The sequence below is a fragment of the Bos javanicus genome, chromosome 5, assembly GCF_032452875.1.
Source record: "Bos javanicus breed banteng chromosome 5, ARS-OSU_banteng_1.0, whole genome shotgun sequence".
In the NCBI taxonomy this organism is placed as follows: Eukaryota; Metazoa; Chordata; class Mammalia; order Artiodactyla; family Bovidae; genus Bos; species Bos javanicus.
The window spans coordinates 51591109-52744541 of NC_083872.1; the positions used below are offsets into that span (position 1 = coordinate 51591109).

At 38.0% G+C, this 1153433-nt stretch overlaps 2 protein-coding genes and 1 pseudogene across 18 annotated transcripts; 1 reads left to right on the forward strand and 2 right to left on the reverse strand.

The window, feature by feature from the left end:
* Positions 1–459: 459 nt before the first annotated feature.
* Positions 460–135405, reverse strand: USP15 (ubiquitin specific peptidase 15). 17 transcript variants are annotated; one of them, XM_061416618.1, is made up of 22 exons: positions 134756–135228; positions 108927–109054; positions 93677–93807; positions 80519–80645; positions 69668–69813; positions 64317–64378; positions 48988–49074; positions 43061–43205; positions 21549–21722; positions 19946–20104; positions 19643–19867; positions 15580–15663; positions 15395–15489; positions 15106–15297; positions 14100–14215; positions 13645–13917; positions 13180–13250; positions 12721–12836; positions 11961–12110; positions 9944–10047; positions 4573–4661; positions 460–925 (listed from the first exon to the last, which is right to left on the reverse strand). In XM_061416618.1, the coding sequence occupies exons 1-22, from the start codon at positions 134842–134844 to the stop codon at positions 743–745; spliced, it is 2946 nt and encodes a 981-aa protein (XP_061272602.1). In that variant the 5' UTR covers positions 134845–135228; the 3' UTR covers positions 460–742. The 17 variants fall into 17 exon arrangements, 12 of the variants coding, with proteins under 12 accessions (XP_061272602.1, XP_061272603.1, XP_061272604.1 ...); XM_061416619.1 differs by lacking the exon at positions 48988–49074 and having other exon boundaries at positions 134756–135229; XM_061416620.1 differs by lacking the exons at positions 93677–93807; positions 108927–109054; positions 134756–135228 and adding an exon at positions 81320–81731.
* An 83467-nt stretch (positions 135406–218872) lies between these two features.
* Positions 218873–778102, forward strand: TAFA2 (TAFA chemokine like family member 2). The gene is made up of 5 exons (XM_061416631.1): positions 218873–220349; positions 612911–613017; positions 733365–733517; positions 734585–734709; positions 775974–778102. The coding sequence occupies exons 2-5, from the start codon at positions 612912–612914 to the stop codon at positions 775983–775985; spliced, it is 396 nt and encodes a 131-aa protein (XP_061272615.1). The 5' UTR covers positions 218873–220349; position 612911; the 3' UTR covers positions 775986–778102.
* LOC133248612 (sentrin-specific protease 8-like) lies at positions 756938–757644 on the reverse strand (annotated as a pseudogene).
* Positions 778103–1153433: the final 375331 nt, after the last annotated feature.

Below are 1153433 nucleotides of genomic sequence, written 5' to 3' on the forward strand. Positions count from 1 at the left end.
ATATCTAAGGAATAGATCCCAACAGCAGTGAAAAATACTTACATTTAACTGAAAAGTGACTTTCGATGAAGTGTGAAATCTAGAACCTGTTTCCACAGTAGTAGTAAGATGAACATAACATTCTGTTTTTTTATGGTACTACAAAAGGAAATAACTTTTTCAAGACTGCTTCTTGTATCATGATTTAGTTTTATAACAGGCCCACACTGATTCCAGGTAAAGACTTGGAAATTTGGTTTTCCAAGAATACTACTGCAGTATTTATGCCACATTGATACTGCAGCTCATTATCATAGTAGTATATGTGGCAGCCTAATGCACATGAACTAGATTATCCAAGAACTAAGTTCAGCCATAGGTTTCTTGCAGTTATTATCTGAGCAAAATAAATGACCAACATCCACAAATTTAACATTTGTCATCAATTAACTCACATCCAAAAAATTAAAGAAAACGTAATTCATCAAAACAGCAGCAAACTTAAAAGGGATTTATTTGTGATTTCCTATATATATTTAGCTTGTAAATACAAGACTGTAAATGTATTAAGAGACAATTTATGTTAAAGTTTTCATTGTGTTTCACTTCAAGTACTGCACAAGTTAAAATCTGATAAAGGATTTACATTCAGTGATCTGAAACTCCCCATCTCAGACTTTTGTTTAATGTGGTGGGTAACTTCATCATTTCAATAGATACCACCAGCAGGAAAGTCTCTCTTTTATGGCTTCTAGGACTTTCATTAGTTAGTGTGCATACAGTTCTCGTTTTCTATATCATTGTCATTATCATTGCTATCTTCATCACTTTCTAATGGGATGCCTGTGGCAGCTGAAGCACCTTTAGTTTCTCGGTCAAGGGGGAAAAAGCCAGTTCCACTGAAAGTGTCTTGTCTCTGGTAGAAGAGTACATATGCTGCTTTGGACTGTTAAAACAAACAAAGAATATTATAATGGTTATGATTCTCAAAGATCACATTAAATACAGAATGAATTTTTAGCTGATAACCAATTTTGGTGATAGGACATAAATCAAGAACACCACACATGGTCAATGGAGGTTACTAAAATTTATTAACTATATCAATAGTATGACTTCTATCTATAAAGGAAGAATGGTCACTGGATTTAACATTTATTCTCTTCTAAGTTAGCTGGACAGATAAATCAATGCAACCATATCACAGATTCACCTTCTTACTCTAACATGAAATAGAATTCTATGCCTTCTTTCCTCTTGTCTCTAAGGACAAAGCAAGTGTCTTTCTAATAGTAATAGCTTCATTCTGTATTTGTTCTAGATTCCAACTTTTCTTACCATCTTAAGGATACTGCTCCATCAATCATCACTGTGTAACTTTAATGAGTTCTTATCTACTGGACTTTTTTGGCATAAAAAATACTTAAGTCTTCTCCCTCATAAATTCCTCTCCATTCCTTTTCTAGCTGCCATATACCTCTTACTCTTCCTCCCAGCCAGGCTGGGGTCTATAGAAAATCTAATATTCATCATTTACTCTCATGCACACTCCTCAATCAATGTGATTGCTGCAACCACTGTAATGAAATGCCTTTCACCAGGCTCAAAACCCTCTTATAAACAAATTAAATGGGTGCCTTTTTTAGCCAATCTTTCGGTGGCATTTAATGCTTTACTCCTCCTCCTGCATTAAAGCATTTTTGGCTTCTGTTATACTACTTTTCCTTAGATGCTTCATCTCTACAGTTTCTTCTGATTTTCCTGTGGGCTCATTAAATCCTGACTTAAAGTAAAAAAAAAAAAAAAAAATCATGTTTTCAGTCCTCAGCTCACTGCTCTTCTGAATATGTATCTTCCCATAGGTGACTCATTCAAACCTATGGTTTTAACTGCTACCTAGAACAGACAATTCAAATTCATAACTTAAGCCAGTTCTCACCCCTGAACTCTAGTCCAATTAGTCCAACTACCTAATGGAAATTTCCACAGAGCTATTATACAGGTATCAATTTCACAGCAAATTTTCTTATTCACTATCTTTGTAAATGTCAAAGTACGAGTCATCATCTCCCTCCCCCCTCTATATTTACATGTCATCTTAATCAAGTTCTAGTATTTCTATCCATTAAAGAGCTCACAAATCCATTCTCCCCTGTCTATATACTTACTACCACTGATTTAACTTTAGAAGATCTTGTGGCTTAAATTTCAGGACAGCCTACTGGGTGCCCTCCAATCTGTCTTCTAAAGTGTTCTCAAGACATGTTAAGATGGAAATTTAATAATGTTCTTCTGTTAGTTAACAACCACCCAATACTTCTTACAGACTTTAAGAAAAGATCAAAACAACGAAGAACTCATCTTTCATGATCTAAGTGCCAAGTTTAGCCCCAGTCTAATTTTTGCTCCACATTCCTAACAAGTCTTTTGTTTCAGTAACACCAAATTATTTGCTGTTCCCTTAGCTAAATGGTATATTCTGCCACATCTCCTTGCTTTCATAACTACTGTTCTTTTTGCTAAGAATATCTTTGGTTTTGGTTATTTTGTCTAATTTACCACTATTCATATTTGCAGACTCAGATCAAACACTCCCTGCACTGGTTCTGTTTCCTTACACTCCAATTAGTTGAGACAGCTGCCTCAATCTATACAGTCAAGATATTTAACAGTAATTATCATATACAATTGTCAATTCATGTCTCTGTCACCTATAGATTGTAAGCTTCTTGACATTAGAGATAGCTGTCTTTTTTGGCTTCCCTGGTGGCTCAGATGGTAAAGAATCTGCCCATAATGCAGGAGACTCAGGTTCGAACCCTGGGTCAGGAAGATACCCTGGAGACTGGAATGGCTACCGCTACCCACTCCAATATTGTTGCCTGGGAAATCCCACGTACAGAGGAGCCTGGTGAGCTACAGGACTAAACGATTAACACTTTCACTTTCAACCTTGTGTAGAATAGAGTGTTATATATAGAATGTATTCAAACACTTGTTGACTAAATGAAGAATTATTACTGTTAAAATGTAAGGTAACATCAAATTCACATACTGTATATAAACAAGATATTTATCTGAAAGCAATATTAAGGCAGTGTTGTCAAATAGACTTTGAAGGAGGAAGTAGGCAACTTAAGGGTTTTGGTTGGGAGACTAAAGAAGAGAATAGAACTGAAAAATGAGGGATATGATATAAAATTAGAAGTCTAAATATACGACAAAAATGTAGTTAACTTAAGCATAAACACATTTTAAAAAATACTAAGACTTCAAAAGTCTCTTTTTGTTCTTTGCTGTAGCTATACGGAGATAAGCAATGATATGTATGTATATAAATCATGTGTACAAACAGGTGATAAAGATATAAAACATCTATAAACAACTCAAAATAACTTCATATCTATGTATACAATAACTGATTAAAACTATGCCAGTAACTGGGCTCAGAAGTTTATTAATTTATTAAACTGACTTTTAAAGCATTATAAACTAAAACAAAACAAAAAGCTAGTCTCTGCCCTCAAGGAATACATAATTTAAACTGGGAAATAAAGTAAAGCAATCAGTGCTCCCCACATCAACAGAAAACCTCTGTATAGGAAATATCATTGCATGAGGAAGTACTACATTTCTCATTCATTGTAAATACTGTGATCAATAAGCAAAATTTATAAAGGCAAAATTTATAGAATAATAAATTCTTATCAAGCAAGCCTTAGTTTTCTTCTTAGAACATTATTAGTCACCTGTCATCTATTCATCAATTAATAGAGGCTACCCTGGTGGCTCAGCAATAAAGCATCCACCTGCAGAGCAGGAGACCATCTATAATTTAGGAGGCACGAGTTTGATCCCTGGGTCAGGAAGACCCCTGGAGAAGGAAATGGCAACCCACTCCAGTATTCTTGCCTCGAAAATGAGGAGCCTGGCAGGCTACAGTCCATAAGAGTTGGACATGATTTAGTAACTAAACCAACACTGTCAATCAATATTTGATAATAAAAATGTGCTCTGATAGAAAACAAAGCAAATGCCAATATTTTTGCTTCAGCTATGGCTGACAAGCTGATGCAAGTGTGAGCAGATGTAACTTCCTAATTTTTCTACTATTCAGAAAACATCAGACAAATACACAGGGTTAATTCTGAAAATTTTGTAATTTGTTTTACCTAATTATATCATTTCGAGACTTTGAATATGTAATTGTCATAAAGGATAAGACTTTTCTTTAAATATCTCAGGTATGGTAAGGCCCTTAAAAGTTTTTTATTTTTCTATTTTAGCATTCTGACTTTAGCCAATGTCTAGAATGTCTGAGCCTATTGTTCAGGGGAGAATTTAATATTTTCATTAGAAAAGTCCAGTTTTCATGTTGAAAACTACCAGAAAAGTTTTCATGTTCAACTTATGCTTCTGCTAGTGGACAAATTTAGAAGACAGATCTCCACTTAAAAGGACAATTTTATGTTATCTTTAAATAAGAATGAGTCCCTCAACTATTAGAACTGCTAGAATATAGACTATAGTGCTCCATGGGCCCCTTTTAAAACAATGGATTCCTCGATCTTCAAGATTAAAAGACATACTTACCACAATCTGGTCTTCAGACGCAGTTGAGACACTACTATCATCAAAGTAGTACCATTTTCCATCATCTTTATTTTTTGCGAAAGCAGTATCTAATGAAAAAAATACAATCACTTCTATCACTTAAATGATCTGTGGTTTTCTGGGAGGGAACCCTCATGACTTTAAAATTGTCTATATAAGGAATACCTATTAAAATTACATGATAATCATCTACATTAGGCCAATCTATCGTATATTCAACTGATTCCAATGTTTAAAGGTTTTCAGAATAATTTTCTATAATCTGGAAGTCTATGATACTTTCTATCTATACTTTTTTTTTTTAATCCCAGGAACATACAGGGCATATTTATTATTTTTTTAATACAAAGAATAACAATACTAATGACAATAAATGGTGATTAGCATTTGTATCAGGCCCAGTGCTGTATTATTTCATAAAGAAGGTATTATCATTACTATTCTTCTAATTTTACAGATGAGGAAAGTGAGGCATCAGGAGAAGTTTAATTTGTCCAAGAGTATAGCTGTTAGGCAGCAGAGTTAGGATTTAAACTCAGCTCTGTTTATGATTCCAAAGTTTGAATTTTCAAGTGTAAGTTTAAATTTTCTATGACCAATATTTTTTCAACAATACTATAACTCATTGATCTGTATTGTTTTGTTTTTTTTACATCAGAATCATTTCCAGTCTTCAACAAAAGTACAGGGCAAGAGAAATGTAAAAAGCGATCAATTAATCTGCACAAATTTTAAAGATTCGCTTTATCATTAAGTTAAAAAAATGCCCACTTTTCCTATCTCATACTTTGTATAAACTACCCAATAACTGAAGAAACAAAGCTGCAAAATGTACTCATAACAATTATCTGCTGTCATAACTTTTAAAAAGTGACACTACAGATTTTGTCTTCTAAATAGTTCTACTCCTCTTAAAATTATTCTTCTGAGTGAAGCCCATTATGGGTTGTAAATTTGTCAATCTGAAATCAAGTCCACCACATTCACAAATTTAAAGAAACATATTTTCAGACCAATAAGTCTGACACTAAAAGGACAAGATTGAACAATAATATTGGGCTTCCCTGGTGTCTTATCTGGTAAAGAATCCACCTGCAATGCCGCAGACCTGGGTTCAAACCCTGGGTTGGGAAGATCCCCTTGAGAAGGGAAAGGCAACTCACTCCAGTATTCTGGCCTGGAGAAGTCCATGGACTGTATAGTCCATGGGGTCACAGAGAGTCGGACACAACTGAGCAATTTCAAAAAAAAAGAAAAAAAAAAAGAGACACATCTAACAAAAAGGCACACAGAGTTTGCAAACTAAATGATGGTATCAAAAGAAAGCTAAACTAATATTTGTAATTCTGAGAAAAAGACAAAATGAAAAATGAGTATCAAACTCAGGTAAAAAAGAATAGATAAAAGAAGAACTATCCATTTTAAACATAAATGCAACTAATAATGCAAAACAACTAATAAAACTGTTAGATGAAACAGATAAATCATTTTAGTAGTAGTCCTGACAAATTCATCCCAGAAAAAGAATGAACATCAAAAATAACCAGAAATAGTTGTGATTTAAATAAAACTAATAAGATTAACTGTAATAGAAACAGAGAACTCTATGTTTGAATGGGGAATACATATGCTTTTAAAGTACATAAACATTTAAGAAGCAGTCCATATAAGCTACATGAAAGCCTTAATAAACTCCTAAGGTTAATATGGATAATGGCCCTAATTACTATAAAATAAAATTAAGAAAAAAAGGAGAGCTTTACAAAAAATATATACTTGAAAAAGCACATGAGATAATCTTGTGATATTCAGAAAATTATACAGGAAACTAAAAACATACACAGAATTCAAAGAAAAAGAAGACTACATGTAAAAATTTATGTAACAGTGATAGAGTATTTAAAGGAAAACTTATAGCTTTAATTATAGCCTTCAACAGAGGGAAAAGAATGAAAACAAAGTTAAGGATGCAACCTAAGAAACCAAAGGAATAACAGAGCAAACTCAAAGTAACAAGAGGAAAAACATACCAAGGAGAAGAGAAGAAATCAACAAGATAGAAGACATACCATGTATAATAAAAAAAAAAACATAATACAATAGAAAGTCTAATTCTTTCAAAAGACAGAAAAGAACAAGGGACCAAAAAATATAGCATAAGAGTATTATAAACAACTATTCTCAAATAAATTGGGAAATACACATTTTAAGAAAAATGGAGAATGTCAATATGTACACATTCTGGAAAAAGAAAATCAATAAACATGACATAAATAGAATAATTTATGGCTGAGAAGTCCAAATAGTTTTATTGGATGAATTCTACGAAACTTTCTTACTAGTTAATTCTTATATTATACTAGCTGCTTCAGGAAACATAAAACAGTAAAATGTCCTAGCCTGTTTCATTAGACTAGGTCATAATCTTGATTCCAAATTCAGACTTAAATTGAAGAAAGTGGGGAAAACCACTAGACCATTCAGGTATGACCTAAATCAAATCCCTTATGATTATACAGTGGATTGAGAAACAGATTTAAGGGCCTAGATCTGATAGAGTGCCTGATGAACTATGGACAGAGGTTCATGACACTGTGCAGGAGAGAGGGATCAAGAACATCCCCAAGAAAAAGAAATGAAAAAAAGCAAAATGGCTGTCTGAGGAGGCCTTACAAATAGCTGTGAAAGGAAGAGAAGCGAAAAGGAGAGGAGAAAAGAAAGATACAGCCATTTGAATGCAGAGTTCCAAAGAATAGCAAGGAGAGATAAGAAAGCCTTCCTCAATGATTAGTGCAAAGAAATAGAGGAAAACAATAGAATGGGAAAGACTAGAGATCTCTTCAAGAAAATTAGAGATACCAAGGGAACATTTCATGCAAAGATGGGCTCGATAAAGGACAGAAATGGTATGGACCTAACAGAAGCAGAAGATATTAAGAGGAGGCAAGAATACACAGAAGAACTGTACAAAAGAGATCTTCACAACCCAGATAATCATGATGGTATGATCACTCATCTAGAGATAGACATCCTGGAATGTGAAGTCAAATGGGCCTTAGAAAGCATCATTACGAACAAAGCTAGTGGAGATGATGGAATTCCAGTGGAGCTATTTCAAAGCTTGAATGATGATGCTGTGAAAGTGCTGCACTCAATATGTCAGCAATTTGGAAAACTCAGCAGTGGCCACAGGACTGGAAAAGGCCAGTTTTCATCCCAATCCCAAAGAAAGGCAATGCCAAAGAATGCTCAAACTACTGCACAATTGCACTCATCTCACACGCTAGTAAAGGAATGCTCAAAATTCTCCAAGCCAGGCTTCAGCAATATGTGAATCGTGAACTTCCAGATGTTCAAGCTGGTTTTAGAAAAGACAGAGGAACCAAAGATCAAATTGCCAACATCCGCTGGATCATCGAAAAAACAAGAGAGTTCCAGAAAAACATCTATTTCTGCTTTAGTGACTATGCCAAAGCCTTTGACTGTGTGGATCACAATAAACTGTGGACAATTCTGAAAGAGATGGGAATACCAGACCACCTGACCTGCCTCTTGAGAAACCTGTATGCAGGTCAGGAAGCAACAGTTAGAACTGGACATGGAACAACAGACTGGTACCAAATAGGAAAAGGAGTACATCAAGGCTGTATATTGTCACCCTGCTTATTTAACTTATATGCAGAGTACATCATGAGAAACACTGGACTGGAAGAAACACAAGCTGGAATCAAGATTGCAGGGAGAAATATCAATAACCTCAGATATGCAGATGACACCACCCTTATGGCAGAAAGTGAAGAGGAACTCAAAAGCCTCTTGATGAAAGTGAAAGAGGAGAGTGAAAAAGTTGGCTTAAAGCTCAACATTTGGAAAACTAAGATCATGGCATCTGGTCCCATCACTTCATAGCAAATAGATGGGGAAACAGTGGCTGACTTTATTTTGGGGGGCTCCAAAATCACTGCAGATGGTGATTGCAGCCATGAAATTAAAAGACGCTTACTCCTTGGAAGGAAAGTTACGACCAACCTAGACAGCATCTTAAAAAGCAGAGACATTACTTTGTCAACAAAGGCCTGCTAGTCAAGGCTACGGTTTTTCCAGTAGTCATGTATGGATGTGACAGTTGGACTATAAAGATAGTTGAGTGCAGAAGAACTGATGCTTTTGAACTGTGGTGTTGGAAAAGACTCTTGAGAGTCCCTTGGACTGCAAGGAAATCCAACTAGTCCATCCTAAAGGAGATCAGTCCTGGGTGTTCACTGGAAGGACTGATGTTGAAGCTGAAACGCCAATATTTTGGCCATCCAATGCAAAGAGCTGACTCATTTGAAAAGACCCTGATGCTGGGAAAGATTGAAGGCAGGAGGAGAAGGGGATGACAGAGGATGAGATGGCTGGATGGCATCACTGACTCAATGGACATGAGTTTGGGTAAACTCCGGGAGTTGGTGATGGACAGGGAGGCCTGGAGTGCTGCAGTTCATGGGGTCGCAAAGAGTCGGACATGACTGAGTGACTGAATTGCTAATGAAAGAACTAAAAAAAAACTACAATATCATTTCAGACATGAATTAAATTTTATTTAATCCTAAACAAAACTAGCTAACCAAATCCAACTGAGTATATTAAAAAAAATATTTAATGAATAGGATTTACCCCAGAATACAATGATGGTTCTTCAGAAAAACCTATCAACTGGAGAGCACAGATTGGTATAATCATCCTGGAGTGCCGTTCACAGTACTTTACTCCAACCCAGCAATCTTATATCTGGGTATGTAGCTCAAAGAAATTCTCACATAGGAGACTAAAAACAATGATGTTTACTGTTCTCGAAATGGTAGAAAGTTAAAGTTAATGTGGATGTCCACCGTGAAGTGAAAAGAGAGAATATGGTAGATGTAAGTCATGAGTGGTTAGAAGCAATGAATTAAATTGACACAAGTAATATGGAGAAGTCTTAAGTGTCAAGAGAGAAGAGTAAACTCTACAGCAGAGCAACAATCATACAAATTAACAATGATGTGTGATTTGTGAGAGCGCATACAACAAACATGTTAGAAAGGGGAGGAGGAGGAGAAGGCGAAGGACAGGAGCCCTGAACGGACCGGTGATTTCCTGTGCTCTGAGGAGTATGATTAACTCAATCCTCTTCTCTTAATGTTAAAAAAAGAAAAAGAGTTTCAAAAGCTGATTCATTCATTAATCAATATCTACTGATGTAGACACAGTATCTACTGTGTAAGACACATCTCACATTTTTCTTTTAAGAAGTAATATTTTAAGGAAAAAAGTCTGGCGTTATTAAACATCATGACTTTAGTAAAAAAGTAAATTATCTACTTACAGTGTCCTCCTCCCATTCCTCCATAGTGGTTGGAAACGGCAATCAAATTATAGCGGCAAGGACCTGCATTTGGATTAATTAGGAATTCTGACATATCCAAATCACTGTTTAAAAAAGAGATCAAGTTAATTTTATGTTTCCCCTAAATGTAACGAAATTTTACTCTTCAGTCAGTGTTGTTTGACTCTCATTTAAATATACTCCTATACACACACACACACATATCTCATTAAAGAAATTACTAAGGGCCAAATAACTATAAAATTATACAAATACCCTTGAGATTTGAGTGTTTCAGCAAAAATTTTCTTAGGGATTGAGAGAATTTTAAAATTCTCCACTGATCGTTTGTATTCAGATTAGTATTTTCATGCTAATACATTTCTTAGTATAAGAGGAATTATAGACATCACCATTTATCATGTGGGTTCTTTTTTAAAGTCATTTTCAGAAATTATTTATTTAAGGAAGAATAAAGGGATAGTGAAAAAAAACTTTCTTAGAAATTGTATCCTAATTTGAATATAAAATATATTTAAATATAACCCCAATATCTATTCTATGTTTTCCAGGTTTTGATGACCTATGCATCCTAAATAGGCAACATTCTCTGAAATACAACCAGCTGTTTATAATTTATCACACACAAAACTGGAATATGACCATTTTATAGTTTATCTTTTTTTCTGGTTATTCTTTTTATATTTGTATAATTAAAAAGCAATAACAATTCTAAATTTCAAATAGATCTCTAATAGATTTAGCTTATCATTACTCTTGTTTCTTTTTTTACTCATATTTTCAAAATGCTGTATTCTTGAAAAGTTTGATGGCTCATAATTTTGTTTTGTTAAAGAGAAAATAAGCATTTTTATTCTATAATTGCAAAACATTTTCAATTTTAAATTTATAAACACGGATTAGAATAAGCAATCCAGAGAATGTTTTCAGTATTACATTATTTATTTCCTTCCAGTCACCTCTGCATGCATATACAACACCTGTCTTCAGTATCTGTTTACTTACAAACTGTAGTAAGTAAATTTGGTATGCCAATATTATGAAATATGAAAGAATACTGCCAATTTTTTTTCAGGAAAATGGGAGAGCAGCATGGTGTTTTTACAAAATAGGGTGTAATGAAGTCCTTCCTGGACTCCATGAATGAAGATACATTATTCCCTTTTTGTCCATCTGAATTCTCAATGATTTTAATTTAAGAATAAAAAAAGACTACTGATATGCTGTATATAGACTTCTTTATATATTTTTACAAATAGGATGACTTACTCTGGACACTGAAATAAGAAAACCAAAAGATGACAATAGGAATGACTTATTACTCTACTGATCATCTGCCTTCTAAACAATTCCACTATTCAGTTTTCACCTTAGTTTTTTTAAAAATGCATTTAGGAATAATGGAGGATTAATGATGAAAACAAAACCACTAAGATCCCATGAAGTATCTTAGATTTACAAACAGGGCCAGTGAACTCAAAAGATAATGTAACATAAAATAAGTTTTACTTTTTTTTTTTTAATGTATTTTCTCTTTGTCCTTTGAAAGATCTCTTAAGGAATAAAAATTGTTACTAATCCACACAAATTGCTAGAACAACCCCAAAAATACACTCGAAAACCGAGACTGGATCTAAAACAAAACAAATGAACAAATATAACAGAATAGAAACAGACTCACAGATACAGAGAACAATCTTGTGGTTGCCAAAGGGGAAGACGGGTGGGAGGATGGGTAAAATAGGTGAAAAGGATTTAGATATACAATAAGTCAAAAGGACTTAATGTATAGCACAGAAAGTACGGCTAATATTATAGTAACTTTGTATGCTGTGTAATGTATAAAATTATCAAATCACTATACCTTACACCTGAAACCACATAATATTTAAAGTCAACTACGTGTAAAAATAAATAAAAAAACACCTATAATTTGGGAGTGATGTTAAAAAAAGTTAGAGGTGCCCAAGGTTTATTAAGTTCAATCAGAACTTACTTGATAGGAAAATCAACTAAGGTATCCAACTTGTCTCTCATGTATCGACTATAAGAAAATCGCTTGAGATGTACCACAAGTACTGGAGGCAGAGACCATAAATCCAATTTCTTTGTGGCTTGCTGATGTTCTTTACAATTGGGACAATACCTAAATATATACAGAAAGATTTAAAGCTTAGTAGAGATAATGTCAGAGGTAATACCAGGTAATGCCTAATATGTAAAAGACTGACAGGAACTTGTTATTTTTCATCAATACATGTTTCAAATAGATTTAAGTAGTGAAAATGAGTATGTAAATAAGTATTCAAAGAAATAACGAGGGCTAGATTATTTACATTTTAGTAAGCTAAAAAAACATGGATGTAGCAAAACTGTGCTGAAATAAAGGTATTAGAAAAATCTTGAGACTTTCTGGACTCAAATTAGTAACAACACAAAAGATATTGTGATTTTCCTAAAAAAGCTTCTGTTGGAATACCTCCACAGCTAAAAGTTCCTGGAAAAATGTAACTAAAATGAATTATTCATAGTAAAAGAGCTATTATGGAAAATATACTAAAACAAGATTAAAACTTAACATTATAAAACTTTAAAGACATTTTCATTCTTAATATATTATTAGCATATAAACAAATGCTTATTGTTTAAAATATCAAAGGGAATTTAACTATTACTTTTTCAATTTGAGGTAGCACATACATCAGTATATATCCTTACAAAATAATTAGAAACAATTATTTAATTTTGTCTCTTACCAGGGATCTTCAGCACCTAGCTTTTCTTTTGTTGTAAAAAGCTCAATGCAATCTTTTAATTTCACAAAGGGCTTTTTAGGAGGTTTGTATTCCACACTTTCATGTTTTTCAAAATCCTAAAGAGAAGTATGTCTTGAGTTAAGAAAACAAATGAAACAAAACTAATTTTAGTGATATCATATTACTATGAATAGTCATGAAAAACTCCTAAATGTTCTAAAATAAATCAAAAGCTTATTTCAGCTGACATTTACAGTATTTCTAACACTTCTTGTATACATACCTATACAGACAATCAGGAAGTTTAAATAGTAGGTTCAAAGAAGATGAACCTTTTGTCTTTTAACACATAACCACTTTTAAAATTGCAAAATAAACATATTTGGTAGAAGAAAAAGACTGTAACAAAACAGTGTGGTCAATATGGAAAAGAGAAAGAAGGAATGAGCGATGACTTACCTCAGCAGCATTTTCATCAAAATATCTTTTTTTCAAATCAGGATCCCAATCCAAAGCAAGGAAAGACCTTTCTAAGGTGGAAAACATATTTTTTTCTTTAAGATTTAATATGCTGTATTGAGTTAATATATTTTAAGATATAAAATAATACATTTTAAGATATATAGCAGAATAGAGAGATTGCTGTACTAGGTGATCAGGGTAATTTGCTATTTCTAAGCCATTAAAATATTTTTAAAAAGATACAAAACTTAAGCGTAAGTCCAATCTTCATTTAATAAACGCTGACATGTTTTAGTATACTTAGAAATGAAGGCTTTTTATTTAAACATGTAGATAGATAAGTAAATGTTACTTCCTAGGACAGTGTTGAATTTCAAGGTTTCACCTCAAAAAAACCCAAAAAAAACCCCCCAACACACTTTGGTCAGTTTAGTGTTTAAGTCATTTTCCACAAATACTTACCATCTAACCTAAGCTGCCTATCATCAAATCTTATATGCCTGGTATCATCTTTGATGTAGTTGATATCAGTATTGCCTAAGTTGTTGAACTGGAATGTAAACAATCGCTTTTTGTGTCCCGTGAGTTGACCTCTGCAAGTTTCTTCAGTACATAATCCATTTTCAGAATCATTATCTCCTCCAACTGAATCTTCCGACTGACTGTTCTCATTCTCAGAGGGCAGTTCTTGATCCTGGCTGGATTCATCATCTGGCTCATCTGTTTCCATTTCACCTAATATTAGATATTAGAAATCTTTATACAAACCCAATGCTACATTATTAATACTTATTGATATGAACATTCCCCCCCCCAGGCTTGCAGATATTGTTAAGTTCCTTAATCCTCATCCTCTTAATTTCCCTCTGCAGCAATAACCCAAGAGAAAATTTTACAATTTAATACATAAATCTTACTTGGTGAGCCTTCTTCATGGATGCCATTTGGGCCATTCCCATTAATATTTTGGTCCTTACAGCAGTGTAGGGATCCTTCAGTGTCTTCAGTGTCAGTAGATATTTTGACGTATCGGCTGAAATAAAATCAGAAATCAAACAAGTTCAGTTCTACTAAGGTAAAAACTTAGAAAAGTTTTCCATTCTTTCAATAAAACAAAACTTCAAAATGCAATTAACAGTGGTCATTTAGTGGATTCAATGATAAATTCAGGCTCAAGGTATGGTACCATAATCATCTGTGTTTGGCTGTCTTAAAAAAAAAAAGTTAATTTGTTACTTCTAGGGTTTTAACATCTTCCTCTTTTATGTTAAAAGTTTGTGGGAAATAATTTCATAAAATTATTTTATAAAGATTCTCATTTAGATGATGTATATATATAGTACACTAAGACCACTTACAGATTGTAATGTGATCTTTACATATGGGTTATGGGAATATAATGATTAAAACAGGTATGCAAGAGAGAATACTAAATATGTCAGTTATAACAGATAAAAGAAAGGGAGTAAATGGCATTCTTGATTACTCTAATTCAAACCAAGGTTCAATTCAAAAAGATGTTGCCTTACAAAAGAAAGAACCATAAAAGCTTATCCTTTTAAATAAAACTATTTATTATTATGAGTTCTTGTTATCAGTATGAGCGCTGTGTATAAAGAAATGAAGCATAAGACATTTGTTATGATTTCAAAGTGCATACATGATAAACTATTTTCTTCCAACTATAAACTTTTGGTGTAAAACAACTAAGAGAATTTATGCTTCCTGTATTTGAAATTATCTCAGTGAAGCGTTTCACATGATCAAGAAACTGATTAGCCTATAATTTGATTTCTTACACTGCTACCTGTCTAAACAAAGATAATATAGATGACTAATTATGTTCTGATAGTACCTTGCATGTTTGCTTTTATTAGCTATTTAATATTTTATTTTGTTAATGCAGAACTGTTTGGCACTTACCACATTCTCACAAGCAAAAGATTATAGAGTTTATCTTCAGTATTGTTTCGTGGAACAGCCATAAGAAAAGGCTGACCAAAAAGTGAAGAACCAGTATGGTGGGTGTAACTTGAGTGTCTAAATTTTTCTCTCAGGCAAACAGGAATAATCACATGCTCTGTATCTTCTGTCCTATTTATGTTAATCTCAAACCTGCAAGGATAAAACTGACTGTAAACTTTGAAAATTTTATGATATTTCCTTTCATTTTTTTCTCAAGAAATATTTGTGCAATGAATTTCATACTTACACATAAATATCATCACGTTCCATAATACTACTAAGATTTTCATCCATTGCAAATATTCTGTGAAATCTATGATTGTATATATCAGTAACTATCATCTAAAAGGAAATAAATTTCTATTAAGCAGGGTTTACAACAGTGAAAAACTAAACTCCAATTTACCTACTTTAAACCCAGAAACATCCTACCTTATCTGCAGGTACGCCTGACAAAAGAGACAATGCTGTACAAAGATCAAGTATGTTTCCAATTTTGGGGACAACCACTTTGTACTAAAAAACAAAAAAGAAAATTGCAATGACTTTATTACTTTGGAAAAAATACTCACTAGTGAGACTAACCTTCTGGTTGCTTCCTCACATTCACTTGGCATTTGGCTCACAGTGTCTGTCTCCGATCTTGCCATTGTCCTGGGTGACAAAGTCCATGTGGACAGTTTATCTTAGCCTTATTATTCCTTCACTGCTCAATTCAAAGGCCTACACTTGCATTTAACCATGGTTCATGTCTCAAACCTTGCCATCTCCTTTTCCACCTGATACCTTAAACTCTTAACTGTCTAAACACTATTTATTTTTCCTGGAGACCCATTCTTTCCTATTCTTGGCTTGCACTGAGATATCTAGTCCTTTTAACTCTCAGTTTTTTCCACTGGCTCCTTAATATCTCCATGCCCTTCCATCCCCATGATTTATCCCTTCATTCCACTGCAAAAACTTTTAACTACTTTATTATTCAGCTATTCAATTTTATTCTTGCTATACTTTCTTAGAGTTGTTTAGATATGCCGGAGTAAATTGCCCAACTTTACAGACTGGTGTTTGTACTACAAACTCACAGTGCCCAATCTCAATGGATCCTTCAATCCTAGCCAGAAATTCTTCTGTCTCCTTTATTTGCTTATTCTCATATTTCTCTCAATAACTATTTAAAATCGTCACTATTTCTTAGGCTTCCTATTTCACCATTACTCCTCTCACTATCAGCAGAATACCTATTTGAGTGAGAAAACAGCCTAGGCGATAGGAAAATCTCCAACTTATTGTTTCCCCTGTAAACCTGAGTCTAAAAAGTCCTTTTCTCTGTCTCTTTTGATACAAGGAAAGGGAATCAGGTGGTACTCTTCCCAATTAAACAATTAAAAAAAAATTAAAAACAATTTAAAAAAATGCTTTGCAGCTTAAAACAAACAAAAAAAAGACTAACCCTGGCATCTATATATTCTCTTCTGACTCCTCTAGAACATAAACTCAGCAATTATCCTTTATTTCATTTTATCTTGGTGGCTCAGACAGTAAAGAATCCACCTGAAATGCAGGAGACCCAAGTTTATCCCTGGGATGGGAAGATCTCCCAGAGAAGGGAATGGCTACCCACTCCAGTATTCTTGCCTGGAGAATTCCATGGACAGAGGAGCCTGGTGGGCTACAGTCCATGGGGCTGCAAAGAGTTGGACACAACTGAGCGACTAACACTTTCACTTTACTTTTTAACTCTTATAAAATCAGAAATGTCTCAAAAAACAAAACCATCTCTCGTTGCTTTTTAATAATTCTCCACTAATTGTCTCCCTTTCTCTTCTGATTCATAAATAGCCTTGTTAAAAGTAATGTCCACACTCTTGGAACTTATCTCCCATTCACTTATTAATCCACTCCTGGCTTCTGTCCTCACCTCTTTAACCTGTGATCAAGGCTACCATTTAACCAAGTCTTTATCAGTCTTTATTATCTCTCTGTAGCAAGACTGCTGACCACTGCCTCCTTCAAAATCTTCCTTTCCCTACAACACTACTACATCTTATTCTTTTCTAATGCCTTGGTCAAATCTTCTTGAGGAAAGAACTAACCCTCTAGTGTAATCCTTCAGGCTTTTATCTTTAGCCTTCTTGATTCTATATGCTCTCCTTAGATTAGGTGACAATATATCCCAGTTTGCTTTGGCCAGTCCTGGGTTAATCTCATGTCTTGGTATAATTATTAATATGGCCCTTTTCATTTTTCAAATTTCTCTGGTTTAGATGATCAATTAAGTTATCTCATCCTTCTAATACATTCCCTACCATCTTCATAGAGCTCACCACTCAATTTATCTCTCAAGCATAGATCTCTCTCCTCTAGTCTACACATATAAAGTCAGTGCTTATTGATACTTCTCCCAAATTTTCCTCATGATTCTCAATTTGTCCAATACTTAACACAGATTTAAGTCATGTTAAATCAACATATCCAATACTAAATTAGGCTGCTTCTTAAAACTTTCTTCCTATATCTTCCAGTAAAACAAGCAGTACCATTCTCCTCAGTTTTCCAATCCCATAAACTTGAATATCTTAATATATTTTCAACTTCTATATTCAACTGGCTTCTACCTGCCTGCCATCCTGATACTTAGCTTGAGAGTCCAAACCCTTGTCATCTGTCATCTCATCACTACAAAAAAACCTTTTATTTAACCTTTTACTTAGTACATCTGATCTAAGCCTCTCCAATCCAATCTCTGCACTAGCCAGTGTTCTTTCTGAAACACAAATCTACCATACCATCTCTTTACTTAATAAGCTTTAATGGTTCCTTTAGTCTTTAGGATGAAGTCCAAGCTTCTTGTGATAGCACATTAAGCTTCTTTGTGATCTAGCTTCTGTTTACCATATTATCTACCTGCAGTTTCCAGAAGTGGGCCATGTTCTCTTTTGCCTCAGCCCTTTCTTTGTATGTGTCACTCTCTTGGTATTTATTCCCAATTTTCATGTGCTTAAATCCTAATCATTCTTCAGGATTCAGCACAGGCGTCACTGCCAGTTTGGGTAGGTTATTCCTTCTGTATACTCCTCGAGCACCCTGTCGGAGAACTCTTCACACTGTATGACGAACTTCTTGAGAACAAGGACAAGGAATACCTTTGTACATCCAACACCTTGCATAGTATGTGAGTTCAATACATAATACATATTCAATGTAATTACTAACAAACTTCTTAATTTAAATCAACTTCAGTGATGGGAAACTCATCTGATGGGCTAACCATGCTAATTCCTTTTTCTCTAGAGCCTGTGTTCCCGCTCTCTATCTCCCTGCCCTGTGAGGATGCATTTGAGGAGGCATCCATCTGTAAGTGAGGAAGAGAGTCAGCATTAGAAACCACCAAGCTGGTTCTCTATATTCTTCCATTTCTGGCCTCCAACTGTGGGAAAATAAATTTCTGTTATGTCACTCAGTCTGTGGTATTTCATTATGGTGGCCTGAGCAGACTAATATAACTAATACGCTCTAAAAAACTGCACTTCTGGCTGGAACCTATACTAGGATTTTAGTAAACAATTTTTTAAAGGATGAACTATGTTTACTTTATTTACCAGAGTTTTATACTCTGAAAGTACCCAACACATATTTGAATGAATAAAATTTTTGAACACTTCTAAGTCATGAGGATTGGGAATAAAAAGATTTCCAAAGTTCCTTTCTTCAAAGAATTCACAGTCTAGGGGACAAAATTTAAAATAAACCAAAGGTCATAAAAAAATTTGGTAGGTGTTAAAATAGAATTTAGGGGAACAGAAGGTAGAAAAGGAAGGAAACACTTTTATTAGGGTAGGTCAAATGTCAGAAAAGGATTAACTGATTAAAAAAGGGAAAATACGTAGTACTTTGCTTCATAAAATGTAAAATAACCCAATTATAACACTAGGCAATGGAATCAGGCAGACAATTGATATTAAGGTCTACCACAGGGCTCTTGTATAGAATAAAGTTCTTCTCTTCTTGTGTAGACTAACCAAACTGTTAAAATATTAGAACATTACTGAAGCAAGTATTCTTACCCTAACTAATTTCCACTTCTCTTCCAGGTTCTTAAAATGCTTAAATATTACAAGTATTTTAAATATACCATTGTCTTATCATATCATGAATCAAAATGTACAGCAAATATTAGTTTCACTTCCAATGGCCAGTAGGAAAAAAATTACAATGAAGATTAAAGAAAGTTCCAGTTGGAAAACTGGGTAAATAATACTATATTATTAATCTTTGTAAGCTAATATTCCTAACCATATTATAAAATCAAACCTCTCATTTTTCTTCGATAAGAAAATGCCTTTGAGAATTTTTTTTTTTTTACATGATGAGTTGTACTAATTTTCAAAGTATTTAGCATATAAAAATCTCTTATGCAAAAAAGTTTATTACTGAATTGTACTTCAGGCATAAGGACTCAGCACTAACAAATTCCAAGAAAAGAATCATTACTTACCTGCATAGGTTTGGTAAGTGGATCCATTCTAACTAAATAAACTTCCAAGGTACGTTCCTTCTTCATGGGCAATGGAAGTGTCAAGTAACAAAAAGGATCAAATGTTACTGAAATCTTAGCACATTCCGGACAAACTAAAGTTGATTTAAAAAGGCCATGAAATATATCTACTATGATAGAGTCATTTCTTTTTAAATGGTTTTCCCAGGCTTCTTCAGCAACTACCTATAAGGAAAACAGACACACATTACACAGAGATATCACATTATTGTAACAATGTGACAATAATATGATTAAATTTACCTTATCTGGTCTTCCATCAGCATCTTTTAATTGTATATATGGTTTTTTCCTAATTCTATTCAAATCCTCATGTAGTCCATCTAATAGGAAAGCTAATAGTTCTTGACAGTCCTGCTGCTGGTATCCAGAGAACTGAGGTGCAAAACGTCCTACTTGTGTCTGTAAGAAAAGCAAAACTATAAAATCAGTTCTAGGGATTTAAAAAATTTATAACTGATAATCCATATCTGTGAATTCATCTACTTCCTAAAATTTATTTGTAATCCTGAAATCAACCTGTGGCACTTTTGCGCTAATTTTCAGATATGATAATTACATATGGATAAATACACATAAATAATTACATATCTAAAAATATTTTAATAATGGTAACTAATGTGTAAAATAGAAAAGAAACGTTGACCTGAGGAAAGAACAATGAGAAAACATTGCAGTTTTGTACAAAGAATTGGGAAACACTAAAGACTTGCTCTTAGTGGAAGCGATTCCATGAACAGAGGAAGCCTGGTGTCTATGGGATCGCAAAGTGTCGAATATGACTGAGCTCACACAACACACAGACTTAAAATTCAGTAACATTTTTGGGTCACTTGAAAACTACAGTGCTCTCATTTAGCTTCTGTGTTTAAAGAGGATAAATCTCATAGAGACAAAAGGAATATTCATGCTCATACATACTTTTTCTAGTCATTGCAGTGCTAAGTATTTTTTTGATGAGACTGAAAAGAAATGTCAAAGAAAAAAGTCAGGTATCAAGGACCTATTTACAATGTAATTTTAAATGAGGACATCTTGTAAAATGAAAAGTAACTGGAATTACGGATAAAGGCTGAGGAATGATTTGTCTAAACCAGTTGGTCCAAAGTCTGGAAAGTTAAGGAACAAATGTAGGAGCTTTTCTGCTTTGTTGCTATTTATTTTTAAAAGAACCAGCATACAGTTAATAAAATGTTGTCCAGTCGATTTCCTATAAGAATATCATTTAAGTTGTATAAAAAGTGATTGAAAACTGCTAGGAAGAGCTCCTGGAGGAGGAAATGGCAACTCACTCCAGTATTCTTGCCTGGAGAATCCAATGGACAGAGGAGCCTGGAGGGCTACAGTCCACGGGGTCCCAAGAGTCAGACATGAATGAGTGACTAAACTACCACCATCACCATACTCAATATTTAGTGCTTGCTTTGCAGACTAATTTCAGTAATTTTTCAAACTTATGACTTTCAAAATAAGAGTCCTTAGAGCTTAATGATATGCCCAAATTTAGTCTTTACATTTGTATAAAATATTTAGGTAGGTTTCTTAGAGATATGCTGCAGTCTAAAACAATCTGCAAGTGCTCACTGCTGTCTGTCTGTTGTCATTTTGAACCATGCCTGTATTTCTCAACTTTTATTTATGTCCTTTACCATCTCCCGGAACTCATCTGTTCTGTACCCCACCCTGAAAATTTAATACTTTATTTGCTGCATATCTATTTATATGCTAAGTCCCTCTGGAGGGCCACAAACCATTATAATAGCTATGATTCTTTGCTCTTTTCCCAAAGACTTCTGTCCTCTTGGGGGTGAAAAGGACTTGATGAAAATGTATTTAAGATACTAACCTTAAAGGCTCTTGGTGTGACATAGCTGTACTTTCCAGACCACATTTGCTTGATCAATTCAGCATAAGATTTAGCTATTTCACCTCTCATTCCTAAGGGATTGTCAAAATTCAGTTCTTCTTGATACTTATCATTCAGAAAATATTCAGTAAGTGGAGGTGTATTGCTCAAACACTGCAAAAAATAAAATATATTTTCAAGTAAAAGAAACCATACATATTAAACACTAAAATGCAGAAACAAAGTGATTATATATATATATATATAAATTTACATTGATGGCCTCTTGCACTAAAATAAGTAACTGATCAAATAAACATTCAAATGATGTACTCAACTATTCATTTCCCAAATTTCAAGTCAATTATTTATAGTAAACAAAAATGCTAGTATCTGTTGCTGCAAAACCTACATTAATTTTAACCACAGCAAACTACTGGTTAACTGGGAGAGAAGTTCAGAATTTTTTTTCTGGGAGAAATTATGGATTGTCTAACCATCCCAAGCATTTGCCAATTAGCCTGAGTAGGAGCTAAAAACTGAGATGGAACACAAGTAAGAAATGAACTTTAAAGAGGTATTTACTGCTTCCATTGTCAATTCATCATCATGAAAGAGCAGCCTTCTAAGTTTTCCTTTTGGGTCAATCATTTTCTAGAAGGGACAGTACAGATCAGCTGAGCCTGAGAAAACAAACTTCTATTATGTGAACTCTGGCCAATAGTGTTCTTACTTCTTCCAGCTCTATTTAATAATACAACAACCCAATTTTACTTTATGGTATGATTAAAATTATGAGTAAGTTAATTCTCCAGCTCTATTCCATTTTGAATAATTTAGGATCTAAAATAAAATAGACAGTGGGAGTACAGTTTTCCCAGAATATTTTATCTCAAGCTAAAATAATTTTAAGTTGATAATGCTATATAATGTGACTTCATTTTGAACCCAATATTACTTTATCAATTAGATGTCTAGAGCCATTAAGTAGAATATATAAAGACTGACACAGGCATAGAGTCATAGAGGTAACTTTTTGGCTGCAGGAAGATATTTGTTTTGGAGTATAGTGACAAAATGCTTTAAGTGAAGCTAGCTCTTTGCATGTAAAGTAGTAGAAACCCATTCATAGAAGAGTTCAGAATTCATATTAATGGAAATGAAAGTTTTTCAAAGCTTGCTTACCACTCATAAGAACTAAGTTAAACAGTCTGGGTAACTATGAAAAATTAAGCCTGCTGAGTTTATGCTGATAACTTGGATGTTATAAACTATATGTCATATACTGTTTGGCTAAAACTTAAGCATATTCAATCTTAAAAATAAATCATGGTGTTATATTTTGTGTTTTCAATTAAAAGTCAATTTCTGTGTACTCGTAACCATGATATCTAATTTGGAATTTTCTGTCTAATAAAAATAATACTGTTCAAGCTGGTAGCCTGGCCCCAACCTCAAGATAAGAGGGAGAACTCTTTATAATATGGAACTTGTTATTACACTATTTTAGGCAGTGAAAACAGTATCAACAGTCAAAAAATGTTTGAGGTGGGCTACATAGGCTGTGATTTACAAGTTATTTTCAACAGTAAAAATTTTTATTTTATTTTTTTACAGTATAAGATGCAATTAGGGAAGGATTTTTTTTTTTTTTTTTCTTTTCCGTACTTTTGCTCCTAACTCCTTTTATATCTCAAATTTTCCTAATCTTACAGGCTTTCTCAGTTTCATTTTCTTTTTATAATATATATTGGTTTTATACCCAGCTTGGAGGTAGGGGCCAGCAACCTAGAATATACCATGACTACACAGGGCATAAATGCCATCACTCAGTAGTATCATCTGATTTAGTACAAACAGGACCAACACTAAATTGTCAATGAAGCAAAGTGGAGATAAGATAGCATTTACAACAATTATAAATTAGTTTTCAAATCCTTATATTTGATCAGCTCAGGGTTATACTAAGAATGTATAATATTCTACTACTGTGTGCAACAATTATATAAAGAAGTTAATGTTTTACCAAACACTTTAAAGAATCAAGCTGTGCAAACATGAATAATTCTTGCAGTTTGCTTTTACTTATTCATAGTTATCCTTATCTTGCAAAGAGCTTCCAACTATAATTAAAAAATTTTTAGTTTTGCATCCATAGTGATCTTTCTAAAATTTGTCACTAAAATTTAAGACTTGATTATGTCACTTCCTTGCTACAAATCCTTTAATAGTAATCTCAGACTAAAATGTCAAATTCAAAAAGACAACACCTATTAAACCTCCCTGGTCCCTTTTTGACTTTCATTTAATCTACCATTTGCTTTGTAACAGGTCTCTACTTGGATTTTTAAAGAGAACAGTGCTTATTTTCATAGTGACTCATGCCAGTTTGAAACTGATTATAATTAACTGATAACAAACTAAACAACAAAACACAATGGTTCAGTAAATAATTGCCTGTATTTCCTGTCAAGATATAAAAAAATTTTTTTACTTTTTTTTAAATTAGAGGATAACTACTTTACAACATTGTATTAGCTTCTGCGTGAATCAGCCATAGGTACATAACCTATGTATCCCTGAGATAAACCTTATTTTAAATGTGAACTATTAAGTCCTAAATAGTCTCCCAAAGCATCTTATTTGTTAAAGGTAATGTTTTCAGGAACTCATGACCTTAATTTTTCTAAAAATTTGTACAAATACATACAAATACAGATATTCAATTGTTCTAATACACAGTCCATAGTATTGTAAAAACTAAACTGATATCAGATTTTTCTTCCACCTCTTGAAAATACCATACTTTTTTCCCTTACTTTGAAAATAATGGAGTCATTATATTCTTGAAATAATACAAAAACCAGTTATATATTAAGTTCTCTTTGGGTATCAATTTCAAGGTACAGTTGGAATAGAGCTCAAACAACTAAAATATTTTCACGTTCCAGGTGATATCAGTATTCAATGCCATCGCTCTGGCAGAAGAAAAGAAGCTGCTTTCTTAAATTTGCTCATAATACAATTGATTTGTAATTTATGCAACTCATTACTCAATCTTTTATCATGAGGCTTTCTCAGAAACATGAACACCTTTGACAATTACCAGAAAATTTGATATTGGACTGGCTTCCATTAAGTACAATATTTTAAAGAATAAAGATAAATTTAATTAGTACAGTAATAAAAACTAGAACCAGAGTTCTAAAGCATATCTCTCAAAGATTCTTCTAATATAAAAAACACCACTTTCCTATCTGTTTGGAAGTGTTCCAAGATAATTCCTTTCCTAAGGCATATGAATTCCTATATATGTAGACATAGAAAATGTCCTTATTAACTCATAAGCTACTTTACTCCAACAACAGAATATAGACCAGAAATCATACAACGTACGTTGTGCCTATGTGTATATCTCTCTTATTCTCAATATTTTCTGAACTGGAGAAAACAACCACCACCACCCACAAAACTTTCATCCATAACATACATCATTTTTCTTATAAAAAACTGAGAATTAAAAAACAAAACACAAACCCTGAGAATATATATGAATGTATCATAAAAACAAAAAAGGATTATATAAACAATATTAGCATGTTATTTTTATGGCCACTTATGAGTTTTTTTTGACATTCTACTCGTCATATGACATGCTGAGCTTCACCTCTATTACATTCATTTGATTTCAAAGCTTGACACTGACTAAATGCCAATACTTCCATAGTTTAAGAACTAGCTCTTACAATTCACCATCAAAAAACGAGGTCCAAATATAAAGTAATGTGACTAATCGTAAAACACGTATCTTAAGCCATATTTTGTTTGTATTATAATTGTATTTAGAGTCAGTCCTAATATTGCATAGAATTTTGTCAAATACCATTTTAAAAATGAAGCAATAATCAGACTGAAGAAAAAGATTCTGTATTAGTAGTTTCTTTTTTTCAGTTCTACCTCTGTTAACTGCTACCAACCCAACTCTCTCCACCCACCATCACGTGTGCGTGCTCAGTCGTGTGACCCCAAAGACTGCAGCCTGCCAGGCTCCTCTGTCCATGGAATTTTCCAGGCAAGAATACTGGAGTGGGTTGCCATTTCCTTCTCCAGGGGTAGTTTCAATTCTTGATGCAAAAGAGAAAAAGTAAAAAAACCTACATTAATTAACAGGCAAATGCACTTGTTAACTAGGGTAAATACTCATTTAAACTTTTTATGATCCCAGGGCAAGTTAATACTGTGCAAAACTGACAAGAGCATTTGAAGATCTAAGTATTAAAAACTAAATTGTGTATTTAGTATATGGTAATATGAATACTAAAATTTCATATTTAGTATATAGTAGACTTTGGTACCCTTGCCTGGAAAATCCCATGGACGGAGGAGCCTAGTAGGCTGCAGTCCATGGGGTCGCTAAGAGTCGGACATGACTGAGTGACTTCACTTTCACTTTCTTACATTGGAGAAGGAATGGCAACCCACTCCAGTGTTCTTGCCTGGAGAATCCAGGGACGGGGGAGCCTGGAGGGCTGCCCTCTATGGGGTCACACAGAGTTGGACACGACTGAAGCGACTTAGCAGCAGAAGCAGCAGACTTTTGGCATTCATTATTTTAGCCTGTGTGACTCAGCATCTTCACAGCTGGCTAACTGGAAGGTTCAGGATATAAGCTAGTATGAAAAGATGTTGGTCCAGGAAGAATGATGAGAATGGTGTATTATGTGCAAACCAATCATTCTGTGAGCAAATGTATCTGTTCCTCAATGTGGCTTTATACTTCTCTACTTGTGCTCACATATGCATTAAAATCAAAATTGCATGTAAGAATGTGAATTTGAATTAGGGATCTTATGATGTATTTCTTAAAGTATTAAGACTGAGCCTTAGCATGTACTCTTTCCCTTAGTATGTTCTTCCCCTGTAAGAAATTCCTACTTATTCTTTAAAACTCATCTCAGTATCTCAGTACCTCAAAGATAAACTAATGTTCCTTCTTCTGGACTAACTCTATTAACTTGAACTCTTATACTGTCTTTATCCTGAGAGCAGAGTCCGTGTTCTATTCACTTTTGTAACTCAGCATCTAGCACAATGCCTGGCACATACCGTAATAAAGGTGTGATGAATGAATTTAAAACTTATATGGTAAAGCAGTTCTTACACAGACTGAGAACAGTGGGAAAACACTTGACTAAGATCTGAATTGCAGCCTGCTATATAACTATAACTTACTCAAAGCTCTACAAGTTAAAAAATAAAAGTCCAAATAATGCCTAAAGAGGGTTTCTTAATGAAGAAAAAGTTAACTAATGTGAATTCTCCAAAAAATAACTCTCAAGATAAATCCATATAAGTAAAAGATACGTGAAAGGAAAATATATGGTAATATATTTTCATGATGACTCTTTCCCTCAAATCAACCTGGAACTAGACGTAATAATTCTTCAGAGAATTACTCTAAATAATCAAATATCTCATCTACTGGACATTGTATATGGATCAATGTATACAGACTTTTAACCACTGTCACCATGAAGAACTCTTTTTTAAAAAATGCATATAGTATTCAACTATTTTAAAAAGTGTTAATTATCTATGAAAAACTCTCTGGTTATACATTTCCACCTTTAACCCAACATGCTATAATTGGTGTTATTATGTGAAGTCTGATTTTCTCTAATTATTTAAATTTCTTGGAAAGACTACAATGCTTTTTAAAAATAACTTCCTTAAACACACATGCAAAAATCCTATTGTTCTTATATTACTGTCAATAAGTTCTTCCATTAAATGTTCTGATCAGTAAGACTGATGTTTCTAGAATTCTCTGAAAAAAGTGACTCATTTTAAGAGTCTCTATTTTGTATTTCACTACAATCTTTCAGTTTTTAAAAAAACTGACCAAGTGATATCAAGTTCTACTATATAACCAAATCTCAAGTCTATAATCAACATATTTTAGGAAATGAATAATTAATAGCCATCCCAATAACTTGTAATGAATCTGGAATTTCCCCAGTACCTGGAAAATAGTCAAAGTAATCCCCTTCAAAAAGAGAAAGTTGTCTTTTGTAATGCTGAATATGAACCACTCCCTTTCTGTTCAGGTGCTCCAGAAGCCCAATTTTCAAGTGATCATGTATGCTCACTATTTTAGTAAACCGGTAACTAGAACAGGAAAGAAAACAAACTTAATTTTTGATTACCTAAAGCCTTTGAGAATTGTGTAACTCATTCTGTAACTGATCAAAATGTAATCCCACTCACAACTCTTAAAGTAGCTACACTTTCAAACTGACCAATGCTAAATATAGGAACCCAACCTAAAATGGAAATTATTTTCTTATGATTTAAAAAATAAAACCTAAAGTAATCCATGGTTAAAGTAATCTTAGAATACCCCCCAATATATTTTTCTGGATTTTAAGATTAGATGGATAAAGAATTTTCAGATTTGTCAGATTGGATTTTTTTTTTTTTTTGTCATGACAACAGTATAAACATTCTAAAAAGGTACTGTATAACTCCAAAGCATTCTATTAAAACTGGGATACTGGCTCTAATTATGTAATAAAGTAGTGGATAAGACAGAAAAGTATGATGTAGACTTTCACAATGAAGAACTACAAATCTAAGCCTGCCCTTTCACCATGGAGATTTGAAAAACGAGATTTATAAGACACTTCATATTTTATTTTTTGTTATTTTTCTCCTTAGAAAAGGAAAATCTCATATTTGAGGGATCAATTTTGAAGTTTCTCTATATATTCTGGGGAAACAAATACAACTAAAGCCATGTTTTGCTTTACATTTCCATTCTCCACGTTTTCTTTAAAGAATAAATTTGTGTATGTAAAATACAAATGGATATAATTTTCTTTTTAGTTTTAAAAAACTTTAAATATTTTTTTCCCTCTCCCACCTACTTAGTGAAGAGAGAATTGGCATACACACTACTTAAAATATTGGAATTTTACATAAAGCAGTTTTAAAGGCAGCATTTTTAACTAAACAAAAATATTCTAACATTTTAACATTTTACCATTAATCTGGCACTATGCTTAGGACATGAAAAAATTAAACTTCATTTAAAATCTCTGCTATCACCATTTTCTTCAAATTCTATGGAATCTATTTTTCACACACTACTTGAATTTAATAAGAATTATTATGAAAATTTAGTTAGTATGACAAGTAATGGGAAACCTTTTGGCTAGCAAAGAAATGTCAATGCCTCTTCCCCTTCACCTACAGGACTGAGAAAGAAGAATTCTGTCAGTAAGACTACACTGCTACTTACAGTATCTCCTGTAATTAGAACTGTCATGCTTAAAAAAGCATGATTATATAAGACTAGTGCTTTTTCATATTAAAAGCTAAAAGTAGAAATTGGATAGAAGATCCACTGGATAGAAGATACCACAGAGATATATTTCAAAACTTTTGGGATAATGATTATATCAATAAGGATACTACAAGCTTCAAGAAGTTGCATGATGTTTTAAAACTAATGGACTGCCAACAGCAATTGTAAAAAAAAAATTTTTTTTAGTAACAGGTTATATATTGAATGATTTTATGTTTAGATATTCAGTTTACTGAAAGCATTCTAAAGCTAAATGATTCTAATAACATTAGTAAATGTTAGTGCAAGTTGTATTTTAGAGGACTAAAGCTTACAAACTCAATTTTAATGTTTAGCAGCTTATCTCCTACTCTGTTTTAATAATTCAGAACTGGCTCACAATAAAATTAATGTCAACATTTTAAGCAAGGAGACTGTCAAAGGTTTTAAGAAGAAACAAACTTTTATAATTTTGTGAGTGTTCAGTCCCTCACAAACAATATTCAGTAAAGAAACATTTTTGAATAAATGAGCATTAAGAATTGCGTGAACCATTCATCTTTTAGATCTAGGCACATACAGAAAGGTATAGCAGAATTTTTTAAAAAAAAGCTTCACTGACTTACTACATTCTTTAAGAGAACCACCAAGTCATATACTTCTCTGTATCGTTTTATGGCACTAGGCACATAATTGACAATATTTAAGCTGAGTTGAAACAGAAGTTTAAGAACTATGTGATAACATGAACTATGAAGGTTTCTATTTTCATAATAAAAAAGAACTCAACAAATATTAAGAACAGAAGATCATTATTTTAAGAGTCTCTAGAAATATAATGTTCTAAAATGATGTTTTCATATCATTCACTGTGAAATCATTAAAGAAACACTTTGCACACGAGTGAGGGTATGTTCTGACAAGCTGTGATTAACATGGCAGGCCACTTCAAGTGCTATCAAACTGGTTACATTGGCAGGTCTTTGTAAGAACTACATATATACATATATATTACATGTTATAATTCTTTTAAAAATTATTGTGCTCTTTGACACTTAGCTCCAGAAATATCATTAATGTGGTACAGGTCAAGCAAATATTTCAGGTAAATTTTCCTAACTCAGTGTTTTTCAAACCATCTATGTGGAGGGACTAATATGTTTTAAATTCTTCAAATTGTCATAGACTGATACTTTATAAAGTTCATAAAATGAAAATGAACTACTAGAAAAATGAAATAAGAAACAACATACAGAAAACAAAGCCCCATTTTTAAATTATTAGATTTAATAGAAATGAAATTACCTTAACTACTATGAAAGCTTTGGATCACTTATGCTTAATTTGTACAGTTATTTTATTGCTGACCAGCACAGTCTCATCCAAACACTGTGAGAAACACTATTGTAATGTACTGAACTATTATCTGCCATCGTATCAAACATTGGGGATATAAAAGAAAGCCAAAGACAGTCTCGAATTGTATGATTCTCACTGCGCAGTAGTTATCCGTCCAGAAGAGACAGAGGAAAAGAGGTGTGTGTGCATGTGTGTGTGGGTGTCCATGAGCAAATATGTGGGTGTATGAAAGGCAACTAGGAAGGAGGCAACATTAAATATAAAGAGACCTCAGACTTAATAAATTATGAGAATCCTTTTAGTTAAGGAGCTAGGTAGGGTCCAATTTGGATTTTATCCTTTAGGTGATACGAAATGAGTTTTAAGCAAGGAGGTATTTGCATTTAAAAACAATGACACTTTGTACTAAATGAATTAGAAGAGAATAAATGATGAACAAAAAGATGAGTTAGGAACAAAGAAATGAGTTAGATATATTTTTCAACAGTTCATTTAAAAGGCACTCAAGTGTTAAAATACTGTACTGGCAGGACAGAAAAGGATAGATACAAGTGATATTTAAGAACAGTAGAATCAACAGATTCTGTGGGAAGTCAGGTTTTGACTTGGGTCAATGATTGCACCTATAAGGTAGTATACTAAATAAAAGCACTAAGCTTCTAGGAAATATGTTCAGTCACAGACATGCTGAGTTTGAGTTATCTGTAATATTATTTAGTCAGGGATGTCCATCTAATAGTTACATTTTGGAGGAAAACTCAGGAGGGAGAATTATGGTGGAGAGAGCTTTGCGATTTGTCAGTTATAAGCAGATTTCAACTAGAGGGGCTACAAAGAGCCTAGTGAAACAGGGAGTCAAGAATGACCTTTCCAAATATAATTTCTGTGGAGTGGTATAATGGTCACAGTGATGATACAGCAGCAGTTGATACCTACACAATGCTTGTTATGTGCCAAGTACTTCTTAAGGATTTTATCTCCATGTAACAGATAAAATTAAAAAGTTTCTTATCCAAGATCATACAACTTGTAAAGTTATAGAACTAGGATTTGAAGCAGTCAAACTGCAAAATCCAAGCTCTTACCTACTGTGCTATGCTGCAGTCATGAGGATTACTGAATGGAATATGAGAAAGTAGGGAGAAAGCACAGACCATCCTTTTCAAGGTCAAGGGTACTCCATCTTCCTCTTACCTCATTTTTTTAAATAAGACTTGACCATGTACATATGTTGAAAGGAAGACAGTGAAAAGGTGAGGTTAAAGGTATAGAACAAACAAGAAATGATTAATGGAACAGGTTTCAGGGAAGGTAAGAAAGGTCTCAGGAAGATGGTAGTATAATTATGATGATATAGATACTTTGATATGGTATTCAATGAATATAAGAGGAATCATAAAGGATATATTAATACTAGGAATTTCCTTATGAACAGTAACATTCCGGTAAAGAACTTGTTTTTAATTTCTTTTAGGAACAGTTAATGGCACCCCACTCCAGTACTCTTGCCTGGAAAATCCCATGGACGGAGGAGCCTAGTAGGCTGCAGTCCATGGGGTCGCTGAGGGTCAGACACGACTGAGCAACTTCACTTTTCACTTTCATGCATTGGAGAAGGAAATGGCAACCCACTCCAGTGTTCTTGCCTGGAGAATCCCAGGGACGGGGGAGCCTGGTGGGCTGCCGTCTATGAGGTTGCACAGAGTCAGACACAACTGAAGTGACTTAGCAGCAGCAGCAGCAAGAAGAGTTACTGAAAGCTTTCTCTTGGGCAAGGTACATGATGTTTAAAAAAGCCCTGGGCAATTACTGAAAATATCAGTAATTGCCTGATATTTTAATTTTAATACTAAAAATTACACAAAATATCTTAATTTTATATCAGATCTATTTAAAAATATATGTATTCATTCATATATGCATAATAAACATGCATGTGTATGTATACTAGTGTTTGTGTATGTGTCAGTCAATGACTCGATTTATATTCAAAGCACAATCTGTCTAAATGAACACAGATCTTTAATTACACATGAGACCTGATTATTAAGCAAAGAGTGATTTTCCAGTAAACCCTTCAAATTCAAATGAATGTCATCTTTGATGCAATTACTTTAGGAGACTTTATGTTTGTTTCACTGATACTGTCACTGCTCAAAATATTTTAGGTACTTCTCTTTTTAGAGCTGACAGATGTATGAAAAAGCACTGTTATCTATATAGCATCCAGGAGGTATCAATATGTTTATTGAGTGTATGAGCAATGTGTTTTTTGCTATGGTAAAATAAGATTTCTGATGTAGGGATTTCTATGATAAAAAAAAAGGGGTGCTCATCTGAACAAGTATGAGCTCTAATGTTATATAGTTCTACCTCTGGTACGTCATTGCTATTTTTATCACCAGGTTAACCAAACATAAGTCTTAGTGAATAATGTACTCAATCAAATGAAATCAAGAACCAATTCAACTGTAACCTCCTTAGGGGAAGCCTCACTTATTTCCCAATAGATCTCTTCTCTTTGCTTCTAAAACAGTTGGCTATCATGCTTTCTATATCACATATTATACCTTCTTTATTTACATGTTTATCTTATTCACTACACAATGAAATTCTAGAAGACAGGCACTGTCTTTTTCAACTCTGTATTACCAATGTCTATTCAACTCTGTATTACCAATGTCTAGAACAATGCTTGGCACAGAGTAAGTCTCAATGTATGTTTATTGGATTAGCTAAATACATTAGCCACCCAAAACAAGAAGACTAGCCTAGCTGCTCTTAATTTCTTTGACCCCTTTTTTTTTTCAACTCGAGATGAACCCAATTGTCTTATTGTATGAACCCAGCCATCTATTTTATGCATTATGTAGCTAAACAGTTAGAATTTTAAGTGAATAAATTTATATCATTCTAAATTGATGGTCTTCAATCTCAAATGAGATCTCAGTATTGCTGAGCAATCTTGTTCTTGTATTCTTAGCTTATAATATGGTCTCATTCTTTTGGAAGTCATCACAAAATCAAGAAACTACTTGAATCCATAATCCCCTTCTATTCTCTTGTTGCAACAGTAGTATCTTTCCTCCACTCACATGTTAAACTGTAAATCTTAGTTTAGTCCTGGAATCTCTTTTTTACAGATGCCCTCTCTTTACAGATGTAATCATTTCCCTGATTTTAAAACCAGCTACAAACAGCCACATTTTTATTTCCAGTCTAAGCCTGTGTCTGTATTCCATACTCTTAGAACATCCATCTGTCTATGATGTATCAACTTGGATGTTTCATGGGCATGACAAACTGCATAAGCCTAAAATTAACTCATAATCTTCTCCTTACTCCAAACCTACCTCCCCTGTGTCTCTCCTCCCATTGTTATCATTATGTCATCATTATGATGTACAAGCCAGAAGCCAGACACACACTTGTGATTTCCTTTACTTTTCATTAATTTGAATGCTGGCTACATGCCAGACACTGTTTGAGGTAGCAGGGCTATAGCAGTGACTAAAACAAAGTTCCATGCTCATGGAGCATGAATTGGAAGTAGGGAGAGGCAAACAGACAAAAAAACTCTTATATATACATATGTGTACATATATATATATATAGAGAGAGAGAGCACGAGTGCCCAAGTATCAGGTGGTCATGCAATGGTAAGGGCAATTACCACTATATATAGAGCGAGGAGGGGAACATCTGACTCATATAAGTATAGAGACCCCAAGGCAGGAACATTTGTGGAATAGTGAGGGGGCTAAGTGAGGAGGGAGCAGAGTGAGCATGGAGGAAAGTGGTAGAAAATAAGATAGCAGGAGCCAGATCATGCAGGGCCTTATAGTCTCTTTTAAGAACTGTAGCTTTTGCTTAGTGAAATTAGAAGGCATTCAGTGATATGAACAAGGAGTAACAGGAAATGTTTTAATTAAAAAAAGAACCACCACAAACCTATTTATTTGGCCATGCTGGGTCTTAGTTGTAGCATGTGGGATAGTTCCCTGAACAGAGATTGATCCCAGGCCCCATGCATTGGGGGCATGGCATCCTAGCCATTGGACCACCAGAAAAGGCCCTATTTTAAGTTTAAAATGATCTCTCTGAAAGTTCATTTTTGAGGATGATAAGGGCTAAGGGTATAAGCAGAGAAATCAGTTAAAAGATAACTGCAGTAAACTAGATGAGATGATAGCTGCCTGGAACCTTTAATGCCTTTGTAATGTATTGAAATCCAAATTCCCCCTACATGATCTGGTCTTTGCCTATTTCTTTGAACTCATTTTTATCACCACCACCCCCATTTTAAATATTATCCCACGGGTTACTCATCTTTGGCTCCTCAAGCTTGCCTGCCTTAGGAGCTTTGCACATGCTGTTGCTCTGTCTGACTTCAATTCTCACCTGCCTAACAATTATTCTTTGGTCACCGTTCAAACATTATTTCTGGGGAGCATGACATCCAGTATAAATCAGATGCTCTCCCAGCTCTTGTTATACTCATTGTACCTTCCATGATTTTTTCTCTTTATGATGCTTATCATGCTCACAATTTAATGTTTATACTCTACTAGACTAGGGCTTCCCTAGTGGCTCAGACAGTAAAGAATCTGACTGCAATGCAGAAGACCTGAATTTGATCCCTGGGTTGGGAAGATCTCCTGGAGAAGGAAATGGCTACCCACTCCAGTACTACTACTGCCTAGAGGATTCCATGGATAGAGGAGCCTGGTGGGCTACAGTCCATGGGATCATAGAGTCAAACATGACTAAGCAATTATCACTTTCCTCTGCTGCTGCTGCTGCTAAGTCACTTCAGTTGTGTCTGACTCTTTGCGACCCCATGGAGTGTAGCCCACCAGGCTCCTCTCCCCATGGGATTCTCCAGGCAAGAATACTGGAGTGGGCTGTCATTTTCTTCTCTAATGAATGGATGACTTAACACTTATTATTTGAAAAAAATTATACAGCTTGATCCCCTACAATATTCTGGAGATAAAGCTCTGAATAACATTTTTTGAAAATCAACTTTATCATCAAAGGAAGAGAAATATCCATCAGTGATATTCAGAAGAATGAAAGCAATTCTAAAAGGAGTTCTTAAATTATTTCTAACACACCATCAAATATAATCTCCCAGGGAAAGTGTCTGAATCATAAAATAGTAATACTACCTTATGGAAACATTTTGTATTATGGGGACCATATATTTGGCATAAACATAAAAACATTTTTAATGGATGCACAACAATGTGAATATACTTAATACCACTGAACTGTACACTTAAAGATAGTTGAAATGGTAAACGTTGCTATGAATATGTGACCACAATAAAATAAAAGATTTTAAAAGCACTTCTTACAAGTTGACTAGTATAATTATGAAAGATACATTATCTCAGGATGTCTGAATTAAAACTGGCACACATCCTAATGTCAGCCAGTTTTAACTCATTCATTAAATTGTCTTAGTGAATGACAAGTTACTTAAACTTTCCTTGCCTCAATTTCCTCTTCAGTGAAATAAGGATACCAGATGCCCTAACTCAAAGGTCTCTATGAAGGGAAAAGTAAGAACATGACAGTGATAGGAAAAACCACCTTTACTATGCAAAGAAGGATACTGTTACTATCAAAGGTTGTAGGTTCACTGCTGCTGCTGCTACTAAGTCACTTCAGTTGTGTCCGACTCTGTGCGACCCCATAGACGGCAGCCCAACAGGCTCCCCCGTCCCTGGGGTTCTCCAGGCAAGAACACTGGAGTGGGTTGCCATTTCCTTCTCCAGTGCATGAAAGTGAAAAGTGAAAGTGAAGCCGCTCAGTCATGTCCGACCCTCAGCGACCCCATGGACTGCAGCCTACCAGGCTCCTCCGTCCATGGGATTTTCCAGGCAAGAGTACTGGAGTGGGGTGCCACTGCCTTCTCTGGTAGGTTCACTACTGGGCTCTTAATATTTTAATATGAGTTTATGAGAATTAGTAATCTATTTTAAATACTATTATTAATTAAAGCAATGGTTTTTAGTAACCAACTCGCTCACCAAGTATAGTTTAGAAATTATTGTAAAGAAGTGATTGGTAACACTAAGCAAAAGTTTCCATATAGATAGTACTAAAAAAAAAAAAAAATGAACTAAGCTAACCCCACTCCAGTACTCTTGCCTGGAAAATCCCATAGACGGGGGCGCCTGGTGGGCTGCAGTCCATGGGGTCGCTAAGAGTCGGATACGACTGAGCGACTTCACTTTCACTTTTCACTTTCATGCACTGGAGAAGGAAATGGCAACCCACTCCAGTGTTCTTGCCTGGAGAATCCCAGGGACGGAGGAGCCTGTTGGGCTGCTGTCTATGGGGTCACATAGAGTCGGACACGACTGAAGCGACTTAGCAGCAGCAGCAGCAAGCATCCATTATTGGCAAAGAAAAAACACTAATGAAGTTGATCACTGGTAACATGAATTACCACAAACTATTTTTACTCACAAACTGAAATGGAAAGATGATCTTAAGTGTGACAGTAGAAAAAAAAAATCAAATAGAGAGGGTTTCTTGTAATTAAAACAGCATAACATTAACTGACTAGAATTTAAATACATACATTAGGACAAACAGGCAAAAGGTAAAAAGCCTTTAAGATATATTTAGCATGGCCTTCTGCTTTCTAAGGCTCTATCTGTCCAATAGCTTATTTTTTCCAGTGACTAATAATACCAATTTATAAAATTTAGAACATAAACCTGATATACTTCAGAACATTCCAATCATAATGTGTTGAGTGACATGCATATTTTTAATAAAGGAAAAAAAAGTATTTTGGAAAAAGTTTTTGACGTCAAGGAAATGAACTGTTTTTGATTGTTTAGGTAATACAAATAAATCTGAAACCATTTTTTGTTTTCTTGCTTCTTTACTATGCAAAGAAGGGTACTTTGGTAACTACTAAAATGGGGCAAGTTTTAGTAGTTACCATTATAAAGACTGACATTTCTTATGTTTCCAATTACAAGTACTTTGAATAATTATTAAAATCAGTACAAGATAATTCAGTCTGATTATATTAATAACTGCTGCTATATGTTAGCACTCCAAGTAATTCTACCTCGTGAGTGTAATGTAAAACAATTCTGTATTAAAATCAGATGTTATTATCTACAACTCCTTGAAATAATATTATCTACAACTCCTTGTAATCTGTACTCATGTCATTTCGTATTCTAGAATTAGGACTGACAAAACATAAGAAAATTTATATTAACAGAAACAGAAGCATTAATCATAGAGAAATGTGTATATTAATTTGGAAGAATGTGAAGAACAGACAAGTAAGATCACTGGTTATGAAAGGCATATTTTCATGATCAGAAATCACCATTAGGCAACTTACACAGGTACAAGGCATTCGATCAGAGATACTGCTTCTGCCCCAGTTATGAAAACTAAATACTTACAGAATTATGCTATATATATACTCTTTCCCCTAATAATCTGCCTGACATTAAGGTTCTCTTTTCCCAGTCCCCTTACTTTTTCTAAAGGGAAGAAATATGTCTCCCTTTCCCTAGTTCAAACAAGGGAGAAGTAAAAACACTGGCATCTGTGATAAGAAAGTGAATGTTCTAAGTAAGGTTGTTTCCATTTCTTTACCTTTATCAAAATGGAAAGATCTGATTGAGTTGCCATTTGACAAGACGATTAAACCATATTTATGATGCTAGTCTGCCATGTAATTTTAGGTACACAGTATGGAAGGAGCTCAAATATATTGAGTTTAATTAATTGCTTGGGTAAAAATCTGCCATAAGAATAGTATTTGAATTTTTCATCAGGCACACTCTCAGTTTATCTGAAGTTATCATTTTCTTCAAAATCCTAAACTATTTAAAAAAAATTCTTGTTTCTGTGGTTAGGTGTTTTGTTTTTGTGATTGAAAGAAACTATGTTCATTTATTGAATCAAAAGTTTGGTTAATTTGAATAAAAATTAGAAAGTTTCATGTTAAACTGTGTTTCCAAAAATTTCTTCCAATAAATGCAAAAGAAAGCTCGAGGTAGGTATAGAAAAGCATTATACTTAGTTCTGTTCAAAGCTATGAAGTACTCCAACACAGAAATAATAGCTTTAGTAGTGACTTTTTCACAGTTTTGCATTATATGAGAATCCAGTTTCTTAAAAGAATGTTATTTCTGTGTAATATTACTCATTCTCTTTAATTACATCTTAAAAAAAAAGACTTTTCAACTTTCTATATTCTTTGAAAACTTTCAACATTCTTTGGAATTTACAGAATAACTTTTTACCTAACCCAACAGACCATAGGAAAAAGCTGACTTTAAAAACATTTGAAATTTCAACTGACATTTATGACAAAGGATAAAAAATAGGTCCTTATCATCTCTTTTTTTCAATGACTTCTTAGTGTCTATTTTAAAGAAGCCCTATTACTTTCAAGTAAAGAGTTTGAAAACAACCATCTTACGCCATGCTGCTTTCCAGTGGAAAAGACCATATCACTCCCTTGCTTCAAATCCATCTGAAGAGTTGCTTCTTCCAGGAAGCCAATCATGAGCATCCTACGCCTTGACAATGAAAAAGACAAGGGTTGGAGTGCTCCTGAAATCTACTCAACTAATGCTAATTAAAATTACCTCAAAAAATGCAAATTTAAAAAACCAGACATTTTCTCAATGGAGTAGTATATTAAGGGCACTGAAAAACTACTTTGCTAACTCATTTTGCTACTGGAACACAGTGATGTATGCCTATAATCATAACTACTGAGGAGGCTGAAGCCAGAGATTGCTTGAACTCAAGAACTTTAAATTTCCTGCAGACTGATTATTCATGAAAAGTTCTATGCTGTTATATCCCCTGCTTAGTCAGTATGCCTAGGAGAGCTAAGTTAACAAAGCTCAGAAATGGAGATGATAAATATCGTTATTGAAATAACACTAAACAACAACAACAAAAAAGTTAAAAGTACATTCAATTTTTCCTTCATTCGCTAGGTCCAGGCAAAGCGGAATAAGACTTGTAGGAAAGGAGAAAAAATAAACACAGGGACTATGGATGGTAGAATTTTCCCAGTCACTCTACTTGCTGCTGCTGCTGCTGCTGCTAAGTCGCTTCAGCCGTGTCTGACTCTATGCGACCCCATAGACGGCAGCCCAACAGGCTCCTCCGTCCCTGGGACTCTCCAGGCAAGAATACTGGAGTGGGTTGCCATTTCCTTCTCCAGTGCATGAAAGTGAAAAGTGAAAGTGAAGTCGCTCAGTCGTGTCCGACTCTTAGTGACCCCATGGACTGTAGCCCGCAAGGCTCCTCCGTCCATGGGGTTCTCCAGGCAAGAGTACTGGAGTGGGTTGCCATTGCCTTCTCTGGTCACTCTGCTTAACTCCTTCAATAAAAAAAAAGATAAAATATCAATGTAATGCCTATTCATTTATGATGTGCCAGTCACTATCCTAAGAACTTTATATTCATCAACTCAATCCCCATAAAACTCCTAAGATAAGGGGACTATTGATATTATTTTCCTCACCTGAGGAGAAAAATAAGTTGGAGAAATAACTTATACAGGGTAGCACAGCTAATTAGCAGGAGAGATGTTAAACTACTCCTTAGAGTCCTAGGATTCCATGAGCATGCTCCTGGGGCCATTAAATAGAAGAAAAGCAGACAGCACTCTGGGTACTTCAACCAACCAAAGCAACTTCACTGTATCTATTTAATTGCTGAGGAGACAATTAAAGTTTTCACGGTAATAATTCAAAAAAGATTTTCACGTTAAAAAGCAAAACATCTGAAAATTACAATATCAAGGCTATAATCTTAATAGGTCAGGACATATGTCTAAATGTATCTCACATGTTTGACATCTAGCAAATATTAACTAGATAAACAAACTATATGGCAGTACTATACTCATCAGAAAAATTTAACACTTATCCATACCATTAAATCAGAGAAAATCTTGAGTACCAGCATTTTTAAACTGAATAATAACAAAGATAATATTAAATAACACTCAAATTTGTGCTGCTTAGTTTTTAATCACAAATGATCAATTTCATTATCTCAAGGCTACTGATGGGTTAAGCATAACCTATGCTCACACAAAAAAATTGCAATGCTTTTGCACCCATGTTTTTAAAGATATTGTCAACAATTATACTGCCTGATGTACTAATGTTCACTCATATCTTTTAGAATTACTGAATTAATAAGAGATTATATTACAATTCAAATTATCAGTAGAAAATTTATTTTATAATATTTATTGAAGTTAATGAACTATCTTTCATTTCACAGAAGTTACAAGGAAACTTAAATGGTGAATTTTCTACTTCAAAGCTGACATCTAAAGCAATTAAAAATTATAGATGCTTTAAGAAAATAAAACTGAAGTACTAGCTTTTCAAATTCTGCATGTGGATTAAAATTCAAAAGCAGCAAAAATTAAAACTAATTTTTTCTCTTCCCCAACTTGGAAAGTTTTATTTTAATGCGAGTAGTTCTTTAAAATACTTTGCTGAAATTTTCATGAAAAATTTCTCTTTTATGATTATCAGAAAATTACAAACTATCACCCTAACAAACCTCATCCTCACATCTGTATCTCAGCTGAAATGAAACAAAAAGTGAAATATATTAAAGAGAAGTCAGCATTAGGTATACCAGTTTATTGTAATAAAACTGCTTTCAACAGAAGAATAAAGTAGTAAAATGAAGTTTTTACCTTAAATATACACAAGGGAAGTTCAACAAATGCCAAATCTAGTTCAACATAGTTGATTAGTAGATTTCATTTTAATATTCATTTTTGAGAAACTGAGTTAACCATATGGGGATAACACTAAATAGACTATAACAAAGGCACAGGAAATGAGAATGTAATATTGCCTTAGAAGAAATTTAGTTTGAATGTAAGCCAAAGACTCTCTGGCATTAGCATGAACACTAATTCTTGTTCTAATGGACTGAAATTTTTTACGCTTATGCAACTACAATTTTTACAAAAGTCCTATTCTTAATCCTTATGAAAAATCACCAAGATTGGTTTTCCATACTAGAATGTTAAAACAAAAACAAAACCCAAAAGACCTCAAGATATCAAGCCTCCAGAATGAAAATAATTTTGGTAATGCAAGGATAAGCAGTTGTATAAAAATTAATGTGACTGGCGATATGAGAAAGGGTTTTCTGATACTGATATAACACTGTTTATATATATAAAACATTTTCCAGAGATGGCGCTAAATATGAGTTTTCAGTGATTAGGTAGAGTAGTCCAACAGATACAGAAACAAAATGACAATGTCTGCCCTGTCCCTATCTCAGAAAGCTCAGCAGCCATGCACTTTATTATCTAAATTAAACTGTCAGGATAACAATAGTTTTGGCTTGTTCTTTTCAGATGAGTTACCTTTCTCTTCTTCCAAAAAATAAAGACAAAATATTTTAAAATTAAATTGTCTAACTAGTGCTAGGATCCTAGAAAAAAATTTTGGATAAAGTGATTCACATTAAAGTATAAGCAGTATTAATCATCAAAGTAGGTTTAAAGGAAAAGTTTATTAAACCTACACAATATCTGCTTGAGCAGACAATTTACTGACTGGCTCACCTTTAAACCAAGATATCTGGAATTTATCAATTTTACACACCCTAGTGTGTGTCTTAAAAAAATTGTCAACTCCTAGTCAAGAGTTATGATGGCTAAATTCTAATTTTTCAAGAATGCTATAAAGACAATGGTTAATTTAGGAAACAAGTGGATTAATGAGAATGTATAAATTATTTAGAATTTTGAAGGAAGAAGAGTCCTATACTTTTTTCAGATAGTCAAAAAGATTTACAAGTATGTCCTTTTCAATCTACATTTGTGTTTAATCTGTATCTTTGGAGGGTGCCTCCTGGGCATAGGCAATTCAGTATTTAAATCTGAATAGAGAACAGAATACTGTAGATTTAGAAATAAAATTCATAATTGGGGGAAAAAAAGATTTGACAAATGTAGGTAAAATTCAAATATCAAAATAGTGTACCATTATCTTGGGCTCTTTGAAACACAAAATTTTATTTTAAAAGGGAAATAAAATAACCGGCTATAATTTTATGCATAGTGACAGTGATATTCAAGTATATATAGATCTTGTTACTTCTAAATCAAAGATATCAGTATTTCACAAGTAAAGTTGGAAGAAGGTACAGACAATAGGAAGAAAAAGGAAGCTCTATGGAACAGACAAAGGGGAAAAAAGGGCAGTGATCTCTTATATCCCCAAATTGAAAGAGCATTAAGGGAAAGTGATTTTTTAAAATGCATATACAAAATTTCATTAAATTTTATTTTTTAAAATCTTAATTTCACATTAAGGTAAAAAAAAAGATTTAAAAATAATTTTTTTTTTTTTTAAGAGGTAGAACACTGGTGACCATAAAAAGCATTTTCTGAGATTTCCACCCATGTCTTAAAAAACAAGAGACTTCACGTAAAGGAGAGATCTCACTAGTTTTTTTTTTCTTCTCAGAGACCCTAGGTTTTCTGATTGGAATTATATTTTCCCATGAATTTATATTTAATCTACTACGTGATAATCAATCACATGCCACCTAACTGAGAAGCATAAGGTATTCTACTACCAGTATCAGAATGAAACAAATGTGCATTCTTCAAGCTTCCATGAAAACAAAAGCTCTTCAAACATATTATATAATATTCAAGTTCTGACATGTAAAACCCAACTCTATTCCTCCTGTATTAATGAGTTCCATAAAGCACAGGAGTTTCACTTTGTTTGGAAAGACCTACCTGAAAAGCTGAGTTCATGAAACACGTATTTCCCAAATTACTTAGGCCACAGAGGCCTGGTTGTTCATTGTTTCTTCCAGGTTCTGAATAATCATAGTTCTTATAAGCGGTATATGATGGGAGACAATAATTTGAGTTTTTCACACTGGAAGAAAAAACAAAAAATATTTTTCATAATGCACAATTATCATCATACAGTTATAATGAACAGGGTCCTATTTGAGATAGGTGGTCAGTTATTAATTTTTTTATAAAGTACTTAACTGAGGTACTTCTAACATGAACCCAAATCACAACAATCCCCTTAATTAATTCCTCATTCAATCAACAAAATCACTGTATCATATACCACATCAACCAATACAAACCACATTATATCTTTCTACCCTTAATTAACTGGAGCAGCTTCACAGCTTGCTCTGTTCTTCACTGCTCCAACAAATTTGAAAAATTCAGATTTTAAACACCACCCGCAGCAATAAATCACCTCATTTATGTCCATTTTACATATTGCTATTGTAATAGAGTGGGAACAAGAGAAATAGGAAGACTTGTGCTTTAGTTACAGGTAAGAGCACAGATTTCCAGGGCCTCTGTGACGTCACTATTCTGATGCACTGAAGATTCTATTTATAGTATTCTATGCTAGATCAGCAAAACTAGTATTCAAATGCAGAAAAACATCTGGGATGATTAGGTATGCAAAACTGAAATGATTCTAAGCAAGTACATTTCAGTATTATTATTACAGAAAGAATCTTCTAGCTTGTTAGATAAAAGGAGTTTATTTAACTAGATAAACACAACTTCAGGATAATATGTACTATGATGAGTACAATAGATAATAATCTTTAAAAAATGATGTAATATTCAACCTTTAGAGAATCAGAGTAATTTTACAAAGAACTAAGAAAATCAATAAGCTAGATTCCTTTTTTTTATATGTAGTTAAAAATTCGTTTGTGGAAAATAATGGCTTCTTAATTTTTTTTAATGAATTTATTTTAATTGGAGGTTAATTACAATATTGTATTGGTTTTGCCATACATCAACATGAATCCACCACAGGTATACATGTGTTCCCCATCTGGCTTCTTAATTTTTAATAGGTTACCTTATAAGCTATTTATGATGAATGCTTTGGATAAACCTAAATAAGAATCAAGGTCATTTGGTAAAAACAAACAAAAGAACACACTATCACAAATAAACTTGGTAAATCAGTAACTCTGATAATCTCAATTGGCTATAATTTATTCCTGGTATTACTTTTTCAAAAACAGTTTTTACTTGTAATTTCAAATAACTTTTCATTGTAGCTTCTATACTCTCACTTTATAATTACAACAGTTTAAATGAACTGTACTACTGTCTGTTCTAACAAAACCTTAAGTAAACATACATGCCCCAACACAAAATCCTATCAATCAATAATTATACACATAATATTATACCATTAATATTTTTGTATTCATTACAAATAAAAGATCAACTCTCATACTAAAAAATTAATCTACCCTAAACTTAAAAATAGCAGGGTCCAAAGCGGATTCATGTTGATGTGTGGCAGAACCAATACAATATTGTAATTAGCCTCCAATTAAAATAAATAAAAGTGCTTCATAGACTTGTAGCTATTTACTTGTTTTAAAGTTAGAGAAAAAAAATGGGTTCAAGCATCTTTCAAAGATCACTAGCCTTATAATTTTTATTACCAGTAACTAAGTCCAAGGCACCTGTCAACAATTCAATATATATTAACTTAATAACTGATTCTTGACTCTAACTTCTAGGATATGTAACAGAAAAACTGAATTGTGTTTTTCTTTCTTCCCTTTTAGAAGCGCTTAAAATCAAGGCCAAAGGTCTACATTTTCAACATGTTGAAAACCAATATATATATATATATAATTGTTATATTTAATATATGTATGCTATATATATATATATCAGCTATAAAATTATAATAAAAGAAGACATAATACAGAGGGAAAGTATGCCCAAATGTATGTTCATGCACATACACACACCCATATCCACACTCACATCCAAGCAAATGAAAAGACTAAAAGCACACTTATAAGCTTATTCATATTCTGATACTCCCTACCCCCAATAACAAACAAATGTTGAAAACTCAACTCTTCTTTGTGGCAAGAGGATGGAGTTTGCTGGGACAGGGATTCCTATTTACTGAAAAATGAATACAAAACTCATATGCAAAAGCAGTGTTTGGTTTTATCTTTTAAGATCTGAATACTTAAAGGATATCTGTGTTTTAGTTTAAGTGACAGGATAAGAATAAACCTTGTCCAAAGACTGAGATACTAGTCTAGATGCTCAATGATAATAATGAAAACAAATTAAAAACATTTTAATACTGTTTTCATTGGTCACTTAAAATCCACATCTTTTGTGCTCTTTAAATCAAATAAAGTCTGCTGAGGAAAATACCAAAGCCAGCAGCTCTTTAAACACTTAAACAAAGAACATGGAAACCTAAGCCCGAAAGACAGTTTCTATACCTTTCATGATGACTTCTGCTATTTTTTCCTAAAAAGTGTAAGCTAGTCCTTATCCCATAGGGTTTGCTACTTTGCAAAAATAAATGAGTTTTCCAGGAATCTTAATAAGAATTTTAATACTATATTAGATTAATTATGTATTATAAATCTATCATCTTAAATGAATATACATTTAAAAGTTTATGCTTACTTTGCAGTTAATGAAATGATGCTTCCACCAAGTAACTTGTCAAAAGCCAGATCACTAGCTAGCTCTGGCAGTCGTTAGTTCCAGTTCCTTTTCATCGCTTAATCTCTTACACAAAGTCATTTCCATTGCAAATGAAAGAGTTTTAAATGAATTAACAGAAAAACAGAATGTGCTCTGATGTGGAAACCCATGAGTTGAGACAATAAATACATTGAAGATATTTATTTTTAAAGGCAGTATTATAGCAAAACAAATGTAGCAAGACAGAAGAAAATGCAGCGAAAAGAAAGATTTTGGCATATATAATGATTATTATATGAATTAATAAGAAAACTAAAGGAAAACAATATTCAGGCATCTGATTCTTCATAATATTAGTCTTTAATAAAAACTTAATCTTTATTAAACTTATACAATTCCAAGTACACTTTGTTATTACTATAACAAATATTCTTATTTCTAAAAATGAAAATTTTGTATCTTAATAATGTATCAGTTTAAAGCTTGAATTTGTAAATAAATGCCATATAAACTTGTATGTCAGAACTATTGGTTTTAACATGCACTTTCACTGGAGTATATAGCCACATACATGAAGTTTCATAAATGTACTTAATTTAACAATGTTACTACCCATTTTACATACTTTTAATTAAAGAAATCATGCTATTTCCATCTGAAGTCTTAAGCAGCTACTTATTTCCACAAGTTGAAAAGAAAGTCAAGAAGTAAATTTTATGTAAGATAATTGTTTAGGTAAACATGACAACATTAATTCAAGTTTTTTCAAGTTAAAAAAACTCTTCATTTCATAAATGTTTAAATTTTGTTCCTTACCTAAGAAAGGTAAGTTTTACTTTGAAGTAAAGTGGTACCAGCAACTATTTACTATTAAAATTTCCAATATGAAAGGACTATTTTAGTGTCTACACAAATATAAATAGCTAAAAACATAATCTAGTCATAGGAGTATAATCATTATTCATGTTTTAAATTTAAGAAACCACTCCCAATTCCCCTTTTTAATATTTTCTCCAGTCAGAGGTTTTGAAATCACATTGTACTGTCATATTTTTACAATGAGAAGGAAATAAGACAAAAATAGAAGCACCAGACCACATGTACTAATATGGCTACTCTGGTCAAAATACAGTCTATGTTCAATACAGTCTATAACATTGTTCAATACAATGTCAAAAAACCTCTCTCCAAAGAATAACTATAAATACATGTACAGAATAACTAACATGTATAGAATAACTATAAATACATGGAACCAAATTCTTTTACAGTAAATGTGGGAGCCATCTGCAATCGGCAGAAACACAAATATTTTATCTCATATGAGAAAATTACTTTTAATGAATTAAAAGATACCATGTAAAATACAAACCAGATTATAGGAGGATTCCTTTCACTCTTTTGCTTGAGAATAAACATTTTTGAATAGAAGAGAACATACTACATTGAAATTTTGGATATCCAGTGTCTTCAATATTTCGCTATTATACTACAGTGTGCATATCTTGTTACTACTGAAATAAAGGAATAAATGTTTTAAATCTTGATACAGATAGCAAACTCTTTTCGAGAAAAGTTGGACTAACATTCCAACCACTCAAACAGAATCCTTACAAGAAAATATATCATCACTTAACTTTTCCCAGTGCGATGGAGGTGGGGGGAAGTAGATGGAGTTGTTAATGGTTTTAATTTACCTATCTCTAGTTAGTGAATTTGAACATTTAAAATGTTTAATTCTTTTATTTTTACAGCCCAGCTACATCATTTACTCACTTTTCTAGCCATCTGAAAAAATTCCTTGCTGGTTTTTATAAGCTTGCTATATTAAGAATATTTGCCCTTCATTGCCATTTCTGGCAAGAATTTTCTCCACTTATTTGCCTTTTAATTTTTATATATCTGACAATTAATACTTTTTAATAGCAATCTAATTTTTCTAACAGCATTTCCTGGATAATCTACCCATTCTCCATTAGTCTAGAATGTTGATACTTTCTGATCACATTAAATTCTTTTGTATGTAACAGTCTGTTTCTGAGTTGTCTTTTCTATTCCATTGATCTGGAGGTGTATTACTGGGTCAGTACTTTGTTGTTTGAATTCTATCTTTATAACAGGTTGTGATATTTAATAGGATTAATCATTTTCAATGTTTTTCCTTTCCAAAGTTATTTTGGCTATTCTTATATATTTATAATCCAGATGTATGTTAAAATTGGAATCATTTTATCAAGCCCCACCCTCCATAAGAATTTTAAGGGAACATTAATTAAACCTATAAAGTCAATTAATGGTGCTTTTTAAAAGAGTATTTCACAAATAGTCTCAAGTATTTTTGAATTAATTCTCTAGAATAATCAGATGTCATTTATGAACTGGACAAGCAGTGTAAATATTTAATAACATAAACACTGTAAATCTAATATAGAAGTGACAATGTATATATCCAAGAAGTAAAAGGATGATAATCATCTCTGGATTAAAGTTCTTTCCATAATGGACCGGACTAATTATAGTTTTCTTTTTAGCCTTTCCTATAAAACCATGTCAATTTTCAAGGCAATATATCCATGTCAGATGTTATTGTGAATACCAAGTGACTTTCATCATTTTTCTTATAGCAATATATTCAAAGGCACACACTGTCACGTAATTTTTATTTATCCCAAGATTCTGAGTATTCATGGTAGAGCAAAGGAATTGTTTCTCCAAGCTATTTAAGAAAAAGTAATTGCTTTTTTCATAAATAAGAATTTGTATACACTTTTCAATTTTACTGACTGTACCTTCCAACTGAATCACAGATACACACTTTAAAAAAAACACCATATGCTGTCTGTGATTACATGTCTAGTTCTAAAATGACATCTGAAATTCATACTCTTCTTAAAAATTTGAATGATAACAGACTTTATATATGTCAATAATTAGCATTTAGAATATAAAACTCTGAAAGTGCTTTATTTCTCTTTTAGTAAATTATTGTAGTATATATATTAAATCAAGAAGTTTATACTTCTGCTTGCTTTCTTGCAAAGTTACTCTTAGAAGAACTGACAAGTGATTTAAAAGAAAATCAATTTTAATGCATTAAGACTTTTTTATTCTGAATTTTAGTTACAAGAGATTTTTTGCAACCACAATAGGGTGATCAATTAAACAAAGAGTTTTTAAGATTCAGTGCTTACTTTCTGTTGTTGATGTTGTTATAATTATTTGATAGAGATGAAGGAGAGATCTTTGGTAAAGTTGAAAAATTGGATGCACCTGGGGACCTTTAAAAATATGAAAATGTTAAATTAGATAAAAAATGCTGAATTTTGAAATTAATTATGAAATAAAGAAAAGAACTAACAGATGACAATGTATGTAGTAAATGAATGCTGGAAAACAGATTTATGACAAAATCATCATCCTTTGGTTTTCAATTTCTGATGTATTCATTCATATAAAAAATAATGGTATATAAGGGAACTATTTTCAAAAGAAATTTATCAAATTAAATATAACACTTAGTATTATTCTCATAAATCTACTAATGCAATACACCCATTTCTGAGTTCAGGTAACCATTACTGATATTTTACAATCAATAATTTTCTTAAGTCAGTGGAATTAAAATACTGAATTTTTAAAGGAAGCATGTTAAAGAAATCCACTTTGTCTCAGTAGATACCGAGCATGCATGCTCAGTTGTTCAGTAGTGTCCAACTCTTACAATCCTATGGACTGTGGCCTTTTAGGTCCCTCTGGCCATGGGATTTTCCAGGCAAGAATACTGGAGTGAGTTGCCATTTCCTACTCCAGGGATCGTCCCAACCCAGGGATTAAACCCACATCTCCTGCACTGGAATGCAGATTCTTTACCACTGAGCCACCTGGAAAGCCCCCAGAGTGTACCATGGCATTGTGATTATACACAACACAGATATCAGAGGATTTACCAATTTTAAAAGTGTAAGGCAAGAGGGATAAAAGAGCAAAGAGAATTCCAAACATAATCCCATGAAGCAATATTTGGCCAAATTCATCCCTGCAAAAACTGAACAGATACAAATCTGACTGCATACTACACACCTCACTAGTTCAAATCTTTTTGGAGAAATCTCAATTACTAGTGGCTTTTAATCAACAAATATGATTTGAAGGCATGATTTATAATAAACAAATCCATGATATACAAACAATTATTTTCGAGTACTTAGAAGTTTCTGAAAGATTTAATTTTTCTTGTAAATTTGTACTCAAATTTAATTTACTAGGCAACATCTAGGCCACAGGCTGTAGGGCCTTAAGAAGTTAATACTTTCAGTCCAGTATCTTAGTCATCAGAAATTCTAAATTAGTGAGGCCTAAAGTGATTACTGTTTTAAAAATTATTTTATTTCTTTTACTCAGGTGACAATGAACACCAATATGGTCAATGAGCAGGAAAGTATATAATCTATAAAATTTACTTTTTGGTAATTTGAATTTTGCAAAGTGGTGAGTAATAAAATTTCTTACATATAAAAATTTTATTTAACTTTTGAAGTTTTATGAAATCTTGGTAAAATTTTTTCTTCATTTTAAAGGAGGATTTTTTTGCTGTTGTTGACTATATACAGGTAAGATTATATCAAGTGGGACTTCTATTTAGCTGCCTTTCTGACAGAAGACCCTTGCAAGATTTTATTTAACTGTACTAAGCTCAAAACAAAAAATATAGCCACCAAGTTTTAATACAAAACAATGTAGAAGATGCACTTAAAATGCAATTTTAATATAAATACTAATATTTTAAGGTATTTATTTTAAAATGTTAATAGTAATAAAGAAGCATTCTGGCATTGTTTGCTTTCATATTATTAATGCTAAATTAGGGAAACAAACTAAAAACACTGCACCTAAGTTATAAGAATTAAGGAGGTTAATCTTTCAAAATGTGACCCATGTGACTACAATTTAATTCAACTCACTACAAGTTTTCAAGTATACAGAAAGAGAAATATTCCCTTAAATTTTACTTATACTAAAAGTTATGAAAATAAACATTTTATTATAACATATATTTATTATATATATGGCTAAGGTCATATATCATGTGAAATGCCTATATACACACACACACACACACATATATATATTTATATAAGTGAAAAAGTTGGCTTAAAGCTCAACATTAAGAAAACTAAAATCATGGCATCTGGTCCCATCACCTCATGGCAAATATATGGGGAAACAGTGGAAACAGTGGCTGACTTTATTTTTCTGGGCTCCAAAATCACTGCAGATGGTGATTGCAGCCATGACATTAAAACACACTTATTCCTTGGAAGGGAAGTTATGACCAACCTAGATAGCATATTAAAAAGCAGAGACATTACTTGGCCAACAAAGGTCCGTTTAGTCAAGGCTATGGTTTTTCCAGTGGTCATGTTTATGGATGTGAGAGTTGGACTATAAAGAAAGCTGAGTGCTGAAGAATTGATGCTTTTGAACTGTGGTGTTGGAAAAGACTCTTTAGAGTCCCTTGGACTGCAAGGAGATCCAGCCAGTCCATCCTAAAGGAGATCAGTCCTGGGTGTTCACTGGAAGTTCTGATGTTGAAGCTGAAGCTCCAATACTTTGGCCACCTGATGTGAAGAGCTGACTCATTTGAAAAGACTCTGATGCTGGGAAAGATTGAGGGCAGGAGGAGAAGGGGACGACAGAGGATGAGATGGTTGGATGGCATCACTGACTTGATGGACATAGGTTTGGGTGGACTCTGGGAGTTGGTGATGGACAGGGAGGCCTGGCATGCTGCGGTTCACGGGGTTGCAGAGTCGGACACAACTGAGCGACTGAACTGAACTGAACTGATGGTATATATGTGCTGTGCTTAGTCGCTCAGTTGTGTCCGACTCTTTGCAACCCCATAGACTGTAGCCCGCCATGGTCCTCTGTCCATGGGGATCCTCTGGGCAAGAATACTGGAGTGGGGTGCCATGCCCTTCTGCAGGGGATTTTCTGAACCCAGGGTTTGAATCCAGGTCCTCCACACTGCAGGCAGATTCTTTACCGTCTGACCCACCAGCTGCTAAGTTGCTTCAGTCGTGTCTGACTCTGTGTGACCCCATAGACGGCAGTCCACCAGGCTCCTCCGTCCCTGGGATTTTCCAGGCAAGAATACTGGAGTGGGTTGCCATTTCCTTCTCCACTGACCCACCAGGGGAAGCCCCAAAATAGTGGAGTGGGTAGCCTATCCCTTTCTCCAGGGGGGCTTCCTGACTCAGGAATCAAACCAGGGTCTCCAGCATTGCAGGCAGATTCACTACCATCTGAGCTACCAGGGAAACCCATATGCAGGTGGGGAGTGTGCGTATGTGTATGTGTGTGCGTGTGTGTGTGTGTGTGTGTGTGTGTGTGTGTGTAACGTTTTTTCTGCCCATCTGTCAGTTTTTACTATTCATTAGCAACTCTACTCCAAGACAGTACAGGATTTCTTGCCCTTGTTAAGTCCAGCAATACAAAGACAGACACAGTTCCTGATCTCAAATAGCTCATAATCTAACGGAGAAATGACACAAGCAACCTATAAAACAGTTTAAGTTCTAAAACAAATTTTAAAATTATAACAAAATCAAATTTTGTGGGTAGTACATGAAGTAATTTTAAAATGTGCACAGCTGGAAGGGTAGGTGGAAACTGGAACATAAGAGTATTCTAGGTGCAAAGAACAGTATGTGAAAATGTGTGGAGCTACAGAAATCATGATGCGTTAGGGAATTATCAATAAATAGAAAGAGTAGGAAGTGTGCAGTGTTAGAAACAGAGGTTAGTAAGGCAGGTGTGATAATAAAGAACCTCTTATGTCCTCTGAAGGAATCTGGATTCTATCCAATTGTGCTGTGGCATATTGAAAGATGTATCAACATAGCCAATTTGTATTCTAGAAAGTTAACTCATGAGGAACAGAAAGAGACTTTAGACTGGAAGAGCATTTAGGAGACTATAAGAACAACAAATGTGAGAAGTAATAAAGGGGGACTAAGACAGTGGAGTGGGCACAGGCAACATGTCTTGGAGATTCAGAAAACAGTACTCAAGGTGCAATCCATGGACACCGAGCGGGCTACAAGATCTTTTCCAGGCAGCAGTCCATGAGGTCAAAACTATTTTCACAAAAACACCAACATGTTATTTAAACATAATCTGACTTCCTTCACTGGGTAGATATTTGCACCAATAGTACAAAAACAATGGTAGATAAAACTGTACAGTGCCAAAGAGGGCCTTTTACAGATTACAATGTGAATGATGTCCCCCGAGTTGTGCAGTATGAAACGTGCAAAAATAGGCAGGCAGCCCTAGAGAGGAAGAGAGCCAGCCAGTTACAGGATTGGTCAGAGTCCTGAAAAACTGGTATAATGGTTTCAAAATAAGAGAATTTCTGTACGAGATAGTTATCAAAAAGAAGTATTAAAGAGAGAGATCAAATAAATTAGGTTTTAAAAAAGTTCAATAAGGACTCTGCTACAGAGAAGGCAATGGCACCCCACTCCAGTACTCTTGCCTGGAAAATCCCATGGGCGGAGGAGCCTGGTAGGCTGCAGGGTCGTGAAGAGTCGGACACGACTGACCAACTTGACTTTCACTTTTCACTTTCATGCATTGGAGAGGGAAATGGCAACCCACTCCAGTGTTCTTGCCTGGAGAATCCCAGGGATGGTGGAGCCTGGTGGGCTGCCGTCTATGGGGTCGCACAGAGTCGGACACGACTAAAGTGACTTAGCAGCAAATCCTGAATAGGTGATAAGGAATAGTAAGCACTGCCTTTTTAAAGAAGTTGGCTATCAAAGGGAGAAAAACTAAATGATATTCAGAGGAAATTAATGGTCTTGTTTTTAAAGATGGGAGAGATTTGTTTATATCTATCAGTTAGCTTGGAAAATGATACTGGAAAAGAAACAAAAGCACAAAATAACGTTAACTAGTGTCTACTATATATGGGCAGTATGCAAGGCATTTATATACACAGGATTGAGTTGATAATGAAGGAAAAGCAAGGTCAAGGAAACACTCGGATAAATCCATTGGTAGAGAGCTTGCTTTTAAAGAGCACAGAGATCAGAGCTGGATGGATGTGGTCCACAGGTAAATAGAAAAGTTTGATAAAACTTTTTAAATCCTGATACAGACATTATTGTTAATAGTTAGATCACTTATCTACTGTGATTCCAACTTCTGACCTAGATTACACGTAGCCCAATCTAGCTAGTATTTGTGGAATTAATTTAGGGGTTGATTAGTCAATCTGTGGATTATAGCCTGAACACTAACTCTTTCTTTAATACAATTTGGGAATCACACTGTTTACTAGCAACTTTGCACTAACAACTTTCTAAAGAGATGAGTGAAAAAAAAATGCTTAGAATATTATGCACAAACTAGATGCTAAGCCAGTTATCTAGCATTAAACTCATTTTGGCTAGTTAGGGCTAAGTGTAATATAAGACAGTGAATCGTCTCTTAACAAGACAGAAAAAAGTAAAACAGCACAACTGAATTGATTTCATGAAGTGGGAAAATTAAACTTCACCCCTGACAACTGAATGCAGTATTTTAATTCCCCTATTCCCAGCGTTTCAGCTAAAAGCCTATAATTCAAGGCCAAGTTAAAATTCTTACATGAACAGAAAAACACAACTTTACCTAAATATTCAACATACATGGAAATCTAATATATATTGAGCAATGAAAATATAAAGAAATTAAGTCTGAATACTGACATATCTAATTTAAAACTTTTATTTTCAAACATGACATAAAACCCAAATTTTTAAAATTTAACATTAAAAAACAAAAATTATTAAGAAAAACAAGACTGATCTTAACTTTCCCAGTTTCTAACAATCATCCTAAACTAAGTTCTTAGAGAAAATGAAAAATTTAAATCTCTTGAAACATTAAGCACCTTTACTGCTGTGAGATACAGATTAGTTCAATTCAACAAGCATTTGCTTTGTGTCTCCTTTCTGTCAGGTGGCATGTTAAATACTTAAACAAAAGAGAACTTATGAAAATTTACATATATGATGCTTCACATAACGTAATTTTTGCTTCCCGTTTTGACTGCTCTAATGGGATCTGACAAAATATTCCACTTAAAAAAAATTAGTTACTTTTCTTTAATCATTATCACTCTCAACACCAAAACTGCAACCCAATTTTTCTGCTGTCTTAACAGAAAAAATTTTCACACACATGTCCTCATGTGCCCAGTATCAGTCATTCAGCTTCAAAAATTATTAACATTCTACCACTCATTTTATTTATAAAGCCCTCAACTTGCACATTCATGTTTTTGCCGTACTATTTTAAATTTATAAGTACACCTGTAAATACTACAGTATGTCTCCCCAGCAGGTTAAGAGATCTTTTGCGATACTACTGTCTGCCCCAAACTAATATTCAGTTCATGTTCACATTTTTTCCCCAACTGTCTCAAAAATTGAATTAGTCTGAATAGGGATCCCAAAAATGTCCTTACACTTGCAGATCAATTTTAGTAATTCCAAGAGCCCTTACCTTAATTCCAAGAGCAATTTCTCCTCCTACCAGCTAACTCCTCTGATTTCATCTTACTATGCATGTTTGTTTTTATTTTCGTCCTGACTTTTTAATCTAGTCATACAGTCAACCTTGACTTATATGTGTCACTGTAAATTGTTCAAACATTTGGAACAAACCACAGGATAAAGAAAGTATCCAATAATTTTTTGTGAGTACCTCTGAATCAAGCATCTATTTGAGAACTGAATACGTAAGTTTCATTTATGCATGAAATATACTATCTAAATGTCATTACTTCAATTTAATTTGGATACGGCTTTTAAATATTAAATCTAACACTAACTAATAAGCTTGATTGTGACCATGCTCCCTTTGGTAAAACTTGGAGACATAGTACTAGGTTATACATTATCTTGCCACAATAAGAAATAGGTAGTGTTTACACAAAGATTTATTTAATCAATGTGCATTTTCAGAATTTTAAAGGAAAATCTGTATACACATTCAAGATCTTAGTGAATATTAAATTCAGGAACCACAAAGTATAGTTAAGGGAAGTGTGTGTTTATGTATCAATACAAGCACAAGCATTTCCAAAAAATATCTGGGTCTGGACCACTAAAATAGCTGGAAAAAATCAAGTTTTTGGTAAATAACAATACACAAGAACTTCATTCCACCATTATGCTGCCTTCATCATTAGGTAACAAATAGCTAGGAAAGGATGTATATATTTAAATAATAAATATATTTATATATAATTTTTTTCTCTCTCTAGGAATAATGCCTTTCCAACCAAGTACCACCTTATTTTTCTTCTTTCAGTACATTTCATGATGAGTGATCTATATGAGGTGTTCCATTTTCTGACTAGGTATTCATCCCCTCTTTCCCTATACTCTATTTCTTATTCCCATCATGCTGTCTTCATTTGTCAAATACACGGAATCTCTTGTCTCCCTCTAATTTCTGCATCATTTAAATACATTGCTTACCATTCCCTTTATTCTATAAGCTCTTTTTCCCCTTGACCTTTATGACCAAACAAGAGTCAAGATTTCCTAAATCTTCAGAATTATTCATTTTATCTTTTTGTCTTATATCATTACTTAGGGACACTTTTAAAGGTTTAGTATACAGTTCTTTACATTTTTAATTAGATAATTCAGTAATATTTCTCACTTCCAGGAATGTAACTCCATTCCTGTAATTCTCATTACTTTCTAAGCTTTGGTTGCCCATAATAACTGCATCCTATGCAGTTCCATTACCTTAAACTTTTTAGTTTCAGAAAAAATCATTGTTTCTTAAAATAAATTTTTTATTGGAGTATAGCTGATTTACAATGTTGTGTTCTGTCTTTTTCTTACTCAGACCAATGAGATGAAGCATGAAAGAAAATTTATAAAGACTCAAAGTATCTTTAAAAATGACAACAAATTGCAGCTTTTGGAATGTTACTCTAGATTTATGGTTCATAGGCTGCATTTTAAATTGAAGATGTTATTAATTTGAAAAATATGAATTTGAATGACAAGGAATGAAAAACTGGTTCCTGAGCCATCTTCTCAACTCCTACAACCAAAATCACTCAGTCCCTCACCTTTCAATATTTGAACAAGGTTAAAATTGGTAACAAATTTGTATACTTTCACAGAAACTTTAAGAAAGCACTTTCTGTGAACTGTAATAACAATTGTTCTTTTAGTACTGAAGTAAAACTATCATAACCAAATCTGTTTCAAATAAACAGAGACTGTCTTGCTTATAAATACTTAAAAAGTGTCTATTCAGGTTATTAAAATGAAAACAAAACTTTATCTCACAAGAGTTTCCTAGTACGAATTTTCAATTGAACAGGTCTATCCACCATTTCTGAATCCATTTATACAGTTAACTTTGCAATTACTACACATGCAAACTGGGCTTAATAAGTCTTTAAAAAGTCCTAAAGAAATATATGCTAGGCTTTTCTACCTATATTTAAACAGATACAAAATCAAAACAGCTGGTGTAAAAAAAACAAAACAATTATTACAGTCACCTAGATGTTTATTGTTTATCCTAAATAAAAAGTAGTATGCAGTGGTTTTATTTATAAAATGTTTCCTCTCTCCAAGTAGAGCATTCAGGGACAGAGTGCTGTAAAAATATTAACATACCACTAAGATGAAGTTCATACTTAGTGCTCAGTCACCAACTTGGAATTCTGCTAATCAGAACACCACAGATGGCAGAGGGCCAACATCTGAGTTAAGAACTACCGGCTTAGTTTTCTATTTGATTTATTTTAGCCTGTCATGTCTTACCTGGTTGATTTCGGATTCTTCTCCAAATGTTTTCTAGCTTATGAAAACTGCCTCTTCAGTCATCAATGACCCTTACTTTTTTCAACAGATTCTTAATTACACATCTCTTGTCAGTATTTTTGAGCAATTAATGAAAATGTCTGAATTAAAACAACTTCTCATGCTATTTTTATAAGAATTTTTACTTATTTTAGAAAAACAGCAAAATATGGATAGTTTAATTTCTAAAATGTTAGTACTGTCAAAAGCACTCTTTGAGACAATTATACCTAAATGAAATCATACAGAAAAAAAGTAATAGTACAATTTAGTTAATTAATCAAGTTATACTGCTTCTAACTAGGGGATAAGGTGTTAACATTAAACAAATTTTCTCGAGAGTAAGGGGTAATCTGTTGATTAGATTTCTCCTCTCTTTAGGAACACACAGGATTCTAGAATTACTCTATTTTAAAATAATTAAAAAAAAAAAAAAGCTGTAACTAGCTACACACCTCCAATTGAATAATAAGACTATCCACCCAATGACAACATTTTCGGAAAGATAGTCAAATTTAACACAACAGAAAAAACATTACAATGGTTGAAGCTTTCATAACATATTATTAGAAAATAATGTGTTTTTGAGCAGTTTTAAGAAATTAAATACTTAAGAACTAGATTAGAAATCCAAGTTCTGGAAAAAACTAAGCATCTCAATTAAAAAAAAAAAGCATGAATATAAAGATGAAAAAATAAAATTATAAATTGATATCCAGCAGACAAATCTGAATAGATAAAAATAGAAAACTTCTGAATAATTTTTAGGTTGGTTCTTAAGATTTCCAATTAGATTTTGGGTTGTCGTAGGTTAATACATTTTTATAAACAGGACTATATGTTTTAAAAAAAATTATATTTTATGCTTAATATGGCTTTTATATTTAGCAGTTCCTCAGGTTAGGATATATTGTCTCCATTCTGATAGAAATGGGCCTAGTATGATTTTTAGGTCCTTCAGAACAGTTAGTTTTCAGTAGTATAGAAAAGTCAAGACAGTTAGATACTAACATGCTTTCTCTCAATGCCTACTGTAGTGGTGTTCTTGTATTTTCTTCTTCATAAGCAGCACCTAAAATTCAGATTCCTGAGTCCCCTCATAAAGATTTATACTCGCTGGTCTGGTGGGAAGGACTGTGGAAACTTCTGTCTATAGTGGTTCACACAATACATACTAAGAAACATTATCTACAGAATTTCTCAAAGTGTGACAGATCAACAGCATTAGAATCAGCTATGAGCTTATTATGAGAAATGCAAATTCACGAGCCCAACCCAGATCTACTGAATCAGAAACTCTAATGATGGGGCTTAGGTAACAGTGTTTTAACAAACTCAACAGGTGACTCTTCCTTTCATCACCATATTACAGCTTTTAATGATTTTTTCCTTGGCTTTTGACACTCTAAGTAGGAAGTATTTATGTGCTAAGCAGTATGAGCACTGGACAGACCCCAGATTAGTGGTAGTTATTAGAACTAGCATCTTCATACTATGCGGAGGACCAAGGGTTGTCTTCTGACAGACATGATGACAATTCTAAGTGTTACAGTTGTTCTGTATTTTAATATCTTGAAGTTTCTTTTTTGAGGACCTTAAAATTACATGCCTTCTGCTACAGTTGAATTTGTCTAAGTCACATGTGGTTATAATGTAGTAACTTCAATGAATACACAGAATTTCACTCTTTTAAAAAAAACTGGCATTTATCCAGAAAAAAGGAATTTGCATCTTTACTTCAATTGTAAATGATAATTCCTCAAACTTTTTTTTCCCGTAATCTGTACTATTTTCCTCCACTTCAGGTGCCTTCTCAATGTTCTTGAATATTATAATTTTATATAATATGTTCTGTTCCAAGTTTACCTAAATGATACTAAGTTAAATTTCATTTTGTTTTTATTTTTTTCTCTCAACTGTATGTTTTAAAGTTTATTCAGCTTTAAAGATCTTACCACTGTTACTTCTACTTACTGCACTGGTTTTCCACAATACATCACCATCATTTTTCTTATTCATTCTACCTGAAAAAGATATTTAGCGAGGCTGCCTTCAAATCCCCACTATCACAAACAATGCAGCTACAAAGACTGCATAATATATTCAGGGACCTGTGTAAAAAATTCCACTGAGTGCTGGGTCAGACGCATTAAGCATTCCTAATTTAATTAAACACTGACTGATTTATAGAATTGTACTAGTTTGTAGTTCTACCATCAGTACCTAAGTCGTCTCCTACAACTCTCCAAACACTTCTTACTAGCACCCTTTTAGGTTTTTGTCATTCTGATGGCTATTAGGTTGTATCTCATGCTTTAATTTTACAAGAGAGTTTGTATACCACCTCACTACTTGTCAGCGCTTGGGCGTCCCCTTCTTTAAATTTTTTAATCTTTTATTTTTATAAAAGGTTATCTGCTTTGTTTCCGTTAATTTACAGCAGTTCTTTGCACACTATAGTATTATTCCCTTGTAGGCTTTAGATTTTTCTAAAACCTACATTTGACTTTTAACTTTGTATACAGTTCCTTTAACAGAAATACTTAATGTAATCAAACACATTAATTTTCACACTATGTTCTGTGATCCCTTAGTCACAGATACTATCCAAATTATCTTATTAAAGTGGGTTACTAATGTTATATATCATGGTCAAGAATCTATGGCACACAAGCCAAATCCACATTTTTTTAAAAACAAAGTTTTACTGCAACACACCATATCCATATGTTTCCACAATGTTTACTGCTACTTTCAAGCTGTATCAGCAGTTATAGTTGAGTCAGAGACCCTATGGCCTATAAAGATAAAAATACTTATTATATGTTGTGTTGTGATAGTTGCTCAGTCATGTCTTGACTCTTTATGACCCCATGGACTGTAGCCCGCCAGGTTTCTCTGTCTATGGGACTTCTTCAAGGCAGGCAAGAACACTGGAGTGGGTTGCCATGCCCTCCTCCAGGGGATCTTCCCAACCCATGGATTGAACCCAGGTATCCTGCATTGCAGGTGGATTCTTTACCAGCTAAGCTAAAGAGTATTGAACTATGGGTATGGAAAACACCTGTTAATTTTTATAAATTAATTTTATATTATATAGTATTGCTGAATTCTCTTAGTTCTAGTCTCTTGTCTTTGGATTTTATGAAGACAGTATTATTATGTGCAAATAGTGTATTTTATTTCTTTTTAAAATTTCTAATCTTATTTATTTTGGGTTCGAAAATTTTCAATTACATGTTTGCTACAGATTCTAGACTTATAGGCTTTATTAAGTTAGGACAATTCCCTTTTATTCTTAGTTTTTTGAGAGTCTTTCCATATACTAGATGCTAATTACAATTTTTTTTGCATTTTTAATACAATAATATTAAGTAATAAACTATCATTTGGCAATTTATGACATACTGCTATATTGTATTTCTCACATTTTACAGTGAACGAATACTTAAACTTTACATGTTTTAATATTTGGGTTTCCTATAAAACTGGCTGATTCAGTGAAGAATGGGACTCAATTGTACTTCTGTGTATATCTCTGGTATAGTACCTTCACTTACCAATATTTACTACATGTGTATAGTGTGTAAAGTATTATATAATAAACAATGTTTTCTCTTACAAAAGCAAGTAACTATAGCTGTTTAAATAAAACTAGTACTGTGCTAGTAGATAGGAACGAAGATAATAAAATAAAATATTAATATGTAGTTTTATCTCTTAGGTGAGTATCAGTAATTTTAAGTTGAAAAGATCTATCAATCTTTGAAATTCAAGGGACTTTTATATTAACCCACAAGCAAAGTTATTTAAAGCTGTAACAGGTATACAACTATCTAAAGATAAGCTAGAAAAAAAAAATAGTAGTTCTGATCTAAACACTAAATGTGAATATTCACAAAGAAAATATTCCTAACTTCTAAAAACTAAACGCATCAAGAAATCTACATGATTCTACCATGTGTTTTTTAGTATCTCTCTAAAATAATTTCTACTCTTGTATTACATCCAACTAAGTGGAGTAAAAATAAAATGTAATTAATATACTTGGGCATATTCCTACAAAAAATTTAAATAAACTTCACAGAAGATAAAAAGGACAGAGAATAACTCACTAAAGGTATATTTTAGTTCTGAAGGAAATTAAGTGGCAGGCTGTTCTCTTTTATTAGCTAGGTTGGTTAACAATGACTAAATTATCATAAATTTAAAAACCGTTATTTTAAGGATTTCAAAACACAAATTCACAATCTTTCATCAGAAAATCTGAAATTCCAAAAGCTTTGAAAACTTAAAAAAATCTCCATGATTCCCTTAAGGGCAATCTAACCTGAACTGATATGAGCTATTTATACTCCTTATTTATCCTGCTCGGTGTGAATACTTAATGAATACTAATGTGCTTAACTATGTGAGTCTCCCTGGACGTTACAGAAATAGTAAAATAGTAAGTGGCACATGTGACACATTACTTCTCAAATGTCTACAAAGTCGAAATACTGAAATACAACTAGCCCTAAGTGTTTTTGATAATGAAATGTGGATCTGAAAATCCTAAAACCAGTAAAAATACTTCCTGCCATGCAGCATGTTACCCTTTCACTCTGTTGATTGTTTCTGTTACTGTGTGCAAACTTTTTAGTTTGATATAGTCCCTTTTGTCTATTATTGCTTTTGTTGCTAGTGCTTTTGCTGTCATATTCAATATATCACTGCCAAGACCAATGTCATGCTTTATAGATTCAGGTCTTGTTTTTAAATCTTTAAACAACATATCTGATAAGAGGTTAATATTCAATGTATCAATATATAAGAAACTCATTACAATTCAACAGCAAAACCCTCAAATAACCAGATTTACAAATGGGTCTAGGGCTTGTTTGAACAGACATTTCTGCAAAGAAGGCACACAAACAGGTAATAAGTATGTTAAAAAGATGCTCAATATCAGAAATCACTGGGAAATGCAAATCATACCACAATGAGATACCACCTCACACCTGTTAGGGTGTTTATTACCAAAAGGACAAAAGTAAACGAGAGCCAGCAAGGATGTGGGGAAACTGGAACCCTTGTAAACTGCTGCAGTGTAAAATGGTATAGGCACTACAAAAACAGTAAGCAGGTTCCTTAAAAAATTAGAACTAGAACTATCACATGATCCAGAAATCTCACATTTGGGTGTACATACAAAGGAAATGAAATCAGTATCTTGAAGAGGCATCTGCACTCCCAAGTTCATAGTAGTATAATTTAAAATAGCCCAGATGATAGAAACAACCTGAATGTTTGTTGATGGACAAATGGATAAAGAAAATATACAAAGGACTTTTATTCAGCCTTGAAAAAGGAACGAAATCATGCCATATTTGATAACATGGATGAACGTCCTAAGGGACAGTATGCTTGGTAGTGGGTTAGTTGCTACATTGTGTCTGATTCTTTATGGCCCCATGGTCTGTAGCCTCACCAGCCTTCTCTGTCCATGGGATTATCCAGGCAAGAATATTAGAGTGGGTTGCCATTTTCTTTTCTAGGGGATCTTCCCAATCCAGGAATCAAACCCATGTGTCTTGCACTGGCAGGCAGATTCTTTACCACTGAGCCATCAGGGAAGCCCTTGTTACTATTAAGCCCTGCAAAGATGATCTTATTCCTACAGACATCCAGCCCAATGGCTTTGTTAATAGCATGGACTGTATTTAAATAATGCAAAAATCAGAAGAATTGAAATTTTGCAAAGGATAATATAAGCAGGCTATACAATACAGAGATAATCGTATTTCACTTCATGAAAGCTATCAAAGACTAGATTTTTTTCAAAAAGCAATAAGTCCATATGACTGAGGATAATATGTCCAGTAAAGTAAGACAATTCTCAGAAAGACAATATTGTGTGATTTCACTTGTATGAGGCTATGCAAACTAGTCAAACTCATAGAAACAGAGAGCAGAATGGAGATTCCCAGGGGCTGAAGAAGGGAAAAATGAGGAATTACTGTTCAACAGGAATAAAGATTGCTACACGATGAATAAATTCTAGAGATCTTCTGTAGAACAATGTACCTACAGTTAACAATACTGCAAGTGCACACACTTAAAACTTTGTTAAGCGGACAGATATCAAGTTATGTTTTTTTTACCATAATTTAAAAAATTTTAATAGAAGATTCCTCATTTTTTCATTGCTCTTTTACCATCAAAATAAAACTCTTCTATCTCTACTTGTACTTTTATACTCTATTTATTTAAATAAATAAAAAGTATTACTTTCACATCAGATTCATTTTGATAAAGAATATTCTTTTAACAGACACTTTAAAAAAATCACAAAAAGCTTGAAAAACATTAAACAAAATGTTTAGTGATTTGATTGTATTAGTGCACCATTACATTTATAACATTTATACATTATTTTAAAAGAAAGTATTGGAAAGCTTTTAAATTACAGCATATTAATTTAGGTGCAAATTTAGACAACTCCTATACTTAGAATAAAACACTAAAGTATTAAAAAGTTAAATACATTTGGATATATAGTTGGATATAATTACGTTCTTCTATCATTCTGTATTATCTGAAATCAAAGCTTCAAAATCATGTATTAAGCCATAAAAGGTGAGAGCACTTACTTAGGAGTAGACGGACCCCTTGGCCATGTTCCATCTTCATTTTTCTGTTCTATCACTAACACCTGCAAATAAGACAATAATAGAGTGTTTTTCCTTAACGCTGAAGTTAAAATAGCTTAAGAAGATTAGCTGTATATGCTAAATAACTAAAGCAACTCTGCAGTGACTTATAGGACACAGTAGACAAGGTGAAGAGGTATCTGCACTTTGATTTCAAAGCGGGTCAAGGGAGATAAAGAGACCTTGAATATAAGACGTCGGCAATGACAGAAAGAAAGAAGGTAACAAACTACAAGGAAAATCACTGGTTCTATGACTTAAAGCATTAAAAAAGTTTAAACCAAGTTGATAGAAGTTTTTTGAATCTGGGGAGTATGTTTTCTGTTTGTTGCTTGTAAAAGTACTGTGCAAAAAACAGATGCTCAATAAATGGTTATAGTTGTTCTTAAACATGCTGATATATGATCTCAGTCAACTATTGTTAGGCAAATACTGAGGAACAGAGACAAAGACAGTTCCAAATTACAGATTATATATGATTTGTCAGGGGCTTTGATTTGAGAGAATAGCATTGAAACATGTATATTATCATATGTGAAACAGATCGCCAGTCCAGGTTCGATGCATGAGACGGGGTGGGGTGCTCAGGGCTGGTGCACTGGGATGACCCTGAGGAATGGGACAGGGAGGGAGGTTCAGGATGGGGAACAAATGCAAACCCATGGCTGGTTCATATCAATGTATGGCAAAAACCACTACCATATTGTAAAGTAATTAGCCTCCAATTAAAATAAATAAATTTAAAATTAAAAAAAAGAAGAAATTTGTCCTTATTTACATTATCACTGTATAAATTAGAAAATCTTTTAAGATATAAATGATAGAACCATGTATGAAAATCAGACTGCAGTTCCCTACTGCAGCATAGTTAGGGTAGACACAAATCACCTCTAGCAAATGAAAGGTACAGGCTGAGGTGAACTATATTTTAAAATAAAACCCCAGAATCTTTTTTCATTATCTTCCAATCTAAAAAAGAAGGCTCTCTTCTAGGTTTTAGTAGGGGTGAGTCTGTGCAAAGAAGAAAAACCAAAATAATTAACAAAAGAAATAAGTGATCTCTACAAGTTAGTATCTAAATTTCCACAGGAAAACTATAATATAGAAAATATACCTGGAAGCAAATTCAAGGCATTAAAATTTGCATATATTCTACACTACATTTTTATCAACTCTTTTAAAGTTGCAATTTTGTTACCTGTTCTATATATTCTTAGTAATATACTTCTTTATTGATAAAATAATTTAAAAAATTTTTATTTGGAGGATAATTGCTTTACAATGTTGTGCTGGTTTCTGCAGTATAACAATGTGAATGAGTCATAAGAAGGGGACCTATGTATACTTAGTAATATACTTTTGTGGACTATATGTTTCAGGCAATTTCTAAGTTGGCATTTGGATATTAACCATGTAAAAATGTAAGCCTGATTCAGAATACATATACAAATGAAATACTGATTTAAAAAATTCATGGAACCATGTTGTTGATGAAGAAGTGAAGTCGCTCAGTCGTGTCCGACTCTTTGTTGTTGATAAACTATGCTAATTAAAATACTAATGTTATCTTTGTGTGCGGTGTGTTAGTTGCTCAGTCGTGTCTGACCCTCTACGACCAATGGACTGTATGTAGCGCACAAAGCTCCTCTGTCCATGGGATTTTCCAGGCAAGAATATTGGAGTGGTTTGCCATTTCCTCCTCCAGGGGATCTTCCCAACCCAGAGATCGAACTCGCATCTCCTATGTCTCCTGCATTGCAAGCAGATTCTTTACCCAGTGAGCTATTGGGGAAGCCAAAGTTACCTTTAAATTATTTCCTATAAACAAAAAGCACATGTGAGGAACTTCCCTGATGGTCCAGTGGTTAAGACTCCGTGCCCTTGGTGCAGGGAGCACATGTTCGATCCCTGGGTGGGGAACTAAGATCCTGCAAGCCATACAGCTTGACCAGAAAACAAAAAACAAACTCCCAAAACACACATGAAGTATAGGTAATACATTAAGAATAGTGCACTGTATACCTGCCATCCTGACACCTCCCTGATCATATTCCTCTCCCTAACTACCACAGGCAATTAACTATTATGCTCAATTTCTGGTTTAAGATGATATAGTCATATATTTACATAGTTTTACATGTTTATAAAGTTGAGTTTGCTGAGTAATTTTTAACTTCTGAAGGAAGGATTTCCTGTGCTACAACTTATAACTGTATAGACATCTAAGTAAAAATTATACTTTATTAAAAAACATATACACATAAACTATGTCTCTGCTGCTGCTGCTAAGTCACTTCAGTTGTGTCCGACTCTGTGCGACCCCATAGATGGCAACCTACCAGGCTCCTCCGTCCCTGGGATTTTCCAGGCAGGAACACTGGAGTGGGTTGCCATTTCCTTCTCCAATGCATGAAAGTGAAAAGTGAAAATGAAGTCGCTCAGTTGTGTCCCACCCTCAGCGACCCCACGGACTGCAGCCTTCCAGGCTCCTCTGTCCATGGGATTTTCCAGGCAAGAGTACTGGAGTGGGGTGCCTTTGCCTTTTCTGAACTTAGTCTCTAGCAGCACTTAAATCAGCTATAAAGCAAAAGAGTATAGCTATAGAAAATGTCAAAGGTATATATTTAATATCTTTGCTTACAGTTTGTTTTTTAAAGGAAGATCCTAAAGCTGAAGAATCAAAAAAATATTTAAAGTTTAACTGTAACCTTTAATCCCAAGCAGTATTTGTATTTTAAATTCCTTTTGTCTTTACAATTAATGTTGAATGCCATCAGAAATGCTAAAACTCATTTCCTTACTCAAATGTATCATTTTCTGAATAAAATTTTCATCATTTAAGGTTAAAACCTTAACTCAAAATGAAAATATTTAAAAAAATATTTTAAGATTTAATTAAATTGAACATACACATACAAGAAAGAGAGGTAAAGACCATCTATTTTGAGAGGCAAACTCTTCAATAATGTATCTTTGTTTCACTTTCTAATGAGGATACTTTCTATTTCAGTAAGAAAAAAAAATTGTTTTAAGTCTAAGATAGTGTTCAGTTCATTCATCATCATTCAGAAAATAACTGGTCAAAAATCTAGACAATTTCATGCATTTTCTCTGAACCATTTCTATTTCAAAAGATCAAATGTCTCTAAAGATATTCTATAAGAATGTTTAATAAGATATTTAGTCTTATTAAAATAATTCTGTCATCTTCATTCTGATAGATGCATTCCTATCAAGAATATCAAATTACTTAAATTCTCTAAGCCTCAGTCTAATATACATGACAAGGAGAATCACAGACATTACACAGACTCAATTACTGAAAAGATTTAAGAAATAATCCTACATATTTAAACTGTATTCCCTGGAGCAACCTCATGGCCTGATGGATCTTTCTACTGTAAGAGAGAGAGAGTTGGATGGATAAGGAAGGGAGCGTCAAGTAGCCAGTAGTTCCAAATGTCTCAATCAGCTTCAACTGGGTAACTCCTTTAAATTAGAATACATGTTAGATTTTGTAAGATTTTACTTAAGAATATAATGGCTAAAATAAGTGTGAAAATCACTGTTTTACAGCTCAGGACAATATTTGATTATAGTAGGAACAATTTCCATCACATATCAATATCAATTTTAAATTAACACAAAACAAAGCAAAAACTTCCATATCTTGGAGCAGCAGGCTCTGTGTTAGGTATTAAAATATAGGTCCTATTTAGGACACAAAATCCAACCAAAACAAGGACTTAATAGTTTAGCCAGGGAGCTTAATATATAAATAACTGAAGTACACAATGAATGATACAAGCTTCCCTGGTGGCTCAGACAATAACGAATCCGCCTGCAATGCGAGAAACCTGGGTTCGATCCCTGGGTTGAGAAGATCTGCTGGAGGAGGGCATGGCAACCCACTCAAGTATTCTTGCCTGGAGAATCCCATGGACAGAGGAGCCTGGCGGGCTACAGTCCATGGGGTCATAAAGAGTCGGACATGACTGATCAACTAAGCACAGCAAAGTATACAATGAATGATACAAGACATACATGTAAATCATTATGGAAGTTAAGGGAGAAATTTTTTCTCCAAAGTAGAAAAAAAATTCTATGCCTTAGTTAGATACTGAGATAAACAGATCATGAAAGGCTGAAGAAATGATCTGACATTGGAATTGGAAGGATGGATAATCTGATCTGGTTAGATTACATGATAGGATGGGAAGCTTCATTTTAATATTTGGATGTTTAAAAAGAATTTTATTTTGGATGAATACAGGGAATGGAGAGAACAGTACAATGGGCAGATGAAACAACATATATCAAAGAACAAGAGAACGGAACACCATAATAGACTTAAAGACTATAAGTAGTTCAGTTAGGTTTTGTTAGGAATGCAAATCAAAAGGCAAGATTAATCAAAAGACGCTGGAAGAATAAGGTAAAAGGATAAACCATGACTTGCATGCTATGTTAAGGTGCTGGGACTTTATTCTACAATTGTTAAGGAGCCAGGGAAGATTAGTGGAAAGGAAATAATAAGGTTTACATTTTAGAAAGGGTATTCTGGCAGAAATATGGAAGGTTGAGAATGGACATGAAAAGACTGGAAGCAGAGGGATTTGTTAAAACATTACTGAAAAATAAGGGCTGGAAATGGAACAGAGATTAATTAGAGAGAGAGGTGGAAGGAAGAATCAGTAAGACTTGCTGATTGTGTCTAGAAATCTTCATTTCTCAACACATTCGTTTGTTTGGATTACATCATAAAGTCTTTCATTTGTTTGGATTGTATCATAAAGAAAGACCAAACTGGGGGTTGACCCCTTCTAACAGGTATTGGCAAACTACAATTCACTCAGCTCACTGACTGCTTTTGAAAATAAAGTTTGTTGGAACATAGCCATATCCATTTTCTACATATTGTTTACCGTTACTTTCTTGCTACTACAATGGCAAAGTTGTGGTCATGACAGAGATCATAAAGACCGCTGAAACAAAAATATTTATTACTTGATCCTTTACAAAAAGTATGTTGATCCCTTATTATATTAGTTATTTGTCAATGGAAAATAATTTATTTTTAAAAAGTAGGTTATTCTCAAGCTCAAGGAGAGAAGAAGTTATAATTAGTGCATAACTAGTGACCAGCAGGGAAAAGAGAACAGATGAGTTAGAAAAGAGGAAATCAGAGATAGTAGAACCCATTGTAGAGTGTCAGGATAGCCATAAAGTTTATGAATCTCAAAAGCTTCATGGATAGTATGCTTAAAATAAACAGTATTGCTAAACAATACCTGTCCTTGGTATAAACCAGCATCCTGAATGGTGCTGTCTGGTTTATTCAGTGGTTCAAATGTATTACTCATGTATTTGTTCCACAATCTGGTCTCCTTTTCATCTGGAATATTGAAGATTTTTCTTATTTCCTTTTCAATTGTATCTAGACATAAGGAGGAAAGATATGTAAATATAATAAATATTTAATAATGTACACACAGAGATAAGTGCTCACTAGCATAAAAATCCTAAATTTAAAATACTGATAATAATAAGAGAAGATAAACAAATACGTAGGAAATATATAAAGCAATCAAGTTTTTGAGACAGGGTATACTTTTTAGGAACAAAATGATAATTGTAACTCTGACAGATAATTACTTGGAGAAATTAATATCTCAAAGGTAAGAGTTCAATCACATAATACTAAAATATAGTTTACATTATACAGGGTGCACTTTAACTTCTTATACATTATAAAATTAATGTATTTTCTGATGATGTGTTGGTGTTAGAAATTAAAGTATGATTCAGAGATGCCACAGGATGAAATTTTGTTACAACAAAATCAATTTAAGAATAATTTATACTAAGCTGAATATAATTTACAGTTTAAATAGCTAACTGAAATTAAATAGAATATAGAGACAAACAAAAAAGTGCCATCTTTGAAGAGAAGTTGGTCAAAAATCTCTTGATTCTAAGGTAAAACCAGGTATCTTATTTCTAAACCAATTACCTGAGTGGGAGAAGTCTTTTTTAAAAACCCAGAGCAGTTTATCTGTTGTAAAGTAAGATACAGGAGTATCTACATGTTTGAGAGTTATTAAGTTTTGGTACCATATTTAGATGAATCTTTAAAGTATTTTTAAACATTGTCAATAACTCACCTAACTTAGATTTCAAGAAAATTACACTTAAAATATTTTATAACATATGAAGAAATATAAAATACCTCTTTTAGAATACTTAATTTTGGACAAAACATTATTTGTAAAATACTAAGTCTAACAATACATGTTTTCTTAAAAAATAAAAGCCACACCTAACCTACATAATCAAACTTAGTTCAATAGCACTGTTTATGTTCTACTTAGCTTTTAATGCTCTTTAACAGTCTTACAGTGAAAGACAGTTTAATTAAGGCATTAATTACATAGTAAACATTAAAGTGTACTTCAAAACTTAGAGCAAACTAGCCAGAATATTTAAAAAATTAAATCAAATAACTGTAAGTATATTATTAATACTACTTTGTATTTTGGCAGCACTGATTTTTTAACTGAAGTGTAAATCCATATGGAAAAATGCACAAATCGTCAATATATAATGATGAACTTCGAAAGTGGATACACCCATGTAAGCAGTACAAAAAACAGAAAATCACCTACGAAGGAGGCTACAGGAAGAAGTCAAGGAAGGGAGGTTATTTTAGTCTTTCTATAAAAATGAATACTTGTTTCCTGATTGAAGCAATAAATCTTGCTCATTGCAAAAATACATAAAATACAAATAAAATGTTCACCTAGAGATAACCACTGTTACCATTTTGATATTTTTTCTTCTAGGCTTTTTCCTATTCAGTTCAGTTCAGTTCAGTCGCTCAGTCGTGTCCGACTCTTTGCGACCCCATGAATCGCAGCACGCCAGGCCTCTCTGTCCATCACCAACTCCCGGAGTTCACTCAGACTCACGTCCATCGAGTCAGTGATGCCATCCAGCCATCTCATCCTTTGTCGTCCCCTTCTCCTCCTACCCCCAATCCCTCCCAGTATCAGTCTTTTCCAATGAGTCAACTCTTCGCATGAGGTGGCCAAAGTACTGGAGTTTCAGCTTTAGCATCATTCCTTCAAAAGAAATCCAGGGCTGATCTCCTTTAGAAGGACTGGTTGGATCTCCTTGCAGTCCAAGGGACTCTCAAAAGTCTTCTCCAGTACCACAGTTCAAAAGCATCAATTCTTCGGCGCTCAGCTTTCTTCAAAGTCCAACTCTCACATCCATACATGACCACTGGAAAAACCACAGCCTTGACTAGACAGACCTTTGTTGGCAAAGTAATGTCTCTGCTTTTGAATATGCTATCTAGGTTGGTCATAACTTTTCTTCCAAGGAGTAAGCAGCTTTTAATTTCATGGCTGCAGTCACCATCTGCAGTGATTTTGAACCCCCCAAAATAAAGTCTGATACTGTTTCCACTGTTTCCCCATCTATTTGCCATGAAGTGATGGGACCAGATGCCATGATCTTCATTTTCTGAAGTTTATTAACACATACATATTTGTATGCATAATATATACAAGTAATATGGAAATGTCCCCTTGATTCTGGGGACAAAATCAAAGGCCCTGAGATGGGTACGTATTTGGCATGTTTTAGAACACCAAGGTGCACCAATGTAGCTGAAGTGGAATTTTGTTGTTGTTCAGTTGCTAAGTCGTGTCTGACTCTTTTTGACTCCACGGACTGTAGCCCACCAGGCTCCACTGTCTATGGGATTTCCCAGGAAAAAATACTGGAGCGGACTACCACTTTCTTCTCCAGGGAATCTTCCCCACCCAGGGATCTCCTGCATTGGTAGGCAGATTCTTTACCACTGAACTACTAGGGAAGCCTGAAGTGGAATGAGCAAGATGAAAAGCTCAAGGTACTAACTGTAGGATCATACAGAATTTAAGTAGTTATGAAAGCATTCTACTTTATCTGATTTTATCTGATTAAGAAGAGAACTCACTGAGGGGTTGTGAGTAGAGAAGTGGCATGCTCCAACTGACATTTTAAATGCTCACTTTTACTGCTAGTAAAGAACAAACTAAAGAATGTCAAGGATGGGAGACTAGGCTACTACAGAAATCCAATCACGGTGATAACATTGGAAGCAACACTAAGCCGTCAGACTGAGAATAGATTCTAAGGAATGCTTACAAGTTATGTTGCCAGATTATGTAGGTGAGAAATGCAAGGCAATCAGAATGATACCAAGGATTTTAGCTTAAGCAATAAGAAGAGTGCTAGTGATGATTACTCAGACAGGGAAAAATAACAGAGTAGTAAGTTTTAGGGGGAAGAAGAAGAGTTTAGTTTCTGACATGTTATCCTTAGATTTTCATCAGACACAGATGATGATATGGAATGGATGAAACTGGAATTAAGGGAGAATTTGGGTAGGAGATATAAGATATCAATATATAGAAAGGATTAAAAGCCAGGGTAAAACATTAAGGAAAAGAAAGCAGATCCAAGGACTAAGCATATCACACTGATGTTTTGAGGTCAGAAATATGAACAGCATCTTACAAATGACTGAGAAGCTGCAGCCAGTGAGAACTTGTGCGCTGGCAGCCATGTGAAGAGAAAATATTTCTAGGTGGAAAAGTAAATAAGTATGTAAATTTTTGCTGGCATGCTAAGATATGCAGAGTACATCATGCAAAATGCTGGACTGGATGACGCACAAGCTGGAATCAAGATTGCTGGGAGAAATATCAATAACCTCATATATGCATATGGTACCATCCTTAAGGCAGAAAGTGAAGAACTAAGGAGCCTCTTGATGAAAGTGAAAGAGGAGAGTGAAAAAGTTGGCTTAAAACTCAACATTCAGAAAACTAAAATCATGGCACCCGGTCCCATCACTTCATGGCAAATAGACGGGGCAACAGTGGAAACAGTGAGAGATTTTATTTTCTTGGGCTCCAAAATCACTGTAGATGGTGACTGCAGCCATGAAATCAAAAGATGCTTGTTCCTTGGAAGAAAAGTTATGACCAACCTAGACAGCATATTCAAAAGCAGAGACATTACTTTGCCAACAAAGGTCCGTCTAGTCAAGGCTACGGTTATTCCAGTAGTCATATATGGATGTGAGAGTTGGACTATAAAGAGAGCTGAGCACCGGTATTGATGCTTTTGGATTGTGGTGCTGGAGAGTCCTTGAGAGTCCCTTGGACTGCAAGGAGATCCAACCAGTCCATTCTAAAGGAAATCACCCTGAATATTCATTGGAAGGACTGATGCTGAAGCTGAAACTCCAATACTTTGGCCACCTGATGCGAAGAACTGACTCACTGGAAAAGACCCTGATGCTGGGAAAGATTGAAGGTGGTATGAGAAGGGACGACAGAGGATGAGATAATCGAATGGCATTACCAACTCAATGGACATGAGTTGGAGTAAGCTCTGTGAGCTGGTGATGGACAGGGAAGCCTGGTGTGCTGCAATCCAACGGGTCACAAAGAGTCAGACATGACTGAGCAACTGAACTGAACTAAGACAATGAAGACTTTAACCACTGGATTTATTAATGTAGAAGTAATTAAAGACCATCACAGTATAATCAAGGGAGTGATAGGTTTGATCTAGTGAGTTTGAGGGAGAAGGCAATGGCACCCCACTCCAGTATTCTTGCCTGGAAAATCCTATAGATGGAGGAGCCTGGTAGGCTGCAGTCCATGGGGTCGCAAAGAGTCAGATAGGACTGAGCAACTTCACTTTCACTTTTCACTTTCATGCATTGGAGAAGCAAATGGCAACCCACTCCAGTGTTCTTGCCTGGAGAATCCCAGGGATGGGGGAGCCTGGTGGGCTGCCATCTACGGGGTCGCACAGAGTCGGACACGACTGAAGCGACTTAGCAGCAGTAGCAGCAGCAGTGAGTTTGAGAGAGAATAGGAGCAGAAGCAGTGGTAGTCAGAAAGCAGTTTGCTTAAAATGATATATGGCAAATGCAGTTGTAGATAATGTCAGCCTAGGGTATATTTATGGGAACTGGTGATTGAGTCTGAGTGCAGATCAAGATCACCAGAGTGAGAATGTCAAGGTATTGAGATAATGTGCATATTTCTATATATATTAATCTGACAATATTAGGCAGTTAATGAAAAGGATAAAGAGATAAAAAAGTATTAACAGAGAAAACATAAATAAAATTACTGTGACAAACATTTTTTTAAATAAGAAAGTTAAGCAATTCTATTAATAAATTTTAAAACAAATCACCTTTCAAATTTTATAATAAAATTATTTTTCAGTGGTATTGAGAATAAATAAAAACATATTTTATCTTTCTTATTGAAACATCTTCAATATCTAGTATTTCAATTTAGGGAGAAAAATATTAAAAGGCAGAGTATTTTGGTCCTGAATATGGTAAATTATTTAGATCCTACTTATGGCTGTCATCATTTTTATTATAAATCAATGCAGGCATTATTAGCTGAAAATGGAACATTTTATTAATTTGGTAAAAACCAAAAACAAGTGCTTATATTTTTTAATTGTTTGTAAAATTTGTATACTGTAGTCAATTCTAAAGGAAATCAGTCCTGAATAGTCACTGGAAGGACTGATGCTGAAGTTGAAGCTCCAATACTTTGGCCACCTGATGTGAAGAACTGACTCACTGGGAAGGACCCTGATGCTGGGAAAAACGAGGCAGGAGAAGGGGACAACAGAGGATGAGATGGTTGGATGGCATCACTGACTCAATGGCCATGAGTTTGAGCAACCTTCGGGAGTTGGTGATGGACAGGGAAGCCTGGCATGCTGCAGTCCATGGGGTCGCAAAGAGTCATACACAACTAAGTGACTGAACTGAGCTGATACTGCATTTCATATACATAGCTATTTTGATCCTTTTTAGACAGATTGAGAAAAAAACATTCAGGGAAAAAAATATACATCTCATATTTCCTTTCTTATCAAATTCTTTATTGTTTCAAAACTCACTTGCTCTAGAAAAACAAAATCAATCCAATTAACACTTGTACAGATTGTGTAAAGCAGCAAATTAAGAGGCGAGACACTGATATAAAAGGTCTAGTTAAGGAGTCAAAATACTGGCTCTATCACCTGGTACCAGGGTGAATCTTGATAGATTACCTAATCTTTCTAAGCCTAGGTGTCATCACCTTTAAGATGTGGGTACAGTAATGTTGAGGTTTAAATAAGAAATTTCCTACAAAGTGCCTAAAACATAGGAAAGTGAAAGTGAAAGTGAAGTCGCTCAGTCATGTCCGACTCTTTGCAACCCCACGGACTGTGCCTATCAGGCTCCTCCATCCATGGGATTTTCCGGGCAAAAGTGCTGGAGTGGATCACCATTGCCTTCTCCAGGGGATCCTCCTGACCCAGGGATCAAATCCAGGTCTCATAGGAAGTACTCAGTAACTGCTAACTACTATGATAATTATAACCATGAAGTTTCTAAAATTCCTTACTTAATTTTAATTTTTGCAAAACTTTTCACTTAGAAAGCAAACATGTTCTAATACAGATTTTCAAAATTTTAAAACTAGGACCTATGGTAAGGAGCTGTGTACACATATATGTAGATATTTTGTATTCTGATATTTTCCATTCTCTCTATCCCCCAATGTTTAATGACCACAAAAGTACAGATAACATAGTTTGAAAAAAATCATTCCAATACAGTAAGAAGTGTCAGCTATATAAAAAATTTACTCATATACAATTTTAAGGCATATACCCAAAATATGTAGCATTTTAAAGTATTAGTAAATTTAAACTATGAAAATTAAAATCTATTAAATCATAAACTTTTTGAAGCAGAGATTCTTTACAAATAATCTCCTTGATAATTCTTGGTGGTGGTGGTGGTGGTGTAGTCACTAAGTTGTGCCTGACTCTCATGACCCCATGGACTGCAGCCTGCAGGTTTCTCTGTCCATAGGATTCTCCAGGCAAGAATACTGGAGTGGGTCGCCTTACCTAGTACCTAATGTAAAGACACTGAAATACTGTTTTGAGTTCAGAAGTTAAAACTTAGATCTTCATAAAATGAGTTTTAAAACATTTTTTCAGTAAAACTTATTTTTCAGTAAAATAAGACTTTTATTTCCTCATATAATTTACATGTAATTTTCCTACAGAAATGAGGTAAGGAACAAAGAAAATAAAGAAAAACAAAAGAAACTTTAAAATAACTAGAAAACATTATTTACATCAAGCATTTAAGAGGTAGTTTATTTATATTCTAATTGGCTGTAAATTTCAGACATTAAGTCTCTGAATTAATTTTAATAGATAATCTTTGTTGGATATAGATTCTTAGTGTGCACATTTTGATATCATGATTAATGTAATTTCATAAATTATATTTAAAATTTTCAGTTTTCATGATGTAGAAATGTTTTACTTTCCTGAATATGTTCCCAAAACTGAGAAGCACAAAAGTTAAGTACTTTATCCACTATAATGTAATAAAAAAGACATTTATATGGAGTTTCTAACATTTTAAGTGTTCTTTTAGAAAGATGACTGTATGAGTTTATTGAAATTGCATCTCAACTTATAAATGTTTTAGCTAAATAAAGAGAGGGAGAATAAAAAATTCATACATAATATATGGCAGAAACATTAGGATGAACCAAGCATTAGGTACTAAAGAATGGTACTACTTCATGAAAATTATGGGTTAAAAGTATTTTCTTGCAGTGAAATGGCTAAGTGGTGAAAGTCAAATGTACTTATGAAATTCAGAAATATTTTATTAACCTGGTCTTTACTTCATTTTGGAACAAGATAAGATACAAGAATTTATACCAGGTCAATTGGAACTATTGTTTGATTGAATATAATTTGAAGGTTCTTTTTATAAACCAAATACAGAAGTATAGAGATATTGAGCTTAATAGTGTTTTTATTTTTTATTGTCATTTACTTCTATTTTATTTTCTTAGGAAATTACAAATTGTCACTTTTTATAAAATCTACCCTATGGAGTTGAAATGTACTTTTCTGAATATTTCTATTCTGTTTTTAATGCATTTTAATTATGTGAATTAGTAAAATAATGACCCTAAATATATCAGTTCAGTTCAGTTCAGTCGCTCAGTCGTGTCTCTTTGCGACCCCATGAATCACAGCATGCCAGGCCTCCCTGTCCATCACCAACTCCCAGAGTTCACTCAGACTCACCTCCATCGAGTTGGTGATGCCATCCAGCCATCTCATCCTCTGTCGCCCCCTTCTCCTCCTGCCCCCAATCCCTCCCAGCATCAGAGTCTTTTCCAATGAGTCAACTCTTCACGTGAGGTAGCCAAAGTATTGGAATTTCAGTTTTAGCATCATTCCTTCAAAAGAAATCCCAGGGCTGATCTCCTTTAGAATGGACTGGTTGGATCTCCTTACAGTCCAAGGGACTCCCAAGAGTCTTTTCCAACACCACAGTTCAAAAGCATCAATTCTTCGGTGCTCAGCTTTCTTCACAGTCCAACTCTCACATCCATACATGACCACAGGAAAAACCATAGCCTTGACTAGACGGACCTTTGTTGGCAAAGTAATGCCTCTGCTTTTCAATATGCTGTCTAGGTTAGTCATAATTTTCCTTCCAAGGAGTAAGCATCTTTTAATTTCATGATTGCAGTCACCATTTGCAGTGATTTTGGAGCCCCCAAAAATAAAGTCTGACACTGTTTCCACTGTTTCCCCATCTATTTGCCATGAAGTGATGGGACCAGATGCCATGATCTTCATTTTCTGAATGTTGAGCTTTAAGCCAACTTTTTCACTCTCCTCTTTCACTTTCATCAAGAGGCTTTTGAGTTCCTCTTCGTTTTCTGCCCTAAGGGTGGTGTCATCTGCATATCTGAGGTGATTGATATTTCTCCCGGCAATCTTGATTTCAGCTTGTGCTTCTTCCAGCCCAGCATTTCTCATGACATACTCTGCATATAAGTTAAATAAGCAGGGTGACAATATACAGCCTTGACGTAGTCCTTTTCCTATTTGGAACCAGTCTGTTGTTCCATGTCCAGTTCTAACTGTTGCTCCCTGACCTGCATACAGGTTTCTCAAGAGGCAGGTCAGGTGGTCTGGTATTCCCATCTCTTTCAGAATTTTCTACAGTTTATTCTGATCCACACAGTCAAAGGCTTTGGCATAGTCAATAAAGCAGAAATAGATATTTTTCTGGAACTCTTGCTTTTTTGATGATCCAAAGGATGTTGGCAATTTGATCTCTGGTTCCTCTGCCTTTTCTAAAACCAGGTTGAACATCAGGAAGTTCACGGTTCACATACTGCTGAAGCCTGGCTTGGAGAATTTTGAGCATTACTTTACTAGCATGTGAGATGAGTGTAACTGTGTGGTAGTTTGAGCATTCTTTGGCATTGCCTTTCTTTGGTAATGGAATGAAAACCACATATATATTTGAAAGTGGATGTTGTTCTTTTAGTTCAAATTGTATAAATATGGATTTTTCCATGTGTACTTGTAAAGATCTTACGTAAAGTTTCATAAACCTACTTAATTGAGTTTGTACAACATTGTTTTCAGCTGTGTGGCATATACTCATTGATTTCTGTCATTTACACATATACTGCACATATCTCTAGAAACTATGTTTTGAAACGTATATTGCTTTTCTAAGAACATAAATGTCTGACTTTGCTTTAGAACAAATTGTGCTATTTTAGTGTAGTTTTATAATATGCTCCCATCATGTCCTTCAAATACCATTTTAAAGATTATTTAAAACATTCTGCATGAAAATAGCATTAAAGTATTTAAGAAATAAAAAAATAAAATAAATAAAATAAAATAAAGTGCATCTAATGACTGATTTCAACAAGGAAAGTTATATAGGTGTAATTCATAAATTTGCTAATCTCACTTCCTTGCTGAATTCTACATTAAGTATTATGTCCTTCTCCAGTGACCATTTACATTTTACAACAAGATCAATGTTATTACCAATAATTTTCTTTTCCAAGAACTTTATTTGAAAATAACTACTATTTATAATTTTTATTTTCAGTTTTTTCATCAAAAAGCACTGCAATTGTTAGTAAATGCATAACCATGTATTTACAAAGCATTTTATTCAATATATTCCTTTTTAAAACTGAAGTATAATTGACTTGCAGTATTATATTAGTATTAGGTGTGTGACATAATGGTTTAAAATTTACATTTTAGCCACTTTCAAATTTGCAATATAATATTACTGAGTACAGTCACCATGCTGTACATGAAAGCCTCATGATTTATTTTATAACCAGAAGTTTATACCTCTTAATTTCCTTCACCCATTTCACCCAACCCCCAAGCCCCACTCATCTGGCAGCCAATCTGTTCTTTGAATCTGTGAGCTTTGTTTTGTTTATTCAATACATCCTTGATCTATAATTAAAATGTAGCTTTTAAGCAGAATTTTAAAAATGTACATATTTTAAAACATTTACATATATTTTAACATTTTATACATCTATTTGTGTAGATAGGTAAATATATGGGCTTCCTTGGTGGCTCAGACAGTAGATATATAAACATATGTAGATATATAAATATATAGACAGAGTTAGGCACACATATTTGATACTATAATTCTGTAACCTACTCATTATATAAAAAAAAATCAGTGAGTCATAATAATGCTAAGCCCACTACTTTACTAGCTATTTAATTGTATTTGGACTCCCAAGAATGAGAGAAAAAACAAATTAAACAAGTCATTCTTCATGCTAAAGAAGGGTAAATTATTATTATTAAAAAGTACATTACCTGACAAAGTTTTACCTAAGCAAGTATTTAAAGTTCTACATTAATTTATAATTCATGTTACAAACATGACATATATTTTCAAATGCTAAATTAAAACTATAATTATTTGATTTTTTAAAAAGTAAAATGGCACAAATATTAAACTCATCTAATAATGTAAAGTACATCTAGAAATGATAAACAGTTCAACTTTAAGCTATGACATATTGTATCAAGCTTGGAAATCTGTAATATCTAAGGATAAACCTTTAAAACTGTTTTCATCTTAGTAGCATAGAACAAATAGAATTTTAAATAAATTTTGAATAGCAATGGTTTAACAAAGAAACAGGATCTTGCATTACCTATTGTGTCAGCTTTGCTAAATCTTCGTGTTACAACATTGTTCATGTTTCCATTTTCACAGAGCTTCAATTCTGTGAGATATACTTCTACTTTGCAGTGCTTTACAAACATACCCTGTTCAACCACCTAGAAAACAAAACAAACTAGTGTCAGCTATAGCTTGATATATCTTACTGTTTTGAATAACATATCTCTAAAAAGACTTTAGAAAAAGCAGATGTCCAGTGAAAAAACCATAACTATTAAAACTCATTAATATAAAAGATACTGGATAGCTGAAAAAGAAAGGAACATTTTTGGAAATATTAATATTTAACAGAATATGAACAATCATGATACAAATATTAACAGACAGTATAGTAAGGCATTCTACTACTCTATGGAGATACTTTGGTATACTATAAATAATGAATACACTTAGTATTTATGATGAGAAAGTGCATGCAAAGTATAATACGGTTCGGATTAAAGATACAGACATACTTTATCTTTTAGCACTTGATCTCAAGCAAAAAACCTTTAAAAACCACTTAAAGTTTTATATAATTTCAGCTAGCAACAGCTATAATAACACTCTGTATGTTAAAATAAATCTTTTAAAACGGTAACTCCAAATTACTGTTGCCAAAATATTCAGCTATGCCCTGTAATTGATATGTTAGTTTTCCATCCTAAGATGACTTTGTTTGACCTTTAAATGCACACTGAGTAGTTCCAGGCAACAAATGAAAGGGAAAAAAAAGTTGCTAAACATGCAAGCAATAAAGCAGAAAGAGAAGAAATGTATATATTAGGGTCACCTTTTTAATAAGTATATTTCCTTTTGATCTTCTAAAGGTTAACTGTAGGATTTCAGTCATGAACACTGTTTCTGAAAATAGTAATCAGCCTGATACGTGATACATTAGACAAATATGGCAAAAGGGAGGCTCCAAATGACTGTTGTACTCACTTGCTTAGCATCAATTCAGTAAGGGACTCAGAATTTGTCTTTCACTTGCAGGGAAGTTGTTTCAGCTCAAAAAGTTCAAAGGTAGTTTGCTAGCATTTAAAACGTCCAATTCAATGCTAATTTTTATGATACTTTATAATATATATTCTCCTAATCATACTTGTTACATTTCTAAAGTAATAGTGTGCGATTCTGTAATGAACGCATTATATAAACTAGTATATTACTGTCTAAACCAGAACTAATTTGTTTTATATCATATTTGAAGTTAAGCATGAAGCAAAGGATATTACATTATCTATAAGATTAATGGAGCTATAAAGCTAAGAATCAAATTTCCTAACAATCAGAAATTTCTGCTCTGGGACTCAATATTCGAGTAAGAATATGTTAGTTACTAATCATCAGTAGGTTGCCAAACTGAGGTACTCACAGGCCTCATTTTATGCAGGGGGTCGGGGGTGGGGGAGGAAATTCTAACAGTAGAGCAGGTAATGGGATAAGTAAACAGGATAAAATTTAAAAAAAAAGAGAAAACCGTCCATTATGATTTACATTGAGGTATGTATTCTCTAAGTAAGCAGTTTCTTTTCCTGGAAAGAATCTGGTGATTTAACTGTCAGAAGCTCACTGTCAACAATAAATAAACATTAATTCCCTATTTCACTACTATATTACAACACAGACATCAACAAGGATCTATGGTATAGCACAGGAAACTCTACTCAACATTCTGTGATAATCTACATGAGAAAAGAATCTAAATAAGGATGACTACATAGACATGTATAACTGACTCATACTGCTATACACCCCAAACCAACGTAACTCTGTAAATCAACTATACTCCAAAAAACTAAAATTTTTAAAAAATTAAGAGTACTTCAAAACACACTCTTTATTAGGGTTCAGAATTTTTTCATTTTTTTCTTTTCTCCAACACCTTACAGTGATAATTAGCACTACTCAGAATACTATTACTGTACTTAGAAGATTATACTGTTTCCAAAAGTAGTATATTAAAAAGCAGTTTTTTAAAGCAAGATATGAATTTGTCCTCCAACAATTTTTATTTGAAAGAATCATACTACATGAATGATTAAAGACTGAATACAACAGCACCGCATCAGAGAAAAATAATTAGCATATTTATATATTAGTGTCATAATATGTACATTATTTGTTCATTTAGTAACTCCTTTATATTTGTGTATATAAAGTATCCTATCTTCATTAAAAATGTTTGTGCTGAAAATAACCTTTAAAATGATGGCTATTAAGACTGTAATAGGAAGAAACAGGTTTATAAAATACCAGATACAAAGTTACATTTATCTAGTTACTATAACCATTAAAATATACATTTGATATAAGACAGAAAGGTGAATGTTTAGAAATAACAGTTATGTTTCAGAATTAGAGATGACAGCTAAAATGTTTTTTTCCTAGGTGAATTATAATATTTTTCTACATCAGAGATAAAGAGCAAGCACAAGATGAAATCTATGCTTGGATTCTATTAATTCATGGCCACAATGAAGGTCAAGTTTCTTTACTAAGTTAGTTAGGGAAATACAAGATAAAGCTGAATTAAACATAATTTCCATTTGTTCCATTTGTTCATTTTGCTTTGAACACTAGTGGGCAATCTGACTAATGTCATGAAATATACCTGATAAACCTAATGTAGTGTACTCTTTACAGTGGCTTATGAAAGAATTGACTTCAAGTGCCTACTTCTCCCCTCTTGGAAAGAGGAAGTAACTTCTAAAGAAATCTGTTACTTCAAAACAATTTGATAACACTGGGCCTAATGGACACATTTACTATTTTTGAGGAGTTATACTCATTTTAGCAGCATTTACTAAGTACCTATGTTCAGTGTTAGAAATACACAATGAATTAGATCCAGACCTTGAAATCAGGGTAAGAACACCTAGTGGTAAAAAGACACACAGACTAGTAGAGAAGTATAATACAAATATGAAATCACAGGTGTTAATGTGTAACACAAATCTTATTTGTGATATTCTATACAAACATTTCAGGATACTTTAAAAACAAGAACACAAACATAACCATATTATCACACCTAAAGTATTAAAATGAATACCTTAATATCAAATATCCATTAAATTAAAACCAATTAAAATAAAAATGATTTTTAATATCAATCCAAATAAAGCCCATACACTGCAATTGAGAAGTCTCAAGTGTCTTTTAACCAAAAAATTCACCATTTATCTTTTTATTCTTGCAATTTTTAGTAAGACTACTTCATAGATTGTGAGTTATATTCTAATAAGATGCAGATAATATCTAGTTGCCCCTCTTTTTATGATGTCGGTGGCTCAGATGGCAAAGAATCTGCCTGCAATGTGGGAGATCCATGTTCAGTCCCTGGGTCAGGAAGATCCCCTGGAGAAGGAAATGGCAACCCACTCCAGTATTCTTGCCTGGAGAATCCCATGGACAGAGGAGCCTGGTGGGCTATAGTCCATGAGGTCACAAACAGTCGGACATGACTGAGTGACTAAGCAGCAGCAGCAGACATTAATTAACCAACACCTAGATCAGAGGTGGGGCTTCCCTGGTGACTCAGTGGTAAAGAACTCATTTGCCAATGAAGGAGACAAGGGTTCAATCCTTGGGTCGGGGAGATCCCCTGGAGAAGAAAATAGCAACCCACTCCAGTACTCTTTTCTGGGAAATCCCATGGACAGAGGAGACTGTAGGGCTACAGTCCATGGGGTTGCAAAAGAGTCAACAAAGCAACTAAACAACAACAGACCAGGGGTGGGCTGACTCTGATCCATAGGCTAAAACTATTTTTTTTTTTTTTGTAAATAACTTTACTGGAACACAGTTATTCCCATTTGTTTCAGTTCAGTTCAGTTAAGTCACTCAGTCGTGTCCGACTCTTTGCGACCCCATGAATCGCAGCACGCCAGGCCTCCCTGTCCATTACCAACTCCCGGAATTCACTCAAACTCACAACCATCGAGTCGGTGATGCCATCCAGCCATCTCATCCTCTGTCGTCCCCTTCTCCTCCTGCCCCCAATCCCTCCCAGCATCAGAGTCTTTTCCAATGAGTCAGTTCTTCGCATTAGGTGGTCAAAGTACTGGAGTTTCAGCTTTAGTATCATTCCTTCAAAAGAAATCCCAGGGCTGATCTCCTTCAGAATGGACTGGTTGGATCTCCTTGCAGTCCAAGGGACTCTCAAGAGTCTTCTCCAACACCACAGTTCAAAAGCATCAATTCTTCGGCGCTCAGCCTTCTTCACAGTCCAACTCTCACATCCATACATGACCACTGGAAAAACCATAGCCTTGACTAGATGGACCTTTGATGACAAAGTAATGTCTCTGCTTTTCAATATGCTATCTAGGTTGGTCATAACTGTCCTTCCAAGGAGTAAGCGTCTTTTAATTTCATGGCTGCAATCACCATCTGCAGTGATTTTGGAGCCCCCCAAAATAAAGTCTGACACTGTTTCCACTGTTTCCCCATGAAGTGATGGGACCAGATGCCATGATCTTCGTTTTCTGAATGTTGAGCTTTAAGCCAACTTTTTCACTCTCCTCTTTCACTTTCATCAACAGGCTTTTGAGTTCCTCTTCACTTTCTGCCATAAGGGTGGTATCATCTGCATATCTGAGTTGATTGATATTTCTCCCGGCAATCTTGATTCCCACTTGTGCTTCTTCCAGCCCAGCGTTTCTCATGACATACTCTGCTTATCAGTTAAATAAGCAGGGTGACAATATACAGCCTTGACGTACTCCTTTTCCTATTTGGAATCAGTCTGTTGTTCCATGTCCAGTATCACCAATGGCTGTGTTTGCACCCAAAACAGCAGAGATAAGTAGCTGCCAAAGTGAATATTTTGGCCCATAAAGCTGAAAAGATTTATTGTCTTTTACAGAGTAAGCTTGGTGACCCTTTGACCATTAACTCATTAGGTCTTCTTCAATTTTGCTCAGTAGTGTTTGGTAATTTTCATTGTAGAAAAGCAGTTTTTCTAAGTTTTATTTCTTGGTACTTTTATCTCTTCAGTTCAGTTCAGTTGCTCAGTCATGTCCGACTCTTTGAGACCCCATGAATTGCAGCATGCCAGGCCTCCCTGTCCATCACCAACTCCCGGAGTTCACTCAAACTCATGTCCATAGAGTCGGTGATGCCATCCAGCCATCTCATTGAAACATTATTTTAAAATTCAACTTTGTTGATTATATATAATTGGTTTTTCTATTAATACATTTACTTTATATCCATTCCCCTTGTGAAACTTAATTATTAATATTAATGGCTTATTTGGTAGAGCTTTTGGAATTTTCAACATATACAATTATGTCTTCTAAACATTACTATTTTACTTCTTCATCTTCAATCTTTATTCTTCCTCACATTACCACCTGGCTAAGACTTCTAATATAGTTATCCTTGTCTTGTCCCTGATCTGAGAGGGACAGCTTTGAATACTTTATCAATAAGTATTGTCTGCAACAGCTTTAGCTTTCTATTTCTAGTTTTAAAAAAAATCATAAATTGATACTGAGTTTTATCAAATGCATTTTCTGTATCTACTGAGATGGTTTTTCTACTTTATTCAGATAATACTAAAATTATAACAAGTGATTTTCTAAGTAAAATAAAAATTGTGTTTGAAAAAAATCCAGCCTATTTATTTTTAAACTTTTTATTTTATATTGGAGTATAGACAATTAACAATGTTGTGATAGTTTCAGGTGAATAGTGAAGGGACTCAGCTGTACATATACATGTATCCATTCTATCCCTGCAGCCTGGCCATTTTTAACTCTTTTTTTTTGCCCATTTCTGGCCTGGCTTGCTAATACTGTGTTATTAAATATTTGGTAGAATATTCACTGGTGATGCCTTCTGGAGTTAACAGTCTTCTTTGTGAAAAGATGTTTATTTAATGATTTAGCTTCTTTATTCAGACATGGCAATTGAGATTTTCTATTTCTCACTCAACACTAGTACATTCTTCTCTAGACATTTGACATTCTTCTAGACATCTGTCCACTTCACCTAAATTTTCAAATTACATAAAATTGTTCAAAATCAATCTTTTAAAAAAGGTCTTTGGACTCTGCTATTGTATTCCCCTTTTCATTTCTAATACAGATGACTTGTGCCTATTTTCCTTTTATTCTTGATCAGAGTCTTCCCAGGACTCATCTTTATTTTACTAGTCAAATTGCAATGTTCTTTACAATTAGTCAACTTTGGTCATTTAATGCATTTTTTTTGTTCTGTTTTATGTCTACTTCATTTAGTTCTTGATTAGTCTTAATTTCCTTTTCTTCTTTTCTTGAGACAACAGTCTTCCTTCTTTTGCAGTATTTACATTCAAAGAATGACTTAAGTCACTTTTATGCTGTATAGTTACCAACCAGTTCAAAATATGTCTAATTTTACATGTTAATCTTCTATGACCGAAGAATTACTTAGAAGTACACTGTTTCATTTCTAGGTAGCTGAGGGATCATCTAGTTATCTTTTTGTTACTGACTTCTAAATTCCTTGAGAGACAGAAAATACACTGAATAATTTCTAGCATACAGTATTGGAATTTGCTTGATGGCCCAGCATGTGTTAAAAAATATTTGTATCCTGCACTAAGTGCAGCGCATGTCAATTAGGTCACAGTGGTTAATCACGTTCAAATCTGCTTCCGAGCTTATTCATGTGTTATTGGCAGGCCTCTGTTCCTTTGCAGCTGTTGGCAGAGACTTCAGTTCCTCATCATGTAAGTCTTTCCATAGGCTGAATGCATGACATATGGCTTCACTCAAGAGTGACTGATCCAAGAGAAAGCAAGAGAGCCTTCCCAAGTTAGAAGTGTCAGTATCTTTTATAAACTCATTTTGACAACATATAATACTATAACTTCTGCTGTATTTTACTAGTCACAGAGACCAACTCTGGGATGATATAGATTACATGAGTATGAATAACAAGAGGTGGTGATAACCTGGGTGCAATCGTCAAGGTTATCTCCTACAGTACACTCCTCTGGTACCAATAAAGTTATTGTTCCTGTCACCAACATGCAAAATACACTGCACCCCTGCAAAGCTCCCAACTGGTCCCATCCCATTATAGCATCAACTCAAAGTTCAGACACCTGTCATCTATATCTGATGAAGGTACAGATGAAGATTCTTGGGTATAAGTTCCTTAAGCATCTTGAGTATGGGCCTATAGATCTATGGGCCTGTGAACGAGAAGATAAATTTACTGCCCCACTTACACCCAAAATAAAATGGTGGGGAAGGCAGAAGATAATCTCAGACAGATATTTCTGTTAAAGTGGGGAAATGAAGGGGTACAAAGAAGTTATTAGTCTACAGAAATTCTGAAATCCACCTGAGCAAACACTGAAAGTTCCTTGATTAGAGCTCACTCTTGCCTTGACCTGAAAAAACTACTCTTCGTAACACCTGGTTGTTTTCTGAGTCACCTTCTTTCATGAAAGTCAGCACATGTTTGCAGTTGAGTAAATTCTTAGTCTGATCCCTGCTTGTGTAAGTCTGGGAGGCCAAAGGTTTCTAAAATTTTACGCTGTCTCTACAGTCCAAAATGACAGTGATTCTTGAAAACACTGGATCTTTACTGGATTTCACTGGAGTTTCACCCAGGAGGCAAAAGTCAAAACCACAAATGTTATCTAGGTAAGTCCCTTCTACTCTGGGTTTATATTGAGAAGGCTCAGGGACACCATCCTGAAGCTTCTTAGAAGCCCTATAGTCCTAAAAGCCATATATTGAAAGGAAGAGCAAAGAACACCCTGAAATTCTTTAAAGGGCCTTTTTTTCTGAAGTGTACTCTGAGGCACCACCTTCATCTTTTCTGAGATCTTAACAAAGAAATTTTACAGTCACAACCTTAGGTTTCAACTTTAGACCATGCTTTCTTGAGAATGCCTTGAGTTTGATTTTTGCTTGGAAGCATTTCTTTGTTTCAACATTGTCTGTCATCTGGAGAGGGTAATTTTCAAAACTAGCAAGCCTTGGCTCCTTTTTATTTAACAGTCCTTTCTTTAGCTTCTCTTTTCTCTCACCTGACTAGAAGCAGAACAAGAAGAAACTCAGCAGTACTTTCAATGTTTTGGCAGATTATTAAGTTTATTAAGTGTATTTTTTACCTTTCAGTGACATGTTGTTAAAAGTTTCTTCCATCTTATGACAAAAATCACTGGGTTCCAAGAAGATTTTCCTCACTTTAAGATCTCACTGGCAGCCTCCTCAAAGTCTAAAACTCTACTACTATTCAGGGCACTTTAGGCTTTCATTAATACTCTTAAAATTCTCACAGCTTTTACCCACTTCCCAGTCCCAAAGCCACCACCACATCTCAAGTCTCTGTTACCATAACACACAACTTCCAGGTACGAAAATCAGTATTGCTACCTGTGTGTGTATGCTTATTTGCTCAGTCATGTCTGACTCTTTGCAACCCCATGGACTTAGCCCACCCAGGCTCCTCTGTCCATGGAATTTTCCAAAGAAGAACACTGGAGTGGGTTACCATTTCCTCCTCCAGGGAATCTTTCTGACCCAGGGATCGAACCCAGGGTCTTGTGTCTTCCAGCATTGGCAGGTGGATTCTCTACGACTGTGCCACCTGGGAAGTCCATATTAGCTACTTACTACTATATAATAAATTCCCTGAAGTTTTTATCAGCTTAGCAAAGCAAACGGTATCTCACATAGTTTCTGAGGGTCAAGAATCTAGGGCAGCTTAGCTGGGCTGGTCTGGCTTGGGGTTTCTCACAAGGTTGTTGTCAAGCTGTGGGCTGGGACCTCAATTACTCAAAGTTCAAATGAGACTGGAGGTTTCACTTCCAAGCTCACTCAAATCATTGTTAGCAGATATCCATTCTTCTCTACTGCCCAGAGATCTCAGTTCCTTAACATGTGAGCCCATCCATAGGCTGCCTGAGTGTGCAGGTGAATTTCTCAGACTGAGAAATGAGACAGCAATAGGGTGTGTGCACCCAGGACGTAAAGCCAAGGTGTCTTTTATAATTTAATCTTTAATTTTTAAAATTAGGAGCAATAACATATTAGTTTCAGGTGTACAACACAATATTCAATGTATTCAATATTTATACACATGGTGCAATGATCACCACAGCTAAGTCTAGTTAACATTCATCACCTTACATAATTATGTTTCTTTTCTTACAATGAAAACTTTTAAGATCTTCTAGAAGTCTTAGCAATTTTCAAATATGCAATATCGTATTTTTAACTATAGTCACCACGCTGTACAATATATTCCCATGACTTATTTTACACCTTTTGACCTAAAATCTAATCTTGAAAGTGATATCCTGTACTATGATTCTGCTATATGTCACTGGCCACAAAGACCAGTATAATACAAAACCAGTACAGACCCTGGTACAATGTGGATGGGGACTATTCAATGCTGTGGCTATGAAGAGATGGAGATAATGGGGGCTGTCTTGGGGCAACTATCTGCTAATATTGTTATGTACATAATTTGATACACACCTGACCCTCATAAGAAATTATTACTATTTTAAAGAGCCTACCTTAACACTCATTTATAGTATTTGCTTCTGCCAGTCAGCATTTTTTCCTGTGTTTCCAAGCTTCTGTACAGAGTAAATTTTCATTCTGAAAACAATTTTTATTTCCATTGGTGCAAATATGCTGGTAACACATCCTATCAATTTATCTGAAAACAACTTTTTTCACTATTATTCTTAAGGATGCTTTCCAAGGTTATAGAATTCAAGGTTAGTAATTATTTTCTTTCAGTGTATTGAAGATACAGCATTATTATTATATTTTATTTTGGCTTTCTCTTGAGAAAGCATCTGTCTTACCCTTACTTTGAAGGTAATAAATCTTTTTTTCTGCCTATTACTGGGGATATCTTTGTTTTCTTAACAGTTTTTCTGTGTATGATTTCGTCTGAATTTTTTCAGCTTGGGATTCAGAGCATTTCTTTAACCTGTAGCATGATACCTTGCATCATATTTGGAAAATTCTCAACTATTATTTCCAGTATTACTTTTACCCCATACTGTCTTTCCTTTCCTTTGAGGAGACCACTTAAATCTATGTTACGCTTATTCATTGCATTCCATGTGTCCCTCTTTTTTCCTTATTTTCCACTCTTCAGTCTCTTTAAGCTTTAGTCTATTTTCTAATGGTGTTATCATTTACACATTGTTTCTTTTTAGTCTAGTATTTCACCCAAATAACCACAGATATACAAATATGAACTGTTAATGGGTCAACTTTGTAACATGCTTCAAATAAATCCAAATATGGTTTGGTCAAATAACAAGCACTTAATTCTTAACGTTTTCATATTAGTGTTCAGTTTTAGAATTACATTCTTTTTAACTTTTTTTTTTTTAACATAACAAGCACAATATTTTAAGGTTTCTAATACTTCTGTCATCTGGATTCCTCATGAATCTGTTTCCATTATCCATTGTTTCTCTTGGATTTTGGTTCCACTGTACTTCCTGCCTATTTGCCTGTTTTATTTCTGGTTTTAAGATGAATGCCTGATATTTTAAGTGAGACATTTTAGTGATGATTTGAGGCCTAGGAATATGGTTAACTTTGTTTCTACATGAGAGCAGGGGTATTACCAATTCTAGATTTCTTAATGCAATCAGAAATTAGTAAAATTTGAAGCTGGGCTTCAGATTCTAAAAAACCAGTCAAGTCTATTCTTTGAAGTAAGTTCTACTGACATCAGGGTCTGTTCTTTATGTGAGTCTACTGGGATTAGAAGCATAGGAAAAATGGAAATTCCCAGACTTACTGATTTAAACTAAGATCGTGGCACCTGGTCCCATCACTTCATGGCAAATAGATGGGAAAACAGTGACAGACTTTATTTTTTTGGGCTCCAAAATCACTGCAGATAATGACTGCAGACATGAAATTAAGACATTTACTCCTTGGAAGGAAAGTTATGACCAACCTAGACAGCATATTAAAAAGCAGAGACATTACTTTGCAATAAAGGTCCATCTAGTCAAACCTATGGTTTTTCCATTAGTCATGTACAGATGAGAAAGTTGGACTATAGAGAAAGCTGAGTGCTGAAGAATTGATGCTTCTGAACCGTGGTTTTGGAGAAGACTCTTGAGAGTCCCTTGAACTGCAAGGAGATCCAACCAGTCCACCCTAATGGAAATCAGTCCTGAATATTCATTGGAAGGACTGATGCTAAAGCTGAAACTCCAATACTTTGGCCACTTGACGTGAAGAACTGACTCATTAGAAAAGACCCTGATGCTGAGAAAGATTGAAGGCAGGAGGAGAAGGGGACAACAGACGACAAGATGGCTGGATGGCATCACTGACTCAATGGATACGAGTCTGAGTAAACTCTGGGAGTTGGCGATGGACAGGGAGGCCTGGCGTGCTGCAGTCCATGGGGTTGCGAAGAGTAGGACACGACTAAGTGACTGGACTGAACTGAACTGAACTGATTTAAGTTTGAAGGAAGACATTTTAATAGGTACTCTAGATAGTTTAATACACACTAAAGTTTGAAAATTATTTTACAAGTGAAGCAAATTCCAACTGCCTCATTAAAAATAAATATATAATCTACTAATAGACTTCTTGGGGTTCCCTGGTGGCTCAGATGGTAAACAACCTGCCTATGTTTGGGAGAATCCAGGTTAAATCCCTAGATCAGGAAGATCCCCTGGAGACGTGAATGGCTACTCACTCTAGTATTCTTATCTGGGAAACCCTAGGGAGAGAGATGCCTGGCAGGCTTCAGTCGGACACGACTCAGCGACTAAACAATAAGACTTCTTAAACTTTTTTTCCTTCTCCCTATATGAAGTCTTCATCATTCTTTATCTTCTTTAATTTGCTTATCAGACATAGAGTTCAAAAAATGCCAATAAGGCCTCTTTCAAGAAGAAATGTCAAAGGAGTTGTCAGCTGATCAGTTTACTATATGATATTCTACATTTATTAAGGAAAAAACACATGTCATTAATGTTGAATTAATACAAGTTAACACATTTGAATGTATTCTAGACATAGGTTTTTCTTTACCCAGGAATAAAAGTCTTCTAGAGAGTTTTACAGCTAAATATTTTATCCTTCAAATGGTCAAAACACTCAGTTCTATAGGAACTATAGATAAAAATTGTAGGCCATTATATATACACACACATATATGTGTGTGCTCAGTTGTGTCCAACTCTGTGACCCCATGGACTGCAGCCCTCAAGGCTCCTCTGTCTATGGAATTTTCCAGGCGAGATTACTGGAGTAATTATATATTTTATATATACATATATATATATATATATATAATTTATTTATGGCTAGCATTCCTAGGAGAGATGACTCTTAACTTTAAATTGGCTTTAAGACTGAGTGAAATTAAGGAACAAAACTTAACTAAATCAAAGGCATATTCACATTCTATTTAGAGAACAAAATTCAGTTCTATACCTAAACCACAGATATACAAATACAAACCAGTAATATATCAACTTTGTAGCATCAGTTTCAAATAAACCCAATTATGGTTTGGTCTACTAGAAGTTTATACCCTTGTGTTATATAATTGACTTTTTAAATCATTTTTATGTGGAAATAAAACCAGATAAATAATTCTGCTCTACCTGACTACACTATCAAATACTTCTGTAAGGTTGACAGATCTACCTTAAGTACTGGGTATTATTCTACTATTGCAATACTGACACTTTCATAAATGACTTTTTAGCTCCCCAAAATAAAGAAAATGGGTCATTTTTAATGTTTCTAGACTGTAATTATAAAGCTTAAAATCTGGATAAGAAAAACAACTGCATTTTCAAGTTTAAAAAAATTTAAGTATGTAAACTCAAGTGGCTTTCTAAAAGATCCTGAACCTTGCTACCTCTGTCCTTATTTCCTCACCTATAAAATGGGGATAATACTTACCTTAGAAAGACTTTTCATGAGGATTAAATTAGTTAATAATGTATATGATATGCTTATATCAGTGGCTAGCATATAATACACCCTCACTCTATGTGCACTAGTGTACAGTAACATTTTGATGGTCTTTTTCTCCAATTCAGGCTTCATAAGTCATGGAAATTAACAACAAAATATGAACTGTTTAAGAAAAATATTTCTATTCATTTCTTAATATGTACCTTTCGTGCTATTGGTTCCTGACCTTCCATCAATGTGTACCAGCTGACAAGTTTGTTCCAGCCCTCAGTTGGCAACAGTATGTAATCCAATTCATCAATAAGGTGCTCCTTAAGTGACTGGGCATCACCATCTACAAAACAGAAAATAAAATCAATACAGAAAAAGAAGTAATACTACATAGCTCTAAATACTGTGGTCGAACATACTACAAATTATGTAAATTAATGAAGACTAATTCAGGTATTTAAATAATGAGTTTTGAAAGAACCTCTGAAGAGGTTCACAAACTTAAATCTAGGCATTTCAAAATAAACTGTTGCTTTACAAAGTTTCAGTATGTATAATTAGTCAACCAACAGTGTTTTAAAAAGTAACTTTTCTATTATTGAACTCTTAAAGAAATACTATACTGTTGGTCAGAGGATCCCAATGAAGAGTGTTTCCCAAATATCTTGAGTATCAGAGATCTGTCACACAGTAATAGTGATCAATTCAGCATTAGCTGATGAAGAACATTCAGAAGCAAATCAATAATCTTTCACAATACCAAAGCACATGGACTGAGAACCATGATGGAAACCACAAAAGGGTATCTCATTACTCCAGAGAGTCCACAATCTAGATTCCTCCACAGATCCAGAGTAGAGGCAGTTGTTCAGTTATGCTTCTATGATCCATTTTCAAAATTCCAGTTGGACAGGGCAGGCCAGAGATCTAGAAGCAATACTGTGAGCTGTACCTATATCACAGTCCTAACCTGAGACTCACTGATTATTATTTGGTCACTTGAATTTCCAAAGTGTAAAAAACAGAAACAAATAGTTTACTGAGTTATTTGTAAATGACTCAAAAATATAAAGAAGATTTTCTCATTCTAAGTCAGCCCTGAATTAACAAACATGGGAAGCAAAATTGTTACAGGCAGCATTTCAATGATAAAGTACTACTTTTAACAAGATACAATAAAAATCAAGAAGCAAGAGAAATGCTTTAAAAAAATATTATTTACTCTATGTACGATCAATACAAACCTTTGAGAAAAACTATGCTTCATATAGAACACAAATGAGAAAACTCTGAATTTTATATGAACTTCAATAGCTGGTACAAAGTAAGTATTAATTTTAAAGCTCAGTTTAAAAAATTCTTAGTTGTAACTTTATTAAATTCTTGATGAGACTATTTGGAACAAATTTTCAGAACCCTCTGAAAATGAAACTCTCTTATGCATCATGTACTAAGTCATGTTATAGCAGATGATCATGTTATCTCAGTCAATTCTGAAAACAATCCTATAAGATGAATATCTATTTTAGATTAAAAAATACATTCAAAGAAATCAAGTAAATTGCCCAAAACATTCACACAGAAAATTGCAGGTACAATGAAAGGTACCATTATGGAAAATACTTTTATCTCAGTTGATTTTCAAAACAATATTATGAAGCAGACAGCTTCCTTTTACTTAGTAAATAGATTCAGGTATTGATTAACCTGCCCAAGCTCACATACAGAAAATTGTAGGCTAGACTCAAACATGTATCTATTTACACTAATATCCGTTTTCTTTCCACTATAATCGGCTGCTTCAAAATAAATTTAGGGAAAGAAAAAAAGTTTAAAAATTAAGATGTCTATGTTATTCTCCACAATAATTCAAGAGTCTGGATAAATGATTTTATTATGTAACAGAATCAAATAGTAATTTATATCTAGTTGTTGTTTAGTTACTAAGTTGTATCCAACTCTTTTGCAACCCCATGGACAGCAGCCCGCCAGACTTCTCTGTCCATGGGATTTCCCGGGCAAGAATACTGAAGTGGGATGCCATTTCCCTCTCCAGGGGATCTTCTCGACCCAGGGATCAAATCCATGTCTCCCACACCGGCAGACAGATTCTTTACCACTGAGCCACCTGAGAAGCCCTATAGTGGATAAAATAAAATGATCAATTTTTTAATCATTTTTAAGGGAGGAAGAACAACCCTAAACACAGAACCTCTCATTTTTGTTACTTCTGTGTTTTTGATATAAAACTGATATCAAAACTGCTGAGATTTAAAGTGTAAAATTTATTGTTGTGACATAGCAATACAAGTGTGAAATCATCATTACCAAAACAATAAACATATCCATCAGCATTTCCCCTCACCCCCTGGCCACAAAGGCTTCCCTGTCGCCCTTTTTTTTGGTGTAATCTCTCCTTCCTGTCCATCCAGGTTCACTGTCTTGTGCCCTGAAAACTGCTTATCTGTGTTTTCCAACTGCAGACTAATTTGCATTTTCTAGATTATATAAGATTGGTATGTACTGCTTTATTTGGCGTCATTTATGCTGCATCATTATCTTGAAATCCATCCATATTTTTACGTATCGAGAGTTCATTCCTTTTAATTGCTGAGTAGGATTTCATTACTTTATATGAACATTCTGTAATTTGTTTATTCATTCAGCTACTAATGGGCATTTTGGACTGTTTCCAATTTTCTCTACAAGTAACACTGATATGAACACTTATGTGTAAGTTTTCTCTTCATGTCTCTTGGGTAAATACCAAGGAGTGGAATGATTGGTTCCTATGGTAAATGTATATTTAGCTTTTTAAGAAACTGCAAGACTATTTCATTATCCAAAATAGTGTATGAAAGTTCTACTTGCTCTACAGCCTCATCAATACTTGGTATGGATTTATCTTTTAAATTGTAATTTGAATCATTGTAAATGATTCAAACCATGCACAGCGGGACCTCACTGTGGTTTTAATCTTCATTCTTCTAATGACTAGTGATGTTGAGTATTTTTACATGTGCTTTCTGAAAACACCACCTTCTCTGGTGAGGCATCTGTTTAAGCCTTTTGTCTATTTTTTCCACTGGGCTTTATGGAATTCTTTATTCTGCATCTATTTTATCAGCTAAGTAATTTGCAAATACTTTTTCCCACATTGTGGTTTATCTTTTCATTCTCTTAACAGTGTTATTTGAAGAAGCTTTTGTTAATGATGAATTACAAATCATCAATTTTTCCCTTTATCAATTGTACTTTTTAATTCATACTTAAGAAATCTTTGCTTAACACAGTGTCACAAAAATCTTCTCCTAATTTTTTCCTAAGAGTTTCATAATTTTGGTTTTTACATTTAAGTCTATGGTGTGTTTTGAGTTAATTTTGTATATGGAGCTGGGTACAGGTCAAAGTTTGTTTGTTTCTGACAAATAGATACTTAACACTCAAGCAGCATTCATCTATTTAAAAGACTTCATTGAATTTCTCTTACATTTTTATGTAAAATGAACTGCATATATGTGTGGATCTACTACTAGATCCTCTAATATGTTCAACTATTTTTTATCTCACACTATATACAAATATTAATTTTAAATTGATCAGAGACAGAAATGTAACCGCCAAAACTAAAAAACTCTTAGAAGAAAACATGTCTTTTCTGATCCTGGATTAAGTGATGGTTTCTGCAACAAAATCACAAGCAACCAAAGGAAAAAAATAGATAAACTGGACTTCATCAGAATTAATTTGCACTTTAGAGGCACCATCAAGAAAGTAAAAGACATACACAGAATGGGAGACAATTTTTGGAAATCTTGTTTGATAAGGGACTAGTATCCAGAATACATAAACAACTCTTAAAACGTAACAGTAAACAGACAAATAACCCAATTAAAACATGAGCACAGGATCTGAATATTTTTCTTTTTTTTTCTGAATATTTTTCCAAAACAGATATAAGCAGCACAGATATGACACTTAACATCATTAATCATTAGGGAAATCAAAATAACAAACAGATATAAAAATAACAAATACAAATCTATTGTTACAAAAGCAACAATAGATATCAGTTCACTGGAAAAGACCTTGGCCCTTGGAAAGACTGAAGGCAGGAGGAAAAGGGTGCTAAGGAGGATGAAATGTTTGGATAGCATCACTGACTATAAGGACGTGAGTTTGAGCAAACTCCAGGAGACAGAGAAAGACAGGGAAGGCTGGCACCACTGGGTCGCAGAGAGTCAGACCTGACTTAGCAACTGAACAACAACAACCATTTCATACCTATTAGGATGGCTATAACATAAAAGAATAGACAATAATAAGTTTGGCAAGATGTGGAGGAACTGGTACCCTACTTGCTGCTGGTGGGAATATAAAATGGTGCCAACTATTTTGGAAAAGTTAGGCAATTCTTCAAACAGATAAACAGAGTTACTATATGACCAAGAACACATCTACACAAAAATCCGTACATGAACAGTTCATGAATGAATTATTCATTCATAGCCAGAAAGTGAAAACAACCCAAATGTCCATCAGTTGATAAACGGATAAATTAAACGTGGCATATCTCTATACAATGGAAAATTATCCATCCACTAAAAAAAGAATAAAATACTGATTCATGCTACATGAATGACACTTGAAAACTCTGTACCAAGCAAAAGAAGTACAATACTATGGACACGCATTGTTTGATTCCATTTAGATGAAATGTTCACAAAAGGAGAATCCACAGAGACAGAAAATATATTAATGATTGCCTAGGGCTGGGGTCTTGAGAGGGGATGAAGAGTGACTGCTAATGGATATGAAGTTTCTTTCTGGGGTGATGAAAATTTTGTGGAATTAAGACAATGGTGATGGTTGTAAAACTATGAATATAAAAAAAGAAAGCCAGTGAATTACAGAATTTCAAAGGATGAATTTTATGGTGTGTGAGTTGGACATGACTGAGTGAACTGAACTGAACTGAACTGAAACTCTATCTCATATTTTAAAAAGCCTACTAGGAATGTGATTTGAAATTGTGTTGAATCCATAGACTGAGTGGAGGAATTAAACAATACTGAGTTTTCTGATCCAAAAATATAATTTCTCTCTTTATTTAGGCTTTAAATTATCTCAGCAATATCCTGTAGTTTTTAGTTTACATGTATTATAGATTTATCTGCATTTTATATTTTGGTACTATTATAAAATATGTTTTTAAAATTTAAATTCATGTTAGTTCATTTTTAGTGTACAAGAAACACAACTGGTTTTTGAGTAATGGTCTTGTATCCTATAGGCTAATTTCATTTATTAATTCTAGAAGCTTTCTTTTTGTAGATTTTATTAACTTTTCTACATAGACACAGGTATTTGTGAATAAAGGAAGACTTATTACTTTTTCCTACAGGGATCAAGACCATCCCCATGGAAAAGAAAAGCAAAAAAGCAAAATGGCTGTCTGGGGAGGCCTTACAAATAGCTGTGAAAAGAAGAGAAGCGAAAAGCAAAGGAGAAAAGGAAAGATATAAACATCTGAATGCAGAGTTCCAAAGAAGAGCAAGAAGAGATAAGAAAGCCTTCTTCAGCGATCAATGCAAAGAAATAGAGGAAAACAACAGAATGGGAAAGACTAGGCATCTCTTCAAGAAAATCAGGGATACCAAAGAAACATTTCATGCAAAGATGGGCTCGATAAAGGACAGAAATGGTATGGACCTAACAGAAGCAGAAGATATTAAGAAGAGATGGCAAGAATACACAGAAGAACTGTACAAAAAAGATCTTCATGACCCAGATAATCACAATGGTGTGATCACTGACTTAGAGCCAGACATCCTGGAATGTGAAGTCAAGTGGGCCTTAGAAAGCATCACTATGAACAAAGCTAGTGGAGGTGATGGAATTCCAGTTGAGCTGTTCCAAATCCTGAAAGATGATGCTGCGAAAGTGCTGCACTCAACATGCCAGCAAATTTGGAAAACTCAGCAGTGGCCACAGGACTGGAAAAGGTCAGTTTTCATTCCAATCCCAAAAAGAATGGCAATGCCAAAGAATGCTCAAACTACTGCACAATTGCACTCATCTCACACGCTAGTAAAGTAATGCTCAAAATTCTCCAAGCCAGGCTTCAGCAATATGTGAACCGTGAACTTCCTGATGTTCAAGCTGGTTTTAGAAAAGGCAGAGGAACCAGAGATCAAATTGCCAACATCCGCTGGATCATGGAAAAAGCAAGAGAGTTCCAGAAAAGCATCTATTTCTGCTTTATTGACTATGCCAAAGCCTTTGACTGTGTGGATCACAATAAACTGCGGAAAATTCAGAAAGAGATGGGAATACCAGACCACCTGATCTGCCTCTTGAGAAATTTGTATGCAGGTCAGGAAGCAACAGTTAGAACTGGACATGGAACAACAGACTGGTTCCAAATAGGAAAAGAAGTTGGTCAAAGCTGTATATTGTCACCCTGTTTATTTAACTTATATGCAGAGTACTTCATGAGAAACGCTGGACTGGAAGAAACACAAGCCGGAATCAAGATTGCGGGAGAAATATCAATCACCTCAGATATGCAGATGACACCACCTTTATGGCAGAAAGTGAAGAGGAACTCAAAAGCCTCTTGATGAAAGTGAAAGTGGAGAGTGAAAAAGTTGGCTTAAAGCTCAACATTCAGAAAACAAACATCATGGCATCTGGTCCCATCACTTCATGGGAAATAGATGGGGAAACAGTGGAAATAGTGTCAGACTTTATTTTTCTGGGCTCCAAAATCACTACAGATGGTGACTGCAGCCATGTAATTAAAAGGCGCTTACTCCTTGGAAGGAAAGTTATGACCAACCTAGATAGCATATTCAAAAGCAGAGACATTACTTTGCCAACAAAGGTTGGTCTAGTCACGGCTATGGTTTTTCCTGTGGTCATGTATGGATGTGAGAGTTGGACTGTGAAGAAGGCTGAGTGCCGAAGAATTGATGCTTTTGAACTGTGGTGTTGGAGAAGACTCTTGAGAGTCCCTTGGACTGCAAGGAGATCCAACCAGTCCATTCTGAAGGAGATCAGCCCTGGGATTTCTTTGGAAGGAACGATGCTAAAGCTGAAACTCCAGTACTTTGGCCACCTCATGTGAAGAGTTGACTCACTGGAAAAGACTGATGCTGGGAGGGATTGGGGGCAAGAGGAGAAGGGGACGACAGAGGATGAGATGGCTGGATGGCATCACTGACTCGATGGATGTGAGTCTAAGTGAACTCCGGGAGTTGGTGATGGACAGAGAGGCCTGGCGTGCTGCGATTCACGGGGTCACAAAGAGTCAGACACGACTGAGCGACTGATCTGATACAATCTGTATGTCTTCTACATTTTCTTTTTGCTTTATTAAACACTGTCTAGAACCTCCAGTACAATCTTGGCTTAAAGAGTTGAGAGTAGGCATCCTTGCTTTTCCCTGATTTTAGAGGGGAAGCATTCAGTCTTTCACTGTTGAGTATGTCATCTGTAGATGCCCATTTTCATAGATGCCCATTCTGAGGTTGAGGAAGTTTCTTTGTATTTTACTCTTTTATATAGTATTTTGGTAATGTTTTTTCTATATACCTATCCTCTTTATTTTTGGACTTGATTTACTAAAATTCTGTTAATAATAGATGCATCTATGCTCATCAGGGGTATACTGGTTGAGAACTTTTTTTTCTTGAAATGTCTCTCTTAGACTTTGGTATCAAAGTAATGCTGGTTTCACTGCATGAAGCAGTCTCTCCTAATTTTTGAAAAGAGCTTTTGTTGAATTGGCATAATTCTCTTAAACAGTATTGGTAGAATTCACTAGTGGTACCATCAAGGTCTGATGTTTTCTTTGTGAGGAAATTATAAACTACAAATTCAACTTCTTTAATTGATATAGGGCTCTTCAGAAAATTCATTCTTTTGGAATGAGCTTTATGAGCTTTATTAGTTTTCATCTTTCAAGAAATATTTCTTTATTGTCCTTTTGCTATTTGTAGATTTCTATACAGATGTTACCTCTCTTGTTCCTGATACTGGTAGCTATGTCTTTTACCTTTCTTTTTGGAGGAAATGATGCTGAAGCTGAAACTCCAGTATCAGCCACCTCATGTGAAGAGTTTACTCACTGAAAAAGACCCTGATGCTGGGAGGGATTGGGGGCAGGAGGAGAAGGGGACAACAGAGGATGCGATGGCTGGATGGCATCACTGACTCGATGGACGTGAGTCTGGGTGAACTCCGAGAGTTGGTGATGGACAGGGAGGCCTGGTATGCTGCAATTAATGGGGTCGTGAAGAGTTGGACACGACTGAGCGACTGAACTAATTGAACTGTGATCAAACTAGGTCTTTATAAATTTTATTATCTTCATAAAGAACCAGTCTTTGGTTTCATTGATTGTCTCTATTTTTCTGTTTTCCCTTTATTTGATTTCTGTTCTGAACTTAGTATTTCCTTTCTTCTGCTTGATTTAATTTGTTCTTATTTTTAGTTTTCTGAGTCAGAAACCAAGGTCACTGATTTGAGACCTTTTCTTTTCCTTATGCACGTTAAATGAGCTATAAATTCCTCTCCACTTACTATTTGCCTTCCACAAATTTTGATATGTTTTGTTTTCACTTTCATTTAAAATACTTCTTAATTTCTTTGAGTTCTCTTTGATCCATGAGTTATACAGAAGCATGTTAAGTTTTCAAACAATTGAAGATGTTTTACCTCTCAGTTATAACCTTTCCTTTTCCTTATACATGTTAAAAGAGCTATAAATTACCCTCCACATACTATTTATCTGCCTTCCACAAATTTTGATATGTTTTGTTTTCACTTTCATTTAGTTAAAAATACTTGCTAATTTCTTTGAGTTCTCTTTGACCCATGAGTTATGCATAAGTATGTTAGTTTTCAAACACCAAGACGTTTCACCTCTCAGTTATTATCCCTCTGTAGTAAGAAAACATACTTTGTATGATTTAACTCCTGCTAACTTTACTGAACCAGGTTTTATGCATAATACAGTTTATCTAAATGCTTCATGTGAACACCAAAAAGAATTTTCATTCTGCTGTTGTTCAGTGGGAATACAGTAAGTCCTCTACACATGAACAAGTTCCATTTCAAGAGTGTGTTCATAAGTCCAATAAGGTTAGCCTAGGTATCTAACACAACTGGCTACACAGTACTACACTATAATAGATTTACAACACTTTACACACAAATAATATTTAAAAACACACAAAAAATAAGGAAAACATTTTTAATCTTATAGTACAGTACCTTGAAAAGTATAGTAGTACATAGAGTACAACAGCTGGCATACAGGGGCTGGCACAGAGTGAACAGGCAAGAAGAGTTACTGATGGAGGCAGGAGAGGAGGTGGGAGATGATAAGAGCTGAAAGACTGTCAGCAACAGGAGGCAGAGGGCAAGGTGCAATGTCACTCATGCCTGATGCTGATGACACGGGTTCTGGGTCCTTGCCCGATTCAATTCTATCTACCCTGTTGAAAAAACAATCCAGTGATGTCTGGGTAAGTAGTTCTCTTTTTTCTTGTCACAGATGACAGAGTAGCACTGGACTGCATTCTGAACAGCAGTGGCACTTGGGCCCCACACCTCAAAAACTAACAGTGCCTCCTCAAATAAAGAAAACCCTTTGCCATTTTATGTGTCATTAATCTCTTTGTTCTTCGGTTATTTCTTCTTCCTCTGGTCTCTCTTCATCCTTTCTCTGGGCCTCCAATTCCATCAGGTCTTTATTAGTAAGCTCCTCATTTTGCACAGCAAGGTCAATGAGGTCATCCTCTTGCAGATCTAGCTCCAATTTTTTTCCTGAGGGTCACTAAGTGGCTGAAGACCTCTTTTGATTCTTTGTCTACCTTCTCAAATCCATGAAAATGATGAATAAATTGTGGGTAAAGGTTCTTCCAAATCCCATTCATGATGACAACTAAATATCACACCAAGCAAAGTCAATGTTTTTTATGGGTTTGTACATGGTACAGCCCTTCCAAAACTGTTGCAAGGTGGTTCCTGATTTGTCACTTGCCTTTATTGCCTGACAAAAAGTGCAATGCGAATAGTATTTCTTAAAAGTCCACAGGCTTTTAACCCCCTGGTCCACAGGCTGGATAACTGACATAGTATTTGGTGGCAGATACACACTGGGATGAAAGTCATCCATGAATGACTTTGGAGGGTGGCCGAGAGTATTGTTGAGCAGCAAAAGAATGCTGAATGGGATGTCTTTCTTCAAGCAGTACTTCTCAACTCTGGGATAAAATGGTGGAAAAACCAATCCTGGAAAATGGCCTGTGTAACCCGGGCTTTGGGGTTTCTCCACACAAGAGGAAGAGAGTCCCTGTCTGTTTTTAAAGGCTCTTGGGTTCTCTGGATGAGAAACTAAAAGATTCTCTGGCTTCATACTGCCAGAAGCACTGCCACCAAACAAAGAGAGTTAGCCTATCCTTTAGTGTTTTATAGCCTGGCATCAACTTTTCTTTCTTACTGATATAACTTTGGTCTGAATTCCTCTTCCAGTACAGTCCTCGCATCCACATTAAAAACCTGCTATAGTAAATACATTCCTTCATCAATAATTTCTTTAAAGCATTTCAGGAAATTTCCAGGCAGGTACCATACCTACACTCACTGCCTTGGCACTTACCTTTACATTGTAAAGCTTCGCTCTAGCCTTGAATCGATAAAAGCATGGTTGGCTTTAAAAGATGTGCCTTCTGATTTTTCACCATGTTTCTTCTTCAAGTCTTCATAAGGCTTTTAACTTTCTCTTGCATCAGCATTAAACTGAGAGCAACTCAGCTGACACCGATCCTGCATTCACATACTGAGAAGTTTCTCCATCTCCTCCATTACTTTTCCATGCTCCTTTGGTATTATTGTCAACATCATTGGCATGGCATACTTCACATGTCCAAGACTGAATGATTCATGTTATAAGAATAAGTGATCTTCACCATCTTTTTGCCTTGCTCCACTCTCTCAATTATTTTCACTTTTGTTTTCATTGTTATTGCTTGGTGCTTCTTAGCAGTACCAGCTACATCACCGCTGCTTTTATGCTTGCTTCTGAACATCCTGGGCTTGAAATAAAGATACTGCACCACTGTACTCTATACAGTACTTTACAGTAAAGTACACAAAAGCACAACCACTTGTAAGAGGATGCATGCATGTAACAACGTATTCCAGACACATGAACCAACTTATATGACTGGATATGTGAATGTATGTACTTTGAAAGTTCGCGGTTAGTATATAGGGAACGTACTGTATTCTATAAATGTCAGGACAAGCAGATTGATTTATTTCCTTTCTACTTTTTTGTCTACACTTTTTCTATTATAAGAATAGTACTGAAATATCCATTATATAATTGTGGATATTTTTCTATTTCTCCTTGTGGTTCTGGTTCTGTCAGGTTGTACTCTGCATATTTTCAAGTAACACCATTAGATGGGTATATATTTTTAGGATTATTATGTTTTCTTAATGAACTGTCCTGGCCCATTTACGATTATGAAATGCACTTTTATTCCTGATAATGTTCACTGTTCTAAATCTTAATGTCTGATATTAAAATGGCCACTCCAGCATTCTTTTGATTATAGTGTTGTATGCGTTCATTTCAGTTCAATCACTCAGTTGTGTCCGACTCTTTGCAACCCCATAGACTGAAGTTAGTATGTGTCTTAGTTTTCTACTGCTAACAAATAACCATAGTAGCTTAAAACAATACCTATTTATAGTCTCATAGTTCTGTGGGTCAGAACTTCAGGTGAGTTCAACTGGGCTTTCTACTTCAGTTCAGTCCCTCAGTCGTGTCCAACTCTTTGTGATCCCATGAATTGCACCAGGCCTCCCTGTCCATCACCAACTCCCGGAGTTCACCCAGACTCACGTCCATCAAGTCAGTGATGCCATCCAGCCATCTCATCCTCTGTCGTCCCCTTTTCCTCCTGCCCCCAATCCCTCCCAGTGCAGAGTCTTTTCCAATGAGTCAACTATTCGCAGCAGGGGGCCAAAGTACTGGAGTTTCAGCTTTAGCATCATTCCTTCCAAAGAAATCCCAGGGCTGATCTCTTTCAGAATGGACTGGTTGGATCTCCTTGCAGTCAAAGGGACTCTCAAGAGTTTTCTCTAACACCACAGTTCAAAAGCATCAATTCTTCTGCGCTCAGCTTTCTTCACAGTCCAACTCTCACATCCATACATGACCACTGGAAAAACCATAGCCTTGACTAGATGGACCTTTGTTGGCAAAGTAATGTCTCTGCTTTTCAATATACTATCTAGGTTGGTCATAACTTTTCTTCCAAAGAGTAAGTGTCTTTTAATTTCATGGCTGCAGTCACCATCTGCAGTGATTTTGGAGCCCACAAAAATAAAGTCTGACACTGTTTCGCCATCTATTTCCCTTTCTACTTAGGGTCTTACAAAGAGGAAATCAAGATGTCAGACAGGCTTCTCTCCTATCTGAAGGCTCTGGGAAAGAATCTAGTTCCTCATGGCTACAGGTATGAGGTGCCTGTTTTCTTGCTGGCTATAGGCACAACCATTCTCTTTGTCCCTAGATGACACCTGTATTTCTTTTCACATAGTCCCATTTTCAAATCAGCAATGAGTTCTTCTCATGCTTTAAATCCTAACTTCTATAGCTACCAGCCAGAGAAAGCTCTGCTTTCAAAGGGCATGTATGATCAGATATAGCTCACTGGGATAATCTGTTTTGTCATATAACATAAATAATCACAGGAATGATATCTTATTCTCAGGTTCCACTCACACTCAAAGGGGAGATGGTTATATAAGAGTGAGGATGACTGGAGGTTAGTCTTAGAATCTTTCAATCTCTATTTGTACTCTGTATTTAAGGTGGGTTTCTGGTAGACAGTATACAGTTGGGTCTTTATTTTTTAATCCATCTTACAGTCTCTACCTCAAATTTACATTAAATACAATTGTTCATAGAGTTGGGTTTAAATCTACCATCTCACTTGCTATTCACTTTTTATTTTTTTCATTTGCTTTGTGTTCTTCTCCACTTAAAAAAATTTTTTAAACGTTGCTATTTCTCCTTATTATGCATTATATTTTCTGCTTCTTTGCATTCTGGGTACTATTTGTTTGGATCCAAGATATTAAAAATTTTATCTTGTTGGATGGATGTTGGATATTTTTGTATTCCTGCTTCCCAGGTGGCATGTGGTAAAGAATCTAATCTGCCTGCCAATGCAGAAAACCCAAGAGACGCGGGTTCAATCCCTGGGTGGGGAAGATACCCTAGAGGAGGAAATGGCCACCCACTCCAGTATTTTTGTCTGAGGGACAAAAATTCCAGGGACTGAGGAGCCTGGTAGGCTACAATAGATGGGGTTGCAAAAAGTCAGACACAATTGAGCGCGCACGCGCGCGCGCACCCACACACACACACACACACACAAATACTCTTGTGTTCTGTTCTGAGATGCAGTTAAGTTACTTGGAAATAGTTGCTTTTGATTTAGAAGGACAAGAGGATTCATTTTGCCCTTCTATAGAGGCAAACCCATTCTCTGCAGTCTACTCCATGATTTATAACGTTTTCCACTCTGGCTACTGTGAACACATTATTCTTGCTCCTTTATGAGTGAAACTGAGGGTACTCATCAGTTAGATCCATTAAACTGTAATTTCTTAATGAACAGTGAACTGTAACATGCCTTCACTGATCAAACTCACTTTGATTGTTTTTACAAAAACTCGCATGTCCTCCAAGTTTCATAAAGTCTAAAAATAAGATACTTTCCTGAGATGTTTTTCAGGAATTTGCAATCAGCTGCGTTCAGTTCTAGGTAGAGCTAAGATTAAAACCACTAACTGTCCAACTGGGCTTGTATGAAGTGTCCACTTGGTGACCTTTTGACGTGAAAGGGCCCACAATTCCACCCTCAGAACATGCTAACGCCTCCATTTTCTGAACATGTGTCTTATGGACAAGCAAGCAGCTTACCTGCATCTGCACAAGAATGACTCACTTTTTTCTTATCATCAATTACCCTTCCCCATGCTCTGCATACCTTGGACTACCCTGCTTCTTTATTTCCACAAATACCCTGAGTCCCTTGCTATCAGGTAGGTGGATTTGAGAGTTGTTCTCCCCACTCCTCACTTGGTTGCCTCACAAATAAATCCTTTCCCTGCTGCAAACTTTGCCATGTCAGCATCTGGCTTGTAGCACATCTGGCAAATGAACCTGATTTGGTCACATGAACCTAAATGATTGCTCTAATTCTTTTGACAATTCTTTTCTTGGCTTTGGGTGGCTTGTCACACACATGCACTAGTCAATTGTCAGCTGAAGACTTACAAGAGTCTTCAGTGGTTTCTGTAGATCTCTAGGTCTCTCTCTCTCCTTACGTGCTGCTCATTCCTCTCTGGTTCTCTGCCCTGGAAACTCTGGCTGTCTTGGTCTCCCTGGACTCCAAACTCTTTTCTCAACTAAGGGAGGTTGCCAGGTTTTGCATGGGTCTCCCCTTTTGTGCTGTGCCTTGGAAACTCTCTCAATACAGTAAGCTGAGGAAAACACAGGGCTCATTTCATTTGTTTCATACTTCTCAGGGATCACTGTTCTTCAATGCGTGATGTCCAATGTTTTGAGAACCACGATTTCATATATTTTGTCAGGGTTTTGGTTCATTTAAATGGAAAGATAAGTCTGGTCCTTGTTATTCTACCTAGGCCAGTAATGAAAGTTCTAGTACTTAGGTTTTATTCTCTTTAAATGTTACCAGAGTTTTAGAAGAGCTGACAAGTATTAATAGTAAGGGTTGTAGAAAAAAATCCAAAAATCCAAGAAGGTAACATATACCACTGCTCCCCAATTAAAGAAGTTACGTGTCTGTTAGCAAAATAATAACACAATAGAGCATTTCCCCCAAACAGTAAGATAGTGCTATCTAGTCTTAAAAGCTAATAAACCCTTTTTACATCATAAATGACAAAATTTGTCATAATATAGAAAACTAATTATGACAAAATAATCTGAATTCATTAGGTCAAATCTATAATATAGTCGGCCCTCTGCATCCACCGGGAAGAAAAACATTCCAGAAAGTTCCAAAAACTAAAACTTGAATTTGCTATGTAACATCAACTATTTACATAGCATTTATATTTTGTTAGGTATTAAAAGTAACCAACAAAAGACTTCAAGTTTATGGGAAGACATATAGATTATATGCAAATATTATGCCATTTTATATAAGGGGCTTGAGCATCCATAGATTTTAGTATCTGAGAGGGGTCGTGGAATCAAACCCCACATGGACACCAAGGGATAACTATATAAGAAATTTCTGATTTATCAATTTATTTACATTAACATTTTCCACATTATATATGTTGACCATAACATATTAAAATGAACACATCTACCAACTTGATTTAAGGAAATAATACCTCTAAGAAGCCCAGAGTTATCAATGGGTCCAGGATAAACGTTTTGATCTCCCATCTGGTATTTGTCCCAACTGTCAAAGCCAACATACTTTTTCCACTGTTTGAACCAGCGACTATCGACTAGGTACCTAAAAAAGAAGAGAAATTGGTAAAAGAAAATATCAAGAACGTTAAGAATAGCAGAAAAGCTATCTTTTTTTTTAATATATATATTTTTAATGTGGACCATTTTGAATGAATTACAATGTTGCTTCTGTTTCATGTTTTGGTTTTTTAACTGCAAGGCATGTGGGATCTTAGCTCCCCAACCAGGGCTCAAACCTGTATTCCCCACGATGGAAGGCGAAGTCTTAACCAATGGGCCACCAGGGAAGTCCCTCTATTTTTTATATTTCACTTTATATCAAAGTACATATCTACTTCAAAGGATTACTGAGAATAACTAATGCCACAGTTGTAGAAGAGAAATATTTCACTTGTGTAAGGTATTATTTCTATTGTTCTATAAAATATCTACTACAGACAACTACTGACATACACATTAAACAAAAAATCCTTAATAGAACTTTTAAAAAAATGCAGTAGCTGTTCAGCACAATATGTGCCAACTGAACAAAAATTCAAATGACAATGACAAGCGTCAATCAAGGTAAAATTTTACATGCAACATGGTAAAATGTTAACATGAAAAATGGTTCTTTTGCAAAAAACTTAAAAATACAGTATGCTAATTGTATATGTTTTACTGTATCTTTCAGGGAGTAAGGAAAGCAATTATTAAAGGTTTGGAAGATTGATTTTAGTAATTATAATCAAAGTTTTAAAAGAAACTTTAAAAATATCTAGCTTCTTTACTAACAGAAGTTGATAGCAACAACACTGTCTCCCACTGTTTCTTGTACATAAGTAAAATTCGCTGGGGCAAGCAACTGGTTTTTAATTGATTTCAAAAGTATGAAACCAAGCACTATAACAATTACTGAAACTATATTCACCCTATTTTCAAATATCTAAATTAGCTTTCTCATCAGATGACCAGTTACAGAAAAAGTAAAATAATAGTCTCTAGCAAAGAAAGCATAAAAAAATTATTATTCTAAAAAAACCATAGAAATTTATTTATATTATATATACCATGCTTTGCCACTGGTTCATAATTATTTTAAAATTCTTTTCAGAAACATTTTCCCTCACAGTTAACTAGGCTCAATCACAAACAAAAGCAAAGGTTAACAAGATGTTTAAAGTCCACGTGTGTAGCCAAGTTTTTTAGAACATCATTCCAATGCTTCCATGCTTACAGTACTATTCATAGAGCCCTGTAGGAATGAAATGCTATCTTTATGTCTGAAAATACTTGAAGTAAAGGCACCAACCTAACAAAATCCCACAATTTTTAAGGAATATTCATCAGCAGTTCGATTTCCTAAAAATGGGTAAGGTAGAAGAATTATCTATACATGAGTATTCCAAACATACTATCAGGGTCATACAATGGAATGCCCCCAAGTTGTAGATTTTGATCTATGAGGAAAAAAGAGAATTGAAAAACTAAGTTTTAAGAAAACCCTGTTTGTAAGATAAACAAAATAGATTAGACTAGCAACATCTTTATATGTTAAACTGAATAAAGAAAATTAGACTTAACTGTATGTGTGCATGCGTGCTCAGTTGTGTCTGACTCTTTATGATGCTGAGGATGGTAGCCCGCCAGGCTTCTCTGTCCATGGGATTTCCCAGGCAAGAATACTGGAGTGGGTTGCCATTTTGGTCTCCAGGGGATCTTTCTGACCCAGGGATTGAACCTTCGTCTCCTGCATTGGCAGGCAGGTTCTCTACCTCTGAGCCACCAGGGAAAGCCAATGAAACATGAGGGAAGCAGAAAACACAGGAGTATCTATTATGGAAATAACGTGCAGTCTTCTTAGGTATACTCTTGAAATTAGATAAAGTGGACATATAAATGAAAAAAAAAAATTCTAAGACATTTACATGGATTTGTTGTACTGTAAAAACTTTAATCTATTATAGACCTGCCCCAAACACAAGATTCCTCCATTTTAATTCATAAAAGCCTAGGCCAAAACCAACAGCTCACCAAGATTTTAAGTGAAGAAAGACCTAAATTTATTATACATTTTCAACAGCACTCTTAATCTTTGATACGTTATTAAGGTCCAGATGCACCCAACTTCTGAGTTCCTTTTTTGAATAGTTTTAACTATTTGTAAAGGTTGATATTTCATGGGTTTTATTCTTGAAATAGCAATCTTTACAAATAGTTATACTTGATTTTAAGATGAAATCTAAAATCGGAAACTTTGCCTAATAGGTCTTGCATGATCTGATCTGCTCCTACCTCCCTCTTTAGTCTTAACTAGTACCATTTTTCTTTTTGCTGAGATCTAGTTCCTAGACATACTATTTTCTGCCTCACGGTTCCTTCTGCCTCAAATATTTTCCTACTGCTCTCACCACCTAGTTAACTCTTATTATCTTTCAGATAATTTAAACATCACTTTTCTCAGGGAATCCTTCCATAAGCTTCTCCCCATTTCCTCTTAGTTTGGAAAAGAAAACACAAGATGGCAATCTCAGTTTACTAGCTCTCAAGACTATTCAGTTACAAGGATTACTTTAACAATAACAAAATAACTAACATTTGAGCTTTACTCTTGGGCAAGGCAAGTACTTCTAAGTACTTTAATATACTGACTCACTTACTCCTTTAATTACCCAATGAGGTAGGCATTCCTATAATTTCACAGGCACATAGAAATTAACCTGCCCAAGGTTACAAAGTTAGTGCCAGACCTGTGATTAAGAAAATGTGTTAGCAGCATAGGGAGAAGCAAAAAGACCAATGAAAGCACAAAGAAACAAGAACCAGGCTCAAGTATTCAACATTTGTGGAACTATGCTACATGCTAAAAGCATCATTACAAACCCATGTAGAAAGATCTGGATATATATACATGGAAAAAATTAATTAGAGCTCTACACCTCACATATATAGTCAGTTCTACTTGAAAAAGTTTAAGAAAACCTGAATGTGTTAAACATGACTGATATAAGGGAACAGTAACACAAAGTCTGCGTATGCTTAAGTACTACTTCACTCTAGTCCGAGGACTAGGGTAAAGCAAGTGAGATGCCAAGGGACCCCAACAGGGAGTGTGTCCTTCTACACCCTAGGAGCCTTACTTGTCTCAGCCTAGCCCTAACTCCAAAACAAACACTAGATAAATGTGGACAACTACCCAGCTATACTGAGTGGCACAGGTATGCACAAAACATACATTTTTACATCTACTTACAATCACCATGTGCATTATGAACTACACACTCCACATCTGTTACAATTTCTTGGCGCATTTTGGATAACCTTCCTTCTACCATTTCACAATAACTTACAGGCTGCAATGTTTTTGAATCCCACTTCAAGCAAATTTCCTTTTTTTCAAAATAAAAATGACATATTTTTTGTGGTATTAGTGTATTATTTAACCTTTAATAAATGTAAAACTATGCTACCATTTTTATTAGGTATCATGGGTCGCTGCCAAGAAATTTTCAAGTGCTGTGCCCCAACACTATTTTTCCCATATGCCCTGTGGGTTTTACTGCATGGTTTTGCTTATAGCACAGTGATTTTCAGGAACACATGCTCTGTTACAGCAGAAACTGTACAAAAATAAATCATAGTTGGATTAAAAACATAAATGTGAAAGCAAAAATATAATTTTTTAAAAGATAATGGAGAAAACTCTTGTTACTTCAGAATATAGGAAGAGTAAACACAAAAAGCAAAAACTCTTAAAAGTAAAGGTTGATAAAATTGCAAGGTTAAAATGAAAAGCTTCTGTTTAACAAAGGAACCAAGTAAAGAAAGACAGAGATTGGGAAAAATACTGCCTATAACCAACAAAGGATTAGAATACATGAAAAACTCCTTTAATTTAAAAAGAAAAAAAGGACAATACACAGGACATCAGAATAGCCTTGATATCTATATCATTAGCAATGTAAAAAATACAAATTAATATCATACCACCACGTTTGCATGAAATTGGTGAACACACAAGCACACGTACATGTGTCAATAATATTGTGTGGAGAAGATGTGTAGTAACTACAGCTCATAAACTATCACTTAGGGTGTAAACTAGAATCCTCATTTTGGAGAATAATTCGGCAAATTTATTAAAGATGAAGATGTGCATACTGCAGAATCACATATTGTCATTGCTAAGTCTTATAAGAAACTCTTGCACATATTTACAAGAATACAACTTGTAATGCAGTTACATTACATATAACACAACATAATTAGCAAATGGAAAACAGGAAAAGCTCCCTAATACCCACTATTCCTATCACGACATATTATACAAAAACTGAAATGAAAAATACAGCTGCAAGTATTAACATGGATAAATCTCAAAACTGCAATGTTGAATAAGAAAAACAGAAGCTGCAAAAGGATACATGTAATATAACACAAATACATTAAGATACAGATATGCACACACAGTACCACTATAGAAAATTTTTAAACATGCGACAAATAATAATATTCATAGATTCATGTATACATATTGAAAATATAAGTAAAGGGAATAATAAAAATCCATTTCTGGATGGTGGCTCCCTGTGGCAAGAGAGGGAAGGGGTTAGGATGAGTGAAAACAGGTACAGGGAGATTCAACTGTATTTGTAAAGCTTTTCTTTTTTAACAGAGGTTTACACAGCAGTTTTGTTACATTTTTCTTTGTATTCTGTTTTCTGAAATAGTATACTTAATATGGGAGAAGGCAATAGCCACCCACTCCAGTACTCTTGCCTGGAAAATCCCATGGACGGAGGTGCCTGGTGGGCTGCCGTCTATGGGGTCGCATGGAGTCGGCCACGACTGAAGCAACTTAGCAGCAGCAGCAGCAGATGACATACATCTTTTCCTTGTGTGAGCTCCTCAAGATCAGATGCCATGTCACATGAACCTTTGTAATTCCAGTCCCTCACTCAATTCCTGACCCAAAGCAATTGGTTAATAAAAATTTACTGAATGAATGAATAAAACTGCTTCTGGATATGCTTTTATTTACCAAACTAACTTGCTACTATGTATTAGCTTAACAATATCATTTCCTGAATACTCAGTAACACTTTAATAGTCACCAGTTGAAACTTGATTTCCTCTCATGTTGCACAAAATAACACCCTATTTGACATTTTTTGTCATTGTGTTTATAAATCTTTCTTATTTGACATCATTATTTTAAATATTCATATAAGTTGCCTAAGGGTTAGTTTTCAGAGAAGGCAATGGCACCCCACTCCAGTACTCTTGCCTGGAAAATCCCATAGATGGAGGAGCCTCGGAGGCTGCAGTCCATGGGGTCACTAAGAGTCAGACATGACTGAGCGACTTCACTTTCACTTTTCACTTTCATGCACTGGAGAAGCAAATAGCAACCCACTCCAGTGTTCTTGCCTGGAGAATCCCAGGGACGGGGGAGCCTGGTGGGCTGCTGTATATGGGGTCGCACAGAGTCGGACACAACTGAAGCGACTTAGCAGCAGCAGCAGCAGCATACTTAATATGATTAATATGTTTCCTATTTAATACAGAATAACCATTTATATGGGCTTCCCTGGTGGCTCAGTGGTAAACAATCTACCTGCCAATGCAGGAGACACAGGTTTGATCTTTAGGTCACGAAGATTTCCAGAGAAGGAAATGGCAACCCATGCCAATATTCTTGCTTTGGAAATCCCATGAACAGCAGAACCTGGCAGGCTATAGTCTATGGGGTCACAAAAGAATTGGACACGACCTAGCAACTAAACAGTAACAATGGTTAATGTACAATCTTCATATACATGCACAAAATGAAAGAGTCAAACATACAGACTATGAATAATGTTGCAGTCAACCAAGCTGATAGCAAACGAGATTTCAAGCATAAAAACAGGATAAAAATGTGTACAGGAAAATGTATAAAATGCACAGCTTTAGTTTTATTACTCTTTACTTTTTAAAAGAAATTCATTATTTTCTATTATTATTATTTTCTATTACCTCATATTTATTTTATACTATCTCTTTGAAAAGAAAAGACCCTGATGCTGGGAAAGATTGGAGGCAGGAGAAGGGGATGACAGAGGACGAGACGATTGGATGGCATCACCAACTTATTGGACATGAGTTTGAGCAAGCTCCAGAAGTTGGTGAAGGACAGGGAAGCCTAGCATGCTGCAGTCCATGGGGTTGCCAACAGTCAGACACAACTGAGTGACTGAACGATGACAAATCTCTTCCAAATCCAACAGATTAATTTCCATTCAGTTCAGTTCAGTCACTCAGTCGTGTCTGACTCTTTGCGACCCCATGAATCGAAGCACGCCAGGCCTCCCTGTCCATCACCAACTCCCAGAGTTCACTCAAACTCATGTCCATCGAGTCGGTGATACCATCCAGCCATCTCATCCTCTGTCATCCCCATCTCCTCCAGCCCCCAATTCCTCCCAGCATCAGGGTCTTTTCCAATGAGTCAACTCTTCACATGAGGTGGCCAAAGTATTGGAGTTTCAGCTTTAACATCAGTCCTTCCAATGAACACCCTGGACTGATCTCCTTTAGAATGGACTGGCTGGACCTCCTTGCGGTCCAAGGGACTCTCAAGAGTCTTCTCCAACACCACAGTTCAAAAGCATCAATTCTTCAGCACTCAGCCTTCTTCACAGTCCAACTCTCACATCCATATGTGACTACTGGAAAAACCATAGCCTTGACTAGACGGACCTTTGTTGGCAAAGTAATGTCTCTGCTTTTGAATACGCTATCTAGGTTGGTCATAACTTTCCTTCCAAGGAGTAAGCGTCTTAATTTCATGGCTGCAATCACCATTAGATTCTAAGAAAAAGTTACATAAACCTTGAAGAATTTTCTTTAGAAAAACATGACTTGTTTCCAAATTGATCAAATTATGAATCTGATATATAGTAATGCATTCATTTTCAAGAAATTATTTCCTTTTGTTAACTAGAGCAACTACTAACTAAGCCAGAAAGGTGAAAATGATTGGTTGACATCTCGTAAGAAAAGAAAAGCACAAAGTACAAAAATACAGATTATTACCCTTGTTATCTGGGAAGATATGTAAACCAAACAATCAAAAAATTCTAAAACTGACATATATACTGACTTTAAGCTGATCAAGCTTTAGTACCAAATATTAAACTTACCAAATATTAAACTATAGACTTGCAACCATCCTGCTGCTGCTGCTGCTAAGTCGCTTCAGTCGTGTCTGACTCTGTGCGACCCCATAGACGGCAGCCCACCAGGCTCCTCTGTCCATGGGATTCTCCAAGCAAGAACACTGGAGTGGGTTGCCATTTCCTTCTCCAATGCATGAAAGGGAAAAGTGAAAGTGAAGTCGCTCAGTCGTGTCTGACTCTTAGCGACCTCATGGACTGCAGCCTACCAGGCTCCTCTGTCCATGGGATTTTCCAGGCAAGAGTACTGGAGTGGGGTGCCATTGCCTTCTCCTGCAACCATCCTAGGTTCAACTAAATACTAACATGCAAACACCTAGATAGCCCAGAGTAATTATTAACCTCTTTATGATAAACAAATTTAAGTTTCTTACACAAAAAAGTTAGTATCATACAGATGAAACTGAGGATGAAATATTTCTGAATAATATTGAGCCATCTGACTGTGTTCCTATATAAAAAGCTATGAAGTAAACGTACCAAAATATGCTCAAGATCATTTCAGCTTTTGGGTGAGGCTTCGGACTGTGGCTGATTCACTATCATTTCCTGTTTCAGGTGAAAAGTGAAAGTGAAAATCGTCCAGTCGTGTCCAACTCCTTGCGACTGCATGGACTATACAGTCCATGGAATTCCTCAGGCAGAATACTGGAGTGGGTAGCATTTCCCTTCTCCAGGGGATCTTTCCAACCCAGGGATTGAACCCAGGTCTCCCGCATGCAGGTGGATTTTTTAACCAGATGAGCCACCAGAGAATACAAAGGACTTTAATGATGATGCCTCACATTTCTCACTACCCAAAAGGCCTGTTTTCGTTCCAATCCCAAAGAAAGGCAATGCCGAGGAATGCTCAAACTACCGCACAATTGCATTCATCTCACACACAAGTAATGCTCAAAATTCTCCAAGCCAGGCTTTAGCAATACATGAACCATGAACTTCCAGATGTTCAAGCTGGTTTTAGAAAAGGCAGAGGAACCGGAGATCAAATTGCCAATATACACTGGATCATCGAAAAAGCAAGAGAGTTCCAGAAAAACATCTATTTCTGTTTTATTGACTATGCCAAAGCCTTTGACTGTGTGGATCACAACAAACTGTAGAAAATTCTGAGAGATGGGAATACCAGACCACCTGACCCACCTCTTGAGAAATCTGTATGCACGTCAGGAAGCAACAGTTAGGATTGGACATGTAACAACAGACTGGTTCCAAATTGGGAAAGGAGTACATCAAGGCTGTATATTGTCACCCTGCTTATTTAACTTCTATGACAGTACATCATGAGAAACGCTGGGCTGAATGATGAAGCACAAGCTGGAATCAAGATTGCCGGGAGAAATATCAATAACCTCACATATGCAGATGACACCACCCTTAGGGCAGAAAGCGAAGAGGAACTGAAGAGCCTCTTGATGAAAGTGAAAGAGTGTGAAAAAGTTGGCTTAAAACTCAACATTAAGAAAACTAAGATCATGGCATCTGGTCCCACCACTTCATGGGAAATAGGTGGGGAAACAGTGAAAACAGTGGCAGACTTTATTTTTGGGGGCTCCAAAAATCACTGAAGATGGTGATTGCAGCCATGAAATTAAAAGATACTTATTCCTTGGAAGGAAAGTTATGACCAACCTTGACAGCATATTAAAAAGCAGAGACATTACTTTTCCAACAAAGGTCCATCTAGTCAAGGTTATGGTTTTCCCAGTAGTCATGTATGAATGTGAGAGTTGGACTGTAAAGAAAGCTGAGCACCGAAGAATTGATGCCTTTGAACTGTGGTGTTGAAGAAGACTTTTGCGAGTCCCTTGGACTGCAAGGAGATCCAGCCAGTCCATCCTAAAGGAGATCAGTCCTGAGTGTTCATTGGAAAACTGATGTTGAAGCCGAAACTCCAATACTTTGGCCACCTGATGTGAAGAACTGACATGTGAAAAGACCCTGATGCTGGGAAAAACTGAAGCCGGGAGATGAAGGAGATGACAGAGGATGAGATGCTTGGATGGCATCACTGACTCAATGGACATGAGTTTGAGTAGGCTCTGGGAGTTGGTGATGGACAGGGAGGCCTGGCGTGCCACAGTCCATGGGGTGGCAAAGAGTCAGACACGACTGAGCCACTGAATTGTACTGACTGATGATTCTCAAACACTAGTATATCAATATGAAAATGTTTCTATAATGATATTATGAGTTCAAAATTACTAAAGAAAATTTCAGAGATTAAGTATCTATGGTCTTCAATCGATTTCAAGTCCTTTAAAAACAACCAAGAATCCTCCAGCATATCTCCAGTTTAGCCTTCTCTACTTCCAATAACTATTTCAAACCTTTTCAAAACATTAAGTCTCTAATCCATTAGGCTGAATAGACAGCCTTGCTGCTTACTTTTCAAAGAAGCCCCAACATTCTAACTCTCTTATTCCACACCTTTATCATCAGTGATTCCCTTATATACCCGTGGAGTATATAACTCTCCTTAAATCTAAGGCTAATAATTTTTGTTCCTATTCTTTGGATCTAATTTCCTTCTGCCTCCTTGGAGACTTAACTTATAAACAGCCACTACCATCTTTTTTTTCCCCCATATCTATTCTGTTTTTTTAACTTAGCATATAAGAAGATCCATCCACTCTTTTCCCCCTTCTGCCCATATGACTGCCCTACTCACATACACATTTCCTCTTCTATCTGCTCCCACTTTTCTGATTTGTCCTTGTAGCCAAGCTTCTCCTTCCTCAATCTTCACTTACTCTTCACCAAAGCACAACAGATCTTGCTATCCCAATGGGCCCTCAAAAAGGTCCTCGTGAAGTCACCAATGGCCACCCTACTGAATACAAAGGATTCATAATTTTGTTACTGTATCAGTGCTTTTAAAAATAATCTCAGTGATTGTACCTTTCCGGAGGGCAGGAATATATATATATATATTCCTAATCTAAATATATTTAGCTATTTTACAAGATTCCCTACTTCTACCTAAACATTAATGTCACAGAGCTGCTCTTCAATTTCCTCTTTTCTCACAGTCAATAGTCTCAGTGATACTGTAACTTCACCAGGAGTCTAAAATCTGCATGCTAAGACCAATCCTCAAGTTCTTGAATATTTCCAATTTCTATTCATCCATGTCAACTTGGATTTTTTATAGAATTTCAACTTCAAGTTGTCAACTGTCTTTACATCCTCAAATGTACTCCTTCTCTAATATCTCTTTAATAAATGTCATCAGTAATTTAGTTTCCCAAACCAGAAACCAAATTATCCTATATTCTTCCATGACCCCTTAACATCTAGCAACCAAGTCTGTCCCTCTCTTCTTCATGCTCAGAAAAGTATCTTAGTTCTGTAACTCACCCTCCTCATCAGTCTTAAGTGGCATAGAGTACTATAACAGCTGCCCAACTTGTAAATGCTTTAAATTTGCTTGCTTCCAATTTAGCCTCCATTCTGCTGCCAGACATTTTAAAAACACAAATATGATCAATCACTCTACTGTTAAAATTAAAATTTAGTGTCATGTAACAGACCATCTTACCTGTCTCCTGAGAAATCTGTATGAGGGTCAAGAAGCAATAGTTAGAACCCCGTATGGAACAACTGATTGGTTAAAGATTGAGAAAGGAATACAACAGGGCTGTCTGCTGTTACCCTGTTTGTTTAATCTATACACTGAGCACATCATGAGAAATGCTGGGCTGGATGAGTGACAAGCTGGAATCAAGATAGGTGGGAGAAACATCAACATCCTTAGATATGTGGATGATACCACTCTAGTGGCAGAAAGCAAAGAGGAACTAAAGAGCCTCTTGATGAGCGTGAAAGAGAGAAAGAGCTGGCTTAAAACGAAATACTAAAAAAACTAAGATCATGGCATCCAGCCTGATTTACTTCATGGTAAATAGAGGGGGAAAAGGTGGAAGTAGTGACAGATTCCCCTTCTTGGGCTCTAAAATCATTGCAGATGGTGACTGCAGCCATGAAATTAGAAGATGTTTGCTTCTTGGCAGAAAAGCTATGACAAACCTAGACTGTGTTGAAAAGGAGAGACATTACTCTGCCAATCAGGTCTGTATAGTCAAGGCTATGGTTTTCCCAGTGGTCACATACAGTTGTGAGAGCTGGACCGTAAAGAAGGCAGTGCCAAAGAATTGATGCCTTCGAACTGTGGTGCCAGAGAAGGCTCTTGAGAGCCCATTGGACAGCAAAGAGATCAAACAGTCAATCTTAAGGGAAATCAACCCTGGATACTTGGAAGTACTACGATGCTGAAGCTGAAACTCCAGTATTTGGTCATCTGATGTGAACAGCTGACTCTCTGGAAAAGTCCCTGATGCTGGGAAAGATTGAGGGCAGAAGAGAGTGTCAGATGAGATGGCTGGATGGCATCACCAATGCAATGGATGTGAACTTGGGCAACTTCAAGAGATGGTGAGGGACAGAGTGTCCTGGCATGCTGCAGTCCATGGGGTCACAAAGAGTCAGACACAACTGGGTGACTGAACAACAACAAGAGAATAGAAATGTTTTAATTTATATTTATGTAAAGTCTTTTGTATAAAGTGTTTTCAAATTAATCTTTAGAGTAACTTTTTCCCCTCTTTTTTTAATTTAGCTGATGGGGAAACCAAAACTCAGAGCAACTATGTACCTTAACAAGGTCATACAACACTGAGTGTGTAGGGCCTGTTTTCAGTATGCACTCTAGTTTTCAGACTCTAAAGTTTAGTGTTCTTTCTACTGTATTAAACTGTACTTTGGAAGCCATTTACTAACAGAGAACTAAGGCTTCCCAGGAAGCTCAGTGGTAAAGAATCCGCCTGCTAATGCAGGGGATGCAGGTTTAATCCCTGTTTCGGGAAAATCCCCTGGAGAAGGAAATGGCAACCCACCCCAGTATTTTGGTCTGGGAAATTCCATGGACAGAGGAGACTGGTGGGTTGCAGTCCATGGGTTGCAAAGAGTTGGACACAATGCAGTGACTGAGACACATTTAGAATAAACAAAATCCTTTTTGAAAAAATAATATCTTAGCATATGAACAGGAGTTATTTCATGAAGAATAAGATAAAAAGCTATCTAGATTGAAGGAACAGCACATGCTAGACCCAGAACAACTTCGGGATTCAGGTATACTAGAAGAGTTAAATGCAGTTGGAGTTTATGACAAAGGGAGAAGAGATGCTGGATAAGGGAGGCTGGGGCCACACTACAGCACCTTTAAGGTAATCAAAGATTTTATCCTAAATGCAAGGAAAGCCACTGATGGATTTTTAGAAGAGATATAATCTGATTTACATTTCATGAAGATCACTGGGAGTATCTCACAGGAGTGTTGGGAGGTTTAAATACAAGTGAAATGTTTAATAAATCAAAACTTACATAAAGTTATGAGTACTTCAAAAAGGCCTAAACTGTATGGTGCTAAATGTTCTACTGGCATCAAGACAGACAATTTGTAATGTGGTCTGGACAGAATAATTTTCAATGGCTACAGAGAAGCAGGATCAATTTTAGGACCCAAAACAAATCAATTCAAAATGAGTCAATTTTAAAACAGCCCTCAAATGCAGAAAAGCTATTATAAGAACTGAAAAGGCCAGGTTGTAGGTTTTTCGCTGTTATTTGTGGGTTTTTTTTTTGCGGGGGGCGGGGGGGAGGTGGTAGAGAAGAAAGGTAGGAGCCTCAAAAGCTGGCTAGTGTCTCTGTACACTCTAAAAGAAAATTTACGAAACACATAAAGGGACCAATGAATGATTCAGAACAGTCGTAAATACAAAGACATTTAAAAGCAATACAGGGAAATGGGGAAATCCCAAGAGCTGGATTCAGAAAACCATAGGGCTAGTGAATGCATGGTTCTGTTTTGCTTTTTTGGATTAGTATACGTCTATGCTGACAATTTTCAAATAAGCAGTTCCTTCTTAATTGCTTAATACTGATATATGATGTTTATTTTTTTTAATATGATGTTTATTTTTTTAAAAAACCCTACCTTTTTCTCTGCAAAGTAGATATAAGACAGTCACTATTTTGCAACTGAGGAGACACACAAAAACTTCAGCCTAATTCAATGTAGCACACTTACTCTGAGAACATGTATAAAACTGTTGTGTGTAGAATTAACAGCATTAACACTTTTGGATATTAATTCACTCTATAACTAATCATCTCATTGAATAAAATACTGTTTCAATTACATTTAAGTTGCAACAGCATAAGCCATTTTTTAATACTAAAAGAGATACTTATAGTATCTAGTACTTTAAATCATTATAAAACTAGATACCTCACTGATTTTTTTTAAGTACCACAAATGAAAACTCTTCAGTAAAACATAATCAAGAAAAGCTATTAAGTTGTTCAAATAAACCAATGGTTTGGTTAATCATCCCTTTATATCTTAATTTTTAGGTCTGAAGCATTTCCAACCTATTTTTTGCTCTACACGTTAAATTAATCAGTTGGCAAGAACTAATTTTTATGACCTCTTTTACATCTAAACTAAAAGACAAAGAACTCAGGAAGGAGGCCAAGTAAGATTGTGAAACTGAAAAGAAAACACACAGAAGTGGAGAAAATGTTGCGTATCATCTATCTGATAGGGGCTTTGTATCTAGAATATATATGAAGAACTCTTAAAACTCAGTAATGAAGAGAAAATTGCCAAGTGAGAAAATGGGCAAAGAATGTAGACAGGCATTTTTGCCAAAAGGGCTAATAAGCATATACGAAAAGATGTGCACCAACATTTGCCACTATGAAAATGCAAATTGAGCCTCCAATGAGATACCACTGCACATCCCCCAAGATGACTATAATCAAAAAGACAGGTAAGTATCACAACAATGCAGAGAAACTGGACCCTTATACATCACTAGTGGCAATGGAAAATGGCATCACTGTTTTGGAAAAGAGTCCATTAGTTCCTCAAAAAATAAACACAGAGACTCAGCAATTCCATTGCCAGATATGCACCCAAGGGAAATGAAAACTTATGTCTAGACTAAAACTTGCATATAAGTGTTCATAGAAGGATTATTCATAACAATCAAAAAGTGTGAACAAGTCAAAAGTCCATCAACTGAAGAAGGAATAAACTGAATATGGCATCCCTATACAATGGGACATTTTGTGGCAATAAAAAGAAATGAAGTGCTGATATACACTACAAAATGGATGAATCTAAAAAGCATTATGTTAAGTAAATGAAGCCAGAGATAAAAATCACACATATATGATTCTATTTACATGAAATATCCAGAAGGCAAATTTATAGAACAAGAAAGTAGATCAGTAGCTGCCAAGAACAGCGGGATGTGGGTAGAAAAGGGGGTGGGGGAAACTGCTAATAGGTATGTGGTTTCTTTTAGGGCTGATAAAAATATTTCAAAATTGATTGTGGTGATGGTGGCACAATTCTATGAATATACCCAAATTCAGTGAATTGTACACATCAAGTGATATGTGATACCACTCACCGATTTCTTTTCTCTGCCCATGTTCCTTTGCTCCAGAGACAGTATGATATGTCAATTATACACAATAAAGCTATTATCTTTTTTCAAAAGTGTGAAAGGGCCATAAATCTGGATGGAATTACTAGGAATAATTTTACAAAGATTGGTTTTGAAGTAAGTGAAAGTCAAGACTTAGTAAAATGTACTGGAAATAACATGAATGATGTGTAAACTCCTATAAGGAAGAAATAAGTAAAGAATCTGCAGGAAACAATACTTGTATCAAAGAGCTATATTAGTTAGAAATGAGACTGCCAAGACTACAATACTAAACCAGAAAGACCTAGAAAATTCTGTAGTTTCCTCATAGATAATAGATGAACATGGTATTTTACTAATATGACAAAACTGCCACTTCTTAATTCTAATACTTTCAAGTATTCATCCCTCAAAGAACTGTTTCCCACAAAATGGGTATGGCTATCACTCAAAGGCAGGCAGTGGCAGTGCATTTTAAAATGTGGGTTTCAGAGGTGACTGCCTAGATCAGAACCTCTGCTGCACCACTGACTGACCACATCACCATGTGCACTTAGCTCTGTACTCCAGTTTCTGAAACTGTAAAAGAGAACACTATCACTTATTTCATACAGACTCATACATGAATGGTAGTATTTGTAATCATAGCCACAACTGCATGGTACATATAAATACTTCGCTATACCTTTTCTGAGATTTGAAAAGCTTGAAATTCATTCAAATTAAAGAAAATAAATTTTCCATCTATATCACAGATAAATCTCTTGATTAAACTGTTAAACTTCATCAAGTTGCTATGACATATTGCTAAATAATATAAAGCAAGCCAAATTATCAGATCTCTTATGGTTAAAGAGATCTTATGGTTAGATCATTTAACCCTTATCATTCTTTTTTCTTTCTTCTAGTTTTATTGATACAATTGACATACAGCACTATAAAAGTTTAAGGTGTACAGCATAATGATTTGACTTACATACATCATGAAATGATTACCACAATAAATTTACTGAACACCCATTAGCTCATATAGATACAAAATTAAATAGAAAAAAAATTTCCTTATGAGGAGAACAGTGGCCACAGGACTGGAAGAGGTTCAGATTTTATTCCAATCCCAAAGAAGGGCAATGCCAAAGAATGTTCAAACTACAACACAACTGCACTCATTTCAGATGCTAGCAAAGTAATGCTCAAAATCTTTCAACAGCATGAGAACATCCAGATGTACAAGCTGGATTTAAAAAAGGCAAAAGAACCAGAGAGCAAATTGCCAACATCCACTGGGTCACAGAAAAAGCAACAGAATTCCAGAAAAACATCTACTTCTGCTTCACTGACTACACTAAAGTCTTTGACTGTGTGGATCACAACAAACTATGGAAAATTCTTCAAGAGATGGGAATATCAGACCACCTTACCTTCCTCCTGAGTAACCTGTGTGCAGGTCAAGAAGCAACAGTTAGAACTGGACATGGTATGGGGAGGGAGGAGGGAGGAGGGTTCAGGATGGGGAACACATGTATACCTGTGGCGGATTCATTTTGATATTTGGCAAAACTAATACAATTATGTAAAGTTTAAAAATAAAAAAAAAAAAAAAAAAAGAACTGTACATAGAACGGCAAACTGGTTCAAATTGGGAAAAGAGTATGTCAAGGCTGTGTACTGCTTATTTAACTTAAATGCAGAGTACATCATGTGAAATGCCAGCTGGATGAAGCACAAGCTGGAATCAAGAATGCTGGGAGAAATATCAATAACCTCAGATATGCAGATGACACCACCCTAATGGCAAGAAAGCTAAGAGGAACTAACGAGCCTCTTGATGAAGGTGAAAGAGGAGACTGAAAAATCTGGCTTAAATTCAACATTTGAAAAACGAAGATCATGGCATCTGGTCCCACTTCATGGCAAATAGATGGGGATAAAATGGAAACAGTGACAGACTTTATTTTCTTGCACTCCAAAATCACTGTGTATGGTGACTGCAGCCGTGAAATTAAAACATGTCTGTTTCTTGGAAGAAAAGCTGTGACAAATGTAGACAGTGTATTAAAAAGCAGACATCACTCTGTTGACAAAGGTCTGTCTAGTTAAAGCTATGGTTTTTCCAGTAGTCATGAACTGATGTGAGAGTTGGACCATAAAGAAAGCTGAGTGGTGAAGAATTGATGCTTTCGAACTGTGGTGCTGGAGAAGACTCTTGAGAGTCCCTTGGACAGCAAAGAGATCACACCAGTCAATCCTAAAGGAAATCAATCCTGACTATACACTGGAAGGAGTGATGCTCCAATACTTTGGCCACCTGAGGAGAAGAGCCGACTCAGAAAAGACCCTGATGCTAAGAAAGACTGAAGGTGGGAGGAGAAGCAGACAAGAGAGGATCAGATGGTTGGATGGCATCACAGATTCAATGGACATGAGTTTGAGCAAACTCCAAGAGACAGTGAAGGACAGGGAAGCCTAATGTGCCACAGTCCATGGGGTGGGCAAAGAGTCAGACACAACCGAGTGACTGAACAACAATGATGAGAATTCTTAGGATTTACTCTAACAACTTTCACATATAATATTCAGCACCGTTAATTATATTACAAAGGAATATTGTTTTTGTTGTTTAATCACTAAGTCATGCCCAACTCTTTTGCAACCCCATGGACTACAGTTGGTCAGACTCCTCTGTCCATGGGGTTTCCTGCAGTGGGTTGTCATTTCCTTCTCCTTCACCACTGAGTCACCAGGGAAGTCCCACAATGGAGTATTACTCAGCCATAAAGAAGAATGAAATCTTGCCAGGTGCAACAACATGAATGGCCATGGAGAATATTATGCTAAGTGAAATAAGTCAGACAGATAAATATGTATGATTTCACACATATATGGAATCTAAAAGACAAACATAAGAAAGCAGAAATAGTCATAGATACAGAAAACAAACAGGTGGTTGCTAGAGAAAAGCAAGGTAGGCAGAGGAGAGAAGTAGGTAAGTGAGATTAAGAGGCACAAACTTGCAGTTGCAAAATAAATGAGTCCCAAGCAGGAAATGTACAATGTGGGAAATAGAATCAGTTATCATGTAATACCTTCGTATGGTGACGCATAGTAACTAGACTTATCCTGGTGATCCTTTTGAAATGTATAGAAATAGCAAATCACTATGTTCTGTAACAGGAAGTAACAGTGTTATAGGAGAACCAACCAACCAAACTCATAAAAAATTAGATCAGATTTGTGGTTACCAGAGGCAAGGGCATGGGGGAGGAGGACTTGTAAGAAGGCAGTCAAAAGATACAAACTTACAGTTAGAAGATAAGTACTAGGGAGGTAATGTACAACATGATAAATGTAATTATCACCCTTAATCTTTTTTTTACTACAGGAACGTGATGCTCTTTTCACTCAAGCAAAGAATTTTTTCTCTAATGCTCCCCAGTTTTGATTTCACTGGCTAAGTGAAATAAGTCAGACAGAGAAAGACAAATATCATATATTACTTTTATGTGGAATCTTAAAAAAATGATACAAATGAACTTATTTACAAAACAGAGACTCATAGACACAGAAAATAAACTTTTGGTTACCAAAGGGGAAAGTGGAGATGGGGGGATTAATTAGGAGTTTGGGATTAAAATATACACACTACTATATATAAAATACATAACCCACAAGGACCTACTGTATAGCATAAGGACCCATATTCAATATCCTGTAATAGCCTCCAATGGAAAAATCTAAAAAATATGTATCTATATCTGAATCACCTTGCTGTACACCTGAAACACAACATTGTAAATCAACTATATTTCAGTTTTAAAAGCAAAAACTGGCTCTCTAAAACTTAGATTAGCCTGGTCTCAGAGACACTTTGGACTTGCTTGTGAGAGAGCCTTTGGTGCCTTTCACTAAAAAGTCTTTTCTAAGGCCACGTCTGCTAAATCATTTTCCTGAATTACGAGGAATTATCACACTAATACCTGGACCTTCTCAAAGCTAAAGGGAGAGTGGAAGAGACAGGATTCTTAGTATTCCTCCTCGTAAAGAAGAAAAAGTAGTCACTACCCTCCTTTTCTTTTTGGAGAACTATAAGAAAACCGAGTGGAATCTTACTGCAGGAGCAGTATTCTAGGCAGAACCAAATATAGGTTAACCCTACAGAGGTTTTCTGCCTTATATTAGAATCTGAGCTTTTTCTTTTTGAGGAGCTGTTCTTGATCGTTCCCTCAGATACATCACTTTAATCTGCATTCAAAACTGAGGTCACTTACTACCAATCAGTCTCACTCTACGTTTCTTTGGTAGTGGCTTCTGTGTACAACGGATGGTGACGCTAAACGGAACTACATTTCCCTTTCTAAAGAATAGATGGAGAAAGAATCTGAAAAAACAACTTCAAAGGAATAAATATAAGATACAGAGTGTGAATTACAGTGGTAACTAAGGAAATGAAAATAAGAGGCACAAACCAAACTGACATTACTCAGGGAGGAAAAAAACCCAGCAACTGCAGACAAATTCTATATGGAGACTAAGAAGAAACAGTTCAATGGTTTATGAAATACTGTTTGAATTACACTTGAGTAGTGACACCACAAAACATTTTAATACTAAAAAGATACTAATAGGATTTAGTATTTTAATCATTATAAACCAGGTATGTAAGTAATATTTTAAAAACCAGCTCTTAAACCCTCAAACATCTATAAAATGAGGTAAATAAAACTCTTGCTTTAATAGCTGCACAAGTATAAAGCATTTAGGATAGTGGCTAGAAGAGAGTAAGCATTCAATACATGCTCACTAGTGGTGGTATTATTACCTGTGAACCACATGCAAACCAACTGATTTCTCTCAACTCAGATTTCTCATCTACAAGAACCGAATATACACTTATTTTGAGAATCCAACCAGATGTGCACAAACACCTTCACCAGTAATTCTCAACTTTCCCTTTATCTCCCTGCCAATATAGTTGATGGTTTCAATTCACTTTTATCAATAATCATAGTTTTTCAGTGAAGTTAATTCTCACAGTGAGGAAAAGAAAAATCACTCTAAACTCTTGTCCAACTTAATGGACATGAGTTTGAACAAAATCCCGGAGACGGTGAAGGACACAAAAACCTGGCGTGCTGCAGTCCATGGGGTCACAAAGAGTTGGACACGACTGAGTGACCGAACATCACGTAATAAAACAAATATATCTAATGACTAATAATACGGGAAAACGCATTTTATCAGCAGTGATACTACATGGACTGTCAGTTTTCAGATGTTAAAGAGGTATCAATATGGTTATGTACCTTTCACTGTCTTAAGTGTGCTTTGACTTTGAAAATTCACAAGAAGTTGGTAATCATGGAACGTAAAATATCAAACTTTCACATTTGCATTTTCTGGGCTATTTCTATGGATTCTTAATGGGAAAAAAAAAGACATTTATTTGTGATTTATACTTTTAAAATATGGGTAAAGTACTAAAACAAAATATCCTACTCTTACTACAAGCTCTTACTATCTGCTCGATATGCCGTTTCTGTAAAACTATACGTTGGTAATCATGGAACGTAAAATATCAAACTTTCACATCTGCATTTTCTGGGCTATTTCTATGGATTCTTAATGGGAAAAAAAAAAGACATTTATTTGTGATTTATACTTTTAAAATATGGGTAAAGTACTAAAACAAAATATCCTACTCCTACTACAAGCTCTTACTATCTGCTCGATATGCTGTTTCTGTAAAACTATACGTAAAGGGGGCCATATGGCTTCTAACAATCGCTTATGATTACTAATAAACAAAATCCCAAATCTAAACAATACATGAGCCCAATTGCTTTTGTTTAAATGTACTTTTGGACTGAAATAATATTTGTTCTACATATTCAGTTAATAACCTACTAATCCTTAAACATATTTTTTTTTCCCAAAAGCAGTATAAGATTTTCCATCATATCAAAACTAAACAGTCACAAGAAACAAGTGTGGGATAAAATGGTAGAATTCTCTTCCTAAATATAAATTAGATTCCATTTAAAGAGAAAAGAATGTCCATTTAAAAAAACAAGTGGAACACTTTAAAATGCATCTTTAAAAGGCTGCTGCTGCTGCTGCTACTAAGTCGCTTCAGTTGTGTCCGACTCTGTGCGACCCCATAGACAGCAGCCCACCAGGCTCCCCATCCCTGGGATTTTCCAAGCAAGAACACTGGAGTGGGTTGCCATTTGCTTCTCCAATGCAGGAAAGTGAAAAGTGAAAGTGAAGTCGCTCAGTCGTGTCCAACTCTTTGCGACCCCATGGACTGCAGCCTACCAGGCCCCTCCATCCATGGGATTTTCCAGGCAAGAGTACTGCAGTGGGGTGCCATCGCCTTCTCCATTTAAAAGGCAGTGTAGCACAATAACTTTAAGGCCTGATTTAAAAGCCCCAAACTACTTGGGTCCAAATCTCAGATGTATCACTGTGTGAACACTTCTTCAAGCCTATCTGGGGAAACTCCTATTCTGGCCAGTGCGCACTGGCACACATTCACATTCTGGTACCCTAGAATAGTAGTAATGAGGGACTAAGTGATTCAGCAACACCTAGCACAGTGCCTTTTTAATGTAATATCATAGGTCATAGCCTGACAATTCTTTTCTCATCATACTTACATCCAAGCAAGATTAGTAACAGTTATGAAATTATTTTCTAAAACATCTATTTAATACTTTGTATGTGCTAATGAAAAAAGGTGGTATGATTTAGGAAAAAATAAAATCTGAATGTCACTAAGTAGATGCTAAAGCTCTGGATATGCTTGGCCAAATGGGGTACATTAAATCTTGGCTTCACTAACAACTTACAAGTGATTTTAAAAATTATGAAAAGGATTAAATAAGGAAAAGCTACTTTTCTCAATTTTAAGCAATTAAAATGTGAAAAATATGCTTTAACGTCCCTACTTCTGTTATGTTCATCAATTGACCAGCACTAAAAAAGTTTTGCTTTCTGGTTTCATTTGATGCAAATGATATAACATATATCCTATTTTAGAGGTAAACACTTTGATACAACTAAAGCTAACAGTAAGAGTAATATAAAAACTTCTTGGCAAGCACACACTAAACAATTTGGAGTTCATATTGATTAATAGTTTCCATTTCCATTATTAACTGATGGCCTGATTTAAGATTATTTTGTTAGTGTGAATCAAAGTTGCAAAAACATAAAGGACTACATAAAATAAAGATTTCTAAGTAAAACAGTAGGAAAGGAAAGCTCTAAAATGGAAATTAATGCCTCCTCTATCAAAAAAACTTGATTGGTCCAATTCCTCTGCAGTTTGAGACAAAAACATCACACATGGCTATATGAGTACATTTTTAAATGACTATAAATGAAAGTTACCTTAAATCTACTAATTTTATTAGAGTTTATACAAAAATGACATGCAAGATTTAATCTGTAAAGTAAGCTTTGAACATACTTGAACATAAAAATTAGTGGAAATGATTGGTAGATACATAACATTTAATATAATGAGGGAATACAGCAGTGATTTTGGTGACTTATAATCATCTATCTATTTACTTACAATAAATCTATTTTAAAAGAAATCACCTAAGAGAGTACATAACCCACAACATGTATTTGTATATTTCTATACTTACTTATTTAACTATCATTCCCTTCAATAGGTTCTTCCATCCCTGATAATACGTAATGCAATGTACTTTAAACAAATTTTCCTTTTATCTTATTAGAAGAGACTACCATGTACCTAAAAATTAAGTTGTCTTTCATTCATCCTAGGCCAAACAGTTCTAGTTCCTTTACTCTTTTTCTACACTTTCTAAATTCTAATAGTGTTGTTCATAGTTTTCTGAATCTCTCCATGAAGCTAAACACAGATGAGGAAACAGCATAAAAGATCACGCCTTCTAACACAGACAGCTGTTACTTTTATACCCAACCTTTTTAAGAAGTGTATCTCTTTTACATCAATTTTGACATTTTTCTCACTACAAAATTCAATACCAAACATATCATAAGCTTTGTTACTCATCTCAGACACGTGTAGCTTATTTTCATCTCTAGAAAGTTAGTTTCCAGATAAAACTCATCTACTATTTACAAATAAACAGAAATTCTAGTATCCACATAGAAGCAAATCTGTATCCTTGGCCAGGTGTTAGCATTAATTACCAGAGTAGTAGGAGACAGTCCTTATCTGCAAAGTGCTCACAACCTAATTAATGATCTTTACTTATTTGAATGTATTTGACTATAACATGAAACGTTAGTATTAAAATTTCAAGAATAAACTCATGGTAAATCTATCATTTTTTCTTAACAGTCCAATCAGTCTTTTCAAGATGGTAATATACATATGCCAAGACAATGTTCCATTTGCATATGGCCCATTTCAGCTACTAAAAAACAAGCAGAATTTGCCCAAACACCCATAAATGACTAATCCAAGGCTTTTTAAAGACTTTAAAAAGAGAAATAACTGTTTAACAAGTTTTGCTGCTGCTAAGTCGCTTTAGTCGTGTCCAACCCTCAGCGACCCCATGGACTGCAGCCTTCCAGGCTCCTCCGTCCATGGGATTTTCCAGGCAAGAGTACTGGAGTGGGGTGCCATTGCCTTCTCCGTAACAAGTTTTAATGAGTACCAAAAACATGAACCCAAGCTACAACTAAACCATTAAATATCTTTACCAATTCTGTACTCACGAACACATTATCAAATTCATACTTAACAAATTATTCTCCTTAAAATTCTGAATCAAACTTTTGCTAATTCCTTTTTTGATAGGTTTCACTTGCTAATTCCAAGTAAACTGGCTCACATATAAACCAAATTAGTTTCTGGAGCATCCCAGTACCATCTTTTCCTGCATTTTTTTCCTGTAAATGAGAGGGGAAATCAATTGTGAGGATAAAAATTTGCACATTCTGCTGTTAATTAAATGTCTGAGCCTCAGTTTTAAGATGGAAGCACTAAAATGACTCAAATTTATGAACTTCCTGTATTTACTCTTATAAATATCAACAAATCTTTAAAATGATTTACAGTAACTTTGTCAAAAATAAAAATGCTAAACTTTAATGGTCACAATATCCATACTGCTTTGATCATCCTTTATGGTTAACACCACCAATTATTACTCAGTATATCAAAACCACAACAACATTAACAAGGAGTAATATACATATAAGTAATATCTATATATTAAATTAAATAGCATCACCAACTCAATGAACATGAGTTAGAGCAAATTCAAGGAGACAGTAAAGGACAGGGAAGCCTGCAGCATTACAGTCCATGGGGTCACAAAGAGTCAGACACAACTTAATGACTGAACATCAACAAATATATTAAATTGTAGATTTGTATTTCATGAAAATCCACATTTACCTTAGTATAAGGTGGTATTAGGAAAGGTAAATTAAGAATGTTAAAATGTTCTTTAACAGGAAAAAGCAAAGATTGATTTCATCTTTAACAATTCACAGGAAAAGGTAAACAAAAATGTCCTAGGAAATATCCAATTTCCCCACAATAATAAACATCATAGGAACACTCCGTTATGAGCAAAAATGATTATTAAACCATATTTTTTTTGCTGCAATCCAACAAGTATATGTTTACACTCTCAGGGATTTTTAATCATATAAAACTTACAGTGTAGCCTAACAAAATAAGAAAAAGTACCAAGACTTAGACCAAAGTATTTAAATTCAAGTCCCAAGTCTGCCATCTACTAGCTTACTTGACAGTGATTCTAGCTTACTTGACAATGATTCTAGCTTACTTGACAATGATTCTAATACCACAGCATTTTAACAGAAATGGTGGTAATAAGAAGGTAACTAAAATTTAATGTTATCTCAAGGCAGAAAATCTTGTAGACTATTTCACTGAATCAGGATAAACCCCTAAATGAAATCATTCTGTCCATTTCGTAGATGAAATCATTGAGATGCAATTTAAATTAACTCTCCTCAAAGTCACACTGCAAGCTAAGTGGTGGAAAGGCTAACCTGAGTCTAAATCTTACCCTCCTTCCACTAAGCCATAATGAGGAAATGAAAAAACATGCTGCATATTATACACGACGATAGAAAAGTGAAAATAACTTTTATTATAATAAAGAGGCACATGATCCTTCCTAATGAAACAGAGCACTTTCGGTTACATATTCACATACTTAAGTTATTTTGAATACCACTTGATATGGCCCACAAATATTAAAATCTACAAATACTTCCTTCGATATTTTAAGTATATCCTTTGGTATTTTATAAGTTTGAATGTTAGCAAGTGACTGAAGCTTCAAGTGGACTTATCTACTTCTTGCAGGCCTACGTTATCCTTCCAGTAAGAGGGAAGGGCTGCACTTCTAAGAGAAACGCTGCCGGCGTCTATCAAGCCTCCACTAAAGCACAAGACCACGTGGTACCACTCAGAAGCCTAAGGTTCAGTACTCCTCTCCCTCCTTTTGACAAGGAACTAGGAACTAGGTTCCTTTCTCTTAAGTGGCGCCCTGACACATGCCACCTGTGTAGTACGAACCGCAAACATCCTGCAGCCGGCCTCCCGGAAGAATACGAGAATCTGAATAGGGGAACTTGGATGCCGACAATGTAGGGAAAGGAAATGACTAAAGAAGTGAAGCGGGTGAGATCGTGATCAGCCGCGAGACCAGGACCTGTCAAACATTAAGAGACTCATACCGAACGAGAGTAACCTATCGTTCGGGAAGGCCTGAAGTGGGAGCGGCACAACCAGAGGAAGAAGGACGAGGAGAACCGCACGAGCCGCCGCCGCCGCTCCCCGCAAGCCTTTCAGCATGCCTCGACGAGCCATGAACTGTGGCCCTCATTTCGGGTCCAATCTTTGCCCCAACCTTGCGGAAGCGGCCAAAATCCTGCTTCCTGAGGCGGCCGCCGCCGGACCTGCCCGCACCTGTCACCAGCGAGACACCAGCCAGCAGTTCCCACCGAGTTCCCCACCACCCTCGGGCAACCGCAGCCACTTCAACCTCTTTCCCTCACCAGGTGTCCCCTTTCCGGAGCGAGGTTTTGAGCAGCGTCGCGATGTCAGAACGCTGGATGTCCAGATCTGCCGCTCCGCCTTCCGCCATCTTCTTCCACTAGCGGTAGCGGAGGCGGCAGCGACGGCGGCGGCACGCCCCAGAGCATTGTGGGAATGGCGTCCCGCGGCCCCTCCCAGTCGGCAGGTCGAAACCAAAAGAGACGAAAGGGTGGGGGGGTGCGCCTCCGGACCGGCGTTGGCCCCGGGCGGAGTGAGTGCGCCGCCGTGGTCGGCTGCCTCGCATCGGCCCCTGCCCGTCCAGCAGCTCGCCTCGGCCTCCTACGACCCGGGAACGCCTGGTTTTAACTCTCGACTGTGGGGCCTGGATCCTGTCTCACTTGAGCGGTGCCACCGCCCTGTCCATCCTGCCTTCTGCCTTCCCCTCCGTCTTTCCCACAGACGCCTGAAAACCCTTATTTGCGCATTCACTCACGCTTGAGGGCGGGGCGGGGCGAGGGGGCGTGGGGACGGCTGAAATATGGCAGAAAATTTTTAACAGGTCTGTGACTCAAGTCTTTCCGTTGCGAGTCCCAGAACCTAAACTCGGTGAAGATTGGACCAAACCTAGCAACCCGAAACCCAACGCTTAGCCGCAGTGCTCTTTCTGGGTTCTTTCTTGCGATCCTACTCCTGCTGTAGGTGGAGACCTTTTATAGGCTCTTTGTGACGCCTCCCCAGGCACACCCAGATAGCTAAGCTGCAGTGAAAAACACGTTCCAGTTCCTCGGTGAACAAGGTGTAAAATATGTATCGAATAGTGCCAGGTACTAAAATAAAGGAGCGAAAACAGGCGAGAAACCCATTCTCCTAGACACTATGAAGTTACATATTCCTAGCCACACCTTCCCATGGTGTGTGCACCTGAAAGTAGGTAGTACTAGCTATTATTTGAAGCCGATTATGTTAAAAATGGGAAAATCGAGTCTCAAAAATCAAATGCCAAGGTCACACAGTAAGTGGAGAGGCAAGTTTATAATCCAGCTTCACATGCACACTGGCTCGCTGTCCAGTATAGTACACTAATTACCACTCCTTACGAAAGCCTAAACTAACATAGAAACTAGGCTGCACTAATTCATTTAAAACAAACAAAAAACAACACCTTTGTACACCTAGTGGCTAGCGCTTTGTACATCTAGTGCTGCCTAACATAAGAATGACCTAAATATGTGTTTAAGAAATAAATTGTGGCAAAACTGCGTAAGTAATTCCGAGCATGAAGATGTCCAGCGATTTGACTGTAAGATAACATGATGTGAAAAGTCTAGAAGGTGGATAAGAATTCCAGCATGATCTCTCTTGTGTACTAGTTTTCAGCCCCTATGGAATGCGGAAAATGGGTGTAATATAAGTGTTGAACCCTTCCAAGTCAGGGTAGTATAATTTGTGTGTATCAGCATTAGGATTGCTTATTTTCTTTGAAATAATACTGTTTTGTATTCTTGTATCATCCTTGATTTGAAAGTCTGAAAACAGCTTCCAGTTCCTGCTATTTCTTATACTATTTGATTTTTGACGTTAAAAATTAGTTTAACCATGAGTACTATCAAAGGGTTAAGTTTCCCTCCTTTCCCACCTAAACTCTGAAAGAGAACTAAGTAATTTTTCAGAAAGGCCTATGGATATGGGAAGAATAATGGAATCATATGAACGAACATGAATTCAAACCTCATGTTCACGCCTCAACCTCTAGCTGCAAAGTATTTAGCTATAGTTTAATCATCAAATTGAGAAAGATAATACGTGTGTTAAAGAATTTTTATGAAGATTAAGAAAAACAATGTATGTGTATTACCTGGGACACAGTAGCCAATCAATAAATGCTAATGTTCTCTATTGATGGGATTATTTGTAACAGTGTATTAATTGTATCTCAATAAAGTTGTTGGGAAAAAGAAGTTACAGGTTTTGAAGGCAAAGATCCTCTCCATCATTTTATAAACACAACAACTGAGAAGTGAGGCCTCATGCATACCCTGCTATCCAGCTTGTTTTTTTTTTTTTTCAAAGACAGGGCATTTCTGATATGTTGAACTCTGTATCCATGCAACAAAATGAAATAACATTTTATTCGTTTGCATCATGTTCAAGGCATTGAGTTAACTGGATATAGATGTGTAAGTTCAATGTCAATTTGAATTATGTCAGATTGATGAAGTCATTTTGTACACATAACTAGTTGCCTTCACAGTCAAAAAAGAAAGAAGAGTCACAGTATTTTATTTAACAAGCACTTATACAGTGCCAAATCAGGTTCTAAACACTTTTAAGTGTTATTTTGATTCTCCTAACAATTCTATGAGGCAAGTATTATTACTACTCTCAATAGGTAGATAAGGACTTCCATGGTGGCTCAGACGGTAAAGCGACTACCTACAATGCGGGAGACCACGGTTCAATCCCTGGATCGGGAAGATCTCCTGGAGAAGGAAATGGCAACCCACTCCAGTATTTTTGCCTGGAAAATCCCATGGATGGAGGAGCCTGACTCTTTGGGACCCCATGGACTGTAGCCTACCACGCTCCTCTGTCCATGGGATTTTCCAGGCAAGAGTACTGGAGTGGGTTGCCATTTCCTTCTCCAGAGAATCTTCCCGACCCAGGGATCGAACTTGGATCTCCCTCATCGTAGGCAGACACTTTACTGTCTGAGCCACCAGAGAAGCCTATTAGGCTACAGTCCATGGGGTTGCAAAGAGTCCTACTCAACTGAGTGACTTCGCTCACTCACTCATTAGGTAGATAAGGAATTGAGGCAAGCAGCAGAACCCAGATTTGAAACCAAGCAGTTTAGTTCCAGCATCTAGAAGGTTTGGGTGAATTTTTATTTTTCTACTGGGCTTTACGATCTTGATAATAACAATCAATTGATTGTTATAGTTAGTAAACTTAAATTGCTTAGATTAGCAAGCAGATTTACAAATTTATGGAAATTCTGCTTATCATACTTCTACACTCAGTTATGAAGAGAAATAAGATACTGTTTATAAATACTAAATTGGTTAAGGTTCACTACTGAATATCTTTTTTCTCTAGTGAATAAGTAGATAATTGATGAGAAATGTTACTTTCCTTTGACTCACACAGATAACTGAACCAAGTATTACATTGACTTGTTTGGAATAAGTGTCTTCATTGATGCTTCCCTTAGTTAACTTTATAAAAAATGTACTATTTTCTTGGTGATTGCTATTACCTTCTCAGACTCTGCACCTTTCTTACCTATTAAAAATTTAACCTAGGACTTTGAATAGGGAAAAGGGGTATCTGAGTACTTTAGATTTAAGCTTGATATGAATCAAGTGCACTTTACCTAAAAGCAGGATTCCTTCATCTTCAAATAATTCCCTCTCTACTTACTGATGTTTAAGTGATGTCTTTCAGAAAAGTTATTATATTCAACAACTAAAAGGTAGGACTTCAAATGTCAACAATCTGGAAGAGAGTAAATCTTAAAACTAAGGTGTCAAATGAGTGCTTGATAGACCTCAGATGGACCAGAGAAAGAAGAAAAAGAACTGCATCTTTAGGTAGAGTTGAATGCAAGAAAGTACAAAGAATTCAGAGGAACTTTGAATATTTAACAAGTTTGTTTGGTGTTGGCTACATGAGCCTAAGGAAAATCTGCTAGAATCAGCACATTCCATAAAGGAACAATGATTGATGACCTAGCTGTCTTTATTTCTCAGCTCTTCCTATCTCAGGGTCTTCAGGAACCACTGCTTCACTTTTTCCTTCTTCCTTGTCCTTCATCTACAGTTATTCCTTTTGATAACTCCCCACTCCCCCATGCCTGTTCAACTCTCTAAACCCTTCATTCATTTATCTTTTGTAACTTTATAACTCCATTTTCCCCTTTACTAGCTCTCGGAACAGCTAAAAGGCAGTGGAAAGGAGGGGGAGTAGTGCAAACACCAAAACAGCATGTAGTAATATGCTTAATCTGTTAATGATATTTTGAAACTTGAGATATGAACAAAAATTGTAAGTGCTACGATGCAGTTTTTAAAACTTAAAAAACCCACAGTCTTCTTATTTCCGATAAATGTTATGTTCTGATAAAGAGAAAGAAAAAGTAGTGAAATGAATACAGTGTCTTACACAAAGGGCCAGTGTACTTGGATTTTGACTCTGGCTCGGTGCCACTAACTAGCTTGGTCACCTTGGCCAAGTTATTTAATCTCTGTGAACATTGTTTTTTTTTTTTCCATAAAAAATAAGGTGATTAGACTCTTCTGGGGCTGAAACTCAAATGCTTGCAAGGGTTCGATAATAGCTAATGTAAATGAGTGAAGCAAAACTGTTGTTAAGACAGTGAGGAGTTGTGGGAACTCTAATGAAAGATATGCCCTAACTAAAGTTATTTAAATTAAAAAAAAAAAAAGAGAACAAACAAAATTATACCTTCTATCCTAAAGGATCTAGAAAGTTTAATTTTAACCTGGGTGTGAAGTCTGCCAATGGATTATTTGGAGCTGCTACTTTAAATTCTCTGTTTTGGAAGCATAACCAAAATGCTGTGAAAGCTGACACTACTCTGGAGGTTGATGTCAATCTATGGTAGATACTAAATGATTAGAGAACTAAACTGAGTTAACAAACAAATCAAATATTCTCATAGATCTAGAATTATAGCAAAAAAAATTAAGAGAGTATATTCTGTTGGTCCTAGATATTTCAAAATGAAATGTATAGTGCAAAACTTTTCCAAGAAAAGAGTTCGGTTATCCTATCCAACAGAGTGGCTGGTGGTGGTTTAGTCATTAAAGTTGTTTGCAAGTCTTTGTGACCCCATGACGGTAGCCTGCCAGGATCCTCTGTTCATGGTATTTCCCAGGCAAGAGTACTGGAGTGGGTTGCAATTTCGTTTCTCCAGGGGATCCTCTGATTGAAGGATCAAACTTGGGTCTCCTGCTTGGCAGGTGGATTCTTTACCGCTGAGCCACCTGGGAAGATATCCAACAAAGAGTGATATAGATTAAATCAAGGTTAATAGGAGGGAAATCTGCCCATTTTATTTTTTCTTTATTTGTTGCTTACATTTATTGACATATTAAAGGTTTAATGTGTTATATTTATAAATAGAATTCAAGGTTCATAAATGACTACTTCAAGAAAAAATAGATACGTTAAACAGCCTCTGAGTCCTTTTCCCAAGCTTCATAATAATAGATGGATTTTAGAAAGCTACATCATTTCAAACATGCTGATCTTTTGTTTTAAAAGACAAGTTAAACAAAATATTGATTTTAACATTATATACTTGATCATTCTTATTTTATATCAGTTTTGTGTAAGAGTTTAAACGTTTTCTTTTATGCCCCTGTATCTTAGAAATCTAAACATCCAAAGTGAGGTAGAGACTTGTGTAACAATTCAGTGATTCTGCAACTATATAAATTCCAGAGAGATTAACTTTGTTTCCTCCCAAGAAAGTATCGAATTATTCAGATTTTCTGTTTGGACACTCCTCTTCATTTTGGCTTAGATAGCAAAAACATTTAAACTGCTGACAAAGAGTTTTAGAACAATATATTTTATAATAGTATGTCTTAAAGAGTACATCTATATTCTGGGAGTGATGTAAACTTTGCCATGAGGCATTTTTTTCATAATGTTGTCTTCCAGGTATGTCTAAGCAATAGGGACACTATGGACCATATGGAAGCTTTAGTCAAGTTAGAAGACATCAACAATGAAGGTAAAACAAGTCAGGTGATTTAATGAAAATATTTACTATTGATTTTTGCTGCTAGCCAGGATGCTTCTCCAGAGAAGGCAATGGCACCCCACTCCAGTACTCTTGCCTGGAAAATCCCATGGACAGAGGAGCCTGGGAGGCTGCAGTCCATGGGGTTGCTAACAGTCGGGCACTACTGAGTGACTTCACTTTCACTTTTCACTTTCCTGCATTGGAGAAGGAAATGGCAACCCACTCCAGTGTTCTTGCCTGGAGAATCCCAGGGACGGCAGGCCCTGGTGGGCTACTGTCTATGGGGTCACACAGAGTCGGACACGACTGAAGTGACTTAGCAGCAGCAGCAGCAGCAGCAGGATGCTTCTCTCTAGGCGTTTTTGAACTGTCATCAGTTGTGCGTTTCTAAAATTATTAGTGGCCTGAGACCACTGTGTAACACACTGAAAGTAATTTGTATATCATGAGGGATTCTTGATATGTACAGGAAATAATGATATACCTCCACATATAACTTGATTTACTTAATGTTTATGGAAATTTAATACAATATAGCTGCTGCTGCTGCTAAGTCACTTCAGTCGTGCCTGACTCTGTGCGACCCCATAGATGGAAGCCCACCAGGCTCCCCCGTCCCTGGGATTTACCAGGGAAGAACACTGGAGTGGGTTGCCATTTCCTTCTGCAAAACATATAGAGGGAAGGTTATATATTTTAGAATTAGAAAGACCTATATTTGAATGCCCCACTCTGCTACTTACCAGCTTTGTGATACTGGAAACTTTTGTTTCCTCATCTGTGAAATGAGAATAATAGACTATAGCATTCAGTCAAAAAGAGCATGAAGTAATGAATGTAAAACTCATCATAGAGCCTAAAGTATAGGAGCAATTCTTATTGACGAGCTACCTATCCCTCTTAGACTGGAGCATCTACTAAATGTCTAAAAAAATTCACTAATATCACAAAGTTGCTATGCAGTAATGTAAACATTTATATTAAAATTAGCAGTATCCCATCTCAAAGAAACCCAATCATTACAGGGGCTAAGATGGATAATATTGAAAGTTCAGCTTTACTCTCAGTCTTTTCTGTGAAGGTGTTCTTAAGAATAAAACAATGTACTTAGAAGCCAATAGTGGAATATACAAAAATAGTTTCATATGCATGGGAATCTCCTCTAATTATACACATAATAGATCAAATACATTTGTTATAGTCATCTTGGCTTCCCTGGTAGCTAAAATGATAAAGGATATGCCCCCTACACGGGAGACCTGGGTTTGATCCCTTGTTGGGAAGATCCCCTGGAGAAGGGCATGGCAATCCACTCCAGTATCTTGCCTGGAGAATTCCAAGGACAGAGGAGCCTGGTGGGCTCCAGTCTATGGAATCACAAAGAGTCAGACAAGACTGAGTGACTAACTCTTTACCTTCACTAGTCATCTTACCTGTGGATTAAGACAGACAACACAGAAGAAAGAATAGTGGCTGGATGTCCACGTCATAATCCTGGTACCTGTGAATATGTTACCATGTGTGGCAACATGGCAGAAGGGACTTGGTCAATTTGATTAAGGTTGAGGACCCTGATCATGAACTCCTTATTACCAAATTCAGACTTAAATTGAAGAAAGTAGGGAAAACCACTAGACCATTCAGGTATGACCTAAATCAAATCCCTTATGATTATACAGTGGAAGTGAGAAATAGATTTAAGAGCCTAGATCTGATAGATAGAGTGCCTGATGAACTATGGATGGAGGGTTATGACTTTGTTCAGGAGACAGGGATCAAGACCATCCCCATGGAAAAGAAATACAAGAAAGCAAAATGGCTGTCTGGGGAGGCCTTACAAATAGCTGTGAAAAGAAGAGAAGCGAAGAGCAAAGGAAAAAAGGAAAGATATAAGCATCTGAATGCAGAGTTCCAAAGAATAGCAAGAAGAGATAAGAAAGCCTTCCTCAACGATCAATACAAAGAAATAGAGGAAAACAACAGAATGGGAAAAACTAGAGATGTCTTCAAGAAAATTAGAGATACCAAGGGAACATTTCATGCAAAGATGGGCTCGATAAAGGACAGAAATGGTATGGACCTAACAGAAGCAGAAGATATTAAGAAGAGATGGCAAGAATACACAGAAGAACTGTACAAAAAGATCTTCACAACCCAGATAATCACGATGATGTGATCACTGACCTAGACCAGACATCCTGGAATGTGAAGTCCAGTGGGCCTTAGAAAGCATCGCTATGAATAAAGCTAGTGGAGGTGATGGAATTCCAGTTGAGTTATTTCAAATCCTGAAAGATGATGCTGTGAAAGTGCTGCACACAATATGCCAGCAAACTTGGAAAACTCAGCAGTGGCCACAGGACTGGAAAAGATCAGTTTTCATTCCAATCCCAAAGAAAGGCAATGGCAAAGAATGCTCAAACTACCGCACAATTGCACTCATCTCACACGCTAGTAAAGTAATGCTCAAAATTCTCCAAGCCAGGCTTCAGCAATACATGAACCGTGAACTTCCTGATGTTCAAGCTGGTTTTAGAAAAGGCAGAGGAACCAGAGATCAAATTGCCAACATCCGCTGGATCATGGAAAAAGCAAGAGAGTTCCAGAAAAACATCTATTTCTGCTTTATTGACTATGCCAAAGCCTTTGACTGTGTGGATCACAATAAACTGTGAAAATTCTGAAAGAGATGGGAGTACCAGACCACCTGATCTGCCTCTTGAGAAATTTGTATGCAGGTCAGGAAGCAACAGTTAGAACTGGACATGGAACAGACTGGTTCCAAATAGGAAAAGGACTACGTCAAGGCTGTATATTGTCACCCTGCTTATTTAACTTCTATGCAGAGTACATCATGAGAAACGCTGGGCTGGAAGAAGCACAAGCTGGAATCAAGATTGCTGGGAGAAATATCAGTAACCTCAGATATGCAGATGACACCACCCTTATGGCAGAAAGTGAAGAGGAACTAAAAAACCTCTTGATGAAAGTGAAAGAGGAGAGTGAAAAAGTTGACTTAAAGCTCAACATTCAGAAAACGAAGATCATGGCATCTAGTCCCATCATTTCATGCGAAATAGATGGGGAAACAGTGGAAACAGTGTCAGACTTTATTTTTTTGGGCTCCAAAATCACTGCAAATGGTGATTGCAGCCATGAAATTAAAAGACACTTACTCCTTGGAAGGAAAGTTATGACTAACCTAGATAGCATATTCAAAAGCAGAGACATTACTTTGCCAACAAAGGTCCGTCTAGTCAAGGCTATGGTTTTTCCAGTGGTCATGTATGGATATGAGAGTTGGACTGTGAAGAAAGCTGAGTGCTGAAGAATTGGTGCTTTTGAACTGTGGTGTTGGAGAAGACTCTTGAGAGTCCCTTGGACTGCAAGGAGATCCAACCAGTCCATTCTGAAGGAGATCAGCCCTGGAATTTCTTTGGAAGGACTGATACTAAAGCTGAAACTCCAGTACTCTGGCCACCTCATGTGAAGAGTTGACTCATTGGAAAAGACCTGATGCTGGGAGGGATTGGGGGCAGGAGGAGAAGGGGACGACAGAGGATGATATGGCTGGATGGCATCACTGACTCGATGGACGTGAGTCTGAGTGAACTCCGGGAGTTGGTGATGGACAGAGAGGCCTGGCGTGCTGCGATTCATGGGGTCGCAAAGAGTCAAACTTGACTGAGCAACTGAACTGAACTGAACTGGGGACCCTGAGGTGGGGAGATTATCTTGCATTATCCAGTTGGACCCAAGCTAATCATGTGAATCCTTAGAACTTGAGAAGCTTTTCTGGCTGTGGTCAGAGGTAGATATGACAATGGAGGAACAGTTTTGAAGAAGGAATAAAGGGACCACAAGCCAAGGAGTGCAGATGGCTCCTAGAGGCTGGAAAAGGCAAAGAAATGAAGCCTCCAGAAAGGAATGCTGCACTGATGGTTTTATTTTAGCTCAGTGAAATCTGTATTCCATTTCTAACCTACAGAAATGTTATATAAAACATGTGTACTGTTTCAAGCCACTAAGTGTGTGGTGACTTGTTATAGTAGCAATAGAAAACTAATACAGATTGGTGGGAAAACAGTCTATCTGGAGGAAATAAAAACAATGCAAAGTGTTTTCAGACCTAAAATTGGCAACTGTAAAAGCACTACACAGATATGTTATATCATGGGTCACATAAGAAATTGGTCTCAATAAGATTTATTCTCTGGACTGCTGGTTCACAAAAGTATGGCAATGAACTGTAAAAGTGACTTCCCTGATAGCTCAGTGGCAAAGAATCTTCCTGCAGTGCAGGAGACTGCCTGTAAAACAGGAGAAGTGGGTTTGATCCCTGGGTCAGGAAGACTCCCTGGAGAAGGAAATGGCAACCCACTCCAGTATTCTTGCCTGGGAAATCCCATGGACAGAGGAGCCTGGCAGGTTACAGTTCATTGGGTTGCAAGAGTCAGACACGATTAAACCACCACCACCGATATAAAAGTGACACAATACAGAAAGTAATAAGCCATACTAAAGTCTTTGATGATTATGATATTATTTTAACTTTTTTTTGCAATGTCGCCAAAATCTTAACATCAAATTTAATAAATATTCATCAAGAATAAGGACCTGAAGCTTGAGAATTATGCTGATTACATTTCCACTGGGTCAGATATAAGCCATGCATAGACGATAGTAGATACAAACAGCTTCTAGACCAGTTGTAATAGATTTAATTATTGTCATACTACACAGGAGAAATGCTGTAAAGACTCACTAACAGAGACTCTGAAACAGTTCAGGGAAGCAAGAGCAACACTTAAGCCAACATCATGTATTACAATCAGAGGAAACAGAGTAGAGATGAATTATGAGGAGCAGAGCTGTAAATACACATGAGCTGGATAATACATATAACTGCTGGCTAAAGTAGATTATAAATTAACACTTTTGGTCAAAACTTGGTTTCCTTCCTTCCTTCTACCCTCCTTCCCTTCCTGCCTACTTGTCTTCCTTCTGATCTTCCAGGGTATTTGATACAGTTGTGGACAATGGTTCCTGGAGAAGTACTTACTGAATGTAATGGCTTTGCAGGCAAGTTAAAACTAAGAATAAAGCCCATGTCCACTGACTACGTAAAGTGGTTAATGGAAAACAGAAGTAGATTAAGGTAAGAAGGAAAGTACCTTGTTTTGAGTAGAGCAAGAGCTGAGTGGTTTTAAGCAATGGCCTTTAGACTCTCTAATCCTCTAACTGCTTTTGAATGGTTCAGGTATTGTAAATGGTGCTATACAGCAAGTTTCTTTTAGCCCTTTCAGAGAAAAATGAATTTCAAGATTTTTTGTCTTGAAGGGGAAGTAAAAGAAATGTGGCAAATTAAAAGACAGTTCCAAACTGTCAGACTTCCAAAATAAAGGAAGTTTTCTCCAAATTCTTCTACTGTTTAACAAGGTTTGCATTTGTAAGCTTTCTCTTTACATATTGCATAAATTAATTCAGAAAACAAATAATAACTTATAAAGATTTGAACATTTTTTTAAAATTTATTTTTAATTGGAGGATAGTTGCTTTATAATGTTGTGTTGGTTTTTGCTGCACAACACTAATTAGCTATAACTATACATATATCTTCTCCTTCTTGAGCCTCCCTCCCCCACATCCCGCCCCTCTAGGTATGAATACTTATTTATTTATTTATTTACTTTTGACCCTGCTGCATGGCTTGCAGGATCTTCATTTCGCCATCCAGGGATCAATCTCATTGTAGAAGCATGTAGTCTTAACCACTCAGTTCAGTTTAGTCGCTCAGTCGTGTCCGACTGTTTGCCACCCCATGAATCTCAGCACGCCAGGCCTCCCTGTCGGTCACCAACTCCCAGAGTTCACTCAAACTCATGTCCATCGAGTCGGTGATGCCATCCAGCCATCTCATCCTCTGTCATCCCCTTCTCCTCCTCCCCCAATCCCTCCCAGTATCAGAATCTTTTCCAATGAGTCAACTCTTCGCATGAGGTGGCCAAAGTATTGGAGTTTCAGCTTTAGCATCAGTCCTTCCAAAGAACACCCAGGACTGATTTCCTTTAGAATGGATGGACTGGTTGGATCTCCTTGCAGTCCAAGGGACTCTCAAGAGTCTTCTCCAACACCACAGTTCAAAAGCATCAATTCTTTGGCACTCAGCCTTCTTCACAGTCCAACTCTCACATCCATACATGACCACTGGAAAAACCATAGCCTTGACAAGACGGACCTTTGTTGTCTTTGCTTTTGAGTATGCTATCTAGGTTGATCATAACTTTCCTTCCAAGGAGTAAGCGTCTTTTAATTTCATGGCTGCAATCACCATTTGCAGTGATTTTGGAGCCCAAAAAAATAAAGTCTGACACTATTTCCACTGTTTCCCCATCTATTTCCCATGAAGTGATGGGACCAGATGCCATGATCTAATCATCAGATCGTTTTCTGAATGTTGAGCTTTAAGCCTACCTTTTCACTCTCCTCTTTCACTTTCATCAAGAGGTTTTTTAGTTCCTCTTCACTTTCTGCCATAAGGGTGGTGTCATCTGCATATCTGAGGTTATTGATATTTCTCCCAGCAATCTTGATTCCAGCTTGTGCTTCTTCCAGCCCAGCGTTTCTCATGATGTACTCTGCATAGAAGTTAAATAAGCAGGGTGACAATATACAGCCTTGACGTAGTCCTTTTCCTATTTGGAACCAGTCTGTTGTTCCATGTCCAATTCTAACTATTGCTTCCTGACCTGTATATAGGTTTCTCAAGAGGCAGGTCAGGCGGTCTGGTATTCCCATCTCTTTCAGAATTTTCCACAGTTTATTGTGATCCACACAGTCAAAGGCTTTGGCGTAGTCAATAAAGCAAAAATAGATGTTATTCTGGAACCACTAGACCACCAGAAAAATCCCATGAATACTTTTTTTTCAAGTCTGAAAGAACTTTAAGTTAAAGAGAGTAAATTAGCTTTTTTTAAATACAGAAAGACTCATCTAAGAGAAATGATAATTCACTGGAAAGGAAATTTTCCCTGACAATGATTTCATTAAGTAATTGCTATCATGATATGGAAGAACATTTATGATGAAATCAACTTAGGAATTAGGTGTTCCTTTATATATAACTGTGGCAGATTCATTTTGATAAAACCAATACAATATTGTAAAGTTAAAATATAAAATAAAATTTAAAAAAACTATAGAAATAGTATTATCTGATTAAGAATTGACTCGGGCACCTCAAATTAAATTTTAGGCCTTCTCCTTCAAAAAGGAGCTCTTAAGGAGCAAGGAATCCAAGAAGAGAATGCAGCTCTTCATCTGAACTTCAGAAAGGGATAATGGAACTCATTTGGAATTTGCTCTTCCTCTCCAACACCAAAAGTATGTTACGTATCCAGTGAACTATTAATGGCTGGAGGATTAAAAAGGAAAAATCAAAAAAAAAAAAAGGAAAAATCATTTCAGCCTCAGGTAGTATTCCTGAAAGTGTGGCCTCTGAATTAGCTATATCACAAAGAAGGTGCATTTAAAAATGTGGATTTTTAGGCCCAACTCCAGATAGAGTGAATCAGAATCTCTTGAAGCCTGCATATTAACAATCTCACAGGTGATTCTTGTGCTCTCCAGAATTTGGGAAGCGGCAGGAGGAGAAGGGGACAACAGAGGATGAGATGGCTGGATGGCATCACTGACTCGATGGACGTGAGTCTTGAGTGAACTCCGGGAGTTGGTGATGGACAGGGAAGCCTGGTGTGCTGCGATTCATGGGGTCGCAAAGAGTCGGACATGACTGAGTGACTGAACTGACTGACTGAGTGCGGTCCACGGGGTTGCTGAGGGTCGGACATGACTGAGCGACTTCACTTTCACTTTTCACTTTGATGCATTGGAGAAGGAAACCCCAACCCACTCCAATATTCTCTGCCTGGTGAATCCCAGGGATGGGGGAGCCTGATGGGCTGCTGTCTATGGGGTCGCACAGAGTCAGATATGACTGAAGTGACTTAGCAGCAGCAGTGTAAAGAGAGAAGTTGGCTTCTGAATTAATTTTATCCAAATACAGGCAATGACCTTGTGATAAGGGCACAGTTTTTTCTAGCTGTAAGGCTGGATTGTCAGTTCTTGATAGAACAATTTCCATCTCTAGCCCTCCAGGAATATTTAGTCTCAGTAAATTAAATAAACAAACCCTAGTATAACTCTCATATACCATAACAGGCATGACTTCTCCTAGGATGTTTTTTCTTCTTAAGAATTATGACAATTTCTTAAATAAAGATGCTGGCTTGTATCAATGGACTGATATTATACTCAATAATTTCTTCTATTTGAGGTCTCTATATTAATCCTTTATAGTCCATTGGGTTTCTTTTTTAGTAGATAAATCATATTTCAGTTAAAACACAATAAACTAAGAATTGTGTATCCAACTGATGATAAATATTTTTAGTAAGTGGGCTTCCCAGATGGCTCAGTGGTGACGAATCTTCCTGCCAATGAAGTAGACACAGGATATGTGAGCTTGAGCCATGGGTTGGGAAAATCCCCTGCAGGAAGAAATGGAAACCCACTCCAGTATTCCTACCTGGGAAATCCCAGGGACAGGGGATCCTGGTGGGCTACAGTCCATGTGTTTGCAAAGAGTCAGACATGACTGAGCAACTGAGCATGTATTTTTAGTAAGCATTGTAAAAGTAATTTATTTTTATGTTAAAAATATAGCCTATACAAATAGATCTAATTTAGATTTGTTAAGCCTGGTTACCAATGGCTAAATATAAATATAATTCAAATATATGCTATGTCATATAGATTTTAAAAATATATTGTATATTATATTTATATATGTGTATATACTTAGATAATGTTTAAGCAGAGGGAATGAAGTACTTGTATAAATAGTGTGCCGTATATTATATATGTGTATACCACATATTTATCTATGATAACTTAAATGTGTGATAATTTGCAGACTGTATGTAAAACCTGTTTGCTTCAGATTTGTAAGGATCATAGTATTCATTACTGCATTTAAAGATCATCACACTAGAAAATCTCATTAAAAATGGAGCCTATTTTGAAAACACTGAAAAGATCTTTTTGTAGGCTGCTATGCAGCCATGAAATTAAAAGACACTTACTCCTTGGAAGAAAAGTTATGACCAACCTAGATAGCATATTGAAAAGCAGAGACATTACTTTGCCAACAAAGGTCCGTCTAGTCAAGGTTATGGTTTTTCCAGTGCTCATGTATGGATGTGAGAGTTGGACTGTGAAGAAAGCTGAGCGCTGAAGAATTGATGCTTTTGAACTGTGGTGTTGGAGAAGACTCTTGAGAGTCCCTTGGACTGCAAGGAGATCCAGCCAGTCCATTCTGAAGGAGATCAGCCCTGGAATTTCTTTGGAAGGAATGATGCTGAAGCTGAAACTCCAGTACTTTACCTCATGTGAAGAGTTGACTCATTGGAAAAGACCTGGTTCTGGGAGGGATTGGGGGCAGGAGGAGAAGGGGACGACAGAGGATGAGATGGCTGGATGGCATCACTGACTCGATGGACGTGAGTCTGAGTGAACTCTGGGAGTTGGTGATGGACAGGGAGGCCTGGCGTGCTGCGATTCATGGGGTCGCAAAGAGTCGGACACGACTGAGCGACTGAACTGACTGGTCATACACAGACTTCTATATATGTAAGAAGAAGGTATGAAATATGTAAAAGTGGCACATTATTGGGTACCTCTCAAATTGGAAAATCAGGAGGTCAGAACTAGGAATTTGATGTATTAAAAGCCCCCTAGATGATTTTATGAAATTAAACAATCCTTTGAGAAATCTCAGTTATATAGAGGAGACCACAACATATGTTAAAAGTGAAAGCATCAGTAATTATTCTTTTTAGTTCCAAACATTCTGCATTTTGTATTGTGGCAGTGAACACCCACCCCTATCCAACCTCACCCTACCCCCAAATGAGTTCTAAATCATTTTTTCTTCCCTGGACCCATGTCTCTTCAATGAGTACAACATGCCTAGGGAGCAGCTTAGGGATGCATGGGACTGAAAACATGGCTTCCTTGAAAAGCACTGAAAGTGCCTATATATTGATTTATACAACTAACTCCTTAGGACTCATATTTTGACAGGTAAGAGATAATACAGTATGAGATTCAAAGGCGTCTTGAATAAGTAAACTTATACAACACAGAAAGACGATGGCAATATGATGATGGTTTTTAAAATACCTAAAAAAGATTAAATATACTTAAATTTAAGAGCAAAACATCAAGACAAATGCTATTTAGTGATACATTTCCCTTAATTGGAAACAGAAATGAAAGGCTTGGGTTAGGTGTAACTAAGATTTATTTATTTGGGAATCATTGCCAAATAATTCAAGTCTTTACTAACAGTTTATAGTTGTTATAATCTCCTTTACTTACAATTATAGTCAAATATTTTCCTGTTTAAAATCAGAGTTTCAGATTTGTTACCTTGATTTAATTTAGCCTTGAGTGTCTATAATAAATATTCAGGAGAAAAACTCTCATTCACTTTCAGTACCTCAAATAGTAAAATACAAACTCTTGAAAGGAAACGTAAAGAGCAACTATTTGAGAATGAGAAGTAAATACTATGGAACAGTATTTACAGTGGTTGATATACATGAAGGGGGCTCCTGGGAACACTGAACAAGTTTCTGACTCTTGAACTGACAAATGAGGAGGAAACAATCTGTGAAAATCTCCATTTGTAGCGTCAAAAATCAGGTGTTCTTAGACCTCAATGGACCTAGCAATCATCTCATTTCATCCTTACCTTTTGGATGAACAGTTTAATAAGTGAGGTTGTGACCTTCTAAGGTCATAAAGCTAGTGAAAGGGTAAGGTTAGGACTAGCAGCCAGATAACCTGACTGTTACTTCATTACTTTTGCATAATGTCACACTAATTCAGTAAGTCACTATATTACTGATATTGGGCATTCTTAATATAACAGATTTTCTACTAAATTGGAAACTGGGTATGCCAAAAGTCATAGTACTCCCTATGGCAGAGATTGCTCATGGTCTACAAACCTATACTCTAATTTTCTTCCATAGCAACAGAAGTTTCAGCTGAACACATGGCTACACAATCAAACACTCTGAATGCGTTTTCTTTTTAAAAACCACTTTGAGATGTAATTCCACATGCCATACATTTGACTCCTTTGAAGTGCGCCACTAATGTCTTTTAGTATATTCACAGAGTTGTGCATCTATTGCCACAATCAATATTAGAATATTGTCATTACCCTCCCCCAAACTCCACACCCCTGGGCTGTCACCCCAAAGCCCTCAGCCCCTCAGCCCCAAGTAGTCATGAATCTACTTTGTATATGTTATATGCTATGCCAAGTCTCTCAGTCACGTCCATGGACTGTAGCCCGCCAGGTTCCTCTGTCCATGGGGATTCTCCAGGCAACAATACTGGAGTGGGTTGCCATGCCCTCCTCCAGGGGATCTTCCCAATGCAGGGATCAAACCCAGGTCTCCCACATTGTGCGCAGATTCTTTACTGTCTGAACCACCAGGGAAGCTACTTTCTATATAGATTTGCCTTTTTGGACCTTTCATTTAAATAGAATCATACAATATATCCTCCCTTGTGACTGGGCTCTTTGATTTTGCGTAATGTTTTCAAGATTCATCCATGCTGTAGCATGTAGCCGTGCATCATTTCTTTCTATCGAATAATAATAATTCTATTGTATAGATATACCACATTTAATTTAATCTACTCATAGTTGATGAACATTTGGGATGTTTTCACTTTTGGACTACTGTGAATAATGTTGCTGTGAACATGGTGTTAAATTGTTTGTGTGGATGTATATTTTCACTTTTGGGGCATATATACCTAGGAGTGGGATTGCTGGTTCAAATGGTCACTCTGTGTCTAGTCATTTGAAGAACAGGCAGACTGTTTTCCAAAGTGACTGCACCATTTTACATTGCCACTAGCAGTCTCTGAGAGTCCCTATTTCTCCAACTCTTAGAAACCTTTGTTATTATCTGTGTTTCTGACTATAGGCATTCTGGTGTGTGTGAAGTGATATCTCATTGTGGTTTTGATTTGCATTTCCCTGATGGCTAATGATGTTAACATCTTTTTTTTTTTTTTTTTGCTTATTGACCCTTTGCATATCTTCTTTGGATAAATATCTATCCACATCCTTTGCCCATTTTGTACTTGGATTATTTATCTTTTTTATTATTGAGTTGTAATTGTCCTTTAGATATTTTAGATACTAGATCTTTATTACATAGACAATTCTCAGAGTCTTATAGCTTGGATCTTACATTTAGTCTTTGATTCATTTTGAGTTAAGTTTTGTATGTGATGTGAGGCATGGGTCTAATTTAACTCTTTTGCATGTGGAAACTCCAGCACTACTAGTTAAAAATATTATTCTTTCCTCCGTTGGTCTTGGCACCTTTTTGAAAATTAACTAACCAGAGCTACAAACACTCTCAGTTCTATTTCATTCACTTGTATGTTTATCCTTATGGCAGTATCACATTGCCTTGATTACTCTAGCTTTGCAATATGCTGTGAAATTGAGAAGTGTGAGTTCTTCAACTTTGTTCTTCTCTCGTAGGATTGTTTGCCTATTCTGAGATTCTTGAAATTCCATAAGCATATTAGAATTAGCTTCTCAATTTTTGTAGAGTAGTCGGCTGGGATTTTGATAAAGATTGCCGAAATTTGTAGATCAATTTGGTGAGTAATGCCATCTTAACAATGTTGTCTCTCAATTTATGAGCAAGTGAACACACCATGGTTACTTAATCTCCCTTGCTAATATATGTGGTCATGTTCTAGGTTGTGGTCAATAGAATGTGAGCTAAAGTTATGTGTGAAATGTCATATTCATGCTCATATAAGGAAGGATCATGTTTATCACTCCCCCATTCCTGTTCTTCCTTTCTGGTGGCTAACAATTAGAGATGATAGTGAGAGCTAACGTTACCATGTTTTCTGTAAACTGGAGTTGATCTCCTGTCCTGGATTAAAGGACTTTAATCCCATCCCGAGGGCCCCATTTTTATGACCCAATCTATCTCTAATCACTTCCTAAAGGTCCCACTTCCAAATACCATCACATTGGGGATTAGAGCTTAAATATTTGAATTTGGGGGATGATGGTATACAATAACATTCAGTCCATAGCATTCTGGCACTGGCTTTCCTAAATTTATATCCTTCTCACAGGCAAAATACATTCACTCTATCTGAACAGCCCCCAAAGTCTTGACTCTTTCCAGGATTAACTCTAAAGTCAAAGTCCCATCTAAATCACATGTGGGTGAGACTTCAGGTATGATTCATCTTAAGGCAAAAATTCCTCTGGAGCTATGAACCTATGTAACCAGACAGGTTTTGCACTTGCGTAATTCAGTGTGAGACAGGTATAGGTTAGACATTTCCATTCTCAGTGGGAGAAGTGTGAGAGAAGAAAGGGTGTGGGTCCCAACAAGTTAGACTCTAGCAAGGCAATTCCCATTGGATCTTAAGGTGAGAGAATAGTCTTGGTTAGATGCTCAAATCTCCTGGAGTGGCAGTATCTCCCCAATGGCTCAGCGGGAACACGCAGTCTACACCTCAGCTCTAGCAGTGGGCGTCATGCCTCCACAGCTCCAGGCAGTCTCACTCTGGCTTCCCTTGGTGGCTGTCTAGCCTGTTGAAAATGTGGTGGTGGCCCTGATGATATCTGAATCGCCCCCAGGGCCATTCTTCCCTTATCTTGAAAAATAACACCTGTTCACAGCTAAACAGCATTATGGTTTGGGTGATTTAGGGTGTAAAAACTCTGACAGCTTTCTTTGGTTTTGTCCCCTCTCCATTCCTTTCAGTTCAAACTGGCAGGGTTGCTGGAGTGGTTGATTAGATCTGTGATTAACACCCATGTTAAACTCCTAATTGAATGGTCAGTCAGCCATACCCTTAGCATTCTCTTATGAATACACTTTGTTCTTTTTGTGTGTGTGTGTGTGGGGGGGGGGGTGGGTAGGATCAGAATTTTCCAAATATTTAAGTTCTAGTTCCTTTTTGCTCAATAGTTTTATCTTCAATTTAAATCTGTCTTAGATGCAATCAGAAGGAACCAAGCTACTCCTACTTCTTCACACTTTGTTTAGAAATCTCAGCTAAAAATCCAATGTCATCATTTGCAAGTCCTACCTTCCACTATACATTAGAACACAAACACAAGTCAGCCAAATTCTTGGCCACTTTTTAATAAGGAAAGCCTTTCCTCCAGTTTCCAATAGTCTGTTCTTCATTTCTATCTGAGATTTCATCAGAATGACCTTTACCATCCACATTTCTACTAACATTCTGTTCATGATTATGTATTTTCTTAGAAGATGGACACTTTCTCTCTAGTTCTCCTCTTTCCTTTCTGAGCTCTCACCACATCACCTTTAGCATTCCCTTATGACAATATGAGCTTTTTCTACCAGGCACTTCAAAGTTCTTCCAGCCTCTTCCCATTCCCCAGTTACAAAGCTGGTCCACATTTTTAGGTATTTGTTACAGCAGTATCCTACTTCTTAGTACCAATTTCTTTATTAGTCAAGATCCTTCAAAGAAACAGAACTAATAGGACATATATATCCTATATATATATATATCCTATATATTTGTATATATATCCCATATATATGTATCCTATATACACACAAATATATAGGACACACATGTACATATATAGGATATACATATATATATATGTGTGTGTGTGTGTGTGTGTGTATTGGCTTAAACACTTATAGAAGCTGAGAAGTCCTGTGATCTTCTGTCTGGAAACTGGAGGGCTAGGATAGCCATTGGTATAAATTCCAGTCTGAGTTTGAAGACCTGAGAACCTACAGAAGGTGCAGATTGTGTAAGTAGTCCAAAGACAGTCGGTGATTGATGGCTGAATTCAAGTAGTTAGTCAGGGTGAGAGAGCCATCTCATGTTTTTTCCTTTCTTTTAATAAGGGCACAAATCCCATCATGAGGACGCCACTCTCATAACCTAATGTAATCCTAATTGCCCTCCAAAGACCCCACTTCCAAATAGCATGGCACTGGGGATAAGGGCTTCAAAATATGAATTGGTGTTGGGCACCACATTCAGGTAAAAACAACAGGTCACATTACAATTAAGATGAAAATAAAGAAACAACTCAGAAATTGCGTCCTTTCAAACTTTATTTTTTATTGAAGTATAGTTGCTTTATGATATAATATTAGTTTCAGGTATACAACATATTGATTTAATATTTTTATATATTATGCTCCATTTAAAGTTATTACAAAATAATGTCTATATTTCCCTATATTGTATAATATATCTTTATTGTTTATTTATTTTATACACAGGAGTTTGTATCTTTTAATCTCCTGCATGCATGCCCAATCACTTCAGTCGTGTCCAACTCTTTGTGACTCCATGGGCTATAGCCCACCAGGCTCCTCTGTCCATGGAATTCTCCAAGCAAGAATACTGGAGTGGGTTGCCATGCCCTCCTCAAGTGGATTTTTCTGACTCAGGGATCGAACTCGTGTCTCCTGCAGCTCCTGCCTTGCAGGTGGATTCTTTACCGCTAAATCACTGAGAAAGCCCCATTAATCCCTAACCTCCTCCCCCGCCCCACCTCAAATTGAATTCTTTTTTTTTTTTTTTTACTTTTATTTTTACTTTTTATTATTTTTTAAATTTTATTTTATTTTTAAACTTTACAATATTGTATTGGTTTTGCCGAATATTGAAATGAATCCGCCACAGGTATACATGTGTTCCCCATTCAAATTGAATTCTTTATCTGAGAAAAAATCTCCCTATATTACTTTGCTTTTACTGTGTAGCCAATCATCCAAACACTTGGTGGCATACAGGGAATAGACTTTCATTTATTTCTTGCAAGTCTATTGTTACTAAGGTTTGAGAAATCTTACTTAAACTCAATTGACTTTGGCTCTAGCCACAAGTTCGGTCTAAGTATGCCCTACATTTCTGTTATCATAAGAATCAGTATACCTGAGGCATATTCTTCTGATGTGAAAAGCTGGAATGCAAGAAAGAAATCTTAGTCATGTAAGCACATTGCAAGCCTCTGGTCTTGTCATGTCTATTAACATTAATTTGGCCAAAGGACATTATAAACTCCAAATTCAGTTCAGTTCAGTTCAGTTCAGTCGCTCAGTCATGTCCGACTCTTTGCGACCCCATGAATCAGAGCATCCCAGGCCTCCCTGTCCATCACCATCTCCCGGAGTTCATTCAAACTCACATCCATTGAGTCGGTGATGCCATCCAGCCATCTCATCCTCCGTTCCTCCTGCCCCCAATCCATCCCAACATCAGAGTCTTTTCCAATGAGTTAACTCTTCACATGAGGTGGCCAAAGTACTGGAGTTTCAGCTTTAGTATCATTCCTTCCAAAGAACACCCAGGGCTGATCTCCTTTAGAAGGACTGGTTGGATCTCCTTGCAGTCCAAGGGACTCTCAAGAGTCTTCTCCAACACCACAATTCAAAAGCATCAATTCTTCAGCGCTCAGGTTTCTTCACAGTCCAACTCTCACATCCATACATGACCACAGGAAAAACCATAGCTTTGACTAGACGGACCTTTGTTGGCAAAGTAATGTCTCTGCTTTTGAATATGCTATCTAGGTTGGTGATAACTTTTCTTCCAAGGAGTAAGCGTCTTTTAATTTCATGGCTGCAGTCACCATCTGCAGTGATTTGGGAGCCCCAAAAAACAAAATCTGACACTGTATCTACTGTTTCCCCATCTATTTCCCATGAAGTGATAGGACCAGATGCCATGATCTTCGTTTTCTGAATGTTGAGCTTTAAGCCAACTTTTTCACTCCTCTTTCACTTTCATCAAGAGGCTTTTTAGTTCCTCTTCACTTTTTTGCCATAAGGGTGGTGTCATCTGCACATCTGAGGTGATTGATATTTCTCCCGGCAATCTTGATTCCAGCTTGTGCTTCTTCCAGCCCAGCGTTTCTCATGATGTACTCTGCATAGAAGTTAAATAAGCAGGGTGACAATATACAGCCTTGATGTACTCATTTTCCATTTTGGAACCAGTCTGCTGTTCCATGTCCAGTTCTAACTGTTGCTTCCTGACCTGCATACAGGTTTCTCAAGAGGCAGGTCAGGTGGTCTGGTATTCTTTCAGAATTTTCTACAGTTTATTGTGATCCACACAGTCAAAGGCTTTGGCATAGTCAATAAAGCAGAATTAAATAAAGGCAAAAAAATCCTCCTCTCCAGAGGAGGAAGGAGACAAATGACTCTCTGTTGAACAATGTTTTAAATCTAATCTACTACAGTCTTCTTTTACAGTTGTAAATATTCTTTCATCAACCATATGTAATATACACTCTCTTTCATTTCAAGACACTCCCAAAGTCTCATTCAAGCATGACATCAGATTTAAAGTTTAGGATCACATGAATTTTTAGTGTATCTCTTTGTGATTCAAAGACCTAGAAACTTATAGGATAAAGTATCTGCTCTCAAATATTCAACATATTATGGTGGAAAAAGGAAAGGATAACTATAAAAGACATTTCCATTTGAAAAGGAGAAGAATGAGATACAGATAGGAGTCACTGGCTCATACCAATTTTGAAATCCTGCTAGACAAGTATTTCCAAATACCTCCACCTTGGGGAAACATAATGTTCCTTGGTGAACATCGTTCCCATCCATGCTTCTTCATGGCTCTTTGCTCTGTCCTCTGGTGAGGTGGAAGGATCTTTATTTATTTATTTATTTTATACTCCTCCCTAGTCATTTCTGAAAAGGGCTCTTCTTGGTGGCTAAGATGCTTTCACAGTCTGGTCCCTGCCTGTAGAAAGTTGGGGCCTAAAGTTCTTTTTATATCTGTAGAGCCTCAGTTTCTTTCAGTTCAGATCTGTGGTGACTTTTGCTAGAACAGCTTGAAGGAACAGTCATGGATTTCCTTTGTATTGATTCCAGTCAATCCTACATACCGAAAGGCTCACTCACAGTTCTTTTTGAGATATGATCATCTTACCTTATAGACTTACTTGGAAATACTTTGGGTACTGTCAAGATTTTGTTGAACCATATCCTTTATCTTTATAGATCCCTTCCCTGGTGGCTCAGATGGTAAAGAATCTTCCTGCAATGCAGGAGACCCGGCTTCAATCCCTGGATCAGGAAGATCCCCTGGAGAAGGAAATGACAACCCACTCCAGGATTCTTGCCTGGAGAATTCCATGGACAGAGGAGCCTGGTTGGCTACAGTTCATGGAGCCACAAAAAATTGGAGAATTGGACACAACTGAGCAACTAACACTTTCACTTTCTATCCAAGTGAAAAGATTTAGTAGGTAACACGTGTAGTAGACACCTACTACCTAAACTCATCTCTATGGCTGCATGATGGATACCTAATGCCTAGTTTCTGATAAAAGGAAAAGTTTGAGCTTTATTTATGAATGATTCAAATCAGTATGTGGGTGAAAGTCAAGAAAAGAGTGGTAGTTACCCTACAGATCCATTCATGAGTGGGTTTAAAAAAAACGAGACCAGGATAAATTCTCTCAATCAGCAGAATTTTGGTTGGTACACTTAGTCATCCATTTTGCATGGAAAGACAAGTTTGTTCAGTGACCTGAAAGGAGAAATATTGTTAGTTTGAGGGCCAGAAAGTCTGAAGTAAAGTTATACGGATGGCCCTAGGGAGATGGGCAAAAGTGTCAAGAATTTTGTATTGTATGTGATCACCAACCATAAAACAGATACCCCAGAATAGTATTTTGCCAACAAAGATCCTTTGGGATTGGGGGCAGGAGGAAAAGGGGATGACAGAGGATGAGATGGCTGGATGGCATCACCGACTCGATGGACGTGAGTCTGAGTGAACTCTGGGAGTTGGTGATGGACAGGGAGGCCTGGCGTGCTGTGATTCATGGGGTCACAAAGAGTCAGACATGACCGAGCGACTGAACTGAACTGAACTGAACTGAGGGAGATGGGCAAAAGTGTCAAGAATTTTTTTATTGTATGTGAGCACCAACCATAGAACGGATACCCCAGAATAATATTGGAACAAACAGACTGAATGACTCAAACAGTTGACATCAAATAGCCTCTATCCTCAGAGCTGTAACAACGAACACATGAATATCATAGCCACAGTTGCAGGGATGATGGCTATACAAGGGGACTGCAGCGCAGTCTCCTACTTATCAAGACTGATCTAGCTGTTACTGCTGCCAAACATCCGACTTATTGGGAACAGAGATCAATACTGAGCCTGTAATATGGAATCATCCCTAAAGGAAGAACAAATGGTGTCATGTTAAATACATTGGACCGTAATTCTGGAAAAGGCAATGATTTATCTTGATTACAGTTTATGTTACAGGTATGAATTTTCCTTTCCTGCCAGCAGTATCTCAAACATCTCCACTAACAAAGGGCTCACAGAAGGTTTGATGTTATTCCCAGGTGGCACTAGTGGTAAAGAACTCGCCTATCAGTGCAGGTTAGACAGAAGATACACTGGTTTGATCCCTGGGTTGGGAAGATCCCCTGGAGAAAGGAATGGCGATCTGTTTCAGTATTCTTGCCTGGAGAATCCCATGGCCAGAAAAGCCTGGCAGGCTACACTTCATACGGTCACAGAGAGTCGGAAATGACTGAAGCGACTTAGCATGGCACATAATATGTCAAACAAAAGGCTACCATCTTTAGGAGATGTTCCATTCCAGGGAGCATCCACTATGTAATGACTAGTTCAGTATAGTTCAGTGGCTCAGTCATGTCTGACTTTTTGCGACCCCATGGACTGCAGCATGCCAGGCTTCCCTGCCCATCACCAACTTCCAGGGCTTGCTCAAACTAATATCCATCAAATTGATGATGCCATCCAACCATCTAATTCTCTGTCATCCCTTTCTCCTCCTGCCTTCAATCTTTCCAAGTGATAGGGTCTTTTCTGATGAGTCAGGTGGCCAAAGTATTGGAGCTTCAGCTTCAGCTTCAGCATCAGTTCTTCCAGTGAGTATTCAGGACTGTTGTCCTTTAGGATGGACTGGTTGGATCTCCTTGCAGTCCATGGGACTCTCAAGAGGCTTTTCCAACACCACAGTTCGAAAGCATCAATTCTTCAGCACTCAGCTTTCTTTATAGTCCAACTCTCACATCCATACATGACTACTGGGAAAAACATAGCCTTGACTAGATGGATCTTTGTTGGCAAAGTAATGTCTCTGCTTTTTAATATGCTGTCTAGGTTGGTCATAACTTTCCTTCCAAGGAGCAAGCGTCTTTTAATTTCATAGCTGTAGTCACCATATGCAGTGATTTTGGAGCCCCCAAAATAAAGTCTGCCACTGTATCCACTGTTTCCCAATCTATTTGCCATGAAGTGATGGGACTAGATGTCATGATCTTAGTTTTCTGAATATTGAGTTTTAAGCCAACTTTTTCACTCTCTTCTTTCACTTTCATCAAGAGGCTCTTCAGTTCCTTTTCACTTTCGGCCATAAGGGTGGTGTCATCAGAATATCTGCGGTGATTGATATTTTTCCTGGCAATCTTGATTCCAGCTTGTGCTTCATCCAGCCTGGCATTTCCCATGATGTATTCTGCATATAAGTTAAATAAGGAGGGTGACAATATGCAACCTTGATGTACTACTTCACAATTTGGAACCAGTCTGTTGTTCCATGTCCAATTCTAACTGTTTCTGCTTGACCTGCATACAGATTTCTCAGCAGACAGTTAAGGTGGTCTGGTGTTCCCATCTCTATGGAAAATAAGAATTTTCCATATTTTGTTGTAATCCACATAGTCAAAGGATTTGGTGTAGTCAATAAAGCAGAAATTCTTCTGGAGTTCTCTTGCTTTTTTTTTTGATCCAGTGGATGTTGGCAATTTGATCTCTGGTTCCTCTGCTTTTCTAAATCCAGCTTGAACATCTGGAAGTTCACGGTTCATGTACTGTTGAAGCCTGGCTTGAAGAATTCTGAACATTAATTTACTAGCATGTGAGATGAGTGGAATTGTGTGGTAGTTTGAGCATTCTTTGGCATTGCCTTTTTTTGGGATTGGAATGAAAACTGACCTTTCCAGTCCTGTGGCCACTGCTGAGTGTTCCAATTTTGCTGGCATATTGACTGCAGCATTTTAACAGCATCATTTTAAAGATTTGAAATAGCTAAACTGGAATTCCATCACCTTCACTAGCTGGTCCCATCACTTCACAGGAAATAGATGGGGAAACAGCAGAAACAGTGTCAGACTAATTTTTTGGGCTCCAAAATCACTGCAGATGGTGATTGCAGCCATGAAATTAAAAGACGCTTACTCCTTGGAAGGAAAGTTATGACCAACTTAGATAGCATATTTAAAAGCAGAGATATTACTTTGCCAACAAAAGTCCCAGTAGTCATGTATGGATGTGAGAGTTGGACTGTGAAGAAGGCTGAGCACCAAAGAATTGATGCTTTTGAACTGTGGTGTTGGAGAAGACACTTGGGAGTCCCTTGGACTGCAAGGAGATCCAACCAATCCATTCTAAAGGAGATCAGTCCTGGGTGTTCTTTGGAAGGAATAATGCTAAAGCTGAAACTCCAATACTTTGGCCACCTCATGCGAAGAGTTGACTCATTGGAAAAGACTGATGCTGGGAGGGATTGGGGGCAGGAGAAGAAGGGGATGACAGAGGATGAGATGGCTGGATGGCATCACTGACTCAATGGACTTGAGTTTGAGTGAACTCCGGGAGTTGGTGATGGACAGGGAGGCCTGGCGTGCTGCAATTCATGGAGTCGCAAAGAGTCGGACACGACTGAATGACTGAGCTGACTGAGTGACTGACACTAGCTTTGTTCGTAATGGTGCTTCCTAAGGTCCACTTAACTTCACATCCAGGATGTCTGGCTCTAGGTGAGTGATCACATCATCGTGATTATCTGGGTCTTTAAAATCTTTTTTGTATAGTTAATTCTGTGTATTCTTGCTATCCCTTCTTAAAGCTGCTTCTGTTTGGTCCATATCATTTCTGTCCTTTACTGTGCCCATCTTTGCATGAAATGTTCTCTTGGTATCTCTAATATATTTCAAAGAGATCTCTAGTCTTTCCCATTCCATTGTTTTCCATTATTTCTTTGCATTGATCACTGTGAAAGGCTTTCTTATCTCTCCTTGCTATTCTTTGGAACTTTGCATTCAAATGGGTATATCTTTCCTTTTCTCCTTTGACTTTAACTGCCCTTCATTTCTCAGCTATTTGTAATCCCTCCTCAGACAACCATTTTGCCTTTTTCCATTTCTTTTTCTTGGGGATGGTCTTGATCACTGCCTCCTGTACAATGTCACGAAACTCTGTTCATACTTCAGGCACTCTGTCTATCAGATCTTATCCCTGTTTGGCCTAGTGGTTTTCCCTGCTGCTGCTGCTGCTAAGTCACTTCAGTCATGTACAACTCTGTGCGACCCTGTAGATGGCAGCCCACCAGGCTCCTCCATCCCTGGGATTCTCCAGGCAAGAACACTGGAGTGGGTTGCCATTTGCTTCTCCAATGCATGAAAGTGAAAAGTGAAAGTGAATTCACTCAGTCGTGTCCGACTCTGTGCGACCCCGTGGACTGCAGTTTACCAGGCTCCTCAGTTCATGGGATTTTCCAGGCAAGAGTACTGGAGTGGGGTGCCATTGCCTTCTCCGGTGATTTTCCCTACTTCCTTCAATTTAAGTCTGAATTTGGCAACAAGGAGCTCATGATCTGTGCCACAGTCAGCTCCTAGTATTGCTTTTGCTGACTATATAGAGCTTCTTCACTTTTGGCTGCAAAGAATAGAATCAAACTGATTTTGGTATTGACTTTCTGGTCATGTCCATGTGTAGAGTCGTCTCTTGTGTTGTTGGAAGAGGGTGGTTGCTATGATCAGTGTGTTCTCCTGGCAAAACTCCGTTAGCCTTTGCCCTGCTTCATTCTGTACTCCAAGGCCAAATTTGTCTGTTACTCCAGGTATCTCTTGACTTCCTACTTTTGCATTCCAGTTCTCTATGATGAAAAGGACATCTTTTCTCAGCATGAGTTTTAGAAAGTCTTGTAGGTCATCATAGAACTGTTCAACTTCAGCTTCTTCAGCATTGGTGGTTGGGGCATATACTTGGATTACTGTGATATTGAATGGGTTGCCTTGGAATGAACAGAGATCATGCTATCATTTTTGAGATTGCAGACCAAGTACCGCATTTCGAACTCTTTTGTTGACTATGAGGGCTATTCTATTTCTTCTAAGGGATTCTTGCCCACAACAGTAGATATAATGGTCATCTGAATTAAATTCACCCATTCCAGTCCACTTTAATTCACTGATTCCTAAAATGTCAATGTTAACTCTTGCCATCTCCTGTTTGACCGCTTCCAATTTACCTTGATCCGTGGGCCTAACATTCCAGGTTCCTATGCAATATGGTTCTTTGCAGCATTGGATTTTACTTCCATCACCAGTCACATCCACAACTGGGCATTATTTTTGCTTTGGCTCTGCCTCTTCATTGTTTCTGGAGTCATTTCTCCACTCTTCTCCAGTAGCATATTGGGTACCTACTGACCTGGGGAGTGCATCTTCCATTGCCATTTCATACTGTTCATGGGGTTCTCAAGGCAAGAATCCTGAAGTGGTTTGCCATTCTCTTCTCCAGTGGACCACGTTTTGCCAGAATTTTCCATCATGATACGTCTGTCTTATGTGGTCCTACACAGCATGGCTCATAGTTTCATTGAGTTAGACAAGGCCGTGATCCATGTGATCAGTTTGGTTAGTTTTCTGTGATTGTGGTTTTCATTCTATCAGCCCTCTGATGGAGAAGGATAAGAGGCTTATGGAAGCTTCCTGATGAGAGAGACTGAAGGTGGGGAAACTAGCTCTCATTCTGATGGCCAGGGCCATGTTCGGTAAATCTTTAATCCAATTTTTTTTTGATGGTTGGGACTTTGTTCTCTCCTGGTTGTTTGGCCTGAGGCCAAACTATGGTAGGGGTAAGGAAGGTAATGGGAACTTCTTTAGAGATTTTGTCTTTATCCCAGATCAAGTATCACTGCAATAGATTAGACTTGCTACTTCTCTGAAGTTGGAATTTAGTGATAAACAATTTCTGTTTTAATCCTGTAAGTTTCAAAATTTCTGGACTCTAAGTTTTTCTCAACTCTATAATTCAGGCAGTTCCTTTAAAGTTAATCTCTTTCTTTTTTTTAATTTTAAAGATTTCTTTATTTTGTTTATTTATGGCTGTGCTTTGTTGCTTTCATGGGCTTTCTCTTGTGGTGAGCAGGGGCTACTCTCTCTAGTTGCAGTGTACAGGCTTCTCATTGCTGTGGTTTCCTTTGTTGCAGAGCACTGGCTCTAGGCAGATGAGCTCAGTAATTATGGCTCATGCATGGGCTTATTTGTCCTGTGGCATGTGGGATCATCCCGGGCCTGGGATCAAACCTGTGTCCCCTGTATTGGCAGGTGAATTCTTCACCACTGAGCCACCAGGGAAGCCTGAGTTCATCTCTTTCTTATGCCTTTGCAAGTGGCAGCTAGCAGCCCACTTTTTAACATTCTACTTTTAAATCATCTCACCTAATTTCACAAGTTTATTAAGTATATGTTCTGCCTTCCATGTTATTGCAGGTGACAATTGCCATTGCATAATAATGCTGCCATTTTTCAACTCTCCAGTGACAATTACATCATTGCCTGCTGCCCATTCCTAAGGTTAGTGCTACATAATTTAGGTTTTTGTTACAGAAGCACTTTAAATACCAAATTTTTTATCTGTCCAATTTTTCTGCCTTTCAAAACACCTCCAATCCTACTAATGCACAATAATCTGCATGTATTTCTTATCCTGCACTTGTGAGTGGGATGGAGTTTGGCTGATGTCAGTGGGGCTCAGCTGGTCTCCAAGCTACAGACTGGGACTAAGCCTGCTTCACAAATATCCCATCTTCAAGGTAAACCTGTTCTCATGCAAAAAGCAGAAGACCAAGAGACAAGTCCAACTATGCAAGCCCACAATCAATAGCAGAGAAGTGTATTCCTCATGTAGGGCTAGGGAAAGGTGGTGATCATTTGCTGAAAAATCCTCTGTCTACTGTATTACTGGAATGTAGAATAGATAAGGCATAGAAAATATGAAAGAATAATTATTTAATGGAGAATAGACAAAACTCAACATTTGTCTAATAAGAGTTCCAGAATGAAAAATAACCAATATTAAAAGAGAAAATGATGATTTTTTTTTTTCCCCAGAAACAGAGTCTTCAGATTCAAAACTAAAACTAAACTTTATGTAAGTAAAGTGAGTGTCCAGGAGTCTCCAGCAGAGGTGTGGTTCAGTGGTCGCCTGCTGCAGGGTTGGGGGCACTGAGTGTAGCAGTACATGCATGGGATCTTTTGAAGGAGGTCGCCATTATCTTCATTACCTCCACCATAGTTTGGCCCCAGGTACATCTGGTACCATCACTTCATGGCAAATAGATGGAGAAACAGTGGAAACAATGGCAGACTTTATTTTGGGGGGCTGCAAAATCACTGCAGATGGTGACTGCAGCCATGAAATTAAAAGATGCTTGCTCCTTGGAAGGAAAGTTATGACCAACCTAGAGAGCATATTAAAAAGCAGAGAGCATATTAAAAAGCAGAGACATTATTTTGCCAATAGAAGTCTATCAGGTCTAGGCTATAGTTTTTCCAGTAGTCATGTATGAATGTGAAAGTTGGACTATAAAGAAAGCTGAGTGCTGAAGAATTGATGCTATTGAACTGTGGTGTTGAAGAAGACTTTTGAGAGTCCCTTGGACTGCAAGGAGATCAAACCAGTCCATCCTAAAGGAGATCAGTCCTGGGTGTTGATTGGAAGGACTGATGTTGAAGCCGAAAGTCCAATACTTTGGCCACCTGATGCAAAGAGCTGACTCATTTGAAAAGACCCTGATGCTGGGAAAGATTGAGGGCAGGAGGAGAAGGGGACGACAGAGGATAAGATGGTTGGATGACATCACCAACTCAACGGACATGAGTTTGACTAAACTCTGGGAGTTGGTGATGGACAGGGAGGCCTGACATGCTGTAGTCCATGGGGTTGCAAAGAATCAGACAGGACTGAACTGAACTGGACTGAAATAACAGGGAGGGAACACAGCTCCACCCATCAACAGAAAATCGGATTAATATTTGCTGAGCATGGCCCCACCCATTAGAACAGGAACCAATTTCTCCCTCAGTCAGTCTTTCCCATCAGGAAGCTTCCATAAGCCTCTTATCCTTCTCCATCAGAGGGGCAGACAGACTGAAAACCACAACCACAGAAAACTAACAAATCACATGGACCATACATAGCCTTGTCTAACTCAATGAAACTATGACCCATGTCGTGTAGGGCCACCCAAGATGGATGGGTCATGGTGGAGAGTTCTGACAAAATGTGGTCCACTGGAGAAGGGAATGGCAAACCACTGCAGTATTCTTGCCTTGAGAACCCCATTAACAGTATGAAAAGGCAAAAAGATAGGACACTTGAAAGATGAACTCCCCAGATCAGTAGCTGCCCAATATGCTACTGGAGATCAGTGGAGAAATAACTCCAGAAACAATGAAGAGACGGAGCCAAAGCAAAAACAACACCCAGTTGTGGATGTGACTGGTGATGGAAGCAAGGTCTGATGCTGTAAGGAGGATAGGAACCTGGAATGTTAGGTCCGTGAATCAAGACAAATTGGAAGTGGTCAAACAGGAGATGGTAAGAGTGAATGTTGAAATTTAAGGAATCAGCAAACTAAAATGGACTGAAATGGGTGAATAACTCAGATGACCATTATATCTACTATTGTAGACAAGAATCCCTTATAAGAAATGGAGTAGCCATCATGGTCAACAAAAGAGTCTAAAATGCAGTACTTGGATACAATCTCAAAACCAACAGAATGATTTCTGTTCGTTTCCAAGACAAACCATTCAATATCACAAAATCCAAGTCTATGCCCTGAACCAGTAATGGTGAAGAAGCTGAAGTTGAATGGTTCTATGAAGACCTATAACACCTTCTAGAACTAATACCCCAAAAAGATGTCCTTTTCATTATAGGGGAATGGAATGCAAAAGTAGGAAGTCAAGAAACACCTGGAGTAACAGACAAATTTGGCCTTGGAGTACAGAATGAAGCAGTGCAAAGGTTAATAGAGTTTTGCCAAGAGAATGCACTGGTCATAGCAACCACCCTCTTCCAACAACACAAGAGAAGACTCTACACATGGACATCACCAGATGGTCAATAGTGAAATCAAATTGATTATATTCTTTGCAGCCAAAGATGGAAAAGCTCTATACAGTCAGCAAAAACAAGACCAGGAGCAGACTGTGGCTCAGATCAGCTCCTCATTTCCAAATTCAGACTTAAATTGAAGAAAGTAGGGAAAACCACTAGACCATTCATATATGACCTAAATCAAATCCCTTACAATTGTACAGTGGAAGTGACAAATACACTTAAGGGACTAGACCTAATAGACAAGCAAACAAGTGCCTGATGAACTATGGATGGAGGTTCATGATATTGTACCGGATACAGGGATCAAGACCATCCCCAAGAAAAAGAAATGCACAAAATCAAAATGGTTGTCTGAGGAGGCTTTACAAATAGCTGTGAAAAGAAGAGAAGTGAAAAGCAAAGGAGAAAAGGAAAGATATACTCATTTGAATGCAGAGTTCCAAAGAATAGCAAGGAGAGACAAGAAAGCCCTCCACAATGATCAGTATAATAAATAGAGAAAACAACAGAATGGGAAAGACTAGAGACCTCTTCAAGAAAATTAGAGATACCAAGGGAACATTTCATGCAAAGATGGGCTCAATAAAGGACAGAAATGGTATGGACCTAAGAGAAGCAGAAGATAAGAAGAAGAGGTGGAAGAATACACAGAAGAACTGTACAAAAAAGGTCTTCACGACCTTGATATTCACGATGGTGTGATCACTCACCTAGAGCCAGACATGCTGGAATGTGAAGTCAAGTGGGCCTTAGGAATCATCACTATGAACAAAACTAGTGGAGGTGATGGAATTCCAGTTGCGCTATTTCAAATCCTAAAAGACGATGCTATGAAAGTGCTTCACTTAATATGCCTGCAAATTGGAAAACTCAGCACTGGCCACAGGACTGGAAAAGTCAGTTTTCATTCCAATCCCAAAGAAAGGCAATGCCAAAGAATGCTCAAACTACTGCACAATTGCACTCATCTCACACGCTAGTGAAGTAATGCTCAAAATTCTCCAAGCCAGGCTTCAGCAATATGTGAACTGTGAACTTCCAGATGTTTAAGCTGGTTTTAGAAAAGGCAGAAGAACCAAAGATCAAATTGTCAACATCAACTGGATCATCGAAAAAGCAAAAGAGTTCCAGAAAAATATCTACTTCTGCTTTATTGACTACACCAAAGCCTTTGACTGTGTGGATCACTACAAACTGTGGAAAATTCTGAAAGAAGTGGAAATTCCAGATCACCTGACCTGCCTCCTGAGAAATCTGTATGCAGGTCAGGAAGCAACAGTTAGAACTGGACATGGAACCACACTGGTTCCAAATAGGAAAAGGAGTACACCAAGGCTGTATAGTTATATACAGAGTACATCATAAGAAACACTCGGCTGGATGAAACACAAGCTGGAATCAAGACTGCCTGGAGAAATATCAATAGCCTCAGATATGTAGATGACACCAACCTTATGGCAGAAAGTGAAGAAGAACTAAAGAGCCTCTTGATGAAAGTGAAAGAGGAGAGTGAAAAAGTTGGCTTAAAGTGCAACATTCAGAAAACGAAGATCATGGTTTATCACTTCATGGCAAATAAATTGGGAAACAGTGGAAACAGTGGAAACAGTGACAGACTTTAGTTTTGGGGGCTCCAAAATCACTGCAAATGGAGACTGCAGCCATGAAATGAAGAGATGCTTGCTCCTTGGAAGGAAAGTTATGACCAATCTAGACAGCATATTAAAAAGCAGTGACATTACTTTGCCAACAAAGATCCGTCTAGTCAAGGCTATAGTTTTCCCAGTAGTTATGTATGGGTGTGAGAGTTGGACTATAAAGAAAGCTGAGCACAGGAAAATTGATGCTTTCAAACTGTGGTGTTGGAGAAGACTTTTGAGAGTCCCTTGAACTGCAAGGAGATCCAACCAGTCCATCCTAAAGGACAACAGTCCTGAATATTGACTGGAAGAACTGATACTGAAGCTGAAACTCCAATACTTTGGCCACCTGATGCAAGATCTGGCTCATTTGAAAAGACCTGGATGCTGGGAAAGATTGAATGTGGGAGGAGAAGGGGATGACGAGGATGAGATGGTTGGATGGCATCATCAACTCAATGGACATGAGTTTGCGTAAACTCGGGTAGTTGGTGATGGACAGGAAGGCGTGGTATGGTCCAGTCCATGGGTTCACAAAGAGTCAGACATGACCAAGGAACTGAACTGACTGATGTATGTAAAACTAAACAAAATCAACTCTCTCTCCATAGACACACACACACATACATTCTCTCTTTCTCTCTAAAGATATGTAAACACATATCTATGTGTACAGAAATCAAAATGAGTTTGATAAGAAAAATAAATCCATACATATTCATACCTACATATATATAGGCTCTTTTTCATGAACATAAAAAAGAAATCTGAGAAAATATCTTAAATACTAAGGAAAAAGACAGTTCTCTATTAGAGAAATGCCATTTAGATAGAAAACTTCCCATCAGTTATAGTATATGCAAGAAGACATTGAGAAAATATCTTAAAGGTACTGAAAGGAGAATTGCTATCAGCTTAAAATTGTGTACTCAATTGAATTATTCAAGATGAAGATGAGGGGAAATTATAGATTTTTAGGAAAAGATTGAGTTTACAACACACTGAACTCACAGTTTCTCACATCATGTATTTTAGGAAGACGAAAATTGAATACAGAAGTGGATGTAAGAAGCCATTTTGAGCGAAGAAATAAATACATATAACTATTGATTAGACTGATTTTAAGAAGAGGTATTTTTAAAGAGTAATTTTGTGAATGAACCTTGAGAATATTATGCTGAGTGAAATAAGCCAGTCAGAAAAAGAATATAGGATTCCATTTATACAAGGTTCCTAGAGTAGTCAAATTCATAAAGACAAAATATAATGGTGGTTATAAAGGGCTTGGGAAAGAGATGAATGGGGGGGGGGGTTGTTGTCTAATGGGTATAGAGTTCCAGTTTTGTAAGATGAAAAGAGTTTTGGAGTTTAAGTGCATAACAATGTGAAAATATTAATATTACTGATCTGTACACTTAAAAATGGTTAAGATAGTAATTTTGTTTTGTATATATTACAGTTAAAGAAGTTGAAATAATCTCAATAAGTACAGTAAATGGTCTAAGTATTAGCAGTATCCATTAACTTTAGAACAAGTGTGTTAAAACTGTAGGGGTAACTATCATTAAAAAAGAGGAAAAAAAGTAAATTAAACCACTTCACTAGAAGGAAGACAAGGAGAACAGCAAGGAGATCAGCAACAATACCAAATAGGGAGAGATTCGAAGAAGCAGCAATGGAAAGTATAGCATATAGAAAGCATAGCATATCTATGAGTAGCTGCTGCTGCTAAGTTGCTTCAGTCATGTCTGACTCTGTGCGACCCCATAGGCGGCAGCCCACCAGTCTCCGCCGTCCCTGGGATTCTCCAGGCAAGAATACTCGAGTGGGTTGCCATTTCCTTCTTCAATGCATGAAAGTGAAAAGTGAAAGTGAAGTCGCTCAGTCGTGCCTGACTCTTAGCGACCCCACGGACTGCAGACTACCAGGCTCCTCCGCCCATGGGATTTTCCAGGCAAGAGTAGTGGAGTGGGGTGCCATTGCCTTCTCCATCTATGAGTAGAAAGAAGGCCAAATACAATCACAGTAAATATGAGTAATTGGACTTGTTAAAAACCAGAGGCTTTTTAGTACTTAAAAAATAAAACACCCTTAAGCAGTTTATAAGAAGTATCTGAAACACGAAGACATATAGAAATATTGAACATAAAAGGATGGAAAATAACATGCCAGGAAAATACCAAAGACAGTTGGTTTTGCTGATATATCAAAACCTATTTTGGGTTGTCTTACCATCTATTATCAATCAAATTTCTATCAGATAGACTTTGAGGCAAAAAAAAAAAATTATTAGGAAAAAGTCACCATTTAATGATTAAAGTAATACTTTACAAGGGAAATTTAACATCTGGAGTCTTTCTGTAACTAGAGGCATGATCTCAAAACATATAAAGCAGAAAGTCTAAAGAATTATAAGTAGAAATTGAGAAACTCTTTTAAAAGATGACAGAACAAGCAGAAATCAGTAAAGATAGAACATATCAGGACATCTTCAGAAATATACTTTATCTAATAATCATATATAGACTCTTTTGGCCAACAATTAGAGAATACAGATTATTTCGAACAAGGGTAAGGAATTTATAGAAAGAAAGCAGTACAAAGCCAGAAAGATTTCAGAAAATGTCAAACAATCCATGTCCTAAAGAGCTCCTTTTCTGAACAAAATTAGAACTCTAAAAGAAAGATGGCCCCAAATACTATGTATTTGAAAACTAAATGGTTCATGGCTAAAATATTTCGAATTGGAAACTGCATAACATTTATAAAGTAATAACAATGAGAATAGTCTGGTGCTAAAATAGAACCAAGAGTGACATGTAAGGTCTAAATGCATAAATAAGAAAAAATGATAATTAGGGAGCTAGATTTTCATTTTTAAATGATAAAAGTACAACAGAGTAAGTCACAGAAATTAATAAAATAGAAACAAAAAGAGTAAAAAAAAAAAAAAAAAAAGCCAAAATCTGGTCCTTTGAAAAGGCAGGTGTATTTTATAAAATGAGAAGAATGATGCCAGTGCATAACGAATGTTAAATAATAGCTATAATCATTAAAAGAAGATTGCTACTGAGCCATCAACTTAGTTTTCTGGATTTATACCATGTAGTTAGGTTTTGCTGGTTCAAGTCTCTGGCATTTAACCACACAATAAAACAACAACAAAAAAATCAGTCCATAAATGATAGCCTTTACAAATAATCATGAGTGTATATTGTTGCTTGGTTTAATCAACTGCATAATGTTTTATAAAAATTACTTCATTTACTTGATAAACTGAAACGGCTATGGGGCTTGATTCCAGCCCAAAGGTACATGATATGCATTTATAAATATGTAATTAGGCAGCTCTTAAAGCCAAATTTGCCACTGCTACACTGCAAGTCTAGCATTATAAGTACTAAAGCGTTTTCCTGCCATGCTTCCTTTATCAACTTTATTACTAAGTGGAGAAGCTCGGCATTCGAATGTAGTCTCTGTATGGAAGTATGTAATGGAGAATCAATAACCTGTGTATATCCTATATAATATTCTCATACTATATAAATATTTCACAAATAGGGGTGTTTTCATTTTCTTAATATCTTGAGTATCATAATATTTAAAATATTAATAGCTTAAAATCTTAATAATTTTGCCTGTAGTTTTCAACACAATTTTATGTAAAACACAAAGTTACTGTCTACATTTCAGGTCAGTGACTCATTTAAAATGACTTTTAAATGAATATAACTTTTGGGCTTTCCCTGGTGGCTCAGATGGTAAAGAATTTGCTAGTAGTGTAGGAGGCCTGGGTTCAATCCCTGGATCAAGAAGATCCCCGGAGAAAGGAATGGTTACCCACTCCAGTATTCTTGCTCAGAGAATTCCGTGGACAGAGAGAGGAGCCTGGCATGTTACAGTCCAGGGGGTTGCAAAGAGTTGGTTTTGGGAAGAAGTGTGCTTATTTTTTTTTGAAACGTGCTTATTTTTAATAAAAAGTTTTTGATTAGAGTTTTACAAGTTGGTTAGTTACTACAGATTACATTCATATAGGGTATGTAAATTTCAATCTGTGTGAACTTTACTCCAATCAAAGTATTGTGTTTCCTCAGGTTAAGAAGACTTTGCTTTTTAATCTTTAGATGTATAAAGCTAAGTGTGTGTGAAATTCAATTTTAGAATTTGGGCAATTAAATTTTAAACTTTGAAATATTTGAAAAATACAGGAAATTACAGAAATAAAACATACACCTGTAAAATGACCATAAAACATCCTCAATAGTTAAAATTTTATCATATTTGCTTTATCCTTTTATAATATAGTGACTAAAACATTTAGAATTGAGAGTCATTGTCCCTCCTATCTAGTCCCATTTCCTTCCTCTTTCTCTAGTAAATTCAGTGTGTCTTTTCATTCAAATTTTATGCTTGTGCATATGTAAAAATATAGTTAGATAAAATTTAGAGTACAGTTTTATGTTTTAAGCTCTACTTAAATGAATTCATTCTGTATAAATCATTCTGCAACTGCTTTTTTGGACAATATTGTTTTTATAATCCACTATTTACACACACACACACACACGTAATCAGTGGGTTGCTTTTACTTGCTATATGATGTTCTGTCATTTAAACATAGCACATTTTAGTTATTTTCCATCTGATTGACATTTCACTTCTGGTCAATATTTTGAATACATACCCTTTTATAAATATGTGTGAGAGCATCTCTAGAGTATGTATCTAGAAATAGAAATGTTGAATTTTACAGTATGTTCATATTAAACTCAATGCCCTTCATTTACTTTTTGCCAAAGTATTATATCCAAATAGTTAAAAATTCAATGGGCATTATAGAGTATAGCATAAAAATTGTAGTCCCTATTTCTGCCTTCTCTCATACTTGTCCTTGGAAGTCACCACTTTCAACTGTTTTAAAAGTTTATTCTGATATTTACCCCATTATATAGAATATGCACATGCTTTCATCATAAGCATCTATTGTCTTTTTGCTTTGAAACATAAATGCTTTATTTGGCTCATTCATAGCTTCTTATTCCTTTCTTCTATTTTTCTGTATAATTTTGTCTCAGTTTTTGATTATTAAACCTCTAATTGTGTCTGTATCTTTTGACTCCATAAATATTGATCACTCCTGAGCCGTGTGTTAACAGTATTCTTTTGTTCCCTGTTGTGTTCTTTTTTTCTGAAGCTGATAATTGCTTGATTTTTAAATTATTATTTTTCTTTGAAAATTTGAATAAAGTTTTCCCATAGCTCTAAAACCTCCATAGAATATATCTCAATCTAATTTTCATAATTTTCATCAGGCCTAAACTTTAAAACAATTATTCTATTGCTCCCTCCCCCTGAAAACAATAACACTGGACTTATCTGATACCCTGCCAATCTGAATTGGTTGCATTCTCAGCTTTGATGTTCATTGTTATTTTGGAGCTTTCTTTTGTCATCATTTTTGGAATTTTGTTTACTTTCTTTCTGTCTGCTTTCTGGAGCTGAAAAGAGGAAAGAGGAAGAGAAGCACCCCACTGCTCAGTATGAACTCTTTTCACCACTCTTTCATTTGCCTGGTAATCTCCAAACTGGTACCTCTCTGTTATTTCCAGAGGACAAACACTTATTTCCCTCTGGTGACTGGGGAAGTTGCCTGACTTGTTTGAGGGTGAGGAATTGGGAGTTTTGTTACAAGCTGTACAGTTTTACAAGCAGTATCTGTTTTCAGCTCCTCTGCATCACTGCCTCCAACTCTGGAGCCATTCAAGGGTTCTGAGGGCCAAGGCAGCTTGCTTATATTTGCTTCTCCCAGTATAGGCAAAAATGTTGTGTTTCTGTTTCTTGTTATTTGAGATAATTTCCAAATGGGGGAGCAGTCGGAAATGTTTTCTGTTCCTTCTGCCACGGTATATTGCTTTTTCAGAGGACCCAGAAGTTAGATTTCCACATTCCCAATAACTACTGTGGCAGCAGTTGCTGGAACCAAATTAGGAATTCAACTGAAACATCAGTAAATGAGACTGAAATTAACCTGGAGAAAACTAGATAAAACACCTGCATCAGTCAAGATAAGGACTTAATGTTGTAAAATTAAATTGAATGCCAAAAAGAAAGGAAAGGGTAGCCCCTTTTCAAGATGACAAAGGTATTTCTCAGTCCTCCTTTCGAAAATTCCTTCAAAACAGAAAAATGAAACAGAGTTTATCTCTAAAGAAACTTGGAGACATTTGTATCTCTGAACCACAGTAAATGAAGACAAAAAGGAAGTAGGTCAGATCTGACGTCTTTACAACAGAAGTATCAATGTGAGGCAAGTTAGCATGATCTGACCCAATCTAGTGTATCTTTTGTCACTTTCTTATGAGCATGCTAAGTCGCTTCAGTTGTGTCTGACTCTTTGCAACCCTATGGACTGTAGCCTGCCAGGCTACTCTGTCCATGGAATTCTCCAGGCAAGAATACTGGAGTGGGTAGCCATTCCCTTCACCAGGGGATTTTCCCAACCCAGGGATCGAGCCCACATCTCTTATGTCTTCTGCATTGGCAGGCGGGTTCTTTACCATTAGTGCCATCTGGGAAGCCCTTATCACTTTCTTACCTGTATCTTATGTTTAAACAGAAACAGGTCCTTCAGTTTCCTAGACTATATTTACATTTCATATCTTCTTATGTAGGACATATGCTATTCTCTCTGCATAAAATAATGGTTCTCAACCTTGTCTTGTGTGTGTGTAAGGAGAGGATGTTGAAAATTAAATATTCTCCTAGTGAGCTAGTAACATTAGAAACCATGGGACTGGAATGTCCTCACAATACCTTTTCTCTTCTGCCCTCAAACTTTTCTGTAGCAAAACTCTACTCATTTTTTCTGATCATCTCAAGGTCTACCTCAAACTCTTCCTGACCCTCTCACTCTCCATTGTCCTATCCAGATATTATCTCTTCTTCTAGTTATTCTCTGAGGCTCTTTATTTGTATACTTCTTCTGGTACATATTATATTCTTCACACAGAGGAATGACACTTGTTATTTGTTTTTGTCATCCCTAGACTATAAATCTATGGAAGGATTGAGCCTCTATTTTTTCATTTTTACATCTTTCAAAGCATCTAGCACAAGGGCTTTCATATAAATGGGTACTCAATAAACATTGGTTACACTAAATATTCAAAACCTTTTTTTAAAACACTTTTTATTTTGTTATTTTTGGTCGTGTTGAGTACTTCATTGCTGTGTGCAGGCTTTCTCTAGCTGTGGAGAGTGGGGCTATTCTTAGGTGCAGTGCTCAGGCTGCTCACTGTGGTGGCTTCTCTTGTTGCAGAGCACAGACTCTGGGTGCACAGGCTTCAGTAGTTGTAGCTTGTGGGCTCTAGACTGCAGACTCAGAAATTGTGGCACACAGGCTTGGCTGCTCTGTGGCAAGTGGAATCTTCCGGGACCAGGGATCAAACCGGTGTCCTCTGCATTGGCAGCAGATTACTACACACTGTTCCATCAAGGAAGTTCTTCAGAATTTTTGAATGAGATGCCTTTTTTTTTTTTTTTTAACTGAGAAAACAGCTTAGAAGTCTGTGGACTGTGAAAATAAGGGCGTATTCAGTGTCAGGTCAAAATTAATGACTTTTTTTTCTTCCATGTTTGAATGTATGGTTTAAAGTACTAAAAGTCTGATTAGTTATAATGTTTCTAACACAAAGATAAGTAACATACAGATCTTCAAAGATTTACCCAAGTTTATAATTTCTAATTTTCTATGTCAGAAAGCAACTCTGAAAAGAGAATCATCTTACTTATTATGTATTTCCAGGCCCAATAATTAGAAAGTCAATTAAGTAGTATCTGCTGGCTAGAAAATTACACAACATAGGAAAGAGGAAATTATAGTGCAATATATCAAAGCAACAGTATTTATAAATTAAAATTGCTTGTCAGTCAGCCTTTACCTGGTGCATCTTATATATTCATTGTTTGAAGGGCTTAAGTAATACAAGATGAACTGAAGTAAAAGTCTGATGAGGCAGGTCAATGCTAAAGATTGGGGGAGGGGGCAAGAACATGGTGGTAGCTAAAGCCTAGAGAATAGGTGGGATTACTTCAGAAAACTATGTCAAGAGAAATGTGTGGACCAAGAGTGACATCCTAAGATGCAATAGCATTTAAACGATGTCTTAGGCAGAAGAATTTATGAATGTAAATGAGGAGGATAGGACAGACAAGAAAAGGAAAAGCAGGAGGGAGTTGAATTGCAGAAGCCAAGGGACTAGAGAGTTCAAGGACTCATGAGCACTTCTGGTTTGAAGATGGTAGCATATATAGTTGGCATTTACCTTTTCTCTTTTGAAAAATCATCTGAAAGCAACCAGGGGAATGAGAAAGTAAAAGAACACAAACCAGGAGACAGCTAAAACCCCAGTCCACCAGATAGGTGGAAATGATGATGAAAACTTTAGAAATTAAGCAACAGTGTTTGTAGGAGGAAGCATAGAGAACACACCATTATGAATACCTTAAAAAGAGCCAGCAAAGTAAACTTGCCAGAGGCAATAGGCATAGCCTTGGAGCAAAATCTAAATATGTTGTTTGGGAATAGGGTGTATGTTTGTTGCATGAGACCATCTGTAGGATAAGTTGCTAGAAGTGGAATTGCTGAGTCAAAATGCAGGAAACCCTGGAAATTTTGATAAATATTGCCAAATTGTCTATAGATCTTAAACTAATTTACACATCAACCAGCAATTTATAAAAATGCTAGCTTCTCTATACTCTATTAAGCTTTCTAATCTTTGCCAAATTTATAGGTGAAAATGGGCATTTCAGTGTATCTTTATATATGTTTCTTTATATATGTTGGCACAATTTTTCTAATGACCAGGAACCCATGAAATGTCTCTAGATGTTCCCTCATTTTCCTTATTTTTTCTGAAAAATACTGATTTGGAGAAACTTTTACTATATAAGGGAAATTAATCATTTGTCAACGAATAAGTTGCAAGTTACTTCTAGTTTTGCTCTTAAAAAAAAAACTTCTCTTGATTTTTCCATGTATTTTTTTAATAAAAATTTATTGTAGTCAAATTAGTCTTTTATTTTATGGTTTTTAAGGTGGAAAGCACACACTTAGAATTTACTTATTTCAAGATTGTAAAATTTTTTCCACATAAATTTTTCTAATTTCTTTATGAAAAAAATTGGAAGTGAAAGTTGCTCAATCTTGTCTAACTCTTTACGACCCCATGAACAATTTAGTACAGATTGATACTACTATTATTCATGCTAAGGCACCAATAGTTTATCCACCAATGCTTTTGCACCATTATCACAAATATCAATCAGCGACAAGGGCAAATAACATCTTCATTTTATTATGAAAGTGGTTTTGACTTCATGGGACCCTTAAAGCATCTTAGACACCCATAGGGGTTCTCTGAAATGCAGCTTGAGAACTGCTGGTTGAAGCATCAGAGTCTTTCTCTTTGTGACCCCATGGACTGCAGCCTACCAGGCTACTCTATCCATGGAATTCTCCAGGCCAGAATACTGGAGTGGGTAACCATTCCCTTCTTCAGGGGATCTTCCCAACACAAGAACTGAGCCTAGGTCTCCCACATTGCAGGCAGATTCTTTGCCGTCTGAGCCACCATGGAAGCCTCTATTAATATTTGAGTCTGATAAATCTGGAATTTTTCTCAGCATAAGATGGGATATATGAATCCAATTATATTATTTGCCACAAGACTATTTCAATGTTATTTATTAATTAAATAATCATCTTTCTCAACAACTCAAAATAATTTTATTGTATTAGATCTGTTTCTGGTCACTCTCAGTTCAGTTCAATTCAGTCACTCAGTTGTGTCTAACTCTTTGCGACCCCATGAACCGCAGCATGCCAGGCCTCCCTGTCCATCACCAACTCCTGGAGTTTACTCAGACTTGTGTCCATTGAGTCAGTGATGCCATCCGACCATCTCATCCTCTGTTGTCCCCTTGTCCTCCTGCCTTCAATCTTTCCCAGCATCAGGGTCTTTTCAAATGAGTCAGCTCTTCGCATCAGGTGGCCAAACTATTGGAGTTTCAGTTTCAACATCAGTCCTTCCAATGAACACTCAGGACTGATCTCCTTTAGGATGGACTGGTTGGATCTCTTTGCAGTCCAAGGAACTCTCAAGAGTCTTCTCCAACACCACAGTTCAAAAGCATCCATTCTTCGGTGCTCAGATTTCTTTATAGTCCAACTCTCACTTTCATACATGACTAGTGGAAAAATCATAGCCTTGACTAGACGGACCTTTGTTGGCAAAGTAATGTCTCTGCTTTTGAATATGCTATCTAGGTTGGTCATAACTTTCCTTCCAAGGAGTAAGCGTCTTTTAATTTCATGGCTGCAGTCACCATCTGCAGTGATTTTGGAGCCCCAAAAAATAAAGTCTGACACTATTTCCACTGTTTCCCCATGTATTTCCCATGAAGTGATGGGACAAGATGCCATGATCTAATCATCAGATCATTTTCTGAATGTTGAGCTTTAAGCCAGCTTTTTCACTCTTTCACTTTCATCAAGAGGCTCTTTAGTTCTTCTTCACTTTCTGCCATAAGGGTGGTGTCATCTGCATATCTGAGGTGATTGATATTTCTCCCGGCAATTTTGATTCCAGCTTGTGCTCCACCCAGCCCAGCGTTTCTCATGATGTACTCTGCATAGAAGTTAAATAAGGAGGGTGACAATATACAGCCTTGATATACACCCAGGAAGTAGAATTACTGAATCAAATAATAACTATGTTTCATTTCTTTTGAGAAAGAACCGTACTGTTTCGACAGTGGCTACATCATGTTGCATTCCCTTTCCACTCTATTGATAGCGTCCTCTGTTGCACAAGTGTCACAATTTTGATGAAGTCCACTTTATCTTTTTTTTTTCTCTTTTGCTTCCTGTGTTTTTGGTGTCATATCCAAGATGTCCTTGCCAAATTCATTGTTATAAAGCTTTCCCCCCCTCTATGTTTTCTTCTAAATATTTTATAGTTTTAGTTCTTTCACTTGGCTCTTAATCCATTTTGAATTAGTTTTTGTATATGTTGTAAGATGAGAGTCCAACCTTACCTTTTTGTGTGTGGATATCCAGTTCTTCTGACATTGCTGAAAAAACTGTCTTTTCCTATTATGGTCTTGGTACCCTGTCAAAAATCATTTGATCACATATTACTTGTTTATGCATTTATATACAAAATTTAGAATCTGTTTGCCTAGTGGAAAAGTCCTGTTAGTATTTTTTATTTATTTATTTATTTTTTGTTAGTATTTTTTAAATTGAGATATAATTGACATGAAACATTATTTTAGTTTCAGGTGTACAACATAATGATATAATATTTGTATATATTGCAAAATGATCAGCACAGTAACTCTAGTCAACATCTGTCAAGCATACATATCACAGAATTTTTTCTCTTGTAGTGAGAACTTTTAAGATTAACTCTCTTAGCAACTTCCAAATATTCAATGTGATGTTATTAACTATAGTTATCATGTTGTATGGGCTTCCCTGGTGGCTCAACAGTAAAGAATCTGTGATGCAGAAGACCTGGGTTTGATCCCTGGGTTGGGAAAGTCCCCTGAAGGAGGGCATGGCAAGCCACTCCAGTACTCTTGCCTAGAGTATCCCATGGGCAGAGGAGCCTGGAGCATGGGAATCCATAGGGTCACACAGAGTTGGACATGACTGAAGCGACTAAGCAGCAGCAGCAACCGTGTTGTATAGTACATCCAATGACAACTTATTTTATAATTGAAAGTTTGTACCTTTGACTTTCTTCACCCATTTTGTTCACTCTCCATCCCCCACCTCTGACAGCCTTCTTTTCTCTGAATCTGTCCTATTAGTATTCTTGTTGGGATTGCATTGAATCTACAGATTAATTTAAGGAGAATTTATATCCTAACAGTATTGAGTCTTACTAACCAAGAATATGGTATGCTTCCTCATTTGTTTAACTCTAGTTTTGTGTCCTTTAATATTATTTTAAAATTTCTTTGTATAGATATCACACACTTTTTACTTAATAAAATCTTGGCTGTTTTGTCTTTTTTTATTATTATCATAGGTGAGATCTTTTCTTAATTTTAAAAAACTGATCACAGTATGTATACAGGAATTATTTTGTTTCAGTTCACGGAGAAAATATGAATATATATTAATTTCATGGTGAAATGAGTGGGTCACAATTTTTGCTTATTCTTCAGCAATGTTTTCTGGAGAGTGTTTTCAATTGTCTTTCCTTATTTGTTTACTCTGGTACAATCTTTGTGCAGATCTTGTGCTGGCTCTTTATTGATTACTCATTTGTAAGAAAGTTTTTGTGGACAAGAAGCCAGAGCTGTGTTGAGACTAGCGGAAATTTCCTTATGATCTAGAAGTATGTGTGCGTGTGTGTGTGTGTGTGTGTGGTGTGTTTTAAAGCCTTTAATTCTCTCCAGTCAATGGAGAAAGACATGTATGTCCAGGGGACTAGAGGTTTTCAAAATACAATGTCTCTTCACCCTTCTGTCACAGACACAGACTACTTCCTAATATGTCTTTCTTGTTTTAACCCTTATTTAGCCCCACTCCATCTTTTTGTTAGACTTAAACTCTTTGTTTAATGTGGTTTAGAATCTTTACTCTGGAAGTCTCCAACTTATGGATTTGTAAAAGTTTTCATATATTTTGGATATTAGCTCTTTGTTGGTTATATGTGTGGAAAATATATTCTCTGTACTTTTCTCTTTTCACCTCTGTATACTGTCGTTTGATGAACATTAACTCTTCATTTTAATGTGCTAGCATTTTTCAATCTTCACTTATATAGTCAGGGTGTTGGTGTCTTTAAAAAAAATTTTTTTTTCCTCAAAGATCATAAACTATTCTCTAATGCTATTACTGAAACTTTTAAATTTTGTCTTTACATTGGCTTCTCTAATCCTCCTAAAATTGATTCTTATGAATGGTGTGAGATTAGAGCCCCATGTCATTTCCCGCAGTTATCCCAGGATCATGTATTCAAAGGTCCATTCTTTATCCACCAATTCATCATGCTACTCCTGTGGTCATACTCGAGCAGGTCTTTCTGGGTTATCTATCCTGAATCATTGATCCATTTGTTTATCCCTGTGATAATATTTCATTGCCTTAATTATCACAGCTTAATAATAAATCTTAATATCTGTTACCAACTTAGATTCCTAATAAAATATGTTAGAGTGCATTTCAATATTTTCAGTATTTTTGGACACTGCATATTAAATAGTACTCTTTTTAAAAATATATATATATTTTCAGTGAATTCTGTGAGGTCTGAAACATTTTTTAAAGTTAAATTCTTTAGTCAGTGTTGGTCTATTCATATTCTCTATCTCTTTAAATATATTTTTAGTATTTTACCACTGTTCATGCATTTACCTTTGATTATTATCTTTATTACTATACTATTAAAATATTTTCAGTAATTTCCAAATCCTTTTATAGACAGCATGAGTAATTTCTGGTTATAATATATATGATAATAGCAATGTATGTATATCATAAAGAATTGGGAAGTATAGAAAAGTATAAAAAAGAATTAAAATGACCTATATTCTAACTACACAGAGATGATTATTTTGTTGAATATTTTGCTTCATTTCTTCCAGGCATCTCCTTTTTTTTGTTTTATTTTTAAAAGGAGGCTTTAGCTTTTAGAGAAGTTTTAGGTTTACAGTAAGACTGAATGGATGGTATAGAGATTTCCCATATGCTCCCTGTCCCTACATGTAGGTCTTATCAACATTCCTTACCAGAGTGGTCAGTGGGTTACAGCCTTCACTAGCATATCATTATCATCCAAAGTTCATAGTTCACAGTAAGATCCACCCGTGGTGTTGCACATTCTATGGATTCTGAAAAATGTATAATGACAATGTACTCACCATTGAGTGAGTACAAATGTAGTCACCATTATAGTGTTGCAGAGAATAGTAGCACTGGCCTAAAAATCCATTGTGCTTTGCCTATTCATCCCTTCTCCCAAGAACTCCTGGCAACCACAGATGTTTATACTGTCTGTATAATTTTGCTTTTCCATAATGTCATATAGTTGGAATCATATATTAATAGTATTTGGCCTTTTCAGATTGGCTTCTTTCACTTAATAATATGCATTTAAGTTTCTTCCATGGCTTTTCACAGTTTGGTAACTCATCTCTTTCTTTCTCTTTTTTAAATTGGGGTATAGTTGCCTTACAATGCTGTGTTAGTTTCTGCTGTACAAAGAAATGTATCAGCCATGTGTATACATATATCCCCTGCTCTTGGACTTTCCTTCCATCACTCCCCCATCCTACCCATCTAGGTCACCACAGAGCACTGAGGTGAGTTCCCTGTGACGTACAACAGGTTCCCATTAGCTATCTATGTTAGGACTCATTTCTTTCTTTCTTCCTTTTTCTTTTTTCTTTTAATTTTGGTTGCTCTGGTTCTTCGTTGCAGTGTGTGGGCTTTCTGTAGTTGCAGCATGTGGGCTTCTCTTGTTGTGGAGCATGGGCTCAGTAGTTGTGGTTTGTGGGTTTAGCTGCTGCACAGCATGTAGGATCTTAGTTCTCTAACCACAGATTGATTCTCCTGTGTTGGAAGGTGGATTCTTAACCACTAGAATACCAGGGAAGTCCCAGGGTTCATTTCTTTTTAGCTCTGAATAATATTCCATTATCTGGATGGACTATAGTTTATTTATCCATTCACCTATAAAAGGATATCTTCATCTCTTCCAAATTTTGGCAGTTATGAAAAAACTACTATACACATCTGCAGGTTTTTATGTGGACATAGGTTTTCAACTCATCTGAGTAAATATCAAAGACTATGATTGCTGGATTAAATGTTAAGAGTTTACTTAGCTTTATAAGAAATGACCAAACCATCTTCTAGAGTGGTTGTACCATTTTGCATTACTATCCACAATGAATAAGAGTTCCTGTTGCTCCATGTCCTCATCGGCATTTGGTGGTATCAGTGTTTTGGACCCATCTTTCTAATAAGTGTGTAGGGGTATCTTATTGATGTTTTAGTCAGATATTTAAAAAATCTCTGGGTTCTTATATTTAGTTTCTCACTTTATTAAATGGTATTTTCTTCCTTTTCACTAAATGGGCTTAATTTTGTAATTTCTTTTTCAAAATAATCATTAGTGTTTTTTTTTAAACTGTATTTTTCCTTGTAGTTTATTTCCACTGCTTACTTTCATACCACTTATACTTCATTTTAATTCTTTTTTTTTTTTCATTCTGGTAGTTTGTTTCTGCCTCTCATTACATTCTGCCTTTAGTAAAGTCATTTTAAACAGTTTTTTAAGATGACACTTCAATAATTCAGCTGTTTAATAGACTTCATAATTTTGTTCTAGACTTTTTCACTTTCTGAAACATAAGTATTTTCAGTTTTCATCTCACATTCTCTTTGATCACTAGGTTAAGAAAAATTCCAAATCTGTAGGTTAGCTTGTTGAGTAAGCCCTGTGACAGAATGAGATTTTGTGTTGTATCTTAAAGTTAATATATTAGAATAATTTAATGTAGAAAGTTATTTAAGGAGTAAGATGCACTGATACAGTTGTGATTTAATGGAAGAAGGCACAGTTTTATGTACAGAGTAGGTGGGTCAGTAGTAATAAGAGCAGTGAGGTTATATTTAGTGATATAATTGTCCTAAATTTAATGAGAAAATTCAACTCCTTTTTTTAAAAATATATATATTTTTGTAATTTTATTTTTATTTTTTTAATAGTATTAATCTTTTTTTTTAATTTAGTTTTATTTTTAAACTTTACAATATTGTGTTGGTTTTGCCATATATCAAAATGAATCCACCACAGGTATACATGTGTTCCCCATCCTGAACCCTCCTCCCTCCTCCCTCCCCACACCATCCCTCTGGGTCATCCCAGTGCACCAGCCCGAAGCATCTAGTATTATGCATTGAACCTGGACTGGTGACTCATTTCATATATGATATTATACATATTTCAATGCCATTCTCCCAAATCATCCCACCCTCTCCCTCTCCCACAGAGTCCAAAAGACTGTTCTATACATCAGTGTCTCTTTTGCTGTCTTGTTTACAGGGTTATTGTTACCATCTTTCTAAATTCCATATATATGCGTTAGTATACCATATTGGTGTTTTTCTTTCTGGCTTACTTCACTCTGTATAATAGGCTCCAGTTTCATCCACCTCATTAGAACTGATTCAAATGTATTCTTTTTAATGGCTGAGTAATACTCCATTGTGTATGTGTACCACAGCTTTCTTATCCATTCATCTGCTGATGGACATCTAGGTTGCTTCCATGTCCTGGCTATTATAAACAGTGCTGTGATGAACATTGCGGTGCACGTGTCTCTTTCAGTTCTGGTTTCCTCAGTGTGTATGCCCAGCAGTGGGATTGCTGGGTCGTATGGCAGTTCTATTTCCAGTTTTTTAAGGAATCTCCACACTGTTCTCCATAGTGGCTGTACTAGTTTGCATTCCCACCAACAGTGTAAGAGGGTTCCCTTTTCTCCACACCCTCTCCAGCATTTATTGCTTGTAAACTTTTGGATCACAGCCATTCTGACTGGCATGAAATGGTACCTCACAGTGGTTTTGATTTGCATTTCTCTGATAATGAGTGATGTTGAGCATCTTTTCATGTGTTTGTTAGCCATCTGTATGTCTTCTTTGGAGAAATGTCTATTTAGATCTTTGGCCCATTTTTTGATTGGGTCATTTATTTTTGTGGAGTTGAGCTGTAGGAGTTGCTTGTATATTTTTGAGATTAGTTGTTTGTCAGTTGCTTCATTTGCTATTATTTTCTCCCATTCTGAAGGCTGTCTTTTCACCTTGCTTATAATTTCCTTTGTTGTGCAGAAGCTTTTAAGTTTAATTAGGTCCCATTTGTTTATTTTTGCTTTTATTTCCAATATTCTGGGAGGTGGGTCATAGAGGATCCTGCTGTGATGTATGTCGGAGAGTGTTTTGCCTACGTTCTCCTCTAGGAGTTTTATAGTTTCTGGTCTTACGTTTAGACCTTTAATCCATTTTGAGTTTATTTTTGTGTATGGTGTTAGAAAGTGCTCTAGTTTCATTCTTTTACAAGTGGTTGACCAGTTTTCCCAGCACCACTTGTTAAAGAGATTGTCTTTAATCCATTGTATATTCTTGCCTCCTTTGTCAAAGATAAGGTGTCCATATGTGCATGGATTTATCTCTGGGCTTTCTATTTTGTTCCATTGATCTATATTTCTGTCTTTGTGCCAGTACCATACTGTCTTGATGACTGTGGCTTTGTAGTAGAGCCTGAAGTCAGGCAGGTTGATTCCCCCAGTTCCATTCTTCTTTCTCAAGATAGCTTTGGCTATTTGAGGTTTTTTGTGCTGCTGCTAAGTCGCTTCAGTCGTGTCCAACTCTGTGTGACCCCATAGATGGCAGCCCACCAGGCCCCACCATCCCTGGGATTCTCCAGGCAAGAGCACTGGAGTGGGTTGCCATTTCCTTCCATATAAATTGTGAAAAAAATTCAACTCCTTATGGCAAATACTGTTTACAACTTTAAGTGAAAAAAAAAAATTTTGTTAGCAAATAAATGACTCATAAAATATATTTTTTCAAGTCAACAGTCCTAAAAATTTTACTATTAGAATTAATTTCTGAATATTTAAGAAAAACTCTGTCCTTGATATACAGAAATCTAGGTTTATATTGGTTTAGATTATGTATGCTGCCAAGTCGCTTTAGTTGTGTCCGACTCTGTGTGACCCCATGGACTGCAGCCTACCAGGCTTCTCCGTCCATGGGATTCTACAGGCAAGAACACTGGAGTGCGTTGCCATTTCCTTCTCCAATGCATGAAAGTGGAAAGTGAAAGTGAAGTCACTCAGTCATGTCTGACTCTTAGCGACCCCATGGACTGCAGCCTACCAGGCTCCTCCATCAATGGGATTTTTCCGGGCAACAGTACTGGAGTGGGGTGCCATTGCCTTCTCCCTAGATTAAGCATAGATTTAATTTATTTTGCTGTTACCATTTGTACATGCTCTCTAGTCTTCTCTTGTATCTACCAATGCTTGGCATTCCCCACTGGTGTTAGCAACATTTTCAAATTTTCTATTAAATACAAGTAAACCTGTAACCTGAGGTTTCACTTATAATTTTAACTAAAGCTAATTCTTCATTTCACACTTCAAATAACCAAATTAATTTCTCTTATATCTGTATTTGAACTCCTATAAATAAACCTAGATTTTTGTTTTTAGAAACAGAGTGTAATTTTATTCATTGATTTATGTAAGTATAATATTAATAAGAGGAACTTAAATATTGTGTCTTTTCAGAAATATTTTTCCATAAATTTTTTTTCTTTTGCTATACTCACCTTGATGTATTCATTCATAATATATTATTCTGTTCTCATCTTTTCTCATTTAGTCCAAATCACAGTTTTCGTATATTGCCATTTTAATCTCATCATCTCAAATCCAAAATGCCAAAATGTCTAGCTATTTTGCAAGTATGATATTACTGAATGTCCTATGTAAATGTGTAACTGCTTGAAAAAATGTCCTTCAGGATATCTTTAGTAAATAGAAAACTATTCCAATTTAAATGTCCTTTTGATATCTATTCTGATTATCATTGCTTTATTGACTTTGTGACTTGCAATGAGGTATAAATGAAATGTAAAAGAGAAGGAAAGTAAGTGGCTAGGAATAGCATTATATCCAATAATATCTGAAATATCTATTTGGCTTATAGATTTAAGAGTGTACATAAAGATAATGCTACTATATTATAGAAATAGATCAATGCTTGACATATTATAAATGCTAAATAAATATTTATTTAAAGTAAGTGAGTGAAATTCTGGATTTTCACAGGAGGTAAAAACAAGTAGAGTTTGGGTTAAAATGTTTAGCTTCTTTGTTGAATAGCAAATGGTAGTTTTTCTCTGGAGTAATGTTATTCTTCATTTCAGTTAACTTGTGAAGTGAAAGGCTACACAACGCACTACATAGCTTTTCAAGGAATAGGAAGGTGTGTTTATCAAAGATGAGGAGGGGAGTCTTTTTTGCCTTTCCTTTTTCTCCCTCTCTTCCACTCTTTTTTCCTTATAAATTAGAAATCAATTCACATTTATAAAAACCTAGAAGTAAAGTTTCTTTATTTCCCCTTTCCTCCCTTCATCTAATGGAATATAATTTTGGTATGTATATCTTAGGTAAGTTTTCTGGAGGAAAACATTCTCAGATGCACATTTGTTTGCAAGAAATTTATTGAAATATGTCCTTGAGATCAATATCCATGGGGAATCAAAGGAAGTAAGAATGGTAAGAGGGAGGAGTTGAGCTGTGATGCAGTTGTGACAAGGGCCTCAACCATCTCAAGGGGAACTTTGGAACTAGTATGGCCTTTCTGAGGTGCTCCATTTTGAAGGAAGTGCTGAGCGTTTATACCTTTGTATCTGGATTTGACTCTGGAGGTGGGTGGAACCCAGGAAAGGAATTCAGTTTTGGCCACATGACTCTCTTGAGCTGACTTAGGGAAGGTCTGGCAGAACCCACCTCATAATGAGCAGTACTGGCCCACTGGTCACCTGAGTCTCCACTGATCAGGCTCTGTGTCTTTATGAAGGTCCAATAGCACTCCAGAGACCTATTACTATGTTTTTAAATGCTGTACAACTCACTGCTACAGATGACATAGTTTGATAAGAATCCTAAGGATGTACATTGTGATTTTACTTTGGGAGCTTGTCTTAAATTTCACATGTAATCTTTTCCCATCACTCATACCTTGAATACTGAAGGATCTGCTAAGTCATACAGTCCAAGCACTCAGCCTGGACCTGCTGCAAGTCTCTTTCCTGCTTGAGCCCCACTCAGACTGTCATGCCACATGTTAAATATACCAGCAGTCTTGTTAGTGTGTAATATGTTACTTTCAGAACCAAAAGACAAATATTGGACATTATGCTTCCTTCTTTGTGCATAGAGACAAGTTGCAATAATTTGTTCCTTAGTTTAGAAAGAATGTCATGACTTGTCCCAGAGCCCTGGACTCTTGCATGTTACTTGTATAGCATTTCCCTGAATTTTTGTATAGTTTAACTCCTACTTTTTGGAACACATATGTTATACCAAGGCCTATAATATGTATGGAACTTCTTGCTCATCCAGTCCAATTATGGTACCATCAGCAAAGTGAACCAATGCTATGTCTTGCCAAATGACCAGTTCAGATTTCAATGACTATATTATGTCAGAAGGCAAAAGCATTAACCTAGTTTTGTTTTTTTCATAAATATATATACATATTTGCTTCAGGTAAATTCAAACAATTTCTGATCTTTCCAGTAGGGATGGAAAATGACATGTTTATCAGATCAGTGATAGTATAACATGCACCCAAGGCCATCCCAGGTGGCACTAGTGGTAAAAAATCTGCCTGCCTACTTTTCGACCCCTGGGTTGAGAAGATCCCCCAGAGTAGGAAATGGCAATCTATTCCAGTATTCTTGCCTGGAAAATTCCTTGGACAGAGGAGCCTGGTGGGCTACAGTCCATGGGGCTGCAAAGAGTAGGACATGACTGAGCACACATCCCAGGCCACAGTAATCTATTCTAGCAAAGAGATCACATCTGACAGCAGCTGCTATTGGAGTCGCTTTCTGATTGAGGTTGCCTTATGCTGTCATTATCCAGGATACTTCTGTTTTTTCTTTTTTTTAATACTTTCCAGGTTGGTTTATTAAATGGGGATGTGATGAGAACTAGCAACCATGCATCCTTAAGGTCTTTAATGGTGGCCCTAGTCTCTGCCATCAACTCCCAACCAGGGATGAAATACTTTCAGAAAAATTAAAATCTTGATGGGGGTAGTTAGAAGTTTTTAATTGGCTTCTTTACTGCATAGGTCTTATCCCACTGAGTATGAGGTATCTGCTAATCACTGAGTATTGTTCACAGTGGTTATATGTTTGGGAACAAGAGAGGGAACAAATAGGCACTGGAGGTCTCTGTGAATCCACTTTTAGCAGGAATTTGACAGGATTGCATTTGTGACTTCACCCCCATATTCTGGTACTCTAACAGAGGTAACATGTGATGTTTCAGTGTCAAATCAAACCCTGTGTCCAAAATCCCTTGGAAAGTGTGAGTATTCTCTTTGCTGACTATATAGTCTTAGGTCCTTTGGGGAAAGATTAAGAACATCTTAAACTTACTCACTTGCCATGGTGATACAGGTCTTTGGGACTTGTTCTTTCAATGGGTAAAACTTGTAGTCTTCACAATGATACAATTTTATTTAATGCTCATCATGTGAATAGCTGACAATATATAAGTGCCCTCTCCCTACAGATAAAAACCAAGTTTCAGGGAGTTTAGACTACATAAATAGTAAGTTGCAAAACCTATGTCTGTACCCATATCTTTTATTTTGTCGATTTGTGAAACAGTGTTCTTTTTCTTAAATCAAATACTATTCTGGATAGGCTGTGGCTACAATAAATTTACCGAAAGTAAGATTATATTTATTCTTCATATCTGAAAAGCAAAGTTGAAAGGCAAAAATGTCAGTACTTCCCTAGGCTGTGGGATATGCTAGTAAGTTTATCATTCTTGTATCCTATGAAGTGAAATGAAAAAATGCTGATCTTTTTTCATTTCAGAATATTCCCACTGTTAGGGCAACTTCTGGGAAAATGAATGACTTAGGTCTAGTACACAGTGATTTTTCTGGTGACAATATCAGCAATGCAATTAATAAATACTTTATGAGAAAGTGACATCACTACTTAGAAAGTTTCAGTCTCCCATGTGAATATACATAAGTATCTTATACAAAAATGATTTAAGTTTTTAGTAATCTCTCTCAGATGAGTGTTCCAAACCTTCCTTCCTTTTCTAGACATCTTTTTTTACCTTGAAGCAGGAGAGTGAGTCTTAGCACTGTTGAAGGAGTATGAGTGAACATTCTTGTGTCATTCCTGACCTTAGATAAAGGCTTTTAATTTTTCACCCCGGTGGCTCAGACAGTAAATAATCTGCCTGCAATGTAGGAGACCTGAGTTTGATCCCTGAGTCGGGAAGCAGAAGGGAATGGCAACCCACTCTAATATTCTTTCCTGGAGAATTCCATGGATAGAGGAGCCTGGCAGGCTATACAGCCCATGGGGTCGCAAAGAGTTGGACATGACTGAGTGACTAACACTTTCACTTTCATTGAGTATGATATTACCTGTGGGTTTGTCATATATGGTCTTTATTATGTTAAGGTATAATGTAACTATACCTTCTATACCTAATTTGTTGAGAGTTTTTATCGTGAAAGAATGTTGACTTCTGCCAAATGCTTGTTCTGCTTCTACTGAGTGAAGTGAAGTGAAAGTCTCTCATTGTGTCCGACTCTTTGTGACCCCATGGACAATACAGTCCATGGAATTTTCCAGGCCAGAATACTGAAGTGGGTAGCTGCCAGGAGCCGGCATATTGCATATTGAGTGCAGCACTTTCCACAGCATCATCTTTCAGGATCTGGAATAGCTCAACTGGAATTCTATCACTGCCGGGAGCCAGCGTGAGGAACTCCGCCCATGACAAAGGTCATGAGGAAGGAGGCTCGGCATACGCAAAGGCGGGATCGAGCCTCAGGAGTCCCCCATCTACCCCCAAAACCAGAGTCTGCCTATTTTCTGCTTTGTGCTTTCACCTACACCTCTGACTTTATGAGGGGCTGTCCCCCACTACCTCTCTCTGAAAAAGAGTTAGCTTACAGCTCCAGTTAATAATTCCTGGGTATGACAGTGTTTCAACCTACAAACTCCTTTGGAAATCCTCTAGCCTGCCTGAATAGGTTTTTCCAGCCACATGTGATTGTTCAGAGCCTCCCAACTGTGAGAGGCAGGAGATGTTCTAAACTGTCTAAACACAGATTCTTTTGAGTAGTTAAAAGATTGATTAGAAATTGTATTGGTGAAGGGATTTTCACTTGTTGGGCCAATGTTTGCTGCTAAGTTTCCATATCCCTTACCTGCTGTGTCCCTGGCTGTGTATTGATTAATATAATTGGTGTAAGTAGTAGCTTTAATATTTGTAACCTGGGACCCTTGAGTTAATTCTTTTTCTTGTTATAGCCCACCACACCTTTGCTCTGTAGGAATGCAACTTTATCTAATGCTTTTGGAGGGTGGCGCTTGACTTATCACCTTTAGAGAAAAATAAGTTTTCTGAAGAAAGGGTCTTAAAATGTTAACAGGCCTCCGGGCCAGAAGATGATGCAAATCACCTAAGCTTTTGCATAGGATAAGTTTGCAGGAAGAAAGCCTGGCTTGCTGCATGACTCTACCCCTTCCCCCATTATCCTCTATGCATAACGTAAGGTATAATAACTACTTTGGAAAATAAAGTGCGGGCCTTGTTCACCGAAACTTGGTCTACCATGTCGTTCTTTCTCTTACCTTCTGGCTGAATTATTCAGCCTCTTTTCTCCACTGAATTTCCTCACTGAGCTATCCATATTTCAGCCTCTTTTCTCCACTGAATTTCCTCACTGAGCTATCCTCATTCTATTACTCTTTATATCCTTAATTAACGTTTAATTAAGCAATTGTTTCCTGATCTTCGCCTACGCCGTCTCTCCTTCGAGTACCCTGGATCAGCCGGGGCTGGACCCCGGCAGGTAGCCTTTCCCTTTACCAAGGGATCTTCCCAACCCAGATATCAAACCCAGGTTTCCCACATTGCAGGCAGATTCTTTAACAGCTGAGCCACCAGGGAAGCCCACTTCTATTGAGATGATCATATAATTTTTATCCTTCATTCTGTTAATGTGATGCATCCTATTCATTGATATGCTTATGTGCTACCATCCTTGCATCAGGGATAAATCAATCAGGGATAAATCCACCTTGATTATGGTCTATGATCCTATTAATGTGCTGTTTTTAAATTTGACTTGCTGGTTTTTTGGTTGTTCTTGTTGGGGATTTTTGCATCTGTATTTATCAGGGTTATTGGCCTGTAATTTCTTTTCTTGTAGTGTCTTTGGCTTTGGTATCAAGCCATTTTGTCAGGCTAATTTTTGGGGAAGATCTTGAAAGGAGTTGGCATTAAATCATGTTTAATATTTGTAGAATTCACTAGTGAAGCCATCTTATCCTTGCCCTTATCTGCCCCCAGGTGTTCTAACTATGCTGGTTGCCTCAGCGCTCTGAATGAAGTGAGACAGAAATAAGTCTCTTGGGCAGTTCCTGAAAGGCTACATACAGATGCTAGGTGGACATGTCATTCATTCTTTCCCCTGAAGATCAGATTGCAGGCTCAGTGGTCTCAGCCCTGAACTGGTGGCTTGAGGGAGGGGCCGACATGAATCAAGTGAAACCATTTTATTTTCTTGATTTTGTGCTCTTTTGGGGTGTTGCAAATTCTTAATTGGACACTGAAAGCCTCATAAAGGTATCTTGGCCCAAGTATTGTTGCTTTTTGATGTCTCTGTTGGGGGATCAAGAGGTGGAAATTTCTATTTCATCATCTTGTTAATGTCACTCAGGTGTCTAAATCAGCCCTTCTGTTTTTTTCTTTTCTTCTTCAAATGTGTGTCTTACATTTCTTATTAATTTATTTGGCTGCCCTGGGTCTTAGCTGTGGCCTGTAAGATCGTTGACCTTCCTTGTGGCATGTGGGATGGTTTAGTTGGGGCATGTGGGATCTACTTCCCCAACCAGGGATTGAACCCAGGTCCCCTCCATTGGAGCATGGAGTCTTAGCCACTGGACCACCAGGGAACTCCACCTGAATCAGCCCTTCTTAGTGGGGGATTCCTTGGTGGTTCAGGCGATCACTGGACTCCTTGAAACTGTTATTTAAATTTTAGAAGTATGTTCTTTCATCAGGTTCTTATTGGTTCCCCCAAAGGTAAGAGTCCAAAGGGTGTTTACATTCTGATAGTAGTATCAACTGGAAACTTGATTCAGCATCTCCTTTTTTAATGTCTTTTTTTCTGAATTTTTTATTTTGGTACACAGATCTGGGAACCAACTCTCTGTTTCAATATTGTTTTCACAGATGAGGACATTCTGAGTTTCAAATAACATATAATGTCTTGAAAGACATCCCATTGTAAGTTGAAGCTCCCTACAGTTGAGATAAAGAATAAATGTTTTTGAAGGATTTCAGAGACTGATAAACATTTTTATTCTCTGAATTGGATTATAAATTCTAAAAGACAAGACCATGTATATTTAAAAAGCCCAGTACTACACAAAGGAGTACTTAATAGCAAACTGTGCTTTGAATAATTATTAAACAAATTGAATTTACATTGTATAAGTATTCATAAAGCAAACTAGACAGATTGTTTATAAACAGATTACAACCAAGGATTTCTCCTCTGAATTCTAAGTATGGCTTAGAACTATTTCATTCTTCCTCTTATTGGGAAGAGAAAAATTTCCCCTCCCTACCTCTCTTGAGTTCTTGTGGCTGGACAAATAATAATATGGATACAAGAGAGACTAACAGGAGAAAAAGAAACAAATTTTAATTCATGTATATGGAGGTCTCATAGAAATGGAACCTAAGAAGTGCCAAAGCAGGGTAGCTTTCATACTTTCTAGAAAAATAAACAATACATTGTGAAGAATGGGCAGGACAAAGAAACAATGTTTGGGTATTTAATTAGTGAAGAATCTAAACAGAGTTTGGGCTTGTAAATTAAAGAAGTAACAAATTTTTTTTACACAGGCTTTTTGGCTCCCAATTCCCTATCTCTAGTGATAAGAACGTCCTTCAACCTCCAGATGCAGGGAGTGTACCTTTCACATGACAGATTTATTTCCAGCTTTAGGGAGAGAGAGAGAAGAGTCAAATGGTCTCTCTTTCATCATGCCAAGTTGCGTCAGTTGTGTCTGACTCTTTGCAACCCTGTGGACTGTAGGCCACCACGCTCCTCTGTTGATGGGATTCTCCAGGCAAGAATATTGGAATGGGTTGCTGTGCCCTCCTCCAGGGGATCTTCCTAATCCAGGGATTGAACCAGCATCTTTTATGTCTCCGGCATTGGCATGGGTTCTTTACCACTAGCGTCACCTGGGAAGACTCTTGCATTGGATCTTCCCTAAGTAGCTTTAATTCAAAATAATCAATATGCCACTGAGGCACATTTAGGGATAGTGGGCCCTGAGTTCCAAGAGTTTTCTGCTCTGAAACTTCCCTGGAAGTTTTACATATTAAAATTTGAGCTGGTATATTTTTCCATCTCATTGAACCAATCTCTTAGCCTTGACAATAGGCTAGTTCACTTAGACCCATTTGCGTAGGTGGTGATCCAGGTGGGTTCCCAAAATTAGGTCTATACTTCAAGCAATTGTATATTTAATAAGAAGCATGTCCATGGAAACAAAAGAAAGGCAGAGGTTAATGACTGGAGCAGATTATAAACCAGTTTCTGAGCCCAGAGGCCAGTCATTCAAGATGTCTAGATATCAGGGTTGAAGTTTGAAATGTCTCTGATAATATCATCAGTAAGCTTTTCTGAATGGCTCATACAGCAGAGCATGAAGACTGTGGCAATTTCTCTGAAGTTTGTATTAAGTCATCTAGTATCAGTTTGCAGGCCTTCAGGTAATAGGGCAGTTTTAATTCTCAGTGATATCAAATGAAAAGGATAGCATAAATTTGGAAATGTTAGTTTGGAGAGTCATAGCCAGATGTTAGAGGAAACTATCTTTTTGCCTTTTCATGCTGTTCATGGGGTTTTCAAGGAAAGCATATTGAAGTGGTTTGTCATTCCCTTCTTCAGGGGACCATGTTTTTGTCAGAACTCTCCACCATCACCCATCCGTCTTGGGTGGCCCTACAGGGCATGGCTCATAGTTTCATTGAGTTAGACAAGGCTGTGGTCCATGTGATCAGTTTGGTTAGTTTTCTGTGAGTGTGGTTTTCATTCAAGGTTCTGTTTGTGCCCTCCAAGAGTCTGTTTCCCCAGTCCTGTGTAAATTCTGGTGGCTCTATGGTGGGGTTAATAGCGACTTCCTCCAAGAGGGCTTATGCCGTACCCAGGTCTGCTGGACCCAGAACCCCTGTCCCAGCTGCAGGCCACTGCTGACCCATATCTCCTCAGGAGACACTCAAACAGTTCTGGCTCAGTGTCGCAGGGTCTCTGGGTCCTGGTGCACACAAGGTTCATTTGAACCCTCTGAGCATTGCTGGTGGGTAAGGGGTTTGATTCTAAATGCGATTTCACCCCTCCTACCATCTTGCTAGGGCTTCTCCTTTGCTCTTGGACATGGGGTATCTTTTTTTTTTTTTTTTTGGTGGGATCCAGTGTTCTCCAGTCAATGATTGTTTAGCAGAGAGTTGCAGTTTTGGAGTTCTTGCAGGAGAAGATGAGTGTAAGTCCTTGTACTCTGCCATTTTCCAGGTTGTTCTACTCAAAGTTCAGAAAACTAAGATCATGGCATCCAGTCCCATCTGCTGCTGCTGCTGCTGCTAAGTCGCTTCAGTCGTGTCCGACTCTGTGCCATCCCATAGACAGCAGCCCATCAGGCTCCATCGTTTGGGATTCTCCAGGCAAGAACACTGGAGTGGGTTGCCATTTCCTTCTCCAAAGTATGAAAGTGAAAAGTGAAAATGAAGTCGCTCAGTCGTGTCTGACTCTTCAAGACCTCATGGACTGTAGCCCACCAGGCTCCTCCGTCCATGGGATTTTCCAGGCAAGAGTACTGGAGTGGGGTGCCATTGCCTTCTCCACCAGTCCCATCACTTCATGGTAAATAGATGGGGAAACAGAGGCTGACTTTATTCTTTTGGGCTCAAAAATCACTGCAGATGGTGATTGCAGCCATAAAATTAAAAGGCACTTGCTCCTTGGAAGAAAAGCTATGACAAACATAGACAGTGCATTGAAAAGCAAACACATTACTTGGCCGACAAAGGTTCGTCTAGTCAAAGCTATAGTTTTTCCAGTAGTCAGGTACGGATGTGAGAGTTCAACCACAAAGAAGGCTGAGCACCAAAGAACTGATGCTTTTGAACTGTAGTGTTGGAGAAAGACTCTTCAGAGTCCCTTGGACTGCAAGGAGATCTAACCAGTCAATCTTAAAGGAAATCAATCCTAAGTATTCTTTGGAAGGACTGATGATGAAGCTGAAACTCCAATACTTTGGCCACCTCATGCGAAGAGTTGACTCATTGGAAAAGACCCTGATGTTGGGAAAGATTGAAGGCAGGAGGAGAAGGAGACAACAGAGGATGAGATAGTAGATGGCATCACTGACTCAGTGGACATGAGTTTGGGTGGACTCCAGGACTTGGTGATGGACTGGGAGGCCTGGTGTGCTGTGGTTCATGGTATCGCAAAGAGTCAGACACAACTGAGCGACTGTACTGATACTGATACTGATTAACTGGAACTTAATTCTTTGAAACTTAATTTTTTAGTAAAAATGAAGAAGTAAACAGTTGTGAATTGTAATAATATTATGTGGCTTGGAAAATTTTTGCATACATTTTATAATTTCTAGAAACATAAGCTATTTCATAGTAGAATCTTTCAATAAACCATTAAATACATTAACTAATAAACCAAAACTTATTTTGTTGTTGTTGTTGGGCAGTTGCTCAGTTGTGCCTGATTCTTTGTGACCTCATGGACTGCAGCATGGCAGGCTTCCCTGTCTTTCACTGTCTCCCAGAGTTTGCTCAAATTCTTGTCCATTAAATCAATGATGCCATCCAACCATCTCATCCTCAGTCGACCTCTTCCCCTCCTGCCCTCAGTCTTTCCCAGCATCAGGGTCTTTTCCAATGAGTCGGCTCTTCTCATCAGGTGGCCAAAGTATTTGAAGCTTCATCTTCAGCATCAGTCCTTCCAATGAATATTCAGGATTGATTTCTTTTAGGATGGGCTGGTTGGATCTCCTTGCTGTCCAAGGGACTCTCAAAAGTCTTCTCCAGCACCACAGTTCAAAAGCATCAATTCTTTGGCCCTCAGCCTTCTATATGGTTCAACTCTCACATCTGCACATGACAACTGGAAAAAACCATAGCTTTGAATAGACAGACCTTTGTTGGCAAAGTGAGGTCTCTGCTTTTTAATGCACTGTTTAGCTTTGTCATAGCTTTTCTTCCAAGGAGCAAGCATCTTTTATTTTCATGACTGCAGTCACCATTCTCATTGATTTTGGAGCCCAAGAAAATAAAGTCTATCTATTTGCATTGTTTCCCCATCTATTTGCCATGAAGTGATGGAACTAGATATCATTATCTTAGTTTTCTGAATGTTGAGTTTTAATCCAGCTTTTTCACTCGCCTCTTTCACTTTCATCAAGAGGCTCCTAGTTCCTCTTCACTTTCTGCCATTAGGGTGGTATCTGCCTATCTGAAATTATTGATATTTCTTCTAGCAATCTTAATTCCAGCTTGTGATTCATTCAGCCCAGCTTTTTGCATGATGTACTCTGCAATAAGTTAAATAAGTGGGATAACATCCTTGACATACTCCTTTTCTAATTTTGAACCAGTCTGCTCTTCCATGTCCAGTTCTGTTTCTTCTTGACCTACATATAGGTTTCTTGGGAGGCAGGTAAGGTAGTCTGGTATTCCCATCTCTTAAAGAATTTTCCACAATTTGTTGTGATCCAAACAGCCAAAGGCTTTAGCATAGTCAATGAAGCAGAAATAGATGTTTTTCTGGAATTCCCTTGTTTTTTCTGTAATTCAACAGATGTTGGAAATTTGAACTCTGGTTTCTCTGCCTTTTCTAAATCCACCTTGTACCTCTGGAAGTTCTTGGTTCATGTACTGCTACTGCCTCACTTGAAGGACTGGATCATTATCTTGCTAGCATGTGAAACGAGTGCAGTTGTGCAGAAGTTTGAACATTCTTTGGCATTGGAACTTATTTGGTCTCTGTAATAAGAGGTCAAAAGTAGGTAAACAGACTTGTTCAGCAATAAATGTTTTAGTATTTTACCTTATTTGGAAATGATCTAGACATTAAATGCATCCCCATCATTTAATTTAATGTTGCAAAACTCTAACGGTATAATTACTAAAGAGATTTAGGAAACTATGTAGACATATCATAAAGTAATTATTGTTAAAAATTTAGTTTAAAAACTCTTATCTCATTTACATCTATTTAAATCATTTGTTTTTAAACAATATACTTAGATTACTCATGATGATTTCATGAGACAGTAAAGCATTTAGTCATTATCTTAAGTTTTGCTGTTATTGTTGACATACTGCTAGAGAGACTACATGAGGCCATTTGACTAGTATACCCAGGTAGAATAAAAGTTGTTTATCTGCACTATATTTAGTGCTGGTAACTCTGAAGACATACCTGTATTAATTAAATCAAAAAGCTTCAGTCTAATGCTCTCCCAACTGAGTTATTTCAGCCATTTAGACCAACAAGCCTAAAGTTAGCTTTTATTCACCAAAGATTATTCTAGATTATGTGAACTTGAAAAATATTTGGATTAGTTTTTATTATATTTTTGAGAACGTTTATAAAAGCACTTGCTTGTTTAGGTCAAATACATAGAGCTCTTTTACAAAATAATTTTGTAAAAACATACAATGGTAGAAAAATAGGGTATCTACAATGCACACGTGTAGATATGTAGAAAAGCACCACCACAGATCTCATAGTTATCATTTTAAAACTTTAGCCATTAATCAAGTAAACTAAAAAACTCAGTACTTGATAAGTAACAGTTGGAATAAATGAAGTTTACTTGCTCATATAGCTAAATTCTCTTATTATTTGTGGAGAATAATTTAAGATTTTTATTTGCCCTTGACAAGCAATTATAAGGAGGCTGTGATTTATTAGCGATGCAGGAGCAACCTTTTAACAATTTGTATTTAAAAAGGCCTCTTTCCTTTTTTGTTTGTTGTTTCAGGTTCTACCAATGGAGCTAGTATGGGCTCAGTCTCAGGCAATGTGGGCTGTGTTTACATTTCAAAGACATAATAAGATTTATAACTTTAAGGGACAGAGAAAGAAAATTCAAGTTTTCTCCTAGGAGTTTTGGAATATATTTCTCTATTATAAGTCTTAGGGTAATTATTATTAAAAAAATTTTTTTAAGTATGGAAAATGTTGCTTCATTATTCTGATCTTTTATAGTATCAACAAGCATTTTGAGAGGAATAGGTGAAGTTTTGGGACTGGTAAAAAATGTGGGCCTTGATTTGTTTCTAGAGTTGCATTTCTGGTGGTGCTGAGATTTGTAAGAGAAAGACAGTTGTTTCTAATAGTCCTTGAATATTGGCTTCCAGATCATGTTTCTTGATTGTTTGTAGGAGAGTCTGGAGATGTTTTGTTTTGTTTTCTCCTAAGAAGAGAAATTTATGTTGGATCTTTAAATCTAATTTTTGTTTTTTTTCAGAATAAAGGATCTTTAAGGCTAGACATTATACTTTTTTCCCCCTCTCAGTTTGAGTACTAATATGACAGTTGTTTATAATGACAGCTCTAAAAAAATTTTCCTTTAAATATAACCAATTTAACGGGTCCATTGTCAGGCCATTGATGAGTAGGATCTTATATTAATTTCAAATAATGACTCAAACCAATAAGCCTTTTTTTTTAATGGCCTAACTAAAGATGCAAGGAGGCATCCCACATGAGAGCCTTCACAAAATCCAGAAAGCTCATTCCCAGAGTTCATCTAAGAAAGGGGATAAACTAGGAATTTGGAATTAACAGGTACATACTGCTGCTGCTGCTAAGTGGCTTCAGTCATGTCTGACTCTGTGACCCCATAGATGGCAGCCCACCAGGCTCCCCGTCCCTGGGATTCTCCAGGCAAGAACACTGGAGTGGGTTGCCATTTCCTTCTCCAATGCATGAAAATGAAAAGTGAAAGTGAAGTCATTCAGTCGTGTCCAACTCTTTGCGACCCCATGGACTGCAGCCTACCAGTCTCCTCCATCCATGGGATTTTCCAGGCAAGAGTACCGGAGTGGGGTGTCATTAACTTCTCCAACAGGTACACACTACTGTACATAAAATAAACAAAATGGTCTTACTGTTTAGCACAGGGAAGTATATTCAGTATTGAGAGAGCTAATTATTAGAAAGAAAAGTGAAAGTGAAAGTGAAGTGGCTCAGTCGTGTCCGACTCTTTGCGACCCCTTGGACTGTAGCCTACGAGGCGCCTCTCTCCATGGGATTCTCTGGGCAAGAATACTGGAGTGGGTTATCATTTCCTTCTCCAGGGGATCTTCCCGACCCAGGGATCAAACCCAGGTCTCCCGCATTGCAGGCAGATGCTTTAACCTCTGAGCCAGGTTGATAAATAGTCCAGTAGTCATGTATGGATGTGAGAGTTGGACTATAAAGAAAGCTGAGTGCCGAAAAACTGATGCTTTTGAACTGTGGTGTTGGAGAAGACTCTTGAGAGTCCCTTGGACCGCAAGGAGATCCAACCAGTCTATCCCAAAGAAAATCAGTCCTGAATATTCATTGGAAGGACTGATGCTGAAGCTGAAACTCCAATACTTTGACCACCTGATTTGAAGAACTGACTCATTTGAAAAGACCCTGATGCTGGGAAAGATTGAGGGCAGGAGGAGAAGGGGATGGCAGAGGATGAGATGGTTGGATGGTGTCACTGGCTCAATGAACATGAGTTTGTGTAAACTCTGGGAGTTGACGACGGACAGGGAGGCCTGGTGTGCTACAGTCCATGGGGTCACAAAGAATCAGACATGACTGAGTGACTGAATTGAATTGAACTGGTAAAGAGTCCGGGGCCCTCAGGGAGGAAGGTATCCAGGGCCCTTGAGAGGAGAAAGGGGTCCAAGGCTCTCAAGGAAGAGAAAAGTACAAATGGGTCATATAACAATGTATCTTGCTCTAGGACATGTTTCTCCTTTTAACAAAGGCCTTCTGACTAATCTTTTTATCTTAAGACTTGTGGGAGTGGATCTGGTAAGGCCTTTCTATTGTTAATTCCACTCTTGTTGATTTAAGATGCATGTTGTGGGAGTGGGTCTGGTTAAAATATATAAGGCCTTGATAAGACTAGTGAGGGGGGCACTCTCTGTTCCCCTTCTGATGTCTATGTCAGAAGCTTTCTCTGTCCCTTTTTTTACTTTAATAAAACTCTGGTCAACACCAAAATCAGATTGATTATATTCTTTGCAGCCAAAGATGGAGAAGCTCTATACAGTCAACAAAAACAAGACCAGGAGCTGACTGTGGCTCACATCATGAACACCTTATTACCAAATTCAGACTTAAATTGAAGACAGTAGGGAAAACCACTAGACCATTCAGGTATGACCTAAATCAAATCCCTTATGATTATACAGTGGAAGTGAGAAATAGATTTAAGGGCCTAGATCTGATAGATAGAGTGCCTGATGAACTATGGACTGAGGTTCGTGACATTGTACAGGAGACAGGGATCAAGACCATCTCCATGGAAAAGAAATGCAAAAAAGCAAAATGGCTGTCTGGGGAGGCCTTACAAATAGCTGTGAAAAGAAGAGAAGCGAAAAGCAAAGGAGAAAAGGAAAGATATACTCATCTGAATGCAGAGTTCCAAAGAATAGCAAGGATAGATAAGAAAGTCTTCCTCAGCAATCAATGCAAAGAAATAGAGGAAAACAACAGAATGGGAAAGACTAGAGATCTCTTCAAGAAAATTAGAGATACCAAGGGAATATTTCATGCAAAGATGGGCTCGATAAAGGACAGAAACGGTATGGACCTGACAGAAGCAGAAGATATTAAGAAGAGATGGCAAGAATACACGGAAGAACTGTAAAAAAAGGTCTTCACAACCCAGATAATTATGATGGTGTGGTCACTCATCTAGAGCCAGACATCCTGGAATGTGAAGTCAAGTGGGCCTTAGAAAGCATCACTATGAACAAAGCTAGTGGAGGTGATGGAATTCCAGTTGAGCTATTTCAAATCCTGAAAGATGATGCTGTGAAAGTGCTGCACTCAACATGCCAGCAAATTTGGAAAACTCAGCAGTGGCCACAGGACTGGAAAAGATCAGTTTTCATTCCAATCCCAAGGAAAGGCAATGCCAAAGAATGCTCAAACTACCGCACAATTGCACTCATCTCAATGCTAGTAAAGTAATGCTCAAAATTCTCCAAGCCAGGCTTCAGCAATATGTGACCCGTGAACTTCCTAATGTTCAAGCTGGTTTTAGAAAAGGCAGAGGAACCAGAGATCAAATTGCCAACATCCGCTGGATCATGGAAAAAGCAAGAGAGTTCCAGAAAAACATCTATTTCTGCTTTATTGACTATGCCAAAGCCTTTGACTGTGTGGATCACAATAAACTGTGAAAATTCTGAAAGAGATGGGAATATTAGACCACCTGATCTGCCTCTTGAGAAATCTGTATGCAGGTCAGGAAGCAACAGTTAGAACTGGACATGGAACAACAGACTGCTTCCAAATAGGAAAAGGAGTATGTCAAGGCTGTATATTGTCACCCTGCTTATTTAATTTATATGCAGAGTACATCATGAGAAACGCTGGACTGGAAGAAACACAAGCTGGAATCAAGATTTCTGGGAGAAATATTAATAACCTCAGATACGCAGATGACACCACCATTATGGCAGAAAGTGAAGAGAAACTAAAAAGCATCTTGATGAAAGTGAAAGTGGAGAGTGAAAAAGTTGACTTAAAACTCAACATTCAGAAAAGGAAGATCATGGCATCCGGTCCCATCACTTCATGGGAAATAGATGGGGAAAGAGTGGAAACAGTGTCAGAATTTATTTTTTTGGGCTCCAAAATCACTGCAGATGGTGACTGCAGCCATGAAATTAAAAGATGCTTACTCCTTGGAAGGAAAGTTATGACCAACCTAGATAGCGTATTCAAAAGCAGAGGCATTACTTTGCCAACAAAAGTCCGTCTAGTCAAGGCTATGGTTTTTCCTGTGGTCATGTATGGATGTGAGAGTTGGACTGTGAAGAAGGCTGAGTGCTGAAGAATTGATGCTTTTGAACTGTGGTGTTGGAGAAGATGCTTGAGAGTCCCCTGGACTACAAGGAGATCCAACCAGTCCATTCTGAAGGAGATTAGCCCTGGGATTTCTTTGGAAGGAATGATGCTAAAGCTGAAACTCTAGTACTTTGGCCACCTCATGTGAAGAGTTGACTCATTGGAAAAGACTCTGATGCTGGGAGGGATTGGGGACAGGAGGAGAAGGGGACGACAGAGGATGAGATGGCTGGATGGCATCATTGACTCGATGGATGTGAGTCTGAGTGAACTCCAGGAGTTGGTGATGGACAGGGAGGCCTGGTGTGCTGTGATTCAAGGGGTCGCAAAGAGTCAGACACGACTGAGTGACTGAACTGAACTGACATAAAAGCTCTTGAGTGATCAATCCTGGTCCTTGGTTCCAAAGCTAAATCCTTTTCTTTGGAGATCACAAATCTGATATCGTTCACTGTAAGTTGTCAGTAGTTTATATTGCTGCTGCTGTTAGGCGCTTTGGTTGTGTCTGACTCTGTGCGACCCCACAGACAGCAGCCCACCAGGCTCCCCTGTCCCTGGGATTCTCCAGGCAAGAATACTGGAGTGGTTTGCCATTTCATTCTCCAATGCATGAAAGTGAAAAGTGAAAGTGAAGCCACTCAGTCGTGTCTGACTCTTAGTGAACCTAAGGACTGCATCCTACAAGGCTCCTCCATCCATGGGATTTTCCAGGCAAGAGTACTGGAGTGGGTTGCCATTGGCTTCTCCAGTATCTTATAATAACTTTCCATAATATAATGGAAAAGAATCTGAAAAATATATATGTTTGTATATGGAAAACTGAATCACTTTGCTGTTCACCTGAAACTAACACAACATTGTAAATCAACTATCTTCAATTAAAGAAAAAAAAGCAAATCAGAGACCATATGTGGGAGGAAAAGGATTCCTAGGGATCACTAAGTCCAAAGAACTAGCTCTACAAATATTTTCTTTTGCTAATTCTAAATTTAGAGAGAGAGAAAAGGGAATCTCACCACTTTTCTGTCCACCAGACCTTGCAGGCACTTGGTAAGAAGTCTTACCTTCTGCTAACTTTAGTCATGTATGGATGAAAGAGTTGGATTATAAAGAAAGCTGAGCACTGAAGAATTGATGCTTTTGAACTGTGGTGTTGGAGAAGACTCTTGAGAGTCCCTTGGACTGCAAGGAGATCAAACCAGTCAATCCTAAATGAAATCAATCCTGAATATTCATTGGAAGGACTGATGCTGAAGTTGAAGCTCCAATTCTTGGCCACCTGATGTGAAAAGCGGACTCATTAGAAAAGACCCTGATGCTGGGAAAGATTGATGGCAGGAGGAGAAGGGGACAACAGAGGATGAGATGGTTGGATGGCATCACCGACTCAATGCACATCAGTTTGAGCAAACTCCGGGAGATGGTGAAGGAAGGACAGGAAAGCCTGATGTGCTGCAGTCCATGGGCTTGTAAAGAGTTGGACACAACTGAGTGACTGAAAAACAAGAACAACAATCACCTTTGTCAGATATCCCAGGTCTTCTCAGCTGCAGCAGCCTCAGGATAGGAAGTGGGGACCAGCTAGCCCTCCGGTGGCTCACTAACTTTCCAGGAGGAGAAAATTTCCCCTTTTTGTCTCTTGAGTTCTTGTGGCTAGACTAATAATAAAATGGACACTGGAGTGGATTGCCATTTTCTTCTCCATGAGATCTTCCTGACCCAGGGATTGAACCCAGGTCTCCCACATTGCAGGCAGATTCCATACTGTCTCAGCCCCAGGGTAGCAAGACGGACACAAGAGAGATTAACTGGAGAAAAAGAAACACGTTTTAATTCATGTGTATGGCAGTTTCATAGAAATAGGACCTAAGAAGTGGCCAAAGCAGGAAGCTTTTGTGCTTTTTAGACAAGGAAACAATTCATTTGTGAAGAATGGATAGGACAAAGAAACATAGCCTTTGGGTACTTAATGAGTGAAGAATCTAAAACAGAGTTTGGGCTTGTAAATTAAACAAGTAAAAAGGTTTGTTTACATAGACTTCTTGGCCCCATGTTCCCAATTTCTGGTGATAAGAGTGTCCTTGTACTTCTAGATACACATAGGGCACCTGTTATATGAGAGATCTATTTCCTGCTTTAGGGAGACAGAGAGGAGAGTCAAGCTGGACCTCTTGCATTGCCTCTTTCTACAGTAACTTTAATTCAAAGTATTCAATACACCATCGAGGCACATTTTGGGGCAGCCTGGCCTGGGTTCCCACACACTCAGCTACTCTCCAGCTGTGCTCCATGTCTAGTCAGGAGGGACTGAGCACTGTGTGGTATGCCAGTAGTTGCCTGGTCTAAACCTAGAAAAGAAAACAGGCATTTAGAGTAGCTTCTGGGTACAAACTGATTCAGAGGCTAAAACTGGGGCCTCGAAACTTCCTGGGTTGCCAGTATATGTTCTACTAATACAATCATTTCACAGCCTTTCATATGGTTATTTCCACCAAAGAGAACAAAATGTGTTATTCGTGGCTTCCATTTTACATAATTTCATAGTTGATATTTTTTTTTTTTAAGAACTAGGACATAAGGCAGAGACTTCAAGTTTCAACCATTTGTTTGGGCTTATTTTCAGGCATCTTCAGGAACTCTGATATTAAAAGTTTTAATTATACATAACTTTAGATTCTGATGCTGGGAGGGATTGGGGGCAGGAGGAGAAGGGGACGACAGAGGATGAGATGGCTGGATGGCATGGCCGACTCAATGGAAAAGAGTCTGAGTAAACTCTGGGAGTTGGCGATGGACAGGGAGGCCTGGCGTGCTGCAGTCCATGGGGTTGCAAAGAGGTGGTCGTGACTGAGAGACTGAAGTGAACTGGACTGCCTTCATACAGTTTGGTGATTTTGTTGCAAAGTTAGTTACTCATAATAAAGTGACTTAATAAAGCACTACATTTTGGGAAGTTTGTATGAAATGTAAACTGGAGAAGTTATCCTTATGATTGTCCTTCATGACTGCCCTGTTTACTCAGTTGTATTAGCTATACTTTGTCAGTGGGAGAGAATGGACTTATAGGAAAGAAGACAAGAATTTTGAATAATGGGCCGGTGGCTCAGTGGTAAAGAATCTGCCTGCCAGTGCAGGAGATGTGGGTTTGATCCTTGGTCTGGAAGATCCCACATACCGGGGAGACACTAAGCCCTTGTACCACAACTACTGAGCCTGCACTCTATAACCTGGGAACCAAAATTAATGAGCTTACTGCTCTGCAGCTACCGAAGGCTGTGTGCCCTAGAGCCTGTGCTCGGCAACAAGAGAAGCCCCTGCAACGAGAAAACCTTGCACTGCAATGAAGAGTTGCCCCTGGTCTCAGCAACTACCGAAATCCCGAGTGCAGCAACAAAGACCCAGCACAGCCAAAAATAAGCAAATAAAACTGTATGAAAAAGGAATTTGGAATAGTCCTGGTACATTTATGAAAATATTTTCTGTCACACACATGAAAACTAATCAAAATGTTGAGAGCTACCGGTCCAGTCCATTACATAACCTTGTACACATGTGTTCTGTGTTGGGGCCAGCACCCTAGTAGAGCTAGGATTTCACAGTAGAATCTGACCCAGAGAGCCTAAGCACAAAATGAATAATTAAGAAAGAAGACATATTACCATTAAAAATCCTTTCCCTATCTTACGTACGGCTCTATGTCTATTTGTCTACCTTTAAAATTTAAACTATACCCCATCCCTAAAATTCACTCCTCTTTATCATTCACATAATTGGATTAGGAAGCTAATAACTTCATTTGTAGTGATGCCATCATTTTGCTGTCTTGGACTTTTTGAAAGGGCAGGCGCCATTTACATATAATTAAGCGTGTAGTAAATTCACTTAGATGATGATGCTGTTCTAATGTTCGTCTTATTAGATTGCTTGCTGCATGGTGTTCCCTTGCATTTGTTATTACTACTTGAGGGAACTTGATTTCTATAGGTTTCCCATCAGTTGTCTAGCTAGAGATTTTGTTGAATACCTCCAATATTGGCAATTCCACTCACTTTTTTTATGGCTCATTATCACCGACTCCATAGACATGAATTTGGGTAGATTCCGGGAGTTGGTGATGGACAGGGAGGCCTGGCGTGCTGCAATTCATGGGGTTGCAAAGAGTCGGACACAACTGAGATACTGAACTGAACTGAACTGATGCTGTCTAATGAACCTATACATTAAAGTAAAGTGTGTTAAAAACTAAATTTATCTCCTCTTAATTTTGACTGATTCTTTTCACACAATTAAATTTTATTATCTCATTTCCTTTTACTCCTTTATTTCTTCTAGGATTTTGTAACAGGCACATCTTTGTTGATACTACTTCACTGGGATGACCCAGAGGGATGGTATGGGGAGGGAGGTGGGAGGGGGTTCAGGATAGGGAACATGTGTACACTTGTGGCTGATGCATGTTAATGTATGGCAAAACCAATACAATATTGTAAAGTAAAAAAATTAAAAATAAAAATAAAATAATTAAAAAAAAATAAACTGGATCCTAACAGGAAAAAAAAATTTTTTTTGGCTTCTCATTTTCACTTGCTTCTTTCTGTTGTGGGATTATCTTCTAAACGTACAAGCTTTACCTTTGAAAGACTTTAGAACTTTTGTCGTGATTTATTTTTGTTGCTGTAAAGCAGGCAGTATAAACTGTAGAGACATCAGCACTTGCCTGCAGTTGCTCTGTTTTGACACTGGGTGGCTGAAATACACATAGAAGATTCTTGAAACTGTCTTAAATCTCTGTAGGCAACGTTTTGATCATGTTGGATGACAGAAACCATTTTTGTTATACTAGAAATGGGAGGAAATTTTGTACAGAAATCCAGAGTTCCAATGGAGGAATTTCAGGGTTTGAGTTTGAGCTTTCTGGAAATGATTAAACCAGAACAATATATGTAGAGTAAAAAGAACAATGGACTAAGTGATACGAGTTTTTATTTATGCCCTGGAGTCAGATCTAATTGCAATTCTGGCTGCTATCACTTTTTACCTGAATTGTTGGGCAATTTACTTAATCTCTGAGCCTTAGTTTAGAAGTCATAACATGAGATATCTCTTTTATAAAACTATTATGAGAAGAAATACATTAGTTTTCTTTCTTTTGTTTTCCATTTCTGAATAAAAACTTGTAAACCTTGTCCTCTACTTAGTTTCAGTAAAAACAATCTTTGGTACATGATCAATTAATTCAGTGGATTTGACACTTCTTTCCCCCTATACTTAGCCACATTCTGTGGATGAAAACTATGGGTTATTAATAACTCATTGGCAAATAATACAGGGAAATGGGATTCTGAGCTAAAGACTAGAAGGACCAGGCTCTTAAGCATGGTACTGAAATCTGACTTTCATCTTGGCTTGTGCCTTTGCTGTGTGATATCTTTTGTTCCGTGATAAAGTGAGAGTCTGTCTGCTTCTACAACCTTGCAGTGGGAAAGGGAGGGAGGCAGGAGGGCAAAAAGGAGTGGAGACCAAAAGCAGTCTAGTTAGTCCAGTAAACCAGGCAGGAAGAATGAGGATTGGAAGAAACACTGATTGTCCATGATTACCATGGGCATGATAAAGTCAAGAGACAGATAATCTGGAGCTGGTAGCACTGGCAGAAGGCTGTGTATCACACTTCAGGCGTAGACCGAAGGACAACAAATCTTTGTCATTTATGAAAATCATATGAATGAAGACAGCCAATGACTTAAATCAGGTAATGTTGTTAAAGACCCTAGATTTCCTACCTCAAACCAAAAGAGATTTTAATTTCTAGTGGAGGAAGGTAGTAATTAATTAAGAGTAACACTCTTAATCCTAAAGATCCAGCCCTCTAACCTATACTGCGGAGACTGGTATGTTCATTACATGGACCATTAATTTCTCATAGATCTGGATCTTGTCAGTCTCTGCCTAATCCTAAGCCCATGCTAGCCATTCATAATGATTTTATAGCTACTTACTTGCTTCCTATTTAGTTCTAGAAATCATGAGACCTCCTGCCTACTATGATACTATAGCATCTTTCCACCAGCAAGTGGTATATGTAAATAGTTTCTTTCTGTGTTATACTGCATGGGTCAAAAAGTTTGTTTGGGTTTTTCTATAAGATGGCATGAAAAACCCAAAAGAACTTTTCAGCCAACTAAAACACTATATGACTAACAGGTCCCAAAGGCCAGTGTTCATAGAACCCAATGTTCAGGCCATTAATAAACAGAATGGATACAAATTAAGTGCAGTCAAAAAGTAGTTTAAAAAAAATAGTTTTTTCTTCCATTGCTTTGATGTCTCAGGTGGCTTGTGGGACACCTGCTTGGTCTGTGGAACTAATATATATTAATATTTGGCCCATGAAATTTGCCTCTTAACTATCTGATAACCTTTTTTTTTTTTTTTTCCTGGTCTGCAGTTTTTGGTCCCTTCAGCTAGCCTCGTATCTTTAGAATTTTTCAGACAAGAAAGAGGTACTTTTCTCTGATTTCACATTTTCCCCCAAAACTACTGGGAAACAAATTTTAGATTCTCCTAAGGGTTCTTTGTAAGTCAGGTCTCTGCAACTCAGCAAGCAACTGGCCAAGGAGTGAGACAAGATTGTCCACCTTATCTCATCCTTCCCTGTGGCCGACCTCAGGTTCACAAGGAATGAGGATGTCTAGACTCGGGCTCTATACCAATACAGTATGTAAGGTGTCATAGGGAAGGGCTCCTACTGGGTGCAGCATGAAGCTGACACCAGGTCTCTTTCTTACCTAGCTACTCTGGCAATGTGGGCACATTTTGGGGAAACTGTCTATGTGCTTGTAACTGAAACAAGTTGCTCACCAAGAGATGGGTCTTTTAGAGTCTGGGGCTATTTTTTTTTTTTTTTTTGACCTTGGACTGACTATAACATTGTGGAGAAGTGAAACTTTCCCTGTACTCTAGGAACCACTGCAGTTCAGCTGTTGGAGGAAAGTGAACTTCTGTTACTATTCTAAAGTGGGGCTTCCTGCTAAAGTGTGCATAGAGGCAGCTGAACGTAGGAAATAGAAACAAGCAGGTGGGACTCTGTAGGTCAGCAGGACAAGAGACCTTGAGGAATGCATTTGAGTTCCTGTCTCTGATGTGTGTGTGTGGTTGCAGTAATAAAGAAGACTAATTTTATAAACCATGTCAGCATTTTTCAAGATTGCCAGTAGCTACTTGGACTCTAGTGCCTAGACGAAGGTAATCCCTGTGATTAGCAAGATGAAGGCCTAAAGTCATTATTATTGAATATGAAAATAAATGTGACCATATATTGTTCCACAATTTTGTGAATTGAGATCAGTTGCTCATCCATTCATGACTGTAGCTTTGGTAGATGAAACAAGAATAAACATGACTATGTACCTTCAAGAGCATATAGTCTAACATAGGGTGATCTATTAAAAATGACTCAATTACAATATGTTGTGGTAAATGTTAAGATAGAAGGAACTATCAGGTGTTTGGGAGTACATAGGAGAAACAAGTTAATACAGTGGATTAAGGGAATTGTGAATGAGTTTTTGGAGGAGATAACCCTTGTTCTGAGCCATAATGAATGAGTTGGAATTAACCAGGTAGATTGTTTACAGATAAGGTGCATTTCAACCAACTGCATTTGGAAAGCCATTATAACAGGTATTACTCATCTCATTCTTTGGAGTATGGTAAAAAAAATCAGGAACTAAACAAATAAAGTCTCTAAATAACCAGAATTGATACTATTACCTCCATGTACCAAAGATGACATAATCTCTGACATATAAAACTTGCTAGTGATTTCTAGCTTAACCAGTTAGATTTTTATAATACTGTTGATAAATCTGAGTTGTAAATTAAAGCATTGAGATTAATTCAATGGCTAATGTGGAAAGTATATCAAATCTTGGGAAATTTGTGCTTTCTAGTGAGACAGAATTGTAGAAACATGTTCCAATGTATTGGTGAAAGCTGTTGGATGGACTGTATCTTTTAAACTGATCATGGGAACAGTCCAGGGACTCCATAATCTGGGCAAACTTTTTGTTTGTACCCAAGACAGGTGTCCTTTAATCTATAATGGGAATACTCTGCTGTGCACAAGTCAGATCACAATACTCCTGCTGGATTAAGCTCCTGTGCAAGATGCTAGCTATTATACTAGATTGAAAAATTGAACACAAAACCTTTCCCCCACTCTTTAACGTGTTTTTGTAGTTCTACCCATTGAGAGATGGAGTCCTTCTTCACCCCTTGAATCTGGGCTGGCCTGATGAACTGCCTAGCCAAGAGGACTGTAGCAAACATGTGAGCAGAGATTTGGAAAGTGCTGGGTATTGAGGCTTCCCCTATTGCCACTCTTAGAAGCTTATGATTGCCACCGTGTTAAATGAGAAGAGACAAGCAGCTTATTTACTCTCCAGTTCTCCAGGTTTCGGTCAGTCAATGGGGTGAGGTACTATACTGCTGGTTGACTATAGGCACAAGAGTAAGCTCAGCTGGAACTGAGGAACTGCCCAGCTGAGCCTAGATGCACTCAACCCAAATTGCCAATCCCACAGAAATGTGAACTAAATAAATACTTGTTCTTTAAGCCACTAACTTATGGAGCGGTTTGTTGCATTTGCCTCCATACCCCACAAAGGGCAGTGCCTATGTACTCCTGCCTTAGTACTTTGTCTTACCGCTCTGAGTAGTTCTCTTCGTTTATCACCATGGTTTCAGTCTGTTCACTTGACCAATATGGTTTCCTGATTATTGACTATAATGTATTTATATTTATTGTATGTTAGGTACTATGCTAGGTGATGGGGATTCTAAAAGTTAACAATGTACACATGCCACCTTGAGTGAGTGAGTGAAAGTTGCTCAGTCGTGTCCAACTCCTTTCGACCCCATGGACTATACAGTCCATGGAATTCTCTAGGCCAGAATACTGGAGTGGGTAGCCATTCCCTTCCCAGGGAATCTTCCCAACCCAGGGATTGAACCCAGGTCTCCCGCATTGCAGGCGGATTCTTTACCAGCTGAGCCACCAAATGGATGCTATGCTTCCTTCTGTGTACCTGATTCATGAAAACGAAAGTGAGTGAGAGAGACATTACTGAAAAAGATGGAATGAGGTGATTAGCACCAAGTAAACCAAATGAAAGGAGACAGCAGGGAATGAGCGGCACTTGTCTTCACTCATACACTAGAAATCAGAACTTTTTGCTCATTTGTTTTAATATCCTAGACCCTCAGAGCACTGAGGGAAGCTGGTGCTTGTTTTTCTTCTCTCTCTCCCACAAATAACTTCCTTCTATTCTTATTAATGTACCCATGTTCTTTGGTTTTTTCCATGCATGATGCATGTTAAGTCACTTCAGTACTGTCCGACTCTCTGCGACCCTATGGACTGTAGCCTGCCAGGCTCCTCTGTCCATGGGACTCTCCAGGTAAGAGTACTGGAGTGGGTTGTCATGCCCTCCTTCAGGGGATCTTCCTGACCCAGGGATCGAACCCGAGTCTCATGTCCCTTGCATTGGAGATGGGTTCTTTACCACTAGTGCCACTGGGAAGCCCAAGTTTTTTCCCATATCCAGGTCCAAATGATTTTAATTTCCCTGTAATATAGAAGATAGCCTATTTTAGTGGTGGTGCTGGGGAGGGTAGAAAAAAAATAAAAACCAAGGCGTTTCCCTGATGTCTCAGTGGTAAAGAATATGCCTGCCAATTCAGGGGACACAGGTTCAGTCTCTGACCCAGGAAGATCCCACATGCTGCAGAGCAATTAAGCCCCTGTGCCACAACTACTGAGGCCTGTGTGCCCTAGAACCCATGCTGCACAACAAGAGAAGCTGCTGCAATGAGAAGCCTGAGCACTGCAACTGGAGAGTAGCCCCTAATTACTGCAACTAGAGGAAAGCCCCAAGCTGCAAGGAAGATCCAGCACAGACAAAAACAAACAGATTAAAAAAAAAAATTAAAGCCAAAACCAAACCAAAAACTGGTTTTGGATTCAAGTAGATCCATCTAGTTTGATTTCCAGCTCTGCCACTTAATCACAGTGGAACTGTCTCAATTTTTTTTTTTTAATGTGTAAAATGGGGTTATATCATGTACTTTGGTGGCTCAGATGGTAAAGAATCTGCCTGCAATATGGGAGACCTGGGTTCAATCCTTGGGTCAGGAAGATCCCCTGGAAAAGGGAATGGCTGCCCACTCCAGTATTCTGGCTTGGAGGATTCCATGGACAGAGGAGCCTGGCAGGCTACAATCCATGGAGTCCCAAAGAGTCAGACACAACTGAGCAACTAACACACACACACATTGTGTACTTTATGGCATGTTGTGAGGACTTAAGAATTTGAGTTTTTTTTTTTTTTTTTTTATAGAAAGCCTCTAGCAGAAAGCTTGCTGCTGCTGCTGCTAAGTCGCTTCAGTCGTGTCCGACTCTGTGCGACCCCATAGACCGGCAGCCCAACAGGCTCCAACGTCCCTGGGATTCTCCAGGCAAGAATACTGGAGTGGGTTGCCATTTCCTTCTCCAATGCATGAAAGTGAAAAGTGAAAGTGAAGTCGCTCAGTCGTGTCTGACTCTTAGAGACCCCATGGACTGCAGCCTACCAGGCCCCTCCATCCATGGGATTTTCCAGGCAAGAGTACTGGAGTGGGGTGCCATTGCCTTCTCCGAGCAGAAAGCTTGAAGTGCCCCAAAGTGATGTTTCAGTAAGCCCTCAGAATGTGAAGAGCTGCACATGGAGTTGCTATCAGTGAAGTTCTGCATTCCAAGTAATTTTTTTTACTGTTTATATCAGATGAGGCAGGCAGTTTAAATAAACAGATGATTACAAATATCATCTCAAGATTTCTATTCAACTGGGACATATTTGCTGCTTTGTTTCAAAGGGAAAACAAAATACTTGATTTCAAAGTCTGGGAGGTGCTGGAAATAGGAAAACCTTGATCTAAAAATCATCAGATATTATCTAGATATTTACGAAAAGTACAAAGGCTATTACAGAATTATGAGTGTGGATAAGAAATTCTATTATATTTTGTAATTAACTTATACATTTGTTCTCTTCATGAACTTCTTTTCTGTATTTTTGTAAAAACATATGGGTTTAATATTGAAAATAAGGATGAAATGGCATACATTTTAACAATAAAATACAAATTTAGCAATATGAAAAAATGATAGATTTTCCTATAGTCACTGAGAGCTACTGAATTAGAAGCTAGAAGGGTTGAAAGTATGCTTTATATTTCTTGTAAGAAAGGAAAGCCAGTGTTCTGAAGTGATTTTGTAAACGGCTATTCCTCCCAGCACAGAGCCCAGGTTCCCAGTCATTCCTGCTTGGATTCCATGCTACTACTTAACATAGCTGATTGAGAATTACTGTAGGATTGGCAGTGAAACAGTAGTGCCAAGTGTCTTAAAATGTAAACCTTGCTTCCTGGGGAAAGTTGCTAGGCAAGAGGGACAAAATAAAAATCTTTGACCATATGATATGAATCTTTTGAAAGAGACCAGGTGAGGGTACCTCAAATGATTGACATGTATTTGACTGATTCAAATCTACTCTAGTACAATTAGCTGAAAGAATAAAACTACATTATTTAGTTTTGGCTTGTGTGTGTGTGTACACATGTGTGCATGTGTGTGCATGTGCGTGTGCCATGAGGACTTCCCAGGTGGCACAGTGGTAAAGGATCCGCCTGCCAATGCAGGAGACACAGAAGACATAGGTTCCAACCCTGGGTAGGGAAGATCGCCTGGAGGAGGAAATGGCAGTCCACTCCAGTATTCTTGCCTGGACAGAGGAGCCTGGCGGGCTACAGTCCATGGGATTACAAAGAGTCGTACATGACTGAGCACACAGGCACATGTGTCATGCTATTATTCAAATGAAAGGGTAAAAACTACACTGTACCAGGAAATAGCAAATATGACAGTATTTTACAGCACAGCATCATAGAAAATCCCATGCAATGCTGTAGAGTGGAAAGTAAACTCACCAGATACTGTATATCACCCAAAGTGTCCAGGAAACTGCAAGTAGAAAGCTGAATTTGGCTTTAAAAACATTCGCTCCTTGTTTTAAATGACTTCAATTAGTCTAAGCTATTTTTTAAAATAAATTCTTTTCTTTCTTTAACCCTAAACTAAATTAATTATCACATTAAAATAGAACTACTCCAAAAATTCAGAGCGAATGGAAAGGAATTTAACAAAAACTTGAATACATTTAAAAATAATTTTTAAATGGAATTTTTGTTTTCCTGCTTATTTTGACTATTTACTTTAAATTTTTATACATTTTTTTAAAGCTTACTTTTCACTTACAGTTATTACAAACTATTGCCTATATTCTTATGGTTTCCCAGGTGGTGCTAGTGGTAAAGAACCTGCATGCCAATGCAGGAGACGTAAGAGACATGGGTTTGAACCTTGTCTTGGAAAGATCCCCTGGAGAAGGGAATGGCAACCCACTCCAGAATTCTTGCCTAGAGAATCCATGGGCAGAGGAGCCTGGTGGGCCACAGCCCATGGAGTCACAAAGAGTTGGCCATGAGCAAACAAGTACATTGGGTGCAGTCTTGGTGTTGTACAACACATCCTTGAGCCTACTTTAGACCCAATAATTTGTACCTCTCTTTCCCTCAGCCCTGTATGGCCCCTCTCCTCCCCTTACTGATAACCACTTGTTTGTTCTCTGTATCTGTGGGTCTGCTTCTTTTTTGTTATATTCACTAGTTTCATGTATCATACAGAAATATTTTGAATTAAAACTTTCAAATAGTTCACAAAATCTAAATATTAATGTTACAGCTGGGCCCTAGCTTTAACTTGACCAAAGTAACAAAATATTGTAACATCTGTGACACTATCTTATTGAATCAAACTTGTGTCCACTCCCTCTGGTTTAGTAAAGCCAATCTACTCTCTCTGGGTTGTGGTGAAGGAAAGAGCAATGTTTACTGTAGGCACCAGACAAGGAGTGCCAGTGCTGTTGCTCAGAAAACCCAGAACTCCTTGTCTGATGTCTACAATAATCATTGCATTTTCCCTTACTACAACCAAGTGTCGGTAGACTGGCTTTACTGCCCAAGGCTGAGTAGACCCAAGTTTTGGTTTGGTAATTCAGTTCAGTTCAGTCGCTCAGTTGTATCTGACTCTTTGCAACCCCATGAATCGCAGCACACCAGGCCTCCCTGTCCATCACCAACTCCCAGAGTTCACTCAGACTCACGTCCATCGAGTCAGTGATGCCATCCAGCCATCTCATCCTCTGTCGTCCCCTTCTCCTCCTGCCCCAATCCCTCCCAGCACCAGAGTCTTTTCCAATGAGTCAACTCTTCGCGTGAGGTGGCCCAAGTACTGGAGTTTCAGCTTTAGCATCATTCCTTCCAAAGAAATCCCAGGGCTGATCTCCTTCAGAATGGACTGGTTGGATCTCCTTGCAGTCCAAGGGACTCTCAAGAGTCTTCTCCAAAACAATCACCCCAGCCTAGCACAATTTAAGATGGCTAAAAAGTGAAACTATGTTCCACATTTCTTTGTAAATGTGGTAACCAGTTTAACTTATATATGTAACTGATGAAAGGAGTATGTGACAGTCTGTCAATGGTTTTAGTGTATTAGAACTATAAAAGCACAAAACTTCAGAGCTAGAAGGAATTTAGTCACCTTGACAATGACTAGTTAAATAAGGTATGGATATTGGCTCCAAAGCAAGATCTGTGAGTTATCGCTATATATAAGGGGTTTGTAAGATTTCCTGGATCCATCAGGATCATTTCTTTGTTTTAGATTTTCTTTTTCCAAATTCATTATTCATACTTATTCATTTTTGCATAATCCTCTAGTCACTAGATTAAAGTTTTGCTCATGGCCAAACTTAATCAAACTGAACCTTAGAAGACTCTTCATTTGAGCCCTTATGCCTACTGTTTAAGTCAGCGCTCAAATTGACCAAACCTGTAAGGACATGACCTTTCAGCATTTTGCTATTAAATTTCTGTAACGACTGTAAGTTTCCTTTATCAAAGACACTGCTTATTTAGGCCTTCGGTACAAATCCTGTCTATAAATAAATTAAAGGTTGGAATTTGTAAAACGAAAAAAACTCTCTGAAGCCAGATACTCTTCCTTTGTGGAAAAGTTGAAGTCCGAGTTACAGCCTGTAAAGCGTACTAACCCGGATCTCCCTCTAGAGGGAGACATAGTCCAGCTTTTACATCTGCCCTCTCATCTTTTATTGCCTCTTTTTCTTCAAGACCGCAGTTTGCTCTCAGAAGCAGGTGCGGCTGCTGAACAGAGGTGGCTATTGGGAAGAGAGATCGAGGGAGGCGACGCCGCCTGGTCCTGCCCTTGTATTTTCTAGCTTAACTCAACCTGGAGTGTTGGCACCTGTTTTCTCCGTGCACCTGCGTTCTCCTTGCACCACACAGGGAAGCCAGTCATTCCGAAGTCCCTGGACTTCCAGGCTGGGTGGAATAAGGGGTCTGGGTGGAACGGGGGATTCTGTCCTCTACGGTGACTTTCTAAAAGGTACCCACTAGTGTGTTTTTGACAGTGCAGCACCTAGGGTGCGAGGCGGAGAGGAGGCTTCGGTTACTAAACCGCTTCTTTTTATTCTGGGGATCTGATTTGTTTCCTCCGCCTTCTCCCCCGCCTCATCTCTCCCGTTCTTTAGCGAACTGACACAGACAGCACCTGCTGGCTGGTGTTCGATGTTGGAGCTCGCACCTTCTCGGTGGTGACGGTGCCAGCGTACTGGGGACAGGGGGACAGCGGCGATTTCCCCTCCATCCAGCCCATGATGCCTAGAGGAGCAGCGGCTGGGCTGCGTGGGGTTCTGCCCGCAGCACTTCGAGGCGGGATTGAGGGGCTGCAGCTGGCTATGAGTTGCTGTTAAGTGGACTTGGCGCCAAGTCTCGGAACCGGCATCAGCTGAGACCTATCTGCTAAAAGCCGGAACACAAGCGCCTGCCTGCACTGGGCAACTCCAGCGTCTTGAGGGCGGAGGACAGCGAGCTCGGAGCCTCTTCTCCGTCCTATCCCGAACCTCCCCAGCCACTCTCGCACGTCGGAGACCCGGGACCTGCGAGCCAGGGAACTGGAGAAATACGCGGCGGAGGCTGCTTTCCTGAATGTGAACCGTTCCGTCCAATTGCCTTTCCCCAGAGAGCAAACGGGAGGGCGGGAGAGAGTGAACTGAGGATGTGTGCGTGTGTATCTGTGTGAGACGACGTGCAGCGGGAGGAAGAAAAGTCGTTACTCGGCGTTTTAAAAGCAAACAAATCAGAGATGGATAAGAGCGGCGATTGCTGCGAGACCGCCTTGATTCTCGCAGTGTGAGGAGCTGAGCGCACCGCGCGCACCGGCGAGGACAGCGGGCGACCGCGGGCGCTGGCGAGGGCTGGGGACTTTGGCTTCTCCCCTAGCCCACAAATCTTTTGATTACTTTGACTCGTGAAAAACGAGAGGAGGAAAGACACGTCACCTTCCATCCACTTTAAGGGGATTCCAGTTTGGATGTCAAGAGATTCCTGAACCCTCTTTGCTATCGGAGGAGGAAACACACGCGCGCGCGCACACATACACACACGCACGCTCGGGGCCACACTCACACGCCCTCCACTAGCACACACCTCCAGACTTCGTTTCCCTATGCCCCAGAACGGTAACGGCGGATTGGCATCTTGGAAGCGATGCGAGAGCGATAAGGCTGGCGCGGGTCCGCGGAAGCTGCAGGAGCATCGCTAGGTGTTGCCGCCACCAGGAAGCCGGGCTGCAGGTAGGTGCCGGCCGCGCCTCCCGCCGGCGCTGGGGACTCGCGCGGCAGCCGGAGGACCTGGGGGTCGGGGGCTGTAGGGAGCTCGCCGGGGGACAGCGAGGGGGTGATAGCAGATGCTAATTGGGAGGCCGGGGTAGGGGCGGGAGTAGAGGAACGCCGAGGGGGTCAGAGCAAGCGAAGGAGGTTCCAAGAGCCTTGCCCTTCCTCTCTTCTCTCTCTCCTCTGCCCCATTTCTCCTAACACAGAGAGCCACCCGGCCGAGGACTGAAGTGGGTGTTAATTCTATCCCTCTACCTAACCAATCTCGGTTGGTAATCATTTTGGACTCCTAATAAGAAGCTGGGGGTCGCGTATAAGGGACCCTGACATCAATAGCGTTTCAGGTCCTCTTTCTGAAATCCCCACTTTCTGTCTACTTCTGATTATTTCTCGGGCCTGTCTGCAGAAGGTGGGTGTTTCAATGAGGCGATTGCTTTCTCCACCTCTGACTGTTTTCATAAAGAATCATCTGGATAAGTTCTGGCGCCGTGTCTCCCTCCGTAAAGGCTTTACTTAGATTTGGTAGCAGACGCTTTACTACTGAGATAAAGATCTAGTAAAGGATACTACGGGAGAGGTTTAGGACAAGGATCGTTTTAGGAATAGCGTTCAGAAAACAAAACAAAACACAGCTTCGAGAAACTGACGGTTTTTCATTTGTTTCCGGATGGATGTCCCCACAATCTTGCTAATACTACACGGTTTTTCTGACCCACTGCTTGCCTGGCCCTTCCCTCTTCTATTCCAGAAGGCCAGATTCCACCAAGAAGTGTTTTCTTTTAGGCCACTGTCAGTGGGAAACCTGTTATTTCCAAAAACTGCCTTTGCAAAGGAAAGTTTGAGGCCATCGCCCTCTTTCCCCTAGAACTGCAGGCTGAGCTATCTAGTCTCCACATAAAGAGGACGAACTGTCGGTGCTGGAGAGCCCCTGAATGATGCGAAGCTTTCCGAGTCAGTGAGTCAGTATTCCACTTCCTGAGCAAATGTTAAACAATTGCCTGAAGCATGTGGAATCACAGGTGTAGTCACTACAGTAACTAGCTAGCCACTCTTCACCTGGTGCTGGGTGAGTTGGGCTTGTGGCCATAAGACAGAAAATAATCTTTTTGAGAGTGTTAAATACCGTCTTGAATTTTGCAAGCTCTGTTCTTGAAAAAACAAAGCCAAACCTGTATGCAACCTTTGCTCTGTAAAGTAACCCCAAAGCAGCCAGTGCATAAGGGTCTTTTACTCATGACAGGATGAATTTTAATGATTATTGACTGCATGATAATTATCTGATTCCTGTCTTCCCCAGCTAGATTGTTTGAGACATCAGCATTCAGACTGTTATCAATTAACACTTTAAAACTGATCTATTAGGCAGTGTAAGTTAAGACAAATGAGTAATTAATTTAAGATTTCTGTGTAAAGTGCTAAATGGCAATAACTAGCAGAGGAGACTGAAAGCACTTCTAAACCCTTTAAAAACCAAGCATTAAGATTATCTGTATTTATTCCAGCCTTCCAGTGTTTGCACATGTACTCTCAGACTGGTGAATCTTTTACAGTTTCAAATCTCACATCTAAGATTATTAAAAATGACCGGACACATTTAATCTTCTCTCTCCCTACTTTGTCCTGTTTTGGATCACCTCCTGGGTCAGTTGTTTGCATATTGACCTTTGTAGAATCCTAATTTTTAAAGTTATCAGTAGCCATTGAAAGGCCATTACTAACCACACTGGAGTTTATTTTATTTTCATTTTCTTAACTTCCAATGAAAAAAATTGGGTTACATTATTTATAGATATAATACTATGAGAACAGTGTTACACTGCCAACTGACTTCTTAGATACTTAGATACTTTTAAGAGGCATAACACAGTTTTAGTATGTTGCTTTTTTCAAGTTAGTTTTTTTTTTTTTGGGACTGGAATCTTGATTCTTGCCTTTAGCATAGTTTTATAGTTTAGGGTGCTTGAACTTACATATTTATACATAGTGCTATGACGTACGTCTCTTAAGGAAGAACCAAAAAACTTGGCATAAAAGCAAACACCTATAGTGCTACAAGTTGTGCTAAAAAGGAACCTAAGGTTACTGAGTTAATGTGATTTTGAAGCTGCAAAGTATTAGCTATTTTAAGTGACAGATTGGAGAGTGAAGATTCATTGACATCCCATGGATCTATGTGAAGAAAGGTACATATTTCTTGAAGACTGCATTATAGTATTTACTAAACACCAAGTTATAAAATGTCATAACACAGCTGTAAAAAGATCTGTTTTTAGACATGGCCACTTTTCCTTTTTAAAAATTTATGAAGTGATGAAACTTAGGCGGTGATAGGTTTTATGGAAGTTATTTTGTATAGTATCGAAGTTTTAGTGGTCCTGGATTCTATATCTTCAATATAGTATTTTAATTTTGATTCTTTTACCAAGTGTTCTTGAGTATTGAAATGTTGAAAGTGCATTTTAGGGTTGATTTATCACTAATTGCAAGTTATGGATTATCCTATATAGATAGGCTAATATGTGCTTCTCTAGCATTTTCCAAGCTTTTTTTTTTTTTTTGAATCATGAGCTCTGATAAAAGGTACTGTCAGATTCTGCCTAAGTTTGGCTGTGGTAGCAAACTGATGGGTGTTTGCTTCTCTAGTGCATGTCCCAAACTAAGAATGTTCTAAAGCGTCATCAGTTTATTTCTAATATATTTGAGACGATGAAACAACCAGAGTACAAACAGTTCAGTGCCCCTGCTTTTACTTCTCCAGTATTTTATTAGGGATGCCTCATTAAGTCACATTATTCTGCGACTGTTTTGTTCGTTGAAGATTCAAGTAAAAATAAGGAACTTGACTGTGCAATGCAGCTTTGTTTTCTAGGTGAAAAACCATAAGTTGAAGTAAAATAAGCATCTAATGTAGTCCCCTTTGATCTATACCTGACATTTACAAATGCAGTTCATCAACCTGTTATTTGTAGGGCTCCATCAAAGCAAAGAGAAAGAAATGCATTAACACAGACTGTTTCTAGATATGAAGGCCAAACCAGCTGCATCAACCTCATATCTGGTCCACATACCTGCACAGTGTTTCATGAAATATATATTGTTTATGAACCATTGATTTTAATGCCAGGTAATACGGTGAATTTGCCATTTTGTTTGAAAATTCTTTGATTTATTTTGAACTACTTGGAGCACATGGAACTGTACCACTGAAAGAGGAATGTATTCTCACAATGAGTCTTTTTAGAGAACAGTCTTACTTTAGGTTTAGAATGCAGTCTGAAATAAGGGAGAGGGAAAGTCAGGCCCAGCAAACAGCAGCCTAGGAATTGGTTTTGGTTTTAAGTTGTCATTGACCACTGGTAATTTTTAGAGAGCCTGATTCTGTTCATTTGGCACAATGAGTCAGTGCCCTTGTCAATGAAATCCAGCTAACAATTTTTGTCTTCTCCTCATTCTTGACAGAAATTTTAAGAGGAATGGTTAGACGTAATTGGAATGTGAAGAAAAACGGAATTTAAATACTTTTTTTCTGGCGATATGACTCTAATCTCGACTTCTATATGTTAATGTATGTACATGCATACACACATCTGCATTTAATGTATTGAAGGGGAGAGAAGGCCTTTAAAAAAAGGTCTACATTTTAAAGGTACCTAATATTTCACTCTTTTACATGATTTGACCTACAGTGCAACTGTAGCTGTCATTTAACAAGGTTGCTTATAATTGAGCTTTAATCTTTGAGCCACTGTTGCAGGCAGTATTTTTTCTCTTCAGTTCTCTCTTTTGGAGATATTTTTATTCATTAGGCCACAAATGCAAAAAACATCAGTTTTGTCCTCTATGTAAGGGCTTTTTGGAATGTGTTTATTGACACCATGACTGGCAATCTCAACACATTTTAAACAGTGACTATATCTATATTCTCTTTATTGAATATGTACCTCTGCAGTCAAAACACAAACTGTGCATTACATGAGAGAATGCTATTCTGGTTTCAAATGGTATCTATAAAATTTCCAGAAACATATTGATATTACACTCCAAGTTTGTTAAATTTCCTGAACCCACCTACTTCCAATGTGTGTACTACATGTATGTGTTGGGTTTTACCCTAGACTATAAGTATAGGCCACTTAGTGATTGGAATTAGTGAAAATTTTATGCAGTTGATTTTTATTAACATTTAAAAAATAGAAGACTTTCAGGTTACTTGGGCTTTATATAAGACATGAATATATAAGCTATGAGGAAAGTATTCCATTTTATTCACAATTATCCATATGGGATATATAATATAACTAGGGAATCAGAGCTTATATGCTTTTATTTGATAAAGTCCTTTTAATCACTTCCTTTAGTCTCCTAAATTACTCCATAGCAGCTGTAATTATTTTATGATTTACCCTGAATGGCCAGTTAGAGAAGTTACATCTCCCTTTCCCCTAGCAATAGCCAAAACATACTTATTCAATTACATTTATATTTATAGTTCTCCTTTTACACAGTAGATTTTGAAAACTTTTTATAGAGAGAGAGATTGGATAATGTGATAATGCTGCCTGCTTAGCAATTATAGTGGTAGGCTGAATTTAGTACTTTGACAAAACAGGGACAATCAGCCCAACAAGTCTCCTTTGCTCTTTTATCTTCTTGAGCTATAAGTCTTCATATAGAGCCTGGAGAGTGCAAAGTAGCTTTTGATGAATGCAAGGTTTGTTTTACTAAATATTTTTGAGTTTTTTCCCTGCTATGAACTAGTCACTGTATAATTGCATGCATGTGAATGGGCAACTGTGTTGACCTTTAAAGGTCATGCAAAGATTCTAAGCCTTACTATTTGCAGTGTTAATTGCCTATGGCCTCCTGTTGCTGCATATGGAGCTTTCTGTTGAGTTTAATAATACAGAACAGATTATGGAGCTAGCAGATTATACAGCTCTTTATAAGTGAATTCATGAAGATATCCATGGTAGGCACTGTGACAGAAGATTTTTTGAAAAGCCTATATGTGCTTTAAAGTTAAAATTTTTGAGGAGAATCACCTGGGCTATGAGAAGACAGATTATTTCTGGTGCAAAAAACTGATCATTGAAAATTATTTTTGTGTAAAAACCGTGCTTTGGTTTTATTTGGCTCTGACTGAGTTTTCACTCTCAACATTCTTGGAGATCCGCAAAAGAATTGTACTTAAATATTAGAGAAAACATATGCTTGTTCTTTCCTGCTCTGTTACGATAAAGGCCATCTAGATGAGAAAAGCAAGGTGTGTTGTTTGTTCTAGTCGGCATTATCCTGGCTTCATGTTTTTTGACTTTATAGATTGGAGTAAGCAAAGACGGGCAACTACAAAAGGGTTATGTGGTCATAGGAATAGTAATAACAAAATCTCAGTCTAGTAATAGAACACTGAGACTGTTAGAATATGTTCTTCAAGATAACAAGCCCTTTAAATTCCTAGAACTTAACGTCTACTCAAATAATAGAGCTTTGTGCATTGATATAGCCAGTTTGGGACTGCTCAGATCAGTCAAGGATTCAGAAGTGGTCAGTTCAGATCATTTAAGGAAAGCACCATATATACTTTTTAATTTATATTAGTTTATGACAGTTCCAAATTATTTAAGGTAGAAAACCTAATTACTGTTACTACTTCCTTCTTAGTTTAGTTTTACCTTTTCGTAGGGGTATGATGGATGGCATACTCAAATTTGTTGGTGCTGAAGAGTTCAGTAAATTCTTCCTTAGAATGGCCATCAGACATATCAGCAGCAGTGACCTGGTCCTGCTTTGGTTTGTATTTTCTTCAGAAAGTTGGCTTGAATTGAGTGAAACAGTTCTAACTTTAGTTTTCTTTCATGGCATATAAGGAGAAAGGAGGTAGATCATCTACCTTTTGGGCAGGCAATCCAAAGGCCAAGGGTATTGACATCTCAGACTCTGGAAACAGAGGCCCCATTTTGGGCAGCTTTAAGTTCAAGGAAAATTCTAGCCTATTTTTTTTTTTTTTCCTCTAGCTTTAGGTCCTGAAATGTTATATCACAGTAGTTTCCTGCTAAGAAGCATATTTAGCATTTGTTGCAAACTTCTTTTAGATTGATTGTTGGTGTGTGTATAAATACACCAGAACTGGGTCAAAATTTAGACTTTGCTATTTGAAGATATATTTGCTCATCACATTATTTGTTGAAGGGTTAAAATTCATTGGCTTGCATTTTGGTTAGCAAATAAATTTTGAAAATGATTTTTATAAAACCCGTGTGGTACTGTGGTGAGAGCTCTGGAAATTCTTTTGTAGCTCTACCAATAAATAACCACATAACCACAAGAAAATCACTTTACTTCTCTGTGCCTCAGTTTCTCAGCAATATATTTTTTTCATTTAAGTTTTCAAGATAATTAAAAATGTATTTTTTTGCTGTGTCCTGACCTATTAAGCTTCATGGTGTGGAAAATGTAATAATGTTGCAGTACATGCCTTTATTTAGAAAGTCAAGAGATGGCTAGCATAGAAAGTTTCTGGAACACCAGTAAATGTTCCATAAATGCTTTTCAGTAAGCAGTTTGTCAAAGTTCAGTTTTATATGACTGGGATGGTGATGATGTTAATGATGATTATGATGACAACTAAAGACTATAGATGAAGGGACACAAAATCGAATCAGACTAACTCTTATTCTGTTTATCCATTTTTCCTAATTTGCATGATGCTTTTTTTGTTGTGGAACAAGTTGTAACAGGCCTTGAGTCTTTGGTTTGTTGGAGTTACGTGTCTCTTCTCTACTGCTGGTTTTCAGAGTCACCGAATGAAAATGATTTGGTTGATTAACCCAAACAGAACTAGGTTAACAAATGAATAATCTTCATATACCTGTTGATAATTAAACACCTTCATTCAAAAATCTGCATGTGAACTTTTGACAATTTATACTCCTTGGGAAAGTCCACAGATCTATTCAATGTCTTGAATACTCATTAGGTGCTTGGGGGTATTTCAGTAAACAAAGCTACAGAATTTACCATTTTAGTATAATACTTGACGTTTTGAAATGAATCTGGAGGAATGGTTCAACAATGTATTTGTGTTATAGCTGCTTTTACTATTCTTGTTTATAACTGGAGAATAGTTCCAAAAAGAAATAGTTAAAATATCTGAGTTGGAATGAGTTATGAAGAATAATATCACAGTATATATTTAAGGTGAGGTAATATGTAGTTAAGTGGGTTGATTCTAGCTCAAAAGATGGATTTTTAAACCAGTGTAACACAAACAATGGCTCCTTTTCCTGTTTTATGTACATGAAAGAAATAAATTCAGATAGGCTGAATGACTTGATCAGTGAGGTGATGCTCCCTAGAGACTCGTAAAGGGGTTGCAAATTCAAATGTGCATAGGAGTCTGGCTGGGAATGTGAATTAATGAAGCTGGCCATGGCAACAGACAGTCTCAGCTACAGTGTTGGGGAGATTGGGGGGAATGGTAGAGATTCTGGCCAACATTCAGAATGGGAGAACTGAGCCTTGGCTCCATTTGTTGCCATGCCAGAATGTGGGCCTGGTGTTGCTAGATTTTCTGAATTGTAGAAGAGGACTTAGAAGTGTAGAATTTTTAATGTGAAAGTTTTAGATTTATAAATGATGCTATTCAAATTTGAAATACTGGGTGGGCCAACAGACATATCTGCAGGCTCTATGTAGGCCAAGGGCCATGATTGTGTCATTCTTGAGAGGGATATGTGAAGACAGCTAGCGAGGGAGATATGTGTATGCCTGCCCTTCTGTCGTCTGTAGCCACAATCCTCCAACCCCAATTGCATCTGGAGCCAAGGTGGTTGACAGCAAAAGGGTTAGCTGGAAGAGCTGACTGATCATAATGAGAGGTTCAATCTCACCCCTGGTTTTAGTTTTCTTCTTACTGACTCATTGTACCGTTGATGCTGAACTCATCTTGATATTGGTGGTACTTTGGAGGGTTTAAGCAATGTGCTGGGAATACAGAAGTTTAAGTGTATGCCAGATATCTGGAATAGCTCTATAGTTCTGTAAAACCATTTCCTTTAGGTCAGTGCTTCTTAAAGTTGGAAATGTACACTAATCATCTGGGGAAATTTTGCTAAAATGCAGGTTCTGCAGTGGGGCCTGGAGATATTGCATTTCTGATAAGCTCCTGGGTGGAGCTAATGCTGCTGGCACTGGAGTTGCAAGGTTTTAGAGAGTTTCCTCACCTGAATTTCACTCCATGCAAGCAGAAAGGCTCCTACTATTACTTCTCCGACAGGCTTCTCCTTGTAGTAAGCAGCCTGAACTTGGCCACTGACCTCAAACACTTGTCTCAAAGGTTCTTTAATTTGCGCATAGAATTCATAAGTGTTATGCTTAGTTTTCTAGTCTTCTATTTAGAGAACATATTTTCCCCCAGAACATGTCAGAAATTGCCTTTTCTTCACATATTAATGAAAATTTCATTTATTTCCTACAGTTTGAAGAAATAAGTTTATTTTATAAGTAAGGCACTATCTTAAACACAGATTTAGTCAAGTCAGTTTTAGCTCCTCAAATAATTTTTGTAATTTCAACAGTAACTTCTTTCTTTAAGGTTTAAATGTCACAATTTTGGCCACAATCTCTGGATTTTTGTTCAATTTAAGTAGTTATTTGGAATATGTGGGAGGATGGAGTTGGAAAAAGATGGTTTTCCTTGTGTGTTTATTGTGCTTATAACTTTTTTTAAATTTAAATTTATTTTAATTAGAGGCTAATTACAATAAAGTGAATCTCTCTCCTTTTCTTTTTTGCTCTGCTAATCAATCCTAAATAGCTTTCAAAAAAAAGTGATTTCTTTAACATTGAAGGCATAATAACTTATTATGTAGGGTATTTGACTTTTTTATAATTAATATTTTTTTTTTCTAAACCAGTTTTACTAATGCCAGAGGTGTTGTATCTCAAATGTGTAACTCGATTCAACTGAGAGATGACCTAGATCTCATGTTACAAGCCCAGTTAAAAAAAAATTCTGTTGCCAGTTTTATCAATGTCCTGGAAATTCTCAGGTTTTCTTCTTGGTATGTTAATTTCAATCTGAGGTTAGATTTAGACATGTCAGAGGGAAGCAGTTTGTTTTCTTGCATGCTGAATGATTAAAATAGTTTGTAATAGTAATGCTATTAAATCTTACTCAATTTCTTTTAAGTGCTTTAGAAGTTTCTATTACATTGAATAGCTTTGCTCATAGCTGAGTAATGATGTGAATTGATTTTACTGAATCTGTTAGACTGTAAGCTCTGTGAGGCAGAACCATAAACATGTTTCTATTAATTCCTGGTACTTAGCACAGTGTCTGGCATCTAACAGGTACTTAATACATTTAACAGGAAAACGATCAATAGCTCATGTTGATAGAATGTCTTTTTGTATGTTGCTTCAATGTGTGAGGAAGTATTATATGAACTGTCATTTATTCTAATTGTGTTCAGTGTGGCTGTGTGTGTGAGAGAAAGAGGGTTTATTTTGACTTGGAATTTCCATCTCTAACCTGAAAGGTATATTGGCATTAAAAAAATAAATGCATTCTAGTCAAAACATCAAAGACAAAAAACAAAATGAGCATGCTGACCGATATTCCATTCTTTCTACAATTTATTGTAACCTGGAGGTTTAGAGACTACGTGTGCTTATGATTCTGCGGTTGTATAAATTAAATAATATTTGTCAATGTCAAATTTAAGTGTTGTTAATCACATATGGAATATATTTTGATTGCTCTTGTCAGTGACTTGACTCATCATTCATTAGGGAATTTAAAGCCATTTATTCTTATCCACGTAATTACCATTTTCATAATTTATCATGAGCCAGATTTCCTTCACTCTTTTGCCTTCAGAAACACTATTGACTGTGATATCATTGTTCTTGGTTTCAGTGATATTGAAAATTACTAGTGTTCTAATTTTAAATGCTATTTTGTACAGATAGTATGCGTTCAAGTATTGATTTTATTTTAGTTCTTCTGGGTTAAACAGAGCTTTTAAATGCTTGCCACCGTAGATGATTTCACAAAATTAAAATTCTTTGACTGTAATTGAATATGAAGGAAACTCATGTGTATCATAAAAACCAAAACAGTCAACTGATTAGTTCATTAAAAACTTAAAGTTGGATTGTGTTGTTTTCATTGTAAAAGATTGCATTAAATTGTATATATTTAGCATCCCTATATGCTTCAAAAGGTGCTCAAAGCCCTTAGACATAATGTCTTCAGTCTTTGAAATATAAAACATATTTTTGGAACTTTTTAATGTGAGTCAAAGGACAGGCTTTACACTGACTAGATCTGATTTTTCTTGGTATTGTTCAAAAACATACTTTATAATTAAGATCTAAGGCTATTGAACTAGGGCCATTGTGGAACATATTGAAAAAGATAGATCTATGCTTCTTCCCCAACTCAATCTCAAATATGAGGTTAATGAAAAATTTAAGTACTGTATAGTACTGAAAGATTTTAAAAATCAATAAGTAGAATTAAAGTCAAGCTTAATGTATATTGGTGAATTTTTCCTTGGAGCAGAGTTTCTGTTATATATCTAGGAAGGCTATTTAAGTTATAGTCATCTTTGTCTGGTATCTTTCCTTGCAGCTGATTACATCTAGTCTTTAAACTCAGGGTTTGGGGCTAATATTTCACTTTGTATTTTGTGAAATCTGCTTTAAGTTCACGGAGTGGATGCTATGGCAGACTGGAGTGAAATGAAAGCAGGAAGCAGACTGAATAGCTGGCAATCAGGGATTAAAAAGGTGGCAGGGTTAGCATTTTACAGGATATAGTGGGGAAAAGGTAATAGATAGGGACCAGATGGAATGAAAGGGAAGAAAAAAGGTCAGAATGGAAGTTTGTTCTAGCTAGAATTTTTATACAAGAAGAAGAGGAAATGACCTTAGAGAGAAGGAAAAGTTAGACAAAGAATACATCCATTATAATTCTTGGAACAAAGAGGCAAAATGGCAACAAACTAAAGCTACAGAGGAGAGAAAGATGTATGGTGCCAAATGAATTTTTCCCTCTTGATCTTGTAAAAATTCTATCCCGGAATAGGAACTTTCTACGAAGGTGTTTTGTTTTGTTTTTCAACCAAACTAAAAGACTGGATTCTAGTTCTGACCTTGCCTCTAGATAGGCAACCCTAAAAAAAAAGTTACTGAACATTTTTGTCATCAGTTTTTCCAATGTAAATGAGATGATTGGATTTAATGATTACTTAGATCCCTCTAAACTTTGTAAGTCAAAGATGACCATAGGTCATCCTTCTGTGCTTCTGTTCTGTCCCCTGAACTAACGTTAGACCATGCTCTGTCCGCGTCCTTCCTAGACTGTGAAATTCTTGAGATCTGGAAATGTTTTGTTCTTTACCTTGTACCACCTAAGCCTACCTTAGAACATACTCAGGCATTTAATAAGTGTTTTACTAATTGATCTTTAATTTTATTATTCTAAAATTCTAGATTTTTCATCTACATAATAAACACTGTATTCCAGAGGCATAACTAATAACCACATTTGCATGCTGCTTATTGTTATAGAACACTTTCATGCATGTGATTTTATTTGATATCTAAAGTCGCTATGAGATCAGGATAACTGCTATCCTCAATTTCAGGTAAAGAAATTGATGGAGACTGGTAAAAATCACAACTAGTGAGTGCCAAGAAGTTGGCTTGAATTCAAAGCCTAACTGTTGGGAGAAAATTCTCTATGTGTCTCTCAAGACACTAGGTATCCTATAGTTCTGTAATATCTTTTTCAGTTCAGTTCAGTCGCTCAGTCGTGTCCGACTCTTTGCGACCCCATGAATCGCAGCACGCCAGGCCTCCCTGTCCATCACCAACTCCCGGAGTCATATCTTTTTAACCGTGTTTAAAAAGTGAATGGTCCTGGAGTAATGTCTCCCTCTGAATCACAGGGCAGATTTGCTTACTGTCCAGCATTAATAAAAATAATGTCTCCCTCAAAGGCAAAGGGCATATCTACTAGTAGTTTATTATGAATGATTTCCTAAGCCCACATTCCTAATTTCCACAAAGCAGTGCGTATGCATCATCCATATGGGCTGTTTTGTACTGTACCTGTGGGACTTGGTGGCAAAGCAACTGACTCGAAAGTGATGTTCATGCTTCTTGCTGTGTAATAGCTCCTCTATCTTTTAACCAAGAGTCTTGTGTCTTTTGCCATTAGTTCTGGGGTCCTTCTTGAGACCCATCCTTCTCTGATATTTAGAAAGATCCTTTGGTGGCACTATAGAGGTTAAGTTCCATGAGGGTTTGGAATAGGAAGTCAGGGAGACCAGCTAGAGAGCAAGTGAGAAATGGCAAGAATTTGAAGAAAGAAGTTGGAAGAAGGGAGGAAGAAAAGGCAAAGGTTAGATGTAGGAGATGGAACCAATTGATCATGGAGACTAAATGTGTAAAAGAGGGAGAGAAAGAGTCAAGGATAGGTCTTTGCTTGGGTGACTAGTACTGTGTTACACAGTGTGACCCCCAAAGTTACCCTAGTCTATCTAGATGAAGATAGTTGGTTGAATTTTAAGCATTTTGAGTTTGATGTGCCCTTGGGATATCCAAGATGAAGTCTAAATAAGTAGGGGTAAATTTGGGTCTGGTGTTTGGGACAGAATTATAGTTTAGACATGGGGATTTGGGAGTCATTGGTGTACATGCTGCTGTTGAAACCTAATTAGATGTGATCTCCAGGAAGAGTGTTTAACAAAACACCAAGGAGAGAGCCCTGGGGAACAATGAAATATAGAAAGGAATCTCAGCTCTTTTTTTATGTCATAAAGAAGAGTCACCTTTCTCTCTATTTGTTCTCTCTCTGGGTTTTTGCTCAGCTTGCTACAACTTGGCCTCATAAACTAAGGAGTCCACCTTTCCTGTTATGATCTGCTGTATAGAGATGCTAATGGTAGCAGAAGGAGAGAGCAGTGGAGGAAAAGTGGGGAGTATGCCTGGAGTTCCTTATTTCCATTTTCCCCTCTGCTATCCCTGGATATCATTGTGTTTTAAGGCTGTACTCCTCAGGACTGTTGGAGAAGGGAATGGCAACCCACTCCAGTATTCTTGCCTAGAAAATCCCATGGACAGCAGCCTGGTGGGCTGCTTGCTGTCCATGCGGTTACACAGAGTTGGACACGACTGAAGCGGCTTAGCATGCATGCATGCATTGTAGAAGGAAATGGCAGTCCACTCCAGTATTCTTGCCTGGAGAATCCCAGGGACAGAGGAGCCTGGTGGGCTGCCGTCTGTGGGGGTCGCACAGAGTTAGACACAACTAAAGTGACTTAGCAGCAGCAGCAACCTCAGGAATGTCATGGACAAGCACAATGTGAGGGGGTAAGGACTTTCCCCCTGTGGTCTTTACTCTTTATGGAGATCTATAGACATTTTAAAAATTAAAAATTTGGGCTTTTACAACATTCCAGGCACTGTACGAAACACTTCATGAATTATCTAATATACACAGTAATTCCAGAAGAAGGTACTACTGTTATCCCTATTTTGTAAGTAAGTGGCTTGACGAAGACTGCCCAGCTTGTAAAAACCAGGTGAATCTTGAATCATCCTGCCTTCAGGGCTAAGTTTTTAACCATATAGTACTACATCTAAGTCATACTTTTTGGAAAAGTAGACCCATTCTGCTTAATACACTGCTGGTTAAAACACTGTTGATTCAAATTATTTCTACCTAAACATCATAAGTCGGAGAAGGCAATGGCACCCCACTCCAGTACTCTTGCCTGGAAAATCCCATGGATGGAGGAGCCTGGTAGGTTGCGGTCCAGGGGGTCGCTAAGAGTCGGACATGACTGAGCGACTTCACTTTCACTTTTCACTTTCATACATTGGAGAAGGAAATGGCAACCCACTCCAGTGTACTTGCCTGGAGAATCCCAGGGACAGGGGAGCCTGGTAGGCTACCGTCTGTGGGGTCACACAGAGTCGGACACGACTGAAGTGACATAGCATGGCATAGCATAAACATCATAAGTAGGTCTTGTCTAAGTTTAGAATTGTACCATTAAAATTACACTATAACATCCATAGCATTTTTTGAATCTCTCTTAGATTTCCCATATGTAGCTTTGTATGGTCCTCCAATTTCATATGATAAGACATTAAGTAATGAGATAAAGAGCTAGCATTCAAGAAAATATGAAAAATTTATTCATATATTCAAATATTTGTTCCTTCGAATCAAAAAAGGAAAAGCTCCAATTTCGAAACAAATGTGAGCTAAAATGTGTCTTTTTCTGGAATTTAAATTCAGGCTGAAACATTCTATTACATTTATCTTACAAAAATCTCTCTTGGGCTCTTGGTTATATAAGAAATGGGTTTCTTAAGGGTAGAGTGGGAATAGCTTAGGCAGCAGTCCTGGCTGCCAAACTCAGTTGCCTCTGTAGAACATCAATATAAGACTAATTAGATGCTAAATGCTTGGTGAGTATTGAACAGTGCAATCTTCTAATTTTCTGATTAATGACAAAGCTTCATGGAAACATTAATTATATTGGAAGAATTCAGACAATCCCATTTTTGAGTAAAACAGAAAATATATATGTAAATGGATTTTCCCCCTAATAATATAGCAGCAGACACTCGATGGTCACATAAATAGTAGGTTCCTATTCTTGAGGGTTATGGATGTTTTTAATAATATGATGACAAAATTGAAGGAGGAGTACTGTATTATAGCTACATTATATTTTCTTTGGAATCTGTCTTTAAAGCTCAATGTTAGAAAAGAACATATTGAATCTTTTTTTAAATGAGAAGTATCATGCAATGCAATTATATATATGTATATATATGTTCAGAATATATATGCTTTATATTCTCTTTGTATACTTCCTTAGTCTGAATTATTTGCTTCTAGAATGGATTAGTAGTTGATGATAATTTGTCTTATTTATCAATAATTTAAGTATCACTATAGATAATACTCTAAAACTATAAAAAGCCCCAGCTAGAAAGTTTTGTTAGTAAGAGAAAGGTCTCTTGGGAAAGATACGATTTAAAATCATAACAAACAAGAGTGTACTTTAACTTGAAGAGCCACTTTGTTGAAGATGACAGGGCAGTTGTATTTCAAATGACTGGGGATATGGCAAAATGAAAATGTGGTATAAAAGGAGCTTATTGTAGATACACAATAACTTCAGAAAAGAAGAAAAATGTGCAGTTCAAAGAAATGATATAATCAGAGCAATCAGTAGGCATTTTGAATATTTTTCTTCACTCATTTTATTATAACATTTATACCTGATTCCAGCCCTTCCCTGCCATAATATAATAGTTTTAAATCAGGAAAAGGCCTTGGAAATGTAGAATCCAAAAGTCTCATCTTATAAATGAGGTCTCAAGGTCGAAGAAGTGGCCAAAATGTGCTACAGGACACAGAAATAGTGTCAGATCCAGGTCTGAAACCTAGTTTTTCGGATTTCCTGAAGGGATGTTTCCACTGCAGACACACTTCATCAGTTTTTAATAGTCAAAGTTCTGGAAGGGAGTTTCAGAGGGCACCTAATCTATCTTACTTTCTTACACTGATTTAGAAAGTTATGTGAACATTGATCCAATTAAAGAAAAAAGATCTACAGAGAAAAGAATGCTAAAATTTCATTCAATAATTTATTCTAGAGTTTAGTACCCTGTTTGTCAATATATGTTGATACAGTTGTTCATGAAGTACCTACTATGTGTCAGGCACTATCCTATGTGCTGCAGATACTCAGTAAAGCAAAAAGAGTCCTTATTTCTTGGAGTTTTAATCCAGTAGGAGAGAGAGCTAATACACATACATGTATATTCATGAATATATGCATATTCATATAGACACAAATATATTTGCACATTAAGGTAAGGCTGTATCTTCAAATATTTAGAAAATAGTGTTGTATCAATGGATAGACATACAAGGAATAAGATTTCGATTCAGAAGGAGAAAAATATTGGAATTATTTAGAGCTGTCTGAAGATTAAGAGCTTTAGAAAGTGGTGATTTTATAACATTGGGGTGCTCATGAAAGTGCAGCTGGACAGCTTCCAGGAGAGCATTATTTTGGAGGCATTCAAATGCTAGATGGACCTCTTATTAAGTTATTTTTCTTTGAACTTCTTTATGGGAAAAATTAAATTCTTTGCCCAGTGGATTTTATTTAGGCTTCGTTTTATTTGATTTCTCTGACATTTGATTTAGATGGCCATTACCTTCTTCTCCAGCTCAACTTCCCTCCCCACCCCCACAGGCTTAATAAACAATATTTGTGGTTCCTTTCTTTATTCTATGGTCTTTCTTTAGAACCTCTTTTGCTGGCTCCTCTTCCTCGGTGGTTGTTTAGTCACTTAGTCATGTCTGACTTCCTTGAAATAATGATGTTCCCTAGTACTCTGTCCTTAGAATATCTACATATGCATATTTCCTTGATCTTATTTACTCTCATCACTTAACTAGTGCCATTGTGTTACTGATTTCCAAATCTGAGATTCCAAGCAAGAGTTTTTCAATTGAAATATCCAACTGTATACTACACCTCTCTACCTGGATGTCTCAGATTGAACTCATTCTCTACTCTCAAAATTCTTCCGTGTTTTCCTTTGTCACCAAGTAATATCTAAATCTAACTAAAAGTTGTTTCAAATCTAGATCAGAAACTAAGACACAGGTTTCAAAGACTCTGGTCTGGAACAAAGTCCATGGCATGTGGTGAAGCAAAGTTGTTCAGTCATGTCCGACTCTTTGCGACCCCATGGACTCTAGCCTACCACTCTCCTCTGTCCATGGGATTTTCCAGGCAAGAGTACTGGAGTGGGTTGCCATTTCCTTCTCCAGAGGATCTTTCCAACCCAGAGATCAAATCTGGGTCTCCCGCATTGTAGGCAGACGCTTTACTATTTGAGCCACCAGGGAAGATGGCATGTGGTAGATATTTAATAATAGTCAACTAACTGAATGGATTAAACTTATGCTTGATATTGAGGTCACATTCTTTCTTCTGCTCCTCAGTTCAGTTCAGTTGCTCAGTCATGTCTGAATTTGCAACCCCATGGACTGCAGCGCGCCAGGCTTCCCCGTCCATCACCAACTCCTGGAGCTTGCTCAAACTTGTGTCCACTGAGTCAGTGATACCATCTAACCATCTCATCCTCTGTCGTCCTCTTCTCCCGCCTTCACCTTTCCCAGCATCAGGGTCTTTTCTAATGAATCAGTTCTTCCCATCAGGTGGCCAAAAGTACTGGAGCTTCAGCTTTAGTATCAGTTCTTCTAATGAATATTCAGGACTGATTTTCTTTAGGATGGATTGGTTTGATCTTCTGTCAAACCAAGGGACTGTCCAAGGGACTCTCAAGAGTTTTCTCCAACACCACAGTTCAAAAGCATCAATTCTTCAGTGCTCAGCTTTCTTTATGGTCCAAATCTCACATCCATACATGACTACTGGAAAAACCATAGCTTTGACTAGATGGACCTTTGTTGGCAAAGTAATGTCTCTGCTTTTTAACATGCTGTCTAGGTTGGTCATAGTTTTTCTTCCAAGGAGCAAGCATCTTTTGATTTCATGGCTGCAGTCACAATCTGCAGTGATTTTGGAGGCCAAGATAATAAAATCTCTCACTCTTTCCATTGTTTCCCCATCTATTTGCCATGAAGTGATGGACTGGATGCCATGATCTTTGTTTTTTGAATGTTGAGTTTTAAGCCAACTTTTTCACTCTCCTCTTTCACTTTCATCAAGAGGGTCTTTAGTTCTTCTTTGCTTTCTGCCATAAGCATGGTGTCATCTGCATATTTGAGGTAATTGATATTTCTCCCAGCAATCTTGATTGCTGCTTGTGCTTCATCCAGTCCAGCATTTTGCATGATGTACTTTGCATATAACCATGATGGTGTGATCCATTGTGGTTATCTGGGTCATTAAGATCTTTTTTGTGTAGTTCTTCTGTGTTTTCTTGCCACCTCTTCTTAATATCTTCTGGTTCTGTTAGATCCATACTGTTTCTGTCCTTTATTGTGCCCATATCTGCATGAAATGTTCTTCTGCTCCTAAGGGAGGTTAAACCATTTGATAAGGAAGATTGTGGAATGACCTTTTTCAGTACTCTAAGTTCAGAATGTCTTCAAGGGAAATTAAGGAAGAGAAACTTCAAAATCTTCTCTAGTTAGGGGACCTCATTTTTTTTTTCCTGTGTATGTAGTGAAGACAGGAGACTCGCATCTATTGAGTACTTTACATTGGACCATGCCCTGAGTTAGTAACCTTTATATATATGTATTTGTTCATTTATTCCTCAAATGAGCTAAGGGCCCCAGGGGTTAGTATTGATATCTTCTACTTCATTTTATGGCTAAATAGTTGATTGTCAGATTAAAAAATAGTTCTGTTAAAGGTCACTAAACTTATTAGGTGACTGAGCTAAAATTTGAACCCAGATTATTTAAATTCAAAGGCAAGGGCTTCTTCCAGCCTTCATTTGTTTTCTGTCAATCATTTTCCATTTACCAAGGTCACTGGCATTGTAATTCCATCTTTATATATGAAAACACTTTGCATGTTCATGTAGCTTTGAGTGTGAGTGTGTGCTTAGTCACTCAGTCGTGTCTGACTCTTTCCAACCCTATGGACTGTAGCCTGCCGGGTTCCTCTGTTCATGTGATTCTCCAGGCACGAATACTGGAGTGAGTTGCCATTTCCTTCTCCAGGGGATCTTCCCAACTCAGGGATTGAATCCAGATCTCCTGTATCCTTGTAGGCAGATTCTTTTCCTTCTGAGCCACAAGGGAAGCCCATTTAGTGTGTAGTTAGTATGTATTAAACACCTACTTTTTACTGAGTATTATACACAATAAAAAGAGGGAATAGTCAGCTCTTGCCTTGAAAGAAATGACATAGTTATCCACCGGGTTATGAAGCATTCTCTTTAGGCCTCATGGAGATTGTAGAAAACTAATTAAAGCACTCTGGATCGAAGATTAATTCCTGTGATGCTTTATTTTTCTTGTTGAATTGTTGTAGTTACATGATCTTAGAAATACTTTTTGGTGTGTTGATGAATATATCACTTAAGTCATGTCAAGAGTCTTCTATTTAAATGGAGCTAAGGTTCCTCTTTTAAGCACAACTTTGATTTATATCCCTTAATGTATCCACTTTACTTTGTTGAAAGTATTTATTTATTTGCCTTAGTCACTAGATTATGTGATTCTTGAAGGCAGAGACTGTTCTTTGCTTATTTTCTGGCATATTGTTGTTCCTTAATGTTTATTGGAAAAGGAAGGGAGGGAGGAAGGAAGAAAAGTATCCTTGTCTTTTATCTCCTGAACTTATAATTTTGTTAAATAAAAATATTAAATTTGTCTGAAGTGTTTTATTTTTTCAATAGTCTTTCTACTACATGATCTATATGATTTTTCTCTTGGATAAAGATTTTTATGATGATTTGCTTTGGTAGGTTTCATTAAAAAAATAAATATGATATAGTTCTCCTCTGACCATCTTCCTAATCCTCCATGAATTTTTAAAAATGATAGGTGTGGGCCTATGGCCAGTTTCTTAATATTATAATAGATTAAATGTGTTTATTCATACTTTATTTCTGTATTATCAGTATACAATGCATCAAAAGAGAAGAAGAGAGGTCCTTTGAAGTCTCTGGTGAAATTCTCTTTTTTTGAGGGGGGGATGCCTCTTCCTACGGAGAAGGCAATGGAACCCCACTCCAGTACTCTTGCCTGGAGAATCCCATGGATGGAGGAGCCTGGTAGGCTACAGTCCATGGGGTCATGAAGAGTCAGACACGACTGAGCGACTTCACTTTCACTTTTCACTTTCATGCATTGGAGAAGGAAATGGCAACCCACTCCAGTGTTCTTGCCTGGAGAATCCCAGGGACAGAGGAGCCTGTTGGGCTGCCGTCTATGGGGTCGCACAGAGTCAGACACGACTGATGCGACTTAGCAGCAGCAGCAGCCTCTTCCTAATCATTTATTATAAATGGAGTGTCATGCAGCAGAAGTTTCTTATTACTGTTCAAACTTTGTTCTAGTCACAGCTGTCGTTTTCTTTCAGTACCACTGAATATTTCAGAATTTGGAATTGTTCTGTAATATAAAATTTTAGCAGAGTAGAGCTGAAGGATTTGCTTATGTTCTCTTGTTCTCTTCAAACACTATAGATCATCTACATGAATCAGTTATCAGTAATGAGGTGATGGTTTATAATAAATAATAAAAATGGTTAATACTAAAATAATCATAACAGCAATAATGTAATTTATAATAAGAGAGATCATGTGGTAACCTTAAGAGTGGTGAGTCATAGCAAAGTGAATAATATAATGTTGTTAGGTTATAAGCTGGCTTCCCCAGTGGCTAAGTGGTAAAGAATCTGGCTGCCAGTGCAGGAGATGCAGGTTCAATCCCTGGGTCGGGAAGATCCCCTAGGGAAGGAAAGGGCAACCTGCTGCAGTATTCTTGCCTGAAAATTCCATGAACAGAGGAGCCTGGTGGGCTACAGACCACGGGGCTGCAAAGAATCAGACATGATTGAGCACACACATATGCACACACATAGGTTGCAAGCTACTTATTGTTTTCAGAATAGAGATCAATCAAGAAATGCTATAGCAGCCTGAACAGATGAGTGAGAATGAACATGTTTTCAAAATTTGTGGATATGTTAATAAAGTATTGATGGGTGGAACTATAACAATAGGCCAAGATAGTCTGCTATCTGATAAAGCCCATATTGCAGTTAGGGTTTACAGTTCTTGGGGGTCTCTCTTGAGTAAATACTACAGAAGTAATAAACAAGTACATTACTCTGGTAGAGCAAATATGGAAATGGAAGAACATAAAAGCAGAGTTATCTATCTCAGGAACCTGGCTGACGTGATGTATGTGTTAGACAAATTTCTAAGCTAATATTTCTTTCATGTTTTGGCAGCGTTTCAGAAGAAGGTGAATCTTTACACTCCCTTTATCACTAGGAGATTTGTTTTCTCAAGGAGATTTGTCTAAAGTACCCACCCAGTGTGATGCTAATGACCTAACATCTGATTTACCTGACTGTAAAAGTACTTTTGCTTATTATTATGATGATGATAACACTGGACTCTGACATATAATTTTCTTTGTTTGGCATTTAAAAATGGGATATCAATTATTTTAGGCCCAAGGGTACTATTAAATCTTGCCCTAGGGTCCTTGGGACTGCAATTTTCTCTTAGAGCTTTCATAAATCACTGGCACAACAAGACAAACAAGACAGTTATGCTGCTTGTAAAGAACTTGGAAACTATACAATAGGGGAATTGTCTTAGAATCTTAATTTAATTTTTAGATTTGTGTTTCATGGTAAACTTGTTTCTGTTATAGTCCTCAGATTCATTTCTATTATATAGGTGCTGTCATTTATGAATATAATATATTAACAAAAATGCTTTTTAAAAGGGCCTGTTACTTAGTTTAAAACATCTATTTTTTGTGTTTTCTAAGTCTAATTTACCACTCTTCTAGTTGGCCTCACGTTTTACTATAATAGGTACACACTTATAAAACTCTTACTAAATGCACATTTAAGGGCTTCCCTGGTGACTCAGATGGTAAAGAATCCACCTGCAGTGTGGGAGAACTAGGTTTGATCCCTGGATTGGGAAGATCCCCTGGAGAAGGGCATGGAAACCCAATCCAGTGTTCTTGCCTGGAGAATCCCCGAGGACAGAGGAGCCTGGCAGGCTGCAGTCCATGGGATTGCAAAGAGTCGGACACGACTGAGCCACTAAGCACAAGTACACAAGGCGTGGGAAACCCTGGAAAGCTAGGTAATATAGGCAGTCATCAGTTTACAAATGGTCTTGTGTAGGCATCTGTGTAGTGCATTTGAGAAAATCTCGGTGTACCAAACAGATCATAGACTTTGGCATCAGATAAATCAGATGAGTTCTATTGCTTACTGCTGCTAAGTCACTTCAGTCGTGTCTGACTCTGTGCGACCCCATAGACAGCAGCCCACCAGGCTCCCCTGTCCCTGGGATTCTCCAGGCAAGAACACTGGAGTGGGTTGCCATTTCCTTCTCCAATGCATGAAAGTGAAAAATGAAAGTGAAGTCGCTCAGTCGTGTCCGACACTCAGCGACCCCATGGACTGCAGCCTGCCAGGCTCCTGCATCCATGGGATTTTCCAGGTGAGAGTACTGGAGTAGGGTGCCATTGCCTTCTCCCTATTGCTTACTAGGTGCATGATATTTGCCAAATTACCAGCTTCCATAAAAAACAATTTATGGCTGGTTTTGTTCATCTATATCTTCATCTATTCCTCTACCCCTAGATTAGAGAGTCCAAGTTAGCTATTATTTCTTCTTAAAATATTTCAGTATTTTTCTATAAGATAGTAACTTTTAAAAGTTTTATGTATTTTGGATATTAACCCTTTATCAGCTAGATGATTTGCAAGTATTTTCGGTTTTGTGTGTTGCCTTTTCATTTTTTCAAAAAACTACGGAAATGCTGTTTAATTTGATGTAGTCCCGTTAGTTTGTTTTTGCTTTAATTTTCAAATTCAAATAATCATTGCAAAGACTGAAGTCAGTGAGCTTGCCCATTATGTTTTCTTCTAGAAGTTTTATGGTTTCAGGTCTTATGTTCAGGTCTTTCATTCATTTTGAATTGATTTTGTGTATTGAGTAAGATAGTGGTTCAGTTTCATTCTTTTGCATATGACTGTCTGGTTTCCCCGGAGAAGCCAATGGCACCCAACTCCAGTACTGTTGCCTGGAAAATCCCATGGATGGAGGAACCTGGTAGGCTGCAGTCCATGGGTTTGCACAGAGTCGGACACGACTGAAGCGACTTAGCAGCAGCAGCAGCAGCAGCAGTCTGGTTTCCCAATGCCATTTATTGAAAAGACTATCATTTCCCCTTTGTGTATTCTTGGCTCCTTTGTCACAAATTAATTGACTATAATATATATATATATAGGTTTATTTATGGGCTGTGTATTCTATTCCGTTTATCTATGCATCTGTTTTTATGCCAATGCCATACTACTTTGATTTGTAGGTTTGTAATATAATTTGAAATCAGGAAGTGTGATGACTCCACCTCTGTTCTTCCCCAGGGGTTGCTTTGTGTTTTCAGGTCTTTTGTGATTCAAAACAAATTTTAGCACTGTGTGTTCTATTTCTGTGAAAAATGCCATTGGAATTTTGATAGGGACTGTATTAAATCTGTAGATTGCTGTCGGTAGTAAGGACATTTAAACAATATAAATTCTTCCAATCCATAATCAGAGTATCTTTCCATTTATTGTATCTTCCTCAGTGTTTCATCATTGCATTATAGGATGTAAGATGTTCTATACTGTATATGATGCTATATACTGTGTATGACATTATATACTATATATAAGATGTTATATGCTGTATATATGTAATATAATATATAAATGTATATGTACTTAAATATATAAATAGGTATCTAAAATATATGTATGTGTATGTATATAAAGTACTCCTGCAACTCAACAGCAAAAAAACAATTCAATTAAAAAATGAAGAACTAGATAGACATTTTCCTAAAGACATACAAAGGACCAATAAGTACTTGAAAAAGTACTCACCATCACTAATTATTAGGGAAATACAAATCAAAACCTCAGTGATATACTTCATATTGTCAGATTGGCTATTATTAAAAAGAGAAGAAATAACAAGTGGTGAGGATATGGAGAAAAGGAAACTTTGTGTACTGTTCGTGGGAATATAAATTGGTATAGCTGCTATGGAAAACAATATGGAGGACCCTCAAAAAAATAAGACTATATCTACCATTTGATCCAGCACTTCCTTTTCTGGATATATATCCAAAGAAATTAAAATCACTATTTCAAGAAGATATCTACACCCTATGCTCATTGCATCATTTTTTAAATAATAGCCAACACATGGAAACAATTGAGAGATCCTTTGATGGATAAATGAATAAAGAAAATGTGGTATATTTATACAATGGAATATTCTTCAGCCATAAAATAGAATGAAATCATGCCCATTGGTCACAACATTGATGGATCTCAAGGGCATTATGCTAAATGAAATAAGTCAGACAGAGAAAGACAAACACTGTATTATTTAATTTATATTGAAATAAAAAAAAACTTACAGAAACAGAACAGGTTGGTGGCTGTCAGAGGCAGGGAGTGGGGAAATGGGTGAAGGGGGGGTCAAAAGTTTTAACTATAAACTTCTAGTTATAAGGTGAGTAAGTTATGGAGATGTAATGTATAGCATAAAAGACGCTTACTCCTTGGAAGGAAAGTTATGACTAACCTAGATAGCATATTCAAAAGCAGAGACATTACTTTGCCAACAAAGGTCCATCTAGTCAAGGCTATGGTTTTTCCAGTGCTCATGTGTGGATGTGAGAGTTGGACTGTGAAGAAAGCTGAGCGCCGAAGAATTGATGCTTTTGAACTGTGGTGTTGGAGAAGACTCTTGAGAGTCCCTTGGACTGCAAGGAGATCCAACCAGTCCATTCTGAAGGAGATCAGCCCTGGGATTTCTTTGGAAGGAATAATGCTAAAGCTGAAACTCTGGTGCTTTGGCCACCTCATGTGAAGAGTTGACTCATTGGAAAAGACTCTGATGCTGGGAGGGGTTGGGGGCAGGAGGAGAAGGGGACGACAGAGGATGAGATTGCTGAATGGCATCACTGACTTGATGGACGTGGGTCTGAGTGAACTCTGGGAGTTGGTGATGGACAGGGAGGCCTGGTGTGCTGCGATTCACGGGGTTGCAAAGAGTCGGACACGACTGAGTGACTGAACTGAAGAGAATAAATTTCAAATGCTCTCATCATAAGCAAAAAGAATATGTAACTATGTTACTATGTGAGATGATGGATATTATCTTACTGTGGGGATCATTTCACAATATATACATATATCAAATAATTATATTGTACACCTTAACTAATAGTGTCATAGATAAAAAATCACAATATCTTCATGCCGAAACATTTAACATTAATTCCTAAATATTACCAAATATCCAGCAGTTGGTGTTGAAGTTTTTATGAGAACTGCTAAGATCAGGATCTTGAAAAAACTATATATAGACATCTTGGATCAGGATATATATATAGTCCATCTATTCATGACTGATGCCTCTGTTAAATATTTTTAAACCTATATTCCCCCTCCATCTCTTTTATTCTTCTTCCTTGTAATTTATCAGTGAAAGAAATGAGGTCATTTGTCCAGTAGACTTCCTATAGTCTGAATTTTAATGATTGAATTCTTTCTGTGTTTTTAACGCATTTATTTGTTCCCTATATTTTTGGTAAATTGGTAATTCAAACTAGTAGTGTGGTCATCAGAGAAGGCAATGGCAACCCACTCCAGTACTCTTGCCTGGAAAATCCCATGGATGGAGGAGCCTGGTAGGCTGCAGTCCATGGGGTCGCTGGAAGTCGGACACGACTGAGTGACTTCCCTTTGACTTTTCACTTTCATGCATTGGAGAAGGAAATGGCAACCCACTCCAGTGTTCTTGCCTGGAGAATCCCAGAGACAGGGGAGCCTGGTGGGCTTCCGTCTATGGGGTCACACAGAGTCGGACACGACTGAAGCAACTTAGCAGCAACTTAGCAGTGTGGTCATATTCAATTTAGATTTTTTGGGACAAGAATACGTCACAGATAGTATTGTATACTTGCGTAATATATGATTTTCTTTCTTTCTTGATGTTATTAATCACTATTCAGTGCTTAGATCTAGTAATTTATGAAGGGTTACAGAGTAGTGATATAGCAATTCAATTATTTGTTTTTTATTTATTGGCTATTCTGCTATAAGGAGAAATCTCTGCTTATTTGTTTCTCACACAGAGGTACAGTGTAGAAAAGGCAGTATAAAAATGTGATTTTTTTTTAATTTACAAATTTTCAAATATTATTTTAGCATCTTTAAAAGGTGCCTAATGAAAAAAATAAGTGACTAATGGGTCCCTTAAAAATTGTAATTATGAAGTCATATTTCATGTCTCATTCCACTGCAGATATTATTCTTATTAATGCTTAAATTGCCCTGTCTTTGGTCAGTATGAACCTTTTCAAGTTTCCTCATGAGTTTTTTTTAACAACTCTATTTTTAGTGTGACAAGATGTCTCAACCTTTTAACAATACTTTTCTTTCTACAAACCTGGAACAAACTATTTTTCTCAAGTAGCCCTGCTGCTCTTTGATAAGAAGTGGCATTTAGAACTAGGATCTGGGAATTAGGGTTGCCCATTGCTATTGGGTTGTATGTTGTTGCAAAGCCTTTCCAGTGTATAGAATTAGGAAATGCTGAGTTTTATGACATTTTATTATAAATTTATAATAATACCTCCAATAGGACTATAGAGCTTTTACTTAATTTCTTTGATTTTATGTCTTAATCCCATGCTGGAAAACCTGGTTACCAATGACAGCAATATAATTGTGCATTTGTTTCCTCCGACAGTATACGCACAACAGGCTCAGGATGACGGTACCAACTCTATCACCAATGAATGAGTGCTGAAAACATCTAATGTTAGTTAATAGTTTCTCTTTGTGCTTAGGCTACATAGATTCATTGGTTTCTTATTGCTTTTAGCTTTCAGAGCTTGCTTTTTAAAATTTGAAAGTAAAATATTTGTATCTAAAACACAAGGCATGTTCAGAGAACTCTGGTTTCTATCCCTGCCCCCTTCCACTGCTTCCCTCCCTCCCTCCCACCCTCCCTCTATATAGGTAACTGTTTAAGTTTTTGTTTTTATAGACATTTAAGAATAATTAAGTGAATGTGTATATTTTTACCCCAAATCTTTAGATAAATAGCAGCATATTGTACATATTTTTCTCTCCCCCCTCTTTTTTTTTTCCACTTAAAATTTCTGGAAATCATTCCATTGTAATATATGGAGATTTCTGAACACGTTTTACACTTGCATAGTGCTCATTTGGTGTATGTAATAGAGTTTATTTGGCTAGTTCCTGTAGATGGACATTGTGGGGTCATCAAATATAATAGTTAAAATGATTCAGGTAGAGATTACAGGCTTTATTGAGCTGATGAGCACTGGGAAGTACTTGAAAATCAGATAATTCCCCAAGCTGTTTCAGACCTGGAATTTCACAGTGTGAGAAGGGATGGCCATGCTGCTGCTGCTAGGTTGCTTCAGTCGTGTCCGACTCTGTGTGACCCCAGAGATGGCAGCCCACTAGGCTCCCCATCCCTGGCATTCTCCAGGCAAGAACACTGGAGTGGGTTGCCATTTCCTTCTCCAAAGCATGAAAGTGAAAAGTGAAAGTGAAGTCGCTCAGTCATGTACAACTCTCAGTGACCCCATGGACTGCAGCCTATCAGGCTCCTCCATCCATGGGTTGTCCAGGCAAAAGTACTGGAGTGGGGTGCCATTGCCTTCTCCAGATGGCCGTGCTACTTCATCTTAATTGTTGGAGAGCTTGTGGCTAGGACAGGTAGAGGTGGTTTTGGTTCTTCATGCCTCATGTTTGGGATCATGGGTGTCAGTCTCCTACCAGCAACTGTCAGAGCAGCTCTTAAAGAGTATTTTTGGAATCTTTGTAGTTTTTTAAGGTCCAGGGGTGGGGGGGGGTGGGGGGAAGTGAACGCGAGGTAGCAAACAGAGGGGAAAAAGGAAAAGGAAGCAGAGATTGAACAAGAGAAAATAGGGTCTGTTTAATTCATTTGTAAGCTGTTTCCATTCCTTTGCTATTATTTAATAGTGCTTCAAAAAAGGGCTTTTTTTTTTTTTTTGGCCAGTATTACTTTGGAATAGATTCTTGGAAGTGAAATTGCTGGCTTATAGGCTAAAATTACATGTAATTTTGCCAAATTTTCCTCCTTAGGGTTTTAACTTTTCCATTAACACAAGTATTGTATGAAGTGCACACGGTTCTACCAGACTGCCAAGAGAACATGTTAGATATTTTGATTAGTGTCAGTCTGATAGTTAAGAAGTGGTGCTTCAGTGTAGCTTTAATTTGCATTAGAGGTAAATATTCTTTTTAAGGAGAGATACATAAAAGAAAAAGAAAGTATGAGAAAAATCAAAGAATTGTTATTGTAGATATGTTTCTTTGCAGAAGGATTAAGGTAATAGCCTTCTCAAAAGAGCATTCATGATACTAGTCCCTAAACATCCTGAGAAGTCAGAATCCAGATAATGTTTGTTAATAATATGGAAGAAAGAGAGACTGATTCTAGTATGTTTAAGTAACCACCGATTAAGAAGAAAAAAAACAGCCCAGCTGACAAAACATTAAATTCTAGATTCTCTAAGCAGTAAGTTTGGGGCAGACTTCCTTACCTTTTTGTTGGAGAAAATGAAACAGATTTCCTGCTTTTCTTTGGCGTTATTATCGAGACTGTATTTTAACCTGAATTGTCTGTGGAAGACAATGCTTATAAAACCTTTCTAGAAAGTGAACTTCATTTGGAAAATGTTACTAGTGAGTGACATCAATTCTAAAAAAGTATTAGGTTGTTTAAATTTAATTTTTGTTTTTGTAAGAAAGAAACAATCACATTAATTCTGAGCACTATATGCCTTTTCTCATTGCCTCAATAATGTCAAAGAGAAACATTAAACATACTAATTGACATGTAACATTGCATTTTACTGAGAAATGGAACAAACATGGTGGATGACAGGGCCAGGTGGTAGAGAGTTCTGACTGCAAAAGCAAAGCAGGTAGCTCCTGTCTCGTAGGTGCAGTGAAGTAGTTGGACAGATTTGACCTGAGGAAAAATATGATAAAATGTGTGTGACTCAGGAAGACAGGTTACTGTCAGGGAGTTTGTAAGATGGTGAGAAATAAAGGCAGAGCCATTTCAGAGTAGTTGCTGGTGAGGAACTAAACTAATGTAATACTTGTGTTACTTGTGGGAGAGGAAAGGAAAGAGAAAAGAGATGCAACAGAATTTGTAATCAATCACTTCCGAAGGGCAAGGAGACTCAATGATGTCTTCATGGTTTCAAGACCAGAAGAATGATGGAACTGTTGACAAACTTTGAACATGAAGATTTTGAGCTACTCTAGAGGGGAAGATGATAATTTTTATTCCAGACCTAGTAATTTTGAGGTTATATTGGAACATTTATGTGGTAATGTCCGGTAGGAAACTGGAAATTTGCTGCTAGATTTCAAGAAAGACCTGAGGGCTGAAGATGTTTTAGAGAGTCCTTGGAAATATGTGTGAACTCTAAAGGAGAGAGAGGATTCAAGAGTTTAGCTCTGCAGAGTCCCCTTCTTTGGGCGCCTGAAGGAGCAAGAAAGTAAACAGAGAAGGAGTAAATAGACAGGAGTTGGCTTATGGTGATGTTGCTGAGGCTAAAGAAGAAGGCAATGATGATGGGAAAAAATATGAGAGGTTCAAAGAAGGTAATGACTGAGGGAAAGCCCATTACATTCTGAAATGATAATCAGTACAGAGGCTGAGAAGGCTTGCCATTGGAATATAGAAATGAAGATTCACCCTTCTCTCACAGGATCTTTCGTATGACAAAATAACTCATTATAATTGAAAAAATTATTTCCCCCAAGGTATTGGGAAAAGACTATTAGACGTGTAAGGGGGCCTGCATTCCAATTTCAGCTCTGCCACTAGCCAGTTTTGTAACCTTGGGCAAATGATTTAATTTTTCTGGGCTTCATTTGTCAAATGAACTGTTCAGTGAGGGGAGGGTGGATGACTATTGCTACAGCTACCACTACTGCTGTGCTGAACTGCTCAGATGAGATCAGTTGCTCAGTCGTGTCCGACTCTTCACGACCCCATGAATCACAGCACGCCAGGCCTCCCTGTCCATCACCAACTCCGGAGTTCACTCAGACTCAAGTCCATCGAGTCAGTGATGCCATCCAGCCATCTCATCCTCTGTTGTCCCCTTCTCCTCCTGCCCCCAATCCCTCCCAGCATCAGAGTCTTTTCCAATGAGTCAACTCTTCGCACATGAGGTGGCCAAAGTACTGCTAGCTGTTGCTTATTGAACCCTTTGTGCCAGGCCTTGTACTTTATTCTTTCATTCATGTGATACTTAATGTTCCTTTTCTTGGTGGCTCAGACAGTAAAGAATCTGCCTGCAATGCAGAAAGTTCAGTCCCTGGGTTGGGAAGATCCTGTGGAGAAGGGAATGGCTACCCACTCCAGTATTCTTGCCTGGAGAATTCCATGGAGAGAGAGCCTGGCAGGCTACAATCCATGGGGTTGTAAAGAGCCATGACTGACGACTATCAAGACTTTATCAAAACATCATGATTTAATCTGAAACATATGAGAAGCTCTAACACTTGGAAAATACTCTCAAATAACCAAGATTATGTCTGAATTTTTCTAGTTGATTAATTTTTTCCAATTGATTAACTGCTGGGTAGATTTATAAAAAATAAATTATTTTCTTAAATCTCAAGTGAATCATGTGTGTATGAGAGTGTAAGTCCTGAACCCTGGCTAGATTTAAAATGTAGACATTTCCACAGAAGGCAGCCGTTGTATTTTTATGCTTATTTCTTCCACTAAAGACAGACATGCTTATTAAGATACTAAATGAAATATATCTTTAAAAAGAACTCTGTGTCTCAATAAGGCTGCCTGGCTTTGTCTGCAAGGCACAATGATGTCCTGAGTATAAAACTGTATCTTAAGTTCTTCAGGTACAAGATAGATGTTCTCAGGTTTGAGAGAGAGAGTTGTTGAGAAACTAAGTGAAACTTTGGCTGCCCTTCAAAGACCTCAAATTTACCAAATTGCAGATCAATGGACTCACCTCTTACTGAAACTTCTAAAGGAGAGTCCTATACAGAAGGATTCATGGCATAAGCACAGATGTGCTTTGAATCGTGCTTATGAAAAACAAATCAAATACTAGATTTCTTTTTCCACTCTCTTTGATTGCTAAAATAAGACTATTCATAACAGTTCCATTTTCTGTTTTCCAAAAATAAATTAGATCTTGGCTCTGATTATAGAAACATCTGTTGAAGTGAAAATCCTTTTAGTAAAGTCATGGGAAAGAGTTAAAATGCAGCTATCCACCACCCCCCATACCCCCAACCCTTGTGTTTTTACTATCCCTATCAAAAAAAAACATGACATGTTATACAAATGGTTACTGGGAACCTCCATTTCTTCCTTTGCCCACCAGTTTGAGGATCCATTGCAATGAATGTAGGCCAGTGAGAGTTACATTACTTGGAAAACAAACAGGTATATTTGCTGTACTTAAATACAACCTCTCTTTAAAATCATCTGTCTTTGAATGCAGATATCATAAATGAAAGAGGACATTCTGTGGGTTCTTACATTTCCGTGACTGCTCATTTGGTTTCAACAAATCATCTTTAAATAGGTAAATTACCTCCGTGAAAACAAGCAGGAAGGTCAAAGAAAAACTAGAACCGCTGGCCTTAGCCTCTGTGAGTGACAGCATAAGAAAAATGAGAGCAATGGTTGCTCTGGCCCAGAAGATCAGGAGTTGAAAACAAAGAAATTGTTCTTCTAAAGAGCTGTGCCATCTTAATAACAACACCCCAAACTGCTGCTAGCTGTTATGGAGATAGAACTGATAACTGTGGTCAGATTAAAGACCAGCTCGTAAGAGCAGTGAAAAGTTGAGATTTATGTTTTCTTCTGGTGTTTGAAGATTTTGTCTGGAATTGAGGATAATTTTTACAGAATTGTAAAGAGTGTAGCACTGCCCTGGTGTTCATGGCAGCACTGTTTATAATAGCTAAGACATGGAATCAAACTAAATGTCCATCAACAGATAGTGGATAATGATGATATATATATACATACATATACTCATCTTCATATATATGTGTATATACACACACACACACACAGTGGAAGATTACTCAGTCATAGAAAGAATGAAGTATTGCTGTCTGCAGTAAGATGGATGGACCTAGAGATTGTCATACTGAGTGAAGTAAGTCAGAGAAAGACAAATATCATGTGATACCACATATATATAGAATCTAAAATATGATACAAATGAATTTATTTACAAAACAGAAATAGATTCACAGACATAGAAAACAAACTTTTGGTTGCCAAAGGGGAAAGTTGTGGGGGAGGGGATAAATTAGGAGTTTGGGATTAACAGTTACACACTACTGTATATAAAATAATCAAGGTCCTAGTGTACAGCACAGGGAACTATATCCAATGTCTTGTAATAACCTATAAAGTAAAAGAATCTGAAAAAGAATATATATATATAGAAAGATACATATGTATATCTGAATCACTTTGTACACCTGAAATATTGTAAATCAACTATAACCTCAGTAAAAAAATAAAAAAGGAAGTGTGGCACTGAACACACCCTTTTGTATTTCTCATGAAAGATCTTTGCTAAATTTCAGAGACAAGCCGGGTTATGTTTTGAGTCAAGAGGAAACTCTCATCCAGCATGTGGATCTCTGCATTCTTATCCTAATGTCCATGACTGGTTTTTACTTCCAGTCTTCTGCATGCACACAACATCTCAATGTGACCAAACTTCTTAGGGTTCTCTAAACACTTTGCTTTTCCTTCAGTGAACTTTGTTCATGCTGCGTCTTCTCTGTGTCATCTTCCTTCATTTCTGCTTTTAAAGAAATCTTCCCTTTCCTTAGACCTTAAAAGTCCTAAAATCTTAAAGAAAGCTTGTCTTTTTGTGTGTGTGTGTGGAATGCCACATAGAAACATCCATATAATAGATATAGAATTCTTAGTTGACATCTAAATTCCTTTTTAAATAAGGTTTCATTATTTTCTGACTTCAGAATCCAAAGAGGAATCCCAATGAAACGTGGCAGATTTGCTGGTGACTGGAGAAAAGTCTGGGCTTCCCAGATAGCTCAGTGGTAAAGAATCCACCTGCCAGTGTAGGAGATGCAAGAGATGTGAGTCTGATCCCTGGGTCAAGAAGATCTCCTGAAGGAGGAAATGGCAACCCACTCCAGTATTCTTGCCTGGAAAATCCCATGAACAGGAGCCTGGTGCGCTACAGTCCATGGGGTTGCAAAGAGTTGGACACAACTTAACAACTCAGTGCACATATACACACACAAGGGAAAGACTGCAATACATTGGGCATTTTTCTGCCCAGAATTCATGCTGGATGCTGTTGGGGAAATAAAATTAAAAACAACATCTCTTTCCAACTTAGGAAATCTCTCCACAAAGGTAGAGAGAAAGATAACAGTTTTATTATTGAGTAAGTATTAAACCAGAATGTAATGTATATCTAGGTGATTTATAGAGATTATAAAGACAAAGAGATCTCAGCCTTTTGGATTGCTAGGCATGTTCTCCAGATACATAATGACTAGTCCTCAAGTAAGGAGACTAGACAGTATCGCTTGTCAAGCATAGTTTATCATATATTCACCTAGTAATTGAGGTGACTATCCATATTAGCTAGTTGACTTTACCCAGAGGGAAACACACTTCTCATGGCAGGTGGTAGCTTTTGCAATTTGGCATGAAGTTCCCACTGAAGTTAGTAGTCATATCTTCTTAGATGGGGGTGGTCATCATCTTAGAAGATGGGGGTCCTATCCTAGATGATTATGTTTCAGAGAGTTGGATTCCAGGTCCTTGAGGGAGACATGCCTGGTTTTTTTTTGACCACACCATGCAGCATGTGTGATCTTAGCTTTCTGACCAGGAATTGAACCTATGCCCCTTGCAGTGAAAGTGTGGAGTCTTAGCCACTATACCTTCAGGGAAGTCCCCATTCCTCGATTTTAAAGTCAGCAAGAGATTGACTTATCTTTTAAAAAGATTTATGTGTATTTTGGAGAGAGAAAGAACTTATAAATTACAAGTGTTTGCAAATAACTAAGGAAAGGGATGGTCAGTGGGGACGATATATCTTATTTTCTTTCTTATCAAAAAATAATTCCAAGATTTGAAACTTTCTTTAATATCCAAAAGAGCAATCCTCTCATTCACTGTGCTTTTGTTGTGTATATACATTTAGACTTTCTTTACTCTCTGAAGTATTTTTCTTTTCTGGTGGTATTTTATGCATCAGGTTATTCCTTTTTTTATTGTAGTAAAATATATATAACATAAAACTTTCTATCTTAATCTTTTTAAGTTTACAGTTTGGTTGAATTAGGCACCTTCCTACTGTGTGTAACTGTCACCACCATCCATATCCAGAATTCTTTTCATTCTATAAAACTGAATTTTCACTCCATAAAACTTAACTAAATAATTATTTAGTTAAATAATGTTAACTAAATTAAATAATAACTTAAACATATTTAATAACATTAAATAATAACTCCTAAGACTCTCTTGCCCTAGTCCTTGGCGATCACTATTCTACTTTTTTTTCTTTTTAAAAATCTCCCCTTTTCCGCCTGTGCTGCAGGCTCTGGTAACTCCCATTCTACTCTCTGTTACTATGAATTTGCCTTAAAAATACAAACACACACACACATACACATCACATATAAGGGAGATCATGCAATATTTGTCTTTCTGTGTCTGGCTCATTTTTTCGGCATGATGTATTCAAGTTTCATCCATATTATTGGAAATGGCAGAATCTCCTTTTTAAATAGAATTCTATTGTTAATGTACACCACATTTTCTTTATTCATCTGTTGGCAAATATTTAGGTTGTTTTCCTATCTTGACTGCTGTGAATGATGCTTCAGTGAGCATGGGTGTGCAGATGTCTCTTCTAGACAGGGATCAAGTTTTCTATTTTAAATTTGTATTTGCCCTTACAATACCACCCTGAGAGCAACAAGACCTAATTTCAGACCTCTGTCACAGGTAAGGACCCAGAACTGGTCAGAGGCATACCTATGGGAGACAGACCTGCCTCATACTCTTGTGCACTTGCAGTTGATCATATTGAAGTCAGAAATTGGCAGTAAGAGTTTGTACTTTTCTGTTATGAGACATTACTTTCTGCTATATATTAGAGTTATTTATATGCATGCCTCATCTCCTTTGCATGTCTTGGAGCCCCTGGGTGGCAGGCAAAAACCAATTTCTTACTGTTTTCCAACTCACTCCTGTTTAGCCACATTTAATATTTTTTTGTGGTAGATACTGTGCTAAGGCTAAGGGAAAAGAGTTGAATATGAAGAAATGGCACCTTATTTGGAGTTACCAAGTATTTGCAACACAACTGACCAAGGCCTTTAAGAGGAGAAGAAACAGAATGTATGCATGAGAAACTACCTGAAAGATTCTGGAAAGATTGTCTTAGGAAGTGTGGTGGTTAATTATATATGTCAACTTGAGTGGGCCATGGGTTGCCCAGATTAGGCATTATTTCTGGGCATGTCTGTGAGGTTGTTTCTAGGTGAGATTAACATGTGAATTTGTGGATTCAGAATAAGTAGATTGCCCTCCGCATTGTGAGTGGGTATCACCCAGTTTTGGGGGGCTTGGCTAGAGCAAAAGGGAGTAGAAACAGAAATTAACCTCTTTTTTCCTGCCTCAATGCTTGAGCTGGAACATCTCTTATTTTCCTTGCCCTCAGATGTGATTTCCCTTATTGGCTCCGCTGGTTCTCAGCTCTTGGGACTTGGCCTGAATCACACCATTGCCTTTCCTCAGTCTCTAGCTTGTAGACAGCAGACTGTGGGACTTCTCAGCCTCGATGTTTGCAGGAGCCAAGTCCTTGTAATAAATCTCCTTTTATAGCCTATTGGTTCTGTTTCTCTGGAGAACCCTGACTAATACAGGAAGTGATACTGAACCTTGGTAGAAATCTCTTTTATCAGTCTACTCATAGGTATATTGACTTTTTCTTAATCACCATCTGGAATTGTAGAGCTGTTAGGGAAAGAAGAAAGACCAAGAGAGAGAGATTGTGTGTGTGTGTGTTGGGGGAAAATGGAGGAGGAAAGGGCAATTGCATGGCTAGGTTCCCAGGAGATTTTCAGAAAGGGCTTCAGATATAATCTTATCACCAAACACTTTGCCCTCTGAGCTCTAAAAACATGGGGTCTGATGGGGCTCTGGATCACAGAGGATGTCTTCTTGCTTGAGCTGAATGTGTTGGATAAAGGTACAGAGCTGAGAGGAGATCCTTGAAGACACAGAGCTCCACAGGCAGGGCATCCAAGAGTGTAGGAATAGGCATATCATGGGGCAAGCTACGGGCATCAAACATTGTCTTCCTTTACTGCTTTACTTCATTTGCACTGAGCTTAGCTCAGAAACTGAGACTTGGTAGAGAATGCAAGCCTATCATTCAGATTCTGCCATAAAAAGTATTTATTGTGGCTTTCTGTTAAAACAACTTGGAGTTCTGACACTCAAAGGAGCAGCCTGTTCCTTTTAGAATATTTCTTCCTGAGTTATAATCCCTAAATGGGGAAATGCATCCTACAAGGTACTTAAGAATTTTATGATGCTCAGTAATTCACCATGGTCTCCTCAGTTTATGGTGGCAGTTCTGCTGGTAACGGTAGCATGAATATTTTTATTAATGGCCATTACATTGAATGTTAGTTTCTTCAGGATTATTAAAATCCTTTGTTTAGTTATTTGTTTCTGTTTTATTCTCCCCTGAACCTACCTTTTGGCAAGTGATTGACTACAGCCCTGCATGAGTCAATACTTTAAAGAAACAACTTGAGTATTCAGAAAATGTCTTTTAGTTACATCTAATGCAGTTATAGAAACAGAAGAGTTCTTCAGTGCTATGTCAAGTTACACCATGGGACAGGAAGAAATTATGTTTCTTCTATAATGAGTCTTTTGACAGCCTGAACTCTTAATAATTTTTTTAGAACTCCACATTGAATTAAAAATTCAGTTGTATACCTGTATAATATGTGAAGTTATTACCTTTTACTTCTAAACTGGAGTGTTTCAACGGAAGAGAAATATTTCTTCTTTCTTGCTTTAACTGAGTTGAGGAAGGAGTTGAATGCTTCATATCCTCCAGTTCCTTTTCATTTGTACTGAAAGTACATGAGCTTTAAGTGCTGGAGATAATTAAGGAGGTTAACATTCTCTTTTGCTTTTAATGGCATTATCTTGCCTTTACCACCCTGTCTTGGAAACTAAAAGTGAGAGACTAGCTGTGATAGAAAGAAAAAAAGAAACATCTAGAAAAAGACCAATTGTAGTTTCACAACAATGTCTTTATAACTGGGCAGGGTAGGAAAGAATGAATCTGAAGAATAGAGACCTAGGTCTAAGATACAAGACGCAGATTTAAGGGGCCAAAGCAATTTGAGATGGAGAAGGCGATGACACCCAACTCCAGTACTCTTGCCTGGAAGATCCCATGGATGGGAGAGCCTGGTGGGCTGCCGTTTATGGGGTCGCACAGAGTCGGACACGACTGAAGCAACTTAGCAGCAGCAGCAGCAATTTGAGAGTACCAAGAAGGAATTTAGCTGATAGCTCTGAGAAGATTTGACTCTGTTCCTGTAGAGAATTGACAGTACCTGGAAAAATATGTTCTTATATGCTAATAAATTGTGACGAACTCACCAGGGGAATATCTGGGTCAACTCTTCAGTTGTTTTGTTTTAGTACTTAGAATACTTCACTCAGTAGAAGTATGCCAAATAGAATATGTTTTAATAAACTGTTATGTGAAAATTATGTTTATGATTTGAAATACTGTCTACTATATTCACCTATACGCAGCAATTTAGTCCTTCCCAAATATCTAAATGTGGTTATATAAACTTGTTGTTTATGGAATGCACATGCATCTTTTTTTCCCACTCAACACATACTTAAGCAGCACTTACTTTGTGATGAGCCCCGTCTTTGGTACTAGAGATAGAGCTATTAAACAACACAGACCTTGCCTCTGCTTTTTTGGATCTTATATTCTAGTCTAGTAGGGGCATGTGTGCTAAGTTGATTCAGTCCTGTCTTTGTGACCCTGTGGACAGTAGCCCACCAGGCTCCTCTGTCCATGGGATTCTCCAGGCAAGAATACTGCAGTGGGTTGCCATTTCTTTCTTCAGGGGATCTTTCTGATCCAGGGATCAAACCGGCACCTCTTATATCTCCTGCAGTGGTAGGTGGGTTCTTTACCACTAGTATCACCTGGGAAGGCCCTTACTGGGGTAGGCATAGGATTAAAAAACTGTCAGATAATTGTAAATGCTATGAAAAAAATAGAAGCGAGATGATGGTAGGACCTGGACCTGGACCTCTCTCCAGGGTGGGAGAGGCTAGAGGAGGTCAACTGTTTAATTAGGATGTTCCCAGAAGGCATCTCTATGGAGGTGATGTTTGAATCAGCACTGGGATGATGAGAAGGAAACAGCCATTGGAAAAATGGGAAGATGACAGCAAGTGCAAAAGCCCTGAGGTGTTAGTGAACTGGTGAGACTCAGGGCGACAGAGGGGTAACAAGGGAGGCAGGCTTGACTGCAGAGGTCTTGTTGGCCATGAATAGATGTAGGTAAGGTGATTCCTGAGGTTTTCTAAATATCTACTCCTTAATATCACTTACCACTTTAACATCGCTCATATTCAAATTGCATTTTAATATCTGCCTATGCTCTGATATTCAATAAAAATCAAGTAGCTGTGCCAATTGCTTCTTCATAGGGCACTATAATTATATTGTCACTGAGACAGAATATTTTCCTAATTTCTTCTTTCCTGCATTAATTTTTTTATTTTAGAAAAAAACCTTTCCCTCAGACCATTTTCTAAGATATGAAAAATGTAAGACTTCTTGAAAGAAAAAAATATTTTCTATTATTTATTTTTGAATACTGAAGATAATTATTTTAAATTTCATGCTTAGGATTTTTTATAGTTTTTATTTGAGGGAGAGCATAGTGTTTCAAGGTATTTTAATGTACAAACTGCATAATTACTATTAATTTCATCACATGTAAATGAAATAAAGGCATATATGCTCCATTTTTAGACAAAAACAAAAAAAGGTAAATAGTGTATTTACATAAAAATAAAGCAAAATGTAAAAAGCTCCTATACTGTGCTTTAATGTTATATACCATAACTGAATCACATGCTTTTAATTTATGCTATCTTAAATGCACAAGGAAAAGATATTCATTCCTCCCGTTTGTTTCAAATGTATGTGTGTGACCTAATATTACTATATATTAGTTAATGTGCTTATATATTAGTTAAAATATAGTATATATTTTACCTTAGTATCTTTTTCCAAGATACTGTATATACATGAAAATAGTATAATATTTATTGCACTTAAAAAAGTTCAACTTTTGGAATACTGTTCAGCCATAAAGAAGGATGAATGTTTACCATTTAAAACAACATGGATGGACCTGGAAAGTATTATGCTAATTGAAATAAGTCGGATAGAGGAAGACAAATACTCTATGATATCACTAAGATGTATGATCAGAAAAAAACTAGTGAATATAACAAAAAAGAAACAGACTCACAGATACAGAGAATAAACTAGTGATTATCAGTGAGGAGAGGGAAGAGAAAGACAGGTAAGGGATTTAGAAACACAAACTAGTATGTATAAAATAAACTGGAAGTATATATTGCACAACACAGGGAATATAGCTAATTTCTTATAACTATAAATGGAATATAACCTTTAAAAATTGAGAAACACTGTTATATACCTGAAACTTAAATAATATTGTGGATCAACTACACTTCAATTTCAAAAAACAACTTTGTTTAGCTCTCTGGATAACAGAACCTTTTCAAATATGTTATCTCATATAATCCTTGACACCAAGTCTGTAAAGAATATTGAAGCAGACATTGCTAGTTACCTATTCATTCCAATCTCCCTTCTTTATTAACACAACTTCAGTTTTGACTGGGTTGGACATGTGTTCATCTTAAAAAGTGTGCATTTCCTAACCTTCCTTGCTACCAGTGGTGTGTGACACAGTTGTAGCCTATGAACTATAAATGGAAGTCTTACATGGATCTGAAGTCTTTTCTCTTCCAATAAAGCTTCTGTCCCCACCTGTCGCCTTTCCTCCTTTTATCACAGACACAGTTATTAGTTGGAATGTCAGGTCCATGAATCAAGGCAAATTGGAAGTGGTCAAACAAGAGATGGCAAGAGTGAATGTCAATATTCTAGGAATCAGCGAACTGAAATGGACTGGAATGGGTGAATTTAACTCAGATGACCATTATATCTACTACTGTGGGCAGGAATCCCTCAGAAGAAATGGAGTGGCCATCATGGTCAACAAAAGAGTCTGAAATGCAGTACTTGGATGCAATCTCAAAAACGACAGAATGATCTGTGTTCGTTTCCAAGGCAAACCATTCAATATCACTGAAATCCAAGTCTATGCCCCAACCAGTAATGCTGAAGAAGCTGAAGTTGAATGGTTCTATGAAGACCTACAAGACCTTTTAGAACTAACACCCAAAAGAGATGTCCTTTTCATTATAGGGGACTGGAATGCAAAAGTAGGAAGTCAAGAAACACCTGGAGTAACAGGCAAATTTGGCCTTGGAATATGGAATGAAGCAGGGCAAAGACTAATAGTTTTGCCAAGAAAATGCACTGGTCATAACAAACACCCTCTTCCAACAACACAAGAGAAGACTCTATACATGGACATTACCAGATGGTCAACATCGAAATCAGATTGATTACATTCTTTGCAGCCAAAGATGGAGAAGCTCTATACAGTCAGCAAAAACAAGACCAGGAGCTGACTGTGGCTCAGACCATGAACTCCTTATTGCCAAATTCAGACTGAAATTGAAGAAAGTAGGGAAAACCACTAGACCATTCAGGTATGACCTAAATCAAATCCCTTATGATTATACAGTGGAAGTGAGAAATAGATTTAAGGGCCTAGATCTGATAGATAGAGTGCCTGATGAACTATGGAATGAGGTTTGTGACATTGTACAGGAGACAGGGATCAAGACCATCCCCATGGAAAAGAAATGGAAAAAAGCAAAATGGCTGTCTGGGGAGGCCTTACAAATAACTGTGAAAAGAAGAGAAGCGAAAAGCAAAGGAGAAAAGGAAAGATATAAACATCTGAATGCAGAGTTCCAAAGAATAGCAAGAAGAGATAAGAAAGCCTTCTTCAGCGATCAATGCAAAGAAATAGAGGAAAACAACAGAATGGGAAAGACTAGGGATCTCTTCAGAAAAATCAGAGATACCAAAGGAACATTTCATGCAAAGATGGGCTCGATAAAGGACAGAAATGGTATGGAGCTAACAGAAGCAGAAGATATTAAGAAGAGATGGCAAGAATACACAGCAGAACTGTACAAAAAAGATCTTCATGTCCCTGATAATCACGATGGTATGATCACTGACCTAGATCCAGACATCCTGGAATGTGAAGTCACTATGAACAAAGCTAGTGGAGGTGATGGAATTCCAGTTGAGCTATTCCAAATCCTGAAAAATGATGCTGTGAAAGTGCTGCACTCAATATGCCAACAAATTTGGAAAACTCAGCAGTGGCCACAGGACTGGAAAAGGTCAGTTTTCATTCCAATCCCAAAGAAAGGCAATGCCAAAGAATGCTCAAACTACCGCACAATTGCACTCATCTCACATGCTAGTAAAGTAATGCTCAAAATTCTCCAAGCCAGGCTTCAGCAATATGTGACCCGTGAACTTCCTGATGTTCAAGCTGGTTTTAGAAAAGGCAGAGGAACCAGAGATCAAATTGCCAACATCCACTGGATCATGGAAAAAGCAAGAGAGTTCCAGAAAAGCATCTATTTCTGCTTTATTGACTATGCCAAAGCCTTTGACTGTGTGGATCACAATAAACTGTGGAAAATTCTTCAAGAGATGGGAATATCAGACCACCTGACCTGCCTCTTGAGAAACCTGTATGCAGGTCAGGAAGCAACAGTTAGAACTGGACATGGAACAACAGACTGGTTCCAAATAGGAAAAGGAGTTCGTCAAGGCTATATATTGTCATCCTGTTTATTTAACTTATATGCAGAGTACATCATGAGAAACGCTGGACTGGAAGAAACACAAGCTGGAATCAAGATTGCTGGGAGAAATATCAATCACCTCAGATATGCAGATGACACCACCCTTATGGCAGAAAGTGAAGAGGAACTCAAAAGCCTCTTGATGAAAGTGAAAGTGGAGAGTGAAAAAGTTGGCTTAAAGCTCAACATTCAGAAAAGGAAGATCATGGCATCCGGGCCCATCACTTCATGGGAAATAGATGGGGAAACAGTGGAAACAGCATCAGACTTTATTTTTCTGGGCTCCAAAATCACTACACATGGTGATTGCAGCCATGAAATTAAAAGGTGCTTACTCCTTGGAAGGAAAGTTATGACCAACCTAGATAGCATATTCAAAAGCAGAGACATTACTTTGCCAACAAAGGTTGGTCTAGTCAAGGCTATGGTTTTTCCTGTGGTCATGTATGGATGTGAGAGTTGGACTGTGAAGAAGGCTGAGCACCGAAGAATTGATGCTTTTGAACTGTGGTGTTGGAGAAGACTCTTGAGAGTCCCTTGGACTGCAAGGAGATCCAACCAGTCCATTTTGAAGGAGATCAGCCCTGGGATTTCTTTGGAAGGACTGATGCTAAAGCTGAAACTCCAGTACTTTGGCCACCTCATGGTAAGAGTTGACTCATTGGAAAAGACTCTGATGCTGGGAGGGATTGGGGGCAAGAGGAGAAGGGGATGACAGAGGATGAGATGGCTGGATGGTATCACTGACTCATTGGACGTGTGTCTGAGTGAACTCCGGGAGTTGGTGATGGACAGGGAGGCCTGGTGTGATGCAGTTCATGGGGTTGCAAAGAGTCGGACACGACTGAGCAGCTGATTTGATCTGATCAGATTTGTTAAGACCAGAGGGAGAGGCCAAGAGAACTCCATGACTCTGGCCTTGCTTAAGTCACCAAGCCAACTCCACACTCCTGCGCTTCTTGTGTGAAAACAGCCCTCACAGTTATTCACCTGCAGGCAATCCATTACTAACATTAGTAGGACTCTTAGGTTAGAGTTTCAGTGAATTGACTAAGAGCACACAGCACATAAACCTTGGGACTTGAACATTAGTCTTTATTGTTGTCGTTCAGTCTCTAAGTCATGTCTGACTCTTTGAGACCCCATGGACACAGCACACCAGGCCTCCCTGTCCTTCACTATTTCCCAAAGTTTGCTAAACTCATGTCCATTGAGTCAGTGATGCCATTCAACCGTCTTATCCTGTGTTGCCCCCTTCTCCTCTTGCCTTCAATCTTTCCTGGGATCAGGGTCTTTTCTAATGAGTCCGCTATTTGCATCAGGTGGCCAAAGTATTGGAGCTTCAGCATCAGTCCTTCCAATGAGTATTTTGGGTTGATTTCCTTTAGGATTGACTGGTTTGATCTCCTTGCAGTTCAAGGGCCTCTCAAGAGTCTTCTCTAGCACCACAGCTCGAAGGCATCAATTCTTTGATGCTTAGCCTTCTTTATAGTCCAACTCTCATATCCATACATGACTACTGGAAAAAACATAGCTTTGATTAAATGGACCTTTGTGGGCAAAGTGATGTCTCTGTTTTTTAATACACTATCTAGGTTTTTCATAGCTCTTCTTCCAAGGAGCAAGTGTCTTTTAATTTCATGGGTGCAGCCAACATCTGCATTTTGAGACATGTGGGATTTTGGAGTCCAAGAAAGTGAACTCTGACACTGATTCCCCCTTTTCTCTTTGTTTTCCATGAAGTGATTGGACCAGATGCCGTGATCTTCGTTTTTTGAATGTTGAGTTTTAAGCTAGCTTTTTAACTCTCCTCTTTCACCTTCATCAAGAGGCTCTCTAGTTCTTCTTCACTTTCTGCCAAGTGGTATCATCTGCCTATATGAGGTTGGCAATCTTGATTCCAGCTTGTGCTTCACCCAGCCCGGCATTTCACGTGATGTCCTCTGCATATACTTGGGCTTCCCTGGTGGCTCAGAGAGTAGAGCATCTGCCTACAATGAGGGAGACCTGGGTTTGATCCCTGGGTCGGGAAGATCCCCTGGAGAAGGCAATGGCAACCCACTCCAGTACTCTTGCCTGGAAAACCCCATGGACTGAGAAGCCTGGTAGGCTACAGTCCATGGGGTCGCAAAGAGTCGGACATGACTGAGCAACTTCACTTTCTTTTCACTCTGCATAGAAGTTAAATAAGCAGGGTGACAATATACAGCTTTGACGTATTCCTTTCCCAATTTTGAACCAGTCTGTGTTCCATGTCCAGTTCTAACTGTTCCTTCTTGTCCTGTATACAGGTTTCTCAGGCGGCAGGTAAGATGGTCTGGTATTCCCATCTCATTAAGAATAGTCCACAGTTGTGAACGCACAGTCAAAGGCTTTAGAATAGTCAATGAAGCAGAAGTAGATATTTTTTGGAATTCTCTTGTTTTTTCTATGATCCAGTGTATATTTACAACTTTATCTCTGGTTTCTCTGCCTTTTCTAAACCCAGTTTTTACATCTGGAAGTTCTCCATTCACATACTGCTGAAGCTTAGCTTGAAGGATTTTGAGCATAATCTTGCTTACATGTGAAATGAGTACAATTGTGCAGTAGTCTGACCATTATTTGGCATTGCCTTTCTTTGGGATTGGAGTGAAAGCTGACCTTTTCCAGTCCTGTGGCCACTGCTGAGTTTTCCAAATTTGCTGGCATATTGAGTGCAGCCCTTTCACAGCATCATCTTTTGTGATTTGAAAAAGTTCAGCTGGAATTCCATCACCTTTACTAGCTTTGTTAGTAGTAATGTTTTCTAAGGCCTGCTTGACTTCACACTCCAGGATGTCTGATTCTGAGTGAGTGACCACACCACTTTGGTTACCTGGGTTATTAAGAGCTTTTTTTGTGCAGTTCTTATGTGTATTCTTTCCTCCTTTTCTTAATCTCTTCTGCTTCTATTAGGTCCTTGCCATTTTTCTCCCTTATTGTGTCTATCTTTGCTTGAAATGTTCCCTTGGTATGTCTAGTTTTACTTGAAAAGATCTCTAGTCTTGCCCATTCTATCATTTTTTGCTATTTATTTGCACTGTTCTCTTATGAAGGCTTTATATTCTGGATCGTATATTCTTTTTCACTGTTGTTTTATTTGTATCATACAATTGAGTTATCATTTTTATTTCATATTCCTGTTATTGTCCAAAATCTTGCCTGATTAGATGCAGCATTTTCTAGAGTATGTCCTAATGTTCCTCTTCACCTGACATGATAATGTGATGTGATAGGTTTGGTGGTCAGCGTGCCAAGCTTATGCCAGAGGTAGCAGGTCAATCCAGTTTTGTTGTAGTGATCACCCTGCTTTGAACAGTCATCACCAGCTACCTTTGAGAACAACTATAGCTGTCCTTCTACCTTCATATCACAAATTCCTAGTTCAAATTGTAGAAATCAGAAGTTGTATTTATTCATTAAAAACAACATTATTGAATGCCAAGCACTGGGTAAGGTGGTGGTACTAGAATTATTAATGGAATCTTACTATTAGTATAATGAAGCGAATGTCCCTCCTCTGATTGTTATGCTAGACATCAACATATCACAACATTTTGGCATTTTTTTATTTGCCCTAGAGCAAGGGTTCAACACATTCTTGGAGCTTGATTAAAATTAAAACATGAATACTTTCTGGAGAACTGGCTCTATTGTTGTAATATAATTTGACACTTCAGTGGCTTTCAAATCTGTCTTTAGAGTCACAATTATGCTGGTGATTTGAGCAAAAGCAATTACCCATGCAAGTAGCTGCAGCTGTGTACAAATAGCCTAAAATTATTCATGGCCCCCATCACAGCTCTATGCCTCACTTCTATGAGAGAGTGACCCTGAATTTCAGAATAGCATTTAAACAGGAGATGAATTACTATGCAGTGGAAGACACTGTCAGAATGTTCATATCTAGCCCTCGGATCTGAATTAGACAGTTTTGGATTTCACATTTCCAGAGAACCGGAGACCTCTTTATGCCACAGGCAATCAACAAATAAGTAAAATCTCCAAACACTGAATGTTTGGTCACATTTTAGTGCTGCCTTTTGGATCAAGAGTGAATTGCTGAGTTTAAGGGGTTTCAAGGTGCCATATCTTCTTGGAGGGGGTCTTCTTCCTCCCTAGTTGTTTTATCCTCTGTAAGGAATTGACATAAGTTTACATTTCTCTCAGTAGTTCGCATCAAATCACATCCACATTGAGGTTTTTTCTTTCCATTGTTAACTGTGCATACAAATAAGTAATCTGAGAATGTGAATGTAATTAAAAAATGCTCTCTCATGAGCGTGGCAGGAAAAACCTTCCAGACGTCATCTTTTTTCCCCGCCTCTAGATACAGTTGATTGCAATGTAAGGTGTTTGCACATTTTCCAAAGCAGCATCATTGTGCTGTATATTTTACAGATCAGCTTGCTGTTTCAGAGGACTGTACTAAATCAGAAATGTCTGTTTTATTGAAAATATTTTGTACTACGGTCTTGCATTGTGTTTCCTCCCTAGAACCATAAACATCTAAAGGCTAACATGATTTTGTTCCTCTAGTTCACTGGGTAACTGTATCTGATAACTAAATGAAATGTAACAGAAGAATTTATTTTTTGAGTCTTGTTCATATTCCTAACCCCCTTAATATACTTCTCTAAATAATAGAGTCTATTCTAATATATGGCATAGAAATCTCATTGGGCTCAAGTGTGTGTAGAAAGAGATTTCTTTTCTATGTACTAGATACACAAATCTGGAGGGGAAGGAAATTAGCTTTGGAACATTTCTTCTACCAGCGTAAACTGGCCAAAGGATTTTCTTCTCAATGATAATATGTAATTGCGTTATGAAATTGTTGCTAAAATCTTAAAGTATCAGGTCTTTTCTATATGACACGAAATAACTATACACACATCAGATATTGCAAATGTACCATATATATTGTCATTCTGGGCAATCTTCTGCATTTAAAGTAGAGAAGACATTCCTTTACATAGCGAATACTTCCTAGACTTCTCTTCAAGTAACAAAATCTAGGAACACCATCTTTCTCTGTGGAGACTTTCAACAAGGACTGATTTGCAAGAGGCATGCACTGATGGGCTGTGGACAGTTGTCATGGACAGCTTTCCACACTGCCTCATGGGTTGGCTTTCTTCTTCATGGAGGTACGATGACAGGAAGCTTAAACCTGCAAGGTGGGTGCTTGTTGGCTGGGTGACCTTGAACTATGGTTTGCTAAAGTGGTTGAATTTATAAAAAGAGCGGCTTTCTTGACTAAAGGAAAGAAACCAGTTTGCATCTCAAGGGACCTTTTAGAGCTCCTCTGGCTCCAGGAGTCAGATTTCAGGGCACATTTGAAACAAAATTTGAAACTGCAGAATCACTCCTTCCTGCTGCTTTTGGTGTTGGTGTTGGTGATATGAACGTGGCAAAACTGGGAAATAAATAACTTATGATGGTGATGATAAGATCCCAAATGGATAAAAAGTTGAATTTTAGGTGAAAGTACACATGTATTGATGGTCATTTCTTCTAGAATGACGGGGCTTTACACATTTGGATATACCTAGTTTGGTTTAGGAATGGGTTACCCAGTTCCCTCCTCTCATAAACAAAAGAAAGATGGAGCATTAGGCAGGTTCTATATTCTTTGCACCAAGACTATCTCTGATTGCTGCTGTTTGGTTGATTTTGAGGACCAGTGTGTGGTGTGGCAGTTAACACTTTTGAATAGGTGAGTGATGTGATCAGGAAAGCCCTATTAGGAAAATCAATCTGATTGTAGGATGGATTGGAAGAGAGGTTCAGTAGATAATGATTCAGGAAGCGAAGAGAATATAACTCATCTACCCCTCTAGGCAAATTTAAATTAATGCCTTCTCTTTCCAAAACATGCTAGTTCATTTTGTTTGTTTACCAGTAATACTGTATCTGTTTTCAAAAACAGATATGAAATGGGTTAAAAATAAAGATATATACAAAAAATCATGAAAATAGAACAAGAGCTGTCCAGCCAAGATCTCTTGTAGGGAAGGCATTATGTTTTTTTTTTTTTTTAATTTTATTTTATTTTTAAACTTTACAAAATTGTATTAGTTTTGCCAAATATCAAAATGAATCCGCCACAGGTATACATGTGAACCCTCCACCCTCCTCCCTCCCCATACCATTCCTCTGGGTGTCATTGGTTCCTACTGCAATGGTTGGCACCTTACCGAACCATTTAATATTGGCTGAATTAATGAAGAGTCGGGTGATAATTGGGTCAGAAAAAACAGCATCTTGAATATAGGTCCTTTCCCTGACTCTGTGCCCAGATTTAACTTTCAATTCATTGGCAGCTGAAGGCAAATCTAAATGACAGATTCTTTGATATCTTGAAAAAATAAACATGGAAGGTTTTTACGGCTCATGGCTTTAAGGGAAGTTCATGGCATGTGTTGTTATATAAGAGACCTGGACAAAGTCTTCAGTAACACTGTCACAAACCAAACAGAAATGTTTGTCATAAAGAGGTTCCTTATACTGACCCCTGATAAAGGCCAAGGCATAGTATTATACTTCTGTAAAGGCATTTCTGTGGCCAAGTTAGAGTTGAAGGAAGTTATTTGGCATAGCTGAATACTGAAGAGTGAATCGCAAAATTATTGACTGCATTTTGGCATAGTTATTAACACCACCTGTTTTTTTTACACCACTTTTTTTTTGAATGATAGTTAATTGGTAAATAAGTTTCTCCAGGAAGCTTTTATTCTTATTTTATAAGGGAAGAAAATATGTACTATTTGGTTCATCTAAAGAAATTTATGTAGAAAATGTTTATTGTGGGGTGGCAAAACCATTTCCCTCAAATAAAATATGAATCCTAATATATGAAGCTAATGAATTCTGGTTGACAATGTGTAAATTGAGAGAGCGGAAAGAACCACTACCATGAAGGTTCCTGTCATCTCTCTGTGGAATGCTAGGACTCTGCACAACCTGGTTTTGAAACCTCTTCTCAAAGCTTTAGAAAGTTGCCTAAAGATCTATGTCTTATCCCTAGTTTTCCAACATTTAGAGGACCTGAATTTTAAGTCTTAAGAGCCAATCCCTATCCATGTTGATTCTTTTTTTTTTTTTTTTTTATTCGCGGGCGCGCCGGAGGGAGCGGGCGGGCGCGCGGCCTGTGCGCCGCCGCCGCCGCCTCCTATGAGCCCTACGGGGGCCGGGCCCGCGGCCGCTCCATGTTGATTCTTAAGATGTATGGCAAAACCAATACAATATTGTAAAGTAAAAAAAAAATTAAAAAAAAAAAGAAAAAGGAAAAAGAAATTACAATAAAGAATCTGAGGGAATGTTACTGGGATTTGTGTCCAGAATGAATAGTAGATTCATGAATGTGTTTGTCTTGGAATCAAAAGCAAATTGTACATTAACAATCACTGTAACTCTATGCTAAGGCCTAGCTCAGGGTCTGGCTGAGAGTATGCTCACTCCAACTGAATTGTACCAGTGAGACAGGGGCCAGAAAAAGAATTCCAAGTCATTCTAAGATAATGTCAGGTAATGAGGTCACAGAAAATGGAAATTTTGAAAGACTCTCAGGTTGGGATGTCTGAAAAATCTTTGAACACTTTGATAAGAGGAGTCCAACATATATTGTAAGACACATTTGATGATTTATTGAGGAAGAGGTCATATGAGCATTAGACGGAGTGACTTCTAATTGGTTATATCAAGTAACTGAGAAAACTCCTTCTGAATTACCAACATCAGTGAGACAAAGCCCCTTTGTTTCTACTTTGCCCAGTGATCATATTAATATTTTAATGAAGGACCTAAATTTTAGCAAGAGGCAGTCACTCTCTAGATCTCTGGCTCTGTATAAACAGGTTTTAAAACTCCAAATGAAGATTATCAGGTCAGAGTCTGTATTTGACTCTTTATTTTGTCAAGTCCTAGAGATTTTAGTCCTTATCAGATATATTCCAGAGATCATGGAGAAGGCAGCCTTTTGCCACTTCAGGCTTTGGAACGTGTTTCTACATGTAATGGGATTGTTAAGTGACATTTTTTGCCTGAGATATAGAGACTAGATTTCAAAGCTAGAGACAGAGAGGTTAAACCTCTACTCTTCTTTTTCTGACTGTGTCAAGTGCCTTGCAAAATTTAGTTCCCTGACGAGGGATTGAACCTGGGCCCTTGGCAGTGAAATCTGAGAGTCCTAACTATTGGACCACCAAGGAACTATCTAAACCTCTATTCTTAAGAGAACTACTATAATGGAGAGCCACAGACTTCACTCAGGGCTGAGACGCAGAAGCCTTGCTACCCCCAGTCATTACCCAACCTTCTAGTCCCCAGTTCCAGTCTATAAAAGTTAGGTGAGGGAAGGGGGAGCTTTGTAGGCACACAGAGCATAGCCTCTAGGAGTGTGGTGCTTGATAATGGGAGCAGGGGATGGGAAGAATAATAAGTCTGGGGAAAGGTATTTACTTTCTCAAGGTGAAATGAGGGTGACCTGGGAAAACTCCTTTTAGAGACTTGGGATGACTGCAAGAAGGGGAAACTGTCACTTCACTCCAGGATAGATGTTAGATTTGGCAAAGGACTTGATAGATCTCTGTGTTTATGTCAGCATGGAAAAGGAGAACTGGAGTGAACTGCACGGCCAAGAGAAGAGAGAGAGGGAGAGTAGCCTGCCTTCCTACCATTTGGCGCTGAAAGGAAGGATGAGTGAATTTCTCATTGGTCACAGAGGTGTCAAGAAGTAGCTGTCTTTCTTGGACCCCACATAGTATGAAGGGCATCCCCACAAAAAGGGCTTTAGGGTATATACCACTCTGCTGAGAGTGGGCCAGCAAAGAGGTCAGGCTGGAACAAGATTTCCTCATGTCCAGGGACTGTGCATGGAGGACACCTTGCAGAGTCAGCTGACAGATTCACACATGTTCCTCATGAGAGAATGAGAAGTTGGACATTTTTTCCAGATTTCACATTTATGGCCAGTGGTACCCGGTGCTGTGCTGTGCTCAGCTGTGTCCGACTCTTTGTGACCTCCTGGACTGTAGCCCTCTAGGTTCCTCTGTCCATGGAATTTTCCAGGCAAGAATACTGGAGTAGGTTACCATTCTCCTCTCCAGGACATACCCATGGCCAGTGGTACCCAGTAATGCTATTCAAGTAAGAGGTGCTTGTTCCCTTCATCTGAAGGAGAGACTTAGTGGGGGAGAGCATGTCCTAGAGGGCAGTTTGTGGATGTTCACTCTAAAATAAATGAGGAAGATAAGTTAAAGAATATATTTTGCTCCACTCCCTTCATATCGTTTCTACCACAGACTGAGCAATGGCAAGTGGGGAAAGCTTTAGCTCTGATATGAGACTGGAAATCAGGTTGAACAAATGATTGATAACAAAAGGTGATTAAGGAGTGATGGAGCCTGCCTAGGATACTGTTAAATGCTCTGCTACGCTGAGAAAGGAGGAGCTTTGGAGAGAGAGAAAAAAACACTCCATTTATATTTCACCGAGGAAAAGTTTTAAATAAACTGGTATGTGTAGGTGATGATATACTAACACTTTCAGGTTGGATATCAAGGCTAAGTCCATCAGGCTGAGGCATAGCTTCCAGATCAATTTCTTATAAGATGAGAATATAGACCTCCTTAACCAGTCCATCTTGAGAGCAGCTTAGTGAACAAACTGCCAGCCATGGGGCAATGTGATGATATTCTGTGGCATTGGAGCTAGGTGGTGTTCTCTCTAAAGGGTCTGGGATATTGTTTTAAATGATGCCATATATAGGGAGTATCTTCTTTTGTGATAATTTTAATGTGTATTTGAAATTAAGAAAAGAAGCAAATCTAGTTACTTTACAGATATAAATCAGTGAAGAGTTATTCTTCTGCTTCTTTGTTCTATGTCTAAAAAAGGATCACACAGTATTTATGTTACCACACTGGACCAGCTCTCTTTGTGGGTTCTTTTTCTTAATTTTTTTCTACAAATGTCGAACTGTATCTGGACCTTTCGTTCTTTTTTTAATGGAGGTGAGGGATAGGGTCATTCCTTTGTAGAGTTTTGGTGACTTGACCTTTTTTGTTGACCTCTTCTGAGTAGACATGATTAGCAGAAATGATATCCAGTCATAACTGCATGATTCAATAGTGATTCCAAAAGCAGACCACTTCCTTCTTCTTAGTAGCAATGTTCAATGGGAAGTTGGTAAAATTTTGGATAAATATATTTCTTATAGGAACTTGGCTAACATTTCATGCTCTCTCTATTGAACTGTATCTTCTAGTGAAGGGCACACACATCTTAAGAACAATAGCAGTTATCATTTGCTAGTTCCATTTGAGTTAAACAGGAAAGAAAAAAAACTATCAATTATGTGGTAACATAAGGGAGCATTAGAACTTTAAAAGATAATTTGACTCAGTTCAGTTCAGTAGCTCAATCGTGTCCGACCTTTTGTGACCCCATGGACTGAAACATGCCATGGACAGGCCTCCCTGTCCATCATCAACTCCTGGAACTCACTCAAACTCATGTCCATTGAATTGGTGATGCCATCCAACCATATCATCTTCTGCTGTCCCCTTCTCCTCCTGCCTTCAATTTGACTGATGGTCTCCAAGAAATGGATACCATCAAGAGGAGACTTGGTGAGTAAGACTGGAGCAGGCAAAGAAGACTGCTATGAGATTGCCATTAGCTGAGTCTGGGCTGCTGCTCAGAGCTGCTCTGGGCATATACTGCACTGATCTAGGCAGCTCCCTTCATGTGGATCACATAAATGATACCTGCTGGAGTTGTGCAGTGTGGTGGCTCTAGGGATGTGACTCTGGGCAGATTTTACAGGTGTTGAGATAAGTTCCTAGTCAGGTCATCTTTGGGCTGGTCAGATTCTTTGACGAGTTAAGCAGGTGAAAACATTCCTGTATATGATTAGTTCTAAGGTCTAAGTTCTGCATACTGATCACTTGGCTTTATAGAAGGTTGGGCATGCCATAACAGTACCTAGTTTTTTTCCTAAGTAAGTCTGCAAATGTGATTAGAGACTCTCCCCAGATGACCGTTTTGTATGGGAGATTCTTCTGCCAAAGGGGCTTCATGTTTTTGGGAACATAAAGAGATCTGTTAGTCTTGAAAGACTATGAGATTATGTCACAGATAGATGAGAAGTGACCTAACATGTAGTCATCTCCTTATTAAAAGAACTTGTTAGGCACAATGTACAGTATTTACTTGTTTTTGGCTGCACTGGGTCTTCATTGCGGTATGGGTTTTCTCTAGTTGTGTCAAGTGGGTGCTACTTTCTAGCTGTGGTGTAAGGGCTTTCCATTGTGGTGGCTTCTCGTGTTGCCAAGCACAGGCTTCAGAGTGTGTGAGCTCAGTAGTTGGGGCTTGTGGGTTTAGTTGCCCTGTGGCATGTGGAATCCTCCCAGACCGGGGATTAAACACACATTCCCTGCATTGCAAAGTGGATTCTTAACCACTGTATTAATAGGGAAGTCCTGCTGCTGCTGCTGCTAAGTCACTTCAGTCGTGTCCGACTCTGTGTGACCCCATAGATGGCAGCCCACCAGGCTCCCCTGTGCCTGGGATTCTCCAGGCAAGAACACTGGAGTGGGTTGCCATTTCCTTCTCCAATGCATGAAAGTGAAGTTGCTGAGTCTTGTCAGACTCTTAGTGACCCCATGGACTGCGGTCTACCAGGCTCCTCTGTCCGTGGGATTTTCTAGGCAAGAGTGCTGGAGTGGGGTGCCATTGCCTTCTCCGAGGGAAGTCCTAGGCACAGTTTTAAACTTAGCCATTTCTTAAGTCTCTTTAAAGGCAAAGAAGTCTGGAAAGACAGATACAAAGGAACTGTATAACACAGTCTCTGGCACTGGAGTCAGTTCAGTTCAGTTGTTCAGTTGTGTCTGACTCTTTGTGACCCCATGAACCACAGCACGCCAGGCCTCTCTGTCCATCACCATTTCCTGGAGCTTGCTTAAACTCATGTTCATTAAGTCCGTGATGCCATCCAACCATCTCATCCTTTGTCATCCGCTTCTCTTCCTGCCCTCAATCTTTCCCAGCATCAGGGTCTTTTCAAATGAGTCAGCTCTTCGCACCAGGTGGCCAAAATATTGGAGTTTCAGTTTCAACATCAGTCCTTCCAATGAACACTCAGGACTGATCTCCTTTAGGATGGACTGGTTGAATCTCCTTGTAGTCCAAGGGACTCTCAAGAGTCTTCTCCAACACCACAGTTCAAAAGCATCAATTCTTTGGCACTCTGCTTTCTTTATAGTTCAACTCTCATATCTATACATGACTACTGGAAAAACCATAGCCTTGACTAGACAGACCTTTTTTGGCAAAGTAATGTCTCTGCTTTTGAATATGCCATCTAGGTTGGTCATAACTTTCCTCCCAAGGAGTAAGCATCTTTTAATTTCATGGCTGAAATCACCATCTGCAGTGATTTTGGAGCCCCCCAAAATAGTCTGCCACTGTTTCCACTGTTTCCCCATTTATTTGCTATGAAGTGATGGGACCAGATGCCATGATCTTAGTTTTCTGAATGTTGAGCTTTGAGCCAACTTTTTCACTCTCCTCTTTCACTTTCATCAAGAGGCTCTTTAGTTCTTCTTTACTTTCTGCCGTAAGGGTGGTGTCATCTGCATATCTGAGGTTATTGATATTTCTCCCAGCAATCTTGATTCCAGCTTGTGCTTCATCCAGCCCAGCGTTTCTCATGATGTACTCTGCAGATAAGTTAAATAAGTAGGGTGACAATATATAGCCTTGACATACTCCGTTCCCTATTTGGAACCAGTCTGTTGTTCCATGTCCACTGGAATACCTGGGTTTAAATCTTGGCTAAACCCTTATTCATAGTATGACTTTAGCATTTTCCTTAACTTTTGTGTGCTTCACTCATCTCCACTGGAAAATGGGGACACTAGTACTACTTACACAATAGAGTTTTCATAGGATTAAAGATGTTAATCCACATGGAGTAGGTAAAATGTTGCCTGGAAAATAGTTACAATTCAATAAATATTAACCATTTAAACATCGTCTCAGATACCCTGCTTTGACAAGAGGTGAATCTGTTTGATTTCTTTGGGAATCCATTTAATTTAAAGGGAATTTGACTAGTTATAGGCTGTTAATCGTTCTTTCAGAGAATGCAATGGCACCCCACTCCAGTACTCTTGCCTGGAAAATCCCGTGGACGGAGGAGCCTGGTTAGGCTGCAGTCCATGGGATTGCGAAGAGTCGGACACTTACTGAGCGACTTCACTTTCACTTTTCACTTTCGTGCATTGGAGAAGGAAATGGCAACTCACTCCAGTGTTCTTGCCTGGAGAATCCCAGGGATGGGGGACCCTGGTGGGCTGCCATTTATGGGGTCACACAGAGTCGGACACGACTGAAGCGACTTAGCAGCAGCAGCAGCAGCAGCAGCAATCCTTTAGAAAATATCAGGGAATTTTGCCTGAAGTATTGCTGAGGCATTTTATTGAAAGCTCTGACTTGGGTAGAACTTTTCTCCTACTTTATTCTCAGTTTCTCCAATCAATATTGGGTGGTCATGCTTAGGAGAGATTAGCAGTTTGGTATGTCTCTAGCTGTCAAATTTTTCTGGAAATATAAGAGTGCTATGATCTGAAACATGATACAATATAGTGAAAGGAACTAAGGTATTTAGAAATTGAGACACAAAGTTGGAATTCCTGGTATTTACCAAAGTGTGACTCTGGATGGCAATGAGCCACCATTTGCTGCAGAATGTCCTCATCCATTTTCTTACAGTATTTCTAATTCTCATCGCCTTTAGGCCTTGTGAATTTCATTCATTCAAGAAATGCTAACTGATGTCCTAGGACTAATTGATAGCCTAGCATTTGATGATGTGAGCCAGGCGGAAAACCAGGAGTGTGAGTACTGCACAGGCTCCAGTAGTTATTTTTCCCATTTTATATGGGCCAGAACTGGCTTGGATAGGTTAAATAGCTTCTCTATGATCACATTGCAAAGAGAAGTTACTTAACCTTTAGGAGCCCCTGCTTCTTTGATAAAAAGGAGAAGATAATACCTATTGCAGCTAGCACACATGGATATGAACATATCTCCTTAACTGACTGATGAGGATCACATGTAAAGTCTGGCATTTGTAGGTACTCAACGTGTTGTGTGTGTGTTAGTTGCTTAGTTGTGTCCGACTCTTTGCGACCCCATAGACTGTAGCCCACCAGGCCCCTCTGTCCATAGGATTCTCGAGGCAAGAACACTGGAGTGGGTTGCCATTTCCTTCTCCAAAAGGAACTATAGAAAGAAAGAGAGTGAAGTTGCTCAGTCATGTCGAACTCTTTGTGACCCCATGGACTGTAGCCCACCAGGCTCCTCCATCCATGGAATTTTCCAGGCAAGAGTACTGGAGTGGGTTGCCATTTCCTTCTCCAAAGTACTCAATAGATGGTTGCTAATAACAACAGAAATGATGATAATTTAGTGTGAAGGCCAGTTTCAGTGCATTTCCATAGGAAAATTTAGTTTGAATTCTCCTAGATTACCAGGAAACCAATGATGACTGTAGCTCTGTCAACTGTTCTTAGTTGATGGAGTTTAGTGTTTACTGAGGCTTAACTATGAGTTCCATTAGGTTTATAAGATATGTCTGTGCACTAACAAAGCATTGCAAATCAACTGTACTACAATAAAGATTAACAAACCAATAACAACAAAAAGAAAAGCCTGTGCAGAACTAACTATAGAAAATAAGCATTTGTTTTCCCTATTTGTGGCATGGCTCTCCTCTTCATTGCTTTGCTCACATTGTCTCTTATTGTTTACAGTTTAAGCATTTTAAAAGGCAGATAACGGTATAAAGCCAAATCAAAAGATGGCTCACGAAAAAAGGCAAATTGTTAGGCTCCAATACACAATAAAATTTAAGCATGGAAATAGCGAAGGGCCGGTTCTTTGTTTGAATGTTGTGAGTATCAAGTCTGAGGTTTACCCTCAAAGCAGGGAGCAGATGTGGAAGGTTTCAGGTAAAGCTTCTGAAGGTTGAGGTTTAGATGAGAGCCCATCCAATAGCAACAGGAACTAAAACTTCCAGGCTGGTACCAACAACCTTGAACCATTTCAGAAAGAAGTGTATCCATTAGCTGAGATAAGCCCTCTCGCCTGTTATGTTCTTGTCAGGCTATAGGAACACACAGGCCCCAGAACCCAGACATCATTCTGAATTTTCAATCTCCAAAGATGCTTCAGGGCTTTAAAACGACATTCTGTGTATGGAATGAAGAACTTTGTTTATTGTTAAAGGAATTTCAGGCATCTGTGATCAGGTTAGTGACCTTGAAGAATTTATTTAGCTTCTCTTGTTTCTAAAACTGTAAAACAGGGATGATAAAACCTACCTCAGAGCAGAGGGTGGTTGTGATGATTTAAAGGAGCAGTATACACGCATCACCCAGAATAGTGCTGACCAGGAAAAGCTAGTTATGATAAAACATGAACAGAGAGTCCTTCCTTAGTATACACTTCACCAGGGACCTGTCTGTCCTCTCTATAGTCTAGGCTGTTTTCATTCAGCTTATGTGCTAACTTTTTGATCTGATGTGAGCAAGGCCTATAGTCTTTGATCAGCTAGTCTCTCAAATTTTCCTGTTCCCACAGGAAATAACCCACTTCTGGCAGTACCAGTGCATAATCTGCACTGGGGAAGTTGATGAGAGGATGAACTGGGTACCACCCGGGGCTGGCTGAAAGTTTGTGGTTAGGATGTCTGTCTGAGAAACAAAGTAAATGTTTGTTGTAGGTTGGATTGAGTGGAGGCAGATGCTGGGACAGAGTTTGGGGGACAGTGTATTTATTGAGGATCCACCCCTGTGAAGGGAAAGAGAAAGAAACAGAATTGGGTGAAGGGAGAAGTAGAATGGTGATGTAGGTCTGGCAAAGCCTTGCTCCTCCTGGGCGTGAGCTTTGGACCAAATATCATGCTTCAGAGTTGTCCTGTATTTGCCCAACTGTTTATCCTCCCACCTTGCTTGCATACTGGATTTGGGTGCTACCAGAGGGCTTGATGGAAATGGCAGCCCAGTGTTCTTGCCTGAAGAATCCCATGGACAGAGGAGCTGGGAGGACTGTGGTCCATGGGATTGCAAAGAGTCAGGCACGACTTGGCAACTAAACAAGAGGGTGTGAGCTCCAGTGAGGCAGTTCTGCAGCTGATGGGAAGCTGGAGAAACTGAGAGCTTAAGCTGTTCTTTTTGTTGGGCAGGAGGAAATCCATCTTTGAATGTCTACCAGAACATTTTAGAATGAAGAAAACTGTCATTCCTGTTGCAGATACTCCCTCACAAAACTGCTTCTTATCTGCAGACATTGGTTTGGGGAGGCTGGGATAAAAATTTAATTCAACAACCGAATAACAGGAAACTGCTAAAGTATTTAACAATAAAATCCGCCAAGTTCCCAGGACAAACCTCTTTATAAAGCACACTCCCCCAAGAGCCCATATGCTCTGGGGAAGTGAAATATACACTGCCCCTCTGGTGTTGTCTTTCTAAGGTCTTTATATTAAAAATACAAATAAACAATAGTAAATGACCATGACCTTTCTCTGTCTTTCCTCCTGCTACTTAAAAGAAAGGTAAACCAGGATGTCTTGAGTACTCAAAATATAGTGAAAAGATGGTTGATTGGGGGTTAGGCGACTTTATCTTGGTCCTGGCTCAGTCACTGTGTAAGCTGGGTTAGTCACTTCTCAAGTCCAGACCTCAGCTATCTTGTCTGTATAATGGAAAATTGGGCCGGATGCCTTCCATCTCTGGTGTGTTGGAATAATAAGAAAGCTTCTCTCTAAAGTGTTGGCTCCTTGGTCTTTTTTTAAAATCGCATGCCATGGTTTCAAGCAGTGCTTGTTGTTAAGACATAGGTCATTGGTCCCACAACCTGCTCACTGGAGAAAATGTTCCTCTGCTGTAGACTTTGGCTAACATATTCTTATTATTTCCAACCAGTAGAAGATATAGTTATGAATGTCTTGATCTGTTGTTTAATTTTATATTAAATCAGTGAGTCAACTATAAAAGAGTAGGCATAAACTTCATATTCTGTCATAAAATTCTGTTTCGCTTTTCTAGTAAAAACAACTTGGAGTGCTGATTCTCAGGGGTAGAATGTTTCAGTTTATCCTGCTGCTGCTGCTGCTAAGTTGCTTCAGTCATGTCCAACTCTGTGCGACCCCATAGACGGTAGCCCACCAGGCTCCCCTGTGCCTGGGATTCTCCAGGCAAGAACACTGGAGTGGGTTGCCATTTCCTTCTCCAATGCATGAAAGTGAGAAGTGAAAGTGAAGTCGCTCAGTCGTGTCCGACTCTTAGCGACCCCATGGACTGCAGCCCACCAGGCTCCTCCATCCATGGGATTTTCCAGGCAAGAGTACTGGAGTAGGGTGCCATTGCCTTCTACGACTTCTTTGTAAATTACAGTCCCTAAATAGGGGAAATGAATCCTACAAAGACTTGAAAATTTTATGAGACTCAGTAATTGAGTAAAGAGTAGTCATTTTACAGAGTTGGATGCACTGGTTGCGACAGCTCCAAGTAATTATAATAATGACTATCTTTCTGACTATTTTCTTCAGGAGTGTTAAAACACATTGACTTATTCCCCAAACCTGCCTTTTAACAAGTGATTGACAAGACCTCTGTCTAGGTTGGTATTAAAGGTATTAAAGCTTTGAAAAAGTCCCCCCTTCCATGTTCCCATAATTTAAACACATCTAACAATGTAAAAAATCTTAGAGTTTCTTTTATTTATCTAGTTACTCCATGGACAAGGGCAGAAATTATTATTTTCATCCTATCACTGGTCCTTGGGTGGTGTGAGATCTATTAATTCTTGTGGCACTCATTATAGGATTAAGGATTCCGTTGGCGAGCCTGTTTAAAATGGAAAGCTCACACCTCTTCTGAAAAAGGTTATTTTAAATTAAAACGAACGTTTCTGTTTCCATTGTTTTAGATGTCTTAAGTGGTGCACTGAACTGAAAAGAGATGTGAAGCAGACGTTTGGTTGTACCAGGGGAAGTCAAACTTTGCTGAGTGCTGTGTATGCACCCAAAGGCTGCATTTAATTGGCATGCAGTAGAGTGTAGCAAGGCAGCCCTCCCATTACAGCAGCCATCATCCATATAGGTTTCAGAAGACTGCACAATTCAATGCCTTCTGTTGGTCTGTCAACTGAGACTTAAAGTAGTAGTGGCCATTTATTCATTCATTCATTCATCAAGTGTTGATTGTGCACCTACTATGGCCTTGGCATTGTTCTGGCGATTGGAGCTATAGCAGTAAACAGGCAAGATTTCCTGTTCTCGTGAATCTTATATTCTGCAGGGGGCAGAAAACAGAACGTAAGTGAACAGGTAACATTAGTGGTATGTCAAATGATAATAAGTGATATAGGGAAAAATAAAGAAGGGTAGGGGGATAAGGAATGTCGAGGTAGAAGTTTGCATCTAATTTAAAATAGTGTGGTCAAGAAAGACCTCACATACCATTTCACACCAGTCAGAATGGCTGCGATCCAAAAGTCTACAAGCAATAAATGCTGGAGAGGGTGTGGAGAAAAGGGAACCCTCTTACACTGTTGGTGGGAATGCAAACTAGTACAGCCACTATGGAGAACAGTATGGAGATTCCTTGAAAAACTGGAAACAGAACTGCCTTATGACCCAGCAATCCCATTGCTGGGCATACACACCGAGGAAACCAGAATTGAAAGAGACACGTGTACCCCAATGTTCATCGCAGCACTGTTTATATAATAGCCAGGACATGGAAGCAACCTAGATGTCCATCAGCAGACGAATGGATAAGAAAGCTGTGGTACATATACACAATGGAGTATTACTCAGCCATTAAAAAGAATACATTTGAATCAGTTCTAATGAGGTGGATGAAACTGGAGCCTATTATACAGAGTGAAGTAAGCCAGAAAGAACACCAATACAGTATACTAACGCATATATATGGAATTTAGAAAGATAGTAACGATAACCCTGTATGCGAAATAGCAAAAGAGACACAGATGTGTAGAACAGTCTTTTGGACTCTGTGGGAGAGGGAGAGTGTGGGATGATTTGGGAGAATGGCATTGAAACATGTATAATATCATATATGAAGTGAATTGCCAGTCAAGGTTTGATGCAGGATACAGGATGCTTGGGGCTGGTGCACTGGGAAGACCCAGAGGGATGGTACAGGGAGCGAGGTGGGAGGGGGGTTCAGGATGGGGAACATGTGTATACCCGTGGCGGATTCATGTTGATGTGTGGCAAAACCAATACAATATTGTAAAGTAATTAACCTCCAATTAAAATAAATGAATTAAAAAATAGATAAGCAACAAGGCCCTACTGTATAGCACATGGAACTACGTTCACTATCTTGTAATAACCTGTAATAAAAGAGAATCTGAAAAAGAAAAAAAAAAAAAGACCTCACAGAGGAGATGGCCTTTGAGACAAGGTCTTAAAAGATATGAGGGAGTTTATAATGGGGAATCTGGGGGAAGAATATTCTTTGCAGAGGGAATAAGCAGGTATGGAAATCAAGAGGTATCAGTACATCAAGGAGGACATTTTACCTAGTTTGAAGCAATTTGTAGGGAGAGGTTTCGAAGACCCAAGGTAAGATCAGACAGGCAAGTGTGGGGGCTAATGGAATTGGACTTTGTAGGCTTTTGTAAGGCATACAGTTTTAAAAACTTTAAAAAATATATATAATTTGTTTATATATTTATATAATTTTTATTGGAGTATAATTACTATGCAGTGTTGTGCGTTTCTGTTGTACAATGAAGTGAATCAGCTATATGTATACATATGTCCCCTCCCTCTTGAATCTTCTTCCCAGCCCATTCCTCCATCCCACCCATCTAGGTCGTCACAGAGCACTGAGCTGAGATCCCTGTGCTTTATAGCAACTCCCAGCTAGCTGTCTGCTTTACACATGGCAGTGTATACAATGCTACAGAGTCAATGCTACTCTCTCAATTTGTCCCACCCTCTCTTTCACCCCTGTGTCCAGAAGTCTGATCTCCTTTTCTGTGAACTCTATTCCTGCCCTGAAAATAGATTCATCAGTACCATTTTTCTACACTCTGTATATATGGCATATGGTTTTTATCCAAAATATATTGGGGAGATATTGCAGGATTTGAGCAGAGGAGTGATGCTATTATCTAATTTATGCTTTAAAAGGACCACTTTGGCTGCTGTGTTGAGAGCAGAATGCATGGGAGTAAGAATGGGATCTGGGAGACTAGTGAGAGGAGGCTATTATACTATAGATGGAGATGATGGTGGCTTATACCAGGGTGTTTGTAGTAGAGCTGGTGAGAAAGGGTTGGGAGACTTTGAACTAGATTAGGTATATGCTCAAGAAAGAGGCCTGGGCTCTGTCTGTATTCTAAGCACTGTGAATGGTTAGGCCATCAACTTAGCTGTGGGGTAATAAAACAGAATAGCACGTGGGCTTTGGAATTAGAGAAATCTGGATTAGAATCCAGTTTCCTTCCCATATCAGGAATGTGGGCTTGGGCAGGTTACTTAACCTTATGGAACCACTGCCTTTGAATGGGAATGCTGTAGTCTGAATGTTTGTGTTCTCCAAAAATTCATATGCTGAATTTTAATTTCCAAGGTGATGGTGTTAGGAAGTGGAGGTGATTGGGCCATGATAGGTGGGACTAGTGCCCATATAAAAGAGGTTCCAGAGAGATCCCTTACTCCTTCCACCACAAGGAGAAGTGCTAGCTGTGAACCAGAAAGGAAGTCCTTGCCAGAACACATCCATGGTTAATGTCTTGATGTGACATGCGAACACTTGACGTCTTCATTTGGAAGTCTTACAGTTCTGTTACCTTGATATTGGACTGCCAGCTTCCATAGCTATGAGAAATAAACCTGTTGTTTATAAATTACCCAGTCTGTGGTATGTGGGCTTCCTGGGTGGTGATGGTGGTAAAGAACGTATCTGCCAACGCAGGAGACGTAAGAGATGCGGGTTCAGTCCCTGAGTTGGGAAGATTCCCTGGAGGAGGGCATGGCAACCCACTTTGGTATGCTTGCCTGGAGAATCCCATGGACAGAAGAGCTGGAGGGCTACAGTCCATGGGGTCGCAAAAAGTCGGACATAACTGAGGCAACTTACTGCATACAGTCTGTGATATATTGGTCAGCAGCTTGAAGAGTCTAAGGTAGGGAATAAACAACAACTCCAAGGGCTCTTATGAAGATTTAATATGGTGACAGAATGACAATAACCTGTAGAGGGATTAGCCTACTTAAGTGCTTGAAAGTATTAGTTTTCTTCAATTTTTCATTAGCTTAGATATTGTCACCTATCTTGTAATATCAATAGAGCATGGTTTATTTGCCCATAAACTATTAATATGTTACCCTGACTCTCTGGGCAGAATCTGTGCAGGGTATTCCCCAGTACATCTATCCTTGAGGTGGCAGGGGTGACATGTAGGAGGTTTTCTGGCCAAATGACCGTAACCATGTTGAAGACAAATTCCTAATATAATGGTTTTTTTTCTTTCAGTTTCAGTCCCATGTTAAAGGTGAAGGTCCTCTCTAAAGCAGAGACTTTTCTTGGGGATTGGGGGATGGTTTTCAAGGATAGACTTAAAGGGCTCAGACAATCTCAAATATTATCAAAATTTTGTGTATATGCATTTTTTTCTGGGAATAAGAAATTGAAGATTATAAGAAAAAGAGGCCCTTGAGCCCCCCAGTATTATCAACCACTGTTCTATAAATCTTTACTTAGCCAATGACTGTGTTCTAAATACTGCCTCCCCATCCCCCACTCCCTAATGTAAGAGAAATTGTTGCCTACTCTTGCTAATTCTTTTAACAAATATTTCACCACAAAACACTTTGTGGTTAGGAGATGTTATCCCGGTTTCTTATATTTCTCAGGATGTCAATAGCTTCTGTCTTTGACTCCCCGACCACTGCTAATTATACACTTCTCTGCGTATATACTATTTACAAAAAAAGCTCAGGAGATCTTTATACCTTATAATTATTGTTGTGAATTACATGAATAGCTTATTTTTCCTGTGAAATGCTCCCCCAAAACCTGGAGGGAGTAGGGATCATATTCTGAAAGGTTTGTCCTTTGCTATTTGTATTTGTTGAATTGGAATGATAGAGTTTTCTAGAAGGGTAAAACAGGTATCTTTGAAAATTATCAGGGTTGAGAGAAGAATCATGGAAGAGATGGGAAGGGCTACATTATGATTCTGAATTTGTACCTATCTAATCCATCTGTAGCCATACTTAAAATACATGATTCATACCAATTGTGAATCACTGTATTAACTGAAATAACTTAAAGTTTCATGGATCTTCTGAATTGATGAAAGGGAACATACATTTTCTCTTAATGGAAATCTCTGTAATTTAAAAACAAAAACCTGTTCACTTGTTAACTTGGACTCATACCCCAAATACTGCTGTGTGTGCAAGCCAATGAATTTACAAACTTGAAAAATTGCATGCAAAATAAGTGTCTAGGCAGTGATGAGTCAAATATCGTCTCATCAGCATTCATCATGATGCCTCTGGCATGAAAAAGAGCATTCTTCTCTTGAGACACAGAGAGAGCAGAGAAAAGTCAATCAGGGTGAAGGAGCCAGGCATTCCTTCTATACATACATGATTTCTCCTGAGATTTACATTCTTTATCAGGTAGTTCACATTGCAAATAAGTCCTCATTCTTTAACTAGCTACTGACCGGTCAAAAGATACGCTTTTCTAAGAGCACTTCATATGATTTTTTGCATGATTGCATAATGCAAGCTTTGTTGCTAACTTAATTGAGCTGATGATATCCATAAGTGGGGATAATTCAAAGGTGGTAAATCAGCCTCTAAATTTGCTTTCTAAAAGGAAAGCTTGTTTTCTTATTTAATTTGGTTGTTTTACCATGAGATATAAGATCTGTTTTTTATTACATGTTTTTTCTTTTCAATGTTTATTTTCATTTTCAAACAATCCATTGCTTTATAATGAATTTTCCAAATCTTTCTCACCTTGTTGTAGTAACACTCTGCTGGCTCTATAACCTTGTGATGAAGGGGTTTTTTACTTTTGTTGAGTAGTTGAGTTTCCAAATCATAAATCTGATGGCAATCTTCTGATGCCTGTCACTGGATTGCTAAGCAATTTATTGAGGAGTCAGATTTTGCTAAGAATGTGGCTTTGCTTGGGTCATTTGGAAACACACACACACACACAACTGGCTCTTTCGTGCAACAGACTCTTGTTCACAACCTCAGATCAAGTACCCGTTTTATTGAGAGAAGGAAGGGAACTGGTTTCGTTAAGTACCTATTATGTGCCTGCTGCAGTGGCCAAGATACAGTCCTATTTCCATAGAGCTTACAGGTGACCAGGGAAAAGAGGTAATTAAGTAAATATTATAATGTGATTAGTATTATAGTATTAGTATTATACCATTATTCTAGTGGGCAGTAGTGGGGGCTTTACTTAGTATTATGGGCCAGAGAAGGCCTTCTGGAAAAGAATGATGTTAGGATGAGATGTGATAGAACAGCAGAAATTAGACAAGTGATGGGAAATAGGATCAGGAGCGGAGGTAGGTAGTACTGCAATACTGAGATGAAAGATGACTTTCGGCAGGAGGTGTAATATGTAAAAGCATGTTTGAAGAATTTAAGTCCACAAAGCTACAGAATATAGAGTTTGAGTCATATGAGGTGGACTAGAGAATTGAGCTCCAGTCATTTGACAATTATGTGCTAGATGTTGTGATAGATGAATTAAATAGATATGCTTCCTGTCTTTATCAACTTTACATTCTGGAGAGAGCAACACTAGATAAATAAGGGAACAAATCAAAACCAAAATTAACATAGATTGTGCGAAGTGCAGTGAAAAAAATAAATGGTATGCCATAGAAATGTGGGTGTGGCTACAGAGTAGTCAGGATGAGTTGGTAGGAGAAGTGACCCTTATGCTGAATCATGAAGTACTAGGAAAAGTCAGCCATTAGAAGGGAAAGAGAGGGACTTGCCTGGTGTCTAGTGGTTAAAACTTCATTTTCCAATGCAGAGGGTGTAGTTTGATCTCTGGTCTTGGATCTAAGTTCCCACATGCCTTGCAGGCAAAAAACAAAATGTACAACAGAAGCTATATTGTAACAAACTCAATAAAGACTTTAAAATGGTCTATATAAAAAAAATATTTTTTTAAAAAAAGGGAGAGAAAGAGCATTCCGAGAAGAGACAATCTTAAGGACATGACTGGTGAGGTTGTTTGCCCAGGTTATCCCAGGCAGTGAATGCAAAGCTATGAAGATAGTATAAGCCTTTATTCTCCATGGTTGTTTGTCCAAGCCTATGTTGTTTGTTTAGTCATTCAACTGATTAATATTTATTGGCAACCAGGCACCATTCTGTGCTTCAGGGACACAAAATTATATCAGATATTCAAAATTCTTGCCTTCATGGGGTTATGTCTTGCTCTTTTCCCTGAGTCATGTTGCATCTTTGGAGGGCAAGGGGAAGATAGAACACTTTCCATCTGTAAGTAATGAAAAAAATAGATTAGTATGAGTATGGCTTATGAATTAAAGGGAAATTGTTTGCTTATGTAATTGAAGTGAGGCTTCCAGGATGATTGAGTAACTCTCCATCTCTATTTTTCTCCTGTCCTTCTCTTAGTTCTTTTCTCTTCTGTGATTTAGTATTGCTCAGTTCCAGATTTTGTATTCACCTACCACACTGTCCAAAAAGAAAAAAAGTTTCCAGAATTTCCATCATTAGTTCTGAATTTTGTTTTCATTGTGTTGACCTTGATGGAGCCAAGGTAACATTCACGATGTCTGGCTTAGGCCTCGGCTCTGTATTTATTCCTGTGATGAGAATATTGCCAGATTCTTAATGGGGAGTGATATCAATCCTTGGGTGTGTATGTGCAGAGACTTAGGAATGCTGTGTTATCACAATGAAGGGAGGGAGTTCCTAACTGACATTTAGTCACTGAAGACCAGGAGTGCTAGAGGTTCTTCAGTGCATGGGACAGGTTTGTACCACAAAGAAGTGTCCCATATTCTGCATACCTTTCGGATGTGCTTCTAGACAATATATAGGTGAAACGTTTTATGTAATCATCTGAACTTAGAGTTTAGCTGTGCCACATTTAAACACAAAATGGAGTTTGGGGAGTGTGGGGAGGAATATTTTAATATGTAGTGAATTTCCCAGAAATGTCACTATTGGATATTTGGTGAGAATATTGTACTTTGTTCAGAATTTTTTCTAAGATTTGTTCTTCCATTTGAAAAATCACATCAGGATTGTTATGATGCTCTGATATTTGAGATGTTTGTGCAATATACCTTATCAGTTGCATTTGTAGGAGTCTCATTTCATGGTGGTTCCATGGAAAGGTATAGGTATTTGACTACATTGTGTTAGTTGCTTAGTCATGTCTGACTCTACAACCCATGGACTGTGGCCCACCAGGTTCCTCTGTGCAATTCTCCCAGCAAGAATACTGCTGTGGGTAGCCATTCCCTTCTCCCAGGGATATTCCCAACCCAGGGATTGAACCCGGGTCTCCTGTATTGCAGGTGAGTTCTTTACCATCTGAGCTACTGGGGAAGCCCTTGACTACAATAGCGTGCCTAAATATTTACATCCTGAAATATTTTTGTCTTATGAATTCCTTTTACTTCTACTTTACATTTTATTTTGAGCCTTATGTTGATTTTTGAAATCATGGAGAGAATTGTTTGTATATTTATTTATGAATTAATTTTTTGGTATAAAAGGGATATTGGAAAATTGTTATTATTAACAGGGGCTGATGGACCTGGTGGGGTTGAAATCGCTGGTTTAGACCTATCAGAACCCACCTCTGCAGTTGGGGGTGAGGTTGATACTGTACAACCTGTTTAATATGCACTGGGGAAAATGTAGAATGGATATTGGGAAGATACAGTGTCAGTGGGATCCTCATTTTATTGTTAAAAATGTGCTTTTCTGAAGACAGAAGTGACGTGATTACAGTTTAATATTTTTTTGCATGTGTTTTATCAATCTCATAAATGACATACATCTCATAAATGGCAGACCATCACTTCTGCCACATTCCATTGATTACACAGACCAACCTTGACACAAAGTAGGACTACACAGGAGTGTGAATACTAGGTATGAATACCAAGAAGTGACAGGCTCCAGTACCCTCGGGTAGCTGAAGTGCCATTCTAAACTTTAGTATAAAACTAAGGTTTCTTTTTTAAAATTGAAGTATAGTTGATTTGCAACGTTGTGTTAGTTTCAAGTGTATAGCAAAGTGATTCAGTTATGCGTGTGTATATATATCTCACACACATATGCACACACTAGTTTTTCAGATTCTTTCCCATCAGAGTTTATTACAAGATATTGAATATAGTTCCCTGTGCTATACAGTAGGTCCTTGTTGTCTCTTTTATATATAGTAGCGTGTATTTATTAATCCCATACTTCTAATTTACCCCTTCCCCCTTTCCCCTCTGGTAGTCGTACATTTGTTTTCTGTGGCTGTGAGTCTGTGTCTGTTTTGTAAATTAAGTTCATTTGTACCATTTTTTTTTTTAGATTCCACATGTGAGAGGTATCATTTGATATTTGTCTTTCTCTGATTTACTTCACTTGGTATGATAATCTCTAGGTCCTTCTATGTTGTTGCAAATGGCATTATTTAGCCCTAATATTAAATGCACTCTCAGGTAAAATCTGGAGAAGGCAATGGCACCCCACTCCAGTACTCTTGCCTGGAAAATCCCATGGATGGAGGAGCCTGGTAGGCTGCAGTCCATGGGGTTGCTAAGAGTCAGACACAACTGAACGACTTCACTTTCACTTTCCGCTTTCATGCATTGGAGAAGGAAATGGCAACCCACTCCAGTGTTCTTGCCTGGAGAATCCCAGGGACAGGGGAGTCTGGTGAGCTGCCGTCTATGGGATCACACAGAGTCGGACACGACTGAAGCGACTTAGCAGGTAAAATCTAGATTAAGGTAACTTTTTGTTGTGAATACTGGCCCAAAGAGTTTATTTTCAAAAGCAAGTTCACTGGGATGAAATGTGACACGTTTTATTTCATGTTGAAAATTTTGTCAGTTTAGGTTTCAGATTCTTGCTTTTGACAGTTCAGTTTGTATAGGCATCTCTCATTTGCTGCTTTAACATCACATTTTCCATATTAATGTCATGCACTAAATCCATGCTTCCAGCATCTAGAAGGGTTCTCAAACATAAACTTGATCTGGCCTGAAGTTGTTAAAGAGGGATGATGACTGAAATACTAATTTCTAGTAAGAGAATCATCATAGAATCAATAGTAGGATAGAAATGGAAGGCAGCAAGCAAAAAAATGGAGAATTTTGGCTTGGTTTATTTAGCAGGCTAACCAGTTGAGATAGTAACTCAGATAAAAGTTGAATAAACATATCTGGTTCCTTTAAAGCTGGGCTTAAAAAAGATAGAACATTTGAAAATGGCCATTTTAGCTAGGGGGAATAGATTTTTCTCTGCCGCTACAAAATTCACACCTAAGTGAATCTCTTATCTGTTTCCTTGAATTAAATGAAAAGTGTTTCTATTGCTTTAGTCATAATGTATCTGGTACAGTGCATACACTGGGCTCTTCCAGGTGCACAACCGAGAGCCATTTGAATTTTGCAGAAGGATTTGTGGAGAGCTACTGGGAACATGCCCAGAGACCTTCACTTCAAGGACTTTCTAAGTTTCTATAAAATAATGGATTTATATGCCAAGTTCCCTCTAACTATGCAGGAGTTAACTACTTGCTGTTGGATAAGCTTAAATGCACAGAGAAAGTGCAAATGTGACCTCTTTTTTTTTTTTTTTCTTTCTCCCTGTGTGTGGATGCCAACCAGAGAGTCTTTACAATTTCAAGGGTTGTAGGTGACCTCTTAATTATAATTACTTAGCAGGGAACCAGCTCTGACATTTTGCCTTTGTGCCCTACATTTCTAGCTGGTCTAGTGAACCGCAGTGCTGCATTGCCTCATATGTTGCCTTCTTCCCACAAAAGCCAGTGAGCTCTATGGCATTGGCCCTTTTCATTAGTAAGGTTTTCCCATTTTAACATGTTGTCTTATGTCAGTTGGCTTTTTTGGTTTTGCATCAACATTGTAATCAGTTGCTACCATTTTGTTAAGCTATTTGTTGATGCTTATCCCTTGTCGGGTTCTCAGTTTACTAACCACTGATATGATTTTCACTTTTCAGAAAAGGATTTTTACAGTTTAATAGAATGTTCCCAAACAGACCATTTTCTCTCCCCTCTCTTCTCCCTTTCTTGACTCTTGCTTATAAATTGGTATGTTCCTCTCAAAGAAAACATACTGTGTTTGGAAAACAGGAACAATTAAAACATATCAAATATGAGTCAGTGGATTTCAAGTGCCAACTAGAATGCATGCTATGGGAAGCATGTCATATGTCTACATACAGAAATGTTCTCGACCTCTGTGAACAGCTCTTGTGCTGTGCCTGCCATTCAGTGAGTGCTCCTCTGGTGAAGGCAATGGCACCCCACTCCAGTACTCTTGCCTGGAAAATCCCATGGACAGAGGAGCATGGTAGGTGACAGTCCATGGGATCGCAAAGAATTGGACACGACTGAGCGACATCACTCAGTCACTCCAGAAGTGCCAAATGGAACAAATTGAGGAACACACCAAATAATCACTTTCTAAATCTAACTAATAAGGAACTCTCATTTTCATTCATATTTCTACCATACTCTATCCTGGTGAGTGAGTTGGGCAGTAAAAATATCATGAACTGGTTTTACTTTATAAGAAATATTAGTTTATATATTCACTTATTCCTTTCTCCCTTGAAGCAGATAGCTTACTTTTGCCACTTCAGTTTTGAGCTAAAATGTAAAATGCTTTCCCTCCTTTAGGTGAGTTTCAGCAATAACAGGAGAAACTCTGAAGGCTTCCTGATAACAGTTGAAAATATACGTTACCTTCTTTGCTGCCAGTAAAAGAAATCGCGAAAGGGGACATTATGTATGAGGTTATAACTGTGGTTTTGAAGTTCCTCAGGCTCTCCAGTTACTTGTGACACTGGAGGCAGTTTACTTCCAAGAAGAGCTACTTCTTGTCTTTTATTAATAATTTATTCCTAAAAACAGCTGCTAAAATGTGAGGAGATTAAGTTCATGAATAGAGCAAATACTTTGGATTTATGTTTATCATCTGTTGTAACAAGGAAATGGGATTTCTGGCTTAGTCTAATGTGCTGGTTAATGGAGTGTTACCAAAGCATAACAGAGATACTTCTTGTTTATCCAATATTGTTGGGAAATGGAATATTATGGTATTTCTGATCCTCAAGAATTGCCACATATGCCTGCTGAAGCAGTGACTCTCAGCTGGGAACAATTTTGCTCCCTAGTGGACATTTGGCAGTGCCTGCGGATATGTTTGATTGTCAGGGTGGTGGGAGGAAGAGGTGCTGCTAGTGTTGAGTGGATAAAGCCCAGGATACTCTGCATCCTGTGACACACAGGACGGTTCTCACAAGACATTATCTGGTCCAAAATGTTTGTAGAGACTCTGCTATGCAGCCTGGCACTTTTTATCAAAGTAGAATTCAGCAAAATTCAGTTAACTACAGGATGACAGCGAATACTTTTGGTGATTTAGATGATAATTTAACATCTTACAGTGCTTCAGTGTCTTTATCAACATTAATTACCACTGTGTTGGTAAAGGATAGGAGTGTTGGTTTGTGAAGATTCCTGGGTGCTAGAAGGCTAAAGATGTTATGCTGTGGTGCAATTATCTGAAGAGGCTCAATTAATTCTTGTGTCATAACAGTTATTTGAGTTAGAATTGCTACTTCTTTCTTATAGGGAGGATCATTTACTTTTCACATTACCACAAAATTGAAATATTACTTGGTCTCTGTTAGTGTGTTTTAAATATACTTTAAAAATAATAGGTGACATGGTCTTGGAAGAATACTTCTCTCAATACAGCTGTTGTTACAATATTCCATGCTTTTATTTTAAGCCTACTAGGGGAATATACAGAGAAGGCAATGGCAACCCACTCCAGTACCCTTGCCTGGAAAATCCCATGGATGGAGGAACCTGGTAGGCTGCAGTCCATGGGGTCGCTAAGAGTAGGACACGACTGAGCGACTTCGATTTCACTTTTCACTTTCATGCTTTGGAGAAGGAAATGGCAACCCACTCCAGTGTTCTTGCCTGGAGAATCCCAGGGACGGGGGAGCCTGGTGGGCTGCCGTCTATGGGGTCGTACAGTTGGACATGACTGAAGCAACTTAGCAGCAGGGGAATATAAGAAGGAAGGAATTTTTCTTCACTCATTTGGACAAAGTTTGTGTGCACAATACAACAAAATGGAAAAGAAAAATACTGCTTCTGGTTAGGAAAAATGAAGGAATCTGTTTATTATTAGTCAATGAATTAAATATTATGGAAGCTGTCTCATTCACAATCTGGGGCTAGCACAGCAAATAAGGTAGAACTTTTTATGATGTCATTTACTGAATTTTTTGAAAAATAATAGAAGTCTCAAGCATGACACTAAAAGTAATTTTTTGTGTCTGTAGTAACTTCTTGCACACACAGATTCAGGTGTGATATATGAGATTTAAGAATGTGGAGACTTATGTCAATGTATGGCAAAACCAATACAGTATTGTAAAGTAATTAGCCTCCAATTAAAATAAATAAATTTATACTAAAAAAAAATAGAGCATGGAGACTTAAAAAAATAGAAACCACTGATTGTGTGACTCTAGTCTTGTCCTTTGAACCACACTGAGTTATAAGGTGATTAAGTATAGGTTGTCATCAGTAAGTAGGCTTATGCTGTCAATGATTTCTTTTTACTAAGCACATATTAAACACCTAATATTTGCTATGCTATTCTGGGAAGAAGAGATTAAAACATAAATCAGGAATAGTCTCTGCCCTTCTGTGCAACTGCTGGAGGAGGTTCTGGGGCCGAGGAAGAGAGAGTTGGACAGGGAAGTGTTGAGATTGTGGAGTGGGACAGGAGCGGTGGGGAGTTACATGAATATTCACATCAGTGGTAGGAGGATAAAAAACAGCATGAAAGAAACAAAATCTGTCACTTATACCTGTTTTGACCTCTTGTTTTTTTTAGCTGGGATTTGTTTATTTTTTACTCTTTCTGTTAGACACATTTAACTCTCAATTGTGTTGAATAACAAGCCTTGGGAAGGGCATGGTAAACATAAGCTTAGTATGTGTTTCACAAGCTCTGAGTTTCCTAAGAAATGAATTGTCTGAGTGTGCACTCAGTGCATTGATTTTTGTCACGCTTAAACCTGTGGCTTCCAGGGCCATTCTCTAAATAGATTAACATTAAATAAACAGTGAAAAATCTTGAGCCTATATATTCTGCAGTTTCTATTTCAAAGTGTAATCCTAATTAAACTTTTACATAGTTTTGTTTTGTCCTAGAAGAGAGTGATCAAATTGACCTGAACAAACTGCTGAGATGGAAGGGAAAAATGTAACCTAGGTAGGCAACAATCTCAACACGTTCAAAACAGAATGTATAATTTTCCACCATACTCTTGTTTCTTACTCTGTACCCATTTTTTTCTTGCCTTGATTGTGCCTCCAGTGGATTTATTTTTTGCCAGTCTTGATAGCTTCAAATCTGTTCTCCACATGTGATGTCAGTAATCTACAGAAACCATAAATATGACAGGAGTAATATTAGCAGATAACATTTAACTAATACTTACTATGTATTTGGTATTCTTCAAAGTGCTCAATATATAGTAAATCTCAATTTTCACAATACTGTGATATCAGAACTATTATTACCTTTAATGCACAGACAATCTACATAAAATGAAGATTTATTATACTTGCCAAAGGAGGAAGACAAGAATTGGGAATGGGTGGTGAATGATGGAGTTGATCATTCTTTGGAAGTTGCCATCTTCTTTCTGACCCATTTCCTTTACCAGTTCTTCAGCACTTTTGGATTTATAATTATCTTGTACTCAAGCTCCACTTTCTAATGGGAGCACAGGAGAACACCATTAGGGCCAAACAGAGGCTAAATCCAAGACTACATCCAGTACATGAACCCATGATGAAGCATTCATGTATCCAGCAGACTCTGTCGCTCTCAATTTTCAAAAATGTATTCCACAAAATACTGACTGAAAACTGGTAAGTCAAGTAAATTGGTGAGTATCTTCCTAAAACAGTAAATCAGTATATCATGTATTATAGAGTATTTATTTAATGGATTTTGAGGAAAAAAAAGTTGCTCTATTAAAAAAAAGATTTGTTAAAAAAAAAGGCATAACTTTTCAAGAGCCATAATGCTGAAACATGGTTCGCTTAACAGTTATTGTGAAATAGTTTATGCTTTTCTTGAAGTCCTTCAAGGTTCTGCTTTTGGGTGATTCTCTAGCGTCATTTTTCCCTACTTCCCATCTCAGCCCTTTTTGATGTTGTTGTTCAGTCACTCAGTCATGTCCGACTTTTTGCGATGTCATGGACTGCAGCATGCCTGGCTCCTCTGTCCTCCATCTCCTGGAGTTTGCTCAAATTCGTGTCCACTGAGTCAGTGATACTATCTAACCATCTCATCCTCTGCTGCCCCTTCTTTTGCCTTCAGTCTTTCCCAGTTACTTGTTGAGATTGTTGTTGTTGTTCAGTTGTTCAGTCGTGTTCAACTCTTTGTGACCCTATGAACTGCAGCATGCCAGCCTTCCCTGTCCTTCACCATCTCCTGGAGCTTGCTCACATTCACGTCCATTGAGTTGATGATGCCATCCAACCAACTTGTCCTCTGTTGTCCCCTTCTCCTCTTGCCTTCAATCTTTCCCGGTATCAGGGTCTTTTCCAATGAGTTGGCTCTTTGCATCAGGTAGCCAAAGTATTGGCGCTTCAGCATCAGTCCCTCCAATGAATATTCAGGATTGGTTTCCTTTAGGATGGACTGGTTTGATCTTGCAGTCCAAGGGACTTTGAAGAGTCTTCTCTAACACAACAGTTCAGAAGCATCAATTTGTCTTTATACTTAAGCATCTACTCAGTGCTGTTTCATACCTGGGTTCCCACTGCATTAAATATCCATTTCCCCCTTCTTTATGCACAGAGTGGGTGTGTGGCTCAATTGAGGAATTCTGAACTTTGGAAACCTCAACCTTTTAAAGGGGGTTATTAGCAAACCTGTTCCAACTGTGTCCTGGAAGGACACATTATCTTTATTCTTCTGGTCAAAAACCAAATCTACCCTCTGCCCTGGAGAGAGAATCACTGTATCTTGCAAGACTGTTTGATAAACATTCCTGAGCAGCTAGTCTAGAATACAATAGCTGATAATGCTTTTGCTCAGAAAGTGCAGAAACAGGAGAGCTGCTTGGAGAATTGTGCTCCAGTTGTTGCTCTTGGCACATATTAAAATTACTCATTTAAGTTTCTGGTTGGAGAGCTTATTTAGAGCAGAAATTTAATCTTATCAATCTTTACATTCTTAACATTTAGCATAGTGCTTATCCCAGAGTAGAGATTAATATTTGTGAAATAAATGAATAAATGAAGGCCTTTAGAAATAAACTACTCTAAGCACAACTGTTTCAAATGCCAAGTGGCTCATTGGTAGCCACCTGGTTTTCCATGATCCAGACTCTGAAACCTTTGAAATAATTTTTTATTATATAATGATAATGCCAAATGTATTAGTTATTATGGACCCAGAACTTAAACTCTTTATAGATAATGCCTCAATATGTCTCGATAAGCAACCCTTTGAAATGGTACCATTATCATTTGCTATCAAAAACAGAGATTCAGAAAGGTTATGTAACTTGTTCATAGTCACACAGATGGTCAGTGGTGGAGATGAGATTTGAACAATGGCAAGTTGTTTGACTTTGGAGATTGTGTTTTTAGCCACTTAAGTGGTAGAGGCCCTCATAGGAGAGGAAAGAAAACAGTCAGCCTGAGTTATCGTAAGTTTTCTCAACAGATACTCTGTCTCCAAAGCCAAACTTGGATAGATAGAACAAAAAACAGATTCTGACATGCATTTGGTGAACTAAACAGGTTTTGATAAAGATGTCTTTCTTGCAAAGGAAATTCTTTGAGGATAGTAAGACAAAGGTAGCATCTTTAGGGATGAAGGATCCACGAAGACATTATTTTTGCTAACCTCCAGCTAACTAGGCTAGAGTGGGGCCAGCGTCATGGGCCTGTTACCAATGTAGTCACATGGGGTCTTGCACTTAGAAGGGTTGTGCTTTGAAGGGTTTATTGGTTGGTTTTGTGCTCTGCTCTCCTGTCTTGAAATTCTTTTTTAAAATTTCATTTAGTTTTATAATATCATGTATGAAACGAGTTGCCAGTCCAGGTTCGATGCATGATACTGGATGCTTGGGGCTAGTGCACTGGGACGACCCAGAGGGATGGTATGCGGAGGGAGGAGGGTTCAGGATGGGGAACACATGTATACCTGTGGCGGATTCATTTTGATATTTGGCAAAACTAATACAATTTGTAAAGTTTAAAAATAAAATAAAATTAAAAAAAAATTTCATTTAGTTTTGACTGTGCTGGGTCTTCACTGCTGTGCGTGAGCTTCCTGCAGTTGTGGTGAGCGGAGGCTACTCTCTGGCGGCAGTGTGTGAGCTGCTTATCGTGGTGGCTTCTCTTGCTATGGAGCACAGGCTCAGTAGCTGTGGCACCTGGACTTAGTTGCCCAGTGGCATGTGGCATCTTTTGTGGATCAAACCCATGTCCTCTGCATTGGCCTGTGGATTCTTAACCACTGGTCCTCCAGGGCAGTCCTTGAAATTCTTAATACTTTTTCTGTAAGGGGTCCTGCATTTTCCTTTTGTTCTGGGCATCTCAATTTTTGTAGCTAGTCATGGTCTGGAGTCTTGGTTAATCATTTATGTGGCTAATTATTTGACAATGGGGAAGGAAGATGGACTGGCAACATCAGAGGAGCTACCAGTAAAGTCTTCAGTTTCTCAGTATTCATACTAGAGCTCTGGAGAGAGAAGCTCAGGCCTTGAATTTCTAGGCTGTGGAATATCTAATTCCTAAATATCTGATGATTCTACAAGATTGCCTTCGGATTGATTTTAAGATATTTATTGTAGAATACCAGTCTGTCTTAAGGGAAAAAATATTACAGATAGTATTTTCTGGAGTTTTAAAGATCTTAGATCTATTTTCGTTCTTTTTCCTGGTTGGCTGGTTTGTTTGAGGTCAATTTAACCAGTCTTTTTTTTTTTTTTTTTTTAACAAGCACCAAATCAATTAAATGAGAAATAATATTTCCTTGTAACAGGAATCAATATCTACCATTTCCATTTTGATAAGTTACATTTCTATTATCTTTCATAAATGTGAATGCACTTTGTGACTTCAGGTTTTTTTTTTCTTTTTGATGTGTGTGTGACAGTGTAGGCTCAATATGCTTTATATCATCAGGTTTGCTAGTATATTTCAGTGATGTTATCAAAGATTCTATTTGTGATACCTCAGTAATTCTACCTACCTACTGCTGCTTTTTCTTTATGTCCTCAGGAACCTTACTAAGAGACTTTCTATAAGTTTGGGTGACATCCATCTGCATTTGCTTCCGACAAAGTGAAAGTCACTCAGTTATGTCCAACCCTTTGCGGCCCCACGGACTATACAGTCCATGGAATTTTCAGGCCAAAATACTGGAATGGGTAGCCTTTCCCTTCTCCAGGGGATCTTCCCAACTCAGGGATTGAACCCAGGTCTCCCATGTTGCAGGTGGATTCTTCACCAACTGAGCCACTGGGGAAGCCCTGTTTCCAACAAACACACATGAAATCCAGATCTTACTTCTGATGATTATTTTCTTCTGTACGTGTTTATATCATTGTCTCTGCCATCTTTGAAATTTACCCTGCTGAATTCCACCATTCTCCATGTTAAAATAAGCAGGGGTAAAGAAAACACTGATTTGTGATGCAGTTTCTTAAAAACCACTTGTCCTGATTTATCGTTACAAATTTTCCAAGTCCTAAATCTTTTCTGTTTTCAAATGATTATATTCTGATGAATACTGAGTTGAATTTTACTTAAAATAGGAGAGATTCTCTAGGGAATGAGTTCCATAACCTCTGATGCCACAGTTACCTGTTTTACTGCCGCAGACCCAGCAGAGGGAGCCCGAGTTAGTGAACATAATTTTCTCTGTAACTATTTTGATGACCCAAATGAGTAACTCATGGTCCAAAGGAGATTTTTTGAGGGGCAGGGGGAGCAGTCAGAAAATATGGGGTATATGTGTACGTGTGTTAGAAAGAGAGTAGAAGGGAGAAGTAAAATAGAAGTTGCCAGCCATGTGGATTTTAAGATGCACTTGAAATGTGGGAGATATATGACATCTTCTGAAGGGAAACGACAGAACTGATGGAGAGAAGCATTTAATTTTCAGATCCTGAGGAGGTAGTTTCATGTTAAAGGTATAAAATTACTTTCTTTTTCTTACTTTTCCAGTTAGTTCTCCCTTTAAAACTTTTTATTAATAGATTGAATTCTTATACATTTCCATTTCTTGTGATTTTTATATTCAGGGTAATTTCCCATTGAAAGCTTTTTAAAAAATTCCCTTTCTCTGTCTATTACCTTACTGGCCCACACATTTTGCATCCTTGTCAGAGTCTAGAAAATCTTGGAGCTGTTTAAATTTAGGTGAATATTTATTCAATAGATTAATCAATTAGTCCACCAACTATGCAAACAGTAGTTATTGAACTTTTAGTGCTATATGAGGTGCAGAATGCGTGTACATCTGTGTATATGGGGAAGCAGTGTAGTCAGAGGGGAGAATCGAAGCAAGTTTCTGTGTGCAATGAACTTACATGTAGTTGAGTCGATAAGTGTGTTTGGTAAAACACAAAACCTTATGTATGCGACCAAATGTTAGGCAATAGTTCTAAGTGCCCACAAAGTTAAACTGAGCATAAAGTAGGTGTTCACAGAAGAGACCTGCAGATCCTTGAGGTGGCTGGAAGAGCCCAGAAAGGTCTCAGGGAGGATATGAATGGGCCTGAATGATGAGTGGTTCTGTGTGTGGTGAGAGCAGAAGAGAGGAGGGAGCCAGGCCTCCCTTGGTAGAGGAGCAACTTGAGAGAGGCTGTGAGAAAGAAAGCATGGTTATGATGGCGATACGGGGCAACTGTGAGGGGTTATGGTGTAGTGTACCGCATACTCCTGGGGGCGCCACTGATACCAGGCCTATGTGAATGGTGCTACTGGAGGCACCTAGCACCTTAGAATGAGTTCTGGGATGACGATGGTTATGTTGAACAGTGACTTCTCATTCTTTGTATATTGTATTAATATAACCATCAATCTACTCTATTGAGAGGAATCTATATAGAGACAAGAGAGCACAGCGGGTCCAGATGAAATGTATAGTCAGCCTGGATTTGAATCTTGGGCACATCAAAATATAGATGTGTGACTGAGGTAAGTTTTCAACCTCTCTAGGCCTTATTTCCCTCTTCCGTAAAATGGCAAGTAATAATGGTTTCTATTGCATGGAGTTGTAATGGTTAAATGAGATAGTGTCATATGCTTAAAACAGTGCCTACACTAGGCACTGTGAGCCCTCAGCATTAGCTATTATCATAAGAGAACTGATGTGTGACTCAAACAGAAAGCAAATATCCTACTCTTTCAAGTGTAGAAATATTCCATTAGGCTTTCTTTTATGAAAACCCAGGGTGTCATCTAGGTATCTTTGTCTTTTGCTGGTGAGGAGTGATGAAACAGATTATATAGTTTAAGATTATACCAGTTTCACAGGCTGATTTATGTAAATAAATCAGGTGTGACCAACCTTGTTTCAATAAATTGAAGATGACACTCATTTCAGTCGGATTGGTGCTCACCTGGGAATTTGATGGTTCTGATTGTGCTTGCAGTGCCTCCATATTTTCCAACTGTTTCAGACCATGGACAGAATATAAGCTCTCTGAGGGCAGGAACCATGCCTACCTTGGCTATTCTTGTATGTCCTTGTCATCTCAGTTCAGTTCAGTGGCTCAGTCACTCTTTGCGAGCCCATGGACTGAAGCACACCAGGCTTCCCTGTCCATCACCAACTCCTGGAGCTTGCTCAAACTCATGTCCATCAAGTTGGTGATACCATTCAACCATCTCATCCTATTGAACTATATTCAATAACCTGTAATAAACCATAATGGAAAAATACATGGAAAGGAATATATATATGTGTATATAACTAAGTCACTTTACTGTATAGCAGAGATCGTCAGAATACTGTAAATGCTGTAAATTAAGTATACTTGAAAAAAAAAGATGCAGCAGCTTATGTCATGGCTGCAGTCTGATCACCATACAGTTAGATTTTTCCCTTTGGTGGCAATTATAGTATCTGCAAAGCACCTCAGGAACGTGCATCAGACACTGTTATCTATATCCTTCAGTTCAGTCACTCAGTCATGTCTGCCTCTTTGCAACCCCACGGACTGCAGCACACCAGGCTTTCCTGTCCATCAGCAACTCCTGGAGCCTGTTCAAACTCATGTCCATCAAATTGGTGATGCCATCCAACCATCTCATCCTCTGTTGTCCCCTTCTCCTGCCTTCAATCTTGCCCAACATCAGAGTCTTCCAAGAGTCAGTTCTTTGCATCAGGTGGCCAAAGTATTGGAGCTTCAGCTTTAGCATCAGTCCTTCCAATGAATATTAAGGGTTGATTTCCTTAGGATTGACTGATCTGATCTCCTTGTAGTCCAAGGGACTCTCAGGAGTCTTCTCCAACACCACAGTTCAAAAGCATCATTTCTTCGGCCCTCAGCATTCTTTGTCCTGGTACCTGACATTTACTCTTTATTATGGGTCAATGATTGAATGAAAGCATGATTTTGAAAGTTCTCCTTGTCTTTTACAAATGTGTGGATAGTTCTATTCCTGGCATAGATGAAGTAGGCATTACAACAGAATGTCTTGAGTGATGTCTAATTAAATATCTTTCCTGGTGTTTTATCATTGCCATAAAATGAAAATCACATATTTTAGATCACTTAATAGCTTACAGATGTTGTCTTATACTTCATGTAATTTTCTACAGCATTCATATGAATTTGCTAATAATATTCCTTCCATTTAATAGATTGAGCCGTTTAACTCTACTGAGATTCAGTTACTCAATCTTACACATGGATTATTGTGGAATTCAGGCTTAATCTGAGGTCTTTTGACTGCAAGTGCAAAAATCTTTCTTTTAATTATTGCAGCACCATACTTTTTCTGCCTGGATTAAAAGCCTACACAATTATATTTGCTGCCCAGGGAAGGATGAAGTGAAGTCGCTCAGTCGTGTCCGACTCTTTGTGACCCCATGGATAGTAGCGCACCAGGCTCCACCATCCATGGGATTTTCCAGGCAAGAATACTGGAGTGGGCTGCCATTTCCTTCTCCAGGGGATCTTCCCAACCCAGGGATCGAACATGGGTCTCCTGCATTGCAGACAGACGCTTTTTACCATCTGAGCCACCAGGGAAGCCCAGGGAAGGATGGGGCTTCTCTAAATTTCTCATATGGGCGTACATTATTTGTGAGATTAGGTTTGAATTACCTTGGAAGACACCCAAAGCTCTTAGGGGATGTGATACTGGCCAGAGCCTTGAGGTGCAAAGAGTAGTGGGCAGAGTTAGAATCTACCTTGGGTAGCTTATAGAAATCATGGCATGTCCTTTGGAACTGGAAGGCCTGGATGGGATGCTCCACTATAAGTTTTGAATAAAGGCAGTGGGAGTGTGGAAAACAAAGACAGGGAAGGAAGACTGGAAAAGAAGGGCCTTGCACAGGCATTACAAATCTTCATAATTTTATGTAGAGCTGATCTTGTTATTGAGTCAGATAGAAACCTAAAGCCAAGAAACTGAGTAGGCTGAAACTGTTTGACTGTATAGGGCTTCAGAATGAGAGAGTTTGGAAAGACCCTGTTTTTCAGTTCTTCTTCTTCTGGGTTTGGAGAAAAGTCTTCATCAAATATATTGGCAACATTCATCATCTTCTGTGCCAGTCTTTTGGAGAAGGAAATGGCAACCCACTCCAGTATTCTTGCTTGGAGAATCCCATGGACAGAGGAGCCTGGAGGGCTACAGTCCTGGGTTCGCAAAGAGTCGGACATGACTGAAGTGACTTAGTATGCACACATGCGTGCCAGTCTTTACATTATGCTCTGAGGCAATGCCTAGAAATGGATTTTGCCTGACAAATTTTACTACTGTTGACTGTTTTTATTCTAAATTCCCAACACCATGAAATTACTAAATGAACTTTTTAAAAAGAGATTAAAAATGCCTATTTAGTGAGAACTTGGAAATGTACAGTGCTGTATCCTCATAGGTACTTAGTAATTACCAACATTCTTGAACCCAGTCAACATTTGTGGGCACTTCCATTATATAGCTTATCATGGTTGGTCCCACCATAAATTTATGTCTCCCTGATTTTATAATACAACAAATTTGTGTCCTTTATATTATCTAGGTCAGTGCTCTGACCATAGTAGATGTTTAATAGATATTTGTTAAAATGGATTAGAAATTAAATACTGTCACTTTTATAGAGTAAAACGGTGGAAAAAAGAGAAAAAAAAACTCTTCTGAGATAGTGGATATTTGGCAATTAATTTACTTTTTGGTATACCACTTCTTTTTTTTTTTTTTTGAAGTCCTTTATATATTTATTTTTATTATTATTATTTTTTACTTTACAATATTGTATTAGTTTTGCCATACATCAACATGAATCCGCCACGGGTGTACACGTGTTCCCAATCCTGAACCCTCCTCCCATCTCCCTCCCCGTACCATCCATCTGGGTCATCCCAGTGCACCAGCCCCAAGCTTCCTGTATCCTGCATCGAACCTGGACTGGCGATTCATTTCTTATATGATATTATACATGTTTAAATGCCATTCTCCCAAATCATTCCCCTCCCCACAGAGTCCAAAAGACTGTTCTATACATCTGTGTCTCTTTTGCTGTCTCACATACAGGGTTGTCATTACCATCTTTCTAAGTTCTGTATATATATATATATATATATATATATATATATATATATGCGTTAGTATACTGTATTGGTGTTCTTCTTTCTGGCTTACTTCACTCTGTATAATAGGCTCCAGTTTCATCCACCTCATTAGAACTGATTCAAATTATTCTTTTTAATGGCTGACTAATACTCCACTGTGTATATGTACCACAGCTTTCTTATCCATTCATCTGCTGATGGACATCTAGGTTGGTTCCATGTCCTGGCTATTATAAACAGTGCTGTGATGAACATTGGGGTGCACGTGTCTCTTTCAATTCTGGTTTCCACTTCTTTTATTATTTTTTAATTTTTGGCTCTGCTGGGTCTTCACTGCTATGTTGGCTTTCCTCTAGTTATGGCGAGGCTGTTATGGCTGCTGCTGCTGCTGCTAAGTCGCTTCAGTCGTGTCCGACTCTGTGTGACCCCACAGACAGCAGCCCACCAGGCTCCCCGTCCCTGGGATTCTCCAGGCAAGAACACTGGAGTGGGTTGCCATTTCCTTCTCCAGTGCATGAAAAGTGAAAGTGAAGTCGCTCAGTCGTGTCCGACTCCTAGCGACCCCACGGACTGCAGCCTACCAGGCTCCTCCATCCATGGGATTTTCCAGGCAAGAGTACTGGAGTGCGGTGCCACTGCCTTAGAGGGTTACTCTAATTGCAGTGTGCAGGCTTCTCATTGCAGTTTCTGCTCTTGTTTCAGATTACAGGCTCTAGGGCCTGCAGGCTTCAATAGTTGTGGCTCTGGGGCTCTGGAGCACAGGCTTAATAGTTATGGCACACAAGCTTAGTTGCTTCATGGCATGTGGGATCTTCCTAGATTAGGGATTAAACTGTGTCTCCTGAATTATCAGGTGGATTCTTTACTATTGAGCCACAAGGGAAACCATGGTATACCATTTCTTTGTGAACCAATTTTATATATAAAGTGAAGTGAAAGTCACTCAGTCATGTCTGACTCTGCAACCCCTTGGACTGTAGCCTGCCAGGTCTCCTGCATTGCAGGGGGATTCTTTACCATCTGAGCCACCTTGGAAGACTTTTACACAAAAGGTAGAGGTTAACTTGATTTCATTTTAGAGTAGAAATCAAAATAAGCAATATACGAAATGCTTGTAAAAACAAATTAAATCCTAGTAGGAATGCAAAAATGGAAATGGAAGTGGATATGCAGAGCACTGATTATGCTTGCCTTTTCCACATTGCCATTGCTTTCCAGGCATGGTGTGTTTATGTGTGAGTTTGTGTGTTCCAATTAGTTAAAATAGATTTTAAAATATGTCTTGATGAAGGGATTAGGAATTCTTAGTTGTTTCTCTCCTTTTTATAATCATTCTTACTGTATGTGATAGAATTAGCAACTTCAGTTACTACTGTGTAAGGTTTTCATTTAGGAAGGCATTGCATTAATATAAGTAAGTAATATCAGAATTTTGGGATAGTTTATTTTGGAAACGTGTAATAGCAATTTCCTGTAACTAGAGATCAATGCTTGAAGAATAAATACTTCATAAGTATCAAGAAAACTAGGAAATTCGATCCTTACAGTATATTAAAAAAAAACCCTCAGCTCTAGATGGATTAAGAATTTAAATGTTAGCAAATTTTTTAACACTTAGTAGACTATACACATGAATGCATTTTAGATCCAGAAGTCAGAAAATATTCCTTAAATAAGGCATCAAACGTCGACTACAAAAGAAAAGACATACATTTTACTATATTAAAATAAGAAATTTATCAAGAGACCACTTAAAGAAAATGAAAAGTCCTATTACAAGCCAGGAGAAGATATTTCTGATATATACAACTGACAAAGGACTGGTGTCAAGAGCATGGAAACTTTTGGCAAAAAATTAAAAGCCTGAAAACAATAATTGTTGAAGCTATAGATACACTAGATGTTTATTATGGGTCTGAGTGTAAATTGGTACAATCATTTTAGAAAACATTGAACATTTTGTTGCACTTTCATATATCCTAGGATCCAGAAATTCCACTGCTAGATATTCAGTAAACCACATGGGCATGGGTGACAGAAAACATGTACAAGGATGTTCCTATTAGTGCTAGTCAAAGAATAACCTGCACATGACCCAAATGTTATCAGTAGAAGCATGGATGAATAAAGTGGGATATATTCACATAATATGATATAGTAGTCAAATAAAACACTGCATTTACAAATATAAGGGAATCTTATCTATGTAATCCTAAGTAAAAGTATCATTCTAAAAAAATTATGCCATTTTTATAAAGTTAAAAATAACTAAAATATCTCTTGAAATACAGCTAGATGTAATAAGTCTGTTAAACAAGGTCATCAAGGGAATGCTGAATATGGAAATGAATTATGTTTATTGCCTCAGGTCTCAGAATTGGAAAGGTTATCATATGAGGTGACCATGTAGCTGAATGTGGTTCAGGATCCTCTTAACTTCTTTTGGATGGGCAAATTTGTGATTCCTTATTATATTATTCAAAAATGGCTAAATAAATGGAAGTGGGTCATATAATTACCAATGATGTGAATATTGTATAAGCCAAAGATTATGATTAATCCAACTTTGTGCACCTCAAATACAAAGAGAAAAAGATGAACTAGTTCCCAAAATATGTAACTATTAAGGACATTCAGTATTTAACCATATTTTCAGAGTTGACGTGGCATACTATTTTACCTTACTATTTTTATATTATGTAACTATGCTTTTTCAGATATATGTTACATGAAAAAACATTTTGATCTTATTCCCAGATTATTTGTGTCTGTCACATAAAAAATAAAACATAAAAGTCATTCACCATTTTCTTGGTGCATATTTTAATTATATTTAATCTATTTTTAAAAACAAGGCAGTATCTGAGACCAACTTTTACTGCAGAAGTATTTAAACTTCATAAAGATTAGGTACTTAAAACATTTTAAGTGCTAAACATTTAAATAATCAGCCTAAACATACCTGTTAGAAAGATGTGGGGTCTTAGACTGAATTGATCTTGGTCAGTATGTGGAATTTCCCATCTAAAATATCCTATTTCCTAAAACACATTTCCTAAAATACAGTTTGTTATACTTAGAAAACAAAATTGAAAGCATCTCAGAATAGCAAAATTAAATCTGTTGTGAATTACTGTAACTACAATACAATACAAATATAAAGTGGCATATACAAGATCCACGATTATGAGAGAACTAATCAATAACAGGGATAGGAATTTCAGCTGACAAAAACAACTGGCAGTTTTTAAAATCTGAAAATACTATTTTGCAATGAATCCCAGATATTTATTCACATTTGTATGAGTTTGCTGGGACTGCCATAAGAAAATCACAGACTGGGTGCTTTAAGCAATAGAAATTTATTTTTTCACAGTTCTGGAGGCTAAAAGTCCAAGATCATTGCACTGGCAGGTTTGATTTCTTTTGAGGCCTCTCTCCTTGGTTCACAGATTTCCACCTTCTTGCTCTGTCCTCTCAGGGTTTTTCTTCTGTGCGTACACATCCCTATTGTCTCTTGGCTCTTCTCAGGATACAAGTTGTACTGGACTAATCCCCTCCCCACCCACCATCTCCGAGCAGCAGCTGCATTTTAACTTAATCACCACTTCAAAGAATTTTGCTTTAAGATGCTAGAGTTTAGGATTTCAACATATAAATTTGGGGGAAACACAATTCAGCCGATAACGCATCCTTTTCTGTGACTGATTCTTGTTGTGAGTGTGTTCCAGGCTCCTTTTTAGATGTTGGGGATAATAAGCACTAAAGCTTATTATCTGGGTCTCACAAGGTGCTCAAATTAGAGGAAAAGTCCTATGGCATTAAATGTGCAAATGTTATTGTTCCTAAATCCCTGTAGTATTTACTAAGGACTAGAGGCTTCTTCCTCCATTAATTGTTTAGAAGAATTGAAAGTGAAAGTGTTAGTCACTCAGTTGTGTCCCACTTTTTGCTACCCCATGGACTGTAGCCCATAAGGCTCCTTTGTTCCTGGGATTCTCCAGGCAAGAATACTGGAGTGGGTTGTCATTCCCTTCTCCAGGAGATCTTCCCGACCCAGAGATTGAACCCGGGTCTTACTCCTTGGAAGGAAAGTTATGACCAACCTAGATGGCATATTCAAAAGCAGAGACATTACTTTGTCAAAAAAGGTCCGTCTAGTCAAGGCTATGGTTTTTCCAGTGGTCATGAATGGATGTGAGAGTTGGCCTATGAAGAAAGCTGAGCACAGAAGAATTGATGCTTTTGAACTGTGGTGTTGGAGAAGACTTTTGAGAGTCCCTTGGGCTGCAAGAAGATCCAACCAGTCCATCCTAAAGGAGATCAGTCCTGGGTGTTCATTGGAAGGACTGATGTTGAAGCTGAGACTCCAATATTTTGGCCAGCTGATGTGAAGAGCTGACTCATTTGAAAAGACCCTGATGTTGGGAAAGATTGAAGGCAGGAGGAGAAAGGGATGACAGAGGATGAGATGTTTGGATGACATCACTGACTCGATGGACATGGGTTTGGGTGGACTCTGGGAATTGGTGATGGACAGGGAGGCCTGGCGTGCTGCAGTTCATAGAGTAGCAAAGAATTAGACACAACTGAGCGACTGAACTGAACTCAACTCCTGCATCAGCAGGCAGATTATGTACTGTCTTCCACCTGGTTGGGAACCCTGACAACTGATAAAGAAATCCTTGTTGTTACTCTAAGAGACCAGAGCAGGCTGTATGGAGTTGAGCATGTGAGAGTAGCTTAATTGCAAGGGAACACCCATAATTAGTAGCATGTTTCATTGTGACAGTCAGTTGTGGATTCTTATTGGAACCTCTGTATTTTTACCGACAAGGTTGTGCTTCATGTCTGAGATGCGTCTTCCCTAATTGTGGTCATGCGGGTCCCTTGCCCCTTGGAGTTAGGTGGCCATCTTCTAGAGCAACTATCTCTCTTAAAGTATTTCTCAGTCCTTCAAAAGGAAATTTGGGTTCCCTGGTGGCTCAGATGGTAAAGAATCAGCCTGCAATGCAGGAGACCTGGGTTCGATTCCTGGGCTGGGAGGATCACCTGAAGAAGGGAATGGCAACCCATGCCAGTATTCTTGCCTGGAAAATCCCATGGCCAGAGGAGCCTGATGGGCTTCAGTCCATGGGGTCCCAAAGAGTTGGACATGACTGAGTGACTAACACTTTCACTTTCACAATACAGCACATATTTGAAGTCAGAGACCCAAACATACCCTCTAAATTTTTCCTTTTTTTTTTTTTTTTAAGACTGTCTTTGTAATACCGTGTCACATTCCCAAAACTAATAACTTTATGTGGTTATTAGACAATACAGGCCACTTTAAGGCAGGAAATGGATGGTGTCACAGAAATGGAGAAAAGTGGCTTGGTCAAGACAGAAGCATCCTAACACATCGCCATCAGGTTGCACTTCCCTGATAGCTCAGTTGGTAAAGAATCCACCTGCAATTCAGGAGACCCTGGTTTGATTCCTGGGATCAAGAAGATCTGCTGGAGAAGAGACAAACTACCCACTCCAGTACTCTTGGGCTTCCCTGGTGGTTCAGCTGGTAAAAAATCCACCTGCAGTGCAGGAGACCTGGGTTCGATCCCTGGGTTGGGAAGATCCCCTGGAAAAGGCAAAGGCTACCCACTCCAGTATTCTGGCCTGAAGAATTCCATGGACTGTATAGTCCATGGGCTTGCAAAGAGTTGGACATGACTGAGCAACTTTCATTTTCACAAGCAGTCTAGGCTGGCAAGATGGCTCCAGAGTAGAGGGGCACTGAGGTCCTGTCTTCTTTCAGCTCCCTAAATTCCCAAGAGTAGTTTTCAGCATCAGAGAAGCCTGAGTGTAAATTAGTCCAATCTCTGGCCAGTGAAGTCAGCTTGCTTTTGGCTACAAATGCTATATTGAAATGGCTTGAGCAGTTCAGCAAAGTATTTAATTGCTTCACTTGACCAAGAGTAGGCAGAGATGAGGCGGCATCTCTGTGAGTTCATGAAGAATCCTAGCTCTTTCCTCACCTCTGTTCTGCTTTCTTCATCTTGTTACCTTTGGGTCCTTGAGATGGTCACCCTGTATTCAAAAAATGACCCCAGACATTGTAGCCCTATACCAGTGCCCCATTCAGATAGGCAGGGAGGGAACTTTTCCTTATATGTCTTCCTTTTTTGCTTTCTTTTAAATTAGGGAGCACAATTTCTCGAAAGCCCCTATGAAAACCTCTGCTTGTGTCTTTTTTTCAGTTTATCTGAAGAAAAACAAAAATGATTCACCCATTTCTCTTGCATTATATCTGTTGCCTCTGGCAACCAACAATCTGTTCTTGTATCTGTGAGCTTGGTTTATTTGTTTATTCGATTCCACATGTAATATAGAGCATTTGGTATTTACTTTTTCTGACATATTTCATTTAGAATAATGTCCTTGAGGTACATCCATGTTGTTAGAAATGGTAAGATTTCATACATTTTTATGGCTGAATAATATTCCATAGTGTATGTGTGTGTTTGTGAGAGAGAGAAAGAAAGATATATATAGTTTCTTTATCTGGTCATCCATTGATAGGCACTTAGGTTGTTTCCATATCTTGGCAAGTGTAAATAATGCTGCAAGAATACTATAACATGACACCACCCTTATGTCAGAAGGCAAAGAAGAACTAAAGAGCCTCTTCAAAGTGAAAGAGGAGAGTGAAAAAGTTGGCTTAAAACTCAACATTCAAAAACTAAGATCATGGCATCCAGTCCCATCTGCTGCTGCTGCTAAGTCGCTTCAGTTGTGTCCGACTCTGTGCGACCCCATAGACAGCAGCCACCAGGCTCCTCCGTCCCTGGGATTCTCCAGGCAAGAATACTGGAGTGGGTTGCTTTTTCCTTCTCCAATGCATGAAAGTGAAAGTGAAGTCTCTCAGTCGTGTCCGACTGAGACTCCATGGACTGCAGCCTACCAGGCTCCTCCATCCATGGGATTTTCCAGGCAAGAGTACTGGAGTGGGGTGCCATTGCCTTCTCCCATCTGGTCCCATCACTTCATGGCAAATAGAAGGGGAAAAAATGGAAACAGTTACAGACTTTATTTTTGGGGCTCCAAAATCACTGCAGATGGTGATTGCAGCCATGAAATTAAAAGACGCTTACTCCTTGGAAGGAAAGTTATGACCAACCTAGATAGCATATTAAAAAGCAGAGACATTACTTTGCCAACAAAGGTCCGTCTAGTCAAGGCTATGGTTTTTCCAGTAGTCATGTATGGATGTAAGAATTGGACTATAAAGAAAGCTGAGCACTGAAAAATTGATGCTTTTGAACTGTGGTGTTGGAGGAGACTCTTGAGGGTCCCTTGGACTACAAGAAGATCAAACCAGTCCATCCTAAAGGAAATCAGTCCTGAATATTCACTGGAAGGACTGATGCTGAAGCTGAAACTCCAATACCTTGGCCACCTGATATGAAGACCTGACTCATTGGAAAAGACCCTGATGCTGGGAAAGATTGAAGGTGGAAGGAAAAGGAAATGACAGAGGATGAGATGGTTGGATGGCATCACCAACTTGATGGACATGAGTTTGAGCAAGCTCCTGGAGTTGGTGATGGACAGGGAAGCCTGGCATGCTGCAGTCCATGGGGTTGCAAAGAGTCGGACAAAACTGAGCAACTGAACTGAATACTATAACGATCATGGGAATATATAGATGTTTTCAAATTAGTGTTTTTGTTTTCTTTGGATAAATATCTGAAAATTAAATTGCTAAGTCATATAGGAGTTCTAGTTTTAATTTTTTGAGGAACCTCAGTACTCTTTTCCATAGTGGTTGCACCAATTTATGTTGCCAGTAATAGTGCATGTGGGTTCCCTTTTCTCTACATTCTTGCCAAGACTTGTTTATAGTCCTATTGACAGTAGCCCTTCTAACAGATGTGAGGGGATATCTCATTGAAGTTTTGATTTGCATTTCCCTGATAATAAATGATATAGAGTATCTTAAACCTGTCAGCCATCTGTACATCTTCTTAGGAAAAATGTTTATTTGGATCATCTTCTGTCCATTTCTTAATTGGATTTTGTTTTTGTTTTGTAATTATGTTGTGTGACTTCTTCATACATTTTGGATACTAGCCCCTTATCAGATATATGATTTGCAAATGTTTTCTCCCATTTGCTAGGTTGCCTTTTCATTTTGTTGATAGTTTCTTTTGCCATGCAGAAACTTTTTAGTTTTTTGTAGCCCCACTTGTTTATTTTTGCTTTTGTTGCTTTTGCTTTTGATGTCCGGATTCAAAAAATCATTGCTAAGACCTATGTCAAGGAGCTTACCACTTATATTTCCTTCTGGAAGTTTTATGGCTTCAAGTCTTACATTCACTTTGAGTTAATTTTGTGAAAGATGTAAAATAGTGGTCCAGTTTTGTTCTTTTGCATATGGCCGTCCAGTTTTCTCAAATAGAAGAGACTGTTCTTTCCCTATTGTATATTCTTTGCTCCTTTGTTATATATTAATTGACCATATGAGTGTAGGTTTATTTCTGGGTACTTCATTCCCTGCTTTTATGTCAAAACTATTCTGTTTTAATTATTTTAGCTTTGTAATATAGTTTGAATCATGGCATTTGATGCTCTAGCTTTGTTTTTCTTAAATTCACTTTGGCTAGTCTGGATCTTTTATATTTCTATTAAATTTTTGGGATTGTTTATTCTGTTTCTGTGAAAATGTCATTGGAAAGCTCTCCAAATATTAAAGTTGATCAATTATTTTCATGTTTTTAGACAAGTTACAGAACTAGTATCTCATTTTATTTAAAAATGTGGTTGGTTTCTCTTTAGATTATCTAATGCTTTCTTCCTCCTTCCATACTATTTTCTGTTATTTGGGAGTCTAGACCACAGAAGGTTGTAGAGAAAAACAGTCGAATAATTTTATTGAAGTTGAGGTATCTAGAGGTGATGGGGTGATTGTGGATGGGTATGAGTTTACACCTGGCAGTAATTTCCTTGGGTCAGTGGCCAAAGACTAAAAAGGAAGCTGGATGTCTGAGTAGATACCATTGCAGATAAACAGCATGAGATTCATTCCATACTCTTTGGATTGTGGTACAATTATGCTCCCTCCGCAGGGTAGAAATCAGATCTAACCTTTGGAAACCACGACTGTGGGGAGAGCAGGTGAGTGTAGATGAGAAGATGCATCTTTAAATTTATTGAAATGACATTTCCATCACATGGTTATAGAAACATCAATATATAATATTTCTTGCCCATCTGAGTTTATGGTTTGCAATTTGAACCTGGCACTGTCCATTCTATATATTTCAGTTTAGATACAACAATCTCTGGTAACAAGGACTGAAAAAGATTGAGCAGCAGCATGGCTTGATCCAAGGCCAGAGAATCATGAACTGTAAAAATCTTACCCTAGCTCTTGTAATATGCTGTCATAAATTGAAAAAAATCAGTACAGTGTGAAATACTGGCCTTCTGCAATAGCATGAAGATGATCTGATATATAAACTTGGCAAATGGGGGCCTAGAGAGAGGAGCATACACAACCTTGGTACAAATGGGAAGGTAACTGTTGTTAGTTTTCAGTTTGGTGATATTCTGATCAGGCTGAATTTAATAGTTTCTCTTCAGGACTTGAGATTAACATAAAAATAGAAAATAGCCAAATTATGGGGAAGGAATTACTCAAAGGAGGTCACTATATTGAGAAACTATTTTAAAAAGGGACGGTGCTGTGTTAGTTTTAGAAATTAGCTTTGGCCTAAATGACCAAAATCACACTGCATTTCAATAATCCATAATTAGATCAGCTCATGTTCCATTAAATGATGCCCTTGATTTAGAAATGTCCCATAAAAGAACTCTGACAAAAATTATTAATAAAAATAAAATTCTTGGGGTAATCTTTGAGGATGCTTAGAGTCATGAATCATACTAAGAAAAACAACTTGTATAATTACAACAGTGTGACAATAATAAATATGCCTGTTAATATACAGCTGCTGCTGCTAAGTCGCTTCAGTCGTGTCCGACTCTGTGCAACCCCATATACAGCAGCCCACCAGGCTCCTCTGTCCATGGGATTCTCCAGGCAAGAACACTGGAGTGGGTTGCCATTTCCTCCTCCAATGCATGAAAGTGAAAAGGGAAAGTGAAGTTGCTCAGTCATGTCTGACTTCTAGAGACCCTGTGGACTGCAGCCCGCTAGGCTCCTCCGTCCATGGGATTTTCCAGGCAAGAGTACTGGAGTGGGGTGCCATTGCCTTCTAGACCTGTTAATATAAGTAGTGGTTAAAATCCTGGACTTTGGATTCAAGTAGGCTCTGATTCAAAGCCTTTCTCTACCAGTTAGTATCTGTGACCCTGGGCAATGCACTTTGCCCTTCTGTAAAATGGGAACACACGTACAATTCCACAGTATTGTTATAGATGTTAGATCAAGTATCTAATGTGTGTGGCAATGGTAATAATTTATATTATTATTAAAAATCTTTTCAGTTGGAGGCTTTCAGCAACCTGACCCATGATCTAAAATATTGCTTTTGGTTGGCTTTACAAAATAAATATAAGTATTGAGACATTATGATTTCTTGCATTTCTTAAACAATCTAATCTTTTAACACATTAGAAATCACTGATACACAGGTAGTAGCTTCCATATGGTTTTTCATGAAGTATGGCAAAAAAAAAATACCATGAAAAGATAAATGAAAGAATAAGTTCTTTAGACAATACTGTTCATAGCTTCCCAAGCAAGATAGGAAAAAGAGAAGATAATTGTAATGGCGTCTGGCAGATACTAACAATATTAATGTAATAAATACTATAGTAATTTATGTTCTATTTAATAGCATTCTTATTTCAGTCATCTGGGAGAAATAAAGCTACTTTTATATGCTAAATGTGGAAATAAGAGGTTGTTCTTATGAATGTGCACTGAGGAAAATAGAAATGCAGAAGAGTTAAGAAATCCAGGGAAATGAGTTGTACCTATGGCTGATTCTTGTTGATGTATAATAGAAAACCACAAAATTCTGTAAAGCAATTATGCTTCAATTAAAAAAAAGAAATCCAGTGAATATCCTAAAGAAATAACTTTTCTTTCAGGTCTTTTATTTCAATTTCCTCCCTGAATACAAGCCCTACTTAAAATAATTTTAGTTCATTAAATCAGAATCCTGAAAATTTTGAGGATACTATACTATAACTAAGAAAACATGACTTTAAAAAATTCCTCAGAATTCACTCCTGTTTTTCATTTTTAAGACAGAATGTGGTTTATTTGGAAAAATAAAGTCCAATCAAACTTAGGACTCTGGCTGCATTTACTTGATATTCCCTTTGGTAATCTTCCTTTTTTGCCTTTGCCATTTTGAAGAAATGATCATTTTTCTAATAACTTTGTTAATCCTGATTGGTCTCTCTTTTCAAATTTTTTTTTTTAAAGAAAATATCAGAGCTATTTTAAAATTTTTGCCTGTACTACAGAGTGACCTGGGCTTCCCTGTTGGTTCAGACAGTAAAGAATCTGCCTGCAATGCGGGAGACCTGGGTTTGATCCCTGGGTTGGGATGATCCCTGGAGGAGGGCATGGCAACCCACTCCAGTATTCCTGCCTACAGAATCCCCGTGGACAGAGGAGCATGGTGGGCTACAGTCTACGGGGTCCCAAAGAGTGGGACACAAGCTGAGCGACTAAACACAGCACAGAGGGACCTAAATTTTTTTTTTTTTTGCTTTTCACTTTTTATTAATTACCTTTAATTACTTATCAGTAAGGGATAGAGGGTGTATCTTCACAGTCTAAGTATATGAAAGCAAAACAAAAAAAAATGCATGAGGAGGATTAAGAAATCTTTGTTAGGGATTTTGTCTTGATCTTTATCATGGAGGCTCCACAATTCCGCAGTGCAGGAGATAATGGAGACCGGGTTCGATCCCTGGAGAAGGAAATGGCAACCCACAGCGGTATTCTTGACTGGGAAATCCCATCGACAGAGGAGCCTGTGGGGCCACAGTCATGGGGTCGCAAAAAGTGGGACACGATTGAGCACACATACATTGTCATGGAGCAGTGGAGAGGCTAACAGTGAGTTAGTAAAGCAAAGCTCTCATTTCTTGAGAAATTCTTTGCGGGAGTCAAAAGATAGCAATGATCCTTTGGAAATAGAACGCTGTACAGCAGTAAGATGAAGCTCTTTTGCAAGTCTCTCCGCTGCTGCTGCTGCTCCTCCTCCTGACAGGGAAGCTATTTTAACTTTTAATTTGCTGAAAGGCAAATAAGGCAGCTGTCTTCACAGTAGGAAGTTAGGGGGTGAGTGTTGGAGACACAGCTCTCTTTTCATGTAAATTAAAGGAGAATATACTAAAGGAAACTATACTGTTGCTGTACAGACTCTCAGCAAGCAGGCCAGAGTGTCATCTTTAGTGATTCTCTTATGATTTCTTTTAATTTGCCAAACACATCAGATCTGAGAACAGATTTTATATTTGACAGCACTGAAGCATCCCTTCCCTTTTGCCTTCCTCCACCTCTCCAAACACCAAAACTCAGGAAACGTTTTGGATGATGTTTGAATTTAAAACTGTACTTAATGTTTTCACTAAGCCTTTATTCTTTTCGTTATGATATTCCTTTTTATTGAAGCATTTTTCCAAGGGAATTGAAGCTCATGAGGGAAGAATTGTGATTGCACCTATTTTTCATTAAATAGGACTGTGTAAGTAACTTCTCAACGTTGCATGGAATATAGTAATGGCAAGTCTCTGGATGATTCCTTTTGATGTTGTCCTCTAAAAGTCTCATCAGAAAGCATTGCTCTCTGCATTATCCCCTTCTGATTTCTGGTGGTTTTGTTTTGTTTGGCTATTGATTGGTATGACACATCCCTCTTAATGCTAACATTAGATGATGCTTTATAAGAGCACTTAGTGGAAAATGACTGTATGTAGGTAGAAAGTTCATCAAATGGTTTGAACTATTTGTCTGAAATGCATTATCAGTCAGATGTATGTTGCAACTATAGGACTGACTGGGAACTTTGGTATGTTGACTCCTTTAACTTATCTCTACTATACTTCTCTTTTGTAGGGTAAAATGCATTATTTAGAAGAATGCGAAACTTCTCTTTGTTCTCAGTGTAATACATTTTTAATGGCTAATGATTATATAGATAGATCTCATATGGGGAGCAAAAATATTTCCCTTTGGTTATTATAAATTTACTTCCGAACAAATTAAAAATGAAATCATCATCCCTGTCAGAATTGGGCAAGGAAACAAAGGCTTATTAAGGAGTTGTTTTCCCTTCGTGAAATATATTATCAATAATCATTGTAGTTCATAATGCATGTGGTTTGGCATGATGTTTTAATTTGTGCTGATTTGATGGTGTAGAAACCATTATTTTTTACACTTTCTTGTCTGAGAACTTGCAATAGTCACATATCTTCTGTAAATGAGTTTGGAGGTGGCTCAGTGGTAAAGAATCTGCCTCCTAATGCAGAAAATTCAGGTTCAGTCCCTGAGTCGAGAAGATCCCCTGGAGAAGGAAATGGCAACTCACTCCAGTATTCTTGCCTGGAGAATCCCACGGGCAGAGGAGGCTGGTGGAGCTACAGTCCATGGGATCGCAAAAGAGTCACACATGACGTAGCGACTAAACAACAATCACCCTGAACCTGGCTGGTATCAGGACAAATAAAAATTAAGAAGCTTAATCATCACTGTTGAAAATAAGGGAAGAGACTCCCCCCTCCCTTTTTTTCTTTTCTTTTCTTTTTTTTTTACTTTAGAAAACTTGTTACTTGTACATACTTTCCCCTCTCTTCAAATGTATATATATCCTCTGAAAACTGGATGCACCTTTCCTCAGCTTTGTGACCCTGGAGTATCTTTCTCAAGGGCCTGGGCACCATCCCTTTGAAATGTCAGCACTGAAGAAGAAAGAGCCCCTGCATCCCTGTGTCTCTGGCATGGTAGGAGCCTAACTTTTGTGGGACCTTCTCACCAAGTTGACAAAATTACCTCTTGTCATAAAGAATGAGCAGTTTGCTTCTTCTCTAAATAAAGCTAATTACCTCACACAGATGGTTCCTCCAATTACCAGGTAAATTTAAGGTGAGCTACATGTGACAAATTGTGCTGTTAAGTCCTCTTGCTTGAGAACTAACTATTGTTAATCTTGAAAATATGTGTGCAATAATTTGTGTCCGCTTGACTATATAAAAAGAAAGATTTCTTTCCATCTTTGCAATCTCCCAGTGGATCTCAAGTGATGCACATTACATTCTGTTTTAATAATTCTTCAAAAATATAAGTGTTTTCTTTTACTATACCACCTTTAGGGAGAGTGTTTAGGGTCAGGAGAAGATTTTGTTTTTAATTCCATTCCCACAACAGTGGTCATGTGTATGCTAAGTCGCCTCAGCTGTGTCCACTTCTTTGTAACCCTATGGCCTGTAGCCCTCCAGGCTCCTCTGTCCCTGGCATTCTCCAGACAAGAACAGTGGAGTGGGTTGCCATGCCCTCTTCCAGGGGATCCTTCCAACCCAGGGATGGAACCCGCGTCTCTTATGTCTCCTGTATTGGTAGGCAGGTTCTTTATCACTAGTGCCACCTGGGAAGCCCCAGTAAAGGTCATCAGTTCAGTTCAGTCGCTCAGTCTCGTGCGACTCTTTGTGACCCCATGGACTGCAGCACGTCAAGCTTCCCTGTCTATCACCAACTCCTGGAGCTTGCTCACACTCATGTTGTCTAGGTTTGTGATAGCTTTTCTTCCAAGGAGCAGGCCTCTTTTAATTTCATGGCAGCAGTCACCATCTGCAGTGATTTTGGAGCCCCCAAAAATAAAGTCTGTCACTGTTTCCGTTTTTTCCCTGTCTATTTGCCATAAAGTGATGGGACTGGATGCCATGATCTTAGTTTTTTGAATGTTGAGCTTTAAGCCAGCTTTTTCACTCTCCTCTTTCACTTCCATCATCTGCCATAAGTGGTATCATCTGCATACCTGAGGTTATTGATATTTCTCCCAAAAATCTTGATTCCAGTTTGTGCTTCATCCAGCCCAGCGTTTCTCATGATGTACTCTGCATATAAGTTAAATAAGCAGGGTGACAATATACAGCCTTGATGTACTCCTTTCCCAATTTGGAACCAGTCCCTGTTGTTCCATGTCCAGTTCGAATTGTTGCTTCCTGACCTGCATACAGATTTCTTAGGAGGCAGGTCAGGTAAGGGAATAGTGGTATGGACTATTATAAAAAACACTTGGACCAACCTGTGCCTTGAGTTGTCTTTCCTTCTTTAATCAGATGTTCAGTTCAGAGAGAACCCTCTTGGCTAAAATCGCTAATCAGTATTGTGTAAAGAACAAACAAGACTGTTTCATTAGCATTTTTTTTTTTAGAACAGCCAGCATTCCATATTCAGCTGTGAAAACTATTGTGAAGATAGAATTAGCTAAGTGGCGCATTTGTCACTCTTCCTTTTAATTACTACTTAATACATTCTCTCAATCTATTTTTAGGCTAATGTTATTCTGTTAAAGTTATCATTATTCATTTTAAATACAACTTGCTTTCAGTTATATTGTTTATAATATCCTTATTATATTATTAAGGTGCAAAATGTTAAAGTTGGCATTGCTAACTCAAAGGTGACTTGTGGCATAGGAATGATTTACGCTTGTGGGATTGCAGAGTCTAAAAATAGGGTTTGATGTTGCATATGTACTGCAGTATGGAGGCCCAATAGGGTCAGAAGAGGATGGGTTTTCATCTCTGTCTATCAGTTTTCTTGCTTTTGTCTCCAAGTCTGAGCAGCACTGGAATAATTAGATTGCCCATTTGTATCATTTCCCTTCAGTGCATACCTTCCGGCCCCGCCAACTCCCAGGTGTTTACAAGGAAACACATAGTCTGTAAATAGCCTTTCTATACAACCCTAAATACTATCTTACTTTGAAGATGTGCTTAGTTGCTCAGTCGTGTCTGACTCTTTGTGGCCCCATGGACTGTAGCTTGCCAGGCTCCTCTGTCCATGGGGACTCTCCAGCAAGAACACTGGAGTGGGTTGCCATGACCCCTCCAGAGGATCTTCCCAATCTAGGGATCGAACCCAGGTCTCCTGCATTGCAGGTGGATTCTTTACCATCTAAGCCACCAGGGGAGCCCATGAATACTGGAGTGGGTATCCCCCATCTATTGAACTGGGTGGTGATAGACCCTTGCTGTTAGGTTCTGGTGTGGTTAGTGTGGGACTTTAACCTTAGGATGACACTTCCATCAGAGTGTCTAAACATAGAGCAAATATTGCAAAAAGAAGGTATTTCTGTAAGCAAGGTGCATGACAGCAATTCTGGGCAAGGAGCATTTCTGAATGAACAACACACATTTTGGTTCTTGTTCCTTCTGGTTTGATGCATCTGCTTGTGGCTAAGTGTGAGATGACAGTGTTGACAGATGCTTTCCTTCAACCTTTCCAAGTATGAACTCTAATCAGATGAGTGGAAGTCATGTAATTGAGTTCACAGATCTATTGTTGATGGGGCCAGAAGTTGCATGAGCATAAGGCTGTGCTATAGAAAGGGAAATCAAGGCCAGTACCATTCAGAATATATATGGGTGACTCAGGAATTGGGTAGTTTATCTCCTCATTGGCTGGACTGGATTGGACTGTGGATAAGACAGATAAGCTGACGGAGCATTTATGTTCGGTATAGCTCCAGGCCCTTCTTTAATGAAATCTGTGAGGATTAAACATGATAGCTCTGAGTTTGTATAGATACCATGAGTCACTAGCTTAGTTCTTCTCTATCAGAATATATTTGATTATGTTTCTTACTTTAAGGTGATGGGGCCATTGGGTTCAGGCTATATTATTATCCTGTGAAAGAGGAATTGTGTAGATTTTGGAAATAGCTCTGGAGTTCTGTAAAGTTGTGGTAATTTATAACTGTTCTGACACTGTTGTTTAATAGGTAGTTCAGCTCTTGGAGTTTCCTGGAAGAGATCTCAGGGATCAGCCTCTCAGCAATAATTTTATGTCAGTGTAATGGCTTCTGTGTTGCTGTGGTGTAACAATGTGGAACCTGTTATACTACTTGCCAGCTGCCAATTTAAATACACACTGGGGAGAGTAATCTAATTTTCAGGGAGTATTAACTTGATCTTAATGAATGTTGATGTTTAATTTAATTGTGACCTTTTAAGTTATACTTTTTGAAGAAAAACGTCTCATGTTTTCACAACATGAACTGTTGCAGAGTCAAGACACTGATTTTATAATGAATCTCGAAAAACATTTTAAGTAGAACAATTTAAATATTTTGAATCTAGCCCATTCCATTTTAATCCAAAAAAATAAACTTAGTGAATCTCTCCTGATTACCTACTTTAAACTCAAAGAAAATATAGTCAAAGGAAAACAAGCACTAATATGAGAGCAGAAAGAAAAATTTCCTCTCACACACTTATAATTAATTATACAGGAAGAGTAAGATTACTCCCACTAGCTTTATCTCAGCTTCTTAACCAGGCAAACTCCTACTTGTCCTACAAAACCCATTGATAAAATTCCTTTTTTTTTTTTTTTCTCCTGTGAATACTTCCCATTTCCTGGGCTACCCACAGGCAGAGCTCATTACTCTCCCAGCACTTTGTTCATATTTTGTTAGCACTGCTATGTTTTAAGAATTTACTTTTATATTTTCCTCTTTCCCTTGACTATGAGTTTCTTGAGGATAGAAACTATTTCTTACTTATTTCAATATATCATTGTGTAATGTTAAACTTAGTATTAGACGTACAGTAGGTACTCCAAAAATACTTAATAAAAAAAGAGAGGAATGAATGGGCTCTCAAAAAACTCAAGAAATGGTCCATCCTCACTGTGTTGAAGTAGAATTTTCTATATTGGGGGGTGATGGTATGTGTCCTCCAGTGGTTTATTCTTATAGAAGCTCTACCTAGGGTCCTGCAGTTCATCCACTGCAGATTGACCTTGGAATCCCCTTACACTCTTAAGCACTTTGTCTTTCAGGATAAGAGCTATGTATGGGCTTAGAGAAGAACTAAGTCTCAATCTAAGAAAATTTGATAAGCAAGTATTATATGATGATTGTGTATCTCCAGGTAAATGCAAAATACCTTCAATCTAAGTTTAAACTCATGATAAGCATGAGTATAGGTCAGAGATGTGTCAGTTCTGTGTACCTTCATACTTATTTAGGAGATGGTCTCATAATTAGGTGTCAGCCTTGGCACTGTGTGGGTCAAGTTCATTAGTCAAGTATATGTTGGCTCTTGTGGATCTCAGGTGAATACGGATTATTGGTTAAGGAACCTAATGTGGAGTGCTGGATTCTCAAGCTGCTCTTATGTTTGAGGGATCACTTGGAATCTTCAGGATTGTCCTGGATCTTTGTATATTCTGGAGTGCTCTTGAAAAACAAGACTGTGAATCAAGGTTGTTATTGTATAATCTGCTACTAACCTAGACCATTTCTGCACTGTGAGTGTTTGTACAGGATATTGTCTTAGTTTGGGCAGCTTCAACAGCAGACCTTTATTTCTCACAGTTCTGGAACCTGGAAGCCTGAGGTCAGATTGCCAGCATGTCTGGTTCTTGGTAAGGGCCCCTCCTTCTGTTTCAGTCTTCTAGTGGTCACCTCACATGGCAGAGAGAGAGCAAACTATCATGTTTCTTCTTGTGAGGGCACTGATCCCATTCATGAAGGCTCTACCTTCATGTCCTAATTACTTCCTAAAAGCCCCACATCCTACTAATATCATTTTAGGAGTTAGTTAGGATTTCAACATATGAATTCGGGTGGCACAATTAGTCAGCCCTTAACAGGTATGTCTTAAAGTGTAACAATTAAACAATAGTCTATAGGAAACTATACGATGTCACTTATCTGTGATTCAGGCTGCTCTTTCTGATGTAGCTCTATTATTTACATAACTTTTCAAGCCTTGTTTCCTCAATTTCTGTGATAAAGAGAACAAAGTGGTACCGAATTTTAGGCCACTGCCTGAGGTAGGCATTGCTTTTCCCCAGGAAGCACAGTTCGTATTGTAGTCTGCTGCTGCTGCTAAGTCGCTTCAGTCGTGTCTGACAATGTGCGACCCCATAGACGGCAGCCCACCAGGCTCCTCTGTCCCTGGGATTTTCCAGGCAAGAGTACTGGAGTGGGGTGCCATTGCCTTCTCCAATATTGTAGTCTAAGTGACTACAAATTTGAAGGAGCTCTCTTAAAATTTGAAGAGCACAGTGTGTGCAACCACTACTGGAAGACCTGCATGGTTATGAAAAGTAATGAATCCCTGCACACAGAATGCTCTGCACAGTTCCTGGGACATGTACAGAAATGACAACCCCCATTGTTACAGGAAGGATCAGATGTTCTTTGAAGAAGACTGAATAGGATAAGGGATATGCTATGTTGCTCTTGTTCAGGTGCTAAGTCATGTCTGACTCTCTGTGACTAACATGCCTGACTTCCCTGTCCTTCACTATCTCCCTGCATTTGTTTAAACTCATGTCCATCGAGTCAGTGATGCCATCCAACCATCTCATCATCTGTCATCCCTTTATCCTCCTACCCTCAATCTTTCCCAGCATCAGGATCTTTTCCAGTTAGTCAGGTCTTTGCATCAGGTGGCCATAGTTTTGGAGCTTCAACTTCGACATCAGTCCTTCCAATGAATATTCAAGGTTGATTTCCTTTAGGATTGATTGGTTTGATCTCCTTGCAGTCCAAGGGACTCTCAAGAGTCTCCTTCAACACCACAGTTCAAAAGCACCAAGTCTTCAGTGCTCAGTAATCTTTATGGTCTAACTCTCACATCCGTGGATTACTACTGGAGAAACCATAGCTTTGACTATATGGACCTTTGTTAGCAAAGTGATGTCCCTTTTTTAATATTCTGTCTAGGTTTGTCATAGCTTTTCATCCAAGGAGCAAGCATCTTTTTAATTTTGTGCCTGCAATCACTGTCTGCAGTGATTTTGGAGCCCAGGAAAATACAGTCTGCTTATAGGTTATAAGGAATACCATTTCAGAGTGATGCTAATAAGTGAGTAAAGGATTGAAAATGCAAACACAATCTATTTCATCAATTATTGGTAGACTTTATGTTTAGAAGTCCGGAGAAGGCAATGGCACCCCACTCCAGTACTCTTGCCTGGAAAATCCCATGGATGGAGGAGCCTGGTAGGCTGCAGTCCATGGGGTCGCTGAGGGTCGGACACGACTGAGCGACTTTACTTTCACTTTTCACTTTCATGCATTGGAGAAGGAAATGGCAACCCACTCCAGTGTTCTTGCCTGGAGAATCCCAGGGACGGGGGAGCCTGGTGGGCTGCCGTCTATGGGTTGCACAGAGTCGGACACGACTGAAGTGACTCAGCAGCAGCATGTTTAGAAGTCAGCTTGTTTGCTAGAAATCTTAGACCAAATTGCCTAAGAATAGAATTACAGTCACATTTCACATATTTGGAGGTGATTTTCTATCTCTAATCCTGCTTTCTGAAATGTCAATTCTTTAGGATATAACTTTTACTAGAAATGAGATAATAGACTGACGAGGTTTCAGAGATGCAACCGTGAAGATAAGGAATTGACTTTCTGGGTTCTTGTAGAATTTTATGACTCTTAATAAACCTACAGTTCTCAAGCAGCATGGTCATCTTGTTTCCCCATCCATAGCAGATTGGAAGAGCAAACTTGAAGGTGTGTGTGTGTGTATGTACATACATGTATCTGCTGCTGCTGCTAAGTCACTTCAGTCGTGTCCGACTCTGTGTGACCCCATAGACGGCAGCCCATCAGGCTGCCCCGTCCCTGGGATTCTCCAGGCAAGAACACTGGAGTGGCTTGCCATTTCCTTCTCCAATGCATGAAAGCGAAAAGTGAAAGTGAAGTCGCTCAGTCGTGTCCGACCCTCAGCGACCCCATGGACTGCAGCCTTCCAGGATCCTCCATCCAGGGGATTCTCCAGGCAGGAGTACCAGAATGGGGTGCCATTACCTTCTCCAATACATGTGTCTAGAAAGCTACAATTAGGAAGACACAATACACAATGACAGCAAGTAGAATAATCACAAGCTTGGCTTGGAGGGGTTAGAAAGAAAAATGAAAGAAAATGCTCCATATCGATTATCCCTGACACATTAAGAAAATATACTCAATATTTTCTATTTAAAAAGGAAATTCATATCTAAAATTCATTCCCATTTTGTGAAAGTGAAAGTCTCTCAATCATGTCCTGCTCTTTACAACCCCATGGACTACACAGTCCATGGAAGTCTCCAGACCAGAATACTGCAGTGGGTAGTCTTTCCCTTCTCCAGGGGATCTTCCCAACCCAGGGATCAAACCCAGGTGTCCCACATTGCAAGCAGATTCTTTACCAGCTGAGCCACAAGGGAAGCCCTCCCATTTTATGACCATTTAGTAACTGAAAATGGTCTAAATAAAAAAAAATTGCAGCTAAGAGAAGGCATATGATTGGTGATATGACTTGGCATTCGAATGGGTTTACATTCACCTCTCTAATGTTTAAGTGATGTGGGCAGATTAGTTAGTGCTGTGAACTTCTGTTTTCTTATCTCTCTTCTGTATAAAGTGGAGGTGATACCCCCATGCAGGGATGCTGTGAGGCTGGGATGACATCATATATGTAAAGTGCAACCAGGAAGGACCCCATACATTATTGCCTCTCATTCTATTATTTGTCTCCTTATCTGTTTGGTGAAATCTTTGTATCTAAAACACTCTATTCCCAATGAGGTTTCACTGCATTGCTATTATTGATACTTGACTGAAAATTAAATTTATAATTCACATCTCAGATAACTGATAATTATATACTTTGAATGATCTAGATACTGCTAAAAGCCTGCAGGTGTGAATCGGCAGCAAAGTGCTAGGGTTGTCTAAGTCTCAAAACTATTTATAGTTTTGTGAGATTTCTGGAATGTTATGACTCTCTAGTATGAAGGAGAAAAGATACATTTTATTTATTACCTGTGTAACTGAAGTTAAGAAGACTGATTACATTCTTGTGTTAAATGCACTTTGGAAATAGTTTGGATAATGGTTCTGGGCTGTGTTACAATTCACTTTTTTTTTTTTCATTTACTCTTAGGTGCTTCTTGTCATTATTATATATCTTATTGATTTGCAGGATGTTCTAGAGACATGTACTATTGATCGGGCAGTGTTTCTATATTTTGTGATTTACCAGTTTTTGCTCCTTATATCATTATTACCACTAGAATCAAATTGAAAAGACTCACAGATCCTTTTCTATCATGGAATTTTTAGAGTTATTTTTATGACATGTAATGGATTAAAGAATTTAATGGTGGCTGCCTAATTCCTTTAAAGTTATCTAAAATATGCCATCTGCTTTATAACCTCAAGTGATCTTATGGTTTATTAGTTTTATTAAGCAAACATTTAATGTGTAAATATGATTTAATAAGCTTTCCGCAGGTGTCTAATTGGGTTTTAATTTCTTCCACTAGAATTAAATCCAGTAAAACGTATGTAGGTCTCTTAAGTCACAGTAATGTCTCTGAATGCTAGCTGGTCAAATATAAATTTGTATTTTGGTTCAATTTCAATTTTAATATCTATCAATCTCTGTTGGATTCTGCTACCAGATCACTACATTAAAGAGATGATTCTTAAGCTTTCAGGGGTAATTTATAAGCCAGAACTAATTCTGCTGCAAGAGACAGAGAAGTCCAACTCAGACTAGCTTAAATGAAAAAACTGATCATCTCAGATAGCTTGGAAGAACACTAGGGTAGATCTCCGAATTGGAAGAAGAGATGTAAGAACTAGACCTTAATGAGTGAAACCAGGGACCCAATGATCACAAAAATCTATCTGCCTAATTTTTTTTTTTTTACACCCATGTTTCTATTTCTTTACACATTTGTTCTGTTTTGGAGAGATTTATTTTTTCCATTTGGCAGGGGACAAGGCCATTGCAGCCCAAGCTTAGCAACTCCAGTGGAAAAAGTTTCTTTCTCTTCATCTTCATATGTCAGTGCCAGGGAGGACTCTCACCAGGCCTTGGTTACATGCCCATGGGTGATGGGAAGGCTTGCTAGGCACAGGTAGGTTGACCTCAGTCAATCACTCTTGAACCCTTCTGACAAGCTGATGAGTGTTATAGACCTCTGTAGGAAAATCTCTAAACACAAATGTGTCTGATTATTTACATATTCCTCCAGGGAGCTGGTTAATAGTCTCTCCTTAGAGGTGTATAGACTGCAGGTTAAGAACCCCTGTGATAAAATGTTAAGGCAATGTGAGTCAGCATTGAAATGAAATTTTGGCAAATGTTTTTATACTTCCAAAATATTAAATTCTTTAAGTTAAATAAGTGTGTGTGTATGATATATACTTATATATGCTTGTGTATGCTTGTATATGGGCTTCCCAGGTGGCTCAGCAGTAAAGAAGCTGCCTGCAATGCAGGAGATCCAGGTTCAATCCCTGGGTCAGGAAGATCCCATCTGAAGGAGGAATGGTGATCCACTCCAGTTTTTTTGTCTGAGAATTCCATGGACAAAGGATCCTGGTGGGCTACAGTCCATGGGGTTGCAAAGAGTTGGTCACGATGGAGTGATTAATAGTTTCACTTTGATTTATTTATATATATATATATATGGTATCCAATAGAATTTTAGGAACTATCTCCTTTAGATACAAGGGAATATAAACACTTAATTATCTGGGGATAAACTTCAAAATCTTAAAACATCTTCAGGCTGTAATGATGAAGCAGCTTCCAAGAACAGTGAATATAGCTTAGAAGCATCAGAACTTTTCTTACACTATTATATGATTTGTCACGTAGAAGAAAAGAGGGATTCCATTGTCTCTAATAAGTCAAGGTCTTCCATGAAAAATAAGAGTCGGGTATACATGACTGGAGGGGAGAAGGAGCTCACTGAGAAAAAAATAAAAAGGAGTCTCCCTGTGCCGCTGCCGTGCCTCTAATTGGCCTGCTACCTTCCACCCTTGCCTTCTTCTTGGTGCTTCCCCAGGGAACAGACAGAGCAATCATTTAAAGTACAATCAAGCAGATCATGTCCATATTGGCTAGTCCTTGTGCTGAAAATAGTTACCATGACCTATATGCCATGATCTGGCTCCTGCTTCTTCCCCCACCTCCATCATTTCAATTTTCCCCTTTGCCTTCCCTTCTTTCCATTCCTCACATTCCATTCTTTCCATTCCTCACATATGCCAACTCTCATTGATCTTAGGCCTTTAACCTGCTGCACCACCTTTCTTCTTTTTAAAAAAATATTTATTTGGCTGGGGCATATCTTAGCTGCAGTGTGTGGGATCCTTTGATCTTTGTTGTGGCATGCAGGATCTTTATTTATTTATTTAGTTGTGGCATGAAAGCTTTTAGTTGTGGCATGCTGGGATCTAGTTCCCTGACCACAGATTGAACCCCTGCCCCCATGCATTGGGAGCACAGAGTCTTGCCCACTGGACCACCAGGGAAGCACATTATTTCTTGAATGTCTTCTCTCCACTCTTTCCTGGCTCTCTCCTTCTTATCCTTCATGGCCTTGGTTTCATTATTACTTCCTCAGAAAAGCTTTCTAGAACCTGAGTCTCAAAGAACTGCTTCCTATTCCACCCCTTGATAGTATTGTATTACTGCAAGTTGTAAGGACATATTTCTTTGTTTAACCTCCCACTCTCTATTTTGCATTAATAAGCTCTGTGTGATCAGGCACCATGTTTGTTTTGTTCATTTGGTGCCTAACACCGTGCTTGGGGACTTAATGCTTTTTGAATAATCACTGAAGAAATGCAAAGAGAATAGTGGAGATTAGAAACAGCTGCAACAGCTGACTAAAAAGCTTAGAAGTAGCAAGGGATTGTAACAGCAGTAGACATTCTGGTGGCTGGGTCAAGGATAGAGATGCGTGCACAAAGCTCATGGAACAGAGTTGCAGTCCGGGGCACAGGGCTGTGTGATTTCAGGCGTGTACCCATGAGGACATGCACAGGCACATGAGCCTTCTGCTCAACAGCCTTGTGTGAATCAGGGTGACATTTGGGAGGCCTGGCGATCACCACAGCTTAGCAACCTTGGGAACGGTTTGCACATGGCCTGTGAGTGACAAGCTAAGCCATTTGTGCCTGTGTGTCAACACTAGCTCCGCTGGCAGGTTTGGCTTCATTTGTAACCCTGAGTTCGGAGAAGGCACTGGCACCCCACTCCAGTACTCTTGCCTGGAAAATCCCATGGACGGAGGAGCCTGGTAGGCTGCAGTCCATGGGGTAGCGAGGAGTTGGACACGACTGAGCGACTTCACTTTCACTTCTCACTTTCATGCATTGGAGAAGGAAATGGCAACCCACTCCAGTGTTCTTGCCTGGAGAATCCCAGGGACGGGGGAGCCTGGTGGGCTACCGTCTACGGGGTCGCACAGAGTCGGACACACTGAAGTGACTTAGCAGCAGCAGCAGCAGTAACCCTGAGTTATCATTAATGAAATATTGGAAATCAAGTTGTACATTTTGGAAGTATTTTCATTAAAAGTAAAGGCAAGATTTGATTGCCTTCTTCTTGGTGTGTGTACTTAAAAAAGGGGAGACTCAATTGGAATTGGACTTTATAATCCTAGATACCCAATTTAGCTTCAAAATAAACTTTATTCCTCTGCTTTTTCAGCTAACATTTTCTATTTCCTTACCCATGAACAGGATCACATTGTGAGGTGTACCATGTCATTTTACATTTCTTGGCTTTTTTATTTTTTTAAAGTTTCTTCTTGATTAGGTATAGTTGGAGCAGAGCTCCACCTCCCTGCCATTTTCTCCACAGTATGGATGGGATTTTAGTACTAGTTTTATCATGATGTGCGGGTGCTTGACTTTTAAAAGAGCACATCTCAATCTAAGCAGTGTCTTGGCATCATGATAGGAGTCCCCGGATCCATCTGGGAACTTGGGCTGTGTACAAAGATATTAAGAGCCCACCAGCAGATAAGATCTGCAAATAAGAGAACCTAAGGCACCCCTCTGCTTCTCTTGATAATGGCTTCCACATCTTCTCTCAGAACGCTGGTTTCATGGTGTGTGTGTGCTTAGTTGCTCAGTCATGTCTGAGTCTTTGTGACCCCATGGACCCCACCAGGCTCCTCAGTCCATGGGATTCTGCAGGCAAGAATACTGGAGTGGGTAGCCATTCCCTTCTTCAGGGGATATTCCTGACCCAGGGATTGAACCTGAGTCTCCTGCATTGCAGGCAGATTCTTTACCATCTGAGCCACCAGAGAATGGTATTGGGAAGTGGTAAAGTAAAAACGTATTAAGAGAGAGGGCAATATAGAGAGACGTTTTCCTATTATCAGTCTTCATGAAAATTTACTCTCTGAACCAGATCTGTTATGCCCTTCTTTTGGAGCTTTGCATAACTGTATCCTCTCATTTATCAAATTTCAGTTTAAATACCGCATCCTCAGAGAGGTTTTTTCTGATGTAGGTCAGTTCACGAAGACTGCTTCATACTTGTGGGTTGACAAACAAGGATTCTCATCTTCGAGCAAGCTCTTAGGTTTCTTTTGTATTACTATGAATTAGACAGTAAGAAGTGCAGGGTACACGTGTATTTAACAATACAGTGGTGAGGGTGGATTCCTGGAACCCCCTGTATTTTCCAGAGGCTCCGCCAAAATATAGTAGAATCAGGTGTGAAGGACTCTTCAGGTAAGAGGAAGTTTTGCCTTTTAATACCTTATTAAGCCCCTTATTAAAAAAATGCCATTTGAAGTGTACCACTCAGATATGGATAATGGTTTCATAGTTTTTTGCTGTGTCACTTGTACATCTTATTCACTGCTGTGCCACCTGGCCTTACAGGGTTTCAGTGTTTTGGGCCTGACTGTGATTCTCTAGAAATTTTGATCATCCTCTTACCACAGTGCCTTGTTTATTTCCATCATAATTCAAATAGCACTCATTTATTTGCTTGTTTCTTGACTGTCTACCTCTTAACTCCAGCAAGGTGGTGATTACATCCCTTTTTATAGGTGCAGCCTCAGTGCCTAACATAGTTTTAGGAACCTTGAATTTTCTACCCTTATAGTATCATGCATGTATTGCTCTTGTGCTTGTATATGTCATGAAATAGGAAAGCTTTATAAGAGAGCAAGGCAGACACTTTCACTACATCTATTAAGTCTGGAGCCTGGGATCTGGAGCTAGGTGAGCAGGTTTAGTGATATTATCACAGACATCTTTAGCATTTGGAAGAATGGGCAGTTAGAAGAACTTGATGATGACTGAAATTTCTTTGTTAAATCTCCTCATTCCTGCAAAGTTTATCACCTTTGAAACACACTTTGCTAACTTGTCATGATAATACAGCCAATACTCTAGGCAGTATAGGCTTTTATTTCAGAGAGTAGTCTCTGGATTGAGCTGCCTTTGTTTCTGTCCTCTGTCTACCTCTTGAGTTATTTGATTTTTGGTGGTTTCTTAATCTCTCTGATTTCAGTTTCTCCATTTTAAAAATAAAGCTGATAATAGAATTTATTAATATTTTATAAGGTTCCTGTAAAGATGAAATCAATATGTTCAATGTGTTTAGAACAGTATCTTGAACAGTAAGCATTTAATACTAGCTAAAATAAACAAATATATTAGCTAATTTGGGGATAAAAGTTGGTTTACATTTGTTTTGTAAGAGGTAAACTTATTTCTTTCTAAAATTCTTTCTTATTAAAGCCAACAGCTGCTTTAGTCAATGATACTAATCTTTTTAATGTTGGGAGATGTAACCCTGAGAAGGTTGGGGAAGGTTGGCTCTTAGGTGTCTAAACTTGCAATTACCCACAGGAAAGAAATGTTAAAACACAAAAGTTTCTGAATGTATTATCCAAGTGATTGATACCTTTCAAAGTATTCACTCCTGGAGGCTGCACACATTTCAACTCTGCTGTAATCGCTCAGTACATGTTAAAATCTCTTCCTGTTTTGGACTTGCCTTCGGAACAAATTTGACAATCTTTACAAGTACATCTGCCTTTTTATTTTGTATTATATTTAAATCTTGTTTTAGACTCAAGATAGTGTTACTCAGTTTTATTCACTTGAATTTATTGAAACTGACACCAAATAATTTTAGTTCTTAAAAAAAAAGCCACCCTCAGAGTATGAACATGTTGCCCTCTGAGGACAATCAAAAGTGTGATGTGGGCTTTGGGAGTGTTTTCAAAGGTAGAGGTCCAAAAACGTTCTGAGCCTATGGCATCATCACTGGAAGATGGTGCAGCCTTGCAAGGTTATCATTTTGAGGAGGACAATACCAAGTTGCATGTATAATTTCTAGCAATTATTATCTTTGTAGCTAAAAACTTAGACTCACCAGGGGATCTGGTTAATTCTTTGCTGTTAAGACACACAACAACTTTGAAGCCAAAATTGTATGTGAATTCTATTAGTTTAAAAAAAAGTCTCTTCATGGTGATGTTTAGCTGAAACCAACAAAATTCTGTAAAAGCAATTATCCTTCAATTAAAAAATAAATAAATTTTAAAAAATACAAAAAAACATCTCCAGTAATGCCAATACACAATCTATTCTTGTCATTGCTATATCTTACCATTAAATTAAATATTAATTTTACTAATTATAATTAAATAGCAAATATAATAATTAATGTAATATAGTACAATATAATTTTACTATTTAATTATATATATAATTGGAGAAGGAAATGGCAACCCACTCCAGTGTTCTTGCCTGGAGAATCCCAGGGACGGGGGAGCCTGGTGGGCTGCCGTCTATGGGATCGCACAGAGTCGGACACGACTGAAGCGACTTAGCAGCATAGATTAAATAGTAATTTATAATTCAAATTGCTATTAGCTGAGATTTTCATTTCTGTCATTAATATCTTGATAAACCCAGCATGTGCGTAAGAAGGGCTTGTGTTAAAATAATATATAAATACATTCAATTATTGCTTTTAATCTCAACACATTCCTGCAAATGATTATATAAAGCAGATAATATTTTTTGCAAAGGAATGATATTGTTGGAGGTTGTGCGCCTAACCAATGACAGAGAATCAAATAAATCAGAGACATAGCATTAATGCATTTTAAATGCAAAATTATAACAGGCAAGTTTTATATAATAATCTAAAATAATAAGTTGTATACTAAGTCCTATCAAATATCCATAAATATACTGTGCATATTGATAATAAAGAGAATATGAATGGACTATATGTTTTCATATTGCAAGCAAGACCTCTATTGGAGTGTAAATTTGACTGGAAACTAATGTCTGATCAGTCATAAATGGTAATTATTCATTTAATTATAATAATTTAAAAATTTTATGGTATTTGAAGGTAGGTTTGCAAGGCTCATGTCTTTGGAATGGTCTAAAGAAATTTAAACATTATGACTTTTCTCCCTTGATAGAATATTCCCATAGCAGGCAAATTTGTGAGGAAAAAAAAAATTAGTACCATTGACCTCAGATCCATCTCCCAACCTACTTTAGCAGGTTTCCAATACATTTGTTGGGAGATTGATTCATTGATTTCTTCAAGATATTTATATTAGACATCAGCCGTGATCCAGGCCCTGACATCGGGTTATTATAAGTTGGGGAGTTGATCAGGAAGCCATAAAGGAGGCCGAGAAGTAGTGGAAAGGAAAACCAGAAGGATTCTAGAAGTCAGTTGAAGGAGGGATTTCAGGGAACCTGGGATAATTAGTCCTCATGTTACTGGAAACAAATAAAAACTGACCACAGAATTTATTGAATTGGAGGGTCATTTGTGATCTTGATAGGAGTGGTTTTGGACAGAGTGGAAGCCTGATTGGAGAGAATGGGTGGCTAGACATTGGAGTCAGGAATTTAAACAACTTTTAAAGGAGCTTTGCAGTAAAGGATTAGAGAGAAATGAAGTGATTAAGAAATGAAGGTACAGGGGAAAGAGGTCAAGGTTTTTTTTTTTTTTAATAAAATGGGAGAAATCACAGCATCTTTGTGTGTCTATGGTGCTGATCTATAAAAGGGACAATCTGTTTATAAAAGAGCAAGGGGAGATGGGCTGAATCAATGTTCCTGAGTAGGTGTGAGTGGATGGGATCTAGTGCGCAAATGGAGAGTTGAGCTTAGCTAGGCGCACAGATGGTTTCATGTTATCAAGACAGGAGGTAAAGTATGTGGGCAAAGATGCCAATAGGTGGGTATTATTTACCCTTTTAAAAATAAATTTAAATATTCAAAGGATTCATTATTGTTGCCCAGTGTCATACTGGATAATGATCAGCTGGAAAGAATATGTCACTCAACTTGATACTCTGTTGATATTCATTAGAATTGCTTTACTTTTCATTGGAAATATATTTAAAAACACTTAATAGCCACTCTTCCGGATGTGTTTCAAAATTCCTTTCCTATAGCAGGTATGAGCCAATTATGAAAGAGTCTGATGACTGAACTTACATTTCAACTTCAATTTGACAAATCATTCAGTGAATGTATAGGGGCTGGGATCACTTAAGTGTGGCTTTAAATGATTGCATTTGAGATATGAGTAATGAGAAAAGATGGCAAAGAGCTATATGAAATATGAATTACCTGTTTGGACTATCAATTATCTATCAGTTTTTCGTGGATGGTTTGGTGAGCCTCCTCTTCTCTACCTTCCACTCATAAAAAGGTTATAAAACTCATAAAATGTAAGACTTGTATCAGGAGAAATGTTACATGCAGGGTTTCCTTGTGTTTATGTAAGTATGTATGTTATTTTAAAGAGGGAAACATGCACTTAATATTTGTTTACTGTATGCTAAGCATGTGCCAAGCTCTGTAATGATATTTAATGTCTCTTGGATGTTCACTACCTTGGGTTGAATTGAGAAATATAGATATGAATGCTGTATTGTTTAGAAAAAGACTGGACTGGAATAGTTGTAGAAAACTTGGATAAGAAATGAAGAACTTGCGTTGGGACTTCAAGCCAAGTCTTTGCCTTGGCACCTGAGGTAGGAATAGGATGAAGGATGTATCTGTGCCTAGCAAAATGCTCGGTGTATATTAAGTACTTAAAAGTACCTGTTTGATTAATTTTGCTACATTATGTGTGTGAATATTCAAACCTTTGGTTCGCATTTCCTAGAAGTGGGAAAACAATGGAGACTAGGCATACATAATATGTAAAGAATCCAGTTTTGCTAGCATTATTCAGTCTTAATTATTGGAAATCTAATTTAGATCCAAATTGGCTGTGCTCTGAAGGATTTATGAAATGTTTTAACAAAAGTGGCAGATTTCTGGAAAGAACTAAAAAACCAAAGAGGAGATAACTTGGCTCATTCATTTTGATTGAACTGGGAATATTTTTCCTGGAAAATGAAGGTTGCTATTGGGATTATCTATTCTTTAGAAAAAATATTTGTTGTGTTCAAAAGAAAAAAAGGTTTAATTAAATGATTGTAGGAAATAAACAGAGAATAGACTAGTTTTTCAGTTGACCTTGAGGCTCTAGCACTAGAATTGACAGTGACTCTATTTCAGCCTCAATTTATTGTTCAGTTGCCAGGAAAATGTCTTATTCACACAGTCTTGAGGCAAGCTCTAAGTTATCAACAGATTGCTCAAAGTGATGTCAACTGTTTTGTATAAAAACCTATTCTTCAAACTGTAAAAGTATGCTTCTGTTTTCCAAAGTAGAAACATATTGTATTTTCTGTTTTCTTTGATTTTGTAGTATAATTTTGATAACTTTGTAGTAGAGTTTGAAAATTTTTGATTATATTATGGGCATGTAAATGACTGCCAGGATATTTTGTTCAGAGTCCAATTTCCTATAGCTCGTCACTTGTTTGTAGAAAAAGCTTTCAGTTCAGTCCATTGGTTGAAATTTTTGAATAAATCCTACCACGAGTTTAACTCTACTGGACTAGAGGTTGTACAGATGATTTTGAAATCATGTTTAAATTTTATCCACTGAAAAAGCCAAGATCTGGATGTGAACAGAAACCAAGGGATACTAATGTTGGAAAAGTCCCTGATGCTGTGAAAGACTGAGGGCAGAAGGAGAAGAGGGCATCAGAGAATGAGATGGCTGGATGGCATTACTGATGCAATGGATATGAACTTGGGCAAACTTTGGGGGATGGTGAGGGAGAAATATCAATAACCTCAGATATGCAGATGACACCATCCTTATGGCAGAAAGTGAAGAAGAACTAAAGAGCCTCTTGATGAAAGTGAAAGAGGAGAGTGAAAAAGTTGGCTTAAAGCTCAACATTCAGAAAACGAAGATCATGGCATCTGGTCCCATCACTTCATGGGAAATAGATGGGGAAACAGTGGAAACAGTGTCAGACTTTACTTTTTTGGGCTTCCAAATCACTGCAGATGGTGACTGCAGCCATGAAATTAAAAGGCACTTACTTCTTGGAAGAAAAGTTATGACCAACCTAGATAGCATATTCAAAAGCAGAGACATTACTTTGCCAACAAATGTCCATCTAGTCAAGGCTATTGTTTTTCCTGTGGTCATGTATGGATGTGAGAGTTGGACTGTGAAGAAAGCTGGGTGCCGAAGAATCGATGCTTTTGAACTGTGGTGTTGGAGAAGACTCTTGAGAGTCCCTTGGACTGCAAGGAGATCCAACCAGTCCATTCTGAAGGAGATCAGCCCTGGGATTTCTTTGGAAGGAATGATGTTGAAGCTGAAACTCCAATAATTTGGCCACCTCATGCGAAGAGTTGACTCATTGGAAAAGACCCTGATGCTGGGAGGGATTGAGGGCAGGAGGAGAAGGGGACGACAGAGGATGAGATGGCTGGATGGCATCACCGACTCGATGGACATGAGTTTGGGTGAACTCCGGGAGTTGATGATGGACAGGGAGGCCTGGCGTGCTGTGATTCATGGAGTCACAGAGAGTCGGACATGAGGGAGGTGGGAGCGGGGTTCAGGATGGGGAACACATGTATACCCATGGCGGATGCATGTTGATGTATGGCAAAACCAATACAATATTGTAAAGTTAAAAAAAAAAAAAAAAGTCAGACATGACTGAGCGACTGAACTGAACTGAACTGAGGGACAGGGAAGCCTGGTGTGCTACAGTCCATTGGGTTGCAAGGGCCTGAAGGTAACTAAGTGTGGAACACATTGTGCAGGCAGCCTTAAGAGACTGATAATATTTAGGTAGCACATAGCTATAAAGAACAATATCACTAGATATCCTTCTTAATTTTGAAGAAGGCAATGGCACCCCACTCCAGTTCTTCTGCCTAGAAAATCCCATGGACTGAGGAGCCTGGTGGCCTGCAGTCCATGGGGTTGCTAGAGTCGGACACTACTGAGTGACTTCACTTTCACTTTTCACTTTCATGCATTGGAGAGGGCAATGGCAACCCACTCCAGTGTTCTTGCCTGGAGAATCCCAGGGACGGGGAGCCTGGTGGGCTGCCGTCTATGGGGTCGCACAGAGTCGGACACGACTGAAGTGACTTAGCAGCAGCAGCAGCACATAGCTATAAAGAACAATATCATGAGATATCCTTCTTAATTTAGACTATAGGATAGAATGATGAGTGAGGTTTGGATCTGCAGAAATACCTGTGACTAAAGAACTGTTAAAGGAATAAAGCAAATGAAGGTGACAAGATGAATGATGTTTGCATAGACAAAAGCCTCATCAAGTATGTTACCCACAGTTGTTGATCTTGGAAATCAGGAAAATATGGACTTCCCCTAAACCATCAATTCTAATGGCTCTTTGGCAATTATTTGTTCCAACTATGGTTTTTAAAAGATCATTCAGATACTTCTGTGAACCATATATTTTTAAAAGATCATACCAGGTTAACAGGAATATAGAATAGATTCAGTTGGCCTAAAGGGATTGATAGTATCTCCTGTGGTCACACCCTGCCCCCTTCCACATGTGCCGTCCCCTCTCCAACACCTGCCATGATATTACACCTGAATTTAGACTCTAGTTCAGTCCTGTTGCTCTTCATATCTTGTTTGTCTCATCCTAAAGCCATTAATTGACAAACTCTATTGTTGTTGTTGTTTAGTCACCCAGTCGTGTCCATCTCCTTGTGATTCCATGGACTGCAGCATGCCAGCCGTCCCTGTCCCTCACTGTCTCCCGAAGTTTGCCCAAATTCATGTCCATTGCATTATGTCATCCAGCCGTCTCATCCTCTGTCACCCCTTCTCCTTCTGCCCTCAGTCTTTCCCAGCATCAGGGACTTTTCCAATGAGTTGGCTGTTCACATCAGATGACCAAAATACTGGAGCTTCAGCTTCAGCATCAGTCCTTCCAATGAGTATTCAGGGTTGATTTCCATTATGACTGACTGGTTTGATCTCCTTGCTGTCCAAGGGACTTTCAGGAACCTTATCCAGCACCACAATTTAAAGGCATCAGTTCTTTCGTGCTCTGCCTTCTTTACACTCCAGCTCTCACAACTGTACGTGACCATTGGGAAGACCATAGGCTTGACTATATGGATCTTTGTCAGCAGAGTAACGTCTCTGATTTTTAGCACACTGTCTAGGTTTGTCATAGCTTTCCTGCCAGGGAGCGATTGCCTTCTGATTTCATGGCTGCAGTCACCATTCACAGTGATTTTAGAGCTCCAAAAGAGGAAATCTGTCACTACTTCCACCTTTTCCCTTTCTATTTGCTCTGAAGTAATGGGGCTGGATCCATTATCTTAGTTTTTTAAATACTTAGTTTTAAGCCAGCTCATTCACTCTCCTCCTTCACCCTCAAAGGGCCCGGTAGTTCCTCTTCACTTTCTGCCATTAGAGTGGTATCATCTGCATATCTGAGGTTGTTGATGTTTCTCCTGCCTATCTTGATTGCAGCTTGTAACTCAACCAGCCCAGCATTTCTCATGAAGTGCTCAATATAGGTTAAACAAACAGAGTAATAGCAGACAGCCCTATGGTACTGCTCTCTCAATCATGCACCAATCAGTTGTTCCCTGCTGCTGCTACTGCTAAGTCAAGTCGCTTCAGTCGTATCCGACTCTGTGCGACCCCATAAACGGCAGCCCACCAGGCTCCCCCGTCCCTGGGATTCTCCAGGCAAGAACACTGGAGTGGGTTGCCATTTCCTTCTCCAATGCGTGAAAGTGAAAAGTGAAAGTGAAGTCGCTCAGTCGTGTCCGACTCTTCGAAACCCCATGGACTGCAGCCTTCCAGGCTCCTCCATCCATGGGATTTTCCAGGCAAGAGTACTGGAGTGGGGTGCCATTGCCTTCTCCGCAGTTGTTCCCTACAGGGTTCTAACTATTACTTCTTGACCTGCATACAGGTTTCTTAGGAGACATGTAAGATGGTCTGGTATTCCTGTCTCTTTAAGAACTTTCCACGGTTTGTTATGATTTACACAGTCAAGGCTTTAGTGTAGTTGTTGAAACAGAGGTAAATGTTTTTCTGGAATTCCCTTGCTTTCTCTATGATCCAGTGAATGTTGGCAATTTGATCTCTGGTTCCTCTTCCTTTTCTAAACTCAGCTTGGACATCTGAAGTTCTTGTTTTGCATAATGCTCAAGCCTAGCATGCAAGATTTTAAGCATGACCTTACTAGCATGGGAGATGAGTGCAATTGCCCAATGGTGACACCTGAATTTAGACTCTAGTTCAGTCCTATTGTTCTTCATATCTGTTTATCTCATCCTAAAGCTATTAATTGACAAAAATCTGTCACCAAAACTAAAAAAAATCAGTCCTGAATTCTTGGGTACTGTTAGAGTTCTTCCATTTAGGCTAATACCAGAATCATAGTATGGAGATAGATCACAAAACTGAAGCTTAAAATAGTCTAGAAATTATGGGTGGTAGGTGGAGAACAGCAATTCCCTTTGAAACACAACTAATCTTTCTGTTTGCTTCTTTACCCAGATCACACTACTCACTGACAGTCCCCAGTCAATTATCAATCGCTGGAGGGTTCAGGATGGGGAACACATGTATACCTGTGGTGGATTCATTTTGATTTTTGGCAAAACTAATACAATTATGTAAAGTTTAAAAATAAAATAAAATTTAAAAAAATAAAAAAAAAATAAAAAGTTTATTGGTGTATTTTCTAGTAAGACATTTTAACTAACTAGCCTTCAAATATTAATAAAGGAGAATAATTCTAGTACAGAGCTTTGGTGTTCATATGATTAACAGTTGTCTCAGATTCGGTTTGAAATCCTATTTTGCCTTGAAGAAATCTGTTGAACTTTAAAATTAAGAAAACTTGAGAGAATTTTTCATTGCTACTGCTTCTTCTTTGAAGAGGGGAAAAAAAGTGATGCTATTGATATTTCCATAGAGTATTTTTGTTTTCTGGTTCTTTTTATTTTTTGGTGAGAATAGGTAACAGGTCAGCCAAAGTTGTTTTTGTTTTTTTTTTTCTCAGAATGCAAAATAATACTAAGTCTAACCCTCATTGAGATTATCTCAGAAAATGACAACTTCTAGATATCCAGACCTATTTCTTGACTTCCAAATTTTCCATATGGCTAACTCCATCACTTCTGAGTTTTTAAATGCAAGGCATTCCTGTGGCACTAACTTCCTCCTAAGGAAGAATTCTTATATAGCCTTATTCCCCCACTTCTGATGTGTATTTTTTAAACTCAATGTCAGTGCCATTTTCTGTGGAGCAAGCAGTCTGCCTTTAGAGCTTTTTCCCCTGAGGCTTCCCCTGTCTTTCCTTCTATTCACTTCATGGGATAAGCCCATTGCAGGCTCTAGGCTGCAGCATACAGCTCACTTTAGCAGCCTTGCCAGGCCACCGATCCTCTTCCAGATCTTTGTTTCTGCATAAATAGAAGGACTGGGGGCATCATGAGAGCCGCTCCTGCATGTGCTGCTCCTCCTGGAAATTGTTCTTTTTTCCTTTATTTTTCTGGCCAGTTATTTAAACTTTATTTAGTTGGCTGATTCAATTTGCCTTTTTTTTTCCTACTGAAGTTTTGAGATGCATACGTATCTACTGAATTGAGATGGAATGAGGAACAGGTGCTTCTTGACTGATCATGGACGAAAAGAACTGATGGATAAAATATGGAATCCAGGGTGTGACTGAATATATATCGGAGAAGGCAATGGCACCCCTCTCCAGTACTCTTGCCTGGAAAATCCCATGGATGGAGGAACCTGGAAGGCTGCAGTCCATGGGGTCGCTAAGAGTAGGACACGACTGAGCGACTTCACTTTCACTTTTCACTTTCATGCATTGGAGAAGGAAATGGCAACCCACTCCAGTGTTCTTGCCTGGAGAATCCCAGGGACGGGGGAGCCTGATGGGCTGCCGTCTTTGGGGTCGCATAGAGTCGGACATGACTGAAGTGACTTCACTTATATATATATATTTCTTTTTCATATTCTTTTTCATTATGGCTTGTCACAGGATTTTGAATATATTTCCCTGTGCTGTACAGTAGAATCTTGTTGTCCATCCTTTATTTATATAATAATTTGCCTCTGCTAATCCCAAACTCCAGTTCCTTCCCTCCTCTACCCCACATCCCCCTTGGCAACCACAAGTCTGTTTTTATTTTGTAGATATGTTGGTCTGTATATTTTAGGCTCCACATGTAAGTGAGATCATATGGTATTTGTCTTTTTCTTTCTGACTTTGCTAAGTGTTATAGTCTCTAGGTCCATTCATGTTGCTGCAAATGACATTATCTCATTCTTTTGGTGGCTATGTGATATACCATTGTGTATGTGTGTGTATATATATATATATATCTCACAACTTCTTTATCCATTCAACTGTTGATGGACATTTAAATTGTTCTCATGTCTTGGCTATTGTAAATAGTGCTGCTATGAACATAGAGGTGCATGTATCTTTTTGAATTACAGTTTTGTCTGGGTATATGCCCAGGTGTGGGATTGCAAAGCTCCAACCTATTAAACAACAGCTTCCTATAAATCCCTAGCCCTTGCCTGAACCCCTGGCATCCACCATTTTATATTGAATCTCTATGAGTTGGACTACTCAAAGTACCTCATAAAAATGAAATCATACAGTAGTTGTGCTATTTTAATTGGCTTATTTTATTTAGCATATGCTCTCAACATATGCTCTATTTAGCATATGTTCATATGAAAGTGAAAGTCACTCAGTCATGTCCAACTCTTTGGTACCCCATGGACTATATAGTCCATGGACTTCTCCAGGCCAGAATACTGGAGTGGGTAGCCTTTCCCTTCTCCAGGGGATCTTCCCAACACAGGGGTCGAACCCAGGTCTCCCACATTGGAGGCTGATTCTTTACCACCTGAGTCACCAGTGAAGCCCCCTACTTTGATTTCTCAAGATTCATATATATTGTAGCATATGTCAGAGTTTATTTCCTTTTAAATCTGAATAATACTTCCTTAGTTGGTGATGGACAGGGAGGCCTGGCGTGCTGCGATTCATGGGGTCGCAAAGAGTCGGACATGACTGAGCGACTGATCTGATCTGATCCGATATGTGTATAAACCACATTTGTTTATCCATTCTTTCATTGATGGATATTTAGTTTACTTTCACCTTTTGGCTATTTTGAATAATGTTGCTATGCATACAGATTTCTGTTTGAGCCCCTGATTTCAGATCTTTTGGATATATACTCAGAATTCCTGGAAAAAAGTGAAAGTGTTAGTCTCTCAGTTGTGTCCAACTGTTTGGGACTCCATGGACAATAGCCCACCAGGCTCCTCTGTCCATGGAGTTCTCCAGGCAAGAATACTGGAGTGGGCAGCCATTCCCTTCTCCAGGGGATCTTCCTGACCCAGGGATTGAACCCCATCTCCCACATTGCAGGCAGATTCTTTACTGTCCGAGCCTGGATCATATGGCAATTCTATGTTCAAGTTTTTCAGGAATCACCATACAATTTTCCATAGTGGCTACACCATTTTTCATTCTAACCTATAGTTGAGAGCTTTCATTTCTCAGCATCTTCACCAAAGCTTATTCTCTGTGTGGGTTTTTTTTTTTTTTTGATAATAGTCATCCTATTGGATGTAAAGTGGCATCTCATCGTAGTTTTAACTTGCATTTCTCTAATGAGTGATGTTGAGCATCTTTTTTTCATGGGTTTCTTTTTTTCTTTCTTTCTTTCTTTCTTTTTTTTTTTTTACAGATACGCCTATTCAAGTCCTTTACTACTTTTTATACTGTTTCCTAAATGTAAAAAATTTATTTATTTATTTTTGCTGCCCTGGGTCTTTGCTGCTGCATGGGCTTTCTCTAATTGGGTGAGCGGGGGCTACTCTAGCTGTGGTGCATGGGGTTCTCACTGTGGTGGCTTTTCCTGCTGTTGTGCACAGGTTCAGGTGCATGGGCTTCAGTAGTTGTGGTTGCACGGGCTTAGTTGCCTTTTGGCATGTGGAATCTTCCCAGACCAGGAACTGAACCCATGTGCCCTGCATTGCAAGGCAGATTCTTAGCTACCGGACCACCAGAGAAGCCTCCTTTGCCATTTTCTTCTTTTTTTTAATATAAATTTATTTATTTTAATTGGAGGTTAATTACTTTACAATATTGTATTGGTTTTGCCATACATCGACATGAATCTGCATCAATTTTTAAAAATTGAGTTATAGGAGTTCTTTATATATTTTGAATATATCCTTATCAGATAGATGGTTTGCAAATATTTTCTCCCATTCTGTGAGTTGCCTTTTTATTCTGTTGATAATGTCCTTTGATGCACAAAAGTCTTTAATTTTTTCTTTTTTAATTGGAGGAAAATTGCTTTACAATGTCATGATGGTTTCTGCTGTACAACAATGCAAATAAGCCTTAATTAAACATATATCACCTCCCTCTGGAGAAAAGTTTCTAATTTTGAGCAAGTCCAAATTATCTGTTTTTTCTCTTTGCCTGTGCTTTTGATATTATATGCAAGAAATAATTGCCAAAGTCATTGCTATAAAGTTTTCCCCTGTGTTTTCATTTAAAAACCTTTGTAGTTTAGTTCTTAAATTTTAAATCTTCTATTTACAATTAATTTTTGTATATGGTACCTGTTCTATTTTTTAATTTCCATCACTCCAATAAAATATAAGCTCAATAAAATTATAGATCATATCTGCTTGGTCTGCATCATATCCCCACTCCTTCATGAGAGTTTGGCATATAGTAACATACGAAATGAATGAACTAAAGACATGCATGTGAAGTTTCTAAGGCACATAAATGTTTACTTTTTAGAATCATAGAATTTTGTGCTAGCATCAGAGTTTATTTAATTTGTCTTGGTCACCTTCTAGGTCAACTTTCTTCTGTTCGTATTTCTTTTATGACCATATAGCCTAGAAGTTATACTCTTGGAAGCATGGTTAATCAGACTTAAATTATCATAATCCTCTAAGACTGGGATAAAACATAACATAGATAATGTAACAAACATCAAAAAGTCTTCTTTTGTACAAAGAAGAAATTGGGGCAATGAGCTTCAGAATAGTTTTTTTTTTTTTTTAATTCTTTATGTTTCATATATCTTTTCACTTTAGCTTTGGCCAGTTTCTTTATTTACCTGGGGAAATACAGTCCTATTTATGATTCTTAACATTATGTGACCCCATAATTGAGGAAATGGGCCTAGAAACTTTGACATTCCTCCCCTTAATAATTGATTGGAGGGTAGAGAAGACTCTTCTTTCTGCCATTACTTCCCTTACTGCCCTTACTTCAGGAAAATCTGCTTATACTGTCTGTGAAAGAATCTACTGATGGCGATAGGGAGATCTGATAAAAAGAAGACAAGTCATAGTTTCCTTGATGGAGATTGGAGGTACTGAAGGATGGATTTAGGTTTGGGTAGCCTGGAACAGTGGCAAACAGACTTGTCTCGGTCAGGGTGGCAGTAATCACTCCGCTTAGGGCTTCCCTGGTGACTCAGATGATATGACTGCAATGCAGGAGACCCAGGTTCAATCCCTAAGTCAGGAAGATTCCCTGGAGAAGGGAATGGCTACCCACTCCAGTATTCTTGCCTGGAGAATTCCATGGGCAGAGGAGCCTGGTGAGCTACAGTCCATGGGGTCATAAAGAGTTATACATAAAGCATCTGTCTACCATGTGGGAGACCCAGGTTCAATCTCTGGGTTGGGAACATCCCTTGGAGAAGGAAATGGCAATCTACTCCAGTACTATTGCCTGGAAAATCCCATGGACAGAGGAGCCTGGTGGGTTACAGTCCATGGGGTCGCAGAGAGTCGGACACGACTGAGCGACTTCACTTTTCAAGCGACTAAGTATACCAAACACACACAATTGCTCTACCTGGCTCTGGATTGGGGCAGGGAAATTTGCACAGATAGAAAGAAGTGTTTATCTTGAAGGAGCCTGGCTAGAGAGGGGTCTGTCAAAACCAACAACACTGGATTTTTTAATTTCTTAGTGAATACAGCAGCTGAAGAATTGCTCACGGATCCTAAAGCTTGAAGTAGTGTGATGAATGCAGTAACTTCTGGGCACCTTAAATGGGTTCTCTTTCTCTTTTTGAAGAAAGAAAGAGACTTGGATAATATTTTAAAAGTTCACATCATAAGTAGAACTGAATTTTGTGTCCACCCTCTGGCTCTCGAGTTGTAGGGAACAACTACTGTATCAGGAAAGCCTTAGTAAATGTTCTAAGTGATGCTAACATGTCTTGCCTTGAACTTTTCTCTCTCACCATTTTTTTTTTTTTGAAATATGAGATTTCTTTTTCAATGCTTCAGATTGTGGTAAAAGAAAACAAAATAAATTCTCTGGGTGTTTGTTAGAGTATTTCTTAAAGCTTCTATCATTCAGATACCTGTTTGCTATCTCTCCTATTTCTTTGTCCAATCTTTACCTCTAGGCATGAGTGTTTTTTTAAAATTTTATTTTATTTTTAAACTTTACAATATTGTATTAGTTTTGCCAAATATCGAAATGAATCCGCCACAGGTATACATGTGTTCCCCATCCTGAACCCTCCTCCCTCCTCCCTCCCCATACCATCCCTCTGGGTCATCCCAGTGCACCAGTCCCAAGCATCCAGTATCATGCATCGAACCTGGACTGGCAACTCGTTTCATACATGATATTATACATGTTTCACTGCCATTCTCCCAAATCTTCCCACCCTCTCCCTCTCCCACAGAGTCCATAAGACTGTTCTATACATCAGTGTCTCTTTTGCTGTCTCATACACAGGGTTATTGTTGCCATCTTTCTAAATTCCATATATATGTGTTAGTATACTGTATTGGTGTTCTTCTTTCTAGCTTACTTCACTCTGTATAATAGGCTCCAGTTTCATCCACCTCATTAGAACTGATTCAAATGTATTCTTTTTAATGGCTGAGTAGTACTCCATTGTGTATATGTACCACAGCTTTCTTTATCCATTCATCTGCTGATGGACATCTAGGTTGCTTCCATGTCCTGGCTATTATAAACAGTGCTGCGATGAACATTGGGGTACACATGTCTCTTTCCCTTCTGGTTTCCTCGGTGTGTATGCCCAGCAGTGGGATTGCTGGATCATAAGGCAGTTCTATTTCCAGTTTTTTAAGAAATCTCTACACTGTTCTCCATAGTGGCTGTACTAGTTTGCATTCCCACCAACAGTGTAAGAGGGTTCCCTTTTCACCACACCCTCTCCAGCACTTATTGCTTGTAGATTTTTGGATCGCAGCCATTCTGACTGGCATGAAATGGTACCTCATAGTGGTTTTGATTTGCATTTCTCTGATAATGAGTGATGTTGAGCATCTTTTCATGTGTTTGTTAGCCATCTGTATGTCTTCTTTGGAGAAATGTCTATTTAGTTCTTTGGCCCATTTTATGATTGGGTCATTTATTTTTCTGGAGTTAAGCTGTAGGAGTTGCTTATATATTTTTGAGATTAGTTGTTTGTCAGTTGCTTCATTTGCTATTATTTTCTTCCATTCTGAATGCTGCCTTTTCACCTTGCTAATAGTTTCCTTTGATGTGCAGAAGCTTTTAAGTTTAATTAGGTCCCATTTGTTTATTTTTGCTTTTATTTCCAATATTCTGGGTGGTGGGTCATAGAGGATCCTGCTGTGATGTGTGTCAGAGAGTGTTTTGCCTATGTTCTCCTCTAGGAGTTTTATAGTTTCTGGTCTTACGTTTAGGCCTTTAATCCATTTTGAGTTTATTTTTGTGTATGGTGTTAGAAAGTGTTCTAGTTTCATTCTTTTACAAGTGTTTGACCAGTTTTCCCAGCACCACTTGTTAAAGAGATTGTCTTTAATCCACTGTATATTCTTGCCTCCTTTGTCAAAGATAAGGTGTCCATATGTGCGTGGATTTATCTCTGGACTTTCTATTTTGTTCCATTGATCTATATTTCTGTCTTTGTGCCAGTACCATACTGTCTTGATAACTGTGGCTTTGTAGTAGAGCCTGAAGTCAGGTAGGTTGATTCCTCCAGTTCCATTCTTCTTTCTCAAGATCGCTTTGGCTATTCGAGGTTTTTTGTATTTCCATACAAATTGTGAAATTATTTGTTCTAGCTCTGTGAGTGTTGATAATAGTCTAAGCATGAAGCCTACTAATTAGGAAGAAAAAATTCAACTTTAGTAAATGAATCAGTGAAGGAAGAACTTCCTTTGCCTATTCTCTTTTTCCCCTTTGGGGGGAGCAGTATTTCTCTCCTCATAATAATTTTTTGCAGACTTATGTCCCAACATTGCTCTCCAGGTTTTGGTAAACATTTTCAACTGTGCATTGGTAAAGCTGCTGAGAGACTTTCCCCACTTCTTGTGAATCTGACTTTGCACTGCTCTTTTTGGCATCATTTGTATTACATCTCTGCCTTTTGTACTGTGTTATTATAAACAGAGAAGAGCAAATGGAAAAATGCTAATGATTGTCATAATTGGGTTCATTATTTAAACAAGTATTAGATAAGCTGTTAGGTATTTAAGTATTAAGCCTATAATTGGGAAGTGGTTTTGTGCTCTCAAAAAGCTTTCCTGTAAACTTGGGTTTGAAAATTGTAAAAGGAATATAAAAACGTGAGAGGAAATATTAAAAAAAATGTGTTTCTGCCAGACGATTTTGTCTCCCTTTACATACTTAGGGCAGATTTTGATGAAAGGTTGGCTTTTTTTATATATGTAAGAAATGCACTGTGTATTCATACTTAAGCCATAAATCTCTTGAATTTGGAGTTCAGTTTAAAAACATGCCAGGAATACTGATGTATCTCTTCTTGAATGTATCTTTTGAAACACACACACTCAATCACATACACATAAAAAGATTAAAGTGTTATCCAAATAGCAGCAGTGTGGAATGAATTCAAAATAGATGATAAAAATTTTTAAAAATCACATAAAGGCTAAGGCTACTAACATAGTTTAAATGTTCTAGATATTTTAATGACAGAGATATTCTGTTGAGACTCCAGCACACTAAAGATACTACTGTATTGGTTTCTTCACTATCTATCTGGCCATTGCACCATAAAAGTATTTAAGATGTTTTTCCTGTCTTATGCTGAAACTCTGGGAGACAAAGTGCTAATGCAGAATAAAATGTTATTTGTAAATGACTGAGGTTTGAAGCTTTAAAAATACTGTTTAGATTCAGATTAACAAAAGCTCACTTTATTTTTGCTTTTGTTTTGATAGAGGGGAGGAGAGATATATTAATAAAATATAGACATATCTAAAAGATCAGACCTATACTTGACATGTACCACCAGAGAATATGTTTAAGCATGCTTTGGAGGATGTCCAGTAAGCATCATTCTATGTTCTCCTTTACAAATGAAAACTCTTCAGGTAACAGAAGAAAGAAGTGGTTTCTACCAATGTAGAAGTTACAGAAATTTTAGTGATGCATTTTCTACCCAAAGAGACGATTCACATTAAACCATGTCATAGTCCTATCAGATCATAGCAGGTTCATATAAGATCAGTTATCTGCTTCAGTTTATTATCTCCATTACCTAAACATAGAAAGTAAATTCCCAGTGCCTGTAGTTTAGGAGACACTCAACAAAATTAGATATTGTGGCAACAGAGTCTACTGGTGAGAACCTTGATTCTGGAACCAGATTATGAGAGTTTAAATTTCACTTCTACACTTACTGTGTATGATTTTGAGCAAATATCTTTTTTTTGGCTTTAGTTTCCTCATCTTTAAAGATGAGGATAATAATAGTACCTACTCTTGAAGGGTAGTTTGAAGGATTAAATGGGAAAAAAATAATTATGGAACATGGTGGACCTATAGTTCCATAATGTGTTAACTGTTCAGTAAGTGAGTTCAATTCAGGTCAGTTCAGTCGCTCAGTCATGTCTGACTTTTTGCAACCCTATGAACCGCAGCACACCAGGCCTCCCTGTCTATCACCAACTCCTGGAGTTTACCCAAACTCATGTCCATTGAGTCAGTGATGCCATCCAACCATCTCATCCTCTGTTGTCTGCTTCTCCTCTCACCTACAATCTTTCCCAACATCAGGGTCTTTTCAAGTGAGTCAGCTCTTTGCATCAGGTGACCAAAGTATTGGAGTTTCAGCTTCAACATCAGTTCTTCCAATGAACAGCCAGGACTGATTTCCTTTAAGAAAGATTTGTTGGATCTCCTTGTAGTCCAAGGACTCTCAAGAGTCTTCTGCAGCACCACAGTTCAAAAACATCAGTTATTCGGTGCTCAGCTTTCTTTATAGTCCAACTCTCACATCCATACATGACTACTGGAAAAACCATAGCCTTGACTAGACGGACCTTTGTTGAGAAAGTAATGTCTCTGCTTTTCAATGTGCTGTCTAGTTTGGTCATAACTTTCCTTCCAAGGACTAAGCGTCTTTAAATTTCATGGCTACAGTCACCATCTGCAGTGATTTTGGAACCCCCCAAAATAAAGTCTGACGCTGTTTCCATTGTTTCCCTATCTATTTGCCATGAAGTGATGGGACCGGATGCCATGATCTTCGTTTTCTGAATGTTGAGCTTTAAGCCAACTTTTTCACTCTCCTCTTTCACTTTCATCAAGAGGCTCTTTAGTTCTTCTTCACTTTCTGCCATAAGGGTGGTGTCATCTGCATATCTGAGGTTATTAATATTTCTCCTGGCAAACTTGCTTCCAGCTTGTGCTTCATCCAGCCCAGCGTTTCTCATGATGTACTCTTCATATAAGTTAAATAAGCAAGGTGACAATATACAGCCTTGACGTACTCCTTTTCCTATTTGGAACCAGTCTGTTGTTCCATGTCCAGTTCTAACTGTTGCTTCTTGGCCTGCATACAGGTTTCTCAAGAGGCAGGTCAGGTGGTCTAGTATTCCCATAACTTTCAGAATTTTCCACAGTTTGTTGCGCTCCACACAGTCAAAGTCTTTGGCATAGTCAATAAAGCAGAAATAGATGTTTTTCTGGAACTCTCTTGCTTTTTCCATTATCCACTGGATGTTGGTAATTTGTTCTCTGGTTCCTCTGCCTTTTCTAAAACCAGCTTGAGCATCTGCAAGTTCACGGTTCATGTATTACTGAAGCCTGGCTTGGAGAATTTTGAGCATTACTTTACTAATGTAAGGGAGAAAAGGAAAGATATACCCATTTGAATGCAGAGTTCCAAACAATAGCAAGGAGAGACAAGAAGGCCTTCCTTAGGATCAATGCAAAGCAATAGAGGAAAACAATAGAATAGGAAAGACTAGAGATCTCTTCAAGAAAATTAGAGATACCAATTAGATGCAAAGATGGGCTGAATAAAGGACAGAAATGGTATGGACCTAACAGAAGCAGAAGATATTAAGGAGACGTGGCAAGAATACACAGAAGAACTATTCAAAAAAGATCTTCACGACCCAGATAATCACGATGGTGGGATCACTCACCTAGAGCCAGACATCCTGGAATGTGAAGTCAAGTGGGCCTTAGGAAGTATCACTGTAAACAAAGCTAGTGGAGGTGATGGAATTCCAGTTGAGCTATTTCAAATCCTGAAAGATGATGCTGTGAAAGTGCTGCGCAATATGTCAGCAAATTTGGAAAACTCAGCAGTGACCACATGACTGGAAAAGTTCAGTTTTCATTCCAATCCCAAGGAAACACAATGCCAAAGAATGCTCAAACTACCATACAATTGCACTCATCTCAGTGAGTAAATGACACAAATTCTTTTTAGAGTCTGTATTTTTAAATTATAGTAAACGTTCTTCAGAATTCAACTGAAGTGTTCCATTGTGATAAGTTTATGACTGGTTACTACTTTGATACATGATGTGATTACTGTCTTTTCTTGACTTCAGAGCCTACACCAGAAGACTCTATGAGCTTATGAGCTCAATAAAAAATAGAAATCTGCTTTTTCTTGTGCTCCTAACTTGCTTAAGAAAAAATATTTAACCTTTTTAGACTCAGGTCTTTTCCCATTTGTAAAATGAGAAAAGTAATATGTACTTTATCTATTTTGCATTAATTTCTTAAATTATAAAATTGATGTGACAATAATTGTGAAGGTAACATGAACAGTTAAAATGATAATTTCAAAGGTATTTAATTCTATATATAGAAGTAATACTTAGGGGAAAGTTTTAATGCTAAGGGAAAATAGTGAAAATTTTTTTTATGAACTGGTTGTATAGACTACTCTTCATGGACATAAAAATACAGTGAAGTTTGGGCCATTTTTTTTCTTTTCTGTCACCTTGTAAGCTTTATAAGTGTGTTATTTATGAATACATAGTCATACGAAGTAGGAATCATTATTTTATACATAATTAAACTGAAGGCAGAAAAATTCAGGGATTTATTAGATCCACATTGAATAATGTATAGATTTCAGAATTTTGTAAAGTTCGTGTATGTGGCAAATCAAAGAAGCCATAGCCATAGCATACATCCTTCTCTCTGTGTCTATTGTTTCTTTCTTTTTTTCCTCATCTCCTTGGCCAAGATATAATTCAATCTAGCACATGATTGTGTGTTTGGAAAAAACTATTATAAGTAGGAAGGGTCATATGGGAGGGAGAGTGTTAAGAGGGCCCATGAGAGTTCTACCTTCTGGAGTACATCTTGATATAATCCCCTCTCTTTAAATGTGAGCCTGCACTAGGCCCATGATGAAGTTTTAAGAAAGAGAGATTTTCCTTGGTGAGCCTGAATCCATCAGATGAGTCTTTAAAAGGGACTGCACTCTTCCCTGGTGGCTCAGCTGGTAGAGAACACCTGCCATGCAGAAGACCTGGGTTCATCCCCTGGGTTGGGAAGATCCCCCGAAGAAGGGAACGGCCATCCACTCCAGTATTCTGGCCTGGAAAATTCCATGGACTGTATAGTCCATGGGGTTGCAAAGAGTCGGACACAACTGAGCAACTTTCACTTGTACCTCACTTGCAGTCTTCCTAGAGAACAAGATTCAGATTCAGTGGGAATTTTTGACAAAAGGAAAAGGTCTTGTCACTTGCTTTGAAGACAGAGGGTCATATGGCAAGGAATGAAGCTGGCCTCTGAGATCTGAGAACAACCTCCAGCTGATGGCCAACAAGGAATTGGGGACTATAGTCCTCTGACTGCAAGGAATTGAATTCTGCCTCAACTTACTATCTTATAAGATGAGCTGAGTTCTAATTGAGAATACAGACTGACTGATACTTTGGTTTTAGCCTGTGAGACGTGAGCAGTGAAATCAGTGTCTTTGTGCTTGGACTTCTAACCTAAAGAACTATGAGCTAATAAATTACTGTTTTAAGCTGATAAATGTGTGTTGATTTGTGATGCAGCAGAAGATAATTAATGTGGAGAGATTAAGGGATTGACTTTGTGATGGCTGTGCTACCTGATTTACTCTCTGTGAGCAGCTTCTGAAAACAAACAAACAAAACACAAATAGTGTGGCCCAGATGAACCAGTATTCCAGACAGGAGTACTGATTTCAAATAATGGATTTAGTAACAATATGCTGTTAAAACTTTACTTGAAGTCAACAGCATGGCTTGACATAGAGATCTGTCAGAAACACTGAATAATTTGAATGTAATTGACAAAGTACATTTTTATTAACTTCATTTTAAATTTATGCTCTTTGTTTCTTATGTCAGTTTGCTACCTGTCCCAGTGACAGGGATAAAGATGTCAGGAGATGAAAGTTTGCAGATTTGGAAGTGTGTGTGTTTGTATGTGTGTGTGTTTGCATGTGTATGTATGTATGTGTGATAGAGAGAGAGAGTGAATATGAGAGTACATTGAGATTACACAGACATTCAGATGTTTCTGGGTATATGAGACCAGCAATTTCCCTAGGCTTCTATGTGCTTGGCTAGACTTACTTGAAAGAAAGAAGCTTGTAAGAGAGATACTAGTGTATAGAGAGCTAATTTTTTGATAGAACTGAAGTTGCAGATGATAACATGACATTGGGAATAGAGCCTGACTCGGTGAACCACATATGACCTCATAGAAAGGTGGTAATTACAATTTAAGAAATTGTTTTAAAGAAAATTTGTGAAATATCTACATAAACTGGGCTGCATGTATCTCCAGGGTACAAAGCAAACAAAAGTGGAGGATTTTATTGTTCTCTCCGTTTCCTTATGAAGTATGGCATTGTTCTGGTGGTATGAAGGCCATAGATACTCATGGATGTACCCAGAATGACATGGACAGTCTCTGACAGAGAAAATGGAAACGATTTATTGAGAGAGGGAATACAGGAGAGCTAACAGATGATTTGAGTGTGGGTTAGGAAAGAGAGAGTAAATTTGAAACATGTTGATTTTGAAGTCCTGGGGTATAGAAGTAGAGGTTTTAAAATATGGATTGGGTTCATCATTCCATATGTATGAGTTAATATAGGATACTTGTTTTTCTTTTTCTGACTTACTTCACTCTGTATAAGAGACTCTAGGTTCATCCACTTCACTGCTAGAGAACAGACTTGGGTTCACAGCGAGGGAATGTGAGGGTGGAATGAATTGAGAAAGTAGCATTGACATATTACATTACCATGTGTGAAATAGATAGCTAGTGGGAAGCGGCTGTATAACACAGGGAGCCTATCCCGGTACTCTGTGATCACCTAGAGGGGTGGGTTGAGGGAGGCTCAAAAGGGAAGGTATATTATGGGTGTGTGTGTATATATCTATATAATTATGACTGATTTACATTCTTGTATGGTGAAAATGAATACAACATTGTAAAGCAATTTCCCACCAATTAAAAAATAAAAAAGTATGTATTGGGAACTAAGCATGAGGTTTGTGTTGAGGATGTGGATTTTGACAGCGTATTGGTGCTAGTTGAATTCACGGGTGTTGATGAAATCATTTTGGGGAAGTATATGGGATAATAAGAAGTAGCTCTGAAGATAGACAGGGCATACTGGAAAATACTGCTAAGTTTTCAGAATTTAGAAGAGAATTGGAACAAAGTTGGTATCCTGGCAGTGAAGGGAGAAAGAGGTTTTATATCTTTGTAAAATTTCTTCCATGCTTTATAATACCTGTTGCATAGCCTTAGGGGGATTTAATGATCCAGTCATTAAAGTAAATTCTCAGAAATATGCCACAGTTGATGCTAATCCTCATTTCTTCACCAACAATATTACTTTCCTTTCAAATATTCAGAAAGAAGTTACTAAGCATTTCCTCTTTTGTAATTAAACAATCATTACTTGCTAATTTAAGAAGGAGCTTTAATTTTTAATTTACTTTTATGTAAAAGACAGCATATGCAGTGACTTTGAGCCAAAATATCCGTGAATATTTCTTTGTCAATTAATGAAAACAGAACACAGAATAAAAGCATCTCATCAAGCTGTGTTCATATGTTTTGCAGCTTCTGAAATCACTAGTGTCAAATTAATTGAAATTTCTTTAAACTGTTGGTTTTAAAGAGAGACCTAATCAAGTCAGCCAACAATAATTCTCTAGGTTGGTAATTAATGAGTTTAATAATTTATCTAGTGTTGAATAATTCTTTTTATGGCTGATGAATCTATAAATAATTATCTAGGATTAGAAGAATATGCAATATTTTCATTTATATTAAATATCTCAGAAAGTTAATCACCTAAATCTGGACTGATATCCTGGAGGAATCTAAAATTCATTGAGGCTTCATTTCTATCAGAATTCCACGTTTGAGGTTTCTCCTTTTCAGAGGTTCTGGTTTCATATTATTTTTTTTTCTCAGAGACTTTGCTACCTTAGGCAGCTATTTACATCTTCAGGGCCTTCAGAAAAACTATCTTATCTAAAAAATGTCCTCACTAGCCCATGGGGATACTTCTGGGAATGAGAAGTTATATTTTTATTCCTTCTGCTTTGTAAGTACAACAGTATATTGTTGTATAACAGTAAAACTTCTGGTTAATGCTGTGGAAAAAAGAATTGGTGGAAGCTGTTGTCTGACATCCTTCTTTTGATGGTTTCAAATGTGATGTGAGATTGAGTGAGGAATGCTCATGAAAGATTCCTGGCCAATACACACAGGCTTACCTGTGGTATCTAACCTTAGTAAAAGAAGAATTGAAAAGGGTCATCAGGAGAATATTTGATTTTATTGAGAAAGATACCTGCAAAACCCTAAGGAAACCTTGTGTGTGTGTGCTTAATGGCTCAGTCATATATGACTCTTTGTGATCCCATGGGCTCCCGCCAGGTTCCTCTGTCCATGGGATTTTACAACAAGAATACTGGAGTGAATTGCCAGTTCCTACTCCAGGGGATCTTCCTGACCCAGGATCAAACCCACATCTCCTACATTGCAGGGGGATTCTTTACCACTGAGCCACATGGGAAGCCCAAGGAAACCTTAGGAAGCAGAAAAAAAACATAGCTCGCTCAACTGTCATATCAATAATAAGACTTTGTTGAAATCCAGGACAGGAAAGTGATTTTAAAAATGTTACACATATTTTGCAGTGAAAATATTTATTTATTAAAAAATCTCTATTTCTAAAGCTTTAAATTGCACTGAATTACCCTCCTAACAAAACCTAAAGATAATTTGAAGGTTTTTCCTTAAGAGATTTGGAGCTTTAAAATTCTTCATTTTTCTTTTTTGATTAGATTGCTGCAAAAGTAATTCTATGAATTTTAAATCATTATAACTAGACTCAAACACATCTTTATTAGTCAAAATAGGAACCATTACAATCAACACATTTTTGCCAATGAGAAATAAGTTTGTTTATTCCGATAGCATAAAAATCCCTGCTTCAGGATTCGACAGACTCTTGGAAAACATTTTCTGCCTCCTGCTGGTTGTGGAAGTGCTTTCCCTGTAACAAGTTGTCAAGATGCTTGACGAAGAGGTAGTCAGTTGGTGAGAGGTCAGGTGAATATGGCAGATGAGGCAAAACTTTGTAGCCCAATTCCTTCAACCTGTGAAGCGTTGGTTGTAGAACACGTGGTCGGATGTTGTCATGGAGAATTGGGCCCTTTCTGTTGACTAGTGCTGGTTGTAGGCATTGTAGTTTTCAGTGCATCTCATCAATTTTGCTGAGCATACTTCTCAGATGTAATGGTTTCACCAGGATTTAGAAAGCTGTAGTGGGTCAGATGGGCAGCAGACCTCCAAACAGTGACCATGACTGTTTTTTTTTGGTGCAAATTTAGTTTTGGGAAGTGCTTTGGATCTTCTCTGTCCAACCACTGAGCTGGTCATTACTAAATGTTGTATAAAATCCACTTTCCATCACACATCACAATCCGATTAAGAAATGGTTTGTTGTTGTTGCATAGAATAAGAGAACACAACAATTCAAAATGAAGATTTTTTTTTTCTGTCAGCTCATGAGACACCCACTAAGTGAGTTTTCTCACCTTTTCCGTTTGCTCCAAATGCTGAACGACTGTAGAAAGTCAATGTTGAATTTTTTGGCAGCTTCTCGTGCAGTTTTAAGAGGATCAGCTTCAATGATTGCTCTCAATTGGTTGTTGTCACCTTCCAATGGCTGGCCATTACACTCATCTTCAAGGCTCTAGTTTCCTTTGCAAAACTTCGTGAATCACCACTGTGTTGTATGTTTGTTAGGAGTTCCTGGGCCAAATGCATTGTTGATGTTCCAAGTTGTCTCCACTGCTTTATGACCCATTTTGAACTCAAATAAAAATCACTTGAATCTGCTTTTTGTCTGACATCGTGTGTATGTGCACGTGTGCGTGTATGCTCAGTTGTGTCCAACTCTTTGTGACACATGGACTATAGCCTGCCAGGCTCTTCTGTCCATGGAATTTTTCTGGCAAGAATACTGGAGTGGAAGACGAGCCATTTTCTTCTCCAGGGGATCTTCCCAACCCAGGAATCGAACCCGCATCTCTTGTGTTTCCTGCATTGGCAGGCTTCATCACTTTATCACTCAGGTTTCTTTATCATTGGGCTACTTGAGAAACCCCTAATATCATTGCCATAGTCTAAAATAAATATAATATAAGCAGCAAGTAGTAAGTCAGGAAAAAAATAAAGTGAGAAATGCATATTAAAACATATAACATAACCACATTTATGGAGAATGTATTCCAATATCAAATGGCAAATTTCAACAGTCCAAAAACTTCAACCTAATACTTCATATAGGTCTGTTGGATTTTTCAGAATAATGCAAAGTACATCAGACGTGCTCAAATACATAGAAGTAGGAAAGTCTCAGCATAGATAATTATCAATAAAATAACATAAGGAATAATTCACTTCCTGTTTGAAATGTACAGTTCAAATTAGCTGAATTTACCAAGTCAAACATTAGCAATATTGTTACAAAGAGATGGTATAGTGTAGTGTGAAGAACACAGACTTTGGTTTACAGCCTCCTCTGCTGACTGAAGGGTGTGTGCTATTTGGCAAACCACTCAACTGCTCTGAATATGTTTAGTTACAAAATAAAAGGAATATAATGAGGATCAAGAGAGAATGTTTTTAGAAATGTTTTTTAAACTGTAAGTTCAAATGTTATCATTAGCAATAATAATCTGGAGAAGGCAATGGCACCCCATTCCAGTACTCTTGCCTGGAAAATCCCAAGGATGGAGGAGCCTGGTGGGCTGCAGTCCATGGGGTTGCTAAAAGTCGGACATGACTGAGCGACTTCACTTTCACTTTTCACTTTCATGCATTGGAGAAGGAAATGGCAACCCACTCCAGTGTTCTTGCCTAGAAAATCCCAGGGATGGGGGTGCCTGGTGGGCTGCCGTCTATGGGGTCGCACAGAGTCGGACATGACTGAAACGACTTAGTAGTAGCAGCAGCAGCAGCAATAATAATTAGAAAACAATAGTTTCATTTACAGTTCATGTGAGTGATCTTGATGTTTTGGTCTGTACTTACTCTTAAGGAATTTATTGAATTAATAATCCTGCAAAAGTAAAACCAAAAGCCTCTATTGGTTATTGCCTATAAAACACACACATATATATACATACATAGAAACATACATACATGCATGTATGATCTATTGATTAGACTAGCTAAGTCACCGCAACAAACAAACATCAAAATAGTGGTTTAGTAAACAATTTTACCATGATGGTGTGATCACTCACCTAGAGCCAGACATCCTGGAATGTGAAGTCAAGCGGACTTTAGGAAGCATCTCTGTAAACAAAGCAGGTGGAGGTGATGGAATTCAGTTGAGCTATTTCAAATCCTAAAAGATGATGTTGTGAAAGTGCTGCACTCAATATACCAGCAAATCTGAAAAATGCAGCAGTGGCCACAGGACTGGAAAAGGTCAGTTTTCATTCCAATCCCAAAGAAAGGCAACGCCAAAGAATGCTCAAATTATCACACAATTGTACTCATCTCACACTCTAGCAAAGTAATGCTCAAAATTCTCCAAGCCAGGTTTCAACAATACATGAACCATAGCTTTCTTATCCATTCATCTGCTGATTTGAATCAATTCTAATGAGGTGGATGAAACTGGAGCCTATTATACAGACTGAAGTAAGCCAGAAAGAAAAACACCAATACAATATACTAACACATATATATGGAATTTAGAAAGATGGTAACAATAACCCTGTGTACGAGACAGCAAAAGAGACACTGATGTATAGAACAGTCTTATGGACCCTATTGGAGAGGGAGAGGGTGGGAAGATTTGGGAGAATGGCAGTGAAACATGTATAATATCATGTATGAAATGAGTTGCCAGTCCAGGTTCGATGCAGGATACTGGATGCTTGGGGCTGGTGCACTGGGATGAGGAGGGAGGAGGGTTCAGGATGGGGAACACATGTATACCTGTGGTGGATTCATTTCGATATTCGGCAAAACTAATACAATATTGTAAAGTTTAAAAAAAAAAAAACAATACATGAACCATGAACCATGAACTTCAATACATTCAAGCTGGTTTTAGAAAAAGCAGAGGAACCAGAGATCAAATTGCCAAAATCCATTGGATCATTGAAAAAGCAAGAGAGTTCCAGAAAAACATCTACTGCTGTTTTATTGACTACGTCAAAGCCTTTGACTGTGTGAATCAAAACAAACTGTGAAAATTCTTCAAGAGATGGGAATACCAGATCACCTTACCTGCCTCCTGAGAAATCTGTATGCAGGTCAAGAAGCAACAATTAGAACTGGACATGGAACAACAGACTGGTTCAAAATTGGGAAAGGAGTATGTCAAGACTGTATATTTTCACACTGCTTATTTAATTTATATACAGAATACATCATGTGAAATGCCAGGCTGGATGAAGCACAAGCTGGAATCAAGGTTACTTGGAGAAATATCAATAACCTCAGGTATGCAGGTGACACCACCCTTAGGCAGACAGTGATGAAGAACTGAAGAGCCTCTTAATGAAAGTGAAAGAGGAGAGTGAAAAAGTTGGCTTAAAACTCAACATTCAGAAAACTAAGATCATGGCATCCGGTCCTATCACTTCATGGCAAATAGATGGGGAAACAATGGAAACAGTGAGAGACTTTATTTTCTTAGGCTCCAAAATCCCTGAAGATGGTGACAGCAGCCATGTTATTAAAAGACTCTTGCTCTTTGGAAGAAAACCTATAACCAACCTAGACAGCATATTAAAAAGTAGAGACATTACTTTGCCAGCAAAGTTCCCTCTAGTCAAAGCTATGGTTTTTCCAGTAGTCATGTATGGATGTGAGAGTTGGACTATAAAGAAAGCTGAGCACCAAAGAATTGATGCTTTTGAACTGTGGTGTTGGAAAAGACTCTTGAGAGTCCCTTGGACTGCAAGGAGATCCAACCAGTCCATCCTAATGAAAATCAGTCCTGAGTATTCACTGGAAGGACTGATGCTGAAGCTGAAACACCAATATTTTGGCCACCTGATGCAAAGAGTTGACTCATTGGAAAAGAGTCACCCTGTGGCTGGGAAAGATTAAAGGTGGGAGGAGAAGGGGACGACAGAGGATGAAATGGTTGAATGGCATCACCAACTTGATGGAAATGAGTTTGAGTAAGCTCCGGGAATTGATGATGGACAGGGAAGCCTGATGTGCTGCAGTCCATGGGGTTGCAAGAGGCAGACATGACTGAGCAACTGAACAGAAACAATCTTAAGTGTTTTCATCTGGCTGGTAACTCTGCTGCTTATAGTCAAATAGGAGCACAGCTGGAATGACCTTGTAGCTATGAAAAGGAGGAGAGTGTCTAGTCTGGTTGCACTGATGTCCACTCAAGCAAGTAAGGTGAAATGTGCACAAATTGCTTCTACTCACATTCTATTGTCAAGAGCTTGGGCACATAGCCACATTAGGTGAAGGGACCCTGGGCGTACACAGGGTCTATCTTTGCATCTGTATCTGACCTAGAACTTTATTCCTATCAAAAGAACAGGTGGCATGTCCACCATAAAGGGTACTGCTTTTTCCTTATTTTGCTTTTAGTGGAATACCTAGTACATTGAATGATTTTGATATTAAATAAGATACCATGTGGATAGTACATTTGTGTTTGATATATGGTCAGTACTCAACTGATAGCTGCTATTATTACACAAATGTTTCAATTAATATCAGGGAACAAAAATGTATTTTTGGTACAATATTTGGTATCTGAAAAGGTAATAACTCATGTTCATGTTTCATCCATGACATTTCCTATAGTCATTAAAAATGTAAAAATCATGTAGATAAAAGGATTCCAGTTATATTAGATGTAAATATTGCATATATGAGTTTGCTTAATGCTGTTAGTCATGAACCTCTTCATGGATCACAGCCTTGTCATGGCAAAAGTGTTTCGATAACTCAATGAAGCTATGAGCCATGCTGTGCAGGGACACCCAAGACAGATGGGTCATAGTAAAGAGTTTTAACAAAATGCGGTCCACTGGGGAAGGAAATGGCAATCTACTCCAGTATTCTTGCCTGGAGAACACCATGTCAGTTTGAAAAGGCAAAAAGACATAATACTGGAAGATGAGACCCCCAAATTGGAAGGTGTCCAATATGCTACTGGGAAAGAGTGGAGGATAGTTACTAATAGCTCCAATAAGAATGAAGTGACTGGGCCAAAGCAGGAATGACACTCAGCTGGGGATATGCCTGGTTGTGAAAGTAAAGTCCGATGCTGTACAGACCAACACTGCATAGGAACCTGGAATGTTAGGTCTATGAATCAAGGTAAATTGGATGTGGTCAAGCAGGAGATGGCAAGAGTGTGCATCAACATTTTAGGAGTCAGTGAATTACAATGGATGGGAATCGGTGAATTTAAATTCAGATGACCATTATATCTACTCCTGTGGGTAAGAACCCCTTAGAAGAAATCAAGTAGCCATCATAGTCAACAAAAGAGTCTGAAATGCAATACTTGGGTGCAGTCTCAAAAACAACAGAATGGTTTTGGTTTAGTCCCAAGGCAAACCATTAAATATCATAGTAATACAAGTCTATTCCCCAACCACTAATGCCAAAGAAGCTGGAGTTGAATGATTCTATGAAGACTTACAAGACCTTCTGGAACTAATACCAAAAAACATGTACTTTTCATCATAAGGGATTGGAATGCAAAGGTAGGAACTCAAGAATTATCCAGAATAATAGGCAAGTTTGGCCTTGGAGTACAAAATGAAGCAGGGCAAAGGCTAACAGAGTTTTGTCAAGAGAATACACTGGTCATAGCAAACACCCTTTTCCAACAACTTAAGAGATGACTCTACACATGGACATCACCAGATCGTCAATAGTAAAATCAGATTGATTATGTTTTTTGCAGCTAAAGATTGAGAAGCTCTATAGAGTCAGCAAAAGCAAGATTTGGAGCTGACTTTGGCTCTGATCATCAGCTCTTCATTGCAAAATTGGGCCTCAAATTGAAGAAAGTAGGGCAAACCGTCAAGCCATTCAGGTATGACCTAAATCAAATCCCCTATGATTATACAGTGGAAATGAAAAATAGATTCAAGGGATTAGACCTAGTAGAAGTAGATAGAGTACCTGAAGAACTATGGACAGAGGTTTGTAACACTGTACAGAAGATGGTAACCAAAACCATCCCCAAGAAAAAGAAATGCAAAGGCCAAGTGGTTGTCTGAGGAGGCCTTACAAACAGCTAAGAAAAGAAGAGAAGTGAAAGGCAAAGAAGGGGAAAGGTATAACCAAAGGAATGCAGAGTTCCAGCATATAGCAAGGAGAGATGTGAAAGCCTTCTTAAGTGAACAATGCAAAGAAATAGAGGAAAACAATAGAATGGGAAAGACTAAAGGTCTCTTTAAGAAAACTGGGGATATCAAGGGACCATTTCTTGCAAAGATGAGCATGATAAAGGACAGAAACAGTAAGATTCTAGCAGAAGCAGAAGAGATGAGAAAGAGGTGGCAAGAATATACAGAAGAACTATACAAGAGAGGTCTTAATAATCCAGATAACCACTGTGATGTTGTCACTCACCTAGAGCCAGGCATCCTGGAGTGTGAAGTCAAGTGGCCTTAGGAAGCATTACAAAGAACAAAGCTAGAGGAGGTGACGAAATTCCAGCTGAGCTATTTAAAAAACCTCAAAGATGATGCTGTTAAAGTGCTGTACTCAATATGCCAGCAAATTTGGAAAACAGCAGTAGCCACAGAACTGGAAAAGATCAGTTTTCATTCCAATCCCAAGAAGGGCAATGCCAAAGAATGTTCAGACTACTGTACAGTTGTGTCCATTTCACATGCGAGCAAGGAAGTGCTCAAAACCCTTCAAGCTGGACTTCAGCAGTATGTGAACCAAGACCTTCCAGATGTACAAGCTAGGTTTCAAAGAAGCAGAGGAACCAGAGATCAAATTGTCGACATTTGTTGTATCATGGAGAAAACAACAGAGATCAAGAAAAACATCTACTTCTGCTTCACTGACTATGCTAAAGCCTCTGACTGTATGGATCACAACAAACTGGAAATTTCTTAAAGAGATAGGAATGCCAGATCACCTTACCTGCCTCCTGGGAAACCTGAATGTGGGTCAAGAAGCAACAGTTAGAACCAAACATGGAACAATGGACTGGTTCCAAATTGGAAGAGGAGTACGCCAAGGCTGTATATTGTCACCCTACTTATTTAACTTATATGCAGTGTACATCATGTGAAATGCTGGGCTGGGTGAAGCAGAAGCTGAAATCAAGACTGCTGGGAGAAATATCAACAACCTCAGATAGGCAGATAATACCATTCTAATGACAGAAAGTAAAGATGGACTAAAGAGCCTCTTGATGAGAGTGAAAGAGGAGAATGAAAAAGCTGGCTTAAAACTCAACATTCAAAAAACTTAGATTATGGCATCTTGTCCCATCACTTCATGGGAAATATAAAGGTAAAAAGTAGGTTTCTGTAGAAACAGTGACAGATTTTATTTTCTTGGGTCCAAAATCACTGTGTATGGTGACTGTAGCCATGAAATTAAAGTCGCTTGATCCTTGGAAGAAAAGCTATGACAAACCTTGACAGCATATTAAAAAGTAGAGACATTACTTTGCCAAAAAATGTCTGCTAGTCAAAGCTATGGTTTTTCCAGTAGTCATGTATGGATATGAGAGTTGGGCCATAAAGAAGGCTGAGCACTGAAGAGTTGATACTTTCAAATAGTGGTGTTGGAGAAGACTCTTAAGAGTCCCTTGGACTGCAAGGAGATCAAACCAGTCAATCCTAAAGGAAATCAACCATGGATATTCAGAAATACAGTTGCTGAAGCTGAAGCACCAATACTTTGGCCACATAATGTGAAGAGCCAGCTCATTGGAAAAAGACCCTGAACCTGGGAAAGACTGAAGGCAAAAGGAGAAGGGGGCAGCAGAATATGAGATGGTATGTAACATCATTGACTCAATGGACATGAATTTGGGCAAACTCGGGAGGATAGTGAGGATAGAAGAACCTGATGTGCTAGAGTCCATAGGGTCACAAAGAGTCAAATATTACTTAGTGACTGAACAACAGCAATTTGTCATAAAAGTAAAATGATGATCAAAAGATGCATCTTTGAAAGTAAGAGGGAAACAGAATTTATTTTTAAAGTGTTTTATGAATCTGTTCAGTTCAGTCACTCAGTCCTGTCCAACTCTTTGCAACCACATGAACTGCAGCACACCATGCCTCCTTGTCCATCACCAACTCCTGGAGTTTACCCAAACTCATGTCCATTGAGTCGGTGATGCCATCCAACCATCTCATCCTCTGTTGTCCCCTTCTCCTCCTGCCCTCAATCTTTTCCAGCATCAGGGTCTTTTCAAATGAGTCAGCTCTTTGCATCAGGTGGCCAAAGTATTGGAGTTTCAGCTTCAACATCAGTCCTTCCAATGAACACCCAGGACGGATCTCCTTTAGGATGGACTGCTTGGATCTCCTTGCAGTCCAAGGGACTCTCAAGAGTCTTCTCCAACACCACAGTTCAAAAGCATCAATTCTTCGGTGCTCAGCTTTCTTTGTAGTCCAACTCTCACATCCATACATGACCACTGGAAAAACCATAGCCTTGACTAGACGGACCTTTGTTGAGAAAGTAATGTCTCTGCTTTTCAATGTGCTGTCTAGGTTGGTCATAACTTTCCTTCCAAGGAGTAAGTGTCTTTTAATTTCATGGCTTCAGTCATCATCTGTAGTGATTTTGGAGCCCCCCAAAATAAAGTCAGCCATTGTTTCCACTGTTTCTCCATCTATTTGCCATGAAGTGACAGGACTGGATACCATGATCTTAGTTTTCTGAATGTTGAGCTTTAAGCCAACTTTTTCACTTTCATCAAGAGGCTCTTCAGTTCTTCGCTTTCTGCCATAAGGGTGGTGTCATCTGCATATCTGAGGTTATTGATATTTCTCCTGGCAACCTTGATTCCAGCTTGTGCTTCATCCAGCCCAGAGTTTCTCATGATGTACTGTGCGTATAAGTTAAATAAGCAGGGTGACAATATGCAGCCTTGACGTACTCCTTTTCCTATTTGGAACCAGTCTATTGTTCCATGTCCAGTTCTAACTGTTGCTTCCTGACCTGCATACAGGTTTCTCAAGAGGAAGATCAGGTGGTCTGGTATTCCCATCTCCTTCAGAATTTTCCAGTTTGTTGTGATCCACACAGTCAAAGGCTTTGGCATAGTCAATAAAGCAGAAATAGATGTTTTTCTGGAATTCTCTTGCTTTTTTGATAATCCAGCAGATGTGGCAATTTGATCTCTGGTTCCTCTGCCTTTTCTAAAACCAGCTTTAACATCTGGAAGTCCACGGTTCACGTATTGCTGAAGCCTGGCTTGGAGAATTTTGAGCATTACTTTACTAGCGTGTGAGATGAGTGCAATTGTGCAGAAGTTTAAGCATTCTTTGGCCCTTCTTTGGGATTGAAATGAAAACTGAACTTTTCCAGTCCCATGGCCACTGCTGAGTTTTCCAAGTTTGCTGGCATATTGAGTGCAGCATTTTAATGGCATTATCTTCTAGGATTTGAAATAGCTCAACTGGAATTCCATCACCTCCACTAGCTTTGTTTGTAGTAATGCTTCCTAAGGCCCACTTGACTTCACATTCCAGGATGTCTGGCTCTAGGTCAGTGATCACACCATCATGATTATCTGGGTCATGAAGGTCTTTTTTTGTATAATTCTTCTGTGTATTTTTGCCACCTCTCCTTAATATCTTATGCTTCTGTTAGGTCCATACCATTTGTGTCCTTTATTGAGTCCATGTTTGCATGAAATGTTCCCTTGGTATCTCTAATTTTCTTGAGATCTCTAGTCTTTCTCATTCTATTTTTTGAATCTGTTAGTTATGAAATCTGTTATGAAACTGTTATGAAAAAAACTTTGGCATATATAATTCTTACTGCAAATATTCCCAAATTAATAAATTTATCACCATCTAATAATTTTTGTGAATTATGAAATAAGACATCACTCCCTAAGCAATTAAATTGTGGTATAAACTAGAATTTGAGGGATTTAAAAGATCTTTCTTTTTAAATTAGCCCTTCAGTTTCAAGGCTAAGCAAGATTAAGTATGGGAATTTTTGCAATGCAAAAAAATTTCTTAATGACATACAGGAAGAACTATAGCATTCTTGTGCTGTCTTGCTGGCTGGAATGTTGTGATGACTGGTAGTCTCCGTACTGTCTGAGCACAGAAATTTAAAGCTAACCTTGGTTTTTCAGTGCTTTAAATTTCCCTGTGTGTGTGTGTGTATGTATGTGTGTGTGTGTGTCTGTTAAGTCTGAGATGTAAAGGCGTAATAATACAGTAAGTTAAATCACTATTGCATCCATGTATTCTGCTAGGCAAGTCAATCAAATGAAAGCAAATTTGCATCCACCAACTCAAGTTCAAATTTAACACATACCTTAAATATGCTTCTATCATTAACACATAACATAGTTGAGCAGACAGAGATCTAACTTACTATCAGTTCAGTTCAGTCGCTCAGTTGTGTCCGACTCTTTGCGATCCCATGAATCGCAGCATGCCAGGCCTCCCTGTCCATCACCATCTCCCAGAATTCACTCAAACTCACGTCCATCGAGTCGGTGATGCCATCCAGCCATCTCATTTTCTGTCGTCCCCTTCTCCTCCTGCCCCCAATCCCTCCCAGCATCAGGGTCTTTTCCAATGAGTCAACTCTTCTCATGAGGTGGCCAAAGTACTGGAGTTTCAGCCTCCACATTCCTTCCAAAGAACACCCAGGGCTGATCTCCTTTAGAATGGACTGGTTGGATCTCCTTGCAGTCCAAGGGACTCGAAAGAGTCTTCTCCAACACCACAGTTCAAAAGCATCAATTCTTTGGCCCTCAGCTTTCTTCACAGTCCAAATCTTGCATCCATACATGACCACTGGAAAAACCATAGCCTTGACTAGACGGACCTTTGTTGGCAAAGTAATGTCTCTGCTTTTCAATATGCTATCTAGGTTGGTCATAACTTTTCTTCCAAGGAGTAAGCGTCTTTTAATTTCATGGCTGCAATCACCATCTGCAGTGATTTTGGAGCCCAAAAAGTAAAGTCTGACACTATTTCTACTGTTTCCCCATCTATTTGCCATGAAGTGATGGGACCAGATGCCATGATCGTAGTTTTCTGAATGTTGAGCTTTAAGCCAACTTTTTCACTTTCCTCTTTCACTTTCATCAAGAGGCTTTTTAGTTCCTTTTCACTTTCTGCCATAAGAGTGGTGTCATCTGCATATCTGAGGTTATTGATATTTGTCCTGGCAATCTTGATTCCAGTTTGTGCTTCTTCCAGCCCAGAGTTTCTCATAATGTACTCTGCATATAAGTTAAATAAGCAGGGTGACAATATGCAGCCTTGACGTACTCCTTTTCCTATTTGGAACCAGTCTGTTGTTCCATGTCCAGTTCTAACTGTTGCTTCCTGACCTGCATACAGGTTTCTCAAGAGGCAGGTCAGGTGGTCTTGTATTCCCATCTCTTCAAGAATTTTCCACATTTTATTGTGATCCACACAGTCAAAGGCTTTGGCATAGTCAATAAAGCAGAAATAGATGTTTTTTTGGAACTCTCTTGCTTTTTCCACGATCCAGCGGATGTTGGCAATTTGATCTCTGATTCTTCTGCGTCAATTTGCTATAGCAGCATACAAATGTGAAGGCTGGTCCTTCTTATCAAAATAGTCCATGCTCTCTCAGCACTGTATAGAAGGATTTGTTCTTGTCTGTGTAGCCATGGTATAGGAAGTCCTCAGTGCCACTTGAGTCCACCTGTCACTTTATAATGGCAGATAACTGAAAATATACTGTGCACCTACTGTGTAACCAGAAATGCATATAGTGAACTATAAAAAATTAGTTATCTTTAAATTCAATTCATTCTAAGAAAAATTGGAAGGCACTACATGAATTTTCAAGTTAAACAGAACTGAAGTACAATCCTAGCTCTCAAACTTACTAACTGTGCAATACTACAAAGTTACCTTTTCTGAACATGAGTGTTCCCATCTGTATAGTAATACCTCAAAGAGCTTATGGGAAGATTAAATGGAGGAAGACAAGCAATGAAAAATGTCAAGTACAGATGGGGAAAATCGTAGAGTTACAGGGAAATCTTTAGGTAGAACTGTTTCGATATGGTATTTGTAGTAATTTTTTCTCCCCAGGTTCCAGTCTCTCTTTCCCTCTCTCTTTTGATTACTTCTGCTCACTATTCAGCATTGCTTGCTTTTGTTTTCTGAAATATGATAGATGGGATGTGGCACTTCCTGTTATCCAAAGCAGTGTCTTGGGTTAATTTGTTTCGGCACTTGCCCTTTCCTCTGTGTTGTTCTGGTGGGAGGAATTTAAAGGTCTCAGTGGCTTCAAAAGAGAACAAGAATATCTAGGAACTATATTTTGACACTGATTTCTCTTTCAAACTAAACAGTCTGATTGTATAAGAATGGCCTGCTCTTGGATGAAAGCCAGTGTTATCTGTTGATCAGGGTATTTGTTCTCTTTTTTTCCCTTTGCCCCATCATTTTGTCATTCAGTATCTTCACCTGTGGAGTGGGGCCATGGGTTTAGTGTTGAGAGTGCAAGATTATAATCACCCAAGGATCCTCATGCCCATTTTACATGTTAGCTTATCCATCTTTCTTCAGAGATGTAGCTTTTTCTAATGCAGGATACTTGGAGAATGAGTACAACAGAATAGTGATATGAGAATTTTGATATGCCTATTATGATACTAATTGTTATAAACATTAGGGTTGTGAAGTACATTGCTTGACGAAACAGCAGACCTGGTGTGCCTAGGTGTCTGAAACAGAACACAACCACAACAAAACTGCATTTCCTCTACCCCTTCTAGTCTTTCCCATTTCAGTACTGGCACTGTCATCCACCGGGTACTTGTTCAAGCCAAATGTCTAGGAGGTAGCACTGTTTCTGACTTTCCAGGTGCTAATAGTAAAGAACTATCCTCCCAAAGTAGGAGACATAAGAGACGCAAGTTTGATCCCTGGGTCTGAAAGATCCGCTGGAGGAGGGCATGGCAACACACTCCAGTATTCTAGCCTGGAGAATCCCATGGACAGAGGAGCCTGGTGGGCTACAGTCCACGGGGTCACAAAGAGTCAGTATCTCAGATCTGTCTTTTCTTTTTTTCCCCTAACTTTCTAGTCCAAGTCAGCATGGTATCTTCTTCGTGTCCTTTCTTGGATAGTTGCTCCCCCTGAATTCATTATGTGTCTCTCTCCTGCTTCAGAACCCTTGAAAGGTCCCATCCCACTTAGGAAATCCACTCTCCTTATTCCAGCTTTCAAAGTCCTACACTTGCCTACTCCTCTGAGCTGCTTTTGTGGTACTGTCTCTCCCTAGCTTGCTCTGGCCACATGCCAAACGTCTTTGTGCTTAAATCCAGTGCACTGGGTATTCCCTGTGCCTAAGAGCTCTTCCTCCTTATCCTCAGAAGATGTTTCCTTCCTGACATTTCAATTTCAGCCTAAAAGACACCTTCTCAGAGAGGACTTTCCTGTTGCTTTCCTTCATGTGATTACTTTTAGTTATCTCCGAAGCATTTACCAGCCTCTGACCCCTTAGGGGCTAAGTTCTTTCACCGTATTCACAGAACCTGCAACAGTGCCTGTTTACAATCTATTTAGCATGTATTTATTAAAAAGCTTTTTTGCTTTTTCTTTGCAGTTTGTGTATTAAGCAAGATTTAACTTCACATCAATTGTAGGAGAGCATTAATTAGTAATACCTATTATCAAATGGCACAGTGTTAGAGAATCTGCCTGCCAGTGCAGGAGATGTTGATTTGATCCCTGGGTCAGGAAGATCCCCTGGAGAAGGAAATGGCCACCCACTCCAGTATTCTTGCTGGGAGAATCTCATGGACAGAGGTGCCTGGCAGGCTACAGTCCATGGGATCACAAAGAGTCGGACACAACTGAGCACACACACACACACAAATTAGTGATAGGTTCAGTTCAGTTCAGTTGCTCAGTTGGGTCCCCTTTTCGACCCCATGAATCGCAGCACGCCAGGCCTCCCTGTCTGTCACCACTCCCGGAGTTCACTCAGACTCACGTCCATCGAGTCAGTGATGCCATCCAGCCATCTCATCCTCTGTCGTCCCCTTCTCCTCCTGCCCCCAATCCCTCCCAGCATCAGAGTCTTTTCCAATGAGTCAACTCTTCGCATGAGGTGGCCAAAGTACTGGAGTTTCAGCTTTAGCATCAGTCCTTCCAATGAATATTCAGGGTTGATTTCCTTTAGAAAGGACTGGTTGGATCTCCTTGTAGTCCAAGGGACTCTCAAGAGTCTTCTCCAAATCCACAGTTCAAAAACATCAATTCTTTCCTCTCAGCTTTCTTTATGGTCCAACTCTCACATCCATATATGACCACTGGAAATCTGTTACTAGGTCACTCTTAATTTATTAGTTACAACAGGTGTAGCCTTAACCACTACAGATGAGTGTAACCCTAACTACTAGTAGAGACCAAGGAATGGAGGTATGGCACTTTCTCCATCAGTTAAGGAACACTTAACATAAATGCTCTAGCCAAAGAGCTGCCACCAAAAGTCTTTTTGAATTAAGTCAAGTGAAAGATCACATTGTTGACTGTATTTGCTTTTATAGTTATTGCTCCTGGCTCATGTGTTTTGAAGCCTATTGTTCAATATGTATTTGGTGAGTATTATAGCATATTTTCTCTCTCACTCTTGCCCTCCTCTTTCTCCTTCTTGTCCCCTTTCCTCTCTTCTCCTTCTTCTTCCCTCCCTCTACCCATGAGCCATGTGTGTGTGTGTGTGTCTGTGTGTGTGTATACACACACATACACACTTTTCTGTCCTTGTGGAAGGAATAATATCCTTTGAGGTTTGCTTAAAAAATTACCAGTGGCGCCAGTGTTAGAGATTAAGAAAGTCTCTGCAGTCCATTGCTATTATTATACCTCATTCAATACAGTTTTAAACTTGAATTCTCCAATAATGTTTTAAAAATAAAGCAGTGCAAGCAATAAATATCTTAAGAAGGAAATTGACTTTATATCTTTGGAATTTCCTTTAGTTCTTTGTTGAGAGCTGATCTCAGATGGCTCATGAAAGAATGAAAGAATGGACAAATTAATATTACTCTCAAGACTATCAAGAAAGTGTATAAATATATTTGAAAAGTAAGGCTACCTTGCAACATTATAAGTATTAAAAAGAACTTGACAGATGTGCTTTGGCCATAATAAGCATGATACCTAATCCAAATAAAATTATTTTTATTTTAAAATGTGATAGCAGGTCTTTTCAGTATTTGTGGCTCAGTGGTAAAGAATCTGCCTGTCAATACAGTAGATGTAGATTTGATCTCTTGGGGAAGGAAATGGTAACCCACTCCAGTATTCTTGCTGGGAAATCCCCTGGACAGAGAGCCTGGTGGGCCACAGTCCATGGGGTCACAAAGAGTCAGATTTGACTTAGCAACTAAACAGCAACAAAGCAAGTCTTTGCAATATTAATGAAGAGTGAGTTGGCCATACCTACTGAACATGAGGCAACGTGCATGATCACTGTTTTGTTGTTCTTCTCACATGAAAGAATCAAAATTCAAAGATCCAAGGGAGGCAATTGAGTCCTGAGTAATACGTTCTTTACTTACTCCTTTTTTCCCCCCAAGAGTAAGAAAAGTTCTTAGACTCAATATACACATGTAAGGAACCTATTTACATGTTTACCTGGCTCTTAGGAGCTGCTCAACACACATTAGCTGGTGTCATTATATAGCATAAGGCATTTCTTATCTATTGTTCCTATTCTGCTGGAAGTCATTCATGCTATTAAAATACAATTTGGGAGGACTCCTGGGAAGTGTAGCTTCTGAAGGTGGTTATCTATCCAGGAGGCAGAGCAACCCTGGAAAGCTACAGTTCAGCGTGCTCTGTTTTGGTAGCATGCTAGATGTGTATAGAATAAAGGATTAGAATGCTGTCCCTTTCCCCTTAGACTCATAATAAGAGCACCAGATCAGTGATTTCCAGAAAATAAACAACACCGACCTTTAAAGAAATCTCTGTTTTGATTCTTCCCCTGCCTCTGTGCCAGTAGGGATTTTCTGTTATGGTCAGAGATAAACAAAAAAGGGTAATGGGCTGTTATGAAACAACGAGAAAATATCCATCCTGGAGGGCAGGAGACCTGTGTGTGGCCAAGGAGACACTTATTGGGGGCTTCCAGAGATTGCACAAGCTAATCCCCTCTGTGGAAGTTGCGATTCAGAGTCACTCTGCTTCTTTTGTGATTGAGGTTTTTCAAGCTGGCTTTGTTCATTTTTAGAGAGGATATGCTTTGTGATAGCCCTACCTAAGAAACTTTTAAGACAAGAAAAGTATCAGTGACATCTCTGAGAAGTATCATTCCATCGGTCTGTGTGTTACTGGGTCCAAACTCGCTCTGCTCACTGCACAATGCGCCAATGAATCCAAGAGACAGGTTGAGGCATGGAAGAGACTTTAATTGGGAGCCAGCTGACTGAGAAGATGGCAAGCTAGTGCCTCAGAATAACCATCTTATCAGGGTCTGGATGCCAGGTGTTTTCATAGATGAGAGATGAGGACAGTAAGGAAGCAAAGTAAAAAGGCCATTAATCTTGCAAGCATCTCCTAGAATGGCAAGCCTCAGGTGGATTATGTGTTAATTTCCCCCTTCCATCCATCTACAAGCACACAGGGTTCTGAACAAAGGCACTGTAGCTTAATAGTCAGGCAGAGGGGCAGGATTCTTGGAGGCAGGCCATTCTGTATGATTATAATAACAAAAGCAAGGAAAAGCAAGTCAGGAATGGTTCCATTGTGGAGTCAGAATTGGCTTCTTCTCTGCAACATGGGCAGTGGTATTGATAACACTAATGTTCCATCTGTAAGAATTCATCGTTTCTATTTTTAAATGGCTACCTGTGATTGTCAATATTCCTGAGATTTGCAACCATGGAGGCTGCAGGTTCACATTTCCTGGTAATGCTTAACAGTGACCGAGTCATACAAAACATCTGAAATTCTCTCTGGGAAGTCAAAGATAACACTTGGCTTGGTGATGGAGAAATCCTCTAAACTGAATTTTTGAATAATATTTGGAGTCTGTGAATTTTTCCATTTCCATATCCAAACAGAAAGGGAACCCATCTGATAATTTGACTGGGGTGATGTATGAGCCCCTTGCCTAACTATTGTAAGACCTATTCCAAGGAGGCAGGTGGAAGATGAGATAATTCCTCTTAGGGCGCCAGCAGGAAAAATAGCTTAGCTTTGATATTTTTCAGCTTTTCAAAAGAGAGCACAGGTGAGGTTATAAAAAGAGAATCTCATCTCATCTCTCTTTCCCACAGTTCCATCCTACAACTTTGTGAGTGCCAAGTTATCTATGAAGGGGATTTGTACAGGTAACCGAGGATGTACTATTGGAAGTGAAGAGAGACCATGAGTCAACCATATTGGGGTATTTGTAATTTAAATTTCCTTGAAGGTTAACTTTATAGTTCTAGTTTTTTCCTTTAAATTATATTTGTAAGGACTTTCATCACAGTGTTTCCTATAATGAAAAGATATAAAAACATAGAGATCTGTTCTGAGGTGCTTTGACATTTGTATTTTTGAAGTGAAGCAAGTAAATAAGCCTTATTATTTCTATTTTTGTAAAAGCCAAGGGAAATGGAATTATAGTCCAGTGTCAATAGAATTGAGCCACTGTGGAATTAGGGGATGGAGTTTGTAGAACTGAAACTCTGATGCTGATAGTCTTCCTTTCTATTCAGAAGAACCTGAACAAATAAAAAAGTAAAAACAAACATTATTAGAAAAGGAAGTAATAAAGAGATATACAAATCGAAATGTCATTTAATAATGAAATAATGCAAACCTAATTATGAAATCTGATCTTTTATTTGTCTTGTTTGTAATTCCTGGATATTTAGGAGACACCCATATAGTCCTTGAAATTTCCTGTTGGTATTCTAAAGAGAGTAAATTTTTGACTGATGCTTTATCATTGAAAAAAATTGGGCTTTTTCAGGAAAAGGGGAAGGGTTAGCAGCCTTTTATTTATATGGGGAATTGTCCTATTTTTGCTTTCAGTTACTAATTGTCATTATCTTTTCTCTATGAAAAATTACTGTTCCTCATCACACAGAAATGACAGGATTTATCTCAAGATTTTCATACATGCATTGACACTGTCTGGATTACACTGACATTAATCATTGTAACCAGTTGTTTTTTAAAGTGGTGTGCTTCTGGAGACTGTTGGTGTGTTTATAACTGACGTACCAGAAAAAAGCTTGTTTTTCTTTTATCATTTTGTGGATGATAATGCTGAGCACAGGTGTAAAAATTATTTTAAGGTGAAAGTTCTAGTTCCACCCCTATTAATAATTAATACACACATCCAGAGAGTCAGATATTTTATCAGTATACATAATATTGCTTGTTTAGTCAGACTCTATGATTCTAAAAATTGACCACACATAACGATCTGTATGATACAGAGGTCAGCTAAGAATAAATAGGAAGAAGTTCATGCTGCTGCTGCTGCTAAGTCGCTTCAGTCGTGTCCGACCCTGTGCGACCCCATGGACGGCAGCCCACCAGGCTCCCCATCCCTGGGATTCTCCAGGCAAGAATACTGAAGTGACAGTCATTAAAAAGAATACATTTGAATCAGTTCTAATGAGGTGGATGAAATTGGAGCCTATTATACAGAGTGAAGTAAGCCGGAAAGAAAAACACCAATACAGTATACTAACGCATATATATGGAATTTAGAAAGATGGTAACAATAACCCTGTATACGAGACAGCAAAAGAAACACTGATGTATAGAACAGTCTTTTGGACTCTGTGGGAGAGGGAGAGGTGGGATGATTTGGGAGAATGGCATTGAAACATGTATAATATCATATATGAAAAGTCTCCAGTCCAGGTTCGATGCATGATACTGGATGCTTGGGGCTAGTGCCACTGGGATGACCCAGAAGGATGGTACGGGGAGGGAGGAGGGAGGAGGGTTCAGGATGGGGAACAAGTGTATACCTGTGGCGGATTCATTTTGATATATGGCAAAACCAATACAATATTGTAAAGTTAAAAAATAAAATTAAAAAAAAAGGGAAAAAAAAAGGGGGAAAAAAAAAAAGAATACTGGAGTGGGTTGCCATTTCCTTCTCCAATGCATGAAAGTGGAAAGTGAAAGTGAAGTCCCTCAGTCATGTCCGGCTCTTAGCAACCCCATGGACTGCAGCCTACCAGGCTCCTCCATCCATGGGATTTTCCAGGCAACAGTACTGGAGTGGGGTGCCATTGCCTTCTCCCAAAAAGTTCATATTAGTTCATAATATATGAAGCTCTGGGCCTGTACCCAGATACACACATTTCTCAGTCTGAATACTGATTTTGCACGTCTAGGTATGATTTTGGAGTTTTCAACTTCACCTTTTCCCATTGTTTTGATATTCTTGTTGGTTAGGTTACTTAGGAAAACAAGTCACTTGTGTTATGTTCACTGATTGTTTTTTTGAAGTACAACAGGTTGCTGAGTACTTGATTTTTGCAATTTGGAAATTTTTATTCCTGTTTACTTCCCATACAAATATAATTGACATTTTGACTGCTCTCTGGTTTTTCCTGGGAGTGTGGTGTATCATCTTAATGAGCACTTTCTTAGTAAAATGCATATGTGAGTAGGATGTTCTGATTTCATGCAAAGTTTGTACTCGGTATGAAAAAAACTTGCAAAAAACGTTTGCATCGTGACTGGTTTGGGGAACTAGATTCCTCGGAGGAAAAACAATGCTGTATGATTTGCTAACGCTGAGAGAGTTCCCTTAGGCATAGTGCTAAAATACAGCAAAACAGCTATCTAAAATAATATTGTACATAGCATTCAATTATATGTGTACAGGACCTCATAGTGTTAATTAAACTAGTAAAATTAATACTAACATAGATAACAGAAACTGGACTTCTAGTTGAAAAGATAGAGCAAATTCAATAGAAGACTTCCGGCAAGGACTGTCAGTGTTACTTCTGTGGTGATAGTTTTGGAGGTTTTGTGAATTATGTGGACATTAAGCATATTTGAATGTTACCAACCACCATTTTGTTTCAGGTTTGCAGATGGATTAATACATAGTGAACTAGTATGTATCTTAATATCATTTATTAGGGAATACAATTGAGTGATATAAGTAAATTTTTTTACTAAAATTATACTGTATATGAAACAAGGGGAAACAATGATTATATTGAAAAGAAACATATTTGTATTTAGACAATTATTTTAATATTTTGTATTATCTTTGTTGAATCCCATGAAATCAGGTTTGAAAACCGAAGTCCAACAGATTTGGTGATGTATATTTTTCCTTTTATTCTCCTCTTATTATTTTTGGCTTGCAAGCTAGGCCTGGGTTCCCTCTTAATGTTGTACTGGCAGTATGTTAATTAGAAAACACAAGTAGCTATTTCATTGTCTACAACTATTATTGTAGGCTAATACATAAACTATTTTTTGTCTCTGTGTATATTCTTTGTTGGGAGAAGGAAATGGCAACCTACTCCGATATTCTTGCCTGGAGAAATCCATGGACAGAGGAGACTGGTGGGCTACAGTCCATGGAGTCATACGGAGTCGGACACAACTGAGTGATTAACATAACGTAACATTTACAGTTGTTGTCACTAAATCATGTCCGACTTTGTGATCCCATGAACTGTAGCATGCCAGCTCCTCTGTCCTCTGCTATTTCCTGGAGTTTGCTCAAATTCATATCCATTTAGTCAGTGATGCCATCTAATCATCTCATCTTCTGCTTCCCCTTTCTTCTTTTGCCTTCATTCCTCCCTAGCATTAGGGTCTTTTTCCAATCAGTTGGCTCTTCATATCAGGTGGCCAAAGTATTGGAGCTTTAGCATCACTCCTTCCACTGAATACTCAGGATTGATTTCCTTTAGGATTGACTGATTTGATCTCCTTGCTGTCCAAGGGACTCTCAAGAGTCTTCTCCAGCACCGCAATTCAAAACCATCAATTCTTCAGCACTCAGCCTTCCTTATGGTCCAACTCTCACATCTGTACATGACTACTGGAAAAACCATAGCTTAGACTATATGGACCTTTGTTGGCAAAGTGATGTCTCTGCTTTTTAATATGCTGTCTAGGTTTGTCATAGCTTTCCTTCCAAGGAGAAAGCATCTTTTAATTTCTTGACTGCAGTCACTGTCCATGGTGATTTTGGAGCCCAAGAAAATGAAATCTATCACTGTTTCCACTTTTTTTTCCTTCTATTTGCCATGATATGATGGGACTGGAAGCTGTGGTCTTCATTTTTCTAATGCTGAGTTTCAAGCCAGCTTTTTCATTCTCCTCTTTCACCCTCATCAAGAGGCTCTTTAATTCCTCTTCACTTTCTGCCGTAAGAGTGGTTTCATCTGTGTTCTGTGAGGCTGTTGCTATTTCTCCTGGCAATTTGTGTGTGCATACAACGTGGCAAAATGTGTTACAAAAGCCCACAAGAGTGTCCTTTTCCCAGAAGTTAAAAACTGTTAGCTAAGATTTCAGTAAATTTTAGAAAGATTGTGGGCTTTGAACTCTGATTCAAAAATCCCCACTCTGACACTTATTAGCTATTTAATCTTAAACAAATTTTTTAAATTGCTCAAAAAATGAATCTTTATTTTCTCATCTCCAAAATGGTCATGCCACATAAACTACACAATTGTTAGGAATGTATTAATACATAATTAGCACTTAGCTCTATCTCAGGAACAGAGCAAGTGAAGAGTAAACAATAGCTCTTATTACTGTTTTTCTAGGGAGTTGCTTTTCTTTTCTTGCTCTTAAACATTAGAGTCACTTTCTGTGCATAGCCAGCCACCTTTCTTAGGGACAACAATCAAAATCATTGGCTTTCTTTGTATTTGGATTCATTTCTGAGATCTCATTAATGGTGATTAAGTTTTGTTCTTAATTTTTTTTTTTGTAAAGATTGATTCCTTTAATAGTTTACTAAGGGATTTTTTTCCCCCCCAAAGGAAGTAAATTAACATTTATTTAGTTCCTCTTTATGCCTTGTTCTCTTCTGCTTTCTGATTGTAAGAAATCTATGTATCACATGTTTCTATTAAACATAATATTTGATATATTTAGAATGCTTTATTCCCATTTGGATAATGAATTTGCTATGTGAATATCATTTGTTGGGCAAATAGAAAATATGATTTGGTTAAGCATTAAGATGAATACTCCATTGCCTCTGTATCTGCCTTTTGATCAAAGGTGCCTTTTCTAGGAGTACATACTGAATAGATTTCATTGTCATAGAAAGATCCCAAGGGCGTTGACTAAAGGTTAACTCAAACTGTTTATGGAATACATATTTCTGTTTTCTCAGATAAACTTTAGGAGATGAGTGAATAAGAAATTTGTGCTATGATGTGGCATCTGGATTTATTCATAACACAAAATAGATAAATAGTCCAATTATTGTATCTATTGGCTTAGGTTAGCACTGGAAATTACAGGACTATTTCATGTTAAGATTTGGGCAAAACTTCAAGAATAAAAGGTTATAACCAATTTTACCTTTTACAAAGCACCTATCACTTAGAAGAAGGCTAAAATGACTAAATAATACTCAATAAGAAACTTATCTTTTAATGGAATAAGTAAATTTACTCTGAAATCACAAAAAAATTTTTTTAAATTGCCATTTCAGGTTGAATTAATGGAAAACTTTTGCATCACAAAAAGGACAGTTATCCTAAAGTGATAAAGTACCACGAACATAAACCTAGAGAAAGCAAAAAAAAATGAATGTTATCATTATTAAATTTTTTATGGAAACAAATAATATTTCCCTGTTGTGACATGGTTTGTTATTAAAGATTTGAATTATTATTGTTTCACAAAGCATCTAAATGACATATAATAAGAACTTTTATAGTATGTAGCTTGAAAAGTTATTGTTCTGCATCACAAAATAAGTATACCCTGATAAAAAATTCTATTCTAATTACTTAGGAAGTTTATTTCCTCTTTTGAAACTTTCTAAAATCACATTTGTATGACTAGTAATTTAATTATTATAATTATTTGAAGTCTCTCATTTTTTTGCTGTGCATGATGGAAAGAGGCCATTAATAAAACTTCTTCTTCTTCCCAACCCAGCCTTGTTTGTAGGCATTACAACTTTCTTGCTTAAGGACCATCATGGGGCCAAGTTACTAGGGTTGTGTGGAAGCAGAATGAAGTGAAAGTGAAAGTGAAGGCCGCTCAGTCATGTCTAACTCTTTGCCATCCCATGGAGTCTACAGTCCATGGAATTCACCAGGCCAGAATACTGGAGTGGGTAGCTTATCCATTCTCCAGCAGATCTTACTGACCCAGGTATCGAACTAGGGTCTCCTGTATTGCAGGTGGATTCTTTACCAACTCAGGGAAGGTCAGAAGCAGAATAATGGATCCCCAAAGATGTGTGTGTCCTGAGACTCAGAATCTGTCAGTATGTTACCTTACCGCTGTCTTAGTCAGTGGTTGTTGTTTAGCCACTAACTCTTGTCTCTTTGTGACCCCATGGACTGTAGCCCTCCAGACTCCTCTGTCTATGGAATTTCCCAGGCAAGAATACTGGAGTGGGTTGCCATTTCCTCCTCTAGGGTATCTTCCCAGACCAGACATTGAACTTGTGTCTCCTGCATTGGCAGGCGGATTCTTTACGACTGAGTCACCTGGGAAGCCCAGTATGGGCTGCTATAACAGAATATCATAGACTGCAATGGGTGGGGTGGGGGCTTATAAACATCAGAAATTTAGTTCTAACAGTTCTGGAAGCAGGAACAGAGGTTCCAGTGAGGACTTGATGAGGGCCCTATTCTGGGTTGCAGATGGCTGTTCTCTTGATTCATAGTGAAGGGGGTGAGAAAGAGCTTTCTGGGGCTTTTTTTTTTTTTTTTTGTCTTTAGTAAGTTCCCATTCATGAGGGCTCTACTCTCATGATCTAATTACCTATCAAATGCCCTACCTCCTAATAACATTACATTGGGGTTTAGGATTTTGATATGAATTTGTGGGACTACCTGGAGAAGGAAATGGCAACCCACTCCAGTATTCTTGCCTGGAAAATCCCATCGATGGAGGAGCCTGGTAGGATACAGTCCATGGGGTCGCAAAGAGTTGGACATGACTGAGTGACTTCACTTTCTTTTGTGGGAATACCATGAAGTCAATAACTATTGCAAAAGAGGCTTTGTAGATATGACCACAGGTAAGGGCAATGATCAAGGGTCAGGTGAGAGACTTTACTGGATTATCTAGGTGGGCTCAGCTAATTACAGGAGTCCTTGAGAGTGGAACACCTTTCCCTGGTGGGTCAGAGAGATGAGACAGAAGAAGGAGGAGGAAAAATTTGTGAGAGGGACTTGACCACTGTTCCTGGATTTTGAAATGGAAGAAGGGGGCTGCGAGTCAAGGAATGCAGCGGGCTTTTAAGAACTGGGAAAGACCTTTAGCCTATAGCTAGAAGGAAAATGGAGACCTCAGTTTTACAACTGTGAGAAACTGAATTTTGTCAACAAGCAAGAAATAGATTTTCTCTTAGAGCCTCCAGAAAAAAATGGAGCCTATCAACACCTTGGTTTAGTATAATGAACTACAGAACTGTAGATTTCTGCTGTTGTAAGCTGTTATGTTTGTGGTAATTTGTTATGGAAACAATGGAAAACTAATACAGGTGAGTTTACCACTCCGCAGCATTCCAAGCAGATCGCAACAGGGCAGTGGTGTTGGGCTCTTAAAAAAAAGTAATAACACTTGCTCTACTACTTGGCTAGGTAATTTTGAGGACTATGTATGAAAACTATTGCAAATTGTACAAATACCAGTGGAAAATAGACAGGTCCTTTGATAAATCAGCCTAGTTGAGCAAAGAATTTGTCCCAGAAACTAGTCTTTCCATTTATTGGTTCTATGATCTTAGGCAGTTCATTTGAGTTCCAAGTCTTGATTTCCTCATTTTTAAAAGAAGTATGATGATAATCTCTGTTTCATAGGGTTGGACTATTATTAGATTTGGTGGGCTTCCCTGGTGGTGCAGATGGTAAAGAATATGCCTGAAATGCAGGATACCCAAGTTCAGTCCCTGGGTTAGGAAGATCCCCTGGAGAAGGGAATGGCAACCCCCTACAGTATTCTTGCCTGGAGAATTCCATGGATAGAGGAGCCTGGTGGACTGTAGTCCATGGGGTCACAGAGAGTGGGACATGACTGAGAGAGTAACACACTTACTAGATTTAACTTTAGAGTGAAAAGAGGCCAAGTTGGCCTGGAACCTATAATGCTACATGCTTGACCAGCCTTTCACCTCAACTGCACAATGACGAGAGAACTTGAAGAGTGAGATCCTTTGATGTAATTACTCCTTTTGTCATTATAAGTTTTGGCTCCAAACTCTGATCCTCATAAATTGGGCTATACTATGAGTGGACTTCCAGCTTCCCTTGTCTTTCTGATGTAAAGTGTTAGTTGCTCAGCTGTGACTCACTGTGACCCCATGGACTGTAGCCTGCCAGGCTCCTCCATCCATAGAATTCTCCAGGCAAGAATACTGGAATGGGTTGCCATTCCCTTTTCCAGGGGATCTTCCCGACCCAGGAATTGAACCCCAGGCCTCCGGCTTTGCAGGCAGATTCTTTACCATCTTAGCCATCAGGAATGTAATGCTATGCTATGCTAAGTCACTTCAGTCATGTCCGACTTTGTGTGACCCCAGAGATGGCAGCTCACCAGGCTCTCCCGTCCCTGGGATTCTCCAGGCAAGAACACTGGAGTGGCTTGCCATTTCCTTCTCCAATGCATGAAAGTGAAAAGTGAAAGTGAAGTCGCTCAGTCGTGTCCGACTCTTAGCGACCCCATGGACTGCAGCCTACCAGGCTCCTCTGTCCATGGGATTTGCCAGGCAAGAGTACTGGAGTGGGGTGCCATTGCCTTCTCTGTCAGGGATGTAAAGCCTAGACTAAAAACAGCCACATTATTCTCCTTTGTCCAGGCCAATACTTTGAACCTGATTCTTGTGGTCTTCCTACCAAGATGAGATGAGTAGGGAAGGATGAACCCAAGGAAAGAGGCATTACATTTCTTGCTGAGATTTAGAGCAGAGATGGCCTAACTAGCCCACTCACAGGTGTCCTCAGAGTGGGAAGGGAGGGATTCTCCCTAGCTTGGCAGTCCTAGTGAAGACTGTCTTTCCACACTCACTGCATAGGAGCATAGCCTTGAAAATAAGGCTGAGAGTCAAGAAAGCAATAGTCTTAAAAAAAAAAAACAAACAGTGGTGAAAGGATTCTAGGCACAGAAGAAAAGGCCTGTAATTTCTTATCATGTCACACTAAAGCCCATCTCCTGTGCCAATATTGTTATTATTTAATCAAAGAAGAACTTGTGTATTTTTATAATTTTTTATTGAATTATAGTTGCTTTACAATGTTGTGCTATTTTCCACTTTACAGCAAAGTGAATCAGCTATTTTTGTTGTTCAGTTGCTCAGCTGTGTCTGACTCTTTGTGACCCCATGAACTGCAGCACACCAGGCTTCCCTGTCCTTCACCATCTCCCAAAGTTGCTCAAACTCATGTCCATTGAGTTGGCCATATGTACACATATATCCCCTCTTTTTGGATTTCCTTCCCATTTAGGTCACCACAAAGCATTGAGTAGAGTTCCCTGTGCTATATAGTAGTTTCTCATTAATTGTCTATTTTATACATAATAGTGTATATTTGTTGATCCTAATGCCTCCCACTCCATTTTCCCCACTTGGTGTCCATGTGTTTGTTCTCTACGACTGTGTCTCTGTTTCTCCTTTGCAAATAGGTTCACCTGTACATTAATTTTATCCTCCATCAATATTCCCCATCCAGATGTAAGAAAATTTGTTCCCTCCATAGGATGGAGTGTGTTATTAACAGACTTAGCAGACATTTTAAATTAATAAATTTCATCTTGAAAATGAAGGCTCAATCTGATTTTCAGTCACCTGGTGAAGTAAAAGAGTTTTATATTTTTACATCTCTTTCTTTCCTGAACCTCCTTTGGACCTCTTCATGCCAAAGGGGGTCTTTCCCTCTCTTACAATAAATAGCTTAATGCCCTCATGCTCAATAAAATACTTAGTAGAGGCAAGTTCCCTGTGGACAGAGTTTTGTCGCTTGCATCTACTGATGTGTCTCTAACTGTTGGAGAATTGTCTGACCTGATACCTTGTAGGTGCTCAGTAAATACTTGTTGAATGAATGGATGATGTCTTCTTAATTTTTCTGGCACCTTATAACATCCTTGGGCTTCCCAGACAGCTCAGCTGGTAAAGAATATGCCTGTAATGCAAGAGACCCTAGCTAGATTCCTGGGATGGGAAGTTCCCCTGGAGAAGGGATAGGCTACCCACTCCAGTATTCTTGGGTTTCCCTTATGACTCAGATGATAAAGAATCCACCTGCCATGTAGGAGACCTGGGTTCGATCCCTGGATTGGGAAGATCCTGTGGAGGAGGGCATGACAAACCACTCCAGTATTTTTGCCTTGAGAATCCCTGTGGACAGAGGAGCATGCTGCTGCTAAGTCACTTCAGTCATATCCGACTCTGTGCGACCCCATAGACGGCAGCCTACCAGGCTCCCCGTCCCTGGGATTCTCTAGGCAAGAACACTGGAGTGGGTTGCCATTTCCTTCTTCAGTACATGAAAGTGAAAAGTGAAAGTGAAGTCGCTCAGTCGTGTCTGACTCTTCACGACCCCATGGACTGCAGCATACCAGGCTCCTCCATCCATGGGATTTTCCAGGCAAGAGTACTGGAGTGGGGTGCCATTGCCTTCTCCACAGAGGAGCCTGGTGGGATACAGTCCATGGGGTCGCAAAGACTCAGACACGACTGAGCGACTAAGCACAGCACAGCACATAGCGTCTTTATTCCTGTGGTGCCTTCACTTTCCAAAGCAATTCTTAAACCTCATACATGAGAAACCTCCTAGTGGTGATACAATTAAATTATATTGAAAGAATGTACTAAAAAGCATAGGATTTTTTTTCTACCTCATATCTTGTGACTGCCCTTTGATCACCCCATTTTCTATAGGATATATTTAATACTTACAGCATCCCCAAAGACATCTGACTATAAGAACCACATAGTGACTACTGAAGGAAGGGATAGGAGACAAATTTCTAAGACCCACCCCAAGTGGGCAGTTTTAAAGACCAAAGGGTGGCATCTCCAGTGAGAGTAAACCAGTAAAATCTCATTGCGCAGAAAGACGATTCAAGAAGATGTGCTTGTCTGGACGTTGTTGTTGAGTGGCAAGGAGGAAAAATGGTCATGCATGCTGCTACTGATGCTAAGTCGCTTCAGTCGTGTCCAACTCTGTGTGACCCCATAGACAGCAGCCCACCAGGCTCCCTCGCCCCTGGGATTCTCCAGACAAGAACACTGGAGTGGCTTGCCATTTCCTTCTCCAATGCATGAAAGTGAAAAGTGAAAGTGAAGTCGCTCAGTCGTGTCCAACCCTCAGTAACCCCATGGACTGCAGCCTACCAGGATCCTCCGTTCATGGGATTTCCCAGGCAAGAGTACTGGACTGGGTTGCCATTGCCTTCTCTGGGTCATGCATGAGACTTTGTAAAGACAAAATGGCTCTCATATAAAGTTGAAATTTGAATAGCCATAAAAAACCTGAAGCCAGCAGCAGATTTCAAAGTACTCTAAATTTCCTTCTTTTTCTTTCTTTCTCTTTTTTTCTGAGGCTACTGGTAGAAACAAAGCTCAGTCTTTCCTAGAGGAAGGTTTCTTCTATTTATGCCTCTAAACAATTTCATTAAATAAGATAACAAAGCAAATACCTCAAATTTGTGAAACAGGGCTCCACATGAGAGAACCAGCTGCAACGATAGATAATAGAATCAGACCCAGGGGCAGACAGACTCTAAGGGCCCCATGGTCCCTACTCCCTGACATTCACACCCTCGTGTAGTTTCCTCTCCTTGAGCATAGGTGGAACCTGTGACTCTTAACGAGTAGATGACAGAGAATGGATTGTCATTTCTGTGATTAGGATACATAATATTCTATTGCACATTTTGCAAGGAGATTCTCCTTTGGTGGTTTTGAAAAAGGAAGCTACTGTGTTGTGAGATGGCCCCATGGAGAAGACCCCATATAGGGGTCTGCCCTGGAGAAGGCAGCATCCAGCCAATGGCCAGCAGAGAAGTGAAATCCTGGGTCTGGAAGATTGCACGGAACTGAAGGCTGCTATGGAAAATTCTGAAAGAGATGGGAATACCAGATCACCTGATACGCCTCTTGAGAAATCTGTATGCAGGTCAGGAAGCAACAGTTAAAACTGGACATGGAACAACAGACTGGTTCCAAATAGGAAAAGGAGTACGTCAAGGCTGTATATTGTCACCCTGTTTATTTAACTTATATGCAGAGTACATCATGAGAAACACTGGACTGGAAGAAACACCAGCTGGAATCAAGATTGCCAGGAGAAATATCAATAACCTCAGATATGCAGATGACACCACCCTTATGGCAGAGAGTGAAGAGGAACTCAAAAGCCTCTTGATGAAAGTGAAAGAGGAGAGTGAAAAAGTTGGCTTAAAGCTCAACATTCAGAAAACGAAGATCATGGCATCCTGTCCCATCACTTCATGGGAAATAGATGGGGAAAGAGTGGAAACAGTGTCAGACTTTATTTTTTTGGGCTCCAAAATCACTGCAGATGGTGATTGCAGCCATGAAATTAAATTCCAAGCTTACTCCTTGGAAGGAAAGTTATGACCAACTTAGATAGCATATTCAAAAGCAGAGACATTACTTTGCCAACAAAGGTCCGTCTAGTCAGGGCTATGGTTTTTCCTGTGGTCATGTATGGATGTGAGAGTTGGACTGTGAAGAAGGCTGAGCGCCAAAGAATTGATGCTTTTGAACCGTGGTGTTGGAGAAGACTCTTTCGAGTCCCTTGGACTGCAAGGAGATCCAACCAGTCCATTCTGAAGGAGATCAGCCCTGGGATTTCTTTGGAGGGAATGATGCTGAAGCTGAAACTCCAGTACTTTGGCCACCTCATGGGAAGAGTTGACTCATTGGAAAAGACTCTGATGCTGGGAGGGGTTGGGGGCAGGAGGAGAAGGGGATGACAGAGGATGAGATGGCTGGATGGCATCACTGATTCGATGGACGTGAGTCTAAGTGAACTCCGGGAGTTGGTGATGGACAGGGAGGCCTGGCCTGCTGCGATTCATGGGGTCGCAAGGAGTTGGACACGACTGAGCGACTGAACTGAACTGAACCGAAGGCTGCCAACAACCATGGGAACTTCCCTAGTTGAGCCTGTAGCCCTGGCTAACACCGTGGTTGCAGCTGTCTGAGACCCTGGGCAAAAGATCCAGTTAAGCTTTGACTCCTGACCCTCTGAAATTGTGAGATACTAAATGTGAGTTGCTTTAAGTTACTAAGCTTGGGGACTTCACTGGCAGTACAGTGGTGAAGACTCCTTGCTTTCAATTCAGGGGCTGTGGTTTTGATCCCTGGTTAGAGAACTAAGATCCTACATGCTGGGCAGTGTGGCCTTCCCGCAAAGTTACTAAATTTGTAGTGATACTGTTATGTAACATTAAGTAACTAATCCTCAAAGGTATCAGATATTGGAATGATGACAGAAAATATAATGAATATATATTTGAAGTTTGAAGAAATTAAGGATGGGATGAAAATGTGAGTAAGGATCAAGAGACTGTGAAACTGATCGAACAGATATGAAAAAGGAAATAGAACTTCTAAGTGAAAAATTAAAAAAAATGATATTAAAAACTCAATGGACAGTCTCAACAATAGACATAGCTGAAAATGGAATTAGTAGCCTATAAGGAAGAGCTGATGAAATCATTCACAATGAACTTACCTTGACTCTTGCTGTTTATTATATGGTCATATGGCTTGCTGCTTCACTCCTTACAGGTTTCTACCTACACATTACCTTATCTGGGTGGTCTTCTTGACCATCCATGATAAAAGAGCCACCCACCCTCATTCCTGCCTGTCTGATATCTCTCACCTTGCTTTATCTTTATTCAGAGTATTTATTATCCAGTGACATACTGTTTATTATTTATTTTGTTTATTGATTGTGTCCCCATATCCCACCTTACAGACTATCCTTCGTGTTTAGTGCAGCAGCCCTGGCACCTAAATAATGCATGTCCATTAGTAGATGCTCAGTAATTACTTCTTGAATGAATGAGTGAATAAAAGTGGCCCAGAGAGAAAAAGAGATGAGAACACATCTAAGGGAGACTGGGAGATGAAGCACTTAGGCTTATCAGACATACAACAGCTGTGATTATTTCCCTACTGTCTGCCTTGCCTCCTTAGAATGTTAGGACGCTGAGGGAAGGGTTTGACTGTGTTATTCACTGCTGTATTCCCAGTGCCTAAATGAGTCTGGAATTTAGTACTACTGAATAAAATAATACATGAAAAGTCTATTATCTTTCTAATCAGAGTTTTGGAAGGAGAATGAGGGAGAGGTGAATTTTGAAAAGCTAATGACTGGGAATTTTTCAAAATGGATAAAAGATATTCTTTTTTATTTAAAAAATTTTTTTATTTCATATTGGACTATAGTTGATTAACGATGTGTTAGTGAAAGATATTAATTATTAAGTTTAAGAAATCCCAAAGAAGCCCAAGTAAACAAAAGGAAATCTATATCTGAGGCCTATCATAGTGAGAGTACAAAAATCTTACAAACAATTTGATGAAAAGACAGATTTCTCTACAAAAGTTGACTTTTCAATGGCAAGAATGGGAGCCAGAGAGTAGTGGAATAATATCATAAATTATATGAAAATAAAACAAATAATTATAACTTTATGTTCAGCAAACCAGTCTTTCAAAATATGGGCAAAATAGATATTTTCAGAGAATTAAAGAGAGATTCGCTAAAGGAAATTCTAAAAGATATACTTACACGTGATTCCTTAAAGGGAGATCTGAATGTAAGGAGGAATGGTGATCAAAGAAAACCAGAACTTGTGGTTACAGCTAACTGATACCCAATACATGAATCAGTAATGACAGTGTCTAATTAGTGTGATTAAATAAATTAAAATATTTGGCAATAACATATAATTGAGTTGAAGTATGATAGAGTATGACAAGACTTAAAGTATCTTGAATTCCTTATATTTTTTGAAAGGAGGGAAATAATGTTGATTAATTTTAGGCTTTATGTTTTAAAGTATGCATAGTAAAATTTTAAATTTAAGACTCAAAGGGGACAGAGTTCATAATTTCCAAATTAGTGAAGTAAAAAAATGGAATGAGAAAGAAACTTAATTTAAAACAAGGCAAGAAAGGAAAAAAAAGTCTAGAAAATAAGAGAAAAAAGGAAGCACAATATCATATAGTAGGAATAAACCCCCAAATAATCACAATTTAGAAAGAAAACACAGTTTTAAAAGATAGGACCACCAAAGTCAGAATTTGTTTCTTTTACAAGACTAACATAATTAGCAAATATCTGGCAAGATGGATTACAAGAAAAAGAGAAAAGCAAGAACAAATTGGTAAGAATAAAAAGGGGACACAGATGAGAAATTAACAAGATCAGAAAAATGAGGTGAAAAACTTAATCACTAAATTTGAAAACTAAGACAAAAATGGGGGGAAATAATTACTTTTCATCAAGACTCAGAAAGAAATAGAAAACCTGAACAAATTCTACAAGCACTGAAGAAATGAAATGAATTTTAAATATCTTCCCACAAATAAAACACCAGGCTTTGATGCTATTATGGGTAATTCTTCCTAACATTCAAGGAACAAATATTTACAATATTCCACCATAAACTTTTCCAGAGAATAGCAGTGGATGAATAGCACAATCTTGACACCAAAATCAGAAAAGGACAGTATGAGGAAAGAAAATTTGCAGGCCTTTCTGTCTCAGAAATGTAGACAAAAGCCCTAAACAAAATAAATACTAGCTAATCTTGTCTTGGCAGAGGATTAGAAACCACCATCTTCATGTTTCTAAGGAAAGAATTATCCCCGCCCCCCCCCCTTTTTTTTTCAATTGTATCAGAGGCAGGCAGCCCCCCCTGTTTAGCCTGCTAGGGAGTGCAGGAGTCAGTGTCTCTGAGGTAGTTCTTGATTTTCATTTTCCCTGGAATGTCGAACATTTGTGACTTCACTGTTTTGGAGACATTATGGCAAAAGAGTTTCTTCATCCCCAGGTATTAAGATCAGTATCAGAGCAGCCAAAAGTGTTCAGTGGTTGCCATAAATCAGCCCCCCAAAGTTGCAGACTGCTGAGATGGACACCTCCAGGGGAGTGGTTGTGTTGTGAGGGAGGTAAAGGTAGGGGAACCTATGGACCATAAACTCCCCAGGCCCCCAAAGTTCTAGTGCAATTCCTCTCTCCTAACACCAACTCGATGGACATGAGTTTGAGCAAGCTCCGGGAGTTGGTGATGGACAGGGAAGCCTGGCGTGCTGCAGTCCATGGGGCTGCAGAGAGTCAGACATGACTGAGTGACTGAACCGAGCTAATATACTATCGGTGAGTGCTTTAGACCATATGCTGCTAGTACTACTTATTGTTCAGTTCAGTCTAATTATTATATGCGACACTGATTATATACATTACTAACTTTTCCAAGTTTAGACATTCTGGTTAGTTACTTTTATAGCATGATGTTCTATATACATTTTTGAAAATCAGAGGGCGTATTGGTTACTGCTGCTGCTGCTGCTGCTGCTGCTTCACTTCAGTTGTGTCCGACTCTGTGCGACCCCAGAGACGGCAGCCCACCAGGCTCCGCCGTCCCTGGGATTCTCCAGGCAAGAACACTGGAGTGGGTTGCCATTGCCTTCTCCAATACAGGAAAATGAAAAGTGAAAGTGAAGTCGCTCAGTCGTGTCCGACTCCTAGCGACCCCATGGACTGCAGCCGACCAGGCTCCTCTGTCCATAGGATTTTCCAGGCAAGAGTACTGGAGCTACAATAGCATATTGTTGAAGTGAAGATTGGAATGTTTGACACTTCTAGGAAGCTAGCACTCTAATGTGTGGGCCGTCTTGTGCTTCCCAACTTCAGATATCAACCTCCTCCACAAAAGGAGTTAGAAGAGGTGGATGGAGCAATATAAAGAGAAAAGTTTTACTTCCAGTTTTTAAAAATGTAGATCATAACATCAGGAATGAAAATTTGAGCTTTAATGCAAGGAATCATTTATTTCTATATTTGCTAGAATTTTAGATGTTGTGGAAGTGTATTAAATTCTTGGGTTTGAACTACAGAGATAAATTGTAAGCAAGAGTCAAGAGTTTTACATTTGACTTTTATACTTAAATTTATGCATAATAGTTCTCTATTGACTTTCAAAGATTTTTGACAGTTACCTATAATAAGAAATAGGTTTTAATTATAACCTAATATGCATAAAAATACATAACTGAAAAAGACATTATATGAAAAGATACTCATTACATATGATATAATTTAATATTCTATCATTTAACTAACAAATACACATTGTGAACCACTAAATTGATTTTGTGACATATTAATAGATTACAACCTCCAGTTTGTACTATGTAAAATATAATTAGATTGATAATGTTGCTTTAGTTGACTATTGATCTCTTTTATTGAATATTATTTATGAATAGCACTTCAAAAATTTTTTTCAGTCCTTGTGTTACCAAACTCAGGTTCAGTTGCTCAAGAATCCAATACTGAGAGACAAGTGTTGGGTGGAATGAAAGAGCTTTATTGAGGAAGCTGGCAATTTTAAGAAGGAAGCTAGCATGTTCCAAAGAAACCAAGCCAACTCCCCAGGTTTTGCTCAGAAGTTATATAGGGAGAAGAGGAAAGGACTATGTATTGGAAAGGGGTAAACTATTTTTAGAGATGATTGTCTTAATCAGGTAGTTGTAAGTAGCCATCAGGTGTTGCCTGCAGGTGGAACACTATCTGAGCTGTAAATCTTTGGTTAGCTATTCCTGGAGAATAAGGAACAGGGTGAAGCTTATAAAACAACTAATCTTCAATCTCAGTACATCAACAGCTTTCTCAACCAGCAATAAGCTAAGCGTAGTTAATGTTGAACTAGGGTAGAAGTCAGGCATAGTAAACATAAGATCACAGCCACATCATTACTAAGAAACAGAGTTAGAATAATGCCAAGGAACCGAGAGCCCCTGGTTAGTGTCTCACTGCCTCAGTTACAATCCCCACTGTCAGGTTTTCTATTTCTATGGAAGAGGATAAAGAATTGTCTTCTGTGACTTCTTAAAGCTGAACATGGGCAACCAAGGATTCTTAGAGTGGAAGGATCTGATGTAGTGTAGAAAATAGTCTGGGTCCCTTAGGTACCTGCTGAGGTCCCAGAAGAGGCATCCTAACCTTTTTAGTAATTATTTTGCAAAGAGTCATTATGCCAGTTACGATCTCCTTTTTTATTGGTTTTTAGTTGCTAAGTTGTGTCAGACTTTTTTGGAACCCCATGGACTGTAGCCTGCCAGGTTGCTCTGTCCATAGGATTTCCCAGGTAAGGATACTGAAGTGGGTTGCCATTTCCTTCTCCAGGGAGTCTTCCCAGCCCAGGAATTGAACTTGCATCTCCTGCCTTGGCAGGTGGATTCTTTACCAGTGAGCTGCCAGGGAAGCCCCATGACCTCCTTCACTAGAAAAGAAAATCCCACAGTAAAAGAGTTAGTTCCAATGTAAGGATTCCTTCAACCATTCACCTAATTCCAGAGGGAATCCAAGAGAATAAGTTAGTAAACCAATCCCACCCTCCCTGAAATAGGGGAGTATGGTGGTCTAAAGTCTGTTGGAGCCAGGTAGCCAGTTGTCTAATCTTTTAAATACTAGTCTCAAGCTAGTCTCACGCTGTGAGGAGGTATTATGTAAGAGCAGCAGGCATGGACTATGTGCAGAACAGCACAGTCAACTCTGACAATCATCTTGAAACTGGTCATGTGGTGGTTTGGTCAAATCATACTGATTGTTTTAAATGCTGCTGCTGCTGCTGCTAAGTCACTTTAGTTGTGTCCGACTCTGTGTGACTCCATAGACTGCAGCCCAACAGGCTCCCCCGTCCCTGGGATTCTCCAGGCAAGAACACTGCAGTGGGCTGCCATTTCCTTCTCCAATGCATGAAAGTGAGAAGTGAAAGTGAAGTCGTTCAGTTGTGTCTGACTCTTGGAGACCCCATGGACTGTAGCCTACCAGGCTCCTCCATCCATGGGATTTTCCAGGCAAGAGTACTGGAGTGGGTTGCCCTTGCCTTCTCCTGTTTTAAGTGCAGTTAATCTTCAACTCCAGGACTGTTTTTTTTCCCCATCTCTTGAGGCTAGTTCCTGGAATTGTGCAAGCCATAGTTTCAGTACTGATCTAGTTGTAGCAACTAGGTTGCATTTATGTTGCTACACAGGCATTATTCCATTCTTTTCTATGGCTGAATAGTATTCCATTTAATATATGTGCCACATCTTCCTTACCCATTCATCTGTCAATGGACATTTAGGTTGTTTCCATGTTTTGGCTGTTGTGAACAGTGCTGCAGTGAACATAGTGGTGCATATATCTTTTTAAATTATAGTTTTGTCCGCATATATTCCCAGGAGTGTATACACACACACACACACACACACACACACACACATGGCTGTATACAGTCACCCTGCTTATTTAACTTATATGCAGAGTACATCATTCAAAATGCCAGGTTGAATGCATCTTAAGCTGTAATCAAGATTGATAGAAGAAATATTAACAACCTCAGATGTGCAGATGATACCACTCTAATGGCAGAAAGTGAAGAGGAACTAAAGAGCCTCTTGATGAGAGTAAAAGAAGAGAGTGCCAAAGCTGGCTTAAATCTGACATTCAAAAAGCAAAGATCATGGCATCTGGTCCCATCATTTCATGGCAAATAGGACGAGGAAAAAGTAGAAGCAGTGACAGATTTTTTTTGGGGGGGCTCCAAAATCACTGCAGACAGTGATTGCAGCCTTGAGATTAAAAGATGCTTGCTCCTTGGATGGAAAGCTGTGACAAACCTAGATAGCATTTTAAAGACATCACTTTGCCGACAAAGGTCTGTAGACCTTTATAGTCAAAGCTATGGTTTTTTTCCAGTTTTCCAGTAGTCATTTATGGATGTGAGAGTTGGTCCGTAATGAAGGATGAGTGCTAGAGAATTGATGCTTTCAAACTGTGGTGCTGGAGAAGACTTGTGAGAGTCCCTTGGACTGCAAGTAGAACAAACCAGTAAATCCTAAAGGAAATCAACCCAAAATATTCATTGGAAGGACTGACATTGAAGCTCCAATACTTTGGCCAACAGATGTGAAAAGTTGACTCATTGCAAAAGACCCTGCTGCTGGCAAAGATTGAAGGCAAGAGGAGAAGAGGGAAGCAGAGAATGAGATGGTTGGTAAATAGAATCACTGACACAATGGACAAGAATTTGAGCAAACTCTGGGAGAGAATGAAGGACAGGGGAGCCTGGCTTGCTGCAATATGTGGGGTTGCAAAGAGTCAGACATGACTTAGTGACCAAACAACAATTACCATCAGTTGGATTGCTGAATCATATGGATGCAACTAGAGATTATCTTGCTAAGTGAAGTAAGTCAGAAAGAGAAAGACCAATACCATGTGATAAGACTTATACGTTGAATCTAAAATATGGGGCAAAAGAACCTATCTACAAGATAGAAACAGACTCATAGACAAAGAGAACAGATTTGTGGTTGCCAAGGGAGAGGGGGAAATGAAGTGGGATGGACTGGGATATTTGGGTTGGTAGATGCAAACTATTACCTTTAGTATGGGAAAAAACCAGGGAACTATATTCAATAACCTATGATAAACCATAATGGGAAAAATTTATATGTGTATAACTGAGTCACTTTCCTGTATAGTAGAGATTGGCAGAATATTATTAATGCTATAAATCAACTATACTTGAAAAAAAAAAGATGCAGCAATTTATGTCATGGCTGCAGTCTGGTCATCATGCAGTTAGATTTTTCCCTCTGGTAGCAATTACAGTATCTGCAAAGCACCTCAGGAATGTGTATAGACTGTCATCTGTATCCTTCAGTTCAGCTGCTCAGTCATGTCCACTTCTCTGTGACCCCATGGACTGCAGCAGGCCGGGCTTCCCTGTCCATCAGCAACTCCTGTAGCCTGCTCAAACTCATGTCCATCGAATTGGTGATGCCATCCAACTTCTCATCCTCTGTCGTCCCCTTCTCCTCCTGCCTTCAATCCTGCCCAGTATCAGGGTCTTTTCCAATGAGTCAGTTCTTCACATCAGGTGGCCAAAGTATTGGAGTTTCAGTTTCAGCATCAGTCCATCCAATGAACATTCAGGACTGATTTCCTTTAGGATGGACTGGTGTCCTTGCAGTCCAAGGGACTCTCAAGACTCTTCTCCAACACCACAGTTCAAAAGCATCAATTCTTCCCTACTCAGCTTTCTTTATAATCCAACTCGCACATCCATACATGACTACTGGAAAAACCAGAGCTTTGACTAGATGGACCTTTGTTGGCAAAGTAATGTCTCTTCTTTTTAATATGTTGTCTAGTTTGGTCATAGCTTTTCTTCCAAGGAGCAAGTGTCTTTTGATTTCATGGCTGAAGTCACCTCTGCAGTGATTTTGGAGCCCAAGAAAATAAAGTCTCTCACTGTTTCCATTGTTTCCTCGTCTATTTGCCATGAAGTGATGGGACCAGATGCCATAATCTTAGTTTTCTGAATGTTGAGTTTTAAGCCAACATTTTCACTCTTCTCTTTCACTTTCATCAAGAGGCTCTTTAGTTCTTCTTTGTTGTCTGCCAAAAGTGTGGTGTCATCTGCATATCTGAGGTTACTGATATTTCTCCGGGCAATCTTGATTCCAGCTTGTGCTTCATCCAGCCTGGCATTTTGCATAATGTACTCTGCATATAAGTTAAGTAAGCAGGGTGACAATATACAGCCTTGACATACTACTTTTCTGATTTGGAACCAGTCTGTTGTTCCATGTCCAATTCTAATTGTTGCTTCTTGACTTGCTTACAGATTTCTCAGGAGGCAGGTCAGGTGGTCTGGTATTCCCATCTCTTTCAGAATTTTCCACAGTTTGCTGTCATCCACACAGTCAAAGGCTTTGGCATAGTCAATAAAACAGAAGTTTTTCTGGAACTCTCTTGCTTTTTCGATGATCCAATGGATGTTGGCAATTTGATCTCTGGTTCCTCTGCTTTTTTGAAAATCCAGAGCAAAGATGTGGAAGTTCATGGTTCATGTACTATTGAAGCCTGACTTGGAGAATTTTGAGTGTTACTTTGCTAGCGTGTGAGATAAGTACAATTGTGTGGTAGTTTGAGCATTCTTTGGCATTGCCTTTCTTTGGGATTGGAATGAAAACTTACCTTTTCCATTCCTGGGGCCACTGCTGAGTATTCCAAATTTGCTGGCATATTGAGTGCAGCACTTTCACACCATCATCTTTCAGGATTTGAAATAGCTCAACTGGAATTCCATCACCTCCACTAGCTTTGTTCATAGTGATGCTTCCTAATGCCTACTTGACTTTGCATTCCAGGATATTTGGCTCTAGTCCAGTGATCACACCATCGTGGTTATCTGGGTCATGAAGATCTTTTTTGTATAGTTCTTCTGTGTCTTCTTGCCTTCTGCTTCTGTTAGGTCCATACCATTTCTGTCCTTTATTGTGTCCATCATTGCATGAAATATTCCTTTGGTATATCTAATTTTCTTGAAGAGATTTCTAGCCCTTCCTATTCTATTGTTTTCCTCTATTTCTTTGCACTGATCTCTGAGGAAGGCTTTCTTATGTCTCCTGCTGTTCTTTGAAACTCTGCATTCAAATGCTTATATCTTTCCTTTTCACCTTTGCCTTTAGCTTATCTTCTTTTCTCAGCTATTTGTAAGGCCTTCTCAGACAACCATTTTGTCTTTTTGCATTTCTTTTTTTGGGGGATGGTCTTGATCACCGCCTCCTATACCATGTCAGGAACCTCTGTCCATAGTTCTTCAGGTACTCTATCAGATCGAATCCCTTGAATTTATTTGTCACTTCCACCTGTATAATCATAAGGGATTTGATTTAGGTCATACCTGAATGATCTATATCCTTCAGGGAGGAACTAAAGATTTTGTGACTTTATTTTCCTAATCATTAACTATATAAGCCTGCTCTTTTGTGACTCAGGGGAAGGCCTGGGAGACTATTGCGTTTCTACAAGAAGGAGACAAGAGACATGGAGGGGCTTTTGCACCTGGAAGGGCCCTCAGGACCTCAGGGTCCTGCCAGGTTTCACTTGGAGTTTGTCCTTGGAATGGTGGCAGCATGGTAATTGTGACCTTCATAGCACATAATCAGCTTTGATAAGTTTACCTCTGCTGCTGAAGGTCTAAATGAATGACTGGTTACTGAATATGGAAATACCTATACTTACTGTAATAAGTTGACTAAATGGCTTGTGGAAAATCAGATGTGGAGGGTTTTATTTTTTTTCTGGCTTTATTGAGATATAATTTATATACAGCCCTGTATATGTTTAAAATGTACAGCATAATGATTTGACTTACATACTTCATGAAATAATTACCACAGTAAGTTTAATGAGTATTAATCATTCATACAGATACAAAAAGAAAAAAATTTTCCCTTGTAATGAGAACTCTTAGAACTTACTCTCTTAACAACTTTCATATGTAGCATACATTGAGGTTGATTATATTAATCATTGTTGTACATTACATCCCTAGTATTTATTTATCTCAAAACTGCAAGTTGTAGCTTTTTACCACTTTCATCCAATTCCCTCTCGAGAGAGTCATTTCTTTTTTTTCGTATGTGCGTATTTATTTTTAATTAGAGGATAATTGCTTTACAATATTGTGTTGGTTTCTGCTGTATAACAATGTGAATCAGCCACATATACATATATCCCTTCCCTCTTGAGTCTCCCTCCCACTCCCTACTTCATCCCATTCCTCTAGGTCATCATGGAGCAACAGAGGAGGCTTTTTTCTGTTGCACATATTTTTTTAAAAACACTCTGGACTAAATGGGCTAAATATTAACTATTATAGTGGTCCAGGAAAGCCTATTATATATTTGAGAATAAATTTTGCTCTTTATTATATTTAGAAGATAAGAATACTGTTTTAAAAATAAAACTGTGTTGAAATCACAGTGTTCCCATACTTTAAACTGGGACACATTTATAATTCTTTAGTTCTGATATCACCAATAAATGCAGGTCCAGAAAACAAAGCATTTTAAAATGCCATGAAATGTACCCATGTGTTATATATTTAGAACACAGCTTTACAGATTAGAATGTTGTTTTATGTAAAGTAGTAGCTTTCACACTTCAAGTATCTGGAAGAGTTTTATAAAACACAGCATTAACTGTGAACTGCTCCATTTTTATTCAAAGTTTATGAGATTCCAGAAGTACCATTATATTGCCTTTACTTTAAAGTACAATTCAAAGTAAAATACACCTTCCCTTTCTTATTTAATAAGTTTCAGTGGGCTACAGCTTAAGATGTCTTGTAACTGGTTTCCATCTTCTTCGGGCTGAAGACATTGAGGTGAATTCAGATTTTTGCCTCATTTGAGACTTCAATTTAAGTGTTCTGGAACTTTATTTTTGAAATGTTTCTTTGTTGGCAGCATAATGGGCAAGTCTTTATACTCAATCTAAGGCACTAATGATGAAAAGGCCTGAAAAGGCAAAGTATAAACCTTTTAATATCATGTGTACATTTGAGTTTGTCGACATGCAGACACGCTTTCCATATTTTGAGTTAGAGGTGTTAACTGTCGAATCTGTTACTTTTGCTTTTTGGTTTTTTGGTCAGCTTGGTGTTGCTGGCTGAAAGCATTGCTTTGTCATCCTGCCTGCAGTGCTCTGTCTAGACCAGTGTTCCCCAACCTTTTTGGTACCAGGGACTGATTTCGTGGAAGAGAGTTGTTCCACGGACCGATGGAGGGTGGGATGGTTTTAGGATGATTCAAACAGATGACATTTATTTTGTTGCCACTGATTTAACAGGAGCCAGAGTTCAGAAGGTAATGTGAGAAATGAGGAATGGCTGCAAATACAGACGAAGCTTTGCTCACCTGCCATTTATCTCCTGCTGTGTGGTCTGGTTCCTAGCAGGAACTGGTACCAGGGGTTGGTGACCCCTGCACTAGACTGGCCTTACAGCTGTTACTGGTCATTAGAAGTTCACACTTGTATCCTATGTACTGGGGTGTCCTCTTGTCCAAACTAAAAGACCCCAATTATCCTTTCTATATGTAGCTATAGTCTCTTGTTTGCAGTTCAAGGTCAACCTGTAGTAAATAAAATGACATAAAACCAAGAAAAATGAATGTATTTGATGGCTAACATTTATTCAACATTTTCTATGTACTAAGCTCTGTTTATTTGCAGATTACAAGTATTTTCTCACACAGTCTCATATCAACATGACAAAGGGCTTCCCTTGTGGCTCAGCTGGTAAAGAATCCCCTTGCAGTGTGTTGGTCCCTGGGTTGGGAAGGGAAGGGCTACCCACTGCAGTATTCTGGCCTGGAGAACTCCATGGACTGTGTAGTCCATGGTGTAGCAAAGAGTCAGAAAGGACCGAGCAACTTTCCTTTCACTTCGCTTTCAACATGACAAAATAGGTTCTAATACTATTTCTATTTTACATGGGAACAAACTGAGACCCAGAGAGACATTAACTTGACCAAAGTCGCTCAGTTACTAAGCAACTGAGGCAGAATTGGCGTTAGTAGAATTTAATTCTGCTGTGTGAGATAGCTTCTCAACTTGCAAAGGAGTGAAAAAGGGTAGCGTCCCCCCAACATTTTCCTGATAAATTGAGGCCTTTTTTGTTGCATTATAAATGCTTTATGTTAAAATTATTATTTTTTAGTTAAAATAAATATTTCTGATAGGATCATAATAAAGTTACAAAGATTTTAGCCTATTTATTAATTTTATTTCAAAGTTAGTAAATTATCCATTTCTTCATTTCAGTTCAGTTCAGTGGCTCAGTCATAACACGCCAGGCCTCCCTGTCCATCAACAACTCCTGGAGTTCACCCAAACTCATGTCCATTGAGTCAGTGATGCCATCCAGCCATCTCATCCTCTGTCGTCCCCTTCTGCTCCTGCCCCCAATCCCTCCTAGCATCAGAGTCTTTTCCAATGAGTCAACTCTTTGCATGAGGTGGCTAAAGTATTGGAGTTTTAGCTTTAGCATCAGTCCTTCCAAAGAAATCCCAGGGCTGATCTCCTTCAGAATGGACTGGTTGGATCTTCTTGCAGTCCAAGGGACTCTCAAGAGTCTTCTCCAACACCATAGTTCAAAAGCATCAATTCTTCAGTGCTCAGCCTTCTTCACAGACCAACTCTCACATCCATACATGACCACAGGAAAAACCATAGCCTTGACTAGACGAACCTTTGTTGGCAAAGTAATGTCTCTGCTTTTGAATATGCTATCTAGGTTGGTCATAACTTTCCTTCCAAGGAGTAAGCGTCTTTTAATTTCATGGCTGCAGTCACCATCTGCAGTGATTTTGGAGCCCCCCAAAATAAAGTCTGACATTGTTTCCACTGTTTCCCCATCTATTTCCCATGAAGTGATCCATTTCTTAGAGTCATATAACAGTCTTAAATACTCTTCATGTTAGTTTCTCTAAAAGATATTCTTTCAAACTCACAATGAAAAAATCAGTGAGAATGGTTTTAAACACATACCAGAAGATTAAATGTGTATTCAGAGCAGCATCTTATATTGACCAAACAAGTAAAAATCAATTACTGAGTAAATATTAATCTGAGTTGTAATGATATACACAAGACACTTGAAGGAAGGAAGCATTGCTGCTTGGGGAAAATGTACTGTTCACTTTTTATGTGTTTTCATGATTTTGATTTGGATGACAATGAATGAAATTAACTTTGATTTTAGAAGTCTTATGGGACCATCAGTAATTGCTCCCAGGAGATTAAATTTTGTATTTCTGCACTGTTTTAGCTTAATGCTCCATTCAAAAAATTCTATGTAATAAAAAGAAACACTAAACTCTCAACTTTTTCTCTCCATAATCTTTCACTTCTTTTAATGAGCCAATGTTAGTTTACTTAATTTATGAAGAAAGAGTGAACCATAAACTTCTCAGTAAACTTTCAAGTAATACTCAAATAATGAACCTTAAAAAAATTATCAGTTTAAAATTTGTACTCTCTGTTTGCTGCTGCTGCTGCTAAGTCGCTTCAGTCATGTCCAACTCTGTGCAACCCCATAGATGGCAGCCCACCAGGCTCCCCCGTCCCTGGGATTCTCCAGGCAAGAACACTGGAGTGGGTTGCCATTTCCTTCTCCAATGCATGAAAGTGAAAAGTGAAAGTGAAGTCACTCAGTCATGTCCGACTCTTAGCGACCCCCTGGACTGCAGCCCACCAGGCTCCTCCATCCGTGGGCTCTGTTTAGCAAACAATAAATATCAGTGCTTGGGTGTAATCTTCATTTGCCGCTAATATATTCACAATATCCTCAGATTGTCTTAAATTCTACTTTTATGTGCTAGGTCCGATCCTGAAGTTCTAGAACAATTAGAATTTAGGCAGAGCAGCTTCCATCATTTTAATGGAACTGCTGAAACCAATTGCCTTTTCTGAGGGGCTGCTATGTATTAATGCCTGTTCATTATAGGTGTTAAGAGACTGGTAGAGGGTGCATAGGCAGAGAACTGTTTAAAGTAAAATATTATTATATGAAAGTATATAATCACTAGTTGCTTAGAGCAGACATTAGGACAGTCTTCCTGATATGAAGAGAAGGTAAAACAAGGAGGAGATAGTAGCAAGGATTAGAAGATGTTTGAATTGGCTCAGTTTTTAAACTTGAAATTGATATTAGCATACTATGAAATTGGCATGCTATTGAATTAGCATACTATGGTCTGTAGGCCACTTGTGGCCCACTGCCTGTTTTTGTAAACAAAGTTTTATTGGAACTTGGCATGCTTGTCAGTATATATATTAGCTATAGATGCTTTCATAGTACAAAGGCAGAGTTAGTCATTGCAACAGAAACCATGTGGACTGTAAAACCTAAAATTGTTATCTGGCGCATTTTAAAAAATACTTGCTGACCACTTGTATAAATTTATATGAAAATTATCTTAAGTTTCTTTTAAGATATTATATATATACATGTAAGTTGATGTAATATCATGTAGCTAGAGTATTGTGATCTTTTAAGACTGCCACATGGAATAATTATTAAATTGTTTAATGATATAAAGAGATATATTCAGGAGCTATCTTTGGAAAAATGTTTAAAAAAAATTTTTAGAATACAACTGCTTTAGGAACAGGTTGTTGTGTGTTCGTTTGGATGAAATAAATTTTTGCAAGGAGATTTAATTCTTAGCGATTATATATTTTGATCATGTTGTAACAAAATTGGAATATTTGTTGTTCGAGTTTGTTAATATGGGGTAAACTATGTTTAGTTTTTACTTTGTTTATTGCATTAGATATTTTGTTAATGGAAATTAGTATATGTTAATTTTCTCATTTATAAAAGATTTTAGTTATTTATAAATGACAAAATATCAGTTGAATATTTCTTAGGCTTGGTAGCAATCTATGACATTAATGTGTGATGCACATAAGTTTCATGTTATATGACAACCATTAATATTATAAAATGCATTTAGTGGTTAAAGAGAAGGGTTCCTTTAGTATAATTGTTTCTTTCTTTGAATGGAGCAGAGAATTATTTTAGAAAGAATGCCAGCTGGTATATGTTTTGGTTTTATTTAATTCAACAGTTTTTCTGACCAAATAGGATATGGTTTTGAGGACTAGAGTGTGCCTTACTGCTGAGTGGCATCCTACATACAGCTCATACTTTAGTATAACTTTACTGGTTGCATGTCTGTTTCTCTCACTGTGTTTCTATATCATTGTGGACAGAAGAGGTATGCACAGTGCCTGGCTCTTTGTAGTCACTAAATATGAATTGCATTGAAGTATTTGTGTAATGAGAAATTATTTATTTTTGAAAATTCTCCTGGATTCCAAAATATTCTTGCTGTTCCTATTTTTATTGTTACAAAATATTCTTGCTGTTTGTACTCTGAAAATACACAAGGAAGCAGTTGTTTAGATGTCTGTCTGCCGGCTTGATCTTATAACCCTTCGTAAGGAGGGACTGTGCTTGATTCGTTTTTTCATTGCCAGTGCCTGGCACAGAACAAGGAGCACATGCTTGCAAAGCAAGGTGATGAGTAATATGAGTGCCATTCCTCATCACAAAGAAGGGGCATTTGTTTGTGCATCTGGATGAAGTCTTTTTGCATGAAGCAGGCAAGAGGAGGAGGAATAAGGAGTAAATGTGTACGCCTCACTGGGTTAAAGGTCTGAGTAGTCAAGGATTGCTGAATGAATGAATGGCAGAGTAGTAATTAGACTCCTAGCTGTCAGGAAGCATGAAACTGAAATATTAGAGTAATACCAAAAGCTGATTTAGTAAAAAAAAAAAAAGTCTTCCTCTGGTGTAATTTAGCAACACTAAGGATGCTGTTAAGGTGTGCTCCCTTGGAGAGAGTGAACTTTCAGACTTGAAAATGTTGGTCCTTTGGAAATCCTGGAGCACTCTTCCAGACTGAGAGATAGGAAGGGATCCAAGTTTGCCTTTTATAGATCTGACACAAGGATGCTTAGAGTCACAGTAGGCTGGTAAACGTTTAACAACTCCTCTCTAGCAGGGGACACAACTCTGATTTGCAGTGTTTTCCAGTTTCTTTGGTATAAATACTCCCACTATGGCTGTTAAGTTATTGACTTGACCTCACTGAACAAGGAGTTGGGAAGAAGTACCATACATAACCGATTCTCCTTAGCTAGTGCTAGCCGGCTGTAGCACACAGCTGGTTTCAAATCACTTTAACTTTTGGTTTTAGGGATTTCCTGCCAGGTTACCAGGAGTTATATGGAGGTGTTCCATGTTGTTAACTAATAAGTATGGATACTATTTGTTTTACATACATGAGTGAATGTGGAATTGCAGTTTTTATTTTTTTTTTATCTTTGTGACATCTTGGCAAGAGATGCAATTGTAACTTTTAAAATGTGTGTGTCTGTAGACCAGAGGGCTGGTCTCAAGTGTTTTGTTTGCCCTTCAGAAATGGTAATAGCAGCAGCATGCGGGCATGCTCAGTTGTGTGTCGCTTTTTGTGACCCCGTGGATTGTAGCCCACCAGGCTCCTCTGTCCGTGGGATTCTCCAGGCAAAAAATAGTGTAGCAGGTTGCCATTTCCCCCTCCAGGGGATCTTCCTGACCCAGGGCTCAAACTCATGTTTTCTGTGTCTCTTGCACTGGCAGGTAGATTTTTTACCACTGAGCCAAGTAGAGGCATCTTGCAATTGTCTTTCCAAAAAAAATCGCCATTTCTCAAAGGGAGAGATGGCTTTGCTGTATACCCAAACAAGCTGGCGCTGTGCCATTGCTCTGGCCAGCATTGGTCTGATTTTATACTTGTGAATCTACACATTGTCTGAAGGTAATTCACACTTAGCTAAATTATTCATTTGTGATATTCAGGTGGCAGCTTGGAAATTTTTCAAAGCTGCTCTTTTACAGGTAACTGCTAACAATGCTTCCCTGCAGAACCTTGTCAATGCTGTTTGTGTGTGAGGTGCAGAGGGTTTTCTTGGTAAGACTCTAATTTACTCTTTATGTTGTAAATATGTCACTCAATAAATCTAATAGCATCTTATATAATATATGTAAACTGACTTTACCTGGCAACCTGGTTTTCATCTCCTTCTATTTTTCCCATATATGTTGACTTTCTTCTAATGCTAAAACGTTAAAGATGATTGGAAACACCCCTTCATAGTCAGTCTTCTTGGAGAAAGGGTTTATATTCATTTTTTTTTCATAGTCTCCCATTTCTTCCTGAATTCAATGTTGTTTAGCTTCTTTCACCCATTATTCATGGAGGAGGAACTGGCAGCCCACTTTAGTATTCTTGCCTGAAGGATCCCATGGACAGAGGAGCCTGCTGGGCTACAGTCCATTGGGTCATAAACAGTTGAGTACTACTGAGCATGTACCCATTATTCAACTGAAAATATTTTAGTTAAGGACATTCTGTTCTTCTCCTTGTTGGCTTGTTCCCTGTATGCTGCTGCTGCTGCTAAGTCGCTTCAGTTGGGTCCGACTCTGTGCGACCCCATAAATGGCAGCCCACCAGGCTCTGCCATCCCTGGGATTCTCCAGGCAAGAACACTGGAGTGGGTTGCTATTTCCTTCTCCAATGCATGAAAGTGAAAAGTTGCTTCAGTCATGTCTGACTCTTCACGATCCCATGGATTGCAGCCTGCTAGGCTCCTCCATCCATGGGATTTTCCAGGCAAGAGTACTGGAGTGGGTTGCCATTGCCTTCTCCAGTTCCCTGTATGACTTCCTCCAAACTCGTGCCTGGGTTCACCTGCTTCCTTTTCATCCTCACAGCCCCTGGGTTACATGCCAGACACTTCTTACAGGGTCAGTGTGCTTGTCTGCTCATATCTCTGTGACCTTACATGTCTTTCCTCCAACTCACAGTGCTGCCACAGAGTGCACCATCTAAAGGAAAATCTGATCATGTTAGGTGACATCTGGCTGCCCTGGTTAAGCAATGGTTTCATGCCCCTTCTGGAAAATTCTCTTTATTAAAAAAAGAGTTTTTTTAACACCAAAAACATTTTGTATTGGGGTATGGGTGTTCTTTGGAAGGAATGATGCTAAAGCTGAAACTCCAGTACTTTGGCCACCTCATGCGAAGTGTTGACTCATTGGAAAAGACTCTGATGCTGGGAGGGATTGGGGGCAGGAGGAAAAGGGGACGACAGAGGATGAGATGTCTGGATGGCATCACTGATTCTATGGACATGAGTCTGAGTGAACTCTGGGAGATGGTGATGGACAGGGAGGCCTGGAGTGCTGCAATTCATGGGGTCGCAAAGAGTTGGACACGACTGAGCAGCTGAACTGAACTGAACTGATACTCAATTAACAATGTTGTGATAGTTTCAGGTGAACAGTGAAGGGACTCAGCCATGCCTAGGTATGTATCCATTTTCCTTTAACATTTCTTTGGAGGGATGCCAATGGAGGGAGTGGTGGGAAGGTACATCACTGTTTGAACAAATACCACTGGAGAAAACACTCTTCCTCTTGAGACTTATTCTTTCATATAGACTCTCCTTGAGATAACTTTGTATCAGTACAGTTTTCTCCAATTTTCTAGTGATGGTTTCTTGATAACATGAGCAACTGCACGGCGAGTCAGCTTCTTAATGTGACTCTGCCTACAGATATCTTGTTTATATTATCAGATCGTTGGTGATACATTCCTCTCCTTCGGTTTATGTTCGTTATGTATGTGGTCTCCAGCTAAAATATTTACATATTGCTAGTGGGTCCTGTTCTCTACTATGAAGTAACTCAAGAACGTTTGGGCCTTGGATTATGTAAAACCATTTAGTTCTCTATTTTATTAATTCTATGATTTGGGCAATTTGTATATTGAGTTTACTCATAATACAGCTTATCTGTCCACAATACAGGAGACCTGGGTTTGATCCCTGAGTCAGGAAGATCCTCTGGAGAAGGGATTGGCTACCCACTCCAGTATTCTTGCCTGGAAAATTCCATGGACCAACGATCCTGGTGGGCTACTGTCCATGGGGTTTCAAAGAATGGGACACGACTGAATGACTAACACTTTCACTGTGATTATAACACGAAACTATGAGGGCATAAGTGTAAATGAATTTTATGAAACAGCATTATGATAAAATGTTGAGTAGTAACTGACAACAAATGAAGATTCAGGAATCTGGGAATTGTAACTAGGAAAATGTGTACTGCTAAGTGAAGGTTTTAATTTCTAGTATCTCAAGAGTGTTGTTACGGTCGTACATTTGCTTTTCCCTAAGTGATTCACTGTAGATGTTGAGAGAGAATTTCCCTGATTGGAAGCAATCTCTGTCTTAAGCTGATCACCAAAAAAAAATTATTTGAAAAAATATACTTCAGAGATCACTTTATCATAACACATTGTTTTCTTTAAAGTAAGAATGTATGTAGTTGTCTTTTTTTTTTTTTTCTCTCTGATGTTTTAGGGCTTCCCTGGTGGCTCACACAGTAAAGAATCTGTCTGCAATGCAGGAGACCTGGGTTCAGTCCCTGGGTCCGGAAGATCTCCTGAGGAAGGGAATGGTTACCCACTCCAGTACTCTTGCCTGGAGAATTCCATGGACAGAGGAGCTTGGTGACCTACAGTCCATGGGGTCACAAAGTGTCAGACAAAGTACTTGTGAGGAGTTTTCATTCAGAAACTTTCTGACTGAGAAAGTAATTGCCCATTTTCTGTTTTAGCCTCTGTTTATGCATATCCTAGTATTCCAGAAAATTCAGAACTAGATCATTCTTGAAGGCTAGTAGACTGAAGTGAAACTAAAAGGTTATTATTTACTTTTAAAAAATCTCACTGAGATAGTAAAATGACAGTTGCTTTGCATTTTGGCTATGTGTACTTCAAGGAAAGAAGATAATTTATTAATTAGTTAAATAAGATTTATGCTCAAATAAGTATTTATTTAAAAATGCCAAACTAACACTTTGGATAAATAAGTTTGAAAATCTGCATTGAAAATTGAATTAATGAAACTTAACAGTACTCTGTGATCAAATAAACTCAGCATCTAATCCAATTTATTCTTCATTATTTCTTATTGTTTCCTCTGTTGAGCTGAACATTGGTGGTAGTAATATATTTATATTATATTGGACTTTATCATTTATAAAGTAATGCCACTTGCACCATCTAATTTAGTTATCACAATGCTCCTGGGACACAAGCTGAGCTTATATATTAAGGAAGAATTGTGGTTTAGAGAGGTTATGACTTGTCAGATGTCATGCAAATTATCAACTGGGGATCTAAAATTCAGGCATTCAGACACCTGGCCTTCCATATTTCTCTCTCCCTCTATCCTAACCTTATTTCTGTCCTAAAGACCTGCTACTGCTGAGATGCTGCAGAGACATCAGAAGTGATGAAAATTTCTCTGATAATATGTTTATCACATATTAATAAATCACATTTGTTGATGCTTCAGTTCCTGATGTAATTAGTATTATTACTATTTTACTTAGCTAATTTTAGGATCTTAGTCTTCTTGCAAGTATTTTCTTTTTTTTTTTTTTTTAGCTTTTAATTTTGTATTGGGGTATAGCCTATTAGGGCCTAGATCTGATAGATAGAGTGCTTGAGGAACTATGGAATGAGGTTCGTGACATTGTACAGGAGACAGGGATCAAGACCATTCCCATAGAAAAGAAATGCAAAAAAGCAAAATGGCTGTCTGGGGAGGCCTTACAAATAGCTGTGAAAAGAAGAGAAGCAAAAAGCAAAGGAGAAAAGGAAAGATATAAACATCTGAATGCAGAGTTCCAAAGAATAGCAAGAAGAGATAAGAAAGCCTTCTTCAGCGATCAATGCAAAGAAATAGAGGAAAACAACAGAATGGGAAAAACTAGGGATCTCTTCAGAAAAATCAGAGATACCAAAGGAACATTTCATGCAAAGATGAGCTCGATAAAGGACAGAAATGGTATGGAGCTAACAGAAGCAGAAGATATTAAGAAGAGATGGCAAGAATACACAGAAGAACTGTACAAGAAAGATCTTCATGACCCAGATAATCACGATGGTGTGATCACTGACCTAGAGCCAGACATCCTGGAATGTGAAGTCAAGTAGGCCTTAGAAAGCATCACTACAAACAAAGCTAGTAGAAGTGATGGAATTCCAGTTGAGCTATTCCAAATCGTGAAAGATGATGCTGTGAAAGTGCTGCACGCAATATGCCAGCAAATTTGGAAAACTCAGCAGTGGCCACAGGACTGGAAAAGGTCAGTTTTCATTCCAATCCAAAAGAAAGGCAGTGCCAAAGAATGTTCAAACTACCGCACAATTGCACTCATCTCACACGCTAGTAAAGTAATGCTCAAAATTCTCCAAGCCAGGCTTCAGCAATATGTGAACCTTGAACTTCCTGATGTTCAAGCTGGTTTTAGAAAAGGCAGAGGAACCAGAGATCAAATTGCCAACATCCACTGGATCATGGAAAAAGCAAGAGAGTTCCAGAAAAACATCTATTTCTGCTTTATTGACTATGCCAAAGCCTTTGACCGTGTGGATCAAAATAAACTGTGGAAAATTCTGAAAGAGATGGGAATACCAGAACACCTGATCTGCCTCTTGAGAAATTTGTATGCAGGTCAGGAAGCAACAGTTAGAACTGAACATGGAACAACAGACTGGTTCCAAATAGGAAAAGGAGTACGTCAAGGCTGTATATTGTCACCCTGTTTATTTAACTTACATGCAGAGTACATCATGAGAAACACTGGACTGGAAGAAACACAAGCTGGAATCAAGATTGCCAGGAGAAATATCAATCACCTCAGATATGCAGATGATACCACCCTTATGGCAGAAAGTGAAGAGGAACTAAAGAGCCTCTTGATGAAAGTGAAAGTGAAGAGTGAAAAAGTTGGCTTAAAGCTCAACATTCAAAAAATGAAGATCATGGCATCCGGTCCCACCACTTCATGGGAAATAGATGGGGAAACAGTGGAAACAATGTCAGACTTTATTTTTCTGGGCTCCAAAATCACTACACATGGTGATTGCAGCCATGAAATTAAAAGGCGCTTACTCCTTGGAAGGAAAGTTATGACCAACCTAGATAGCATATTCAAAAGCAGAGACATTACTTTGCCAACAAAGGTTCGTCTAGTCAAGGCTATGGTTTTTCCTGTGATCATGTATGGATGTGAGAGTTGGACTGTGAAGAAGGCTGAGCGCTGAAGAATTGATGCTTTTGAACTGTGGTGTTGGAGAAGACTCTTGAGAGTCCCTTGGACTGCAAGGAGATCCAACCAGTGCATTCTGAAGGAGATCAGCCCTGGGATTTCTTTGGAAGGAATGATGCTAAAGCTGAAACTCCAGTACTTTGGCCACCTCATGTGAAGAGTTGACTCATTGGAAAAGACTCTGATGCTGGGAGGGATTGGGGGCAGGAGGAGAAGGGGACAACAGAGGATGAGATGACTGGATGGCATCACTGACTCGATGGACGTGAGTCTGAGTGAACTCTGGGAGTTGGTGATGGACAGGGAGGCCTGGCGTGCTGCAATTCATGGGGTTGCAAAGAGTCGGACACGACTGAGCGACTGATCTGATCTGATCTGATCTGATAGCCGATTAAACAGCAAAGGGACTCAGCCATATATATATATATATGTATACATACACAGACATACATTTATCCATCTCCCCCAAATTCCCCTCCCATCCAGGCTGCCGTGTAACACTGAGCAGAGTTCCATGTGCTCTACAGAATGTCCTTATTGGTTATCCATTTTGAATATAGCAGTGTGTATATGTCTATCCCAAACTCCCTTACTATCCCTCTCACTCATCCTTCCCCATACCCCTCCGCAACCATAAGTTCGCTTTCTAAGTGTGTGAGTCTTATTTTGTTTTGTTAGTGAGTTCATTTGTATCATTTGTTTTAGATCCCTCATATAAGGGATGTCGTATGATATTTCTCCTTCTCTGTTGACTTACTTTGCTCATATCTTACATGCATTTTCTCTGTGTGTTAGCTTAAGGAATAAAAAGTAAAAGTGTAAATTCTTGGGATTTTGCGAGTAATATGTTGAAGTATTAACTCCATCTAATGAACAGAGCAGTAATCTGTTAAATAACTGTTAGACCAAGACAAATCCCTCAATCCACATGGTTTTAGTTATTCATGTGTTGATCCTGACCATTGTTTTTGCTGATTAATTATGGCATAGGCAGTTAGAATGAAATGGGCCAAATAGCAATTATAGTACCAGAATTTACTTTATACTTATATAAATATTTTAAATTTATATAAATATTTTTATATTGGATAGATTTGCTCTGTCAAAATAAGGGCACTTTTAGTTTCATTTAAAAATATTTTTTTTTTCAGTTTGATAACAGTAACCCAAAATTCAGAATAAACATGTTTAAGTGTTAACATTTGTTTTTCCCTTTAACACTTGCAGTGATTTATAACTCATATTAAATGAGATTCTGCATATCTTTTTGTGTAGTCAATTGAGATAGAAGATTGCAAAAGTGTAGCCTTTACAGTATCTTTTTCCTTTAATCTTTGTTTCTGATCAGTGAGCCGGAAGCTCCCTAATTGGTTAGCAATAAATCATAGGAACTGACTTATCTTAACTCATTTTTCTAGCTCTGATACACAACAAACATGGGAGCAGATTGAATTTTAGGGTCGAATAGTATCAGAAACACACTTTAATCTTTTGGATCCAGTCGTAGTTTTTCAAAAGCAAATTATAGCATTGCTGCCTTTGGGATCCCTTACTATAGCCATGGGCTACTCTGACCTTTGTATCCCTATCTAATGGGGGTCCCTTATTTCTCTAGCTTTTCTTCCTTTCCAGTTTCATCATTTCATCTGATTTTCCCTCCAATGTTCTTATCCTTAAGTTCTCTGTTAGTGCTCAGCTCCCTTGCTCTAGTCTTTCATACTGCAGGCAGTCTGTAATCTTTCTTGTCTTTTGTTGACTCTGTAGGCAATAGTGGTTTGAGAAGTTTCCTTGTGGTTTGTTACCTGTGTGTTGAGAACAATGGTTTCTCTCATATTGTTCTGGTAGCCATTGTAATTAGATTGATTTGGGGAAGGGGAAAGGAAAAATGTCATGTTAGATTCTCTCATATGTAATATTTTTCAATTTTTTAAATAAACATTACAAATAGCCCCAGGTAATATCTGGCACCCCAGATATAGGTTCATTTTTTTTTTTAATAGAAGACATGACCAAAGTTTGTAGGGTGTAAGTTGAAAGCATAACATCTCTACCTGTAAATAATTTGTTGCTTTTGAATATTTTAGTTTTAACTGCAAATTTTAGAATCCATGTTACTTTGCTTTGAAAGAAAAAAGTAAGCATCCCTTTTTTTTTTTTAATTTTATTTTATTTTTAAACTTTACAATATTGTATTGGTTTTGCCAAATATCAAAATGAATCCGCCACAGGTATACATATGTTCCCCATCCTGAAGCCTCCTCCCTCCTCCCTCCCCATACCATCCCTCTGGGTCGTCCCAGTGCACCAGCCCCAAGCATCCAGTATCGTGCATCGAACCTGGACTGGCGACTTGTTTCATATATGATATTATACATGTTTCAATGCCATTCTCCCAAATCATCCCACCCTCTCCTCTCACAGAGTCCAAAAGACTGTTCTTTTAATGCTAACATCTCTCTGGGGAGTATGGCATGTGTGTTGTATGATGAAATATAGATTTGTCTGTTATAAGTTATTTATAGGAAAGCATGCAACTTCATTGCTTGGTCAGATTCCAACCAAGAGCACATAGTATTCAATGAATAACTAATACAGATAATTAACAGATTAAGAGAATGTGTGAGCCTAAAGCATGAGCAGAGAAATTGACAAGGAGGTTATCAGCATAAAAAACTTTGGAAATGAACAGCACAACTGGAGCATGAATGGAATCAATTTAATTTGTGGGAATAATATTTCCTTAGAATTATATTCTTATTTCTTTCTTATCACTTTGACTATATCCACATTAAGTAAGGAATATCCAGGTCTCAGATGTCTGTCAGATGGACTACTTACATTTCTCTATAAACAAACTCATTGCTATATTAAATGGATGGTTGTGTGTTTTTCCATTTATTTATTTTTTTTCTTTTTTTTAAAATTTAATTTTATTTTTTTAACTTTACAATATTGTATTGGTTTTGCCATATATCAAAGTGAATCCACCACAGGTATACATGTGTTCCCCATCCTGAACCCTCCTCCCTGAATACTCCCTCCCCATACCATCCCTCTGGGTCGTCCCAGTGCACCAGCCCCAAGCATCCAGTATCGTGCATCAAACCTGGACTGGTGACTCGTTTCATATATGATATTATACATATTTCAGTGCCATTCTCCCAAATCATCCCACCCTCTCCCTCTCCCACAGAGTCCAAAAGACTATTCTATACATCAGTGTCTCTTTTGCTATATCGTATACAGGGTTATTGTTACCATCTTTCTAAATTTCATATATATGCGTTAGTATACTGTATTGGTGTTTTTCTTTCTGCCATCTCTGGTGTTCAAGGGCTCAAAATATCAGGCCCAGTGATTTTCAAAGGGCCCAAGAAACACAGATGGGGACGGGTTTGTGCCAAATGAGAGGAGAAGCAGAAATCAGCCCAGCCATTCTAGGTCTTGCTCTGTTCTCACATAGTTTGGAAGCTTGAAGGAGATGAATTGCTTGTCTTCGCTTTCCGTACCTGAGAGAGATTTTAAGCCCAGCCATTCAGCTAGCATTTGGCTAGTGGTACTTCAAAAGAATTAAAAAGACGCTATTCTCATGGAATCTTCCAAAAAAGGATTGGCCTCCAAGATGTTTGGCATAAGGACTAATGTCTGCTAAAGACTATTGATTTATCAGCATGTAAGCAGCAGACAGTGGAGCCAGATCAAAGGAGGATGAGTCTGAGCTAAAAATCACTCCACCTCCATGTTTATTAATGCTTGGTCTATTGGTCGTTTCATGATGATGCCTGCCTGGTGCAAGCCAACACGGGCTGTTCAGACTTCCCTGCTCGTGGAAAATACACATGATTGGTCTGGTTTTATCCCTAGAATATGTTGCCCTTTGCTACCTTTTGGAAACTCCTTTCCTAGGTGTGGATTCCTGGTATCTTCATGATCTGTAACTTTCACTACTTTATCTGTGGATACAGAGATTTTGTTACTCTAAGTTACATAGACACAATAGCAGCTTTAAAGTGTTAAACCTAGGCAGCATGTTAAAAAGCAGTGACATTAATTTGCCAACAAAAGTCCATCTAATCAAAGCTATGGTTTTTCCAGTAGTCATGTATGGATGTGAGAGTTGGACCATAAAGAAAGCTGAGTGCTGAAGAATTGATGCTTTTGAACTATGGTGTTGGAAAAGACTCTTAAGAGTCCCTTGGACTGCAAGGAGATCAAACCTGTCCATCATAAAGAAAATCAGTCCTGAATATTCATTGGAAGGACTGATGCTGAAGCTGAAACTCCAATTCTTTGGCCACCTGATGCGAAGAACTGACTCATTTGAAAAGACACTGATTCTGGGAAAGATTGAAGGTGGGGGGAAAAGGTGATGACAGAGAATGAGATGATTGTATGGCATCACCGACTCAATGGACATGAGTTTGAGTAAACCCCGGGAGTTGGTGATGGATGGGGAGGCCTGGTGTGCTGCAGTCCATGGGATCACAAAGAGTTAGACATGACTGAGCAACTGAACTGAACTGAAAGTGTTAAAATTCCTAGGTTATTGTTAGTTGTGTTTATATTAAGAATGCAAACTAGAAAGCTTTGGTCAATTTAAACAACAGGGTATAGATGAAAGGGAAGGAAGATTTTGTAATCTGAGTTTTTTTGGTACCTAGAAAACAAACAAGCAAAACAATCCATAACTCCTTAATATCCTCTGTACGCACTGCCTCCTCTCTTTCACAAAGGAAAATGGTGTTAATTTAGGATCATACTGTTAATGGATTCTCACGTACTTCTGTATGTATCTGAAAATACGCATTTCAAAGATGAAAACGTTCGGAAACTGTGAAGAACAGTTAAAGTCTCATGAGTAATTAATAGAAGATTTTTGAATTTAAGAGGATTATATTTGCTTTAGAATGTTAGAACAAGTGCCACTTGTTATCTTTTAGTGCTTTCCTTTGTTTGGTCTATTTTTCCAAAATGATTATCATAATTGTTAAGGCAGCATTCAATCTGATGGCAGTAAAGCTTTTATAAATCTTAATAAAATTCCCCAGCACGTGGTTTCAACCAATGTATAGGGATTTATGGGTTTAATATCAGATGGAATTATCACATATTATATGTTAGACAACTTAGGCCTTTCCTTTGAAGAATAGGCTCCTTGCAAGGTACTTAGTATGTGACATATTTCCAAAATTATTTGAAGCAAAACAAAACACCAACAGGTAAAATTTAAAGATTATTGTGACTAATTCTTGAGATTCAATTACTGTATAATTTTCATTAAGTGCAAATATTACTTATCCCTCTGAAATAAGGTAGGATTTAAGCCAAACACTGAAATATTAATTGAAGTGGCATCTTTTTTATTTTTAGAAATGAGACATACTATTTATAAATATTTGTTGCTTCATCATTTATGGCTGATATCTCTAGCTCTTTTTTTTGAGGTTCTGAATTTTATAAAACCATTGAGATTGGTAGAAATTATGAAGTTTTGAGGAAGAAGACTCTAAAGGATGCAGGAAAGACAAGGTGATGACAATTCTGTATTTAGGTGAATCCAAAAAGTGATCAGATGGTAGGTTGTGCTCAGGCCTGGGCTGTAGCACAGTTAACCTTGGAAGGATAGAGTATATTGAAAGGCCACCTCACTGGAACGGAACAGATGGTAAGATGATATATGCAGTTTAATATGGTTGATGAGATGCAGAGCCCGTTGTTAAAAAGTATAGCAACAAACAAAATAAAGGCTCTTCATGGAGTTATAAGTGTTTTGGCAGGTAAGCTAACATAATATAATGTAAGTACTTAGGGCTCCAGGCAGACCTTTAGGCTGGTAGGACCAGAGAAGACATTCCACTAATTGCAAGTTCTCAGCCACTAGAATGGCATGTAGGGCAAGACTCTATTCCAGAAGAAAGGCTGCCCAGATGAAGCCAAAGTCTCTATTTTGGAGGAAAACATGCACCATACATGTTACTGAACCAAAGATTTGAGTGCAGAAACTAGAATTAAATATCAGTATTTGGTTATAAGCACCAGGATTGAGCTAACATTCAAGGAGACTTATGTTGATTCTATTTTATGCTAAATTTTGGGTTGGAGTTGCTCATGTTTTTGTTTATGATCTTATTAATGTTTTTAATAAGATTAGGATCCTAAACTCTGGGGCACAGTTGAGACTTCAGGTTAATTTTGATAATGGGAAGAAGAGAGCCTGGGGACAGATGAGGACTATCCTCTCTCCTGGGAATTCCCTTCAGGTATGGAATATTTGGCATTGTGGAGGTCATCTCTCTAAGAGACTTTCCATCATGATCATTATTTAAAATACATTTCTGTAAGGTATTAAGTCTACATGGATAAGTTAAATGCCTCTTGGATAAGCTTTATAACTCTGAGTCCAAAAATAAATATTAAATAATAAAAGAATGCTATCTCATTTGCTTTTCTGGATACTTGGATTTTAATCAGTATTGTAATCTTCTTTTAGAACTTAAAGATGCACAAAAAATTACCTTAAAATGAATTAGGTTAGCATTTGAAAAAAACCTTTTAGGTCCTGTGAGAAATCTTTATTAAACCATAAAGCTTTATTTAATATTCAGTGTGGTAAGAAAACCTGATGCTATTAAAATGCTTAAATTTTACATTGTAATGTGCCATATGGTTTGTGTCCTAAGTTGATTTTCCACTCTTTATCAAGCAGAATAATAAATAAGTATACACATGATTCTGATTGTGACCTCCAAATTCTACCTCAAGATTTCCTAACCACATAGCCGGTTAAAGTTGTCCACCTGACCAGAAAGTCCATTTTATTAATATACATTGGTAGGAAATATATTTCTTTTTGGCAGCAATAAATTCTAGGTACTTCTCTGTGAATTTTCTTTAGTTGCTCTGTGCACAAAAGTTCTCTCGGAGAGGAGAAATATCTTTTAATTATTACTGTGAAGTTAAGAAGACAGAGTTTCATTAATCTTCTTTTAGTACCTATCTCATGGTAATAATTACTGGAAAATAATTAAGGAGAGAACTGGATAGCTACATGCAAAAGAAAGAAAGTGGACCACTATCTTACCTCATACACAGAAATAACTCAAAATAGAATAACAGTTTAAACTTAAGACCTGAAACCATAAATCTCCTAGAAGAAAACATAGAATGTAAGCTCCTTGATGTACCTTAGAAATAATTTTTGACTCTCATACCCGAAGTAAAAGCAACAAAAGCAAAAATAAACAAGCAGGACTGTATCAAGCTAAAAGACCTCTGCGCAGCAAAGGAAATCATCATTTCTTCATCAAAAGAAAATAAAAACGCAACCTACTGAGTGGGAGAAAATGTTTGCAAATCATGTACCCCACAAATGGTTAATACCAAACATATATAAAGAACTCATACAATTCAATGACAAGAAACAACCTGATTTAAAAAATGAGCAGAATATCCTCAAATAAACAACATACACGACAATCTAAAGAAATTAGGAAAAAAACAAAGCCCAAAGTCATCAGAAGGAAGGGAATAATAAAGATCAGTGGGGAAATAATTACAGTAGAGACCCCCACCCCAAAATAATGGGAAAGATTAATGAAACCAAGAGTAATAGTACTTTCGGGTGTTAATTCAAGGAAAACAAAAACACTATTTGGAAAAGATATATGAACCCCTTTGTTGCAGCACTGTTTACAACAGCCAAAATATTGGAAGCAATGTAAAGATCCATTGATGGATGAATGGATAAAGAAATTGTGGTACATATATGAAATGGGATATTATTCAGCCGTGACAACTTGGATGGACCTCAAGGACATTATGCTAAGTGAAATAAGTAAGAAAGAGGAAGACAAATATTGTATGATGTTTATTATACATAGAATCTTAAAAAAAAACAAGTAAAACAGCTAAGCTAATAGATTCAGAGTGGTGGTTGCCAGAGGCAGGGGGTGAGATAGGAGAAATGGGTGAAGGGAAGTCAGAAGGAAAATATATATAGTTCTATTTTCAGTACTTGACTAATTTCAGTAATTATTCCACAGAGTTCAGCAGTCCCAATGGAGGTCTGTTACCATGTAGTGGAAAGAACATGAATTTTAGAAGCAACAGATGAGTTTGACTGCCTTTAAAAAAAAAAAAAAAAACAAAAACCAGTTACGGCTCTCTGATTCTGGACAGTTTGCCTAACATTTCTATATTTCTGCTGTGAAAGGTAACAACTCCCTCAGAAGATAATTGTAGACACTAAATAAAGAAACAGTTAACATAATGTTGGCACTTTGTAATTTCACTTAAAGTTCAGTTTTCTTCTCAACTCTATTAAGCAGTGGAGGCTATGTATACCTCATCAGATTGTTTTAAGAGTCAGTGATAAAAATGTTTTGAATAGTAAGGTCCTATAGACTTGTAAGAATTTGTTATAGTTCTTTTCGGCTAACAACTGATGTCTCAAAAATGTTTTGAGATTTTCTTATCACATGACCAGTTGCTCACTTGACCAGAAAGATCATTTTAAAGGGGAGGCAAGTATTTAGGTAATTTCTATGAAATTCTTACATGTTTCTCTTTAATCCAAATTCAGTTTGACCTCTTTCCCCTTTGGTCCTATGATATAGCACTTTTCTCTATCCAACAATGATCTCTTAGCTTCCTTTGCTAGCACTTCCTCCTGTTCCTGTATATATATATATAACCAATATTTCATGGGGAATAGATGGAGAAACAGTGGAAACAGTGTCAGACTTTATTTTTGGGGCTCCAAAATCACTGCAGATGGTGACTGCAGCCATGAAATTAAAAGACGCTTACTCCTTGGAAGGAAAGTTATGACCAACCTAGATAGCATATTCAAAAGCGGAGACATTACTTTGCCAACAAAGTTTCATCTACTCAAGGCTATGGTTTTTCCTGTGGTCATGTATGGATGTGAGAGTTGGACTGTGAAGAAGGCTGAGCGCCGATGCTTTTGAACTGTGGTGTTGGAGAAGACTCTTGAGAGTCCCTTGGACTGCAAGGAGATCCAACCAGTCCATTCTGAAGGAGATCAGCCCTGGGATATCTTTGGAAGGACTGATGCTAAAGCTGAAACTCCAGTACTTTGACCACCTCATGTGAAGAGTTGACTCATTGGAAAAGACTCTGATGCTGGGAGGGATTGGGGGCAGGAGGAGAAGGGGATGACAGAGGATGAGATGGCTGGATTGCATCACTGACTCCATGGACGTGAGTCTGAGTGAACTCCGGGAGGTGGTGATGGACAGGGAGGCCTGGCGTGCTGCGATTCATGGGGTCTCAAAGAGTCGGACACGACTAAGCGACTGAACTGAACTGAACTGAATGTTTGTATTAGTTTTCTAGGGCTGCTGTGGCTTAGAAAATGTGTGGCTTAAGGCTTAGGGCTATGGCTTAGGGCTTCCCCAGTGGCTCAGTGGTAAAGAATCTGCCTGCAATGCAGGAAACACAGGAGACACAGGTTCGATCCCTAGGTCAGGAAGATCCCCTGGAGAAGGAAATGGCAACCCACACCAGTATTCTTGCCTGGAGTATCCCATTGGCAGAGGAGCCTGGCAGGCTAAGGTCTATAGGGTCACAAAGAGTTAGACACAACTGAAGCAACTTAGTACAGGCACTAGTATATATGCATCTCAGGATTTTCTAAGCAACAGGTGGTGATGCCAGCCTCTCCTTGAGGTCCCCTTTCTTGAGTTCTTAGCAGCAATCCTAGACATACTAACGGTAAATATGGCATTGATATTGAGGCAGTGTAACATTAATTTTATCTGAGTTACTTTTTTTATTATATAAACTTTTCATTTTATTTATATGAGACATAAGCAGTTTCTTTTTTTTAAATTGTATTTTATTTTTAAACTTTACATAATTGTATTAGTTTTGCCAAATATCAAAATGAATCTGCCACAGGTATACATGTGTTCCCCATCCCGAACCCTCCTCCCTCCTCCCTCCCCATACCATCCCTCTGGGTCGTCCCAGTGCACTAGCCCCAAGCATCCAGTATCGTGCATCGAACCTGGACTGGCATCTCGTTTCATACATGATATTTTACATGTTTCAATGTCATTCTCCCAAATCTTCCCACCCTCTCCCTCTCCCATCTGAGTTACTTTATTTTTTTTTCTAATTTTATTTTATTTTGAAACTTTACATAATTGTATTAGTTTTGCCAAATATCAAAATGAATCCGCCACAGGTATACATGTGTTCCCCATCCCGAACCCTCCTCCCTCCTCCCTCCCCATACCATCCCTCTGGGTCGTCCCAGTGCACTAGCCCCAAGCATCCAGCATCGTGCATTGAACCTGGACTGGCAACTTGTTTCCTACATGATATTTTACATGTTTCATTGCCATTCTCCCAAATCTTCCCACCCTCTCCCTCTCCCACAGAGTCCATAAGACTGTTCTATACATTAGTGTCTCTTTTGCTGTCTCGTACACCAGGTTATTGTTACCATCTTTCTAAATACCATATATATGCGTTAGTATATTGTATTTATGTTTTTCCTTCTGGCTTACTTCACTCTGTATAATAGGCTCCAGTTTCATCCACCTCATTAGAACTGATTCAAATGTATTCTTTGTAATGGCTGAGTAATACTCCATTGTGTATATGTACCACAGCTTTCTTATCCATTCATCTGCTGATGGACATCTAGGTTGCTTCCATGTCTTGGCTATTATAAACAGTGCTGCGATGAACATTGGGGTACACATGTCTCTTTCCCTTCTGGTTTCCTCAGTGTGTATGCCCAGCAGTGGGATTGCTGGATCATAAGGCAGTTCTATTTCCAGTTTTTTAAGGAATCTCCACACAGTTACTTTAAAAAGTCTTATTCTAAGCTCCATTTGGCAACAGATCTCTCTTGACACTGCTTAATGCCCTGCTCTCAACCATCAAATTTCTGCTTTACAACTGCTTGTCCAGAGTAAGAATCCAGTGAAAGGCATTTCTCTTCTTTTTTTTTTTTTTTTGAGGAAATATGTTATGCACATCAGCCTCTTATTATCCTCTCCAGGGGGACCTGTGTAACATAAATTATAGTGATTTATTAGGAACGGAGAACCTATTAGAGTGTCCTTACTCAGCGGTTTTCATGGAGTGCTCTATAAGTAGAAGAATATTTGTCATTGTTGGATGGGTTCAGAATAAATAAAATAGAGAACTAGTATATGGTGCATAGAGTTTGACACATCAGATGAATTTGTATATCCTCACAATCCAGTGTACCCGTGGCATTTTGTACATGCATATTAGGAATTCTGATTCTGCATTTCCTGTTCTGCATTTTCTCTGCATTTGAGCTGCTGATGTCTCAAATCGAATGTGGGATCTAGAATATCCTTTGTGGGCCACTTGTGGCAAGGACAGAAACTATTACACTGTTTTAGAAAAGATGCAGGCGTCTTCTGAGGCAGATATTACAAAACAGTAATGCCATGAAGAGCAGTCAGGTCGGTGAATGGGCATATGGGAGATGACTGGGTGAGGAACTCGGGAGTAATCTAATTTCTTCCTGGGAGCTTGATGACTATCATGTACAAATGGCTGATTTTAATTTCCTGTAATAATTGAGACTTAAAATACACTCATGGTGGAAAAGATGGGTGAACGGAACATGGATTTCCTTCCTGGGAACCTGATATGTTGTACTTTCTTGCATAGCACCTCTAAGTGATAAAATGAAATGAGGATCCTGGCATTCCATCTTTTCCTCTTGCTTTATGTATGTCTAGAAGTTTTTCTTACATACAAATGAAATAAGAAAACTTATTAGAGTTGATATTCATGTATGTAGATAAGTACTCATTTTTCTGAAATTTGTTGAGTATCTGCTATATGGCTAGTATGGGGTACAAAGGTGTTTATGGTATTTTGTTTCCTCCAAAGAGATTTCAGTCTAGTAGAGGAAACTGTCAAATTATCAGGTATGAAAATTTATGTTGTCAATTATCTTTTATCTTGACCAATTAATAAATTGTTTCAGCAATAATTATTAATTATTGCTCTATTCTATAAAGTATAGGAATGACTCTCAGATTTTGGTGCACATCAGAATTTGGCATGCAGGATCTCTTGTGGATTTTTAAAAAAGTATAAGTGGTCAGCTTCTATCTCTGGTTAATCTTATTCTATAAGTCTGTAGTGGGACCTGGGCATATATATTTGTAAAAGGCAGTGCAGACAATTCCGATGCTAGCCAAAGCTCTTGAACCCCTGCTACAAGTGCTTAGAAGCAGATATACATTATTTACTTACGGCAAGAATGGTTTCAAAGTCATATGGTTTTTTTTTTAGCTGTAGCATGCAAACTCTTAGTTGAGGCATGTGGGATCTAATTCCCTGACCAGGGACCAAACCCAGCCCCCCTGCACTGGGAGCACAGTCTTAGCCACTGGACACCAGGGAAGTCCAGTAGCATTGACGTATACACACTACCATGTGTAAAGTGGATAGTGGGAACTGCCTATAAAGCACAGGGAGCTCAACTGGATTCTCTGTGGTGGCGTAGACAGGTGGGTTGGGAGAGGGGGGGCGCTCAAGAGGGAGGGGATACATGTGTGTGTATATATAGTTATTTCACTTTGTTGTACAGCAGAAACTAATATGACATTGTAAAGCAACTACACTCCAATTCAAAAAAGTGGTGGGGGTGAGAGGGAAGTTCAAGAGGGAGGGAACATACGTATACTTATGACTGATTCATGTTATTGTACAAAAAAAACCAGTACAACACTGTAAAGCAATAATCTTCCAATTAAAAATAAATTTTAAAAAGTGAAGAAAAACAATCATATCATTTTGCAGAAGACAGGAATTTGTCTGGAATTTTGAGCCAGAATTTCAGTGAGAGCAATTCAGTGACAGCACTGGCTGTTGGAGACTTCACCTGGCTCTTGGGTCAAAGGGATTCAATTGGCAGTGTTTATCCATCCCAGTTGGATGCTTAGGGACACTGGTTCTTGCTTCTTGGTTACTGGTTTGAATGAAACTCATCCTGCACAGATGGGCCATGGTTTGTGAGCACAGATGGAGAAGGAACAAAAAGTTCAGTGGCACAGCCCACACATGGGAAGGAGCAAGAGAGAAAAAGAGACAAAATCTGAAGGTGGAGGCACTAAACAAAATTAACTTTCACCTGGTCAGTGTTATGACAGAAAGCATTTGTTTATGGTTCTTAATGAGGGTGTACATAGCAAGTCTTTTAGAAGCTCATCCAGATTTACTTCATTTATTGCCTCTAAATAACATGATAAATACCCACCAAGCACTCACTATATAAAAATCACTAACAATGCAGCAGGACTGAAGTAAAAAGAAACCTCAGTGACAAATTACATGCTTTTCTTAAAGCAGAAGGAACCGAGTTAATAAGGGTGAAAACAGTTGACTGACATTCTGTTCTAAACAATAAAGGTCTCAAGTTAGTACATGGGATTTTTCTTTAAAAAAGAATTACTCCTTCTGGTGACACGATGTCTTCGTTTTCAGTATTTGATATTTGCTCTGGCTTTGAAATTTGATCTTTTTAGTTTTGTGATGAAAGTATGAGAGTATATTCGCGTATATATATATATATATATATATATATATGTATACACACACACACACACACACATGAGGACATACTCAAAGGAGCATAAATTATATGGACTGTAACCCACCAGGCTCCTCTGTCCATCGAGTTTTCCAGGCAAGAATACTAGAGTGGGTTGTCATTCGCTTCTCCAGGAGATCTTTCTGATCCAGGGATCGAACCCCAGTGTCCTGCATTGCAGGTAGGTCCTTTACCACTAAGCCACCAGGGAAACCCACAATCATTGGTACATATTCTGTATTTTATAATCCTCATTTACAGTTTATTTCCCATACTAAGTTTTAGCAAAATCCCACTCCCCCAGCATTACTCCTAGGCTGTTGAACACAGATGCACAAAAGGCGCCTGAAGTCTAAATGATCCAGATAAGTGAATGGACAATGAGGAAATATACAACCAGTGGTCCTGAGTCCACTGCCAAGGAGGCAGCTTACCTCATTTAGAACATCTCAGGAGGGGTCGACCAACTGATCCCCCTTCTCTTCTGTAGGTTTGGAGAGCTATCGTTTCTCTGACAGCTGTAGAACTTCACTCTTTAATTTCCTCTTGCCCTACCCAGGTTGTTTGAAAAATCACTCATTTCCTTATAGTATTCAGTATTATGTCATTGCTTGAAGCATAAAGGTCAGACTCAGTATTAATATCACCTACAAGGCCTTATGGCAGTGGTTCTTAACTGGGGATGGTTTTGTCCCCAAGGGCACATATGGCAAAATCTGGAGACATTTTTGATTCTCCTAGGATGTGAGGATTAGGGAATAGTGCCACTGGCATCTACCATGTAGACACAAGAGATGCTGTTGAACATCTTCCAGTGTGCAGGGCAGGTCCTCACAATAAAGAAGTATTGACTGCAAATGTCAGTAGCACTACGATTAAGAAACCTTGCCCTGTGGTATCTAGCCGCTGCCTGTTTCACCAGCCTAATCTCTGACTACCTTCTTATTGCACTGTGCACTCCAAGGCACGCTGGTTTCCTTTCAGTTCTTTGAATAACTTCTGTCCCTTTCTATTTTTAGGCTTTTGCATTTGAAACTCTCCATATTCAGACCCCATTTCTACTTCTTTCATTTGTCTTTCATGGTAGGAATTCACTCTGAACCCTTTAAAGCTCAGTTACCAGCACTCCTCAAGCACACATTCCATATCTCTCCCACTAGGTTAGGTGGCCTTATCTGGAAGATCCCCTGGAGAAAGAAATGGCAACTCACTCCAGTATTCTTGCCCAGGAAATCCCATAGACAGAGGAGCCTGGCAGGCTACAGTCTATGGGGTCGCAAAAGAGTCGGACAACTGCAGCAAATGCTCTTAGAGCACCATGCATTCCTGTGCCTTTGACCTTAATAACACCCTGAGTGTATTGTATAATCGGTTGTTCACATCTTACCTTCTTCCTGAGAATATAATCTGCAGCAGGGAAGGGCCAATTCAGTTTTGGATCTCCTGGGACTCTCATAGGGCTTTACACTTGGTAGTCACTCAATAAATATCTCGAATGAATGAATGATCAAATAAGTGATTTATAAAGTGATTTGTTGAGTAGACCTACTGCTATTTTTGACACATTAGCTGGGAGTGACATCTCTCCTCTAAATCTATAGAGCATTTTCAAATTTAAACCATATCAGTTATTAATCACATACTGTTTTGTATAGTAATTATAGACAAAGTAGGATATATTGGTTGTGGCTTTTTGTTTGCTTGTTTGAAAGGATTTCATATCTTTATTGTTAGAGAGTTCCCATGATAAATTTGTGAAGTCTATATATTTATCAATTATGGGGATTTGAAGCGTTCAGTCCTGGAAAATACGGAAAATACAGATAAATCTAACTTTCTAAAAGAAATTTTTTTTTCTTTTAAATTGGAGTATAGTATATGTGTATCTCCTTTTCCTTAGATTTCCCTCCTATTTAGGTCATCTGAGAGAATTGAGTTGGAGAAGGCAATGGCAACCTACTCCAGTACTCTTGCCTGGAAAATCCCATGGACTGAGGAGCCTGGTAGGCTGCAATCCATGGGGTCGCTAAGAGTCGGGCACGGCTGAAGCGACTTAGCAGCAGCAGCAGCAGCAGCAGAGCATTGAGTAGAGTTCCCTGTGCTTATTCAGTTGGTTACCTATTCTCATTAGTTACCTATTTTATACATAGTAGTGAAGTGAAGTGAAGTTGCTCAGTCCTGTCCGACTCTTTGCGACCCCATGGACAGTAGCCTACCAGGCTCCGCCGTCCATGGGATTTTCCAGGCAAGAATACCGGAGTGGGCTGCCATTTCCTTCTCCAGGGGATCTTCCCAACCCAGGGATTGAACCCAGGTCTCCTGCATTGCAGGCAGAGGCTTTACCATCTGAGCCACCAGGGAAGTCCCCAGTCTCCCAATCCATCCCACTACCCCTTCCCCCTTGTGGTCATGGCTTTTTTGAGTATGGTAGTTTTGTTACAAGTCCAAAATCACTTGCCTTTTTTTTTTTTTTAAATCATCATTCCTTGCTGTCCTTATTCTCTCTCACTCCAATTACATCTGACTGACTTCCCTGGTGGCTCAGATGGTAAAGCATCTGCCTACAATGAGGGAGACCTGGGTTCGATCCCTGGGTGCGGAAGATCTCCTGGAGATCTTCCAGTGATTAGGAATAGGTAGAGAATTTACATTTACATCCTGGAGAAGGAAATGGCAACCCAATCCAGTATTCTTGCCTGGAAAATCCCATGGACGGAGGAGCCTGTAGGCTACAGTCCCTGGGGTCCCAAAGAGCCGGACACGACTGAGTGACTTCACTTTCACTCGATTTCTACTTTATCTTTGCATTGTTTGATTTTTTAAAAAATTAATGACTATTACTTTATATTCAGAAAGATGAGTAACATTTCAAAATTCTATTGGAATTGGACTGGATTCTGGGATTGTCTCATCCAATTCCCCAAAATATAATTTTATAGGAATTTAATAACAAGAATATAGCACAAAATATGGCTATGGGGAAATTGGTGAGAAATTTAATTGAAGATTAACTATGTACATTAGAGTTGAGAATAAGAGATCATATTATGATCCAAACATCCTGCTTGGCTCACTGTCTAATATATACTCGGTCAAATATAGTTAACATAATTAGGCAGCTTACATAAAGCAGAGGTGTTCATCCTCTAGATTTTTCAAATAGAAAACAGACTGAATATCCTTATTATATTGATTAATCTATTATTCTGGAAAAACCTGAATGAACATTACAGCTAAAGAGAATAATGAGAAAACTTGAATTATAGGCCATTATATATGAATAAATTTGTGGAGAATGAATTGGCTCTGACCTTTCCTGTTGTAGGCAAGTCTAGTAAACATTTGAGTGTGTACATGTGATTTGTCTTCCAAGTAATGCCTAAACATCCTCCTGTCCCTTCTTAGGGTGTGGGCTTGGCAAAGGGAGTTGGGGTCCAAGAGAGGTGAAGACATCTACTGCTTACATTGCTTTCTAATGAAGAAATGTGTGATCTGTTTTTAGCTGCCCTTGAGTCAAAATACATTAAATTGCTGTCCATAATGTCATGTACCTGTTACACACATTTGTGTGTTAACTGAGTAATGATCTGTAAATACAGGACTTTGACTTACCCACCTTTGTTCCCAGCCTCTTTTATTCTTGGGCTATACAGTTAATTTTTCTTGAATGAATATATCAGATTTAATCATATGAAGTTGTTGATATTCAGCTATTATTTGACCTACATATATGACATTTTCATATGATTCAGTTTAATATAAATGAGTGAATGGATGAACTCTAGATTTGTTTTTTTCCATAGAGAAACAATGTTCTAAGTGATAGTGAAACAAATTTGAAATAGTATTGTTTGCTTAGGCACATAATAGTTCAAGTAGATTTTCATAGGTTAGCCAGGAAACCTAGCCATTTTTTAAACCATTGATTCTGTAGGAAAATGCATGTCAACTACAAAATTCAACTTATATATGAACATTTGATACACAATGTATTCATAAATTGGTGACGTAAATCATTACACCTGTAAGAAAGTTCTTCATATTTTGGCAGGATCATTGATAGAAATTTCTCTGCTAGTTTTTTGGTTTAGGACCAGTGATTAGGAATAGGTAGAGAATTTACATGATAAAGTCAGTGTTGCTGGAATCTTTTTTTTTATATTTATCTGAGTAATACAAAAACACAAATTTGACGAGATACATACACCCCTATGTTCATTGCAGCATTTTTCCTAATTGACAAGACACTGAAACAACCTAAGTGCCCATTGGATGAATGGATAATGAAGATGTGAGATATATATGTATACACATACACACACAATGGGTCCTTTTCTTGAGGCATTAACTCATTAATGGGAACCTCGGTCACAAGAGAACTGGATCTTTGAAATCTAAAGAAATGTAGCAAAAATGTGCAGAACTAATAAAAGCAAACATCTTTCCTAAGTGCTGATACATTCTGTATCAGTGATCTGCAATGAGTGAGATCATTTTTAGTCATTATCTATTTCCTGCTCTTAGGATTTGAAGAATTCCTTTGCTCATGGATGTTAAGATCTCCAAACACACAGGAAGTATATGCAGTTTCATGAGAAACCTCATGATGAGAGTAGGCATATGGTAATGTTTCATCAGGAAACACAGGAAGGGTGATATTTCTGCCAAAGAGTGATGTAACTCACCATAATTTCAGCCTTGGAAAAGCAAGGGTAATTACTTAGCTCATTGCTCTCCATGTAGAAGTTGAACTAACTTTCCAGGTGCCAGTGTGACATGGCTGAAGGAGTGAGGTAGCCATCCACGCACGTGTTTCCTTGCAGGGAAGATCCTTAGTTGGGGGAGAGGAAGAGACACAGGTTTGGATCATAGGTGTTTATTTACTCTTTAAATCCCTTGATGATATAACAACAGCAACAACAACAATGATAAAAAGTCATGAAGAGTGGGAATCATTGCTGAGGAGGAGAATATTCTTAGGTGAGAATGCTGCTTCCTTTTCTGATTTTATTTTTTAGATAAAAAGGAACATGGGAACGTCAACATACTTTTCCACTTGCCTGATTAATATTGAGCAGGAGAAACTAACAACACTCTTAATGCTCATAAATATAAGTAGCTGTAGGCATGTTTGTTGTTTTTTCTTATTAGAAGAGACCTGGAGATTTTTCTTTAATGCATCAAGAAGTCTTATATGATGATTTTTTTGAAGGAAAAGCAAGCAAAACCCATTATTACTATGGAACGTAATTAAAAATAAGATGAAAAATGATATGATTGCCAATCCCTTTATCATGCCAGGGGTTCTTAAGGCTGTAAACACTTCATGTGGTGAGACTAGAAGTAAAACTAAAATTATTATTATTATTAAGGTACAATTATAAGCATAATGCTTTGTATTCCCTATAACCCTTTTACATACTTGTGTTTTCGAAACAATTCTCAGAACAATTGTCACAGATACTGGCAAAGTTTGATTCAGTCTTAATGTGCATGTTATATTAATGTCAAGGTTACTACCAGATCCATCAGAAAAATTTGGGGTTGAATTGTATTGAGAGGAGTCATATTGTTGAATGAAGTTCTGTCCTGTTTCTCTGGTGTGTTTTTCCCTTGTCATAACTATCTCCTTCTGCTGTGTATGTTCAACATTATTCTTTGTGTTAAAATTAGCAGCAGAGGTGTTCGTAATTCATCACTTACCACTGATCTCTTGGACTAACACTTGCTTTGCATTTCCAGGTTGGTATTGTGCCATCAGTAACTGCTTTTTAAGTACACTTGCCAGCCAACTTTTAAATGTTATTTACATTATGGACCATATCTCCCCAGTTTGATCATTGAAAGCAAGCAGGACCTAATTAGAATCTTTACTGTGCTACAAATAATTTACTGTTTCTTCACAATATTCCTTATACTATATCAGCTATGTATTTCTTACCAGATAAGAAATTAAATTGGTCTGGAAAATTCATTCTGAAAATATTAGAGCACACTTGAAACTAAATAAGATTGGTAATTCAGTAGGTCACCATAAATATTTGAATTATGCTCCATATGCTACAAAATATAGGTGATCAGAAGTGACACCATTTTGGAACATGGAGACATTTGTGCTTTTATTGCAAGAGGAATTTATAGCCTAGATGACTATTAAATTTCTGTTCTCCAAGTTCTCAAGATAAATACGCACAGCAATGTGTATTCTTTATAATGTTCTGTGGGTTCGTCAGCACCTGTCTTGGTTGTCGAAAGTTCTTGGCTTTTGCACTGGACCCACCTCTTGATCTTCTCATGTATTGACTGGGACACACCTTGTCTTACTCAAGTCAGTCAGTCCCAATACCAACTTTCAGTCTTCCAGGTCACACCCCACCATGTCCCATACCCAATTATTTCAGCTTCTGTACACTGTCTTGTCCCTTACAACACTCCTCCCTGACTCCTAAAACCTCTTCCTGGTGCTTTCTAGAGCCCATGGACTGTTATCAGAAAAATATGTGATAGTTTTAGACTTTTCTCTGTATATTCCTTTTACTTCATCTGATGTTTAACTTTCTCTGAGGTTGCTGTTTGCATGGCCAGCCTGGCAAGAAGTGGCTATCCCCCTCCTGTGCCTCTGCTTTCTAGCCCCAGGCCTGGTGATGGGATCCAGGTTTTCCTCGTTCCTCATTGCTGTTTCCAGCCCATGCTCTGGCCTCCTCCTAAACTCCTTTAAACTGCTCTTACTCATTTCTTTGGCCTCCAGCTCCCTTGGGTCTTCTCTTTTTGTTTCTCCAAAGTTTCCCTCATGGCTCTCTCTCTCCATCTTAATTTTTGGTCATTGAAATGTACACTTAGGCGATCCTTACCATACTCTTGTCTCTGAGTTTCTAGGAGTCTCCATCTCCATTATCTTCTAACCCCAACCAGCTACCTCCTCACTCTGCCACCATCTGTGGGTTTCTAAGAATTCTGGTGTATTTTTACCTTATCTGAGCTTCTCCTCCTGAACAGTGAAATGATGAAAATTAATGAGTGGTGGGAATGACCATTGTGAATTCCTCCTGTAAGATAAATTGTGTACTTTTATGTTGCTAGAATATACATGAGTGACACCATGGAAGAATTCTTGTGATGCCTATTTATATGAAGGAGTCAGAAGAGATCTCAGTGGGAAATAAAAGTACTTTACTCTAAAAGCAGTGCCCTATGTTAATTCTGAGGTCATTTGTTCCATATACTGGTGTGATGCTATTGCTAGGTTCATCCTGATTCTCCAGAAACTTCTCTAGGCCCTGTGTGGGGTGGGTGTGTGTGTGTGTGTGTGTGTGTGTGTGTGTGTGAATGAATTAGAGAGAGTGAGAATATGAGAGAGAAAAAGAGAGAGAGGAAGGAGAAATTCCTCTCTTATGTAATTCCATCTATGTAGCCATGATCATGAGAGCTAGAGTCAACTTTCCTCATCTGGGTTTATTGTTCTGGCCATTTTAGAGAGACTTTGACCTCTATTTTAACTAGGGAAGCGATATAGAAGTATAGAGTGATTGCACTTTCTCTTGCCTTAATAGTCCACATTTTTTTGGTGGATGGGTATAGGGGAAGAACTGTTTGTCTCATCAGCTGAGGATGTCCTGCCATATTGTCTGATAGGCACTCTCTCATGTGAATTTAAGTTTTTCAGGCACGGGACAAAGAAACTATAGTGCATAGTTTATTGGAGCTGGTAACTTTGCAAGCAGAAGACATGCTGGTTTTTACCTGCATGACCTTAGATGAGTCACATCTCTGAATTACTATAAAATGACTACGATAATACCATTTTGTTATCTATAAAATGCCTATGATAATACCTCCCTCACAAGCATAATATTAGTGTTGAAAAGAAACATACAGGGCAACCTGTCCAGTATGTCAGGCACATGCTAGGTCTTCCATAATTTAATGGCTTTCTTCTTTGCATCTCAGTCGACCCCGACAGTGCTGCCACTGAGTGTCTCCCTTGTAGATTATGTGTCCAACTCAGTGGTTCAGAATAGCTGGCCTGTTTTCACTTGGGATAAAAATATAAAAGCTGTTTAAAACCAATTATATGAGTTAAAATGTTACCTAATTTTTAATTAAAAATTAAATACATCGACAACATTTTGCATTTTCAATATTTACCATATTGTTCATTTAAAATATCCATCTTTATAAATTTTCTAATGTGTATCTATTAATTATACATTAAATACACGTTTAGCCCATGTATTAAGAGTGAAAATAATTATGGTTTTTGTGGCATGTTATTGTTATCACAGTACAGATAATAAGTGCCAGAGATCCCTCTTAGATATGTATTAGATGTGAAGAAGGGGTTGACGGAAGCAAACAAGAACTGAATAGTTTGGTCTACATTTTGTCCTTTGGGGTGGTTGTACTGGCTGTTATGACAGATGTCCCTTTTGCTGCTTAATAAACAAAGCTGATTTTGCTCACATTTGTTCTTGGCTCCTACCTTGCAACAGGTGGCCCATCAACCTGGTGTCAACTTTGCAACTGCTGGCTGTCAGGGGCTTTGAGAACCTTCTGTTATGATTAAAGCAATAGTTTAGAGAAACTTAGGAAAACTGAGTTTACACAATCTGTTTAAACTTTCTTGTAATCTGAGATGGATTCTAGGTACTCATGTGATGCTTTTCTTTTGTGCCGTGTTGACATGTTTGACCACTGGGGCTTCTATTTTTGGCCACATTGTGAGTACTGAGTTGCTGGCAGCTGAGAATTATTTCATAAATGTCTTTGCTTTGAGCCTTAGATAGAAGTGGTCTTTCTCTAAGACCTACTGATTTCTTACCCTGCAGACAAAAGAGGTTAAGGTTCAGAAGTTAAAGATGGGGAGAGAGAGGAGAGGCTCACTGTGGAGGGGCGAATGAACATCGGTCTTCCTTTCCCTTCCTGGTCAGCTCTTGGTAGACAGACTAGGTCCTCAAGCTCAGACTTATCATAGAAAATGAGTATGAACATGAGCTTTGTATACATTCCTTGAGAACTTGATATGGCACTAGAGTAGTAGAAAAATATTTGGGGAATTTTCTGTCTTTGGAAAATAAGAACACATCCATGACATGGCTTCCTGGGATTTGAACCCAGCCAGCTTGATAACAGAGCCTGCCTCTATAGCTCTGATGAGTCAGGAAGTAAACATCAAGACTGAAGCGTCAGAATCCTTTCACACAGAAAAAAGGATGACTGATTTGGATAACATGGAGACAGGAGATTTTTAGCCACTGCACCTCAGAACTCCTGAGCTTTTTTCTTATGTAATCTGAATTACATAAGATCTGAATCAGTCTGGTGATGGAAAAGCATTAGAACAGGCTGATGAAGCCTGTGAGTGGTACAGATACCTGGATTAGAATCTCTGCTTGATCATTTTTTACCTTTGACAAATGGGTAAATTTGTCAAAGGTAATTAATTAAACCCTGTGTTCTTCAATTTCTTTATCTCTAAAATGGGAATAACTGCATAGAAGATTTAGATTACAAAGATAGAGTTCAAACTGGGGCTGGCATATGGCAAAGTGCCACATAGGAAGATCTTTTTTTTTTTCCCCTGGAGCAGGAGTTAAATTTACTCTCTACAAAGTAGGATAATGTTGATGTACTATGCAAGGAAAAAAAAATCACCAGATTGTTTTGGGTTTCTTATATGAAAATGCTATACAAATATAAGTATTATCATAACACTAGCAAAGAGAAACTATGAATCTTTTCTTGCTTTGCTTGTTACAATGAATTTCATTTTCTTCAAAAAAAATTTATGTAACTTATCTTAAGAATAATTTTACCTAGTAACTTTTTTTATCCTTACTCTATTGTCCCATGAACAACATTAATTTATTTGATTGTAAATATTATCCTCTTAGTCCATACCTTATGTCTAGGGCCATGTGCAAAAGCTGAATATGGCTTGTTGATTCTTTGTCTTGCAATCACATAAAATGCAATCAAAATAGTAACTTACCAAGTAATTTTCTTGGTCCAGCCTAGAAAATTTTCATTTACATATTTTAAGTTAGTCTTTTAGTTCAATGATTTTGTCTAATTTCATAGTTATAAATATGTGGCAGATGTCATTTAGCTAAATTTGAAAATTAGGATTAATAATTGTAGAAATAGTGCTTTTTAATATGTCATTCTATGAACCATGGGAGAGCTATTATGCAAAACAGAAGAATATTCTGTGGAAAAATGTAAGTCTTTGAGCTATTGGTTTTTAAAGGAAAGACCCTAAAATTATTATGAAATCGGATAAGTTAGGACTATAATTTCATGCTGTGTTCTGATTTATCTCATGCTGTTTGATATTGCTACATAAGTGATGCCAGCATGGTCAAGCATTTAAATGCAAATTTATAATTCTAAGTGCTCTCCTTTGTTGAAGGCATTTTGTTTAAGCTTGGAATCCCCAAAAGATTTACCACAATTTTGATTTCTTTCTGAAATGGAAACCTTTGATAAAAATAGGAGATACAGAGAATAAGCCAAATAATAGCATTAATCAGCAAATTCAAAACAGGCCATTGCCCAGGCTCTGCAAACCAAAACAAAATTGGACAGAGTGACCCCTGTCTGCCAGCTGATAGAGGAATCAGAGCTGTTTGTGAGAAAAAAGACAGAATATGCTGCACGAAAGGTCAAGTTGGGCTGGAGCTGAAAAGAGAAAAGCAGATTAGCAAGCAGATGAACCTGTCATAGTGACAGGGGTTGTTTCCAGGCTTTGCCAAGAGACTGGAGGTTCCCATTAGCCGGAAGGAAGCAAATCCATCATGGGTTCATCTCAGTGCAAATTGTGGGGAGACCTGGCAGAGAGGGGATCATGTGCTCCTCTCTCTTCTTTGTGTGACTTCTCACATTGGCTACATCCATCTGCTAAGGTCAACCTTCCTGACACATGGAATGTGTGAGCAATGGAAATCACACAAGTGGAACACCTAACCAACCTTCCCATTTCACGAGAGATTTGTCAGAGGGCTACAGAAAGGCAGTTGACTAATTCTGATTAATCTTTTTCATGGTTAGTGTTTGTTTATCTAAAAAGCATGATGTGAATGCCCCTTCTAATTATTGTATTATTAGATTTTTTTAATCCCTTAAGATATAAAATATTAGTGGTCCTCATTGATTTGGTTTCCAAAAGTGCTAAAATATATATGGTATAAAAAAATGAAACAAGGTTGATTGTTTGCCATGTTAATATATGTTAAGTTATTTTAGAGTCTAGACTACTTACTCATCTTGGCTTTCTGTACAGTGCACATAGTAGGTGCTCAATATTTTTTATTAGAGTTTTTCTCTAGGTAGGCTATGGCTGCTATAGATAATGACTCCTCTGATGGATCTGGGCAAAGTACAGTTGACCTTTGAATAATGCAATTTGAACTTCATGGGTCGTCTTCTATGCAGATTGTTTTCAATAGTGAATATTGAAGTACTACATGATTTATGATTGAACTGTGGATGCTGAAGTCCAATTGTAAGTTACTTGCAGTTTTGAACTGTATTGAGGGTTGGCATCCTGAACTCCCTCATTGTTCAAGGGTCAACTGTAAATTGAAAACCTTCTGGAAAGGAGTCACCATTCTAGATGCCATTGAGGATGTTTGTTATTCATGGGAAGAAGTCAAAATATCAACAGTAACAGTAGTTTGGAAGAAGCTGATTCCAGCCATCCTGGATGACTTTGAGAGCTTCCACACTTAAGTGGACCAGGAAGCATCTGCAGATGTGGTGGAAATACCGAAAGAATTAGAATCAGAAGTAGAGCCTGAAGATGTGACTGAATTGTTGCAATCTCATGATAAAATTTTAGCAAATGAGAAGTTGCTTCTTATGGTGTGCAAATAAGTGATTTATTGAGATGCAATCTACTCCTGGTAAAGATGCTCAAAAGATTGTTGAGATGACAATAAAAGATTTAGAATAGTACATAAGTTAATAAAGCAGAAGCACAGTTTGAGAGGATTGATTCCAATCTTCAAAGAAGTTCTGCTGTGGGTAAAATGCTATCAAACAGCATTGCATACTATAAAGAAATTGTTGGTGAAAGGAAAGGTCAACTGATGCAGCACATTTCATCATTGTCTTTTTTTTTTTTAAAGAAATTGCCACAGCCCCCTCAATCCTTCAGCAGCCACCATTCTGATCAGTCAGTAGCCATCAAGATCAAGGCAAGACCCTCCAGCAGCAAAATACTCAGGACTAGCTGAAGACTCAGATGATAGCTAGCATGTCTTAGCAATAAAATATTTTAATAAAGGTGTGTACATTATTTAGACAATGCTCTTGCACACTTAATGGCTACAATGTAGTGTAAACATATAGGCATTGGGAAACCAAAAAATTCATGGGACTTTTTACCTGTATTGCAGTATATTGTATTGTAGTGATCTGGAACTGAAACTGCAGTATCTCTGAGACATGCTTTATTAAATGCCTTTAAAATGCATGCTTATTATGCTTTACTAAGTGTGATGCAAAGCAAGTTAAAGCATATATATATATATATATATATATATATATTTTTTTTTTTTTTTACACTGGCATTAGCAAAATAGCAGTAAGATGTTCTTGCTAATTTTCACCTGGTCTGCCTGAAATATAGATATGTTTTCTGTAGAAACTCTTCACTGTGAGTTGAAACAGTCCACAATAACATTTTTTTGATCTCTGTCCTACTGAGAAAAAGCATCAAATAATAGATCGTCATTATGTAGGAATCAGAATGATTTCTCAGGTGGAACAGGAGTTTCATCTATCTACAAAGTAGAAACAGTCTGCAGAGGCTGTGTTTAAGTTAGTCAGTAGGCACCTTGAACACTGTCACAGAATCATTTTAGAAGAAGCTATGCCTATGAGAAGCACTGTAGCCCACCAGGCTCCTCTGTTCAGGGGATTCTCCAGGCAAGAATACTGGAGTGGGTAACCATTCCCTTCTCCAAGGGGTCTTCCCAACCCAGGGTTTGAACCTGGGTCTCTTGCATTGCACACAGATTCTTTCCCATCTGAGCCACCAGGGAAGCCCTTATCTGTTGCTAGGCCCAATTTATCAAACTCTCCATGACTATTCAGCCCACATAATATGGTTAGGTTACTTAGGCTGTAGATTTTGTAAAGTTATCTTTTCGGTAGTATATATCACGTCTGTACAGAGAGCTAAGGAGAATGAATGCTGAGATCATGGAGCTGTTCATTGACTTTTCTAGTGTAGCTAAGGGTGATTGTACCAAATTATGGTGTGGTCAGATGGGGAAGGGGTCCAAATGATGCAGAGAATGTCTCCACATCCAAGGCAAATAAGAGGAGTTAAAGCAGAATCTCTTCAAGCAGTAGAGGGAAGACAGTTGAGCCTGAGGTTGGAAAACTTTTAATTAAGTCAGACACAGAAAAGTACTTTAGAACAAATCTGCACTTCTGACACGACAGGCTTAACAAATGTCTATTTATCTCTTCTTTAAACTTTCTAATTAGGTAACTTAGGTTAGTTACCACAATAAGGATGATAATTTGCAGTAAAGAAAAAAAATTGAGAGGTAAATGTTGGTAGGAAGTTTTGGGAAGAGACCTGTGGTTTTCCCTACCTATTTTTTTTCTCTTTGCCTTTCAAAATCCCATTTGTCAGGGTGTCAAGTTTAGAATATGAAGAGTGAAAGCACAGTGGTAAAGCTACCCATCTCAGGTGCATTGAAAAACATACAGAGGCACAGGATGCTGTCTTTCCCTCTTGGGGCTGTTTTCTAGTGAGTCTCAAAGGCATATTGCTACTGTAAGAAGTCTGCAGGGAATTCCAGACACACTTTAGCATCTTTCTAATCACAAAATCATAGTTTCTAATTTGTGGTCCATAAGTCTTGGGTTTGTAAATCTTTTAGTGTGTGGGCAATACTCTAACACAATGCTAACTTTCTTCTTTGTCATTTGATATTATTTAATTTTCCAATGAAGTGATTAAGCCTAGGAAATACACCATAAGACACTGGTATCCTAGATGTACATGTAATTGCTAAATTTAGATCTGAACTTAAAAACAAATCGATTTAATATAAGCAAAATACTTAGAGGTGTGAAATACTTCCTAGAATAAATGAAGGCAAGTGCACCTCTTGTCCTTAACCTTGGTGGGTCCACCTCCTGTCCCCTATGCCCTTTTCCCTTTATTTCTAAGCTAATCATGCCAAGTAACAATCCCTTGTTATTAGCTTTGTTTTTGGGAAACAGGCCCAAAGTACCACGTGTGAAGCACTGACTTCTGTCTTTTTTGGCTTCATTCTCATTACCAATACTTGTTAATTCTCTTTCCATCTTTCTATCATCTTTACTGTAACACGCATCCACAAAACTATTCAGAAGTGAAAACTTTAAGAAGAAAGTTTTCAAGGATTAGGTATATCCAACAGGATAATCCTGTGTTGATGGAATGATCAGTGACTGGGTTTCAGGTCTGAGATTGGTGGTGTGTTTACTTTTCGTATTTAACTGTTGGAACTCCTGGGAACAGAAAAAACTACTTGCAGTTGTATACCCTGGCCTCTTCATTTTGCTTCCTGACACGTGAGAGACACTTAGTACCTGATTGTAGGGAGTGATGAATGAGGATGAATGAATGATGGCTCAGCTACCTGTCTTGCTTGATAAAAGGAGTTAAGGTTATGCTGCTGCTGCTGCTGCTAAGTCACTTCAGTTGTGTCCGACTCTGTGCGACCCCATAGACGGCAGCCCACCAGGCTCCCCCATCCCTGGGATTCTCCAGGCAAGAACACTGGAGTGGGTTGCCATTTCCTTCTCCAATGCATGAAAGTGAAATGAAAGTGAAGTCGCTCAGGTGTTCAATATTTTCAGCTGGTGGTGCTTTAGTCACTAAGTCATGTCCATCTCTTGTGACCCCATGGACTGTAGCCTGCCAGACTCCTCTGTCCATGGGGTTCTCCAGGCAAGAATACTGGAGTGGGTTGCCATTTCCTTCTTCAGAGGATCTTTCCCACCCAGGAATTGAACTCGGGTCTCCTGCATTGCAGGCAGATTCTTTACTGACTGAGCTACAAGGGAATTCCAATATATTCACCTAGGATTGAAAAAAATCATGTGATTTGAACACTAAAAATATTTTCTTCCAAGAAAAGGGTTAAATCCAATCATGTTATTGTATATATGTCCCCAGTTGAGTAAGAATTACTTGCACAGTTAACATATGTAAAACTTTTAGCAACTGCCTAGTGAGTAGTTACAATAAGTACTAGCTATTACTATTGGGGCTTCCCTGGTAGTTCAGCTGTAAAGAATCCACCTGCAATGCAGGAGACCCCCGTTCAATTCCTGGGTTGGGAAGTTCCCCTGGAGAAGGAATAGGCTATCCACTTCAATATCTTTGGGTTTCTCTGGTGGCTCAGACAGTAAAGAAAGAATCTGCCAGTAAGGCAGGAGACCTGGGTTCGAGTCCTGGGTTGGGAAGATTCCCTGGAGAGGGGCATGCAACCCACTCCAGTATTCTTGCCTGGAGTATCCCTGTGGACAACTTTATTTATGGACACTAAAATCGGAATTTCGTACAGTTTTCATGTACCTTGAAATGCTATTCTTCTCTTGATTTTTTTTCATCCACTTAAAAATACAAAAATTGTTCTTAGTTTGCAGGCCATACAAAATCAGGCAGCAGGAAAAATTTGGTCTGTGTACTGTTTGCTGCTCCCTAGTCTAGCAAAATGCCTGGCATGAGAATAGTGCTCAGCCGGTGCATTTGAGTGTGCATGGCAGCTCACTGACACAGGGAATTGACGTTCTCTAAAAACAGCATGTCTGTTTCTACCTGTAGGCCATGCGCCTTGTCTCTTTCTTTACTGAGAATGTCCTTTCTTGTTTTTGTTTGCTCGTTTTAATTTTCTGCCTAGTGAGCTAGTATTTGTTCTTCAAGATAGAGGATCAGCTTTCCAAAATAGAATTCAGCTCTCCTCCAGGTGAAAAAGGAGATGGGGTCTTTGACGAGTCCATATCCATCTGTGCTTCTATGGAGCTTTGTATTAATATTATATATCCCATTACTGTAGCACTTTTCATACTGTATTTTAATTATCTTTGCTTGTGTTGCTCTTTTCTATCATTTCCTGAAGTTATACTATATGCCTAGTACCAGTATAGGATATGACATCGATAGTCATTTAGTAACAATGAAATATTTTTATGAGAATTCTCAATATTCTGTTGAGACTGCTTGGCATCAGTCTAATCTATAATGATGAGACTGTCTTTCATTATTGATAATGAGGTATCTTTGGTGTCTAACACTGAAATAAATACAACTGAACTTGACTAAACATGTTAAGTATCACTAAAAAGTGAAAAACAATTAAATTGGAAGCTCAGGAAGTAAAAGCTTTGTGTGTGATATAAAACATCAGCTTTCTAATTTCATTTAAGCTTCAGTTCAGTTCAGTTTCTCAGTTGTGTCCAACTCTTTGCGACCCCATGAATCATATCATGCCAGGCCTCCCTGTCCATCACCAACTCCTGGAGTTCACTCAAACTCATGTCCATCGAGTCAGTGATGCCATCCAGCCATCTCACCCTCTGTCAAACCCTTCTCCTCCTGCCCCCAATCCTTCCCAGCATCAGGGTCTTTTCCAATGAGTCAACTCTTCGCATGAGGTGCCCAGAGTATTGGAGTTTCAGCTTTAGTATCAGTTCGTCCAAAGAACACCCAGGACTGATCTCCTTTAGAATGGACTGGTTGGACCTCCTTGCAGTCCAAAAGACTCTCAAGAGTCTTTTCCAACACCACAGTTCAAAAGCATCAATTCTTTGGTGCTCCGCTAAAATCTGTAGATATATTTAAAAAATACTGTCTTAAGCCTTTGCTTAGCAACACTATTTAATTACATGTATATATTGCTATTCTTTCCTGGAAAGATAAGGGATACTGGTTGTATTAGAGATTTCATGGTGAAATGTAAAGGATTTTGACTAATTATTATGTTATTTCAGCAAGTTAACTGCTTTCAAAAGTTTACTTTGATGGGGTTTGCCTAGAAGAGATAGGAGATATTTTATAACATATCTTAGTTATAGTGTCAGATATTCCATTATAAATTCTCTCAGGCATCTTATATATGCTCAATACTTATTTACTGTGAGACTATCCAGTACCTTATATCATATATCTCTCTATTTCCTTGGGGAAATTTCCTGCATTCTCCCAAACTATAAGATTTCCAACTGAGATCAGTGTTCTGGGTAGATTTCACCACAAATACATTTGGAAATCTCAGTAGGAATTGAAAGCACATCACCATGTGAGATGAATAAGAAGCTTTTTCATTATTGATAATTTATTTTCATTCATTCTAATCAGAGAAAATAGTAGTGAGTGTGGTAACTTAGGTTGTCATTATAAATAGAATGTCTGAATGCAGGCTGCTTATCTTCTTTTATTGAGACAATTGCATACCAGTGATTGGAAATCAGCATGTATTCAATTGGTACAGGTGTTTATAAAATATACGCCATATCAATGTGGAGAAAAGAGAAACCATGTTTGGGTGAACTTACCTAGTATTTAACTTGTAGGAAGTCATATTTCATAGAGGAAAAAATGTCAAATCGCATTTATGGGATGGAAGAATGATGCTGAATGTAACAGAATACACAGAACAGGGATATTTTACACAAAACCCCAATCCTTGGTCCATTGGTCAGCTGTCTTAATTTAAGACAGTATGTATTTTCTTGTAAATTCATTCATTAAGGTTTAAACACCTTAATGATAGAAATTTAATCATATGTCTTTGTGTACATTGTAGTGTCTGGTACAGGGTTTTGCATATAACAGGAACACACACATTTGCTGAATTGTATTTATAAACAGTTCAGTGTGTAGAAAAAGTAGCAGTCTCTGAAATGTTCCCTGAGAATAACTTTTCCAAATATGTGCTATTTCCATAAATGTGTAGTAATTAAACCATGGCATCAGCTTTCATTCATTGAGAGCCTACAGTATCCTATTTAAATTTTTTTTTTTTTACACATTAACTCATTTAACTTGCAAAACAATGGTATGAGTTGGTATTAATCCTTTCCCCCTCCCAGAGAAACTGAGCCTCAGGGAATTTAAATAACCTGAGTTTATGTGTAAAATAAGAGTGGTATGTACTTTATACGGTTTGTGAGGATTAACTGGGATGGATTATAGACCAAACTTCCTGGTGTGTGCTAAGCCCTTTGTTACTATTAACGATGTGCAGCTAACAAATTGTGAGTTGCAACTGCATCACAGTTAGTCTCACTTCAGAGCCCACACTCTTCATCATTGTGTTCCGATTTTCAACCCTAAATACAGAGTACAAATCATCTTCCTTCCTGTTTCGAGCTCCTGTAGGGCAAATGATAAGTCTTTCTTTTGTTTTATCTACTAGTACCCTGAACACATGATCATAAATGTTGTTGACTGGCTTGACAGTGACAGTTTATGGTTTTGTTTTCCATACGAATGGTTGGTAGATTGCTTGATTCTGAGAAGGACTCAAAGGAGTGTTGTCACAGTATGCCTTGCATTTTATATCCAAAAAAGTCCCCCTCCCCCAATAATATGCCACCTGCATCCTGATTCTAAATTTTGTTTCCCTTGGTGGTGGTATGAAGAAGGGACTGAGAACAGACATGGTATTCAGGTGGTGGTAACATTTTCCAGCGAGCTTTGTCAATTGCATCCTGAAGTCATTTCTGACGGTTGTGTCTTAGGATTTTTCAGAGTTAGACTTTTTTTTTTTACTTGAGAGGTAAAACTTTCTCTGTGTTTTGAAGGTGAGAGAATTAAAAAAAACAAAACACTGGATCTCGTAGTCCTGGAGAACTTTCCTCAAAGGGAATCTGAGTAAAAAATGAGCTGTCAAGTGTCCTTGAGGTTCCTTGCTAGTCATATAATGATGCATCATTTGTCAAATGCAGCTGTCTTTCTTTATGCGAAGATCCTGATACTGGGGGTGTTTCTCCATCCTTGAGCACGTGGAAGTCAGTAACAAACTCAGGACCAGCCCTTCTGTACGTGGAGGTGCTAAACGACGATCATACTCTCAGAAGGTATAATCAGCTTGTGTGACTCCGTTTTTTTTTTTTTTTCATTGTGGAAGAAATGCATAACATAAAATTGATCATTCTGATTAAGTGTACAGTTCAGTGGCATTAAGTACATTCAAATTGCCCTGCAACCATCACTACCATCCATCTCCACAGTTTTCCATCCTCCCCAAATGAAATTCCGTGCCCATAAAACACTAACTCCCCATTCTCCTCTCTCCTCAGCCCTTCATGACCACCATTCTGCTTTCTGTCTCTAAATTTGACTGCTTGTTTTAGTTTTATAACTCCATAATTTATTGGTTTAAACTGAGGCCTACATTTCCCCACTTTTTCTTATAATGGTTATTATCCAATTACTGAGATTGACGTTCCACTGCTATATCTTTGCAGTGAACTTGTGAACTTAATGCAGTAAATATTCTACTTTACTTCTTTGTATAGTAAACTCTTAAATCTTGTTATCACATCCTGAGGGGAAGACCTGTTATCTGTTCTGTTACCAGTGTTTGAGGCATTGTTGTACATTGTGGAGCAACAGTAAATATGTATAAAGATACTGCTGACTTTCATTATTGGACAAGTTTGTTTATTTAAAAAACATTAAAAAATATTTTACTGGACTTTTCTACTATGTAGGAGACCAGTTAAATCAGGTACTTCCTCTTTCTGTGATAACTTCTCTAAGTTTTTAAGAATTAACAAAGTTGAATTTGGGCTGATGCCCTCCAAATCACGGAGAAGGCAATGGCACCCTGCTCCAGTACTCTTGCCTGGAAAATCCCATGGACGGAGGAGCCTTGTAGGCTTCAGTCCATGGGGTTGCTAAGAGTTGGACATGACTGAGCAACTTCACTTTCACTTTTCACTTTCACGCATTGGAGAAGGAAATGGCAACCCACTCTAGTGTTCTTGCTTGGAGAATCCCAGGGACGGGGGAGCCTGGTGGGCTGCTGTCTCTGGGGTCGCACAGAGTCGGACACGACTGAAGCGACTTAGCAGCAGCAGCAGCAGCCTCCAAATCATTTGCTTATTCATCCATCACCTGAGTATCCATCACCTGGGTACTGCTGTATGCTGTCTCCCTCTGCTAAGTACTGCTGTGCCTTAGGTGCTGGCTGTGCAATGGTGCACAAGTGGCCTTGATCCTTGAACTCAGAGCCCTAGTGGAGAGCACAGGAGGTAAAAAGTGAACACACAGTTGATACATTCATTGTAAATTATGTGAAAGAAAAAGATGTGATGCTATCAAAAAGATCGATGATGGACAGACCACATTAAATTGAAGGAAGTGGAGAAGTGATAACTGTTTTCATGTTTGTGATGAGCTATGCTCTCGTGTAGGACAGCAAGAGGGCTTGTTTGAAAGATTCAAGAGGTTGTAGGATAAACATTCTTGTGCGTGTGTGCATGCATGCTTCAAAAATAAAATGCATGGCCTTTTCCAGATTGTTTGTCTCACTGCTGAAGGTAGTTAAACGTGACTTTGTGGAGATATTATACTCAAACACTGGCAGGTTGGTTTTGAAACCTGGTTGAATATCAGAATCATCAATTTATGTAGGAAGGTTCAGTCCATTGATTGATATTTAATAGTTCTGCTTAATACGTGCTACCTGAATCTGACTTTGAGTTGCTTTTTGGGTATATACAATGATGGCAGCCAAGATGAGAAGTAGCTGAAAATGGTTTTAAATTCTTTCCAGCTCGCAAACACAAAATTAATTACTCAGCAGCACTGGTTAATATACCGTTTGATTAGGTCTGCATATTGGTATCTTGTGCCAAATTTGACTCACTAATATTCTAAATGTACACAGTAACCTTGAGGACGTAGCTTTTAATTACTTGCTTTTTGGTGCCTAATATAGAATCAAGATTAGTGATATCAGTAAGGCCTTTCAACTTAATGTATGTTATAGAACCCAGTGGAATAATGTGTATTGTAAAAATTTGGTGAATTTGTTTCACAGTAGCTCACAAAAGGTATCTGTCAACAATCAGCTATCTAGTATTTCTGGATCATCTCTTGTGTCCTAGGCACTATTTGTGAAAAGTGTATCTAAAAAGTTGGTCATTTCTTCTCTGCATATATTGATGAGACCAGCTGGGTATGGCTTGAGAAATGAAACTTGTTGCTGCTATATCAACTTTTGTAAAAGTGTAATGGTGTTTTGGCTTTTGACTATGCTATATTTGAAGGGAAACTTACATGGTGGCTTAAAGGTTAAAGCGTCTGCCTGCAATGAGGGAGACCTGGGTTCAATCCTTGGGTCGGGAAGATCCCCTGGAGAAGGAAATGGCAACCCACTCCAGTATTCTTGCCTGGAGAATCCCACGGACTGAGGAGCCTGGTGGGCTACAGTCCACAGGGTAGCAAAGAGTCGGACACGACTGAGCGATGTCACTTCACTTACATGATGGCTTAACTTACATTTAATTTATCATATTTATATGTTGAATCTCTCATAGTGCCTAACTGTAAATGGTCAAGATTTAAAGACTAAAGTAGCTGAGTGACTAAGATAGGTTATCCAGTGGAATGACCTGGTTTCTACACATTCTACTGAAAAGCAGTTTCACGTTATTGCAGTTCATTAAGTACTACTGTGCACCTCACAATGTGATTTATTACTCACACTGTGGTATTGGAATAGTAGTAATAAGGGTGCTTTTTTATAATAGATTAAGTCCAGCAGAGTCACCATGCTGTGTGATGATGATGTTTGTGGTGGTAAATATCTGGGTGTATTGTTTGCCTGAAAAACTAGATATTGGAATTATAGATTTATTATGTATTTAAGTCTCAAATGGTACCTAGTAGCAACAGGAAGTCTTCTTTCCTTTTTCTTGTTGTGTTTCTTAATAAACACTCTTAACAATTTTTTTAAAGTATGTTAACCAGGAAAATTGTGTTCTACTTAATCCTATATTAGTTCAAGTCTGTTAACATACTATGATTAGAGATTTGTGGGTGGGTAGAGGCAGGCATTGATTTCTATTGTGTTGCCCTTACCGTAAATACCACGAATTTATAAGCTGCAAAGCTTGAATTTACCTCACTGATTTCCATGTAGTAAAATTCTTCCTCATTTATAATCTGGTAACCTAATCCTTCTCACATAGCCTATCCCACTGAATTTACTGATTCTTTGTCTGTGAACTGCAAATGCTCTGTAATAGGCTAAATTCGCATGACAGCATCTGGAGATAATCTAAATGTTCTCCCTGTGAACCTGTATGATTTTAAATATGGAACCATGAATGCCTCTTAGGCAAGGAATTAATTTCCAGCATTTTAATAAGAAGGGTGTGTAAGTGTGCACTGAGGCCCTAAACTCTTCGTTAACTGGGCAAATTTTGTTTGTTTGCGGCATGAATGCACTTACATTATTTTCTGTAAGCTACATTTTCCTCCAGTATTTATATTTAAGTGATTTTTTTTCCAACCTTGCAATAATTGAGAAAAGAGAATTTAATTTTTTTCTTCTGTGAGTGCATTTTATTGTGGAGTATTTGGCGGTATTATTGTGTCTAAAACATATTGATTCTCTATTGTTATTGGTGAGATTAAATTTCAAGTACTATGTTATATATGGGATTCCTAGCCATTAAAGTTCCACATATTTGTTTTTGTAGTGTAATTTTAGGAATAGGATAAAGTCTGAGATGAAATAATTCGGACACAATATCACTCTTGCAGAGATTTTTCTACTTGTGTGTTTAGACAATTGAATAAGAGTATAAGCAATGAAACTTTGAAAGTACTAAGAAAAATGGGAAATACTTTCTGACCATAGGCACCTCTGCGCTACCACAAAACATCTACAAGAAGTTAAAACAACAACAGCAACACTGTTATTAAAACAACAACAACAGCAACACTGTTATTAAAACAACAACAACAGCAACACTGTTATAAACCAGCAGTTTGTTAGAAATGCTGGGCAATGGAGAATATGGTGTGTGTGCTTTTCATTAGTTTCAACGTGATATATTAAGAAAATAAAAGTAATACAAATAAGTTTTGTTACAGACCAGATATTTTGTTTTTTATATTTACCTTAGGAGAAATACAGAGTTATCAACTTTTAATAATGTAACAGATAATTAATATTTATTGATAATTCTCTAGGCACTAGATTATATCAGGTGGTCTGAATTTTTAGTGTCATTGCTAAATCACTTTTATGTACTCAGCGTCTACTGGATATGACTAAAAAAATTAGACCTTAAAGATTCTAGATTTCTATAGATTCTATCTGTAATGTTGCATGTACATTATAAAAATGACTTAAGAACATTTGAAAATTATATACAAATGTATGATTTATGAGAAGGCAATGGCACCCCACTCTAGTACTCTTGCCTGGAAAATCCATGGACGGAGGAGCCTGGTAGGCTGCAGTCCATGGGGTTGCGAAGAGTCGGACACAACTAAGCAACTTCACTTTCATTTTTTACTTTCATGCACTGGAGAAGGAAATGGCAACCCACTCCAGTGTTCTTGCCTGGAGAATCCCAGGGACGGGGGAGCCTGGTGGGCTACCGTCTCTGGGGTCGCATAGAGTCGGACACAACTGAAGCGACTTAGCAGCAGCAGTAGCAGTATGATTTATATAGCATTTATGTCTTGAGAGCTCAACCAAGCATTTCACAAATGTGGTGGTCAGTACTAGCTCTGTTATACAGGTGAGGAAAATTGAGGTTTCCAGAACAGCTTAGTGGAGTTGCTGAGATGCTGGTGTACTTAATGCAAGACCTGGAGCTCGTTGAGTATCTTATACTACAGTTTCAAATTAATGGTTTTGTAGGGATGTTTTAATGCTGCAAAATATAGTAAGAAGATATAAAAATTAGTGGAGACTGGTGTGTTTCTTAATCACATCTAAATATGATATTAATAATAAGGCTACCTCTAAGAAGGCTACTTCTATAGGCCACTTTCCTTTATGCTTTTATGGTAATGGAAAAGCTGTTTGGAGGCCTTTTTCAAAGTACACTGAATTATTTTGACATACAGTGCAGTTGCACTAAGGCATTCCCATCAGAGTCTGAAGAGGGAAACAAAAGGAAGATGCATTTATTCTTTATGGTAAGATAAATTGTTATAAACAGAAAAACCATAGACTTAGATGCTAGCAGAACAGAGTTCAGATCTAAAATCTTATTTTTTCCACCTTGTAGGTGTCATAAAATTTTCAGAACATTGGTTTTCTTATATGCAAAACAAGGAATGTAATTCTCTTAGTACTTTCTGAAAGTGAAAGTGAGAAATACTCAGTTGTGTCCAACTCTTTGCGACCTGGAATTCTCCAGGCAAGAATACTGGAGTGGATAGCCTTTCCTTTCTCCAGCGGATCTTCCCAACCCAGGAATTGAACCGGGGCCTCCTGCATTGCAGGTGAATTCTTTACCAACTGAGCTATCAGGGAAGCATCTTAGTACTTTCTAGGGGTGATAAAAGGATGGAATGACATAATGTATTGCTTGCAACGGCTTAGTCATTTGAAATAATATCAAACTTTTACATAAAATTTTTATATCTGAAATGGCCAAATGAATGTGTCTAAATTGCTCCATATCTAATACTGTTTCTTTTTGACTTATTCCATGGTGGTAATGTTATCCACCAAATCTTCCCAGGTGGTGCTTGTGGTAAAGAATCTGCCTGCCAGTGTAAGAGATGCTTAAGAGATGCAGGTTTGATCCCTGGCTCGGGAAGATCTCTTGCAGGAGAGAATGGCAACCCACTTCGATATTCTTGCCTGGGTAATCCCATGGACAGAGGAGCCTGGCAGGCTATGGTCCATAGGGTCACAAACAGTCAGACATGACTGAAGTAACTTAACTAGCATGCATGCATGCAGAAGTCCTGTTTGCTATGTTATTAATTCTGTCAGATCTAAAGGGGTTCAAACTATATATCATCTTTATATTCTCAGCAGCTGCTAGTTCCTGACATATACTAGGCACATGGTTTTGGGATCTTGAGTTTTCTCACCTGCTTTTTGATATCTCTGTAAAAAAGGATGGGTACCAGGGAATATGATGATTTCCTTCTCCACCTTTTGCTCTTATGATATTCCCCAAATTCATTTAATTGATTTTAAATAGTTTACTACTTTGCAAAATGTTATGAAGATCAGAAGTTATGCATTCAAGATGATGATTCTACAAATGGCTAGATACAGAAGTTCTCATGCCTTTGTCTTTTTTCAAAAAGCTGGTTATACATGCTACCAGATTTCCTTTCTTGTAATTTGTACTTGAAAGTGAAAATGATAGTCGCTCAGTTGTGTCTGACTCTTTGTGACCCCATGGACTATACAGTCCATGGAATTCTCCAGGCCAGAATACTGGAGTGGGTAGCTTTTCCCTTCTCCGGGGGATTGTCTCAACCCATGAATTGGACCCAGGTCTCCTGCATTGCAGGTGGATTCTTTACCAGCTGAGCCACCAGGGAAGCCCAGGAGTACTGGAATGGGTAGCCTGTCCTTCTCCTGAGGATCTTCCTGAGCCAGGAATCAACTGGGGTCTCCTGCATTGCAGGGGGATTCTTTACCAGCTTAGCTACCAGGGAAGCCCTCATGTGTACTTGGATGGAAATTTTCATTCAGAAGCATAACAAATTTTACTGGTTTCGAGGATTTGGTCATTTGAGAAGGAGATACAAGTATGATCACAACAAAAGTCCTTTCTGTCAATTTCTTTTTGATTTTTCTCTATTTGACCCCACAATTTTCTTCAAAGGTCATTTCTCCCATCATGTATAATATGGGGCCTAAATGTTGGCAATAAAATGGATAGTGTCAGGTATTTTTCTAAACACCAAATGACTGCAATCATTTTTCTTCTGTGTAATCCTGGTACATCTAGATATATGGTAATAGCAGAAAGCCAACTAGAAATATTTGGATATGTTAACAATTCCATCACTTTGCTTATTCCTTAGTGATTACAAGTATACTTAAAATCTGTCCTTCATAAAGTTGGACTTTTATAGTAGCAGTATTTTTAACACAGTCTAATATTTCTTTTAGATGAATTCTAGGCATATCATCTTTGGATCAAACTTAGAAGTTTGTGATCATATGTTGAAATGCTTCTATTTTAACAAGTGTTGACAGTGTCATAACAAAAAAAAGCAATAGGTACTAGCATATGTTCACACATTTAAAATGTATATTTTTTTCTATGTCACCACTTTCCCTTTTTCTTTCTCGAGAAGCACTATTCTCTTAAAAGCTTTATTTTTTAAAAGAACAAGAACTATGTGAAATATTTAACATTTAACCACTTAACTACTTCCAGGAATATGATATTTTTATAGTTGTTTTTTGTTGCTATATTTTATTTGTCTTAAAATGATTGATCAAAAGGAAAAGACAATACAGTATTCCACCCCCTATCCTTGGGGAATACATTCCGTGACCCCCAGTGGATACTTGAAAGTATATTCCATGGATGGAGGAGCCTGGTGGGCTGCAGTCCATGGGGTTGCTGGGAGTCGGACACAACTGAGCGACTTCACTTTCACTTTTCACTATCATACATTGGAGAAGGAAATGGCAACCCACTCCAGTTTTCTTGCCTGGAGAACCCCAGGGATGGGGGAGCCTGGTGGGCTGCCATCTATGGGGTCGCACAGAGTCGGACATGACTGAAGTGACTTAGCAGCAGCAGCAGCAGCAGAACCCTATATACTATGTTTTTTTCCTATACATAAATACTTATGAATAATTTATAAATTAGGCCCAATAAGAGATAACAGCAATAATAATAGAATGATTATAACATTATAATTTAATAAAGTTATGTGAAAGTGGTCTCTCTCTCTACATATCTTTACTCAGCCTTCTTCTTGTGATAATGTGAGATGATAAAATGCCCACATGATGAGATGAAATGAGGTGAATGAAAGGCATTGTGATGTACCATTAGGCTACCATTGACTCCTTTTTTTTTAAAAGACTTAAGTTATTTGTTACTTATTTTTTTTAATTGGAAGGTAATTGTTTTACAGATAAATGTCCGTGTTGGTTTCTGCCATTCAACAATGCAAATTAGTCATAATTGCATGTATATGTGTATGTGTGTGTGGGTATCCCTCCCTCATGAGCCTCCATCCCCTCATCCCAACCCACCTTTCTAGGTCATTGCAGAGCACCAGGCTGTTATATGGCAGCTTCCCGTTAGCTATCTGTTATGCATAGTAGTGTATATATGTCAATGTCTCTTTCTCAGTTCGCCCCACCTTCTCCTTCCCCTACTGTGTGCACAAGTACAATCTGTATGAAAACACAAAACACCCCGAATAGCCAAAGCAATCTTGAGAAAGAAAAACGGAGTTGGAGGAATCAATCTTCCTGACTTCAGACTATACTATGATGCTACCATAATCAAGTCAGTATGGTACTGGCACAGAAACAGACATAGAACAATGTAATCAGATAGAAAGCCCAGAGATAAACCCATGCTCCTATAGGCACCTTATCTTTGACTAAGGAGGCAAGAGTATACAATGCAGAAAAGACAGCCTTTTCAATAAGTGGTACTGGGAAAACTGAACAGCTATGTGTAAAAGAATGAAATTAGAACACTTCCTAACACCATACACAAAAATAAACTAAAAGGCTTAAACATAAGGCCAGAAACTATAAAACTCTTAGAGGAAAACACAGAAAGAATAGTCTTTGATATAAATCACAGCAAGGCCCTCTTGGACCCACTTTCCAGAGTAATGAACGTGAAAACAAAACTAAATGGGATCTACGTAAAAGGTCTTGTATTATTGACCTTCTATATGATATGTCAGGAACAGCATCTGCTTCAGGTGATCGTGGATCATCGGGCCATGAAGCATGGTCAGATGTCAGGAACAGATTGTGTGAATGGTTGGGGATCCTCGGTAGAATTGAGTGGAATGGTGTGAGACTGCATCATGCTACTCAGAATGGTGTGCAATTTAAAACTTGTGAATTATTTCTGGAATTTCTCATTTAATGTTTTCAAGCCACAGTTGATGGCAAGTAACTGTGACTATGGAAAGTGAAAATGAGGATAAGGGGAGACTACTGGAATTCAGAAGAAAAAAATATTTTACATAGTAGTGCATTCAATTATTTAAATATCTGATCAATCTTTTTTCATGGTGTCTGCAAAATTTATTTGGTTAATTTGTTTATAATTTTTTTCTTTGCATAAAAAGGACTAAGAAAGGACTTATAAGTCCTGATTATGAAGACTTCTGAAAGTACTTTCTTAATAATCAATGGGAAGAAGATGGGGGTCTCTTTATTCACAAAGATTTTTCTTTATAAAATCACAGAATGGGGCTCTAGAAGTCATTCGTTTATTCTCCCATTAAGAGCTGAAATTATCTCTGTGTTGGGCTTTCCCAGTGGCTCAGCAGTAAAGAATCCACCTGCCAATGCAGGAGACATGGGTTTGATCACTGGGTCAAGAAGATTCCCTGGAGAACGAAATGGCAACCCATTCAAGTATTCTTGTCTGGGAAATCCCATGGACAGAGGAGCCTGGCAGACTCTAGTCTATGGGGTCGCAAAAGAGTTAGGCATGACTTAGTGACTAACCGCAGCAACAAACTCTATGATATACCTGCTAAGTTCATTCATTCATTCAATAAAAATATTAACTGATTAACACATGCATATGAGTGCTGAAGAATTGATGCTTTTGATCTGTGGTGTTGGAGAAGACTCCTAAGAGTCCCTTGGACTGCAAGGAGATCAAACCAGTCCATCCTAAGGAATGATGGGCATGAGTTTGAGCAAGCTTTGGGAGTTGGTGATGTACAGGGAAGCCTGGTGTACTGCAGTTCATGGGGTGGCAAAGAGTCGGACACAACTGAGCGACTAAACTGAACTGATATTGGGCTAGATCGTGTTCAGCTCTTTGTAACCCCATGAACTGTAACTTGCCAGGCTTCCCTGTTCATGGGATTTTCTAGGCAAGAATACTAGAGTGGGTTGCCATTTCCTCCTCTAAGGGATCTTCCCGACTGAGGGATTAAATCCACATTTCCTGAGTCTCCTGCATTGGCATGTGGATTCTTTACCATTGAGCCACCTGGGAAGCTTAGTAATTGATTACCTACTATGAACCAGATCCTCTTCTACTCATTGTGAAAAAGCAGTGAACCAAATAAATAAACCCCCTGCCTCACAGAATTTGCTTCCTAGTGGGAAGATATGGACTGGAAAATCACTGTAATAACAGGAAATGATAAGTGCTAGGAAGAAAGTCAGCATAAAGGGTATTATTTTATATAGGGAGATCAGGGAAGAGCCCTTTGACATGGTTGCTGATGCTAAGTCACTTCAGTCGTGTCCGACTCTGTGCGACTCCATAGACGGCAGCCCACCAGGCTCCGCCATCCCTGGGATTCTCCAGGCAAGAACACTGGAGTGGATTGCTATTTCCTTCTCCAATGCATGAAAGTGAAAAGTGAAAGTGAAGTCGCTCAGTCGTGTCTGACTCTTAGCGACCCCATGGACTGCAGCCTACCAGGCTCCTCCATCCATGGGATTTGCCAGGCAAGAGTACTGGAGTGGGGTGCCATTGCCTTCTCCACTTTGACATGGTGCAGAGCCCTAAATGAACTGAGAACAGGTTCTAAGCTGTATACAGTCTTAGGGTCAGCATGTGCAAAGGCCCAGGGGCATGGTGTGCTTAACATGGGGTCACTATGGCTGAAGCAGGGGTAAAATGGTAGGAGAGCTGACCAGGGGACAGATAACATGCACAGATCATCATCACAGTGTATCTATCATGCTTCAAGGCAGGATCTGTTACTTGACCTAACGTAATAAGGGACATGTATTGTCCCTTTAGTCCACAAACAACCTATAATGTAAGAAATGTTGTCCTAATTTTATACCTGATATATGTGGTTTATGTAACTTGCTTGAGTCCAAAGCACAGACTTGTAATGAACATCTGAGGTGAACTGGGGATTGTCTCTCTTTTGTCTTGCAAGCACGTATTAAAAAGATCGATGGGGAATTACTCAAGAGCGGTGATAGAAAATGGGTGGAGAGAGGATGTGTTGGTCACAGAATTTGGTGACTTCCATTTAAATGACAGTGTCGGTGCTTGCAGTTGCTATTTTCCAATTGATAAGCAGGTGACAATCTGCTTGGCAAAATATGTTGAAAAATTGGAGTGGCTCCATCTATCTGAGGCAGATTTAACATTCTTTTCCTAGTGACAGCTTCCTAGCCATAGCTCGTTGTTCGACTTCAGTTAGTGGTAAAACAAATGTAAAATGTTGAAATAAATATAAATCCTATCATTCAATTTCAGTTTCTATGTCTCATAAATCTATTTTTCTTTCCAACTTTGAGTGCCTATACTACAACATGATGGTTATCTTAACAATCAATCATTTGTAGTGTAGTATATTTCAGATCTTTAGATAATATCAGATATTCACATAACTCATATTTTCTTCTTTTTACCAGCAGAGGGCAGACTTCACAACCCTGTTTTCTTTGGTCAATAACAAGCACAGATGAATTAGAAAGAAAGGTTTAAAAAAAGAACAAAACCTTTCCAAAATGATGAACTTTTAAATCCTCTGTACACAGTTTACAAAAAAAAAAAGTATCCAATGGAAGGGAACTTAGGATCTAGTCAATACTCCTATTATCATGCCATATTTTATAGTTTCATGTCATCCAAGAGAGATTAAAAGTTGTTTCTCTTAATTGAGAGAAGAAAAATACAATAATAAATCCTTGCTATGAGCCTTACTGGTATTAAAAAAAGAGAAAACAGATTTGCTTTGCCTCAGTAGAGCTTGATATGAAAATAATGCAAAGCAAATTGTAATAAATAGATGATTTGGGTGTAGATTATCCAAGGTTTACTTGCTTTGCAGTTGTTTCTTTCCAACTGTGACTTTCCTTTGACAGGTACGCATATCAGAAAGAGCATCAGACTTGAGCTGGGCACTCACTGTTTGCACAGCTTAGAGTATATGACCTGTCTCCGCGTCAATTTCCTTCTTTGTAAAATGCATGTAGTAAGGCTTGCCTGGCTTATTTGTGTCGGTTACTGGAGAGAAAGCAGGAGGTACAGAGAGAGGACTTGCATTATAGGCCAACTTTTTGACTCTAGACAATTGAACCTTGTTGGACGTCATTTTCCTGCTTTCAAAATGAACAGTCTGGACTAGAGTAACTACAGGTGGTACGTGGTCCCTGAAAGCACTTTTGTACTAAAATCTTAGCTTAAAATGGCTAGTAATATGGAAAGTGCTATATAAATGTAATTGAATAATAAGGCATGCATTTCACCAATATTTTAAAATTAAATTATGTTGTATGTGAGTTTCCAAGAGCATATCTGTACTCTGAAGCCACAGTGGATCAGTATTTAAAATCTGATTGGAAAGAGAGAAAGAAGCAAAGCTAAAGTGAAGGCAATATGAATAAAAATAGCACCCTTAAAAGGTAATCAGAATGACTGGTCATCAAGATATGACACTTCTTGCTAGGCGTCTTTCTTCCCAGAATGAAAGCAACCCTCAAGTTACAAACATATATATAATATATATAATAATACAGCTTATTATTTCATTCACTGATTATTTTATTCACTGATTCCCTAATTGAACATTTATATTGTCTTCCTTGTATTAAAGGCAGTTTATGCGTTGTCACATTTTCTGCCAAATGTGGAGATGCTGTTTTTTTCTTTTTCTCTCCTCATGTCAGAGCAGAGATGAGATGTTTTTTTCCTTTTCTACGATACAGCTATCTTTAGCTCAAGTAATTTTTCTTTTTTTTAACACCTTTTCGCACCCCCTTCCAGCTGTTGCTTAGTGATCTCAAATCTACCTGCTCTCCTTTACCCTTTCCAACTCTCTTTTTATTTCATTTAGATGAGCTCAAAAGAACCTGAATGTGGACTGGAAGTTGAACAGCAGTGCTGGTAATCTATTTGTAACAGGGATAAGCTTTGAGGTGAAAATAGATATAACAAAGGCCCCATTTCTAATAACCTTAAAAGGGCCTTAGAGTGCCCTTCAGAACTGATATAAAATTTCTGTCTTCCTTCTCATTTTCACTCTCTCTAATTAAATATGGCTGCTCTTAAGTGCTGGTATTCATAAAATAAGACTTTTATTAGTTGTTTTGCTTTTGAAAAAGGGAACAACTTTACTGGGGGAAATTTACATGCAAGAAAACTGCACATATTTAATGTATATAATTTGGTGAGCTTGCACACATGTACACAACCACAATACCATAACCACAGGTGACATATCCATCACCTTCAAAACTTTGTGTTTTTCAGTTTTTAAAAATTCATTTTGGCTATGCTAGGTCTTCTCTGTGGCATGTGGGCTTCTCTAGTTGTGGCACATGGGCTTAGCTGCAGTATGTAAGATCTTAGTGCCCTGACCAGGGATTGAACTCAGGTTCCGGCAGAGTCTTATCCCCTGAACCACTGGGGAAGTCCCTCCTTGGGTTTTTCATTAATTGCTTGATATTGAGATGGTTTCATTCACTGTTTTCCATTTATAATATATGGTATTTTAGATAAATATAAATTAATCATACTTTTATAGACTTAGTTGTGGATCTACAATTAGGACATTTGTTACTTTTAGGGAAGAATACAGAAATCAGCTTTTAGACTTTAATATATGGGTCATTAGGAACTTTCTAATCTTTTTTAACACACTTTTTGCAGAAAGATTGTACACAAGGAATCTGAAAGGTTTTACTACAATCTGCCTTTGGTTCTTTTGAAATCCAGCCAAGTCACACACAAAAACATACTTATGTTTAATTTCTTTAAATATATTTATTGTATATCTACTATGTAGTAGGCATTGTTTTAGGTACTCAGGATATATAATTAAACAAGACAGATCAAGACCTTTGTCACTCATAGAGTCTGAATTCTAATAGTGGAGGAGCAAGGGAAAGCAATTAACATAATAAATAAATTTTACAGTATAGTGGATGGATAAAAGAGCAATACTAGTAAGAAAAATAGTGCGGAGTGTGGAGGGTTGGGAGTGCTAGTCTAGGGTGAATGGGTTACAGTTTTAAATAGGATTTCAAGGTAAGCCTCATTTAGCAAAATTTGAAGACGAAGGAGAAACTCATGGGGACATACCTAAGATAAGAGCATTCCAGGCAGAGGAGACGGTGCAAAGACCCTGATGCATGGCATCTCTGGTGGGTTTGAGGCTCATTGAGGGGATCTGTTGCTGTCTACAGTGAGTGAACAGAGAGTAGTAGGAGAAGGGGAAATCAGATATGAAGGGCATGGATCATGACTGGGCTTGTAAGCCAATGGTTAGACTTTGGATTTTACTCTGAGATGGGAGTCAGTGGAGGGTACTGAATAGGAAAATTACATGATCAGACTTACTTTTTTTGAAGGATCCTTCTGAGCGTTCTGTTGTCAGTAGGTTGTTGGTAGATGAAATTGGAAGCTGGAGGACATGTTAGGAGACTTAATGTGAGATGATGATGGTGACAGAGGAAAGGATTTAAGAATAACTGCAAGGAAGTGGTTATAATAATTTTTCATGGAATTTAAATCTATGTAGGAGGGTGGAGACATATCAGGAGGGTAAAGGACAGTGAAAATTAGTAGGATCAATGCTCTGCAAGTTCCTATGGGGTCTAAGCATTGTCAGAGTGATCTGAGGTACAAGAGGAGGCATGCACCTGAAAATGGGACGTGATTAGGAAACGGGATGCATGAAATATAAATTTTTGGAGGATTTGTAGATAATATCAAGGTGAGGAGTGTGACTTGGGAGTGAATGGCTAGAGGAGGGCATAGGACATGATTACTGGAGGAAAGAAATTTGGGGAGAGGCCAGGCTCTTAGAAGACCTATTTATGTATAAATTGAAATAGCCAAAATACGAAGAAAGGAGTTGGGCTTTAGAGAGTCATAGTACACAAGGAGCTAAAACTGTCAAGAGAAGATGGCATCAACATTGTGGGCTTGGGGTGATTAAATCTGATGAGACTCCAAGCTAGGATTTTATATGGAGGAGAGAAGGAGAATGTAATGAGAAGAATGTGTTGTAATATGAGAATGTAACCAGAGAGAGACACTGCAGTGAGAAACGAGGGTGCCTACCTCACTCCAAGGCCCGGCTGCAGGAAAGGAAGCCCGAGTCCTGCGACTCAAGGGAAGCAGGCTGCTAAAGGAGGAGCCAGAATTTCTGTTAGAGGAAGAAGGTGAAGATGACAAGATGGCTACATTCCCATTAAAAGGAGAAACCAAGAAATGCTGTTTATGATTGAAGTGTATGCCTCACAGAACACTTTTATCTCAAGGAATCAAATCTACCAATACTTATTGAATACCTGTAATATGTAGAGTCAGAGAAGGCAATGGCACCCCACTCCAGTACTCTTGCCTGGAAAATCCAATGGGTGGAGGAGCCTGGTAGGCTGCAGTCCATGGGGTCGCTAGGAGTCGGACACGACTGAGCGACTTCACTTTCACTTTTCACTTTCATGCATTGGAGAAGGAAATGGCAACCCACTCCAGTGTTCTTGCCTGGAGAATCCCAGGGACGGCGGGGCCTGGTGGGCTGCTGTCTATGGGGTCACACAGAGTCGGACACGACTGAAGCGACTTAGCAGCAATATGTAGAGTACTATAGTTTATGGTCCATGCAAACACAATGAAGCAGGAGCCTCTGTAAGATTCACTGGCTGTGACCTGCCCGATCATATCATGTCATTGCCTGTCCCTGAAGATTTTTTTCCATTGGATGGACGAAAGGACACTTGGTGTGGTTCATACAACAAGGAGAGTCCGGAGGGCTGAGGGATCTTTGGGCTGCTGATAAAACCATCTGGATCTTATTTTTCTGGTAACACTTCTATTTGTACCATTATGGGATCGTTTGATTCCAAGTTTCATTTGTATTATAACTGTTTGACAACATCATCATTTAAGAGCAGTTATAATTGTAGTTCCCCTAGTTTCTTCTGATGTTTAGTTTTTAATTAACTGTAATCATAGTGTATTTTTGTTTTACTTTTTATGTACAATTGAATCACTATATATTGTGTTGCCTAGAATAAAAGATGTCAGTTCAATTCATGCGTTTTTCAGATGTGGGCACACAGTGAAGTTTAGCAGCTTAACTGACTTGCAGAGCTGTCAAGGAAGCAATTGAACTTCAAAAATGTCTTACAGACCAATGTTCTTGCTCTGATGCTCTTTCCCCTGCCTTTTAGAATTCCTGTAAAATATTCATAAATTACAGTGATATCATTAGGAAGGGGGGAAGGCAGTGGTGGAGCATAATAATGCTGATCCTCAAGCTTTTTGCTTACAGAGACATGTTTTTTTTCCCCAGTGTGCCAAGAGTCCCTCTTATGTCCCTTTCCCAAAGGCAATCGCTATTCAGATTTCTGTCTTTATACATTCATTCTACCTGTTTTTGACCTTATGTAAATTGATTCATAGAATATGAACCTCTTTGGGTCTAGTTTCTTTTGCTTCACATTCTGTTTGTACAAGTCACCATTATTGATATGAGAGGAGATGGTTTGTTTTATTTCATTGCTGCACAGTATTCTATAATTATATTGCAATAATTCCTTTATTCTCTGTCCTGAAAGAACATATAGATTGTTTCGGTTTGTGGATATTCCATTTACTACTGTTTTGAACATCTCTGATGATTTTGAGGGTACACATTTATACATACATGCTGAATATGTACGAGTAGTGGAATCACTGGGTCATAGGGTATGTATATGTTCATCGTTGTCATTCAGTCACTAAATCACATGTCTGACTCTTTGTGACCCCATGGACTGCAGCATGCCAGGCTTCCCTGTCCTACACTCTCTCCCGAAGTCTGCCCAAACTCTTGTCCATTGACTTGGTGATACTATCCAATTATCTCATCCTCTGCTGTCCCCTCTCCTCCTGCCCTCAATCTTTCCCAGAATGTATATGTTCAATTTTCATAAATACCGCCAAACATTTTTCCAAAGTGTTTGTACCAATTCTGACCTCCCTCCTGGAATGCATGAGAGTTCCATGTGCTCCATGCCGTTGGTACTACCTGATATGGAATCTAGTTCACAACTCTCATGATATCAAGGTCCTGACCATCTGTTATGTATTAGAAATTATAGCAAGTGTTGCAGGGAGTAAAAAGAAAGTATATGGTGTGGTTTATCTCAAGCTTCTCCTAACATAGTTGGAATAGCTAAAACATATGAAGAAAGTAAAGAATGACACAGGCAAAATGATAAATTAGAGGGTTAGGCTAAAAGCTGCATTTATTATCTTTTATAATTTAATTTTGTTTGCTATATTTGTTTTCTTTTAAAAATGTACAAGAAACAGAAAGTGGCAGAAATCTTAATGGAAAAATAAATGAGTTGGTTAATTCAAACAAACATTTGATCAATTTATTTTGGAATGTCTCTGAAACCCATATTAATTTTTTGTTTGTAAGATTTTTCTCTGTAAATATATGAATATTTCTGAGAACGTGCACCTATGTCAGAAAAGAGAGGTAAAAAGAATTTATATTAGCCACTATGTTACCTCTTTACACAATCTCACAGGTTTGGGGAAAGTCTTTATCCATCATTTCTGACATATGTCATCCAGGTCACCTTTCCACCCTTCTGATGGGAGGAGCTCAATTATTATTAGTTTTCATTGCCAAATTTTTCCTTTAAGTTCATTAAAAAACCTTTGTGCTCACATACATAACCTTGATTAATCTTCAAAATATTTTCTGGGATATAGGTACTAGTATTAATGTCATTATATAGATAAATAAGCAGGTACTGGTGATTAAGGAATTTGGTTAGAGCTTTTGAATTACTCTCTATGAAATTGTGTTGATTAGCATGGAACTGGGCACATGACAGGCTAATCAATCAGACAGCTAAAGGATTAACCCACCATCAATGGATGATCAAGGGGCTGATCATCACTTTATGAAGCTGTATTCATACATATATCATCTCCATACTGTACAAAGTTATATGCTTCTATGTAAGACATTTAAGGTCTCTGTCCTTTAACTTCTTTATTTGGCAAATGCAGATACTAATACCTGAGGATCTTCCAAGTTGGATTTTTATGAGCTTAAGTTTAAATACTTTAAAATGAAAGCCTAATTGTATTCATATGTTGAGGCTATGGCATGAATTGTTTGGTAATGTCTGGGAAAATTTCATGAGAGTCTTAAGGCCACTTTGAAGAATGAGGCATGCTTTGGTAGACTAGGATTTTGAATTTTTCATTCAGTTATGTTGGAAGAGGAAAAAAAACCCTCACATATTGATATCCTCTTATGGCAAGGGTATTTTTCAGTCTTAAATGAAATCTCTAGAGGAAAGAAGTGACAAAGCCTAGTATTTGAAACTAGGTCTTATTCACCCAGCTGAGTAAAAACCCGACCTCTTTAGCATAATGCCCTGGTATTATTATAGAGCAGGTTAGCGCTTGACTGCTATACCCGGAAGAAAGTCCTAGAAACACACAAAGGAAAATGTTTAGCATATTAGTCAGTTCAGTTCAGTTGCTCAGTCATGTTTGACTCTTTGCGACCCCATGAATCACAGCACGCCAGGCCTCCCTGTCCATCATCAACTCTCGGAGTTCACCCAAACTCATGTGTATCGAGTCAGTGATGCCATCCAGCCATCTCATCCTCTATCGTCCCCTTCTCCTCCTACCCCCAATCCCTCCCAGCATCAGGGTCTTTTCCAATGAGTCAACTCTTCACATGAGGTGGCCAAAGTATTGGAGTTTCAGCCTCAGTATTAGTCCTTCCAATGAACACCCAGGACTGATCTCTTTTAGGATGGACTGGTTGGATCTCCTTGCAGTCCAAGGGACTCTCAAGTCTTCTCCAGCACCACAGTTCAAAAGCATCAATTCTTCAGTGCTCAGCTTTTTTAACAATCCAACTCTCACATCCATACATGACCACTGGAAAAACCATAGCCTTGACCAGACGGACCTTTGTTGGCAAAGTAATGTCTCTACTTTTTAATACGCTATCTATGTTGGTCATAACTTTCCTTCCAAGTAGTAAGCGTCTTTTAATTTCATGGCTGCAATCACCATCTGCAGTGATTTTGGAGCCCAGAAAAATAAAGTCTGACACTGTTTCTACTGTTTCCCCATCTATTTCCTATGAAGTGATGGGACCAGATGCCATGATCTTCATTTTCTGAATGTTGAGCTTTAAGCCAACTTTTTCACTCCCCTCTTTCACTTTCATCAAGAGGCTTTTTAGTTCCTCTTCACTTTCTGCCATAAGGGTGGTGTCATCTGCATATCTGAGGTTATTGATATTTCTCCTGGCAATCTTGATTCCAGCTTGTGTTTCTTCCAGTCCAGCGTTTCTCATGATGTACTCTGCATAGAAGTTAAATAAGCAGGGTGACAACATACAGCCTTGACGTACTCCTTTTCCTATTTGGAACCAGTCTGTTGTTCCATGTCCAGTTCTAACTGTTGCTTCCTGACCTGCATATTCCCATCTCTTTCAGAATTTTCCACAGTTGATTGTGATCCACACAGTCAAAGTTTTGGCACAGTCAATAAAGCAGAAATAGACGTTTTTCTGGAACTCTCTTGCTTTTTCGATGATCCAGCGGATGTTGGTAATTTGATCTCTGGTTCCTCTGCCTTTTCTAAAACCAGCTTGAATATCTGGAAGTTCACGGTTCACGTATTGCTGAAGCCTGGCTTGGAGAATTTTGAGCATTACTTTACTAGCGTGTGAGATGAGTGCATTTGTGCGGTAGTTTGAGCATTCTTTGGCATTGCCTTTGTTTGGGATTGGAATGAAAACTGACCTTTTCCAGTTCTGTGGCCACTGCTGAGTTTTCCAAATTTGCTGGCATATTGAGTGTAGCACTTTCACAGCATCATCTTTCAGGATTTGAAAGAGCTCAACTGGAATTCTATCACCTCCACTAGCTTTGTTCATAGTGATGCTTTCTAAGGCCCACTTGACTTCACATTCCAGGATGTCTGGCTCTAGGTGAGTGATCACACCATCGTAATTATCTTGGTCATGAAGACGGTAGGTATTGCGAGAGGCATCAGAGGGCAGACACGCAAACCATAATCACAGAAAACTAGTCAATCTAATCACACAGACCACAGCCTTGTCTAACTCAATGAAACTAAGCCATGCCGTGTGGGGCCACCCAAGATGGGCAGGTCATGGTGGAGAGGTCTGACGGAATGTGGTCCACTGGAGAAAGGAATGGCAAACCACTTCAGTATTCTTGCCTTGAGAACCCCATGAACAGTATGAAAAGGAGGGTAAGAGAACCCAGGAGAACAGCTCTGCCGCATGGCTTGCAGTCTCATGTTTTATGGTGATGGGATTAGTTTCCCGGTTGTCTTTAGCCAATCATTCTGACTGAGAGTCCTTCCTGGTGGTGCATGCCTTGTTCAGCCAAGATGGATGCCAGAGATAAGGATTCTGGGAGGTAGTAGGACATGTGGTGTCTCCTTTTGACCTTTCCCGGACTCTTCTGGTTGGTGGTGGCTTATCAGTTCTGTGTTCCTTACCAGGACCTCCTGTCTTAAAACATCTCATGCAAATGGTTACTATGGTGCCTGGCCAGGGTGGGCGGTTTCAGTCAGTGTGCTTCCCCTAAAAGACAGAGCAGCCTGGCGAACTACAGTCACTCAGTGGCAAAGAGTAGGACATGACTTAGTGACTAAACAACAGCAAAACATTTATCTTAAAAAAATGTGTAGATCTGAAATCATCATTTCAATGAAACCTCATATTTCCCCTCATACTGATGTTCTGAGTGACAGGAATTAGCAATCATACTTTTTAGGAAAACCTCTACTCTTCTTTTACCTGTCCTAGTTTATTCCCCAAATTCCTTCACTAAATGTATTCATTAAATTCCTTTTAATTTTCTCATCTTTCCACCTGTGAGCCTAGGATTTTCTTTTCCCTTCAGACTTGTATAATTTACATTTGACCTTTGATTTCCTGTGGATTGTGACTGAGGAAGCTGATCTAAGTTCTCTCCTTAGCATAAGTGCTTAAAAATAAGACTTCTCTTTGTCAGTAGTATGAACTGTTGTTTGTACTTTCTTACTTAAAAATTCCATTTAAAATTTTGTTTTAATGTGAATTTAGCTTTGGGTCAAAATATTCATTTGCAAGAAAAACTTACTGTTTGAGAGGATTAACGTGTTCACTTTTCTTTTAGATGCTTATGTCATTTGAATGCTTTCTTCCTCCCTGCATCTTTATCTACTCTTCTCTCCCTAGGGACCACTGTTAAACCTTTGTGTTGGTCCCCCCATCTTCCACTTCAGCCCTTCCAAAAAGGCTTCCCCACGTAGCAGTCAGAAAGATCCTATAGAAATGTAAATTCAGTCACATTTCAAAACTCCCCTGTGGCCACCTCTTGCTTTCCTCTAACTTCCTTCAAGAATTATGCTGCCTCTTTCCTGCCATTCTCGAGCTCCTTCAACTCCAGCTCTCCTGCCTTCTTGCTCTTCTTTGAACAGACCAAGTTCATTCCAACTGCAGAGGCCTTTGCCTTCCTGGTGAATTTGAGGTTCTTGCTTCTTGCAAAAGAATTGGAGATGAAGTGATAGGTAAAAAGTAGATTTTGTTCATTGTAGTCCCTAATTTGTGTCTGACTCTTCGCAATCCCAGGGACTGCAGCACGCCAGGCTTCCCTGTCCTTCACTATCTGCCAGATTTTGCTCAAATTCATGTCCATTGAGTCAGTAATGCTATCTAACCCTCCTCTTCTGCTCACTTCTCCTATTGCCATTGATCTTTCCCCAGCATCAGGGTCTTTTCCAAAGAAGTGGATTTATTTAAAGTGAAACAGATTCCACACAGAAGATTGTGGGCCATCCCAGAAGATGAAAGAGCCTTGAAATCTGGCATAGTTAGTTTTTATGAGCTGGGTAATTTCATAGGCTAATGGGAGGGTTATTCCAGTTGTTTGGGGGAAGGGGTATAGATTTCTAGGACTGAGTCACCACCAGCTTTTTGACCTTTTATGGTTCACTTCAACTGTCGTGGTACTGGCGGGCATGTCATTTAGCACTTGCTAATGTATTACAATGAGTGTATAATGAGGCTTAAGGCCTATTGGAAGTCAAATCTTCCTTCATGTTTGACCTAGTTGGTTCCAGCCAGTTTTTGTCCTATCCTATGGCCAAAGTTGTGCCTTGCCCTCTTCTCCTGGTTCCCTTCTCACTTCATTCAGATCTCTGCTCAGATACCACTCTTTCAAAGAATCCTTCTCTTGTCACAACCTCTTCTCATCACTCATTATCACTATCCTATTATTTTTAATTTTCCATCTATCACTAGCTGATATATATTTAATTGTTTGTTACTTTTTGCTTTCCACTAGAATATAACCTCCAGAGAGTATAGATATTTTAAAATTAAGAACAGTTGATGTGGTCAACTAGCGTGCTGCAGTCCATGGGGTCGCAAAGAATCAGACATGGCAGTGACTGAACAACAATAGCATTGTTGATGTGCAAAACTATATAAGCTTCAGGTATACAGCATAACGATTCACAGTTTTTAGAAGCTGTATTCCTTTTATATTTATTACAAAATATTGGCTATATTCCCAGTATTGTAGTACATCCATGTAGCCTATTTATTTTTTATGTAGTAGTTTGTACGTCTTAATCCTTTACTTCTGAGGATGTAGATTTTGTTGTGTCCACTGCTGTATTTCTAGGACTTAGAAGGGACCTTGGATTATAGTGGATAATCAATATTTGATAAAGGAATGCATGAATTGAAATGATTTGTTGACTAAAGTGGCTTGGCAAGTGTGTAGACCTAAGAAGAATTTATTGCTATCTTATCTGATTGATATTATGCCATAATTTGGATTCAGGGTATTTGGTTTCTCTTGCTAAGCTGATGAGAATAGAGAAATATACTTTGAAGAGTGCTTGAAACTAAGACTTCTCCTTCCTAAACCATAACTCAAGACAAGGGCTTTCACACAGGTAGTTGATTTGGGGAAGTGACCCAAGGATGAAGAAATGGAACAGTCGTGAAAGAGAAAGAGGGAAGCAATCATAACCTATCCAAGGTGAATTTTTGAACTGTTTGCTGCTGACTTAGCAGCTAAACAACAACTCTAGGTTTGCACATATACTGGACTTGATGGGCATTTCTGCAGTGTCCCTGTGGTTGCAGTGGGGGCCCCTGGTAGAAAGCTGAGGTGAGGGGCTGTTAGGTTACACCTGCACACAGCTGGTTACTGAAGTACCAGTTAGAGTAAAAAAGGGAGGGAGGAGGATGACAGATGGGTAACAAGAGGTTTCTTTTTTATGTTTTCCTGGCTGCGTGGCATGTGTGATTGAGATCTTAGCTCCCCAGTCAGGGATTGAACTCATGCTCCTTGCACTGGAAGCACGGAGTCTTAACCACTGAAATGGCAGGGAAGTTCCAACAAGAGTTTTCTGATGCAGTAATCTTCACTGTTTCCCTCTTACGCATCTTAAACTGGATTAAAATGATTCTTCATACTCTTTAAGGGCAGGTTAGAGGCCTTTTTCTTTTTGGTTTCCTTCAATATCTCACATGATATATAGTAGGAGTTGGAGAAATACTTCTTTACTATTTGATTGTCTTACTAGCATTATCCCATATTCATTTACTTTTGGATAGTAACCTTAAGTATTATAAAACAAAGAATCTCTAGGTTAGTGTACATCTTTGTCAATGAAATGTAAAAAGCAAACATATAGACCCAATCAACCCATGGATTAGTTAACTGTACTCTTTTGGGGGGGAGTGAACAGCATTATTGTTATACAATTTACATACTTATACAACTTACCTATTTATAAGTATACAATTTAGTGATTTTTGTGTATTTGGGAGTTTGTGAAGCCATTACTGCAATCCATTTTAGAACATATTTATTGCTTCAGGAAGAATTCCCATACTAGTGTTTAGCAGTCATTTCTTTCTTTTCAGCTATCCCCAGCCATAGACAGTGACTCACCTACTTTCTGTTTCTATTGATATGCATATTCTGGATATTTTATATAAATGGAATCATAAATATACTAGCAGATACACTCTTAAATCTTGCACATATTCATTGAACCTGAATTATTTAACTATCTACTATGAGCCAGGTACTACGCTAGGCATGGGGGAACGTGACGTTGGAAAAAAGCAGACCAGGTCCCAGGCTATACTTTATTAGAGGAAGCAGAAACAAACAAAACAACAAATCTAAACAACTACATAAAACAATTAGATATGTGCTATATTGAAGACACAGTATACAGAGAAAAGTGATGATGGCAAAGACATTTTGATGGAATTGTGAGGTCATGAGCAAACACTTTCTAAGCAGGTGACATTTTTGTGGAACTTGAAGAAACTGATCATATGACGATAGAAGGGTGTTTTGAGAAGAGAGAGCAGCATGTGTAAAGGCCATGACATGGGCAGAAACTTAGCTTATTTGAGAAACTGAACCATTGCGGGTGAAGCACAGTGAGCTAACAGTGACAGGGGTGCAAGACTGTGCACTCAAGTCCTTCTGGGACAGGGTAGGGGTATGGGGAGTAGATGATGCAAGGCCTCAGAGATCAGTTTAAGAGGCTGGAGTTTACTCTCTTTGTATGAGAGGCTACTGAGGGTATTGCATAGGAGAGTGAAGTGAACTGACTTGTGTTTAATAGGATCATTCTTGTTGAATGGCAAATGGAAGAGATACAAGATAAATGAACCAATGAGGAGGCAGTTTCAGTGGTCTAGGCTAGCAAGGATGATGGCCTGTGAAGGGTTGATTTCAATGGAGATGCAGAGGAGTGAACATGTTCAAAATATATTATAGAGCATAGAGAATATGACCCAGACCCAGATTCTGAACAAACGTTTAGAGATGAGATAAAGAAAAAGGAGACAGAGAAAAGTCTCCAGGCAAGTAAGAAGAAAGCTGAGATTTTAAAGATGTAGAAAACAAGGATGATAGAGTGGGCAACTCATCAGAGGCTATGAGGATGTCAAAAAAGAGGAACAAAGAAGAGTCCATTACCTTTGGCAAAACAGAGGTCATTGACAACTTTGAGGAAAACAAATATTGATGGAAAGATGGGTAGAAATGTGGTTGCTGCTGCTGCTGCTAAGTCGCTTCAGTTGTGTCCGACTCTGTGCGACCCCAGAGACGGTAGCCCACCAGGCTCCCCGTCCCTGGGATTCTCCAGGCAAGAACACTGGAGTGGGTTGCCATTTCCTTCTTCAATGCATGAAAGTGAAAAGTGAAAGTGAAGTCGCTCAGTCATGTCCGACTCTTAGCGACCCCATGGACTGCAGCCCACCAGGCTCCTCCATCCATGGGATTTTCCAGGCAAGAGTACTGGAGCGGGGTGCCATTGCCTTCTCTGAGAAATGTGATTAGATGGACCAAAATGGGAATGCACATGAAAAGGTAGAGGTAGTCTGTGTAGACTATTAAGGAGAGTAGAGAAACAAGTTGGGGGGTAAGTGAATTGGTGGGATGTTTTTTTCCTCCCTCCAGTTGGGACATATTGAAACACATTTGAATATTAGTGAAAATTACTCTGGAGAGGGTTTGAGACAGAGAGGCTTAAGATTCAGGTGAGAGGTCTTGAGAAGACCATAGGATAGGAGATTGAGTATGATATGACTGGAGGCATTGGCTTTTAATAAGAATAGTGAATTTTCTTCATTGTAATCAGAGGGAAGAAGACAGAGCCAGCACAAACAGATAGGTTTGTTTAAGTTTGTGCTGGTGACAGAATTCCACTTTGATGGCTTCTTTTTTCTCAGTGGAGATGTCTGGACTCTGAAGAAGGGGAGAGTGTCCATTGAGCCTAAACTGAGGGTGAAAAAGGTACACTGTACAGGTGAACTTACCTGGGCAAGGGACAAAGGATAGGGTAGATGTATTGTTAAAAAATATTTGCAGAACCTGAGAGTTGCACGTTAAGTTTTATTTGGGGGCAAAATGAGGACTGAAGCCTCAGAGACAGCACTTCAAATAGCTCTGAGAAACTGCTCGGAGAAGGCAAGGGGAGGTGCTAAGATGTATAGGAATTTTGCAACAAAGAGTAGGTAGTCTGAATGTTGAAAGTTTACTGTTACTTGAAGAAACCAGATATCTTAAGGAATTGAGTGCTTTGCTACGTATGGGAAGATACAAGAGTCTGGGCTCATTGAAATCATTCCTTTGACGTGCACCTCAGCTATGTGGCGCCAGTGTCCTGTGTTTTTCACGTCCTGAGTTCCCTCAGGGCTTGCCAGCTCACCATCCGTGGCGGCTGCAAGTACTGATGACTGTGGAATCCTTGTTTACCAATATGGCAGGAAATATGTTTATCAGTATTATGTGCGTATGACATTTCATTGAATTACTTAAAATGAGCAAGTTTATTGGCTGGATTATTAGTTACAAAGTTGCAGGCCAGTTTGTAGAGTGGGCTCTGGTGTTGAGCAGTTTTTGGTGTGAGTCAGAGATGAATCTAGACTTCATTCTATGTAGAGAGCTGTGCAGAGTTTCATAAGACAGCAAGAAATTTGAGGGATATGGTATTTAAGGAACATGAATCTTTCATCTGCTTTCAGTCTAAATTGGAGGGGAATGAAATGCAAAAACTTGAGGCAGATAAGGATCTTGTTAACACACACACTTTAGTTTCTGTGTTAGAAAATGATTAAGCATCTATTTCAGCATCTACACCCAACCGTGACCATTTGTTGAGTGTCCTCAATTTATGAATGTGAGAACTGAGGGTTAGCAGGACTAGAAAGAAAAATCCTGATATATGAAACTTGGATTCATCTAAGCAAATGGATCTCTACACTCTGAACTTCTGTGTCTGTCCAATGATAGGACTATTTGGCAATGATGAGGTTTGTAGCTTCTGACATCTAGGTACGTTGTATTCTTATACATATTTGTGTATCTTCTGGTCAACCCATCACTTAACACCTATTAGGAACATGATGACCAAGATATGAGGCAGAAAGACATTTTAATAAAATGGGTTCCAAATAAAGCCCTGAATGATATCTGTTTGGCAGATAAGATTAGCACACATACAGATTAGAAAATGATGGAAAACATGTATACTTGAGAGGACCGTGGTACCTCACAAGCTTTAAGCACTTTAATTCTGAGAATGGAGACACTGATATGAATTGGAATGATTCATATGGATGAATGGGATGCTGAAAAAGGAAATTACTAAGAGAAGCGCTGATTCATAGTGGAAATCTGAGATTTAGGATTGTAAGAAGGCATTCTGGATATAGTAAGAACACCAGTTTAAGGAATGGAAATGATGGTGGAATATTTAATGAGCAGAGAGACCTGGTGAAATGAATAGAGACTCTAGTTAAAAAACCTTACTGCTGCTGCTCTCCAGCTTTGTGATTTAGGATGTGAAATATAACCTTCCTGGGATTCAGCTTCCTCATCTGCATAATAGGGATAATGATGCTTGCCTTCAGAGTTCTCATGAAGATGTGACATACTGTAGGCATTGGGCTTGACACTGAATGTGTAGGAGCTATTATTTATGGAACAACAGAGAGAGAAAGGATCATCATTCATTCAGTCTATTCTTTCAGAGAGTATATAAATGTGCTCGGCACTGTTCTTGGTTCCAGGGATGCAGCGGTTTATAAAATGCCCAAGTTTCCACTCTCATAGAACTTATAATCTTGTGGAGGGATGTATATTGAAAGAAAAGGAAGAGTAGTGTAGGTGAAGCAGAAAAAGGTGGATGAAGGAGCTGGTGAGGAGTGAAGGCTGTCAGAGATGAAGCGGTGGTCAGATCATATAGGACCTTAGCGAAGGCACCATCAGGGTCTGTGGTAGAGACAGTGGATTTGACAGATTGAAATGTGAAACCATCTAGATATTTGAGGGCAGTGGTGATACACATATGTTAAAGGCTCACCCTGGCTGCTGTGCAGCAACAGGCTATAGGGAGACGAGGGTGAAAGCACAGTGAATGGCTCTTGTGAAAAGTCCAGCTGAAAGGCAAAGGGGCCCTTGGGTTAGAAAGCAGTGGAAGCTATGAGATCTGATTAGTTGTTGCCTATATTTTCAATAAATAGTTGGCAGGATTTGTAGATGGATGGAATGTGGAGTATGAGAGAAAGAGGGTGATCAAGAAATATTTCTTCCGAATGTAGTCTCCGTATACTAAAATTAGGGAGATAGAATAGTAGCAGCCATGTGTGGAATGATCAAGATTTCTGCAGGACATACAAACTGAGGCTCTTTTTTAGGTTTCCATATAGAATTAACTAATAGAGTTTGGAAGTTTGTCTGAATTTCAGGAGAGAGGGAGGGCCTAAAATACAAATTTGAGAGAAATTTGCACTTAGATATTTTTAAAAAGTCATATAACTGGGTGAGATGAACTAGGGAGTTGGTGTAAGAAGACAAGAGATCTAAGGATCGAGTCCTGAGTTAGATCAGTGCTTAGAGGTCAGGAAGATGAAAAGGAACCATCAGCAAAGAAGACTGAGAAATAATGTAAGAGAAGGATTGAAAGAGTAGTGTTTTAGAAGCCAAAATGTAGAGGCTGTTTCAAAAGACAGGGAGTGATCAGTGAAGTCAGTTTTTAATAGATGAGTGAGAAAAGCCCTGAGCAGTAGCAGTTGGATTTGATAGTGTTGATTACTGACCTTGACTGGAGCTATTTTTGGAAAACTAGCAGGAAATTAACTAAGTTAGAATAGGTTCAGGAGAGAATGCATCAGGATATTCAGACAGCAAGTATAGATAATTCTTTTAGAAAGTTTTGCTGTAAGAAGAAGCAAAGACATGAAATAAGGAAGATCAACAAAGCTTTTTTAAACAGGAGAGACGTAGCATTAATTTATGCTAATGGAAAAGAGCCAATAATGGGGCAATTGATATAACTGAACTGTAAAATTCATGTTCAAGGATGTGAGAAATATTTGGATAGTAGATGATAATATTAGACTTTAAAAGCCAATGAACTGGGACGACCCAGAGGGGTGGTACGGGGAGGGAGGAGGGAGGACGGTTCAGGATGGGGAACACATGTATACCTGTGGCAGATTCATGTTGATATATGGCAAAACCAATACAATATTGTAAAGTTAAAAAAAAACAAAGCCAATGAAGAACTTGAGACCATGTTGTAGGCAACATGAAACCTTTATAGGAACTTGAATAGAGAAGTGACATAAAATCTATATGTGCCTTCAGTAAAATTCAGCAAATTGATTTATAGGCATCATTATGCTTTTTACCCCATTAAATATAAAAATTGGGAAAGTCTTTGCATTGTCAACACACAATTCATCCTTTGGTGGGAAGTGCTGTAGAACTTGAACTCTAATATGCTAGTCCACTGAATCCTCCTATCAAATCCAGAAGATGGATACTATAATTGACCACATTTTATAGAAGAGGAAACTGAGACCCAGAAAGTAAGCAGCTTTTCCTAGGCAGTAGATGAAAGTGGTAAAGCTAATAATTGCACCTAGACAATCCAGTTCTGGAACACAGTGTAAAGTAGCATGTTCTGTTGCTTCTCTCCATGTATTGTCTTATAATTTATAAATTTCATTTGGCCCCATTTATAGTTATTTCATGAATATCTAAAAAAATTTACTGTGTTCCTCACTTAAATATTCTGTCTCACCATTTCTATTAATTCTACAAATTATATTTCATTTGTTATAGCTCACATATATTATAATATACACATCACTGTGCATAATTTACAAATCATGTACCCACAAATTCTCTTTCTATACATATTCACCCCTTGATGTGATGGTCAAATGCAGAATCAGCTTAAAATGTTTTTAGTAATAGCCATTTCATAATTGCATAGTGCTGTATTGTTTACCGAGAACTACCCACATAAACAATTTTATTTAATACTTGTAACTACCTGGTATGTTTGTCAGAATAGATATAAATATTGCCCTTTAAGATTCATTGCCATTTAAACAAATGAAGAGTCAGAGATACCGACACAGTGTTTAGCTCAGAATAGACACTTAGTTGAATTAAAAAAAAAAAAATTGAATGAACAAATGGTCCATGGTTTTAGTCATAGAGTTTGGAAGAACAGTGCCATCATAGAAAACTGAGACTCCTGACTGTTAATCCAGGGATGTTCCCATTATATTGCAGTTGTCATGAATTTTTTAATCTTTATTTTTAAATGAAATCCTTTGGCTTCCAAGTACTAGCAGGTAAAATATAATCAAAGTGGTGAGATAGAATTCTTTATGTGCTGTATCTCAAATTGAGAGCTGGTTTTCGATTGGAGAATTGCCATGATATCACAGGTAGCAGACATTTCTTTGGGTCAATATTTAATTAATGTCTCAGCAGATTGCTAATAGAGACTGAATCGTAGGGAGGGCTGTTTGGGAGGTGAAACGGATGAAGAAAAGATGATTCTCAGTTACTGAAATCATTAAAATAGTGAAGGTGATTATTTACACATTTAGGGTGCATTAATTGTTCTGACATGGGCACACTCCAGCCCGGATAATCAATGTCCTCTTCATATCCCTCTCTCCAAGTCATTTTTAACAGGCTCTGAGGGCAATAGGTTTTGGCATCCTGTTTTGTGCACTTCTATACATTTGCTTCAGATGATGAGCTCTGCCAGATGCCGCGCTTGAAATACTTCTATTCTGGAGGTGGGTGAAGAGGTACAGGTTCTAACACCCCATCTATGAATATAAGCTGTGAGTTGGCTTTGGCTTTTCTCCTCTAAAAGGTGGGCAGTGACATTCTTTCTGGATGAGGACGGCAGTTGCAGTGGTGGTATTGAGGGCTTTGGTAAGCAGTTAGAGTGGGGAGCACATGTTTTTATACTCTTGGTTAGCCAGGAATGATTTCACATAGCCTAGAAACTGTTGGAGTGTGATGGGCAATTTGGCCAAGTCAGGTACAATTGTCAAAGTTTTACTTTGAGGGGAACTTTAATGGGAGGACCCAGCTTTTCAATATGTCTTTGACATGAGCCTTTTGGGGGGCAGTGGATAACCGTTGTGCGTGTGTGTGTGTGTGTGTGTGTGTGTGTGATATGAGGTAGTTGTTACTATTGTCCATCTCCTCTATGGATTGCCAAGCATCCTCCCACATCTTGATGAAAGGATACAGGCAGCTCTGTTATAGAATTCCATGCTTCTGCCCCAAACTAGTAAGCATAGGACCCTCTTCCAGCTAACTCTTCTTGGTGGTGAGTGTCACGAGGCAGTGCTACTTTAAATGTGTCATCTTAAACAGGTATGATCAATATAGCATGCTATCAACAAATATCTGTCTTAATTTTTTTTTTTCATGGTCAGAGGTATCTGAATCATGTAAGAAGCATTTGAGCGAAAAATCTTTATTTTTGAGAAAAAAACTGTTCCTGTTCACAGATACCTCTGTATCTATCTCTATATCATGATGAGACTGTTTTCTGAAACAATGAGGAAAGTTGAATTCCTAAGTGTCAGCATAAGATGACTACTTTTGCTTCTGTGACATCAATTAGAAGTGTAGACTCCTACTTCATACATCTCTTAGCAGAAAGCCCAAGCTTGCATGTATAGCCTCCTCCCCAAAGAGGTTTGAAATGGTATTTTGAGAAACAGTTCAAGAGACACGCTGTTCAATGAGAACTGAATAGTCTCTCAATTCTGTTGCAGGGGCCAAACTACATCACCGGAAGACAACACATCTTAGCTAAAACCTTGGTTTTCTAGTAGAATACGTTGGTTGAGTAGTTTTTCTGAGTTTTTGTTTTGAGTTTTACTGGTGGAATATAGTTAAATATTATATCATTGGCTTTGAACAAAGGGCAAGTTAAGAAACAGCTCTATTTGAAGAATTGTTCTTCATCAGAATTGCAGTGCACACGGTAATTGCTGCCAATAAACAGTTGTTGAATTAATGAATGAATTGAAGACATTCTGTACTCTGCTTCTTAAGGTTCTGTGCAGGAAGGATCAAGTGGAAAACTCCTCCATGAGTTTATTACTAGCAGAGTTTTTGTTTCCATATGGGCTCACATACTTTTGATTTCATTACTTCCTAAATGGCTTCTGATCCATTTTAATTTTTAACTCGGCTGTTTTATGTATCTTAATATTATAAAAAACTCTCTAGACTCTAAATCTTGGAGCATTTCAGAATACATTTAGTTTATTTCGCTCTCTGTTGCCTGAAATGCTTCAAGTCTTATTGGGGAATGAGGCGGCCATATAAGATATATGAAAAAGAAGCCAACAAAAAATAATTTTCCCCAAAGTGCTTCCTCAGGAGAAAGAGAGATTTCCACTGAGACTTGTAAAGGAGGGAGTTTAGCTCAATCTGGAATTCACGATGGGCTGTGGTGGCTCAGGTGACACTAGCGGTAAAGAACCCTCCTGCCAATGCAGGAGACATAAGAGTTGCAGGTTCGATCCTTGGGTCGGGAAGATCCCCTGGCAAAGGGCATGGCAACCCACTTTAGTATTCTTGCCTGGAGAATCCCATGGACAGAGGAGCCTGGCAGGCTATAGTCCATAGGGTCACACAGAGTTGGACATGACAAGCAACTTAGCACGCACACATGGCCCAAGAAATAATCCCTCAAAACCTGTGCATTGCCAGGGCAACCCTCCAACCTGACTGTACCCCACATACCTTTCTGAAGCACCAATTCATCCGCTGTAGAAGAATACTAACTGAAAGAAGGTTTCACCGTGATGATGATTTATCATTTTTAATTTATTTTATATGATTTAAGCCTTAGGAGAATTTATTGACTTTAATAGGCTTCAGCAAACATTGCTGCAAGCCTTGATTTATGTTGAGGTATTTATGAGAACCATTAGATTTCCCTCCCTGCGCTTCCTGAGCACACTCTGTTTTGCGGCAATGTTTCTGTGTCTATTGACTTCCTTCCACCAAAGAGAGCTTTTGTGAGATGCTACTTATTATTTTATTTGCAGATCTTGATAATTTCCTTTAGGTGAAGGAGCAGCCTGAATAATTTAATTTATTTGGGGTTTAGGTATTATTCTCAAAAGTACAGTTTTCAACAGGTTAACTGTCTTTGGGATGGGTGCAGACTTTTTTGGACTCTCTTTAGTTTGGGAGCTTGCAGGGGAATACTATTTACTGTCCGTTTCTAACAAAGGCAACATGCATTTTGAATATGGCAAGACACAAATTAGGCATGATACTCAGGCTGTGCAGTAATGGCCCCCAGATCCTGAGAGAAGTGCATTTGTACATTTGCTCGGTGATGAGTTGGCCACAACCATGTATTCCTTTGTCCTGGACCTAAATGGGTTACTGGCTTGAAGAGAAAGCAGAGATCTGTAGATAAAGTGCTCATTCTAACAGAAACTAGCAGTACTATTGCTCACCACTCCTTATTGGTTTTTTAATTCAGCCACATGTGAAAAGGATGCCAAGAGGAAGCACATTATGATTTATGAGTCGCGGAGCTTGCTGCACTAAGATTCTGAAAACTGTACCACAAGCTTGTTCTGTGAATTTTGAAAAGAACACAAAGTTATTTTTATCCTCCTCATTTATAAAACTGGATGCTTAAAAACTATAACAAAATTATGATTTTAATGACTTTGCTTGTATTTGGAGGAGGAAACTCAGCTATCTCAGATGAGATTCTTAGAGAAAATAATTAGTATCTTCTGTTTTAAATAATTCCCCAAGATGTGGGTTTGCTGGAGCTCTTTTTCTTGACCAAGAGAATTTGTTTTATCAGGTGGTGGCTTTAGTGCTGAGGAATGTGAGCCTCTGACATAGAAGCTTTGCTTGTCTTCTCCTTGGTTTGACTTTTATCAAGGCTGATTTATATAATATCAGATTTTTATGTAATTCTTCGAAATTTGAATGATTTTAGTTTTCAAACAGAGAATTGGTATGCTTTTGACTCTTATACACTTATAAATATATTTTTTGGAATAAAAAAAAATTATCTCTCTTATACATACCCTGATCCTAACATCTGAGAGAAACAGCCATGAAGAAGAGGAAAGTGAAAATTTCTAATACATGTATATTGAGTTGTTTCAAAAGAGCCTTCTTTTTGTAAGGACTGTATTTTATTTCTGCTTGAATAAATACCACATACTGAAGATTGAATTACATTTGTGATTTCATTACTATTGACCAACTACACAGACACATGTACTTTTTTCATACTATACAGTAGCACCATTTATTTTTATTTGATGCAATTAAAAATATAAAATACCTTACTAATTTTCATATTAATTACATGTTGAACTGATAACATTTTAGATATACTAAAGTATAAAATATATAACTAATAAGGACCTATTGTATAACACAGGGAACTCTACTCCATACTCTGTAGTGACCTATGTGGGGAAAGAATCTAAAAGAAGTGTTGGTATATATATATGTATAACTGATTCACTTGGCTATATAGCAGAAAGTAACACAACATTGTGAATCAAGTATATGCCAATAAAGGTTAAAAATGAAATATACAAGTAGGCAAATTAAAAAATTACCATACAGAATTATCATAACAATTCAGTGTATTTCATGATGATAGACAGTATAAAATAAAGAACTTTGTTTTTCTCCCCTAAGAGTTTAGGACTAGAAGACTGTTGCTTAATACTTTGTCCTTGATGATTTCCAGAAGATAAAGTGTATAAAGGATAAAATAAACTAGTGGAAATTATTTGCAAAATACTTCTATTTTCTTTTGTTTATCCATATTTAGGATATAATATACAAATCAAAATAAATCCAGTATTGCTATCCAGTCTTGAGGTCTGAGTCCTTAAGCTCTCAGTGCAGCAGCTCGTCTCCTTGATTGGATTTCTTTGGTGTCAGACAGCATTGTCCATCAATACGAATGAACTGTGGCTTCTAGAGGGTAAATCGCATAATCAGCCCAACTTCACATTCAAAGCAACTTTCACCTTCTCCATCTCTCTAAATTAAATTCTAGGACAGTGTTTTAAACTTCAGTTCCTTTCACTTTCCTCAAGTTTAGTCAAGGAGAGTCTGGCTTATAATATAAAATACGATGTTTATTCTTACCCCAGTGAATGTGGACAGCAGCTGTGTGTTCTAACTTGCTTGGTAGTAGAACATCATCACAATTCTAACAAGACTTGGTGGATATTGCTTTCATTCTGTTAGAAAATAAGCATCCTGACTTAATGGGGACAAGTTATATAATCACAGAAACAATTCCAAATTGTCAGTTCTTGTACCCCTTGTTAAACCATACATGTGATTATGTATATGTGTAAATGTATGCACATCGATTAAATGACTATGGTGATAATTTATTTAAAACTTAAATGCTATCCCATGTATGAGAAACATAACTGAAAACGCTCTTTAGAATAATAACAGTCTGTGAAGAGTTCTCACAGCTACTTTCTCTTTTGTTGCCTCTAAGCTGAATGTGCTGTGTGCTTAGTTGTTCAGCCTTGTCCAGCTCTTTGCACCCCTGTAGCCTGCCAGGCTCCTCTGTCCATGGAGATCCTACAGGCTCGAATGCTAGAGTGGTTTTTCATGCCCTCCTTTAGGGGATCTTCCTAACCCAGGGAATGGATCTCTGGAAAACCATAAAAGTGAAGATACATGATGGAAAAAGGCAACCACCTTGGCTTTTACAGCCTCTTTTGTCATATTTGATAATGTCTTCCCTCAGCTATTGGTATGGAAAGAGCTACCTGGTTCAGAAGACCTGAGTTCTATTGCAAAGCTTACAGCTTACTAGTCTGTTTCTCATATGAGAGTGTAATCTCCATGAGGGCAGGGACTGGGCTCTCGCCTCATTCATGATTTAGATCTTCAGTGGTCTATCATAATCTAAACTGATTTGTTCCACAAATATTTGAGAACCTTCTTTGGGCCATGTGCTGTTCTAGATGCTGGTGGTAGCCCAAGAAAAGAAACAAAATCCTTGTCTTTGTGGTGTTTACCCTCTGCTGCTGCTGCTGCAAGTCACTTCAGTTATGTCTGACTCTGTGCAACCCCATAGACAGCAGCCCACCAGGCTCCCCTTTCCCTGGGATTCTCCAGGCAGGAATACTGGAGTGGGTTGCCATTTCCTTCTCCAGTTTACACTCTAGTTGGGAAATATATGTGATAAGTGCACTGAAAGATAGTATAGCAGAGCATATAAGGCAGAGTGCCATGAAGAGTGGCTGTGGAGGCATTTTTGCTAAATAGAAATGATTAAAGCCAGGAATGAGCCATGTGGATAGATGGGGATAGAGAGTTCAGGGCAGAATAATAGCAAGAGACCTTGGGTTGCTTGATATATTTGCAGAGTAGCAATAATAATAAAAGTGAACAAAAAGGAGTAAGCCTGAGATCATAGAGCTATTGGTATTAGGGCTTGAGGCTATTAGCTTTATTTGGTTAATAGGAGCTGTTAAGCTTGTTTTTCAGCCTCTGAGCGGGATATGCACTGACTTCCCTAATTCTTAAAATGCAGAACCTTCAGATTGATTTTTAGACTGCTGATTAATAACTCTAGGGATCTAGACCCTTGAATTCCACCCATCCCGTTTTACTACTTGGTGATAATAACAGAAAGTTTCCAGAAGGAAAGTTACTGGCAGTCTGAATGGGAGCTTTTCTTTGTTTTCTTCCTCAAGGGTGTCATTTCGGATCTCATTGGGTATAAATGGGAGAGTGTATTTATGGGAGATGTAGTGTATTGTGAAGAACAAAATAAATAAGGTGTTCTGTAGAAAATATACCATATTCCAGCACTGTTTAGTTTTTTAACTTCCCAGTGCTAGTCCCGGTACATGGTTGAGCCTTTTAAAACAGTGATATATTTTATCACCTACTCAACCCAAATTATTTGAGTTTATCAGTTTGTTCAGGTTTTTCCATAAAGTGTTATGCGTACATGTTTTCATAAGATGTTATGTAATACATGTAGGCTGTTGACCTTGTGCTTTCAGAAATAGGCCTTTCTTTCTCCTTCCTTTTTAAAACTAGACTTGAATGGAGTGTGGATCCACAGAGCAGGAAAGGGAATTAAAGAGCTTTTAAACATATGAAAAGCACCTAGGACAAAATGTTTTTTAATACTACCTCTTTTTTCCCCACCCAGTTGTTGGTAAGAATACAGGCATAGCTCAGAGATATTGCGGATTTGGTTTCAGATCACCATGCTAAAGTGAATATTGCAATAAAGCAAGTCACAAGCTTTGGTTTTCCAGTTCATGTAAGAGTTTTGTGTATACTATAGTGTGGTCTAGTAAGTGTGCAGTAGCATTACATCTAAATAACGTACATACCTGAATTAAAGAATGCTTTATGGTTAAAACATGCTAAACATCATGTGCACCTTCAGCAAGCTATAATCTTTTTGCTGGTGGGAAAGTCTTGCCTCAGTGTTGATGGCTGCTGACTGATCAGAGTGGTGGTTGCTGAAGGTTGGGATGACTGTGGCAATTTCTTAAAATAAGATAGCAATAAAATTTGCCCCATCACTTGACTCTTCCTTTTACTTGAACACTTATAGGCCATTGTAAGTTTACTAATTGGCCTAATTTCAGTATTATTGTGTCTCAGGGAATAGGAAAGCCAGAGAGGAGGGAGAGAAACAGACTCGATCAGTTGGCAGAGCATTCATAACACATACATGTCTTGGTTTAGTTCGCTATCCTATATGGGTGTGGCTTGTGGCAACCCAAAACATTAACAATAGTAACATCAGAGATCACTTAGCACAGATCACCATAACAAATAAAACAGTAGTGAGAAAGTCTAACACACTGCAAGAATTGCCATACTGTGACACAGACACATGAAGTGAACAAATGCTGTTGGAAAAAATGACGTTAGTAGATGTGGTTGACAGCAGGTTGCCACGAACCTTTGTTAAAAAAAGCAACTTAAAACAAAACCCACAGTGTCTGCAGAGTGCAAATAAAGCACCACACAGTAAAACAAGGGTGTGCCTGTCTAATCATTCTGGAAATTTATCTGATAGAAGTTAATGAAATTAAGTTAACGTGTGCTGCATGGCCACTCTCTCAGGCCTAGGTATGCCTGACAGAAAATTCTAACAAAGGTAAAGGAATATATCAGAGGATTATCTTCTCATCTGTTTTGGTGGTGATAGGAGTAGTACTTAAGAACTAGAGGTGCAGAGGTAGAAAACTTTTCCCTTCTTCCATTCTCAATTCTTTGGCTGGTCTAATGTAAATGTATGGCTGATTCACTTTGCTGTACAGCAGAAAATAACACAATACATCCTCCAATAAAAAATTAAAAAAAATTAACATAGGCGTATTGGCAGGACAACATTTTCAGTTTACTTGTACAGGAGATTATAAAAATACAAGGCCTGACCAAAGAAGGCAGCATTTTATACCTTTTAGGTAATTTAGACAATACATTTGTGAAGAACTCACAAAGCACAGGGGTTTGGGTTTGGGGTAGCAAATTAGTGACTAGGTCACAAATATTGTTTATACAGGTTTCTTGGCTCTAAATTCTTTGGTTCTGTTGATAAGGATGCCTTTTATCCTTTTGGTACAGCGAGGGCACTTTTCACATGTGAGATTTGTTTCCTGTGGACAGAGGAGGTTCACAATATCTTTATTTATTGGCTTTTCCTTAAGTAACTTCAATTCAAAATAATCAGTGGCATATTCTGCTCTCTTGGGCTCCAAAATCATTGGGCTTTCCTTAGAAGGAAGGCTATGACAAACCTAGATAGTGTATTAAAAAGCAGAGACATTACTTTGCCAACAAAGGTCCATCTCGTCGAAGCTATGGTTTTTCCAGTAGTTGTGTACGGATATGAGAGTTGGACCGTCAAGAAGGCTGAATGCCAAAGAATTGCTGCTTTCAAATTGTGATGCTAGAGAAGACTCTTGAGAGTCCCTTGGACAGTAAGGAGATCAAACAAGTCAATCCTAAAGGAAATCAGTCGTGAATATTCATTGGAAGGACTGATGCTGAAGGTCCTACACTTTGGCCACCTGATGCAAAGAGCTGAGTCACTGGAAAAAACCCTGATGCTGGGAAAGATTGAGGGCAGGAGGAGAAGGGGACAACAAAGGTTAAAATGGTTGGATGGCATCACTGACTCAATGGACATGAGTTTGAGTAAGCTCCAGGAGTTGGTGATGGACAGGGAGGCCTGGTGTTGCAAAGAATCAACAGAACTTAGCGACTGAACAGCAACAATAATAACAATAACAATAGCAATAGCAATATTCTTTATCAGAGGCAACAAAGATTTTTGTAACTAAGGAACTGAAAAGTAAAGTGTGGAGGATGTATACCCAACTTGTGCACTTCAAGGCAACAAATTAGATATAGATGGAGCGAAATGGACAGATATTAAAAAACTTAGATATTAAGAACCTGGTACAAGTTTAGAAAAAAAAGAATAAAAAAAATGAGATGCGTAGTCTACTATTTACTTTTAATAAGTGAAACACATTCCTATGAACTTCCTATTTTCATAAATCTATGGCCATATTTCAGGACATATAGCAAGCAGTTTAGGAAAGGGGTTGGGACACCAAGCAAGGTAGGATTTAGGAATACATTGGAAGTTATGCCAAAGAGAGAGGCTTTCCAATGATGAGAGTGCCCTGTTTCCTTGCACCTGAGATCCAGAAGATAAAGGAAAGTCATGCTCTGTTATTTGAAAATCAAATAATCTTTTTTGATTCTCTGTTACTGTGATTCCAGTGACATATTCCTGTGGGAGAACAAGTATTTGGAAATAATTCTGAACAATGCATAACCATGAAATACACTTCAAAGATAACTTATGTAAAAGAAAATAAATTATTTTCTAAATAAACATTCACAGTGATGCCTCTTGGCAGTATGGTATTTAAAGTATTCTTTCAGAGAACACAAGGTTAGTAGGGCTCGCCTACAGAATGTGGGGAGGGGAATGGACTTGGAGGGCTGGCTGCTCATTTTTCCTTTTTATTTCTCTATTTCCACAATTATTCCTTTGTGAGATGTTTCTTCCCATCAGGTTCCCCATTTCTGCGTCTTTCACTAACTGGCTTCCTTCTGGGTGCTTTTACTGCCATGACTGGTGGCCTGGGGTGAGGGCCATGCTGGATGCTTACCTTGTGTTCAGAGTGCTTTTCTTTTTGAGATCGATTTTTCTTTTTTCTTTCACTTTTCTTATTTTCTCTGTTATTTTCTTAACTTCCTTCTTATGAACACTCCTTCCTTTTCCAATTTGAATGACATTTTATCCGATTCAGAACATTTTAGGGGCAGTACTTCAGTGACTTACTAGAACATATATTACCTCCCTCTTTCACACTCTTTCTATGCCCTGGTACGTAGATACACTGGATTTTAGCATTTTTAAGTAGAAAAGGTGAACTTATGCAGTCAGTTTTCAGTTCTGAAATGATAATACAGAAAATGAATCATCTTTTCAACACATTTTCTCTATTTGACTTTGTTTCTTTTTTATTAATATTATTTAAGTATTCATTTTATTCATATTCATTTTATTCATATTATTTAAATAATATCTAAAATCCATGATTTTGAGATATTCTTTAGTGGATTAATTTTTAAACCTTCATTGAAGATTTCTTTCCCTTGTTGATCCAGTAAGGCAGTGATTCCTTTTCTCATACACAGATTCCACTTAGTTATTGGTTCTCCAAGGATAATTACTATTGAACTAATTATGTGCTAAGTGCTCTGCAGTGGCAGGGTAATTATACAACTGTACTGCACCATAACAAAGCAACTGTGGTGTTTGGGGGAGTTTGTTTGACCAGAATTCATTTTGATGGTAATTCATTTGATACCAAGAGGGCATAACATCAAGTTATTTGTAAGAAAATGGCAAATGTCATTTAGTTTCACATTATAACCTATTATAGTTTAGCACTGAACAAGTGAAGTGCATTCTCTCATGAAAATGAATTTCACACACATTCTTGGTTACTGGAGAGCTAAGCTTTTGGTTTTTCCGATTGGGAGATAGTTGCAAGGGTTCATTTAGGAAATATTGACTATGTGTGCCTAGTTTGAAATGCCATGCACATATAGGCAAGATTAGGCAAGAGTCAGTAAGCATAGCCACTGCTCACATGAGACTTCGGTTCTTGCATTTTCTTGGAATACAGTGCATGGACTGCTGCTTTGCAGTCACTGGTGAGGACACTGAGCCTCAGAGGGGATTCTTCTAGGGTTTTACCCTTCCCCCCAGCGCCCTAGGTTCCAATTCAATAGTTTACATGGAGGCCCAGAAATCTGCATTTTATCCACGTAGACTTAAATGCTCCCCAGTTGAGTCCAAGACATCTTCAACTTTGATAGCCACTCAGCGCCACAAGGACAACCAGGTTAATGCATGTGAGGGTGTGTGTGACCTGTGGGCTGCTTGTTCTTTATTGTCCTCGCCCCAGTGGTTCTCTCTGACAAAGATGTATGTCACATCTTCTTTCTGATATAGGAACATTTATCCTTTGTTTTCAATTTCAAAATTCATGTTCATTTTGAAAATGATTAAGTCCCCCATTTAAAGTATTTGTTACAAAATATTGTGACATTAATAGATGTATATCTTGGAATGTGGGATATGGTGTGTATGATGAATGCAGCTCCTGGATTCACCAGTTATTTTAGAAGTCATTTTTAGAGGGTGTTAGGCTTTTTGGAGATCATTATTAAATTCTCCTTTCAAAGTAAGGATTAATTTAATTTGGCAGTTACTCAGAGGGGCAGAGTATTTTATGTACATCATCCCTTTTAATCCACCTCCTCTTGAGAGAGTAATATTACATTTATTTCCACATGGGAAAATGTGGTATAGGGAAGCAAAGAAACTTGCTCAAAATCACACAGCTCAGTAAAAATTCATTGCTAAACAAAATCTCGGTAATGCTGCTATGGGGAAAGAAAAATAATAATTTTTCCTCAACCCTTCTAGGTTCTTGGCTGAGACCTCCCTCCTTTAATAAATAATAGATTAACAGGACAAAAACAAACAGCAGATGACTTGTTTACTTCTTATATACAAGGAAGATATGTAGGAAAATTAAGTGACTTCCCTAAATGACCCAAGCTACCACCTTAAATCCTTTCTTCAGAGAAAGACAAAGGAGATGTTGGGAGAGAGAGAGGAGGTCGGTTTTGGAAGGTTGCCAGGGGAAACACAGCCATCAAGGGTAGGATTGTTATGTGGATTTAAATTCATGCCTTTTCCACTGATAAGAGATTCTAGAGATTTAAACATCCTCCTCCTGGTATGGAAAGGGAGATGTGGTTACAAATGGAGACTTCCTTTGTAAATATCTCTTACAAAAGGGTGACTTCTACTTGGTTTTCAAGAGCTTTTCCTGTGTCTGCTATTTCTTAAGAATAACCAGTACCCTAAAATAATCCTTATGCCAAGGGGACATATTTGAGGTAAATTCTGCCTTCCTTCACTGCTTCTGACACCCATACCATAGACAGTGTTGTGGGGCTGTTTTCATGAAAGTGAAAGTTGCTCAGTTGTGTCCAACAGTTTGGGACCCCATGGACTATATAGTCCATGGAATTCTCCAGGGCAGAATACTGGAGTGGGTAGCCTTTCTCTTCTCCAAGGGATCTTCCCAACCCAGGGATCAAACCCAGGCCTCCCGCATTGCAGGTGGATTCTTTACCAGTTGAGCCACAAGGGAAGCCCAAGAATACTGGAGTGGGTAGCCTATCCTTTCTCCAGGGGATCTTCCTGACACAGGAATAGAACCGAGGTCTCCTGCCTTGTAGGTGGATTCTTTACCAACTGAGCTATGATGTTTTCATGATTCCTAAAAAATAAATTCTTAATCAAGAAGAAGGCAACTCTTAGTCTACTGAAATCTGTATTACGATCCTTCCTTTTCCCTTTACCCTGCAATAATCAAAGGATGTCTGAGGACTGATCAGAAGAATGAGGACACCACTATGTTAGCATTATTAAGAACCTGGCTGAAAGACTGTTGTTCACAAAAGTGGCTGTTTTGCATTGATTTATGCTGAAAAAGACAAAGGGAAAGAGTGGCCACATACTCTAGGAAATGACAAAGACGTGTAGAATTAAATGAATGCAGCCACGAGAAAGCTCTGCTTTTAAAAAGAGTGACAATTTTACTTCCTTGGTCTACCAACTATAAGATACGCAAATACGATGTTCTTTTTAGAGGCCAGGTTCAGGGTTACTGAATGAGTTTCATGAAAGAGGAGGTTTCAGTCAGAAAGGGCTTGCTGACAGCAGCACATCCATTGTCTGAGCTTTGCAATGAAAGACAGGACATGCTTACTTGGTGAACAACATCAAATAAGAAAATCAAACAATAAGGCATTTTTGTTTCATAATTTGCTAGAGCTTTTATAGTATTTCTAGTGTGAATACAAAGAGCCTAGACCATCTTTTAGAGAAGGAGATAATTAAAAATGCTTTTTTTAGTATTAGCAATTTAGAACCATTTTAAAATTTGGAGATGAAATGTTTTATTTATCCACAGATTTTGCTAAGAGAAGAATTGAAATATTGATCATATCAACCATTTAATGAAGCTTGGGCAGAAAAGTTTGTCTTTCATTTGGATTAAAATATATTAAATTTATAAAGCAAGTTCACAGGAAAATTGCAAAATGTTTTGTGCTTAAAATGAATGTTTCTTATATTATTTTCCTTATAACGTTTGAATCGTAATAAACGTTGCTGACCAGATTCAAAGTAAAAACTGATTGAGTCATATGTGTTTCTTTTAACAGCTAGGATAGTCCATTTAAAAATTGTTTTTATGATATTTATTTTCAGAGTTATGTATGTTGCAAGATAAACTGAAGCATATTAAAAATTTTTGGAGTCTAATTGAGTAAAAAATCGATTCCAATTTGGCAACATCAAAATTATTAAATAGAAGTAGTTAGGAATGCTTCTCCTACAGGAGCCAGGGAAAAACTTACAGAACAGAAGGTGTGGAAACAAAGAAAGTAAACTATTTGCTTGGCTATGGCTTAATGCCTAGTTGGCTGTTTGTGATTGGTCGTTCTTAAGCTTTGATCTTGTAGCTCTGAGACATTTACAGGCTTAGATTTTGGGTAGGTTCCATAGAACCCCTCGTGGCATTTGAGCCACGTCAGTTTAATGACCTCATTGTTTAGTTAACAATAACAACTCAGGTTGTTGGAAAAAAACATATGTCTTTTGATTGGGTGCCTAGTGAATTCAACAGTGGCTCAATGAAGAGATTGAAAGGTCAAATCATATCATCTTTGACTTTTTCATCTATGAAAGATTTGTCTAAGCTGGTGAAGCGGGAAAATGATTTTTAAAGGTTTGCCTCTTGAATTCCTCTTGATGTTTCAGGATAAGACTGCTAATATCTAGAATTGCACCTACCTTTGCATTAGAAATTGCAGATAATTTAAAAATTTCTTGGTTCATCTGGCTTTAGACCAGGGATTTACATTTATAACAATGGCTGAATTCTCCCCAAATGATTGGCTGTGTTGGGCAGGTGGAAATGTGCTCCCCTTTGCCTTCTTGAATTCTTTTTGGCTGCTCTAATAATAAAATTGAAACAAGACAGTCACATGTGAAAAAAAATTAATTGATTTGCACAGAAGTCTCATAGAAATGAGACCCCCCAAAGTGACTAAAGCAGACTGTATATCATTACTAGACAAAGAACCAGATCTTTGTGACGATTTAACAAAGAAAAGGTGCTAGTGCTTAGGCTAGCCAACTAGTGAAGAAATAAGTTTGTTTATGCAGCTTTCTTAGCTTTGAATTCTTTAAGTCTGATGATAGGATGCTTTCTATCCTCTGGGTTTAAGGAGGATACTTTCATATGAGTTTGTTTCCTGCATTCAGGGGGAAAGCAGGTTGTAACTTTAATTGAAAATAAAGAATATGCCTTAGAGGCATAAGGAGCAGTCTGTTCTGGCCACCAGCAGCTGTATAGATTGTTTGCACGTAACTTTGTCATAACCATGTGCTGTCAATTGGTGTTGCATGCCTAGCTGTTGGGGTTTCCCAGGTGGCTCAGTGATAAAAAATCTGCCTGCCAATGTAGGAGACCCAAGAGACACGGGTTCAGTCTCTGGGTCGGGAAGATCCCCAGGAGGAGTAAATGGCAACCTGCTCCGGAATTCTTGCCTAGAAAATTCCAGGGACAGAGGAGCCTGGTTGTGTTATAGTCCCTGGGGTTGCAAAGAGTCGGAAACAACTGAGCACGTTTGAGCACTGAGCCTAGCTGTTGTTTAGATGAACTGATGATAATTGAGACTTTTTATTTTTGGACCAAGCAGTCAGTTTGCCACTGATGAAAAAAAATCTTTCCTCCATTTTTGTAGCACATGAGTTTTTTTCACCAAAGGAAACTGCATTGATTAATAATTCAAATGTTAGTATCCTTGCAAGTGTCTTATCACATAAGCCGTAGAGACTGGATTTCATTTTGCTGTGAGCATTGTGCAGGAGATCAGCTGTTCTGGGTGGCATTGCTGCTGTAACAGTGTGAATTGCACTTTTAATTTGTCTTCCCATCTGACAGCACATCTAATTATACTTTATAAAATCTCTTTTAAATGATACTTATACCTTCCATTGAAAGATATTTACATAAAGGCGAAGATTAAATAAACATTTTAAAGTTATGTCATCAAATCATTTAATTCAATCACCCCTTCCATTGCATTTGAAATGTAATATACATTTTGTTCTTACTTAGCTAATTTTCAGGAAAACCAGAGAGTGGCCAGAAACGACTGATTAGAATGAGAGTGAGGGATGAGAAATGACCTTTACTTGCTTTGAAGTTATTGGGTCACCCAATTTACATATCTGAGTATTTGGAAACTTTTTTCTACCACTAAACTTCTTTCTTTTTAAGTTTTCTTTAGACTTACATGTTTGGCAAGAGTAGTGAATAGGCCAGGCCCATATTTTAATTATGTAGAGACTGAGAGATTCAATCACACCTCTTTAAAGGCAATGGGTTACATTTCTTTTTCTCCCTTTGTCTTGCTTAGTCTTTTTCTGCTGCTGTCTTAATTTTTAATACTGCTAACATAATAGCTGATCTGCTTACTAGAGCATCATTATTTTTACATAATACACATTCTTATTCTTCTTCTTTTTCTGGAGAGTTTCAATAAGAATTATTACATTAAAAAATAAAGCTTTTTTTCCCCCCAGACATCTAATGATTGTGATTACTTTTACAAGCCATGTTGATTCTTAAACTTGGCTATACATTTGGAGCTTTAAAAAACAATTAATGACTGGCTCTCATCTCCCCAAGTTTATAATTAAATTAGTCTGGGGTGCAGCCAAGTTCTAGGGATTTAAGAAGTTCCCAGATGATCCTAGTGTGCAGCAAAGTCTGAGAGCTGCTGTTCTCAAGGGCTAATCAGGGTTCCTTGAGGGAGTTCTGTATTAACAATGGTTTCCAACCTGTCTGCACATTGGGATCCCCTGGGGAACTTCAAATAATAATGATGCTTGTGCCTCAAACCCAGAGGTTGTGATTTAATTGCTATAGATGGTAGTCTGTGATTTGGAATTTTTAAAATTCCCCATATGATTCTAATATGAAAACGAGGTTAGGAACCACTATGTTAACCTATAATTAAAAAATAATAATCTAAATGGTATTTTCTAAGGACATCACAACTTATCTACCTTTGCAACATGTAATAAAAATGAGATATGAAGTAGTCTTTCCCCTTGATTGTTATATAAGGGAGTAGGTTAGAGGCACTTGAAACTTACAGCATTTTTGTAGTGTACCTTTAATTTGTATTCCTGTCTGCTCCTAAGTAGAAGAAATGAACTCAATGACTTTTAGTATAATATCTATAATCTGTTTTTGATAGGTGTATTAAAAACATGCATTTATCTTAATGGATATGATAATGCTTGATGAGGAAAAAGTTGTTCTCTTATACAATTCACGTGAATATTTTCACCTTGGGATGATAATAAAGTGTTCTGTTTTCTGGTGCTAGTATTTGAATGGAATATTGAGGTAGGTGGGAAGATGATTTCTAAAGCATGAGTTATTTCATTTGGATCACTTGATTTTTGTGTAAGATACATCCTCTACTTCCTATCATGGATCTGTAATCCAGTTGATCCTGGTTTAAGGGTTACTCCTTCCACTTTCCCTCAGATAGTTCTTGTATGCTTCTTTCTCTTGACATCTCATGCCCTTATGCCCAGCTCTTCCTCCAAATGACTTACTGCTGCCAATAATATCTATTTCCAATTATCAGTTTGTTCTTAGGTACTAGTGATTTGATCTTTTAGAACAGTCTTTCTACTTGTTCACATTGCATTACAGATTCTTCATTCTGTATTCTTTTTTTACTGCTCAGTTCTTTCCCCATTTCTAGCTTCCCTAAGTTATCCAGACCAAATACCTTTATACCTTGCCCATCAGTAAGGGTTTGGCCAAGAAAACAAAATGCAAGCTGTGAATTCTAACTGCAAATGTTTTAATATATGGACTTAGGATCCACACCGGAGAAGGCAATGGCACCCCACTCCAGTACTCTTGCCTGGAAAATCCCATGGATGGAGGAGCCTGGTAGGCTGCAGTCCACGGGGTCGCTAAGAGTCAGACACGACTGAGCGACTTCACTTTCACTTTTCACTTTCATGTATTGGAGAAGGAAATGGCAACCCACTCCAGTGTTCTTGCCTGGAGAATCCCAGGGATGGGGGAGACTGATGGGCTGCCGTCTATAGAGTCGCACAGAGTCAGACACGACTGAAGCGACTTAGCAGCAGCAACAGCAGGATCCATACAACTTTGCAAGGTCTAGGAGAGTGAAATTAACTAAGTTAACTAAGCTAATTTAAGGTCCTCCCTTCTTAACTTGTTCTTTGTAAATACTGATGCCCTCACCCTGGTGCTTGATTTATTATTGGATATAACTTATTTTCCTCTATTAACTTCTCTTCTCATAATATTAATAACAAAATAGAATATATTCAAGAATATTATATAATTTACCATTTTCTGATTCCTTCCCATCTTTAAAGACCCAGGTAAACTTTCTTTTTTTCTTTTCTTTTTCTAAAGGAAATCTCTGATCACCTTTTCTCATGTGATTTTTGGATGCATATTCAACATACATTGTCTTTGACTTCCAATCATTCCTTGTTCTTTTTTTTCACTAATTTTGTCACTCCTTATTTTGCCTTGCTTTCCATATCCTCCAATTTTTCTTTTCATTCTTTAACTTCACTAATGACATGTTTTTCTATATCCAGTAACTTTTTTCAATCTTGATTCATCTAGAATTAATGAGTCACTAGATGTAGGGGTTACCTTCTCATTTTTGGAGTTCCTAGGTCTAAATGCAGATGTTCCTCACCTTGCTAGTTTTTCATTTGTTTGTTTTACTTGTTTAAAGTGAATCACTGAGGACCCTTTTTTTTTTTCCATTGCCTAAACCGTTTTTGGATTTTTCTTCTCTGTTCGCAATGCAGCCATTCTGATTTGGGTGTTCACGATGCTTTCTGTAAGAGCTTGCTAATTGGAGACTGTGGTTTCTGTAACCACTTAACAACTCCTCTATCCTGGCCCAGTAGGGACTTAATGCAGGTTTGGTAACTAATTTTCTTTAAAAAGTGCTTCCATTATGTCATTTTCTTGTAGAAGACCTTAGTTTTTGTTATAACCAAGTTCCTTTGACTATTGTAAGGTCCTTCAGGCTCTGGGCTTGATCTGCTATTTCATTCTTAACACCATAACCTCTGAAAGGAAAATGTTATATTGGCTACATTGATTTATTTCTTATATTTCACATGTGTTATTCCCCTTTTGCTCATTTAACTTTTACCTATCTTTTATAGCTAGCTTTGTTCTTATCATATTTAATAAATTACAGCTTCTGACATTATATTTTTTCTTTTGTGGCCATTACTTTTTAAAGTCCAATATTTGGGAAGCAAAAATATATATAAATTAAGAAAATTTGATTCTTCAATCAATTTTTAGTTGCTAACAAGTTTTATCATGAACACTTTTAGTCATTGTCAGTTCTATTCTCATTTGACGATCTCTACTTATAATTTCTGTTATCATTGGATAATTGATTTATTCTTTATCCTTTTTTATTCTTAGTGCCAAGAATAAATAAAGAATAGTATTTTATTCAGCACACACACACATGCACACACACACGAACACATATATATTTTAACCACAAAGGTACAGAAATCTGGTGTACATCTGGATTCAAATGGCAAGTCAAATATATTCTCTGGGTTCAAATGATAGAGCCCAAATTTCTGCTATGACTCTGTGCTTCTTAGCATGGCTATCAAGGTCTTGTCAACTGGAAAAATAGACTGTACAATTTAAGTGCTGTGAGTTGAATCTCTTCAGTGTCTTATTGAGGGACTCTGGCCCAGGAAACAGCCTCTCAGATAGCTGAGAAATTGTTCTGAAGAGATAAGAGGTGGGGCGAGGTCTATATATATATGCGATTTTGGTAGCGCGCACGTGTAATCAAGCACACATCTAGACAGAAGGTTGCTGCTAGTCACAAGGGGCAGATATCTTAGTTAATGCTTTTCTTACTACAGGAATGTGCAGGAATTTGTGTTCATTAAGTTTTCTCCTGAAAATATCTGTCTGAAAGATTGTTTTGCTAGTTTTCCCAGAACACAGTATCTCATTCTTAACATCTGTCCTGAATTCCTTTCAGGGTGTTTGAAGGTCATCAGTACAGTGGCTAATGACTTAACTCTTGTAGAGCAGGTGGGAGTGACATACCTTAGTCGGCAGTCTTCAGCATCTGACTGTATGCTCCTTTCTTGTCCTATCTCTGATAGTACATCTTTATTTGCCCTTTTCTTTAGCCATATTGGATTTCTTGACATCCTCTGAACTTAATACATTGTAATTTTTTCGTGCACCTGTGCAATTGTTCTCACAGTTTCCTCCATATAGAATATCCCTTTGTCTCCTTCTTTGTGAACTTGTATGCTTTTAAAGTATACCTGTGGCGGATTCATTTTGATATTTGGCAAAACTAATACAATTATGTAAAGTTTAAAAATAAAATAAAATTAGAGAGGAAAAAAATAAAAATAAAAATAAAGTGAAGTCGCAAAAAAAAAAAAAAAAAAAAAGGGCCAAATTCAAATGTGTATTGAGTTCTCTGATCCTTCAAGCTTAGTGAATATCTCCCTCATTTGTGCCATTATATTATTATTTTTGTACCTTTTAAAAAGTGTTTACCACCTTATGTCATATATGTTTTCTCTGTTAGACTATGTGTTCGTTGTTAATCAGGTATATGTCTTCATTTATTTTTCACTTAGTACCTACTTGATCTTTCATTTGAGATGCTGATGGGTACATGCCTCTTATACACTGCTATCTTACACAATGTGTAATGTAAGATTTGGGCAAACAGACTAGATCCTGTATTTTCATAGATGTCTAATAGCCCCATGCTGGGTGAGGGTTATCCTTTGCAGTCACTGACTTTTTCTCCAGACATCCTGTTACATTGTAGGTTTTCATATTCTTGGTATCTATTCGGTAATGGGTAATAGATTCTGAAGTAAGGAAAAAAGGAAGTTTAAAGTAGTTTTTCAAAAGAGTTTTTAAAAAACCTTTAAACTGCTTACTATTTGAGTATATATTTTTCCTTAAAAATAAAAAAATACATAGTCACAAAACATTTATGGATTACTTATGGTACCATTATTATGCTAGGAACAGTAGGGCACAGCAATGTCATAAAGATATTTCTTAACTTGAAGAAAAAGGGAAGAAGAAATATAACTAGCTAAATATTTCTGTATGGTAGTCACCTTTTTGTGTTTTATCCATAATTCCTGTTATTACTTATAATCACATTATTTTCTTCATGAAGAAATGTGGCTCAAAGTGGCTCATGAACTCACCTAGGGTAATATAGCTTGTGAGGGGCAGAGAAGGTATTTGAAATCAGTCTCTAATTTTGTGCATCTCAATTTTGTGTGTCTCTAAAGACGACACTAGTTCCAGCCTTTACTATAGATATTATCTCTGCTGCTGCTGCTGCTGCTAAGTCGCTTCAGTCGTGTTGGACTCTGTGCGACCCCATAGAGGGCAGCCCACCAGGCTCCCCTGTCCCTGGGATTCTCCAGGCAAGAACACTGGAGTGGGTTGCCATTTCCTTCTCCAATGCATGAAAGTGAAAAGTGAAAGTGAAGTTGCTCAGTCATGTCCGACTCTTAGCCACCCCATGGACTGCAGCCCACCAGGCTCCTCCATCCATGGGATTTTCCAGGCAAGAGTACTGGAGTGGGGTGCCATCGCCTTCTCGATATCATCTCTAGCAGATGTGAATTCACAGAGACAGGAATTCTAGGGCAAATTCCTTAACCTCTTTTCTCTATCAGTTTCCTAATATAGTTAATTGAAATAATTATCCTCATACCAACTTAACTGAAGAGCAGTGTTTCAATGATTGAAAAAATATGTGTAAAATGACTAGCACAGTGACTGAAACAGAGTAAGTTCTCATTGGAAGCTATTGTGATTATTACTATCATTAAATCATACTATCTCTAAAACAAATAAGCAAAGCAGGTGTGTGTGTGTGTGTATGTATGTATGTGTGTGTGTGTGTGTGTATCTCCAAACAAACACAAGAAGCTCAAAATGCTGAATGTAGGACTTTGATAATGGCAATGAAACTGAGGCCCATGTTGTGTCTCAGGGCTTCCCTGATGGCTCAGAGGGTAAAGTGTCTGCCTGCAGTGAGGGAGATCGTGGTTCAATCCCTGGGTCAGGAAGATCCCCTGCAGAAGGAAATGGCAACCCACTCCAGTATTCTTGCCTGGAGAATCCCATGGATGGAGGAGCCTGGTAGGCTATAGTCCACGGGCTCACAAAGAGTTGGACACAACTGAACGACTTCACTTTCACACTTGTGTGTCTCATGTTTTTGTACAGTAGTTTAAGATGAGCAACAAGCTTTAACGTGCACTGTTGAAGCATGTAAAATGTAGAGGCTAAAGCACAAGCTTATTATACTATAATACATTTATAAAGTCTATAAGTTTGAGTTTATAGGAACTCAAAGTGATGTTTGGCTTGGAGAATGAAGTGAGTTAGGGAAAGTTAAGAGTGCTGACAGGGTTGTCATAGAAGTGTTGGTAGAGGGATTACAGAAGATATACCATGTAGCATGAAGAAAGACTCAGAAATCAGAATAAGAAATTGTATATGAAGAAAATGAAGTCAGTTCAGCAGAAATGAAGGCTTTTAAATATTTCATTTTCTAATTATCTAGCCACCTGTATAGCTACCTCAAAGAACAGCTAATGTTGAAAGGAGATAGGGAACAGGTTTCAACACCTTTCAGTGATAATATGATGTCTGTTGAGTGATGAGCTCCCACTGCACCAGCAACAAGACCTTGATAAACAGTAGTTGCCCACCATATTACCAGGCCAGGACAAAAATTGCAGAAATAATGGCCGGCAGACCTGTTTATGGGATTTGTTATTTGTGTGGATATCATGTTTGGATTATTATCTTCTTTGTTGGAAAATGGGTGACACTGGTAAGTAGATTATGTTTTCTCTTCATTCATGTAATACTACACTCCATAAATCCTGACTAAGTGCATGTTAGTTTGCTTTCTTCTGATAGGTATATTTTTACTCCTCCTGCTACTATTCATGATTGCTTTTTTAGTTGTGAACTGGAATGTATGAAAGTCCACAGGAGAACACTTCTGTGACCACTATTTTGAATGATTCAAGTTCTTTAAGCTTTCATGCTTTCATTTCAATTTCCAACATCTTGCATTATTATAGATTGAAAGAACAGTTCCAGTATGTTAGTGTTTCTTGTCTATGTTGACTGCTGAACGAGTTTTATTTAAACTCATAGATGGAACAATGGAGGCATAATATTTGATTTTTAAGTCTTTAGAATCAAAAGATTCTTGAGGATCAAATCATTTCACTAACTATGTAATAGATGGCTGTTAGATTCTCTGTAACTTATCCTTTACAGTTAGATGACTGTGTTTAAAAACTTGAAACTTTTTCTGGTATAGAACTTCTATGGGACATGGTTATTCCCAGATGGTATGTTACCTCTTGGGATCAAGTTAAATCCTTGAATTCTTCTTTGTAACCCCATTGAGCCTAGCACAGTGTTTATATTTAGCAGGAGATTAATTAGTGTATCTTGATTGAGTTAATTATTGCCTAGTTACAGAAAAGTACATGTGCTGCTCTGAAAACTTAACACAATAAATATACAGGTAGAGAAAGATACACTAAAATGTCATCTCCTCACTGAAGTCTGACCCACAAGAAAAGATCGAGACCTTCTGTGGTATAGTCCCTCAGCACTTCTCACTGTTAATTTGAAGCAATTTAAAAATTTGTTTGTAATAATAGATGCAATTTATCCCTAGGGCAGCTTGGCTATTATTCTCCCACATATTTGCTGCTCATATGTAAACTTAATACAATAGGATGTATACATAGAAAAAGATAGATACAGAAAAATGCTTCATTTGACTGGAAAAAATTTTTTTCATATTTATTTTTGAAATCTCCCATCTTAGTGTTGTAATGTGTCTACATAGTTTAAAACACCTCAAATGAGAAAGCAGGAAGCTAGAAGTTGTGTTAGCATAGCTGCAAGTGAGAGCAAAGTGGGCTGTCCTCCAACCTCCCTTGAGATAGGATCATTCCATGTGATGTGCATCTGTTCTCCTTGGATGCTTCTGAGCTGAACTTTTTGCCAATTTAATTCCATATGTATTTATTGAATATTTATTATCTTATTGGGCATGAACTTGATGATGTGGATGATTTAAAAGATGATTAATACTAACTCACACCCATTAGATTAAAAACAAAAAAGACAAAGTGTTGGCGAGGATGAAGAGAAATTGGAACACTTATACACGGTTGGTGGGAAGGTAAAATGGTACAGCTGCTATGGAAAACAGTATGGCAGTTTCTCAAAAAGTTGAAAATAGAATTACCATATGATCTAGCAATTACATTTCTTGGTATATATCCAGAAGAATTGAAAGCAAGGTCTTGAAATTTTGTACACCTATATTCATAGCAATATTGTTCATAGTAGCCAAAAAAGTGGGAACAACACAAGTGTCCACCTATGGATGAAGAGATAAAATGTGGCATATACATATAATGCGATATGTTGTTTAGTCGCTCAGTCATGTCTGGCTATTTGCGACCCCATGAATTGCAGCACACCAGGCTTCCCTTTCCTTCACTATCTACTGGAGTTTGCCCAAACTCAAGTCCATTTAGTTGATCATGGCATTCCAACTATCTTTGCCCCCTTTTTCTCTTGCCCTCAATTTTTCCCAGCATCAGGATCTTTTCCAGTGAGTCGGCTCTTCATATCAGGAGGTCAAAGTTCTGGAGCTTCAGCTTCAGCATCAGTCCTTCCGATGAATATTCAGGGTTGATTTCCTTGAGGAATATGCATGCATGCTAAGTTGCTTCAGTCTTGTTCTACTCTGTGTGAACCCATGGGACTGCAACCCGCCAGGCTCCTCTGTCCATGGGATTCTCCAGGCAAGAATACTGGAGTGGGTTGCCATGCCCTCCTCCAGGGGATCTTCCTGACCCAGGGATCAAACCCACATCTCTTACATTTAATCTGCTCTGGCAGGCAGGTTCTTTACCACTAGCGCCACCTGGGAAGTATAATGGAATATAATACAGCCTTAAAAGAAAGGAAACTCTGACATATGCTATAATGTGAATGACCATTATACTAAGTGAAGTAAGCCAGTTACAAAGAGAAGACAAATACTGTGATTCCACTTAAATGAGGTACCTAGAATTGTCAAATTCATGGAGACAGAAAGTGGAAAGGTAGTTTCCAATTATGGGCAGAAGGGGTTGTTGTTTAATGGGTATAGAGTTTCAGTTTTGTAAGATAAAATGAGTTCTGGAGATTGGTTGTGTAACAATGTGAATGTACCTAAACTTTAAAATGAGGAAGATAAAAATTGTTTTGTATATTTTACAACCTCCCCTGCACATACACACACCAATTGAGACAGTGTTACTGCCTTTATGGTGAAAAAGTGAATGAAATTATAATTACCTGAGTGGAAAACTACAGAATAAGTGGGAGCTAGCTAGATAAGGAGAAGAGAAGGAAAAAAATAGAAGATTCTGGGAGAGGCACATGGAGAAACTAGATGCTAGGATGGCTGAAGCTTAGAGGATGTGCTCAAAGGACAATAATATCAGATGAGCCTGGAGATGGAGGCAGGGTTCATATTTTTCAGAAATTTCTAGGCCATGTTACAAATTTTAGCTTTTGGCCTTTTGACTGGGGGGGGGGGTGTCACTGATCTGCTTGTCATCTCAGTCTCATTCCCACTTCACAGTGCCATTTAAAACTAGTTAAGGAGTAATAAGGGCTTCCCTGGTGGCTCAGTGGTAAAGAATCTGCCTGCCAATGCAAGAGGCATGGGTTCAATCCCTGGATTGGGAACATCTCCTGGAGAAGGAATGGCAACCCACTCCTGTATTCTTGCCTGGGAAATCCCATGGGCAGAGGAGCCTGGTGGGTTACAGTCCATGGGGTTGCAAAAAGAGTTAGACATGACTTAGCAGGTAAACAAAATAAATAATTTCACAGTTGTGTCCAAGTACTCTTGGAACTGGTCAATCCCTGGTTATTAGACTTCTTACTTTTTGCTCCTGAGATTCAGTCCTGTCCTGCCTCTAGTGTTCAATTCTCTCTTCCCCTCCAGTTTTATTGAGGTATAAGTGACAAATGAAATGTGATATATTTAAAGTGTACAATATGATGGTCTGTTACACATTAAGAAAGTATTCCCTGTATTTAACTTGTTTTGTGTGTGAGAACATTTAAGTTCCTTTCTTTTAACAGATGTATACAGTACCATGTTATCAACTATAGTCACCATGTAGATCTTCAGACCTTATTTATCTTGTTACTGAAAATTTTTGCATATATAAGCAATACTATGTGATATTAATAGTTGTTTCTCTTTCTTTCTGACTTATTTCAATTGGCATAATGTCCTGTGGGTTGACTCATTTTTGTACCAAGTGACAGGATTTCCTTTTTTGTGGCTGAAGGATATTTCACTTATTAGAAATACTATTCAAGAAAATTAGAGATACCAAGGGAACATTTCATACAAAGATGGGAAAAATAAAGGACAGAAATAGTATGAACCTAACAGCAGCAGAACAGGTGGCACAACTACACAGGAGAACTATACAAAAAAAGATCTTCATGACTGAGATAACCATGATGGTGTGATCATTCACCCAGACCTAGACATCCTGGAATGTGAAGTCAAGTGGGCCTCAGGAAGCATCACTATGAACAAAGCTAGTGGAGGTGATGGAATTCCAGTTGAGCTATTTCAAATCCTAAAAGATGATGCTGTGAAAGTGCTGCACTCAATATGCCAGCAAATTTGGAAAACTCATCAGTGGCCACAGGACTGGAAAAGGTCAGTTTTCATTCCAGTCCCAAAGAAAGGCAATTCCAAAGAATGTTCAAATGACCACACAATTGCGCTCATCTCACATGCTAGCAAAGTAATGCTCAAAATTTTCCAAGCCAGGCTTCAACAGTACGTGAACCATAGACTTCCAGATGTTCAAGCTGGATTTAGAAAAAGCAGAGGAGCCAGAGATCAAATTGTCAACATCTATTGGATCATCAAAAAAGCAAGAGAATACCAGAGAAACATCTACTTCTGCTTTATTGACTATGCCAAAGCCTTTGACTGTGTGGATCAAAACAAACAGTGGAAAATTCTTCAAGAGATGGAATACCAGACCACCTTACCTGCCTCTTGAGAAACGTATATGCAGGTCAAGAAGCAACAGTTAGAACCAGACATGGAACAAATTGGTTCCATGACTGGTTCCAAATTGGGAAAGGAGTATGTCAAGGCTGTATATTGTCACCCTGCTTATTTAACTTAAATGCAGAGTACATCATGAGAAACGCTGGGCTGGGGGAGGCACAAGCTGGAATCAAGATTGCCAGGAGAAATATCAATAACCTCATATATGCAGATGATGCCACCCTTATGGCAGAAAATGAAGAGGAACTAAAGAGCCTCTTGATGAAAGTGAAAGAGGAGAGTGAAAAAGCTGGCTTAAAACTCAGCATTCAGAAAACAAAGATTATGGCATCTGGTCCCATCACTTCATGGCAAATAGATACGGAAACAGCAGAGATAGTGAGATACTTTATTTTTGGAGGCTCCAAAATCACTGCAGATGATGACTGCAGCTATGTAGTTAAAAGACACTTGCTCCTTAGAAGAAAAGCTATGACCAACCTAGACAGCATATTAAAAACAGAGACACTACTTTGCCAACAAAGGTGCATCTAGTCAAAGCTATGGTTTTTCCAGTAGTCATGTATGGAAGTGAGATTTGGACTATAAAGAAAGCTGAGCGCCAAAGAATTGATGCTTCTGAACTGTGGTGTTGGAGAAGACTCTTGAGAGTCCCTTGAACTACAAGGAGACCAAACCAGTCAATCCTAAAGGAAATCAGTCCTGAATATTCATTGTAAGGACTGATGCTGAAGCTGAAACTCCAATACTTTGGCCTGATGCAAAGAACTGACTCCTTGGAAAAGTTCTGGATGCTGGGAAAGATTGAAGGCAGGCAGAGAAGGGAACTATAGAGGGTAAGATAGTTGGATGGCATCACCAGAGCAAGCTCCTGGAGTTGGTGATGGACTGGAGGCCTGGTGTGCTACAGTTCATAGAATCGCAAAAAGTCGGACATGACTGACCAACTGAACTGAATATTTCATTGTATACTTATATAACATATTTTCTTTATCTATTCATCATTGGCAGACACTTAGTTTTTGTCCATACATTGGCTATTGTGAATAATGCTCCTATGAACATGCGAGTACGAACATCTCATTGAGGTCTTGATTTCAATTCTTTTGAAATTATATACCCAGAAGTGAGGTAACTCTCATATGGTAGTTCTATTTTTAATTTCTGAAGGAACCTCCCATACTGTTTTGTATAGTGGCTGCATCAATTTATGTTCCCAACAGTGTACAGATGTTCTTCTTCTGCATGCTTACAAGCATTTGTTCTCTGTTTTGATAAGTCATTTAAACAAGTGTGACATGATACATCATTGAGCTTTCGATTTGCTTTTCCTTGATGATTATTGATGTTAAGCACCTTTTCACGTACTTCTTGACCATTTGTGTGTTGTCTTTGGAAAAATGTCTGTTCAAGTCCTTTGTCCATTTTTAAATTGGGTTACTTTTTAACATTTTTTTGCTATTGAGTTGTGTGAATTTCTTCTTTATTTTGGACATTAACCCCTTAGTGGATATGTGGTTTGCAAATATTTTCTCCCATTCTTTAGGCTGCACTTTTGCCTTGTTGCTGGTTTCCTTTGGTGGGCAGAAGCCTTTTGGTTTGATGTAGTCCTGCTTGTTAAGTTTTTGCCTGGACTTTGGTCAACTTGTCTTGCTCCCTGATTGAGTTTTGCCCGTTTACCTGCCCACTATATCACTCTTTTCTCAAGAAATGAACCATTCTTGCCAGTTACCTTCTCCCAGGTGATTGCTTGCTTGCCTGAATTTGAAAGTCTGACCTTTCCTCAAATATTGTGTGACTATGCTCTGCTAACATTGATAGTTCACCTTTGAACCTCTCTACTTACTTCTTGATGGGAACCTAAAGATAAATAAAGCATTTTACTGTACTAGAGCCATTATAATCTGGTAGAGGGGGTATAGATAATTTTCCAATTCAAATCAAACTGCCCTGCATGTTTTAACAGAAGTATGTAAATTAATAATTTTTTGGACACATAAGAAAACCAATCGTATGGGGAAGATGAGGAAAATTTAGAGGTTCATATAGGAATTACAAATGACACTTGGACTGTTCCTGAAGGATGAATAAAATTATGACATTAGGCAAAGTGAGAAGAGAAAGAAAAATCTGGTGAAAAGAACAAATTGAGTAGTACCTAGCATTGTTCTAATACTTAACTAGGGTGTTGAATATTTGTTTAGTGAATAGATGAATGAATGAAGAAAAGTGTGGGATGAGGAAGAGGGAGTGATCAGAGATGACTCATTGTTGCTAACTTGGTAATGCCAAGACTCAGTGAGACATGGCAGACTGGGGGAGGCGGGGCAGTAGAGGAAGAGAGTTATTTAGCATGTGGTAAATTTGAGGTGTCTGGGCATGTCTTATCTCCTAGAGGTTAAAGCATTCTGATAGCTCAGCTTCAGCATAATTGAGCAGCTCATGGAGGGATGAAAAAGAGTGAAGGGGAAATGATTTGGGGACTTGTATAAAAATCTAGGTTAAAATGACTGTCTAAATTATGGTATGGGGAATATCAGTAAGGAAGGAGTGATAAGATTTGCTAATAAAGAATTTTATGAGCATGTAATCTGAAAACAAAGAAAGCCGAGTATAGACTACATATTTGGAGAAGGGAATGGCAACCCACTCCAGTATTCTTGCCTGGAGAATTCTATGGACACAGGAGCCTGGTGGGCTACTGTCTCTGGGGTTGCAAAAAGTTGGACATGACTAAGTGACTAACACAGTAATAATGATTAAAAGGATTTAGAAACCAAATAAGCAAGAATAAAAATCATAAGACTCAGTTTTCCATCCACTCATGACTGCATTTTTTAGAATTATAAGCATGGCTATTGTCTACTTTTCAGCTCCTAGGTGACTAAATAGAACACTATTAAGGAAAAGATGACCAGATCAAGCCTTTACCCATATAAAATAAGGACCTTATATATATATATAAAATAAGAACTATTTCAGGGAGATAATTTACATTACTTGTGTTATGTTTTGAATTAAACTGTGATTCAGGTACTTGTTACTTTTCATGGCTTTGGGTTAAAATAATGAAGATAAGCAGGAATTACTGGAAGTTCTGTATTAAATGTAAAACACATGATCTTTAACCAATGAATGAATCAAGAATGAATGTGGCATTTGGTGGATTTTAATGCAAATCAATAGTGAAAAGTAGTGAAAGTATTGTTGTAATAAGCAAAGTTCAAATTATTGAATTCCAGTGTAAGGAAAAACACCAATGATAGCTAAGGTTTTTGTCAATTAGAGGGATTAAGCATTCTGTTATTAAAGTGAAGTTGAATGCTGTCCATTTGTTCATGGAGAAAGCACCAGATCGACTTGCCTCAAGTAGATAACAAGATAAAATCAAATAAATTTGGGGAATCTTTTTAATCTAAACATTTTGTGTTATAGAAGAGATTGCAACAAACATAGGCTTTATCTTCAAAACAAACAAATGAAAAACTTCTGGTCACATGGAGAACCTGAAATATACTCTATTGCATGGCTGGAGAAGTAAAAAGAACAGTTCCATAAACTTGGTGTCATAGGACCTGGTGTGTATCTCTGCACGACCATTCAATGTTTTTGTGACCGAACAAGTATGTGATGCTTATCCTCTTTAGAACATAACTTCTTTACCTATAAAATAAAGGGGAGAAGGTTTGCCCACTGACATTAAATTTATGTAAAAGCACTGTGGGATATAAAGTGTTATGTCAAGCCAGAAGTTCCCAGAAAGCAAAGCCAAAAAATCCCAGAAAGCAAAAGGTTTAACTCTAGAATAAAATTTTGCTTAGAAACCGTATTATCTCATCAGCCAAGATGACCACCATTATATAGCATTAATATTGGACAGACATTATATAGCATTAATATTGGACAGAGAGTATATATCTAAGTAAAAATGATAGACCCAAGTTGATTGCAAATACGGAAAGGACAAAGAAGAGTTCCACTTTTTTTTTTAGTCACATGGTACATGCTTATGAGATACTGTAGATGCTTAGTTTAACAAGGCAAGTTTGACATTGGAAGTTTTTCTCACTTAGGCAGGACTACTGCTGCTGCTAAGCCGCTTGTCATGTCTGACTCTGTGCGACCCCATAGATGGCAGCCCACTAAGCTCCTCTGTCCCTGGGATTCTCCAGGCAAGAACACTGGAGTGGGTTGCCATTTCCTTCTCCAATGCATGCATGCATGCATGCTAAGTCGCTTCAGTTGTGTCTGACTCTGTGCGACCCCATGGACAGCAGCCCACCAGGCTCCTCTGTCCACAGGATTCTCCAGAACTAAGTGGCTATAATTTTTAAAAGGCACACTGATAGTTTTAAAAATATCTGGAAAGGTAGTATAATTGACTGAATCATACAGTTGATTATATAGCTAAACACTGCTTTAATTGGAGGATGTACTACTTCTGATCATGTGGGTAACAGGAGTAAGTATGTGGGAGAGGAGCCAGAAGACCAGATTCCAGTCTTGTACCATCACTCTCTGAGCTGCTCAGAGTTGATGCCTTCATCTGAGACATGAGATTAATGATAAAGCATTTCTCACAGAGTGGTTGTGAAGATAAAATAAATCAATACAAATTGAGTGTGAACCACAAAACTCTGTTCAACAGACATATTTTGCACCAAAAATATGCCCAGCAGTGTGTTAGTTATTGAGGATACAGTGGTAACTGGGTGTAGCTTGTTGCCTTAAAGAATTCACCATGTAATGGGCTGGGCACCTTTCTGTGCTATCTTGTTGCTATGTAGAAATGCGTGCATAATGATTTAGGAGCGCAGAGGAAGGAGTGTTGAACCCAGAGATATTTTCTAGAGAAATTGAAGATAGAATCATAGTATAAAACAACACACCAATTTCAGTTAAGATTTAAACTCATAGGCTTAAAGTGGTGAACGATAAAGACATTATTCAAGTTATTTAAATGTGAAATTGAAAATGTGAAATTGAAAATGAAAATAGGAAACTAAAAATTAAACAAATCCAGCATACAAACCATCCCCGTTTACTGGATAAAAAGTAATGCACTGAAATTTTTGATAAGCTGTAAATTTATGAGATAATTTCAAATATTTAAAGAAAAAGCAAAAATGCATACTTCGGACTGGAGAAGAAATATGTGGAAACTGAGTAATAATACATGAAATCTTAGTCCATATATTTATTAAATATCTCAGGAGAGACATTCTGTTTTTCCATCTCCATACAAAGGCATAGTGGTTGATGTTGGTACTATGGCCTTAATCTTCGTGTCCATTCCAGGACCCACACTGGTTTTACTTTATTCTTACTCAATAAAGCATGTATCTAAGATGTATATTTGTACTGGATATAAACAACTGATAGAATTAATGACAGAATTTGGTAAGTTTGCCAAATATGCACTACCTAAACAAAAGTAAGCAATTTATTTTCTTTGTCCTAGTAAGACATACCTAGAAATACTATATTACCTTTAGTGATAAAACTGTAAAATAGTTAGAAGTAAACTTACCCAGAGGAGTAGAAGACCTATACAAACAAAAACTGTAAAGCAAACATTGCATAAAGTAATAGATATATTAATTCTTAGATGGGGGAGGCATATAATGAAAATATCAACTTTTCCAAAATTAACATGTATATTTAATGCAATTTCAATGAGAATCCCAACAGATTAATTTCTTAAATGGATGAAATGGTCTTATAGTTCATATAGAAGAATAAATAGCTGAGAATAGTCAATAAAAATGTGAAAAAGAAGGATATGGAGATGTTTTTCATATTAGATAAAACAACACACTATAAACCCTCTAGTCAAATCATTATAAAAATAGATGAATAGATTACTAAATAAGAGAATAATGAAGTTAAATATAAGGAGTTAATATTCAGACATTGTATCTTCAATTTCTTCGAAAGAGAATAAAAATGGATCCCTATCTTATGCTATATACAAAATAAATTTCAGATTAAAGTGTAAAAAGTTAAAAAATATATAAATGATTCAAAAAACATAAAGGTTATGGAAACTTCATTAACCAAGATGAATAACTGATTATGTACAAAGGAAAAAGAAAGCTTTTATCTAATCACTTAAAAGTTGAAAATCTATGTATGGAAAAAAAAAGATAAACATGTGATAGATTTGGGAATATATACAGTCATGGTGATCAATATTTATATAGTTAAGAAAATTTTCGAAACAAAGGTAAACAGCCCAAGAAAAATAGGAAAAGGAGTACGTCAAGGCTGTATATTGTCACCCTGTTTATTTAACTTATATGCAGAGTACATCATGAGAAACACTGGACTGGAAGAAACACCAGCTGGAATCAAGATTGCCCGGGAGAAATATTAATAACCTCAGATATGCAGATGACACCACCCTTATGGCAGAAAGTGAAGAGGAACTCAAAAGCCTCTTGATGAAAGTGAAAGAGGAAGGTGAAAAAGTTGGCTTAAAGCTCAACATTCAGAAAACGAAGATCATGGCGTCCGGTCCCATCACTTCATGGGAAATAGATGAGGAAACAGTGGAAACAGTGTGAGACTTTATTTTTTTGGGCTCCAAAATCACTGCAGATGGTGACTGCAGCCATGAAATTAAAAGACACTTACTCCTTGGAAGGAAAGTTATGACCAACCCAGATAGCATATTCAAAAGCAGAAATATTACTTTGCCAACAAAGGTTCGTCTAGTCAAGGCTATGGTTTTTCCTGTGGCCATGTATGGATGTGAGAGTTGGACTGTGAAGAAGGCTGAGCGCCAAAGAATTGATGCTTTTGAACTGTGGTGTTGGAGAAGACTCGAGAGTCCCTTGGACTGCAAGGAGATCCAACCAGTCTATTCTGAAGGAGATCAGCCCTGGGATTTCTTTGGAAGGACTGATGCTAAAGCTGAAACTCCAGTACTTTGGCCACCTCATGCGAAGAGTTGACTCATTGGAAAAGACTCTGATGATGGGAGGGATTGGGGGCAGGAGGAGAAGGGAATGACAGAGGATGAGATGGCTGGATGGCATCACTGACTCGATGGACGTGAATCTCAGTGAACTCCGGGAGTTGGTGTTGGACAGGGAGGCCTGGCGTGCTGTGATTCATGGGGTTGCAAAGAGTCAGACACGACTGAGCAACTGATCTGATATGATCTGATGATTTGCAGAAGGGCAAATACAAATGGTCAACAAATATGAATAGATGCTCTAATCTAAATGTAGAGAAATGGAAATGAAAGTAAAAATGAGATATAACTTCATAATTATTAGAATAACAAAAATTGAAAGATATTAGTGATAGAAATTATTGGTAGGGATGTAGAAAAAAGGTTATTCATATATTGCTGATGGAAATAGCCACTTTCAGAGGTTGTTTGAAAAAAATTAGAATTATGGTGTTGGGAATTTATACCATAGAAATAAAAGCACCTATTTATAAGTAAATATTTACTAAGGCATTTTGTCCTGTTGAAAATCAGAAAATAAAGTGTGTGTGTATGCTATATATAATACATGTATCTCCATAGTTTGGAATACTATGTAGCCATTTAAAGAAAATATTACTGTCATAACTTGGAAGAATTTCCATGAGATAGTATTGTGTAAGAAAAGAGAAGTTTAATAATATGGCTCATTTTTGATAAAACAATGACAAGAAAATTATATATATGTATCTGTACATATCTTTCTGTGCACATCTAGGTCTGTATAGGATTATATAAGAAAATAAGAAAAGAATACACACCAGGTTGCTAACCTAGGTCCCCTGAGGAGCAAGGATGAGGTGCTATTGTAGATGGAGGTTGGAGGAGATGGCTGAAGGGTAAGGGGATGTGGGAAGCTGAGTAAAAAGGGAAACTATAAGAAGACTGCCCTTCCCAAAAGTGTGAGCCACATTTATGCTTTTATATGTGTGTATGTATGCATAATTAAAAACATTAACAAACTAAAGAGGAAATTATCAAAATGTGAGTGAGAGAAATGGCACTCACAGGTTATTATAAATTTGCCTACATTTGCAAACAAAGTCATTTATAAATGTTAATATTTTATTTATGTAGCAATTTACTTGTAATCCATCTCAAAATTCAAGCCACAGTTAAGTCACTAATCTGGATAGGGGTTTCCCATATTCTTCATCTCATAGCACATGTTGGAAATGATAATATTTATTTGGAACATTAGGGCTTTGGGGGAGGCTATTTGCAGATTAGATATTATGAGGGTCTCTGCTCTTCTGGAAGCTATGTGCTCTGCTTCCCAGAGCTCTCTAGAGTTTCTCTTCCAGAGAACCACGGAGTTCAGATGCCTGTGTGGCTACTCAGAATGCTGTGATTTCTGTTTTAATGATTGCTTTCTATTTTACTTAATCAGGAATCCTGATGTTACACGTGGATTATATTAGCTCATGCTAAATTTTTAAAACCTGGATTACAAATCTTTATATCCCATAGCCTAGATTTCTTCTCTGGTAACATATTCTCAAAAGAAGCATTGCATAAATGCCGAAGAAGGAGATGTCTATGGTTCATTCATACTTAATTTTTTAAGAATTAACTTCAGAATTTTATCTTTCCAACTGAACTTATAATTTTACCAAGAACACTGTTATTATAATAAGGGAATCATGTTTGCCAAATGTCTCAGCCAAGATTGTTTTCTACTGTTAATTACAGAAAACCTGACTAAACTGGTTTAATATTGCTCACATAAAAAGAAATCTGAAGGAAGCAACCCAGAGTTGCATTATGAGTTACATGTTTTCAGCAATGTCCTGGGCTCGCTCTTTCTGTTCCACCATCTTCAGCATGTGGCTTCCATCTCTGTGGTCACAATTGGGATTCGCTATGTTCAGAAAGAAGTGGGAGAAGGCAGTGACTACACTTGAAAAGTAAAAACAGTCCCAGAACTTTGCAGCAGACTTTCCTTTATGTATTGTTCACAACCATGTAACATGTCATACTCAACTGCAAGGGAGATCTAAACTTTTAGCTGAATACATGGTAACAAAGGTTTTTTGACCAAACTTTGGATGGCTCCTTTGAGTCCTCTTCTTGACTCGCCCTCAGCTTTGGCTCCCACTCTGTCTTTGGCCTGCCCAGCCCAGTGTTAACAATAAATCCTGCTAAGTCATTTTAGTGAGAATTCCCCCACCTTTGATCTTGGTCACGCTGTTCATCCCCCATCTTTAATGTACAAATCCTTGACTTGTCTTAGCAAGAATCCTATTAGGTTATTTTAGCAGGAATCCTCTTGTCCTTGATGTTTCCTCTCTATAAATTTTTATCCACTGGCCCCTCAACTCTGTTCCTTGCCTGTAGATCCCCAGTTGCCTTTGTTCTTGTTGTTTTTAAAAATTTATTGATTTGGCTGCATGGCACAGGGTCTTCAATCTTTGTTGCAGCATTTGGGATCTAGCTCCCTGACCAGGGATCAAATCCAGCCCCCCCTGCATTGGGAGCACAGAATCTTTGCCACTGGGCCACCTTTGTCTTCGCTGTATTTGGAGTTGAGTTCGATCTCTGTCTCCTACTGCAATATCCCTATTGCTGTAGTTCCGGATTTAAGCTCTTATCATCTGAGGGCTTCCCTGACAGATCAGTTGGTAAAGAATCTGCCTGCAATGCGGGAGCACTGGGTTCAATTCCTGGGTTGGGAAGATCCCTTGGAGAAGGGAAACAAGTGTCAGAATTTTTTCTTTAACAATGGCCAGTCTGAACAGAAAAAGGATTCTGTTAGCTGAGAAGAGAAGAACGGATATGGATAAGCAACTAAGTGCCTGTCACACTAAATGTCTCCTTATTCTAAACTCAAGTCATTTATATTTGAGGAGCAAACATGATATGAAGTTATAAATCCTTGTGAGTGTGGGACTTATATTTAACTTCCATTCTCTTGGTGATATACCAGGTGATACACTATTTACCTTCAGTAAAATAAAGCCTATAAAACTTTCTACCTATGTATTTTGCAGTGAAGTTTAATTAGCTAATGGTGATAAAATGATGTGAAGAAAGTTACTGCAAGTACATAAAGCTTTGTTAGATAATGTGTGAGTAATTTCACAAAATCTGGATAACCATCAAGTAATTAAAGGCAAATGCACTGTCGAGGCAGTTATGTGACTTCCATTAGCGCTCATCAGAGGCTGACACACCCATTGAGGGAGGAGCAGATCTTATGCGGTTCTGAAATGTTTTTTGAAAAATCCTTACTCCTCTTTTAAAATCACTTTCACCATCTGCTGGTAAAAGAATTGAGATGGCTGCCTGTGAACTTAGCAATTAAATGTGCTAATACAGTAGCTGGAGAAAATGACTGTCACACCTGTTTTTAAAAAACAACAACAACAAACAAAACAAAATTCCACTACCACCCCCAAACCAAAAAAACACCATCTGGTCTTCTGTGAAAACCTAACTTCAGATTCTTAAAAAAACAAACCCAACTACATTTTCAGGTATTATTATGGATACTGAAAATGTAGTCATTTTATCCCAGTTAATTTCTCAAAAAATTGGCATTTCAAGGCAGAGAGTCATCAAACCAATATTACTGTGTGTTTTCCTTCCTCTTTTTGGATTTCAAGAAGATGGAGGAAGGGACAAAAAACAACTGTGAAAGAGTTGTTTAATTTTGCTTTGTCAGTGAACTCCTTACTCCACCTACAAAAGACAAGCATTTGTTTCTATTGAAGACATATTAGTTGTTGAAGATGAGCATGTATAAAGCTGATAAGGGAATACATAGCAAAATAATTCTTTTTTTTTAACAAAAGAATCTAGTGAGACAAGATGCAATAAAATGGAATATTTTGACCCTGACAGGGGTTCCTGAAAACCTTTGGAAAGTGTAGGACAAAAGTATTAGGGGAAAAAAAAACCAAAAACTAACTAGTCTTCATAAATTAGTAGGCCACTAGAATCTAATTTTCTGATAATTGTTATTCATGTCTTAGTATCTGCCACTAAATCTCATGCTCTCATCTTAACAGAGAAATTGTGGTTGAGACTAAATTAAAATGTTTGTACATATTATTGGGCTATTTAAATTTTAAAATCACTAAAATTACATCATTAAATTTGGGACATTAAGAGGACTTCCTGGCACCAAGAAAATTGATATAAATAAAATCACTACATGCTCTTGTTGATTCATGGTTCAATCATATCCACTGCTCCAATGTCCAGTGTGAGAACCATGTAATGCTGTACGTTAAGCAGTTCCTTCCAGAAAAAGTCAATCCAGCCCTTGACTATGTATTAAAGTTAATTTAATACACATTTTAATTAAATTTAATCTTTCTAGAAACATCTATTGTATGAAGGTAAACATAGGGTAATAATATTATTATTATTTGGTCTAAATAATGTAGTTAACATATGTGCCCAATCAATATTAATATTTTATCTAAATTAAGCAATAAATATCAGCTAGTAAGTTCATAATCCAGTTATTGTATTACTCTAATAATATGGGTCTTTAAGACACTATTTTTCAGTAAAACTAATATTATTTCCAGGTATTGTAGTCTACTCTTAATACAAGACCCTCAAAATACCTTTTACTGGGATGATGGGGTGTGTGTGTGTGTGTGTGTGTGTGTGTGTGTGTGTGTGTATTCAGGGAGGGTTATATTACCCTGGTACTTGTGAGCTTCTAAGAATTATACAATGAATGAAGACTTCAAGTTAATAAATCTTTTCTCTGGTTTAATGATTTCATGTAGGTCAACAAACCCTGAAATAGGGCTTGCTCTGAGAAAAAGTTCAAGTGGAAATATCTGTGTAGTAATGTAATAGCTAGACATTTTTTGGGGGGGGGGGTCTGTCCCAGTTTCTAACATTAAAAGTTACCAAGTGTCATTTATGTACATGAGTTTCCCATTTTGCAACAAACTGAAATTACATTTAACACTGTAGTAAGTAGCTCACCCAAAGAGAATTAAGTATGATTTGGAGGAACTTTTAGAAAGGATGTTGCTTGTGTTCTCCACCCACTTTGCTCCCCACAATCACAGTGTCTTTTCAGCTCAATCTACTTCACCTATATATCTCCAAGCAATATTACCAAAGGTATTTTTCCGTTGTGTATAAAATTCCCCTACCAAGGGTGCTGACAGATGAGCTGGGTCAGGAGAAGACACTGATGCCCCGAGACTGCCCTTCAGTGGTAAGGCTGGAGGAACGGGCAGCTATGGCCTCATTGGTGGCATTTGAAACACCTCACAGATGCTGGGCCCTGAGAATGTGCAATGAAATGACACATGCAGGCTGCGTGGCCTTGGACCTCAGAAGACGTGCATTTGGAGCCCCGGAGTTCTAGCCCAGAAGCCCTTGTGACTACCCGTGGCTCTTGAGGCTGCCGGAAGGCTGCAGATTTCTGGCCCACACATGCGCAGTTCCCTCCCAATTCTGTCCTTAGGCACTTCCTCCCCTGGTAAGCATTCAGGCCACAGACAGTTCATATACCTGGACAGTCCACTGAGGCGAGACACCTCATATTGGGGTGAAGACTGCTGGGGAGACCTTGAGGAGGATTGGTGTTTGTACGAAAGGTGGAATGAGCCAGGCCCTTATAGATGAGTCTGGGAGGAAGAGTCTCTGGGAGGGGTCTCCCAGGTGTTTTTCATCCTACGAATCCCCTATGGGCCCTTGTAATATCCTAAGGTCCGGTGACTGGACTTTCTTTGGGAAGATTGCTCATGGCTTCAGTACCTTCACCTGATTCACCTTTTCTGGGTTGTTTTTGCTCCTGGGCACTACCCAACCCATCCTCTCCTCTTCCTTCATCAGGACCCAAAAAGGAAAAGAGAAAAAAAATCTTATAAGGTTAAAATAGATACACATAGGAAAAATATTGGTTGACTGTGATAAAATCTATACTATACATGAGATGCCTCTTGTTTTCTAAGCAATTAACTTGAATTTAGATTTATATATTACTGACTCCAAGGGCTACTTTGGAGATTATTCCATTCTCCCCTTCCACTCCTCCAGAAAAAAAAGAAAAAGTAAATGTTCTCTCTGGAGTCTTGAGTGGACTTTTCGAAAACCTTTATTAGTCCCCATCAGTAGCTCTGCAGTTGCCTTAAAATTAATCCTGTAACTTCAGTGTCACCCCTAAACTCTCTTCTAAACCTTTGCATGCATGCATGCTAAGTCGCTTCAGTTGTGTCCAACTCTTTGCAACCCTGTGGACTGTAGCCCACCAGGCTCCTCTGTCCATGAGATTCTGCAGGCAAAAATACTGGAGTGGGTTGCCATGCCCTCCTCCAGGGCATCTTCCCAACCCACGGATCAAACCTGTGTCTCCTGCAACTCCTGCATTGCGGGTGGATTCTTTACCACTGAGCCACCAGGGAAAGTCTCTCTAAACCCTTATTTCTAAATAAATTCAGGTAAGGGTAGATCTAAGAAAGTATGTTCTATTTTAATATATTTTTTAGAAAATGTGCATACAGTGACTTGTCATCAGTGAAATCCCTATATCTGTGACTGATTGTGTCATACACTGTTCTGTCCTCCAGGTCCCTGTGATTCTGAAAGCGCATAACTCAGACAGAGACTTGAACCTGCTCTTTTAATTGAAATAGCACACCTGTTTATGAAGCTCAGGTTTTTTATGTCTGGACTCAGAAAGAATTCAATGAGGGACAAAGTGATAGGTAAACAGTGGATTAATTTAGGGAGATACACTTTCTATAGAGAGAAAGCAGTCCCTCTCAAAAGGTGAGAATGGCCTCAGGGCACAGGGTCATCTGAAAAAGGGAGAACACCCCTAATATAAGAGGAGGTAGTTTTCAATGGGCTGGATGACTCCATAGGCCAGTGGGAGGATTATCCTGATTAATTTGGGGAAGGAACAGGGATTTCCAGGAAGTTGAATCTTCTGCCATGTTGGACCTAGTTGATTCTAACCAGTTTATGTCGCATTCTCAGCTGCTATGTCATTCTTTTAAAGCTTGTGTCCTGCCCCTTTCCCTACTGTTTCGGTACTACACTGGTTCAACTATGCCCTTGTATTTTGCTGGGTAAAGTACTTCCAGTTTAAGGAAGACATTGACACAGGTTCCCCAATAATATAGAAGTCATGAAGCTGTTATATCCTGTGTGTTGTTAACAGCGTACTAACTGAAGTCACTGCTTATTAATCATACACATTTGTGAGTGTGTGTATGTATAGGCTAAAAATCCCACGGATATGTAGCAAATAAATTAGGATGTAAGCTAAAAGAACTGTGAATTCTTAGTGAGATTGGCAGTTGTTATTAATCTCAAGGTAAAGCTGAATCATAGCTGCGCTTAATTTGTGCTTGTTTTACAATGTAATTTTGGTGAAATTATACCTCTTTTGAATTACTGTTGCTCAACTATTTTCCTGACTTGAAAGGTGTTACTAACTTGTACCTGTTTTTCAATGGAGTAGTATCTTGCATTTAACTTATTGTTACTAATACTTGTAATTCAATTGAAATAACCACATGAAAAATAGATTAGTTGAGTGGTGGTAATACAAAGATGCCAAAGTTGGCAAGGTTGGTAATACAAAGGTGGCAAGAATACATAGAAGAACTATACAAAAAAGATCTTCATGACCCAGATAAGCAAGATGGTGTGATCACTCACCTAGAACCAGTCATCCTGGAGTTCGAAGTCAGTGGGCCTTAGGAAGCATCACTATAAGCAAAGCTAGTGGAGGTCATGGAATTCAAGCTGAGCTATTTCAAATCTTAAAAGATGATACTGTGAAAGTGCTGCACTCAATATGCTAGCAAATTTGGAAAACTCAGCAGTGACCATGGGACTGGAAAAGGTCAGTTTTCATTCCAATCCCAAAGAAAGGCAATGCCAAAGAATGTTCAAACTATCTCACAATTGCACTCATCTCACATACTAGTAAAGTAATGCTCAAAATTCTCCAAGCCAGGCTTCAACAGTACATGAACCATGAACTTCCAGATGTTCAAGCTGGTTTGGAAAAAGCAGAGGAACCAGTAATCAAATTGCCAATATCCTCTGGATCATTGAAAAAGCGAGAGTCCAGAAAAACATCTATTTCTGCTTTATTAACTATGTCAAAGCCATTGACTATGTAGATCACAACAATCTGTGGAAAATTCTTCAAGAGATGGGAATACCAGAGCACCTTACCTGCCTTCTGAGAAATCTGTATGCAGGTCAATAAGCAACAGTTAGAAGTGGAGATGGAACAATGGACTGGTTCCAAATTGGGAAAGGAGTACGTCAAGGCTGTATATTGTCACCCTGCTTATTTAACCTCTATGCAGAGTACATCATGCAAAATGCCAGGCTGGATGAAGCACAAGCTGGAATCAAGATGCTGGGAGAAATATCAATAACCTCAGATAAGCAGATGACACCACCCTAATGGCAGAAAGGGAAGAGGAACTGAAGAGCCTCCTGTTGAAAGTGAAAGAGGAGAGTGAAAAATCTGGCTTACAACTCAACATTCAGAAAACAAAGATCATGGCATCCGGTCCCATCACTTCATGCCAAATAGATGGGGAAACAATGGAAGCAGTGACGAACTTTATTTCTTGAGGCTCCAAAACCACTTCAGATGGTAACTGCAGCCATGAAATTAAAGACACTTGTTCCTTGAAAGAAAAGCTGTGACCAACCTAGAAAGCATATTAAAAATCATGTCTCTACATTATTTTGCCAGCAAAGATCTGTCTAGTCTAAGCTATGGTTTTTCCAGTAGTCATGTATGATGTGAGAGTTGGACTATAAAGAAAGCTGAGTGCCGAAGAATTGATGCTTTTGAATTGTGGTGCTGGAGAAGACTCTTGTGAGTGCTTCGGACAGCAAGGAGATATAACCAGTCAATCCTAAAGGAACTCAGTCCTGAATATTCATTGGAAAGAGTGATGCTGAAGCTGAAACTGCAATACTTTGGCCACCTGATGTGAAGAACTAACTCATTGGAAAAGACCCTGATGCTAGCAAAGAAGGCAGGAGGAGAAGGGGATGACAGAGGCTAAGATTGTTTGATGGCATCACCAACTCTATGGATATGAGTTTGAGCAAGCTCCAGGAGTTGGTGATGAACAGGGAAGCCTGGCGTGCTGCAGTCCATGGGTTCGCAAAGAATCGGACAAGACTGAACGACTAAACTGAACTCAATACAAAGTTACAGGTCTTTTTTAAGGGGAGTGCCATTTTTTTCTTTGAAAAGTGCAAGCATGCAATGCCTTTGCATAGTGCTTTCAGATTTGGGCAATGTTTTCTCAGGACACTGGAATAGCTAAGTCTTTACTTAATATTTCTCTAATTTCCAGAAGAGCCTTATTGCTTCATGGAGGAAATGATAAACATGAACAGGAGATTGGATGAAGAGACACTGTATAGTTTTGCTTTGGGTGAATGTGCTTTATTATTGATTCAGAATAAAATGACATACTTAAAAACTGGTCTTGGTTTTCTGGGCTACTTTGACAGATTTCTATTTTTACAAAATGTAAAGGAGGAGAAATTGTCTTAAAAAAGGTCATCTTGAGAGCAAAACCAAAAACACTTGTCTTAGGCAGACGCTTTACTATCTGAACCACCAGGGAAGTCTTTTATGGCCACATAAATAATCAAATATATTTGGAAACATTTAGTCAGGGAGTATGCCTGATTCTGAGACTTGTAAATGATTTTTCTCAAACTCTTATCTATGTCATAACTTTTCCATAGCTTCAGATATACAATTTTTTAAGGCAATGAAAAGAATCCTAAAGATTAACAAAAAACAAATTGGAAACCTGGTAGTGAACGAAACTTAGGTCCACTTATTCATGAGCAGTAAAGCCAATCTACTGACACCTAGTTGAGGAGAAGGAAAGTGCAGTGTCAGTATAAGGTGCCATACAGAGTCCAGGACAGGTAGCGACCAAAAACCCCAAACTCCCCAACGAGTTTCAGGAAAGCATTTTTAAAGGTCAGATGAGGGAGGGGAGTCTCAGCATTTGTGAATCACCTAGTGCACAATTCTCTGACTGGTTGAAGGTGAGGTAACAGAGCTGGGATTTCTTTGGAAGGAATGATGCTAAAGCTGCAACTCCAGTACTTTGGCCACCTCATGTGAAGAGTTGACTCATTGGAAAAGACTCTGATGCTGGGAGGGATTGGGGGCAGGAGGAGAAGGGGACGACAGAGGATGAGATGGCTGGATGGCATCACTGACTCGATGGACGTGAGTCTGAGTGAACTCCAGGAGTTGGTGATGGACAGGGAGGCCTGGCGTGCTGTGATTCATGGGGTCGCAAAGAGTCAGACACAACTGAGCGACTGAACTGAACTGAACTATAGAGAGCCTTGTCACTGGGGGATTAGTATTATTAGTCCTCAGGCTCCCATAGGCCTGGGGCTGTGTGGTCATGGTCATTAAGTAGTTAATATCTGCTATTTGGTGGAGATTTTAGCATCTGTAAAACAACTCGAGAAGTGTGCATAAGATATTATTATCTAGGTAATATAGATCATGACATCTGGTCTCATCACTTTATGGTAAATAGATGGGGAAACAACGGAAACAGTGACAGACTTTATTTTCTTCAGCTCCAAAATCCTGTGGATGGTGACTGAAGCCATGAAATTAAAAGACACTTGCTTCTTGGCAGAAAACCTATGACAAACCTAGATAGTGTATTACAAAGCAGAGATATACTTTTCCAACAAAGGTCCATGTAGTCAAAGCTGTGGATTTTCCAGTAGTCATGTATGGATGTGAGAGTTGGATCATAAAGAAGGCTGAGTGCCGAAGAATTAATGCTTTTGAACTGTGGTGTTGGAGAAGACTGTTGAGAGTCCCTTGGACTGCAAGGAGATTCAACCAGTCAATCCTAAAGGAAATCAATCCTGAATATTCATTGGAAGGACTGAAGCTGAAGCTCCAATACTTTGGCCACCTGATGCAGAGAGCCGACTCTTTAGAAAAGACCCCGTTGCTGGGAAAGATTGAAGGCAGGGGGAAAAGGGGACAGCAGAGGATGAGATGGTTGGATGGCATCACCAACTTAATGGACATGAGTTTGAGCAAACTCTGGGAGATAGTGAAGGACAGGGAAGCCTGATGTGCTGCAGTCCAGAGGATATGGGGGAAGGGTCTGTCCCAGGAAGGCCCCTTCAGGTCCTGCTCAGTTAGAAAATCTTGGTGTGGATACATGAATATGTGGATTTAAAAAGCTGCCTGCCATATCAGTAAACAAAGGATGTTGCAGACTCAATCCACTACACCTGCCCCTCCCCCCAGGGCGAGCCCTAAGGGAACTCTGGATGGAGACCAAGGGGCTGCAGCCATCCCCAAGGGTGCATTCTCAGGGGACTCAGAATGGAAAGAACAGGATACTGGCCCCAGATGGCCAAATTTTTTGAAAGTGAAAGTGTTAGTTGCTCAGTGCATGGAATTCTCTAGGCATGGATACTGGAGTGGGTTGCCATTCCCTTTTCCAGGGGATCTTCCTGACCCAGGGATTGAATCCCGGTCTCCTGCATTGCAGGCTGATTCTTTACTTTCTGAGCCACTAGGGAAGCCTGAGATAGTTAAGGAGAATATCAAAGGAATGATGTTAGTGAGCCCAGATTCTTTTATCTTCCCATATGTAGAAAAGTGCTAAATTCATTAACATGAGATGTCTGGTTTTCTTTAATTAACAGTAATCTGTTGATGTTCTGACCATTTAGTCTGTTGCAAAAACATTCATATCCTGGGTCTTCCCTTACCTGGTCAGAGCAGTCCCTCTTGGCTGGTCTGAGAGGCTGCCTCCCAGGCTTGACCTAGAAAGTCCGCCAAATAAAACGTAATTCTCAACTTTTATGTTGTGTATTTTTTTGTTTTTTAGTCATCCAGTGTATCATCCAATGTATTTATGTAGAAATATTCTGTAAATAATAAAATGTAAGCATTGTATTTCTGAAAGCCTGTTTCCAATGAGCTTGTCTTTGTCAGTTCTTGGAGTTTTTGTGTTGATCCCAGGAAGATAAGGATTTAGGTACTGAAAATCTAGGAAAGAATATATTAATTTGAATTAATTAAAAAATCTTGAACATAACAATAAGAGATAAAAATCTAAAACCTCAGGATGGGGCATGCAAAATAATAGTAGAGAAAACTGATAAAAACCTTTCATATTTAATATTTTATTTTTATAGTCTATTTCCCTGCTGAACATCTCATAGCTTCTTCATTATTACCTAATAGATAAAAATAATTATCTAATGAAAGCACTGAAATATAGATTGACATTATGGACATTTTTACCTTAAGAGAGTCTGCGGTGGAAAATGATCAGCATAGATATCTGTCTTGGTTCTATCTGCCCTCTTCCTGTCAATCATCACCTGGATAAATGGTCACATTTGCAGAGACTTGGTACTAGTCATGTGTGTCCAAGAAAAAAATCAGAAAAAATGTGGCAGTAGCGATGAGAAATACATTCTTTGGCAATTCATTTTCCTCACCACTTAGCCACCATTAACACCAGGAAGAATTCAAATTGCTACCCTGGGTTTAGCTGTCTTGGGTTATTACATTACTTAAAGTCCTTTGCATTTTTTCTCAAATGTGTATTAAGCTATATTTAACTTATTTTTTTCTTCTTATGAGGTGAATATTACAGGTTACAGAAATCTGACTGAAGCCTTAAATGTTGACTAACAAATTTCATTAATAGGTGCAAATAGTGATTAGTTTGGCAGAGTTGTTAATCATGAATTCCAAGAATGGAGACCTGGTTGTCGGGGGGAACGTTTATTTGGAGTTTGTTAGGGCTGTAGCCCCGGAGAAGGCAATGGCACCCCACTCCAGTACTCTTGCCTGGAAAATCCCATGGACGGAGGAGCCTGGTGGGCTGCAGTCCATCGGGTCGCTAAGAGTCGGACACGACTGAAGCGACTTAGCAGCAGCAGCAGGGCTGTAGCCCAGCAGACACAGATACAAGATGTGCTTGAATTGTGTGCTGCTGGACCACAAGTGGGAGGAGATTATAAAGTAAGACACCTGCAAGGTTATGTAAATTGTTTGTCAAGAATTAGGATTGGAACAGATGAGAAGTAATAGTGCTTGTTAAGAAACAAGTGGTTGGGAGAAGGGGGGCACATAGTATTTCAAGGCGGAAGCCCTGTGTGTCTCCCTTTGCCTGGCCAAGTAATAAAGCTATCCTTTTCAACTTCACCTAAAACTCTGTCTCTGAGACTCGATTTGGGACCAGAGTGCAGAGAGACTGAGCTTTTGGTGGCAGCAGGAGCTAAGATTTCTGAAGTCCTACTAACATCACTGTGTGTGTGTTCTCAGTTGCTCAGTCATGTCTGATTCTTTTGTGACCCCATGGACGGTAGCCCACCAGGCTCCTCTGTCCATGGAATTTTCCAGGCAAGAATACTGGAGTGGGCTATCATGTACTCCTCCAGGGGATTTTCCTGACCCAGGGATCAAACCCACGTCTCTTGAGTCTCTTGCATTGGCAGGCAGATTTTTTACCACTGTGCCACTGCTATCACTAAGACAATAATAAATAACACTTAACATAAATCATGTTTCATCTGCTAAAATATCATAAAGTAAATTAGGACCTGGAGGAAAAACAAGACTATCAAGGAGTGTCACTCCTTGTTGCAGATGTGGAAGCTCCTGCCTCCATTAAACCATTAATATCTCTGTTTTCAACTCTGGGCTCTTTCTTTGGTCTTGAAGCTGGGAAAGCACAGGTGTTGTAGGCCTTCAAGATGCAGCCCAATAATTGGCAGAGCAGCCAGAGACTGAGGAAACTCCTGTGAGTGGCAGGATGTGGGGAAATACAAGACGGGATGGAGAGAGGTGGGGGTGGTCCACCAGCATGTGGGGCCGGAAAGTTGTAGGTGTGAACCTGGGCTGGCCATCTGTGAACATAGGGCCTGCTTCACCTACACCAGACGCATATTGACTTACCTTTCTAGTGCATGCATCTGTGCTCAGTTGTGTCCAACTCTACGACCCATGGACTGCAGCCCACTAGACTCCTCTGTCATGGAATTTCCCAGGGAAGAATGCTGGAGTAGGTTGTCATTTCCTATTCCAGGGTGTCTTCCCGACTCAGGGGTTGAACTCACATCTTTTGTGTCTCCTGCATTGGGAGGTGAATTCTTTACCACTGCCACCTGGGAAGTCGAGTATTCACTCCAGACCCAGCTGGTGATTGTTTGTAATCAAAGAGATGGTGAGGAGCATGCCTCTCTCCTGGTTTCTGTGATAACTAATGAGCCTACCTGATGTAGATTTCCCTATAACTGGTAATTTCCTCTTTCCCCCTTCCCCAGGGGCCAAGACTGGCTCCATGTCCTGCTGGCCATTTGCAGCATATAATGGCGTGTCACTCCAGGACCTTGCTTCAGATGTGTAAGCTCCCCGATACATTAAACCATTGATTTCTCTGTTGCTGGAAAAAAAAAGAAAAAGATTGGTTAGGTTTTGAAAAGTTTACATAGTTGGGAAGATTGTGGGTGGAGGAGGGCTTTGGAACTACAAGGTTGCGGCTAGCAGCTACTAGCAAATTCTGTTTTGAAAATGGCTGATAGTGTCCTCAAGTTTGATTCAGTTTAAAAAAGTCAAGTTCTCAGTGATACTGGAACATGTCTGAAACCATATCCACAGGTGGCCACCTGGCTCCATTTTGGATGCCTGAACTTTCATGAACCTTACTTCATTTTGATTTTTAAGTGATCTTAAATATGTCACCAGAAGTATGCCTTATTTGATAATTCCAGCGTTTGAAACTGGGTTGGTGATTATGTAATCAGGATCCTAGGGGTGTGGCTTATTTTGAAGTAGGAGAATTGGTGAAGGACTGTTTAGAGTCACGATGGATGACAAAATTGGGACAGCAGTGACGCAGCAAGGTGATGAGAAAGTGGTCTGGCCATAACTCTGGCTATGTGACCTTCAACAGGTAGCTTAAGTTTTAAGTCAGTTAACTGACTCTGGGTCTCAGTTTTTCCCTTTGTAACACAAGGGGGGTATAAATGTTTGCTGGGATCCCTTTTATTTCTAACATTCTATGAGTTGGGAGCCTGAGAGTTCTGACTACAGCAGCAGGATCAATTTGGGGAGGCAAACAGTGGAGAATACTTGCTGTTCAGGATCCATTTATCTTCAAGCTGTATAAGTGGAGGTAGTCCCTGTGTCCTGTTTGAGGAAGATTTCCTTATTTTCTTTAGACAGTTTTTGACCACATATAGAGTCTAGCTTTTATTAGACGTTAAGAATACCAGGGTTTATTTTTGCCTCTGCAGTTGTAGTTTTAGCTAAATTTTGCTTGACCATCTGAAAAACAGTAATATAATCTCTTTCTTTTGTTCAGATGTATTTTTTACAGTCTTAGACTCAAAATTAAAGCCAGGCAGGTAGCACCTGATGTAACTCTATAGTTTGTGATATGACTTACCTCCCCATTGCTTCTCAGCCTTCCACAACCCAGTAGTGAAATTGAAATCAGTTATTACAAGAGACACTTAGCCCAGAGACTCCTCTACTTCTAAATAATACTTCTAAAATATAATATATATATTCTTATATATTATATATAATATAATAATACTCCTCTACTTCTAAATAATACTTCTAAAATATAATATATATATATTATTATATATTATATATATATAATGTATAATATAATAATACTTCTAAAATAAGAAAAGCCAAACTATAAAAATGCATTTAAGCTGGAATATGTTGGCAACAAATGTTTTTTCTGTTGTAAAACCATAAATCACTCACAGGGAAATAATAAAAAATTAAGTAGCATTTTATCAGGACTTTGCAGCCTATTTTCAAATAGGTATTTACTTTACATAATAGGCAGTATTTTGAGAAAAGTGAATATAATGTGTGTATTATATGTACATACATTTCATATTTTATGTTTTTATTTAACATATTTTTCATATGCCAAGTCCTTTTCCAAGCATCTTAGAAAAGTTAATCTATTTAATGATTATTGCAGGTATGAAACTCTGTGCCAATGCACTTATTCATGAATTTACCAGCTAATTTTTTCCATGAAATATTTTAAATTTTAACTTATATTCACCTCCTAGCTTTCCTGAGTATATTCTAGTATATAGTACAGGTACAAAATATAAATTATAAGTATAAACTATCAGAATAAATATTAAGAGGAAAGGAGGCATTATAAATATTGACACAGTTACATATTACTGTCAAGATTTCCTGTAGCACCAGATTCTGTTCAGTGGATATCCTTCCCTCAGGTAAGCCTAAGGGGGTGGGTGTATCATTTGGATCATCTTTCAAAGGGTGCCAAAGGCGGCATTATTGACAGTCCTTCCAGAACCCAGGAATGAAACTATGACACAATTTTAGCTTGGTGAATTGATTTCCTGACTTATTTTGAAATTCATAGTACATGCTTCAGGGTCATGTGGAGAAAGAAAAAAAAGGATAAAGTATGCTTCCTTTGTGACACATCTTCACTGTTCTCTTTCCTTCAGCGCCCTTCATCTCCTTTCCCTCTGTAGTTTTGTTTTCCAGACAAAGTTGCCAAGGCTTTCCCCTGTGGTTCTGACCTTTCTCTCCTCTTTCCGATGGTTCATTTAATTTTCATCTCACAACCAATTGTCAGTTGTCTAATTGGAGCCACCATATTTATGCATACCTGTGCACATTTATTGCAGACATGGGCATCCACTTTTTGTTTATTCATAGTTTTCAGTCTAAATGGTGTTCTAAGTGGGAATAGTCCAAATTGCTGATATTTTTCTTTTTAAAATATTAGACTTCTTTTATTTTAACCATTTAAAAAAACCTTTCTAGAATGTATGTTTGCCTATAAAAAAAACCCACCACAAAATTTAACCTCTTGGTAAGATCATTTTTTTAAATTAAAGTATAGTTGATTTATAATGTTGTGTTAGTTCCTGCTGTACAGCAAAGTGCATCAGTTATACACACACATACATCCACTCTCTAGATTTTATTCCCATATAGGTCATTACAGCGGAGAAGGCGATGACACCCCACTCCAGTACTCTTGCCTGGAAAATCCCAGGGATGGAGGAGTCTGGTAGGCTGCAGTCCATGGGGTCGTGAAGAGTCAGATATGACTGATCGACTTCACTTTCACTTTCACTTTCACTTTCATGCATTGGAGAAGGAAATGGCAACCCACTCCAGTGTTCTTGCCTGGAGAATCCCAGGGACGGGGGGCCTGGTGGGCTGCTGTCTATGGGGTCACACAGAGTCGGACACGACTGAAGCGACTTAGCAGCAGCAGCAGCAGCAGCAGGTCATTACAGAGTAGTGAATAGAGTTCCTCGTACTATTCAGTAGGTTCTAGTTTGTTATCTATTCTGTATATAACAGTGTATATATATCAATCCCAATCCCCCAATTTATCCCTCCATTCCTCCTTTCCTCACTGGTAACCACAAGTTTGCTTTCTACATCTGTGACTCACTTCTGCTTTATAAATAGGTTCATTTGTACAACTTCTTTAGGTTCCACATATAAGCAATATCATATTTTGTCTGTGTCTGACTTCACTCAGTGTGACAATCTCTAGGTCCATCCATGTCACTACAAATGACATTGTTTTGTTCTTTTTTATGGCTAAATAATATTCTATCATATATATGTATCATGTCTTCTTTATCCATTCCTCCATGGATGGACATTTCAGTTGCTTTCATGTCTTGACTGTTGCAAATAGTGCTACAGTGAACATTGGGATGCCTGTATCCTTTCAAATTATGGTTTTCTGTGGATATATGCCCATGAGTGGGATTGCTGGATCATATGGTAACTCTACTTTTAGTTTTTTAAGGCATCTCCATAGTATTCTCCCTAGTGGCTATACCAATTTTTTCATTTTAATTAGTCCTTCAAGTGATTGGATGAAGGCAACCCATGTTAGCAAGGACAATCTGCTTTACTCAGTCTACTGTTTCAAATGTGTTTATTGTTATTGTTTAGTTGCTAAGTTGTGTCTGACTCTTTTGCCACCCAATGGACAGTAGCCCACCAAGCTCCTCTGTCCGTGGGATTTCCCAGGCAAGAATACTAGAATGGGTTTCAGTTTCCTTTCCCAGGGGGTTTTCCTGATGCAGGGATCGAGACTGGGTCTCCTGTGACCCAGTCAAGTTGATGTAAAATTAACCATCACAAGTGATAAGCAGTAAATGATAGTAAGACAGAGAGGAACTACTTAAATAGGATAATTTGGCTTGGGTGGGGAGATGATGATTAAAGTAAGACAGAATGCTGAGTAGGACTCAGCAATGGGGAGAGGCACTTACTGACCTCTGCTCCTCTCCTGTATGGGTTTAATAGGAATGTGGGCTATAGAGCTAAGATGTCACAGCTATTGTATTTGCATAAAAATATATATACAGTTTTACTAAGAATTACAATGTAAACATCCAAAAACTACCAGCCACATCAATAAATGGATCATTTACAACACTCTTGAGCTCCCCATGATTACAATAAATTCTCTCCCCAGGGAGAGACCAGCATCCTGCCATTGTGAAAATCATTTGCTTGCTTTTTATAATTTTTAAAATTTACAGACACATCATGAAATGATATAACTTGTTCTGCCAAGTTTTGTATTTTATATGAATCAAACCATTCTGAATATATTAATCAATCTTTAAAGTGACCTTCCCTGTCTCTGATTGTCTTATTTCCAAGGTCTTCTGGGGTGTCACACTATTGCCCCCATATATTTCTGTGGACAAAATTTCCTCTAGTCGATTTCTCCAGCTTTCAGATCTGTAACTGTTTGTATTAGAAGTTGTTTGCATTAAGGTTATGCTTCCTTCAGATCTCAAATATAAGGGACTGCCTAAACTTTTAATCTTGGCTTTGATGCTTATTAGCTGTGTGCCTGTGTGCTCAGTTGATAAGTTGTGTCTGACTCTTTGTGACCCCATGGACTGTAGCCCACCAGGCTCCTCTGTCCATGGGATTTCCCAGGCAAGCTTACTGGAGTGGGTTGCTATTTCCTCTTCCAAGGGATTTTCCCAACCCAGGGCTTGAACCCACATCTTCTGCGTCTTTGCATTGGCCTGTGAATTCTTTATCACTGAGCCACCTGGGAAGCCCTATTAGCTGTGTAATCTTGTGTAAGTTTCTTATCCTCTGCTCTGTGTAATGGGGATAATAATGCTATGGACTTGTGAAGATAGAAAATAATACATGTAAGGTGTTTACTGCCATGTCTGTTGAATGCCACTCAGTGACTCTTAGCGTTTACTATAACAATGAGGGGTTTTGTGAAGATTAAATTTGAAACTGTTGCTGCTAACATGTAATAGGTACTCTGTCATTCTTGGTATCATTTCTCTGTTTTTTTTCCTTTGAGGTGTGTGGCTGCTTGCCAGATATTTGTGATTTCTATGTCATGAAACTTCCCTGGTGGGCTCAGACGGCAAAGCATCTGCCTACAATGCGGGAAACCCAGGGTCAATCCCTGGGTTGGGAAGATCCTCTGGAGAGGGAAATGGTGACCCACTCCAGTACTCTTGCCTGGAAAATCCCATGGACAGAGGAGCGTGGTAGGCTACCGTCCATGGGGTCACAAAGAGTTGGACATGACTGAGCGACTTCACTTTCACTTTTCATGTTATGAAAAGTATAATGCACTAATGCTATCATCTCTATACCAAGGAGACTGGGAAAATCTTGGCTTACAGGAATCAGAAAATTCATCCTCGAAGAGCATATATTGCTGGTTAAATTTTTGAAGACAGTGAGTGAGAGTGTTAGTTGCTCTGATGTGTCCGACTCTTTGTGACCCCACAGACTAGCTCACCAGGATCCTCTGTCCATAGAATTCTACAGGAAAAATACTGGAGTGAGTTGCCATTTCCTTCTCCAGGAGACCTTCTCAACCCAGGGATAGAACATGGATCTCCTGCACTGCAGGAGGATTTCTGAAGGATGGGTGAAAACTGGCTCATTGAACCGAGGTGGGGTTTTCTATGAACAGAATGGTAATTGGACATGCAAATTTTTAGAAAGGAAACATTACCTGTTCCTTTGAACATCGTTGTTTTTCAGTTGCTGTAGAGAAGCTCGTGATGAAAGAGGTGACCAAGTTCTTAATTTTGGCAAGACCTACTTTTGTTTACAACATTGAATCTGTTAAACCAATACTGTCTAATAAAATATAATGTGAGCCAACATGTTATTAAAATTTTTCTAGTAGCCACATGAAAAAAAGTAAAATAACTGAAGTTAATTAAAAAATACTTTGTATACCATATCTAGAATTATTTTAATATATAATCAATATAAGAATTATTAATAATCTATTTTAAGGTTTTGTGAATAGCAGTCTTAGAAATTTGGTTACAGTCAACAGTTGTAGTATTAATTCAAATTATAAATTTTCATGAAAAGCACTTGATTTGTATTTCAGTTTTGTAAAATTACAGTTAAAAATAGATTCACATACACATGCTGTTCAAAACAAACATAAATGTTTTTAAATAACTGAATGAGGTTTATGTTTTAAAACTAAACTTAAAGTTGTCTGTGTGTTAGTTGCTCAGTCGTGCCTGATTCTTTGTGACCCCATGGACTGGAGCTCACCAGGCTCCTCTGTCCTTGGAATTCTCCAGGCAAGAATACTGGAGTGGGTTGCCATTTACTTCTCTAGGAGATTTTTCCAACCCAGGGATCAGACCCGGGTCTCCCGCATTGCAGGCAGATTCTTTACCATAAGTTAACTAAAATTTAAAGTTAAAAATTGACTTTTCAGGTAGCGCTAGTTGTAAAGAACCTACCTGCCAATGCAGAAGATGTAAGAGACACAGGTTCCATCCCTGGGTCAGGGAGGATTCCCTGGAGGAGGGCATGGCAATCCGCTCTAGTATTCTGGCCTGGAGAATCCCATGGACAGAGGAGCCTGGCAGGCTACAGTCCATAGCATCTTATAGAGTTGGCCATAACAGAAGCAACTTAGCACACACAGTTAAAAATTTAGTTCCTGACTCACATGAGTCATATTTCAAGTATTCAATAGTCATAAATGGCTAGTGTTTCCTATGTGGAACAATCTGGCATCAAACTATATTCATCTGAAATAAATTAATACAATTTTCCCTAATGTAACTAAATGATAGACTCACAACTATAGTATTTTATCAGCTTCATGAAGTAGTTTATAGATTTGACCTGTTTTTTTCACACATCTCTTTTTTTGAAGTTACCATTATAGCCCCCATTTATTTAGGTGGATCAATTTGTCTATATGGAAGGATCAATTCTCAGTCCTCTTACTTGACCTCTTACTTGACTAGGGCTCAGTTGGTAAAGAATCCACCTGCAATGCAGGAGACCCTGGTTTGATTCCTAGGTCAGGACGATCTGCTGGAGAAGGGTACTTTCACTGCTCCTTCCAGTATTCTTGAGCTTCCCTTGTGGCTCAGCTGGTAAAGAATCTGTCTGCATGTGACTTGATCCCTGGGTTGGGAAGATCTCCTGAAGAAAGGAAAGGCTACCCACTCCAGTATTCTGGCCTGGAAAATTCCACAGACTGTATAGTCCCTGGGGTCGCAAAGAGTCGGACCTGACTGAGCAACTTTCACTTTCACTTTACTTGACCTCAGAGCAGTATGTGTGTGATGCAGTGATCATCTTCTTCTCCTGAATGTACTTGCCTGGGACTCATGCCATCATACCTTCCTAGTTTTGCTCTGATCCCACTGGCTGGTCCTTCTCAGTTTTCTCTGGTGCTTCCTCTTTCACTCTAAATGTTAAAGGACTTTGGGTCTCAGTCTTAGACCTCTTTAAATCACTTATTGATGATTTAAATCACTTATTTGATGATCCTGTCCAGTATCATAACCTTAAATATCAATATGTTGATGACTCCTAAGTTTGAATCTTTAACCTAGACTTTCTCCTGAATTCCAAACCCATATATCTACTCTACTGCCTACTTTCATATCTGATTACACATCTCCAGTATACTCTTGAATAACATGAATTCGACATGCACAGTTCCACTTGTGCACAGATATTTTTTTCACTAAATACATACTACAGTACTATAGGATCAAAGATTGATTGAATCCATGTGCAGAACCATAGACACAGAGGACCTACTTTTCTGAGTGTGTGGAGGTTGGCACCCCTAACACCCATTGCTCAAGAGTCATCTGTAAATTATCTAAAACTGATTTCCCACCAAACAAGCTCTGCCAGTCTTCCCCATCTTAATGGTTAATGGTAACTATCCTTCTAGTTCTTCTGAGTAAGGTCCATGGAGTCATTCTCTTTCTCTTACACTCACAAATACATCAGTTAGTCCTGCTGGCTTTACTTTCAAAAATATATCCAAAATCTAACCTCTTCTCACCAATTTTTTTTTTCTGCTACTATCCTGGTGTAAGCCACCATCATTCTTATCTGGATAACAACAACAAGCTCCTATTGCACTCCCTATATTTGCATTCTTAACACGTTCAGTCTATTCTCAAGCCAGAATCCGTAAATGACATTGTGCAAAACATCAATGACTTCCCATATCTGACTAAAAGCCAAAGTTCTGGTTATGGCCTCACATTGCCACTTGCCTCTCTGACCCTGTTCCACCCCCACTTTGGGCTTTTTAAAGAAAAAAAAAATTTTACTAGAATTTAGTTGCTTTACAATGTTTTGTTATTTTCTGCTGTACAGCAAAGTGAATCGGTCATTCATGAACATATATCCCCTCTTTTTTGGATTTCCTTCCTATTTGGGTCACCACAGAGCATTAAGTAGAGTTTTCTGTGCTGTACAATAGGTTCTCATTAGTTATCTATTTTATACATAGTAGAGTGTTTATGTCAATCCCAATCTTCCAATTCATCCCATCCCCTGTACCCCCTTGGTATCCATATGTTTGTTCTCTACTTCTGTGTCTCTATTTCTGCTTTGCAAATTGATCCATCTGTACCATTTTTTTCTGGATTCCACATGTATGCATTAATAGGGCTTTTTGAACTCTGGGATTGTGCAAGAATTTGAGACAGCTCCTGTCTCAAGGTCTTTGCACGTACTGTTCCCTTGGCCTTCTCCTCTTCCTCCATTCTGTACAACTCATTTGTTCACCTCCGGCGACCTTTATTTGATCGTCACCCTTTCAAAGAGGCCTTCTTTTACAAGCAGCCCCATTGCTACCTTGTCTGTGTCAACGAAGTGGTGCCCTCCCTGGAAGCATGGCTCTGTGGTTTGCAAAGGGACAAGGAGACTGGCTGCTGGGCTACTGCATTGAAAGGTACCTGTGACACTTGGTAATCTGTGTAATTGTCCTCTCTTGTGAAAACTATCTGGAAAGCTGCCCACAGTTTTCTGCAAAGAAGACTCTCTCTACTTCTAGGTGGTTTTTGACTTCCCTTGCCTGCTCAGCCGGGCACCCTCGTGCAGCTCAAGATGCAGAGGGTCGTGCTGAGGCCCTGCTGACCACTCCTCCCACCACATGTCTCCCTATCTCCCTCCTCACTTTATTTTTTTCTACAGTTTTACCTGCCATCTAGGAAATGCAAATGTCGGGCCACTTGTTCACAAGTATTCAGAATTTCAAGGTGACACGACAATGTTAGGCCAAGCACAGGTCCTTCTGATCTCAGACCCTTGTGTTTTTGAAGTTGGCCCTGCTGTCATGTAAGAGACTAAAGATGGCACTTGTGTATTCAGCCTATTGTTTGTTCTTAGCATACTCAAATATAACCTCAACTGGGGTCTGGGCTTTTTTTCTGTTCTGTTTCTCTGTTATATCTGCAGCCGCTGGAACCTGTTCTTTGACAGATAAAGCGATGTGCTAAGCACGACGTATAGGTGTTAAATATATTGTCAATAAAGCTGATTTTACACATGGGAAAGGTGAGGAAGATTGAACACTGTTCAGTGTATTGTCACATGTGTGGAAAGTGGGGGCTGGGAAGCTGTTCTATTTAGAAAGGGAGGCTCAGTGAAATTTAGGAACTTCCCCAGGAGTGAACATTTCAGTGCAGAGTATTGCTCTTTTTCTCTGAGTGCTACTTCAGCAAACAGCTTATTTTTGGCTCTTCTGCTATGAGTGGGTAAAGAGAACAGTCCCACCAGGAGAGATAAGTAACTAATGAATTTCACGGTTTCTCTCTTTTCAGTTGAAAATTCCCTTGATAATAACATTAAGTACTTGTATGTAGCTCATAAATTATCCCATTTGCTCCACAAAAATTCTCTGAAATAGACAGAAATTGTGCTTTTTCCTACTTTATAGATGTGAAATTTGAAATCCAAGTTGGCCAAGATTATGCAGTTTAGTGAGGAGTAGGGCTGTCAGACACCAAGTTTTTAAAGTCTCAGTTTTTCTTTGGGTTTTGTTCATGTTGATCATTGCAAAAAATGATTTTTTAAAACTTGTGGCAGGTTTCTTTGATCAATGGTTATAATTTTTCTATTTCAAGGTAATGAATATACTGAAGAATGTCATATTCTTTTTGTTAAAGCTGTGGTGTTTGTGAAACCTGTGTAAATCTCATGCTGAAACTATGTATATATCAGGAATTAGTTTCTGATTATATTTCATGGAGTTTAAAATTGGTGTGATGTAGCACATTGATACTTAATAAGGTGTTTATAAATTGATAAATAGCTCAGTGAATTATTTCATTGATTCAAGTATTAAATGGCAGTTTAGTGTGGTGGCTTTTGATGAATTAGAACATAATAAAAGTTTCCTGGAGAACTATGATATAGGCAGTTGCTTATGATGAGTTTCTATCAACTGAGAAACAGATTGTATTTCTGGAAAAGGTAGCTTGAAGTATTGCTTATCATTTTGGTACTTGTATTTCTTGGCATTCACTATTGAATAATTATTTTTGGATAATATTGTCAGAAACCAGACATTTTAAAAATAAAGCACACTCTCATCAAATTAACATTTTTTTCAAGAGTTGACTCATTGGAAAAGACTGTGATGCTGGGAGGGATTGGGGGCAGGAGGAGAAGGGGACGACAGAGGATGAGATGGCTGGATGGCATCACTGACTCGATGGACGTGAGTCTGGGTGAACTCCAGGAGTTGGTGATGGACAGGGAGGCCTGGAGTGCTGCGATTCATGGGGTCCCAAAGAGTCGGACACGACTGAGCGACTGAACTGAACTGAACTGAAGGAATATTAGCAAAACTTAGCACTTTGCATATGCAGTTCTATTTTTCATCCTGATTCAAGTGATGGTGCTATATAGTCAGTAATTAGTTTTTTCATATATGTATTCATAACAGGCTTAGTTGATGTTTATGAATTCAGCCAGGTGGACTCATTTTTCATAAATCTTACCTGATCTGAGACAAATCGATGTTCTTCATTTTATAAATACATTTCCCGATGAGTGAAAGTGTGGAAGGAGAGTCACACATTAAGTGTGGTAAGGAAGTGATTATTTAAGGAAATTTTTTCAAGAAGTGGTGAGTCTTTGTAAAATCAATATATTTCATTTATTTAGATTTTGGACTAGGTTTTCTTTTTTTTCCTTCCTGAATAAGCCATTGAATTCACTATGTGCTAAATGTCAAGAGTGACCGCATTGAAAGTTCTGTCTAGAGAAACTCTCACTCAACTTGGATATCTGTAGCACAGCTTCTGAGATATAGAAAAGTATCTTTGTAAAGTGTCACAAATATTATAGAATGAAGATGTGTCTGGATGAATTGAAGACAGTTTCTCTCTGCTTTGAGGCAGGGTTTTCTCAGGCAAAGGAGCATCTCGTTGGTATATATTTGGTGGTTCCAGGAGTTATCATATATCTCATCTGAGTTCAGCTGGGCATGATAAAGAAGTATAGGAAAGGGGTTCTTCATCATAATCATGGTAATTTTGTTCCTTTCTAAGGTGCTAAATGTGATTCTAGTTGATGTTTGGACTCACCATTAATTCCTAACAGAAGAGTTACTTACGTCCTGTACTTTAAATTTATTTTTAATTGAAGGATAATTGCTTTACAATATTGTGTTGGTTTCTGCCGTACATTGCCATGAATCAGCCTCAGGTATACGTAGGTCCCCTCCCTATTCAACCTTTCTCTCCCCTCCCACCCCTTCCTACCCATCTAGGTTGTTACAGAGCCCCGGTTTGAGTTCCCTGCAAATTCCCATTAGCGATCTGTTTTACATATGGTAGTGTATATGCTTCCATGCTACTCTCTCCATTCATCCCACCCTCTCCTTCCTCCCCCTGACCATGTCCATAAGTCTGGTCTTTATGTCTTTGTCTCCATTCCTGCCCTCCAAATAGGTTCATCAATGCCATCTTTCTAGGTTCCATATATAGGCATTAGTATAGTGTCATCTGTGGTGGTGAGGGTTAGGGTTTATTCATCAATTTGGAGTCTCTGAGCTCTTTTGAGTAAGACCTTGGGTTCCTCTAGGCCACCTGTTGAGGACTTCATGATTAGATTGGAGGTTCTGGTCTTCTGTCTCTGATGGATATAGTACTGCTTAATAAGTACAATATTATTAGTATACTATATTAATTTATATATTAATAGTATAATTTTATACTATTAAAATTACACTATAAATATATAAATTAATATAATTGTATACTATAATTTTAATTATATCATGATATTACTTTACTAGTTTCTGGTTAAGGGAGTCTGTGGAACAGTTTTTATCTGACTGTCTTGAGCTCTGCAATGGGAGTATTTATGGTAGTGAAGATATATGGATTTACTTGGGCCCCAAGGATCTCTTTTACTTTTAGGTCTTGAGATATGTTCCATATACTAGGGAAAACTATTGTATTTAGAATACATGAACAAGATGAGCATTGGGAACTTCTTATCTGTGTGATCTTGGAGAAGTTACTTAACCTTCTTCAAGTCAAATTAGATGCCAATTTGGCAGACCCCGGAGTCCAATCAAGGGATGAAATCTCTACCTATCCAGCTTTCTCCTTGCTGTTTGCACCACTCCATAGTGATAATTTTCAGTGAAATAACATCCATATTGTAAGGCTTTTATGAGATTTAGGAATACTATGTGCATATGTTAGGGCTTCCCTGGTGGCTCAGTGGTAAAGAATCCACCTGCTAATACAAGAAATGCAGGTTCTATCCCTGGGTCGAGAAGATCCCCTGGAGAAGGGAATGGCAACCCATTCCAGTATTCTTGCCTGGGAAATCCATGGACAGAGGACCTAGCAGGATACAGTCCATGGAGTTTCAAAAGAGTCAGACACGACTTAGTGGCTAAACAACAACAATGTGCATGTGTTAGCACTGTACCTAGTCTAGCAAGTGTTCATTTAAAGGTCATTATTATTGTTCTTACTATATCTGCTACTATGACAATAGCTGCTTGTTTTGAACAGTTTTAGTTAAGGAGGTGACATATTTTTAAACCCCTGGGTTCAAGTTCTGCACCTTTATTGTTTTATTTAAAACTTTGTTGTTTTATTTAATCATGAGAAACTAATGAAGTAGTTATCACCTACCCATTTACATAAATGTAGAAACTATAGCTCAGAGCAATTAAGAATGTATTTGTTTTTTTTTGTATTTTACCTTTTTTTTAAATTAATTTTATTTTATTTTTAAACTTTACAATATTGTACTAGTTTTGCCAAATATTGAAATGAATCCGCCACAGGTATACCTGTGTTCCCCATCCTGAACCCTCCTCCCTCCTCCCTCCCCATACCCTCCTTCTGGGTCGTCCCAGTGCACCAGCCCTAAGCATCCAGTATCGTGCATCGAACCTGGACTAGCATCTCGTTTCATACATGATATTTTACATGTTTCAATGCTATTCTCCCAAATCTCCCCACCCTCTCCCTCTCCCACAGAGTCCATAAGACTGATCTATACATCAGTGTCTCTTTTGCTGTCTCGTACACAGGGTTATTGTTACCATCTTTCTAAATTCCATATATATGCGTTAGTATACTATATTGGTGTTTTTCTTTCTGGCTTATTTCACTCTGTATAATAGGTTCCAGTTTCATCCATCTCATTAGGACTGATTCAAATGTATTCTTTTTAATGGCTGAGTAATACTCCACTGTGTATATGTACCACAGCTTTCTTTATCCATTCATCTGCTGATGGGCATCTAGGTTGCTTCCATGTCCTGGCTATTATAAACAGTGCTGCGATGAACACTGGGGTACACGTGTCTTTTTCCCTTCTGGTTTCCTCAGTGTGTATGCCCAGCAGTGGGACTGCTGGATCATAAGTCAGTTCTATTTCCAGTTTTTTAAGGAATCTCTACACTGTTCTCCATAGTGGCTGTACTAGTTTGCATTCCCACCAACAGTGTAAGAGGGTTCCCTTTTCTCCACACCCTCTCCAGCATTTATTGCTTATAGACTTATGGATTGCAGCCATTCTGACTGGTGTGAAATGGTACCTCATAGTGGTTTTGATTTGCATTTCTCTGATAATGAGTGATGTTGAGCATCTTTTCATGTGTTTGTTAGCCATCTGTATGTCTTCTTTGGAGAAATGTCTATTTAGTTCTTTGGCCCATTTTTTGATTGGGTCATTTATTTTTCTGGAGTTGAGCTGTAGGAGTTGCTTATATATTTTTGAGATTAGTTGTTTGTCCGTTGCTTCATTTGCTATTATTTTCTCCCATTCTGAAGGCTGCCTTTTCACCTTGCTAATATTTGTTAAGAATCTTCATGAGATTGAACTGAGACTTGGGTTCAGTCTGTCTGGTCCTAACTTCCATGTTCCTTCCTTGCTGCCTTGAAGCATCCGAGATAAATCTAGAAATGAAACAAATGTGGGTTAGCACACAAAGATTCCTTCCTACATCAGCACAAGTATCTCTTTTACCTTGACCTCCAGAGCCTTTTTTCACTATGTGGAAGTTTGGGGAACTTGATTTTAAGCTCAGCTGGGTAAACCTAATTTCTATCTATTTCTGTGTCTACCTAGAACCCTGCTTAGCTTTCATAGTTCCCCAGAGACAGCAGCTTGTAGCTTAGGGAAGCCTACATCTAGTATTTAATTTGATGGCTCTGTGATGCAGCAAAAAGTGTACCATGCAGAATAATTTCCAGTGGATTTTCATAAAATATATAACCATCAACTCTCTGCCAGGGAGAAGAAGGATATGAGAAGGTTAATGGAACCTTAACCTTTGGCACTTGGGTGCCAAAAATCTAGAGTCTTATAGAAAAAAAATGTTTGACGGGCGATTCTAGGGCATTAAAAGACTTGAGAGTGTGTGTGGTATCTTTCTTCTCCTTGCTGGACCATCATCTGATTTTTCCCTTTCACCTCTGTAGCTAATTTTCCCAGCCTCAGAAAGTATTATTACTATTCTCATTAAAGGGTTACCACCTTAAAGTTTCTTTTCAAAAGTTGTACACAAGTAGAAAAGAAAATAATATTTCATCACGTGTATCTTAATTCCTTTTTTTGTTGTCAAGAGCCACATGAAAAGATGTTTAGCATCACTAATTATTAGAGAAATGAGAATCAGAACTACCGTGAGATATCACCTCACTCCAACCAGAACGGCTATCATCAAAAAATCCACAAACAATAAATGCTGGAGAGGGTGTGGAGAGAAGGGAACCCTCCTACACTGTTGGTGGGAAATGTAAATTGGTACAGCCACTATAGAGAACAGTATGGAGGTTTCTTAAATAACTAAAAGTAGAGCTACCATATGACCCTGCAATCCCACTCCTGGGCATATATCTGGAGAAAAACACGATCTGAAGGGATACATGCACTCCAGTGTTCATTGCAGCACTGTTTGCAATAGCTAAGCCACCTAAATGTCCAACAACAGAGGCACGGATAAAGAAAGTGTGGTACATATATACAAAGGAATATTACTCAGCCATTAAAAAGAATGAATTAATGCTTTGCAGCAACATGGATGGACCAAGAGGGTGTCATACTGAGTGAAGTAAGTCAGAGAAAGGGAAATAGTGTATGACATCCCTTATACGTGGAATCTAAAAAGAAATGATACAAATGAACTTACTTACAAAATAGAAAGAGACTCACAGACTTAAAGAACAAACTTATGGTTGCTGGAGGGAAGGGACAGTTAGGGATTTGGAGAAGGAACTGTACATACTGCTATATTTAAAATGCATAACCAACAAGGACATTCAATATAGCACACAGAACTCTGCTCAATGTTATTTGGCAACTTGGGTGGGAGGGGTGATTGGGGAGAATGGATATATGTATATGTATAGCTGAGTTCCTTCACTGTTCACTTGAAGCTATCACAAGATTGTTAACTGGCATTACTCCAATACAAAACAAAAAGTTCAAAAGAAAGAGCCCTATCACTGATGGAATTGGTGATATAGGAGCAAAACTTGCCACTCCAAATGTCTCTGTGGCATGCAGATTATTTTGTGCTAGAAAAAAAAGAAATTCAAGACTCAGGAAGAAAGACTGAGAAAGAAACTTTGACCTTCCTCCTAAGTGCCTAAAAGAATCTAGACAGGAAGTGTGTTCCCTGGAATGGAGCTATCACCAGAGATATCTGCAAAGAATGTGGGCCAACAGTGGTGAGGGAAACTCTGACAGGGTACATGCAATCTGTGTCTCATTTTCTCTACAGTTCAGTTCAGTTCAGTTAAGTCACTCAGTCGTGTCCGACTCTTCGTGACCCCATGAATCGCAGCACGCCAGGCCTCCCTGTCCATCACCATCTCCCAGAGTTCACTCAGACTCATGTCCGTCGAGTCAGTGATGCCATCCAGCCATCTCATCCTCTGTCGTCCCCTTCTCCTCCTGCCCCCAATCCCTCCCAGCATCAGAGTCTTTTCCAATGAGTCAACTCTTTGCATGAGATGGCCAAAGTACTGGAGTTTCAGCTTTAGCATCATTCCCTCCAAAGAAATCCCAGGGCTGATCTCCTTCAGAATGGACTGGTTGGATCTCCTTGCAGTCCAAGGGACTCTCAAGAGTCTTCTCCAAAACCACAGTTCAAAAGCATCAATTCTCCGGCACTCAGTCTTCTTCACAGTCCAACTCTCACATCCATACATGACCACGGGGAAAACCATAGCCTTGACTAGACGAAACTTTGTTGGCAAAGTAATGTCTCTGCTTTTGAATATGCTATCTGGGTTGGTCATAACTTTCCTTCCAAGGAGTAAGCGTCTTTTAATTTCATGGCTGCAGTCACCATCTGCAGTGATTTTGGAGCCCCAAAAATAAAGCCTGACACTGTTTCCACTGTTTTCCCATCTATTTCCCATGAAGTGATGAGACTGGATGCCATGATCTTTGTTTTCTGAATGTTGAGCTTTAAGCCAACTTTTTCACTCTCCACTTTCACTTTCAAGAGGCGTTTTTTCTACAAGGCTCAGCAAACGTGTGTTTAGCAAACATTTGCTTTTCCATCTCCTTGTGAGTTGCCTTTCTTCCCTTCAAAGTCCAAAACCACTATCCCCAATATCCTCTTTTATCTTCAGTTGGAGATGATATTTAAGGTGAGGGTTTTGCCCATTTTGATGAGTTACTGTTTTCCTGGGTCTCTCTCATGTATACTTGTTGTTAACCTTTTGTTTAATTCCTCCTGTTAATCTGTATCATGTTGATTTACTTCTTAGACCAGCCAGAAGAATCTACAAGGGTAGAGGAAAATTCCTCCCTCCCCAGCAGTGGACTGAATTTGTAGTTGGCCTTCAGAAACCATTTTCCCCAAATGGGAAAGTATACAAATTGTTTTTCTCCTTTGAAAATACCATATGGGTGCTTTTTGTTTATGTACACTAATAATATACATTCTTCTACTACTTTAGATAAGGAAATTAGTTTTCTGGTATAAAATTTAATTTGAAATGAGTCAATAATTTATAATGCTATTTGAAGTAACTGAGGTGAAAAAAGTTACAAGGTAAAGGAGAAAATTTATGCTTTGGTGTAATATTTGCAAGGAATGAAAACATTGATGAAGCAGAATTGTCTTCAGATACATTTTTGTAGGCAAGCAAGAGCCCTGTAATTGAAGAAGGAAATGGCAACCCACTCCAGTATTCTTGCCTGGAGAATCCCAGGGACAGGAGAGCCTGGTGGGCTGCCGTCTATGGGGTTGTACAGAGTCGGACACGACTGAAGCGACTTAGCAGCAGCAGCAAGAGCCCTGTATACAGAATTTTGATTATCTATAGAAATTTCCTGGCACAAACCTGATACAAAAATTGGTTTGCTGTATATTTTTTGTGTTCTAGAAGATTTCCCAAAGAAGATAATTCACCAGATAAAGTTGCTTTATAAGCCTGCTGTGCATTTTAAAAACAAAAGCCCTAGTAACATTACAAAATGACAGTGACCAACAGGGATACGCGCAGCTTGAGTTAAACAGCACCTTCCATGCTGGAGATTAGCTTATTTCTCTTTAGTTTTTGAAATTATTTGGAGTAGAGCAGATCAAAGATTTTGTGTGTTCTGGAGGGTTTCACAAAAGACCACAGGTAAGCTTCAATAATGATTACATGGTAGGAGTGTAGATTCCTCAATCATGGCCTTCATAGAATATGCTTATAACAAAAATGCATTAAAAGGTATCCACTTTCACTGCACCTGGACCGTGCTTTGTGGTGTTCCTCACAGGCAGAGGAACTGGCATTGTGCCCTCTTGGTTACACTGATTTGAACTGGAGTATTGCAATACTTACATCTAAAATTAAGGTGTTTTTATATATTAGATGAACCAAGGTGTCTGAGACTTCCAGTCTATTATAGGCATTCAGCATGAGGATTAATTTGTATGTGCTTATAGCAAGGATTGATTATTGAATGCTGAACGATAATGCATGGAACAGACTAGAATCCTAAAGTTGGGGAAAAAAAAAAAGATAATACACTTAATCATAGAATGCCTTGGGGAAAACTAGAGCTATTTGTGATCATGATTAAACTGATGGTGGCATGAGGAGCAAGAACATGTTGAATAGTGTAATTTCTTCAGCTATTTTGACATATAGTAAAAGGAAACAAATGACCTCTCATTGGTCTGTCTAGTTATGTATTTTATCAAACCAACTAACTATAACCAGGCTTAAGTAGGAGACAGGTTCTCACTGTATTCATTAAGATGTTGGCGCCAAATTGCCTCTGCTATGGAATCCTCTTAGGATTTAACATCAAGGCTCTCAAAGGAAGAGCTGCTCCCAGGTGAACCACTGTGCCCCGTGGCACCTGACAAATTGGATTACAGACATTGCTATTCAGGGGCCTTAGTTACTCCCTATCTCATGCAGAGTGCTGTAAGGGGAGACTGAAAATTCTGAAAGTATGTTCCAAGGTTTTGAGGAACTTAACTCCAGTGGAGAAATAAGCCCTTTGGAGATATCCACTGAATGTAATGTACTAACAAAAGTAAGGTCCCAAAATAGTGACTATACAAATGGCTTGCTCTACTACTAGGTGTAAACAGTATGGAGCGTGATGGTTAGGATCAGGTGCCTTGTATCCAGCAGCTTGAATATTGATTTTTGCCCCTGGATAGGTATGAGGTTTCACTTTTCTCATCTGCAAAATAGAGTGAATCATAGTTTTTACTTGTAGGGTTGCTGTGAAGAGGAATGTGATAATCCATGTAAACTGCTTAGCATGAAGCCTACCATATGCTAAATGTTCAATGCATGTTTCCTACTTTTGTTGAAGCGGCTTCTAGTATTCATGGGGTACAAAGATGTAAACCTTTCTGTATTCCTTTATCTGAATTTTAAACTTAATTTAAACTAAATTTAAACTAACATTAATTTAACTAAATTTTAAACTAAATTTAAACTAAAAAACCCTTGACGCTTTCAAGGCTTCATTTTGACTTGTCTTTTTTAGGGTTATACAGTCACTTCTGCCTTAAAACCTAAGTCTGTTTTGGGTGAATAGTCAGATTCAGGGTTCTGTTCTCCTTTTCTTCCCCTTCTTCCCAAGGCTGATTCTGAGAGCTTTTGGATTTTGGCACCAGGGAAGTATCACATGGTCTGTGCTGCTTTTCATTTGCCATCTGCTGCTCTGTTGTATGTGTGGAAATTGCACAGTGATGGATTGATCTGGGGAGATCAATCCAGACTCAGTCTGATGTGGACTTCCTGTGATGACTTAGCCCCACCTTGGCTCTGGATACGGAGTTGCTCATCCAGTCTTCTTGGCCCCATAGCTCTTGCAAACTGTGCTTAATCAGATTATGTTTATTATTATGATTATCGATGTTTCTGACTCTTCCAAAAGAGTCTTCTAGAGATTAGAATAACACAAATTAAATATGGGTGCTAAGGGACAGCTTCTGTGACCATAAATTACTGTAGGGTCACAATGGCCAATGGGAAGCTGGTGATTAAATCTGTAAAAACAGTTACAGTTGACCCTTGGACAACACAGGTTTGAGATGTAGTTTCACTTGTATGTGGACTTTTTTTCAGTAGCAAATACTACAGTACAACACTATCTGATCTGCAATTGGTTGAATCCATGCATGCAGAACCACACACATGGAGGAACCATGTTCACAGAGGGCGGACTATACCTTATGTGTGGGCTTTCAAATGTGTGGAGGGTCATGGCCTACAAAGTCAACTGTAGTTTGATAACCAGTTACTATAACTAAAATTTAACCTCAAGTGTTCAGTTTCCAAGTCTCATCTCCTTTTCACTGTTGCTTTTACCACCTCTTCCCTGGTAGCTCAGCTGGTAAAGAATCCACCTGTAATGCAGGAGACCCTGGTTCGATTCCTGGGTCGGAAAGGTCCTCTGGAGAAGGGATAGGCTACCTACTCCAGTATTCTTGGGCTTCCCTGGTGGCTCGGATGGTAAAGAATCCACTTGCAATGCGGGAGACCTGAGTTCGATCCTTGGTTTGGAAAGATCCCCTGCAGGGGGAGGGTATGGCAACCCATTCCAGTACACTTGATTGGAGAATCCCCGTGGACAGCAGAGCCTGGTGGGCTACAGTCCATGGGGTGGCAAAGAGTCCGACACTACTGACTAAACACTACCTCAATTTTTGTTTTTTTAACAGATCTGTTTTTCATACAAAATTTTACTTTGTATTTTAAAGGAAGAACATACATCCCACCAACCGGAGGGCTAAGAACACTCCATTGCTCTGGACATATTTAATTCCATCTAAAAGGTCAAGAGAGAATTCTTCCATTTATTCCAATCATTCTCAGCCTCACTATTATTGGGTTGGCCAAAAAGTTCATTCAGATTTTCTGTATGATTGCATGGAAAAGCCTGAACAAAATTTTTGGCCAACCCAATGCATTTTTGCCTTGATCATGTAAGGACTAGTTTTGTTTGCTCTCTATTCCTTTAAAGTTGTTCTCCATAAAAGCTCCAGACTTCTCACACGTGCTAATTCCCATTAGGGTTGCCCATCCCCTCCTCTGTCTCTGCCTCCTACTCTCCTCATCTCCCAGCACTTTTACACTGGGCCCTTTAAGGTCGCTTGTAAACAAAACCTCTATATTCCCCATTTTCTCTGAACAGTTCCTTCACCTTCTTGTACTAATGATAACCTGGCTTTTCAGAGAATATTGCTTCCCCTGAAGGTATTTCAAGTGGTTGCTTTTTTCCTCCAATAGTTCTACTATCAAGGTTGGAAACGAGGGAGGTTTCCTAGTTACTCATCAGCAATTCTAACTCGTTCCCCCTTCATCCTCTCTCAAACACCCTACTGTTGAAACTCATGTCAGCAGAATATATGATCTGCTATCTCTCAGTGTTCTTACCACTGATTCTTAAACTATTCTGCACTTCCTGATGATTTTACCTTCTGCCACTGTTAATTCATGGAAATTTTGATATAACTGTGTATAATCCTTCCAACACTTTGACAACTTAATTTCTTTCTTTATTTTTAAAAAACTTTTTGGCCAAGTCACACGTCATGCAGGCTCTTAGTTACCCAAACAGGGGTTGAATCCACACCCGCTGCCTTAAAACATGGAGTCTTAACTACTAAGCTACCAGAGAAGTTCTGACAGCTTGGTTTCTTAAACTCCCTTTCTCTAATAGTTTGTCATGCTTCCTACTTCAGCCATTTAATCCCAGGTCATCCTCAGGCCTTGGCACTATTGATAACTATAACCCACACACAATTTCAATTTCAGCTGGGCTACTTTCTGACTACCATCCATGGCCTTTTAATTTAATTCCTTTTACTATACTGAAATCCTTCTAATATCCTTCATTAGCCCTTCAACCCCTCCAGGATCTTCAACCCATTAATCGTACCAACTTTTTACTATCCTCCAGTCTCTTTATCCTCTCAGCCCTCTCTACCTAATTTTAATCCCATGGTCAGTTTATACACTCACTACCTTGCCTTTGTTCTTGAATTGCCCTTCTTTTGCATCTTTATACTTCCTTGGAGAAGCATAAACTTCTTTAAATCAAACTTCTCTGTTTCTGCACTGGCCCAGCTGATTTTTCAGTTCAGTCACTCAGTCGTGTCCGACTCCTTGTGACCCCATGGACTGCAGCACGCCAGGCTTCTCTGTCCATCACCAACTCCCGGAGCTTGGTCAAACTCATGTCCGTTGAGTCAGTGATGCCATCCAACCATCTCATTCTCTGTCGTCCCTTTCTCCTCCTGCCTTCAATCTTTCCCAGCATGAGGGTCCTTTTAAGTGAGTCAGTTCTTCGTATCAGGTGGCCAAAGTATTGGAGTTTCAGCTTCAGCATCAGTCCTTCCAATGAACACCCAGGACTGATCTCCTTTAGGATGGACTGATTTGGTCTCCTTGCTATCCAAGGGACTCTCAAGAGTCTTCTCCAACACCACAGTTCAAAAGCATCAATTCTTCAGCGCTCAACTTTCTTTATAGTCCAAATCTCACATCCATACATAACTACTGGAAAAACGATTCCTTTGACTAGAAGGACCTTTGTTGGCAAAGTAATGTCTCTGCTTTTTAATATGTTGTCTAGGTTGGTCATAGCTTTTCTTCCAAGGAGAAAGCATCTTTTAATTTCATGGCTGCAGTCACCATCTCCAGTGATTTTGGAGCCCAAGAAAATAAAGTCTGTCATTATTTCCATTGTTTCTCCGTCTATTTGCCATGGGATCAGATGCCATGATCTTAGTTTTTTGAATGTTGGGTTTTGCTGATTGAGGCAAGAGTGAAACAAGTTGACTGGTGTCTCTTTAAATATGTAACCATATACCTCAAATGGGTCTTGAATGCTTCTTGGCAATCATGCTGTCTTCTACTCTCCACATGTCTATTTCACCATTTTCCCTCCCTCCTCAAAGGCCAGAACCCCTTCCTCATCCCCATTCTTCTCTGAAGGCCTTGCTTCCTGAGTCTTTCAGAAAACTGAGGAATCAGCAGAGAACTTTCACCAGCACGTCTACCCACCCATCACCCTCTACCTTCCTTCCTCCACTGTAGAGCATTGCTGTCAATCCTGTTGGCACAGTTAGAATCACATGGAGGTTTTATAAAACTACTGATGCCTCAGCTCCTGCACTAGATCAGTTAAACTAGAACCTACCTGGGCATTGCATTTTTAAAAGACTCTCCAGGGGGTGTTTCTGTCCTGCCAGCATTGTGAACCATTGCTATAGATGAATTATCTCTGTTCATACCTAAAGCCAGTCCCTCCACTTACTCATTGGAACAATGAACCTCACCTCCCATCTCCCAAGGACATAATTATGGATTCTCCCTTCTTTTTCCATCATCAGTTAATTACCTCTCAAGTGGATCATTTTTTTACCAGCAAACATAACATTCAGTAATTTATGCAGAATTTTTAAAGTAATTTTTTAAAATTTTATTTTATTTTTAAACTTTACATAATTGTATTAGTTTTGCTAAATATCAAAATGAATCCGCCACAGGCATACATGTGTTCCCCATCCTGAACCCCCCTCCCTTCTCCCTCCCCACACCATCCCTCTGGGTCGTCCCAGTGTCAAAAAATGGGCCAAAGAACTAAATAGACATTTCTCCAAAGAAGACATACAGATGGCTAACAAACACATGAAAAGATGCTTAACATCACTCATTATCAGAGAAATGCAAATCAAAACCACTATGAGGTACCATTTCACACCAGTCAGAATGGCTGCGATCCAAAAGTCTACAAATAATAAATGCTGGAGAGGGTGTGGAGAAAAGGGAACCCTCTTACACTGTTGGTGGGAATGCAAACTAGTACAGCCACTATGGAGAACAGTGTGGAGATTCCTTAAAAAACTGGAAATATAAAGTAATTTTTGCCACAGTTCCCCACCAGTTCCATCATTTTACCTCCCTTTGAAGAAATCTTGCTCTTCTTCCATTCTCTCTCTCTTTTTAACCCTTCCAATTTTATTGAGCTATAACTGACATACAGAACTGTGTGGGTTTAAGGTACACAGCATAATGATGTGACTTACGTACATTGCAAAGTGATTGCCACAGTAAGTTTAGTGAACACCCATCATCTATATCATGTAGATACAACATTAAGGAAATAGAAAATAATTTTTTCCATGTGATGAAAACTCTTAGACTTCTTTTTCATGTGTAATGTAGGGCAGTGACTCTAGATATTTTCTAACTTTAATTTTGTTTTAGAGTGATGTAAAATATTTGAGTGTTTCTCTTATAACAAATATAATATGGTCTTTGTGTTCCCTCTTATTTAAATCTGCTCTAGTTAAGATAACCAGGGACTACCCCAGCAGTCCAGTTGTTAAGACTCCAAACTTCTGCTGCTGGCGGTGCATGTTCCATTCCTGGTCAGGGAACTAAGATCCCACGTGCCTCTTGGTGCAGCGCCCCCAAAATAAATAAATAAGATAACCAAAGACTTACACATGGCTAATGCCAATATTCAGTTCTTAGTCCTCATCTTCCTTGAAGAATTAACAGCATTTGACATAACTGATCACACGTTTCTCCCTGATACTCTTTCTTTATTTGACTTAAAGGATACCACACTCTTCTATCCTGCCTCATTTTTTCTCAGTCTCCTTTACTGGTTGCTTCTCTTTCCCCTAAATACTCAGTGTTTGTGAGGTCTTGGGCTCAGTTTTTAATCCTGTTTTCTCTTCTGTATATACTCACCCATAGTCATAGTATCTAATTCTCACTTTTGTATTAGATTGCTTAATCCAACAATTCCACATGAAGAGCTGATAGACAGCTGATAGCCCTTTCCATCTTTGATAGTGGCAGTTCTATTTTCCAAAACCTTGAAGTCAACCTTGAGTACTCTTTTTCTAATACTCACATTCAATCTAATGGTAAGTCTTCATACTCTGCCTTCAGCCACATTCAATCGATCAGTAAGACTTCTGATTCTACCTTCAAATTATATCCAGCATCTGGCCACTTCTCACCACCTCCACTGTCATCGCTCTGACTTCTGTCACCATCATTCTGACCTGGATTAGTACACAGTCTCCTTGCTGGCTCCCTTGCTCCCTTCCCTACTTCACAATATGTCTCAGTCAAGCAGGCCAGAGTATGAATTTAACACCTCAGTCATTCCTCTGCTCAAACACTCCTGTAGTTCTCTTTACCACTCAGAGTAAAAGCCAATAAGCCAATTCCTCATAAAGGCCAATAAGTCCCATTATGACCTGGTCCACCTTTTTCTTTTGAATTTTGGCTCCTACTACTTCATTTTCTTCCGGTTCTGCTCTAACCACATTGGCCTCCAAACCCACCTGTCACACTGTTGCCTCTTGTATTGGCATTTCCAAGAGGAATTTTTGCCCCACATATTTGCTCGGCTACTCTTTCATCTTCTTTAAGTCTGTATCTTCTCACAAAGACTTCTCTGGCAACTTTCCACTTCTCCATTTTTTTTTTTTTATAGCATCTTAATATTGCTGTCTAGTAGTCTGTATAGCTTTTGTTGTTGTTTAGTCGCAAAATCATATCTGACTCTTTTGCTGCCCCCATGGCCTGTAGCCCCCCAGTCTCCTCTGTCTATGGGATTTTCCCCGCAAGAATACTGGAGTAGGTTGCCATTTCCTTCTCTAAGGGATCTTCCCAACCCAGGGACTGAACCCACATCTCCTGCATTGGCAGGCAAATTCCTTACCACTGAGCCACCTGGGAAGCCCTGTATGACTTACTTATTATCATAACATTATTAAAAGATCATATTATTCTATGAAGTATACTTAATGATTTATTCAGTTGTCAAGGAAAGAATGAATATTTAATAATTCATTGTCTCAATTAGTATTTAAATAGTGCTGATTTGTTACATCAGTTATATATTATACCAACAGTATAGATCTTTTAATTTCATTGCTTGATGGTGTTTCAAGTACTTAAAAAATTGCCTATGTGCTCATTACTTTTTAAAACATTTTGCTTGTAATAATTTCATATTGGTAATGAACTAATGAGACTGAGAAATTTTCACGTGAGTCAACAGCAAGAAAGTGAAGTGGAAAATTGAGATTACAATACTGATAAGCTAGACCAAAAATGTATTTGCCTATATTAAGCAATTTGAAACAGACTTTTATTGTTTTGGTTGAGTGGTTAACTACTGTATACTGCCCTATTGCCCAATTTCCTACTCTTACTGCAGATTTAGACTCAATGATCATATGAGATAAATGAAGAAATTGACCATTATACAATTATAATTATGAAACAAAATACGATGATCAGAAAGATTGCATTGGGGAGGTGATGGTTGATTTGAGTGTTTCACAGATGGAAAATATTTATTCAGAAAGGCAGTCAAAAGAGCTTTCTAGGCAAAAAGTGCAACATGCCAGTAGGCTTGTTTTAGAGAAATGGCAGTAGAAATCAGGGGCTGGTGTCTAGGAGAGGGCAAGTTGAAAGAGGGAAAGGTTGGCTATGAAAGGTGTACTGAATATCAAATATACCATTTTCTGGTTGATTTTTCTATGTCCTATTTCCAAAGATACCTTCTGAATTTCACACAGAGCATCAGAAAAAGAAAGGCAAGAGGGAAAGTGGTATTGATGGTTTAAGTAATTCCTTGAGGGAAAACTGAAATTCACACATTGTAATAATGAAAAGTAAAAAATGATGATTGCTGCAAATTACTTAATGGGCTACTATCAGTTCAGTTCAGTTCAGTTCAGTCACTCAGTCATGTCCGACTCTTTGTGACCCCATGAATTGCAACACGCCAGGCCTACCTATCCATCGCCAACTCCCGGAGTTCACTCAGACTCACGTCCATCGAGTCAGTGATGCCATCCAGCCATCTCATCCTCTGTCGTCCCCTTCTCCTCCTGCTCCCAATCCCTCCCAGCATCAGAGTCTTTTCCAATGAGTCAACTCTTCTCATGAGGTGGCCAAAGTACTGGAGTTTCAGCTTTAGCATCAGTCCTTCCAATGAACACCCAGGGCTGATCTCCTTTAGAATTGACTGGTTGGATCTCCTTGCAGTCCAAGGGACTCTCAAGAGTCTTTTCCAACACCACAGTTCAAAAGCATCATTCCTTTGGCGCTCAGCTTTCTTCACAGTCCAACTCTCACATCCATACATGACCACTGGAAAAACCATAGCCTTGACTAGACAGACCTTTGTTGGCAAAGTAATGTCTCTGATTTTGAATATGCTATCTAGGTTGGTCATAACTTTCTTATAAGCATTGTGTTATAGCTTTACACACATTGTTTTATTTCATTCTTTTAACACCTTAAAGAGATTGTTAACTATGATTATCATCTCCATTTTACTAAAGAAGAAATATGGTTGGTACTGGCAAACCCAGGTATAATATTAACTCACATCTTTCGGACTCCAGAGCTCTTAATCATAGCACCGATATTTACCAAAGAGCCTGCCCTTGTTACATATGAAGTCTCCTGGGTCCCACACTGGACTTATTGAATTAGAAACTCTAAGGATAGAACCCAGTGCTTGCTAAATTGCTTCAGTTGTGTCCAACTATTTACAACTCCTGGACTGTAGCCCACCGGACTCCTCTGTCCATGGGATTCTCCAGGCAAGAATACTGGAATGGGTTGCCATGTCTTCCCCTAGGGGATCTTCCCGACCCAGGAATTGAACCTGCATCTCTTTGCATCTCCTGCATTGGCAAGCAGGTCCCTTACCACTAGTGCCTTCTGAGAAGCCCATGGAACCCAGTAGCTTGCATTTTAAATGAGCAGGTTCTTAGCCCAATGTAATCGGGAACCCCTGAACTACACACTACTGTCTCTCTAGAACTGCATTTGTTCATAAGATTCAGGAAACTTCTAAATGAACGGTTGTCTTTTTTGTTTCCAAAATTTAGCTATTGATTCTCTTTCTTTGGGCTAGGCTTTCCCTGCTGTTGGCTAAATTGTATGTGTGTGTGTGTTTCTTTTTTAACCACATGGCTTCTTGGGCCTTTAGATCTATGTCTGATGTAGGAATTGTGTGACTTTGATAGACTTATATCCAGGGACAGACAAACATTCTCATTCTGTTTTTTTTTCAGGCCCCTAAAGGGCTTGTTCTCTAGTAGGAATAAGTTGGCTGGCCTGCTTTAATGGGCAACAGGAAAAATGCTATGTGTCCAAATACCTACCAGCCCTTTCCCCTCAATTTCCCACCTATTGAGCTTCCTGATATGTGACTCTAGTGAGCAGAGGTCAATTATACCAGGGAGTTAAGGAGGGTACGGAGTTTGATCTAATAAAATGAGCAAATGTCTAACCAAAAGATAGTCCATCAGCAGAATGCTATGCCTTATGAGATAATGAGCCTCTCACTAGTGGACATAATCAAGTAGAGCCTGGGTATTTTATCCTCAGGAATACCACATGAAGAACTGGATATAACCCTGACCTTGTTATTAAAAAATGAAATGTTTAATTTTTGACAGCTGAAAACTATGAAAAAAGTTTTACATTTCTTTCAAAATGCTATCTAGACTTGGACTCATAGGGGAAGTTTCATGCTTTTTCATACTATTTTATTATCTCATGAATGCTTTCCTTGTTAAAATGTCTCCATGTCCAATGACTTCTGATCTATACTGTTAAGGTTCTTACCAGGTTCTTCTGACAGTTATCCCTGTTGATCTTGAACACTCATCTTCATCTCTCTCTCTTATCCTTGTATATTCTAATGGCAGGACTGGGGGCTGGGAGATCCACATGACTCACTCTCCTTGCCATGTACAAGTTCTTACTACTCCCAGTTGGGCATTTAGGTTAATTAGACATGAATGACAATGATGTGAGTGAACTTATCATAGTTAATGTAGCTATTAAGAATACATTTCCAGGCAACATCTGTACATAATTTGGATAAGGAAGCATAAACCCTGAAGTATATCCTTTTAAAATTATTTCTCAAGCAGAAATGGAGAGCATCTTAGATTAATTTGGAATTTTCACAGTGATTCTACTAATTGGGAATAAGTGATCTTTTTGAACATGTGTTACAGATTCACTGTAACATGTGGCTCAGATGTCTATGCTCAGAAATTTTTTTCTAAATAATAGTGGAATGAAAGCAAAAGCAAGCCAAAAAATCAGCAAATAAAAAAGCAAAAGTACAATATTGCAGCCAAAGGTGAAAAATGAAAAAAGACAATAGAGAGTCTTTAAGTAAGTTCAACAATTTCAAAGATGACCTAACAGTCACACTTTACTTTGGTCTAGTCGGATTACAGCTAGAAAGTAAAAATAATAACACTGTAAAAACAACTACCATTAATTAAACCTTTGCTATTTGTGAGATACCATGCTGGACAATAGACATGCTCATCACATTTAAACCTTGTAATCAACCTTTGAGGAATGTAACGAAACATTCTGATTCCTAGAACACAGAAGTTGCGAACCAGACTCAGAGAGGTTAATTAACTTGATGAAAGTCAAAAATAGTTGGCAGTTTTAGAGCTGAGGTTCTAACACAGATCTATCAGACCCCAAAGTGTATTTTAAAAAAATTATTATGATATAAATTCTCCTTTTATTATGTTTAGCTCTGGATCTCATCTTTCAATAGGAACACAGAAAAATTGGAACCTATACAGAAGAGAATAACTCCAGTTAGAAACATTTTCATGCCATTTCATATGAGGAATGACTGAAGTCCCCAGAGAGGACTTAGATGAGTCAAGAGAAAGGTGAGAGCTGTCCTCTTAGTATTGAAAAATGCACGTTTGGATGGGGCCTTTGATTTGCTTGCCTTAGGACGAGGATCTACTGGGAAAATGCATCTGTCCTAATTGGTGGAATTGAGTTCCTTTGCTTGGGGTGATTTCTAGAACACGTGCGACAGGCACTTGGTGGGGATCTTGCAGAGAGAACTGACAGATATGTGGACTACATAAGTTCGTCGTCCCTTCCAAATCTTAAACTATGTTAATTGGGGAAACAGAGTTTAGAGCAAGTTCCAAATCATGTCCACTATAAAACAGCTATAGAGAGACTAAAAGCCTTGTATAGCTAATTCCTTGTCAACTCTGGATCCCTTGCCTGGCATATAGCATTCACTGAAGTACGAGTTGAAGGAATCAGTGAATGGTATATGATAATATTAAGGTGAAGTCTTGAGAATGTAATGGCAGGTCCTACAATCTAGCCATGAGGATATTTTTAGATATCTCTTTTGAAGGAAAGTCTCCCACATGTAATATTTTCTGCTAGGCAGTCTCTGCTTATTGATGGACCAAGAGAGTCTTTAACTGGAAGAACATTAATCATTTTCATGGGGTTTAGAGTGGACTCACGGCTTCCAATAACTAGGCTTTCTAAATAATAGATTCCAACCTTATGAACACTCAGGCAATTGCCCAAACTCCCACACTTTTGGAGAGTTGTGCAAACTTTGGGGAGCTGTATGGTGAAAGTGGGGCTTACCAGGTAGTGCTAGTGGTAAAGAACCCTCCTGTCAATGCACATAAGAGACACAAGTTCAGTCCTTGGGTTGGGAAGATCCTCTGGAGGAGGGCATGGCAACCAACTCCAGTATTCTTGCCTGGAGAATCCAGTGGACAGAGAAGCCTAGCGGGCTGCAGTCCATTGTGTCACAAAGAGTCAGACATTACTGAAGCAACTTAGCATGCATACATGGTGAATATGATGCTCATATTTTGAGTCTTCCTCCTCTCATGTGAGACAAACTGTAGACCCTTTACATAAATTTAATATTAGATCCAAAGACATGCCATTTCCCATGGCAAAATTAAGAAGTAAATGAAGTTTGATTTCAATGCCTTCATCCTAAACAGTGAACACTGTTATCACCTTATACTTAGTGAAATTCTACCTGTGGGTTTTCATCTTTAAAGGTACAGCATCAGGGACAGGTGTGTGGACAGAGAGGGGGGATTAGGGTAGATTTCCTGGCATCCCCAAATTTTATCACTCTTTTTGCCTATAGTCAAGACTGATCTCATTCTTGCATGGTATTATTATAATTGTTTAGGATAGATGAAAGGAACAAATCTCTCCCTTCACAAACCACAGAATTCTAGAATGTTGGAGATGTTAGGGGATGGAGTGACTACTTAGTCTAATTCCAGCAAGGTTGTGTCCTGCTTCAAGTCAGTCGGGATGGAAATATAGTTGCTCTTTCCCTTTCAGTCCTGTGCTTGTAGTTACTTTGCGACACAGCTGCTTCCAAACGTGCTTATTTAAAGAGGTTTTTTTTTTTTTTTTGTCACCTCTATTCTGGATACAAGGAAATAATAGTTCTCAAGACTCAGATGTTGGGCTCTAGTGAAGGGTTGTGAAGATATGGCATCTACTTTCTCCCGTCATCTGACTGTCCCAAAGTCAGGCTGGGCATAGCTACCTGCCAGGCATATGTTTTCTAACCAGATTGTAGCTCTGGTGCATAAAGGACTTTGGTTCATTTTTTGCTGACCCCATTCATTTGCATAACAAATTACTGAGAAAGTGAAGCCATACAACAAATATTAATAAATAATGTTACAAACAGAAGTTGGGATCATGATCTACTTGCTCCCTGTCGTTCACATCCTAACTTCTATCCTAGGAACCAGAAGGATGTGATCCACAGACATCAGAGGCTGGAAAAGAAGTCAGGCTTTTAAACTGCTATCTTTTTTTTTATGTGGCCCATTTTAAAGTCTTTGTTGAATTTGTTACAGCAGTTCTTCTGTTCTGTGATTCAGTTTCTTGACTACAAGGCATGTGAGATCTTAACTCCCTGACCAGGGATTGCCCCCTGCATTGGAAGGTAAAGTCTTAACCACTGGATCACCCACTTTGGGACATCCCTCAAAGTGCCATATTAAATATTGAAGCTTGGAGTACATTTCTTTCTCAGTATCTCCCAATTTTTTTTTCCCCCTGTACCAACAAGAGCTATTGAATTAGAGCTGTCTCCAGGGATTAATGTACGTAATAATCAATACATATCTGTAAAATCTTTTAAGAGAAGTTGGAAGTTTTCTCTGTCAATTGAAGATGCTGATTTCTTGAGTTCTATAAAGGTGGACACTTTGTCTAGCAATCAGGACCAGTTCAGCTTTTTTAGTACTTTGCCTGCATATTTTCTTTCCTGGTTCTTTCTTTCTTTCTTTACTTGGTTTTCATTCTAGTGCACTAAAGCCAACAGCCTCAAAACTAGGAGAGGAGATTGTTCATAGTTGCCTCCATAGCAATTATTGGACAGTTTTTATTTTATTTACTTATTTTTAATTTTTAAAAATTTTTATTGGGATATAGTTGGTTTACAATGTTGTAAACCATTAATTTACAACTGTACAGTTTCTACTGTGTTAGTTTCTACTGTACAGCAAAGTGAATAAGCCATACATATACATATATCCTCTCTTTTTGGATTTCCTTCCCATTTAGGTCACCACAGAGCAGAGTTCCCTATGCTATACGGTAGATTCTCATTAGTTATCTATTTCCCATATGTGAAAAGTGAAAGTGTTAGTCCCTCAGTTGTATCCGATTCTTTGTGACCCCATGGACTGTAGCCTGCCAGCCTCCTCTGTTTGTGGGATTATTCAGGCAAGAATACTGGAGTGGGTTGCCATTCCCTTCTCCAGGGGATCTTCCCGACCTGGGGATCGAACTCAGGTCTACCACACTGCAGGTGGATTCTTTACCTTTTGAGCCACCAGGGAAGCCCATTTTATACTTAGTAGTATATATATGTTAACCCTAATCTACAAATTCATCCCATCCCCTGCAGAGTATTTTTCAAAATTTGAGATTCGATTCTTTGAAGACAGACATCCGTCACCTATTTACCGAACACATGGCCACTCCTTTTTGTATTAGTAGTTCACCAGAACTGTTCTTCTTATCTGTATAAACAGCAGAGGGTTCTATAAGTTTCTGCAAGTCTGTGACCTCAGGCCTACATGGCTGCTTCCTTACTGAGATAGGGTGAGGCTTCCAAGCTCTTATACAAGTTAACTAAGGTCAGAATCGAAACCTCTGATCTGTTATCAGGTCTATTTTACTATTCCTTGAATCTTCTGTGATTCACTTCTGTTTTATCATGGTCATTCAAATACCTTTTGGAAGAGGCAGAAATTTCTTAGCTATTGTAAGAGGAAATAAAAGAAGAGTTTGTTTCCATACTTGGATTCTGGTGGCTACAGTAAACAGAGTGATTCCAGCAAGGAAGGTAAAATCAGGAGCAAAGTTAGAACTTTCTGTTGGCTTTTTACCTGTCTGAATATTCTTCATAGCTAAAACTTTGGGCTTCCCTGGTGGCTCAGATGGTAAAAGAATATGCCAGCAATGCAGGTGATACAAGAGACATCGATTTGATCCCTGGGTTGGGAAGATCCCATGGGGAAGGAAATGGCAACCGGCTCCATTTTCTTTGCTTCGGAAATCCCACGGACAGAGGAGCTTGCGGGGCTACAATCCATGGTGTCACAAAGAATTGGACATGACTGAGCAACTAAGCATATATTTAAAGTCCTATTTGTTTTAATGCCATTCTCCCAAATCATCCCCCGCCTCAATATTGTAAAGTAAAAAAAAAAAAAAAATCCTATTTGGAGACTCTATGTTTTTCTAAGTTCATTTAATTATTTATGTATTTTTGGTCTTGCTGGGTCTCCATTAGTGTGCGTGGACTTTCTCTAGTTGTGGTAAGCAGAGGCTTTGTTTCAGTCATGTCTCACTCTTTGCAACACCATGAACTGTAGCCCATCAAGCTCCTCTGTCCATGGGATTCTCCAGGCAAGAATACTGGAGTGGGTTGCCATTCCCTTCTCCAGGGGATCTTCCCAACCGAGGGATCAAACTAGAGTCTCTTATGTCTCCTGCATTGGCAGGTGGATTCTTTATCACTTGCTCTACCTGGGAAACCAAGTTGTGGTGCACAGGCTTCTAATTGTGGTGGCTTCTGTTGTGGAACATGGGCTCTGGGTGCACGGGCTTCAGTAGTTGTGGCTTGTGGGCTTTAGTTGCTCTGTGGCATGTGGGATCTTCCTGGGCCAGGGATTGAGCCTGTGTCTCCTGCACTGCAAGGCAGATTGTTAACCACTGGACCACCAGGGAAGTCCTATGTTTTGTTTTAAAAAGGACTCAAGAAAGACTGAATTTATGCTCTAAGATAATCAACAGCAATATGAGGTATATAGAATAAGTATTAAATATTAATTGAATATATTTAACTTTTCTAGTTGTTGTTGTTCAGTAGCTCAGTTGTGTCTCTTTGCAACCTTATGAACTGCGGCACAACAGGCTTCCCTGGCCTTCAGCATCTCCCAGAGCTTTCTCAAACTCATATCCATTAAGTCAGTGATGCCATCCAACCATCTCATCTTCTGTCACCCCCTTCTCCTCCTGCCTTTAATCTTTTCCAGCATCAGAAGTCAGTTATTCGCATCAGGTGGCCAAAGTATTAGAGTTTTAGCTTTAGCATATTCAGGACTGATTTCCTTTAGGATGGACTGGTTTGGTCTCCTGGCAGTTGAAGGGACTCTCAAGAGTCTTCTCCAACACCACAGTTCAAAAACATCAATTCTTCAACACTTAGCTTTCTTTATAGTCCAAATGTCACATCCATACATGACTACTGGAAAAACCATTCCTTTGACTAGATGGACCTTTGTCAGCAAAGTAATGTCTCTGCTTTTTAATATACTGTCTAGGTTTGTCACAGCTTTTCTTCCAAGGAGACAGTGTCTTTTAATTTCATGGCTTCAGTCACCATCTGCAGTGATTTTGGAGGCCAAAATTAAAGTCAGCCACTGTTTCCACTGTTTCCCCATCTATTTGGCATGAAGTGATGGGACAGGATGCCATGATCTTCGTTTTTGAATGTTGAGTTTTAAGCCAGCTTTTTCAATCTCTTGTTTCACCTTCATCAAGAGGCTCTTTAGTTCCTCTTCACTTTCTGCCATGAGGATGGTATTCCCATCTCTGGACGAATCTTCCACAGTTTGTTGTGATCCACACAGTCAAACCTTTAGAATAGTCAATAAAGCAGATGTTCTTCTGGAGTTCTCTTGCTTTTTCTATGCTCCAGTGGATGTTGGCTATTTGATCTCTGGTTCCTCTGCCTTTCCTAAATCCAGCTTGACCATCTGGGAGTTCTCAGTTTATGTACTGTTGAGTCATATAAAAAAATAAGAGGGAAAATTAATTTTCACCATGTATTTTATTTAAATCTATATCCAAAATATCATCATTTCAACATGTGGCTCTAGTTACCGTTTAAGTGCTTGATAACCACATGTGGCTAGTGGTGACCGCAGTGGACAGCACAGTTCTAGAATGAGAACTGCATGCATTTTGCTTGCACAAACTCCATCATAAATAGCATATTGTAGAGCAATGAGCATTTTGAATCCCAGCTCGGGCTCTTACTGTTTGGGTGACCTTAAGAAGTTACATACGTTTCTGCAGTTTGGATTTCTAATGTATAAAATAGAGTATTGATTAATGCCTAGAGAGTTGTTTTGAGGCTTAAATGAGATAACATGCATATGATGCTAGGCACACAGGCACTTGATAAATCAGTAATTATCAGTATCGGTAAGTTTCACTGTGGAGTTTGGATAAAATTGTTAAGTTCTTCCTCAAATAAGAGCTGGATGAGAACACTTAGCAAGTAGGGATGAGGCATTGACTTTGGCTTGGCTTTCATTTGGTTCTTTTTTAAGATTTTCTACATCCTTTCTGGTGTCCTGTGTTGTTTGCATTTTCATTGCTCACTTTCCTCTTCAGAGCCTTGCTTGTTGCTTCTTGGCTGCTGTTCTGGTGTTTCACCTTCTCAAGTTCTTGATGTCTCTCATTCAGAGTCTCTGTAATCAATTCTGGTTTTATGCCCAGTTCTATTTGTGACTCACTGTCTGGGCCTGATGCTTGCTTTCTGCTTCCCTGGCACCAACTCTGGTTTTATTCTTGTTCTGCCCCGGAAAATAAACTAGGACAGATAACCTTGCTCACTGGATGCGTGATGAGTGTGGGCTTTCTAAAGATTGGGTGTGATCTTCAGTACCTGTACCTAAGCCTAACAATGAATTCCTATGGGATTTAATTTGATACCCCAAGGTGAATTAATTTAAGGGCTATGTAAGTGGAAAATATCATAATTCAGACATGCAAAGAGTTAACCACAGTGGAGCTTGACTTAGGAATTGTGAAAGAAATGGTAGGGTTGTTTATAGCTTAGGGGTTTTGATGGATTAAGGATTGGGCCAACTTCAGTGCTTATTTGCTTAAACAGTTGCCCAGAGACTGGGTGAAGGTGGGAATACTGAGAATTGGGGTAAGGAACTTCCTGCTGCTGAGTGATTCTAGGAGTGCTAATTATGGTAAATTGCTGTGATTTTTTGGTTTGGTTTTTGTTTTTTAAATGCAAAACTCAAAGAAGCTTTCCAATCCAATCTTAAATGAATGGCCCAGAAAAGAAAACCTAAAGTAAAGGTGGCTATTTTCTTCTGAAAATCGTGAGGACAATATGTGAATAAATGCAACCTTCGTGAACATCTGTACAAGCTATAACTCCTTAGCTAGGTGGGGAACTTGGAGGCAAATTACTTGTCCTATTTTTGCAAGTCCTGAAGACAAAGCAACAGTCAAGTATCTGATCTTTGTGGTGAATATCTCCTAAAATAGAGTTGTTCAAATCATTGGCAGTGTTAGGACTGCTGGTTACCCGCTTTGAAGAAATACAGATGATTCTGAGTTGCACAGGGTGAGTTTATCAAGAGTGATGACAAAGGGGGTACTGATTGTGATGGGATTGGATATTCTTTGCTGTGCTGCATGGGGTCTCGACCTTTACCCAGTTTTAAGACCCAGTCCAGTTCCTGCCTCTTTCATAGCTTTCCCTTAAATGTATTCTTTTTTTCTTTAAATACATTTCAGTCTATAGCATGAATTTGATAAAAATTCTGTATAATCCTGGAGAAGGAAATGGCAACCCACTCCTGCAATCTAGCCTGGAAAATTCCATGGAACCTGGAAGACTAGAGTCCATGGAGTTACAGAGAGTTGGACATGACTGAGTGACTAAGCAGCAACCACTGCATAACCCTAGGGAAGCTCTCTCATTGTCTTGACCAGTCTATAGAATCTTAATGTTATTTAAGATTTCTCATGGGTAAGTTTTATTTTCCAACTAAATTGGGAGCTCCTTGAGGACAGGGGCTATTATTTATACTACTTTAACCCCCAGCCCTGCCCAGGAGGTATTTATTGATTATATTTATCCCAGAGTCAATCTCTGGGGTGAGTGTTGTTCACATAGTTGAGACAAGTGGATAGTCACAGCCTTAGATCCCCGCCCCCAGCCTCTTCATGTGTTGCTTGTCCTCAGCTTATTGTACCCTATGGAAGTCAGGAGGGAGTGATCCTTTCCAGTCTTCCTAACACCTAGTTAGTCCTAGGAGTTATGTTCCTAATACTCAAATTCTGATATGTAAATGAATAAAAATAAGAGACCATTTCTTTCCATGCTGTGGGTTGTACTCCCAAGTTGCATGAATCATCTAATGAATGCATGCTTTGTATCCTGAGGGACTGAAAGAGAAAAGAGGGTTAATGGATCTGATAGCCACCAGCTCCAGAACACACAGACACACACACAAACACGAGGATACTTGTGACTCTTGGGGACTTACTTTGTGTTGTACTGGAAATTATTTACACACTTGACTTTTTAACATCTGAGATTTATCTTATGTATCCTTGTCTTTTCCTATAACCTCTTTTAAAAAAAATATTTGTTGTATAAATGCACTATCTTTACACATTGAAAAGTCAATAAGTATGTCGGTTGTTCATTTCAGTGGTCAAGAAAAGTTTTTAAGTTTTTATTAAGTAGCTTCCTTTCAGTGACTATTCCAAATTTTTACCATTCCCTTTAAGATCCTACTAAACTTTTCCACTTTGATTTTCTAAAACTTAGTGTGCCTTTTCATGTATAAAAAAACTTAAAGCCTTCAGATGTGATCAGTCTCAAGTCTTCCTTTCTCCCATTTCCAATCTCTATTATTCTTTTTAAAATACACTTATCTACTTATTTTTGGCTGTGCTAGGTCTTCGTTGCTTCTTGGGATACTCTGTGGTTGTAGAAGGCTTCTCATTACTGTGGCTTCTGTTGCAGAGCACAGGCTCTAGGGCATGTGGGCTTCAGGGGTTGTGGCTCCTGGGCTCTAGAACACAGGCTCAATAGCTGTGGTTCATGGGCTTAGTTGCTCCTCTGCAGGTGGGATCTTCCTGGACCAGGGATCCAACTCATGTCTCCTGCATTGGCAGGTGGATTCATTACCACTGAGCCACCAGGGAAGCCCTCTTTATTATGCTTTGCTACATTTGCCACTGCTCTTTGATTCCTTTCCATGTAACTCTCTCCCCCATTGGCTGCCTAATCCTTGCACACTCTTGGCACTTCTCATGCCTCTGTGTCTTTGGCGTAGGCATCTTTTCCTTTGCTTTTCCTTAAATTTTGGCATTTTTCTTCTACAGCTCTGCTAACACCAGACTTTTTGCTGGTTGATCACATCATGCTTCTCACTCGTTAACTACCCCTCACCTCCTCACACATATCCATATGCTCTGATTCTCAAATGTATATTTCTAAACTAGATGTCTCTCCCCATGCCCCAGAGGCTCAAAATCTCATAGGGAAATGTCCTCCTGGTCAGCTTTACCCATGAAGAGGCTGTGTGCCCTACTTACCCTTGCATCTCCAGGCACTACTAGTATGCTCTAAAATGGCATGATTTTTTTCTTATGCTATGATATCTCACCTCCATGTTTATAGACAAGTAAATAGAACCTTGAAAATGTTGTGACTTCAAGGTCAAAATGCTCGGTACAGTTTACAAATTTGTGACTAACTACTTATCCTGTGTAGGGCCTTGGGTGCCTTTCTCTCTAGATTTCCTGATATGTGAGCATCCTTCATTGTGTCCATGGGATTACAAACTGTCATCTCTGGTAACTCTCTGACAGTGAAATGCAGGCTCCTTCACGCTTCCTGAAATTGCACTGTTGGATCACTCTAGGATTAAAAATCACACTGCAGACCAGGGAATAAACTGACTTTGGGGGAAAGTTAGCAGCAGTTGAGACAGGCTGAGATTTGTAGAGTGCAACATTCTGATCATACAGTGAAATACGCAAATGGGAGAGACCGTGAGATACTATCTAGTTTATTCCTTCATGCTCAGATATAGGCAAAATTGTTTCTGTGTTGCTATGTAAAAAGATTTCCTCAAATTTACTTGAGATGAGTTCATGTTCTTTAATGATATTATATTCAGTGGATCACCTTTTGGTGTTTGATTTTGGGTGTCTGGGTTGATGATTCTTGACAGACGACATTCTGGGACATTCTAGCACCGCATATCACTGTGTTTGACACTTTCAGAATTTATATTCTGCATATTTTCCAGAGCCCCCTGGAACCTGTATCCTTGTAGTAGGATTTGTGACATCCTTATATCCTGCAGATGGTGATATTCTATACTGTGGTGGAATATAGGTGACTCTTCCATATTTTCAAGTTAGCGTTCAATGTTTAGAATAGTTATACTTTTTCTTGTCAACCCATTAAGGACCAAATTCGTGTCCCTGCAGTTACTCTGAATTAGGTAGTATACTGTCTTTGTTAAAGGGAGATTAAAAGTACTAAAGATGCATGTTAACAACTTGATTACTGAACTTAGGCTTTTTCCATGTATACTCAGATGAATTTGATAAAGTATTAAAAGAGACAGCGTTGGGGCTTCTGTGTGAGAGAGTGTCTGCATGCCTGGTAGCAATAGATAGATGTTAAAGGCATTTTGTTCAGGGCCTTAGTAAAATGAGTGTTTGCCTTTTTGTAATTTTCAAAAAGCTATTATCCCCTATGTATGAGAAAGGGATTCTGCATTGTGCTTTGCTTTCATAACTGAGGAGGATAAGAACCTTTTTTTCCTGATTATAATCTCATTTCATACTGATTTGATATGAGGAAATTTTCCACAGTTTTTAGATAACAGTGGTCTGTCTGCTGATGCTAAGACTCTGGTGCTACTAATTCTATTCATTTATTTAGCATTTTTATAGTTTACATATTCACTTATGTACAGTAGCAAACTTGATCCTCAATGTTAATGAAATAATATTAAGAACATCTTACCTTTTGAGGGGCTAAGCTGAGGATTTATTGTCTTTAGTTTGGATCATTATTATAGCTATTTATAACTCTCAAAACTAGTATCTTAATGTTTAAGATAATAGTAATGTTGGGTTATTGAACTATGGTTTCAAAAACAACTGACAGCTTATTGTGCTTTCATTTGTGGTACTTCTTATGTCATTTCAAGTAATTAGCACACTTATTAAAAGGCCTGGTAATGGCTTAGGCTTTTGAACAATAATACAATCTCTTACTCTAGAAGATAAGAGATTACATTTTTAAGATAGTCATAAAATATTTCTATTACATTGTAGGAATCTCATGTAATGCTGAATTAGGTACAGTAATTCTCCATGAAACAGAGTAATACTTTCTGGCTATATTCCTAGATTTAACCAATTAATTCTTAGGAAATGGAGAACCAGAAAATGAAAAAAAACAAAACAAAACTCATAATTCTTCATTAGGTACTGAATGTACACTTTCTTCTGACTTCTTTTTAGCATCTAATTTTTAATGGAAACCTGCTGAAGATATTACATTTAAAAATACCTTGGCTGGTAAATGAAATCAGCATGGTAGATTTTTGTGGTTTTTCATTGACTGAAAGAATGAGGCCAATGAACCATTTATTTAATAAACCTTTCAGCATACTGACATTTTCTAGGTACAACTGCTCTTGTAGTCTCATTCATTTTATGCTCAGGCCAGTAGTTACAGTGTGCTTCTTGCCAGTGGAACCGAATAATGTAGACTATACATCGCTAGGAGGAATCGCATAGCCCATTGGTTAATGTAACCTGGTTGAAAATTATGAAAATAAGTTGTTTATCGAAGTGTTTTCATTTGTGCCATGTATGTCACCCACTTTATCTTGGTTGATCATCAATGGAGTTAGTATTATTTCCATTTTATCCAGGAGAAATCTAAAGGCTCTAAGTGAAAGTCGCTCAGTTGTGTCCGACTCTTTGCGACCCCATGGACTAGACAGTCCATGAACTCCTCCAGGCCAGAATACTGAAGTGGGTGTCCATTCCCTTCACCAACCCAGGGACTGAACCCAGGTCTTCCACATTTCGGGCAAATTCTTTACCAGCTGAACCACTAAGGGAAGGCTAAAACTAAGTTTCTACACTACTAAAGGCTTATTTTATAGTCCTAGCAACTAGTGTAGTCTCTAGGACAGAGTACTTGATGAGGAAACATAGGTAAAACAATCGAGTACAAACTTGTAAGAGGCAGACCCAAATTTTAAACTTCTATCTAAAGTCTCCCTATACTCTCACTTTTCTACTCTGCCTCTTAAATAACTGAATTTTGGGGGAAGTTAGTCCCACTAGAAAAAACATCTGTAGTATTTTTCATCCAAATGCCCAAACTTTTTTATTGAGGATGGTTTACCTTCAACCTGGTATTGTGATTGCAAAGCCAGGAGGGTCTTTATGTGTGTTGTCTTTAGAACATCATCCCCAGCTGCCATAGTGTATTGATGGAGATCAAATTTGTATTTTTTTTATGTTATTAATAATGTAGTCAATATAGAAGGATGCTTTAAGGTTTCTACTTCTAACTTCTATGATGTGTCAGTTTTTTAGTGTTTCAAAAGCATGGCTTTACAGTTGCAGAAATCTTTAGTAATTCCTGATGATGGTTCTTGAAAATATAGTAGACTTTCCGAAAGTCAAGCATTTTTCTCAAATCACTTAGACTGTTACTATTCCATTGTCTGAAAGGCAGGTAATTGAATGAGTGTAAATTACAGTTGATGTTTTAGAAAATAGCGTTTGATCTTGAACTTCCTTAGAAGTAAAATTAAATGTTACGTTTTCAATTTCATGAGTGCAGTTGTGTTTTTGACTCACATATAATGGTTGATGTACAGAGAAACTGTAGAGATTTAAAATCACTGTTTCTTAAAATTAGAGAATAGAACACAAATCAAGCAATTTCTCCAGGACTGTTCAATTTGATATGAAAATAAAAAGAATTCAGGGCCTTTTTTGGGAATGGCTCGTGGGTATCAGAAGGAGGGGCTTTATAAAATTTTTTTCTTTCATAAATATTTATTGAGTGCTTTTTATGTGTCAGTCACTGTTCTAGACTGAGTAATGTGGAACCCAGTAGTGAATAAATGCTTCATATGGAACTTAGATGCTAGTGGTAGGAATCATAAAATATACAAACAAATGCACAAATACATTATTATTGATAGTGCTGTTCATTGGATGGAAATCAACTGGGAACTAAGCTTTACATAACAGGTGGAAACCCTCTTGGAAAAGGTTAAATTTGAACAGAAATCTGAAGAATGAGGGAATGAGAGAAACTTTCAGGGAAAGGAACTAGACAATGTAAAGGACCTGAGGACTTGGGTGTATGTTCAGTCACTAAGTTGTGTCTGACACTGCAATCCCATGAACTGCTGCACACCTGGCTTTCACAATCTCCTGGAGCTTGCTCAAACTCATGTCCTTTGAGTTGATGATGCCATCCAACCATCTCATACTCTGTCATCCCCTTCTCCTTGTGCCTTCAATCTTTCCCAGCATCAGGGTCTTTTCCAATGAGTAGGCTCTTCACATCAGGTAGCCAAAGTATTTGAGCTTCAGCATCAGTTCTTTCAATGAATATTCAGGGTTGGTTTCCTTTAGGATTGACTGGTTTGAAATTTGAGTTTAGAATTTTTAGGAAAGAGATGAGTGGGAGGGAGAAATATAATATATCAAATGGCAGAGATAGAATGGGCCAGACCATGTGTGGCCTATGAGGCCACAAGCAGGAGGTGGGATTTTATTCTCAGTAATAACAGCACATTGGTAGTACCACGGCAGATGTTACATGAGCCAGTGTAAAATTTGCATGTAAAAATGGAATTTGCATGATGGCTTTTACATTATTAGGAGAAAAAATTCTACAGTGAAAGAGTGGAAGCAGAGAGGTCAGATAGTACCCCATTGTAGTAGTTAAGGTGAGACTTGGACAAGAATGGAGGGGGAAAGAAGTAGATAGATTTAATGTATATTTAAGCTACCGAGTACAGGATGTGCTGAAAGTTGGGAATGGGAGGGAAAATAGGTGACTTCTGATTTATTCACTTGACAAGATGGTGGTATAATGAAGAATAGGAGAAATAGTGGGAGAGAACGATGGAAATGCATGACTCTATCTTTTAAGTATGAGATATTCATTAGTCATATACTTGGAAATGCTACATTTTCTTTTTGGCCATGCCACCAAGACTTGCAGAATATTATTAACATTTAATAGTTTCCTCACCAGGGCTTGAACCTGGGCCCTCAGCACTGAAAGCACAGAGTCCTAACACCTGGACTGCCAGGGAATATCATAAATTGTTATTTGAGTATGAAAGTCTGCCTCAGGTTAAGATGTCAGGGTTGGAGGAAAATTTTGTAAACAGTGAGGAAATCATATTAAAACCATGAGACTTGATGAGGTGATCTGGGGATACACTGCAGACAAAGAGGGCTCCAACAGAGCCATGAGACACTGTGATAACCATTCAGAGGTCAAGTTGAGGAGCAAATATAGGCTAAGCACCCTGAGAATGAGAAGCCAGGAAGGTAGCAGGAGAATCAAGAGTGTGAAGGTGTTCAATGCGTCACTTGTAGAAGAGGGCAGAGTGTTTCAAAATGAAGGGTAGGCTCAGTTGTGTTTATGCCACAGACAGGCCAAGAAGATGAGGAAAGCAAGGTTAACTCTAGCACAGGAAGTGGTTTATGTGCTATTTTTTGAACTAAGCATTGATAGTATGCAATCTCCAGCTTTGAGTAGCTGGGCAGATAGAAAGTAGTCATGGTATTAATATCTTATTTTTAAAAGTTGTGACAGTCATTTTATAAATATATCAATAAAGCTGTTAACTGAGGTGATATATTTTTCCTTGATTCCACAGTTTGGCTAGAATTCTTACATTGTGTTACTGTACACAGCATAGACTTCATAGGTAAACAAGAGGTTAAATACCTACAGTGTCATACCATGAAAATATAGAATCTTTAATGTTAACGCCTGTGGCTAAATCAGTAGGTTGCAGTGAAAGAGCTTAAGTGGCAGAGGTGCAGAACTGGAAACCCTATCCATAGTCACAGGAGCTATAAAAGTAAAAAAACTGTGTTTTCTAGAATCGTAATCATATACATTAAAGAAGTAAAATTTGATACCTATGCATGAAGATTTTCAAAGAAACAGACCCCATTATCAGAAATGTATCGTGGCAGATCTGTGAGAGGATGCATAGCTGTATAATCATCATCATTAACTGATGTGGTTTGGCAATCTAAAATTGTCTCTTGATGCTGTGGGAGACATAATGTCACAAAGCTGTATGAATTCAAAATGTTTTATGGGTATGGTGCCTTCAACTCAACGTTAAATCTCATTGTATTTTTTCTGATCTTATCTAAGAAAATACTTTTTATAGGCCAAGTACTTCTACTTTCTTCAGATGACCTCTTGCAAAAAATCATGATTTTGCATTATAATTACATTGTTTAGATGTCTTTTTCTGCTGTAGGAATACCATGTACTTATTTTGCCATAATTTGCAAGTGATGATAAAATTTAGAGAATGTTTTTTTTAACTACAACAGTGGAAAGGAATTTAAAACTATTTTAAAAAGTGAAATTGAAGAGTTGAAACTCAGAAAGCAGATCAAATTTGGCAGCATTGCTCTTTTTCTTCAGTTGCCAAATCTTGTCTGACTCTTTGGGACCCCGTGAACTGAAACACGCCAGACTTCCCTGTCCTTCATTATCTCCTGGAGTTTGCTCAAATTCATGTCCATTGAGTTGGTGATGCCATCCAGCCATCTGATTTTCTGTTGTCCCCTTCTCCTCCTACCCTCAATCTTTCCTACCATTAAGGTCTTTTCCAGTGAGTCAACTCTTTGCATCAGGTGGCCAAAGTATTGGAGCCTCAGCTTCAGCATCAGTCCTTCCAATGCATATTCAGGGGTGATTTCCTTTAGGACTGACTGATTTGATCTCCTTGCAGTCCAAGAGACTCTCAAGAGTGTTCTCCAGCCCCACAATTTGAAACCATCAGTTCTTTGGTGCTCAGTCTTCTTTATGGTCCAGCTCTCACATCTGTACATGGCTACTGGTAGAACCATACTTTTGATTATATAGACCTTTGTCAGCAAGGTGATGTCTGTGCTTTTTAATATGCTGTCTAGGTTTGTCATAGCTTTTCTTCCAAGGAGAAAATGTCTTTTAATTTTGTGGTTGCAGTCACTGTCCACAGTCATTTTGGAGCCCAAGAATATAAAATTTGCCACTATTTCCCCATCTATTTGCCATGTGATGGGACAGGATGCCATGATCTTAGTTTTCTGAATGTTGAATTTTAAGCCAACATTTTCACTCTCTTTTTTCACCCTCATCAAGAGACTCTATAGTTCCTCTTTACTCTCTGGGCATTAGAGTAGTACCATTTGCATATCTTAAGCTATTGATATTTCTCCCAGCAATCTTGATTCCATCTTGTGAGTCATCCAGCCTGGCATTTTAAATGATGTACTCTACATATAAGTTAAATAAGCAGGATGACAATATATAGCCTTGAAATACTCCTTTCCCAATTTTGAACCATCCAGTTCTAAACTGTTGGTTCTTGGCCTGCATACAGGTTTCTCAGGAGGCAGGTAAGGTGGTCTGGTATTCTTTAAGAATTTTCCACAGTTTAGAAAATAGACAGAATGCTATTGGGAAAATATTCTTAGTCAAATAGACATATGTAGGCATACATTTTAGAAAGATCATTAAAAAGTGACCAACAGCTTCTTAAAAGAAAATCCAATATGCTTCTTATAAAAACAGATCAGAAATTGGTAATCACATGGACAGCTTAACTTTCTTTACTGGCTGGTTAGTTCAGTGGTAAAAAACAACAACAATGTGATTTTGGTGGCTCGCTGATAGAAACAAAGGAATAATGCTGAATGCTAACATTAAACATCATTTACTTATTCAGAAATTAATGAATATCAATTAAAATCATGAAGTTAGACAAGCATCATATAAAAAGATATCAGCTAATAAAATGTTGATGTCAGCTGTGTGTGATAGTTGCTGAGTCACAAAGTCAACTCTTTGTGACCCCCATGAACTGTAGTCCACCAGCCTCTGCTGCTATGGGATTCTCCAGGCAAGTCTACTAGAGTGGATTGCGATTCCCTTCTCCAGGGTATCTTCCAACCCAGGAATCAAACCTGGGTCTCCTGTATTGCTTTCAGATTCTTTACCATCTGAACCACCAGAGAAGCCCATATATCTACTATATCTCAATAAAAATTTGGTCTTAAGTAATGATAAAGGAAATACAAATTAAGATCAAAATGGATACTGTTTTAAACCCACTAGAATGCAAAAAAAAAAAAAAAAGAGAGAGAGAGAGAGAGAAGCTTTCCTATTAATATATCGAATGTTGGCAAGAGTGTAGAGTAATGGAAACTCCAACAGTGCTGCTAATGGGGGTGTAAATTAGGATGGACACTTTTGAAAACAATTTAGTATCATCTTGTGAAGTTAAACACATACATTCCCTATGACTAACAATTCTTTTCTTAAGTATAAATTCCAGAGGAACTCTTAACACATGTGAACCAGGAGATGTATATAAGAATATTTCTAGTTGTATTATTTAAAATGTCAAAAATACAAAAACAGAAATCCCTAGGAACATCCTAAATGTCCAGTGACAGAAATGGATAAGTATATTTTGCTAAAGTCACACAAGGGATTATCTAACTTTGAAAATGAATGAATTACAGTTGAATGTAATGACACAAACACATCTTTGAAACATAATGTTGAGTGAAAAAAAAGACCCAAGTTTCAAGAGATTGTGTATAGTGTGATACCATATTTGTAAAGCTTAAAGTAAGCAAATTGAATAAGTGCATTGGCTAGGAATACATATATAGCTGCAAAAATTACTTAAAAAAAAGTTAGTGATTACTTTTGGATGAGGAGGAGAAGAAGGAAGGAAACTGGGAAAATATATAGCTTTAAGAACAGTAGTAATTTTTTTGTTCTTGGTGATGGGTTTAGTAGGTGGTGGTTCACATCCACTTTTATTCTTCCTAACTCTACATATATTACCTGTTTTTCTGTGTATCAAATAGGATAGAAAGCAATCGCTTATGAAATCAGTTATTGTTCAAAACATCTTGACTGACAGCAGAGATAAGGTACGACCTAGGTAGGGCACCATGTTCTCAGATAACTATATGCTCCATTTGCTGTTTATATCACCAATAGCTTGATGGCAAGCAGAAGGAAAGAACACTGATAATACAGTTACATCTCTCTTTAGAAGCTTAGCTCAGATACTGGGCTGTTTCAGAAATCATTGAGTATATTTAGCATTTCCGTTGACAATGAGACACGTTGTCCAATGCCTGCTGAGCCCTCTTTCTTCCTTCATTCAGTTTTCAAAGTGCTGCCAAGATAAGAATAAAGAAAATCAAATAAATCATTTGTCAAAAGACTCACGTGTAAGGTATAGGTAAATAGTGTAGGAGTACTGATTAAAATGAGCAGATTGAAATGCTGATATCCAAAACCTCTCTAAGCAGATAGAGTGGCAAAGTAAGAGCTTCCAGCATTTGAAGTGGCCCCATAATATCAGGAACAATGATGTGAATGTGAATCTCAGCACTTGTTGAGTGCTGTGTATTTAACTGAAGAGATAATTGTATGCAAGTCTGTGGAATCCCTGGGCAGATTAAAAACACATGGTATTTGGTAGATTATAAAAATATTTCATAATGTTTTTTGTATTCATGAAAGTATAGTATAATTAGATTTTGGCTTCATTTGTGCTTGTGACTGCCATTGTTAATTTTTTTCATTCCAAAATTTTATTAACTCATAACCTCAGAGTCATTACTTTCCTTGTGTATTTCATACTTAGCTTTGGCTAAGTTTAAGGATGTAATTGCTATGGAAGGAGAAATGAAAAATAGAATAAAGAACTGGTTCCCTGTTGCCTCATCTATGGTCATAGATTTTTAGGTGCTATCCTCTTGATCCAACATTCGATAGTTGTATTCCTTCCCTCCCTAACCTTTGTATTATATCATCCTTCTCTTCCTTTCTCCCTCCGTTCTTTCTCACACTTTGCTCTGTCTTCCTGTCTTCAGGTGCTGTTTGGATTTGTAGTCTTATGTCTTAACAAAATTTTTATTCACAATACTTTCGGTGGAAGGGAGTTACTCCTATATAAAATTAAACATCTGAGGAATTGGCATAATCTGTTCTTTATACCTTAAATTAGAACATTAGATTACCAGGTTGCCTAGGAATGCCTTCCTCCATTCTTCCATTTACTTATTCATCCAATAAACACATGTACTGAGTATCTAGTACATGGCAGTGCTCTTGTGGACTTCTGGGATACAACTCTGCAGAATGGCATAGTCCCAACCTCTGAGAAGTTCCCTTTATGAAGAGTCTGCTCAATTTATAATTTAGAGATATAAGCTGTCAAATATATGAACTATTGAGGTTATTTAAAATAAGCAAGGGTGTCTTTCTAGAGAATGCTGACCTTTGTGAATCCCTCTCTGAATCTCTCCTCCATTGTATTTGTGTTGGCTTTGAAGTCCTTGAGTAAATTCCAGGTGTGTGTGTGTGTGTGTCTGTGTGTGTATGTGTGTGTGCACATTCTCAGTCATTTCTGACTCTTTGTGACTATAAGGACTGTAGTTCAACAGGCTCCTCTGTCCATGAAACTTTCTAGGCAAGAATACTGAGGTGGGTTGTCATTTCCTTTTCCAGGGGATCTTCCCAACCCAGGGGTGGAACCTGCATCTCTTGCATCTCCTACATTGACAGGTAGATTTTTTTTATCGTCTGAACCACCAGGGAAGCCTTCATCAGGTCTTACACTGATTGCAGCATTATTTACAACAACCGAGACATGGAAACAATCTCAGTGTCTGTCAATGGATGAATGGGTAAAGAAAATGTGATATTTATATAGTATGGTATATTATTCAGCTGTAAAAAGAAGGAAATCCTACCATTTGTGACAACATGGATGAACTGTGAGGGCATTATGGTAAATAAAATATCAGATAGAGAAAAACAAATAGTGTATGTTTTCACTTATATGTGGAATCCAAAGATGTTAAAATCATAGAAATTGAGAGTAGGCTGGTGGCTGATAGGGAGTACGAGAAATGAGATGTTGGTCAAAGCCTGTAAACTTCAAGTTACAAGATGAATTAGTTCTGTAGATCTAATGTACAGTGAAGTGACTATACCTAACAATACTTTGCTCCATATTCGAAAGTTGCTAAGACAGTACATCTTAAATGTACTCTCATTACACATACAAAACCGGTAATTTGGTGAGGGGATAGAGGTGTTAACTTACCTTAGTTTGGTTGTTTTTCAATATATACTTAGATCATCATATTGTATACCTTAAACATACACAATGCTTTATATCAATAAAGCTGAAGAAAACTGAGCTACAGTGTCATTGGTTTAGTTTTTGAGATCTGTTTTATTTTTGAGTATGTGATGACTAGATCAGGAAATAGTGAGTGTATCCTTTGTGAAGGGTAGAAAGATATCGAAGGACTGGACTTTTTAATGGAATCAAAGTATTTGACACTTCAGTACAGTTCAATCGCCCAGTTGTGTCCAACTCTTTGCTATCCCATGGACTTCAGCACGCCAGGCTTCTCTGGCCTTCACCATCTCCCAGCGCTTGCTCAAACTCATGTCCATCAAGTTAGTGATGCCATCCAACCATCTTGTCTTCGTTATTCCCTTTCCTCCTGCCTTCAATCTTTCCCAGCATCAGGCCCTTTTCTAAAGAGTTGGCTCTGCACATCAGGTGGCCAAAGTATTGGAGCTTCAGCTTCAGCATCAGTCCTTCCAATGAATATACAGGATTGATTTCTTTTAGGATTAACTGGTTTGGTCTCCTTGCACTCCAAGGGACTCTCAAGAATCTTCTCCAACACCACAGTTCAAAAGCATCAATTCTTTGGTGCTTAGCTCTCTTTATGGTCCAATTCTCACATCCATACATCAATACTGGAAAAATCTATAGCTTTGACTAGATGGACCTTTGTCAGCAAAGTAATGTCTCTGCTTTTTAATATGCTGTTTAGGTTTGTCATAGCTTTTCTTCCAAGGAGCAAGCATGTTTTAACTTCATAGCTGCACTCACCATCTGCAGTGATTTTGGAGCTCAAGAAGATAAAGTCTGACTGTTTCCATTATTCTCCCACTATTTGCCATGAAATGATGGGACTGGATGCCATGATCTTAGTTTTTTGCATGTTGAGTTTTAAGCCAACTTTTTCATTCTCCTCTTTCACTTTCATCAAGAGGCTCCTTAGTTCTTTACTTTCTGCCATAAGGGTGGTATCATCTGCATATCTGAGGTTATTGGTATTTCTCCCAGCAATCTTGATTCCAGCTTGTGCTTCATCCAACCCAGTATTTCACATGATGTTCTCTGCATATAAGTTAAATAAGCAGGGTGACAATATACAGCTTTGACATACTCCTTTCCCAATTTGGAACAGGTGTATTGTTCCATGTCCGGTTCTAACTGTTGCTTTTTGACCTGCATACAGATTCCTCAGGAGGCAGGTAAGGTGGTCTGATATTCCCATCTGTTGAAGAATTTTCCACAGTTTGCTGTGATCCACACAGTGAAAGGCTTTGGCATAGTCAATAAAGCAGAAATACATGTTTTTCTGGAACTCTCTTGCTTTTTCTATGATCCAACAGATGTTGGCAATTTGATCTCTGGTCCCTTTGCCTTTTCTAAATCCAGCTTGAACATCTGGAAGTTTTTGATTCACTTACCATTGAAGCTTAGCTTGGAGAATTTTGAGCATTCTTTTTTTTTAATTTTATTTTATTTTTTAACTTTACAATATTGTATTGGTTTTGCCATATATAAAAATGAATCTGCCTCAGGTATACATGTGTTCCCCATCCTGAACCCTCCTCCCTCCTCCCTCCCCCCTCTTCCCTCCCCATACCATCCTAGCGTGTGAGATGAGTCAATTGTGTGGTAGTTTGAGCATTCTTTGGCATTACCTTTCTTGGGATTGGAATGAAAACTGACCTTTTTCCAGTCCTGTGGCCACTGCTGAGCTTTCCAAATTTGCTGGCATATTGAGTGCAGCACTTTCACAGTATCATCTTTTGAAATAGCTCAACTGGAATTCCATTACCTCCACTAGCTTTGTTCATAGTGATGCTTCCTAAGGTCCACTTGACTTCTTACTCCAGGATGACTGGCTCTGGGTGAGTGATCACACCATTATGGTTATCTGGGTCATGAAGATCTGTTTTGAATAGTTCTTCTGTGTATTCTTGCCACCTCTTCTTAATATCTTCTGCTTCTGTTAGATCCATACTGTTTTTGTCCTTTATTGTGCCCATCTTTGTATGAAATGTTCCTTTGGTATCTCTGATTTTCTTGAAGAGATCTCTAGTCTTTCCCATTCTATTGTTTCCCTCTATTTCTTTGCATTGATCCCTGAGGAAGGTTTCCTTATCTCTCCTTGCTATTCTTTGGAACTCTGCATTCAGATGGGTATACCTTTCCCTTTCTCCTTTGCCTTCACTTCTCTTCCTTGTCACCTATCTGTGGCTTTATGGATTGTGGCTAGTTGTTGAGAATCTTGTATATGTGTTATTTTTCTCACCTGATAAGAAAACATTTTTTTTTTTTTGAAGTGTGGTTGACTTACAATATTGTGTTAGTTAGGTGTACAGCAAAGTGATTCAGTTATATTTATATATATATATATATATATATACACATACATATATACAGACACATATATATTTGAGATTATTTTCCATTATTGGTTAAGATATTGAATATAGTTCTCATTTTTATACAGTAAGTCTTTTTTGCTTATCTAATTTATGGACAGTGGTTTTTATCTCTTAATCTCAATATTCCTAATTTATCTTGTCCCCACCCTGCCTACCCCTGCTTACTAATTCCTTTTCTCTTTGGTAACCAAAAATTTGTGCTCTTTGTGAGTCTGTTTATGTTTTCTATATAGATTGATCTGTATTGTTTTTTAGATTCCACAAATAAGTGGTATCATATAATGTTTTCCTTTTTCTAACATACTTCACTTAGCGTGATATTCTCTAGGTCTATCCATACTGCTGCAAATGTTAATATTTCACTATTTTCTATGATTGAGTGAGATTGCGTTATTATCTTCTTAAGATAATCATTTGTTGATGGGCATGTAAGTTGTTTCCATGTCTTGGCTAATATAAATAGTGCTGGTATGAACACTGGGGTGCGTGCATTTTTTTGAATTAACTTTTTTGTCTTTTCTGAATGTATACCCAGAAGTGCAATAGCTGGATTAAACTAGCTCTAATTTTAGTGTTTTTTATTTTTTTGGCTTTTTAAAAAAATTTATTTTATTTTATTTTTTAACTTTACAATATTGTATTGGTTTTGCCATATATCAACATGCATCCGCCACAGGTATACATGTGCTCCCTATCCTGAAACCCTCCTCCCTCCTCCCTCCCAGTACCATCCCTGTGGGTCGTCCCACTGCACCAGCCCCAAGTATCTAGTATCGTGCATCGAATCTGGACTGGTGACTCATTTCATATATGATATTATACATGTTCAATGCCATTCTCCCAAATCATCCCACCCTCTCCCTTTCCCACAGAGTCCAAAAAACTGTTCTATACATCAGTGTCTCTTTTGCTGTCTCGTATACAGGGTTATTGTTACCATCTTTCTAAATTCCATATATATGCGTTAGTATACTGTATTGGTGTTTTTCTTTCTGGTTTACTTCACTCTGTATAATAGGCTGCAGTTGCATCCACCTCATTAGAACTGATTCAAATGTATTCTTTTTAATGGCTGAGTAATACTCCATTGTGTATGTGTACCATAGCTTTCTTATCCATTCATCTGCTGATGGACATCTAGGTTGCTTCCATGTCCTGGCTATTATAAACAGTGCTGCGATGAGCATTGGGGTACACGTGTCTCTTTCCCTTCTGGTTTTCTCAGTGTGTATGCCCAAACCCAGTGGGATTGCTGGATCATAAGGCAGTTCTATTTCCAGGTTTTTAAGGAATCTCCACACTGTTCTCCATAGTGGCTGTACTAGTTTGCATTCCCACCAACAGTGTAAGAGGGTTCCCTTTTCTCCACACCCTCTCCAGCATTTATTGCTTGTAGACTTTTGGATCGCAGCCATTCTGACTGGTGTGAAATGGTATCTCATAGTGGTTTTGATTTGCATTTCTCTGATAATGAGTGATGTTGAGCATCTTTTCATGGGTTTGTTAGCCATCTGTATGTCTTCTTTGGAGAACTGTCTATTTAGTTCTTTGGCCCATTTTATGATTGGGTCATTTATTTTTCTGGAGTTGAGCTGTAGGAGTTGCTTGTATATTTTTGAGGTTAGTTGTTTGTCCATTGCTTCATTTGCTATTATTTTCTCCCATTCTGAAGGCTGTCTTTTCACCTTACTTATAGTTTCCTTTGTTGTGCAGAAGCTTTTAAGTTTAATTAGGTCCCATTTGTTTATTTTTGCTTTTATTTCCAATATTCTGGGAGGTGGGTCATAGAGGATCCTGCTGTGATGTATGTTGGAGAGTGTTTTGCCTACGTTCTCCTCTAGGAGTTTTATAGTTTCTGGTCTTACACTTAGATCTTTAATCCATTTTGAGTTTATTTTTGTGTATGGTCTTAGAAAGTGTGCTAGTTTCATTCTTTCACAAGTGGTTGACCAGTTTTCCCAGCACCACTTGTTAAAGAGATTGTCTTTAATCCATTGTATATTCTTGCCTCCTTTGTCGAAGATAAGGTGTCCATATGTGCGTGGATTTATCTCTGGGCTTTCTATTTTGTTCCATTGATCTATATTTCTGTCTTTGTGCCAGTACCATACTGTCTTGATAACTGTGGCTTTGTAGTAGAGCCTGAAGTCAGGCAGGTTGATTCCTCCAGTTCCATTCTTCTTTCTCAAGATTGCTTTGGCTATTCGAGGTTTTTTGTATTTCCATACAAATTGTGAAGTTATTTGTTCTAGCTCTGTGAAGAATACCGTTGGTAGCTTGATAGGGATTGCATTGAATCTATAAATTGCTTTGGGTAGTATACTCATTTTCACTATATTGATTCTTCCAATCCATGAACATGGTATATTTCTCCATCTATTAGTGTCCTCTTTGATTTCTTTCACCAGTGTTTTATAGTTTTCTATATATAGGTCTTTAGTTTTTTTAGGTAGATATATTCCTAAGTATTTTATTCTTTTCATTACAATGGTGAATGGAATTGTTTCCTGAATTTCTCTTTCTATTTTCTCATTATTAGTGTATAGGAATGCAAGGGATTTCTGTGTGTTGATTTTATATCCTGCAACTATACTATATTCATTGATTAGTTCTAGTAATTTTCTGGTGGAGTCTTTAGGGTTTTCTATGTAGAGGATCATGTCATCTGCAAACAGTGAGAGTTTTACTTCTTTTCCTTTTATTTCTTTTTCTGCTCTGATTGCTGTGGCCAAAACTATGTTGAATAGTAATGGTGAAAGTGGGCACCCTTGTCTTGTTCCTGACTTTAGAGGAAATGCTTTCAATTTTTCACCATTGAGGATAATATTTGCTGTGGGTTTGTCATATATAGCTTTTATTATGTTGAGGTATGTTCCTTCTGTTCTTGCTTTCTGGAGAGTTTTTATCATAAATGGATGTTGAATTTTGTCAAAGGCTTTCTCTGCATCAATTGAGATAATTATATGGTTTTTATTTTTCAATTTGTTAATATTACATTGATTGATTTGTGGATATTGAAGAATCCTTGCCTCCCTGGGATAAAGCCCACTTGGTCATGGTGTATGATCTTTTTAATGTGTTGTTGGATTCTGATTGCTAGAATTTTGTTAAGGATTTTTGTATCTATGTTCATCAGTAATATTGGCTTGTAGTTTTCTTTTTTTTGTGGCATCTTTGTCAGGTTTTGGTATTAGGGTGATGGTGGCCTCATAGAATGAGTTTGGAAGTTTACCTTCCTCTGCAATTTTCTGGAAGAGTTTGAGCAGGATAGGTGTTAGCTCTTCTCTAAATTTTTAGTAGAATTCAGCTGTGAAGCCATCTGGACCTGGGCTTTTGTTTGCTGGAAGATTTCTCATTACAGTTTCAATCTCCGTGCTTGTGATGGGTCTGTTAAGATTTTCTATTTCTTCCTGGTCCAGTTTTGGAAAATTGTACTTTTCTAAGAATTTGTCCATTTCTTCCACGTTGTCCATTTTATTGGCATATAATTGCTGATAGTAGTCTCTTATGATCCTTTGTATTTGTGTGTTGTCTGTTGTGATCTCCCATTTTCATTTCTAATTTTATTGATTTGATTTTTCTCCCTTTGTTTCTTGATGAGTCTGGCTAATGGTTTGTCAAATTTATTTATCCTTTCAAAGAACTAGCTTTTGGCTTTGTTGATTTTTGCTATGGTCTCTTTTGTTTCTTTTGCATTTATTTTTGCCCTAATTTTTAAGATTTCTTTCCTTCTACTAACCCTGGGGTTCTTCATTTCTTCCTTTTCTAGTTGCTTTAGTGTAGAGTTAGGTTATTTATTTGACTTTTTTCTTGTCTCTTGAGGTATGCCTGTATTGCTATGAACTTTCCCCTTAGGACTGCTTTTACAGTGTCCCACAGGTTTTGGGTTGTTGTGTTTTCATTTTCATTCATTTCTATGCAAATTTTGATTTCTTTTTTGATTTCTTCTGTGATTTGTTGGTTATTCAGTAGTGTGTGGTTCAGCCTCCATATGTTGGAATTTTTAATAGTTTTTGTCCTGTAATTGAGATCTAATCTTACTGCATTATGGTCAGAAAAGATGCTTGGAATGATTTCAATTTTTTTGAATTTACCAAGGCTAGATTTATGGCCCAGGATGTGATCTATCCTGGAGAAGGTTCCATGTGCACTTGAGAAAAAGGTGAAATTCATTGTTTTGGGATGTTGTTGTAGTCGCCCAGTTGTGTCTGACTCTTTGTGACCCCATGGACTGCAGAACACCAGTCCTCCCTGTCCCTCACCATCTCCTGAAGTTTGCCCAAGTTTATGTCCATTGCATTGGCGATGCCATCCAGCCATCTCATCCTGTGACCCTTGTCTGCTTCTTCTTCTACGCTTGTTTAAATAGTATATAATAGTTATTTTGAACAAACTAAAATGTAGGAAAGAATGGACTATTTTGTGTATGTATTTTTATGTGATCATTTATAAAATTTGAAAACAATGGAAACTATCCCCACATCCACTATCTTCTTTCTTTTATGGTGGAAAATTTGCTTCTACTACTTTAAGTCAACCCATCTGTCATGGTTTGGATCTCATTTCCTCTCAAGGACTTTGGTCCTACCATTTTCATGCTTCTCAGTCCTGAGTTGTTCACTTTTCCTTTTCTACTGAATCATTCATGCCAACATACACAAATCCTCCTACATTTCCTGACCCTACATCTCCCCATGCTACCATCCTGTTTTCTATGTTCACTGTTTCCACTTCTTCATCTCCTTATCCCACTCCTAAGGGACTTCTGTTCCTCCCCTTCACTCTTGCTGCTGTTTCCAAGGTCACCAAGGCTTGCTTCCCTGTTATCCACTGTCATGGTTACTTGTTGAGTTTCTCTTATTCAATCCCTAGGCAACAGTCCACACTTTGGTCTCGGTTGACTATCTCTTTCTTTTGGGGATGTCTTTTTTCTTTTTATGCTTGTGGAAGCACTCTCTCCTGACTGTCTCCCCCTTCTAGGGCTCCTTGTAAACAATTTTATAAACTCTTCTTTCTCTGTTACACCTCTAAAGTTCAGAGTGTACTAGGTCTTGGTCTTTCTTATTTAAAATCTTACTTTGAGTTGGGGTTTCCAGATATATCAATTAAAAATACAGGATGCCTACTTAAATTTGAATTTTATGTAACATTTTTTAATGTAAGTAGACCATCCCCATGGAAAAGAAATGCAAAAAGCAAAATGGCTGTCTGGGGAGGCCTTACAAATAGCTGTGAAAAGAAGAGAAGTGAAACGCAAAGGAGAAAAGGAAAGATATAAACATCTGAATGCAGAGTTCCAAAGAATAGCAAGAAGAGATAAGAAAGCCTTCTTCAGCGATCAATGCAAAGAAATAGAAGAAAACAACAGAATGGGAAAGACTAGAGATCTCTTCAAGAAAATCAGAGATACCAAAGGAACATTTCATGCAAAGATGGGCTCAATAAAGGACAGAAATGGTATGGACCTAACAGAAGCAAAAGATATTAAGAAGAGATGGCAAGAATACACAGAAGAACTGTACAAAAAAGATCTTCACCACCCAGATAATCACGATGGTGTGATCACTGACCTAGAGCCAGACATCCTGGAATGTGAAGTCAAGTGGGCCTTAGAAAGCATCACTACGAACAAAGCTAGTGGAGGTGATAGAATTCCAGTTGAGCTATTCCAAATCCTGAAAGATGATGCTGTGAAAGTGCTGCACTCAATATGCCAGCAAATTTGGAAAACTCAGCAGTGGCCACAGGACTGGAAAAGGTCAGTTTTCATTCCAATCCCAAAGAAAGGCAATGCCAAAGAATGCTCAAACTACCGCACAATTGCACTCATCTCACACGCTGGTAAAGTAATGCTCAAAATTCTCCAAGCCAGGCTTCAGCAATATGTGAACCGTGAACTTCCTGATGTTCAAGCTGGTTTTAGAAAAGGCAGAGGAACCAGAGATCAAATTGCCAACATCTGCTGGATCATGGAAAAAGCAAGAGAGTTCCAGAAAAACATCTATTTCTGCTTTATTGACTATGCCAAAGCCTTTGACTGTGTGGATCACAATAAACTGTGGAAAATTTTGAGAGAGATGGGAATACCAGACCACCTGATCTGCCTCTTGAGAAATTTGTATGCAGGTCAGGAAGCAACAGTTAGAACTGGACATGGAACAACAGACTGGTTCCAAATAGGAAAAGGAGTACGTCAAGGCTGTATATTGTCACCCTGTTTATTTACCTTAGATGCAGAGTACATCATGAGAAACGCTGGACTGGAAGAAACACAAGCTGGAATCAAGATTGCCGGGAGAAATATCAATCGCCTCAGATATGCAGATGACACCACCCTTATGGCAGAAAGTGAAGAGGAACTCAAAAGCCTCTTGATGAAAGTGAAAGTGGAGAGTGAAAAAGTTGGCTTAAAGTTCAACATTCAGAAAATGAAGATCATGGCATCCAGTCCCATCACTTCATAGCAAATAGATGGGGAAACAGTGGAAACAGTGTCAGACTTTATTTTTCTGGGCTCCAAAATCACTACAGATGGTGACTGCAGCCATGAAATTAAAAGACGCTTACTCTTTGGAAGGAACGTTATGACCAACCTAAATAGCATATTGAAAAGCAGAGACATTACTTTGCCAACAAAGTTTCGTCTAGTCAAGGCTATGATTTTTCCTGTGGTCATGTATGGATGTGAGAGTTGGACTGTGAAGAAGGCTGAGCGCCGAAGAATTGATGCTTTTGAACTATGGTGTTGGAGAAGACTCTTGAGAGTCCCTTGGACTGCAAGGAGATCCAACCAGTGCATTCTGAAAGAGATCAGCCCTGGGATTTCTTTGGAAGGAATGATGTTAAGCTGAAACTCCAGTACTTTGGCCACCTCATGCGAAGAGTTGACTCATTGGAAAAGACTCTGATGCTGGGAGGGATTGGGGGCAAGAGGAGAAGGGGATGACAGAGGACGAGATGGCTAGATGGCATCACTGACTCGATGAACGTGAGTCTGAGTGAACTCTGGGAGTTGGTGATGGACAGGGAAGCCTGGCGTGCTGCGATTCATGGGGTCACAAAGAATCAGACACGACTGAGCGACTGATCTGATCTGATCTGATCTGATGTCCCGTGTAGTGTGTATCCACATACATCTGTCTATATCTATCTATCTACCTATCATATAAACTATTGGGACATACTTTTGTATGTTTCATGTGGTGTTTGGGACATACTTTTCACTAGGATATAATTGAAATGCAATAGCATGTAAGTTTAAGGGGTATGACATATTGATTTGATAGATTTATGTATATATATTTATATGATTGCCATCGTAGCATTAGCCAACACCTCTTTCATATCACATAATTACTTTTTCTTTTTTTGTGGTGGAAATAATTAAGATCTATTGCTTGGAAAATCCCATGGACGGAGAGGCCTGGTGGGCTTCAGTCCATGGGGTCGCGAAGAGACGGACACGACTGAGCGACTTCCCTTTCACTTTTCACTTTCATGCATTGGAGAAGGAAATGGCAACCCACTCCAATGTTCTTGCCTGAAGAATCCCAGGGACAGGGGAGCCTGGTGGGCTGCTGTCTATGGGGTCACACAGAGTTGGACATGACTGAAGTGACTTAGCAGCAGCAGCAGCAGTCTCTTAGCAAGTCTGATGTATATAAGATAGTGTTGTTGTCTATAATCTCTGTACTGTGCATTAGATCTCCAGGACTTTCTATCTGGTCTACTGGCTATTTTATAATTCCCATATTCATGAAACATAAAGGCAACTGTGGGAAAATAAAAGTGAACATATTTCCCACCTAAGCATTTTTCTTTGTAAGTTTGGACCCTTAAACATCATCTTTCCTATTTTGGGATATACTTAAACCAAAATTATTCATTATGTCTGAAATTTGTGTTTAGCTCGTGTCCTGTATTTCATCTGGCAACCCTACCCAGTGTGAGTTCATATGGATACTTGGTGTTAAACAGCATCTGTCTGCCCCAGAATTTATCTGTCTTAGCTCCAGGTCTGGGTTCCCAACTTCCTAAGTATCATCTTGGACACCTCTCTTCTCAAACTTAGTATGTCCAAAGAGAATTATTCATTTCCATCTCCTCTCTTTCTTACTAATGACACCAATATTTTCTTTACTACCTTCTCATAAAATATTTGGACAAGCTCTGAGGTGTATATACTCAAAACATACCACAGTGTATGCAGTTTTATTCATCTTTGCTGATACCTTATTTGGTCAAGCCATCATAACAACTCACTTGCGATGGCCCCAGCTTCCTCCTAGCTCTATTACATCAACTCCGTACAATTCTGTATCCATGTAAAAACTCTTTATAAAGTGATCTTTAAAAGATGTTCATGAGATCATGTTATTTGACCTATTGTAAATTGCCCTATTGTAAAGCTCCCTCCACTTCTACCTTCCAATGACTTTTCACTGCACACTGAATAATCCCAAATTACTTTTTAAAAATTAATTTATTTTTAAATTGAAGGATAATTGCTTTACATAATTTTGTTGTTTTCTGTCAAAAATTGACATGAATCAGCCATAGATATACATATGTCCCCCACCCCTTGAACTTCCAGCCCATCTCCCTCCCCTGAATAATCCCAAATTCTTTATCTTAACCAAGGCCTCTGTGATCCAACTCTTGCCAGTATCACTTTTCTGACCCATGCCTACCTGCTGTGGCCACACTGCCTTCTATTTCAATATTTCTCTATTTTTCCCCTTAGAATATGCTTTCCCTTTTTTTCTCATGGCTAGTTCCTTTGACTACTATTTTTCTCACCATCCTCTCTGATGTTGCTTTGAAATCTCCAGCCTTCCATCACTGTCTATCACGTGGCTCTCTTATTTTTTTCATCAGCTGTAATTAATACTTGAAACTACCATATTGGTTTATTTAGATGTTCATTTACTTTCACTCTTCTGGAACATGAATTCTGTGAGGAGAAGGACTTTGTTTCTTTTATTAACTATTTTATCTATAGCTCCCAAAATAGAACATAGTAGGTATTCAATAAATATTTGTTGGCACTGAATTAGTGGTTTTCTAAAATGCATTTGAGCCATGAAAATTCCAGCATGTTACCCTTCCTTGGATTTGAAGGGGAGCCTGGTGGGCTGCCGTCTATGGGGTTGCACACAGTTGGACACGACTGAAGCGACTTAGCAGCAGCAGCATAGAATGAAAATATTTCCACTTCTTTTTCCCACTGGCACTTATGTTATGATGTTGAGTTGGACATGTTGATGAAAAAAACAGCAATCAGTACCAATGAAAACACGGAATGATTTCATCTGCTGGTATGAGCTGGTTCTGCCCCTGGGGAAAAGCCTGATATATTATAGCCAGTCAGGATCCTACAATGGATTGTCTTTCAAAGTCAAATTTCAGCCTGTCAAAGAGGTGGAGAAAATGATTTGTGACCTGAAGAGCTGGTAGATTAATATTTCTGAAAGAGTGTTCACTAAACCCCCTGCAGCTACTTGTTTGTTCCTCTATTAAGACATCTCTCCCTCTGGTGTAGGAACTGCTTTGCACAAAACAGCACCTTTGCTTTGTGTATAGACATTTCCCCTGCCCCAAGATGGGGTTTCCCAGTGAGGTGTAACTTTCATTAGCCCCTTTGGATGATGCACTTGCTGAAACAAGTTTGTGTCTTATTCTCAGAGCTTCATTTCAGAGCCAGAATGCACTGGGTGTCTGGGGGAGCTGTGATGTATGGAGCGGAAAGAAGATTGATTTTCCACCAGGTACCAAGTACCTGGAGTAATGAGAATGGCAAATTACTTGCTCACTGAGCAGACATGACAAGAATGTCATGGAGTGAGTTTGTATGTATGCAAACACTCTGTGGTCACATGGGGGAGAATTCCACAAAGTGACCTTATCTCTGGAAGGTATCTCTCCAAAGCACCACCATATGCTGGGAAGGCTACGCTCAATGAAAGCTGTGTAATAGCTGCTTAAAAACAAATGCTTCTAATGAATAATGTAATGCTCATGGTACAGTAGGAAATAGGATAAATTGTGATGCCATTTTAAAATGGAAGTCTTCAGCTCACAGGCTATTTCTGCCATTCATCTTGAATTTTGTGGCAGTAGAACATAAAATATCTCCTTTAATAGAGTAAATGAAATGGGGTGATTTATCCTAGTCACTGTGGGCCTTTAGAATCTCTCATTTGGTAATGGAAAAAATCAGTGGTTGATGGAGAAGCAGATAATTTTTCGATGTTTAGGCAGTCCAATGCATAGAGAACATACACGCTTCTCAGAACATTTGGGGCAGAAAGAAATTTTTTAAGTCTTTAAGTGACAGAAGAAAATGGTGGTAATATTCCATTAAAACATTTCAAGATCTCCAACATGACAGTTTACACAATTCACTTTAAAAAGCATTGCTAGTGCTTTTAGCTGTAAACTCTTAAAATAACATTAAAACGATAATTTCATTTTCTTAGTTTAAAAGCCTGCTGATTTTAGCAAGTCGTCTTGGATTTAAAATTTTTTTCCCTTGTTTGATATTTATTTGTTGATCATTCATCATTTGTTGTTTTGAAACCTTGGTTTGTGCCTGATGTTATGTTATGTTAAATGTATGGTCCACAGAGATCAAAGAAACCATCCAGGTCCTCAGGCAACTCATTCCTAGTAACTTACATTGTAAGGTAAAATAAAGCCAGAGAAAATGAACTTGTTAAGCCTAGTTGGGGGGACTGAGCCCTGAGAAGCAGGGTGGAACACACCATTGTGAGAGAGGAGTTATCTGCCTTCACCCCCCCAGTAGTCCCCAGAACATTGACTGGAATACTCAGCAGGATCCAGTTAGTCTAGATATTTGTCAGCAACAAATGTGACATCCTTTAACTTGGTACCCAATGGATAAACAATATATATGTTTTCTGTGTGTCATGCAACATCCTAACTGTTTCACTTGTCACCTGGCTTAGCTAATTTAATAACCCAGGTTCGATGCACGATACTGGATGCTTGGGGCTAGAGCACTGGGACAACCCAGAGGGATGGTATGGGGAGGGAGGAGGGAGGAGGGTTCAGGATGGGGAACACATGTATACCTGTGGCGGATTCATTTTGATATTTGGCAAAACTAATACAATTATGTAAAGTTTAAAAATAAAAATTAAAACAAAAATAACCATGCTATTCCTATTCGGTAAATTCTGGCATTAATTCCACTTTGCAGGCAAGGAGATGAATAGAGAGTGAGAGGAAATAATTCTACCAAAGTCATACAGGCAGTTTGTAGTCAAGGCCGACTGGCTGTAGACCCCTCTGGTGTACAGCCTCCTACAACCCCAGGGGAGTTGACCTCTGCTGGGAAGGAAGAGGATCAGGAGGGCTTTGTTTGAAAATAAATGAATCCTGCATTTTGGAATAAGAAATATACTCTAAAATTTACTTTGTGACTGCCTAAAGCATGTTTACGTACAAGGCAAATTCTATAGACTGAAATTCATGTTCATTTCTAGGATCTGTTCACTAAGAATATGGTAATATACCCACACCTTGATCCACTAAAATTTTCTTTCTTTAGGTTGCTTTGATCCTCCTTGGTGCTTGCCTTGTCCTAATATGTGTTGGATTATTGCATTCTTGCTTGGGGCCGTCATTTTTATTCTAAGGTTCTTTGTGTCTACTGATCTTTTAAAGTGTAGCCTCTTACTGAATTTCTAAGAAAGATTGCATCCTTTAAAAGCTTTGCAGAACATGAGTTGTTATATGTACTTATCATTCTCACTTTGCCTGCTTTTCTGTTTGTAAGAGGATGTAGCTACGGTTGCTTCATGTGAATGACTTTTCTGTGTGGTGTTCTTTTACCTACAGCTAAGATTTGCATTTACTTTTGGTGGGAAGAGTTCCGATTGGGGCTGGAGTAATGACAAACTGCCTATGAGTCAGGAGCATGATACCTCCTTGCTCTAATCACTTAGAAATGTTCTGATTTCATCATTTTCTCTCCCTGAGTATTGTGTGGGTTACAGTAATAACAGAAGTTGGCAAGGCTATGGTTTTTCCTGTGGTCATGTATGGATGTGAGAGTTGGACTGTGAAGAAAGCTTAGTGCCAAAGAATTGATGCTTTTGAACTGTGGTGTTGGAGAAGACACTTGAGAGTCCCTTGGACTGCAAGGAGATCCAACCAGTCCATTCTGAAGGAGATCAACCCTGGGATTTCTTTGGAAGGAATGATGCTGAAGCTGAAACTCCAGTACTTTGGCCACCTCATGCGATGAGTTGACTCATTGGAAAAGACTCTGATGCTGGGAGGGATTGGGGGCAGGAAGAGAAGGGGATGACAGAGGATGAAATGGCTGGATGGCATCACTGACTCGATGGACGTGAGTCTGGGTGAACTTCGGGAGTTGATGATGGACAGGGAGCCTGGTATGCTGTGATTCATGGGGTTGCAAAGAGTCGGACACAAGTGAGCAACTGAACTGAACATTTCAGTATTTGCTAAGTGCTTTATATGTCTTAACTAATTTAATAATAAAGCTAATCCTATCAGAAAGCATTATTTTCTATTGTGTTGGCCAAAATATTCATTCATGTTTTCCATAAGTTGTTGCGGACAAATCTGAATGAACATTTCAGTTCAGTTTAGTTCAGTCACTCAGTCATGTCCGACTCTTTGTGATCCCATGAACTGCAGCATGCCAGGCCTTTCTGTCCATCACCAACACCCAGAGTTCACCCAAACCCATGTCCATTGAGTTGGTTATGCCATCCAACCATCTCATCCTCTGTCATCCCCTTCTCCTCCTGCCCTCAATCCCTCCCAGCGTCAAGGTCTTTTCCAGTTCATGAACCACATTGTTTTTTTCTTTGATATTTTAAATACCTATAAGAACTAACAATATAAAACAACAAAAGTCAAGAACCAATTATGTATATTCTCAGTTGCTTCAGTTGTGTCCAACTCTTTGCAACCCCATGGACTGTAGACCACCAGGCTCCTCTGTTCATGGGATTCTCCAGGCAAGAATACTGGAGTGGGTTGTCATTTCCTTCTCCAAATATTATATACATAAATTTTAATATATATATGGGCATAAATATAATTATATATATGCATGTATATGTATATATACATATCACACATAAATATATGTATGTATGTAATATGTGATTTATATTATATTATGTGATTATATATATTTATATTTATTACATTATAAATATGTTATTTATATTATATATATGTATGTAATATGTGATTTATATTATTATGGCAACCTACTGGAGTGGGTTGCCATTTCCTTCTCCAATGCATGAAAGTGAAAAGTGAAAGGGAAGTCGCTCAGTCGTGTCCGACTCCTAGTGACCCCGTGGACTGCAGCCTACCAGGCTCCTCCATCCATGGGATTTGCCAGGCAAGAGTACTGGAGTGGTGGTGTGTATATATATGTTTATATATACTTATCTATTTATATATATTTGTAAAAATATGTAAATACATATATTTATCTATATCTACATCTATATATATACACATATATGTGTACATATGTGTATACACATACACATATACATAAATACATATATACCCCAGATACGTGTGTGTGTGTGTGTGTGTGTATTTATTTCAGTTAGATTATAAGCCCCCAGTGATCAAGTAGACACAGATGTCCATTTGGACTCAGAGCTAGACCTTGACGTTATGAGGGCCTGATAGTGGGATCAGGCCAGCTTGGGTCTTTGAGGGAAGTTTCATTCTGGTAGGTGAAGCCTGGTATCTAGGCCATAAGGCAAAAGCAGCATAGCCCAGAGAATTCTTGTGGAGAGCAGGAGAGGTATAAGCAGACAATTAATGTCAAGGGAGACTATTGGGAGGTAGCAAAGACTAGGGCTAAGTTTCAGGATCAGAAAGAACTCCAAGGAGATGGCAAGAGCAAAGAGAAGTCCTTTATAGGTGCTAGATAAAGAAATCAGGCCTGGAAAAATGATAGAAGCTCCATTTCCAGAACCAGGGCACCTGGTGAGGGCCAGACTGACAAATGTGATGTGAGTCCCATGGTTTGGGGCCAGCTCTAAAATTAAATTTCTCATTCCAACTGCTAGAACTGATTCTAAGTACTAGAGGGTGGGATGAATCTAAAGGAGAGGCAGATAGGTTCGAGCTTTAGAAAAATACTCTCCTTGAAACAATTTTTTAATATAAATTTATTATTCATCTTTATTATTGTCCAATATTTCATATTTTAGAATGTTTAAGTGAAATGCTATCAGACAAGATTCAAGTGTTCAGCTAGTGGGTTAAACACTTCAGCTTCATAAAAGCCCTCTCCAACAGTCTCAAATGGGATTTTATGGTGTGCTTTTAAATCTGGGTGATATATTCATATACTCTCTGCTCTGAAACATCTTGATTACTGTCTGACTCTAAAACCTCTATAAAAGCTCATGGAAATTAATGTTCTTATGGCCTGAATTTGAACTACTAGGCCACATCATATATCCTAAAGGGTATATTTTAATATCAGCAAAAGTTTTACTGATTTGGAACCATCATAAGCACCTTAGAAGTAGTTAACTTCTAAGTTAACTACTATGGTTAATATTATACAATTTACTCCTGATGTTCAAAGACTGTGCATGTCCTTTTAATGGCCAGATTTTACTTTACTTCAGTCTTTTTTTTTAATTAAAATTTTTGTTTCTTGTAATTGGAGGATAATTGTTTACAATGTTGTGTTGGTTTCTGCCATACAACAATGTGAATCAGCTGTAAGTATACATAATCCCCTCCCTCCTGAGCCTCTCCCCCGCTCCCTATAATGCACTCTCCTTTATCAAAGGGAGGCCTTACCCATATCATCACTCAAATATTAACCAATTTTTTGTCAGAACTATGGGAATATTTCTAGATTTAGGTGTATTCCTTTAGTTATACTTACTGGGTTTCTTTCTGATTGGTTCTTGAGATGGAGTGAAGATAGTACCCTAAACAAATTTATTTCTAGACAAATTTGTTTCCTTACATAGAAATGAACATTCTGAAAGGAGAGAATACTAGTTTATATCAGTAGTGTTATCCTTTGTCAGAAGATGGAAATGAAGCCTGCTAAGGCAAGCACAACATCAATGGTCAAGTCACTAGCATGGAAGGAGGAGAAGAGTTCGACTCATTCTGTTGAACACAGTAGAGGAATAAAAAAGGGCCAAACTTCTCTGTCCCCTGGCATTATGTTGTCTTTCTCCCTTAGTGCAAAAATGGCAACCAATATGAGACCCAAAACTCCTTCTGCTCTTTCATTTGGTGTATAACATTCCCACTGTTATTGCCGTAGAATGATTTGAAGGAACAAGAAATTTGTAATCAGAGGACCTGGATGGGGGCCTAAGTCTACCACTTATGGTTGTGTCCCTATTGGGCAAGTCATTTCATCTCCCTGAGGCTGTTTTCTTATTTTTGGAATGCTTTGTTCTAGACTTAACTTTTTACTCCAGTCCATGGACTTAAGGATGAAGCCAAGTGAGACTGCTTGCCATTTCTAATCCTTGCATGTTTCCAGTTCCATGTCTTTCCATAGATTAAATTAGCTTTATCATTTTCTCAGTACTTGTAGATTTGGTGGTAGGACTTCTGAATCTTTGCTGTTTGCTTAAATTTGTCTAAACATACCCATTACAGAATGAATACTTAAGTCATGATAGTTTCCATTTCTTTAAGATGATGTGACATTTGTATTAAATTAAACTTAATTTGAATATCAAAAATGTATCTTGATATGTCATGCTTTCTTATCATCTGTGCTTATTAAAATCTTACCTGTATGTTAAGATTTAGCTCAGTTATTTCCTACGTCATATACAGGGTTAACATTTATGGAGGATGTTCTTAGTGTCAAAAACAGAGAGGGTGCTTCCCATTTGTTGCATAATGTAACTGCCAAAATTGTGGAGGAACTGATATTCAGACAAATCTGCTTATTCTATCTTGATTTTTTTTTTTCAGAAAAAATTTGAAAAAGCCGTAAGATTGGTAATGTTTTATTTTTTTATTTTATAGATACGAAAACTGGCTTGAAATAATTTATTTCCATTCATATAACCAGTTTGAGTGAAGATATGATTAGAATCTAACTCAGAATTACTAGTCTTGTGCTTTGTCCTATTTGTAAACATTTTATGAAGGTACGTTGAAAGGGATGTTTGGTCACTGTCTCTGCTGCTGCTGCTGCTGCTAAGTTGCTTCAGTCGTGTCCGACTCTGTGCGACCCCATATACGGCAGCCTGCCAGGCTCCCCCGTCCCTGGGGTTCTCCCTAAACCTCTACAATCTTTTATTTAGTATTCCATGCCTCATTCTCCTACTTAAGTGATCTTATAAATCTCATGTCCGTTCCTCTATTATGAGTCCCTTAAAGGAGGAAGGAATTGGGGCTTGCTGATCTTGGTATTGCTTACAATGCCCACCAGAAGGCCTTGCATAAAAGACTCTTAAGAGTCCCATGGACATCAAGATCAAACCAGTCAATCCTCAAGGAAATCAACCCTGAATATTCATTGGAAGGATTGATGCTGAAGCTCCAATACTTTGGCCACCTGATGCAAAGAGCTGACTCATTGGAAAAGACCCTGATTCTGGGAAAGGCAGAGGGCAGGAGGAGAAAGAGGTGGTAGAGGATGAGATGGTTACATAGCATCACCAACTCAATGGACATGAGTTTGAGCACACTCTGGGAGATAGTGAAGGACAGGGAAGTCTGGTATGCTGCAGTCCATGGGGTTGCAAAGAATCGGACATGGCTTAGCGACTGAACAACGATATTGCCCCAAGCCAAACTTGGAGTAAACAGTTGCATTTCTGTTAAGTTTGCCTAATGGCAAATATATCTATGCTGTTTAATAATTATCACATAATGATGATGTGTATATAGTAAATAGTTTGTGAATTCAGGCTCAGTGTACTTCAGAATTGAATCTATGCCATTATACTCTTTTATTTATGGAAATTAATAGAAAATGAGCAATACATGATTAAAATGTATTTATAATCCTTTTATTAGCTGAATGATGAATTATTTTGTTTGCTATATTTTTGTCAAAACTTAAATCTACAACTTTAATCAAACTGTATACTCCATTTGTGCAAGGATCCTGCCTGTCATTTTCACAGATACATTATAGCCATTATTTAAAGTAACTGGCGTATTTGTTGGATGATTGGTGAGGCTATGGTTTCATTGAATGATGAACCTTTGACTCTTTAGATAATATGATTATTAGGGTTAAAACTTATACATTTTTCACATAGATTAGCTCTTTTGATTTTCTTAACAATCCTGTAAAGTAGTTAGAGCAAGTATTATACCTTCAAAAAAAGCTGAGGCTCCAAGAGATAAAATAACTCCAGAAATCACTTCCCTAAGCAGTAGCAGGTGACCAATACTTGAATTCAAGTATTTTTACTCCAAATCATGTGTGTGTTCTGCATTTTCATGTAGTCAGTAGAGGATTTAGACATAGATTAGAATGTTGGCCAAGGTATTCACGTTTGGTACTTTTTAGAGGTGCTTTCTGGAGAGTTCACTTCAGTTCAGTTGTTCCATTGTGTCTGACTCTTTGCGACTGCATGAACTGCAGCATGCCAGGCCTCCCTGTCCATCACCAACTCCCGGAGTTCACCCAAACCCATGTCCATCGAGTTGGTGATGCCATCCAGCCATCTCATCCTCTGTTGTCCCCTTCTCCTCCTGCCCTCAATCTTTCCCAGCATCAGGGTCTTTTCAAATGAGTCAGCTCTTCACATCAGGTGGCCAAAGTATTGGAGTTTCAGCTTCAACATCAGTCCTTCCAATGAACACCCAGGACTAATCTCCTTTAGGATGGACTGGTTGGATCTCCTTGCAGTCCAAGGGACTCTCAAGAATCTTCTCCAACAACACAGCTCAAAAGCATCAATTCTTTGGCACTCAGCTTTCTTTATAGTCCAACTCTCACATCCATACATGACTACTGGAAAAACCATAGCCTTGACTAGATGGACCTTTGTTGGCAAAGTAATGTCTCTGCTTTTTAATATGCTGTCTAGGTTGGTCATAACTTTCCTTCCAAGGAGTAAGTGTCTTTTAATTTCATGGCTACAGTCACCATCTGCAGTGATTTTGGAGCCCCCCAAAATAAAGTCTGACACTGTTTCCCCATTTCCCATGAAGTGATGGGACCAGATGCCATGTTCTTCATTTTCTGAATGTTGAGCTTTAAGCCAACTTTTTCACTCTCCTCTTTCACTTTCATCAAGAGGCTCTTCAATTCTCCTTCACTTTCTGCCATAAGGGTGATGTCATCTGTATATCTGAGGTTATTGATATTTCTCCTGGTAATCTTGATTCCAGCTTGTGCTTCTTCCAGCACAGAATTTCTCATGATGTACTCTACATATGAGTTAAACAAGCAGGGTGACAATATACAGCCTTGACGTACTCCTTTTCCTATCTGGAACCAGTCTGTTGTTCCATGTCCAGTTCTAATTGTTGCTTCCTGACCTGCATACAGGTTTCTCAAGAGGCAGGTCAGGTGGTCTGCCTGAAATTCTCATCTCTTTAAGAATTTCCCACAGTTTATTGTGATCCACAGTCAAAGGCTTTGGCATAGTCAATAAAGCAGAAATAGATGTTTTTCTGGAACTCTCTTGCTTTTTCGATGATCCAGAGAATGCTGCCAATTTAATCTCTGGTTCCTCTGCCTTTTCTATAAATTGAAGTGTTTTGGTATGTGAAAGATGGCACTGCTAAGGAAGTCATGTTACTGAGGTTGGTGAAAGAATTAATTTGAAGCAGCTATGATTGGCCTTTGAGACTTATACTGTGAGAAAACTAAGTACAAACATTTTATTCTCTGCTTACTTTGCATCTATATTCCAGCTTGTCTGAACTATGAGCTATTTAAGGCTTCAGATTTTTACCAGAGTCTTTTGAATATCCTTTTGCACTCTGTAATTTTTGTTCCTCCCAGTTGAAAAGAACCAGCTGACTTTTTTGGTATTTTTATACCCTGTGCTTTATTGTCTTCCTCCTGTGTTTTCTATCTGACGCCAAAGTGCAGATGCTGTGATTACTACTTCTAGTTCAAGACATCTGATTTTCAGTAGGTCCTTTTCTTTCGTCCTCAGTTAGAATCTTTATGTGAGCATAGCATTGGATCTTGTCCTTGCAAGAACAAATACTCTGTTTTTAGCCTCTGGATTCTCCCATGGACAGCACACTTAGTTTTATGTTGCATTCATGTTCTAAACATCTCTAAATCTATGAATTTTAAAATATTCCTAAAAGTACAGTTCTCTGACGAAAAAGCACTCATTGGAAGTCACAGGTCTAGACACAATTTTCAGTTGGGTTAAATAAGAAGAATGGGGATGTTGTTTTTCAGTTGCTAAGTTGTGTCCAACTCTTTGGGACCCCATGGACTGCAGTGTGCCAGACTTCCCTGTCCTTCACTATCTCACTGTTTGAGAGTTTGCTCAAACTCATGTCCATTGAGTTGATGATGCCATATAACCATCTCATCCTCTGCTGCCCTCTTCTCCTCCTACCCTCAATCTTTCCCAACATCAGGGTCTTTCTGAATGAGTAGGCTCTTCTCATGAGGTGGCCAAAGTATTGGAGCTTCAGCTTCAGTATCAGTCCTACCAATGAATATTCAGGGTTAATTCCCTTTAGGATTGACTGGTTTGATCTCCTTGTAGTCCAAGGAACTCTTAAGAGTCTTGTCCAAAATCATAGTTTGAAAACATCAATTCTTTAGCACTCAACCTTCTTTATGGTCCAAATCCCACATCCATACATGACTACTGGAAAAACCATAGCTTTAACTATACAGACCTTTGTTGGAAAAGTGATGTCTCTGCTTTGTAATACACTGACTAGGTTTGTCATAGCTTTTTTTTCCAAGGGGCAAGCATCTTTTAATTTCATGGCTGCAGTCACTGATGGCAGTGATATTGGAGCCCAAGAAAAGAAAATTGGTCACTGTTTCCACTTTCCCCTTTCTATTTGTCATAAAGTGATGAGACCTGATACCATGACCTTAGTTTTTTGAATGTTGAGTTTTAAGTCAAATTTTTTACTCTCTTGCTTCATTCTCAAGAGGCTTTTTAGTTTCTCTTTGTCTTATGCCATTATTATGGTATCATCTGGATATCTAAGGTTGTTGATATTTCTCCTGGCAATCTTGATTCCAGCTTGTGATTCATCCAGCCTGGCATTTCACATGATGTACTCTTCATAGAAGTTAAGTAAGTGGAGTGACAATATACAGCCTTGACATACTCCTTTCCAATTTTGAACCAGTCCATTGTTCCATGTCTAGTTCTAACTGTTGCTTCTTGGCCTGCATACAGGTTTCTCAGGAGACAGGTAAAGTGGTCTGGTATTCCCATGTCTTTAAGAATTTTCCACAGTTGGTTGCAATCTACACAATCAAAGGCTTTTAGTGTAGTCAATGAAGCAGAAGGAGATTTCTTACTGAAATCCCATTGCTTTCTCTGTGAGCCAATGAATGTTGGAAAATTCACCTCTGGTACCTCTACCTTTTCTAAATCCAGCTTATACATCTGAAAGTTCTCAATTCACTACTACCAAAACCTAGCTTGAAGGATTTTGAGCACAAGCCTGCTATCATGTGAACTGTGTGCAACTGTACAGTTTTTGAGCGTTCTTTGGCATTGCCCTTCTTTGGGATTGGAATGAAAACTGACCTTTTTTCAGGCCTGTGGCCTGAAACTGCTGAGTTTTTCCAGTTTGCTGACATATTGCATGTACCACTTTAACAGTATCATCTTTTAAGATTTTTAATATTGTATTAGGTCATTTTTGCTATTAGATGCTCTCCTCCTGCTTGTTTTGCTGATTCAAGTCAAACAGAGTTTCTATAGCCTATGACTAGGAAGTTCTGTCTGTTCTAAAACATACCCCCCAAAATGGCAGATTAGATCAGAGGCCACGCAGCTGCCCACAGGCAGTATTTGTCATGCAGAGTGTTGAATTATTGAGAACATTTAAAAATTGAGAGATTTCAGATATGATTCTGGATTTCTGGTTCCAAATGAGAATGGGAGGTATGACAGAACCAAACTCACATTTCCATGTACATTTCTTTCTCCTTTTCTCCTCTCTATCCCTCTGCCTCTCTCTCTTCCTCTTTCCCTCTAGTCTTATATCAGTAAATAGCTAAATTTATTTCCAGACATTTATAATTTTAATATTTTTGAGCATGTAAAAAAATCCATGGTCAAGGTATCTTTTTTCTTTTTTTGGTATAAATCCTCCCCCATTCCCAAATATAGTAGGAATTCTTTAAAAATACATAATTCTATTTTAAAATGTGTTAAATAGGACATGAGCATTGTTGTTTTCATTACCAAACTGGAAAGAATTTTGGACCTAGAGCTAAAAGACCTGGTTTTGAGTTCTGGCTCTGCCACTTAGTAACTTTGAACAAATCCCTGAATTTCTCTGAGCCTGTGTCCTCATCTCTGCAGGGGGATGATTATATCCGCCAGCCTCATGGTCATGTGTATCAAATGTGATCATGGATGTGAATGTTGTTAGTATACCATATGGCACTATGGAAGGTAAGATCCTTTTTAGGGAAGCAGAGCTATAGCATATGGCTTCTCAAGGAGCTTAGGATGTGGTTACAGAGATGGGACTCACATAAGATAGATTAACAGTTAACAGTATCCTATTGCCTGCAAGGGGTGGAGGAATTAAATGTTATCAGACATAAGAAAAAGTACGTGATTATGTAGTGTAACCAAGTTCAAAATTAAAAGGATATATGTAGCATTTCTTTGTTTTATTAATTCATTTATTCCACGCCTACTCTGTGACAAGAAGTATTGTAAGTAAACTGGGGATAATGTAGTGAAATAGAAAGCCTGGGTTCCTGCTTTTATGGGGTCTGTATTCTAGTAGGGGGAGAGAAGAATACTATACAAATAACATATGCTGCTGCTGCTGCTGCTAAGTCGCTTCAGTCGTGTCTGACTCTGTGCGACCCCATAGACGGCAGCCCACCAGGCTCCCCCGTCCCTGGGATTCTCCAGGCAAGAACACTGGAGTGGGTTGCCATTTCCTTCTCCAATGCACGAAAGTGAAAAGTGAAAGTGAAGTTGCTCAGATGTGTCCAACTCTTTGTGACCCCATGGACTGCAGCCTAGCAATCCCATCCTCCGTCCATGGGATTTTCCAGGCAAGAGTACTGGAATGGGTTGCTATTGCCTTCTTCAAGGCTGCATGATATTCTGCTAAATATACACAGCATGATGTTTATCCTGTATGATATTAGCTATTGTAATGTGATTTGGTAAGAAGTATAATTTATAAAATACTTTACAAAGTACTTTAATTATACATGGTAAGAAGAGTATTGGGCTTCCCTGGTGGCTCAGATGATAAGGAATCCACCTGCAATGCAGGTGACCTGGGTTCGAGCACTGTTTGGGAAAATCCTCCTGAAGGAGGGCATGGCAACCCACTGCAGTATTCTTGCCTGGAGAATCCCCATGGACAGAGGAGCCTGGTGGGCTACAGTCCATGGAGTCTCAAAGAATAGGACATGACTGAGTGATTAAGCACAGCACACACATAAGAAGAGTGTTAACTCAGGGATTATTGGTTAAATTGCTGTTAAACTGACATGGTATCTGGCACAGTTGTTGTAAAGTATTCTACCTGCTGTGTCTTGGATTATTGTTCCCGACAATGAAGTAAGAGGATATAAATTGGGAGGAAATAAGGTCAGTAGGTTTTCAACAAATATGGAATGACTGGCTGTAATGGGTTAGTTGCTAAGTTGTGTTCAGCTCTTGCAATCCCATAGACTGTAGCCCACCAGGCTTCTCTGTCTATGGATTTCCCAGGCAAGAATACTGGAGTGGGTTGCCATTTCCTTCTCCCGGGCATCTTACCAACCCAAGGATCTAACCTGGGCCTCCTACATTGCAGGTGTATTCTTTATTGACTGAGCCATCAGGGAGACTCAATCAGTAGCTTGGACTAATCCTACCTGCCCCAGCCCCAGTGTAGGACTTCCTTCTAGTCTGTGTTATTTTGGGGATTTTTTTCTGAAAGAGATTCAGGTAACACCCTTCTGTCACCACTTTGGGCTATAATTTCAGAATCTAATAAGTCTAATCATTGGGAAAATGTCTCAAGAGTGCACATTTAACTGCTTGACTGCTGCTTCACTGTGTGATTTGCATACTGCTGGAACATACCTGCCCTCCAACCAAAGAAACCAAGTTCACCGTAAAGAAAATGATAGGGATGGAAAGAAACGGCTGGTGGCAAAGATGGAAATACTGTATATTATGTGATTTTATTCAGAAAAGGAAATTCCAGACATTGGAAAGGGTAAAAAAGTAAGATTTTAAAAGGAGCCAAAATCTTGTTGTGAAAAGAAGAAGCCAGTAAGCAGTATGTATGTGTGTGACTCTTTGCTACCCCATGGATGGTAGGCTCCTCTGTCCACAGGATTCTTCAGGCAAGAATACTGGAGTAGGACAATGAGGTCTAAATATAGTGGTTACTGCTTTAACTCTTAATGAACTAACTTCTCAATTGCTTGTGTTATTAACTGAAAAGTAAGTATAATACTTTACTATATTAAAATCTGCTGATGTGCCACCCTTCTCTCTAAAGGATTTCATTAACATTTATGAAGTTATGTACAAATATTGAACACACACAAGGAGTGTGTGTACAGTGAAGTAGTGAAAATGTACACATCCTAGAACTGCAATCTCTTTTAATCATGCGTTGCAACACTGCTGTGCTTGGAGTTAAATGATGGTACACATGGGTGTCCAAACATTTTGCTCAAATCATTACTCTTAGAGCAGAGTGTGGACTCTGTTGAACTTGATTACCTCTTCTTGGACTTCTTTCCATTGTTTTTTGTTTGTTTTTGAGGCTATAGAATGGCATGTGTTTCAACACAGCTCTCAGTGCCTTGTCCAAGGTTTGCTTGCTTTTATACTTTTCGAAGGTAAGGTTGAAATGAGTTAATATTAGTACCTTTTGGGAGATGGTTATATGTGAGGAGGCCTTCAGAAATACAACTTTAACCTTTTAGGTCACTTACTGCTGAGAAGGTTCTATGCTGAGGGAGGGACTATATTGCAGTGGTTTATTGGTAAAGACATGTTTCTCTCCTGAATGTATATTATTAGTGGACAATGTGTGATGGCCTATGGGCCACACTGGATGCCCTCAGACCTGTAGCTGTAATTACAATGAGAAAGTGTCCTTGCGTGTGTGTGTGTTCAGTCGGTCAGTCATGTCTGATGGTTTACAATCCTATGGACTATAGCCCACCAGGCTCCTCTGTCCATGGGATTTCCCAGGCAAGAATACTAGAGTAGGTTGCCATTTCCTCCTCCAGGGGATCTTCCCAACCCAGGGATCAAACCCATATCTCCTGCATTGGCAGGCAGATTCTTTACTGATGAGCCACCAGAAAAGCCTGAATGTGTCATTCTTAAGTTACAAAAGTTATCCTAACAAAGAACCCTTGAAGATCAATTATTTTTATCATTGCCACTCATTCTTTTGCTTCTTTGTTAGCATGAAGGAGAAATTGCGAAGTGGAGTGAATTTCTCCTGCAGCCTCATTTCCTAAGAGAACAAGGATAACTAGAGCAAAAGTAAAAAAGTACTTACCTAGTCTCAATGGTAATTAGAAGGACAAATATTTAGAACTGATTTTATGACTACAAAATATTTCCTTTAATAATCATAAAAGTTTTACTTAAAAGGGGAAGGATATTTTGTTATTAATCTTGTATGTGGAATTTAGATGTTATATGTAGAGCTGGTGATGATTTTGCCATACAGAATCACAAAATTATATCCTAGGTTTGTGATTTTGGCATCTATCAAAGAGTGAGTATGATTGGGAGTTTTCTTGTTCTATTTAGTTGTATGCCACCCAACAGCTGTGAAACATCACCATCTCTGTCACTCAGGAGTGGATGTTTTGTGGCTTGTCTACATACTGCCTGTCTCCTACCACCTGTTTCTAGCCATATTTTGACAGAGAATCATTGCTGTAAGAAGGTGGGAGGAGGTAAATCAAGATTTTTCTAGTTGTTGACATATTTGCCTAAAGTTTTTGTAGGAGGAGATTGAGCATGAAATAATATTTGTGTTGTCTAGAGTTTTTTTTTTAATTTTATTTTATTTTTAAACTTTACAATATTGTATTAGTTTTGCCCAACATCGAAATGAATCTGCCACAGGTATACCTGTGCTCCCCATCCTGAACCCTCCTCCCTCCTCCCTCCCCATACCCTCCCTCTGGGCCGTCCCAGTGCACCAGCCCCAAGCATCCAGCATCGTACATCGAACCTGGACTGGCGACTCGTCTCATACATGATATTACACATGTTTCAATGCCATTCTCCCAAATCTCCCCACCCTCTCCCTCTCCCACAGAGTCCACAAGACTGATCTATACATCAGTGTCTCTTTTGCTGTCTCGTACACAGGGTTATTGTTACCATCTTTCTAAATTCCATATATATGTGTTAGTATACTGTATTGGTGTTTTTCTTTCTGGCTTACTTCACTCTGTATAATAGGTTTCAGTTTCATCCACCTCATTAGAACTGTTTCAAATGTATTCTTTTTAATGGCTGAGTAGTACTCCATTGTGTATATGTACCACAGCTTTCTTTATCCATTCATCTGCTGATGGGCATCTAGGGTTGCTTCCATGTCCTGGCCCACTGCTGGGCATACACACTGAGGAAACCAGAAGGGAAAGAGACATGTGTACCCCAATGTTGTCTAGATTTTAATAATCCAGCCATCTCCTTTATAAATATCATCAACACACCATCATTTGATAGTACACGTATATTCTATATTAAATGGTACAGCCTAGGCTTCTTTCCAATTAAATAGCTCTACTTCATTTTAAGCTTTATCTTAGTTATACTCAAATTTGCTTCTGGTTTATTGTTTGATGTCATATATAACTTGTTGTGGGTGGTTCGGTGTGAAATCTCACTTTGACCATACCAGGTAATCATAATGTTGTTTGTTGTTGTTCATTCACGAAGTCCTGCTTGACTCTTTTGTGACCCCATGGACTGTAGCCCACCAGGCTCCTCTGTCCACGGGATTTTCCAGACAAGTATATTAGAGTGGATTGCCATTTCCTTCTCAAGGAATCTTCCCAACCCAGGGATCAAATCCATATCTCTTGTGTTGGCAGGAGGATCCTTTACCGCTGTGCCACAAGCACATAACCATAATGCCCTCTGCTAATTTTTTCCCTTGGGAAGAGCAGATTTGAATTGTGGAAAAGGTGTTTCATAATTAAAAAGAATGATAAATAATCGTAAGAGTAGGGCACTAAATACAAAACAGAAATGCAGAGAAAGAATTTTATTTAAGGCTAATATTGTGAAGTGAAAGAGAGATTAAATTAAACTCTGATTGATTTAACTACTATACTTTGAAAGGATAAAACACCCCAACAGGGCATGTGAGAATGAAGGACATGTGTTTAGTGTTGTCTTCTTTGTGCCTTGTGGCAAAGATACTGAGATCAGTTACCTGGTTTTTCCGTATTGAAAAAAGAAGTTAATCACAGAAGAATTTTAAATGATTATTGTGTCACAGCTGGCATTTATAGATCAATTACTATGTGTCAGGATCTGTGCTTAGAACTTTAAATAAATTAACTTACTTAGCATTCCAGTAGGTATTGTTATTATCTACATATTACATAAGCAGAAACTAAGGCTTTATGAAATTAAATAGCATGTCTCTAGCAGGTGGTACAAAGTAGTCTCAACATCCCATTATGACTTCAAGCCTCATGTCCTTAGTTGCCATAAGACTAAATTTGCTACATTTTAAACTGGAATATACAATTCATATCTTAAACACTGGTCAGAAGAACTTAAGCCAAGTTGAAGAAGTAGTTTTTAGACATCTTTTCTTGAGTCTATATGCAGAAAATAGACAATCAGAAAACATATGAAGATTTATTTTATTTTCTACCATTCTCTATATTCTAAATATGTTTTTTTTTTCTTCAAGCATGTTTCCACATAGAAGTCAATGTTAATGTCTTATTTAAATTAATTGGAGAAGGGAATGGCAACCCAGTCCAGTACTCTTGCCTGGAAAAGCCCATGGACGGAGGAGCCTGGTGGGCTGCAGTCCATGGAGTTGAGAAGAGTCAGAGATGACTGAGTGACTTCACTTTCACTTTTCACTTTCACGCATTGGAGAAGGAAATGGCAACCCACTCCAGTGTTATTGCCTGGAGAATCCCAGGGACGGGGGAGCCTGGTGGGCTGCCGTCTATGGGATTGCACAGAGTCGGACACGACTGAAGTGACTTAGCAGCAGCAGCAGCAGCAGTTAAATGTGAATTTTAGATAAATCTGATAAGGGATTTATTTCTGAAATATAAGGAACTTTTTATAATCTAACAGCAAAACAAAATAGATTTTAAAATGGGCAGAGGGTTATATAGACATTTTTCCTAAGAAGACTTACAGGTGGCTAACGGGTACATAAAAAGATGCTCAATATCATTAATCATCAGGGAAATGCAAATCGAAACCATGGTGAGATATCACCAAATAGCCAAAAGATAACAAATGTCAGTGAGGTTGTGGAGAAATTGGAACCTCTGCACTCTGTTGGTGAGAATGTCTACAAAGCACTGTGGAAAACACTTTTCAGGTTTCTTAAAACATTAAAGATAGGAATATCACTGTTGTGTTCAGTTGCTCAGTCATGTCCAGCTCTTTACGACCCCATGGACTGCAGCATGTCAAACTTCCCTGTCCTTCTCTGTTTCCCAGAATTTGCTCATACTCATGTCCGTTAAGTTCATGATGCCACCCAAACAATTCTTCCATATAGGCATACCATAAGAATCTAGCAATCCCATTCCTTGGTATATTTCTAAAGTACAATTGAACTTAATATCTTGAAGAGAGATCTGCACTCCCAAGTTTACTACTGTGTTGTTAACAATAGCTGAGATATTAAAACCACCAAAATGACTACTGACAAATGAATGGATATAGAAAATGTGGTATACTCACTGTTGTTTAGTTGCTGAGTTGTGTCCGACTCTTTTTTCTACCCCGTGGACTGTAGCCCACCAGACTCCTTTGTTCGTGGGATTTCCCAGGCAAGAATACTAGAGTGGGTTACCATTTCCTTCTCCAGGGGATCTTCCCCACGCAGGGGTCAAACCCATGCCTCCTGCACTGGAGGACAGGTTCTTTACCACTGAGTCACCAGGGAAGCCTGGTGTACTCATGTAGGGAAATATTATTCAGCCTTAAGAAGGATGGAAATCCTGCTGTTTGTGATTACATGGATGGATCTGAAAGACAATATGCTAAGTGAAATAAGTCAGTCACAAGAAGACAAGTACTGCATAATTCCACTCATGTGAGGTATCTCATCAGTCAAACTTACAAAAGCAGAAAACAGAAAGTTGTTTGCCAGAAGTTGTGGGAGAAGATGGGGAGTTATTCAATAGGTATAAAGTTATAGTTATAAAGCATGAATAAGTTATGAAAATCTGCTGTACAGCATAGTGTGTATAATTGACAATGTGGCATTGTGCACTTTGAAATTTGTTTAGATGGTAGAATTCATGTTAAACATTGTCCTTAACAGACTTATACACAGAGGGAAACAACACAAGGAAACTTAGGAGGTGATGGATATTTGTGTGTCTTGATAATGATGATGGTATCAAGAGTGTTGACATGGCCAAATGCATCAAACTGTATACACTAATATTTGCAGCATTCTAATATATTATTTTTCTCAGTAAACCTGTAAAAATATAAAAGTGACTTTAAGTTGGCATCCTTTATTTTATCTGATAATCCTAAATTTGTCACTTCTGGTATAACAATTTTATTAGGTCTAATCTCAATAGACTAATATCTGGTAGATATTGGACCCTTAACTCTGAAGTTTTAATTCACCTTTCACCAGATCATGCAGTGAGTATAAATAATAAAAGATACACCATTTAAAGATTGATTGTTTTGTAGCCCATAGACCACAGTAATGAAAAACAATAGTCTTTCCTTTATCCAGTGTCATGGAAATATGGTGATCTTCTTTTGATGATTTTCTAGATAAATGATAGTTAGAACTTGCTTTTAGTCTTTTTTTAAGTCTAAAATGTACCATCTACTTTGGGGCCCATTACAGAGTATTTGGAGTATTGTTAACTTGCAATGAGAACTGAACCAGTGGGCAGAAAATTGGTTTCAAGACCCTCCTCTACCATCTACAACTTGTCTTCAAATGTTCTTTCAGATTTGATCTGTAATCTGAGAATATTAATATGTACAAAGCTTACATCAGAAAGTTATTGTGAGGATCTTTTCACATGCCTGTTGGCCATCTGTATGTCTTCTCTAAAAAACATCTATTCAGATCTTTTGATCATTTTTGATTGGGTTGTTTGTTTTGTTTTTGATATTGAGTTGTATAAGCTGTTCATATGTTTTGAATACTAACCCCTTAGCTGTCATATCATTTGCAAATATTTCCTCCCATTCCGTGGATTATCTGTTCATATTGTTGATGGTTTGCTGTGAAAAATTTTTAAGTTTAATTAGATCCTATCTGTTTATTTTTGCTTTTATTTCATTCAGATCCCCCCAAAAATGTTTCTACAGTTTATGTCAAAGAGTGTTCTGCCTATGTTTTCTTTCTAGGAGTTTTAAACTTTCATGTCTTGCATTTAGGTCTTTAATCAATTTTGAGTTTATATTTGTACATGATGTGAAGAGATGTTCTCTCTCTCGTTTTTTTAAAAAAAACATAATAGACTCTTTTTTTTAAGATTTATTTATTTTGTTTTATTTTTGGCTGTGGTGGGTCTTCGATGCCACGTGGGCTGTCTCTGATTTTGGCCAGTGGAGCTACTCTTCGTTGCAGTGAGCAGGCTTCTCCCTGCGGTGGCTTCTCTTGCTGTGGAGCACAGGCTCTAGGCACATGGGCTTCAGTAGTTGCAGCATGTGGGCTCAACAGTTGTGGCTCATGGGCTCTAGAGAGAGGCTTAGTAGTTGTGGCTCATGGGCTCTAGAGAGAGGCTCAGTAGTTGTGGCGCATGGGCTTAATTGCTCTGCAGCATGTGGGATCTTTCCGGACCAGGGATCAAACCCATGTCACTTGCATTGCAAGGTGGATTTTTAACTACTGAACCACCAAGGAAGCCCAGGAGATGTTCTAATCTCATTCTTTTACATGAAGCTGTGCACTTTTTCCATAACCACTTATTGAGGAGACTCTTTTTCTTCATATATTCTTGTCTCCTTTGTCATAGATTAGTTGGCCATAGATACCAGTATATTTAAAACTATAAACATATGTAGCAATATTAATAACTTCAGTTAGCATGCTGTGTTCCAGGTATCTCTACAGGCATTAGAGATAGCTAATGATCTAATGTATCTAATGATCTTAGAATTCTGTACATTTATAAATTTGATGTCTATTCTCTGATATCCCAGTATCAGTATTCATTTTGCAGAGCCATCTGAAGACTCTATTAATTAGCCTTGCTTTTTTTTTTTTTAAGACTTTTTCATATTCCTGTCTTTAATTCTATAGACTTAGGATAAATTCCTAAAAGTAGATTCATTTTCACCTATGATTAAAACATGTAAGTTCTTTTACTTGTTGCTCAAAAACTATTTCTCACTAATTCCCAGCCAGGTGGCTATGCCCTAGATGTTATTAATAATGTATAATAATCACTACAGTTTGAGTGTCTACTTTATTCTGGCTTTGTGTCAGATTCTTTATATACACTGTATTTATTCCTTACAACAGTCCTACTAGTATGTAATAGTATTTATGCATTCTGTATGTGGGCATTGAGGCTCATAGTTGTTAAGTACACTCGACAAAGGCATTTTCCTATTGTATGTCAGAGCTAGGATCATATTCAGGTAAGCAGTTCTGCCTTGCAAGCCATGCTCTGAAAGAAGGATCTTTGAAGAAATAGTAGTATTGCTGATTTAGCACATAACTTTCTTTTAAGTTCAAGCCATCACACAATTTCTTATTAGTTTTAATGACATTCCTATTTGAAAAAATAGATGGCATTCCCATTTTATAGGTTGAAAAGGAAGGTAAGTGATTCAGTTGTAATAACATGCACAGCAATGTGGTTTAGCTTAGCCCTCGTCATTTCAGGTGTCTTTCATAAATGATTGCTTTATTTTGCCTATAGTGTTTTTGTCTGTTTTGGGTATTAGCACTTGGAGCCTTAGAATATTGTATGTTTCAGGAAAAATCATTTGAATGATAATACATTTCTATTTCCTATCATTATGGTCTGTAGGTGGCAAAGGCACTTATGTAAAATCAGCACTTTGGTTGTACATTACTAGGCATCAAGCAAAAGCACTCCTGGATTTCTATACCCACCAAAATTGCAGTATTGTAGGAAAATGAATGGAAGTATAAATTTTGGGTGAAGGAAGGATGCAATAGTGGTTCTTAAAAGAGGCTTATATTTGCTGCCAGGCAATCCTTAGAAACCAGTGGAGCTTTCTTGGCTAAATCTCCAGGGTCGACTTCTTAACTGAATGGAATGTAAAAGGTACATTCATCATGAAACACTGATGTATTGAGTGAATTTTATAGCTATTGTTTCCATTTAGAAAAATGTGAGAACCAGGATTATATTCCAAAGTCTTTGCTTTGAAGTTACCTAAAAAAAATGTGAACTAATTGGACTAATCTTATGACTGGCATATAAAAATGCAAAGTAAATAAACTTTACTTTTTAGATATTCATTTGGCTACTTAAGGTCTTGGTTGTGACATATGGAATCTTCCACTGGGACGTGTGGGCTTCTCTCCAGCTGTGGCGCTCAGGCTCAGCAGCTGCAGCACACAGGCTTAGTTGCCCCTTGGCATGTGGGATCTTAGTTCCCTGACCAGGAATTGAACCCATTTCCTGCACTGCAAGGTGGGTTGCTAACCACTGGACCACCAGGGAAGTCCTGTAAGTCTATAAACTTTTGATAATTTTAAAATGGGAAATACAGATTCTATTCAGTGGGTAGATTCTAATTCAAATAACATACACAGTTAAGTGTGGTGTGAAATACTATAATGTCATGGTATTGGATATGTGGTATAAAGTGGATCCAAATGAATACCAATAATAAAAATGAGTAGAGATTACCACCTCAGCTTCTGGATAATATAATACAATACCACAGGATTATTGGTAGGGTCACATGATTATCTCTTAAATTTGCTACTATATATTGTATGTACAAAATATGTACACACACGGATCCCTTATACTTTAATATGCATCTATATTTATCTAATCTCAATACTGATATCACTGTCTGCCTGCCTCAAAGAATATTGCAATAGCAATATTCTTAACTAGCATAAATGCTAGTCAAGTTGGACATTATTATTGGATAAAACCAGCAACGTAGTGAAATTTGTGGCTCAAGATGTCATATTTAGTAGGGTTATTGTAATAACCTATCAGAAAACAAAGGATAATTAATTTTGGAAGATGCATTTGCTTCAATATAAAATAGGGAAATTAAAAGTAATAACAATACTTAGGATAATAATAATATTGTCATAATAACTTGTCTTTGTAGAGCATAGATATTTACAAAAACTTAGTCTACCCTGACTTTGGTATTTTTAACATACCTCTTCCTTCTGGCTTTTTCCAATCACCTGTTCAAGTCTCTCGCTACCATTTTGTCTTTACTTCCCTTTTCAGTATGTTTCTTAAAAGAGTGATTTAGTCTGTTTCCATTTTCTCATCTCCCATGCTCCTCACTTCATTTTGTATCTCTCCACACGCCAGCCTGTGCACCGTACTTTCCACTGACATTCTTAGCCGCTGAGTATAGCAGACATTTAGTTGTTTAAAATAAAAAAGTAATGAAACCTCCATTAAAAAGGATTCATTTGTTCTGATTCTAAAATCAAGGCACAGATTCCTTCATTGAACATATGTGGATGTTCTGTGAGGTATTCTTTGTGCTGGCACAGTGATTAATAGAGAGGAACTTGGACTTCCCTGGCAGTCCAGTGGTTAAAGCACTGTGCTTCCAATGCAGGGACACAGGTTCAATCCCTGGTTGGAGAAGTTCTACATGCTGTGTGGTGGGGCAAAAAAAAAAAAAAAAAAGTGGAGAGGATTTGTCCTTATAGAAATAACATTTTAGTGAGAGAAAGAAGAAAATAAATACCTCAAATATGTAAATAAGTGAATAAAATAATTTCAGATTATAATAAATGGAGGAAATACAGATGGTCCCCAACTTTAAATGGTTTGCATTCATATAACTTTGAATTTGACTATACTTTCAAACTATACTTTGAATTTTGAATTTTTTTCTTGTCTGGCAATATGTGGTACAATACTTGCTCCTGATACTGGAAAATATGGGTGAATTGAAGCTTCCTGTTAGCCATATGATCCCAAAAGTAAATAGCTGCTTCACTTAGAATCATTTTGTACCCATACTACCATTCTGTTTTTCATTTTCAATATAGCACCCAATAAATTTATGAGATATTCAACACTTCATTGTAAAATAGGCTTTGGTGGTTTAGTCACTAAGTCATGTCCAACTCTTGTGACACCATGGACTGTAGCCTGCCAGGCTCCTCTGTCCATGGGATTCTCCAGGCAAGAATACTGGAGTGGGTTGCCATTTCCTTCTCCAAAATAGGCTTTATGTTTGCCCAACTGTAGGCTAATGTTGGGCTTTCCAGGTGGTGCTAGTGATAAAGAACTTGCCTAACAATGCAGGAGACTTAAGAAACTTGGTTTCGATCCCTGGGTCAGGAAAATTCCCTGGAGGAGAGTATGGAAACCCACTCTGGTATTCTTGCCTAGAGAATCCCATGGACAGAGGAGTCTGGTGGGCCACGGCCCACCGGGTCATGAAGAGTTGGACACAAAGCGACTTAGCATGCGTGCAAAGGCTAATGTAAGTATTCTGAGCATGCTTAAGGTAGGCTCGTCTGAGCTCTGATGTTTTGTAGGTTAAGTGTATCAAATGCATTTTCAATGTACACTGAATTAATCTGGATGTAGCCCCATTTTAAGATGAGGAAGATCTATATGACAGGATATTAAGAACAAGAGAGAGTGGGGTGGGTGTCTCTGGACTCTGAAGGGTAAGATGCTCAGGAGTTGTTCTCTGTGGAGGTGACCATGAACTGAAACTGACCATGCAAAGACTAGAGGGAGAGCTTTCAAGGCAGAGCTAACATTTAATTTGGGTTCTAGAATGAATTTGGCTGCAAGGGGATTGATTTACACCCTTGAAGTTTCCAGGGTGAAATCTGAAACTGGCCTCCATATGTGGAGGGTGAGGAGGGATGCACAAGGGAGATTGGTAAGTGGAGCATTTAACAAGCAAGGGAACTTACACTGGAGGCTTGTCTTAGGTGCTGGATGAGGGAAATCATTCCTCAGCTGCCCAGCAAATCTTAAGAGGCTTTACTAGGGTTCAGTCATGTATTCAGTCTGGATGGTCTTAGCAGCACACATCACCTCTCAAGGTACATCCTTGGAGTAGCTCTCCCTGTCGGCACAGTGGGCAGAATATACATTCCTAGGACAGGGAAGGACCCTCCGACTGCCTGGGTACAGCTTGAGTGTCAACCAGCAGTCATGTCCTCCTGATTACCTCCTCTGACAAAGGGACAGAGGGAGGGCCAATGTGTCTGAAGTGTAAAGATGGAGGGGAACATGGATGTGAATTGAGGTCAGAAAAGTCAAGCAGGGAGATGATGTTGAACGTTCTCTCCAGTGAGAAATTTAGATTTTTACTCTTATTTCAATACGCAGGTAAATTTCTAGGGTTTTCAGCAAAGAGTGGGGTGTGGTATTATTTGATTTACATTTTATAAATACCATTCTGGTCCTTATCAGGACAGAAGGAACTTATCAGTTGGAGCATTCTATTTCAAGGTTAAATCCCTTTACTAGATTTGGCTGTTAAAGTTCATGCCATCGTAATTTGTTGACACAAGGTTGATATGAATGTTAGATCAGTGTAGAAAAACGTCATATAAAAAGACTTTTGTACTGAGCTGGCCAAAAAAGTTCCTTTGGGTTTTTGTAACATGGAAAAACTCAAATGAACTTTGTGGCCAACCCAATATACATTGCCTTATATGACCATTATTAAGGCTTCCCTGATGGCTCATTGGAGTAAAAGAATCTACTTGGAATGCAGTAGACACAGGAGACTCAGTTTCTATCACTGGGTTGGGAAGATCCCTTGAAGAAGGAAATGGTAACCCATTCCCGTATTCTTGCCTGGGAAATCCCATGGACAGAGGAGCCTGGCTGGTTATAATCCATGGGGTCGCAGAGTCAGAAACGACTGCATGACCAAGCGTGCCTAAACACACACATACACATGACCTTTACTTCCACAAATAAGTGCCTTAAGCTCTAGGAGAGGCCAGGTGATTGGGTTCCAGGCTCCAGCTTTTTATCTTCTTGTTTATAAGTCTTTACCACCTTTTTTCCCCTTCCATCTTCTTTATATTAGTTAAACCTGCCTTCTGTTTTTATGGTAAAGTGATTTTTCTAGCAGCATAATAGTTTCTTGCTTATTTATAATTAAAATACACTTTTAACATCAGTATGGGGGCAGAGGGTTCTAACACCATTCAGACATCTGAATGGATATAACTGAAACATAGTACAGATGAGAAGAGCAAAAGAAAGTCTGGAGATTTAATTGTCAGTTCTCTACGTTGACAGCTTTTCACTTCAACATCCTTCACTGCCAAGGTTAGCATTTCTCAATTATTCTATTTCCCCTGTCTTGCCAGCGGCTGCTGCTTGGGGAGCAATTTCAAGGTTTTATCCTCTCTGTGAATTTATCCTTCAGTTTCCAGTTTCTTCTTCTCACAGCTTTTGCTGTTATAAAGTTCACTTAAATGTTGCTTTAAGAAAGAAACAAAGAAAAAAAAACAAAACAACAGTGTGAAAATTTTGAAAGTGCATTCAACCTTTGACTATAGACCGAGACCTGGTGTTTAGCACCTTGAATGAGAAGTGAGTGCCCCCACCCTCTGTGCTCTTGTACAAGGTCAGGAAGAAGCATACCATCCAGCCTATTTTCTTTAGGATTTTCTTCTTGGGTGCTGCCCCTTCGTGGAACATCAGTCATCACTCTGTTACATTTCAGTTTGCTCAATCTTGGTTGTTATTTTAAAATCAGAATAAATCACATTCCAGATTGGATTTCTCCCTTCTCTTTTTCTTCTTCGCTTTGTCTTATCTTCCCCTCCCCTACCCCATCTCACTTTCTTCTTTCTGTGGGTCTTTTCCTAGTTTCATCCTAAAATAGTGACACACACTTGCTTCCTGCTCATGTTGGCAATGGCACGATATCTTTGGCTCTACAACATGATGTGACCCATGTTCAACAAATACTCTCTTAGTTATTGAGCTGAACCTTGGGCCAGGCTCTTTTTTATTGTTCAGTTGCTAAGTCATTTCTGATTCTCTATGACCCCATGGACTGCAGTGTGCCAGCCTTCTGTGTCCTTCACTACGTCTCAGACGTTGCTCAGATTCACATCCATTGAGTCGGTGATACTATCTAACAATTTTGTACTCTGTCGCCCACTTATCCTCCTGCCCTCAGTCTTTCCCAGCATCAGGGTCTTTTCTAATGAATTGGCTGTTTGCATCACGTGGCAAAATTATTGGAGCTTCAGCATCTATCCTTCCAATGAATATTCAGGGTTGATTTCTTTTAGGATTGAGTGGTTTGATCTCCTTGCAGTTCAAGAGACTCTCAGGCTCTAGGTATTTTCAAATGTGTGGTTCACAGTCCCTATCTTTAGAAATCTTGTATGACAGTAAGGGATGGGGATAAGTAAATAGAAAATTATATTACAGTGTGACATGTGCCTGGTATATATAGAGTAGGGCTTTTAACATGCTGCTGCTGCTGCTAAGTTGCTTCAGTCGTGTCTGACTCTATGCGACCCCATAGACAGCAGCCTACCAGGCTCCCCGTCCCTGGGATTCTCCAGGCACGAACACTGGAGTGGGTTGCCATTTCCTTCTCCAATGCATGAAAGTGAAAAGTGAAAGTGAAGTCGCTCAGTCGTGTCCGACTCTTAGCGACCCCATGGACTGCAGCCCACCAGGCTCCTCTGCCCATGGGATTTTCCAGGCGAGAGTACTGGAGTGGGGTGCCATTGCCTTCTCCGGCTTTTAACATGGTCTTGACCAAATCCTGTAGAAGGAATTCTAAGCTACACCCTGACCAATGAATAGAAGTTAGCAGTTTGAAGAGTCTGTGGCACATGGAGATGGGTGACATGTTTCAGGTGACATGGAGATTTAGTTGGAAGATGTAGAGGAAATTTTGTAGAGTTAAAATATTGACTATGAGTGTACATGGAGAGACAGTTGGGGAAGAATGGTGTAAAGTAAGATTGGAGACAGAAAGACAGAAAAAGTAAAGTTATTGTTTTTAACTCTGATACCAGTACAAGTTTTTTTTTTTTTTCCTTTCCCTTAAACCTAGAAGAGAATCGTGTGAAGGTTTCAATCACATGAAGGGGGTCTCATGATCATAGTTACATGTTTGGCTACAATATAGAGTGTGCTATACGGGTTTTCCTGGTGGCTCAGATGGTACAGAATGTGCCTGCAACACGGAAGACTTGGGATTGATCCCTGGGTTAGAAAGATCCTTTGGAGGAGGGCACAGCAACCCAATCCAGTATTCTTGCTTGGAGAATCCCATGGACAGAGGAGCCTGGTGGGCTACAGTCCATGAGGTCACAAAGAGTCAGACACAACTGAGTGACTAAGCACAGCACACATAGAGAATGCGTTTCGCTCAGTTAGCAGTATTTATCAGGTACTTCCTAAGTACTAAACATGACAAACAGAATCATATGAAAAGCAGACAAAGATTCAGCCTTTGGTTCCCAAGGACGACAATATTGGCAGCAGGAAGTCCAGTTAGGAGGCTGCGTGTTGCCCATGAAAAATTTTGGTGGCCTGAACTGCAGTATTGCAGCAGGGATGTGTGCATAAGTAAGAGATATTCAGAAAGCAGTATTGACAGAACGTGGTCATTGACTGGATAGGGGTAGGGGTGGTATGAGAGGAAAGGCAGGGGTCTTTACAGACTTCCATATGTTGACCTCCTTTCTCCTTCCTTTTTCAGTTTGACAGCCTGGTGACTTTGTGGGTGTTTCTGTTTCCATATGTCTAGTTATCTGTTTGACCAGTTGTCAGTTCTGTCATGCCATGTGGTCGGGGAACAATGATAGGGAAAATACAATGGGTCATTGACCTTGTAGCAGAGGCCATTTGCTACGGGAAAGCTATTATCAAGAATTATGCTAAGCAGCTCTTCTTGTCAGATGAAGTTTGCTAAACTGTTCATTCTGTTATAGGTTATGCAGTACAATATTGTTGCAGGGATTGGATGTAGGAGAGGAGGCAGGATGGTGGCAAAAATGTGAGAAAAAGAAGAATCTCATAACAAAGCTAACAGTAAGAGTGCCAAAAAACCACAAAGGTAATAGAATGGAAGATTTTAAATGGGAATTAAATGGGCACTTGAGATTGAATATCCCTAAACCAGATTGTTTTTCTAAGATACTTCCTGAGGACATTAGTATACTGTATTACGCTGTGAAGAAAGGTTTCTAGACAATGCTGTACACTCAGGTATGCCTCTTGTTTCAAAAAATCTGGTTGCACCCAGAGTTTTGTAAATCTACTTGCCCCCTTTGTTTTTCAATACTGTATTAACATTCTGTGAAGTGATGCCTCGCAGGACACACAGATTTGGGAAATGCAGGTCTAACAAAGTTATGGCCGTAGTAATGGTTAACACCTATTGAGCATTAATTATCTTGTATGTGTAGTGGTAAATTCTTTCCATGAACTAACTCCTTTAGTTTTTGTACCAACAACTATGAGATAGATATTATTCTCATTTTGGTTGCAAAAATACTTAGTTAAGTAATTTATAAAGTCATATAGACAGTAGGCAATAAGCCAGATTTTAAACCAAGCCATCTAATCCAAAGGTCAACACTTATTCCTTTTTACATTATCTAAACACGTCACAAAACCAAGGTCCATGGAGGACTTGCAGCTGTTGGGTCCACTGAAATTCCCTTCAATCATCTCATGCATGGATGGGCCTCTCATGTACTCCAGGAACAACAAAACATCCAAATGACTGAACACTTTCCAGGCTCATAGTCATTGAGCCCTTATACATGCCAGCCATGGGGCCAGGCTCTTCACATACATACTCCATATGGCAGAAGAAAAAGTTGAAGCAGGAGATCCAGAAACTCACACAAGATTACTCAATCAGAAGCCAAGAGAGCCAGACTCAAATCCAAACAGTCTGATTCAGGAGTAAGTCTGGAGTCTGTGTTCTTAGTCACACATTGCTGCCCCCTCAACATCTGAATCAGTGTGAACAATCTCTCCAGGCCAAGAAGTGTAACTGTGTATCTGTATTAAATATGCATAAAATATCAATTTATTTTTAATCCATTTATTGGTATGAGTGACTCCTCTTCAAAATTATACAGTCATCATTGCTACCACAGAGTCATACTTTTGGAGACAGAATGTTCTGGAAGTGAAGGTGTGAGCAAAAAGATAACATGGAGGACTCAGGAGGAGGAATCAGGCTAGGTGAGGAAGCGACCTCACAAACTTGCACTAGAACTAAGACAAGAATGCAGGTCAGATAAGAATGGAGTTCTGTCCATTCAGGATTGAATCTGGGGAGGTACAGTGTGATGGATGTATATTTTATCTCCCTCATAAATAAAATGCGGATGGATTATATTTTATGTTTTGCTTACCCCTTAGCAATATAATAGTTAATGTAAAGATTTTAGATTAAGGCAATTTGGTGTTTGAGTTTTCACTCTATCATTAAACACAAATTTAATGTAATTTCTGTCCTTCATCATCTACAAAATGGGGATAGACATACCAACATCCCCAATTTGTCCTGAAGAACAGTTGAAATAATGTTGTATTCAGTGCTACAGAAAGTAGGTGCTAAACTTTTGTTTTGGGTAGCTATTATTTTATTATAACATTGCTTTGTTTTCCTGTTTTGTAGTCTCAACTTGCAAATATTAACTTGCTATTTTTCATTCTCCTATTTCATTTTTCTTCTACTCATAAAGTACAGCATGGTAGGTTCCAACAATATTAAGACACCTGTGTTTCAGCAGTAGTGATGTCGTACAGTAAAGTGACTTTTAAAAAGCACATTAGAAATAGTAGATTTGAAATGATTTTATTCTGTGCAGGAATTCATCAAATACGTTTTATCTCAACTGTTTACCCTGACCGTTTGACTTGGCTTTGAAGAAGAATTTTTTAAAAGTAAAACAAATCACTTACTTAAAGATTATTCAAACAGCTGTGCCTTGAATTTTTTGAAAAAGATGAATCTATATTTATATGGAGAGGAAAATAGTAATGTTTTTTGGTTGGTTTCAGCTGTCATTAAGTGAAACAAGGTTGATAGAGCTATGGCCTCTCTTATCACTTGCATTGTATCAAGGTACTTTGTTTGGAAAACTTTAATCTTTTTTCTGTTCATAATTTATATGCAGAGAACAGTATTTTAATATAAGAAATGCAAATGTAGGTGTTAAAATGTCATAGGAACTTGTAAATGTACCATGATTATAGTGGAAAAACAGTGGGTTCACATACTTAAGATTTTTATTATTATTATTATCATTTTTTGCAGGATGAGTAAGAGATACTTACAGAAAGCAACAAAAGGAAAACTGCTAATAATAATATTTATTGTAACCTTGTGGGGGAAAGTTGTATCCAGTGCAAACCATCATAAAGGTAAGTTCTTCTCATTTCTTCCTCGCTGTCTATGGAAGGAAACTCTGTTTAATACAGACTATTGTGTTCTGCCTTTACTGGTGAGTTACTTTTACTAAATATGGGTCTGCCCATTGCAGTTCTTTTCAAGTGAAGATGCAGAGATCCTAATATGGCTTTGATAGGGAATGAATGAGTATTAAAATGTTTCCAAGATTACTGTCACTTCTGCAAATAATATTTAGAGTACAGAACCGTGAATCTGCTTTATTCCTACCATTTCCATTTTTAAGATGTTAAAATGTTGAGTTGACAGGCAAAAAAGATGAGTTTCAACGTGTAATTATCCAATAATGAAAGCACCTTTAATAATATTTATCTTAATAATATGTATACATGTGAATTTCAGTACTTTTTGTAGGTCATATTTCTTCATGCCAGAGTATATCTTTGGCCACTATTTGGGTTTTACCGCTAGTATGATATTAAGCAGGTTCAATCCTGCCATGAAACAGGGGAAGGGAGGATATTTGTCTTATTTATGTGTGTTAAGCTTGATAGCTCAAAATTATGCCTCTTTCTGTTCTCTTTCCTGAGCATGAGACTCAGCATAGTGAATAAATACTTTTTCCTAAATGAATTAAAGTGGGCTATTTCTGGACTGTTCCTACCATAATTAAGTATTCATAACCTGAAAAGTCAATTTAGATTTTTCTGTGAAATATGATTTTACAATCTAGTTCTTTTTCCTCTGTAAAGTCCACAGATTAGCAACTTACTTTCTTATTTTTGATTAGAGTTAAGCGTGCCTTGAATTTTGTTAACACTTAAAATAGTTACACATGTGCATTTTAATTAGCATTACATGGAAGAAGTATGCCAGGGAGGGAAAGATGTGGTGTGACACTTATAAACACTTATAAATCTTTCCCCCCTATGTTTAAAACAAAAAAGTCACCTTTCAAAATATGAATTTTATAAAAAGTTTCTTCATATTTCACAATCCTGTTTTTGCCCCACTGTGCATGTTTTCTTCTTTTCCTTAGTATAGCTCACAGATCCACAAATAAAGCTTAAAAATTTTTAAATAAGGGTTACTGGTATAATATTAAAAAGGTGTTAAGGAGGATATTATTCATCTGCCTCCAAATTGGCTACAGTGAACCAAACTGAAGAATAATGCAGCCTTAAATTGTTGTTGTTCAGTCAACAACAATCCTGTTGTTGACTGAATCCTGTTCAATCCTGTCCAACACTTTGAGACCCCATGGACTACAGCATGCCATGCTTTCCTGTCCTTCACCATCTCCTGGAGATTGCTCAAACTCATGTCCATTGAGTTGGTGATGCCATCCAACAATCTTGTCCTCTGTCATCCCCTTCAGCCTTCAATCTTTCCCATTATCAGGGTCTTTTCTAATGAGTCAGCTCTTCCCATCAGGTGGCCAAAGTATTGGAGCTTCAGCTTCAGCATCAGTCCTTCTAATGAATATTCAGGATTGATTTCCTTTAGGATTGACTGGTTTGATCTCCTTGCAGTCCAAGGGACTCTCAAGAGTCTTCTCTAGCACTATAGTTCAAAAGTATCGATTCTTTGGCACTCAGCCTTCTTTATGGTCCAACTGTCACATTCACACTACTGAAAAAACCATAGCTTTGACTATATGGACTTTTTTGGCCAAGTAATGTTTCTGCTTTTTAATATGGTGTATAAGTTGGTCATAGTTTTTCTTCCAAGGAGCAAGCATCTTTTAATTTCATGGTTGCAGTCACCATCTGCAGTGATTTTGGAGCCCAAGAAAATAAAGTCTCTCACTGTTTCCATTGTTTCCCCATCTATTTGGCATGAAGTGACGGGACCAGATGCCACGATCTTAGGTTTTTGAATGTTGAGTTTTAAGCCAGTTCTTTCATGCTCCTCTTTCACATTCATCAAGAGGCTCTTTAGTTCTTCTTCACTTTCTGCCATAAGGGTGTTTTCATCTGCATCTCTGAGGTTATTGATATTTTCTCTCTGCAATCTTGATTCCATCTTGTGCTTCATCCCAGCCTGGTATTTTGCATGATGTACTCTGCATGTAAGTTAAATAAGCAGGGTGACAATATACAACCTTGACGTAGTCCTTTTCCAATTTTGAACCAGTCCTTTGTTCCATGTCTAGTTATAACTGCAGCTTTCAATATTCACCTTTTAAAAAGGGGCAAACTACTGGGGCCGAGCCCTCTGATTTGGACTTCACTAGAGAAGACACCACTTTTCCAGTGGTCATGTATGGATGTGAGAGTCAGACTGTGAAGAAAGCTGAGCGCCGAAGAATTGATGCTTTTGAACTGTGGGGTTGGAGAAGACTCTTGAGAGTCCCTTGGACTGCAAGGAGATCCAACCAGTCCATTCTGAAGGAGATCAGTCCTGGGTGTTCATTGGAAGGACTGATGCTAAAGCTGAAACTCCAATACTTTGGCCACCTGATGTGAAGAACTGACTCATTGGAAAAGACCCTGATGCTGGGAGGGGTTGGGGGCAGGAGGAGAAGGGGACAACAGAGGATGAGATGGCTGGATGGCATCACTGACTCAATGGACGTGAGTCTGAGTGAACTCCGGGAGTTGGTGATGGACAGGGAGGCCTGGCGTGCTGTGATTCATGGGATTGCAAAGAGTCGGACATGACTGAGTGACTGATCTGAACTGAATAGAGAAGACATATCATCCATATGGTCCCCATGGATGGTCATCCCAGTGCACCTTCTCAGTCTATAAAAATAGAATTGAGAGAAATGGGAGAGATTCATAGTAATTGTGAGTGTCAGTCCAGCAAAACAAGGGCTCATGATAAGGATGTTTTCTCATCTCCAAAGCCAAGTCGTGGGGTCTCTAAGAGAATCAATCAAAAGGACTGCTCCATAGTGAATACTGCATACAATTTTTAGAGCTGCTTTTAAGAACTTATAAGTTGTGCTCTGTTCTGTGCTAACCTCAAAACAAAGATCTTTTCTTACTTTTTGCCAAAAAAAAAAAAAAGAATGTTTCTTGAACATATGAGATTGACTCAGAAAACCTACTCAAAGTGCCAAACCCAGTGCAGTATAGAAATGACTTTTGTGTTGTTTTGCTGATCCATTTCCACCCTATAAGAATATTTTGGAGGAAGAATGTAGGAAAAATTTCTCTTCCTCTTTCCCCTTTTCCTTTCTTTCTTCCTTTTATATTTTCTATGCAAATATTCCTTTTGTTTAAACTATTTTACATCTAATAAGTATTATTTACATATTATTTGACATGTACATAATATTTTAATTAATGTACATACAGCAATACGTGAACTGTGAACTTCCAGATGTTCAAGCTGGTTTAGGAAAAGGCAGAAGAACCAGAGATCAAATTGCCAACATCCACTGGATCATGGAAAAAGCAAGAGAGTTCCAGAGAAACATCTATTTCTGCTTTATTGACTATGCCAAAGCCTTTGACTGTGTGGATTACAATAAACTGTGGAAAACTCTTCAAGAGATGGGAATACCAGACCACCTGACCTGCCTCTTGAGAAACCTGTATTCAGGTCAGGAAGCAACAGTTAGACCTGGACATGGAACAACAGACTGGTTCCAAATAGGAAAAGGAGTACGTCAAGGCTATATATTGTAACCCTGCTTATTTAACTTCTATGCAGAATACATCATGAGAAAAACTGGGCTGGAAGAAGCACAAGCTGGAATCAAGGTTGCCAGGAGAAATATCAATCACCTCAGGTATGCAAATGACACCACCCTTATGGCAGAAAGTGAAGAGGAACTAAAGAGCCTCTTGATGAAAGTGAAAGAGGAGAGTGCAAAGGTTGGCTTAAAGCTCAACATTCAGAAAACTAAGATCATGGCATCTGGTTCATGGCAAATAGATGGGGAAACAGTGGCTGACTTTATTTTTGGGGGCTCCAAAATCACTGCAGATGGTGATTGCAGCCATGAAATTAAAACACACTTGCTCCTTGGAAGGAAAGTTATGACCAACCTAGACAGCATATTAAAAAGCAGAGCCATTACTTTGCCAACAAAGGTCCGTCTAGTCAAGGCTATGGTTTTTCCAGTGGTCATGTATGAATGTGAGAGTTGGACTATAAAGGAAGCTGAGCGCCGAAGAATTGATGCTTTTGAACTGTGGTGTTGGAGAAGAGTCTTGAGAGTCCCTTGCACTGCAAGGAGATCCAACCAGTCCATTTTGAAGGAGATCAGTCCTGGGTGTTCATTGGAAGGACTGATGTTGAAGCTGAAACTCCAATACTTTGGCCACCTCATGCGAAGAGTTGACTCATTGGAAAAGACCCTGATGCTGGGAAAGGTTGAGGGCAGGAGAAGAAGGGGACAACGGAGGATGAGATGGTTGGATGGCATCGCCAACTCGATGGGCCTGGGTTTGGGTGAACTCCGGGAGTTGGTGATGGACAGGGAGGCCTGGCATGCTGCGGTTCAGGGGTCACAAAGAGTTGGACACAACTCAGCTACTGAACTGAACTGAATATTTAGGACATATTCTTAAAAGAACACAAGTGTGCTCATCACCCGATTGAGACATGTAACATTTCTAATTCTTTTGAACATGTGTCTTCCACTCTAATTTCATTTCTTTGCCTCCTTACCTAAGCTAATCCCTATTCTAAACTTTGTATTTATAATTTCTTTGCTTTTATTTATAATTTTACCATGTATCTGTGTATATCCACATGACATGCTGCTGAATTTTGTTATTGATTTACATAATAGTGTTATACTGTGTTTTTATAATTTGCTATTTTGCCAAATAGTATATTTGTGACATTCATTACATTTGATGGTAAATACCTGTGGTTAATATTCTTATTATTTAATGTTGCTCTGTTTTTTTTTTTTTTTGGCTTCCCAGGTAGCTCAGCTGATAAAGAATTCTCCTGCGTTGCAGGAGACCCCAGTTTATTCCTAGGTCGGGAAGTTCCCCTGGAAAAGGGTTAGGCTACCCACTCCAGTATTCTTGGGCTTCCCTAGTGGTTCTTTGGTAAAGCATCTGGCTGCAATACAAGAGACCTGAGTTCGACCCCTGGGTTGGGAAGATCCCCTGGAGAAGGGCATGGTAGCCCATTACAGTGTTCTTGCTGGGATAATCCCCATGGATAGAGGAACCTGGTGGTTACAGTCCATACATGAATATTTTGTGTTCTTGTCATTATGAACTAAGTTTCTATGAATATTCTTGTGTATCTTTCCTGCTGTACATGTGCAAGGGTGTCTCAAAGGCACATTCCAATGAATAAACTTCTAGGTCATGGGGCATTGCATATCTTCATTCTTGCCGGATTCTGTCAAATGGGTTTTCAAAGTAGTACTAAGAAAGTTTTTCAATTATTTCTTTTTATTGAGGTATAGTTGATTTATAATACTAGATTAATTTCTGGTATATAACACAGTGATTCAAAATTTTTATGGATTATATTACATTTAATGTTATTATAAAATGTTAGCTACATTCCCTGTGCTATATACTATATCCTTATGGCTTATTTTATACATAATAGTTTGTGTCTCTTAATCCCCAACTCTTATTTTTCCCCTCCTCTTTTCCTCTCTCCACTATTAATCACTAATTTATTCTCTATATCTAAGAGATTGTTTCTGTTTTACCATATTCATTTGTTTATTTTAATAACATACAATGTTTGTCTTTCTCTCTCTGACATATTTGACTAAGCACAATACCCTCCAGGTCTATCCATGTTGTTGCAAATGGCACAATTTCATCCTTTTTATGGCTCAGTAGTATTCCATTGTGCATACATACCACATCTTTATACATTCATCTCTCTATGGATATTTAGGTTGCTTTCAAAACTTGCCCATTGTAAACAGTGATGCAATGAACATTCAGAAGCATGTATCCTTTCAAATTATAGTTTTCTCTGACTATATTGGTAAAATACCCTGGAATAGAATGGCTACATCATATAATAGATCTATTTTTCCATTTTGGGGAAAGATTCCATCCTGTTTTCCATACTGGTACACCAATTTACATTCCCCTTCTCACCAACAGTGTACAAAGGTTGTTTTTTCTCCATATCCTTGTGAACATTGATTACTTGTGATCATTTTTGTGATAGCCATTTGACAGGTGTGAGGTGGTATCTCATTGTGATTTCACTTTGCATATCCATAATGATTAGTGATGTTCATCTTTTCATATGCCACTTGGCCATCTGTGTGTTTTCCTTCAGAAAAATGTCTATTCACTTATGCCCATTTTTTAATCAAATTGTATTTTTTTGAGTCGTATGAACTGTTTATATATTTTGAATATTAACCCCTTATCTATCATATCATTTGCAAATGTTTTTGCCCATGTAGTAGGTTGTCTTTTGTTCTATTGATGGCTTCCTTTGCTGTGCAAAAGCTTTTAGCTTTAATTAGATCCCATTTGTTTATTTTTGATTTTGCTTCCATTGCTCTTTAAGAGAGATTCAGAAATATATTGCTATGATTTATGTCAAAGAGTATTCTGCCTATGTTTCCTTCTAGGAGTTTTATAGTTTCAGATCTTACATTTAGTCTTTGATCCATTTTGAGTTTATTTTTATGTATGATGTGAGAAAAATTTCTAATTCTGTTCCTTTACTTGTAGCTGTCCAGTTTTCCCACTGCTTATTGAAGAGACTATTTTTTCTTCATTACATACGCTTGCCTCTTTTTTATAGATTAGTGACCATGAGGTGCATGGGTTTATTTCTGGGCTGTTTATTCTGTTCTATTGATATAGATATATGTCTGTTTTTGTGCCAGTACCATCCTAATTTGATGGCTATAGTTTTGTTGCATAGTCTTAAATCAGGAAGTGTGACACCTCTAGTTCTGTTCTTTTTATTCAAGATTCCTTTGGGTATTCCGGATCTTTTGTGTTTCAATACAAATTTTAGAATTATTCATTCTAGTTGTATAAAAAAAAAATCAAAACACCCAGCAGCACACTCCTCTCTTGTTATCTAAGCTATATGCTCTTGAGATTCCCTCTAAGAGGGCTGTCTAGGTCCTTCTGTTGTGACAGATTGACTGTGTAGGCAGTCTGGTGGGTTTTGTTGGCTTCTGGCCCAGATGATTATCAGACCCTGCCTTGCTAGTGGGGCCTGATCAGGAGGCAGCTGATTGCAGAACCCCAGGATGCCCTGAGGCTAATACTAACTCACTGGTGGTTGGAGTCAGAGTCCAGAAGACTCTGGGACTATCGTACCCACTACTGGTGAATGAATCTGAATCCTGGAGTCAGTGCCAGACTACTGGCAGGTAGTAAGATCAGTCCTAGAGCCTGGCTTCAGGTTCCAGGGATCCCAGAGCTGGTGTCAGATCATTGGTGGACAGGGGTCTGGTTCTTGACTCAGTTGCATATGTGGTCCATGGTGTCCTGAAGCTTGTGTTGGCCTGCTGGTTACAGAGCTGGGTCCCCACTGGTCCCAGGGTAGCATCTGGCCTGATGAGGTGGACTATGTCCTCAGGCGAAGAATTGTGATTTTCTTACTGCTGTCTTATCTGCTGTCTGCCCCATCATAGATTAGGCTGGTCTAGAGGCTTGTGCAGGCTTCCTGGTGGGAGCTGCTGGTGCTGGCCTACTGGTGGGTGGAGCTGGGTCTTGGCCTTCTGGTACTATGGACCCTTTGGAAGTGCTGAGTTTAGAGGTGGCTGTGAACTCGGGAAGTTTTTAGGCAGTCTGTTTGCTGATGGGTGGGACTGTGTTCCCAAACAGTTAGTTGTTTGGCCTGAGGTTTCCAGCACTGGAATGACAGAGGATAAGATGGTTGGATGGCATCACTGACTTGATGAACATGTGTTTGAGCAAGCTCCAGGAGTTGGTGATGGACAGGGAAGCCTGGTGTGCTGCATGCAGTCCATGGGGTCACAAAGAGTTGGACATGACTGAGCAACTGAACTGAACTTCCAGCACTGATGTCTAGAAGCTGTTGGATGGGGCCAGGTCTTGGCATTAATGAGCCAGAGGGAGGATCCCACGATGGCAGCTGCAAGCAGCAGTGTCCATGTGGTAGAAAGCTCCCATATATGGCTACTGTGAATGTCTATGTCCCCAGGGTGAATTGCAACCAGCCCCTGCCTCTCCAGGCAACTCTGCTAGGTCTAGCTCAGGCTTCTTTCAAATTACTACTCCTGCACTGGGTGCCAGAACATGTGGGAGTTTGTGTGTGTTCTTTAAGAGTGAAGTCTCTATCTCCCACAGACCACATGGCTTTCATCATAGGTTAGGTTTAGGGCAAAGGAGCCCTGTTTGCTTATTTTCATTTTTTATTGTGAGATAATTAATAAGAAATCTGTCTCTGATCCAGAGCACACTGTGTGAGCATTCAAGGTAAAAGTAATACAGATGAATATTAAAAATCCAACAGCTCTGTTTTAAGAGCTTTGTAGATATGAACTCATTTAATCCTTATGACAATCTATAATGTAGCTACTATTATTTTATCTGTTATATAGATCAGAAACTGTGGCAAAGAAGAGTTAAATCATTTGACCCAAATTGCCTAGCTAGTGTAACTGTTGGGAGAAGAAATCAAATCTCGGAAGTCTCATTCCATGTGACATGACAAATATCTGGTAGTGAATTTCTTTGTATTATTTGGGATTTAGATGACTTCCTGTGGATTGGTGTCTTTCATGACCTTTGAAAGAATTTCAGATATTACATCTTGAGATATTCCTTCTATATCTCTACTGAGCTAGAACTATGGTTATATGTATGTCAGCTTCCCCTCTCTGTACTGCATGTATTTCAGTCTCTTATATTTTGCACCTTCAGGTCTTTCTGTGCTATATTCTGCAGTATTAATTCAAATCTTTTTTTTCCTACCAAAAATGTGTTCTCTTCAGTCTAATTTGCTCTTTCACGTATTTACGGAGTCTTAATTTCATCTATTACATGTTACTAAAAACTCTTTTTTCTTACAAATTGACTTGGCTTTTGATATATTTTGTTCTTTATTTGCTTAGTTTCTATTTCTTTTTATACATTATATATCAAATGTCACACATATATTTGAGGCTTCTGTTTTATGAAATTTTTACGATTTCCTCCTCATGACTCTCACTCATCGTAATTTATTTTAGGGTTTTGTGATTTTAAAATTTTGTGAGCCAATGTTTATTGGAATCATATTGTGAGAGTTTTTAAGGCCTATATTTAGAATTCATTCTTCATGAGTTGATTTGCATGTGTCTTAGGTAAGCTTCTCTAAAATCAGAGCCAAGTCAGGAATTCTTATTTATGTGATTTATAGAAAGGATACTCTCAGGAGGTGGAGAGCAAGTGCAGCAGGATAGAGTTGGGGACAAAAGTTGAGCACAAATAGGGTCTCAGCTGGAGAATAGCCTGGTCAAGTCCTTCAGGTGGCTCAAAACATAAATTGCTTCACAGAGTTGATTCCCTCCTTGAAGTGAGATAAAGAGCCTCTTCTACATTTGTGTCCATTTGGCACTCTCTGTTGACATGTTAAACACGGTAGGGAGTAACCCTCCTGGAATATTAAAAGCTTCTCTTTAGCAGGTGGTAGAGCTCTAAACAAGGGAGGGGCTGTGAATTGTAATCTCCTACCATTCACAGCAAGTGTGGGTAAGGTGCACTGCTGATAAAAAGGGTCTTGGTAGTGAACCAACAGCTACGTATCATGCAGTCCACTTCTTTTACCCCTTAGAGCTGCTTGCTTCTTATTTAAACTTACTCTGTCCAAGCAAAGCTTATCAAAGATTCTGGTTGGTTACAATTTCCAAAAACACTTACTTGAGGAGGAATTGTGGGGCCATCACTAATGCAGTTGATACCAAGGCCTTAGCTGATACTCGTTATCTGCCCACTTCCTTAGCCATTAGATTCCTATTTCCTTCCTATTCAGCTAGAAGGCTTACCTTGATGATTTACCTAGACCTCACAGCTAAGGGTTCTAAGCTCTGTGTTATTATGCTCTTAATTCTGGGGTTGTTGTACTTACAAAATTAAAAATTTATGGTTGTAACTGGGCATTGGGGTTGCCAAGAAATACCTCAGTGGACGATATGAGAACCTAACCTATTTTCTTCTGTCCTGGTACAGAACTGGTACAGAGGGTAGTTGTCCAGCAAGTACCCTCTTCCTTGTGACCAGTGAGGTCATTAACCTCATCACTATTTAAGTCCCTTTTTTTTTCTTGCTCGTCTATGGGGCTGTTGTTTTTCAGTTGCTCAGTTGTGTCTGTCTCTTTGCAACCCCATGAACTGCAGCACACCAGGCCTCTCTGTCCCTCACCATCTCCTAGAGTTTGCCTAAGTTCATGTTCATTGAATCACTGATGCCATTCAGCCATCTCATCCTCTGTCACTCTCTTCTCCTTCTGCCTTCAATCTTTCCCAGCAACAAGAGTTTTTTCCAATGAATTAGCTGTTCACATCAGGTGGCCAAAGTATTGGAGCTTCAGCATCAGTCCTTTCAATGAGTATTCAGGGTTGATTTCCTTTAGGATCTACTGGTTTGATCTCCTTGCAGTCCAAGGGACTCTCAAAGAGTCCTATATGGTTCTGAGTAGGCAGCAATTGAAGCTGTATGTTTAGTAAGATTCTTATTGTTTCCCCTTGTACACACTTTCCCTTTCTGGGAACCAGGATTGCTAGACTCAGAGAGTCTGTTGGTAGTTTTCACAGGAATATTTTAAGTGAATAATTCTGATGGAAAATATGTTTTACTCAATAGTTTTCGAGTACCCACAATAAGGACTGAGAATATGCAGTACATATAAGAGGCAAAAATGTTGTACTTGTGGAGTTTTTGTCTTAGAGGTGGGAAGATGGAATAAAAAGGAAACCAGTTTTATAGTGTAAATGCTATGGAAAAAAGAAAGGAAGAAAGAGGTAGGAGAATTGTTCAAGGGGGATTGTAGTCTTAAATAAGGCCTTTGGGTAAGACTTAAAGTTTCCAGTGGAACTAGCCGTGAAAATATCTGAAGGAAGGATGTTCCAGGCAGAGCAGTAAATAAGTATGAATGCTTTCAAATAGGATCATGCCTGGAGAATGACGAGTAGCAAGGCTGCTGTGCGTAGAGCAGAGTATGTAAGGAAGAGAGTGGTACGAGATGAGATCATTACAGAATAGGTAAGTGTAGGAGATGAAACAACAAAAGAAATAGCTCTTCCAAATACCAGTGCAATAGCACTGTGTTCTCAAGAGCAACCAATTGCAGAATAGTTTTACTCTGTTTTTTTAAACACAATGTAGAAACACTGTAGAAATCTAGAGCATTTGTATTTGAAAAATGAGATATCTAAAAATCAGAAAATGTCATTGCCTGCTTAATAAAGTCTTCTGAGCTTTGGCCACTAAAAGTCCCTCACCCACAGACAAATCTCCACAGATATTCTGTCCTGAATTCTCACAGTTGTTTCAGGCTGGGCATTTTGGGAAGGGTGTAGTGATTAACTCAGAGCATTGTGACAGCCAATCAAAAAGTATAAGCACTATTTCCCCTTGGAAGAAATTGCATCAGGTATAGCTTCAGATAGTGGAGATCAGAGAGGAAATACTTCAGTTTAGAATGCCAAGTTCCCAATAGAAAAACAGTCATAATCTTAGAAGACTGTTTTCTTGCCTTTTCTTCCTATACCCATCATATCCAAACTAAATTTAGATAGAACGAATCATCATTGAATGTTTGAGTTGGAAAGTGATCTGTATTTAGTGTGGGATATAGTCACTTGGACTGCAAGGAGATCCAACCAGTCCATTCCAAAGGAAATCAATCCTGAGTGTTCATTGGAAGGAATGATGCTGAAGCTGAAACTTCAATACTTTGGTCACCTCATGCGAAGAGTTGACTCACTGGAAAAGACCCTGATGCTGAGAGGGATTGGGGGCAGAAGGAGAAGGGGACAACAGAGGATGAGATGGCTGGATGGCATCACCGACTCGATGGACATGGGTTTGGGAGAACTCCGGGAGTTAGTGATGGACAGGGAGGCCTGGCGTGCTGCAATTGATGGGGTCACAGAGTTGGACATGACTGAGCGACTGAACTGAACTGATACACAGATGAGAGTTAAACACACACACACATTTATTTATTTATTTATTTTTTAAATTTACAATATTGTATTGGTTTTGCCAGTTCATTTAATTATATGTTATCCTTCAGTGTCATATTAGGTGATTACTAATATGAGTTGGAACTTTTGATTAAATGAATTTTTTTCAGGAAAAAAGTTAAACTGTGATTTTCAGCCTAAAGCCTACATGAGAGAGCAGCCATTTAGTTTTTTCCTTTTGGTAGTTCTTGATTTATTTGTTGGTTCATTTGATAGTTTATTCATGTCTCCAACCAGTTACCCAATAAACAAAATATATATTTTTTCATTAAAACAAAATTTGTTTTAATTCCAAAACAATAAATATTTACTAACGACAGTACTTTGGCCACCTGACACTAAAGAGCTGACTCATTGGAAAAGACCCTGATTGGGAAAGGTTGAAGGCAAGAGGAGAAGGGGGCAACAGAGGACAAGATTGTTGGATAGCATCACTGCCTCAATAGACATGAGTTTGATCAAGCTCTGGGAGATATTGAAGGACAGGGAAGCCTGGCATGCTGTCGTCCATGGGGTCACAAAGAGTTGGACACAACTGAGTAACTGAACAACAACAATAATTGACATTTTAAAAATATAGATAAGCAAAAGAGGCAGAAATAAGAGTCATTCATGATTTCATGTTCCAAAATAACCACTGTTACGCTTTCAAAAACTGTATAAAATTTTGTGACCTCCTTTTCTCACTTTAAAATATACAAAATACATATTGAGTATTTGTTAAGTGTTGGGTTTTAGGTCAGGTTCTGGAGGTTAATAAGTGACCAACACAAGCTTGTTTCATGCTCTGTGGAACTTACAAAATAGAAGGTGTGAAAAACACTAATTTGATAATTGAGAAAATAGATATTTAATTATAAATTGCATTAAAGTATTTAGAGATATTCAGGATAAGAGTATATAATATACAAAATGGGTGGAAGGCAATCAGGAAAGTCTTTTCTAGGGAAGAGACATTTGAATTAAGGCCTAAATGGAGAGCAGGAGCTGGCATCCAGGTAGGATCAGTAGCCTGTGCAAAGGTGCTAAAACACGAAGGAAGAGAATGCTTTGGAGCAAAAACAAGATCACTGTGTCTCAAGGACATAAAGCAGGGAGGATGGTGTGTGCAGTTAAACAGGGGATGTGGCTGGAGCGGATCCTTTGGGGTCATATTCAGTTAAAATTGTTTGATCTAATTTAGCTAGGATGTTACTATGTTCTCTTGTGCTGGTTTGCAGTTGACTATGATGTACACCAAAATTTAAGAACCCTGATTTATAATTCACAGTGTTTCAAGAGCCTTGTTTATAAGAACAATTAGATTAAAGGCCTAAGAGAAAGAAAAATGGCCATAACATTAACTGACTGTACTTTCGACTTTTAACAATACGTTTTATTATTTATTTCATTGAATTTTCAAAGTAATGCATGTTTATTTGAGAAGCTTTGGTAAGAAAGAAAAATATCAAGAAGAGAAATCAAATTACCCATAATTCGTGCACATAGAATTAATTAGATGGCATGTGGGCATATTTTCATCTGATTTAATTTATGAATGCATTAGACATATTTGAGAGCATTCTGTTCATTCAGTTGTTATTTATTTGTACATTTATTGACATGGACTAGGTGAGAGACTATGCGGTTCTGGGCTGGTAGTGTTATTGTTTAATCATGGAGTCATGCCCAACTCTTTTGTGACCATGGTCTTGGTGATTCTGATTTAAATGATGTAGATAAAGTTGCGGTTTTCCTGGAGTTTAATATCCTGAGTTTTCTCCTCTTTTTAATATTAAGATATCTCATGAATACAGAATAATGCACAAAACACATATGTACACTCAAAATAACAATTATAAAGATAGCAATTGTTGGAAAATACCAACCAGGACAGTAAATAAAATATTACCAGCCCCCCAAAGTTCCTTATCCCTCTTCCTGATTACAACCCTTTGCCCACAGAGGTACCTCTCCTTGTCTTCTTATGCTTAACTGTAGAGGGTTATTTTGTCTGTTTTTTGATTTTGTTAAATTGGAATCATGTTAGGTATTTTTAAAAGTGTTATTTGAAACATGTAAAATATCATGTATGAAACGAGATGCCAGTCCAGGTTCGATGCACGATACTGGATGCTTGGGGCTAGTGCACTGGGACGACCCAGAGGGATGGTATGGGGAGGGAGGAGGGAGGAGGGTTCAGGATGGGGAACACATGTATACCTGTGGTGGATTCATTTTGATATTTGGCAAAACGAATACAATTATGTAAAGTTTAAAAATAAAATAAAATTTAAAAAAAAAAAAAAAAATAAAAAATAAAAAAATAAAAGTGTTATTTGCTTCTTCCCTCAACATTTTTTTTTCTTGAGATTCATCCACATTGTGACATAGGAGTCCATTGTGTGAGAAGACTGTGATGCATTTATCTTTTACTGAGGTGGCCATATGGGTTTTTCCAGTTGTTGGCTGTTATTGCCAATGATACTGTGGACATTATTGTACATGCACTTTGGTTCACAGGTTCACAATTTGCCCCAAGTATATTTTTCTGAATAAAACTCTATGGGCTATATATGATAAGTACATATTCAAATTGATCTTTTTCCCCACTTAGTAGTATAATTAGCAATAAATGCTAAATTAAAAGACAATTGCTTCTTGGTAGGAAAGCTGTGACAAACCTAGACACTGTTAAAAAGCAAAGACATCTCTTTTGCCAACAAAGGTCCATATAGTCAAGGCTATGGTCTTTCCAGTAGTAATGTATGGATGTGAGAGCTAGACAATAAAGAAGGCAGAGCACCGAAGGACTGATGCTTTCAAACTGTGGTGCTGGAGAAAACTCTTGAGAGTTTCTTGGAAAGCAAGGAGATCAAACCAGTCAATCTTTTTTTAAATATATATATATATATATATATTTTTCTAATTACTTTTTTTGCCATACATCAACATATATATATTTATTTTAATTGGAGGCTAATTACTTTACAATACTGTAGTGGTTTTTGCCATACATTGACGTGAGTCAGCCATGGGTGTACATGTGTCCCCCATTCTGAACCTCCTTCCCACCTCCCTCCCCATCCCATCCCTCACGGTGTCCCAGTGTACCAGCCCTGAGCGCCCTGTCTCATGCACTGAACCTGGACTGGCGATCTATTTCACATATGGTAATATACATGTTTCAATGCTATTCTCTCAAATCATGCCACATTCACCTTCTCCCACAGAGTCCAAAAGTCTGTTCTTTATATGTGTCTCTTTTGCTGTCTCGCATATAGGATCACTGTTACCATCTTTCTAAACTCTATATATATGCATTAATATACTGTATTGGTGTTTTTCTTTCTGACTTACTTCACTCTGGATAATAGGCTCCAGTTTCATTTACTTCATTAGAACTGATTCAAATGCATCTATTGAGATAATCATATGATTTTTATCTTTCAATTTGTTACTGTGGTGTATCACATTGATTGATTCGTGAATATTGAAGAATCCTTGCATCCCTGGGATAAAGCCCACTTGGTCATGATGTATGATCTTTTCAATGTATTGTTGGATTCTGTTTGCTAGAATTTTGTTAAGGATTTTTGCATCTATGTTCATCAGTGATATTGGCCTGTAGTTTTCTTTTTCGTGGCATCTTTGTCTGGTTTTGTTATAAAGGTGATGGTGACCTCATAGAATGAGTCTGGCAGTTTACCTTCCTCTGCAATTTTCTGAAAGAGTTTGAGTAGGATAGATGTTAGTTCATCTCTAAATTTTTGATAGAATTCACTGTGAAACCATCTCAAACCAGTCAATCTTAAAGGAAATGAACCCTGAATACTCTTTGGAAGGACTGATGCTGAAGCTCTAATATTTTGACCACCTAATGCAAACAGCTGACTCATTAGAAAAGACCCTGATGCTGGGAAAGATTGAAGGCAGAAGAAGATGGTGACGGAGGATGAGATTGTTGAATGGCATTACTGATTCAATTGGACATGAACTTGGGCAAACTCTGGGAGATGGTGAGAGACATGGAAGCCTGGTGTGCTGCAGTCCATAAGAGTAGCAGAGTCAGACACAACTTGGCTACTGAAGGTGACTGAACAGCAACAAAATAGCAACAAATGATGTGTATTTACTTATATATCTAAAGTGAAAGTGGAAGTTGCTCAGTCCTGTCCGACCTTTGCAACCCCGTGGACTATACAGTCCATGGAATTCTCTAGGCCAGAATACTGGGTAGCCTTCCCCTTCTCCAGGGGATCTTCCCAACCCAGGGATAGAACCCAGGCCTCCCACATTGCAGGCAAATTCTTTACCAGCTGAGCCACAAGGGAAACTCAAGAATACAGGAGTGGGTAGCCTATCCTGTCTCCAGGGGATCTTCCCAACCCAGGAATCAAACCAGGGTCTCCTGCTTGCAGGCGGATTCTTTACCAACTGAGCTATCAGTGAAGCCCTTATATATTTAAATATATATCTAGATATATTTTTTATATATCTAAAACTATCAATAAAACATTTTTTAATTGGGACATGAAAAAACATTGTAATAATGTACCCTAAATTACATAAGAAAATCTTTGTTGTTAGATTTCTTTGAGACTGTTTTGTTTGTTAATATTAATATAAAAACATTTGTGTGAGAACTTTTATTTATATTTGATATTAATATTAATTTAGTTCAGTTCAGTCGCTCAGTTATGTCCAACTCTTTGCGACCCCATGAATTGCAGCATGCCAGGCCTCCCTGTCCATCACCAACTCCCAGAGTTCACTCAAACTCACGTCCATCAAGTTGGTGATGCCATCCAGCCATCTCACCCTCTGTTGTCCCTTTCTCCTCCTGCCCATGATCCCTCCCAGCATGAGGGTCTTTTCCAATGAGTCAACTCTTCTCATGAGGTGGCCAAAGTACTGGAGTTTCAGCTTTAGCATCATTCCTTCCAAAGAACACCCAGGACTGATTTCCTTTAGGATGGACTGGTTGGATCTCCTTGCAGTCCAAGGGACTCTCAAGAGTCTTCTCCAATGCCACAGTTCAAAAGCATAAATTCTTCGGTGCTCAGCTTTCTTAACAGTCCAACTCTCACATCCATACATGACTACTGGAAAAACCATAGCTTTAACTAGACGGACCTTTGTTGGCGAAGTAATGTCTCTGCTTTTTAATATGCTGTCTTGTTTGGTCATAACTTTCCTTCCAAGGAGTAAGCGTCTTAATTTCATGGTTGCAATCACCATCTGCAGTGATTTTGGAGCCCCCCAAAATAAAGTCTGACACTGTTTCCACTGTTTCCCCATCTATTTCCCATGAAGTGATGGGACCAGATGCCATGTTCTTCGTTTTCTGAATGTTGAGCTTTAAGCCAACTTTTTCACTCTCCTCTTTCACTTTCATCAAGAGGCTCTTTAGTTCCTCTTCACTTTCTGCCATAAGGGTGCTGTCGTCTGCATATCTGAGGTTATTGATATTTCTCCTGGCAATCTTGATTCCAGCTTGTGCTTCTTCCAGCCCAGAGTTTCTCATGATGTACTCTGCATATAAGTTAAATAAACAGGGTGACAATATACAGCCTTGATGTACTCCTTTAGTTATCAATTAATTAAATTTTATTAATGCATTTTGTTCACTTTAAATTTATTTACATAGTTAACACAAGTGAGAACTTTTGAGGTGAAAAAGAATAAAATGATTAGTTTTGTGTCATTCAGCATTCACTCAGTAAAAAGGAAATCACAGTAAGTGGTTTAAAATAAGGAACTGATTACAACAGTGTTGAAAATGTTACTATCCAGACATTGGTTAACTACAGAAAGCTATAACTGCCCATAAGGATGGGAGAGCAAAAAGGAAAATGGAGTACCCAGTGAAGTGAAAGTCTCTCAGTAGTGTCTGACTCTTTGTGACCCCATGGACTATACAACTATACAGTCCACGGAATTCTCCAGGCCAAAATATTGGAGTGGGTAGCTGTTCCTTTCTCTACCCCAGACCAGAATACTGGAGTAGGTAGCTGTTGCCTTCTCCAGGGGATCTTCCAAACTCAGGGACTGAACCCAGGTCTTCCACACTGCAGGCAGATTCTTTACCAGTTGAGCCACCAGGGAAGCCCAGAGTTACCCAGAGTTCCAACTTATAGTGTTTACTGTTGAGACTGCTGAAGCACTGCTGGTGCTTTGGGAATCACTTCCATTGCTTCTAAGCCAGAAGCCTGAAACCAATTCTGTCTTGAGATTCCAAGAGCCCACGGGCCTCCAGCACTGCTGGGCTCTCAGAAAATGCTGCTGAACTCTCAGCAAATGCTGCTGAAGTCAACAGACATTCACACAATCTCCCTTAGCACTTCTGAAGCCAGAAGCTGGAGAAAAAATTGGACTCCCTCTTTCTTAAGAGCACTTTCCTCCAAGAAGCAGACTCCAGGACAGAATTCAATGTGCATGATTGTTTATTGTGGGAAATACCTTTGAAGTATAAAGAGGGAGGGAGCAGGAGTAGATGGGGTGAGTCTTCAGACCAGGAGGAAGGCTTGACACCTGTGAAAGAAGAGAAAGAAGAGAAAGAAGGAAGGAGGCTTCAGTAGGAAGAACCCTAAACTTTAGCCCAGTTTTGAAAATGTCTTGGCCAGGCCAATTCTGAGTCCTGGAGCAAAGGCTGCCCATTGGAGGGAGTCCCATAAAGGGCTGTTGTGTCACTGCCTGCTTGCCGCCCAAATGAAGTGTGGTCTTGACACAGATCCACAGGTGGAGTTACTGGAGGCCATCACTCAACTATGTTATTTGCAGTGGGTACTTCTGAGGGAGAACTAAGCATCCATCTTTGTGGCTGCCACACTACCGTGTGCAGAATCTAACCAGAAGCCAGCTGGCAAGAAAGTCGGAAGAATCTAGTATAAGTTTTCAACCCACTTCAATACAGACAGGAATATAGAAAGATACATGTTGAAAGAAAATGACAGGTAGCTGCTGCACAAATATTTATACATTTTGTCGAATTACCTTTTATTCCTTCACAGAGGTATATAAGACTTTGCTTCTCACCAGTCTGAAAATATTGGCTACAAATCAATATCTTTGTTAAGGTAGAAGGTCCTGACATAGTCTCTTATTCATATTTTAATTTATATTTTCTGTTAATGGATAGTTAATGTTTGAATTATTTTCATTTTCTAATATTTGATTTATTCATTGATTCCTTTGACAGTTTAATATTTCTTTCATTGATGTTTGAAAACCTTAGATAACTTTTAAACCTTGGTCACATCCACTGTATATTTTCCGTTTACATGGTTTTCAAATTTAATGTTTATAGATTGTAGTTTTTCAGAACATAGAGTGTCTCACTGTTGTCAGAGAAAATTTGAAAATGTATAAAATATAAAAAGAAAATTTAAAACACCTGTAATCCTATACATATATAATTATTAACTTTCAAATATTATTCGTATAATATTGGGAATATACTGTATCCATAGATTTTTCTCCTTTCTTGTTGTGAGCACTTCTTCCTCTTTCCTGTGAAAATATTTATTTAAACATACTATATAATTGGATAGTAGAGCTGTTTATTTTTCTTCTAGTAAAAATAAAGCTGCAATAAACATTTATATGTGCAGTTGCTTTTTCCCATATCTATTTATTAGGTTAAATTTGCAGTGATCGAGTACTAGTTCAAATGGCTTAAATTTTAACATGTTTTAAAAATGATATTTTTAACTATAAAAATAACGTGTTCATTTTAGAATATTTGGAAAGTATAAAAGAAGCACTGATAAAATTAAAATGATGTAATATATGTAATATATTCACGAAGTGAAAGTGAAAGTCGCTCAGTCTTATCCAACTCTTTGCAAGCCCAGGGACTATATACAATCCATGGAATTCTCCAGGCCAGAATACTGGAGTGGGTAGCTGTTCTCTTCTCCAGGGGATCTTCCCAACCCAGGGATCAAACCCAGGTATTCTGCATTGCAGGCAGATTCTTTACCAGCTGGAGCCACCAGGGAAGCCCAAGAATACTGGAGTGGGTAGCCTATCCCTTCTCCAGTGGTCTTCCCACTCAGGAATCGAACCTGCATTGCAGGCAGATTGATTTATTAACATGATGCACGTTAAAATGTGTGCATTTTGATATTATTGAAAAATTACAAACATCCCTATTCATATTCCCATCAGCAAAGAGCTTACATACTATTGTCAACACTTGGCCAGACCAATTTGGAGTCCTTGAGATTTATCATTCTAACTAATTTTTGTCAATTTCATCCTGTTTTAATTTGTGATTTTTGGTTATTAAAGATTAAATTTTATTGGTTTATTGACTGTTGATTTTTTTTTAAATTGCGTTTTCATGTAATTTATCCATTGTTTTTATTAGGTGACCCTGTTTTATGAGAGCTCTTTATAAAGGATTAACACTTTGAGCTGTTACCAGTAGTTTACATTTTGCCTGATCAGTGCATTTGCATATAATATGCAGGAGCACAGCTTCAGAACTCCAGACAATGTGTGTTTTCAACCACGTTTGTTCTTTTACTAGCTATGGGTAATTTTTCTTTTTTTCTTTTTTGTTTGTGGTGGAGTGATGGTGGGTGTGGAGTACCTGAATCCTTTTAACATAGTTGCTTTTAATTTAGGACTTCCCTGATGGCTCAGATGGTAGAGAATCTGCTTGCAATGCAGGAGACCTGGGTTCAATCCCTGGGTCACCTTAAATTAAAAAAAAAAATTGCCAATATATATCTAGGTTTTGTCCTTTTAATTATTGAGTGAATCTTTTCAAGCTAGACTTAAGTTTTCAAAGATAATCTTACTTTCACTTTTATTTAGTGCTCCTATCTCTGTGTCCAGTTTCACTTTTTTTTTGTATTTAAGTAGTGCTCCTATCTCTCTGTCCAGTTTCACTTTTTTCCTCCTCGCTCAGTTTTTGGATTTCCTATTGTTTGGCTGTTTGACCTCCTGAACTTGTCTTCTAATATTTTTCTATATTCTTTGTGTTCTTTTGCTCTTTTTGGAGGAGACGGGTTGGGTGATTTCTTCACCTTTATTGCCCAAACTTGTGCAAAATCTTATTCTTTTATACTTTTAATTTTTTGCATGCATACCATGCAAAAAAAAATATGTTTTCTGAATGTTCTTATGCCCATGCCTTGTGCCACCTGCCCCCAGCTCCCTGCTCCATTGATGAGTATTTCTTCTTGCAAAGTCTCTTTTTTCTCTTAGATTTTTTACTGTAGCTTCTTTCCCTGCTTTCAGGAATTTTTTGTTTTTGTAATAAACTCAAAGCAAGTCTGCTAAGAGAAGAGTGAATCTTACTATTTTAGGTGGGTATAGTTTTCTGGTGTTGGTTTTGATACTCACTGGATGAAGTTATATCATTATTGCATAGTTATGTGCTTAAAAAAAAGAGATGAAAATTATGAAACATTTGTTACCTTTTGACCATGAACCATTCATTAATTTAAAAGTATTCAGTTATTTCCAGGTGTATATACTAGACACTGCACAGTTACCAACAAGCATTTCATAACTCATTTTGGGGAATTTCAATAATGTATTCCTATGACTGATTGTAATCACCTAGCAACAATTAAAGGATGTCAAAGGAGTTTTGAATTTTTTTTAACTTACTGCAGAATTTGCTAATGCTTATTTACATAGAGCAGTGTTTTTCAACTCTTTTTCTACTTTTGCTCTCTAAGGAGATTTTTAGATTTTTTTTAATTGATTCTCACCCCTTGAAATTTGTATATATTTATGTGCTGCATGTGTATCTGTGATTTTTGTAGATAAAGAAGGTAAGAGTTTTCCATAGTTTTTTCATGGTTCCCATGAAGCAATTTTCACACTCTTGTGGGATGATATTACTCTTGTTGCAAGTGCATGACCCAGAGTTAATCAATTTTCATTACTATGATTTCTGTTTCATAGTAATATTCTTTTCCTCTCATTAATCATTGTAAAAATTCCTAGTAGCATTTGATATAAAAACTTGGAAAAGCTAATATAACCTACTAGATCAGTAATCTATACATTTGTGAGTTCATATGAAAAAATATTTGAGGAAAAAGTTCTTTTCTATATCTTATAGTTTGTTTTATTTGTATTTTTTAACAGTGTCATAACAAATAGATGATGGCTTATTGAAGTACTTAAATTTTTTTTTTCAGTCACAATAGACTTCTGTGAATACCTTTCTTATCAAATTACCAAATCATACTGTTCTATACTTTTATAATACAAGTTATCAAGTCACTGGAAAACATGTTTAATATCTTCTATAGTCTCTATTGGGCTTCCCCTGTGGCTCAGATGGTAAAGCATCTGCCTGCAATGCAGGAGACCTGGGTTTGATCCCTGCATTGGGAAGATCCCCTGGAGAAGGAAATAGCAACCCACTTCAGTACTCTGGCCTGGAAAATTCCATGGACAGAGGAGCCTGGTAGGCTACAGTCCATGGGGTCACAAAGAGTCGGACACGACTGAACAATTTCACTATAGTCTCTATTTTTTCATATTGTGAGTTCCATTTGTGTATCACTAATGTACTGGCTGTCTGTATAATGGGAAGTAATTTACTTACTAAATCAAGTCTGGTCATGATATTTGGATGTTAATAAAATGAAATCAACAGGACACAAGATTGGATATTAAATTATCAAACAAAATGACTACTTAGCTGATTACTCATGATGAACATGTCTACTTCCCCAAATAAATTGTTTATAAGTTCACAGTGGATATGAGAGAAGACTGCATCTGTAGGATATGCAAACTGTAAAACTAATTTGAAATGGTGCCTAAGCTACTTTACAGAGTGGTGAAAAAAGAAGATTTGGAGTTAGGAGAATTTAGGGTTTGAGCTGAATGCCCTTGGGTGAAATACATTAACCTTGAGATATTAGGGTATCTTAAAATAGGAGTGATAGGTGTTCATTTTCCTACACTGGATTGGTATAGAGGTAAAAAAAAATGATAATGCATATGAAATTTCTTTTAAAGTGCCATAACTCATTATAGTTTCTACTATATACAAAATTTTTAATTTTTACTGATAATGCTTTTATAAATATTGATAGTTTTGAAAGGCATTTCTTGGGAAATAAAATTAAAGTGTGAATCATAAAGGAAAGACTTTCTATTTTGAAATATGGTATATATAATAATCAACCCCATACATGAAATTAAAATGCTTTTGCAAATGTGCATCTATAGGAGTGTTTAGAGGAAACTGAGTGTTACCTGTTAGAAAAAAAAAAAAGATCTATCTGCTTGATAATATATTGTAAAGTTATAACTAGTTCACTGGAAGGTTAATGCTAAGAAAATCAATAAGTTTTTTCCTGACTTGAAACATTAGAGCTATAAAAAGAAGTGAAAATCAGCTATAGATAAAAGTGACAGCCACACTAATAGAGGATTCAGGGAAAAAAACATGTTAGCATGCCATTTTAATAAATTATTAGGCTATTTGTGTTTGTGTAGTAGCTATGGCCTATGTGTTATTTCCTAACTCTGCAAATGTCTTGTCTCAAAATAGATGTTACTTAAGTAAAACCACTCTTGTGTTTGTTTCCTAACAAAGATATGCTATTCTAAAACTATGAAAGTAAAGGAAAGTGAAGTCGCTCAGTCGTGTCCGACTCGTTGCGACCCCGTGGACTGTAGCCCACCAGGCTCCTCCATCCATGGGATTCTCCAGGCAAGAATACTGGAGTGGGTTGCCATTTCCTTCTGTAGCAAATACTCCTCTACAAAGCTCATGCCTTGGGGACATTTGGGTCAAAGATAGATAAAGCACTTTCTTTCTTTGCAATATATATATTTTTAAAATTTATGTTAAATAAACTTTGTAAATGAATTCATTTTAGAAATGAGGAAATTTCAGTCTTTTTAGGTCAATTATGTTGACATGGGAATACATGTGTCCTAATGTATTTTTCTTAAACATTTTACATATTATAGTTTTTCAAAGTATTTATATGTATCAAATATTGAAGAGAAGTTACTTTCAGAAATAATATCAAATTCCCATTGGTTTTTTCTTTCCATTTAGTTTTCCGATAATTTATATATCATTCATTCATTCAACAAATATGTGTTGTGCATTTATTACATGCCAGATACTATTTAGTCACCAAGAGACTATCAAAGTGAATTAGATCATTGTGCTCTCAAGGAACTCATCAACTAAAAGAAAAACACAATTATCTAATGAAAATCTGAACACAATGAGTATTTAATAAAATCTTACCTATTCACAGACAAAGACAAAGCATGTGCACAGGTATATAAACAGCAGAAGAAATGATAGAGACAAGTCCATCTTAGCGCTAAAGAAAAAGTAAAATGACTAGAAAATGCATAAATATGTGTCAGCCTAAGAAGGTTGGTGAAAGCAGGAGACAGAGGATGTGTAATGAATGAGTGAAGGATTTGTGATGGGAGGAAACGTGTCAGGGCTGAAACGGGGCTCAGAGAAGCATGAGGAATCTGTGTGGGAAGTAAGAAGGAAGGCAGGATGCAAGCTATGATCACAATATGAATTATCTGATGAAATACCTCTGGGACATAAAATTCAAGTCTTTAGTGTTTCTAGACTAACAGCTTGGATTTTGAAATTGCAAAACTTTGACCACTGTAACTTAACAGCTGTTGAAATTTCTTTGTGTTTGCACGAAACACCTTTCTAAAATGTGACTGTCAGTCTCAGAGCTGCCTTTGGCCAGGCAATTGTTTTAGGTTACAAGTCTCATTTAACCACAAATCAAGTTTTTAAGTGAAATAATATTCAAGTTACATAAACAAAGATAGTAGCTCTAATCAAGTCAACTTGGATATCACAGAAAGATTTATAACCAGTTATCCTTCAGAGATTTCCGACTTGAATTTGTTTAGGACTTGTGATCTTATTTTACCAGAGTACAGAATTTTAACATAAGTCATAAACTTTTAAGAAATTATATCATTAATGAAAATTCCTGGTAGAATTACTACTAAGAATATTATCTTGGTATAAGTACTAGAATGAATCCCATTCATCTTTCAGAGGTATTTCTGAACTTGAATATAACCATTTAGAAAAAGCTATTGAAACCAAATACGTATATTTTTTGATAAAAAGAAAAATTGAGAACAATTTCTTAAAAACTTGGACAAAAATATGCTATAGAACATCAAATGTCAAACCACAATAATTACACTATGTTAATAAGATAGGAAAAAAAGTCTATTCATCTAGAATATTAGATCTGCAATGACAGTACCTGTGAAGATACTCTGGGATTTTGTATTAGTATTGATCAGTACTGGAATTGCCACTTTTCAAGGTTGACTTTGTTGTTCCTTAGGTAAAGTTTCATTTTTCTAAGAGAATCTGGACTTTTAATTTGGACTCTGAATATATTTATTTCAAAGTATAGGTTGATATTATTTTTAATGTCCTCAAAGTGGAGTAAAAAACTTTTTTTAATACAATGAATTCTCTGGTTATTTGAACACAACCATTCTATTATATATTGATAGATGTTTATTGTAGTGTTAGTGAAGGAATTATGATCTTAGGAAATGGGCTTCCCTGGTGGTTCAGATGGTAATGACTCTGTCTGCAATGCAAGAGACCTAGTTCTATCCCTGGGTTGGGAAGATACCCAGGAGAAGGGAATGGCTACCTACTCCAGTATTCTTGCCTGGAGAATTCCACGACAGAGAATGGGGTTGAGAATGGACAGTCCATAGGGTTGCAAAGAGTCAGACACAACTGAGCAGCTAACACTTTAACTTTTCCTGTTTCAAAATGGGTTTAGGCAACTTTATATCTATTTTATTAATAGGAACATCCTGGAATCTTTCCACAAAGTATGTTGGTATGTTGGATGTTTTATATTTTTATAGAACCTTATTTTATGGATTGTTTATGTGAGTGCTAGCAGCAAAGTGCTTTATAGAGTTAGCAAATGATTGCTTGAGCCTCTGGACATACTGGGGAACTTCAGTAATAATGTTGTATTTCCAAGTGCTGAGACACTCTCTTTGGAAAATCGGTAGTTTCTTCCCCAAAGGATACTAACCTAACTCATCCCTTGAGGGGATTTTTAAAAACTTAAGTACACTTGATTTACAATGTTGTGTTAGTTTTAGGTGTACACCAGAATGATTCAATTATGTGTGTGTGTGTATTCTTTTTCAGATTCTTTTCCATCATGGGTTCTTACAAGATACTGAGTACAGTTCCCTATGCTATAGGGAAGTAAGTCCTTGTTGAGGGGATTTTTTTTTAATGTCTCAAATATGGCTTCTCATATCAAATCCTCACAGGGACAATTTCTGTGCTAAAGATCCTATTCTTATTGATAAATCAAAGATTGATCATAGAGGCACAATGCTTCATGATGTGATATTTCGAGGTCTCTATGTCAGTTGTTCTGACCCTATAAGGTGATGAGAAATGTGGGGCTTGGGTTATTGGGAGCCAGAATCTGGGGGTGCCTAAGCTCTTGGGCATATTTGGAATCTCCATATGCGTTTTCCCCCCCTAAGAGGTAGTGTCACAGAGTAAACAAGGAGGGAACCTAGGTACAAAGTATTAAGAATACTGTAAATAAAAATTTGAATATATTTACACTTTAGTAAGTCTCACTGAATGGCCTGTGTCACAGTAAAGAAACTCCTGTATTTTTGTCAGTGCTACAAATGCTGTGGACACGATTAGGCTGCAGCTGTCTTAGGCACCCAAGATTTACAATGTCAACTCAACCAATTGCTTTCTCAGTTTATCATTTGACTTTTTTCTGTTTATGAAATTTCTGTTTATTCTCTACTGTTTACCCAGGAGCCATCAGCTACCACTTCAAGTAGACTACTTCATCATTCTTGATTCATTTTGACTTACACACCATTTCTGTACTTGGTTCTAAGTTCAACATAATGGTAGCTTTCTTTGAATTTTAGATAGTCTGTATGTAATATATAAATATACACTGTGTATATTACTTCTAAGTTTTGTAATACTCCAGATAAAGTTGCTTTGTGGAGTGTTTTTAAGGCAGGAAACAATACTACCTAGGTATGAGAAAACAACAAGTTATCCCTCATAGACAAAGATGATTTTCTATGAACTAATAATAGATTCTCACATGGCTGATAATTGTTCATGAGTTGTGCTTTTTAGCCAGTTTGTTACTTCTCTATAACTGTGTTTTGTGATATTTTATTGAAGCACAGTGACTTCTTATTTTAGAAGAATAAAATTATTATTTCTGTTTACTTTCATTTCAAATTAGATCATAATGGAAATCTTTGGGTGTAATGAGCTTTAAAACCTAGTTTCTATAAAAATGATTCATTTTAACCTATAGCAAAATGACTTTAGTCTCAGTAATATAAATTTTGTATCCTGAAGAAATAACAGCGCATAGAAAATATGTAGAAAATGCTTTCTTTTGTCTTACTATAAAAATAAAGCAAACTTGTCCTTCTATTTTGACAAATGACTCCATATATATGATTCAGTTCTGAATATAGCAACACTGAAACACTACTTGACCAGATTTCAGTCTTACTGAAAATGCCTTGAAATATTTCTCAGAAAACCACTTAAATAAGAATCTTTTTCAAACAGGAGATGCCTGCCACTCCATGTCATTCTGAAGTTCAAGGCTGAAGTAATTCTTTATTGGCTGAAATGTAGAATTAATTTAAAGTGGACTTCTCATGAAGTCTCATGTGGCTTTTCTAGGGAAGAAATTATTCAATGAATAATGAGAAGGCACTGGTTTATAAAAACTCTGATCTTTTAAAGCGTCACCTGCCCCCCATTATCTACATCTCTACATAAATTATTAAGTGCTTCTAGAACCACCTCTTATTAGCCAAGTATGTATTATTTTTCCAGTATTATTATTAGCGCTGAACATTTGCTCTTTCCATGTTAACCAATTAACTCAAAATTTCAAAAGTGAAAAATTCTTGGAGGTCATATACTGTAACCATTAATCAGAGCATGACCATTCTGTCAGGTTGGCCAGCAAGTTCATTTGGCTTTCCCAACTGAACTTTTTGGCCAACTCAATGCAATACTCCTGACCAGTCTTCAGCTTTTTTAATGTATTGCCACAATCAGCAGTTTCAGTGTTTGAAATATCAAATCATTTGAACTTGTTTGAAAATTTTTCTCATGTCTGCATATATTTATATATTTGTTCATCTGTGTTTATATGTGCCTACTTCCATAATTAGAAGTAATCATATCTGCATAATTGCAACCAGTTGAAAACAGATAACAAAGCATCACAGGACTATTCCTTCTGTGTAATGATCCTGTCAGTATTTTCAGGCACACATCTTTTAGTCCTCCTTTCCTTAGAATTAACATCCGCTAATTTCTCAATTCATTTTCAAAAACAGGCTTACCTTTATGATCTTTGGAGTTACTTCTGTGTTTTACAGATTACTCTAATTCTAGACTATTCCAAGCAGAATAAAATGAGAAATACAGTTTCCTAAAGTCTTTATGTTGCTTTTTCTGCAATTCCGGATTTTCCTAAATAACAATTTCCCCAATATCTAGAGTTCAACTGCTTCCTAATAACCCCCTCTAATCCATGGGGGATACATTCTAAGACCCCAAGCAGATGCATGAAACCAAGGGTAGTACCAAACTATATATATATATATTTTGTCTTTTCCTACACATACACACCTATGATAAAGTTCAATTTATACATGATACACAGTAAGAGATTAAAATAATAACTAATGATAAAAGAAAACAATTATAGCAATATACTGTGATGAAAATTAATGTACAAAGGTAACGCCTTTTCCATCTTAACCAAGCACTTATGCACTATGGCCTTAACTTTTGCACTTTGAGGTGTGACAGCAGAGCTAGAGTGAATTTTTTTCCTCCTTCTGAATTTCACCAATGGAAGATTCATTCTTACCATAGATCTTAACAGTGTAGGTACACATTTTTCTTTTCTTATTAAGTTAAGAACTTCGAACTTTTCATTTATAGGAAGCACTCTACAGCTTCTCTTTGGTATCTCTGAATTGCAGCGTTACTACTCTGGTGCTTTGGAACTGTTATTAAGTAAAACAAAGATGACCTGAACACAAGTACTGTGATCCTCTTATAGCTGATCTAATAATGTTGATTTACAGTCAGAATACATATACTGGACAAAGCAAAGATTCATGTTTAGGCAGGTCTGAGCAGGACATTGTGAGATTTCATCATGCTACTGAGCATGACATGCAATTTAGAATTTATGACTTGTTTACGTCTGGAATATTCTGCTTACTGTTTTTGGAAACCAACAGTAAGTGAAACCGTGGATAATGGGGAATTACTGTAACCCAACTTTGTTTTGGATGAAGCACAAGCTGGAATCAAGATTGCTGGGAGAATTGCCAATAACCTCAGATATGCAGATGGCATGACCCTTGTGGCAGAAAGCAAAAGTGAAAGTGAAGTTGCTCAGTTGTGTCTGACTCTTTGTGAAACCATGGACTGTAGCTTGTCAGGCTCCTCTGTCCATGGGATTTTCCAGACAAGAATACTGGAGTGGGATGTCATTTCCTTCTCCAGGGGATCATCCCAACCCAGGGATTGAACTTGGGTCTCCCACATTGCAGACAGACTCTAGCATCTGAGCCACGAGGGAATCTTGGCTTAAAATTCAACATTCAGAAAACTAAGATCATGGCATCCAGTCCAGTCACTTCATGGCAAATAGATGGGGAAACAATGGAAACAGTGAAAGACTTTATTTTCTTGGGCTCAAAATCACTGCAGATGGTGACTGTAGCCATGAAATTAAAAAACGCTTGCTCCTTGGAAGAAAAGCTATGACTAACCTAGACAGCATATTAAAAATCAGAGATATCACTTTGCCAACAATGGTCCTTCTAGTCAAATCTATGGTTTTTCCAGTAGTCATGTACGGATGTGAGAGTTGGACCATAAAGAAAGTTGAGCGCCGAAGAATTGATGCTTTTGAACTATGGTGTTGGAGAAGACTTGAGAGTACCTTGGACTGCAAGGAGATCCAACCTGTCTATCCTAAAGGAAATCAGTCCTGAATATTCATTGGAAGGACTGATGCTGAAGCTGAAACTCTAATATTTTGGCCACTTGATGAGAAGAACTGACTCACCAGAATAGACCCTGATGCTGGGAAAGATTGAAGGAGACAGGAGGAGGGGCCAACAGAGAATGAAATGGTTTGATGGCATCACTGATTTAATGGACATGAATTGAGTAAGCTCTGGAAATTGGTGATGAACAGGGAAGCCTGGTCCATTGGGTTGCAAAGAGTCAGACACAACTGAGTAACTGAACGGAACTGAACTTTGTTTTAAGGAAAAAATGATGTAGCGTAATTTAGCAAATAATTTATCTGATGCAGGTAGCTTAGACTTGTAGTTACAGATAGAAAAGATTTTTCTGAAATAACTTTCCATATTGCCGTCTTCTTCGTCATGTGCTTTCAGTGAGGGAAGTTTGTTGCAAAATTTGTCCCTGGTCTCCTGTATGACCTAATAAACATACAGCAGGCCATTAGTGTCTCTCCATGTGGTAATTAATCTCAACACTACCCTGAATGTCTGGGACATTCTTCCCTCTGTAGACCTGCTCAGCTTCTCCATGCATATGGCCACTCATCTATTCTCCAGTTTATTCAACATTAGTTGCAGCCACATGATGAATCTGGGGCTAGTGCAGTTCAAATATCAGTGAAAATTCATCAAAGAGATGTCTTCAGTAACAGTGCTGCTGTGCTTAGTCGTTCAGTCATGTCCAACTCTTTGCAACCCCATAGACTGCAGCCTGCCAGGGTCCTCTGTCCATGGGAATTCTCCAGGCAAGAATACTGGAGTGGGTTGCCATGCCCTCCTCCAGGGGATCTTCCCAACCCAGGGATCGAGCCCAGGTCTCCTGCATTGCAGGCGGATTCTTTACCATCTGAGGTTTAAATCTGACTTGTGCAGGGCATTTCAAAGAGAAAGAACATCTACGTCAGCGTTGTATAGCTCTTTGGGTTTTCCCAATGTTCAGTTTGTGGCTACTACTTTGTATTTTTCATTTTTGATGAAATTAAAACATCGTCAAATATTTGGGGCTCCTCATGCTTTGAGGGTTTTGAAAAAATGGGTCTCATCTGACTTTTTCTATCCTAGAATATGTGTTTTTGTTTGATTTATTGAAATTATTGCACTGAGTACACTTGGCCTTGACATGAGAATTCTTTAAATGGGCTCATTATAAAAGTCTCACAAACCTGAATATACTCAGGTCCTTAACTTGGCTTCTTATTCTTCATACACATTTATGTAATCCATTGTTTGGAGGCTGAAGATGTCAGACATTTCAGAGGATTTGTACCTGACATTTTCAAGAACAAAAGAGTTCAACTTAAAAAAAAAAAATCAGGAACATGCTATGTTGAAATTGGATCTGCCTTTAGAATACAGACTCTTGGTTGCACTTGATATTGAGCATTTGTTGCTGCTGCTGCTGCTAAGTCACTTCAGTTGTGTCCAACTCTGTGCGACCCCATAGACGGCAGCCCACTAGGCTCCCCTGTCCCTGGGATTCTCCAGGCAAGAACACCTTCTCCAATGCATGAAAGTGAAAAGTGAAAGTGAAGTCGCTCAGTCGTGTCCGACTCTTAGTGACCCCATGGACTGTAGCCTACCAGGCTCCTCCATCCATGGGATTTTCCAGGCAAGAGTACTGGAGTGGGGTGCCATCGCATTTGACCCCCCCACCAAAATAAAGAGCAAGTTCCTCCATGTGGGAGAAGCTCTTTGGTTGAATGAATCAGATGGTATTTTTTTTTTTTCTACTATATATCTTTTGTCCCTGTGTGCTTTTGTAGGTGGCTGAGAAAATTCATGATCTAGTGTTAAGTGTAATTATTTTCAATACATCTTTAAATCATGAGCAAAAACAGAAACAAAACTTACCTATGAAGACTGTGCCATTAAAACCCCCTGGTCCTTTTCTTAAATCTTAAGCTTTATCTGGCATTGACCAGTATTTTAGTTGAGGGTAAGAAACTGAAATATAACTTGGCTTATCTGGGCTCTGTTTGTCTATTACCTCCCTTGACCAATTTGGATACCCTATTATCAGTTGGAGTTTCACAGTGGTAAAGAATCCGCCTGCCAATGCAGGAGATGCAAGAGACGTGAATTTGATTCCTGAGTCAGGAGATCCCCTAGAGAAGGACATGGTGACCCACTCCAATATTCTTGTCTGGAGAATCCCATGGGCACACATACAATCAGTCAGCTTGTAAACTTTTACTTTTTGAATTAGCCCCAGCCTTAAGAAGTATGCTGGCTTGAGAAAGGTTCTTCCAAAATACCTTTCTTTTGGGAAGAAAAGTCCTATGTTGACTATTTAAATTTAGAATAAAGGGAGAGAGCTTGTCATAATCTAATGCAACTCTTTTGCCAGGGTCTATTCTCGCTGTGCTTGGACACTATCTGTGATTGTACACAGTTCTCATGGACCACATTTATACTGTGTCTCACCAAATGTTGGACACGAATGAACGACTCAGCTCAGCACAGCACAGCATAGCACCTTCTGGTACAAGCAGTCTGTGGCCTGACTTCTAGCTCAGGCTGACCCTTGCTCCAGCTGGAGACATTGATATTCTTAGGGCCCTGGGAGGATTAGACACTCCATCAGTCTGTTGAATTAAATTGAAGATGCTTTGTGCCAGTATAAGACTCTTTTTGTACGTGGGATCTTGACTCTCCTGCTGATGGTTGACCTTACTTAGCCTTGATTTCCAGCATCTCTATAATTATTGGCCTCTGACCGCTGGCCTTGACCATACTTTAACTCTAAATTTCCCTCATCCCTTCTGTTCCCAGTCTCTGAAGTGTCTATTGGTGTAACACCACCCTCACTGTTCCAGTTTCAGAAGAGAAACTGAATTAAAACTGATTCAGACAGTACAGTCCATGGAGTTGCAGAGTCGGACGTGACAGAGCAACTAACACTTTCAGAAAAGAAACAGATTATTGTTTTCCTTTGTTCTTTTAATAGGAAGTTGGTCAGGAAAATAGTAGCTTTTTTGTTTAGCTGGAGATCTAGATTATTTTAAAGAATAAAAGTCCTTTAATGAAAGAAAAAAGCCTAAAAATTTTCTGATGTATAACTATTGAAGACAACAAGCTATGTTGGGAGTTGCCTTAGAAACATAGATAATTCACTGGCAGCCAGTATCAAATTGTTTTTCTCTCTACCTGAGATTTTTCAGTAGGCTTATTTGTTCTGTCATCTCTCAACCAGTGTCTTTAGTAAGTCTTCTAGTTACAGAATCTGTGTAGCTTACTGTCTGTTCTCTGGTTGAAGGGTATATGTTGGGCTTCCCTTGTAGCTCAGTTGGGAAAGAATCTGCCTATAATGCAGGAGACCTGGGTTCGATTCCTGGGTTGGGAAGATCCCCTGGAGAAGGAAATGGCAACCCACTCCAGTATTCTTGCCTGGAAAATCTCATGGACAGAGCAGCCTGGCAGGCTACAGTCCATGTGATCGAAAGAATTGAACATGACTTAGCGACTAAACTACCACTAGTTACAGAATCTGTGCAGCTTACTGTCTGTTCTCTGGTTGAAGGGTATATGTTGCAGACTAACATGTATATAAAATTAAAGAAATGGTTGTCAAGGAACAAAAATGGAGGTGAATGTTTCATATACCCAGCCTTATGACCAAAGTAAATTTAAGAGGTTTTAAAATATGTAAGGTTGATTCCTTGTGTCAGTCAAACTGACTGGTTGTGAAACATGCCAAATAACATTATCCCTGATTTATCACACTCTCAATATACAGGCACAGTGAAATACAGAACTCAGGCACTTCAGGCACATACATGAAAATAGACTTGAAGCATATTAAGTCAGAATTAACCTAAAACTGCCACTACTTCCTACTTCACAGTATACCAAGTCACAACTCTGCTTTGTTAGCCAGACTGCCGCTACATTAGGGCTTCTCAAGTGGTACTAGTGGTAAAAAAAAAAACAAAAAACAAAAAACAAACACCTCACCTGCCAATGCAGAAGATGCAAGAGATGCAGGTTTGCTCTCTGGATTGGGAAGATCCCCTGGAATAGGAAATGGCAACCCACTCCAGTATTCTTGCCTGGAAAATTCCATGGGCAAAGGAGCCTGGCAGGCTACAGTCCACGGGGAGACAAAGGGTCAGACATGACTGAGCATGCGTGCACTCACTGCGGCTACATTGCTTTCAGTTTGAGTTCCTGCCCCTCTGAGGACAGCAAGGACTTACCCCTTCACCATTCTATTGGTTAGCCTTCCTCTTCCTGGGTTTTCTGCCTCAGATTTCCTGAGGACCTGAGCCCCATGGACATTCCATGCACTCTTACAGCTCTGCTGCTGCTGCTAAGTCGCTTCAGTTGTGTCCGACTCTGTGCGACCCCATAGGTGGCAGCCCTAGATCTTCATATTTCAGGCTCCTTTTACCTGCAATCTTTACTCCATTGTCTACTTCAGCTTTGCTTGGCTGAGTCCTTGTCATTCTTCTGATACTGATTCTGCTCATGCTTTTATCTTCTTGCTGCTGCTGCTAAGTCGCTTCAGTCGTGTCCGACTCTGTGCGACCCCAAAGACGGCAGCCCACCAGGCTCCCCCGTCCCTGGGATTCTCCAGGCAAGAACACTGGAGTGGCTTGCCATTTCCTTCTCCAATGCATGAAAGTGAAAAGTGAAAGTGAAGTCACTCAGTGGTATCTGGCTCTTAGTGACCCCATGGACTGCAGCCTACCAGGCTCCTCCGTCCATGGGACTTTCCAGGCAAGAGTACTGGAGTGGGGTGCCATTGCCTTCTCCTTTATCTTCTTAGGCGGCTACTAAGACATATTTCACCTAGGAAGTGTTACCTGATCCCCTAGTCTGGGTTAGATTGTTATTGTTTTCAGTTGTGTCTGACTCTTTGTGACCCCATGGATTGCAGCACACCAGGCTTCCCTGTCCTTCACTATCTCCTGGAATTTGCTCAAACTCATGTCCATTGAGTCAGTGATGCCATCCAGCCATTTCATCCTCTGTAACCCCCTTCTCCTCCTGCCCTCAATCTTTCCCAACATCAGGGTCTTTTCCAGTGAGTTGGCTTTTCCCGTCAGGAGGTCAAAGTATTGGAGTTTCAGCTTCAGCATCAGTTCTTCCAATGGATATTCAGGTTTGGTTTCCCCTAGGATTGACTGACTTGATCTCCTTGCAGTTCAAAGAACTCTGAAAAGTCTTCTCCAGCGTCACAGTTTGAAAACATCATCCTTTGGCACCCAGACTTTCTTATGTTCCAACTCTCACATCAGATAGTCACTTCATTGTTTTACATGATCATATGTTTATTGGTATCTTAGGATTGATTGTTGTCTATTCATCTTCATATCTTTCTGTCCTATGGCCCCCATTAGTAAGTTTCTAGACTGCAACAGATGGCCTGCTTCAGTGTTCCCGAGGCATAGGCAAATTTTAACACCTGATAGAACAAGCCTGAATGAAATCTCCACTTTTTGGCAACTTCATGTATAATAGCTTTGCTATCACCTTGTTTACCGTAAGGCAGGGTTTCTCAACCCTGACACTATTGATACTTGAAGATGGGTAATTCTTTGTCGTGGGGGGCCTGTCCTCTGCACTGCAGGATTTTAGCAGCATCCCTAATCTCAACCTGCTCAATACAAGCAGTTCCCCTACCCCAGGCCTGAGAACCAAAAATGTATCCAGACATTGCTGAATGTCCCTGGGGATGGGGAGCTGGGATTTTCCCCAGTTGAGAATCATAGCTTTAAGGTTATTAATCACAATATTTACAAATGTTTTATTGCTTCAAAATTATTGACAAATGTACTTTAAAATTCTTTAAATTTCTTTTTTCACCATTAAAAAATTGAAGTATAGATAATTTACAGTATTGTGTTAGTTTCAGGTGTACAGCAAAGTGATTAAGTGTTTTGTGTGTGTGTGTGTGTGTGTGTGTGTATAAATGTCCTCTGGGAAGTCAAACTCTCATCCTTCCACACTTATCCTTCCCCTGACTATCCTGCTGCACTTCTGCAGTACCTGGCATCTAATAGGTGCTCCAAAGTGTTTGCTGAAAGTACTTAAAACTACCTAGGAGGAACATGTTTTTCAGTCATTGAATTGCCTTTTGTGTTTGTTTGTTTCCTTTTCTGCTTCAGGAGGAACAGTATGAATATTTCTCATAGGCTATATCCCAGACTCTGTAGATGGTCCATAAGGCCCCCCAGGATTCCAACTCCTCCTACCTTGTCTCATCTCAGATGATTTCTCTTTTCATCTCGAAGGATTCTTTCAAGGTGTCAACTTTTTGTCTGCCTTGAGCCTTGGTGTCTGTTGTCTTCTCTGTCTGGAATACACTTTCTCCCATTTTACCTGCTTTTGTGACTTAGCGTGCTTTGGGTTGAAATGAAAAAAGAAATCATATTCTACAAGCTTTGGCAAACGTGGAATTTATTGGAAGCATGCTGCAGCACCTCCCATAGCTGTATGAAAGGCAGGAGTGATCCAGGTCTTGGGGACAACTGCCTCAAGAAACTTAAGTATTGCTTGGATTCCCTTTTGTCTCTGCCTCTCATGTCCATAAATCTCTCATATAGCCTTTATTTTCTTCTCCTACAATTTCTTCCCTCCCCATGCAAAGAACAGCCACAGCAAAGTGCTGGTTCTCCCTCCTGTGTTGACTCTTCTATGACTGGAGAGGCACTGATTCTCCTTTCTTAGGGTTAGTCCCCAGAATTGCCTCACCTTGGATCAAATGTCCATGCCTACTTTAATCAGCTCAGGCTGTGAGCTAAGCCTGTGTAAAACAGATGTGGCAGTGCAGAGTTCTTTGTGAATTTTGTGAGCCACTCAGCCAACTCCAAAGTTGTCTACTCTACTGGCTAATTATTCCCATTACTTCAGTGCTCCTCTCTGAGAGTAGTTCCTCAAAGAACCCTAATTACAAGCTCTTGTAGCGGTTTGCACTTCTTCATAACACTTATTAAAATTATAATTACTTTTTTATTGGTATAATTTGTTTGCCATTGCTCTTCCCCAGTAGAATGCAAGTTTCAGGAATGCTGCAACCACATCTGTTTGTTCTGTGTTATTTTCAGCAATTAGTGCAGAATCTTGCTAAGAGTACTATCTGATTAGTAGTTATTGAATGTAGGAATGCATTCCTGGATTCAGTCACAAAATTTCTAAATGAGCCGATCAGAGATAACAGTGATGATTATTAGAGATGAAGTGTTCACAGATTCCAAATTAGTTTCATTTAAAAGAATATTAGTGGATTTCATGTAGGTAGTGGATTTCATGTGATACTTTCTTTCATCCTGTCTAAACCAAGAATATGACTCATATTTAAATACTACTGGAGAAGGCAATGGCACCCCGCTCCAGTACTCTTGCCTGGAAAATCTCATGGATGGAGGAGCCTGGTGGGTTGCAGTGCAGGCCATGGGGTCGCTAAGAGTCAGACATGACTGAGCGACTTCACTTTCACTTTTCACTTTCATGCATTGGAGAAGGAAATGGCAACCCACTCCAGTGTTCTTGCCTGGAGAATCCCAGGGACCGGGAAGCCTGGTGAGCTGCCCTCTATGGGGTTGCACAGAGTCGGACCCGACTGAAGCGACTTAGCCGCAGCAGCAGCAGCTGAATGGTTATATATCAAAAGTGCTTTGCAGTTTATGTAACTGTCAAGTAGTCAACAATGGGTTAAAGGTTATGATATGAAGAAAGAGCAGTGTCATTTTTTATGCTTGTGAGGAGAGATGTTAAAGAATGAAGAAGAAATCACATAGAGGAATAACAATGTGTGCCACATAATCTTTGATTCAAGGCAAATTGGAAGTGGTCAAACAGGAGATGACAAGAGTGAACATTGACATTCTAGGAATCAGTGAACTAAGATGGACTGGAATAGGTGAACTTAACTCAGATGACCTTTATATCTACTAGTGTGGGCAGGAATCCCTTAGAAGAAATGGAGTAGCCATAATAGTCAACAAAAGAGTCTGAAATGCAGTACTTGGATGCAATCTCAAAAATGACAGAATGATCACTGTTCATTTCCAAGGCAAACCATTCAATACACGGTAATCCAAGTCTGTGCCCCGACTAGTAGTGCTGAAGAAGCTGAAGCTGAACAGTTCTATGAAGACCTACAAGAATTTCTAGAACTAACACCCCCAAAAGATGTCCTTTTCATTATAGGGGACTGGAATGCAAAAGTAGGAAGTCAAGAAACACCTGGAGTAACAGGCAAATTTGGCCTTGGAGTACAGAATGAAGCAGGGCAAAGGCTAACAGAGCTCTGCCAAGAGAACACACTGGTCATAGCAAACACCCTCTTCCAACAACACAAGAGAAAATCTACACATGAACATCACCAGATGGTCAACACCGAAATCAGATTGATCATATTCTTTGCAGTCAAAGATGGAGAAGCTCTATATAGTCAGCAAAAACAAGACTGGGAGCCAGCTGTGGCTCAGATCATGAACTCCTTATTGCCAAATTCAGACTGAAATTGAAGAAAATGGAGAAAACCACTAGACCATTCAGGTATGACCTAAATCAAATCCCTCATGACTATACAGTGGAAGTGAGAAATAGATTTAAGGGACTAGATCTGATAGACAGAGTGCCTGATGAACTATGGATGGAGGTTCATGACATTGTACAGGAGACAGGGATTAAGACCATCCCCATGGAAAAGAAATGCAAAAAAGCAAAATGGTTGTCTGAGGAGGCCTTACAAATAGCTGTGAAAAGAAGGGAAGCGAAAAGCAAAGGAGAAAGTGAAAGATATACCCATTTGAATGCAGAGTTCCAAAGAATAGCAAGGAGAGCTAAGAAAGCCTTCCTCAGTGATCAATGCAAAGAAATAGAGGAAAACAATAGAATGGGAAAGACTAGATATCTCATCAAGAAAATTAGAGATATCAAGGGAACATTTCATGCAAAGATTGGCTCAATAAAGGACAGAAATGGTAGGGACCTAACAAAATCAGATGATATTAAGAAGAGATGGCAGGAATCCACAGAAGAACTGTACAAAAAAGATCTTCACGACCCAGATAATCATGATGGTATGATCATTCACCTAGAGCCAGACATCCTGGAAAGTGAAGTCAAGTGGGCCTTAGAAAGCATCACTACGCTAGTGGAGGTGATGGAATTCCAGTTGAGCTATTTCAAATCCTGAAAGATGACGCTGTGAAAGTGCTGCACTCAATATGCCAGCAAATTTGGAAAACTCAGCAGTGGCCACAGGACTGGAAAAGGTCAGTTTTCATTCCAATCCCAAAGAAGGCAATGCCAAAGAATGCTCAAACTACCGCACAATTGTACTCATCTCCTTGCTAGTAAAGTAATGCTTAAAATTCTCCAAGCCAGGCTTCAGCAATATGTGAACTGTGAACTTCCAGATGTTCAAGCTGATTTTAGAAAAGGCAGAGGAACCAGAGATCAAATTGCCAACATCCACTGGATCATTGAAAAAGCAAGAGAGTTCCAGAAAAACATCTACTTCTGCTTTATTTACTATGCCAAAGCCTTTGACTATGTGGATCACAATAAACTGGAAAATTCTGACAGAGATGGGCATACGAGACCACCTGACCTGCCTCTTGAGAAACCTGTATGCAGGTCAAGAAGCAACATTTAGAACTGGATGTGGATCAACAGATTGGTTCCAAATAGGTAAAGGAGTACATTGTATATTGTCTGTATATTGTGTGTAAAAGTCTATATATTGTCACCCTGCTTATTTAACTTGTATGCAGAGTACATCATGACAAACACTGGGCTAGAAAAATCACAAGCTGGAATCAAGACTGCCGGGAGAAATATCAATAACCTCAGATATGCAGATGACACCACCCTTATGGCAGAAAGTGAAGAAGAACTAAAGAGCCTCTTGATGAAAGTGAAAGAGGAGAGTGAAAAAGTTGGCTTAAAACTCAACATTCAGAAAACTAAGATCATGGCATCTGGTTCCATCACTTCATGGCAAATAAATGGGGAAACAGTGGAAACAATGGCTGACTTTATTTTTATGGGCTCCAAAATCACTGCAGATGGTGACTGCAGCCATGAAATTAAAAGATGCTTATTCCTTGAAAGGAAAGTTATGACCAACCTAGACAGCATATTAAAAAGCAAGACATTACTTTGCCAACAAAGGTCTGTCTAGTAAGGCTATGGTTTTTCAGTGCTCATGTATGCATGTGAGAGTTGGACTATAAAGAAAGCTGAGTGCCCAAGAATTGATGCTTTTGAACTGTGGTGCTGGAGAAGACTCTTGACAGTCCCTTGGACTGTGAGGAGATCCAAAGCAGTCCATCCTAAAGGAGGTAAGTCTTAGGTGTTCATTGGAAGGACTGATGTTGAAGTTGAAACTCCAATATTTTGGCCACCTGATGTGAAGAACTGATTCATTTGAAAAGACCCTGATCCTGGGAGAGATTGAGGGCAGGAGGAGAAGGGGATGACAGAGGATGAGATGGTTGGATGGTATCACTGACTTGATGGACATGGGTTTGGGTAGACTCCGGGAGTTGGTGATGGACAGGGAGGCCTGGCGTGCTGCAGTTCATGGGGTCGCAAAGAGTCGGACATGACTGAGTGACTGAATTGAACTGAATCTTGATTGTTAAAACTTAAGAAAATAGTAATAAAAGGAAAGAAAATAAAAATAACATTGCTCTAAGATAGAATATTGATTGCAATCCTTATCAAATCTATTGATTATTATATCATTCACAAGGTGGAGATACGTTTAAAGAATAAAGTTATAGAATAATGACTATGACTATATGATACTTTAAAAGTTTGGTCAGTTAAGCAGACTTCAAAAATTATTTATGACAGGTAATGAGGTAATAGCTTAAATACATTAAGAATGTTTTTTTAATACAAGCCATTAAGGGAAAACCCCAAAAGCAGTCTTGGAGGGTAGCATAAAATTCACAAAGGAAGAAACACAAATTCCCAGTAAACATAGAAACATTCAAGTATTGTTTCCATTTCAGTATTAATTTTCTAAAAACATAACAATTACACACACACACACACACACACACACTCTTGGCAAAGTTTCCGAATTCTAAGTGATAGCTAATTTATGATAAAAAAGACACATGAATTAGTTTTGAGGAACAGAATTAGATAAACTTTCAACAAAGCAGTTTGGAACTATTTTATAAGAGCTTTGCTTCTGTTAAGGAATAATTTATATTTTTAGGTGTCATTGAGACCAGCAGAAATAGTCCAACAGCTGGCTTAAGGAGGAAATCATAAAATTTAAAACTGACAAAAATGTACATCAATTCACTCAACTGTTATGGATGGCTAAGGCCTTTACTTGGAAATTGGTCCTCTGAATAAAGTTTTGCCTTATCTTCCCTGTATAAATAGCACTCAATGTATGATCTAAATTTCCAGGTTGGGATTCAAGAATCTGAGATATTTTCTGAATAATCTGTGTGCAGCATTTTTCCATATATTTTTCTCTAATCTTTTACACTTTTTACTTATGTCTGTCTTCTCAGAAGTACATTTTTAGTTAATCATCTTTCTTGAATCTTACCAAATCTTTCACATTTGAATAGTATCAATTTTTATAATAGTTAATTGGATTATGTAAGTACAGTTACAACTGATACAACTATGTTTGTGAGGAAACTCAATTGATTTTTGGTAAATACAAAATTTAACCAGTAGGAACAAGTAGCCATAATCCAAGAGTATGCTGCTCTTGGTGTTGGGGAATCCACTAGTCAAAGGCTAGGAATGGAGGATATCAAATAATCCAGAGTTTAAAAATAGACGTGAGTTAAGGGAATATCTACTCTACTTACTGTTATTTCAGTACTGAAGATGCTTAGTACTTCTAAGTACTAATAATTGTACAATTACTGTTTCTCCTTCTGGACGGGAGGCCCCTTAAGGATGGGTGCTATATCTTGACCATAGCTGTATTTCTAGAACCTATGGCAGGGTCTGACACAATATAGATGATAAAAAGCATAGTTTTTAGGTTAAATGAAGAAAGGAACAGAATGTTTGTGGTCTTTCATTCAGTAGTATTTCATTTCTATAAATCTATCTCAGGACAAATTCAGACCTATGTCAGAGATCTATGTTGTTTTGTTTTGGGGCTTGCAGGATCTTAGTTCCCTGACCAGGGGTGCAACCTGGGCCCCCTGTAGTGGGAGTGCAGAGTCTGCCAGGAAATTCCCAGAGGATCTATATTTAAAAATGTTTATTCATAGTTTTTTTTTTTTTTTCTGGATAATTTAAAGATAGCTATTGTTAAGGATGACACCACCCTTATGGCAGAAAGTGAAGAAGAACTAAAGAGCCTCTTGATGAAAGTGAAAGAGAAAAGTGAAAAATTTGGCTTAAAGCTCAACATTCAGAAAACAAAGATCATGGCATTCAGCCCAATCACTTCATGGCAAATAGATGGAGAAACAGTGGAAACAGTGGCAGACTATTTTTTTGGGCTCCAAAATCACTGCAGATGGTGACTGCAGCCATGAAATTAAAACACACTTACTCCTTGGGGGAAAAGTTATGACCAACCTAGACAGCATATTAAAAAAACAGAGACATTACTTTGCCAACAAAGGTCCATCTAGGTAGGCTATGGTTTTTCCGGTAGTCATGTATGGATGTCATGTAAGAGTTGGACTATAAGAAATCTGAGTGCCGAAGAATTGATGCTTTTGAACTGTGGAGTTGGAGAAGACTCTTGAGAGTCCCTTGGATTGCAAGGAGATCCAACCAGTGCACCCTAAAGGAAATCAGTCCAGAGTGTTCATTGGAAGGACTGATGTTGAAGCTGAAACTCCAATACTTTGGCCATCTGATGCAAAGAGCTGACTCATTTGAAAAGAGCCTGATGCTGGGAAAGATTGAAGGCGAGAGGAGAAGTGGACGACAGAGGATGAGATGGTTGGATGGCATCACTGACTCAATGGACCTGAGTTTGGGTGAACTCCGGGAGTTGGTGACGGACAGGGAAGCCGGGCGTGCTGCAGTCCACGGGGTTGTGAAGAGTTGGACAGAACTGAGCGACTGAACTGACTGACTGATAGTGTTGCTCATAGTGTTGTTTGTAATAGTAGATGATGAAAAGTATCCAAATATTCAATAGTTTGAAAACCAATTTATCATAGTAGTGTCTAGTAAAATATTACAGGCATTAAAGATAATTTGTTTGTTAAATATTAAGTCTTCTTTCCCAAAGAACGAGAAGTGCACAAAATTTGACATATATAATTTAACAACAGTAAAAACCTTGTATAGTGTTATCCTCATTTTAAAAATATAGTTATTTATATATGGATATATCAAAACCTAGAAGGAAAAACATTACTGTTAACAGTGGCTCAGTTTGGATGGTATATAGTTTTTATGTTCTTCTTGATGCCTGTTCACAGGTTTCATGTATTCTAGAGTCAGAAGAAGAGAGTAAAGTTTGGGGTCAAGCTGATTTTTCTCAGGCAATGAAGAGAAATGGATTAGCATCTAGTTAGAAATGTAGAAAGCAGTCAAGACGGAGCAACTGAGACAACACAAGTAATTCTAGAGGCTCATAGTCACAGAGGAAAAAAAGTTAAGAAAATGACAGACAGGAAAAAAAAAAAAGAAATATTGTGTTCCAAGAATTGTTTTGAGGGACCATGGAAGAAATAAATTACATGATTTTATGTAAAAAATGATTGCTGTGGCTTCAGTGAATTATATAATGTTACTGATTTTATTGCATAAGGAGTGATAATAAAGAGAAATGACTGTCACTTAGGCCAGAAAAAATAAGAATCTAGTCAAATGGTAAAATCAACTGTTGGTAGGATTTCAAAGCTGGATATTTCTTGCAGTTATTTCTCACTTATTTTTATCTTCAGGGTTTGTTCACTGTTTGAAGTTATCTAATTGGGATAGTCTCCTATGAGTTGATGTTTTCCTCAGGAAGAGACTTGGGAAAACATATACTGACCTCTTAGCAAAACATTGTACAAAGCTCTGTACACCAGGTCAGAGCACAACTGTATTGAGACTTACAACCAGCGGGTGGGCTCTATTACAAATGGAGCTGCAGACTGGCCTGAAGGCGAAGTCAGTCCACCAGATTTCCCCCTGCAGAAGCTAAAGTCACTGGATCAGGCTAAGGTCAACATTGTGAATCACAGGAGTTACTCACTGCAGAAATAAGGGCTGATGTGCAGGTAAGGAATCCAGCAGCAAGTCACATCAGGCAGCCTGATACTATTGATTTTACTGACTTCCTGCTCATGCTGCCACATTCCCATTTCTCTTGAGTGAGAAGCAGACGCCTATAAGCTGGGCACATGTCCCTGTGAGGCGCAGGAGCAAAATGATGCAAACAGGAAGGAACCCTATCTAAGCTATGTTGATTTTTGGTGCTTGTAAGGATTGAGTGAGGTAATGTGTATGAAAGCATTTAGATCACTGCCTGGCATATAGAAAAAAAATAAACATAGTGTAAGTGAGAAAGTAATGAATTTCAGCAAGAAGGAGTAGTGATTAAGAGATATCCCCTGGATCTTGAAGGATGAGCAGATTGTTAATGGGTTCATTTGGCACAGTGGTTTCCATTCTTGGTTTAGGGACCAATCTGACTGCATGAGAATCACATGAGAATAGTGACAATCTCTAGCTTCTACCTCAGATCTTGCAATGGGGCTATTTAATGTGTGTGTTGCTGCTGCTGCTGCTGCTAAGTTGCTTCAGTCATGTCCAACTCTGTGCGACCCCATAGACAGCAGCCCACCAGGCTCCCCCATCCATGGGGGATTCTTCAGGCAAGAACACTGGAGTGGGTTGCCATTTCCTTCTCCAATGCATGAAAGTGAAAAGTGAAAGTGAAGTCGCTCAGTCGTGTCCGACTCCTAGCGACCCCATGGACTGCAGCCTACCAGGCTCCTCTGCCAATGGGATTTTCCAGGCAAGAGTACTGGAGTGGTGTGCCATTGCCTTCTCCGAATGTGTGTGTTAGACCTCCCCAAATTATTCTGATGCACAGCCAGATTTGAGTCACTGATGTTTTGGAGCTGTGGAAAGAGTAAAACAGCATAATGAAATGTAGGGAGTCGTGAAGGTTTATGGCATGTTTGGAGTAGTAAGTCTCCCCAGTTTGTCTGGGCAATAGAGTTCTGGAACATTATAGATGGAGATACATTCAGAAAGATAGTTATTGATTGGAGCTATTATATAAGGGCTCTTGGGTACTATGCCAGAGATATTTGACTTTACTGGCTAGGAAGTAGAGACTCATGAAGAATGAGTAGGGACTAAGAGTGATGTCCTTGATCCCAAGAATCAGGAATTTAAATGTTACCATTTCTAAAGGGGTTTGGAAAGAATCATACTGCCTTTTCTAACTTGAAATTCATGGTTATCAAATTAATTGAGACTTAACTGCAATTAATAATTTCATAGGTAGCTCTTAAACAATAACTGTGCTTTGCTCCCAATTCCTGAAGATCTGCTTTAGCCTTGATGAGATGGACCTTTGTTAACAAAGTAATGTCTCTGCTTTTTAATATGCTGTCTAGGTTGGTCATAACTTTCCTTCCAGGGAGTAAGTGTGTTTTAATTTCATGGCTTCAATCACTATCTGCAGTGATTTTGGAGCCCCAAAATATAAAGTTTGCCACTGTTTCTACTGTCTCCCCATCTATTTGCCATGAAGTGATGGGATTGGATGCCATGATCTTAGTTTTCTGAATGTTAAGCTTTAAGCCAACTTTTTCGTTCTCCTCTTTCACTTTCATCCAGAGGCTCTTTAGTTCTTCTTCACTTTCTGCCATAAGGGTGGTGTCATCTGCTTATCTGAGGTTATTGATATTTCTTCCAGCAATCTTGATTCCAGTTTGTGCTTCATCCAGCCTGAAATTTCGCTTGATGTACTCTGCATATAAGTTAAATAAGCAGGGTGACAATATGCAGCCTTGACATACTCCTTTCCAGATTGGAACCAGTCTTTTGTTCCATGTCCAGTTCTAACTATTGCTAGTTGACCTGCACACAGATTTCTCAGGAGGCAGGTCAGGTGGTCTAGCATTCCCATCTCTTGAAGAGTCTTCCACAGTTTATTGTGATCCACACAGTCAAGGTTTTGGTGTAGTCAATAAAGCAGAAGTAGATGGTTTTCTGGAACTCTCTTGCTTTTCCAATGATCCAGTGGATGTTGGCAATTTGACCTCTGGTTCCTTTGCCTTTTCTAAATATTGCTTGAACATCTGGAATTTCATAGTTCACATACTGTTGAAGTCTGGCTTGAAGAATTTTGAGCATTATTTTGATGGTGTGTGAGATGAGTGCAACTGTGTAGTTGTTTGAATGTTGTTTGGCATTGCCTTTCTTTGGGATTGGGATGAAAGCTGCCCTTTTCCAGTCTGTGGCCACTGCTGAGTTTTCCAGATTTGCTGTCATATTGAGTGCAACACTTTCACAGCATCATCTTTTAGGATTTGAAATAGTTCAACTGGAATTCCATCACCTCCACTAGCTTTATTCATAGTTATGTTTCCTAACATAAGCCCCCCTTGACTTCGTCTTCCAGGATGTCTGGCTCGAGGTGAGTGATCACACCATTGTGATTATCTGGGTCATGAAGATCTTTTTTGAATAGTTCTTCTGTGTATTCTTGCCACCTCTTCTTAATATCTTTCCTTCTGTTAGGTCCATACCATTCCTGTACTTTTTTGTGCCCATCTTTGCATGAAATGTTCCCTTGGTATCTCTGATGAAATATAACTTATTAAAAATGTCTTCCATTACAACTCTACGTAAAATAATACCCCTCTGTCCTTTTCACCCTGCTTTCTGTTTCTTCATAGTGCTGATTTCTATGTGGGATATTATATTATTGTGTACTAGTTTATTTTCTGTTTATTCTTATGGGAATGTATGCAGTCTCAGAGGAAGGATGCTGTCTGTATGGTGCATAGTAATATATATCCACACCCTAGAATAGTGTCTAACACATATTGTAGGTGGTCGATAAATACTTATTGAATGAATTAATCAATAAATGAATTTATAACTTAAATCCTAGCAATGGATGAGGTAATCAAAAGGGAAAGGGTTGAATAAAGGACCTTTGGGATTCCTTTGAGAGTTTATTCATTCAGAGGAAATGAATCCACTGAAAGAGATTGAGGTAGTGAGAGAATCAGAATGTGCTATGTCATGAACATACTGGTAAGATGAATATTTAATATAAGGTTGGAAAGGATGAAAAATGAATAGAAAATACTGGATTTAGTTAATAAATCTGTGAATGTTCTGGTTATTTACTGCTGCATAATCATCTATCCCAAACTTAGTGGCAAAAAGATGACCATTTTATTATGCTCAAAACTCTGTAAATCAGGAATTGGGACACGACAGAGCAGTGGTGGATTCTTTAGGGTGTCAGCTGAGAATACTTGGTTGGCTTGTTGTGACTTGAAGACTAGAGTTGGAGTCACTTGGAGACTTTGTATGTCTCGTGCCAGGTCAAACATGAGTGGCAGATGGGGTTCAGCTGGGACTGTTGACCAGAGCACCTCTGGGTGACATCTCCTCTGGCTTGGGCATGTCACAACATGGTGCCAGGGTTGTTTCTCAGAGGAAGTGTCTAAAGACACATCTGGAACATCTGATAGGTGGTCTTTCCAAGAGAAGCAGGTGTAAGGTGCGTGGCCTTCTGTGGTCTAGTTTGGGAAATCACACAGTCTCAATCTACTGCTCCATAGTTTGGGGCACAAGCAAGATACTAAGGACAGCTCAGATAAAAACAGGATAAGGACACTCAAGGAGAGGGAAGTAGACTTCATCTCTTGACTGGCTAGTGCTAGTATCACACTGCAAAAGAACACGTGCAAAGGGGGACTTCATTGCCATTTTTCTCTCAAACCTTCTTCTTTTATGTACTTGTGTTCATATTTTCTCTGAAGATGATTTGAAATAAATATATTTTAATATTGTCAGTACTTATAAACTAAATAATTATAGAAAGATTAGCATTATAATCTTTACTATTCTCCCTTATTATCTACATATATTACTATTATTTACATTTAATAAAAATTTTGGGATCAAAAAGAGATATATTTTTCCTAAAGATGTCTAGCTAATGTGTATTTTTTTGAAATTTATTAAATACATACATGTCCCTATTTGTTTAAACCTTTGGATGTTTTAAATTGTTTTTTTATGTAAAATTAGCAACTTTCAATATTAAATATAAATTATTGCATTTTCAGTTCAGTTCAGTTCAGTTGCTCAGTCGTGTCTGACTCTTTGTGACCCCATGAATTGCAGCACACCAGGGCTCCCTGTCCATCACCAACTCCTGGAGTTCACTCAAACTCATGCCCATCTAGTCGGTGATGCCATCCAACCATCTCATCCTCTGTCGTCCCCTTCTCCTCCTGCCCCCAATGCCTCCCAGCATCAGAGTCTTTTCCAATGAGTCAACTCTTCGCATGAGGTGGCCAAAGTATTGGAGTTTCAGCTTTAGTATCAGTCCTTCCAAAGAACACCCAGGACTGATCTCCTTTAGAATAGACTGGTTGGATCTCCTTGCAGTCCAAGGGACTCTCGAGAGTCTTCTCCAACACCACAGTTCAAAAGCATCAATTCTTCAGCATTCAGCTTTCTTCACAGTCCAACTCTCACATCCATACATGACCACAGGAAAAACCATAGCCTTGACTAGACATTTTACTATTAGAAAAAATAAATTTACATTAGTGACTAAAATAGTTTAATATATAAAGCTCATAAGAACATTTCCTCCAAGTTACATGTTCTCCTATTAACAAAGGAGCCAAGTAACTTGCTGTCTTTATTTAATTTATGTTATTGTGATTAGGAATTATGGTTATCTACCTGTTCATTATGTGAGCACTGATCACACAGAAGTTCAATGAGGCAAGCCTGTATTATATGCACAACTCTTTTTAAAAACATAAGTGTCCAACAAACAGCTCAGAAACTAAATGTATCCTGAGACCTTTATAGTTTTAAATAGAATTAATGAATACCCACAAATATCTTACCAGTGTGATGAGACATTTGGATAAGCTTAATTTAAAATTGTAATTGGGAAAAGAAACAAAAACATCATTAATTTATTCAAGATTATATTTGTATTCAGAATCAAACTGTCCATGTAGAGTCATTAGATAGCTATTCAAATGTTTATATATTACTTGGACCTCAGTAGAATCACTATTAATTCTCTTTAATTAAACTTCTGACATTTAGTGTTGAAAGCTACAGTTAGTAAGGTCTAAGAGATTTGATTGAAATCAGTTTGATTAAAGTTACTGAATGCAGCTTAAAAAAATTCCTGAGAACTATATATTTGGTTAATTTATTAAAGGGTAGCAAGAAATCTGATTGAAAACAGCTTGATCAAAAATTGGCCAGGACAATAATTCTATTAAAAAGTTGATCAAAACAAATAGTTTAGATACTCTTTTCTCAAGTATCAGTTATCTTGGCAAAACAATTTTTAATTTCATAGTTAAACAGTTACTATACCATGCACATTACTATTTATATAAAATTATGCTGTAAATTATATTATTTTGGTTTATTGTTGCTCAGACTCAGTTGTGTCTGACTCTGGCTGATTGCATAGATTGCAGCACACCAGGCTTCCTTGTCTTTAACCATCTCCTGGAGTTTGCTGAAACTCATGTCCATTGAGTCGGTGATGCCATCCAACCATCTCATCCTCTCTTGTCCCCTTCTTCTCCTGCCTTCAATCTTTCCCAGCATGAGGGTTTTTTTTTTCCCCCCAATGAGTAGTCTCTTCCATCAGTTGGCCAAAGTATTGAAACTTCAGCTTCATCATCAGTCCTTACAATGAATAATCCAGGATGCATTTCCTTCAGGATGGATTGGTTTGATCTCTTTGCAGTCCAAGGGACTCTCAAGAGTCTTCTCCAACACCACAGTTCAAAAGCATCAGTTCTTAAGGACTCTGTGGGAGAGGGAGAGGGTGGGGAGATTTGGGAGAATGGCATTGAAACATGTATAATGTCATGTATGAAACGAGTCGCCAGTCCAGGTTCGATGCACGATGCTGGATGCTTGGGGCTGGTGCACTGCGACGACCCAGAGGGAGGGTACGGGGAGGGAGGAGGGAGGAGGGTTCAGGATGGGGAACACAGGTATACCTGTGGTGGATTCATTTCAATGTTTGGCAAAACTAATACAATATTGTAAAGTTTAAAAATAAAATAAAATTAAAAACAAAAAAACAAAAAAAACAAAAGCATCAGTTCTTTGGCACTCAGCTTTCTTTATGGTCCAGCTCTCACATCCATACATGACTACTGAAAAAACCATAGCTTTGACTATACAGACTTTTGTCAGCAAAGTGATATCTCTGCTTTTTAACGCCGCTGTCTAGGTTTGTCATGGCCCTTATTTCAAGGAGCTAGCATCTTTTAATTTCATGGCTGCAGTCACTGTCCACAGTGATTTTGGAGCCCAATAAAATAAAGTCTGTCACTGTTTCCATTGTTTTCCCATCTATTTGCCATAAAGTGATGGACCGGATGTCATGATCTTCATTTTTTGAATGATGAGTTTTAAGCCAGCTTTTTTACTCTCCTCTTTCACCTTCATCAAGAGGCTCTTTAGTTCCTCTTCAGTGTCTGCCATAAGGATGGTGTCATCTGCATATCTGAGATTATTGAAATTTCTCCCTGAAATCTTGATTCCATCTTGTGCTTCATCCCATCCAGTATTTGGCACGATGTACTCTGCATATAAGTTAAATAAGCAGGGTGACAATATGCAGCCTTGACGTACTCCTTTCCCCACTTTGAACCAGTCTGTTGTTCCATGACCGATTCTGATTGTTGCTTACTGACCTGCATACAGATTTCTTAGGAGACAGGTAAGGTAATCTCATATTCCTATTTCTTAAAGAATTTTCCAGTTTGTTGTGATCCAAAAATTTTTAATAGACTGTGCTTTATTATGACTAATGAAAAACTAATGTGGCCCATGCACATATGGTTTGATGGCCATATAATGTGGCAGTAATTATTGATTAGGAGATTAGATGTGGAAGACTAAAGGAGCACTTAGGTTACATAATTCTTTGACATTCCAACTCTCAGGATTCTAGCAAGTGGCAAGTAAAGAAATGGGTTATAGTGATTATCTGAAGATTATTGACTTTCTTTCAATGTTATTTGCTAGGTTATCAGATGATTGAATGAAAGTAAATTTTCCTTTATTTACTCCTTCCTCTCTAATGTGTAGAATGCTTGTGAAACTAAAATGAATTGATAAAACATTGCTAAACTGAAACTGAAACCCTCGGTAGGTTGAGTATATGAATTGTTTCAAATGAGTTCATTGAACTTTCAGATGCCATCATTAAACTGGTAAACCACCCTTAATACATTGTGACAAATGGAAAGGGGGTAAAAAAGGAGGACATGGACACATTTAATAGAACTAATTAATATCATCCTTAATTAACTTTATTTTCACAAGTGAGAAGTGGTTGAACTGGACCATCTTTTGATGTAATGAGTTTTCTGTTATTGGATGGTATCTAAGCAAGAAATGAAGAGCCATTTGTTGAACATATAGTAGGGCTTATGCATTAACTAGTGATTCAGAATCTCCAAAGAATGTTCTACAGAAGAGTATTTATGAAGTATGTTAATACATTTGTGTTTAAATGTTTCTGTATTATGTTTCTAGGGGGAAAAAAGTTAAACATTTTCATTTATTTTAGGAATACTCTTATTTTTGGATATACTAATATGCCTCATGAATCTTAAGGGAATTAATTTTAAGTGCTTTCTAAACTTTTTTGACTTTAATACCCTTTATTTATATCTTATGAGACTTCTGCTTATCCAACTGACTACACATCAGGAAACATCAAACCACGTGTTACTTAAAATTTTTACTGCTCTGAGATTATTTGAATATAATCATTTTCTCAAAGTGGAGCTACAAGTTTAAAAGGAAAATAAAGCAAGTATGATTTCTAAGAACAAAGAACACCAGAGAAACTATTTCCTCAATAATACATGAGTGTTTTGGAATCACAAAGATAGGTTAGCAAGATTCAGAGTAATACTGCTTTAAGTGAGATGGAAGGTTATTTCTCTCATAAAATTCTGAAATGGTATTGGAGATGTGTGACAAGAATTCATCAAGATGGAAGATTCTTCTCCCTTAGTGCTTCAGCTTCCTAATGTGACCCCTTCATCTTCCTGGACCATGGTAGTGGAAAAGGGGAAGGGGAGGACAGGCTACTTTCTTTTATTGACAAGGGTACAACTTGTCAATTGTATATCATACTTCTACTGGCATCCCTGTGACCAAAACTAAATCAGAAGGCTACCTGCAACTGCAAGAGACTGGGCTTAGTTCATTCTGAGCTAAAGATTGAAAAGTTCTCTTACTGTACAAGATGGAGGACATGGGTATTGGAGAACAATATTCGGTCTCTGTATTGTCAGTACAGTTCCTTCCATATTTGTAAGAAAACATGGCCTCTACAAATTGACTCCATTTGTTTTTTGACATCTTGTCATTCCTTAAGTACATAAGACTGAAGGAAGTATGAAAATATTAGTAAGAGAACTGAGAGACAGAGAAATTGAGTGAATGAGAAGGTAAGCACAGTCTAGACTGTGCATATTGCATCTTGCATGAGTCAAAGCTGAGGGTAATATTTTGCATTTATGGTGAGATTCCCTGGCCACTAGGAAATTAATATGTACTATATCAAAACCCATGAGACTTCCTCAATGGGTCAGTGGTAAAGAATCCGCCTTCAGTGCAGGAGATGCCAGAGAGAGGGGTTCAATCCCTGGGTTGGAAAGATCCCCTGGAGTAGGAAATGTCAACCCACTCCAGTATTCTTGCCTGGAAAATCTCATGGACAGAGAAGCCTGGTGGACTAAGTCCATGGAGTCTAAAAGGGTTGAACACAACTGAGTACGCATGCACTGCACCGTGTTAGAGCTCACATGGGTGGCCTGACTTGTGGCCACTCAAACTTTCGTAAATTATTTACTTTATGTTGGTGTTAATATTTCTAAGCTTAGAACTGTTTCCCAGTTTTCTTATTTTTAATCACGAGACTTGTCATTGACTATTTCTAAGTTGCATGTTTAAGTATTTAATGAGAATTCACTTTGCTAGCTATTTTACATCTGTTTTCTCACTTAAAACACAATTTCAACTTTACAGATATGTGTATGTATAATTATGGGTCAATGGATAAGTGTAAGCACTTTCTCCGTGTGATTGTGTTAAGTGCTGTGTTGAGATGTGGAAGAGCGGCACATCACACTATGCGTGTTCTAAAAATAGAAACCATGGAAACCTGCTAAAACAAATGCAAATTATAGGATTAGTGGGCATGGTGTTTGCTTGTCTGGACCTAACATTCATCATCAAGAAATAACTTGCTTTCCATAGCTGAAAACAAAGTGCTATAATCTTGCATCTGGCTGTCATTGGTTCAACTCAGGGTGCTGTATTAAGAATTGGAAAGCATGTCAGAAAATTGCCCAAAGAAGATATATAAAATGACTTCAGGTTTTTCACAACTTTCATCAACCTTTCCATATTCAATGCAGCTATACATACATTCCATTTTTATAGCTCTGTGGCTTATTTATATTCAAAATAGAGATAGAAAGTCTTCTTTCTCTTTAATTTTCCCTAATAGAAAAGGAACTTGCTACTCCAAAATAACAATTATAGTTTAAATTTGTGCTTTATAGATTTCTATAGCATCTTTTAATAAATATTTATTTTCATATTCTGAAAATACTCAGATCAGAGCTCTCTCCTTTTGAATTGTTCTTGTAATACATAGCCTGAAAAACATCTAATCTTGTAAAACAGCCTGAAAAACTCCAATCTTCTAATTTTCCCCACATTTTTATTCAAGATCCTTGTTGCTTGCATGCATGCTAAGTTACTTCAGTTATGTCTGACTTTTTGCAACCCTATGGAATGTAGCCCACCAGGGTTCTCTGTCCATGGGATTCTCCAGGTAAAAATACTGGAGTGGGTTGTCATGCCCTCCTCCTAGGAATTGAACCCGAGTGTGTTACATCTGACACTGTGTAAAGAGTTGGACACGACTGAGCGACTGAACTGAACTGAACTGTGTTACATCTTCTGTATTGACAGGTGGGTTTGTTACCACTAGCGCCACCTGGGAAGCCCTTGTTGCTCAGTCTCCTTGAAAAGGTATTAAATATATCACTGTGCCCATTTTTTTCTCTACCAACTTAGACTGATCATAAACCTAACACTCAATCAGAACTACTGCTTTAGTTGTTTCCTCATTCCTTGATCTCCTTCTCCATACCTACTTCTCAGCCCTCCCTTCTAACTAGCCCTTTAAGTAAAATAGATACCACATCCAACTATTCCCTCCTCACAAACCGGTACCACCTCTCAGCTTTCCTTACTCTGTTAATGATGCTTCTATTCCCTCTCATGTAGGCTTGGAATATCAGAGTCATTTTCAAGTCATTTCTAACATCTGTCTCATGCAGTCAGCCGTTTTGCTTATTCTAGGGTCCACATCCATGACATCTTTCTTGTCTGCCTGGATCCTCTGTTGATCCCAGCCTGTTTCAGGCCCTTATTATTTTTTAACTGATGCTCTATACTGTGCTGTTTATTGGAATCTTTCCAGTAAACCATGATGACTTTCAAACTGAAATTCTCTATTATTTGAACATGCCCCTTATTCTTAGGGGCTTCCCTGGTGACTCAGCAGTAAAGAATCTGCCTGCCAACGCAGGAGTGTTAGTCACTCATTCATCTTCAACTCTTCTCGGCCCCATAGACTGTAGCTCAGTAGGCTCCTCTGTGCATGGAATTTTCCAGGTGAGAATACTGGAGTGGGTATTCTCTTCTCCAGGGGATCTTCCCAACCCAAGGATCAAACTTGGGTCTCCTGCATTGCAGGCAGATTCTTTACCATCTGAACCACCAGGGAAATCCACCAATGCAGGAGACTTGGGTTCAATCCCTGGGTCAGGAAAATCCCTTGGAGAAGGAAATGGCAACCCCCTCCAGTATTCTTGCCTGGGAAAATCTATGGACAGAAGAGCCTGGTGGGCTACAGTCCATGGGGTCACAAAGAGTCAGACAAGACTTAGCAACCAAACAACAGAAACTTATTCTTAGCTCTGTGTGCCTTTATTCACTGTTTTCTCCCATAGAGTGTTCTCTTCCATGTATCCAGTTATTGAAATATTACCCATCTATAAGACTTATGGTTATTTATCTGAAATCAAATTTTTAAAAAACAGATATTATAGATGGGTTCATACAAGTAATTTTACTTTGCAATAATGCACGTATTTTCCTCTTTTCTGAAACTATGATCCACTAAGACATACAGTATTATAAACAACTTAAAACCTTTTTGCATGCACAACACATTGTCAAAACTTACTGCGGCAGAGTTGTAATTTTTCTTAGGACATCAGTCATGCCTTATTCATATCTGGATTCCCCAGAGTACTTTCCACAGTTTCCACAAAATAGAACTTCATTAAATATTTGATGACTGAATAAGTGAATAAATTTAAGATTTTTATTCTTAGTATTAGTGGACTCTAACTGCAATGAATGGCCAAAGACCTCATCAGTTAACTTTGAGCATAAGTTCCTCACTTATTTTATAAGGTATTCTTTATTTCAATTTTCTGAGAGAATAATGTGTTACATTTTGGAGGGAAATAAAATAGCTTTATCTGTTGTTTGAATAGAGAGGTGAAAATTGATCAGAATACTTTTTACTACCTAGCATGGCACTGATGAGCACCCTACACAAAATACAGGTATGAAAAGACCAATATTACCTTCACTGTTGTATTAGTTATCTATTGATATTATTACATTACAAATTACCACAAACTTGACAGCTTCAAATAACACATGTTTTATTATCTCATGGTTTCTGTGAGTCAGGAGCTCAGAAACTATATAACTGGGTTCAGTGGTTTAGGATCTTACCAGGCTGCAGTCCAGGTTTGGGCTGGATCTGCAATTTCATCAGAGGCTCAACCAGGTGAGAGTTTTCTTTCCAAGCTCACTCAGGTCATTGGCAAGTTCATTTCCTTGTTGCCTGTAGGACTGAGGCTGCCCTCAGCTCCTAGATACCAGCAGATCCCTGTAGTGTGTTTTCACTTCCTGGCAGCTTGCTTCTTCACAGCTGTCAAAGAAGAGAGACTCAGAAGCCATTCTGCTGGCAAGACAGGGTCTCATATAACATAATCAGAAAATGACATCCCATTACTTTTGCCATCTTCTACTTGTTAGAAGCTCATCACAGGTCACACTTATACTCAAAGGGAGGGAACCCTCAAGGGTGTGGACATGAGTAGCTGGGTATCTTAGAGGCCAATTTAAAATCTTGCACCACAGTGATGGCTTTCGGCATATGGTTGCTATTTGCTCATGCATAAGTCCTTCTTCAGATTATGTTGTTAATATTATGCTAGGAGTCATATTCCTACTTCTTTTTTGAAAAAAAAGTATCCAGAATATAGAATTTCAGACTTATTGTTTATTCATTTATTTTGGCTGCACTGGGTCTTCTTTGCCGTGCAAAGGCTTTCTTTAGTTGCCACGAGTGGGGGCTTCTGTCTACTTGCAGTGTGCAGGTTTCTCATTGCAGTGGCTTCTCTTGTGAAGCACAGACTCTAGAGCATGGGATCAGTAGTTATGGTGCATGGGCTTAGTTGCCCCAAGGCATGTGGGATCTTCCCAGAATAGGGATCAAACTTATGTCTCCTGCATTGACAGGCAGATTCTTTTTTTTTTTTTATGGAAAACTATACTCTTTATTATAAAATTCAACCCACACATCATGTAGTACAACAAATAGCTTTCCTACCTCTGTTTAACTATTTGTATCTGTGGTCATAAATTGACAATGTTTTCTTTTAAATTAATTTATTTACTTTAATTGAAGGCTAATTACTTTACAATATTGTAGTGGTTTTTGCCATACATTGACAAGAATCAGCCACGGGTGCACATGTGTTCCCCATCCAGAACGCCCCTCCCATCTCCCTCCCCATCCCATCCCCCAGGGTCATCCCAGTGCACCAGCCCTGAGAATCCTGTCTCATGCATCAAACCTGGACCAGTGATCTGCTTCACCTATGATAATATACACATTTCAACTCTATCCTTTCAAATCATCCCACCCTCACCTTCTTCCACAGTCCAAAAGACTGTTCTTTACATCTATGTCTCTTTTGCTGTCTTGGATATAGGGTCATCGTTACCATCTTTCTAAATTCCATATATATGCGTTATTATACTGTATTGGTGTTTATCTTTCTGGCTTACTTCACTCTGGATAATAGGCTCCAGTTTCATCTACCTCATTAGAACTGAATCAAATACATTCTTTTTAATGGCTGAGTAATACTCCATTGTGTATATGTACCACAGCTTTCTTATTCATTCGTCTGCCCATGGACATCTAGGTTGGTTCCATGTCCTGGCTATTATAAACAGTGCTGCGATGAACATTGGGGTACACATGTCTCCTTCAATTCTGGTTTCCTTGGTGTGTATGTCCAGCAATGGTATTGCTGGGTCATATGGCAGTTCTATTTCCAATTTTTAAAGGAATCTCCAAACTCTTCTCCATGGTGACTGTACTAGTTTGCATTCCCACTAACAGCGTAAGAGGGTTCCTTTTTCTCTGCACCCTCTCCAGCATTTATTGTTTGTAGATTTTTGGATAGCAGCCATTCTAACTGGCATGAGATGGTACCTCACTGTGGTTTTGATTTGCATTTCTCTGATAATGAGTGATGTTGAGCATCTTTTCGCGTGTTTGTTAGCCATCTGTGTATCTTCTTTGGAGAAATGTATGTTTAGTTCTCTGGCCCATTTTTTGATTGGGTTGTTTATTTTTCTGGTATTGAGCTGCAGGAGCTGCTTGTATACTTTTGAGATTAATTCTTCATCAGTTTCTGCGTTTGCTATTATTTTCTCCCATTCTGAAGTCTGTCTTTTCTCCTTGCTTATAGTTTTCTTCATTGTGCAAAGCTTGTAAGTTTAATTAGGTCCCATTTGTTTATTTTTGCTTTTATTTCCATTACTCTGGGAGGTGGGTTATAGAGAATCCTGCTGTGATTTATGTCAGAGAGTGTTTTGCCTATGTTTTCCTCTAGGAGTTTTATAGTTTCTGGTCTTACGTTTAGATCTTTAATCTATTTTGAGTTTATTTTGGTATATGGTGTTAGAAAGTGTTCTAGTTTCATTCTTTACAAGAGGTTGACCAGTTTTCCCAGTACCACTTATTGAAAAGGCTGTCTTTTCTCCATTGTATATTCTTGCCTCCTTTGTCAAAGATAAGGTGCGTGGCTTTATCTCTGGGCTTTCTATTTTGTTCCATTGATCTATATGTCTGTCTTTGTGACAGTACCATACTGTCTGGATGACTGTAGCTTTGTAGTATAGTCTGAAGTCAGGCAGGTTGATTCCTCCAGTTCCATTCTTCTTTCTCAAGATTGCTTTGGCTCTTTGAGGTTTTTTGTATTTCCATACAAATTGTGAAATTATTTGTTCTAGTTCTCTGAAAAATACCATTGGTAGCTTGATAGGGATTGCATTGAATCTATAGATTGCTTTGGGTAGTATACTCATTTTCATGACAGGCAGATTCTTAACCACTGGACCACCAGGGTTAACCATTGGACTAGCAGGACAGCCCATCCCTACCTCTCCTTAAAAAAAAATAAGAAAGAAGAAATTCATGCCAGATCTCCACCGGTAGGACACAAACCTTGAAGGACCTGATGAATTAGGAGGGGATAGAAGACTATGTTTCGGAGAAGGCAATGGCACCCCACTCTAGTACTCTTGCCTGGAAAATCCCATGGGCAGAGGAGCCTGGTAGGCTGCAGTCCATGGGGTTGGTAGGATTCGGACACAACTGAGTGACTTCCCTTTCACTTCTCACTTTCATGCATTGGAGAAGGAAATGGCAACCCACGCCAGTGTTGTTGCCTGGAGAATCCCAGGGACAGGGGAACCTGGTGGGCTGCTGTCTCTGGGGTCACACAGAGTCGGACACGACTGAAGCAACTTAGCAGCAGCAGCAGCAGACTATATTTATCTGGTTTTTGTTTCAAGGACTGAAACCACTGCAGAGTCCAAACTAAGATTCCTGAAGAGCAATTATACCAGGATAGAGTGCTCTGAGCAGGAAAGAACCTGTGAAGTTATCTGGTACAACTACTCACTTTACTGACTTGCTAACAAAAGTACTCAGAGATTGAGTGGTTTGCCCAGAATTGAAGCTGAATTTGTGACCTTCTTGGAGAACCTGGGCTCTTAGATAGCAAAGTTAATGAGCACCTGCACTGAAATTACTTCACTTCAATATAGTTTATGGAGACTGGCTTTGATCCAAAGAAGCAGGTTTTTTAATATTTTTACAAACATTTTTAAATTGGCATAACACAGTGAAAATCACACAGATATTATGCTTATTTTGGCACATAAAGAGGAAAATTAGAAGATTCTTTTACACAATTTTTAAAATGGGATATTTAATGCATGTGCTAGCTGTTAGCTTATGGAATAAAAACAACTACTATTGTATTTCCTCAGAGTTAAATATAACTCTACAGAGAATACATATGGAATGAATGGTTGAAATGATCAATTATGAATAAATGAAGAACCTTTATCTGAATGTTGGCTGTATTCCTGGTGCTTTCTCTGATCCTGATTAGGATCTACTCCTTGGAGAATATATTTGTATTTCCCTTAATATAAATCATTTATTCTTAATTACATATTTATACACTTTAGTATGAAGTGTCTACATACTAGACATTACACTGGCCCTAGAAATACATAGGTCAAGACTTAGTTCTTATTTTTAAGTATTTCATAGTCTATTGGGAAAGAAGGAAACATAAACAAAATTATCATGCAATATGTTAAGGTTAGTATAGTCAAAGCTCTGATTTTCCCAGTAGTCATGTATAGATGTGAAAGTCAGACCATAAAGAAGGCTGAGCACCAAAGAATTGAAGCGTTTGAACTGTGGTGCTGGAGAAGAGTCTCAACAGTCCCTTGGACAACAAGGAAATCAAACCAGTCAATCCTAAGGGAGATCAACCCTGAACATTAACAGGAAAAACTAATGCTGAAGCTGAAGCTCCAATACTTTGGCCACCTGATGCAAAGAACTGACTCATCAGAAAAGATCCTGATGCTGGGAAAAATTGAAGGTAAAAGGAGAAGGAGGCAGCAGAGGATGAGATGTATAGGTAGCATCATGGACTCAATGGACTAGATTCTGAGCAAACTCTGGGAGATAGTGAAGGACAGGAGATCCTCGAGTGCCACAGTCCATGGGGTCACGAAGAGTCAGACATGACTTAGCAACTGAACAGCAAAAACACATGTTAAGAGTGTGGTGATATAAACTAACCCTAGAGCAAATCTGCAGTTGGAACAGTTCCTGTATCTGAAGGGCTGGAGAGACTGACAGAGAAGTGACGGTTAACACCAGGAAGGTACACAGTGAGCAAATATCTTGTGCTCCAAGCTGGTTTCTTAGTTTTCTAGCAATTTTACCTTATCTGCATTTTGATTCTTCATGGTTGAATTTTCATTCTGATTTAGAGTATTTGTTGTTGTTATTCAGTCCCTCAGTTGTGTTCCACTCTGTGATAGCTTGCACTGCAGCATGCCAGGCTTCCCTGTCCTTCACTCTCTATCCGAGCGTGCTCAAACTCATGTCCATTGTGTCAGTGGTGCCATCCAACCGTCTTATCTTCTGTCATCCCCTTCTCCTCCTGCCTTCAATATTTTCCAGCATCAGAGTTGTTTTCCAATGAGTTGGCTCTTCCCATCAGGTGACCAAAGTATCAGAGCTTCAGCTTCAGCATCAGTCCTTCCAATGAATATTCAGGATGGATTTCCTTTAGGATTGAGTGGTTTGATCTCCTTGCAATCCAAGGGACTTTCAAGAGTCTTCTCCAACACCACAGTTCAAAAACATCAGTTGTTCAGCATTCAACCTTCTTTCTGGTCCAACTGTCACATTCACATATGACTACAGGAAAAACATAGCTTTGACTAGATGAATCTTTGTCAGCAAAGTGATATCTCTCCTTTTTAATATGCTCTGTAGGTTTGTCATAGCTTATCTTCCAAGGAGTAAGCATCTTTTAATTTCATAACTACAGTCACCATCCACAGTGATTTTGGAGTCAAAGAAAAAAAGTCTGTCACTGTTTCCATTGTTTCCCCATCTATTTGCCATGAAGTGATGGAACCAGATACAGTGATCTTAATTTCTTGACTGTTGAGTTTTAAGTCAGCTCTTTCACTCTTCTCTTTCACCTTCATCAAGAGGCTCTAGTTCCTCTTTGCCTTCTGCCATAAGGATGGTGTTATCTGCCTATCTGAGATTATTGATATTTCTCCTGGCAATCTTGATTTCAGCTTATGCTTCATCTAGCCTGGCATTTTGCATGATGTATGCTGCATATAACTTAAATAAGTAGGGTGACAATATACAGCCCTGATGTACTTTTTTCCTGATTTTGAACCAGTCCATTGTTCTAACTGTTGCTTCTTGACTTGCATACAGGTATCTCAGGATACAAGTAAGGTGGCCTGATATTCCCACCCCTTTAAGAATTTTCCACAGGTCGTTGTGATCCACACAGTCAAGTGCTTTAGCATATGTAGTCAATGAAGCAGACATAGATGTTTTTCTGGAATTCACTTGCTTTTTCTATGATCTAGTGGTTGTTGGCAATTTGATCTCATATTTAGGTGGGTTTATTGTAATAGACTGCAGTTAGAGGCACAGATGATTCATTTCCTTTACTACTTTATATTACCCCCAATTTAATGCTACAGGGTTTCATGGAAAATGCATTAATAAATATGTAATAAATAGGTGATTTATATTATATCTGCAGTACACGAATTACAAGATTTTGATGGTGAAAGAACCAGTTCTCAATGTTTTAAATTTATGTTTTCTCATCATCAAAGAATAAGATGAAAACCTTTAACTATAGTAGCTACAGATTGAATTAGTACACAAATTAATATTTTCTTTTCATTTTATCTTGAAATAAATGAGAAATTATAACCCACAAAATATATTCAAAGAGAGATTTTCCATAAAATCTATCATTAAATTTCTTGTATTTGTTGCTTTATAATTGATTTTTAGTTCTAGAAAGTTTTAAAATTAATTCATTTAATCACATATAACTGTGACTATCTATAAAATGGGGCTAACAATTCCCATTTACCCCTTAAGTGGATTAGAAACTCAAAGATAAAAAATGAATAGGAAAATTCCTATGAATTAAAAGTTCTACAGAAGTGAAAATCACTTAAAATTTGGAAAACTAAGTTCAGAAATTTTACTAAGTTTTAGAAAAAAGTTTTAAGGCATGGCAGAAAATGAGTTAATTAAAAAAAATTTTTTTTCTGTGTCTAAATCCCATAAAGTCAGTTACGCATTGTTATAATTAACATTCTCTTGCAGAAGTGCTTAGTGGATTTTTAAGGATGGAGAATAAATGTGTTCTTATTAGAGTTCTTACTTGCAAATTTATGTTAGTATGAGTCACAGTCTGAGTGAGGAACAAAATTCCTAGAAACGTTTCCAACAGTCTCTCTCTCTTCCTCTCTCTCATTCTCCCTACCTCCCTCCCTTCTTCCATTGTTTTCTTCTCTTTTTTCCTTGCATTCTACTTTAATAAAAGATAATGTTCACCAGGCTACCTGAAAAGTTCAGTTTGAGTTCTGAAAAATAACTTTTATTTAACTGTGGTTTTCTTTTTATTTCCTAACCACTTCCTAGATTAACTGTTAAAAAGAATCATAAAAACAGATTCCATTTAATAAAATATTGAGAATTTTCAAGCCACTTACCTATATGATAAATACTTAATCATGAGTCTAAATATATCAACATTTTACCCTATGGCTAGAAAAAGTGAGTTAAGAGATATATTTATCTTACATGCGGTAGTTAGTTCAGATTGTAATGGGATGTTTTAGTGCCCTCATTTAATTGCATGGTGTGTGTGTTTGGTGCGTGAGCCCTATGAAATGAAGTGTCAACACTATAAGTAATCTTTAGGAAAGAAGAGGAGCTGGTCCTTGAATGAATGCCTAATATGTAGAGGCAATAAAAGATGCTGTCTCTCTCACTAACAAATTAGAGAAGGTATAGACATCTCAAAGTTTGGTACAGTTATATCCCTTGACTGAATAATATTTCAAAACAAAGAACAAGAATATTTCTTTCTCTCTCTCTTTTCTCTGCATGTGTGTGTAGGTCCCTTTGTTAAAAAAGAAAAAGAAAACAACAACCACAAAATAAAAAACCTAATAGAATGTTACTGCTAGAATTACCAGTCACCTAGTCCCAGTCACTTGTTCTATACATGAGGTCCAGGGAGGGCAAGTATGTTTTCAAATATTCCAGCAAGGAAAAAGAGCTTGGATTAGAATCCATCTCATTTTCCAAGTAGAGTTATTTTCACATTCATGTATTAGGCTTATCTTTATGTTTTCTTTATCTTTTTCTTTTCCTCTCCTCCTTCTTTTCTTTTCCTCTTCTCTCTCTCTCCCCCTCTCCCCTTCTCTACCTTCCTACCTCCTCCTCCTTTTGTGTTACTGACTCTGACAGGCAGCATTCTGGATAGTGGAAGTTCCTAAAACTCACAATTAGGTAGAGTGAAAGAATCATATAGTTAGAAAGAAAGAAATAATGCTATTATTGCTTCTTAGAGGTAAGTGAAAATCAATGAAGGGATGAATGTAGATGTTAATCTAAACATACATTTCCCACATTATTTGAATACGGTGAGACAGATTTAAGGTTGGAACACAATACAATATTATTATTATCTCTTGGTGTCCAGTTATTTGAACAATTCATGCCCACACCATCATTTTATAAACATGTCATGTTGAAGTGAATAAATTAGATGCACAGTCTATCAATATGTCATCATTGATCCATAGAGTAATGGAATCCTTAACATGGTGAGAGATGTTGGCAACTATTGGAGAAGAAACTGATGTAAATGCAGATTCTTTAAGAATTCAACAGTGATTATTAAGACTTGTACAAACAATTTCTCCCCATGTTGTCTGGATAGGGAAGAGTGGCTCTTTTCAAGATCAGCTACACTTTTAACAAGATTTGGAGACTAAACGAAGTTTCATGATTATCTCACAAATTTGCCCATAGATTTTGAAATGAAAAATGTACAACGATTTTGAAACTTAAAACTTTGGTGGAGAAAGTTTTAACCTCCCAGATGTTGGTGCACTTATGAAATTTAATAAAATTTCATGGAAATGTGTACTGAAAAATGCCTTCCAGGACATTTGTCAGATTCTCAATATCGGTTCATGAAATGGAAAACAGAAGCTGTTCTGAGCTGTCACCATTATGTAATAGATAGTAAACTTGTGTTTTCGACAAGTGAATAGTTAGCAAATTAGGCATCTGGATGAAGTAGAATTTTGGATTCTAAATTGCATAATTCACCCCTGAACATCTGCCAGAGGAAAAAGAGCAAAGATAGCATAGAATCTGAGGAAAGATAGACGCTGATAAATAGGGAGTGATAATGCAGTATCTAACAAGTTTTTGAGTTCAGATCCCTAGTATGTTTTCTACAATGATACTATTTCTGTAATTATCCAGAGATATTTGAATTTACATAAGAGGTATTCTGGGGACGTGTAATTCAGCTGGTTATATGAGAAAAAAAAAATCTGCTTATCTTTACATTTTACTATTGGAAAGATTTTACAAGTCCTAGAAATCCCATAAATGCCCTGACTTGATGATACTGAATGGGTTAAGAGGAATCCACAATATATTCTTTGAAGTAAACTTTTCGGGTAATCACAATTTTTCTAGTACATTTAAAAATTTTTAGGTTTTGTACATTTTAACTATTTATAAATTTATCAATGTTGTCATCTCTATTTCTCTTTAGCTCAAAACTATTATTTCTTAGTGGTCTACATAAACCTGCTCCTTCCTACTGTTCTACTTTTAACTAGGATAAGTATTCCATGGGTCAGATATGCTTAACATCCATGTAAGAGACTGTAATTAACCAGTGATGATGGCTGATGAAGGCTAGGTTAGGAAGAGGTGATGTGGTTTAGAGGCAATATACAATAATAGGATAAGCAAGAGTTTGAATCTCATCCTAATCTCTTACAAATATGTAAACCATCAGGTTACAATCTCTGAGTGTGTGTCTTTTCATTTGTAAAAATGAGTATGATAGCATTGTTGGGGGGAAGTGAATGAGATACTGTTTATGGGTCAATTCAATAAAACAAAAATTAGCACTCAACAACAATATAGTTTCCTTGCCTCTCAATCTTCCTCTCCACATTAAATAGAATCTTTGGATATTGGAGCTAGACAGGAACTTCTTGATCACTTTGTTCAAAGACAGTCGTGTGCCCCTTGGAGTCTTGAGACTTAAAAATATCTCAGGGGCTGTCATAGGAAAGGGTGATGATACTCCAGGGGACAGGACTCTGGAATCTTATTTCAACCTGCATCAGATGGTGATGGAGGTGATCCATTCCAGGTGATTTGCTTTGTATATTGATATACAATAGTATTTGGAGAAAGAATCTCACTATTTAATAAAGGTCTGAAAAATACTAATTTTAATCCACCCTACCCCAATTTTACTGATGAGAAGATGAAGTCCCAGGGAAGTTATATTACTTATCCAAAGTGAATATTTTTTTTGGCACATTACCAGTTAAACAGGCTTCCCAAGTGGCTCAGTGGTAAAAGAATCCACCTGCCAATGCAGGAGATGCAGGAGACGTGGGTTTGACCCCTCAGTCAAGAAGTTTCCCTGGAAAAGGAAATGGCAACCCAGTCCAGTATTCTTGCCTGAGAAATCCCATGGACAGAGGAACCTTGTGGGCTACAGCCTGTGGGGTTGCAAAGAGTTGGACACGACTGAGTGACTGAGCATGTGGCTATTAAACACAAGCAAAATAATATGAGCACTGAAATGAGCACAACTTTTATGAAATCATGTTTGGCAGATGCTATATGGTAAAAGAAGAAGAAGAAGAAGACATGTGACAGTATAGATCAGAGAGAATGAGGTGAAGATTTAATCATGGTTGAGCAGGATAGAGAGGAAGTTGGGGCTTCAGAAAAATGATCAGTCAGTTGGCTCAAATCCCAATGGAGGAAGATGTGGATTCCATTCTCCTGGTGAGGCTGGCTGCCATCCTGTGCTGAATTATGAGGAGGAATGATACAGCTGATGCTGGACGCTGGGGAGAGTCTGTTTTGGATAGCTGGCAGCCCTGGGTGTTGCTGAAGGATGATGGAAGCAAGAAGTGAAGGAAAACTGAACAGTGGAGGCTCCCCAGAGCCATCGCTGTGATTTAAAGTTTCTGAGAATGAAGTTTGGAGCATTTGGGGGAAAATGCCTGGAGAAAAGTAGAGGTTGGTTGAAAAGACCACAGAATTGTATCAATATGTCATTTTGAGGTGGCTGATTTATGTTTATTCTGGTGATTTTTATATATCACTGTTATTGCTTTTTGCTAAAATTCACTCATTGTGGCTTTTTTATGGCTGCCTTGAGCTACACTAATCTGCATCAAAACTGGAGAGAGTTATGGCATTGGTTTTTAAAGACCTAGGGCATACCTAGTCACCACTTAACACAGAAAATATCTTTAAAGCACTACCTTTAAGATGACCTTTGAGTACGAAAAGATAAAAATCTCACTTTTAGGGGGAAAAAAATCTTGTCTAGGAATTGATTGTGTATGTTTAAGAATTCCAGTAAGTCAAAATCATATAATATAAATTCTTCATTATATATTCTCTATCTCCAGAGTATATTTTGCAGTTTAGTTTCTTAATAATGTTATCCTATTAATAATTACTGACTGACTAATGATTAGGATATATTATCTGAAATACATATTATTTTTACTATCATGATAATCATTTTGTTGTTTTCCCTTTCTGACCGACTTAGCCCTGTCACATGAACATGAGACAGGAAGATTTGTTTATTTCCATTTACAGATTAGAAAATTAAGTCTCAGAGTTACTTGTCAAAGTCCCCAATCCTATTATATGTGAGGTCTGGTTTAAGAATCTTGCCTTCATATAAGCCCACTTTTAGTTCACTTTATCAGGATGTCATTATGTCACATATAATGTAGCAGGTACAATATGCCTCCTGACATATTTGCATTTCAGTCACTGTGTTTTTATACATCAGATCAGATCAGATCAGTCACTCAGTCGTGTCCGACTCTTTGCGACCCCATGAATCGCAGCACGCCAGGCCTCCCTGTCCATCACCAACTCCTGGAGTTCACTCAGACTCACGTCCATCAAGTCAGTGATGCCATCCAACCATCTCATCCTCTGTCGTCCACTTCTCCTCCTGCCCTCAATCCCTCCCAGCATCAGAGTCTTTTCCAATGAGTCAACTCTTCGCGTGAGGTGGCCAAAGTACTGGAGTTTCAGCTTTAGCATCATTCCCTCATAGTCTCTTCAAACAGATTGTGAGCTATTGGAAACAGCAACAAAATCTCTTTATTTCTTTTGGTCTCCCAAATCTAGCACACAATAAATAGTTATCATTTGCTCATAATGTTTCAAAGTCATGTATAATAACATAGATCATAATAATAGCTCTATCAGTGCCAGATTCTGTACATACAAAAAGAATTAGTTATTAGTTAATACATTTGTTCTCTAAGTGCTCAGTCAAATGGGAGAAGACAGGTAAGAAGTCCAACAAGTATGGCTGCTCCTTTGCCATACACAAGGAAGGGTTAGGGGTAGGGTTGTCATACACACATCAGCTTAAGTGTTTCCTCAATGAAGGCGTCTCTCACTCCCAATCTAATGATGCTTCCCTCCGCTAAACTCTAGTACTTTTTGTCAACTGAAGAAGACTTTTCCAACTGCTTCATTCATTTCAATCAGCCCTGAGAACCCACATCACCTCACTTTATTTTGTTATAACACTTATTTTAATTTATATTATTATTTATTCATTTGTTTTATTTTGTTTCATTGGAATAAATGCTCCATGAAAGCACAGGCAGTCTTGTCTTGATATTCACTGTTGTAATGTCCCAATATTAGAAAAGTAAGTGCTTAATAAACAGAGCATGGGGGAATATTTTATATAGCCTCACAGCTTTAACTACTGTCTAAATACTAATGATTCCCAAATTCTAAGTAAATTTTTTGTCTCCAGCCCTTTCCTCTCCTCTGAGTCCCAGATGAATATACTCAATTGCCTACTTATCCCCTCTTGAATGTCTAAAAGGCATCTGAAATTTAACATTTTCAAAATAAAACTCTTTATTTTCCCATTCTTCTTCCTTCTCAACCTGTTTTTTCCACAATTTTCCCAACTTAATACATGTCTTCACAGTCTACTTCTTCAAGTCAAAATCCATTAGTCTAATGCCTCTCCTACTAGGTCTGCCTCAAAAATATGTATCAGATTTTTCCATTTCTCTACTATTTCTGCCACCGCTGCTCTATTCATGACACTATCTTCTCTCACATTTAAATACTCGATGCAAAAACCTTATGTATTTAGTTTCCTATTGCTGCTGTAACAAATGACTGCACACCCAGTGACTTAGAGAAAAACAAATTATCTTACAATTCTGTAGATCAGAAGTTCACAGTGGATCTTACTGGGATAAACTCAATGTGGAGTCAGGGCTTTGCTCCTTCAGGAGCATCTTGGGCAAAACCCATTTCCTTCCCTTTTTTAGCTTCTAGAAGGCATCTGCATTTCTTGACTCATTGCCCCACCCTTCATCTTCAAAGCCAGCAGTATAACATCTTCCAATCTTTTTACCTCTGTTTCCACTATTATATTCCCCCCCCCCTTTTTTTTTGACATTCTCTCTTAAAGGACACTTTTGAGAACATTGGGCCAACCTCCAGGATAATTTTCCCATCTGAAGGTTTTTTAAATTAATTATATCTTCAAAGTTCCTTTTGCTATGTAAGTGACATATACACGGATCCTGGGGATTAAGATGTGGACATCTGTGTTGGGGGGAGGTGAAAGTGAAGTTGCTCAGTCGTGTCTGACTCTTTGCAACCCCATGGACTGTAGCCTACAGGCTCCTCCATCCATGGTATTTTCCAGGCAAGAATATTGGAGTGGGTTGCCATTTCCTTCTCCAGGAGATCTTCCTGACCCAGGGATTGAACCTGGGTCTCCCACATTGTAGGCAGATGCTTTACCATCTGAGCTACCAGGGAAGTCTTATTGAGGAGAGGTATTGGTCTGATATTCATCACAGTTATTAATATTAGTCAATAATGAGTACAAACTAATTTTATAATTGGGTCTTTTTTGATAAAATATGATTTAGTCAATTGATGGGATGCTATACAACCACTATAATGAAAAAGTTTTAAAAGGAGGTTATACAACAGAAAGAGTTATTTTTGTAAAGCAGTATTCTGTGTATATACTCAAGGGAAAATTAAGGAAGGAACTATAGCAAACAAGCTAGGAAGTTATTTTGCATTTTTTAATTCATCCAAGTTTTTAAATCATCTTTGGTAAATTTTATTAAAAAGAAAAGTAAAGCACCAAACAAAATGGCCATTACACTAACACAGGGAGAAGAAGATGAGGCTCTTCAGGTTTGAACCCTCTAGTTCAATCCATACTCAATCACTAGGTTTATTGATCACATGGACTATAGCCCGCCAGGCACCTCTGTCCATGGGGATTCTCCAGGCAGGAATACTAGAGTGGGTTGCCATGTTCTCTTCCAGGGGATCTTCCCAACCCAGGGATTGAACACAGGTCTTCTTCATTGCAGGCCAATTCTTTACCATCTGAGCCATGAGGGAAGCCCTCATCTAGCTCAGGGGTCCCCAACCTCTGGTCCATGGACCAGTACTAGCTGGGTCTATTAGAAACCCGGCTGCACATCAGGAGGTGAGGGGCAGATGAATGAGCGAAGCTTCATCTGCCACTCCCCATCACTCACATTACTGCCTGAACCATATCCCCACCTCACCTCATTCCCAGTCTGTGGAAAAATTGTTTTCCATGAACTTGGTCCCTGGTGCCAAGAAGGTTGGGGACCACTGATCTAACTGGTATAAAACTCTGCTAGTGGCTTTGTTTATGTGCTTAATAAAGTGAAAACTTAGTTTGATATTCAAGATTCACTATGAACTGTTGCTACTTATTTTTCTGGCTCTTTGCTCATTCATTTCCTATGTTTGATTATAGCATGTTTTTGTCCACTTGATTTTTTCCTAACTTGAATTCTACTCATTTAGGAAGGGCCAGACTAAGTGCATTTTCTATGAAAACTGCACTCTTACTGGAAAGTGAACGTTCTCACTTAAACTCTCATCATAGTCTTCAATATTATTATGACATATACTTTTGTTTTCTTATGGTTATGTTGTACATGGTTTGTCTCCAAATAGTTTTAAAATTGCTTCATGTCATGATTTATGTCCTTTACATCTTGTTTCCCAAAGTCCTTGAATATCGTCATGCCCTGTATATAAACACTTTCTAATTGAACGGACAGTCAACTTATAGATTTGCTTTTTTTCTTATTGGCTTGAATTTCTTAATATTCTCTTTGCTCCCTAGCCATATGATTATCTTCCATTTGAGTATTTTAAATCCCTTCTCTACCAACTAATAACAATATAATCTTGGTTCAGTCACTTATCCTCTCTGTGCTTTATAGTTTTTAATGCTAGGATTTTCAGAATTAATTGTGATAATTATATAGAATTATGGGAGACCTGGGTTCAATTCCTGGGTTGGGGAGATCTCCTGGAGAAGGGAACAGCTACCCACTCTAGTATTCTGGCCTGGAGAAGTCCATGGACAGAGGAGCCTGGCAGGCTACAGTCCATGGAGTTGCAAAGAGTCAGACATAACTGAGCGACTTTCAGTTCACTTCATACATCATAAACAATTGATAAATATTGGACAAATTATTTTTTTAAATTTATTTTTATTAACATTAATAATAGTTTATCACTTGACATTGCTATTTAGAAATCTTCCTTTGAAGATTTCCTTTGAGAGAAATTTTTATTTTTATTTACATGTAAATTATGTAGTATTAATGTATTAATAGTTGACTGTATAGTAATCAGACTGGGTAGATTAGCTAGGGTTACTCTAGCTTCTGTAAAAAAAAACAAAACAAAAACAAACCACCAAATCTCATATGTTCATACAATAAATTCTATTCCCTGACAGTGCCAGGAAGAGTGGTGGGTTGATCTCAATTCTCACCCAGTTTTTCAGAAACCCAGGCTGACTAAAATCTGCTTTCTTCAAAACCTGGCTTAGGAAGTCCCCTTAAGCAAACACTTCCAGCTGGCTGACATGGGAAGAACAGCAGATCACTGAGGATTCTATAGGACATTTTTATGCCCCAAGAATGGAAGTGGTGAATCTCACATCCACCTTGATTCCACTGACTACAGCTTGGCCCCACCAAGGTAAAAGGGAAGATGGGAAGTGTAGTCTTTAGCCAGGCAGCTACTTTCCAGCAATGACTCTGAAATAAGGAAAGGAGTACAGGGAGATAGCTGTCTCATTAGATCACAAGCTATTTCTGCCATATTATTTAAATTTTATTAGTGCTTAAATGTTATGAGGGTCTTCTTAAAGTAATAGGAATCGTATCATGTGAAACAATAATTTGAATCTGTTCTCGGTTGCCAGCACTGCCCTCCCAAATTATCTAAATTTTATCTGAGGCTACATTTAATCCCCTAAAATGCACTTAAGTGTAAGTGGAGATATCTACATTTAAAGACAAAGGAGTCTTGCCCTAAAGTTATAGCATTTTTTTTTAAAGGAACTCAAAGTAATGACGATGCCTCCTTTAACACACTTTCTCCTTCCCAGCTCCATTGAAAAAAGAGTCAAAATAACTCTAGGGAGTTAGGTTTAATACATTGAAGATCAGACGCAGAATTTCTTAAAATATTGGGCAAGGCTTATTTTAAGGAAAAATATTCTGGTGTTCATTTACCAATGTTTGAGTAATCTTTAAGTGATGAAACAATAGGAACAGTAAATCTATATTTATTTTTTTACACAAAGGAAATAATATGATCAGATGGCAAAGATGATGAGAGAAGAAATGTAGTTCTCAGGAGGACCCCATGGACAGTAGCCCACCAAGCTCCTCTGTCTTTGGAGTTTCCCAGGCAAAAATACTGGAGTGGGTTGCCATTTCCTTCTTCAGGGGATCTTCCTAACCCAGGGATCAAACCTGAGTCTCTTGCACTGCAGGCGGTCTCCTATATCGCAGGCAGATTCTTTACCTACTTAGCCATCAGGGAAGCCCCCAACCTCAAGACTAGTAACTAACATTTATTGAAGCTGACTATGTGTAACCTGAGGGCTTTCCAGGTGGCACAATGGTATATGGCCTGCCAATGCAGGAGACCCAGGAGACATGGGTTTGATCCCTGGGTCAGAAAGATCCCCTGGAGTAAGAAATGGCAACCCACTCCAGCATTCTTGCCAGGAAGATCCCATAGACAGAGGACCCTGATTGGACATAGTCCATGGGGTCACAAAGAGTTGGACATGACTGAGAACATGTGTGCAGACGTGCACACACACATGTGTAAGACAGTTTACGAAGTGCTTTACTTTTATTATCTCAGCTAATCTTATAAGTACTATTATAATGCCATTTTAAAGACAAAAGCACTATTTTACTATCAGTATTTTAAATATGAGAAAACCGCGGCTCACGTGGTGAAAGAACTTGCCCAAGTTTAGCTAGCGAGCATTAGGACTGTGATATGATCAAGGAAGCCTGACTTTTGATGCTGCTCACTGAACCTTGTGCTCTCTGCCTTTCCATCGGTGTGATCTTGCACAGAAAGCACCTTCAAACTGTGTGCTTTCACATAGCTCCAAACTTGGGTGTCCTCTGTGATTCATCTGTTTCCCATCGCCACCATTTCTAAATGCCTTTACTAGCCTTCCTTTCCATTTTGATCTCATAGTTCATTCATTGATTCTTCACTTGGTAAACATTTACTAATTGTATATTGTGCTGCAGGCACTGTGTAAGGATGTAAGGCTATTGCCAACCACATTAATTCATTGATTCCAATCTTCACCCCCATAACCCATCCTGCAAGACTCCTTTCAGACCAATAGTCCTTCAGTGTTGTTTTTATCCTGGAAATCTAAGCTCTTCTGCTTAAACTTAGAGGCTTTTAAAACATCAATCTCATCTTACCATCCTACTAAATATCATGCCCTATCCTCTCATTTGTCCAGTTCAGTCACTCAGTCGTGTTCGACTCTTTGTGACCCCATGGACTGCAACATGCCAAGCTTCCCTGTCCATCACCAACTCCTGGAGCTTGCTCAAACTCATGTTCATCAAGTCAGTGATGCCATCCAACCATCTCATCCTCTGTCGTTCCTTTCTCCTCCTGCCTTCAATCTTTCCCAGCATCAGGGTCTTTTCCAATGAGTCAGTTCTTTGCATCAGGTGGCCAAAATACTGGAGCTTCAGCTTCAGCATCAGTCCTTCCAATGAATATTCAGGACTGATTTCCTTTAGGATTGACTGGTTTGATCTCCTTGCAGTCCAAGGGAGTCTCAAGAGTCTTCTCCAACACCACAGTTTAGAAGCATCAATTATTTGGCGCTCTCTCATTTGTACTTCTAAGCTTTTGCACATTGCTTTGCTTCTCAGCTTATCTAAATTCTAATCATCCTTAAAGGTTTTCCCATGGGGTTTCTTCCCCGTGAGGTGGGGAATGCATAGACATATACACACATACACTTATATACCATTTTTCGGGTCACTATACTTTTAGACAGAAAGGATAAAATACAAAAATAATCATACATTTTCCTTTCAAAATTACAGCACAGTTTGGGGAAACAAGTCATCATCTGCCCTCTCTATCCTTCACATCTAAGTAAGCGATTTTTGTTGTTGTTGTTGTTTATTTTTTTAAATTGGAGTATAATTGCTTACAATGTTGTGCTAGTTTCTGTAGTACAACAAAATGAACCAGCTATATGCATGCATATATCCCCTCCCTCTTGAGCCTCCCCCACCATCCCATCCCTCTAGGTCACGACAGAGCACTGGGCTGAGCTCCCTGTGTTATACAGCAGCTTCCCACTAGCTATCCACTTTACATATGGTAGTGTATATATGGTCAGTTTTCATTCCAATCCCAAAGGAAGGCAATGCCAAAGAATGCTCAAACTACCACACAATTGCACTCATCTCACACGCTAGTAAAGTAATGCTCAAAATTCTCCAAGCAAGGCTTCAGCAATACGTGAACCACGAACTTCAAGATGTTCAAGCTGGTTTTAGAGAAGGCAGAGGAACCAGAGAGCAAATTGCCAACATCCGCTGGATCATGGAAAAAGCAAGAGAGTTCCAGAAAAACATCTATTTCTGCTTCATTGACTATGCCAAAGCCTTTGACTGTGTGGATCACAATAAACTGTGGAAAATTCTGAAAGAGATGGGAATACCAGACCACCTGACCTGCCTCTTGAGAAACCTATGTGCAGGTCAGGAAGCAACAGTTAGAACTGGACATGGAACAACAGACTGGTTCCAAATAGGAAAAGGAGTACGTCAAGGCTGTATATTGTCAAGATGCTTATTTAACTTCTATGCAGAGTACATCATGAGAAACGCTGGGCTGGAAGAAACACAAACTGGAATCAAGGTTGCCAAGAGAAATATCAATAACCTCAGATATGCAGATGACACCACCCTTATGGCAGAAAGTGAAGGGGAACTAAAGAGCCTCTTGATGAAAGTGAAAGAGGAGAGTGAAAAAGTTGGCTTAAAGCTCAACATTCAGAAAATGAAGATCATGGCATCTGGTGCCATCATTTCCTGGGAAATAGATGGGGAAACAGTGGAAACAGTGGCAGACTTTATTTTTCTGGGCTCCAAAATCACTGCAGATGGTGACTGCAGCCGTGAAATGAAAAGACACTTACTCCTTGAAAGGAAAGTTATGACCAACCTAGAGAGCATATTGAAAAGGAGAGACGTTACTTTGCCAACAAAGGTCTGGCTGGTCAAGGCTATGGTTTTTCCAGTGGTCATGTATGGATGTGAGAGTTCGACTGTGAAGAAAGCTGAGTGTGGAAGAATTGATGCTTTTGAACTGTGGTGTTGGAGAAGACTCTTGAGAGTCCCTTGGACTGCAAGGAGATCCAACCAGTCCATTCTGAAGGAGATCAGTCCTGAGATTTCTTTGGAAGGAATGATGCTAAAGCTGAAACTCCAGTACTTTGGCCACCTCATGTGAAGAGCTGACTCATTGGAAAAGACTCTGATGCTGGGAGGGATTGGAGGCAGGAGGAAAAGGGGACGACAAAGGATGAGATGGCTGGATGGCATCACTGACTTGATGGACGTGAGTTTGAGTGAACTCCGGGAATTGGTGATGGACAGGGAGGCCTGGTGTGCTGCGATTCATGGGGTTGCAAAGAGTTGGACACGACTGAGCTACTGAACTGAACTGAACTGAACTGAGTGTATATATGTCAATGATACTCTCTCAATTCGTCCCAGCCTCTCCTTCCCCCATAATGTTCAAGGTCTGTTCTCTATGTCTGCATCTTTGCTCCTGCAAATGTGTTCGTCAATACCATTTTTGTAGATTCCACATATGTGCATTAATATACGATGTTTGTTTTTTCTTTCTGACTTCACTCTGAATGACAGACTCAATGTTAATTGTTGTTAACTTCATTCTCTTCTATATATCTTGATTGTAGACACTATATCTTATGTTTGTATTTAGTGTTGCATATTGCTGAGTACATAAATAAACAATTTAATATTTTATTAATTCTGTTGAAATAAAATCATCAGAAATTTAGGGTCAATTCCACCCTAGCTCTGTGGTTTATGAATAGATAATTGTCGTATTAAAAACATGGTAATGAGTTCTGCTTATTAGTATCCCTGTGCTTTCAAAAGGGAAAATTAAACAAATTGACATTTGCACATGCTAGTGAATACACTTCCTTATTTCTACAGCATGTATGTATTCATTCTGGAAATTTAAAAATTATAGCCTAAGGTGTCTTGATGGACTTACTCTGCACTGTCACTGGTGAGGGCCTGAGTTGACCAGGGATTGAACTCAGGCCCTCAGCAGTGAGAGTGCAGAGTTGTAACCACTGGACTGCCAGGGAATTCCTCCCCCAATTTTTTTTTTTTAATTTTATTTTTAAACTTTACGTATTGTATTAGTTTTGCCAAATATTGAAATGAATCCGCCACAGGTATACCTGAAGTGTATTTTGTGTCTATTAAAAAAAAACATATTATTATAAATTTAGTAATATGTAATCTAATAGTCATTGAATTTGAGTGTTTGAATTAAAATTGGATATTTCTATATATAGTCAGGAATGAGGTAATGTATAGATATCTCACTAGCATGTGCTATGAGTCTCATTTACCCATTTTTTAGGACTGCTAATGTGTTTTAACAAATGATAATATTTACATATTGTGGTCAATTTTTGTGCATTAGAAAGCATTGTGCCTTCATTATATCCATTATATTTCTTCAAGTACTATTTATTTTAAATTAGTGAATCATCATTAAAATAAAATTTTGATCATAATATATGTTGTCTTTATCATGGATTAATGTGAGATACATATTCTATTATGGATAGATAAAAATAGAATTGTTGATTTTGTGCAAGGAATGATTATAGCATTTATGCTATCCATTAGTTCTGCTTTTAAGCTTAATTAAGCTTTAAGCTTAATAATATGTGAATGTTACAGTAAGACTTGTCCTGCTGTCTGGCTACAATGTCAAATCATTTTTATGTAAGAATAGGAATGCTATGGATAAAGGATAGGTAACTTTCCAAAGGCCATTGAAATTTGAAGTTTTGTTAATTTGAGTCTTGGTTCTACCCACTATGAGTATATAATCTTAGGTTGTTACTTAATCTATAGGTGCCTCAATTTTCTCATTTGATAAGTAGGAATAATAAGAGATACAAAGGGTTAATGTAAGGTTTAAATGAGATAGTGTGTACAAAGCATTTGGGACTAGAAAGTGCTTCAAAGGTGTTAGAATTTATTAATTTTTAAAAGACTTCTGGTCATAATGATTCCTGGAAGCATACTTACTGTAGGAGCTTGTTTCATAGAAACTTACCTTGGTTTGACGACCTTGACCCAAAGATATTATATGAATGACATCCAGAATCATTGTAATATAAAATGCAGTTCCTGACTCAATTCTCTGCTCCAGACTCGACCTAATCTACATTCTGGGTGACATTAACATAAGTTTATGAGTAGGAACTGGTTGAAGTACCCTTCTCATGTCCTTCTCTCATGGAGAAAATCATGGAAAGTGTGCCTGATGAGCTAATTCAAGTCTCCCTGAATCTGAAGTTGTGAGAAGGGAGTAGTATAAACCATATGGCTTTGTTTATAGCAAGTTCTTGACAGATATGCTTGTGAATGCTTATAATTAGTGACAAGAGTATTTGAAGATGGACATTATATCCTATATATTAATCACATTAATAGTGAATTGGGCACTTGTGTCAACTCCCTGTTACATGTTGAAAGTTTATAAAAGAGAAATATGAGTCACAGATTTTTTTTCATTTAAGTATGCAAAGCCATTGTATTCTAGTCTTGACTTGGATAGGAAACTGTGGATTGGTACTTGAGGTCTCAGAATTTATACTGTCATTTGAAGATGTTGAGTATTTTAAGTGGGAAAGTTGTAACAAATGCACTGAGTTTGGTGCTATTTTTCTTCCTTAATTTGATAAGTGACGAATATTGTATCTAGTAATAGTACCTCTCTTATGGTCTTATTAAGAGTATTAAAAGAGATAATATACATAATATGCATACAATTACACTTGGCACATGGGGAGTGATATGTAAATCTTAGCTATTCTTATTGTTCTTAGTATTCTGGAATATGTATTATATTTTTGTTATTTTAGTGATTTGTAATAGCTAATCTCCTGAGATCTCATTTAGCTAGTCATGAAGGCAGAAGTTACTATGCTTCAGATTTTAAAAATTCACAAAAATACTTAGTAAATCAACAAGCTATAGTTATATTTATTAAACAGTTGAGCAAAATCTTAGAAAAAAATTGTGTTTATGTTCAGTTTATGTATATATGCCAGCACAGGGTTGACTGATACAACATATGCCTGAGGGGATTTAGGCTAATTTTTTTACCCATAAGATGTACAATTACTGACATAGGTTCTTGCTTTTAATAATAGAATAATCTTATTCAGTGTATCTAGAGTGAATAGAACATTGATGCTTAAAGTTGGGAACAAAGTTGGTTGCAGAATTTGAATGAAATCTACCCTAAATGAAATCAGACATTGTTTCGTGTCACTTGAGAGTGAATTTTATAACTTTGCCATCATTGATTCCTCTTTTTCACTTTCTACTGTGTTGTATGATAGACTTAGAACTCCAGGGTAAAGTCTCCTTGGCCAGAGACTTTGAGCTAACAGAACTTTGGGTTTTAGAGCTGAAAACATAGCCAGCCATGCTCGCTAGTAAGTCATTCCTATCACTGGACATATCTTTCTTATCAGTTGCCTTGTCTTGTTTATCATCTGTACCACATGGATAAAAGTATTGGTTAGCTCTATATTCCACTGGAGGAAAATGTTAAATAGTTATTAATGCTCTCCATTCTTAAAAATGGAATATATTGCCTTTCAAAGTTCAAAAGCAACTTTTAAAGGATGGTGGATGTTTCAAGTTACAATGCTTTCAGTGTAGAACGGCACACACATGGAGCTCTCTGACACTGAAAATACCTAGCCCCTGGATTCCTTTGAGGCAGTCTTCGTAACTGACATGCACTACAGTGATCCTTGCTGGCTTTACAGTGTCTTACACTGAGAATGATAAATGGCATCTCATTAACTTTTATCTCTTTTGTTCCATGTGGAGTCTATTTCTGACCCTGTGACTTGTAAGTGTTCTCTTGAAGGTCAGCAAAGGATTTTTCTCCCTACGGGTCCTTCTTAGCCTTTCTGAAGCATTTGACACAGTTGCCTACAACCACTTTCTCAAATCTGTCTTCCATTTCCATCTCTAGTTGGCCTTACCCTGATTCCCTTATATCTCTGAATATTCCTTCTCTTTCATGGTTCATTCTCATCTATTTCTAAAATTCTGCCTTCTGAGTCCTTATCATTGATGGTGCCCTCTCTACTCTTAAAGCTTCATGGATTTTACTGTTGTAGCAAATGACTTCCCAGCTCATTTCTCAGGCCAATCAAGTTTCCACATTTCCAACGAAGTCTTGATGAATTTCTCCCTCTATATTGGGCTGTTACCAGTAATTCAACATGTCCAAATAAAGTCCTCTCATGTTTTCCTGATTTCAGTTATTGAATCAAGGTTTCTCACTGGCAACTTCCTCCTAATAAATATAAATTGCCTAAAGCTGTCAAATTTTTCTTCTGAAAGGAAGGTTCCAATTATGCATTTCTTTCTCTATCAAGTTTTAAATTTGAATTCAGAGTTCCCATACAAGAATATTACCAACTTCTTAGGGTTGTATTGAAAATTAAAAGAGACATCATAGATAAAGGTTACCAACATTATATGTACAACATGGATAGATAGTCCGTATATTATTCAAGACTATGATTAATTATATTATCTTATGATTACTACTTTTATTACTTCAACTATGTTCTGCTTTTTAAGTGCCATTTAAATTAATTCTATGATATTTTCTCAGTTATTATTTATAAAAGTATCAGTTACCTACCATTACAAATGATAGTATTTATTTGCAAGCAATGTAATTTACTTGATTTATACAATCTTAAACTAGATGGATGGAGAAGGAAATGGCAACCCACTCCAGTATTCTTGCCTAGAGAATTCTGTTGACAGAGAAGCCTGGTGGGCTGCTGTCCATAGGGTCGCACAGAGTCGTACACAACTGAAGCGACTTAGCAGCAGCAGCAGCAACAAACTAGATGGAATAGAAAAATTAAGCCTTTTCCAGAGAAAAAGAGAACTGTACTAGAGACCTGATACCATCTCTCTTTGCCTGGATTCCACCCTTGAGTAAATTATTTTATCCTGTTATCCTTGTTTATTTAATCTCTAAATTGGACATATGCATATATTTTCTAATTGTTTACCTTAGAAGTTTGTGGTGAGCCTTGGATGGTGGTCCTACCCCATTAGGGCTTTAGTTTTCTTGCCCTCTTGAAAGGGCTATACTCTTGGCCTCAGCTCTCACAAGCCCCTCTTATACACATCAAAACCTGTCCCAAGGTAGGACCAATGTCCTTAATGACAAAGTCTAAATTATTGATAACACCTATATATGACTTCTTCCCAAAAGTTAATAATAAATAATAATAATAATAATAATATACTACTAAGCAGTGAATGGAACATTATTTTTAAATATAAAGAAAAAGAAGAACAAACATATGCTGTGAGATCACAAATGGATTCTGTAATATTGTTCCCTATCCACAAAGTATTATTATCTGTCTGTGAATTTAAAAAATGAAATATGGATTTTAATCAAATGTTTGGTAATAAAGACTATCTGCAAATTTGGTACAAGTCATATAGAGAACCAGTGGAGCCGAGAATGAAGGAAGCTGTGTTCTCTATCCGTTTTTGTTTTTTGGTTGAAAGCTATTTTAGGATATGCTGCTTCTTGGTAGGTTCAAATTATTGGCACTTGGACCTTTGAAGGAAAAATGGAGAAGAAAATTTGGTGATGCTAAGTATTTCCCTTTAAAGATCATATAATCAGTTATCTTAGATACTATTCTATAGAATATTTTATTTTATTTTTTTATAAATTTATTTATTTTAATTGGAGGCTAATTACTTTACAATATTGTATTTGTTTTGCCATAAATCAACATGAATCCACCACAGGTATATACATGTTCCCCATCCTGAACCCCACTCCCACCTCCCTCCCCATACCACCCCTCTGGGTCATCCCAGTGCACCAGCTCCAAGCATCCTGTATCATGCATCGAACCTGGACTGGCAATTCATTTCATATATTATATTATATTCATATATATATTAATTCATATATAATATATCATATATTATACATGTTTCAATGCCATTCTCCCAAATCATCCCACCCTCTCCCTCTCCCACAGAGTCCAAAAGACTGTTCTATACATCTGTGTCTCTTTTGCTGTCTCACATACAGGGTTATTATTACTATCTTTCTAAATTCCATATATATGCATTCGTATACTGTATTGGTGTTTTTCTTTCTGGCTTACTTCACTCTGTATAATAGGCTCCAGTTTCATCCACCTCATTAGAACTGATTCAAATGTATTCTTTTTAATGGCTGAGTAATACTCCGTTGTGTATATGTACCACAGCTTTCTTATCCATTCATCTGCTGATGGACATATAGAATATTTTAAATATCTCATGTAGATCTCTGTATCACTGATCTGTAGTATCTTTTCATAAGGCATTTAACAATATAATATATAAGTATGAGAGAACTTCACATTTTGATGATGGTTCTATTATATACTTATTCCTACTTTGTATAAATATTATACCTTAAAAATGAGCCTTAGTACCTAAGGTAGTCAGATTCATAGATACAGAAAGCAGAATGGTGGTTGCCAGGGTTTAGGGAGAGAGGGGGTGGGAAGTTAGTGTTTAATGGGTACAGAATTTCAGTTTGGGAAGATGAAAAAGTTCTGGAGGTGGATAGTGGTAATAGTTGCACAACAATGTGAATGTACTTAATATCACTGAACAGTTAAATGGTTAAAATGGTACATTTTATGTTATGTGTATTTTTCCACAATAAAAAAATTTAATCACCTTGTCAGGGCAGTGTTTTCTGAACTGCATGCTATGTGCGTTAGTTGATCATGAAAGCATTTTAATAGGTCATGTGTGTGGCTGCTAAGTTGCTTCAGTTGTGTCCAACTCTTTGTGACCCTATGGACTGTAGCTGGCCAGGCTCCTCTGTCTGTGGGATTCTTCAGGCAACAATACTGGAGTGGGTTGCCATTTCCTACTCCAGGGGATCTTCCCAACCCAGGGATCCAACCTGCGTCTCCTACATTGGCAGGTGGGTTTTTTACCACTAGCACCATCTGGGATTGTTAACATATAAACAAATGAAAGAAAGAGGATAGAACAGAATAAAATATATAAATGCATTGCTCACCATAAGGGGAAGTACGGTTCAGACTTGTGTTTCATGATAATGTAGCCAATTGTCATGGCAGTAATAGGCTGTACATGGCTGATGTCTTAGTCCCTTTGATAAATTCCCTATTCTGATAGGAGATGTGCCAGTGAAAAATTGATGCCAGTGACACACTGAGTGCTGAATATTTGGAAAATCCCCTCTGTAGGTAGGGGTTACTGATATGAAATATATTTCTTCTTGTGGTTGATATTCAAAATATTAAAAGACAAACATTTCAGATGGGAGGAAATCTAACTGATAGGCAGTAAACTCTTGCATCAACAAGTCCAGATAACTGATGTCTTACAGCTTTAACTGAAGCATCAGCAATAAAGCTTTATCTGCCTCTCTGGCCAAGGAGGGGTCCTGACTTTGTGGAAGATGAGATCACCTTTCAGGGAAACATGCTTTCACCAGTGAAGCACTGATTGAATAAATAAGTCCCTGTACCCTGAGGAGGCTGAAGTCAGATGGATGAAAACTGGCCAGATCCTAGAGTTTCTACATGGACTACTCCATCTGTGGTTTTCTTTTTTTTTTTTTTTTTCTTTCAGATTTTTGCACCCAGCTGAGTCTAGGCTGATTTGCCATGTAATTCATGTAAAACTTTCCCTGAATCAGCAGCTATAAATCCATCCAACTGTCCACTGCAGCTCATTGGAAGTGTCCTGATACTGTTCTGGGCTTAATTTCACTGGGTCATTAGTGCATAACTCTCAAGAGAATGCTTACATTTTGACTTTTCTTGATTTTTTTCCCAAAGAGGAAAAGTTTTCCTTGACAGATGGCTGTTACTGGTGGCTGGCAAGCAAGCTGATGGATGAGGGTTTTTTTTTCGTTTGGCGTGTGCAGTGGGGCATGCTCAGAAGTGCGGCTGTGGCAAACCATTCATTAGCCTCGCTTTTGAAGGCTACTAGAGATGATATTAATGTGTGATGCTGTGTGAACTCTGCTCACATCCAACTGGAATAAATAGGTTAATTGCTCAATGAAATTAGCTCATCTAAGTTAGCTGGTCTGGCAACTGGGTGGTAAACAGTTACCAAGAATTACTCTTGTGAATTTACTGACTACTCTCTGGAACTAGTGGTCTGGTTGAGAGTTTGGTAACGGCTGCTTGAAAGATATATGACGAAGGATGTCCACTGTACCTGCACTGGCTTGGTAGTTCTTAGGAACGTTCCTGCATTGTAACAGGTTGTTGTTGTTCAGTTACTAGGTAGTGTCTGACTCTGCAGCCTCATGGACTGCAACATGTCAGGCTTCCCTGTCCTTCACTATCTCCCAGAGTTTGCTCAAACTCATGTCCTTTGATTAGGTGATGCCAACCAACTCTCTCATTCTCTGTCACCTCCTTCTCCTCCTGCCCTCAATCTTTCCCAGCATCAGGGTTTCTGCATTTATATTTATGTTAAACTGTGCAGTCAGTAAATTTCAGATTCAGAAAGACTGCCTGTCACGTCTCATAATCTAGGAACAAGAAGATGCTTCACTGTAGTTCAGAGCTAAATTTAAGACAAGTTTAAAGCTAAGTTACTTTTGTCCTCTATTCATTGCAAAGACAATAGCTGGACTCAAAACTCCTAGACATGCATGACTTTTCAAGTCAAATCACAATTTTAATAATACCTTTCAAATCTCACTTCTTGAGTTTTTCCCCATTTGACTAAGAAATTTCTTTCTTAGAATAGGAGAATAGTGTAATTTTTTCCTTTAAAATATTGCCTTCCCACTTTTCCTCACTTTATCCTAGCTCCCAACTTCCAGGCAACCATGAATCTGCTTTCTATCATTACAAATTAGTTTGAATTTTTCTAGACTTTTATATAAATGGAATTATATAATATATGCTCTTTAAATCTGGCCACTTTCATTTTCAGCATAATTATTTGAGAGACATCTATGTTGTTGATTGTATCAATAGTTCATTGCTTTTTTACTACTTAGTAGTAGTATATTGTATGATTAGATCACAATATGTTTATCCATTCACCTGTTGATGGCTGAGTCATTTTAAGCTTTTGATGAGTATGCCTCTTTGTGTGTATATCTGCTATAAAGATTTATTTACAAGTCTTTATATAGATATGCTCTTACTTCTTTTGAGAAAATACTAGGAATAGAATGATTGGGTTATATGGAATATTTAGCACTCTAAGAAATTGACAAACTCTTTGCAAAGATGTTGTTCAGTTGCTTAGTCGTGGTCGACTCTTTGCAACCCCATGGACTGAAGCACGGCAGGCTTCCTTGTCCATCATGAACTCCCTAGCTTGCTCAAAATCATGTCCATTGAGTTGATGATGCCATCCAACCATCTCGTCCTCTGTTGTTCCCTTCTCCTGCCTTCCATCTTTCCCAGTATCAGGGCCTTTTCTAATGAGTCGGCTCTTCACATCAGGTGGCCAAAGCACTGGAGCTTCAGCTTCAGCATCAGTCCTTCCAATGAATATTCAGGAATGATTTCCTTTAGGATTGACTGGTTTGATCTCCTTTCAGTCCAAGGGACTCTCAAGACTCTTCTCCAACACCGCAGTTCAAAAGCAGCAATTCTTTGGTGCTCAGCCTTCTTTATGGTACAACTCTCATATCCATACATGACTACTGGAAAAAAACACAGCTTTGACTATATGGACCTTTGTTGGTAAAGTAATGTCTCTGCTTTTTAATATGCTGTCTAGGTTTGTCATTGCTTTCCTTCCAAGGAGCAAGTGTCTCTTAATTTCATGGCTACAGTCACCATCTGCAGTAACTTTGGAGCACATTTGCTGTGATTTTTAAAGTAGTTGCTCTGTTTTACGTTTCCACTAGAAGTGTATGAGAATTCTAGTTCTTCCATTTCCTTCACAGTATCGCCAAAACTTGGTTTAGTTAGTTTTTTCAATGTTAGCAATTGTAATAGGTGTGTTAAGAAGGTACCATTGTGGTTCTGTTTGCATTTTCCTAATGACTACAGATGTTGAATGTCCTTTCACATGCATATGTGCTACCTGTCATATTTTTGTTGTTGTTGTTGAAGTGTTCTGTTTACATGTTTAGACAATTTTCCCAGCACCATTTGTTGAAAAGATTGCATTTTCTCTACTAAATTGCCCTTGTATTTTTGTTGAAAATTATCCATATGGGTGTGGGCCTATCTCTAGTTTCTTTATTATGCACCACTCTTCTATTTTTCAACCTTCATGACAGTACTATATAGTCTTGATTATTCTCAGTTCAGTTCAGTTCAGTTGCTCAGTCATGTCCGACTCTGTGACCCCATGAATTGCAGCACACCAGGCCTCCCTGTCCATCACCAACTCCCAGAGTTCACTCAAACTCATGTCCATCAAGTCGGTGATGTCATCCAACCGTCTCATCCTCTGTTGTCTCCTCCTCCTGCCCCCAATCCCTCCCAGCATCAGAGTCTTTTCCAATGAGTCAACTCTTTGCATGAGGTGGCCAAAGTACTGGAGTTTCAGCTTTAGCATCATTCCTTCCAAAGAACACCCAGGTCTGATCTCCTTTAGGATGGACTGGTTAGATCTCCTTGCAGTCCAAGGAACTCTCAAGAGTCTTCTCCAACACCACAGTTCAAAAGCATCAATTCTTCGGCGCTCAGCTTTCTTCACAGATCAACTCTCACATCCATACATGACTACTGGAAAACCATAGCCTTGACTAGATGGACCTTTGTTGGCAAAATAATGTCTCTGCTTTTTAATATGCTATCTAGGTTGGTCATAACTTTCCTTCCAAGGAGTAAAGTGTCTTTTAATTTCATGGCTGCAATTACCATCTGCAGTGATTTTGGAGCCCAAAAAAATAAAGTCTGACACTCTTTCCACTGTTTCCCCATCTATTTCCCATGAATAAACCTTTATATAAAACCAATATAATATTGTAAATAAAAAAAAATAATAATAAATTAAAAAAAGAAGTATTAGTTCTGTAGCTTTTGTTTTGTTTTGTTTTCCAAAGTTATTTTCAATATTCTAGCTCTTTTGCACTTCTGTAGTAATTTTAGCTGCATTTATAAGATTCTACAGAATCTTCTGATAGGTTAAGATCACGACAAATCTAATGACCAGTAAGGGGAGAACTGACATCTTAACAATATTAAATGTTTTGATTCCTGAATAAGATATATCTTTCCATTGATTTAGATATTCCTTAGTTGCTTTTATTGCTAAAGTAATCATAATTTTTGATGCTATTTAAAATTTTTCATTTTTTTAATTGTTGCTCATATATAGAAATACAATTTATGTTTGTCTGTTAATGTTGTATCCTTCAATCTTGTTAAATTCACTTAGTTCTAGTATCTTTTCTGTAGATTCTATAGGTTTTTTTCCCCTGTAGGTGATCATGTTATCAGTTAATGCAGTTTTATATCTTCATTTTCAATCTGGATACTTTTCATATTTTTACCTTGCCTGATTGAACTATTCAGAACTTCCAGTAAAATGTTAATAGTAGTTGTGAGAATGGACATCTTTGTCTTTCTTCTGATTTAATATGTCACAGTTACATAGAATAGTTGTAGGTTTTCCATAGATACTCTTTATCAAATTTAATATGTTGTCTCCTACTCCTAATTTCCTGAGAGTTTTTTTTTTTTTAATCAGGAATAGATGTTGGATTTAGTCAGTTTCTTCTTCTGTATTTATCAAAATCATTTTCTCCTCGATTAATGTGGTAGATTACACTGATTTTCAACTACTAAACAAACCATGCATTGCTAAGATAAACCCTACTTGATCAATCTGTATTATCATTTTAATATATTGTTAGATTTATTTTGCTAGAATCTTGCTTTAAATTCTTACCTCTAAAAAAAAAAATAAATAAATAAATTCTTACCTCTATGTTCATGAGGGATGAACAATAGTTTTCTTATAATGAGTTAGCTGGTTTAGTTATCAGGATTATATGGACCTCAGAGAATGAATTGGAAAATAGTCTCTCCTCTTCAATTTTCAGAGGGTTTTGGTAGATCTGGCATTATGTCTTCCTTAAATATTTTGTAGAATTAATAAGTGAAGTCATCCAGGCATAGAGTTCTCATTGTGGAAAGGCTCTTAGCTAAAAATTCAATTTCTTTCATAGATATGGGCTATTTGTGTTATCCAATTCTTAAGTAGAGTTTCTAACTTATGTTTTTCAAGGAATTTGTCCATTTCATCTAAGCCATTAACATTATTGGCCCAAAGTTATTTTCTTTATTTCTCCCCTTTTAATATCTATAAAATCTGTAGTGAGGTCACATCTCTCATTCTTGTTATTGGTAATTTTTTTCTCCTCACATTTGTTCTTCATAATCCAGGCTAGAGGTTTATGAATTTTATTAAATTGCATAAATGTCTCAACCAGCTCTTGGTTTTTATTGATATTCTCTATTGTTTTTCTATTTTTCTAGTTCACTGATTTTTAATTCTAATTTTTAGTATTTTCTCTCTTTTGCTTACTTTGTGTTTAATTTCCCCTTCTTTTTGTAGTTCCTTAAGAAGGAAGCTGAGGGCATTGATTTAAGATTCTTATTATATATAAGTAATATAAGATAATACAATAATAATATATTATTATATATAATAATTTATATTTAATTAAATAAATAAGAATAAGAATATATTTTTATTCTTTTTATAATGTAGGTACTTAGTGCTGTTAGTTTCCCAGCATCCCACAAGTTTTGGCAGATTATAATTCATTTTCATTAAAATTTCAGTTAAAAGTATTTTACTTTCTCTTGCATATCTTCTTTGACCTATGACTTAGAAGTATGTTATCTTGTCTCCAAATAATTGGGCAATTTCTAGATCTTTCTAATTTAATTCCACTGTGTCCAGAAAATATTCTTTGTATAACTCAACTGTTATATCCTCTTGATAAGCTGACCTCTTTATCCCTGTTTGTATTCTTTTTTATCCCTGTTAATATTCTTTGCACTGGAATCAACTTTGTTCAAAATTAATACTCATTCCAGTTGTTTTGATTAGTGTTTGCTTAGTATGGCTTGTTCTACCCTTTAATTTTAACCTATTTTATCTTTAAATAGTTATCTTGAAATTTCATCTAATTTAATTATCTCTGCCTTGTAATCAGCATATTTAAACAGTTTTGTTTGATTATTTATATGGTTGTTTAAATCACTCATCTTCCTATTTGTTTTCTACTTGTCCTGTATAGTTTTTACTCCTTTTTAATATTTTTTTGGCTTCTCTTGGATTGAGTACTTTTATGATTCCGTTATATCTTAGTTGGTTTGCTAGTTATAACTTTTGTTGTTATTGCAGTGGATGCTTCAGAGTATGCAGTACACATCTTTAACTAAAGGTAACAGTTTATTTTCCAGTGATATTATGTTTCACAAATACTGTGAAAATCTTACGATAGTGTACTTCAGCTTCCCCTTTCTGGTCTCTGTGTTATTGCTAACATACATTTCATATCTACATGTGTTATTAACCTCAAACTATATTGTTACTGTTTATAAGAAGTCACTCTTTTAAATAATTAAATTATAAGAAAAATCCTATATATATTTTCCCACGTCATACTATGTCCTATATTCTTTATCCCTTTACATAGATTCATATTTCCATTTGGTACAATTTTCCTTATGCCTAAAGGACTTCCTTTAACATTTCTTGTAGTGCAGCTCTGCTGGCGATGAATTATTTAGCTATTGTATTTCTAAAGATATCTTTATTCTGCCTTCAGTTTTAAAAGATATTTTTTGCTGGATATAGAATTATCAGTATGACAGTTTTTATCTTTCAGCCTTGAAAACATGTTCCACTACTTTTCAGTTGCATTGTTTCCAATGAGTGATCTTCTATTTTCCTCATCTTTGTTCTTTTGGACCTTATAAGTCTCTTTTCTCTGGAAGCTTTTATGATTGTCTGTTTATCAGAGTAATATCATTATATTGTTCCTTGCTGCTGTTTTCTTCATGTCTCTTCTTCTTGGGGTTTGGTGAACTTTTGATATCTGTAGTTTTAAATTTTTAATCAAATTTGGGGGGTTTTATCCATTAGTTCTTAAAATATCTTTCTTTATCCTTCAACCTCACTCCCTTTCTTCAGAAACTCAAAGTGGATGAAAGACAAATAAATAAATGTAGTTGAAACATACACACATATAATTAAAGAAATTCCAATTACACATAGTTTAGACCCACAGCTTGCTGGCTCTCTACTTATGGTTTATATTTTTAGTCTTTGTTTTGCTTCATGTTTTATTTTGGGTTGCTCTGCCTTTATAGTATTGTTTCTTTCTGCAAGTCTGCTGCTGCTGCCGCTAAGTCACTTCAGTTGTGTCTACTCTGTGCGACCCCATAGATGGCAGCCCACCAGGCTCCCCCGTCCCTGGGATTCTCCAGGCGAGAACACTGGAGTGGGTTGCCATTGCCTTCTCCAATGCATGAAAGTCTAAGCCACCACAAATCCTATCCTGTGTATTGTTTCATCCCAGACATTGCAGGTTTCATATTTCAGAGTTCACTTTGAATTATTTTTGTCTTTTCCTTTTCTCAAAACATTTTCAGTCTTTTTCTCTCTCACCTCTTAAATATTTGGAATGCAAATACAATAGCTGATTTGAGGTTTGTCTGCTAATTCTAACATCTATGTCAATTATGGATCAGTTTCATTTGCTTCATTATTTTATTTTCTTTTTTATAGGCCGTATTTTCCTGTTTCTTTACATGTCTGTTAATTTTTGACTGGTTGAAAGTCTTTATGAATTTTGCCCTTTTGGGTGCTGGATTTTTTAAAATTATAAATATTGTTAAACTTCATTTTGGTACACTGTTAAGTTACTTGGAAATAGTTTTATATTCTCTGGGTCTTGCTTTTTAAGATTAGTAAGGCAGGACCAGGGCAGCATTTAGTCTAAAACTAATTATCCTCTACCACTGAGGTAAGGTCCTTCTGAGTATTCAATACCTCATGAATTATAAGGTTTTCCAGTCTAGCTGTTGAAACCAGGCACTATTCCCAGTCCTGTGTGATCTCTAGCTACTGTTTCCTTTAATCCTTTTGGGTGTTTCTTTTCCCTGCCTCAGATACTTTCTTCAGAAGCATGTGCTGATTATTACTCTGCTCTTTACTCCAGTTCTCTCTCTGTGTAGCTTCTCCTCTATGGTAAACTGTTTTGTAAACTCTAGCTGTTTTTTCCTTCCTGGACTCACAACTCTGTCTCCTCAACCAAGAATCAACAGTTTCTAACTGGGATCTTCCTCTCTATTTTCTAAGTTTAATGCTTCATTTTGTACATGGTTCTGCTGCTGCTGCTAAGTCGTTTCAGTCGTGTCTGACTCTGCGACCCCTTAGACGGCACCCCACCAGGCTCCTCCGTCCCTGAGATTCTCCAGGCAAGAACACTGGAGTGGGTTGCCATTTCCTTCTCCAATGCATGAAAGTGAAAAGTGAAAGTGAAGTCGCTCAGTCATGTCCGACTCTTAGTGGCCCCATGGACTGCAGCCTACCAGGCTCCTCCGTCCATGGGATTTTCCAGGCAAGAGTACTGGAGTGGGGTGCCATTGCCTTCTCTGTATATTCCCCTCCTGCTGCTGCTGCTGCTGCTGCTGCTGCTAAGTCGCTTCAGTCGTATCTGACTCTGACAGGACTTACTTACTCACCTCATTATCAGGAAATAAAAGAGCTCTTTCAAATGTTCCTAAATACTTTAAATGAATAGAAAGTAAATATATGTGCTTCACCTAAGCTCATAAATTCTGCATTACATACAATGTCAACTTTAGTTAAAACCTCTTCTAAACCTTTCCTAAATTAAGAGGAATTTGAAACCTGGCCTTGAACAAGTTGCTAAACCAAACTTCTTTGAGCCTGTTTTAAAACTGTGAACTTTCCCTTTTATGAAGTTATAAAGTTTATATGAGATAATAGGTATAAAAACAGATTCAATATGCTATTCTGGGTTCTTATTAAAGGTAATACTTGTTTTTTTTTCTTCCTGGATATCAGTTGAGGAAAAAGATCTGGTTTAGATGATAATATACCAGTGTACTCAATCATTACAAATTAAGTATGAGTTATGATACAGAGACTGGTGGATAAAAGTTACTTTTATGTATGCATTTTATTTTAGTGCCAGAACAGCAAGTTTAGATGATATGGCATATTTATTTTGTAACTTGGAAAGTATTTAATACTTAAATCCTCTTATAAACAAAGTATTTGGTAAAGCACTTTTTCTGTTTTGTGCTCAATTTTTGATTTTTTAAACTTCCAATATCTCCCATTTTTATTGATCGTTATTTTCTTTTTCCAACATGTCTTTCATAGGATTTTGCAAGGAGCATGTGTATATACAAATGACTTTTTTTTGGTTTGCATCAGAGTAAATATGTTTGTATCAGTAAACAAATATAATACAAATGTGCTCATATACTCAAAGTCCAGAGGTGTTATACTCCACATCCATACAGACAGTTCTAGGCATGATTGGCACTTCATTGACTACAAAAAGGGATGAGGTTCCCCTTTCATATTTACAGTTAATATGGCATTGCCAAAAAATAGGAATAATCTGGGCATTGGTTCCATGGAAAAACTACACTGTAGTAAAATGTGGTAACATTCATTTCCTGTTAGGATTCCTTTCTTAGGAGTCAGAAAATTAAATTTAAAAAGAAAAAAAAGGAAATAATTTTAAATGAGAGAATGTAAAAAGACTAAATATATAAAGCTTTCCTTCCCTGTAATGTAAATTTGAAATACAATTTTTTGAAAAATGAGAAGAAGATATTGCAAGACACTTTGAATGTCCCGTTTCATTAAATTAGAACTTGTGATGAACTCCCATCTAATTTTCTTCTCTTTTGATAAATTATTGAACACTTGAAATTTATCTCTAAAGTATTTTCTCCCCCTATACTGGACTGTGAAAAGTTTCTCCCCAAACTCTTTTTCCAAACTGTGGATTGGAAACAATTCCATGAAGATGATACTATGCCAGTGAAAGGGGAAAGAGGAAACCCAGTCTGTATAACCTACAGCAAGACAGGGTTCTTACTTCTGATCTTAGATACAATGAAGACCAGGGGTGAACCATGTGTTACACCTTTCTCAGGGAGCTTCTTTTATGTCACTTCTCTTGATGTGCTTGGCATTCTTTGCTATGCTGATCCTAGGTACTGGATCCTTCTTTTAACAAGAAAATTTCTCAGAGCCTCTCCAATCATCCACACTTCAAAAGATTTAGAGCGAGAGGCAGTCTCTGCTGTGGACTGAAGCCTTATGTCCTCGCTCCCCAAATCCACGTATTGAACCTCCTAGCCCCCTATGGGATGATATTAGAAGATGGGGCCTATGGGAAGTAATTAGGTCTTGAGGGTAGGGCCTTGATAAATGGGGCTTGCACTCTTACTAAAAAGATAGGAAAGATATAACCTCACTCTCTCTCAGGCGTGTGAGGATATAGCAAAAAGATAGCTGTCCTCAAGCCAGGACACTCTCACTGGACACTGGATCTGCTGGGGCCTAGATCTTGGACCTCCTGGCCTCTAGAACTGTGAGAAACAAATGTTTGTTGTTTAAACCACCCAGTCTATAATACCGTTGTTGTAGAAGCCCAAACTGATGAAGTCTGCTCAGTCTCTTACCATCTTTCCCCCTCTTTCCTTTCCTTTCTTTCTGCATGGGATGGACTCATTTTCAAACTCTCAAAAAGATTAGACTATGACCTTTCCGTCTCTATCTTTCCACTCTTTTCCAGGAAAGGCCTATCTCACAGGAGAAAGCATGATCACCTAGATAAACCTTGATCACAAAAGTCTGCTGCTGCTGCTGCTGCTGCTGCTAAGTCGCTTCAGTCGTGTCTGACTCTGTGCGACCCCATAGACAGCAGCCCACCAGGCTTCATAAAGTGACCATGCTGTTTTTATGTCTCTGACTGCCATTTGATCTTCTGTTTATGCATGATTTAAGTTTGTCTTAGGTTACTTATGTAGAATTACCACTATATTCATCTTCTCTGACTGATTGAACTACTAGTAAAAGCCTTGAAATGGAACATTAAGCTATATAAATATTGAAAAGACATACTTCTGTTCCTTCTTAATGACACTGACTTTAAAATTGTAAATATAGGGTGCTGAATTCTTCAGTTTTTAGTGGGGTCTTGATTTTGTCTTGGAACTTAAGAATCCAAATGAATTACATTTAAAATAGTTTAAAATTATTTCAGAAGGAATGCAGTCTATACAACCTACAGCAAGACAGGGTTCTTACTTCTGATCTTAGACACAATGAGGACCATTGTCCAGTGGATCAGCTAGTAGACCACCTGTGCTCTACTAGTTTAAAGAGCAGATCCTATTGGCCGCTTCCCTTTTCTGAAGTAATTTTTTATTAATAAAGTAAGTAATGTCAAGTCTGGAATAGAAGGTGAAGCATGCTTTGTTAGCTTCCTGTCTGGCATATCCTTAATGTTCATTCATTTCTATTCAGTAAATGTTTATTGAAAACCTACTGTCTACATAAAAAATACTCACAACCTAAAAGTTGAGAGTTATGTTTTATTCAGTGGGAAATTTTAGGATGTCAAACCCAAGAAACAGTATCTCAAGTAACCCTGAGAGAACTGCTCTGAGCAGGTGAAGGGAGGAACTAGGTTATATAGAAGTTTGAAGCAAAGGGCAGGTAGTCTGAACATCAAAATATTATTGTTAAAGAAAACCAGGTATTTCAAGTTGAGGAATTTAGTGTTTTTCTGTGTATGGGAAGATGCAAGAGTCTGGGCTCACTGAAATAAAATTTCTTTCATATTCATCTCAGCTATCAGGGCCAGTATCCTGTGTTGTTCACATCCTGAGCTCCCTTGGTGCTCACCTTAGGGAGTGACTGCAGTCTGATGGCTACCAGACTGTTGCTAGTCTTCTTCCCGAGTGCCCTTAGGGCTCACCAGCTCACCTTGAAGGGCTGCAGTCACTGATGACTGTCATGTCCTTGTTTATTGACATGGCAGCCAGTATTCCATTTTCACTACTCTGTGCCAAATTAAGAAATCCCTGTCTTAGCAGAGGAAGCCAATTTTTACAATAGAGTTTGATAACTAAGTACACTAGTAGGACAGAGAGGAGTGGTACCAAATTCTTCATTATCAGAAACAGTTTATTATCAGATAGTATTATTATCAGAAATAGACTTGATTCTGTCATGTATAATTAGACATTATGAAATCAAGGCCTATTCATATGAATTTGTCTTAACCAAAAAAGGGAGGTATTATTCAACAGTACCATGTAAGTGAATACTAATTTTTGTATTCTTTATAATATTTCTTTATAGTTTGGTTTTTATATTTCTGATTGATCTTCTGTGGGCTCCAAACACTTCAAACTTCCTTGCCTGAGGCTGCTTATCAGGTAGTTACTGATCTGTAAGCAGTGTTTTATCTAAGTATTTTTCAAAAAACTTATTGACCCTTTTATTAAAGTACAGTATATTGAGAACAAAATATGTGAAGTGTTTTAGCATAGATTCTCCACAAATATTTTCCTCAAGCTTTAAGATTAAATTCTAGGACCTCCTGGAAAATAGATATAAATGTCAGCTCTGGTCTTCATTATCAGGAAATAAAAGAGCTCTTTCAAATGTTCCTAAATACTTTAAATGAATAGAAAGTAAACATATTTGCTTCACCTAAGCTCATAAATACTGTATTACATACAATGTCAACACTAGTTAAAACCTCTTCTAAACCTTCCCTGAATTAAGAGGAGTTTGAAACCTGATTAAATAACAAAGGGACAGGGAAAATCTTTACAAGCTTATTTTTTTAGGCCAAGAATTTAACCTTGTACTTTTGGGCTCAAATATTTACATGGGATAAAAGGCTTTTTTTAGTAGTCATTTACACCACCACTGTGCCTAATACACGATCCCTCCTGGCCCAAATCCCACTGTTTCCTAAGGAGGACCCCAGTTCAGGAGGTATAAGAACAAAATTCAGAACAGGTAGAAAGGGTTTTATGAGCTTTATGGGTTTGTGAATGACAAGAAATCTCATAAACTGCCATTTTTACTTCTATTGGCAATTATCCCTAAGTGAAAGTAAAATTGCTACTCTTCTGAATTTTAAATTGTAATTATTATTATTTTAGTTCAATTATTTTGTTATAGGTTATTCAGTAAAATTTTTTTGTAGTAACATATTATTGTTACAATATTTTTTCTATAAGATTCACTAATGACTTTAAGATATATGTTTGTGGTTTATTTCTAACACTTTTACACTGAGGGCTTTTTTTTTTCCAGCATGACATTGTCTGTAATGGAGGGGGATTGATAATTTTTGCTTTGCCTGAGGCTGTATTGTACATGTGTGCACACACACACATACCACAAATTTGATTCGTGCTGTAGAAAGAAAAGTGGAAAAACCATGTCAGATTTCAAGTACAGTGATATTCTAAAATCTAAGCTACTTTACAAGAAGTCAGAGTGTTTAATAAAACAAACCCTGAACATCTTCATTAATCAAGCTGAGTGTGGCAGCCTGTGTTTGCAGCTGCAGGACAAAAATACCTCAGCCCCTAACTTCTTTTTATCCCACCCAGCTGGAGATAGATGAGGCAGACTCTAGGCTAAGCTGTAAATGTTGTGGTATTTGTCTTTTCCCTCCTTTTTCTGACTTTTCCCCTCCTCCCCATTTCCCCTTTGTCCTTCTGTTCTTCTCATGCTTCCTGCTCCTCAATCCAAACAGGAAAGTATCTTATAAAGACCTATTTATACCTATTGATTGACTGATTACAACACTTCTGAAATGCCTTCACACTGAAGCATTGCATCAGCCAGACTTTTCTCTCCGATTGTAGGACAGGCTTATTCCCTGTTAGGAATACTCTGTTTCCTCAGCAAGCTAGTAAAGAGATTGTCTGGAAAGTGAGATTAGGAGGAGGCTCTCAGGAGCCTCAGAAATCACATTTATCCTGGTCACACAAAGTTAATTTAGACCTTATAATGTTTTCAGTATCCAAGCACTGCTGTACATTGAGAGCCTGTGAAAGAAAATTTTGTGCTTTGTTGTTCAGTCGCTAACTCATTACAACTCCATGGACTGCAGCATGCCAGGTTTCCCTGTCCTTCACTATCTCCCAGAGTTTACTCAAACTCATGTCCATTGAGTTGGTGATGCCATCCAACCATCTCATTCTCTGTCATCCCCTTCTCCTCCTGCCCTCAATCTTTCCCAGCATCAGGGTCTTTTCCAATGGGTCAGCTCTTCTCATCAGGTGGCCAAAGTATTGGCACTTCAGCTTCAACATCAGTCCTTTCCATGAATATTCAGGGTTGATTTCCTTTAGGATGAATGGGTTTGATCTCCTTGATGTCCAAGAGACTCTCAAGAGTCTTCTCCAGCACCAGTCAAGTCTTCGGCACTCAGCCTTCTTTAAAAATGTCAAGGAAGACTTCATTCAAGACTAGTGCCAAGGGAAGAGAGATGGAATATCACTGAGAAAAAAGGCAGGAGAATTTTTAAACAATGGAAGCAGGGCTGGGAGGAAGAAGTTGAGTTGGAGGAAAAGTACTGGAGGACATTATTGGGAGACTGGTCTATCTGTGTTCCTTTGCATCTGCTAATTGGTACAGATTAAAGTGAAGCTCCTCCTCTCCCACAGGGACTGGGACAGGCTCCAACTTCCTTGATGATTATATTTCAAAAGGATGGCTTCTTTTGCATCCTTGAGAAAAACATTCCTGGATGGTAAAACTGGCAGGAGTCTGGGAGACAATTCATATCTCAAAGGAGGAAATGAAGAATTTTCAATTGCAAATTTGCTACAGTAACAGCTATTAAAAACAAAAAAAAAGGACAGTCAGGGGAGTATAGTGTGCAAAAAAATCCATCTCAAGTTTAGTCAAGCTGAAGAGAACTTGTTGCCTTCTGGCCATCCACTTTCCACATTCTTTCCCTTTCTAACCTCACCTCTAAGCTCTTCAGTTTTTGAAAAACATATGAAGGTTTCTGGTTCTCACTGAAGTTGATCTCATGTCCCTGCATATTTATGTGCTTAGTTGCTGAGTCATGTCCAACTCTTAGTGACCCTTTGGAGTGTAGCCCGCTAGACTATGCTGTCTATGAAATTTCCTACACAAGAACACTGGAGTGGGTTGCCATTTCCTACTCTAGGGGGATCTTCCCCACCTACGGATCAAGCCCACGTCTCCTATGTCTCCTACATTGTGGGTGGTTTCTTTACCCACTGAGCCGTCAGCTTCTTCCATTTGTGACCCTTGTCCTGCACTAGCACAGGTGTGCCTGTTGGCATTTATCCTCTCTGTATATGTTGCCTGCCTGTCCTTTTGATCTGAGCTCTGCCATATCTTCCATATGCTCTATGCCTTGGAATCACCTATATTATGTTCAGGGAGATTTGACATTGTTTTCATGGGCATTTAATGACTTTTCACATTGTAACTGTCCTTTTCTGATCTCCTCAAACACACTTTGAACACAAAAATACACCTCTGGTTCTAAAGTTGTGCCTAAGATCAATATCATTTGGGCTGTATTCTCTTCATTAATAGAGATGTTATCTTATTGAGTATTAATGTTTATAGTAACAAACAAAGGAAAAGCACAGATTTAGTTCAAAGACACTGCAGATGCCACAGTTTTCTTACTGAATCAAAGCTTACTCTGCTCACTCTATGAGAGGCCAATGAATCTGAAGGGTAGGATATTGAGTGAAGGGATAGGACTTTATTTGGATAGCAGGCTGGTGGAGAAAATGGCTGACTAACGTCTCAAAATAACCATCTTGTCAGAGTCTGGACGCCAGGTTCTTTTATGGATCAGAGATGAGGTGGAGATGTGGAAACAAAGTAAAAAGACCATTTAATTTGTGCAAACATCTCCTAGAATGGCAAGCCTCAGGAGAAGGCAATGGCACCCCACTCCAGTACTCTTGCCTGGAAAATCCCATGGACCGAGGAGCCTGGTAGGCTGCCGTCCATGGGGTCGTGAAGAGTTGGACACGACTGAGCGACTTCACTTTCACTTTTTACTTCCATGCATTCGAGGAGGAAATGGCAACCTACTCCAGTATTCTTGCCTGGAGAATCCCAGGGACAGGGGAGCCTGGTGGGCTGTGGTCTAACATGACTTTATGACTGAGCCCCTTGAGAATTTGGAGTGAAGTAACTTCAGTGAGGTTAGCTTTCTAATCCGGGTGTTTCTGACCCTAGAGAATGACCTCTCAGCTATCCTATTCCTCAGGAAGGCTTCTTGAGAATATTATTTTGCACAGTTAAGAAGTTACCTACCACCAACCACATCTTCCCCCTCACTCCCCACTCATCCTTCATCAATGACACTACCTCCTGCTTCACCAAAGGTGTTAAGCAAATCATCATTTATGTCAATAGCAAACATTTACAGAATATGTACTGTGGCCAGATACTGTTGTTGCAAATGCTCTCTATTTATTAGCTATTAAGTCCCTAAAAATGTGCTGTGAGGCAGATACTATGTTTTTTCTTCATTTTACAAATGAGGAAACAGAAACATGGAGACATTCAGTAACCTGTCAAAGGTTATGCAGCAAGCAAAGGGCAGAACTGGAATTTGAATCTGAGTAAGGCAATGGCAACCCACTCCAGCATTCATTCCTGGAGAATCCCATGGACAGAGGAGTCTGGTGGGCTACAGTCCATGGGGTCGCAAAGAGTCAGACATGACTGAGTGACTAACACACAGTCTGGCTCTGGAGTCAGCAGTAAAGAATCTGCCTACAATGCAGGAGACACAGAAGCCTCAGGTTCAATCCCTGGGTCAGAAAGATCCTCTGAAGGAGGAAATGGCAACCCACTCCAGTATTCTTGCCTGGGAAATCTCATGGACAGTGGCAGGCTACAGTCCAAAGGGTTGCAAAGAGTCGAACATGACTGACCACATGTATGCATGCACACACACACACACACAGAGTCTGCCTCTAGATTTGTGTTCTCAGCTATGGTTGACCCATGAACAATGTGGCAGTAGGGGGCATCCACACTCGGAGCAGTCAACAGTTCCCATAAAACTTACAGTCCACCCTGCCTATACATGGTTCCAGTACCTTCAGGATTCCACTTGTGCAAATTCAATCCAGCATGGATGGTTCGGTACTATACTGTTTGCTATTGAAAAAAAATTTGTGTGTAAATTAACCATCACAGTTCAAACCCATGTTGTTCAAGTGTCAGCTATGCTATGTGCAATTATTTATATATTGGGAAAGATTGAAGGCAGGAGGAGAAGGAGATGATAGAAGATGAGATGGTTGGATGGCCTTACCGGCCATCCAACCAGATATGATTGACATGAGTTTGAGCAAGCTCCAGAAGTTGGTGATGGACAGGGAAGCCTGGCGTGCTGCAGTCCATGGGGTTGAAAAGAGTCAGACATAACTGAGCAACTGAACTGACTGACTTAGAGAAGAGAGTAACTTGCTGATGACTAGATCCATAAATTAGTTTCCTTTTATTCCTTGTTGGAGTATAATTGCTATACAATGTGTTAGTTTTTGCTGTAAAACAAAGTAAGTCAGCTATATGTAAACATATATCCCATCCCTCCTGAGCCTCCCTTCCACCTACTCCCATCCCATCCTTCTAGGTCATCATGGAGCACCAAGCTGCCCTGTGTAGCAGCTTCCCACTGGCTATCTGTTTTAGACATAGTAGTGTGTGTGTATATATATATATATCAATGCTACTGTTTCGGTTAAAACCACCGCCATCTGTCCTAGCTCTTATCCTGACGACTGTTCTCAGAAGGATAATAGGAGCCCTGTATTTGTAATAATATTGTTGATAATAATAGCCAATAACCACTGAACACTGTCTATGTGGTGGACACAGTGCTAAGAGCTTTACCTACTTTCTTTTATTGAATATTCCTAACAAGATTGTGAAGTAGCTTTATTATTCCTGTTTGGCAGATGAGGAAACTGCAGCTTGACTGTAAGAACTTTGCTCAAAGTCACACAGCAAGACTCAGCTGTGGCAAAGCCGGCATCTGTCTGATTTCCTCTTGAAATCACCAGATGCTCTGCTACCCCCTAGCAAAAGACCGCCTGAGCCTCTGACTCATTAATTAGTTTTGCTGGATGGTGTCCATTTTACACTACCCAGGAGGGCCTTACTGTACATGCTCACATCACTTTTAGGAGAAAAAGTCAAATTATGCAAAGAACAAACTGACACCAGGGACCTTTTCCACTAAATAACATTCCTGGGATGTCACCCGGTTAGTATTCACTCACTGCTACATTTCACACTGAGTCTTGTGTTTTTTCGCATCTGTGTAAAGCTACACTTCAGCACATCGGAGGGCTGGAAGCCAACAATCATGGCCAGGATTAATACTGAAAGTAAAATGATACTTAGGAGATAAATGTTTAAAGAAGCAGGACAAGTGTTTTAGAAAGGTTTATATTCTAAGTATTTTAATATATGGTTTTGGATGGTACATGTTCTGTGGTTCAATATACACATATTTATATTTGGCAAAGTAAACCAAATCAATATAAACCTTTCTATATTTTTATTGAAAAGGTCAATGAAATTATAGAAATTTAAAACCAGAGGAACCTCAGAGACCATCTATTCCAGATCAGGAAGCTAAGTGAGGTCAGTGTTGCTAGTTTGGCTTGGCAAGCTTTCAAGCATCTTGCAAAATTCAGATTAAACATCTTCTTTACAAATTATTTCCTATCTCCCTTCTCATGCCTGTCCCTTCCTGGGTAGAATTCATGGATTTAGATTATCTTAGTACAATCTGTGGCTATGAGTGTCATGGCCCTTTAATCACTTTATTTTACTTTTTGTGCACATGGCTCTCTTCCTCTACTGCCTTCTGAACTCATTGAGAGTTGTTTTCCCTTTGGTTTTATATTCTCAGGAGACAGCACCGTGCCTGAGATATAATCAGTGTTATGTATGTCTTCCATGTGTGAATGCAGGGTTAGTTGGTAGTGGAGTGCAAAGGAGGAAATAGATTTTTCCAACTCATCCAGCAATGATCCTTCTACTACACTTTGCTATTTCTCTCTTCTAATTTGAATTTCCAATCAAATGTAAATTCTGAACACATTTTTAAAGAAGACATTATCTAAGAAGCTATCAACAACCATAAAATTTGGTTTTTATGACAGTGTAAAGTTCTTACCCAGTGACTAGGTAGTACGGAATATAATTTCTCAAAGAGCTACTGGCATCTGAAAACTAAAAAAAGCCTTGTCTAGTCTGCTTTAATAATTTGACTTAGGATTTATATCTTTTTGATCTAGAGTGACACTCAGAACCCAGAAGTTCCATATTGAAATTGCTGAAGTAGTGAGGAAAGAAAACCTAAATTTGCTTTTCATGTCAATCACTGGGAATAAAGAAAACCTTCCATGTATGAGAAAAGATTTTGTTGGAAGCCAGAGATTTTGTTCATTCTTGAATAATGTTGATTACTTCTGTTTATAGATATCTTGCTGGCCCCACAAAATGCCTCCAATGTAGAAAACCTCTTAGTACACTGAAGGGTATGGAATTATGAATCTGCAAAATTAGATCCAGGAAATAGAAGTTCAACCTTCTCTCAGGGGATAATCATTTCTTAAAATTAAATGACTTTAATGCCTCTATCTAGATTTGTATGTAGCTTACAGTAAATTTTCAGAGTGGAAAAGAAACAGAGATCCTTCTAATTGTGTGGTTGACGAAACTGCAGTCTAAATAAGTAAAATGATTTTTCAAAGAGCTTTCCTGACCAATTTGAGACCAAAGTTAAGGTCTCCTGTGTCAAAGTACATCATCACATGACTTCTCTGATGAACAGACTTTTGGTGATTATGTTGGAACTTTCTTCTATTATGTACAAATGCTACTGGTTGAAATGCTTTTAGCTGACATATTATTTTCCTTATATATGATATTAAATAGTTTCCTATTTTATATGGCCAACTTTCTTATTTTGTGGATGATAAATTGTGATTTAGAGAGATTAGGTGATTTACTCACAATTAGTTGTGATAGTGAAGTGAAGTGAAGTGAAGTGAAAGTCACTCAGTCATGTCCAACTCTTTGTGACCCCATGGAATTCTCCAGGTCAGAATACTGGAGTGGGTAGCCTTTTCCTTCTCCAGCCGATCTTCCCAACCCAGGGATCGAACCCAGGTCTCTGGCATTGCAGGTGGTTTCTTTACCAGCTGAGCCACAAGTGAAGCCCAGTACTGTGATAGTACTGGAAATGGAATTTAGGGCTTCCAACTGCCTAATCCAGGGCTCACTGAATGTGTCTTTCCTCTTGAAACTCTACTTGGTTCTCCGATAGAACAAATTAAACACATATTCATGTATCCATTTCAATATAGCAAGGTCAAATGTTTTTACAATTCTAGTAAGTTCATCTAAGACTGGACTTGAAAAAAATGATTAAAACTTACTGTTTTTTTCCCTCTCCTGAGAACTCTTATAGTAAAGCATTTATTTATTCATGTATTCATCAAGGATATTGATTTCTCTATTATGGATCTCAAACTGTGCCTCAAGCTAGGGATTCAGAGATGAATAATCATGAGTTTGGGCCTCACAATTTAGTAGAGGGAAAGAGAGATATAAAATGTAAATATAGAAAACTGTGACAAGTGTGGCAAAATAAGAAAATGTTAACCAGAGGACAGAGCAGTACAGTCTACCTGAGAGGTTGATTAACAGCTTCATAGTTTTCTGAACTTTAAAGATGGGATAGGTGTTTCCTTAGAGTAAAAAGTGAGCCAGTATTCAAGAAAGAGTGAAGGTGCTGAGCAAAGATATAATAAGATTATAAAAATAGTTTATATAACTTCTGTGTAGGTTGTGTCAAGAGTACCCAGGAAAGTGAGGCTGGAGAAATCAGAATTGGTCTGATGGGAGGATGCTCATGCTATGCCCAAGAGTTTTGAATTTATCCTATGAAAAATAAAGAGCCAAGAATACTTTTAAACCATAGCCTTAATTTTATTATCTATTTATAATTTTTTTAGAAAGACCTACCAAGGTAGATGGTGTGTGTTTTTTTTGTGTAAGGGAATGATCTAGCCAATAGGGATCCTCATGATTATTTAAGGAAAAGTTGCTATGGATAGCTTGGCTAAGACAGTAGAAGTGAAGTTGTAGAGGAGAGAGAGAAAATAAGGAGGTTTAAAAGAGGCAGAAGAGAGGAATTTGGTGAACAGAAATGTGGGGGTTGGTAATGGAAGTGACACTGGACTAATATTAAGAGAGCTGAGTACTAATCTCTGATCTTGAATTAACATGTTTTCTCACCATCAATTTCTGACAGGGAAACCTGGTGTGCTACAGTCCATGGGGTTGCAAAGAGTCAGACATGACTGAGTAACTAAATAACAACAAAGGACTTTATTATTCTAGAAGTCTCTAAAAATCAATGATTCTCTCTTAGATATCTGCATTGTATATGAATAGATTCAAGGGTTTAAATAGGTATCCATAATAATTCTACCTAGCATCTAATAATTATAGCTAAGATCTACTCTTTCTCATATATAAGCATCATTATGAATGTTGACTCAATTGATCTTCATTATAACCCTTTAGATGATAATGTAATTCTCATTACACAGATGAGAAGCTAAGGCTTAGAGAGGTTAGGTAATTTTTTAAAAATCACATCTTTTGTCTTCATGTTTCAGTCCACATGGAGTGCTATGACAAAATACCAAAGACTAGGTAGCCTATAAAAAACAGAAAATTATTTCTCACAGTTCTAGGGGTTAGAAGTCTAACATCAGGATATCAGGTGGTAGTATGAGGGCCTTCCTCTGGGTTTCAGACTCCATGTTGTATCCTCATGTTACAGAAGAGTAAACTAGCTTTTGGGGAGTCTCTTTCATAAAAGCACTAAATCTAATCACCTTCAAAGATCCCAAAGTTCCTTCTTCTTAATACCATCACCTTGGGCATGAGGTTTTCAATATATGAATTTTGAGTGGGAGAGGAGACACAAACATTCAGGCTATAGTACTGCTCTTTTTATTCTCTGTGTAATTTTTCTTATCAAATGTTTGGAGTGCATCCAACTCCTTCCTACATCCATTACTAGGAATATTATTCCATACTAATTAATATGTGCTATTCTAACAGCTGTGCTTAGTCACTCAGTCATGTCCGACTCTTTGTGACTCCATGGACTATAGCCTGCCAGGCTCCTCTGTCCACTGGGATTCTCCAAGAAAGAATACTGGAGTGAGGTGCCATGCCTTCCTTCAGGTGATCTTCCCAACCCAGGGATCGAACCTAGGTCTCCTGCATTGCAGGTGGATACCTCTAAATCTTACTGGTTTAACAAAGCCTAAGTTTATTTCTTGTGCATGTGAATCCAGTTAGTATCAGGGGGTAGATCTTTATACATCATTCAGGGTCGCAGGATGATGGTGACTCTTCAGGATAACCCTTGACACTGACTTCTATCTGAAAGAGGAAGACAGAGAGTGGCTGATAATGGGGGAGGGTTTTTGAAGACCTGATCATGAAGAAGTATAGCTCACTCCTGCCCTTATTCCATGTGTTGCATGCCAGGGAGACTGGAAAATGTAGTCTACTTGTGTTCCCTGTGGGAAAGAAAAGGGAGTCTTGGTGAATAGGTAGATACTTGCTTTTAAAGGTGGGACTTGAACCTCGACCATCTGACTTCAGACTCCTCACCATGCTATATATAATATTCTGACTTGATTGCTCTCATGGAATCAACAGTAATCAAACTATTTTGTGCATAAAGCAGGATGAAGATATAGGTTGACTTTATAGTGAATATTATACTGTGCAGTTAAGATTCATGGCTTCATACAGATAAGAAATACATTCACAATATAAATTTCATAAACTCTCTTCTCAGTTTCTCATTAAGTTCAGTGACTTAATGAAGTTAATTTGTGAGTTTGGATCAATTAAAAATATGTTTCACTTCGACTTTCACTTTCTATTAGGTCTAATATATTGTACCCATTATAATGGAACTTGTCATTTCATAAGCTCACAGCATTTTAGAATTGGAGGGAACCTCTAAATTAACTCTAAAACTAGTCTGATTTCTTCATTTTGCAGATGAGGAAAGAAACTCAAACACTCAACATTTCACTCTTCAGGGACAAAAATCCCATGTTTTTTTCACTGCTCTTGTTACTCACTCTATCATTTTCCTCAAAAAGCACTTGGGCTGCACTGCCCTTCTTCCTACAAGCACTTATAGGAATACTAACAGTCATAAAAGAATAGCATTGACTCTCATAGTATTTAGGAATTGAGGGTGTTATGATTCTTCACATTTTGGGGGTATAATTTGGGATTAAACAGGAAGTTTATTTTTAAGTGTCTGGAAATGGCAACCCACTCCAGTGTTCTTGCCTGGAGAATCCCAGGGACGGGGGAGCCTGGTGGGCTTCCGTCAATGGGGCCGCACAGAGTCGGACACGACTGAAGCGACTTAGAGAACTAATACAATTATGTAAAGTTTAAAAATAAAATAAAATTTAAAAAAAGAAAAAAAAATAATGGACCATGTCCCCCTCATGGTAATTGGTGATAGTCATCTTTTGAAATGTCAGTTTTCAATATGAGATAAATAAAGAAAGTGAGATGGTTGAATTGTGAATTTCCCAGATCCTACTTTGAAGGTAGAAATTTGTCTTTTGCTCTTAGAAGTGGGGGTAGAAAATATTTCTTTTCTTAATTGAAGTATAGTTGATTTACATTGTTGTGTTAGTTTCTGACACACAGAGTAAATCAGATGTGTGTGTTCTTTTTCATATTCTTTTCTATTATGGTTTATTACAAGATATTGAATACAGTTCCCAGTGCCATACAATAGTTCTGATTGCTAATTAGCTTTTGTTAATTTTAACTTTATTTAAAAAGGAGAAATAGCCTAGTCAGTATATTATTTGGGGGTCAAAGAACAGAGACATCATCAGATTATATCAGGAAAAAGGGACTTATTGAAACCTATTCTATAAAATGTTTCAGGAATTGAGGGAAAAGTTCAGGAAGCCCTAAGGAAAGGCAGACACGAGGGTGGATGGTAGAACTACCTACTTCTTTATCTCTTACTTCTGCCCTCATGCTTAGCTCCTGCTCTTACCTGCTTCTTGTGAGTCCCTATCTCTCAACATCATGAATCTTGCAAAAAGCTCTCCACAGGTCAAGGTGTGACTCCTGACACCAAATGGCCTTTGGATGTAAGGGTCCATTTCCAGGGGACAATTCTGTAAGTCTGAGTTCAGATTTTTAGAGAGATGGATTTGATGGGTCCAGTTCCTCTTTTTCAGAGCAGGCCTTACCAGCAGAAGTTGCTGAATAGTTTATAAAGAGACCAATATTCCTTGAGGTTTACCTTCCTCAACATCACTTCTCATTTAAAACATAGTGGAAGGTGTTCATGATTGAGCTGAGGGGCAATAAATCTAAAACTCTTCCAAGAATAAATCTTTTTTTCTGCTTCTTTCTCTTAAAACAGATTGCAGGACATCCCCTGGTTGAGGGTTTGCTTTTGTTAATGGAGACTGTACTGTTATTAGGATTATTATCGTTTAGTGGCAATCTGGTTTTCCCTAATGATTTTATCTTTTCCATATGAAACTGGAACAGTTTTAGAAAACAAGCTCTGTAAAAGTGTCATTGGCATTTGGCTATTTCCTCCCTGATCACCCTGACTTCATAAATTATGTGAACTTTTGAAATTTCATTGAGTTTTTTAAATGACCATTTCTTTCAATTAGATTGCTTGAGCATGAAAGTCTAAACATGTGCCCCATTTTTTTCAGTCTAATGAATTAACGTGAGAAACTAGCTGTCTCAAAAAGTTTTTGTTTCAGCACATTTTTTCCATTCAACGTGATTTACAGCAACCTAAGTCCACTAACTAGCTTGCATTTCAGATACCTTTTGGTGAATGTAGGTGATGCTTTATTTCTGCTTAGAAATTGTAATGCAGACTGTCTGGGGAGCTAGTCAAGATGATAAAACTATTCAAAAGAAGTATATGGAGACAAAATTTCAGAATCAATGAGACAAATCAGAATACAAATAAGAACTGAAATCTAATGGAGAGGAAATCAAGTTGGAAAAATTCACAACTTGATGCTAAGTTTACTCTCTTCTGTGGCTTGTGTCAGATTCTTTTTACAAGCATCTCATGTCAACATAATTAAGTATATATTATGAAATTAGAACTTTTATAGAATATGGATCTTTCTCAGCTCTATTTTTAAAATGTATATATGTTGAATCATTTTGATATTCATTTCATTAATAGTTACAATAAAAAATTTTAATGGTATACAATTTAAAAGCAGTTTCACATACATTATCTCATTTAAATCTTTATAAGGACTCTGGAGCTATTTTAGAGAGGAACAGCAGTTCTGTGAAAGGCAAATAGACTTAAACATTCACTCAAGTATAGTGCAGTACAGGGCAGAGTTGTACTGAAGGATTTCAGTTCCAGTGCCCTCGTCCTTTCAAGGCTACCAAGCATCCCTTGTAGGGACAGTGATACACTTTGTGCTTTCCTTCACATCATCGGAAACTATAGTTTACTGCATGGTGTGCAGAGCTCCATAGAAAAGGCATTACATGACAGAGTTGAAGATCGTGGCTTCTGAAAGCAAACTGCCCTGAATTCTCACGTCTGGTTTTGTCTATTGGCTATTTTATTTTGGGCAAGTTACTTACCGTTTCCTGGCTCAGTTCCTTCATCTGTAAATTGGGGATAATTATAGTTTCCTCTTTAATAGTTGCTGTGATAATAAAATGGAATAATGCATAATATACAGTGAATATTCTATAGATGTAGGCCATGGTAATTATCCCTTGAATTGTTTCCAGAGTGAATGGATTATTCTTACATTTAGAATGTGATATGCATAGCTTTGTGTTCTTATTAACTAAAGGCAAGCAACCACTACTCAAGGTAAATGATTTGCATAAATATTATTCTACTGTGAATCCATTTTTCATATTTATGTATTTCTAGCAGGGCTTCCCTGGTAGCTCAGCTGGTAAAGAGTTTGCCTGCAGTACAGGGTAGCCCAGTTTGATTCCTGGGTCAGGAAGATCCTCGGAGAAGGGATAGACTACCCACTCCAGTATTCTTGGGCTTCCCTGGTGGTTCAGACAGTAAAGAATCTGCATGCAATACGGGAGACCTGGGTTTGATCCCTGGGTTGGGAAGATCCCCTGGAGAGGAGAATGGCTACCCACTCCAGTGTTCTTGCCTGGAGAATTGCATGGACAGAGGAGCCTGGCAGCTACAGTCCATGGGGTCTCAACTGAGAGACTTTCACTTTACTTTCTTTTCAGTTGGTTCATAGGTAATGAATAAAATGTGACTGTATTAACACACACACACACACACATATATAAAGTCCCTATATAAACAATATGTATATATAATTTTATGTGTAAATATAGGTATCTGCATATATATATATATATTTAATTTGTGCACACATACAAACCAAATGCTATTCAGATTTTTTTCTCCTGTGGAGAAGGTGAAATGTAGTTAGAAACAAAGGATTTAGTAAAATGTCTTACAAGATTTCATCCCAGTCACAATGGCTTTGCAATAACATTTAAGAATCTTGAGATACGATTTAAGAGGCTGTCTCTTAAGGCCATGTTTCTAGGGAACCAGTAGGGCCATATCCTATTGTTGAAATGAGATACAAGGGTAGTAAGCTTGTTGTTGTTTAGTCACTAAGTTGTATCCAACTGTTTTTGACTCCATGGACTGCAGTATGCTAGGCTTCCCTGTCCTTCATTATCTCTCGGAGTTTGCTCAAACTCATGTCCATTGAGTTGGTGGTGTCATCCAACCATCTCATCCTCTGTTGCCCCCTTCTCCTCCTGTCCTCAATCTTTTGCAGCATCAGGGTCTTTTCCAATGAGTGGGCTCTTCGCATCAGGTGGCCAAAGTATTGGAGCTTCAACTTCAGCATCAGTCCTTCTAATGAATATTTAGGGTTGATTTCCTTTAGGATTGACTGGTTTGATCTCCTTGCTGTCCAAGGGACTCTTAAGAGTCTTCTCCAGTGCCACAAGTTGAAAGCATCAGTTCTTTGGTGCTCAGCTTTCTTTATAGTTCAACACTCACATCCATACATGACTACTGGAAAAACCGTAGCTTTGACTACGCGGACCTTTGTTGGCAAAGTGATGCCCCTGCTTTTTATTACATTGTCTAGATTGGTCATAGCTTTTCATCCAAGGAGCAAGAGCCTTTTAATTTCATGGCTGTAGTCACCATCTGTAGTGATTTTGGAGCCCACGAAAATCAAATCTTTCACTGCTTCCAGTTTTCCCCATCTATTTGCTGTGAAGTGATGGAACCAGATGCCATGATCTTAGTCTTTTGAATGTTCAGTTTTAGGCCAGTTTTTTCATTCTCCTCTTTCACCCTCATCAAGAGGCTCTTTACTTCCTTTTCATCCTCTGCCATTAGAGTGGTATTATTTGCATGACTGAAGTTGTTGATATTTCTCCCAGAAATCTTGATTTCAGCTTGTGAGTCATCCAGCCCAGAATTTTGCATGATGTATTCTGCATATAAATTAAATATGTAGGGTGACAACATACAACCTTGTTGTAGTCCTTTCCCCCTTTGAACTAGTCTGTTGTTCCATGTCCTAACTGTTGGTTCTTGACCTCAATACAGGTTTCTCAGGAGATAGGTAAGGTGGTCTGTTATTTCTAATCACTTTAGGAATTTTTCACAGTTTGTTATGATCCACACAGTTGAAGGCTTTGGTGTAGTCATTGAAGCACAAGTAGATGTTTTTTTCTGGAATTCCCTTGCTTTCTCTATTATCCAGTGCATGTTGGCAATTTGATCTCTGGTTCCTCTGCCTTTTCTAAATCCTGCTTGTACACCTGGAATTTTTCCATTCAGGTATTGCTCAAGCCTAGCTGGAAGCATTTTGAGCATTACCTTGCTAGCATGTGAAATGAGCACAATTGTGTACTAGATTGAACATTTTTTGGCATTGCCCTTCTTTGGGATTGAAATGAAAACTGACCTTTTCCAGTCCTGTGGCCACTGCTGAGTTTTCCAAATTTGCTGGCATATTGACTACAGTACTTTAACAGCATCATCTTTTAGGATTTGAAATAGCTAATCTGGAATTCCATCACCTCCATTAGCTTTATTCAATAGTAATGCTTCCTAAGGCCCACTTGACTTCACACTCCAGGATGTCTGACTAGGTGAGTGATCACACCATTGTGGTTATCCAGGTAATTATGACCTTTTTTTGAATAGGTCTTCTGTGTTTTCTTTTCACCTCTTCCTAAGCTTGTCTGTTTCTTCTTAGGTCCTTATCATTTCTGTCCCTTATTGTGCTCCTCCTTGCATATGATATTCCCTTGATGATATATGATCTGACAACGTGATTCACTGGAGGAGGGAATGGCAAATCACTCCAGTATTCTTGCCCCATGAATAGTAGGAAAAGACAAAAAGATATGACACTGGAAGATGAGCCCCACCCCCAAACTCCCACCCAGTTTGAAAGGTGTTCAATATGCTGCTGGGGAAGACTGGAGAAATAGCTCCAGAATGAAGAGGCTGGGCCAAAGTGGAAATGACTTTCAGTTGTGGATGTGTCTGGTGGTGAAAACAAAGTCCGATCCTGTAAAGAACAGTATCGCAATGGAACCTTGAATGTTAGGTCCATGAATCAAGGTAAATTGGATGTGGTCAAGAAGGAGATTGGCAAGAGTGAACACTGACATCTTAGGAATCAGTGAACTCAAAGCAATGAGAATGGGCAAATTTAATTCAGATGATCTCTGGTTTTGGAGGCTTTGAACTGCCTTCTTAAGTGTACAATGCAAAGAATTAGAGGAAAACAATAGAATGGGAAAGAAGAGAGATATCTTCAAAAAAACTTGCGATATCAAGGGAACATCTCATGCAAGGGTAAGCATGATAAAGGACAGAAATGATAAGGACCTAACAGAAGCAGAAGAGATTAATAAGAGGTGGCAAGAATAACCGTGGCAGGCAACAATTAGAGTTGGGCAAGACTTGGTATTCCTGTTTTCATAGGAATTAAGCCTATGTGTGTCTAGTGTCATTTCACCAAGGTGTAAGAGGCAACATTTTGTGCTCTGCATTATGTCCAGGGAGGAGAAAGTAGCAGAAAGACGTGAGGGGTTTTTTTTGTTGTTGTTGTTATTGTTGTTCTTGTTGTTTTATCTTTTGTGACTTGGGGATTATGACATCAAGGAAATTAGTTGTTCTTTTTTCATTTAAATCTTCTCCAGGGTGTCTTGCATCATTTTAGTATGATGCTGATTGTCTGTGAAGTCTATTTTGTTAATTTGGAAAGGCCTAATATTTGACTAGATTAGTTTATCATGAGCTCTGCCTGACTCTGTGTAGAGAAGTCTAGTAACTGCTTTAATTTTTTACAGTCATTAAGCTTTTAAAGGAAAACCACAGAAATTAGTTTTACCTTCTTATTACTTGTTTACTAATTATTAAACATGTACCACATACTGAGCAGTTTACATGAAAAATTAGCCTTTGTCTATAAGAATTTGATGTAAGAGTTAAGTTATATAGCAGAAAAATAAGAATTGTATATGGGAACACCTATGCAATGCTTTGCTGTTGTTCAATTGCACAGTTGTGTCCTCCTCTTTGCGACCCCATGGACTGCAGCATACCTGGCCTCCTGTCCCTCACCATCTCCTGATGTTTGCCCAAGTTCATGTCCATTGCATTGGTGATGCCATCTAGCCATCTCATCCTCTGATGCCCTCTGTTTCTTCTGCCCTCAGTCTTTCCCAGCACCAGGGACTTTTCCAATGAGCCAGCTGTTTGCATCAGGTGACCAAAATACTGGAGCTTCAGCATCAGTCCTTCCAATGAATATTCAGGGTTGATTTCTCTTAAGATCTACTTGTTTGACCTCCTCACAGTCCAAGGGACTCTCAGGAGTCTTCTGCAGCACCACAGTTCAAAGGCATCAATACTTTGGTGCTCTGCCTTTTTTACAGTCCAGCTCTCACAACCATACGTGACCACTGGGGAAAACCATAGGCTTGATTGTATGGACTTTTGTTGGCAGAATAATGTCTCTGCTTTTCAACACATTGTCTAAGTTTGTCATAGCTTTCCTGCCGAGAAACAATTGTCTTCTGATTTCATGGCTGCAGTCACCATCTGCAGTGATTTTAGAGCCCAAGAAGAGAAAATCTGTCATTACTTCCAGGTTTTTCCCTTCTATCTGCCATGAAGTATTGGGGCAGACTGCCATGATCTTAGTTTTTTTAATATGTAGTTTTAAACTGGCTCTTTCACTCTCCTCATTCACTCTCATTAAGAGGTTCTTTAGTTCTCTGCTTTCTGCCACTAGAGTGGTATCATCTGTGTATTGCTTCTCTGGTGGCTCAGACGGTAAAGCGTCTGCCTGCAATGCGGGTGACCCAGGTTCGATCCCTGGGTCGGGAAGATCCCTGGAGAAGGAAGTGGCAACCCACTCCAGTATCCTTGCCTGGAGAATCACATGGATGGAGGAGCCTGGTAGGCTACAGTCCACGGGGGTTGCAAAGAGTCGGACATGACTAAGCTACTTCATTTTCACTTTTCATCTGTATATCTGAGGTTGTTGTTTATTTTACCTGTCTTGATTCCAGCTTGTAACTCATCCAGCCTGGCATTTCTCGTGATGTCCTCAGCCTATAGGTTAAATAAAACAGGGTGACAACAGATAGCCCTGCCATACTCCTTTCTCAATCCTGAACCAATCAACTGTTCCATAAAGGCTTCTAACTGTTGCTTCCTGACCTGCATACAGGCTTCTCAGGAGACAGGTGCCATGCTTAGGTGAATTAAATTTTGCTAGAAGATTCACTTGTCTGTTTTGAAGTATCTCATTTTGTTTACCACATTAACTGGCATATATAAAAATATTGAACAGCCAGTATTCTCCCTACCCATGTCTTCAAACTCTTTGAGTGTAGGATTATCCATCCTTCCACCCAACCCTCCACATCTACCTGCATATATTCCTACCATCTATTCCATTTTTAAAAATGTAATTATCCTTTCTTGTTCTCAGTCACTAAGTCACGTCTGATTCTTTGTGACCCGAAGATCTCCAGTCACCAGGCTCCTCTGTCTGCTTCCCAGGCAAGAATACTGGAGTGGGTTGCCATTTCCTTCTCTAATCCCTTTCTAATTCCCCTGAAGAAACTTTACAACTTTAATTTTTAATAAAAAGAACAAAGGTTGATAGAGTTTGTTTGTTTGCTTGTTTTTTACAAAATCCCACTTCTCACAAGGAAACAATCTGTGTGTCTGTGCACTTCATTCATAGGCAGAAAAGCTGTGGGTCTGTGAGGCTCGGTCTTCCAGGTCACCTTTATTATGAATCCCTTAACATTTAGTCCCATCTTCTCTGAAGGGAAACATGCCTCTCTTCTTCTCAGTGCAGCTCCAACCTTATCTTTCTCCTCATACCATATGGGCACCATTTCACCTTTTTTCTCCTCAAAGAAGAAAGAAGCACACTTTCTTCACCAGAGCTCTGACATACAGAATTTAGCCAGCATTCAGTTCAGTTCAGTTCAGCCACTCAGTTATGTCCAACTCTCTGCAACCCCATGAATCGCAGCACACCAGGCCTCCCTGTCCATCACCAACTCCCAGAGTTCACTCAGACTCACGTCCATCAAGTTGGTGATGCCATCCAGCCATCTCATCCTCTGTCGTCCCCTTCTCCTCCTGCCCCCAATCCTTCCCAGCATTATCCAATTGGAAATAATTTATTACAATTCATTTAATTATATAAATGTCTAAACAGCATTTTCTTATATATATTTATTCATTGACTCAATGCCCTAGAATGATCTGGTTTTGAGATTATCATTCTTCACTGACTTGTCCACTCACCAATGCATTTGTGTGTGTGTGTGTGTGTGTGTATGTGTGTGTGTGTATATATATATATATATATATATATATATATATATATATATATATATATATTTCTATCTATCTCCTGTTGAACAACCTAGGAAGCAGTAGAAAGTACTACGGTATTGTCAGGGTAGGCTGTTTTGTGATATTAACAAGCAATCAAATTTTAGAGTCTTGTAACACTTTATGGTTTATGTCTTACTCTTATGTCCATGTGGTTGGTGGGGACCCTGTTTCATGTCTTTTAACTTGGGAACTGAATTTGGTATAGTCTTTATCATCAACCTACCTACCATCTATTCTATTTTTTTTTTTAATTTAATTATCCCTTTCTTGTGCTCAGTCACTAAGTAATTTCTGTATAATTTGTTGCTCTGGCTGGTGGGGAAAAATCTGGTGAATGAATACTATTAATATGTCCTCACAGACTGATATCCTTTGCTTTTGCTCATAAGTCTAGTTTTCATTTCATTGGCCAAAGCAAGTTCCATCACCACATCTAAATATAATTAACGGGGTGGAGAAGTACAGTTTTTCTTGTCAGGCAAAGTAGAAAAGAATTTTGACATTGGGAAGGGGAAACCAGATGCAGATTTTTCACCAACTTTCTTTTCCAACTTATGATAAAATCTCCATATGACAAAGATGATAGAATGGCCCTGGTGGGTAATGCTGAAATGGTGTTTCTTGTCTCAGGGTAGGGACCCATGGAACTTCACTGTGTGCACCTGTCTTCTGTGGTTCTGTGAGAGAGAACTGAACCAACATCTGGCTCTCCCTGAAGCTGTCTCAGATCAGTGCTCTGCCTAATAGCATCACTATCTTAAGAAACCCTAATAATCTCTTGTCTCTGGCTTCCATTCAAAGACCTGCAGGACACATCCCATCATCCCTATTGGAGGTCCAAGCATCCCAGGTAGTCTGTCATGACACAGATGTTTATTTCCGTTTTGTGCTATAATCCCACCCCTCCGTTCATTCCACTATGTCTTCTACAGTTTACCGTGTGCATCAGCCAGCTCCCTGCCAGGCATTCCCACCACTCCTTCCCAGTACATTTATTCTTCCTCTTTGAAATACATATTTCATGTTCTTTTTTTTTTCTCAAACATCTCTCATATTTCATAGCAAATGAGATGACATCAGATATGAAACTGCATTATCTTCTAACCACCTAAACGGCTCACACCTACCTGACTAAATTCACGCATCCCACCTTCACTCTTGTTAAAATGGATTAAATGTCCCCACATGAATCTAACGCCAACCCCACCACATGCCCTGCATCTTAATTCTTTTTTTTCCCCTTTCAAGAACAGTTTTTTAAAATTACCCTCTTTCTCTTCTATATTGTCATTTTCTTTTTCTACTAGATTATTCCAGCAAGCAAGCATGCTTTTATGGCATCCATTAAAAAAAATTTCCCTGACCCTTAGACTCATTCCAACTACTGCTTCATTTTCTTTTTCCCTTTACAGAAAAACTCCTTGAAAGAAATTTTTATAATTGTCTACAGTTTTGCATCTCATTCTTTAATAAACTTACTTTAATCATGCTTTTATCTCCATCATGCCATTAAAATGATTTTCATCTGGATCAAGTGCTAATAATAGCTAACACAGAGTGCCTGCTATGAGGCGGGGAATGCTCTAAATACTTTGTACATATTAACTCATTTAGTCCTCTAACCAGTCATATGAAGATAGTGCTATTAATATTCATCCTTTGGATATGAAAAATGCTAATCAGAGATAGTTGCTGACTTGGGCAAGGTCACACTACTATTTAGAAGAGCTTAGATGTGAACCCTGGAGAAGGAAATGGCAAACCACTCCAGTGTTATTGCCTGGAGAATCCCAGGAACAGGGGAGCTTGGTTGACTACCGTCTATGGGGTCACACAGAGTTGGACACACTGAAGCGACTTAGCAGCAGCAGCAGCAGATGTGAACCCAACTACTTCTTGCCTAGAGAATACCATGGACAAAGGAGCCTGGTGGGCTGTAGTCTATAGGGTCTCAAAGAGTTGGACACAACTGAAGCGACTTTGCACACGTGCACTCTGGTTTTGGAGGCTCTGTTTGAACTGCTGCACCATAATACTGCTTTAGTAGACAATTATTTTGCTTTATTTATTAAAGCTTTCAGCAGCATTTGAATAACTGACCAATCTATGTTTCTTGAAACCGTTTATTCTTTAGTTTTCCATGCCTTGTCTCATGTTCTTTTCCTCTTACTTCATGTTCTGCTCCCCAATTCTAGAATTAGGTTCTAGACTATTATTTCTCTGCTTCTCTATCAGTAGTCTTTTCATGGTAATTAGTCAGTGTATGACTTTAAATATCACCTATTAACCTAACTCACTTAAGTGTTTATCTGCAGTCCAGATCTCTTTCCTGAACCCCACTGTGTAAATGATGCTGCCTGATTTACACCTCTCCTCCAGTGTCTTATAAGACTCTCAGACTTAACAAAGACAAAACAGAAGCAAGCAATTCTGACCCAACCCAACTGTTAACAAACACCTCTTTCCCAGGCCTCTTCTATCTTCCAGAACCACCAGCGTTTAATTCCTTAGGACAAGCTTAAAAATAATCTTTAACTCCTCTTTCCCTCACAGCTCACATTCAGTCCATTCAAACCAACTCTACCCTGAAATACCTCCTCATCTGGCACTTCATTCCAACTCTTAGTCTAGTCTGTGTCCCATCCTTCATCTCCTGAACTCCTGTAGCCCCTTCATGATTGGTATCCCTGCTTCCACTCTTGCTTTCTTCAGTCTTTTCTCTAAAGAGTGGCCTGAGTAAACTCCTAAAGCATTAATGAGATGATGTGCCTGACTCTTTGTGACCCTGTGGACTGTAGCCTTGCCAGGCTCTTCTGTCCATGGAATTTTCCAGACAAAATTACTGGAGTGGGTTGCCATTCCCTTCTCCAGGGGATCTTCCTAACCCAGGGATCGAACTCAGGTCTCATGTATTGCAAGCAGATTCTTTACTATCTGAGTTACGGGAGAAGTCCTAATGAGATAACATATCCACTCAAAGGCTTTGTCTTGTAATGAGAAAAAAATTCAATCTCTTTACTGTGGCACACCTGCCCCTAAGCCATTTCCCTCTGTTTCTGACACATTGTCCTCAGCCTCTCAGTTGTTCCACCATGGTGCAGCCACACTGGTCATCTTGCTGCCATTTCCCCATTTCAGAACCATGTCATTTGCTGCTCCATCCCTTTGGAAACTTATTCCTTTCTTAGCTCTTCATCATGGAGGCTTCCTTTCTCATCACTCAGGTCATCACTCAGATTACTTCCTCAGAGAGGTCCTCCCTGAGACTCTTATACAATTCTGCCTTCTCTCCCTGTTTGGTTACTCTCTATCACATTACCCTATTGCATCTCTTTTAAGGAGCTAGAAAATCTACTGTTTTCTTACTTAATTATTAGTCCCTAAGGATTATTTGCTTTCTCCACAGGCATATGAGCTCTTCGAGGGCAGGTCTCTATTCATCTTATGCATTGTTGCATCCCCATTACTTAGAACTATCCCTGATATGTGGTAGTAACTCAATTAGAGTCTGTCATACAGAGTGAAGTAAGTCAGAAAGAAAAATAAATATTGTTTATTAACATATATATGTGGAATCTATAAAAATGGTACAGATGAACCTATTTGCATAGCAGGAATAGAGATACAGATATAGAGAACAGACGTGTGTACACAGAAGGAGAAGGAAAAGGTGGGATGAACTGGGAGATTAGGACTGACTTACACTACCATGGAAGGACTGATCATTGGAAGGACTGATGTTGAAGCTGAAACTCCAATACTTTGGCCACCTGATGCGAAGAGCTGACTCATTTGAAAAGACCCTGATGCTGGGAAAGATTGAGGGCAGGAGGAGAGGGGATGACAGAGGATGAGATGGTTGGATGGCATCACTGACTCAATGGACATGAGTTTGGGTAGACTCTGGGAGTTGGTGATGGACAGGGAGGCTGGGCGTGCTGCAGTTCATGGGGTGGCAAAGAGTCAGACACAACTGAGCGACTGAACTGACTGACACTACCATGTGTAAAATAGATAGCTAGTGGGAACCTGCTGTATAGTACAGGGAGCTCAGCTCAGTGCTCTGTGGTGACCTAGAGGGTGGGACAGTGGGTTAGGAGGGAGGTCTATGAGGAAGGAGATATACATATACATATAGCTGATCTGCGTTGCTGTACAGCAGAAATTAACAACATTGCAAAGCAATTATACTCCAGTAAGAAAAGGGAATAAGTGAGGTTCAGTGTAGAAAGCAGTACTTTGACCTGCATATTACATAAAGCATTCAATAAATTGAGAGAAAGTGAATCATTATTAGCTAAGAAAATATTGTTGTCTAGAGCACAAGGAACAGAAATTTGGCTTTCAAGTTTTTACCTTTTATAGAGATAGCCTTCTGCTTGAAGCACATACAGAGAAATCCCTGTTTGTATCTACCATGGCAGAAAAACCTTCATGACATTGGAAATGGTACTTGCTTCTTGCAATTCTTTTGAGGATTATGTGTCAAAGCTATACCTGAGTCTCTTGGTCTCACATAGGGAAGGAGGTGGACAGTGAATGTGATCTGTTCTCACAAGAAAAATCTAAACAGTCTAGCCTGAGTCCCTGCTCAGTGGTTCTCCATCTCTAAGGGGAAAATTAATATAAATGCATGATGTCCTAACCTCATTTACAAAATGGGTCTTAATATGTTTATAACATTAAATAACTTCAGATGTCCTACTTTTCTATTTAAATCTCTGTTTTTATAGCAATCACATGGTTTAAAATTTCTGAAAACATAACATTTCAACAAACGTTTGATTTTAAGCTGTTTTTTATTTTTAGCAGATGGAACTTTTGGTTTATCGTTTCACAGTAGGGTTACTACTTTGAAGAAGATATGCTGGGGAAAAAGAAACAATGAAGGCAAACTTGAACCCTATCCTAATGTGATGAGTGGGGTCCAAAAATGTCAATCACCTCAGCAGCTGGGTAGCCTTACTATGAGGCTGAGAAAACGGCCAGTGGAGCCTCACAGCGTGTTGGACTGGGTTTTGCCAGGGCAGATATAAGTCTGTCCACATTCTGGCTGTGGTTGTTGCCATTTGGTGGCAGTTGTTCCCTCAGGCAAAATCCGCAGGAATGATCTGTGGGTCCTGAGACTGGATGGGACTTTCAGGAAAATGGCAGCAATTTTAAAAAATCACCCAGTTAGTTCATTTTCAAGAAAACTGAGCAGAAGAATGCTGAGGAGGTGGGTTCCCACCCTCAGACTTCCTAAGTTCTGAAAAGAAATTCCCTTCCTGACTCTTAGCCTCAACCCGAGAGAGAATAACCTAAAGACTATCACCTTTATCAGCCCACCCACTTTGAGAATAAGGCTTGTCTCAGCCCCAGTAGAGGGCACTTTGTCTATGGAGTGACCCTACTTTGATCAACATATTGAACAAAAAGGTGTTAAAAAAAAAAAGCCACATGCAAATAAATATGTTTTTGATGGCACCACATATTGCCTCTATATTTCAGACTGTTTGTTCTAACAGCTCATTCTAATCTAGCCACTAACTGTTCCTGCTTCACCAGGCATTTACTGATAGAAATGGTCCTACCACATTTAGCAAAGAAATCAAATCTGCCTTATGGAGTCAGCATCATTGTATTTCTAGTTTCATGCATGGTGGACCCTTTATAGAGCTATATTTAATGCACTTCTAATTAAAAAGGGAGGGAAGTATCCAAAGCTTTCTCAGTGTTGTCTCATCTTTTGTTTGTTTTGTGTGCAGCTCACCATGTTAAAACAGGCACTTGCGAAGTGGTGGCACTCCACAGATGCTGTAATAAGAACAAGATAGAAGAACGGTCACAAACAGTCAAGTGCTCCTGCTTCCCTGGGCAGGTGGCGGGCACCACGCGAGCTGCTCCATCTTGTGTGGATGGTGAGGCTTTCCATTGCTCTTGTGATAGTGTAACTGGGGACTGCATAGAACTGGAATCTCACAGTGATTCTCAGTTCTGGGGTTCATCTGGGGGGCCACACCATCAATCATATGGTTGGCATGAGATCATTTGAACAGCATTCTGAAATTTAAAATCCACTGAAAGAAGGTCTAAGGACTTGCACAGTCTTATAGCAAAAGGCACTATAATCAGGTTCCAAGAAGTCCATGTACTTCTTACTTTGATACCATGAAATACTGATTTGCTAGTGGAGGGCCAGTGTGTATGTTTGTGTGTGTAAATTAATTGGCAAAGGCAATATAAAAATAGATGATTAAATAGTTTGGGTCCTTAAACCCATGGATGTTTCTTAAGAATGAAAAAATAAATATCATACATATGAATGAATGTTTAGTTGTGGATAGAAGTCACATGAAATATTTTTATAGAGATTCATCAAAATGTTAATTTCTTTCTTGGAGGATTCACCGAATAGGATATAAATATTTATGTGGATCTGTATAATTGATGTGATCATAAATAATATTTTAAGTGCTCATATATTTTCATGATGCATTCTTTGCAATGATCGTTACTGCCCATAGTTTAAAAAAAAAAAAAAGACATCAATTTGAATGCCTTCCTGATTTTAGTCTACTTGGGGGAGATATGACATTGATTCTAAAATATTGATTCTAAACTGGTCATAGACTCAATTTCTTATATGTTTATGTCTATACATAAACATAATACTACATCCACATAATTTGTTTCTAATATGCTAATTTCAATGAAACCTATGTGTTTGTATGAAAAACCCTTCAAAAATGTGCCTATCATTAACAATTCTGTATTATACACTGAACATATAAAATAATATTTACCCTCTTAAAGTTTTAAGTATTCTTATCACAGTAAAATTTTTTAAAATTAAAAATATTTTTAGTCAGAAAATCTATAAAAATTTACTACCTTTGGACCAAAACAACAAAAAAAAGCATACACACCCAGACAATTAACAAGCCCAAATAGAAAATCTTGAATTGCTTTTTTTTTCAATCTATAGCTTCCATAGTGGAACAGAAATGGTGGTGCCATATGCAACCATGTCTTGAGGGAGAGGAATGTAAAGTTCTTCCAGATCGGAAAGGATGGAGCTGTTCCTCTGGGAATAAAGTGAAAACAACTAGGGTAAGTGGACAGTCAGTCTGTGAAAGTTAAAGATCGCTGAATTCATAGAGCATGGAGCATGTGCAGTGACCTCTTTAAGTGGTTGTAGGATTGAGAGGGTACAGTTTTACACGGTACATTTTTCCCTCATTTTCTCCCTATTCATTTTTTCATAGCACATTTTTGTTTCACTCAGAATAACATCTGTAGGTTGCCAACAACTGTCGTGTTACCTAATAATTAAATACTGTTTATTCCTTAATGAGATACTCACAGTAATGTGAACCGCCTCCGACCCCTGCCGGAGGATGCATGTTAAATGCTGGGGAGGTGACCCTAATCCCTCATTCTTCTGATGGATAGTAATCTGAATAAATCCTGAAAAAAAGGAGAATTTATTTATGACTCAATAAACATTTCCTAGTTAATATTCTTTCATTTTTATGAAAGTAATTCTTTTGACCTCCCTAATTTCTGGATCAATAAATAGTTTTCTAATGGTTGCGTTTGTAGTCACTGTAATGAATTACCTAGTGGAGTTTTCAAATCTCAGGGTCAGTATAAAAGGAATGCTCTTCAGATGGTGATGTATTTCACCTTGCAATGACTGATTTCTGGGGAGAAGTGAAAAATACTTTTATTCTTTGATTTTCTAATTACCTCCAATGGATATTGTAGACTGGCAGAATTTAAATTCTTTGTGGAATCAGCAGATGAAAGTTCTGTCTTATTTTGATTTTTGCTCTGAAGGGAAAGCTGACTATTGCTTATAACTGGATAATTGGGGACTAGAAGATAATAATGTTTTATAAAAAGTAACATTAAACTAGAGACTAGTTAGGGTATTATTTAACAATAGCAGTTTCTTATTTTTTTTTTTTAAATCTTGTCTGGACATATTCAAGAGGATTAATTTAAAATCCCATGAGATATATAATGTTGAGTAATATCTTTAGTGTATTTTCTGTGTATTCAGCCATACACAGAAGTAACCAAGTTTATAATAAATAATAACGTTATATTTTGTCAAATGAATCATGACTCTAACTTGTCAGTTAAATGCTGACACTACTTTCTAAAATCCATGGAGGGCATGATCAGTTAATTAGAATAATTGTATTATTCAGTTAGCACATGATATAACCCATATTGATTTGTTAAAATCATTCTAGCAATATAAAACTTCCTTATAAGCTACTTATAGCATGAAAATCCGCCCCCCCAATTATTAATCCTTGGTCTAAAATAACACTCATGGAAATGTGTGAAGATTTGATTATGAAACAATTTTTTTAAAGTAGTGATTCATCTAACATCTATGGTTTTCATCCCTTTTTATGGCTGAGTAATATTCCATTGTATATGTGTACCACAGCTGCTTCTTTATCTGCTCCTCTATTTATGGAAATTCTGGCACCCCACTCCAGTACTCTTGCCTGGAAAATCCCATGGACGGAGGAGCCTGGTAGGCTGTGGTCCATGGGGTCGCTGAGGGTCGGACACGACTGAGTGACTTCACTTTCACTTTCCACTTTCATGCATTAGAGAAGGAAATGGCAACCCACTCCAGTGTTCTTGCCTGGAGAATCCCAGAGACAGGGGAGCCTGGTAGGCTGCCATCTATGGGGTCGCAAAGAGTCGGACACGACTGAAGTGACTTAGCAGCAGCAGTAGTAGGTTGCTTCCATATCCTGATTATTGTAAATAGTGCTGCAGTGAACATGGGTGCATGTATCTGTTTGAATTATGGTTTTCTCTGGGTACATCCCAGGAGTAGGATTGCTGATCATATGGTAGCTCTAGTTTTAGTTTTTTAAGGAATTTCTGTGCTATTCTCCATATTCTTACCAACAATCCAAGAGGATTCCCTTTTCTCCACATCTTATCCAGAATTTATTGTTTGTAGATTTTTTTGATGATGGCTATTCTGATTGGTGTGATAAGATATCTCATTGTAGTTTTGATTTGCGTTTCTCTAATAATTAGTGATTTTGAGCATATTTTCATGTGCTTGTTAGCCATCTGCATGTCTTCTTTGGAGAAATATCTGTTTAGGTCTCCAGTCCATTTTTGATTGGGTTGCTTTTTTGATACTGAACTATATGAGCTGTTTGTATATTTTGGAGATTAATCCTTTGTCAGCTGTTTCATTTGCAAATATTTTCTCCCATTCTGAGGGTCGTCTTTTCGTTTTGTTTATGGTTTCCTTTTGCTGTGCAAAAGTTTTTAAGTTTAAATAGGCAGAGTTTTGAATGGACCTGGAGATTGCCATACAGAGTAAAGTCAGAAAGAGAAAAACAAATATTATACATTAACACATACATGGAGAGTTTTTAAAAATGGTATGATTATCTTGTTTGTAAAGCAGAAATAGAGACACATATGTAGAGAACACATGGATACCAAGGAGGAATGCTGGGGAATGGAGGTAGAATGAATTGGGAGGTTGAGATTGACATATATATAAATACTATGTATAAAACAGATAATTAATGAGAACGTCCTATCTATACAGCACAGAGAACTCTATTCACGCTCTCTGGTGACCTAAATGGGAAAGAAGTCAAAAAAGGGGATGTATGTTTATGTATGGCTGATTCACTTTGCTGTACGGTAGGAGCTGACACAGCAGTTTAAAGCAACTATGCTCCAATAAAAAGGCTCTATGTTTTTATTAAATGAGCAGATAATGATGAAGCTAACATTTATTAGATACGTAAAATATATGTCATATACTGAAAACGTGCTTCATGTGAATTAGCTTATTTAATCCTCTTAATAGCCTGGTAAAGAAGGTAATATTATCTCCTTTTCACAGCTGAGTAAGTCAAAGCTTTAAAATGTTAAGTGACTTCTCAAGGTCATATAGCTAATTAATGAGAAGTTAGGGTTCAAACTATACATTTTTTATTGCAGAACCTAACCTCTGAACCCATAGTTTATACTAGCTCATTTAACTTATATAACTGTGATTAAAACTTACTATAATTCTGTTCAAGCAGACCTTTAAAAATATTTTTAGTTTTTCAGAACATTGAAATGAAAAGGTCGGGACCATGTGATCTAAATTCTTGTAATTAATTCTTTCACAAGTGTTGCTTTACTCCCTGTTTGGCCATATTATCAAGAGTTCAAATAAAATTGAGTCTCTTCTTCACAAATTCTTCCTAGTGTAATTAAACAAGATGGATAAAAGACTGAGCGCTTGTGAGTAGGGAAGACCACATCTAGATCCTCTGGTTTATTTTAATTATAAGTTTATATAATTAATGTACTTACAGTGGATTGCCCTTTTTATTTTTCCTTCATCTCTTTTGCCCTGGAGAACAGCTGTAAAACCTCCTGGAAGACACTGTTGAAAGGTTTCATGAAACAGTAGATGTTTGTATTAAATTATGTTTTAATAATTCCTTCCAAGCCTGAGAGTCTTTGATTCTCATTTAAAAAGGAAAAATCATTATATATAAGAGAAGATAAAAGGCTTGAGAGAAGGAGCTTCTTGATTATACAATCAAAGTAAATTATTTTTATTTTTTGCTTCACAAGTAAAAAGATTGCTGGTGAAACTGAAGCTACTTAGATGTTTTCACCTAAAGGAGCATCATGGCATTTCAAATGGCTGGGCAAAATGATGTTAAATTATGAATGTGAGTTTGGCTTACACAACAACGTGGGTGAATTTCCCCGAAACCCCAAAGAAGAAAAGTTCCCAAGGTCACCAGGTTGTTATTGTTCTACCATCTCTGTTGAAATAGCCCCAAAAGTACAGGAGATAAGAAAAATTCTTGAAACAGTTCTGGCACATTACTTTACCCATAGTGAAAGTGTTGGATAGAGGTAGGGTCTGCCATACTTAAATAGCAGCAATATTGTTGAGAAGAAATCTGATTACTGTTCTAACCACTGGTATTACTATCCAGTTGAATAAGGTAGCCATGACTGTGGGGAGCCAACAAGCCCTTGAGGCCCTGATTTGGCAGGTCCTAGCCACAAATGCGGAGAAGGCAATGGCACCCCACTCCAGTTCTCTTGCCTGGAAAATCCCATGGACAGAGGAGCCTGGTAGGCCACAGTCCATGGGGTCGCTATGAGTCGGGCACGACTGAGCGACTTCCCTTTCACTTTTCACTTTCATGCATTGGAGAAGGAAATGGCAACCCACTCCAGTGTTCTTGCCTGGAGAATCCCAGGGACAGGGGAGCTTAGTGGGCTGCTGTCTAAGGGGTCACACGGAGTTGGACACCACTGAAGTGACTTAGCAGCAGCAGCAGCCACAAATGGGAACATCTAGAAGTTAAGCAGGAATAGGTTATAAAGTAACTGAAGAGCTGCTCTCAGCCAAAAGCCATTTGGGTTTCTTATGCAGAATATGTTGATCTTGTGGGATTACACTGCAAGCAAAATGGCTCAAGAAATGATTAAAATTTGCAATAACATACACCCTCCCTCATAATTGCCCATATCCAATCTGGAGTACTCTGGTAAATTTAATGTTAGAAGAGAAGCAGTCAGCCAAAAACATCAATGAGGCTTGCTTGGCCTCAGCAGAGATGCATGATACTTTCCAGAATTGACTACAGATCAGGGGCTGGGTGAATTCCTCATTTAAGACTAATTTGGAACTTACATTGTACTTCCCATAAATGCTAATTATATCCTCCTTCTGTCTTTGTACTAGATTCAGGAAGCTTATTGTTATAACCCATTTTCTATTTGTCCTAACAAGGGGAAAAGGCATAGCATAGACAGGCCTTGTTGGAGCATCAATATTTTGCATACATGCTCTTCAAAACTTCAAACATTTATGCAGAGAAAGGAGGATGCAACATTTGTTTCCCAAGCCCTACTTCTCACCTAAAGGTAAAACTTAATGACTGCATACAACATCTGTAAGCATCTAGTGTATTACTTTAAAGAACTCCTAAGTTAAAAAGAAAAGAGCCATGAAAGGCTTTTGATTTCGAACTCACTTTCAAAGATAAATAATAAAGAACTTTTCAAAGAGTCATTAATAAAAGAATAGTCTTTCCACTGTGAAAGAGCACATAATTATCTGCTAATTATAGAACAGAAAAGTAACAGAGGGGAAAGGTGCTATAGAACATGTAAGAGTTGAGAAAAAAGAATCTTTGATAACATTGTTGGAATCCTCAGAAAAAATAGACTGTGGTTCATTTCTTTTAATGTTTGGATATACTTTCTCTGTGGAATATCTCCTAAAAGAAGTCACATTCTAATTTTAGGATTTACAGCCCTTCAGCATTGGTACAGATTTCAAATTTCAGTGGTCACACAGTTTTGAGGTCTGTTTCTTACCTAAGGATAAGTGAACTTGAGTTGATATTATACAAGAGTTTTATATTTTCATTAAAGATATTATCTTTATGAATCATGAATCCTCATATGCCTAACAAGACATTTTCTGAGTAATTTTTAACTAATTGGAATTCTTTCATCTTTACTCGTTTACTTAAAATGCCTTAAACAGATAAGAACTCTAATTTTTTAACATCACTTCAAACATAATGGATTTTAAGGGCATAAAATATGATTTTACTTTGTTGTGTAATTCAATGAGAATCAACAAATATTAAAAATTTCCTGTACCTAAATATTTTATGGTAAAAAGGCTCATATTATAATCAAAGCAACAAAATCAAATATGAAAATATTTACTTAGCTCTTAAAGTATGCTGGGTACTCTGCTAAATACATTGAAGGTATTATCTTATTTAATTTCCCCAACTACAGTAGTCACTAACTAGAACACAAAGATATATATATATATATAGCATGTTGCCTGCCCACCAGGAATATGCCCTTGAGTAGGGGAAAAAGTAGTATACAATTGCATTATTCTTTTGCTATCCATATGCAGATCACTAACAATAAATATTCGGAGAAGGCAATGGCAACCTACTCCAGTACTCTTGCCTGGAAAATCTCATGGACGGAGGAGGCTGGTAGGCTGCAGTCCATGGGGTCGCTACAAGTTGGACACGACTGAGTGACTTCACTTTCACTTTTCACTTTCATGCATTGGAGAAGGAAATGGCAACCCACTCCAGGGTTCTTGCCTGGAGAATCCCAGGGATGGGGAAGCCTGGTGGGCTGCTGTCTATGGAGTCGCACAGTCAGACATGACTGAAGCAACTTAGCAGTAGCAACAATAAACGTTGGAATCTACTGGTAAACATAAGTCAAGAATAACATTATTATAATAATAGGGATAGCATAAGCCTGTAGTTCAGCTTCCTCATCTGCAGAAAAATGAGAATATTGATCTAGATTCAATTTCAAGTTCCTCTAACCACCATTTATTCTTTGATTCCTTGTGCCAAGGACATTTCCAACTTCTTTTCCAGCTAAATTTATATGACACTAATAACTGGCTGATATCAGAAGATAAATAAGTGCTAGGTTTTTCATCCTCTCTCTCTAAGGGAGAAAAGAAATAGCATCTTAGGGTGCTTGGCTGATTACAGTCTCAAGTCACTCCTTTCCAGATGCTGCCTGATTTTATACCAAGACTTGATGACTCTGAGTTGGTGGGTCTGAATGGTGTCCAGGGGAGCAACTCCAGGTCCAAGGCAAGGCAAGAACACAGCAGAGAAGAAAGGTTCATTTTCTCACTTTAAGGTGGTACAATTTGTGTGAATTATTCAATCACAAGCTCCCTTCTTGACTTGTGAATTTAACATAGACTTAGGGTAGTATGGTCTTTTTTTGATCAGCCCTTTCTAACAGACACATTCGTCATTCTTTTGTCTTTATCTCACCTCTGACCAGGCCCTGAATTGCATTCTTGTCCGTGTCCATCCATGACAGATCATGATGACTCTTAGGGCTGTAGTTTTCAATTATTTTGATGGGACCTAAGTAAGAAATACATCTTACATTATGATCCAAGATATATACAACATCCACCCCAATACACACACACTCATATACCCCACACTATAACTAAAATTCTGATTTTTGTGTTTTATTTCCTTCCTTTGTTCTCCTTTCCTTCATTCCTCCCTCTCTTCATCAACCCTATAAATTGATTTTTATAACCCAACAAGATGTTTCAACATGCAAGTTGGAAACCATGACTTTAGAAGTGGTGTTTGACTGCTGCTTGTGTTGGCTGCATGGAAGTGATAGCCACTGCTGACTTGCAAAGATACAAGCTATTGAATAGACAGTTTTCAAGTCAATTTGTGTTTTATATTTTAAATATTTTTTGTCAATATTTTGGGGTAAAAATTTCACAAGATCTTTTAAAATATAGTTTTCATGGGAAAGAATGTGTATACTGTATCTGTTCTTCAATTTAGCAAGTAATTATTGTCTTTTATTGTCAGGTATTATTCTAGGTTTTAGTGCACATTGGCCCAGATGGTAAAGAATCTGCCTGCAATGCAGAAGACCGAGGTTCAATCCCTGGGTCAAGAAGATCCACTAGAGAAGGGAATGGCTACCCACTCCAGTAGAGGATTCTGGCAGGCAACACTCCATGGGTTGAAAAGAATCAGACATGACTGAGCAACTAACACTGTCACTTTTCTTTTTTCATAGCACAGCACAGGGGAAAACAGACTGGTTCCCTGGCCTCACAGGGCCTAGATTCTTATAGGGTGTGTTGGTTTTCTACTGTTGCCTTCGCAAACTTAGTGATGTGAAGCAACATCCATTACTAATCTGTAGGTCCAACTTCCATGCCTGGCTATTTTTCTGCTCTGTGTTTCACAAGGTTCAAACCAATGGGTTCTTAATCTTTTCCCAACAGGGCTGTTTTTTTTTTTTTTTCTGTAGGCTCTAAGGGAAAATCTGCTTTCAAGCCCATTCAGGTCATTGGCAGTTTGGTTCCTTGTAGATGTAGGAATGAGGTTTCTATCCCCCTGCAGCTGGCATCTGGAAGACTCTCTCACCTCCATCAGAATGCCTGCTTTCTCTATCACATTGCCTCCTTCATCATCAAACCAGCCAGGGCGCACTGAGTCTTTCTCACACTTTGAATCTCTCTGACGTCCTTATTCCCCCATTTCTCCTCTGTCTGACTCTTGGGCTTTTAAAAACTCAAGTGATTACATTAGTCCCACCCAGATAGTCCAGGATGATCACCCTATTTTAAGGTTAGCTGATTAGCAACTTTAATTACCTAGCAAAGTCCCTTCACAGAAGTACTAAGATTAGTGTTTCTTTGAATTCCTTGGGGACAGGAATCTTGGGGATATATCTTTAGAATTCTTCCTGTCACACATGGAGAGACAAAATAAAGATAAATGAGTAAAGTATATATTAGATGGTGGTAGATGCCATGGGAGAAAGTAAAGCAGGGAGGAGAAATGGAGAGTGCTGAGCCAAGGGAGTTTGCATAGTGGAGTCTCAAAGGAGATATGAGGACAAGCCACATGACTATCTAGAGGCCATGCTTTTCAGGTAAAGGGAAGAAAAAGCACAAAATACCTGCCATGGAAGCTCCCCTGGGAATATCATATTCAAGAGATAGCAATGATGTTAGTGTGCCTGAGGGGAGTGAGCAAGGGCAAGTGGTCACATTTTGATTAGAAAGGTAATATGAGGCAAGTCAGTATTGACTTTAATTTTTGTCTTGAGCAAATAGAATGAGGAATTTGACATTATGTGAGTTGGGGAGAACTGTGGGGAGAACAGGCTTTATGTTTTACATTAATACCCACTAAATCTAGGTTATGTAGTAGAAATTTAAGCATAACTTCTTAAATTTGATATTTATTAAGAGGAGTAGGTAAAAATTTTTTTATCATGGTAAGAAAAATGGAGATATTGAGTGAAATTCATACTAGAGAAGATTTAAAATCTCAAATGACACAGACATTTGAAAAAAGCATTTAAGCAATCCTGTAATTATTGTAATATTAAGTTTTAAAAAGAGATGTAGACAGAATGTTTTTTTCCTCAATTAGATTTGAGTCTAAGGGTAGAGGAATACCAATCTAGATGTCCAAGCAGTACCACTTCTAAAAGTGACATTTTAAACCTAGTATTTTAAATTTAAGAGCTGCTTACTTAATTAATAGTAATTTAATAGAGCCAAGAGTGTCTCCTTTGTTATTTATTTAGAGAGTTATTAGAAATTATTGCAAAGACCTTTAACAAATAAATCATCAGAAAATATATTCTTTAAAAAAACTTGGCCTACATTTTTACAATTAAAATGAGAAATGGACAACGCATGTGTGTTTTGAAGTTCCTATAAGATTTAAATGCTTCTACAGTACTTGGGCCCGGTATTTTTTGTGGGTGTTACTCTGAATATTGTGCTTATAATCTTATAATTAATTGTGAATGTTTGCACATTGTAATGGGAATCTAGTTCAGGCATCATAAAATTTCATTATGACATTTCATAATGTCATTAGCACTATGAGGTTTATATCTTTAGGCTACTGCCTAAATAGCATTCCTGTCTGTTATGTGAGGGCTAAAACTATGTCAGAGATTTATTTTTAATATTAAGGAGCTTGCTATTTGTTCAAAGTTATATTCCTGGGGGACTTCCCTGGTGGCTCAGTGGTAAAGAATCCACCTGCAATGCAGGAAACATGGGTTTGATCTCTGGGTCGGGAAGATTCCCTGGAGAAGGATAGGGCAACTCACTCCAGTATTCTTGCCTGGAGAATTCCATGGACACAGGGGCCTGGCGGGCTACAGTCCATGGTGTCACAAAGAGTTGGATATGACTGAGCACAATCAAAGAAGAACAGTATGTCATAGGACTTGGGAGAACAGGAAGTTGGAGCATCTCTAGCTAGTGGGGGTTCTATGTCTCTTTCTTTTCTGTGGTGTATAACAACCCCTCTATTAAAAATATAATCTTTCCTGAATACATTCTCCAATGGCTCTTTCCCACTACTCTCCACACACTTTCTATGAAATTTAAATGCCTGAATCAATGATTTCAGATCCATTTTTATTTTCTTTGGAGAGTATGGTAAAATTTCCCTCAAGCTCAGAATTCCAGATGCTTTGTGCAGAAACAGCTGTAGTCTAACTCTCTTGGATGAGAGTAAATCCCATCCGCCTCCTTGCAGACTACCTTTAAATAATGGCCAGTTGGTTGTGAGGTGTACAAAAGCAGGGTTGAGCTTAACTATATAATGGTTAGACCACATCTGTAGTACCCATAAAATTCTAGACACCAACGTTCAATGGGCAAGAAAAAAAGAAGTTTATATAAAGGATTTTGTTGATATTTTCCTCAAAGAATAGAAGCACTAGGAGTAATAGTTTTTTAATTTTTTAAAGATATAACATGCAAAAGAAAAACATTAGACTTGTTCTATGTGACTACAAAGAATATAATTAGGGACAAGGAATAACTCTCTTGGTGTCAGCTCAAGATGATGTTGAACGGGCTGCCTTGAGAAATGGTAATTTCCTCATTTCTGGAAGTCATCAATTTGTGATTTAAAAGGATAAGCAGAAGTTCAGAGTTAACTAGTTCATTTTACTACAACAAACACAAAACAGCTTATGCAAAGCCAGGGAGGCATAGATGAGCATGTCTTATTCCTGGAATTAAAATCAGCTCATGGGGTAATTTCATATGTGTGATGGAACCCCTGAGAAGGGAATCACGATGGCCTTTTAACTGCCATGCTAAAAGAAGTGGGTGTTATTCTCTAAGCAATGGTGAACCACTGAAGAACCTTAAATAGTAAAGGTGAAGAGTCTGATTACAGAGTCTATTTGGCTACAGTGGTGAATTGTAGGGAACTGAGATAAGGATAACAATTTTGAACTAAGGGGAAAAAAAAAAAAAGTAATACACTGAGGGTGTCCAGGAGTAGGAAAGGAAAATCAGCAAGGCTTGGTAACAAACTGAATATAAGAGGCTACTGAGAGAAAATTATCTCCCCATATTTCTGGCTTAACCTGTTTGGTAATGCTAATTGATAAAGACACAATGAAGTAGAGATATTGAGTGGATAGTTTACTATATAGCCCTAGAAATCAAGATAGAAGTCTAAGAATAATCATCCCTGAAGTGAAAGTGTTAGTCACTCAGTCGTGTCCAACTCTTTGGAGACCCCATGGACTTCAGCCCACCAGGCTCCACTGTCCATGGAATACTCAAGGCAAGAATACTGGAATGGGTGGCCATTCCCTTCTTCATGGGATCTTCCCTACCCAGGGATTGAACCTGGGTTTCCCTCATTGCAGGCTGATTCTATACCATCTGAGCCACCAGGGGAGTCCAATCATACCTAGATGGTGTTGAAATAATTAACTAAAAAGGCTGTCCTAAAAGGAATATGTTGAAAGGGAAGAGCATCAATGACATTTTAGCTGGTAATGTATAAGGTACTTGCTAAGGAACATGAAGTGTAGACAGAGAACTCGGAAAACCAAGAGAGACAAGATTCCAAGAGAACACAGAATGGGAGAGTTCCAGAGAGACAGGGCCATCAGTTGATCCAACAAGGACATAGAATCTACAACAGATTATATGGTCTTTAAGTTTCTTTCTGGGTGTGATATTTGAAAGAAATACTGGAAGTTCATGATCTGTCAGCTGAATATTACTTACTATCAAAATCTTAATACCAGAATCCTAGTTGGATGGTGTCATTGGTGACACATTGTAAACACTGCAGAATATACATCTATTTAAAACAGAATGGAGTGTTAGAAACATTTTTAAAATAGGAGTATGACTCCCTTTAGCAGAACTAACTAACTCTATTTAAGGGAAGCCTATCCATTCGTTTGTTCATTCAGTCTGCAAAGATCAATTGGAGGTCTGTTATGTGGCACTGAGCCTGATAGTGTGGTAGGCTTTGGGGATTCTAATTAAAAAAAAAAAAAAATCAAAAAACTTTGCTGTCCAAGAGTTCACGGTCAATTGGAGAGAAAGTCAATAAATCACTTTCATGTGCAGAAGTGTTCGGACAGAGGTTTGTATAGATGCCACGGGAATGCATGGGCAGTGTAATGTTGCTGGCCTGTAACCTTCCTAAAACACATGGACAACAGGTTTTTAGACCATTCAAAGGCAAATTACTAAATAATTTGTCTGCTTAATAGATAGTGACTAAGCACAATGGAAATATTATGTTCTGTGATGTCAAAATATGCTTTCATTGTTTTCCACCTTTGCATCTGTTATTCTACTGCTATACGAAAATGAAAATCCATTAGGATGCTTTTTCGACTAGATTCTTTCCTCTTGATGAACTATTCATAGAGACAACACTAAGTACTTTCTGGATTAGACTTTTAAATCACTTAAAATTTTTCTGATAGTTTTAAAATATGAGAGAGGGGAAGGAGAAAGATTTGTATATGGGACCATAGTAATAGCTCTAATTAAACGGAGACTAATTTAAAATTGCCACCTGAAAAGAAGAATATTGGAGCCTTATAATACTGTGCATATCTATTAATGCTTCAAGCTTATAGAACAATTTTAAAATCTTTAACATATTACTAACAGCAAAACCAACCATTCAGTTAAAATGTCACCCAAGATATAAAACTCAAATTGCCAAATTAAAGCAAAGAAGCCAAAAATCTTTATAGTTTATAACTAAGATAGGGAATTCCATGTATATAATGCTTAATATTGAACTTATTATAGACAAGAATTATTTAGCCGCTGAATGTACCTTTTGCTGCTGTGGTTCAGTATTATTGTGCTTTGCTCCTATTAAGTTGAGATGTTGGCTTCCTATGATTTATGATGGGATTAGCCTGAAGTCAATAAAGGGCTGTTCTGCTGAGGTTCTGTTTACTGTTGGCTATTTTACCTTTACTCTTTATTGCTTATTCTCTTCTGGTGGCAAATATATTTTACCTTTACCTTGCCTCTCCTATTCTCTTTCTAGCCCTATTAAAGGAACACTAGAAGTAAGAGAGACAGACAGACAGACAAAATAATACCAGGCAGTGTAAATTCATTTTCAAAGGATATTTGCAAATAATCAAATGCAATGTGTTTTACAACTTTAAAACACCCTATTCTAGAAAGGACTGTTTGAGTAATCATGAAGAGAGTTGATTTGGTCAGCCTGTTTCTAGGATTCATAACTGAGATGCTTTTATTCTATCTTGAAATAAAAGTGAATATTCTCAACAAACACATTGGCTGACAAATAAATTTAAACAGGTATCATGATTAGAAATCTCAGCCTCCAACTTCAATTACAACATGTGATCGATTTATGAGATTACTGACGGCAAATGTCTGCCAGACAGCCAACCATTGTTTGAGATTAAATTTCAGCAGTGAAATCAACTTGTTGAGAGCACCCCTGCATGTATAATATAGATGTGAACTATCTGCGTCCACATTATAACCTTGATGATTTCTTGTATGAGCTGTAAGGAAAGTCCTTTATGAGTGAAGCTTTCGGTTAATGGTGACTTTTGACAAATTCACATTTCACCTATGCAATGGTCTAAGGAGACCCTAATTCAGTGCAACTATATCTTATCACTGTATATTATACCAAAGATATTGTAACATGAAAGAAAAGTGTTCATTATCAATAGATTAAAAATATCTAGGGTAGAAGTTACAGTTGACATCAGAGATTTCAACTGTATAGATCCACTCATGTCGATGTTTTTCAGTAATACTACATGATCCACGATTGGTTGAATCTGTGGATATGGAATTGTGTATGTGCAGATTTTTGACTGTGCAGGGGTGGTACCCCTAAGCACTTCCGTATTCAGATCTCTGCAAACCCATCATGAAGGTAGGCTAATTCCTGCTCAAAAGGCAAATGATAGCTACAACTTTATAGGCTTTACAAGTAGAATGGTCATATTGAGAGTGTCCCTTTCAAGTTCCACTAGAAAGAAATTCAAGAAATATTGCAACTGTTGCTCAGTCATCACATGATCTTGATTATTAGAAGGCAGTAAATATAGGAACCGTGTGTTCAGAAAGTCAGAAAGTCAAGGGCAAGGTATTAGTTGGTATATGGTTAATATTATATGTACATTTGTCTGGGCCATAGTGCCCAGATGTTCGGTCAAACATTTTAGGGGATGTTTCTGTGGAGGTGTATGTGTGTCTGTATGTGTTTGAGGGAAAAGAAAAAAAGGTTTAATCAGCACTAGTAATTCCAAGGTCACCCCCACCCCCAAGTGACAGTAATCTTAAATGGTTTAAGCTACCTTTTGCATGAAGTCACAAGGTCTCAAAACTGTTTTACCTTATTTTAAACGGGGACAGCATGTTTACGGAATTACAAATGCCATGACACAACACATTGGTATATTCTCATTTTTAGAAATTATTGGAAAACTGATTTCACAGTTTAAAGGAGGACACACTACAGTATCTAAAAGATCAATTTTAGGGGTAATAACTTAATACCTAATGCATCTGGATCTAGCTATAATAACTCATTTGAATTTACATTTCTTATCTCTGGAATATTCCATTCCATAGTTTCCAAGACTAGGGACAGTTACTGCTGCTGCTGCTGCTGCTGTTGCTAAGTCGCTTCAGTCATGTACGACTCTGTGAGACCCCATAGACAGCAGCCCACCAGGCTCCCCCATCTCTGGGATTCTCTAGGCAAGAACACTGGAGTGGGTTGCCATTTCCTTTTCCAATACGTGAAAGTGAAAAGTGAAAGTGAAGTCACTCAGTTGTGTCTGACTCTCAGCGACCCCATGGACTGCAGACTATCAGGCTCCTCCATCCATGGGATTTTCCAGGAAAGAGTACTGGAGTGGGTTGCCATTGCCTTCTCCAGGAACAGTTATTATAGGAACTCAAATCAGATAGTCATTCCTAAAGGCTTCTATAAGGCTGTTTTTAGGAGCGATTTAAATTTAATTGGTGGACTTGAGTAAAGCAGATTACCCTTCATTTGGGTGGGCCTCATGCCATCATTTGAAGTCCTAAATGGAACAAAAGACTGAACTCCTCTGTCTTATCAGTCAAAATACATAGTGAAATGGAGATAAGTAATTTTCCTGGTAAATAATTCCAAGTAATAGCATTTAAGCATGATCACTGTACTTGGGAGAGGAATAAATGAACACAGGGAAAACCTCAATATGAGAAGAACACATAAAAAGTACCAGATAGAAGTCACAGGACTAAAGTTTATAATATGTGCTTAGTTGCTCAGTAGTGTCCGATTCTTTGTGATCCTTTGGACTGTAGCTTGCCAGGCTTCTCTGTCCATGGGATTTCCCAGGCAAGAATACTGGAGTGCGTGGCCATTTCCTTCTCCAGGGGATCTTCCCAACCCAAGGATCGAACCCATGTCTACTGGGTCTTTATCCACTGAGCTATCAGGGAAGCCAAAGTTTAGAATAACTGATCTGAAAAATATTTACACTACAGGGGTTCAACAGCAGACTAGAGGAGGCAAAAAAAGACCAATGAACTTGAAAACAGAACAGTGGGCATACCCTATCAGAGCAGTAAAAAAGAATGAAAAAAAAGCCAAGATTAGCTTAAGGAACTTAATGGACAATATCAGACTAACACTGGCATCATGGGATCACAGAAGGAGGAAAGAAAAAAAAAAAAAAGGCAGAAAGCTGATTTGAAAAAATAATGGCTGAAAACTTCCCTAATTTGGAGAAGGAAACAGACATTCATGTTCTGGAAGCCCAGAGAGTTCCTCATAAGATGAAAACCAGAGAATCCAATCTATATTCATACATCATGAGAAACACTGGACTGGATGAAGCACAAGCTGGAATCAAGATTGCAGGGAGAAATATCAATAACCTCAGATATGCAGATGACTCTGCTTTTATGGCAGAAAGTGAAGAAGAACTAAAGAGCCTCTTGATGAAAGTGAAACAGGAGAGTGAAAAAGTTGGCTTAAAGCTCAATATTCAGAAAACTAAGATCATGGCATCTGGTCCCATCACTTCGTGGCAAATAGATGGGGAAACAGTGGCTGACTTTTATTTTTTTTTTTTTGGTCTCCAAAATCATTGCAGATGGTGATTGCAGCCATGAAATTAAAAGATGCTTATTCCTTGGAAGAAAAGTTATGACCAACCTAGATAGCGTGTTAAAAAGCAGAGACATTACTTTGCCAACAAAGGTCCATCTAGTCAAGGCTATGGTTTTTCTACTAGTCATGTATGGATGTGAGAGTTGGACTGTAAAGAAAGCTGAGCACTGAAGAATTGATGTATATACCTGTGGTGGATTCATGTTAATGTATGGCAAAACCAATACAATATTGTAAAGTAATTAGCCTCCAATTAAAATGAATAAATTTATATTAAAAAATAAATTTAAAAAAATGTAAATTGAGTGCCGAAGAATTGATGCTTTTGAACTGTGGTGTTGGAGAAGACTCCTGAGAGTCCCTTGGAGTACAAGGAGATCCAACTAGTCCATCCTAAAGGAGACCAGTCCTGGGTGTTCACTGGAAGGACTGATGTTGAAGCTGAAACTCCAATACTTTGGCCACCTGATGCGAAGAGCTGACTCATTTGGAAAGACCTGATGCTGGGAAAGACTGAGGGCAGGAGGAGAAGGGGGCGATGGAGGATGAGATGGTTGGATGGCATCACTGACTCAATGGACATGGGTTTGGGTAGACTCTGGGAGTTGGCAATTGGCAGGGAGGCCTGGCGTGCTGCAGTCCATGGGGTTGCAAAGAATCGGACACAACTGAGCAAATGAACTGAACTGAAAATGTCAAAATTAAAGACAAGGAGAGAATCTTAAAAACAGCAAGAGAAAAAACAATCTGTAAAGAAACCCCCGCAAGACTATCAGCAGTTTTCTCAGCAGAAATTTTGCAGGTCAGAAGGAGGTGGCATGAAATATCCAAAGTACTGAAAGAAAAAATTACCATCTAAGAATATTCTACCTGGCAAAGTTGTCATTTAGAATTGAAGGAATGGATGAATTTTCCAGACAAATAAGAACTAACCAAGTCCATTATTAAACTGGCTTCACCAAAAAATGTTAAAGTGACCCCTTTAAGTTAAAAAGGAAGGGCCCTAATTAGCAACAAGGAAACATATAAAAAGTATAAATCTCACTGGTAAAGGTAAATATATGGAGAAGGTAATGAATTACTTAGAAAGCTATTATGAATAATGAAAGATAAAAATATTTTGTAAAAATAACTATAAAATTTGTTAAGGGATACATAAGATAGAAGGATTTAAAACATAACATCAAAAAGATAAAATGTGGTATGGGAAATAAAACTGTAGAGCTTTAGATTATTTGTACTTAAATTATTATCAACCTCAAATAGAGAGTTATAAGTGTAAGTTGTTATATGTAAGCCTCATAATAACCACAAAATAAAAACCTAAGAAACAAGAAAAATCTCTAACAACCCAACTTTACCCCTTAAGAACCTAGGAGAAGAACAGCAACCTAAACCCAAACATAGTGGAAGGAATGAACTAACAAGGATGAGAGGAATAAATGAAAAAGAGACTAAAATATATAATAGAAGAGATAAGATATTGTTCTTTGAAAAGACAAAATTAACATTTTATATATATATATATACATACACACACACACACACACACACACACACATATATATGACACCTATATAAAAAGAAGTGATATCTTTCTATATGCCTAGAGGATGTTTTTCATGTGTATAGTTTGGCACTCTATGTAAATACGGAGAATTTTTTTACCCTGTATATCAGTTCAGTTCAGTCGCTCAGTCAGGTCCAACTCCCTTCTCCTCCTGCCCCCGATCCCTCCCAGCATCAGGGTCTTTTCCAATGAGTCAACTCTTCACATGAGGTGGTCAAAGTATTGGAGTTTCAGCTTCAGCATCAGTCCTTCCAATGAACACCCAGGACTGATCTCCTTTAGGATGGATATAGTTCCTATCAATAGATATAGGAAAACAAAATCAAATCTGAATCATTATTTTCTAAGCACTTATTGAACATATATTCAACGCCAGTCATTGTATCAGGAACTGGATATCCAAAGACAAATATAATCACAATATTTCTGCTGAATGGAGAAGTCTCTTCGAATTACATATTTTCCTATCTACAGTAGAAGTTTTGACATATTTTCTGATCTCTTTAGTCTACATTCTTCTTATTATGACTATTAGATACAAGCTTACTTTGGAAAGGGCAATCTTCTAATAAGATATGTAAAGCAGACAAGTAGTTTGAAAAGTTGTAATCTTAAATCATCTATGTCTAAGTATGTGATTTTGATAAGTGAAAAAAAAAAACAAAACTGTTACAACACCAAAGAAAACAATCTCACTCCTTAGTTATACCACATACAACAGAGCTAAGAAGTAGAGTCATAAAAACACTGTGGAGCTCTATGCCTAGCTGCTTAGCCTAACTTGTAAACAAAGAAGCTTTGTTTTTTGGGAGGGGAGTAAATAGTCTATGTTTAATTTAGTAGGACTTTTACATTAAAAAAAAAAAAAATTGTTGAAAACTCTAGGAAGGATCCCAGAGTTCTATTAGCATTGCCTTAACCACTCTCAGTGGATACATTGTCAGGAATGTCTGTCTGTCTTTTCACAATGGATCTCATTTGCTTCAATGAGAAATGGAAGCTGCGTTCCATTGAGAAGTCTTCAAGGATGGTATAATGATTAAGAAACCAACTGTCTAGAAGTTAGATTACTTGAGTTCACATCCCTGTTGTGCAACTGAGTAATTGATGGACTTGAGCAAATTGCTTTACATCTGTGCTCCTCAATTTGCACATCTGTGGGATTGGGGCAGCAATGCACTTACCATATAGTTTCCGTATTTGGATTAAATGAGTTAATATTTGTAAAGCACTTAAAAGAACTCTTGGCTGAATGCAAGGGCTATATGGCCTTGTTAAGTGAAATAGATGAATCAAGCAAGTTACTAATAGGCTCAAAAAGTGGACCAGTTTCCTCACAACTCAAACATAAACACTATTATTCCACAGGAGTCAGTCTTGTTAAATAAATACTGACACAGAGATTTCTCAAGACTTCTTTTACCACCTCCATGCACATTGAAACAAAGGTTTTAAAGAAAAAACACAAGTTCCTTGAGGTTGGTCTATGTGTACCCATTCCCTCCCCTTTGGATTAGCTACAAAAATTCATCCTAAACCATAGAGATGGAGTAAGTGGATTCCAGTGCCTGTAATAGTCACAGGATCTGGGCCTTTCCAGTTACCTATTAAAGATAAGATAGATAAGCCTAGTGGGAACTTCTGTATTAATCAGTTATAAAGGTATCTTTCCCAGGTTTATGCTGCAGGAACTGAAACAGTTTCTCCTTTGGTGGCTTTTCAGCAGCTTCTTTTTAGGATTTCTTGAAGTTACAAAGTAAAGGTGGCTTTTTTTTTTTTTTCCCCTGCCTATTGTTGACATTAACTTCGCTGATACTTTTATATTCACTGATACAATTCAAGGAGGACTCACAGAAAGTATCCATTTATGGTTAAATTGTTAACTTGAAAGGGAGGGATGTTATGTTGTGGTTTACATGCTAGGTATGGGGGTGGGGGTTCTTTTTTTTTTCATGTAAATTTGTTGCAATTGTTTGCCTATAGCAATGTGAGATGAGATTAGTTGCTGCAGCAGTAAAGGACTGTTTTATTGAATGTGGAGCTCCCCTTGCCCATTCTGCTATTGCTAATACAACATTAATGCTCTCACTAAATCACAAAAACACCAAGTAGAAACTGATACTGGAAGCGTTTATAGACATTCAGCAATTAGCAGAGGCCAATAATTCCTATTTATGGCATAACAAATAAAACTTAAGTGATTTTTTAACCTCAGTATATTTCAAACAAAATATGTTATACGTAAGTTTTTGATCTCAGGAAATACACTACATTAGGTCTTATATATGTCTTATATATATATAGGTCCTATATATATAGGTCTTATATATATAGGTCTTATATATAGGTCCATAATATGCCTTCTTTATAATTTATCCTCACTCTTATATAACCTTTGAAAATAAAGTGGACTTGACCCAGGAGATGCATAGCATTGAAAGGACAATGATATTATCAAAGAGCCAGAAATGCATTTACATTTAATGCCTTGTTATATAATTAGAGTTCATATTTTATAACAGTGGAATAATGAGAATAATCTGGAGTAGCTAAACATGTTTTTGTTTTTTATTTTTCCTTGTAGAAGGAGTAGCATTTCTTTTTACTCCTGTTCCACATTTCAAAAATTATATCGTCTGCATTTTGAATTAAGTGAGAGTTGAGAAAGGTCACTTTTTCTCCTTTGTATCTCAAAAATAAACCAACTTTTAGTAAGTTTCAGATGTAAAACAAGAGGTCCACCACAGACAAATGTCTGTGACAAACTTTCAACAAAGTTATTTAAGATTCCCCCTTTCTTAAAGTGCTCTAGGAATCAGATGGGTGACTATGGGCTAACACCATCTCTATCAAGTATTGGCAAAGGTTATACTGGGAAAGCTTTTGCTTGTTGAATAGAATAGGTATCACAGAACTGAGTAACTGATAATACTTCAATCTTGAATTAGGTTAGGTCTTGATCTGCTTCTAGCCAGTTGATCTCTTGAAATATGTGGGCTGTGCGGTAAGTTTTGGTTGCTCTACGATTTTTTTCTTGCTTCTAGATTTCACATATTCTCAATTTGTTTTAGAGATCAATCTTTTTTCTTTGGAATAAACCAAGAACTGGAAAAGGCCAGTTTTCATTCCAACCCCAAAGAAAGGCAATGCTAAAGAATGCTCAGACTACCGCACAATTGTACTCATCTCATACGCTAGTAAAGTAATGCTCAAAATTCTCCAAGCCAGGCTTCAGCAACACGTGAACCATGAACTTCCAGATGTTTAACTGGTTTTAGAAAAGGCAGAGGAACCAGAGATCAAATTGCCAACATCTGCTGGATCATGGAAAAACGAAGAGAGTTCCAGACAAACATCTATTTCTGCTTTATTGACTATGCCAAAGCCTTTGACTCTGTGGATCACAATAAACTATGGAAAATTCTGAAAGACATGGGAATACCAGACCACCTGACCTGCCTCTTGAGAAACCTATATGCAAGTGAGGAAGCAACAGTTAGAACTGGACATGGACCAACAGACTGGTTCCAAATAGGAAAAGGAGTATGTCAAGGCTGTATATTGTCACCCTGCTTATTTAACTTATATGCAGAGTACATCATGAGAAACGCTGGGCTGGAAGAAGCACAAGCTGGAATCAAGATTGCCGGGAGAAATATCAATCACCTCAGATATGCACATGACACCACCTTTATGGTAGAAAGTGAAGAGGAACTAAAAAGCCTCTTGATGAAAGTGAAAGAGGAGAGTGAAAAAGTTGGCTTAAAGCTCAACATTCAGAAAATGAAGATCATGGCATCTGGTCCCATCACTTCATGGGAAATAGATGGGGGAACAGTGGAAACAGTGTCAGACTTTATTTTTTTGGGCTCCAAAATCACTGCAGATGGTGACTGCAGCCATGAAATGAAAAGACGCTTACTCCTTGGAAGGAAAGTTATGACCAACCTAGATAGCATATTCAAAAGCAGACACATTACTTTGCCAACAAAGGTCCATCTAGTCAAGGCTATGGTTTTTCCAGTAGTCATGTATGGATGTGAGAGTTGGACTGTGAAAAAAGCTGAGCGCTGAAGAATTGATGCTTGCTTTTGAACTGTGGTGTTGGAGAAAACTCTTGAGAGTCCCTTGGACTGCAAGGAGATTCAACCAGTCCATTCTAAAGGAGATCAGTCCTGGGTGTTTTTTGGAAGGACTGATGCTAAAGCTGAAACTCCAGTACTTTGGCCACCTCAAGCGAAGAGTTGACTCATTGGAAAAGACTCTGATGCTGGGAGGGATTGGGGGCAGGAGGAGAAGGGGACGACAGAGGATAGGATAGCTGGATGGCATCACCGACTCGATGGACATGAGTTTGGGTAAACTCCAGGAGCTGGTGACGGACAGGGAGGCCTGGCGTGCTGCAGTTTCATGGGGTCACAAAGAGTCGGACATGACTGAGCGACTGAACTGAACTGAACTGAATGTGTATAAGGGAGCCCAAAAGGGAATTAATCAATTTTTGTGCATATTTTGAAGACATCTTTACAGAACATATTGCTCTGAAGTTAGGGTTAAAGTGACACTTTCCACTAGAATAATGCAGAAGACAACATTCTTTCAGGAGAAGGTAAGCATTCTAAGCATTCCTCTCCCAGGCATCTTCCCTCAGGCACTGAGATTGCAGCCTCCAACACTTGGGGACAGCAGAAGGAAGAGACTTCAAAAGTCAAATATATTTCAACAGCTCATTTTTAGCAAGTCTGGCAGTGAGATCTTTCCATTCTTCTCTCTTCTCTGTGATGTATGTAGGAGCGAGTAGCTGCAGTAGTGATTCTGGCTGTTGTCTAAAGAAGTTCTGACACAAGGCCTCAGTGTTCCATTTCACATACATCCCACAGTCATAGCTGTTTTGTTGAGCAGGGGTTTTCTCTTCCATAAAGGCCAGTTTGTTGCCTTTTCTGCCTAAGAAAGCCTCCAGTTTCTCTGCTACCTGCTTCACATGGAGTGAGTTACTATTACCATAAGAATCATAATGAAAAAGACCATTTTTATCTTGCAGATAAACCAAAAAAGCTCCAGTGGGTTCCCCCAGCTGTGTGGTTGGAACTATCATTGATGGCTAAAAATATAACTCTTATTGGGGAGGTCCAAGGGTTCAAGGAACATGGCAGTCTCTGCTGGGCTGCCAGTGCACTTGATGAACTGAGTAACTTTGGGGCTGATGAAGTAGACATGGTCAGAGCAGTCATGAAACTGACTGCTGGAAAAGTACTCAAAGGCAAACCCAATAACATGAACATTGAGCCAGCTTGGAGGATCCAGTAGTGAGAAGTCTGATTGCCACAGTAGACTGTCCATGTAACTCAAAACTACTGGGTCCATCTGGTATTGACCAGGGCTGCTCAGAAATTCCAGAAGCTGTTTCAGGCCTCACCATCCCTACCAGCCTCCAAACAGCTCTGTACTGGCTGGAAAAGCAATGCTATAGTCTCAAATCCAGAGTTTTCTACCCCAAAATTGTAACATTCCCCTCTAGTTCTCTAAGGCAGAGGTTCCCACCTCTGCTGTAAAGTGAAGAAAAGAAGTTTGGGCAGAGCCTCCTGAGGGCAATGAAATGGGGCCTAAACTTATGTTTTTGAAAATATTTATTTTCAAGTACTGAATCAAAGTGTTTGTTAGGATTTATTGTATTCTCACTACAGGCATTATTGCATTTAATCTTCACAGTAGTGGGATGAGATAGGGATTATCTAATTGTATAGGGAAGAAAAAGCTAATGGAGGTGATGGAATTCCAGTTGAGCTATTTGAAATCCTAAAAGATGATGCTGTGAAAGTGCTGCACTCAATATGCCAGCAAATTTGGAAAATGCAGTAGTGGTCACAGGACTGGAAAAGGTCAGTTTTCATTCTAATCCCAAAGAAACACAATGCCAAAGAATGCTCAAAATACCACACAATTGCACTCATCTCACATGCTAGTAAAGTAATGCTCAAAATTCTCCAAGCCAGGCTTCAACAATATGTGAAGTGTGAAGTTCCAGATGTTCAAGCTGGTTTTATAAAAGGCAGAGGAACCAGATATCAAATTGCCAATATCCATTGGATGATTGAAAAAGCAAAAGAGTTCCAAAAAAACATCTATTTCTGCTTTATTGACTCTGCCAAAGCCTTTGACTATGTGGATGACCATGAACTGTGCAAAATTATTCAAGAGATGGGAATACCAGACCACCTGACCTGCCTCTTAAGAAATCTGTATGCAGGTCAGGAAGCGACAGTTAGAACTGGACATGGAACAACAGACTGATTCCAAAATTGGGAAAGGAGTATGTCAAGGCTGTATATTGTCATCCTGCTTATTTAACTTATATACAGAGCACATCATGAGAAACGCTGGGCTGGATAAAGCACAAGTTGGGATCAAGATAGCTGAGAGAAACATCAATGACCCCAGATATGCAGATGATACCACACCTATGGCAGAAAGTGAAGAACTAAAGAGCCTCTTGATGAAAATGAAAGAGGAGAGTAAAAAAGTTGGCTTAAAGATCATGGTATCTGGTCCCATCACTTCATGGCAAATAGGTGGGAAACAGTGGTTGACTTTATTTTTTTGGGCAGATGGTGACTGCAGCCATGAAATTAAAAGATGCTTACTCCTTGGAAGAAAAGTTATGACCAACCTAGGCAGCATATTCAAAAGCAGAGACATTACTTTGCCAACAAAGGCCCATATAGTCAAGGCCATGGTTTTCCCAGTAGTCATGTGTGGATGTGAGAGTTGGATAATAAAGAAAGCTGAATGCTGAAGAACTGATGCTTGTGAACTGTGGTGTTGGAGAAGACTCTTGAGAGTCCCTTGGACTGCAAGGAGATCCAACCAGTCCATCCTAAAGGATATCAGTCCTGAATATTCATTGGAAGGACTGATGCTGAAGCTGAAACTCCAATACTTTAGCCACCTGATGCCAAGAACTGACTCATTTGAAAAAGACCCTGATGCTGGGTAAGATTGAAGGAGGGCGGAGAAGGGGACGACAGAGGATGAGATGGTTGAGTGGCATCACTGACTCAATGGACATGAGTTTGAATAAGCTCCCAGAGTTTGTGATGGACAGGGAAGCCTGTCGTGCTGCAGTCCATGGGATCACAAAGAGTCAGACATGACTGAGTGACTGAACTGAACTGATAGGGAAGAAAACGGAGGGGTTTTTGAGAGTGAAATAATAGGGCTGCACAGTTGACAAATAGCTACCTCAGGATAAGCTCCCTGGCTGGTTGATGTTCTTAATCCCATGCTCTTAACCATTGCTTATAATTACTGCCTGCCTAATTTTCTGAAAATCCTAAATTCATCATTTTCCTCCTCCTCCTCATCAGTTAATGAGCATTCATATGAGTCAAACATGTAAACTTATTTTTAATTGGGAGAAATTGAAATTTACAAATGATTGCCTTTTTCAAGTTTGGGCAAAATTGGGAAAGTTCCATCATAATAGAATTTTTACTTATAAACTAATAGACATAACCCCCCAAATTCAGGAAATGAACCCTATACTTAAGACAGTGTTTTGAAATAGACCTAGATTTTGTACAAAGCCTATTTGCCTTTTTATTATAACAAATATTTTATCTTAAAAGTAATAGTCTATGCAATAGTGTTAATTTGCTTTTCAGAGTTCATGACCTTGGATTATAGTACTAACTAATAATATTATAGTCAATTTTTCACATTACAACCTCTATGTCTCATTTTTATGATGGAAAGGTTGAAGAACTTAGTACAGAGCTATATCTAGGAACCCTTCTTCAATGCCAGCCTTAAAAATTTATTAGCAATTTCATGTGATTTAATGGGTTTCAGAAATGTTTTATGCTTCAAGTTATGTTCCCCTTTTGCCTGAATTTCAGTGGCTGATATTCTTGTATCAGAGAGTCATTCATTCATAGCTTAAAGATTTCAACATTCAGGAATTATTTATTAAAATTCAAATTTCCACAATAAGGGTAATTACTCTATGTAGGTGATAATAGAATTTATGGTCCTGAGGCCTTATTTCCAGGGTAGACCCAACAGGAAGTCAGGACGACAGGTGTAAATCAGGATTATCCAAGGCAAACTAGAAAATATAGTCAGTGAAGTATAAGCAACTTAATTTCTAGTCTGACCATTAGATGAAAGTAAGTTTGAAGAGAAGACTTGAGTTAAACATGATTATAATGCAGAGGTATGATGCAGGTAAATACCAAAGTAAATCTGAACTGTTACTTAATTTGTTGGATGACTAATCAACACCAAGTTCATCATTAAAACTGATCCCACATAACTTGACTTTCACTTTTAGTAATGGATATTTAGTAATATGGTCAAGGTACCCCTTTCTTCTTTCCTGCCCCCAAAAGGAGATTGAAGAATTTGACAAATTATAAGGTGGTATACCTGGAGGCATTGAAAAGTCCACAAGAAAGGGAAGAGCATCTAGTCTAGAATCCAAGGTCGAGGGGTGGGGGGCAGGGAGGAAGGGTGGAGAAGTGGTGGTGAAGAGCAAGAGAGATTAGTCCAGTCTTGGGAGTTACTAAAGCCTTGGAGGTAACTGTCAGTGTTAACAAAAGAAGGCAAAGGAGAGGAAAATGGAATCTAGAATAAGTGAAACAAATAGCAAGTACTTGGTAGTTATTAACCCATATTTGTCAGTGATTATACCAAATCCCCCAGGCCTGAATGACCCAATTATTAATAACAGGCAAATACAATGATTGTCAATCTGGATCAAAAAATCAAAACACAAGTATATGTTATTTAACAGGAGTACCTGTTATATATAGTGCCTCTGAACTATAAAAATAAGGGAAAACAAAATTAAAAAAAAAAAAAAACCAGAAAAAATACACTATGTAAAAACTAACCTAACAAAAAGTGATACAGTAATACTAGTAGTAAAGAAGAATTTGTGGCAACAATTACTGTTAAGGAGGGATATTTCCTAATAAAAGGTTTAATTCCTCATGAAGAAATCACATAAGTGACTTTCTGCATACATTACTGCTTCATGCTACTTCCCTTTTTACTAGAATTAGTAAAAATAACTAAGTTTTCAGTATTATCAAGAAGTATTATAAGCACTTAACACATATTAGTTCACTTAATCCTCACAAACATGTCTTGAGATAGTCATGATTATTATCTTCATTTTACGCATGAGGAGATTGAGAAATGAAAATGTTGCCCAAAGTTTAGAGCTAATAAGCAATGGAGCTGGGATGAAATGCAGGCAATCTACCCTTTAAGTTGTAAGAATAAATATTTGAGTAGAAGAGCCTAAATGGACCAAATAGTTTTTGGCTTTCCCTCTAGTACACATTTCAAATGAGTTTGCCATGGATGGGGTAGCACCTAAGATATTCTTTCCCCTGTACTTCAGATATTAGTTTAGCTGCTTTTCCATCTCTTTCTTTCAGAATCTTCTAAAAGCAGAGATATGGTATTTTTTCTCATGACTGAACTCACATTTCTCTTTAACTTCAATAGCTCAAGAACAGCTGAATAGTTAGGGGGAGGGAACATGGCTTTAAAGCTTTTCTTGTAGACATGAAAAACTAAGTGCTACAATGGAGGGATGAGTGACCTTCTTATTTCTAGATTGGTTTTCTGTACTAGAAGATGTCTCAATTTAGCTGCAGTAGGAGTGAATGTAACTCATGTTATGCAGGAATTCTTTGCCACCAGTCAGTGGAAAACATTTGCCAGGAAAAACTTCTGTTGCTTGCCCTATGTGTGTGGATACAGTCCCTGACTACCCTCTTCCTTAAAACACTGCAAGCCTTCATTGTCTAAACAGAAAGAACAGTAGCCCTCTAAGTTATAAGAATAAATATTTGAATAGGAAGAGAGTCCATTATGAAAAGAAGTCATCGTGGTCTCGTATGTACGTATGTACTTAGGCTCTCTCCAGGTCCAACTTCCAGGAATGAGGCTTCTAGAGGGAGGAGCATACAAAGCCATGTGTGTTTCTGATAACTTCAATGTGGTTTCTTTTTGTGCCCCCATGAGAACAAGGATAGTATCTGCATTGCCCCTTTTTACCCTAGTAACATAGGAGCAATAACACTTGTGGAATAAACAAAGAAATAGATGAATGAACAAATGAACAAACGTCTGTGACTTCATCTACTACCACTCTCCTCACTGCTTACTCCATTGCCACCACCCTGCCCTTCTTACTTTTCTTGTTTCTGGACATTTGCACATGCTGTTCCTTCCGCCTGAAATGTTCTTCCTCCAGATGTCAGCTTGATTGGCTCTCTTATCTCTGTGGGTGTTTCCTGCAATTTCACATTCTCAGCAAGCCTTCCCCATCTAACTGAACTTGCATATTCCTGCCTCAAAAATCCTTTTGTTTCTCATAACTTTCTGTTGGCATGGCCTAACATACTTAAAAATTTTACGGGTCATGTCTGTCATTTGTCTGGCTCTCTAGATTGTCAGTTTCACAGGAGCAGTGATTTTTTTTCCCCCCCATACAAAGGACAGTGCCTGCCACTTATTATGTGCTCAGTAAATATTAGTCAAACAAATGAATGGAAGAACCAGGTATGCAGGACCTGTTTCACTAGTTTTAAAGCCCCCCAAATAGGGATCACAGCCCCCAGAGTATCACTTACACTTATAGGCTTCTTTGAGAAGCTTCACTTTTAAGTTATCTGAGCTTCAGTTTCTTCAACTATAACCTGGAGATAATAGTACTTAGTAACAAAGACTAACAATAAATTGTAAAAGTTGAAAAATTTCACATAATAATCATGAGGATTGCAAAAGAAAATGGATGTGCACTCAGCTGTCTACTGATGCTGGCAATTATGACCTGAGGAATGAATGCAAAGGAAGGGTGATTCCAGGTTTCCCTGAGGAGCAGAATGATTCACTGTCTTTGGCATTAGAATGTAGACCAGAAAATGCAGTCAGCTGCATTTTGCTAAGCAAAAATGAACTTGTTTGCCTTTAAAAATACTAGTCTCTTTATTTGAAAAAATAAAGTGGTGGTTGGAAGGGTGAGGCATCTTAAATATGGAGGCTATAAATTAAGTTAGTATGTCTATAGCATGTATGGTGGAGAGAGAGAGATTGCATGTACAGTATTTTGGGAACAAAGCGCTCATCGTGGTATCTGTTACTTTGTTACATCATAGGAAAATTGATATTTCATTTGTACCACCATACCTGATGCAAGTGAACATGTAATACCTAGATGTAGGGTAATTGTCACCACATAGTATTTCATGAGAAAATATCCTGACAGTGTTAAGCAGAAGTATGCAAATTACTCAAGAGAGTGATTTTTTTTAATTAGGATAATTTTTAACTGAAATATTAACTGTAATGAATATGCCAGAATGAACCTTGATGTATCTATTTGGACATTTCCTACATCCCAAGTGGTTAGTCTAAAACCAATTAAAGCACCACAGATTGCTATTATCTTCTTGCATTATTATTTTCCTGAATTAATTTCATTTTAAAAATCAGACCTTCTCCAAATGAGAATAAATTTAAATATCCGAGGTACAAATGTGAAGCTGATGTCAAGACCCATGCATATCTATAATTTCAAATTCTGAAACCACAGCATCATGGGAATAATCATAATTTTTTTTTAAATGGAGGTACTGACCTTTTGGGTCACTTAATCATTCCTCTTGCTATTCCCAGAGAATCCAAATAGCATCTCTAGTTTCCCTTCTGAAATTACTTATCACTTTTCCCTTATATTCATACATTAATTTGTTCATTTACCCATCCACCTACCCATTCCTCATTTCATCCTTTCATTTAGTAAGTATTAGGCATCATTTTGGCACCCCACTCCAGTACTCTTGCCTGGAAAATCCTATGGACGGAGGAGCCTGGTGGGCTGCAGTCCATGGGGTCACTAAGAGTCGGACATGACTGAGCGACTTCACTTTCACTTTTCACTTTCATGCATTGGAGAAGGAGATGGCAACCCACTCCAGTGTTCTTGCCTTGAGAATCCCAGGGACGGGGAGCCTGATGGGCTGCCGTCTATGGGGTCGCACAGAGTCGGACACAACTGAAGCGACTTAGCAGCAGCAGCAGCAGCAGTAGCAGCAGGCATCATTTATGTACCTGGAATGAAATACGGCTTAGCACTGAGGAAACAAAATGTATGCTAATATTTTTTCAGTACATCATAGTTAAGTGAGAGAAACAAACAGGTTAATAAATAATCATAATGCAATAAGATAGGTTTTTTTTTTATTTTTTAAATTTTATTTTATTTTTAAACTTTACAATATTGTATTGGTTTTGCCAAATATCGAAATGAATCCGCCACAGGTATACATGTGTTCCCCATATAGAAGTATGGAAAAAGTATGTTTTCCATCTATTATGTTGACTGGATGAATCACAAAGGCTTATGATTTAGAAGTGGTAACGTTTGTTCTGAGGTTTGAAAGGAAAATATTTTAGGCAAAGGTAAAATGTATCCGAAGATAAGGAGATAGGACAGGGCATATCAAGTCCTAGGAGGATTAAATCATTAGGTGTGACTGAGTTGGGTCTGTGTATCTCTGAAGAGGGTGGGAAGAGGAAAGATGAAACTGGGTGGGTCGAGGTCTTATCATAAACGACTGTCTGTATTACCAGCAAGAATTTAGATTTCCTTCTATAATAGGACATTTTTATAGCTTTTTCTTTTTAGGATCATGATAGCAAACAGGAGGAGAAGCTCCAAGGCATGAGACCACTCAGGGAGACAAATTAGGAGGTTATTCCAACCCCACAAACCAGAATAAAGGCTTCGATTAAGATAGTAACAATAAGACAGAGGGGGGAACTGATTAAGAAGATGACTAGGGTCTAGAAACTAGAGATAAACATCTGGAGACAATGCTATCATTGTTAAAAATATTCAATGGGGAGAAATGAAATTAAAGAACCATCTATAAGGCTTTCCATGTTTTTGAACAATGTGAAGAAAATGGAGGCCTGGAAATATGAATTAGTGTATTTCTCATCTGTCCCTTGCTTTTTCTGAAAAATGTGAAGCTCTTCTAAATTTTCTCCAACTTCACCCTTTGCCTTCAGTCACATGTGACCATGGCAAGTCATGACATTGACCCACTTCATAACTGTATTGGCCCTGATATATCTGGATAAAGTAAATGTGACTAGAACCCAAAATTCCGTTCTTCCTCAGACAATCATTTTTATCTCACATTTTCTGGTTAGGTAGAGAGAGGCCAAGGTGATAATGATGGGAAAGAGGGATCTGTTCTTGTTGCACAAAGACCTGTTTTTGTTTGTCGGACACGACTGAGCCACTTCACTTTCACTTCACTTTTTTTTTTTTCAAAATTAGAAAATATCTTTTTATATTATGACATGATTAATCTTTCTGCTATTAATTTTAACTATCCAGAACTCTCACTTTATGTAGGAAATGTTTTTCTTTACTTTTGATTCATTTTACCAAAGCTCTCTGTTATCTGACCCTGATTACTAGCCACTCCTTCAGGTGATTCATGTTATACTGTCAAATATTTAAATATTTGAAAATCAAGTAGTACATGTTTTATATTTTGGGGGTACTTTGGGAAAGAGGGATTATAAAGAAAACTTTTGAAAGTCTGTCTACAAAATGTCATAAATTACAACTGAAAAAAGTCATGAATCCCATTCAGACCATTAGTGGGGGTTACACAGTTGATGATAGAGAACCACAAAGCTGCCTTGAGAATTGAAGGCCTGTGGATGGCCAGGCACACTGGGTAAATGACATGGCCTCATTTATCAGCATTAAAGTAGGTATGATTCAGGTTCATGCTTCAGCAAATTACAAATTACTGTAGATATAGATGTGCAGGCAACCTATGAATGGTTACAATTGCAAATATTAAGTCTGCGAATTCTAATTGAATATTGTTACATAATGTTTCTACAATTCTCTTACCCTTTTATGTTAAAATGGTTGTCTATTGATTTTTATACACTTTCTTCCTTGATTTTAAATGAACTCCTTTCTTACATTTGTGCAGAATGCTTCCCAAAATAGTCACGAGAAATGCTTACTATCCTTTTATCAGTTTCTCGTAAGAGCTGTTTATTTTAGGCCCTATTTATGGGCATGTGTTTCTCTGAAATAAAAAGAATGTTCTAAGAGTTTATAATCCTCTAGGAAAGATGCAAAACTGTCCCCATTGTGGGTTTTTATGGAGGTAAAGGAAGTTATTGTCTTGCTGTCCCTTTATGGTTGTTGAAATATTCCCCTTTGCCCAGGTCTGTTTCCTGTAATAATGTTTTTAACAGTGGCGTACCTGACATGGGTTTGTTCCTTAGGCAAACGTGTAAAACTCTTCAAATTTGAATGGAGTAGAAAGAGAAGGTTTCTGCTGTGTTTGATGATAGTTTTTTTATTTTTCCACATCCAAAAATGTTCTGGCTCCATGTTGGAGCATTAGTGTGGCAAATCCTAGCGTTGGTGACATTCTAAGGAAGGGACAGAAGTTTCATTAAGGAGTAAAGATTCAAAATGACTCCAGAACTGCCTCAGTGGTCAGTAAAGAAGGCTCTGAATTATTCTTCATAAAAAGGGAAAAAGGGGAGGCATCATTTTTTTAATAGGAGGCCCTCAAACTGGCCACAAATAGCCAATGTCATTGTTGGTCAACCGAATGTTGTCACCTACAAAGACCCTGTAGCTAATATATTGTTCTCCTAAGAACAGAAACAAAAACCCTGAGTGTATAAGTGGACCTCTGTCAGTGTTCAACCTGCCTATGAGTCTGTAAATTAGCATGAAAAGCATGGAACCATCAAATTTTTACCTAATCTCCATAAGCCAAATGAAGATTGTGTTCTTACCTAATCATTCATTCTTTGTATGTTAAATTGCCCCTTAATTGAATAAACTATGTCATACCGGCATCTAGGTAATTAGAACTGGTTAGATTTAAAGATTCATATTTTAATCAACTTTGGGAATTTGAGACTACTGGATTAAGACTATTTTTTAAAAAGTGAGAAATATATCTGGGAAATAGAAACAAAGCAGAAACTTCCAACATATTAAACATCACTGCCTATGCTGCCCTGACCTTCAGAAAATGAATTCTAGCTTTTTTAACTTAGAGAATGATTTTTTTCCAAAGATATACCACATGTGGAGTGGTCATCTCTAAACTTAATTTTACGGCAGAATATAGGGATGAAAAAGAGTATATGCTGCTTCAGGCATGGTACTAGCCTCATGCTTCCACAAATTTCACCAAGTTCTTTTCAAAACGACAGAGGCATATTCTTTACGCAGACAAGTATCTCAAGGAGAAGTTGTTACCAAGAGCAACTTACATTTATAACTCAACCAACCAGAAGCTAAGGGAAAATGTTGCTCTTGGTAATTCCTACACCAGTAACTCAGATTTCTTCAAAGTGTCAATCCTTCTTCCAAAAGTCCACTTATCTTAAAATCATCTTTTAAGCATAATTTTTTAGTGCTTACTTCTGTTAGCCCTCATGTGCTGTGAGGCTGAAATACTTAACTGTGATGCTTGAGCAGATATAAATTTTTAAAGTAAGTGTTTATGACAGAAATTGGATAAAAACTATCCATTCAAATAACTCCTTTATAAATGAGAAGTGAGTCTAAAAAAATGAACCAATCAAACTTAGGTAAAGTGCCTTTCCAACTGCATTCAAAGTCTCAACTGTCTCTAAAAATAGGTAAACTTTGCTATTAATAGTATATCGGAGAAGGCAATGGCACCCCACTCCAGTACTCTTGCCTGGAAAATCCAATGGATGGAGGAGCCTGGTAGGCTGCAGTCCATGGGGTCACTGAGGGTCGGACACGACTGAACGACTTCACTTTCACTTTTCACTTTCATGCATTGGAGAAGGAAATGGCAACCCACTCCAGTGTTCTTGCCTTGAGAATCCCAGGGACGGGGGAGCCTGATGGGCTGCCATCTATGGGGTCACACAGAGTCGGACACGACTGAAGCGACTTAGCAGCAGCAGAAAAACATTATTAAAAATCTACCAGCTTTCCTCAAGGCATTCAAAATAACTGTTCCCATTTTAAGGACTTTATCATGTTTCCATAAAGTTTGAACAGTGTAACCCCATTATACTGTTGTCTTTCAAAAGCATCTATTTTTTGTCATTTTCCACCTGGAGTAAATGTAAGAATGTGTATGGTGCAGGACCAGGAGAAGAAGAAAATTTTAAAATTTTCTTAATGTCCCAGAGGAAATTATTAAATACCCAAGGAGAAACCAGGGAATGTTTTGTTTGGCTAACAGTTAATGTTAGCTGATCTGCCTCTGAGTGGATGAATGTGCATAAACGGCAATGGAAACAGTCATCTTCTTTCCTGATTCACATAGAAGAAAGAGTTCATGGCAGGCACACTGCACAGCTTTCAAACTTCCAAGAAATGGTGCAAGTCCATCTGTTCCCCAAGATTCATTTCTAGTAGAGATCTTCATTGGCACAGCACAGGAAGCTGAAAGCCACTGACAGATGTTGTATTTGTGGTAAAAAGCTCACTAGTTCTGCATTCTAATATAGGCTTTTCAGAAAAATGAAGTCTACGTGGTGGCTATACCACCCATGAATTTAAGTAATCAGGATAAAGTTTTATCCTCTTTTGAATTAGTCCTTAAGAAAAGTCATGAGTTTGGGGACAGAAGGGAATCAGAAACTCACTGAGTCCAGCCAACTTGTTTGGCATGTGTGAATGAACCCTGGAGATTCAGAGATTTTTTTAAAGTGACTTGTTCAGAGTTATAAAAACCAGACGGTAGTATCACTGTTATAAACTCTTATCAGTACAAGGCCACCTCTTCTCAGTCAATCTGGGGCTCTGTTTTCTTTCTTTTTTTTTCCCTAGAGGTCTAGGAAGACTATGCCATTTTCTGCTTCCATATTGGGACCCATACTGTGGTACACATACATAGAATCAATTAACTACAGCTCTATTGTTTGAAATGACTATATTTCTAATTGCCCAAGGCTGTTAAATTTTTTTGAGAATTCCTAGAACAGATAACAAGGTCAATTCACAGTAATGTTGACCCTAGCTGAAGTGATAAGTAGATTGGCTTTTTGCCCCAAACGTGGAGGCCAATCCATAGCACCAGTCATTCTTGGGAAGGAAAATTAAACTATGATATGAAAATGTAGTCAATTTCAGGGCTTATCGGAATCACCTCCAACACCATGAAAGCAAAATAGAGGCTTACTTTTTTATATAGATGTACATGTTTATGACAATAATTCATGTAAGTCATTGCCTCATATTGCATCATCTATACTTAAAAGCTGTCTGGTCAGCTTGCTCTTAAATGATTACTTCAGACCAATAGGAAACTTTCATTTCATAATACCTCATTGCATAAGGTGCTTTAAGAAAGCACAAGCGCATTCATGTACTGTTACAACCAACTGAATGGCAGCTTTTCTCCTGCTTAAATGAGAAAGCCTGCTACTGCAGAGTAATGATGTTTTAATTGCACATTTAGTACACAAAGAGTGAAGCAAGAATTTAATTCATGTACTTGTAACAGCTACATTAAAAAAATACATTTGCAGTGAAGCAGCAATTATATTCCAAGCAAGAAAAGTTCATTCAAATCAGCATTTAGTGGTTTAAAAAATTGGGATTGCTTTAAGAATCCAGTTACTGATTCAGATAGATTTTAAATGGTAGATTACCTTATGTTATACACATGAAACTAATATAATGTATATCAATTATACTTCAATAAAGAAATTAATTTAAAAAGTCAGCATTTAGGATTGTGAGGGTATTCTAGTCTTCCTTTACACCTATATCGAGTAAGTTAAATTTATTTATTAAAACATTCATTTGAAATGGGGCCTGTTAAGCAGTTGTATTGTAAAAACTGGACTTGTACTGCATTTCAACCTACTGCCTCCCTTCAGAAATACAGCTACATAGTCCTTGCCTTCCAGTTGTTTAAAGAATATCCATCAGTCTAAAGATAAGTGTTTCTCTTTATTACACAGATATTTTAGCAAAAATTTAACTTTTTAAAAAATGAAATTGACTTGTAATCTTCATAAGGCATTGTCTTTAATATTTTGTATATGTGACTTATTTTACATTCAAAGGAATATAGTTCCTCATAACAAGATTTTCGTGACCACCCAGGAAAAATAAGAATATTTTGTAAATTAAGATAATATGATAAGATTCACATGTATATTGTAGAGTTTTGGCATTGATTTCACAAACTTATATAGGTGGGCAAAGTGAATATCTAAAATTTAAAAAATAAATATCTGAGATGTAGGATAGAACTCAAATACATCAGAAGAAACATAATGAATAAGGAAATTTACAAATCTGCATTTTGTTTGGCATAATTATACCACATTTATTTTTAAGCCTAGATGGTTAAAGTACAGTACTAATTTCCTAAATATTTTTCCTGCATTCAGAGTCTGATGGCAGCTGATTCATCAGAAAGACCAATAATGGAATTGCCTATAAAGACTAGTAACATATGCACAGAAATAATTGAGAGCAAAACTAAGAATTCAGTGCATTCAGCTGCCTAGAAATGTATTCATATCTGAATAATAATAGTTACCACTTACATAATGCTCATTATGTACCTTGGAATATAATTATCTGTGTTAGTCACTCAGTCATATCTTACTGTTTGTGACCCTGTAGACTGTACCTGCCAGGCTCCTCCATCCATGGGATTTCCCAGGCAGGAATACTGGAGTGGGTTACCAGTATACCAGTGGGTTCCTTCTCCAGGAGATCTTCCCAGCCCAGGGATTGAACCTGGGTCTTCCACATTGTAGGCACACTCTTTACCATCTGAGGCACCAGGGAAGTCTTAGAATATAAGCACTTGACTAATTAACTTATTTTTCCTCAGCTCATACAACCCTATGATGTAGGTACTAATATTATAGTTGTCTTATTCAAGGTCACATGCTGAGTTATCAACAGAATGAAACATTGAACCTACACAGCCTGACTTCAAAGTATATTCTTTTTGATCATTAAATACCCTCTCACCTTGTCTGAAACAACAGTCTCTCCCAAAGCCAACCAAAACAATAGTGCTTTCTTCTTTATATATAACTACCATCATATGACTTTGATTAACAGCATATGAAATGAATGATTGCAAATTCAGTTACTATAAGACAGAAAATTAACTAATTAAATCAATATTTGTAGAGAAACAAGATGTAATGTCCTCTGCCGTAGATACCCTATGTATCACCTTTTGAGTCTTAGTTGGGAATTACTACTGTTACCACCTGTTAATATTTGAAAAGCATTTGCCTGGACTGACGCTTTGCAGGGATTATCTGATTTAATCACAATAGCAAACTTATGAGGGCTGATAATACCATTTTTGTATTTCATATGGGGAGACTAAGGCTCAGGGAGTTTAAATAGTTTATTTCAACCCCACAGTGTGAGAAAGTGATAAGGCAGAGATCTGAACTCAGGCAGTCTGTCTGCAGAGCTCACACTACTTGTCACTATGTCTCTCCCCATAGTGTGCTGTCTCCCATTGGTAACCTAAACAGCATGACTTAAACAGGGTAAAAAGAACTGTAGACGCTATACATATAACGATTTTAGGAACTGTATAGAAACATCAAAGCATCTTTTACATTTGGGGACAGAATAGATTCTTGAATATTTTTCGTTTTTAACCTTTTAAATTTATTTTACCTTGAAGATAGGCAGAGGATATAACACAATGGTCAAAATACAAAATTAATACAGTATGAAGTAGAAAATGGCAACCCGCTCCAGTACCATTGCCTGGAAAAATCTGTGGATAGGGGATCCTGGCAGGCTACAGGCGAAGAGTCATGACTGAGCAACTGAGCACACACAATTTTAAAATAGTTGACTTCACTTAATCTCAAATATGCCATTTACCTGGTTTTGGTTTCTCAATTTAAACTGGTGAGCAGACTTAAAAGACATGATTTTAGCATAAATTATTGAGAAATTTGAAAGCCCTATAATAGATTTGTTCGACTGGAAGAAATAAATGGATGCTTTCATCTAAAAAAATAATTGGTGCTTCTTATTGAATGTTACCAGATTAGCTTCTTCATCCTGGTGGCTCATTACCAAGGTAGCTTTGTGCTTGTAACTAGAAATAATAATACTAATGGTTATTATTATTGCATGTGTTCAGCAGCCCAGCAGTTTCACTTACTGAATTGGCTGGTGTGCAGCACACACAAATAAAAGTTGCATGAAAAAGAACAGCTGTGTAGAATACTGCCTTTGGAAAGGCAAATTTACTGAGACAGTGATTATAGCGTATGAAGCTCAAGGCATATCCGTAATGATCGTAGGACCATTTCTCTCTCTCATGCAGTATTTTATATCTATTGCCCTCAGAATGAGAAGACAGTGAATTCATGATAGTAAATGCAATTTCCTATCCTGTAAAATTGATTTTATTGCAACCTCCTGCTTTTAGTCACTGAAAACTTGCTGAAAAGCTTCCTTAGAAAGTAAAACTTTTACTAGTTGGCCTCATCCAAAAGATAGGGCTTGAGTGAAAAGAGAATAATATTTAAGTTCTAAAAAAAAAAAAAAAAAGGCAGTGTTTCATTTGGTGTACTAAAAACTTACTTTTAAGTGAAAGAAAATTTTTTAAATGTTGAATTGTATAAGTATTGCCTGAGATCTCTCATATTAAGAAATTTCAGTTAAAAAAAAAAAGTTTCAGTTTATCATCTATAAAGGTTAAAATGGCAATCGTTTCTCCCCCATTAGCATGTCAGAATTTAACTATGAGTCACTTGGACTTAATGAGCATAAAAACCATAAATGCATTTTTTTGTATTACATTTTAGACAATTATTTTTAAAATGTTATTTGGATCTTGCATATTAGATGATGAAAATTGGTGATAAGGTACCTGTATTCAGAATCATCTGCCTGTTTTAAAATCTTTGGCTTTGCCATTTTGTTTGGTACAAATCTGGAGCTTATCAAGGAGGGTGATGATTTATGTTCATATTTATATTTCATTGAAAAGGGCAAATTACGACAGCCTCTGTTTGAATTCTTAAGTGCAGTCCTCTAACTTGTCTGTCAGTAGGATCCTCTCATTCTACTTTCAGTGGTTCTCTTGTTAAAGATTTATGTATTGAAAGAAAAAAAAAAACTGACCCCAACTCTAAAACTTTTATTTTATGGTACTTTATAGTTGAGAAAGCTAGGTGTTCATAAATATATTTGATCCTCACAGGAACACTGTGAGGCTAACAAGATTATTCCGTTCTACACACGGGAAACTGTGGGCCCAGATATTGCACGACACAGTCAGTGTCATTATTGCCACACTGACCTAAATCCAGCAACTATATGCCAACCACAGGGGCCCTCTGATCACAATCAAATAATTTGCAAAAATCATACCTAAAATTAATTGTCGCTTACTCTTCATCTCATAAAATGTAGGGTTTTTTAGGATTAAAAAACTAGGAAACATTGTGTAAAATTAGAGAATAAGGAAAAGCTTTCATTGTTTCAATCCATGCTTATTTAGACAATTACTTCTTTGAGTTAAGCTTAGTTTTCTAGCAATTATTTTAGCTGATAGAAATGTAAATGTACATATATATAATTCACAGCATAATATAAGTGTACATTTATGAGGATCTGGATTGTATAGTTGTGTTTGTATATACTTATGTTTCCTCTACTGAGATGGAGGAAGATTGTATTTCAGATAGATAAGTCCTTGGTTTTATACTGTAAATTTGATGTCTGTTTTTAAAATTATTTGAAATTGAAATTAAATTTATGAAATTAAATTGAAATTAAAATTATGTGAAAATAAAGCTTTAAATACATAAATAGTTGAGAGAATCACTCCTCAGCTTTATATAAACCAGCAGAACAAAATGCTTACCTTGGAATGAAGATGTAATAATGTGTCCGCCATACCCACCAATAGATTACTTAGAATCTGGGCTTGTAGTAGTTCAAAAGGACATGTTACTCACTTTCCTGGAGTTGTTGCAGCGTGTCCCTTGAGTGCTGAACCTCTCCTGAGGCTAAATCATTTGTTCTCTTCGTTATTCCTGTCATTTCAAACACTGGTGCCCATATTACATTTCACAGTGATTTCTTCCTGCAACCAATAGGAGAATTCTCAGAAAAGGCAGGTGAATTTTCTCAGCCACTGGAAATCAAAGACCGTATTAAATCAATGTTTGTCAAAAAAAGTGTATCATAAAAGTAAAATTTCTGTATTTTTCACAATGATGAGCTATCTTCATTAGCAACCTATGACACATAGAAATATATGTCCTCCCCATATTCTTTTTACACTGACTCCCAGACTGGGAACCCTTCACAGACCTTGTATAAAGTAATCACTGAGTGGCAGACAAATTGATAATAAAATCGCTGCCCTGTCTAAGACACCCCTGCTCCCAGAATCTCTAGAGGCCAGCAGGCCCATTATGTTTGTATCCCTCCATCATCAGTTCAGTCCTCTGAGAGTGGGAGTAAGAAGCTACAGATTTTCAGGCAGAAGCTCCACCTTTGGGAATGAAACTGACCAAAGAGACACAAACATGGTTGCTGCCTCCATGCAGAATATACATGTTTGAATTTTACACCTTTTTTTTTATACTGTAATTTGAAACCAGCCATGGCAGAGCAACATCTTGTTACTTTTTGTTTTTATTTTTCATAGTTGATCAAACTACAAACAAAACAAAAACCCGTCTTTTGGCAAATGTTTCGTTAAAAGATAAGTAACTATGTTACTTAATGAAATAAAAATAAAATATCCACAATAATTTTTAAAAATTCACTTTTTGTTGTAAGCATCACTGGAAAAGAACTGTTAGGCAATCCTAAGTACCATGGTATTAAGACCATAACTAGAAATTCATTGACACAGCAGAAATCTTTGTCTCTCTTTGTATCATATTTCTTCTGCATACATATAATGATATCTATGTACATATTAGGTATTCTAGCTATTATTCTTTTTTTCCTGTAAATAAACATTCTTTTGACTTGAGTACCTGTGAAAATCCACATGATTCTGCCTCAATAATATGTACAATAGCATTAATAATACTGCTCTAATAAATTTCATGAGAAATTTTGGGGACCTTAAAATTTGGTAAAGGATTGTACTATAATTGTTTTTCTCCCCAATTTTTTTTTTTGCATTATGAATAGTGGATTTTCTGAAATGCAGTTGAGTCAAATAAGCATTCAACTTGTCAACTATTTCAAGAATGGTTTTTATGGAACCAAATCCCAAGGGCTTTCTTGAAGATGTGGTCTGATTGGATTCCTAAGAACAAAAGTCTTTCATTCACTGACTCCTGGCATGAAGTGTATGATCTCTGGATTATATTCACAAAGTCTATGCAAAGAACATGGATTCCAGAACCATTCTTTGGGTCCAAAATGGGTAACTTCTCCAGTTGAGATCTTCCTGGTCACTGTTGGAGTCACTTGGATAACTGCAAATGGCTCTCAAAAATATTATGAAAGAATAGAGAAAATAATTTTAATAAGCTAGAAATACCTAAATATGGTAGTCCTTTAAAATTCAGTAATTTATTTAATATAGCAAATACCAGCACTTTGAGTTTTTATTTATTCATTTCTAATACTTAATTGTGTAGAGTTTTAAGATGATAGCTGTTATGAAATGATTCTACTTTCTTTTTCTTTGTAGGTAACCCATTAACCAAGGTGAAATCAAGTGATCCTCAAGGCTGATTACATTGAACATATGCATACAAACATAATTCATAGGTGATCTTGAAGGAAAAATTTTATACAGCTCCGAAGTGGCACTCTGGAATCTATTACTTCTGGGGGATTTCATGGCTCATAATCAGCTTCTTGGAATCAAGACTTTTTAGAAGTCCTACATGAACTTCAGTATCATGAAGATTTCATCAGATTTGAACTGCGTTCAACTTGTATAATTGTACTTAAAAAAAGAACTTGAAGTTGCTCTCTGAAGAGTTGGCATTTCTGGATGGTATCAGAGACACCTACCCTTTGGGGTCTTGGTCCCAAATGTGACTGCCTTTCTTGTTTCTGAAAGTCTCTCAAGTGCACTGGCCTTCTGTCATGGACCTGTTCCTGGGTCCTGTGTTCACTGGCTAGGATTGTACATGGCTTCAGTGACATTTCCTTTGCAAATTTCTCCTCTGGCATGGTGTAGACTGAGACAATTTAATTGGTATCCTAACCTTGGAGCTCTGAAAGCCTACATGTTTTAACATCTTAAAGTTGCTTTTGTTAAAGGAATGGAAATATATATCCATTGATAATAATTATTGTTGGCAAGTTGTAGTTATCTGAAAACATCAATCATATAAGAATGTATAGACAAGCTGACATGTTTCCCCAAGGCTAACACACTACTGCAGCTCTCTGTCAGTTAAATAGGTAGTAGTTAGAACTGAATTACCATTTTCATTATATACTCCTATTTGGTACCTCTAGAGTACATTCCCTTTCAGAGTTTTTTTTTTTTTTTTAAGTGAACTTTTTCTTTTATTTTTATCTTTACTTTTTCCCTTCACAGAAATCATCAATGAGCAGTCAAGTATTTAGGTAACCTTCAGTTTCAAAAAATTGCCATGGATGCATGTGGGTTTTGATTTCTTAGCTCGAAAATTATTTGCTTAGATTTCTTCTAATATTTTTTTAAACTGTCATTTCTATCTTATTTTTAAAAGGCTGTCTCTTGCTTGATTCCAAGGACTGTTTGAATGCCTATTTGTTTATTCAAGTCTGTTGGTAGAATAAATTGTTCATTTCCTTGGCTTCAAATTTATAAATATTTGTTTCTAGTTTTCCCATTCAAACAATTTCTTAGGTCAGTTTTTGTCCATGTTTTTGTAGTCCTTTTCACATCTGTGGTTTTCAGTTCTAAAGGAAAATCTTACAAATATTTCAAGGCCTTAAACACGTATGTACTTTTTTTTCTAAGTTATTCACAGAATGTATAATTTTATACTACTTTTATTTTGCTTCATTTGTTATGTGGAGGGAAAGAAGAATGGACATTGCATAGCCATTCTGTAACAATATTGTGTAAATGTATAGTTTGAAGGATTGTAAAGGGAGAGGCTTCTGTGTTTACTCATCTTAGATTGATAAGAAGATACTTCAGAAATTGTCCTATTAGACATTCTATTATGTTAGACAGAGTGTAGGTATCTTCTGTGATTTTAAAACTCACTCACATGGCCAATTATGTATATGTTGATTTCCGTGATGGAGGCTGACCTACAGACCAAAGCGCTCCAGGGTAAATTAGTAACAATCTTCAAAGACCAATATATTACCCAGAATCTTTTCTCAGCAGAATGACTAACACTGTAAAATTTGTTAAATATGAAATTTGTAAAGTATACTTTTGATATTGAACTAAAGTATACTGACCCATAAATCCATGGAATGACTTTCTTCTTCCATTTTCATTATGCATACAATTAGATGGCTCTGAGTGAATTTTGCCATGGTTCAAGACTGTCTGAACTTGTAAAGAAAGGAGTAATAGTTGTGCTGGAGTTTCTGCATCAGTGATAATATTAATTTCTTTGGAACAAAGTGGAAAATTATATTATTTTAGAAATTATGAATTTGTCCTAGGTTTGAAATTATAGATTATGCTCTCTTTTTTAAACTATGTCCTTTAAAACAACACTGGAAATACTGTATTATATTCAAGTGTAATACATGCATATCAATAGAAAAAATAAATGGAATTTCAAATATACTAACTAGATTATCCCCAGTAATATTGTGACTCTTCAGAAAAGGTGAATAAAATTGGAATATAAAAATGGACTCTCTTTCCTGAGTTATTTTCAGAGAATCTGTTTTTCAGTGTTCTATTTTAAAAGCACTTCAGTTACTATCCAGGAAAACCTCTGATTTTATGGGAAAGCTGACATATATTCTTTAATTGTTTTATAAAAATCCATGGCAAATCTTGCCATTTACACAAGGTTCCAATATTTGGGTTGCTTCTTTGCTGAGAAACAATTGAAATAGATATATTTATACTTGTGCCTCTTGCTCACATCTTGACTATGAGCACAACTGGCAAATTTTTCCTAGCAATATACAAAACTCATTTTATTAAAAAAAACTGTCTAAAAGAATATACTGTTTATCCTTTGAAATTCATTATACAGTTGACCCTTGAAAACACAGGTTTTAACTGCCTAGGTCCACCTATACATGGATTTTTTTCAACAGTAAATACTTTAGCACTACACAATCTGAGCTTAATTCCAGGGAGGTGAAATCATGCATATGGAGGAATCACAAACAGGGAGGATGCATTCTAAGTTATATGTAGATTTTTAATTGTTATCTCCCCTGACCCTAGCATTGTTCAAAGGTCAACCATATATGGGAGTGTTAATTAAAACAAATATGGCTATGATTTAGCCTTTTAAATTACTTTAAATAGCTTTGATTTTGAATTTAAATTTTTTATAAAAAGTTATGAAAACAGTTCAGAAGCCTTCTGTGTACCCTTTCCCCACCATTCCCTAGTGATAACATCTTATACAACCAAGAAATTGACATTGGTACAATACTATCCTCTCAAATACAGAACTTTTCAGACTTCACTTGTTCCACATACACTTTTGAGTATGTTTATTTTTGTGCCTGGGGTTTCCCTGGTAGTTCAGTGTTAAAGAACCCACCTGCTAATGCAGGAGATGTGAGTTCAATCCCTGGGTTGGGCAGATCCCTGGAGAAGGAAATGGCAACCCACTCCAGTATTCTTGCCTGGGAGATCCCAGGGACAGAGGAGCCTAGAGGGCTACAGTCTATGGGGTCACAAAAGTGTAAGATATGATTTAGAGAGTCAGTCAGTTCAGTTCAGTCGCTCAGTCGTGTCCGACTCTTTGCAACCCCATGAATCGCAGCACGCCAGGCCTCCCTGTCCATCACCAACTCCCAGAGTTCACTCAGATTCACGTCCATCGAGTCAGTGATGCCATCCAGCCATCTCATCCTCTGTCGTCCCCTTCTCCTCCTGCCCCCAGTCCCTCCCAGCATCAGAGTCTTTTCCAATGAGTCAACTCTTCGCATGAGGTGGCCAAAGTACTGGAGTTTCAGCTTTAGCATCATTCCTTCCAAAGAAATCCCAGGGCTGATCTTCTTCAGAATGGACTGGTTGGATCTTCTTGCAGTCCAAGGGACTCCCAAGAGTCTTCTCCAACACCACAGTTCAAAAGCATCAATTCTTCCACGCTCAGCTTTCTTCACAGTCCAACTCTCACATCCATACATGACCACTGGAAAAACTATAGCCTTGACTAGACGGACCTTTGTTGGCAAAGTAATGTCTCTGCTTTTCAATATGCTATCTAGGTTGGTCATAACTTTTCTTCCAAGGACTAAACAACAGTAATATGTGATGTATGATCCTATTCTTTTTAATTAATTTGGTAAATATCTACTCCAGTATGTGACAACACAGAGTATGGGTCAATAGGTGTTTGATTTGTGATAACTTTTTTAAAGTTCTCTATTTATGGAATGATATCCTATAGAGTTATTTTTATACATTCTTATTGCATTAACACAATGGAAGCCTTCAGTTTTAACATCAAACCAGTACCATATAAGATTTCAAATTTGCAGTTGGCATTAATGGATAGGAAGAGGTCTGAGATTCTGTATCTATGGTTGAAATAAAAAAGGAGTTTGTTACTGTTCTTCATTTTTCTTAGCAAGACCTATATATACAATCCAAAAAATTGGATTGTGACTTTTAATAGTACACAATGGTTAGTATCACAGCAATTAAGTGGGACATTAACTGGGTCATGATCTTTTAAAAGTTTTGATAATTTTCTCAATTCATGATCATATGTGAATGACATGAATGACATGACATATTGCTCAGTCATGTCTGATTCTTCGTGACCCACAGACTGTAGCCTGACAGACTCCTCTGTCCTTGGAATTCTCCAGGCCAGAATACTGGAGTGGGTAGCTGTTCCCTTCTCCAGGGGATCTTCCCAACCCAGGGATAGAACCCAGGTCTCACACATTGCAGGCAGATTCTTTACCATCTGAGCCACCAGGGAAACTCTCATGATCATATATCCATCTGACAGAGCAACATGTGCAAATATATCTAGTAGTATTTATCATCATGGAGATGTTTCTCATTTTCACCCACTTATGTAGAGAGAATTAGGAAAAACAAAGACATCTTAGAGAAGCTGAAAAGTTGGGGAGACTTATACTGGGCATCTCCCATTCCCCTTATCCACATAGAGAATTCATAATAGAACATTACTGTTTTTATTGAAGTATAGGTTTGTCTGTCTGTCTGACTTCATACCTGACTTCCCCTCCTTTCTTTTCTTGTTTTCTTCCTTACCCTCCTTTCCCTCCCATCCTGCCCTTGCTTCCCTTCTTTCTCTATTGTTTTAAATATATAGAATGCTTTGAAAAAAGGGTAGAGGTAGCAGATTTTATTCACTACTTGGTGTGATACTGAAAAGTAGTATAAATATTACAATTATCCAGCATCTAATTGACTTACTAAATTCCTACTAGACACAAGCATATTTGGCTAAATCAGGTGTTACCTGAAGTTTAACTTTTAAAGTGGTCTTTAAAATCTGTTCAATGGATACTTTTAAATGCCATGAATCTTCAGGGCACTATGCTAATCAATGGAAAGTAGGTACAGAGAAGACTGAAGTGTTTCACATTTGTTTTGATTTTTTTCAAATCTTCGCTATATTTCAAATTACTAAATGGTATGCACTTTGTCAAACATTCTTCTGGAAGGTTTTATCTGTTGCACAAAGCAATTGAACTTTATTCTAGAAGTTATGTGAGCAGGGCACTGCAAAGTTTTATTTCAGAGATTTCAGCAAAAAGTGATAGAAGGTCTTAAAGAAGAGAGATTATGGGCTTGGAGAGAAGTTAGAGGCGACTGACATAATCCCGGAGAGCTACTGAGGGCCTGAGCTTGGACTATTACCTTGAAGAGAATGTGGGGAAGCAAATGGCTATCAATCCTAGTTGTAATTTAAATTATGTGAAGATATAAAACTACCAATGTCCAACTCTACTTTCTGAGAGTCTCTTAATTGGTTTAGGGTTAGAGTCTGGGCACAAATATTTTTGAAAAGCTCTTTGGGTGATTTCCCTGGTGGCTCAGAAGGTAAATAATCTGCCTGCAATGTAGGAGACCTAGGTTCAATCCCAGCCTTGGGAAGATCCCCTGGAGAAGGGAATGGCTACCCACTCCAGCATTCTTGCCTGGAGAATTACATGGACAGAGGAGACTGGCAGGCTGCAGTCTACGGGGTTGCAAAGAGTCAGACATGACTCAGTGACTAACACTTTCTTTCACTGGGTTAAGAAATAATGAAGGATTTTGCCAAGGTAGAAATGAGAAGTTGGGTAGGATGATTGGATAAGTATAATGAAGATGTGGAAGAGAACTTAGTCCTGAGCCTACTAAAATGCGATAATTGAGATTTAGTTAAATATTAGAAAACTCTGGAGGAAAAGGAGTTGAGTGGCAGGTGGAGATGAGATAAATTTTTAAGCCTAATGAGTTAAAAGTGCCAAGGAAACATTCAGAAAAATCATGTTGGATAAGAATTGAACAGGTTTTATTGGATTTGTAATTACAGTGTGTTGGTCTTGGAAAGAGCAGTTTCAATGAAGTGTTTATTGTAGATTTGAGGTTTCAGTGGGTTGGAGAGTAAATGAGAGATTTGAAAGTGGAAACAGCACATGTTTTTAATCCCCTTCTATTTCCAAAGGAAATAAAAAAGAAAAGCAGCACAGTGGTTGTGTCAGAGAGGCAGAATTGAAACTTCATTTTTCTTAATATAGAAATTAGGCTGTGTTTATATATAGTGTTATAGAAGGAAGGAAAGGAGGAGAGGCATGTGTTAAGAACCTAGGGCTAAAAATATAAAGCAATAAAGGAATAGATGGAAATAGGGGTGTTCCTATCTAGATGGAAAAAAGAAAATGTATGAGGAATAAGCCAGACCAAACCCCATAGAAATTCTATGGGGATGTGAACATTGACGAGTCCATTGGTGTTTAGGTATTTGGTGACTGATGACAGAGAAGTGTCATTAGGTAGTTAGACCATGAGTCAAAAAGCAATCACTGAAGTTGATCAGCACGTAGATGATTATCAGCTTGTCCCTGGGCTATTTAGGCTTACAGAATTACTCTAAGATCATAAATTCAGAAAACTAAGATCATGCATCTGGTCCTATCACTTCATGGGAAGTAGATGGGGAAACAGTGTCAGGCTTTATTTTTGGGGGCTCCAAAATCACTGCAGATGGTGATTGCGGCCATGAAATTAAAAGACGCTTACTCCTTGGAAGGAAAGTTATGACCAACCTAGATAGCATATTCAAAAGCAGACACATTACTTTGCCAAAAAAGGTCCGTCTAGTCCAGGCTATGGTTTTTCCAGTGGTCTTGTATGGATGTGAGAGTTGGACTGTGAAGAAAGCTGAGCGTGGAAGAATTGATGCTTTTGAACTGTGGCGTTGGAGAAGACTCTTGAGAGTCCCTAGGACTGCAAGGAGATCCAACCAGTCCATCCTAAAGGAGATCAGTCCTGGGTGTTCATTGGAAGGACTGATGCTAAAGCTGAAACTCCAATACTTTGGCCACCTCATGCGAAGAGTTGACTCATCGGAAAAGACTCTGATGCTGGGAGGGATTGGGGCAGGAGGAGAAGGGGATGACAGAGGATGAGATGGCTGGATGGCATCACTGACTCCATGGACGTGAGTTTGGGTGAACTCTGGGAGTTGGTGATGGACAGGGAGGCCTGGCGTGCTGCAATTCATGGGGTCTCAAAGAGTCAGGTACAACTGAGTGACTGAACTGAAGATCATGAATAGATAAATGAGAGATAAATTAACTAAGTCTCAGTATCCTTATTCATGAAATGAAGATATCTACCTCACAAGATTGTTGTGAAGATTCAGTGAATTAATACATGTAACATGCTCAGCACCCTATCTTGTACATAATATTTACTCAATGGTGGTTCTTTTATTGTGAAAAATGTCAAAATCCCATTTGTTCCACAATGGTGTAAAGTCAAGTTGGTAGAAAATAATAAAGTCATATATGATATAAATGAGTTTGGAGCTGGGTAGTATCATTACAAATGATAAATAGAAGAGGACAGTGTAGAAGCATTATATTTAAATAATTTCCTCCCCCACCCCTGGAATTAAGTGTAACCTTACTCCCAGACTAAGTGAAAATATTTTTTCTGACAGGTGAAGGCAGAAAGGTTTATTGGCTGAGTGCAAGGAGGCAGTAGGGAAGGAGAAATTGATAAAGGGAGGGATGGATTAATATCCTGGAGGAAGGAGAAACAGGTGGGGTTGGGAATATTAAGCAGAAGGGTTAGTGGGCGAGGAATAACCTTTCTTTTGTCAGATAAGCAAAGAAAAAGATGGATGAAGCTGAAGACAAATTTAGTAGTGAGGCCAAGGAAAATAATGCTAGAAGCCGCTGGGTGAAAGAATGGCACATTCAGGTATTAAGTAGATTTTTGTCTGCTGAGTATACAAGGGGCAAAATTCAGTTTGGAATCTCCAAGGGGAGTAGAAAATATTTCAAGTAAACCTTGACGTTTTTAGATGCCTCTCTTGAGCTTACTGTGTCCCAGATGTTCTTTCTAAGTACTTTAAAGTGAAGTCGCTTAGTTGTGTCCGACTCTTTGCGACCCCATGGACTGTAACCTATCAGGCTCCTCCAACCATGGGATTTTCCAGGCAAGAATACTGGAGTGGGTTGCCTTTTCCTTCTCCAGGGGATCTTCCTGACCCAGGGATCAAACCCAGGTCTCCTGCATGGCAGGCAGACGCTTTACTGTCTGAGCCACCAAGGAAGCTTCTAAGCACTTTAAGTATGTATTTAATCTTACTTGAGATCTGTGTTATTGACATTATGATTTGCTAATTAAAAAAACTGGGGCCACAGAGTGTTTAAGCAATTTCCCCAGTGTCACAAAATAATAAGTGGCAGAGATAGGATTATAACCTCTAGAGTAGTAACTAGTAGGGTGTTAATTTAGCCATGAAAATCATGTGTCATGAGCTGTAGGAAAATTCAAAGAGCAAATAAAATGGAATGTTGGTTTTTAAATCTAGGGAGGGGAACAGAGACTTGAAATAGATTTGAAAGTGGAGAACACTTATTAGGGATGAGTATTAATTAGGAGAGAGCCATTAATTCATTAACAAACATTTTTGTGTTCCTACTATGTGCCAAGAACTATGTTAGATGCAGTGAATAAAAGTTTTACCTTTTTTTCAAATGATATCCTTCCCGGGAGTGATAATAAACTGAATTTTTAGTAAATGAACTTAATCTTCAGATAAATTCCACAAAACACTGAGTTTGCATAGAGCGGCACTCAGAGAGAGAGTAGTGACTCAAAGTAAAACATGGAAATGAAGAGCAGGAAAACACAGTGCTCCAAAAAGAAGCCTATCATTTTGATGAAGGTAGGCTACGTTAGCAATGAGGAACCTCACTAAGGCCTGAGTATGTCATAGAAGAAAGAATTTGCATAGTTTGCATTCTGTGTTAAGGATTTATGTTTGATTTTTAACTGGAAGCTGTTTCCTGTTACTATATCCATTCATAATGCATCAAGGGAAGATTTGTTAGAATGATGTATCAGTTACCCCCTGCTGTGTAATATACAATTCCTGAATGCAGTAGCATAAAAAAATAATGCCTCCGAAATCTATAGGTCAACTGGAAAGTTCTTCTGATCTTGGCTAGGCTCACATTTATGTCTGCAGGGAGCTGTGTTTGGACAGGCATTGCTGAGTCTATCGACTTTTTCACATCTCCTGGGAATATCTGACTGTAAGCTGGTCTAGGATGATCTTAGCTAGAACAACTGGACTACTTCCAAGTGGTAGTTTGGCTTGTTCTCATGGCAGAGCAGGCAGGGTTCTGTAACCATGAAGATACACACTCAGAACTGGTAAAGACTCACTTTGACTACATTTCATGGCTACAGCCAGTTACGAAGGTAACTCATATTCTGCAGGTGGAGAAAGCTGAAAGTCACTGCAAATCACTACTTCTTACTGAAAGCTGCTGTAAAGTCACGTTGTAAGATTAGATAGAAGAAAGGATGAGAGTTGGGCCCATGTTTTCAGTCACCTCTAGTGGCTTCATGCTAGTCTTACTCCCCTCCAATACAAACTTTGCTTGTTTATGTGAATAACCTTTCAGTTCTAATATGACTTTTGTACACATCAACTTTAAATTCTCCAATGGCTCCTCGTGGTCCTGATATGAAACCTATACTCTATATCAGACATAAATGGCCTTCCATTTTCTTGCCCTTACATACTTTCTGCCCCCCACCCCCACCCCATGTCTGTACTAAAGGAATCCTAAAGGAAATCAACCCTGAATTATTCATTGGAAGGACTGATGCTGAAGTTGAAGCTCCGATTCTTTGGTTACCTGATGCAAAGAGCTGATTCATTGGAAAAAGGACCTTGATGTTGGGAAAGACTGAAGGCAGGAAGAGAAGGGGGAGACAGAGGATGAGATAACTAAATGGCATTACTGACTCAGTGGACATGAGTTTGAGCAAACTGTGAGAGATAGAAGGCCAGAGAAGTCTGGGGTGCTACAGTCCACGGGGTCACAGAGTCAGACACAACTTAGGGACTGAACAAGAATGCTTGTACTGCTAATTCTATCACACCCAATCCTTGCATGTAGTTCTGAAAACTTCCTTCAGTTCAGTTCAGTTCAGTTCAGTCGCTGAGTTGTGTCTGACTCTTTGCTACCCCATGAATCGCAGCACGCCAGGCCTCCCTGTCCATCACCAACTCCCGGAGTTCACTCAAACTCACGACCATCGAGTCGGTGATGCCATCCAGCCATCTCATCCTCTGTTGTTCCCTTCTCCTCCTCTCCCCAATCCCTCCTAGCATCAGAGTCTTTTCCAATGAGTCAACTTCTGCATGAGGTGGCCAAAGTATTAGAGTTGCTCCTCCCAAACACCTCTTTTGTCTCTGAAGCTGGACTCTACCTTTATCTTCCTCCTACCTTGCCAGTCAGTTTTTTAAATCACATCTGTAAGTTTAAATTATCAAATTATGTTAACAATTCTACCATAGAATTAAATGGGAAAAAATTGAGACATCATAAGATTACTATTGGTAAAATAATTTTTAAACAAAGTCTTCCTAGAATGAAGCTCTCAAGAAGGACTTAATTCAGCTAATTCAGCATGCTGCTGCTGCTAAGTCGCTTCAGTCATGTCTGACTCTGTGAGACCCCATAGACAGCAGCCCACCAGACTCCTCTGTCCCTGGGATTCTCTTGGCAAGAATACTGGAGTGGGTTGCCATTTCCTTCTCCATAATTCAGCATAGGTGGTATTAAACTATTATTATTAATCTTAGTTATATATATATTTCCTGTTCATATCTTAAAGTTTGAACTGAATATAGTTTACATAGAATTTTTAAAAGTTGCTTGTGAGGTAATTATCTGCAGTCAATTAAGTCCTCTTTTTCTTTTATAAAATAAGGAGGTGGAAAAAAATAAGCACTTTCCTTCAGTGAGTGTCTCTGCCAAGTCTCCCCTGACCTGCCTCTCCCCCTACCCAAGCCAACTCTGATGCCTCTTCTCTATGTGCCCACTGCTTTTCTTTATAGTGTTTATTTGTTTGCTGTCTAACGTCTGCAGTCCTCGCCTTTTTGTCTCAACTTTAATTGTGCAAGAATGTCTGGGATGCAGCAGGTAGTGAAGACATTGCTTATTAAATGAAATCATTACATGATTCAATATGCACTACCTAGTCACACTTAGTAATAAGTGAGTTTGCTTCTTGTTGACTAACTTGTTCCTAACTTGGAAATGCTGAGTATCAGCTGTTAAGAAAGATTCTGGCAAATGGAGCATGATTGTGATTTGCAGTGCAAATGTCATGTTAATCTTTGTTTGTTTTCTGGCTGATAGTTAAATCTCTTGTACTATGCATCAAAAATGTCACAGCTAAACAATCTGAGGGATTAAATGGCTCCTTCTAATTTCCATGCTGCTAACTGGCAGAAAGATAATCACTGTTGTCAGTCTTTGCTGGTGAGTTCTCATGGAACATATTTCTTTTTTAATTTCAAGGCATTAGGAAACACTCAAATTATAATTTAAATGTTTATTCTAGAGTACACGAACAATCTATTGCTAGTTCATTGTCAGGCATTCCAAATATATTACTAAAACATCACCAGCATTGGTCATATTTTTACCTTAGATGCTTTTTATTAATTTATTCTGTGCTATTTTTTTTAGCTGGAGGATACTTGCTTTACAATGTATTGGTTTCTATCTTTTTCAAAGATGATTTTAGACATTTTAAAATTCTGTGTTATTTTATTATGAAAACTAATGATATATATTTCCAATATCTCTAAACACTAATAGAAGCTTAAATATTTTGTTGGCTTAACTGTTTCTAGTAGCGTTGTAATGACATTGAGTGAAACTTATTTGGCCCTCCTCATCTCACCTCAAGCTAAACATTATATCCTTTTGTCTTATGATTCTTATTTAGTTTTTTAAAAGTTAAAACAGCCTGTTTTTTCTATTAAAGGAACTCATTATTGGAACCAGTTTCAAAGAAGACCATGTGGCAGTTGTGAAAGGGAAGGTGTGAGGTATCTCTTAGCATCCCTAACAGGTTTACTAAGAAAGAATACTTGAGAATGTATTACACATAATTACTCCACAAGGCACTTTTACAAATCCAATTACCAGATTTCTGATTTCAGTGAAAATATGGGGAAAAAAGGTTTCAGACTCACATGAAAGGTGCTATTGTGCAGAATACCAAGTCCATCTTCAGAGTTCAACTGTGGGAAGATTTTGTAATAGCAATGTCTCCCTGTAACAGAACTCCACAGATAGCATTATGATGAATCTTCTGTGTGTGTTCATTTAATTTCAGGCATTGCTGCACTAAACAATGAACCAAATATGAGAAACTGAATCCGGATGTACCTTGTCACTTTCTTTCCCAGTCAGTTCAATCAAATGTCATTCTATTCAATTGAGTATAGACAGGGTGAATTTCAAGTAAAAGAAAATTCAACCAGAGTGACAAATATTCTCTTAAAGTTACTTTATTTGATTTCATCTTTGTTTCTTCTTTGGGGTGAAAACACAATGAAATGGAAATCAGGATGGCAATTCTACAGCTGCTTGGTGTTTCTAACTTGAGCTTTTGGATCAGTAAAGCTAGTTGTTTCATCCATACCTCATGTGCTCATATAGGTTGGGCACTGCACAAATTCAAGAAGCACCACTTAGCTACACCACTATGAGAATGTCAGTCCCTCGGTTTGTGCAGCATCCATCTCATGCAACTGTAAACAGAAGCTCTGCTGAATTTCCCCATTGTGAAAGAGGTATTTGTTTCAAGGAAATATAAAGAATAAGAGTGAAAGAGGTTTTTGATTTGTGACTTAGCCATTATTTGAGAGCACTGCAGAGAATCTGGGCCATGAAATAAGTTGAGAATTTAGTCAAGCACATTACTTTTACATTTTTTGAGCCTTGATTTTCTCATCTGTGAAAAATAATACTATCTGGTTTTCTCTGCTGCCCTAGACTGTTATAAAGATTAAGTTAAAGTAGCAAAGAAAACCATAAACAAAAGGACAGTGTACAGAACTGGGAGAAAATATTTGCAAGTGATGTGACAAACAACGGCTTAATTTCAAAAATATACAAACAGTTCATATAACTTGAAAACAACAAAACAAGCCAACTAAAAAATGGACAGAGGACCTAAAGAGATACTTCTACAAAGAAGAAATACAGATGGCCATCAGGCACATGAAAATATGCTCAACGTCACTAATTATTAGAGAAGTACAAATCAAAACTACATTGAGGTACCACATTGCATCGGTCAGAATGGCCATCATTAAAAAGTCTACAAAGAAATGCTGGACAAGGTGTGCAGAAAAGGGATCCCTCCTATACTGCTGGTGGGAATATACGTTGGTGTAGTCACTGTGAAAAACAGCGTGGAAGTTCCTCAGAAAACTAAAAATATGATTACCATGTAATCCAGCAATCCTATTCTTGGATATATCCAGACAAAACTATAATTTAAAAGATACACGTACCCCTATGTTCATAGCACTATTCACAATAGCTGAAACATGGAAACAAGTTAAATGTCCATCAACAGATGACTGGATAAAGAAGAAGTTTACATATATAGAACAATACTGAATACTATCAGCCATTTTTAAAAAGGACAAAATAATGTTATTTTAGCAACATGGATGTAATGAGATCATACTAAGTCAGAGAGAGCAAGACAACTACCATATGATATCATTTATATGTGGAATCTAAGTATGACACAGATGAACCTACCTACAAAACAAATATAGAATCATGTACATAGAACCAGACTGGTGGTTGCCAAGGGGGAGGCCAGTGGGAAAGGATTGGGTTGGGAGTTTGGGATTAGCAGATGCAAACTGGTACATATAAAATGGGTAAACAACATGGCCCTACTGTATAGCACAATGATAAAGCATAATACAAAAATATTTAAAAGAAGGCCTATATACAGATAATTAAGCTTCTTGGCTGTACAGTTCAGTTCAGTTCAATTGCTCAGTCGTGTCCGACTCTCTGCGACCCCATGGACCACAGCACGCCAGGCCTCCCTGTCCATCACCAACTCCCGGAGTTTACCTAAACTCATGGCCATTGAGTCAGTGATGCCATCCAACCATCTCATCCCCTGTCATCCCCTTCTCCTTCTGCCTTCAACTTTTCCCAACATCAGGGTCTTTTCCAATGAGTCAGTTCTTCTTTGGCCAGCATAAGTGGCCAAAGTATTGGAGTTTCAGCTTCAACATCAGTCCCTCCAATGAACACCCAGGACTGATCTCCTTTAGGATGGACTGGTTGGCTCTCCTTGCAGTCCAAGGGACTTTTCCAACACCACAGTTCAAAAGCATGACTTCTTTGGCACTCAGCTTTCTTTACATGCATTACAGGCAGACTCTTTACCATCTGAGCCACCAGGAAATCAGGAAGATCCCCTGGAGATGGAAATGGCAACCCAGTCCAGTATTCTTGCCTGGAAAATCCCAAGGCTGGAGATGTCTGGCTGACTAGAGTCCTTGGGGTCACAAAAAGTTGGACACGACTGAATGATTTCACTTTCACTTTTCTCACATCCATACATGGCTACTGGAAAAGCCATACCTTTGACTAGACAGACCTTTGTTGGCACAATAATGTCTCTGCTTTTTAACATGCTATTTAGATTGGTGATAGGTTTACTTCCAAGGAGTAAGTATTTTTTAAATTTCATCGCTGCCGTTACCATCTGCAGTGATTTTGGAGACCCAAAAAATAAAGTCAGACACTGTTTCCCCATCTATTTCCCATGAAGTGATGGGACCAGATGCCATGATTTTAGTTTTCTGAATGTTGAGTTTTAAGCCAACCTTTTCACTCTCCTCTTTCACTTTCATCAACAGGCTCTTTAGTTCTTCGCTTTCTGCCATAAGGGTGGTATCCTCTGTGTATCTGAGGTTATTGATATTTCTCCTTGATTCCAGCTTGTGCTTCATCCTGTCCATCATTTGGCATGATACACTCTGCACATAAGTTAAATAAGCAGGATGACCGTATACAGCCTTGACGTACTCCTTTATTTGGAACCAGTCTATTGTTCCATGTCCAGTTCAAACTGTTGCTTGTTGACCTGCATACAGATTTCTTAGGAGTCAGGTGGTCTGGTATTACCATCTCTTTAAGAATTTTCCACAGTTTGTGGTGATCCACACAGTCAAAGTCTTTGATGTAGTCAATAAAGCAAAAGCAGATGTTTTTCTGGAACTCTCTTGCTTTTTCAATGATCCAACGGATGTTGGCAATTTGATCTCTAGTTCTTCTGCCTTTTCTAAATCCAGGTTGAACATCTGAAATTTCATGGTTCACATACCATTGCAGCTTGGCTTGGAGAATTTTGAGCATTACTTTGCTAGCATGTGAGATGAGTGCAACTGTGCAGTAGTTTGAGCATTCTTTGGCATTGCCTTTCTTTGGGATTGGAATGAAAACTGACCTTTTCCAATCCTGTGGCCATTGCTGAGTTTTCCAAATTTGCTGGCATATTGAGTGCAGCATTTTCATAGCATCATCGTTTAGGATTTGAAATAGCTCAAGTGGAATTCCATCACCTCCACTAGCTTTGTTTGTAGTGTTGCTTCCTAAGGCCCTCTTGACTTCTTATTCCAGGATGTCTGGCTCTAGGTGAGTGATCACACCATTGTGGTTATCTAGGTCCTAAAGATCATTTTGTATAGTTCTTCTGTGTATATTGTTGCCATCTCTCCTAATATCTTCTGCTTCTGTCAGGTCTATACCATTTCTGTCCTTTATTATGCCCATTTTTGTGCAAAATGGTATCTCTGTTTTCTTGAAGAGATCTCTAGTTTTTCCCATTCTATTGTTTTCCTCTATTTCTTTGCATTGATCACTGAGGAAGTCTTTCTCATCTTTCCTTGCTATTCTTTGAAACTCTGCATTCAAATTGGTATATCTTTCCTTTTCTCCTTTGTCTTTAGCTTCTCTTCTTTTCTCAGGTGTATCTAAATACCTTTATTTGAGTAATTGTTGTTTGTATATGGCATTCTATGGAATGAGGTTCGTGACATTGTACAGGAGACAGGGATCAAGACCATCCCCATAGAAAAGAAATGCAAAAAAGCAAAATGGCTGTCTGGGGAGGCCTTACAAATAGCTGTGAAAAGAAGAGAAGTGAAAAGCAAAGGAGAAAAGGAAAGATATAAACATCTGAATGCAGAGTTCCAAAGAATAGCAAGAAGAGATAAGAAAGCCTTCTTCAGCGATCAGTGCAAAGAAATAGAGGAAAACAACAGAATGGGAAAGACTAGGGATCTCTTCAAGAAAATCTGAGATACCAAAGGAATATTTCATGTAAAGATGGGCTCAATAAAGGACAGAAATGGTATGGACCTAACAGAAGCAGAAGATATTAAGAAGAGATGGCAAGAATACACAGAAGAACTGTACAAAAAGATCTTCATGACCCAGATAATCACAATGGTGTGATCACTGACCTAGAGCCAGACATCCTGGAATGTGAAGTCAAGTGGGCCTTAGAAAGCATCACTATGAACAAAGCTAGTGGAGGTGATGGAATTCCAGTTGAGCTCTTTCAAATCCTGAAAGATGATGCTGTGAAAGTGCTGCACTCAATATGCCAGCAATTTTGGAAAACTCAGCAGTGGCCACAGGACTGGAAAAGGTCAGTTTTCATTCCAATCCCAAAGAAAGGCAATGCCAAAGAATGCTCAAACTACTGCACAATTGCACTCATCTCACACCCTAGTAAAGTAATGCTCAAAATTCTCCAAGCCAGGCTTCAGCAATATGTGAACTGTGAACTTCCTGATGTTCAAGCTGGTTTTAGAAAAGGCAGAGGAACCAGAGATCAAATTGCCAACATCCGCTGGATCATGGATAAAGCAAGAGAGTTCCAAAAAACATCTATTTCTGCTTTATTGACTATGCCAAAGCCTTTGACTGTGTGGATCACAAGAAACTGTGGAATATTCTGAAAGAGATGGGAATACCAGACCACCTGACCAGCCTCTTGAGAAATTTGTATGCAGGTCAGGAAGCAACAGTTAGAACAGGACATGGAACAACAGACTGGTTCCAAATAGGAAAAGGAGTACATCAAGCTGTATATTGTCACCCTGTTTATTTAACTTATATGCAGAGTACATCATGAGAAACACTGGACTGGAAGAAACACAAGCTGGAATCAAGATTGCCGGGAGAAACATCAATAACCTCAGATATGCAGATGACACCACCCTTATGGCAGAAAGTGAAGAGGAACTCAAAAGCCTCTTGATGAAAGTGAAAGTGGAGAGTAAAAAGTTGGCTTAAAGCTCAACATTCAGAAAACGAAGATCATGGCATCTGGTCCCATCACTTCATGGGAAATAGATGGGGAAACAGTGGAAACAGTGTCAGACTTTATTTTTCTGGGCTCCAAAATCACTGCAGATGGTGACTGCAGCCATGAAATGAAAAGATGCTTACTCCTTGGAAGGAAAGTTATGACCAATCTAGATAGCGCAGTGCATTCTGGAGAAGACTCTTGAGAGTCCCTTGGACTGCAAGGAGATCCAACCAGTCCATTCTGAAGGAGATCAGCTCTGGGATTTGTTTGGAAGTAATGATGCTAAAGCTGAAACTCCAGTACTTTGGCCACCTCTTGTGAAGAGTTGACTCATTGGAAAAGACTCTGACGCTGGGAGGGATTGGGGCAAGAGGAGAAGGGGACGACAGAGGATGAGATGGCTGGATGGCATCACTGACTCGATGAACATGAGTCTGGGTGAACTCCAGGAGTTGGTGATGGACAGGGAGGCCTGGTGTGCTATGATTCATGGGGTCGCAAAGAGTCGGACACGACTGAGCGACTGATCTGGTCTGACCTGTATGGCATTCTTATGCTATTCTAAGCAGTGAATCGTATTTTATCTTCTCACTTCTAATTATAAATAAATTTTCTTCAAATGACCATCTCTAATTTAGCAGTCTTAATTTAAAGACCAAATAAAAACAATACTTTATTTTAATTCAGTGTTTACTTCACATTTTTAGGTGATTATGCCATATAGTTTTAAGCCCTCTACAAATTTTAACTCATTTAGTCCTCACAACCATTAATGAAGGTGGTACTATGATTGTCTACATTTTGCTGATAGGAAACTGAATAGAAGGGGTTAAGTATAATAATTTGCTAGCTAAAAAGTGGTAGAGAAGGATTAAAATCCTGGGTATCCGGCTACAGAGCCTGTGGTCTTAAACATTGACTTGTTATCAATTTTGGTGGGTAATAAATCATATGGGTTATAAGTAAAGATGCTTACAGTTTCTAGGTTAGTTGGTTTGAATGCTGTACAAATAAAACCAAGATTAAGTGCCAGATTTGCATGTAAAACTCTCCAAGTGGATCAACACTATCTATGCAGATGATATCTCATCTGGACTAAACAAGGTAAAAGAAGAGATGAGCAAATATCTAAGATCTTAGTAGAGTCATTGTGTGCTCCCCACTGCTGACCAAAAGTTGTCTTTGAATATTTCCACAACCATGGCTTCTCAGGTGGCACAGTGGTAAAGATTCTGCCTGCCAATGCAGGAGATGCAGGTTTAATCCCTGGGTTGCGAAGATTCCCTGGAGAAGGAATTCCCTGCTCCTGTATTCTTGCCTGGAAAATTCCATGGACAGAAGAGTCTAGTGGGCTACAGTCCATGGAGTTGCAGAGTTGGACACGACCGAGCACACACACACACACAACCATGATCACACATGGGATGCTATCACAAGTCAAGATTCCTCCACATCCAGCTTAATATCTTAAAACAAATGTCCAATTAGAATAAAGAGGTTTATATGTCTTTTGTTTAAAATTGTGTGACTTAGTTATGTTTCACTGTAACTCGGTCAACACTCGTCAGTTTGTAAAGAATCTGCTTGAAATGCAGAAGACCCTGGTTCAATTCCTCGGCCAGGAAGATCCCCTGGAGGAGGGATAGGCTGCCCACTTCAGTATTCTTGGGCTTCCCTTGTGGCTCAGCTGGTAAAGAATCCGCCTGCAATGGGGGAGATCTGGGTTCGATCTCTGGGTTGGGAAGATTCCCTGCAGAAGGGCACAGCTACTCATTCCAGTATTCTGGCCTGGAGAATTCCATGGACTGTATATCCTTGGGGTCGCAAAGAGTCAGACACAACTGAGGGATTTCACTTTCACTGTTAACACTATGGTCAAGTGAATTCTGCATTACTTGGAATTATTATGTAACCTAGACTAGAATCGGAGAAAGCAATGGCACTCCACTCCAGTACTCTTGCCTGGAAAAATCCCATGGATGGAGGAGCTTGCTAGGTTGCAGTCCATGGGGTCACTAAGAGTTGGACATGACTGAGTGACTTAGCTTTCACTCTTCACTTTCATGCATTGGAGAAGGAAATGGCAACCCACTCCAGTGTTCTTGCCTGGAGAATCCCAAGGACAGAGGAGCCTGGTGGGCTGCCGTCTATGGCATCGCACAGAGTCGGACACGACTGAAGTGACTTAGCAGTAGCAGTAGCAGTAGACTAGAATACATTAACTCTTTGTGCCATAATCCAACCATTATTTCTCTTTTAGTCTTTGGAAATCAGAACATTTACTACCCTTCATCTCCCAGTGCTTCTACATTATCTCTGATTATTTAATGATTGTTATTTAATGATTTGGTGCTGTAATCTGAATTCTTTCAATAATTTGGAGAAATAATCCATCTGAAACTGATGCATGAATCCATTGAAAGAATGTCTTCCTATATACATATATATGTGTCTGATTCCTTATTACTCATCTTAATTATCTGATGCAGTAGGAAGTGATTCTTTTGGAGATAGCAAGCAGAAATGAAACAGGAATTAAAGAAAAAGACTGTCTTTTAAAACACCCCTACTCTAACACCAAACCCTTGATTTATATAATCTCATTTAATACTTAAACCTTTATGTGAAGATGTACATAATGACTATGAATTTATAGGGAACCTTGATTCAGAGACATAGCTATCTCAGGGCTTCAAACCAGTAGCTGGTCTCTGCTGCTGCTGCTGCTAAGTCGCTTCAGTCGTATCTGACTCCGTGCGACTCCATAGACAGCAGCCCACCAGGCTCTGACATCCCTGGGATTCTCCAGGCAAGAACACTGGAGTGGGTTGCCATTTCCTTCTCCATTGTGTGAAAGTGAAAAGTGAAAGTGAAGTCAGTCAGTCACGACCAACTCCTAGCGACCCCATGGAATGCAGCCTACCAGGCTCCTCCATCCATGGGATTTTCCAGGCAAGAGTACTGGAGTGGCTTGCCATTGCCTTCTCCTCCCAAATGCCAAAATACTTATACTCTCCATTATATTTTGAAATTCTCTCTCAATCACCATTTAACATACAAGCATCTGGCCAAAAAGAAGTGTTCTGGCCTTTCTATTGAGAGGAAATTAAAGAGAGTTAGTTTTACAAGAATTTTCCAGATGTCTCAGTTATTGATTTCTAATTAATATTCATACAAATCTGTATTATACACAGTCTGTACTTAATGTGTTCTTATCTTTTGCACATATCTTTTTTTATATAAATACTTGAAGATCCTTACAGAGCTGTTGGTAGAGCCATATCATTATCTTCAGGTAAATTCCTCTACCCCATTTTCAATAAATATACACATTTTTGAATCAACTTTTCTTTCAGCCTATAGGGATTCATCAATATCCATGACTAAAGATTCATTAAAAAAAGGCTGTGATACACTCCAAAGCAGACCTGAATCTTTTCATTGTATCCAGAACACTAATCCAGTCACTCAGGGTCCTTTGAAACACATAAAATGTGAGAATTGATTGGAATTATGAGGGTTGTCTTCACTTATTATCATAGTTTCTGAGGTTAAAAATACATCATGTTTAGCCAACATAATTTATTTCAGTATTTTTTTTTTTTTTAGTTTCATTGAAGCTATTCTTAAAAGATAAATGATTATACAGCATAAGCTAAGGCCTTTTATTTTATCAGATTCTAATTTTTAGGTGCAATAACACACATACAAGAGACTACCAAGATATATAATTTAAATTAGGTAATTAGTAATTTCTTACAATAAAATATATTAAAGTATTTGATCAAAGATGCATGCCAAGTATAAATAATTAAATAGAATTTTACTGGATTAGGTTAGTAGTTAACACAACTTTATCACTTTTAGGAAATATACACATGTGATCTTTCAGGAGACTTAATTTCTTAATCTAAGACAATGATGAAAGATTTGATCTTTTCTATTTAGATTTCCTCCCTAAAAATATTATTCATGCTAATGACTCCTCAAATTTAGTATCTCAGCCCTAATCTTGCCCTTGAATGCCAAGATCCTTACTCCAACAATCTACTTGACATCTTCACTCAGATGTCTAATTAGTGTTCAAACAGAATATTGACAAAACAGAAGTTTTGATACCTCTGTCTTAACTTTCAGCTCTCCTTTCTCAGTCTCCTTTAATTTCATAAATATAGTTATAATACACTCAGTTTCTCACATTAAAACTTATTCATCTTTAATTTTTTTTTCACTGCTACAACTAATACCATCAGCAAGTGCTATTTACTCCACATCTACAAACACTCTAAATCTATTGAATATTTTGTTTTATCTCCTCTGCTATCACCTGTTACAATTCACCATCATCTCTTACCTAGACAAATGAAAAAAAAAATAATTAACTGGTCACCTTATTCCTATTTGCTGCTCTCCCCCCATTTCTCTGTCTGTTCTCTGACTAAGCTGTGTTGTGCTGTGCTTAGTCACTCAGTTGTGTTCGACACTTTGTGACCCCATGGAGAGTAACCTACCAGGCTCCTCTGTCTATGGGGATTCTCCAGGCAGGAATACTGGAATGGGTTGCCATTTCCTTCTCCAGCAGATCTTGCCAACCCAGGGATCAAACCCAGGTCTCCTGCATTGTAGGTAGATTCTTTACCATCTGAGCCACCAGGGAAGCCCAAGAATACTGGAGTGGGTAGCCTATCCCTTCACCAGTTTGATCCCATTCCAGGAATTGAACTGTGGTCTCCTGCATTGCAGGCGGTGCTTTACCAGCTGAGCTACCTCCCTTTACCATAATCCATTCTCCATACAATAGTCAAAATAAAATTTCCAAAGTATAAAATTATCTTCAACAAATTGTGTGGGGACAATTGTACACTCACAGGCAAACACTAAAACAGATCAACAAAATCAGAACCCCAAAAATCTTAGCTTAAACTTCACACCTTATACAAACATTAACTCCAAATAGATTGTGGGCTTAAATGTGAAATGCAAAACTATAAAGCTTTTAGGAAAAAACATGGGGGAAAATATTTGGAATCTACAGTTAGGCAAAATGTTCTTAGACTTGATACTAAATATATGATCCATGAAGTGAAATGAAGTTGCTCAGTCGTGTCTGACTCTGTGACCCCTGGACTGTAGCCTACCAGACTCCTCCATCCATGGGATTTTCCAGGCAAGAGTACTGGAGTGGGTTGCCATTTCCTTCTTCAGGGGATCTTCCTGACCCAGGGATCAAACCCGGGTCTCCCACACTGAAGGCAGACCCTTTTCCATCTGAGCCACCTGGGAAGCCCATATGATCCATAAGTATTAATTAATAGCTTGCATCTCATTAAAATTTAAAAACTTGCTTTGTGAAATATCATGTGAAAAGATGGAAAAGGAAGATGATGGACTTGGATAAAATATTTTCAAACCACATATTCAATAAATGACTAGTGTTTAGAGTATATAAACAACTTCCAAAACTCAACAGTAAGAGTTTAATTTCATGATGATACAAGAAGCTTCTGAACTTACCTCCTCCATGGACACACTAAATCTACAGCTACAAATGGAACATTCTTTCCTCTGAAAGAAATTCAGAAATGAGCTGAGTGAGTGGCTCACATACATTTGACAAAAGAGAAAAAATGGGTAGGAGAGGCTGAGGAGATATTTTGTCATACCCCTTTCTTGGCAACATATAATTGGGACACATGAGCATCAGCATATAATGGGAAGGAAGTCACAATGCTTCCCTGAGAAGAGAAAGGTTTAGACTCCATATCTCATGCCCCATATAATCTTTTCAGATTTATACCTGGGAGAAAGCTCCCTAAAACATCTACCTCTGAAAGACAACAGGTATTGTGTCCATGAAACCCATAAGGCTATTGTGAACTAAGAAAAGAGTTCTTAATGGGCACACATGGACTCTCCACTGGAATCCTCCCCCCAGCAGGACCCACTGCAGAGGTACTAGACTGAAACATCCTGTCTTCCCACTAAAGAGACCTATTGATTTATTATAAAAGCTGTCATCAGAGGACCAGACTTCTAATTTAACACATATCCAGGAGTTGACTGCAATACTGTCCAGATAATGGAGAGACTAGCTGTCATATCTCCCTCTGTCTCACTTTGGTATGCTAGTATTGCCCCAAAACAGATTGTGCACATGTCTGATATCCAAGCTAATATGCCTTCTGTTCAGAGGTCACTTCCTTTGATAAGCCTGGCTCTGAGGACTGCCAGGAATTGTATTCATTGGCCTGAGTATGGCAGCAAACAAACAAACAGTTCTTGATGCTCTATCCACCTAAGATTTGACCAGAGGGAGCAGGCAAAAATACCCATCTCCTGATCTCCCCTAAAAGAAGTATATTTACACATTTAAAAAACTGTTACTTGAGGATTCAGTTTCTAATAAGCCTGCATCTAGGTGTTGACTGAGATTCTCCTCTTTGAAACACTGACAGGTCTTGGAACAATGTCTAATACTGGGAATCACTATGAACAGAGAAAGCTGAACAATCATGAAAGTTTGAGAGACAAGAGTGAGGACAAAGGTAAACTAAAATGTTCATTTCCTACATGTGGCCACTTCTTCAAGACAGAGAGGATACCACAAAAATACACTATATCATCATTAACAAAATGTAGGAGAAAAATTACATGGTGGTTACAAACCATAGAGGCAGAAAAAGCAGTTGACAACATTCAAAATACGTTCATGATAAAAGCTCTCATAAACTTGGCACAGAGGGAACTAACCACAACATAATAGAGGTTATATATGAGACCACAGACTCTATGTTTAAAAGCTACAAGCTTTTCCCCAAAGATCAAGAACAAGATCAGGAACCCACTCTTATCACTCTTGTTCACCACAGTAATAGAAGTAAGAGCTAGAGCAATCAGGCAAGAAAAATAGACAAAATGCATCCAAATCAGAAATGAAGTAAAACTGTCTTTATTTCCAGATGACTAGATATAACATGTAGGAAAACCTTGAGAGTCCAAACAAGATTTGTTAAAAGTAATAAACAAATTACACTAAAGTTGCACACAAAATCAAGATACAAAAATCAGTTATGTTTCTATATACTAATAATAAACTATCAAAGGTAAATTAAAAAGTCATTTTTACAATGGCAACAAGAATAAAATGCTCATAATAAATTAACTAAGGAAGTGTAAGACCTATACATTAAAAACTGTAAGACACTGATGAAAGAAATTGAAAACATCATAAATAAAAGATATTTCATGCACATACACTGGAAAAAATTAATAGTTAATACTGTTATTACTGTTAATACTCCATACTACTTAAAGCACTTGACTGATTCAATGCAATCCCTATAAAAATTGGAAGGTCATTTTCCACAAAAATACAGTAAACATTCTTAAAATTTGTTTGGAACCACAAAAATCCCCAAATAGCCACAGCAAACTTGAGAAAGAAGAACAAAGATGGAGGCATTACACACTTTGAATTCAAACCATATTACAAAGCTACAGTATCCAAAATAGTATAGCATTGGCATAAAACAAAACAAACAAACAAAAAAAACAACAGGCACATAAATCAATGGAACAGAATAGAATGCCCAGAAGTAAACCCATGCATACATGGTCAATTAATTGTTAAGCCAAGAATACAATAGGGAAAGGATAGTCTTTTCAAATGTTTGCTTGCTAAGGTACTTCAGTTATATCTGACTTTTTGTGACCCTAAAGACTGAAGCCCACCAGGCCTCTGTCTGTGGGATTCTCCAGGCAAGAATACTGGAGTGTGTTGCCATGCTCTCCCCCAGGGGATCTTCCCAACCCATAATGAACCCTTGTGTCATTATGTCTTTTGCATTGACAGGCAAGTTCTTTACCACTAGGGCCACCTGGGGAGCCCAGTGTCCAATAAATGGTGTAATACAGCAACATGTAGAGGAACAGAGCTGGATTCATACCTTACACCACACACAAAAGTCAACTCAAAATGAATTAAAAATTTGAATGTAAAATCTGAAAGCATAAAACCCCTAGAATAAAACAGGGGGCAAGCACCATAAAATTCATCCTGCCAACGAGTTTTTATATATCACACCAAAAGTAAAGGCAACAAAGCAAAACAACAAGTGGGACTATATCCAACTAAAAAGCCTCTGCACAGCAAAAGAAACAAGAAAATGAAAAGGCAATTTACAGAATAGAAGAAAACTTTTGCTAATCACATATCTGTAAAATGGTTAATTTACAAAATATATAAAATCTCATTCAGTTCAGTTCAGTTCAGTTCAGTTGCTCAGTCATGTCCAGCTCTTTGCCACCCCATGAATCGCAGCACGCCAGGCCTCCCTGTCCATCACCAATTCCTAGAGTCCACTCAAACTCACATCCATTGAGTCGGTGATGCCATCCAGCCATCTCATCCTCTGTCGTCCCCTTCTCCTCCTGCCCCCAATCCCTCCCAGCATCAGAGTCTTTTCCAATGAGTCAACTCTTCAACTCAATAGCAAAAAAAAAAAAAAAATCTGATTAATAATGGACAGAGGAAGTGAATAAATACTTTCCCAAAGAATATATTAAAATGGCCAACAGGTGCTGGCTGTTGAAAAGGTGCTGAACATTACTAATCATGCTGCTGCTGCTGCTAAGTCACTTCAGTTGTGTCCGACTCTGTGAGACCCCATAGATGGCCTCCTACCAGGCTCCTCTGTCCCTGGGATTCTCCAGGCAAGAACACTGGAGTGGGGTGCCATTGCCTTCTCCGACTAACCATAGGGAAATGCAAACCAAAAACTTATTCCCACCCTTGTTAGGGTCAAAAAGATAAAAGGCAAATGCTGGAAAGGGAACATTTGTGAATTGTTTATAGGAATATAAATTGGTACAACCACTATGGAAAACAGTATGAAGGTTCCTCAAAAATTAAAAATAGAACTATCATATGCTCCAGCAATTCTACTTCTAGGTTATTAGTTAAAAGAAACAAAACCACTATCTTGAAGGGGTTTCTGAACCCCCATGCTCAACACTGCATTCTTCATAATAGCTTATCAACAGATAAATTTATAAGGAAAACATGTACGTGTGTATGTGTGTATATATGTATGTGAGAGAGTTAATTCTTAGGCTGATAAGGAGTCCAGGGCCCTCAAGGAGGAGAAAAGTCACATAAGACATTCTTTCTTTAAGCCCAGAGACAATGATTACACAACAAAACAACTCATCTTGCTCAAGGGTATGTTTTACTTTAAATTCTGTACTAATAATTATATAACAATAATGTATCTTTTAAAAATTGGATTAAAGATTTAGTGAGCATAGCCCCCCCCCCCCCCCCCCATCAGAACAAGACCCAGTTTCCCCCTCAGTCAGTCTCTCCCATCAGGAAGCTTCCATGATCCTCTTATCCTTATCCATCAGAGGGCAGACAGAAAGAAAACCACAGTCACAGAAAACTAACCCTGTTGTCTAACTCAATGAGATTATGAGCCCCATGCCATGGAGGATCACCCAAGATGGATGGGGCATGATGGAGAGTTCTGACAAAACATGGTCCACTGGAGAAGGGAATGGCAAACCACTTACAGTATTCTTGCCTTGAGAGCCTCATGAACAGTATGAAAAGGCAAAAAGATGGGACACTGAAAGATGAACTCCCCAGGTCAGTAGGAGCCCAATATGCTACTGGATCAGTAGAGAAATAACTTCAGAAAGAATGAAGAGACAGAGCCAAAGCAAAAACAACATTCAGCTGTGAATGTGACTGGTGATGGAAGTAAAGTCCAATGCTGTAAAGAGCAATATTGCATAGGAACCTGGTATGTTTGATCCATGAATCAAGACAAATTGGAAGTGATCAAACAGAAGGGGGCAAGAGTGAACATTGACATTTTAGGATTCAGCGAACTAAAATGGATGGGATGGGTAAATTTAACTCAAATGACCATTATATCTACTATTGTGGACAAGAATCCCTTAGAAGAAACGGTGTAGAAATCATAGTCAACAAAAAAGTCCAAAATGCAGTACTTGGATGCAATCTCAAAACCAACAGAATGATCTCTGTTTGTTTCCGAGGAAACCATTCAATATCACAGTAATCCAAGTCTACGCCCTGACCAGTAATGCTGAAGAAGCTGAAGTTGAATGGTTCTGTGAAGATCTACAAGACCTTCTAGAACTAACACCCCCAAAATATGTCCTTTTCATTATAGGGGGCTGGAATGCAAAAGTAGGAAATCAAGAGATACCTGGAGTAACAGGCAAGTTTGGCCTTGGAGTACAAAACAAAGCAGATCAAAGGCTAATAGAGTTTTGCCAAGAGAACACACTGGTCATAGCAAACACCCTCTTCCAACAACACAAGTGAGGACTTTACACATGGACATCACCAGATGGTCAATACTGAAATCAGATTGATTATATTCTTTGCAGCCAAAGATGGAGAAGCTCTATACAGTCAGCAAAAACAAGACCAGAAGCTGACTGTGGCTCAGATTATGACCCCTTATTGCCAAATTCAGACTTAAATTGAAGAAGGTAGAGAAAACCACTAGATCATTCATGTATGACCTAAATCATATCCCTTATGATTATGTTAGGTAGGTAGAATAGGGAAAAGGAGTCCAAAATGGAGGTGGCTAAAAGACAAGGAAGGTCCGAGGACCAGAGTGAAGACTTCAGGCAGAACAAACAGAACAAACAACACTTCTGGCTAAGCCCAATTTGCATAGGGCAGGCCCAGGTGGAGGAAAAAACATATAAAAGGAGCAGCCAAAGCGCTTTCTCTCGGACTCTCTCTCCTGCATGCGTGCGCGCACTCTCTTTCTCTCTTTCTCTCTCTCTCTTTCTCCCTCCCCATGCACTCCTCCACTCTCTTCTCTTCGAGTCTTGGATTCTCCTGCTATCTTATAAATAAAATGGAGCTGTAACACTGATTTGCCTAAGAGCTGTAACATGGTTTGTCCTAGACCCGAGAGCTGTGATGTGCTGAGGGCTTTAATGTCCATTGCTCCAAATCTTTGTTGTGACGAGACAAAGAACCAAGGAACACACACTCGAGTGACATCTATGGGTCCGTGACTCGGATATAAGCTGGCTGAAACAACCTCTGCGTGGAAGAGGCCAAGCACAACAGGAGCCCAACTCAGCGAAGCTCCCGTACTAGAAGCGGAAGGCGAAGAAACCCAGCAAAGGGGAAGGCCCATCGTGCTGGAAACCGGGACAGTGAAAAACGAACTCAGCAGAAAGCTCACGCAGCCCAGTCTCAGATTCCAGAAGACCTCCAGTTAAGGTAAGAGGTCCTCGCTCCTATGGCTGGAGGGACCTTTACAATCTCTCGTTTCTTGTTTCCTTGAACCTCCTGCGAACAGGCGGGCGGCAGGGGCACAATTGAGGGACTCTGGAGAGGCTACTCCTCAGCATGTCCCAAAGGCGCTAGCTGCTGAGTCCCAGTAGCTGTTACCCAAGCTGGTGGGGGTTCTTCTGTCTTTTCTCTTCTCTGTGCCAAAGTTCAGACCAATGAAACTGTGAGCACCGGTCAGATATTTAGCAAATTTTCTGGCGGGCTATGAAGGGGATTCCTTGGCATGTTTTTCCCACTGCTTTTTCCTCCTGTCCTTCAGCTCTCTCCCAGGACTCAAGCCCAGCTAAAACTAGTGAAACTCAGGCTCTGATGTCTCATTGCAAAATTTCATTGAGAGACAAAGCGATAAGAGGTAGATTTGTTAGGATCCAGAGAGAAGCCACTCTTCAGGGTGTGAACCATTGCCGAGGGCAAGGGCTTCGGCCATGGTATTAGGCCCGGCCAGGTTTTGTGAGGGGATGGAATTCATATGCTAATGAGTGAGAGGATCATCCCAGCCATTGGGGAACCACCCACTCCTCCCTCTTTTGACCTTGTGCCTTGGAGCTGTCCTGCCACCTCTGGGTGTGTCTGTTGGTTTATAGATTGGGGATTAAGGTTTACTTGAATTTGACTTGTCATCTTGGACCCAATTGATTTTAATTGGTTTACATTATACCCTTGTGCTATGTCATTCTTTCAAAGGTTGTGCTCTGCCCCCTTCCCTCCTGTTTCATGCTCTTTTCCTGAGCCCCATCCAGACCCACAAGGCTGCCCCTACAATCTTCTAGAGAGACAACCAGAAAATAGTTGGGAAATACTCTATAATATCCAACCCCTAATCCTACCCAATACTGGTCACACTGGAGCTCTTGGGTATGCCCAAACTCCAGTCCGGGGGGTCCCAGGAGGTCATCACGCCTTGACCTGCCTAGGGATCGGTCTTCGAAAGCTTGTCACGCCTCAACCTGTTCAGGGATCCTTTAGTCCCAGGGGTCCCAGGAGGTCGTCACACCTCGACCTGCCCAGGGACCCAATCCTCGGGAGGCCATCACGCCTCAGCCTGCCTGGGGATCTGCACCCTGACCCGGGGACGCCTGGCTCTCAGGTTGCAACAGTTCTGGGTAGGATAAGCTTCAGAAAGACTCACCCCTAAGGAAGTCCAACCATGGAAACATAAAGAAGCCTATTACTTGTGGGACTGTGCCCAGTCTCAGCAATAACTCAGGAGCCCAATGAGAACCCCATTGCCTTTCTGGAGAGGCTTAAAAGAGGTACTCCAAAAGTTTACCAACCTGGACTTAGACTCTTACGAGGGATGGGTGATTTTAAAGGACAAATTCCTGTCCCAATGTGCATCAGATATCAGAATTAAGTTACAGCAGCTACAACAGCAGGACCCTGCTGCCTCTTTAGATGAGATGGTCCAGACAGCCACCAATACCTTTTATAACAGAACAGGAGAAGGAGGCCAAGGCCCAGGAGAAGGAGAGAAAGAAAGAGACAAGGCATGCCCAGATGCTGGCCGCCCTCCAGAGAAGCCCTATGGCAAACCCCGAGTCCTTGAGGGACAAGGCATGAGACAGATGCCTGATCTGTAGACAGGCGGGGCATTGGGCCAAAGAGTGTCCAAACCATGACAAGTCTCCTAGAACAGTTTGCCACAAATGCCATCAACTGGGACATTGGGTGGCACTCTGCCCTTGGGACCCAAGAGCCTCAAGGTCAAGCGCCAAGCCTACCCTCACGATGGTTCAAGAGGACTGAAGCGGCCCGCTCCAGCCAGCCCGCCTGTCACAGATAACCTTCACGGGGCTGGAGCCAAGGGTGCAACTGGATGTGGCAGGTAAGTCCGAGAATTTCTTGGTTGACACAGGGGCTACCTACTCTGTCTTGATCTCCTACTCCAGAGCCTTCTCCTCCCAAACCTGTACCATTTTGTGTGCTACAGGAAAAGCAACTACTAAAAGATTCACCCAAGCACTTCTTTGTTGCTGAGATGGACAAATATTTTCACACCAGTTTCTGGTGGTCCCTGAGTGTCCTACCCCCTTATTGGGAAGAGATATACTCACTAAACTGGGGACCACCCTTGTGATGGGAAGTTTTACAGCCCCTAGAACTCTACAGCTCCGGGTTACTACTGAAGAACCCATTACACCTTCAATAGAGAGGGACCAAAAACTATGGGAAGACAAAATTAACCCCCAGGTGCGGGATCAGGGGATTCCTGGACGAGGCCACCAAGCTGAACCAGTCATCATTGTCCTCCAAGATCCCACTCGGTTTCCTAACCGGAAACAATATCCTCTCAAAAGAGAGACTGGGGACTTACCTGGGAGTTCAGATTACACACGGGTCCAGGAGGCTGTCCTCTGATCGGGTACAAGGAATCCTCCAGTTGCCCTCCCCCACGACTCGAAAACAGTTGCGAGCTTTCCTGGGGCTAGCTGGTTATTGTAGAATCTGGATAACCAACTATGGTCTAATTGCCCAGCCCTTATACGAAAACTTAAAGGGACGAGATGATTCAATCCCACTGATGTGGGGAACTCCTCAAAAGGAGGCAGAGGCTACACTAAAACAGGCCTTAACTCAGGCACCTGCCTTGAAGTTGCCAGACCCAGAAAAAGCATTCCAACTTTATGTCCATGAAAGAGAGGGAATAGCCTTGGGAGTGTTAACTCAAAGGTTGGGATCTGAGCTTGGATAAGTAAGCCTGTAGCTTACTTATCCAAGAGGCTCGATCCAACTTTCCGAGGTTGGCCCCCCTGCCTTCGAAATCTTGCAGCTATTGCAATCATGATAGAAAATTCTTTAAGACTCTCCTTTGGGGGCAAACTAACTATTTTTACCAGCCACCAAGTAAAACAACTCCTAAATGGGAGAGGCCATTTATGGATGCCTGATCAAAGAATCCTCAGATATCAAGTAATGCTGATGGAAAATCCAGACCTCACTATATCCCCTTGTGAGGTTCTTAACCCAGCCACCCTCCTATCTACCCCCGAGGGCTCTCTCCCATTTCACTCTTGTCTAGAAACCTTGGACCACTGGACAAAACCCCTAGAGGGATTGTCAGAAGATCCTCTGACCAATCCTGAGGAAATCTGGTACACTGATGGAAGCAGCTTTGTCTTGGATGGAAAAAGAAGAGCCGGGTATGCAGTAGCCTCCAATTTTGAGACCATAGAGGCTAAGCCTCTGCCACCAGGTACTTCAGCCCAATTAGCTGAGCTCATAGCCCTGACTTGAGCTTTAGAGCTGGGAAAAGGAAAAAGAATAGCCATTTACACTGACTCCAAGTATGCCTTTCTGGTGCTACATGCACATGCGGCTGTTTGGAAAGAAAGGGGCCACTTGACCACCTGAGGGTCCCCAATCAAATATGGTGATCAGGTTCTTCGACCCTTGGAGACAGTCCACCTGCCTACTGAGGTTTCAGTCTCCCACTGTAAAGGACACCAAAAAGGGAACACAGAAGTGACACAAGGGAACCAAGCAGCTGATCAGGCAGGTAAGATTGCAACATTACAGAACGATGACCTAATAGGGATTGCCACCTTAGTTCCACAGACTAATTTGCCAGAAACTCCTTCATATACTGAAGGTGAGACTCTTAAAGCTAAGAGCGAGGGCTTTCAAGAAGATCATATGGGGTGGTTCCAAAAGGAGGGACTCCTTTTTCTGCCTGGAAACTTCCAATGGAAGTTGGTTAACTCCTTACATGCCACTACTCATTTAGGAGAAAAGGCCCTCCAAAGATTACTAGAAAGGTCCTTCAGAGGAACAGGCCTCCAAACAACTGTAAGACAGGTGGTCTCCTCTTGTCCCATTTGCCAATTAAATAACCCTCAAGGAGCTTGAAGACCCCAGCTGGCCCAGCCCATCCAACAACGTGGGGCCTACCCAGGAGAGGACTGGCAGATGGACTTCACCCAGATGCCAGTTTCTCAAGGGTATAAATACCTATTAGTTATGATAGATACATTCACAGGATGGATTCAAGGCTTTCCCACCCGGACCGAGAAGGTTGAGGAGGTAGTTAAAAAACTGCTCCATGAAATCATTCCAAGATTTGGTCTGCCCAGGTCATTACAAAGTGACAATGGGACATCATTTACTTCTAAGGTCACCCAAGGAGTCTCGAAAGCATTGGGCATTACTTATTATCTCCATTGTGCCTGGAGGCCTCAATCTTCAGGAAAAGTAGAAAGAGCCAATCAATTCTTAAAATCAGCGATAAAAAAGATAACCCAGGAGACCTCCCTGGGATGGAAGGAGGCTTTACCAATAGCTCTCCTCCGCACCCGCATTGCCCCTAAGGAACAGGTTGGTCTTAGTCCTTATGAGATGTCATATGGGAGACCTTTTGTTTATGTCAATGACCTCTTCCTAGATCCAGAGGTTCAGATCCTCCAGTCTTATACCATGGCCATTGGGCAATTCCAACAGGATATACGCTTGTGGGGTATGAACCAGGACCCCAAAGATTCTAAAGAGTCACCACTATATGCTCCAGGAACTCAAGTCCTAATTAAAGTCTGGAAAGATGGGTCCCCAAAGGCTCAGCTCCAGCCCACATGGAAAGGCCCCTACCCTGTAATACTTTCTACCCCCACAGCAGTCAAGGTACCAGGAAATGACTCCTGGATTCACTACTCATGAGTCAAGCCATGGAAGAAAACAGAAGAGGACACTCGATACACCTTTGAGCCCCTGGGAGATCTCAAATACCTATTCAAAACTACCAATGAGTGCCATTCTAATGAAGACCCCCCAAAATCTGGTTTCTGGGGATAAGATTTCTCAGGATAACTCTAAGAAGCCAACACAGCTTGACAGAGACTGTACTCCAAGACAGACAGGAAATAGATCTTCTGATCCCTGAACAAGGAGGGACTTGAGCTATCCTGGCGATGTGAATTTAAAATTGACCAATGTCCCTACTAGTCCTTGTTATGCTATATTGATGATGCTTATGATTATTCTATGTACTGTCAATTGTCTAACCTGTTTTGTCTCTGCCCAGGTCAACCAGCTACAACATGCAGTGCCAGTTCTACAAAGATATAAAACTACAGCTGACCATGGAAAATATCACACACACCCTTGGACACCGCTATAAGGACTCTGAGGTTTGAGACTAGCAAGAGGGGGAGGCCCAATACCCCTTGCCGCCCCAGTTCAGCAGGAAGTAGCCAGAAAGACCTCGATGCCCCTATTCCCAAAGAATTGGGCCTCCCATCTCTTGAGGGGGAATGTTAGGTAGGTAGAATAGGGAAAAGGAGTCCAAAATGGAGGTGGCTAAAAGACAAGGAAGGTCCGAGGACCAGAGTGAAGACTTCAGGCAGAACAAACAGAACAAACAGCACTCCTGGCTAAGCCCAATTTGCATAGGGCAGGCCCAGGTGGAGGAAAAAACATATAAAAGGAGCAGCCAAAGCGCTTTCTCTGGGACTGTCTCTCCCGCGTGCATGCGCGCGCACTCTCTTTCTCTCTCTCTCTTTCTCCCTCCCCATGCACTCCTCCACTCTCTTCTCTTTAAGTCTTGGATTCTCCTGCTATCTTATAAATAACATGGAACTGTAACACTGATTTGCCTAAGAGCTGTAACACGGTTTGTCCAAGACCCGAGAGCTGTGATGCTCGGAGGGCTTTAATGTCCGTTGCTCCAAATCTTTGTTGTGATGAGACAAGGAACTGAGGAACATACACTCGAGTGACAATTATACAGTAGAAGTGACAAATAGATTCAAGGGATTAGATCTGATAGACAGAGTGCCTGAAGAACTATGGACGGAGATTTGTGACATTGTATAGGAGGCAGTGATCAAGACCATTCCCAAGAAAAACATACAAAAAAGCAAAATGGTTGTGTGAGGAGGTGTTACAAATAGCTGAGAAAAGAAGAGAAATAAAAGGCAAAGGAGAAAGGGAAAGATATACCTATTTGAACGCAGAGTTCCAAAGAATAGCAAGGAGAGATAAGAAAGCCTTTCTCAGTGATCAGTGCAAAGAAATAGAGGAAAACAATAGAATGGGAAAGACTAGAGATCTCTTCAAGAAAACAGAGGTGACAAGGGAAAATTTCGTGCACAGATGGGCATAATAAAGGACAAAAATGGTATGGACCTGATAGAAGCAGAAGTTATTAAGAAAAGATGGCAACAATACACAGAAGAACTATACAAAAAAGATCTTTATGACTCAGTAACCACCGTGGTGTGATCAGTCACCTAAGCCAGACATCCTGGAATGTGAAGTCAAGTAGGCCTTAGGAAGCATCACTACGAACAAAGCTAGTGGAGTTGAAGGAATTCCAGTTGAGCTATTTCAAATTCTAAATGGTGATGCTGTGAAAGTGCTGCACTCAATATGCCAGCAAATTTGGAAAACTCAGCAGTGGCCACAGTACTGGACAAGGTCAGTTTTCATTCCAATTCCAATGAAAGGCAATTCCAAAGAATGTTCAAACTACCACACAGTTGCAGTCATCTCACACGCTAGCAAAGTAATGCTTGAGTAATTCTCCAAGTCATGCTTCAACCATATGTGCACTGTGAAATTCCAGATGTTCAAACTGGATTTAGAAAAGGCAGAGAAACCGGAGATCAAATTGCCAACATCTGCTGGATCATGGAAAAAGCAAGAGAGTTCCAGAAAAACATCTACTTCTGCTTTTTTGCCTACACCAAAGCCTTTGACTGTGGATCACAATAAACTGTGGAAAATTCTGAGAGATGGGAATACCAGACCACCTGACCTGACTCCTGAGAAATCTGTATGCAGGTCAACAAGTAACAGTCAGAATTAGACATGGAACAACACATTGGTTCCAAATAAGGAAAGGAGTACATCAACACTGTATATTGTTACCCTGCTTATTTAACGTATATGCAGAGTTCAGTTCAGTTCAGTCGCTCGGTCATGTCTGACTCCTTGTGACCCCCATGAATTGCAGCACGCCAGGCCTCCCTGTCCATCACCAAGTCCCGGAGCTTACCCAAACTCATGTCCATTGAGTTGTTGATGCCATCCAGCCATCTCATCCTCAGTCGTCCCCTTTTCCTCCTGCCTTAAATCCCTCCCAGCATCAGGGTCTTTTCCAATGAGTCAATTTACATGCAGAGTACATCATGCCAAATGCTGGACTGGATGAAATACAAATTGGAATCAAGATTGCCAGGAAAAATAACAATCACCTCAGATATGCAGATGACACCACCATTATGGCAGAAAGTGAAGAAGAACTAAAGATTTTCTTGATGAAAGTGAAAGAGGAGAGTGAAAAAGTTGGCTTAAAACTCAATGTTCAGAAAACTAAAATCATGGCATCCAGTCCCATCCCTTCATGGCACAAAGATGGGGAAATGATGGAAACAGAGAGAGACTTCATTTTTGTGCTCCAAAATCACTGTAGATGGTGACTGCAGCCATGAAATTAAAAGATGCTTGCTCCTTGGAAGAAAGACTATGACCAACCTGGACAGCATATTAAAAAGCAAAGCGATTACTTTGCAACAAAGATCTGTCTAGTCAAAGCTATGGTTTTTCCAGTAGTCATGTATGGATGTGAGAGTTGGACTATAAAGAAAGCTGAGTGCTGAAGATTTGATGCTTTTGAACTGTGATGTTGGAGAAGACTCTTGAGAGTCCCTTGGACTGAAAGGAAATCAAACCAGTCAATCCTAAAGGAAATCAGTCTTGAATATTCATTGGAAGGACTGATGCTGAAGCTGAAGCTCCAAAACTTTGGCCACCTGATACAAAGAACTGACTCTGAAGAGACCCTGATGCTGTGAAAGATTGAAGGTGGGAGGAGAAGGAGGGACAACAGAGGATCAGATGGTTGGATGGAATCACCAACACAATGGACAAGATTTTGAGTGAGCTCTGGGAATTGGTGATAGACAGGGAAACCTGGCTTGCTGCAGTCTATAGGGTTGCAAAGAGTCAGACACCACTGAGTGACTGACCTGAACTGAATATATCTTGCTCAAGGACATGTTTCTCCTTCTTAAGAACTTTCTGACTAATCGTGTTATCTTAAAATGTAAGTCATGAGAATGGCTCTATTTTTAGTAACCAATTGAAAAGGTATATAAGGCTTTGAGAACACTGGGGAGTGGGGCATTCTCTGTCCCCTTCTGATGTCTGTGTCAGAAATTTTCCTTATCCTTTTTATACTTTAATAAAACTCTGTTACATGAAAGCTCTGGGTGATTAAGCCTTGTTCCTGGTCCCGAAGCTAAATTCTCTTCCTTAGAAATCACAAGTCTGACACTGTTCACCATAAGCTATCATCTGTGTACATACATACAATGGAATATAACTGATTATTTAGGAGGAAATTCTGTCATTCATGACAAGGTATATAGACCTTGAGGGCCTTATGCTGAGTGAAATGTCAGACATAGCATACTGTATGATCTCACTTATATATGGAATCTACAATCAACCAAACTCAGAAACAGACAGCAGATTGGTCATTGCTAGAGGTGGGAGAAATCAGTTCAGTTCAGTTCAGTTGCTCAGTCATGTCCGACTCTTTGCTACCCCATGGACTGCATCAAGCAAAAAGGGAGAAGACTCAAATCAATAAAATTAGAAATGAAAAAGGTGAAGTTACAATAGATTACACAGGAATACAAAGGATCATAAGAGAATACTATGAGCAACTTTATGCCAATAAAATGGACAACTTGGAAGAAATGGACAAATTCTTAGAAAAGTATAACCTTCTAAAACAGAACCAGGAAGAAATAGAAAATATGAACAGACCAATTACAAGCACAGAAATCGAAACTGTAATAACAAATCTTTCAATAAACAAAAGCCCAGGGCCAGATGGCTTCACCAGCAAATTCTACCGTAAGTTTCAAGAAAAGCTAACACATTCTCTGCTCAAACTCTTTCAGAAAATTGAGGAGGAAGGAAAACTCTCAATCTTATTCTGCTGCTGCTGCTGCTGCTGCTGCTAAGTCGCTTCAGTCGTGTCCGACTCTGTGATACCCCATAGACAGCAGCTCACCAGGCTCTCCCGTCCCTGGGATTCTCCAGGCAAGAACACTGGAGTGGGTTGCCATTTCCTTCTCCAATGCATGAAAGTGGAAAGTGAAAGTGAATTTGCTCAGTCGTATCTGACTCTCAGCGACCCCATGGACTGCAGCCTACCAGGCTCCTCCATCCATGGGATTTTTCAGGCAAGAGTACTGGAGTGGGTTGCCATTGCCTTCTCTGCAATCTTATTCTACAAGGCCACAATCACTCTGATACCAAAACTAGACAAAGATGCCGCCAAAAAAATAAATAAATAAATAAATACAGGCTAATATCACTGATGAGCATAGATGCAAAAATCCTCAACACAATTCTAGCAAATAGAATCCAACAACACATTAAAAAGATCATATATCATAACCAAATGCATCCCAGGGATGCAAGGATTCTTCAGTACAAGCAAATTAATCAATGTGATTTGTTAATTTGTTACCAAATTAACAAATTGAAAGATAAAAACCAAATGATTATATCGGTAGATGAAGAGAAAGACTTTGACAAAATTCAACACCCATTTATGATAAAAGCTCTCCAGAAAGTAGGCATAGAAGGAATATAAACAGTGTTAGTCAGTCATGTCCAATTCTTTGTGGCCCCATGGACTGTAGACTCCTCGGTCTATGGAATTCTCCAGGCAAGAATATTGATGTGGATACTCATTTCCTACTCCAGGGGAATCTTCCAGACCCAGGGATTGAACCTGTGTAGCTTGCATCTTTTGCACTGGCAGGTGGGTTCTTTACCAGTAGCACTAATTTGGAAGCCCCTAGAAGGATTATGAAAGTGAAAGTGAAAGTGTTAGTCACTCAGTCATGTCCAACTCTTCGTGAGCCCATGAACTGTAGTCTGTCAGGCTCCTCTGTTCATGGGATTCTCCAGGCAAGAATACTGGAGTGGGTTGCCATTTCCTTCTAGAGGGGATCTTCCTGACCCAGGGATCAAAACCAGGTTTCCTGCACTGCAGGTAGATTCTTTACCATCTGACCCACTAGGGAAGCCCTTAAAAGGAATATACCTCAACATAATAAAGGCCATACATGACAAACCCACAGAAACCATTATCCTCAATGTTGAAAAATTGGAAGTATTTCCTCTAAATTCAGGAACAAGAGTGCCCACTCTCACCACTATTTTTCAATATGGTGGAAGTTTTGGAAGTTCTAGCCACAGTAATCAGAGAAGAAAAAGAAATAAAAGGAATCCAGATTGGAAAAGAAGTAAAACTCTCACTGTTTGCAGATGACATGATTTTCAAAGAAAATCCTAAAGATGCCACCAAAAAGTACTAGAGCTAGTCAATGAATATAGTAAATTCACAGGATATAAAATTAATTCACAGAAATCTCTTGCATTCCTATACAGTAAAATGAAAAATCAGAAAGAGAAATTAAGGAAACAATCCCATTCGCCATTGCAACAAAAAGAATAAAATACTTGGAAATTAATTTCCCTAAAGAGACGAAGACCTGTTTGCAGAAAACTTTAAGACACTGATGAAAGAAATAAAAAAATGAACCAAACAAATGGAGAGATATACCATGTTCTTGGATTGGAAGAATCAGTGTAGTGAACGTGACTATACCACCCAAAGCAATCTATAGATTCAGTGTAATACCAATCAAACTACCAATGGTATTTTTCACAGAACTAGAACAAATAATTTCACAACATTTATGGAAACACAACAGACCCTGAAAGGCCAAAGCAATCTTGAGAAAGAAGAATGGAACTGGAGGAATCAACCTACCTGACTTCAGACTATGCTACAAAGCTACAGCCATCAAGACAGTATGGTACTGGCATGAAAACAGAAATATAGACCAATGGAGGAAAACAGAAAGCCTGGAGATAAATCCATGCACCTATGGGCACCTTATCTTTGACAAAGGAGGCAAAATCATACCATGGAGAAAAAACAGTCTCTTCAACAAGTGGTACTGGGAAAACTGGTCTGCTACATGTGAAAAAATGAAATTAGAACACCTCCTAACACCGTACACAAAAATAAACTCAAAATGGATTAAAGACCTAAATGTAAGACCAGATACTATAAAAACTCTTAAGGAAAAAAATAGCATAACACTCTCTGACATAAATCACAACAAGATTTTCTATGACCCACTTCCTACAGTAATACAAATAAAAACAAAAATAAACAATGGGACCTAATTAAGCTTAAAAGTTGTTTCTTTCTTTTTTTTTAATTCACAATGAAAGAAACTATAAATAAGGTGAAAAGACAACCCTCAGAATGGAAGAAAATAATAGTAAATGAAACAACTAACATAGAATTAATCTCTAAATTATACAAGCATCTCATGCAGCTCTTTATCAGAAACCAAACAGCTCAATCAAAAAGTGAGCAGAAGACCTAAAACATTTCTACAAAGAAGACATACAGATAGCTAATAAACACAGGAACATATGCTCAACATCACTCATTATTAGAGAAATGCAAATCAAAACTACAACATGATATCTCACACTGCTCAAAATGGCTATCATCAAAAGTCTACAAACAATAAATGCTGGAGAGGGTGTGAAAAAAAGAGAACCCTCTTACACTGTTGGTGGGAATGCAAACTAATACAGACACTATGGCAAACAGTATGGAGATAACTTAAAAAGATAGGAATAAAGCCACCATATGAACCAGCGATCCCATGGTGGGGCATACACCCCAAAGAAACCAGAATTGAAAGAGACACATGTACTCCAGTGTTCACTGCAGCACTATTTATGATAGCTTGGACATGGAAGCAACCTAGATGTCCATCAACAGATGAATAGATAAGGAAGTTGTGGTACATATACACAATGGAATATTACTCAGCTCTAAAAAGGAACATATTTGAGTCAGTTCTAATGAGGTAGATGAACCTACAGAGTGAAGTAAGAAAAAGGAAGACAAATATTGAATATTAATGCATATATATGGAATCTAGAAATATAGTACTGACAACCTACTTTCAGGGCAGCCAAGGAGACACAGTTATTTTGGACCCAGTGGGGGAAGGAGAGGGAGGGATGATACAACAGAATAACACTGAAACATATACATTACCATATGTAAAATAGGTAGACAGTGGGAATTTGATGTATGACACAGGGAAGCCAAAGTCAGTGCTCTGTCCTGACTGTGACAACCTGGAGGGATAGGGTAGGGAGGGAAGTGGGAAGAGGGTTCAGGAGGGATGGGACATATGTCTACCTAATGCTGATTCATGTTGATATGTGGCAAAAACCATCACAATATTGTAACATAATTATCCTTTAATTAAATATATATATATATATATATATATATCTCAGATCAGTCGCTCAGTTGTGTCCGACTCTTTGCGACCCCATGAACTGCAGGATGCCAGGCCTCCCTGTCCATCACCAACTCCCAGAGTTCACTCACACTCACGTCCATCGAGTCAGTGACGCCATCCAGCCATCTCATCCTCTGTCGTCCCCTTCTCCTCCTGCCCACAATCCCTCCCAGCATCAGAGTCTTTTCCAATGAGTCAACTCTTCACATGAGGTGGCCAAAGTACTGGAGTTTCAGCTTTAGCATCATTCCTTCCAAAGAAATCCCAGGGCTGATCTTCTTTAGAATGGACTGGTTGGATCTCCTTGCAGTCCAAGGGACTCTCAAGAGTCTTCTCCAACACCACAGTTCAAAAGCATCAATTCTTCAGTGCTCAGCCTTCTTCACAGTCCAACTCTCACATCCATACATGACCACAGGAAAAACCATAGCCTTGACTAGCTGGACCTTTGTTGGCAAAGTAATGTCTCTGCTTTTGAATATGCTATCTAGGTTGGTCATAACTTTCCTTCCAAGGAGTAAGCGTCTTTTAATTTCATGGCTGCAGTCACCATCTGTAGTGACTTTGGAGCCCAGAAAAATAAGGTCTGACACTGTTTCAACTGTTTCCCCATCTATTTCCCATGACGTGGTGGGTCTTCGTTTTCTGAATGTTGAGCTTTAAGCCAACTTTTTCACTTTCCTCTTTCACTTTCATCAAGAGGCTTTTGAGTTCCTCTTCACTTTCTGCCATAAGGGTAGTGTAATCTGCATATCTGAGGTTATTGATATTTCTCCCAGCAATTTTGATTCCAGCTTGTGTTTCTTCCAGTCCAGCGTTTCTCATGATGTACTCTGCATATAAGTTAAATAAGCAGGGTGACAATATACAGTCTTGACGAACTCCTTTTCCTATTTGGAACCAGTCTGTTGTTCCATGTCCAGTTCTAACTGTTGCTTCCTGACCTGCATACAGATTTCTCAAGAGGCAGGTCAGGTGGTCTGGTATTCCCATCTCTTTCAGAAGTTTCCACAGTTTATTGTGATCCACACAGTCAAAGGCTTTGGCATAGTCAATAAAGCAGAAATAGATGCTTTTCTGGAACTCTTTTGCTTTTTCCATGATCCAGCAGATGTTGGCAATTTGATCTCTGGTTCCTCTGCCTTTTCTAAAACCACCTTGAACATCAGGAAGTTCACGGTTCACATATTGCTGAAGCCTGGCTTGGAGAATTTTGAGCATTACTTTACTAGCATGTGAGATGAGTGCAATTGTGCAGTAGTTTGAGCATTCTTTGGCATTGCCTTTCTTTGGGATTGGAATGAAAATGGACCTTTTCCAGTCCTGTGGCCACTGCTGAGTTTTCCAAATTTGCTGGCATATTGAGTGCAGCACTTTCACAGCATCATCTTTCAGGATTTGAAAGAGCTCAACTGGAATTCCATCACCTCCACTAGCTTTGTTCGTAGTGATGCTGTCTAAGGCCCACGTGACTTCACATTCCAGGATGTCTAGCTCTATAGGTCAGTGATCACACCATCGTGATTATCTGGGTCATGAAGATCTTTTTTGTACAGTTCTTCTGTGTATTCTTGCCATCTCTTCTTAATATCTTCTGCTTCTGTTAGGTCCATACCATTTCTGTCCTTTATCGAGCTCATCTTTGCATGAAATGCTCCCTTGGTATCTCTGATTTTCTTGAAGAGATCTCTAGTCTTTCCCATTCTGTTGTTTTCCTCTATTTCTTTGCATTGATCGCTGAAGAAGGCTTTCTTATCTCTTCTTGCTATTCTTTGGAACTCTGCATTCAGATGTTTATATCTTTCCTTTTCTCCTTTGCTTTTTGCTTCTCTTCTTTTCACAGTTATATGTAAGGCCTCCCCAGACAGCCATTTTTTTTTTTTTTTTTGCATTTCTTTTCCATGGGGATGGTCTTGATCCCTGTCTCCTGTACAGTGTCACGAACCTCATTCCATAGTTCATCAGATCTAGTCCCTTAAATCTATTTCTCACTTCCACTGTATAGTCATAAGGGATTTGATTTAGGTCATACCTGAATGGTCTAGTGCTTTTCCCTACTTTCTTCAATTTAAGTATGAATTTGGCAATAAAAATTTCATGGTCTGAGCCACAGTCAGCTCCTGGTCTTGTTTTTGTTGACTGTATAGAGCTTCTCCATCTTTGGCTGCAAAAAATATAATCAATCTGATTTCGGTGCTGACCATCTGGTGATGTCCATGCATAGAGTCTTCTCTTGTGTTGTTGGAAGAGGGTGTTTTTTATGACCAGTGCATTTTCTTGGCAAAACTCTATTAGTCTTTGCCCTGCTTCATTCCGTATTCCAAGGCCAAATTTGCCTGTTACTCCAGGTGTTTCTTGACTTCCTCCTTTTGCATTCCAGTCCCATATAATGAAAAGGACATCTTTTTTGGGTGTTAGGTCTAAAAGGTCTTGTAGGTCTTCATAGAACCATTCAACTTCAGCTTCTTCAGCGTTGCTGTTGGGGGCATAGACTTGGATTGCTGTGATATTGAATGGTTTGCCTTGGAAACGAACAGAGATCATTCTGTCATTTTTGAGATTGCATCCAAGTACTTCATTTCGGACTCTTTTGTTGACCATGATGGCCACTCCATTTTTTCTGAGGGATTCTTGCCCGCAGTAGTAGATATAATGGTCATCTGAGTTAAATTCACCCATTCCAGTCCATTTCAGTTTGCTGATTCCTAGAATGTCGACATTCACTCTTGACATTTCTTGTTTGACCACTTCCAATTTGCCTTGATTCATGGACCTGACATTCCAGGTTCCTATGCAATATTGCTCTTTACAGCATCGGACCTTGCTTCTATCACCAGTCATATCTACAGCTGGGTATTGTTTTTGCTTTGGCTCCATCCCTTCTTTCTTTCTGGAGTTATGTCTCCACTGATCTCTAGTTGCATATTGGGCACCTACTGACCTGGAGGGTTTTTCTTTCAGTATCCTATCATTTTGCCTTTTCATACTGTTCATGGGGTTCTCAAGGCAAGAATACTGAAGTGGTTTGCAGGTTCAAATCAGTCAGAATGTTTTGAAATAGAATTGTTTTGTTTCTATTGAGGCTTGACACTCTAATATTTAGGTAAGATTTCTTGAATATTATTTTACCTATTTTGGGGCTTCCCAGCTCAGTGGTGAAGTCTCCACTTGCCAATGCAGGAGATATGGGTTTGATCCCTGGGTTGGGAAGATCCCCTGGGGTCAGGATATGGCAACCCACCCAGTATACTTGCCTGGAAAATTCCATAGACACGGGAGCCTTGTGGGCTATAGTCCATGGCATTGCAAAGAGTTGGACCTGACTGATTGACTGAGCACAGATGCATTTTACCTATTTATGTCATATAAATCATGATTTCTATCAACAATTCTATTAGAAAACATTTCTTTTTGGTGACTTGCTATTTGGTAGGCAAGGTCTTTGCAGTGGCACAATTGGTAAAGAAGACCTACATAAAATGTGACACAAGGTCTCATGTGACTTTTGCCATTCGTGACTTTTTTAAGCCCTTGGCCCTCCCTCTGTCACTGATGCTAATGGAAAAATTTTATAACTGTAATCTCAGTTGAGATAGGGGTGACAGGGAAAAAGTCTAGATTTGAAAAACAAGCATTCATGTAACATTTTTAACAGATGACAAGTTCTAAGAATACAGTCTTCTTTGACTTACACTGGGCTTCTTTCAGGGTCCCAGAAAGTTGGATAGAAAGTTTTGTTTCCTTCTTAAGAATCATTTTTTAAAGAAGCCAAGAAAGGTAGAAATCTGTAGACTATGTATTCAATATGATAAATTTAAGCTTGAATTTGGAATGTGAAAAGTAGGTTATCTTTTATACTCTATGCTTTGATAAGATTATATAAGCATTTATCACTTTTCCACTTTTTTAAGACTTTGTAAGGATAGGCTAGAAACAAACATGCCAGGAGACAAAACTTACTCAATTTTCTTCCCTGTTGAACAGATTGAAAGAATAATTGTTTCTAGTGACTCACCATATAGATGAGTCTTGATAACTCAAGGAAACCAGATTTTTGTCAGGTCTAGTTTATGGGAAAGATACACAGAACCATAGGCCTGGGCTTTTATATCAGTCCAACAGTGGACTTATAATCACTGTAAAGTTGGCGCTGGAACAATGTAGGGTTTAGGGCTGCCAACTCTGAGCAGTGGGAAATCCACCTATAACATATAGTTAGCCCTCCTTAGACACAGTTCAGTTCCTCTGTATCTATGGTTCCATACCTACAGATTCAACCAGCTAGGAAATATGTAGTACTGTAATATTTATTGTTTAAAAAAAGGGGGTGTATGTGGACCTGTACAGTTCAAACCCATGCTGTTCAAGGGGCAACTGTATCTGTCATGTAGAAACAAGTTAATTGGAAGAAATGCTAGGAATCTAAACAAAGGATGTCATGTAAAGAAAGATGTTAAATAGCCATCAGTGACATATTTTCATATGCCAAATGAAATATAGAATTAACTTAATTATACATATAGGTTAAAGTAAGAAGTAGATTTATCTTTCTCTTTTCAGGTATAAATCAACCTGGCAAAGGAAATGCAATGATTATGTAGAGTATCAAAAACACTAAGCACTGCTTGCCTGAGAAGGAAGGGATTTATAATTTGGTAATATTCAGGTCAAACAATGCTCAAGGCTGATTTTTATGTTAAATACCTTTTCCTATAAAAGGGTAGTTGTACTTAAAATTTATAGCATTGATTATAGAAGCAAAGAGGATAATGCCTAAGAAAAACATGTCAGGATAACCATCAGCTCCACCATATTAAAGCAGCATATAGCTGTTTTATAGATTTATTGTAATAGTTTTAAAAGGTCATTTAAATATGAAGACAATCATCAGGCTTGGCCCTTTAAGAATTTGCTTTTAGCAAAGTGCGTTAAGACGTATGTTAATGGAATTTCCAGGACCATGCTTCTAGTTAGATTTAGACCCCTTCAATATTTTTAACCTTTTACTATGATCTCTGGGTTTGAAAGTGGTGACTCCATTTCAGTCTGAGACCAGTCCTGCTAATATTCTGCCCCAATGGGCAGCCTCCTCATGGAATAGAATAAAGGTCTAAGAATCAAAATACCTCACTTTCTAAAAGAAATTCTGGTTTTTAAAAATCCCCTTCTATTTTCTTAAGTATACTTGTATGTGTCACACTATGCAGCATTATTTTCAGTTTTAATAGAAAAATTACCATTGATAATATACTTATAAATATTCAAAGTTCAGAAACCAGGAAAATAGATAGAACCCAAGTCTGAAAATCTCATCTTGATGTTTCAGCAGGTGGTTCTGGATTTTCTCGGCTCTACCAAGACTCTCACAGTATTAATTTTCATTTCCATTGTGCATTTCTCTCTCACAGTTGCTCAGTCGTGTCTGTCTCTTTGCGAACACATGGACTATAGCCTGCCAGGCTCCTCTGGCCATGAAATTCTCAAGGCAAGAATATTGAAGTGGGTTGCCATTTCCTTTTCCAAGGGATCTTCCCAACCCAGGGATCAAATCCAGGTCTCTCACATTGTAGGCAGATTCTTCACTGTCTGAATCACCACAGAAACCCTTCATTATGCATTACATAAAGGAAAGTAACAGTAATTCTAAGTAAAAGGATGTTTAAAAAAAGAAACTAGCCCATTAACAGAACATGTGAGCGTGTGTGTGTGTGTGTGTGTGTGTGTGTGCATGCTTAGAAATTGTAATCTTCCTATACAAAGGAAATAATCACTTTACTGGGGAAGAATTATGTTGTACAGAGATTTCCTGGTTGAAGATAGGTGGTCCTAGAAAGTCCGATGAGACATGAGCAGTTACTTCCAGGTCATCTGGGACAAAGCTTGCTTTGTCTGCATGTAGAGGCAGGGTCCAATATCTCACACATCCCCATCGCAATGGGTCCTGAATTCACTAAAAGGGTCTCTGGTTGCTTCTGTGAAAAAATGTTATTCTGTAACTATTTCAGGAAAAACTCAGCTTGCCCAGTGGGGTGCTACAAGGCATATTCCTGATGAATTCACTTCAGCATCTTTTCTATATTTCTGTCACTTCCAGAAAAATGTCATGCAGCAACTGAATAGCTCTTGGACTTAGATTTGGAGGCCTGCTAAAGTTTAATTTTAAGCAATAATCACCATGCCATTGAAAGTGTGATGGGAAATGTTAATGCATCAAAGCAGGAACACATTATATTTTATTAAATTTGGAAAATATGTTTGATAGGCAATAAACATTAAGGCTACGAGTTCTAATTTTTTTTTTTTTTCTACAAAAAGCTCTAATTTTCATTGTTGGGTCCTATAGTATTTCCTACATAGAGTTTAAATGTCAATAATATTGAGCTGGCAATTTAATTTCTGTTCAGTTCATTTAAGTAGAATCTTTGTCCAAACTAAAAGTTATAGAAAGTCCACATATTTGTAACTCAAAACAGTCTTTTAACTTTTACTATATAAAGTGAAGTGCTGCCATTTCTTGGATTGCACAAAAAGTAGTAATGACAATGTTCAAAAGAGGTTTACTTTAGTGATGCCAAATGGCAGTTTGATGCAATTATGTGTTTAATTCAGGGGAAAGAAAAGAATGTCCTACCCAGTGAGCTGTATATTAAAGTAGCATGCTTATTTCCTAAATTCCTTGTAGTCTACATTTTCCTAATATCTACTTTGGCAGCTACAACTCCAAACAATCTAATATAACTGATTTTGTATATACCCATTGTGGGATAGTAAACAATAACAAAACCCAAACCTTTAAAAAGTCCTAGAATTCATATCAAGGGTCAAAGCAAGCACTTCATTCATTTTTCATTTTAGTGACATTCTTTTGTAGAAGACCCCAAAGTGACTTCAGTAGTTTTCCTAATGCTAGAGAAGCTCCAGTTTAATTTTATTTTCCAAACTGTGCATATTTTCTTATAACTAAACAGAGAGGTAAGAAGTCCAAGAAGAATTTCCTTGATTTGTCTCAAAACTGGAATATTATTTAAATATATTTTGTTTGGTGAATAGATGTAAATTCACTCAACTCATTCACAATAAAAGCTATGGTACCTTAAACTGCTTTTGCCAGTTACAGCCCTGTCAAGGTGACTTCTCTTTCTGTTTCAATTACTCAGCTTTGCCATTGTTTAACTATCACAGTGATGGAAGGCTTGCACTACTCTTATTTATGGAGGGTGACATTTCACTAGAGAGAAATCTCCCCCACTGAATGTAGAAGGAAATGTTACATTAATGGATACCAAAAAAGATGCCATGAAATAGCGAAATGAGCAGTTTCTATTCTGAAAGATTTGGAAATCAGAAAACATTATTTCTAATAAGTGAGGGATCATTACCAGTGCATGTTTTGTGCATAGCTTGCTTTCCCACCCTTTTGTCAAAGAGACACTATAGAGGCCCTTGATGTCTGCAAATTGGTGACATTTTCCCCATACCCTTGAAAATAAGCAAGTAATAGAGCCTTTTAGATATATTTTTGCATGGCGTTTAACTTGAAATACAATAGAGTTGGAGGTGACATTTCGAATGGGCTAATATATTTTGTTAAATGGCATTTTCAATAAGCTCTATAAGCTTCATTACCAGTTTCTCAAGCACAGTGAGTCTCAGATGTTTTGACCATCAGTCAATGCTGAGGCATATAGGAAAACATTACCTTGAAGTGCTGTAGAAACTTATGAATTTACCACCAATTTAAATACTAATGGAAGAAACTATGGATTGCAGATCCAGATAGAGACCACAGCAGGATTTTGTCATAATTTTTACAAACAGTCAATATTATTCTTAAATCAAAGTCCATCAAAGAATAAACAACAGTAGGTAACCGTAGTATGCTTAGTGACTGCTTACCATGTGCTAGGCACGGTCCTAAATGCTTTTCACATATTCTCTCACTTTATCCTCAGACTGTGTACCATGAAACAAAATGATAGTCTATTTACAGATGAGGAAACTGAGCCTTAGGTTGTTTAAATAATTTGACCTGATTCAAAGCTAGCAAGCAATGGGTGCGTATCCACTAATATGCTTACAAAGCCCTTAAGTATAACCAGGACATAAGACTGCCCCCTTTGTTCTTCTTAATGTGTTCTTCTGCTTCATATAAGAAGTACTGATACACAAATAAAAACTGCTGGAAGACATTTTTATAGGGATGAAGCCATTTCTTGTCAGTGAAATGAGAGTAAAACCCTAAGAAATACTGACAGAAGCTTGGTGTAAACCTGTTCCTATGCAAATTTCTGCAGATGCTGCCACTGCTCACAGCTCAGCAGAGCTCTAGAAACCTTCTGTTTTTAAGAACATGCCATTCTCTTTATTCAGATGTTGCAGAGATCAATGTAATGGGAAACTAAAAAGGTGGTACTTGGATTCTATGGCTATCAAATAATCTAGTTCAAAAAAGTCAGGTTAAATACACTGTTTAAACACTCATTCTTGACAGACTGCCATAGTGGTATGCTCCCTGCTCGTCTCAGATCAGGAAATCTTCAAAGGTCATAATTCCCTTCCCCATTATATAAATATTTCTATTATATTAGTAGGAAAATGGTGAAGTGAATGGGTCAGACAGGAGAGCAGTTGAGAGTTTGGCCTGTAAGTACATGTATAACGCTAAACATGCATCTTCATAACCTTTTGAACTACTTTGCTTTGAGAGAAGAGAGTTTTATGAACAAAATGGTTGGAGCTCCTTGAAAAATCTTCCTCTTTCCAACAATACTATGAGTCAATTGGTCTCCAAATCAGTCAATATATAGCACATTTTTAAACATACATTTTAATATAAATGGTAGATAATTAAGGTATACAACATGATTTGATATACACACATCAAATATATATGTATATCAAATCATGTTGTATAGTGAAATAATTACTAAATTTAAGTTAATTAATGCATCTCCTCATATAGTTATCAGTTCTTTTTATAAGGTACCTGAATCTATTCTTAGCATATTTCTGGTATTCAGTGCAGTGTTAACTATAGTCACTATGCTGTACATTTGATCTCTGGAATTATTCATCCTACAAATGGCAACTTTGTAGCCTTTGACAAGTTCTCCCCATTTCCCTCACCCCTCTAGCTCCTGTAACCACCTTTCTACTCTCTACTTCTATGCATTTAATTTTTTTGTAGATCCCGCATACAATATTTGTCTCTCTGTATCTGGCTTAATCTTAGCATAATCTTTTACAGGTTCATCCATGTTGTCACAAATGCAGGACTTCCGTCTCTCTCAAGGCTGAATAACATCCAATTGTGCATATATATATGCACATATATGTATATAATTAACTATATTTATATTCATTTATTTTGACATTAGAGTCCACACAAAAGTGGGATCACAGTATTTGTCTTTCCCTTTCTGACTTACTTAACTTAGCATAATACTCTCTAGGTCCATTTGTGTTATCACAAGTGGCAAGATTTCAATCCTTTTTATGTCTGAGTATTATTCCATTTTATATATATCCCACACCTTTGTTTATCCATTCATCTGTTGATGGACACTTGGGCTATTTCCATATCTTGGCTATTGTGACTAATACTGCAATGAACATGAGGGTGCAGATATCTTTGAGTTCCTGATTTCATTTCCTTTTGACATATAACCAAGAGTGAGGTTGCTAGATCATACCTTTATAAATTTTTTGAGGAAAACTGTATCATTTTCTATTGTGGCTGTACCAATTTACACTAGCACCAAGAATGCACAATGGTTTCCTTTTCTCTACAACCTCATAGCACATTTTATTACTGGTTTTTGGTGTATATTTCTCAATGATCTATCACATATGTGCATATGTATGTTGTACCTGTCATTGCTCACTATATAAGAAAGGTAACAAACAACTATGTATCAATAAAGAAAACTGAAGATGGGGAAAATGAATGTAAATCCTTAATGAACAAAGGTAAGGTCTAGGGATATTCTTAATGAGACAGCATTCAGTGATATTGTTGTTTACCTATTCTCCTTATTCTCTACACTTTAATCTCTGAAATTTGAATCCATTCAGATCAATGAATTTTTTTCCCCTTAAACTCATGACATTGAATTTATAACATAAAAAGGGTTAATTAAGAGTCATTACACCAACTGGATCATATACATTTCAGTATTTTGAAAACTGTTAATAGATGGCAATCATCCATTCAACCATTCATCCAACCACACATTTCTCTCAAACCAAAAATGAAATGTGCAACTGTGCTGTTAAGTCAAATCCTGCTAGCTTTCCACCAAATTTTGCTCTTTACTTCTTTCAGTGGAATGTGGGTAGAAGTGAAATGTGTCCCCTTTGGACTGCAGGACCCTCCAAACTCAGTTCTACTATGCAGTTGATAACAATGCCCATAGGATAGTAGAACTGCCTTGCTCATCTGAACCACAGATTGCTTGATGGAGTGGAGCTTGCCTGCCAATCTTGCACAGTTAAAGTGCAAATTTCTATCTTATTTGAACCATTGATTTTGGGTCACTCTCTAACTGGCTCAGACAGTAAAGAATCTTCCTGAAATGCAGGAGACCTGGGCTTGATCCCTGGGTTGGGAAGATCCCCTGTAGGAGGGCATGGCAACCCACTCCAGTATTCTTGCCTAGATAATCCCCATGGACTGGGGGGTTACAGTCTGTGGGGCCACAAAGAGTGGGACATGACTGAGCGACTAGCACACACAGCACACTGCAATATCAAGTTGGCTTTCATACCAATCAATATACATAACTTGAAAACTGGAACTATATCTAGCTTAGATTGTATGTGTTAAAAGCCTTGATCCTTAGCCTTCCTTGTATATTATGGAGTTTAGTAGCTTTATAATCCTCTTTTCTATCAGAAAGGAGTTGGCTCACCACACTGTGATCACTTCTTTATATTATCCTTGATATCCAAGGTGCAGACAGTTCTTATGCTCTCTGTATATAAGTCTATACAATTCAGATTTTAAGGTGTAGAGTCTTTATCAACTATATTTATGTAGTACTGGCTATATTTTCCTGTTTGCTACTGAAAAGATCCTTGTGATACTGGACTAGAGTAGCTGCATTCTCTGCATTCACTATCTTGAAGCTAAAGGTCATGTTTCATTTCTCTCTGGGTCTTGGTGGAAATTGACACATGAGACTAGGATTTTCTGAGTTGTTGGCTACTCTGGTTTGGGATTGGGTGGGCCAATTATAACTTTGATTAAGTTGTGTGAAGAACTCTGTCACTACTCATAATTCACATTATTTAACTTCCTTTCCTAAACTATTACATTTTCTATTTAATAAGGAAGTAGGATATATTTAACTGTATATATTTTGGTTCTCTTTTTCTTTAAATCTTTCCCAAAAGCTGTAAGTTACACATACCTTAGGGAAACAAAAGCCTTAGTAGCAGAATAACTGAGGCAGAAGAATGGATAACTGACCTGGAAGATAGAATGGAGGAAGTCTCTGCCTTAGAACAGAATGATATAGAACAAAAAGAAATGAGGACAGTCTTAGAGACCTCTAGGATAACACTGAACACACCAACACTCAAGTTATAGGGATCCCAGAAGAAGAGGAGGAAGACAAAGTGTCTGAGAAATTATTTAAAGAGATTATAATTGAAAAACTTCACTTCCGTGGGAAAGGAAATAGTCACCCATGTCTGGGAAGTGCAGAAAGTCACATACAAGATAAACCCAAGGAGAAACATGCTAAGACATACATTACCAAACTAACAAAAATTTAATACAAAAACAAAATATTAAAGCAGCAAGGGAAAAGCAATAAATAACATACAAGGGAATTCCCATAAGATCTATAGCTGATTTTTCAGCAGAAACTGTGCAGGTCAGAAGGGAATGGCAGGATATATTTGAAGTGAGGAAAGAGAAAAACCTACAACCAGCAAGGCTCTCATCCAGATTCAATGGAAAAATCAAAAGCTTTACCGACAAGCAAAAGCTAAAAGAATTTAGCACCACCAAATCCAGCTTTACAACAAGTGCTAGGTTGGAAACACAAGACAAGGAAAAGACATAAAAACAAACCCAAAACAATTAAGAAAACGGCAATAGGAACATGCATTTCAATAATCACCTTGAATGTAAATGAATTAATTGTTCCAAACAAAAGATAAAGACTGGCTGAATGGATCCAAAACCAAGACCCACATGTATGCTGTCTACAAGAGACTCACTTCAGATCTAGGGACACACACAGAATGAAAGTGAGGGAGTAGTAAAAGATATTCTATGCAAATGGAAATCAAAAGAAAGATAGAGTAGCAATACTCCTATCAGACAAAAGAAACTTTAAAATAAAGGCTACTATAGGAGACAAGGAAGGACACTACATAATGATCAAGGGATCAATCCAAGAAGAAGGTATAACAAATATAAATATTTTTGCACCCAACATAGGAGCACCTCAATCAATATATAAGGCAAATGCTAACAGCCATAAAAGGGGAAATTGGCAGTAACACAACAGTGGGGGGCTTTAATACCCCACTTATACCTATGTACAGATCATCCAAATGGAAAATTAATAAGGAAACAGAAGCTCTAAATGACACATTAGGCCAGATAGAATTAATTGATATTTATAAGACATTTCCCTGGTGGCTTAGATAGTAAAATGTCTACCTACAATGCGGGAGACCTGGGTTTGATCCTAGGTCAGGAAGACCTCCTGGAGAAGGAAATGGCAAGCCACTCCAGTACTCTTGCCTGGAAAATTCCATGGATGGAGGAGTCTGGTGGGCTACAGTTCATGGGGTTGCAAAGGGTCAGACACGACTGAGTGACTTCACTTATGTTTCATAAAAAGCAGCAGAATATACTTTTTCCTCAAGTGCACATGGAACATTCTCCAGTATAGTTCACCTGTTCAGTCACAAATCATGCTTCAGTAAACTTAAGATAATTGAAATCATATCAAGCATCTTTTCTAACCACAACACTATGAGATTAGAAGTCAACTACAGGAAAAAAAAAATATTGTAAAAAACAAACTCTTGGAGGCTAAACAGTATGCTACTAAATAACCAAGAGATCATTGAGGAAATCAAAAGAGGAAACCAAAAAAATGCCTAGAAACAAATGACAATGAAAACACCATGACTCAAAACCTATGAAATGCAGCAAAAGCAGTTCTAAGAGGGAAGCAATACAATCCTCTGTCAAGAAACATGAAAAATCTCAAATAAACAACCTAAACATACATCTAAGGCAACTAGAGAAAGAAGAATAAACAAAACCCAAAATTAGTAGAAGGAAAGAAATCATAAAGATCAGAGCAGAAATAAATAAAAGAGAAACTAAGAAAACAACAGCAATGAACAATAAAACTAAAAGCTGGTTCTTTGAGAAAAAGAATAAAATTGATAAACCTTTAGATAGACTCAGCAAGAAAAAAGGGAGATGTCTCAAATCAATATAATTAGAAATGAAAAGGAAAATGTTACAACTGACACCACAGAAAAATAAAGAAGCATAAGAAAGTAAAAAACAGATATATGTCAATAAAATAGACAACCAAGAAGAAATGGACAAATTCTTAGAAAGGTCCAGCTTTCCAAGACTGAACAAGAAAGAAATAGAAAATATAAACAGACCAATCACAAGTAATGAAATTGAAACCATGATTAAAAAATCTTCCAACAAACAAAAGTCCAGGACCAAATGGCTTCACAAGTGAATTCTAAACATTTAGAGAACAAAGAGCTATCCTTCTTAAATTCACCCCAAAAATTGCAGAGGGAAAAACACGCCCAAGCTCATTCTACAAGGCCACCAAAACCCTGATACCAAAACAAGACAAAGATGTCATACATAAAAGTAAATTAAAGGCCAATATCACTAAAGGTGGGCTTCCCTCATAGCTCAGTTGGTAAAGAATCAGCCTGCAATGCGGGAGACCCCGGTTCCATTCCTGGGTCAGGAAGATCCCCCAGAGAAGGAAATGGCAACCCACTCCAGTATTCTTGCCTGGAGAATCCCATGGAGAGAGGAGCCTGGCAGGCTACAGTCCATGGGGTCACAAGAGTTGGACACAACTTAACAACTAAATCACCATCACTAAAGAACACAGATGAAAAATCCTCAACAAAATACTAGCCTATAGAATTCACCAGCACATTAAAATGATCATACACCATGATAAAGTGGGTTTAATCCCAGGGATGCAAGAATTCTTCAATATATGCAAATCAATGTGATACATCATATTGAAAAATTGAAAGATAAAAACTATATGATAATCTCAATAGATGCAGAAAAAGCATGACAAAATTCAACACCCATTTATGTTAAAACTCTCCAGAAAGTGAGCAAAGAGGAACCTACCTCAATATAATAATGGCTGCATATGACAAAACCACAGCAATCATCATTCTCAAAGATGAAAAACTGAAAGCATTTCCTCCTAAATCAAGAACAAGACAAGGGTGTCCGCTATCAGAGAAGAAAAAGAAATATTAACTAAAAGAATCAAAATTTGAAAAGAAGTAAAACTGTCAGTGTTTGCAGATGACATGATACTATGCATAGAACATCCTAAAGATGCCACCAGAAAACTACTAGAGTTAATCAATGAATTTGATAATATTGAAAGATACAAAATTAATGCACAGAAATCTCCTGCATTCCCATATACTAACAGTGAAAGATCAGAAAGCAAAATTAAGGAAACAATCCCATTTTTCATTGCAACTAAAAGAATAAAATACTTGGAAATAAATCTACCTTAAGATGGAAAAAAAACTGTACTCAGAAAACTATAAGATACTGATGAAAGAAATCAAGAATGATACAAACAGATTGAGAAATACACCATATTCTTGGATTGGAAGTATCAATATTGTAGAAATGACTATATTACTGAAAGCAATCTAAAGATTCAATGCAATCCCTATCAAATTGGCATTAACTTTGGCATTTTTCACAGAATTAGACTAAAAAGTGTTCAATTTATATGGAAACACAAAAGACCCTGTACAATCAAAGCAATCTTAAGAAAAATGGAGCTGGAGGAATCAGACTCCCTGGCTTAAGACTATAATACAAAGCTACAGTCATCAAGACTGTATTGTACTGGCATAAAAACAAATATAGAACAATTGACCAGGGTAGAAAGCCCAGAGATAAACCCACACAGCTATGATCACCTAATTTATGACAGAGGAGACAAGAATATACAATGGAGAAAAGACAACCTCTTCAATAAGTGGTGCTGGGAAATCTGGACTGCTACAAGTTAAAAAAAAAAGAAAAAAATTAGAATGCTACTTAATGCCACGCACAAAAATAAACTCAAAATGAATTAAAGACATAAATGTAAGATAGGACACTGTACAACTCTTAAAGGAAAACATAGGAAAAGCACTCTTTGACATAAATTCTTACAAGATCTTTTTTGACCCACCTCCTAGAGTATGAAAATAAAAACAAAAATAAACAAATGGGATTTTGTTTAATTAACTAATTGTACTTACATTTTTGCACATCAAAGGAAAGTGAAAGTGAAGTCACCCAGTCGTGTCCAACTCTTTGTGACCCGTGGACTGTAGCCCACCAAGTTCCTCCATCCATGGGATTCTCCAGGCAAGAATACTGGAGTGGGTTGCCATTTCCTTCTCCAACATCAAAGGAAACTGTAAACAAAATAAATAGACAATCCTCAGAATGGGAGAAAATATTTGCAAATGAAGCAACTGACTAGGATTAATCTCCAAAATATACAAACAGGACTTCCCTGGTGGTCCAGTGGTAAGAATCCACCTGCCAATGCAGGGGATACAGGTACGATCCCTGGTCCAGGAAGATTCTACATGCTGTGAGGCAACAAAGCCTGTGTACCACAGCTGCTGAAGCCCATACACCCTAGAGCCTGTTCTCCAAAACAGAAAAGCCACCACAACAAGCACACTCACTCCAACTAGAGAAAGCCCATATGCAGCAACAAAGACCCAGCAGCCAAAAATAAATAGATAAATTAAAAAATAACCCCCCTTCCAAATATACAAATAGCTCATGCAGCTCAAAACCAAAAAAACCCCCAAAACCCAATCAAAACATTGGCAGAGGTCTAAATAGACATTTATCCAAAGATATATAGATGGCCAACAAACACATGAAAAGATGCTCAACATCAATAATTATTATAGAAATGGAAATCAAGACTATAAAGAGGTATTACATCAATCATAATGGTCATCATCAAAAAATCTACATACAATAAATGCTGGAGAGGGTGTGGAGGAAAGAGAACCCTAACACAAAGTTGGTGGGAATGTAAATTGATACAGCCACTATGGAGAACAATATGGAGGTTCCTTAGAAAACTAAAAATAAGACTACCATATGATCCAACAATCCTACCTCTTGGAGTATACTGTAGAAAAGCATAATTCAAAAAAATACATGCACCCCAATGTTCACTGCAGCTCTGTTTACAATAGCCAGGACATGGAAGCAACCTAAATATCCATTAACAGAGGAATGGATCAAAAAGATGCAGTGCACATATACAGTGGAATACTACTCAGCCATACAAAAGGAAAGAAATTGTGCCATTTGAAGAGACATGGATGTACCTAGAGACAGTTATACAGAATGAAGTAAGTCAGAAAGAGAAAAAACAAATATTGTATATTAGTGCATATATGTGGAATCTAGAAAAATGGTATAGATGAAATAGCAAAGCAGAAATAGAGAAACCAGACATACAGAGTGAACATATGGATACCAAGGCAGATGGAGGGGTGGGATGGATTGGGAGATTGGGATTGACATATATACATTATTATTGTATAACATACATAACTAGTGAGAACCTACTGTGTACTTCAGGGAACTCTACTCAGTGCCCTGTGGTGACCTCAATGGCAAGGAAATTCTCCCCTACATCCAAGAGCGGATATATATTTATTCACTCTACTGCACAGAAGAAATTAACACAACATTGTAAAGCAACTAGACTCCACTATAAATAAACGAAGATGACAGTATTGTACTGAAGAATTGTTGAAATCTTACACGCTTTCAATTAGTATATGAATATTTTACCAAAATAATGAAAAATCAGGAAATTCTTAAATAAAAATTCTGATGATAAATTTGGAAAAAATAAAGATTCAAAAATCCAAACAGCAGATTGTCAGAAATCCTTTACTTTAAAATCATAATCTTATCTCACTGTTCTAAATTCATGTACCTTTAAAATTGGGAAGAGAAAATTCACTGACCACCATGCAATTAGTGGGAGTGCCACAGTTCAAAAAGTCAATAGGTGAGTTGAAGGTAGCTAAAAATGCAGTTCTGGGTTCCCTTACCCTACTGCTTTCCACCTGGGTGCCCTTTCCCAATAAAGTCTCTTGCTTTATCCGCACATGTGTCTCCTCGGACAATTCATTTCCGAGTGTTAGACAAGAGCCCAGTTTTGGGCCCTGGAGGGGGTCTGCCTTCCTGCAACAAATGGCGACTCCACGGGGACTCTTCTTTGCTGAGACTGACATCCTGACCACTTGGGGATACTCAGGGGTCAGCTTGCCTGCCAATGGACCAGACCCAGCAGCCACAACTGGGACCCTTTTGTCCCTGATCTCCTCCTGATGTGGACAACCAGCCAGAGTGCCCTGACCAGGCCCTACAGTGGATTGGTTTATAGAGAAGACAGCTGATCTCACAGACAGACCTGATCTCACCTTAAAATGATGCTCAAGCAGGAGAAACTACACTACACCAGGATGAAAAGATGATGATATCAGAGGTAGACAGCTTGCCCAAGGTGCTGGACATGATTTGTATGATCATTTATGTTTTCTTAACTTCTTAGACCTCTGCATATAAATCAAATGCTTTTCTATCATAAGCCTGATTCTATGCTAGTTTTAAAAATTAATTCAATTGTTGGGTTTGTGGCCAATTACCTGTGTCTAGTTCTGGGTTACCTTGTTAAATTTCTCTACTACAAGACTCTAACTGGTTGGCTCTGAGAAAATTTACTTAAAACAAAAATTATAGTCATATTCAGGTAACTGTGATATTACTAGATAGGATCCCCTCACTGGGCCAATTAATTATGCTGCTTTGACTCTGGCCATAAATTTGAGCTTTTTTCTATTACTCAAGCTCAATCAGAGCAACAAGAAAAGTTTCAGCAAAGGAGGAAAAAATCTCCCACAATTAAGGGATGGATTTATATAGATAACACCAGGCTATGGTAATTTAGGTTTAAAGTCTCCTCTGTGTTGGAAACAATTAGATCATACTAAGGGCAGACACACTGAAACCATACTCACAGAAAACTAGTCAATCTAATCACACTAGGACCACAGCCTTGTCTAACTCAATGAAACTAAACCATGCCTGTGGGGCAACCCAAGATGGGCGGGTCATGGTGGAGAGATCTGACAGAATGTGGTCCACTGGAGAAGGGAATGGCAAACCACTCCAGTATTCTTGCCTTGAGAACCACATGAACAGTATGAAAAGGCAAAATGATAGGATACTGAAAGAGGAACTCTCCAGGTCAGTAGGTGCCCAATACGCAACTGGAGATCAGTGGAGAAATAACTCCAGAAAGAAAGAAGGGATGGAGCCAAAGCAAAAACAATACCCAGCTGTAGGTGTGACTGGTGATAGAAGCAAGGTCTGATACTATAAAGAGCAATATTGCATAGGAACCTGGAATGTCAGGTCCATGAATCAAGGCAAATTGGAAGTGGTCAAACAAGAGATGGCAAGGGTGAATGTCGACATTCTAGGAATCAGCGAACTGAAATGGACTGGAATGGGTGAATTTAACTCAGATGACCATTATATCTACTACTGCGGGCAGGAATCCCTCAGAAGAAATGGAGTAGCCATCATGGTCAACAAAAGAGTCTGAAATGCCGTACTTGGATGCAATCTCAAAAACGACAGAATGATCTCTGTTCATTTCCAAGGCAAACCATTCAATATCACAATAATCTAAGTGTATGCCACAACCAGTAACGCTGAAGAAGCTGAAGTTGAACAGTTCTATGTGGACCTACAAGACCTTTTAGAACTAACACCCAAAAAAGATGTCCTTTTCATTATAGGGGACTGGAATGCAAAAGTAGGAAGTCAAGAAACACCTGGAGTAACAGGCAAATTTGGCCTTGGAATATGGAATGAAGCAGGGCAAAGACTAATAGAGTTTTGCCAAGAAAATGGACTGGTCATAGCAAACACCCTCTTCCAACAACACAAGAGAAGACTCTACACATGGACATCACCAGATGGTCAATACTGAAATCAGATTGATTATATTCTTTGCAGCCAAAGATGGAGAAGCTCTATACAGTCAACAAAAACAAGACCAGGAGCTGACTGTGGCTCAGATCATCAACTCTTTATTACCAAATTCAGACTTAAACTGAAGAAAGTAGGGAAAACCACTAGGCTATTCAGGTATGACCTATATTAAATCCCTTATGATTATTCAGTGGAAGTGAGAAATAGATTTAAGGGCCTAGATCTGATAGATAGAGTGCCTGATGAACTATGGAATGAGGTTCATGACATTGTCCAGGAGACAGGGATCAAGAGCATCCTCACAGAAAAGAAATGCAAAAAACCAAAATGGCTGTCTGGGGAGGCCTTACAAATAGTTGTGAAAAGAAGAGAAGCAAAAAGCAAAGGAGAAAAGGAAAGATATAAGCATCTGAATGCAGAGTTCCGAAGAATAGCAAGAAAAGATAAGAAGGCCTTCCTCAGCGATCAATGCAAAGAAATAGAGGAAAACAACAGAATGGGAAAGACTAGGGATCTCTTCAAGAAAATCAGAGATACCAAGGGAACATTTCATGCAAAGATGGGCTCGATAAAGGACAGAAATGGTATGGACCTAACAGAAGCAGAAGATATCAAGAAGAGGTGGCAAGAATACACAGAAGAATTGTACAAAAAAGATCTTCATGTCCCTGATAATCACAATGGTGTGATCACTGACCTAGATCCAGACATCCTGGAATGTGAAGTCACTATGAACAAAGCTAGTGGAGGTGATGGAATTCCAGTTGAGCTCTTTCAAATCCTGAAAGATGATGCTGTGAAAGTGCTGCACTCAATATGCCAGCAAATTTGGAAAACTCAGCAGTGGTCACAGGACTGGAAAAGGTCAGTTTTCATTCCAATCCCAAAGAAAGGCAATGCCAAAGAATGCTCAAACTACTGCACAATTGCACTCATCTCTCATGCTAGTAAAGGAATGCTCAAAATGCTCCAAGCCAGGCTTCAGCAATATGTGAACTGTGAACTTCCTGATGTTCAAGCTGGTTTTAGAAAAGACAGAGGAACCAGAGATCAAATTGCCAACATCTGCTGGATCATGGAAAAAGCAAGAGAGTTCCAGAAAAGCATCTATTTCTGCTTTATTGACTATGCCAAAGCCTTTGACTGTGTGGATCACAATAAACTGTGGAAACTTCTGAAAGAGATGGGAATACCAGACCACCTGACCTGCCTCTTGAGAAATCTGTATGCAGGTCAGGAAGCAACAGTTAGAACTGGACATGGAACAACAGACTGGTTCCAAATAGGAAAAGGAGTTCGTCAAGGCTGTATAATATCACCCTGTTTATTTAACTTATATGCAGAGTACATCATGAGAAACGCTGGACTGGAAGAAACACAAGCTGGAATCAAGATTGCCGGGAGAAATACCAATAACCTCAGATATGCAGATGACACCACCCTTATGGCAGAAAGTGAAGAGGAACTCAAAAGCCTCTTGATGAAAGTGAAAGAGGAAAGTGAAAAAGTTGGCTTAAAGCTCAACATTCAGAAAACGAAGATCATGGCATCCGGTCTCATCACTTGATGGGAAATAGATGGGGAAACAGTGGAAACAGTATCAGACTTTATTTTTCTGGGCTCCAAAATCACTGCAGATGGTGACTGCAGCCATGAAATTAAAAGATACTTACTCCTTGGAAGGAAAGTTATGACCAACCTAGATAGCATATTCAAAAGCAGAGACATTACTTTGCCAACAAAGGTCCAGCTAGTCAAGGCTATGGTTTTTCCTGTGGTCATGTATGGATGTGAGAGTTGGACTGTGAAGAAGGCTGAGCACCAAAGAATTGATGCTTTTGAACTGTGGTGTTGGAGAAGACTCTTGAGAGTCCCTTGGACTGCAAGGAGATCCAACCAGTCCATTCTGATGGAGATCAGCCTTGGGATTTCTTTGGAAGGAATGATGCTAAAGCTGAAACTCCAGTACTTTGGCCACCTCATGCGAAGAGTTGACTCATTGGAAAAGACCCTGATGCTGGGAGGGATTGGGGGCAGGAGGAGAAGGGGATGACAGAGGATGAGATGGCTGGATGGCATCACTAACTCGATGGACGTGAGTCTGGGTGAACTCCAGGAGTTGGTGATGGACAGGGAGGCCTGGCGTGCTGCGATTCATGGGATGGCAAAGAGTCGGACACGACTGAGCGACTGAACTGAACTGAAATGAAAAATGCCAAGTGCTGCTCTACAAGGTGGTCAAGGAACATGACATCTGAATGAAAAGGAGAGGAGAAAAAAGATGGTGACTAAAAGCAAGGAGATGAGTTAATTTCTTAGACATGTCAGGACTGCTCAATTTGTGAATCATGGCTTTGGCATCAGCTGACAAAGACAGAGGCAAGGCATCTACCCAGCCATGAACCTAAGTATCCCTTGGTGATCAGCATTCAGTATGAGGGAGGTGTATCTCAATTGTAGGACTCTTACTCAGGAAAGCTCTGGCTTAATAAGCCATATTTGGAGAAGGCAATGGCCACCCACTCCAGTACTCTTGCCTGGAAGATCCCATGGAAGGGGGAGTCTGGTAGGCTGCAGTCCACTAAGAGTCGGACACGACTGAGTGACTTCACTTTGACTTTTCATTTTCATGTATTGGAGAAGGAAATGGCAATCCATTCCAGTGTTTTTGCCTGGAGAATCCCAGGGACGGCGGAGCCTGGTGGGCTGCCGTCTATGTGGTCGCACAGAGTTGGACACGACTGAAGTGACTTAGCAGCAGCATATTAAACTGTCTCACAGACACTGTGCAGGAAAACTGGTTCCAGTGAAAAATGACACTTCAAGATTTATATATGTACCACTCAACTGACATATTGATTTACTATAATATGCTTTAGCTTTGCTTGTTTTTATGCCAGATAATCCCTAGAGTTCTTGAAGGCTGATTATGGAGAGGAAAAATTTATGTCCATCAGTTGGGCATCTGAGTAAATTAAGGTCATGTTTACATTTTCTCTGTGTCTGAACACTAACACTCTACCTATTAACTAGAAAAAAGTTCAGTCTTTTACTTGGTTAATTCCATGAATGTTTTCTCCAAATCCCAGATATGGTCATTAACCTCTGAATGAACTTCTATAGGTGACCATGTGAACCAATGAGATGGAACTCAACAATGCCCAAGGTAGCCAGAGGAAATGTGCTACCATCAAGTGGACCTTACTTGCTTGAGAAATCACTGTGCCCTTGGGGAAGCCAGGGCTGTGATGTTTCCAGGGAAGCCAGAGTGTGAGGCAGTTGCTGTTAGTTTCATGCCCAGGTTTAGCAAGGCAAGAGCACAATGTCACATTCAATCCATGCATCCTATAGCAATCTTTGGAGCCAACAGTGGTGTTATCTATTTTTAAGGGTCTTGCTCTTTGGTGTTACCCTTACACATGTGGAAGATGTCAGGGAGACCGGATCAGCATGAGCAGTACCAGCCCTGCTAGAGCCTAGACATCTCCTCCAAACATGTCTGGGTCTTGGTGCTGCGCCCAGATCATTAATCCAGGCTGTTTACCTTTATGTGAATTTCCCCTTCAGGAGCTACTGGTATTAGTTATGAAGGCTGGATTCAAAGGACTTATTCAAGCTCATCAGCAATATTTTTATATTTAAAAACCTCAGAGAGGGTTCCAGTTCCCTTTTTTTCTGGGAGACTTGTCTGCCTTTCAAGAAGGGAATACTTGCAAATACAAACTTTCAAAGAAAAGCATCATTCAACTCCACTAACATCTGAGATCCTAATAAAAAGTGTCCAGAGATGATCAATGAGAATGTTAAAAAATAGCATTTAGACCTAAAAGATAAATGGGAAGCTAAAATGTTCTGCTACTGTCAATAACTGAGAACTTAGGAGAGAATGCACTTTTTTTTTCGGTGGGTGGGAGGGAGGAGGTTTAATAAAACTTGGCACTTTGGGTTCCTTGTTGTGGTGTTATTAAAAGTCATGTCTGTGTGTCAGCACCAATAGGTATTTATAAAATGCATATTTGAGCGGGCTATGTGCTGAGGGCAATATGAAGTGAATGAGAGACCCAACCAAAGCACTCATAATCTTGGGAGAACTACTTTTATGGGCTCAGTTTTACTTAAATCCCTTATTTTTTATCTTCACTTATCTTTATATCTCAGTCTCCAGTCCACTTACTACTTAAAGTATTAATTCTTAATGTCTGCGAAGACCTCACTGTGGCTTTGCTGTAACTAGGTAGAGAATACCTAGAAAGGAATACAACACATTTGAGAATTAATTAAGAATGCCACAGGGCACAATTTAGAATCAAGGGCAATTTTAAAATCTTGTGTGTGAATTAGCATTACCACCCAGTGTATCTAAAAATGTTGCTTTTCCCTGGAAAGTCTAGATATTTTTGCTTAGGACAGGAAACAGAGTTTATGGTTTCAAAGCAAAAAAAGTGAGTTAAGGCAACTGTCAATGACGTTTTTAATGAGACTGGGAACATGGCTGTAATTTCTGTGGTTCGTGCAGGTGCAGTGAAATGTGTGTGGTGACATTTCACAAGTTTTGAAACTATGCTGAGACTGCTCATTTCCATATTAAAGAGCTAATAGCTACCGTCTGCTCTGAAAGGAGATGTAATGTTTTAGCAAGATCTGCTGACAGGTGGGCTCTTTTACAGGTCTCTGCTCAGGATGCCAGTGTCATTACAGAGATTTCTGGTAGCCAAACGTTGTTTTCCACTTTTATAAAATGAGTTTCAGAAACTATAACGTTTTAGAATTGTGAATTGTTCATCACAGAATCTTTGGAGAGAAAACACCAAATAATTTAAGATAAAGGAGGCTTTTTTGGCAAGAAGATCCCCTGGAGGGGGAAATGGCAACCTGCTCCAGTATTCTTGCTGGGAAAATCCCATGGACAGACGAGTCTGTCAGGCTATAGTCCATGAGGTCTCAAAGAGTTGGACATGACTGAGAAACTGAACACAACAACACAGCAATCTATCAGAGGTTAAAGAAAAAGGTAATTTATATGTGGTTATTTACAGTTAACTTGAGTGAATTAGTGAGCTGGAAAATCACAATGAACTCTTAAAAAATGGCTTTCACATCATACTTAAACTAAGCAAAATATTTTGTCCAATTCAATAATACATCCTTCATAATTTTTAAGTCAAAAAGAAAATAACAAAAAGTTCATGCTAGGTCTAACTTAGTTGAATTGTGTGGTTTGTGGCTGAAACTTTTCTTGGGTATTTGATCCTCCTAATGTCTTCTTTCTCTGAGGTCTAATGCTCTTTGCTTATAATCAATTACTTCAACCCTTCCACAATAGTGCTTTATGCTCCAGTTCTCTCTTTTGACCCTGCCCTTCTTCTCCAGCCTGCCATTCAGATCTTCTCTTACCTGGTTGTCAGAGTGGTAATGAATGGCATAAGTCTGTTTCAAATCTGAGCCTACCTTATGGTATAACTGACATAACAGCTTTCTCACAAACTGTGCTGAGGATTTGTGGGAATAGAGTAACTAAAGTTTACATAGTATTTTTTCTTTTCACTTACAAAACTTTTTTTTTTTTTTAATGTGCAAGGCCTTGATCTTCGTAATAGCCCTTTGCATTAAATATTATTAGATCCATTTTGCTAATGATGGTACTAAGAAACAGTGAGGTTAAGAGGTTTGTTTATCAGCAGCAGGGGTTGTATTTAAAGCCAGGTATTTAGACTCCAGGGTGTGCTCTTCCCACTATCAGCTCAGTTCAGTCGCTCAGTCGTGTCTGACTCTTTGCGACCCCATGGACTGCAGCATACAAGGCTTCCCTGTCCATCACCAACTCCCAGAGTTTACTCAAACTCATGTCCATTGAGTCAGTGATGCCATCCAATCTTCTCATCCCTTCTCCTCCCACCTTCAATCTTTCCCAGTATCAGGGTCTTTTCAAATGAGTCAGTTCTTTGCATCAGGTGGCCAAAGTATTGGAGTTTCAGCACTCCTACAATTATTCTTATTTAAAAAAAAATAATAATTTTGACCCTGTACCTACTTTTATTACTAGTAGCTTATAATTACTGAGTGGTTGGCATTGCCCTGGCATTTTCTCAAGCATTTTGCACATTTACGCATTTGCTCCTCACAACTCCAAGCATATGTGCATACAAACTGTTGCTTCAGTTGTGCCCAACTCTTTGTGACCCCATGGACTATAGCCCACCAGGCTCCTCTGTCCATGGGATTCTCCAGGCAAGAATACTGGAGTGGGTTGCCATGCCTTCCTCCAGGGGATCTTCCTGACCCTGGGATCGAATCCATGTCTTAGGTCTCCTTCATTGGCAGGCAGACTCTTTACCACTGCGCCACCAGGAAAGCCCCACAACACCATGTTATTATCCCAACCGTCTGGTGCACAGCTGAGGCCAGAAACCTGTGGGGAATCTATTTGCCCACAGTCACACAGCAATGCTGACCAGAAGGTGTCTTTCCACATCTGAGTACAACCTTTCTGGCTCTGTCCCCCTAACTTCTTTATTCCTCAGCCCCCAATTCAGAACATATTACATGGGCTTTAGCAGAATTTATAGAGGATTGTAGAATTCTAGAGTTGTTCCCCTGTTCATCATCCATTTCTAAATCCCCGAGGGGCTGACTTTGAAAAAACAATGAATATGTAGAATAAAACAAAATGCCAAATACATGAGAAGGCTAATGTCTTGAGTCAGCCTCATTGAGTTCTTCCCTCATGTCTTATTCTTTTCCCTTACATATTTTTGAGCTACATTATACTTGGATCATAGTTGCTAGAACTATTTGCTTATCTATGCTAATTTGACTTTTCCAGGCAATACAAAGCAAATAAGAAGGGTTTCAACTTAATTTTACCATCAAAGTTCAATCACTATGTGGACATTTCTGTTGTTAAACTAACTCTTGTATAACCTCCAATCACTTGAACAAATGATCACTTGATCATTTGTACTGAATAAGAATGTATAATTAGTAACTGTTAATAACTGACATTTGCAAGGGACATATGGATCGCTTTTGGTAAAAATTGTTCAGTTTATATTCTCCAGATTGTTTCCTTGCTATAATTATGCTAAAATGGTAGCGACCCATATATTGCTTGGGCATGCCTACACATGAATTGTGTATAATTACAGGTGATAGAGAAGTGAGCAATAGTGGTGTAGTGGGAATATCTCTGTTATTTTGTTATTGTTGTTAGAAGTCAGGTTTGAGTCCCAGAGTAACTTTATAAATTATAATCTTTGGAAAATGACTTTAATGCTCTAACCTCCTTTTACACATCTGTAAAGCAGGAAATAAGTTTGTTGTAAAAAATCAAATGCTTTAAAATACATTAGGGTCTTTGTAAACTATAAAATTATACAAACATACACACACATTGAAAATCTGACCTCAAAATGGTAAATACGTGTCACTCATGACAGCGTTATTCTACTAGTTCATAGAAAATATTACTAATTTCAGTAGTCTTTCTAAGGAGTGTATGTTCGTGTATATACATATTTATTTACATATTTACATTTATAGTCAGAGTCCTTCTTAACATAGCTCCCAGTTGGTCACTACCAATCATCCAGAGATGTCCACTAGTTTAACTTTCTTCCTTTTCCTTGTTTAATTTAGCAAATTTTATTTGTATTTGGAGAAATTGTGATTCATTCATTGAGTCAGCAAACACTTATTAAGTACCAGAAAAGGTACAGGATGCTAATGATTAAAATACAAATAGAGTATATTTCTGATCTGGGAGCTTCTGTCTGATGGAAGAGGTGGTGGAGGAGTTAACATGATTATGGTAGGGTGATTAGCAATACAGTGTAGGAGGCAGAGAAAGAAATGCTTATTTATGCCCCTTGAGATTACAGATTTGATTAAAGCAGCCCTCAGGGCTGGGCGTGGGATTTTCAGAGGCTGTGTCAGCATGTTCATCCTTGGTTGGAAGTAATAAGGAGAATGTCTAATGCTGTGAGGAAACTTTACTAAGAATGAGAAAGCTGTATCCTTCAATTCCAAAGTTTTTGAAACCTCTTCTACGGAACATGTAAATTTTGAAGGGCTATTTAACTGATAAGGCATTAGGATAGTGACAAAGAGGTTTTTAAGAACAGAGATTAAAAGCCAAACCAACCAAACAAAACCACCATAATGAAGAAGCCAAATTTGAAAATCAGATTCAGATGACTGAAGATTCTGATGGAATCTGGGGAGCACATTCTGGGGAGTGTGGGAGTGAATCTACTCCCACAATCTGGTGAGTAGATTCTGGGGAGCACAAATACTCTTTCCAACAAATGGAGAGAGAAATAAGGTCATTAAAGAAAGCCTTATCATAAATTAAAGATGAACAATCACCCATATTCCTCACTATCCCAGAGGTAACCATTATTACCATTTGGATGTATTTCCTGCCAGTCTACATATTTCTTTAATTGAAGTTTGATTCAACTGCAACATTAGTTCCAGATGAACAACATAGTGAGTTACTATTTTTATACATTATGAAATAATGACTGTATTATATCTAGTTACCATCCATCATCATACAAAGATACTACAACATAAATGACCATATTCCCTATGATGTACATTTCATCCCCATGGGTCATTTATTTTGTTACTAGAAGCTAGCACCTCTGGATCTCTGTTACTTCTTTCTGTCTGTTCTTATGCCAGAACCACTTGGTCAACATTGTGCTACAGCATGTCTTAAACTGGGTCATCTGTTTCTAAACTGTGCTCATCGATTTTAAATTGTTTTGGTTATTCTATGTGCTTTGCATTGCCATATAATTTTAGAATCAATTTATCAATTTCTAGACAAAAGCATTCTTGGATTTGTATTGCACTTATGTTTAATGATAAATCAAATTGATAATAATTGCCATGTGAAAACCACAACAAAAAAAGACAAGCTTTATGTCAAAAGACCTCTTTTTCACAATACCTGGACCTGTTTTAAAGTTAATTTGTAATAGATGCCTAGAGCTTGGAAAAAGTTTGTCAGCTATTAGTTTCAAAGAGAACAAATTAATCCCAAAGTTAGCAGAAGGAAGGAAATAAAGATCAGAATGCAAATAAATGAAAAAAGATCAGAAACACTAAAGCAAGAGCAAAAATAAGAACTGTTGTATTTTTTAAAGATAAGAAAAAAAATCCTTTAGCTAGAGTAACTAAGAAAAAAAGACACAAACGAATTAAGTTAGAAATGAAGAAGAGGCATTACAATTGATACCACAAAAATACATAAGGTCATATGAGACTACTGTGAATTATTACATGCCAAGAAATTGAATAACTTAGAAAAAATGGATGAATTCCTATACCATACAACTACCAAGACAGAATCATGAAGAAATAGAAAATCTAAACAGACCAGTAACTAGGAAGGTTTCTAAATAGGTAGTCAAAAACCTTCCAACACAGAAAAACCCAGGATCAGATGGTTTCATTGGTGAATTCTACCAAATACTTAAATAACTAATGCCGTAACTAATGCCAACCTTTCTCAAACTCTTCCAAAAAATCAAAGAGCAGGGAACATGCCCCAACTCATTTTACCAGGTGGTATTACCCTGATTCCCAAGACAGGTAAGTATACTACAAGAAAAGAAAACTATAGGCCAATATACCTGATGAATACTGATGCAAAACTTCTTAATAAAATATTATTAACAATAACTGAATTCAACAATACATTAAGGGAATCATATACTATAACCAATTGGAATTTATCCCTAGGATATATGGATGGGTTCAATATATATCAATCTATAAATGTGATACACCACATTAACAGAAAGATAAAAACTACATGATCATCTCAATACATACAGAAAAAGCATTTGTCACAAACACAACATCCTTTTGTGATAAAAACACACAACAAATTGAGTATAGAAGATACATGCGTGCATGCATGCTGTCACTTCAGTTATGTCTGACTCTTTGTGACTATATGAACTGTAGCTCACCAGGCTCCTCTGTCCATGGGATTCTCCAGTCAAGAGTACTGAAGTGGGTTGCCAGGCTCTATTCCCAGGGATCTTACCAACCCAGGAATCAAATCCATGTCACTTCTGTCTCCTGCATTGGCAGGCAGGTTTTATACCAGTAGCGCCACCTGGGAAGCCCGTAGAAGGAACGTACCCCAACATAAAACAGGTTGTTATAGTAACCCCACAGCTAACACTATACTCAATGATACAAGATAGAAAACTTTTCCTCAGATATTAGAAACAACACAAGTGTGTCCATTTTTGCCATTTTTATTCATTGTAGTACTGCAAGTTCTAGTCAAAGCAACCAGGCAAAAGAAATAAGAGACATTTTAATCAGAAAAGTAAAATTGTCTCAGTTTACAGATGATATGATCTTATATATAAAAAAACTCACAAAAACTGAACCCCACATCATTTGAAACCAATCAGCTAAGCAAAGGTACAGGATGTAAAATCAATATACAGAAATTAATTGTTTATATATAATAACAAATATCTGGAAAAGAGCTAAAATAATACTATCCCATTTATAACAGCATCACAAGCAATAAATACTTAGGAATAAATTTAACCAAGGAAGTGAAAACCTATACCAGGAAAACCACAACTTTGATAAAAGAAGTTGAAAATGCAAATGGAAACGTATCCCGTGTTTGTGGATCAGAGTAATTAATATTGTAAAACATCCATAATATTCAAAGCCATCTATAGATTCAATGCGATCCTTTTTAAAATTATAATATAATTTTTAGACAAAAATAGAAAAAAATAATCCTCAATTTTGCATGGAACCAAAAAATACTTTGAATAGCCAAAGCAATGAGAAGAAACAAAGCCAGAGGCATCACACTTCTTGACTTCATATTATATTACAAAGCTGTAGTAATAAAAACAGCATGTACTGGCATAATACCAGACACATAGATCAATGGGGCAAAATAGACAGCCAAGAATAAACCCACATGTGTATGATCAATTAATTTTTGATAAAGGAGCCAACAATGTATAATGGGATATGGATAGTCTCTTCAATAAATGGTGGTGAGAAAACAAGAGAACCACATGCAAAAGAAGGAACTGAATCCCTATCTTATACCATACACAAAAATCTACTGGAATTAAAGATTTGAATGTAAGACCTCAAATCATGAAACATCAATATAAGATGTAAGAGGCAAACTCCTTGACATGAGGTCTGACAATAATTTTTTGGATATGACATTGAAAACTAAGACAAAAAGCAGAAAACAGTAAGTGTGACTGCATCAAGCTAAAAGCTTCTGCACAATGAGGGAAACAAAATGAAACAACAGCCTACAGAATGGAAAAAAATATTTGCAAATCATATACCTGATAAGGGGTTAATATCCAAAGTATATGAGGAACTCATACAACTGAATGGTAAGAAACAAAACAATTCAATATAAAATGTGCAGAGGAACTGAATAGAGATTTTCCCAAAAAAGACATACAAATGACAACAGACACATGAAAAGATGTTCAGCATCACTAATCATCAGGGAAATCCAACTCAAAACCATAATGAGATAGCGCCTCATACCTGCTATTATCAAAAAGAAGAGAGATAATAGGCTTTGGCAAGGATGCTGAGAAAAGGGACAACTTGTACTCTGTTGGTGGGAATGTAAATTGGTACAGTTACTAAGGGAAATGATATGAAGCTTCTTCAAAGAATTAAAAATAGAACTACCATATGATTGAGAAATCTCACTTCTGGGTATATACCTAAAGGAAACGAAAACAGGATATCAAAAGGGTATCTGCACTCCATTATTAACAATAGCCAAGACCTAGAAACAATCTAAGTATCCATCAATGGATGAATGGATAAAGATGTGTTAGCTATATACAATAAAATGTTATCAAGTCATGAAAGAGAAAGAACAACACTGAGGGAATTATGCTTAATGAGGAAAGTCAGATATAGAAAAACAAATATTGTATGATATCACTTATTTAATGGAAGTTTAAGAAGCTGAACTTGAAGAAGCAGAGTAGAATAGTGGTGGTTATCATGGATTGTTAGGGAGAGACATTGGGGAAATGTTATTGAAATGTACAAACTTGCAACAAGGAGATAAAAAAGTTCTGGAGACCTAAGGTGTGGCTTAAAGCTAAACATTGAGAAAACTAAGATCATGGCATCTGGTCCCATCACTTCATGGCAAATAGATGGGGAAACAATGGAAACAGTGTCAGACTTTATTTTTGGGGGCTCCAAAATCACTGCAGATGGTGATTGCAGCCAGGAAATTAAAAGACGCTTACTCCTTGGAAGAAAAGTTATGACCAACCTAGATAGCATATTCAAAAGCAGACACATTACTTTGCCAACAAAGGTCCGTCTAGTCAAGGCTATGGTTTTTCCAGTGGTCATGTATGGATGTGAGAGTTGGACTGTGAAGAAAGCTGAGTGCTGAAGAATTGATGCTTTTGAACTGTGGTGTTGGAGAGTACTCTTGAGAGTCCCTTGGACTGCAAGGAGATCCAACCAGTCCATTCTAAAGATCAGTCCTGGGTTTTCTTTGGAAGGAATGATGCTAAAGCTGAAACTCCAGTACTTTGGCCACCTCATGCGAAGAGTTGACTCAATGGAAAAGACTCTGATGCTGGGAGGGATTGGGGGCAGGAGGAAAAGGGAATGATAGAAGATGAGATGGCTGGATGGCATCACCGACTTGATGGACATGACTTTGAGTGAACTCCAGGAGTTGGTGATGGACAGGGAGGCCTGGCGTGTTGCAATTCATTGGGTCACAAAGAGTCAGACACGACTGAGCAACTGAACTGAACTGAAGGTGTAACCTGTTAATTACAATCAACAATACTGCATATACTTCACAATTGCTAACAGGCTAGATCTTAAATGTTCTCATGCAACAAAAGAAATAATTGTGGGATGTGATAATGGTGTTAGCTCAAGCTATGGTGGCAATTATATTGCAATAGTTTCAAATCAACACATTACACAACCTTAAACTTACACAATGTAATGTCAATTATATATCAACTCAAAAAAAAAGAACATTTTTCACTGTAGTAAATGCTGGACAGCTAGGATGCAGAATGAGTTATACAATCCTTTTGATGTCAGTGTGTTTATGGGAGAAAGAGAATTCTAATCAATAACTTTACTTCTATAATCCATTGTAATAGATATTGAATGAGAATTTCCCACTGTGATTCTTTCATGTACTTGTGTTCCCCTTCTTTTTCACATCTGCTTTTTTCCCACCCTCTTCTGCACAAGATATTAGTCTAATACACAAGATATTGTTGTAATACACCCTCCTACCCAGTCTCTTTAGGTAAAATCCAAATTGCCCAATGGTTGCTAATCTACAAACAAAATTGCTCCATTTTGGGGAAAACTTCTTTTGACCAATTGTTCCTGGAATTATAAATAAAATCAAAATCTCCTCACAATGTAGAAAACTTCAGCACAATGATAATGGAGAAACATTTTACTACTGAATGAGCATTAAACCAGAATGTTATAGGCACCATAAGCAATTTGTGAAGAGATTACAAAAACAATAAGAAACCACACCCCTTTATAAAGGCAAGCCAAGCATATACAGCTCATTGCATACATGTTCTAAAAATAAATAACTAGTCAAGTCAGGGTACTTGGCAGCACCATTTGTTACACATAGTTCACCGTAAATTCACCTGGTAATTGGGATGACTGTGGTAGTTAACAGTTTTCACACCAAAGGAAAATAAATGTATCATATCTTTATGACAAGAGGTAGTTTTGCAACTTGAGCCAGGCACTTGCTGAAGGCAGGCTCCTGTCCTCCCAGCAGACACTGGGAAGGTAGGGGTGCTGTCTTCCTTAATGCTTGCTCCTGGGTCCTTGAGAAAGATATTATTGGCTCATAAAGCTGGCAAGAGGCTTCATAACTTCTGAAAAGATTTACATGTATTTCAAAGAGACAAAGAAAAAACTTATGTTTTTTTAAAATAAATTTTCTAAGGAAAGGGAGGGGTAAAAGTCTATTTTCAAAAATGAAAATTAAGCATTTTATTTTTTAATTAACATTTGCCCTTGCACTGTTCTTTTTATTAGCTGAAAATAGTTAAGCCTCCTGCCAAAGCTCTATAAAGTCACCACCCCTATTTCTCAAATTAGAAAGATCATTTTGTGCCTTCTCTTGCTAGGCATTTTTAAAACAAAGTCTTATGTTAATGGTGCCATGACTGATTTTCTTCCATACGACTACCAAGTGGAGTCACACTATCCTTAAAGTATTACTCAGATTGACTTAATTGACTTTCCATAGACTGTTGTCTAGAAAAATATGCCTGCAAATATCAGGAGGTTCTGTTCTCATGGATATACCTGATTTCAGCTACTACCTTCATGATCTCAGTTTAGGGATCCTCTTATGATACCATTCCCAGTGTCCCTGCTATGTACCTAGACATCCCAGAGGTGGAATTCTGTCTCCTGGTGCAGATTATATATTTGAGATTTAGAATGATGGACAGGTCTATATTGCATCAATGAAATCAGCTCATTAGGACAACCCTGCTTCTAAGTTTCTCTGCAGTATTCAAAGTCTAGCTGAAATCTTCATTGTCCTCCTTTCTCCCCCTCCTCTCTTTCCTCTTCATTTCCCACCAACAAATTCCTGTTCATTGTCAATGCAGAGCAATAGCATGATAGCTTTTGTAGTCTTGAAGGCTGCCAACACGTGCCACAGGGGCTTACCTTTTCACTGTGGTTTAGAAATGTGTTACCTAATAAAGATAATTTTCTCTAAAAAGAACTCTAATGCCAACTTCTAGGTTAATACAAGTATATTTACTTATTTGAAAATGTAGTCATAGAAAACTACAAGGTCAAAACAAATTAAGTGAAGGAATGAGGTGACTAGGAGAAGTAAGTTTAGACTGAAACAAGTGTAAGTTTTCTGTACAAAATTCACATTCTAAGGTCTTGTATGTTTCTTGGAGGAGGAATAAACTTCTCTGTTCTGTAGAAGTAGTTCATCTTTTAATCAAGGCAGAGGCGTGAACAGTGTAGCATAAGCAAACCAAGTGGCTAACTAGGGCTACACACACAAGCTAAGGCAGGAATGCTGATTACCCTCAGCAGGAAAAAATATTTTACTCATCAGGATAGAAGCCTGGGGAAAGTACATCTAGGCAAAGGCATAAAATAATACTTCTGGTGTGTAGGTTCAAGGAATATCAGATAGGCCAAACCTGGAACAGAAGGCATGGTGAAGAGGGGAGAACCATGAGGCTGGAAAGGCTAAAGGACCTTGGGTACCTAATAAAATGCCTAGTATTTATCTTCAAGTCAGTGGGGGGATTACCGAAGACTTTGAGCGGACAGTGACCTAAACCTATTTATATTTGTTAAAATTTTTTTTACTATGATACCAATTATGTCACTGTCTATACATTATTTTCAAATTACTTTACTCATTCATAAATCTCTGCTTGGAAGAAGGAATTTGTGTGTGTGTGTGTGTGTGTGTGTAACTCTAAGCAGGAATAGCAGTTATAAACATTGTTTTTAGATAAAAGACAAATTTTCACAGAGTTAAGCTTTTGGGGTTATGAATACATGAATCACACACAAAAAAACTTTATTCAGTTCAATTTATATGTAGAGTACAAATAACATATGTGTTTTGAAAACACAGGTGCATAATTTATTGGGATTAGATTCTGGACAATTAATTCACAGATGACTGGCATTTTCTGGAATTCCACAAGAATATGCCTTCTCTTCACCAGGAGGTTAAATTACTGATTCACTCAGAATTGTTAACAAAGCAGGTTCAAAATTTACAACCATACACACACACACAAAGCTACTAAATATCCTCTAACATGAGATACCATATTTGAACATTCTATACCCTCTCACAATCACAATTCAATTTTCCTAAAAACCCATCAAATAAACTAGATTATTTAATACACTCTGTTCTTTCAAATGGTTACTATTTCAGCACCTTTGATGAAGTGAATCGATGTGATTTTATTCATGGTAACAGAAAATACTGCAAGAAGTTGTTAGCAATTAACACATTCAAGTAAGAAATAGAATGCATGTGATTATTTGATCTGTTCACATTTCATAGATATTCTAGATTAGCTAGAGAAAAAGGTTAGCCAAGAAGAAACTGTGAAATTATTTAATTCAAAAGGACTTAAAACTTATTTATAATGCTGTGATGGGAGTTGAGAAGTGTTATCTGAAAAGACCAAAATCCAGTGAGGGGAAAAATACACTCAAAAGTGACACAGTCACAGAAGGAAATTCACTCATAGTGACATGTTATTATGTCTGAGATTCCTATTTCTGCTTCCTGAAATATTACACTAAATTTGAGCTAATACATCATTAGGAATGTTGTTTTTGTTGGGTACAATGAATTACAATAGCATGTAAAGGTAAGGATTCATGGTAAATGGTATACTAGAAAAGCACATAACTATATCATAATTTACTTTTTTTCTTACTGGTTTGTGTTGATGATGAGAAAAAACACTGAGAAATACACTAACCATTTGTGTACTCTTAAGAGACAACTATTTCTTTATCTTATCCCTTCAGAAATAATTTGGATGATGTTTGAGTTAGTCTTCTACAATGTTTAAAATTCTAGGAAACATGAAGATATGTTTATAGAGATGTTCATCTGATGTGGACACTAATCATTGCAATTTTGATTATAAATTTGTGCTTTTATTGACATAATGTTAGTATTGCTTACTATTGGGCTGGCCAAATAGTTCAAATGAACCCAATACATTTTAGTGAGCAAGGGAGTAAACAGAGAGGTCTTGTAAAGCCTGTATGTGAGGCTAACCAGATGCTCTCAACCAGTGTCTACAACATGTTGGTGTGTCAGGTCTTTGATTCTTTCAGCTCTTGTGGCCTGGGAGATTTTGACACAGCTGAAACGCCAGGAGAATGAACAAATAATACTTTGTCTAAAGTGACTGAGCAAGTATTACCACTTTGTTCAAATATTTGGGAAGCACTGAAATAACACTTATGGCGAACATGAGACGAGCTAAGGTGAGAATGGCTCTTCTAGGGAAGGTTAATGGAAGAATCAGAAAGATTCAATGGTGAGTCTTGATTTCCCTAATCTGTAGAGCCACAGTTTTCTGATCTATTTTGAGGATAAGATAATATGTGAAAAAAAGCACTTTATACAACTGCAAAGAGCTACATGGATGTGAACACATGCAGTCTGATACTTTCTAGGTCCAATCACCCTTAAGAGAAAAATAGTAGTTCAATGAGTGAATGACTCAATGGCTCACAGATGAATGAATATGCACTTCTGTTGATAGAGTGGTACCATGGAACAACCAAGAGTTTGCAGTGTGACTTGAATTTAGATCTTGGCTCTGTGAGCTATTGAGCAAAATAACTCATTTGAACTGTCATAATATTTTCTGAACACACACAAAAAAAACCAGGTAATTAAAATTCACTTTGGAGGGTTATTTATAATATTTCTATGCATCTACATATCTATCTGCAGGTATACCTGTGTGTGCACATACGCAATACCTTCTTCATGAGGAAAATGGAGACAATACCAAGATGACAGGCTTATCGTGATAGGGAAGATTAGAGACTGATGTAATAATGTAAATACCTATGTCATCTGCTTTTGGCTTCCCACCCTCACCCTCTGGCCTTCATTCTGGTCATTGCAGTACATACCAAGTTTTTTAATATAGCACATGATATTTTGGAATAATTCTTTGTTGGGGAGGGCTGTCCTATACATTGTAGCATGTAGAATGACTCGACATCACAAACTGTCTTCTTGTAGCAAAATTGCCTTCTGTTGAGTACTATTACTCTAGGGTTTTCCAGAACAAGAACTCATTACCAAATGGGAGATAGTTAATAGTTACTTTGTACAAGCCTTAATAAGTTACAAAGCATCAAGATCTCAAAAAGATAATGTGGAGATACTCCAAAGAGGTGCCCTCTCTGCCAGAAAAAGGCAAAGAGTGCATACTATGGAGAAGCAGGGTTCATTCTTTTCTCTTTTAGTCAAAAATATACCCCGGCATCATTACCAATGTCTTTATATTTCACCTATGCCTCCTGGCACTTTTCTTCAAGGTAGAAAGTAGTAGGGAGCACAAACTCTCTCTGGTGATCATTATATACCTAGTACTGGACTCTACCGGGCTACCCAGGTGGCGCTAGAGGTAAAGATAGTGAAGTCCCTTAGACGTGTCCTACTCTTTGCGATCGCATGGACTACAGCCTGTCCATGGGATTTTCCAGGCAAGAATACTGGAGTGGGTTGCCATTTCTTTCTCCAAGAGTAAAGAATCCACCTGCAAATACAGGAGATGCAAGAGACGCAGGTTCAATCCCTAGGTTGGAATGATCTCCTGGATGGGAAAATGGCAACCCATTCCAATATTCTTGCCTGGAGAATCCCATGGACAGAGGAGCCTGGCAGGCTACAGTTCACGGGGTCTCAAAGAGTCGGACATGACTGAGCAACTAAGAGCACACACATTGGATTCTATCACTACTGATGTATTAGCATCATTTTAGTTACACTGGGTAAACTGAATTAATGTTTTGATTAACTGATTAACATCTGAAATTAACTGTATTTAATAGTACCATATGTATGAGAAAATAAATTACAATAACCTTAGATCATATGGAGCTGAAGTAAGATACAATATTGTGATAAATTTTGCCATTTTGAAATGGAGCTATCTACCATGAAGTGAGTTTAGTTCTTGCTATTTACTTCCTGCATTTTCATGCAGATTGTGCAGCAACAAGAAAATTGGCAATCAATCCCCTACTGTGAAGTATTGGTTTCTAAAGCAGAATCAAGCCCATCCCCTTCCTGAGGTCCCATTAGTACATTCTTACATCATTTGGGGCTTATATTTACTAAGAAACAGTAGAACAGAAGTTGAAGATGATACTCAGTAGGATACAGGATTCTGATATATATATAATTTTCTTATGCCAAATACTGTGGATGAAAAGGAAGAGTGAAAGATGTGTATACAATACATGTTTGAAGATGTGATCTCTCGTCTTCCTTTATACATTATAAACCTGTACAAGGAAGAAATACAGACTGGTGCACAGAAACAATTTCTGTCTCTGACAGAGAGTCAAGGAGGTTGGGCAGCAATTTACCTTTGTTCAGCAAAGTCATACCAAATGAATTCCTATGGATAAACACAAGTGAGCTATGCATTTCTTTTTATATTTGTTTACTTTAAACCTGACAGAAGCAGTTTTATAAGAGCCTAAGGACTAAGGAGCAGAATAAAAGGTTATCTGTGTTTTCTTTCTACTGACAATCTGAAGCCAGGTTAGTTTTACTTTATTAAAAGAAACAAGCTGATATCATTAAGATGGCAGAATAGGTGCTCCCTGACTTCAATCCCACTCACAAGACTAGCAACTATCCACAGAAAAGACACCTATACGAAGACCCCAGAACCCATGGGTTAGGCAGAAGCACTCCCTTGGACCACAGAGACTGAGAAGGACCACATTAGAAGTGCAAAAGGAATGATTTCACTTTGATTGCATTGCCCCTCTCCCCACACTGGCGCAGCACCAAACTGAGAGGAGCCTCCCTTGGCCTTCAGTTTCTCCATTGGGCAAAAGAAAGCCCAACCTACGTAGACATTCTTCTTCACACCATTGTCAGATGCTCCCCAAAAGGGCCACTTGGATCTTGCCTCTAAGGCATCACTGGCTGTGCCTGGACACCCAGGGATCAGACAGGGATGGAGAAGGGGTTCATAGCAACCAGTGCATGAATATTGGCAGACCACATTTCTGCTGGTGGTGGTACAAGCAGAATCCCAGCTGTGGCTTCATTTAGCCAGAGAACTCAGTGAGCAATTATACCTGGGTTGTGTCCCCAGCCAGCAGCCATATAAGCCATGGAGCCCATTCTTGTCAGTCCTACCCAGACAAGAAAACAAATTACCAACCCTGTCCAACTGCTGAGTGTGGTTCCCATACTGCCACACCAGGAAACACAGCCATAGATGCCAGGCAGCTGCAGAGCACATTCTAAGGCATGGCTGGATAGGGAAATAAGTCAGCAGACCTGTCCAGTTCCTCAGCAAACCCTCCTGCCCAGTCTGACCAGGAAGACCAAGCAGTGGTTCCAGCTCAGACCCATCCTATGGAACTGCCCAGCCTCAGAGACTGGTTTGCAGCCCTGCCCAACAACAGAGTGCAGCCTATGGCTCTGCCTTATTGCTGAGTACACTCCATGACACCACCTGACCAGGGGCCCTGGACAGTGACCCACCCAACCAAGAAGCACAGCAGCCTCCTGCCATATCTAACTGCAGGATTCAGCTGGAGGCCCACCTGACCAGGCAGGTTGGCCAATGACCTTGCCCAACAGCAGAGCACAACCAACACCTGTCTAGTGGTGGAGCCCACTTGCGGCCTGATCTCACCTCAGGGCACAGGCTATGACTCTCTTGATTGTGGAGCACGGCCTGAGGCCCTGTCTGATCATGAAGCTCTACTTGCAGCCCTGCCTGAATGCAAAATCTACACAACTCGATTTGGGGAGCACAGCCTAAGGCCCCGTCTGGCCAAGAAAAGTTGAGGAACTCACCTTGCAGCACTAATTAAAGACTCCAACCAGGGGCATCACCCTGCCACAGAACACAGCCTGTGGTCCCACCCAACCAGAGGTGACTGTGGAGCCCAGTCAAATGTTCCAGCTTAAAATAGGATGTTTAACTACAAAATATCATATGTAGAACTTCACTGGTGATCCAATGGTTAAGAATGCGCCTGTCAATACAGGGGACACGGGTTTGATCCCTGGCCTGGAAAGATTCCACATGCTGTGCAGCAACTAAGTCCATGTGATCAAATACTGAGACCACGCACCACAACTACTGAAGCCCTTGTGCTCCAGAGCCTGGGGTTTGCAATAAGAGAAGCCACTACAGAGAGAAGCCTGAACACCGCAGTCAGAGAGCAGCCCTTAAAAATCTGTGTGTAGTAATAAAGACCCAGCCCAGCCATAATAAATAAATTACGTGTAGATGCATGGTAAGCATAAAGGAAAAACCTGTAGTACAAAGAGTAAATTAAAGGAATCAAAGCAAACTGCCACAGAAAGTCATCATATCACAAAGGAAGACAAGAGAGGTAAAGGGTAAAAGAAAAACAGAACATAATGAACAAAATGGCAATAGTCAGTCCACATCTATCAATAGTTCCTTTGAGGAAATTTTACAAGCAAAATGGAAGAGTGACTGAATGGATAAAAAAGCAAGGTACATAAAATGCTGCCTATAAGAGACTCCTTTTAGCCATCATGACATGCCTAGACTGAAAGTGAAGGGATGGAAAAGCTATTCCAAGCAAAAACTTATTGAGACCAAGTGTTGTCATACTTACACCAGACAAAATAAAATTTAAGTTAAAAATGGTTACAAGAGACAAAGAAGGTTATTATGTAAGGATAAAAAGGTTAATTCATCAAGAAAATACAACAGTTGTAAATTTTTGAGCATCTAATGTCAGATTAGCTAATTATATAAAGCAAATACAAACAGATCTAAAAGGAGAAATAAACAGCAGCACAATAATAGTAGAAGATTTTAATATTCCATGATCAACAGTGGATATATTAGTCAGACAGAAAATTAATATAGAAAGAACTGATTTCAGCAAAGCTGGATTTCAAACAAGTACAAACATAAGTAAAGCATCTTATCAATTTTTATGTTGATTACATGTTGTTAACGATATTATTTTAGAAATAATGGGTTAAATAAAAGATGCTATTATTTTTTATTTTTTAATGGGATTCTTAGAACACTTAAAATTACACATGTTTTGTAGTATATTTCTGTTAGACAATGCTGGCCTAAAGTAACGCTTCTGAAACTTACTTGTTAAGGGACTGTTGTTATAAGGATGATGAGTTATGTGTGAGGAAAAAAAAAAAAAACTTGCCTTGAAAAAATAATTTGGTTAGCTGTTACACAAGATTTTTCTTCAGTATGTTCAAAAATATTATATCTATGAGAAAGTTTTCTAAGTATCTAAAATACAGCCTCTACCAATTCCTTCCCTCCTTGTATGAGAATATTGTTCTTTCCAACAAAAAAGTGGAACTTTTTCCTCCTCTTGCACCTACACAGGTCTTAACTTTTTCCTGAGTAATTTAATGCATCAGAAGCTGTCTTGTCTTAGGATTTCTGATGCTAAATTCATTTTATAGGTGCTGTTTGGGATTATCAGAATAATCTTTCCTTGAACAATGGTCTGAAAAGATATATGCACCCCAGTGTTCATTGCAACATTGTTTACAATAGCCAAGACACGGAAGGAACTTGGATGTCCATCCACAGAGGAATGGATAAAGAATATGTGGTACATATATGGAATGAAATATTACTCAGCCATTAAAAAGAATGAAATAATGCCACTTGCAGCAACATGGATGGACCTAGAGAGTATCCTACCAAGTGAAGTAAGTCAGACAGAGATGAAGAAATATATGACATCCTTTATATGTGGAATCTAAAAAGAAATGATACAAAAGAACTTACAAAACAGAACCAGACTCGCAGACTTCCAGAAGGAGCTTGTTGCCAGGTGGAAGGTTGAGGATAAAGAATAGTAAGGAATTTGGGATGGACATGTACATACTGCTATATTTAAAATGGATAACCAAGAAGGACCTACTATACAGCATATGGAGCTCTGCTCAGTGTTATTTGGCAGCTTGCATTGGAGGGGAGTTTGGGAGAGAATGGACACGTGTATTCATGGCTGTATGGCTGAGTGCCTATACTGCTCACCTGAAACTATCACAACATTGTTAATCAGCTATACGCCAACAAAAAATAAAACGTTAAAAAAAAAAAACAACACTTTTCTTGGAACCCAGTCACTACCATGTTGCGAGAAGAAAAAGTCACGTGTTAAAACTGTGTGGACATACTAGTTGGTTAGCCCAGCTCAGACTCAGCAACAGCCAGGATCAGCTACCAGCTGTCATAGTGAATACCCTTAGGCATCTACCATAGTTTTGAGTTCTAATGACTGGAACCCTGTCCCTCCTGACAAACTCCAAGACCCTGAGCTGAACCCGCTCACCCTAAAGAATTGAGAGAAAATGGTGACCTGTTGTAAGAAGCCACTAAGATTGTGGGGAGGGTTGTTACATCCCTAGCTTTTCAGAAAAGGACTATTTATTAACATATCCTAAACTAGTTCTTCTCAGAATGACTCTATAAAATAATAACATAAAAAATCACAGAATTTGTGCATTTTTTTGAAAAATCTGAAGTAACCACTATAGAATCAAATACTGTATATGTATTTTTATAACTGGACAAGGAAGAATAATAAAGACTGTATGGTTGAAGACAGAAACCTAAATGAAGGAAATGTGCGGATGTGGGAAAAAAGGAGCCTTTGCACATGTTTGTAGGGATGTAAAACGGTACAGTCCCTGTGAAAAACAGGATGGAGTTTCCTGAAAAGTTAAAAATAGAACTACCATGTGACCCAGTAACCCAAATTCTAAGTGTTTGTCAAAAAGAAATCAAATCTCTATTTTAAAGAGATATCTGCACCTCCATGTTCATTGCTGTATTAGTCACAATAGCCAATAATACATGTAAACATTCTAAATGCCTATTAATGAATGAATCAATAGATAAAATAGATAAAATGTGTTGCTTGCTTACAGTGGACTATTATTCACAGTGATTAAAAAAAAAAAAGAAATTATGCTATTTGCAACAACACTGACAAACCTTGGGGGCATCATGTTAAGTGAATTTAGTCAGAACCAGGAACAAAAACTATATGATCTCATATGTGGAATCTAAAAAAAATAAACTTACAGAAGCAGCAAATATAATAATAGCTGCCAGAGGCAGGATGTAGAGACATGGAAAATGGATAAAGGTGGTCAAAAGGTACCAACTTACAGTTACAAGAATAAACAAGTCCTGGGATGTAATATGCATCATGGTGATCATACTTAACAGCACTGTATTGTATATCTGAAAGTTCCTAAAAGATCCTGCTTATTTAACTGATATGCAGAGTTCATCATGAGAAACGCTGGGCTGGCTGAAACCCAAGCTGGAATCAAGATTTCCAAGAGAAATATCAATAACCTCAGATATGCAGATGACACCATCCTTATGGCAGAAAGTGAAGAGGAACTAAAGAGCCTCTTGATGAAAGTGAAAGAGGAGAGTGAAAAAGTTGGCTTAAAGCTCAACATTCAGAAAACTAAGATCATGGCATCTGGTCCTATCACTTCATGGGAAATAGATGGGGAAACAGTGGAAACAGTGACAGACTTTATTTTTTGGGGCTTCAAAATCACTGTAGATGGTGACTGAGGCCATGGAATTAAAAGACCCTTGCTCCTTGAAAGAAAAGTTATGACCAACCTAGACAGCATATTAAAAAACAGAGACATTACTTTGCCAACAGAGGTCCATCTAGTCAAGGCTATGGTTTTTCCAGAAGTCATGTATGGATGTGAGAGTTGGACTATAAAGAAAACTGAGTGCTGAAGAACTGATGCTTTTGAACTGTGGTGTTGGAGAAGACTCTTGAGAGTCCCTTGGACTGCAAGGACATCCAACCAGTACATCCTAAAGGAAATCAGTCCTGAATATTCATTGGAAGGACTGATGTTGAAGCTGAAACTCCAAAATTTTGGCCACCTGATGCGAAGAACTGAGTCATTGGAAAAGACTCTGATGCTGGGAAAGGTTGAAGGCAGGAGGAGAAGGGGACAACAGAGGACAAGATGGTTGGATGGCATCACTGACTCAATGGACATGAGTTTGAGTAAGCTCTGGTAGTTGGTGATGGACAGGGAAAATTAAAAAGAAATGCAGTATATAATCATGTTTAAATATTTTATATCAATTAAGATAATTTCTATGAAGTGTTTTAAATTACACAGCACATATGATAAGTTAAAATGTAAGCTACATAAAAAATATTATCATATACAGAAGAACACACATGAATTTGTAAGAAAATGTGAAAAGTATTCTAAAATACTAGATCTTTAATTTTATCAGATGGTTCTCTCCTGGTGATGATATAATGACAATTTGTATTTTTTTTTTTTGCTATCTCATGAACTTACCACATTTTTTTTTAAAGATAATATTTAAAATCAGAATTTCTTTTTTAGAAGAAATTAGTGCCTCTTTTCCATTTGTAATGGAATGTAATTTGCCCTTTGCTTTATATACAATTTGTGATGTGAGAAAAACCATGGTCACATTTTCACTTCTTTGGTATCAAATAATTTTAGTGAAGTGTCAGATGTAGAAGCTGAGCCAGAGCAGCTGAGTGCCTGTTCTTGGCCTGATATGACAATACTCGCTTTGAATATGTTTGAGTTTAATGCCAATTCAAGGACTATAAACACTAAGATGCCATTTTGGTAATCTAGGCTTAAAATAAAGACTATAAACAGAAAAATTTTCCCAAAGAGGGAAAAAATAAAAACGCCCTTACACTGTGGACTGAACTTAATCCATAATGTGGGAAAGGGTACTTAAGATGACTGTTTCTCTGTTATTGCCCTGTCACACTCTTTAGACACTAAATCTGACTGTGAGGATAGAAAGGATGACCAAATAGAAACACGGGGTTTGAGTGACTGTTTCCACATGGATTCCCTTAACTTTTCCCAATAGGGCTATTGACAATGTATATGTGAACCCGTATGTTCATAATATTGTGACTCAGCTTTAGGTTTTATTCAAACTCTCTACATTTTGTAGGCAGATTGGGACTACAATTCAAAAGTTCCAAAGCTGTATTTTTCTGCATATTTGAACTTTTGTTCATTTGAATGCTAAGAGCTATTTCAACTCAAGGGAGAGATAATGTGTGGGTGGCAGGATGCTGCCTCAGGAAAAATCAAATTAAATTTCTTCTCAGGGTCAACTGAAGGTTCTATCTATCATCTCTTATAAGATAACCCTGAAGTGTGAGGGTGAAGTGAGAAATTTTTTGTAGGGGCATATGTTCAGATTTACATTTTAGGACATATGAATGGCGGAGATAGGAGTTATTGATAGATTCTAAATGACTTAGAGAATGCCCTCATTTTATTTTTGACCCAGCCCATGCAGTTGTTCTTTTAATAGTGTTGCCTTGGAGGATCAATCCTATTTTAATTGAGAAGTTGATTTCTAAGTGGATTTCATCTTATCATCTTTTTTTGATTGATGATGTACGCATATAAATACACACATATCTATGGAGAACATGGACTTTCTATTCTTAGCTCATTTTCCATGGGAAATTTTAATCTTGGTTGGCCATATCTTTCTTGACAAAAATTTGAAATGTCTATGATATTAATGTATTATTATTTTCCGGTATTTCTCAATGCATATTATTTCCCAAACACTCAGTTTTGAATCTTACACTATTTCCCCTTTTAAATGGAATAAATAACTTCATTCTCTGAACAATCTTATAAATAGCACAATATAACTGAATAATTAATAGAAGCAGTGCCCTGGAGTATCTACAGGAAGACATGTAGTGTAGTGGAATGAATCTTGATATCAGTGTATCTGACTTTTGGTTAATTTTTAACTATGACAGAACCAACAGACTTGATGGCATTACCTATTCCTATTCCAAAAAGTTTGCAGAGACAGAAAAAGAAACAAAATAATCTGATTAACTTTTGGACCTCACTGAAGTTGTTTAATTACCAAAAAAAATTCCAGAATGTACAGGTCTTATGATGTTTGCTTTGCTCTAAGCTGGTAATAGTAAGAGGCATACGGAATGAAAGTCCCTTTTATCTGATAGGACTATTACCTAAACTACTTATTAGAATTTTATAGACTAGCAAAAATATTACAGTTACCTCCAATTATACCAGAAAGTGATATATGTTTGTAACCTTCTGATACATATATGCTTTTAAAGTATTTGATGCTAAGATAGACATAACTTCTCATGGAGCCACAAATTAAAGGTCTAAATCAAATCAAACTTTTCTTTCACAAAATGCATATTTTCTAAAGAAATTGTCCATAGGTAATTTATGATACCTAATGACTAAGTTTTCATTAAGCATTTTGAGAAAGTTACTGTCAATATAAGTAAATGAATAGTCAGGTCAATTCCAAAGACTTTTCTTGTAACTACACTCAGTATTCTTTTCAGAATTTGATATTTTCAACATTCCCTGTAATATTTGCATGTATCTGGAGTAAGGAAATTCTGTCATTGAAATTACTCTGATTTTCAGGATTCTGCATCTGTCTCCTGTTCACTCTCTCACCTTATCATTGCTTTCCCCAAGATTTCCCTTCTCTCATTACTTTCTAGAGAGTGACTGATGAGTGTGCCTCCCAGTCCTTTCTCTTGAAATAAGGGCAAGCGTGCAAATGTGCCCTGATGGTTCCCGCCACCCCCCTCTCCCCCGCAACTGTGAGGACAAGGATATACCCAGACAAAATTTCTGTGAGTTAGAAATGTGATGGATATGTTAGCAACAGTGCAAGGAGATCTGAGTCTGAACTGAAAACAGGTTTAATCAAGAGATTTCTCCAGCACTGATTGAGTTCTTTTCAGTCAGTGGGTCACATTCCCATGGTTCTCCTATGAATAGCAAAAGGGAACAAGAGAGGGCAGCCGTTTTTTCAGGCCAGTAAAATCAGTACTCAGGCATTCTGGTCACAGAAATATTTGCAGAAATCACTTAATTATTTACTGAGGGCTTATCAGGTGCCAGGTAGTGTGCTTGGCAATGAACAGGATAGAAAAATGTGGTTCCTATGCTGAAGAATGTACAAACTTGTTAGAAAAAAAAATTGGGGAAAACACAAAGTAAGCCACTTATTGTGACCCACAGGTCATAGAATATGAGCATTTTAAATATCACATCGCTTAGCTCCTTCAAACTGATAAAAACATTAAAAAGGAAGGTGTTTTCAGTCCAGATAACCATCCGAAAAGTATAATTTCTGACAACAACAGAACACAGTTTCCCTATTTCTCCTTTCTAGACTATTTGACTAGAGTTACAGCTCCAACAGGTTTCCCTGATGGCCCAGTGGGTAAAGAATCCTCCTGCAATGCAGGAGACACAGGAAATGAAGGTCAGTCCCTGGGTCAGGAAGGTTCCCTGGAGGAGAAAATAGCAACCCACTCAAGTATTCTTGCCTGGAAAATCCAATGGATAAAGGAATCTGGCAGACTAGAGTCCAAAGGGTCAAACAGAGCTAGACATAGCTGAGTACATACACACAAGGCTCCAACAAGTACAGGGCCTGAACCTGCTCTTTTTTCTTTTCTTCTTTCACAGAGAGAGCCAAGTATAGTGTCTTGCACACAGCAGATGTTTACTATTTGTTGAGTAGTATTATTGAGGAAGAAGAAAGGGTTTAATTCCCAGTTTAAAGAGCTTCTCCTTTACAACGTAGAACATTTTTTGAGGATTCTATTTTTCAGTCAGGAGTGCTGTGACGCTACTGCATATGAAGATGAGTACTTGTATGAGGAGATAGAGTAAGAGAGTTATTTATCCTTGACCCAATATATAAGCTTACCTGTATAAACTTCCTAACATAAAAAGAAGGGAATTAGTAAAATATACAGGGCTTCCCTGGGGACTGACATGGTAAAGAATCTGCCTGCAATACAGGAGACCTGGGTTCAGTCCCTGGGTAGGGAAGATCCCCTGGAGAAGGCAATGGCCACCTACTCCAGTATTCTTACCTGGAGAATTCCATAGACAGAGGAGCCTGGCAGCTATAGTCCATGACATCACAGAGAGTCACAAAACATATAATGCCTGCTTAAATTCTGAGTACTGAGACAGGGCCCAGAGGAAATATATATCTTGTGTCAGCCAAAGCAGGGACCCCAGAGCACAGAGAAGGTAAGGGTCTTTCTCCATGGGCAGGTGGAGGGAATAAAAACCTATATGGTAGGGGGCCCAATAGCTAAGACAAGTTTCTAGATATCACTTCCCATGTCATGATTCTGTCCAACCAGGGGGCCAATATTGATGTGAGCTGCTTACTCTAGGATGGAGCAGCTTCCCAGACCACCTCCCAACCTGGAATTTGGTTTTGAGAGTCTACTTTGTTGCTTATCTGCCAACACATCCAGAGATAATTTGGACCAGTCTTCAAACTAAATTCTTCACTGATGCAGGATAACCTTGGTTGAGAAGTTATGTCTTCTTTTTCCTGTTTCCTTTATACCACAGAAATAGGAGTAGGAAGAGAATAGATGCATAAAATAATCTCTGTTCTTGAATTTTAACTAGATCTAGGGTAAAATTGTTTACTATTGAGGAATAAAGTAAAGTTAGAACTTGAAAATCCAAACCCAAGATATAAATGGATGTGCATGCATGCTAAGTCACTTCAGTCATGTCTGACTCTTTACAACCCTTTGCACAGTAGCCCATCAGGCTCCTCTGTCCATGGGATTCTCCAAGCAAAATTACTGAAGTGGATTGCCATGCTCTCCTCCAGGGGCTCTTCCCAACCCAGGGACTGAACCTGTCTCTTATGTCTCCTGCATTGGCAGGTAGATTCTTTACCACTAGTGCCACCTGGGAAGCCCCAAAACTTAGCTAATGAATGGCCAAGCACAAAATACAGAACTTGTAAAGACAATGAGCAGAAATGCATCATGTCAGTCATCTCCAGGCCTAACTAGTACATTAGCAAAGATATTACTAGCTGCTATAAAAGATAAAATCTCAAATTTCAATAAATTGTATAGTCTATTTTTTTCTCCCATGATGCCCAAACAGGTGTTCCTGATTGATGAATGGCTCTTCTCTCAATGACAGAAAACCTAGTCTCCTTTCTTCTCTTAACTATTCAAGAATTTTCAACCTATGGCTTACAAAGTGGCCCTCAGGGTCATCTTCCTTCCAGCTAGTCAGCAGAGAAACAAAGGGTGTTGAATCCCTTGTGGAGGGTTTTTATGGTATGGCTCCCTATCCACAGTCCACTGGTCAGAGATTAGTCACACAGCCACATGGCTCTGTAGACTAATATAATATACTCCTATCTCAGGAGAAGGAGGAGATGGGTTTGGTGAGCAACCAACTTGTCTCTGGCCTAGACTAAGTACTTAGAAAAAAGCTTCAGCAAATTTAAAAGGTAAAATAGAGGATAAAGATTCAGTGATAAGTAAGTAATATCTCTGAACTGTCTTTTAGAAGACAAATTGTGTGGAGTCTACAGAAAAAGATCAGCTATTTTGACAACACAAGAACAGGAATCCCAGTTGAACCAGTGCCATATTAGGCTAAAGATTGTCACCATTGCTTAATAAGAATAAACAGGATTAGTATCATAGCTCTACTGAATATATAGCTTTTAAAAGTATAATGTTTTCATATAATTATTCTAAGTAATATGTATATAATTCTTATTCCATAGTGGGGGATACTCTCAACTAAATATTTTGCTATCTTTACAAAGTTAAGAATAAAACAGCTTCAGTTGCTCAGTTATTCTCTTGGGTTGATATCTAGATGAGTGGGACCCATAGAATTATATTTAAGATTATGGTATCCAGAATGAAAAAACTTGGGGTTAGGAACCCCTTTATAATTTTTGATTTTTTTCAAGTTTCCACAGAGGCAGAATTGATTTACTCTTCAAAGAAACAAAGAGAAATATTGTAGACAGCAAACTGTGCCAGAGCTTGGTACAGAAAAAAATTTATCCATTATCATGTGATCAAAGATTAGAAAAGTAAGTGAATAGATTTTGGTATGCAGTTGCAAACCAGGTGGCAGATGAAAGAATATAAGAAACCTTATTGAGCTGCAAAACTGCATGGACTGCAAGTTCATAGAAAAAATTGTAAAAAGTGTTTGTTACACATAGGGCAGTACATACTGACTTTAATTTCATTAAGAACTCTCACATTTGGAACTCACTAATATCTATGTTGTTATATAAATGTACCTTGTTTTTTTAAATGTCTTAGACAGCCTTAGTCACAATGCATGCTAAAACTTTAGCAACATGAACCCATGGGAAGAAAAAGCATTAGAAACAAGATTTGATTTGAGACTAACAGAGGCTTCCCTGATGTCTCAGTGGTAAAGAATCCACCTGCCAATTCCAGAGACACAGGTACGATCCAGGGATTGGGAAGATCCCCTGGAAAAGGAAATGGCAAACGACTCCAGTATTCTTGCCTGGGAAATTCCATGGACAGAAGATCCTTGAGGGCTACAGTCCATGGGGTTTCAAAATAGTCAGGCATGACTTAGCAACTAAACAATAACAAACAGAATTGGCTACAGGTCTTAATCATATCAGGGCATTACAAAAAGTTCAATGTAAAGTGTTAGAAGAGTTAGACTTGATTTAGGCTAGTAAAGGTAGGCATGAAGAGCCAACCTGAAATATATTAGATGCTCAATATGTATTTGTTGAAAGAATGACTGAATCTGATGAACAGATTATAGAAAGAGGGGTCCAGATGACAAGGTACACTTGTATTGTATTTATGGCCAAGTCAACATATGTACAAAATTTATCTCCAAGGGAAAAGATCCAACCTGACCTAGTTGGCCATCAAAATAGTAAAATGCAGAGCAGGAGGACTAGAAGAGAAACAAAGGCTGAAGTACAGGGATTGTACACAAAGCAAAGGTAAGGTTAAATTTCAATTTAGTGGAGTTCTAAGATCGTCAAAGAAACATGAGTTTTCTTCTTGTTAATTCATGCCTGCTTTGGCCAGGAATAACTCAAGCTTCAGATACAGCTAGTCTAAAATTAATAGCTCTCATTTACAGTATTTGGAAAGGACAATGCACCTTTCTTACTTTTTAGCCTGTAAACCTTATGTAAACATGGAATAATCTTTGATTCTCCATTTTACATTCCATATATTTATAATAGTGTTAAGTACCCAACATATTTTAGTTTACTAGTTATATTTTGAACATAGAAGTTGATTCACTCTATATGAGATTTTTAAAAAGTACTAAGTAGGATGAACATCAAGAAGATACAGTTCTAGTTTAAAAGGTGCTGGATTTAACACCATGTTTAAATGACAGATATACTTCCTGAGAGCACTATCACTTAAGATAATGAAGAACCCGTTTCACTCTGCCTCATCCAGAAAAGTTGAGGGTTGGATCAATATTTCAGGATAATAGGTTATCTAGTTCCTCCAAATCTATGTGACTACACTACAACAATTCAGTTATATCCCAAATTGTAGATTATGACCATTGTTTTCTAAATTTACAACCAACATAAAATATTACATTGGTTTATCTTTTCACTTGTTTCATATATTACTGTGCCACAACTAATTTTCTTTGTTTCTGCTTTATTAATCTTCTGCATTTTCCATCATCCTATCCTTATCTGTTCAAGTTCTACTTAGTATTCCATTAAGATGTCTCACAGCTTTCTCCCTTTTCTTCTGCATTCTATGTACCATTATTCTAGCTGGACTTAAATCACCTATGTGCCTAAATTTCTATAGCTATCTCCTGGCTCAGATATGAGCTCAACAACCTCAGACTTGCAGATGATACCACTCTAATGGCAGAAAGCAAAGAGGAACTAAAGAGCCTCTTGATGAAGGTGAAAGTTTCGTGCTCTTGCTCATGATCAGTCATGTCCAACTCCTAGCGACCCCATGGACTGTAGCCCACCAGGTTTCTCTATCCATCAGAGTTTCCAGGCAGGAATAATGGAGTGGGTTGCCATTTCCTCCTCCAGGGGATCTCCCTAACCCAGCGATCAAACTTGAGTTGCTTGTGTCTCCTGCATTGGCAGGTAGATTCTATGGCAGGTAGAAGGTGAAAGAGAAGAGTGAAGAAACTGGTTTAAAACTCAGCTTCAAAAAATGAAGATCATGGCATCCGGTCCCATCACTTCATGGCAAATAGATGGGGAAATAATGGAAACAGTGACAGACTTTATTTTCTTGGACTCCAAGATCACTGCAGATGGTGACTGCAGCCATGAAATTAAAAAACGCTGGATCCTTGGAAGAATAACTATGACAAACTTAGCATATTAAAAAACAGAGACATCACTTTGCCAAAAAGGGTCTGTATAGTCAAAGCTATGATTTTTCCAGTAGTCATGTATGGATGTGAAAGTTGGACTATAAAGAAAGCAGAATGCCAAAGAATTGATGCTTTTCACAACACCAACTGTGGTATTGGCGAAAACTCTCGAGAGTCCCTTGGACAGCAAGGAGATCAAAGCAGTCAATCCTAAAGAAACCAACTCTGCATATTCATAGGAAGGACTGATGCTGAAGCTGAAGTGCCAATCCTTTGGCCCCCTGTTGAGGAGAGCCAACTCACTGAAAAAGACACTGATATTGGAAAAGATTGAGGGTGGGAGGAGAAGGGGGTGGCAGAGGATGAAATGGTTAGATAGTAGCACCGACTCAGTAGATATGAATTTGAGCAAACTCCAGGAGATGGTGGAGGATAGAGGAGCCTGGCATGCTGCAGCCCACGTGGTTGCAAAGAGCTAGACATGATTTAGTGACCAAATGGCAACAACTATCTCCTAGCTTAGTCTCCTAATTCTGGTCTCTCAATCACCAGGGCATACCGAGTGCTTTTTGCGTGTGTTTTAAAATTTTAGAGTTAAAAACAATCTGCCAAGCCCACAGCTAAAATCATACTCAATAGCAAAAGCTCTGCACAAATATTAGGAACAAAACAGGGTTTTGTTCACCATTTCTATTGAGCATAGTACTGGAAGTCCTAATCAGAGCAATGAAGAAAAATAAGGCATTACAATTGGGAAGGAATTTAAATTATCCTTGTTTACAGATAACTTGATTTTATACATAGAAAATCCTAAGGACTCCAACAGTAAAACCCTGTTACATTAATAAGTGAATTCAGTAAAGAGGCAGCATATCAAATGAACACACAAAAGTCAGTAGTGTTTCCTCACACTAACAACAAAATATCTGAAAAAGAAAACTCATTTAAATAGTACCAAAAGCAAAACACTTAGGAATAAATTTAACCAAGGAGATGAAAGGTTTAATACTGAGAACTAGACATATAGATGAAAGAAATTGAAAACACATTGATGGAAAGATATCCAGGGCTCATAGATTAGAAAAATTAGTATTGGTAAAGTGCTCGTGCTTCCTAGAGCCATCTATAGAGTCAATGCAATTCCTATCATTATTTCAATGTTTTTTTTTTTTTATAGAAATAGAAAATGAATTATAAAACTTGTATGGGACCAAACAAGACCTTGAATACCCAAAGCAATCCTGAGAAAGAAGATCAAAGCTCAAGGTGTTACACTTCCTGATTTCAAGCTATATTCAAAGCTATAGTAGTCAAAAGAGTATGTGCTGACATAAAACCAGAAATGTAAATCAATAGAACAGAATAGAGAGCCTAGGAATCAACCCACACATATGTGGTCAACCGCTTTACAACAAAGGATCCAAGAATACACAATAAGGAAAGGGTAAAAAACTTCTACATAGCAAAGGGAACAATAAACAAAATTAAGTGAATACCTACTGCATAAGAGAAAATATTTGCAAATAATGTATTTGATAAGGGGTTAATATCCAAAATATTAATATATAAGGAAATTCTACAACTCATAGCAAAAATATAAATAATTCAATTTTTAAAATGAGCAAAGTACCTGAATAGACATTTTCCAAAAAAAGATATTCAAGTGGCCAACAGGTACATGCAAAGGTGTTTGACATCATAATCATTAGGCAAATGCAAGTCAAAAGCTCCTCGCCTCTGTTAGAATAGCTATTATCAAAAAAGAGATACGGTTCAAAAAGTTACATGCCCACCTCAATGTTCATTGCAGCACTGTTTACAATAGCCAAGACATGAAAGAAACCTAAATATCCATCAATAACTGAAGAATATACAGTACATATATACAATGGAATATTTCAGGCATTAAAACTAATGAAATAATGCCATTTGCAGCAAAACAGAGGACCCGAAGATTATCATACTAAATGAAGTAAGTCAGACAAAGACAAATATCATATAATATTGCTTATATGCAGAATCTTAAAAATGATACAAATGAACTTATTTACAAAACAGAAAAGTTTCACAGACTTAGAGAATGAATTTATGGTTACCAGGGGGGAAGTGAGAGGGGAGAGATAAATTGGGAGTTTGGGACTGAAATGTACATAGTGCTATATTTAGAATAGATAACTAACAAGGACCTACTGTAAAAATAAACAGTTTTTTTTAAGAGACACGTTTTGCAAGGATGTGAAGAATAGGGAACTCTTGAATGCTGTTGGTGAGAATGAAAATTGGTATAGCCACTACAAGAGATAGTAAGAGGTTCCTCAAAAAGTTAAAAATACAACTACCATATGATCCAACAACTCTACTTCTAGAAAATATCTGAAGAAAATGAAATCACTATCCTGAAAAGAACACACTACCCTGTTTATTGCAGCTTTATTTAAAATAGCCAAGACATAGAAACAACCTAAGTATCTATTGAGGGATGAATGGATAAAGAAAATGGGGAATATATATGTGAGCTGGCCAAAAATTTTGAGTTTTTTGTAATAACTTATGGAAAATTTGAATGAATGTTTTAGCATACCCAATATTTACATATTTTCATATATTTATATATGTTTATGTACATAAACACACATATGTACAATGGAATAGTATTCAGCCATAAAAGATACAGAAATTCTACCACTTGCAACAACATAGATGGAACTTGGGGGCATTATACTAAGAAATAAGTCAGAGAGGAAAACACTTTATAAGTACTTATGTGGGAAATCTAATAGCCAAAGTCATGGACACAGACCATGTTTGTGGCTATCAGGGCAAGGGAGTGGAAAGTTGGGAAATCTGTAAATGTGGTCAAAAAGTTCATACTTCCCATTATAATACAAATAAATTCTGGGGATGTAATGTATAGTGTGATGACTATCATTAATACTATATTTAGTATTAATGCTAATACTAATATTAATACTATACTATCATTATATATTTAAAAGATGTTGACATAGTAGATCATAAAAGATCTCATCACAGAGGAAAACTTTTTTTAACTATGTGAAGTGACAGATGTTTACCAAACTTATGGTAGTAATAATTTGGCAATAAATACATATATTAAATCATTATTCTGTATATGCTAAACTAATGAAATCTTACATGTTCATTATGTCTCAATAAAACTTGTGGGGAAAAAACTACCCTAAAAATATTTCTCCCAAATACAACATACTGTATAGCAATTTTTATTTCTAAGAATTTCAGATCATTTAAAATTTTTTTTATTAAAATTTAGTTATTTGAGAGTAAAGAGGATATTGTTAGGACCTATGACTGACTTATTACAAACACAGAATCTCAGGTACAACCCAGACTCACTGCATCAAAACATGCATATTGACAATGTCCCCAAGTGGAGCTTATGCATATTAAAGTAAAACAACCACTGTATACAGTCTGATTCTCCATTTGGTTCACATTAGAATAACCTGGTATGTTTTTTAAAAAAATGGTAATGTCTGGTCCCACACATACAAATTTACTGTATTCCTATCCCTCTTAGGTTTACTAAGATATAAGTGACATAACATTGTATAAGCTTAAGGTATACAATGGGATAATGTGATACATATATATTACAAAATGATTACCACAATAAGGTTAGTTGACACCACAAAATATCTCACATAATTACCATTTTTTGGTGGTGAGAACATTCAAGAACTCCTCTCTTGGCAACTTTCAAGTATGTTAACACCATACAATGTTGTTAATTACAGACAGTACACTGTACATTAGACCCTCCACATTTATTCATGTTGTAACTGGAAGATTGTACCCTTTCACCAACATCTGATTTCCTCAGCTCCTGGAAACCATCATTCTACTTTCTATTTCTAGGAGTTCAGTTCTTTCAGATTCTATATATATAGGTAAGAATATACAGTATTCCTCTTTCTCTGGCAGACTTACTTCTGAATACTTTGCAATTATACATCTTAAAGCTACTTGTCCATGAACTGGTGATGGACAGGGAGGCCTGGCGTGCTGCGATTCATGGGGTCACAGAGAGTCGGACACTACTGAGCGACTGAACTGACTGACGGACTGATAATATCATTCTCCACATTAAAGATAGATGCACGTGTTCTCCTTTCTACTTCCTCAAATTCAAGCTACTCTGAGAGTTTTCAATATGACATAATGCTTTCCATCCATCTCCATTGCCTTCTATTCCTGAAGCCACATCCTGTGTTTAAATTATATTTGTGTAGCACCTTAAAGTTTAAAAGAAGCTTCAGAAATCTCATCTTTCTCACAATAAATAAAGTGGGTATGATTGTCCATTTTATAGAGATCCTAGAAGGCAATGCAAATTTGCCAAGGTCACTTAAAAAAGCAAATGGCAGAGCTCATTCCACAGTATTACAGTATAACTCCTGATATTTGTTTTTCATAGATTATAGTTCTTGTTCTTTTTTACTTTTAAAAATATTGCTTCTTCCCTATTCTGTTAATTATAACTATTTTAGCCCACATTCATCATTTTGGTGAGTTATTTAGGTAAAATTCATGTATTTTAAGACCAGAACTTTTTATAAGCAGGGATCATGTTTTATTTTTGTAAAATTGTTAGGTAGCTAGAATAGGAAACAGGAGTCCAAAATGGCAGTGGCTAAAAGGCAAAGAAAGGGAAAAGCCCATGAAAATGAAACAAAAGAAAATCCAAGGACTGGAGTGAGAACCTCAGATGAAGCAAACAGCCCTCCTGGCTAGCCCAATTTACATAGAGCAGGCTCAGGGGAAGGAGACAGAACATATAAAAAGAGGAGCTAAGACTGAGCCTCTTCTTTTGAGTTCATCTGCTCTCAGTCCTCAAGGATGTATTTTCCTTTGCTTGCCAAATAAAACTGAGCTGTAACACCAGTCTGCCATTTCAAATTTTTGCTGCAGTGAGACAGAACCCAGGAAATTACATATTCCCCTGACAAAATCATTATGATATCTTTTATAATATTGAGCCATATTTTGGATCAATACTTTTAGTTAAGGTGAATCAAACAGCTATTATATATACATGAATATATGCTGAACTTGGCAACTGTGAAAAGGTGGTCCTTGCCTGTCCTTGAGAAAATTTTAGCCAATTGTGGGTTTGGGGAAATAAAAATTAAATAAATAACTCTAAATTAAAAGCAGTAAGAAAGGCTCTAAAACAGAAGTATGTTTCAAGAGCTATGGGTAATCAAAGAAGGAAGAGATCTAGCTGTTAGAAGAAGTGGCAAAGGCTTCATGGCTCAGGTTACATTTGAAAAGGTCTTTGGAAGATGATTAGCAAAATAAAGATGGTACATTTGAAATTTAAAATATCTGCAAACATAATATAGTATGAATACTAAACACAGAAGTTATAAATTAAGAGCTCAGGTCATTTGAAAGAAAATGGAAATTTTAAAATATTCAATCCATTATTACTCATTCATTCACTCATATGACAAGTATTTGTTAAAACCAAAATATACATGCTACCTTCAGGGCACCCAAGATCCCTAGGGAAAAAAAGTCATCCAAAGAAGTGTGAAATATGAAAGAAAAGGCTAGAAAGGCAGTGTGTACATAACATTACAGGAGCACTGTGGTGAGAGCCTCTGTCTTTGTGTTCGAATAACTGAAAAGTACTGCAATGGTGAAAACTAGACAGAATGGGTAATGTAGCTATGTTGGTCATTTGCATTTGAACTCTCCGGATTGGTGGTTTAAATTAATTTATTCTGAGCAAGTTGAGTTCCCTAGGCAGACAGGTTGATGTATCGCATTACATTATTTTGCTAGCATCCCATGTTCTCCCTCAAAGTAGAGCAGGAATTGAGTTCATTGCTTAGCAGAGCTCTTATCTTAGGCTTGTTAACTTCTTGGATGTAGCCCATGAACATTTATGTTCGTGTAAGAGAGGTTATGAAAATATCTGTAAGTGAATTGAGTCAGCAGGGGGTTACTCTAAGTGAAGACTCTGGAAGCAGGCATTCACTGAAAGGGTCTCCTGTGAAAAACACTGTTTGTAAGAGCTGACTGATTTTATTTGAAAGCATAAGCAGTGGGTATAATAAAAGAACACAATTACTGAGCAACTTTGTCATTTTGTGTTAATTTAACTGCGGTAATGGAATTAAAATTAAAATCTGTGATTTTTTTTTCTGGCAGGTATGCAATATTTGTTTTACAGTAAACTCAGCAAGAAACACTACTAACTTCTTAATAGTTCTACTATAACTGGCTTCTATATTGTTATTGAGTATTTAAATAATTTCAGGCCTATTTCACCTTTATATGTAAGCAGTTTATTAAACAGTCTGGACTAGTGCAAACACTTTTCATTCCAACTTGACCCCCAAATCAAATGTAATCACAAGGACTTCCGGGAATAGAAAATCCTGTGTTTTATAGTTAGCAACTGTGCTAGCAACCACCAACGCTTGAGGACTCCTGCAGACTCACACTGTCCCTGATGCTATTTTGCTAAGTGACCGCAACTTGCTGTCTTTTTATGTGTTGTTAGAAGTAGCTCCAGGCTAGGACCAGTAATGTTAGTGCCCACGTGTGCCTCAACATGTTTCATTTTGCAGTGTGACCTTGGCGTGCTTCTCAGTTGGCCCACCACCTGTACCGATGAGATTTGGCAATGACACAAGAGAGGAAAAAGAAGATTAAAGCAAGATCTGAAAGAAAACTTTAGAAAATACCACTCCCAAATTAATTATCCCTTGTAGAAGCAGCTCTGTGAAATATTCTCGCCACACACCCTACCTCCTGCTATTATGGAGGTGGTGCAGCAAGATCATTACAAGAAAAAGAGCTCAGACTTCAGTTTCACATGGCTGGCTTGTTAAAAGAAAGGACCTTAACCTGTGTTCTTTCACAGCATTTAATGAGCTGGTATGTCTACAATCAGTGGAGAGAAAGGGACAAAATGTACCTGTAAAGTTATATTAGCAAGTTATTAGCCATTTGAAATGACTGTAAGGAGCACATTGAGGTAAGATCAATGGGATGACACAGTCAGTGCAAGCCTTTTATATGAAAAGCAATTCTGAAACACAATTGCTAATAACAAATCTATTAATACTATAAAATATACTAACGGGTTCATTCTAGGGAGTAGGAAGTAGGTGATAATTAAGAAATTGGAGGTTTAAATGGCATGAGGAACCCTAGCAAGGTCCCCTGCCTACACTGTAGCATGCCCCATGTTACATGTGCCTGGTGATAAATTTCAAAGCAAAAATATATTTTAAAGGAAATTTGAGTCTTTTTTTTTTTATTTTCAAATGTTCCATGTAATTTCAGAACCTCTACTTTGGTTACCAGCAAAGCAAAATATTGGAGGCAGAGAAATGGGGAATGGATATAAGGGTGTGTGTGTGTGTGTGTGTGTGTGTGTGTATAAGGGTGAATTGTGCACTCATAGTGTGTGTGCACTGGTTAAAACAAGGGAGGGTTTTGCAACAGCATGATTTCTTTTGCACCTCATACTGCTTGCTTTTAGACTGTTCCTTTTCTTTTTGTATTGGGTTTCTTTGAAAACACTGCAGGAGACTTCTCAGTTTGCCTCATGGCTTGACAGGCCTAGTATAGAACCAGGATTCTAGGAACACGATTTTAACCTCACAACTTCTTAACAGGTTCCACTTTTTTATGTCTCTCATCTTCTACCCTATTGAGTAAACCTCTTGCTAAAAAAAGAAAAAAGAAACAAAGCAAAAAAAAAAAAAGGGAAAACCTAAGGCAAATCACATGGTAAAATGATTGATTATGCTAACTTAAAACACCTCAGGGCTTAATGCAAACATTAAGTTAAAATTGTCTGCTAATTGGCAACAAAAGATGCTGGTTTAAATTTCCTCCCATGACTTATTTCATTTTCTCTTTGAAGTCTCAGACCTGTTAATTTCTTCTCTAAACTCTGTCTCTGGAATATATCATGTATTTCCACAGATCTGAAAATTAAGTAAATTCTTCTCAGTATTGTCTTGCATACCTGTTATGGTTACCTTCACTCTCATCTCACATCTAACATAAGGATAACTGAATATATTTATTCTTGAACAGAATGACTACTTCTTCCCCAGAGATTATCAGAAACATTAAACCTAAACAATAATATCAACATATGTGATTCTTTATACAGGTAATCTCATTTAATCTACATAATAACTGTGGAGTGTATACACTACCTCTATTTTTTAGATAAGAAAGCCTCAGAGAGTTTGGGTAACTTGTTCAAGTTTTCCTAGTAAGTAGCAGACTCAGGACTTCAATTTAGGTGTTATTTTGATGCTTTTGAACCATGGTGTTGGAGAAGACTCTTAAGAGTCCCCTGGATTGCAAGGAGATCAAACCAGTCAATCCGAAAGGAAATCTGTCCTGAATATTCATTGGAAGGACTGATGCTGAAGCTGAAATTCCAATACTCCAATACTTATGCAAAGAAGTGACTAATTGGAAAAGGCCTGGGATGATGCTGGGAAAGATTGAGGGCAGGAGGGAAAGCGGACAACAGAGGATGAGATGGTTGGATGGCATCACTGACTTGATGGTCATGAGTTTGAGCAAGCTCGGGGAGTTGATGAAGGACAGGGAAGTCTGGTGTGCTGCAGTCCATGGGATCACAAAGAGTCAGATACAACTGAGCAACTGAACTGAACTGAACTCTTATTTAACTTCCTTTTCCATTCATAGGTGTATCTCAGCTACAGTGAAGGTTTGCTTCCAGACAACCACAGTAAAGCAAATACTGTAATAAAGGAAGTCACACAAATGTTTTGGCTTCCCACTGCATATAAAATTTATGTTTACATTATATTGTACTCCATTAAGTGTGCAATAGCATTATATGAAAAACAATATTACATACATTAAAACTTTCTTGCTGAAAAATACTAACCATCATTTGAATCTTCATCAAAGAGTACTATTTTCACTGGGAGGGTTTGAAATATTACAAGAATTAGCAAAATGTGACAAAGAGACATAAAGTGGACAAATATTGTTGCAAAATAGTACTGATAGACTTGCTCAAAGCAGAGTTGCCAGAAAGCTCCTATTTGTAAAAAAAAAAAAAAAAAGCAGTATCTTAAGTGCAATAAAGTAAAGAACAATAAAACAAGGTATGTCTGCATTAACTTTGTGCCTTTAGACAAGTTACTTCTCATTGCCTTGTTTCCTTATCTGTTAAAGCATTGTTGATAACTTGCTTGACTCTACTGGACACACCATCCTGAATGCCACCATTATTATTCTGACTCTAGAGTTTGCTTTCCATGCCAGGGTTTCTCAAACCTTTGGGTTCACTGGAATCACCTGGGATCCTCATGGCTCTGTAGGTTGGATCCAGTAGTTCTAGGTAGGATCTGAGATTTGGTGTCTCTGAAAGCTCCCAGGATGCTGATGATGCTAGTCTGCAGGGTTGCCTACCACACTCTCACTTAGAGAGAGTTTCACTTGAATTGTTCATAGGGAAGTGGTGGCCAAAGTTTCATTTCTCCTTTGGGAAGATGAGTTGCCACAGTTCAGTCAGTTCATTCACTCAGTCATGTCCAACTCTTTGCGATCCCAAAAGTCAAAGCATGCCAGGCCTTCCTGTCCATCACCAACTCCCCGAGTTCAGCCAAACTCATGTCCATCGAGTCGTGATGCCAACCAGCCATCTCATCCTCTGTAGTCCCCTTCTTCTCCTGCCCCCAATCCCTCCCAGCATCAGGGTCTTTTCCAATGAGTCAGTTCTTCGCATGAGGTGGCCAAAGTACTGGAGTTTCAGCTTTAGCATCAGTCCTTCCAATGAATACCCAGGACTGGTCTTTAGGTTGGACAAGAGTCTTCTCTAATACCACAGTTCAAAAGCATCAATTCTCCGGCACTCAGCTTTCTTCACAGTCCAACTCTCACATCCATACATGACTACTGGAAAAACCATAGCCTGGACTAGAAAGACCTTTGTTGGCAAAGTAATGTCTCTGCTTTTGCATATGCTATCTATGTTGGTCATAACTTTCGTTCCAAGGAGTAAGTGTCTTTTAACTTCATGGCTGCAATCACCATCTGCAGTGATTTTGGAACCCCCAAAAATACAGTCTGACACTGTTTCCACTGTTTCCCCTGTTTCCCCATCTATTTCCCATGAAGTGATGGGACCAGATGCCATGATCTTAGTTTTCTGAATGTTGAGCTTTAAGCCAACTTTTTCACTCTCCTCTTTCACTTTCATCAACAGGCTTTTTAGTTCCTCTTCACTTTCTGCCATAAGGGTGGTGTTATCTGCATATCTGAGGTTATTGGTATTTCTTCCAGCAATCTTGTGCCTCTTCCAGTCCAGCATTTCTCATGATGTACTTCGCATATAAGTTAAATAAGCAGGGTGACAATATACAGCCTTGATGTACTCCTTTTCCTATTTGGAACCAGTCTGTTGTTCCATGTCCAGTTCTAACTGTTGCTTCCTGCCCTGCAAATAGATTTTTCAGGAGGCAGGTCAGGTGGTCTGGTATCCCCATCTCTTTGAGAATTTTCCACAGTTTACTGTGATCCACACAGTCAAAGGCTTTGGCATAGTCAATAAAGCAGAAATAGATGTTTTTCTGGAACTCTTGCTTTTTCGATGATCCAGCGGATGTTGGCAATTTGATCTCTGGTTCCTATGCCTTTTCTAAAACCAGCTTGAACATCTGGAAGTTCACAGTTCACATATTGCTGAAGCCTGGCTTGGAGAATTTTGAGCATTACTTTACTAGCGTGTGAGATGAGTGCAATTGTGTGGTAGTTTGAGCATTCTTTGCCATTGCCTTTGAGTTGCTACAGGTCATGTTATTCTAGCAAGATACTTTGTTGAGCTATCAGTTTTCTATTTTATTTTCTGTACGTATTTTGTCTCAACCTCTTCCCCCTGGCCCTTTAGCCTTCCTCACTTCAATGGTTTTTTCATGATAAGAAACAGAATCATGTTGCCAATTTCCTTTGCATTAGAATAAAATCAATTTTATTTTCTTCTGAAAGACTGAACTCATTAAAGAGATGATGGATCCTTCAGGAAAAATGAATAACTGTCACTAATGTAAGGGAGAGAAAGGGAAAGAAGAGAAAAAAATGGGAAGGGGAAGAGGGAGGGGGCAGAACAACGAAGGAAGGAGAAAGAAAGAAAAAGAGGGTGTCTAGGTAGCTAGAGGGAAGCTTCTGTATAATACAGGGAACTCAGCTTGGTGCTCTGTATGACCTAGAGGGGTGGGATACAGGAGGTGGGAGGAAGGGATGTATATATAATCTATACGTATAATTGATTCACTTTATTGACAGCAGAAACACAGTGTTATTAAAATAAAAAACTAAGATGGTGCCTCCAACCAGGAAGGTGCAGAGCTTGACGAATGCCCACATGAACGGGTCATCTTCTGCCTCATTTCTTGGCAGAAATGAAGCGGGTGGCAGACCTACAAAGGCCTATAAACCTGTCAAGAAAGGATCAGAGATAGTAGGAGTGTAAGACTAAACTCTGTTCCTTTCTTGGTGTATGGGCTACTGCTGCTGCTGCTAAGTCACTTCAGTCGTGTCCGACTCTGTGCAACCCCACAGATGGCAGCCCACTAGGCTCCCCTGTCCCTGGGATTCTCCAGGCAAGAACACTGGAGTGGGTTGCCATTTCCTTCTCCAATGCATGAAAGTGAAAAGTGAAAGTGAAGTCGCTCAGTCGTGTCCAACTCCCAGCGACCCCGTGGACTGCAGTCTACCAGGCTCCTCCATCCATGGGATTTTCCAGACAAGAGTACTAGAGTGGGTTGCCACTGTATGGGTGGTAGGGTGTTAAAATTTTTTTCACTGGATAAAATCGGCAAACAATTTGATTTTAGTCTGATACTATTGCCAGAGATAGGCGGGTGAGGAACACATAGAGTCTGGATACTTAACTAGGAGGAGAGGAAGGGTGGGAGAATTTTTAAGAGATAGTGTGTGTGTGCATGTTGTGGTGGGAGGATGTGTGTTGGGGGGAATCTTAGGCCACTTGTGTTTGCTAATTGCTCTTACCCAAAAGAAAGGTAAAGTTGAGAGAAGGTAGTTTTAAACTCGGACAAAGACACCCACAGGAGTTGGGCTCCTACCCTCCCACAGAGACTGGGAGATAAGAGGCTCTATTTTCCTTGCTAATATTTCAAAAGGATGGCTCCCAGTTTCTTGAGAAAGATATCCCTGGCTTGTGAAACTGGTAAGAGGCTTTTTAAAAGATTACATTTAAAAATGAAGGAAATGAATGTACAGTTACAAGTTGTTTTTGTTCAGTCGCTCAGTCGTGTTCAACTCTTTGCAACCCCATGGACTGAAGCACGCCAAGCTTCCCTGTCCTTCACTATCTCCCGGAGTTTGCTCAGACTCGTATCCATTGAATTGATGATGCCCTCCCACCATCCAATTACAAGTAGTCTAAAGTAAATGCTGTAAGAAAAGGGAAGTCAGGAGCCTATAGTCAGGACAAAACTGGTCTAAAGTTTAGTCAAGCCAAGGGAGGGAACTGTGCTGGTCAAAGGTTATTGGACTTGCTAAGATCTCATTTGCCCAAAGTTACAACCCAAGACTCCACCATCGCCGTTCTCCCTCAAAGTCCTGACATAAAAGTCTCTAAGTCAAAAAAAAAAAAAGTCCCTAAGTCTGTCTCCTATGTTCCTCCATGAACATCACAAATGGAAGTACATAGTCCATTTATATAATGATTCAGTCATATAACTTTGGTCAGCAGGATATGATTCTAGTAGTAGCAGTAATAATAGTAACTTTGTATTTTAAGGAAAGGTGATTTCTTTTTAAACAAATAAATTTGGACCTAATAGAGAAGGTTTCCTCAAATATTAGATAATATGTAAATTCAGATCTTAAAGCCTAATCACTAGCTCTTTCAATTGTGAGAATTTTCAGGAATCAAGGGTGATGACCAGCAGGGCCTGTGCCCAGCTTCTCCCCAGTTCTGCTGAGATACTTAGTCATTATCTCCTTAGCAAACCCCACTCCCTCTAGCTATTTAAATTTAGAACTTTTCCAAGGCAGAAGTGGTATGTCTTCCTAGATGTTGTATTACTACAATAGAATTATCTTGCAAATCTAGCTCACGTTTATTCAATGGCTACTTTGTTCTAGGTAATATTGAATGTCAGCTATTACTATTCCATTCAACATGAAGGGGACTGAGACTGTTGTAGCCATGCGTTCCAGGAAACAAACTCACTCAGAAGGACAATGCAGGTAGTGGAGTGCAGTTTATTACACTGGCGGGCCCAAGGCAGAGTCTCCTCTTAGCCAAGGAAACCTGACCAGTTTTTGTGAAAAACTTTTATACCCTAAGTGTATGTGCGCAAAGCTGTGCACAAAGCTGCCTCCCCAAATTCCCTGAAACTAGTCTGAACAAAGGAAAAATAAAGATACAGTCAAAGTTACCTGGTGATTTATATGCCTTACCTAGGTAGTTAACAGTGGACAATTATCAATAGGCCTGTGGTCATACCCCAATAAGCATAATAGAATGTATGATTCTATTCGGTTACACAGGTAGTTAGGGTATTATTTTAGGCGATGGAGAATCTAAGTATGAGCTCTGGGGCTCTTCCTTCAGGGGGCCTGGCTTTCCAGTTGGTATGTTGTTTCCATAGATACTGGGCATATAGCTCAAAGTCCACAGTCTGGCCCAAGATGGAGTCCTGCTTTCAAGACAGAGCCTGTTCTGTTTCCTCCTTCAAGACAAAGAAATAGCATAGGTACAAACAGAAGCAAAAGCTCAATCTTGTGGAAAGAGCCATATACAGCAGAGGGGCCAGCCCAGATGGTCCAGAAATTAGTATGAACAAAAAGAATGAAAACAGGATTTGAGAAATCATCTGTTCTTCAAAGTGGAGTCACTGAGAGGTCTCTGCAGTGACCTATATTTCAAAATTTTGGGGGCTTCCCTTTTGGCTCAGTGGTAAAGAACCCACCTGCCAATGAAGGAGATGTGGGTTCAATCCCTGGGTCCAGTAGATACCCTTGAGAAGGAGATGGCAACCCATTCCAGTATTCTTGCCTGGAAAATCCTTTGGACAGAGAAGCCTGGCAGGCTACAGTCCATGGGGTCGCAAAGAGTCAGACATGACTTTGGCAACCACACATGCAGGCACACAAATGTGAAACAGCTCCATAAGGTCCATAAGCTAGGTTTAAATATATCAAACTCAGCTTGCTGATGAGGAGGGGTAATTTGGGGTAAACAACAATAGAAAGGTCTTAAGCAACAGTTTTGTGGATGGGTAAACTTCATAAAGTTTAGGAGTTGCCTAAGCTTCATGGGAAATAGATGGGAAAAGAGTGGAAACAGTGTCAGACTTTATTTTTTTTGGCTCCAAAATCACTGCAGATGGTGACTGCAGCCATGAAATTAAAGGATGCTTACTCCTTGGAAGAAAAGTTATGACCAACCTAGATAGCATATTCAAAAGCAGAGACATTACTTTGCCAACAAAGGTCCATCTAGTCAAAGTTATGGTTTTTCCAATGGTCATTTATGGATGTCAGAGTTGGCCTGTGAAGAAAGCTGAGCACCAAAGAATTGATGCTTTTAAACTGTGATGTTGGAGAAGACTCTTGAGAGTCCCTTGGACTGCAAGGAGGTCCAACCAGTCCATTCTAAAGGAGATCAGTCCTGGGTGTTCATTGGAAGGACTGATGCTGAGGCTGAAACTCCAATACTTTGGCCACCTCATGCGAAGAGTTGACTCATTGGAAAAGACCCTGATGCTTGGAGGGATTGGGGGCAGGAGGAGAAGAGGATGACAGAGGATGAGATGGCTGGATCCATCACTGACTTGATGGACATCAGTTTGAGTAGACTCCAGGAGTTGGCGATGAACAGGGAGGCCTGGTGTGCTGTGATTCATGGGGTTGCAAAGAGTCGGACACGACTGAGTGACTGAACTGAACTGAAGCTTGCAATTATTCAAAATTTGCTTTTATGTTAAGTCACATAATGACTCACCTGCTAGCTCTAGGAAAATTTCCCAATTGTATTTTCATGCCTCTTATGATGTTCTAAGCTAGACAATGTTGGAAAGCAGTTAGGTTTGATTTTAGCTCTACTGTTTTCCAGGATTCTAGATTCTCTTTTTGGCTTTTCCCCCAGACTTAATGGTAAGATCATTATAGCTCTGTTTGAACTGTCATTAGCCTCCATAGGATATGGATAAAAGATCAAACACCTAATAAGCTATATCCTTCCAAATGAGGGGTGGTGCTGCTGGAAAGCAAAAGTCTGAGCAGCTGTAATATTGTGAAAATGGGTTAGGGGTTGATGTGCACCTGGTGGTCTTTCTGTGTTTCCTTTTAAGACCAACTCTATTTATTTTATAGCTTAAAAACCTGCAATTGGAAATTAATGTGATCAATATATGTGACTTATAAATTGTTTTGCAACCAAACTCTAGCAATCAAAGCCCTGTATTATGTTAGAAGGCATAACTTTCTCCGCATTTTCCCTTTAGCTTGAAAACAGGGAATGTGAAACTCTAAAAGGCACTGAGATAATGGCTCTGAGCTAGAGAATTTTAAATAGGCTTCCAACTTATCAAAGCTGACTTTTCCCATTCCTAATAGATAAGCAGCTTTGTGACATAGAATGAAGAGGAAATGCTCTGTCATAAGCATTCACTAAAAAAACCTATGCCCACGAAAGGCTTTCTTTCCCCTTTGGGAAATTCAAAACTTCTGAGTAATAAATTGCTCTGGGAGGACACGTCGGTAGCATATAACAGCGTGTTGGCTGTTTGTCCACCCCGTGGAAGTTCATTATCTTCTAGGCTGGCATCACCTTACTTGTGATGAAAGGCACTTAGATTATTGTCCCTTCTCTTTCAGGCTCAACAATGACACAAATGCACAGACCTACTATCATTGTCAAGCAAATGACATATTCATATACTATTAAAGCAGTTTTCCAGGGGAGTATACTATAATGATAATATAATGTCTATTCAATGTAAAGTCTGCCAAAGTAGTGAAGATATTTCCTGGTCTGTGACAACAGAACTACTCAGTTACAAAGTCAAGTAACTGTGCTTTTTAAAAGTTTTTAGAAGTTGTAATTTCTCTCAAATATAATCACTGCATTTAAATTCTCATTTAAGACTTCTGTCTTCCCCTTTTTTATTTTTCCTGATTTTACTTTCTATTTTTGCTCTGAATAAGAACATCTCTCCTATCTTTTGTTCAATTCTCAATCTCATTATTTTTTGTTTCCCATAGAATCTATCCCTCTCTTAACACCCACTTGTGTATACCCCCAACAAGAACTCTGCTTATTCTCTCCTTTCACCAATCATATCCACTAACAATTCTGTCCATCCTTTTTCAAATTATATTATGAGTGTAGCCAATTAGAACCACCTTCACACTTCCATATACCTACTTCCATGTACCACACTTCCATGTACCTAGTCTCTTACCTAGATTACTATTAAATGCCTTTTAATTACTTAACCTATTTCTATCAGCATATTCTATAGTTTCTTCGCCAAACAGGAGTGATAGCCTTTCAAGACACAAATCAGACTGTATCACTTTTTTTCTCTGAACTGTGCAGTTGGTTTCCATGATATTTATAATAAATTCAATTGTTTTACTGCGGTCTACAAAGGCCTGGGATGGTGCTAGTGGTAAAACAATCCACCCGCCAATGCAGGAGATGTAAGAGATGTGGATTCAATCCCCTAGATCCCCTAGAGAAGGAGAGGCAACCCAATCCAGTGTTCTTACCTGGAGAATTCCATGGACAGAGGAGACTGGCAGGCTACAGTCCATGAGATCACAAAGAGTCAGACACGACTGAGCACACACACACACAAAGCCCTACATGACTACCTTTCAATCCTTCTCTCACTTCTGTCTTTGCTCAGAGTCCCATTGGCCTCCCTGTCATTCCTCAAACATGTCAAGTCCCCACCTCAGCAAATTTCCACTCACTCTCTTCTCTCTTCCTGGAAGCTCTCTTGTATCCTCGCACACCCGGATCCTCATGTGGATCATTCCTCATTCCCTTCAGGTCTTTGGTCAAATGTCACTTCCTCTGACATTCCCATCTGCTCACTGAATCCAAAATATCTATGCTGCCCACTTACCATCTTCATCCCTTTTTATACTTGTCCTACTTTCTTCTTTCTTGCACACATCTCCTGCCATTGTATCATATAATAATCTGCTTATTCTCTTTCTATGTGTCTCTCCCACTTCAGTGCAAACTCTGTGAAGGTGGAGACATTTTCTTTTTGGTTCCTCATCTTAAACATGAGATATAGAAGTGCTGCCTAGTACAAGCAAATGTAAAAAAAACTATTTAAATGAATGAATGTTACATTTTCTACAATGCTTTTATGTTTTTGGAATTTATTTCTTATCAGCTGACAAACTACATTTTTCAAACTCTTCCTCCAAAATAAAAAAGAAAAGCATGACATCTACATTTTGAAATGCTATATTCAAAATGTCCAAAACTAAAATAAAAAATGATCACAGTGGAATGCAACATGATCAAATAATGCTAATATACAGACTTCTGATTTTAGTAAATTCACTGAGTAGTTAATTTGTTTATAGCTTGATGCAGATCAGAAACTAGACTATGTCTAAAATTCAACTTTCCATTTTATTCAAAGACATTAGTCCTGTTATTCTAGACATATATGATCTGTTCTTCATTATCGATCACCTTATCTCACTGCTTTCTAATCATATCTTCCATTAGGTCAAGCCTATTTTCATGTCATTTCTGTCAGGGGACTTGCTGGTTTAAGGTTTTGGTTGTGCCCTGTCTTGGATCCTGGAATTTTTTCTTCTCTATTTCCAACCGGTCTGAAGTTCTGTGATGATCTATACAAGGTCAGCCTTGCTCACCCTTGTATTCCCAGTGACTACTGCAGTCCCTGGCATACACGAGGTGTTCACCAAATGAGTTAGCATACTGGCCTTTACTAATATACTTCTCTGTTGTGGATTGTATATCTCTTCTTTGACTGTCTCCTTTCTACAGTAAACTTTTAAGGTATGGTTTTTTTCTGAAGTTACAGGAAATAAGATAAAAGAATTGCACAAGAAAATGGTCCATATATTTCTAACTAACAAAAATTATCTGGAAAACTGATGGAATATTGACCTCTATGCCATTGTGATAACGATGACTTAGTTACAACTGACAAAATAAATCCTTGTAAGTATGAAATGCTAGTAGACAATTTCAAAATAAATTGAAATGTTAAAAAAAGAACAAGGTTTTTTCCCCTCATAGCATATTAATGCACACAGATTTTGTTTATTCATTAACATTTCCTAACAGGGCAAAAATAAATGGACAACTGTAGGCGCCTATAACACTCATCTTGTTGAAAAAAAATGGATAAATTTTTAATTGCTTAATACATTTCCAAGAGTTCTAAATTAAACTTAACATTCATAAATGCCATATTATTAGAAAGAATTGTACTGTAAATTATAGTATTTATCTAATAGTTAATGAAAATATAACGATCTTAGTGAAACTTTTTCATATAGATATAAATTTGTTTTATGCTGCTTCTTTCAGAAATAAGAGTAAAGAGACTCAACAAAAAATTATTTTGCAGCTTATTTTCATGCACTTATTTGGTAGAATATCAACTTAAAAATTTTATTTTACTACCTTTTGCAAAACATTTTGCATAACCTTTTGCAAAAAATTATAGTAGCATTTAAATATAGTACCCTTAAAATGTGTTGTGCCTTTTCTGACAAGAATGAAGAGTGACTGTGAAGTTATTAGTTAGAGCGTTAGCCTCTGTTTTCCTGTTATGAGAGGTTTATGAGTAGAATCACTTTATTCCAATAGTCTTCAGATCAGATCAAATCAGTCTCTCAGTCGTGTCCGACTCTTTGCGACCCCATGAATCGCAGCATGCCAGGCCTTCCTGTCCATCACCAACTCCCGCAGTTCACTCAGACTCACATCCATCGAGTCAGTGATGCCATCCAGCCATCTCATTCTCTGTCGTCCCCTTCTCCTACTGACCCCAATCCCTCCCAGCATCAGAGTCTTTTCCAATGAGTCAACTCTTCGCACGAGGTGGCCAAAGTACTGGAGTTTCAGCTTTAGCGTCATTCCTTCCAAAGAAATCCCAGGGCTGATCTCCTTCAGAATGGACTGGTTGGATCTCCTTGCAGTCCAAGGGACTCTCAAGAGTCTTCTCCAACACCACAGATCAAAAGCATCAATTCTTCAGTGCTCAGCCTTCTTCACAGTCCAACTCTCACATCCATACATGACCACAGGAAAAACCATAACCTTGACTAGATGCACATTTGTTGGCAAAGTAATGTCTCTGCTTTTGAATATGCTATCTAGGTTGGTCATAACTTTCCTTCCAGGGGTAAGCATCTTTTAATTTCATGGCTGCAGTCACCATCTGCAGTGATTTTGGAGCCTCCAAAAATAAAGTCTGACACTGTTTCCACTGTTTCCCCATCTATTTCCCATGAAGTGGTGGGACCGGATGCCATGATCTTCGTTTTCTGAATGTTGAGCTTTAAGCCAACTTTTTCACTCTCCACTTTCACTTTCATCAAGAGGCTTTTGAGTTCCTCTTCACTTTCTGCCATAAGGGTGGTGTCATCTGCATATCTGAGGTTATTGATATTTCTCCCAGCAATCTTGATTCCAGCTTGTGTTTCTTCCAGTCCAGCGTTTCTCATGATGTACTCTTCATATAAGTTAAATAAACAGGGTGACAATATACAGCCTTGACGAACTCCTTTTCCTATTTGGAACCAGTCTGTTGTTCCATGTCCAGTTCTAACTGTTGCTTCCTGACCTGCATACAAATTTCTCAAGAGACAGATCAGGTGGTCTGGTATTCCCATCTCTTTCAGAATTTTCCACAGTTTATTGTGATCCACACAGTCAAAGGCTTTGGCATAGTCAATAAAGCAGAAATAGATGCTTTGCTGGAACTCTCTTGCTTTTTCTATGATCCAGTGGATGTTGGCAATTTGATCTCTGGTTCCTCTGCCTTTTCTAAAACCAGCTTGAACATCAGGAAGTTCACGGTTCACATATTTCTGAAGCCTGGCTTGGAGAATTTTGAGCATTACTTTACTAGGTGTGAGATGAGTGCAACTGTGCGGTAGTGTGAGCATTCTTTGGCATTGCCTTTCTTTGGGATTGGAATGAAAACTGACGTTTTCCAGTCCTGTGGCCACTGCTGAGTTTTCCAAATTTGCTGGCATATTGAGTGTAGCACTTTCACAGCATCATCTTTCAGGATTTGAAAGAGCTCAACTGGAATTCCATCACTTCCACTAGCTTTGTTCGTAGTGAAGCTTTCTAAGGCCCACTTGACTTCACATTCCAGGATGTCTGGCTCTAGGTCAGTGATCACACCATCATGATTATCTGGGTCGTGAAGATCTTTTTTGTACAGTTTTTCTGTGTATTCTTGCCATCTCTTCTTAATATCTTCTGCTTCTGTTAGGTCCATACCATTTCTGTCCTTTATCGAGCCCATCTTTGCATGAAATGTTCCCTTGGTATCTCTGATTTTCTTGAAGAGATCCCTAGTCTTTCCCATTCTGTTGTTTTCCTCTATTTCCTTGCATTGATCGCTGAGGAAGGCTTTCTTATCTCTTCTTGCTATTCTTTGGAACTCTGCATTCAGATGCTTATATCTTCCCTTTTCTCCTTTGCTTTTCGCTTCTCTTCTTTTCACAGCTATTTGTAAGGCCTCCTCATACAGCCATTTTGCTTTTTTGCATTTCTTTTCCATGGGGATGGTCTTGATCCCTGTCTCCTGTACAATATCACGAACCTCATTCCATAGTTCATCAGGCACTCTATCTATCAGATCTAGGGCCTTAGATCTATTTCTCACTTCCACTGTATAATCATAAGGGATTTGATTTAGGTCATACCTGAATGGTCTAGTGGTTTTCCCTACTTTCTTCAATTTCAGTCTGAATTTGGCAATAAGGAGTTCATGATCTGAGCCACAGTCAGCTCCTGGTCTTGTTTTTGCTGACTGTATAGAGCTTCTCCATCTTTGGCTGCAAACAATATAATCAATCTGATTTCGGTGTTGACCATCTGGTGATGTCCATGTATAGAGTCTTCTCTTGTGTTGTTGGAAGAGGGTGTTTGTTATGACCAGTGCATTTTCTTGGCAAAACTCTATTAGTCTTTGCCCTGCTTCATTCTGTATTCCAAGGCCAAATTTGCCTGTTGCTCCAGGTGTTTCTTGACTTCCTACTTTTGTATTCCAGTCCCCTATAATGAAAAGGACATCTTTTTTGGGTGTAGTTCTAAAAGGTCTTGTAGGTCTTCATAGAACCGTTCAACTTCAGCTTCTTCAGCGTTACTGGTTGGGGCATAGACTTGGATTACTGTGATATTGAATGGTTTGCCTTGGAAACGAACAGAGATCATTCTGTCGTTTTTGAGATTGCATCCAAGTACTGCATTTCGGACTCTTTTGTTGACCATGATGGCTACTCCATTTCTTCTGAGGGATTCCTGCCCACAGTAGTAGATACAATGGTCATCTGAGTTAAATTCACCCATTCGAGTCCATTTCAGTTCACTGATTCCTAGAATGTCGACATTCACTCTTGCCATCTCTTGTTTGACCACTTCCAATTTGCCTTGATTCATGGACCAGACATTCCAGGTTCCTATGCAATATTGCTCTTTACAGCATCAGACCTTGCTTCTATCACCAGTCACCTCCACAGCTGGGTATTGTTTTTGCTTTGGCTCTGTCCCTTCATTCTTTCTGGAGTTATTTCTCCACTGATCTCCAGTTGCATATTGGGCACCTACTGACCTGGGGAGTTTCTCTTTCTGTATCCTATCATTTTGCCTTTTCATACTGTTCATGGGGTTCTCAAGGCAAGAATACTGAAGTGGTTTGCCATTCCTTTCTCCAGTGGACCACATTCTGTCAGATCTCTCCACCATGACCCACCCATCTTGGGTTGCCCCACGGGCATGTCTTAGTTTCATTGAGTTAGACAAGGCTGTGGTCCTAATGTGATTAGATTGACTAGTTTTCTGTGAGTATGATTTCAGTGTGTTTGCCCTCTGATGCCCTATTGCAGCACCTACCATCTTAAGACTAAATAGAAACATACCTGGGGAACCATTTTGGGACACTCACTGTCACTTTGAAGTTTCAGGGTTCTGACATTTTGTTGCAACCTGAGAACACTTGCATAGCCCTCTCATGCTTCCTTTTGGTAAGACTTTTTGACAAGAATTATTATTTCTCTTGTCAAAGATATAAATGAAGAATAATTGGAGAAAATAGAATTTGGGTGGCTTCTCACTGCATTGTATATTACAAGGGGTGTGACAGCCATTACTCCCAATTATATTTAAGCTGAGGGGCAATTAATTTAGCATTTGTCTCTATATTCCTTTGAATTTTTGCTTTTATTGTATGATTTCCCATTTTCTTATCTCTACTGATATTCATTATTCCTCAGGACAACATGCAAAGAATAAAGAATAGTTCTTGGCATACTCTCTAAAGTCCACGACAATGTTAAAAACAGGAGGTGGCGATAATAATTAGCTTAGTGAATAAATGAGAGTGAGGTATAAAAGACAGTATAAGCATCATCTTTAGTAGCCCATAAGGAAAATCACTGCCCACAAATTTGTTTGTGAATTTTCCTCCTCCACCTTAAAAAAAAAAACAACAACAAAAAAAAACGGGCAAGTAGAATAAATAGAACTTTTTTACTGGACTTTTTATTTGTATATCATATCACTCAGGGCCTGGCCTTGCATTGTAGCTCATGATGCTCAAAGTTCCATACTTAATAACATTAGCTGTAACCAGCTATACATTTTCGAGGGTTAGCTCTGTAAGGCATATAGTCCAGGTCTCTGTTCCCTGTTTTCTGAACTTTTCAAAGAAAGCTTATAGAAGTTAGTCAGTGTAATACTATCTTACTCCAGTTGCAAAGAGAATGATCTAAACTTGGATTGACCTAAAGATATAAATTTTATGTCCAGGAATATATTAACTTTTATTTTTGCATTCATTCTTTCATTTATCCATTCATTGATAGAAAAGTAGCCATGGACAAATAAATATCACCACACTAGGGTGGACGCCTTTCACTACAGTCACTATGACACTATAATTCCTCCATGGCAGTGAAAGACCTGAGTCCTAACCACCAGTCCTAACCAATGCCAGGGAACTCCTAAAAGTTTGCTGTCTTTGGGGGGAAAAACAAACTCACAATTGATGGTGATCCCTGAAGTTTGATAGTATGGGTTTTTTAAGTCTTTAGGAGAAAGAACCTCCACTTTGGAAAGAAAAAACTAGGTTTAGAAGGTGATTGAAGTAATTATTAGTTTGTGGGATCGAGCACGTTATGTAATTTATCTGGACTCCTCTGTCCGGATTGGCCAAGGATGGTGTGAGAATTAAATGAGATTAAGTATGAAGATCACCAGGCACACCAGTTCAGTTCAGTTCAGTCGTGCAGTCGTGTCCAAGTCTATGAGACCCAATGGACTGCAGCACGCCAGGCCTCCCTGTCCATCACCAACTCCCGGAGTCTACTCAAACTCATGTCCATTGAGTCAGTGATGCCATCCAACCATCTCATCCTCTGTTGTCCCCATCTCCTCCCACCTTCAATATTTCCCAGCAGCAGGGTATGTTCTGGTGAGTCAGTTCTTTGCAACAGGTGGCCAAAGTATTGGAGTTTCAGTTTCAGCATCAGTCCTTCCAATGAACACCCAGGACTGGTCTCCTTTAGGATGGACTGGCTGGATCTCCTTGCAATCCAAGGGACTCGCAAGAGTCTTCCCCAACATCACAGGTCAAAAGCATCAATTCTTCGGCACTCAGCTTTCTTTATATTCCAACTCTCACATCCATACATGACTACTGGAAAAACCACAGCTTTGATTAGATGGACCATTGTTGGCAAAGTAATGTCTCTGTTTTTTAATATGCTGTCTAGGTCGGTCATAGCTTTTCTTCCAAGGAGCGAGCGTCTTTTAATTCCATGGCTTCAGTTATCATCTGCAGTGATTTTGGAGCCCCGAAAAATAAAGTCTGTCACTGTTTCCACTGCTTCCCCATCTATTTGCCATAAAGTGATGGGACCAACATCTGGAAGTTCACGATTCAAATATTGCTGAAGCCTGGCTTGGAGAATTTTGAGCATTACTTTGCTAGCATGTGAGATGAGTGCAATTGTGCAGTAGTTTGGACATTTTTTGGCATTGCCTTTCTTTGGGATTGGAATGAAAACTGACCTTTTCCAGTCCTGTGGCCACTGCTGAGTTTTCCAAATTTGCTGGCATATTGATGCAGCACTTTCACAGCATCATCTTTTAGGATTTGAAATAGCTCAACTGGAATTCCATCCCCTCACTAGCTTTGTTTGTAGTGATGCTTTCTAAGGCCCACTTGACTTCACATTTCAGGATGTCTGGTTCTAGGTGAGTGATCACACCATCGTGATTATCTGGGTTGTAAAGCTGTTTTTCGTATAGTTCTTCTGTGTATTCTTCCCACCTCTTCTTAACATCTTCTGCTTCTGTTAGGTCCGTACAATTTCTGTCCTTTATTATGCCTATCTTTGCATGAAATATTTCCTTGGTATCTCTCATTTTCTTGAAGAGCTCTGTAGTCTTTCCAATTCTATTGATTTCTTCTATTTGTTTTCATTGATCACTGAGGAAGGCTTCCTTATCTCTCCTTGCTATTCTTTGGAACTCTGCATTCAGATAGGTATATCTTTCCTTTTCTCCCTTGCCTTTCACTTCTCTTCTTTTCATACCTATTTGTAAGGCCTCCTCAGACAAGCATTTTGCCTTTTTACATTTAGTTTTCTTGGGGATAGTCTTGATCACTGTCTCCCATACAGTGTCATGAACCTCCATCCATAGTTCATCAGGCACTCTGTCTATCAGATCTAATCCCTTGAATCTATTTCTCACTTCCACTGTATAGCTGTAACGGATGTGATTTAGGTCGTATCTGAATGGTGTAGTGGTTTTCCCTACTTTCTTCAATTTAAGTCTGAATTTGGTAATAAGGAGTTCATGATCTGAGCCACAGTCAGCTCCCGTTCTTGTTTTTGCTGACTGTATAGAGCTTCTCCATCTTTGGCTGCAAAGAATATAATCAATATAATTTTGCTATTGACCATGTGACGTCCATGTGTAGAGTCTCTCAGTCCATCCTCTTGGAAAAATTCTGTTAGCCTGTGACCTGCTTCATTCTGTACTCCAAGGCCACACTTGCCTGTTATTCCAGGTATCACTTGACTTCCTACTTTTGCATTCCAGCCCCCTATAATGAAGAGGACATCTTTTTTTTTTTTTTTTTTAAAGAGGACATCTTTTATGGGGTATTAGTTCTAGAAGGTTTTGTAGGTCTTCATAGAACCACTCAACTTCAGCTTCTTCAGCATTACTGGCCAGGGAATAGACTTGGATTACTGTGATATTGAATGGTTTACTTGGAACTGAACAGAGATCATTCTGTTGTTTTTGAGATTGCATCCAAGTACTGCATTGCAGACTCTTTTGTTGACTATGAGAGCTACTTCACTTCTTCTAAGGGATTCTTTCCCACAGTAGTAGATATAATGCTCATCTGAGTTAAATTCACTCATTCAAGTCCATTTTAGTTTGCTGATTCCTAAAATGTTGATGTTCACTCTTGTCATCTCCTGTTTGACCACTTCCAGTTTGCCTTGATTCATGGACCTAACATTCCAGGTTCCTATGCAATATTATTCTTACAGTGTTGGACTTTACTTCCATTACCGTTCACAATCAAAACTGGGTATTGTTTTTGCTTTGGTTCCGTCTCTTCATTCTTTCTGGAGTTATTTCTCCACCGATCTCCAGTAGCACCTAGTGACCTGGGGAGTTCTTCTCTCAGTGTCCTATCTTTTTGCCTTTTCATGCTGTTCATGGGGTTCTCAAGGCAAGAATAATGAAGTGGTTTGCCATTGCCTTCTCCAGCAGACCATGTTTTGTCAGAACTCTCCACCATGTCCCGTCGTCTTGGGTGGCCCTACATGGCATGTTGCATAGTTTCATTGAGTTAGACAAAGCTGTGGTCTGTGTGATCAGATTGGTTAGTTTTCTGTGATCGTGGTTTTCAGTCTATCTGCCCTCTGATGGAGAAGGATAGGAGCTTATTATGGAAGCTTCCTGATGGGAGAGACTGACTGAGGAGGAAACTGGGTCTTATTCTGATGGGTGGGGCCATGGTCAGTAAATCTTACATCCAATTTTCTGTTGAAAGGTGGGGTTGTGTTCCTTCCCTCTTACTTGACATGAGGTCAAACTATGGTGGAGGTAATGAAGATAACCTCCACTTTCAAGGTCAGGAGGGTCGGCTGTGAGGAGATACCCCCTCCTCCAAGGTAAGGAGCAGCAGCTGCGCTTTGCTGGAGCAGCTGTGAAGAGATACCCCACGTCCAAGGTAAGAGAAACCCTAAAGTAAGACAGTAGATGTTGTGAGAGGGCATCAGAGGGCAGACACACGAAACGATAATCACAGAAAACTAGCCAATCTGATCACATGGACCACAGCCTATCTAACTCAATGAAACTAAGCCATGCAGTATGGGGCCACCCAAGATAGATGGGTCATGGTGGAGAGGTCTGATAGAATGTGGTCAGTCCACTGGAGAAGGGAACGGCAAACGACTTCAGTATTCTTGCCTTGAGAACCCCATGAACAGTATGAAAAGGCAAAATGATAGGATACTGAAAGGGAAACTCCCCAGGTCGGTAGGTGCCCAATATGCTACTGGAGATCAGTGGAGAAATAACTCCAGAAAGAATGAAGGGATGGAGCCAAAGCAAAAACAATGCCCAGTTGTGTATGTGGCTGGTGATAGAAGCAAGTTCCGATGCTGTAAAGAGCAATATTGCATAGGAACCTGGAATGTCAGGTCCATGAATCAAGGCAAATTGGAAGTGGTCAAACAGGAGACGGTAAGAGTGAACGTCGACATTCTAGGAATCAGCGAACTGAAATGGACTGGAATGGGTGAATTTAACTCAGATGACCATTATATCTACTACTGTGGACAGGAATCCCTTAGAAGAAATGGAGTAGCCATCATGGTCAACAAAAGAGTCCAAAGGCAGTACTTGGATGCAATCTCAAAAACGACAGAATGATCTCTGTTCATTTCCAAGGCAAACCATTCAATATCACAGTAATCCAAGTCTATGCCCCAACCAGTAACGCTGAAGAAGCTGAAGTTGAACGGTTCTATGAAGACCTACAAGATTTTAGAACTAACACCCAAAAAAGATGTTCTTTTCATTATAGGGGACTGGAATGCAAAAGTAGGAAGTCAAGAAACACCTGGAGTAACAGGCAAATTTGACTTGGAGTACGGAATGAAGCAGGGCAAAGCTAATAGAGTTTTGCCAAGAGAATGCACTGGTCATAGCAAACACCCTCTTCCAACAACACAAGAGAAGACTACACATGGACATCACCAGATGGTCAACACTGAACTCAGATTGATTATATTCTTTGCAGCCAAAGATGGAGAAGCTCTATATAGTCAGCAAAACAAGACCGGGAGCAGACTGTGGCTAGATCCTGACCTCCTTATTGCCAAATTCAGACTGAAATTGAAGAAAGTAGGGAAAACCACTAGACCATTCAGGTATGACCTAAATCAAATCCCTTATGATTATACAGTGGAAGTGAGAAATAGATTTAAGAACTAGATCTGATGAATTATGGACTGAGGTTTGTGACATTGTACAGGAGACAGGGATCAAGACCATCCCTGAGAAAAGAAATGCAAAAGAGGAAAAAGGCTGTCTGAGGAGGCCTTACAAATAGCTGTGAAAAGAAGAGAAGCAAAGGAGAAAAGGAAAGATATAAGCATCTGTATGCAGAGTTCGAAAGAATATCAGGAAGAGATAAGAAAGCTTTCCTCAGCGATCAGTGCAAAGAACTAGAGGAAAGCAACAGAATGGAAAAGACTAGAGATCTCTTCAAAAAAATTAGAGATACCAAGGGAACATATCATGCTAAGATGAGCTCAAAAAAGGACAGAAATGGTATGGACTTAACCGAAGCAGAAGATATAAAGAAGAGGTGGCAAGAATACACAGAACAACTGTACAAAAAAGAACTTCATGACCCAGATAAGTTATAAGGGTTGGCTTAAAGCTCAATATTCAGAAAACTAAGATCATGGGATCTGGTCCCATCACTTCATGGCAAATAGATGGGGAAACAGTGGAAAATGTGTCAGACTTTATTTTTGGGGGCTCCAAAATCACTGCAGATGGTAATTGCAGCCATGAAATTAAAAGACACTTAATCCTTGGAAGGAAAGTTGTGACCAACCTCAGTAGGGTTCAGTTCAGTTCAGTCGCTCAGTCGTGTCCGACTCTTTGCGACCCCATGAATTGCAGCACGCCAGGCCTCCCTGTCCATCACCAACTCCCACAATTCACCCAGACTCACGTTCATCGAGTCAGTGATGCCATCCAGCCATCTCATCCTCTGTCATCCCCTTCTCCTCCTGCCCCCAATCCCTCCCAGCATCAGAGTCTTTTCCAATGAGTCAACTCTTCGCATGAGGTGGCTAAAGTACTGGAGTTTCAGCTTTAGCATCTTTCCTTCCAAAGAAATCCCAGGGCTGATCTCCTTCAGAATGGACTGGTTGGATCTCCTTGCAGTCCAAGGGACTCTCAAGAGTTTTCTCCAGCACCACAGTTCAAAGGCATCAATTCTTCAGCGCTCAGCCTTCTTCACAGTCCAACACTCACATCCATACATGACCACAGGAAAAACCATAGCCTTGACTAGACGAACCTTTGTTGGCAAAGTAATGTCTCTGCTTTTGAATATGCTATCTAGGTTGGTCATAACTTTCCTTCCAAGGAGTAAGCGTCTTTTAATTTCATGGCTGCAGTCACCATCTGCAGTGATTTTGGAGCCCAGAAAAATAAAGTCTGACACTGTTTCCACTGTTTCCCCATCTATTTCCCATGAAGTGGTGGGACCGGATGCCATGATCTTAGTTTTCTGAATGTTGAGCTTTAAGCCAACTTTTTCACTCTCCTCTTTCACTTTCATCAAGAAGCTCTTTAGTTCTTCACTTTCTGCCATAAGGGTGGTGTCATCTGCATATCTGAGGTTATTGATGTTTCTCCCAGCAATCTTGATTCCAGCTTGTGCTTCTTCCAGTCCAGCATTTCTCATGATGTACTCTGCATATAAGTTAAATTAGCAGAGTAACAATATACAGCCTTGACGTACTCCTTTTCCTATTTGGAACCAGTCTGTGGTTCCATGTCCAGTTCTAACTGTTGCTTCCTGACTTGAATTCAAATTTCTCAAGAGGCAGATCAGGTGGTCTGGTATTCCCATTTCTTTCAGATTTTCCACAGTTTATTGTGATCCACACAGTCAAAGGCTTTGGCATAGTCAATAAAGTAGAAATAGATGTTTTTCTGGAACTCTCTTGCTTTTTTCATGATCCAGCGGATGTTGGCAATTTGATCTCTGGTTCCTCTGCCTTTTCTAAAACCAGCTTGAACATCAGGAAGTTCACGGTTCACATATTTCTGAAGCCTGGCTTGGAGAATTTTGAGCATTACTTTACTAGGTGTGATATGAATGCAACTGTGCAGTAGTGTGAGCATTCTTTGGCATTGCCTTTCTTTGGGATTGGAATGAAAACGGATCTTTTCCAGTCCTGTGGCCACTGCTGAGTTTTCCAAATTTGCTGGCATATTGAGTGTAGCACTTTCACAGCATCATCTTTCAGGATTTGAAAGAGCTCAACTGGAATTCCATCACTTCCACTAGCTTTGTTCGTAGTGAAGCTTTCTAAGGCCCACTGGACTTCACATTCCAGGATGTCTGGCTCTAGGTCAGTGATCACACCATCGTGGTTATCTGGGTCATGAAGATCTTTTTCGTACAGTTCGTCTGTGTATTCTTGCCACCTCTTCTTGATATCTCCTGCTTCTGTTAGGTCCATACCATTTCTGTCCTTTATCGAGCCCATCTTTGCATGAAATGTTCCCTTGGTATCTCTAATTTTCTTGAAGAGATCTCTAGTCTTTCCCATTCTGTTGTTTTCCTCTATTTCCTTGCATTGATCGCTGAGGAAGGCTTTCTTATCTCTTCTTGCTATTCTTCGGAACTCTGCATTCAGATGCTTATATCTTTCCTTTGCTCCTTTGCTTTTCGCTTCTCTTCTTTTCACAGCTATTTGTAAGGCCTCCCCAGACAGCCATTTTGCTTTTTTGCATTTCTTCTCCATGGGGATGGTCTTGATCCCTGTCTCCTGTACAATGTCACGAACCTCATTCCGTAGTTCATCAGGCACTCTATCTATCAGATCTAGTCCCTTAAATCTATTTCTCACTTCCACTGTATAATCATAAGGGATTTGAATAGGTCATACCTGTATGGTCTAGTGGTTTTCCCTACATTCTTCAATTTAAGTCTGAATTTGGCAATAAGGAATTCATGATCTGAGCCACAGTCGGTTCCTGGTCTTGTTTTTGCTGATTGTATAGAGCTTCTCCATCTTTGGCTGCAAACAATATAATCAATCTGATTTCGGTGTTGACCATCTGGTGATGTCCATGTATAGACTCTTCTCTTGTGTTGTTGGAAGAGGGTTTTTTATGACCAGTGCATTTTCTTGGCAAAACTCTATTAGTCTTTGCCCTGCTTCATTCCGTATTCCAAGGCCAAGTTTGCCTGTTACTCCAGGTGTTTCTTGACTTCCTACTTTTGCATTCCAGTCCCCTATAAGAAAAGGACATCTTTTTTGGGTGTAGTTCTAAAAGGTCTTGTAGGTCTTCATAGAACCGTCCAACTTCAGCTTCTTCAGTGTTACTGGTTGGGGCATAGACTTGGATTACTGTGATATTGAATGGTTTACTAGAAACAAACAGAGATCATTCTTTCGTTTTTGAGATTGCATCCAAGTACTGCATTTCGGACTCTTGTTGACCATGATGGTTACTCCATTTTCTGAGGGATTCCTGCCTGCAGTAGTAGACATAATGGTTATCTGAGTTAAATTCACCCATTCCAGTCCATTTTAGTTAGCTGATTCCTAGAATGTCGACATTCACTCTTGCCAACTCTTGTTTGACCACTTCCAATTTGCCTTGATTCATGGACCAGACATTCCAGGTTCCTATGCAATATTGCTCTTTACAGCATCAGACCTTGCTCGTATCACCAGTCACATCCACAGCTTGGTATTCTTTTTGCTTTGGCTCCATCCCTTCATTCTTTCTGGAGTTATTTCTCCACTGATCTCCAGTAGCATATTGGGCACCTACTGACCTGGGGAGTTCCTCTTTCAGTATTCTATCATTTTGCCTTTTCATACTGTTCACAGGGTTCTCACGGCAAGAATACTAAAGTGTTTTGCCATTCCCTTCTCCCGTGGACCACATTCTGTCAGATCTCTCCACCATGACCCACCCATCTTGGGTTGCCCTGCAGGCATGTCTTAGTTTCATTGAGTTAGACAAGGCTGAGGTCCTAGTGTGATTAAATTGACTAGTTTTCTGTGAGTATGGTTTCGGTGTGCCTGCCCTCTGATGCCCTCTTGCAACACTTACCGTCTTACTTGGGTTTCTGTTACCTTGGGCGTTGGGTATCTCTTCATGGCTAGTCCAGCAAAGTGCAGCTGCTGCTCCTTACCTTGGACGAGGGGTATCTCCTCACTGCAGCCCTTCCTGACCTTCAACGTGGGATAGCTCCTCTAGGCCCTCCTGCGCCCGTGCAGCCATGGCTCCTTGGACGTGGGGTTGGTCCTCCCCGCCACCGCCCCTGGCCTTGTGGGTGGGGGCATGGGGTAACTCCTCTCATCACAGCCCCTGACCTCAGACGCGGGGTAGCCCTCTCGGCCGCCCCCCCCCCCCCGACCTTGGACGCAGGGTAGCTCCTTTCAGCCGTTCCTGCACCTTAGCAGCCTGGCACTCTCGGCTGCTGCCCTTGACCTCGGGCATGGGGTAACTCCTCTTGGCTGCCGCCCTTCAGGCATGGGGTCCTCCTGGCTTCTGCCCCTGACCTCAGACGTGGGGTAGCTCCTCTCGGCCGTGCTTAGTGCGCCGGTCGTCACAGCCGCCTGCGCTTAGTGCCCCGGTCGTCGCAGCCATCGCAGCCGCCTAGTAGCATACAAAAAGCAGAGATATTACTTTGCCAACAAAGGTCCTTCTAGTCAAGGCTATGGTTTTTCCAGTGGTCATGTATGGATGTGAGAGTTGGACTGTGAAGAAAGCTGAGCGCCAAAGAATTGATACTTTCGAACTGTGGTGTTGGAGAAGAGTCTTGAGAGTCCCTTGGACTGCGAGGAGGTCCAACCAGTCCTTCCTAAAGGAGATCAGTCCTGGGTGTTCATTGGAAGGACTGATGCTGAGGCTGAAACTCCATTACTTTGACCACTTCATGTAAAGAGTTGACTCATTGGAAAAGACCCTGATGCTGGGAGGGATTGGGGACAGGAGGAGAAATGGATGACAGAGGATGAGATGGCTGGATGGCATCACGGACTCAATTCACATGAGTTTGGGTGAACTCCAGGAGTTGGTGTTCGACTGGGAGGCCTGGCATGCTGCGATTCATGGGGTCTCACAGAGTCGGACACGACTGAGCCACTGAACGGAACTGAATGAAGATAATGGTGTCCTTCTTCAAAAGAGTCATGCTGCTACACTCAGTGTCCACAACCCTGCAGCAAGCCACCATGAACCCATGTCTCTGCCAGAGACTCCTGGACCCTCACGGCAAGTCTGGGTCAATCTCTTGTGGGGTCACTGCTCTTTTCTTCTGGGTTCTGGTGTGTACAAGGTTTTGTTTGTGCCCTCCAAGAGTCTGTTTCCCTAATCCTGTGTAAGTTCTGGCAGCTCTATGGTTGGTTAATGGCGACCTCCTCCAAGAAGGTTTATGCCATACCCAGGTCTACTGCACCCAGAGTCCCTGCCCCTGCAGCAATTCACTGCTGACCCATACCTCCTCAGAAGACACACAAACACAGTTCTGTCTCAGTGTCTGTGGGGTCTCTGGGTCCTGGTGCACACAAGGTATGAGCCCTATCTCTGGTGGGTTTGGGGTTTGATTCTAAATGCGATTTCACCCTTTCTACCATACTGCTGGGCCTTCTCCTTTGCCCTTGGACATTGGGTATCTTCTCAAAGTCACTCCAGTGCTGCGCAGCTGCTGCTCCAGTGCCTGCTGTTTTGCTGGAGCTTCTCTGTCCCTGGATGTGGGGTATCTCCTCACAGTTGCTCCAGCACTGAGCAGCAGACATGGGGTATCTCCTCACAGCCACTCAGCCACCATGCAGCCACTGCTCTAGGGCCACCAGGCACATAGAAGACAGCTAAAAATGTTAACTTTGCTGATCCCTCATCTATTCTCCTTCAGTCAAGGTCAGGAGTACATTGGAAGTAGGAGGTTAAAAAGGAGAAGAAAATAATGTATTTTTTTCTTTGAAACACATACTATACCCGCCAATTTAACCTATGTTTTTTTGTGGTTAAATAAATACCTAATCAAAACTCCCATGGGCCTGGGGGTAAATTCTTAGGCATTCAAGAGTTACTGTTGGGATTTTCACATAATCACAGTGCCAACATTTATATTTGTGTTTAAGATCTTGTTTGTCCAGATGAAGACCGAAAGCCCCATAAGGTACTGTGTTGTTGTTTAGTTGCTAAGTCATATCCAACTCTTTGTGACCCATGAACTGCAGCATGCCAGGCTTCCTGTCTTTCAGTATCTCTCAGAATTTGCTCAAACTCATGTCCATTGAGTCAGTGATGCCAACCATCTCATTCTCTGCTGCGCACTTCTCCTCTTGCCCTCAATCTTTCCCAGCATCAAGGTTGTGTAAAGGAGGGTATTGATGTAGCTTAGAGAACATCAGTGGAAAATTGAGATTCAAAGTAGTATAGGTACAGCAAGTGTGAGGAAGCTGTGCTGAAATTGCACTGTCTATAAACATTGTGACCAGAGTTATAGTAAACCTAATTTGTATAGATCATTTATAGCATTTCATTAGCATGGACTATGGTAAAAGTATTAAATTATAATTATTTTCCAACATCTATCAATGATTAAGTTTTCATTCAGTTTAATACTAATTTGAATGAGAAAGTTTTCAGACTGACTTTTGAAACTGACATTTGAGAATATGCTTAATAGCCATGACTTGTAAGTGGTAGTTGTCTTGAGTTTTCTGAAATTGGGATCTATTAATGTATTCTTACCATATTTTTGCAAAAATCCATGTTCTGAATTAAAAATTAAAACTGAAGAATTATGACATACAGAACTAGTCTTGAGGCTCCATCTTTTAACTGTTAAACCCCAACCTTGTCAATTTAATTCCAGGACACAACCACATCCATCACAATAAATAAGGTGTAACTATTTTTTTTTTTAGTGTTTAAATATTTAAATTAATTTCAGGGTTATGGTAGTTAAATTATATAAATGAAATGATTTTACATCTGGTTTTGTGTCTGTTTAACTTTGAAGTCATTTTACAAAAAATTTATTTTAATATCAATAGTCTTTAAGACATTGTTTTTTCAAAGTGGTTTGTACATTTTAAGTTTTAGAAACATTGACAAAATGGATGGATAATAATAGCTAAAAGAATGCAATAACCTCCTTACCTTATTTAAATAGAGAAAGATGGTTTCTAAGTCTACCTCCATTACTTTATTTGAAGATCTCCAAAAATAAACAGCAAATGTAACTTAGACTATCAGAATTCCCTCAAAGTAATCACCTGTGGAAGAAGAGATAGAATTAAAAGTCCTGGTTGAATCTGCAAATGTAATTGAATCAGAAACACAAGGATTAACTTCTTAGCACAAGAATCCAGTCCTTCTAAATAAATGCCCTAGGTGCTTGGCTTAATCAAATGTCACTTTGAAAGCAGCAATGATAGTCTTGTTACCCAAATGCCTTACCCAAACTTCATCTGAGAGAGGAGAAATTACAGGGGATCAGTGGAATAAAGTGTTAAAAGAAGAAATTATCTCTTGTCTTTGTAATTCCCAGGCATCTTCAAATCTATTAATATATTTCTTTTGGAGAATATGGACTGTGGGAATTAAAACATTCATTCAGGAAGATCAATATCTTTGCCTCAGATATATGATGACTTAGATTTTCTAAGTCAAGCTAGACATATTAGCTGAGACTTATCTTAAAACCACTAGAAAATGACCAGGAGATATTGACAATAAATTAAAAACTGTCTTTACATAGTACAAGGTAGACAGTTGTTTTAAAATCATGTCCTTTGAATCACCTATGATGTTATAGAGATTAATGAGTCATTTTACAGCTGCTTTCATTTACAAAATGAATCTTCCTACTTAGACAACTAGGAGCAGTAGCGTATTTTCGTGTGTGAGATTAAAAGTGATTTAATGAATATGAAAATTAGAGATTACTCACATGGGATAGAGAACCCAATTACATTTCTCAGGCTCTTAAGTATAGGTAAGCAGTAAATTTACATTATTAAGGATATTAGGCAATGAATCAAAAGGTGACCATTTTTTATATAACCAAATTCTACTTTGTCTATTGATGTATCTCTTTCAACTAGAAAGTAAAACTCACATATCCTGCATAGCTTCATGGCTAAATTTTAATTATTTTCTAATAATTTATAATTTATAAAAATTATTATTTGAGAGTTAAATTCCTTTTATTTTTATTTTTCAGTTTTCAAAACTTTGAACAATGCTTTAAAGTTTTAACTTTTAAAATTCCTCTATTTGAAGAGGGCAAAGATTTTATGCTATGAAATTTGAGGCCCTTAGCTAACAGAACTATTTTTAATTATCTAAGGAGTACGTCAAGGCTGTATATTGTCACCCTGTTTATTTAACTTATATGCAGAGTACATCATGAGAAACGCTGGACTGGGAGAAGCACAAGCTGGAATCAAGATCGCCGGGAGAAATATTAATAACCTCAGATATGCAGATGACACCACCTTAATGGCAGAAAGTGAAGAAGAACACAAAAGCCTCTTGATGAAAATGAAAGTGGAGAGTGAAAAAGTTGGCTTAAAGCTCAACATTCAGAAAACGAAGATCATGGCATCTGGTCCCATCACTTCATGGCAAATAGATGGGGAAACAGTGGAAACAGTGTCAGGCTTTATTTTTTGGGCTCCAAAATCACTGCAGATGGTGACTGCAGCCATGAAATTAAAAGGCGCTTGCTTACTCCTTGGAAGGAAAGTTATGACCAACCTAGATAGCATATTCAAAAGCAGAGACATTACTTTGCCAACAAATGTGCATCTAGTCAAGGCTATGGTTTTTCCTGTGGTCATGTATGGATGTGAGTGTTGGACTGTGAAGAAGGCTGAGCGCCAAAGAATTGATGCCTTTGAACTGTGGTGTTGGAGAAGACTCTTGAGAGTCCCTTGGACTGCAAGGAGATCCAACCAGTCCATTCTGAAGGAGATCAGCCCTGGGATTTCTTTGGAAGGAATGATGCTAAAGCTGAAACTCCAGTACTTTGGCCACCTCATGCAAAGAGTTGACTCATTGGAAAAGACTCTGATGCTGGGAGGGACTGGGGGCAAGAGGAGAAGGGGACGACAGAGGATGAGATGGCTGGATGGCATCACTGACTCGATGGATGTGAGTCTGAGTGAACTGTGGGAGTTGGTGATGGACAGGGAGGCCTGGCGTACTGTGATTCATGGGGTCGCAAAGAGTCGGACACGACTGAGCAACTGATCTGATCTCATCTCATCTGAACCATTCTTTACTTCTGTAGATTGAATCTACATAACGATTATTTGTCCACCTGTGCTAGGTATGGGTCTAGCCTTTGGAGATACAGAAGGAAAAGATTCCTGCTCTTATGGATTTGCTTTCCAGTGTGGAAAGATCCAAAACCAAAACAAAACAAATGATGAAGGAAATCTCATGTAGTGAGTGATGTTATAAGTAAAATAACTGATTTCTACAGGAGTAATGGGGGTGAAAGTCTTACCTTAGACAGGTTGGTCAGGTGACATTTTAGATGTGTTCCTAAATAAGGAGAGAGTCATCCAAAAATATCCACTGGGGCCAAGACCCTTTCTTTGGTTGACAGAGAGCAGGCCTGTGGGCAAGTTCTGCACAAGCCTATAGATCCCAAGAAGAAGGGAGAGGTTAAGCCATCTGTTGTCAGTTCTCTTTCCAGTTTATTGATGCAGTAATTAAAGATACCTTCATGATTAGGGTTTTAAAATGAGGCAAAAATCTAAAAGTACCTTCCTAAAAACCTTTCATGAAACCAGAGGAGCAGAACAAACATATTTATGCTCCCCTCCAAGAAAAAAAAATCTAGATTTTATTCTAAGGACAATGTGAAGCAACGCTAAGAATTTAACCAAAAGCATGACCCTGATTTACAGGTTTAAGGGAGCATTCTGGTTGTAGTCCAAGGATGAGATTGTAGGAGAGTGAAAAGTGATAGCAGGCAGACTAGTTGGGAAGCTGTGCAATGACCCAGGGAAAAACTATGGTAGCTGGCTAGGGAAGTCATGATAGGGGAGATAAGAAGTGGTTGAATTCTATGCTAACCATTTTACTAGTGTTATGACCTTGCTCAAGCCACAGAGGCTCGATTCTGAAATCAAAGCTTTAAATTTACTCTTGTTTTCAAACTTAAGTAGAATAGAGATGGTGAGAAGGGGATAGATCTTGTTTTGGAAGTTAAATTGAATGCACTAGCTAATGTATATGTTATGGGGTGAGGGAACAAGAATTAAGGGTTCTGCATACACACTATGAACCAGTTACCCAATCAACAACACATGGTCTCAGGTCCATTTCAGTTTAGTGGCTCAGTCATGGCCAACTCTTTGCAACCCCATGGACTACAGCATGTCAGGCTTCCCTGTCCATCACCAACTCCTGGAGCTTGCTCAAACTCATGTCCTTTGAGTCAGTGATGCCATCCAATCACCTCATCCTCTGTCATCCCCTTCTCCTCCTGCCTTCAGTCTTTCCCAACAGCAGGGTATGCTCTGCCTTCTCATGTTTCCATGGCTTGTGCATGTTGTTCCCACCACCTAGGTAAACTATTCTCTAACTTTCTGCCTGGTTAATACCCACTGATCCTTCAAGTTGTAATTAAAATGTCACTTGGTCTCTAACACCTCCCCGATCTAAATTAGATACTTCTCTTCGACCTTCTAAAGACTCAGTGCATGTACTCCTCGAAAATCAATTACCATACTTAATTCCAGACTCTCCTCACTGCAAAGTGTGGGACAGATAGTCAACAGGAAGTATGCCTTTCCCCTCTATACCTCTATTTCTTTACATTTTACCTCCGATATGGTATAAACCTAACATGTTTGTTGTGAAGCTTACATCAGTTCATTGGTGTCAGCTTCTAATCCAGAATGCTAACAATTTTGCTGTGGTGGGGACTGTAAGCAGTATTTGGAAAACTGCCCCCTTTCATTACTTCTCTTAAATGGTGAACATGTTAGAGAACATGGGTGCATTCCTTTAGTAGGTTACATAATTAAATGTTTGCCTACATCAAAGGAGATATTGCACAGGATAAAGTTAAACAGGCAAGGAAAATTTTCAAGATTATTGCAACAGAGGAGAGGCCAGAACACAGTCTGAGCTCAACTCAGTTGAAGCAAAGGGCTGGGGAGTTTTTTAAGAGCTGAAATGAGAGGAGTCTTAGGTCATTTGTGTTTCCTACTTGGCCTTACCTGAAAGAAGAGTCAACTTTCCCCTATTATCCTAACAGGAGGTAGGCTGTTTTGCAACCTGGATCAAGGAACTCATAGGAGTTAGGCTCCTACAAGTCCTCAGAGAATGGGAAGTGGGTCCAGAGCTTCAGCCTGTATTAGGACAGCATCCCATGGTCTACCTTGGAGCACATGGGTCAGCTTTAGTAATTTTATATCATTCATGGAATATGAATGTATAATCCTTTGCATTCACTACAGGAGGCAGCATAACATCCCTGTGTTTATTTCTTCTCCCCCTTTCAGGTATTCCTGGACCTCTCCCAGAAGCAGGAGCTAAATGAGTGATGAGGAACTTCACCCTTCAGGGAAGTAGAAGCTCCTCCAAAAGAAAGAGCCGTGAGGCCCCAAATACCCTGTGTACCTGTTCACACCTATGGTTGTTTCCTTGACTTTATTTCAAAGAGATGACACCCAAGTCCTTCAGACAGACATTTCTGGGTGGTGAAACTGGTAAGAAACTTTTAGGAAGATTTACATATCAAAGGGGCAAGGAAAGGGTTCACAATCACAAGTTTTCTAATGTAAATTCTGTAAGAAAAGGGATGTTAGGGCATAGGGAAGACCATCAAGCTTTTAGTCAAGTAAATCTAGTAGACTGTCTTGGTCATCTACCACATTTAAGATTATATTTACTTTTACTATGCTCTCAGAGAGCACGAAGATTGCCAGATTATCACTCTAAGATATAATTGCTAGTCCATATGCTTTAATATCCATTTACTGCATATCAGGAGATATAACAGGCTTTCATGTTTTGGTGACTTTCAGATCCTGGTGAGAAAGTTATGATAATGGCTTTATTTTCTGTGAGTGGAGCAGCCAGTCTGATTTATAATTCTCAAAACGATGTGTTCTTGGTAGATTTGTTCATAATCTACCACGTTGCCACAAATTTGAGACTGGAGACAGCTTCTGTGCCTGCTTAGGGGTTGTGGGAAACTCCTATTTGAGTTTCATGCATTTCAAAATACCTGGAAAAAAAGGTAAGAACCGGATTCTAAGATTTCTTCTCTTGACAGGGCCTTTGATCAAGATTTTGTTTGAATAAAATTTCAGGCTTAGTCTTCAGAACATAAAACTTCCCTCAGAAATTCAGAGTATTCTTTTCTGTGATGTTAATAAACAGACTCATTATTTATTGTAGTGGGGTGCTTTTTTCTTATAGTGTTTGCATAAGGGAGTGATTTGGGAAAAGCTGTATGTTTGTTCTGAAAGTAAAAAATGTGGCTATAGTGAAATTGTTGATTAATTCCCCCCTCTCTCATTCTCGGATTTATCTGTTGGAGACTCAGCATTTTGCAGGCTCATTCTAGAAACATTTTCCTCTCATTACTGAAGCACTGCTGTGTCATCATTTTGATACTGGAAGACCAGATTGTATGACCAATGGGTGGTCAAGCCCTGCAGCAACTAGAATGTCAGGCACGGACTTCTCATCGCTTTTCACAAAGAAGAGTGTTTGAGTGAGGGATTCAGATTGGATGCATGGTTTTCTAGTGCATTTTTATTAAACTCTTTGACTTTGCCTACCCAGAATGTCTAGAAGGGAAACCTAGAGAGGTCCCAGACATCAAAGAACCAAGTCTGGAGGCAAGGAGAACATGAAATACCATGTTCATTTCTTTGGCTGAACCCATGCCCTCCTAGCATCATTCTCCCCCATCAGAAAGGAAAATTGATACTTTTAATTATAAAATTGTTGGAGATCTAAATGCTTGCTGGAAGGTATCCACTGTGGACTTGCCATTCACAATGTACTCAGATCAGTAGCATTGATATAACCTGGGAACTTGTTAGAACCAGAGACTTGGGCCTCACCCCACACCAACTACATCAGACACCCAGGGAGTTTATATGCACACTGAAGTTTGAGACACACTGCACTCAGGAATAGTTTTCCTTGTCTTATTAGTAAAATAGCTCATTAAAAGCATCAACAATAATGGTACATCAAGATTTCACTTAGCCTTGAGTAACAGAAAAACTGGCAAACAGATGTTTAAACACATACAAGGTTGTGAAAACAAACGAAGACCACCCAAATAAGAAAAAGTAGACTATTTATTCAGAACTTTCTATAGTAAGTGAGTCAGACATTGTCATTTGCATTTGGCAGAGACTCAAAGGCAATTGGAGGATTGGGAAGATTTTATAGTTAAAAAAAAAAAAAAGACAAGGTTTCACATGTGCTCTGATTGGAGGTTATTGACTTGGGGAAGCTGGAGGCAGGTTCTCTAGGAATAGGGCATCTTATATGATTGGTTTGGAGGGAAACACTGACATTTGCTGGTTGATCTTGAGTTTGAATGAGGAGAGAAAGCAAAAACAGTTGTCAGGAACCCTTGACAAAGTTCTGACCATTTCTAGGCTCATTGCTGCAGGGGTTTGGCTTCCTGGGCTTCATTTGTGAACCAGAGTTCTATTCCTGTATTTAGTCTGGCCATTGCATGTCTACTTAGCCTTTTAGGGTTAATGTTTCTCATATAATAAGAAGTCCAGTGTAGGCATCCAGGGCTAATATAGTTGTACAAAAAAAGTCATCAAGCACCTCGCTCTTTTCATTCACTTGTTCTACCATTCTTCAATATTTGGATCTCATGAATTCTGGGCAGGGGAATTCAGCAAAGGGTTCAGTAACCACCACTTAAGTCTTCTCCTGGAAGGATCTGTCTTTTGATTTGACGTGAAAAGTCCTCCCAGGTATTTCTCTATCCTTGTCATTGGTCAAAACTTGATCTCCTACTCATTTCTGGCTTATAGAAAGCTTAGAATCATAGTATTCTGCACTTAAGCCGATGTTTTGAACAAGACAAGGGGGAAAATAGGAATTTGAGACAATCTGTGTGGCACCCCATTCCAGTACTCTTGCCTGGAAAATCCCATGGATGGAAGAGCCTGGTAGGCTGCAGTCCATGGGGTTGCGAAGAGTCGGACACAACTGAGCAACTTCACTTTCACTTTTCACTTTCATGCATTGGAGAAGGAAATGGCAACCCACAACAGTGTTCTTGCCTGGAGAATCCCAGGGAAAGGGGAGTCTGGTGGGCTGCCTTCTATGGGGTCGGACAGAGTCGGACACGACTGAAGCGACTTAGCAGCAGTAGCAGCAGCAGTGTTATCTTTCACACATATAAGGAGCCTTTCTAAAAAACATATACTTTAACAAAATATGCAGTCGTGCCTCAAGTCATCTGCAGTTTTAGGTTACAGCTTTTATAATACCTAAATTCAAGTTGTATCACTCATAGAAATATATTATTATTCCATGGCTGAATACATGGCTGTCACATGTATCAGCTGTATTTATTCACATGTCTCTACATAAGGACATGCTCATATCCTTATTCCCACAGCTGTCTCATCAGGTATATACTATGTTCATCCTATTTTTCACATAAGGAAGCTGAGGATAGTCTAGCAATTTGTCCAAGGTCAGAAAGCTAGGAGGTTATGAGATAGGATTTAAACCCAGTTGAACTGGGTCCAGAACCTGTGCTCTTCATCACTCTGCCATGCTGCCTTTCATTCAGTACACAATGGCATAGATGAATTCAATTTAATGGAAATAGGTGTTATGATGGAAAAGCGTAGAGAGTAAAAGGTGAGAGTATATAATAGGGGGCATGGACTGATTTGTGATAGGTTGGGGAAAGCTTCTCTCAGGAAGCTGTATTTATCTGACAGTTGAAGAATGAGTTGGAACACGGTAGAAGAATTTGAAAGAATTCCAGATAGAGGGAAAAACATGAGAACCAAACTGCTGGGAGTTAGAAGATGTGTGTAGTAGCCAGTGTTTGGGCCACAAAATAGGATGCACGGACTGAACAGCAAGGCTCTGAGAGTGACCGATCTTTGAGACTACAATTGGACACACACTGTGGTCCTGGCTTGGGCACAATGGTGAGGGCACTGATGAGAAGCTAGGGTCTTAAAGATTTTGGATATGAAACTCAGTATCCAGGGAAATCAGAGTTAGGGAAATTCAAGAACTAGGATCTGAGGCTCTCCAACACACAAAGTTCAGGGGAAAAAGAAAAGGGAAAGAAAACCATAATGACTAAAAAAGGGACCAAACAGTGAGGTAAAAATAAAACCAAGCTAGTGCAGGGAGCCAGAGACAGCTTGTTCCCTCTAAATCAGTTTAGCCCTCTCTCTCACAGCAACAGAACTTTCACTTTTCACTACATTCATGGCAGCTCAGAATGTTACCCTCTCAGCTCCCCTGGTAGGAATATGTTGTGTGTTAAGTAGTGTCCCCTCCAAAATTCACATCACCTGAAACCTCAGAATGTGATCTCATTTGGAAATAGGGTCTTTGCAAACATAATTAAGCATCTTGTGATAAACTCATCCTAGGTTGGGCAGGGGGTGGTCTAAATCCAGTGACTGGTGTTCTTCAAGAGAAGGAGATTTGTAAAAACATACAGAAAAGAGGGCAGTGTAAAGACAGAGGCAGAGGTTGGAGTTATTTTCTCACAGGTCAGGAAACACCTGAGACCATCAGAAGCTAGAAGATATGAGGAAGGATTCTTTCCTCATATCGCAGTGGGATCATAATCCTCTGTCACCTTGATATCCAAATTCTAGCCTCCATAAGTGAAAACAAAGCTCTTGAATTTTCCCCTTCTATGAGATTCACCCATTAAGTGATCTCTTCCAGTCATACATATGTATTTTATTTTTGGATAGGTAATACATCCAGGAAGCATAACCTTCACAAAGTACAAAAGAATGTATATTAAAATATTTCTCTCCAGTTCTTGTTCCCAGCCACATAGTTCTCATTCCAAGATGGGACTGCTATCAGTTACTTTTGCAGATAGGCACATGTATGTTTGTGCTGGGCTTCCCAGGTGGAGCTTGTAGTAAAGAACCCGCCTGCCAATGCAGGAGGCATAAGAGACCACCAGAAGCTGGATTCAGTCCCTGGGTCAGGAAGATCCTCTGGAGGAGGGCATGGCAATCTACTCTAGTACTCTTGCCTGGAGAATCCCCATGGACACAGGAGTTTGGCAGGCTGCAGTTCATAGGGTTGCAAAGAGTTGGACAGCAAGGACTATGTGTATATGATCTGTGCACACATGCTTGTAGACATACCTATATTTTCAATAGATGCCAGTTCTGGCCTATTTTCACTGTTCTGCATGTTGCGTTTTCACTTAATATGGGAGCTTCCAGGCTCCTCTGTCCATGGGATTCTCCAGGCAAGAATATGGAGTGAGTTGCCATTTCCTTCTCCAGGAGATCTTCCTGACCCAGGAATCGAACCCTGGTCTCCTGAAGTGCAGGCAGATTCTTTACTGACTGAGCTATGAGGGAAGCCCTTCATCTGAAAAGCCTGTACAAATTTTTTTACTCAATCCTAACTAATGGACATGTAGACCATTACCAAATTATTGAAAATGTAATGGAAATACTGTCTACATTAGTCTTTAATCTATAAGAATATCCATAGGCTAAATTCTTAAGGAGAAGTGATTAAAAGAGTATATGGATTAATTTTGATAATCAGTACCAAGTGTATTCAATGCAAGCCCTATCAAATTACCAATGGCATTTTTTCATAGAAGCAGAACAAAATTTTTTTAAGTTGCATGGAGACACAAAAGACCCCAAATAGCCAAAGCAATCTTAGGAAAAACAGAGCTTGAGGAATAAGGCTCCCTGACTTCAGACAATACTACAAAGCTACAGTTATCAAAACAGTATAGTACTGGCACAAAAACAAAAATATAGACCAATGGAACAGGATAGAAAGCCCAGAATAAACTCACATACCTATGGTCAATTAATTTATGACAAAGGAGGCAAGACCAGACGATGGAGAAAAGCCAGTCTCTTCAATAAATGGTGGTTGGATAACTGCACACCTTCATGTAAAACAATGAAATTAGAACATAATTTAACACCATACACACACACACACACACACACACAACCTAAAAATGAATTAAAGATCTAAATTTAAGACTGGATAATATAGAACTCTTAGAGAAAAATATAGGAAGAACACTCTGAAATAAATCACAATCATACCTTTTCTCTTTCCTAGAGTAATGGAAACAAATTGAAAAAATAAACAAATGGGTTTTATTTAAAAACAAAAGCTTTTGCATGGCAAAGGTAACCATAAACAAAATGAAACTCACAACCCAGAATGGGAGAAAATATTTGCAGATGATGTGATTGACAAGAGATTAATTTCTAAAATTTACAAACAGTTCATTTGGCTCAATTTTTTTAAAAAAGTATCCCAATCGAAAAGTGGGCAGAAGACTTAAATAGATGTTTATCCAAAGAAGACACATAGATAGCCAAGAGACACACAAAAAGATGCCCAACATCACAAATTATTAGAGAAATGCAAATTAAAATGACAATGAGCTATCACCTTAGACCAATCAGAACGGCCATGATCAAAAAGTCTACAAATAATCTGGAGAGGTTGTGGAGAAAAGGGAACCCTTCTAAACTGTTGGTGGGAATGTAAGTTGGTGCAGCCATCATGGAGAATAGTATGGAGTTTCCTTAAAAAACTGAAAACAGAGCTACCATGTAATCTAGCAATCCCACTCCTGGGCCTATATCCAGAGAAAACCATAATTTGAAAAGATACATGCACCCCAATATTCACTGCACCACTATTTATAATAATAAGAATGTGGATGCAACTAGAATGTCCATCAACAGAGGAATGGATACAGATGTGATATATATATATATATATATGCATACGTATATATACAATGGAAAAGTACTCAACCATTAAAAATAATGAAATAATGCCATTTGCAACAACATGGATGGGTCTGGAGATTATCGTACTAAGTGAAGTAAGTCAGACAGAGAAAGATAAGCATCATATGATATCACTTATATGTGGAATTTTTTTTTAATAATAAAAATGAACTTATTCACAAAACAGAAACATGAAATGGAGCAGGACCCTGTGGTCCTTGCCTCCCATGTCCTCTGCCTGCCTTTTGTCTGTGGACAAGATTTAGTCAAAGAATAAGTTTAATCAGAGATGTGACAAAATGCAGAAACAAAAGAAAAGAGTTAAAGGAGACCAAATTATAATAGTTCAATTATTAAGGATATTCAAGGACTATAGATAATATACTGAGTCATAGCCTGTGAGCTGTTTTGCAGATACTGAAACATCTACCAGATGGAAGAAGTTAACTACATGATGACCAGACTGTAGCCAGGACATAAACTGCCATAATTCTGAGAACTGGCCTCAGAGGAATGGAAACAAACCAAACCTGGAACTGAAGATCAACTGTGCTGAAAACAATCAAGATGATAATGGTCAGACCACCAATGACCAATTTCAAGGCCACTGTTAGAGCTGACTGTGCTGTTTCTGTATGTAGCCCCCTCCCTCTGCCTCTAAAAGCTCTTGCCCACTGATTGTCAGGGGTTGGGGGAGTTGAGCTTTGGACAGGTGTCTGCCCCCAACCCTCCCAGTTGCCAGCATCCAAAATAAAGCAAACTTTCCTGTCCACCAATTTGATCTCTTTATTGGCTTTTGGGTGGCAAGCAGCTGGCCCGTATTTTCGGTTACAAATAGACTCACAGACTTAGAGAATGAATTTATGGTTACCAGGGAAGAAGAGGGGAGGGGAAGGAGAGAGTGGGAATTGGGGATTGACACATACACACTGCTGTATTTAAAATAGATAACCAATAGGAAGATGTGGTGTATATATAAATATATTGTATAGCACAGGAACTCTGTTCAATATTCTCTAATAACCTAAATAGGAAAAGAACTTGAAACTAAATGAGAAAAGAACTTGAAAAATAATAAATAAATGTGTATGTATCACTGAATCACTTTGCTGGACACCTGAAACTAACATAACATTGTTAATCAACTATACTCCAATATTAATATACAAAATATGCAAAATTTAAGAAAAATATACAAAATATACTCCAATATACAAAAATTAAAAATCCGTATATCAGTTCCAACATTAAAAAAAAAATTGCCAAATAGCCTTTAATAAAGGTTTTATATACTTTGACTTTTAGCTGCAACACGTAAAAACACCAGTTGCTCCACATTTCAATCACAATGTATTTTATCATTTTTATTGCACATTGAAAAAAGTTATACATTGATACTAGAAAAGTGAGATAAATGTTGAGCATATTAATACTTCTGAGCCATGTACATTTCTCTATATTGATAGTCTTTTTCCTAATTTTTCTATAGAAGTGCTGGTATTTTTCTTACTGATTAATAGATTTTTTTTCTTTTAGAGAAATTAGCAGTTATCTACAATATGAGTAATAAATCTTTCTAGTTTACTCTTTTAACTTCATAATTTTATGATACATTCATTTAAAAATACCTATACCTACTGTATACTAATCTTCTCTTTTATTACTTCTGAGTTTTACCTAGAAATCCCCTATTTCTATTACACCTACTCCTTATTCTTAAAACTGGTAAAGGGAAGAATTAAATATTTTTCTTGACTTGTCAGTAGAAATTTAGACAGAATAACAAATAGACCCAGTTGATGAAAGAAAGGAGAGGAGGGGTTATTTAGTTTTCACCTGTGAGTTGCTCTTCCCAAATATATAACTGACTGTAATTAAAACTTTGGTTCTAAATAACATTTTACAGAAAATGTAAGGGAGAAACAAATTAAATTTTGAGGATACAATTAGATAAGCCCAGAAACAATCTAAGATAGTCTATTAAGACAGTTGGCCCAATCAAAAAACAAAACAAAACAAAAAATCAGTGTCATTAGAAAAAAAAAAAGGTGTTTAAGAGACATAACCAAATGCAATCTGATATTTGATTGGATCCTGTTCCAAATAATAGAAAAGCTGAAAGTATTTATAGCTTTCTGACAACATCATAGTCATAAGCAAATTCAAAGTCCTGTTATGCTCAAATTGTTCCTAATGTATTAATTGCATTGGAACAAATTCACATTTCATGAGAAGCATTATAACAGAACTGACTGTATTTTCAATTTGTTAATTGTGATAATGATACTGTGCTTATGTAGGAGAGTATTTTTTTGAAGAGATGCATGATCAAGTACTTAGTGATTAAGTCAGGTCTTCTAAAACACACTTTGAAATAATTGAGCAAAATACAACATAAATGAGTAATATGACGATGTTTAGGGTTGTTGAATTTAAGCAGTGGGCATAGATGTTTATCATATTTCATTTTTAAAATATGAATTAGTTTTCTATTGCTTCTGTAATTTGTTAACTTGAATGGAGATCAGAAGAGCAAGTACAGAATAGTTCAATTGGGACCTCTACTTCCAATATAATAAAATCAAATTTAACTAGTCAGCAAGGCTGAGTTCCTTTCTCAAGGCTTGGGGAACTAATGTGCTTCTAAGGGCAGATTAATTCCTTTCAGTCATAGGACTGAGCTCTCAGTTTCCTTGCTGGCTGTCAGCTAGGTACATCTATCCTCCTCCTGCTGCTGCTGCTGCTAAGTTGCTTCAGTCATGTCCGACTCTGTGCGACCCCAGAGATGGCAGCCCACCAGGCTCCCCGTCCCTGGGATTCTCCAGGCAAGAACACTGGAGTGGGTTGCCATCTCCTTCTCCAGTGCATAAAAGTGAAAAGTGAAAGTGAAGTCGCTCAGTCATGTCTGACTCCTAGCGACCGCATGGACTGCAGCCTACCAGACTCCTCCATCCATGGGATTCTCCAGGCAAGAGTACTGGAGTGGGGTGCCATCGCCTTCTCCAAGAGGCTGCCACAATCTGGCTCATGGCTCATTCTTTCCAGGTGGTCTCCCTTCAGCAAAGGTGGATCAACATCTTTCAAACCTTCTTCCCTCCAACTTCTGTCACATCACTTTGACTCCAGCCAGAGACAGCTCTCTGCTTTTAATTAGACTGGGTTCACCTGGATAATCCAGGGTAACCATCTCTTTATCTTAAAATTCATTTCCTCAATTATACCTCCAAACTCCCTTTTGTCCTGTAAAGTACTATAGTCACAGGATTCAGGGATGATGTTGTAGGTATCTTTGGGGAGCTATTATGCCTACCATACTATATATTTGAAAATTTTGTAATAAATATAAAAAACATAGAAATGCTTCTCCACTACAGAATATCAATAATAACCACCACCACATTCTATGATACTCCTTTTAGAGATTTTGTGGTTTTATTTTTATATGCAAGTCTTTTTTGTTTATTTCTCTCCTCCTTACATGGGCTACCTAAGGAGGGTGACACATGCTATCAGCAGTGTTAGCATCACCCATTTTTATTTTTTTTTATTTTTTGAGGGGAGGCTGCCACATGCTCTGACCATGCAGTATAATTCATATTCTTACAGATCCTTGTGTTCGAGTTTCAGTTTCAATTAAAACAAAGAAAAATGTCCATCTCATGAAGAAATCTCTTCTGCTCATGCTTAGTTCAATTCAAAAGAATGCACATTAAAAAAAGTTTCCCTGTAATTGCCTCAATTGTCTTAAAATATACTTTTAATCCAAATCTGACTGCTTTTCATAAACTGAATTCCTGGGCCATATTGTAAAAGGTAACTGGGCTAGAGGTTGCCTTTGGATCCTGGCTTACTCATTATTTCCTTAGTTAGAACCTACTGGGAGTTTAGACTGCAAGAGGATTAACTTACGATAATGAAGCTCTGTGAATTATCCATTATGCTCTGACATGGCAACTGGGACAGCTGGAGCACTGGGTGAGTCTATGGAGGAGAAATAAAACATGGAAAGTGGATAGGATATTCACAGAGAAGAAAGGCTTAGGGAGACCAAGATCTCTCTGGATCAGTGTGTTAGCAGAAATAAAGAACTTTTATAAACATGATAGTAAGCACTGTCTTATTTCTGGTAAATCAGAGTATTCATCCAGAAAAAAAAAATTCAGAGGAAAAAGTTAACTTTCCCAAAAGACAATGAACATGATGGTTCATGGCACTATTTACCTAGATAAGGGCTGAGACCAATTACCAAGATTCCTTGCTCTTACCAAGCTAAGAGTTATGTCATCTACATATTTTCTAGTAGATCTTCATATTAACTAGTAAATGCTTTGCTAAGCTAAGTCACTTCAGTCGTGTCCAACTCTGTGCGACCCCATAGACGGCAGCCCAACAGGCTCCCGTGTCCCTGGGACTCTCCAGGCAAGAACACTGGAGTGGGTTGCCATTTCCTCCTCCAATGCATGAAAGTGAAAAGTGAAAGCGAAGTCGCTCAGTCGTGTCCGACTCCTAGCGACCCCATGGACTGCAGCCTACCAGGCTCCTCCGTCCATGGGATTTTCCAGGCAAGAGTACTGGAGTGGGGTGCCATTGCCTTCTCCTGTAAATGCTTTAACCATTACTTTTTCTAAATCTGATATTTGGCTGTAAAATATGGAAACTCAAACCTTCTACATGCCCTCCAAATTACCTCTGCCTGAGGCTCACAAGCTTTTAGGAACTTTCCACATAGCCTTAGGGTTTCCAACCTATGGAGTAGATTGTAGCCTCTAGCAAGAGAAAAACTCTTTACTCAAAACCAAACTTCTCCCCATTTACAGTTTGCTTTTGGTTGGCCCTGGAAAAGAGACAAGAGAACTCGGTTGGGTTTTAAAATGTATCAAGTTGGAGTTCAGGATTTGGGAAATATATAGCATTCAGCAGACTGAGATTTTATTACAGAAATTAAAAAGTCAAAATGCTTGGAGACAGGAGATGCAGAGTGTTTTTGATTGAAAGTGGAATAGTGATTAGGAGCCAAATTTAGAACAGAATCAAAATTACTGGTGCACATGTGCTTCACAGGGCATAATAGCTTTGGCATGTTCAGAAAAAAAGTTCTACAATTATGGAGCGGTCCTGGCTATTTATTAGGCCACTTCATGACTTTAACTTGCTGGGCCTTTGTTGGTAATAAGAAAGCATTAAAATCTTTTATCAGGCTACTTCCCCAACATAAGTAAACAAGTCTCCTGTTTTTCTCTCATTTTTTTTTTTTTTTTGTTTTCTCCTTATTCCCTTTCTACTTCCTGCATTCTTTTCTTCCTTACCTTTATATCTTTTTTTAAAATTTTATTTTATTTTTAAACTTTACAATATTGTATTGGTTCTGCCATATATTGAAATGAATCCGCCTCAGGCATACACGTGTTCCCCATCCTGAACCCTCCTCCCTCTTCCCTCCCCATACCATCCCTCTGGGTCGTCCCAGTGCACCAGCCCCAAGCATCCAGTATCGTGCATCGAACCTGGACTGGCGACTCGTTTCATATATGATATTATACTTTTTATCCTTTACTCTTTTTTAGTTTTTGATGAAATTGAAACCATATCTTATAACCATATCATAAGAGCAATACCCACTACTGAATTTAAGTAATTGAACACCGAAGAAAAGGTTTTCCCTTTTGAGGAATAGATCACACTCATTCCACTTGAATGTCATTTGATTGTGTGCTTTAGTATTTTTGAATACTTAACAGGAATTTGCAGATTTTTAGGCCACCCATGTATCCGTTTTTCTACTGTTTCTCTAACACACTGTCACAAATTTAAAGGCTTCAGTTCAGTTCGGTTCAGTCACTCAGTCGTGTCCGACTCTTTGCGACCCCATGAATTGCAGCACGCCAGGCCTCCCTGTCCATCACCAACTCCCGGAGTTCACTCAAACTCATGTGCATCGAGTTGGTGATGCCATCCAGCTGTCTCATCCTCTGTCGTCCCCTTCTCCTGCCCCCAATCCCTCCAAGCATCAGAGTCTTTTCCAATGAGTCAACTCTTTGCATGAGGTGGCTGAAGTACTGGAGTTTCAGCTTTAGTATCAGTCCTTCCAAATGAACACCCAGGACTGGTTGAATCTCCTGGCAATCCAAGGGACTCTCAAGAGTGTTTTCCAACACCACAGTTTTAAAACAACATAAATTGAGTACAGTATAGTTCTGTGGGTTAGAAGTCCAATACAGATCTCATTGGCTAAAACCACTGTGTCAGCAGTTCTGTGTTCCTTTCTGAAGCCTGTAGAAAAAGAAAAACAAAAACAAAAAAAATTCCAAGCCTTTCATAAAAGCTTTCAGAGGCAACCTACATTTCTTGTTTCACGGTGATCTACCTCCATCTTTAAAGCCAGCAACGTTAAATGTCTCTGAGCTACCTCTCTAGCCTGCTCCTCTGACCACAGCTGGGAAGGGTCCTCTACTTTTAAGGACTGGGTGATTAGATCGGACTCACCTGGGTAATCTAGGCTCTTCTTCCCCATCTCAAAGTCATTTACCACAATCACATAATTAAAAGCTTTTGAACAGCAAAGGAAATCATAAACAAGAGGAAAAGACAACCTTCAGAATGGGAGAAAATATTTGCAAATGAAGCAGTGGACAAAAGCTTAATATCCAAAATAAACAAACAGCTCATGGAGTTCAATATCAAAATATAAATTTCCTTTCTTGTGTAAGGTAAATAGTCACAGGTTCAGGAGATTATGAGGTGGGGAAAGGGGAGTATTCCAACTACTGCAACCTCTATCAGAATCACTTGATTTTCTAGTAATTAAAAAAAAAAATCAAGATTTCAGCACTCTATCTGTACTCTATGTCTATATAAGATTGAAACTCAGGACTTTGCCATTTTAAGAGTTTCCCAGATATTTCATTGCACATATCTTCCTCATTTTATGTACCATTCTTTGACCTAGTCAGAATTGAGTGGCCTGGAGACTCAGAACAAATGCTGTCTGAGGAACTTGCATGTTGGTGCAGTAGGTGGTCATGAAACTGAGTCCCAATTATTTCCAACTCCTCAGCATAACTGTGATATCTTTAAAAGATTCCTAAAATCTTCCAAAATTTTAATTTAGATAAAAATGTACCATGTTTAAGTGAAATAACACCTACCAGATGCTTTAGACCAATTTTAAGCAGTCTACAATTGTTCTAAACAGAAGTTTATAGATATGGAGAGCTGTCATGCTCCGTGCTGTTTAATTTAGAATCTGGAATTCACCCAGTAGATCACAATGTCTATAAAGTGAACCATGTGAATGATAAGCGATTCACAATGTGGAATCAAATTTGAGTCAGTTCTAATGAGGTGGACAAACCTAGAGCCTATTATACAGAATAAAGTAAATCAGAAAGAGAAATATAAATATCATATACTAATGCATATGTATGGAATCTAGAAAGATGCTACTGATAAACTTATTTTCAGGGCAGCAAAGGAGAACTAGGGGCTTCCCTGATAGCTCAGTTGGTAAAGAATCCACCTGCAGTGTGGGAGACCTGGGTTCGATGCCTGGGTTGGGAAGATTCCCCTGGAGAAGTGATAAGGCTACCCACTCCAGTATTCTGGCCTGGAGAATTGCATGGACTGTATAGTCCATGGGGTTGCAAAGAGTCGGACATGACTGAGGGATTTCACTCACTCAATGGAGAACCAGACAGAGAACAGACCTATGGACATGGGGAGAGGGGAGGAGAGAGAGGGTAACATGTATGGAGAGAGTAACATGGAAACTTATAATACCACAGGTAAAATAGATAGCCAGTGGGAATTTACTGTATGACTCAGGGAACTCAAACAGTAGCTTGTGACAATCTAGAAGGGTAGGATGTGGAGGGAGATGGGAGGGAAGTTTGGGAGGGAGGGGACATGGGTGTACCTATGGCTTATACTTATTGATGTTTAACAGAAAACCACAACATTCTGTAAAGCAATTATCCTTCAATTAAAAAAAAAATAAACTGGCAAAAAAAAAAAATAACCCATACCTGTGTTCTAATAGCTAGACACAATGGGGCAAATGAAGGGCTGAATTTATTCCATAAATTAGAATGTCTTATAGTAATAGAAGTGGGGAAAACTACAAGACCATTCAACTATGACCTAAATCAAGTCCCTTATGACTACAGTGGAAGTGAAATATAGATTTAAGGGACTAGATCTGATAGACAGAGTGCCTGATGAACTATGGACAGAGGTTTGTGACATTGTACAGGAGATAGGGATCAAGACCATCCCCAAGAAAAAGAAATACAAAAAAGCAAAATGGCTGTCTGAGGAGGCCTTATAAATGGCTGTAAAAAGAAGAGAAGTGAAAAGCAAAAGCGAAAAGGAAAGATATACCCATTTGAATGCAGATTTCCAAAGAATAGCAAGGAGAGATAAGAAAGCCTTCCTCAGTGATCAGTGCAAAGAAATAGAGGAAAACAACAGAATGGGAAAGATTACAGATCTCTTCAAGAAAATTAGAGATACCAAGGGAATATTTCATGCAAAGATAGGCAAAATAAAGGATAGAAATTGTATGGACTTAAAGGAAACAGAAGATATTAAGAAGAGGTGGCAAGAATACACAGAAGAACTGTACAAAAAAGGCCATCATGACCCAAATAATAACGATGATCACTCACACTCACCTAAGACCTGGACATCATGGAATGTGAAGTCATGTGGGCTTTAGGAAGCATCACTATAAACAAAGCTAGTGGAGGTGATGGAATTCCAGTTGAGCTATTGCAAACCCTAAAAGATGATGCTGTGAAAGTGCTGCACTCAATATGCCAGCAAATTTGGAAAACTAAGCAGTGGCCAACGGACTGGAAAAGGTCAGTTTTCATTCCAATCCCAAAGAAAGGTAATGCCAAAGAATGCTCAAACTACCACACAATTGCACTCATCTCACACGCTAGTAAAGTAATGCTCAAAATTCTCCAAGCCAGTCTTCAGCAATATGTGAACCGTGAACTTCCAGATATTCAAGCTGGTTTTAGAAAAGACAGGGGAATCAGAGACCAAATTGCCAACATTCACTGGATCATGGAAAAAGCAAGAAAGTTCCAGAAAAACATCTATTTCTACTTTATTGACTATGTCAAAGCCTTTGACTGTGTGGATCACAATAAACTGTGGAAAATTCTGAAAGAGATGGGCATACTAGACCACCTGACCTGCCTCTTGAGAAACCCGTATGCAGGTTAGGAAGAACAGTTAGAACTAAACATGGAACAACAAGCTGGTTCCAAATAGGAAAAGAAGTACATCAAGGCTGTATATTTAACTTATATGCAGAGTACATCATGAGAAACGCTGGGCTGGAGGAAGCAGAAGCTGGAATCAAGATTGCCGGGAGAAACATCAATAACCTCAGATATGCAGATGACACCACCCTTATGGCAGAAAGTAAAGAACTAAAGAGCCTTTTGATGAAAGTGAAAGAGGAGAGTGAAAAAGTTGGCTTAAAGCTCAACATTCAGAAAACAAAGTTCATGGCATCTGGTCCCATCACTTCATGAAAAATCGATGGGGAAACAGTGGAAACAGTGGCTGACTTTATTTTTCTGGGCTCCAAAATCATTGCAGACGGTGATTGCAGTCATGAAATTAAAAGACGCTGGCTCCTTGGAAGGAAGGCTATGACCAACCTAGACAGCATATTAAAAAGCAGAGACATTACTTTGCCAACAAAGTAATATAGCCTCTAGTCAAGGCTATGGTTTTTCCAGTAGTCATGTATGGATGTGAGAGTTGAACTATAAAGAAAGCTGAGCACCGAAGAATTGATGCTTTTGAACTGTGGTGTTGGAGACGACTCTTAAGAGTCTCTTGGACTGCAAGGAGATCCAACCAGTCCATCCTAAAGCAGATCAGTCCTGGGTATTCATTGGTAGGACTAATGTTGAAGCTGAAACTCCAATACTTTGGCCACCTGATGTGGAGAGCTGACTCATTATAAAAGACCCTGATGCTGGGAATATTAAAAAGCAGAGACATTACTTTGCCAACAAAGATCCCTCTAGTCAAGGGTATGGTTTTTCCAGTGGTCATTTATGGATGTGAGAGTTGGACTGTGAAGAAAACTGAGTGACAGAGAATTGATACTTTTGAACTGTGGTGTTGGAGAAGACTCGAGAGTCCCATGGACTGCAAGGAGATCCAACTAGTCCATTCTAAAGGAGATCAGTCCTGGATGTTCTTTGAACAGAATGATGCTAAAGCTGAAACTTCATTACTTTGGCTATCTCATGTGAAGAGTTGACTCATTGGAAAAGACCCTGATGCTGGGAGGGATTGGGGGCAGGAGGAAAAGGGGACAACAGAGGATGAGATGGCTGGATGGCATCACTGACTTAATGGATGTGAGTTTGAGTGAACTCCAGGAGTTGGTGATGGACAGGGAGGCCTGGCGTGCTGCAAATCATGGGATTGCAAAGAGTCGGACATGACTGAGTGACTGAAGTGAACTGAACTGAACTGATGCTGGGAAAGATTGAGGGCAGGAGGAGAAGGGGATGACAGAGGATGAGATTGTTTGATGGTATCACTGACACAACGGACATGGGTTTGGGTGGACTCTGGGAGTTGGTGATCAACAGGGAGGCCTGGCGTGCTTCAGTTCATGGGTTCACAAACAGTCAGACACGACTGAGTGACTGAACTGAACTGATAGTGATAGATGTTACTTACCTCATTATTGTTGCTTTCATAAGCGTAACTATTGTTCATTAAAATTTAATATCATTAATGGCATTTGAGTATATTAGTGTCCATAAATTAGTATCTACTAAGATTTTGGTAGTTCAATATTTGGCAGATTTGTAACCTAAAGTTTTCAATGATGTCAAGCTGTAATCTTCATTTAGATTTAGAAGATCAAGTTTAGTTATAGCATAAAATAAAACTCTTCTATATACCATATAGTTCTATAACAGTTAATAAGTGCATAGAAAGAAGAAAATCATGACTCAGCAGAAGGATGGCGACAAGAATTATTGGAGAAAAAACAATAATGAAGGTGATATCAGGTTGGCCTTATTGCTGGACGTGTTACTTGTGTTAGTTGTTCAGTTGTGTCTGACTCTTTGTGACCCATGGACTGTAGCCTGAAGGCTCCTTTGTCCATGTCCATGAAATTTTCCAGGCAAAAATACTGGAGTGGGTTGCTATTCCCTTTTCCAGTGTATCTTCCCAACCCAGGGATCGAACCCAGGTCTCCTGCATTGCAGGCAGATTCTTTACTATCTGAGCCACCAGTGAAGCCAACACAGTGCTCAGCTGTAACATTTGAGCTGCTCATGGGAGAGTGCCTCCTAAAACCCCTTTTCCTTCATTGTGGCCTTTATTCAATGAGACATTTATTTCATTTCTAGGCTTAAGTTTTGAATCTTAAGATTTCTTTGAAAATGCAAATGTTCTTTGAGGAGATACCACAATGAGCATCTAATAGATTAAAATGAAGGAGTTTGTCTAGTTTCCTCCAGGTTAAGAGAGATTGGGAGGAAACAAGCAATTGTTATTATACAAAAATGAGAGTGACACAGAAAATGGAAGCCAGATGTCCCTAAAAGCTACTTCACAGTTTTTCCTGAGTCCAGCGCAAGATTTTGTACATAGGCCAGAAGCCCAATGGGAAGTATCATCTCTCCAAATCCATTCTCCTCTTCTTTCAAAGTAATAGATACACCCCAAATGTTAGTGGTAATATTTTCCCAGAAAAACACCAAAAGACAATGAACTTTTGGCCTCCTTTGTGTGGCCATGACTATGCTCTTTGCATGTAAAATGATGTGATGTTTCCTCAAAGACAAGCCTTTTTCTTCCTTTTTATCCTCCTAGTTCTGACATGCAGTTATGCTACAGATGATCAGCCTTTTTGGCTGCAGGGTGGAATCTTCCTTTTAAAAATGAGAGCAAAGCAATGTTATGCAACAGCTGGGATGTGAGGGGAATCTGGGGGAGAATGGACACATATATATGTATGGCTGAGCCCCTTTGCTGTTCATCTAAAACTATTACAACATTGTTAATCGGCTATACCCCAGTATAAAATTAAAAAGTTTTCAAAAAAGAAAAATGAGAACAAAAAACAGAGGGAGACTATAGTACTGATGGTCATAGAACAATACCACCAGCTCTGAAGTGCCTAATTTACATGAGGGAGAGCTAATCATCTTTCTTAATTAAGCCACTATTATTTGGGGTTTTTTGATGCTTGTTGCTAAGATAAATATTAATTAAAACAGGTACTTTAATACATAACAATTTATTTCACAACTGGTTTAGGAGCAAACAGTACTTAAAAAAAAATTAAATAGCAGGTGAGTAAAGAAGGAGTGGGAAAGTATGCTAAATAAATGTTTCATTTGTCTTATTTTTTTTTCCTTCTTTTTAATCAATCATTCTCCCTGATTCTCTCTTCTAATTCCATGCATTCTGCTGACTTATACATATGTTTATCCACCATTTATTAAACACCTATTGAGTTTCACAGCACTGGGCAATATGAAAAGAATACAGATAGGTTTCACAATGAGACATGAATGCTCTCTGTAGCCTTTGCATTGCTAAGGCTAGACTGTAAGTTAGATTGTAGGCAGATTGTAGGACTGAAATTGATCTTAGGGATCAAGAGGGCCAAATCCCCCATTTCACAGGTGAGAAAACCTAGACTCAGAGGTATGGTGTTGCACATTAGGTAGTAGTAGGAGCTGTGGAAGTTGAGGCTCTCATATATGAGACCAGTGTTCTTTCCATTGTACCAGTTTAATTCCAGTGTTTCCCATGCAGTGGGGGTTGCCTCTACTTTTGAGGGGACATTTAATTTTGCAACTTAATAGAGGATAAAGGAATATGCTCCAAAATCTAGCCAAATAAATTTGTGCTCCCCATAAACTCTGCCTCCAGTAATTATATGTTGCTTCCTAATAATGTGCAGGGGTGCATGTAGTGATGGCAACTTTGGAATCCTGGATTTTAATTTGATTTTGAGAAATATGGCAATACTTTTATTACCTAAACAGTGGTGATTTTAATTAGGTTTGCACAGTGGTATGGAAGATGTAACCATGTCAGGTTAGATTGGTTAAAAATTGAGTTGCCAGATTGAAAATTAGCTCCAAGTTTTCCTGCCTGTAGGGTCTGTAGAGTTGAGAGAAACAACCCAAAGTGATAGAAATGCCCTGGATTAATTGGGAGGTCTGAATACAGAAATCAGAGCAGAAACAGCTATTTTTCATATCCTATGGCTGTGCTTCTCCTGTTCACCTTCCCCCTGCTGTGAAGTTTTAATGAATTGCTATAAAGGGTGAGGTAGTTTGAAACTCAGGAAAGATAAAATCATTGGGTTCCAAGAAAAACAAAACAGATGGCATGTCTTAAAATTTTTGCTTTCATATTTCAATTATTCAAAAATACCTTCTGCAAAGCTGGTGTCTATTTTGTGAAGGGCCTTTACACAGTAAGGAAGTTGCTAAATGAGTTGGGGAAAGCAGGTTAGACTGCTTAAGGCATTTTATTTTTATTACAGCAGAAAGATATTTTAATTAGTTATTTACAGTGTTTCTGACTTGGAACTAGCTGCTTATGTGGCAGAAAACACCCATTCTCTGTTAGTAAATATGGGCTGATTTCTATCCTGTTTTGCTATTTTGAATTATATTTTAAACACTTGAAGTTTAGATTTCTATCAGATCTTTAGAGTGACAAACTTTATTCACAATCTTTAACATACTTCATACTCTACTAAATGCCAGTAACTTCAAGCAGCAGTTATGAGTATCTCCACATTTTGTGCAATGCTGTGTACTAGGTTCTGTGAATAAAGGTTTCATGATCTCAGGAAACTTAGAGTTTAATGAGAGAGACATAGTTCACTGAAAGAGGAAGGAGAAGGGACCAACTCTTCCTGGAAGAAGAAAAGTTTTCATAAAAGGGCTCCTACTTGAGTCAAGAGCTGAAGATATACAAGGCAGACAAGATGGGGTTGGAGAGATTAATCCAGGAAGAGAAAAAGCAAGGATAAATATGGAATCAGAGCAATTGCATGGCATATTTCGACTCTTTGCAACCCCATGGACTATAGCCTGCCAGGCTCCTCTGTCCATGGGAATTCTCCAGGCAAGAATATAGGAGTGGGTAGCCATTCCTTTCTCCAGGGGATCTTCCTGACCCAGGTTGAACCCAAGTCTCCCTCATCATCCTTTAGGCAGATTCTTTACCATCTGAGCCACCAGGGCAGCCCACACGGCATATTTGTGTTATGTTAAATATTTTAGGGTAGTTGGAAAACTGAATATTTGAGGGAAAGTGGCAGGAAATAAATCAAGCAGGTTTCCAATGGAAGATGTTTTCTTCTTGGAAACTTTCACATCCTTACCATGTTCCTCAATCTCTTGGGCTTGCACCTCACCACGTACTTGAGTTTCAGCTGATAACCATGCTTCACATTATGATGACAAAGAAGTCACCAAATGGGCACTTAATCTTTCCACCACCAAATCTAAAAGTATAATTCTACCAATCTCTATGGCTTCCATTTATGACAGTGACTCAACAGATAAAGTGTCAGAGGCTAGTTTTTGCTTGTGTGCTTTGGATTCTATTCCCTTTTCCCTTCCCATGAAATTCTGTCTTCTGAGATTTCCTTTCTCTTCGGCTTCTATCTCATTCCTCTCTCCTTCCCAGACTGTTCTCATCAGATAACAAAAATGGATTACAATATCTCCCATCACAAAAAACAAACCAAGCACACCAATCAACAAATAAAAGAATATTCCTTGAGCCCTACCTGCTGCTTCAATTTGGGTGGTATAGCAGTATATGTACACTGACTATTTCAAGAGCTCCCTTAAAATTTCCAATTTTCCTGGGTCATTAGACTGGTTCTGGCTCTTGGAGTGTGAGTGAAAGGTTTATGTAATGCTAAAAGCTGGTGTACCTTTTCCATAGGTCTTGTCACAGTGAACTTAGAGGCCACGTGTTCTAGACATCATGATTATGGGATTGGGAAGTGCAGGAAGGATCATCACCAAACACCACATGAGTGAGACATACTGACTATGTGAAGTCCTTGGGTTTGTCTGTTAGAGGCAGCTAGCATAAATTATCCTGATACACAGAGCTACCACTCTGTCCTTCCACCCCTTCCCACAGTCAAACTCCTGTAAAGACTTCACACTTTTTCATTTTCTTCACATATATGTCCCTTCTATATATTTTACTTTTCTCCCACTCAGATTACTAAGGACTCCCATAATACAAAGGGAATGAACTTTTTATTTTGTATATATTTTATTAAACCTAGCAGAAGATAATATTGTTGATCACTTTTTGAAACAGTCCTTTCTCTTGTCTTCTGGGATTCCCTGGTGGCTCAGATGTAAAGAATATGCCTGCAATGTGGAAGACCTAGGTTTGATCCCTGGGTTGGGAGATCCTCTGGAGAAGGGATAGGCTACCCACTCCAGTATTCTGGCCTGGAGAACTCCACGGACTGTATAGTGTGTGGGGTCACAAAGAGTTGGACGTGACTGAGTGACTTTCACTTTCTTCTTTTTTTCTCTTGTCTTCTAGTGTTTTTTCTACTCTTTGACTCTTTTTCTCCACCTCCTTTGGTGACTTCGACTCCTTTCCAGATTTCTCAATAGCAGAGTTCTTAAGGAACTGACCAAAGATCCTCATACATTTCCTTTGTGTACTCTTCTTCTAGAGTCTCTTAAAGCATGGCTTACAATTCATTCTGTGGTGGTAACTCCAAGATTTCTCCAACTCAAACATCTATTCTGAGTTCTACACTCCTCAATCCTATAGCCAAATATTTGTCATTTCCAACAGACATCTCAAACTTAATATTACACAGATACACTTTTGATATACCTTACCCTGTCTTCCAAACTGCTCTTCTTACCATTACCCACAAGAAAGTTCTACCACCATTGACACAATTTCTGAAGTTAAGAATATGGGTCATTCTTGACAAGGATCAGCACACATTCTTGTTTATTCATAGTTCCTTATTTGTTCAATTCAAATAAACTTGAAATCTACTTCACTTGACCTATCTCTGCCTCTGCCCTAAATTGTTACTATGATCTGGCTGCTTTTCTTCCTATCTCATCTCCTAATTCATTTTCCATTCAGCAGCTAAACCAATATTTAAAATTTCTGTTTAAGAGAATTTCATCTATTTGAGAAGAGTGTATAAATACAAATAACTGTTATAATAAGGACATTTTAAATAAATGAATAAAAATGAAGGAAATATATGGAGACTATATATCTAGGATGGTCAGGAAATGCACATTAAGTCTTTAGGCACAGAATTTGTTTAAAGTGCCACCAATATGTCACATTCTCAATAGAAAGACCAAAAAATCATCATTTTCCCTAGACTATTACTTTTTTTATTATGAGTAGAATAAATTATTCAATACATACTATTCAGTTAAAAATTTTCCATCTATGATACAACAATATATGGCAATAAAAAGGTATCATTTGATTTGATAGCAATGTATATACATTTTTTCATGTTCCAGATATGATTCAGTGTGAATGGTGAGTGATACAATTTATCTGACAAGAGTTACCCAACAGCACTGAATGCCAATTGCCATGTAGATAGTTTAATAGTCCCCATTAATATCGAACCCAATGAAAAAAAATAATGCCTTTTCTAGATTATGTTACAAGTAGTCTTGGTAGATTTTAACTTTTCAGCACTATATATAAGTAGCTGTTTGCAATTTCCTGGGGTCACAGTTCTTTGAATATGCTCCCCAGAAAAGTGAGCATAGTCACAAACACATTTTCTTATCACTTTTGCTGCTATTCTGAAAGATTGCTAGAGATGGTTGGATTTAAACAGCAGGTAGTTTTTTAAAGAGGAAGTGTACATGTGTGTTATGTTTGCCTGTTCTTATGAATATGTACTATCATTTACTGAAATGACATTCATGATTCTAACTTTCCCTTATCTCTTCAAAAATATTTTTTATAGTTAATTTAAGTCTTTGAAAAAATCATAATGAGATATCACCTCACACCTGCTTGAATGGCTTCTATCAAAAAGACATGCTAAGTTGCTTCAGTTGTGTCCAATTCTTTGCAACCCCATGAATTGTTGCCTGCCAGATTCCTCTGTCCATGGGATTCTTCAGGCAGGAATAGTGGAGTGGGTTGCTATTTCCTTCTCCAGGGAATCTTTCTGATTCAAGGATTGAACCCGCATCTCTTATGTCTCTTGCATTGTCAGGTGGGTTCTTTACCACTAGCTCCACCTGGAAGATGACAAATTCTGGCTAAGCTATAGAGAAAGGGAACACTTGTGCACTGTAGGTGGAAATGTAAGTTGGTGTAACCACTGTGGAAAACGCTGCAGAGGTTGCTCAAAAATTTAAAATTGAACTGCCGTGAGATCTAGCAATCCCAATCCTGGATATGTGTGTAAAGGAAACAAAATAGACCTCTCAAGGAGACATCTGCAACCCCATGTTCGTTGCAGCATTATTTACAATAGCCAAATTGGAAAAAAAAATATAAGTGTCCTTTGACAGATGAATGAATGAATAAAATGTGGTTTATATATATAATGGAATATATAATGGAATATTATTCAGTCATAAAAAGGAAATCCTGCCATTTAAAAACCTAGATGGACCTTGAAGGCATTATGACAGAAAAAGACAAATACTGTATGATCTTTGTGGAATCTAAAAAATAAAAACTTGAACTCATAGATACAAAGATCAGATTAGTGGTTGCCAGAGGTGTGACTTGGGAGCTGGAGTAAATGTATGAAGGTAATCAAAAGGTATAAACTTCTATTGACAATGTAATGTCAATATTATATATTTGAAAGTTGCTTAAATAGTATCAATAGATCTTAAAAGTTTCTTGTCACAAGAAAAAAGTCCCAACTATGTGAGGAAATTTTATGTTAACTAAACTTACTGGGGTAATTATTTTGAAGTATAGATGTATATCAAATTACTGTGTTGTACATCTTAGACTAATACAATGATATATGTCAATTGTATCTCAATAAAACTAGACAAAAATAATTTAAGTCTCTTGCAAAGGAGCAAAAAGAGAGAAGTCCAAAGTGTATAAATCCAGATGTTTACAAAGAAGAAAAACATTAATAAACAAAGCAGGGATGTGTATTCTCTCCCAGTTTTCCAGCCCAGGCTGCATCTTGTGCCACAGCTTTTGAAAGCTGAATAAAGGATAAAATATAAAAGCTGCTTTTAGAAACTCTCTCAAATACTAGAGACATAAGTGCTTGTCATCACACTTCCCTTCTCTTAGCCAGATTACATTTCTGGATTTTGGTTTTAGGAATGCAAACACAGTCGCAGACTTTCTTCCTGTGAATGGTTCAGGTTGATTAAAGTTGTGAGCAACATACAATCAGTGCCATACATTTCAGTTTTATTGCAACTTTCTAAAAAAAATCTTGATGTTTCTGAATTTTTCTACATTGCTTTCTTGGAACCCCAACCTCTAAAGTGATGGTGAGAAGGAGTTTTGAGGTAATGGAGCCAATATAAATTAAATTTATCCACTATGATCAAGGGGCTTCCCTGGTGGCTCAGTGGTAAAGAATCCACCTGCAATGCAGAGGCTGTGGGTTTGATCCCTGGGCCAGAGAGATGCCCTGGAGGAGAAAATGGCAACCCACTCCAGTATCCTTGACTGGGAAATTCCATGGACAGGGGAGCCTGGTGGGCTACAGTCTGTGGGCGGGGAGGTGGGGGGTGTGCTATGTGCTAAGTCACTTCAGTCGTGTCCAACTCTGTGCGACCCCATAGACGGCAGCCCACCAGGCTCCCCGTCCCTGGGATTCTCCAGGCAAGAACACTGGAGTGGGTTGCCATTTCCTTCTCCAATGCATGAAAGTGAAAAGTGAAAGTGAAGTCGCTCAGTCGTGTCTGACTCCCAGCGACCCCATGGATTGCAGCCTACCAGGCTCCTCCGTCCATGGGATTTTCCAGGCAAGGGTACTGGAGTGGGGTGCCATTGCCTTCTCCGGGGGAGGGGGGTAGGGGTCACAAAAATTCAGACACGACTGAGCACAGCAGGGCACCATGATCAAGAGATGTCTTGGTGGTTGTGGTAGAGACGCTGAACTTGTCAGAATGCATAGATATAAATTATGGTTTGTGTCATTTATAGTCAGTGAAAGCTTAATTTTGTTTGGTTGGGTTTTTTTTTGGCCGCACCACACAGCATGTGGGATTTTAGGTCAGATATGTGCCCCCTGCATTGGAACATGCATCCCCCTGGTCTTAGAAGTCTCAACCACTGGACCACCAGGGAAGTTCCTCAGTTGTTTTTTATGAATAATATGTGAAATAGGAACAATAATATAATATCTACTCCATAGGATTTTTGGGAGGGAAAAAGTATCTAATCTTTCAAAAAATATTTAGCACAGTACCCTTTATTCAGGGTATGTGCATTTTGCTAAATCTGGATCACAATTCACAGAATTAATACAAATTAACATTAAAGTTTGCATTGTGGAGTTAGAATAGATCTTAGATGGTTTCTACCAATTCACCCTCTTTGTAGGAAATCAAAGCCAGCTGAATTGATTTGCTTGGGATCACACAGCTAAGGGCAGTCCTGGGGCTGAAACTCTGGTTTACTGTGAGCAGCCTTGTGGGCTTTTTACGGGTGAACCTTGCTGGAAGAAAAGTGACATGGGTCACTGTGTACAACCAGGCATCACGTGTTGCCAAATGTGCTTCTGTTAAGAAAAGTAGAACATCTAGCAATTTTATAGTTATGGTGTATGGGGGATTGGGTTCAAAAAGGGCTCTTCTGTTAGCTAACAATGATTTCTAGTGAGTCGCTTCTTAACTTTGGTAGCAGTCTTTATCATAACCCTCTTTCAAAATTGTTGTCTCAATTTGATTATGAAAAGTTATGTGAATGCACCCAGTACCATGTTTTGAACATAGCATTTTCAATAAATGTGAAATTTGGACCTATGTTGTGAATTCATTTAATATATTCTGCCAATCTAGCTAATTTAGACAGAAAATATTCACCTTAAATGGTCTTTTCTCCAATTGTCTAAGCAACTTATTTTTAACTCTCTGAGTCTTAATGCCTCTGGAAATTTGGCCATGATGAGTTGTTATATTACACTAGTTAACTTCCTAAGGTCACACTTCAGCAACAGAAATTGAATTGCACCCTCCAAGTAGCACCCTCCAACTTTCTTTAGATAATCCAGTTATGATCATGGAATTTAATTTTATTTCTTCCATTTTAGCTACTCATTTCACTTCCAGCCATGGTAGGTAAGGGAGATTTTGTTTGTGTTGCTTTTTACTCCCCTCAAAATGTTAACCAAAGATACGCAGATATGCCCACCTGTTTAAGAGCCAAAGTGACTTCCAAAAGGGGGTTGCTTTTAATTGGATCTATTTATATTCTTTTTCATTTGGCTGGGGCACTGACCCATGCCAGGGGCACTTCTGCCCGGTGGCTTGCCCCAAATTGATACAGTACTTGACCTGTTACACTCCATTTCCTGAGCTACAGTCCTGATAGAGTCGATTTCCATAACCCTCAGAACCCTGACATCACTGGGATGACAGACTTTTCCTTAAACAATAGCCTGCCCCCAAACCAGCCTCCAATACACTACTCTATTATTAGAAATATATATTTTGTTAGCTATAAAATCATTTATACTCCACAGCTGCTTGATTGTTGGGGTATTTCCTTATGAAAGTTCTTTAAATTCAAGCTGTCACTTCACCCTAAGACCTGAGCAGTGGTGAGTGACTCCAGATGGAGCTTTTCCCTCCTTCCTCAATTGATTATTATAGTCATTTATTTTTTCTGGGATCCTTGATAACTTTTTCATTAATAGAAAGATTAACAGAAATTTAGTGAAATCTTGAGACTCAGTTTGTATAATGAACATACAATTTTCTGAATGGCTGCTAGTTTAAAAGCAGATGTCTATGCTCTTAAACAGATTGTGAGAGATCAGTATGCCATGGAAAGATGTCCAATGCATATTGTTATGTTGTTATTTTAAAAAATTGTAAAACATGCTCCATGTAAATATGCATTTGACTTACACATGCATATATATGTATAATATACACACATACATATATAAAAACATAAATGAAGAGAGATTGAGAAAAAGAATAATAATGCACATACTGTTAATAGTAGTTATTCTGTGAGATTCAATTAAGGAGGATGTTCCCTTTATATTTTATATCTTTCATAATAGTCTGAATATTTGCAGTGAATTACTCCATTAGTAACTTTTGAAATCAGAATAAAGTGTTTTTAAACAGCAGGAATTCATAAGGAAACTGGAGAAGGTTTGAGCACTTCCATACTGTTCCAGGAAGATGCTTCACTTTTCTGAGTGACACTGTGGAAAAGAAGGAACATGTTGACATTCCTTATGAGTGTTCTGAACATTAAAAAAAAAAAAATTAAACTAAGTTAACCTATTATGGAGCTTCCCTGGTGGCTCAGACAGTAAAGAATCTGCCTGCAATGCAGGAGACCCAGGTTTGATCCCTGGGTCGGGAAGATCACCAGGAAAAGGAAGTGGAAACCCACTCCAGTATTCTTGCCTTGATTTCATGGATAGAGGAGCCTGGCAGGCTACGGTCCATAGGGTCATAAAGAGTTGAACATGACTGAGCAGCTAACAGTACCTAACCTATTATGGGCCCCTCTATTCTTCTATATAAAATGATCATTTCTGACCACATATTTAGGCAGTTTAAAATATTTATTATTTATTTACAAAGTCGATTTCAAAAGCTCATATAGGTTTAAAATCAAATTGATGGAAGGACTTTAAGTCAGAGAGCATATGCTATAAAGCTGAAATATTCTTTTGTGTTCAATATCAGTTTCGCTTCAACAAAGTTACTTTCACTGATATATGTAAAACTAGTTGTATATTTTGACACTTCAGCTTCATTTTGGACTGGTATGTTACAGCTCATTTCTACACAATTATAAATTAGGTGTTCATCACCATCAATTTTAAGTACATTTTTATTTTTAGATTTTTCTTAATTAACGAGAACTTGGTTTTGCTTCACAATGTGCTCCACCCAAAATTGTATCCACACTGTCATCCCAAGAAAAATCATTTTGAATTTTGAGGATTAACCGAGTTTATATTAGCATTCAAACTAATGTCATATATCACCACTGAATTAATGAATATCTTAAAACTTTACTTAGATTACATGAATTGGATGAAACATCATATTTATCAAAATTATTTTTTTTGACATTCTATTTGAAGTATCTTTGTTGTTGTTTAGTTGCTACACTGTCCAAGTGCTTTGCAACCCGATGGAAGGGTAGCCCACCAGGGTCCTCTGTCCTTGGGATTTTCCAGGCAAGACTAATGAAGGGAGCCAGCATTTCCTTCTCCAGGGGATCTTCCTGACTCAGGGATTGAACCCACATTTCCTGCATTGCAGATTCTTTACTACTGAGCCACCAGGGAAGCCCAAAGTATCTTATGACACACAAAATTTATATTTTTTGAGTGTCTGTGGAATTCTTCTGCTACTGGAACTAGTATAATAACAGCTATTGCTTCACTTTCTGTATGTGCACAAGAAAACTTGGAATTGAAAGCAAGCAATTTCATCTAAATACAAACTCAATCTTCACAAAATAAATTGTAAACATACAAATAAAAAAGGCTCACAATTTAGTTGGCCATATTAAAAATTTAGTTGGGTGATTGTTTTTAGTTTTTTTCAACATTAAATGATTTGTCTACATATGTAAGGGGAGTAATAGTTGTTAAATATATGTTATAGCTAAATAAACAATATATAAATCTATGTATAATAGACCTAGGCCAATCTTGTGTTTTGATTTGCATTTATTCATCTATAGGCTTAAGCATTGTTTTCATATTTAAAATCAATAACCAACAAGGTCCTACTGTATACACAGGGAACTCTGCTCAATATTATGTAGCAGCAGCCTAGATGGGAGGGAGTATTTGGAGAGAATGAACACATATATAGGTATGGCTGAGTCCCTTTGTTGCCACCTAAAACTATCACACCATTGTTAATTGGCTATATAAAAAGCTAAAAAATAAGTAAGCTTAAGAATTATTTCGGGAGAAGGCAATGGCACTCCACTCCAGTACTCTTGCCTGGAAAATCCCATAGACGGAGGAGCCTCGGAGGCTGCAGTCCATGGGGTCTCGAAGAGTCGGACATGGCTGAGCGACTTCACTTTCACTTTTCACTGTCATGCATTGGAGAAGGAAATGGCAACCCACTCCAGTGTTCTTGCCTGGAGAATCCCAGGGACGGGGTAGCCTGCTGGGCTGCCGTCTATGGGGTCGCACAGAGTCGGACACGACTGAAGCGACTTAGCAGCAGCAGCTTAGCAGCAGCAAGAATTATTTCAAAATTCTGTTTACCATTTACATGTTTCTTTTTATGAACTCCTCTTATCATTTGTTTATTTTTATATGTTGCTTAACTTTTCATTATTGATTTGAATGATAAAGAAAATATCCTTTGTTTATCACTAATACAAGAACTATTTAAACTCTCTTTATAACAAGTCTGAGATTACATTATCATTTTTAGAAGTAGATCTTACCTGTTTTCTATCTAGGGCATCTAGAGTTTCTCCAGTAGTTAAAGTATTTCACTATCCTGAGCAAAGGATGTGGGAGAACTAAGGTTTTTATTTAATGATGGGAATATTGGGTTCCTGTAACACATAGATTTTGGTGATTTCAATTTATTATTTATATACATATATTACACAAATAAAATCATAACATTCTCCTATTTTAAAACCAGTGATGCGTCTTATTCTTTGTCCTTAAGATTAAACTTAAATTCTTTTACCATAGCCTCTAAAGTCCTGCATGATTTGAACTCTTTCTATTTTGCACATTAAACCATCTAAATATCTGCCACCTTTGGGCTTTTTACAGTTCATTAAATTTTCAAATGTCACTTGGTCTTAGAGCCTTTGCATGTGCTATTCTCACTGCCAGGATACATATCTCCTTCCATCCTTTATATGGAAGACTCCTTTTCACCACTTTTGTCTTACTTAAAATATTACCTTCTCAGAAAGACTGATCCTCACCGCATCTATCATTCGCCGAATCAGTATTTTGTTGTTTTGTTTCTTGCATGAGACTTACAAGGTTAAATTACTTTATTGGTTTGCTTTTAAATTATACATTTGCAAATGATTATTGATAAATTTTCTTTTATATTTTACTACTTTTTCAAAAGTTAAAAGGAAGAGTATAGCTTTTAGTTTCATTTTGCAAATGAATTTCATACACTTTAATGTTGGTGAGAAAGCTATTATTAAATTAATTTTAAAATTAATTTAAATTAAACCCATGGAAATTGTTTTTATTGGATCAACAAATTCTCTGCCTTGCGAACCCATGAAAAATCTATGCTGTGATCAAGAAGTAAAACTGACTGCTCAGAAAATTACAATGAACCTGTCTATTTTCATCTTCCAGTTTGAGACAAAAGGGGGAAGAGTGTTAAATCAAAGTAAACAGAATGTTTACTCTGCTTTCAGTTTTAATAATTAAATGTATTATTCACAGTTAAGGAGCTTTACTGATATACACCTTCCTTCTCTGTTTTTCCATGATACCACATAGAGTTTTCCTTTTATTTTTCCCCAAACTTCCTTATATCTCCCTCACCTACTTTAAATAAACAAATCTATGTAAATTTCTTTGCACATTGAATGCAAAGAAGGTCTATACTTTGTTGATGGATATCTGACTCATTCATAGTTTATATTTGGGTCTTGATTATAATATTTGAAAATAAATTCACCTTTTGTGGTATCATGTTAGCTTAAAACTTAAATAACAATTTTACAAACATTTTCTGAGCCTCCATTATGGCCAAAGCACTGTGCTAGGTACAGGACATATGCTGGTGAATTCAAAGATTCAATTTTTAGACAAATTCAAACTAGCCCTCTAACTTAAAGTCACTTATCACCACTTTCAGGTGCTCCAAAGGGTAATTTATTTTATGTCCCTGTTGGATCACAGGGCATACAAAAGCTGTCACTATGGCTCTTTTTGCAGTATAATGAATATCAGTATTTTCAGCTGCCCAGTCTTCCTTTTTTTGGTATAAGAGAACTCATTATTTTTCTTTTTCAGTTCATGTGATTTGAGTGGAACTGATTGGAAGGACTGAGGCTGAAGCTGAAACTGCAATACTTTGGCCACCTCATGCGAAGAGTTGACTCATTGGAAAAGACTCTGATGCTGGGAGGGATTGGGGACAGGAGGAGAAGGGGACGACAGAGGATGAGATGGCTGGATGGCATCATTGACTCGATAGACATGAGTCTGAGTGAACTCTAGGAGTTGGTGATGGACATGGAGGCCTGGCATGCTGCGATTCATGGGGTCGCAAAGAGTTGGACACGACTGAGCGACTGAACTGAACTGAACTGATGCTGCCTCCTGGAATGGTCACATGACTCAGGCCTGGCCAAAGGGAACAGAATAACCCACTCAGCTTTTGGACTAAAAGTAGACATGTGAGCAAGCCAGGAACTCAATATCAATCCAAGCATTTTGCTAGAACTGGAAAATGAGTGTGCTCTTTCCATAGTTTTGCTATGCCAGAGCAATGTGAGTGAGCCACTGCCAAAGAATGAAACCAGTAGAGTCAAGTTGAAATTACACATCCCTGACTTCATTGCTAGCAGCCTTGTATCCAGCCGGTCCTAAAGAAAGATTTTTCCTTGAACTTTTCACTTATTTAAACCAATACACCTTCTAAGTAAGTTTCCTTTTTAAATGTTGTGATCTAAACAGCTTAGAAAAATATACATAGTAACAGTTGAATTCATATCTAGCCATTTTCTCTAGAACACAATAAACTGGGAACAAACTCAGAGAAGTTACAACTATTTCCTGCAAGTTGCTTATAGGAACTAAATGGGTCAGCCTGAAAAGGAAGATGAAGAGGGAGCTGACAAGATAACTGGAATAAACATCTTTGAATGGCCTGCAGAACACTATAAGAACCATTACTCATTTTCCCAGATGTAGAACCAAAAAGACAGCCTTAGTTACACTGACCATTAGGAAGTAAAACCTCAAATGTAACATAGTAGTTATTCTGTTTTTAATAGTTAATGTGATATTTCAACAGATGCATAATAATGTTCAATGGGATAGTTATATTGAAGAGGAAACAGACTGGCTCTGAATGTCTCATATAGGACAGTCGGGATACATAAGTTTTTGCTCCAGGAAAGAGACTGCGGTACTCTTCTGAGAAGTATCTCATCAGTAGAGTGTTTCCTTTATGTGCCAGATAACCACCAGGTGTCAACGTTGATAGGCGCTTAAGCACATAAAAGTAGGCTGGAAATGAGTCCCTTTCCTATCTTGTCCAATTCTGAGATGAGATGGCTCAATGCAAACGGTAATTCTGCCAGACTGGGCAGTTATTCTACCTAGATTGTTGTAACACTTCATTCTTTCTGGAAGGAGGAATTCAGTTCAGTCACTCAGTCCCGTCCGACTCTTTGAGACCCCATGGACTGCAGCACAACAGGCCTCCCTGTCTCTCACCAACTCCTGGAGTTTACTCAAACTCATGTCTACTGAGTCGGTGATGCCATCCAACCATCTCATTCTCTGATATCCCCTTCTCCTATCGCCTTCAATCTTTCCCAGCATCAGGGTCTTTTCAAATGAGTCAGTTCTTCGCATCAGGTGGCCAAAGTATTGGAGGTTCAGCTTCAGCATCAGTCCTTCCAATGAATATTCAGGACTGATTTCCTTTAGGATGGGCTGGTTGGATCTCCTTGCTGTCCAAGGGACTCTCAAGAGTCTTCTCCAACACCACAGTTCAAAAGCATCAATTCTTCAGTGCTCAGCTTTCTTTATAGTTCAGTTCTCACATTCATACATGACTTCTGGAAAAACCGTAGCCTTGACTAGAGGGACCTTTGTTAGCAAAGTAATGTCTCTGCTTTTGAATGTGCTATCTAGGTTGATCATAACTTTTTTTCCAAGGAGCAAGCATCTTTTAATTTCATGGCTACAATCACCATCTGCAGTGATTTTGGAGCCTCCAAAAATAAAGTCTGTCACTGTTTCCACTGGTTCCCCATCTATTTGCTATGGAGTGATGGGACCAGATACCATGATCTTAGTTTTCTGAATGTTGAGTTTTAAGCCAACTTTTTCACTCTCCTCTTTCACTTTCATCAAGAGTCTCTTTAGTTCTTCTTCACATTCTGCCATAGTGGTGTTGTCATCTGCATATCTGAGGTGATTGATGTTTCTCCCATCAATCTTGATCCCAGCTTGTGCTTCATATAGTACAGCATTTCTTATGATGGAGGCATTCAGTTAACTCTATTTTGCATCTCTCTGTTGATATGTGCTAAGATATGGGGACATGGCCCTCATAGAAATATTGTCATAAGAATTTTTTTTTTTGTATTGAAATGACTGACAAAAATCAAAGTGAAACAAAAGCAAGAAAAACTCACTACCTGGAGATCAAAAGGGAGTGAGAATTTGGCAGTCTTGCAACTATTTTGGTCAATATTGTTGTTGCTGTTTAGTTGCTAAGTTTTGTCAGACTCTTTGTTACCTTATGGGCTATAGCCTGCCAGTTTCCTCTGTCCACAGGATTTCCCAGGCAAGAATACTGGACTGGGTTGCTATTTCCTTCTCCAGGGGATCTTCCAGACCCAGGGATCAAGGAGGCAACTACTGCATTGGTAGGCAGATTCTTTACTGCTGATCACCAGTGAAGCAAATTTTGGCCATTAGAGACTGCTAAACTGTAAGATTTAAGTAAGTAATGATTTGGATTTTGAGATCAATAAAATTAACTATGAATTAACAAATGCTCATACTATATTGTGTGGATCATTGTTTTCCAATTATTATGTAGCTTTTAATGTGTGAAACTGTTTTATAATTAAAATTCTATAGTTATTAAAAATAATAAGGACATGCTCTTTTAAGTGTGTAATAGAATAAATGTAGGATTCTTGACTAAAATATATGCTTCTGTCTTGTGGAGAGAGCTCAAGGAGGTGGCATAATATTGTGATCCAGAGAATAGACTTGGGATTAAGATAGCCTTGAGTTCAAATCTTTGAATTGTAGCTTCTGTTCATATACAGTAATTACTTTAATTGTAATTTTACTGTTTTTTCTTATGCCATTATATTTTTTAATCTCCCCCTCTGTTTTCTGTCTTAATCTTTTCTATAACATTGTTTCCTCACACCATGCCTGGCACATAGTGGTCAATAAATATTTGTGAAAGAATATACAAAGGTCTTCTACAAAAATTCAATGAGAGAATGCCCACAGAACACCTAAAAAAACACTGTTTTATCACTGTAAGAAGCTTCTATTAACTAAAACTTTGCACCATCCTTTTGCTCACCAGAATTTTGTCACGGCTACCTTCAAAATTAAAATAATAACACTATCATTTCTATAAATATATATTATAAATTAATTTAAACAGATACAAAGATTCCTTCATAGAACCTACCAAAATTATAATTGTAGAGTTACTTACATTTTTGCAATTTATTGTCTCTGTCTGCCAGTACATTTTAAACTCCTTGAAGACAGGGCCATGTCTGGCTTATTCCATGCTGTACTACCAGTTCATCCCACAGTGCTAAAGCATGGAATTTGAGATTTCTCCTAAGGGCAATGAAATCCTTGAAGTATTTCAAGCAGTGGAGTGACATATCAGATTTGATAGTGTAGAAGATCACTCTAGTTAATAGAAGGAGACAAGGTTCATGTATGTCCAATTGTATGTAGACAGAGCAGCTCTGAGGCTGTTGCAGTTTTCTGTGCAAGAAATTGGATGGCTCAGACTAGGGTGGATGATAGCAGAGATCAGAGATACAGACTCAAGGCTTGTTATGGAAGTAGAATCAACAGAGGCTAAGGACTTATTCGGTGACAGTAAGTGAAGAAGGGAGATAAATCTGCTATTGTTATCTGCTGTAATAATAAGCACAAGTACTTTCATTAGGTTAGATGGTTGGTGGCATATATGTGCTCAGAAGGAAGGGGTTATCAAAATGAAACTGATAAAGTGATAAAATACTCCTCTGTATAGAGTAAAAACATTAATAGAATCAGCAGCTAATTTGTAAAGTATGTATTTGGCAGTTTTTACCTATCCTACAACAGTGGAAAAAGCTTCACACTGAAAGTGCAGGGCATATATTGAGGGCAATATTACCTTGTTTACCACCCTTAGCTGTACAGAAGTATAATTGACAAATAAAATTTTAAGATGTTTAAAGTATGTAACATGGTGATGTGCTGTATGTATACACTGAAAAGATTCTCCTCAATTAATTAACACATCCATCACCTCACATATTTACATTTTATTTATTATTTGGTGAGAACATTGAAGTTCTCTGCTCTTAGCAAATTTCAATTATACAACACAGTTGTTATCAACTACAGTCATCATGTTATACTTTTGAGCCTCAGACCTTATTCATCTCATAACTGAAAGTCTGTACTTTGTTTTCTATGGAGCAGGGAGGGGGTTGTAGGGTTGGTTAGTAAAGGGTTGTTTCCAATCTCAACCACTGGGATATCTCCATATTTCTTTCACTGGGTGTGGACAGAGGAGATGACAAGTCAGATCCAGTAGATGTACATGTGTCCTACACAGTTAAAATGATTGGCAAGACCGGAGAGCAAAAATGAGACCAGTGAGGCAATTGACATTTCTGAGATAAGCAGCATTTGCACAAAGAAAATATAACTTGAACCAAAAGAAATGGTAAAGGAAAAGAAATAAAGACACCCAATTCAGTGAGTCCAACATAAGAGAAACTGAGTTCTAGCAAAGTGAAATGAACAAAATTGGAAGGGATACAAGAGGTCCCTTTGAGAAATGGGAGAGTGATCACTAGGATGGAGCTAGCTGGGCAAGGTGTTGTCAAGTGCTGTCATGTTTAGGCCTCCTTATAATCCTTTGAGGTGACTTTCTATTTTCATTTCTTGGAGAATGCAACAGACTTAGCAGAGTTTCATCACTTGCTTATGTTCACACATGTGTCAGTGGCAGAGGCTGGACTCGTTCCCAGGTTTGTCTAACTCCAAAGTTTTTTTTTTTTTCTTCTTCTTATTTTAAAACCACATTATGCCTCAGATTAATCCCAACTCAAAATCTTTCAGGGGCAAGATAGGTAATAGAAATGAGCAAAACTGACCAAGGTGTGAAGCATTAAGAGTGGAGGATGCATGGGCAAGCCAGAGAGCATATGGTATGCTCTTAAAGGAGGCAGTGCCCAATTAGCTCCCGGAAGATACTGCCTCATGGGGATGTGGGCTTGGTGTTGTCAGATCTTCAAACTTCATAAGACAAACTGAGAATTCATGTTTTTATGTGAAAGCTCTTAATTTGTAGAGGCTGCTAATTAATTCAGTATTTCAGAAAGCTGCTGACTGATCAAAAGAAACTCCTCTGAAAGCTAAATCCAGTTGATGACTGCAGGGTAGTGACCTTTATGTTACATCCTGCTGTTTGGGGCTCACTTGGCAGTTAGCACATTAAAACCTTTTGTGACATAATGGCTGGAGTTTGTGTAAATACATGAACAGTCAAAAAGCTCTAGTCACAAAGAATCAAAACAGGTAATAAATAGAAAAGCAAGTACAAGGCAAAGATAACACTGCCACATCACTGGAGGGATTCTAGTTAGAAGAGGAATGAAGGCAGATAATACCCCTATTCCCATGGTCTCTGAGGCTGGCTCACGTCAGTGTATGAGAATCAAAATGTCAAATATCCAAGAATTGTGTTCCTTGACGTTAAAGAGTAGTTAGCTTGTGGGAGAATTTATATCAAAGAAATCTGCAAACACTAATAAGAGATTTATGTTTCCCCAGAGAGTTGGTTTACCAGCACTTCAGTGCCTGTATCTTTTGAAAATGTTTATTTACTAATCAAAACAACTTAAATGTATTTATCATTTTTTATAATATGATTTGGTTACTCCCAGGAATGTGTCTGTCTCTGAAGAACTAATTGAATAAATCTAATAAGGAGTTTATGTTCAGGTGAGCTCAGGTTATCATTTCATTTCCATGTTGGTGACCCAGCAAGGATGATTTCAAGACTAACATCTGAGAAGCAACTATTGCAAAAATTGCATCCTGAGTAGGGAATAATTAATTACATGTTTAATTTTAAGTAATATCGGGTAACACGTAGAGAACACTTCTAATTGCCAATGTATTATTCTAAGAGATGTACAAATATCAGACTCAATTTAAGCTTTATCAGTAAAACTATGTGGTAGAAGTTTTAATGCTATTATTTTCTTGATTATAAAGTTAAGGTCCAGAGAGGTCTCTACAGACAGTAAATGATACAGTTGTGATTTGAATGAGGCTGTCACTCTAGGTGGATCAGATGGGAAAGAATCCACCTGCAAAGAGGGAGACGTGGGTTCGATCCATGTGCTGGGAAGATCCTCAGGAGAAGGAAATTGCAACCCACTCTAGTATTCTCGCCTGAGAATTCCATGGACGGAGGAGCCTGGCAAGCTACAGTCAATGGAGTCAGAAATGAATGAGCAACGAACACTGTCACACTTTCACTTTCTCTCACTCCAGAGTTTGCTGTACTGCTGTAAACTACATACACTGCACGCTGCAGCACTGAAAATATTAATGGCCTCAAAGTGAATGTTGTAATTAGATCAGCCTGTACACAAGTTTATCAACAAGATAGTAGGAGAGATAATAGTTAAGTAACAAGCACAGTTCCTGGATCATAATGGGTGATAAATACATGCAATTTTCTTCCTTTCACATCCTGAAGACTACAAACATTTCACAAAAACATTACTGAGCAGAATGGCCCAGCTTTTCCCCACCAACTTGATATATCTTAATATGATATAAAAACAAATTGTCCAAGTTTATATAATAGCAAACAAATTGGGAAACAATTGGGATATTAAGCTCTCTTTTTTAAATAAAAGATTTTTCTATAAATGCTATACTTTGAAAGCCCCAACTACATACACTTATAATAATTTTTCCTGTGCTTTCCACCTTCTTTCTGAAAGAGAAAGTAAATTATGTAAGCTACCTCTCTAAAAAAATTAGTATAATAAACTGTATGGTACCAGGTATGATAAATCCCATGTAGTTTTATGCTTTTACTAATGCAGTTATATGTTAGAAATTGAGGCTAGAACACATATTCAATTGTTATAGGAATTCTGCGAGATACAGAAATTTTGATTGAATCAGCCTGTACAGAGGTTTATCAACAAGATAGTATAAGAAATAACCCTTATTACTGAGAGGTAGTTTTTTTTAGATAAACACAAGTGTTGTAGAAATTTACTTGTTATCCTTCTGTCACATTGCTATAGAAAGTTTTTTTTTTTTTATTTCTCAGTGTTCCTGAATATACAATTCTTTAATACTAACTACATAAATATTGCTATAAAATTATAGTGTTTAGTTTTATACAAGAGGCAGTGATCAAGACCATCTCCAAAAAAAAGAAAGGCAAAAAGGCAAAATGGTTGTCTAAGGAGGCTTTACAAATAGCTGAGAAAAGAAGAGAAGCTAAAGGCAAAGGAGAAAAGGAAAAATATATCAATCTGAATGCAGAGTTCCAAAGAATAGCAAGGAGAGATAAAAAAACTTTCCTAAGTGATCAATGCAAAGAAATAGAGGAAAACAATAGAAAGGGAAACTAGAGATCTCTTCATAAAAATTAGAGATACCAAAGAAACGTTTCATTCTAAGATGGGCACAATGAAGGACAGAAAAAGAATGGTATGTACCTAACAGAAGCAGAGATATGAAGAAGAGGTGGCAAGAGTATACACAGAAGAACTATACAAAAAAGATCTTAATGACACAGATAACCACAATGGTGTGATCACTCACCTAGAGCCAAATATCCTGGAGTGCAAAGTCAAGTGGGTCTTAGGAAGCATCACTACTAAAAAGCTAGTGGAGGTGATGGAATTCCACTTGAGCTATTTCAAATCCTAAAAGATGATGCTGTGAAAGTGCTGCACTCAATATGCCAGCAAATTTGGAAAACTCAGCAGTGGCCACAGGACTGGAAAAGGTCAGTTTTCATTCCAATCCCAAAGAAAGGCAATGCCAAAGAATGCTCAAACTACCGCACAATTGCACGCATCTCACACACCAGCAAAGTAATGCTCAAAATTCTCCAAGCCAGGCTTCAACAGTACATGAACTGAGAACTTTCAGATGTTCAAGCTGTATTTAGAAAAGACAGAGGAACCAGAGATCAAATTGCCAGCATCTGTTGTATCACAGAAAAAGCAAGAGAGTTTCAGAAAAACATCTACTTCTGCTTTATTGACTATGCCAAAGCCTTTGACTGTGTGAATCACAACAAACTGTGGAATATCCTTACAGAGGTTGGGATACTGAAAGGTTGTTGCTGAACCATGAAAAGATGCCAGGATTCTCGGCCTCCAGAGGAGAAGAATTCAATCCAGGGCCAGAGACAAGGCTTGATTGCTCAGAGCTTTTGTGTAATAAAGTTTTATTAAAGTATAAAGGAGATAGAGAAAGCTTGTGACATAGGCATCAGAAGGAGGCAGAAAGAATACCTCCCTGCTAGTCTTCAGCTGGATGTTATATAGTCACTAGCAGTTTGTTAATGAAAGAAAGGAATGGCTTAAAACTCAAAATGGCACCAGGCCCCTCATCCTTAACATGTATTTTGGGATAATCTTGGCACCAGACAATTCATCCCTGGCCATAAAATGATTTACTTGAATCTTGTAGAAGGGCAGATTACCATACAAATAGTTTCATTTACATTGATTATGGTAACAATGTCTGAGTATAACATAATGGTTTGTCAAGTAGGTTCTGAGCCATTAGGCAGAACTGACTTGAAGACAGATTCTGGGGTAAATGCATAGTACATTAACGTAGCTTAAGACAAACATTTCGATAAGAAAAATGCATTGGTTAACTCAAGGTTTGAGAACAGTTAACTTCAGATGGAACCAGGTGTAATTATGGCAACACAGTATTTTAAGAGAAACCTTTTTAAATTTGTATAGAGAAGGGAATATATATATATATATCTCACTAGTTTGTTTCCTCCTGTGGCTTAAGAAAGATAAAAAATGTCTGACACTTGCAGCCTATTTCCTCCATTTGCAGACCCCCGGCCTTCCTGACTGTTACCCTCTCAATACCAGACCACCTTACCTACCTCCTGAGAACTCTGGATGCAGGTCAAGAAGCAACAGTTAGAACTGGACATCGAACAACAGACTGGTTCAAAATTGGGAAAGAAGTATGTCAAGGCTGTATATTGTCACCCTGCTTATTTAACTTATATGCAGTGTACATCATGCAAAATGCTGGGCTGGAAAAAGCACAAGCTGGAATCAAGATTGCCAGGAGAAAAATCAATAACCTCAGATATGCAGATGACACCATCCTTATGGCAGAAAGCAAAGAGGAACTAAAGAGCCTCTTGATAAAAATGAAAGAGGAGAGTGGAAAACCTAGCTTAAAACTCAACCTTCAAAAAACAAAGATCATGTCATCCGTTTCCATCACTTTATGGCAAATAGATGGGGAAACAAAGGAAACAGTGACAGACTTATATTTTCTTGGGCTCCAAAAATCACTGCAGATGGTGACTGCAGCCATGAAATTAAAAGACGCTTGCTCCTTGGAAGAAAAGCTATGACCAACCTAGACAGCATATTAAAAAGCAGAGACATTACTTTGCCAACAATGATCTGTCTAGTTAAAGCTATGGTTTTTCCAGTAGTCATGTATGGATGTGAGAGTTGGATCATAAAGAAAGCTGAGCACCAAAGAATTGATTCTTTGAACTGTGGTGTTGGAGAAGACTCTTGAGAGTCCCTTGGACTATAAGCAGATCAAACCAGTCAAACCCAAAGGAAATCAGTCCTGAAGGACTGATGGTGAAGCTGAAACCCTTATACTTAGGCCAGTTGATGTGAAAAACTGACTGATTGGAAAAGACCCTGATGCTGGGAAAGATTGAAGGCAGGAGGAGAAGGGGACGACAGAGGATGAGATGGTTGGATAGCATCATGGACTCAATGAACATGAGTTTTGCAAGCTCCAGGAGTTGGTGATGGACAGGGAAGCCTGGTGTGCTGTAGTCCATGGGGTCACAAAGAGTTAGACCTGGCTGAGTGACTTAACAAAACTGAACTGATATTAATTTCCCATCTGTGAAAATTATTTTGGATTTCAGGAAAGAGAGTTCCTTTCCCTAATTTGTTAAGTAGTCAAAGGTCTAATAATCCCTTTCTTAAATTTTTTATTCCATAATAAATAAGTTCTTCATAATTATTTTAATCTCATCTTTGTTTTAAAGGTTTCCAGATTTAGCCATATTTAGGAAATTAATCCGGAGAAGGCAATGGCACCCCACTCCAGTACTCTTGCCTGGAAAATCCCATGGATGGAGGAGCCTGGTGGGCTGCAGTCCATGGGGTCACTAAGAGTCAGACATGACTGAGCAACTTCACTTTCACTTCTCACTTTTATACATTGGAGAAGGAAATGGCAACCCACTCCAGTGTTCTTGCCTGGAGAATCCCAGGGACAGGGGAGCCTGGTGGGCTGCCGTCTATGGGGTTGCACAAAGTCCGACATGACTGAAGCGACTTAGCAGCAGCAGGAAATTAATCAGTTTCTCATGAGATAGTATGACACTGGACAAAGTTTATGGTTACAGTATAAATGATCTGTATATACTTAATGCTATAAAAGGGAAACATTGGAATGCCCTACACCTTTTAGGGGGCCTAGGTGATAAAATGGGAAAAATAAGTGAAAAGTAATTAGGAACGAATGCATAAGTGCTGAATCTTGTGAAGAATACAAATGAAGGAGTTGTGCACATAAGAGAGGCATAGGCATAACCTTGGCCCCAGTCCTTGAATGAAAAGATAAGTCAGGACTGGACATGTTGGGAAAGCTTTATGGAGGAAGTGAGAGTTCAATAGGATCTTTCATGATGCTGCTGCTGCTGCTGCTAAGTTGCTTTAGTCATGTCCGACTCTGTGCGACCTCATAGACTGCAACCTACCAGGCTCCCCCCTCCCTGGGATTCTCCAGGCAAGAACACTGGAGAATCGTTCATGATAGGCAAGTGTCAAATACTTGTAGAAGAGGAGAAAAGGCCCTTTAAATTGAATGAATCAAGGTAGGGATTAGTGTTTAATGTATGTTGGGCAGTGGTGAGCCAGCCCGGCTGGAAAGGAGGACTCCCACTTGGGACATAAAGCTCTTGGACAGAACATATGAGCTTTGTTTGCAGATATGAGTGAGACTAGAATTATAAAGACATAGACCATCCAAAAAGGACTATTTTTTGTTTTTAAAGTTGTGTTCTTAGAAGAATAATGGCAAACCTATAACTGAAATACAATGATTCATTCAACAACATAATGAGCACATTAGATGTGACAGGTAGCCTGCTGTGTACTGAGACATAAGGCCCAGCAAACCATATTCTCTGTCCTCAAGGAGTTAACCAGCAAGTAGAAAAAATGAAATAGATAAATAAATAATTAGAATAACTTTGAAATATGTATTACAATAAGTTTTGTTCAAAGGGCCATGGGGAAAGGAGGGAGGAGTGACTCATTTTGAAGAAGATGGACTGAATGTCTCCAAAAAGGAAGTGATATTTGAGGTTGAGAAAGTGTTACAAAAGAAGACAGTGCAAAAGACTATGAATTCAAAGGCAGGGAGACTTCTGTTAAAAACATACCTTGAGCCTTGGTCAGACAGGGACAGAAAATAATACACAGCTCATGCGTGTGTGTGTACATGCACATATATGTGTACTCCCATGTATTTGGGTTGAACTAATTGCAGTGGAGAGGTTGTAGAGGGAGGCTTCTGATGGCATTATGCTGTCTTATGATAACCTGCTTGACCATGAAGGCCAGGGTTAGTTGACAGCTGAACTCATTGTTGGAAGTGAATTGGAGATTGGACACTTGTGTTACATGTCTCTAATCATAAAAGCAATTTATTTGTCTCATATTGGAAAGTGATGCTGTCAGTGGTGTTATTTCCTTCATTGAATTGAAGATTGACTTTATGCTGTTCAGTTACAAGCACCATAAACTCTCCTGTGACCTTGTGCTCTAGTCTCATGTAACTACTTGGCTACAGTCTGGATATTATTGACAATACATAATGCATTGCTAAGTCATTGAAAATATGCCACAAGGCTTTGCTCCAAAGAAGTATATTAGATTGGTCTATAGATGACCTTTCATTGCTCAGACTTCGTTAGATGACTAGAGTGGCCCTATTAATCCTTTATACCCAGAGGAGTTGTGTTTCTGAGACCCTGAGAAACATCTTTAAGAACCCTTTGAGAAAGCAAACAGATATTTAGGATTTTTACTATAGACCCTCAATATTATGTAGAGAAGGTATGCCACATGTGATTCAACCTACCTGCTCATTGGGTTTTTCAATAAGCAATTATTGAAAGCTCATTGCATACCAGGCACTTTGCTTAGCATTAAGAAATTAACATTGGATGTGACAAAACCTGGTGGTGCTTGTGATAAAGAACCCACCGCCAATGACAGAGACGTAAGAAATAAGTAGTGTTCAATCCCTGGGACGGGAAGTTTCCCTGAAGGAGGGCACAGCAACCCACAAGGAGCCTGGTGGGATACAGTCCATAGGTTCGCAAAGAATCAGACATGACTGAAGCGACTGTACACACACGCACACAAGCCACAAAGGTTGCCCCTCAGGATTTTAGTGCAAGTGTGCCCTTAGGACTTTAATGTCAAATTAACATTAAATAAGCCACAAAGTCTGCCCTCAGGACTTTAGTGTCAGGACTCTCTCTCTATAAAATATAGTGAGATATTTGCCATAATGGATCTGCACAAAATGTTTATGGGGATAGAAGTAAGAGCACTTAACTAAGTCAGCTTTGGGGAGTCGGGGAAGACTTCAAAGAGGAGGTGATATTTAAGTTGATACAGAGGAGTCACATGAGATGGGGGAATTGGTGCATTGTGAGCTACTGGACTTGAGCCTGGGGAGAATAGAGTATCAGCTCATGAAGGGCTTTATATGGTCAGGAGACTGAATTTCACATTTAAGACCACCATAACCCCAAAGGCTTTGAAAAGGAAGAAAGAAAATCAACTTGGATTTTCAGAAAGATCATTCCAGCAACAGTGCAGAGCTGGGATAGAGAGAATGGAGCCCTTGGGCTGTAGTAACCTAGGCAGGACTGATGAGCCCTAAGAAGGCCCATAAAAATGGTCAAGAGAGAACAGAGTCAAGTGGAATGAGAACTATTTAAGTGTCACAATTTACATGATTTGACTAATTAGATACAACGAACAAGGTGGGGTAGGAGGAGCCACTTTTGATACTTACATAACTCCTTTATATATTAATTTCTGAATTGATTCTCATCAGCCTTAAATGGTCAGGTTTAATTTATGCAGCCATTCCTAATGGGTAAATTAAACCAAAATGTTTTGTTTGGCCCTCTGACTTTCCTCTTTGGCTTTATGAATGTAATTTTGGCAACAGGTGAAAAGTCATGTTTAGTTGTCAAATGAATAATGAAGAAAGTGAGAGAGGGAGCAGAAGAAAAGGGGAAATAAGGAAAGGAGGAGATAAAGGGAGAAAGAGAAGGGCAGAGAGAGCTCATTTCTAGTGCTGAACCTTCCATGATTGGTAAAATCACTTATTTAGAAGTGACAAGTTAACAAGTTCTGGTATGGGACAGATGGAAATGGTGAATGATTAGCTGAAGTGAAGTTAATTTAGGGTACTGAGACTCAGCACACAAGTTGTTTGTGGGCATTTAGTGTGGTAAACAGGTATAAGAAATAAGAAGATCAAAGTTGAAACCATAGGATATAAGAGAGATAAATGAGGTCTCTTTTTAAATAATGAAGAATATGAAAAAAAATAAAAGGCAAAAACCTAGAGAATGCTAACTCTTAAAATGTTGAATTAGAAAAATAGGAAATTGTGGTTAGAAAAGAAATAACCAGACAACCTGACCTGCTTCTTGAGAAACCTGTATGTAGTTCAGGAAGCAACAGTTAGGACTGAACATGGAACAACAGACTGGGTCCAACTAGGAAAAGGAGTACATCAAGGCTATATATTGTCACCCTGCTTATTTAACGTCTATGCAAAGTACATCATGGAAAATGCTGAGCTGGAGGAAGCAGAAGCTGGAATCAAGATTGCCAGGAGAAATATCAATAACCTCAGATATGCAGATGACACCACCCTTATGGCAGAAAGTGAAGAGGAGCAAAAGAGCCTCTTGATGAACGTGAAAGAGGAGAGTGAAAAAGGTGGCTTAAAACCCAACATTCAGAAAGCTAAGATCATGGCATCCAGTCCCATCACTTCATGGCAAATCGATGGGGAAACAGTGGAAACAGTGGCTGACTTTATTTTTTTGGGCTCCAAAATCACTGCAGATGGTGATTGCAGCCATGAAATTATAAGACGCTTACTCCTTGGAAGGAAAGTTATGAACAATCTAGACAGCATATTAAAAAGCAGAGACATTACTTTGTCCACAAAGATCCATCTAGTCAAGGCTATGGATTTTCCAGTGGTCATGAATGGATGTGAGAGTTGGACTATAAAGCTGAGCACTGAAGAACTGATGCTTTTGAACTGTGGTGTTGGAGAAGACTCTTGAGAGTCCCTTGGACTGCAAGGAGATCCAACCAGTCCATCCTAAAGGAGATCAGTCCTGCGTGTTCATTGGAAGGACTGATGTTGAAGCTGAAACTCCAATACTTTGGCCACCTGATGCGAAGAACTGACTCATTATAAAAGACCCTGATGCTGGGAAAGATTGAAGGCAGGAGGAGAAGGGGACGACAGAGGATGAGATGGTTAGATGGCATCATCGACTCAATGCACACGAGTTTGGATAAACTCCGGGAGCTGGTGATGAACAGGGAGGCCTGGTGTGCTGCGGTTCATGGGGTCACAAAGAGTCGGACACAACTGAGTGACTAAAATGAACTGAACTGAACTGAAATAAGTAAAGATAACATGTTGGTGAGGATGTGGACAAATTGGAACACTTTTACACTGTTGGTAGGAATATAAAACAATATGGAGGTTTGGGGAAAAAATTTGGAGGTTCCAAGTGGGTGGAATGTATACCATGATCTAGACCAAGTCATTTATTATAGCCTTGTTTAATCATCTCATAACAGCATTTATACAGAGTCTGTTTATCCTGATCTGGGCCTCCCTAGCTAAACTTGTCAGTCAGCTACTTGAGTCTTAGCTGCTTCAAAATTTCTCTTCTATTATGCATTTTAGATGCCATTTTACAATCAATTCTGTCACTTATTTTGGCATAGAACATTTTTCAGAAAGAAAGTTTTCTATTATCAGTGATGGGGAATATACTTAACGTTAGGTGATTAGATGAACTAGTTTGAGCAAGAGCCCCAGGGTTTGAGTATCTGGGGGAACTGAAAGGAAATTAACATTTATCATTACTTGCTATTTTCTAGAGTCTAAGCCAAGAACTTTACATAATCATCTCTTTAATCCTTACAGCATTATAAGTAAAGGATGCAATGAGAGCCATTTACAGGTGAGAAAAGGAAGGCTCATGGGGGCTGAATAACATTGCAAAGCTCCTTCATCTACTGTAAGACATTGATTGCAACCTTGTGGTCTCCACATGCTAGGCATGTGGTGACATGGACAAGAAGTTAGCAATTGTCTGACCTAGTCCATAAACCATAAATACAATAGATATGTGGCCAATAATACTTCTTTTAGTAGGTAGGAGATATCTTTAGGGGAAACTCTAATGTAACCATCTTTATGGGAATGATCTAATAACTTTCAAAATTAAAGAAAGGGGATTTGGGAGTTATTCCCAATTTTTGACTGCTGTGAAAATGTATTTAGTACCTCCAGTCCCAAGTTAGGAAAAAGTTTAGTATTTTCTTTTAAGGAAAGAAGTTACACACTTTTCCTCCCTGTACCTTTTGTCGATTTATGAAATGCCTTTGCCAAATACTCTCAGCACGTACACATTCATGCACCTTGAACCATGTAATTCTTATTCTTTGATAACAACACCTGAATCATTATTTGCATCACTGGCCTGCATGCTACTTTGAAAGATAATGTGGGAGGATATGGAACATATTTTAACAATTTTGCTGCATCCTTCATATTTTCAGTGTGCATTTGATGAAAACTTATTAGTTCTTATGTTGGAATGCTTTTTATTTCTATTTATTTATTTTTGCTGGTATAATTTATTCTCTCTTTATCTTCTAACCCACACTATTTTTGGATGAGTAAGAAGATCACTGAGATGTGACATCAGAAGAACTGGGTTCTCATTCTGGCTAATACTAATGGCAATAGAACAATGTCAAGAGAAAAACAGCAATACCAAATGCACCAAATATTTATTAATATTTATTTTTGAAATATTACTATGGAAATATGATAAATTAATATTGCATATTAATATTATTTTCATTAATATGAAAAATATTACTATGGAAATTATTACTATGGGAAAGACTGTTCACTGTTAATTCAATAAATATTTATTGAGCACCCACTAGGTATCCAGGCAATTTTCTATCTGTTGGGGATGTAACCAAAAACAAAACAGAAACAAATTCCTGATGTTGTGGCTTACAATGGGTGTGTGTGTGTGTGTGTGTGTGTGTGTATGTGTGTGAGTTTAGGATATAGACAGTAAACAAAATAACTAAAACACAGAATATATCAGATAATGAAAAATATTATGGAGTAAAATTAAATAGGGAGGAAGTTAGGGAGTTCAGGGAGTCATGCGTGCATGAGAGCTGTCGCTTCAGGCATATCCAAATTTTTGTGACACTACAGCCTGTAGCCTATCAGGCTCTCCTGTCCATTGGGTTCTCCAGGCAAGAATACTGGAGTGGGTTGTCTGGCTCTCCTCCAGGGATCTTCCTGACCCAGGGATCGAACCCGTGTCTCTTAGGTCTCCTGCATTGGCAGGCAGGTTCTTTACCACTAGCATTGCCTGGAAAGCTCTCAGGGAGTCATGGAAAGGTTACAATTTAAAATCAGGTTGCTAGGCAAGCCACAAAGGTGATGCTGGAGATAATGAATATAGGCATGCAAATACCTGGGATGGTAGGGGAGGGGCTGTATAGGCAGAGAAGAAAGGCCCTGAGGTGGCTGCATATTTGCTGCACTCTATGAAAACAAGAAGGCCAACGACAGAGGATGAGATGGCTGGATGGCATCACTGACTCGATGGACATGAGTTTGGGTGAATTCCAGGAGTTGGTGATGGACAGGGAGGCCTGGCGTGCTGCGATTCATGGGGTCGCAAAGAGTCGGACATGACTGAGCGACTGAACTGAACTGAATGTTGAAGGGGCAGGTAATGAAAGGAAAAGTCATTTCAGATCAAGTAAGAGACATGATAGAGGACTAGGTCAAATGGAGCTTTATAGAGCAACATCAGAACTTTGGTTTTGACTCTGAGATGGGGTACCATTGGAGAATTTGAATGGAGTGACTGTGGAATGACAAATTTATGTTTACAAATATCATGAGTTATTGTGGGAGAATGAAAAATAAACTGTGGGATGCTCAATAAAGAGCCTGTTGGAATAATCTGCATGAGAGAGAATGATTTGGCCATGTGGTATGGTATGGAGGTAGTGAGAAGTGTTATTATCTGCTAAACATTTTATAGACAGTACTTTATTTAACTAGCTTTTAAGAATTTTCTGAAATAAGCAGACTAAGTGTCAGTATAGTCATCTTTAAGATGGGAATATGAAATGGGTTCTATCTCTCAATATTAGCTTAAGGATGGATAGTTACAGCTCCAAAGAGACACATAATCAAGTTGCAGCCGACTAAACTATGAGAATGAGTCAAGATGGATGGCATAGGGAAAAGATCAGTTCTTTGAAAAAAGATAGAGCTGAAAGTTAGAGTTTTGTAAGATCCCATTTTGCCCTGCAAAACTGAACATCCATGTAAAATAAAGAGGAGCAATCTGAAAACTCAGTTCCAAGATGAGATGCAGGGGAAAAATATATAAAAAACAATCAGAATGACAAAGTGTGGAACAATGTAAGCCAACTGGTTACTGGAGGAGTTAATCAAAATGTGAAGGTCAATTGATGCACACACTGGAACCAGGCAACTGGAGGCTCCCCGACCCCTCCTCTGTTCTTGGAATGTGTATTCAGCTTGCCTTCCTCACTCCCAGGAGCTGCTCCAAGGAAACAGCCTTGAAATAGATATGTGATGATGAGGCTATGGACTCGGCTTATGGCTGATCCCTGGTAAGGCCTACACTGTAAAATTTTAAGATTCTGGCAGGTATATACAGAGATCTATTGGTCCTGTAGCTGCCCAAGACAAGCATCCTATGTAAGTCCTTTGCGTACTGAACCTGCCACCTATCAAATAGAGTAATCTACCTTTTACTTGGGCTTCCCTGGTGGCTCAGCTAGTAAACAATCTGTCTGCAATGCAGGATATCTGGGTTTGATCCCTGAGTTGGGAAGATCTCCCCAGAGAAGGGAATGAGGACCCACTCCAGTATTCTTGCATGGAGAATTTCATGGACAGAGGAGCCTAGTCCATGGAGTTGCAAAGAGTCAGACATGGCTGAGTGACTAACACACACACCAACAGCTTTTTCTTGGTCTCCCTCACCAAGGACAGGGGCCAATTTCAGATTACGCCTGGAAAGTTCCTAAAGTGGTTGTGGAAGCAACACTAGTTGCCCTGGAGAAGCACATTTATACCCTTTTGTGATCAGAATTATAGGAGAAAGAAAACAAAAGGCTCAGTATATACCTCTGGTATGAGACTTCTTGCAGAAGAAAGAGCATATTGGTTGTGTATCAAACCAGCATAGTTCATTTCACAACAACACTGATAAAAGAGTCATGTTGGCGCTCATACTGAAATGCTGTAGGACAGACCTCCCTGTGTCTCTTCCTCTTGTTCATAGAAAAGCTTTAGCTTCCTAGGCCTTTCCTGAGTTCCAAGGAGCAAATTTAATCAGAGAAATAAGAAAATTCAAAAACAAAGGAAAACAGTCAAACAGGGCAAAATAATAGTAGTTAGCCATAAAACAAAGTCAAGGGACATTAGTTCCTCCTCAAGGGTTGTGATAGAATCCTGAACCATATCCTTGAGCTGTCTGCAGATGGAAGAAATAATTGTATGCTAACCACCTGGATGTAGATCTCAAACCACTTGGAACCGGAAGGTTGATGATTGAGATTCCCAAAATACCACCCAGTTACCTCACCACCAACCAATCAGAAGAATATACACAAGCTGATCAGGTACCCTGCAACCCTCTCCTTTGCCTTGCCTTTAAAGACCCTTCCCCAAAAGGCACAAGAAGTTCAGATCTTTTGAGCATGAGTGGCCTGTTCTCCTTGCTCGGCTCCCTGTTGTGCATCTTTCAATAAACACTGTACATTTTGCTCATCACAATCTGTGGTCAATAGATTGATGTTGCTGACAGTCAGTCAAGCAGACTCAAGTGCGGTTCATTAACAATATTTTTTCTGGAAACTTTGCACAGTCTCACCTACTTCGATGGGGAAAAAATGGAAACAGTGTTAGACATTTTTTTGGGCTCCAAAGTCACTGTGAAAGTGACTGCAGCCATGAAATTAAAAGATGCCTGCTCCTTGGAATTAAAGCTTTGAAAAACCTGTGTGGATATTCACTCAGTCGTGTCTGACTTTTTGTGACCCTGTGGATTGTAGCTTGCCAGGCTCCTCTCTCCTTGGAATTCTCTAGGCATGAATACTGGAGTGGATTGCCATTTCCTTCTCCAAACAAACCTAGACAGCATATTAAAAAGCAGTGACATCACTTTGCCAACAAAGGTATAGTCAAAGTTATGGTTTTTCCAGTAGTCATGTACAGATGTGAGAGTTGGATCATAAAGAAGGCTAAGAGCCAAAGAACTGATGCTTTCAAATTGTGTGCTGGAGAAGAGTCTTGAAAGTTCCATGGACTCTCAAGAAGATCAAACCAGTGAATCCTAAAGGAAGCCAACTCTCAATATTCATTGAACGGACTGATGCTAAAGCTCCAATATTTTGGCCATCTGATGTGAAGAATCAACTCATTGGAAAAGGCCCTGATGCTGGTAAAGATTGAGGGCATGAGGAGAAGGGGGTGACAGAGCATAAGATGGTTGATGGCATCATTGACTCGATGGGCATGAGTTTGAGCAAATTCCAGGAGACAGTGAAGGACAGGGAAGCCTGGTGTGCTTCAGTTTATGGGTCACAGAGTGGACATGACTGAGCAACTGAACAATAACTGGTGAGGAAAACTAAGAGTCCCTTAGAGGAACAAGAAACAGTTCCTCAGGCACCACAAGGTCACACCTTCCAGTGACCTTCCTCTCCATCTTCATGTCATATAGAGGTAGGAGCTTTCATTCAGGAGTTTTGAGGATCTAGCTGGTGGGGCTAAACTAATAAATATAACAGTGTAAAGTCAAACTGAGTCTTGTCTGTACCCCTACACGACTATAGCTTGAGAGATGGTTGGTAATGCTGAATGAATGATTTGAAAATATACATTTTTATACATGAATAGCATACCAGAATTAAATCTGTACTCAGAAGGGATATCAGGACAGAACATGAGGATAGAAAAAGGTTAATGTCTGACTTTTTCATTCCATGTGCCATCACTTTGACCTCCCTACTCCCCAAAGACTCTCATTAAATGCCTCTACACTACCAAAACCACAGTTGTGCTGCACCTCTCACTCTTCTTTCAAAATTTATCTAACCTAATACCTATTTTTTCCAAGTGTGGATTCTTACAAGATCTTCATAATACCTTGATTTACAAATCCATCGTTCTAGTGGTCTATTCTGCTTTCCTTGACAACACATACTCCTCTGCCTCTGTATTTCTGGTTATTATTTTATTTCCTTTATATACTCCAGCTTTTCTCTCATATCGTGGTATTGATACATTACCATTTTTAGACTTAAATATTTGGTTTGAAATGCCTATAATAAATCTGTAAGGAGATGCTAAATAGGTAATAGACTATATGAACCCTTGGGTCCGAGGCCTAGTGTGATCTAGAGAAGAACATCTAAGAATCATAAGGGAACATGCAGTAACTGGAACCAAGGGAGTAGAATGAATCATCATGTAAAGAGTAGCCTCTGAAGAGAAATTTGCCTCACAGGTAATGTTCAGGTAGAGGAGACTACCTTGGGAAAGCCCAACATTTAAATTTCAGGAACAGGAGGCTTCTCTGGTGGCTCCTAACAGTAAAAAATCTGCCTGCCATGTAGGATACCTGGGTTCAATCCCTGGGTCAGGAAGAGCCCCTGGAGAAGGGAATGGCTACTCACTCCAGTATTCTTGCCTGGAGAATCCCCATGGACAGAGGAGCCTGGCAGGCCACAGTCCATGGGGTTGAAAAGAGTCGGACATGACTGAGTGACTAACACAACAACAACAGAGGAGATTAAGCCAATGAAGAAGGCCGGGAATGCATAACCTTAAAGGTAGAAGACAAGTTATGAGGAGGAAGTGTCATGAGAAACAACAGGAGAGAATGCAACAAGAAATTGAGGATGGGCATCTAAACAGTGATGATGAGCTGTCAACTGTGTAGTGTCTACAGGATACAATGATGTTGAAATATTAGGGGACATTATTCAGGGACTTTTAATGGAGCCTGGGTAGGGGGAGGAGCTAGATGAGATGAGTGAAGATGAATGGAGAGGTAATGAAATAGAGATAAGGAGTATAAATAATTTGAAGTCTGTGGAGGAGGCTGACAGAACAGTAGTTAAAAGGAAATGTGGAATTAGAGAGGTACAAATTTAGGAACATATTTAAAAGCTGATCGAGTTTTGTTGAGAGAGAAATAAATTGTTCATGTATACTTACCTCCACACTTTCAGAAAGCCAGTTATGATGAGAATTTAAAAATTAAGAAATATACATATATATGTATATCCACAATGGTGACAATGAGTATGCCATACGCTTTTGAAGAAGCATAGAAATTTAGAAACTAGGCTATTGCAGAAGGAGATATTAATGTCTCTTGATGAATTTTCAGTACATCTAAAAGACTCAAGACCCTTCATAGAATTTCAGGTCTTAGACAAACCATGTACCATAGAAAGTAAAGAGCAGGCATAGGAAGAAAAAAGAGGGCTCTTGAAGATCTCTGAATGGAGGACTTGAAGTTGATGATCCATGGCCTCAGTCGTCAAAATCAGGAGAGTCTCCCACAGCTATCCAGGGGGCTTTTTCTCTGAGGAAATTAAATAAAAATGTCAGGACACCTGACACAATAAGATGTGTGTGTGTCTGTATGCGTGTGTGCGCTTTTGGGTGTGTTGATGGTGAAGTACAGGACTAGAAGCAGAGAAATTGAAAGTTTATATACTGAAAAGTGGGCATCCCAATTGTTATTTATCACCCTGCTCCTTAAATGGCAGAAGCCACAAACACACTCTCCTGAAGCACATTTAGAGGTGTGGTATTAGTTTGCTAGAGGCTTCCCTTGTGGCTCAGTGGTAAAGAATTCACCTGCAATGCAGGGGATGTGGGTTTGATCCCTGGGTCAGGAAGATCCACTCGAAAAGGAAATGGCAACCTATTCTAGTATTCTTGGCTGGGAAATCCCATGGACAGAGAAGACTGGAGGTCTGCAGTCCATGGGTTTGGAAAAGAGTTGAACACAACTGACTAAACAATAGCTACAAGTGTCAGTAGGTGAGCTTTACTACATACAAGTGCATGGGCCCAAGTTTGGTTCTGTAACAGTAGAGCTATTTGAGGTGCTCCTGAAGTCCTGCGATTGAATAAAAGTGATGGAGAATGAAGAATTATCTTAAAACTCTCCAAATAACTCAAAACAATAAAGAAAATTTGTGAAATGTAGTATATATATATACATATATATATACTGAACTGGTAAATATCAGTTCAGGTGTGTCTCTCAGTTTTGTCTGACTCTTTGCAATCCCATGGACTGCAGCATGCCAGGCTTCCCTGTCTATCACCAACTCTTGGAGCTTACTAAAACTCATGTCCATTGAATCAGTGATGCAACCATCTCATGCTCTGTTGTCCCCTTCTCTTCCCACCTTCAATCTTTCCCAGCATCAGGGTCTTTTCAAATGAGTCGGTTCTTTGCCTCAGGTGGCCAAAGTATTGGAGTTTCAGCTTCAGCATCAGTCCTTCCAATGAATATTCAGGACTGATTTCCTTTAGGATGGATTGGTTGGATCTCCTTGCTGTCCAAGGGACTCTCAAGAGTCTTCTCCAACACCACAGTTCAAAGCATCAATTCTTTGGCGCTCAGCTTTCTTTATATTCCAACTCTCATATCCATACATGATTCCTGGAAAAACCATAGCCTTGACTAGATGGACATTTGTTGGCAAAGTAATGTCTCTGCTTTTCAATATGCTGTCTAGGGTGGTCATAACTTCTCTTCCAAGGAGTAAGCATCTTTTAATTTCATGGCTGCAACCACCATCTGCAGTGATTTTGGAGCCCCCCAAAACAAAGTCTGTCAGTGTTTCCATTGTTTCCCCATCTATTTGCCATGAAGTGATGGCACCAGTTGCCATGATCTTAGTTTTCTGAATGCTGAGTTTTAAGCCAACTTTTTCACTCTCCTCTTTCACATTCATCAAGAGGCTCTTTAGTTCTTCTTCACTTTCCGCCATAAAGGTGGTGTCATCTGCATATCTGAGGTTATTGATTTTTCTCTTGGAAATCTTGATTCCAGCTTGTGCTTCATCCAATCCAGCATTTCTCATGATGTACTCTGCATATAAGTTAAATAATCAGGGTGACAATCTATAGCCTTGATGTGCTCCTTTCCCAATTTGGAGCCAGTCTATTGTTCCATGTCCAGTTCTAACTGTTGCTTCTTGACCTGCATAAAGATTTCTCAGGAGGCAAGTCAGGTGGTCTGGTATTCCCATCTCTTTCAGAATTTTCCACAGTTTGTTGTGATCCACACAATCAAAGGCTTTGGCATAGTCAATAAAACAGAAGTAGATGTTATTCTGGAACTCTTGCTTTTTCGATGATCTAACGGATGTTGGCAATTTGATCTATGGTTTCTCTGCCTTTTCTAAATCCAGCTTGAACACCTGGAAGTTCATTGTTCACGTACTGTTGAAGCCTTGCTTGGAGAACTTTGAGCACTACTTTGCTAGTGTGTGAGATGAGTGCAATTGTGAGGTAGTTTGAGCTTTCTTTGACATTGCTTTTCTTTGGAACTGGAATGAAAACTGACTTTTTCCAGTCCTGTGGCCACTGCTGAGTTTTTCAAATTTTCTGGCATGTGTATATATATATATATATATATATATATACATATACATATATACATATACGTGGAACAAACCAAAAGGCAGCCTGGAAATAAGCCATGCTAAAAGTAGGCACAAAACGTAAATAATTCAAGTGATCAGTCAGTTCAGTTCAGGCACTCAGTCATGACCAACTGTTTGCGGCTCATTGACTGTAGCACATCAGGCCTGCCTGTCCATCACCAACTCCCAGAGCTTACCCAAACTCATGTCCATTCAGTGGGTGATGCCATCCATCCATCTCATTTATTCAAGTGATATTCTGTATCTTTTTTGCTTCCTCTTTATGTATCTACTTCAGTATTCTCCTTCTACACTAGATTTCACTGCTTGACATGTACATGAACAAACCAGGCCACTTCTCATGTCCAGAGTTTAAATGTTTTCTTTATTCAGTTGACCAGCCCAATTCTAAATTCTTGGGACAGAGAATCTAACTGGTGCAACTTTGGTCTAGTATGTTTCCTAATTCAATCAACTATGTCTGTGAAATGTGTTATATACTCTTAACCTGACTTCCCGGGGTCAGTCTTGCAAATTAGGGTTAGTTCTCAGGGAAAGGGCGTCAAGATACAAGTAGAGGTTTGTGGAGATGTCTGTTTAGGCTTCTAATTCAAACAACTTGTGTCTGTGAAATGTGTTAGATACTTGTAACCTAACTTCCTTGGGTCAGCCTTGCAGATTAGGGTCAGTTCTCAGGGAAAGGGTGTCAAGATACAAGGAGATGTCTGTTGAGGCTTCAGGGAAGTGAGATGTCAGCATATTGGGTGAGATATCCAGATTTCCCCAGGAGGATGGCAGGTTTTGAAGGAGAGATTGTGAGCTAGTTGCCCAGTTTGTCACTGAATGAATAAGTTCTCCAGGTTAGTACTGTAGAGGAACATAACAAGAATTTAGTCAAATTGTAAAATCTTGGGAGAGAGAATCTGATTGGCATAGCTCTGGTCAAGCACCTTTCCTAATCTAAACAATTGCATTGAATCAATAATGGCATTCACTCATTCGTATCAGTAAGTTAACAAGTGTTAAGCATTGCCACTGTCGACAACAGAGAACCAGTATTGGAAATCGGCAAAGACTGAAAACTTTGGAGGTTCAAATCTTTGCTCCTCTATTTACTAGTTGTTTGGCCTTGAGCAAATCATTTGTTTTCAGTCTGAGTGTGCTTTCCCATTTGAAAAAAATAGAGAAAACTTTATCTCTGATTTTAAAGAATTAAATGCTACAACAGAGATCTGGGTACTTAGCATGGAAGCAGATGCAGAAAGAACTTTTCTAAAATGGCAACATGCTGATAAATCAATAACTCAAATTGTTTGAGGGTGACAGACCAGTAAACAAACAGTGAAAAGGTTACTATAGACTTGTGCACACAGAGCTTTGGGGCACAGAGGTGAGAGAGATTTGGGAAGGAGGGACCTAGGAAAGCTTGCATGAAATTCTATGCCTGAATAGAGTTTTGAGGGACATGCTGGAGTTAGCTTTATAAACAGAAAAACTTTCAAAGGAACAGAGATATGGAACCACATGCCTCATTTGCAAAACTCTAATTGGTAGAATAATACTGCAGCAACTCATATAGACATTTTGTTGTTGTTGTTGTTGGAAGGGCGGAAGAGGCTGAGCAAGAGGGTATTACAGGTTCTGGGTATCCTTGTGGCTTAAGCTGGTATTTAAAGTGAAAATTTAGGACCATGTGGGTCTTTGGCATAGGGATAGTAGAAGTCATACTATTAGACATAGAATGGACACGGCTAGGTGGGCATATACCTAGTTGGCCTTGTTGCCATACCTAGTTCACAAAATCGCAGTGAACTAAGTAGCAAAGTAGTTGCTACCGAACCTGGAGAGTTGGGCATGTGAGAGCACAAAATTTAGACACATGATACATTCTCCTAGGGTTGGTGATGAAATAAACACAGAGTGTGCACCGAGTGGCCTGATAACCCTAGTGATGAGGGGTGGATGTGATGCTTAGGTCAGTGGTAAGTGGAAGCTGAATCCAACATGTGCATTCCACCTGTATCCATCCCCAAGGGTGCCAAGAGAAGACCTGCTATGGGGAGGCTGTCTCAGCTTTAGGGAGCATGGCTGGGTGTGTTGATGGTGTCAGAAGTGCAGTCAGTCTTCACAAGGAAGCCGCCTCAAACCGAGAAAGTAGAGAGGCTGGGAGAGTTGCTAATTCATGACTTTTTGCTGAATGAATATTATATTTCATTCAAAGTCTTTCAGAAATATTTTCAGGAGAAGTGCATGAAAAACTTTCAAGAACTTTCTTTCCTCCTTCACAAGATGAGTTTCTTAATGATTAAAATTTGGGCACATTAGAGGGTTTTCTATGGAAACCAGAAGACGGGCAAATCTTACTTTAGGCGTTAGATGTGACTAGGGAAACCTGTTTAGAAACATATTTTAGCATAGAGAGTACTATATAAGAACTACTTATTTACAAGAGACCCTAAGAAACCCTTCATTAATACTTTTCCTAAAACAAACTATCCCTTAATTGATTTGCTTTTCTTGCAGCTACAAAGACTGTAGACATGGAAAAATACACTGTGTCTTAAAATCTTGTGAGAGATAGATTGATGATTTCGTCTCTCCCGTTTTCTGGGGTCTGCCTTTCTCCCTGTACCTCTGAAATTTTGTCTTAACTCAGAATCAGGTCTTTTCTTTTACGTTCTCTACCTGATTGCATTCAGTCAAGTCACATACTACATGAACCTTTGAAGAGAAGAAAGTTCCATTTTCTGATTGTCTGGAGTCACTTAGAATTTAATCTTAAAAGTGCTGATTACCAGTTCCTTGATTTCTCCCTGGGGCTCTAAAAAGACCTAAATATAGAGAGGTTTTTTTTTTTTTTTTTTGCGTTTGAAAGGGTCCTCGAATGTGAAAGCAATGATTAGCAACTTTAAAACTATTTTTCTCCTAAGTCTTAAATTCCTATTTACAAAGCCCAGGTTAGTTTTGTTCCCAAAGAATTGTGATTGGGGGAATTCTTTTCTCATTCTCTCATATACTAAAGCTATTTTAAAAGAAGGAGCCTAAATTGTTTCGTTTTCTTTTTTTTTTAATTTTGAATTCATGCTGACTGGTCACATCTTCTTCCTCTCCTCTTTTTCTCCCTTTTATGGCTTCTGGCTCCCCCCAGATCATATCTGGAACAAGATTATTATCTTGAGTGATCTTCTTTTATGAGGTTTTCTTGTCAGCAGCTTCAGTGGAAGTCAGGCATGCAGAGCTGTGATTTATCGCCACCGAGCCCCACGTGATTTAATGCATTCACACATCTAGAAGAACAAGGCTAGTAGATGAATGGACAGCTACTTGGGAATGAGACTAGCTGGTTCACTCACCTCAGCTGGAGGGGGGAGCTGGCTGCCAAGGTAAATGAATTGAGCTTGCTTAGGGAGATGAACAGTTTTTGGAAATCAGGTAAAATGTTGTTGTACTTGCTGCTGTGTTTGAACACAGTATAAAATACTACATCCTGTATGCAGAAGGTTGATTGACTCGTTGTTCTTAATGAGAGAGTTCTGTGCACAGAACTGAGCAAAGGAAATGTTAAGTGAGGGGATAATAAGAAGAAACTGACTTTGCTTCTTAGAGATTCTGAGATAGCAAAGCAGGGGAAATAAAACATAGAAAATGAATTTGCATATAGAAATATATGTCCTAACATTTAAATACTGGATTCATTTTCCCCTAAAAACTCACTCACTGAGCTAAAATAAGAGTTAACCTTTGAAAATCGAACATTCTTAGTCATAGGATGATCTTATGGTTTTGCCTTAAATTTTAGGTTACTTGGCAGAATGATCTCCAGTCACTGACATTTGCTTCTGAGAAATATCCTGCATTTGGCCTCAGGTAAGGACACCTTCTTTCCTATGGAGATTTTGAACCACTCCAGGAAACTTGAGTCATTTTTTTGTAGCGTTCTTTGAGTCAGAACTCCATCCTTTTTTTTTTTGTAGTGGTTCCAGGATTGCCCCTTTGTGGCCCAGAAAAACTGTCTCAGCTCTCTTATAATACTCTCAACATGAAATCACTAGTCCGTGTATCAGCTGCATCAGGCACTGGTGTGCTTTGGGATATACATTTCTGAGAACTACTCTAGATCTGTAAGTTAGAAATACTGGGAAGTGGAAACTATGAACCTACATTATTACAAACACTCTAGGGGTTTCTTATGTACAGTAAAGTCCTGAAGCACTCACTGAGAAATGAACAAAAAGAACACATGTTTATGAACACTTCTATGTGACAAATGTGTCACTTTTCTATGTGCTTTTTGTATATTGGCTGTTCAGTCTTCACATGTGGTATAAATCAGTCATTATTATTTCACAGGGAGAAAATGTGGTTCGTCTTTCTCTCCCAAGCTCGCAAAGCCAGAAAGTGTAAGTACTTCAATGCAAAGACACGTTTATCTAGTCCAGCTTCAAAGCCTATGTTCTTTTCTTTAAAGCACTGATCTCTTCATCATCGAGGGTGAGTTATGTCGCTGGAACTTTTCCAGGCTGCACTGCCATCCAGCTCTCTGCGATAAAAGTAAATACACACTCATCTTGGCATTGTCCGCTCCTGAGTCACAGCATCTCCTTTAGGGGTACTGCCAGGTGTCTCTTCCAGCTCTTTCATAGATAGTTCAAACTAAAAATGAACTCAGGGTGATGCTACAATGGTGATTCACACGAAGGTTGCTCTGCCAATCCATCCGTGTGATTGCTTAGTGTCGTTACAGCAAATAGCGCAACACTACATTGACCTATTGACTCCCAATATGTTTCAGTTCATCAGATTTGATTCTTGGGTTTCAGGTTTCAGATGGCTAAACCCTGTGATGACTCACGTTACTGTGGAGGTTCAATCCGGTTTGCAGACTCAGACATTGCCTTTTGACAAAATGGTTTTCATTCATACAGCGTACTCACACACCAAGTTACAGTTGATTAAATGTGACATGTGCGGTCTGGCTTTTAAATCACTGCATATCAACCTCTTGGTCAGAACACAATTCCCTCTTACGAAAATATTTGGGAAATTATACTTGGATGATATTATTTGACTTACAGTGTTATTCTCAGAACTCTGACAACTCTGAAATTTTATTAGCAAGAGGGTGGCAGGATTGAAGGAAGACATACATTAAGCTGCTGAATGGTTAATTTATCATATATATTTCTAAAATGACAACCTTACCTTCTTGATTCACCTCAGTGCCTATGGACCACCCTCCCCCTCTCTCATTCTACTATCATTGTTTTCAATGATTGTTAATAGTCTTCCAACTGATCAGTATCAGCTCTGGCCTCATTCCAGACCTTATATCATACTAAAGATAGTGTGATATTTTGAAATCTGATCATGTCAATGCTTGCTCTTAAGAGCAAGATAAATCTCTTTCTATGGACTCCAGGTCAGCCATGATCTGGCATTGCCCCAGTATCTACCCTCATTTCTTGCCATGTAGCCTCTTGTCATTTGCTCTCCCAGAATGTTTATCTTCTTTCAACAATTCTTTCCCACCATGCTCCACCATGTCTGACCTTTGAACATGCGGTTTTGTCTTCCTACTAGTCAAGTTAACTTTTACTCCCCTGGAAAAACCTTTTATCGTCACTAGCTGACCAGAAGTTCCTCCGGCTGGAAAATTAGTTCCAAGTGGCCATCAAAATTTCTCAGTAGCTTTTCAGTAGTCAAATTAGTCCTGTGTTAGCTGTTTCATGAGCTCAGGGCTTCCCTGAATCTCCTGGATTTTGAGCCAGTTTTAGGGTGATGCTGAAGCTGAAACTCCAATACTTTGGCCACCTGATGCAAAGAACTAACTCACTAGAAAAGACCCTGATGTTGGGAAAGATTGAAGGTGGGAGAAGGGGCTGACGGATGAGATGGTTGGACGGCATCACTGACTCTATGGACATGAGTTTGAGTAAGTTTCGGGAGCTGGTGATGGACAGGGAAGCCTGGTGTACTGCAGTCCATGGGCTTGCAAAGAGTGGGACACAACTGAGTGACTCAACTTCAACTTCGAACTTATGGTTGTGAGCTTGGTCAAGAAGCTCACACTCAGTGACCAATTTATATCTGCTCTTTAGATCCTGAGGCATGCTCATCATTTTATCATGTATTCTCATTCATTTTGGAGAAAGCCTAAGTAAATATGTGAATCAACACTAAAACTGTGTGTGTGTGTGCATGTGCTCAGTTGTGTGCAACTCTTTGTGGCCCCATGGACTATAGCCCACCAAGCTCCCCTGTCCATGGAATTTTCCAGGCAGGACTATTGGAGTGGGTTGCCATTTCCTACATATATATATATATATATATATATATATATATACACACACACACACACACACACATATATATATACATATATAATTATGTAATTGTGAAACAGTGAATATATATGCATATATAATGAGATAGTTGTGAAACAGTGAACACACACACAATTCCATTATTTCCATAAGGCTGAAAACTTGTCCCTTTGCACCTGTTAAACAGCCACATTAAAAGAAAATACATTAATTCTTCACTCATTCCTCCTCCTGCTCCTTCTTCTAATTATCTCTTATTTACCAAACACTATGATAAATGTTTCACATACACTGTCTTATGAAACAACATTCTGATTAGCCCTGCCTTACAGATAATTTTGAACAGGGAGAGGGTTAAATAATGCACCTAAGATCACAACATAGTTAAGTTGCAAGCCAGCTACAAACTCAGGCTATTTAATTCAAGAGCTACTCCTTACATAACCAGGCTCTTGCTCTTCAAAGTTTGGTACCTAGACCAGCAGCAGCAGTATCCACTGTGAGTTTGTTAGATATGCAGAATCTCAGTCCTGCTCCAGACCTACTGAAATGGAATCTCAAATGTAACAAGATCCTCCAGTAACTCACATGCACTTTAAAGTCTAAGCTGTACCACAGTATGTTATGTAACTTCTTAATTTTATGGAGATCAACTTCCTGTTTTCACATTTGTCTCTGAAGTATATTGTCTTGATTCAGTAGTCATATATTTGTTTCCTTTCATTCAGTGTTATAAAATATAGGGAAAATAGAGCTATAAAGTGCTCTTTGGGCAATTTGAAGGTTGTACTTTTAGTTTTGCTTACATTATTTTAAATGCCTGAGAGATCATCATTCAATGTACCTGAAATAACTTAATCTGCTAATACAGAATTTCATGGGAGATGAATACTTGGGATATGTTTTGGGAGTGGGAATTTGGGGAAATCAATGACGGCAAATTGTTTTTCTACTAATATGTTTGACATGAAAACAAGATGAAGAGGTAAGAATCCTGTTCTGGCCTGAAGTGATCTTTTAATGAACTAAAAAGCTATTTTTGTTTGATATTATCTTTGCATCTGGAGAGTATTTTCTTAAAGAGAAAGCAAATAGAAGGCTGAAGTCTTGGGGGTTGTTGAGTGTAAGGGGAGTAGGAAGCACTGGCATGGTCTGCAAGGTTATGTAATGTCTTCCTGCAAGGAAATGCTTGGCAGCCTGATACCACGAGGGGAGCTTTAAAAGGGAAAAGCATTCTTTACAGTTTGGGAGTGTTTTCTGGATAGTCAAACCTTGACTTCGTTTATTCCTTTGGAGTTGAAGAGGTATCATCATCCAGGACCTTTTCTGGCCTTTGCTTGTGTTTGTGTATGTTCTAAGCCGTACTTCTGTAACGGTGGTCATTCACCTGGAGACTAAATGAGGGTCCCCTGTGCTGTGGTTGGGGGCTATAATCTCATCTTTAAGCCTAAGAAATTTGGGCAGGGCTTTTGGTTCTGCCATGTAGGCTGTGTCACCTTGGGCTATTTAGTTAACCTCTATGATCCTCAATTTCTACGTAGTAAGATAAGAATAACAATGACTATCTCTCAAGGTTGTTATGCAGATGCAAAGGGACATGAAAGCAGTGCTTAGCATTCTGTCTGTCAAATGGTTAGTACTCACAAGCCAAATTATCTTACAATAAGAACTTTTCCCCCCTATTTTGCTTGTCACGTAAGAAAAAATCTGTAATTGATATCATTTTAAATATATATATATAATGTAAGTGTATACACACACACACACGCATACGCAAACATCCATCCATAAAGAATATATGTATATACAGTGAAAGCCTTCTAAGTGTCTGGCTTATCACACTGGAGAACCTCACTGTGGCTTGGCTCAGTTTTCACATTCTTATCCACAATTTCTTCTGGAGGGGAGGTTCTCTAGCCCCCACAAAAGCATGGATTTTTGGATGGATGGAACCCCTCCTTCACTTAGCCCACTGTAGTTTCTGCTGTTAAGTTACCAGCTTCTTGGAGGGCAGCTTCCTATGTACACAACTTCAAGATTAAGAACTCCCATAGGAATTGAGATTCTACACTAAACAATGATATATGTTCATTAAAATATTAATATGTGAAGCAGAACTTTATGCTTTCAAAGTTTTTTAAGACAAAAACACCTTTATACAAAATATTCACTCTATCTGCTGCCCTAAACTAAATTTAGGAAGTCTTTGGATTATGTTGCTGTTTAGTTGCTAAATCATGCTATCATGTCTGACTCTTTTGTGACCCCATGGACTGTAATCCACCAGGCTCCTCTGTCCATGGGATTTCCCAGGCAAGAATACTGGAGTGAGTTGCCATTTCCTTCTCCAGAGGATCTTCCTTACAAAGGGATCAAACCTGCATCTCGTGCAAAGCTGGTAGATTCTTTAGCACTGAGCCAACTGGGAGGCCCCTTTGAATTATACCTTGTATTGATTGTTGTTGCCACCCTGCCTACCCTCAAGGTAGACACAGAGACTTAGCTGCATACTTCAACTTCTGATGTAACTAAAATTGTCCTGTTCTCTATCTGCCTCTAGAAAGGAAAATGGGAAAAATCTAACAATAGCCAAACATCTTGCTGACTGACTAGTTCTACTTTAGTGTGAATGAGTTTCAAATGGTCAGCCTAGACATTTTTGGTAAAGTTTATCTTTCATCTGTTGTGAAATACATGTCTTTTATCTTTTTAAGAAAAATGTAAGATTTAGTAAGCAAATACATTGATTTTTTTCCCAGGATTTAAATGGGAATTCCCTAAATAATATAGAATATTCCATACTGGAATAATAAGCCCTATGAAACTCTTATTCTACCCTGGTGGATCCCTCCTTCCCTCAGAAAGCTGAATTGGGCTTCCCTGGCCACAGGACCTTTGCATAGGATGATAGTGGGTCCTGCAGGCTAATAAGAAGGCCAACTTCTTCAAATTTATGCTTTTATTCTTTCTACTTTACCTCTCCCCTTTGCTCTCTCTCAGTGTCATCCTTTCTCTATATTTCTTAAATTTGTCGCTGTTCAAAATGAAATTTGTATTTCATATTAAACATATCAGATACCATTTTAAGCTGGTATTTAATATAATTGTCCTGCCTTCCTGATGAAATATCACAAAGTATCTCTATATTGAAAATTATCTTTATTGTCATTTGCTAAGGAATTATTATGTCAGGCAATACATACTTTATGTGTATTTTCTTATTTAATTAAATGAAAGAAAAAAAAAAAGAAAGTGAAATCGCTCAGTTGTGTCCGACTCTTTGCAACCCCATGGATGGTAGCCTACCAGGCTCCTCTATCCATGGGATTTTCCAGGTAAGAGTACTACTGGAGTGGGTTGCCATTTCCTTCTCCAGGGGATCTTCCCAACTCAGGGATCAAACCCAGGTCTCCTGCACTGCAGGCAGATACTTTACCATCTGAGCCACCAGGGAAGCCCCTTAATTCAATGAAGTAGGCATCATTTCAGTGTTCTTGCCTGGAGAATTCCAGGGATGGGGGAGCCTGGTGGGCTGCCATCTATGGGGTTGCACAGAGTTAGACATGACTGAAGCAACTTAGCAGCAGCAGCAGCAGCAGCAGGCATCATTCATCACCATCCTGAGGAAACAGAAGGACAGACAGGTTAACCGATTTCCAAGGCAAATGGGATCCAATGATGAACAGGCAAATTTAATTTGAGTTTTATTTTGGTAAGTCATTTAATGGGAGGAACAGGCAACTCAACAATAATATTCACTATGACGTGATTAGGTTTTTTGCTTGTTTGTGTGTGTGTGTGTGTGTGTGTTTGCTAGAGAAACACATACAAAGAAGGGGCATCTAAGCAAGACTTGGGAGAGGTTGAGTGGATGCTTTCCCAAGTAAGTAACCTGGATCCTGGAATCAATCAGTAGATGTTAGGCAGCAAGGACAAAGGGTAGATTCAAGGTTAAAGAGAGTATTGTTTTTAGGAAGTAAAAGAAATTTTAAAAATATAATAGGAAAAAAAATATAATAGGGCTATGAGTTTCAAGGGGGGAATGAATATGAAGGGTCCTATGAGCCATTGATAAGCCGAATTACATACCAAGGATAATGAGGAAACTTTTCAGAGCTTAAACCATGGGCCACAGTATGATTAAATTGTCTTTCTGAAGGATTAGTCTAATAGTTCTGAAAAGAATAGTAGAGGGTGAATAGCAGAGGGAGAAGATTGGAGGTAAGGTCAGTTAGGAGGCAGCTTCAGGAATAGAAATGTGAGGGGATGGTGGCTGAACTTGATTAATATTGTTGTTGGTAAGTCACTCAGTCACGTCTGACTCGTTATGACCCCATGAACTGAAGCCCGCCAGGCTCCTCTGTCCATGGAATTTTCCAAGCAAGAATACTGGAGTGGGTTGCCATTTCCTTCCGCAGGGGGACCTTCTTGACCCAGGGATTGAACCTACATCTCCTGCAAGTCTCCTGCACTGCAGGCAGATTCTTTACCACTGAGCCACTAGGGAAACCCATAACCGTGGAGAGAAATGGAGGGAGTTAAGAGGTATTTTAAAAACAGAAATGCAGGATTGGAACCCTAATCTGAAGAAGAGCATAGACTATTTATTAAGAGTATGTGATCTGGGGACAGATTTTCAAGGACCAAAATCCACTTTCACCTCTTAAAAGCTTTGTGGCCTTGGTTGAATCACCAAGTGTTCTAAACCTCAGTTTCCTCAGTTTGTAAAACATGTTGTGGCAAGGGTCCCCTAAGCTAACACACGTGAAGCACTTAGTATAGTATGGAACAACAGTCATCCCTTAAAATACATAAGCTATTACTTTTTGTACTATAAGCCAGCTCTCTGACATAAAAGTTAATTCATTCACCAAGCTTGTAATCAGAGCCTACTATGTCCTGGTGGATCATTTACTCTTTGGACTTTAATTTTCTCATCGATAAAATGATTGCCTTGGAGAAGTTCTCTGGGTTGCTTCCAGCTGAAATTTGGTTGGACTAATGTTCATTAGCACTAAGACTACCATGCTGATTAAGTTGCAGTTAAGGGAAAAGTGACTCATTTCACTAACCAGGCCTCTGTGTGTCATTTGTCAACCCTTTTCTGTGGAGGGAAGCAGGGAGCAGGAACGTAATTGATTCCAGAACTCTGAGTGACTCCCTATTAAACTGCAGAGCAGGAGGATTTACTCTGGAGCATTTAATGACTCAGGGATAATGTGCCACAGGATAACAAAGTTTACCTGGGCTAGCACAAATTTACTTTCTGAGATGTTATTACAGGACCCTGAACAAAGCGGTGCAAGTGGAGGACAGAATATGAGAAACATAACCTGTCATTGTGCTGGTGCCAGAGCCTCATAGGAGGAATAAAAGGCAGGTTCCCCACTGCTGGGGATTATTAGTGCAGGCAGACAGGTAGGGCTGGGAAATTTTGAAGCGTTAAAGGTGTTTAAATGGATTTCCTGCTGAGTTGGATAATGCCAGCTGTAACTTTAGTGTATTAAACATGGTGTCTCTTGCTCTCCAGAGGTTGGGAAAAAGATGGTGAAAATGTAAAAAATTTCCAAAATGTAATACTGGCTCTCATGTGTTAAGCATTTCCTGTCTATCACATTTAGGTGATCCGATGCATTATGTATATTGACTAATAGTCCTTATATCAGTGCTTCAAGGTAAAAGTTTCATACCTAAATTGCAGGTGAATAAACTGAGATTCGGAGAACTTACATAATTTACTGAGTCCATGTGGCTAGTCTGTGTGGAACACAAGATCCATGCTCCAGATGGTCTTCTTCCAATGCACTACATCTTTCCACTACTATACATTTTGTTCAAATCATCAATTATTTTAAAATTAACTATTTTTACAGATGAGGAAACACAAAATTATCTGCAAAAAACAAATCACTTGATCACCCCAATACTCAGTTTTGTTGTTGTTCAGTTGCCAAGTCATGTTCAACTCTTTCCCTGTCCTTCACCATCTCCTGAAGTTTGCTCAAACTCATGTCCATTGAGTCAGTGATGCCATCCAACCATCTCATCGTCTGTCGTCCCCTTCTCCTCTCACCTTCAGTCTTTCCCAGCATCAGGGTCTTTTCTGGTAAGTCAGTTCTTAGCATCAGATGGCTAAAGTATTGGAGCCTCTTGAGGCATTACTTCCAGGTCACATGCTTTCTTTAAAAAAAAAAAATTCACTGAGTTGTAGAAAGCTGTACATACTTAATGTATGCAACTCCATGAGTCTCAGGATAAGCATATATATATGAAACTATTGCTACTATCAGTGCCATAAACAAATTCACCACTTCCCCAAATTTCCACTTATTCCCTTTATTATTATACTATTTACTTATTTAGTGGTGAGATGAGTTACTACAGACCTACCCTCTTAGCAAATTTTAAGTATATAATAAAATTAGCTATAGGCATGTTACATAGTGGACATCCAGAAGTATTTCTCTTGCATAACTTAAACCTTGTATTCTTTGACCATCTTTTCTTCATTTGCCCAGTCCCTGGCAACCAACATTCAACTCTCTGCTTCTTTGAGTTTAAATATTTTATATTGCACATATAAGTGAGATAATACAGTATTTGTCTTTATGTTTCTGGCTTATTTCACTTAGTATAATGTGTCCAGATCCATACAAGTTGCAGCATTTGTAGAGTTAGTTTAAGCAGATTTTTCTTTCACTTCTTCCATTATATTTAAGAATAGAAATCTCATAAAAATTATTAACTACATCTATTTTCTGCTAGATTTTATTCTGGATATATCCTGAACTATTCTCTCTCTCTCTTTTTTTTTTTTTAAGGAGTGGATTAGAAAAGATCAGAATGAATTGGATGGATAATATTTTTCTTAGTAGAATGGTGCTCAGGAGTTATTTCTTTCTGCCTCAAACAATGGAGGGCATGAGAGTCTAGAAACCAGGTGAACCTGTGTCAAGGGTGTTTGGGAAGATGTCATGGTGAAGATGAGGTACTAATGGTAGAGGAGTTAACGGCCACCTGCAGAGTCCAGGAGAAGAAGGCAGGAGCAGTAAGCTTATTGGTACAGGGCCAGGGAGGAATCCCCCTTTTCTCAGGAGTGTGACCTGGCATATCACTTACAGCCCTTAGAGGCCCAGCCAATCTGAGACTGCCCTCAAAGAAAACTTAGTCCTGGGAAACAGAACAAGAATCACACAAGGATTGGTTACTAAAGAAGAGAGATACTGGACCTTTTGCAAATGAATGCTGGATGGATGACAAAAAAATAAGACTTGTTTTCCTGAGTAGGCATAGAGAAATATCTTCTCTTTTTGTTACATTAGTACTGCTGCTGCTGCTAAGTCGCTTCAGTCGTGTCCGACTCTGAGCGATCCCGTAGACGGCAGCCCACCAGGCTCCCCCGTCCTTGGGATTCTCCAGGCAAGAACACTGGAGTGGGTTGCCATTTCCTTCTCCAATGCCTGAAAGTGAAAAGTGAAAGTGAAGTCGCTCAGTTGTGCCTGACTCTTAGCGACCCCATGGACTGCAGCCTACCAGGCTCCTCCATCCATGGGATTTTCCAGGCAAGAGTACTGGAGTGGGGTGCCATTGCCTTCTCCGTACATTAGTACACATATATGCTAATATGAAGAATCCAAAATAGGAAGAAGTTAGAAGGAACAGTAACAAAATGCTAACAGCGCTTTGAGGAGATATCTTCATCCATTAAAATCAAGTACTCACACGAACTACCATTATCAGCATAATTTTTGAGATTATTTTTATTAGCAGCAAAGATGTTTAGTCCAATTAGATAGTTGGGTGTTATGATCAAGGCACTATTAAAAAGGAGTAGAATCAAAAATATAAATTGATTACCAGAATGTAAGAATGTAAATGGTGCAGCTTCTGTGGAAAACATGGAAATTACTTGAAAAATCAATATAGAATTACCATATAATCTAGCAATTTCACTTGTGGGTACATACGCCAAATAAATAAATTAGAACTGGGATTCAAACACACAATTGTACACCTGTATTCACAGAAGCATCATTCACAAGAGACAAAAGGTAGACACAATACAAGTGTCCATTCACAGATTAATGGGTAAGTAAAATGTGAAACATAGAGACAATGGAATATTATTCAGACTTCCCAGATGGCGCTAGTGGTAAAGAACCCGCTTGCCAATGCAGGAAATGGAGGAGGCACAGGTTCGATCCCTGGGTCTGAAAGGTCCCCTGGAGGAGGGCATGGCAACCCACTCCAGTATTCTTGCCTGGAGAATCCCATGGACAGAGAGAGGAGCCTGGTGGGCTACAGTCCACAGGGTTGCAAAGAGTCAGACATGGTGAAGTGACAGTTTGCACGCAAGAAGGAAGAAAATTCTGACACATGATACAACATAGATTTACTTTGAGGACATTTTGCTGAAAAAAATAATCCAGTCACTAAAGGACAAATATTATATGATTTCACTAATATACAGTACCTAGAGTAGTAGAATTCCTAGAGTTGGAAAGCTGAACTGTGGTTGCCAGGGGCTGAGTGGAAGATGAGATGGGGAACTGATATTTAACGGACAGAGACTTTCAACTTGGGAATATGAAAAAGTTCTGAAGATGGATGGTGGCGATGGTTGCACAAAAATGTGAACATACTTAATGTTCACAGAACAGTACACTTATTGGCTACAATGGCAAAATTTTGTTATGTGTATTTTCCCACAATAAAAAAGTAGATATATATATATATTTATTTTAAATTTAGAACCTTTATCACAGCAATATATATCATGGTGGTGGTAGTTTAGTTGCTAAGTCATGTCCGACTCTTGGGACCCCATGGACTGTAGCCCATCAGGCTGTCCGTGATATTCTCCAGGCAAGAATACTGGAATGGGTTGACATTTTCTTCTCCAGGGGATCTTCCCAACCCAGGAATCAAACCTGGGTCTCCTACATTGCAGGCAGATTCTCTCCCAACTGATATGTGAGTGAAGCCAAATATGTATCATATGTACATTGAAAATAATTGTTCAGTTTGAGTAAAATAACACACCCTATTAAATTACTGATGGAAAATTTGATATTGTTGGTTTGATAGTTTTATCATTTTTAATAATTTTAATAATATTTTTGTTTTGTTTAAAGATTTTATACATTTAGAATAGGTCTTCCTTTATTAAGTCTATAGTTATAGGTATGTATTATAATAAATAAATAAAAGTTGTAACAGCATTTGTGGCTAGATAAATTAAGACAGGAGTCTAAGAATTATTAAATTTGAATCATGATGTTATTATTGCTATACCAATGGTAATTGGTTGCTTGTGTATCTTTGATGACTATTTTTGACATATTTTTTACAAAAATTTCAAGTTTACAACATAATTAAGAGGCTCTTTATTAACTATCTACTGCTTTATATATAGTTCATCAATTGTGGTGTTTGGTCTTACTTGTGTTCTTTGATATAAACTATATTCAGTGATTTTAAGTTGAAACACCTTATAGTTTGGACACAATTGCCCACTGATTACAGTATGTTTGCTTGGGAAGGTACTATCCTTACCTGAATCTGTCAGATCCCCAGTGATGCTGACCACATGCTAGTTACCCTAATGGTGTCTCATCAGAAATTGTCCCACCTATGGTGAACCCATCTTGCAAAATGTCCTCTATGTAATGCTTGTGACTGATTTGGCTACAGTAAATTGGTTGTTAAAAAGTCACCTGCAGATTGCACCTAGAATTTTGATTGAGGTAAAGTATATTTGCTCCTCTAATTCTTTTCACTCTTGCAAGTGGACCCCAAAGGATAAGAAGGTAAACTTGCCCAAGTGTGTGGGCCACTGTGAGCCCTAAAAAGTTTTAGAAAACCCCTACTGCTTGCCAAGAAGAAGAAATGATTGAAGCAGCTATTTAGAAATGACTTTTTTAGAAAGGTTAGTGAAAATGTTGTACTTTTCTTTCATGGCCTTTTTTACTGATGACACTGAGTAATTCCAGCAGTCTAGGAATTACTCAAAAAATGTAGTCAAAAACAGAAGTCTAGACACTTATTTGCTACTGATTTTCAATCAAGATAGTTCAGGTGACAAATTAAATGCAATAGGAAAACTAAGTATTGGCTCTTAAATTAATACATAATATTAAAAATTCAAATATGTGCTATTCTTCTCCATAATACTTATCCAATGGATCTGGGTTCAAGTCAACTTGTATTTGGGGAGAGTTTGTTATGCTGTGATCAATAGGGATAGACACTTAGTTTCAAAACCAAATGAACATTGACTCTTTAAGAGTTGAATGATCTAACTAGATTTCTTTTGAGTCCATTTAGATGATCCGTAGACTTAATATAGCCAATTCAAAATAAAATAGATTTAGATCCTTAATATATCTTTGAATGTTTGAAATCAAATACTAATTTCATCTAGTTCCTTCTGCAGCTATTTATTACTAGACCTTATACTTTGTTTCTTCAGCACAGTGTGTGCTTTTTAATACCGTGTGTGTGCTTTTTAATACCGTGTGTGAGGTTATAGGTCATACCAAATAGACTTATTCCAGTGTGTCTTTAAAATATGAGATGCCTTCAGAGTATTGTCTCTCTGTGTACATTACTGGTTTGTCCCTGTTAGGCTGGTAATATCTCACAGCTGAAGACTTAGGAAATGGCATGAGGCACATGCTGGTCCATTGTAAACAAGAGAAACAGAAATTTATTGTCCTCAAAATTGAGTTCTCTCAATGATGGAGGGAGTAAAAATGGCTCATTTTAAATATGTTTTCACCAAGTCTAATGAAAATGACTATTAATAAGAGAGTGCATTATCCAAAGCAGGAGAGGAGTACAGAGAAACAGAAATTTTCCATAGCATGGATCACTCAGCAGTAGTAAAAATGTGTTAATGCTTTCCCTACGATAAACTTATCTTTATTAAACCACAAAACCCGGAGTGATAATGGGTGATCCACTTTCAGTATAATACATCCTCTCACTGCCTTCTCTCTCTCCTTTCTTGCCTATTTTCTTGCCTCTTTTATTCTTCCTTTTTTTAAAGAGCAGGTTTATCTTTTTAAACTACATTGTCAGTTTGCCCAAGACATTAGTACTCTGCAGTAATCCCACATATTGTGTATAAATTGGAACCTTACAATTCATGGCAGGTGACCTATAAGACTATGAAAAGCATCAGCTTAGCAGTTAGAGGAGGTAAACATCTATCATTATATACCCACAAGACCTTAATGTTACTTTCTGAGTCTAAGTTTTATCATCTATAAAATAGTAATATTTGTCTGTATTAACAGAAGCACCTATAAGGTTTTCAAAAGTTTTAGTAAATAGCAACTATTTAACAAATGCTTACCACATGCCCTGCATTTTCTGGATATTTTGCATACATGAACTCATTTAACTCTCAGAACACTCTCTCCATTTAAGTATCTTGAAAAAATTAAAGCAGAGATTTTCCCAGAGATTTTCCCTATCTATCTTTAAAATGATATATTGTTAAGGTTGCCAGATAAAATATGGGGATAACTAGTTAAGTTTCAATTTCAGAAAAACGATGAATATTTTTTAGTATGATTATATCCCAAATATTGCCTGCAACATACTTATGCTAAAAAAAATCATGAAATATATTCATTGTTACCTGAAATTCAAATTTAACTGTGTCCTGTATTTTTATTTTCTGAATCTGGCAACTCTCTGTATGGTGATTAAAAATTTTTCAGAAAATCGAGTTTGGAGGAAGGACATTTAGTCTCAAATACTTTCAGTTTAATGAGATGGAGATTAGAAGTGTAGTGATGAGAGGGAATACATATGGTAGAGAGTAGGGGGATGCCACCAAAAGGCAATGTGGTCAAGAAGAGTGTAAAGGTACCATGCAGTGCTCTTCCATTTTCAATCATCATCTCAATCTTTTGAGGTATTTTTCATATTGAATAAGACAAAATAAAAGCTAAGCTGTTACAGATCACATAGATAATAAAATAGCTATAAAATAAAAAAGCTTGGTATTGAATCCAGCTCTTTTTGACACTTAAAACTGATTTTTAAATTGCTGTGAGGTTTTCCTTCTTTCAAAGTTAGATGGAGAGGAAGAGTAATTCTTTTTCCCTGATAGAAGGATAAAAGTAAGGAGTTAATTAAGATGTTCAGAAAATTTGAGGTGACGAGGTAGCAAGATGGGGTAGTTCATTGGAACTCATTTTCATCCAATTATAAAATAGTATCATCATAGAAATTGAAGATGGTAGGATTGGGAATCAATCGTCAAAGAAACTGGAAAACGTTTGGAAACTGAAGTGTGGATATTATGAAGAAGTTAAGTGAGATATTTCATGATAACTGCCTGTATTGTGGGAGACACAGTTTTGATCCCTGGGTAGGGAAGATCCCTTGGAGAAGGAAATAGCAATCCACTCCTGTATTCTTGCCTAGAAAATTCCATGAACAGAGGAGGCTGGAGGGCTCCCATCCATGGGGTCACAAAGAGTCAGACACAATTGATTGACTACACTAATTGGCTTTAAGAAACAGCTAGTTGGAAGGTAATTTATTAACTTTCCAGTCAGGTGATATACTGTGACATGTGATTGCTAGTGGTTCTGTTATGATAATATAAAACTCAGAAGTTGTGGACTACATGAGAAATGCAATGGTTTTAGACTTGTGGCCATAAGGGAATGCATGCATAGGCAGATGTCCAGTAGGCAGTTTTAGAACTACATACGAAACAGCAGGGTTAGAGAAAAACAACTGTGAAAAAATGAAGAGGAAATATAGAAAGCAAAATAATAAAGGCATGATTTACTATCTATACTACATGAAGGCATTTTCTAGATGTCTCTGATCATCCAATAACAATACAAGCAGGTATTATGATCATTTGGCAAACACAGTCATACTGAATAATCTGACCCACATTTGATTGTCAGACATAATACTGAAATCTGGGTGTCTCCAAGTGCCATGCTAGTGGTCTTTGGAGAAAGTATACAGAGGAGCAGATCATAGACTGGAGGAAAAGATGTGTATGTTTAAGGGATCAGTAGAAGAGGAAATAAACCAACAATAATTAAAAGAGACCACTAACCTAGATATGTTAATATTGAATGTGCTGATTATTTTTATAATATATTTATCCAATCATCAAATTGTACACTTTAAATATACATAATTCTTAATTGTCAAATACACCTCAATACAAAATTAGCAAGAGAGAACACTAACCCAAAGATGTGGAGGAGAGACTTGTCAAGAAGGAATATTGGTCAGTGGATTCTCCTGATGGGGCTGTATTTCAAAGAAGTAGAGACATGACTTATCCACTTACAATCTCTTAGAGATCAGTCAGAGGGCTGGTATTAGAAGACATGCTGCAAAAACATACACTAAACGTAACTGGCGAGAGTAAAGTTTTAATTTTATATTACTCTTTCAAAATAACAGAAAATTGTGTATGTTGGAACATGACATGTATAAGCCTGCTGCTTAAAGGAGTGAGGTTACAATAGACAGACTGGGAATTAGTTTCCTGCTGCTGCTGTAACAAAGTACTGCAAACTTGGTACTGTTACATTACAGTTCTGGAGGTCAGGAGTCCAAAATGGGATTGGCTAGGCTACAATTAAAGTGTTAGCATGGTTGTGTTCTTTTGGAATTTCAGAGAGAATGTTTCCTTGCCTTTTCCACTTTCTGAAGGCAGACCGTATTTCTTGGCTTATGGTTCCTTCTTTCATCTTCAAAACCAGAAGCATAGCATCTTCCTATCTGACTTTCCTTCTTGCTTCTTTCTTTTACAAGGATGTGATTATATTGGGTGTACACAGTCTACACAAGTAATCCATTATAATCTCCCCATTTCAAAAACCTTAACTTCATCACAAAGTCCTTTTTACCATCCGAGGTAATATATTCACAGATTCCCAGCATTAGGATGATTAAAACATGGACATCATTGGGGGCTATTACTCTACTTATAAAAGTCTGATTTTTTTTTTTTTTTTTTTGGTCTGGTGACAACTCTCTCAGGAACAGCTCTCCTTCCTCTGGAAATAGCTCTCTTTTCAGTCCATTCACATGGACACTAAGGGGACTCTCATGTTCTTATGTGACCTTGTTCCTCCATTACTGTTCTTTGATACATATTGGGTACTCTATCCAAGCTGAGACACTCCCTTGGCATCTAGAAAGTCCAATGAGTCTTTCAATGCTGAAGCAGTCAGACATAAACCTGAGTTTTATCAGGAGCCATATTTTTGCCACATGTGCAGTTTGTTAGTTTGGAATAAGAGGTTTTTGAGCAGAAGGAGGCTGATTAGGTGTTTAGGACTCCATTCTTACACTGCCAAGGGCCTTGGTTGGATCCCTGGTTGGGGAACGAAGATCACACAAGCCACATGGTATGGCCAAAAACAACAACCACAGCAGCAACAAACAAGAGAAGGAAGCTGAGTTGAGGCCTGGGGGTCATCCTGCACTGCTCGCACTCTTGTTCCTTTGCTTTCTGAGGTCAGCCTGCATTACGTGCAAGCTCATTTATTAATTTGGTTGATCAACTCTTTCATGAGGAACTAGATTTTCTATCCAACCAAATCCCCCTTTCTGTTTAGCTTATTTTGAGTTGAGTTTCTTTGTAATCTACATATTCCTTATTAATTCAGGAGCTTGAGTAAGTGAGGTCTTTTAGAATGCAGGAGGGGCTTGCTTGTAAGATGATGAAGAGTCACTGAAGAGATTTCTTTTTAGTCAAAAAAATCAGATATCTGTGTACACATTTCTAATTTGCTTTTGCTAAGGGTAAAAATAAGAATTCTTTCTTGCAGTCTAACCCTATGACCCCTAGATCTTTGCTTCTGTCTTTCCAGTACAAATATAGGACAAATTTCCTTAAATGTTTTATGAAGATCTTTCCTTTTGTGAGTAAACTTTGATGGATTAATACACATATAGCACATTAATAAGGTTCTTGTTTTTTAGGATCTAGTCATGAATTTATTGCTTCTCTTCTTCCCCAAAATCTCTTCAGAGGTAAAATAGATTCCTTTTCCCAATTCTCTCTTCTTAAAGATGTCTGAGCCTTGGTGATTATATAGCTTATTTTATAATAAGATAGAAGAAAATTGTTCTATTCTGAGTAAAAGGAGATTTAGTTTCTTTGAGTATTATTTTTAAAATATTATATATTTATGTACCTTAAACTAGCAACAGCCTGCAGAGAAGGAAATGGCACCCCACTCCGTACTCTTGCCTGGAAAATCCCATGGATGGTGGAGCCTGGTGGGCTGCAGTCCATGGGGTCGCTAAGAGTCGGAAACAACTGAACGACTTCACTTTCACTTTTTACTTTCATGCAAAGGAGAAGGAAATGGCAACCCACTCCAGTGTTCTTGCATGGAGAATCACAGGGACGGCGGAGCCTGGTGGGCTGCCGTCTCTGGGGTCGCAGAGAGTCGGACATGACTGAAGCGACTTAGCAGCAGCAGCAGCAGCAGCAGCAACAGCCTGGCATACGTGCTCTGGACCCCATAAAGTCTTTATTAAGCCCAGTGAAATACATCAGGAATCATCAGATGGCCTTAAATGCTTATATGTATATGATATTTAGTAACATAAGTTTTAAACATATGCTTCCCCCCGCCTGCAGAAACAGAAATTTGCATTATTATGTGCACAAATATCACTGTCTCCACTGACTCACTCAGAAGAACCTATTTGCAGGGTAGGAACGAGACGCAAGCACAGAGAACAGTACTGCAGACATGGGTGAGCGGAGGAGAAGGTGGAACGAATTGAGAGTAGTATTGACACATATACACTACCGAGTGTGAAGCAGCTAGCTAGTGGAATGCTGCCATACAGTCTAGGGAGCTCCATTCAGTAGCCTGTGATGACCGAGAGGGGTAGGAAGCTCAAGAGAGATGGTATATTTATGCATATACACATACACATACATACATATAGCTGATTTGCATTGTTGCATAGCAGAAACAGACACAGCAGTGTAAAGCAAGTATACTCCAATATATAATATATATATTATATAATAGATACAATATACTATATATATATAATAAATAACAAAGCAAACAAATAAATTCTCCTCATTGTATTAGCTCATCTATTAATTTTTTAAATATTTGGTAAGGACATACTATGTACTGAATCCTGGGGGTTATCCTATGAGTGATTTACAGTTGCTCTCACTGTGGAATTTATGATTGAACTGGGCAGGCAAAGAAGGAAACAGGTGCTAGAGATAATTAAATACAGGTTCTTTGAAAGATTTAAAAATTATAGAGAGCTTTAGAAGAAGAAGGGGAGGCAATACTTTGTTGTTGTTGAGCTGAGGGTCAAGGATCAAAGGAAGACTGGGAAAAACAGATGCAACAAATGTAAAACTTCATCTTGCTTTGTAGAGAGCAAATATTCCAATAGTTACCTGCATGAAAACAAGGTGAGATCACTCCCACAGACCCAGTACCTGAGAATTCCTCTGGTTCTTGGACTTATGTTTAGTTTTCTACTTTATCTTATTTTCTTATCATTTGGAATGATTTAGTATGTCTATGTGTGTGTGTGGGGGGTGTTGTATAATCAGACAACTGTGGCAAGTTTTTGAACCATTTCAATCAATGATAAGGTGGCCTGTAAAGAGAAGTAATACTTGCTCTGGGATTTTTGGAAAGTTACTAAATGTTTCTGCTCTCATTCCCCTCACAGGTCCATAAGAGAATTAGTTGCCTCTGTTTATATTCAAGGACACTTAGCTCCAAGAGGACTTATCTTTCAATTTCTGGCAGTATTTCCTGCACAAAACCCATCTCAAAATCTGGCCCTAAAAAAGAGAGGAATGGAATTGCACAAGCAGGAAGCGTATGTCCTTTTCTCATTCCACTGCATTTTGGAGAGTTGCAAAAAGGAAGGTAATAAAAACAAAGTTTGTTTATCAGTTGGATCATAGGAAAAAGCAAGAGAATTCCAGAAAAAAAAATCTACTTCTGCTTCTTCGCTATGCTAAAGCCTTTGACTATGTGAATCACAACAAACTGTGGAAACTTCTTAAAGAGATGGGAATACTAGACCACCTTACCTGCCTCCTGAGAAATCTGTAGGCATGTTAAGAAGCAACAGTTAGAACCGGACAAGCAACAATGGACTGGTTCATAATTGGGAAAGAAGTATGTCAAGGCTCTATACTGTCAACATACTTATTTAATTTATATGCAGAGTACATCATGCGAAATGCCGGGCTGGATGAAGCGCAAGCTGAAATCAAGGTTGCTGGGAGAAATATCAATAACCTCAGATATACAGATCACACCACCCTTATGGCAGAAAATGAAGAGGAACTAAAGAGCCTCCTGATGAAGGTGAAAAAGGAGAGTGAAATGCTGGCTTATAACTCAGCATTCAAAAAAACTAAGATCATGGCATCTGGTCCCATCACCTCATGGCAAATAGATGGGGAAACAATGGAAACAGTGAGGAAGTTGCTAGTTATGAGTCTTTACATTTAGGGAAGTCAATACCTAAGGCTTTCCTATAATGTATTCATAGTACATTTCTAGTTCCTCTCATCCAAATCCAATTTACCATGCCGGAGTCATTTTGCTAAAGTTAACCAAAGGCCAATGTTTTCACACCATAGAGGAAAGAGTTTTACAAACTCTTTACCTAAAGGTAGAAGGTGATTGAGTAATTCCTCTAAGGCCACACCTCTGGGAATTAGGAAACAGTGAGTTATCAAGGTCTGAACTGAGGTCTTGGAGAAGGAAATGGCAACCCACTCCAGTATTCTTGCCTAGAGAATCCTGTGGACAGCAGAGCCTGGTGGGCTGCCATCTATGGGCATGATTGAAGTGACTTAGCAGCAGCAACAGCAGAACTGAGGTCTATTTACTCCTACAAGTCAATCTCTTTCAACTCTTAGAGTGTCTTCCAGTAGCAAAGGATTTCTCTGTAAAAGGCAGCAATAACTGAAAGCAGAACAGACATAAACTTAGGAGTCATGAAAAAGACTAGGGTAATTCTCCTCTGAAACAGCGGAGAATGAGGGAAAGAGAGATTAATTTATAGATTATTAAGAATTGACAGTGTTATTTTCAAGATTTATGACTTGTAGAGTGACAGGCATCAAAACATCCTAGAATCAGTTTTATTGACGGGTAGAATAATCTCTCAGTGTAATGCACTTATTTCTAATTAACTCGTGAAAGTTAATTTCTCCAATAGAGGAGTAAGTGGCACTAACTTAAAATTAGAAGTTATAGACCTCATTACATAAACAGTAGTTCAACAGTTGCAATTTTCTGGTTTCTTTCCTATGTGAATGAATACCACATCCCTTCACATTTCTTGTGTAAATATTTGGTAATAAACTACCTCACAAGAGAGATTCTTTAGATGTTCAACATGATTTACAACATCACTGAACAAAATAAAATATTTGAGCTCACTCAATTCATTTAGCTTAGTGTCAAGTAGAAAGGAAGCATATGTATATAAAATTTTCCCTAAAAGTGGCAATATATGATATAGTCATCTTTGAGCTAGTGTAGTGGAGTCTGTCCACTCAGGAGAGCAAGAATTTATTTTGTCAGATTCAGTACTTTTCTAGCCACTGAGATGGAACACACTATACAGGTACTATTACAACTGTCTTGTAATTGTGGATTGTGGATTGCCCAAAGTGCTCATGCTTTTTTCTGTATATTGTTATCTCAGTGGAGTTCCAACTGAGGAAATTAAACGTATGTAGCGGCTTAATGGGAAGCAGAGGTGTTTAAAAATGCTGAAATGGGCATATTCAAACATGGTTTGGTTTAAAATAAAACTGCGGCAGTTTTCAAAATGGAATTCTTACTCTATTAAAATGCAAATAAACAATGTCTTTTTTTCTGCCTTCCTTCCAGACTTTTCAGACTAGTTATAAAATACCTTTGAAATACACTGTCTTTTCATTGTTGGCACATGAACTTCTTGTGCTAAATTTTAATAACAAATTATTGTAAATTCCCTGGAAGCCCAGTGGTTAGGACTCTATGGTCTCATTTCTGAGGGCCTGGGTTCAACCCCTGGTTGGGGAACTAAAATCCCACAAACCATGCGGTTTGGCAACAACAACAACAAATTATTAAACTACCATCTTTCTTTTGTTATTTGTGCAGGAAATTGGTCAGATAAAACTTAAAAACTGATTTTTTAAAACTACAAATACATAGAAGAGATTCCTAGAAGAAATATAAACTGATGAGGGAGAAAGAAGGGAAGCCTCTGAAGCCTGAAATAGTAGCTTCCTCTGAGAATCAGATAGTACGCAGGCTGTTGGATTAGGCTTTGAGGTGATTTCTTTCTGTATTTTAGTCGATCTCAACTCTCCAAAATTAAATGAAGAAGAGAAACTTTTCTTTGCTGATTGTACAACTGCCTTGATGTAAGGAGCTAACATTAATTTCCTGCCTACAGCATCCATCTCAGATGGGTATTTTCTCTCCCTCCCTTCTCCCCTCCTCTTCCTCTCCCTCCTTCCACGTTTCTCTTTGCATTTTCTACCATGCTCTCATTAAAAGATCCAGACTGCATTCTTTAAGGGATAGGCAAGGTTCTTCAGTTTCTCTTTGTTACTGAAGTTGAAAAGACAATAGATCATTTCAGTCCTTACACTGAATGTCACTGGGAAATTTAGATGCCTCACATTTTCCAGAAGGAAATTGCTATAAAAACAACAAAACTTTGTCTTGTTACTTTTGTCTGCCTCTCTTAGTTACTTTATATCCAGTCTAAAGCTAGTCAGTCAGTTCAGTCACTCAGACGTGTCTGACTCTTTGCAACCCCATGAATTGCAGCACGCCAGGCCTCCCTGTCCATTACCAACTCCCGGAGTTCACTCAAACTCACGTCCTCTGTCGTCTCCTTCTCCTCCTGCCCCCAATCCCTCCCAGCATCAGAGTCTTTTCCAATGAGTCAATTCTTTGCATGAGGTGGCCAAAGTACTGGAGTTTCATCTTTAGCATCATTCCTTCCAAAGAACACCCAGGACCGATCTCCTTTAGAATGGACTGGTTGGATCTACTTGTAGTCCAAGGGACTCTCAAGAATCTTCTCCAGTACCACAGTTCAAAAGCATCAATTCTTTGGCGCTCAGCTTTCTTCACAGTCCAACTCTCACATCCATACAAGACCACTGGAAAAACCATAGCCTTGACTTGACTAGACTGGACCTTCGTTGGCAAAGTAATGTCTCTGCTTTTGAATATGCTATCTAGGTTGGTCATAACTTTCCTTCCAAGGAGTAAGCATCTTTTAATTTCATGGCTGTAGTCACCATCTGCAGTGATTTTGGAGCCCCCCAAAATAAAGTCTGACACTGTTTCCACTGTTTTCCCATCTATTTCCCATGAAGTGATGGGATCGGATGCCATGATCTTAGTTTTCTGAATGTTGAGCTTTAAGCCAACTTTTTCACTCTCCTCTTTCACTTTCATCAAGAGTCTTTTTAGTTCTTCTTCACTTTCTGCCATAAGCTAAATGAGGACCTTTTCTAGCTCAGACAGTAAAGAATCTGTGGGAGACATGGGTTTGATCCCTGGGTCAGAAAGATCCCCTGGAGAAGGGAATGGCTACCCACTCCAGTTTTATTGCCTGGAGAATCCCATGGACAGATGAGACCAGCAGGCTACAGTCCCTGGGATTGCAAAGAATTGGATGTGTCTGAGTAAATGTGTATGGGTTTTTCTCTCTCTCTCAGTCTCTTCTCTTACCAAAGCCTTGCTCCTAGAAAGAACTGGAGAAAAACCTTGTCCTGACATGTATTCAGTATTACATTTATCCATTGTATCTGCTGTCTATTACTGTGTAACGAACTACCCCACAGCTTAAAGACACAAAACAAACAGTTTTCTTATGCTCACAGGTTCTGTGAATCAGTTTAGAAAGGTCATAGTGGGGCTAGTTTGTCCCTATGATATTTGGGTCACAACTGGGAAGACCCAAGTGGCTGTGAATGACTTGAATGACTTGAATGACTGGAGGCTGGAATTATCTAGAGAGTTCTTCATTAATATGTGTCTGGAAGATTCTTCTGGTGCCTGGGATTTCTTCATGGCATAAAGACTTCAAGATAGTCAGATACGGAGCTTGAGATTCCAAAAGCAATTGTTCCAATAAAAATAAGGAAAACTCTGCATGGTTTTATATGAACTATCCTCAGAAGTCATATGGTGCTGTGTCCATCATATTCTGTGGTTATAGCAGTCACAACTCCACCCAGATTTAAAAGAAAGGGGCAGACCTCTATTTCTTGATGGTCACAGTACTGAAGACTTTTTGTTCATATTCTAAAACTACTATACTCTTACTTTAAGGGTATATTTATTTCTTTTGGCTGTTCTTCTTTGTTCAGATCGGCTCACCTCTTCCTAGCAACCAGGCAAGGCGTGAATGTAAGTCAAAAAACACCCACATTAAATTTTGTTCAGAATCATCTATTCTGTCAACTTCCATCCGATTTTCTTTGAGTCAACTTTGAGTTTCTTGACTTCATCTCCCTCTCTACTACTTAGAATATTAAAAGGAAGATCTTTAAGCAGCAGCTTGAAGATATATGCTCCTGGTTGTCTGCCACACTAGTTCAGTTCTTATATCTTTCCTATGGATCCAGCCAGATGTGGCTGAACTGACAAAACCCCATCATTTAGGGTCTTGCTCTAGCGCCTTTGCCTCTTTGAAATGGTAACCTTACAGAGTTGCTGCTGCTGCTGCTAAGTCGCTTCAGTCGTGTCCGACTCTGTGCGACCCCAAAGACGGCAGCCCACCAGGCTCCCCCATCCCTGGGATTCTCCAGGCAAGAACACTGGAATGGGTTGCCATTTCTTTCTCCAATACATGAAAGTGAAAGTGAAGTCGCTCAGTAATGTCGACTCTTAGTGACCCCATGGACTGCAGCCTACCAGGCTCCTCCGTCCATGGGATTTTCCAGGCAAGAGTACTAGAGTGGGGTGCCATTGCCTTCTCCAACCTTACAGAATTAGTTCTAATAAAATCTAAAAAAAAATAAATGCACAGTTACTTTGTAAAGCAAAAGGAATATTACAAACTTAAGTTATTATGAGTAGCCAGGTATTTTTGCAAACTGTGTTCCTAATATATCCTCTGTGAAGATATGGTTTATATCAATTGTGGGGAAATCTCTGTTACTTTTTAGACTGAACAGTGATTGATTTTGTGCATATTGCAACTAATGTTGATTTAGTAATTTGATGACTATAGAGGAGAAGGACGAATGGCAAAGAATGTAATGTTATCTTTTACTGTTTACACCAACTTTTGGCCTAATTAGGTAAAAGGAAAAAAATACATGGTCATGAAATTTTGGAAATAATATGGCATTTCAATATTATTTCCATGGAGAGTCGTATTTGGTAAAGCAGCAAGAAGTAATTTTAATGAGAATACACCACATAAATATCATGAATCTTGGAATATCACTGATCTATAAAGTGACTAAATTTTTCAAAATAAAAACCAGGACACATGTGCTGACAATGAAATATAATATTTAACTCTGCAATTGAGCTGGAAAATTTGGGTTGTATGGTCTACATAACTATGTAGAAGCATCACATAATTGTTTAAATATATCTTCAGGCATAATTCAGGCAAAGCTAAATTTATTATGCAGCTATATTGATCCTGAGCATAGCTAGTGATTAATAATAATACTTAACCATATTCAGCAGCTCTTTTTGAAGGTTCAAAATTATTCCAGCAAAATGCTATTAGTTTCTATTATCTTGGTGGTATATGGCAAGAATGATTACACTTGACTATATAAAGTAGTGGAGAAGGCAATGGCACCCCATTCCAGTACTCTTGCCTGGAAAATCCCATGGACGGAGGAGCCTGGTGGGCTGCAGTCCATGGGGTTGCTAAGAGTTGGACACGATTGAGCGACTTCACTTTCACTTTTCACTTTCATGCATTGGAGAAGGAAATGGCAACCCTCTCCAGTGTTCTTGCCTGGAGAATCCCAGGGACAGAGGAGCCTGGTGGGAGGTCGTCTATGGGGTCGCACAGAGTCGGACACGACTGAAGTGACTTAGCATAGCATAGCATAGAAGGTAGACATGCAGAGACGTGCTGTACATTTTTTTAACCATATATGAGAAATTTGGAGCAAAAACATATGCTAAGGTTTTGTTTCTTTTTTAGTTCAAGTCTAAAATCTGTGCTTCCTTTTAAAATACTAGTCCAGCAAATATTTTTACTCTTTTATTACATCATTTCAAGGAGGAGAGAATAGTTCTACCCTAGGGTGTTCTCAACTTTGCAGGATCCTATTTGTGAGCAGAAATAATGCAGCTCTTAATCCTGTTTTTCTATCATCAGTAAATGTAACACATTACTGTATTTTTATGTTCTTATATGTTGAAAGATACTTATGAAACTTAAGTAGGACATAATAGAAATATTCAATATATTTTCCTGTGAACTATCCATTGGTTCTAGCTAGATATTTCTTGGACCAACTGACCAGATTGCCAACTGGATTGATAAACTGGCCATTCTGGCTATTCATCCTATGCTGGATCACAGTCCATTTATTTGGCCATATATGAACATACAGTAATAGTAAAACAAGTAATACTTGTTTTGACAGAGTTGCAGATTTCTTGCTAAAGTTCAAATTGTCAAGTGTAGCTTAATATTAACCAGTGGTTCAAGAAAAAGAAGAAAATGTTTAAAATGCAATACGATAAGTAGGGTGATTGTTCCTTTATTATTTTTGTTCCTTTAACAGATAAAGAAACAATCACAGACGTCACAGAATGATATGTACTCCATGAGGTATTCTCAGGAGGGCTGAAGTGCTGTGCTTAGGGACCTGCCCATCAGTCTACATGTCAAGACTTAGAGGAAAACAAAGGATGAAGTTGTTGCATAGAGAGTGGTTTAATTTTTTTCTTGAATTAGGATTCAGAATTGTTTTTGCATAACCCTGGGGAGAGGCTGTGTGGATTCCTTCTCTTTCACAGAGCTAAATATTGAATGGAAGCTTATAAGTGTGTGTGGTTTGAGGATGTCAATTGTCTATATATGGGGAGTACAACACCTGGTAACAAGGAAGAGAAGATAAATTCAATAAAAAAACTGAATTTTCTTAAGATTTAAAAATTATTTTAAATATTTGATATATTATAAAGTGGTCAAGATACAAGTATTTTTTAGAAGTAAATTATGTTATAAATTTATATAAAATAAACTATAAATTCATATAAAATATATGAATGAATCATATTTAAATTACTTGAAAATTAATATTATATGGATTAAGAACATAAAAATTACAGATATATTTATTTTTCAATTATAGCTTTGAGCCTGAATTAATTGACTGATTATAGCTGATGTGTTTTAATTATATTTACTTCTAACCCTTTGGCATCTGCTTCTATTTTAAGATCAATCCTATTTAAGATGTTAAACTCGGAGTTTTTTTTAATAATAGTTTTTGCATAAGTATGTGCTGCTGGTAATGGTAGCATGTGATTTTGATATTTCTATAGGAAAAAGAAACAAGATATGAAAGGAGTAATATGAAAATATAAATTACTTACAAGAAAAGATGTTTATTAAGCAGTCATGCTGAGGATCTAAAACAAGGATATTTGATGAATTGTCACCATCTCTTTTTATATCTTTAATCAATACTCTATTAACTAGTGTTACCTTTTATATATTAAATTTAAGTCAATCAACTTTATTTTGCATTTCATTTTCACCTTCATTAGCCAGAAAATAACACTATTTGCTTTTTGTAGATGAAGTTTTTTATGCATAGTCTACATAAAATCCTCATTAATCACATATGTGTTTCATGTTATAAAAACTCATCAAAATAATAAATGGAATAATTGGAGCCTTTTCAATTTTCCCTTTCAATTCAGCAGAATGGGCCAAAGAGCCCAGAGCACTGTGTTCTGCATTTTTCATTTGCATCAAGTAATAGCCTCTACAGAAGAACTTCACAGTCTGTCTTTCTATTAACATTCCCTACAATTTCAATTCTTTATCAGGCAGTATGTGAATGAATAGGCAGAGAGTGACACATGTTCTCATCACTCAGCTAGGTAACCAGGGCACGTTTCTGTCTCACAGCTTGTATATGTTTTAAGAAAAGAAAATAATGGGGAATCAGTGATTTAAATTTCTGATATTTTTGAATATTGCTGCCTATCTACGACAATTTAAATTCACTTTTCCACATGATGTCACAATCTTATTCTCTATTCCTCTCCAAATCAAAGCCCACTATATAGTCAGAGGTGTGGAGTATTTTACATGATGGAAAAATATACTTTTGTGGGGCTGGTAAATTTACATGGGGTCTCAGGGGATTCATTATCTTGCTCAAAAATATATTTTTATATAAAATATAATAATATAGAACACATATATTTGTATTTACAAATATAGCTGTTTAATTTTTAAAAAAAGAAAATAATTAAGTCTCAGTGGTCTAATTTTAAAGAGCACCAAGCAAAACACCTTTTAGGAGTAAAATATAAATCATTTTGCACATCAATAAATGCTTTTCAGGATGACTATCTTGAATTTGGGATCAAAATGGAACAACCTGAGGTGAAGTTTAATAATTGAATATACTTTTAAAAAGTTAGTAAGATAATACAATAACTCTGTTTAGTCTGGAGAAATTTATAGGGCAAGTGTTCTGTTAATAGGTATTGATAATTCCAGGAACTAACTTTACAGAAAGATGGCACGTAGGCAGAAAGAGAAATCTTTCACTCATTAACAGTTCGGAGAAGGCACTGGTGATCTACTCCAGTACTCTTGCCTGGAAAATCCCATGGACAGAGGAGCCTAGTAGGCTGCAGTCCATGAGGTCACTAAGAGTTGGACACGACTGAGCGACTTCACTTTCACTTTTACTTTCATGCATTGGAGAAGGAAATTGCAACCCACTCCAGTATTCTTGCCTGGAGAATCCCAGGGATGGAGGAGTCTGATGGGCTGCCGTCTATGGGGTCACACAGAGTCGGACACGACTGAAGCAACTTAGCAGCAGCAGCGCAGCATTAGCTGTTATATGTTTAAATCATTCACTATGCTTCTTTGATATTTATATTTGTCAGAACATTTGGATGGGGTGTAACATGGGATGAAAAGAGACAGAGTGTTTCAAAAGAAGATAAACTCAGTTGACTCAGGGTTGAGATGTTATGCTCCAATTCTGCTGTCGTATTTATCTCCAGTAGGTTTGAGGGTACAGTACTGATAGGCTGCAGATTTCCCCTAGATACTTGTCTGCAGTAAAGATTATGCTGCCATCACAGTGCCACTGATGTAATATTTTAGTGACAGTCATTGCTTTTAAGACCCATAGTACTAACCATGGATTAGTAATGTTTTTCCATTCACTTATAATTTTATTTAATTAAAAAACAGAATAGATGAATAGCTAAACTTAGCAATATTAATTAGCACTGCTGAAACCCTGTTAAAAAGAATACACCTACTCCCAATTTAATGCCCTTAATTTGTTTTCCCCCAACAGAGTGTAAGGCAAAAAAGGCTTTTCTTGAAATAACTCTTACCATAAAGCACATTCTGTTGAAAAGTACAGCGCTGTTTATAGCAAAATTCAGACCTGAAAAGCAAGCCTTCCCTCACCATATCAGATACAGAGAAAGTGAATATTCTGGCCACTGCTCTTTCTTACTTTCTCACTCTCTTTTTGCTGACCTTTTCTGAATTACTTCTGAAGATGATGCTTCTCTGAGCTCTCTCCGAAGCACTTTAGCTTTTCTAAAATCTCTTTTGAAACAATTTTCATGGAAGATGGGGAAAAAAATTGAGATATAGCACCTCACAGACAGACAACCTCATGTATGTTTACATGCTTAAGCATAACGTAAAGAAGGCAACGTGTGGTGGTTGGTGTTGAGTACTAGCACCACTGGCAATTCCTTTGCAGAGAGACCGAGGCTGGCTGAGCAGAGGAGTGAATATCTTGGTTGGATTCAGAACTAAGGTATTCTTTCTGCTTTATTATTGAGAAGAGAATTGTTAAATGGATGCAATTATTCCACAGTGCTATTCCAAAAATATCAATGCTTTCTGAAGAAAAAGAAATTTATAGAGATAAATGCCTAGGTACAACTAGACAACTTTTTTTTTTCACTAATAATTGCCTTTCGTTGTCTTAAATAGGCATTTCACATTCTTGGTAGAGATAGTAAAGTGAACATTCACATTCACCTTTATTCTCTGTAAAAAAATCCCTTTCAAAATAGCAAAAGGATTTATAACAAGATATAAATAGCAAAATAGCAAAAGGATTTATAAACGAGATAATAAACCACTTTTGCTGAGAGCACTGGAACCTGGAAAATTGAGGGTAAGTGATTATTAACTGACCAGCTCAGAGAATGTGATTTGTAAGCCAGTGACAATAAAATCTAAGAAAGGACTTAAATGATGAAATTTGCTTTAAGAGAAAGTTGGTTACCCAGGTCTTCCCTAATTTAGTTCATCCCTAACAGACCGAACATGGGAGTTCATTCTCCAGAAATCACAAAACAGAGTGATGGGTAGAAATACCTTAAAGAAAAGCTTAAGTAAACATTTACACTGAAGGTTGAAAGACATCACCATCTTTTCTTATCTAACAAGCAGGTATGTACTCTTCAGACAGGGGATCTGACAAGCCCAAGATATGAACATAGTGATATCCAGGGCTCCCCCATCAAATGGCCTATGGTGAAGATTGCAAATGGAAAGACCCTTAGCAGGCATAGAGTTTTCAGTCATCTCTGTGTGTGGGGGGTGTGTGTGTGTGTGTGTGTTCTTTGTCGTGTCTGACTCTTTGCAACCCTTTGGACTGTAGCCCACAAGGCTCCTCTGTCCATGGGGTTTTTCAGGCAAGAATACTGGAGTGGGTTGCCAGTTCCTTCTCCAGGGGATCTTCTTGATCCAGGAATCGAACTCGTGTCTTCTGTGTCTCCTGCACCGCAGGCAGATTCTTTATCTGCTGTCATCTCTTTGGTACTCTAGAAATAGATCTGTGCATACATTGGACATCACAAAATATCTAAAGTAATGTATGAATAGCAAAATCTAAAACTAACAAATGGGGAAAAAATGATCAGCTTCTCATTTAACATGGCATTTATAGAGTTCACTTTATGTCAACCATTGTTATGAGTACTTTATAACTATTCAGTTCAGTTCAGTTCAGTCACTCAGTCATGTCCAACTCTTTGCAACCTCATGGACTACAGCATGCCAGGCTTCCCTGTTCATCATCAATTCCCAGAGCTTACTCAAACTCATTTCCATTGAGCCGGTGATGGAACTCTCATCCTCTGTCATCCCCTTCTCCTCCACCCTTCAATCTTTCCCAGCATCAGGGTCTTTTCAAATGAGTCAGTTCTTTGCATCAGGTGGCCAAAGTATTGGAGTTTCAGCTTTAGCATCAGTGCTTCCAATGAGTATTCAGGACTTATTTCCTTGAGGATGGACTGGTTGAATCTCCTTGCAGTCCAAGGAACTCTCAACAGTCTTCTCCAACACTACAGTTTAAAAGCATCAATTCTTCAGTGCTCAGCTTTCTTCAAAGTCCAACTCTCATGTCCATACATGACTACTGGAAAAACCACAGCTTTGACTAGACGGACCTTTGTTGGCAAAATGATGTTTCTGCTTTTTAATATGTTGTCTAGGTTGGTCATAATTTTCCTCCAAGGAGTAAACGTCTTTTAATTTCATAGCTTCAGTCACCATCTGCAGTGATTTTGGAGCCCCCCAAAATAAAGTCTGTCACCATTTCCACTGTTTTCCCATCTATTTGCAATGAAGTGATGGGACCAGATGTCATGATCTTAGTTTTTTGAATGTTGAATTTTATGCCAACTTTTTCATTCTCTTTCAATTTCATCAAGAGTCTTTTTAGTTCTTCTTTGCTTTCTGCCATAAGGGTGGTGTCATCTGCATATCTGAGGTTATTAATATTTTTCCTGTCAATCTGGATTCCAGCTTGTGCTTCATCCAGTCCAGCATTTACCATGATGTACTCTGCATATAAGTTAAATATGCAGGGTGACAATATATAGCCTTGAAGTACTCCTTTCCCAATTTTGAACCAGTCTGTGGTTCCATGTCCAGTTCTAACTTTGGTTCTTGACCTGAATACAGATTTCTCAGGAGGCAGATCAGGTGGCCTGGTATTCCCATCTCTTGAAGAATTTTCCACAGTTTATTGTGATCCACACAGTCAAATGCTTTGGCATAGTCAATAGAGCAGAAATAGATGTTTCTCTTGCTTTTTCAATGATCCAACAGATGTTGGCAATTTAATCTCTGGTTCCTCTGCCTTTTCTAAATATAGTTTGAACATATGGAAGTTCACAGTTCCTGTACTACTGAAGCCTGGGTTGGAGAGTTTTGAGCATTACTTTGCTAGCGTGTGAGATGAGTGCAATTGTGTGGTAATGAGCATTCTTTGGCATTGCCTTTCTTTGGGATTAGAATGAAAACTGAAATTTTCCAGTCCTGTGGCCACTGCTGATTTTTCCAGATTTGCTGGCATATTGAGTGCAGCACTTTCATAGTATCATCTTTTAGGATTTGAAAGAGCTCAACTGGAATTCGATCATCTCCACTAGCTTTGTTCGTAGTTATGCTTCCTAAGGCCCACTTGACTTCCCATTCCAGGATGTCTGGCTCTAGGTGAGTGATCACATCATGTGGTTATCTGGGTCATGAAGATCTTTTTTGTATAGTTCTTCTGTGTATTATAAGTATTATTTATTTAATATTTGGAACAACTCTATCATTTATAATATTGATAAAGAAACTGATATTAAAGGGTTAACTAACTTTCCCAAGGTCACATTAACTAATAAGCAGTGGGGTCTTGACTTGAATGCAGGCACTTAGTTACTGGAGTCTGTGCTAATAATCACTATATGACCTCTTGATTTAAAGTAAATATGGGCTTTTAAGGCAGAAGAAAATATTTATAATGTCTCTGATATTTGTAAAGCAACAAGAAAATGTACTACACTAATTAAATAAGAAAAACATGCCACAAAAAGGAACATCTAGTTGTAAAGTGAATTCTTAGTTATTATAAAAATAAAAAAAACAAGAATAAGAAGATAAGATTAGGAAAATCTCCTTTCCCTATTTTCTAAGTGATTTTTTGGAGATTTATCAAAGAGATAAAGATATGTAAAGCCAGAGAGAAAAGATAACATAATTATTGAACCAGTCCAGGTGATCCAAGATCACAACAGTGTGACTGCCAGAATGAAACAGAAAACAAACAACAGAAAATCATCAAAGAAGCAACTTAAGAAAAATACATAGAAATGAATATCATTTCCAAGACTGAGAGTCCCCCCTCCAAGTATATAGCATAGTGGATGAAAAAGTCATACTGTGCCACCTATCACTCTGAAATTTCCAAACGGTACAAAGAAGATGACCTGATATTTTCGCAATCAGAATGGTACTAGATAATCTTTATAGACACACTGGAAATTGGAAGGTAATAGAGCAATGGCTTAATAATTCTGATTGAAAAATATTTCCTATCTAGAATCTTTATTTCCAGATAGAGGAAAATATGAAATGAAAAACACAAGGCTCCAAAAAGAATAAAAGTGAAACAAATGCCTATAAATCAGAGAGACATTCCCAAGAAAACAACAGTGTATCAGATTCAAGGACAATCAGGCTAATGCAGGGCAAATGATTCCAGAAAAGATTTCTTTAAGAAAAATGAAAGTAATGCGATAACAAATTGTTTCAGTGTGTTGAGGTGAGGCTTGCACATCTCACTGTGTGCATGCTGCTGCTGCTGCTAAGTCGCTTCAGTCGTGTTCAACTCTGTGCGACCCCATAGACGGCAGCCCACCAGGCTCCCCCGTCCCTGGGATTCTCCAGGCAAGAACACTGGAGTGGGTTGCCATTTCCTTCTCCAATGCGTGAAAGTGAAAAGTGAAAGTGAAGTCTCTCAGTCATGTCCGACTCTTCACGACCCCATGGACTGTAACCCACCAGGCTCCTCCATCCATGGGATTTTCCAGGCAAGAGTACTGGAGTGGGGTGCCATTGTGTGCATGCTAGTTGTGTCCAACTCTACAGACACCACGGACTGTAGCCCATCAAGTTCCTCTATCCATGTGATATTCCAGGCAAGAATACTAGAGTAGGTTGTCGTGCCCTCCTCCAGGGGATCTTCCCCACCCAGTGACTGGACCCGTGTTTCTCACCTCTCCTGCACTGGCAGGAGGGTTCTTTACCACTAGTGCCACTGGGAAGCTCCACACATCACATTCGATTTAAGGAATTAAATCAGTGGTGACTACATAGAAAGCTAATCAGACGAGCAGAAAAAAATAATTACAGGGAAAACAAAACATTGTCCAGAAAAGCAAAAATAATTATGGTAAAGGACATAGTTCAGCAGTGACAACCATGCATCTAGTAAAGAAAAACAGAATATTTATCTTAACCAAATTCAGAGGTTAGAGGATTAAGACATGTGAATGTGTATGTGTAGTAGGCACCAGGAGGGCATTATCTGCTTACTTCATAGTGCCTTAAAATGGAAATAAAATTTACAAGTATCACTATGAGAAACTATTAGGGATAAGGAAATAAATACGAAAAGTTTTAGCTAAAAGTGAATCCTTTGGAAAGAGGAAATGGTGCACAAAATATTGCTTTATTTTTTTTAATCCTTGTAGAATTACTTGTTGCCTCATATGGTAAGTATATTTATCTTTGATAAAAATACTAACCAAATTAATTAAAAAGCTCTATTTTCATGCTGTGATGCCTAAAAGATGAGAATGTTTGAGTATTTTCATCATCAGTTTATAACAATAAGAAATCCCTAGGTATATCTGCTATTCAGTGACTTTTCTATTTTCTTGGAATTAATGTAGCTATTTCTTGCAATTAATGTAGCTATTTCTTGCAATTTATTGTCAAAATCTTTCTCAGAGTTTAAAGAGGTCTCTGGAGCTTTAGGTTTGAAGTGTCAGAAGGTTTTGCAGTTTCTTGTAGCTGGACCCATACCTACTTCGGCTTGAAGAATAGCTCGTTACTATTTTCTTTGACATGTGGATGCTCTAATTCCAGTTCTCTTGTCTTTGACTTTATTTTTCCTTTTGTATAGTTAAGTGACCAGAATTGGCAGTATTTTAAGGTGCTGATGAAAGTTTGGGTTTCCCTTAAATGGAAAGAAATCTCACTTTCTTTTCTAGCTCTCTGCAAGAATTTTCCTTCTCTATAGATCAAGATTTTAACAGGGTTTTGTATGAACAAAAACTTAATTTATTTCCATACCAAATGAAATTCTTACCATTTTCTTTTGACAGTGCTGAGAATGACAAACGATTTACCTTTCAGAAACAAACCTTTGAAAGAACAAAGTAGCTTCTTCTTCTTTTTTTCTTTTTTGCTCTTAAGAGCTATATAAGATTATTAAAATGTTAGAAAAATAGCCTATTTCTAATCCCAGCCATTTAACATGAATTTTAGTTTTACAGATTAACTTCTGAACTTTATGTTTTCTGTAACTACAAGTCACAGTGTCAATTCCTCTCTTTGTTCATTTTTATTTTTATTCTTTTCCCATTAATACCAGAAACTGTATTTCTCCATGGTCTTCAAAATTATGATTCTAACGCATGGCATATTTCTTACAGGATTTATGTTATGTGCTACTCAGAGAATACAGGGAGCATGTCTGTGTGTGTTTAGATATGTAGCTAGCATTTGACAGCCCTGCCATGAGCTTCTTTTTATCTATTGATTTTTTCCTTCCATTCAGTTATCTTTATGATGAATTTACAGAGGTGACATTCCTGAGACAAAATGAACATTTTTGGTTCTTGCTATATATTGTTATGGGTGCATGCTCAGTCATGTCTGACTCTTTGCGACCCCATGGACTGTAGCCCACCAGGCTTCTCTGTCCATGGAATTTTGCAGGCAAGAATACTGGAGTGGGTTGCCAGTTCCTACTCCAGGGGATCCTCCTGACCCAGAGATTGAACCTGCATCTCTTGTTTCTCCTACATTGGCAGCGGGTTCTTTACCACTGTGCCACTTGTTATATTGCTTGCCTTTAGGGTTTTTGCAGCTCAAAATTCAGCAAGTTTTGTATAAGCATATTTGTTTATCTCCAGTATAAATGCTAAGTAGAACTCCTTTCCCTGCAACTTAGTAGGGTTAAAATGATATTTAAATTGTTTTTTATATGGATTTCTAAGTTTAGCAGTGAGGATGAACTATTTTAATGTTTAGAATATTTGCTTTTCTTTGGTTGCTAACGATCTATTCATGATCCTTGCCTATATAGTCTTCCCTGGTAGCTCAGCTGGTAAAGAATCCGCTTGCAATGTAGGAGACGCCAGTTTGATTCCTATGTTGGCTTCTCGGATGGCTCAGCTGGTAAAGAATCCACCTGCAATGTGGGAGACCTGGGTTCGATTCCAGGATTGGGAAGATCCCTGGAGAAGGGAATGGCTAACCACTCCAGTAGTCTGCCTTGGAGAATTCCATGGACTGCATAGTCCATGCAGTCGCAAAGAGTTGGATACGACTGAGCAACTTTCACTTCACTTGCCTGTGTATCTCTTGGGGGTCTTGATATTTTTATTGTAAATACAAAGGCAATCTCTGCATAATATGAACATGAATTTTTTGATATGAACATGAACATAATATGAACATGAACACTTACATATAGCAGGAGTTTGATTTCCTATATGTCTCAGTTTTGCTGATTTCCATTGTAAAGATGTTTCTGAAAGTTTGAAACTGCCTATCTTTTCTCCATGGCTTTTTAATTTTTCTAAAGCTGAGAAATTATCACTAGTTTCCAGATCTGAAAAATATTTTACTGTAGTCTTCTGCCAAACTTTGTATAATTTTGTGTTTGTATTTCAACGTTTTAATATATCGGTGACTACTTCAGGCATATGACCAGTAAGAAATGCGGGCACCGGATCCCCTATTAGCTGCAAGTGAAAAAGAGAGCTAATTGGGAGGTGGGGTGGGGTGGGGATAGAGTATTTGTTGTCTCTACTGCAGGTGAGAAGAATGTTCTAACATGCATCAGTTGAAGCAGATGTTTATTCAAGTATGGTGGTGGTGGGGGGGCACTTTTCAAACCACTCAGTAAAAATATTCAAGACATCCAATCATTAGGGGAATGACTTTGGCCCAAGTGAGAGACCAGGGCACAAACGACTCAGGACCCAGGGCAAGGTCACCCCCAAACACGCCTCAATAGCATATTGACTATTTTGAATGAAAATTAAGTAAGAAACAGCCAAATAAGAGGGACACTTTAACTTTCTCCTCTGTCTGCCTAAGGCAGGAAATAAGTCAGCCCCTGGTCCAACTGGCTGCCAGACCCTGTCTCATGTGGTGGTTGCTGGCCTGCTGGTGGGCAGGGTTGGGTCCCAGGGTGGTTGGCTGCAGGACAGCCCGGTGGCAAGTGAGGGTGTGTCCTGGGCTGACTAGCAGGCTGGGGCTGGTGCCAGCCCACTGGTGGGTGGGGCCAGGTCCCTATGAAGTGGGCTGCTTGACCCATGGGTACCAGGACTTGTACTGGCCTGCTAGCAGGCAGGTAAGCCCCTGCCACTAATAGCCGAGTGGGAAGACACCAAAATGGTGCTTGCCAGCATAAGTCTCTTCATGGTATAATGTTTCCCAGAGTGGCTGCCACCAGCATATGATCCCAGGGGAAGTCCCAGTTTTCTGGAGGGAAGCTTTCCAATATCAGCAAGTGGATTTGACCCAATTTCCAATCAGTCCTAAAGGAAATTAACCCTGCATATTCATTGGAAGCACTGATGTTAAAGCTCAAGTTCTAACACTTTGGCCACCTGATGTGAAGAGCCAAATCATTGGAAAAGATCCTAATGCTGGGAAAGATTGAAGGCAGGAGGAGAAGGGAGTGACAGAGGATGAGATGGTTGGATCACACCACTGACTCAATGGACATGAGTTTGAGCAAACTCTGGGAGATGGTGAAGGACAGGGAATCCTGGCGTGCTGCAGTCCAAGGGGGCCGAACGAGTCGGACACAACTTAGCAACTGAGTAACAGCGACCTTCCAAATTACAGCCTCTACACTGGGACTCAGAGCTTATGAGAAGTGGCATGAGCCTTTTAAGGTTGGAATCATTTTTTTCAAAATATCAAAGGATATGGAAATTTGTATATTATTTTACTTCTTAAATGCCTTTTTCCTCCTCTAATTCTGCCACCTCTATGTTATTAACTATATGAACATGAAATCTCATGTTCATGAACATGAACACATCGTTTTGGGCTTATTGATAAATTAATATGCAAGTCAGTTTTTAACTACAAAATTTTTAAGCAAAAAAAAAAAGGTTTATTTCATAATAAATACAAATTATTTTATAATAAATACAATTTATTTTGTGGTAAATTGTAAATTTATCCAACTAATTTATTGAAATAATTCCAATGAATTGGAAATGCTAGGACTAAAGATACTCTAAATTTATAGCTTGAGTTCAAACTATAATAGACTTTCTCCTACTATTCAGATAGGACTTCATCAATCTTTTCCCCCATTATTTATATGCTTATGCTTCCTAAAACTGTACATATGTTACATTTTTAATCTTTGGCGATATGATATTACAAAGAAAGTGCTTTTCTTCCGTCATTTTTCAGCTCAGTCATCTTCATATATGCTTAATCCTTACTAGTCACTTCTGTTATTTCACTTTTTTTCCCTTCATTTCCCTTGGTATATCAATGTCTTTGTTACTGATTTCCAGGAACTCAATTATGAGTAAAGATGCTAGTCATTTGTCATGCAATGCAAATGAAATACCATATTTTGTTGCCATCAGTTTAGTATGGTGTTTTGTGCTTTGTGTATTGAATTATACACATTGTATATGTTTTGTGCTTTGTGTATTGAATTACATTGTTATTTTAAAAATAAAGATTGGCACCTCTGGCTCCTACAGTCCTTTGGCTCTCCTATATGCAAGCTCCAAAGCCTTCCAAAGCCAGATGTTCTGGATTCTTGTCTTCCCAGTGCAGGACCCCCAGGTAGGGGACCCCAATATGGGGCTTAGAGCCCTTGCTCCTTGGAGAGAATGTCTGCAATTGTGATTATCCTCCCCAAATCACATCCCAGGTGGATTGCCTACCTGGACTATACTGTGTCTCTGCCCCTGCTCCTATCTTATTGTGGTTCCTTCTTTGTGTATTTCTTTGTGGAGAATCTTTTCTGCTAGTCCTCAGGTCTTTCTCATAGGTAGTTGCCCTGTGAATGGTTGTCATTTTGGTATGCCCATGAGGTGAGATAAGCAAGGGCCTTCCTACTTTACCATCTGGTCACTAGGTCTTTCCCAAGAAAAATTTTGATCAGTTTCAAGGACCGTAAAACTCACCCTTCTTGCAACAGTGTACAAGACCACCAGGAGACTCTGCTCCTTATTTTAATCTTTTTGTTTTTCTTAAACTCTTCTGTGAATCAGATCTTGAATATTTAAAAGATCTTGTTTGTTGTTGGCAAAGCAAAGGAGAACATAATCTTTTGCTCACAGCCATCCTAATTGGGACTGGTTTCTCCAGATCTTCAAGGATCATTACTAAGATAGGAAACATACAATTTTGTGATTGAACTTTTTTCCCCCTTTTTTATGGAGTATTCATTCTCTATTGTGGTGACCATTGTGACCTGTATATGATCACCAATTCTTAATATATAAACCACGCCCTTAAAAATTAATGATTTAAATATTTTTCCTTTTTTCCTACTGGATGGCAATATATGGTGACACCTTCCTTCTTTACAATTTTGATAAAATACTCTAAGAAAATTTGAATTGACTGAATGTTTTTGAGCTCCAAGGTGCCATAAACATAATAGAAGAAATGTCTTTGAAATGTTTACAACTTAAATGACAGATTAATCAGCCGTGGTCCTTATTAAAAATCAAAATTCAACCTAGTCTATCTGAAGAGCTGATTGTTTTATTCAGTGATTCATGAATCAGGCAGCAATACTTCTAGTAAAGCGGGGGATGCTCAGAGAAGTTATATAAAATGGAAAAGATTTTATAGGAAGAAGGGTGGGGCAAAGGAGCTATTAGCAAAATGAAAGCAAGGATTATTTAGGCTAGGACATCTTTTCTGGGGGAAAAGGGAATGTTAAGGGTTTTATCATGCAGATTGCCTCTTCTTCCTCTGTACCTGGTTGGTGTGGGGACTGGGGAATGGAGAGGCCCCAGATGACAGATTATCTCGTTGGTTCTGAGCAGAATTCCAAACTAATCAATTATTATTGTATTTTTGAGGAAGGCCAAAACAGCAATTAGGTTAGGTATTAAATCTAGATTTGGTATCATGGGCAGCAGCACAAGTGACACCTTTTTGGGCTTGTGGTTTTTCTCTTTAACAGCCTTCAGGGAGTTGGCACCATCGATTCAATGCAGATGAGTTTGAGCAAACTCCTGTAGACAGGGAAGGACAGAGAAGCCTGGCTTGCTGCAGTTCATGGGGTCTCAGAGTTGGACAAGACCTAGCAAATGAATAACAACAACAATAAGCGACAGGATTCATTGACAAAAGCCTGTAGGAATTAGTCTTTCCAAAGGGAACAATTAGGGTAATCAGATGTAATGTCTCAAAGACTTTTAATCAGTTTTTTCCCCAACTGGCCCACACCTTGTTTTCTCAGTGTTTTTTCCTATTTTACAGTTTCATCGTTTACTTCTGCTTTCTTTTTATCATTTCTTGTAGCTTTATTTTATGCCTTCCTCATTTTCTGTTTAGAATTTTGCAAGTTGCTACAGTGGTTTTATTCCTTGAATGCTGCATTTTACATTTAAACACCATCCCTTATGCTTTATAAAAGAATCTATCTCAGAAAGAGAAAATTCACTATTAATAATTTAATAATATACAGAGGAAATATATATTTAGAACATTTTTATAAATGTGGAGAACTGGCTTTGCTCCAGACACCAGCATCATGGTCCCAGACCTAAGAACCTTAAACTAGTTTGCATTTAATAAACAGAAGAAAGGTAAGTATATTAAAATACTTCAAGTATTCGAAATGCAAAACTGAAATAACCTGCAATGAAAATTTAATGATCAGGTCCATTTATGAAATGATACACTTTCTCATTTTTTCTTTTTCCCTGTTTTTCTCCTATCATTTTCTATTCCCTTTTCTCTTATTTTGCTTCTATGTATATGTTGCAAATACTAATATATGTGCTATGTGTGCCGAGTCTCTTCAGTCGTTTCGGACTCTTTGCAACCCCAAGGACTGTAGCCCTCCAGGCTCCTCTGTCTGTCGGATTCTCCAGGCAAGAACACTGAAGTGGGTTGCCATTTCCTACTCCAAATGTATGAGAAAGGAGAAAACAACCATAGAAAGTCATTAATTGGTGCCAATTTGCATTAATTGGTGCCAGAAAGCTGAAGTTTCCTTTGATTTATAGCTATTACTCGTTATTAGTAAAAAATAAAAAAATATATATATACATATACATATGTGTGTATGTATGTGTGTGTGTATGTGTATATATATATATATATATATACACACATACATATCTACATATACATATAAGCATATATATATATATGCTTCCCTGGTGGTTCCAGTCAGTAAAGAAACCACCTGCAATGCAGGAGACCTGGATTTGATCCCTGGGTTGGGAAGATCCCCTGGAGAAGGAAATGGCAACCCACTCCAGTATTCTTGCCTGGGAAATCCCATGCACAGAGGAGCCTGGCAGGCTACAGTCTATGTGGTCACAAGAGATGGACATGATTTAGTGACTAAACTACCACTATATATATATATATAAGCTTTACCTTGTCTCCTATTTCTTAGCTGAAGTCTACATTCAGTTCAGTTCAGTTCATTCGCTCAGTTGTGTCTGACTCTTTGCGACCCCAGGAATTGCAGCACGCCAGGCCTCCCTGTTCATCACCAATAACTTCACATAATGACAGTATTAGAGAGACACAGAATGAGAATAAATGTTGATTCACATTTTTAGAGATAATGTATAAATAACATTTTAATGTTGGATATAACACCCAGTCTAAACTTCATTTAATAATATTTTTGTTATACACTTAACGGAGATTTGAGTGATTAATGAATAATTCATCTTGATTTTAGTGATTTGCTTGCATTAATTTTTTTTTTTCATTTTCTATTTTGACTCTTTGATCCATTATTCTGTGTCTTGGGCTCTTATTATCTTTTCTTCTTCTCTTATGAGAGTCTACTCATATTTCTCTTCCCTTGGTTTTATACTCTTTCCCCCTGGGATTTTTCAGTGGATGAGCATGCATCATGGTCCTGTAATGTTTAATTGCAAATTTACTCATGTCTATCTCTGAGGTATGAGCCAAAAAAATAGAAATCCAGGCAGACATGCCCATATGGGATTGGTCTCAGTGTAGTATTTCTATAACAGGTCTTTTTTTAATTAAAAGAATCAATAGCCACTGATTTTGGTGTGGTGAGTAGAGATGTAGTGATGGGAATTCTGATTTTAATCAGATCTTCTTCATCTCTACTTTAAATGATAGACATTCTTTGTTTGACTTCAAGGTTATTTTCTCTTTGACTGAAAGAACTGTGAGACTACTTTGCCTTTTTTACTGTTTCTAGACCAGAGTTTAAAAAAAAAAAAAAAACAAGGAAGAGGAAGAAAAAAATAAGGTAAGAATAAACTACAAATGATTTCTTCTTTAATATGTAATGTGAGAAGATTATAGGATTAATTTTCTTAACTGTATTAGCAAATTACACATATTCTGAAAATAAGAGGAATAAAACTTTTTTTCTTATCTCGCTCTTACAGGCTTACTTTTAGTCTTAGCTCATATTGATGTAGAAGAGAAGACTGTTATTAATTCCACACCTCATTTAGAAGGTAAATCCTGGCAGTTATCAGATTATGAGTATTGTGAAAATCTTGAAGCTCAGCATGGGATGTGAGTTCTACTACTTTCATGAGACGCTCTGAGACATAAGAGGGTAGTCTGGACAAATGCAATTAGACAAATGTTAGCAAGCTTATTCCTAATTTCCATGTTTGCCTTCTCATCAGCACTTGCCAGCTCCGTTGTCTCTTTGCTCCTCTGAGTCTGTTGATCCCTTCTCAGACTTGTTGCTGAGAGCACGATTTCTATGTGTCTACATCTTAGCTTTTACTCGAAACCCTATACTTGAGCATACAGGCCCCATTTACTCCAGGATCTGAGCCATGCCAAACTGTTTTTGGCTCTACTACTGCAGTGTGGGCTCAGAAAATTGTGAGGAAGCTCAATCAAAGACCTGGGACAGAACAGGAAGGGTCTTGTTCAATACATCTTTCCTCTGCATAAACCTATGGGAAACGTGGTTTATGCAAGGCTGCTCTGCTGTCCAAATATTATACATTTTTAATAATACAGTTCTTAATAAAAACACTCTGGTTTTTCCATTCTAGCATCTTCTTTCATGTAGTAAATATTTAATAAGTTTCTAGTAAGTCCCCTGCACTATGCAAAGTGACACATACACAGTGGTGAACTAAACAGGTAAAATTTTCACTCCATTAGTGCTTTCTTTCCCTTTTTGTGAGCCCTTTCCTTCTAACCTAGTTGATAGCTGGAGAATTACTGGATATATAAAGCTCTGCTCTTTGCTACATTGGCCACAACTGTAATTAAATAATTCATTATATGTTTAGTAGTTTTACACCTCTGTCTCCTGGTAAAATGTTAAGTTTATATAGTTAGCACTACATCGGTCTGTATTTCTCCTGATTTCCCACTTGTTAGCCAGTGGCCTTGAAAAAAGTAGTATTCGAAAAATTTATGCTGAATGGCTAGATGAATCCCTGTCTATTGTTAATGAGGCTTAAATTCATAATCAGCATAAAATGTGCTAAAGCTATCCAGTCCTCTGTACAGATATGGCACTTGAATTATCTCAATAGCAATGTCTAGTCAGGGTCAGTTTTAATTTGATGACCAAAGAGTAGAATCTTGACCAATACTCTATCATTAAAATTGTTAAAATTGACTTTCAAAGAGAAAACTGAAAACAAGTTATTTTGCTTTTAATCCAGTGAGCTTTATCACACACCAGGGCTTCCCTGGTGGCTCTAATGGTAAAGAATCTGCCTACAATGCAAGAGACCCAACTTCCATCCCTGGGTTGGGAAGATCCCCTGGAGAAGGGAATGGCAACCCACTCCAGTATTCTTGCCTGGAGAATTCCACGGACAGAGGAACCAGCCTGATGGACTACTGTGTGTGGGGTCAGAAAGAGTTGGACACAAATGAGTGACCAACACACTTTTAGTACACACAAGATAGAGTCAGAAGATGTACCTCCTGAAAATGGCAGAATTCCTAACTCAAGAGAAAGTAAAGATTTTCAGTATGCACCGTGAGTTGCAATTTATAGGGCTGTGTTTTCTAAGGACAGAGAGGGTAACCAGTCTTGATTTCTAAGGACAGAGAGGGTATCCAAGCTGGTTCTGGCATGTCTGATTGGAGGAGGGCAGATATTTTGGCAGAATCATGCTAGAGACAATAAGCATCTTCCAAATATATCCATGTCCTAATCTCCAGGTTTTAAAGGTTACATGGCAAGGGAATTAATGTAGCAGATGTAATTGTTTGCTAAGAGACTGACTCTGGGATGAGGAGATTAGCCTGGATCATCCAGGTGGGCTCAGTGTAATCACAAGGGAAGAGTAGAGGAGGGAGGTGGAAGAGTAGAGGAGGGAGGTAGAAGAGAGGGAACCAGAGAGTTGGCAGTGTGAGAAGGGGTCAGTTTGATGTTCCTGACTTTGAAGATGGAGGAATGGGGCCACAAGCCAAAGAATGTGAGTGGTCTCTAGGAGCTGAGAAAGGTAAGAGAACAAATCTCCCAGAACTACCAGCAGAAACTCAAGTCTCTCCTTTTGGCTCTGACTCCTCAAACAAAAAGACAGTAAGTTTGTTTTGTTTCAAGCCACTAAGTTTGAGGTGATTTGTTATAGCAGCAATAGGAAACTGATATGATCACATTCTAGAAGATGCAAGAAAAATGTTATAATAAAAACAGGGGAGTATCCTGTTATCTCAGGTCGCCTCCACAGACAACTACAAATCTCTCTCTCTCTCTCTTTTTTTTTTCCTAATGTGTCAAAACTGGTCTAGCAGCCAGACATTCAGCATTTAGGCTCCATCTGCACATGAGGCCAACTGATATTTCCAAGTTATGATGCTAAAACTGGCTATACACATCTTTTTCAAAATTGGAATTCATGTTTCTGTTCAAAGTACTGCAATGTTAATCAATTTGTATCATCTTGCAGGTTTTAACTAATATAGAGGAATGTAGGGGAATTCTAGATAAGAAAATTGGATGTGGGAAAGAGGTAATAGGCTCTGAGAACAAAACTACTAAGAAGGTGGGGAATACATATGAAATGAATGGAAACTTAAGTAATTCACAAATATTACTTCTCTCTCCATGGGCATAGTCTTTAGTGTTATTTTTTAAAATAAGTTTTAAATTTTTGGAACTGTTCTAGATCTACAGAAAAATTACAAAGACACTGTTATTTTTTCACAAAAATGTATCCAAACATTCTACTCAATAGACCACTAGATATTCAGTGTTAAAGTGTCTTCTGTAAGCTAGGAGGCAAAGAACAGATATATTAAATTATACGTGAAACAACTAAATAAAGATAGAACATGACTAAACAAACTACTCTAAAAAAAAAAAAAAAAACTACTCTAGCCTCTGTTCCCTTAATGACATTTCTTGAATATGTAATTTCCATTGTATTTGTTTGTCTCCCTGATCGGACTCTGAGCAGTGAAAGAAGGCATCAAGCTTAATTTATTTTCGCTTCCCTGGCACCAAGCACAGTGTAGGCAACTACTCAATCACTGTTTGAAGAATGATGCTAAGATATATGGTATTGATAATATTGGTGTTTCAGAGCATAGGAAGATTGATATGGGTTTGAATGCTAACAGAAAGCTTCATGAAGAAGAAGAGCTTGAGGTAGCCCTTGAAGAAGTGGGTCAATACTTTAACCCCTGAATCCATATAAATAAAGGAAAGGAGGCAGCATGAGCCTGGCTATTTGCAGGACGGACACAGAGGACACAGCATTATGGGAATAAATTGTTTATGTTGAGAACATAAGCGCTTGCTACAGAGAACACAAATGTACTTAATATTATTGATATTATTTGAATTAGGTAGTATTTCTTGTGCCAAAAAGACTATTTTGTTTGCACTTCCTGACTCCCCTTTTGAAATCTTGACTTTTTACTTTTATGTAGCTCTGCATATTAAACATTTTAATAAGTGCTAAATATTGGGTTTAAATTTTAAAAATTGGGTTTAAAAGAAAGGAACAAAACACAGCAGAGTCAAGTATGTATTTTCTTTGGTCCAGCACATATAGATACCTGAACCTACAACACTCACACTGAGGAAGCTACCTGGAAATCTTTTTTTCTTTCCTTCTTCTGCACACAGCTTCTATTCCTCTTTAACTCTCAGTTTAAACATTACTTCTCAGAAGACTTGCCTGAAACATCATGTTCCCTGTCTTGCCAAAAGCTTGAACAACAAGGAGCCTGTCATGTACTCTAGGCTTATAACTAAAGTATCAATAGTAAATATAATGGATTAAATAATTTACTATTAAATAAATAGTAAATATTATATCTTGTCTTGTAACTGCTGATTTACTTTCTGTGTAGTCCACTGAGAATTCATTTTTATATCCTCAGAATCTAGTACATTTCCCAATACATATTAAGTATTTGAAACTGCTCTTAAATAAACGATTGAATAAGTGTTAAGTAAATTTTGCTACACAGCAAAAAAAAAAAAAAAAAAAAAGAGAGAAACTTCAGACTAATTTATTGGTTCGGGATGTAGTCCTATGCTGGTTATAATACAATTGCCTTCTTTGCTTTTAGATTTGAAATACTTTTATGTTACAGATGCTTATCTTGGCATCTCAAATACAAAGATATTTTAAAATGCTTATATATGTAATACTGAATTCAATAAGCAATAAATTGAGAAATGTACTATATTCTATTTAGAAATTTTCCAAAAGACAAAAAAAATTATATTGACTTCAGTTTCACATTCTTTTCCCTCATATATATTGAAAAATTATTAGCATGAGTCAAGTTAAAGAATAAGACTAAAAAAAACAAGCTTAGATTAAAGCATTGTTTGTGAATTGTATGGACAGGGACTGCATTTTGGATTAAGGACCACCTCCAACAAGTTAATCATGTTTTCAGTCACTAAAGTGTGTTTGGTGGGTTCCCAGACTAATTTTGAAATGTTTGCAGCAATTGGCACTTTGACTAGTACTGTACTTACTGATGTTCTTGCTAGCATGGGATGGTATATCTTAAATTTCTGCCAAGCTGCTAGTTTAAAAACAGTACCTTGTTCTTTTATTTGCACTCCCTAGGCTATGGATCGGAGAAGGCAATGGCAACCCACTCCAGTACTTTTGCCTAGAAAATCCCATGGGCGGAGGAGCCTGGTAAGCTGTAGTCCATGGGGTCGCTAGAGTCGGACATGACTGAGTGACTTCACTTTCACTTTTCACTTTCATGCATTGGAGGAGGAGATGGCAACCCACTCCAGTGTTCTTGCCTGAAGAATCCCAGGGATGGGGGAGCCTGGTGGGCTGTTGTCTATGGGGTCACACGGAGTCGGACACAACTAAAGCGACGCAGCAGCTTCAGCAGGCTATGAATAAATTGGGGAATTCATACATTCATTTAATATTTGGACTTCTATGAAACTCTTAAATCATTTGTTGATTTTTCTTCATGTTGTTTGCCTTTTCTTCTCAGTGTATAGGTATTTAATGGTTGTTGGATTGATGACTCTTAGTTGTTGTTTAGACACTAAGTCGTGTCCGACTCTTTTGTGACCCCGTAGACTGTAGGCTGCAAGGCTCCTCTGTCCATGGGATTTCCTAGGCAAGAATATTGGAGTGGGTTGCCATTTCCTTGTCCAGGGGATCTTCTCAACCCAGGGATCAAACCTATATCTCCTGAATTGGCAGGTGGGTTCTTTTATCACTGAGCCACCAGGGAAGCCCTATTGACTATCTGCCCTATATTTTGCCAATAGTTTTCTTAATCTATCACATGCATTTGGACTTTGTTTGTAATATATTTATCAAACACTTTTTTATTCCTTTGTATACAGTCAATTGTGTCTACATTTTGTCTTTATACATTTTGGGTTTATAACCTTTGTAGTATGATTTTCTTCATTCCAAATTTACACTGATAATCTCCTACCTTTTCTTCTAACACAGAAGACCTCAGCAAAACAAATGATTGCCTCAGCATTTAAATAATTTTCTCCTTCAGTTAAAGCAACATCAGCAACAAACTAATCAAATATATTAAAATTAGGACAAATTGAATTTAATTAATAAATTAGGATACACATTTCATAAAAGTATTTACTCAATAAGTAAATTGAATTTAATCATTTAATAATTAAAATTTCATAAAAGTATTTATTCAATAAATAAATTGAATTTAATAAATTAAATTCAATTTGTCTTAATTTTAATATATGTGTATATTGTAAAGCATCTTTAATAAGGATATTATATATTTGATTCCTGATAACTGTTTATAACAATTCCCCAAAACAAAATAGCATCTTTTTCTTTAAGTTTACTAAAAAATGACTTCAATAATGTTCAGACTTTCTACCATTCTATCAAATTATTGGTGGTGGTTTAGTCACTAAGTCGTGTCTGACTCTTGCTACACCATGGACTGTAGCTAGGCAGGCTCCTCTGCCCATGGGATTCTCCAGGCAAGAAGACTGGAGTGGTTTGCCATTTCCTTCTCCAGGGAATCTTCCTAACCCAGGAAGATTATTAAGTAGATCAATTCTCAAATGCTAATACATAAATGTCCACAATTAATTTATAGGGAGATAAACAGAGAAGCGCAAATAAATGTGTTACAGAAGAGCTTGTGGGAATTTGTTTAGAAGACCAAGCTTCGATTTCCCATCACCTACTGTTGTGTATAGAAAAGAAAGTTCTAATATTGTAATTAGCCTCCAATTAAAATAAATAAATTTATATTTTAAAAAAGAAAATTTAAATATAGTCTCTCTGAGATCTGCCCTTCCGAACTTTCACAAGGTTCATTTTAAACTGAAAGCACCACGGTTACCGCTCTTCTAGATCTCGGCCACAGCTGTTCGCTCAGCTACAATCTGGCATTCTTCCTTTACTTTTCATGTTGTGCTTCTTCGGATTCTTCAAACATCATCTGCTTTAAGCTGACACAGTTGGTGCTAACCATCAAGTACTTAACTAAAAGCTTCTACTTAACTTCTAAAGACTATGGAGAATGTTATTTTCTGCATATTTAAAAAAATTAGTGTATCTGAGGATATTCAGAGCTCACTAAAAGTTGGTTGACATAGCAGAGAATTAGTAGCAGCGGGATCTGTTTACATTGATAAGATGCTCACATTTGGTTGGCTGAGGCAGAGATTAGGATTTCAGGGTGTGGTAATGAATTGAGAGCTGTGTTTTAGAACCAAGTGAGCAGTGCTGAGTGAATGTATTTCCAGGTCTTGAAGTTCAGTAAGGTTTAGTATCATAACAGAGAAATCAAACAGCACTAGAGCATCTGCAAGAAGGTTGAGAAAACATTAGGCTGTAAATCCTCCAAAGACTGGAAAAGCTTAACATTTAAGCACCTAAGGTTAGAACGGGTTTCTCAGATGGCTCAATGGTAAAGGATCCACCTGCCAACACAGGAGACTCATGGGTTCAATCCCTGGGTCAGGAAGATCCACTGGAGGAGGAAATGATAACTCATTCCTGTATTCTTGCCTGGAAAAGTCCCGTGGACAGAGGAGCCTGGAGGGCTATCACCCATGGGGTAACAAAGAGTCAGACACCACTGAATGACTGAGTGCACATGCCTGTATGTGAAATAAGAGTAGAAATTCAATCAAGTTAGTAGAATACTTAAAATAAACCCAAATAAAACTATAATAACAACAATCCTGAGTCCAGATACACTATCAATGATGAAGATCACAAATATAGCTACCAGGCAGAAAGTCAAATATTTAGAATAATACTGTTCAAAGATAGATAGATAAATGTTCTGTGTTTACAGGGTGGTTGGGGGAGAATGAACCAATAGAGACATGACCTTCCTTAATGATAACTAACCTGTTTGCTTCATCTTAGGAGCAGACAGCAATGGGGATTTTATGTAATTCATGGCGGGGCAGAATCCATTGGGATTCACCAGTCACATTTAAAATGTGACTTCTCTGGAGCCAGAGTAAGGAAGTAGCAATAACTCAATGGACGGTGGAATAAATAGGTGGAGAACAGCTAGGTATTCATCAAATAATTCTGAGAGCAGCTCCTCAGAAAATTATTTTACCTGTAGCAAAAATACATTTGATGGTTCCTGCTTTGATAGAAACATTTCCAGAGAATATCTGATTTAAGGATGATGGGGTAAAGCTGGCATTTCTATTCCTTCCTATTACCCCAAAGCAACAAGAAATACCAAACACAAAATTAACAAATCAATTTTTGTGAAACTAGGAGACAGCTAGACCCACAAAGTAAAAACTAGATGAAAGGGTTGGCAAAGTCTGAGAAGACTGAATGGGAGGGCGTGTGGGAAGAAGAGGAGAAAGTGTATAGCCTCTGTTGGTCTTTAGAACAGCTAGTACTACATGTGGTTCTGGAAGCTAGGGCATTTTGTGGGTTGAAAAATCAAGATCCTTTGTTTACAAAAGCATCTGTTTACAAGATGCTTGCTTGCTCTTATAGTTTAAATTCCTTTGAGCCAAGTTAAGTTTCTCAAAGCAAGAGAGAGGGTTTGTTTTTTTTTTTTTTTTGAGAAATAACACAAGCTATATCTGTGAGATTCTATTTGACAACAGGGGAGAACAAGTCTTGGTATTGTGCAGAGATCCATGGCAGAGGCTACACGGAGACACACAAAACCCTGGTTCATAAGGAAAAAAAAATCTAGCTAGCTGGGAACATAGCTTTAGTCCATGTCCAAATATTTAGTTGTGGCTTATGTGCTTTATAATTTTTTTTATTCTGTGCTTTATAATAATTTTCCTTAATCTAAAGGGAAAAAATAAAATTTCACAATATTCTGGCAACTCACTTACAATTTTGTACAAAGCAAAGGGCAAATGTCTAAAATTATCCTAAATATACCCTGCAGTCTGGTATTTTTCAAAATACAAATACAGGGTCAGGTCAAAATATTCACAATATTATTGAACTTGGATTTTAACCGTAATAAAGAATACACACAAAGGCACACACACATATACTCTCTGTAATACCTATATAGTTAATAATCAAAGGAAATGACTTCTTACCAAGTATCTGTTGTTATTTGTAGAATACGAAGGCAAATTAAATGGGAGAAAGAGGAAAATTCTTCCTTTCTTGGCTCAAGTCTCAGTGATCATGTCTCCATTCATACATATATAATGAGTGCCTATTCCAGTGGTCATGTGTGGATGTGAGAGTGGGACTGTGAAGAAAGCTGAGCACCGAAGAATTGATGCTTTTGAACTGTGGTGTTGGAGAAGACTCTTGAGAATCCCTTGGGCTGCAAGGAGGTCCAATCAGTCCATCCTAAAGGAGATCAGTCCTGGGTGTTCTTTGGAAGGACTGATGCTGAAGCTGAAATTCCAATACTTTGGCCACCTCGTGTGAAGAGTTGACTCATTGGAAAAGACCCTGATGCTTAGAGGGATTGGGGGCAGGAGGAGAAGGGGACGACAGAGGATGAGATGGCTGGATGGCATCACCGACTTGATGGACGTGAGTCTGAGTGAACTCCAGGAGTTTGTGATGGACAGGGAGGCCTGCCGTGCTATGATTCATGGGGTCGCAAAGAGTTGGACACGACTGAGTGACTGAACTGAACTGATTCTTCACATGTTTGAAGAAAGAAAAGAATACGATGTCATCCTTGGCTTCAAGTAGTTCACAACTTGAGAAATTAATGGTGCTTGCACACGTATACATTATTAAAAGCATGCTATTTAAATGTCAATATTAGATCTCTCACACAGTGGTATAAGAGAAGGGATCAAGATTTACTTGTATATTTAAACTCCATGCTCTTCATTCGAGGGAGTTTAAAAAAATGCTATTCTTTAAAAAATGCTATTTTAGTAAAGGGAATTAGAATGACCATGTTTTGTTGAAGCTAAGGTGCCATTTGTTTGCTGTAAGAGGTACTGCAATGTCAGAGATACTAAAGTGTGAGGGGGAAAAGTGCATCTTCCAAATACAGCATTAAGGCTCTTAAACATCTGCTACACTTTCCAATGTTGCGGCAGTGCCCAGCCCATAGTGGGCCCTCAGAGCATTTGTTGACTGAATGAGAGTATCTGCTTTCCAATCCTATCCTATCCACACTGAACTATACACAGCCTTCAAATGTACCGGAGTTGTCAGTATTTAGTCACTCAACCTGTAAGAGATGAAGGACCAGCTGAAACTTCTTGACACAGTGCTTAAACAAGAAACCCAATATTGTTGAATAAGAAATATCTTGTTATATATAGATTTTCCTTTAAGTAGACACATGTATTTGCTGAATGTGTTTTAAAGAGATGAATAATAATAAAACAACCAAGTTCTCATTTCATAAGTAAATTTTTGATAATGCAAGTTATTTCTGTGGCTTCCTATTGTCTTGAGGTATCATCTGATTTAATACTCTCTATCAAGTATATGGTTCAGGAGGACATAAATAATATATATTACTAGAACTAGTAAAAGAAAGACAAATTTGTATTTTTAAAATGTCAAAAAAATGGGAAAATTATATTAAATCTAAGTAATGCTCAAAATTCTCCAAGCCAGGCTTCAGCAATACATGAACTGTGAACCTCCAGATGTTCAAGCTGGTTTTAGAAAAAGCAGAGGAACCAGAGATCAAATTGCCAACATCTGCTAGATCACTGAAAAAGCAGGAGAGTTCCAGAAAAATGTCTATTTCTGCTTTATTGACTATGCCAAAGCCTTTGACTGTGTGGATCACAATAAACTGTGGAAAATTCTGAAAGAGATGGGAATACTAGACCACCTGACCTGCCTCTTGAGAAACCTATATGCTGGTCAGGAAGCAACAGTTAGAACTCTACATGGAACAACAGACTGGTTCCAAATAAGAAAAGGAGTACGTCAAGGCTGTATATTGTCACCCTGCTTATTTAACTTCTATGCAGAGTACATCATGAGAAACGCTGGGCTGGAAGAAGCACAAGCTGGAATCAAGATTGACGGGAGAAATATCAATAACCTCAGATATGCAAATGATACCACCCATATGGCAGCAAGTGAAGAGGAACTAAAAAGCTTCTTGATGAAAATGAAAGAGGAGAGTGACAAAGTTGGCTTAAAGCTTAACATTCAGTAAACTAAGATCATGGCATCTGGTCCCATCACTTCATAGGAAATAGATGGGGAAACAGTGAAAACAGTGTCAGACTTTATTTTCTGGGGCTCCAAAATCACTGCAGATGGTGATTGCAGCCATGAAATTAAAAGACGCTTACTCCTTGGAAGGAAAGTTATGACCAGCCTAGATAGCATATTCAAAAGCAGAGACATTACTTTGCCAACAAAGGTCCATCTAGTCAAGGCTATGGTTTTTCCAGCAGTCATGTATGGATGTAAGAGTTGGACTGTGAAGAAAGCTGAGTGCCAAAGAATTGATGCTTTTGAACTGTGGTGTTGGAGAAGACTCTTGAGAGTCCCTTGGACTGCAAGGAGATCCAACCAGTCCATTCTGAAGGAGATCAGTCCTGGGTGTTCTTTGGAAGGAATGATGCTAACGTTGAAACTCCAATACTTTGGCCACCTTATGCGAAGAGTTGACTCACTGGAAAAGATTCTGATGCTGGGAGGGATTGGGGGCAGGAGGAGAAGGGGACGACAGAGGATGAGATGGCTGGATGGTATCACCGACTCGATGGATGTGAGTTTGAGTGAACTCTGGGAATTGGTGATGGACAGGGAGGCCTGGCGTGCTGGGATTCATGGGGTTGCAAAGAGTCGGACTCAACTGAGCGACTGAACTGAAACTGAAACATTTTGTAGTTGAATTTACTTAAAAACCTTAGTAGATGAATTTTCATTTATTTCACTTGAAGGTCAAATTGTTCAATAGCACTACTTATTTACTTAAACTGAAAGCCTAGTGATAACCTTCCTGCAACAGCTTAAAATTTTGGATAACTAATAATGCATTAAAACAAGTGGCTTTCTATAATTTACACATTCATGTCATTATGAAAATAAATATTTTAAAAAATGAAGTGGGTTTAATGTTGATACCAAAGACAGTTTTCCATATGATTTTACTTGCATAGCTTTATTTTTCTCCCCAAATCTAAAGTACCTAAACAAAGAAATATCTGTAATAATTTGCTTGACTACAGCAGACAGAATCACATGACTATGAATTAATAAATTGGTTGTCTTCCACTTCATAATGAGTGTATGGGCATTCCAACAAAATGTCAATTGTTAATAATATGTCTTTCAGTTTTAGCATATAATATTTGGATGTTTATGCATTAAAATTATGCAGGAGGACTAAATGGAACAAGTAAGAAAGACAAACATTATTTTTAAAGATGAAGAAACCTAAAAAATTATATTGGTTGTGATTTTGTTTCAAAACAAGTTTATTTGTAACAGAGCTAAGGTCAATCTCATTACTCGTAATTTGGGAAGAATCAACTCTTTCTAGTTTCTACTAATTGCTTTGTCATATAGAGACGCAAAGGTCAATAAAAATTAAAAGCTCGGTTATCACTGTGGAGGACTGGAAAACAGTAAAAGGCAAAGTTCCTCTTTGGAAGACACTTGTACATGGGGAATGATACAAATAACAAATGACATTTTCTACAGCATACATTATCAGTTTTGACTGGAATACTCTTGTGAATGAATTTGGAAAGGCAGAAATTAATATTCTATCACTGGAGAAATTGAGATTAAGAGAGGTTCTGATTTGCATAAGGTCAAAGTATTCAATGTTATTGTTTGACTAAACTCAGAACCTTTACCCCATAATAAATTACTCAAAAAACATTTTAAGCCATGATAGAGGAAGTCTAAACAGTAATATCTCAGTTATTGAAACTTGTGAAAATTATAATGTCAAATGTCAGAAATGAACAGAAGGTAATTTGAGGGAACTGGTGGAGTTGAAATTTAATATCTGTCTTTTGGCTTCTTTAGAAAGAACTGAGAGTTATGTGCCATAGTCAGAGAGATGGGCATCAAAATATCCCTTTCATAACTGATATCTTACAGTTGGCCCCATCTTCAAATGTATCCAGAGTTCACCCACTTTTTACCACCTCATCTGCTACTTCTCTAATCTGAGCCATAAGCATTGCCTGTCTGTGCTGTTGTAATAGCCTCCTACCTGGTCTCCCTGCCTGTCCTTTTCTCCCTTGCTGAACACTGCAGCAAGAGCAAGCCTTTATTTTATTTTATTTTATTTCAAGCCTTTTAAAATGCCATCAGTGGCTTCCTTTCTCATTTAAGAGTAAAAGCACAAGTGAAAAAGTGCAGGTGTTAGTCTCTCAGTCTTGTCTGACTCTTTGTGAGCCCACCAGGCTCCTCTGTCCATGGAATTCTCCAGGCAAGAATACCAGAGTGGGTAGCCATTCCCTTCAGCAGAGGATCTTATAGGCCCAGGGATTGAACCCAGGTCTCCTGCATTGCAGGCAGGTTCTTTATTGTCTGATCCCCCAGGGAAGCCCAGAGTAAAAGTACAACAGCCATACAATGTCCTATTACCTTTCTATCATTTCCTTATTCACTTTGTTCAATCAACTTGGCCTTCTAGACCATTCATGATATTTGTATTTGCTGTTAAAGTATCTGGAATACTTCAGTTATCCATATAACTTGGTCTGTCACTTTGGGATATTCATTCAACAGTCACCTTTCAAGAGAGGCCTTCTCTGTTGCCCTATCTGACATTGTAGTCCTGCTTGCTCCTATTTCCATGTTTTTTCTTCTTAGCATTCACCACCATTTAATAAGATATCTATTTCACTACTTTATCTTGCTCATTATGATTCTCCCACTTAAGTGAAATTACATGAGGGTGGAAAATTTTAGCTGTTTTATTCAGTGCTGTGTTCTAGAGCCTTGAGCAGTGCCTGCCATGTAAAAGCTGTCCAATATATATCAACTGACAAAAAAAATAAAATTTAATGGAGAGTCATTCAGATCAGATCAGATCAGTCGCTCAGTCGTGTCTGATTCTTTGTGACCCCATGAATCGCAGCACGCCAGGCCTCCCTGTCCAACACCAACTCCCGGAGTTCACTCAGACTCACATCCATCGAGTCAGTGATGCCATCCAGCCATCTCATCCTCTGTCGTCCCCTTCTCCTCCTGCCCCCAATCCCTCCCAGCATCAGAGTCTTTTCCAGTGAGTCAACTCTTCGCATGAGGTGGCCAAAGTACTGGAGTTTCAGCTTTAGAATCAGTCCTTCCAAGAAATCCCAGGGCTGATCTCCTTCAGAATGGACTGGTTGGATCTCCTTGCAGTCCAAGGGACTCTCAAGAGTCTGCTCCAACACCACAGTTCAAAAGCATCAATTCTGCGGTGCTCAGCCTTCTTAGTAGTCCAACTCTCACATCCATACATGACCACAGGAAAAACCATAGCCTTGACTAGATAGACCTTTGTTGGCAAAGTAATGTCTCTGCTTTTGAATATGCTATCTAGGTTGGTCATAACTTTCCTTCCAAGGAGTAAGCGTCTTTTAATTTCATGGCTGTAGTCACCATCTGCAGTGATTTTGGAGCCCCAAAAAATTATGTCTGACACTGTTTCCACTGTTTCCCCATCTATTTCCCATTAAGTGATGGGACCGGATGCCATGATCTTCGTTTTCTGAATGTTGAGCTTTAAGCCAACTTGTTCACTCTCCACTTTCACTTTCGTCAAGAGGCTTTTGAGTTCCTCTTCACTTTCTGCCATAAAGGTGGTGTCATCTGCATATCTGAGGTGATTGATATTTCTCCCAGCAACAGGGAGAATCATTAAAGCTGTATAAATACAAGAGTACATGGGAGAAAGAATGAGATGAAAGCTGCAAAATAATTGAGGATTCTAACCTACTATAGGGAGAAGGCAACGGCAACCCACTCCAGTACTCTTGCCTGGAGAATCCCATTGACAGAGGAGCCTGGTAGGCTGCAGTCCATGGAGTCGCTAGGAGTCAGATACGACTGAGCGACTTCAATTTCACTTTTCACTTTCATGCATTGTAGAAGGAAATGGCAACCCACTCCAGTGTTCTTGCCTTGAGAATCCCAGGGACGGCGGTGCCTGGTGGGCTGCCGTCTATGGGGTTGCACAGAGTCGGACACGACTGAAGCGACTTAGCAGCAGCAGCAACCTACTATATGTGAAGAATGGCATTACTGGTGTCCCACTATTATGCAGAAAATTCCTAATGTCATGTAACACATCTTATAGTCAAACAATTCTCCCAAATTCTCAACATGGTCACTAAACCTTCACCATGTAGCTGACTTTAGTGCCATTGGTGATTGTCTCAGCTTTTTTTTTCCCTAAAGAAAATAATAGCTTATAACATGAACTGAACACTGTGTAATACATTAATCACTTGACATATATTTTCTCAATTAATTCAATATCACCCTATTTTTCCAAATAGAGAAACAGGCTTGGAAGAAGCTCAACAACTTTCCTAAGTGATGTGACTGGGATTTGGATCCAAAGTGTTTTTCTTCAGAGACTCAGCTTATATAATAATATTATTCTGTCTCCTAATAGAGGCCATCTGGTGTGACTTCCAAGTGTTTCCTGATAATCTCTCCTGTCTTTCTTTCTTGATATCTTAGCAGAAATATTATTCCTTCTGTTTTAGGCTAATACACCACTCATATTTTAGAAGCCTATTCTTCTAATTATTTACATTACCATGAACCTTCAAGTCCCCTCTGTACACTGATGCCTTTTAAGCAAAATACAGACCAAAATGTCTCCCATCTAAAAAATGAAAAAAAAAAAAAGAAAGAAAATAAATGTAAACAAAAACTTTGATTTCATCATGTATCTATACACTCTGCATCTTTCTGCAGTCACAGCTTTTATTCTCTGCTTTCTTATATTTTTTAAAAAAGTTTTCTTTTTAAAATTTTATTGGAATATAATTGCTTTATAATGTTGTATTAGTTTCCACTGTATAGCAAAGTGTTTCCTTTTACATCAAGCATGAACTACATATCTCCCCTTGTCATTCACATTTCCTTATTAATTCACGTTTATTTAGCCTGACTTTCATGGTGGCTCAGACGGTAAAGCGTCTGCCTACAATGAGGGAGACTCAGGTTCGATCCTTGGGTCAGGAGCATCCCCTGGAGAAGGAAATGGCACCCCACTCCAATACTCTTGCCTGGAAAATCCCATGGACAGAGGAGCCCGGTAGGCTACAGTCTACAGGGTCACAAAGAGTTGGACACGACTGAGCGACTTCACTTTCATGCCCAAACTTCTGCTGAAAAGATTTGTGCTTCCTAATTATAAATTATGGCATTCTTTTTTTTTTTTTTCCTGTACCACTTGCTACTCCTAAAGCATCTCTTGTTTGAGAACTTATCTTCCCTTTTATCCTATGATGTCAGTCTCACCTGGTCCTTTTTCTCCCTTTTTTTTTAAACAGCGTATTATTCACTATTCCAGGGCTTCTCTTCCACCACTTGCCCCATTCACAGTGTTCAATCCTCAGCTTGAAACTGCATTCATCCTCTCTAATCCTCTTTGGTATTCTCTGTGCCACTCTCATAGTTTTAAGTTCAAATTTTATGACTCCTATTTATGACTTCAAATTTTATGACTCAAATTTATGTCTTCAATATCCCTCACTCAGACCTTTCCCTCCGGCCCACATCTATATTTCTCTTTGCCTATTGGACATCATAAACTAGATAGCAACAGACATCTCAAAATCAACGTTAACAATAAACACATGATCTAGCCTGTCACCTTTCTTCCAGTCAAAAAAGTTACTCTTCCCCTGTTTTTCCTGAACCAGAGAATGTCCACCTTTCACATTCAATTTTGCAACTCAGAAATAAAAGATTCACAAGGGACACTCCTCCTTATTCATATCCACAATAAGTTCATCCTAAAATACAATCCTGCCTTGCAAATTTTTATATTCTCAAATTCCATTTTTTCCCTCCATTTTTAAAAATTGTGGTAAATACACATAGCATAAAATTTACCATCTTAACCCTTCTAAATGTACAGCTCAGTGGTATTAAAAACACTCACATGGTGGCATTAAATATATTCACCAATCCTCCCCATGACTCTTTTATCTTATTTTGACTTCCTCTTAATGCTATTGACAATGCTTAATTAAAGCACAAGTTATTTCTTAATTGACTTATGACAATACCCAAGACCTCCTTACTGGTCTGCTTAATTTTCATTCAGGTCTCTTCTGAATGAAATTTATTTCATTTTATCTATTATTTCTATTTATCTCTTTATTTCAATTTAGGTGTCAGTAAATTTTCCAGAAATTAACATCGTTCCTCCATACTTACTCTTGATTGTTTTCTATCTAATCTTTAGGATAAGGTCCACATACCCTAATTGGCCAGGTAAGGCCAGCTTATTTAGGTGATTCCTATTTACCCCTGTAGCTTTATTTTTCATTACCTTGCTACCTCTATCCAATGTAAACAGCATAGAACCCAGACAAGAACATGTACACATTTTATATTCCAGTCACACTGAAATGAAATAGGTTATCTGATGCATCAGAATATCTTTGCTGCATATATTTATGATAGGCCAGAATACTGGAGTGGGTAGCCTTTCCCATCTCCAGGAGATTTTCCCAACCCAGGGATTGAACCCAGATCTCCTGCACTGAAGGCGTATTCTTTACCATCTGAGCCACAAGGGAAGCCCATATTTCTATTAGGCTTGCTTCAAATCCTGAATGCACAAATACATGCACACAATCCAAAGATAGAAATTTGCTATTATAAATTCCCAGTTTGCTATGCAGCTTTCCTCTTTGCCCTAGAAAAAGTATTTATATTCATGCTAGCCTGATTTTCATTACAACTTGATGTTGCTGCTGCTGCTAAGTCGCTTTAGTCGTGTCCGACTCTGTGCGACCCCATGGATGGCAGCCCACCAGGCTCCCCTGTCCCTGGGATTCTCCAGGCAAGAACACTGGAGTGGGTTGCCATTTCCTTCTCCAATGCATGAAAGTGAAAAGTGAAAGTGAAGTCGCTCAGTCGTGTCCGACTCCCAGCAACCCCATGGACTGCAGCCTGCCAGGCTCCTCCATCCATGGGATTTTCCAGGCAAGAGTACTGGAGTGGGGTGCCATTGCCTTTTCCACAACTTGATGTTAGGGATATGCAAATAATAATGGAACTGTGTTGTTTCTACAATCCCCTTTTCTCTGATAATCCTTTTATTTGTGGCTGCACTGGGTCTTCATTCCTGCACGTGGGTTTTCTCTAGTTGTGGCAAGCCGGGGCTGTTCTCTAGTTGCAGCACAGGCTTCTCATTGTGGTGGCTTTTCATATTGCAGAGCACAGGCTTTAGGCATGTGGGCTTCAGTAGTTGTGGCACAGGGGCTTGGCTGCCCCTCAGCATGTGGAATCTACCCAATTCAGGGGTGGAATCTGTACCCCCTGCATTGGAAGGTGGATTCTTAACTACTGGACCACCAGGTAAGTCCCCTGATAATCTTAACCTATGTTTTCCCCTCACCTCTTGTGCTTTAGAATGTCAGCTAACTTTGCAATGGATACTTCAATTTCAGACTCCTCCTAATATCATAAATCTCTCTATGACTGATTCACCACACTATCCTTGCTTGTCAGTAATGGGAGGAGAGGACTTATTGAGTAACTGAAACGAGGACATTTTGAGTGATTGTCCTCTACTTCCACAGAAACTATGATACTAATTCAAACTAATAAACAGTAGGGGACACCAGGATCAGAAACAAGAGATGACTCATGTGTTACCTCACCACAAATTCATCAGCCTTTGATTTCTCTTTCTTGTCTAAGCTTCAGAAGGGCCGCAAAGACCTTACATACCCTGCAGCAATGTCAAGGAGAAGGCAAGACCTGACAGACTGCTAAGTCTTTCTTTTCTTCTTTTTTTTTTTAACGCACACACGGTGTTCTCTTGCAACAAGAATCATACTAGTTAAATGTAAATTTGAGTTCTCAATTAAGAAACAGACAATAGTATTTGCATTTGCTTCTGGTAAATCCGAAAGAGGAAAAGTTAATTCACTTGATGGTTAGAAGTTGTTGCTGTTGGAGTTCAGTTGCTCAGTCATGTCCAGTTCTTTGCGATGTCATGGACTACAGCATGCCAGGGTTCCCTGTCCTTCACCACTTTGCTCAAACTCATGTCCATTGAGTTGGTGATGTCATCTAACCATCTCATTCTCTGTTGTCTCCTTCTCCTCCTGCCTTCAATCTTTCTGAGCATCAGGTTAGAGGTCAGTATAAGTCAAATTGATTCCTTGCCATGGATCATGAACAGATAGACACACCCTCTTTCTCCAGATCTACTTGGATAGACTTCTTTCCAAAGAAGTTCAGGTTATATATCATGATTTTCAGACACCATTCCCTGATTCTCCCATCTGAATTAGAAGACATCTTTCTGTGATTCCTTTGTATATCCCTAAATAACATTTAATACACTGAGCCATAATTATTCATCAACTTAACTTTTATCCCTATTCCAACAGAATATGAAAAGGGGAATGAGTTTTATTTAACTTGCATTACCAGGGGCAAGCAGTTTATAACTGTACACTGGGCACGACGTGTAGTTAGTAATGTTAGTAAAATTAAAAAGAGAATGATGCAGGAAAATGGGAAGGTAAAGGAGTGGAAAGGAAGGACAGGAAAAAAAGTGAAGGGGAAAGAATTTAGGAAAATGGACCTAATTCATTGAGCATACAGTAACTCTCAAGTTTCTAAGCCACCTTTACAGTTAAATTCATGACTATTGTGATATCTGGATGTACCAAAAATTACTCTACTGAGCAAGGACGAGCTTTTAATTCTGCTCTCATTGACAGTGGTGGTAGTCATTACTTACCTCTCTGTGATAGCACAATGAAGTAATAATTGCAATTTCAAAAAAGTCTTTAAGTAGATATTATATGTCATACCATAACTCCACCAAAGCAACTGTCATGGTCAATTAGGTGAATAATCATTGCTTTAAAATGTCATTAAATAGTTTTAATGATGGGCATTAATAGCTCCTTTGGAGCTGTTAGTTGGATCAATAATTCATATTTTAAAAATAGTGAAAGTACATATTTTTACATTAGATTATTAGGGTCTCCTCAGTCAATATCTTCTGAAGAGATAGATTTACATAGTTAGCAGTTTTATAAGTAATTCAATATATTTCTATGTCAATTAAATAGATTATGGTAATTAAAATTAAACAGCTCATTCCCTCTAAATCTCTCTGATTATGGAGATAACAAGTATGTAGAAACTGAAGAAGAAGAAAATTCTTATTATACTTTATAAATAATTTTAATACTTAAATATTTTAAACAATCATAAGAAATCACAATATTGCTTGGTTTTAGTCAATATTTCTTTAAGTAAATCTTTTTAAGTCTCTGATGGAAAATGATAATCACTGAAAGGGAAAAGTTATTTTTTATAGGAATTTTCAAATATATTTTTAGCTTTATATCATTTCATATTGAAATTCAATAATATGATTTTTGTGAATAAGAAAAGGGATCAAATTAGAGTCAAATAATTGGGAACAATTCTTAAAGAGCTGCAAAATCCCTTTGTCTCCATCTTATCTAGTTCCCATTGGTTTACATATTTTATTCTGGGTTTTTTCTATTGTATTTCTAAGAATTATAGTTTTTTTGCATTCAGCAAACATTTATTGATCAATTACTACATGGAATATTATGCAAATATTTTTTATTTAAAGCTTATATACTCAACCAGTCTAATAACTCAAAATGTTCATTTTTATCTTTTAAGCTTTTCAACTGAGGAAATTTTGATTGGGAAACTTTAAATGACACTCTTATTACCATTTAGAAGGTGATACTAGGCAGAACTTGGTCTTCTGACCCCAGGTTAAGTGTTTTCTTACTAGTCCAAAGCTGCCCAGAATTACCCTTTCAATACACCAGAGATTTTGACAAACTACTGTGAATCACTACCAAGTGGATGATTTGGAACTCAGCATTACCCCAAATTCCCTTTTCTTTTCCATTTGAACAAAACATTAATACAAAAGGGAGACTTTTCAACTATATTGCAATCTTAACAAAGCCTATTTAAAGTCTCTTGTTTATTCTTCCACCCAAATGTCCGCATTGCCTAGTTTTCTTTTCTCCTTAAATTTACCATTCTTGTCATGATGTAAACGTTTACCTGTGTTTTCTCTCTGTTTCTCCTCTTTCTTTCCCCCTTCCTGACCCTCTTTTTCTGTCTCTTCCTTCTTTCCCTTCTGATCATGTATACACTGTTTCTCTTTCTCCTTTGCTTTTGTTCTTTCTTCTCACTTTCCTCTTCTCTTCTCCACATCTCATTCTAATAGTCTGAGAATCTCATGATTCATTTTTCACTCCTACATAGAGCAACAATCAGTTCAGCCTTACCTTTTATTCCCAAATGTCAACACTCAAATTTTCAAGGGCATTAAAAACACAAAAGAACATTCCATTTAAAAGAATCAGACATCTAAGAACCTAAGAAAGCAGTTTAGTGGTACTCTTCCTTTACTGAAATAATCCTGGGGTGGTTAAGAACTAAATGAACAACAAACAGAGAGAGAGAGGGACAGATTTCCCCAAGGAAGATATTATTGAATTAAATTCTTCCATTCATATTACTTAATGTTGGTGAATGTATCAAGAAATGTTAGTGACAATGCAAACTAGAATATTTCTTGAGCTGACTGTTTATGTATCTACAATTTTAAAACTTATGTATTTTTGGCCAGCCAGAGTTGAATTTTCATCCTATGTTTTAAGAAAATTATCAAATACACATTATCTAGAAAATCAGTGGAACATTGCTTATAAGCAAAATTGGAAGGGTTATTAATAAATAATAATAAATGATTAATAAATAAATAAACCAAATAAATATTAATAAATAAAAATAAAAAATAAAAATTTATTTATTATGTAACAGTTATGTTACATTATGATATAATCTAACAGAATGTGGTACATTATTACAGTAAAAAAGTATATTTATATGTTTCAATATGAAATATATAAGGGATTTATTTCCAGAAGTCTTTTTAAATCATGATCATAGTAACTATAGTATGGTCTATTTCCATTGTAATATCAAGATAATTAAGGACTGTATTATGACAGAGCAGGAAAATAAATATACTCATAGAGCAAAGAGACTATGTGTGTTTTCCCATGCAGTAATAAAGAACAGCCTTTGATCCTCCTTATCGATAAAGATTTGGAAGACTGCATTGACCAGATCAATAGCTACACACTGCATACCTCATTATTCTCTCCAGTGAAGATACCTCATTTTGCATGGTAACTGTGATTCGGGCTACCACTTGGCAAAATTTATGGAGCTCAACATCATCTGCCACTATCTATTTAATTTTTGCAGAGCCCAACAAATGTATTGATTGAAGATGTAATGGATACCACCACCCCTAAATCTTTTATGGTGGCATTTATTCCCATACTTCCTTTTGGGATGTATTGTAGCTTCTGATTTATAATATTGATGAGTTAAGGAAGTTTCAGGGACTTCATACTTCTTTTCAGGTCAGAGTTACTTCATTTACTGTTACGATGGGGTAAGAGAATACTAAGAGGAACCCAGGTGGATCACTTATATTCCTTTCCACGCTCATTTTGTAGAAACAGTATTATTCCTCCTACTGGTTAGGATAAATTACTCCCCCAAAGATAACGACTTCTCTTGGTTCCTAGACACAGTTCAGTTCACTTTAGTCACTCAGTCGTGTCCGACTCTTTGTGACCCCATGGACCGCAGCATGCCAGGCCTCCCTGTCCATCACCACTCCTGGAGTTTACCCAAACTCATGTCCATTGAGTCCGTGATGCCATTCAATCATCTCATCCTCTGTCATCCCCTTCTCCTCCTGCCTTCAATCTTTCCCAGCATCAGGATCTTTTCAAATGAGTTCAGTTCTTTGCATCAGGTGGCCAAAGTATTGGAGTTAGACACAGGGAATACAAAATATTCTGGTGGCCACCATAGCTTATAGTTCAGTGGGAACTTTATTGTGTCCACATGCAAGATGGCACCACTTATAGAAACGAGGATCACTACTCCTGCAGAGCCCAGGGTTGTGGGAATGGTAAACATCAAGGTTAAATCACTTGATACCATGGTAATGGTCTCACTTTCATACTTTCTTTGCTATGAAGAATATGTCCTGTTTGGGTGTTGTGATGTATCAGTTCAGTTCAGTTCAGTCATTCAGTCGTGTTCAACTCTTTGCAACCCCATGAATCGCAGGCCTCCCTGTCCATCACCAACTGCCGGAGTTCACTCAAACTCACGTCCATCGAGTCAGTGATGCCATCCAGCCATCTCATCTTCTGTCATCCCCTTCTCCTCCTGCCCCCAATCCCTCCCAGCATCAGAGTCTTTTCCAATGAGTCAACTCTTTGCATGAGGTGGCCAAAGTATTGGAGTTTCAGCTTCAGCATCAGTCCTTCCAATGAACACCCAGGACTGATCTCCTTTAGGATGGACTAGTTGGACCTCCTGCAGTCCAAGGGACTCTCAAGAGTCTTCTCCAACACCACAGTTCAAAAGCATCAATTCTTCGGTGCTCAGCTATCTTCACAGTCCAACCCTCACATCCATACATGACCACTGGAAAAACCATAGCCTTGACTAGATGGACCTTTGTTGGCAAAGTAATATCTCTGCTTTTGAATATGCTATCTAGGTTGGTCATAACTTTCCTTCCAAGGAGTAAGCATTTTTATTTCATGGCTGCAATCACCATCTGCAGTGATTTTGGAGCCCCCCAAAATAAAGTCCAACACTGTTTCTACTGTTTCTCCATCTATTTGCTATGAAGTGATGGGACCAGATGCCATGATCTTCGTTTTCTGAATGTTGAGCTTTAAGCCAACTTTTTGACTCTCCTCTTTCACTCTGTATCAGTTCAGTTCAGTTCAGTCGCTCAGTCATGTCCGACTCTTTGTGACCCCATGAATCGCAGCATGCCAGGCCTCCCTGTCCATCACCACCTCCCGGAATTCACTCAGACTCACGTCCATCGAGTCAGTGATGCCATCCAGCCATCTCATCCTCTGTCGTCCCCTTCTCCTCCTGCCCCCAATCCCTCCCAGCATCAGAATCTTTTCCAGTGAGTCAACTCTTCGCATGAGGTGGCCAAAGTACTGGAGTTTCAGCTTCAGCATCAGTCCTTCCAAAGAAATCCCAGGGCTGATCTCCTTCAGAATGGACTGGTTGGATCTCCTTGCAATCCAAGGGACTCTCAAGAATATTCTCCAACACCACAGTTCAAAAGCATCAATTCTTCGGTGCTCAGCCTTCTTCACAGTCCAACTCTCACATCCATACATGACCACAGGAAAAACCATAGCCTTGACTAGACAGACCTTTGTTGGCAAAGTAATGTCTGTTTTTGAATATGCTATCTAGGTTGGTCATAACTTTTCTTCCAAGGAGTAAGCATCATTAATTTCATGGCTGCATATAGGACTACTTAATTGTGGATTAAGCATTCCATAAGACCTCAGACAGTGTTGTTGGCTAAGACTCTGAGGGCAGGAAAAGCAAGCGCACACTTGGAATTGGTAACTGTCTTCATGAGGATGAACTTCTGACCCTTCCAAATAGAAGAGAAACAATTTAATCTACCTGCTGCCATAACAAAGGCTGAGTGATGGTTTCTGTTCTTGGTAGGCTAGACAGTTAGAAGCAGCAGCATTAGACAGATCTAGGAATGTTGGAGCAGAGAAGGCAATGGCACCCCACTACAGTACTCTTGCCTGGAAAATCCATGGATGGAGGAGCCTGGTAGGCTGCAGTCCAAGGGGTCGCTAACAGTCAAACTGAGTGACTTCACTTTCACTTTCATGCATTGGAGAAGGAAATGGCAACCCACTCCAGTGTTCTTGCCTGGAGAATCCCAGGGACAGGGGAGCCTGGTGGGCTGCAGTCCATGGGGTCGCACAGAGTTGGACACGACTGATGCGACTTAGCAGCAGCAGCAGGAATCTTGGAGTCCTTCCTGTTGGGCCCATATAGCCCATATATCTATATATTATGCCATTTCTGGGGTGCTTATGATGAAAGTAGTCTGATCTTTTCTTTTCTTTTTTTTTTTTTTTTTGGTGTTTAGTGTATATTCCATGATGCCTGCTTTCTGGTTTTATAGAAATCTTTACATGCTTTGCCAGTTCTTGTTTGTCTTTTCTTTTTCTCTACTAGCCTTCTTTATCACTGATCTTTCAGTCTTGTCTCAAGTGCCTCTCAGATAGCCATGTATCACTGGCTACTTCCCAAGAGTATATATTCTCACTCACCTTATTCTTCTACTCTGTCTTTCACATGTGTGAATGCTAAGAGGGTTTAGTGAGTATCTTGCAATGAAGCATTCTGGAGCCTCAGGACAGAAACCCAGAGTTCCAGGGATGGAGCTAAGGAAAGGAACTTCATGATTTGATCTGATCAGATCCTGCCAAAGTTCACAGAACTTGTAATTTCTCCAGTAGCTGGAATGAAAGGTGGGGTTGTGAGTGTATGAAGTAGTACACAAGAAGTGTCCTGACAAATCACATTGAACAGCCAATACCAAATGTAAACTGAAGTCTTATAATGCAAATGGGTGGGCTACAGTCCATAGGGTCACAAAGAGTTGGACACGACTGAAGCGACTTTGCACTGGAGCATAAGGCAAATGCCTTTCTGAACAATTATAACTTTTTCCGTTATTAACCAAACTTAAAATTAATGGCCATGCCTAGTTTAGTTTGCTGAGAATAATGCTCTGTTAATGAAATCTAGATAAGATGCTAAGTGAGAAAATGAGAGCAGTGTACATATGAAAAGAGCATATGCTGGGGGGAGAAAACAAGTAATGGCCTTCATCAATATGAAGATCATTTTGCTTGATTTATCTGTCACTGATTGTGGCCACCATTTTTTTATGGCTTTTGTGTTTTTTTGTGTATGGTTGTTTTTTGTGTAAGGTTGGTATGGAGATTTGATGTTAAAACAGATACAAAATCTTTGAAAGAGTTAGAATTGCAATTCAAGTTTTTATCCTGGGAGCATTTATTTTTTTTAATGTAGCTGTTAAAAAGAAATGGATGAGGTCTCCAAGAATTAGTTAATTCATAAATTAACCCTTAAACAGCCAAGAGTGGCTTGCATTTCCACCTTATTCAGAGAGTCATCTAATCAATGTGAGAATGTCAAGGTTTTCAGAAAGTTTGAGGTGATTGGTCTTGACAATGACTTCCAGACTTGCCACATTGTAAATGGGATCATATAAGTGAAATGACAGTTTTTGCTGGGTTTGGAGAAAATCTTTCCATTATTTTGCTCTGCCTAGGGATGTCATAATTCCCATATCATTTAGGTCACAGTGCTTAACATAAATTCAGTTAATTAATTGTGATTGGTTGGGACTTGAGCATTCACTAGAATTTGCATTTTCTTGGCATTTAGAAGACAGTATCAGTATTGGTTCCTTCGGTCTTGTAAAGAGAGAAGAAATACCTCAGAGGTCCTCAGAGTTTCATGTATGTTCACCTAAACTGGTTCTACGTATATGTCCCTTTATCAAACAAGTTTTCTAGTCAAAATACTGTCAGAGATTTTTTTATGGTGTATTGAAAGAAAATAGTGCTCCATGAAGATGATAACAAGTGTTTCTCTGAGAAAAGCACATGTGCATGAATGGTCCTTTAGGGGACTGGACAGATTCAGGGTTTGATACCATTGCCTCTTTGTATGAACAGCTTACAGAAATTTGGCACAACTACAGAAAGAAAACGTGATTGGGCTGACCTCTATGAAGTGACATTTATTAGTGGTACGGCTTTATACAGTGCAGCATTATTGGTGCTGCACTGAGCTAGTTCACAGGTGACTATGTTCCATCCGAAAACTGGTGTGAGGTAGAGGCAGTTGCTACGTGTGGGCTTCAAGAAGTAGGGATCTGTCCTGTATCCTGCTTGTTTGGTCTCTTAGATTTTATACCATCATTGGAAACCTAGATAATGTGGTTATTCAATTTATTAAAAAATTATAAATAATATAGTTTACTGGAATACACTTTGCATTTTGTGAGGAAATACACTTTAAATAGGCAAGGTTGCATTTGCTGTAGATTCAAGCCCTCATTGCTTTTCTCTGCTCTTTTGTACATGTACCATGCAGAACCTAACAACACGAAAGAACAGTGAGCAGTTAGGTACAAATAATCTTTGTGTTTTACAGTACATTTATGTACATGCTTTTGTTGAAATTTTCCTATAAACAAGACAGAGTTCAGTACTTTGTGTCATTACAGAGTCCATTATCCTCTCAAATATTGAGCATGGAACTAATTTTCTTTTATCAGGTGGGCCAGTTGTGAAACAAATGATGTCATTAGATCCATTGGTTTAGATGCATTTGATGAGTAATAAGAAGGCATTAAATTGAGTTCAATGGGAAGATTACTAGGAAGGTTGACTCTTTGTTGTGACCTGGAGGTTGCTTGCTTTTAGTCACCTTGTTCTGGCAGAGTAGTGTAAAGGCCTCTATTTCTGTAGAGTAAAATATTCATACTTAAGTAGTGCCAGAGACTTCTACAAAGACATTTCTTTTGTTAGCCATTCAATACTCCAAATAAACAGCATTTGCAACTCAATCTTTATAAGAATAAAGAAATTTTAGAAAAGCAGCTGTTTATTTTCCTCTACATATTATTTTATTCAATGGTGTTTTAAAAAGAGCATTAAACTCATCTACTGCTTTAAGTATATTTCTCCAAATATTTTGGGTTAGGAAAAAAAGATAGGTTTTAACAAGAATTATATATTTTTAAATTCACACAGGGATTATTAAATATGAAAGTGAATTAGTTTCATTCAATTTAGTTATGTATTAGGAGTAGCTTTGGGAGATGAGAAAAATGTATTAGTGTCATTAATTTTACTCCTTAATAATGTTTGATTGATACTCATGTGATAATAATGAAAGTTCTAAGTATATATTGAATGTTATCCTTGAAGGATCCAGGAAAAATTAACCATGAAGTCCTCCTGATGTTTTTGGAAGGCCACTGATGTTCTGCAGCTTCCCTGGTGGCTCAGATGATAAAGAATCCAGCTGCAATGCAGGAGACCTGGGATCAATCCCTGTGTCGGGAAGATCCCCTGGAGAAGGGAAAAGCTACCCACTCCACTATTCTGGCCTGGAGAATTCCGTGGACAGAGGAGCTTGGCAGGCTAGTCCATGGGGTCACAAAGAGTCAGACACGACTGAGTGACTTTCACTTTCACTGATGTTCTGAGTTTTTAACTTTATTAGAAATTGATCTTTAAAGAGAAATAAATTGCTAGATATAGATTATTTTGTAACAAACAGTCAAAATCAGTCATAAAAGACCTAATAACATTGTTAATTATTTATTAAAAACTAGAACTCCAAACTATTAGTAGGTTGATGTGAAAAGTATTAGGAATTTAGCGTGTGTCAGGGGAGTGATATGCCAGTTATCAGTGAATTGCCTCTCAGCTCTCAATTTAACCTTCATCACCCTGCTTCTGGTTCGGATTTCTCTCTGGTACGCTGGCCCAATGTTAAGCAATGCCAGTTGAGGCAGCATGAGGGACACAACATGAGGAAGCGAGTTCTACTCTTTCTGCTGCGATCTTCTTCCTACTGGTTCCTGTGCTGCTAGACTGGCATGCAGAGCAGCCAGTGGAAGAGGCATCTCTGGGCAAGCCTTCCTGCAGGTTCCTCAGGCCCTGTATCTGGTTTCCTGGTCACCATCCTGCTGCTGCTGCTAAGTCACTCCAGTTGTGTCCTACTCTGTGCGACCCCATAGACAGCAGCCCACCCGGCTCTCCCGTCCCTGGGATTCTCCAGGCAAGAACACTGGAGTGGGTTGCCATTTCCTTCTCCAAAGCATGAAAGTGAAAAGTGAAAGTGAAGTCTCTCAGTCGTGTCTGACTCCTAGATTTCCCGTGGACTGCAGCCTACCAGGCTCCTCCATCCATGGGACCTTCCTGGCAAGAGTACTGGAGTGGGGTGCCATTGCCTTCTCCGTTCACCATCCTGCACGTGCATTTTTCCTGAGTTCCTCAGGATGCCCTCCCCTACCTTCTTCCTCAAGGTGATTTCCAGGAGTTCCAGGGGTGCCCCACATAACTTTCTGATAACTTCAGCATCTTTTCCTTCCCACCTTGGCAGGAAGTTTTAGCAAATTCTGTGGGAGTCCAACAAGCTCCCTAGTGAATTTAATGAACTTTAATTTAATGAAATTTAGTGAACTTCATTAACATTATTGGGAAGTTCTCCAACTCCTAGGTTCAGATCAGTGACTATGGACTAGCTCTGGTGCTGGGGAATGCCATGAATTTTTCCAAACTCCAGCGTGCTTCAATTGCACTTTCAAAACAACAACCAAACTCCAACCTGGGAAGGGGCCCATCTCCAAGTTTGTTTTACTCTTGATACTCTTTCTTAGCTCTAGTGTATTCTTTAGAGTTTTCTTCTTATCCCCTTGAGTAGCTAATTACCTATAAGTAGTTTATATTTCTTCATATAAAACTTCTGCTGTTCAAATTACTGTGTGGTTTTTGCCTCTTGATTAAACCCTGACTGATAAGAGGTTTAAAGAGAATTTAGTGGTAATTATGGTAGTTTACTGAAAGCTTCACTAAGGATATGATTTAATCATTTTGTTTGAAGAATTTTTCTATTTCTTAGTGGAAAGGTACTATTTGGAAATATGACTGCACTTTTAAATGCTTTTAAAAACTAGGGGGAGCTAGATATATTTCAACCAGTAAACTTGGTTATTTTCCCAAATTTGCTGGCATACTGAGTGCAGCGCTTTCATAGCATCATCTTTTAGGATTTCAAAGAGCTCAGCTGGAATTCCATCTTTTCCACTAGCTTTGATCATAGTAATGCTTCCTAAGGCACTTGACTTTGCACACCAGATGAGTGATCACACCATCATGGTTATCTGGGTCATTAAGATCTTTTTTGTATATTTCTTCTCTGTATTCTTGCCACCTCTTCTTAATATATCTTCTGCTTCTCCTAGGTCCATACCATTTCTGTTCTTTATTGTGCTCATCTTTGCATGAAATGTTCCCTTGGTATCTCTAATTTTCTTGAAGTGATCCCTAGTCTTTTCCATTCTATTTTTCTCCTCTATTCCTTTGCATTGATCAATGAGGAAGGCTTTCTTATTTCCTTACTATTTTTTGGAACTCTGCATTCAGATGGGTATATCTTTCTTTTTCTTCTTTGCCTTTAGCTTCTCTTCTTTTCTCAGGCCTTTCTCTTGTAAGGCCTACCCAGACAAGCATTTTGTCTGTTTGCCTTTCTTTTTGGGGGGTGGTCTTGATCACTTCCTCCTGTACAATGTCACGAACCTCCACCCGTAGTTCTTCTGGCACTCTATCAGATATAATCCCTTGAATCTATTTGTAATTTCCACTGTATTATTATAAGGGATTTGATTAAGGTCATACCTGAATGGTCTAGTGGTTTTCCCTACTTTCTTCAGTTTAACTTTGAATTTTTAGTTAGAACCAAACATGGATCAATGGACTGGTTCCAAATTGGGAAAGGAGTGCATCAAGGCTTTATACTGTCACCCTATTTATTTAACTTATATGTAGAGTACATCATGTGAAATGCCAGGCTGGATGAAGCATAAGCTGGAATTAAGATTTCTGGGCGAAATATCAATAACCTCAGATATGCAGATAACACCACCCTTATGGCAGAAAGCAAAGAGGAACTAAAGAGCCTCTTGATGAAAGTCAAAGAGGAGAGTGAAAAAGTTGGCTTAAAATTCAATATTCAGGAAACTAAGGTCATGGCATCCAGTCCCATCACTTCATGCCAAATAGATGGGGAAACAGTGACCAGATTTATTTTCTTGGGCTCCAAAATTTCTTCAGATGATGATTGCAGACATGAAATTAAAAGACGCTTGTTCCTTGGAAGAAAAGCTATGACTACCCTCGACAGCATATTAAAAAGCAGAAACATTACTTTGCCAACAAAGGTCCATCTAGTCAAAGCTATGGGTTTTCCAGTAGTCATTTATGGATGTGAGAGTTGGACCATAAAAAAGCTGAGCATTGAAGAATTGATGCTTTTGAACTGTGATGCTGGAGAAGACTCTTGAGAGTCCCTTGGACTGCAAGGAAATCAAACCAGTCAATCTTAAAGGAAATCAGTCCGGAATATTCATTGGAAGGACTGATGCTGAAGCTGACGCAACAATACTTTGGCCACCTGATGCAAGGAGCTGACTCACTGGAAAAGATCCTGATGCTGGGAAAGATTGAAGAGAAGGGGACAACAGAAGATGAGATGGTTGGATGGTATTACCGACTTGATGGACATGAATTTGAGTAAGCTCTGGGAGTTGGTGATGTATGGGGAAGCCTGGTGTGCTGCAGTCCATGGGGTTGCAAAGATTCGGACACGACCGAGCAACAGAACTGGCTGAAATTTGGTGATTTTACCATGATTGAAATCTTCTTTTCTTGTTTTCACACTATTCATTACTGTATTTTCCTGTTTTCTGCTTCTAATATTTAATGTAAATCTTGTTTATATTTTGATTACTTTGAATATGTAAGTATCACTTGCCTTTAAATGTAACAAATACTCTGCAATAAATGCATTTTTCTCCTGAAAGGAAAACATATTTGTATTTCCAGAAGTATATTCTTGATACTGTTAAAAAAAATACCCCCTAAAGTATATACTTTGAAAACTTGAGGCTTTTTATATGCAATTATGCTGAAAAGTTTTTCCTAATTTGCAGTCACTTTCTCATTTAATATTAAAATTTTTTGATAAAACAAAATGTGAGTGGTTCTCATAGTTCATTTTAGTAATACTTATTTTGTTAAATGTCCAATGATCTAAATTCTAAATAATAAAATGGGAATAAAGATAGGCTGAACATCTGCTTACTGTAATCCAAAATTAATTCTGAACACATGTGCATTATGTAGAGAAATTGATTAAATGATGACTGCTTTGTTGGTCTCCTTTCTCTACTGTATTTTATTTTCACGTATCTCTGATCCAGGTAAATGAACTATAGTTACAATAACATTAGGTCATGTCTGCACCCACATGAAGCTGCAGATGTGACACTGCCCATATCACAACATTCAGGGTCTATCTATTATATTTTCAGTTTTTTCATGTTCTTTTTCAAACCAAAGTGTTTGATCTTATTGGTGCTCCCCTTGCTATCTTATCTTCCCACTTATCAGCCTGGTTTTGACTCCTCATCTCAGCCTTAGGTTGAAGTTTGTTTCCAAAAATTCGATTGTTTTTTGACTAGTAGGTTATCTCAGAAATAATCTTGCATACTCTGCAACCTACAGTCTAGACCTGATGCCACCCTTGTGGCTGGGACTTGTCTTAGAGTTCCAGCTGAACGAGAAGGGGTGGTTGGCCAGGAGGCTTTGTCTTACAATACTTAAAAATCATGAAACCACGCAAACCAAACAAATGTCATGGTACTTGAATAAATCACTAAATTATCCAACTGTGTTTTGTGTCTCTTTGAAAAAATCTAAAAGCATGTTTCAAACACGTAGGGTATACACACACACACACACACACACACACACACACACACACACACACACTCTTTCTTTTTCTCCCTCTTTCCCTCCCCCAAACTCAAAGATATGCACACTCACAAATGTACTCTCCCATATTTGCACATGCACACACCAACATAAACTCATAGACAGTCGCTGATAACATAAATGTCTAGAATCATAACTTTTCTGTGCTTCTTGCTTGAGAGAGTTGAGTTTTGAAGCCAGGCACTTTGAGCCTTGAAGTGGTCATAGATTTTGGCCTGTGGGTATATTGAAGGCCAAAAGTCAAAGAGCAGGAACAGGGCTGAATTGTCCTTCTATGTCCATGGTTCTCACCCCTGGTTGCACCTTAATGTCACCTGGAGAGCTTTAAAAAGTTAATATCTGGACCCAATTCTAGACCAATTAAAATAGATTCTCCAGTGGCAGGGCCTGGATATTAGAAGTGTTTTACTTAAGGGCTCTCCAGGTACTAATAATTTTCAGCCAGCATTGAAGTCCACTGCTTACTCTCCTATAATTTTCATTCCATTGCCTCTGGTTTTAACTTCAGCCAGGCCTGCAGCAGCAGCAACCATCTTATGTGCTGTTATACAGCTAATTTTGCCACTGCCTTCCTACTTGCTAGCAATTGTTCAGCAAATATTATTGAGCACATACATGTGAGCACTTCCATGTTTGTGGCTTTTAGGACACAGAGGTGATTGAAACAGCAAAAACTCTGTCTCCCTCAGTAGTGGGAGAAGGCAGACGATAAATACATAAACGAGTACACACATAATGTGCAGGTGGCAATAACTGCTATGAAGGAAAATCAAGCAAGATAAGGAAGTGGAATGATGGGGACAAAAAGTGGGTGTACTATTTTTTACATAGAATGTCATGGGTGGTGTCTTCATAAGATTATATTCAACGAAGAGCTCAAAGAAGTGCCTGTGGATCTTGTTGTTTTGGGAAAGAGCATTGTAGACGAAGAGAACCAGAAAATTAAAAGATCCTGAGTGTATACACTGCTGTATTTAAAATGGGTAATCAAAAAGGACCTACTGTATAACACAGAGAACTCTGCTCAGTATTACATAACAACCTAAATGGGAAATGAGTTTGCAAAAAATAGATACATGCATATGCAGAACTGAATCACTTTGTTGTATACCTAAAACTAACACAGCAGTGTTAATCAACTATATTCTAATATAAAAGTTAAAAAAAGATCCTTAGGGAACATATTATTTTTAAGGGGTGTTCAGTAAAAAAGTTTAAGTGTTAATTCCACCGAAAATGTAGGGTATCTCTGTAGAAAAGTGTGCCAATTGCATTTTCTTCTTATTATTAACTTTATTGATGTATAATTTAAATTATTAAAATAAAGATATATTAAGTGCATACTTTGATAAATTTTGATAGCTGTGTATACCCGCTCAATCATTACCAAAATAAATGCATAGAAATTTCTCTTTATCCATTTTAACTCATATTACTTCCCCCCTGCCACCCTAGGCCAGGCTTCCCTGTCCATCACTGTCTGCTGGAGTTTGCTCAAATTCATGTCCATTAAGTTGGTGATGCTATCTAACCATCTCATCCTCTGCCACTACCTTCTCCTTCTACTTTTGCTCTTTCCTAGCCTTGGGGTCTTTTTCAATGAGTTGGCTCCTCGAATCATATGGCCAAATTATTGAAGCTTCAACATCAGTCCTTCCAATGAATATTGAGGGTTGATTTCCTTTAGGGTTGACTGGTTTGATCTCCTGGCTGTCCAAGGGACTCTCAAGAGTCTTCTCCAGCACCACAATTCAAAGCATCAGTTCTTCAGTGCTCAGCCTTCTTTATGGTCCAACTCTCACATCTGAACATGACTACTGGAAAAACCATAGCTTTGATTAGATGGAACTTTGTTGGCAAACTGATGTCTGTGCTTTATAATACGATGTCTAGGTTTGTCATTTTTCTTCAAGGAGCAAGAATCTTTTAATTTCATGGGTGCAGTTATTGTCTACAGTGATTTTGGAGCCTCAGAAAATAAAGTCTGTCACTGTTTTCATGTTTTCCCCATCTATTTGCCATGAAGTGGTGGGATCGAGAGCCATGATCTTAGTTTTTGAATGCTGAAATGCCAATGGGTAGATGGGCATCCCAGGAGGCCCTAGTGGTAAAGAACCAGCCTGCCAGTGCAGGAGACATAAGAGACAAAGGTTTGTTTCCTGGGTTGTGAAGCTCCCCTGGAGGAGGGCATGGCAACCCACCCCAGTATTCTTGCCTGGAAAATTCCATGGACAGAGGAGCCTGGCAGGCTACGGTCAATAGGGTCACACAGAGTCAGACATGACTAAAGTGACTTAGCATGCATGCACAGATGGCTAAAAGACATGTTGAAAACAATGACACCTATTTTTCCATATGGAGTTAATTGTGATGCTAATACACATGCACATATAGCCTAACTTACTTCATGCAATTCACATATAAGTGCTACATAAGACTCAGAGGATTGTCATTATTAATAATAGCTTATTTAACTTTTGCTGCTAGCCCAAAGGGTGAATAGTGACCAGATTTACTCTCACACCCAAAAACAGCTAAAAAAATTGGAGACTAATATATGAAACAACTATTTTCAGATATTGGCAGTCTTCCTGAGTTGAGGAGATTGAGTTGAGAGTTCAGTAAGGCCAAGGTAGTTGGAATTCACACAGCAGAGTACAGTGTTTCATAGAGAAAGAGAAAAAAGAGAACACATTTTAGAGATCTTCAGAGTCTCCCTAGAGTCTCCAGCTGAGCACTGATCATATGTCAGAAAAAAATTCAAAGGCTGGAAAAAGAACCACCTTGAAAGGAACAGAGTGCAACCCCTACAAACTCACATATCGCTAGGCCTAGCTGTGTTCCCACCTGCCAGAGGATAAAAGCTTGAAATCAAGGTACATTATGTAGAGTACTCAGAATGGTATCACCTCAGTAGTGAAGTAAAAAATCATCTCTAGACCAAAGACTGCTCTGGTTCTACCTAATAAAACTGAAAAAATTGTTTCTAAGTAGCATAAACTGTATCTTAGAAAATAGTTTAAGAATTTATAAAAATACAAAATTTCCAGACTTGATAAGTTTAAAAAAAATTCAATCAAATAGTATAAGGCATGAAAAGAAGCAGTAAGATACAACCCATAATGTGGATAAAAATCAATCAATGGGAAGAGACCCAGAAGTGACACTGATTATAATATTAACAGACATGGGCATTAACACAGTATTATAATATTTTCCATATGTTTCAAAAAGTAGGGGAAAGATTAATTTCATTGAGCAGAACATGAATGATATATGTATATATTTGAAAGACCAATGTTGAACATCTAGAAATGAAAATTGCAATGTTTGGAATGAAAACTATACTGGAGAAGAACAATACCAAAGAAGTTAGTAGCCTACTGGACACTGCAGAAGATAGGTTTGTTCGGAAAATTTGCAACAGAAACTATCCAAAATGAAATAGGAATTGGAAAAATAAAGGAACGTTCCGTGCTCTAGATAGTACTTTAGGCGTTTTACATACAGTAACTCATCTAACGGAGAAGGCAATGGCACCCCATTCCAGTACTCTTGCCTGGAAAATCACATGGGTGGAAGAGCCTGGTAGGCTGCACTCCATGGGGTCGCTGAGTCGGACACGACTGAGCGACTTTACTTTCACTTTTCACTTTCATGCATTGGAGAAGGAGCTGGCAACCCACTCCAGTGTTCTTGCCTGGAGAATCCCAGGGACGGGGGAGCCTGGTGGGCTGCCCTCTGTGGGGTCACACAGAGTCGGACACGACTGAAGCGACTTAGCAGCAGCAGCAGCAACTCATCTAATCCTAGTAAAATACCAAGAGAACACTATTATTTTCCTCATATTATACATAAACACAATGCAGAGAGAAATTAATCCATCATACAATTCTTACAATTCACTTGGTAACTAAATGCCTAAGCCAGTGTCAGAACATACACAAGTTGGTGAGAGAACGTGTAATCTCACAACATGAAGGCAGAATCAGTCAAGGAAGAGCTGGTCTTAAAATAGAAAGTAGAGTTCTGGATGCTTCATTTAAATTTCAAAGCCAGTGGGAGTATCTAAGCTCAGTGCAGGATGGTACTGTGGGTTTGGTTTGGGTTTAACAAAGAGCAGCTCTCAGAACTGTGTTCTGGGTGGATTCCTCAGTAGCATATTTCATTTACTAATTCTCTTGACTATGCAAGTATAATATTCCTAATTACTTTTAAACCAATAAATAGCTTTATTTTTATTGCTACGATTTTTATGGTTTGTCAATTCTACTTCCTATTGGTCTGTATTGTTATGATTTTATTTCTCATTTTTAATGTCATTTTTTATGATTATCAGTGCTTCTTTATCCCTATCACTTTTTCAAATTAAATGTCTTCAAAAGAATAATTGTAACATATGAATAAATAACAACAACAATGGTAACATCTAAATACTCCATACTCACTAACATTCATCAGATATTCTTCACTTTGGAAGGCAAAGACCTATATTAGGCATAGGACTGTTACACTATGGCTATGTACATGCTTATATATGTCCTGGTATGCATATGCATGAGCTCTTATAGAGTATATGCCTAAAAGTCAACTTGCTTGGCATATGGTAAGTGTATCTTCAACTTATATAGACAATATTAGAAGGTCTTTCAAAGTTGTTGATCAAATAACATTCCCCGAGCATTGTCACAATTCCAGTTAGTCCACATTCTCCACAAAGCTTAACATTTTTATGCTTTTCATTTTTTTCCATTTTGTGAGTGTGAAATGGTGTATGATTATGCTCTTTTTTTTTTTTTTCACAAGTTGTCTCTTCTTACCTTTGCATTCCTTGAGGCTAGAACAAGTTTCCCCAAAGTCAGTTGGCAGTAATCAGGTATATATTTGTTGAATGGATAAATGAAGTTCAGGATTCAGTCTGTCCGATTAAGAGAATGGTAATGTCTATGCCCCAACCAGTAACACTGAAGAAGCTGAAGTTGAATGGTTCTATGAAGACCTACAAGACCTTTTAGAACTAACACCCAAAAAGATGTCCTTTTCATTATAGGGGACTGGAATGCAAAAGTAGGAAGTCAAGAAACACCTGGAGTAACAGGCAAATTTGGCCTTGGAATATGGAATGAAGCAGGGCAAAGACTAATAGAGTTTTGCTAAGAAAATGCACTGGTCATAGCAAACACCCTCTTTCAACAACACAAGAGAAGACTCTACACATGGACATCACCAGATGGTCAACACCGAAATCAGATTGATTATATTGTTTGCAGCCAAAGATGGAGAAGCTCTATACAGTCAACAAAAACAAGACCGGGAACTGACTGTGGCTCAGATCATGAACTCCTTATTACCAAATTCAGACTTAAATTGAAGAAAGTAGGGAAAACCACTAGACCATTCAGGTATGACCTAAATCAAATCCCTTATGATTATACAGTGGAAGTGAGAAATAGATTTAAGGGCCTAGATCTGATAGATAGAGTGCCTGATGAACTATGGAATGAGGTTCGTGACATTGTACAGGAGACAGGAATCAAGACCATCCCCATGGAGAAGAAACGCAGAAAAGCAAAATGGCTGTCTGGGGAGGCCTTACAAATAGCTGTGAAAAGAAGAGAAGTGAAAAGCAAAGGAGAAAGAAAAAATATAAGCATCTGAATGCAGAGTTCCAAAGAATAGCAAGAAGAGATAAGAAAGCCTTCCTCAGTGATCAATGCAAAGAAATAGAGGAAAACAACAGAATGGGAAAGACTAGGGATCTCTTCAAGAAAATCAGAGATACCAAAGGAATATTTCATGCAAAGATGGGCTCGATCTCGATAAAGGACAGAAATGGTATGGACCTAACAGAAGCAGAAGATATTAAGAAGAGGTGGCAAGAATACACAGAAGAACTGTACAAAAAAGATCTTCACAACCCAGATAATCACAATGATGTGATCACTGACCTAGAGCCAGACATCCTGGAATGTGAAGTCAAGTGGGCCTTAGAAAGCTTCACTATGAACAAAGCTAGTGGAGGTGATGGAATTCCAGTTGAGCTCTTTCAAATCCTGAAAGATGATGCTGTGAAAGTGCTGCACTCAATATGTCAGCAAATTTGGAAAGCTCAGCAGTGGCCACAGGATGGGAAAAGGTCAGTTTTCATTAAAATCCCAAAGAGAGGCAATGCCAAAGAATGCTCAAACTACTGCACAATTGCACTCATCTCACATGCTAGTAAAGTAATGCAAAAATTCTCCAAGCCAGGCTTCAGCAATACGTGAACTGTGAACTTCCGGATGTTCAAGCTGGTTTTAGAAAAGGCAGAGGAACCAGAGATCAAATTGCCAACATCTGCTGGATCATGGAAAAAGCAAGACAGTTCCAGAAAAACATCTATTTCTGCTTTATTGACTATGCCAAAGCCTTTAACTGTGTGGATCACAATAAACTGTGGAAAATTCTGCAAGAGATGGGAATACCAGACCACCTGACTGGCCTCTTGAGAAATCTGTATGCAGGTCAGGAAGCAACAGTTAGAAATGGACATGGAACAACAGACTGGTTCCAAATAGGAAAAGGAGTTCGTCAAGGCTGTATATTGTCATCCTGCTTATTTAACTTATATGCAGAGTACATCATGAGAAACGCTGGACTGGAAGAAACACAAGCTGGAATCAAGATTGCCGGGAGAAATATCAATAACCTCAGATATGCAGATGACACCACCCTGATGGCAGAAAGTGAAGAGGAACTAAAAAGCCTCTTGATGAAAGTGAAAATGGAGAGTGAACAAGTTGGCTTAAAGCTCAACATTCAGAAAACTAAGATCATGGCATCTGGTCCCATCACTTCATGGGAAATAGATGGGGAAACAGTGGAAACAATGGAAACAGTGTCAGACTTTATTTTTTGGGGCTCCAAAATCACTGCAGATGGTGACTGCAGCCATGAAATTAAAAGATGCTTACTCCTTGGAAGGAAAGTTATGAGCAACCTAGACAGCATATTCAAAAGCAGAGACATGACTTTGCCAACAAAGGTCCGTCTAGTCAAGGCTATGGTTTTTCTTGTGGTCATGTATGGACGTGAGAGTTGGACTGTGAAGAAGGCTGAGCACCGAAGAATTGATGCTTCTGAACTGTGTTGTTGGAGAAGACTCTTGAGAGTCCCTTGGACTGCAAGGAGATCCAACCAGTCCATTCTGAAGGAGATCAGCCCTGGGATTTCTTTGTAGGAAATGATGCTGAAGCTGAAATTCCTGTACTTTGGCCACCTCATGCAAAGAGTTGACTTATTGGAAAAGATTCTGATGCTGGGAGGGATTGGGGGCAGGAGGAGAAGGGGACGACAGAGGATGAGATGGCTGGATGGCATCACTGACTCGATGGACGTGAGTCTGGGTGAACTCCGGGAGTTTGTGATGGACAGGGAGGCCTGGCGGGCTGCGATTCATGTGGTCGCAAAGAGTCAGACACGACTGAGCGACTGAACTGAACTGAATGCTGTTAACAGAAATGAAAGGAAAAGGGGGGGAAATAGGATGTGATCATTTCTCTGAAGGTCAGGTAAGATTTTAAAAATGAAATAAAAAGAAAAGTAGATTGTCAGTTGAAAGACAGTGGCCACATCTATTGAAAAATGCCATATATTTTTTGTATTATTGCCTCATAAAATTCAGTCCAGTAAGTAAGGATAAAATTATTTCCTATGACTTATTTTTTTTAAGACTAATTGTCTTTTTCATAATAAATGAAGAAAATCATTGTCTTACTTAAATATTTTTAAATTTGGCAAGAAAGTATAAGTAAATTATGTGTGTCTTTTTAGCCATCACTGATATTAAGTCATTGAATTTTTTTATGATTAAGACTGCATGCTGAGATAAATGAGTCATTTGTAAGAAACCTGTCCTGATGATGAATCACCCATTATTTCAAAGAGAAGATGTAAGCATTGTTAATGCTTCAATGTAAGAAATGTTTCACAGTTAAAAAAGGAAATCCCTTTAAAATTATCAATAGCAAACACAAACAAAAACCTTAGGCTATAATAAGCTGATCTAATCATTATGGCTTATAACCAAAGCCGAGTTTTATGTTCACCAGTGGATTAATAAAGCTTCTGCAACTGGATGTTTTAATTAATATATTTCAACTGGCTATGTGATGAACTCAATGTTCAATGAATATTTGCTCAGACTTTCCCTTTAATTTGGTTATGCCTGTCTAAGCCTATCAGCATTTCAGCATGTCATTTAAATTATCATTTCACATAGCTACCTCTTTTTTTATTATGGAAATAATGGCTTAAGAGTAATTTGATAATATAATTTTCAAATTTGGGAAGAAGGATTCTCCAAACATATGGTATGTATTTTTGTACAATCTTGATCCAAAATTGTAATCCCTTTTCATATTTAGGCAAGAGCTAAAGTCCTATACAGAGTGATGTTTGTGTTTGGCACAAACAATGACAAGCATTTATTCCACTAGAAGATATACCTAAATTTGAGAAATAAAAACAAACAAACAAGCAAGCAAACAAAAAACGCTCATAAAGTTCTTAAATAGTTGTATCTGTCCATTTGTGTAGTTGCACAGTTGGCTTATTAGACTCATTAGGTGTTGGAAAAGTGAATCTGAATTTCAGAGGATAAACCATAGGGTTGGCAAAATAATGGAAAAAGAAAGTATGGAAAGGGGAAAAAAAACCTGGCAGTATTCATACTATCATCACTTTGTCACATACTTTCTCATTTACTTTTTAATATGTCTCTTATGAATTTACTAGTTTCCATTGTGTTCAAAGTTTTCTGTGAGACATTGTTACAGGTTAAAGTGTGTCTACCCATAATTCATATGTAGGAGTCCAAACCTCCAATAGCTTAGAATGTGACCTTGTATGGAACTACATCGCTGTAGATATAATTCATCAAATTAAGAGGAAGGCATACTGGAGTACAGTGGGCCCATATTTCAATATGGCTGGTGTCTTTATAAAGTGGGGGAGATTAGGACACAGACACATACACAAGGAGGATGTGGCGTGAAGACTGAAGTTAACCACAAGCCAAGGAACAACCAGAAGCTGGGAGAGAGATCTGGAACAGATCCTTCCCTTGCACTTCAGAGGCAGCATAACCCTGCAGACACCTGGATTTCAGACTTGTGGCTTCCAGAATCACGAGAGTATTAAGCACAACAAATCCAATGTTTTGTGCTTTGTTATGGCAGCCCTAGGAAACTAATACAGGTGGCTTTTTGACATGGAAGTAAGGTCAACCAAAGCCAGTAGATCCAAATATATACACAAGATGGAACTTCATTTTCATCTGTGCTGAGATGAATGAGGGAAGGGCAAAATATGGAGACTATGGGGTTAAGTTAACAAGAAATCAATTTACCTAATAAATGCTAGCAGTGTTAATTAAGGGGAAAAAACAGTTAAATGGAGAGTTAAAAATATTCATAAATGCCCTGAATATTTTATTTTAACCTGAAACACATAAATATACATTTCTGGTTTTTTGATGCATAGCAAAGACTTTTCTTTTTCACTGATTGAAATTCAACATCATTCTTTTGGCATAAACCACACCCATAAGGCATTATCTAAGGTTTCCAGTTTGAATATATTTAAAATAGAATAAGGCTATGTGCATATATAATCATACTGAGTGAATAATTCTGGATGTTTATGACCTTTTTTCCCTCAGTCTTTTAAAGCTGGCAGCCAATAGCAATGTTTTAAAATATAAATCCCATTTATCAAGTCTTTTCATATTATTCAAATTAGTTTTCACAGAAATAACAGTTTTTTTCCTTTCACACTCATATCATATTGATTTACATAATAATAAATTACTTTATGCAATGACACTGACAAGTCCAACTGATAGAAACAGATTGGAAGCCAGTGCTATTGATTTACTAGTAGAAGAAGTAAATAATACTGCTAGGAAGTAGTCTAACAGCGGTGAGATTTCAGTATCCTCTGGACACCAGCCTTCAGAGAGGGAACAAATGCCTGGAAAGTTGAGTTAGTAGAGATTTATCAAAAAGAGTTTCCACTGGTACTTAAAAAAGGCAGAAGTGTAAGAGAAGAGGACATTGGTGAGCAGAAGTGCTGAACAAAATTGATAATCAACTCACAAGTTTGAATTAAGTACATACTATGTTCTATGCATTGGAGTTACATGAGGGAAGGAAAAAAAGTCCCTATTCTCAAGAAGCTTATATTCTTAATAAACATATTACTATATAATTAATAGAGGTGTGATGAAGACTGAGAAGAAAATTAAGCCAGAGTACGGAAAGAAAAAAATCAATGTTTTTAGATGTTTGTTAATGAGGGTCTTTCTGATAAGGTGAGTTTTAAGTAGAGACGTTAATAAAATAATGGGGTTACCAATGAGGATATCTGGAACATAGTCTTTCTAGGCAGAGCCTGGAATTACTTGGCATTAATCATAGACAAGTAAGGAGACTACTTGGGACAAAGGAAAGTAAACAAGGTGCAGAATGAGAGGAAATTGAAGCAGTGATCACAGGCTGGGGATGAGGGTGGAGGATGAAGATGGTGAGATTCCTTTTAAGGAAGATGATAATTCATTGAAGGGATTTTAGCAGACAGCAAAATGTTCTACTGTATTTCAAAAGGATCATTCTATTGGCTGTGTGGAAAGTAAAGCAGAGATGAGAGCTAGCAATAGCAGAATTGGTATTTCCAAACTAGATGCTGTTGAGCCCAGATCATGCCATTTTGTTTCTTATTCAGTTCACAACCATCTTTAAGCTTCTCTGCTCCTTTCCTAGAATCCTCCACACTGGCTTTATGTTGTTTTGTGCTTAGTCTCTCAGTCATGCTTGACTCTTTGCGACCCCGTGGACTGTAGCCTGCCAGGCTCCTCTGTCCATGGGGATTCTCCAGGGAAGAATACTAAAGTGGGTTGCCATGACCTCCTCCAGGGAATCTTCTCAACCCAGGGATCGAGCCCAGGTCTCTGGCACTGCATGTGGATTCTTTACTGACTGAGCCACCAGGAAAGCCCAAACTGGCTTTAATTCCAATGAATCCTATGTCATTACATAATCTTCTCCATCTCTCCCATTGTTGATTACATCAACTTGAAATTCATTTCTGCTTCCTCCTTCTGTCTTTTATTGCCCACATCCAATCAGCCACTGTCTCTTCTGTCCATTTCTACTCTTGCAAACTGCTCTAAACTTATCAGACCTCATGGCCCAACATCCATCTAACTCTAATATATTTCTGCCTCAGCTACCACCCTTATGGCAGAAAGTGAAGAGGAACTAAAAAGCTTGATGAAAGTGAAAGAGGAAAGTGAAAAATTTGGCTTAAAACTAAACATTCAGAAAACTAAGATCATGGCATCTGGTCCCATCACTTCATAGCAAATAGATGGGGTAACAGTGGAAACAATGTCAGACTTTATTTTTTTTGGGCTCCAAAATCACTGCAGATGGTGATTGCAGCCATGAAATTAAAAGATGCTTACTCCTTGGAAGGAAAGTTATGACCAACCTAGATAGCATATTCAAAAGCAGAAACATTACTTTGCCAACAAAGGTCCGTCTAGTCAAGGCTATGATTTTTCCAGTGGTCATGTATGGATGTGAGAGTTGGACTGTGAAGAGATCTGAGCGCTGAAGAATTGATGCTTTTGAACTGTGGTGTTGGAGAAGACTCTTGAGAGTCCCTTGGACTGAAAGGAGATCCAATCAGTCCATTCTAAAGGAGATCAGTCCTGGGTGTTCATTGGAAGGACTGATGCTAAAGCTTAAACTCCAATACTTTGGCCACCTCATGCGAAGAGTTGACTCATTTGAAAAGACTCTGATGCTGGGAGGGATTGGGGGCAGGAGGAGAAGGGGACGACAGAGGTTGAGATGGCATCACCGACTCGATGGACATGGGTTTGGGTGGACTCTGGGAGTTGGTGATGGACAGGGAGGCCTGGTGTGCTGTGATTCATGGGGTTGCAAAGAGTAGGACAGGACTGAGCGACTAAATCCAATACTCTCCTGTGACAACAATGACTAGGGTACAACCTTAGGGAGCATAGTAGCACGCACCAAGTAAAAGATGTCAAAGATTCACACTGAACACTATTATAGTTAGCATAATTTTATTCTCACATTTGTATATGTTTGTGCATGCCTGCTAAGAAAGGCTATTCAGACAATGCCCTAAGATCATTTAGAAAACAATTCAAGGCTGATTGGGAGATAAAATGACTCAATCATTTTAAAGAGACAGACTTAATAAGTTCAATGGTTTCCTTAAGCACAATTTATTTTATAATTGTTTTAAACTTTGCAAGTTCAAAATGATAAAAAGCAGCAGTTTAATTTTATTGCCATGTCTCTTATCATTTCAGAAGGAAAAATATCTAGGCCAAATCTAAATTTAAGAAATATGTAAGCGATTCTAACTTGTCCCATAGTAAATCTCTGACCTCTATGTCAGCCAAGCTAAGAAATATAGAACACAGCCTGTTTCAGTTCAAATTAAAGAAGTCCTGTCTCATTGAAAGGCTGCAGAAAGGTATTCTGTTGAGTGTACAAGATTTTAAATGAGAGTTTACCACTCATCCTTCTTGCTTTTTTCCTCATTGATTTTTTTTTTTAATACCAGAAATGCTTTTGAACTTCTGCCAGAAAATGAGTTTCTCTATAGAACCACAGAGCTCCTTTGAATAGCATATAAAAGATATTCCACCAGGATGGTATCAGTGGTCACAGAAGCATGTTTTTAATTGAATATACATGTGTTAGCTTTTTATTGTTCTTGCATATTAAAATGTTTCAGTGCTTCCAAGTACATTTCTTAAAAAATAAAATTATGTGAAAAGAAATTTCAATGCAAAGTGAGCTACAGCCTTACAGAATCCTTGAATTCTTAACCTAGAAAGTAGGCACTAGTTGATGCAAACCTGGTAACTCCCATTTCAGCACTTTGTCTTCTATTTGTTTATATTCCCCCACCTCTTTCCTTTAATCACTGGTCTGCTATTCTTTTCTTAGTGTATATTCCTTCCCTTAGATACCTCTTTTACTTCTAAAGCTTTAATCTCACTTCTATACATATGGCTTCCAAAGCCTTCATCAACATAAACTCTCTTCAGTACTCCAGAAACATAGCTATATTATATATATATAATATATATATTATAAGAAATATATATATAATATTTCTTATTGCCAACCTACTCATCCTCTCAATTTCAAATGTCAGGGCCCAAAGTCAATATTGTATCTATCAATCTTCAGTCCTTTTAAAATGTCCTCATTACCGTTGATCAAAATATTGAAGTCTGCTGTAGATCAGAGTGGTGATAATGAGAGAGAAGGTGTTCTTGAACCAGCCCAGGGTAGTCAATCTGGAGTGCCATTAACAACGGAAATTCTAAAAGGTGCTCAACCTAGACATTGTTCTGTGTCAGGAACAGATCTATTCTCATTTGACCAAGAAGTTAGTAATACACTTCCCAAATGATATCATCTCTGTTTCTCTCTCCCTTTATCTGAATCCACGTTACTTGTGGTTTAAACTATCACCTTTTACATCATTTAGATGACATTTTTCAGTAAGGTCAAGAATTTTTCAGATAATGTTTTTATCTGAAAAACACCAAACAAGCTTCTACTAAGTGCCTGAAGAATTAAAAGTTCTTCATCACTCCTATATAAAGTCTTAAAGTCTTGATTATACTGTCCCTGGGGTTTGTTTTTTCATTTAAGTAGAAATATTCCTAGAAATTTCTCATAGAACTAGACAGTGTAATAGAGAATATTCTTCTAGAGACATTTAGATTTCATTCCTTCTAGATCAGTGACGGAAAAGGAAGAATATTACCATATTTTATTATGATTTCAAGTTCAAATAATAATAATAATTAATTTCAGTTCAGTTCAGTCACTCAGTTGTGTCAGACTCTTTCCAACACCATGAACTGCAGCACACCAGGCTTCCCTGTCCTTTACTAGCTCCTGGAGTTTGCTCAGACTAATGTCTACTGAGTCCCTGATACCATCCAACCATCTCATCCTCTATTGTCCCCTTCTCCTCCTGCCCTCAGTCTTTCCCAGCATCAGGGTCTTTATCAATGAGATGGCCCTTCACATCAGATGCCAAAGAACCAGAGCTTCAGCTTTAGCATCAGTCCTGCCAGTGAATATTTAGCATTGGTTTCCTTTAGGATTGTCTGTTTGATCTCCTTGCCGTCCAAGGGAGTTTCACGTATTTTCTGCAGCACCACAATTCAAAAGCATCAGTTTTTCAGTGCTCAGCCTCCTTTATGGTCCAACTTTTACATACGTAACGACTACTGGAAAAACCATAGCTTTGACTACGTGGACCTTTGTTGGCAAAGCGATGTCTCTTTTTTAATATGCTCTCTAGGTTTGTCATATCTTTTCTTCCAAGGAGCAAGCATCTTAATTTTGTGGCTGCAGTCACGGTTGGCATTGATTTTGGAGCCCAAGAAAACAAAATCTGTTACTGTTTCTACTTCTTCCCATCTAGTTGCTATGAAGGGATGGGACCAAATGCCCAAAACTATTTGACTGTCTTTCTCTTATGATTAGTCAGGTCTCCTATCAGATGCCTTATTCCCAGGCTTCATGAGATGCTTTCCATGTAAGTCACAATCCTTCTTTTCTGGATTCTTAAAAAATGGGTTAGAAATATCAATTTTGCTGTTTATTAGTGAGGACCATGACTCACACAAAAACAATATAGAGGACATTCATCATCCAGTAAACTGTTGGAGGCTATGTTGAAACTGAAGAATTTATCTGATATTTTAGGTAGCTCAATGGTAAAGGACCTTTCTGCCAATGCAGAGACACAGAAGATGTGGGTTCAATCCCTGGGTCAGGAAGATCCCCTGGAGGAGGAAATAGCAACCCACTTCAGTATTCTTGCCTGGGAAATCCCATGGACAGAGGATCCTGGTGGGCTACGGTCCACAGGGTCGCAAAGAGTTGGACATGACTAAACACACACGTTGAAATATAATTGACACACGAGTTGTGTGTATTTAAAGTGGAGAATTTTATAGTTTTGAAATATATGTATGTTTGTGAAACACTACACTCACAATAATTAACAGTCATAATCCTTTTAACTTTCTTCTCTTCCTTTGTGATTCTTCCCACCTGCCTTTCCCTATCTACCTCTTCTCACCAGAACAATCACTGATCAGCTGTTATTTACATATTAATTTGCAATTTCTTGAATGCAAATTACATGAAATTAATACCACGTACTCTTTTGATCTGGGTTTTTCACTCAGCATGATTATTTTGAAATACATCCATGTATTTTCATGAATTGTAGCTCATTTATTTTGATTAATAATATTCCAATGTGTGGATGTACCACAATTTATTTATCCATTTTGGGTAGTTTCTAGTTTTGGATGACTATAAGTAAAGCTGCTATAAATATCCATATATATATGTATATATAGCTTTGTATGGACATGCAATTTTATTTCTTTTGGATAAATACCTATGGAATACAATACATATGGAAGATATATGTTTAACTTTGTAAGTTGCTACCAAACAGTTTTCCAAAGTGGTTGTACTATTTTACATTTCTACTCTGTATGAGTGTTCCAGTTTATCCATCCTCAACAACAATTGATATATTAGTTTTTAAAATTTTAGCTACTCTAATAGATATGTACTGGTAGCTTATGTCTTTTTTCTCTGTGTGTTTTATATAGATATCATTTTTATTGAAATATAGTTGACTTACAATATCATGTTAGTTTCAGATGTATAGCAAAGTGATTCAGTTATATATATACAACTGAATATACATATGTATATATTCTTTTACATTCTCTTCCTTATAGGTTACTACAGAATACTGAATATAGTTCCCTGTGCTATATAGTCAGTCCCTGTTGGTCTCATGTAGCTTTAATTTGCTTTTTCCTAAAGGAAAAGATGTTGAGCATCTTTTCAAATGATTATTGGCCAGGTGCTTCTTTTGTGAAGTAACTTCTAAAATATTTTACCCATTTTTAATATCCTTATGTATTCTGGGCACAAATACTTTATTAGATGTGTGATTTGTAATTATTTTCTCCTTACCTGTGGTTTGAATGTTTGATTTTTGAGAAAGAGTCTTAATTTTGATTAAGGCCAACTTAGTGATTTTCGTTGTTGTTTTCTTTTTTTGCTTTTGGTGTTATATATTAGAAAGTATTGTCTACTCCAAGGTCACAGAGACTTCCTCTTTTATTTTATTTTAGATATTTTACAAGCTGTAAATTTTGTATTTAGGTCTATGATTTGTATCTATTTAACTTTTGCATGTGATGTATGATATAATAGCCAGAATTCATAATATTAGCACATTTGACTGTTAAAAAAAATAGTGAATTGAACTGCTCTGGTCCACGTGTACAGATATTTTCCAATAAAGATGTACTACTGACAGAGTCAATTCCTAGGTAAGATGATAAGAGGTCCAGGGCCCCCAAGGCAGAGAAAGGGGTCCGGAGCCCTTGAGGAGAAAGGGGTCTGGGGCTCTCAAGGAGAAAAGGACAAATGTTTTTTTCTACATTGCTTTGTCTTAGTCAGCTTCCCTGGTGTCTCAGAGGTTAAAGCGTCTGTCTGCAATGCAGGAGACTTGGGTTCGATCCCTGGGTTGGGAAGATCCCCTGGAGAAGGAAATGGCAACCCACTCCAGTATTCTTGCGTGGAAAATCCCATGAATGGAGGAGCCTGGTGGGCTACAGTCCACGGGATCGCAAAGAGTTGGACATGACTGAGCTAGCGACTTAACTTTTTCTTAGTCAATATAACAATGTTGCTGGAGGACATGATTTTCCTTAACAAGAATCTTTGGACTAGTCTTGTTACCTTAAGACATATATTGTGGGAGTGGGTCTTATAAGATCTTTCTATTGTTAGTTCTGGTCTTGTTAATTTAAGATGTATGTTGTGGGAGTGGGTCTGGTAAAAGTATACAAGGCCTTGATAAGACTAGTGAGGGAGGCACTCTCTGTCCCCCTTCTGATGTCTATGTCAGAAGCTTTCTCTGTCGTTTTTTCACTTTAATAAAACTGTGCTACACAAAAGCTCTTGAGTGATCAAGCCTGGTCCCTGGTCCCAAAGCTAAATCTTCTTCAGAGATCACGAATCTGACGATGTTCACCGTCGGCTATCAGTACTACACGGTCTGCCTGCTTGGTCGAATCTGTAGATGCAGAGCCATGAATACAGAGAGCCCACTATAAAGTTATACACAGAGTTTTGACTGTGTGGAAGGTTGTAGCCCTTAGCCCTTACACTGTGTATGGGTCAAATGTACTGTATTCTAGCCATTATGCTTTATGTCATAATATAATAAGCAAACTTAAGGAGCATGGGAAAAGAGGAAGGTAAGAAAATATGTAATAGAGTCATGATAGAAAAAAGTTGTCATATGCTTGACTGATGACTTCTATGTTGGATCCAATAAATTTAACTGCTTAAATTCCAGTTGGGTAAAACATAACTTGATAGTAGAAATAAGTATGAACAAAAGAAATTAGTAATTTTAATGATCTTAAGAGCAATAATAATAAGCCATTTCATTTGCAGATATGTTATTTTGCTATGATATTAGTATACTATACAGAATCATTCAAAGTCTGTTCTCATCTTCTTTGCCAATTTTGTTTTCCAAACTTATTCTTCATAAACTCTAAACTGCATTCATCCCTCATGGATTCACAGCTTTTATTCAGCATGCCATAGTTTTTCTTCAAATTTCATATATTGAAAGCTAGGGGCCGATGTCATGCTCTTCCAACTCAGACATTCCTAGTCATTCAAGTTCAATTATTATCCTATTGTGAAGACTTCATCTTTACAGAAGCCACTGCTCTCTAGGCAGAGTAAGTTGATATATCTCTGTCACTAGCACATTAAATATATCTCTGTTCCAGCACTGTGTGTACCAAAGTGTTTTGCTTCCTGTATCATGCTACACTGTGAACACTCTTCAAGTAGAAAGGCCCTATGTCGAGCTCTACTCTTTAATACACATCAGGGCAGAGTTCAATAATGAAGAGCAAAGATAGTGAGAAGATTAAAAAATTCAGCTTTGTTCTTTTCTTTTAAATGAATGGATAAAGAAGAGGTGGTATATATACATATATATATACATACACAATGGAATACTACTCAGTCATAAAATGAATGATTTTTTTTTTTTCATTCTGAAAACATGGATAGAGCTTGAAGGTATTATGTAAAGTAAAACAAGTTAGGTAGAGAAAGAAAATTATAGTATAATTTCACTCATAGCTGGAATATAAAAAAATAAATAAAAACAAACATGTAGACACAGAGAACAGAGGAGCAGTTACCAGAGGAAAAGGGTTGGGGCAGGGTGAAATGGGTAAAGGAAGTCAACTGTATGGTGATGGTTGGAAACTGATTTTTTGGTGGTGAGCACCTTGTTAGTGTACACAGAAGTAAAATTATAATGTTGAACACAAGACAGTTATATAGTATTATAAATCAGTTACCTTAATAAAAATGAATAAAAGAGCTCAGTTCACAAACAACTGAACAGTCTGAGGGATTTTATTTGTAGAAAATTTATCAGAGGCTAGGTTATCTGAAAGACTCTGTGTGTGGAAATGGGATCACACTGTATAGATTCAGACACTAGGATTATGGACACAAGATAGATATGAGATTCTTGGGGTCAGATATTTAAGGAGTTTGCTTTTATACAGTTAAAAGTTGCCTGGAAAAAAAATGATCTATTTTAAGAAGCTTATTCTGTTCAGCAGTTTGTTCAATATATGTTCTAAAAATACTTGGCAGGCATATTACAGATGAAACTGAAACATTTGAGGAGTCTAGATGAAAGTCCATCTATTAACATTTCTGACTGTTTAAATTTGGAAGCGTGAACTCTCTATTCAGACTTTGTCCAAGACTTTGTTTCACAAATGTCTTTTCTTTCTTTAATTTCCCACCCTCCCCTTACTTTCCATTATATTCCATTTCAGTACTACTAACAGGCTCTAAAAGAGTGAATTCCAGCAACTAATGCAGTTTAGTTTCTTAATGGGCATGTCTACTTCCAATTCATGTCTTTTCTAATTTATTATTTACAACAGAGTGATGTCTTGAAGACTTTTGCAATGTTATCCCCGTCTACCTATAGGATCAGGTCAGTGATTAGAAGTTATTGAGCATGTACAATACTAATTACTTCTACCATCCATCATCTCATTCATCTCATTTAATCTTCACAACAAGCCTGTGAGGTATTAGTAATATACTTATTTTACATCAGGTGAAATTTGCCCAAGGTAATGTAATTAGTAAGTGATGAAGATGGGAATCTTTCTGGTTTGATTCCAGAACTATTAAGCATTCTTTACATTGTCTTTGAACACCTTATTCTGACTCTCAATAACTGCATTTTGTTCATACTATTTATCCACTCCTATTTTCCACTGGTTTTCGTCCTATATTAATTTATTTCTGATGAGTCGATCAGTTCTCTACCACCTGAATGTGTCTCATGTATTCTTCATACAATAACTTTCTTAGTTTTTCTAAACTTTAGTTTCCTCTTCTGTAAAAGTAGGGTAATACTACTTATTTCTTAAGGCTTTTGTGGGGGTTAGCTGAAAAAATCTTGCATAAAGTATAGACCAGGCACATAGTACGCTTTAAATAAATGTAAACTGTTATCATCCTTATAATTACTACTGTTACACATTCTAGTAACAATTCATGAATGAGGTGTATAAGTAAATATATGTTAGAAATGTGTAATAAAAAAGGACCATGCAAATTCTCATTTGAACCTTGTAGATGGTCATATTACACTGTGATTCCATTGTGAACAGGATCCATGAATGCAGACCCACTGAGTTATTGCTAGTCTATCTTGCACAGGTACTTAACAAAAATTCCTTTGAGTGGTATTTATTTAAATTAGCCTATATTAAAGCCTATCACATGGATTGCTTAATGTAGCATTAGCTTAATGTGAAGTAGATTCAAATATTGTATATTGAATTTTAAAAACTAAATATTGAGCTTTTTTGGTACTTCTTCCACTTGGTTTTAAGGCATATTAAAGCAAACTGATTAATTTAAATATTATAAAAATAAATGATAATGCTGTCTAGAAAAATTAGAAAAATGATTCAGTTCAGTTCAGTTCAGTCGCTCAGTCATGTCCAACTCTTTGCGACCCCATGAATCGCAGCACGCCAGGCCTCCCTGTCCATCACCAACTCCCAGAGTTCACTCAAACTCATGTCCATCGAGTCGGTGATGCCATCCAGCCATCTCATCCTCTGTCATCCCCTTCTCCTCCTGCCCCCAATCCCTCCCAGCATCAGAGTCTTTTCCAATGAGTCAACTCTTTGCATGAAGTGGCCAAAGTATTGGAGTTTCAGCTTTAGCTTCGGTCCTTCTAATGAACACCCAGGACTGATCTCCTTTAGGATGGACTTGTTGGATCTCCTCGCATTCCAAGGAACTCTCAAGAGTCTTCTCTCACACCACAGTTCAAAAGCATAAATTCTTCTGCACTCAGCTTTCTTCACAGTCCAATTCTCACATCCACACATGACCACTGGAAAAACCATAGACTTGACTAGATGGACCTTTGTTGGCAAAGTAATGTCTTTGCTTTGTAATATGCTATCTAGGCTGGTCATCAGAGAAGGCAATGGCACCCCACTCCAGTACTCTTGCCTGGAAAATGCCATGGTTGGAGGAGCCTGGTGGGCTACCATCCATGGGGTCTCGAAGAGTCGGACACAACTGAGCAACTTCACTTTCACTTTTCACTTTCACGCATTGGAGAAGGAAATGGCAACTCACTCCAGTGTTCCTGCCTGGAGAATCCCAGGGACGGGGGAGCCTGGTGGGCTGCCGTCTATGGGGTCGCACAGAGTCGGACACGACTGAAGTGACTTAGCAGCAGCAGCAGGCTGGTCATAACTTTCCTTCCAAGGAGTAAGCATCTTTTAATTTCATGGCTGCAGTCACCATCTGCAGTGATTTTGGAACCCCCCAAAATAAAAGTCTGACAATGCTTGGTAAACATGTATTCTGAATTAAAGGATATAAAGGAATTATTTTAAACATTGTTTGCTTTAAAGAAACCTAGTGTCTGGGGTAAAATGAAAGAGAAAGGTAGCAACTTAGTAGAAGCTTATATTCTTATATTTTCTCTGTTATGAGGCTTAAAACATGAAGCATTAACCTACAAATATATCAAGCAGTTACAAAATGCAATGGAGCAAGATCTTGAGTTAAAATTGGCTGGAGATTGAAGTGGGGAGGATCAAAAGCAGAAAGATTCAGGGCTTAGAAAGTACAATCAGAAGACTGTCAAATTTCACTGATATCTCAATGCAGGTTGTAGATTGATGGATGCTGCTAATGATACATCAATAGAAATGTCTCTGGCAGTACTGGATATGCTTTTATCAGTGTAAGAAAGGATGTCTGTAAAGATTGATATAAATATTTTGCAGTCTTCTCTCATTATTCATAAGTGCTTTTGATGATCAATTACAGGGCCTATGCCTTATTCTGTTTGTGACTTTCATTGGGAAACGGTGTATAAACATGCTCTACTGCTTTTTTTTCCAAGCCTCATTATTTCAAGTTATGTTATGCATGATGTGTGAGTACACATGAACACATGTGTTTATGCACATGTATATGGTATACATACATGTGCATGCTTGTGCACTATTTTCCTGTTCTTATTGAAGTTATTGCCTACAATTTTTGGTTTCCATGTAGGTGACCATGGCCTGATCTGACCTTTGGTCAGATGTATGCAAAATATATTATTAGCCAGAAAAGACAGTTAGGTGACTCAAGTGCTACATGTTGGAAAAGACCATCTATAATACTTATGTTAATAAAATACGAAGAATATAGTGTGCTCATCTGAATACTCAACTGGAAACAAAATAAGAAAACATTTTCAAATCCTTTTTTGTAAATAAAGTCATACTCATAAAAAATAATTTTCTGAACTGGAGGAGGAAATCTTTATTTAAAGCAATACTCAATATTGTCAAAATCTTACAGCAATCTGAATATATATGCATAGGATTTTTTGAATGTATAAATCTACCTTTGGTGGACAGACTCAACTCTAAAAAACATTTATCGTGTTAAGCTATTTCCATTTGGACTGACAGTAAATTCTTTCTATGAGAACTGTCTGAATGGATGAAATGAGCTCCTTTTTCACTCTTTACATTTAAGTTATGTGCACCCAACACATTTTAGATAATAAATGTTCTTGAGTTTGGTGAGTAAAAAATATAGGAAGTATATTTCTATTCAACCTGATTTTCTAGTGAAACACAGTATGTTTTCTTTCTTAGAAAGGCCTCTGTAGCTCTGGTGCAGATAAATTTTCCTATACATATTTATTATTAAGTGAAAAATATTTCATTTAAAATAAATACTGGTTGAAAGAAAGAATAAATATTTTACCATATTCAATAAACTGGCTCACACATTACAGCAAAAGTTAAAAATAACAGAGGATAAATTACATTTTAAAATGCTTAAAATTTGCTCAATTAATCTACAAAGTTTTAATTAACTCTCTTCTGGGTTGAGTAAGGTGCAATAGATAATTCTGAAGGCATTCTTCAAGTAAAATTAAAATCATTATAAATCACACATTAGTTTATGCTATCAAACAACTGGTTTTATCCCAGTTTTACTGAACTAAAGACATCAAATGTGAAACAAATATATATGCAGAATATAATAAAACTCCCCCAGATAATGCATGGAAATAATAAACCAAAGACTGAAATTGGACTGCATTTTAAAGTCAGGTTTTTTTAGTATTATATTTTTAAATGAGTCTGAACCAGAAATTAATTTATACAATATAAGGGATATTAACTAATTTTGTAACCTCAGCTACTCATCTAGGCTGTGTTTATACTATGGTTACCAATGTCCATTAGCTGAGAGGAATATTTAGAAATCCATCTAGGGAGTTTCAGTAAAAAGCACTAGTCATCATGTAGCCAAGCCATGTCAAAACTCCACCTACTCAAAGTAAGCAGAAGCAATACAATATAACACCCAAAATGTTAGTGTGCATATATATCCTTTCTAACTAAAACATATGCTATAGTAATTCAGCTTTGCTAGTGATACACTTTTCTGGAAAAAAAAAGAAAAAAAAAAGCTATTATTTTTTCCTGAATTTGTGAAGAATATTTTTTTGGATAAAAATTCTGGGTTTGCAGTTTTCTTTCTTTCAGCACATTAATATTATTTCACTGCTTTGGGGCTTGCTTGTTTCTCATGAGAAGTTTGTGAGCACTATCTTTGTTCCACTGTATATACACAATGAGGCCTTTTCTCTGGCTTTTTTCCAATTTTTATTTTATTTTTTAGCAATTTGATTATGAGGTTTTTAGTATGAATGTTTGTGTTTTGTGGCTCTATATTTTTCTGCTTTTCATTAATTCAGAAAGTTTTCAGCAAGTATTTCTCCATATATATATATATATATATATATATATATATATTTTTTTTTTTTTTCCCTCTGAATCCCTTCCTACCTCCCAAACATAAAACTATAAGAGTTAGAATGCTTGATATAGTCACTTGAATCACTGAAACTTTTCATTTTTTTTAGTCTTTCTCCTCTCTGTGTTTTATTTTGGATTGTTTCTACTACTGTATCTTCAAGTTCACGATCTTTATCTTCTGCAGTGTCTAATGTCTGATTGTTGGCAAAACCTTGCAGAGAAAAGTTCATTTCAGAAATGCTATCTCTCATCTCAAAAAGTTGCACATAGTTGATCTTTATGTTGTTGTTTATTTCTATTTCATTATGTCCACAATTTCCTTTGTTTAAATCTGTACACTTATAATAACTTTTTTAAAGTTCTTGTCTGGACATCAGCCAAACGGCGGCACTGAAATTTCTACCACTTCCTTTTCCCCCACCATAAATTCACAAGAATCAGTCCGGGAGTTGGTGATGGACAGGGAATCCTGGCATGCTGCAGTTGATGGGGTTGCAAAGAGGCGGATACGACTGAACGACTCAACTGAACTGAACTGAAGGGTTCCAGGTGAGAGATTAGAGGGATTACAGAACCCGAGAGAGGCACAGAAATCCGCCCCCCCGCCCCACACACACCAAAAAAAAGGAGCTTTTGAGGAGAGAAGGCAAGATAGTCTCACATTACCCTCGGTACCCCTCCTTCAACATCCAGGGACCAGAAGGAGGCATGTGCGCATGCGCAAGTAGAAACACCTGTCAGGAGGAAGAGGCTATAAAGTGAACATCTGACTCACCTACTAACCTTACTACTGAGCCCCCTTGCCTCAGGACCAGGCTGACTCCCACCAGCTACGTGGCTCCCTCAGGGCTCCCAAGAACCCAGCCTCTCCCCAGACCAGTGCCTCCACAGCAGGACTCCCTGAGTGTTCCTGGAAAACCTGGCCCCATCTCACCTCCTGCTGGCCTGAAGATGTCCTAGGCCCTGCTGCTGCTGCTGCTAAGTAACTTCAGTTGTGTCCGACTCCGTGTGACCCCATAGACAACAGCCCACCAGGCTCCCCCATCCCTGGGATTTTCCAGGCAAGAACACTGGAGTGGGTTGCCATTTCTTTCTTCAATGCATGAAAATGAAAAGTGAAAGGGAAGTCGCTCAGTCGTGTCCGACCCTCAGCGACCCCATGGACTGCAGCCTACCAGGCTCCTCCATCCATAGGATTTTCCAGGCAGTGGGGTGCCATTGCCTTCTCCGGTCCTAGGCCCTACAAATCCTCTATGATGCCAGACCAAAAGCCGGTGTCGGTGAATCAAGAAACTGGCTCATCCTGCGTCTCCCAACTCCAGGCCTCCCCGCTACGCTTTGCCCCTTCTGTACCTGCCAGTCCAGCAGGCCCAGGATGTCACCATGGCACTAGGCTCTGGGCAGGCCCCAGAGAACCAAGGCCTCCAGCGCATCCCAGAGCGGGTCGGCTCCAGCAGCCTAGGTCACTCCATGCACACGCTTCCGCCAGCGGGTCAGCTCACCCCCACGCTTGCAGGCTCTTGAGATACTGAGCGTCTTGCATGGACCAGGTGTGCCCACAATGGCGGGCTTCAGCAGATTCCCACGACCCGGAGGCCCCCTCCTACCTCCGCCTGCAGCTCCAACGCCTCAGCAGCTCCAGACGCTGTCCCGGGCAGTTCCCAGGTGAGTTAAAGCTTCAGGTTTTAAGTTTTATGTTGGAGAAAGTACAAAAGTTGCCAGAATTTAAAGCTCCACTAAGTCACTAGTTTTCTTTTTAGTTGTGCCCCCAATGGGGCTTCTCTGGTGGCTCCGTTGGTAAAAAATCTGCTTGCAATGCAGGAGACCTGGGTTGGATCCCTGGGTCGGGAAAATCCCCTGTGGAAAGGAATAGCAACCCAAAGGCTAAGTTTCTTCACAGAAAACAGTGTTGTAAATAAAGACAATAAGTCCTTCATATTCTTTAATTCGGAATATGTTTATTAAACATTTTTTCCCTAATTTTTCTAGATACTTTAGCCATTAATTTCCATAATGATGCTGTTGATAGTCGCTAAGTTGTGTCTGACTCTTGCCACCCCAGGCACTGTAGCCCACCAGGCTCAGAGGTCCATGGAGTTCTCCAGGCAAGAATTCTGGAGTGGGTTGCCATTTCCTTCTCTAGGAGATCTTTCCAACCCAGGGTTCCAACTTATGTCTCCTACCTTGGCAGGCGGATTGTTTCCAGTACTTTTGCCTGGAGAATCCCATGGACGGAGGAGCCTGGTAGGCTGCAGTCCATGGGGTCGCTAGAGTAGGACACAACTGAGCGACTTCACTTTCACTTTTCACTTTCATGCATTGGAGAAGGAAATGGCAACCCACTCCAGTGTTCTTGCCTAGAGAATCCCAGGGACGGGGAAACCTGGTGGGCTGCCGTCTATGGGGTGGCACAGAGTCGGACACGACTGAAGTGACTTAGCAGCAGCAGCAGCAGCAGCAGCAGGATATATACATGAATATGTTTTTAACGTGCATGAATATGTTTTAATATAGTTTAAATTGGGAGTGCCAGATTATCTTGAAATTTAGGTTTTAGTTAAACGTGATAGGACATTCTTTCAATAAATGCCACTGAAAGGAATTTTTTAAGAAGGCACCTGTGCAAGATAGACTAGCAATGACTCAGTGGATCTACATTAAAGGATCCTCTTCAGAGTGTAATTACAAGGTATTTATGAATGCTTATTGTGTTCAAATGTGAATTTGACTTGTGCTTTTTTAATTATGTGTTTTTAACATATTTACATATTCCATTTGTGAATTGTTACTGGGAAATGCAACAATACTGATTGTAAGGATGCTTTTTAAAAAAATATTGTAGTATAGTTGATTTTCAGTGTGTTAATTTCTGTTGTACAGCAAAGTGATTCAGTTGTACATATTTTCTTATATTCTTTCCATTATGGTTTATCATGGAATACTGAATATAATTCCATGTCAATATGCTTTTTATTGAAGAATAGTACAAATGTGTCTTACTGGAGTATGCATAAAATACAAATAACTTATTTTCTGGTTATGGTAAATTTACCACTCAGAATTTCATAGCATACATGTGTAGAACAGCACATCTAGCTATTTCTTCTCCTGAACTTTTTAGGCTGCAGTGACTTCATTCCTAAAATGTAATCTTTTTCAAGGTTGAGAGCAGTCTTAAGTTCTATACATTGCCATCAGTGGGGAGGATGGGGGAAGGGTCTGTTGGTAGCATGTTACTAACAGTGTTATCTGCTCAAAGAATACTGGGTCTTCATCTGAAACGGCAGAGAGCCAACTCAGAAAAGTGCAATATCACCACATATTGGTAGATTGGAATCAAGAGGCAGTATAATCAGAAAAGCAATGGTTTGGAAATTCTTGGAGGATGGAGTATGACTACCCTTAAAGGGCTGTCTGACCCATGATCCTGTACATGTGATGAAATGACTGCCTTGGGAGCCAGAAGTGTTGGTATTAACAGAATTAATAGGGTCAGGGATATCATTTTCCACCTCACTACCCTCAGGTGCTGAAGACTGAAAGTGGTGGCATTGGAAGAGCCCATCCACTAGCATGCAGAGCTCCTCACGCTGCTGGTGAAATTTAATCAGCCTAGAGATTATTGAACTCACCTGTCCGGAGAAGGAAACAGCAACCCACTCCAGTATTCATGCCTGGAAAATCCCGTGGACCGAGGAGCCTGGTGGGCTACAATCCATGGGGTCGCAAAGAGTCGGACACGACTGAGTGACTTCTGTGTGTGTGTGTGTTCAACATGAGTGAGCATCCCAACAAGTCAACACTGTGGTTACGAAGTTTTACAAGTTTAACTGTAGTAACATAGTTTCACAGCCTTGTGAAGGAAACACCTGTGTGAGTTATCAGAAGCAGTAAGTGTGAAAGCCTTCCTTCTAGAATCGTGCAGTCCTTAAACAGTTCCATATGCATGTGTGTCAGAGCTCCTTGTGACATTTAACGGATCCCTTGCATGGGAAGGTTCTGAGAACTCTGGAGAGAAATGGGGACTGAGCCCACACAATTTCTGGGCAAAGCTCAATGGATCTCCACTAGTCTATTGCTAGTAGTCTCAGCTGTTCCCAGGAAATGCAGGAAACCTGCCTTTGAAATGAGAAACATTAAAAACCCCTGAGGTGCATGGCCAGGCTCAGGACTGCCGCCTCTATCTAAGGACAGTACTTCCTTTACTCTAGTACAGAGTTTCTAACATCAGCACTATTGACCTTTTAGCTGAATAATTCTTTGCTGTAGGGAAGGAAATGGCAGCCCACTCCAGTGTTCTTGCCTGGAGAATCCCAGGGATGGGGGAGCCTGGTGGGCTGCTGTCTATGGGGTCGCACAGAGTCGGAAACGACTGAAGTGACTTAGCATACTGTTCTGGAAGGTATAGAATGTTGACCACCATCCTTGAGTTCTACTTGCTACATACAAGTAGTACCTCTTTTTCCCCAATATGTGATAACCAAAAATGTTTTCATACATTACTGAAGATGCTATGCAGAGGTAGAACCATGCCTTATTGAGAAACACTGTTTCAGATTTCACTTAATTCTACTAATAAAGTATAACCCTTCTAGTGTTTCTAGTGAATCATTTGACTATTGGATTAATTCTCTGCTTTTTATTGGCCAGAACTTTACTCTCTTCCAGCGCTGTGTTAGCTCTAGAAGTTGCTTTTCTTAAAGTCCCCTGAAATTTCTTTCTTTCTTTTTTTTTTGTTTTTTTTAATTAACCTCTTGGAGTTTCCACCTATGCATTTGTGGCTTACTATTCAGCAGCAGATTTAAGAAAGGTCCTATGCAGATTTCCTGAGCCTTTCCCTTGTGTAACTTTCCTCTTTGTTAATTTGCCCTGCAAATTTCACCACCATCCTTTGCTGAATGCTCATCTCCATCTCCTCATTTCTTCCAGAATTCTGTGAATGTCTTAGGATAACTGTTCTTGCCCAAGCATCTCTAGGTAGAAAAGGAAGGTAAATACAAGTGCACCTCATTCTCTCCTGGGTCGCAATGCCACCTTGCCTAATGTCCAATATCTGAAAATAGGTGTTCAATATGCTTTGTGTAGTATTCTAGTTTATTATGTTAGAATAAATTCAGTTTCAGCTACTTCACAGTAGCTGAAAGAAGAGCACTTCCCCCCATCTTTTCTTAAGATCAACTTCTTGACCAGAGTTTTAATATTTTCAATGTCTATTTCCTCATTTCTCACTCTCACCTCAATCTTCTCTAATGGGATTTCCATCTCCTCACTCTGTCAAATAGCTTTGTTTAAGTTTATTAAATGACTTCTATATCCCCAAAGCCACTTTTTTTTTTTTCACTTCTTTATTTGACCTCTCAGCAGGGTTAGGGGCTTCCCTGGTGGCTCCGATGGTAAAGAATCCACTTGCAATGCAGAGACCCAGGTTTGACCCCTGTTTTGGGAAGGTCCCCTGGAGAAGGAAATGGCAACACATTCCAGTATTCTTACTTGGAGAATTCCATGGACTATATAGTCCATGGGGTCACAAAGAGTCAGACACGACTGAGTGACTAACACACAGGCACACACACAGCAGGGTTAGACAGTATTTTTAAATTGCAACCTCCCTCCTTTGGAAAAAAACAACATGGACCAAAACCAAACCTTCTTTCATTTGGTTTCATGACACTTGGTGTCCTGGACTTCCTGCTACTTTGCTGACCACATCATTGCAGTTTTATTCTTGTCCATCCAGCTATTAGAAACCTCACAGCACAGGCTGAGACCCCTTCACTGAGCTCCAGAACAGAATGTTCATTTGCTAACTTGGCATTGCCATCAAGCAGTCTCAAGGGAATATCAATGTGATATCTCAAAGACAAAGCACTTGACTTCACTTGTTCTGAAACACGATGTTCTTCCTGAGTTCCCTATCTCAATAAATGATACCATCATTCATCTACTCTGCCAAAAAAAGATGTGCTTGACAATTTCCTCACCTTCACTTCCATGCCATCCATCACTAAACCCTGTCAGTCAATTGAGCCTCCTAAATATCTTATAAATTCATCAGTTTCTTCCCCTTCCAACTGTTGATTAAATCAGCTTCATATCTTCTGGTCTATTTCAGTCTCTTACTAAGTGATCTTTCTTTATTTGTGCTGGCTTCTGTATTACCTCTTCTCCACCCTGCAGCCGGTGATCTCAAGATACAATCTAGTTATGACACCTCTTGCTTAAGTGGGTTCCTTGGTAGCCAATTGCTTTTAGAATAAAACTAAAATATTTAATATGGCATACAGAAAACTGCTTTATCTCCCTGTCTGTTTCTACATTCTAGTAATACTGGACTGTTTTCAGTTACAGAGTATTTGAAATCTGGCTTTCTCTTGCATTCAAAGGTGTTTGCATATAGCATCTTACATACATAACTACTACCACAAATCTCCCCCTCCAACCCCTAACAAACAATGTACAAACAAACACATTTATTGCTTTCTCATCTGCAGTTATCAGGTCAAGTGGTATTTTCTTAAAAATGTTTCCTTGTCTGGTCAACTTCTTTTGTTTTAAGCTCTCATGTGTTAGGTAGAATAGGAAAAAGGAGTCCAGAATGGCAGTGGCTAAAAGACAAAGAATGGAAAAGCAAAAAATAGATAAAAGGAAAGTCTGAGGACCAGAGTGGGAACCTCAGGTGAAACAAACACAGCCCTCCTGACTAGCTCAATTTATATAGGGCAGGCTCGGGGGAGGAGAAAATACATGTAAAAAGAGGAGCCAAATTGAGCCTCTGGGCTTCTCTTCTCTTCTGGGTTGGCCCGCCCTCATGCCTTGAGCTTCATATTTTTGCTGTGGTGAGACAGAACTGAGGAAATTACACTCTCTCAATACATGGAATCTTTATATATATATAATTATTTAGTTTGTTTTTATCTCTATAGAGTAAACTCTATGACAACAACATCTTTATCGTATTTGAGAAGTATTTTCTGGCATAGTGCATTGAATATAGTACATAATCTAGTGGATGAATGAATGATGGAATAATCTTAACTGGTGATGTGCTGTGCTGCGTTTAGTTGCTCGAGCATGTCCAACTCTTTGCGACCCCATGGACTGTAGCCCACCAGGCTCCTCTGTCCATGGGGATTCTCCAGGCAAGAATACTAGAGTAGGTTGCCATGCTTTCCTCCAGGGAATCTTCCCAACCCAGAGATCGAACCCAGGTCTCCTGCATTGCAGGCAGATTCTTTACTGCCTGAGCCAGCAGGGAAGCCCAAGAATACTGGAGTGGGTAACCTATCTGTTCTCCAGGGTAACTTCCAGACCTAGAAATTGAACTGGGTTTCAGGCAGATTCTTTACCAGCTGAGCTACCTGGGAAGCCCTAACTGACTATAGTGGAAGTCAGAACCATACAAAAGCACAGGGTTATCCAGATAGTTCATTTAAAAGAAGTAAATTATGTAATATTTTTTAAATGATCTCTACTGCATTCTGTAGAAAGGATTGATCTGAATATCCCCTGCATATGATTCGTGTGCTTCTTCTGATCCATGGTTTGATTTCTTGTTTCTATTAAAGAACAAGAAGAAACATATTTTAGCAATCTGTTACTCTATACACTTAATGCAAATACTTCCAGTTTCAATTCCTTAGCATTATCTTAGTTGTTTCTTTGTTTTGTAATAGCTAAGATTCTTTTGGGACCCCATGTTCTGTAGCCTGCTACACTCTTCTGTTCATGGGGTTTCTCAGGCAAGAATACTTGAGAGAGTTTCCTTTTCTAGAGGATCTTCCCAACCCAAGAATGGAACCCACAACTCTTACTTGGCAGGAGCCACTCTGATTTTTCCTTTGACTTCTCCCATTTATCTGACACTGCCAACTCAGTTTCCTGCCCGATTTTGTTGTTCCTGTACTCTTCTGCCTTTCTCAGTCTATTTTGTTCACTTTCTTTTATTTCTATGCCTAGCCATGATTAGGCACTTTCATGATGAAATTGCAATAAACATATAAGTTACTTTACAACAGAATTGGAGCTTCCCCAATGGCTCAGTGGCTAAAGAACGTTCCTGCAATGCAGGAGACACAGAAGATGTGGGTTCAGTCCCTAGGTCAAGAAGATCCCCTGGAGAAGGGAATGGCAACCCACTCCAATGTTCTTGCCTGGAAAATCCCACGGTCAGAGAAGCCTGGCAGGCTATAGTCCAAAGGATCACAGAGTTGGACATGACTGAGGGACTAAGCACGTATGCACAACAAAATAGCCAGCGTTTGGGCTTTGTGAAGACTCAGCCTTGGTACTCCTTTTGTTGTAGCTTTTTCTATCCCTCTCATCTTCTTGGCAGATAAATATAGCTAGAAGTCACAAAATCATGACAATTATGTTTATTGTATTGTCCTTACTGTATTTGAATAATCCTCTTATTTATCTTGTGTTGTTGATGACCAGCATGAAGACTTAATTTTATTCCTGTGACAACTTGTTCTAGCTTAATATGTACATTACTCAATGCTTGCTTACTCCACTCTCAAGCTCTTATTTTAGGAAGTAGATTCACTTCTTACTCTACCATATATTTTCTTACAGAAATAATAAATTTGTCTTACTTTTACTTCTATTTTCCTAGAAATATGTTTCTATTCTCTCAATCTTTTATTTTTAAAGGCTCATCTCTCCTACTTGGAATTCTATTTTCAATGAATCTTTATTGTTCATGGCTTCCTCTCATAGATGCAACATATGTATGTGCTCTGTGTGCACATGTATATGTATAACCACCTATTTGCCATAATCTTTTCTCATACTTCACTCTTTTGAAATTTCTAGTGGCATTGTTAGTGACAGGCAAGCTCTCCTTTATGGGAATAGTCTACCTTTATTTCTGTGACTCTGTATTCACTTAGCATCATCACCCTTCATTCTTCTTTTTTTTTTTTGAGTTTTTTTTAATTGGAGGATAATTGCTTTACAATGTTGTGTTGGCTTCCCCTTACAACAAAGTGAATCATCCATAAGTATACGTATATCTCTTTTCTCTTAAAACTCACTCCTCCTCCCCCTCACAGCCCTCTAGGTCATTACAGAGCACTGTGCTGGGCTCCCTGGTTACATAGCAACTTTCCACTGGCTATTTTACACATGGTGGTGTATATATTTATCAGTGCTACTTTCAGTTCATCCCACCCTCTCCTCCCCCTGCTGTGTGCACAGGGCCATCCTCTACATCTGCATCTCTATTCGTGCCCTGTAAATAAGTTCATCAGTACATACTAGATTCCATATGTATGCATTAATATGATATTTGTTTTTCTCTTTTTGGCTTATTTCACTCTGTATAACAGGCTGTAGGTTCATCTGCCTCACTTGAACAGACTCAAATTTGTTCCTTTTTATGGCCGAGTAATATGGCTGGGTGGCATCACTGACTCGATGGACATGAGTTTGGATAAACTCCGGGAGTTGATGATAGACAGGGAGACTTGGTGTGCTGCGATTCTTGGGGTCACAAAGAGTCGGACACGACTGAGCAAATGAACTGAACTGAACTGAATATTCCATTATATATGTCCTCCTTCATTCTTACCCACACGATGTTATTCCTGTCTGTTGAATTTTGTTTTCTAAGAAAATCTTTGATTTCTCTGGTTTCTCCTATAGGCAACCAGTAAGTCCTATTGATTTGACTTGCATAATGTCATTTATATCTGCACTCAGAGTCCCATATGCTTAGGCTCTCGTTATCTCTCATTTAGACTGATACTTTTATACAAGTGTTACGTAATTGATATTCTTCCCTTTATTGTTTACAATTTTTAATCCATCCTAACTTGTAAATCAAACATAATCTTTCTAAAATATAATTTTACAATGTTATTTCCACTGCTCAAAAAAGAAAAAAGGAATTTTAACAATCCCTCCTTATCACTGAAGAAAATATGAACTCTTCATCCTGGTGTATAAAGCTTCAAGCAAATGCTCCTTCCTTATTTACCCTCGTCCCTTTGTACATGCCCTTCGCATCTAATTGTAATACTCTCAGGCCTGTGGTGGAGAAGGCAATGGCACCCCACTCCAGTACTCTTGCCTGGAAAATCCCATGGATGGAAGAGCTTGGTAGCTGCCATCTATGGGGTCACACAGAGTCGGACACAACTGAAGCGAATTAGCAGCAAGCCTGTGGACACACTCTGCCTCACATGCCACACTCATCAATATCAGACTCTAAAGTCCATCTTAAGAAGTGTCAGTAAATCCATTTTATTACAGAAATACAAAACCTACCTTGGAAAAATTAAAAAACTTCCACCTTTACTATTTCAGGCCCTTTCTTTGTAGCAGTACTTGTAGTGTAATACTGTGTTGAGTATTGTTGTATAATTATCTACCTTCCTAAATCAACTGAAGTTTTGCAGGCCAACATCAATATTTACTCATCTTTGCATTTCAGTTATTATCCAGCTCAATTACTGCCACAAAAAGCATTCTATAAACTTTTTAAAAAATTGAGTTCATTAGTTAAAACCATTGGGTACAATCTTTACCTTAATTCTGATCTCTTCTGCTTATAATTAGTGGACTAGAATTGGTACCTTTTGCTGGTTTATAACTATAAAGGTATTGCTAAAATATTTGAGGGTTCTACCTACAGATTATTTTAAAGATTAATATTATAATAAGTTTTTAAAGCCCTTGTTCTCTTTGGGGCTTGCAATGTATTCCCTCATTTACCCTTAACAATAAACTGGTGAAAGAGGCATTATTATCTCTGTTATATATTAGGAACCTGAGGTACAAACACATTAAAGAACTTACACTTGGTCATAGAGTTAATAAATAATGCATTAAGGATTCAACCCATTTTAATATTAATGCGTTTATATGTGTAAAGTCTCTGCTCATTAATATACTTAAATACTATTTTTCACTTGTAAAACAAAGTCACCCACAGACCTATTTTCTTACCATTGAAATGTTGATATTCAATCTTTGATCGATTAATTTCTGAAAATATTTGACCAGAACATTTGGCTCAGTTGGTCCAGTGGAGTAACACCCTCCCTTAACTGTGTTCTTGTTTGCTTAATTAAATCATAAAATTAAGACTATATAAATTAACACATTTTAAAGCACCAGTTATATAACAAACTCAGTACCCTTGTATTTTGGTGATTTAACAGTGGTTATTCAATGTCTTCACTATAATGTGCACTTTTCCTATTGATGTTTAATTACTCAAGTTATAAGGTTTAATTTACAAACATTCATTTTGTTTTAAATACTTTTGTATATTTGTGTTGGGGATATACTAAGTTATTGTGTATTCTGTTATATCCTATTCTCCATTAGTTTGATATGTATTTTCCATTGATTCATTTGCAAACCAGCAAGACAGTAAAATCAGCACTGATTTAAAATGAGTATTGGCATAAATTTCATCTTAATAACACTTAAACATAAAGGAAATTAGTAATCTAATACTGTATGAATTAAATACTTTATAAACATAGTCCCTGGTGGCTCAGATGGTAAAGAATCTGCCTATAATGCAGGAGACCTGAGTTTGATTCCTGGGTTGGGAAGATCCCCTGGAGAAGGGAATGGCTATCCACTCCAGTATTCTTTCCTGGAAAATCCCACAGACAGAGGATCCTGGCAGGCTACAGTTCATGGGGTTGCAAATAGCTGGACACGACTGAGCAGCTAAGCACATAAGCATGACAGTAATGTTGCATGTTCTGGTGATGTTATACTGCGTGTATTAGACCTCATGTTACTTAATGAAGGTTGATCAGTGACTGCTTAGAATAACTTTTTGTGGGAATTGTTTATCACCTGGAGGCTTCTGACTGGATGCTCTTGGCAGCCCTGCTATACATAGCTTATAGTCTTGTGCTCACATTTTTGATGATAGCACTGGCACTTAAAATACTTTTTTCTGGTTCTTCACATCTTTGGTGCTATCTTTTGTCATGCTAGGCTAAGCTATATAATCTGAGATATGTTTCCAGGTCTCAACTCCTCACCTTGAAAAGCCAAATAATTGATAGGAATTATAGGCAGGTCTCCCTCTGCACACTTGCATGATAACTGAGATCAATGTAAAGATATGGTTCTTATACACATGATCTTAGTGGGTTGAATGGTAGCACCCCCAAAATGTATGTCTGTCTTCTAACCCTGGAACCTGTGATTGTTACTTTATTTTAAAAATAAAATCTTTGCCATTGTAAATTATGACAAATCTTTTTAATAAGACAAAGGCAGAGGTGAATTTGAGACAGGAAGAATAGAAGCCAGAAGAGGGGGCAATGTGATTATGAGGCAGAGATTGCAGTTATGTGCCTGTAAATCAAGGATTGCTGACAGCCACCAGAAACTAGAGGAGGACAAACAGTGGATTCTTCCCTAGAGCCAGAGGGAGTAGGGCCCTGGTTACGGCTTGATTATGGACTTTTGACCTTCAGAACCATGAGGAAATAAATTTCTTATTTCAACCACCGAGTTTATAGTAATTTCCTATGGCAGTCTGGGAAACGAATGCAAACAACTTCATTTACAGATACTGTGCAAAATTAAAGACTGCCTGCATTTGTTATTAGTATTTTTTTTTTTTTGCACTTTTAATCTAGACCTCTGTTTTTATTTCCATATACCTATACTTCATATACACTGAATTTGCATTACTTGTCTAAATCATCTGTCTATGTGAAAGAAATTCTACAATTCAGTACATGGGCATTTTTGTATTGGGACGGTTCTTTAAAATTTCTTTTGAGGCAAGTATTTTACATTTTATTTGCTTGTCTGTCTGTTCAGATGAAAGAAAGGAGGAGAACTAGTCACGACATCTGAGCACTAAGTCATCTCTCACTGCCAGCTTATCGCCTCTAGGCCAAAGACTCCCAATTACTTTAAGCCATTCTAATTGGCATTATTTTTCAAATACTCATTATCCTGCTCTTCTTTTACCAAATGATTGGCTCTTTAAAGTAAGCACTGTCTAATCCATATCCATAGAAAGATAAGCATTTCAGAACACATTGTAATTGCTATCTTTTGTATACCTTCAGCTAAACTTAGCTTTTGTTTGTTGTATAAATATACCATATGTCATCTAAAATATATTGTTTACTGGTTATGTGGATTGACTGCATAAGTTTCTCTCTTAGTTTACTCAGTACTCTAAATATATAACCATTGAAAAGATGAAAATTTATAAAAGATAAAATGGGACTGAGAATGTGTGGATGAGACTTCATAAGCTTCTGTACAAATGAAGCTAGAGAGAGGAGGAAGGTATAGAATATACTTTTCACATCATACTGATATGAATGAAAAGAAAGTCAATTAGAGTCACTGAATCCAAAAGATGTTGCCATCTCAAAGATGCTGCTTGAAACAGAGTACAGGGACAAATTAAATGACATAACATGAGGATTGGTTGGAAGTCAGTATTTGGAGGAAGCAGAACCAATGTTTCCTCAACCCTGCTCACTGAGTGGACAAATGACTATATCTCCACTCGATTAAAATAAAGAGCCAATCAAAGAATCAGAGATGCCAAGTAGAGACTGAAGGCAGAATTTGGTTATGTGGACACGAGTTTGAGCAAGCTCCGGGAGTTGGTGATGGACAGGGACTCCTGGCATGCTGCAGTTCAAAGGCATTTTTTTCAGAGTTGACTGGTTTGATCTTGCAGTCCAAGGAACTCTCAAGAGTCTTCTCCGATATCACAGTTCAAAAGCATCAATTCGTCAGCACTCAGCTTTGTTTATGGTCCAGCTCTTACATCCATACAGGACTACTAGAAAAACAGTAGCTTTGACTGAATGGACCTTTGTTGGCAAAGTGATGTCTCTGCTTAAAGTATTGGTATCAGATAGTTAACTTCTAAAATCTACACTCTCAACCCTCAAACAAAATACCAGGAGCTTGGTATCTACTCTTTCTAGAGCTTCTGGTAAAACTGACACCTGAATAGTTTATCAGTGAAAATGAAAGCTTTTTTCCAAACACACTTTACATAGACTGTTTCTTTCTTCCACAGAACTTCTAATCAGTTTTTTTTTTTTGGTTTGACTATTTTATTATTAAATATAATGGATGAATCAGTGGTTAACAAACATGTGAATAAACCCTTGAACATGAGCAGCAGAGATTATAAAAATAGAAAAATGTGAACCATGAATAAATATTGTTATCTTTTAGAACAAAAGAAAATTTCCATTCTCTATACTACAAAAATGCAAGAAAGTCCAATCCTCACATGTTAAGAGGTGTATGAAATAATTGCATATATAGAAAATAATATCACCTTATTTAAAATAACAAAGAGCCCTTAGAAGTTTAAACTGTGATGTGACCATAATGAAAAAAAAAATCCAGAAGAAAGATTAGATAAAAGCAGAGAAATCTGTTAGGAAAAAAGGATAGAAAGATAACAACTATGAGAGGAAAAATAAAAACTGAGATGAGATTCTGTAAGATTCAATATCAGATGGATGAAACAGAGAAAATGGAACAAAGATAATATATATGACAAAAAATTTTTCAGAACTGAAACATGTCAGTCATTTGAATGGATCCATTGAGAGCTCAATGAAATGAATAAAATACACTAATCATTAAGTGCATCCTGTTAAATTTCAGGCAAATAAAAATTCTAGCAGGAAAAGCTGCATAAAAACAAAGTATAAGCATATATCTTTTATTTTGTTCATTTTGTTCAAAGGCTGATTAGAAATTTCAATGAGATAAATGATATAACCTACTGGGGAAGTTAGAGATATAGGATTAAATGTAGCCAAATTATCATATATAATATTGGAAAATTATAGTGTCTAATATTTATTATTAAGAAATATTATAAGTATATTTTGTAGAAACATGGAGAAAAGCAGGAGGAAATAAGCAAAAAAGAGTAAACAGGCATTTTTTTCAGAGTACCTGGTCAAAGAATTACCATCTTTGGATTACAAGTATTTATCTACTATTATATTTATCTAATATGTATATTATTTTAATTTAAAAGTTAAATAATATGGATGGAGGGAGGTATACCTTCTCTGGTAGCTCAGCTGGTAAAGAATCCGCCTGCCACGCAGGAGACCCTGGTTCTGTTCCTGGGTCAGGAATATCCGCTGCAGAACGGGGTAGCCTACCCACTCCAGTATTCTTAGGCTTCTCTGGTTGCTCAGGCAGTAAGGAATCTGCCTGCAATGCAGGAGACCTTGGTTTGATCCCTGGGTTGGGAAGATCTCCTGGAGGAGGGCATGGCAACCCACTCCAGTATTCCTGCCTGGAGAATCCCCATGGACTGAGGAGCCTGGCAGGCTACAGTCCATGGGACTGCAAAGAACCAGAAATGACTGAGTGACTAAACCGAGCAAAGCAGAGGAAAGAATAGAACAAAATAAAGAGAAATGGGTTATTTAGAGAAAGGATTACATTCAAGGTTGTAACTGCTATCTGAGTGACTATAGATTTTTAGGTTTCTTACTGTAACATTGCTTCCTCCAGTTTCTCACTCACTCAGGTACAAAGCTTCAATGATAAGTTACATAGTATTATGTGCGTATGCATGCTAAATCGCTTTCAGTTGTGTCTGACCCTTTGAGACCCTATGGACCATAGGGTCCCCAGAGGACAATAGGCTCCTCTGTCCATCGGATTCTCTGGGCAAGAATACTGGAGTGGGCTGCCATTTCCTCCTCCAGGGGATCTTCCTGACCTGGGGATTGGAACCATGTCTCTTGAGTCTCCTGCATGGGCAGGCGGATTCTTTACCGCTAGTCCCACATAGAAGTACATTCAAGAGCAAATATCAAGTGTCTTACATCAAATAGTGAGTTATTTTTTCTTCTTCTCTGGAAGAAGTTAATGCAGGTGATCCTCCTAGCAATCCAAGCCTTTTCTTAACATTTCATCATCTTCAACACGTTGCCTGGTAACTGAAAGATAACTCTTTATCTCTTAGGTGTCACATCCATGTTTTGGATAGGAAGAAAGGAAGGGGAGAGGCATATGTGGACTTCTACATATATTTCATTAGCCAGAACTGTGTCACATGGCCACTCCTAAGATGCATGTGAGGTTAGAAAATGGAATTTTTTCCTTTTTATAGTGTCTAACAAAAAGTCAGACATAAAATAAGGGGTTTAGAAGAGTTTGGATCAGGAAATTTACATTTGTTACAAATTTTATGGTGGAAATAGTCTATAGTGGAGCATGAAGATGAATAAATTTTAACAGGCATTATGCTATTGAAGTTAGTCAACTATTAGGATGGCTTCTCATTGAAACCTGAAGATAGACCTGTTGACAAAGATGGAAGTAGACCTGAAGTAAATTTTGCATTATTAGCTTATCAGACATTTTGGTAACAATTTACATATATTACCTCATTTAATATTCACAATGAACTGATATAATATTTCTTCATTTTAGAGATGAGAGATAGTCAACTATAATAATGTATCTAAGGGCACACAGTAAGTGAAATGTTCAGTGAGTTTTTACTACTGTAATAACAAGTAACTCATATTCCAAGAATTATAGGGAGGATTTCCTTATGGGTGCATAAAATTCCATGTTTCATTATGTTAAGCATAAATGTGGTGCTTACTGATTCAGTGGTGAAGAGTGTGTAGCACATGGTAAATTTAGAGTTGCCTGCTCTTCTGGGAGTTCATATCCAGAAAGTAAAGTGCTAAAAGGAACATCAGAACCTCCAACTCTTTACCATTCTTTGACCCGTGGCGGGTGAGCACTGATGATCAAAAAAATGTGAATATATTTCCAGTAAATTTAAAGGTCCAAGTATAAGCTGAAGAATTTGGATTTGCAGGTGATGTTTTCATCTTTCCCTATTTGAGGTTCATAATTTTCAATACAGGGTAGTCTGTAAGACAAATAACTGGTTTTAAGTATATAAATAGTTAATATTGTGTGGCCAGTTTAATTAAGCACCCTTCATTTATTCTTCTCAGCTAAACTTTTTTGTGGTAATACTGTTATCTTCATTTTATGTGATAGACTGCAAGTTCTTGAAGGATAAATGTTTCACTGAAGTGATAAGACTGACCCTACTTCTCTAATGTCAAAGCTGATGTCTTTAACGACTTTGATATTTTTATGTCAAAAATTTTTGTTTTACTAGACCACAGTGGAAACTCAGTTTTGTAAAATATTGTTAGGACAGAAAGGAAGGAACATCCAAGAACAATATGGTTGAGAATAAGAACAGAGAGCAAAGTTAGCAGACGCTGCCTGCTTTTCACCTCGAAAGGCGGCACTGTTTTGCTTTTTTTTTTTTTTTTTTGTCATCTCAGAAGAATAGAGTCTGAAGAACCTAGAAAACTTGTAAATTAAAAATAAGCATCTTTCTTCCACTTATGGAACCAAAATACAATGGGACAAATAGGACTAAAGCAACAAATCATCCTCCTGCGGATGGGAACTGCTAGTAGAAGTGTTCATTTATGGTAGGAGAACAGAGCAGATCTCATGGATAGAAAGCAAAGGCTGCACTGAGGTTGCAAGGTTTGTGAAAGGTGATGAAAATAAGACTTACAATTGTCACTGGGGATAAAGCTTATTTAAATCCCCCTTCTTGGAGGATGGGAGGAATTGGACATAATCCAATGCTCAGGATCTGGGTAAAACCTCCATTGCTAGAAGAGTTAATCTAGAGAAATTAATAATTAAGAAGATTAATAATAAACAAGAAGAAGATTAATAACATCACAGAGTGGTACTTGTAACATTTTAGGGATGACTGAGAGGATTTTTTTTTATAAACCTTTTATCCTTATATTTGGAAAACTACTTCTTATGAGATGTTATAAAAATGTTTTTCTATATTTAAAAAATTACCTGTCCCCTATTTCTGAATTTTTCTTGTTTTGTCTATTCCAAAGTATTTTCTAGCTTTTATGAAGATTTTACTCCGAGACTCTCGCAATGGTAATGAAAGAGAGAAATGCCCTTGATAATGGTTAGATTTATTTTTCCACCATTTCTTTCTTGCATTGTGAATACCAAAAGAGTAAAGCCCAGTGAATGTGTCAACATATTTCCTGGAATACTTGAAACTGCTATTATTATCTATCGCTGAATTAAATATTTTCTGTTTGCAATATAAAACATTTTAATTACAATACAAATTACATGGTACCACCATGTAGCAGTAAACAAAGAACTAATTTGTGTTCTTTCTGTACTTATCATTTGTTGACTAATTAGTTTCTCTATGAGACACCAAGTGACTCTTATAAATGCAAACCTCCTGAGGATATAAAGGTTAATTTTGAAGTGATTACAAATATTCCAGTAACATTGTAATTAATAGTTACATCTGTGATGCAAAGTCTTCTAAAGCAGCAGTGAGTAACCTCTGTAAATTAGTACACATAGTTGGCATCATTTAGGATACATTATTCCTTTTGCATTATCTCTTTCATTCAGTCAAGTTTCAGGGAGCAACAGGGTCGCATATTAAAACCATCATCATTCTAAAACCATGACCCCGTGTGCTTGCATCTGATAGATGTATGTGCCTGTATGAGAGATACCACACACACACCTCCCTGTCTCTGCACACGTTATCAATTCATATTAGGCTGAACTTGAGCTAGGACTGGACATGTTTTGGAATGATTCGTTAAGTTATGGAGATGTCATCCATTTATATGTGGGACACAGAAGACTGTTGGGAAAGAATTTACCCTCTCCCAAGGAGAAGATGACAAAGCCTCTTTCACAAAGCACTAATGGAAGGATGATTCTGAGAACAGATATCTACCATTAAGCTATAATTCTTTTACCAACTTATATGCATTTATAAATAGGTTTTAGGAAGTAAAAGAGTCTGTGATGTTAAAACTGAAGTTTCTTTTCTCCTCCCTCCTAAAATTTCTGAAAGTCCTTGCAATTCTGACATGCCACTGATTGGATTTCACCTTATCCTTTCAGTTCTTAACTTTTGGTAATTGTTAAAGATGTTGAATGGAGTTTTTTTTTTTTTTTAAATAATAGGTCAAGTACTAAAGTGTAGTACTAATTTAAGTGTTAACTATTTCAAATTATTTTTGCAATCAAGCATGACATATCAGTCTCTTGAGAGGTAAAGAAAGGAGTAAGTCAAGAATGGTCATCAGAAATTTGGTGTAATCCATAACTTGTCTTATCACTATCATAGTCCATATTAATATATAATTGAGGCAGTGGTTATATAGTGGGTTTCCCAGGTGGCTCAGTGGTAAAACAATTCACCTTTCAATGTAGGAGGTGTGGGTTCGATCCTTGGGTTGGAAGAGGAAATGGCAACCCATTCCAGTATTTTTGCCTGAAAAATTCTATGGACAGAGAAGCCTTCTAGAGTCCATGGAGTCAGACAGGACTGAGTGACTGAGCACCCAAACACAATGGTTATATAACACTGCTGGGCTTTCCAATTGTGATTCTATGGTTACTTTTCTTCCAAGTTTTACCACTGGGTTAGTTATAAATAAGAGAGTAAAAAAGACTAGAATTAGATTAGATTTTAAATAAATCTCTTCTGACCTGTTCAGTTGACATCTTAAGCCTAATGAACCCAACTGAGTTTCTGATAATTTGCACCAAACCTGCTTCTCCTATAATCTTCTCCATTTAGTTTTTAGCAACCCCACCATTCTAGAGGTTCAGGTCAAAGATCTGAGACAATTGGGTTGTTTCTTTATTTCAACACATTTTTCTAACATGTCAGGTAATGCTCTCACCTCTAACTTACAGATGTATAAGAATACAATCACAACTGCACCTCTTGATCAAGCTTCCATCACCCTTACGTAGATTATGACAATCCCCTCCTAATGGTGCTCAGTATTTCCATCTTTGCCCTTTTCTGATCTTTACTCAGTCCAGAAGCCAGAGTGACCTTTTAAAATATGAGTTTGATTATATTTCTTCCTTGTTCAAAATCCTTTGCTTTTATATTTCATTTTAATTTTTTTGACTTTTAACTTGTTTTTAATTAGGTAACTACAATGTTGTATTGGTTTCTGCTGTACAATAATGTGCATCAGCTATAAGTATACATATATCCTCTCCTTTTTGAGCCTCCCTCCCACTCCCTCCCCATCCCACCCCTTTAGGTCCACAGAGCCCCGAGGTGAGCTCCCTGTGCGAGCTTTACAGCAGCTTTCCACTAGCTATCTGTTTTACACATGGCAGTGTATATATGTGAATGCAGCTCCCTCAGTTTGTCCCACCTTCTTCTTTCCCTCACAAAACTTTGCCCACCAGTGTGTTCTCTATGTCTGTGTCTCTTCCTGCCCTGCAAATAGGTTCACCAGTACCATTTTTCTAGATCCCATGTATATGCATTAAGATATGATATTTGTTTTTCTCTTTCTGACTTACTTCACTCTGTGTAACAGGCTCTAGGTTCATCCACCTCACTAGGACTGACTCAAATTCAAAAATTCATTAAAAAAAAGTAAAAGCCAGAGCCCTGTTCTTTGACCTACAAGGCTCTATATAATCTTTCTTCTCATTACTTGTGTGAACTCTTGTCCTACTTCTCTCTTTCGTCTATTCCCAATATTCCAGTCGTGTTTCTCTTTGAAAAACCACCTAGGCATGCTTCTGTCTGGAGTTACTTTTTTCAAGTGACCACCCTATTTAAAGTTGCATCCCCTCCTCCTTTCACCCAATAATTCACATTTACCTTCTCAGCTTTAATTATTTTCTCTTGGCACTTATCTCAGTAGGCTATATAATTTGTTTTCTTTCGTATCTTCCCATAAAACATTTATGAAGGTAGGGACTTCTGTGTGTGTTCTTGTAAACCATGTTTAGCACAGAGTAAATGTTTGACAGAATTTTTAATGAAAAAGAATATATCTTACACAAGTAAATGATTTCCTTTAATCATTAAAGGAATTAAATTCCTTTCATTAAAATGATTAAAATGATTTTCTTAAATTTCCTTAAATCCTATTAAAATGTTTTCCTGAAATAAATAAGTCATTAAAATGATTTACATTGGCTAAATCAAAGCTATCATTCAGGATACAGGTAAAAGCAGCAATGATATTATGTCTTAATCAATGAAATCTGTATATTACATTTTGGGTCATAGTGCATTTTTATTTATTTTTACTTTTTTTAATTGAAGGATAATTGCTTTACAGTAATGTGTTGGTTTCTGCCATATAACAGCACAAATCAGTCATAATTATAATAGTGTGTATTTTAATGTTTGTTCATTTGTCCATAACTAAGTCACTTTGCTGGTATTGTATATGGAGTCTTAAAAACATTAAAATGCATTAAAATAAAATTTAATACTATGTAAGTGAGATAAGTCACACATTTATTTTTATTCACAGAATATCAATTTTTGATCTCTCTAAATTTTTGATTTAGTTTTTTCATGTTTATAAAATTACATTATAAGTTAACTTCATATGTAAAGGCCAAATGAATAGCAATTTTCCTTACTTTCCCACCAAAGAGTGTCTTGTTTGATCAAAATGTGGATATGTCTGTGAGAATGTCATTATTTGAATATGACCTGCCATTTGTATCCCATCACAAAGTGTTACATGGAGCGTTCTCTATTTGCCACCACAGTTTGAAAACAGGAAATTATACCACTAGCACTATCTTAAACTATATAAGTTTAAGATGTGTAGCATAATGATTTGATTTCACACACATCATGAAATGATTACCACAGTAAGTTTAGTGAACATCTAATATCTCATACAGATACAAAATAAAAGAAAAGGAAAACATTGTGTGTGTCTGATGAGAACTCAAGATTTACCCTCTTAATTTAATTCTCTTTTCTCTTTGGGGTGACAGAAAATAAATATTAGGCTATGCCATATATGCAGACCTAAGGAACTATCTCTATATAATGTTAAAGTAACTTGCTTTCTTTGGCTTTACCTTTCATATATGTAAAATGGAGTCCTACTTCTTTTTTCTCATTCTCTTTTATTACTAGACTGGACACAGTTTTAGTGAGGCTTAAGTAACATATTTACAGCATTTTGAAAATTATAAAGTCATACATGAATGCAATGGGTCATTCTGGGTTAATTAGGGCTTTAGTGTTTCTTCCAAACAAGGCAAATGTGGAGAATGCAATTTTTAATTATGTAAATATAAGAATCTTTTTTCCTAATTCAAACTGTTATTCCAAAGTACATCCTCTCCCCGCCGGTCCCAAGAGCAGTATCAGTTTGTCAGAATCCCCTTGATTCTGATGGCCTGTGTAAGGGAAAGGATTATCTAGTGCTTATTTAGCTTTAGTATCCCATCTCAAAAAAATCAGTCAGCAGACATATTCACAGCTTGCAGCTCTTTTTTAAAGAGCAGTCATGTATGCCTTTTGTTGATAACTTAAACATTTGATTCTGTTCATAAAAGTCCTCTGTTTATTGCTTGATGTCATCATTTTGCTAACAAAGCAACTCCCATTTCAGATCCTTTAGGTGAATATGTTTTCTGAAGAGTTTTCCCAGTTGTAAGGGAGGAGAATGGTGAAAGATAGAATAGAAATATGTTATTTTATGAGAGTAGATTAGAGTTATACTTTCTCCTGCTGCTTACAGGCCAGTTGGAAGTAGCAGTGATCTCTATTATGTTACATAATAACTCAGGAGTGAGGGTAATCCTGAATACAAGAGGCCATGAGGCAGTTTGACACAAAATCCTGGTGAGGCTGAAAGTGAAAATATTTTTTCTCAGTGCTTGCCTTGGAGACATTTAATAGGAGGACACATTAAACAACCATATAGTACAATGATTTTTTTGTAATAGAGGAATGCTTGTTATAGTTCTCAGATGTCCAATTATTTTCTTTTATTTAAAACACAGAATCTTACAAAATTCCATGGACTGTAGTATTTCAAAGAAGCAAACTTCAAACATGTCCACCACAGAGGAGTCGAGCCTGTAGCATTTCATTATTGTCCAGTGTTCACTTTTTCCATTTGTGTGTGTGGTTTGTTATTTAGAGCAGATATCACTAAAATCATAGAATTCATATTAATGCCATCTATAATGTCTGCCTAAAATTGAGCAACTCTAAGTAACTTATATGTAAAACAGAAGTCAAATCTATGTAAATACATTTTGTTATTTCACACCCACTACAATTATAACTTCCCCAAATCAGATGACTTCTTCCCCAACCCTTAATAAAATCTCTTTGGAAAATTCTGGATTCTCTATACAATATTTTACAAATATGTGTTTGGAATTAGGGTCACTCAGGTTCTTCACTCCTGGTCATCCTTGGAGAAACTCACAGTGGCACTGTGGCTGGTTCCCACCCACAAAGGGACTTCTGTCTTGCTATGTGTCACGCCAGTGATGCCTCTGACTAGCTTTCCCCTTGGGGTCACCCTGAGCCCTCAGTATCCCTTTCCTTCTCAGATATTTTGTGAGATTTGATAGAAGATGGTTCTCTCCCAGCCTGTGTTTCCCTTTGTCTGTTATAAGTGATACTGAATGTGAAACCAGCTTTCTTAGCTTCTTCTCTAACTGGATTTATGTTGGGTAGAGTTCTATGATGACCCCAAAGATCCGTGAACATGCCCTATTTAATCTCCTCCCCTTGAAAAGGGGACCTGTGAACAGGATTCAGTAGTCATTCTCATGTTATATGGCAAAGGTGAGGAGATTTTTGCAGAGGTAATTGAAGTCCCAAATCACTTAATTTTGCACTAAGCAAAATAGTGATTACTGTGAGTGGGCCACTTAAACAGACATTTAAGAAAGATCCTAGAAGTCAGTGATTCTCCTGTTGACCTACAGTCCTCCATGTGTTCCATGGCTGCAAGGAACTGAGTTGTTGAAATAATAATGTAGTCTTAGAAGAGGAGCCCATGTCTCAGATGAGATCCCAAACCTGGTCAACACCTTGATCTCAACTTACTGGACCCTGGGCAGATAATGCATTTAAACTATGATGGACTTTTCACCTACAGAAACCGAGATAATTAATGGATATTGTTTAACCTTCTAAATGTGTGGTAACCTGTTATGAAACAATAGAAAACATATCCCTCTTCATTTATAGCATTTTGAAACCAAAGGGGTCATACCTTCTTAATTTCCCACTTCTCTCAACACTCCTTTTCATGTGCCTTCACAAAGATGCGTTCCTTCTTTTTTCACCCTCAGTTCTAAGGTGAGCTCAACCTGGATCACTTTGCACTTACAAAAATGGAAACTGAGACTGCTTCAATCCAAGTAGGTAACAAGCTAATGTGCACTGATGTCAACTGGTATGAAAGAAAGTGGTTTTGATAGATCCCATACAGAAATGAGGACCTTATTTAAAACCAAGAGTGAAAGAAAAATACTAGTTTTTCTGAACAGGGTTAGTCTGGGGCACTAAATGCATGTTACTCTTGCTACCACTTACAATTTTTACACTCATGTCAGACATTAGTAATTTATTCACCTTTCCCCTCCTTCCTCTCCAGTAAACCTCAATACAGACTTGGGATTTTTCTTAGAATCTGTCCAATTATCTTCTTCTAATTTGGAAAGTCAGAAGGAATAAAACTTATATCATATTTTTTTTCTTTTTTTCTTTTATTTTTTAACTTTACAATATTGTATTGGTTTTGCCATATATCAAAATGAATCCACCACAGGTATACATGTGTTCCCCATCCTGAACCCTCCTCCCTCCTCCCTCCCCATACCATCCCTCTGGGTCATCCCAGTGCACCAACCCCAAGCATCCAGTATCCTGTTTCGAACCTGGACTGGCGACTTGTTTCATATATGATATTATACATGTTTCAATGCCATTCTCCCAAATCATCACACCCTCTCCCTCTCCCACAGAGTCCAAAAGACTGTTCTATACATCAGTGTCTCTTTTGCTGTCTCGTATACAGGGTTATTGTTACCATCTTTCTAAATTCCATATATATGCGTTAGTATACTGTACCGGTGTTTTTCTTTCTGGCTTACTTCACTCTGTATAAAGTTTTCACATGTGAGCTAGTAAAAAGTAGTCATTAATGTCATACATTTGCTTTATGCCCTTCCCAAACTTCTATTGAAACCTTGTACCTAGTATGTGATAATGACATATTAGGCACAAAGTTAAAATGGTAAATAAGATATCCTGAATAATTCTAACCTGAAGGGTACATGTTATCCTATTTTGGACACATATGGTTTACTTAGTAGTCAAATATATTTTATTTCACAGAATGTGAATAATTTCCAAGTAATTTTTTTACTTAGACAATAGATAATATTATCACCCTGCTTATTTAACTTATATGCAGAGTATATCATGAGAAACGCTGGGCTGGATGAAGCACAAGCTGGAATCAAGATTGCCGGGAGAAATATAAATAACCTCAGATGCAGATGACACCACCCTTATGGCAGAAAGTGAAGAACTAAAGAGCCTCTTGATGAAAGTGAAAGAGGAGAGTGAAAAAGTTGGCGTAAAACTCAACATTCAGAAAACTAAGATCATGGCATCCGGTCCCATCACTTCATGGCAAATAGATGGGGAAACAGTGGAAATGGTGGCTGACTTTATTTTGGGGGGCTCTAAAATCACTGCATATGGTGATTGCAGTCATGAAATTAAAAGACGCTTACTCCTTGGAAGGAAAAGTTATGACCAACCTAGGCAGCATATAAAAAAGCAGAGATATTACTTTGTCCACAAAGGTCCGTCTAGTCAAGGCTATGGTTTTTCCAGTAGTCATGTATGGATGTGAGAGCTGGACTATAAAGAAAGCTGAGTGCCAAAGAATTGATGCTTTTGAACTGTGGTGTTGGAGAAGACTCTTGAGAGTCCCTTGGACTGCAAGAAGATCCAACCAGTCCATTCTAAGGGAGATCAGTCCTGGGTGTTCATTGGAAGGACTGATGTTGAAGCTGAGACTCCAATACTTTGGCTACCTGATGCGAAGATCTGACTCATTTGAAAAGACCATGATGCTGGGAAAGTTGAGGGCAGGAGGAGAAGGGGACGTCAGAGGATGAGATGGTTGGATGACATCACCAACTCAATGGACATGAGTTTGAGTGAACTCTGGGATTTGGTGATGGACAGGGAGGCCCTGCATGCTGCAGTTCATGGGGTCACAAAGAGTTGGACATGACTGAGCAACTGAACTGAACTGAAGGAATTATATCCAGATTCTGTGGAGTGACTATATATTATCCCTAGTAAACTTTTGAAAGGGAAACTTAAGTTGCTTGAAATCAGATGGGGCCTCAAATTCAGTTCTCTGAGAGGTTATGTTGTTGTTCAGTCACTAGATCATGTTTGACTTTTTGTGACCCCATGGAATGCAGCTTTCCAGGCTTCTCTGTCCTCCACTATCTCCTGGAGTTTGCTCAAATTCATGTCCACTGACTTGATGAGGCTGTCTAACCATCTCATCCTCTGCTTTCCACTTATCCTTTTACCCTCAATCTTTCCCAGCATCAGGGTTGTTTCCAATGAATCAGCTGTTCACATCAAGTGGCCAGAGTTTTGGAACTTAAGTATCAGTCCTTCCAATGACTATTCAGGGTTGATTTCCTTTAGGATTGACTAGTTTGATCTCCTTGCTGTTTAAGGGACTCTCAACAGTCTTTTCCAACACCACAGTTTGAAAGCATCAGTTCTTCAGGGCTAATTTTTCTTTATGGTCCAAATCTCACATCCATACAGGACTGCTGGAAAAACCATAGCTTTGACTATATGGGTGTTTGTAGGCAAAGTGATGTCTCTGCTTTTTAATACACTGTCTAGGATTATTATAGCTTCCCTTCCAAGCAGCAAGTGTCTTTTAATTTCATGGCTGCAGTTACCATGTGCAGTGATTTGGGGACTCAAGTAAATAAAATCTGTCACTGCTTCTACTTTTTCCCATTCTTTTTGCCATAAAGTAATGGGACTGGATGCCATCCATGATCTTAGTTTTTTGAAAATTGCATTTTAAGCCAGCTTTTTCACTCTCCTCTTTCACATTTGTCAAGACGCTTTTTAGTTCCTCTTTACTTTCTGCTGTTAGAGTGGTATCGTCTGTGTATCTGAGATTATTGATATTTCTGCCAGCAATCTTAATTCCAATTTGTGATTCATCCAGCCTGGCATTTCACACCATATACTTTGCATATAAGTTAATGAGCAGGGTGACAGTATACCACCTTGTTGTACTCCTTTTCCAATTTTGAACTAGTCCAGTTCTGATTGTTGCTTCTTGACCTGCGCACAGGTTTCTCAGGAGACAGGTGAGGTGGTCTGATACTCCCATGTCTTTAAGAATTTTCCACAGTTTGTTTTGATCCATAGAGTCAAAGGCTTTAGCATAGTCAATAAAGCAGAAGTAGATGTTTTTCTGGAATTCTCTTGCTTTCTCCATGATACAACAAATGTTGGCAATTTGATCTCTGAGTCCTCTGCCTTTTCTCAGCCTAGCTTGTACATCTGGAAGTTCACATACTGCTGAAGCTGAGCTTGAAGGATTTTGAGCATGATGCTGCTGGCATGTGAAATGAGCACAGTTGTACAGTATTTTGAACATTCTTTGGCATTGCCTTTCTTTGGGATAGGAATGAAAACTTACCTTTTCCAGTCCTGTGGCTACTGCTGAATTTTCCGAATTTACTGATGTAATGTGTGCAGCACTTTAACAGCATCATCTTTTAGAAATTTAAATAGCTCAGCTGGAATTCTGTCACCTCCATTAGCTTGCTTCATAGTAATGCTTCCTAAGTCCCACTTGACTTCACACTCCAGGATGTCCAGCTCTATGTGTCCAGCTCATTGTGGTTATCCAGGTCATTGAGACCTTTTTTGTGTAGTAATTCTATGTATTCTTGCCACCTCTTGTTAACATCTGCTTCTGTTGGGTCCTTACTATTTCTGTCTTTTATTGTGCCCATCCTTGCACAAAATGTTCCCTTGAGTTCTCCAATTTTCTTGAAGTGATCTTTTTTCTTTCCTATTCTATTGTTTTGCTGTATTTCTTGTATTTCAAATATGTCTTCTTATCTCTCCTTGTTATTCTCTGGAACTCTGTATTCAGCTGAATGTATCTTTCCATGTCTCCATTGCCTTTCACCTTGCTTCTTTTCTCAGCTATCCTCAGGCAATCACTTTGCCTTCTTTCATTTCTTTTTTTGGGGATTGTTTTGGTCACTGTCTGCTGTACAGTATTATGAACATCTGTCCATAGTTCTAAAGGCACTCTGTCTACCAGATCTAATCTCTTGAATCTATTAGTCACCTCCACTGTGATGATTAGATTCAATTTATTTACCATTATCAAATCCTTTAATTGTAAGGGATTTGATTTAGGGCATACATGAATGGCCTAGTGGTTTCCCTACTTTCTTCAATTTAAATCTGAATTTTGCAATAAGGAGTTCATGATCTGAGCCATAGTTGGCTCCAAGTCTTGTTTTTGCTGACTGTATGGAGCTTCTCCATCTTCGGCTGCAAAGAACATAATCAATCTGATTTCAGTTTTGACCATATTTTGATGTCCATGTGTAGCATCTTCTCTTGGGTTGTTGGAAAAGGTGTTTTCTATGATCAGTATGTTTTCTTGACAAAACTCTGTTAGCCTTTGCCCTGCTTCATTTTGTATTCCAAAGCCAAACTTGCCTGTTATTATCAGCAGTCAAACTTTAAGAACATATATCTTTAGAATAGATTGCTTGTCTGGTCTCTAATGGAAGCTATTGGAATATCACTAAGTAACATTTGATTTTAAATGACAAATTTAATCAGAAAGATGAGTTAAGCTTACTGATTTCAAACAGCCTTGTCAGAAATAGAAGTGTGATATCTCTATGTTCTAGGCTCTGTAGAAGAGAGGAAATTAAACAGGGCATCTCATTTGATAAATTTAAATTCACCAAATTTTACAAAAGGCATACATAGTGGTAATCAAATCTCAGGACCATACTGACAAGCCTGAAGCAAGAGAAGAAATGGCACAGCTGAAGGGAAGTCTTTGACATGGCAGAAAGAAGTGCTGTCAGTTCATGGAAAGAATGCAGGGACTCAAACAGTAGAGACTGAGGTTCAGAATATTGTATCCTCTGCACTTTTGGTATTTTGGGGCCCCTCTAATTCTTAGTTGTGGGGAGCTGCCTGTACACTGATGATATCTAGAAATATCCCTACCCTCTATCCACCAGATACCGGTGTTTTCCCCCACCCTAAGCTCTGACAATTATAAATATGTTCAGACATCAGCCAAATGTTTCCAAATGTTCCCAAACAGGCAAAAGAACTGTTGAAAACCATTGTTATAGTTGTATAATGTAGTTAACTAAGTTGGAAGTCAATGTTGTAGGAAACAGCTCTTTTGAATAAGATGTTCTGTGATTAATTATTTTTGGAAATACTCATTCCTTCATCCAACAAATATTTGTTAAATTCATACCATGTGCCAGGAGTTGTTTTAAGTGATTAGGGTTCATCAGTCAGCAAAAGACAAAAATCCCTGCTTTCAATGGATGTGATGTTAAATTTTACAGTGTATTAGAAGGTGAGAAGTACTAAGGAAAAAGGCAGGATGAGGAGGATTAGGATTATTTGAGTAGTGGGGGAGGAAGTTTTCAGTTTTAAATATGGAAATGATCTTAGGAAAGTACGAGGGAAAGAACTTTATTTTTCATCCCCCCCCCCCACCCCCCCACAGAGCTAATAGAATGAGCTCACATGGTAGGGAACACAGTATGTTTACTTATTCATTAAGCAATTATTTATTGAATTAGCTGTTGATTTTCTAGGCACTGAGCTGAAGTTATGATGATGAGCAAGGTAGACCTGGTTTCTCCCCTCCTTGCATGTATATGAGAGAGATATCTCATTGAAAACAGTTATAGAATAAGATATAAAACTTCAGCTTGGATATTTCTATTTAGAAAAGACACAGAGTTAAGAGATATAAATAAGATGGATTTGTCATAAGATGTGTGTGAGTAAAGATTTCCATGAAGAAATGATAATATCTTAGAGGAGTTAAGTGTGCAGTGGGAAAGAGGTGAAGATAAAAGTTGTAAAGAAAGAGAAAGAAAAGAAAAGCATATGCAAATAATCAGTGGTAACTGGAGCTTAGAGAATAACTTGAGGGCATCATGGAATAATGTGAGGAATGAGAGGTAAACTTTAGCTACCTCATGTAGAGCATATTGTAATTTGCATCTTTATTTTAGGAGCAGTGAAAAGCCAATGGCATGGTCTAAATGGAGATGGGGAGGTCACATGATTAGATTTTCATATTGAAAAAAGAAAATCTAGCTGTAGGGGAATAGCTAGCTTGAGGGGGATGAGATAGAATGGAGTATGAATAAAAGATGAACTATGAAGGATGAGAACTGGACTGTGGAGTCATCAATTGTCCTTGGGAGAAATGGATGGATTCTAAAGATATTTAGAAGGCAAAATCAGTAGTGATTTTGTGATCAACTGAATGTAATGCTAAAGGGCGCAAGAATAACAGTCAAAATCTACAAGTACTTTGGTGATTCTCTTGTACACTACTAGAGTTGGAGTAGTTTGTGAATTGAGTTTCAGATCTGTTCATCTTAAGATGTTTTTGGACATCTAGAAGAAATGTTTAGAAAGTACTATATATATGGGAGAAGGCAATGGCAACCCACTCCAGTACTCTTGCCTGGCAAATCCCGTGGACTGAGGAGCCTGGAAGGCTGCAGTCCATGCGGTTGCTAGGAGTCAGACACGACTGAGCGACTTCACTTTCACTTTTCACTTTCATGCATTGGAGAAGGAAATGGCAACCCACTCCAGTGTTCTTGCCTGGAGAATCCCAGGGATGGGGGAGCCTGGTGGGCTGCTGTCTATGGGGTCGCACAGAGTTGGACATGACTGAAGTGAGTTAGCAGTAGCAGTAGCAGTATATAGTATATATGAGACAGAAACTGGTGTGTTTTTGATTGAATTTAAAAATTGATGAAATGGGTGATAAAAATAGTAACATTAGTTCTGATAGTCTTATTTAAGAAATGGTTAAACAGTCCTTTTAGGAGTATGGCCAAAGGATTTATCTCACTTAGGGAGTTGTTTATCTCAGACAAAAAGTAGACCACTGGTATCATGGCACTGTTAGTACCAATAGCATTATAATATGCTTACATTTAACCTTTTTTTAAGGCCAATGGTAGAAGAGAATTCAGAAGCTGCAGTCTAGACCCACAGGCAACTTTTGTTGTAGGCTTTTAGGCTATAAAGGCAGAACTAGTCTTTTTTACTCAAACCACACAAAACCAAACATAAATGTGTTTAGTTTTGAACATTTAGTACAATTCTGTGTAGTTCATATTCTAAGAGGGTTAGTAGTTTTCATGCTACTGCAGGTATACTATACATACTGTTCTTTTTCAGTATTTTTTTTTATTATATTGTTAAAAATCTGATTAGTCTTGTCCTTTAATCGGAGTGTGAAAGATTGTTGGATTTTGATAGGCTTCCCAAAAGTAATGGAAGTTTTGCCAAGGTCTATAGGGAAATTGTTTCACATGTGGAGAAAATAGGAAGGAAACAATTTTTGGACAGTTCCTAGAAAGTGCTGAGAGAGGAAAAATTTTATGAAGATACATGTGATCAGCACACATGCAAGACTAGCAGTAACAACAGAGTTATTCACATGACTTTTAAAACAATACTTATAAAGATATGACAATGTCATGATGATTTGAATGGGGAAAATCCAAGTTTGAAATAAGGTGTCAGAGCCTAATGTGTCAGAGTACTGAAACATCCATACTTCCTTATGGTGATGTGTGACTTTAGGAAAGCTCTGAGCCATGGAAACAAGTTGAATTGTTATGTCATTAACAACTTTGACCTCCATACCTGTCTACATAAGCAATAACTTTATTTAAAAACATTTTTAATTATAGTCATTCTTTTGAAATGAAATTTATATGCTTTTATTAACTATAGTCATGCCATCCAATTTAGTTACCTTGTAATTACAAAAGGTATTCAATAAGTGTGCAAAGGGGAGGTTGTCTCATGACAGGCATGCTTTAATATTTAGTGCATAACATTTCCTTGCAGTTTTAAATGATTTGCAATAATTTATGCAGCTTTTTACAATTTTTAAAAAAGCACCTGTGTGTATACTGCATAACTGTTTTTTTTTTCTTGAAGAGTTTTTTACATTAAAAACTACATTTTCCTTAATAATGTCATTCAGTTCAGTTCAGTCACTCAGTTGTGTCCGACTCTTTGTGACCCCACGAACCACAGCATGCCAGGCTTCCCTGTCCTTCACCAACTGCCAGAGTCTACCTAAAGCCATGTCCACTGAGTCAGTGATGCCATCCAACTATCTCATCCTCTTTTGTCCCCTTCTCCTCCTGACCTCAATCTTTCCCAGCATCACAGTCTTTTCAAATGAATCAGCTCTTCGCATCAGGTGGCCAAAGTATTGGAGTCTCAGCTTCAACATCAGTCTCTCCAATGAACACCCAGGACTGATCTGCTTTAGGATGGACTGGTTGGATCTCCTTGCAGTGCAAGGGACTCGCAAGAGTCTTCTCCAGCACCACAGTTCAAAAGCATCGATTCTTCGGCTCTCAGCTTTTTAGTCCAACTCTCCATACATGACTACTGGAAAAACCATAGTCTTGACTAGAGGGACCTTTGAGGATAAATTAATGTCTCTGCTTTTTAATATGCTGTCTAGGTTGGTCATAACTTTCCTTCCAAGGAGCAAGCATCTTTTAATTTCATGGCTGCGGTCACCATCTGCAGTGATTTTGGAGCCCCCCAAAATAAAGTCAGCCACTCTTTCCCCTGTTTCCACATCTGTTTGCCATGAAGTGATGGGACCGGTGCCATGATCTTATTTTTCTGACTGTAGAGCTTTAAGCCAACATTTTCACTCAGCTCTTTCACTTTCATCAAGAGGCTCTTTAGTTCCTCTTCATTTTCTGCCATAGGGTGGTGTCATCTGCATATCTGAGGTAATTGATATTTCTCCTGGCAATCTTGATTCCAGCTTGTGCTTCTTCCAGCCCAGGATTTCTCATGATGTACTCTGCATATAAGTTAAATAAGCAAGGTGACAGTATGCAGCCTTGACACACTCCTTTTCCTATTTGGAACCAGTCTGTTGTTCCATGTCCAGTTCTAACTGTTGCTTCCTGACCTGCATGCAGGTTTCTCAAGAGGCAGGTCAGGTGGTCTGGTATTCCCATCTCTTTCAGAATTTTCCACAGTTTATTGTGATCCACAGAGTCAAATCTTTGTCATAGACAATGAAGCAGAAATAGATGTTTTTCTGGAACTCTCTTGCTTTTTCAGTGATCCAGCGGATGTTGGCGATTTGATCTCTGGTTCCTTTGCCTTTTCTAAAACCAGCTTGAACTTCTGAAAGTTCACGGTTCACATATTTTTGAAGCCTGGGTTGGTGAATTTTGAGCATTACTTTACTAGCATGTGAGATGAGTGCAATTGTGCGGTAGTGTGAGCATTCTTTGGCATTGCCTTTCTTTGGGATTGGAATGAAAACTGCCCTTTTCCAGTCCTGTGGCCACTGCTGAGTTTTCCAAATTTACTGACATATTGAGTGCAGCACTTTCACAGCATCATCTTTTAGGACTTGAAATAGCTCAACTGGAATTCCATCACCTCCACTAGCTTTGTTCGTAGTGATGCTTTCTAAGGCTCACTTGACTTCACATTCCAGGATGTCTGGCTCTAGGTGAGTGTGAGTGATGACACCATTGTGATTATCTGGGTCATGAAGATCTTTTTCGTAAAGTTCTTCTGTGTATTCTTGCCACCTCTTCTTAATATCTTCTGCTTCTGTTAGGTCCAAACCATTTCTGTCCTTTATTGAGCCCATCTTTGCATTAAATGTTCCCTTGGTATCTCTGATTTTCTTGAAGAGATCTCTAGTCTTTCCCATTCAATTGTTTTCCTCTATTTCTTTGCATTGATCACTGAGGACAGCTTCCTTATTTCTCCTTTCCATTCTTTGGAACTATGCATTCAAATGAGTATACCTTTCCTTTTCTCCTTTGCTTTTCACTTCTCTTCTTTTCACAGCTATTTGTAAGGCCTCCTCAGACAACCATTTTGCTTTTTTGCATTTCTTTTTCTTGGGGTTGGTCTTGATTACTGTCTCCTGTATAATGGCATGAACCTCCATCCATAGTTCATCAGGCACTCTGTCTATCAGATCTAGTCCCTTAAATCTATTTCTCACTTCCACTGTATAGTCATAAGGGATTTGATTTAGGTCATACCTGAATGGTCTAGTGGTTTTCCCCACTTTCTTCAATTTAAGTGAATTTGACAATAAGTAGTTCATGATCTGAGCCATAGTCAGCTCCTGGTCTTGTTTTTGCTGACTGTATAGAGCTTCTCCATCTTTGGCTGCAAAGAATATAATCAGTCTGATTTTGGTGTTGACCATCTGGTGATGTCCATGTGTAGAGTCTCTCTTGTGTTGTTGGAAGACAGTGTTTGCTATGACCAGTGCATTCTCTTGGAAGAACTCTATTAGCCTTTGCCCTGCTTCGTTCTGTATTCCAAGGGTAAATTTGCCTGTTATTCCAGGTGTTTCTTGACTTCCTACTTTTGCATTCTGCTGCTGCTGCTGCTAAGTCACTTCAGTTGTGTCCAACTCTGTGAGACCCCAGACACAGCAGCCCACCAGGGTCCCCTGTCCCTGGGATTCTCCAGGCAAGAACACTGGAGTGGGTTGCCATTTCCTTCGCCAATGCATGAAAGTGAAAAGTGAAAGTGAAGTAGCTCAGTTGTTTCTGACTCCTCACGATCCCATGGACTGCAGCCTTCCAGGCTCCTCCATCCATGGGAGTTTCCAGGCAACCCACTGGAGTGGGTTGCCGTTGCTTTCTCCGACTTTTGCATTCTAGTCCCCTATAATGAAAAGGACATCTTTTTTTGGGTGTTAATTTTAGAAGGTCTTGTAGGTCTTCATAGAACCATTCAACTTCAGCTTTTTCAGCATTACTGGTCGGGGCATAAACTTGAATTACCGTGATATTGAATGGTTTGCCTTGGAAACGACCAGGGTTCATTTTGTCACCCACGTACTGCATTTCAGACTTTTTTGTTGACTGCAATGGCTACTTCATTTCTTCTAAGAGATTCCTGCCCACAGTAGTAGATATAATGGACATCTGAATTAAATTCACAACTTCAAACAAATCCTAAACCAATTTCCAATGAATATTAAATGGATCTTACAAATTTGATTCAGAGGTCCTCTGGACACAATGAGATTGTAAAGGAAAAACTTTGAAGAGCTTTGCCTTGCCCTGAAACCAGATGTTATTTAAAGTTAGTTTCCCTCGTAAATCTCTCTTTAATTCTATCTTACTCTATCTTTCCACATATAATTTTAGAAATATTTGACAGGTAGTGTGAGAATAGAAAATGGAGTATGTCAGCAATATGGAAGAGAATGCTAAGAATGGCTAACACATAAATAGGAAGTTGGAATATGAAAATGCTGTTGTTTATAAAACCTTAGGGAAATGATGAATTCTATAGATAAATGAAGTTGAGATAATTGGCTATTTGAAAAAAAAATTCTCCCTTAAACTAAACAGAATAAATTAGAAGTTGATTAGAAATCTAAACTGTCAACCATAAAAGGAGACAATTGTCTCCTGAAGTAACCACACAGAACTGATAAATGTGTTTCCCTCTAGGAAAGGGAACTGCAAGAAGGTGGATCAGGGTGTCAGAGAACTTAATTGCCATTTTCTATTGTTTTGCATAGTTCAAATTATTTACCATTATTTGTCTCTTAAAACAATAAAATCAACACACACTTAGCAGGGCCACTTTGGGAAATTAATCCTGTGGGTATAAGATGAACAGAAACAGCATGAACCTACACACGTTCTAGAAGAAATTTTATACCTGTGGAAATGGATAGGGTTACCTAAGCATGCTGTTACTCTCTGAAGTGATAAAATAATTCAGATACAACTTAATTAAAAATTAGATTTTTTTTTTTTTTACTTGAAAATCTTTGTAAGAAAAAGTGAAAACAAAGCAACTCATTGGGAGAAGACCTTTCCAACTAAGTAGAGTTTCTTTGCTTTATTACTTATTAGGGAACATTGAAAACTTTAGGGAATTGATCGACACCCATACTTTGGAAAGGCCAGTTAATCAGAACATCTCACACCTAGCACCAGGGATTTGTGGCATTCTTTCTAAGGTGTTAATAAAAATGGCGCTTGTGCCTAACTGCTTCCAGACTCCATATTCACTCCAAACTCAGTCTCCTATGAGAGAGAATGTGATTGACTCAGCTTAAAGTTGTATCTTCCTCTATCAGCACTGCCCATGAAAACTTTTTGTGATGATTCAGTATGGTAATCATTGATCTTACGTGAATACTGAGCACATGAAATATAAGTATAACTGAAAATAATAATTTTAATTTTATGTAACTTCATTAATTTAAATTTAATTAGCCACATATGGCTATTGGCATAATGAATACTGACTCTATAGGCAGGAGGGTAGTCATGTAGAGATGTGTCCATTATCTACACAACCACCCTCATTCTTATAAATATAGAACAGATAAGGCCACTCAGGAAATTCTAAAATATAAGAAATTACTGTGAGCTTAGTGTGTGTATAGATTTATTTGTACTGATATCGGGTGGTAAAAGTGATTATTGCTTATTGACCAGGACCCTCTGCCAAATACTTGAATAAATGTTTTATGTGGATTAATTAATCCTGAAAACAACTTGGAGGTAGGAAGTACTGATATTATAATCATTGTTATTATGAAGCTGAACCTTTGAGAACCTCAGTGACTAACTCAAGGTAATATGGCCACTAAGAGACAGTCATCATTTCAGATCCGGCAGTCTGTACTTGTACTTGCTTAGTCTGTTGGTTGTGTCTGACAGCTCTCTATCTTTCTGCCATAAATTGCAGTTCCTATTCAGCAGGCCTGCTGGACAACATGCATTTAGAGACACCACTTTTCTATTCTTCTATGTGTTACAGGTGATCTTAACTGTTCATGTTCAAGAGCAAAACATGAAGAAGCTGAAAAATCAATCCCTTCTCCTTTAGGATTATCTGATTCCAAGTTTTTAATCTGTCTTTATTCTTTTCATTTTAAGAATCATATGTTTAAGAAACATTCTGAGAATGGTTCAAAGTATCACATTAATGAAAAATTGACGTAATGAAAAATACTCAAATATGGGTAAGGAGTATCAATTTATATTACCTACTTGTAGTGTGCCTTTACAAAGAAACTGGCATTTACAATGCTTTGGAATCTTCCCATAGTTACAAAAAGTACATGGAAAAAGAATGGATACAAAAAAATTCCTATATAATAAAGTGCCAAAATGCTGCATCTCAGTTCAGTCACTCAGTTGTGTCCAACTCTTTGTGACCCCATGGACTACAGCATGCCAGGCTTCCCTGTCCATCATCAACTCCTGGAACCTACTCAAACTCATGTGCATTACATTGGTGATGCCATCCTCTAATCCTTTGTTGTCCCCTTCTCCTCCCACCTTCAACCTTCCCCAGCCTTAGGGTCTTTTCCAATGAGTGGGTTCTTCGCATCAGGTGGCCAAGTATTGGAGTTTCAGCTTCAGCATCAGTCCTTCCAATGAATATTCAGGACTGATTTCCTTTAGGATGGACTAGCTGGATCTCCTTGCAGTCAAAGGGACTTTCAACAGTCTTCTCCAACACCACAGTTTGGAGTTTACTCAAACTCATGTCCATTGAGTCAGTAATGTCATCCAGCCATCTCATCCTGTCATCCCCTTCTCCTCCCACCTTCAATTTTTCCCAGCATCAGGGTCTTTTCAAATGACTCAGTTCTTTGCATCAGGTGGCCAAAGTATTGGAGTTTCAGCTTCAGCTTCCAATGAATATTCAGGACTGATTTCCTTTAGGATGGACTGGATGGATCTCCTTGCTGTCCAAGGGACTCTCAAGTGTCTTCTCCAACAGCACAGTTCAAAAGCATCAATTCTTCAGCACTCAGCTTTCCTTATAGTCCAATTCTCACATCCATACATGGCTACTGGAAAAACATAGCTCTGACTAGATAAATCTTTGTTGGCAAAGTAATGTCTCTGCTTTTTAATATGCTCTCTAGGTTGGCCATACCTTTTCTTCCAAGGAGCAAGTGTCTTTTAGTTTCATGGCTGAAGTTGCTATCTGCAGTGATTTTGGAGCTCCCAAAAATAAAATCTGTCACTGTTTCTGTTGTTTCCCATCTATTTGCCATGAGATGATGGGATTGGCTGCCATGATCTTAGTTTTCTGACTTCTGAGTTTTAAGCCAACTTTTTCACTTTCCTTTTTCACATTCATTAAGAGGCTGTTTAGTTCTTCTTCACTTTCTGCCATAAGGGTGATGTCATCTGCATATCTGAGGTTATTGATATTTCTCCTGGCAGTCTTGATTCCAGCTTGTGCTTCATCCAGCCTGGCATTTCTTCATTCAGCATGGCATTCATACTCTGCATATAAATTAAATAAGCAGGGTGACAATATACAGCCTTGACGTATTCCTTTCCCAGTTTGGAACCGGTCTGTTGTTCCATGTCCAGTTCTAACTGTTGCTTCTTGACCTGCATACAGATTTCTCAGGAGGCAGGTCAAGTGGTCTGATATTCCCATCTCTTTCAGAATTTTCCACAGTTTGCTGTGATCCACAGAGTCGAAGGCTTTGGCGTACTCAATAAAGCAAAACTAGGTATTTTTTCTGCAACTCTTTCTTTTTCTACGATCTAGTGGAATTTGGCAATTTGACCTCTGGTTCCTTTGCCTTTTCTAAATCTAGCTTGAACATCTGGAAGTTCATGGTTCACATACTGTTGAAACCTGGCTTGGAGAATTTTGAGCAATACTTTGCTAGCTAAGCTCAGAAATGAAGAGAATACTTTATTTATTACCATCCTACTCTATAACTTCAAAGAAATTTAAATAATAACATGTACTTTTGAAATAAAGAAAAGAAAAATTTATTTGACTTTTTTCTTGTTTCTTGAGGTGTGCCTGTATTGCTATGAACTTTCCCCTTAGGACTGCTTTTACCGTGTCCCACAGGTTTTGGGTTGTTGTGTTTTCATTTTCATTCGTTTCTATGCAAATTTTGATTTCTTTTTTGATTTCTTCTGTGATTTGTTGGTTATTCAGCAGCGTGTTGTTCAGCTCCATATGTTGGAATTTTTAATAGTTTTCTCCTGTAATTGAGATCTAATCTTACTGCATTGTGGTCAGAAAAAATGCTTGGAATGATTTCTATTTTTTGGAATTTACCAAGGCTAGCTTTATGGCCCAGGATGTGATCTATCCTGGAGAAGGTTCCATGTGCGCTTGAGAAAAAGGTGAAATTCATTGTTTTGGGATGAAATGACCTATAGATATCAATTAGGTCTAACTGGTCTATTGTATCGTTTAAAGTTTGTGTTTCCTTGTTAATTTTCTGTTTAGTTGATCTATCCATAGGTGTAAGTGGGGTATTAAAGTCTCCCACTATTATTGTGTTATTGTTAATTTCTCCTTTCATACTTGTTAGCATTTGTCTTACGTACTGTGGTGCTCCCGTGTTGGGTGCATATATGTTTATAATTGTTATATCTTCTTCTTGGATTGATCCTTTGATCATTATGTAGTGACCTTCTTTGTCTCTTTTCACCGCCTTTGTTTTAAAGTCTATTTTATCTGATATGAGTATTGCTACTCCTGCTTTCTTTGTGCCTGTGAATGGAAAATCTTTTTCCAGCCCTTCACTTTCAGTCTGTATGTGTCCCCTGTTTTGAGGTGGGTCTCTTGTAGACAACATATGTAGGGGTCTTGTTTTTGTATCCATTCAGCCAGTCTTTGTCTTTTGGTTGGGGCATTCAACCCATTTACATTTAAGGTAATTACTGATAAGTATGTTCCCGTTGCCATTTACTTTATTGTTTTGGGTTCGAGTTTATACACCGTTTTTGTGTTTCCTGTCTAGAGAATATCCTTTAGTATTTGTTGGAGAGCTGGTTTGGTGGTGCAGAATTCTCTCAGCTTTTGCTTGTCTGAAAAGCTTTTGATTTCTCCTTCATACTTGAATGAGATCCTTGCTGGGTACAATAATCTGGGCTGTAGGTTATTTTCTTTCATCATTTTAAGTATGTCTTGCCATTCCCTCCTGGCTTGAAGAGTTTCTATTGAAAGATCAGCTGTTATCCTTATGGGAATTCCCTTGTGTGTTATTTGTTGTTTGTCCCTTGCTGCTTTTAATATTTGCTCTTTGTGTTTGATCTTTGTTAATTTGATTAATATGTGTCTTGGGGTGTTTCTCCTTGGGTTTATCCTGTTTGGTACTCTCTGGGTTTCTTGGACTTGGGTGATTATTTCCTTCCCCATTTTAGGGAAGTTTTCCACTATTATCTCCTCAAGTATTTTCTCATGGTCTTTCTTTTTGTCTTCTTCTTCTGGAACCCCTATGATTCGAATGTTGTAGCGTTTAATATTGTCCTGGAGGTCTCTGAGATTGTCCTCATTTCTTTTAATTCGTTTTTCTTTTATCCTCTCTGATTCATTTATTTCTACCATTCTATCTTCTAATTCACCTCTGATTCACTTCCTGTCTTCCGCCTCTGTTATTCACTATTTGTTGCCTCCAGAGTGTTTTAATTTTCACTTTTTGCATTATTCATTATATATTGACTCTCTCTGTCCTTGTTTTTCTTGCATCTTCTCAATCCTCGTTCCAGGCTATTTATCTGTGATTAAATTTTAGTTTCTGGATCAATTTCACTATCATTATTCGGAATTCTTTATCAGGTAGATTCCCTATCTCTTCCTTGTTTGGTTTGGTGGGCATTTATCCTGTTCCTTTATCTGCTGAGTATTCCTCTGTCTCTTCATCTTGTTTAAATTGCTGAGTTTGGGGTGTCCTTTCTGTATTCTGGCAGTTTGTGGAGTTCTCTTTATTATGGCGTTTCCTCACTGTGTGTGGGTTTGTACAGGTGGTTTGTCAAGGTTTCCTGGTTAGGGAAGCTTGTGTCGGTGTTCTGGTCGGTGGAGCTATATTTCTTCTCTCTGGAGTGCAATGAAATGTCCAGTAATGAGTTATGAGATGTCTATAGTTTTGGGGTGACTTTGGGCAGCCTGTATCTTGAAGCTCAGGACTGTGTTCCTTTGTTGCTGGAGAATTTGCTTGGTATGTCTTGCCCTGGAACTTATTGGCCCTTGTGTGGTGCTTGGTTTCAGTGTCGGTATGGAGGCATTTGATGAGCTCCTGTGAATGAATGTTCCTTGGAGTCAGGAGTTCCCTGGAGTCAGGGTTTGGACTTCAGTCTCCTGCTTCCGATTATCGGTCTTATTTTTACAGTAGTTTCAAAACTTCTCCTTCTATACAGCACCATTGATAAAACATCTACATTAAAGATGATAAGTTTCTCTACAGTGAGGGTCACTCAGAGAGGTTCACAGGGTTACATGGAGAAGAGAAGAGGGAGGAGGAGTTAGAGGTGACCCAAATGAGATGAGGTGAATCAATAGTGGAGAGAGTGGGCTAGCCAGTAGTCACTTCCTTATGTGCACTCCACAACTGGACCACTCAGAGATGTTCACGGGGTTATACAGAGAAGAGAAGAAGGAGGAAGGTAACAAAGGTGGCCAGAAGGATAAAAGGGGGAATGAAAAGGAGGGAGACAGATCCAGCCAGTAATCAGTTCCCTAAGTGTTCTCCACCGTCTGGAACACTCAGAAATTCACAGAGTTGGGTAGAGTAGAGAGAGGTTAGGGAGGAGACACAGGCGACCTGGTGGAGAAAAAGGAGGGTCCAAAGGGAGAGAGAGCAGTCAAGCCAGTAATCTCACTCCCTAGTGAAAAATGGGTCCTGAAGATTGGGTCCTTAAAGGTACAAAATTGGTAACAAATACATAAAAGCAAAAATTAAAAATCTAGAGTAGAGTTTGGAATTTCAAAAATACGATGTTAAAGAAAAGAAGAAGGAAAAGAAAGAGAGAAAGAACGAACAAACAAAAACAAACAAGGTCGCAAAAATTATAAAGAAAGTACAGGTACAAAATTGATAACTAATACCAGAGAGCGAAAATTAAAAATCTAGAGTAGAGTTTGGAATTTCAAAAATACGATGTTAAAGAAAAGAAGAAGGAAAAGAAAGAGAGAAAAAATGAACAAACAAAAACAAACAAGGTCGTGAAAATTATAAAGAAAGTACAGGTACAAAATTGATAACTAATACCAGAAAGCAAAAATTAAAAATCTAGAGTAGAGGTTGGTCAAACAAACAAATACGAACAATGTCACAAAAATTATAAAGAAAATACAGGTACAAAATTGATATCAAATACCAAAAAGCATAAATTGAAAATTTAGAGTAAAGTTTGGAATTTCAGATATACAATGTTATATAAAAGAAGAAGAGAAAGAAACAGAGAAGAAGAAGAAAAAAAAATCACAGAAATTATATAAAAAAAAACTATAGGTACAAAATTGATAACATATACCAAAAAGCGAAAATTAAAAATCTAGAGTAGAGTTTGGAATTTCAAAAATACAATGTTAAAGAAAAGAAGAAAAAAACAAAATCCAACAACAAAAAAAACAAGGTCAAAAAATTATAAAATATATATATATGAAGTTTGCTGAAGAAAAAAAGGGTCTTTTTTTTTTTTTTGCAAAGTAATAGGTTATAAAATTGAAAATTAAAGGAACAATAGAGGACTTAAAATTTTTTTTTTCTTAAAAAAAAAAAAAAAAAAAGAAAGAAAGAATGATCGTAAAAATAATAAAAATATATCTAGGACTTGCAACTAGAAAAGGAAGAAATGAAGAACCCAGGGTTAGTAGAAGGAAAGAAATCTTAAAAATTAGAGCAGAAATAAATGCAAAAGAAACAAAAGAGACCATAGCAAAATCAACAAAACCAAAAGCTGGTTCTTTGAAAGGATAAATAAAATTGACAAACCATTAGCCAGACTCATCAAGAAACAAAGGGAGAAAAATCAAATCAACAAAATTAGAAACGAAAATGGAGAGATCACAACAGACAACACAGAAATACAAAGGATCATAAGAGACTACTATCAACAATTATATGCCAATAAAATGGACAACGTGGAAGAAATGGACAAATTCTTAGAAAAGTACAACTTTCCAAAACTGGACCAGGAAGAAATAGAAAATCTTAACAGACCCATCACAAGCATGGAAATTGAAACTGTAATCAAAAATCTTCCAGCAAACAAAAGCCCCGGTCCAGACGGCTTCACAGCTGAATTCTACCAAAACTTTAGAGAAGAGCTAACACCTATCCTGCTCAAACTCTTCCAGAAATTGCAGAGGAAGGTAAACTTCCAAACTCATTCTATGAGGCCACCATCACCCTAATACCAAAACCTGACAAAGATCCCACAAAAAAAGAAAACTACAGGCCAATATCACTGATGAACATAGATGCAAAAATCCTTAACAAAATTCTAGCAATCAGAATCCAACAACACATTAAAAAGATCATACACCATGATCAAGTGGGCTTTATCCCAGGGATGCAAGGATTCTTCAATATCCGCAAATCAATCAATGTAATACACCACATTAACAAATTGAAAAATAAAAACCATATGATTATCTCAATAGATGCAGAGAAAGCCTTTGACAAAATTCAACATCCATTTATGATAAAAACTCTCCAGAAAGCAGGAATAGAAGGAACATACCTCAACATAATAAAAGCTATATATGACAAACCCACTGCAAACATTATCCTCAATGGTGAAAAATTGAAAGCATTTCCTCTAAAGTCAGGAACAAGACAAGGGTGCCCACTTTCACCATTACTATTCAACATAGTTTTGGAAGTTTTGGCCACAGCAATCAGAGCAGAAAAAGAAATAAAAGGAATCCAAATTGGAAAAGAAGAAGTAAAACTCTCACTATTTGCAGATGACATGATCCTCTACATAGAAAACCCTAAAGAGTCCACCAGAAAATTACTAGAAATAATCAATGACTACAGTAAAGTTGCAGGATATAAAATCAACACACAGAAATCCCTTGCATTCCTATACACTAATAATGAGAAAACAGAAAGAGAAATTAAGGAAACAATTCCATTCACCATTGCAACGGAAAGAATAAAATACTTAGGAATATATCTACCTAAAGAAACTAAAGACCTATATATAGAAAACTATAAAACACTGGTGAAAGAAATCAAAGAGGACACTAATAGATGGAGAAATATACCATGTTCATGGATTGGAAGAATCAATATAGTGAAAATGAGTATACTACCCAAAGCAATTTATAGATTCAACGCAATCCCTATCAAGCTACCAACAGTATTCTTCACAGAGCTAGAACAAATAATTTCACAATTTGTATGGAAATACAAAAAACCTCGAATAGCCAAAGCGATCTTGAGAAAGAAGAATGGAACTGGAGGAATCAACTTACCTGACTTCAGGCTCTACTACAAAGCCACAGTTATCAAGACAGTATGGTACTGGCACAAAGACAGAAATATTGATCAATGGAATAAAATAGAAAGCCCAGAGATAAATCCACGCACATATGGACACCTTATCTTCGACAAAGGAGGCAAGAATATACAATGGATTAAAGACAATCTCTTTAACAAGTGGTGCTGGGAAATCTGGTCAACCACTTGTAAAAGAATGAAACTGGACCACTTTCTAACACCATACACAAAAATAAACTCAAAATGGATTAAAGATCTAAACGTAAGACCAGAAACTATAAAACTCCTAGAGGAGAACATAGGCAAAACACTCTCCGACATACATCACAGCAGGATCCTCTATGACCCACCTCCCAGAATATTGGAAATAAAAGCAAAAATAAACAAATGGGACCTAATTAACCTTAAAAGCTTCTGCACATCAAAGGAAACTATTAGCAAGGTGAAAAGACAGCCTTCAGAATGGGAGAAAATAATAGCAAATGAAGCAACCGACAAACAACTAATCTCAAAAATATACAAGCAACTCCTACAGCTCAACTCCAGAAAAATAAACGACCCAATCAAAAAATGGGCCAAAGAACTAAATAGACATTTCTCCAAAAAAGACATACAGATGGCTAACAAACACATGAAAAGATGCTCAACATCACTCATTATCAGAGAAATGCAAATCAAAACCACTATGAGGTACCATTTCACACCAGTCAGAATGGCTGCGATCCAAAAGTCTACAAATAATAAATGCTGGAGAGGGTGTGGAGAAAAGGGAACCCTCTTACACTGTTGGTGGGAATGCAAACTAGTACAGCCACTATGGAGAACAGTGTGGAGATTCCTTAAAAAACTGGAAATAGAACTGCCTTATGACCCAGCAATCCCACTGCTGGGCATACACACTGAGGAAACCAGAAGGGAAAGAGACACGTGTACTCCAATGTTCATCGCAGCACTGTTTATAATAGCCAAGACGTGGAAGCAACCTAGATGTCCATCAGCAGATGAATGGATAAGAAAGCTGTGGTACATATACACAATGGAGTATTACTCAGCCATTAAAAAGAATACATTTGAATCAGTTCTAATGAGGTGGATGAAACTGGAGCCTATTATACAGAGTGAAGTAAGCCAGAAGGAAAAACATAAATACAGTATACTAACGCATATATATGGAATTTAGAAAGATGGTAACAATAACCCAGTGTACGAGACAGCAAAAGAGACACTGATGTATAGAACAGTCTTATGGACTCTGTGGGAGAGGGAGAGGGTGGGAAGATGTGGGAGAATGGAAATGAAACATGTAAAATATCATGTAGGAAACGAGTTGCCAGTCCAGGTTCGATGCATGATGCTGGATGCTTGGGGCTGGTGCACTGGGACGGCCCAGAGGGATGGTATGGGGAGGGAGGAGGGAGGAGGGTTCGGGATGGGGAACACATGTATACCTGTGGCGGATTCATTTTGATATTTGGCAAAACTAATACAATTATGTAAAGTTTAAAAATAAAATAAAATTGGAAGAATAAAAAAAATAAATAAAAAAAAAAAAAAAAGAAAAGAAAAATTAAAAAGTAACAAGGTAAACATAAGCATGTTTGGTTGTGTTTGACTCTCTGTGACCCTATGGACGGTAGTCTGCCAGGCTCCTCTGTCCTTGGGATTTCCATGTAATTTAAGAATTTTGAAGAGAAAAAATCCAGCAGCATAATCCAAAGAAAGTATGAATAGAAATAAAACCTAGTAAAAACTAATGACAGAAAAATGAGGTAGCTGGCATCAATAATTAATATTTTGTTTTTTAAAAGACTAATGATATAGATAAAACTCTGGGAACATTGATTAATAGAAAAAAGACAAGACATAATGTAACAAAAATCTCTCCTACACATGAGCTGTTGCTTTATGTATTCTGAGGCTGAATTTTTAGTTGCATATATGATTATGATGGTTATATCATTCTGCCTTGTTGTTCCTTTAGAAGTAGATGGTGTCTGTCTTTGTCTTTTGTAATTCTGATATATTTTTCTTTATTGACATAGTAAGATTTCTATTCTGGTGTGATTTTGATTCATTTTTGCCTGTGTCTTTTTTCTTTTGCATCTTTTTTTTTTTTTAATATGACATTCAATTTTATTTTATTTTTAAACTTTACAATATTGTATTAGTTTTGCCAAATATCGAAATGAGTCCACCACAGGTATACCCGCATTCCCCATCCTGAACCCTCCTCCCTCCTCCCTCCCCTCCCCTCCCTTTTGCATCTTTTTATTTTCCAGTCCCATTGATTTTTATATGTATCTCTTGAAACCACATACATTTCAATATTAGCTTTTTCTTCTTTTAATTCAATATTTTTTATTCTGTCTAGGAGCTTCTAGATTTCAGTGGGTGAGTGTAACCAATAGACACCTACAGTAATTTCTCTTATATTAGAATTTATTTTTGCCTTAGTTTGCAAATTTTCTACTTACTGAACTTTCTGTTTCTGTTTTTGTCTATTTCTGCTTGACATTGAATAAATGAAGCTATTATGTTGGCTTAAAATTATATACTCTTGAATCTTACGGTAATTGTCCTTAAATTAAAAATTAATGCTTATTTTTTTACTATTACTATCTTCTTTCCCCACATCTTCTGGATTTGTTTTCCTTATCTGTGAACTTCATCCAAAAGTTTCTTCAGTGTAGGTCTTTATAAGACTAAATATCTGAAACCATGAATGATGGAAATAGTTTTATTATGCCATGAATTTCAAATAATAATTCAACTGAATATGAAGTTTTATATTCAAAATTTTAACTCTTATTCTTTGAAAATTATGTTCCAGGATCATTTTGCATAGTAAATTGTTATGGAAAAATATAATGTCATACATTATGATTATTTGTCCTTTTCAGTATATTTTTTTAACTTTATTGGAATAAAAAGCTGGTTCATTTCTTGTTCTCTAGCAATAATTTATTCACATCTCTTTGTCAAAAGTATAAAACTCCTCCCTGGATGGACCAAACATATCAGATGATTCAATATGTCCTTTTTTTCTCTTACAAACATCTTTCCTGAAATCCTGGATCCCTCTTTTCCTCTCTGCACTGGTCCATCAATTGGCTTCTTTCTCAAATCTCATCCTTGTGTTTCTCCTTACCTATATCCTGGTGATTTTGTTAGTTACATATGTGTTGAATTTTCTTTATTCCAGATGTTATGTTTTTATAGTTATATTGCTTTATTCACTCTTTCTGAGGAGCACATTCTCAACATATTTTTTTTCATTTCTTGCAACTATTTTCTATAATACTAAGAAATATGGTTTTCATTATGCATTGCATGTGTATTTATTTGTTCAAACCTAGAATATGCTCAAAATAGCTTCATATTTGCTAACCCACATCCTGTAGTAAAAAACCCTGCAAACTAGAGTATAATATTTGTGTTTTCTTTTTTATGCTTAGCCTTGGAGAATATATTAAAAATATTATTTTCCAAGGTTATTTACATTGATTCTCCCCCTGCCTCTTAAATGAGTTATATTATCTGCTTGCAGAGCAGCCAGATTCATCTGGTTTTTTTTGTTGTTGTTGTTCCATGTTGGCCTCCAAACTCAGTCCATGTTGATTTTATTTACTTATTTAAATCTATAAAATAGTAACACAGTTCAGTTCAGTCGCTCAGTTGTGTCTGACTCTTTGTGACCCCATGAATCACAGCACGCCAGGCCTCCCTGTCCATCACCAACTTCCGCAGTTCACTCAGACTCACGTTCACGTCCATCGAGTCAATGATGCCATCCAGCCATCTCATCCTCTGTCGTCCCCTTCTCCTCCTGCCCCCAATCCCTCCCAGCATCAGAGTCTTTTCCAGGGAGTCAACTCTTTGCATGAGGTGGCCAAAGTACTGGAGTTTCAGCTTTAGCATCATTCCTTCCAAAGAAGTCCCAGGGCTGATCTCCTTCAGAATGGACTGGTTGAATCTCCTCGTAGAAATACATAAAAACTTTATTTACAGTAGTATCAATATGGCTCCTATGATTCTATCTAATCTGTTTTTTTCTCCCATTCTTTCCACCCAGTTTTTATGCAAAAACCTTGTGAACCATTGTTATATAACCTTCATTTCATTAGTTTCTGATTTATCCCATCTATGTTTCTAATCATGCATGTACACTTTATTATTTTCTCTTATATTTCTATTAAAATATTTTTCTTTTTTTTTTGTCATGTAGTAATTAAACCTGCAGTCACTCCCATCAGTTCATAGAAGTTGTTTTGTCTTTTTTTTAAACAACTTCATTGTTCCTCATAATATATAGTTACTATATTTTATTCAACCACTCACCTATGTATGGCCATTGTTGAGATTGTGTATACAGTGATGCAGTGAGTGAACTTGAGTATGTATATTTGGGTAAATTATTAAATGTACAGTTGCTGAATTAAAAGGTAAGTGGACATGCAATTTTGATGGGTTTTGCAAAATTGTACTTAAAATTTTTGTACCAGTTTTAAATTCCCACTAGCAATACATAAGAGTATTTGTTTCTACCCAAAAGCTACACAACAGATTCTATTTTCAGACTGTTAACTGTTTTTGCAGTTTTTAAAATAAGAATCAGATACTAAGTATCACTTTATTTCAAATTATGAGTAAATTAAATACATTTTCTATTTTAAGAGTAAAGGATATTCCATTTTATTTTGTGAACTATGTAAACTTTTTTTTCTACTAAATTCTGACAGTTTCCCCTGCAATTTTATTTTATTTATACAGAGTTTCAGATGACTAGCCTAGTGATTAAGTATTTTTGCTGTTTATATTCCATTAAAAGCCATTAGAAGATAATGACTATTATTCTCTGTGCTTTATAATACATCTTTGTTGTTTTATCTGTTTTATACATGGTAGTTTTTAGACTTAATCCCTTTCCCATATCGTGCTACTTCGCCTTCCCTCTCCAACTGCTAACCACTGGTTTGTTTTCAGCATTTGTCAGTCTGTTTCTGTTTTGTGTATATATTCATTTACTTTGTTTTTCAGTTTCCATATGTAAGTGCTATCATATCTTTCTCTAGCTTATTTCACTGAGCATAATATTCTCTAGATCCATTTGTGTATAATATTTACATGTATATAATATATAAACACACACATGCTACATCTTCTTTTTCCGTTTGTCTGCTGATGGACATTTGAGTTTCCATCTTGGGTTGACTATTTTAAATAGCGCTGCTGTGAATATTGGGGTGCATTTACCTTTTCAAATTGGTGTCTTCATTTTTTCTGGATATATACCGAAGGAGTGGAATTGTTAGATCATATGATAGTTCTGTTGTCAGTTTCTTTAGTAACCTCCATACTATTTCCATAGGGGACACACCAGTCTACATTCCTAGGAACATTGTGCAAGGGTTCTCTTTTCCACACATCCTTGCCAACATTTCTTATTTGTATACATTTTGACGTTGGCCATTCTGACAAGTGTGAGAAGATACCTCTTTGTGATTTTGATTTGCATTCCCTAATAATAAAAATATAGGTAATCACTCACTTAGAGCCAGATATCCTGGACTGTGAAGTCAAGTGGTCCTTAGGAAGCATCGTTATAAACAAGCTAGTGGAGGTGATGGAATTCCAGTTGAGCTACTTCAAATCTTAAAAGATGGTGCTATTAAAGTGCTGCACTCAATATGCCACCAAATTTGGAAAACTCAGCAGTGGCCACAAGACTGGAAAATATCAGTTTTCATTCCAATCACAAAAAATGTAATTGCCAAAGAATGCTCAAACTACCGCACAAATGCACTCATCTCACACACTTTTAAAGTAATGCTCAAAATTCTTCAAGCCAGGCTTCAACAGTATGTGAACGGTGGACTTCCAGATATTCAAGCTGGATTTAGAAAAGGCAGAGGAACCAGAGATCGAATTGCCAACATCCATTGAATTATCGAAAAAGCAAGAGAGTTCCAGAAAAACGTCTATTTCTGCTTTATTGACTATGCCAAAGCCTTTAACTGTGTGGATCACCACAAACTGTGGAAAATTCTGAAAGAGATGGAAATACCAGACCACCTGACGTGCCTCCTGAGAAATCTGTATGCAAGTCAAGAAGCAACAGTTAGAACTGGACATGGAACAACAGACTAGTTCCATATCGGGAAAGGAGTACATCAGGGCTGTATATCGTCACCCTGCTTATTTAACTTACATGCAGAATACATCATGTGAAATGCTGGGCTGGATGAAGCACAAGCTGGAATCAAGATTGCTGGGAGAAATATCAATAACCTCAGATATGAAGATGACACCACTCTTACGGCAGAAAGTGAAGAAGAACTAAAGAGCCTCTTGATGAAAGTGAAAGAGGAAAGTGAAAAAGTTGGCTTAAAACTCAGAAGTCAGAAAACTAAGATCATGGCATCTTGTCCCATCACTTCATTGCAAACAGATGAATAGATGGGGAAACAGTGACAGACTATTTTTTAGGGTTCTAAAATCACTGCAGATGGTGACTGCAGCCACGAAATTGAAACATGCTTGCTCCTTGGGAGAAAAGTTATGACAAAGTTAGACAAAATTTTAAAAAGCAGAGACATTACTTTGTCAACAGAGGTCTGTCTAGTCAAGACTATGGTTTTTCCAGTGGTCATATATGGATGTGAGAGTTGGACTATAAAGAAGGATGAGCACTGAAGAATTGATGCTTTTGAACTGTGGTGCTGGAGAAGACTCTAGAGAGTCCCTTGGACTGCGTGGGGGATCCATCCAGTATATCCTAAAGGAAATCAGTCCTGAATATTCGTTGGAAGGACTGATGCTGAGGCTGACACTCCAATACTTTGGCCACCTGATGCATATTGAGCATCTTTTCATGTGCCTTTCGGCCATCTGTGTGCCTTTGGAAACATGTGTATTCAGGTCTTTTTATCATTTTTTGATTGGGCTGTTTATAATATTTTCACTAATTCATGTGTGACTCTTTGTGACTCTATTGACTGTAGCCTGCCAGGCTCCTGTCCATGGAATTCTCCAGGCAAGAATTATTGGAGTTGCCATTTCCTGCATTGTTTGGGTTTACTTATTTTTTGCTATTGATTTGTATGAGTTGTTTGCATATTTTGAATATTAACCCATGTTGGTCTTATCATTTGCAATTATTTTTTCTCATTCTGTAGGTTGTCTTTTTGTTTTGTCAATGGAAATCACATTATTTGCTGTACAAAACTTTTAAGTTTAATTAGAATATTTATTATCACATTATTTCTCTCGCCTTAGGAGATAGATTCTAATAAATATTGCTGCAGTTATATCCAAGAGTGTTCTGCTTGTGTTCTCTTGTAGGAGTTATATGGTGTCAGATCTTACATTTTGGTCTTTAATCCATTTTGAATTTATTTTTGAATGTGGTGTGAGGAAATGTTCTAATCTCATTCTTTCCAGTACAACTTATTGAAGAGACTGTGTTTTCTCCATTGTGTATTCTTGCCTTGTTTTTCACATATTAGATGTGGGTGTGTAGGTTTATTTGTAGGCTCTCTATTCTATTCCATTGTTTTATTTTTAAAATTTTTGTTTATAATTCACTTTTGTCTGTATGGGGTGTTTGTTGTTGCTCGCGCTTTTCTCTAGTGTTGCCAGGTGGGGACTCACCTCTAGAAGTGGTTCACAGGCTTGTCTTTGGCGGCTTTTCTTGTTGCAGAGCATGGGCTCCTGGTTGCACGTGTTTCAGTAGTTGTGCCACGTGGGCTCAGTGCCAGGCGTTCCCAGTCTCTAGAGCACGGGCTCAGTAGTTGCGGTGCATGGGCTTAGCTGCTCCATGGCATGTGGAATCTTCTCAGATCAGGGACTGAACCCATATCTCCTGCATTCGCAGGTGGATTCTTTACCACTGAGCCACCAGGGAACCCTTCCATTGATTTATACATTTGTTTTTGTGCCAATATCATGCTATTTTGATTACTGTAGCTACATAGTACAGTCTGAAGTCTGAAAAGATGATCTCTCCAGCTTTTTTTCTTTTTTCTTAGGATTGTTTTGGCAATTCTGGGTCTTCTGTGATTCCATAGGGTTATTTATTCTACTTCTGTGAAAAATAAGGATATTTTGATAGAGATTACATTGAATTTGATAGAGACTACATTGATTTGGGTAATCTGGACATTTTAATAATATTAATTCTTCCAATCTAAGAGCATGGGATATCTTTCCATTTTTTGTGTGTCTTATCTTTCCTCAGTGTGTACTAGCAACAATCATCTTGATAGGAGGTGAGGCTAGGGATGAGAGGCTGGAGCCAGGTATCAGGTGTAAGCTCTCCCTGTCATCTCAGTTACCTTTGCTACCCTTGGGTGCAAGATCTGACTCCAAGTTTCTGGAGCAGAAGTTTTGAGCCTAAGTAAGTTGCTTGGCTCTGTCTTGGTCATGGGCTGAAGTGGTTGTGGGAAGCCAGCAGTCACCAGAGCAATCTTCTAAACACCTTCTCCTCTCTGTTTTAAATCTTGGCACAAGGAAGATGGCAATATAGACTCCCTAGGGACATAGTTTTAATAAACATACAGGAAAGAAATTAACTGATCCTATAATATAATCATTCAGAAGCTAGGCATTATTTCTCATCAGTAGAACTGCAGGTCAATTTATTAATTTAGTAAAAGGTTTTATCCAAAGCTTGTGTAGTTGAAAAAGTTCAGTTCTGGGTGACTTTTACTTCAGAAGGCAAATCTGGTCATAGGGGAAACTCTCGTATGGTCAGGAAGAGATTCAAGTCCCATGCCTTATTTGGTTTAGGTACTTCTTGCACTTTATATTTTAAATAGTCAAATCTCTGAACACTTGCTTTATATTTAATGGGCCACATATGACTATAGGATGTCTTTAAATTCAGGATAAAAAATTAATGTGCTGTGAAGATGATTTTTTATTTCAGATATCAGTATTTTTTTGTAAAGCTTCTTATCTTTTTGAGGATCTGTGCTTTGAAGTTTTAAAAATAATATAATTGTATGAATTTTGATTTTTATATACTACATTTTAATCATAAGTAGCTTTAATATAGAAATGCTATAAATGAAAATATTAGTTATAAAATATGATTAATAAATAGATATTTTGATATTTTGCAGTGACTTCAGGCACATAACACAAATTTATTTTTGTAAAAATTATACAATTTTCTTTTATACATTCTATAAAAGTTTGGGGCCTCAGATGATTTCTTGGGTACTTATGAAATTATTTTGATAATAGTGGTTAAGTATAAGGTGGAAGGAAACACAGAATATCTTTTTGCAAATCAAAGAAGTGAATAAGTCAAGGTCATCATTTGGTATGTTAGTCATTGCACCTGAGGGCTAGATAATACATCGGTCTCCTCTAGACAATTAATTATAAAGAGGCTTTTTGCAAGATCACTAATTTCAACAAATAAAATACAAATTAATTCTTTTCTGTTTTATAATTTTAAAAATTGAAGTATGCTTGATTTACAAGTTTGTGTTAGTTTCAAGGCATACAAGGAAGTGATTCAGAGATTTATATATATATATATATATATATATATGAAAATTTTCAGATTCTTTTCCATTATAGTTTATGTTGCTGCTGCTGCTAAGTCGCATCAGTCATATCCAACTCTGTGCGACCCCATAGATGGCAGCCCACCAGGCTCCCCCATCCCTGGGATTCTCCAGGCAAGAACACTGGATTGACAGTATATTAAATATAGTTGCCTATGCTATACATTGGGTTCTATTGTTTATCTGTTTTATATATAGTAGTGTGTGCCTGTTAATCCCAAACTCCTAATTTATCCCTCACCCCTTACCCCTTTGGTAACCATAAGACTGTTTTCTATGTCTGAACTTAATGATACAAATAAGTTCTTTTGTATCATTTTTAAATATTCCACAAATAAATGATGTCATATATTTGTATTTGTATTTCTCTTTCACCTATATACATTAAACTCCAGGTCTATCCTTTTTGTTGGAAATGGCCTTATTTTCCTCTTTTTTTTACGTCTGGATAATATTCTTATGTGTGTGTATTATGTGTGTACAAGTAAATTTGTGATATATGTATCACATCTTTAACCATTCATCTGTCAGTGAACACTGAGATTACTTTCATGTCTTAGCTATTGTAAACAGTGATGCTTTGAACATTGGAGTCTATGTATGAATTTCTTCCAATTAGAGTTTTCTCTGGATATGTGCCCAGGATTGGGGTTGCCAACTCTATTTTTTTATTTTTTTAAGGAATCCTCATACTGTTTTCCATAGTGGCTGCACAAATTTACATTACCATCAACAGTGTAGAAAAAGCTCCCCTTTTCTACACACCTACTTCCAGCATTTATTATCTGTAAACTTTTTGATGTTATTTATTCTGATGTCTACTTTAGTATGTGTTTCAGTATATGAAGTATAAACTTCATATAATTAACAGACTAGTTCCAAATTGGGGAAGGAGTACGTCAAGGCTGTATATTGTCACCCTGCTTATTTAACTTATATGCAGAGTACATCATGTGAAATGCTGGGCTGGATGAAGCACAAGCTGGGATCAACATTGCCAGGAGAAATATCAATAACCTTGGATATGCAGATGATACCATCCTTATGGCACAAAGTGGAGAGGAACTAAAGAGCCTCTTGATGAAACTGAAAGAGGAGAGTGAAAAAAGCTGGCTTACAACTCAGCATTCAAAAAATGAAGATCATGGCATCCAGTCCTATCATTTCATGGCAAATAAATGGGAAAATAGTGGAAACAGAGACTTTATTTATTTTGGCTTCAAAATCACTGCAGATGGTGACTGCAGCCATGAAATTAAAAGACACTTTCTCCTTGTAAGAAAAGCTCTAACCAACCTAGACAGCATATTAAAAAGAAGAGACATTACTTTGCTGACAAAGGTCCATCTAGTCAAAGCTATGGTTTTTCCAGTATTCATGTATGGATGTGAGAGTTGGACTATAAAGAAAGCTGAGCGGCAAAGAATTGATGCTTTTGAACTGTGGTGTTGGAGGAGACTCTTGAGATTCCCTTGGACAGCAAGGAGATCCAACCAGTCAATCCTAAAGGAAATCAGTCGTAAATATTCATTGGAAGGACTGATACTGAAGCTGAAATCTCCAATACTTTGATCACCTAATGTGAAGAACTGACTCATTTGAAAAGATCCTGATGCTGGGAAAGATTGAAGGCAGGAGGAGAAGGGGATGACAGGAGATGAGATGATTGAATGGCATCACCGACTCGATGGATTTAAGTTTGAGCAAGCTCCAGGAGTTGGACAGGGAAGATGGACAGAGAAGCCTGGCGTGCTGCAGTCCATGGGGTCACAAAGAGTTAGATATGACTGAGCAACTGAACTGGACTGATTTTGATGTGTGTGAGGTGATACTTCATTGTAGTTTTGATTTGTATTTCTCTAATTAATTTTATTGAGCATCTTTTCATGTGCCTGTTGGCTATCTGTATGTCTTTGTAGAAATGTCTGTTTGGGTCTTTTGCCCATTTAAAAAAAAATTTTTTTTGATACTGAATTGTATGAGCTGTTTGCATATCTTGAACATTAAACATTTGTAGGTGGCATTTTTTGCAAATATTTTCTCCCTGTCTGTAGTTTGTCTTTTCATTTTGTTTATGTACTTTGCTGTGCAAAAGCTTATAAGTTTTAGTAGGTGCCATTTGTTTATTTTTGCTTTTTTGGGGGGATGCTGACTTAAAATGTTGCTGTGATTTATGTGGGAGAATGCTTTGCCTACATTCTCTTCTAGGAGTTTTATGATATCATATCTTATATTTAGGCCTTTAAGTCATTTAAGTTTATTTTTGTGTATGATGTGAGGCAGTGTTCTAACTTCACTGATTTGCATGCTTTCACAACACCACTTGCTAAAGAGACTGTCTTCCATTATATATTCTTGGTTATTTTGTCAAAGATTAATTGGCTGTAGGAGTGTGGGGTTATTTCTGAGATCTCTATTCTACTCCACTGATTCTGTTTCTGTGCTGGTATCACACTGTTTGGTTATTGTAGCTCTGTGGTATTGCCTGAGGTCTGGGAAGGTTATGCCTCCAGCTTTTTTCTGTTTCCTCAGGATTGCTTTGGCAATTCTGGATCTTTTGTGATTCGATATAAATTCTAAGATTATTTAACCTACTTCTTTGAAAAATGTCATGGTAATTTGATAGGGATTACATCAAATTGGTAGATTGCTTCAGGTGGTTTGGCCATGTTAGCAATATTAATTCTTCCAGTTCAAGAGCTTGAGGTATCTTTCCAGTTCTTTGAATCAACTTAAATTCCTTTTATCAATATTTTATACTTGTCAGCATATAAGTCTTTCTCTTCCTTTGTCAGGTATGCTCCTAAGTATTTTATTTTGATGCAATTTTAAAAAGAGTATTTTTCAATGTTCTTTTATGATAGATTTAATATTGTTGTATTCTTTTAGTTTTAATTGCTTCTCAGAGAAATTCTTTATCTCCTCTTCTAAATTGTTATCTTGCTGGGTAGAGTATCCTAGGTTGCAGGTTTTCGCTACTTTGGTTGTGTGAGATCTTCTTTCCATGTTCAGTTAGTATTTTGTGAGAATTGTTCCACATGTAGATATATTTTTGATATTTTTGTGGGAGAAGGTGAGTTCTGTGTCCTTCTGTTATCTTGATAGCCAGTAAAGTAATTATTTTTTATATTTTGTGGAGGTTCTAACAACTGAATGTATTTTTTGAGACAATTAGATTTATATGGGCAATTAGGTTTATATGGGCAATTAGGTGTAAATACAAAGGTATTATAATTTCATTTTGAATTTACTTTGATCAAGCAGAACCAAAATTACTATGATAAGGATATATATTTGGTAGTTATTAAAATTTTCAAGTTATTATTTAAATGAAAATAATATGTGAAATTCCAGTAATTAAATTTTATGAAAACATTTTACATATGTATTAGTTTTTCTCTATTGTTAATAATTTTAGAGGTACTCCTTTACCATTGAACTATTTTTTTTCTCTCAAGGAGCAGTGAGCATCATTGGTCCTTTATCTGTTGTGTTGGTTGCCTCTTTTCTTGGGTGAAGTTCTCTTGGCTGCTCCTAAGGCCCACCATGAGTGTCTTTTCTCATTCATTCATGGGGTCATTGCTTACCAGCAATCCACTTTTTACTGTATAGCATTCATATGATTTTGATTCTTGTTTCAAAGATGAAATCATGATATTGTAAAAATTGCCATTTGTACATATTGGTTTGTTATGAATTTACTTTGGTTGAATAGAACAGAATTTTTTTGAGATATATTTGAGAAATATAGGTACCGTCTTTTTGAAAGTTTACTTTTTCCCATGTAGCTTTTACGAAGAAACTGTAAGAGTATCTGTTTTTACTAACTGAAAGAAATCAAACAGGATTTTTACTTTCATGAAAAAAGGTAACTGCTTTTTTGCTTTATGCCATTTTGGCTTCAAGATTTCATGAGAATGATCTGCTCTACTTTTGGATAGTGGGGCAAATGTGTAATTAAAATTAAATTAAAATACACTTCCATTTGTGTCCAAAGGTTCTGATTATAAAGGACCAAATTTACTAAAGGCAAACAATACTTTTTAATAATTGAATCATAAACCCTTCATATCTTCTAAAGTAATTATATACCTGGAGTGGACTGTAACAGTTGTTTAAATTCATTATTAGTCATCAGTAGAAGTCAAATTATACTTGATATAGTCTCTTTACTAAGGAAGAAATATAGGCTCTATTTAAGATTTTTATCAGATCATGTGAAACCTAATATTTTCAATAGCTGGAAAATTCTCTCTCTGGAACAGTACATTTGATTTTGACAGACAAGGTCAGTGCATTCTGATGTGAACTACAAAACTCATGCAATACAAGGCCAATCATTTAATAAGGCCCTTCAGCCAATCAAAAATGGACCTATAATGCATCATAGATGATGTTGGGATTGAAATGTAATGGTCTGTTTAGTACTTCCTGGCAGTTGACTTAGGCCATGATGCACTCACTGATGGTTATGAATGAATAACAAGTGTGTTTCAGTTAATGTATTTTGTAACTTGTCTAGAGAATGTGTCTGGTCAAACCACTCTAGTTTTTAATATCAGATTTAGAAAAAGAAAATTAAGATTCAAGATTAAATATTTACTGAGGAATCTATTTAAATATCAAGGAATTTACAACCCCATCTTTTTCTTCTGTTTTTTCTTCTCCATTCTGATAGCAGCAATTCAGTATAATTTAAGAATGAAAAAATAATTGAGAGCCTTTTACTTATATTCTTAGATTCTGCTATAATATCAGCAGGTCTTTAGCTAGGACATTTGAGGGTTACTTTTAGCTTTGGTTTGTGCCCTCCTAAAATAAATATGTAGAAGAGTTTTGTTGTTGTTTTTTTTTACTCTTAATTATGAATTTAGAGGAAAAATGAAGTAAGCAAAATGAAGTAAGTCATTTAATGCTACAGTAGGCTGCTTTGGATCATAGTTTTGTTGTAACTGAAATAAAAAGATAATATATTATTAAAATATTTATTCTTAGGGTACAGTATTGTTTATTTAGTGTTGACGGGTAAATCAACTTTCAATTATGTGTAATGGCAGGGAGTAGCTCAGTTAGACTAGATAACTATCAAATGCCTGGGTTTTATAGCATCTGTAATAGCTACTGCCTCTTTAAAACATGATTAACATGCTAGAAAATGTAACTATTACATCAATTAAGAAAACTAAAAATCATACTTCCTCTAGTGATGGACTGCAGAGAAGGTGATGGCACCCCACTCCAGTACTCTTGCCTGGAAAATTCCATGGACGGAGGAGCCCGGTAGGCTGCAGTCCATGGGGTCGCAAGGAGTCGGACAGGACCGAGCGACTTCACTTTCACTTTTCACTTTCATGCATTGGAGAAGGAAATGGCAACCCACTCCAGTGTTCTTGCCTGAAGAATCCCAGGGACGGACGGGGGAGCCTGGTGGGCTGCCGTCTCTGGGGTCGCACAGAGTCGGACCCGACTGAAGTGACTTAGCAGCAGCAGCAGCAGTGATGAACTGTCATCCTCTGCTTGGTTATTGACAGCCAGAAATGCAGAAAGTTTGATTTACTCTGTTCCCTTAGCTGCTGTTAGTAAAAAGTGTGATAACATGAACTAGTTTGATTTGGATGCCAGCAATTTTCCTCTTCTAAACTATCCTCTGTGAAAATGCTAAGTAAACAAAGGAAAGGTCAATAAATAAGAGCAAGAGCAGTGAGAAAAGTGTCAAGGGGCCTGGCTCACTTATGGAATATATGGCACGGCAAACCCTGGATGGTGGTGTATTGAAGATTTTATGTTTCAAGCAGAGTAAAGGAGAAAAATGCTTTTAGTGAAGAGCAAAACATTTACAGGGGCTTCTCCGGTGGCCCAGCGGTATAGGATCCACCCTCTATGCAAGAGACTGCCTGCCATGCAGAAGACACAGGTTAGATCCCTGGCCCAGGAAGATCCCCTGAAGAAGGAAATGGCAACCCACTCAAGTATTCTTGCCTGGGAAATCTCATGGACAGAGGAGCCTGGCAGGCAACAGTCCATGGGGGTCACAGGCGTTGGACACAGCTTAGCAACTAAACCACCATCACCACCAAAACATTTATAATGAAGAGTCTGAAAAACTGATGAAATGTGAAAGCTTGGTTATTATGAGAAGTCTAGGAAAAGTTTATATCATAGAATATAAAATTGTAGATGAAAACATATAGTTTTATAAAAAGTATAGTTTTATAGTTCATATTGTATAAATTTCATATTATAATTATAATATGTACAAAATATACATTTGTGTTTTTTCAATAAAAATATTTGACAGTTATAAAAAAGACAAAGTGGACTTTGCTTTAGCTTTATGGGAGTACAAATACCAGAGATAACTTTGAAGAATTTAAAGGTTAAATTGTTGATTGAAAATAATCAGCGACATCAAAATAGTTGTTAAATTGTTGATTAAAAAGAATCAGTGACACACGAATTGTTGTTCTTTAAGAAAAATATGATTTGATGAATCTCTTTCTTAAGTCACATTTAAAAAATATTTTTCCCATTTTTATGAAAGTATAGTTGACATGCAATATTATATTTGTTGCAGAGTTACAGCACAGTGATTTGGCATTTATATACATTAAAAATTTATCATCAGGTTAAGTCTATTAACCATCTGTCACCGTATGAAACTATAATATTACTGACTATATTCCCTATGCTGTGCATTACACTTCTATACTTACTTACTTTATAATTGGAAGTTTGTATTCTTTAATTCTCTTTACTCATTTTTCTCATCCCCCACCCCCTCTTCTCTGGAAACCTTTGTTCTCTGTATCTGTGGGTCTGCTTCCGTTTTGTTTTGTTTTTTCATTTGTGTGTTTTTTTTTTTTTAGATTCTACATATAAATGAAGTTATATATAGCATTTGTTGGACTTATATCACTTAGCATAATACCCTCTAGGTCCATTCATGTTGTTGCATAATGGCAAGATTTCATTCCTTTTTATGACTGAATAATATTCCATTGTCTATATAATATGTCTAATTTATGCAGACATCTACCAGTAGGTATCTACCTCTCAGTGACTCAGTAAGGTATAAAATACTTTTTATTTTGTCTAAATTGTAAGTTTCCCAAGTTCAAATATCTCATCATTTTTTTTTCAACATTAGAAGCAGGGCAAAAAATTGTGTTTACACATTAAAATCATCTGTGGAAAGTCAACAAAATATACAGTGCTCTAACCCTGCCCCATCAGTGAAATCAGAAACTTTGGGAATAGAACAAGGTGTGGGCATTTTCTGTCTCTGTATTGTAAGATGTGAACCCTCACCCAAATATGTGTTATTCTGTAGATTATTATACTGATAACCACCACGTATACCAGAAATATAACTTTTTCATTCTCATTAAAATTCCCCCAAAGTAGTTAACTACTGGATACTGAATCACTTCTTCATGTTTTTTTTTTTTTTTTTTTTTTACAGTTTTCTTACCCAAGACTGCAGTTTGGACACTATAATTTGATCTTGCTATTTTAAAAGTCATTGTTACTTCTTTTATGGCTTCATCCTTTTTTGTTATAATTTTGGGCTTCCCTGATAGCACAGTTGGTAAAGAATCTGCCTGCAATGCAATAGACCCCAGTTCAATTTGTGGGTTGGGAAGATCCACTGGAGAAGGGATAGGCTACCCACTCCAGTATTCTTGGGCTTCCCTTGTGGCTCAGCTGGCAAAGAATCGGCCTGCAATGCAGGAGACTTGGGTTCAATCCTTGGGTTGGGAAGATTCCCTGGAGAAGGGAAAGGCTACCCACTCCAGTATTCTGACCTGGAGAATTTCATGGACTGTACAGTGCATGGGGTCGCAAAGAGTTAGACACAACTGAACAACTTTCACTTTCTATCTTTTGAAGAACCTGAGTTAGTAGATACTGAAAATGGAGATAGTCGAATTCAGTACTTTATTATTTGGTTATCTAGTAATAAGGTTTATATAGGAAAGGTAAAATAAATGCTTGGTTCTTTTTATTTACCAATTTTCAAGATAAAGAAATACTTTCCTTTCATTCTTCATCTTCCTTAAAATAATTTTATATACTCTTAGATTCATGCATGTTTGGAAGGCTTGGAAGGTTTAATTGCATTTAATATAAGAAGGAAGTTATAATTTTCCCATCTTTGGGGTAAAAGGAGATTCATTAGATTGACTCCAGAGGCTTTTTGACCTTACCTGAGCCTGAAAACTTCTTTACAATTTGATATGATAAGATGTTCTAGGCTCACCTTGTGCATTCCCTGACCTAGGCTTGGAAGGAGATAATTTTCTAAGAAGGCTTCATTTGTTCATTTGTGTAATAGTAGTTTAAGACTGAACCTGTGCACTAGAGATGCTCAGTGTTACCTGGCTGGTCACTGCTTTTTGACCTCTTTGGTCATACCTAAAGTTAGGTATAGATATGCACGTGTACTAAGTGCATGCCAAGTCACTTCAGTCATGTCCGACTTTTCACAACCCTATGGACTGTAGCCCACCAGGCTCCTTTGTCCATGGTATCCTCCAGGCAGGAATACTGAAGTGCCATTCCTTTTCCAGGGATCTTCCCGGTCTAGCTATCAAACCCTGGTCTCTTACATTGCCTGCAGTGGAAGGTAGGTTCTTTACCACTAGCAAACCATCTCATTTCAGTTCAGTCACTCAGTCATGTCCGACCCTTTGTGACCCCATAGACTGTAGCACACCAGGCTTCCCTATCTATCACCAACTCCCAAAGCCTACTCAACTCATGTCCATTGTGTCAGTGATACCATCCAACCATTTCATCCTCTGTTGGCCCCTTCTCCTCCAACCTTCAATTTTTCCCAGCATCAGGGTCTTTTCCAATGAATTGGTTCTTTGCATCACGTGGCCAAAGTGTTGGAGTTTCAGCTTCAGCATCAGTCCTTCCAATAAATATTCAGGACTAATTTCCTTTATTTTTTTTTTTAATTTTTAATTTAATAATTTTAAAACATGTGTTCCCCATCCTGAACCCTCCTCCCTCCTCCCTCCCCATACCATCCCTCTGGGTCATCCCAGTGCACCAGCCCCAAGCATCCAGCATCGTGCATTGAACCTGGACTGGCAGGTCTAATTTCCTTTAGAATTGACTGATTGCATCTCCTTGCAGTCCAAGAGTCTTCTCCAACACAACAGTTCAAAAGCATCAATTCTTCGGTGCTCAGATTTCTTTATAATCCAACTCTCACATCCACACATGACTACTGGAAAAACCATAGCTTTGACTAGATGGACCTTTGTGGGTAAAGTAATGTTTCTGCTTTTTAATATGTTGTCTAGGTTGGTCATAGCTTTTCTTCCAAGGAGCAAATGTCTTTTAATTTCATGGCTGCAGTCACCATCTGCAGTGATTTGGGAAGTGCTAATTTTGTATGTATAGATATAGCACATATATAAATATATATAAAATATGTGATAAACTACTTAATGATCTCATGCTGATTCTTCTAATCAAATTAATTAAACTTAATCTTTTCTATATTATATTTGTATCTTCTTTCTTCCAAACCAGGAATCATCATTCTCAAGGTTTTCCTAATAACTTTAGAATAATCCTCTTTTCTTTTATTGTACCTTGTAATCACAATAGTCTCAGAATATCGATATTGTTAGTATCACTACCAACATAGTCTATTCTGTGTGCATACTAGCCATGACGCACTATGCTTTCTCCTTTCTAATCTCTTCTAATTGTGGTTCCACAATTAACTGTATGTTTAATGCTCATCACAAGTCTTTATGCCAGTGTCTATATAGTTATCTGCCTGCCTACTCTAGTAGATTCCTCAGTAGATTTTCATGGGAACAGTATTCTCTGAGCTCTTCCATACTGATAATAGTTTGTCTGTAAACATGGAAGTGTTACTTGCTCAGTCATGTCCAACTCTTTGCCACACTATAGCCTGTAGCCCACCAGGCTCCTCTGTCCATAAAATTCTCCAGGTAAGAATACTAGAGTGGGTTGCCATTCCCTTCTCCAGGGAATATTCCTGACCCAGGGATTGAACCCAGGTCTCCCGCATTGGAGGCAGATTCTTTACTGTTGAGCCACCAGGGAAGCCTGTGGCTTTATCTGTATTATCTGTACCTTTTATAACAGTAAAAGGTACTGTTATATATCTGTAACAGTTTATCTGTACCTTTTATAAACTCTTGGCTTATATTTAATTGGAATATTTTGCATATCTGACTCCCATTTTCTTCTGGCAAAAAGCACTGTGGTTGAAAAGTCTGATAATCTAACATACTGAAGTTAAGAACTTTAAATGTAGAGAGGTCAGCTGACAGAGCTTTATTCTTTTTACAAAGCTATTCATATAAGGATAGAACTACTATTTTGAATACCTGCAGTGAAGTATGTGCTTTATGTATATTAATGTTTCCACACTTTCAAGCTCTCTCTGTACTAAGTCAATTTGATAAAAGAAGACTTTGAGACCCATATAAGAATTTTACTCTAAAACTGAGGAATTGTAATTAAAGTATTAATACAAGTCTACTTAACATCAAGGCCAAAATCAATCTACTGGTTATGCTGTCCTTCTGACAGGGTGACCTCATATTCTGTTTTCCTTGGGAGACTCCTACTTTATGCCTGTCATCCCACAGTATCACTAATAATATCTCACTTTCCACCAAAACTTTATGTTTTGGAAGATAAATTATATTGTCACATTATCTCTTGACCAACCAATAGTGGATTCAGCTTTAAGCTCTTTAGTAAACTCTTAAGAGCATATATTAGAATCATGAGTGTCTATAGTTTCAGAGCCTGTTCTTCAGCTTTTTCTGTGTATACAGATTGCATTGCATTGCCATCCTTTTAGTATTTGCGTTGCTCCTGAAACTTCTTATGGATGTAAATCTTCTAGAAAATTAAGGCAAAGAAAAACACAATAAAAATGTTTCTGTTTTATGTGGTCCAAGTCCTAGCCTTCTGACTTTTCCTTTATTGGAGGAAACTACTACTTTTAGTATAGATTTGGTGGAAGGGTGGGGAGGGTACTATTTTGCTAGAAAAGTAAATGCTTTATCATTCAGATTCTTTTTTGGACACTAAATTCCACTGAAAATAATGGGGAATCGTGGTGTGGGTTGAGAGTCTGATGACATACAGCCAGTCAGTTTAAGTTCCTAAGAAAGAGGCAGTAGGTCTATAATGGTCCTCCAGGGAATCTAGATACTGCATTAAAGCACAGAACCAGGAGCCAAGAAAAGAAAATGCCACCTGAGCTCCTACTTCTGGAAGCCAATGGCAGTTTTCAGAAACTTACATTATGCTATGGTTTTGTGAAACTGCTATACAAATAACAAGAAGAAATGCCCTGGGGAGCTGTTTGTAAGACTGATAACACCAGAGTTATCCTGGAGAGATGGTTTGCCGGGAGAGATTCTGTCAGGAATCTAATGGGGCCACAATAGACACTGGCTACTATGTTCTGAATGTAAGTGCTCTGCTGGGGGTGGGCACCTTGGGTCTGGATCTCACTTGCAAGTGAGGATGCCACCATGTGTATTTTGGGCAGTGTGTGCTGGTCATTATATGTATTACTTTAGTATTTATAAAAGAGGGTAAGGGGTTTATATTACTGTCACTGTTGACTTTTTTAATATTAAAGTGATACACACCCCTTGAAATAAATTTGGAATAGAAAGGTACATTTTAAAGTCAAATGGTCCCAAATCCATCTCCCCTCAGCATGCTGACCAATTATATGGACATAACCACTGTTAATATTTTAAAGTATAGCTTTCTAGAGATTTATGAAGTATATTTAACATATTAACTCTTATCCATAAGACTAAAATATATTCTTTTCAGGAATTTGCTGGGTCTTTTTTCTTAAATTGAAATTATATCAGGGACAGCTTTTCCATGTTAGTATAGATACACCTATTTTGGTATTTTTTAGCAACTGTACATTATTCTGTTGTTTGGATATATAACCATATATGTAATCAGAACTGCTTCCTTATAAATTTAGGCAGTTTCCACTTGTTTCCTTTTATGAACAGTTTGGTCTTGAACTTACTTGTGTACGTCTCTTTGTACACATATGGGTACATTGGACAGATCTTGCCAACTTTCCCTTCAGTTTATACTACCAGTCACAGTTATGGAGTATCTATCTGTCAACCTTTGCATCTCTGTTGGAGTTGAAATGTGGTACCCGTTTTTATTCAATTTACATTTTTCATCATGAGTAAGGTGGACCACCTCTTCTTGTATCTATTGTTCTTAAAGCAGTGTTGAATAATGGTTGAACATTCAGGCTTTGAAGCTAGGTTGTCTGAATCTCAACTGCACCATACGATAGCAATGTCACCATATTCTAGTAACTTCCCTGTGCCTTACTTTTATCTTGTGTAAAATGGTATGAGACTGATATTATTTACCTCTTGTTACTGTGAGGATTAGTAAGTTAACATATGAAAGTCATTCAGAATAGGTTTTAAGATAGAATGAACATTTGCCATTATTAAACATGGTTTTTAAGGAAATTGAATAATTATGTTTTTTGCTTATTTTTTCTGTTCAATTATTTATCTTTTAATTGACATGTAAGAGCTCATTTGGAACAAATTCTCTATCTCCCTTGCTTCTTTAAAATGTTAATTTCCTTAAGCAAGGATGCTCTCTGTCTGGATTTTAAATAACCAGCATACTTAAGTATTTTAGAAAATCTTTGATTTATTCATTAATTCAGAATTTATTGATCCAAAAGCTTATTTTCCAAAAATTAGATAGCATCAAGAATATAGAAGTAAAGAAATAAACATAGATGATCCTTACTTTCCTGAAGATATAGTGTGAAGATAGTCAAGTTGTCACTATTGTGAAACAATGTAGTGAAAACTCTAATAGAACTAAGAGAATTAGAAAGCCCCTTAGGAAATCAGGCATGGATGACATTCCAGCAAGATGGTAGAGTGTGTTTTGGAGATGTGAAATTATTCTCTGATGGTGATGCTGACATAAAGACTCATTTTGGCCCACTGGAATAAATGTGGCAGTAGGACTCAGTTCAGGGTTATTTCTATGTTCAAGGTTGCATGGACTCAAATTCTCTGAAGCAGAAAACCTGACATCATTACTTGATGAGACATAGTCAGAGAAACTAAAGCTCCCATAGGAAAAATGAAGAGGATGTAGTAACTAACTCCATGAGAACTTGAAATCACTACAAGCTGTACAACCTTTATCTGTCATTCTTTCAGGAATGGATTTGATGAGATGTTTGTATGAACATTTGAGCTATCCTAGTTTTTGGCAGCATAAAACAACATGACGTATAGAAGAAAATCCAGAAAATATTTTTATGTTCTCATGGATAGGCAAACATGAATATAGTGATTGCGGTGTGTCTTATACAAAGACATGTTGAACAACATTGCAAAGGAATGAGCTATGGCTACATGGAACAACATGGACAATTCTTCAAGCCATATTATTGTGCAAAATAAGCCAGATACAAAAGAGTATATATTTTATAATTCCATTTATGTGAAGGTCAAGAATAGGCAAAATTTATCTATGATGATAGAAATCAGAATAGTAATTACCTTTAAGTGCTGGAGATATGGAAGGCCATGAGGGTTGATTTTCAAGGTGTTGGTAGATACTCTGTTTCTTAAATCAGAAGATGTTACACAGAACTATCAACTTGAAAATTTCCCTAGCAGTGTAGACTCATGCTTTTTGCATGTGTGTGTTACAAAAACAAATACTTGCATGGCCTTCTTTTATATACAGCCTCTTTTCCTTGAGTATGGAATTATACTTGCATCAGAAATGAGCAGTGTGTTAAAGAAAATATTATCTATCTTTTGGCATGCATGTCAGTATGTGCCTGCAGTGTAACCTTGAGCTCTAAGCATTGCATTCTAGACCTGTGAGAACTATGCTCTTCTGTGATATAAAGCAGTATGATGTCCAGTCCCAAAGACAGATTTACAGTCCTTTCCCTAAACTTCTTTTTAAGGCTATGTTAAGTCCTTCCACTTGTAATTCTGAGAGCTTCACTTAACTCTCTTTTAGGTGATGCAGCATTGCTTTGCCTGACAAGCAATACACTGGCTTTTTTTCCTTCTCAACTCTAGTGATCTTAGTATTTTGATCCACTAATTCACATGTTTAGGTTCCAAAAACTTGTAGATCACAGATATTCCTTAAAGCATTTTCAGTCACTGGCACAATATACCGAGGTGTTTTTAATAGTAGGAACTGACTTCATAATTTAAGATATAGTATATGATGAGCTTGCTTTTGTTCAGGTACATTTTGAAGAAAGTAAACATCTAATCAGATGGATTTTAGTGTTGGAAAATATTTAATATCTGTTTACAAACTTAGAATGCCTTTAATATTGTTACATATGCTACCAATAGTTTATATAATATGATAAATACATACTGTTTCACTAGTACAAGTCTTATTGCTTATAACATTACTATACTAAAATGTAACATTTTCCTGAATATTGATACATTTTTATTATTATGCCAGGGCCACTTAAAAATGCACATATACACACAATTATAGTATAGTGTACGAATACTAGAATTACTGATTATTGACCACATTTCTACTAAAAAATGATGCTAGATATTAAAGACTTTTGAGAATCCTGTTAATGGAAATTCCTAAGGAATGAAAGATTTGCTTAATTTCAAAGACATTTTCTAAAATACAGACTTAAATGACATATATGCTTTTTTCTTTTGAAGTTGTGCCAAGGGCCTGCACTAACATATTATCTGATCCCAAGCCACAGAAACAAAAGGTATAAAAGAAAAAAGTCAATAGAGTTGTTTAATGATCAAAAAAAGTTAATTTGCATTTTTATAGAACCAATTGATTTTTTGAAACAGCAATTGATTATCTACATTGACAGTACCTTTTAGCCAAATCCCTATTGCTTTTATTTCAGGGTGATTAAGGAAAGATAAAACTGCATTCAAAATAGTTTATCTTCCTTGTGATCAATCAAGAGATAATAAAGTATTTTTAAATACCTTAATATCACTGTGGTATCATATAACTAAAGCAATTCTAATTACTATATTTGAATGTCACCTGATTTTACTGCTATAAAATAATTGCATGTATCAATGAGAATTTTTCTGGGCTAAATACTCTCATATTAATTAATTTAGTGTCATGATATTTCTCAAAAATCCAAATCCAAAAAAAAAAAAAAAAATACAAAAGCAGGATATGTTGTATTAGAGAGGGATTTAGTTTTAAAAAAATCAGTGGTGTTTATTTTAAAAAACAAAAATTATCATTAAAATATTTATTTCTTAAAAAAATATTTTGGCCAAAATAATTCTATAACATGGAAGATTCCTCCAGTAATTTCACATGAGGGTGAAGACAAATACTTGCATGGCCTTGCAAATACCCTCATGGAAATGCCTGTATCAAATTTTAAGATCTCTGACCTCTCCTAAATCAAATCATGCTAATTAACTATGAACCACTGAACTTCCTGAAGGCATTTTTTGGAAAAGTCATGCTTTTGCTTTGTTTTGTAGTTAACATTTCAAATCACTCATTTGTCACAGAAATAAATGTTCATTATATTGCATAAAGACTATTTTTGTGAATTCTAGACACATTTCAAGTAATGATTAATATATTTAATGTGATCCATTCCTATAAAATAGGTTTGTCATATTTTCTTTATTAACACAATTAGAAATTCCTGTTCAATGGAGTTATATGAATCTTTAAACTTTGGGTGACAATTGGCTAAGATGTAGACCCAGAAAACATGCTGAGTAACTTAGAAGCAATTATACTTAGAAATATATTTCTGCCTCATCTCATCTTTCCCAGAATGAGAGTTACTAGTATGCTGAGTAATGTGGAAAAGCTTAATGGTTATTCTCTATCTGGTCAAAAGTAAACAAAAGAAAAACGCAAAAACTTGGAAGAGCCAAAGGTAGTTGATGTCAAAATTCTATTCATAAGAAGAAACATATTTCTCGTTTCTAACTCGTAACACCCCAATACATTTTTCTCACAAATTACCTAAAAAATTAAAACTTTAAAACCTATTTGAGGGACAATCTAATTAATACTTTTATGATAAAATGATCTTCCTATAAGAATACAAATAAATCTTACAGGGTGAGATGATGTCAGTCCTGTACATCTTAGTGTGAACTTACTCCAGCAGATGACTTTACTTCTAACTGATATCCATTTTACTATATGTCATATGGGGTGCAGCATCTTTATTTCTTTTACTTTCAGTGCCACTTGATTCTTTGCTTCTAACACTAAAATCTAAGTAAACCATATTTTTATAGTTTAGAAACTAAGTTGAACTGTATTTTTGAGTTAAAAATGGCTATATTACATTATATGTGACTTAGCTTGTTTGAAAGAGTATTTTGCAAGTTTACCTACAACTTATTGAAGCATAGCACATTTTTAAGGAGGGGTTCCTATACTATCACAAAAGTAAGTATTTTATTTAAAGCTGTTTTGGGGGAAATGTACACCATAATAAAAACTTTCAAAGATAAAATTATTTTTGTTGGATGATACTAAGTATATTTATTTAATGATTTTACTTCCATCTATTTTAAATGAAAGTTTGAAGATTCTTACAAAGAAAAAATGTAGATACTTACGTTTAGTGTATAAATTTGTTTAAAATTCCTAAGAGTTTGTGATAGGCATTCGTGATTCTTTTAGATACTCTATTTTTGGAGAAGGGCTTTCCTCGTGGCTCAGCTGGTAAACAATCTGCCTGCAATGAAAAATTACACTTGTACACTTCTGAAGTTTCGTGTGCCCTGTATTTAAGTTAATGTGAAAGAACGTCATTCTAAAAGAACAGAGGGAGTAGGCAAAGTTTTCAGAATATTTTAACCCAGTTTCATCAATAACAAAATGTTTTATCTTTATGGAGAACAGTTCTGTGTTGTAAATCTAATGTTCTAACAATAAATTTTATTAGAAATACAGTATTATAATGGTTATATGCTGTCATTATTTTTTAAAAACTCTCTATATTTTATACCCACTAAATTTTTGTGTCATATATTCAATAAAATATCAACAAAATACATGTGAGCACTATGGAAAAATCACTAGTGTTGAGACTTTGTTATTTAAATGAGTGAAACTGGCTATTTGCAGACTAACTGGCTGACTCTAAATTTACATTTACTTTTTTTTTTCCCTTTTTTTTTTTACTTTACAATATTGTATTGGTTTTGCCATACATCAACATGAATCCGCCACGGGTGTACACGTGTTCCCAATCCTGAACTCCCCCTCCCACCTCCCTCCCCATACCATCCCTCTGGGTTATCCCAGTGCACCCGTCCCAAACTTTCTGTATCCTGCATCGAACCTGGACTGGTGATTCATTTCTTATGTGATATTATACATGTTTACATCTACTTTTAAGTGGAGTAATACTTGCCTCCCATAACTGTTTGGAGGATAAAAAAGATGATGTATATACAGGATCTTGTGTATTGGGAAGCGTTATTATATAAGTGTGAGGTCTTGTTTTCATCACTTTTGTACAACTGTTTGTACATTCTAATTCGAGGAATAGAGTATGTGTTAACAATAAAAAGTAAATAACATTGTTAATATCATTGATTAGTGTAAATTTAACTCTTTTCAGATTATTATGTTGTAGATTTTTTGTAACACTTTTATTCTACTTTAAGTAAATTATGCATAAATTTAGAAAAAAATACTTAAGATAATGAGATGAAAATATAGAGACACCTGTCATCACTTTGAGTTAATTTTCAGCTTTTATCAGCAGATTTTTCTTTATATGTTATTTGCCAGTTATAATAGCAGAATTCTTCTCCTTAGATGTGTAGTTATTGAAAACATTTGTTTTTTATTGAGATCTCCATCCAAAAAATGTCAGCACTTCTAGAAATAAAACTTTTATGCTCTTAATTGTGTAGTTGAATAAATTGTTCATGTTAGATAGGAGATAGATGAATAATGTCCTTTGTAATAAGTATGTATTTCTAACATTTTCACATAATGAACATAAGAATTTGAACCGTTATCATAATACACTATTCTGCTATCTAAAAACATGTCTTTTTTTTGTTCTGAAGGTATCTTCCAGTTTATCTTACATTTTCTTTTCCTCGCTACCCTTCCTCTTCCTTTTCACTTTGTAGAAGAAAGGAGCAGCACAAACATTTCCTTAATGTTTACTTGAATATTGGGCCACCACAACAACACTGACTATATATTAACTGCCACAAGAGCATGGAATCCTGCTGCTAAAAAATCTTCTCATTTTATCTAAAAGCTTCTCATTGTAGCTGCGAAAAAGTCATCTCTTTTCAGGAAATAAAAGGTCTCACTCAGATGCTTGATTCGAGAATCTTATAATTCCTGTGATTCCTACAAATCTTATGCTGTAATTTGTTAAAGTTACTGGAAGCTTCTCCTATAATAGAAATAATTGCTTTGTGACCAAAAATTATATAGGAAAAATTGGGAAATTTTGAATTATATTATGATAGATGATGGGATAGAATGTATATTTTATATCATAGTCTGATATTTATATCAAGGTTATTTCTGCATTGTATTTTCTGAGGAATGTTTGAAAGAATATAGAACTGGAGTCTTTAAGCTACTCCTGTAAGTATGTAGCTATATCCATTTATTCAGTAAACAAAGTAGCTTCTGTTTTGGTGCTCCTTGTGTATTGTACAAAATGGTAAACTCAAAGCAATATTAACAGTGTGAACTGGTATCATCAGTAACTTGTGAGAAGAGTTGAAAGCATAATATTTGGGGCAATAATTACTGTTAATATTGAGACTTTCTCTTTAAGTCATACAGAATGTTGAAAGAGATGAACAAGAGGGCAACAGTCAATATTGTAATGTTGGAAGTGCCTGTTCACCTTTCTCAAACAATTAATTTCCAATTGTGAGAAAATGTAAAATTTTAGGTTAAAAATATTTTTAAACTGTTTTCTGAATAGATTAGTATCATATTATTTTTACCAGTTTTCTATCTCCTAATTATCACTGTCATTATGGATATTGGAAACTAATTCCAATTTATTGGTCTACAATATGTCACTGAGTTATTTTATAATGTGTTTCCTAGATGACTTGATTATCGCTGGAAACATCAAGCTAAAAACTTAATGAGCTTGAATTGTAGTTTCACATTGTGCTGCTGCTATTGACCAGAAAGCTGACTTTTAGATGGAATACGTGTTTGTGTTTATATGATGACAATACCTGAAAGTTATTTGTGTTATGATCTTCTAAAATGTGATATATAATATTATAAGTATTATGAACCTACTTAGACTTGAAAAGATAGAACTGGAATGCAAGGAAAAATCAAAGTACTCAAGTATTTCATTGTTGTGGAAGTCTCAGTTCCTCCCATTCTGCTTTCTTTTCAGGAATTCTGAGATGTGCATGGTTGTCTGATAGTTTCAGGATTTCTGAATTTATAACATGTCCTCCATGCACAGTTTTGTTTTGGTTGAATACCCCTCTTACCCCATTATAAGACATCCATAATGACATTCTAAGTGATTTGGAGCTGGAGCAAAGATCAATTACTTGAAAGATTTTCTGTTGATAATAAATGATTAATAATTATTCAAAGATTTGCTTTTGGGCCAGTGTATGTTTAAGTGCCAATATAGAGGATGAAATGAAGAGATTAAAAGCATGAAAGAAATGAAACTACACAGGTTTCAAAGCAGAGTAGAAAAGACAAGTTAGGAAAAGAGGGCTGCCAAAATCTTTTCCATATTAACCAATTAAAATGTGCTGCTGCTGCTAAGCTGCTTCAGTCGTGTCCGACTCTGCGTGACCCCATAGTTTATTTAAACATAAATATATTAATGCTTATTAAAATGAAAAGTTCAAGTCCTTGGTCATGCTAGCCACATATCCTGTGCTCAGTAGCTTAATAATCATCAGACTAAAGGCTCCCACAGTAGATAGCACACTTATAGACTATTTGCACCATGCAGAATCTTCTATAGGGCAGCACTGAAGCACCAAATCATCACACAGAATAAGAAACAGCTAGGGTAATAGTCAATATACCAGTACATTTGTTAAACTCAGCAGTGCCCACAGGACTGGAAAAGGTCAGTTTTCATTCCAATCCCAAAGAAAGGCAATGCCAAAGAATGCTGAAACTACTGCAGAATTGCACTCATCTCACATGTGAGCAAAGTAATGCTCAAAATTCTCCAAGTCGGGCTTCAGAAGTATGTGAACCGTGAACTTCCCGATGTTCAAGCTGGATTTAGAAAAGGCAGAGGAACCAGGGATCAAATTGCCAACATCTGCTTGATCATCAAAAAAGCAAGAAAGTTCCAGAAAAGCATCTATTTCTGCTTTATTCAGTATGTCAAAGCCTTTGACTGTGGATCACAACAAACTGTGGAAAATTCTTCAAGGGATGGGAATACCAGACCACCTTACCTGCCTCCTGAGAAATCTTTATGCAGGTCAAGAAACAACAGTTAGAACTGAACATGGAACAAAGGACTGATTTCAAATCAGGAAAGGAGTACATCGAGGCTGTATACTGTCACCCTGCTTATTTAACTTATATGCAGTGTACATCATGTGAAATGCTGGGATGGGTGAAGCACAAGCTGGAATCAAGACTGCCAGGAGAAATATCAATAACTTCAGATATACAGGTGACACCATCCTTATGGCAGAAAGTGAAGAAGAACTAAAGAGCCTCTTGATGAAGGTGAATGAAGAGAGTACAAAAGTTGGCTTAACACTCAGCATTCAGAAAGCATGATCATTGCATCCAGTCCTATCACTTCATGGCAAATAAATGTGAAAACAATGGAAACAGTGACATACTTTATTTTCTTGGGCTTCAAAATCACTGCAGGTGGTGACTGCAGCCATGAAATTAAAGGATGCTTGCTCCTTGGAAGAAAAGCTTTGACCATCCTAGACAGCATATTAAAAAGCAGAAATATTACTGTGTCAACAAAGATCATCTAGTCAAAGCTATGGGTTTTCCAGTAGTCATGTAAGGATGTGAGTTGGACAATAAAGAAAGCTGAGTGCTGAAGAATAGATGGTTTTGAACTGTGGTATTGGAGAAGACTCTTGGACTGCAAGGAGATCAAACCGGTCAATCCTAAAGGAAATCAGTCCTGAATATTCAATGGAAGGACTGATGCTGATGCTGAAACTCCAATATTTGGCCACCTGATGCGAATAACAGACTCATTGGAAAAGACCCTGATGCTGGGAAAGATTGAAGGCAGGAGGAGAAGGGGATGACAGAGGTTGAGATGTTTGGATGACATCACTATGTCAATGGACATGAGTTTGAGCAAGCCCCTCGGAGCTGGTAATGGGCAGGGAAGCCTGGCATGCTTTAATCCACGGGGTCGCTAAGAGTCAGACACGACTGAATGACTGAACTGAAATGAGACCAGTTGCCTTTGTTAAGGATATATAGTTCAAATAGAAAAAGTAATCAAGTTCACTTGAATGTTAATAACAGTTTGAAATCCAAAATATGTTCTTATATTTTAATCCATCTGAGGGAGACCTTTGAAAAGTGAGGCTTTATATTTCTATTCTATGTATCTCTGAACATGTACATTTTCATGTTCAGTAAAAATAAAACTTCTTGGTGTATGCATATATACACATACATCTGTACATTTTTCATGTATATAGGGAAAAACTTGAAATCTGAAATAGTGCCATAGTACCCACAAAGGATTTTCTTAGACACAGATAACATTACTCTCTTCTCTTGACCTTCTCTTCAGGGACTGCCGTTGTGGGAGTTTGGGGAACAGAATCAGAGAATCTTTGCATTACATACTTTTAAAAAATAAATAAAATATTTTGACATTGTAAGTATTGTGTGCTTTGGGATTTTATGGTAAGTCTTCATTGACAGATGCTAAATGCTTATGGGAAGGCCAACAAATTATTCATTTCAGTATCTTGGATATTTTATTTTTTATTGAGAAAATAGTTCTATACTCTTTCTTTTGCAATTGTCTTTTTCATTTTCTATCATGCCTTTGAAAAAAAGAAATCAAGAAGCAATAAGAACTTTAGTTAACTATATTTTATACATAATCATAAAACCTACAGAGCACTTTTGAAGGTTTCCTTTCCTTTGATTTTCTGTTAGCATGCAATAAAAAAGCAGCTCTAAGAAATGAGTTTTTAGTTTAAAATGTAGAACTACATTGTATACAGTATTTTACATGACCATTCACCTCTGCACTTAAGAAATCCCCCATTGTTAAATATCTCACTTCTAAAAATTGTCTGTGACCTCCATGTCTTCCTTCAGTTCAGTTCAGTTGCTCAGTTGTGTCTGACTCTGCGACCCCATAGACTTCAGCACACCAGGCTTCCCTGTCCATCACCAACTCCCAGAGCTTGCTCAAACTCATGTCCATCACATTGGTGATGCCATCCAACCATTTCACCCTCTGTAATCCCCTTCTCCCATCTTCAATCTTTCCCAGCATCAGGGTCTTTTCCAATGAGTCAGTTATTCACATCAGGTGACCAAACTATTGGAGTTTCAGCTTCAGGATCAGTCCTTCCAATGAATATTCAGGACTGATTTCCTTTAGGATTGACTGGTTTGATCTCCTTGCAGTCCAAGAGTCTTCTCCAATACCACAGTTCAAAAACATCTGTTCTTCAGCTTTCTTTATAGTCCAACTCTCACATCCATACATGACTACTGGAAAAACCATAGCTTTGACTAGACAGACCTTTGTTGACAAAGTAATGTCTCTGCTTTTTAATATCTTCCTTACTTCATGGTATATAGTTTATGCAAAGTATTGCCTCCTACATGTTGTTAAAATACCAAGATCATAGCCCATAAAACTTTGCTGCTTTTCCTATGCTTCCTGATTTCTGACTGATGATTTTTTCATTCTGATTTTCATTGCTGATATTTATCTACATTTTTTCTCTGACTTTCTCTCCTTCCCAAAATTAGAGTTTTGTATTTTCTACCCTATGCCTTTCCTCACCCCCAAGTAAAAAAAGAAAATTGAAATTTCACTCTACCAGCAGTAGCCCTCATGTGACTGTCTTCTTCCCTGGTTTTCGAAACAAGAGAAATCTGTTTCTTTCTGACTCTCTTCCATTTAACTCTCACATTTCCCCTCTATTTACACATTTAAACTGTATGACAGTGTACATACCATGTTAGCAGTTATGTTTCTTTTATCTCTTTTTAATAGTTATCCTTTCATTTCTATTCCTCTTCCTTATAACCTAGTTTGAAAATGCTGTTTGATGAAAATATGAAGAATAAAATGTCTTCCCACATCACTGTCACTTGCTGATATTCTCCTTTTGCTAAAGTGGATAAAATCTTGGAATGTCCAGTTGGAAGATCATTTAAATATTTTGTTTTTCTGCCAGCTTATCTTCTGAAACAGGAATTCGAGCACAGAATGGTTAGCACATCTTGTTCAAGACTCTAGAATTCCAATTTTCTGAACCATAGATTTAAAATCCTCCTAATTTCCAAAAGGATCAGGACCATGTGTATCTTATCTAAATCAAAATAAGTATAACCTGACAGAAAAAAAAGGAGCTTTGGGTACAGTTGACAGACCTCTAGGTTCTACCCACTGATTCAGTGGGTAACTGTAGAAAACATAGTTGACAGCTAAGTTTTAATTTTTCTTTCTCTGTAACAAAGATAATACCTACCTCACTGAAAGTAATAAATACTACATGATATAGTGAAACTCCTCATGTGTGAGTTTTCTGTAATTCATCCATCAATGACATAACTAAAAATAGAAGATTCCTGAATAATTATAATTAAAATTTATTATCATCTTATTCGGCCTTCCCAGGTGATGCTAGTGATAAAGCCACTGCCTGCCAATGCAGGAGACACAAGAGATGTGGGTTTGACCCCTGGGTCAGGAAGATCCCCTGGAGGAGGGCGTGGCAAGCCACTCCAGTATTCTTCTCTGAAGAATTCCATGGAGAGAGAAGCCTGGTGGGCTACAGTCCATGGAGTCACCAAGAGTTGGACATAACTGAGCATACACACACACACACACACCGTCCATGGAATCACAAAGAATTGGACATGACTGAGCACACACACATACACACACACCCCAATCATCTTATTAGTTTAATCCCAAAATGTATTTGTAAGTGTATTTGACTTGAATATGCTTTAAAATAGCTAGGCTATTGCTCTAAGGCTGAATGCACATGTATTCAAGAGTTAGAAATTGAGTTTTCGGGAAAATAAATTTAGGTTTGTTTGTACTGTTGTTTGTTTAATAACTGCATTATGAAGACAGTGTGAAGTATACACCTATTATATGTGACCTGTGGCCAAAATTCTAAGAATGGACATGAGGTGTATATCTATACCAGGGTCAGAATAGATCAGAATTACAAAGTCAGGTTATCTTCAAGCAATAGCTGTCACCCTGTGAAAAAAAGTGTTGTGCACAGATAAGATGAAGTCTTAGAAATCATTATTGATCTTGGAAATACTCCTGGACAATTATAAGAGTGAATTTGAGAGGGTAGATACAAGGCGATAAGTGGAAGGATAGGAAAGCGAGCAAATGTTTTAGAATAGCTGAGGCAATTCATCTCAACTCTGCTTCAAATAACTGAACACTTTCCCTGAGACCTAAGAACAGATCAAGCACAGGTCACCTGGGACATGACAGAACAGACGGATATATTAGCAGAGACCTGACTCCACGGCCAGACCAGGAAGAATACTGCTTACCCTGAAAGGGATTCAGGTAACTGCTAGAGGGAGTGGAAGCTTCCTTCTTTCAATTTTGTTTGTAGTAAAACCAAAAATTTCACAGTAAATAAATTCCTACAAGTAATGTGGACATTCAGCTAAGCTAAGGAGAACTTGGGAGGCAGGGAGGAGCAAGGGGGGCTTTTGTAGTCTCAGAAGAGCCCAGGTACCACTGCCTTTTCCAAACATAAACAGAGGTGTCGGGAGGAGAAGCGCATGGCCGGAGATTTTAGCCAGGCTGCCAATTCATGAAAGCCAGTTTCCTGGTTTAAGGAAAGGCATTTGCTTACTCATCATTGCTCAGATTCCACAAAGTTGTTTCCACAGGATGGAGGCTTGACCTTTGGGGTAGGTATGCAAGTAGTTAGGTAATTCTTCTGGAAATTAGCTACATATATACTTATTGTCCATCCTGGAAAAATAATTTACAGTAGATAACTGGGTCTAGAAATCCTGTAGAAGTATATGTATCCTTGCACAAACCAAAGTATTTGCCATCTTTAGAACTGCAGAGGAATAATATTTTGAAATCTTAATGATGAATTTTTATTTTCAGTCTTTCCTTTAGTATGTAAAAGAAAGTAGTCACCTGAGTCAGTAGTCTTTTTTGAGTGATAATATTTAATTACCACCATGTAGAGAAAAAACTTACAGAAATGAAGAAAAACAAAAATATTTAAATAATAGCAGATGAACTAGTGCTAAAGTCAGTGAGCTGGAAGGAGAACAATTTATAGGAAAAGAAGGGCAATACGGTTATCCTTGTAGTGTTTTGCCAGATTTATTCCAATGAGATGGTGACAGGAGCTCCTACATTTGGGGGTATCTTAGTACATAAAGCGGAGAAGGCAATGGTACCCCACTCCAGTACTCTTGCCTGGAAAATCCCATGGACAAAGGAACCTGGTGGGCTGCAGTCCATGGGGTTGCTAAGAGTTGGACATGACTGAGTGACTTCACTTTCACTTTTCACTTTCATGCATTGGAGAAGGAAATGGCAACCCACTCCAGTGTTCTTGCCTGGAGAATCCCAGGGACGGGGGAGCCTGGTGAGCTGTTGTCTCTGGGGTCGCACAGAGTCGGACACGACTGAAGCGACTTAGCAGTAGCAGCAGCAGCAGTAGTACATAAAGGAGTCTGTATCTAGCTTCCTGGAGTGTAGCTTAAGGAGATTGTGTTACAATAGAGAAGCACCATATTCAGCAAAGCATGTGAATAATAGGGTAGCAATGCTTGGATAAAAATTTCAAGGAAATGATCCTGAAGGATGTCTCACTGTTAAAAGGATAACAGTGAAATATCTATGAACCCTCCTTTTAGTATGAAAATGACTCAGAGAGGTCTGCTGTGCCTCCAAGGGCTTGCAGCCAGTATAAGAAAAAAAAATTGAGGTGCCTAAGTATGTGAAACTCAAATATATTCTGAGTGAAGCTGCATTTGCTGAGATTTTATTTGGAATTGATTTGTTTGAAATGTAATTGAAATGTTGAATAACTGCTCATCTCACTGTTTAAGTAAAAATATATTAATTTTTATCATAATTGGTTATTAAAACCTAGTTACAGCTGAGTTTTGGGGAAAAAAAAACAAAAAAACACCTTTACTGTATACCTAACCTTTTCTATGATTTTTGGCTGAAGTGCCTGGGAAGCATATGGGGAGCAACTGAAGTAATAATTGGTTGAACTGTAAAATGGTCCAGCAATTTTGGAAAGCAAATTGACACTTTCTTGAAGTGTTAAATATGCATCTACCATAGAACACAGCTAATCTACTCCTACTTATTTACTAAACAAAAATAAAAATGTGCATCTGCACAAAGCCTTTTAAACAAATATTTATAGAAGCTTTATTTATAATAGCTAAAATGGGGAACAGTCTAAATATACATAAACAGGTGAATGCATAAACGTATTATGGTACTTTCATACATTAGTACTCAGCAGTAAAAATAAACTACTGATAGATTAACCACATAGCTGAATCTCAAAATTATTTAGGTTAAGTGAAAGAAGCAGGATAAAAATAGTAATTATTATATGATTCCATTTATTAAAAGTCTAAGCACTGCAAACTCATCTATATTGACAGAAAACAGATCGGTAACTGCATCATATTTCACAAGGTAGGGTGATAGGGAGAGGAACAAGGAAAATTTGGGGAATGAAGATGTCTTCCTTGCATTTAGTATGGTTATGATTTTAAGCTAGTATACATATCTCGGAACTGATCAAAGTGTTCACCGCCAATATATGTGCTTTATTGTGTAGCAGTTATACTCCAATAAAGCAGTACTGGTACAAAAGAAAAAGCAAAAATGAAATGGAGACTTTGTAAAGCATATACAGTATTGTGAAGGGCTTTACAAATTGTTTTTAGCAGTTTGGATTTTATCCTTAGGATAGTGGTGGAAATATTCAATTGAGAAAAAGTTTGAGGTATCTGTGTGAGGGAAAATGGTGGCCTCTATTAGGGTTGTTGTTCAGTCACTCAGTCAGTCGTATGTGACTCTTTGTGACCCCATGGACTGTGACATGCCAGGCTTCTCTGGCCATCTCCCAGAGATTGCTCAAGCTCATGTCCATTGAGTTGATGATGCCATCCAGCCATCTCGTGTTCTGTCTGCTCTTGGCTTTAATTTTTCCCAGCATCAGGATCTTTTCCAGTGAGTCAGCTCCAATATCTAGGTGGCCTAAATATTGGAGCTTCAGCTTCAGCATCAGCCCTTGGAGTGAATATTCAGGACTGATTTCCTTTAGTATTGTCTGGTTTGATTACTTTGATGTCCAAGGGACTCTCAAGAGTCTTCTCCAGCACCACTGTTCAAAAGCATCATTTCTTTGGCCCTCAGCTTTTTTTATTGTCCAGCTCTCACATCTATACACACCTACTGGAAAAACCATCAGATCAGATCAGTCGCTCAGTCGTGTCCGACTCTTTGCGACCCCATGAATCGCAGCACGCCAGGCCTCCCTGTCCATCACCAACTCCCAGAGTTCACTCAGACTCACATCCATTGAGTCAGTGATGCCATCCAGCTATCTCATCCTCTGTCGTCCCCTTCTCCAAATATAGCTTTGACTATATTGACCTTTGTCAGGAAAGTGATGTCTCTGCTTTTTAATACACTTTCTAGGTTTATCAAGGCTATGGTTTTTCCAGTGGTCATGTGTGGATGTGAAAGTTGGACTGTAAACAAAGCTGAGTGCCGAAGAATTGATGCTTTTGAACTGTGGTGTTGGAGAAGACTCTTGAGAGTCCCTTGGACGACAAGGAGATCCAACCAGTCCATTCTAAAGGAGATCAGTCCTGGGTGTTCTTTGGAAGGACTGATGCTGAAGCTGAAATTCCAATACTTTGGCCACCTCATGCCAAAGAGTTGACTCATTGGAAAAGACTCTGATGCTGGGAGGGATTGGGGGCAGGAGGAGAAGGGGATGACAGAGGATGAGATGGCTGGATGGCATCACCAACTCGATGGACAAGAGTTTAGGTGAACTCCGGGAGTTGGTGATGGACAGGGACGCCTGGCGTGCTGCGATTCATGGGGTCACAAAGAATCAGGCTTGACTGAGCGACTGAACTGACTGACTGAGGTTTGTCATTTCTCTTCTTCCAAGGAGCAAGCGTCTTTTAATTTCATGGCTGCAGTCACCATTTGCAGTGATTTTGGAACCCAAGAAAATAGTCTGTCAGTTTCCATTGTTTCCCCATCTATTTGCCATGAAGTGATGGGACCAGATGCCACAATCTTCATTTTTTGAATGATGAGTTTTAAGCCAGCTTTTCCATTCTCCTCTTTCACCTTCATCGAGAAGTCTTTAGTTCCTCTTTGCTTTCTGCCATAAGAATGGTGTCATCTGAATATCTGAGGTTATTGATGTTTCTCCCAGCAATCTTGATTAAAGCTTGTGCTTCATCCAACCCAGCATTTTGCATGATGTGCTCTGCATATAAATTAAATAAGCAGAGTGACAACAAACAGCCTTGACATACTCCTTTCCCAATTTGGGATCAGTCCATTGTTCCATGTCTGGTTCTAACTGTTACTTATTTACCTGCATACAGATTTCTCAGGAGGCAGGTCAGGTGGTCTGGTATTCCCATCTCTTTAAGAATTTCCACAATTTCTTCTAATCTACATAAAAGGCTTTAGTATAGTCAGTGAAGTATAGTATAGTCAGTTTAGTCAGTTTTTCTGGAATTCTCTAGCTTTTTCTATGATCCTGTGAATGTTAGTAATTTGATCTCTGGTTCCTCTGCCTTCTCTAAATCCAGCTTGCACATCTGGAAGTCCTCAGTTCACATACTGTTGAAGCCTGGCTTGAAGGGTTTCTAGAATTACTTTGCTAGCGTGTGAGATGAGTGCAATTGTGCAGTAGTTTGAACATTCTTTGGGATTGCCTTTCTTTGGGAATGGAATAAAAACTGACCTTTTCCAGTCCTGTGGCCACTGCTGAGTTTTCCAAATTTGCTTGCATAATGAGTGTAGCATTTTAACAGCATCATGTTTTAGGATTTGAAATAGCTCAGCTGGAATTCCATCACTTCCACTAGCTTTGTTCATAGTAATGCTTCCTAAGGCTCACTTGACTTCACACTCTAGCAAATCTGGCTCTAGATGAGTGATCACCCCATCATGGATATATGGGTCATTAAAATGGCAATCCACTCCGGTACTATTACCTGGAAAATCCCATGGACAGAAGAGCTTGGTAGGCTACAGTCCATGGGGTTGCAAAGAGTCCAACACGACTGAGCAACTTCACTTTCACTTTCACTTAAGATCTTTTTATATAGTTCTTGTGTGTATATTTGTCACCTCTTCTTAATTGTTACGCCCATACAGTTTCTCTCCTTTATTGTGCTCATCTTTGCATGAAGTGTTCCCTTGGTATCTACAGTTTCCTTAAAGAACTCTCTAGTCTTTCCCATTCTGTTATTTTCCTCTGTTTCTTTTTATTAATCACTTAGGAAGGCTTTCTTATCTCTCCTTGCTGTTCTCTGGAACACTGCATTCAGATGGATATGTGTTTCCTTTTCTCCTTTGCCTTTGCTTCTCTCTCTCTCTCTTTTTTTTTTTTTTTTCCCTCAGCTATTTGTAAGGCCTCCTCAGACAACCATCTTGCCTTTTTGCATTTCTTTTTCTTGGGGATGGTTTCAATCACTGCCTCCTGTGTAATGTTATGAACCTCTATCCATAGTTCTTCAGGCACTCTATTAGATCTAATCTCTTGAATCTATTTGTCACTTCACTGTATAATCATGAGGATTTTGATTTAGGTCATACTTGAATGGCCTAGTGGTTTTCCCTGTGTTCTTCAATTTAAGTCTGAATTTTGCAATGAGTTCATGATCTGAGCTGCAGTCAGCTTCCAGTCTTGTTTTTGCTGACTGTATGGAGCTTCTTTATCTTCAGCTACAAAGCAAGTCAATCTGATTTCAGTATTGATTATCTGGTGATCTCCACGTGTACAGTCATCTCTTGTGTCATTGGAAGAGGTTGTTTGCTATGACCAGTGCATTCTTTTGGCAAAACACTATTAGCCTTTGTCCTGCTTCGTTTGTACTCCAAGGCCAAACTTGCCTGTTATCTCAGGTTATCTCTTGACGTCCTATTTTTGCATTCCAGTTCCCTATGATGAAAAGGACAACTTTTTTTTTTTTCTTTTTTTAGTTAGTCTTTTAGTTAGTTTGTTAGTTTTTTAGCATTAGTTCTAGAAGTTCTCATTGGTCTTCAGAGAACCATTCAATTTCAGCTTCTATTAGGGTAATGAAAGTGAAAATGAAGAAAAGCATATGCATGAGACATGTTGCATTCTATATAATTTTATTTTACCTTTAATTAGAATATATCTTCTAGAATGACTTGGTCTGTATTTCCTAAGATCATTTGTAAGATTATGTGTCAAATTGTACTGGTTGTTAAGTAGCAATTAAATATATTTTCAAGTTGGGAACTGGTACAAAAATTACCTTAGTGTTCTCTGAATTATTTATTTTGCTGTCTTGACTTGCTTCTTCATTATTAATATATTTTGATCTCAATGTCAATATTGATTTAGCTTTATTCTAGAGTACTGTCATGTTTATGAGTGTCTTTTCTTGGTTATGCTATTTTCATAATAATGTACACTGACATTCATTCAATAAATCTTATCCCATAAAGATATGAATCATGGAATTCCAGAGCATTATATTGTTATTCATATATATGTACACATATATGCATATATAATTTCCATTATACAAAACTTAGCATAGTTTTTCCTAAGTATTTTGTTGTGCCAATATTTGCATGAAGCAATGAATTTTTAATGTTATAAATATCTTATTCTACTCCCTTTATGATTTATACTGTGATTGACTAATATGCTTTGTAAATACATTTTTCCTATATTTTAATGTGCTAACAAATCGAGGAGATGGAAAACCTACCAAGATATTATAGACACACCAAGATTTATCAGGAAGTAATGTGTCAAGCATCTCTGTAAATGAAAAAGTGCTTTCTTAGAGACATCTATGCCATTATGCAATGCAATTGATGAAAACTTGAAACACTTATAATTACGAATGTGAACATTTTGTTTCCATGAAAGATTGAAATTTTGTGTTTTTCTGAACTTCATTTTCAAATGTTAAACCCAGAGTTAAAAGTTTCATTTATACTTTAGATCATCTTAATCTCTTATGTGGTTTCTATATAACTCTGCTTCTTCCTTCTTGTCTTCTGGAATTCTTTCTAGATCATATTGAGACTTGTCCTTTTTGTGTAAACATATTCAATTCTTTTTTATTTTCTCAGAAAAAAAAGCTCAAATTCAGCATAACTGGATTATTTGTCTGTTCAGTCTCCTTTTTTGATTCCTTGTCACTTCTCTCCTCCCAGTTTTCACCATTTGTAGCAGATGCTAGAGCTGTGCTTTAAAGTGCCTAAGTGCTTCATGCTTTCTTTCCCATCTCTCCAAGGCTTTACCCAAGTTGTTCCCTCTGCACGTCTCCATGGACTACTCTCCTTTTCCTTAAATTCAACTATTTTATTTTACTCTGCTTAAAATACACTGACTTTAGGAAACTTCTTGACCCTTTGCACCAGACTGAGTTGGGTGTCACACTATGCTCTCCCAGAGTTCTATAGAATACTTATACTGCCTTTAAATTGCCTATCAACATGTGGGGCTCTTTCATAAGACTATCACTTCATTGAAAACTGAACTGTTTCAATAATCCAGTAACCATTTTTAATGCTTATTAGAACACACAACATATATGATCTAAGTTCTCTCTGTTTATTTTATTTCTTATGATTTCTCATTATTCTCATTAATGCTGATTTTCTCAAAATTCTATGTAATCATATTATGCCAGCTTCTTTAATTAGTAATTTGAATTGCATAGTCTTTGTCACCTCTTTATTATAGAAATTGTTATGTAGTTTTGTTTTGTGTATCCTTTATTAGGAATATGCATCCATATTTGTTACTGTATTTCTGCTTTTTCTTACTTGTTTTACATTAAGGCTGGATTCAAAACTGATTAAAATCTGTTCATACTTTTGTTTCTAATAATATATTTTGATATATTTCTTTAATAGTAGAATGGATATAAGGATGTGAACCTGAAAATATTTGACCAGAAGTCCTCCTAGGCATCAATTTTATGTTCAGTAGTCTTTACCTCCACTATATTGTGAGCTTTTTGCAAGCACAGGTGGATGAAAGGATGTGTTATAAATCAAATATTCTTAGATATAACATTTGGAATATTTGAGTCAGAATATCAAGTAATGAAAATTGTTTACTGAGAGCTTTTGTATTGGCCACAAATAAAATATACTTTGT

Excerpts from the sequence above, each read along its gene's own strand:
- USP15 (XM_061416618.1), bottom strand. The coding sequence starts at position 134,844 with ATGGCGGAAGGCGGAGCGGCAGATCTGGACATCCAGCGTTCTGACATC. Across the intron at positions 13,918-14,099 it reads CCATGAAGAAGGCTCACCAA|GTGAAATGGAAACAGATGAG; the intron begins GTAAGATTTATG and ends ATCTAATATTAG. Across the intron at positions 13,251-13,644 it reads TAGGCAGCTTAGGTTAGATG|AAAGGTCTTTCCTTGCTTTG; the intron begins GTAAGTATTTGT and ends TTTCCACCTTAG.
- TAFA2 (XM_061416631.1), top strand. The coding sequence starts at position 612,912 with ATGAGTAAGAGATACTTACAGAAAGCAACAAAAGGAAAACTGCTAATA. Across the intron at positions 613,018-733,364 it reads CAGTGCAAACCATCATAAAG|CTCACCATGTTAAAACAGGC; the intron begins GTAAGTTCTTCT and ends TTTTGTGTGCAG. Across the intron at positions 733,518-734,584 it reads TGCTCCATCTTGTGTGGATG|CTTCCATAGTGGAACAGAAA; the intron begins GTGAGGCTTTCC and ends TTCAATCTATAG.